This window comes from Scleropages formosus, chromosome 10 (assembly GCF_900964775.1).
Source record: "Scleropages formosus chromosome 10, fSclFor1.1, whole genome shotgun sequence".
NCBI classification, from domain to species: Eukaryota; Metazoa; Chordata; class Actinopteri; order Osteoglossiformes; family Osteoglossidae; genus Scleropages; species Scleropages formosus.
This window is the reverse complement of record NC_041815.1, coordinates 1271507-2424939: the sequence shown is the minus strand read 5'-3', so window position 1 is coordinate 2424939 and position 1153433 is coordinate 1271507. Positions and strand designations below refer to the sequence as shown.

The 1153433-nt window shown below is 41.0% G+C and overlaps 3 protein-coding genes, 2 non-coding genes and 1 pseudogene across 7 annotated transcripts; 3 read left to right on the top strand and 3 right to left on the bottom strand.

Moving 5' to 3' along the window:
• Positions 1 to 18117: 18117 nt before the first annotated feature.
• Positions 18118 to 73030, top strand: igsf11 (immunoglobulin superfamily member 11). The gene is made up of 7 exons (XM_018765147.2): positions 18118 to 18160; positions 20538 to 20701; positions 60862 to 61069; positions 63628 to 63783; positions 67195 to 67317; positions 71119 to 71266; positions 72221 to 73030. The coding sequence occupies exons 1-7, from the start codon at positions 18118 to 18120 to the stop codon at positions 72666 to 72668; spliced, it is 1290 nt and encodes a 429-aa protein (XP_018620663.1). The 3' UTR covers positions 72669 to 73030.
• Positions 73031 to 263696: 190666 nt separating this feature from the next.
• Positions 263697 to 1060449, top strand: lsamp (limbic system associated membrane protein). Of its 3 annotated transcripts, XM_018765174.1 has the most exons (9): positions 263697 to 263959; positions 825065 to 825143; positions 945050 to 945282; positions 969861 to 969986; positions 1013813 to 1013944; positions 1027521 to 1027641; positions 1029374 to 1029522; positions 1036548 to 1036583; positions 1059015 to 1060449. In XM_018765174.1, the coding sequence occupies exons 1-9, from the start codon at positions 263893 to 263895 to the stop codon at positions 1059110 to 1059112; spliced, it is 1041 nt and encodes a 346-aa protein (XP_018620690.1). In that variant the 5' UTR covers positions 263697 to 263892; the 3' UTR covers positions 1059113 to 1060449. The 3 variants fall into 3 exon arrangements, with proteins under 3 accessions (XP_018620690.1, XP_018620689.1, XP_018620692.1); XM_018765173.1 differs by lacking the exon at positions 263697 to 263959 and having other exon boundaries at positions 824673 to 825143; XM_018765176.1 differs by lacking the exons at positions 263697 to 263959; positions 1036548 to 1036583 and having other exon boundaries at positions 824673 to 825143; positions 1059015 to 1060448.
• Positions 291374 to 291490, bottom strand: LOC114911726 (U5 spliceosomal RNA). The gene has a single exon (XR_003797985.1). It is a non-coding gene; the product is annotated as a U5 spliceosomal RNA (small nuclear RNA).
• LOC114911713 (uncharacterized) lies at positions 904146 to 904299 on the bottom strand (annotated as a pseudogene).
• On the top strand, positions 1050897 to 1051010 carry LOC114911714 (U5 spliceosomal RNA). The gene has a single exon (XR_003797974.1). It is a non-coding gene; the product is annotated as a U5 spliceosomal RNA (small nuclear RNA).
• Positions 1060450 to 1102591: 42142 nt separating the features above from the next.
• gap43 (growth associated protein 43) lies at positions 1102592 to 1151281 on the bottom strand. The gene is made up of 3 exons (XM_018765156.1): positions 1151176 to 1151281; positions 1128697 to 1129330; positions 1102592 to 1103481 (listed from the first exon to the last, which is right to left on the bottom strand). The coding sequence occupies exons 1-3, from the start codon at positions 1151203 to 1151205 to the stop codon at positions 1103396 to 1103398; spliced, it is 750 nt and encodes a 249-aa protein (XP_018620672.1). The 5' UTR covers positions 1151206 to 1151281; the 3' UTR covers positions 1102592 to 1103395.
• Between the last annotated feature and the right edge of the window lie 2152 nt (positions 1151282 to 1153433).

Sequence of the window (1153433 nt, the reverse complement as noted above, 5' to 3'; positions counted from 1 at the left end):
GGTGAGGTTTGTTAGTCTGGGTCCTTGTGTAGTTTGTGACACCCCATGTGCATCTTACACCTTATCCTGTGTATGTTGAATGAACTACGTACAGTCATTCACCCATCTGTCTATACACCACAGAAATTCTCTCATGCGCACACACACACATACATTAGGGGCCTGGTAGAATCGCAAGTTAACCTGAAGCATGTTTTTGGACTGTGGAAAAACGGGGGGTGGGTTTCATTTATTCATAGGGGCACTCACATGTCATGAACATATATCTTATTTAGCTGATGCTTTTCTCCAAAGTGACCTACAATTATTTACCCATTTATGGAACAGGGTAATTTTTTACTCAGTCAGTTTTTTAGGGTAAGTACATTGCTCAAGGCTAATACAGTTAGAGGTGAGACTCAAACCTGCAACCTTTGGCTTCAAGGGCAGCAATGCTAATAACTACACTACCAGCCACACCCACACCCACACAGAACCGCTCATCCCATACGGGGTTGCGGGGAACCAGAGCGGCAACACAGGGCGTAAGGCCAGAGGGGGAGGGGACACACCCAGGACAGGACGCCAGTCCACCGCAAGGCACCCCAAGCGGGACTCGAACCCCAAACCCACCCGAGAGCAGGACCCAGTCCAACCCACCGCGCCACCACGCCCCCCATAAAAAAAAAAAAAAAAAAAAAAAAAAAAAATATATATATATATATATGTAAAAGGCATATATATATAATATATTCTGTGTACATTGTGCTTTTTAAAATCACTGTTTAGTATTTATTAATTTTCTATAAGATTATTCTAACATATCCTGTAAGGTTATGTGATGATGAGGTTAGGCACGGTTTTTGGCTTTACATGTAGTGTTAGTGGAGTAATGTAATACACTCACACATTTTCTGAACCGCTTGTCCCATACGGGGTCGCAGGGAACCGGAGCCTAACCCGGCAACTCAGGGCGTAAGGCTGGAAGGGGAGGGGACACACCCAGGACGGGACGCCAGTCCATCGCAGGGCACCCCAAGTGGGACTCGAACCCTAGACCCACAGGAGAGCAAGACCCAGTCCAACCCACTGCGCCACTGCGCCCCTCTAATGTAACACATTGCAGGAAATTTAGATTCATCAATCAACCTAAAACACAAAATCAGGGCACCTGGTGCAGCTATACAGTATCAGAGTAAGTAATGAAGGGAAATTGTCTTGCAATGCTGCATTATAGCTACTGAAGTAATAGTACCAGTTTTAGTGAAATTTTCTGATACACACACACTTTCAGAACCGCTTGTCCCATATGGGGTCACGGGGAACCGGAGCCTACCCGGCAACACAGGGCAGAAGGCCGGAGGGGGAGGGGACACACCCAGGACGGGACGCCAGTCCGTCGCAAGGCACCCCAAGCGGGACTCAAACCCCAGACCCACCCAAGCGCAGGACTGTGGTCCAACCCACTGCGCCACCGCACCCCCCAGTTGAGTTCATTGCAGACAAAATCTAATGAACAAAAACTATAATCTAATATCTTTTTGGTAGATGATAATAATAATAATAATTGGAGTGATATTTTAACCTAAATTGGTGTTAATTTTAGATCTCAGGAACATGTAAAAGTTTTTACAATCAAAACTAAGAGTAATTACACACACACTTTCAGAACCACTTGTCCCAGACGGGGTCACAGGGAACCAGAGCCTACCCACCAGTACAGGGCGCAAGGCCAGAGGGGACACACCCAGGACAGGACGCCAGTCCGTCACAAGGCACCCTAAGCGGGACTCGAACCCCAGACCCACCAGCCAAGAGGACTGCAGGCCAACCCACTGCGCCACCACACCCTCTAGTAATTACAGCTTTCAGTTATAAGAATTAATTTTAAAAAGGGTCATTCAGGGAGGCATTACCTTTATAAGGTCAAGGGTGACTGTTTTTCCATTGAAGCTGTATTTTCATTGAAATCTCTTACTTGTGTCTCCTTGTTAATTTAAGTAGCTATTCTATGTTTTACTGGAATGAAAATACATTGCAGGCATAGGTAATAACATTCTCACATTTCTCCTGCAAACATGGAGGATTCAGGACGGAATAAATCTTGGATTTCCATTTCTTTGGTCTGTCTTTTGTGATTGTTTCTGTGTAGAGCTGCTGGACAATTTTGAGTTTTGTAAATGTTGTGTTTCTTACACACTATTTTCAGTTTTGCTGTAAAATAGGTTTCACACTGTATAACATGTTAAAATATGTATTTTGAACAAACATGTTGCTGATTCTTTTGCTTGAAGTTTAAGAGGTTGAAACTACATCACATATTTTTATATGTGTTCTTCTACTGTTAACTGCTAATTAACGCCAAATGATGATTTCTTCAACTGATGTGCATTTGTGTCTTATTATATTGCAAACTTTTGCAGTGTTGATTTTTTTTTTAACCATAAAGTTGGATCATTAAATGTAGAGACTACCAGAGCAGCAATAAAATGGATCTGGTTCTCAAAAAATGATAGAATGAACATATAAAAAAAGACATGCTGCTGGCTAGAGCAACATGCCATCTGTTCTCAGCTTTAGAAGCATTTTAGCACACAAGTTAATCCTCTAGCACAGGGCTGTTAGACTGCTCTCACTTCCTGCTTCTACAAAGAGAACTGTATTGCGGTTCACAATGAAAAGCTGAAGGTATTTCCTTCGTATCCTATTCAGAAAGGTCTTAGAATTTATACTTCTTATGTGACCATGTAAAAAGCTGCAATGATTGCAACCAGTAGTATTTTGCAAAAGGCTAAAAGCGTAGAGAAAAAAAAGGAGAAAAAAAATTACATGCCTTTACTTATTTGGTCAGTGGGGCTAGAACTACCAGTGTAAGATCATAGAGCTCTGTTCTCCATATCAGGCCTTCAATGTAGCAGATGTGTCTCCAGGTCATGTGTGGCGGTGGGGGTTGGAGTCATTCTCATGCTATGTTTGGCAGTGCCCGTACAGATTAAGCCAGGACAGTCATGTGAAAAGTTCTGCAGACAGCAGACATTATCTGGTGACTTGCAGAATTCCCCTGCCATCGAGAGTGGCAATCAGAAGTTTGTCCTGTTTAGAGTAGGACAGCATACTTATGTGTAAAGCATTAATTACTTTCTTTTCATTTTGGTCCCCATGTCCTCCTAGAGCTGCCCACAGACTCTTGTACCTGAGCAGCATCCAGGTTATAAAGAAAGAGGCAATTGAATTTATATGATTAGGGTGCATTTCAAGAAGGTGCCATTGAAACATCAAACATTTCAAGTGTTCTGAAAGCCCTATTTAAATGTGCACTAATAAAGGTTTAGTTATTCTTAGACACAGGCATATTTTGTTCCCAAACTAAAGATACAGACACACTAGACAGAACAGTAGAATTTATTCTTATACAGCACTCTGTACTGAAACCAGACTCAAAGCACTTTCACAGGGTTATAATGGAGTAGAAGACCAACGATAATACAAATATTTACACAGGAATATAGTAAAATAACTAAAATATGTGTAGCGGGCATGGCTACAACTTACAACTTACATAAAGTGCTGTTTTTCTAACACCAAGCAATGTTAGAAGGATACACCCACAAAGGTGGAATGAAAAGAATTTTGCTCTTTTTTATAAATCCATATCCCCTTTTCTCTACATAAACCATGAAAGTCACTCCAAACAGGGACAGTCCTTTTCCTGGTGGAACATCTATTTACATTTCCCAGCAACCACTATGAAAACTGCAAAAATTTACAGTGTAGTACACAGCCCTCCTTCTATGCAGCATTCTAGAGCGCCACAGGATACTACTATAGGAACAAATGCAAACAAATAACTATTAATAGCTTCTTATCCCAATTCAGTTATCCTAAGTTCAAGTCAGGTGGTCCAGAGCCTATCCCAGAAACACAGGGTCCAAGGATAGTCAGAGTAGTCCCATCCAGCGTATCAGCATCAGCCTTAAGAACATTGTTTCTGACTTACCAGCTATTACCCAGCTAGTTGCTGCAAACTGCAGTTGTTTCACACATGGTCTGAGGACTGTGTGCATATCGAAATATTCAAAATTCCCATTCACATTGGAATACCAGACATTTATATTTCCAAAATTAGGAAGAAAAAGCTCTGGACACTAATTTTGGTATCACTGTTTACATTCCTTCAAAACTCCTGCTCAACCAGATATGTCTGTAAGATTCTGTCACAATTAAAGGGCTCCATCATGGTAAAAGATCTGATTGATCAGAAAGGGGGAACGTTGTTGGCAGACATCCTGTTCTGCAAGCTCAAAGGGAGCAAGAAACTCACACATTTTCAGAACTGCTTATCTCATACGGGGTCGCGGGAGCCTACCCGGTAACACAGGGTAGAAGGCCGGAGGGGGAAGGGGACACACCCAGGACGGGACGCCAGTCTGCCGCAAGGCACCCCCAGCTAGACTCGAACCCTAGACCCACCGAAAAACAGGACTGCAGTCCAACCCACTGTGCCACTGCACCCCGGGGGAAAGAAACTCTTCTAGTAAATGTTCTTGTACTAGTTCAGATAATTAATCTGTGGCAAACAAATGGAAAACATTCCCGTCTGTGACTAAACCACCCTCTACCACCATTAGAGTCCCATGTCTCCCAAAATCTCTTGTTTTCTGCACAGGTGAAACAACGTGCAGCCTGATTTCCCCAGCGGCTGACACACACACTTCAGCTATGAGTTTCATTGTCACTAACTGGAACAGTTGATGGGATGTGCTTTCCATGAAATTATAATATTACTAATACTGTATTGATCCATCTGTTACACACAGTGCCTGGTGCCAACTATTTTTATACAGTGCATATTTACAGGTGTCTATTCTTAGGTATTCTGGTGAAACAGTACTTTTATGTCGAATCTCAAGGTAAATCTCTGTGCTGTGATTACACTGTAAACAATATAATTGTTATGAACATTCAAAGAAGTGAGTGAAGAATTATGTTCTAAACATCATTGGGGCAGCAGGGTTGGACTTTTGTGTTGAAATATTGCGTTCTTGAACTAACCATCCATCCATCCATCCATCTTCCTCCGCTTATCCGGGACCGGGTCGTGGGGGCAGTAGTCTAAGCAGAGCCCCCCAGACTTCCCTCTCCCCGCAAACCTCCTCCAGCTCCTCTGGGGGAACCCCAAGGCGTTCCCAGGCCAGCTGGGAGACGTAGTCTCTCCAATGTGTCCTGGGTCTGCCCCAAGGCCTCCTCCTAGTGAGACATGCCCGGAAAACCTCCCCAGGGGAGGCGTCCAGGAGGCATCTGGAACAGATGCCCGAGCCACCTCAACTGGCTCCTCTCGATGCGGAGGAGCAGCGGCTCTACTCCGAGCTCCTTCCGGGTGACTGAGCTCCTCACCCTATCTCTAAGGGTGCGCCCAGCCACCCTGCGGAGGAAACTCATTTCTGCCGCTTGTATCCGCGATCTCATTCTTTCGGTCATGATCCAGAGTTCATGACCATAGGTGAGGGTAGGAACGTAGATTGACCAGTAAATTGAGAGCTTCGCCTTACGACTCAGCTCCTTCTTCACCACAACAGACCGGTACAACGACCGCATTACTGCGGACGCCGCACCGATCCGTCTGTCAACCTGCCGCTCCATTTTCCCCTCACTCGTGAACAAGACCCCGAGATACTTAAACTCCTCCACTTGAGGGAGGAGCTCCCCCCTAACCCGGAGGGGGCAATCCACCTTTTTCCGACTGAGAACCATGGTCTCGGATTTGGAGGTGCTGATTCTCATCCCCGCCGCTTCGCACTCGGCTGCAAACCTCTCCAGTGCATGCTGTAAGTCTTGATTCGATGAAGCCAACAGGACCATATCGTCCGCAAAAAGCAGAGACGAGATTCTGCGGCCACCAAAACAGACACCCTCCGTTCCCTGGCTGCGCCTAGAAATTCTGTCCATGAAGATAATGAACAGAATTGGTGACAAAGGGCAGCCCTGGCGGAGTCCAACATGCACCGGGAACAGGTCTGACTTACCAAGCTCCTACTCCGGTCATACAGGGAACGAACAGCCCGTAGCAACGAGCCCCGAACCCCATAATCCCGAAGTACCCCCCACAGGATGCCACGAGGGACACGGTCGAATGCCTTCTCCAGGTCCACAAAACACATATGGACTGGTTTTGCAAACTCCCACGAACCCTCCAGCACCCTAGTGAGGGTATAGAGCTAGTCCAGTGTTCCACGGCCAGGGCAAAAACCGCATTGTTCCTCCTGGATCCAAGGTTCGACTATCGGTCTGATTCTCCTCTCCAGTACCCCGGCATAGACTTTCCCAGGGAGGCTAAGGAGTGTGATCCCCCTATAGTTGGAACACAATCTCCGGTCCCCCTTCTTAAAAAGAGGGACCACCACCCCGGTCTGCCAGTCCAGAGACACCGTCCCCGAACTCCACGCGATGCTGCAGAGGCGAGTCAGCCAAGACAGCCCCACAACATCCAGAGACTTGAGAAACTCAGGGCGGATCTCATCCACCCCCGGAGCCTTGCCACCGAGGAGTTTTTTGACTACCTCAGCAACTTCAACCAGGGTAATGGACGAGTCCCCCTCCGAGTCCCCGGCCTCAGCTTCCTCTACGGAAGGCGTGTCGGAGGGATTGAGGAGATCCTCAAAGTACTCCTTCCACCGCCCGAGGACATCCTCAGTTGAGGTCAGCAGCGCACCACTTCCACTGTAAACAGTGTTGGCGGAACACTGCTTCCCCCTTCCGAGTCGCCAGACGGTTTGCCAGAATCTCTTTGAGGCCGACCAAAAGTCTTCCTCCATGGCCTCGCCGAACTCCTCCCAGGCCCGAGTTTTTGCCGCGGCGACTGCCAGAACCGCGCTCCGTCTGACCTGCCGGTACCCGTCAGCTGCTTCAGGAGTCCCATGAGCCAGCCAGGCCCGATAGAACTCCTCCTTCAGCTTGACGGCGTCCCTTACCTCCGGTGTCCACCACCGTGTTCGGGGATTGCCGCCGCGACAGGCACCGGAGACTTTATGGCCGCAGCTCCAAACAATGGAGGTGTGGAACATAGTCCATTCGGACTCAATGTCCCCCACCTCCCTCGGGACCTGGTTGAAGCTCTGTCGGAGGTGGGAGTTGAAGACCTCTCTGACAGGGGCCTCCACCAAACGTTCCCAACAGACCCTCACTATGCGTTTGGGCCTGCCAGGTCTGTCCAGCTTTTTCCCCCGCCATCGAATCCAACTCACCACCAGGTGGTGATCAGTTGACAGCTCAGCCCCTCTCTTCACCCGAGTGTCCAAGACATATGGCCGAAGGTCAGAAGAAACGACTACAAAGTCGATCATCGACCTCCGACCTAGGGTGTCCTGGTGCCAAGTGCACTGATGGACACCCTTATGCATGAACATGGTGTTTGTTATGGACAAACCGTGACTAGCACAGAAATCCAATAACAACTCACCGCTCGGGTTCAGATCAGGGAGGCCGTTCCTCCCAATCACGCCCCTCCAGGTGTCACTGTCGCTGCCCACGTGGGCGTTAAAGTCCCCCAGTAGAACGACAGAGTCCCCAGTGGGAGCGCTTTCCAGCACGCCCCCCAGGGACTCTAAAAAGGCCGGGTACTCTACACTGCCGCTAGGCGCATAAGCACAAACGACAGTGAGAGACCGTTCCCTGACCCGAAGGCGTAGGGAGACGACCCTCTCGTTCACCGGGGTAGACTCCAACACATGGCGACTAAACTGGGGGGCTATTAATAAGCCCACACCCGCCCGCCGCCTCTCACCCTGGGCAACGCCAGAATAGTGGAGAGTCCACCCTTGGTCGAGAAGAGTGGTTCCAGAACCAAAGCTGTGAGTGGAAGTGAGCCCGACTATATCTAGACGGTATCTCTCAACCTCCTGCACTAGCTCAGGCTCCTTCCCCGCCAGTGAGGTGACATTCCAAGTCCCAAAAGCTAGAGTTGGCGTCCGAGGTTTGGGTCGACCGGGCACTCGGCCCCGACCACCGCCCAAATCACAGCGCACCGGCCCCTTATGTCCTCTCCGGCAGGTGGTGAGCCCACCGAAGAGCAGCTCCACGTCGTGGCTTCGGGCTAAGCCCGGCCAGGCCCCGTGGGCATAGACCTGGCCACCAGGCGCTCGCATGCGAGCCCCCCCCCCAGGCCTGGCTCCAGGGTGGGGCCCCGGTGACCCCATACCGGGCGGGGTGAACGAGATCCTTGATTTAATAGTCATAAGGGGATTTTTGAACCGCGCTTTGTCTCGTCTGTCACCCAGGACCTGTTTGCCTTGGGAGACCCTACCAGGGGCATATCGCCCCAGGCAACATAGCTCCTGAGATCATTCAGGCACTCAAACCCCTCCACCTCGGTAAGGTGGCGGTTCGCGGAGGGGTGAACTAACCTTGAATCTGATATACTACCATAACTATTCCATGTCCTCTCTATAATATTATAATTTACTGTGCATTAACAATGAGGTATTTGCTGTGCATTTAATATGTAGAAGTAAACATTACTGGGCCTCTCTGCTCTCTCTGCTGCCCCCGCGACCGTTTAAGGACAAGAGGTACAGAAGATGAGATGATATGAGTAAACATTACGGACGTACAGTGCTGAACCTTTCAGTAGAGTATTGTTAATAGAAATAATGTTGCAAAAAAGAAGGTAAAAGTTACTTCCTCAAAGCACGACTAAGCATATCCCAACATTTAGTTTACAAATAAGGAAAAACTGATTTAACTCTGCAGCAGTGTTACCTTCCAGAGCTTCCTTAGGAGGCTTTTCAATTTGCTTTCCCTAGGAGACTTAGTGCCTTCAGTTAGCAGCCAGTCAGGGTAAAATAACCCACATTAATGTGCACTCTTGCAACCTGCCTGGGGGTGTGCCAATGGAGTGGGGGAGGGATGGATATTAAATGTTATATGCTCACTTCTCTGCAAATCAGGGGAGGTAAAGGAACTCATTTACATCTTATTACACAGGAAGAGGGAAAGAGAAGTAGATCCATGGTACAACTGTAACAGGGGGGCGTGGTGGCGCAGCAGGTTCAGCTAGTGCCCGCTGTGTCACGGTTCTGGGGCTGGAGCCCTGCTTGGGGTGCCCTGCGGCAGACTGGCATCCTGTCCGGGGTGTGTCCCCTCCCCCTTCGGCCCCACAGCCTGTGTTGCCAGGTAGGCTCCAGCTCGGGATAAGCGGTTGCTGACATTGGATGGATGGAACTGTAACAGTCAAGTTTTAGGTTAAGGTAACACACATTTTATAGTGGTTGTTTCCTTTTCTGTAGGAGACTGATGCTTGTTTATAAAATACTCATGAGCAGTGGAAAGTGAACAATTCCCTTGTTTCTTTAAGGCAGGATTCAGTATGAGCAGCCAAAGCCAAAGAATTGTAGTGAAACAAGCCACAAATTCCTGAGTGTTATAGTTATTCTGAAGTATATCGTTAAACTTCATATCATGATTGTTTAATTTACTGAAGCTGTGTCATGTTTTGTCAGACATTAAACAATTGCTTGTCTTCTATTATTGAAATTATAAATCAGTACTTTAAGTTCCTTAACAATAAATGGATGTATATAAAGACAAAATTAATGGTTTTTCTGAAAACTGACATCCATATAGACATCTATATATTCATTCATGTGTGTTTGTGTGTGTGTGAGTTGTATATTGTTCATTTGTGTATATACAGTAATTTTGCATTAGTAAGATGTTTAGTGTGATAAAGTTTAACTAATGTAATTTCATTGCAGAGAACATAAGTCTATACAAATGAATATGAAATGTATCAAACCTCATTTTTACTGCATTTATATTACATCGCACAGCTACAAGGGATTTGCATCACTCGTGGTTCCTCATAATTCTTTATTAAATATTAATGAAAGCTGAGACGCAGAATTCTGGGAGGAGAAACTGAAGTGCCTTGAGGTCATTTTGGAGAAGTTACTTTATTTGTGTTTGTTTAGACAAAGCAATCTTGCTGAACTATTCTTCTTAAACAGAAGCACATTAGCATGCCTCAAAACAGTCTATCTTACACCTTTCAATTACAGCTTACATAAAATCCCTTATACAACCACCAGCTGAAATAACCTGATTGATTTAAATGTCTCCTCCAAAAAAAAAAAAATCTGTCTATTTCACCACCAGGAAACTCCTTGTTATACTGTTGATTGCTACCAAAATTTGAACCATGGTCTGTTCTGCTTTTTATACTCAGATCGCTTCCTTTACAAATTCTAATCCTTTTTCCTTTCTCAATTTCAACCCTCATTGACACTGAATGCTCACGCCTTTTGAATGTTGCACTCGGAAGATACAATTAATCAGAAATATGGAAAAGTTGTCAAAGCTTATATTTTCTAAATATCTGAATATTTGTTGCATCTGATTGCCATATGTACTTATTTGCCTTTGGCGGTAGGACTCCAGTGTCTGACACCACTTAGTTTTAAGACTTTCTTGAAATATGTGTATTTACAGTCTATTTGCAGCATTGATTTTTATTTGAGTTTAATTGAATTTTTAAAATTACATTTAGATTTACATGTATTAATTCAGCAGATGCTTTTCTCCAAAGTGACGCACATCTCAGAAAAAATACAATTTGTGCATTACATTAGGAGAAGGAGAGACATAGTTGCAGATATGCGATTAAGTAAACTTGTACTTTTGCTGAGATGTACGTCACTTTGGACAAAAGCATCTGCTAAATGAATAAATGTAAATGTAAATGATTTGTTTCTTTCCACTTTACGCACCAATGTTCATCGCACAAGTAGGTGCATAAAACTCGAATAGACGAATCCTGATCACCTCCCGTGCACATTTCACTTGCATTTTTTTTTTAGGATCATACATACATATATGCACATTTTTTTACATTTTATTATAATGAAACGTTGTGTTTGTGCATAGTACACCAAAATGAGAGCAACAGATTTTCACTGCAAAGAACATTGCATCTCCCATGAAGTCTGTTATTCCGAGGATGGACTGCACTTTGAACTCACCTTAAGTTACTCTCAATGAGAGTGCTTTACAAACGTATTAATGAGACAACTGTCGTCATGAAACATTTGAAATTCAGCATGAAAGTGAATGCTTCAGTTCAATCCATGAACACTGTAAAATTCAATACGCCCATACATCTAAAAGTGTACTAAAATATGCACTCACATACATTTTTAAATATATAGTACATCCTTTCCAGCTTTTCTACAGACTGCTTTTGGCTGTCCTACTTCTCAGCCAAGGCAATGTAGCATTGCAGGTTTTAACAGATTAGGCTGAATGTCTGATAACCTGTCCAGTGACAGGAAATACAGGAAATAAAATTTGTATGTATGACATTATATCTGCTGCAGTATCCATGCATCTGCTCTGAGAAGGAAGTACAAATGTGTAGCATTCATGTTCACAGTATATTTTACGAATTTTAGGTTAGTGTCTCCAGACCACAAAGTCACGCTCAATTTTAGAGTCGTATAAGCTAAGACAAGTTTAAGGAAGATGAAAAATGAACATACTGTTTAAAAGAGATATATTCACTGCATATGCTGATTTACACTTTGCAGAGAACAAAATAGGAAAATGGCGGCAACAACAGTTATGAGTCAGAGGAACTGAATGTTAAAACCAACTGTTATGCTGTTTCAGCACTATGAAATGGTGTTTTAATTACATACTGCTGGAGGTGTGGGGGGGTGCGGTGGCATAGTGGGTTGGACCACAGTCCTGCTCTCCGGTGGGTCTGGGGTTTGAGTCCCGCTTGGGGTGCCTTGCGACGGACTGGCGTCCCATCCTGGGTGTGTCCCCTCCCCCTCCAGCCCTGCGCCCTGTGTTGCCGGGTTAGGCTCCGGTTCCCCGCAACCCCGTATGGGACAAGCGGTTTTGAAAGTGTGTGTGTGTGTGCTGCAGGTGTGCAGCCTGCAACTGTTTCCCAGATTTTGAGATCAGTTTTTTTCCTTTTGTTCAAGATGGAAAACGGCTACTTAGAGAGTTTCTCTGTAGACAGAAAAATAGGTAACTCGATAAGAAAGTAGCAAGCTAATGTTAACGAGGTTGAAAACCTACAACCGTTATAACTTTATAACTGTTATGAAATAAATCTTTAAGAAGACAATGATTGGAATGCTTAGGGGTTTGAGTAGACACGATTGTTTCCTGGAAGTGCTAGTAAAATTTTCCAGATATTTTAGTTGCAATCAGGTTGAGCAAAAAAGTTGACTAGTGTAAGTGCGTGTACATATAAAATATTGTTATAGAAAAATGATAATGCCACAAGTAAAACCACTTGCTTCAGCAACAAACTACAACCTGCAATGTAGTTTAGCAAGGATGTCATGCTAAATCTCCCTGCAAAGTCACGTTCTGTGCATTTCAATCCCTGTCAGAAACTGAAAACTCTGACCACCTGTTGTCACACAGAGCCACCACCTGCTCCCTCTATACAATCCTTTCATCTCTCCTGGAAGACATTTCCCTGCAACTTATCTCTTTTATCACCAAGGTCATCAACTCCTCACCCTCCTCTGGTTTCTTCCCCTCTATTTCCAGTATTTCTCTCATTTCACCCCTGTTGAAGAAACCCTCCAATATCTGGATCCAGAATCAGTCCAGAACTACAGGCCGGTCTTCCTCCTCTCTTTTCCGTCAAACACTTTGGAACAGGCAACCTGTGATCAGCACTCTGCATTCCTCGCCCAAAATGAACTCCTTAATGGGTATTAATCTAGATTCAAAGTTGGACATTCCACCATGATCACTCTCTTCGCAGTATTGCATGTACTCTAGTCAGGTAGTGGGACCTCCCACTCCTTAGTCCTCATCCTCCTCAACCTGTCTATAGCATTTGACACTGTCAGCTACCGGATTCTACTCTCCTCTCTTGAACAGTTTAGTGTCAAAGGAAGTACATTGAAATAGTTTGTGTGCTACCTATCAGGTAGATCCTACAAAGTGGTCTGGCAGGGGTCCTGATCATCCCCCCAGCCACTCTTAACTGGTATTCCACAGGGCTCGGTACTGAGATCCCCTACTCTTCCCAGTCAACACCTCTTCCCTAGGTCTTGCAATCACCTCCAACATATTCTCATGTAACTGCTATGCTGATGATACCCACCTCTTCCTCTCCTTTCCCCCTGGAGGTACAGACATTTCCTTGTGCATTGCCGGCTGCCTCTCGAACATCTCTGCCTTGATGTCTGATCATCACCTATAACTCAACTTCTCTAAAGCAGAGATCCTTCACCTCCCAGCTGGTCTGTCCTCCTCTCAAGAATTCTCTGTCAAACTGGACGACTCATTCATTTTGCTTACTTCATTGGAGCCTCGCAGTAGTGATCAACTTGTCTGTCCTTTTCTCAATATGTTGAAGCCACAACTTGGTCCTTCAGATACATCCTAGATAACATTGGGAGGATCAGCTCTCATCTCACAACAAATTTACATTACATTTATATTTATTCATTTAGCAGACGCTTTTGTTCAAAGTGACGTACATCTCAGCAAAAGTACAATTTATGCATTACATTAAGAGAAGGAGCCATAGCTGCAGAGATGTGACTCAAGCAAACCTAGCTTGTTACCTACCACTTGCTGCCCCGAGGTTCATCGTTTAAGTAGGTGCATAAAACACAGGATAGACAAATTTCTGATCCAGACCATGATAATATCCTACCTTTACTACTTCAACTCTGTCCTGTGTGGCTTCCCGGTGTTTTCCATCAAACCCCTCAAGCTGCTACAGAATGATGCAGCATGAGTCGTGTCTGAGATGCCAGAGTGTTCCCATGTATGGCCCCTCATTATCTTTCTGCATTGGCTTTCTATAACTACTCGGATCAGATTGAAGACTCTGGTTACACCCTACAAAAGAAGGGTTTCAAAACTCACCTCTCTCAGAGATACTTCTTCCCTTATCTCGTAAATGCTCAATAAACATGTATTTCTTTATTTGTTAAATAATTTTTAATAGCAGTATGTTTAATAATGAAAAAGCCTTTGTGCAGCTACTCATGTAATGTATACCGGTTCATTCAGTCACATACGACAAATTTACTGTATTCAAGAATTACATGTCTGGATGCAAATGTTGCCTTCTGTTGATGTAATGCCATTTTTGTATTGTTCTCTTAGATGTACATCACTTTGGAGAAAAGTGTCTGCTAAATAAATTAAATGTAAATATATGACTTCAGGGGGGCGCGGTGGCGCAGTGGGTTGGGCCACAGTCCTGCTCTCCAGTGGGTCTGGGGTTCGAATCCCGCTTGGGGTGCCTTGCGGCGGACTGGCGTCCCGTCCTGGGTGTGTCCCCTCCCCCTCCGGCCTTACGCCCTGTGTTGCCGGGTAGGCTCTGGTTCCCCGTGACCCCGTATGGGACAAGCGGTTCTGAAAATGTGTGTGTGTGTGTGTGTATATGACTTCAATGAATTGTGAGATCATTATCAAATTAATTGCCGCCCCTGTTTTAAATTTGCTGTAGTACTTTAACAGTACACAGACAGTACACAGATTTGTTCCACGATTGAGTGATGGACCCCATATTGTTTGGAAATGGATTTACAACCATTCTCAGTTGCTTCTCTGCGATCATCACAAATGTACTTTTTTTTAATGAAATGATGTGTTAACAGAAACCTGAATGGGCTAGGACAAACTGCTTTTATGTAGCGATAGTGGCACATACTGATGGTCAGCTAATTGTGTGCATTTGATTAGCACTTGGTTCTAATTAATGTCTTGATCAATTTGGAAACAGTAAGGGTGAATAGTTTTATTTATGTTAATAATATAATGCATAAATATTCATCTTGTTGCTTTGGCACACCTAAATTACCTCTGAGGGAATCAACTCTCTTCTCTAAGTCACATAAATACTTGATTGGAGTCTACTTTTGGTGTGTAGTTGAAGGGTTTTGTATAAATACAGAGTAAATACACATTTTCTGGAAGCTTTGCTGCATGGTTAGCACATTTCCAAAGAAACACTACACCATGAAGGTCAATGAATGTCCCAAGCAGATCTTAGGCAAGGTTCTTGCACCATACCAGTAAAGGCAAGGATATTAGAAAATTTCCAAGCGCTGAATTTATTTCTAAACGCCGTGAAGTGCATCATTCAAAAATGTGACAAAATATTAAATAACTGCGAATCTCCCAAAACTAGCAATCCTTCAAAACTGTGTTCAGACAAGAATAGTTGTAGTAAAGAATGCCACCAAGAGGCCTCGGGCAACTCTAAATAGTTGCAGTTCTTCATGAAACTTTGCATGAGACAATAACATGCAGATTTCATAAATCTGGCTTGAACAGGAGGGTAACAAGAAGGAACCCTTTTCTAGAAAAATTTACATCTGGGTTGGAGTTTGCACAAAGGCTGTATGAGAGACTCGGCAATCTGGAGGAAGATTCTATGGCCTAATGAGTCCAAAACTGATAATTTTGGCCTCAGTGTTAAGCAATATATTTAGTGCAAACCTAACACAGCACAACATACTGAGGATACCATTTTTACAGTGGAAGATGGCGGTGGCGGCATCATGGTTTGGGGATGCTTCTCTGTAGCAGGAACTAGAAAACGTATGAAGATATAAAGAAAATAGATGGATTTACTTGCTGAAAAATTCTGTAGGAAAATGTGTTGCAATCTCCAAAGAGGACTTGGAATGGCAAGATTAATCTTCCAATATCTCAAAACACAGAGCAAAACCCAAACTGGAGTGGTTTAAAACCAAAAACTTTACTTTTCTAGAATTGTCCAGTCAAACTCAAGATCTAATTTAGCATCTGTGTAATAACTTAATGTGCCAGAGGAATGGCTTTTCAGTCCTACATTTCAAGCACTATGATTATTTAATTATGATTTTAAGACTTTCTTTTTTGCATCTGGACTTCAAAGAATACATTTACCCAAGTGTAATGTAAACATCATACTTGTTTTCCAAGTTACTTCTTTTTTTCTTACACAGAAATTGTAGATACTGTTTGTTTATCCTGTTGTTTTTGTAACCATACAGCATGGTCATGGTCATACACTATAGTCTTTGCTGATTTTAATGATATATGGACTGTTTTTATTCTGTGTGAGATATTGATCTGGGCTCAAGGTTTTGCTGAAGTACATGCTGGGCTTTAGTGGAGGTCAGCACACCAGCAGTCTTTACTAATGCAATGACACAGCTGGTTACAGCCATGGTCTCTGGGTGCTTTGTCAACTAAGGACTCAGACATACACATTTAATGTAATTAAACCATTGTGCTACTTACCAAGTTCAGATAGATTTCTTATTTTGTGCCTTGACTATTGAAAAATCTTTTTTATAGCTGTAACAAACTTAACACATAATAAATTGAGCTGGTATAGAAGAGTAAACATATTTGTAATTCTGTTCTATTGCGTTTTGCCATATGATGACAGCAGAGGGGCTAATTTATACATTGCCATTAATGAATAAAGTCTGCTGGTTTCATTTTCTGCATTTGTTTATAAACTCAGTAGTACAGCCATTGTAGTTTTTTAGTATTTTTATCTCGGTCTTTTAAATCCTTCTCTTTTGTTTGGTTTACAGAGGCAGATTCCAGTTGCATAGATTGCATACTCGTGTACAAGTAATGTAAGAAAGGCAGCCGTAAATGTGGGCTGTCACATATAATTTATTATTCATCACCATAGCTGATTCCTTTACTCATTTATAAAGATAGATCTTTACTGAAGGAGCTCAGGGTGACTTGCTCAAGGGTATAACAGTGATACCAATCCTGGGAAATTAAGCCAAATGGGACAGGCAAGACCACAGCTTTAACAGTAATATTTATAATAGTGCTTTCACTCACTCATTTGCTATCATTGGTCATGTCAGGGCTTTTGTCAGTCCAGAGCCTCTCCCAGAAACACAGGATCCCAAGTTAGTCAGCTAGCTATGGATGGGACAGCAGTCCAATGCAGAGCAGTCAGATATACACTCATTCACCAGTCACCCTGAAATGCATGTCTTTGAACTGTGGGAGTAAACCAGAGTACTCAAGGGAAACACACAGGAAAAGAGAAATGCAAACTCCACTGAGACTAAGCTGGATTCAAGTCTAGACTCAAATAGCTCAGGCACTGTGCAATAGTAATGCTACCTGCTGGATTACATGCCATGGAGCTTCCACATTTTACCATGCTGTAAAGATTGAGATTTGTTCTACTTTCAGAAGGATTTTTAAAATAAGCTGCTTCTCTCTCATATGCCTTAGAAAAACATTATAGTAAAGATACCAATTAGTTTGTACAGAATTTTCCATTTCAGGTAAACGTATTGCACAATACACCTTCAGTGGTCACACTAATTCTGTTGAGAGTTCAAAACAAGAAGATCAGTCTGCAGGGATTTGGGCATTTTCAATACTGTTAGCTGTATGAGACTATTGGATCAAAAAAAAGATTTGCATCTATAGATTTCATTGCAGCAGTCAATCATAATCATGTCAAATAACTGACCAAGTTATGGTAATTTCAAAGGTTTCTTTAATTTACAAGATTTCTTACTATGAACAGCACAATGGTGCACTGGGTGGCAGAGGTGTCTTAAAATGCCTAGACTGTGTGATTATGTACAAGTTCAGTCCCTGCTCTGTCTGTGTAGAATGTATATTGTGGCATGTGGCGCTCTGGGTTCGGCTGGGGGAAAGAAGGACACACAGGCAGCGTTCGTGACAAACATTTATTAGAACACCGGCACACAGGGAAATAATGCTCTCAGTCCAAAGACCACTTTTCCTCTAGGACCTGTGCCTCAAGCAAGCCTTCCTAGCCTGTTTAGCATCCCCCAGGCTTTTACCTTTTCATACTGGCAAATACGGTCACCCATTACATTCCCCGTAGTCCCCCCAGCAGTTGAACACTTTATTTACATCTTACCCACAATTCAACTATTTACAATAGACCCGTTTCCTGCCCAAACTCTTGGTAACACGGGTAGTTACATTGCCCCCCGTCAAAAAAAAAAAAAAAAAATTGCAGCATCCCCGCTGCTGCCTGCCCCAGAAATGTCCCTCTGTCCGATGCTTACTCAGATGTGCCTCCGGTGGGGAGTGCAGGTCTGGGACGCTCAGCGCTGGTTGTTGAGGTGGGGACAGTTGATGTAGGCCGCCATGGTGGCATGTCCAGAGGCCGAGGCAGCCATCCCCGTCCCTGGTCTGCCCGGCCTTGATCCCAGCACAGAACCCGTTTTCCGCCCAAACTCTTGGTAACGTAGGTCATTACAGTATGTTATCCTTATTGTTAGAATGCCCTCACTATTTTAATTCTTATTTACTAGTCTTCATGATGTCATTAATCATATCTTTTGTATACTTTCCTTTACAGTTCTAGAATAAAGAATGCCTATGTAACTTGCTTATTTTCCATAAAGTAGGGATAAAGCCTAAAAGGTTCTGATTTGCCTTTGTTTTAAGAACCTAACAATAAGTAAGTTTCAGGCTGTACAGACATAACAGAGATGTGGTGGAGGGGAAGCTGCAAGCAGACAGGACACACATAGGACACACACCGGTGCATTATCAGTGTGACCATACATCATTTGCAAATGTGTGGAAACATCTGTGATGAATGACAGCTGGCAAAATTCTGCTGAACAGTAATAAAACCTTTTTAATCATTATTAAAACTCATCTTTGAGACTCCAAAGATCCTTGAATTGTCTGAAAAAGACCAATTCCAACTCTGTTTGTATGGGTTTCTACACAGATTGCAAAGATATATCTTTTAGGTGGCCTGCTGATGCTAATTTGTCTGTAGTTGTGACTGAAAATGTTTCTATATATCTACACTGTGATAAAGTGGATTCTCATCAAGGGGGTTCCTTACTTTGACTGTGAGTCAGATTTCTTTCACTCTTTACCATAGGTTTATTATTGCTAATGCATTTTACACTATATTCAATTTTCATTATTTTGTATGAGGAACAGATATATTTTTGCTCAGTATTTCACATTGACACTGAAGTGCCTTTCATTTCTCTCTAATTTTTATGGCACGAACTACTACAACTCACACCCTATCATTACATCTCATGATTTTTTAACATAACAACATACATAAATGCAGTTGCCTAGCAGGTCCATGCTGTCATGGTCACAGTCTTTCCCTTGTCAGATGGATGCTTCCATCAGGATAATGCATCATGTCACAAAGTCTCAGGATACGTCTGTAATTATAATTGTGACTTCTTGGTTCCCCAGTTTCTCTGCAATACCCAAATATCGTTATAATTTTTCATTTTTGCGATGAAATCCAATTAAATGAATGTGCAACAAAAATGAAGAAGGAACTGTGTGATGCTACATTTCTGTGAACTAATTCGGCTTTAGAATGTTTCCAGTACATTTTAAACCCATGCCTTCAAGAATGCAGGCTGCTAGAAGTCAGAGTGGGTCCTACTGTGGCGGTATGTGATCTGTGTGCGTCAATGTACCTGTCAAGTTACTAGTACAATGTGCAAAAGGCTTTTTTTATACATTTGAAAATCAACAAATGTTCCAGCCATTTACCTTACATGGTATGTCATGCACTACTGTATACACTATGGCTAGATCATGTCAAACCCAACAGTGGGTAAGCACGAAAGCTATCAATAACATGTAAATGAAAACTGAACCTTGTGCAATTTGTCTGTGGTAAAGTAATACAAAAAAATAACATGTAATATTCACACAAGTTTTTTGCTACAGTTTTGAATCAATACCCAGTAGCAACTATTGTGCCACACATTATTTCTTTGGGTTAAATGAAATTAAAACGCTGTGTTGTCTTTTGATGGGGGGTGCGGTGGCGCAGTGGGTTGGACCACGGTCCTGCTGTCCGGTGGGTCTGGGGTTCGAGTCCCGCTTGGGGTGCCTTGCGACGGACTGGCGTCCCGTCCTGGGTGTGTCTCCTCCCCCTCCGGCCTTACGCCCTGTGTTACCGGGTAGGCTCCGGTTCCCCCGTGACCCCGTATGGGACAAGCGGTTCTGAAACTGTGTGTGTGTGTGTGTGTGTGTGTTGTCTTTTGATCTGTGAATCCTTCTCCATCCCTAAAGACTGTAAAGCTACATGCCTTGGTCTTTTGTGTTCTGATTGAGTGGAAATCATGAGTGCAGTAGTAAAAACGGTAGTCCAGGTGCAAAAATGTATATGTATATACTCTGTGTAAGTATAAATGTCATTTTAATTGTTTTGTTTGCACAAGTCTTGCACGCGTGCAGTTCATGTAGTCTGTGTAGGTAACTCTGTGTTGATTAATGTAGCACCATGGTCCTGGAGGAACGTTGTTTCATTTCGCTGTGTACCGTACCAGCTGCATGTGGTTAAAATGACAATAAAGTCTCTTGTTTTGTCTTGTCTTAATGTATAAGTATAAATGTATTTCTTTTACTCATAAAAGTCTTGTCTTTCAGTTCTTGTACATACTCAAGATCCAAGACATTCAGATGGGGGACTTGGGTCTGAACTTCCATGGTTCCCGCAGCATGTCTGGACCCACAAACATTATTATTGACAGTAAAGTCTCTCTTTTGTTCTGTTTTCTTAACAGGATGTGTTAGAACACTGGAAGTAACCATAAGTCAGAGCAATGTTCAGGTGGCACGGGGGCAGACAGCATTTTTATCCTGCACGTTTACTACAAGTGCGGCCCTAACCAACCTTAACATCATCTGGATGGTTACACCCCTGTCTAACGCCAATCAACCGGAGCAGGTAATGTAAATCTATAATCTAACTCATTCAAGTCCACAGTTCACTCATGCCAAAATTCACATCTGTCATTATACATAGCTTGTTCTTTCTAGTTAAGGAAGAGGGTGGCTATATGTACAGGTGGTCCCTGACTTACAACGGGCTTACGTTCCATGAAACCCATTGTAAATGGAAAATGCATTTAATATACCCAATACACACCTCTCCGTGACAGACTGGGAGATGCGGATTGCTGCCGCTGCCCAACATCGCGAGAGAGTATCGCTCCGCATATCGCTTGTCTGGGATAAAATCAAAATTCAAAATTTGAAGTACGGTTTCTACTGAATTTCTATCGCTAGCTCACCATTGTAAAGTCAAAAAAATCGTAAGTCGAACCATCGTAAATCGGGGACCACCTGTATTGCTTATCTATTCTCTGTGGCACTCTGTCAAAAACTTCAGTGTTGACCTGACTCTGTTTGCAGTACATACTGACAGAGAATGACATGGGTGGTTTGGCATCAGAATCAGTATACAGGTTTTCCAGAGACTTTGATGCCATTCTATTTATTCCCATCCATAGCTGCAGACCCCTTTGTCACACCTGCTTCTCCTACTTTAAACAAAGCCCAATGATCTTCCGCACTAATTACCAAAATTCTATTACATACCTTAATACAGCTGATGTTCACACATGTGGATGCACACACACTCATAAACAAAGAAACCAAAATGTAACAAGCTGCAATACAGAGTTAATGGCTGACTTAAGCCTCTTCACGGCTGTCTGGGCATCCTTTTTCTCGTAGCCTGCTGGGGTTCAGAGTCTTTGTGTCTGTGTAGTTCTAGCAGGATGAAATTATTCCACCACATTCACTGGGCAATCTGCTCTCAAAGGAGCACAGATGCTCAGTACACGCTACCCATGGCAGTTTGTGTTGCAAGAGTTACAGACCACACAAACTCATAAATACTGTTTCATTAATTTTAAACATGAATGTTTCATGCTAAATTGCAGACATACTGTATATAGTCATTTTTATTTTATTTATTTGACTGATTCCTGTTTCACCTGTTTAAACAGTTGTATATATTTAAAGTTAAATTTGCATTAAAAACATGCAACCACAGCTGTAGTCTAATCTGGTTGCAGTTCCATATGCAGTACTCCACTTGTCATCTTTAAGTAACACAATGAAAATCTACAAAAAATTTGACTCCTCATAACTTTAAAATTTCTTTGACTAAATGAATTTGTCATTACTTTGTGCATTACAACAAACAAAAAAAATCACAGTATGTATAATTTTATAGAGAGGCAGATTGTGTGGGATTTAATTTATTTCTTAATTTATTAATTTATTTTCATACCTTATGCCTTATAGTGCAAATGAATAATTATGTAAATTACTGCAGTCGTGTGTGTGTGTGTGTGTGTGTGTGTGTGTGTGTGTGTGTGTGTTTAAAATGCAGCTCTATTATTTAACACAGAGACTCTTACTGGGATTCATGAGTGCTATCACTTGCCCTGTGGTCACAAGTGCTCAATTTGTACGTAGCTTTGCTATTCGTGAAAAGGATCCATAACGAACATTAACAGCTAAGATGTATTTTCTTGCAAGAATTTCTGGCTTAACTGTGACATTCTAAAGTACAATTAGTTTGTTACTTTCCACCATATGAACCAATGAACATCACACGAGTAGCTGCATAAAGGTTTATCCGAATATCGATAATTCTTAATCACATTGCTAATATTTTTTCTTCTTTTTTTAAAAAAACATATATATTACACAAGTAGCTGCGTAAAGGTTTATCCGCTGTTAAACATTTTTAATCTCAAAGTTACAGAGCATGAACCTTTACACATTACATGAATTTACGAGATCATGGGAGAAGTGAGTCCCTTTTCAAAATGTAGACATAGATTCAGCAATTTGTATTTATTTTGCTTTACACATTACATTACATTTGTTTTATGACATTTATTTCACCTTAATGTTTCATAGGTTCATTAAACATTGATACACAGAAATGTGAATTTAAATTAAACTTTAATACATCATAGCTTTTTCAGTCATGGGTCACAAGATATTTTCTTTGTCATACTTTCTCTTCCATCTGCAGTATAAGTGATTCCCTCCGTGTCTGTATATAATTAAATTTAGAGATAAATAATGAGAATAATTTAGTACATATTCAAATACTAAAACACTTTGATAAACACACAGAATGTCTACAACCACTTCTCCCAAGGTGAATCAGAGCCTATCCTGGCAACACAGGGCACAAGGCTGGAGAGGGAGGGGACACACCCGGAAAGGACACCAGTCCACCACAAGGCACCTGAAGCAAGACTTAAACCCCAGATCCACCACATATCTGGCCCCAACCAATCCCACTGTGCCACTACACCCCCTTTTGATAAACAAAATTAGAATAAAACCTTAAATTACAAAGGCATATTTACATGTATTCATTTAGCAGACACTTTTCTCCAAAGCAACATACATATCACAGAAAATACAATTTGTGCATTACCTTAGGAAAAAGAGACATAGCTGCAGATGTGTGGTTCTTAAGTACAGTAAGTTTCCTTCACCATATGCACCAATATTCATCACACGAATAACTGCATAAAACTTTACCAGAATATCAACAATTTCTAATCACCTTTCTATTTTTTTTTTTTTTTTTTTTTTTTTTTGAGATACATACAAACATTTACATTATATTGCAGGAGTGGCTGTGTAAAGGATTGATCCGAGCATGATCATGAACATCATTACCTTACAGGCATGAACATTTATACCTTACATGAACTTAAGAGATCATGGGAGAAGTGAATCCAGGAGAGATGAGTTTTCAGACTGTTTTTAAATGTGGACCAAGATTCAGCAGTTCTGAACAAGAGAGGGAGGTCCCGCGCATTAAAGGCAAAGCTCGGAGGTTCTCAGTTCTGGGTCCGTTGTGGTGGAATGACCTTCCCCTGTCACTCAGAACTGTGGAAACTCTGTCTGTTTTCAAGAAGGGTCTGAAAACCCACCTTTTCCAGATCCACTTCACCCAAGATCTCTTCAAATCATCTATGGTGTAACTGTTCATGCATCATAAGTCCAGAAGGATCCCCAGATACAAGCTTTATTCAGCCATTACTCTGGTATTGTACTGCTCATTTGTGTATCTTATAATATTTAATTAAAAAAAAAAAAGTTGTTGTGGGTATCAGGATTTGTCTATCCCGTGTCATATGCACCTACTTGAACGATGAACCTCGGTGCAGCAAGTGGTAGGGAACAAACTAGGTTTGCTTGAGACTTTCATGTCTGCACCTATGTCTCCTTCTCTCAATGTAATGCATAAATTGTACTTTTGCTGAGATGTACGTCGATTTGGACAAAAGTATCTGCTGAATGAATAAATGTAAATGTAAATGTAAACACACAATGTCATATATTAACTATCAAGTGAAAAATAAAAACAAAATTAATCTCTGATATTATCACCTACTCAAACTGGGAAAATAATATTTGAAGAGAATAATAGCTTCCAAAATCTGCTCTGTTGTCACAACCTGAACCATGCCCCAGAAAAGCACACCTGACAAGAAGGGAAGGTCAAGTACAAAGGAGGCAAAACCAAAAATCTCAAGCAGCAGAACCTCACAGAGACAACTGCTTTACCTGTGTTTGTTCCTGACTCAGAATCCTGCCTCCTCCAGTTTTGACCTCTGCCTGGACCTTCAACTTGAATTTTGGATCAGAATCATGGGTGAAATTTGCCCCTCGGCTCTGACCTGTGGTTTGCTCTTCGACCTTGATTTCAAATTTGCCCCACACGAAAAGCCACCTCCTTTAAGAAAAAACACACTTGGGTCCTGCCTCTTGTCTCCCCATGTCCTCTGTGCATGACATCTGTTTTTTGTCAAACAATTAAGAAAAAAAAATTAAGCACCTTGACCATCTCATGTTTGTTTCAAAAACCGTACTTTGTCCAAACTTTGTAAAGCAAAAAGACAAGGTAGGGTTTTTGAAACAAACATGAGATTTCAAGCTCACTATGAGTGGGTTTGGAGTCTACTCCATGCTGCCCAAGACTGTTAAGATCTTTAAGATATTTGAAATTTTAAGATCTCATATTCATGAGAAATGTTCTTGTATTCTCCAGTTTGGAAAGATGTCAGTAGAGACCTGGGGATCCTTACTGGTTCATTATGGTTTCCACCTGCTCTCAACCCCCAACTATTCACCATATTGGACTCTGTAAATGGCTGTCTGAAAGGGTTTTCTTATTTGCAGATCAATCACTGATGAGCTTCAACCTATTAAGAAATAAATTTAATGTACCAAATACTGACTCCTCTAAATATCTACAGTGATGTCATTTTATTGATGCCTGAGAAAAGAACAGATTAAAGACAGAATTTTCAAAAAAGCCAAGAAACAGTCTTTATATTAAACAATTTAAAGGGCATGATTTTTACATTATATACCCTTTTATCAAGTGTTGCTACTGACTCTTTTGATGAACTGAGGGAGAACTGAGAATAAGACCTTGACATGCATTTCAGCAACCATGAACAGTCATTTAGATCTGCTAAGTCTTCCCTGCCTGCACCTCTCTGCTTCTTTTCTCCAGAAAAAAAATTTCAAGTGAATTCACAAACTCTACCTCCCTCCAGTACACCATTATAGGATGTTTGCAGGGACATCTCAGCTGTGCTTTAAACGTAAACACTCTGGGGACTACACACACACACACACACACATTTTCAGAACCGCTTGTCCCATACGGGGTCACGGGGAACCGGAGCCTACCCGGCGACACAGGGCGCAAGGGACACACCCAGAACGGGACGCCAGTCCGTCGCAAGGCACCCCAAGTGGGACTCGAACCCCAGACCCACCGGAGAGCAGGACTGTGGTCCAACCCACTGCGTCACCACACCCACTCTGGGGACTATTTTATACATTTATTCTGGGAATGTGTCAAGATACACACTTACTGGACCTGGGTAATAAAAACAATCCTAGAAACCTTGTAACAAAAAAAATCTGATTTCTCTGAAACTATTCTCTTGTAAAATCTCCACCCATACTCCTTTCTTGATGATGTTATGGTATGCAGGATAATAATTCTTACTTATCATGTCAAAGAAATGTATTTTAATGCTGTGGAGTAAAGCAGACATTCTCTCTGGTAGCATGTGGATGACAGAATTTCTTTCACTCAAAAAACTGACGTTTGATTTGCATGAAAATTCTAATGAATCATGCAATATTACCCTTCTGGAAGTTACTGGAATGTGCTAAATAATCACAGCTGTTCTAAATTGTAACCTTTTGAACCTAGCCTTTGCTCTATTGATCACCTTAGTGAATAAGGTGTGTGGGCTGATGACACTACATAGAGTTCATTGCAAGTCATACACACACAGTTTGAAACTGCTTGTCCCAAGCAGGGTCGCAGCAAACCAGAGCCTATCCTGGCAACACAGGGCACAAGGCTGGAGGTGGAGGGGACTCACCCAGGACAGGACTCCGGAAGGCACCCCAAGCAGGACTCGAATCCCAGACCCACCAGAGAGCAGGACTCAGCCAAACCCGCTGCGTCACCCCGCCCCCTTATTGGAAGTCACTTTGGAAAAAAGTGTCTGCTAAATAAATAAATGTAAATGTATATATGTGAGGTGGGGGTGCGGTGGCGCAGTGGGTTGGCTCACAGTCCTGCTCTCCGGTGGGTCTGGGGTTCGAGTCCCGCTTGGGGTGCCTTGCGACGGACTGGCGTCCTGTCCTGGGTGTGTCCCCTCCCCCTCCAGCCTTGTGCCCTGTGTTGCCGGGTAGGCTCCGGTTCCCCGTGACCCCGTATGGGACAAGCGGTTCTGAAAATGTGTGTGTGTGTGTGTGTGTGTGTGTGTGTGTGTGTGTGTGTGTGTGTGTGTGTGTGTGTGTGTGTGTGTGTGTGTGTGTGTGTGTGTGTGTGTGTGTGTGAGGGGGGCACAGTGGCGCAGGGGGTTGGACCAGGTCCTGCTCTCCGGTGGGTCTGGGGTTCGAGTCCCACTTGGGGTGCCTTGCGACGGACTGGCTGTGTGTCCCCTCCCCCTCCAGCCTTGCGCCCTGAGCTGCCGGGTTAGGCTCTGGGTCCCCGTGACCCCATATGGGACAAGCGGTTCAGAGAGAGAGAGAGAGTATATATATGTGGATATATTTCCAACTTTGGTGTACTGTATCTGCATTCTCTACTGACCCTGTGCTGCATATGAAACCAGTAATAAAAAAAACAATTAAAAACTACCATCAATCACACTGACTGCTGAAAAACCTCACAATCTTAATCTTTTGTTTTGTTTCTGAAGAGATGTCCAACAGCGGAACAGAACCTGAAATAACATGCTTACACTTCCATCAGCACCCTACTTACTTTTGGATTTACAATTCTTTATCAAGAGGTCTTAAATTTACAGGAAGACAAATTAATTTCCCTTTGTCATCATAATAAAATAATTTGTCACATATGAAAGCATTAATCCTGATGAAAATTATTGTTATGAAAAAGTTGATCATTAGCAATCATGAAAACACTTATGTTCAATATGCCACTTAACGTGTCTAGCATTGTATTACAAATTATTAAATACTCTACAGTTTAACAATGGAAAACTACCCGTGCTAATGGTGCAATGATACTATGGAAAGGAGAGGTTTCAAACAATTCCAGCATCCAGCAAGATACTTAGATACTTTCTAACTTCATTTTAGATCCTTTAATGTCTTTAAAAATTATTAAATTGAGATTTTCAACAAGAGCCTCTTACAGCAACGAGAACCTGTGGTGTTAAAGAGGAAATGATATTTTTAAGGTATGAAAAACAAAAGATCACCTTTAACTTCATTTTCACTAAGCTTTTTATGAAGTATCATGGAAGAAACAAACTTTATTCAGACCTTGTCTAGAAACAAATTTCCCTGGATTGACAAGCACTTGAACAAATGTAACAGTAATGAGAAACATGTATCCACATGCCATATACTCAATTAAAATGATTTTATTGTCTACATGTAATTGAGATTTATAACAGTATTTATGGATTATTTCACATTTTTCAAGAAAATTTTATCTTGAGTTGCAGGAAAGAAAAAAAAAGCATATTAAGAATTGCATGCATTTCATAAAAATAAGTCCAAAAATATTTTCAACACATTACTGAAATGATATTTTAAGTAAAAAAAGTTAATAATTTATATTTTGGTAGCTTGTTTAAGGCAAAAAAACTGAAATGACCATAAAAAACACATCTCTGGGTTCATGGTATTGAGCAATTTGGATTCAAAAATATTCATTTTTACGAAACACATTCACCGGCCACTTTATTAGGTACACCTTGATAGTACCGGGTTGGACTCCCTTTTGCCTCCAGAACCGCCATGGCATAGATTCAACAAGGTGCTGGAGACATTCCTCAGAGATTTTGGTCCATATTGACATGATAGCATCACACAGTTGCTGCAGATTTGTCAGCTGCACATCCATGATGCGAATCTCCTGTTCCACCACATCCCAAAGGTGCGTTATTGGATTAAGATCTGGTGACTGTGGAACGCATTGTCATGTTCAAAAAACCAGTTTGAGATTATTTGAGCTTTGTGACATGGTGTGCTATCCTGCTGGAAGTAGCCATCAGAAGATGGGTACACTGTGGTCATAAAGGGATGGACATGGTCAGCAACAATACTCAGGTAGGCTGTGGTGTTTAAACAATGCTCAGTTGGTACTAAGGGGCCCAAAGTGTGCCAAAAAAATACCCCCACAACATTACACCACCAGCAGCAGCCTGAACCGTTGATAGAAGGCAGGATGGATCCATGCTTTCATGTTGTTTACGTCAAATTTTGACCCTACCATCTGAATGTTGCAGACCAGGCAATGTTTTTTCAATCTTCTATAGTCTAATTTTGGTGAGCCCATGCGAAATGTAGCCTCAGTTTCCTGTTCATAGTTGACAGGAGTGGCACCCGGTGGGGTCTTCTGATGCTTTAGCCCTTCTACTTCAAGGTTCGACATGTTGTGCATTCAGAGATGCTCTTCTGTGTACCTTGGTTATAACGAGTGGTTATTTGAGTTACTGTTGCCTTTCTATCAGCTCAAACCAGTCTATTCATTTTCCTATGACCTCTGGCATCAACAAAGCATTTTCGTCCACAGAACAGCCGCTCACTGGATATTTTCTCTTTTTCTGACCATTCTCTGTAAACCCTAGAGATGGTTGTGCGTGAAAATCCCCGTAGATCAGCAGTTTCTGAAATACTCAGACCAGCTCCTCTGGCACCAACAACCATACTACGATCAAAGTCACTTAAATCACCTTTCTTCCCAATTCTGATGCTCAGTTTGAACTTCAGCAGATTGTCTTGACTATGTCTACATGCCTAAATGCATTGAGAATCTGCCATGTGATTGGTTGATTAGATATTTGCATTCACAAGCAGTTGATCAGGTGTACCAAAAAAGTGTCCAGTGAGTGTATGTTATTGACTCCATTAACAGAGTACAGCAAATAAGAGAATTAAGAAAGTGAATGTATTCCGAGTAAAGTGAAAAAAATAAAAAAAACCTAAACAAGAAGCAATTCAGAAGCTCCTACCTAAATCAGGAGATTATTTTTGTTATTGTTTGGAAAGAAAACAAAAAATGTGTAATATTGAAATGCTACATAACTTTTTTACATTATACATCTTACAGTGTGTCTGGATGCATCATCAGTGATATAATGTGGGATCCCAAGGCATGTCTACCAGGATTGACCAGACCCTAGCCTCAGTTTCACTTTTTGATGGCTTCCTCCTCTGATTACCTGTGATGCATCACATGTGCGATCAATTCTGGCAAAGCTGTTGCAGTCTACTTCAATGGGCACACATCTTGTCCTCCCCTGTCAAGTGACATTCTCCACCATCTTTCTGTCATTCTCTCATTAGCCTCTTCAGTGCATTCTTCCCAAGTAACTGTGAGCTCCAGTCTCATGATGAATTTACATTTCAGACTGTCTGACCTTACAGTTGTCTCTTTCATCATATCTGGAAACCTAAGTCGCCTTGTTTTGTTCAAGGTCACTGAAATCAGTGTACTTCTTATGCTAAAGAAAAAATAAGTTTTCTAGGACTTGTGACTGCATGTTTCTGTCACTCTGTTTAGAAATGCAAAAAAAAAAAAGAAAAACACTCATGGCCCACTCATTACTAATGGTGTCACTGAAACCACTGCAATTTATTTACTGCAATTTTGCTAGAAAGATGACTAAATATTTTTAAAACAGTGATGCATATATAAGTGAGAAACTAAATTCATGCATGGCATTTTTTTGTATATCATAACAAGCAGTGTTAACAAAACATACTCACATGATGCAGAATTACCATTGCATTTTCGCTAGGAGGGAACATTTCCTCAAATCTTAGGGTTTATGATCTAAAAAAAAAAATAGTTTTGTTTTGCTGCAACATAATAAAGTTAAGTAAACCTCCACTTTCTGTAAAAAAAGCATATCAGACATGGAGACATATTTGGATAAATCCATTTGTATTTTTAAATGTAAACCCACGTGTACTTGATGAAGTGCCGAAGAAGTCAACACTTCAGAACTCAACTGGTTGTAGTGAACCAGAACCAGTTCAGAACTCAACCACAATGGAGCCAGAACCAAGAACTTTCGTGCGTGGGACCACCAAGCGGGCAGATGTGGAAGAGCTTAGCAGTCTGGCTGGGGTGTAGTGAATGATCAAGTTTTGTAGAAAGCTGGGAGCAGTTCTACTGATGCATTTGTAGAATGTAGATTGGTAGAATCTGTCAGATAGGTAGGACTGAAACCATATTAGTACTGTTCCTTTGATTCCAAACTGACTAAGAGGAGAGTAGAATCTGGTGATTGACAGTGTTGAATGCTGCAGACACGTCAAGGAGGATGGGGAGAGGCAGGCTGCTCTGGCCAACTGGAGAGCATCAGACACTGCCAGGAGCACCATCTCCGTGGAATGACCAACTTTGAATCCAAACTGATATCCATCAAGGAGATGGTTCCAAGATATTTTGACATTACATATTAAAAAGGAGTTGTTGCCAGAGTACAGTCAACAGTGAAGAAATGGTCTATTTCAAATCTTGCTATTACTGAGTTAAAAGCGATTAATAAAATTTACTAAGGTGTCTGAAAACCACATTACAAAATTATTAGGAAATGGGTGATGACTGACACATAGAAAAGGATTGCCGTAATAATTGTTCATTACTAACATTCATAGTCATCAAGATCTAATTAGGGAAAGCGGTAAGAGATGTTCAGTCTAAAGGTAATGGCTGTTGCAGTTTTTTCTCTGGTCTACAACATTTTATTTGGATAATTATGTAGTTCATTCCAGGGGATTAAGTGGTGCAGGAGGTTCGATCAGGTCCTGCTCTCCGATGGGTCTGGGGTTCAAGTCCCACTTGGAGTGCCTTGCAACAGACTAGCATCCAATCCTGGGTGCATCCTTTCCCCCTCCAGCCTTGCATCCTGGGTGTGTCCTCAAACCCTGTGTTGCCAAGCTAGGCTCCTGTTCACTGCAACCCTGCTTAGAACAAGCAGTTTCAGACTGTGTGTATATTTCATTATGCTTTGGAATCTCTGGTTTTCTGTATTGTACTCTGACAATCATAAATTTCATTATTCCTTGGATTTTTTTATAATTATAAAAATTCAGTAGTCAACTGATTTGTTGCAAAGTTGGAAAACAGCAGAAGAGAAACAACCCCACCATTTTAACAAATATGCCAACAGAATGCACTCCTGGCAGGGCCTGTAGTAGTGTGTAATGAAACACAAGGTAAATCCCAGCTGGACAGCAACCATAGTCATGTGGAGCAGAGATAGGAGCTTAATCCCATATCGTTTACTGAAAAGGTTGCAGACATCCAGGCATATTAAACATTGACAGGGTGAATACTGCTGAACTGCATTACAGTAGAGCTAATGTGATTTATTTTTGATTACTGTAAAATGTTTACACTTTTGCAAGCATTTAAATACAGCATACAGTCAATGTAGGCAACACTGTGCCCATGTGCTGATGGTTTGCTACTCGATCAGTGCTACACGACAGCCACTTTTAGATCTTAATGACTACCGAATTCAAGAATCATTTTGCAGGGTTGAGCTTTATGTAAACCTACAGAAGAATTAGATTACTATTTTAAATCAACAACAGAACATCAAAAGCCATGAACTTCAGAAGAGTTTTAATATGATACATGTACATGGTACTTGCATCTATGACAATAAACTTGAAACATGGAAAACATATTTTTAATTCCTAAAATTTATTCCCTACATGCTCTGTGAGTTTCTTCCACCCAATGGACAATTTATATTTAATCTAACAAAACAGTGTAATGTAACAAAACATCTCATAAGAGGTGAAGTATTTGTTGCATTCATATGTACAGGTGGTGCCCAATTTACGATGGGGTTACGTTCCCCGAAACCCGCCATAAGTGGAAAATTTTTTAAAGTCGAAAATAAATTTAATACACCTAATACACACCTCTGCGTGACAGAATGGGAGATGCAGATTCCTGTTGCTGCCTAGCATCACAAAATAGTATCGCTCCGCATATTGCTTGCACAGGAAAAAAATCAAAATTCAAAACTCAAAGTTCGGTTTCTGCTGAATGTCTATTGCCAGCTCACTATTGTAAAGTCGAAAACCAATCACAAGTCAAAGCATAGCAAATCGGGGACCACCTGTAGTTTGTGCTTTACACATAGAGGCATTTATATCATGGGGTTGAGATATTGATGTTAATTACTTAACTTGTTCTTGGCAGATCACAGCAGTCCGAAACTTATCCTGGAAGCATAGGGCACTAGATGGTGTACCACAAAGAGGATGCCATCACAGTGCAATGGGTTTAATTATATTACTCAAACGGTGCTTTTTGAAAACTGTGGTTTCTGGTAATATTACTGAATTAATATGACAGTTGAAACAGGTCTTTTTTTTTTTTTTTTTTTCTAGACAATATGAGGTTCTTCGGATTCTCAGTGATGGGTTGCCTTGTACCTTAAAAGAGTTTTATTACTGTTCAGCAGAGTTTCACCAGGTGCTTTCCGTCACTGATGTATGTATACACTTGAAACTGACATATGGCAGTGCTAATATTAATGCGTCTGGGTGTGTTTTATATGTGTCCTGTGTGTCTTCAGCTCACTGCCCAGTACACATCTCTTTTACGTCATGATACAGAATGAAACTATAGAACCTTTTAGCCTCTATCCTTAGTTCTATGGGAAATTACCAAGTTGCATATGTGTTTTGTATTCTATTGTAGAACTTTACAACACACACACACACACACACACACACACACTGTCTGAAACCACTTGTCTTGAGCGGGATCGTGGCAAACCAGAACCTAACCTGGAAACACAGGACGCAAGGCTGGAGTGGGAGGGGACACACTCAGGATGGAATGCCATTCCACCCCAAGGCACTCAAATCCCAGACCCACCAGAGAGAGGGACCTGTCCAAGCCCACCACGCCCCCATCCCCTACAGCCTACAGTTACATTTATTAATTTAGCAGATGCTTTTCTCCACAGTGACTTTCAATGAGCTCTATGTAGTGTTATCAGCCCACACACCTTATTCACCAAGGTGACTTACACTGCTACATACACTATTTACAATGGGTCACCCATCCATACATCAGTGAAACACTCTCTCTGTCACTCACACACTATGGGTGAACCTGAACAGCAAGTCTTTGGACTATGGGAGGAAACCCATGCAGACACAGGGAGAACATGTAAACTCCACACAGACTAAGTGGGGCTCAAACCCATATCTTCTCACACCACCCTGGTGGTGCAGTGGGTTGAACCAGCTCCTTCTTTCCAGTGGGTCTGAGGTTCAAGTCCCGCTTGGGGTGCCTTGTGACGGACTGGTGTCCCGTCCTGGGTGTGTTGCTGGGTTAGGCTCCAGCTCCCTGTGACCCTGTATTGGACAAATGGTTCAGACAGTATGTGTATGTCCCTAGAAATCATCAATACCTCTGCTTGATGTTTTGGAGATGTGCAAACTAATGTTGGTGTTCAGAGACACCAATGAGAATAGAATACAATACTAAGTAAAAAAACAGAATAAAAAGGGCATCAGTATATACTGTAACAAAGACTAGTAAATAATGTAAAAGAGAAAAGATATTAAATCTACTGCAACTAAACTTATCTCTGAAAACAGTGAGATCTTAATTGTGAAAATAAGGAAATATGTTTCTAAAATTAGAAATTTTGATTTTTTTTAATTATTAAATTTCAACCCTAAACAAATGAGATGGATATTAGGAGCAGTTTCATAACATTCAGTGTGGTTTAACATGACTGAAAAATAATGGTGAGTCTTCAACCTCTGGTTGTGTAATACAAAACCTACCATTTTCCGTTGCTTTGTGAATTCAAATGAGTCTTTGTACAATGTTAACCAACAGTCCTTTATTTCTATTAATTTGTTAAAGTATATTTCTGTATGACAATTGCTGTTCACTCTTTTGTGTGATGTTTTCTGGCAACTTGAAACAATTTGTAGTTTTGTAGTCTCCCATATGAACCATTATAAAAAATCCTATTGAAGCAGTTTATGGCAAATCTCCAACATGAACCATCTTCTATGCAACTGCAATAATTACACGTTAAGTCTGGCAGGAGATAGTGGATGAAGTCATTATTTTGCAATAGAAGGACATGGGTTTGAATCCTTGCTCCGAAGGAATTACAGTTGACCAAAACTTACTGTCACAACCACTCCCGCACCTCAACAAGAAGCACCTGGCAGAAATCAGAGCAACTAGGTATAAAGAGCACAACTCCACTACTCCCCAGTTGCGGAATCTCTATGAGACATCTATCACCTCTGCGGCTCAACCTGTTTCCAAAGCTCTTATCCTGTTTCCCTGCCTTGCTGCCCCAGTCCTGAATCCTTGCTCCCAAGTCTCGACTTCCTCGTCTTCGACCACGATTTAGGATATACTTCAGAATAATGTACACCCATTGGTTCTTTGACCCAGGCCTGTCCCCAAGCACATCTTTTGCCTTGCCCTTTGGATAGGCAAAGCAGAGATCCCCCACTTGGATCCTACTTCCTGCCCTGGGAGTTTGTGACACTTATGCTGAATGCTCTAATAAAAATTATCTAGTTATATAAATTAATGAATAAATGTAAGCAGCTCAGTACACAAAGCTATCATTGAAAGCTACCATTTAACTGAATGGTAATATTTCAGTAAAAACTTTTTTAAAGCAGAAAAAAAGAAAAATGATATTTGAAAGAATATAATTTAAAGAGGGGATCGAAGAGCATGGTGAAGCGCATGATGAAGAGTATGATGATGGCCTTGAGCTGCCAGTGGATATCCCCCTGTAGGGGGACATGCAATAGCAAATGGATGTGTGCCCTCCGAGGTGGGGAGAGGTGCAAAATATTGTGTGGTGGGCCAGGGCCTCCTCGGCACCTGGCCCAAATGGAGTACCATACCAGGTGTTTAAATGTGCACTGGATGTGCTGAAATTTTTGTGGTGGTTGATGGATGTTGTATGGAAGAAGGGAGTCATTCTGAAATCATGGTGGAGAGCAGGAGGGATTTTTATTCCTAAGGAGAAGGATGCTGCTGGGATAGTTTAGGCCTAGTAGCCTTCTCAACACCGAAGGGAAAATTTTCTTTAGTCTTGTGGCAAGGAGGTTGGTGGCATACATAAAGACAAACAGGTTGATTGATACCTCTGTGCAGAAGGCAGGGCTTCTGGAATACTCTGAGTGCTTGGAGCACACCAGAATGATCTGGCATCAGATACAGGTTGCCAACAAGGAGAAAAGTGATCTCTGTGTGGTGTTTCTGGACCTGGCAAAAGCTTTTGGCTTGGTACCGTACAGTTTGCGATAGGAAGCATTCAGGTTTTTTGGGTTCCTGAGAGTTACGAGGCTGGTGAAAGCCTACTTTGGAGATATTCAGTTTAGTTTTAGTGCAGAAAGCTATGCAGTGTGTTAGTTGGAGGTTGGAAGCATGGCTGGATGTACAATTTTGCCATTGGCTTTCACGATGGGAAAAAAAAGTAATTATAAGGCCTTCCAAATGGGTTTCTGGTGGTGAGAGGTTGCAGATGGGATGCGCCTACCCCTAATTAGAACATTCATGGATAATATGATGACAGTTATGGCTATGGCTCCTTGTAGTCGTCATTTATTGTCTAAGCTGAATGATAATTTGAAGTAGGTCAAGTTGATGGTTAAGCTAAGAAAATCAAGGAATCATTCAATTGTTCATGGAAAGGGGGTGCAGAAGAGGTTTTGTCTTAATGAGGAGGTAATTCCTTCTATTCTGGAAAAGCCAGTTAAAAGCCTGGGTAGGTGGTATAATTCCATGCTGAGTGATAAGGAGCAGGTTGTGGCACTAAGGGAGATGGTTTGTGAAGGGTATTAAGAGCATTGATGTGTCCCTCCTGTCTGGGAAATTGAAGCTGTGGTGTTTGCAGCTCGAGATGTTGCCATGCATTAAGTGGCCACTTACGGCATACAAGCTTTATGTCCAGGACGTGGAGAAGCTTAACCAGATTGTTAGTGAAGCTGTCCACCCCCCCACAAACAACACAAATGAAAAAAACCTCATGATTCGTTAGTGCTACATTTGTGCTGTTCAGACAGTGGTTCCATCTGTTTTACTTTTTTAAATATAAAGGGTCATGTTACACGTGACATCACTCCAATGTAATATTATCCTTTATACTGTATTTTAAAAAGTAAGAGAGATGGAACCACGCTTAGAATGTCACAAATATAGCTCTAACGAGTGAGTCCAAATTCGATTTTCTGCGCTGTTGTAGGAGGCTGGAGTGACATCACATCCTGAAAAAAAAAGTTTATATCTCAAAAACAACAATGGTATAAATTCTTCTTTTCACAATGCAAAATGGCACAAATGTAGCGCTAGCATATCATGAGGTTTTTTCATTTCTGCTCTTTGAAGGGGAGCTTCATGGAGCTTATCAGTGAGGCGGTAAGAAGGTAGCTGGGACTGCAACATTGTTTACAGTGCTTTGAAAAAATATTTGCATCCATCATGATATCTTCTGTTTTTTTTGTATATGTCATACTAAATTGTTTCAGAAATTAAAACAAAATCTAACATAAAACAAAAGCAACCTGAGTAAACACAAAATACAGTTTTTAAATGATAATGTTTTTTATTGAACCAAAAAAGTTATCCAATACCAACTGAGCCTGTGTGAAAATATATTTTAACCCATAGTAGATTTCCCCAAATCTATGAAACTGCATTCATAATGGGGTTCAGCTGGACTAGACGCAACCAGGCCTGATTACTGCCAGACCTGTTCAATCAAATCAACTCTTAAATAGAACTTTTTCAACTGCATAAAGTTGGTTAAAAGGTCTTACCCAGTAAAACACTATGCCAAAGTTGAAAGAAATTCCAGAAATGATGAGGAAGAAGGTGATTGAAATATGTAAGTCTGGGAAGGGTTACAAAGTTATTTCAAAGGCTCTGGGACTCCAAAGAACCACAGTGAGAGCCATTATCTCCAAATGAAAAAAACTGAGAAGTAGCCGACCTTCCAAAATTCCATCAAGAGCACAACTATGACTCATCCAGGAAGTCACAAAAGAGCCTTGGACATCAAAAGAATTACAGGCCTTTGTTGCATCCATAAAAGTCACTGTTCATGACTCCACTATTAGAAAGACAGTGGGCAAAAATGGCATCCATGGAAGAGTGGCGAGGCGAAAACCACTGCTAACCCAGAAGAACATTAAGGCTCGTCTGAATTTTGCCAAAACACACTTTGATGATCCTCAAACCTTTTGGGAGAATGTTCTGTGGACTGATGAGTCAAAAGTGGAACTGTTTGGAAGACAGGGGTCCCATTACATCTAGAGTAAATCAAACACCGAACATCATATCTACGGTCAAGCATGGTGGTGACAGTGTGATGTGTGGGGATGCTTTGCTGCCTCAGGGCCTGGGCAGCTTGCAATAACTGAGGGAAATATGAATTCTGCTCTCTCCCAGAATATCCTAAAGGAGAATGTCCAGTCTTCAGTCCATAAACTGAAACTCAAGCGCAACTGGATTATGCAGCAAATCAATGATGCAAAGCATAGGAGTAAGTCCACCTCTGAATGGCTCAAAAAAAGCTAAACTAAAGTTTTTGAGTGGCCTAGTCAAAGTCCTGACTTTAACACAACTGAGATGCTGTGGAAGGACCTTAAATGTGCAGTTCATGCTTGAAACCCTCAAACTGTTATGCTGGAACAATGGAAGCAGGGGTGAAGATGAGTAGGACCCAACTGTGGGTTCCGTTAATTACAATCAAAACCAGGAAGCAAGACAAAGAACCACAGTTGAAAACCGACGACGGTCAGGCGATGAGCGCTCAGGCTTTCTTGGAGCAAAGCAGGTACATAAATGATGAGACAAAATGAAGGTCGGGAGGCAGGAAATCAGGAACTTGAAAAGGACAGGAATCGTTCGCCACATGGGAGTAGCGGTTGCTCAAGTGAGGTTCAGCAAGCAGGCGTGGAATTCTTGTCCTTTAATCCCGTGCCCTTCTGATGGGATGCAGGTGTGGGCGAGTTGTGCGTGACACCAATGTGGCTGAACTAAAGCAATTCTGCAAAAAAGAGTGAGTCAAAATTCCACTGCAGCACTGTGAAAGACTAATCTCAAGTTATCAGAAACATTTGGTTGCAGTTATTGCTACTAAAGGTGGCACGACCAGAATTGAAGTTAGAGGGTTTGTGGCAATCAGTTTTTCAAATGAGTGATAGGTGTTGGAGGGGGTGCGGTGGCGCAGTGGGTTGGACGGGGTCCTGCTCTTCAGTGGGTCCGGGGTTCGAGTCCCGCTTGGGGTGCCTTGCGATGGACTGGCGTCCCGTCCTGGGTGTGTCCCCTCCCCCTCTGGCCTTACGCCCTGTGTTGCCGGGTAGGCTCCGGTTCCCTGCAACCCCATATGGGACAAGCGGTTCAGAAGGTGTGTGTGTGATAGGTGTTGGATAACATTTTTTTTTTTGCTTCAGTTAAAAAAAAAAAAAAAAAATTTCAAAACTGTATTCTGTGTTTACTCAGGTTGCCTTTGTTTTATGTTGTATTTCATTTGAAAATCTACAACTATTTAGTATGAGATTACACAAAAAGAGAAGAAATCAGGATGGAGGCAAATACTTTTTTTCACAGCACTGTAAGTAGTGTAGCATTGTGTGGTAAGGGCATGATTCTTTGATTGAAGAATATAAGTGTGCTAAAGTGGCTAAGAGATGAAGTTGGCAGAGTCGAAAGATGTGCTAGGAAAGTGGTGCTGTCGGTAAAGATAAGGGTGGAACCCTCGAGACACGGTTCAAAGCGAAACGGGCAATGCAGCTGTCAGATGTGGTTGGGCATATGCGGAGAGGGAAGGCAAGGTTTGGCTCTGGCCACATGCAGCAATTGTGGAGTGCTGCCCTGGAAGTAGACAAATGACAGCTGGCAAAGCAGGGTCAGTGGGTGAACTGGGAAGGCATGGAGTAGCGAAAGCAACGCCGGCAAGATGTCTGGAGTATGGAGATGAGTTACATTAAGATCTTTGTTGGAGCTACTTACAACGTGCTACAAATGCCACAGAATCTTAAACAGTTTGCACGTGGTGATGGTTGTTGTAAGCTGTGTAGCAGTGTGGCATTGCTGAGACACATTTTAATGGGATGTAAGGTTAGCTTGGGGCAGATGCGCTTTACTTACCACCATAATCAAGTTCTTCAATGTTTATCAGGTGTTTTTGAGAGCAGGTGTTTATTGGTGAATTCTTTGCCTGTTGGAAGTATATATATAAAAATTGGATTTGTGTGGGGAGGAGAGAGTAACACTGTGCAAGAGAGGACATGTCTTTGTAAGTGGGGTAATGCACGGGACTGGAAGCTGCTGGCTGATGTGGGCAAACAGTTCCAAGTGCCACAGGATATTGTGGTTACTTCATTGCGTCCAGACATGGTGTTCATATTCGGAGTTGTGAGCTGATCGTGTACTTTGCAGAATTAATAGTGCCATCTAAGGATGCTGTTGGGGAGGCATGTGAGCGGAAATTGTTGAAGTTTGCAGATCCAGTGGCAGAGGCAAGAAACCATGGGTGGTGGGCTCACATGAGATCAACAGAGATAGGTGTTAGAGGGTTTATGGCTACATCAAGTCGTTGCTGGGGGGAGTTTGGTATTAGAGGCCATTTGTTGAGGGCGGCAGCGAAAGAACTGTCTGAGATGGCTGAGAATGCGAGAGTGCTAGTGGTTATGGTTGAGAAGAGAGCAGGGTAGTTAGAGGTGCGGTATTATTCAATTGGGGTTGCTGAGTTTGTGGAGTTGCTGTATTTGTTGAGAGTGAAGGGCATCTAACGTGTCTGGAGGGTGGTTGGTCAGATGCATATCAGATGTGTACTTTCTAATTACAGCTGATGATAATCATAATGGAGACGCAATCTTGATGTGAGTAACAACAGCTGTTAGGCAAGTGTCATACTCATCTGTATGGAAGAGTCATAGTTTTTCCTAGCTTTGTCCATTTAAGAATAATGGAGGCCACCGTGGTCTTGGGAACCTTCAGAGCTGCAGAAACTTATGAGGCCTTCCCCAAATCTGTGCCTTGATAAAATCCTGTCTTTAAGCTCTGCAGGCAGTTCTTTTGACCTCATGCTTTGGCTTTAGCTCTGATACATATTATCATCTATGGGATCTTATACAGACTGGTATGTGCCTTTCCAAATCATGCCCAATAAATTGAATTTACCACAGGTGGACTCCAACCAAATTGTAGAAATACACTGCCTGGCCAAAAAAAAAAGTCACCACCTGGATTTAACTAAGCAAATAGGTAAGAGCCTTCCAGTGGATAATTACTGCAATGCTTAATATGTTTCAGCTGGCGATAAGTTATTTAACCCTAACTGATGCAGTGACTAGCTTCTCATTTCTTAAACAACCATGTCGGAAGACATATTCTGTGGTTGAAAGATGTTACTCTGTGTCAGAAGAGTAAAATTATTGGTCTGTATCAAGCAAAGAAAATAACTGAGGAGATTAATGAAATTACTAAAACGGGGTTAAGAACTGTCCAATGCATTATTAAAACCTGGAAAAATAGTGGTGAAGGAAGAAATGTGGTTGGGAAAAAAAATCTTGAATAATCCTGATTGGAGATCACTTAATTGCTTGTATGTCTGTGTGGTGTTGCGTGGTACTGTAATGAATTTGTTTGTGGCTTGTTGGACGAACATTCTCCGGATCATAGCGGGGAGTGGGTGTAACTCTGTGGTTCGATTAATCGCATCTGTTTAGTTGTTTGTTTTGGTTGCCATTGTTGGAGTAGTTTTGGTTTTGATTAGCAATCTCCACTGATTGGCGGTAGCCTGGTTTAAATAGCGGCTGGTGATCCGTAGCAGCAGCAGGAGGCTCTTGGCGCGAAGACTCTGGGTACAAAGACAAGGGAGTCTACGTGTGGGACTCAACCGAGGGAGGCCACCGATACAGTGATCCGCAAGGGATCATGCGCCCAACATTTTGTCCATCAAAGTCTTCTACGGTAAGCAAGCCATGCGACTTTGACACTGCCGCAGACTCGGGCACTCTCGCTGCTACAGCAACCTGGTCTGTCCTCACCTGTCAAACCTTCCATCTTGCTTTACTTTCTCCATGGGACCCTGGAACTGCCAGTCTGCTGTGAGAAAGGCTGACTTCATACCAGCCTACGCCTCCCATCTCTCACTGGACCTCCTGGCCCTAACTAAATCCCTGATCACCCCAGACAACTCAGCCACACCCGCAGCTCTCTCCACTAATGACTCCTCCTCTCACACCCTCGTCCCTCCGGCAGAGGTGGAGGTACAGGCCTGCTCATCTCTCCCCAGTGGGGATATTCTATTCTTCCTCTTCACTTGCATGATCTGTCCTCATTTGAATGGCATGCTGTCTCTATCAATCTCCCAATCGCTCTTGTCGTAGTTGTTCTTTATTGCTCTCCTGGCTGCTTCTTGGATGACCTTGACACCTTGTTGAGCTCTCTGCCAGGGCACAACGCTCCGTTGATTCTCCTGGGTGACTTCAACCTGCATGTTGATGATATTCATGTAAGCGGCCTTCTGTTGCTCTTCCAGTCCTTTGATCGCTCCCTGTCCCAATCCCCTGCTACTCATAAAGCGGGCAACTGTCTTGACGTATTTTCCCGCAGCTGTGGCTGTCCTGCTCTCTCTGTCACTCTGCTGCATGTCTCTGACCACTTCATTTCCTTTCGACCCTGCTTCACCACTAACTCCTCGCCTCTTTCTGCTCCTGTTGTCACCTTTCGTTGCAACTTAAAATCTCTCACCTTCCAGCTTTGTCTCTGCTACTCTAGCCACTCTCCCTTCTGCTGCACAGTTCTCTAATCTATCTACAGATGATTCCACTAACACTTTCCTCTCTGCCCTATCATCCTCCCTTGATTCTCTCTGTCCTGTCTTCTAGACCAGCACGCCCCACTGCAACCCCATGGCTGTCTGATATGTTGTGTGCTAATAGGACCAAACGGGGGCTGCAGAACGAAGATGGCGTAAATCCAAAATTTCATCAGACCTGCTTACCTACCAGTCACTCTTAGCTGCTTTTCAGTCTGCTGTCTCTTGAGCTAAAACTTCCTTCTTCCACAACAATATTGTCTGCATCTAAAAACCACACAGACTCTTTGCGACCCTCTCATCCCTTCTGTGCCTCCTGCCACTTTCTCCTTCCTCTTCTCTCATTGCTGATGATTTTGCTTTGTTTTTCCAAGATAGTCAAAGCAATCGCTAACAAGTTCTCAGCATCAACCTGCCCTGTTCACACTAGACCTCCCTGAGAAGCTATCCTCTCTGAATTCAAGCCACTCTCCGAATCGGTAATCTCTGACTTCATGATACTGCGCAGAGCCACCACCTGCTCGCTTGACCCGATCCTATCGTTACTCCTACCGAACATTTCCCCGCAACTCTCCACCTTCATCTCTAAGATCATCAACTCCTCACTCTCTTCTGGCTGTTTCCCAGCTGGCTTCAAACTGCTCTAATTTCACCTTTGTTAAAGAAACCCTTCCTGGATCCAAATCTGGTTAAAAATTACAGACCAGTCTTTCTCCTCTCCTTCCTGTCTAAAACACTAGAGCAGGCGGCCTGTGGTCAATTGTCTGATTTCCTCACCCGGAACGTCACCTTGATGGTTATCAGTCTGGTTTCAAAGTTGGTCACTTCACTGAGATGGCCCTTCTGGCAGCGTCTGATGCTCTCCAAGCTGCTAGAGCTGCGTCCCTCTCCTCGGTCCTCATCCTCCTTGATCTGTCTGCGGCATTTGACACAGCCAACCACCAGATTCTACTCTCCTCTCTTAACCAACTTGGGATCAAAGGTGTGGCACTAAGATGGTTTGAGTTCTAACTATCTGACAGATCCTATCAAGTGGTCTGGTGGAGCTCTCATTCTTCTCTGCCTCTCTTAACTGGTATCCCGCAAGGCTTGGTACTTGGTTCTCTTCTTTTCTCCATCTACACCTCCTCCCTCGGTCCGGTCATAGCCTCCCATGGATTCAAATACCACTGCTATGCTGATGACACCCAGCTCTTCCTTTTCTTTCCACCTGGTGCGTCAGACATCTTTGCACGCATTGCTGCCTGTCTGTCGGACATCTCTTCATGGATGTATGATCACCACCTCCAACTCAAGCTCTGCAAAACAGAGATTCTTTACCTGCCAGCTGACCCATCCTCCTGTCGCAATATATCAATCAAACTGGACAACTCACTCATATTGTCTACCTCCTTGGCTAAGAGTCTAGGAGTAATGATAGATGGCGAGTCTTTCTCTCAGCACATCGAAGCCACAACCCGGTCCTGTAGATACAAATATTATGCAAGATGTAAGATCTTTCCCTATCTCACAATTGACTCTCTCCAACTACTTGTCCAGGCCATGGTGACTTCCCATCTGCACTACTGCAACTCTCTCCTGTGTGGCCTTCCTGCTACTGCCATCAAACCCCTGCAGCTTCTACAAAATGCTGCTGCACGAGTTGTTTAATTTGCCAAAGCGTTCCCACGTATCTCCTCTTCTCATTTCTCTGCACTGGCTTTCTATAGCTGCCCGAATCAAATTCAAGATCTTGGTTATTGTCTACAAATGCATCAATAGAACTGTTCCCAGCTCTTTACACGTCTTGATCAACTGCTACACCCCAGCTAGACCCCTTCCCTTGTCTACTTCCGCTCCCTTGGTGGTCCTGCGGACGAAAGGTAAAGCACGGAGGTTCTTGGTTCTGGCTCTGTGGTGGAACGATCTTCCCCTCTCTCTCAAAACTGCGGAAACTCTGTTTACATTCAAGAAGGGTCTGAAAACTGACCTTTTCCGGACCTATTTCGTCCAAGATCTCTCCTGCTTATGTATGATGTAAATGTTCATGCACTGTAACTTCATGGGCATCACCAGCTAGAGCCTTTATTCAGCCACTACTCTGGCATTGCTTTTGTTGGCTTGTGTATCTTATAGTATTATGATGGGGGAAAAAAAATTGGTAGGAGGGTATCAGCATTTCTCTGTCCTGTGTTTTTTGCACTTGAACGATAAACCTCCGTGCAGCCAGTGGTAGGCAACAAATTAGGTATACTTGAGTCAGATGTTTGCAGCTATCTCTTTCTCTAAATGTAATGCATAAATTGTAGTTTTGCTGACATGTATGCCACTTTGGACAAAAGCGTTTGCTAAATTAATAAATATAAATGTTTGGTGAAATCAAATTGTTAAAAAAAAAAAAAAACAGTTGAACTCACAGCTATGTTTGTAGTGCCACCTTCCATTTCACTTGACTATGAGGGTAATGCCCTGCATTCTATTCCAACTAAAATGTTATAACCTAACTCAAATATTTCAGCAATAGAACATTTATTAAATTCTCCAAACATCTTGTAATTAAAACCCAAAGAACTATTCAAAGTTATTGTCCACTACACAACTCCTAAAATCCCAAACATGCGTAAAACACCCCTCATTGCAGGCCTGATCGCCGCTTGTGTAGGGTGAGACCCAAAATTAATGGTCGCTTCACTCTTGCTAGTACAGAGTAAAAAGACCGCAGTTTACCGTATCAGCCGTCTATTTGCGTTTAGGACATGTGAACTCTCCACTGAGGCCAGAGGACCTTCGCACAATGTCGGGTTCGCCTCAGTCCTCCCCCGTCACTCTGGCAGCTCAATGTGACGGACTGAAAACTCGTCACCATTTCTTACCAGACTCTTTGGACCACGAGTACACCACGGAACTTAAACCTTGATGAGACGCAATCAGCGGGAAATGATATTTTGCCCCTTTGGTTGTGTTTCAAACAACCAGGAAAAATATCACCTCCTCACACTCTGGAGCACACTCTCTAGAACACCTTTTTTTTTTCCTCTCGCTCTCTCTCTCTCCAGACCCTTCTCAAAAAGTCCAGAAACTTGTCCCATTCGTTCCACCCCTCTTCTCTCATTGGTCCTGCGCCAAACCGAAACCCAATCAATTTACAATCCATGCAAAATTGACATAATGGGTTGGTTGCACTTGTTCCAACACATGTTGGTATGGCTTCAACCAAACTATAAACCAAATTTATGAAGCTTTATTTAAACCTTCAGAGCGAACACACAAACTAGTAGTGCTACAGGGCTACATGTTTAATAGTGAAAGAAAGCATTTCCATACACACAATGCAAAGAGAACTCAAGGGATTGGGATTAAACAGCTGTGCAGCTTTAAGAAAACCACTTATCAGTGAGGCTAATCGGGGAAAAAAAAAAAAGGCTTCAATTTGCTTGTGAGCATAAAAATTGGACTTTTTCCATTGTTCTAAAGGTCATGTGGTCTGAGTGTAGATTTACCCTGTTCCAGAGTGATAGGTGCATCAGGGTAAGAAGAGAGGCGGATGAAGTGATGCACCCATCATGCCTAGTGCCTACCATACAAGCCTGTGGGGCAGTGTTATGATCGGGGGTTGCTTCAGTTGGTTAGGTCTAGGTTCAGCAACATTATGTGCCAAAAAATGGGGTCAGCTGACTACCTGTACATGCTGAATGACCAGGTTTTTCCATCAATGGATTTTTTCTTCCCTGATGGCATGGGCGTATTCCAAGATGACAATGCCAGGATTCATCGAGCTCAAATTGTGAAAGAGTGGTTCAGGGAGCATGAGACATCATTTTCACACATGGATTGGCCACCACAGAGTCCAGACCTTAACCTGGTTGAGAATCTTTGGGATGCGCTGGAGAAGACTTTACGCAGCGGTCCGACTCTCCCATCATCAATATAAGCTCTTGGCGAGAAATTAATGTAACTCTGGATGGAAATAAATGTTGTGACATTGCATGAGCCTATTGAAACAGTGCCACAGCAAATGCGTGCCATAATCAAAGCAAAAGGTGGTCCAACAAAATATTAGAGTGTGTGACTTTTTTTTTGGGCCAAGAAGTGTATTTCAAAGATGATCAATCGAAATGGGATGCACTTTAGCCAAAATTTAAAGTATCATAGCAAAAGGTCTGAACCCTTAGGTCAATGTACCTTTTTTTTCCAAAAAAAAAAAACAAAAAAAAATGTCTAAAATTATGTTTCGACTTTCTTATTATGGACATTGAGCGTCTACTGAGGGAAATAAATTGAAACAATTTTAGCATAAGTGTCATGTTGAGTGTGGATGATCAGGAGAGAAGGCTCAAATGCTGATGCTTAAGTTGCTTTATCTGTATCACATGAGGGTTGCGCCCGCAGAGCAGAGCAGAGAACTTCGGAAGACAGGTGAGGAGAATGTCTCTCAGCTGAAGGTTCCACAGCCAGGTGTGTCGAAGCGGGTGTCACTGGGGTGGTTGTGGTGGTCGTCAAGCTACAGGCGGCTCCTGCTGCCCTACGACGCGAAGGAGGACGGCCCCTGGGGCAGGACCCGGGTAGGTCTGGATGGAACCTGTGGAAATCAGCAACAAGAACAGGGTCCAGAATATCGTGCATGGGTACCCAACATTGCTCCTCTGGGCCATGACCTTCTCAGTCCACCAAGTACTGCAGGCTCCCTTGCCGTCGACAGGAATCTAAAGCACCCAAATGGCATAGACCGGGTCCCTATCAACCGCCCCCGACTCAGCTGGCGGGCTCGGCGCAACATCACCAGGAGCTTGAAGAACAGAGGACTTGCAAGGTTTGAGCAAGGAAACGTGGAAGGTGGGATGGACCCATAAGTTAGAGGGGAAACTGCAGCCTATAGGAGACAAGCGTGACCTGGCGAAGGACCTCAAAGGGGCCGATGAAGGGAGCTGAGCTTCCTGGAGGGGAGGAGTAATCTCAGGTCTCAGGTGGACAGCGACACTTCCTGTCGCGGCTGGAAGGTGAGCGGGTGCCGGTGGTGGTTTGCCTGCTGCTTGTATCGGAGGGTACTACACTGGAGATGAGCCTTGGTGGCACGCCATGTCTACCCACTGGCCTGCTGCCAGGCGTCAATTGCAGGTACCTTTCTCGGGCTGGGGCACCAAGAGAACAGAGCAGGTAGGTACCCTAAAACATATTGGAATGGTGACATACCTGTGAAGGAGTGGGTCAAGGCGTTGTGGGCACGCTCGGCCCAGGGCACATACCGGGTCCACTGGTGCTGTTGATGGGTGCCGTAGCTGCGGAGGAAATGAGTGATATCCTGCTGTAGTCGCTGCACCTGCCCATTGGACTGGGAGTGGTAGCCAGAGGTGAGGCTCACCGAGACCCCCAGCTTCGTCCAGAATGCCTTCCACACTCACAAGGTGAATTGGGGCCCACGGTAAGACACAATGTCCTCAGGCAGACCGTATAGATGGAAGACCTGGTGGAGCAGCGCCACTGCTGTCTCCAGGGCCGTAGGGAACCCTGTCAAAAGGGGTCAGGCAGCAGGCTTTGAGAAATTGGTCAATCAAGGTCAGTATCACAGTCTTACCATCCAAAGGGGGGAGATCCACCAGGAAGTCCACTGCTACATGAGACCAAGGTCGCAAGGGCATTGGCAGCAGTTACAGCAAGCCAGCAGGCCTCTGTGTTGGAGTTCTAACTTGGGAGCAGATTGTGCAGACCTCCACATACTCCTGGATGTCCTCCTGCATGGAGGGCCACCAGAACCTCCCTTGGAGGATGGACAGTGTTTGGCGCATGCCAGGGTGACCGGCCGTGGGAGAATTATGGGCTCGCTGCAGGAGTGTTGGTCGCATTTTCATGGGCACGTACTCCTTACCTTCCGGTACCACAGGTGGACTGGGCTTGGCTCTTTTTGCATCTGAAGCTCCTGAAAGAAGTGCCAAGGTACTGAGGATACAACACAGTTCTCGGGTAGGATCGGTTCGGGGCTTTTAGTCGGGGCGTCACTGGCAAACAGCTGTGATGGTGTTGGCCTTTGTGTTCTTAGAGGCCAGCCGAAACGATACAGTGAAATCGAATCTGGTGAAGAACAAGGCCTATCGGGCCTGGGGTGGGTTCAACCGGTGTGCTTTCTGAAGATACTCTAAGTTACGGTGGTCAGTTAGTACCAGGAAGGGGTGTGAGGCCCCTTCTAACCAGTGCCTCCATTCCTTCAGGGCTAATTTAATGACTAAGAGCTCTCGATTTCCAATGTCATAGTTCCGCTCCGCTGCAGACAGCCTTTGTGAGAAGTACACACAGGGGTACAGCTTTGGTGGGTCTCCTTGTCTTTGGGACAGCACGGCCCCACCTCCAACCTCTGAGGCATCCATCTCCACCACATACGGCAGTGTGGGGTCTGGGTGTCGTAATATCGGTGCCGTCGTGAAGTGGCTGTTCAACTACAGGAACGCTTGCTGTGCCTGCTCATTCCAAGTCAGGCAGGTCTCCTTACCTGCTGTAAAGGCCCTGAGGGGTGCAGTAATGGAGCTGAAACCCCTGATGAATCTCCTATAGAAATTGGCAAAACCCAGGAACAATTGCAGGGCCTTCACAGTTCTCGGTATTAGCCAGTCAATCACCACCCAGACCTTCTCTGGGTCCATTGCCACACCTGCATCGCTCAGGATGTAGCCCAGGAATGGCACTCTTGACAAGTGGAAGAGACATTTTTCTCCCCTGACACAGAGGTGGTTTTGCAGGAGCCGTTCTAATGCTGTCCTCACTTGGCAGACGTGCTGTTCCCGGGTCTTGGAGAAGACCAATTTGTCATCCAGGTACACCAGGAGGCAGTCATCCATGAGGTCTGCTAGTATGTGATTGACAAACGCCTGGAACACTGAGGGCGCGTTAGACAAACCGAAAGGCATGACCAAATACTCATAATGACCAGGGTGGTGCTAGAAGTGGTCTTCCACTCATCCCCCTCCCTGATGCGGATTAGGTTGTATGCACTCTGAATGTCTAGTTTTGTGGAAATCTTTGCACCATGCGCTCATTCTAAGGATGCAGTGATCAAAGGCAGAGGACGGGGGTATCGCACCATGATAGCGTTCAACCCACGATAGTCAATACAGGGGTGCAGGACCCCATCCTTCTTTCCCACAAAAAAGAAGCCTGCGGAGGCTGGCAACGTGGAAGGTCGAGTATAGCCTGCCTTACGTACTTCAGTAATATACTCTCGCATAGCCTTTTGTTTGGGGAGAGACAGGGGGTACACCTGCCCTGGGGGGGCGTGGTTCCAGGCAGGAGGTCGATGATGCAGTCCCACGGTCTGTGAGGAGGAAGGGCCACCGTCCGTGCCTTACTGAACACCTCACTCAGATCCTGTTATATGGGGGGAACCACCACCGGTGGCATGTCTGTGGCAGTCTCAACAGAGGTGAACTGGCAGAGAAGTGACAAGCATGAACGCTCACATTGTGGTTCCCAGGAAACCAGGTCCCCGCTGCTCCAACAGAACACTGGGTTGTGTAGGGTTAAGCAAATGAAACCCAAAATGATCGGTGTGTCCAGTGACCAGACCAGATAAAACACGAGCTCTTCACGGTGGCACGCCTCCACTGACATGTGTAACAGTTCTGTATGCAGGTCCACTAGTCTGGTCCCTATTGGGTGAGCATCAAGGCTAACGACTCGCAATTTTGTGTCACAAGCTCACCTGGGTATGCCGTGTGAAATAGCAAAGCCGACATCCATAAAACACCTTGCAGCACCGGAATCCACCAACACACATCTCTACCTGATTCCCCTCCTACTCCAGAGTCATGGACATGATTAATTGTGGTTTACTTACCTTGGGTTCCAGGTTAGCTTTAGGTGGTGGCAGGCGAGTTGGGCTGGTCGCGCAGAAAAGGCCAGGGATTCTGCACTAGAGGCACAGTTGCGGAGGCAGCGCTGTCTCTCATTGTGGTCCAGCTGGCCTTAGCCGGTCTGCATTGATTCAGGAGTTTGCTCGGCAGGGCGGTGTTCTGGCAGGGGCATCCATGGGTGAGGGGTTCTCTCTCTCAGGCAAGGTTGTCGATGGTTATTGCTGTCTCCACAAAGCGGTCGAAGGTCCAGTCCTCCCTACTGTAGGCAAGTTCCGCCTGGATCTGGGGGTGGAGCTTTTTCTGAAAGCTGGCTAAGAGTTGGGGTGGAGTTCCACCCGCTCTGTTCAGCCAAGGTCCGGAATTCCAGGGAGCATTTGGGCACCGAGCGGTTACCCTGCCGGATCTTCATCAGGCACTCACTGGTGGCTTGAGCAGAGAACGGATAGTCGAACACTGTCTCAAAGCATTTCTTGAAAGCTTTGTAAGTGGAGAGGGCGCACCACTCAGCCATGTCCCAGTGGCATGCGAGGCCCATGAGGAGGGAGATCAGGTAGGCAATCTTGATTTCGTCTGCTTGATAGGTTCGCTAACTCTCCGCAAACCTATCGTTACCTGGACCGAACACTTGTACCGTCTCCTGGAGGGTCTCCTCCATCTGGCGCAGGGCCTGGTCATGTGAACCCAGCAGGGAGTCATATGAGGAGACAGCATGGTGTGGCCGGTTAAGCATCGCTGAGCCTGCATATGTGGTGGAACCTTCTGTCATGCTGAGCATGGTTGATCAGGAGAGCACACTCAAATACTTATGCTTAAGTTGCTTTATTTGTATCATATGAGGGTTGCACCCGCAGAACAAAGAGCCTCGGAAGATAGGTTAGGAGGACATCTCTCAATTGGAGGTTCCGCGGCAAGGTGCGTCAGAGCGGGTGCTTTTATACTGCGTCTCCGAGGTTGTCACCAGAGAGGGTCGTGGTGGTCGTCAAGCACGTGGTTGCTAGACGTGCAGTCATCAGGTGCGTCAGGGGCACCAGCGATAATAAGGCTGCAACATTTAAAGAAAAAAAAAAGTGAAGATGTCTGAATATCTTATTCTTTTGACCCATTGTTACAGACCAGTCTAGGGTTGAACTGCAACACAGAATTTATGAGGGCTGGCTACCACCAGACAGAAGCACTAATTCATTCAGAACATGAAAACATCTGCTTTATTGATCATTAAGTCATCTCTCAAGGGGTGAGGCATGCCAACACAGCAGACAAATGTGAACCCTACCCTTTGTGCCACTATTTACCCTGTCCAAATAGTTCCAAACAAGAATACATCCATCTAACCTGACTCCTAACTAAAGACAAAACAGGATAAAACTGGTATACAAGAAAATGGAACTTACCCCTTTCCGGCAGTTGCAGGTTTACAATGAACTATTTACATATACCTACACTATATATACAGTTGAGGCCTTTACTACTCATTCCCACAATATAGTACCTCAGTATCAACAAGACAAATCTTTCAGGGGTAGCCAGCCTGTCTCTGGTCCGGTGGCAATGTGACTTTTCAGCCATCTTCCATTTCTGTTGGCCAGTCACAGTTGGATGGCAGTTAGTCTTCCCAGCTTCACCTGTGGAGAGAGAAAGAGAGAGAGACATGCCTACAAACCGAAATATTACAGGCCTGCGGCCATAACACCCCTATACCTTTTTGCTATTAAGTCGTAAAAGCTGAATAATACCTGAATGTCTCTTCAAACATAGAAGTTCTGCAAAAGCTCAAAGGTATACACACACACACACACACACAATTTCAGAACCGCTTGTCCCATACGGGGTCACGGGGAACCGGAGCCTACCCGGCAACACAGGGCGCAAGGCTGGAGAGGGAGGGGACACACCCAGGACGGGACGCCAGTCCGTCGCAAGGCACCCCAAGCGGGACTCGAACCCCAGACCCACCGGAGAGCAGGACTGTGAGCCAACCCACTGCGCCACCGCACCCCCCTCAAAGGTATAATAAAATTAAAATAAATAAATAAAGAAAAAAACACACACACACATTTTGTAACACTTTTATTCATTCATTAGCCATGACTGCTTACTCAGGAACTGAAATACAGGAGTTTACTGTGGTTATCACAAGTGCAACAAGGCTGATGCTTGAACAGAGAACACAGGAGAAGCTTGAACTTGGACTTCTTCTAGACATAGGCAGGGACACAGATGAACATTGGATGGAGAAAGGCAGGCTGACACAGGTTTTTACAAAGGAATGGGATGGGGTAGGCACCTTTTCTGAAATATATTTCTGCTGGGACTGTCTGTGTCTATACTCTTTTGTGATGGTCAGAGGTGTTTGGAATCAGTTGTAGGTGTGTGCATCTAGTCCGGTACGTAGGGGCGTGACGGAAATGATGGTCTGATGTATCCCAGTAGGATGCATGTAATGTGATGCGGCAGGCATGACTCCACTTCATTGAAGTATAACACATTTATTTTTAATTAACTTCAAAGTACATTAAAATTAAAACTACATGAAAACTGCAAAAAAAAAAAAAAAAAAAAAACAAACTCATTTCCAGAATCACCCATTCAATGCTGCTGACCTCACATAAACCTACCTTGTGTCAGCTTCAGGCCTCTTTCAATTTTATTTATGACCAACACAATCAAGAAAAGCTTAACATAACAGATAACCCTTGATTTATTTATGGGTAAGGTTCTGTTAAAATCTAGATGTAGTTGTATGAAGTAAAAACTACTTTGCACAACGTTTCATTTTAATATTTTTATTAAATGTGAGTTATATTCATCCATTTAACTTTTCTCTAAAGCAATGTACATTTCACAGAAAATACAATGTGTGCATTACTCAGCAGAAACAGATTTATATATGTAATTATTAACCACAGTTACTTTGTTACTTTCCACCAAATTAACCAATGTACATCACATGAGTAACTGCAAAAAGGTTTACATTATAAACAAAATTAACTGAAATACTAAAAATCGAAATAAATTCTCTCCTCAGCCATTCTTTAATGAAGGATGTTAACTGTTGATTCATAGTCATGTGCAGTGTTTCTCATCTTGTTAATACAATAAAGCGACACTAGCTGTAAACATTGTAAACACTATGAAAGAACATCGAATGAAGGCAGTCTGCACTCTTATTGTGTTTCTATTCTGTTTGAGCTTTGCTGCCAACTGAACATGGTACAGAGAAATGTAGGCCATTTGTACTCTACAACAGTTAGAAATTTTATAAAACACAACAATGAAGAAAATGTGATTAAAAATTCATCAGCAAACACACACACACATTTCCGGAACCGCTTGTCCCATACGGGGTCGCGGGGAACCGGAGCCTACCTGGCAACACAGGGCGTAAGGCCGGAGGGGGAGAGGACACACCCAGGACGGGACGCCAGTCCGCCGCAAGGCACCCCAAGCGGGACTCGAACCCCAGACCCACCGGAGAGCAGGACCCGGTCCAACCCACTGCACCACCGCGCCCCCCTGTCATCAGCAAACAAAGAAATGTTTTTATTTTCATATCTTGAAAATTCATAACTTGAATATTCATAACACAAAGAAGTAGCTTGATTTTGAATGAGGCTTGTACAGCAGGCAGAGCAAGGAAATTTATACAGACACTAACTGACTGACTGACTGACGGGCTGACAGCATCGTGGTAGCCTGGAGCCTATCCTGGAATCAGTGGGCATTATTTCACCAGAAATATTATCTTTTATATTTAAAAAAGTAAGAGAGATAGTACGGCGGTTTGAATGTCACAAGTCGGCACAAATGTAGTACTAACGAAAAATATTTATTTTTTTATTTGTGCCATTTGTAGGGGAGCCAACCTCACGGTTCTGGGAGACTTCACACAAAATACTATCCTTTATATTTAAAAAGTAAAAGAGATTGGATGGCGGTTCGAATGGCACAAATTGCCACAAATGTAACACTAACAAATGAGCCTGGATTCGGGTTTCTCTGGCATTGTAGGGGGGCTGGAGTGAGGTCACGTGCCATGTAAACAACCATGTATATCTCCATAACCAAAGGAGGTAGAACTGTGGTTTAAATGGCACAAATAAAGCACTAATAAATAAGCCCCAATTCGACTGTCTGCAGCATTGTAGGGGAGCTGGTGATGTCACTTGCTATGTAAACAACCCCTATTAACTCCAGAAGTAACAGAGATAGAACCGTGGTTTGAACAGCACAAATGTAGCACAAACGAATGAGCCAGAATTCAAGTTCCTGCAACATTGTAGGGGGGTGGGAGTGACGTCACTTCCAAAAGAAGTGTTAATATCTCAATAACTGCAATGACACAAACGCTAATTTTTTCGGCACAACTTGTGGGGGGGGCCAACTTCACGGAGCTCAATGACAGTCAATTATTTTGAAACAGAATATAATTAATAATCCCTTTTCATACAACTAGTTAAACCTCTTTTCCCACCCATCATCAAGATGAATAAATTTCATTAAACAATTAAAAAGCAGGGAAACGGGGATGGAAAAATACAACACAAATGGATGAATTAAACATTCAGAGGGAGAAGAAGGCTGCACTGGTAAAAAAACATGCATGTAACCATGTCAAGAGTCAGGCAGAGTTGTATTTTCACTTTATGAGCACAAACATTGCCAACTACCAAGAGAAAAGAAATCCACAGAGGAACTGCACAATGTGTGTCTGGTGTTTTCAAGCTTCAGAAAATCCATCAAGTCTATGACCTAGTGAATATCAGAAGGCAGGATAAAAGGCAATAAAATAAAAATGCAAAGGCCATTAAGTCATGATGGACTGAGAGAGAAGGACAGGTTATGTACAACAAGAAGTCATCAGCATGCAAATAAACCTTCTGTTCACTATCCCCAAACCACAGATTAGTTGGTTTTATGTTAAGCTATTTCTAGGTTTGATTAGCGTGGACAGTATTTAGACATAAAATCATCAGTTTGAGTAACAAAAAGTTACTCATGCACTGAGTAACAAAAGTTACAAGTAAGCTGTAAAGAAGATAGAACAGATCATTTAGAAAGCTTACGGTGTTTGGAGAGATAGATACGGGCCGATGTTTGCTTCTAAAATGCAAGCTTGATTCAAAAAAGCCTCATACATTAACAATACTGGCATCTCACGTGACTGAACCATTTTCTCCTCAAAGTCCAGAAAGGTTGTGGTGACCTTAACTTCTGCAGGCAACAGGTCACAAGTCAAACTCTGTTTTCAAGTTTCAGAAAGTGAGAGCAGCAGTGTGTTGTGGGTCTAGTTTGTGAATGTGTTTACTAAGTGCCTTTAAAACTAACAGTGCCATGACAGATAAAAGGAGGAAATGCTCACTTAAGAAGCTGTAAGTTGTTTTTGAAAAATCACTGCTAGTACAGTTCATAAAATACCAGGGGTCAGTAATGTCAAGTTCAGAGAGAGCCAAATGAATAGCATATAAAGATTGACACTATGTGGTAGGTCTCTGAGAGGAAGGAACTATATTTTTCAGTTAAGAATTAAGTTATAATTAAGAATGAGGGTCATATTATGATATGATCTGCATTTAATTTTACATTCAAAAGAATCTCTAAAAAAGACACTACTGTCAGAGTTAGGGATATAGGGGTATTAAAGAGTTTATCAATGACTAACAGAAAATGGTTGTTTTTCTCCAAAACAACACTGGGCCATTAAAACAATCTTTTTTTTTTTTTTTTTTTCATTTTGTTGTGGAACTGAGCTAAAACTCTCCCACTAGTTGCAGCACAGATGTAGCTGGTCAGACATGCAGCGATGTGTCTCCTATTAAATGGATCTTTGCCATGTTTTAGCGGATGATTCAGGTCTTCTACATTTCAGAATGTGCCATTTCTCCTTATTTAACTTAAATAATGTCATGTAAAAATCCATGTCTTGTAAAAATATGACAAAAATATGAAGACACCTGCTGTAAAAAATTACCACTGAAATTATTTACATTTTTTATCTGGTAGATTGAAAAAGCTGGTTTGGCATGGCACCTTGTCTGTGTTCCACAGGGCTAGGCACTGAGTTCTTTACTTCTTCATATACACAGCCTCCCTGGATTCTGTTATTGCCTCTCACAAAATTTTTCTGTAATGTTTTTTTTCATTCTCAACTCTTTTCCTCTTCCCTTTTTTTCTACCGCTAGGATATCCACTAACATTGCAGCTTGTTTCTCAGACATTTCTGTTTGCATGACTGGTCATCATCTTCAGTTCAGTCTTATCTTCATTCAAAAAGCTCCATCTCCCCAGAGGTCCATAAATCTGAGAACTCTTTATCAAACTGGATGATTTGCTCATTTCCCCCACTGCAGCAGTCAAGAGCCTAGGAGTGGAAATAAACTCAGGTCTCTGCTTCTTCCAACACATTGCACTCATACCCCAATCTTGGAGATACTCAGTTGCAAGGTGTACCTGTATCTCACAATACATTCTACATAACTCCTGGACAGGACAGTGATATTCTACCTGGACTACTGCAGCTCCCTTATGTGTGGTCTTCTGTCATCAAGCCTCTACACTTGACTGAGAATGATTTGGCACAAAATGTCTTTGGCTTTCCAAATTGTCCCTATATATTTTCTTCTAGTCTCAGTACCTAGAAGACCTGATCATTGCCTATGCCCCAGCAAAAGCACTGTTTCATACATCTCTGACCACTTTCTGGTTCCACTTAAAAGTGAACCAAAATCAAACATCTGCAGTTTTGGGTTTGATGTGATGGAATGAGGTCCCTCTCTTCCTCAGAACTAGGACATTTTAGCTGTGGTTAAGTGCAAGGCTGCTCCAGGCACTCTGATACATTTATTCTCACAATGTGACAGGATACAAGTTTACTGGAGCGGCATTTGTTTAACTACTCAAAAAACTTTAATATGAATCTTCATTTGTCCTTGGTCCACCCAATAAGCTATTCTGATAAATATGTGGTTGACTTAAAAGTTGAAATAACAGTCAATGCTAAATATATGGGATAATTTCAGTGAACTCTGGTAAATTAGGTCTTCTTTGGTAGGTTTGTATTACTACCCTTGTTTACTGCTGTCACTCTTTTCCTTTGTGTTGCACTGTGTGATGTATGTATTTGCATTTTTCCAGTATATTGGTTATGTCGCTACATTGTTGTGACCCAGTTGTGTTCTGTTGCTAAAAAAATAATCACTGAATCCCTTACAGCTTTCAAGAAAAGTCTGAAAATCATATCTTTCAGATCCACTTCTTTCCTGATCTCTTGAGCTCTATAAATTTGCATCACATGATCTGCCATGATCAGCTTTGCATTTCCTACAAGGCTCAGTTGTATATGCAGCTACTTGTTTAATGTCCCCAGCAAAGAACTGTGTTATTGAACAAAGTAACTAGGCTTCACAAATTTCCTGGTGAGGAAGGAAGAGGCCTAAAGAATAAGGAGCAGGTCTCTTGAATATCTGAACCGCTTGTCCCATTCGGGGTCATAGAGAGCTGGAGCCTAACCCGGCAACACAGGGCATAAGGCTAGAGGGGGAGGGGACACACCCAGGACAGGATGCCAGTCTGTTGCAAGGCACCCCAAGCAGGACTCAAATCCCAGACCCACCAGAGAGCAGGACCCAGTCCAACCCACTGCGCCACTGCACCCCCCTCTCTTGAATATCTGACAGTGCTTAATATGATCCAGAGCTTGAATCAACTGAAGACAAACAGTTGGCTGAGGGTAAATAGGGCTCTTCTAAGGCAAAGAATGGAAAGTGAGTTGTACCCTTCATCCGCCCTCAAGAGTCATGACAAACTTGGAAGGCAGATGTGTGTACAGTGCTATCTGGAGGAAAGTGAATCACAGACAGTTTCAATGATATATCGTTCTGTTGATTCTGTCTGTTGTATTTGGATCAAGAAAAGAAGGCATCACCATCTCATGAAATGCCAAGTTTTGTTGGGCAATTTTTTTGACTTTGTCACTCCAGACCTTTCGTTTCTTCTCAAGAGTAACTCAGCAATCAAGACACATGACCTGTCCCGTTGTCGAGACAAAGTTGTGGAACATTGTTTTGAACATAACCCAAAGGTTAAGAATATATGTCCTATAGTTTCACAGATCAGTGATTATGCAACACATGTTTTATTGTGAGTGAAACTGCTCAGTTACTTGAGAGTAATTCAGTACAAGTTGAACAACACTTTGGTATCTTGCTGGTTGGTGAAAACACAGCGTTTCCCATATAGGGTATCTGATTTAGCCAAAAATTGCAGTTTGTAATTTACACTGCATTTGCAATGCAAGGCTTTTATATTTGTGAATGTTTCTGTGCTCTGGGGCACCCCTGTGGAGAAATCTGTAAAAACAGATAAATCTCCTGCTGTGGACCAAGAGCTGGTTCCACTCCCTTATGCCCAAAGTAATGATTCTATATCCTGATACCTGTGAAAGTAAATGATGAGTAGTGAATACTGCTGGCTAGCTCCAGTCGGGAGCATAGTCAGTTGAGGTGAACTGAGGAAGACATCCTTTCCCTGTAACGCAAGAGAAAAAACTGTGAAAGAAAGGATGTAATCTGTGGGACCTCTTGATTTTTCTTTTTCAGGCAGTCCTGTGATGTGTACATTTTTCCTTCTTCTGTGTCTGTCCAAGTTGCATGTCTTGATCTTGAGAATCTTCTTCCTTGAGCAAACTGCTATAGGCCTCCATCAGGTCATCCATGTTAGCCATACTGTTGTGCTTGGCCTGTTCCAAGTTGAGGAGCACTGGCCCTATGAATTCGCAGCTACCTGAGCAGACTCAAGTTTGAGTGTAAGTTGGAAGTCAACCATGAGTGCAGAATGGAGATCCTCCAGCTGTGTGAAAATGTTCTCAAAATTAAAGTTAGTTGCAGAGCTTTAGCTTAGAAATGATCTAGACTGTTACTTAGATAGAGGGGGTGCGGTGGCGCAGTGGGTTGGACCACAGTCCTGCTGTCTGGTGGGTCTAGGGTTCGAGTCCTGCTTGGGGTACCTTGCGACGGACTGGTGTCCTGTCCTGGGTGTGTCCCCTCCCCCTCTGGCCTTATGCCCTGTGTTGCTGGGTAGGCTCTGGTTCCCTGCGACCCTGTATGGGACAAGCAGTTCTGAAAATGTGTGTGTGTGTGTTACTTAGAGGGCAACAAGGTGGCACAGTGAGTAGCTCTGGTGCCTTGAAGTTCCTGGGAGAGGTTTGGTTTGGATCTGGGTTTGAGTCTGTCAGTGTCAAATTTGCATGTTTTCTCTATGTTTATATGGATTTCTTCCCTCCCCCCTCCAAGGATGTGTGGAACAAGGCAATGGTGAATTACTTCTGTGCCTATCCCTGCCTTGAAAACTCCTTATCAAGAGCCAACATTTATTGAGTGACACTTACACCCCTAACTCTATAGCTTACATTAATGACCCTAAAGATCAGGTTATATTTGTCTGCTACTTAACAATCTTTCATGCTAAGGAAAATTAATGAAAGTGACTATAGTAAATTGTGGGCATACAGTTTAAACCATAAACAAAGTGCAATACTCTGACATAAACAGCGGGTAGCATAGTGGTTTGCGCTGCTACCTTTGGACCTGAAGTTGCAGGTTTGGTCCCTCCCTCCAGCTGTAGTGTTGTTGAGCAAGGTACTTACCCTAAGTTGCTCTAGTAAAATTACCCATCTGTGTAAATGGGTAAATAATTCTAAGTTGTGATAACTGTAACCTTAACATTGTAAGTTGCTTCAGAGAAAAATGTCAGCTAAATGAGTAAATTTAAAGATTGGTGTGGGTTTACATCTGTGAACTTTGAAAAATTTCTGCTGAAAGTGGCATCTTTGTTGTAGAAGCTTGACTGCTTTTATCTTTGTAAAGTACATGGTTGGTAAAAGCCATACATTTGAAAACATTTAAGAAATGCTAAAAAAAATGCATACTGTCAATTCAGCCAATTCACCGGACAACATGTGTTAGACTGTGCATTTCTGTCAGTCACTTCTGCATTTTCTTTCCTTATTAGTGCTCATTAGAGAGCTTATCTTTATATCATATATTTTGATAAAATTTACAATGGAATGAGAAAGAAAAAATTTTACCTATACCGCTTCACTATGTCGTGGTTTCATGTTACATGAATTATTGTACCCTTGATTTTTCTTTTTTAGAAATGAAAGTCCAGTGTAAGCATTCTTGAGTTTGAATTTATTTCCCATCACCACAATATCTTGTATGACAAATTATATTTCATGGTGATCTGGTATTAACACCATAATGACTAAATCTGGGCAGAAGTACTGTGGTAGTTATAGCCTGAAATTAGAGGACCTGGGTTTCAATTATGTTCCTGTTTCAAAAGTCTTGAGCAAGGTGTTAAGTACAAATAATCCAGATGAATAATTGATTAACTTTTTAAAGTAACTTAGTAAACAAACCTAGCACTGTTAACCAATAATAATAATAATAATAATGAAACATTTCTTTGTATCAATTTCTGGGGAGTGTAATGCAGTACCTCCCTCTTGTGGTAGCCACTGAGAAGGACTACAAGGCTCAAACTACACTCTCCTGAAAAAAGCTTTATGGTTTTAGTCTATTCTTATTTCATAGGTTTCTGCGCATATGTCTATGACTGAATAGAATGGAAAAAAAAAAAATCCATGACTGTATGTATTAGAGCCTACCACCTATATGAAGTGTTGCAGACAGCAAGACACAGCCTAAAAATGTAAATTTTTTCTCCCAAAAATGGCTCATAAATCATCTTCAATGGAAAAAAAAAAAAAAGTTTTTTTTTTTGGAATTAATGTTTAAAATTCACTAATTTGTAATCAAAGGAAACACAGCATAACATAATTTGTTGTGATGGCTATCTTTCTGTTTTTACAGGTGATCATTTACCAAGGTGGACAAGTTTTCAGTTTAGCCACCCACCTGAATGGGCGTGTGGGATTCATTGCCACCATGCCCAGCACAAGTGCCTCTATCTTCATCAACAACACACAACTCTCCGACACGGGGACATACCAGTGCCTGGTAAACAACCTCCCTGACCGAGGAGGCCGCAACATTGGAGTGATTGGCCTCACTGTGCTGGGTGGGTGCTCTGGTGCACAATTCCTGTCTACCAACCTTGAACATAACAAGCTATACAAAAATTATTAAACATCACAAATGTATAGTATGCATATTTAGGAATACTTCTTAAATTCCATTGGTTATACACTTCCACCATATCCTGATGTTTTAACCTAATTTTTTCCTGATATTCCTTCTGTATGGTAAACGTCCTAATAGTGGAAAGGTTTTCTCATTATTTCCTATGTTAAAAATTATAGTTTCTCTCCAAGATGACACTTTACATAGGCCACTTTATCAGCTTTCCTATAACAAAACTACTGGTATAAGCTTCCTGGAACTGTAGGACATGAACAGTAGAACATCTGAAATGTAAGTGCAACATGGCAAGAGTTTATTAATGGCTGGAAAGAGGATTATGACTACAAAGTAACATAAGAAGGCAAACGGGTACAACGGTGCTTTGGTAGCCTACAGTTACTGTCACGATTTAGTTTCTCTCATCAAGCTCGTTACGGAACATTTCCCACTTTACACTTACATTTACATTTATCCATTTAGCAGACACTTTTCTCCAAAGTGACGTACACCTCATAGAAAATACAATTTATGCATTACATTAGGAGAAAGAGAGACATAGTTGCAGACGTGTGATTCTTAAGTACAGTTAGTTTCTGTCCAACACATGCACCAATGTTCATCACACTAGTAGCTGCATGAAAGAGTTATAGTATCGATGATTTCTGCTCACCTTCCTATGATTTTTTTTTTTTTTTTGAGATACAAATAAATATTTATGTTACATTACAGGAGTAGCTGTGTAAAGGTTTATCGGGGCATGATATTTAAGTTCGGGTGCATGAACATTATCATCTTACATGAACTTAAGAGATCATGGGTAAAGTGAGTCTGGAAGAGGTGAGTTGTCAGACCCTTTTTAAATGTGAACAGAGTTTCAGCGGTTCTCAGAGAGAGGGGGAGGTCGTTCCTCCACAACGGAGCCAGAACCGAAAACCTCCATGCTTTACCTTTTAATTCCCCCTCGTCTTTTGACTGTGAGCCGTTCTCTCTCTTTTTGGTCAATTTTTTCTTAAGCTTTTTTATTTCCCCTGGTCTATGATGAAACCAAAACAAACACAAACAATGCACAAAAATCAATGAAAATAAAGATGTAGACTAAATGCAGCTCTTCATGTGAACATCAGCCGAGATGGCATCTTTTCATATTCAGCCTGTATCATCTCTGCTTCACTTTTTTGGTGTTAATCTGATTGCAATAATTCTTATCTGAGTGATTCACCCAGGATTTGGGGCTCATATTGACAGAAAGTGTGGATCTTGGAATCCTTGTACTGGAATGAATGGTATAAGTTTGTGAAGTTTTGATTACTGACTGTCCATACATTGTGTCTGTATTCAGATGTATTAGTGCTCATTTTGGACAGACTAAAGGACCGAATATTAAAGACAGATTTCTAACAAATCTGAAATCTGCCTGACTGTCTTTCAAAAACTTTTTAACAGCCTACTATTTAGCAAGCGTCATGTATTCACACTGTGACTTCCGATGCCAGATTTGTTCTGAGTTTGAATTCTTGCTGCAGAATAACTGTAGAAAAGCAGTGTATTATCAACAAAGACTGCCATCAACTTTCATTTCACACTTTAGAGCCGGCATTAATGGCAGTGAAAGCAGTGAAGAAAAAGGGTTGCGTGTAACTTAAAAAAATATTTTAGACTGGAGTTGTGAGTGATTTTTACTCACATTATATTTGCCACTGCTTTACCACTTGTGACCATTTTATTTATATGTATTTGAGTATGTGTTTTATCCAAACTGACACTTTTTCTTCCACTTATTCCACTTCAACATTTAGCTGAGGTGCTTTACTCAAGGGTACTGGAAAAGGTCAATACGAAGACTTGTACCAGCAGTCGTCAAAGTTCTAAGGCCATATAAACCACTGTACTAATAATGATCCATATACAAAATGCAGTGTTACTGAAAACTCATCTGAATTGTTTAAGGTTTATTTACCAAAATTTTACTAAAATCAAAGAAATAACCACAGGCTATAATTAAATAAATTAGATGAATTGACTGCACAAAAGACTTGTGATATACACATAACTCATCCCTTGTAAGAAACTGCCATAACTGTCTGCAGTGAGAAGTCACTGGAGAATAAATTCACATATAAGGCAGGTTGTGTAATCCCCCTCGTCTTTTTAAGTCCTTTGATTAGGCTACACACCGTTAATTAGCATTAACTTAATCCTTAACAAAGTATTCTGGCATTACTAAAGCACTACGTAATTAATACAAATGATCTGTAATTATTCCAGACATCACTTAGTTTGAATAAAAATAAAAATTTTTTATTTTAAATATTTTTTGCTTTAAATTATATTTGAAATGGCTTGTACATAATGTAGAATTGGTTTAATGTGTATGTACGGTACTTACTGTAAATATTTTGGTGTAAGTGTTCCAGAATAGGGCAATACATACTTACAATAAGGCTGTACACAAAAAAAGAAGCCAACTCTAATGCTTAACTTTTTTCTGTCATCCAGTGCCTCCCTCCATCCCCTCCTGCCGCATCCAGGGCAGCCTGGATGTAGGCAGTGACATCATGCTGCTGTGTGGCTCAGAAGAAGGGATCCCCACTCCAACTTATGCCTGGGAGAAGCTTGAGTCTGTGCCGAAGCTCCCCAGCACCGCGATGCAAGGTATAAAACTGCAGCCTGCAGGAGTGGCCTTTTGCCCCACATTTGCTGGTAAATGATGTGGCTGGAGTGGTGTGTTTCCTGCGGCCAGCCCTGACCCTACTGCCCCATGACTAGTTTGTGCTGTTCTGTGAATGTGTGTTCTTAGCTTTGTGACAAAGCTTTGTGACCTCTCCGCTTCCTCCTATCCACAACCGATGTCCATACAGTTTCACATTTGTACTGCTACTGTTGATACAGTGCAGCTTTATTTCAAACAGCACTTCAGAAATGTGCACAAGGTAAAACACATGGCATAGCAGACAAGACTTCATGCTATCGTTATTGAAAAAAATATGTCTCAATAGTAGCAATAATGCATTGTGACAAATTTAGCAGCTGTTTCTGTTCTGAAATAAGATAGATGTAATGCAAAAATTAAGACTCATGTCAGGCCTCATTTCACATTAAACAAGAGTAAAGTAAAAATAATTATGACAAAACAAATTAAAAAAGACAATGATAAAAAAAATAGTAATTATAATTTCACCTTCTTTAATACTAATTGGCAGGAGCTTTTGCTTTGATTACATTTAGCACATCTGATTATTTCAGTTTTATCTTTTTTTGGTACAAAATATCAATTTTAGTCAGTTTACTGGGGAATCTCCTGCATGCAGCCTTTTTTAGGAGCACTGTTTCAGTTATTCCCTCCATTTTGAATAAGATTGCATTCTGTTCAAAGGTGAGATTCATCTTTAACTTCACCTTTCTGACAGACGGGAAGGTCATTTGCTCCAAAATATGTTAATATTTGAACTTTTTCATTTTCCTATCTTTACCATCTGTCCTGATCAAAGTCTCTTTCCTCACTGAAGAGAAGCACCCCACATGATTTTAGGAAACTACCATTTGTCTTGGAAAATTTATATAAACCCCAATGATATTTTTGTTGCAAATAGCTTCTGCTACCCTACCCCACAGCTTACACTTGTGAATATATATGAAATGGATGTAATATGCAGGGAGTGGCAACTTACAGCCATAAAGACCTGTAGCTCCTTTAAGGTTGCTGGTGCCCTCATGATAGCCCCTCTTATGAGTGATCTTGCTTGTTCACTCATTTTGGAGGGATGTAATGATCTCTGTAATGTCCTGGCGGTGCTATATTTCCTGTACTTTTTAATGATACTTGTGTCTTCAAAATTCTTTTATATCCATTTCCAAATCTGATTTCCAACAAGATCCAGATGTTTTGTTAATTCTGTGTGTACCATAGTTATCTTTCCATATCTCTGCATTATGCATCCAAGAATCCTAGGAAATCTTACAGGGTAGCTGATTCTGTACAGCCTTAATTAATCATTTAAGGTGATGTCAGGTCAAAGCCAGTCACTTTTTAACATGATTTGTAATGTGATCTGAATATAGTTACAACTCCCAGGATAAATGCTAAGGCAGCTAAGGCATTGAAAGTTTTCTGTTATTATTAATATTTAATTTATGAGTTCTTCGATATTGCTGGTTATGAGTGTTGGAGTACAATTTAACCAAAGGCAAGAATGAAGCTACAAATCACGTCTCCTCACAGAAAACAGAATTTTGTTAAATGGCAAGTTATTTAAGATGTGTAAGATATAGAGAAATAAATTCAGTTCAGTTTTTTATAGAGCACTCTTCTCCCACAGTGACATAGAGTGTAGAAAAAAAGATTAATAATACAAATATATTGTGGTTTATTAAATTACTACAATAGCTATGTAATTACTAAAGTTGTAAGTAAGCTTTCGTGCTGTTGAGGGAAGGAATCAAGAGACAAGGCAGGAAAAAACTTCTGGGGGTCCAAGTGCCAGTGGCTGCTTACTCCTCCTGGGAATTCTAGATTAAAAAATAAAAGTAAATTTACAACTGTTTATATCATTATAGCTAATTGCTAATTACTTGCTGGCCTGGTTCACACAGACATGTCTTGTCCACAATGGCATGCAGTCATCAGCTTCCATTAACATGAAGTGCTGGTATCATGGCCAGCCTCCTTGGGTCTCATCATGAGGAAACAATGCTCAAATTCAAAAAGATAAATCTAAAGGTCATTTGAATAAAATAATATAGAAAAGAACGTATGTGTTTTTTTTCTTCATAACTACGTATATATACTGATTAACTGAATATACTTCCATCCATCCATCCATCCATCCATCCGTCTAGTTTCAAGAACTGCATGTCCTGTGCAAGGTCATGGTGAACCACGATGAACGATGGGATGCCAGTCCATTGTAGGATAGCCACACATGCATACACTCACTCACCTGCCCATTCACACACTACAAGCAATTTAGCATCACCAATTCATCTGAACTGCATATCTTTAAAATATGGGATAAACTGGAGCACCCAGAAGAAACCCATGCAGACACAGTAAGAACATGCAAACTGAATACAGGCTGAGCAGGGATTGAATCTAAGTTTCTTGCATCACCTTTACTTGCTACTTGCTGTGCCATCATGCCGCCCCTGAATATACTTGTAAAGTTACATTATTTATTATTTTAAATAATATACAGCTCTTGTGAATCTGTAAAATTGAGAAACACAAGCAATTGTTTGTGGAGACAAAAATCAACACACTTGTGTGGATTCACAGTTCTGTTGGTGTTGTCTGCATTGGAACCTGCTCTGTAATTCTCTGTACCCCTGCCCCTACAAGTACAGAAGCTCCATACAAGGTCTTCCCACATTTCACAGGCTCAGCTGGAGCTGTGTGAGCACTGCAGAAGTAGACATTAGTGAATTCTCAAATTTTAAGCACTGATGTATGTGGTTCCAAAAACAAAGAAACCTACATAAAATATGAGGGGTTAGTGTAATGCATTTTAAGATCAATCAACACACATAATATAAATTTGCTAGTGAAAACAGTCCAATATGAATGTTAAATTATTAAAAAACAGTAATTTCAAGATGTTCCTAAAAACTGAAAAGATTGGATATTTACCTTAATTTCAGCCTTTTAGTCAACAAAAGCTGAAATTTCAGTGAAGGTATGTAGATTTTATCCACTATAAATAATATATTATCTAAATTAAAGTTTGAAAACAGAATATCACAAGGTGCCTTGTCTTTTAGTACACATATACACTTCCTTAAAACAGTGCTTCCAAATGTTTACCTTTGTCTTTATGTTCCACAGTATTAATATTTTCTCATTTTTAAATGATCCAGTTTGAAGTTGGATAATATTAGACTTTATGGTTCTAAATCGGAGAGTTATGTTAATCAGCATGATTTTTATATTGTTAAATCTATACAAGTACTTTTTCATATTTTACAGTAATGATAGCATGATGTCTGAAAATAATTATTTTTGTATCAATAATAATTTCATTGTTGCAGATTTAATGGGTATCAGTGTCATCTTGCTTGCCTTCTCCACAGACCAGATGCAGGGTACAGTTACACTGCGCAACATCAGTACGGGCCACTCCGGCTTGTACCAGTGTACTTCCTCCAATGCCATTGGAAAGAGCACATGCCTACTCAACCTGCAGGTTGTAGCACGTAAGTATGGGACAAGGCAAAGCAAAGCATGGCAGGCTGCCATGGTTCTGCCTGTAATCTCATGAAATCTGTATTTACATTTGGCCATCTGCTGCCCTGTGTACTCAAGCAATATTATACTGATAACTTGCATTGAATGGTGAAACATAAGCTGGTACAACACTCAGCAGCAATCTGCAGGGATTATTTTTTTTCAGTTTATGCACAGCGTATGTAAAATGACAACATGATGAAATCATATAAGTTATATAGCTAAAATATTTTTTTCAGTATTTTATTAATTTACAGTTCACTCATCTCGTAAAGGAAATTTTCTCCTTACCTTACAGCAATAATAGAATAGTTTACAGACCTGCAATAATGCACTGAGACATAAATAAACAATTGTGTTAAATAGAAGACAAATGGAAATAAATATAGAATGAACTGTAATATAACCACATTTTCATGCAGTGTTAACCTAAGATTGTGAGAGGGACAATACTGGCTGACGACCCCTCTCAGGCTCCTAATATGTTTTGCCCATCCTTGTTGCTGGTCCAGTTCATCCGGTGATCTAATAAATTTTAATTGGTCTACAATACAGTAAGAAATATAGAGAACAGTGAGTTGTGTGCAAAAGAATAAGTTATCAGAGAAAAGTTTACACTACACTGGATTCATGTTTAATATGTATATAATATAATATTGTATTATTTCAGAGTTTAAATTACTGACTAAAATGCTCATAATAATTAGGAATATATCCTACTCAGGCTGCAATTTAAAACACTTTTGAGAATTTCTAACCTGTAAATATTTTGTCACACAATCTTTGAATACTTCTACACCAAAAAAAAAAAAGGAATAAATAAAAATTCAGTGTGTATAAATTACTTTCAATACTTTATTTAAATATAAATTACTGAGCTCTGTTAAGTTGGCCCTGCTACAAACAGCACAAATGAAATAAACCTTATGATTCGTTAATGCTACATTTGTGCTGTTTTGTGCCGAAAAACTAGAATTTGCCCCGTTGCAGTTTTTGAGATATTAACATTTATTTCAGAAGTGGGGGTGTGGTGGCGCAGTGGGTTGGACCGGGTCCTGCTCTCTGGTGGGTCTGGGGTTTGAGTCCCGCTTGGGGTGCCTTGCGACGGACTGGCGTCCCGTCCTGGGTGTGTCCCCTCCCCCTTCAGCCTTACGCCCTGAGTTGCCGGGTTAGGCTCCGGTTCCCCGCGACCCTATATGGGACAAGCGGTTCAGAAAGTGTGTGTGTATTTCAGAAGCGGCATCACTCCAGTGCCCCTACAACGCCGCAGGAACTCGAATTTGGGTTCATCATTTGTGCCGTTGAAACCTTGTTTCTATCTTTGTTACTTCTGGAAATAATAGGGGTTGTTTACGTAGCACGTGACATCACCAGCCCCCCTACAATGCCGCAGACACTCGAATTGGGGCTCATTCATTAGTGCTACATTTGTGCCGATTTCTGGCGTTTAAACCGTAGTTCTGCCTCCTTTGGTTCTGAAGATATACATGGTTGTTTACATGGCATGTGACCTCACTCCAGCTCCCCTACAATGCTGAAGAAACTCGAATTTGGGCTCCTTTGTTAGTGCTATATCTGTGCCAATTTATGCTGTTCAAACCGCGGTCCTATCTCTTTTACTTTTTTAAATATAAAGGATAGTATTTCGCATGACATTACCTGGAACCATGAAGTTGGCCCCCCTACAAATAGCACAAATAAAGAAATGTATATTTTTCATGAGTGCTACATTTGTGCCGATTTGTGCCATTTTAACCGCTGTTCCATCTCTTCTACTTCTTAAATATTAAGGTATACTGTATATTACACATGATATCATGGCGGTATTTCAGATTTCAGGTATTAGTGATTATAGGACACGTTATTTCTAGCAATATTCAGAACATGTACATTATGACTTGCAGCACTGCCTTTTACCTGATCCTGTACCTCCCACTTCACTCACCAGTCCACGTTGTGGTCGAACATGATGGAAAAACTGCTGCTGTTCGATGAACAGTATTGATTCACCCAGGTCGACACGACGAGTGTAGAAAAAACCACACAACTGTTAACGTTGAGGTTTTCTTTTTTTTTGTAAATGAACAACAGAACTGAAAACATGTACAGATTCCTGCAATGTTTCCAGTGTGCTGTGTGCACTACACATGTGTTGTTCTGTGAAACAATGCCAACTTAACAGAAAACATGAAGAAATAAATAAACGTGCTGGAAAATTGCTTGTTCTCTCGCTCCTGTTTGGAAATTATTTTGTGTATGGGCGGTCACGGAGGGGGTGCGGTGGCGCAGTGGGTTGGACCGCAGTCCTGCTCTCCGGTGGGTCTGGGGTTCAAGTCCCGCTTGGGGTGCCTTGCGGCGGACTGGCGTCCCGTCCTGGGTGTGTCCCCTCCCCCTCCGGCCTTACGCCCTGTGTTACCAGGTTAGGCTCCGGTTCCCCGTGACCCCGTAAGGGACAAGCGGTTCTGAAAATGTGTGTGTGTGTGTGTATGGGCGGTCACATCTCCCGACCTCTACTAATGTAGCGCTCGGACCCAGATCCGGCCTCATTCTATGGTATAGTGTTTGTATGTAGCTTTTAAGTGTAAAGTTTCTTTACATATCATTTTCTTATTTCGGAAATTTATACTGTTGGTGGGGGTGCGGTGGCGCAGTGGGTTGGACCACAGTCCTCCTCTCCGGTGGGTCTGGGGTTCGAGTCCTGCTTGGGGTGCCTTGCAACAGACTGGCGTCCCGTCCTGGGTGTGTCCCCTTCCCCCTCTGGCCTTACGCCCTGTGTTGCCAGGTAGGCTCCGGTTCCCCGTGACCCCGTATGGGACAAGCGGTTCTGAAAATGTGTGTGTGTGTATATTGTTGGTTATGCATGTATATAATAAAACACATTTCAATAGTATAATAACTCTGTGACATCACATGGACACCCTGCCACACCAAAAGGATGCTGGGTCCTTGTAAAGACTTGTTTTATTTCGGTGTGTTTAATTACAGCACAGCAGCCACTTTGATTTTTTCACTTGTTTAAAGTATTGTGACCGTTGAAACATTTTGATAAACAATTTCCTCCCAGAACTGCTGTGAGCTGGGTATGTAAGATTATTTTAAGACATGTTCATAAATAACAATCATTTTTTTCTCATAAGTACGATTTCTCAAAAATTATTATTTTGCAGATTTTCCAAATACTTCGTAAAGTTGTATGTTTCATTGTCATGCCTGTAATTTTAATTATAGGTTTTTAGGGAGATTTCACCGCCAAAGCCAAATGCTGGAAACACTGCAGTGTATAATGACCCCCAGTTCGAGTGTCTGCGGCATTATGGGGGCTGGTGACGTCACGTGCTATGTAAACAACCCCTAGAGCCCCCTTGTAGGAGGACTGGAGCGACATCACTTCCAAAATAAACAAATTAATATTGCAACCACACAAATTCTAATTTTTACAGCACAAATGTAGCACTAATGATTCATAAGGTTTATTTCATTTGTGCTCTTTGAGCTGGGGCAACTTCATGGAGCTAAAATACTGCTGATAGAATAAATAGTAATTAGTTTAATTTCCATGATATCTGAAGCAAATATTTTTAACAAATCAAACACAACTAGCTAAAGGTAGTTTTTTTTTCTTTTGTTTATATCTTATCCTTTAAATTAAAGGCTTTAGCAAAAGAGTTTGGATCTTTTCTGGTGTAGGTTGTAGAACTATTGATTTTGATTATAATTAAATAAGTCCTACATTATAATTTACTAGTGTTTCTCCTTTGACTCCCCTTTAGCTGAGCCACAGAGTGTGGGCCTCATTGCAGGGACAATTGCAACAGGTGTGCTGGTGGTCATCATTTGTTCTCTTCTTGTGGTGGTCACACTATTCTACTGGAAGAACAAAAATAAATATGAAGATGATGAGATCCCCAATGAGATCAGGTGGGTTTTTTGTTCTTAAAGTGCTTCTCATTAGTTCCATGGTTTTTGAAGAAGACCTTATCAAACGAAGAACAAACATTGCTTTATGATATAAATATGTCAGTAAATATGACTGTTATTGGAGTGTAAATAATTATTACACTTTGAATCTACTCTTTAATGTACCACCTGCTTTACGTTTATATTTATTCACTTATCACATACTTATACCAAGAGTAAAAAAGGCAAAAAGCTTTAACTGCAGATATGCCATTTTCAAAACAAAATTAGTTTCTCCATCACTAAAAGATGTGAGAAGCTGTGGAAGTAAAGGGGAAGCAAACACAGGACAGTGGAAGAAGGACTGGAAGAAATAAAAGGAATGAGCTGTGAGGGAAAACATTTAACAGGAGAGAATAGATAGAATTAACGAAGTAGGTGGCAACTTGGTATAAGAGCAGGAGCTCACAGATTTCACTTTCTCAAAGAGGTTGAAAGGCAGGGAATGAGGCTTTGTTTGGATTCCTGGGGTAGATGGGGTAGGTGGATGGTGGAACCTGTTTGTGATGGAATCAGCTTTGTATTTAAATAAGGCAAAGCAAAGTATCAGGAGCAAGTGTGGAAAAAGGAAAATGAGGGGAGATGATGAAAGAAAAATGATGAATAATTTTTTGGGATTGATGACTTGAGAGTGCAGTTTATTATGTAAGAGGTTGCTGACAAAACAGCAGGGTGAAAGGATGAAAGGGGCTCATTTAAAGCTGCTAATAGCAATCTTACAAATTTGTAGCTGCTAAGAATTAAATATGTTTTACACAGATTTAATGTGAATCTCTTTATTTTCTACAATAATATAACCTCTAAGAGGGAAAATTATATTCCTGTAATTGAGTTTCTGTTTACATTTTAAAAGATCAATGTGAAATTAAAGTGAGTATTGATGACTTTAGATTACTTGTCTTTCTTTTCATTTAGGGAAGATGACCTCCCACCAAAGAGGTCCTCTTCAGTGAAGGCTTTCCATGCTGATGCATCATCATCAGAAAACGACACACTCACTTCAACCAACACCTATAACAGTCGATACTGGCACAACCCCAAGCCCAACTATGACACCAATTCATATACACGCTACAATGGAGATACACGACAGACCTTTTCTCCTGGTCCTGTTTCTTCCACTCACCCCACCTTTGCCAATGGCAGCCACACCCTTCCTCCGCCGAAAACTCTGGTTGTTACCACCAACTCGGCTCCCTCCCCACCTGCCATGGTGCGGAGCAATGGCTCCATCAGCTTAAAGCAGGTTCCAGCTCATGGCCAGCACACTCACTCATATGCTGTGAGCCAAGCTACACTGGAGCGCATGGGTGCTGTGCCAGTCATGGTGCCTGCTCAGAGCAGGGCAGGCTCCCTGGTCTAAAACTCTCCTTTGCATCTTTCCTTTTCATTCAGCAAACAGAATTGTATAATTTACAGTTTTGCAATTTTTACAATTTAGAGTTAATTTTATGCCAACACTGTTTTAAGGCAACACTTGGCTTAAGTTCTTTTTCTTTTTTTTTGCTTTTTTAATAGCTTTTTGGTCTGTTTTTTAAACTCATGTTTTTGACATAGCAATGACAGAATACCTTTTGGAAGCAACGAGTAATTTGTGGTAAAGTAAGCAGCTATGTAGTCACTGAGATGTGTCTGTATGTTCAGAATTTTACTAATAACATAAATGCAATTTGGGCATTTTATAATATGTTAATATTAGAAAATGTAGGTTATATATTTGATAATGATGTAAAATACATGAAAATACTGTAAAAATATATTCTGAAGTTGACTATAGAGGTCTTAAAAATACAAATTTTCAACCTGGAGATGGCCTTAGAAAATGATTAAATGAAAGTTATGGCTTTGAGTTGTGTCATGTTTGTTGTAAATAATGCATGTTTTATATATTATACAAACAGTCCTTATTTAGGTATCATGTCAAAGTACTACTATGATGTTATGATAAGACAGTTGGTCAGTGAAAGACAGCTGGAACAGGGCAAGTGAACAGCATACAGTTGCATACATTTTGAATATCAGGTAGGGTTCAATGCAGCTAGTAAGATCATCAGTGTTAGGAGGAATACAGTTAAAACAAGCAGTTTAAATTTGGCTTCTAAACTGAACTAAAGCACAAGCCAGTGATGAAGATAACAATCTTAAATAAGTTTAAGTGAAAAAAGAGTTTTCTGTGTCCATTCACATTTTTATATGTTGGTATTGGACATTATTAGAAAGTCTACAGGCTATATATATATATATATATATATATATATATATATATATATATATATATATAAATAAATAATATATATATATATATATATATATAAATAAATAAAGTATTTTGTCCTCTGGGATAATCCATTTTTAAGTTTTTTTTTTTTTTTTTTGAAATCCAAATTAACTTAATTTTTCAGCCATAATTAAAATGTTATGTTCTTGTACAATTGAGCAGCACAGATGCACATTATTCTTCAGTAAAAGGATGCCTGAATGATAGTCAAATGTTTTACAAACCACATTGTGGTAATGATAAATTTTGACATTGCTATGTTCACCAAGAGAGCTTGAAAGTTAAATTTGAAAGAAAATACTATGTTTTCTTCTTGTTCTGGACGTTGGAACATTATTTTATTTTGGGTTGTGCTTGCAAGACTTTAAAAACAGAACAGAATTAAGAAAAGAAAAAAAAAAAAAAAACACTATAAATATATTCTTAGATGTACACTGGGTCCTTGTTTTACAAACATTTGAATTATAAATTTGAAGATACCAAATTTTTCCATTTATTCACATATTCTTATTAATTTTTTGTCACATTTCTATTTTCAAAAGTTTATTCTCTGCTGATTGAACATCACCTGCATTTCCACATCCAGCCATGAACTGGAGATAAAGAGCACCCAGACAAGAATGTGAGACCGGATTAATTCAGCAATTATGTCTTTCCACAATGTTTCCACAATGTATAGCGTTCAAGAGTGCTAATGATGAATAACATGAATACTGCACATTTCTGGCATGCATTGCAACAGTCAGCATTAAAGGAATTTTTTTGGAGACAACATGTTTTTATTTTCAGTAATTTCCGATTAGTTTTAATTCTAATGTAGTTCAAAGCTAATAAAAATGTTAAAACTCTTACAGTGCATCTTTTATTTATTACAGTCATGTACATAACTTTAACAGAATCTACCCATATAAACCAAGGTAAGTTTCTGTTATAATGCGTTGGTTTTTTTTTTTTTTATATATATATATATTTTTTGTTAATAGCGCACTTCTCTCACCAGAGTAGTGCAGAGTATTGAAAAACAGATCAATGCAAGAGACAGTGGTGATATACAGTATATAGCAGAGTCTGATAAGTAACCCAGCTGGCAGTAGATTAAAGGAAAACTACAACAACAAAACTCTTAGCCACAAAGAAGGAGGGCAAAATGAACTTCTAGGGGGTCAAAGTACTAGAGGCTGGAGATTCTTCAGATCAGGAAAATGGGTGACACAAAGCTAGAGACGGTGGAGGCAGAAACCATGTTCCAGGCTCAGGTGGCTAATCCTGTGAGGATAGAGACAGGTTGTACTTTCCTAGCATCAGATGGCATCTGGATTATTAGGCTGGTTTGAAAGTGGGCTTCTCAGGCAGATCAGGAAGAAAGAGAAGAATTAGTGAGCACAGAATTAAGTTTTCAGTTATTTTTGAAAATAATGACAAAAGTGACATCTTTCATAGAAGACATTGCATTCAACAGAGTAGGTGCCTTGTTGCTGAATGTTCTGGCACCTACTTTTTTTCAGACTGATCTCTGGAACTACAGCCAGATTTGCATTCTGCGAAAAAAGAGCACAATTTAGCATATAGTCAGTGAAGACATGTGAGAGGTAAGACGGACCCTGACCTGTCAGTGTCTTGTAGGTGATGAGAAGTAATTTTTACATTTATATTTATTCATTTAACAGACGCTTTTCTCCAAAGCAACATATATCTCAGCGAAAATACAATTTGTGCATTACATTAAGAGAAAGAGACATGGCTGCAGACATGTGATTCTTAAGTAAACCTAGTTTGCTACTTTCCACTTGATGCACCGATGTTCATTGCTTGAGTAGGTGAATAAAATGCAGGATAGATGAACTTAGTCGCATTTGTATATATGATCAAAAAAATTATAAAACTTGGCTTTAATTATTTGTCTGAAAGAATAATGTACATATACCATTTTATGCTACCCCCTTCAAAGTAACCCCCCCAGGTGATATGCATTTGTCCCAACATCCCTGCCACTTTCACAAGCAATCCTGGAAGTGTTATGTGACAACTGTTACATGACAAAGTTCTGAAGTCACATTAGTTCAAATGCTTTTAGCTTCATTTTCGGGAATACAGACGGTCCCCAACTTACAATGGGGTTACGTTCCAATAAACCCATCGTAAATCAAAAAAAAAAAAAAAAAGTAAACTGAAATTACATTTAATACACCTAACCTATCGAACATCATCGCTTCTCATCCTTTAAGATGGTAGACTAGAGATCGTTGATTCCAAAAGTCCAAGTTCACATGCGATGGACATTACAGGCTTGCTGCCTTCATGCTGGGCAATTACCCTGAGATTCTTTTCAAGAGTACAGTGGTACTTCGCTACTTTTCGTTAATTGGTTCCGGGAGGCGCGGCGAGTACCAAAAACGATGAGTACCAAACAAATTTTTCCCATAAAGAATAATGTAAATAAATTTAATTCATCCATCCATCCATCTTCCTCCGCTTATCCGGGACCGGGTCGTGGGGGCAGTAGTCTAAGCAGAGCCCCCCAGACTTCCCTCTCCCGGCAAACCTCCTCCAGCTCCTCTGGGGGAACCCCAAGGCGTTCCCAGGCCAGCTGGGAGACGTAGTCTCTCCAACGTGTCCTGGGTCTGCCCCAGGGCCTCCTCCCAGTGGGACATGCCCGGAACACCTCCCCAGGGAGGCGTCCAGGAGGCATCCGGAACAGATACCCGAGCCACAGCGGCTCTACTCCGAGCTCCTCACCCTATCCCTAAGGGTGCGCCCAGCCACTCTGCGGAGGAAACTCATTTCTGCCGCTTGTATCCGCGATCTCATTCTTTCGGTCATGATCGAGAGCTCATGACCATAGGTAAGGGTAGGAACGTAGATTGACAGGTAAATTGAGAGCTTCGCCTTACGACTCAGCTCCCTCTTCACCACAACAGACCGGTACAATAACCGCATTACTGCGGACGCCGCACTGATCTGTCAACCTGCCGCTTCATTTTTCCCTCACTCGTGAACAAGACCCCGAGATACTTAAACTCCTCCACTTGAGGGAGGAGCTCCCCCCTAACCCGGAGGGGGCAATCCACCTTTTTCCGACTGAGGACCATAGTCTCGGATTTGGAGGTGCTGATTCTCATCCCTGCCGCTTCGCACTCGGCTGCAAACCTCTCCAGTGCACGCTGCAAGTCTTGATTCGATGAAGCCAACAGGACCACATCGTCCGCAAAAAGCAGAGACAAGATTCTGCGGCCACCAAAACAGACACCCTCCGTTCCCTGGCTGCGCCTAGAAATTCTGTCCATGAAAATAATGAACAGAATCGGTGACAAAGGGCAGCCCTGGCGGAGTCCAACATGCACCGGGAACAGGTCTGACTTACTGCCGGCAATGCGAACCAAGCTCCTGCTCCGGTCATACAGGGAACGAACAGACCGTAACAGCGAGCCATGAACCCCATAATCCCGAAGTACCCCCCACAGGATGCCACGAGGGACACGGTCGAATGCCTTCTCCAGGTCCACAAAACACATATGGACTGGTTGGGCAAACTCCCATGAACCCTCCAACACCCTAGTGAGGGTATAGAGCTGGTCCAGTGTTCCATGGCCAGGGCGAAAACTGCATTGCTCCTCCTGTATCCGAGGTTCGACTATCGGTCGGATGCTCCTCTCCAGTACCCCGGCATACACTTTCCCAGAGAGGCTAAGGAGTGTGATCCCCCTGTAGTTGGAACACAATCTCCAGAAACATCAGAAAGCTACACTGCAATATGTCTACGATCGCCAGCATCTTCTGGAAATCGGCAATGCAGGTAACCATCATCCATCACCAATGACTACTGAGAAGCTAAGAGGCCTTTGTTTACTGCGGAAGCCAGACCCCGAGACCGCGGACTCGCCTAAGGCTGCTACCCACACAAGGAGGTGCCGCAAGCGGTGTGAGGGGGGACGCAAACGCGGCAAGCGCAGAGGCATACGTGCTAGGCTAAAGGCTAACCCCACAAGACCAGCTCTTCCAACAATCCTGCTGTCAAATGTACGCTCACTAGAAAATAAACTGGACCTAATTCAACTCTGCCGGACTACACAGCGTGAGACAAGGGAGTGCTGCGTGTTTGTTCTTACCGAAACGTGGCTAAACAACAACATCTCAGACTCCGCCAATCAGCTGCACGGGCTAACATGCTACCGAGCGGACAGAGATAGAGCGCTGTCTGGTAAGACTCGCGGTAGCGGCTTGTGTGTATATATTAACAAGGAATGGTGCAACAATGCTGTGTTAGTGTCAAAACACTGCTCGTCGCTGGTGGAGTTTATAATTGTGAAGTGCCGACCCTTCTATCTGCCGAGGGAGTTCACAACCATTGTCATCGTTGCTGTGTACATACCCCCTTGTGCAAACGCTAATGACGTGATTCGCGAACTGTACAGCGCTATCAGCGAGCAACAAACAAATAACCCGGACGGCTTTTTCATAATATCCGGTGACTTTAACCACGCAAACTTAAAGACAGTCTTGCCAAAGCTCTACCAACTCGTGAACTTTGCAACAAGAGAAAAACACATTGGACTTGGTTTATACAACAGTAAAAAATGCGTACAAAGCTGCACCCCGCCCCCATTTCGGGTACTCAGACCACATCTCTGTTATGCTAATTCCAGCATACAACCCACTTCTCAAACTTGCCAAACCAGTCCAAAAGCAGATCACAGTATGGCCAGACGATGCTACCTCAGCACTGCAGGACTACTTCCAGGACAGAGACTGGAACATGTTTAAAGAGGCAGCCACCTACCATGACCACACAGACCTGCAAGAATACACTGAAACAGTGACTGCTTACATCAAAAAGTGCATTGATGATGTGACAGTCACCAAGACCATCACCACACATGCCAACCAGAAACCATGGATGACAGCAAAGGTCCGTGGGCTGCTAAAGACCCGTGATGACGCATTCAGATCGGGAGACAAAGCAGTCCTCAAAACAGCAAGAGCTAACCTGTCCCGTGACATCAAGAAAGCAAAACGGTTATATGCACTAAAAATCAATAATCACTTCAGTGACAGCAAGGACACACGGAGTCTGTGGCAAGCTATTCAGACCATCACAGACTACAAGCCCCTGCCACAGGGCTGTGATGACGACACATCCCTCCCAGATGCACTTAATGAGTTCTATGCACGGTTTGAAATGCAGAATGACAAGTCTGCACACAAACTACCCACACCTCCCAATAACCAGGTGCTCTATCTGTCTCCAGTCGATGTAAGGAAGACCCTATGGCTGCAGGTCCTGACAACATACCAGGCCGAGTACTGAGGGACTGTGCTGAACAGCTGACAGATGTCTTAACAGACATCTTTAACATCTCATTAAGCCAAGCAGTTGTCCCCACATGTCTCAAGTCCACCACCATCATCCCAATACCAAAGAAGTCAGTCACCTGTGTCCTGCCTGAATGACTATCGTCCCATAGCACTGACCCCAATCATGATGAAGTGCTTTGAGAGGTTAGTCATGCACCATATCAAATCGAATCTCCTCAACACACTTGACCCGCTCCAATTTGCATACTGTCCAAACCGCTCTACGGACGATGCCATTTCCTCCACTCTCTACCTGGCTCTTACCCATTTGGAAAACAAAGACTTATGTTAGATTGCTGTTCATGGACTTCAGCTCAGCATTCAACACAATAATCCCACAACAGCTCATCAGCAAACTAAACCTGCTGGGCCTAAATGCCTCCCTCTGTAATTGGATCCTGGACTTTCTAACCGGAAGACCTCAGTCAGTCCGTGTCGGCCACAACACCTCCAGCACTACCACACTGAGCACAGGTGCCCCACAAGGCTGTGTGCTCAGCCCGCTGCTCTTTACGCTGCTGACCCACGACTGCACTACCAAGTTCAGCTCCAACCACATCATCAAGTTTGCTGATGACACAACGGTGGTAGGTCTCATCAGCAACAATGATGAAACACCCAACAGAGAGGAAGTGGCACAACTAGTTGAATGGTGTGGTGCAAACAACCTGTCCCTCAATGTGAGTAAGACAAAGGAGGTTGTGATGGACTTCAGGAAGAACTCTGTTGACCACCCCCCACTGACCATCGACAGCTCGACTGTGGAGAGAGTCAGCAGCACTAAATTCCTGGGGGTGCACATTACAGAAGATCTCACCTGGACCACCTACACTACATCACACTCCAAGAAGGCGCAACAGCGGCTCCACTTCCTGCGCTGACTTAAAAGAGCAAGTCTCCCTCCTCCCATCCTCACCACATTCTATAGGGGAACAATTGAGAGTGTGCTAACCAGCTGCATCGCTGTCTGGTACGGGAACTGTAGTGCAGCAGACCGCAAGACCCTACAGCGGACAGTGAACACAGCTGCAAAGATCATCGGTGCCCCTCTCCCCTCCATTCTGGACATTTTCCTTGCACGATGCTCCAGTAAAGCCACCAGTATCGTGAAAGACCCCACTCATCCCTCTCACAGTCTCTTCCAGCTCTTGCCATCAGGAAGACGGAATCGGAGCATCAGAGCCCGCTCAACAGCTTTTTCCCCCAGGCTGAGAGAGCCCTCAATTGCAATCACCTCGCCACCCTCTCAAACCTCATCCACAACCTTAGCTCCTGAAACCAGGATCCTCTCCCCCCCCCCCGCAACCCACCACACCACACGCACCACATGTAAACTGTTGGAAACCTCCTGTGGAAACACACTCTTTTCCTTTCCATATGCAAACCAACTGTAGAAACACACTTTTTCTCTCTATATGCACCAGACACTTTCTTATAAAACCCCCAATGTTACAAGGACTTAAGATAACACAAATGTTTACTTGGGAATGCACTACAAATCATATTGCACTATTCCTTCTTAAATACCTCTATTGCACAATATCATGTACAGTTATTATGTAAGTACTTGTATTGTATAGTTAACTGTTTATAGTATATGTATATTTGCACTAATTTCAGATTACCGACTTAGTAAATTAGTTATGTAGGTCTAAAAGCTGTCCTTATGTCTAGTGTTGTATGTTTATATTTATGCTTATTTACACAGCACCGTGGTCCTGCGAGACACGACATTTCGTCCCACTGTATCTCCACACATGTAGTGGAATGACAATAAAGTTCGACTTAAAGACTTAAAGACAGCCCCACAACATCCAGAGACTTGAGAAACTCGGGGCGGATCTCATCCACCCCCGGAGCCTTGCCACCGAGGAGTTTTTTGACTACCTCAGCAACTTCAGCCAGGGTAATGGACGAGTCCCCCTCCGAGTCCCCGGCCTCAGCTTCCTCTACGGAAGGCGTGTCGGAGGGATTGAGGAGATCCTCAAAGTACTCCTTCCACCGCCCGAGGACATCCTCAGTTGAGGTCAGCAGCGCACCACTTCCACTGTAAACAGTGTTGGCGGAACACTGCTTCCCCCTTCTGAGTCACTGGACGGTTTGCCAGAATCTCTTTGAGGCCGACCGAAAGTCTTCCTCCATGGCCTCACCGAACTCCTCCCAGGCCCGAGTTTTTGCCGCGGTGACTGCCAGAGCCGCGCTTCGTCTGGCCTGCCAGTACCCGTCAGCTGCTTCAGGAGTCCCATGAGCCAGCCAGGCCCGATAGAACTCCTCCTTCAGCTTGACGGCATCCCTTACCTCCGGTGTCCACCACCGTGTTCGGGGATTGCCGCCGCGACAGGCACCGGAGACTTTATGGCCGCAGCTCCAAACCGCCGCCACGACAATGGAGGTGTGGAACATAGTCCATTCGGACTCAATGTCCCCAGTCTCCCTTGGGATCTGGCTGAAGCTCTGTCGGAGGTGGGAGCTGAAGACCTCTCTGACAGGGGCCTCCGCCAAACGTTCCCAACAGACCCTCATTATGCGTTTGTGCCTGCCAGGTCTGTCCAGCTTTTTCCCCCGCCATCGAATCCAACTCACCACCAGGTGGTGATCAGTTGACAGCTCAGCCCCTCTCTTCACCTGAGTGTCCAAGACATATGGCCGAAGATCAGAAGAAACAACTACAAAGTCGATCATCGACCTCCGACCTAGGGTGTCCTGGTGCCAAGTGCACTGATGGACACCCTTATGCATGAACATGATGTTCGTTACGGACAAACCGTGACTAGCACAGAAATCCAATAACAACTCACCGCTCGGGTTCAGATCAGGGAGGCCGTTCCTCCCAATCACGCCCCTCCAGGTATCACTGTCACTGCCCACGTGGGCATTAAAGTCCCCCAGTAGAACGACAGAGTCCCCAGTGGGAGCGCTTTTCAGCACGCCCCCCAGGGACTCTAAAAAGGCCGGGTACTCTACACTGCCGCTAGGCGCATAAGCACAAACGACAGTGAGAGACCGTTCCCTGACCCGAAGGCGTAGGGAGACGACCCTCTCATTCACCGGGGTAGACTCCAACACATGGCGGCTGAACGGGGGGGCTATTAATAAGCCCACACCCACCCGCCGCCTCTCACCCTGGGCAACGCCAGAATAGTGGAGAGTCCACCCTGGGTCGAGAAGAGTGGTTCCAGAACCCAAGCTATGAGTGGAAGTGAACCCGACTATATCTAGACGGTATCTTTCAACCTCCTGCACTAGCTCAGGCTCCTTCCCCGCCAGTGAGGTGACATTCCAAGTCCCAAAAGCCAGAGTTGGCGTCCGAGGTTTGGGTCGGCCGGGCACTCGGCCCCGACCACCGCCCAAATCACAACGCACCGGCCCCTTATGTCCTCTCCGGCAGGTGGTGAGCCCACCGAAGAGCGGCTCCACGTCGTGGCTTCGGGCTAAGCCCGGCCAGGCCCCGTGGGCATAGACCTGGCCACCAGGCACTCGCATGCAAACCCCCCCCCCCCCCCAAGGCCTGGCTCCAGGGTGGGGCCCCGGTGACCCCATACCGGGCGGGGTGAACGAGATCCTTGATTTAATAGTCATAAGGGGATTTTTGAACCGCGCTTTGTCTCGTCTGTCACCCAGGACCTGTTTGCCTTGGGAGACCCTACCAGGGGCATATCGCCCCAGGCAACATAGCTCCTGAGATCATTCAGGCACTCAAACCCCTCCACCTCGGTAAGGTGGCGGTTCGCGGAGGGGTAAATAAATTTAATGCATTCCCAAACCAAAGACAATGCACATTTTTAGGGCAATATGTAAAAACATAAGGTTGTATATCATTACTTTACATGAGAAATAAACCTGAAAATTCTTAATTCTTCTCTAAAAATTCTTCTTTAATCTTAATGATGGTGGAGACCATTCTTCTAGGCATACCGTATTCCCTAGCAAGATCAGTAATGCGAATACCACTCTCATATTTGCCTATTTATTTTTTTTTGCTCAATGGTGGTGCAAAGTAATTTTCTTTTCTGCTCAGCACCATCACTGCTCATTTTCTTAGGACCCATGATGAGAAAAAAAGTGCAAAGATACACAAAATGACCACAGGAGCTAAGATAAGACTGCAAATGGATGTGCACAGGGCAAGAGCTACCACGTGACAAACGTGTGACCCTTTGTTTTGGCTGGAAAGGGTAGCGAGTCACGAGGCAATCAACACCGACAAGTTCTCGCTTGCGCGTCGAGTACCGGGACAAAATTTTCGCATCAAAATGTGTTGAGTACCAAATTCGAAGAATTTCAAAGCAGTCGAGTACCAAGGTATGATTGTAATTGCCTTCCACTTCTTCTTCTCACCAGTAGCAGGAGACAGAGATGGGCGTTTCATAGACATGGAAAAAACATAACATAGATACAGGGGGTATCCAAAAAAATGCTGGCAACACAGAATACTGCATAGTATCAGCTGTATACACTAGCGACCACGTGGTAGACCGAGAGATGCGGATTGCTGCCGCTGCCCAGCATCATGAGATAATATCATACCACATACTGGTTGCCCGTGAAAAAAATCAAAATTCGAAGTATGGTTTATACTGAATGCATATTTGCTATTGTGCCATCGTAAGGTCAAAAAAATTAGAAGTCTGACCATCGTAACCCAGGGACTGTCTGTATAAAGAACTCAGAGAGTGACACTGGGTGAATTCAGAGGTTGTAGTACTACAGAAATGTTTTTTTTCTGCCAAAAATTCTTGAATTGAAACAGCAGTAAGTGAAGGGGCATTGTCATGGTGCAAAAACCAATAACCTTTTTTATTGCCTCAGTGATGCTTACTACAGCTTTCTCAACACAACCTTCTCCATGCTGGTACAGGTATGCAGCACGGAGTAGGTTAAGACATTTCCTTTGTACACACTTCAGCGCAGCTCACTGCCTCCACGATGCCACCTACACTATCAAAGGCTTTGGATTTTTTGATTAGCCCTTATATAAAGAAAATTGAATGTACCCTGATACAAAAATAAAAGTCCTACTAGGAATTTGTGTCCTATCCAGGATGTTCCCTCATGTCCTATGTTTTCAGGATAGGCTCTGTAATGCAGCAACACTGACAAGTGGCTGATGAGAACTGAATAAAATAATTTTTAATTAATTGGACCTTTATTAGCAATTTCTACTGAACCTAGTCTGTAAACCAGTCAAAAGTGTCCATTTCATTAAGCTTTGATTGATTATGATGTACTATATTGGTTGTATTTTCACAAAAACAAGTTACAAACAGATGCCTGGTCCGAATTATGCTTGTAAGTTCAGGACCCAGTGTACACACACACACACACACACATTTTCAGAACCGCTTGTCCCTTACGGGGTCACGGAGCCTACCCGGCAACACAGGGCGTAAGGCCGGAGGGGGAAGGGGACACACCCAGGACGGGACGCCAGTCCACCGCAAGGCACCCCAAGCGGGACTTGAACCCCAGACCCACTGGAGAGCAGGACTGCGGTCCAACCCACTGCGCCACCGCACCCCCCCCAGTGTACACAGTTTTTAGAAAAAAGTTTTGAAAACCTTTTTAAGAAAATTGTGGAATTTTGATAATTATGAACAGTTAGCTGTGGACCCCATGAAACAGAATTTGAAAATACATTTACAAATTGGTTTTATAATGTATAATTATGCTAGAATTTCTCAACAAATACTTTGCTTAATGAATACAAGTTTAATGTATTTAATTTTTTTTTTTTAGTTTGCATAAATGGAAAAAGGCTACTGGTGTTTCTGGGCTTGTTCTGTGAATACATGTTTATATAATAACATTTACTACAACAAGAGAATGCAATGTGGAAAAAGCATAGATCTAGAGGGATGTGGAATTTTATCTTGGATTGTAAGTTAGTCAATTTGTGTTCCACTCAAGACAACATTTTTCTGTTTTATCGATTTCCTTATTTATTTTCTACACATGAGGAAGTCAAAATGACAGATTATATTTCTTTGCTAAAAACATGCTGGCACCCTAAAAATGGGTTGGAATATTTAGGCAGCAATGTCTTAATTAACATACGTTCATACAGGCAATTCTCCTTCGTGTTTTTTGGATTTTTTTTTTTTGTGTTGGATAGGGTTATGGTTAAAAGAAAGGAGAATTTCCAATTAAATTTAATTTATTGAATTAATGATTAAATTTAAAGTAATTCTTCCTTATTGCATTTTTATGAATGTTAACATGGCACAGTAATTAAGTAATTTTCTATGTTACAATGTACAGGCTTCCCTCACATAAGGAATGTAATTTATTTTGTAATATCTGATTCAATGAAGATTCTCATAAAGAATATTTCCCAGCTGTGTAAATGGATATTAACTGTAGATATCTTAACATTGTAAGTCACTTGGAGAAAAGTGTAAACTATATGAATAAATGTAAAAAACTTGTAATTATCATTAATGTACCCACCTACTCATTTTCCTTAGCTCCATGTTCAAGTCAGGGTTATGGCTTCCAAAGGTCTTGGAAGCAGGGAGTGCAAAGATAAGTAGAGTATATCCTGGATGGGACCCCAGTCTGTTGCAGTGCTATAAATTTAAAAGGAAAAATAAATTATGCATTCCTGAGCTGCAAAAGATTCACTAATTTTTTTTAATCAAACATGCAAATTCCTGTGGGCATGGTGGGTTCAGCCATTGCCTGCAGTGTGGCAGGTCTGGGGTTTGAGCCATGCTTGGGGTGCCATGTGACAGACTGGCATCCTATCTAGGATGTGCCCCTCCCCCTTGCACCCTTTGTTGCCAGTTAGGCTCCGGCTTGCTGCGTTCCTGCTTGGGACAAGCGGTCGTTGATGATGGATGGGTAATGCAGCATCATTTTAGTAGTCGATGGTGACTAAGTGGTCCAGCTCAGTGACTGCAGTTGTTGAACAAACATGTAATTTCATTTGTTGTAGCATTCAGACTGTTACGTCTGAACACAGATGAAAAGTAAAATGCTCCCACGTGCAAAGTGTATTTATAAGCGCACAGTGCAAATTCTAAAGTACCATGTAAAGGTTAAACAATGGACGTGGGACAAAGAGGCACACAGTGTATTCGTACAAAGATGAAAAGTAAAACATGAACCTGTGAGTAGGAATTTAACAGGGAGGTGTGACAAAATACCAGACTGGAACGCTAGACCAGGACTGGAGAACAAGAGGCAGGAGTAGACAGGATGGGCACTCGGGATTGGAACATAAACGCGTACTGAAAAAAGAGGGAACTGATGATCGCCAAGACAGCATAATAGAAATAGGGGTATTGTTGCTGTGGGTTGTGACAGTATCCCACTCCCACCTCCGGATGCGGCTCTAGCCGCTCAGTGGATACAGGCAGATGGCTGCCCCTTCATTGCGGAGCCGACCAGTCCGGATGAGACCGGTGAAAGTCCATAAGGAGAGTTGGGTCTAAAATATCATGTGCCGGCACCCAGGATTGCTCCTCAGGGCCATAGCCCTCCCAGTCAACCAGACAGTACAGTGTGCCTCTGCATTATTTGGAGTCCAGGAGGGCCCTGACAGAGTAGACAGGGGAACCGTCTACATCCGGAGACAAACACAGGGGGCTTGAGGTGTGAGACATGAAACATGGGGCAGATATGGTAATAAGGTGGTAACTGTAAGCAGTAAGAAACCAGTTAGATCCTTTTATGTATTTTGAAAGGGCCAAAGAAGTGGAGGTTAACATCCTTGAGGGCAGACACAGTTTGATTTTCCGTGTAGACAACCACACTCTTTGCCCTGGTTGGTACAACACTGTCCTGCGCCTTGTGTCGGCCTTCTCCTTTTGGGAGGACACCACATCCAGGAATCGGACATGCACAGACTCCCATACCGATCACTCCTCTTGTACCAGTCACCCACAGCTGGCACCTTGCTGGTTTCTGCTGTTCATGGGAACAATGGAGGTTGGTAACCTAGAACACACTGGAAAGGGGTTAGGTTAATTGATAAATGGACTTGGCAGTTTCGGGCATACTCTGCTCAAGGGAGGAATCTATTATAATCTGTTTGGTTCTGCCTACAGTAGTTCTCCAGGTAATCCCCAATCTCCTGGTTGAGGTGCTCCACTTGCCCGTTGGGCTGCGGATGATAGCCGGAGAAAAGGCTGACAGACTCCCAAGCGGGAAAAGAAGGCTTTCCAGACTCTTGAGGTGAACTGGGATCCTCCGTCAGAGATAACATCCTCTGGTATGCCACACAACCGGAAGACGTGCTCAAACAACAATTCCGCAGTCACCAGGGCTGTGGGCAGACCTTTCAGTGGGACAAGTCAACAGGCTTTAGAAAAACAATCTATAACCACCAGTATTGCGGTGTTCCCATCTAACCTAGGTAGGTTAGTAATGAGGTCAACTGCTAAATGGGACCATGGGCGATTTGGAATTGGCAGCGGTTCAAGAAGCGCTGTTAGAAGCCTAGCTAACATGGTACAAGCAAGCATGAAGTCTCTCACATCCTGTTTCATGGACGGCCACCAGGAGCGTTCAAAGAGGAGTTTAAATGTTTGGTTGATTCTGGGGTACCCTGTACTGGGAAAATCATGGGCCCAATGTAAAAGCTTGAATAGGATGGTGGAAGGGACATATTCCTTGTCTTGCGGCTGCTCACTTGAATCAGTTCCTGGAGTTGGGCCACTTTGATGTCTGACAAAGCCCATCAGATGGGAGCTACAAACTGCACAGGTGACAGGATGGTATCTCCAGGTTCCTATGATCCGTAAACACTAGAAACAGGTGAGTGGCACCCTCTAACTAATGCTTTCACTCTTCTAAGGTTAGCTTTATGGCTAAGACCTCCCTGTTGCCGATATCGTAATTTCTTTGCGGGGGTGACACTTTGTGTGAAAAACAAAGCACATGAATAGAGCTTAGGGGGATTTCCCTGACACTGTGAGAGCACTGCCCCTAGCCTGACTTCCGATGCATTGACTTCTACGGCGAACTGCAACTTTGGTTCAAGGTGCTTCAAGACTGGGGCAGAGGTAAAACACTTCTTCAGGTCTTAAAAGTCTTGAATAACTTCCGGAGCCCAGGTCAGTTGCTTGGGTGTTCCTTGTAACAGTGCTGTCATAGGGGCTGCAATGGAACTGAAGTTCCTTATGAAGCACCTGTAGAAATGTGCAAATCCTAGGAACCTTTGCAGGTCTTTTACAGTCTTCAGTTGTGGCCAGGACAGGACTGCTGAGACCTTCTTTGGGCCCAAAGTAACCCCACTGGGTATAAGGACGAGACCCATGAAGTCCACAGATTCCACATGGAACTGGCACTTGTCTCCCTTCACATACACCTTATGTGCTGCCAGCTTTTGTAAAACCTCCTGTGCTACATGCACATCATAAGACCTTTTTAAATATCAGGATATCATCTGAATAAACCTACACCGATTGATAGGTGATTAATCACCTATCTGAGTACATCGTTAACAAAGGCCTGGAATGCTGAGCGCATTGGCCAGGCCAAAAGGCATTACCAGATACACATAATGACTCAAGGTGGTGCTAAAAGCCATCTTCCACTTATCCCCCTCTCGAACACGAATCAAATTGTATGTGCTCCCGAGGTCCAGTTTCATGAATATCTTACGGGTAAGAAGTGAGGATACTAAATGGTAATTGCATTCAGCTCCTGATAGTCAATACAAGGGCGCAAGCCCCCATCCTTCTTTTCTACAAAGGAAAACCCAGCGGATGCCGGGGAGGTGGATGGGCGAAGAATCTCTGCTTCTAGCACCTTGGATATATAAGCCTCCATGCCCTCATGTTCTGGGTGGGAGAGGAAATAAACCCTTCTCCTAGGGGGCGTTGTGCCAGGCAGAAGGACTATGGCACAATCCCAAGGCCTATGAGGGGCAGTGTAGCAGCCTAGCGTTTGCTAAACACCTCTTCTAGGTCTGCATACTCCCCAGGAATCTGCAGGGGCATATCTGCATTAGGACTCTCCATGGATGTGTCACTAGAAGGTATATTCAAACAGTGTTCTGGGTCGTGAAATTTGTTCTCTTGATTTTTAATTTTTTACAAGATCATTCTGCAATTTGGTAATTTTTTTAGGCATTTAAGACTTGTGTTTTAATATAATCGATTCTTTACGTCACACAGGTTCCCTTGATATATGGAAATTGATTTTGATGTATGTCAGGATATTGAAGATCTGATGATCATGTCAATTATGATACAAAATGTTAGATTTAATATAACATTTTGTGTAGTATTCCACATGATATTACAATTGCTTTGACATGCTGACTTTAAAGAAAAAAATTAAAGGTGATTTCGCTTTCAGTCTTTGGAATAGTCTTCAGAGTTTAGGGCCAATGATTTTCCGTTTCAAAATTTATAAATTTTCCATTTCACATTGAGGCAAGTTCCATTTCAATTCCGTTTCAGATATAATTCATGCATATTTTAGAATATTCTTCATCTGAATACTTAAAACAATGCATTTTATATAGAATTATTATTCTGTTTATTTGACATTTTTAATTACATATAGTATTACTATTACACTTCTAGTATCAAAAGAGCACACAACTTCCCAATAAAATTTTGGCGTCTAAGACTGAGGGACAGCGAATTTCTTTATATAGACTATGTTTCCCTGCCTAAAATAGATTTATGCACATTAATACTTACCGTCATTTGGCGTAATTAATCCATACCATAGGGAGCGTTGCTGTGAAATGAATTCGCGCCAGTGTAATTTGAATTCGCGCCAGTGTAATTTTATCAATCAGCTGTTTTTTATTTACATACCATAATTTACTATGGGTAGTTTTTCAACGATTTGATTGGTTGTCGTAAATGAACGAACACTGCCGAAAGCTAATTTATTGACAATTGCTTCGTGCTAACAATATCTGACCTTCACATTAGTTAGACTGCATAGTAACCGACTAATTTCATTGAAATGTATGCGCATGTTTACCACTTGACCACTTGACCGACCAGACTATCGGGAGTCGAATCGACTCCGCTGGTCACAGCACGCTTTCCATTCCTCTCTGGATTGCGCCTTCCTCATCCACGTAGCTCCAAACGTTTTTCTTATGTCGTCAATCCATCGTTTTGGAGGCCTTCCGCATGGCCTTTTCCGCTCACGCGGATACCACTCGACAATTGCGCGAGTCCACCGATTGTCGGTGAACCGAGCAACGTGTCCGGCCCATCTCAACTTTTGCTTCTCGTACTCGTTAATGACGTCCCTCACGCCGGATTTCTCTCTGATCGTCTCACTCCAGATATGTTCTCTTAGTGATATTCCCAGCATAGATCTCTCCATCGCCCTTTGAGCAGTTACCAACCTTTGCTCTTCTCTCTTCGTGGTGGCCCAAGTTTCACTGCCGTATAACACACACACACACATTTTCAGAACCGCTCGTCCCTTACGGGGTCACGGGGAACCGGAGCCTACCCGGCAACACAGGGCATAAGGCCGGAGGGGGAAGGGGACGCACCCAGGATGGGACGCCAGTCCGTCACAAGGCACCCCAAGCGGGACTCGAACCCCAGACCCACCGGAGAGTAGGACTGCGGTCCAACCCACTGCGCCACCGCACCCCCTCTGCCGTATAACATTGCAGGTAAAACTGTGCCATTGAAGAGGTTCGCGCGGGTGGTCTTATCCAACTTTCCTTTGAGCACATCCTTGATGGAGTTGAACGCTTTCCATCCGGCCCTTATTCTCCGCGAGATTTCCTTCTCCATGTCTCGACGCATATTTACTTCTTGTCCAAGGTAGACGTATTCCTCCACCTCCTCTATTTCATCGCCTTGAACCACTATTCGGCCCCTTGTTGCGTAATCTGACCGCATGAACTTGGTCTTCATGCGGTTCATTTTGAGGCCTACTCTCGAGCTTCTGATGTCTAGCTCGGTTAGCATGGTCTGAAGTAGATCTGTGGTTTCGGCGACGAGGACGATATCGTCAGCGAAACGGAGGTGGGTCAGTAGCTCGCCGTTGATGTTTACGCCGCCCTTCCAGTCGATGTCTCTGAAGATCTGCTCGAGACATGTGGTGAAGAGCTTCGGAGAGATGGTGTCTCCTTGTTTGACGCCCTTCTCGACTGGTATTCTAATCGGCGACGACAGCAGAGCGATGTCGGTGGTACATCCGGAATTCGCCTCCCGTAGGAGTTCGATGTATTGCGCCTCGACTCCTTGCATCTCCAACGACTTTAGCACTGCGTTGATCTCGACGCTGTCGAAGGCCTTCTCGTAGTCCACGAACGCGACGCATAGTGGCAGCCTGTACTCTTTCGCTCGCTCCAGCAATTGGGTCAGAGTGAAGATGTGATCCATCGTGCTGTAGGTTCTTCGGAAGCCTGCTTGTTCCCTTGGTTGTTGTCCATCCAAGTGTTCTGATAATCGTGTTAGGATTATCTTCGTGAACAGCTTGTAGATGTGGGACAAGAGGCATATGGGACGATAGTTCTTCAGGTCTTCTCTATCTCCCTTCTTATACAGCAGGATGGTTCTCGACTCTTTCCACTGCGATGGTATCTTGCACGTGTTCAGATAGTGACTGAACTGTTCGGCGAGGATTTTCCAGAGCTGTTCTCCGCCCAACTTCAGCATTTCAGAAGTTATGCCATCTTTCCCTGGTGCTTTTTCCCTCTTCATCAAATTGACGGCCCTTTCAACCTCACTTACGAGAATGGGGGGCACATTCTCTTTCCTTTGAAGTGACGGTGGTGGTTCAATCTTCACAGCAGATTTGAAAAGCTTAGTGTAAAAGTCTTTACAGATCTTTACCACCTCGCCTCTTTCATCGGCTGTAGCACCATCCGAGTTCTTCAGCTTCGTCACTTCCGATTTATAGAGTGCCATCCCCCTTTCACATTTCTTGAGGCTCTTCCTTTCCTCGGCGGCCTTCAGGAGCTTTTCCATCCGGTATTTTTCGAAGTCTCTCTTCAGCTGCAGTCGTATCACCCTGCTGAGAATGGAATATTCAAGGTGATCTTCCGCAGTCCTCTTCATGTTCTTTCTCTTCTCGAGAAGTTTTTTGGTTTCTTCCGAGATTCTTCCCTTCTGCTCCCTTGGGCCCGCCGCCTTTGCCTCCCTCAAGCATTCCTTCAGTTTCTCAATCAGTGAGTCATAATCATCGTCAATTCCGTCAATTCGGCACCAGGATTTCCTCTCCATCGCTTCCTGCAGTCGCTTTCCATCGTAGACCTTCACACGTTCTTCCCTCGACGTCAGATGCAGTGTCTTCTTCTCCTTTGTCCTGTCGATGACGATCTTGGCCCTGAGCAGGCGGTGATCGCTGCCGGTGTTGAATGGCGTTACGACAGAGACGTCTTGCAGAATGCGCCGCTTGTCGACCAGGATGTAGTCGATCTCATTGCGATGTGCAGCGTTAGGGGCTATCCAGGTCCATCTTTTCTCGCTGTTCTTCTTGAACAGGCTGTTCCCGATGTAGATTTTTCTCGCCTCTACCATAGTGACCAAACGTTCCCCTCTTTCATTTCTTTCTCCAGTTCCAAACTTTCCAACGTACCTTTCACCTTGCCTCCCTTTTCCGACCTTTGCATTGAAGTCTCCCATCACGACGGTGTAAGTGGATTTCCGAGCTAGCACCATGTCTAGCTGGCGATAGAACTCTTCCACTTCATCGTCGTCGCTGGCACTGGTGGGAGCGTAGGTCTGGATGATCTTAAGGGTGGCCTTTCCCGAGAGGTTCACGTTGAGCACTCCGATACGCGATGACACAAAATGGCATGAGGCGATCTTCGTAGTCCATTCTTTGCTTATGATGAACCCGACACCCCCAACTGATCTGCTACCATCCGCTTTTCCTAGTCTTACAGCGCATCCATCTTCCCACCTCGCACTCATCTCCTTCTTCTGCCGAGTCTCGCACAGACCCAACACGTCGCATCTGATCTTCATCTTCTCCTCCATCAGGTGGTTCAATCCATTCCCCCTTGCCAAAGACCTGCAGTTGTAGGTGCAAATGGCAAGGTTAGTCCTGTTCCGCGGCGGCTTCTTGGAACCTGAGATTCTTAGCGGCCTCTCGTCGCTCGGGTGGCGTACCGCCGCCGTGGCACGGTCCGATTGACGTGCAGGGTACTGAGGCCCATTTCTTCGTGCTGTTTTAGCCAGAAAATGATGCCACCCCGCTGGCTAGGCGGGCAGGCCATTGTACCTCTTCAGTTTAGCTAGCTTCCAGCCTCTACAGGATGGACCATACGCCCGCTTCTGCTAAGGCGATCCACCTGCATGACCGATAGTCCGGTACCAATGCGGCATGGTTGAACCTGCCAGGATATACAGAGTATATCCAACCGCCATAGCTACCAGACAGCCATTGCCACTGTTGCGCCACTTTGAGGCACTGAAGCCGGGTTTGCAACAGGCGCATGTTTACATCATGTGGTAAAACAAATTTCTATTCGCCAAATATTTCCATCACGTCACATGGTAATGGGCAATTGAACAATTATAATGTACACAATATGTGCACTCAGATCGAACAGTGGAAGATCGCTATAGAAACAAGGGCTTCTGGGAGATTTCTGCAAGGTTAGTACGTTGCTTACTTTACATCGTGTCATGGCAATATTGCCAATAGCAACAACATTTAGAGAAGAGACTTCAGAAAACATATTTAATAAAATTTCAACAATTAGACACTGTTTTCACTAGATTTATGTGCAAAATATGAAATTTTGCATATGAAAACCTAAATTCCATTTCAAAATGTTAAATCCGCGAATTCCGTCCGTTTTCCACGATCGCGAAAAATCATCGGCCCTAAGAGTTTAGAATTCAAGTAAAATGCTTATCTTGCTTGACTGCTTTTGCTGCCACATTTCAGTTCACAAAAGCTTTTTGCGTGACAATCTCTGAACATTTCAGTTTTTAATGTGAAATGCCAACTTCTTTGCACTATTCAAAGTGCAAAGCTGCTGGTCATTGGCTTGAATAATTCATCCATTTAAAATGTAAAACTAAGCTAATCTAAGCTTTTAAACATGTAATGTTTCCAGTCTAACTTTGTATCTGCTGTTGTGTATACATACAAGAGAGGGACAGCTCATAGTGCAGTGGTTAATGTTACCACCTCTGTATCCAAATGTCCCAGTTTTAATCCCCGCCTCAGCTATTGTACCCTTGAGCTAGGTACTTACTCTAAATTGTATCAGTAAAATTGCCCAGCTGTATAAATATAAAAATAACTAAGTACCTTAACAGTATATGTTGCTTTGGAGAAAAGCTTCAGCTAAATGAATAAATGTAAGTTATATGTCCAGTCCTGCCCTGGGTGTGTCCCCTCCCCCTGCAGCCGTGCGTCCTGTGTTGCCGGGTCAGGTTCCCATTCGCTGCGACCCCACTCGGGGCAAGCGATTTCAGTGTGTGTGTGTGTGTGTGTTCAGTCAATATCTTCCATAAAGTAAATGTTTACAAGGAATACTGAAGAACCAATAAACAGTTCCACTCATACCTGAAAGTCTTACAACTTTTTTTTTTTTTTTATCATAAATATGGTTTCTTTCATCTGATTGCAACAAGTTTTCATGACATCTTCCACACTAGGTATCTGAACACATACAACTATGAAAAGTTTAATTGAATTTTAAATGTGTTTTGAAACAAATTGGTTAGACTATTATAAAGCCTGTAATAAGAAGCAGAGAGCATCTTCCTGGTGAGGAAGAATCAGTGAAATATTCAAAAATTAACCTAAAGAAATGGAAGATGAAGTTAAAATATCTAACACTGAATATGATCCAGACCTTTAATGAATTGATGAAGAAGAATTAGCAGAAGAGAAAGACAGACCTGCTGAGGTGAGGGATGGGAAATAATTTTGGTTTTCATCCCTCTGAGAAACCTGGAGGGCAGATGTTGTACTGTCCTCTACACATTCTTCGGCAGACGCTTTTCTCCAAAGCGAGCAGGAAATATACAAATTTGTGCATTACATAGGAGAAAGAGTACTGTTCTCCCTGCCACTATCACATGCCTATCCCGACAGTAGTGCATCATGGAAATAGCACACGTGCACAAATTGCGTATTAATTTATGGAAATAAAGGTTCCGCTCAAAGCAATTAATCACATGAAATAAACAAATCTGCGGGCAGAACAAAGAGACATAGTTGCAGACATGTGATTAAGTAAGCCACCCTCACTCAGTCAATTTCACCTACTTATGAGGGTGGTGCCCTGGCCCAGGGCCTGGGTTCTATTCCAAGTAAATGATGTATAACCCAACTCAACTTTCAATAATCAAACAAATTTATTAAATTCTCCTAACAAACCCCCAAAGGAATATCCAAAGTTATTGTCCCATACACACAATAACTGTAACTCCGAAAATCCCAGATGAAAACGAATACAAACATAAGTCTTGAAAACACAAACTTCACGTACACTACACTCATCTCACATACAACGAATAACCTCGGTCCTACACTTTTAACACACAACAGACTTTAGAAGTTTCTTACAGACCCTTCTTTTGTTTGCACACAATAATATAATGCCTCGAATACTTCGGAGTATTTTCTAACCTACGCTACGTAGAAACACCCTCGTGCAGGCCCGGACGCACCTTGTTGAGACCCAAATGGCTCGCTTCACTCTTGCGAGCAAAAGAAAAGGGGAAAAGAAAAACCCGCAGTTTACCTTATCCGCCGTCCACTCGCGTTCGGGGCGGGTGAAAAGTCCAATGATGCCAGAGCAGAGGAACTTCGCGCGCTACCAGGTTCTCCTCAGTGCTCCTCTGGCATAGCAGTTTGACGCGACGGGCTGAAAACTCGTCATTTTAACTGAATGTCTCGTAGAACCACAAGGACACCACGGAAACTTAAACTCGCCAATACACAAGCCACACACACAAAATGATATTTTCTCTTTGGTTTTTCTTCCAGCAACCAAAAAAATATCATCTCTTCACACTCTGGAGTGCTCTCTCCCCCTTTCTCGAAAAGTCTAGAAACTTTTCCCATTCGTTCTATCCCTCTCTTCTCTCACTGGTTCGGCACCAAACCGAACCCCAATCAATTCACAATACGTGCAAAACTGACATAATTGTAGGTTGCACCTGTTCCAAAAAAGTGCGAGGGTATGGCATCAACCAAACTATATCAAATTTAAGAAGCTTTATTTAAATCTTCAAAATTGAACACACACTACTAGCGCTACAGGGCTACACTAGTTTGTTACTTCCCACTTGACTTGATCATGCACCGATGTTCATCGCTCGAGTAGGTGCATTAAACGCATGATAGATGAATCCTGACAATCTTCCAACAATTATTTTTATCTTTTTTATACGGTACACAAATATTTACATACAATACAGGAGAAGCAGCTGTGTAAAGGCTTATCTGGAGATGATCATGAAGTTACGGTGCATGAACATGTATACATGATGAGCTGGAGAGATCTTGGGCAAAGTCAGTCCGGAAAAGATCAGTTTTCAGACCCCTCTTGAATGTAGACAGAGTTTCTGTAGTTGTGATTGAGAGTGGGAGGCTGTTCCACCACAATGGAGCCAGCCTCCGCGCTTTACTTTTTCGTGCGTGGGACCACCAAACGAGTAGAAGTAGACGAGAGAAGGGGTTTGGTTGGGGTGTAGTGGTTGATCAAGTCTTGTAAATAGCTGGGAGCAGTTCTATTGATGCATTTGTAGGCAATAACCAGGGTCTTGAATTTTGTTGTGTCTTTAGTAGACAAGGGAAGCAGGAGAATTATCATTAAAAAATTTTTTAAATGAAAATGAACATGCATGCAACACACCAAGTCGACATCACCACGTGCAGATCCTCTCATTTCTTCTTCTCTACTATCTCTGTAATTGTATTGCAAAACCTCGAACACCAACTAGCGGTATGCCAATGCAAAACACCACGTATCCCCCTCCTACTTAAGGAATTCTTCCTGTAATCACAGACAGTACATGCAATAGGAAAGGCAAGCAGTACATTAGCTATTAAGCAACCACTTCACATGCATATGGAAATGCGCTATACAACACATTGAAAGAATGCCAATAGCTCATAATAAAATTTTTAACAACATTTTTCAACAGCACAGAACATTTCAACAGTACTTAAATGTCCATGTTAATTCTGTAACTAGTGTACATAGTCCTTCAGCCAACCCAGCTCATGCCTTTGGCGTTTCTCACATAAACAAGAATCCAAAGGTACAGGATTTTCAGACCAGGGCGTGTGAGATGAAAGTGAGTTTCCAACAGTGGCAGTTTGTCCAGTACAGGGCACATTTGTCAGTACTGGTGCGAGGCATGAAGCGTGCCATTTCCTTCCGTAATCCAAAAGGTAGGTATAAGGGCCAACTTGTTTCCTAACCGCAAGTGGAGGAGTGAATTTGGAATGAGCCTTTGGCACATGTTCTGATTTCTTTATGCACACTTTATCCCCTTCTCCAAAACAAGAATGTTGCACACAATGTTTACAATCAAATCGAGCTTTCATGACATCTTGCTGTGCTGAAACACGCTGGTGCATTTGTGCAGGCTCATGACCAGAAGGTGAAGGAGGCAGAACATTAAGGCAAGTGCGCATTTTCCCTCCATGAAGCAATTCAAAGGGTGAGACACTTGACATAGCATGCAGTGTAGTGCAGTAAATCAGGAGGTTGTCAGTCACTGTTTCTTGCCATGGTGCTGATTGTATGATGGCTGACTGAATCGTACTTTTAAGCACACGGTGGAAGCATTCAATCCTCCATTTGCAACAGAATGATACACCAATTTGCGAACATGTTGAATGTCCCTGTCTTTCAAGAACGCAGCGAACTCAGGCAAAGTGCGCCTAAGCATTCAAATGCAAAGTGTCTGAACAATTTTCGTCCTGTTGCACTCACCCTTATTGTTATGAAGTGCCTTGAAAAACTGGAACTGAGTCACCTCATAGCGGGCCTCCCACCTCCACTGGATCCACACCAGCTTGCCTACCGCCCACACAGGTTGACAGAGGATGCCATTTCCACTGCTCTTCATTCAGCCCTCACCCATTTGGATAACAAAAACACATACATAAGGATGCTGTTCTTTGATTTTAGCTCCGCATTTAACACAGTCATTCCCTCTAAACTGATCACAAAGCTTAGTGACCTGGGTATCTGCACACCCACATGCAGGTGGATTCTGGACTTTCTATCCAACAGATCCCAGGCTGTAAGGTTGGGCAACAACATGTCCTCAACCCTCATTTTGAACACCGGCGTCCCAGAAGGTGACGTGCTGAGCCCACTGCTCTACTCCTGTTCACTCATGACTGTGTTCCTCTGCATAACTCTAACATCTTCATCAAGTGTGCAGATGATACCACAGTGGTTGGTCAGATCAGTAGCAACGATGAAACGGCCTACAGGGAGGAGATACAACACCTCTCAGCATGGTGGTGCACCAACAACCTCACCCTCAATGCCATGAAGACCAAAGAGCTCATTGTGGACTTCAGAAAATCGAACAGCAGTAGACACCCCCCTATCTACATCAAGACAGACCAACCTGTGCACCGCCTGGATTGACTACAAGAAAGCCTATGACTCGATGCCTCACTCATGGATCCAGGAATGCTTAGAACTATAAAGGATCAACAGGACACTAAGAGCCTTCATCAGGAACTCAATGGGGGAGTGGAAAACAACCCTACAGGCCAACTCCAAGCAAATTGTGCAAGTCACCATCAAGTGTGGCATCTACCAAGGAGATGCATTGTGCCCACTGCTGTTCTGCATAGGCCTGAACCCCCTCAGCCAGATCATCACCAAGACTGGCTATGGATACCGACTACGGAATGGAGTAAACATCAGTCACCTCCTCTATATGGATGACATCAAGCTGTATGCCAAGAGTGAATGAGACATTGATTCCCTGATCCACACCACCAGGATCTACAGCAGTGACATTCTGATGTCATGTGGATTGGATAAGTGTAGTCGGATGGTAACAAAGAGAGGGAAGGTAGTCAGAACTGAGGGGATTGTACTACCAGAAGGCAACGTAGTCGATGTTGAGGATAGCTACAAGTACCTTGGAATCCTGCAGGTGCATGGGAATCATGAAGAGGCTGCAAGGAAAGCAGCAACCGCCAAATACCTGCAGAGAGTGAGGCAAGTCCTCAGAAGTCAGCTGAATGGGAAGAACAAGGTCCGGGCTATCAACACCTACGCCCTGCCGGTCATCAGACACCCCGCGGGCATAATAAGCTGGCCAAAAGAGGAAATAGAAGCCACTGACATCAAGACAAGGAAGCTCCTGACAATGCATGGAGGGTTTCACCCCAAATCCAGGACCCTGAGGCTGTACGCTAAGTGGAAAGAAGGAGGCCGAGGACTAGTGAGCGTCAGAGCCACTATCCAGGATGAAACAACAAAGATCCTTGACTACATCAGGAAGATGGCCCTGACTGATGAGATGCTTAGTGAATACCTCAGGCAGCAGAAACCCGAGAAGGAGGACGAGGAAGAACAGGAACCGTCATGGAAGGACAAACCCCTACACGGTATGTACCATCGGCAGATTGAAGAAGTGGCTGATATCGAAAAATCATACCAGTGGCTGGACAAAGCTGGACTGAAAGACAGCACAGAGGCACTAATCACAGCAGCACAGGAACAAGCTCTAAGTACAAGATCAATAGAGGCCAGGGTCTACCGCACCAGGCAGGACCCCAGGTGCAGGCTGTGCAAAGATGCCCCTGAGACAATCCAGCACATAACAGCAGGGTGTAAGATGCTAGCAGGCAAGGCATACATGGAACGCCATAACCAAGTGGCTGGCATAGTGTACAGGAACATCTGTGCCGAGTATGGGCTGGAAGTCCCAGGATCAAAGTGGGATACACCCCCAAGGGTGGTCGAGAATGACCAAGCTAAGATCCTGTGGGACTTCCAGATCCAGACTGACAAACTGGTAATGGCTAACCAATCGGACATAGCAGTGGTGGACAAACAGAGAAAGAAAGCTGTAGTGATAGATGTCGCCATCCCAAGCGATGACAACATCAGAAAGAAAGAACATGAGAAGCTTGAGAAATACCAAGGACTGAGAGAGGAGCTAGAAAAGATGTGGAAGGTGAAGGCAACAGTGGTCCCCGTGGTAATTGGAACACTTGGGGCTGTGACCCCTAAGCTGGGAGAGTGGCTCCAGCAGATCCCGGGAACAACATCCGAGATCTCTGTCCAGAAGAGCGCAGTCCTAGGAGCAGCTAAGATACTGCGCAGAACCCTCAAGCTCCCAGGCCTCTGGTAAAGGACCCGAGCTTGAAGGAGTAAGACCGCCCGCAAAAGAAAAGGGGGCGAGTGGGGAATTTTTTTTTTTTTTATGTATCTACATATATATAATATAGTGGGGGTGCGGTGGCGCAGCAGGTTGGACCGGGTCCTGCTCTCCGGTGGGTCTGGGGTTCGAGTCCCACTTGGGGTGCCTTGCGACAGACTGGCGTCCTGTCCTGGGTGTGTCCCCTCCCCCTCCAGCCTTACGCCCTGTGTTGCCGGGTAGGCTCCGGTTCCCCGTGACCCCGTATGGGACAAGTGGTTCTGAAAATGTGTGTGTGTGTGTGTGTGTGTGTGTGTAATATAGATATATAATATGTATACTACCTGTAGATACACAGTGCATTATACTTGCTACTATTGTACATACTCTATAGATATTTATACAGTATATTATATACTCTATAAATATTATACTGTATATAATATATATATTCCCACTGCTATCTGCTCAACAGCTTCTGTACATACTCTCTGCCATATCCTATTTTATCCTATTGATATATCCTATTTTATTTATTTATTGTACATAAATTTCCTATTTTTAAGTGCACTTGTTCATTTGCACAATTTTACTATCTGCACTTCTGGTAGATGCTAAACTGCATTTTGTTGCTGTCTACCTGTGCTATGCAGTGACAGTAAAGTTATATCTATCTATCTGTCTATCTATCTATCTGAGGCCCACTCAGTCACTAGTGTCCTCGGGTTTCCATGTCTCCTGAAATAAGAAAAGCAGTCACTTGCTTCATTGCCACAGATGCAGTAAAGGCTACTTCGGGTCACTTACTATAATAATCCGTGAGCGTCAAGGCATACCGGCAATTCCAAATAGCTGTCTCAAAAGGGCCTGCAATGTCTATCGACAGTTTTTCCCAAGGTGCAGAAGGCAAAGGGAGAGGCTGGAGAGGTGCAGCAGAAGGTTTGGCTGTCTTATCCAAAGAAAGACACAGCTAGCAGGTGGCAAGTTTCTCTGCTATTAGCACATCCGTTTGAGGCCACCAATAGAGTTCATGCAGGCGTTGTGTGCAGGCGTTCGTGCAATTCCCTGGTGACTTTCATACGCAATACGAACTAGCGTCTCACGGAGTTCCTTAGGTACCACCAGCCGCAAACTTCTGAACACAAAGTTATCTTGCACACTGAACTCATGCCGTAGTTTGTAGTTCGGACATAACACCGAGTACGAAGCAGCAGAAGAACGCGGCCAACCATGCGCAATCTGTGTACGCAGAGCAGAGAGTTCAGAACAGCGAGCCGAAGCAGCAACAAAGTCTTCCTGTGAGACGGCGATCAGAGCAGCGGACAGCAAAGCCACTAACTCAGGTTCGGTGTCTTGCTCAGTGGAAGGACAAGGCAGAGGCAGGCAAGACAAACAATCTGCAGTGTAATTGTTGGCTCCGGCACAGTATTGAACAACGTAGTTAAAGCAAAGCCACCGAGCCGACAACCTTGCTACGCGCATGCCAGCTCTATCGGTCCCTTTCCTAGTCAGCAGCATAGTTAACGCCTGATGGTCAGTGTGCAAGGTAAATCTGCAATCCCAGAAGTATGTCCTCCACTTTTCTACGGCCCAAACGCATGCCAAAGCCTCTTTCTCCACAGTGGAATACTTCCGTTCAGCTAGGGTTAGTGTTCTGGATGCAAAAGCAACAGTACGTTCACAACCATCAGCGTGTATCTGTGAGAAGACAGCACCCAAGCCATAATCAGACACATCAGTGGAGATGACAGCTAGCAGGTCAGGGTCAAACAGTGCTAGAGCAGGACTGTTCACAAGAAGCTGTTTCACTGCAGCCAAGCTGTCTTCAGCTGCTTCAGACCAGCAAAACCCACTGTCATCCTGCAAGCATGTACGCAAAGGCGCCACTAAAGAAGCAAAATTGGGAATGAATTTGTTGTACCAAGAAAAAAGACCCAGCAAAGAACACAACTGAACAGCATCCACTGGTGCAGGTGTATCGATTACTGCGGAAAGGTGTTCCTGGTCTGGCTGAATACCCTGTGCAGTCACTGTGTGCCCTAAGAATCTCAAGCTCAGCTTCCTGAAGTGAAACTTTGACTCATTCAGCAGCAATCCAGCATCTCTGAGATGTTGCAGCACATCCTTCAGCACTTGATCATGCTCCTCTAGCCAGCGTCCCCATACAATGATATCATCCAGATACTTTGCAACATTCCGGGGTCCCTTAAGAATGACACCTATCATCTTCTGAAACGTGGATGGAGCAGAAGCCAAGCAATAAGGTTCTCTAAAGAACCTGAAAAGACCCTTGTGTATGATTTTACACACACACACACACACACACACACACACACACACACACACACACACACACACACACACACACACACACTTTCAGAACCGCTTGTCCCATATGGGGTCGCAGGGAACCGGAGCCTATCTGGTAACACAGGGTGTAAGGCCGCAGGGGGAGGGGACACACCCAGGACGGGACGCCAGTCCGCCACAAGGCACCCCAAGCGGGACTCGAACTGCAGACCCACTGAAGAGCAGGACTCGGTCCAACCCACTGCGCCACCGCACCACCGCGCCCCCTGTGTGTGTGATTAATTCAATTCAATTTATTAAATTCAATTTCTTTATATATTTAATTATTCATTAATTTTATTAATATTAATTATTCATTATTTTACCAGGGGGTGCAGTGGGTTGTACCAGGTCCTGCTCTCCGGTAGGTCTGGGGTTCGAGTCCCGCTTGGGGTGCCTTGCGATGGACTGGCATCCCGCCCTCCGGCCTTATACCCTGTGTTGCCAGCTAGGCTCCGGTTCCCCGCGACCCCATATGGGACAAGCGGTTCAGAAAATGTGTGTGCGTGTGTGTATATTCATTTTTTTTTAAATTAATTTAATTGAATTAATTATTTTAACTCAGTTAATTCAATTTATTTTTATAGCGCGCTCTTCTCAGGGCGTGACACAGAACGCTTTAACACAGGCACAAGGCAAGAAAAACAGTTACAAACAAAGACGACAATCAACTAATGGCTACCATAAGAAAGTAGTTTTATAGAGCTCTAAATATGCGTACTGGTCACCGGGGAAAGGAACAAAAACTCCAAACTGAAGGCTGAGGGAGAAAAAACCCCTGGGGGTCCATAGGCCAGTGGTTGCCCATCCCTCCTGGGCATTCTAGATAAGTAACAATTGTAAGCCAGTTTAACAAGCAACAATGATATTGTTGCTAAATGGTATCTTGGATCCCCAGCTCAGCATGGAACATCTCGATTCGTCATGGCAGTTGGTCATCATCCTCAGTTAGCATGGGATTCGTCTGTCACCACTGGCCAGCCTCCTTAGGTCTTATGTAGCGAGGTAGTGCTTAACAAGAAGAAAGAACAGAATTAGTAATGTGTTAGAGTTTATTACGCATTGTTATTAAGGTGGTAAAAAATAACTAAGGCAAGCGCAAGTACATTTCAAGGTGGAATGTCTGAGTGAACATATAAGTCTTTAGTCGTGCTAAAGGTTGTGAGGTCCCTGCTGTCTTCATGGACAGGTACCTGATGAGATCCACTTTCTAAATCTATTGTCAAACACAGTTGCACCTCATAGTGGTGTCATCTCTTCCATATGTGGCAATGGGTAGATATCCACTATAACCGGCTTATTGGACCCTCGCAACTCCACACGCATACGAATCCCCCCCCCCCCCCCATTTTCTTTTGGGCCACTGCAATTGGAGAGACCCATGGTAAGGAATCTATCTTTTCAATGATGCCTGCATGCAGAAGTTGGTCAAGTTCTGAAGAAACAGCATCCCTCACAGAGAAAGGCAAGTGATGCAATTTGTGCCTGAGAGAAGACAGAGTCAGTTATTTTAAACTTATGAGTGAAGTTTCTCACCCAGCCCAATGCAGTATGCTGTGATGGAGGGATAGAAAGGGTACAAACCGGAGCAGAGTATGGCAGAGGCAGCACCGTGTGTCCATCAAACCAAAGCTTAAGTCCTTTAATCAAGTCCATGCCTAGCAAGGCTGTGCCATCACTGACAATGAAGAAGTGAGCAGGACAAGTAAGACCATATTTAGACACTGTTGCAGGTAAGCAGCCTAGCACTGAAATTGGGTAATGTGAATAAGTAAGCCAACAGACAGTAGGAGGCTGTAAGGGCACCGTTTGAACATGCTGCTCATACACTTGTTTTTGCAAAATGGACACTATGGAACCTGAATCAACTGTGAGTGGAAGAGACACAGCTGTAGCAGCAGGCGAAACCTTTATGGCCACATCACACTGCAGACAGTCCGTTGGTCCAGACAGGTGGAGAACACAGACCTCTAGTAATTCAATTGCTTGCACTGAACAAGCAGGAGTAGAACGGCAAACTCCTGCAAAATGTCCAACCTTATTGCAGGTTCTACATTTAGCACATGCAGCGGGGCAGTTCCATGCATGCGCAAGATGTCCATCGGAGCCATAACGGAAGCATGTCCGAACTGATGGAGCAGGAGCAGACATCTTTATTGAGGCATGTGCGTTGGAGTTGGCTTTGGGACGCTGTCATTCAGGCACAGGAGTAGCGCGTACAGCTTGTACTGGAGCAAAGCTGCTTGCAAACATCGCTTTCGCCTAGGCATCAGCTGCCTCTAGCTGCTTGGCGATTATAACTGCAGTCTCCAGTGTCAAGTTAGATTCCCGTAGTAATCTTTCGCAGATACGAGGATTAGCAACATGCTCCATTAGCTGGTCACGCAGCATTTCATCCACTCCATAATGATTAGCAAAGTCACAAGTAGTAGCCAAATCTCTTGAAACAGCAATGTACTGTACTACTGTTTCTTCAGTTTCCTGTGCACGTTTTCTAAAAATATGCTGTTCCGCAACCACATTTCATTTTGGATTAAAGTGGTCTTCCAAAGCTTTAATCACAGCAGCTAGATCACCACCAGTATTTGGCAATGTATGAAAGTCTCTGACCTTCGGTTCAGAGGCAGTGAAGGGGCAAGACCCGTTTTCTTGCTTCTGGCCAGGAATGTCCATTCACATTAATGACAAACATGTAGTTGTTGAACATTTTTAACTACGTTACTAGCGGCACAGCGGGCTCACCGGGACAAGGCAAAAAAGGACTGGGACACAAAGCACTCATGGACATCATCCTCAACGATCTGTTATTTAAAAAAAGTCCTCGTCACCAATTTTGTTGTGTCTTTAGTAGACAAGGGAAGCAGGAGAATTGTTATTCAAAGATCCACATCCTCTCTTTTCTTCTTCTCTACTATCCCTCTAACTGCATCGCAAAACCTCGAATGTCAAATAGCATTACACCAATGTAAAACACCACAAATTTGATCCAGGCAGCTATAGGAAGCCAGTGCAGAGAAACAAGTAGAGGAGATGGATGGGAACGCTTTGGAAAGTCAAACAACTCGTGCAGCAGCATTCTGTATCAGCTGCAGAACAGTTAACAAAACTACTCAAAATGATAACATCTTGTGACAAAATACCGACTATAACCTAAAGTGAAACTCAAGTATTCAAGACTAGTATTCCAGTTTTATTGTCATAGGATTAGGTACAAGTACCATGAAATTCTTGAGTGTTTCTCACAGACTTGAACAAAAGCAATAGATAATATTGCACAAAACCAAAACAATAACTGTAGCGTCCGGACGGGAGTCCGACACGGATGCGCGTTGCTATTACGTCCAAACACAGACGAAATACAAAATGACCTCACGTGCAGTGTGATGTTAAAAGTGCACTGTGCGTATTGTAAGACACTCGGCGGAAGTGAAACAGGAAACACGAGACCAGGAAACACACACGATGTTTGAACTACGGTGAACAGTGAAACGCTACTCTGTGAGTATGACCGCAACCCCGAGACGTGACGAAATACCGGACTGGAACGATGGACCAGGACTGGAGAACAAGAGGCAGGAACTGACGGGACGGGCACTCGGGACTGGAGCATGAACACCTAGGAAACAGACTGAGGGAACAAGAGACTACGAATCGCCAAGAGAGCCCAATAGAACCGCTGATTAAGAATCCGCAAGTAGTTCTGTTCCGCTGGCTGCTTTTATACCTCCGTGTCCTACGAGACTGTGAGGTGATACGTAAGCGTTAACTAGCGGCACTGAGTGGCGCCGCCTCTGACCAGGAGGGGCAGTGACCCCGTGGGACGTGACAATAACAATGAGTAATGCTAATAACCACCACCACCACCACATTTTCAGAACCGCTCATCCCATACGGGGTCACGGGGGAACCAGAGCCTACCCGGTAACACAGGGCGTAAGGCCGGAGAGGGAGGGGACACACCCAGGACAGGACGCCAGTCCGTCGCAAGGTACCCCAAGCGGGACTCGAACCCCAGACCTACTGGAAAGCAGGACTGTGGTCCAACCCACTGCGCCACCACACCTCCCTAATGCTAATAACAATAACAATAAATAACAGTAACAATAAAGAACAATAAATAACAGCAGACAGCCAGAGTACTTAAAACTGAGAATACTGAAAGTGGCAATGCAAGTAATGTGCTAATGTGCTTGGAGGGAACAGTCCAACTCTAGTTGCAAAAGGTGGCACATTGGTGAGTATTGTGTACTCTTACAGCAATGGGGTAAAAGCTGTTCCTGTACCTAGCAGTAGTGGTTCGAATAGACCTGAGCCGCTTTCCAGATGGCAGAAAAGAGAAAAGTACCCCTGCGGGGTGACTATGATCTTTCATGATACGCATTGTCTTTCCGAGGCAGCGTGTGTTGTAGGTGTCCTGGACTGCTGGTAGCTGTGTGCTGATTATTTCCTGGGCTGTTTTGACCACCCTCTGTAGAGCTTTCTTGTCCTGTATGGAGCAACTGCCACACCAGGATGTAATACACCCTGTGAGGATGGACTCCACAGCACATCTGTAGAAAGTGGTGAGGACTGTAGTGGACATCCTGGCTTTCTTCAAACGTCTGAGGAAGTGGAGACGTTAGTGGGTGTTTTTGATGATTGATGCTGTGTGCTCGGTCCATGTGAGTTTAGTAGTGAGGGTGACTCCTAGGAATCTGAAGCTGTTGACCCTCTCTATAATGTCTCCTCCTATGTAGATTGGTACATGAGCCATATCCTGTTTCTGGAAGTCAATTACCAGCTCCTTAGTTTTACTGACATTGAAAGACAGGTTGTTGTCCTGGCACCACTCTGCCAGGAGCCTCACCTCCTCTCTGTAGGCCATCTCATCATTGTTGGTGATCAGACCCACAATGATGGTATCATCTGCAAACTTTATGATGGTGTTCAAGCTGTGACTGGCCACACAGTCATGTGTGAACAAGGAATACAGCACTGGGCTCAGGACATTTCCCTGTGGAGTGCCAGTGTCGAGGATCAGTGGGGAGGAGGTATTTCTGCCAATCTGCACATGTTGGGGTTTGTTGGTGAGTAAATCCAGGATCCAGTTGCACAATGTGGCACTCAGTCTCAGACCAAGTAGTTTGTGGATCAGCTTGGTCGGGATGCCAGTGTTAAATACCAAGCTATAAGTCCACAAATAATAGCCTTACATAGCAGTTTTTGTTGTCCAGGTATGCCAGAGTGTTGTGAAGTGTGTGTGATATTGCATCTTTAGTGGCTCTGTTGTGGCAGTAGGCAAACTGTAGTGGGTCCAGAGTGTCTGGGATGGTGTCCTTAATGTGTCTCAGCACCAGCCTCTCAAAGCATTTTATTGCAATGGTGGTCAGTGCCACTGGGCAATAGTCATTAAGGCAGCTCACATTGTTTTTCTTTGGAAAGGGGATAATGGTGGTGTTTTTGAAACAGGTGGGTACAGCTGAGCTTTTTAAGGAGGTGCTAAATATGTCCATGAAGACAGTACCCAGTTGCTTACTGCATGATTTTAAAATCTGTCCTGAAATTCCGTCCGGACCAGCAGCTTTGTGGATGTTGACTTGGCTAAAAGTTTTTCTCACTTGTGCCACAGAGACGGTGAAACTGGAGTCATGCAGTGCTGTGGGAGCTCGTACTGGAGGGTCTCTGTTTGCAAGCTCGAAACGGCCGTAAAACGTGTTCAGTTCATCGGGGAGAGACGCACTGGCATCTGTCTATATCCACGTCTGTGGTTTATAATGTGTTAAAGTTTGAATTTCCTGCCACAAGCTACGTGCATCTTGAATGCAGTTAAACTCTGATTCTACCATCCTGCTGTATTCCCATTTCGTGCTGGCGATGGCTTTGTGGAGGTCATACTTACACTTCTTGTATGTGTCCGTGTTTCCGGACTAAAACGCACAGGTACGTGCACGAATCTTATTTTGGATTTTGGCAGTAATCCACAGTTTTTGCTAGGGAATGACTGTTTTATGGGGTATGCAAACATTTACACAGTACCGGATGAAGTCCACGACCACTGTGGACTCATCCTTTAATCTGGATGAGTTTCTGAACATGTCCCAGTCCATGGAGTCAAGGCAGTCCTGGAGCCTTTCTTCTGCTTCTGGTGTCCAGGGCTGCACCATATGCGTCACAGGCTCGTCTTGCTTGTGTTTCTGCTTGTACACCGGGAGCAGCAGAATCAAGGCATGATCTGACTGGTCGAGGTGCGGATGCAATAGGGAACGGTACGCTCCTTTGTGTGAAGTCTAGTAGTGGTCGAGGGTGTTCGAGCCTCTGGTGGCAGGAGATGTGCTGATGGTACTTTGGGTAGACATTCCGAAGTCGGCTTGGTTAAAGTCCCCAGAGATAGTGAACAGGTCATTGGGGTGCTTGTTCTCGTACTTAGTGACAATGTGGTACAGTTCATTCAGAGTGCCGTGTGTGTTACCTGGAGGTGGGATGTAAACTGCGGCCATGAGCACAGCCAAGAACTCCCTGGGCACGTAGAAAGGTCAGCACTTGATCAAAAGGTTTTCAAGGTCTGGAGTGCAGTTCTGTGAGATCACTTCCACATTTGTACACCATGCGTCGTTAATAAGAAAGCATACACCTCCTCTTCTTTTCTCCCCGATGAATCAGTCTGATCTGCGTGATAGATTGAGAAGCCCTCGGACTGGACCGATTGGTCCGGCGTGCTGGTGTTGAGCCACGTCTCCGTAATGCAGAAAACACAGCAGTTCTGTAGATCTCTTCGGAATTTAAATCGTCCTCTGAGATCTTCCAGTTTGTTGTTCAGAGACTGAACATTGGACAGGAAAATGCTGGACATCAGAGGTCAAAGCCCGCAACATTTTGTTTTCACATGTACGCTGGGTCTGGGGCCACTTCTGAGTGGTCCCAGGTGAGTCGCGGCCATGTTGTTTGGGACAGAGCGAAGGTAGGGACTTCAGCTCTTTAATGCCAAGAATTGCGTCTAATTGCATTGTTTCACATATTTGCAGAAGTGTTTGGCGATCATAAGTAATAAGAGAGAAAACTGGTTGGAAGGACAGTAACACAAACAAAACAATATACACAAAACTAACAAGTCTGCGAGGATTGACAATCAACACGTTACTATGCACCGGCACCATCTTTATGTCTTTGAATTGAAACATACAGGCAATGCTGTTACAAGGTTGAGGATGGAAAAGATTCGGAGAGATTGGGCAAGGAGATGGCCATGTGCACTGACAATAACAACAGAACTACTTCCTACTTCCTGTCAGAGAGAAGGCGTAAAAGTCTCAGTAATACGTAAACTATATGAGAAACCGCCAGTAGATGGCACCAACCCACACTTCACCTATTAAGAACTGAAAAACAATTTTTGTTCAAACACGTTCAACATTTGCTCAAACTTCAAACCCAAAATGAACTACAATCAGTTTACCAATAACTCACCGTAACAGCACGCTCCCCACCTGGCGTGGTAAACACGTCACTACCCAATGAGTTTTGCACTGTCAGGAGCAAGGAGGAGGACAGTGTCAGTAACAAATCGGATGAAGACCTTAGGCCTTTCTCTCTTGAAGTCCTTGACCTGCACTTTATGGACTTTCTTGTCTTTATCAGGAAAGGTTTGAGTAACCACACCCATTAGCCACTCATTATGCCTCTGTTGATCATCCTTGAGTAGCACAATACTTCCTTGTTGAAGGTCCAGCTCACTGGATGGCCACTTCCTACTGGGTTGTAAAAGGGTCAAGTATTGTTTTTTCCTTTTGATTTGGGCTAGGTGTTGAACTTGACGCCACTGTTGCTTGTGGAGATTTTTGACCCAGTCACCAACTAGAGCAACAGAGGTTTACATTTACATTATATTTACATTAATTCATTTAGCAGATGCTTTTGTCCAAAGCGACGTACATCTTGGCGAAAGTACAATTTATGCTTTACATTAAGAGAAAGAGACATGGCTGCAAACATGTGACTCTCAAGTAAACCTAGTTTGTTACCTTCCACTTGATGCATCGATGTTCATTGTTCGAGTAGGGGCATAAAACACAGGATAGGCAAATTCTGATACCCTCCTACCATTTTCTTTTTTTTTAAATAATATTTGTGGTAGGAAGAAAAGACTCAGTGCGATCAGACACTCGGATTGCAGAAAACTTAATTTATTCATGTACCCATGGGTGAGCCTCCTAGAGAGAGTTACACACAGCAACTAAGCAAGCAGATATTTATACACATTCTAGGGCGGATCTTCGCAAGCATAGGTAAGATATGCATTTTGTTTCAACATTCCAGGCATGTCACTGTGCCCCTTGATCTCTCATTCTCTCGTAAAACAGTTCCAACAGTCATAAACCACTTCCAACAGTCACCAGTTTATCTCCTTTCTCTCCTTTCTTACAAAAAACAGCCCTCCGGGTTTTACGTAAATTTGCATTCCTCGGATATCTCATTGACACCGAAAAGGGGCAAACTGACAACAAACTGTTGCCTGGAATGTGACACTTTCTTCCATAGGCTGTTCAGCAGCTAAACATTCTTAAGCATTATAGCAACATGTAGGAATAGCAAACACACACACATGCACGCACTGTCTGAACCGCTTGTCCCATATGAGGTCGCAGGGAGCCGCAGCCTAACCTGGCAACACAGGGCATAAGGCTGGAGGGGGAGGGGACACACCTAGGATGGGGCGCCACCCCAAACAAGACTGGAACCCCAGACCCACGGGACAAGAGGACCTGGTCCAACCCACTGCACCACCGTGCCTCCCTAGGCATAGCAAAGCTTTGTAAAATCAAATTTTCATTCCACCCCCCACCCCCTTTGAGACCTTCTCAAACGTCTCACCAAGTACCAGTGGCCTAAAACCCTCTGGGCAGCTCAGCCAGGGCATCCGCTCTGTCATAGGCAATACAATCACCAATGCAAATACAAAAAAGAAACACAAAGTTCTCAGTCTGCTTAGCCCTGCACTTGGGACAGGGTACCAGGGTGTCCTTGAGTCACTCATGTTGCTGTTGAGCCTGCGTGAGATCAGCTACTTTACGGCAGTAGGTGATGTGAATCCACAAGTTGATGCCTTCTACTTTCACAGCATGGGGTGTGGACAGTAGAACTTGGTGAGGGCCTCTCCACCGGGGCTGGTTCAAATGTTTCCTCCATAGGTCATGGACAAGAATCCAATCGCCTGGGAGCAGCTTCAGCGTGTTTTCCCGATTGGGGGTTTGCTGGTCCTGTCGCACCTGCTGGTGCACCTCCTTCAATGTCCGTTGGAGACCTGAAAGATATGAGAGCAAATCACCATCCACAGTTTCCAATGACACTCTTCCACCTGGCATGGGGGTCAGCATTGGTCTTCTTGTCAGAACTTCAGAAAGGGACAGACACAACTGTCTGTGTGTTTTTCCCCTCATAGCCGTTAGAACTATGGGTAGCGAGTCTGGCCATGCTAAACCTATTTCTTCGCACACTTTTGCAAGTTTAACTTTCAATGTCTGAATAGCCCTTTCCACAACACTTTCACTCTTAGGGTGATACGAACAGTAATGTTTAAGGTCGCATCCCAGCCACTCGGAGAGCTGATGCACAACTGAGTTTACAAAATGTGTCTCGTTGTTACTTGTAATTCGGGCTGGGATGCCCCACCGGGCTAGTATGTCTTTCAACAGGCACTTTGCAACAGTGCGTGTCAAGGCCTTCTGAACTGGAAATGCCTCTACCCATCTGGAAAAGAGATCAGCAATGACCAGACAATACCTGAAACTCCACGACGGTGTGAGTTCAATAAAATCCATTTGCAAGTGGTCAAAAGGACCTTCTGGGAAGGGTGTGTGCGATTGAGACATGGACAACCCCTTTCCAATATTGTATTTTGAACAAATCAAACACTTCTGACAGAAAGCCAATGCATAGGTGGAAAACCGTGGAGCCTCCCAATACTGGGAGACAGTAGCCACCACGGGGTCACAGCAAGCATGATCCAGGCTGTGTACAATCATTGCCACTCCAGGGAAGGCACTCCTAGGAAGAAAAGGTTTCCCGTTAGTAGAAATATTCACGCCGTCCTTTGTCTTTTGGGCACCTGCACGAAACCACTTTGCTTTTTCTTGGTTACCAGCACCTGATTTTAAGAGTGAGACATCGGGGTTAGGAGTTGCAACCAAAAATAGAGACACTATCAGTGCCTCAGGCCTTAGGGCAGCATGTTTTGCCCACCAGTCAACTTTCTCATTTCCCTTGCTCACTAGGTCTGTTCCCCTAGTGTGAGCTGGACACTTCACCATAGCTATGTGCGATGGAAGCATCAGGGCCTCAGGTAAATCAGACACCAGTTGGTGATGTTGAATCGGCTTGCCAGTACTGGTCAAAAAGCCTCGCTGTTTCCACAAGGCCTCATGATCATGACATACGCCAAAGGCACAGCGAGAGTCATAGACATAGAAGACATATAAGCATCCGGTTTCATTATGAAGGTAGCTTAGTACCACCTTTTTGTCTGTATAGTAAGTAGTAGCATCCATGTGCATATCTACTTCTCCAGTGATGAATTCCCTGAGCTCGACTGCTAGGATCACTGCACACAGTTCAAGTCTTGGGACTGTGTGTTCAGGGCACGGACTGAGCTTGGCTTTGCCCACGATGAAGTCAGCATGGTTGGTTCCATTGGAGTCTGTTAACTTAAAGTAGGCAAAAGCAACTATCACCTTGATTGATGCATGTGAGAAGATGCATAGTTCCCTTTCGGAAGCTATTGAAGGTGATGTGTCTGCGTAGCATCTTGGAATATGAAGACTATATAAACCTCAGAGTGAAAGCCGCAATGTGTTCCACACATGTTCCATCTCTTTGGGAAGTGGTGAGTCCCAGTCCCCATTCTTCCTGGTGAGCTCTCTGAGGATAACCATGCCCTGAACTGTTACTGGGACGAAAAAGCCAAGAGGACTGAAGATGCTATCCCCTGTGGATAACACACCACGGTGAGTGAAGGGTTCTGCTTCATCGGCTATTTCAAAGGTGAAAGTGTCAGATCTCAAATTCCAATTTAAACCTAGACTACGTTGTGTGGGCAACATGTCAGATCCAAAATCGAGGTCTTTGAGGTCATTAGCATGGTCTTCAGATGGAAGATCCTCTAGAACCTCTGCTATTAGAGGCAATCTTGTGGAGCCATAGACTGAAACCAGAAAGGGTATTTTGTGTCTTTTTGAGTACATCAATTGCAGCCTCAACTGTGGAGAGAGACCTTAGGCGATCATCAATGTAGAAGTCACAATTAACAAAGTGTTTGACTTCGTTCTTTTTATCACTTACATACTGCTTTTACACTTGTTTGGTTGTTTGTTTTTCCTTTCTTTAGACAGTGTAAAAGTGGGTTTTGACCATTTTTGACCTGGAGGCAGACAGTGGCTTCACAAGGGTTAGGTTAGTTAGGCTTTTTTTTTTGCCTTTTGCTTACCCTTTGTTTATTGTCTACTTTTGCCAGTTTTGCTTGTTAGTTTTTGTTTTTGTACACTTTGGTTAACTATTCTTTCACCAGAACATTGAACACACATTCCTGTTTGTGAACACTATTTGTTGTCTTGTCAGTTCATAATACATAACTTGGTACGAACACCTTCATTTTACAACCTTCTACACCCTTAGACAACCTTGGGGTCGTAACAATATATGGGTAAGTAAACCAAACAATATAGCATAAAAAGGCAGGGTGTACTCAATGCTATAACCAGCTATGCCTGGAACGTTCATGCCAGAATGCACAGACACAAATTTGTGTCCACAGCATAAAATGTGATTGTTTGTTTAGTCCTATAATTATAATGAGCCCTGAGAACAACACTCAGGATGAAAACAGGGGGCACCACCCTGGGTCCATCCAGCCATACCATCATATCTGAACTTAATGAACACCCAATCCCTAGCATTATGCAAAACGGTGAAGAGCTCTCTACTGCTTTGCAAGTGATGACCTATCACTCATTGTACCTTGTTTCTTGTTTACGTACTAGTCTCCAAAGCCCCATTCCCAATGTGTTCCCATTTCAGTCTTGAGCTCCTGTCCTGTCTTTGCCAGTCCTCTGTGCTCCTCTCCAGGTCCTGTGGTCCGGTCCTGTGTACCTCATACCTCCATGTATTAGTTCTAGTCCTGTACCAGGTTCCACTTAATGTCCTTGAAAGAACATTGTGTGAATCTTATTTTTTTTGTGTTCATCTTATCACCTCTGCACTTCATTGCCTAATTTGCATTGTGCGCTGGTGTATCAACTCCACACTTTCCATGTCCGGATGTTACAGTAATACACATCCGTGTCACATCCGAACATTACAGAAGAATCTGCCCTAAAGGATGAGCCTAGTAAAGTTAAATGAAATCCAGCAGGTGATGGTTTGTGACTGAGAGTACTTAGTCACTCATCAACAGTAATACTATAAATTCCCCTTTCTAGCTGTGGTATTTATTTGTATAACAGATAATTTTGTTGAGTGAACCGCAATGCCAATGCTAACTGGAGGAGGACTGGCGGTGGAGGTGGCGGTGATGGTGATGACTAAGATTCGGGCTGAGACGATGACGGCCTCACCTGCAGAAAATGTGTCCAACCCTGACAAGAGGAGCTCCGCTGCCCCTGAAGGATCTTCAGAGGATGAGGAGCAGTCTACTAGTGGCTTGGAGCCTAAAATGAAACACATCACCCACTTCTGGTGTGGAAATGCAGAGGCAGTGGAGGACTTCCCTGATGATGCTGGCTTCATCAGGGAGGTTATTTTCAGGAAGTTGGGCCTGGCTGCTGTACAAATTGTTTGTGCCCAAAAGAACAGACCCCAGCAGTTTGTTGATTTCACCGTCCTCGCTGAAGACACCTACCAGAAAGTAGTAAAAACATGGAAGAAGGAGAAGGACGGGGCATTGAAGCAATATAAATTGGGTGTGTGAGTGACACAGGGAGAGTGTGTTCCACTGATGTATGAATGAGTGACCCATTGTAAGTAGTGTATCTAGAAGTATAAGTCATCTTGGTGAATAAAGTGTGTGGGCTGATAACACTGCATAGTATCCATTGTAAGTCGTTTTGGAGAAAAGCGTCTGCTAAATAAATAAATGTAAATGTAAATGTAAAATCAAGCATCTTTGGTGGACGGATAGAAGAATTCTCGTCCACATGTTCAACCCCTTTGTCCCCACCAAGTCCATTTGTGCGCTTCCTCAGTGCCACATAAACTTCCTACCAGGCCACAGGAATGGCTGGGACGAGTTCAGGATATGGAACGGGTGCAGGTAGTTTCAGGCATGCCTGCTTCCCAACCCTGTGGCCCCCAGTGGACTGCACCACCCCCCTGCATATTTTAGCATACATAATAATAGGGCTTACCTCTTTTACCCCCAGGCAGCCTCCCTTCTGTAGGCTCTGCCAGTCTGCTCTGTCATCTGGTGGTTAGTGAGGTATAAAAGGAGCAAGCAACTGAGGATAGATCGAGGATTCTTAATCAGCATTTCATAGTGCTTTCTTGGCGATCATTAGTTACCTCTTTCTAAAGTTTTGTTCCATAGGTGCTTAGGTTCCAGCTCTGAGTGCCTCTTCTGTCTTTCCCTGCCTTTTGTGCTCCTGTTTAGGTCCAGTATTTTGTCTTACCTCCATGTTCAATTCTTATTCACTGTGTTTCACTTTTGACCTTTATGAGAATACACTGTGTGTTTCCGTGTCCTGCGTTCGTTGTTTCACCTCTACCAGGTACTTTACAGTTTGCATTGTGCACATGTAATTACATTCTGCACGTGGAGTCTGCATACTTTTCATCCGTCTTCTGACGTGACAGCAATGTGGGTCCATGTTAGACCTCCGTCTAGACGCTACAAGCAGTACAGATCATATCGCCTATTTCTGCCCACAGTACACACCCTCTTACGCAGATGCCCTGTCTGGAACCGGAGTATCTGTAGAGGAGGGTCTTCAGACACTAATGCTGAAGGAGAAGAAATCAGCCGGGCAGAGATGGAAATGGAAAAGGCGGAGGGGGCAGGAAAGGTCCTTGGTGAGGTCGAAGAGCTCCTTGGAGCAAATCCTTCCTCTATCCTGTTGGATGTCATGAAGAGGAAGAAGGAAGACTCTACCCCAAAGAAAAGAAGAAGTCCAGAAGGGAGGCTGCAGCATCAGAAAGGGACTTCTTGCTGGCTGGGTCCCCTCTGAAGAAGGCTGAGAGCGACTCTCCTCCCCAGAGGAGATGGATAACGTGTGGGCCCTTCGGAGCTCCCTGTCGATGGCTCCAAGTTGGTGGTCATCGTACGAAGGAGAACAGGCAATACCAAACTTGGAGTCATACCTGCCAGAGGGGGACTCTAGCGGGGCAGCAGGGGCAGTGTCCTCCGGGGAGGAGATTTTAATGGAGGTGGCACAGTGGCACAGCGAGTAGCACTGCCTTCTTACAGCACCTGGGTGGTGTGAGAGGCCGTAGGCTCAATTCTTGCTCAATGTGTGTGAAGTTTGCATGTTCTCCCTGTGTCTGAATATTGTATAAACCCAGGGATAAGTGTCAATAGGCTGCTCTTAATAGTAACGTGGGTTGGAGTTTGGTTGGCCAAGTAATATGTACAGAAAGTGTAGAAGAGTTGTGGCTGCACATGGTTCAGTAAAGTAAGAGAAAACATAATCCATCGTGTCTTATCTTTATTCGTGTTCGATTATAATTAATACACCCGTGAAACACGACAGGTTTCTTCTGGATGCTCAGGTTTCTTCCCACAGTCCAAAGACATGCTGTTCACGTTCACCTATAGTGAGTGAATGACAGAGAGAGTGTGTTCCACTGATGTATGGATGAGTGACCCATTGTAAATAGTGTATCTAGCAGTGCAAGTCATCTTGGTGAATAAGGCTTCCTATAGCTGCCTGGATCAAATTTATGACCCTGGGTATTGCCTACAAATGTGTCAATAGAACTCCTACTGGCTATTTACAAGACTTGATCAACTGCTACACCCCAACCAGACTGCTTGTTCATCTTATTCTCCCCACTTGGTTGTCCTGTGCACAAAAGGCAAAGCAGGGAGGTTCTTAGTTCTGGCTCCACTGTGGTGGAATGACCTCTCCCTCTCACTCTGAAACGCTGTCCACATTTAAGAAGGGTCTGAAAACTGACCTCTTCCGGACTGACTTCGCCCATGATCTCGCAAGCTCATGCATGGTGTAAATGTTCATGCACCATAACTTTATGATCATGCCCAGATAAGCCTTTACATAGCTGCTACTCCTGTATTGTACGGAAATGTTTGTGTACCTTAAAAAAAAAAAATAGTTGGAAGGTGATCAGGATTAATCTATCCTGAGTTTTATGCACCGACTCGTGCAATGAACATTGGTGCATAAAGTGGAAAGAAGCAAGTTAAGTTTACTGAAGAATCCCATGTTTGCAACTATTTCTTTTTCTCCTAATGTAATGCACAAATTGTATTTCTCTGAGATGTACATTGCTTTGGAAAAAAGCATTTGCTAAATGAATAAATGTAAGTGTATATGCAAGGTGTGTGGGCTCATAACACTACACAGAGTCTGAATTTCATCTGAAATACATGTGTGAGAAGATCTTCAGGTAGGTGAACATAAGTGACGTTTTATTCACACGGTGAAGGAGTGTGAGGACAAAGAGATGGTTGGAAAAGGTGGTTTCTTCTGCTCAGGGGATTGGGGCTGGCTGTTGGTGTTGGTGCATCTATTCTTTTCCCAGTTCACAGTCTGCAGTCTCAGTCTATTGGCCATCCCTCTCAGACTCCTCTTACTGTCAGGGAGATGGGGTAAATTGGAATAGGGTTCATCTGTGTAGGTCCCTCCTCTTACTTCCCCTCCACCAAACACCAGGCGTGCTATGGCATGTCTTTTAGATATTGATAAACATGTGAGAAGTATGAAGAACATAAGAAAGAACAAAACAGTTCCAGCTAAATGGATGATGAATCTATTTTCAGTGATGTTACCCCATAGATGGCTAAAATCCCCTTGTCTGCTCATTTCTATGCTGTTGAGAGAATATGATTAATGAGTGTCTTGCTCTTGCTCTACTTAGTTACCTCACATGGCTTCATTCACGTTCTGCAATTTGTTTCCAGGTCCCGCAAGGTTCATTGAGCTCTATATGCTGGTTTTCTTCAGTTGTGAGCTGACCCCAAAGAATTATCGAGAAGTAAAGTCCCATTGCATCAGGACAGCTTCACAGCATAATTTATTTTGCATCTGATTTGAGATAGAGACCATATTCCTTATGCATTAGCCCTTTCAGCTGCAGGTTTCTTAATGTGTAACTAAAAACAATGATGTGAAATGAATGTTGCTGGAGAAATAACTGAAGGAGCTTTATGATTCCATAATATATGATTCCCTATCCCTTAATGAATCATTGAATATGATAAAAATATGCAATGATATTTTATGTATCCCTCAGTACAAACACACAGTGCAACAACACTCAGTGAATCTATTTTAGAACAGCTTCCACTTCCTATAAATGCCTTAATTTAACAATTTTAATTTAAAAAAATCAAAGCTTTAACATTTTCTGTAACACTTTGTTGTCACAATAACATGAAGGGTATTAATATTTTGGAAGATTTTTTTATTTGTGCTTTCCTAAGGAATTATGAAACCTAAACAACAGCGTCTCTAAGAAACTCTTACATTTCTGAAAGCTTTCATTTTAAGTCCTTATTAGTAAAGTAGTGAGGCCAACAGGATAATGCCATAGATTTTTTTTACATTTACATTTTTTTACATTTTTCATTTCATTACAGATTTTACAGTTTGCATTTACATTACATTTTTCAGTAATCAACATTCTAAAAATCTGTTCTCTTAGCATTTTTCCAGATGAGTCCTTTCTTATAACACTAAGACATGAATACATAGAGAGATAACTTCTTAAATTACAATATAAATAACTTTTTCTTTTTTTTTTTTTTTTGAAAACACAAAACAATTTAATGTGAACTGCAAGTCTGATAGATGGCCAAATCAGTGGCTTTTTACATATAGATTGCTTTTAAATGTGTGATACTGTATCTACCATAGAATGTCTAAACAACATTTTAAAATAGAATTTTTAATCTGTAATATCTCCTGAGGATTTTATTCTCTTAAAAGATAGGAATTTTACGTTTTGTGCCCATCCGATAACAGTACTTTAGTGATACTGATGACCTGAAAAGGCACCATGACCCTTTTAAGCTTTCACTTTGCATCTGTATATGATCTCTGAAGTTTCAGACAAATGGTGTACAGTGACAGACTGACATGCTGAAAATTTGAAAATGAAAAGCATATATTTGTCAAATTTTTAAGCATTAGTAATACAAAAGAATCTAACACCTCAATCCTAAAAAGAACAACGTATCATGTAAATATTATTCCTTTGAAATCTGACTGCTCCCCCTCCGTCTCAACTACGCTTTGATAAGGTGTGCCACAGGGCTCTGTGTTAGGTCCATTATTGTTGTCACTTTACATGTTACCATTGAGTTATATTATTTGCAGACACAATGTAAGTTCCCACTCATTTGCCAATAATGCACAGGTATATTCATTTCATTTAAGCCTGGTGACACATCACATACAGTGTGTCATGACCTGCGCACCCAGCTCATCGGCGACACCTGCTGTTTCCTGATGGAAGCGAGCATAAAAGGGGACACCGAGGATGCCTGGGTGTGGAACCTCATTTCGCCACCCTTTTTTCCAGTACTACAGAGTTACTGTGAACCCAGCCCGATACCGACCTTTGCCTTTGCTTTTCTTGACCACGCTCTTTATTTTGTTCTCTGTATAACGTTCACCGATCGCCTGACCCATGCCTGTCCCACGACTTGAGTTTGGATTACAATTTGGACTTATTAAACTTCGTTTTACTTTCCTCTGCACTTGAGTCCGTCCTTCGTTCAGTGCAACCATGACATGGTGTCTTTTGGTAATTGTTGTATCAATATAAAACTACACACACATACACAGTCTGAAATCGCTTGTCCCAAGGAGGGTTCCAGCAAACCAGAGTCTAACCCAGCAGCACAGGCTGCAAGGCTGGTGGGGGGACACACCCCGGATGGGATGCCAGTCTGTCACAAAGCACCCCAAGCAGGACTTAAAGCCCAGACCCACCAGAAAGGGGGATCCGACCAAGACCCTTGTGCCCCCCAATATAACACTATGGATGAGAAAAATAATGTTTATCTTTAAATGTCAACAAAACAGAGGTACTTGTGGAGGGTAATGATGCTAAAACTCTTGACACAATCACACCAATCTTAAGACAAATGGTATAAGCTTCAAGCGTACAGATTGTGTCAAGGATTTGGGTGCCTTGTTGGATGGAAACCTGTCATTTGTATCTCATGTAAATGCTTTGACTAAGTTGTGCTTCCTTCAGTTCCTTCAGGCAATTCCTATGTAGGCAGGATGCTGAGAAACCAGTTCATGCTTTTGTTTCTTTCAAGCAGGCTGGACTATTGTAATGCTTTACTATCAGGTTGTCCATACCAGACTGTATCCAGGCTACATTTGGTACAAAATGTTGTTATGAAAATTATCTCTAGAACTAGGAAGTATGACTATGTAACACTGGTACTGAAATTGCTGCATTGGGTCCCAGTTAAATTTAGAGTTGATTATAATAATCCTACTTTTGACCTATAAGGCAATACATGGCATTGCTCCGGCTTACCTTTGTGAAATTATTGATTCTTATATTCCAGGACGATCTCTTTGTTCATTGGATGTGGGTTACCTTAATCTATTTATGATCAATAAGACCTCAGAAGGAGGTCATGCTTTCAGCTATAGAGCACCCAAACTGTGGAATAGTTTACCAGTTACATGTTCACTCGGGCATTTCACCACAAAATTTAACTCCGCTTGGCTGTGTTTCAGTTTTCCCCAGTTTTTTCCACCTCTTTATTAAAATGTACCAAACATTTCTTTAAGTTTTAAATTACTAACAATTTCTTCCCGTTAAGGATTGTCTTCCTACAATAAGACCAAAGGAGGCTGTCCAGCCATTACAGAAGCACCCCATGCTGACTGAAGATGATGACCAACTGCCGGGATGGACGAGATGTACCTTGCTGAACTGGGAAATCAAGCTACCATACAGCAACAATGCCATTATTACCTGTAAACTTACTTAAAAGTCCAATTTAATATACAATGGTCAGGACGGGTGGGCAGCCATTGACACTTGGAGCCTCAGAAGTTTTTTTCTTCTCCCTCGACTTGTTCCTTTCCTCTGTGGCCAGTAGGCATACTTATAGCTTTTTAAAGGTATTGATAATGTATTACACTAGTTCTGTAGTCAACGGTCTTTGTTTCTTTGTCTGATGTATTTGTTTCTTTGTCTTATACCTGTGTTCAAGCCCTCTGTGTCACAGCTTGAGAAGAGCGCTCTCTAAAAATATATTGAATTGAATTGAATCTCAAAAGAAAAGGAAATGAATGTGTGATAAATTATAGAAATGTTTAAAGGATAAAATAATTATTGGTTAATTGTTGGGAATCAGTTGTGAACCGTTCTTTCATGCCCACAAGGCTTCCAGTGCTTCTATGGACCACACAAGGCAAGTCCCTTTTCCATGTGAAAGAGATATGAGGGGGTGGCCACCAAGGTGAAAGTCCTAATGAACCAACAGTAAAAATTTAGCAAAACCCATAAACTGCTGTAGACCTTTGGGCCTGGGCCACTCCAAAACTGCTTGGACTTTGCTGGGGTCAATAGCCACTCCCTCTGCACTCAGGATGAACCAAAGAAAGGAAACCCGTTGCTGGTGCAAGAGGCAATTTTCCCCTTTTACAAAGAAGTTGTTTGCCAATAACCACTGTAGCACCTGCCACACCTGCTGCACGCGCTGACACATTGACTTAGAGTAAATCAAGATGTTGTCTAGATAAACGAGCACACACTTGTTCACTGGAACCCACAACACGTGGTTCACAAAGGCCTGGAAGACTGAGAGTGCGTTTGAAAGACCAAAAGGCACAACAATGTACTCATAATGGCCTAGGGAGGTGCTTAAATGTGGTCTTCCACTTGTCACCTTCCCTGATCCGGATAAAGTTATATGCACTCCGCAAGCCCAACTTGGTAAACAACCACCCTCCATGGACCTGTTCCAGAGCTACGGTGATGAGGGGCAGGGGATGAGGGTATTTCACGGTTATGGCACTGAGACCCTGATAGTCAATGCACATGTGCAGCCATCAATCCTTCTTTTGAATAAAGAAAAACCCTGCTGAGGCCGGGGAGGTCAAGGCCTGAATTATCCTGGAGGCCAGTGCTTCAGCCACATATTCCTCTATGACCTTCTGCTCTGACAGAGACAAGGGATACACTCAGGGGGAAAGGTGGTGAGCAAGAGATCAATCGCGCAATCCCAGGGTGTGGGGGTAGGGCTGAGGCCCAGCTTTTGCTGAAGACCTCTTTGAGGTCCTGGTATTCCCTTGAAACCACCAAGTGCTGGGATGCTTCAGGACTCTCTATGGAGGTGGCCGGATATGAGAGTGACAAGCAGGCCTATGCAGATTGGGGACCCCATGCGATGAGTTCTCAGATGGTCCGGAAGAACACCGGGTCACTTCGGGTGAGCCAGGTGTAACCCAAGATGATGGGAGTATCGGGTATTTAATAAGAAAGAACACAAGGTCTTCTGTATGGCACGCCCTGACTTGTAATCTCAATGGGTTGGTTCTGGACTCCACCACCCCTGAACCCAGTGGTTGCCCGTTGAGAGCACTGACCCTTAACTTGACATCGCACCCTGGCAGAGATCTCTTGGAGGTGGTCGGATAGGGGAGGTGGCATGGAAATGTCCGGGATCGCTACAGTACAGGCACAACCATCCTTGGAGCTGGCGTTGCCTCTCCTCAGCAGTCAACCCCCCCCGCCCATCCTGCATGGGCTCCGGAGCCTTGAGGTGGGGACTTGACATGAACGGGGCCAGCCAGGTGCATTGTGCACGTTCCCTGAGCAGGTTGTTAATCATAATGGTATTTTCAATTAATCAATAAAAAGTCCGATCCTCCCTGTGATAGGCTAGCTCAGCCTGGATCCAGGGGTTAAGGCTGTTTTGGAAGCTTATCAGAAACACTGCTATGATGCATATGATACACAAGCAGCAGGCTGGAGAAAATGAACTCACACCGGAGAAGAAACCCTGGCATTTTTCAGGGGAGGTGATGTACCATTTGGGCATGGCCAGCCGTAGGTCCATCACAGGGACGATCAGGGCAGCAGTGGATGACGTCGGGCGCAGTTTGGGGTGGTGGCTAGTTCATCTGATCCAGTGGTTTCCTTTCCCTGGATCCCCTGTACCAGACCCTGCAGGGTCTCTGAAATCTGCCGCAGCATGAGCAAAGCTCCTCTGACCCCTCCTGAGCTGCCAGATGGTTCTCCAGAACCTCTCTGAGGCCAACCGAAAGTCATTTTCCATAGCCTCTCCAAACTCCTCCCATGCTCTGGATTTTGCTTCTGCAATCATAGCCACTGTTGCCTTTTTTGCCTGCCGGTACCTATCTGCTGTGTCAGGAGTGCCCAGAGCCAACCAGGCCCTCAAGCCTCCTTCTTCAGCTTGACGGCTTCCTTCATAACCGGTGTCCACCAGCGGGTTCTTGGGTTGCCACCGTGACTGGCACCAACAAGCTTTTGGTCACAGCTGTGCCTAGCTGCTTCCACAATGGAGGTTTTGAACAGGGTCCATTCAGACTCCATGTCCCCTACCTATTCCGGCACCTGAGAGACGTTTTCACGGAGATGGGAGTTAAAATCATTCCGGACAGGGTCCTGTGACAGTCGTTGCCAGCACACCTTCACTATATGTTTGGGTCTACCAGGTCTATCCATCAGTTTTCCCCACCATCTCATCTAGCTCACCACCAGATGGTGATCGGTTGACAGCTCAGCACCTCTCTTCACCCAAGTGTCCTGAACATGTGGTCTCAAGTCAGATGAAATGACTACAAAGTCAATCATTTACCTTTGGCCCAAGAAGCTCTGGTACCAAACACTTATGAGCATCCTTGTGTTTAAACATGGTGTTTCTTATGGACAAACCATGGCTAGCACAGAAGTCCAATAACATTCCACCATCTGGGTTTAGATCGGGCAAGCCGTTCTTCCCAATCACAGTCCAGATTTCCCAGTCATTGCCAATGTGAGCGTTCAAGTCCCCCAGCAGGACTATGGAGCCTGTCCAGAACCCCACCCACTCTCTCCAAGAAGGTTGAATACCCTGAACTGCTGTTTAGTGCATAAGTACACAGAACAGTCAAAATTTCCCTCTCTGCGACGTGATGTCTCTCAACTGGTGTCCCGCAGGGCTCGATATTGGGTCCTCTTCTTTTCTTGATCTACACCTCCTCCCTCAGTCTGGTCATAGCTTCCCATGGATTCAAATACCACTGCTATGCTGATGATACTCAGCTCTCCCTTTCCTGTCCACCTGGTGCATCAGACATCTCTGCACCGATTGCTGTCTGCCTGTCGGACATCTTTTTATGGATGTATGATCACCACCTCCAACTCAACCTCTCAAAACAGAGATTTTGTACTTCCCAGTTGGCCCATCCTCCTGTCACGATCTATCGATCAAACTGAACAACTCACTCATCTCGCCTACCTCCTTGTCTAAGAGTCCGGGAGTAACGATTGATGCGAGTCTGTCTTTCTCTCAGCACATCAAAGCCACAACCCGGTCCTTCAGATAATATTTGTAGGATCTGTCCTTACCTCACAATTGACTCTGCCCAACTACTTGTCCAGGCCATAGTGACTTCCCGTCTGGACTACTGCAACTCTCTCCTGTGTGGCCTTCCTGCTACTGCCATCAAACCTCTGCAGCTTCTACAAAATGCTGCTGCACGAGTTGTGTTTGATTTGCCAAAGCTTTCTCACGTATCTCCTCTTCTCATTTCTCTGCACTGGCTTCCTATAGCTGCCCGAATCAAATTCCCGACCCTGGTTATTGTCTACAAATGCATCAATAGAACTGCTCCCAGCTATTTAAAGGTCTTGATCAACTGCTACACCTCAGCTAGACCCCTTCGCTCATCTACTTCTGTTCTCTTGGTGGTCCCACGCACGAAAGGTAAAGCACGGAGGGTCTCGGTTCTGGCTCCATTGTGGTGGAACGACCTTCCTTCCCCTCTCACTCAAAACTGGGGAAACTCTGTTTATATTCAAGAAGGCTCTGAAAACTCGCCTTTTCAGGTCCCATTTCGCCCAGGATCTCTCCAGCTCATGTATGGTGTAAATGTTCATGCACCGTAACTTCATGAGCATCACCAGATAAAGCCTTTAATCAGCCGCTACTCCGGCATTGTATTTGCTTGCTTTTGTATCTTATAATATTAAAAAAAAAAATGGTAGGAGGGTATCAGGATTTGTCTATCCTGTGTTTTATGTACCTGCTTGAACGATGAACCTTGGTGCAGCAAGTGGTAGGTAACAAACTAGGTTTACCTGAGTCACATGACTGCAGCTATGTCTCTTTCTCTTAATGTAATGCCTAAATTGTATTTTTGCTGAGATGTATGTCGCTTTGGACAAAAGCATCTGCTAAATGAATAAATGTAAATGTGAGTGTAAGTCGCATTGAGGCAACCCTCTCGTCCACTGGGACAAACTCCAATTGTGGCTCCAGAGCCAACACTGTGACTGGAGGTGAACCCAGCTATAACTAGTTGGTATCTCTCAGCTTCCAGCACCAGTTCTGGTTTCTTTCCCCCAAGTGAGATTACATTCCATATACCAAGAGCCAGTTTCTGTCACAAGGGTCTGTGATGCCATGTGCCACCCTGCCCCCTCCCGCTGCCTGAAAGGCATTGCACCCAACTCCCATGTTGGACCTTGTGGGTGGTGGCCCCACAATCCCCCACGCCACGTTGCCTTTTTGTGCTGAGCCTGGCTGGGCTACGTGGGCTGCCGGGCCACCAGGTGCTCGCCTAGGAACACTACCCCCAGGCCTGGCTCCAGTGTAGGTCCAGGTGACCCTATTCTGGGGAGGGTAAACATTGTTTTATTCACATTTCCCATAGGTGTTTTTCAGATCGTGTTAGTCTGTGTCTTCCTTCCAGACGTGGTTGACATTTGAGACCCAACCAGGAGCATAGTGCTCCTGACAATATAGCTCTGGAGATCCCTAGATTATGCAAACCCTTCCGCCATGACAAGGCCCCGATCCAGGAAGGGTTTAACAAACACGTTCTTCATTAATATCTGAAAAGGTAAGAGAGATGGAACTGCAGTTTGAACGGCACAAACATAACACAAACGAAACAGCCAAATTTGAGCATCTCCAACGTTGCAGGCTGGCTGGTGACATGACATGCAATGTAACAACCCCAATTATCCCCAAAAGTTAAAGAGATTGAACTGCAGTTTAAACGACACAAACAAAGCATCGAAGGAAGAGCCTGAATTTGAGTGTCTAAGCCGCTATATGGGGGCTGAGTGACGTCACATCCTAGAAGAAATAAAACAACAAAAATGACAATGTCATGAATTCTAATTTTCATGGCACAAACATAGCAATAATAATTCATGTGGTTTTTCTCATTTGTGTTATTAGTAGGGGGGCTCCCAACTTCACGAGCTGGCAATTTGGGGTACAATCACAGATAGGACCCTTTTAAAGCAGTTTCATTTCTGTCCAGTATGTTTTCCGATATCTTTTTGTCAAAGAAATGCAGAAATTGAGCCAATATAATTCTCAAGGGGGCATTTGGTCAAGCGCAGCTATCGGTAGGTAAAACCTTGTTCATTTTAAATTGACAAATTTGTCTAAAAATTATACTTATGCCTTGTGGTATGACTACTTGTTCTTACACCAATGGCCTTAAGTGATTTAGTATTATTTAATGCTATGATGGAAGAAAGTAACCCTGCATTATACTTAAAAGCATGACCACTCTATGAAGTAATGGCCACTCTCATGAACCGCTAAATTAAAACTGGAATTGCCCTTGTTCAGTACCAGCAGTATGAATATATTTTCTGCAGCCTACATTTATGTATTTAGATCATGTTTTTCTTTAAAGAAACTGACTTATTAGTGCCACGCCCACTCCTCCGAGCCAACACGGAACACCTGGGATGTAACGCAGACTGGGGCATAAAAGGCTGCGTCAGACCAGCAGCTGATGCGGAACCTTGTTCAGCCTTCTCGTTTGCGACCTTCTAACTAATTCCTGTTCCCGAACGCCTTCCCGGATCCCGTCCCTTCTTCCCACGATCCTGTGCCTCTTTATGATCATCGACCTCTTGCCTGTGTACCGACCTCGCCTTTTGGATTCTCCCTGTTACGACGTTCGCACCTCGAAGACCATTCGCCTGTTCTCTGACCTACTCTCTTGGATTTCCCCGAAGACACTACGTATACCGCTCTACACTTGGGTCCGCCACTTAGTTCCAGAGCCAGACATGACAGATAGGCTGTTTACCTGGTTTTAGATATATACAGCTTGGTATCTTTTTCTGGTGAAATTTAGGTATATGCCTTGCAAGGTTACTACAGTAAGAGGTTAGTTGGTACCAGTATACTTTGAGTACAAGGCATCAGCTCTAATCACTATGCTACCTGCTCTCCCTAGTTAATGTCCTGTAACATCCTCTCCATATATCAGCCTTAGTAACTTGTAGCAAAGAATAGACAATGTTTCTTTTTTGACAACTGGTTGTCATAAACACTTTCATACTTCCTGCATAAATAGAATAGAGAGAGTGTGGGATATTTTTTCAAAACAGGAATTGCCCCATTATTCTTATGTGCCCTTTTATTTCAGAATGTTAAAAATCTGATTTCCCACTGAAAGAGATTATCCCTATTGCAGCAACTCTTTATTGAATGTGACAGGGTTGCAGGGTTAATGGATGGATGTTTTGGTCATCATTGGTGATAAGTCCTAGGCCAAATGGCACAGTGCTGCCAGGGGGCTTGTTATGGCAGTCAAGCATATAATAACCAAGATGCAGCATGAGGAGTGCTCTGTAATTCAAAACGGTTCTGCTCACCAAGTACTGACCCTTGCTTTCCTGTATGGAAAACAGGCTTCAGCTGGGATTCTCATAGGGTGTTCCAGCATTGTTAGAAGTTTGAGAGCTTAGAGCGTTTTCTTATTTGTCCCTCTGTTGTCTTCAGTAAATATTTTGCTCCAGCTTCAGGGCATGGTCTTGTCTTTGTTGTTATTGATGGTTAGAATAAATATTGATGAATGTTTGGGAACATGTGGCAAATGTAGGCAGTCTGAATCTTTAATAAACACATTGCAAGAAAGCTGTGAATGCCAAAGTGAGGAATTTTACATATTAAACATTGGACTGTTCATTAGACTGAATTGTGTTGGTTTTCAAAATATCACACACGCTATCTCAGAAACAGACTACTTAATTGTTTTTCTTTAATTTTTTTTGTATGAGGACCATAAGCTCTGAACTAATCTGCAGCTGTCATGAGTGCTCATTGCAGTATTGTGTTATGATTTTCTAATTTAAATAGAAACAGGGGAATATCTTTATTTTGGTGGATAGATGATTTAAGTAATACAAAATTCTGAAAATACATTTAAATAAGTTTAGATTATTCTTTGATCTGTTTATTTTTTATGGTAAGTTTAAACATAGACATTTAATTTGGATTTTGATCAGTAATAGTAAAGGTTTTCTTATGCCAAAGCAGATATACACTTTATATGAGAACAGTGTCTAGACTGTGGAAGGGTTTTACTTCTTTGTATTGCCATTGCTGACCTGAAACCTGCAGAGAGAATGGTACTTTAATGGGAGCAGGATGCCTTTCTACAGGAAAGTAAGATATAATGGTATCTCCTTTGACAAAGGGAAAAGCCAACATCCCTACCTGCTCTCACAGACAGTGCGTAATAGCAACCATCCAAGAAATCTCCCTGGTTCAAAGAAAAAAAAAAAAATTAAAAACAAAACTTTAGGGACAATGTGATTTAAAGCCATTAGTTTATTTGTTGAACAGGGTTTAATGTCCAGGAATGGGTTTATCTTTTAATTATAAAGGGTTTTTATTAGATAGTGCAGTAGTCACATTTGTTAGGCACTCACCCCATTTTAATGTGCATACATCCTGCTCATGACAGTCAGTGTCAGAAGCAGGTGACAACCCCATGGAATTCATTTGGTCTTTGACATGTTTGTCTTTCTCCAACTCCTAACAAGCTTCCATTCACAATTATGTTTCTTCCTCATGGTCACATTTTCCTAAGATAAATATGAACTTGAGAACTGTAGCATATCATTTTGCTCTCTTTAAGCTTTTATGTACTACATTTAGATATAGAATTGTCATTGTTTAGAAAGGAGAAACCTACATCTGTTACTAAAAGAGTAATCGCAATACAGATGGTTATTTTTCAGTTTTCCTGTATTGTCATGTATAGAAGCTTTGAGCAAATATGAAAACACTTGGAGCTCTTTCTGTTTGTACTAGAAACGACATAATGCCACAAAGCATAACTAATGTGGCCAACTGGCAGTATTCCTCAGACAGCTTGGACACTGGTTGCCTGAAATCCTCTATTTAGTGGAAGAGCAATACTAACAACATTCTGCTAATGAGTTTCAAGGTGGATAGATCATCTCAAGTTAACAATGTCTAATTATGTTGTGATTGGTACAATTCCACTAATGTGACTTTATAAATTATCAGAGGATTTTAGCCTCTTTTTAATGCTTAAACACAATGTTAGGTAGAGTAATTCATTTACATACTGATGACACCCATTCATTTTACTAGAAGTAATAGGTGGGCTGTTTCTAGAAAGTCTGAGGATGATTGTCCTTTCATCTATAGTTGTGCCTCAGCTGCTGTCAAACAATAAATATGAAGCAAGTTGTCAAGCAATGCTAAAACAGACACTGTAGTATATAACAAACAAACAGCAACAACAATAATAATATAAAGCAGCATCTGATTTCAGTTTAATAAGTGCATATTGCTGCCTTGTCAAAAATTAGCAACAAACTTGTGACCTTCTGCAGTTTTTCATTTACATTGCATACCTGAGTGATTTAAGCCCTGATGGTAAAATGTGATTGCTTTCCAAGGCCTTTTCGGTGGATTTTCTTCAATGCTATCATGATATGTCATTTTGTCCATATGTAAGCCCTCCACTATTGCTGAAATTGTTATTCACTTGTGGTATAGATATTTCTGTAGTGTAATGTATTCTTGAAATGAGAAAGTGGATTAGCAGCTTTCACTAAGATATCTCTGATGGATACTGTTAATTGCCTGTATTTCACAGAACATTTCACCAACTGTATACTCATATTCATAAATACGTTTTCTGACACCCTCTTGTCATCCTGATTTTACCAGATTATGAAAAATAATGCTGTTATTAGAATGTATGTGTGAATGTTCAGCTGTGTGGTGGAGTGTATTTATATTTCCATGTCAACCAGATGATGGCAGTGTTGTCTTTTGAATTCTGGAGGTTAAACGGTCTGGCATGTAGGCTTGGGAGGTAAACACTGAAAGTATATGATTAACCCAAGGGCGATAAGGTGGAAAGGGGCCCTGTGAGATCAAACATAAAAGGGCAAAACAAGGAAAAACAAAGCAAGGTAAATATTCTCTTAAAGGGAGGAACAAAAGGGGTAAGAACAGAACAGCTTTGGATTGGCTGAAATCTGTGTATGAATTAGGGGTTGGAATTTCAAATAAAATACACACACACATTTTCAGAACCGCTTGTCCCATACGGGGTCGCGGGGAACCAGAGCCTACCCGGCAACTCCGGGCGTAAGGCCGGAGGGGGAGGGGACACACCTAGGACGGGATGCCAGTCCACCGCGAGGCACCCCAAGCGGGACTTGAACCCCAGACCCACCGGAGAGCAGGACTGTGGTTCAACCCACTGCGCCACCGCACCCCCTATTAAAATAAAATATTAACATTAAAAAAATGACAGTAATTAATACAATATATTTTATAAGCAGAAACACCTTTATTATTTTCCTGCTTGCGTGTGACACATTTATCCAAAACAGTTTACAGTTTTACCCATTTTAAGAGCTTGGTATAATACTGAAGCAATTCAGGTCCCTTTCTTAATGAAACTTCAGAAAGGCTTCACCTATGTACTTGTCTTTACCACCATACTACCAGTAGCACTGCCTGTTCAGCAAGATGTCTTCCTGAGATCTTCCTGCAAATAATAATAAAAAAAAATACAGAAATCGTTGAAATTAAGCACAAGAAGGAGTAATTAAATTCTCAGTTACTCAGGTAAAACATAAAACAGGATAATGAACATGTACAAATAAGTAAATTACACAGGATATACTAAACATGTGAAAATGATGCTATTTTGAATTAAATATTCCACACTTACTTTTTTGTACAAAACAGATTGCTCTATGAAACATCAAACCTAAATTAACTTTCTGTGATGATTTTTCTTTTTTATTCAGCTAATATAATACAGTATTTGGCTTGGTAGCACATAAAAAGAAAAAAAAAAAACCTACTGCATAATAATATGCATAGTTATGCTTTGTTGTTTTTTTTTGGAACACCACCAAAACTGCAGTCCAACCATTAAAACTGAGATCAAATCTGAGAAATCTTTTATAGTACAACTGTCTTAACACACATTTTTCATCTATTGGGAGCAATGGCAATGAGCAAAAGTTCTAATGTGATAAATGAGGAAAAGTCCTGTTTATCACAGTAACACACAGTGAATGGAACCCTCTTGAACATGTTGCACAATAAAAAGAACATTATTAAATACGTCTTGACAGTAGAAACACTGAAAATGAATCTGTGTCTGTGTGTCCAGAATATATTGTAACCTTTACTTGTAACAGGAAAGTGAAAACTAATTTCTCTAATTATACCATTTTCAGATATATGTAAATGTAACCAGGGGGTGCGGTGGTGCAGTGGGTTGGACCGGGTCCTGCTCTCCAGTGGGTCTGGGGTTCGAGTCCTGCTTGGGATGCCTTGTGACGGACTGGCGTCCCGTCCTCGGTGTGTCCCCTACCCCTCCGGCCTTACGCCCTGTGTTGCCAGGTAGGCTCTGGTTCCCCTTGACCCCGTATGGGACAAGTGGTTCAGAAAGTGTGTGTGTGTGTGTGTGTGTGTGTAAATGTAACCAGGTCTTTCTGCATGGCTGGACAGAAAGCAGCTCCTGGCTCCATACAGGGCACATTAGACATGTCCAGTGATTGAAAGACCAGGTGGTTCAAGTACTGTCTGCTGCACCTGCTCCCCTGAAAATAGAAGTATGATGCAGATTGCTAATGAACTAATAAAGTTCACAAATGTATACTATTAAACATGGTTCAAGAAATTTGAATGGGGAACTTTCATTTTGACTGAAATGTATAAATTACCATGCATCTATAAATATACAAAGTGGGAAATCAGAAATTGGCATTACACCTAAATGAAATGAAATTAAATTGTCCTACTGTATAATACTTATGCATTGCAATCTGCTTTCATTGTCTCTGTCTTTTATGCACCACACAAACAGATAAACATCCTTCTGCAGCCATATTGCTCAGTTCAAGATTTTTGTCGCAGGTGTTGTTTATAGCAATGCAAGCAACTATAATGATGTTCATCCATGGCATCAAGGTCTATTTTGGATCTCCACAGGGTCTTGTGTTCACAAGCAATCAGAGAAGGATAACCTTTCCACTATGCAGAAGTGACCTTGCAACAAAAGTCAATTTGCCAAATACTTCCTCCTTCAGACTGAGCATCCTCATTTCTTTTCAGTTGACCCCAGCGCTCTTCAAGGCCTCCCTTATTTTTCCTCATTCTTTCTTCCAAATATATTTCTCTGCAAGGCGTTCTTCTCTTTTAGAGTAATCCTACATTCTACCTTCTTGAAATTCTATTTACCATCACAATATTATCCTATTTTACCAATTTTTTTCTGTTTGTCTAGTAAAAATTCACAAATACCATTATTTATTAAAGTGAAACTTCTAAATTGACCCAAAACTAAAAACACACTAAGAAATTGTCATGCCCCGCAGCCGTACGACCCACTTCCACACCTGCAGGCAATTAAAACCGCAAATATAAAGGAGGGAACTCGACCGGAGCTGAACGCGAAACCGCAATGAGAGCCTCGTGCCTTGTAATTCAGCTGCCTGTTTGCCCTCCTTTTCCTCAGTAACAACCCCTTTGGTTCCCTGACCTTTGCACCATCCCCGACTTTGATCTCTGGGTTCCCTTCTCGAAATGATGAACGCCAATTGCCAGACCTTGCCTCGACCATTTTCACGGATTTCTCTTGTAAATAAAGAGCACTGCGCCCGAGTCCACCAAGTCTGTCTCCTGAGTTCGTGGTGACTGAAGGTTCCGCCTCCACCTCAGACTGAGCGGTGCTCCACCGCCTGCACCATGCCGTCTCCACTCAAGGCATCATGTTAGGCGCGCATGAACAGCCCCTGCGCCAAATAGAGGAGACGCTCCAAAGGCTGGTTGCTGTCCTGGAGGAGAGCGGCATCTTGCGGATGACTGCTACTCCCGCAGAGCCGGAACTCTCTCAGGAGGAGGCATCCGCCATTATGGAGCCCCTCCGCACGTGGGAAAAATTCCGCAACAGCCCCTGCCTGGCCACCCCGGAGAGATATAATGGGTCCCCAGAAAACTGTCAGAGATTTATTATGTAATGCGAATTGGTGTTCTTATGTTCTCCTCGCCTGTTCTGCACTCATGAGAGCAAGGTGGTGTACCTCACGTCTCTGCTGACAGGGCGGGCACAGCGACGGGCAGCAGTGGGCTGGAAAACTTGCTCCCTGACAACCTCTAAGGACTTCAAAAAGAAGTTTGAGGCAGTCTTCGACCCCCCCGCTTCCTCTTGTGTCACCAACGACCGCCTCATGACCATCAAGCAAGGTAACTGATTGGTTGCTGGCTATTCCCTTGAATTCTGGACCCTAGCTGAACAGAGCGGTTGGAACTCCACTGCTCTGCTGGCCAGCTTCCGATCAGGACTCCATCCCCGGATTCAAGCTGAACTGGCGTATCGCAGAGAGGACTGGACCCTGGATTAGTTCACTGAGAACACTGTCATGGTAAACAATTCGGGACGAGAGTACCGTCCCAGGTAAGAGCTTCCCGCTCCCTTCCCTGACCTCCCTGCTGACAACCCAGAACCGATGCAGATCAGCTGGGGTGGACTCTCTGCAGGGGAGAGAAGATGCAGACAACAGGAGGGGCTGTGTATGTACTGCGGGGTGCCAGGACATTACTGAGTGGACTGCCCCCGATGAGCAGCAACGGTACCTCCTCCGATCACCCAAGTGAGTGGCGTCCGTCAGTGTCTGCTGATGGTGCTCGCCTGGGAGGGGAAGCTGACACGCACACAGGCAATGGTTGATTTGGGGGCTGCGGAGTGTTTCATGGATGAGGGGTTCGCGCAGCGTTTAGGGATCCCAATGAAAATATGTAACACAGCACTACAGGTCAGTGCACTAGACAGCCAGTCCTTAGGATCTGGAGTAGTAGACTCCTGAACTGGAGTCCTGCGGCTCATGGTCTGAGCCTGCCACCACGAGGATCTGACTTTTTACTTGCTTAAGTCCACAGATGCCCTGATGATTTTGGGCTTTCCGTGGCTGGTCCAGCACGACCAGGTCTTTCACTGAAGCACCAGGGAATTGGTGTCCTGGGGGCCCCAGTGCTTCACGACTTGCCTGACCCTCCCGTGTCGAGCTACCTCCGTGGAGAGCTCCGGGGGAGACTGTCCCCGTGGTCATTCCCCCCGAGTACCAGAACCTCAGTGAGGTCTTCAGCAAAGGCAGGGCAGCCGAACTCCCCCATCACCGCATCTGGAATTGCACAATTGACTTCATTCCAGGCACCAAGCCTCCCAGGGGACACATTTACCCTCTGTCATTGCTGGAGCAAAAGGTTATGGAGGTTTACATCTCTGAAGCCCTTGAGGCAGGCATCATCCAACCCTCTACTTCACTAGCCTCCACTGGCTTCTTCTTTGTCAATAAGAAGGATGAGGGCCCATGGCCCTGTATTGACTACTGGGGACTGAACTCCATCCCATCCACACCCATTACTTCTCATTTCGGCAGCACTTGAACAGGTTCATGGCTCCACCTGATTTACCAAGTTGGACCTGAGGAGTGCATACAACCTCATCTAAATACGGGAGGGGGATGAATAGAACACGGCCTTCAGCACACCTTAGTGCACTATGAATACCTCGTTATGCCCTTCGGCCTTTTCAACGCCCCTTCCGTGTTTCATGCATTTGTCAATCACATCTTGGGGGACCTGATCAACGAGCACATCCTGGCCATGAACCTGGACGGTATCCTAGTGTTCTCCCGGTCCTGGGACCAGCACATACAGGATGTGAGGGCAGTCCTTAAATGACTCCTGCAGAACGGTTTGTATGGAAAGGACGAAAAGTGTCTGTTCCATCAAACCCAAGTCTCTTTCCTAGCCTTTGTTCTTAGCAGACGCGGAGTGGCCATGGACCCACAAAAGACGCGGGCCATGTTGGAGTGGCCATCAGCTTGACCTCGGGCTATCACCCCTAAGCCAATGGGCAGGCAGAACATCTACAGCAGGAGGGCAGCAAATACCTCCCCAGCTACTGCACAGTGAAACAGCGTGAATGGGTCCACTTCCTGCCCTGGGGGGAATACGCCCATAATTCCCAACCCCACTCATCCACAGGTATGTCGCCCTTCCAGGTCGTCTTGGGGTATCAACCGGCCCTGTTCCCATGGCAGATCACTCCCAGTCAGGTTATACGGAGTCTTGAAGAACCAACTAAAGATAACTTAAATGAATTATATAATAAATTCACCAAAATTAGCATGGCAAAAGCCAAAAAGCACATTCCTAGAGGTATTAGAAAACTCTTTGTTCCTGGGTGGGATAAAGAATGTCAACAACTATACAAGAGAAAACCAAAGTGCTCAAACTAATGAAGAAGCACAAAGCACAGCTACCAAACTACTTGAGCACCAAGACAAAACCAGACAAGAGCACTGGGGAGAAGATGTGCACGTTTCACATTCTAGTAGGAAAGCATGGATAGCCATCCACAGACTTACTGGCACAAGAAAAAAGACAAAAACTATGAACACATCTATCAAAGCTGCAGATGTGGCCACATATTTCATCCAAAATGGAAAATTTGCAGAGTATAATAAAATGTGTCACGCCCACAAGTCAAGCAGCCGCAACTGACGACAATCAACAAGGCCAGGGATAAAGGCAGTGCCGTTCCAGCACAAGATTGTGGAATCTTGCAGCACCTCGGCTTGTGAATTCAACGTTTCGTCCCTTGCACCTTGTTCCTAGTTCCTGGGTTTACCTGGCTTTTGACCTCTTCTTGCTTTCCCTTGTTCTGAGTACTGTCTTGCCCCCGAAATGATGTTTGCACCCCGATTGACCAATGCCTGTCCCTGACAACCAATTTCGTCTGCCACTGTGGTTTTGTTGGATCCGGGATGACCTCACCCGCACTTCTCTCCAAACTACCTACATCCTGTCTCCCTTCCCTGTTAGTGACAGAAGATTCCGCCTTTGCAATGGACCCAGGAGAGTTGGAGTACCTGGAGAAGGCAATGTCTGCACAGGGGTTCCTGCTCCAATGAGCAGACTCTGCGGCCAACGCTAGGCACACTGCAGAGCTTCATACGAGCGCAGCTGGTCGCTGAACTCACCCAGGGGAACACCCCTGAAATGGCCGCGGTTGCGGGGATGCTCCCTGTGCCACTTTCCCAGCACCCTGTGCGTCATCAGAAGCCACCACGAATGTGCCTGTGACAGACCCCCGGCTGGCCACGCTGGACCAGTGTGATGGCTCCCCTGAGAAGTGATAGGAATTCCTCCTCCAACGCGAGCTAGTGTTTGCAAGCTAGCCGCACGTCTATCAGACAGGCGCCAGCCGTATCACATATCTGATTTCTTTGCTGGCCGGACCCGCACTGGATTGGACAATGGCTATTTAGCACAAACGTGAGGCCAGCACGTATGAACTCTTCCTGAAACAAATTCAGGCGGTGTTTGACCCCCCATTCTCGGCTTGAGCAGCCAGGGACTGCCTGATGACGATCCGGCAGGGCAGTTGGACCGCGGCGGCATATTCCTTGGAACTCAGGACCCTGGGGTTACAAAGTGGCTGGAACCAAGCTGCCCTCCTGGCCTTATTCAGGCACGGTCTGCACCTGCATCTTCAAGCTGAACTCGCCTACCATCGGGAAGACTGGACGTTGGACCGGTTCATTGAAATGGCCGTTACTATCGACACTCTCACGTGGGACCAAGGGCTATACCCTTGGTGGCACCTCGTGGAGCCCTCCACGGCACTGGATGCCCAGGAGCCCCTGCAACTGGGCCAAGGGCACCTGACCCCTGAGGAGAGAAAGCGACGAATCCAGTGCTGCTTGTGCCTCTACTTTGGTGGACCCCGGCACTTCAGAGCCAACAGCCCCGCCAGACAACCTACCAGGAATCCCTGCTAGAGAAAAGAGGTGAGTGCCCCACGTTGCTCAGATGCCCAGGTGATGGTACCGATAGAGGTGTGTTGGGGGACCACCCGAGTACAGGCGCAGACATTAGTATACTCTGGGGCTGCCAGTCACTTCATGGATGCGAGCTTTGCTCAATGGCAAGGCATCCTGGTGCAAGTCCTGGACAGACAGGATAGGGCACCAATGTGGTCAACGACAAATCAAGCCATTATGCATGCGTGTGGGGTCTTGTCATTTGGAGGATCTCTCATTCTTTCTGATTTGGTTCCCCAAGACCCCTTTGATACTAGGGTTCACCTGGCTGGCGAAACATGAGCTGGTTTTTTCATGGAGCACTGGTGAGCCACTGGCGTGGGGACCGCAGTACCAGCATATACTTAGCCCTGCTGTACTGGGCCACCTCAGTGGAGAGCCCGGACACTTCTGTCGTGGTAGCTATTGACCTTGGGACTGTGCGATGAATCTGTTGCCGGGCACCACTCCTCCTCAGGGTAGAATTTAGCTGCTGTCACTATCAGAACAAAAGGCTATGCCGAGGTTTGGCCTCCAGGATCATTCGGCCCTCCACGTCACCGGCTGCAGCAGGTTTCTTCTTCATAGGAAAGAAAAGATGGAGGGTTGCATCCCTGAATTGATTACCCTGGTTTAAATGCCATCACTGTGAAGTATCTGCATCCGCCACTCATTTCTGCGGCTCTAGAACAGGTCCACGGAGCTCGGGTGTTTGCGAAGCTTGACTTGCGCAGTCCATATAATGTGATCTGGATCCAGGAAGGTGATGAGTGGAAGACAGCTTTTAGCACCTCCCTCGGCCATGAAGAGTATACTGTTACGCCGTTCAGTCTGTGCAACGCACCATCAGTGTTCCAGGCATCCATCAACCATGTGCTGGGGACCTAGTCCACCAGGGAGTCTTGGTTAACCTTGACAACATCCTGATCTACTCACACACCATGACCCAGCATGCGCGGCTTGTGTGCCAAGTGCTGCAGAGGCTGCTAGAGCACTGTGTTTACCTCAAGGGGCAGAAATGCTTGTTCTATCAGCAGCAGGTGGAATTCCTACGGTTCATCTTGATGGCCAACGGAGAGGCTATAGACCTGAAAAAAAGCCCAAGCAGTGCTAGACATGCCCCAACCCACGTCCGTTAAAGCTTTGCAGCGTTTCTTGGGGTTTGTGAATTTTTACCACCGGTTAAAATGGGGGATCAGCTCGGTAGCCCCCCCCCCCCGACAGGAAAGGGAGTACAGCTAAGATGAATATACGAATCATGGTGAGCTATCCAGTCTCTCAAAGACAGGTTCACGACGGCCCCAATCCTGAGACATCCAGACCCCTTGCTACCATTTGTGATGGAAGTAGATGCCTCAGAGGTAGGAGTTGGAGCAGTTCTTTCTCAACTGCAGGGTACCCCACCAAAACTGCACCCATGTGCCTACTTTTCCCACAAGTTGACACAGGCCGAGCACAATTACGACATGGGGAACCGGGAATTGTTGGACTTAAAGCTAGCCCTTAAGGAGTGAAGGCATTAGCTGGAAGGCGCCGCAAATCTGTTCCTCATGCTCATGGACCATCGGAACCTTGAATACCTGCAACAGGCTCAGCATCTGAACCTACGCCAGGCCCGCTGGGCACCATTCTTTATCCGGTTTAACTTCACGGAGAAGGGTAAAAGGAGGGCTGTATACACGTGTGTGAACATGAAGGCCGATGCCTTGTCCTGCGTGTATGATAAAGATACAGGCCCAAGGGTGCCCGAACCAGTCATATCTGAGTGGTTGGTGGTGGCCCTGATCAGCTCGCAATTTGAACAGGAGCTCCAAAAATACGTTCCTGTGGGCCTCCGACCTTCTCTATTACAGTGGGTACATGATTTGCCAGCGGTAGGACACCCAGGCCACCGACGGTCCTGCTCTCTCATCCATGGACGGTATTGGTGGCCCTCCAGGAATACGTCAAGACCTGTGAAATGTGCTCACAAGCCCGGTCATCGACCCAGAAACCAGCAGGGCTGTTTGAACCCTTCCAGTCCCAGCATGGCCCTGGTCCCACATGTTGATGAACTCTGTGGTGGAATGGCCAGACTGGTTCGAGCTGATAGAAAGGAAACAGTAACTTAAATAACCACTTGTTACAACCGAGGTATGCAGAAGAGCATCTATGAATGTACAACACATTGAACCCTGAAGCAGGTGGGCTTCAGCAGCAGAAGACCACACCGGGTCCCACTCCTGTCAGCTAAGAACAGGAAACTGAGGCTACAGTTCACACGGGCTCACCAAAATTGGGCGATATAAGATTGGAAAGATGCAGCTTCGTCTTATGAGTCTCGATTTCTGCTGAGACATTCAGATGGTAGGGTCAGAATTTAGTGTAAACAACATGAAAGCATGGATCCATCCCGCCTTGTATCAACGTTTCAGGCTGGTGGTGGTGGTCTAATGGTGTGGGGAATATTTTCTTGGCACACTTTGGGCTCCTTAGTACCAATTGAGCATCGTTTAAACGCCACAGCCTACCTGAGTATTGTTGCTGACCATGTTTATCCCTGTATGACCACAGCGTGCCCATCTTCTGATGGCTACTTCCAGCAGGAAAACGTGCCATGTCACAAAGCTCAAATCATCTCAAACTGGTTTCCTGAACATGACAATGAGGTCACTATACTCAAATGGCCTCCATAGTCACCAGATCTCAATCCAATAGAGCACCTTTGGGATGTGGTGGAATGGGAGATTCTCATCATGGATGTGCAGCCGACAAATCTGCAGCAAGTGCATGATGCTATTATGTCAATATGGACCAAAATCTCTGAGGAATGTTTCCAGCACCTTGTTGAATCTATGCCATGAAGAATTAAGGCAGTTCTGAAGGCAAAAGGGGGTCCAACCCGTTACTAGCAAGGTGTACCTAATAAAGTGGCCGGTGAGTGTAACTATTTAGCTGACGCTTTCTCCAAAGCAACTGATGTTGTTAACGTACTTACAATTATTTAACCATTTATTTAGCTGGGTAATTTTACTGGAGCAATTTTGGGGTAAGTACCTGGCTCAAGGGAACTGCAGCTGGAGATGTGAATTAAACTTGCAACCTATAGTTAGAAAGGCACCAACTCTAACCACAGTCATCAGCTGCCCATACACTTACTATCAAGTTCTTTACTAATAAAGCAGGTGAGATGATTGAATTGTTCAGTTTGACAGAGAGCTCTCAAAAGGTAGCCACCACTGCATGAACAAATTAGAACTGTAGACAATAGTCATTTATCCAGGCAGAGATTTCAGACGCATACTATAATGGTAGAGGATACATCTATGTCAGCTGAGGGAAGACAGATATTATTATTATTATTATTATTATTATTATTATTATTATTATTATTATTATTAGTAGTAGTAGTAGTAGTAGTAGTAGTAGTAGTAGTAGTAGTAGTGGGGGATGCGGTGGCGTAGTGGGTTGGACCGGGTCCTGCTCTCCGGTAGGTCTGGAGTTCGAGTCCCCCTTGGGGTGCCTTGTGACGGACTGGCGTCCCGTCCTGGGTGTGTCCCCTCCCCCTCCGGCCTTACGCCCTGTGTTGCCGGGTAGGCTCCGGTTCCCCGTGACCCCGTATGAGACAAGTGGTTAAGAAAGTGTGTGTGTTGTAGTAGTAGTATTCGTCATATTTAAAATGATAAATTTTGCTCATAGCGTTCAGGACAAAAAATCAAAACAAAAGTGAAATGTATGGTGAAGTTTTGTGGTGAAGTTTGTGTTATATTATGGTTCTAAGTAAGATATAGCAAGAATGGGAAATCAGTTTATCACAGGGTATGGCTGATTATCATTTACACTTCATTTATGATCAGCTTTATTTAATTTATTTTTATTTCTGAATATTAACAATGTGTCTAAATGTTGCTTTGAAATGGGAGAGCTCATGTTTGTAATACACATGCTACAGAGGCAGCATCTTAACAAAATAACTGAACATGCAGTTAGTTACTTTGAAAGAATTCACAATCCACATCACATAATTGAAAATAACCAGAATCCAGCTCTTCAAATGGGACAAATCCTCTCATGAATGTCTCTGCAACTTGTAACTCAGTTGCTCTCTGCCGCACTCATGCCATCACCATAATCAGATACACCTGGTCCTGGCAAGATATAAGGCAAAAACAAACAGAGAAGGACGCGGAACCTTGTTTGCCGACCCAGCCAGCGCACTTGCTTGAGTCAGCCTGCTCCTCGCTTTCATCCTTGTTCCCAGTCCACCCGCCCGACTCCTTCTCCCGTGACCCCTACCTTCCTGTATTTTGATCCGTGTTTTCGTGTTTGACCTATCGCCTGTACTCACCGACAACGATTCTGGATTTCCCAATGAATGACGTTTGCAGTACGAAGACCCACGCCTGTCCCCGACCACAGTTCCTGTCCTGTCCCTCAAACTCCTGTGTGCTCTACAACTGAGTCCGCCTTCTACTTCCGGACGAGAACATGGCACTCTCAAAACAAAAAGTACAAATAAGTATAAACACCTCACATAAAAGTCCTTGCCTTTGATTAAAGGAGTGCATAATCTCATTAATTCAAAGCACCCACTCTCCAGAATATTAAATTAATGAATTTGGTTGTTTCTCTTATCCATAGCTACTGACAAGGCCATCTAGGAAAAGAAAATGCATTAAGAAGTATCATTTTATAGCTACACTTGGGAACTGGGTTCCTCTTTATGAAAACCTTTCAAGCACACAGCTATTTGTGCTTTATGAAAACCTTTCATAAAATTACACAGATACATCTGCCTCCTGCTTTATGAACTTTTACGTTACAGTTTTTAGATCGATATCATATCAATTCAAATCATGTGCCAAAGCTTCACTGACAGATGTGCTGACAGACTATAATCGCGAGTGATAAGTGCTGCCTTGACTGGAATCTCCCCAGACTTGTTCACCCAGACTTTCACTGTAGATATATGTATCACTGAGTAACAGGTGCTCTTGGAGTTACTTATTTGACTGCACCAACTGAATATATTGTATCTTAAGGGTGGAGATCGGAGTGTTAAGAGAAACAGGTCTTGCATATCAATTCAGACTAAACTGGATATCATAAAGAAGGCTGATTAAAAAGAAAAGATAGGTAACCATGTATGTGCTTATGAATGTAATAAATCAATGATTGCCAATAGCTTGAAGGAGTCTTTTCAAGACAACATCATCCTAGAGGTTCACATACTTTTTCAGCAGACACTTGAAGTAGGCATGGCGGCGGAAGACCATGTCATATTGCACTCAAGTCAGCTACAGAAAAGGTGCCACTACATGCACATTATTATCAACATTAAATAATTTTTCTGGAGACATGTTGCCTGGTCTGAATATCGATTTGTGTTGAAACATGTTCGTGGTAGGGTCAGAATTTGAAATGTGCACTTAGCAGAACACACAGTGGAACACACTCTCTCTGTGCCACTCACACCCTATTAGGAAACCTGAACAGTACGTCTTTGGACTGTGGGAGGAAACCAGAGCACCTGGATGAAACCCAGTCACACGCAGGGAGAACATGCAAACTCCACACAGACTGAGTGGGGATCTAACCCATGTTCTGTTACACCACCCACTCACTGTGAAACAACAGCGCTACTCACTGTGCCACCTGCTCATTTTTGCCTCATGTTATAGGTTTTTGTCATGTACCTGCTCCATCCATCCCAGGTTTCCTATCAGAACCTCATTCTCTTCATATCAACCCCTCCCAGAGAGTGAAATCTCTAACCCTGAGCTCAAATACTAAGCCATCTCCTGTATCCCTTGATCTTATTAATTTCTTCCCTTACAATCCATTTCCTAACAACTTCTCTCTGTTCTATCTTTTGTTCCTCTCTCTCTCCTCTGTTTGCTTCCCATCTGCCTTTAAAACAACAATATATTGTCACGATTAAAGAGACCTTTTCTGGACCCAAGCTCAGTCCAGAAATTACAGAGCAGTCTTCCTTTTTCTTTTTTCAAGAACTCTTGAATGTGTATCATACAACCTGGTCCGTTCCATGACCACTGTTGACTAGTATGATAGTGTCTTGCACATCTCTGCTTGGATCACCGATCATTCAACTTCTTGAACAAGATCCATCCCTAAGCAGGTCCATCCAACTGCGGGGAACTCCACGTTAGACTGGATAATGCTCTCCGTTTTTCCACTTCACCTCTGAGGATCTTATGAATAACAGCCTACTCAAGCCTTTGGTTCTCCCAAGATACTGCAGCCATAATCTGATCTTGCAAGTACCTCCTGTCCAACATTCACAGTATCCACTCATATGTTATGACATGATCTGCACAGCTCTTTGCCCAGGCCATAGTAATATTCCACTGACACTGCTACACTCGTTTCTGTTTGATCTTCCAGCCTTTGCAATCAAGTCTCTCCAGTTGTTCCAGAATGCTATGGCATGAGTTGCGCTTGACCTGTCAAAGCATTTAGATAAATCTTCCTTCTTTGTCTCTTTCCAGTGGCTTCCAGTAGCTGCCTGTTTTGAGTTCAAGACTGCTTGTGGCCTACAAGATGGTAAAAATCTGCCCCCTTCTACCATTCTGGCCTTATTACTTCCTATACTCCAGAAAGACCACTATGCTGTACCACTTCTAGGCACTTGGTGGTCCCACACTCAAAAGGTCCAAAATCAGAAATCTTTAGCTTCCCTGTTTAGGCTAAGTGTAGTGGAATGAGCTCCATTTACATTTACATTTATATTTACATTTATTCACTATTCAGACACTTTTCTCCAAAGCGATGTAGATCTCATAGAAAATGTGTGTGCATTGCATTAGCACAAAAAGAAACAGATGCAGATGTGTGATTCTAAAGTACAGTTAGTTACATTCCACCATATGAACCAATGCACATCACTCAAGTAGCTGTGTAAAGGTTTATCCAAATGTCGACAATTACTGATCATATTCCTAGCAATTTCTTAAAAAATATTTACATTATACGAGTAGCTGTGTGAAGGTTTATCCGTTGTTCAACAGTTATGATTTCAGAAGTATAGAGCATCAATGTTTACATATTACATGAATTTAAGAAATCATGGTAGAAGTGAGTCCGGAAGAGGTGAATTTTAAGACCCTTTTTAAATGTATACAGAGATTCAGCAGTTCTGAGTGAGACCAGGAGTCCGTTCTACCACATCGGAGCCAGAACCGAAAACCTTTGTGGTTTTGCTTTTGGACCTTTCGTGCGTGGGACTACCAAGTGGGCAGAGGTGGAAGAGCATAGCAGTCTGTTTTGGGTGTAGCAGATGATCAGGTCTTGTAGATGATTCCATCTCTCCCTTGAACTGCTAACACCTTTTCAGTGTTCAAGAAGGGCCTCAGTATGCACCTTTTTTGAATCCACTTCTCTCCAGACCCTCTAACTGCTCCATAAACTTGCATAACATAATCTGTCACAATCACTTGTGTATTTCCTATTAATTTTCTATGGAGTTAAATGTGATGTGGGCACTGGCTAAAACAGTAGCATTGGACAAGCTGACTGTGCATTAAGAATTATGTGTCTGCATGTATAGCTCATCTGTGATGAAATGTAATTTTATTTACTCACAATTGTACATTATTTTGAAGAAAATCATCAGCTAAAGGAATAAGTATGTAAATGTAAAGGATTACTGTCATGGTCAGGGGCGGGAGACAGGAGGTAGGTGTTTTGGACCCAGGTGCGGGTGTGTTTATTCTGGATCCAAAAAACACAGAGGCAGACAAAATTGATGGTCAGGAACAGGCGTTGGTCTTCCAGGGTGCAAATGTCGTTTCTGGGGCAAAACAATACTCAGTACACTAGAAAGCAAGCAGAGATCGAAAGCCAGGTGAACACAAGAACTAGGAACAGGATGTGAGGGACAAAACGCTGAATCGGCAAGCTAAGGCGTTGCAAGATTCCACAACCTTGTGCCGGGACAGTACTGCCTTTATCCCTGGCCTTGATTACCATCAGGTGCAGCTGCTTGGCTTATGGGCGTGACAGTTACAGAGCAGACTGCAGTGTGGGCAGTATAAGTGAAACAGAGAACTTACACGATTGTACACGATACACTGGACACTGGCTAATATTTTATTGGTTGATTTGTTACTTGAGTATGTGTCTTTTTTTAAATAGGTTTATGAACAGCACTAGGTCAGTGTCAACATAAGGAGTAAAACAACACTGAGAAATTGTAAATGTGTCCACTTGTTTGTAAATCCAATTGTAAATATATGTCCTTAACTGTATTTTCTTAACCAGTTCATTTTCTTATTTATTGCTCAACCGTGTTAACATGACTTAACTTTCCCCTTAAACTTTAAAACTTTATTCTGAAGAAACAGAAAGTTAGACCAATATGTTGATACAAAAATACAGAAACTCATAAAGACACCAATGACTTACAATCAATAACGACTATGACTTTAAATTCTGTACTGATTTATTATTAAAATCTTTTTTTTTTCCCTCCAGTTATTTTGAATCCAAAGATGCATTTCCATTTCTACTGCTTAGTGAGTAGTGGCAGTTTAATTTTGGTATCAATACCACAAAACTACCCACTCATGAAGAATGTGTTGCTATTAAACTCAGTGCATACCGCAGTTAAAGTTGCTTATCGTAAGAGAATTATATGTAATAGAAAGGTAATCAGCTCTGTAATTCCACACTGCAGATTTAATGTTTTTTTTTTTTTTTGGGTGCAATATGAAGTATGTATAAAGGGCACAAAGTGATCACTCAGTCACTTGCTGGACTTACTGCAGGAATGTTTGCTACTGCTTCATTTAATGCTGATGTTAAGAGGGACTTATCTGTTCTTAAGTAATATTAAAGGAGCCTTAGAAGCAATGGTGACATAAGATGATGACAGCTTATCTGATGTGATAGTGGAGCTGCTCAAGGTATAGATCAAAGATGATTAAGCAGACATATTACTATTATTCAATGGACACTGGCGACTGCATCAGTGCAAATGATCACCGTAAAGGTAAGGTCTCTAATGGATGACCTTAAAGAAAAGATTATATAAAATTGCTTCATTGCAGGGGGGTGCGGTGGCGCAGTGGGTTGGACCGCAGTCCTACTCTCCGGTGGGTCTGGGGTTCGAGTCCCGCTTGGGGTGCCTTGTGACGGACTAGCGTCCCGTCCTGGGTGCATCCCCTTCCCCCTCCGGCCTTACGCCCTGTGTTGCCGGGTAGGCTCCGGTTCCCCGTGACCCCGTAAGGGACAAGCGGTTCTGAAAATGTGTGTGTGTGTGTGTGCTTCATTGCACACAATATGTGCTGAAAGGCCAAATTCACTAGTTGCCTCAGCTTTGTATAGAAATGTAAAAAGTCTCCTTCACATAAAAAGACATAAAGGAAATTAAGTAAATATTTGCTCGTAGTCTTTAAAACCCAAATGAAGTCATGATTAAATTTAAACAGTAATTAATACATCAAATGCTTGAAAAACTGTGTGTAAATGCTATCATAAGATGATCACATAAATGTAAATTAATTTAGACTAATTTCTGGAGCCTGTCTGTTCTAAGCACATTCAGTCTTGAGCATCTTAATTATTAACTTTAAATTTAACATGCTGTAGTAAAATTTCATTCATATATCATCACCCATGATTCTTTATACAATCTTCTATTTGATTGTTCTGAAACTAACCCTCTCTAGTTCTGAAAGGGAAAGAAGTACACATGATTTTAATTTTAACAAATACAATAGACACCACACCACACCCACAACCACAACCACAATCACAACTGACTGAAGCTGTTTGTCCCAAGAGGGGTTGCAGCGAGCCGGAGCTTAACTAGGCAACACAGGGCGCAAGGCTGGAGGGGGGGGAGGGGACACACCCAGGACAGGATGCCACTCTGTTGCAAGGCACCTCAAACAGGACTCAAACCCCAGACCCACCAGAGAGCAGGCACAGGACAAGCCTGCTGCACCACCATGCCCCCCATACCATACCTTTTACTATATACTATAATTTAAATTTCCATACATGTCATTCAAAATGCTTCCCAATAGACCATTTTGGATCAAATTTTTCTGTTACATTTATCACCAAAAAACTTTTAATAGTAGTACAAAATTGGAACAAAGACTAATATATCTTAGTTTAGACTAGTAACAAATTGATTTGTTATGATACAAAGTCATAATATCAGACACCAAAAAAGTTATTGCACAATTTGCCTTTTCAGTCAAAATGATATCTGGGCAATCTAGAGTGACATAACATATAGATGTTTCTTTCTTAACATATAGACGCCTTCTGGAGGTGTCGTGGGCTCAATTCAATGAAACATCAACGAAGGAAGGTGCCCACTTGACAACCCCAACGAAGTGCACGCGGTGGCTCCCGGCAAGGAGGATGGTGTTTGCCCATGATGTGGGCTGATTTTTTTTTTTTTGTGAAGGGAATTGTTTGGTGGGGTTTTGGGAGGGATGGAATATTGCGGCGTGGTTGATTTGTGTCTAGCCCCCCTTGATTTTGGCACGAGGGGTTGAACATCTTTCCCTGTGTATTATTGTATGTTGGTTCTAGGTGACTAGTGACTGCTGCGAACAGGGCAGCTGGCGGCACGGGAAAGACCGTGTGACGGCAAGGAGAGACTGCTGACAGGAGGGAATAGACCCCACTAGGGGCTGACATAGGCTGGCAACCTGTGTCAGCAGCATCGTATGCTCTTGTGTAGCGGGAGGTGCACCCTGTTCAAGCTATAGACACACAAATGTTATCAATACCCCAAGAGTCAGCGAGAGCAGGGGTGAAAGATGACTCATTGGTGGATATAACGGTTCTTGACTATGGCGTGAATTTGACTATGAGTAGGGGGGAAGCACGAACAGAACCACGCCAAGCAGGGGTGGATCGGTGCTGCAGGTGTGCATTTGTGGTTGGAGGAAGGTGACTTCAGTAAGAGGCCTAAGAATTCATCAAGGCAAGAAGAGGTGTTTGGGGGGACGAGGGCAGGGGCCCTGCATTGATCGCTACGACCTACGGAGCGGTTCAAATAAGTCGGGTGAAGTCCAGGGGCAGGTTGCACACCAAAGACCACAGGACATCAATACCTCTGTCTTAGAGGAGACAAGACCAAACACGGATGCACAAGGCAGCATCGATCATGGGGAGGATGTGGGGCAGATGATATCAAGACGGGCAGGGAAGGAAAGGTGTAGGGAACAAAAACTTAAGGTGAGATGGCCAGGCGCCACTGACTGTAAGGAGTGGACCTCTGTTAACAATGATTTGAGAGGGATTTTAAATGGTTTGAAGGGTACGGCTGAGTCTAAGATAAACCAATTGGGTGAGATTATATATGACTATGGGGAGAAGAGATTTGGGGTGTTTGAGAAGAAGTGTAAAGGTGAGCAGAGCAGGTTAAAGTCAAGAAGGCAGATGGAAATTGAAAGGTTGATTCAGGAAAGAAGACACCTAAAAAAGCTTTGGAAACGAGCAGATGAGGAATGTAGAAGTGGTATTAATATCTTGCAGGAAGAATTGAAACGTAGATTGGTAGTGTTGAGGAGAGCGGAAAAGCTTAGATTGAGGAGAAAGAAGAAGGAGCAGGCTAGGGTGGCATTTTTTTAAGGACCCATTTAAATTTGTGAAGTCCTTGCTTGAGCAAGAGAAGTCTGGGTGTTTAGATGTTCCAAGGAGGGAGTTGGAGAGCTATCTGCGGGAAATGCACACCGATGGTGAAAGTGAGAGGGTTTTTGAAGTACCTGCAGATATTCCTCCATTAGGGGAGATTGTGGTACAAATGGATGTGTGTCCTCCAAGGTTGAAAGAAGTACAAGAGGTGGTACGGCGTGCAAGGGCAGCATCTGCTCCAGGACCCAATGGAGTTCCTTACCGGGTGTATAAAGGTGCCCCAGACGTCTTAAAGTTTTTGTGGAAGCAGATGGTGGTCGTATGGAAAAAAGGTATTATTCCAAAGGAATGGCGGCGAGCAGGAGTGTTTATACCCAAAGAGAAAGATGCGGTAGATATAGGGCAATTCAGGCCAATATGCCTTCTTAACGTTGAAGGGAAAATATTTTTTAGTGTTGTGGCGAAGAGGTTGTCTGCATATTTCTTGGTCAACAATTTAATTGACACCTCTGTGCAGAAGGCAGGAATTGCGGGTTTTTCAGGCTGTTTAGAACATTGTAGTATGATTTGGCATCAGATGAAGGAGGCCAAGATGGAAGGTAAAGACCTCCATGTGATTTTTTTGGACTTGGCAAATGCCTTTGGTTCAGTGCCGCATGTTTTGTTGTGGAGGGCATTTGATTTCTTTAAAGTCCCAGAGTGTATTACGAGACTGGTTAAGGTGTATTTTGAAGACATTCAGTTTTATTTTTGTACCAAGCAATACACCACATCTTGGCAGCAGCTGGGGATTGGTATAATGGCCGGATGCACAATCTCGCCTCTGGCTTTTACCATGGCTATGGAGGTGTTAATAAGGGCGTCGAGATGGGTGGCTGGGGGTATGAGGCTGGAGGATGGTTCTCGCCTTCCGCCAATCAGAGCGTATATGGATGATATGACTCTGCTTACTACTACTGTCCCATGTACTCGTCGCTTATTAATGAAGTTGAATGGAAATCTAAAACTGGCCGGATTGAAAATTAAACCTAGTAAGTGTAGGAGTTTGTCGATAGTTAAAGGAAAGTTATCACGGGAGAATTTCCAGATTGATGAGGAAAAGATTCCGTCAGTGGCTGAAAGGCCAATTAAGAGCTTGGGTCGCTGGTATGATTCTTCATTTAGCGACAAGGAGCAGGTCAAAAGATTAAGGGAGGATGTTGTACAGGCAATTAATAGGATTGATAAATCTTTTTTGCCAGGGAAGCTGAAGGTTTGGTGCCTTCAGTTTGGTTTATTGCCTCGTATTAGATGGCCGCTAACTATATACGAGGTCTGTATGTCAGAGGTTGAAAGACTGGAAAGGGTTATGAGCAAAGCTATTAGGAGATGGTTGGGGGTTCCTCATTGCTTGAGCAGTGTGGCTTTGTATGGAAAGGGGGTCTTGGAATTACCACTGACTAGCCTCGTGGAAGAATTCAAGTGTGCCAAGGTCGGTTTGGAATTAACACTGTCAAGCTCAAGAGACCCAGTGGTGAGATCGGTTCCTGTAAGTTTAAAAAAAGGACGTAAGTGGGATCCACGGGAAGCTGTTGCGCAAGCGCAGACAGCGCTTGAGCACAGAGATGTGGTCGGTCAGGTGCAGGTAGGTAGGGCGGGGCTCGGTGCCGGCGATCGAATAAAGTTGTGGAGTAAAGCTAAGTTGCCGGAGAGGAGAAAGATGGTGATTGGTTTTATTTGCGAACAGGAAGAGGAGACAAGGCGGGTAACTGCGATGTCACATGGTGTGCAAGGGCGATGTTTGGCTTGGGAGCATGTGGAGAAGCGGAAGATCAGCTGGCGTGATCTGTGGGCGATGGACGCCGGTCGTATTAAATTTCTCATTGGAGCCACCTACGATGTTCTCCCTACTCCGCAGAATCTTAATCGCTGGGTAGGTACAGAGCCGAATTGCAGCTTGTGCGGTGGTGTAGCCTCTTTGAGGCACATTCTATCTGCATGTAAGGTTAGTTTATCTCAGGGAAGATATACTTGGAGGCATAATGAAGTGTTAAGATCCTTGGCATGCTTGTTGGAGAACAAGCGGGTTGAAGTTAATTCACTCCCGCAGTATGGAAGAAATAAGCTTATTTCTTTTGTGCGGGAGGGGGAGAGTGTTATAAGTCACGCGCGTGGTCGTGGTGATACGAGTTTTAAATGGGGGGAGGTGCGTGACTGGAAGTTGGTAGCGGACGTGGGAAAACAGCTGCAGATGCCGCAGTGCATTGCGATCACGGCGTTGAGACCTGATATTGTGCTGTACTCTGAGGGTGCACGGATAGTGTACTTCATTGAATTAACAATACCCTTCGAAGACTCATTGGAAGATGCCTTTGAGAGGAAGAAATTGAAGTACACTGAGTTGGCTGGTGAGGTGAGGGAGCGAGGCTGGCAGTGCGTTATTAGACCAGTGGAGATCGGTACTAGAGGGTTTGTTGCAAAATCAACCACGTCGCTACTGTTGGAGTTTGGTTTTAGGGGTCAGTCATTAAGAGCAGCCATTAAAGGCTTGTCAGAGATAGCAGAAAGATCCAGTCAGTGGTTGTGGATGAGAAGGCACCAGGGTGTTTGGGGGAAGCACACTTGAGTGGGGAGTACTCGCCTAGGTGAACATCAATGGTTTGAGGTTTGTTGTCACCTCCATATGCTGATGTGGTGTATTGGTTGGTTGTTGGTGGTTGGGGTGGTTTTTTTTTTTTTTTGTGGGTGGAGTCGCTGGGATGGCACTGTGGGCATGGAGGGGGGTGGGTCTGGGACGCCAGATCTCGCCGTTGAGCCTTTTGGAGGTGTCGTGGGCTCAATTCAATGAAACATCAACGAAGGAAGGTGCCCACTTGACAACCCCAACGAAGTGCACGCGGTGGCTCCCGGCAAGGAGGATGGTGTTTGCCCATGATGTGGGCTGATTTTTTTTTTTGTGAAGGGAATTGTTTGGTGGGGTTTTGGGAGGGATGGAATATTGCGGCGTGGTTGGTTTGTGTCTAGCCCCCCTTGATTTTGGCATGAGGGGTTGAACATCTTTCCCTGTGTATTATTGTATGTTAAACTAAAGCTCACATTCACTTTCACTCACTGCTTTTCCTTGTTACAGCTGTGGCAGTCTAAACCCTATTCAGAATCACAGAAAATTTGGAGTGGCCAGTTAAAATGAACTGCATGTCTTTGTTAGGAAACTCAAGCAAACATGCAAACTCTCCACAGACTGAGTAGGATTCAAACTTACACCCAACAATTGAAATGAGGACAGCTAGTTGTATAGTGCTTAAAGCTACTGCCTTTTCATTCAAAAGGTTACAGGTCTGATCCCACTCTCTGACTGTAGAACTCCTAATCAAGGTACTTACCCTAAAATTGCTCCCATCACATTACTCAGCTGTATAAAGGGGTAAATAATTGTAGGTACATTATCATTGTAAGTCACTGTCACGCTTTTGTTCCAAAGGACAATGGACTCATGCGCAGAGGTCTTCTTAAGTTGTTTATTACAACAGATAAACGAAGGTCGAGGTACAGGCGAAGGTCGGGCGATCGGCGGACAGAGTACAAGGGACAAGGCAAGGAGCGTGGTCCTAATATGCGTAAGCAAAGGTCAAGGTAGGAAGTAGTAACACAGCCGACTAGGAAAGAGAGGTTGCTGAACAAGGTTCTGCATTCGGGTCTCTGTGGTGTTCCTTTTTATCTCAGTTCCCATCAGGGAACAGCAGGTGTCGCTGATGTGCTGTTTGATGCAGACGTGAAGTCTGCGACTTCTAGGGCGGTGGGTAATTTAGGGAGAGGGACCAGTCAACAGGCTCAGGGGAACCAGTCTACCACAGTAAGAATCACGGTTTTACCCTCGGAGGTGAGTAGGTCCACCAAGAAGTCAAGGGTGATGTGGGTCCAGGGCCGAGTTGATATAGGCAGTGGTTCCAAGAGGCCCGCAGGCTTTTCAGGTAGGGTTCGAGTCTGTGCGCAAGTAACGCAGGCCTGAACGAAGTCCCAGACATCGTCCGCCAAGGATGGCCACCAGAACCGCCCCTGAAAGAGCGATAGAGTGCGCCCAATACCTGGATGACCCACCTCAGGGGCTTCATGGGCCCACTTCATCACGGCCTGATGAAGCTGAGTGGGTACGTACTCTCTCCCTGCGGGTTTCTTGGGAGGTTCTGGCTCGTTAGCCTGTGCGTCGTGGATGTCTTGGAGCAGCTGCCACCTGATGGGACCTACAAAACATCTTCTGTGCAAGATTCCTTCCGGGGCTGTCGGCATTGGGTCTGGGTCCTGGATAGGGCGTCTGCTTTCGTGTTCTTGGATCCTGGTCTATAGGAAACTGTAAAATTCAACCAGGTAAAGAACAACGCCCATCAGGCCTGGCGGGAGTTCAATCATTTGGCTTTTTTGAGGTATTCCAGGTTTCTATGGTCAGTGAGGACAAGAAATGGGTGGACAGCCCTTTCCAACCAATGTCGCCACTCCTCGAGCGCGAGTTTGATGGCAAGGAGCTCCCGGTTCCCAATATCATAATTATGTTCTGCTGGGGTCATCTTTTGGGAGAAGAAGGCACAGGGGTATAGCTTCAGTGGGTCCCCTTGCCTCTGGGACAGGACAGCTGCTACACCGACAGAAGAGGCATCTACCTCCACTACAAACGGCAAGGAGGGGTCTGGATGTCTCAACACCGGGGCCGAGGTGAACCTAGTTTTCAGCTCTTGGAAGACCCTCTCCGCTTCATCCCCCATGGGAGGCAACGCTCCTTACTGGCCGTTAGAGCAGTGAGGGGAGCAGCCACGGTGCTGAAACCACGGATGAAGTGCCGATAGAAATGAGCGAATTCAAGAAAGCGCTGGAGGGCTCTTACCGTAGTTGGTCGAGGTCATGACGTCAGGGCACTGACTTTCTTTGGGTCCATGGAGATCCCCTGCTGGTTCAAGATGTACCCCAGGAAAGAAATCTGTCGTTGATGGAATAAGCACTTCTCCCCTTTGACATACAATTGGTGCTGTATGAGCCATCGTAAGACTGATTGTACCTGGTTGACTTGTTCCTCTCTGGTCCAGGAGTAGATCAAAATGTCATAAAGATAGACAATCACGCACCAGTTGATAAAATCCCCCAGTATGTGGTTCAAGAAAGCTTGGAAGACCGAGGCTGTTTACCAGGCCAAATGGCATGACCCGGTATTCATAATGGCCCAGGGTGGTGGAAAACGCTGTCTTCCATTCGTCCCCCTCGTGGATCCTGATCAGATTATAAGCACTACGGAGATCTAACTTAGTAAACCAGGTGGACCCATGGATGTTTTCCAAAGCAGCGGTGATCAAGGGCAATGGATGAGGATATTTCACTGTGATTGCATTTAAACCCCGATAGTCAATACAAGGACATAATCTAGAATAGACTAGAATAGACTGTCATCTCTGGGAGATTCTGTAACCTGAGAGTAGTGGTTGGACTGTTTTGAAACTATGTCCCCTTGATTCCTGCCAGGTGTGTATAACTGGTGTGTGTTCGGTGCATGAGAAAACAAGTGACAACTCAGTTATGCAAACTGCAGAAAGGTACTGACTTTATTTCGATAGAAATATTCTTAGATAGAAATATTCTTAGTAATTCTATTATGTCCATCCATCCATTTTCCAGACCGCTTGTCGAGCTAGCGTTGCAGAGGCAATAGGGAGAGCAGAGAGGCCCAGACATCCCTGTCCATTGCAACTTCCACCAGCTCAAGCCAGGGGATCCCCAGCCACTCCCAGACCAATTTGGAAATATAATATCTCCAGCTGGTCCTGGGCCAACCTTGGGACCTCGTCCCAGTTGGTCGTATCTGGTATACCTCTAAAGGGAGGTGCCCAGGGGGCATCTTCACCAGATGCCTGAACCACCTCAACTGACTTCTCTCAATGCAGAGGAGTAGTGCCTCTACTCTGAGTACCTCCTGGATGGCTGAACTCCTTAACTTGTCACGGAGAGTGAGTCCCACCACTCTGTGGAGAAAACTCATTTCAGCCACTTATATTCACAATCTCATTATCCAGAATTCATGATCATAGGTGAGGGTAGGGATGTAGACCGACCGGTAAATACAGCACCACATTACTGCTGCCACTGCTCCCACCTTGCAGCTGATCTCATGCTCCCTTCTCCCCTTATTCGTGAACAAGACCCTAAGATACTTAAACTCCTCCATCTGTGGCATCTGTGGGGTCATGCCATCCTTTCTTGTGAAAGAACCATAGATTCAGACTTGGAGGTGCTGATCCTCATACCAACCGCTTCACGCTCCCTGCAAACTGTTCCAGTGCGTCCTGGAGGCATCCATGTAACGGTGCTAAAAGGACATCATCCGCAAAAAGCAGAGGCAACAGCTTTCGGCTCCCACATAGAATTCCCTCCTGACCTCAGCTGCGCCCTGATACCGTATCCATGAAAACCACTAACAGGAGTGGAGACAAGACGCAACCTTGGCGGAGTCCAACACCCACATTGAATGGGCATGACTTATTGCCGAGTATGCAGATATAGCTCTCGCTCCATGTGTATAGAGATTGAATGGCCTGCAGCATTGGCTCTGGCACCCCATTCTCCCGAAGCACCTCCCACAGAATTTCTCGGGGCATGCAGTCGTAGGCCTTCTCAGAGTCCACGAAACACATGTAGACTGGATTAGCTAACTCCTGTGCCCCCTCAATTATCCTTAAGAGAGTGAAAAGCTGGTCCACTGTTCCACGGCCAGGACAGAATCCGCACTGTTCCTCTTCAATCCAAGGTTCAGCTATCGGCCAGAGCCGCCTTTCCATCACCCTGGCATAGACTTTCCCAGGGAAGCTGAAAAGTCTGATACCCCGGTAGTTGGCACACATCCTCCGGTTCCCTTTCTTAAAGATAGGAACCACCACCCCAGTTTGGCAATCTAAAGGCACTGTCCCTGAAGTCCATGCAACATTGCAGAGGTGTGTCAGCCATGACAGCCCCACAACATCCAGGGCCTTATGCATTTCTGGGCGAATCTAATCCACTCCCAGTGCTTTGACTGTGATACCCCAGAAACTTCTGGCCCTGACTCCTGTAAGGGAGGCATATTTCTCGGGTTTAGCAGTTCCTCAAAGTGCTACTTCCACCTATCGACAATGTCTTCATTTGAGGTCAGAGTCTCCCCACTTTTGCTGAGCACAGCTTGAGAAAAGCTCCTCTGACCCCTCCTAAGCTGCTGGATGATTCTCCAGAACGTCTTTGAGGCCGACCAAAAGTAATTTTCCACAGCCTCTCCAAACTTCTCCCATGCTCTGGATTTTGCTTCTGCAGTTGTAGCTACTGCCACCTTTTTTGCCTGGTGGTACCTGTCTGCTGAGTCAGGAGTTCTTACAGCCAACCAGGCCATCAAGGCCTCCTTCAGCTTGACGGCTTCCCTCATCAACGGTGTCCACCAGCGGGTTCTCAGGTTGCTGCTGTTACTGGCACCAACAAGCTTTTGGCCACATGTGTGCCTGGGTGCTTCCAAAATGGAGGTTTTGAATAGGGTCCATTCAGACTCCATGTTCCCTACCTTTTCCGGGACCTGAGAGAAGTTCTCACAGAGAAATCATTCCAGTCAGCATCCTCTGACAGTAGTTCCCAGCACACCCTCATTATACGCTTGAGTCTACCAGGTTTGTCCATCAGTTTTCCCTGCCATCTGATCCAGCTCACCACCAGATGGTGATCAGTTGACAGCTTAGTGCCTCTCTTCACTCAAGTGTCCAGAACAAATCACCTCAAGTCAGATGAAACAACTACAAAGTCAATCATTGACCTTTGGCCCAAGGAGCTCTTGTACCAAGTATGCTTCTGAGCATCCTTGTGTTCAAATATGGTGTTTGTTATGGACAAACCATGGCTGGCACAGAAGTTCAGTAACACTTACTGTATCTATTCGGGTTTAGATGGGGCAAGATGTTATCCCCAGTCACCCTATTCCTGATTTCATAGTCATTGCCAGCGTCAGCGTTGAAGTCCCCCAGCAGGACTATGGAGTCTGAAGATGGGGCCTTGTCCAGAACCCCAGCCACTCTCTCCACGAAGGTCAAATACTCTGAATTGCTGTTTGGTGCATAAAAAGTTTTCCTCTCGCTGAGGCGACCCTCGCGTCCACCGGGATCAACTCCAACTGTTTGGCGGCAGCCTGGGGCTTGTGAATATCCACACACCCTCCTAACGCCTCTCCCCCAGTGCAACTCCTAAGTAGGAGAGAAACCACTCCCTATTGAGGAGTTTGGTTCCAGAGCCAACACTGTGAGTTGAGGTGAGCTCAACTATATCTAGTTGGTATCTTTCAACTGTGCCACCGTTTCCCCCAAGTAAAATAAAATTAAATAAAATTAAATTAAATTAAGTTAAATTAAAACTAGGGGACACGGTGGGTTGGACCGGGTCCTGCTCTCCAGTGGGTCTGTGGTTCGAGTCCCACTTGGGGTGCCTTGCAACGGACTGGCGTCCCGTCCTGGGTGTGTCCCCTCCCCCTCCGGCCTTACGCCCTGTGTTGCCAGGTTAGGTTCTGGCTCCCTGCGACCCCGAATGGTACAAGCGGTTCAGACAGTGTGTGTGTGTGTAAATTAAAACTTAAAACAGATTAAATGACTTAAATTGACATACTTAATTGACATGCTTCACTGACAAATTGACATGCTTCAATTGACTTACACATGTGTTAATTTAGCAGACATGTTTCCTGACAGACATGTCTTTAAAGCTGAATCTCCAGCAAATTGCCAAGCCTCCTCAGTGAAACTAGTCCAGCTGACTGTCCTTCAGCTGATTGCCAGGACATCCCAAGGTTTCTCAGCTGAGCCAAATCCATCAACTTCCCCCTTCAGGAGGAGGGAATTAGGGTCCCTGAGTAGGTCAGCCAATAAAATCACACATTTCAAATATAATCTGGGCACTGTGCTCAAATAAAGTTATTAGCTGACTTTGACTAGTAAGTTTGCAGTGGTATTGTTCCACTTAAGGGAATATGGTTTAGAAAATCATCTGGTGTACCATGACATTCGCTGTGTACTGTAGAAACGTGTTAGTTTCCTGCAAGTTTTAGAACTGGCTCCCCGCTCCTGTTCAAAGAATATTTGCATGCATTTACAGAAATAAATGGAGCACGAGTGTGAAAATCAGAGGAGCTTGTAACTGCTTTCTGTATCTTACTTTCAGAGTTTGTCCTCAGTTGAACATATACTTTTAAATTTACATAGACATATAACACAGACAAAATAATAGGGCAAAAACTGCCCCACTGAACAGTGCAGGATGTTTTTTTTTTAAAAAAAAAAAAAATACTTGAAGCCTCTACTATTTCTGAAAAAACCAATGCATCTCCCATAGTGCTTGAGTGTGGCAATGCCCCATCTGAAACAGATTAAAGCAATGGTGCCTTTTTTTGGACAGGACAGTGCAATCTCTCTGGGATAGGTCAGAACAATGCCTGCTATTCTGAAAAGGACAGCGGTATCTCCACTGGAATTGGTGAGAACAATGCTTTACAACTGCTGGACACGACAGTGATGCCACTCTGAGATGGGTGAGGACAGGGAAATGGAGACTTGTCTCTTTTTAGCACTTAAGCATCTTGAAGGGTGCATTCCTTGGATTAAAGATAAGAAGGAAGAATTAGATGGTACCTAGAAGGTGGAACATATTGTATTACCAGTAGAGTCTCTATATTCCTACTGTAGGGAAGCAACTGCGTTATATGTTCTGAGCTGAAATCCTACTCTTGCCAGTGGCTACAAACTAATGCATAGATCTAAAAGGGATGTATGAGCATAAATCATCTTGATAACAAGTAAGGAACAAAACACCCTCAATAAACCTCAATAAACAATACTTTGTCCATCAACTGCTTTGTGCATTTTGAGAAGGTCTTCAGGAGTGTTATTCATCCTGGCCAATGGTTTTAAATGAGCTCATATTAGCTTAAAAATTCGATTCAAGATATGCCATGTAGCCAGTTTTGCGGCAAACAACCAGAATGGCTTTAAAATTTTTTAAAAATGTTTGTTTGTCAGGTGACTCAGCTTCAAGTTTATTAATATTGTGGTTAAGTACACACACACTTTCTGAACTGCTTGTCCCACACGGGGTCGCAGGGAACCAGAGCCTAATCCGGCAACTCAGAGCGTAAGGCTGAAGGGACACACCCAGGATGGGACGCCACTCTGTCGCAAGGCACCCCAAGCAGGACTTGAACCCAGGCCCACCAGAGAGCAGGACCTGAGCCAACCCACTGTGCCATCTCACCCCCTGTCGTTAAATACTGTGAGTTATAATATAAAGGTTAACAACAGAGTACTTATCCTGAGAGGACTGACTATCCAGTTGAAAGCAAAATTATGAAAACAGGCAACAATTTAATATGTCTTGGAACAGAAGTGTTGGCTAAGCAGGATAAAGTCAACTGTGAAAATTAAAGGAATATCTAAATAACAACGTAAAGGAATAGGAGTAGAGGGTGAGGAGTTAGATGACAAAACAGTGAATAATTCATTATAATTTACCTACAGCATGTCAAGAAAGTCTTTTCTAATTTTGTGGCTCAGAACTACTGAGAGAGAAAAAAAACCCGTGTGTTGAACTAATTACATCTTTTTTTGCATAACATGTTTTCAAAGTAGGTGCTCAAGCAGTTAACTTGATCTATCAAAATGACATGCACGGGTCATCATAATCAATCTTGGGTTTAATTTATACCATTGAGCACTCTCACATACACAGAATAAAAATTCAAATTTGTGCTCAGTCACAGAGCCTGTCAAGGCTAGCACAGACCTCAGAACTTAACCTAATCACACCTAAAGGAATGCAAATTGTATTCAAATTGACAAAAAGACTGTGCATTTCATGTTTGTTTCTGTATGCTCTGCAAGCACAATGTTTAATTCATTAGTCTGTGATATTTATCAAAGTGAAGAGACTAGTCCAAAAATGTGATTAAATTTACCCGTTGTCAGAGAGTGCCTAACTAGGGAAAAAATAAAATCTCTGGGTACTGTATATTTAAAAATTATATTACACATTATATTTACAGAGTTGGGGGGTGCAGTGGCGCAGTGGGTTGGGCCACAGTCCTGCTCTCCAGTGGGTCTGGGGTTCGAGTCCCGCTTGGGGTGCCTTGCGATGGACTGGCGTCCCGTCCTGGGTATGTCCCCTCCCCCTCCGGCCTTGCGCCCTGTGTCACCAGGTAGGCTCCGGTTTCCCGTGACCCCGTATGGGACAAGGGGTTCTGAAAATGTGTGTGTGTGTGTGTATTTACAGAGTTTTTCAGTTAGGTGAAAAGTTAAATATGTTTAAATATTTTACAAGTGTAATTTGAGCCTTTTTTCTGATGAGACATCCTTTACATTTATTTATCTAGCAGGCACTTTTTTTTTCCAATGGAACTTCCAATGGATACCATGTAGTGTTATCAGCCCACACACCTTATTCACCAAGGTGACTTACACTGCTAGGTACACTACTTACAATGAGTCACTCATCCATACAGCAGTGGAACACATTCTCTCTATCACTCACACACTATGGGTGAACCTGAACAGCATGTCTTTGGACTGTGGGAGGTAATCAGAGCACCTGGAGGAAACTCACGCAGATGCAGGAAGAAGATGCAAACTCCACACAGACTGAGGGGATCAAACCCATGTCTCTTGCACCACCAGGCACTGTGCCACCATGCTGCCCTTTTATCTTTGCCTATCATACAGGAAAGTAATGTGAACAAACATGCAAACTAATAAATATATTTATTTTACCACAATTTTTCACAAACAATTAAAGCTTAATAATACTTTTGACCCTTGATTAATTTCAAGGTTTGATTTTAAGTCTTGAATAAAGGTGTAAACCATTATACAGTATTTACAAGGCAGAAAGTCTGGAATACTGTGATCCTGTGTAGCTGAAGCATCACTGTGGTCTCCACAACCCAGTCCAGTAGGTATCAACTTATATAGTTGGTACCATGGCCTTTCCAGTTTACTCATGTAATGGAAAATTGCTGAGACACCACAGGAAGATGGGGAATAGAAGAAAGTAGAGTAATGTGCTTCACACCAGCTGTTATTTAATATAAAATTTATCTCTATGCAAATTAGATGCAACCCCCACGCCTCCCACAGAATAGGTTACATCACAAGAAACCTCATTTATGCTTTGTTTGAAAGTTCATATGACTAGTGCTGTCATGTCCCCCGCATCCGGCACATCAGCGACACCTGCCGTTCCCTAATAGGAACGGCAATAAAGAGGGACGCCGAGGAAGCCCAGATGCAGAACCTTGTTTTGCCTCCTTTGTTTCCCCTCGAGCCGTGCCACTGTGATCCTATTCCGACATTAACCTTTGCCTGTATATTCCTGACCTCGTTCTTTGTCTAGCCCTCTGTACTATGTTTGCTGATCGCCTGGCCCACGCCTGTCCCTTGACTTTGCTTTTGGATTCCGATTTGGCTTTATTAAACATCTGTTTATGACAACACTGCGCTTGGGTCCGTCCTTGCTAAGCGCAACCATGACAGAAGGTTCCGCCCTCTACCAAGACTCAGCGGAGTATGCACAAATGCGTACAGCGCTCGCCATGCGAGGCGACATTTTGGGAGCACAAGACCAGTCACTGCAGCGCCTACAAAAGATGGTAGATGGATTGATCCAGACTCTCATGGCAGGAGGTATTATCCAACCCACCACCCAGATGGCACCCGCGACTCCTGCTGAGCCTGCCCCGCAAATACCACCCAAGGCATCCGGTACTGTCACACGGATCGCTGTCCCAGAGAGGTATGATGGTTCACCCGATCAATGTCAAGATTTTCTGATGCAGTGTGAGTTGCTCTTTGAGTGTTTTCCTCGCATGTATCAGACTGACGCATCCAAGATCGCTTTTGTCCTGTCCTTGTTGACTGGTCTGGCCCAGGTGTGGGCGGCTGCTGGGTGGCGCACTCGCCAAAGAACCACTCTAGTGTTCTCGTCAAGGTGTAACAACCGCAGACTAAACACCAAGCTAAACTCCATTCACGATAAAGAGATGAGTCGTCATTGTATTTTTTTGAGACTTTACTGATGACTCCTTCACCAAGACATGGAGTGAAAACTATAACCAAAATACAAAAAAATTACAAAAAATCAATTTACAAAAATAATCTATATCATTATTTTGCATAACAAAACATTATATACATGTGGCAAACATTAACATAACCATACAGCTTACATGTACATGTTCGTTTGTAAAAACATTCTTAGAACATAAATTATTCTATATTTTTATTAAATAATTCTTAATATCCTATCTTTAAACTCTAAATAATAAATTCCAGTCACTTACGACATTGTGTAATGATGACGTATTATGGTGGAGACTAAGGGGTTGCTCCTCCCCTCGGTCCTCTCTCCCGCGCGCGCGCAAGCTGATATACTTGGCTGTGTACACATTTTGTGCCTCGCACGTTTTGGAGTTTACTTTAATGTTGTTTATTTTATTGTAAAGACAGCTGTGTGAAATATGTCGTCCATAGTTGCCTACAAGATATTAAAAAGAAGAGCTTCCTTTTTTCCGTGTCCGTCTGGGTTTATATAATTATACGCCTTTCTGGAATCCACGTGAGGATCTGGGCTAACTCATTAGCCAGATCGTTACAATTGATTTCTCAGTCCTTAGCTGTGGATGCAATCAGATCCTTGTGCTGCTGGCCATGTGGCTTCCTTGCCTTTCCTGGTCTGACAACCAGAAGTGATGCGCGAAAAACAGGAAGTGATGCACGAGGAAAAACAGGAAGTAATGCGCTCAATTTTGAATGAACTTTATCGACAAAGGAAAATGTTCCAAACCCCAAAAATGGACTAATAATGTCTTCTAGACATGACACTCCCCGTCTGACCTCAGTGAGGTCACTACCCATATGTATACCACAGGACAACCTAAACATCTTCAGGGAGAAGTAAAACAACTTCTGTAATTGGTCTGCGAAATGTCTTCACAGTACCCTGCTCAACTGTTTTAACCTCGACTTGTCTAACATGACCATCGGTTCCAGGAAATGTGGAGCTTATTCTTGCCATAGGCCAACAACTGCGTTCGGCCTGCTTGTCTTTGAGCAGGACCACATCTCCAACTTGCAAGTCTTTGCGATGGGTGGTCCATTTTTGTCTGCGCTGTAAATAAGGCAGGTAGTCTCTGCGCCATCGTGTCCAGAATTGGTTTGCCAGTGCTTGTACTTGTTTCCACTGTTTAGTGTACATACCCTTCTCCGAAAAGTCACCAAGTGGTGGTGAAGCACCTGACTTTTGGGTGAGAAGCATGGATGAAGAAAGAACCTGAGGGTTGTCCGGGTCTGTAGAAACCGGTACTAATGGTCGCGCATTCATAATCGCAGCAAATTCCACCATTAATGTAGAGAGAACTTCGTGGGTGAGGCGGGCATTTAGCAACATAGAGTCCAAGATCCTTCTAGCAACGCCTATCATTCTCTCCCAACTGCCGCCCATATGCGAAGCATGAGGAGGATTAAACTCCCAAACATCCTTTCTTGCTGAGGTATCTTTGTATTCCCGAGTCCAGTTGGTTTTTATCCATTCCAAGTTCTTTGTTTGCGCCGATGAAGTTCGTGCCACAGTCGGACCTCAACTGCTTAGCTGGTCCTCTGATGGCAAAAAAGCGCCTAAGTGCATTTATGCAATTTGATGCATCCATAGATTCTATCAGCTCTATGTGTACTGCTCTAGAACTTAAACAGCTGAACATGATTGCCCATCTTTTACTTTCTGCGTGTCCTCCACGGGTCCTCCTAGCAGTAACCATCCACGGACCGAAAACATCTAGTCCAACATAAGTAAATGGAGGGCATATTTGGAGACACTCTGTAGGTAAGTCTGCCATGTGTTGTTCCTCAACTTTACCTCTAAGCTTCCTGCACGTCACACAGTTATGAATGACTGTGCTGATGAGCCTTTTGCCACCCAAGATCCAGTATTTTGCTGCTCGTATGGCTCCCTCCGTGAAGTGGCGTCCCTGGTGTTTCACTTGCTCATGGTGATGGCATGTCAGCAGTAAGGCTACATGGCTGTTCCTAGGCAAAATCACAGGATGCCTTTCATTAGTGTAGCGCCACCCTCCATTTCGCCTAATTATGAGGGTGGTGCCCTGGATTCTACTCCAATAGAAAACCCAAACTCAGGTATTTCAACAACAAATTTAATAAATTCTCCAAACCCCCATAGAAATATTCAAACTGTTATTAACCCCAAATTGGAAATCCCCTCAAAACGAATGCAAACATAAATAATAAAACAAAACAACCGAACAGAAAACACACGTACACTCAATATCTTAGAACAAGCACGAATAACCTTGGTGCTACACACTTTTAAATACACACACACACACATTTTCAGAACCGCTTGTCCCATACAGGGTTGCGGGGAACCGGAGCCTACCCGGTAACACAGGGCGTAGGGCCGGAAGGGGAGGGGACACACCCAGGACGCGACGCCAGTCCATCACAAGGCACCCCAAGCGGGACTCGAACCCCAGACCCACCGGAGAGCAGGACTGTGGTCCAACCCACTGCGCCACCACGCCCCCCCCCCACTTTTAAATACTCCGGAGTATTTAACACACGTAAAAACCCCTCGTTGCAGGCCTGGACGCAGCTCGTGTGCGTAGAGACCCGAATTATGGGTCGCCTCACTCTTGTGAGCAAAAGAGGAAAAAAAAAACCCGCAGTTTACCTTATCCCCGTCCACTCGCTTTCGGGGAGGATGAAAACTCCAGCGATGCCCGAGGAACTTCGCGCGTTACCGGTAGCACGAAGCGCTATCGGGTTCTCCTCAGTCCTCAGTCCTCCTCCGTCACACCGGCGTAGCAGTTCGACGAGACGGGCTGAGCCTAAAAACTTGTCGTTTTAACTGGACGTCTCGTCGGACCACGAGGACACCACAGAAACTAAAAACTCGCCAACACAATCCAACTGCAGAGAAGTGATATTTTCTCTCTGGTTACTCGTCCAGCAACCAGAAAAATATTGCCTCCTGACACTCTGGAGCGCTCTTTCAAACACCTCCGTCTCACACTCTCCTCCGCCCGCTCTCCTCTCTCTCGACCCTTCTAGAAAAGTCTCGAAACTTTTTCCATTCGTTCCATCCTCCCTGTTCTCTCATTGGTTCGGCACCAAACTGAACCCCCCAATCGACTCACAGTGCGTGCAAAACTAGCACAACGTGTAGGTTGCGCCTGTCCCAACATATGGTGGTAGGGCTTCGACCAACTAGGACTCCAATTAATGAAGCTTTATTTAAACCTTCAAAATTAAACACGCAACCTAGTAGCGCTACAGGGCTACATTAGTTTCTAAGTTCGAATGTTGCAGTCGGCCTTCAATGCGCATCAAGCCATCTGTGATGATTGGGCTAAGCCTTTGGAAACAGCTATCCTTTGGAATGGGCTTTTTAGCATGCAGAGCCACAAGTTCCTTTTGGAAGGCAGATCTTTGTGCAGCTTGGAGGACAACATTCATAGCTTGGTCAAGTTCCTCTGGTGAACGTGGTTGTTTACACCAGTGCCGTCCTTTGCACGCCCTAACTTTGCCCGATTGTTTGCAGGATTTAACTATGTGAGTCAGGCATGCAACAGCTCTAAGGAGTGAATGAAGACTAGAGAAGCGCTGGAAGCGATCTGGATTGAGTATGTTCTCCATCAGGTGTGTACTGTAAGTTTTTATTTATGGCCTGATTTCAATGTCCTTTTCCGGTTGTATTAAGTCAAATCTTTCACATGTCTGCTTGTTTTCTTCAGGGGTATTTCGTAGGAATGATGGTCCAAAGAACCAGGTTGTTTGCGCTAGACAAGAGGCTGGCAGGAATCTTGAAATGTGATCCGCGGGATTTTCTTCAGAGGGAACATAGTGCCATTGTTCTGGTTTGGAAGAGTGGCGTATAAGCTGAATCCTGTTGTGCACATAGACGTAGAACCTTTTAGTGGTATTATGGATGTATCCGAGTACTACCTTGCTGTCACTGTAGAAATTAACCTTATCAAACTTTACATCTAGCTCCTCTTGGATGAGGTCCGCCAACTCAACAGCTAAAACAGCCGCACAGAGTTCTATACGTGGGATGGTAAGTTCAGATTTGGGTGTTAACCATCCTTTAGCCATGACAAATCCGATCTCAGTGTGACCATCTTTTTGAACGGTCTTGAGATATGCAACGGCTCCAATCGCCTTTGTCGAGGCGTCTGAGAACACACTAAGCTCAGTGTGCTCACTGTTGCAAAGTGACATGTCCGTATAGGTTCGTGGTATGTGCATCTGCTTGAGATCGTGAAGCGATTCGCGCCATGAGTCCCACTTATCACGTTTTTCTTCTGGGAGAGGAGTGTCCCAATCGGAGAGGTCAGCAGTAAGCTCTCTAAGAAGGGCTCTCCCACAGACAGTGACAGGGGCCAGCAGACCTAGAGAGTCAAAAATGCTGTGTACAGTGGATAACACACCACGACGAGTGAAGGGCTTTGGATCTGTTGATACAGAAAAGGTAAAGATGTCTGTCAATATCTCCCACAGGAGGCCCAAACTGCGCTGGATGGATTGTGTCTCTCTGCTGAGGTCTAAGTCCTTGACAGTTGTTGCACAGTCTTCTGGGGATAAGGCCTTTAAGACGTTTTGACTGTTTGTGGTGAACTTGTGAAGGCGAAGGTTTGATTCCGCTAGAGAGGCCTGTGTCCTTTTGAGCAGGTCAATTGCTTCGTGATCAGTTGGTACAGATATGAGACCATCATCTACATAGAAATGTCTTTCCACAAACTGAACAGTTTCATCGCCATAATGTGGTGCACCTTCTCTAATGGCTCTTCTCAGCCCGTAGATGGCGATGGCAGGCGAAGGACTATTGCCAAAAACATGAACTTTCATTCGATAGTCAATGATGTTTTTGTTGATATCATTTTCTTCGTACCACAGGAATCTAAGAAAGTTTTGATGGTTCTCGCTTACCTCAAAACAGTAGAACATTTGCTGGATGTCTGCTAACACGGCTACTTTCTCCTTGCGAAAGCGGAGCAGAACACCGATCGACGTGTTGTTTAAATCTGGGCCAGTCAGTAATACATCATTTAAGGAGATTCCTTGGTATTGTGAGCTTGAATCAAACACCACCCTAATCTGGTCGGGCTTCCGAGGATGATATACTCCAAATGTAGGAAGGAACCAGCATTCCTCATTGTCCCTTAGTGGTGGTGCTACTTCAGCGGGTCCATTTTGAAAGATTTTGTCCATGAATGCAAAGTACTGTTTCTGCATTACTGGGTTCCGTTTGAACATTTTCTTCAGTGACATGAATCTCTTAACAGCCTGCTCTTTATTGTTAGGAAGGTGCGGTCGTGGCTCCTTAAACGGAAGTGGTGCTACCCAGGTATTCCTACTGTTTCGGCAGACTTCAGTATCCATCTTTTCCATAAACATTGCATCTTCGATTGATAGAGCAGGTCTGTTGTCTTGATCAGTTCTGTTTAACACTGTTTTTCCTAGTGTTTCCTCTGTTATCTTAGGGGCTTGGTTGAGGTTGGGTAATGATTCCTTTATCTGCATGTAACTTGTGCATGGCCGGAAGATGGAGTGACGGCCACTTTCCAGCACGGTGGTCTTGAAGTTGCTGATGATTGGCTTATGAATGTTTCCTAGGCACACTTCTCCTATTACTACCCAGCCAAGGTCCAAACGTTGCGCAAACGGTGCATTGTGTGGCCCGTTTACCTGCTGTCTTACTTTGTGTAGTCTTAATACATCTCTACCCAGAAGAAGTAACATCTCTGCATTCGAGTCAAATTCTGGGAGATGTTTAGCAATACGTTGTAGATGGGGCTGATGAATCACAGCATTTGGAGTTGGAATCTCTGTGCGATTATTTGGGATGTCACTACACTCAATAAGTGGTGGAAGAGGAATTGCCACTTTGCCATCTATGGATTCGATCATGAATCCTTCAGCGCGTCTTCCAGCTGTTACAGCTAAACCTGCACAGGTTCTCAGTTGATATGAAGAAGGCTGACTTTTTATACCGAACAGGCTGAAGAACTCTGGTCTGGCTAATGAGCGGTTGCTCTGGTCATCTATTATCACATATGCATTTACCACTTTGTGGACAGCATCATGTGGGTATATTTTTGCAAGGCATATTTTTGCACATGAGTGGCTGAATTGTCCCTTGCCACATACCTCCATGCAGCTTGAACTTATGACAGCTGTGTCTGCATTAGTGGTTTCAGCCTCCCCGCCGTCCACCTTTGGTGTTCGAGGGGCCTTTGATGATTGACTCAATGTGCCTGGATGCATGCCTGTGACGTGGTAGGTGGTGTCACACTCCAGACACTTTACAGATGCCTTACAGTCCTTGGCCAGATGCGAAGTCGAAGCACAGCATTTAAAACATATGCCATTTTTTTTGAGAAAGGCTTTTCGTTCCTCTATAAGTTTGTTCCGGAATGCTTTACAACTTTGTAGTGAGTGCGGTTTGTTGTGCAAAGGGCAGGTTTTTGTGGGATCAACATTTGTTGACAAGGTACCCCAAGCGGAACTCGAACCCCAGACCCACCGGACAGCGGTCCAACCCACTGCGCTACCGCACCCCACATTATCATACACTTACTTCAAATTAACTGGGCAACAAATTTCTCTTTGGTTCCAGGGCCTTGTCTTTGTGGTCTTTCTGCTTCTAGCGTTTCCTTCTGGAGACAGTTTACCATAGCGAGGGACACATGGTATATAGCGGTCACTGGTGGTCCCTCCCCAGTAACCTTCCCAAGTTTAACGCTTGGCTTTTCTTCAGGAGGCAACCAACTGCCCTGTGACCCTCATGACTGCATCTGAAACAGTGAGTGCAACTGCCCTGTTTCTGAGATATATACTGCTTGCACTTTCCCTTGGTTTTAGGTCTGACCAACTGTCTTGTGCCTGATGAAGCCGCCAGGATGTGTTCTGGTGCTCTACCTACCAATGGAGTGATGACAATCTCTAGACTCTTAGCCAATGCAGACACCTGTGAAGGCAGTTCCTGTATGGCAGCACGATTGGCTTTAACTTTTGCTCAAGTCTGGAGATCATCTTGCCTATTACCATCATCTTGTTGTGCTGAACTAGCATTAGCTACTTTGAGCTTATGGGTCGGGCCTAGCCGTTTTTTGTCTCTCAGCCTCCTCACTAACTGACTGTGTTATTTGCTCAAGGATGATGTTTGATGGAACAGATTTAATGTCTCTCCTAACATAAGCATATTTTTCATTCAGGCCATGTGCAACAGATGAGGCTGACCAGGTAAGGTGCTCGTCTATTGGCAACATTTATTTAGGGAAGTGCTGGGAGGAGACAAGAGGGGAAAAATGGGAACCGGGACCGGATAGACCGTGGGGGTGCTTTAAGATTGGCCGCGCCATCCACGGGCTCGAGGGTGAGGGCAGGGTCATGGCCGGGATCGGAGTCGTGGTTGGGATCGGGGTTGTGGTCGTGGCTGTCTCGCTCTCTCTCTCCTGCTCCTCCGTTTCTCTCTCACTGGCAGGTCCGGGGGAATAAATAGAGGCTGTAATTAGTCCTAGCTGTGGATGGCTCACCTCTGACTCCGCCCCCCTTCCTGGCCGCCACGGTGTGTTACACCCTGATACAGGGAATAAAGGAAAATGCCTTGAACTAGCTTGCTGTCATATTGAAACTCAGATCCACTTTGTTGTGAAGCGAACAACACTCTCTGCTTTACTCCCACCAGCCTATACATAAACTGCTGAGGAGATTCCCTGTCTTGCTGTTTTGCATTGCTCAACTTCTGAAACAGTTCAGTGCTACTTTTGTCTTTGAGATGTGCTCATAAGAAATGCTTCAACTCAGCTACAGTAAGGCCATCCTCAGTGCTAAGCACCTCTTTGAGTGTGCAAGGTTTAATTATTTAATTCACTGTCTCAGTGAATTTATCCTCTAACCCCTCAACAATCTGTCTACAAAGGTTGTTGTAACTCAAATCAGAATCAAGATCAGAAATTTGACCACCATGTATCTTGAATTCTCTGCAGGGAAACCATGATACACCATCAGATAGTTTAACCACAACCGGTACCTATTCAGTTACCTCTGCCAGTGGTGTCATCAGACCAGTTCCAGAGGGTGGTGCAACTCCTGACATTGTTTGTACCTGTGAGCTTGCTGCAGGAAGCGAGCCCATCAGCTCTATGAACTACCTGTGAACTCACTGCAGGAAGCGAGCCCATCAGCTCTATGAACTCCACTGACTCAGTGTTCTCATTTCCATGGGACACCGAGTCTGTAGCTGGTGCTTGCAGTGCATCAATGAGGTCACGGAAGGCAAGCAAGAGGGCCATCCCTTGGTCCTCCAGACTCCACAGTTGTTCACTTCTCAAGATGTCAACAAGGAAATCAAAGAGTTCCATCTCTGTCGCCTCCGCTGTTGGCAAATCATCTCCTACCTCTTCCTGACAAGAGACTGCAAGTCTATACAGCACACTGGTGTCTGCTACACTGACCAGATGATGAAGTTGTCTCTGGATATCCTGCCGTAGCTCAGGTAGTGCAGCCATGACTGAACACGTGACATCCGTCGCTCAGCTTGCTGATCTCCAGAACTTGCTTTCAGATTCCAGCAGTTCTGTGATTATTAGCAACCACCTACTATGTGGTGCTAATCCCGGACGAGCCCCCATATTGTTACCCCACTCTCAGACAAGGGTGCCTGAGTGGGAGTGAACTGAAAAGTGATAATGAGACCAGACATGAGATAGCATGTAACTGGTTCTGGCAGTGACTTTTATTTCTTTAACTTTTTACACTTTCAACATAAACAAATCCAACAAAAGTCATTAATTCGATAATCAACCCAACACTTTTATTCAAGACAACCAACCTTTACCATTTAACACCGCTATCTTCACTGTGCAGTAGTTGCGCCGCTAAATTGTTTTAAAAGTTCACACAAATCAACACATTTACCCACCAAGGCATTTGCACCAACACCAAAATAGTTTCAAGTTTTTACAAAACTGAAACATAGTGCCACGCCCACTCCGCCGGAGCAAAGAGGCACACCTGGGGCTCGGCTCGGACGGACGCATAAAAGGCTGCGGCAGAGCAGGAACTAATGTGGAACCTCTTTCAGCCTCGCGACTCTCTACCTCCTTGCTCAGCCTTTGTGTCCTCTCATTCGCCCCCTCCTCTTCCCAGTTCCCTTGTCTGCCTCCTTTTTTAGCAGCACACTTCTTTGACAGATAATCACATCACATATTATATATTGCCTGCCTTATAGCATTCCAATCAAGCAACATTACCTTAAACTAATTTATAAAACAAATGTACTGGACAACCGATGCGATTCTTTCCCAAAACTGAAAATATGATGTACAACAATCAATAAGTCACTTCATACTCATTTCACAACATTTATTAGGTTTTAATCCATTTTACTAACCTGAAAAGTGATAAGAAGACCAGACACAAGTTACCATGTAACCGGTTCTGGCGGTGACTTTTATTTCTTTAACTTTTGACCCTTTTTCCAGAACCAGAGGTTCTTTATCACTGCCAGCACCACCTACAGGATCTATTATTGAACAGCATTCACACACTGGTCAATTACGAACTGTTCTGCAACAACCGAGCGCAACGCAAAAAAAAAAATTTTCGGGTGCCGTCTCTTCCATTTTTTTTCATTCAGTTTTGAACCCACTACATTTAAAATACTTCTCTTTTGTTTTAGACATATCTACGCATGTCACTACACTAGAATGCCCAGCAGGGGAGGTGGGGGGAGATGGAAAGCTACCAGTACTCAGAGGCTTATTTTTTCTTTTTCTTTTTACATGTTTTTTTCCTCTCCTCAGCTGCCAGCTGGCTTAATCTATTATTAATTGGATCTGTTACAAAGTAATTCTTCATCATTGACAGCAACCTTGTTCAGCATTCTGTATCATCCTGTTGAGAAGAGAGCTCTATAAAAATAAATTAAATTTAATTTAATTTTATGAACAAAAGTAATTAATATTTTCTTATAACTGTTTTTTTTTAATGTTTATTGAACAAAATGCTGCTAATGCCAAACACTAAAGACAAAAGACAGAATTGTTTCCACTTCTCATTGCCCTAAAAAAAGACTCAATACACAAATATTCAGGCACCATTTAATTCTTGATGAAAAATTCTTTTGACCTTCTTTGCTCATTTGCATACTCCATGAGTCTTGACAGTGTTTCCAACCATGTGGAGAGACTGGCTGCTGTGTAATACTGTTATGCCTCACATGGCTAGAAGTGAGTTGGAAGAAAGCTGTGTCATAATTTAAACTGACTGCCTTTGAATGCACAGACTGAAATTTGTGATTCTGCTTGCATGTTGGCAATCTTATTTTTGTGAACTTGCAATAAGCTTTTATTGTGTAAGATACTTTGGTGAAAAGTGTCTGCTACTTTAAAATTCTGGTAAATGCAAACTGTTTGTAGTGACAGCAGGTACCAAAGTGGTTAAAGCTGCTTTCTTTTAATACAAAGGTTGCCAGTTCACATCTTATCAATTGCTCTAGTATTGCTAGTGTAGGACTTTGAGCAAGGTACTTGCCTCCAGCTATAGTTACTGATTATTCATTGTAGGGAGCTGTACTTTGTAGGTCATTTTGGATAAATGTATCACCTAAATAAAATAAATGAGTGTAAATGAATTGTGTAAGTACAACTCCAAAAAGTACTGCAATTAAATAATTGCAGTCCATCAATACTAGCAAACTGTTACTGATTACATTCAGTGTACCATGTGACAAATTGGAAGCTTGGTCACTCTCCCTATTGAATGAGAGCTGGGTGTTTGATTCACATTTGTTCTTCAACATCAGAGTCAAAGTCAGCTTTATCATCATTCTGCCTATATGTGAGTAACACATACAGGAGAACAAAATTCCATGCCACACAAAACATACAGTGCACTTTGTGAAAAGGATAGATACAACAGACGAGTGCAGAAACAAGAAAAGACAGTGCAGTACACAGGCCAGTGTCTGTCAGTGACAACGTACACAAAATAATATACAGTACACAGACAATGTACACATTATTAAAAAATAGTAGGAGCAGTAATACGTTAAATAACTTTTTTGACTATGTTTCAAGACCAATTCTTAAAGAGCACATTAGTTTCATAAGCATCGGTTCAGCATTATGAAATTTTCAGTGTTTAGACAGCTGAAAAGAAGTAACAACCTGGATTCCATCAGTGTTGTGGAAACACTTGTGCTGACCATTCAACAACTTTCACTGAAATATTAAACATAAGGATTTATTAAAAGAGAAATGACAAACATTTAATGCATTATTAAAGGAGAAAATAAGAATGTTTGATCTTAATTTTGATAAATTTCTTCTGCCATAATGAACACATGTTGTATTTGCAATTTTGTAATTTTTCCATATGTCTTGCAAGTGTAGGTAATGCTTTTGTCTCCCTCTCATTGTGAAATGACCCATTTTTGAGAGCTAAGTGTTCTTTTGTTGAATTCATTTATTTAAGCCTCCCCCTTGACAATCTTTGGTGAGAATAAAAAAGGACTTTTATTTAGTTTGACAGTTGAAAAAGGAGGTTGATTAATAAGCAGAAAACACTGAGAGAGCAAACTCAAGAGAAAATTAATCAGAGTAACACCTGTTGGCAGTGTACTTTTGTGCTGTTATGAATTTGAACCAAATTTACCTTTCATGGGTTTCCTTCTGAAAAAATGTCCTTGAAATATGTCTACTGTTTCATTTAGCACCATGCTGTATGCTTTAAAAAAAAAAAAAAAAAAAAAAACACTTGGTTGAAACTTGGGAAAAAACATCCAGATGCATGATAAAAGATAAATATAGAGTCAAAAAAACTGTTAGTTGGATATACCAAATACACATCACATTTGCAGCTGAGGATACAGCAAAACTGGAGACAGCAATTGGGCAAGTTTATTTAATAAACGTATGAAATATTTATCTGGCCACTTTTGGGTTACTTCGTTGCCCATACAATAAGTAAAAGCCAAATAATATTATTTATTTGCTAGTTAACTTCTGCAATAGTTTTGAATAAAGTTACAATAATTAGGAAACAGCATGTAAGGGTTTTGATCTGATGGTTGGAGGGAAGATATAAGCTGCTTGGTCATGAGTTGTGGAGATGTATGATAGCAATATTGGATGTCTTTCTCTGTGGGTTCATGGTGAGGTCAGTTGGACTGGGCCTTGTATACAGCCTTTGCAATATGTCCAAAGGGTGTAACATCTCATCCTGTGTATGTTGAATGTCCTGTCTAGTTAAGCTAGAAACTGCTGTGAAGACAACAGCTGACAACAGGGGAAAGATCATGTAAAAGCATGGAAAGACAGCTGACAAGAGGGGATAGACCCCATCTGGTGCTGCTTTGTACTGGCAAATCAAGCAGCTGCATCTTTGGCTGTCGAAGCCAGAGGGATGCACCTACTATGGCTACAAAGGAATCAAGAAGTGTAATACACCATGGGTGAAAGATGGCTCACAGGTGGAGTTTATGGCTTCTGATACTGGAATGTTACGACTTCGAGCAACAGGATGTACACTGGGTAGCAAATTTGGATGGTGAATCAAGGAATTACAGGTTTGTGTTTGCGGATGGAGGAAGGTAACATCAATAACATGCCTGAGGATTCACCAAGGAAGGAAAATGTGCCTGAATGTAGGAGGTCAGGGGCCCTGCATTGATCACTACTTATTAAGAAGTAGCTCAAGTCAGTCTGTTGAAGTCCAGCAGCAGGGCTCATACCAAAGTTCGGAGGGATCAGTGCCCCTGGCACTGAGGAGGCAGGACTGGGCATTAAGCTACCAAAAGTGTCCCAAAGTTTAGGCGGCCAGGGGTAAAGAAGCTAGGATATGGGGTAGTGTAAATAATGTTTTAATGGGCATTTTGAGTAAGATGAAGGGGATGGCAGAGAGCAGGTGGCGATCCTTCCTGTAGGGGAAATAGAATAGGAAATAGATATGTGCCCTCCAAGGTGGGGAGAGGTGTAAGATGTTGTGCGGCGGGCAAGGGACTCCTCGGCCCCTGACCCAAACGGAGTGCTATACTGGGTGTTCAAATGTATATCAGATGTGCTGATGGCTGTTGTGTGGAAGAAGGGGGTTATCCTGAGATCATGGTGGGGAGTGGGAGGCATGTTTATTCCTAAGGAAAAGGATGCTATTGGGATGAGGCAGTTTAGGCCTTTAAGACTTCTCAATGTTGAATGGAAAATTTTCTTCAGCACTGCGGCAATGAAGTTGCTGGGATATTTGATTCATACATCCATGCAGAAAGCAGGGCTTCCAGGATTCTCAGGATTCTCAGAATGCCTGGGAGTACTCTAGCATGATTTGCCATCAGATACAGACTACTGAGCAGGAGAACTATGATCTCTGTGTAGTGTTTTTGGACTTGACAAATGATTTGGGTCGGTTCTGTACGGTTTGATATGGGAGACATTCAGATTTCTTAATGTACCTGTCGGTAAGGACAGATAGGGGGTGGATGCCTGGAGACATCATTCAAAGTGCAAAAAGGGTGCTGCAGCTGTTGGATGTGGCAGGTAACATGCAAAGAGAGAAGGCAGGGTTTGGTTCTGGCCGGATGAGACAGTTGTGGAATAGAAGTGGTTGAATGGTGGCTGGTTGTTGAGCATGTTCAGGAGCAAGAAGAGGAGGTGAGGCATGCAAAGGTGGTTGCACAGGTAAAGCAGGGTGCGTGGGTGAATTGAGATGGCATAGAGAAGCAGAGTCTACGTCAGTAAGATGTGTGGGCTATGGAGGCAAGTCGCCTTAAGTTAATAATTGGGGTGATGTGCGACACACTGCCAGCACAACAGAATGTTAAGCAATGAGTGGGTGGCAATGGTTTTTGTAAGTTGTGTAATGATGTAGCAGCACTGAGACACATTTTGTCAGAACATAAGGTTAGTTTGGCACAGAGGCACTATATACTTGACACCATAATCAATGCTTAAATATTCAGCAGGGGTTTATGACCACAAGTATGTTGGTGAATTCATTGTCCATTGGGAGTACAAATAATGAGACTGGTTTTGAGCAGGCGGGAGAGAGTAGCATTGTACAAGAGCGGATGTGTCTCGGATGACGAGGTAAGGCACGGGACTGGAATTTGGTAGGCAAACAGCTCCAGGTTCTGCAAGTTACTGGAATTACTTAGTTGTGTTTTGACAGGGTATTATATTCTGAGTGCGAGTGGCCTGTGTACTGTGTAGAGTTAAGAGTGTTATTTAAGGATGCTCTTGGAGAGGCATTTCACTGGAAAATGTTAAAGTATGCAGATCTGGTGGCAGAGGCAAGAGACAACAACTGTGGTGGGGCTCATGTGAGACCAGTAGAGGCAGGCATAAGGGAGTTTGTGGCTAAATCAGTTACATTGTTGTCATTGCCTATAAACACAAACAGCATTTGTCATTTTGTTACTGATCTCTAACTCTCACATCATAGAGGAGGGGGAAATATTCACAGTGGTCCATTGAGTGAGTTATAGGCTTAGACCAAAGATGTTTAAATTCTGGTTTGTACAAATTTTGATGACTGTGGAATGTGTGTGCTGCCAGCTTTGCATGAACTTGCCTGCACTGAAGATCCACCAAGCTAAAATGAAATGCTAGGTCAAGCATACATCTCAGTGCATAAGCAACACACCTGGTGAGACACAAGAGGGGCCAGGCCAGGAAGCAGCCAACGGTGCCCAGTACCTTCTCGTTACACAAGCCCATACCCTAAGGAGAGTGCTAGAAAGGTGTTAAATAGTGTCAATGTAGAAAGAACAACCTCAAGAAAAAAGAATTTTACCAGTTTGATGAAAATGTATGTATGGTGCTGGAGGCAACCGCAAAGGGTGTAGAGAGACTGTAAGCTTCAATGGCCAAACTTTTCTATAAGTTTTAGATAGCAGAACAATGCCTGGTCTTAAAAATGTTTCAGTAGAATTAATAACTTTGGTCCTGCTCTTCACCCTTCTGACTCAGGACTGTACCGCAAGGTCCAGCTCCAACCACATCATTAAGTTCGCTGACAACACAACTGTGGTGGGTCTCATCAGCAACAGTGATGGAACATTATACAGAGAGGAGGAAGATCAACTGGCTGTGTGATACAGGTGCAACAATCTCCTCCTCAGTGTGGGGAAAACAAAAGAGATTGTCACTGACTTCAGGACAGCCCATACCCATCATCCCCCACTAAACATTGACAGTTCTGCCATAGAGAGAGCAGCACCAAATTCCTGGGGATGCACATCACTGATGACCCCTCCTGGACCACCATTTCTGCATCACTGGCTAAGAAAGCCCAACAGTACCTCTACTTCCTGAGGAGGCTGAGGAAGGCGAGTGTACCAATACATGTCATGCACACCTTCTACAAGGGCACTACTGAAAGCATGCTGACCAGCTACTACTGCATGGTATGGAAACTGCAATTTCTCCGACTGCAAAACCATACAACGCATAGTGACTACTGCTGGGAAGATCGTTAGTACCCCACTCCTCTCCCTACAGGACATCTATCATACCGTCATCTACCACACATGCTATGCCCGCAAAGACTCAAAAGTTGTGGGCGACTCCACACACTCCTCTCACAGTCTCTTCAGCCTCCTGCTGTTTGGGAAAAGATACAGAAACATACGAGCCAGCTCCACCAGACTGCGCAACAGCTTTCCCCCCCAAGCTGTCATGATTCTGAACTCTCTCTGCCGCTGTTCACATACCTGAGTTTGAATTCCAATGCACGTGATACTGTCATACCTTCATACCAGGGGGGATGCCCATGGGGGGGGGGTACTGTCACACCCTCCACTGCTCCCCTTACCAGGACACCTGAAGCCAGTCAAGACCAGCATGATGTGAAGCACTGAACCACTGCCCTCTAATCACAGAATCTCACTCACCCTGAGACAACTGCCCCCTCTGCACTCTCAAGTCCATCCTCATTACTCCCTGCTCACTGTCCCTGCAGTGGACCTCCAACTCGCCACGTCTACGCGATATAGGAACCCGGAGAAATGCCAAGGCTTCCTGCTGCAGTGCAACCTAGTTTTCTGCAGTCTGCTGCATGTCTACGTCACTGATTCCAGCCGCATCATGTACCTGGTGTCGCTGCTCACTGGTCCCACTCTGGACTGGGCCACAGCAGGGTGAAAACGTCGCACACCCACATCATATGCCCAGTTCAAGAAACGATTAGAGGCGGTCCTTTATCACCCCGTTGCCGGAAAGACATGGGGCAGTTGCCTGCTGACATTACAACGGGGTAACTGGTCCATCTCAGGCTATGCGCTCCAGTTCCGGACCCTTGCTGCTGAGATCCAGTGGGATGATGTGACACAGCCAGCATGTTTCCAGTAAGGATTGAACCCCTGAATCCAAACCAAGCTGGTCTACCAAGGTGAAAACTAAACTCTGGATCAATTTATAAAAAACACCGTCACCTTGGACAATCTGAGCAAAGAATGCCTGTGACACCCCTGACGAGTCCCAACAGGCCCTGGACCTGTCCTTGAACCCCCAGAGCCGATGCAGATGAGGACAACTGGCCTCTGCTAAACAACAACAACAGCTTCGGGAGTTCCTTTGCCTCCACCGCGGCTGTCCTGGCCACTTCCCACTGACGTGTTCTAGCGACCCCCAACAGAAACTTCTCAGACACAGCAATGGATAAGTGACCCCTTCTAACCACCCTCACAGCTCACCATGCCCATTGTGCTATTGTTGCAGAGTCACTGGGTAATTACTCAGGCTTTCGTCGATTCAGGGGCAGCTATGGACACAGTGTTCCGCCACCTCCTGCCTGGTATTAGCCTGTAGAGCAACTTCTATAGAAAAGTCTGAGCCTGCACAACCTCCAGGCCATGCCAGAAAAATGCAGAGATCTCAGTAAGATCTTCAGTAAGGCAAGACTGTGTGCCCTACCGCCGCATTGGCTGTGGGACTGTGACATAGATCTCTTGCTGGGGATGAGACCTCCGAGAGGCCAAGTATACCTATTGTCACCACCTGAACCAAGGGCTATGGAGGAGTACGTGACTGAGGCACTGAGCTGAGGTATTATCCAATCCTCCACCTTGCTGGCTATGCCAGGATTTTTTTTTTTTCTGGGAAAGAAAACCTCCATGAAAAAAGTAAACAAGAGAACGTTTACCTTGCCCGCAATAGGGTCACTGGGACCTTCCACTGGAGCCAGGCCTGGGGGTAGTGTTCCTATGCGAGCGCCTAGTAGCCGGGCAGCCCACGTAGCCCAGTCGGGCTCAGCCCGAAAAGGCATTGTTGGGAGGCCATGTGGGCCCACCACCTGCAAGGTCCAGCATGGGGGTCAGGTGCTATGTTTACCTGGCGGCGGGAGAGGGCGGGGTGGCGCATGGCGTCACGGCCCCTCGCAATGAAAACTGGCTCTTGGTACGTGGAATGTCACCTCACTTGGGGGGAAGAAGTTGGAACTGGTGCGGGAGGTTGAGATATACCAACTAGATATAGTTGGGCTCACCTCCACTCACAGTGTTGGCTCTGGAACCAAACTCCTCAATAGGGGGTGGTCCCTCTCTTACTCAGGAGTTGCACAAGGTGAGGGGCGCCGGGCGGGTGTGGGGATACTCACAAGCCCGCGGCTGGCTGCCATGCAGTTGGAGTTTATCCCGGTGGATGAGAGAGTTGCCTCAATGTGACTTAAGGTCACTTTGTGTGCTTATGCACCAAACAGCAGTTCAGAGCATTTGACCTTCTTGGAGAGGGTGGATGGGGTTCTGGACAGGGCACCACCTACAGACTCCACAGTCCTGCTGGGGGACTTCAACACTCATGTTTGCAATGACTGGGAGATTTGGTGGGGGGTGATTGGGAAGAACGGCTTGCCCAATCTGAACCCAAATGGTGAAATGTTATTGGACTTCTGTGCTAGTCATGGTTTGTCTATAACAAACACCATATTAGAACACAAGGATGCTCATAAAGGAGGGGTCAGAGGAACTTTGCTCAGGCTGTGCTAAGCAGGGGTGGAGAAACTCTGACCTGTAATGAGGACATTGTCGGGAGGTGGAAGGAGCACTTTGAGGAACTTTGAAACCCAAGACATATGCCTCCCTTACAGAAGTCAGAACCAGAGGCTTCCGGGCTGTCAGAGTCCATTTCCCTGGTGGAAGTCACTGAGATAGTTGGTAAGCTCCATGGTGGCAAAGCACCAGGGCTGGATGAGATCTGACACACCTCTACAATGTTGCATGGACCTCGCAGACAGTGCCTTTGGATTGGAAAACTGGGTGGTGGTCCCTGTCTTTAAGAAAGGGGACCAGAGAGTGTGTGCCAACGATTGGGGTATCACATTCTTCAGCCTCCCTGGGAAAGTCTATGCCGGGGTGCTGGAAAGGAGGCTCCGGCCGATAGTTGAACGTCTGATTGAAGAGGAACAATGCGGATTGTGTCCTGGCTATGGAAAACTAGACCAGCTTTTTACCCTCTCACAGATCATTGAAGGGGCATGGGAATTTGCCAATCCAGTCTACATGTGTTTTGTGGACTTGGAGAAGTCTTCTGACCACGTTCCCCGGGAAATTCTGTGGGAGTTGCTTTGGGAGTATAGGGTACCGGGGCCACTACTGCGGGCCATGCGGTCCTTGTACATACGGAGCGAAAGCTGTGTCTGCATACTCGGCATTAAGTCAAGCCTGTTCAGTGCGGATGCTGGACTCTGCCAAGGTTTTGCCTTGTCTCCACTCCTGTTTGTGGTTTTCATGGACAGGATATCAAGGCGCAGTTGAGGTGAGGAGGGCATTCTGTGTGGGAGTCGGAAAGTGACGTCTCTACTTTTTGTGGATGATGTTGTCCTTTTAGCACCATTACATGGATGCCTCCAGGACGCACTGGAACGGTTTGCAGCCGAGTGTGAAGCGGTGGGGATGAGGATCAGCACCTCAAAGTCTGAGTCCATGGTTCTCTCACGGAAAAGGATGGTATGCCCCATTCAGGTAAGGGGAGAGTTTTTGCCCCAGGTGGAGGAGTTCAAGTATCTTGGGGTCCTGTTCACGAGTGAGAGAAGAAGGGAGCGCGAGATTGGCCACAGACTGGGAGCAGCGGCAGCAGTAATGCGGTCGCTGTACCGGACTGTAGTGATGAAGGAGGAGCTGAGCCATAAGGCGAACTCTCCATTTACCAGTCGACCTATGTCCCTACCCTCACCCATGGTCATCAACTCTAGGTGAAGACTAAAAGAATAAGATCGCGGATACAAGCGGCCAAAATGAGTTTTCTCCGCAGGGTGCTGGGACTCACTCTCCGTGACAGGGTGAGGAGTACAGACATCAGGGAGGAACTCAGAGTAGAGCCGTTACTCCTTTACATTGAGAGGAGCCAGTTGAGGAGGTTCGGGCATCTGATAAGGATGCCCCCTGGGTGCCTCCCTTTGGAGGTATACCAGGCACGGCCAACTGGGACAAGACCCTGAGGTCGGCCCAGCACCCGCTGGAGGTATTATATCTCACCGTTGGCCTGGGAATGGCTGGGGATCCCCCAAGTTGAGCTAGAGGAAGTTGCGGGGGACAGAAGATGGATGGATGGATGGATGGATGGGGCATTATGCCCTTGCATTCCTTCCTGAGTTCTGGAAAAAATAGCAGTTAAAAACCCCCATCCATTGCCTTTGATCACTTCAGCATTGGAACAGGTCCATGGAGCATGAGTGTTCACCAAGCTTGACCTGCTCAGTGCGTGCAACCTGATTCACATTAGGGAGGGAGAAAGGTAGAAAACAGCTTTTAGCGCTGCTGTTTGAACTGGCAACTGTCCCCTCCGTGTTCCAGGCTTTTATGAATCATGTGCTAGGGTACTTGCAGAAAAAAATTTATCCTAGTGTTCCTCGAAGATATTCTTCTCTTCTCACAGTTCATGGTAGAACACGTGGAGCATGTGTTCCAGGTCTTGCACCACCTGTTAAATAACTTTTTTGTCAAGGGGAAGAAGTTCCTCTTTCACCAGGAGCCACTAGATTGGCCCCTTCCAACCTCTGTGAGGGCGTTGCAGAACTTTTTGGGTTTCATGAATTTCTACCACTGGTTCAGTTGCAGGTTCATGTCTGTTGTTCATGGTGGCACAGTGAGCAGCGTTGCTGTCTCACCGCACCTGAGTGGTGTGAGAAGATGTGGGTTCAATCCCTGCTCAGTCAGTGTGGAGTTTGCATGCTCTCCCCGTGTCTGTGTGGGTTTCCTCGCAGTCCAAAAACATGCTGTTCAGGTTCACCCATAGTGTGTGAATGACCGAGACAGTGTGTTGCACTGATGTATAGATGAATGACCCATTGTAAGTAATGTATCTAGCAGTGTAAGTCATCTTGGTGAATAAGGTGTGAGGGCTGACAACACTACATAGTATTCCTTGGAAGTTTCTTTGGAGAAAAATGTCTGTTAAATAAATAAATGTGAATGTCATGTATTGCTGCACCTGTCACTTCACTGCTCAAGGGAAAAGGGATTCGGTTTGCGTGGCATCCAGTGGCTCAGAAGGCCCTCCGGGTGCTTAAGAGATTATTCACGATCGCCCCAGTGCTACGGCACCCGGACCCCTCGTTACATTTCATGGTCGAGGTAGATGCATCAGTCATTGACCTATGTAACCAACCAACCAACCAATGGCTACAACTGCTTGTACTGAATGGGGCTGCGGTGAGCTGGAGCCTACCTGACAACACAGGGTGCCGAAAGGGGAGGGGACACACCCTGGATGGGAATGACCTATGTATAAGCATGCAAATAAAAGGAGACAACGCAAACCAATCAAGGAGACCTCCAGCTGTCCTGAGCTCTCGCATTGGTCAGTGTTGTCGTGAAAAGTCTCTGCATGTCTGAGTGTTCTGTATGTTTCTCCTGCGGCTGATCGGTTCTGTGTGGGGAGTAAGAACATTTCTTCCACACAGGAAAACTTTAAAGGAGTGTTGGTCATGACAAAATTGAGGAGACAGGTAGAAATTGAGGGACTGGTTTGGGCAAAAAGGCAGTTAAATAGACTTTGGAAGCCAGCAGATGAGGAGGAGAGGAAAGCTATTAACATTCTGCAGGAAGAATTGAAACGTAGGTTGTTGGTGCTGAGGAGAGCAGAGAGGTTCAGGCTAAAGAGAAAGAAAAGAGGACTAGAGTAGCTTTCTTTAATGACCCATTCAGATTTGTGAAATTGTTACTTGAGCAAGAGAAGTCTTGTTGTATGAATGTTGGAAGGCAGGAACTAGAAAATTACCTGCAGTAAATGCACACCGATTGTGTTGTTTCACACCAAGAACGAATCCTTGAGAGTTTTGTAAAAGAAAGGTTCCTGCCGGCCTGTAGGGTGTAAGTTGACAAAGGATAATTGTCATTGGTTAGTTCCTAAAAGAAGTGGGAACCGTTATTGGCGGCACTATATATAACGGGGTGTTTTCGCGCAAAAAAAAGATGAGGTTCCGCGGCATGAAGTGAGTTTGTGACACGAGCTACTGTTCTTAATAAACTCTTTATTTTGCACACTTCAAGTGTTCCAGTGCTTTGTTTCAGGGAAACCTCCAGAGAACGGTGTACCTTCCTTTTCGGACACCACACTGATGGAGAGAGAGAGAGAGAGAGAGAGAGAGAGAGAGAGAGAGAGAGAGAGAGAGGGAGGGGTTTTCAAGTGCAGATATTCCTCCATTAGTAGAAATTGAGCCACTAATGGATATGAGCCCTCCGAGGTCGAAACAGGAATAAGAGGTGGTGCGTTGTGCAAGAGCAGCATTTGCACATGGACCTAATGGGGTTCTTATCAGGTTTATACAGGCACCCCGGATGTCTTAAAGTTTTTATGGAAGCAGATGGTGGTGGTGTGGAAGAAAGATGTTATTCTGAAAGAGTGGCGGAGGGCAGGAGGGGTATTTACACCCAAAGACAAAGATGCTGCAGAGATAGGGCACTTCGGGCCAATTTGTCTTCTTCATGTTGAGGGTAAGATATTTTTTAATGCAGTGGCACAGAGGGGGGGTGTGGTGGCACAGTGGGTTGGACCAGGTCCTGCTCTCCAGTGGGTCTTGGGTTAGACTCCCGCTTGGGGTGTCCCATCCTGGGTGTGTCCCCCCCCTCTCCAGCCCTCCGCCCTGTGCTGCCAGGCTAGGCTCCAGTTCCCCGTGACCCCGTATGGGACAAGTGGTTTGGAAAGTGTGTGTGTGTGTGTGTGTGTGTGTGTGTGTGTGTGTGTGTGTGTGTGTCTGCTCATTTATTAACAAATAAATTAATTGACACATCTGTGCAAAAGGCAGGAATCCCAGGATTTTCAGGATGCTCATAACATTGTAGTATGATCTGGCATTAGATGAACGTAGCTAAGAAGGAAGGTAAGGACCTGCATGTGGTATTTTTGGATCTGGCAAATGTCTTTGGCTCCATGCCACATTATCTCTTGTGGAAGGCATTTGGTTTTTTTAATTTCCACAGTGCATTACAAGACTGGTTAATGCATATTTCGAGGACATTGTTTTATTTTTGCACAAAACACACTACATCCTGGCAGCAGTTGGAGATTGACGTAATAGGTATATGCACAATCTCACCATTAGCTTTCACCATGGCCATGGAGGTGGTAATAAGATCTTCAAAATGGGTGGTGGGGGCAAAGTTGGCACCTGTTTCCCACCAATTAGAGTATATATGGACAACATGACTGTGCTCACAACTACTGTTCCGTGTACCTGTTGCTTATTATCAAAGCTAAGTGACAATCTTAGATCAGCCAGGTTGAAAGTGAAGCATAACAAGTGTAAGAGTTTGTCAATTATTAAGGGTACGTTGGTGCAGGAGAACTTTCAGACTGATGGAGAGAATTCCGTTGATGGTTGAAAAACCAATTAAGAGCTTAGGTAGATGCTATAATCCATCTGGAAGTGACAGAGAACAGATCAAAGGACTGAGAGAGAATGTTGTGCAGACGATGAACACGACTGATAATTCTTTTTTACCTGGGAAATTGAAGGTATGGTGTTTGCAGTTTGGTGTACTGCCTCATATTAGGTGGCCACTAACGGTCTACAGGGTCTCTGTATCAGCAGTGGGAAGATAGGAAAGAGTTATGACTAAGGCAATGAGGAAATAGTTAGGTATCCCTCACTGTTTAAGTGTATGTCACTGTATGGAAGGGGTCCTAGAGTTGCCACTGACTAGTGTAGTAGGGAAATTTAAGTGTGCTAAGGCTGGCTTAGAATTGACATTATACAATGGCAGAAAGGACTCAGTGGTGAAACCAGCAGCTATAGGGTTAAAAGTGGGATGTAAGTGGGATCTGCGGGAGGTGGTGGCACATTCCCAGAGAGCACTGGAACATGGATGCGCGAGTAGTACATTACATTGAGTTGACGGTACGTTTTGAGGATGCCTTCAAGAGGAAGAAATTAAAGTATGCTGACTTGGCTGCAGGCATGAGGGAGTGAGGCTGGCAGTCCTTTATTAGACCGGCAGAAGTAGGTGCAAGTGGGTGTGTTGCTAAATCAACCACGTCACTGTTAGAATTTGGTTTTTGGGGTCGGTTGTTAAAGATAGCGTTAAAAGACTTGTCTGAGACAGCAGAAAGATCTAGTCAGTGGTTGTGGCTTAGGAGGCAACAGAATGCTTGGAGAAACAGACCTAAGCTTGTGGATATTCACTAGTGTTGTTGCCTGGTTTATTATGACTATTATAAATTGGTTGTATGCTGGTTGAAGTGCAGTCAGTGGGTGGTTGGAATGTATATGCTAGTTGAAGTGTGGTCAGTGAAAGGTTGGAATGTATATGCTGGTTGAAGTGTGGCTGGATCTTTTATGGAACCGGAGGAAATAGTGAGGCTTCTAACAGACTGAGCCAGTGGGGCAGTGCTGTGAGCATGGAGGGGAGTGGGTCTGGCATGCCAGGCCTTACTGTTGAGCTTTCTGGAGGTGTCATGGGAGATGAAGTGGGTAGCATCCATGGCTACTCTGTGCTGGTGTGCAGGTGTGCAGAGGTACTGTGAAGAGGTTTGAGTAGTAAGGATAGCTAGATAAGTTTAGTTAAGATCGCTAGTAGATTGAGGTGGTTGTATTAGGTAATGAGAAGGAAGTAGGCTCTGTTGGTCGCGCTAGTAGTTTGTGTGCAGCCCCCATAATCTTAGCACAAGGGTTTAAAATCTTACCTGGTGTATTATTATATCACCATTAGGTCTAGTTAGAGATGACCCAGTGATGATTACCTGATCAAGCTGGGTTCATTAAAGCCAGGTTTAGCTCCAATAATGTATGTCTTGTCTTACATATTATAAACTTGATTGCTGGAAAGCAATAACAAGCTCTAATCATTTCTCTTCATGCTGAATAAGTAGTTGTAAAATGCAGAAATACAATGGAGTTTCTTATTTTTTTTTGTCTTAGAAAGACTTAAAATGGGTAATAACTTACTAATGAAGCTCTTATATTCAAATCCTTTGGCGTGAGTTAACACAAATAGCTGTTCTGTTGGACATTTCCTCTTTTGGAAGAGTGTACTGGCAAGGCTGCTGTCATGATGCACAGGGACGATACCCGGACGGGCCAGAGGAGGTGCCACTTAGTGCCACTGGCCCAGACCCATGCACCTGTTCCTATCCTGGTGGTTAGTGGGGCATAAATAGGTATGAGTGGGTGTATATAGATTGTGGATTCTTAATCAGTGTCTCATTGTGATCTCTTTGGGGGAACTTTAGTTACCTGTTTCCCAAGTCTTGTCCCATAGGTGTTTATGTTCCAGTCCAGAGTGACTGTCTTGTCTACTCCTGCCTTTTGTATTCCAATCCAGGCCCATTGTTCCACTCCGGTATTTTGTCACACCTCCGTGTTCAAGTTCTACTCACAGATTTCTGTTTCACTTTTTTCCTTTGTGAAAATACACTGTGTATCTCCTTGCCCTGCATTGATTGTTTCATCTCTACACCATACTTTACAGTTTGCACTGTCCACTTATAAATACACTCTGCAGGTGGGGTCATTATACTTTCATCCATGTTCGGATGTAACAGCAACATGATGAGTCCACATCGGACTCTCGTTCAGATGCTACAACTGCCCCCTCTCCCCCTTACTATTCACACTTATGATTGAACCTTCGAAAGAAGCTGTTAGGAGCAATCAAAACATTTCTGGTATTAGGGTAGATGATGTACCTGGTAGTTACAACTCCAAACCATTTCAGTGCAATTCCTTTGATGCCAAGCTGTTCAAAAAGGGAGAGTAGAATCCGGGGGTTGAAAGAGTTGAATGCCGCACACAGGTTGAGGAGGACAAGGACCAACAGGAGGAAGGGTGCTCTAGCCAACTGGAGAACACCTGACACTGCCAGGAGAGCTGTCTTGGTGAAATTTCTGTTTTGTATCCAGGCTACTACCGGTCAAGGAGATCATTCTCGGTAAGGAATGCAGATAGTTGATAAAAGATTGCCCATTCCAGAGTTTTTGACAGAAAAGGGAAGCAGGAGACTGGATGAATCTAGAGATGGTGCAATGGCGACAGTTTTGAAGGTGGATGGGAAGCCTTCAGAGAACAAGGAGTTGATAATATTGGAGATAAAAGAGATAAGTTGCAAGGAAATGTCCTGTATAGGAGGCAAAGGGATTGGACTGAGGGAGGTGGTAGCTGTGTATGACAGCAGAAGGAGAAAATTTCAGTGTGTGATAGGAACTGAAATGCGAAGAATGCATGGAGATCCAGCATGACTGGGGCAGGTACATGGCGAGAACTTGCCTGTGATGGAGTTGACTTTGTCTCTGAAAAACAAGGGAAAATCAGCAGCGGTGAGAGAAGAGCACGGATATGGAGGAGGAGAAGGAGGGCAGCACAGGGATGAGAAGATGGGAGTTTGTGTGGTTTTTAAGCTAAGAGATCCTTGTAAATGTCCAAATCCATGAGAGGCTTTGACTTCTGACATTGTCGCTCTGCAGTCTGGAGTTTGGTCTCTTTAACACATAGTACAGCTGGTCTGGAAGCCAGAGGACCGAAAGAATCAAGAGAGGAATACAACGCTAAGAAGAAGACATTATTAGCATTGTCTGTGGACAGCTTAGAGAATTGTGCAGTGGAAGAGAGAGGAGAGTGAGAGATTTTAGATTGTGGTGGAAGGTGACAGATGGTGTGAAAGCATGAGAAGGCTTAGTAGTGATGATGCATGGCTGGAAGAAGGTCAAAAAGTGATCAGATACATACTGTACAGTAGAGTAACAGAGAAGACAGGACAGCCACAGTTTCAAGAGAAGACAAGATTGAGGTGATTGCCAGCTTTGTGAATAGCAGAGGACTGGGACAGAGAGAGGCTGAAGGACTGGGGGGGGTGACAGAACACTGCCTGCATGAATGTCCCTGAAATGCAGGTTGAAATTTTCCCAGAAGAATCAGTGGAGTGTTCTCCCATGGGGACACATTTATTCTGGCAGTATGATCAGATACAAGCTCACTGAGATGGGGTACACCCAGCAATATAATAAACCTCTAACAAAAAAATTATTTCTCCCCAACATGCTTGTTTCATGTCTGTTTGTGTTATTCTCTGCTTAAATCACAACCAAACTCTTTTCTTGATGATGTTATGGTATGTAGATTGTTATATATTTAGCAGGAAAAATATATAATAATAATTTTGTGGTCTACACCTGAAGATCTCTCTGTAAACATATGGATGACTGACATGTTTAAATTTCTCCCACTTGAAACAGACACACTGTGATAAGTTGTAATCTTTTGATTCTGAGCTCTTGCTCTATGTGTGTGGACACATTTGCTTTTGTAGGTGTACTGTCTATCTACAGTATTTGCCACTGTGCTGTTCAGAAAAAGACATGTCTCTGTTATGTTGACCAAAAATCTGTTACCCTTTTCATGTCAACATTCAGCAGACAATTTCATACCATCACTACAAGCACTGGGCTGAATTTTGTACTGATTCTTCACTCTTAACTTTCTTGCAGAATTTTATACCTAACTTTGCCAGCTGTTTAGTATGACTGTACGTTATTACCACGACCACGTTGATAGATATTGTTACAGTTTTCAGCAGCTGTTCCTGGTGTCAGCAATAGCAGTCCTATCTTAGAGTGCTTGTATAGTGGCACAGGATATGCTCCAGTGACCCTTTGTTTTGACATAATGGGAGTGATGGAGGATCAACTATTACCAGCAGCAAAGGCAGACTTGACAGCTCATGATAGACTGCCAAGATCAAGAAACTGATACACTGAGGCTCTGCTCTTTTAAGCTCTGTTTAAGAGACTGTATGTTCTACCACTTGTTCTAGCCTCATCCGCACTCCCTGTAATTCAATTGCACCTATCAAAAAGAAACTTTATTTAAATTCATACCAAAAAAATGTCGTAGTTATTAATTCTTCCATTGCTTCTATATACACCTCCCAAATAAGCTTGCGCAATGCTTTCCCCTGGACTTCAATAGAGTGCTGCACCTTTTCCCAGACCAGCCCTACAAGGTGAAATTGTGCTCACCAGCATCATGTTCTGGAGACATAGCTCTGATTGCCTCACTGCAAGTAGTGCTTTCTCTTCCTTCCAGTCATCAACCTTGATACATGCAGCTCTCGAATTACTTGAATCTTTGCATTGCAACACTTTCTTCAACAGTCATCATGAGCTCCTCTGTGAGGTGCCAGAGGGTAACTATAGCTTGTTGCTCTGACTGTACAAGATAATGCTGCTTAATCTTCAAGGAACCCTAAACCACTTACATTTATAACAGTTCATTATTCTCTTTCTAAACCAGAAGCAATCATTAAATGCATGGCAGGAGGCAGTGGTGATACACTTGGAAGCTCTGAAATGCCCACTGATGCTAGCTAACTATCCGGCTTCTGGTAAGTTCCATAAATAGCTACTGTATCCCTGAAGAGCAATAAAATCAGAGTACTTCTTGTGCTCAACCAGAACTTATCAGTAGACTTTCCTTTCCTCAGCCTGAGAAATATGGATTTTTATGCCCTACAGTTCATCAAAGACTACATGATGAGCCTTTCCACCCTCTGAAGAATTTACCTCTGTCCTGGACAAGAAAATGTTCTCAATATCATGTAATCTAGAAAGGCTCTTTATGAACAGTTCCCAAAAATGTCTATGGACCTCTATAATCTAGCTGTATTGACTTCATAAGCAAGTTCATGGCCAGAAAATGTATAGTAATTAATATATTACAGCCTGCACCCTTTTGCAACCTATATCATCCTGATTCCACCTCCTGTGATGAAAGTCATACTGATATCATTTTAGTAACCATTAGTGCATGTTGTATTTAGTCAGAGGTGTTTGCAAGATATAACTACTGCACTGTCAAGTTGCTTACGTGCATCACCACAGAAGTATGCTCTAAGTAACTGTTACCTGCACTTTGTAGGTTCAGTTGATTTAAGGATAGAGGATAGAGCCTTGAATGCAGTGACCCTGCATTTGATGAGCTGTAGATGGGAGTAGAATGAATAAATAAATCTGTAAAGGACCCCAGTTGATGTTTAAAACTTGTTTTCCTTTGTTGAATTTGTTTTCCTTTTGTACTTTTATTTTGTCATATTATTGTAATGTACACACTCACACACTGGCTGAAACTCCTTGTCCTGAGCAAGGTCACGGCGAACCGGAGCCTAACCCGGCAACACGGGGTTCAAGGCTAGAGGGGGAGAGGACACATCCAGGACAGGACACCAGTCCATCACAAGATACCTCACACAGGACTCAAACCCCAGACCCTCCAGAGAGCAGGACCCAGCAAAACCCTTTGTGCCACCATGTCTCCCTTATTATTGTAATGGTGTACGGTTATTAAAAGGAGGCTTTTATTTTGATACGGTCTCATTTTCCAAAGAAAACGTGTTTAGAATTGCCGAATTAGTTTAATGCGGTTGGCACGCAGATATAACTTAACGAAGCCTGTGGTTGGCTGCACGCTCCAAGATTGAAGGAATTTATTTAATTTTAGGATTAGCAACTCTCCGAAGAGGCACACGGTTTGTACGTGTAATGTCCTTTATTTAATTGTACTTGTTCTCTCTATGGAAATTAGATGGTTATGTTACGGCTGTTTAATGTATAGTGTACTCTGTGGTTGCTGAAGGACGGAACATAAATTAAATGTTAAATATTTGTGTTTTTTTTTTTTTTTTTTACACCAGCTCATCTCAAGATGGCGGTGCAGTAGCACACAGCGGCCACTTCAGGGTCCTTAAACATGGTGCATGTTACATGTTATCTACACCATTTGGGAAACTCTTGCCAGAGGTGTGCATCGGAAGCACTGGTGCACAAACCTATCATCATCAACTTCTGCTGAACATTGGAAAACAAAGCTCAGGAGGAATAACTGATGGGTATCAGGAATATCTACGCGACCTCAGGCTGCTACATGCACCAGGCCCTGATCCCGCAGGCCTGGAAAGAGGGCGCCGGAAACGGTGTGCGAGGTATCAAAAGCGCGGTAAGTGAGCCGGCATTCGTGCTAGGCTAAAGGCTCATCTTAGCCACCTGGCTCTACCATCCATTCTCCTCTCAGAATCAGCTTTATTGGCCAAGTATACCTGAGCATACAAGGAATTTGTTTCTAGTTTAGAGCAAACCTACAGTGCATATTCACGCATTCAGGCTACATACACACATACTGGACTAGACATAGACTAATACAAATATGATTACAGGTAGCACATGACAGTTAGCAATGCAGCAGACAAGAACACAGTACAATGCAGACAGAACACAACAAATGGCACAAACACAAAACGATGCAAACATACAACTAAACGACTAAGCATAGAAAACAGTACACATTGGCCTGTAACATAAAGTGACATTATAGTGCAGTGATGGTCAGTTGTTAGAAAACATGTTGCACATGGGTATGATTTTGCACAAAGTAGGGGAAAATACCTGAAGTGACAGTAGTAGTACAGAGTCTACTACATATTGCACATATGTAGTATGATATTGCTCACAAGATATAAGGAACATATTGCATGTGGATATGATATTGCACAAAAGATATAAAGAAAAATATTGCACATGATGTTGCATAAAAGACATAAAGAAACATACTGCACATGCGTGTGATGTTGCACAAAGTAGGGTACAGTAGTAGTAAAAAGTCCAGTATAGATTGAAGTTATGGGACGGTATTTAGAACCTTTATGGCTGCTGGGAAAAAGCCGTTTTGGTGTCTGGTAGTCCTTGTTTTGATCAGTCTGTATCGCCTGCCAGAGGGAAGAAGTCTGAACAGACTGTGAGGAAGGTGTGAGGGGTCCCTTATGATTTCTCCAGACTGTTTCCTGACACCGGGAGTGTACAGGTCCTGGAGGGAGGGCAGGTTGGTCCAACTTCACCAGTCTGTGAAGTCAGGGCTTGTCCAATTGGGTGGCAGAGCCGAACCAAACAGTGACTGATGAACACAGTATGGATTCAATGGTGGCCCTGTAGAATTGGCATAGCAGTTCCTTTGACAAGTTGTGTTTTCTTAGTTGGCAGAGAAAGTACATCCTCTGCTGGGCTTTCTTGATTATGTTAGTGGTGTTCTTCTCCCGCTTCAAGTCTTTGTAGATGGTAGCACCAAGGAACTTGAAGGAATCAGTGCTGTACATGATACAACCTTGGACAGTGAGTGGTGGCAGGGGAGTAGGTACTTTTCAAAGTCAACTGTCATCTCCACTGTCTTACTGGTATTAAGTTCGAGGTTGTTGTGTCTGCACCACAAGGAAAGCCGGTCCACCTCCCGTCTGTACGGAATCTTGGATGAGTCCAATGACTGTGGTGTCATCACAGTCTCTCGAATGTTCGCTCTCTCAACAATAAACTGGACTTCCTCAGACTACAGCTAACTACCCAGCATGAAGTCAGAGACTACTGTGTTCTCATTTTTATGAAAACATGGCTCAACAACAGCGCTCCAGACACAGCCATTCAGCTAGCTGGGCTAACTCCACATCGCGCCGACAGGATAGCATCACTATCTGGTAAGACTCACGGCGGTGGTCTGTGTGTTTACACAAACAACGAATGGTGCGGGAATGCTGTTGTAGTCTCTAGCTATTGTTTGTTGCTGGTGGAGTTTATGATCACGAAGTGCCAGCCATACTACCTGCCCAGAGAGTTTACCGCCATGCTCATTGCCGCAGTGCACATTCCACCTGGTGCTAACGCAAGGGAAGCGCTAAGTGAACTCTATGGGACTATGAGCAACTTACAGACAGCACATCCTGACGGATTTTTCATTGTCGCCGGAGGCTTTAACCACGCAAATCTCAAATCATTTTTTGCCAAAATTCCACCAGCATGTCGATCTCGCAACCCGTCATAGAAACACTTTAGACCTCATTTACACAAACATTCCTGGTGCCTACAAGGCCGCACCCCGCCCCCACCTCAGTTACTTGGACCACATCACTGTTATGCTAATCCCAGCATGCAGACCACTCCTGAAACGTGCAAAACCAGTCCTGAAACAAGTGAGAACCTGGTCTGAGGGAGCCATCTCAGGACTTCTTTGAACACACAGACTAGAAGATGTTCAGAGAGGCTGCTACGTACCATACCATAACATCACAGACTTGTAGGAATACACAGAATCAGTGACTTGCTACATCAGCAAGTGCATAGATGATGTGACTTCCTTCAAGACCATTACCACACGTACAAACCAGAAACCATGGGTGACTGCTGAGGTGCACTGACTGCTGAAACCTTGAGACACTGCCTTCAGGTCTGGTTACAAGGCAGCGTACTGCACAGCAAGGGCCAATCTGTCCCAGGCTATCAAAGAGGTGAAGTGCAACTACGCAGGAAGAATCCACCAGTATTTTCTAAACTCCAAGGACACAAAGTGCATGCGGCAAGGCATTCAGGCTATCATAGACTTCAAAGCTACATCACTTGTCTGTGATGGTGACGCCTTGCTCCAAGACGTGTTGATTTCTATTCACGGTTCGAAGCACAGAACAACATGCCAGCAGGTAAGACCACCCCAACTCCCACCAACCGGGTACTTTGTCTGTCTGCAGTAGATGTCAGGAAGACTCTTTCCAGAGTTAACCCACAGAAAGCTGCGGGCCCTGAGAACATACCTGGCCAGGTACTCAGGGAATATGCTGTTCAGCTTAGAGATGTCTTCACGGACATCTTCAACATTTCCTTCAGCCAGACAGTTGTCCCTGTGTGCTTCAAGGTGACCACAGTCATCCCTGTGCTGAAGAAATTGTCGGTGTCCTGCCTGAATGACTACTGACCTGTTGCACTTACGCCTATCATCATGAAGTACTTCGAGAGGTTAGTCATGAAAGACATAAAGAGTAGTCTTCCCACCACACTGGACCCATTCTAGTGTGCCTACCGTCCCAACCATTCAACAGAAAATGCCATTTCTGCTATCATCCACCTTTCTCTGACCCATCTGGACAAAAAGGACAACTTTTTAAGGATGCTGTTCATTGATTTCAGTTCAACATTCAACACAATTATTGCTCAGAAATTGATTACAAAGCTGAGCCTGCTGGGTCTGACCACCCTCCTCTGCAACTGGATCCTGGACTTTTTGATTGGGAGACCCCAATCTGTCAGGATCAGCAACTCCACCTCCAGCACCACCACATTGAACACCGGTGCTCCCCAGGGCTGTGTGCTCAGTCCACTGCTGTTTACCCTACTGACTCATAACTGTGCATAAAAGTACAGTTCAAATCATATCATCAAGTTTGCTGACGACACTATAGTTGTGGGCCTCATCAGCAACAATGATTAGTCAGCATACAGAGAGGAGGTGAACCAGCTTGGAGAATGGTGTAAAGACAACAATCTATCTCTAAATGTTGATAAGACTAAAGAGATAATTGTTGACTTCAGGAGGACCTGAGCAGACCACTCACCTCTGCACATCAATAGAACAACTGTGGAGAGAGTCAAAAGCTCCAAGTTTCTTGGTGTGCACATGACAGAGGACCTCTCCTGGACCTGAACACCACCTTTCTAGCCAAGAAGGACCAGCAGCATCTCCATTTCTTATGGAGACTGAAGATAGCCAAACTCCCCCCTCCCATCCTCACTACTTTCTATAGAGGGACGATAGAGAGCGTCTTGACCAGCTGTCTCACCATGTGGTACGGGAACTGCGCAGTCTCTGACTGCAAGACCATATAGCGAGTGGTAAAAACAGCTAAAAAGATCATCGGCATTCCTCTTCTCGCTATCGACTCCACATACAGAAACCGCTGCATCCGCAAAGCCACCAGCATTGTGGACGACCCCTCTCACCCTCCTCATGGACTCTTTGCCCTGTTGGCATCCAACAGGAGGTAAAGTAGCATCCGTGCCACCGCCAGCAAACTCTGCAACAGTTTCTTCCTTGAGGCAGTCAGATTACTCAACACCCTGCTGCCTCCCCACACTCACATGGCACAGTCAAACAGCTAACCCAGCACAAGACTACACTACAACTGCCTACAGCTCACAGCCATTCCCGCATCCACGTCCTGTCCTGTGTATTTATTTACTGTCTTGTGCTATGTTCTGTGTTGCACCATGGTCTCCGGAGAAACAATATTTCGTTCCACTGTATACAAGCTGTATAGAGGAATGACAATATAAACAACTTGAACTTGAACTTGAGCTCTTACGTTGGTGGAGGTTGTCAAGTTAAAGTTTCAATAAATCAACTAAACCATCATCAGTCAAGTCTTGGCCATCGCTCCGGTGGGTCTGCTACAAAGTCTAACACTGAAATTTTAACTCATTATAGCTTTATCAGGATTTTTATGTCTGTAGTATTATTATTACAGGGATGTCTGTGTTCTTAAACTTTTATTGCTTGTTACTTATGTTGTGTATTGATTATAGTGAAAACTCCGGGTTAAGTGTTAATAGGCCACTCTTAATAGCACCATGGGTTAGAGTTTGGTTGGCCGGCAATAGGTACAGAGAAAGGGTAGAAGAGTTGTTGCTGCACGTGGTTCAGTAAAGGAAAAAGAAAACATTATCCATCGCGTTTTATCTTTATTTGTGTTCGAGTGTAGTTATTGCACCCGTAAACACAACAACTTAGTTGTCAGATTCACATACATTGTGACTAAGAATCAGACTTTGAATCAATCTCAGTTGTATGCATAAGTTAAAGACCCAGTGTATTCTGTATATGTACCTATTTGTATTTTGTTGGTGTTTCTTTTTCTCTGCTGCTGTTGCCCAGTAACTTTATTATATGACATACTATCTACAAGATCTACATTACATTTATTTCATTTAGCAGACGCTTTTCTCAAAAGCAACATCCAATGAACACTATTTAATGTTATCACTCCATACCTTATTCACCTAAAGTGACTTACACTGCTAAATACACTACTTACAATAGGTGACTCATCCATATGCCATCGTGCCACAAGAGCTCTTTGCTCTAACTGGTTGCAGATATACATCAGGATCAAAGGTGGTGGTGATTCTGTCCTCATAACTGCTATGATTTTAAAGGAAAACACAGTATGTAGCACTTGGGGGTTTGGCTGATATTTCCTTATAGTCAGAATCAACTCTTAGTCTTCTCTTTAATACTGCATTTGCCATAGTTCTTTAAGAAGGGTTTCAGTCCAAACCCATCTTTGAGACCCAGAATGTGGTTTTGCTTTAATTAGGTATTAGGAGTGCTGCCAGAAGACATTTCTGCCAGCAGCCATTGGACTTCACAGTGAGTCCCATGCTGCTGAGCAGTCTCATGTAAAAATAAAGCTTGGCTCCCATCAGTTCTAATGGTCTAGCAGACTGATTGTAGGCCCCTTAGGTGCGGTGTTTCCAGTTACATAGAATCTGAAGCATCTGTTGCTCATATTTCAAGATCTGTTTCTGCACTACTGTGTCACTCCCTGGGCACGCCCAAACTCAAAGCAGTCTTTAAATCTCAGATTTCAAGAAGTACATTCAAAAAGAAACTAATTACTAAATATACAACAAATAGATACAGTATAATCACTAAGCAAAAATAAGAAATTCAAAAGAGAATCACTGCAAAGTTGCCAGGCTAAATGGCAACTAAATTACTGTGATTTTTTATGAGCCCTCAGTGCTTCCTGTAACATATTCTAACTGCTTAAGACATGATGGATGGTTCAATTCTTTTTTCAGGCTACCTAAATGCCTTTTTTCAATGCAAAAACAGTAGAGTCCTACCTAGAGATACACCCATTAAAGTTATGAGGATTTCACTTTAAAAGGCATTTCATTTAATACCCCTACTTCAGTTGATTGGGCATTTCCTCAGATTTACGAGGACTGAATTTCAGTTTTGCACACCTGAGACACATTTATTCATTTAGCAGATACTTTTCTCAAAATAACAATGTACGCATGAAATGATTTGTGTGTAATATTTAGCTGATCCCAAGATGGCTAACACACTAGATAATGTTGGCAAAACTCTGTACATTCAGTCACAAACGTGCAATACACACACAGCAGGAAATCTGGAGGCTCCAGTTTAGTGGAATTTCCTAGTGTTGTGAGATCTAGCAGTGGACTCAGAGTGCAAAGACAAAAGAGTCTAGCTACAGGACTCCACTGCCACTACTAGATTACAGCTGTCCATATTATGTTCTGTGTTGTATCATGCAAAAAATATCTAACATAAAAGTTGTCTGTTTTAACCAGAGCAAGCATTTTCACTACCATCACAGGCTCAAATGTTTCTGCCGCAACAGCGACCTGGTAAATCACCTGTTGATTGATCCTCCAGCCAGTTTTGATTTTTCCATAGGCCTCTGGAACTCCCAGTCCGCTGTAAAGAAGCCACTACTTTTGTATTGTACGTAAATGTTTGTTACCTTTAAAAAGCAAAAAAAAAATGTAGGAAGGTGATCATGAATTGTTTATTCTGAGTTTTATGCACCTACTCACGTGATGAACATCGGTGCATATAGTGTAAAGAAACAAACTAACTTCACTTAAAAATCATAAAAATCACATCTGCAACTACATCTCACTTTCTCCAAATGTGATGCACAAAGTGTATTTCTCTGAGATGTACATCTGGGGGTTGCGGTGGTGCAGTGGACTTGGCCAGGGCCTGCTCTCTGGTGGGTCTGGGGTTTCAGTCCTGTTTGGGGTGCCCTCTGACAGACTGGTGTCCTGTCCTGGGTGTGTCCCCTCCTGCTTCAACCATATGCCCTGTGTTGCTGGGTTAGGCTCTGGTTCACCGTGACCGTGCTCAGAACAAGCATTTTTAGCCTGTGTGTGTGTGAGATGTACATTGCTTTGGAGAAAAGTGTCTGCTAAATGAATAAATGTAAATGTAAGAAGGAAGGCTTCACCACAGACTGTGCCTCCCTGAAAACAGAGGCACAGCTATGGACTTCTCCACCATTATTTCTTCTGTCCAGCGCTTACCCTTCCGGCAGAAGAGGAGGCCTAGGCATGCTCATTCCTCCTAGACTTCATCACTTTTGAACTCATTTCTTTTCTGATCATCTACATGCTCCAGAAACACCACTAGGTTAACATTTATGGAAAAGAAAAAGAAAAATGTTTGTATTTCCTATTAAATCTATATATAAATAGATACATGTGTAGACATAAATGAGCTTCTAAGTAAAGACTTTCTTAATCTGAAAAGTTTTAATTAGTTTTTTTCTTCTGAATGTGATACATAAAATTATTTGAATCAAAGTTTACTGTACAGAAATAAGTTAACTGAACACTTTCACACAAAGTACTACTATGTGATGTTCCTTCAGAACAATATGTGGACTACCAAAATGTAGCAAATGGTACAGATTGTGCTGGCTCACATTTTGAGTGTGATGGTTATTAGTTGTGTGTTTCTATTTCAGCCAACAGCTAGGAAACTTTGCTTCATAATGCTACTATTCAATTTATCTTAACATGTCAGATTAGCATTTTAAGTTTTATGTTCTACATTGACTCCTCCGTGAACCGCCACCTTACCGTGGTGGAGGGGTTTGAGTGCCTGAATGAGTCCAGGAGCTATGTTGTCTGGGGCTATATGCCCCTGGTAGGGTTTCCCATGGCAGACAGGTCCTGGATGACAGACGAGACAAAGCGCGGTTCAAAAACCCCTTATGAAGAAAAAATCAAGGCTTTCGTTTACCCCACCCGGTATGGGGTCACCGGGGCCCCATCCTGGAGCCAGGCCTGGGGTGGGGGGGACTCGCATGCAAGCGCCTGGTGGCCAGGTCTATGCCCACGGGGCCTGGCCGGGCTCAGCCCAAAGCCATGACGTGGAGCCGCTCTTCGGTGGGCTCACCACCTGCCGGAGAAACCGTAAGGGGCCGGTGCATTGTGATTTGGGCGGTAGTCGGGGCCGAGTGCCCGGCCGACCCAAACCTCGGGCGCCAACTCTGGTTTTTGGGACTTAGAATGTCACCTCACTGGCGGGGAAGGAGCCTGAGCTGGTGCGGGAAGTTGAGAGATACCGTCTAGATATAGTCGGGCTCACTTCCACTCACAGCTTTGGTTCTAGAACCACTCTTCTCGACCAAGGGTGGACTCTCCACTATTCTGGCGTTGCCCAAGGTGAGAGGCAGCGGGCTGGTGTGGGCTTATTAATAGCCCCCCAGTTCAGCCGCCATGTGTTGGAGTCTACCCCGGTGAATGAGAGGGTCGTCTCCCTACGCCTTCGGGTCAGGGAACGGTCTCTCACTGTCGTTTGTGCTTATGCGCCTAGCGGCAGTGTAGAGTACCCGGCCGTTTTAGAGTCCCTGGGGGGTGTGCTGGAAAGTGCTCCCACTGGGGACTCTGTTGTTCTACTGGGGGACTTTAACGCCCACGTGGGCAGTGACAGTGACACCTGGAGGGGCGTGATTGGGAGGAACGGCCTCCCTGATCTGAACCCGAGCGGTGAGTTGTTATTGGATTTCTGTGCTAGTCGCGGTTTATCCATAACAAACACCATGTTCATGCATAAGGGTGTCCATCAGTGCACTTGGCACCAGGACACCCTAGGTCGGAGGTCGATGATCGACTTTGTAGTCGTTTCTTCTGACCTTCGGCCATATGTCTTGGACACTCGGGTGAAGAGAGGAGCTGAGCTGTCAACTGATCACCACCTGGTGGTGAGTTGGATTCGATGGCGGGGGAAAAAGCTGGACAGACCTGGCAGGCCCAAACGCATAGTGAGGGTCTGTTGGGAATGTTTGGCGGAGGCCCCTGTCAGAGAGGTCTTCAACTCCCACCTCCGACAGCGCTTCAACCAGGTCCCGAGGGAGACTGGGGACATCGAGTCTGAATGGACTATGTTCCGCGCCTCCATTGTCGGGGCGGCGGTTCGGAGCTGCGGCCAAAAGGTCTCCGGCGCCTGTCGCGGCGGCAATCCCTGAACACGGTGGTGGACACCGGAAGTAAGGGATGCCGTCAAGCTGAAGAAGGAGTTCTATCGGGCCTGGCTGGCTCATGGGACTCCTGAAGCAGCTGACAGGTACCGACGGGCCAAACGGAGCGTGGCTCTGGCAGTCGCCGCGGCAAAAACTCGGGCTTGGGAGGAGTTCGGTGAGGCCATGGAGGAAGACTTTCGGTCGGCCTCAAAGAGATTCTGGCAAACTGTCCGGCGACTCAGAAGGGGGAAGCGGTGTTCCACGAACACTGTTTACAGTGGAAGTGGTGCGCTGCTGACCTCAGCTGAGGATGTTCTCGGGTGGTGGAAGGAGTACTTTGAGGATCTCCTCAATCCCTCCGACACGCCTTCTGCAGAGGAAGCTGAGGCTGGGGACTTGGAGGGGGACTCGTCCATTACCCCGGCTGAAGTTGCTGAGGTAGTCAAAAAACTCCTCGGTGGCAAGGCTCCAGGGGTGGATGAGATCCGCCCCGAGTTTCTCAAGTCTCTGGATGTTGTGGGGCTGTCTTGGCTGACACGCCTCTGCAGCATCGCGTGGAGTTCGGGAATGGTGCCTCTGGACTGGCAGACCGGGGTGGTGGTCCCTCTTTTTAAGAAGGGGGACCGGAGATTGTGTTCCAACTACAGGGGGATCACACTCCTTTGCCTCCCTGGGAAAGTCTATGCCAGGGTACTGGAAAGGAGAATCCGACCGATAGTCGAACCTCGGATTCAGGAGGAGCAATGCGGTTTTCGCCCTGGCCGTGGAACACTGGACCAGCTCTATACCCTCACTAGGGTGCTGGAGGGTTCGTGGGAGTTTGCCCAACCAGTCCATATATGTTTTGTGGACCTGGAGAAGGCATTCGACCGTGTCCCTCGTGGCATCCTGTGGGGGGTACTTCGGGATTATGGGGTTCAGGGCTCATTGCTACGGGCTGTTCGTTCCCTGTATGACCGGAGCAGGAGCTTGGTTCGCATTGCCGGCAGTAAGTCAGACCTGTTCCCGGTGCATGTTGGACTCCGCCAGGGCTGCCCTTTGTCACCGATTCTGTTCATTATCTTTATGGACAGAATTTCTCGGCGCAGTCAGGGAACGGAGGGTGTCTGTTTTGGTGGCCGCGAGATCTCGTCTCTGCTTTTTGCGGACAATGTGGTCCTGTTGGCTTCATCAAGTCAAGACTTGCAGCGTGCACTGGGGAGGTTTGCAGCCGAGTGTGAAGTGGCGGGGATGAGAATCAGCACCTCCAAATACGAGGCCATGGTTCTCAGTTGGAAAAAGGTGGATTGCCCCCTCCGGGTTAGGGGGGAGTTGCTCCCTCAAGTGGAGGAGTTTAAGTATCTCGGGGTCTTGTTCACGAGTGAGGGAAAAATGGAGCGGGAGGTTGACAGACGGATCGGTGCGGCGTCCGCAGTAATGCGGTCATTGTACCGGTCTGTTGTGGTGAAGAGGGAGCTGAGTCGTAAGGCGAAGCTCTCAATTTACCGGTCGATCTACGTTCCTACCCTCACTTATGGTCATGAACTCTGGATCATGACCGAAAGAATGAGATCGCGGATACAAGCAGCAGAAATGAGTTTCCTCCGCAGAGTGGCTGGGCGCACCCTTAGGGATAGGGTGAGGAGCTCAGTCACCCGGGAGGAGCTCGGAGTAGAGCCGCTGCTCCTCCGCATCGAGAGGAGCCAGTTGAGGTGGCTCGGGCATCTGTTCCGGATGCCTCCTGGATGCCTCCCGGGGGAGGTGTTCCGGGCTTGTCCCACTGGGAGGAGGCCTCGGGGCAGACCCAGGACACGTTGGAGAGACTATGTCTCCCGGCTGGCCTGGGAACGCCTTGGGGTTCCCCCAGAGGAGCTGGAGTGGGTGTGCAGGGAGAGGGAAGTCTGGAGGACTCTGCTCGGACTGCTGCCCCTGCGACCCGGCCCCGGATAAAAGCGGAGGAAGATGGATGGATGGATGTTCTACATTGAGTGGATATTGGCTTGTTGTAGTAAGGGTACAGTTTTTTTATATTTTTCTTAAATATGCTAAAATTGTCTTTCAGTAATACATACACAATTTAGATAGTAATTTTAAGTGGAAAGATTATATAATTTCACTGTGAAATAGCGTATCCCCAGTGAAATAGCCTTTGATATTAACAAAAACAACAGAAAGAAGTGACTCAGGGACATAGAAAGGAAAAAAAAAAAGCAATTTCAAATCTAACATTTTTTTTTTCCTTTTTAAATTACTCATTACATCAGTATTGTTACTGTTCTATCATTATTTAAAAACCATACGTTTGATCTCAGCCTTCCTTCTTCCTGTCTCTCAGTGCTTAGAGCAAAGCAGGGTGCCTGCTGCCAAAACAGAGCAGGTGGAGTTGTGCGAATTCATCCTGATCTTCAAAGAGTGCTGGAAAGGAGTCCCACATGTCATTAAAGTTCTGTGGGGAAGACCAAAGGGAGCTGGGGAGGTGTTCAATCACAGAACAATTGCTATGGGTAGTCTTTGTGTTTCTGTTATGGTGGTCATGGAAGTTAGTACACATTGGTTAAATCATATCAGCATACTGACATTTCAAGCAGGTGAAGAGGGAGAGAAATAACCAGGTTTGTCAACAGCTGAGTAAAGCAGGCATATAAAGAGGAGAGAAGACATGGCAAGGAAATTACTATCTTCATTGTAACTAGCGAATACTTTTCACTCCATTTGGGAAATCCTTTGCAAATACTATAAGCTGGGTAGGGTATAATTAGAATATGAGATGCAATGAAAATAGAGTAATCATTTGAAGTCTCTACATTAAGGCATATACATACAGCAAAAATCTTGAATTACAGTAAATAGAAAGAAATTTTATAGTTGGTATCCCTTATATTTTTACTTAAAAGATTGTGTATGGCAAGAATGTTTAATTTTGCTTGTCAGTGATTTAATAGTATACAAAATAAATACTATAAAGGCTCAAAAGAATACATTTATTTGAAGGGAGTATGCAGTATAAGATTTTTTCTTTCACAGGGAGACTGTTACATACAATCAGTCCCCACGTTACGAACATACAACTTACATACAGCCCGTAGTTACAAACTAAAGCCTATTATATTAAAAATTTGAGTTACTGTACAAAGGTTCGTAATAACAAATGGACACTACTTTGGGACATGCATCAAAACATTGTGTGTCTACAGCAGTTCGTCGGCTCATGGGTGTATGGGCCTGAGGTAGGGCAAAGACTTTGTTCTTTTCAGTCGGACCACGGTGTCATTCTTTTCAGTCTGACCACCGTACCTAACTGACTTACGTACAAATTCAACTTAAAGACAGACTTAGGAACGGACCCACTTGTAATCTGGGAACTGCCTCAATATCTTTGTAAGATACTTAAATTGTATGGTTTCCCAGTGAGCCACATCTCAGCATAAGAATTTACAGATATACCTTTTTTGTGTGGTCTTTGTTTATCCAGAAAGCTTGATGCTATAGTGCTTGAATCAGTTTTTTAATGATTTATTGCGATGTTTATAGCAGGAAGTAATTCTTTTCGTACTCCCAACTTTGTCAATACAAGAAGACTGGAACCAAGAGAGACTGAGTAACTCTGAGGAACATTTGATTTGTCCAAAAGGGTTAACTAAATTTCCCTTAAAGAATGAAACATACACAGGAAAAAAATTCTTGGTGGTTTATATCGGAGATAGTCAATGACAGTAAAAGTTTATTCCCTATCAATATCTTTATCATGGAGTGGAACACCAGGATATTACTGAGATATGACAGTAATTAAATTTGGTTATATCAATTAAATGAGATATGAGAAAGCACATGCCACTCAAATATACTCAGTCACTTTTCTTTGTAACTTTAAAGTAGTAGTTTGCTCTGACACTAAATCTTCTTCTGTATCAATCGTAAAACCACAGCACTTCATTTGCTGCAGATTAAGATTGCATCTATTATTAACTTTGTTGTGGTCAGCATAAGATACTGAAAGGAACATTTGAAATGTGACTGAAAACAGCTGATCTGAGAATGTATGACATGAAATGAAAAATATTAAGGACAACACCTTTTTCAACAAAAAAAAATTCATGATTAACTCTGGTGAAATAAAAACATTGGGAAGACCTTCATAATTGCAAATTGGGGCTGCTTTAGTTTTAGTCTTGCTCACTCTCCTCCCTATTGGTGTTTGTGGGTTAAATCAGAGATAGTCAGTGACAGTAAATGTTTATTCCCTATCAATCTCTTTATCCTGGGGTAGAACACTGGGAGATTACTGAGATGTGACAGTAATTAAATGTGGTTATATCAATTAAATGAGATATGAGGAAGCACATGCCACTCAAATATACTCACTGAGTTTTCTTTGTAACATTAAAGTAGTAGATTTTCATGTAAGCTTAGCTTGCTCATAGTAAAATGCAGAACAGAACATTTTTATTGTGATTAAAAAAAAAAAAACAGAACAGTTTTAACAAACTATTTACATTAGCACCAAAACATAATTAACAGAACTGATGCCAGGTCAGCTTAATTTTCAGTGGGAGCAAATTTATTATGTGTTGTGATTTGTTTGAATTTTTGCTTTTGCACTTGAGCGATGAACCTCGGTGCAGCAAGTGGTAGGCAAAAAATTAGGTGTACTTGAGTCACATGTCTGCAGCTATGTCTCTTTCTCTTAGTATAATGCATAAATTGTACTTTTGCTGAGATGTACATCGCTTTGGACAAAAGTGTCTGCTAAGTGAATAAATGTAAATGTAAATGCTTAATTTGTCTGTGTCTCAACTGTTAATTTGGTTTTCATTTTTCTCTTTGCAGTTTTACATTTTTGGTGAGTGAAGAGCATAGCTTGATGTGATTCAAATTCCATGGTGCATTTTAACTTTCACTATTTAAGGAGTGTAATGTACTACTGAGCAATTACTTAAATATGATGTTTATATGTATGCTTAAGACAGCGAATGATGTGGAAAACTTTGTCTAATATCAGAGTACAATAGTTTATATTCAGTTGCATGGAAAATTGCTTCAGAAAGAAGTATCCTTGTGTGTGTGTGCGTGCGTGCGTGCGTGCGCGCGGTGGGGGTTCAAGTTCACATTGATTAGGTAGTCAGGTAGTGTTTTATGTTTTTTGTTAAGCTCTACATTAATATGTTTAGCATACAGTTTTGTAAATATTAAGTTTTTCCAATGAGATGGCTTTGGTCTGTGTGTCTGTATAAGAAGGCAGGCTGAAGACAAATCTGTATATACACTTGCTTTATATACCATCCATCCATCCATCTTCCTCCGCTTTTATCCGGGGCCGGGTCGCGGGGGCAGCAGTCCGAGCAGAGTACTCCAGACCTCCCTCTCCCCGCACACCTCCTCCAGTTCCTCTGGGGGAACCCCAAGGCGTTCCCAGGCCAGCCGGGAGACATAGTCTCTCCAACGTGTCCTGGGTCTGCCCCGAGGCCTCCTCCCAGTGGGACAAGCCCGGAGCACCTCCCCAGGGAGGCGTCCAGGAGGCATCCGTAACAGATGCCCGAGCCACCTCAACTGGCTCCTCTCGATGCGGAGGAGCAGCGGCTCTACTCCGAGCTCCTCCCGGGTGACTGAGCTCCTCACCCTATCCCTAAGGGTGCGCCCAGCCACTCTGCGGAGGAAACTCATTTCTGCCGCTTGTATCCGCGATCTCATTCTTTCGGTCATGATCCAGAGTTCATGACCATAGGTGAGGGTAGGAACGTAGATCGACCGGTAAATTGAGAGCTTCGCCTTACGACTCAGCTCCCTCTTCACCACAACAGACCGGTACAATGACCGCATTACTGCAGACGCCGCACCGATCCGTCTGTCGACCTGCCGCTCCATTTTTCCCTCACTCGTGAACAAGACCCCAAGATACTTAAACTCCTCCACTTGAGGGAGCAACTCCCCCCTAACCCGGAGGGAGCAATCCACCTTTTTCCGACTGAGAACCATGGCCTCGGATTTGGAGGTGCTGATTCTCATCCCCGCCGCTTCGCACTCGGCTGCAAACCTCCCCAGTGCACGCTGCAAGTCTTGACTTGATGAAGCCAACAGGACCACATCGTCCGCAAAAAGCAGAGACGAGATCTCGCGGCCACCAAAGCAGACACCCTCCGTTCCCTGACTGCGCCTAGAAATTCTGTCCATAAAAATAATGAACAGAATCGGTGACAAAGGGCAGCCCTGGCGGAGTCCAACATGCACCGGGAACAGGTCTGACTTACTGCCGGCAATGCGAACCAAGCTCCTGCTCCGGTCATACAGGGAACGAACAGCCCGTAGCAACGAGCCCCGAACCCCATAATCCCGAAGCACCCCCCACAGGATGCCACGAGGGACACGGTCGAATGCCTTCTCCAGGTCCACAAAACACATATGGACTGGTTGGGCAAACTCCCACGAACCCTCCAACACCCTAGTGAGGGTATAGAGCTGGTCCAGTGTTCCACGGCCAGGGCGAAAACCGCATTGCTCCTCCTGAATCCGAGGTTCGACTATCGGTCGGATTCTCCTTTCCAGTACCCTGGCATAGACTTTCCCAGGGAGGCTAAGGAGTGTGATCCCCCTGTAGTTGGAACACAATCTCCGGTCCCCCTTCTTAAGAAGAGGGACCACCACCCCGGTCTGCCAGTCCAGAGGCACCGTTCCCGAACTCCACGCGATGCTGCAGAGGCGTGTCAGCCAAGACAGCCCCACAACATCCAGAGACTTGAGAAACTCGGGGCGGATCTCATCCACCCCCGGAGCCTTGCCACCGAGGAGTTTTTTGACTACCTCAGCAACTTCAGCCAGGGTAATGGACGAGTCCCCCTCCGAGTCCCCAGCCTCAGCTTCCTCTACGGAAGGCGTGTCGGAGGGATTGAGGAGATCCTCAAAGTACTCCTTCCACCGCCCGAGAACATCCTCAGCTGAGGTCAGCAGCGCACCACTTCCACTGTAAACAGTGTTCGTGGAACACCGCTTCCCCCCTCTGAGTCGCCGGACGGTTTGCCAGAATCTCTTTGAGGCCGACCGAAAGTCTTCCTCCATGGCCTCACCGAACTCCTCCCAAGCCCGAGTTTTTGCCGCGGCGACTGCCAGAGCCGCGCACCTTTGGCCCGTCGGTACCCGTCAGCTGCTTCAGGAGTCCCATGAGCCAGCCAGGCCCGATAGAACTCCTTCTTCAGTTTGACGGCATCCCTTACTTCCGGTGTCCACCACCGTGTTCGGGGATTGCCGCCGCGACAGGCACCGGAGACCTTATGGCCGCAGCTCCGAACAGCCGCACCGACAATGGAGGAGCGGAACATAGTCCATTCAGACTCAATGTCCCCCACCTCCCTCGGGACCTGGTTGAAGCTCTGTCGGAGGTGGGAGTTGAAGACCTCTCTGACAGGGGCCTCCGCCAAACGTTCCCAACAGACCCTCACTATGCGTTTGGGCCTGCCAGGTCTGTCCAGCTTTTTCCCCCGCCATCGAATCCAACTCACCACCAGGTGGTGATCAGTTGACAGCTCAGCCCCCTCTCTTCACCCGAGTGTCCAAGACATATGGCCGAAGGTCAGAAGAAACGACTACAAAGTCGATCATCGACCTCCGACCTAGGGTGTCCTGGTGCCAAGTGCACTGGTGGACACCCTTATGCATGAACATGGTGTTCGTTATGGATAAACCGCGACTAGCACAGAAATCCAATAACAACTCACCGCTCGGGTTCAGATCAGGGAGGCCGTTCCTCCCAATCACGCCCCTCCAGGTATCACTGTCGCTGCCCACGTGGGCGTTAAAGTCCCCCAGTAGAACGACAGAGTCCCCAGTGGGAGCGCTTTCCAGCACGCCCCCCAGGGACTCTAAAAAGGCCGGGTACTCTACACTGCCGCTAGGCGCATAAGCACAAACGACAGTGAGAGACCGTTCCCTGACCCGAAGGCGTAGGGAGATGACCCTCTCATTCACCGGGGTAGACTCCAACACATGGCGGCTGAATTGGGGGGCTATTAATAAGCCCACACCAGCCCGCCGCCTCTCACCTTGGGCAACGCCAGAATAGTGGAGAGTCCACCCCCGATCGAGTAGAGTGGTTCCAGAACCCAAGCTGTGAGTGGAAGTGAGCCCGACTATATCTAGACGGTATCTCTCAACTTCCCGCACCAGCTCAGGCTCCTTCCCCGCCAGTGAGGTGACATTCCAAGTCCCAAAAACCAGAGTTGGCGCCCGAGGTTCGGGTCGGCCGGGCACTCGGCCCCGACCACCGCCCAAATCACAACGCACCGGCCCCTTATGGTTTCTCCGGCAGGTGGTGAGCCCACCGAAGAGCGGCTCCACGTTGTGGCTTCGGGCTGAGCCCGGCCAGGCCCCGTGGGCATAGACCTGGCCACCAGGCGCTCGCATGCGAGCCCCCCCCCCCAGGCCTGGCTCCAGGGTGGGGCCCCGGTGACCCCATACCGGGCGGGGTAAACGGACGCCTTGATTTTTTTGTCATAAGGGGTTTTTGAACCGCGCTTTGTCTCGTCTGTCATCCAGGACCTGTCTGCCATGGGAGACCCTACCAGGGGCATGTAGCCCCAGACAACATAGCTCCTGGACTCATTCAGGCACTCAAACCCCTCCACCACGATAAGGTGGCGGTTCACGGAGGAGTGCTTTATATACAGTTTTGTAAATATTAAGTTTTTTCAATGAGATGGCTTTGGTCTGTGTGTCTGTATAAGAAGGAGGGCTGAAGACAAATCTGTATATACACTTGCTTTAACTCTTTAAAGTTACTGCATTTCCCACTTTGAGTTATACTTACACATGTTTATTGGCTCAGAGAGTGGAAATTTGTATGATTTATGCATTTACACATTTTTCATTCAGCACATTCAAATTTCATGAATCACAGTGTCACAAGGAAACCAATAAGGAAGATATGAGGCAAGGAGAACAATTGTGTATACATTTATGAGGCCTCAAGCAACCATTTTCAGGGACACTTTTTGGTCATGTGAGAGGGCATTTAAGCAACAAATGGTCACATCTCCATATAAAAGTTCTGGCAATAGCACAAATGTCTACTCATCATTAAATGCTCAGAAAACCAGGACACAGAGAAGGAGTTGATGAAGATCTCTTTGATGTGGTCTCGCTAGATGCTAACAGTTCTTTGCAATGAGGAAACTGTTCGAGTGTGGAGAGTCTTGCTCATTCTGGGACTGCAGACATACTAGATGTTATTGATAGTCAATGATACATGATCCATTTAAAGGTGTTGCTGCAATGCAATGTAGCTTCTCTATTCTTGAGGAAGCACGCTAGTCTTCATGTCAAGTTTCAAGTTTTCAAGTTTCAACTTTCAACTTTATTGTCATAGGTACAAGTACCATTTACAAGTATCATGAAATTCTTCTTAAATGCTTCTCCACAGACTATGGACAAGACAGAGACAATATAAATACTGTACAAACAAAACAATGACAATGACAGTGAGTAATGCTAATACACACACACACATTTTCTGAACCGCTTGTCCCATACGGGGTCGCGGGGAACCGGAGCCCACCCGGCAACACAGGGCGTAAGGCCGGAGGGGGAGGGGACACACCCAGGACGGGACGCCAGTCCATCGTAAGGCACCCCAAGTGGGACTCGAACCCCAGACCCACTGAAGAGCAGGACCCGGTCCAATCCAGTAATGCTAATAGCAATGACAATAAATAACAGTAACAGTAATAATAATACTACCAGTAGCCAGCCAGAGAACTCAGAACATGAGAGCGAGAATGTAAATGCTTAAAGTGACAGTGTAATTTACCAATGTGCTTGGAAGGAGCAGTCCAACTCTAGTTAGTAAAGGTGGCACATTGTTTAGTGTTGTATACTCTTACAACAGTGGGGTAAAAGATGTTCCTGTACCTAGCTGTGTGGGTTCGAATAGACCTGAGCCGCTTTGCAAACGGCAGAGAATAGAAAAGTGCCCCTGCGGGGTGACTATGAGCTTTCATGTTGCGCATCGTCTTTCTGAGGCAGCGTGGTGTAGGTGTCCTGGACTGCAGGTAGCTGTGTGCCAATGATTCCCTGAGCTGTTTTGACCACCCTCTGTAGGGCTTTCTTGTTCTGTATGGAGCAGCCGCCACCCCAGGATGTAATACACCCTGTGAGGACGAACTCCACAGCACACCTGCAGAAAGTGGTGAGGACTGTAGTGGATATCCGGGCTTTCTTCAGACGCCTGAGGAAGTGGAGGTGTTGATGGGCCTTTTTGATGGTCGATGCTGTGTGCTCAGTCCATGTGAGTTTGGCAGTGAAGGTGACCCCTAGGAATCTGAAGCTATTCACCCTCTCTGCAACATCTTCTCCAGTGTAGATGGGTGCATGAACCGTATCCTGTTTCCTGAAGTCAATCACCAGCTCCTTAGTTTTACTGACGTTGAGAGACAGGTTGTTGTCCTGGCACCACTCTGCCGGAAGCCTCACTTCCTCTCTGTAGGCAGTCTATCGGTTGTTGGTGATCAGACCCACAAAGGTGGTATCATCAGGAAACTTCATGATGGTGTTGGACCTGTGCCTGTCCACACAGTCATGTGTGAATAAGGAATACAGTACCGGGCTCAGGTCACTTCCCTGTGGAGTGCCAGTGTTGAGGGTCAGTGGGGAGGAGGTATTACTGCCAATCCACACACACTGGGGTCTGTTGATGAGGAAATCCAGGATCCAATTGCACAATGTGGCACTCAGTCCCAGTCCTAGCAGTTTGTGGATCAGCTTGGTTGGGATGACAGTATTAAATGCCAAGCTATAGTCCACAAATAATAGCCTTGCATAGCAGTTTTTATTGTCCAGGTGAGCCAGAGTGGTTTGAAGTGTGTGTGATATGGCGTCTTCAGTGGATCTGTTGTGGTGGTAGGCAAGCTGCAGTGGGTCCAGAGTGTCTGGGATGGTATCCTTAATGTGTCCGAGCACCAGCCTCTCAAAGCATTTCATTGCAATGGGGGTCAGTGTCACTGGGCGGTAGTCATTAAGGCAGCTCACTTTGTTTTTCTTAGGAATGAGGATAATGGTGGTGTTTTTGAAACAGGTGGGTACAGTTGAGCTTTTTAAGGAGCTGTTAAATATGTCTCTGAAGACAGCAGCCAGTTGCTCACTGCATGTTTTTAAAACTTGCCCTGAAATTCCGTCTGGACCAGCAACTTTGAGGATGTTGACTCGGCTGAAAGTTTTTCTCACTTGTTCCACAGAGACGGTGAGACTGGGGTCATTCAGCACTATAGGGATTCACACTAGGGGGTCTTTCTTCGAAAGCTCGAAACGGCCATAAAACGTGTTCGGTTCGCCGGGGAGAGACGCAGCGGCACCTGTCAACGTTCGCGTTCTGAGTGCAGTTAAACTCTGATTCCACCTTCCTGCTGTATTCCCATTTCGCGCTGACGATGTCTTTGCGGGGCTTGTACTTGCTCTTCTTGTACACATCTGTGTTTCTGGACTGAAACACGCGGGTTCACTCGCGGACCACACATACTTTAGTTGCACAGGAGGTAGTGAGAGATTTCAGTCACGTGATTTCTTTTTTTTTTTTGTCCAGACCTTTTCTTCAACATGCTATTAATGAGGTATGACAGAAACACAGGAAGAATTTTAAGTGAGGCTGCTCTTAATGAAGTAATGAATGTTATGGACACTAATATTTTGTCAGAGCAACTACTAAATCAATAGAATTATCCTATATGAAACATAGAAAAACCTTCATTGAGAGAAACTACCCCATGGTAATGCCTTTTCGGTATGTCGCATAGCCTGGGTACACAACTGTGTCTGTTCGTATACTTTCTATGATTCAGTAGTTGTTTAAACATACTGATATCCTTGACAGAATTCAATAAGCACATTGCTCTCAACCAACTCAACACACAAGTCATTGAGATAACTCATACTTTCAAGAAAACGAGTTGCTGAAATTACCAGTGCTGTTGTACATTGTTGAGATCAAAGTTATAAATCCTTTAGATACTTAAAGGAAAGTACACAAACTCTGCTCAGTGTATTTATTTCTTGCTGATCTACCTAGCAAATACTGATCAGTTTTGCACGTGACACAGTTGGCAGAGCTGTGTAAAATACCTAATCTCCAGAGGTGTGGCTATGACAAAGTACTTGGTCCTTTAGTGGAAAACCTTAACACATTAGAGAAACATGGAGTATTCACTGAGTCTCTTGAGCTGTCTGTCAAAAGAACTCATAAAAAGTTTGTACTGAAATCTAAAGATTGCATCACTTTGTTCTCATCTGTGGTTCAAAAGGTTGTACCTCATGCCTTTGTACTAGGCCCATTATTTTTCTTTCTTTACATGTCACAACTGTGCTCGTACCTCAGCCAGCAGCACCTGGCTCTAATTACAAGACACTCCTCCCAGTCACAGGACCTCATTGAGACAAATGTCCAGTCTGTGCTCTCTGACTTATCTGACCTGGCTTTTTCCTAAGTCCCTTACCTCTTTGGTCCCCAGTCTCGCTCCACGTCTCTTCGGAAAACAACCGCCCACCTTTTCTCCTGACCACGACTTCTGAGCCTCGTCTCTGTCCAATTTGCCAATCGTCCAACTCTTTGCTCATCCTCAACAACGAGGACACAATCCCTTGGTTCTTAATAAATGATCCTGCACTTCGATCCAGCCTCCCTCGTGTCCTCTGTTCCACATGACAGAAGATTCCACCAATGACATGGACCCAGCAGAGATCAAATCACTACAGCAGCTCGTCTCTGCCCACAGAGCAGCCCTCGGATCCCATGAGCAGAAGCTGAAACAACTGTCCAGCTCCCTGCAGGAGGTCTTGCATCTGTTCCAGCAGAGAAAGGATCCAAGGAAGAAGACAGTTCCTGGTCCTGTGCCAGATCTTGCATCATCTCCAGGCTCCGTCCCTGTCCCAGCGACCAAACCCCGGCTAGCCATGCCCAAGCCCTACGATGGCAACCCGGAGAAGTGTAAAAGATTTTTGTTTCAATACGAGCCGGTGTTCTCAAGCCAGCCACATGTCTACCACTCCAACCAGATAACCTACTTAGTGTCATTACTGACCAGGCCCGCCCTCGACTGGACAGCAGTTTGGGGGTAGTGCACACCCACCTCATATGAACACTTCAGGAAGCAATTCGAGGCCGTCTTCAACCATCCCGCTGCCAGTTAGACAGCAGACAGCAGTTGCCTACTAACCCTGCAACAAAGTGACCGATCCGTCTTGGACTATGCCCTGCAATTCCGCACCCTTGCCACAGTCACGTTATGGAACCTAGCAGCACCGGTCTGAATCCCCAGATCCAAGCTGAGTTTGCTTACTGGGGTGAAGACTGGACCCTGGACCTGTACATAAAGAACACCATCATTTACATTTACATTTACATTCATTCATTTAGCAGACGCTTTTGTCCAAAGCGACATACATCTCATCAAAAGTACAATTTATGTGTTACATTAAGATAAGGAGACATAGCTGCAGACATGAAAGTCTCAATCAAACCTAGTTTGTTCCCTACCACTTGCTGCACCGAAGTTCATCATTCAGGTAGGTGCATAAGACACAGGACAGACAAATCCCGATACCCTCCCACCATTTTTTTTTTTTTTAATATTATAAGATACACAAGGGGGGTGCGGTGGCGCAGTGGGTTGGACCACAGTCCTGCTGTCCGGTGGGTCTGGGGTTCAAGTCCCGCTTGGGGTGCCTTGCGACGGACTGGCGTCCCGTCCTGGGTGTGTTCCCTCCCCCTCTGGCCTTACGCCCCTGTGTTCCCGGGTAGGCTCCGGTTCCCCGTGACCCCGTATGGGACAAGCGGTTCTGAAATGAAATGAAATAAGATACACAAATGAACAAGTACAATGCCACAGTGGTGCCTGAATAAAGGTTGTATCTGGGGGTGCTTATTGAGTTATGCTACCTGAACAGTTACACTGTAAATGAGCTTGAGAGATCTTGGGCGAAGTGAATCTGGAAAAGGTGAGTTTTCAGACCCTTCTTGAAAATAGACAGTTTCAGCAGTTCTGAGTGTCAGGGGAAGGTCATTCCACCACAACGGACCCAGAACCGAGAACCTCCGAGCTTTACCTTTCATGCACGGGACCACCAAGCGAGCAGAAGTAGACGAGTGAAGGGGCCTGGCTGGGGTGTAGCAGTTGATTAAGTTTTGTAAATAGCTGGGAGCAGCTCTGTTGATGCATTTGTACACAGTAACCAGGGTTTTGAATTTGATTTGGGCAGCTATAGGAAGCCAGTACAGATAAATGAGTAGAGGAGATACATGGGAGCGCTTTGGCAAATCAAACACAACTCGTGCAGCAGCATTCTGTATCAGCTGCAGAGGTTTGATGGCAGTAGCAGGAAGGCCACACAGGAGACAGTTGCAGTAGTCCAAATGTCACCATGGCCTGGACAAGTAGTTGGACAGAGTCGGTCGTGAGGTAAGGACGGATCCTATGGTTATGAAGCAGGATGTATCTGCAGGACCGGGTTGTGGCTTCGATATGTTGAGAGAATGATAGACTTGCATCAGTCGTTACTCCCAGACTCTTAGCGAAGGAGCTAAGCGAAATGAGTGAGTTGTCCACTTTGATCAACAGGTTGTGACAGGAGGACAGGCCAGCTGGGAGGTAAAGAATCTCGGTTTTGGAGAGGTTGAGTTGGAGGTGGTGATCATACATCTATGAAGAGATTTCCAACAGGCAGGCAGCAATGCTTGCGGAGATGTCTGACGCACCAGTTGGAAAGCAGTGGAAGAGCTTGGTATCATCAGCATAACAGTGGTATTTGAATCCATGGGAGGCTATGACCGGACCAAGGGAGGAGGTGTAGATGGAGAAAAGAAGAGGACCCAGTACCCAGCCTTGCGGAACACTGGTTGAGAGAGGCAGAGGAGAAGAATGAGAGCTCCGTCAGACCACTTGATAGGATCTGTCAAGGAGGTAGGACTCAAACCATCTTAGTGCTGCACTTTTGACCCCAAGCTGACTAAGGGACAAGAGTAGAATCTGGTGGTTGAGAATGTCAAATGCTACAGACAGATTGAGGAGGATGAGAACTGAGAGGGAGGTGGCTGTAGCCGACTGGAGAGCATCAGACACCCTGAGAAGTCTCGTCTCCGAGGAGTGACTGACTTTGAAACCAGATCAATATCCATGGAGGAGATGGTTCCGGGTGAGGAATTCAGATAGTTGGCCACAGTCCACCTACTCTAGTGTTTTAGACAGGAAGGAGTGGAGGGAGACTGGTCTGTAATTTTGCACCGAGTTGGGATCCAGGGGGGTTTCTTTAACAGAAGTGAAATGAGAGCAGTTTTGAAGGCAGCTGGGAAACGGCCAGAGGAGAGCGAGGAGTTGATGATCTTAGAGTTGAAGGTGGAGAGTTGCGGAGAGATGTTCTGTAGGAGTAACGATGGAATTGGATCAAACGAGCACGTGGGGGCTCTGTGTGATATCAGGAGGTCGGAGATTTCAAATTCGGAGAGCGGTTTGAATTTGGAAAGCCTGACTTCACAGAAAGGTCCAGCGTGAGCTGGGCAGGGTGATGCTGAGAACTTGTCCGTAATTGCATTGGCTTTGTCTCTGAAAAACAAAGCAAAATCATCAGCAGAGAGAAAAGGAGAAGCAGAGGGAGGGGGCGGCAAAAGACACAGAAGGGATGAGAAGGTGGCAAAGAGTCTGTGTGGTTTTTTGGATGCAGACTGTATTTTGTTGTGGTAGAAGGAGGTTTTAGCTGAAGAGACAGCAGAGTGAAAAGTCGCTAAGAGTAACTAGTAGGCATCCAGATCTGAGCGAGTCTTGGATTTTTGCCATCTTCGCTCTGTAGCCCGGAGATTGGTCCTGTTAGCTTGTAATGTATAAGTCAGCCTTGGGGTGGCACTGGGACGTCATGGTCTAGAAGACAGTGGACAAAGAGAGTCAAGGGTGGGAGATAGAGCAGAGAGGAAAATGTTAGTGGCATCGTCTGTTGATGGATCCGAGAATTGTGTAGCAGAAGGGAGAGCGGATAGAGTAGCAGAGGCAAAGCAGGAAGGTGGGAGAGATTTAAGTTGTGGTGGAAGGTGACAATGGGTGCAGAAAGAGGCAAGGAATTAGTGGTGAGGCAGGATTGAAAGGAAATGAAGAAGTGATCAGAGACATGCAGCGGAGTAACAGAAAGGACAGAACAGCCATAGTTACGGGAAAAGACAAGGTCAAAGCAATTGCCTGCTTTGTGAGTAGCAGGGGACTGGGACAGGGAGAGGTCGAAGGACTGTAGGAGCAACAGAAGGCCGCTTGCATGAATGTCGTCGACATGCAGGTTGAAGGTGCCCAGGAGAATCAACAGAGCGTTGTCCTTTGGCAGGGAGCTCAGCACGATGTCAAGGTCATCCAAGAAGCAGCCGAGAGGGCCAGGAGAGCGATAAAGAATAACCACAACAAGAATGATTGGGGCAGTGATAGAGACAGCATGCCGTTCAAAGGAGGACAGATCATGCAGGTGAAGAGGAAGAATAGAATATTCCCACTGCGGAGAGATGAGCAGGCCTGTGCCTCCACCTTTGCCGGAGAGACGAGAAGTGTGAGAGAAGAAGTAGTTAGTGGAGAGAGCTGCAGGTGTGGCTGAGTTGTCTGGAGTGATCCAGGTTTCAATTAGGGCCAGGGGGTCCAGCGAGAGATGGGAGGTATAGGCTGGTATGAAGTCAGCCTTTCTCACCACAGACTGGCAGTTCCAGAGTCCCATGGAGAAATTAAAGCAGGATGGAAGGTCTTACAGACGAGGATCAACCAGGTTACTGTAGCAGTGGGAGCCTCCAGGTCTCTGGTGGTGGCGACATCGCACAGCTCGGTTATCCCACAGGTAGACTCCCTCGTCTTTGCAGCAAGAGGCTGCCGCAACCGCTGCCACTACGGGTCACCAGCCACTGAAACACCACAAACTGCAGTGACGGACCTCCAGCACAAAATATAATGCACAAATTACTAACAATTTCTTCTTGTTGAGCACTGTTTCATTACAATAAGACCTGAGGGGGCTGGTTGGCCATCACACAAGCACCCCATGCTGACATTTCTGAAAAACCTGGGCCTTCCCTAGAAATCATCGTAGCTGTTAAACAATATGTTATTAGAAAAGCACCATGTCTCCAACCACCTACATTGTGCCCCCCATGAACAGTCTAAGTAAAGGACCAAACACAATTACATTCCTACATTTCCTACTGGCTTTATTACACATATAAATAAACCGGTTCTTTAACACCTCAGGCTGCTAGTAACGAATATCATTACATAACATGCACCATAATAGTTGATATCGCATTATCAACCAGGAAACTGACACAGGCCTTGATGTTGGACATACGTGGAGAACTATGCTGAAAGAATCCACTGTCGCTTTCTAAATTCCAAGGACACAAGACTTGTCAGCATGGGGTGCAAGTCTCAAGACGTACCTTGGTGAACTGGGAAATCAAGTTATCAAACAGCAACAATGTTGTTATCAGTTGTAAACTGACTTAAAAGAGTTGTTTAATCTAGAATGCTCAAAAGAGGTGGGCAGCCACTGGCACTTGGACCCTCAGAGGTGTTTTTCTCTCCCTCGACTTTCAGTTTGGAGTTTTTTGGTCCTTTCCTCTGTGGCCAGTAGTCAACTGTCTTCTTTGTTTCTTTGCCTGATGTATTTGTTTGCCTTATACCTTTGTTCAAGCACTCTGTCACTGCATGAGAATAGCACTCTATTAAAATAAATTGAATTTAACTGAGCTGAATTACTAGGAGTGTGGTGGCACAGTGGGTTGGACCACGGTCCTGCTTTTCAGTGGGTCTGGGGTTTGAGTCCTGCTTGGGGTGCCTTGTGACGGACTGGTGTCCTGTCCTGGGTGTGTTCCCTCTGGCCTTACGCCCTGTTTTGCTGGGTAGGCTCTGGTTCCCTGCGACCCTGTATGGGATGAGCGGTTCAGGAAGTGTGTGTGAACTGAATTAATATGGATGACTTTTCCACAGTGCTCGCTGTAGAATGATGAGTTTTCTGTGAAAATTTTAAAGAAATTATCATTCATGTACCGTGGCTTCCTAAGCCCCATTTGGGGTAAATAAGAAAGAAACGCTGCAGCAGTTGAAAGAGCATTTTGAAAAGCTATATGAAAATTCAAAGAAAATGTGCATACATGAGGTGTCTTCAAGTGGCAGTGTTTTTTGAATGATATTAAAGAAGTTTGGGAAAAACTATTTGAAAACAAAAGGAAAATATACACATATACACACACAGAGACACACACTCTCTGAAACCACTTGTCCCAAGCAGGGGTGCGATGAACCCTAAACCTAACCCGACAACACAGGGCGCAAGGCTGGAGGGGGAGGGGACACATTCAGGACGGGACTCCAGTCCGTCGCAGGGCACTCTAAGCAGGACTCGACCCCCAGGCCGTCCAAAGAGTGAGACCTGGCCAAACCTGCTGCACCACCGCACCCCCCCTAAGAAAAATACAATAGTCTCTAATTCCTATGATCGTGTTCTGAATGGAATGTGCTGAGAGATTTTGTCCAGAGATGGCAGATCTCAAAGAAGGACTCAGACATGTACTGCTACAAGAGGCAAGGTAGAGCAGCCCTGAAGGTTTTGAACCAGAGGTAATGATATTAATAGACTGGCACATAAGCTGTTGGGAGGTGAACAAAATCCAAATTCATTCCTCATACATGCAAAGACATCCCTTGGAAGATGAAGTAGAGCTATTACATTCCTTGTAAAGTCAAATTCTCATAACTCGAATGGAGTATTGCAGAGTATGAGTGTAAATATTCACACTGACTCAATTCTCTGGTTCTTCAAACGTATCAAAGCCATATCCTGGTCCTATATATGTGTTCTTTATAACATTCACAGAATCCACCCTTATTTCACAATGCACTGTATGCAGTTTTGTTAAAAAGAAAAAAAAAAAGCAGTTTGTTTCTTATTTGCTTTTCATTAATTGTTGATTGTTAACAGGTGTGAATGCATGTGTGTTCTCTCTTGTGTCAGCACAGTTGGTCCACGTGTCACAAAATTTCAAACAAGCTGTTAACATCCACAAAACCAGAAAGGCTTTCACTTCATTTGCTGGACATTTACTGTATTTTCTAACTGTGTTTTTGCTGGTATGATGCTATATAAATTAAACTGTATGCTAATGACAGCTCAAAGTTCTGATGGAGATGGATGAAACCTTACCTTAAAAATAGCATTAAAAGGTAAGAAGGAATTTATGATTCATGAAATCAAAACAAATCGAAGAATATTACTTAAAAAAAGAAACACATAAAAGCTGTTAATCATAGCATACGATTTCAAAGTAAATGAAAAGTACTATAACGACACGTATTTCACTTCAGAATTTTTTTTTTGTTTATGCCCTTATGAACCATAATGAATTGTCCCTATGCTGTTACAGTGAGTTATTGGTTAAATGACTGTAGTTCTTTTTGGATTTGAAGTTTGAGCAAATGTTGAACGTGTTTGAATATAAATAGTTTTTCAGTTCTTAATAGGCAAAATGTGAGTTGGTGACATCTACTGGCAGTGTCTTATATATTTTACGTATTACTGAGAGTTTTACGCTTCCTCTCTGACAGCAAATAGGAAGTAGTTGTGTTGTTATTGTCAGTGCACATGGTGAACTCCTCTCCTAATCTCTCCAAATCTTTTCCATCCTCAGCCCTGCAACAACATCGCTTGTATGTTTCAGTTCAGTTTCACTTTATTAATGATATAATCTCTATTTTGTCATGAGATGTTATAATTTGGTTAGTTATGTTAAAAACTTATTGTTGGTGTTGCCTTCTGGAAAAACTCTATAGAACTTTTCTGATAGTGTTTTGATAAATCAGAGTGAATCCGTAAGGTTTGTTTTAAGTAATGCATATTTACTTTTTATATTAGGATAATTGTGATGGTTTATGGTTTGAATATTCATTTGGATATAGATTATTGATACATTGTATATTGATTGGGAGGTGCAGTGGTGCAGCAGGTTTGACTGGGTCCTACTCTCTGGTGGATCTGGGGTTCGAATCCTGCTTGGGGTGCCTTGTGATGGACTGGTGTCCTGTCCTGGCTGTGTCCCCTTCCTGCCCTGTGTTGTTGGGTTGGGCTCTGGCTTGCTGCAACCCTGCTTGGATAAAATGGTTTCATTAGGTAAAAGAAACACTTGTCTTCAGAGCCATGTGAAGGCTGGGAGTTTAGCTGACTGTCAAACCACTAAGGCTATGTAGAGGACAGTACAGTCCCCTAAAGGCCATAATTACTGAAAAATGTTCTTTATACGAGTCCTTCGCCTTGTTTTTAATAAATGAAGGTGCATGAATACAGTTTATCATTTCTAGGAGACAATATGAACTTCCCTTTAATTGTGCTTCTCAATATTAGCTATCAGTCATCGGCTGGATGTACATTTGTATTTACAATTACAGTAAATGCTTCAGTAATTTGTTCATTGTTTATTCATTTTAAAACCCATTACTCTACAGCAAAAGAGCAACAAAAGACAGAAGGGCTGACAAAAGAGTAGTTTTGAATTACAGAAATGTCTTCTCCAAAAATCCAGTGTGGCTTGTAAACTAAGAGGATTTGATAATAACCAGGCATTCAGCAAACAGGACTTTATTAAGTTAATGGAATCTTCATTTAACACATTTTTACACAAAAGCATAATTTTGGTATTGCCCCTCATCAGCCCTAATTGAAGTGTAACAAAGGCTCATATGTATGTGAGGTATTGTAAAACCTCCAATTGCCCTTGCCAAGATTTGGAATTTAATCTCACGTGCCAGAAGCTTTAACGTCTAATAGTGCAAACGTCTCTTGGAGAAAGTTTTGTGGTTTTCAATATTTTAGAAGACAAAGACCACATTAATAGACATTTTTTGGCAGATTGCCCAGGCCACACAACTGGCTGCATCAGTTGTTTCTATATTTATATATGAACTCGAAAATGTAATTAATACAATTAAGTTCACTCACAGAACACATGGGAGTCATTATATAACATATGGCAGAACTGAAGCTCTTTTTTAAAAATGACTGAATCAGAAGTGTGTACACTGTGTTCACTCAGTTCTCTGACCTGTTATATCTGTACATTTTTATATTGCTTTCCAGTTAACCAGTTTTGGTTGGAGCTGATTCATGAAATGTCAGACCGCATATATTGCAATATTCTGCTATCCACATCCTTCTCTTTATTTTGTCATATCTCACCATTTTCTTTGTGTACCATCACCGTTACATCATGCCTGTATGAGTGACATGAATAGGGCAAAAGCTACATAAAAAGTATCAGGTGATGATGGACGATCAAACATGTCACTTTCACAACAATTTTGTTTTTCAGTAGAGTACATGGAACTTGACCATGTGTCAGTGCTTTGTAAATATACACACACAACATCTACGACCGCGTGTCCTGGGTAGGGTCGCGGCAAACTGGAGCCTAACACGGCAACACAGGGGCCAGGCTACAGGGAGAGGGGACACAGCCAGGATGGGATGCCAGTCCATCCCAAAAAACTCCAAGCAGGACTCAAACCCCAGACGCACCACAGAGCAGGCCCCAGCCAAACCCACTGTGCCACTGTGTCCCCCAGTAATCAAGATACATCTGAGATATTATCATTAAAACATTTTTTTTAAAAAAAAAAAAACAGTTTTTATGTTTTATACTTTTATTTATTATTTTTTATCACTGCCATACTTGTCTATTTCTGTTTTTTCCTTCTAAAGGGAGGCCTTTAGTTCCTTTTGCCATTACTTCAGTCATAATATACTCTGGAACTCTGGAATTATATTTTGGTATGTCTTTGTTATCTTCCATTTTTTCTCTTTTTTCTTTTCTTTTCATGTTACCTGCAACTCCTGGTATTGCTTTTACTTTTTTGTATTTCAAAGCTTACAATTCACACACACACACACACACACACACACACACACACACACACATTTTCTGAACCGCTTGTCCCATACAGGGTCGCGGGGAACCGGAGCCTACCCAGCAACACAGGGCGTAAGGCCGGAGGGGGAGGGGACACACCCAGGACAGGACGCCAGTCCATCGCAAGGCACCCCAAGCGGGACTCAAACCCCAGACCCACCAGAGAGCAGGACTGTGGTCCAACCCACTGCGCCACCGCACCCCCGCGCTTACAATTCATTTATGGTATTATCCAAAGTATTGTCTGTCATTCACTCGCTGTCTCCTGTCCTTCTTTTTACTTTTCTTCTTATTCTCCTTCCTCACTTTTCATCTTGGTCTTTATTTTAGTGTCTCTCCAAAATTTTTGCACATATCTCTAGGTTCATACCTTGGATGGTACTATTGGTAATCAGTGTATTTGTGATGGGGCAGCTTCACCAAGATACAGTGGTGCCTGAAAGTTTGTGAACCCTTTAAAATGTTATCTTTTTCTACATAAATATGACCTGAAACATGATCAGATTTTCACACAAGTCCTAAAACCAGATAAAGAGAAAACAATTAAACAAATGAGACAAAAACATACACACACACACACTTTCTGAACCGCTTGTCCCACACGGGGTCGTGGGGAGCCAGAGCCTAGCCCGGCAACACAGGGCGTAGGGCTGGAGGGAGAGGGGACACACCCAGAACGGGACGCCAGTCCATCGCAAGGCACCCCTAGCAGGACTTGAGTCCCAGACCCACCGGAGAGCAGGACCCGGTCCAACCCACTGCGCCACTGCGCCACCGTGCCCCCCCCCCCCCCCCCCCGCCAAAAAAAACATACTTGTTTATTTAATTATTGAGGAAAATGATCCAATGTTACATATCTGCGTGTTGCAAAAGTACGTGAGCCTTTGCTTTCAATTACTGGTGTGACCCCCTTGTTCTGCAATAACTGCAGCTAAACATTTCTGGTAGCTGTTCATCAGTCCCACACATTGGCTTGGAAGAATTTTAGTCAATTCCTCCATACAGAACAGCTTCAGTTCAGTGATGTTGGTCAGCTTCCTCACGTGAACCACCCACCTCAGGTCCACCAACATTTCTATAGGATTAAGGTCAGGACTTTGACTCGGCCATTCCGAAACATTAACTTTCTTCAGATTTAACCATTCTTTGGTAGAACCACTTGTGTGTTTAGGGTCGCTGTCTTGTTGCATAAAATACTATCTCTTGAGTTTCAGTTCACAGATGGATATCAAGTCACGTAGGCTTGGATGGATACCCTGACATTTTGCTATGGAACTTGCCGTTACAAATCAGAATTCATAGTTCCAATAAATGATGGCAAGCCATCCTGGTCCAGAGGCAGGAAAGCTAGCCCAAACCATGATACTGCTACCACCATGTTTCACAGATGGGATAAGGTTCTTGCCTTTTGCCAAACATAACACTCATCGGTCCAAAAAAATTCTTCCAGTAGCCTTCTACACATTGTCTTCAGCAAACTGTAAGCAACAATGTTCTTTTTAAAGAGTAGTGGCTTTTTCCTTGCAACCCTGCCATGCACACCATTTTTGTTTAGTGTTCTCCTGATGGTGGACTCATGAACACTGAAATCAGCTAATGCAAGGGAGGCCTTTAGTTCCTTAGATGTCACCCTGGGTTTGTTTGTGACCTTTCAGACTATTATACACTTTGCTTTTGCTGTGATCTTTGTTGGTCGATCACTCCTGGGGAGGGTTGAATTTAATAATAATTTAATAATTTCAAAATGTTGAATTTCCTCTGTTTGTACATGATCTGCCTGACAGTGCACTGTGGAGTTAAAATTCTTTAGAAATTGTTGTGTAACCTTTTCCAGCCTGGTGAGCATCAACAACTCTTTTCTGACATCCTCAGAAATATCCTTTTTTTAACCCATGACACACTCCCACAATCCTGTGTTGTAAAGATTATACTTTGATAGTGAAGCACCAAATTTCTGTTCCTTAAGGAAGGCAGGGCCTCCTCCACTCACATCTGATTGTCACTCCATTGATTGAAACACCTGGCTAATTTTCTCTTCAACTGAACCAAATCTGGGGACATGGTGAGACAGTAGGCTTGGCTAAGTCCTGCTCTCTTGTGGGCCTGGGGTTCGAGTCCTGCCTGGGACACCTTGTGTTGGACTGGTGTCCTGTCCTGGGTCTGTCCCCTCCAGCTTTGTGCCCTGTGTTGCTGGGTTAGGCTCCAGTTTGCCACAACCCTGCTTGGAGCAAACAGTTTCAGCCACTGTGTGTGTATGAACTGAATCCTAGAGGTTCACAGACTTTTGCCACACACAGATATGTAACATTGGATCATTTTCCTCAATAAATAAATGAACAAATATAATGTTTTTGTCTCATTTGTTTCACACACACATTTTCTGAACCGCTTGTCCCATTTGGGGTCGCGGGGAGCCAGAGCCTAACCTGGCAACACAGGGCGTAAGGCTGGAGGGGGAGGGGACACACACAGGACAGGATGCCAGTCTGTCGCAAGGCACCCCAAGCGGGACTCGAACCCCAGACCCACTGGAGAGCAGGACCCAGTCCAGCCCACTGCACCACTGCACCCCCCCCCCCCCCCTCCCCCCCATTTGTTTCATTGGGTTCTTTTTATTTAGTTTTAAGATTTATGTGAAAACCTTATCATGTTTTCCATCATGTTCATGCAGAAATGGAGAAAATTTTTGGCCAGAGCCTGCTCTCCAGTGGATCTGGGATTTGAGTCCTGCTTGGGGTGCCTTGCAGCGGACTAGTGTCCTGTCCTGGCTGTGTCCCCTCCCCCTCCAGCCTTGCACCCTGTGTTGCCATGTTAGGCTCTGGCTTGCCGCAACCCCACTCGGGACAAGTGGTTTCAGACAGTATGTGTGTATGTGTGAAGAGAAAATTGTAAAGGGTTCTCAAACTTTCAGGCACCACTGTAAATGGATACACAGACACACATACACACACACACACACACACACACACACACACACACAGACCTCTTTCCTCTGTAATTTTCTGTACTGCATCATGGACCATTACTGCATACAACTTTCACTGATTCCCAGTGTCCGCTGAAGTTGTTCTTCACATAGCGAATGCAGCTCCTCACCATTCACATTAATAATTAACCAGAGAAATTGCATTGCAGCAGTCCCATGGTCCCGTTTCAAATTTACCAACGCTGTTAACACAGTTTTTAGCTGCATTCTAAAGAGACAATATTAATTAGCATGATTTCCATTGTACTGGTAGCTTACCCTGTCTAGATTTAATAAACCATTTCATATAGCAAATGTCTCTAGACAGGGAAACTGTAGATTATTTATTAGCCTTTGATTGCAGAATACACAGATTGTACAGTTTAGACAGAAATGTATTGGCAGTTTTGTCTTACAGGCAGCTTTACAGAATCCAATAGGATTTCTGTGCAGGTTTATTCCCAGCACAGAAATTCCCTTCTATATAGTAAACAATGAGGTGTTACTATTAACATTACTGTGCTGCACATTAGCAAAGACAGTCTGATGGAATATCTGAATGTGAGCAGGTGAATAATTTTACATACAGGACAATGCACTAAAATGACTAATCATTTCCTACATACATCTTTTTTTTTTTTTTTTTTTTTTACTGGAGCAATTTAGAGGAAGTACATTCCTCAAGGGTACTGCAACTGGAGGTTGGGATTGACACTATGACCTTTGGATCCAAATCCAGCAACTTTAACCACTACGCTATCAGCTGCCCGATTTCTGCATCTGAAGACAATGTTCTGCCCCAATGATTGCCCCTACAATCACAGTGCACAACCAAATCTCATTGTACGTTACCTCGAGGCCACAGTAAACTAAATAGTGGCACTCTGTCATAACTTAATTATCGTACAAAATTGATACCAACGTCTGGTACAAAAAGTACAAAAATTAGACAAACAAACATGCTGATGCAAACTTTCACTTAGGAGAAACTCATGTAATGGAGAAAATTATACTTTTCACTGAAAAAACAATAATGATTAATTGGTAATGTACTGATGTTGTCCAGATTAGGGAGAAAATTAAACGTTTTATTTCGATAAAAAGAGCTGTTATTTCCTTGATGGACATGTGATTTACGATTGGATTTCTCCAACACTGCATGTTCAAGCAATGCAACAATTTTCCATCTTGAGTAGACCTTCTCCAGTTTCTCAAGCCTTGAATATCTGGGGTCTTCCCAGCTTTCTCTCTTGATGTTCCTCGGATACCAGGTAGTCACCCTGATTGTCCATTGGTTGTCTTTTGGTTGTCTTTCGGTTTTGCTGTTTCACCTGCCCATCTCTTTTACTGGCATATAATATTTCAACAACATCGCTAATTCCCATTTCTGAGTGTATAATGTGTACATTTTGTTTATTTTTGTATTTTTATAAAGCGTACTGATGAATAGTGCTTTCTGGTTCTACTTATTTCACATTTTTATGGCTTTATATTGCTCTGAATTGTGATGGTTTTTAAGAGGGGGCGTGGTGGTGCAGTGGGTTAGACAGGGGCCTGCTTTCTGGTGGGTCTGGGGTTCCAGTCCTGCTTGGGGTGCCCTGTGATGGACTGGTGTCCTGTCCTGGGTGTATCTCCTCCCCCTCCAGCCTTATGCCCTGTGTTGCCAGGTTAAGCTCTGGCTCCCCGCAACCCCGTATGGGAGAAGCGATGTTGATGTGACTCTTTCTGCCAGTAATTTGATTCTTACAGGTTGAAGGTTTGAGAGAATTTCGCAAATTTCTTTCCAAGTGTCCTTGCATTTTGTGCAGTTCTTTTGTAATTAATAGGTATGCAGTCTCAATTTTTTGTCATCATTTTAGGATTGCCACATCCTAATCCTTCCTGTTTCTTTCTTGAAGTATCCATTCATGACAAAAAGCATATTTGCCTTGCTGAATTCAGTCACACATTGTTTTACCCAAGTCAATAAAGCCAAATGAATTTTTTTGCTTGCCACACCTCTTCCTAAATTGGCATGGAAATCATGACAAGGTCTTTATAGCAGGTGTTCTAATTGTTGAAGCCTGGAGTGAGGCTATACTCTCTGGATGAACTCACACAGAAATGGACCCAGAAAAAAAAAAAAAAAAAAAACTGCTATCCATCATGTACAGTGATTGTCACCCTAGCTAAACACAGAAACATATTCAGCAACAAACTGGTCTATTTGCTCTGCTCCAAGGAATACCACACACACACACACACACACACACACACACACACACACACATTTTCAGAACCGCTTGTCCCATACAGGGTCGCGGGGAACCGGAGCCTACCCAGTAACACAGGGCGTAAGGCCGGAGGGGGAGGGGACCCCAAGTGGGACTCAAACCCCAGACCCACCGGAGAGCAGGACTGTGGTCCAACCCACTGCGCCACTGCACCCCCATCAAGGAATACTAATGGAAATTATATCTACCGGTATCCATTATGTTCTATAAGAAGTTATCATGCTGCTGGGGGAAGGGACCTCCTAATGATTGACTTCTACTGGTCTTTTTTTGTAACCCCCACTTTTTAAATATGTTTTGTCACTATATGTATGTTGCATGTATGTTTGAGGTTGTATGTTGCTGCAACCTAATTCAGTTTACCTCTGCTGAATAAAGTTTTCATTCATTCATTCATTCATTCATTCATACAGGAGACATTATGTATTAAAGCAATGGACAGAAGAAATAAGTAATAAATTAATAAATAGTGAAATAAGTGAATATGTATGTAATAGATCAATTAAAATAGATTAATAAAAAACAACAGACTGATAGACAATGTGCTTTGTGATGATGAAGTGATGATGAAGTGGACAAAGGGGAGAAAAACCGAAATTCTAGACTGAAGTCAAACTGGACAAAATAAACTTATGGGAGTCACCTGGCAAATAAATGAGGCTGACTTTTTTTAATCTTTACATAACAACAAAGATTTCTAAGATAAAAAATATGTATATATATATCAACTCTGTGGGATGCTAAGATAAAAAAGAAATGTCTCAAGCCTGGGCTTAAACGCTGGGACTAAAGGGGCATCCCATATACTAGCTTCCAGATCTTTTAAGATGTTGGGTGATCTGCTAAAGGCACAACCTCTTATCAAAATCTTTTTAATCTTGGGTACCTGAAAATTGTAGAGAATGCTCTGAAATGTATAGATTAATAATCTCACTACAGAAAGATAGATGAAGGCTGTAGAGGTTTTACAGGCTAAAAGAAGAATTTGAAGCCAGCTCTAAATTTAAGGGGAAGTCAAAGTAAAAACCCAAGAACTGATGTAATATGTTCGTATTTCCTACTTCTAGTCACAACACTTGTAGTAGGAATTTGAATGAACTGTAGACTGTATATAGTTTGATTCCAATTACCTGTAAAAGGGCATTACAGTAGTCAACTCTGTTGGAGATCACTGTATGGACCAGCTTTTACTTGATAAAAAGTACCTTAATTATCCCATGGTTTTCACCTGGAAAAAGCAAGTCTTAAGATACTGAAGCAATGTGAGACCTAAAATATGTAAGTGTTGAAACAATTCTCAGGATTTAACAATATCACAGCAATTGAAATGTATTCCTTTAGAGTTCAGAACTTATTGTAAGGTTTTGTTTTGAAACATCACCACCTACCATGATGACTTCATTTTTTTCTGTGTTTAAAGGTAGAAAGTCACTCTTCCTCAATTTTGATTCAGTAAAGCAGTTTGTTAAACACAAAACACAAATATGTTCTGGTCTATGTCTGATTTTTTTTTTTTTTTTTTCAGTAGAGGTCTAAAGATGGCAACATAACACACACACACACACACACACACACATTTTCAGAACCGCTTGTCCCATACGGGGTCGCAGGGAACCGGAGCCTACCCGGCAACACAGGGCGTAAGGCCGGAGGGGGAAGGGGACACACCCAGGACGGGACGCCAGTCCATCACAAGGCACCCCAAGCGGGACTCGAACCCCAGACCCCCCGGAAAGTAGGACTGTGGTCCAACCCACTGCGCCACCGCACCCCCGGCAACATAACAGTCATTCGGAATGTTACACCTGTGAAAAGGACTATACCTATCGGCTTAATTATAGGATCTGCAAGAACAGAAATTGAATCTTTAACAGTTTGGCAGGGGACTACTTTAAGAGTTTTCATAGGGATTTGTACCATAAGGTACTCTGCAGTAATTAATTTGGAGGCGTTTAGGCATTATGCACAATGGAAGGCTGGGGTCTGATGTAACAACACCACAGCTTGAATTGATAATTACTGAACTGAATTGGACTGAATTGAATTAAGTTGAACTGAATTAAACTGTAATTGAACTGAATTGAATTATGTGGAACAACCTCTGCTCTAATGTTATCCAATTTAGTATTGAAAGAGATAATAAAATCATCATTGATAATATTTGAAGGAGTAATATTCTGAATACCTAGTAGATTAGTTTATGCATAAGTTTTAAATAGGATGCATAAAGTATTTTTATCTCCATTAATCCATGTCGAGTAATATTTAGATCAGAGAATTCATTTTTATATTTTATAACACACTCAGTCTTTGCAGTCTGTATGATTAACACCTACTTAACAGACAGCTGGTAGCATAGTAATTAAAGCAACTTCCTTTGTATCCAAAGGTTGTCTGTTTAATCCCCACCTTTGGCTGTTGTACTCTTGAGAAGGGCACTTACTCTAAAGCTGCCCTGCTGTGTGAATGATTGTAATGTTAACACTGATGATTGTAATTTTAAGATGTAAATAATTTTAATCTTAACATTGTAAGCTGCTTTGGAGACAAGTGTCAGGTAAATGTTAGTCTATGATCTAATTTCAAGCATTTTAACTAAAGACTATGTGAGCAATACAGGGGTGTGGTGGTGCACTGGTGCACTGGGTTGGACTGGGTCCTGCTCTCCGCTAGGTCTGGGGTTCAAGTCCTGCTTGGGGTGCCTTGCAATGAACTGGTGTCCTGTCCTGGGTGTGTCCCCTCCCCCTCTAGCCTTATGCCCTGAGTTGCTGGGTTAGACTCTGGCTCCCTATGACCCTGTATGGGACAAGCGGTTCAGAAAGTGTGTGTGTGTGTGCGTGAGCAATTACTGAACCACAGAGTCCCTTATAAGTAATGCCTAAATTTTTTATTGTCATGAAATGTAGCACATGTTTTAAAACTGAGAATTTAAACTATACTGCATTTGCTTATACAGTCTGAGTCAAATTTTAAAGTATTGTTAACAGATGGCACAATATTCTTGTTGTGTTCTTTAATATCAGTTGACAAAGGCAGTTGTAGTTATTAAATAATGACTGGGAATTGTTTAAAAGAAAACACACCTACACAGTCTGAACCGCTTGTCCCATACAGGGTCACGGGGAGCTGGAGCCTAACCCAGCAACACAGGGCATAAGGCTGGAGGGGGAGGAGACACACCCATGACGGGACGCCAGTCCGTCACAAGGCACCCCAAGCGAGACTTAAACCCCAGACCCACGGGAGAGTAGGACCCGGTCCAACCCACTCCACCACCATGCCCCCACAAAAGAGTCTTTAAATTTACACTGGGAGTAATTACAAGCCAATGTCCCTCAGCACAATCCTACAAGCCTTTGCAGAACTGGGCATCAATGAGCAGTATATTCAACTACTGCAGGAGATGAATGCGGGATGCACAACGGATATAACTCTGCTTGATACCCCAATCTGAGTTGGTGTGCAAAAGAAGTAAAACAGGGGGATACCATCTCTCCCAAGCTATTCACTGCCTGCCTTGAGATGGTTATCAGCAAGACAAGGCTCCAAGGCGGCATCGAGATCAATGGAGAACTAAATCATCTCCGATTCGCAGACAACATCATGCTTATTGCTCAAAGCTCCAGAGAACTGCAAAAAATGCTATGCAAACTGAATAAGAAAAGGAGAGAGATCAGGTTGAAACTGAACTGCTTCAAGTGATTGAAGAGGTGAACTGCTATGTCTATCTGGGACAGGAAGTGAATATGTGCCAAGAGTTGGGAGGCAAACTTGGAAGGAGAATCAGAGCTGGGTGGTGTGCATTTGACTCCATAAAAGAAGTTCTCACAGCAGGTGTCAACTAGGCAATATGTGCAAACCTCTTTAATTCCATTATGCTACGTGGTATACGGCGACAAAATATGGGCATTAACAGAAGAAGAGGAGGAAAGGTTGTCAGTCACTGAAAGGGCAATGGAGAATGGTTCGTGTGATACAGCTAGACCACACAACCAACAAAGCACCAAGAGAAAGCAGAGATGTAAAGGATGTTGTGGCAGAATACATCCAAAATAAGATGAGACGGGCAGGACATATAGCCCGCATAGCGGACAACCGATGGCGGCGGACACTGCCCGGAGCGATGGACCACACTCCTAACTGAATGGTACCCAAGAGAACGAAAGCGACCACCTGGACAACCTCCAAAAAGATTGGAAGATGATCTTGTCAGATGGAAAAGCTGCCTGTGGAGGACAAAAGCAAGGAGAAGGGATGAATTGTGTTGCGTGTTGTGATCGACGCTGTCTGAACAACAGCTATTGGACTGATCAATCCAGGGATCCATGGTATTAACAAGTATGCAGTTATGGGAGTGTTTTGGGCTTTACACAATTTACATTAATTTACGTTTACATTTATCCATTTAGCAGATGCTTTTCTCCAAAGTGACATACATCTCATAGAAAATAGAATTTGTGCACTACATTAGGAGAAAGAGAGACATAGTTGCAGACATGTGATTCAAAAGTACAGTTAGTTTCTTTCCACCATATGCACTAATGTTTACCACACGAGTAGCTGCATAAAACTTTCAGAATATCAACGATTACTAATCAGCTTCTACTATTTTTTTTTTTTCTTGAGATGCATATAAACATTTACATACATTACAGGAGTAGCTGCACAAACGCTTATCCGGGCATGATGTTAAATTTATGGTGCATGAACATTTACACCTTACATAAACTTAAGAAATCATCAGTGAAGTGAGTCTGAATGAAATGAAGACCCTTTTTAAATGTGGACAGAGTTTCAGCGGTTCTCAGTGAGAGGGGGAGGTCGTTCCACCACAATGGAGCCAGAAACGAGAACCTCTGTGCTTTACCTTTCGTGGGGGGCCAGCAAGCGTGGAGATGTAGAAGAATGTAACGGTTTGGTTGGTGTATAGCAGTTGATCAAGTCTTGTAGATAGCTGGAAGCAGTTTTATTGATGAATTTGTCAGCTATAACCAGAGTCTTAAATTTGATCCATGCAGCTATAGAAAGCCAGTGCAGAGAAATGAGTAGAGGAGATACATGGGAATGCTTAAGCAAGTCAAACACAACTTGAGCAGCAGAATTCTGTATCAGCTCTAGATATTTGATGGCAGTAGCGGGAAGGCCAGACAGGAGAGAGTTGCAGTAGTCCAAATGTCACCATGGCCTGGACAAGTGGACTGAGTTGGACTGAGTTAGGATCCAGAGGGGGTTTCTTTACCAGCAGTGAAATGAGAGTAATTTTAAAGGCAGATGGGATGCAGCCAGAGGAGACCAAGAAGTTGATGATCTTAGACATGAAGTTAAAGAGTTCCAGGGAGATGGTGTGTAGGGATAATCCTTCAGAATTGAATGAATGAACTTTATTGCCAAGTATGTTTACACACACACACACACACACACACACACACACACACATTTTCAGAACCGCTTGTCCCATACAGGGTCACGGGGAACCGGAGCCTACCCGGCAACTCAGGGCGTAAGGCCGGAGGGGGAAGGGACACACCCAGGACGGGACGCCAGTCCGCCGCAAGGCACCCCAAGCGGGACTCGAACCGCAGACCCACCGGAGAGCAGGACTGCGGCCCAACCCACTGCGCCACCACGCCCCCTCAGTATGTTTACACATACAAGGAATTCGTCTTGGTGATAGGAACTTCCACAGCACAGACAGAATGACAGTGACAAGACACAGATAACAAAAGTAGAGTGGACTAATAAAAGATAAAAAAAAAAATATATAGAGTATAATTTACACAATATACAAACTAGACACTAGACATTATATGTTTGTACAGGTATGTTATATACAAAGCAAGGGAAAGTAAATAAGAGATATGATGTGAAAAATAAATATAAATATAAAAAGCATTGTTTATTGCACCAGTTTACTCCCTAGGGGGCGTTTAGCTGTTCATGAGGTAGATGGCCTGAGGAAAGAAACTTTTCCTGTGCCTGGAAAAGCTTAGAGTGAAACTACTTTTACTGAAAGTCTTTGATTCCATATACATATATGTGAATGTTGAAACCACCCATTATAACAATGTATTGTATGTGATAGCTAAAGGGGCCAGAAGGTTACTCGCGGGATCTCAGTGAGACAACCGTCCTCCTTAGCGCTTATTGTCCCGATCTCCTTTATTCCACGTCCCAGTTCTTTGTTCCTCAGCTTCTGACCATTCGCCTCGTCTCCTGATTACGTCCATGGGTCCTCACTCCCACTCTGACCACCGATCGACCAACTCTTTGTCTGTCCCCGACAATGAGAACTCTGCTGACCCCTCGGTTCCTGATAAACGATCCTGCACTTGGGTCCAGCCGTCCCCACATCCTCTGTTCTGTGTGACATTCAGTGCGAAAAAAAATCTGACTTGAAACTCAGTTCCAAGTCATGTATCAAACAACTGTCATGATCTCAGTCACCACATACCACCAGTCGCCACAATAAGCATTTGCTTCAGAACTCTTAGCAGAATCACTTGCACCTGGATTCAATAGACATTTTGATTTTTTCAAGAGAGACTGGCAAAAGTCAGAGTGTGTATCCTAGCTGAACAGCTTTGCCAAGTGTTTACTGGTTTGTTGTTTCTGCCTTCGTAACGGGATTAGCTGGTGCCTGCTGTGTGATGGGTCTGGGATTCGAGTCCTGCTTGGCATGCCTTGCGATGGACTGGCATCCCATCCAGGGTGTTTCCCCTCCACCTTCAGTCCTGTACCGTGTGTTTCCGGGATAAGTGCCGGCTCACCGCGACCCCGCTCGGGACAAGTGGTTGTTGACATTGGTTGGTTGTTTCTGCGTTGTGTTCCCAATACCTGCTTCCTGTGTGTACCTTTGTCTTGCATTCAGTGTCTTTGTAGTGTTCCATGTCTTCCAAGTCTCCAAATTGTGTATTACCTGAGTCATCCAGTAAACCTGTCTTCTTTTTGCTTTAGTACTCAACTCTTCCTATTGCCGAAAACTGCAGCAATCAACTTTTGCACTGCACACTTGTAAATAAATTCTGCACTTAAGTACACAAGCTTCTAGGTCTGATCTTGACAATCAACTTTGTTATTTAATTAGCAAATATTCACCAAACAATATTTTACACTTCTTTATGGAAAAGGTGTATATTTAGTTTGTTGAGTTTTAAGTAACAACTACTAACACTCCTAGTGAAAGATCTACTTAGTACTTGTAATTAACTGATGCTTCTTTGTTTTGCTATGATTTGCATATTTATTTAAATTATGCAGGTTGTCATGGGAATGTCCCTTCAGAATGATTTAGTGTAATAGCTAGAAGAAGGTAGTCTGTGGGATTATATAGCCAACCATTTTATGAATACTGAGCTGCAGCCAGGATGGTGCTTCTAATTAGTCAGTTAGGCAATTTTGCAGCTATATTTTGTTAAGAGATCCCATTCGCTTATTGTGGAAACCATCTCTCCTAATGAAATCTAGCCTTTTAACAAAATTGTCACAACTGTTAATGCAGTGCTTCTGATTTCACAGACTGTTACTAAACAAGGTTGTTTCCCAAATTACATCAAACACATGGTTTTAAGTTGTTACAGTGACTCTATATTGCTCATAGTGTGTTAATGTGTGTGCATGTGTTACATTCCTTTATTGGTCAAACTGCACATACAGTCAAAACCCATGTCTGAACCTGTCACCATATAAATCTTATGGGATATGTTACAATAATCTTGCACTTAAAAAAGAAAATACATAATAGTTATTATGTTAATAAAAAATACTTTCATTATTTTTAAAGAAAAAACTGTAAAAACACCAACATACACAGAACAAATATATATTTAAATGCCACCTCAGAAATAAATCCCTTCATATTTCTTCATATTTCTGTGAGTTTCCTCCAGGTGCCTGTTTCCTTGCAAAGTCATCAAGTCATGTGCTTCATCTGAATTGATAGCTCTAAATTGCCCATAGTATCACGACCCCAAGGGTGAAGTCCCTGATGACCAACAGAGGTTTCACGTCACATCAGTCTAACTACATCAACACTCCTGGCCTCTGTTGACCATTTGACCAGCACCACAGTTCTGTAAAAAGGTTGAAGACCTGTCACTGGTTAGTGGGTCATTGATCTTTGATTTAATACCTTCCTTGTGGAACTGTTCAGTGACATATTTTCTGAGTTCTGTTCCAGTCCTGTGCACTTATCTAGTCTGCGTCTGTCCTTTGTGATTCCATCCAGATCCTGTATTCCCACTATGTCCACGCCTCATTTCCGTGTATTACGTTTGTTCAGGTAAATCCATTTCACTTACTGTCAGAACACTTTGTGCGCCTCTTTGTTCTGTGTTCACCGTCTCACCTGTACACTTTATTTCCTAATACGCACTGTGCACTTGTATGTACGCTTTGCTGTTGAGATCATTGCTCTCTGTGTCCATATTTGGACATTACAGTAAAATATGTCTGTGTCCATTTCACGCCAGGATGTTACACATAGTGTGTGTATTTAGCACTGAAAGTGGCCCTGGATAAAGGAGTCAGTGAAACACCACATCAAGCATCTGCTGAATTAATAAATAGTAATTTTAATTAAAATTCCGTGTTAGGTTCAGCTGACATTATCTAAATTTGGTCCACATAAATGCAAAAAAATGCCTTTTGAGACAAAGTAGCTGTGTTGAATAGCTCTCCTTATAATACTCCTTGTACAGTTGAATTCTTGTAACTCTAATACCTGAGGGTTTGACTATGCTTTGTTCTGAGTGGAATTTGGACTGGCTTCCAACAGTATCAATACACTACTCAGAAGATTTGTTCTTGTTGCTGACAGTTAACGTATAAGCAAGCACAAAAATGGGGAAAGTCATTGCATTTTTCATTGAAGAGGCTATAAGGGCAATGTGGTATTCAGTCCTGTTCCCCAGACCATGAAAGAGTGCCATTCATGGACAAGTTTAATATTATAAAATACATGTGCCAGGAAGCCAATGTGGTGTGAAAGCACCCTTCTTTTTTTCTGCAGCAGTGGACTGGGATGCAGCCACTATGTTAGATGTCTGCTATTGAGCACATCCATTAATGTGCTTGCCTCAGAATGTCAGGGTTCTCAGATCCAAGCTCACTCTTCTTGCTATAATATATTACAGATCTGCTTAAATGTTTCATTTAAAACAACTCCTACAGCTTAGTTTTACTTTACACTTCAGTATGGTTAATTTTATTAAACTAATTACGTCGTTATTTTTATACAGTGATTACCCAATCAGTTATGCAATGCATGGAAATCTGTGTCAGTGTTTCCAGCTGTACTATTTCTACCTTAAAGTGTTATATTACAATATTAATTTTTCGTTCAGTGACAATATGAAGTGGTTGTCAGGTTTCACATTTCACTGGCTTCTACCGGCTACCTTTTTGTTTGCTTATTATTAATTATTCATTATTAATTAGCTTTGTTATCCCATAAGAACAAGAGCAATGACTATTCACTTGGACCCATGATGTATGGACTGGAAAAATTGCTTATTCATATTATATGTTGTAACCCCCTGCTAGCCTACAGCATGCTGTTACTCTTCCATTAACCTTACTGGGGTCACAGACACTGGGAACAATGTTCAAGTCTTCATCTCAGCCATCACCAAATCACTTCTGAACACACCAGGACCACATCATCAGTCATAGTACAGATATAAGGACACCGGAGCCATATTTTAATGCACAATCTCATTCAGTGTTACTGAGAATCTGTCTGTCCTAATTTGTAATAACCATACTTTGAATACCTGTTCCTCTAACCTTTTGTTCCAAGACCCCATTCCCAGTGTGTTCCTGTGCCTCAGCCCTTAAGTTTACCTTCCAAGCTTCCATGTCTCCAAGTCTCCACATCTCCACATATTACATACCCCATGCACTGGAATCCATCCTCTTTCTTTTTGTGACACTCAGTCCAAGTTAAGTTGTGTTGATGCACATGTGTGCCACAGAATGTGTTTAATCAAAAAAATACTATTATGTTGACTTCATTAAAGTTAACCTGCCAACAGCCTAGAACTAATCGTCAATACCTCATCTGTTACCTTCAACCAATCACCTGACAGGAAGAACAAAAATAGCTGGTGTCTAGTTTTTCAACGATATGTTGAATGATGGAGCAGTTAAGATCATGGTAGCTCATGAAAAGTTGAACCAAATGCCCCAGTTTCTACACCATCTGGGCAGCAGATGGTCTAAGAAGGACACTTTGTAACAAGAAGGTTGCAGGTTTATTTGCCAGGAGGTTAAAACATCACAACCTTGATAAAAACAGTGTAACAAACTACTGAAAAATATGAAACCTAGTAAAAAATTTTATGAAATTGTAAGATATTGAGGGGAGGCGCGGTGGCACAGTGGGTTGCACCGGGTCCTGCTCTCTAGTGGGTCTGCGATTCAAGTCCTGCTTGGGGTGCCTTGCGACGGACTGGCGTCCCGTCCTGGGTGTGTCCCCTCCCCCTCCAGCCTTACGCCCTGAGTTGCTGGGTTAGGCTCCGGCTCCCCGCGACCCCGTATGGGACAAGCGGTTCAGAAAATGTGTGTGTGTGTGTGTGTGTGTGTGTGTGTGTTTTTGAAGAATGCTTATGAACTTAGTCATAGTCAATGAACTGTTTTCATTGAAATACACAAACACAGTTTTAAATTAATATAATGTTAAAGAAAAGGAAAAATCTATTACAATGTTTCTCCTTTTGTCCTATTAGTTCACTGAATTTGTATTTTACAGTTTTTCTCAATCGTTTTGACACATTTCTCCAGATGAATGTAATTGCTCTCGAAACAATTAACACAGCCAACTAAACACACTCTTACCTTGACCAAACAATTCAATTCCACTGCATAAAGAAGTACTGCCTTTTCTTCTACTAATGCATTTACTAAAATTAAATACTAACATCAAAAGTATAAGTGCGTGCTCTGTTGATTGTATAATGTAGTCTGAGGTACATACACAAATACATGAATGCAAATGCACATTTATCGCGATGTTCTCTACTAAGGAGTTCTGCTGTATAGCAATGAGTTATCTGAAAGAAAAAATATGTACTGCAATCACTGAACTTTATTGATCATGCTTCTCATTCACATCTGGCCAGAGAATTTCATCTACATCACAGCATATATTCTCGCGAGCCATGCATCGTGGGAAAAAACATCGTGAATGTTGAATCCATGCTTGACAAGCTGCTGCCTCAACATCTCCACAGGCCTCTTCCATTACTTGAAGAAGACTTACTTGACTGTAAGGGTTGCGATCATATACTTTCCATCTCCAACAGGAGAAAGACTCCTCAGTTGGATTCAGGAAAGGAGAATATGGCAGAAGGAACACCATCTTGAAATGTGGGTGATGCTCAAACCACTTCTGCACCAATGCCGAATGGTGGAATGGCACATTGTCCCAAACAACTACAAAATTTCGTTCAATTTGCTTCTGGTCAATCTGTGGGAAGAGGATTTTATTGAGGGAGTTCAAAAAATTTGCATCCTTTCGGCATTCTATGGCCCAAAGACAGCATTCTGTGCCACAACATCAGTAGTTGAAATTGCGGCAGACATGGTGATGTTGTCTCCCCGTTGTTCAGGGACACTGACTGGGGCAGGATGGCCAATCACATTCCTCCCTCTTCTCCTTTTTTTGTTAAGGCTGAAGCCAGCTTCATCAATATACAGGTACTCGAAATGAGTAGCACTGCTGTCCAACTCCAAAATCCTCTAGAGTAAAAAGAACACAAGGTACAATAAGTTAGTGTTTTTTGAAGTAATGGTATTGCATGGTATGGCAAAGTTTATATTGTAAGTGTTGCAGAGCAGTCCAGGTTCCCACTCTGACACAGCAATATGCCCAGAGACGCCTGAATTTTTCCACTTAGAGTGGAATAGTATATAGACACATACAGTAACATCCAGGAAAACACACACACACACACACACACACACACATTTTCAGAACCGCTTGTCCCATACGGGGTCACGGGGAACCGGAGCCTACCCGGTAACACAGGGCGTAAGGCCGGAGGGGGAGGGGACACACCCAGGACGGGACGCCAGTCCGTCGCAAGGTACCCCAAGCGGGACTCGAACCCCAGACCCACCGGAGAGCAGGACTGTGGTCCAAACCCACTGCGCCACCGCACCATCCAGGAAAACAATATCTTTGTATTTACGATAAAAGTGCAGTAATTGTGTGACTTACACGTACTTGAACAAACTGGAATCGCAACTCTTTCACTCTGATAGAGTTCCTCTCAAAGGGCACTTTGTATACCTGCTTCATCCAGATGGCATTTCTCCTTACAACTCAATCAATTGTGGCAAGACCGCATTGCTGAATATTCTGGAATACTTGGTTGTCCTGTATTATTCTTTGCTGGATTTCTTTGAGGCGGATGGTGTTGTTCTGGACCACCATGTCAACAATGGCATGCTCTTGTTCAACTGAAAAGAGTCTTGTTCGTCCACCTGAATGTTGTCAAACTTCTATTCTGAAGAATGTTTGGATGAATACAAACATTTATAGCAGAGAACTAGAGTACTACATTCTAACCATAGGAGTGCAATGATATGCTTACTTACCTGTTTTCACTCTGAAATGTGCGGATAATTGAAGCCACTGTGGATCTGTTTATGTTGGGCTGAACTCTCTGCCCAGCTTCTCTGAAGGAGAGACCATGATTTATGACATGGTCAATTAGGGTGGCCCTCATTTCATTGAAACCCGTCTGTACCCAATCCTTCTGCCTCTCCTCCTTCCTCTTCCACCCTGCTGTCCCCTTCATCTTTGCTCATGTCTTGTTACATTTTCTTCTCTTGCTCTTTCCACTACACCATTGCCCTCCACACTACCCATCACTCCTCCTTCTACTCCTCTCCCTTCTCCTCTTCCTACATCCTCACCTCCTCTCCCCTCATTTCCCTCTACCTCTTCCACTCTTCCTCTACCCTCTCCACCACCTCTCAATCTTACATGTCTTCCTTTTCCCCTTCTCATTCTTGTTCTTATTCTTTGCCTTTTTTCTTTTCCCCTTTTATAGCTGTAGGAATTGTGATAACTGTGTAATCAATTTGGAAATTTGCATTTCCTGTGTTGTGTGTATTACTAAATCAGCAGATATCAATTTGGGGCTCATTGAGAACATACCATGTGTAACTGAGCATTGAACAAATGACAGATTTTTGCTTGTTGTGTTTAGCAAAATGGTACATAAATATTTGTAATTTGTGTTAAACCAATGAAAGACATGCAATTGCTTTTTTCCTCATATGTTACAGTTCTGGTTGGCTGTATGAACTGTTGTGCAAACATTGCAGAATTCTGTGCACAGTGTTTTGGGAAAAGTATGCATGTCATTTGAAAGTAGTATGAAATAGACAAGAACTTACAATCTATTTAGGACAATGAATGAAGTATTCAGATGGCTGTGTTAATTGTTTTGAGAGCAGTGACCAGAGTTTGGAGTAATGTGTCAAATCGAAACTGTAAAATTGTACGAAGCTGCAAGACTGTCCTCCCAAAAATCATCAAACCTGAACAAACTGCATTTGTTTTGTCTCCTATAATCTATGTTGTGCTTGAAATATAAAATTTATTGCTGAAAAGCAAAAAATCTGCTTTAATTATCCTTCTTGATACAGAAAAAGTATTTGGCAGCTTAGAATGGTGTTTCTTATTTGCCATCATGGGAAGATTAAAGATGAGTAATAACTGAATTCACCCAATTTTCAAACCTTCAGCACAGGTTAATACAATTGGTTTCTAAAAGAAGGGGGTGTGGTGGCGCAGTGGGTTGGACCACAGTCCTGCTCTGTGGTGGGTCTGGGGCCCAAGTCCCGCTTGGGGTGCCTTGCGGCGGACTGGCGTCCTGTCCTGGGTGTGTCCCCTTCGCCCTGTGTTAGCGGGTAGGCTCCAGTTCTCCGCGACCCTGTATGGGACAAGGGGTTCTGAAAATGTGTGTGTGTTTCTAAAGGAGAGTTTCCTTGTTGGAACAGATCCCCTTTATTATTCACAGTTATGACTGAACCTTTGGCTGAAGCTATTATGATCAATAAGGACATATCCAGTACAAGAGGAAGGCAGAAAGACCACTGGATTTCTGTATGATGGGCTGCTAAACTTCAGTAATCCCAAAACATCACTCTCAGCTGTTTTAAAAGTGATATCCCATTAAAGTAATCTTTCAGGCCATAAAATCTATCTCAGCAAATCCCTTGCTATGCAACTGAATACTCCACCTATTTCCAGTATATAGTTTGCCTTTAAACTGTAAAACTCTGGCTTAAGATACCTAGGAATTTACCACAAATTTTCCAAATTAAAGAGAATCTTCCCTTATGGACCTCTTGACCTGTTTCAACATTTGTATTTAATGTAATTAAATATATATAAAATTAACGTAATATAATAATATAATGGATAATATTGTTCGGATAAATGATTTGTCTACTATACCTATTCCAAAATGTATCCTAATTGTCAGATGATTTTTTTTTAAAATAAAACATCTAGATTTCTACATTTTTCAGCCACAAAAAACCCAGAATTACACCCAGCACACTTTGTCAGCCAAAAGACATGGGTGGGGAATCTGTACCTAAGATGAAGTGAAATGCTGCTCTTAAGCGGCACAGATTCAACAAATGATTAATTACTTCAAGGCTAGATTAGATTTCATTTGAATCGGGTACTCCCCTGGTGAAATATAAGGTTACACAGCTGGTAAATTCTCCTTGGGTTGGTATAGTGTCCACTTCGTGCTACTTAAGACTGCTAAGAGTTCTGAAATTTCACAAGATCCCATCTTTATTCAAAAATTTTATTTTAGTCAACAATCTTCTGGTATGAAGAGATGTTAAGGGTGTTGTGTATTGAGTGTTGCATAAACTCAGGGATAAGTGTTAATAGGCCATTCTTAATAGTAACGTGGGTTAGAGTTTGGTTGGTCAGGGATATTTACAAAATAAAGTAGAGTTGTTGCTTGCACTTGGTTTAGAAAGGAAGAGAAAACATAATCCATCGTGTCTTATCTTCATTCATGTTTGAGTGTAATGAATACACCATCAAAACACGACAGTTGGCAACAAGAATTTTTTTGGATATTGCACAGAAGTTTCTCCTAGTTTTTTTTTTTTTTTTTTTTTTTCTGGGTGGGCGTTTTCTTTCCTGGGAGAAGCGTGACAGATCCGCTCAGACGGAGAGGGGGAAGCGCAATACAGACCAGTAAGTGAAATAAGAAAGATGGCTGGATATATCGGACAAATTGATGCATTTGACAGTGCTACGGATGATAGGACAATGTGCTGTGAACAAATCGAACAGTATTTCAAAGCCAACGGCATTGCCGACAATAAGCGGGTGTCAGTGCTGTTAAGTGCAATGAGAGGAAAAGCTCATGTGTTGCTGAGGACTCTCACTGCTCCCACAAAGCCTGCAGACCTCAGCTTTGATAATATTGTGAAAACACTGCATGACCATTTAGCACCAAAACCGCTGCTTATAGCAGAACGTTTTAGGTTTCATAAATGTAACCAAAATGAAGGAGAGTCTATCGCAGCTTATGTAGCTGAATTAAAGAAGCTGTCAGAACACTCTCAGTTTGGAGATGGACTGAATGATGTGCTGAGAGACCGTCTAGTCTGTGGTATTTTACAAGAGAGTATCCAGAAAAGATAGCTTATAGAGACAGATCTCACATTCAAACGTGCAGTTGAAGTTGCTGTCGCCATGGAAACAGCTGCCAGAGACGCAGTAGAGTTGCGATCCGGAGTGAAAATGTCGGTGAACAAAGTGACCACTGTATGTCAACTAAAAAGGACAGTGCAAAATGCAGAATTATGCTACCGTTGTGGCAAGGACGGACACAAAGTAAACCAGTGCAGATTGAAAACTGAAATGTACAGAAAATGCAACAAAGTTGGACACATACAAAAAGCATGTCATTCTGATATTTAACACCATGAGAAAGACCGACAATACAAGGCTCAGAGGAAGCAAAATAGAGATGTGCATGCTGTTGCTGAAAAATCTGATGGCAAAAGCGACACAGGGTTGGCAACTCTGGGAATCCACAGTCTGAAAGGTGACTTGAAACAAGCAATTTGGCTAACACCACAGGTGAATGGACATACAATTAGAATGGAGCTGCACACCGGCTCTGCCATATGTGTGATGTCACAGGGTGAGTTTGAAAAACATTTCACAAAAGCAAAACTGAAGCCATCCCCTGTTAAACTGAAAACATAAACTGGTGAGCCCATATTCCTCTGGGTGTGATGCCAGTGACTGTAAAGTACAATGATTAACGACGAAAACTAGATCTGTACATGGAGTTGGATCGGTTGGAAGCTGAAGGAATACTGTCCAAAGTTGACTGGAGCCCCTGGGCAATGCCAGTTGTTCCTGATGCCAAGAAGGACGGAATTGTAAGACCGTGTGGGGATTTTAAAGTCTCCATCAACTCTGAACAGCAAGCAGACCAATATCCACTACCGAGAATAGAAGATATCTTTGCTTCATTATCAGGAGGACAGTTTTTCAGTAAAATATAACTGGCAGAAGCATATTTGCAGATGGAAATGGAGGAGGACTCAAAAGTGTTCCTGATCATTAACACTCTCAAAGGCTTGTATTGATACAATAGACTGGTTTTTGGCATTGCCTCAGCACCAGCATTATGGCAAAGAGCAACGGAGCACGTGATACTTCAAGGATGTCCTGGTCTCCAATGCTACCTTGATGATATTATTGTCCCTGACGACAGTCATTTGGAGAACTTGATACGTGTCCTACAGAGACTAAGAGATTATGGACTGCGTGCAAGGTGTGATAAGTGTGAGTTTTTAAGGAATACTATTACATATTGTAGACACAAAATTGATGCAAATGGCTTGCACAAGTGTCATGACAAGATAAGGGCTGTTGCAGAGGCCCACAACCAAAAGATGTCTCACAACTGAGGTCGTTCCTTGGATTTGTTGTTATAACTGGTTTTTGGCGAACCTCGCCATTGTTCTCCACACCCTGAATGCGTTGTTGTGAGCAGGATAGAAATGGATGTGGACAAAACAGTGTGAACAAGCATTTCAAGAAACAAAGAAACTGGTGGTATCAGAAACGATGTTGACCCATTTTGATCCACGCAAACCCATCAACCTAGCCTGTGATGCTTCGTCATACAATATTGGAGTGATGTTATCACATGTCATGAATAATGGAACTGAATGCCCCATAGCTTTAACGTCACACTCTCTCAATGCTGCAGAGAGATATTATGCACAAACTGATAGAGAGGCTTTGAGTCTAGTGTGGGGTGTGAAACAATTCAATCAGTATCTGTATGGAAACGAATTTACTTTGGTTACTGATCACCAACCATTGGTTTCCATTTTTAATCCATGGAAAGGCATTCCACTGACAGCAGCAGCACGAATGCAGCGATGGGTGTTGTTTTTGGGAGGACGTAGATACCAGATTGAGTTCAAAAGAACTCACAGTTATGAAAATGCTGATGGACTCTCACGGCTACCATTAGGCGGTGATGATGATGCAAATCTGGCAAAAGGAAGCATTCCCTTGGATGTTTTCACTCTTGCTAAGCTTGAGAGTTCCCCTGTGACAGCTGAAATGATTTAGAGGGAAACCAGGAGAGATCCAACATTGTCCCAAGTGTACACAGCTATTCAAACTGGCTGGAATGTAGAACAAAAGATGCAGTTTCCGCAGTTCTATTAGCCCCGAGATGAACTAACGCTAGACGGAGGTTGCCTCATGTGGGGTTTAAGGGTCATTATACCTCCGAAGTTGCATGCTCGAGTCTTGGAAGAGCTTCATGCTGGTCACCTAGGAGTGGTGAAGATGAAATCACTTGCTAGAAGTTTTGTGTGGTGGCCAGGAATCGATCAGCAGATTGAGCAGCTCGCCATGCATTGTCCAAGGTGCCAACAGGGTCAAAATATGCCAAAACCTGTACTGTTGCACCCTTGGGAACGGCCTGCTGTGCTGTGGGAAGGGATTCAAATTGACTTTGCAGGACCTTTCATGGGCACTATATTTCTGGTGGTTGTTGATGCATATTCAAAGTGTCCAGAAGCGTTTAGCATGTCTTCCACAACTGTTGCCCAAACTGTAACAGTGCTGAGAGAACTTCTTGCGAGGACTGGTGTCCCAGAACAACTGGTGAGTGACAATGGACCCCAGCTTGTATCTGACGAGTTACACATCTTCCAAAGAACAATGGGATCAGGATGGTGACCTTTGTCCCGTACAATCCTGTTACAAACGGATTAGTGGAGAGATCTGTACAAAGTTTGAAGAATGCACTGTGTGCCATGATGGGTGACTGGATCACGTTAACCCATAAGTTGCATAGGTTTTTATTTGCGTATCGTAACGCAACACATGTTACTGTCATGGTTGCGCTTACCAAGGACGGGCTCAAGCACAGAGTTATCATACACCGATGTTAAATGAAGCCAAATCAGAATCCAAAAGCAAAGTCGAGGGACAGGCGTGGGTCAGGCGATCAGCAAACGTAGTACAAAGGGCTAGGCAAAGAACGTGGTCGGGAATACATAGACAAAGGTCGATGTTGGAATAGGTTCACAATGGCATGGCTCGAGGGGAAACAATGGAGGCGAAGCAATGTTCTGCATCTGGGCTTCCCTCTTTATTGCTGTTTCCATTAGGAAACGGCAGGTGTCGCCGATGTGCCAGCTGCGGGGGACGTGACAGTAGCCCCTCCTCCACGGGCGCCCCAGGGAGGGCGCCCCCGCGGGCGCGGGGCCGGGCACTCTGGATGGTCCCTGCTGAAGGCAGCAATCAGGTCGGGGTCCAGGATGTCTGAAGCGGCTACCCAGGAATGTTCCTCCGGGCCGTACTCCTCCCAATCCACTAGATATTGCAACTGACCTCTCCGTCGGCGAGAGTCCAGCAGGGTCCGGACCTTGTAGACATCGCCCCCTTCGAGGGGTAGCGAAGGCGTTGGTGGGGTGTCTACTGGTGGCTGATGCAGCAACACTCCTACCGGTTTCAGGAGGGAGACATGGAACGTAGGGTGCACTCGGAGGTCAGGAGGCAACTGAAGGCAGTAAGTAACCGGTGTGACGCGACGCACTATCTTGAAGGGGCCGATGTAGCAGGCCCCGAGTTTCTTAGAGGGGACCTTCAGGTTAAGGTCTCGGGTGGAGAGCCAAACTCTTTGCCTGGGCATGAACGAAAGGGTGCGCCGGTGCTGGTCCGCCTGACATTTGTAGCGTTCTGCACTGCGGAGCAGGTGGGACCGGACCATCCTCCATACGCAGGCGCTCTCGTTGTGCCACGTTTCCACGGCCTGAATAGGACACGGGAGGTCTCTCGAGGGAACAGGACAGGTTGGTATCCTAACACACACTGGAAGGGCAACATACCTGTGAATGTATGTGGTGCTGAGTTGTGGGCATACTCTGCCCAGGCCAGGTAGCGAGCCCATTGGTGCGGTCTTTGGGAACAGTAGGCTCGGAGGAACCTGAATACATCATGCTGTAGGTGTTCTACTTGGCCCTTGGCCTGTGGGTGGTATCCAGATGTAAGGCTGACCATTACTCTGAGCCTTCCCCAAAAGGCCTTCCACCCGGGAGGTGAACTGGGGCCCCCAATCTGAAACAATGTCTTCGGGGAGTCCGTACAGTTTAAAGACTTGTTCAAACAGGATCTCCGACACCTGGAGCGTTGTAGGCGGCTTCGGAAGGGGCACCAGTCTGCAGGCCTTGGAGAAACTATCTATGACAGAGAGGATCACGGTCTTACCCTCGGAGACTGGTAGGTCCACTGGGAAGTCCAGCGCTACATGGGTCCAGGGTCGGGTCGGCGTAGGCAAGGGTTGTAGGAGACCAGCCTCCTTCTCGGGTAAGGTCCTGGTTTGAGCGCATGTGGTGCAGACCTGGACGAAGTCCCTGACGTCATCGGACATCGAAGGCCACCAGAACCGTCCTTGTACCAGGGAGAGGGTACGTCGGATCCCAGCATGCCCTGCCTCCGGAGCCTCATGGGCCCATTTCATCACTGCTGTGTGGAAAGAAATGGGCACATCAACACGGCCTGCTGGTTTCCTGGGCGGTTCTGGCTCGCTGTCCTGGGCTTCTTGGATGTCCTGGAGGAGTTGCCAGTGGACCGCACCCACTACACATCCCTGAGGTAGGATCCCCTCTGGGTTGGTGGGCATCGGTTCGGGGTCATGAATCCGCGACAGGGCATCGGCTTTCCTTATCTTGGTACCTGGTTGATAGGAAACAGCAAAGTGAAAACGAGTAAAGAACAGGGCCCATCGGGCCTGTTGGGAGTTCAGCCTTTTTGCAGTCTCCAGGTATTCAAGGTTTCGGTGTTCTGTGAGTACCACAAAGGGATGGACAGTGCCCTCCAGCCAGTGATGCCACTCCTCAAGCGCGAGGAGTTCCCAGTTCCCAATGTCGTAATTACGTTCGGCTGGGGTCATCTTCCTGGAGAAGAAGGCACAGGGGTACAGCTTCGGAGGGTCCTATTGCCTCTGGGACAGGACTGCACCCACCCCTACAGAGGAGGTGTCGACCTCCACCACAAACGGCAAGGAAGGGTCCGGCTGTTTCAGCACTGGGGTGGAGGTGAACCGTTTCTTTAAATCCTGGAAAGCCTTCTCTGCCTCTACCCCCCAAGGGAGTCTTCGGTCCCCCCAAGGGAGTCTTCGGTCCTTGCTAGCCGTTAGTGCGGTAAGGGGAGCGGCTACAGTGCTAAAATTTCGTATGAAGCGACGATAGAAATTGGCAAACCCAAGGAAGCGCTGGAGCGCCCTTACCGTGGTGGGTCGAGGCCAGGATGTCACCACATCCACCTTCCTGGGGTCCATGGAAACTCCCTCCTGTCTCAGGACGTAGCCCAGGAAGGAGATCTGGCATTGGTGGAACTCGCATTTCTCTCCCTTGACATACAGCCGATGTTGTAGGAGCCGCCTGAGGACCGACCGGACCTGCTGGATATGCTGCTCCCTGGTCCTCGAGTAGATCAAGATATCATCAAGGGAGACGATGACACAGTGATTAAGGAAATCTCCCAACACATGATTCAAAAAGGCCTGGAAAACCGAGGGGGCGTTAACTAGGCCAAAAGGCATGACCCTGTACTCATAATGACCTAGTGTAGTGGAGAAGGCCGTCTTCCATTCATCGGCCTCACGGATCCGGGTAAGGTTATATGCGATACGGAGGTCTAATTTAGTAAACCAGCTCGACCCATGAATGCCTTCCAAGGCTGATGTGATCAACGGCAATGGGTGTGGGTATTTGACTGTGATCGCATTCAACCCCCGGTAATCTATGCATGGCCGTAGTCCCCCGTCCTTCTTACTGATAAAGAAGAACCCTGCCGCCGCCGGTGACGTCGAAGGCCAGATCAGACCGGCCTCGAGGGCCTCCCTGATGTACTCCTGCATGGCCCGTTGTTCCGGCAAAAACAGGGGATACACCCAACCCCGAGGTGGCATGGTACCTGGTAAGAGGTCGATAGCACAATCCCAGGACCGGTGAGGAGGCAGTTCGGCTGCATGGGCCTTACTGAAGACTTCTTGTAGATCCTTGTAGTCCAGGGGTATGACCGGTTGGGGAAGGCCCTCTACCCCTTCTACCGACATGGCCCGACAAGGAAGGGTGAGGCAGGATGAGCGACAGGAATCCCCCCATGAAACCAGCCCCTTGGTACTCCATTTGAAGACCGGGTCATGGCGTGCCAACCAGGGGTAACCTAGAATGATCGGGGTGTCTGGAGCTCAGAGCAGAAAGAAGGTAAGTCGCTCATGGTGACAGGCTCCTGTTTCAAGCAGGAGAGGTACAGTTCTGGTATCAACTACCCCGGTCCCCAAGGGTTGACCATCAAAGGCTTTCACGCTCAGGGTGACTTCGCAGTTTGCAAGAGGGACACGGTGCGCTTTAGCAAAGCCCAAGTCCATAAAACAGCCTGCTGCTCCTGAGTCAATGAGAGCTCTTACCTGCACCCGGCTTGCCCCCCAGGAAATACTCACTGGCAACTGCAACTGTCCCCGGTGCTCCCCTGGACTCCCCTTTGTGTCTTTGGATGTCCCTTGGGGTGGTCACACTGGCATGCGGCACGGAGATGCTCCTGGGACCCGCAATAGAGACACAGTTTCCCCACCAGGCGCTGTCTTCTTTCTTCTCTTCTGAGCTGTTCCTCCTCTGGGCCGGACCCCGGGGGGAGGGTCTGGTCTCCCCCGGGTTGTTGACTCCTGCCAAGGTTGTCAATGGCGATGGCGGTCTCCACAAACTGCTTGAAGTCCCCGTCGTCACCCCTGTACGTGAGCTCGTCCTGGATCCGGGGGTTCAGCCCTTTGCAGAAACAGGTGAGGAGGGCAGAAGAGTTCCATCCGCTCTTGGCAGCGAGGGGTCTGAACTCAAGAGCGTACTCAGCCACGCTTCTATTTTCCTGGGTGAGACGCATGAGACAATTACCCGCCGTGCGCCCCACGTGTGGGTGGTCAAAAACCGCTTCAAATTTCTCGCGAAAAGCGGCATAGGTGGTTCTTTGGCGCATGAGCCATCCCGCAGCCGCCCATGCCCGGGCCGGACCAGTCAACAAGGACAGGACAAACGCGATCTTAGATGCGTCCGTTTGATACATGCGAGGAGAACACTCAAAGACTAACTCGAACTGCATCAAAAAATCCTGACATTGATCGGGCGAACCGTCATACCTCTCTGGGGCCGCGATCCTTGCGACCGTACCAGATGCCTCAGGTGGTGCGGGCAGGGCAGGCGCAGCCGGAGTCACGGGTGCTGTCTGGGAGGCGGGTTGGATAATACCTCCTGCCCTGAGAGCCTGGATCAATCCGTCCACCGTTTCTTTAGGCGCTGCAGTGACTGGTCTTTCGCTCCCAAAATGTCACCTTGTGCAGCGAGCGCCGTATGCATTTGCGCATACTCCGCTGAGTCCTGGTAGCTGGCAGAACCTTCTGTCATGGTTGCGCTTAGCAAGGACGGACTCAAGCGCAGAGTTATCATACACCGATGTTTAATGAAGCCAAATCAGAATCCAAAAGCAAAGTCGAGGGACAGGCGTGGGTCAGGCGATCAGCAAAGGTAATACAAAGGGCTAGGCAAAGAACGTGGTCAGGAATACACAGGCAACGCTCGATGTCGGAATAGATTCGCAATGGCATGGCTCGAAGGGAAACAAAGGAGGCAAAACAAGGTTCCGCCTCTGGGCTTCCTCGGCTTCCCTCTTTATTGCCATTCCCATTAGGAAACGGCAGGTGTCGCCGGTGTGCCAGCTGCGGGGGGTGTGACAGTTACAACAAATTGAACGCCAGCTATGCTGTTCTTTGGTAGACCCTTAAATTCAAGGCTGGACCTGTTGCAACCGAATTTGAAGAGGGTTGTGAAAGACAACCAACTGAGACAATCTCAAAGAGACAGACCGGTACGAGAGTTGGAAACTGGTGAGAGCGTGCTTGGTAGGGACTACCGTGCGGAACACAAGTGGATACCTGCAAAGGTAAAAGAAAGAACAGAACCACTTTTTTACACAGCAGAGATTGCAGCAGACACCACCTGGAGACAGCATATTTATCAGCTGAGAAAAATAAATATTCCTTTTGGAAAGTGTTCCAGGAAATGTGCCCTTCACATGTACTGCTGCCCCTTCCGATGGCAGTGACACAACTACACCACAGTATGCTGCAATGTCTTCATAGGAAGTGCCACAAAGACCTATCCCAACTTGTGAGGAGAAACGTTATCCTACTCGTACATGGAAACCCCCAGACTGTCTTAATCTATAGGGATTGGAATACAACCAAGGCAAAGATGTCATGCAAAGGGACATTGCAGTTATGTCATTGTTATGGGTTGTTTGTTGGTAACAGGTGTACTGTCTGTGACAGTGGTATTGACTGGCTTAGATTTCTTAATCTAGAGGGGAGGAGTTGTTGTGTATTGAGTGTTGTATAAACTCAGGGATAAGTGTTAATAGGCCACTCTTAATAGTAACGTGGGTTAGAGGTTGGCCAGAAATATGTGCAAAGTGGAGCAGAGTTGTTGCTTGCACATAGTTCAGTAAAAAGGAAGAGAAAACATAATCCATCATGTCTTTTCTTTATTCGTGTTCAAGTGTAATGAATACACCAGCAAAACACGACAAAGGAATACCTGGAGATCCCCAACAGGTCTCAGTACCTGGGGTTCCTGAACTTTATGGTCTGCTGTTGCTTTCAACCCAGACCTCCCCACAAATATTAGTCAAGTTGTGCTCCAGAAATGGCTAAAGGGGTGCTGGATATATCATTTGTATTCACAGATCAAAGAACAGTATGTCAATCTCCTAAGAAATAGCATTGACCTGCTCAACACAGACTTCTATAAATACCTGCAATTATGCCACTTTATTGCAACCTTAAAAATGTCGAACAGACAATGGACATAATTAAATACGTTGAGAAAATGTTAATTACAGCAAACAATTCCAGTGGCATGATCTCTGCTTTATACACTGTTTTATCTAGCGTCAATACTTGCTCTTATAATGAGGGGGACGTCAGAACAGGTTTTTAAGCAATTATGAATGGCCATCTAAATGTGTTGAAGTCTCTGATGCCTGCATCTCAACTGTGTTTTAAATATAAAGCCTCTAGTAGCACTCTTAGACATTTATTATGGAAATGTGCTAAGGTACAAGTCTAGTGAAACTGGTTCATTCAAAAAATCTTTGACAAAAAGTTTGATATGTTTTTTTGTTAAACCACAACCTATATGCTTTGTTTGATAATGTTATGGTGTGCAGGCTGGCTACTCTTTCAGACTTGGCAGAGAAATGTATTATAATGTTTTAGTCCACCCCAGAAGTTCCCTCTGTAAATATATGGGTGACTGAAGTGCTTAAATTTCTTCTGCTGGAAGAAAACAATGTTTGATTTCCATGAAAACTCTGGGAATTTCTGCAACCTCCTTCAAGTAGTTTGATTGTGTTACATGATCACACCTGTTATATGTATGGTATGCTACATCCACAGTGAGTGTCCATCATATTTTTCTTTTTGGTTTTCTCCACTCCCTGACTTGAATTGGAGTCACAACTGTCCATCAGTTTCAGTCCAGGAGTGATGGACCTGATTCGCTGGATCAGGAAAGGCAGGACTTCCCAGCTATTGAAAAGACATCTCCTGGAGGCCATTGGGGACCTTGCTCATTGATTAACAAACTGTTGCAGTGCAATGTTGATAGTGCTCTTGCGCTTCCTGTTTATTTTCCTGTTAGTTGTTTATTTGTTCATTCTTTCTCTTTTTGTAAAAGTCTTGCAATTAGTAAGGTGGCTTTGTTTTGGGTTTTGACCCCTTTTTGTTTCCGGCTTAGCTTGTGGCTTTTCTATAAGGTTTAGGTTAGTTAGGCTTTTTCTTTGTGTTTTTGATTTCCCTTTGCTTTTGGTCCACTTTTGTAGTGTTTGCTTGTTGGCTGTTTAATTTGTTACACATTGACTATCTACTGTTTCACTAGAACATTGATCATACACTCCTGTTTGTGCACCCTATCTATTATCTTATCAGTTACTAATGGTACCTGTAACTGTCTGTACCAGTATGTTGTTGTGACCCTGTGGTGCTCATAAATTAAATAAAAAAGAGATATATATTTTTTTTTTAATATCAAAGAGCTGTTTCTGTCAAAAATGTTGTTATACTGTCCTTATGTATGGATTTTTCTGTGTGCAAGTTATTGTAACATTACTTAATATCAAATCTTTGACATCCTTGTATACTGTAGGTTGTCCAAGTTACAACATTGTAAGTTGAAGGAACTTTCAGGAACTGCCAAATAGGTGGGCAATGTACAAAGTAAAAAAAAGCTATCCAGCAGCTGTCCAACTCAGCATAGACTCATGAAGTCACACAATAAATACAATTTAATGTCAGGTTCACCTGAACATACATGTCTGCGGAAAGAACCTGAAGCACAGTGTAATTATCTGTTTGTGTAATATCCCATGGGATCAATTAAACTTTTATGTATCTATCTTTCTTTAAATTATATTTGTTGAGCATTGTCTTGAATAATTTAACACTGTGAAAAAAGTAAATGTGGCAAGTACCAAAACGTAACAGCCATTATAGCAATAGCAGTCTCCGTAAAACCACTTTTCTTTTCACTTTACCCATGCTTTGTACAGAAACACCATCCCCCAGCCAATGCACTCCTAACAGAGTAAAATAGTCCCTTTTTAAATGTGAGTATTAGTATTCCAAAGATTCCTTTCCTTGGTCTCCATCTATTCTGCCAAGTCGGCATGTAGGCCTTCTTTAGCAGTGAAAGTACATACAGTACACAATAAGTTTTTTTTTTTTTCCAGCAATTTGTTTTTACACACTCTCACCCATACATCTCATAGTATTGAAAAAATGGAACGAAATTGGCAGTCTGATTTGAATTAACATTGTTTTTATATGGGGGGGGCGCAGTGGATTGGACCGGGTCCAGCTCTCCAGTGGGTCTGGGGTTCGAGTCCTGCTTGGGGTGCCTTGTGACAGACTGGTGTCCTGTCCTGGGTGTGTCCCCTCCCCCTCCAGCCTTATACCCTGTGTTGCCAGGCCAGGCTCTGGCTCCGCACAACCCCGAATGGGACAAGCGGTTCAAAAAATGTGTGTGTGTGTATATGGGTGTTTGCTGATCTATCTATGTGTGGCAACAGAAAGTTTTGAACAGTAAATGCTTTTTTACTTGAAATTTTCTGCGTCATTTTATAAAAGCAGAAAACAAGCATGGCTGCACTTCATGAGGATGTTTTGAAATTTTTGCTAATAAGTACTGAGGGGTCTGCATTAGGGTGTGCTAGGAGATTAACTGAAATAGAATTGGGAGGAGACTGGTGCAATAGAGAAGTGAGCAGCTCCATGATAGTTAACATCTGGACAGAAACGGTGTGCAAATAAAATATTTTAAAGCTTTGTTGTGCCTCATCATTGAGCCTCCTAGGAAACTCCTAATATTAATTATCTGAAAATGTTGGCATCAGCAAACAGGATCATAGAGACAAATAAGAATCTTGATCTGCAGTGTAAAAGGAAAACCCACATTGGCAGCACTTTTGAAACAGAGGAAAGATCTCTGTCTCTTTTAAAAGAGATTTTTAGACTAATTTTCTGAAGTCTAGAGAGAGAGGGGCATCAATGCATTGAAATGGCGCTGAGTCGGACTGATAGTTGGTGTTAGTGTCCACTATTGGACATAGTCCTATATTCAGTTCTGATTGGTTGTCACATTATTGATGCTCTTTCTTTGTTTGTCACTGGGGGGACTGGGGGGTTCAGAGTGATCTGGGGGAACTCTCCAGTGGTCTGGGAGGCTGTCTTGTACTGTTAGTTTTGCCTTTGTCAGGACTGCTATTGGAAGACATGCATGCGTTCGATGAAGTGGACTTTTGCAGAACCCTGTCTTCAGTAGCTCCATGGAAGGGGGGATGGGGTGTTACAATAAGATGTATAATAAGTAGCAGTAAGAAATGGATCTTACTGATCTGAATTGGCGGGGGTGCGGTGGCGCAGTGGGTTGGACCGCAGTCCTGCTCTCCGGTGAGTCTGGGGTTCGAGTCCCGCTTGGGGTGCCTTGCGACGGACTGGCGTCCCGTCCTGGGTGTGTCCCCTCCCCCTCTGGCCTTACGCCCTGTGTTGCCGGGTAGGCTCCGGTTCCCCGTGACCCTGTATGGGACAAGCGGTTCTGAAAATGTGTGTGTGTGTGTGTGTGTGTGATCTGAATTGTCAGCTAGTTTGGATATATCATCTTTTGGTCACAAACTATGTAACACACTGGTCCCTGGAAGAGTGACGTATTTGAATTTAAGTCTGAACATACTGTAGTTATTTATGATCTTACAGTCACAAATTACGTAATTTACTGTGCTTGAAGCCTAGTTGCCTAGCTGCCAGGATCAGATTTAAGACCCTGGTTATTGGCCTACAAATGCATCAGTAGAACTGCTTCCAGCTGTCTACAAGACCTCATCATCCGCTACACCCCAACCAGACTGCTACGCTCTTCCATATCTGCCCGCTTGGTGTTCCCACACATTACAAGGGTAAAGCACGGAGGTTCTCGGTTCTGGTTCCATTGTGGTGGAACAATCTCCCCATCTCAGTCAGTACTGCTGAACCTCTGTCCACATTTAAAAAGGATCTTAGAGCTCACCTTTTCCAGACTCACTTTGCCCCGATCTCTTAAGTTCATGTAAGGTGTAAATGTTTTTACACTATAACTTTATGATCATCCCCGGAAAAACCGTTACGCAGCTACTCCTGCAATGTAATGTAAATGTCTCTATGTATCTCAAAAAAAAAAAAAAAATACTAGGAAGGCGGTCAGGAATCGTGGATATTTGGATAGTTTTATGCAGCTACTTGTGTGATGAATACTGTTTTATATGGTGGGAAGAAACAAACAGATTGCACTTAAGAATCAGATGTCTGCATCTATGTCTCTGTTTCTGCTAATGTAATGTACACAGTGTATTTTCTATGAGATGTACGTTGCTTTGGAGAAGAGTGTCTGCTAAATGAATACATGTAAATGTATGTAAATACCAAGAATCTGTTCAGAGGCAGTATCAAATGAAGCCAGATGCCCTTTGTATATTCTGTGTTAGTCCCTAGTCTGTTTCTTCATTGAGAACTGGCATTATTACGATGTCTGAGACTACACCAGATACTGAAAAGGGAGAGCTAGCCGTATTCAATCTAAGTCAAAATGAAATATTAAATCAGTTTATGAGACTTGTTGAGGCTAAGTATGAACTTTACCAATACAGAAAACTGGTAAAGTAATGCAGTAAAAACTGTATATATCTGGTAGATGGGGGGCGTGGTGGCGTGGTGGAACAATGGGTTGGACTGGGTCCTGTTCTCCTGTGGGTCTGGGGTTCGAGTCCCGCTTGGGGTGCCTAGCGATGGACTGGCGTCCTGTCCTGGATGTGTCCCCTTCCCCTCCAGCCTTACGCCCTGTGTTGCCAGGTTAGGCTCTGGTTCCCCGCTACCCTGTATGGGACAAGCAGGTCAGAAAGTGTGTGTGTGGGGTAGATGGGGTGACTAAATAGTAATGACACATTTGTTTATCTGAATTTTTTATCTAAAGTGATGTACAGTGATTACTATGTAATATTCTGCTAACACAGTTCTCCTAGATGACACACAATGCCAGAAACACCACACCAGGAAAGCAGAGCACACAGAAAAGAACATGCACACCCCACACAGACTGAGGGGGGTGGAACCATGTCTACGTCAACAGCCCAGACACTGTGCCAGTGCCACTCACGTTCCATGCAGGTATGCAGCAGGCCCAACCATTAAAACTATAAGCGTTGCACAGGATCACAGGGAGTGCTGTGGGAAAATAATTTAAGTAACAAGCCTTTATGTTTGTGTCTATGTATATGTATATACAGTACACTACATAAACACATACACATCAACACACACCTATAATACGTACTATGTGCATTGTGTGCATTCTTTATTCTATCATTTTGCATTAATTTGGGTTTCTGCAGGAAACTGTAGAAGCTCTGGAAGCTGGGTTAGAGGATGTATGTGTTGAAGTTAGACAAGGCACCTGGCAACAAGAGGGTGTGTCATGGTTTCCACTTGTGCGGATGCACCGGATCCAATTGCGGCGCACTGGATGGTTTCCTCAGGGACAATCCGAGGACGTGGTCAAATGGACTGGCAAGGGGTCACCGAGGCGCAGACATAGTACTGGGGAGAATCCGAAGTCGTAATCCGAGAGACAAGCCGAAGACCAAAGATACCGAGGAGACGAAGAGAAGAACGAGGACGGGAAAGGGAACGAGGGACAAGAAACGGGGTCTAGGAATGAGGAACAAGGGATCACAGACGAAGGATGAAGGATGGGAGAGAGGTGATGCTGAGGAGAGGTGCACTGAACTAAGGTTCCGCATCCTATCATGTTTTGAGCTCCCTTTTATTCGCACGTCTCATGATCTGCTGCAGGTGTTCCCAGTTGTGTGGATGTGGAGGGCGTGACAGGGTGTAGAAAAGTGTGACTGAGGTGCTTTTGAAGTTATCAAGTAGACATTAAGTAGAAGAGCAAAGGCTGGGAACAAAAATATTACAATAAGTGCATTGTTAAGCCAAGTCTCCTTACTTATTTTTGTGGTTCCAGTTAATCTGAATTCACAACAGCCAACACTTGAAACCAAACATGAAAAGTGTGCATGGAAAATAGACTGCATCTCCACAGACATGTACATTTATGAATTCATTTACCAATCAGTTTTCTCCAAAGTGACATACAGTGAATACTAAATAGTGTTTAGTTGATGCCTTTACATCCAAGTTGACTGACAATACCAGATACACTACCAAGAACATGCAAACTCCATATGGAATGAGTGGGAATGAAATCCACGTCCTCTTGCACAGTGCTCTTACATCACTATACTGCTCGCACAATTTATGGAGACATCTAGATTCCAAGAGAACTGTTTCACTACAGTCACTGATGCCTTTGCTTCAAGAGGTACATTCCCTCAGTCATGTGAGAAAGGACAAAATATGCAAATGATTCCACCAACAGTGATGAGACCCAAAGTTCAGGAAACATGCACAAACACTGCTGGACCATTTCAGAGATGTCGAAAGAGCAATCCTGGTCAATGATTATATGCTCCTCCAGTGGGTACACATGCACCACCTGGATCATTCAGACATCTCCAGGTTGACTACTTCTTGCTGTGCAGATGTCATGGTTACAAATCAGTGGACAAAAGCTGTTCTGTTACACAAAGCTACAGCTACCCACACTGCGAAGACTCTGAACAAGGACTACATGTCACGTTAACTCTGGCTGGAGCACCTACTTCACAGAAACAGTTTGTCAAATGGTGTGCAGGCTACAAAACATTTGCTGGAAATTCCAATTTCTGTAAAACCTTCAATCACTGGGACAGCTGAAACCAGTGAACCAAGTCATTAAGTAAAAACCTTCAGAGTGTCACCATGAGTGGACCTGTACTAAACTGGGCTTAGTCCATTTGGTGTGGTCAAAGGGAGACTTATGCCTCTCAAAAAAACAGAACATTTTTTAAATGAAGACATACACCTAGCCAGTGTTACTCTGGCAATTAATTGCATCAAATATATATTTTTTTTTTTTTTTTTTTTTACTTGCTTCTTAACAGGTTGCTGTTGCCTGGGATCCATTGCACAGCGTGAGTGGAATTACATTAGAAAACCAAAGAAGGAGCCCTTGGCTGCCAGGTGTTAAGGCCCTTATCAGATATTGTTGATTACCAATTTTGCTGTCAAGGTAGATGGTAAACCTAGCTGGATGCAAGCTAGCCAAAGTGAAAGGGAAGAAATAAGGGCTACTAGAAGGGCAGGCACTAAGGTGATGTGTGAGTGATGACCTTCTTAGTCACCTGCACGAGGCAGAAGAATTTGATTTCCTTGACACATCCATGAACTTAACATCTACAAAAAACTTTATTTACAAAACTTTTAGACATTTGTAATTTACAATATCTGTTATGTCAGTGTTATGTCTATGCTGTACTTCTACGAAACAGCAGGTAGCATACTGGTTAGGGGTACTGCCATTGGATCCAGAGGACATAGGTTTGATTTCCAGCTCTGGCTGTAGTAACCTTGAGCAAGGTACGTACCTTAAATTGCTCCAGAAAAAATGACGAAGCTCTGTAAATGGGTAGAGTTGTAAATACCTACACATTTGTAAGTTGCTTTGGAGAAAAATGTCATCTAAAGGAATGTTTGTATACATGTCCTTTGTGTCCAGAATCCATTGTCTGGTTCTTTACTGTTAAAAGAGGTTTGCAATACACATCATATAACCATCATCGACCAATAAGTGTGAAAATATGAGATATTAGGCTGTAGAGTACAAATTTGGTGTTGTCAGCCAAAATTACCAGCTGTGAAATGCTTTAACTGTTGAACCTTTACAATTCCAGAACCTGAAAAATGTACAGACAAGATCATTGCAAACTTTTCCCACCTTGGCCGTCACATCTTTCAGAGGGCGGGACCAAAAAAGGAGCACAAATAGCTTTTTTTACTTCTACAGGTGTCTTGTATCAGTGTTTGATGTCTGATTTTATATTCAGTAACGGAACTGAATGGATATTTAGATTTCATTGTTGGTGCTATACTTTTTTATATTATGTTTATACTATTTGCCATTTCAGCTTCCCTGTATTTGCAAATGTACATGGTCAATAAAGCCCTACCCTATCTCATCTTAATCCTGTGCAGGTCTTACTATCCTTTTTGTAGCACCTACTGTACATGCCCCACAAACTTCAAAACTGGAAACATGCCTTTACAATGATTAAAAAAGAGCACCTTCTAGATATATGCAAAGATTAACTACTTTTTACAGATTCTACATGCTATTAAAGCACAATGGAAGTGATTTTGGTATTGCTTGCTTTTGCTGGGCTCTGCTAAGTCTCACATACACATCATTTACCATATGAAATGACACATAATATATTCTTACTCAAGGGGCTGAAAAATATGTAAATATAGGTAAATGTACATGTTGTGTAATTTGCTTTGTGTTTTTCAAACTCTGAACCTGTAAAAGGGTTGTTGACCTGTTATCTGCCAACTGTACTGGGCCATAAAACCAAGAATATCACCAGGATGTCCAAACTGCTACAAAACATAAAACCAAGAGATTAGAACATCTGACCTGTTTCAGGAATGTTTAATTAAAAAATAGCTTATACCAACCAATTATGTAACATCTAGTTAGTATATAACATTCTGCATGTAATAGCAGAGCCAAAGTAGCCCTATAAATGACACATGAATATCTCTAACTCCTGGGTATGCCATACCACATACCTCCCAGTGTCTGCAAATGTTAGACATTCGGGTAGAACCTGTGCAACTGTGTGCCCTTTTCCTTAGCTACATTGCAAAACCACTACAAGGTATGATTTACATACCAATTCTCACAGACATACTAGGGCACATACAACGGCAATGATTATGAGATATCACTTTGAGATACACAAATTACATCAGAAACAACTATCCCTTCTACCTGATTTCATTGAGTTGCAATTCATATTTGTTCAAAGCTGTGATGTGAAAAAATCTGTAGCCAGGTTGCTAAATCTTTCCAGGTAACAGAAAACTTCAAATTCAATATTTGCAGAGTGCTTGAAATTTTGAGTTTTGCCTGGATCTGAAAGTAAGTTCACTGTAAGACATATAGGAGTCTATGCAACCATATGTATGACTGTCTTAAATGATGAAATGAGCCTGATATTTTAATTAATAATATGAAACACAAAAACACCATAATTCTGCAGGGAACATGTCAGAAATTTTCACATCCTTGAATGGTACTTATTTCAAGTTTGGACATGGGTCTTGCTCCTCTCTTTGAAGTAACTGGTCTGAATCTTGCTATTTCAATTAAATTCAATTCAATTATTTTTATTTTACACAGCACTCTTCTCAGCAGAGTAATGCAGTGCATGGAACAATTGTAAACAGCACGATCTTATCTTCAGTTAGGCCACTAATATAAACAGTGATATTGCATGAAAAGTGGACAGGTAATTCAGCTGGCATCTGAGGAGACGAAAACAAAAAACTCGAAGAATGGGAGGATAATAAACTTCTAGTAATCCAAATGCCAGAGGCTGCAACCCTGCTTGGCTATTCTAAGGTGGTTCCAGAGGATCTGTGTAAATGTGTGTGAAACTAAAAGACTGGTACAAGAGGCAGTGCAGAGCTCCAGTCTATGGAAACAGCAGTCATAAGTCCAGGCCCAAGGTGGTTGATCCAGAGGATATGGAGGCCAGTCTTCAGCTGACAGGATCAGGTGGCCTCTCTGGAGGGTGTCGATCAACTGGTGCAACTGCAGGCTTCCACAGTGGCACTGGTTTTCCAAAGGGCACCGTATCAGCTTAGCAGAGACAGGAAAAAGACAAAGTAAATAGACAATATCAGTATAATAGCCACAGAATTTGAACTGTGTTTATGCAACTATGAAACACACAACTTGCTTACTTGTCACTCCCAGTCTGGACAGAACTGTGGCATGTCAGAATATTCAACAATAATATTATTTCTGAACAATGTGTTGCCTGTTCCATTTCCAATTTAAATTTTAATAATTTAATTTTTTTCTTTAAGTTTAATACTTTCCCTATTGATGATTATTGTCTTATTTCTCTCTGCTGTAACTGCAAATATAAGTGATGCTTGTGAATGTCACACAGAGGTCAACTCTACTTTAATGATTTCCTCTCTCTGCGGTAACTTCAATATGTATTTGCATTTCTTTACACTGTAAAATGCCTTAGAAAGTGCAGAAAAATGTATCCTTATAACTTAGTATTTTTCACTAGTGAATGTGTGACAGTAGAACACAACCTTCACTGAGCTTTTCAGGATGTTTAAGAAATGTGATTCATAAGAAAAACTGTGAGGGTTTGTAGGAGAATCTGATGCACAGTTGAAGGAAAATTGGTGCATGAGAGCCGTGAGCAGCTGCCTGGTAGTTAGCATCTGGAGAGAAACTTTGTGCAAATAAAATATGTTTATAAATAAGCTTTATTGTGCATGATTATTGAGCCCCACTGGAAATAGTATGAAAATTATTATTTCTGATAAAAGTATTTATGACAACTGTTTGTTTACATTTACATTTATTCACTTAACAGATGCTTTTTGTCCAAAGCGACTTACAATGGATACTATGTAGTGTTACTAGCCCACACACCTTATTCACCAAGGTGACTACACTGCTAGATACACTACTTACAAGGGGTTACTCATCCATGCATCAGTGAAACATACTCACTCCGTGACACTCACACAACCTGAACAGCATGTCTTTGTTCATAATAAGAAAGATTCAGCAAAAAAAGATAAATAGCCACGCATGTCATGGTAGAGCGTTGTCTATCCCAGAATTGCTGGGCACAAGGCTGGGGGATTACACACTGGGTGGGATGTCAGGGTAGCTAACATATGCACGCTCGCTCATTCAAACAGTTTATTGTCACCAATTCACCTGAGCTGCATCTCTTTGGCCTGTGAGAGAGAGAGAGAAAAAAAAGATAAACATAGGGTGACCATGCAAACTCCACACAGACTGAATCAGATTTGAACCTTCACTCAGACAGCTCAGGCACCATGAGTCTACAGTGCTGCCCACTGCATCACTATGCCTGTCCTAAAAAAAAAAGATAAATAAAATAAAAAATACACTTTCCCCTAATCTATATTTTTAAATATCCCAGTGATGAAAATTGTTCACGTATGTTTCTGCAACGCATTTATCAGTGGTCATACTCAGAATTGGACGTGAGCTGCCCAATGTATGCAGTGCCCGTAGTACCGCCACTAGGTGGCAGCGCCGCACAGACTTCGAGGCGCACCGAGCGAAGGGGTTCGAGTGGCTGTCATTGCTACCGCTCCGCTTTCTCTCGATCGTAGCGGGCGAGTGTAGTGCGCCGCAGCATCGGGACAGCGCGCTGGACAGAGCGTTCCTATTCGGGAAACACGAGCTCAGTTGCATCTCAAGAAATAAAATATTTTACAATATTTCGACAACGCCACAGGAGAGGAGAGCTACGAAATACTGCGCTGCCGGTTCCCTGGAGAGGCTGTAGAAGAGAAAAAAGGAGATGATGAATAGCTGCTGGATACACATCTTGTGGATCACGGGATTCCCGTTCCTTTTTGGATTTCAAGGTAAAGGCAACATTTTAGTTGCGCTCCTTTGTTAATGCGTCGCTCGGGTTTGAAAGTGTGCCCCTCTGCGTGCCCTGTCCATTCCGCAGAGAGCGGCGATGAGAGAAGGAAGGGAGGCAGGGGAGAAAGGAAGGAAGGAAGGGAGGCGCAGCGCAAAGCGGCGCTCTTCTCCGCTGCCTCCCGAACGAAGCTGCCATTGCAGCAGTGCTGAGTAGATGCGCACCAGGCAGACGCGCTCGGCACCATGTCCTCCTGAGCAGCGCTACCCTGAGCCCGCCGCTCGCTCGCTCGCTCGCACACTCACATTTCTACACGACACACACACACAAACACACACACACACACACACACCCACACACACACACACACACAGCGTTCACTCGTGCTGCGGCTCCTTTGAACTGATGCGCGCGTGCCGATTGCGCGCATCCCACTTTATTTCCGTGTATTTCTGTTTCTCCTAATTCTTTCAAGTAATAAGCCTTAGAAAAAAGGTAGAAGGAAGGGGGTGAACAGGGAGACAAGTTAATCAAATTACACCTCCTATATAATGTCACTAACAAAACGGACGTCGTTCGCCCCTTGTTGCTTTTTACTCAAAGTAGAACTCGCCGGGCTTTACTACAAAGACGATATTTGGACATTTGCTTGCAGCGGTGACAAAGACGATCCTTTTTAAATTCAAGCACAGGGTGGTGACCATTTCACGTGTGTGTGCAGTCGTTTAACGGCTCTTTTATTTACGGTGCGTTTTTTATTTTTATATCAGCTCCTCTTCTTGTCGAGTGGAGCTTCAACTTGTCCCAAAATAGACACGTTTTCCTACAGAGATACTCGTCTGACTGATGTGAGCTCAACACCTCTGTCCTTAGTCTCCTTACTTTGAGTGGCTTTTAAGGCAACTGTTCTAAATTAGTGTGGGGGAAAAACACACACATAGCGGATAAGACGCCCACTGCCCAATGTATTATAGCATATTGTACGGGTCACGGCCATCAATTCGTGACGTAACACATGTAGCGCCTCACAGTCGGTAACAGCGGCGCTGGAAAAAGTAGCGAAGGAAGAGCTGCGCGACGCGCGCGCGCCACCGATACGCGAGCCCGCGTTTCTGTTCGGGAACTATACCTACACATGCAGTCAAAACGGAAATTTTAGCTTTCACTAATAAGTCTGTTGTTGCGTTAATACTAGTGCCTTTGCTCCTTACACACAAAGTGGAGGTGTGTACCTTGACCTGTTTCTAACTGCAAAGTCACCTTTACTTTAGCAGCTAGTAATGTGAAATCAATAAAAGCTGAGTAATACAGACGTCGTGCATTTATTAATGGGTCACGCTGTGTAAACACATACAGCTATAAATAAAAAAGAACACTGTAACCCTCCCATCCATCCATTGCCAATAACCTCTTTTCCAGTTCCAGGGTCATTGTGCCTGGAGCCAATCTCACAGTACAGTATCCCAGTACCCAGGGCATGTGGCAGGGTACATCGTGGACTTGGGGCCATGGCACTGTCTGCAGTCTAAAACTTATTTCTTTATTTATTTATTTAGTTGATTGATTGATTGGTTGATTGATTAAACTCAAACCACATTCAGACTGAAACATGTTTAAAACTCCTGAGAATTTCATCTCCAAAGCTTTATATTCAATGTCACCAAACATCATGACAGCTTGAGGCTACTTTCAACTTCAAAAAAAAAAAACTTGAATATAACTATAGTGAATACAGTGTATGGGGGGCGTGGTGGCACAGTGGGTTGGACCACGGTCCTGCTCTCCAGTGGGTCTGGGGTTCGAGTCCTGCTTGGGGTGCCTTGCGATGGACTGGTGTCCCGTCCTGGGTGTGTCCCCTCCCTCTCCGGCCTTACGCCCTGTGTTACCGGGTAGGCTCCGCAACCCCGTATGGGACAAGCGGTTCTGAAAGTGTGTGTGTGAATACAGTGTTTTTCAAGGCTTTCATTTTAACATATTTCTTAACTTATAGCTACACTGAAATTAAAATAAACCTTAAATGATTGAAACTACAAATGCATTCTGTCCACACACCCATTTTCAGTACCAGTTATTTGGTGATTTATGTCATAAACATGCACATCCTTCAACACCTTGTTATTGTTCACTATCACTCCGGAACGCTAGACACAGCCGCAAGCACTGTGCAATTGTGCAGGTGAGCTGAATGTAGGCACTAAAATGCTCCTATGTGTTTCTCTGCTGTCTCACTGTGTTTTAATGCCAACTAATGGCTGGACACAGAAATGTGGGTGGCGTTCACTCCACAACAAAAAATTCACTAAGCAGATTGTTGAAGAAGAAATAAGTGTAAAAATGTAATATAAAAAAAAATGATAACACAAGGGGGGCGTGGTGGCACAGTGGGTTTGGTCTACACCCACTATGTGGCAGGGTTGGGGTTCGAGCCCAGCATGGGGTGCTCTGTGGCGGAGCAGCATCCTGCCAAGGGGGTATCCCCTCCCCCCTTGGCCCTGCGTCCGGCTCCCTATTACTCTGGTTGGGAAAAGCGGCTGTAGACGTCGCCAAAAAAGAATAATATATGGATCTTGCATCGTTATCTCCAAAAATATGTATTTCAAATGTTCGTAGTTCGTAGAGGAGCCAGTCTAGTGTTTGTGTGCTTAACTCAGTTGTGAAAATAGTTGTACTCAGCTGTATTGCAGACATGCTCTTTTCTCTTTATACTGCAACATGTTTACTGTAGTTGCCAACTGAAGAAAGATAAAATTGTACCTGCTTACTATTACCTATTCCTCGGTATGGAACAAATTTCACAAAAAACATGTGATGACAGCTTGTGCATGTGACATGTTTCTTGTTTATTCACTTGTCACCATTATTCAGGTTAGTCAGTGTTTCAGAATGCCATAGTTTTTCTTAGTATTTAAATACTGAATTTTAATTTTGTTATTGGAGCAGTATCCACCATACTGGTGGTGATGGACATGTACCAGTAACCTGGAAGCTGTTGGTTCAAGCCCTACACTGCTGTATTACACTTTAGCAACGTAGTTACACTGAATTATTGGTAGGTCACTTTGAAACCAAGTGTCTGCTAAGCAAAAGTTTATTTGTACAAAAAACAAAGTCAATATATTTTCAAAAAATCTGTCTGTTGTCTGCAATCTGTGTGTAATGCCAAGCTGCTAGTGTACCATAAACTGGACTCAATTATGAGTGTGGAACCACCTTCATTCAACTCACTTTCATTATGTTTACACAGCATGAGTGCTGGTGATCAGTAACAAGATGGGCAACATTGCATATGTTTATTGTTTTGACTCGTCAAAAATAGGCATTTAACATTATTTAGTTGAGAGAAGGTGCATGAGAGAAGGTATTTTGCAGCTTTTTAACCTTTGTTTTCTTTATTTGAAGTTAAAAATGTTATAAGTCCTACAAAGAATTTTTCTTTATTATATCTATGCCAAGGATTTTTACAGAATTTAACATGTAAATACATCCAGGGGTGTCCATATTATTAAGCTGTTATTGAACATATAAATAATTAATAAGCAGAAAGTGGTTAGAAGCTGAGGAATATTTTGCATGCTTATGTAATTGGTCAGAAGTATAATTAGTCAATATTGTACATGCTTTTGTAATTGGTCAACAATTACCATTGAATAGATTGTGGAGATGAAACTTGTAAAATAGTTTTAACAGAGTTTCAATATATTTTGAAATGTATAAGAAAAAACAAAATTAATTCAGAAGCATACTGTATGGAAGAACTGTTGAGTTGAATCCAACTCATAGCAGTCACTAATACAGTTTTTAGGCAAGGGAAGGAGTGGAAGATTTAACTATAGCCTTTCTATGCGCTTCTGGGGGTCCAAACATAGGGAGAGCTTGCAAACTCCACACAATCTTAGACAGATTTGGTTCCACACCTGCTAAGCAGTTCAGAAGCTGTACAACACCGCCACTGCACCCTTTGACATCTTTTTCTCTAACCTTTTATCGATTGTGACTTTGCTGGAAAACTGACTAGATTCACAATAAAATTGAGTTATGAACAAACTACTCAATTATGTTCATAAGGTGAGAAGACAGTTTAAAATAATTGCATTAATTTCACTGGTTAATCATGCAATAATATAATGATTGGTTAAATGAATGATATCTTCAGAATTGGCAATCTGTAATTTTAGGGCAAGAGTTGCCTAACCTGTGGAACACATATATGCTGATGCTGTCATTTCTCAGCTGTAATCCAGTATGAACTCAGAATACTATTTCCCTCACGTGAAATATTCCATTCCAGTCCAGTCTTTTCTTTGTCAAATTATAAATTACCCTTCTGATTATAATAACATCCTTTTAATTTGTTAAGTGAATTGGGTTAGGCTGGGATGAGAATTCAGTTAAAAATGTTCACTGTTAATTTCTCCATGGAGATGCCTTTCTCAGAATGTAGCTAGCTCCACAGTTTGCAATATTCAATCAAGACAGCAGCAATTCAAGGATTCCTTCAGGACTTTCTGTGGCTCTAATAAGTATTCATACAGTGAAAACCATGTGTGAGGACTTCTGTGCATATGTGTCTGGTACTTAACCAAAACACAGGCACAGAAATATAAACACTTGCTGTTTCTATAACGCAAATACAATTGTAGGTAATGCTGGTATTATTTCTGTTAAGTTAAACTTTTATAGGTCAGTACAAAATGTGGTTCTTAAGAACAAAGTGGTCCTTTGCAGTGTGAATGGTACCATTAGATTCTTGCTTAACATACCTTAGCTTCAAGCTGTTCAGTTTGGAAAAAGAAATGTATTGATTAAGGTAGAAAGAAGCTGGATAGTATGGGAGCCATAGAAGGAAGGATGAAAGGAAGGAAGGAGCGCAAGAGAGAGAAATAATGAAAGGAAGGAGATATTTATTAACAGAGATTATGGCAGGCATTATGATTTAAATTGATTGAATACGATTCTCAGTGGTTACATGAAAAATTGCCTTTCATCTGTTTGTCAATGCTCCACAGACTTCTGGGAATAGAACAATTGCTAAGCTGGTTGTTAAGCTGGTAGAAAGAAATAATGTTATCCCATTTGAAATGGTGGGAATATCCATCACTTTGTATAAAGTCGGGCTGTCAGGATCCTGATCCAGTGGTGTTCTTGAATTGTTTTACTTGTCTATGGACTCAAAGCCAGCCCTTTGAACCATTAAAAGGGGAGCATGTGGCTGTGATAACTTGCCCTTTCAATGTCCCATGTGTAGGGAAAACCCAGTCAGAAAGTATTCCCTTGTCTCGTAGATTCAACATCTATAAATGTATGCTTTTCTTTATTTGCCCATCGTAACAATTGCTTTGTTCATCTGCCTTAAAAGTCACATGAATCTGAATTTACTGATATATACTCAGTATTTATTTGTGGGGCAATATTAGTTTTCTTGTGTTGTCACTGATAGCAGGAAAGACTTGAGCAGGGAGATTTAGAAAGATCTAGTCTAAGTACAGTAATAATGCTAGGCAGGTGTCGCAGGTGTGGCAAGTGCTCATGCTAGATGTGCTACCATTCAAGATGCAGCCAGTACACTTCACTTAGCTGCCTTTATTACAAAAAAGGAAAATGTAAAAAAATAAAAGTTGTGTTAAGGCCCACTTGATAACCTCAGTGTTGGTACCCTATGGTTGTGTTGGTAGGGAAGGAAGTTAAGCTTCTTGATCTCGAGTTCTGGAGATATATATTGGCAATGCTGGATGTTGTTCTCTGTCGCTTCATGGTGATGTTGATTGAATTGGGTCCTTGTGTACAGCTGTTGTAATATACACATGGGTTGTAACATCTTGTCCTGTGTTTCTTGAATGTAAGGAAACAAAACATGAGTCTGCAACTGAACAGGTTTTATAAGAGAGGGACTCAGCATGTGTTCTGAAATTGCTAATACTACAGAGCGCTCTCATTCATCAGCCCAGTTGACTTAAATAACTATGCATGATTGTTTAATAAGTGAGGAAGGTGGTCTTCATTAAAAGTTGTGTCTCGTACCAGCTTACAGAAACTTAGGTTGGTTTGTGGCAAAAATCATATACAACAGCAGTTAACCATTTTGTTCAGAATATAAAACCTTTCTTTTTTTTATCAGTACAGTTTTAGGGGAGAGCGGTGGTGCAGCAGGTTTGGCCGGGGCTTGCTCTCTGTTGGGTTTGTGGTTCGAGTCCCGGTTGGGGTGCCTTGTGACAGACTGGCATCCCATCCTGGGTCTGTCCCCTCCAGCCTTGCACCCTGTGTTGCAGGGTTAGGCTCCGGCTCACTGCGACCCTGCTTGGGACAAGCGACTTCAGACAGTGTATGTGCTTGCACAGTATAATTTTATGGATGTCATACAAAATTAAAACCCCTTTTTACATTTTTATCAAAGGATGCTTTTCATGTTCTTCCTTTTCCAGGGTAATACCAACATTAATTAATATATTTAATGCTGACTTGACACATTAAAAGAGAAGAGAATGAGGTGTAATTTTTAGTATTGTCCTCTTGTGAAACATTAAATTAACAGTTATTCAACACTTTCTTGAATAAATAGTTCTGTGCTCTGTGATGCTGCTAAAATAAAAGATATTTTTAATATTTGAGAACATAGTTCTATAATTAGAGTTTGTTTAAAAAAATAGCTGAGATGTGCTAGACTGAACGCTTCCTATTCACCTTATTAAAAGGTCTACGATGCTTTGACGCCCACTCACCCCAATCAGTCAAACAGCCTATCACTGTTGAATCCCTCAGTATCTTCTTCATACTCCTCTAATTCGGCTACACTTCTACTTTTATTAACATCATGACATTATGCTGGGATCTTTGTTCGTAGTGGCCATTTACTTCTTCCTGCACCTGGCCATGCTTCCTACATGATCCTGTGATCGATCACTTCAGCTCTAATCTTACTTTAATCGGTAACGTCACTATCCTATTCCAGGTAAATCACAGTAGAGCATGTCAAAAGGTTTTCCCATCTGTTACTTCAAACTAACCACCTGCCCCTATGAAATGTTTTTCAGAAACTCATTCTCATTATCTCCAATTCCCTGTTCCTCAACAAACATGGCACTGTTACCATACACCAGTGATTCCAAAGGCATATCAGAACTGTTCAACTCTCCACCTTCTCATCTTAAATAGCTATTCTTTGTTTACTCATTCCCAATTGGAGCCACTGCTACCGCTACCAGCTGAGGCATCCCGACCCTGTCATAAAACGACTTGATTGATGGAATTCAAATGCATTTAACACATATGTACTCTCAAATATTCAACCCATAGACCTATACAAGATTGTTTCCATATTGTCCATCTAATTTCTGCTTATTGAACTCTCCTTTTCAAATGGTTGTGAACCCCTCTTCACAACCCTCCATTCTTGATGTGTGCTGCTTAGTAGTCCACCATTTATGGAGCTCAACAACCTTTCTCAGCAGCAAATGCAATACCTTCAACAGACCACAAGCCCATAAAGTACCAGAAGCCTTCACCTGAACACACGATCACAGTCTGATACTTTTATCTGCTGAGCAGAGTATTTGTTACATTTATTCTTTTCTTAGGTAGCATGGATCCGTGGTTTTATACAGAATAATTGAATTGCCCTGACACAACTACAGATTTGTCATACTGTACCCGCAAGCAACCAAGACCTTGAAAATCAACAATATAAAATGCAGGCTTTGTTGAACTTACTGTCATTTGATTGTATCTTGTGGAATAGAAAGGTTGTTTTCTTTTACTTGTTAAGGAAAGGTTCTGATGATTTCATTAGGGGAACTTTATGTATGAAAAGAAGGAAAGAGGAAGAAAGAAAGAATAGACACATGCCGACACATTGGCCTTGTAGGGTACAGAAAGCCTTTGATACTTTTTTCTTCATTTTATTTATTAAAGATAGGCATGTTCGGAGGAGGCAAACTCTGAGTGTATCTGCAAGAAAGAGGAGCAGCAGGGATTAGTGAACATGGTGGGTGTTGACAGGAAACTGTAGTGTCTTTGATGGTTCCTACAGACTGCTAGTCACGGGGCTTAACTTTTGCTAAAAAACTTTTCTAATACACTTTAATACACTTCTGTTCATACATATTGTTTTTTTTTAGTATTCAATAATGTCTCATTATTTATTCTAATGAGATTTTTTTTTTTTTTTTAATTATTTCTTCATGATAAGTGGAAGAGCAGAGTAATTTTCTTACTGGAAGCACGCCTGAAATGAGATTTATGTTTCATTTCTTGTAATTATGCATGGCATAGCAGTTTATTCTTTTCTTCTCCAATAACTAAAAATTGAAAGGAACCACATTTGTATAAAGCTTTTGTGATTCTAAACAGCTCTGGTTACCCATAAGGACATCAGCGTCTCAGCTCTCAAGGGACAGAAGAGCAGTGAGAGCACTTACTGTAATGCATTCACATTTGTAATCCATCACAATCCATAATGTTATTCTTGAAAGTCAAGTAAAGATGTTCACTTTATGGCATCTTTGGTTTCTACTGGGATTTATTATAAGTATCCGAATGCCTCACTGTCAAAGTTCAGATTCTGCTAAACAAATACAGGAATAGTTAAAACAAGAAAAATGCATTTTTTGAAACTGTACTATGGGATCAGGCCCTAAGATGCCTCTCATGTCAGACAAAAAAATGTTTTACTTTATAAAAACGTTGCTGTTGTCATGAGCCGTGATCAATTATAGGGAAATATTTGCAAGTTTTGCCACTAGTTTGTTTTTGTAAATCCAAAAAATTGCATATATTCTGGTGAGTACAATGCAGCCACACCAATATTTTGTTCTAGGGATGCAAATCAAATGTTGTTGATTTTAAGACAGGACGAATAGCATACATTTATACTTATTCTTTTAGCAGGTGCTTTTATTCAAAGTGACATATAACTTAGCAAAAAGAAAAGTACTTTCACCTACAGATAGAAAGACAGGCACAGATGGGCAATTCTCAAAATACTGTCAGTTTGTCTGATGTCACCATTTAAAGGAACATAAAGAACATGAGTAGCTGCATATAGAACTGGTACATTTATTCATTTAGGAGACACTTTTCTTCAAAGTGACGAACATCTCTGAGATCAATAGAAAAAGTGCATTTGTACTTCAGTACACCAACAGAAGGAGAGATTTGGATGAGGACATGTAATTCTTGAGTACATTCAATTTGCCATATACTACTGTAAAAACCAAAATAGATTATGCAAGGAACTGTATATAGGCTTTTTAAATGATTAAATATACACCTGCACATTTATAGACCACGTAGAAGATCAGAAAAGACGTGTGTCTGGAAAAGGAGTGCTTTTGGACCGTTCTCAAAAGTACAGAGAGATTCGGAAATTCTGAGTGTAAGGGGGAGGTTATTCCACCACATTGGAACAAGAACCGAAAAACTTTGTGTTTTTGATTTTGAAAGAGGACAAGAGAGTGCTGTTTGAAACAGGTGATATTAACGTAACATTACTTGAGTAGTAGCATATAGAATTGATCGAAAATACAAATAGCATGATGTAAATTTATGGAGTATATAGATCTGCAGAGAAGTCAGTCTGAACCATGTGTTTTGAGAATGTTTTTGAATGTTTAGAGGAATTCAGCAGTTGTACGAGAAGGAGATCATTCCAACAAACTGGAGCTAGAATTGAGGACCTTTGTTCTTTTGATGGGGGGCATGGTGGCACAGCAGGTTGGGCCTGTGCCTGCTCTCTCATGGGTCTAGGGTTCGAATCCTGCTTGGGGTGCCTTGCAACAGACTGGCATCTCGTCCTGGGTGTGTCTTCTCCCTCTCCAGTCTTGGCCCTGTGTCAATGGGCTAGGCCCTGGCCTGCTGCGACCCTGCTTGGAACGAGTGGTTTCAGTCAATGTGTGGGTGCGTACTTTTGACTTCGTGCATCTTGTGTATAGAACGCAAAGCAGCCAGAAGTGGAAGAGCACAGCCATGTGGTTGGAGCATAGCAAGCAATCAGGTCCCATAGCTATCAGGAAGCAGAACCACTGATGGTCTTATAGACCTTAACTAGAGTCTTGAATCTGATGCAAGGAGAGAATGGAGAGGGCCAAGGAGGGAAGATGATTATTAACTAGTATTTAGTTTTATGTAAGGTGAATTACAGCATTAGATACACTGCACTAAACTCCTGTAGGCATTTACCAATCAATACAGTACAACAGTGTAATACACATACACAAATACACTTATGCACACAATTGCATGAGTGTCATACATACACAGACACACACATAACATGCACGTGGGCAGCTACAGGAAGACAATAAAGAGAGGGATGGAGGGGCATACAGCAGATTCCTGTTCATTTATCAATTAATTTGTTTGTTTGATATTGAGGGTCATCCCTGTGTGAAGTAGACATAGGATGTGGGACATTGTATGATCATTAATATGTGGCAACAGTGAATAATTCAGTAATGTTTGTAGTGTGGTTTCATGTACATGGGTGAAGCTTAAAATGGATTGTGTTATAAACCATATTACCAGATGCCTGGATTTTGAACTTCTGTTTGTAGCATAAAATAGAGGGACACTGATACTAGATGTGTCACGGTTGCGCGTAGCGCGGACGGACTCAAGTGCAGAGTGTTCAGATTGACGTGCACGGAAGCCGAATCAGAATCCATAATTGTAGTCGAGGGGCAGGCGAGGGTCAGGCGATCAGCAAACGTCGTAGAAAGGGCTAGGCAAAGAACGTGGTCAGGAAGAAGCAAGCAAAGGGTTGAAGTCGGAATGGGTCTCTCGGTAATATGGTTCGCAGGGAAACAAGGAGGCAAAACAAGGTTCCGCGTCTGGGCTTCCTAGGCTTCCCTCTTTATAGTCGTTCCCATCAGGGAACGGCAGGTGTCGCAGAGGTGCCAGATGCGGAGAACGTGACAGTACCCCCCCCTCCACGGGCGGCTCCGAATGCCCTGGGCTGGGAAGGAGGACGCCCCCGGGGGCGCGGAGCCGGGCACTCGGGATGGTCCCTATGGAAAGCGGCCACCAGGTCGGGGTCCAGGATGTCCGAAGCAGCTACCCAGGAATGCTCCTCCGGACTGTACCCCTCCCAATCCACCAGATATTGTAGTTGACCTCTCTGTCGGCGGGAGTTTAGCAGGGCTCGGACCGTGCAGACATCGTCCCCTGCGAGGGGTAGTGTCGACGGTGGTGTGGTTTCTACTGGTGGCTGATGCAAGGACACCCCAACCGGTTTCAGGAGGGAAACATGGAATGTTGGGTGCACTCGGAGGTCAGGAGGTAACTGAAGGCGGTAGGTAACCGGCGTGACACCACGTACTACCATGAAAGGGCTGATGTAGTGGGACCCGAGTTTCTTGGAGGGGATCTTCAGGTGAAGGTCTCGGGTGGAGAGCCAAACTCTTTGTCCAGGCAAGAACGAAAGGGTGCGCCGGTGCCGGTCAGCGTGACGTTTGTGGCGTTCCGCACTGCGGAGCAGGTGGGCCCGGACCGTCCTCCAGATGCGGGTGCTCTCGTTATGCCATGTCTCCACAGCCAGAACAGGACTTGGAGAGGTCTCACTAGGGAACAGGACAGGTTGGTAGCCTAACACACACTGAAAGGGCGACATACCTGTGGATGTATGAGGCGCGGAGTTGTGGGCATACTCTGCCCAGGCCAGGTAGCGAGCCCAGTGGTGGGGTTTTGGGAGCAGTAGGCTCGGAGAAACCTTGCAATATCCTGTTGCAAGCATTCTACGTGACTGTTGGCTTGCGGGTGGTATCTGGATGTAAGGCTGACAGTCACTCCGAGCCGGCTCCAGAAGGCCTTCCATACCCGAGAGGTGAACTGGGGACCTCGATCGGAAACAATGTCTTCGGGGAGTCCGTAGAGTTTGAAGACTTGCTCGAATAGGACCTCCGACACCTCGAGAGCGGTGGGCAGCTTCGGGAGGGGCACCAGTCTGCAAGCCTTAGAGAAACGATCTATGACGGAAAGGATCGCGGTCTTACCCTCTGAGACCGGGAGGTCCACTAGGAAATCCAGCGCCACGTGGGTCCAGGGTCGGGTCGGCGTAGGCAAGGGTTGTAGGAGACCCGCTGCCTTTTCGGGCAGGGTCCTGGTCTGAGCGCAGGTGGCACAGGCCTGGACGAAGTCCCTGACGTCGTCGGACAGTGAGGGCCACCAGAACCGTCCATGGACTAGGGATAAGGTACGGCGGATCCCGGGATACCCGGCCTCCGGAGCCTCATGGGCCCATTTCAGCACCGTTGCGCGGAAGGAACTGGGGACATACACACAGTCGGTTGGCCTCCCGGGCGGTTCTGGCTCGCTGTCCTGGGCTTCTTGGATGTCCTGGAGGAGTTGCCAGTGGACCGGACCCACCACGCATCCCTGGGGTAGGATCTCCTCTGGGTTGGGGGGCAGCGGTCCGGGGTCATGAACCCGCGATAAAGCATCAGCTTTCCCATTCTTGGAACCTGGCCGATAAGAAACAGTAAAGCGGAAACGGGTGAAGAACAGGGCCCATCGGGCCTGTCGGGAGTTCAACCATTTTGCGGTCTCTAGGTACTCTAGATTGCGGTGGTCCGTGAGTACCACAAAGGGATGGACCGCACCCTCCAGCCAGTGACGCCACTCCTCAAGCGCGAGCTTGATAGCAAGGAGTTCCCTGTTCCCAATGTCGTAATTCCGTTCGGCAGGGGTCATCTTCCTGGAGAAGAAGGCACAGGGGTACAACTTGGGAGGGTCCCCTTGCCACTGTGACAGGACCGCACCCACCCCTACCGAGGAGGCGTCGACCTCCACCACAAACGGCAAGGAAGGGTCCGGCTGTTTCAGCACTGGGGCGGAGGTGAACCGTGTTTTTAACTCCTGGAAAGCCTTCTCCGCCTCCACCCCCCAAGGGAGTCTTCGGTCCTTACTTGCAGTTAACGTGGTAAGGGGTGCAGCTACTGTGCTAAAATTACGTATGAATCAACGATAGAAATTGGCGAACCCAAGGAATCGCTGGAGCGCCCTTACCGTGGTAGGTTGAGGCCAGGAGGTCACTGCACCCACCTTCCTGGGGTCCATGGAAACTCCCTCCTGGCTCAGGATGTAACCCAGGAAGGAGATTTGGCGTTGGTGGAATTCACACTTCTCTGCCTTCACGTACAATCGATGTTGCAGGAGCCGCCTGAGGACCGCCCGGACCTGTTGGATATGCTGCTCTCGGGTCTTGGAGTAGATCAGTATATCGTCCAGGTAGACGATGACGCAGTGATGAAGGAAATCGCCCAACACATGGTTGAGAAAGGCCTGGAAAACTGAGGGGGCATTAGCTAGGCCAAAGGGCATGACCCTGTACTCATAGTGACCTAGTGAAGTGGAGAAGGCCGTCTTCCATTCATCCCCCTCACGGATCCGGATGAGGTTATACGCACTGCGGAGGTCTAATTTCGAGAACCAGGTCGATCCATGGATCCCCTCCAGAGCCGAGGTAATCAACGGTAAGGGGTGCGGGTACTTGACCGTTACGGCGTTCAACCCTCGGTAATCTATGCACGGCCTCAGTCCCCCGTCCTTCTTACCGATAAAGAAAAACCCCGCCGCTGCTGGTGACGTTGACGGCCGGATCAGACCAGCTTCGAGGGCCTCCCTGATGTACTCCTGCATGGCCCGTTGTTCCGGTAACGACAGGGGATACGCCCGGCCCTGAGGTGGTGTGGTACCTGGCAAGAGGTCGATAGCACAGTCCCAGGACCGGTGAGGAGGCAGTTCGGCGGCGCTGACCTTGCTGAAGACCTCTCGTAGATCCTCATAGTCCGGGGGTATGACTGGCGGGGGAAGGCCCTCTACCCCTTCCACCGACGTGGCCCGGCAAGGAAGCATGAGGCAGGATGAGTGACAGGATCCTCCCCAAGAAACCAGCTCCTTGGTACTCCACCTAAAGATGGGGTCATGTCGTGCCAACCAGGGGTAACCTAAAATGACATGGGTGTCTGGAGCTCGGATCAGATAGAAGGTGAGTTTCTCGTGGTGACACGCGCTTGTTTCGAGCACGAGAGGTGCCGTCCGGGAATCAGCCACCCCATCACCCAAGGGTTGACCATCCAGGGCTTTCACACTCAGGGTGACTTCACATGTTTTAATAGGGACATGGTGCATTTGGGCAAAGCCTACATCCATGAAACAGCCCGCAGCTCCGGAATCTATGAGGGCGTTCGTCTGCACCCGGCTTGCCCCCCAGGAAAGACTCACCGGCAGACGTAGCTGTCCCCGGGGCTCCTCCAGACTCGCCTTCGTTTCTGTGGAGGTCCCCTGAGGTGGTCGCTCGGGGCACGCCGCACGGAGATGCTCAGGGGACCCACAATAGAGACACAGTCTCCCCACCTGGCGCCGTCTCCTTTCTTCTTTCTTGAGCCGGTCCTCCGCTGGGCTGGTCCCCAGGGGTTGTCGACTCCTGCCAAGATTGTCGATGGCGATGGCTGTCTCCACAAACCGGTCGAAGTCCCCCTCCTCACCCCTGTACGTGAGCTCTTCCTGGATCCGGGGATTCAGCCCTTCGAAGAAGCAGGTGAGGAGGGCAGGGGAGTTCCAGCCACTCTTGGCCGCGAGGGGTCTGAACTCAAGAGTGTACTCAGCCACGCTTCTACTTCCCTGGGTGAGACACATGAGATTATTACCCGCCGCGTGTCCCGCGTGCGGGTGGTCAAAAACCGCTTCGAACTTTTCGCGGAAAATGTCATAGGTAGTTCTAGGGCAAGTGCGCCACCCAGTGGCGGCCCACGCCCGGGCCAGACCGGTTAACAACGACAGGACAAAGGCGATCTTAGCTGCGTCCGTCTGATACATGCGCGGAGAACACTCAAAAACCAACTCGCACTGCATCAGAAAGTCCTGACATTGATCGGGCGAACCGTCATACCTCTCTGGGGTCGCGATCCTTGTGACCGTCCCCGAAGCCTCGGGGGGTGCGGGCGGGACAGGCTCAGCAGGAGTCGCGGGTGCACCCTGGAAGGCGGGGTTGAGAATACCTCCGGTTTGGAGGACCTGGATTAATCCGTCGACCTTTTGTTGTATGCGCTACAACGACTGGGATTGCGTTCCCAAAAACTCGCCTTGCTTGGTGAGCGCTGTACGCAGTTGCACATACTCTGCTGAGTCCTGGTAGCAGGCGGAACCTTCTGTCACGGTTGCGCGTAGCGCGGACGGACTCAAGTGCAGAGTGTTCGGATCGACGTGCACGGAAGCCGAATCAGAATCCATAATCGTAGTCGAGGGGCAGGCAAGGGTCAGGCGATCAGCAAACGTCGTAGAAAGGGCTAGGCAAAGAACGTGGTCAGGAAGAAACAAGCAAAGGGTCGAAGTCGGAATGGGTCTCTCGGTAATATGGTTCGCAGGGAAACAAGGAGGCAAAACAAGGTTCCGCGTCTGGGCTTCCTCGGCTTCCCTCTTTATAGTCGTTCCCATCAGGGAACGGCAGGTGTCGCAGAGGTGCCAGATGCGGAGAACGTGACAAGATGATGTGCAAAATTATTACATACTGTTGCATCAGTAGTAATTATGTATTGATATCTTGGCTTCGTGATGCAGGGTTCCTATCTTAATCACACTGAAAGTAATATTGTATCTTTGTTGTTCTATTATCCATGGTTTCCCAGGAAATTCATGTGAAAGTGTTGTATCTAGGACTTACATTGTGCATAATATAGAGTACTCTCCAGAATTATTTGCTAAAGATGTGGAAAAATACTGGATACACTTAATTTTATTATTTTTAAAATGTTTTCTATGCTTAACAATATGACAAAATTATATAGATGCCATTGCTCAGAGGAAATATATATATAACATATAACACTAAGTCACTGAGTTGTTGCTATTCCTGCTTTTACTACTTTGTGCACCCTTTCTTTCCAAGTTAACACCTCTCAGTCCGCAACTAAAACTAGTTTTTTTTTTTTTTTTGAGTGGAAGAACACATACCAAGGTGTCTGAGACCGTTCATCCATTGAGAATCTTTACAGTTTTAGCGTACTGGGAGAGACAGCCAGATTTTGACCTAAAATATCATGGTGTTTTAAGGAGTCTATGATGCCATGTATCCTAACAAAGTTCTCAGGATATCTGGAACTAAAATGGCCTCACAACATCACAGATTCTTCACCATACTTCACAGTGTGGGATTATGTTGGGGTGTTACGTGGGATTGGGATTTCTCTTCATGGCCATGGTCCACTTTTTATGGTTTGGTGACCTCATTGTGCAACCAACTTCTGCTTTTCTCCAAACGTGTTCTTTGGAGAAATTTTTGCCTTTCTAACCATTGGTACAGTGGACAAAATAACTGTTAAATGTTCTCTTTCAGTCAAGTTCATCATAACTGCAGTTTTTTTTAAAATGTATTAATTGCTGCCATAATATCACAGATTGGTATTTTCAAACATTAAGCTTTTTTATAGCCTTTGCCTTATTTATTTATTTATTTATTAATAACATTAATTGTATATTTATTGTTTATGTTTTTATTTAAATTAATTTATATTTTTTGTTTATATTTATTGTTTATTGTGTAGGTAGCTTTGAGTTGTTTCTATGTAGCACCATGGTCCTGGCAGAATATTGTTTTGTTTTACTGTATACTATACCAGCTGTATTTGGTTAAAATGACAATACCACCACTTTTCCTTTTTTTTTTGTTCTACTTTATTTAGGTATCTTGTCTCATTCCATTTCGGTATTCTTTGATCATTCCCATATTGATGGATGACTAAAGGACTTTGGCCTGTGTCACTTCATAGTTATAGCTCAGTGAAACAGGAAGTTGTGGATGACCGCTTAAGAGTTCCTAAAGACTCTTAAAACCGTAAATATGAATAGGAACTTACATTTACCCTTACATTTCACTTTTTCACTCCCTTCCTATCTTCCTCATGGTCATGATTGTCTGGAGCTTTCCGGAATGACTGGATGCTAGGCAGTTACATTTTCTTCATAACGATTATGCCAATAGTGGTGACACATACCTATGTTTTCATAGCTTTTTCTGCACATCTTTACCAAGGGTACCAGTTATGGAAGGCATTGTTATAGTCAAAAAAACTAATCTAACAAACAAGTGTCAATGCTATTTATGATATTTGGTAAAATGTAAAGCTTTAAAATGTTACATTTTTATATTGGTGTCTGGGAGCTTAAACTTTGAGAGAAAAAAATGCGCAGGCCTAAAGCCACTCCCTCTCGCTCACTTGCCCGTAATAACCAAGGATTTAACTTTTGATAAAGTTATATTTGATTAATAGATTTAGTAGATAAATTACATTAAATATGTATGTATAAGAATTATATTAATTATATATTTAAAACTGGTTTTATGAAAATACATGTAATTTGATTTCAGGACCTTTAAATTAAAACACTACAAAATGTAAAATCGCTAGTTATCTCAGAAAAGATGTAAATACAGTCTTATTTAAGCTCTTTCTCCATCTTCCACATTCAAATGATTTTGGAATCTGAAATATCATAAACTGGTTAAAAAGCTTTTGCTTATTAAAGTCTTCTCTTTAAATTCATAAACAAGCGCAAAGTACAGCTGTCAAACAATCTGAATTTCATTCCTAAATGCAATTTCCAGCAAGGAGAGGTTGAGTATCAGTTTAGATTAGCTAGATTCCTTATTAGCTATTCAGAAGTATGGCCAACAATTAGAGTAGTATCACAAATGATCTGTTCCTGCAATTGACCTAGTGATTGTTAGGTGTTTTATTACATCAGTTTTTTGATTCTATCTTCCTATATACCCTCATAAAAAACAGCCAACCACCAGTTCATTAGCATGAACTCCTAATTCTGTTTCTGAACTTTGTTTAATACCACTGGATTGTTTTAACAATGATATATCCATTTGTCAGGTTTATAACAAATGTTTGCTGCATTTTTATTTTGCATATAAGGTATTTGAGAAACAGCATCAAGAATCTTCTGTGAGTTAGAAGTAGTTGACTGAGTAGTTGAATCCTAGGTATTTTTTTTTTATTTGTACTTCATTAAGCAGCACTTTTGTGGAATAAAAATATTTACAGAATGATGTACCCCGTTGCAGAATTGTGAATAGGAAACCACTTGTCACATAACACAATAATTTGAAGTTTGTGATTCTTAAAGATATTTAACAGTAGTCTGATGTTTTTTTTTAACACTCCATAGGATGTAATAATGATATCAGTGAGAACAGAATGGCTATGAGATTACTGTTAATAATACATCGCAAATCCATTATTCCGTAACAAAACATAACAAAAACTTCAAACGTTCCTCAACAGATACTGTCCACAAGGAGAAATGTTGCCAAAAGCAGATACTATCTGCTTAATTAATGTACCCTAAATGCTGAAAGGCCTTTTCTTGTCAGTGTGCAACATTCGGCTGTCTGTGCTATTGCAAGAGCTTTTGAGTTGAACACAACAGCAGTAAATACTACTCATAAATACAGGGGTGTCAAACCTTTTTTGCCCAAGGCCTGCAATAATTATTGTGAACTACATCTATAAAAATTACAGTAAGGGAGACGTAAAAAATGTGTAAAAATCGTAGCAAATGTTGTTGTAGTTGTTGTAAATATATATACTGAAAAAAAGTGTACTTGATTGTATTTTGTTGTGAAGTGATGTGTTCAAGTGTGTGTGTGTAGCTGTTAACTGCATTTAGTGATTCAGTTTAATTTATAGTATTTGTGATATGTGTTGTGATATGTATGTATGTATATGTTTTACAAATGTCATTGTGAGCTGCATTACATGAAATGATAGGCTGCATGCACTCATTGGGTCAAAAATAGGACACTCCTGCCTTACTACAAAAATGACAAGCACCACTTTAAAAAGGAGTTGAACTTTGAATTAAATCAGTTTCAAATGCATCTGTAAATGTGAGTCATGTTTGATTAGAAATTAAAAGTATGTAGGCCTATCAGCTACAAAAGTTATCAAACAATTAGAACTTTTCTATGTGAGCATTAAAATTCAGGGGACAGCTGGTAGCATAATAGTTGTAGTGGCTGTCTTTGAACCCAGAAGTCACAGGTTTAGTTCCCACCTTGAGTTGTAGTACCCCTGACCAAGGTACTTACCTTCACTTCCTCCAGTAAAAATGGGGGCCAACTGCACATAGAAAAAGTCATTATCATCATTTCAATACTTGAGGATAATACAGTAAAGGGCAAATGTGCTGAAAGTGGGGGAAGAAAGCAAACACCTAAAAAGAAGAAACAAAGATGAACCAGTCATTTTTAAATCATCCAATGTATCACCATAAATTCTGTGGTCTTACTTGTGGTTTTACTTGTAGCATATGCTACATTTCCTGTTGTTATAGAAAGCATTCTTACTTGCATTTATTGATTTTGCTGACATTTTTCTGAAAAGGTATAGCAGCATACAGAAGTGCATTCAGAAACAGATGAAGAACTTTTTACACACACATAATTAACAAATCAAATGTTAATGATTTTGCATGGCTCAGGTAACTGCCTATAGAAGTGAGATTCAAATACCAGACATATAGGTAAGCAAAGTAGGTGATCTTTGACAAAATGGATGTAGGTATCTATCAGATGACTAGGATGACTGGGAAAGGAATTTATCATGAAGAGAAGGGTTTTTAACTTGTGGGAGTTTATTCTCATTTGGGCCTAAGAACTACTGGACTTTTTATTTTGAACCTCTCGTGAGGGGGACCACCGAGTAGTCAGGGGGGCAGGAGCATAGCTCTTTCTCATGGGTGTAGAGATTGATAGTTTTGAATGCATTGGGATCATTAACTCAGATTAGACGATTAATTTAATATTTTTACTACTCAGATTGGTTCAAGACTGGAATAATTACACAAGATACATTCCAAAATGTGTCGGTGACCCGAGAGTTGTAAAAGCAGCAACAGTTTGCTCTACACAAACATTTATGTCTCATGCTTGAATCACACATTTATGGAAGGAATCTTGTCAGGTCTTTGCTGTAGACCTTTGAAGGTTGTGATTAGTGTGACAGTCAATACAACCTTTTAAATGTGAATTTTTCCTTTCTATATCAAGGTTGGACCATTTTTGGAATTGGTTTAGTTTAAACATATGTAAGTGTTTTACACATCAGAGCTATGTCTCGTTCTTCTAAGTTAATGCACAAATTTTCTATGAGATGTACGTCGCTTTGGAGAAAAGCGTCTGCTAAATGAATAAATGTAAATAACCAGAGGGTTGCAGGTTGAGTTCTCCACTGGCCTTCAGCGAAGTGCTCTCGAACACAATACACACACACACATTTTCAGAACCGCTTGTCCCATATGGGGTTGCGGGGAACCGGAGCCTACCCGGCAACACAGGGTGTAAGGCCGGAGGGGGAAGGGACACACTCAGGACGGGATGCCAGTCCGTCGCAAGGCACCCCAAGCGGGACTCGAACCCCAGACCCACTAGAGAACAGGACTGTGGTCCAACCCACTGCGCCACCGTACCCCCCAGTCCTCAAACACAATATTTATTATTAAAATCTTTCAGCACTCATCCAGATAGCATGTTTCACTATTCATCCAGAAGTGAGACATAGGATCTACTAAGTGACAATTTACTGTTTCCTTAATTATTTCTTCATTTTTTCATTTATCTGACACTTTTATCCAAAACAACTTTCAATGTTAAACTACACACAGTTATGTACCTACTGTATTTATACAGCTGAGTAATTTTAGTGGAGCAATTTGGATAAGTACCTTGCTCAAGGGTACTACAGCTGAAGGTGGGATTTAATCCTGCAGCCTTCAGATGGAAAGGCAGCGGTGCTAACCCTACACTACCAGCAGTAGAAATGCATACATTTAAGTAGAACAGATTATTACTAAGTGCACCGGATAAAGCACACAAAAGGGGGTTACACTATAAAAAAATACAGGAACCCCTCAAAAACGGTATGTGCGAACTTTGTCCTAAGCAAACAGAACAGAGTCACATTCTTAAAAAGGACAACCCATAGCAGACGGTTAAGGCACTTATGGGATAAGGAATGAACTTGGGAAGAATGCAGGGATCTTGACAATATCAGCAAACTGCATTGCTGGAAAGGCTATGGGTTGTGCGCCGGTAGGAGATAAGGAGCTGGCTGTTGGCTGTTGACTCCAAGCTTGTGCACAGCTCTCTGCGGTCAAATACCCTGTGGAGCAAAAGGCTTCTAGGAAAAAGCAACTTTGTCTCTTGAAACTGAAGCCATTGTCTATAGCCTAGCGTATTAGTTAGAGCTGCTTAAATGTATGCAATAGTGGCTATTAAAAATGCTAATCAAACATTATAGCTTAATATCTTAACATTTATCACAAAAATTGAGCAATGCATTTACCTACCCTGTAGTTAAACATGGAAGGTAATGGGATTCGGCTGTGGGACAACCAGAAGTGGCAGGGGGTGCACTCTGTCCACTGCAGTCTGAGATCAAATCCCCAAAAGAGAGCGGGATGTTGGACCTTTGCCCAGGTTCATGGCATTACTGCTCATGAGAGAGGGATTTTACCATGTGCTTTTGCTATAATAATAGCAACAATTAATTTAAGAAAACACCTTTCTTCAGTGTGTTAAACCATTTATACAGCTGGGTCATTTTTACTGGAGCAATTCTGGGTGAGTACCTTGCTCAAGGGTTCTGCAGCAGAAAGTAGGATTCAAACCTGGGCCCTCTGAGTGCAACACAGCTCACAGAGGAGTTGAGAAGCACTTTCATCACAACATGGTGACATGGATGCGATTACAGCCCGAGAACATGGTCTCCATTACAAAGACACATTCGCCTGCATGTAGTGACAGGTTCCGGATGTCGAATTCATGCAACAGAACCTCAAAGTCATGAGCACAAGGAGCCCTTGCAGTGTATGAGCTTGCTGTGCGGAGTTTGCATGTTCTCCCCGTGTCTGTGTGGGTTTCCTCTGGTTTCCTCCCACAGTCCAAAGACATGCTGTTCAGGTTCCCCCATAGTGTGTGAGTGACAGACAGAGAGAGAGCATGTGTTCCACTGATGTATGGATGAGTGACCCACTGTAAGTAGTGTATCTAGCACTGTAAGTCACCTTGGTGAATAAGGTGTGTGGGTTGATAACACTACACAGAGTTCATTGCAAGTCATTTTGGACAAAAGTGTTTGCTAAATAAATATGTAAATGTAAGTGTTTGGAGGTGTAAATGACTGTACAGCAAAATAGGCTTGCCAGGCAGGGTCTAATATAATGCAGAAATAATGCCATCGTCAGTTTGGGGGACTTATTTGCCATATAAGCACACTCTAAAAACAAAACTTGCAATAAAAAATAATTTAAAAAAAGCAAAGCAAGCTAAAAGTGTTCACTCTCAGGTAGGTTAAAGCTTTACGTGCTTGTTTCAATACCCAAGGACACTTCCATGAAGAGGAGGCTTATAAAGTGCTACATCCAGCATCATGAAGAAAGTTGTTTTGACTAATTAGTGAGCTTCCTTCCTCTTGTCCTGGAGAAGGTTGAAGTTATAGGTATAATAGGCAGGCCGCAGGCTTGCATTCCCCGAGAATTGTCTCCCATTCTTCCAGAGAGATAATGTCTCGTCACATGTCCTAGATCTGTTTTGTGGTCTCCAGTTGAATGTATTCAGTATAACACTCATTAGACCCAACTAGGGGGCATTATTACAACATACCCATACTATCATAATTGACTCCACTCGACTGGCCTCTTCTGGTTTGCCAGGCTCCTCATCCTTTAATACAATGAGTCCAATGATCTTGCAGATGAACAGGGATGCCACCCTTAGATCCTATAACTAGACACTAGAGTTTTGAGTTGAGACACTGTCCATGAAAATCAGAAACATAAGTCGAGACAAAAAAACAGTCTTGGCAGAGTTCGATGCCCACGTCAAATGGATTTGACTTAACACCGAGAATATAGACAAAACTCACACTGTACTAATTCAGAGACTGGATAATATGCATCAGCAGACCTTGTACCCCACATTACTGGAGTATCTCCCAGATCACACAATAAGGGACTCACAAAACACATGTTGAGCTGATTGACTAACCCTTTAAACAATTGTGCCAAAGTCAATAGATTTCGTGACTAAGCTAAAATCATCACAGTTTTTTCCTGAATCTGAGGATAAATTAATGTGTAAATACAATGTAATATAATATTATGATGGAGTGATGACTGTACTGATGACTGTATGGATCTCCTAACAGAAAAAAATGAAGCAAAGATCTGCAGCTATTGAAGTGAAAAGGAAATTGGTTCTCATTACTGAACTCTGAGATTTTCAAATACAGCACACAGGGAAAGGCATGTCTATGAGATAAGTAGGGGGCAGCTGGTAGTGTAGTGGTTAGAGCTGCTACCTTTGAACCCATAAGTCCAATTCCAGGTCCAAGGTCACAGGTTTGACCCTCACCTCTAGCTGTAGTACCCTTGAGCAAGGTACTCACCCTAAAATGCACCAGTAAAATTACCCAGCTGTACAAATGGATACATAGTTGTCAGTACCTTAATATCCGGAAACCTGGCTGAATGAAGCCATCCCGGACAGCGCACTACATCTGCCGGGATTCCAGCTGTTCAGAGCGGATCGCAACGCGGAATCAGCAAGGAAATCACGTGGCGGTGGGACATGCTTCTACATCAACGAAAGGTGGTGTACAGATGTAATAGCATTGAAGAAGATGTGCTGTCTTGACCTAGAAGCGCTCTTCATCAACCGCAAGCCTTTCTACTCGCCGCGGGAGTTTTCCTCGTTCATCCTCGTAAGTGTTTACATTCCACCGCATGCGTGCGTGAACGCAGCGCTGCAACACCTGGGCGACCAGATCACAGACACAGAGCAACAACACCCGGACTCTGTTATAATCATTCTCGGGGACTTTAATAAAGCAAATCTCTCCCATGAACTGCCAAAATACAGACAGCATATTACATGTCCCACCAGAGACAGTAATATACTGGACCACTGCTACACCACAGTAAAGGATGCATATCACTCTGTTCCACGGGCAGCTTTGGGGCTCTCTGATCACTGCCTGGTTCATCTTATACCGACCTACAGGCAGAAACTGAAATCAGCTAAACCTGTAATAAGGACTGTTAAAAGATGGACTGAGGAAGCAGAGCAGGACTTACAAGCCTGCTTCGAGTGCACCGATTGGAGTGTCTTTGAGGCTGCTGCTAGCGATCTGGATGAGCTCACAGACTCTGTAACATCATATAGCAGTTTCTGTGAGGATATGTGCATCCCTACCAGGACTCGTTTAACATACAACAATGACAAACCGTGGTTCACTGCAAAACTCAGACAGCTTCGTCAGGCCAAAGAAGACGCCTACAAGAACGGGGACGGAGTCTTGTATAAACAGGCCAAAAACACACTGACAAAGGAGATGAGAGTGGCTAAGAGAAACTACTCTGAAAAGCTGAAGAAACAGTTTTCAGCCAACGATCCTGCATCAGTGTGGAAAGGCCTGAAAGACATCACCAATTACAAGACACCACCCCCCAGCACCGTGTCAACTCAACAACTGGCCGACGAGTTGAATGAGTTTTATTGCAGGTTTGATAAACCCTGTCTCACACCCCACACCCATTCTGACCCTCTCTCCACGCATCAATTAACACCTCCAGTAACCCCCACCTCCCCCCTCCTGCACCTTTGATCTGTGAAGAGGAGGTGTGTCGGGTCTTCCGCAAACAGAAGACAAGGAAAGCACCAGGCCCAGACGGCGTCTCACCGGCCTGCCTAAAAACCTGTGCTGACCAGCTGGCCCCTATCTTCACAAAGATCTTCAACAGATCACTGGAGATGTGCAAAGTTCCTTCCTGCTTCAAACGCTCCACCATCATCCCCATCCCAAAGAAACCCAAAATCACAGGACTGAATGACTACAGACCTGTCGCCTTAACGTCTGTGGTCATGAAGTCACTTGAAAAACTGGTGTTGGACTACCTGAAAGACATCACTGGACCCTTGCTGGACCCCCTGCAGTTTGCTTACCGAGCAGACAGGTCTATGGATGATGCAGTCAACATGGGACTGCACTACATCCTGCAACATCTGGACAAACCAGGGACTTATGCGAGAATCCTGTTCGTGGACTTCAGCTCAGCCTTCAACACCATCATCCCACACCTCCTCCTGTCCAAATTAACCCAACTCTCTGTGCCCACCTCCATCTGTCGGTGGATCACCAACTTTCTGACAGACAGGCAGCAGATAGTGAGGCTGGGAAAATTCTCATCCAATACTCACACAATCAGTACTGGCACCCCCCAGGGATGTGTGCTCTCCCCACTGCTCTTCTCCCTGTACACCAACGACTGCACCGCTAAAGACCCCTCTGTCAAACTCCTGAAGTTTGCAGACGACACCACACTCATTGGCCTCATCCGGGATGGTGACGAGTCTGCTTACAGACAGGAGGTCCAAGAGCTGGCTGTCTGGTGCAGTCATAACAACCTGGAGCTGAACACGCTCAAAACAGTGGAGATGATTGTAGACTTCAGGAGAAACACCTCAGCATTATCCCCACTCACCATCATGAACAGCACTGTGGCAACAGTGGAGTCATTCAGGTTCCTGGGCACTACCATCTCACAGGACCTGAAGTGGGAGTTCCACATAGACTCCATTGTGAAGAAGGCCCAGCAGAGATTGTACTTCCTTTGCCAGCTGAGGAAGTTCAACCTGCCACAGGAGCTACTGATGCAATTCTACTCTGCAGTCATTGAGTCTGTCCTCTGCACCTCTATAACTGTCTGGTTCGGCTCAGCTACGAAGTCAGACATCAGAAGACTACAGCAGATAGTTCGGACTGCTGGAAGAATCATCGGCACATCCCCCCTAGCTCTCCAAGAACTGCACTCGTCCAGAGTCAGTAAAAGGGCTAGCAAAATCATTCTAGACCCTTCACATCCAGACCACTTCCTCTGCGAACCCTTGCCATCTGGCCGGCGCTACAGAGCACTGAGCACCAGGACAGCTAGGCATAAGAAAAGTTTCTTTCCTCAGGCCATCTACCTCATGAACACCTAAATCTCTCCCCTAGAGAGTAAACCAGTGCAATACATAATGCTATTTATATTTTTATTTATAACTTTTTATCACATCATATCTCTTCTCACACTCCCTTGCATTTGTAACTAGTGGCTATTTTTGTATATAATATTGGGTACTGTATATTTTTATATATTTTTCATCCCTTATTCACATACTCTATCTTCTCATCTGTCTTGTCACTGTCATTCTGTCTGTGCTGTGGAGGCTTCTGTCATCAAGACAAATTCCTTGTATGTGTGAACATACTTGGCAGTAAAGCTCGTTCTGATTCTGATTCATAAGTCACTTTGGAGAGAAGTGTCAGCTGAATGAATAAATGCAAATAACTGCTAATAGATACAATAATACACCGGGTAAGAGGTTAAAACCCTTGTGCTAAAATTATGGGGGCTGCACACAAACTACTAACCCAACCAACAGAGCCTACTTCCCTCTCAATACCTAATACAACCACCTCAATCTATAGTCGATTGAGGTGGTTGTATTAGGTATTGAGATAGCTACGATAGATAGAAGCTCCATTGAAATTGCAGGGCATTAATTAGTGATGCCAAGTGATTATAAAATTGTATTCCATGTTGCAAAATGTCCTTAAATTAGGGATGTTTTTCTGAAAGAGAATTCTGTGATCTACTAGACATTATCTTTGATGACAATATTCTGATGACTGTAAAAGCCCTTATGAACATAAGATGTTCTTGCCAGTAACCAGATCCTAACCAAGTCAGGCATTTTTAAGATATTTCTACAAGATTACCAGGCGCTGCATTTTCAAACTCCATCATCCAGGAAGCAGTCATGGAACTTTATCTATCTTGCAGAATTGCAGACCCCAAAATAATGTAAACCAGAACATTTTTATTTGATGAATTGACTTAAATATTACTTAACAAACAATTAAGTGTCTTTATAATATGACTTGCATTTGTGGCCATTATCTGTATTTCCTGTTTTGTGGATACGCACATTACTAAACTTTTTTTCCAGTGAGTTCATTGACAGAGATAAGTGAAGCCAATGTTGCAGAGTCTTTTGTTCTGTTTATTATGGATAAGGAATACACAGGAGCTAGTTCACTGCACCTGGCAGTTTTGGCCGTTTCAACAACGTAATCTGCAATTCTGGTCTTCCAGCATCTAGTATAAAACCCATAAAAGTCAAATCTGTAAAATATTAATAGTTTTAAATGATCACTTCTATGTTTCACATACTTTGTGAAACAAAAGTGAATAATAAATTAACATGGAGGTCATTTGACAGTACTACAGCAAACACAAACTTGAAGTACAATGGAATAATAAACACACAGAAACAATCCATAACCAAACATTTATTGGAACACCACAACCCAGCAAGAGGGATCAGCTAGTACACAAGGAAAGATTGCTGTCAGTACAAGGAGTGCGTCTCTCTCCATGGAAATCTTTAGTAAAAGATGAAAGATTTGTGCATTATGAATAGGAACCTAGAAGTCAAAGAAAACCACTTTCCTTAAGGACCTGTACATTAAGCTATCCCTCTACAGCACTAAACAGGTGCTCACCCCTTTCTTCTGTATCACACACCCCTCTACAATTACATACTGTTTTGCATATCCCAGCATCCTCTATTCCATAACTGCTATTTATAGTCAATAATTTGTCCCGCTCCAAGGAGGCGATACTGAGTACTTTCGGTGGCTACAATACTTTCATCTAGGATTTCTGTCTCTTCTGTCAAAAGACAATTGAGAAAGCTATACATTCAATTAGTAAGGATACAAATAATTGTGAAAACTGTTTTAACTGGCCATTTTATACAAGCACATTTTTATTTTTTTGAGCATTTTCAAGGAGATAGAGAAGAGAAATAGAGAATCTAAATGTAATGTTATTTACTAACTGGTTGAGAATTCTGGAACTGGGCAGCTTTGTTTGACTGTGAACAGATTGTGGTTACTTCATTCTATTCCAAAAGAGTACATTCCTTGAGTCATTGCAAAGTAGTTGTTCTTTTTCAGTTGTTTTATGTACATGGCCATAATTGCAGCTGCACGTTGGTACACTTAGAAGAGAAACCTGAACATCTTGTACCTGAACATCTTGTTTACATTTACACACACACACACACACACACATTTTCAGAACCGCTTGTCCCACACGGGGTCACGGGGAACCGGAGCCTACCCGGCAATACAGGGCGTAAGGCCGGAGGGGGAGGGGACACACCTAGGACGGGACGCCAGTCCGTCGCAAGGCACCCCAAGCGGGACTCGAACCTCAGACCCACCGGAGAGCAGGACCGTGGTCCAACCCACTGTGCCACCGCACCCCCTCGTTTACATTTACATTTACATTTATTCATTTAGCTGACACTTTTCTCCAAAGCAATGTACATCTCAGAGAAAATACAATTTGTGCATTACATTAGGAGAAAGACAGACATAGTTGCAGATATGCGATTAAGTAAACTTGATTTGTTTCTTTCCACTTTATGCACCGATGTTCATTGCCCGAGTAGGTGCATAAAACTCAGAATAGATAGTGCGGGACCACCAAGCGGGCAGAAGTAGAATAGCGAAGCGGGCTGGTTTGGATGTAGCGGTTGATCAAGTCTTGTAAATAGCTTGGAGCAGTTTTGTTGATGCATTTGTAAGCAAACAAATTGTTAAACATTCATCTTGTTTTGTGTATTTAAACTGCTAATTTGGGTGTTTTTACAGACAGTGAAAAAACAGTACTTGTGATTAGAATTCATCTTAAGATTTTAAACACAGTGCATTTAAAAAGGTATTCAGAGGTTTGAGCTATTAAGATGACATTGTCTTCATGAATTGGTTTGTCCTAAAAAGCTCTGTCTTGTCATCATCTCATCATGAAACTTATTCACATATTGCACTTGGGTCACTCTCATGTTTTCTACAAAAGTCCAAACATGGTTATGTTTGAGTAATGAATAGTTTTGTTCCTCTCTACATATGCAAATTTGTCACTGCCCACAAGAAATAGAGGAAACAGGAAACAGCATTACTATAGTAAGCCATGGTGGTATACCTTCTTTCCAGCAGCAGGGACTGGGCATCTTGTTAAGACAGATGGAAAAATGAGTGATGCAAAATACATGGAAAACTGAAAAAAAAAACTTTTTTCAATTTTCTAAAAATCTGAAATCTGGGAGAAATTTCACCTTTCAGTAGGACAGTACAAGGCTAAAGCAATACTGCCAACTGTTCTAGTGGCTCAAGTAAAAAAGGTTAAGGTCTTACAGTGGCCCAGTCAAAGTCCTGACCTCAATTCCATAGAGATTTTTTGCCACTCTTTGAAAGCTGAGGTTCATAACCAACATCCAGCAAACCTGAACAACCTGGAGCACATCTGCCTGGAATAATGGGCCAAGATCATTCTTAAAAAATGTGCAATGTGCAAAGCTTGGACATACTCAGAAGACTTAAAACATTCATTTTAGAAAAAGGTGGCTGTACAAGTTAGTAATGTGGTGCTTGAATATTTATGAAGACAGCATATTTTAGCTTTTCACTTAAAAATATTTTCAAGCATAAAACAATATTACCTTCCTAAATTTTGAGTTTCAATATTTTTAAAGAAAATCTCTAAGAGAAGTAAATTTTTTAGTATTCCATTTGTATTTAGTAGAATGACAGAATTGGTCAAGGGTATGGATATTTTAAATGCTTTAAAAGACAATGTGAGTGGGAACTGCATGAATTCTAGCATCAGAAGGAGATGATGTAAGTATAGTAAGTCCTCAGCAGTTTAAGTGCAAATATTACAAGGTGCCCAGCCTCTTCATGTCATCAGTCACTTGTACATAATAGCAGATCTTACATTCTAAAGACTGGGGCATAGCACAATACCGCCCCTTTCTTGCTTTCAATCTTTGCATTATAGCAGGGAGAATTACTACAATATTTTTGTAATCTTAGTATTATCATAGTCATAGCAGGTATATTAAAGTTTGGTCAAGTTTGACAGTTCAGAGGTAATATAAGATTTGAATGTAATCATTGCTTAAGGCTATAGTATTTGGTTCTTGTGTAGTGGCATAGCCTGATATCTGTAGGTTGGTTGCACTAGCTGATTAGGTCGGGGGCCATCACAAGCTATGGCAACAGCAAAGGCTCCTCCTTTGATTTCACAGCAACCTCCTCTGAGGCTCAGTTGATGCCTTGTCTGGAGCTGAGAAGTATGGAAGATTCTGCAGCTCTTTGGTAACAGGCAATGGTAGCAGATGCAGCTGCCCAGTGTTCCAGAATGCTAGAGGTGACCTCTAGATCCCCTCAGGAGCATGCTGTGAACCCTGTCAAGGAAAAAGAAAGAACAGGGCAGACAGGGTTAGGGACAGGACCATAGTTGTGCTTGACATTGGAAGGAATGGGAAAAGGGAGAGTTTGCAGTGCTGGGATAAGGGGATATGGGAATACTGAGAATAGTCAGGGGATGTCCCTGAAGTCCCAGCAGTTGGCTTCTATTAAATGACAGTGTTCTCTAGAGGAAGGCCCAGAGGAGAAGAACTGGCATTAGCTGTCTCTCAGATGTAACAAATGGACTGTCTCCACAACAGCCCCTCCTCAAAAGAGCCATATGGGCATCAAGAGCTCCTTCTCCAGTCATCAACGACATCATCTTTCCATTGTGTACTTAGAGACAAAATCAAGCTTCTCTAAAACTCACTCCTTGTTCAGTTTATTAAAATTCTCGTCAACAAAATCAGTACAGTTTGAATAAGCACCCCCTTTTTTTTTCTCCATTTCATTTTAATGAATCTCATCACACTGACTCCTTTATGTTTTTCAGTATTTTGCACTTTGCTTTTGGAACCTTCTAGTGGCAAGTTGCGTATTTCAGTTAGTGAGTAACTTAAACATATGTGTTGATGAACATCTAGGTGTTTTGGAAGCCTGAAGGGCTGAGAGTCTTTTGTTCTTCAGTAAAGTATCCACAAACTGAAGCTATTAACTGTCAACTCACCCCTTTCATGGACCATCAGTAATCTCAAGCTTTACAGCAAATCTGTCTGAAAATGCTGTCACTTAGTGGGCTCAGGTTGTTGTGTATGTGATTGTTTTGCTATTTTTGTATAATGCCTAGGAAGCAGGTAGCTTTTATTGAGCAAGTTTGCAGTATTGTATTTTTGGAAACCAGCAAAGGAACAGCTATTTGTTGTGTTTTGATTTCCTGTCTGAGTGATTCTTTCATTGACATATGGATAAGAAGAATAACCCAGGAAGTGGAACAGTATCCACCTTTCACCAGTGTAGTACTATTCAAAGCTCACTTCTTTGTAGGCAATGAATTATGATAAGTAACATTTAGACGTTTTTCTCTGTATGAACTGTGCCTGGTTTCATTCTAATTACTCAAGGGTTTTATGAACGGATACACAATAATGATTGTAAGCTCTCAGATCCACTCTAATTGCATATATGAATAAAGGTGTTTAGGAAGCTTTTAAGTTGAACCTAACCCTTTAATCTATGGTACATACCATATTTATATTCTAAAATATAAGCACAAGGATTGCATTGCCTTTCACTGTCTTAAAAAAAACATTTACAAAAACTCATTTACAACAATAAGACAAATATGAAGCATAAAAGCATATGAATGTCTGTTTTTAAATTTTTCTGGTGAAAAATATTACATACAAATATCTAAGCTTTAGACATACTTACTTATGTCTAAATATTATTTTTTTCAAAAGTTCCATGAAGAACAAAGAACTCATATTCATGTGTACATTGCTAAAATAATGGAAGTATTGCCACTACATTCAAGGTCTTCATGCATCTCTGCAAAAAGAGTGAAATATTTTTGTGTTTGTACACATGTATATAGTTGATCCTTAGAGAAAGTATTACAAATCAGATTAAGTGAGATGTTTTTCTAGGGTAAACCAGTGACTAGGATTTGTATTCCAAATACCGGTTTCCCTCAGCTGAAGTGACTATTTACTAAATGCAAAGAAGCAAAAAAAAAAAAAAAAGAAAGAGATCATCATGAATGTACTTTGGCCTAGGCCTTTTGCTTTTAAATTGTTCCATGACAATTAGCTAGACCTTTTTTCCCCTTACCCCAGTAGTATTCTCTCTCTAGATAAGACAACATTCAACTTCACCTGTAATGGCGTGCTAGACCCAAAAATATTTTGTCAGTGACACAAGTCATCACATCAAGGACAAGGTTATGGTATTACAAGATCCAGTACATTATTTTATTTAGCAGATGCTTTCTCCAAAGCAACTTCCAATTAACTCTATGTAGTGTTATCAGCCCACACACCTTATTCACCAAGATGACCTACAGTGCTAGATACACTACTTACAATAGGTCACTCATCCATACATCAGTGGAACACAGTCTCTCTCTGTCACTCAAACACTATGGGTGAACCGAACAGCATGTCTTTGGACTTTGGGAGGAAACCCATAGAGACACAGGGAGAATTTGCAAACTCCACATAGACTGAGGAGCGACTGAGCTCATATTCTGTCACATCACTGAGGGGCTGTGACACAGCAGTGCTCCACACTATGCCATCATCGACACGACACAACACAAGCCGCTGTTGCTAGAAAGTGTGATACTACACGAAAATAGTTAAAATATGTTATTTGCATGATCTTATGAAAAACTGAATGCATATATTTCCCATTATAAACTAACACATTTCATTAGTGCACCATTTTCAATGTCCCTTCTGCCCTAATTTTCTTGATTCCATCCGTTAGATTTTCATGATAGAATAGTTATTTCTAAGACTAAAGAAGTACAAACTTCAGTGATAATAATTAAGTGCAGTAAGAGGTAGACTGTATTCCTTCAAGAGGTATTTCAAAATGTCATCATGACTCAGCCTTCATGAATAGATGGTGTTACCATACTGGCTTTCTCAGAGAAAACTGTAGTCATTCAAAGATTGATTGTTCCTTTGGTTATCTTTATGATACACTGCCAATGAATGGTGCTGACAATTTAGTTAATTATCCTTATTAATCTTGTAGAATTATTAATGAAACATATTGAGAAGGATGTTGGGATATAACCTACGATGTGGCAAACCAGTCTGTTTTATGTACCATTTAATGTCTAGACCTATTGTTCATTTGATTAATCACCCTTATAGCATTTTCCCTGACCCTAACTGTATGTATTTTAATTTTCTGGGTGTATTTCAAGTATTGGGTGTATTTCAAGTGAACGGAGTGTAATTTATGTAATCTATATATAGAAATTACATTAACAAATGCTTTTAATCATTTAGGTAACATTTTTCTTCACACTTAAACTAATAAGCTTCTTAAAATTTTCACCCATTTATACAGTGGGTAAAATTAACTGGAGAAATTCTGAGTGAGCACCTTTCTCAATTATAGTGCAGCAGAAGATGAGAACTGTATCTGAGTCCATCATGTCTAAAGAAACAGCCTTAAAAGCTATGCTACCCGCAGCCCTGTCAAACAAGTATACCATAGATCTTGTTTCTAGCATCAGATTTTTGATTAAAAAATTTGTGAAGTTATCATACAACTTCAAACAGTTAGTGTTACATTTTTGGGTATCAAGCCAAACACCTTATTTATGTACTACTACTACTACTAATAATACACACACACACACACACACACACACACACACACACACACACACACACACACACACACAGACATTTTCTGAACCGCTCGTCCCATACGGGGTCGCGGGGAACCGGAGCCTACCCGGCAACACAGGGCGTAAGGCCGGAGGGGGAGGGGACACACCCAGTACAGGACCTACTACTACTACTACTACTAATAATAATAATAATAATAATAACAATAATAGTAATAATAATTACAACCAGAGTTACAAAATTTGATTAGGTCATAATACAGAGTAGCATAACTTGGTCAACATATAGCAAGTGCACTTAGTGTTTCTTTTTTGAGATAGAGTACCTACATTCTACTTTTTCTTACACTTTTTAGTGTGCATAATATTATATGCTTTATATTGACTAATTTGTAATAATCAGATCAAGTTACACTGTTAATACACACATTACATGAGGCAGCTGGTAGTGCAGTTGTTGGTGCTACTGCATTTGGATCCAAAGGTTGCAGGTTTGATTCCTACCTCTGGCTGTAGTATGCTTGAGCAAGGTATTTGCCCTGAATTACTTGAACAAAAAAAAATTATCTCCATGACTAAGCAATTGTAAGATGAACATTGTAAGTTGCTTCAACAAAATGAACAAATCTAATGAAGATGTTGTAGTTAACATTATCTCATTTACCTAAGATCATATTAATTGTCTCCCCATTTATTCCACATCAAGAAAAAAAATAATAATAATAATAATTCTGCAATTACAACATTTTTGGTGCAAGCTACTTTTCATATCCTTGTGTATTATTCACTTATTTAGCTGTAATTTATCAACAAAAAAAGGTACACATGTTCTCAGGTAAAAGGTAGATTAATGAAATTCAAATATAGTTGCATATGATGATTATCTTTCTTTGGCTACTGTTTTTTTTTTCCGTATGATCAAGAAAACAGTAAACTTACATAAAAACATGGTCCATAACCAGTGAACACAGTAACATTTTACTGAGGGGTACTTGGATTTTTGAAACCTTCAAAGGGTGAATATTGTCTGTATGCAAAATAACTGTAGTGGTATGAGTGACTTATTACGAGGGGATCAGAATGAGATGTGTTTACTGACTGTGGTCAGGAGGAATAAGGCATTTCCAAGCTTCGCTCACACAATCAGCCACGTGAGACCCTGAAGCAGAAGGCATCTCAAACTGTGGAGTGGCACTGCTGTTTATTTTACCCACGCAAATGTCCTTGGTGAATGCCAGCATCTGCGATCCCCTGTTGGTCTGGCATTCTATTGTGCAAAAGCAAAGCAGAGTACTGAATCTTCCTCTAAGAAAAAAAAAAAAAAAAACTGAATTATTTCCAATAATTCTGCAACATTTTCTCCTTGAAACTTATATCTTAAATTCTGTGTTACTTTAGACACAGGGGTTGTTGTTTTTTTTTTTTAAGATATTGAAACAAGATTTTTTTTATAGGCAGCAGTACTACGAAGTAGAAAAAAATTTCTAATTTTATGAATAATTCATAAATTATTGTAATTTCAATGTAACATTGAACTGGTGCCTTGCAACCTTGAAAGTTGAAAGACAGTACTTCATTCCAGACAATATGAATGAGTATTTTAAAAAATCACACAAGCTTTGTAACATCTGTTTTCTGCGCATTATGTACTTAGCCAACATTCTCTTGTAATGTATTAGAAAACTTTCAAACCCCATTTGTCTGAAGAATTACTTGAAATTTAGTAATTTTCTGCTAGACCCACAGAAAGTACAAGACAGATGTTTTGACCTGTTTGGAAGTCCAAAGCAGATGCTTCTTATACCTGAGCTGAGGATGAAACCCAGGTGAGGGGTGCACATAAATGTGCCATTCGCTGTGTTACGAGCAGTTCCCTGAACAGTTGTTAATTCTGTGTATGAATAGGTGATGGTGCTTGTGATCCTCTATACACATACACACACGCTGTGGTACACACACGCTGTCTAAAACCACTTGTCCCAAGAGGGGTTGCGGCGAACCGTAGCCTAACCCAGCAACACAGAGCGTAAGGCTGAAAGGGAAGGGGGCGTGCCCCGGCCAGGACACCAGTCCACCACAAGGTACCCCAAGCAGGAATCGAACCCCAGACTTGCCAGAGAGCAGGCACAGGCTAAACTTGCCACATCCCCACGCTGCCCTGATCCCCTATTTATCAATTAATTTATTAATTCATTAATTAATAATTGCTGATTGTTCTTAGCATTGTGGCTTATGCCAAGCTACCATTCATCACACCTGAAATTAAAAAAGCATTAATAATAACTGTATGCTGTTAATGCAGCTACGCATAAACTACAAGTACAATTCTTCAGCCACTCACAGAAAATAGTAGCTCAACCACCATCATGGGTTATACAGAATAGATTTCAAGAATTTGCAGGCCTCATATTTTGAGTATCCATTGTCAATAACCATTTGTCCAATACAGGTAGAATATACCTTAAACGATATACCCATACACACACAAATTATATACCCATGTACGATATACCCATACACACACACAAATTATAAGGACAATGAGTCATCATTGTACCTGAGATACTTTTTGACTACAGGAAGGAACTGTAGCACCTGGAGGAAATCCATGCAAACACAGAAGGGACATGCAAGCTCCACAGACTGAGCTAGGTTTAAACCCATCTTCAAAGCCACAGACCAGGGGCTGTGAGGCACCACTGCTACCTGCTGCACCACTGTTCAGCTGAACCCTTCTATTATAATATGAAAGCATGGTTTCATCAAGTGGGGGCACGGTGGTGCAGCAGATTTGGCCTGTGTCTGCTCTACTTTGGGTCTGGAGTTTGAGTCCTGCTCGGGGTGCCTTGCAACAGACTGACATGCCGTCCTGCCGTGTGTCCCCTCCCCCTCTAGCCTTGCGCCTTGTGTTGTCGGGTTAGGCTCCGGCTTGCCCCAAACCCCTCTTGGGACAATGTGTGTGTGTGGGTTTCATCAAGCTCTTCAAAAGAATTATTAATTTATTCTATATTCTTTAGATTGCAAGTTGTATATTTTATTACTTATTTTAGCCATATTTATGTAGGATTCAAAACACCTAATGATGCTCATGAACCACATTTTTGAATTACCAGTTTGAGAAATCTGACACAGTAGCAATGGAAAAAGTTGGAAAATGGAAAATATTGTTTGTAGCCTTGAAGAAAAGCTGAAATTTTAGATATGTCATTTGTGACCATGTTAATGACTGTGTTAATGGCTTCCAGAATGAAAACCTAAATACAGGATTGATCCACAATTTGGTGCACAAAGTTCAAGTGGTGGCAGAACCAGAAGTGACTTAAGAGTTAGCTTCAAACGAAATGACAGTGCGGTCCGATTAACTGGGAAGACCTGTGCACATACTACATATGTATACACACCTACGCACAACTCATCTTGATAGAAGTCTAAAGGCACTAAAATTGACCATGCATTGTACCCCCAGAAGACTATTTACATTTGAAGGGCCTTTCTTCAAGGTGAATATTAACCTTGATGGGAACAGTATTTTACACAGGGCACCTTTTGTATGGCACAAATTGTATTGTCCAAACAAATTGTATTGACCAAATAAACATCTGATCTTCCAGCCATATGGTCTACCTTTTTCTTTCTTTTTTGTTTTGGTTTTCCAACCATCGTCAACAATCTTTGCCTCCATTGTCATAGTCATTGAACTTGGGAAAATGAAAATAGAGTTCTAGCAGTGAAAGTGGTTATAGTTGCGGTAGTTGTAGTAGCTGCATTGTGGCCACAGCAGCTCCAGTTCAAAAGAAAATCATAATGAGATTTTTGTTAACATGTTACTACTAATGAATGTCAATTCCTTGCTTAAGAAATAAGAAGTTGGAGAGAGAATCCCAATCATGATTAACTTTAGGTGGAATCACATAGCATAGTTTTGATCGTCGCAATGCAAGCTTAAGGTTTAGATGGTTTGAATTGCCTGTTCTGGACTGGAAAAGATAAGCCCATACCTTGAATTGCTTGAGTAAGAATATTCTGCTTTATAAATAGGTGCATAATTTTAAGTAGCCCATTATTGCACATATATTTGGGGGATGCTATTGCATGGAACATAATTTGGACAGCGGCACGCATGTACAAGAGGTGGTGTCCCTTAGGTGGACTCCTGTAGAATAACCATCCATGAGTCGATGCACCCTGAGGCTGCTGTTAATGCAGCTTCTAGGCCTCAGTTGCCACAGTGAAAAGCTAACTTATGTATGTCACTTGAGAACAGAAATTAGTTGCTAACAGCACAAAAGAAAGTGATAATATGCTTCAGATTCTTGCAAGACTCTGAAATAAATTATAAAAATGACAGTTATTATGTTCCACACGAAACTAAATGATCTAGTTACATGCTTGCAGAAGTAACAGGTGGTAGGCTGTCACAGTAGTAAAACACAAAGTAAATGACCATGTACCTAATCAAGGTGTGACTGCACTAAGGACTCTGACTCTTCAAAGAGATATAATGCACATAATTTTGTTTGCTTGCAATTATATTAGTCATATGTACCAATGGATTAGTGTACATGAAAAAGTGCCCTTGCGTATTTTCTGTCTTGATTCTATTTCTTTTTATTGAATGGACTTGAATTTTTTTCTGAAGAAAATTAATACATGTAAATAGAATGCAAATGGAATTTATGGATTGCTCCGAAGACAAATGCTAAGCAAAACTGTATGTGTTGATTCCACAAAAAGTTCTTTAATTCACCTAACAAGAAAGTGTATCTTGTAGCCATAAAATGTATTTTCCACACAGCCTCATCTACTCTGAGATTCTTGTAGCTATACGGTATTCAGCTTAAATTAATACTGGAGTTTTTGTATTGTCTTACATTTTTATACAGGTAGCTTTTCTTTATGTAATATTTATTACTATGCTGTTAATAACTCTTTAAGTGGGTTTCAATTATTCTTAATCCAGCATGTTTCCTGGGCAACTCTTCTATGAAATGTGCACATTGTCTTATTTGGATTTCACATGTTTTAATAGATTTTTATCAATTCATTGCTATCATTTCATTTCATGTCATGTCATTTCTCAGAATTTATTGCAGTATCCATTTTTTAATTTGTGTTTTTTCACAAGGGTGAGTTGTCAGTGTGTTTAAGTTAACTAAAAAAAATTCTATTTTTTGTAAAAGAGTCATAAAAGTACAGGATTTGTGCTAATCTAATATGGTCACTGCAGAGTTTTGCTTTGCAACTTTAGCTTCTTAAATTTATTTTGTTTGTCGTGGAAAACTGATTTCCATGATTGTCCATTATTGTGGTCACCCTATGAATAAAGAAAACTAGTCCCTGAAAGTGGCCCTGGTTAAACATCTCTTGACCATGTTTTATCATTATGCATCTGCTCTGTCCTGAGAATCTTAGAGCCTTTTCTCAAAACCATGATAAAAGTATGTTGTGAGCGAAGGCTACTCCTCTCATGGTCTAACTTCTGCAGGCTGAGACTTCTAAAAATATCCTGACCTGTTCTTGAGTAATTGCTAGGTGGACCACTGAATGAACAAAAACACACAGTTCAAAAATAAAATGAAATAATTTTTATTTATATGCCATAATTAATTCTTACATGTGGAGAGCTTTAAAAGTATGATGAGAAAAAGGTCTTAAAGGTTTCTTTCACAGTGAGAGATTTACACTGCTGACTTGAGATGACCTGCATTTTTCTTAAATTTGGATCAAGCTAGAGTGTTAGGCCTATTTAATCCCCCCCCCCCCCAGTATTGCACCTCTGTATACTACAGTGGCCATTGTATTTATGTTGGCAATGTTACAGGCAAAGCAAAAACCAGTTTGGCTTGCCAAAATGTCACAATGCATAGTGAACTGCCTTACATAGTGAACTGTTATACATGTTTTGTTCATATGTACAACTGCAGATTACTGAATGTAATCCAGAAATGTGTGTTCCTTAATCACTGATTAATAGTGGAGGGAGGGGGTATTAACAGCAAACAAATATTAAAAGAAAAAATAATTTTTCACTGTTAATGCAAATTTTGAGGTGAAAAAATTTTTTGCAGCAAGTATAAAATATGAGTAATACTTTGTATGTTCTTACTGTTTTGCCATGTCTCTGTATTCTCTTGCATACCAGTTATAGATGGTTATGCTTATTTTAGATTTGGACTCAACAAATAGGTATGACCATAAGATGGCAGTAAATTACATAAGTCTTAATAAGATGAGATTGACTTTTCTGATTTTGGTTGAATGTGAGTTATGTCCTAGTGTTACATTAATATGCTGTATGTTGAATTGCTTTTAATAGCACAAATGAATAATATGGTGAGGTGCGGTGGTGCTGAGGGTTTGGCCAGGTCCTGCTCTCTGGTGGGTCTGGGGTTCAAGTCCTGCTTGGGGTGCCTTGTGATGGACTGGTGACCTGTCTGGGGTGTGTCTACTCCCCCTCCAGCCCTGTGCCCTGTGCTGCTGGGATAGGCTCCGGTTCACTGCAATGCTGCATGGGGCAAGCAGATTCAGACATTGTGTGTGTGTGTGTGTGTGTGTGTGTTTCTTAATATTACAAATACCCTATCCACTGTCTTTCTTGAAGTCTGACTTTCTTTGTCTCTAGAGTGAATGCTAGCCCAGGCTTGGAGGGAAGTTAAATAAGTTTGTTTTGTTTAGAAGGAAAACAACTCTAGAGATAAACCTCTGCTTCACTTTCTATTCAGTAATTCATTCTGAAGAGCAGTTAGCACAGCTCTAAATGGTAGAGAACTTTCACCTTGCTATTGTTTGCTGCATAACACACTCATCAGGTTAAAATAGATGTTAAGATGCATGTTAAAATGCTCACAGGGACCTCTTTAATATTCATTAGAATACAAAGGGTAATTTAATAAATTTTTAGTCTTTCTGCTGGCTGTGAACTCTATCGAGTTACTATAGGCTTTCCATGTTTACTGCACTGCGGTCAACCGCTGTTTATCTGGCGCTGCTTTTGAATGCATATTATTATTACTTCTCTTTTGACTGAAAGGAAATATTTTTCTTCGTTTTTACTGATTATTTATACTGTTTCCTGTATTGTGTATTTATTTGGAGTTGCACAGGTAGTGTAATTTTTAATCTTATGAAGCATGGACAGCAGGTGGCTTGTGAAAAGGTGTTAGCCAAATACTTTCTAACATGGTAGTTACATATTGATTAACAGCTGATACTGAAATCATATTTGGCCATAATGTTGCTACTTAGGCTGCCTTATCAAATGTTGTAGTGGCTGGCACCTGTGATAGTGAAGATTTCCTACTATAGACTGTAGATATGGCATGTTTGACCTTTGTGTTTTATGTTGTGTGTCTGCTATGCTGTCTTTGGCCCGATCACCTTACCAAGGGCAGTTTGCTAATAAGCACATTTTTCAATGTTTCATGTCTTCTTCGTCGAAAAATTTGAATACCGTATTTACTTGAATATAACCCACACTTATTTCCCCAGAATTCAAGTAAAAAAATTGGGGTTGGAGATATATGCTGGAATTTTTGGAAACTAAAGTTTTTCAGGAAAAAATGAAATGGATGTTTATAATTAAATCCTCGATATTCATTACAATTTATAATTGCTCACATTATTTATAAAACAAATGCATTTACATTTTAATTATCAACGTTATTTATGCGATCGACTACTCACCTTCATCACGCGACAACTTTGAATCTTTAGCGACAATGCTTCTGTAATTAAATTAAAACAAGCAGTTTAATGGTGATGATGGTGCATCACTGTTTTTTATTTCCAATTTTGCAGATTATCATGCTTTTTTTGCTATTTTCTGTTATTGTTGTTTGGTGTGAGGGGGGTGCGGTGGCGTAGCAGGTTTGGCCTGTGCCTGCTCTCTGGTGGGTCTGGGGTTCGAGTCCTGCTTGGGGTGCCTTGCGACGTACTGGCGTCCCATCCTGGGTGTGCCCCCCTCCAGCCTTGTGCCCTGTGTTGCTGGGTTCGACTCCGGTTTGCCATGACCCTGCTTGGGACGAGCGGCTTTCAGTCTGTGTGTGTGTGTGTGTGTGTGTTGTTTGGTGTGGCATGTCAAAATTGAGGGATGTTTTTTCAGCATTGGCTATTTGAAATAACATATATTTATTGCTCTTCCTATGTTTAATCATACAGCGATGAAAATGCATCACTTCATCCTAAAAATTTTTCGGCATTCCTTGGCAAAAGGATGTCCTTCGACAAAGGGAAAGACTATTCCTCTACATAAGTTGTGTGATCCAACCTTGGCTCACTTTCAGATCTGTGCGACTGATGCCTCGTTTTGTAGCTAACTCGTGCGCGTTGAAATGTAACATTTCTTGCGAAACACAGCAACCATCTTTACGCAAACCTAACACATATTCAAATAACTCGTCCTCCAATGCAGGTAACTTTCCACATTTAGGTCCTCGAAATGCTTTTTTCAACTTATTGGTGTTTTGTAATACAAGTCTCCATTTACGCCAATATCGCACATTAAGTTCAGTCACTGTAAACTCATGCCTTGTAATTTACAATACTTGAGATATGTTATGAACAGTGCTTCACAAATGACTTCTGACAAGTGATCTAAAAGCAGAGCACGAAATGGACAACAGTGGTAGGCCAGTTTGCATTTGATTGGTGCAGTATTAACAAAAGATTGCGTGACTCAGCAACAAATGCAAGCCAACTACTGTTGAAATGCTAATTCTCTTTAACTGAATTCTAAAATACCTGAAACTGCTGTAACAACATTGATTATCTGTTTCTTACAGTATTAAACTTTTTTCCATGTGTGAGGTATATGCAAAACTTTTTCATTTCTTTTTTGTATAGTAAAATTAGGGGTGCGAGAAATACATGAGGGCGAGTTATATTTGAGTAGATATAGTAGTTATTGTGCACATTTAGTGTTGTTGTAAAACTACAGACTATACACTGAAAAAATTGAGAGACACATATGAGATTTATCAGACTTCATGCCAGATGGGAGGAGCACAAACAAGGTTCACTGAGGAAAAAGAATAGCAGCTGAGTCTGAGCAACTCACTGCACTCAGATTCCAGAGAGAACATGTTCTCTTGAAGACACACAGATGCTCACACTCACACGGTCAAAGTAGAGCACTACAAAGCTCAGACGTACGATGCCTTTGCTGCATCTGACCACCCCCCTTTCAAATGCCAGCAGGTGACATGGCTCAGGGCCTCCAGGTGCTGCATGATCAAGTAGCCTAACTTCAGATGGCATGGTCAGCAAATGCTTTTGCTGGGGAGACAGTTCTGTTTTTCTCTGGGTACAATAGGTGCAGTAGTGGGGCCACCTACAATATGGCCAGGTGGTCAGTACACCTTAAAGGGATCCAGTAAGTCTCCGCAGTCTGATGACACAGGATCCATGTACACCAACCTTCATCTCACTCTGCTCTACTGTGCTTTAATGAGAAGCGTAAGCCAACATAAGCCTGAAGAAGCAGCTACGTGACAAGGGTTGACAACAGGGTGAAGAGTGAGGATTTTCCATTGTTTGCCATCGACATCCTTGGGCCTATTCCGAATTTGCAGGCAGCAGAGTAAACACACTCAGTCAAGCAACAGGTCCACATGACATACCTGCTTGCTTCCAGCAAGGCCTCTATTTTTGTAATTTTTTTAGATGCCATTTTATTTTGATCTCTTTTTTGGTTCAGTACATGCATCTCACTTTCCCTAAGATGACCTGTCTACCTGAATGCTATCAAATTCAGAAGACCCAGTTTGTCAAAATTATCATTATTATTCATTATATAGTTAATGCATTCATCCAAGGGGACTTACTGGAGTGTATTAATACAATATTGCTCCATATTAGTCCACAAAGGCTTTCTGTGTTTAGTGTTTGAAAGCTGATACAGACTGAAGAAATCTGGTCCATGGATGTCTGAATAGGATATATTAGCTCTGTCTTTAAATTTCCTCCTTCTGGCTACTGCAGAAGCTGTACTGTTACTGTCCATAAAGGAGACATTCTGAAATAGAGTAGAGCAATGCAACACTGATGTGTTGACATTTTTTGTATGCACATTCTCGGTACTCCTCTAATTAGGGCTTTAGAGTGTGGAGCATGCTTCTGTGATCTCACCATCTTCAGAACTCTCATGACAGGTCTGAGGGTGTTTCCTGACACAAATCCAGGCCTCTCACAATAACCCTGTCCAGAGGAGTGCAAACTGCACATCCAAATACACTTCTGCATCCACCTTATTTTCCCCGTTTTCCCCCAGATAGTTGTGTCTAATCTGACTTGCTGAAATGTCAGTCCAGTGTTAACCTGTCAATAAAAATGGAATGGTGAGTTGTACCTTTCCTAATAATAAGATGACACTTGAGAGCTTCTTTAATCCTACTTTTATCAAATACTAAGGACCTGTGTCACAGCACTGTGATATGTATTTCTCCTTGTCAGGCATGATTTTTCCCCTTCATCATGCATTTTTTTCATTATTGAAGTATGCCAAATATGGCATGTTTAGAAAGGTACATGATGGGAGACATATTGTCAGCAAAAAGGATTCAATTTCAGACAAATATGCAGTGAACTAATATAGACATTCTATGTGCTTTTCATTTGTATTGGTGCTTGTTACAGAGAACAAGCTGCTAAGTACTCAAGCCATTGTGTGCTTGATTTAGATGCAATGAACTGCAGTGATGTCCAAGTCAGATTAATTCAAGCATTACATTTTGTACTTTGCCAGTGTCACGTAATCTCCTATTCCTCCTGAGTGGCTTAACTTCTGAATATTCTGCTTTAGGAGGTGACTGAATTATGTTTAATCCAGCATTTGCTCCCATAAATAGATATTGAACGTCTGACTAAGCATGTGCTATTGTTATTTATATTTATTTATTTGGTAGAGACTTCTCTAAGATAGTTCTGTACAGCAGGCCTAGATAGGTATTAGTGTCTAAGGAAAAAAAAATCAAAAAGTATATCTATGCATCTTCTTTTCATGCATACAAAATACTGGATCAGTTAAAATAGGAAAGCAGTCAATGATGCAAAGCTGCAAATGAAATGTGTATTACCGTGTACATGTCCAGAAAGTCTAGTTTATCTGTTTAGCATTACTGCTATGTTCTCAGGTGGTTGGCACACCAAAGTTTTTTAAACCCATTTTAGGAGCATGACATATATTTCTTTTTAGGATTTTCCCAGGAGGACCAAATGATATTTTCAAGATTTAAGAGCAATTTTGCTTTGATTAAATTGAATGTGCTGAATGGAGTGTCATACATTTGTTCATTGAACACCAGGCAAACCGGGAAGCATATTATATTTGTGGGAGTCGTGCAGAAGATATGTGTTTTAATCCCCACAAAATGTTCTTCTATTGGTGGAAAGTGAAAACTGCATGTCTTGAAGGATTTCCATTTTTCCCCCATCATACAAAAATAATTCAATTCTGAAAAAACCTTTGGAAGGTAAATTCTCATAAGGTGAAATCAAGCGAAGGCATCATTACCATTAGTTTCAAAAGTAATAACTGAAAGTAATTACTGAAAGTGACACCCATTTATGCAAAAATTTCTGCAAATGTCATTAAAATGAACACAATTACTTCAGTAGTTCAGTAGCATAACAGTTTAGCTTCCCTCCATGATGTACCCTCTAATACTGTATAGCTTTCTACCCCTGTTCTTTCAGCTCTGTGGATATTGCAGCACACTAACAAATGATCACAAACAAAACGACGATATAACACTCAATGTTTATGTACTAATTCAGCCTTTAACGGAGGAAAAAAAGTTTTAAAAAATCAGTGAAAACAATGCAAATAAGCAGACACCTTAAGTTTCCATTTTTTGGATAGTCCCAACAGGGCCATGATTACTGAAACCAGCAGACAACGAGCAGTGGAGATTGAGAACTTAACATAGCACAAGCCAAATTATCACAGCATAGAAAACTGCATGGTTAGTCTGGTATTGCACTGCTCAGCTGCTAGGAGACGTGCAAAATAGAAATGCATCTTTTTAAATTCAAAGAAATGTCTTGTAATCAGAAGCAGGAGTATTAAATTAAACTCCCTGTAAAGCTGAATTCCCATAATTCAAATTGCTGTATCTCAGGGTATGAGTATATAACTGATATTAAGTGTATAGCATTACTTTGAGTTATGCTTTCTGTCTCTCTCTCTGTCTCTCTCTCATCTCTGCAAAGAAGGTGGAACCTATCTGTGAAATGATGCAGACAAGGAAATTGTATAATCTGTATCCTAGTCACATACCAGAGAGGTTTCACTTAAAAATTTATAATGTCGGAAGTGATTTTTTTTTTTTTTTTTAATTTTTTTTGGTTATTTGGAGACAGTGATGAGGCACAATAAAGCTTTAAGATGTTTTGTTTTCAGAAAATGTCTGCAAATAAAACATTTTCTTGCTGAAAATTTTGTTTCCCATCAGAAAGCTATGTAGTACTCTTCTGCACAGTTTCAACTCATCACTGCTTTTAGCACACTATGACACAGACTCTTATCAGTCATATTGCCAAACCAGTCCTAGCAGAAATTGTCTTCTTCTCTCACACATCCTCCAGTAGAAAATTACATTTAACCAGGGTGCATTGTTCTAAAGTTTCTAGAACTTTCTGTAGTGTGATGTACAATCACAGTGAACAACAATATGGCTAACCAGTTTAGTAATAAAAAGAACAAAAAATTTATGCAATATGATGAACAGTAGCAGGTATATAATCAGGTAAATAAATGGTAGATAAAAAGTGGATACCTCCACTAGCCTCCCTTGATTCTAATTAAAGCATTAATAGGATTCATCATAAAGGCAAATAAATAACATTCAAGATACACAGGACAAGATGTTACACCCCATGCGCATATTGCAATGGCTGTACACAAGGACCCAGTCCAACCAACATCACCATGAAGCCTCAGCGAACAACATACAGCACTGCCAACATATGTCTCCGTGACTCGAGACCAAGAAGGTTAACTTCCTTCGCTAACCAACACAACCACAGAGTACCAACATGGGTATTTCAAAGAGTTTGTCAAGTGTGGACCTTCCTTCATTGGTGTTTCATTGAATTAGGCCTACAACACCTCCAGAAGGCTCAACAGTGCAGTCTGGCCCAGTCCAGACCCACCCCCCTCCACACATGTTAGATGCCCTTCGCCGTCAACAAATACCACAACTCCACAAACTCAACCACCCCAATTAAACCAAAGCTCCATGCATACCTTCAAATGCACCTCCTTCACAAAATCAAACCATCCCGAATTACCTACATACCTGCCAACAAAAACTGCAAATGCACCATAGTGCATAGTGACAGCATTACATTTACAACATACATCTCGTAGACAATAAAATGTGTGTATTACATTAGACATAGATGCAGACATGTGATTCTTAATTACAGTTAGTTTGTTACTTTCCACCATCCATCCATCCATCCATCTTCCTCCGCTATCCGGGGCCGGGTCGCGGGGGCAGCAGTCCGAGCAGAGTCCTCCAGACTTCCCTCTCCCCGCACACCTCCTCCAGTTCCCCTGGTGAAACCCCAAGGCGTTCCCAGGCCAGCCGGGAGACGTGGTCTCTCCAACGTGTCCTGGGTCTGACCCGCGGCCTCCTCCCAGTGGGAGGTGTTCCGGGCACTTTCCACCATATGAACCAATATACTGTACATCACACGAGTAGCTGCATAAAAGTATATCTGAATATCGACAATTCCAATTCACATTGCTAATATTACACACACACACACAGTGGCAAGAAAAGTATGTGAACCCCTTGAGATTAATGCATTAATTTATAAATTTGTCTTAAAATCTGGTTTGATGTTCGCTTAAATTACAGCAATCAACAAACACAATCCGTTTAAACTAATAACACACAAATTATTGTATTGTTCTTGTAAATATTGAAGATATTATATCTTCTATATATCTATATAATGATTTCAACAAAAGCTAATTAGAGGTGGGATCTGGTGATCCTGGTGTCCAATTAATGAAATGAGATTGGAGGTTTTGTTTACAGCTACTTGACTTATAAAAAGCACTCAAACATTTTGAGTTTGCAGTTCACAAAAAGCATCTGTTGATGTGAACCATGCCTCCCAAGAAGAGGTCTTAAAAGACCTGCAATCAAGAATTGTTGCGATGCATAAAGATGGAAAGGATTAAAAAGTTATCTCAAAGAGCTTAGTATTCATCTGTCCACTGGTAGACAAATTGTTTATAAATGGAGACGATTTAGTACTGTGGCTATTCTCCCTCGAAGTGGTCATCCAGGCAAGACGACTCAAAGGGCACACTGCACAATTCTCAGTGAGGTAAAAAAGAACCACAGAGTGACAGCTAAAGACTTGAAGAAATCACTGAAACTGGTTAATATCTCTTTTCATGAGTCTGCTAGACGGAAAACATTGAACAAGCATGGTGTCCATGGCATGACACCACAAAGAAAGTCACTGCTTTCCAAAAAAACAATGTTGCACGCCTGACATTGCCAAAGACTGCCTTGATACTCCACAATGCTCCTGGGAAAATGTTTTGTGGACTGATGAAACTAAGGCTGAGTTGTTTGAGAAGAACACGCAGAACTGTGTATCGTGTAAAAGGAGCGCCGCATGCAAACATGAAAACATCATCCCAACGGTTAACTACCATGGAGAGAGCATCATGATTTGGGGCTGCTTTGATATTTCTGGGCCTGGACCACTTGCCATCATTGAGGGAAAAATTAATCCCCAAGTTTATCAACATATCCTACAGAATAATATCAGGGTGGCTGTGTGCCAGCTGAAGCTCAGTAGAAGTTGGGTGATGCAGCAGGACAATGATCATAAACATCAACATAAATCAAAGAGCGCTGTTCACACCAGACATCCCAGGAATATGACTGAGCTGAAGCAGTTCTGTAAGGAAGAGTGGTCCAAAATTCCTCCTAAAATTTGTGCAAATCTAATCCGCAGCTACCGGAAATGCTTGGCTGAGGTCATTGCTGCCAAAGGAGGATCAACTAGCCACTAAATCCAAGTATTCACTTACTTTTTCCACAGCACTGTGAACGCTTAATGGGACGTGTTCAAAAAAGCAATAAAAGATTATAATTGTTTGTGTGTTCTTAGCTTAAGCACATTGTGTTTGTCTGTACTTCTGACTTTGATAAAGATGAGATGTAATTCCAAAGGGCCCACAAACTTGGGGTGTGGTGGTGCAGTGGGCTTTGCCTGCACCTGCTTTCCGATGGGTCTGGGGTTTAAGTCCCACTTGGGGTGCCTTGTGACAGCTTGTCATCCCATCCTGGGTGTGTCCCCCTCCCCCTCCAGTCCTGTGCCCTGTGTTGCCAGGTTTGGCTCCAGTTTGCCGCAACCCCACTCAGGACAAGCAGCTTCAGTCAGTGTGTGTGTATGAACAGTTACATTACAGGAGTAGCTGCATGAAGGTTTATTTGTTGTTTAACAGGTATGATCTCAAAGTTATAGATCATGAACATTTACACACGATGTGAACTTAAGAGATCATGGAGGGAGTGAGTCTGGAAGAGGTGAGTTTTAAGACCCCTTTTTAATGTGGACAGACATTTAGCAGTTCTGAGTGAGAGGGGCAGGTCTTTCCATCACATTGGAGCCAGAACCGAGAACTTCTGTGCTTTTGCTTTTGTACCTTTTGTGCATGAGACTACCAACGGGGCAGAGGTGGAAGAGCACAGCAGTCTGACTTGGGTGTAGCGAATGATTAAGTCTTATAGATAGCTGGGAGCAGTTCTATGGATGCATTTGTAGGCCATAACCAGGGTCTTAAATTTGATCCGGGGAGCTGTGCAGAGAAATGAGTAGAGGAGATACATGCGAATGCTTCGGCAAGTCAAACACAACTCGGGCAACAGCGTTCTGTATCAGCTGTACAGGTTTGATTGCAATAGCAGGAAGGCCAGACAGGACAGAGTTGCAGCAGTCCAGACGGGATGTCACCATCACCTGGACAAGTAGTTGCGTAGAGTCGGTTGTGAGGTAATGACAGATCCTGCAGATGTTATGCAGGAGATATCTGCAAATCCAAGTTGTGGCTACAATGTGCTGAGAGAAGGATAGATTTGAGTCAATCATCACTCCCAAACTCTTAGCTAAGGAGTTAGGCAAAATGAGTGAGTTTTCTAGATTGATCGAGAGATCATGACAGGAAGACAGGCCAGCTAGGAGGCGAACAATCTCTGTTTTGGACAGGTTGAGTTGAAGGTGGTGATCAGACATCTATGCAGGGATGTCCGACAGGCAGGCAGCAATGCACACGGAAATATGTGGTGCTCCAGGTGGAAAGGAGAGGAAGCTGGGTATCATCAGTGTAGCAGTGGTATTTGAATCCATGGTAGGCAATGACAGGGCCGAGGGAGGAGGTATAGATCAAGAAGAGCAGAGGGCCCAATACTGAGCCCTGCAGCACACCAGTTCAGAGAGGCAAAAGAGAAAAAAAGAAAAAAAAAACAGGAGCCCTGCCAGACCACTTGACAAGATCTGTCAGATAGGTACAACTCAAACCATCTTATTGCTGTTCCTTTGATCTCAAGCGGATTAAAAGACCAGAGTAGAATCTGTTGATTGACAGTGTTGAATGCTGCAGACAGGTCAAGGAGGATGAGGACCAAGGAGAGGGAGGCCACTCTTACTGACTGGGGAGCATCAGACACTGTCAGGAGCGTTGTCTTCGTGGAGTGGCCAACTTTAAATCCAGACTGACATCCATCAAGGAAATTATTCTGGGTGAGGAAATCAGATAGTTGATCACAGGCAGCTCATTCTAGAGTTTTAGACAGAAAGGAAAGGAGGGAGACTGGCCTTTAGTTTTGGACCGAGTTAAGATCCAGAGAGGGTTTCTTTACCAGAGGTGAAATGAGAGCAATTTTGAAGCTAGATGGGAAGCAGTCAGAGGAGAGTTAGGAGTTGATGATCTTAGCAATGAAGATGGAGATCTGCAGGGAGATGGTCTGCAGGAATGATGGTGGGTCTGCATGATATTAGGAGGATGAAGACTTCAGATTCTGATAGTGGCTTGAATTTGGAGAGTATGTCTTCGCAGGGAAGTCCAGCGCAAAGAGGGCAGGCTGATGCCAAGAATTTGTCCATGATTACTTTGACTTTGTCTCTGAAAAAAAAGCAAAGCAAAGTCATCAGCAGTGAGAGAAGAAGGAGGAGGGGGCGGTGGAGGACACAGTAGGGATGAGAAGGTAGCAAAGAGTCTGTGTGATTTTCTAGTTGCAGACTATATTTTGTTGTGGAAGAAGGTTGTTTTAGTTGAGAATACAGCAGAGTGAAAAGTAACTAAGAGCTGTTTGTAGACATCCAGGTCTATGCATTGGATTGGATTTTTACCATAGTCGCTCTGCAGCCTTGAATTTGGTCCTGTTAGTATGTAATGTATCAGTCAGCCATGGGGTGGCACTGGGGCATGCTGGTCTTGAAGATAGTACAGTTCAGTTCAGTTCAAGTTTACTGTCATAGGTACAAGTACCACATACAAGTATCATGAAATTCTTCCTGAATGCTTCTCTACAGACTATGGACAAAGACAGAGACAAAAGAAATATTGCACAAACAAAACAATGACAATGACAGTGAGTAGTGCAACAGCAATAGCAATAAATAATGGTAACAGTAATAACAATAATACCAGCTGACAGCCAGAAAACTCAGAATGAGAAAATGAGAATGAGAATGCTTAAGTGACAGTGTAATTTACCAATGTGTTTGGGTGGAGCAGCCCAACTCTAGTTACTAAAGGTGGCACATTGGTTAGTGTTGTATACTCTTACAGCAGTGGGGTAAAAGCTGTTCCTGTACCTAGCTGCGGGTTCGAATAGACATTAGCCGCTTTGCAGATGGCAGAGAAGAGAAAAGTGCCCGTGCAGGGTGATTACGATCTTTCATGATGCGCATCGTCTTTCTGAGGCAGCGTATGGTGTAGGTATCCTGGACTGCTGGTAGTTGTGTGCCGATGATTCCCTGAGCTGTTCTGACCACCCTCTGTAGGGCTTTCTTTTTCTGTATGGAGCAGCTGCCACCCCAGGATGTAATACACCCTGTGAGGACGGACTCCACAGCACACCTGTAAAAAGTGGTGAGGACTGTAGTGGATATCCGGGCTTTCTTCAGACGCCTGATGAAGTAGAGGTGATGATGGGCCTTTTTGATGGTTGATGTTGTGTGCTCAGTCCATGTGAGTTTGGCAGTGAAGGTGACCCCTAGGAATCTGAAGCTGTTGACCCTCTCTACTATGTCCCTCCTATGTAGATGGGTGCATGAGCCGTATCCTGTTTCCTGAAGTCAATCACCAGCTCCTTAGTTTTACTGACATTGAGAGACAGGTGCCAGGAGCCTCACCTCCTCTCTGTAGGCCGTCTCATCGTTGTTGGTGATCAGACCCACAATGGTGGTACCGTCAGCAAACTTTATGATGGTGTTAGTAGACAGAGAGAGTCAAGAGAGGAATATAGGGCAGAGAGGAAAATATTAGTACCGTTGTCCGTTGATAGATCTGAGAATTCTGCAGCGGGAGAGAGAGCAGACAGCGGGAGGTAACAATGGGTGCAGAAGAAGGAGAGGGATTAGTGGTGAGGCATGGTTGGGTGGAGATGGAGAAATGATTGGAGAGATGGAGCCGGGTAACAGAGAGATCAGGATAGCCATAGTTACGGGAGAAGACAAGGTCAAGGCAATTACCACCTTTGTCAGTAGCAGGGGACTGGGACAGGGAGAGGTCAAAGGACTGCAGGAGTGGCTAATGGCCAGTTGCGTGAATGTCCTTGACATGCAGATTGAAGTCACCCAGGAGAATCAATGGAGTGTTGTCTTCTGGGAGAGAGCTCAACAAGATATCAAGGTCATCCAGGAAGTGGCTGGGAGGGGCAGGGGGGCGGTACAGAACAACCACGACAAGAGTGATTAGGGCAGTGATAGAGACAACATGCAGTTCAAAGAAGGACAGGTCATGCAGGTGGAAAGGGAGAAAAGAATTTTCACACCGGGGAGAGATGAGCAGGCCTGTGCCCCCACCTCTGCCAAAGGGGCGGGCGTGTTCTCTGGGGTGATCCAGGTTTCAGTTAGGGCCAGGAGGTCCAGTGAGAGACGGGAGGCGTAGTCTGGTATGAAGTCAGCCCTTTTCACAGCAGACTTGCAGTTCAAGAGTCCCATGGAGAAGCTGAAACAGGATTGAGGGTTTGACAGACGAGGATAAACCAGGTTACTGTAGCAGCGGGAGCGTCTGAGTCTCTGGTGGTGTCGCACAGTTTGGTTGTCGTAGACAACGTTGATATTCGAGATGTTTGACGCATGATCCCTTGCAGAACAGGATGGTGAAGGCAGAATTCACGTAGTGGCTGTGGCCTTCCTCGGTGGACTGCCTTGTCTTTCCACCCAAGCTTTCACAGCAAGAGGCTGCTGTTACGAGTCATCACCTGATGTTTGAATGAGCTAATTCACATCAGCTGAGTCCTAAACAAAACTGAAACTACTCCGACAATGGAAACCAAAACAAATAGACACCAATAATCGAGTCGACAGAGTCACGCCCACTCCACAAAACGGGACACAGTATTTTCACCTATGCACGCACCGTAACAAACCTCAAATTCACTTTAGTAAGTAAGTAACTAAGTAAATAAATAAATAAAAAATAAAGAAACAAACAAATATAACCATGCAACTACACAGGGAGAATGCACGTGGGGATATAGTAGTAGCAACAAATAAACTTACCGTAATCACAATGAACTGTAGCTATGATTCTCTAACATGAAATCTAATGCACAAATGTCATATACTATTAGAACTGACAAAAAGATGTAATGTGGTATGCTATTCAAAGGCATCACTTGCAATTCCAGCAAAGATGTCAAAATAAAAAAATAATCATCAACAACATTTAAATGCAAAGAAGGTGACACGGAGGCACAACGAGTAGTGCTGCTGTCTCACAGCATCTGCGTGGTGTGAAAGAACATGTGTTCACTCCCTGGTCAGTCTGTGTGGTATTTGCATGTTCTCCCCATGTTTGCATGGGTTTCGTCCCACAGTCCAAAGACACAGTGTTCAGGTTCACCCATAGTGTTTGAGTGACAGAGAGAGTGTGTGTGTTCCACTGATGTATGGGTGAGTGTAAGTAGTGTATCTAGCAGTGTAAGTCACCTTGGTGAATAAGGTGTGTGGGCTGATAACACTACATAGAGTTAATTGGAAGTCGCTTTGGAGAAAAGCATCTGCTAAATAAATAAATGTAATGTAAGAAAGATAAAATAATGTTATGTTGTTCAAACTTTACGGGGGCGCGGTGGTGCAGTGGGTTGGACCGGGTCCTGCTCTCCAGTAGGTCTGGGTTTCGAGTCCCACTTGGTGTGCCTTGCGACGGACTGGCTTTCCGTCCTGGGTGTGTCCCCTCCCCCTCCGGCCTTACGCCCTGTGTTGCCGGGTAGGCTTCGGTTCCCCGCGACCCTATATGGGACAAGCGGTTCAGAAAGTGTGTGTGTTCAAACTTTTGACATTACATGTGATTGGATATGTCAGTTAATAATAGCTTTCACACAGGTAACATAGAAATTACAATAAGACTTATAAGCCCAAACATAGCAAGATGTTGCATCGTGCATCCCTATCCAGCCGAAACTGATTTATCCCAGTCAAAGAAATGAAACCAATGTGACTCACATATGTCAGATACTTCTTCACCACTGTGTTTCCCAAATCAGATAAGTTTTCAGACTCTTCAGGTATATCAGTATGATGTTCTTTAACAATAACAGTGCATGATCCCCCATTTTGAAGCTAAGAGATTATCTAATGCCATGAGGTTCTATGCGACCATTTTTGTCTCTGTGTCATACAAAAGAATACAGTGTGTATCATTTAAACTGGTACATGATGTCTGTATGGGGTCTGACAGAGCACATCAAAAACTAGCAGCACCCGAGTGACTTTCACTGTGGTTTTATAAGACTTAATACCTGTGAGATGAAAAAATACGTGTACATATGCGTAAAATACTGTTAGCCGTTTGCTAGTCACTATAAAATATGTATTTTTCAATTTTAAAGTTTGCGACATAGACATGAGCAATAAGTTGTGTTAAGACTACACAATATTTTTGATCTGTGGCGAGACCCTGTTTGGGACATGCGGTTTCAGACTGTGTGTGTGTGTGTGTGTGTGTGTGTGTGTGTGTGTGTGTGTGTGTGTGTGTGTGTGTGTGTGCGTGCCATTAGCAGCAGCTGCAACAACAATCAGAGGCCCAGTTCTGAACCACCTGGCAGAAATCAGCAAACAAGCTACCAAAGGCGAGCAGGAGGCTAGTGCTGTTGTGGATCCTTGATCAGCACTAAAGCACATACGCACTGGCAAAAACCAAGCGGCCTTCATTCTCTCACCTGTTTTCCAAATTCCCATACTGGTTGTTTTGTTCTTGCCCTGATCCTTCATCTTGTCTACTCCCGTCACTCGCTCTCTGTTTCTTCTCCCAAGCTTCAGTCTTGTTGTTAGGCCCAAGTGTCCCAAGTCCCAGTCTTGTCTTTCCGTTTCACTCTATGTCCTTGTCATTGAGCACTCGCTACGTCCCTCTGTTCTGTGTTTATTCTATCACATGGACACTTTGTTTCCTAGGTTGCATTGTGTACTTGTATATCACTCTGCTGTTAAGATCACCACCCCTCTCGTCCGGAGTTCAGACGAAGTCCGAACAAAAAATAAAATTTTGGGTAAATATTAAAACATTTCATAAACTCTATCAGTTACAATAAAGAAAACTATACAACAACATTCCACCTCAAAAAGTACTGGAAGACTGCCCCCCACTTCCACATGATGAAATATATTTCTCATACTGCAATGCCATGGAACGTTCCAGTCTTAACCTTCTTAATATTACATCTCCAACCTTTTTTAATTAATTTAAACAGTATAGTACTGGGTCACAGCAGCATAAAAAAAGGTCAAAAGGTTACAGTATTTAAAAATCCTGCTATTTTCACACACACACACACACATTTGCAGAACCGCTTGTCCCATACGGGGTCACGGGGAACCGGAGCCTAACCCGGCAACACAGGGCGTAAGGCTGGAGGGGGAGGGGACACACCCAGGACGGGACGCCAGTCCGCTGCAAGGCACCCCAAGTGGGACTCGAACCCCAGACCCACTGGAGAGTAGGACTGTGGTCCAACCCACTGCGCCACCGCACCCCCTCCCTGCTATTTTTCAAAATGTTTAAAAGTCACATAACACTTTATAGGAAGTGTCCAAACATTCTGAAATATGTCTGAAAATTCATGCATAATAAGTTAACTACTTTCTGCAGAATAAAGTAAAAAAAGTGTTTACTGAGGTGTAGAATCTGAGGTGTAAACTAACAATTAACTACAGTAATCTGCAATTAACTATTTCCAATTCATTTCAGAGAACTGACCATATATCAGAACTGATCATATATCAGACCAAAACCAGACAATGAAATTACTTATAGATTTTTTTTTTTATGGGGAATAATTCAAATTTGTTCTAACCCCATCCAAATTTCACCATACAATCTCTCTGAATTATGCTTTTATTATAAGGAAAAGAGTATTGTAACACATTACAAATTTATGTAGTTGTGTTTTTTGTTTGTTCCCTGAAAATATTTCTTAAAAAAAAATTTTTTTATTCCATCACCTATCTTTTTTGAGTCACATATCCAGGAAGATTTTTTGAATTGTGTGCTTGTAATAGCATTGGTCCAGACATGGTAATGCCCACACTTGTAACTGCCTCACTATTCTATGCCTGAGAGTTTAATATACATATATTTAAATTTTGATTCCAAATGTAGACTTACCATGATCAAGTGCATTGACTGGCTTGAGTAACATGAGGATGATCGTGGGTACGCAATTCTATGATTTGTTGTCATTCACAGTCTACTCAGGAATTCCTTTTTTTGCAATTCCTTCTGAACATGTGGATATCCGTGGACATGAAATTAAGTATTATGAGGAATTCTGAATAACTGATAAATGTTACCATGGGATTCCATTGCTTGTGTTCACAAAGATCTGATGTGGCTGTCTTCCAATGTTTATCAGGAATTGGTGTGGAGCTCAAAGGCTCCTTCCTCTGTGAGATTCTTAGTTTGTAACATGGCAAACATGGCAGGTATTTAGCTCTTATTTTGGAATGCATCCCTGGCCAACACAATGGTTTTAGCTCTTTCTCTATGCCTGGTTAGGCCTTCACGTCCATTGTGTATCCTCTGAATATGTCAAGACCTTGAAGTCTGCGGTATAACCATTTTGTTTCTCCTACTGACAATACTATGGTGCTGTGACATTCCCCTCTGAAAGTTAAGAGTTCCAAGTATTGATGATTGAGTATTGGGTTTTATACACAGTCTCCAGCCACCGTGATCCGATAAAATTATGTACAGAAAAATTAAGTCTGAAACTAGTTACGTATTTTGTTCTTGTGGCATCTCTGGTACCTGCCACACATCCATTTTGGTGTTGCCGCCATGTTTCCTGTGACAGCTACAAAATAGCCCTCCATATCTGTGTCTGTGTATCATTTTTTTTCTGAAAGCCTGGGGGCACCATGACAGCATGTCTGCCATGACAAGGGTTTTCCCCTGTGCACATTCCTCTATTAGCTTGAATCTCATTAGCCACATCAGAAGTCTATGGCAGCACAAAGCTTTGGAGTTGATGAGTGGGACCAAAAGGCTTATGGTTTCACTTGCTTGAACCTATCTAAGTCCATAAAAATATTCCTGAAATTTCTCTCAAGCCTACTTTATGTGTACCAGATTTCCACCTGTATGAGCCCTCTGGGTAGGAGGGCGCAGTGGGTTGGACCAGGTCCTGCTCTTCAGTGGGTCTGGGGTTCGAGTCCCACTTGGGGTGCCTTGCGAGGGACTGGTGTCCTGTCCTGGGGGTGTCCCCTCCCCCCCCGGCCTTACGCGCTGTGTTACCGGGTAGGCTCCGGTTCCCTGCAACCCTGTATGGGACAAGCAGTTCAGAAAGTGTGTGTGCGTGTGTGTGAGAGCCCTCTGGAATGGCACATCATTGGTTTCCACTCATCCTTTTGAAGTTGCTGTAGCACAGCTCCAGTCTCGTCATTGCTGTTGTCTACTCACAGCACTGTGACTTGGTTGCAGTCATAGTGTGCAGGTACTGCTACTATCATTAACATATCTTTAAGCTGCTGAAGTACTTCATGCTGCACATGTTCCCAAGTTCTGTTGTCTCTTTGTACCACTTATCATGATCAAGATACAGGGGTCTGGAGCCAATCCTGGAACCACTGGGTGTAAGGCAAAGGGGAGCACATCCTGAAAGGGATGCCAGTCCATCGTAGGGTAGCCACATGTGCACGTACTCACTCATCCATTCATACACTTATGCTAAGCAATGCTACTCCCTGCACCACCAGTCACAGTAAGTAATCAAAGCAAGTGGTACAAAATTATTCTTACAGTTTTAAATCATTTTCCAAGACCGAAGCAAGTAGGGATGAAGAAATCAAAACAAACTGACTCTATTTTTTGTTAAAAACTTCCACAGAAGAGTCCATACCTTAACTTAATGACCATAATGTGCATAAGAGAGTATAAAATTTTAGGTTCAGTAGCCTATCAGGCATTTTTGGACAGTTATTATCTTGAGAGGAGGTGCGGTGGCGCAGTGGGTTGGACCGCAGTCCTACTCTCCGGTGGGTCTGGGGTTCGAGTCCCCCTTGGGGTGCCTTGTGACGGACTGGCGTCCCATCCTGGGTGTGTCCCCTCCGGCCTTACGCCCTGTGTTGCCGGGTAGGCTCCGTGACCCCGTAAGGGACGAGCGGTTCTGAAAATGTGTGTGTGTGTATTATCTTGAGAGAAATTTCATGTGTCCATTAAAGTTTAAAGATGAGCATAACACAGTTATGAATTCACATCGAAAAGAGAAGAAACGGTTGTAGTGTTTCCAGGACACTGGCAAGGAAGTATGTAGTATACTTATAATTCTGGTTTGTCCTAATTACTACAATTTAACAATCTATGTCAAATTAGAAGGGTGACAGCCAGAGCTTGATTTGATACTTTTGGAATCAGGATATTTCTGCCTACTGCAGCTATCACAGTAAAGATCTTGGGCTGAAATGCATTTCAATGAAATAGTAGTCCAGGTGCTCCTCGACTTACGATTCTTCGACTTTACGATGGTGAGCTGGTGATAGACATTCAGTAGAAATCGTACTGTGAATTTTGATTTTTTTTCTTGGGCATGCGATATACGGCGTGATACTCTTTCGCAATGTTGGGTAGTGGGAGCGACTCACATCTCCCAGTCTGCCACGCATTTGCTATATAGATACCCCCTGTGTCTACATTGTGTTTTGTGCATAAATAATGTTAGAGAAACTCCCATATGTGTCTCCTGCTACTTGTGAGACGAAGAAGAAGAGGGCAATTACTCTTGAGGATAAGAGCCCATAATGGCCATCGCACGTATGCTAGGCTATGACGTTTGGTAGGTTAAGTGTATTAAATGCATTTTCAACTTCCAATATTTTCACCTTACGATGGGTTTCGCGGAACATAATCCCATCGTAAATCGGGGACCGCTTTTATTGTGTAGCTGTTGTAAACAACTAGAAATAGTTCAACTAAGATCTATCAGAATTACTTTGTGGAGTTCTCCAACTAATATTTACTAAGCTTTTGGTGCCTGCCTCACTGTTTTACTGTGCAGCGCAATATATTCAATACTGGGGATTTATCGATGTGAAATTGAGTCGAACTAAACTTGTTGCAAACACTCACGTGGTTTCTGAGGAAACGGGGGAACAGAAGTAGTTTGCCATTGCTTTCTTTGATGCATGTGTGCGGATGAAAACACGGAGAACATTCACACTCCATATGCCTTCACTGGGATTCAGCCCTTAAGCCTACCACCTTAAGAGATATAAGGCACCAGCATTCTCTGTTGCATCGCAATGTCCCATTCATGTATATATATAATACATTCTAAAAAGTCAGCATGAATGTGTCTAGCCTTACATTTTGGAACATGATTTATAAATTAACTTTCAAAAAGCATAATTATAACCCATTTTTATGAAAGAGGAATCAAAACCATAGGATTTTTTTACATTTTTATATCTTGTTTAATGTTAGGGAGGGCGTGGTGGCGCAGTGGGTTAGACTGGGTCCTGCTCTCCAGTGGGTCTGGGGTTTGAGTCCTGCTTGGGGTGCCTTGTGATGGACTGGCGTCCTGTCCTGGGTGTGTCCCCTCCCCCTCTGGCCTTACGCCCTGTGTTGCCGGGTAGGCTCTGGTTCCCTGCAACCCCATATGGGACAAGTGGTTCAGAAGGTGTGTGTGTGTGTGTGTGTGTGTGTGTGTGTGTAATGTTTTTAATTTAAACTTTAAAAATTGCATGTCAACAGCCAAGGTTATTATTGAATAACATGCTGATCGTGGAATCTTATTAAAGATTGCCTTTCGTTGCTCTCCGGATCTCGACCCTTGCTCTTTGAACTACAACTTTTCGGAAGCATAACTTATTACAGTCACTGTGCTGACAGATGAACATCTTGTTAACACAATAACATTGGAAAAAAAAAATCTGTGTAAGGATATGTGTATGAGGTTTGAAATCTGATTTATAGTGATTTTACACAGAGAATTACCTAGTCATGTGAAAAAGAAATGACACCTTCTTTTAATTCTATGGTTTTAGATATCAGGACATAACAAACAAATAAACAAATAAATAATTAGGTCCCTACCAGGTCTTGATATTTCAAAAATCTAACCTCAGTTGAGAAATAGCACATTTCAGAGTCCACTATGTAGTTATTTTAAATAATATTTACCTTGTATTTTTGCCTATAGCAACAATAACTTGAAGTAATCATTTTCTATAATAGTTTATCAGTCTCTCACCTTACCCCGCGACCCAGTATGGGATAAGAGGTTCAGAAAATGTGTGTGTGTGTGTGTGTGTGTGTGTGTGTGTGTGTGTGTGTGTGTGTGTGTGTGTGTGTGTGTGTGTGTGTGTGTGTCCAAGGGAGATTCTTTGAGAAATCTTGTGGTTTGTTGAGATGTCACTGTACAAATCTAAGCTGTGCTGCCATGTTCATTTTGGAGAGAATGGGTTTTCTTCTTGCTACCCTCCCAAAAAAGCCTTGCTTTGTAAGTCTTTTTCTTGTCATACTGTCATGAACTTCAACATTTAACATGTCAGCTGACACCTGTCGATCTGCTGATTTACCACTTAGGATTTTTGTGATTTTTCTGAGTGTTACATGGTCTGACCTTGGAGTGAATTTAACAGGACTTGCACTCTTAGGAACAATGGTAGCTGCCCTGAATCTTTTGCTTTTGTAAACAATCCTTCTCACTGTAGAATGATAGATTTTAAATTGTTTGAAAATGGTCTTTTAACCCTTCATACATTGATCAATGATGATTGTTTTTCTAGGTTAATTCCTGATTTTCTTTTTCTCCTTGGCATCATGTTACCACACAACTGAATGCTCCAGACCGTCAAACTGATAACAATGCTTTGTGTCTACTTCTATACGGATCTCTTATCAGCACATTTCCTGTTGATCAGCAAATAAAGTTTGTTTGATTAGCCACCCTTGGCTGCTAACTACTGTCCTATTGAAGTAGTAAGGCTGTACTTCATTTTTGCATGTTTTTTATTCTTTTGCTTACTTTCTGTTGAATTATGGTGTGTTACTTACATACATACAGGCTGAAGCTGATCACCCCAAGCAGGGTTGCATCAAGTTGGATCCTAACCCAACAACACAGGCTGTAAGGCTGGAGTAGAAAGGGACACAACAAAGACAGGACACCAGTCAATCATAAGGCACCCCAAGCAGGACTTGAACCCCAGACCCACCAGAGAACATGACCTGTCCAAGCCCACTGGACCACAGCATCCCCTACTTCGTAAGATTAGATTTTTATAATAAAGTAGACGAAGGCCAGATAACTAATATTTATGCCTACAAAGGCAAATTAACCAAATTGACAGTGACCCAATGAGTAACAGTGCTGTCTCACAGCAGCTGGGTGCTGCAGGAAGATGTGGGTTCAACCCCATCCCCCCCTGCTCAGTTTGTGTGAAGTTTGTCTGTTCTCCCTGAGTCTGTGTGGGTTTCCTCTGGGTGCTCCAAATGACTTGATCTTGTCATAAAATATTTATTGCTTAAATAAAAATGTATTGCATAATTTGCATAAATTAAAATATATTTAGTACTATTACATGTCAATATTTTTTACTCTTGAATTACAGCCTTATATTAGCTTGCTTGAATACTTATTTTTTTAATGCTTTGACCGTGATAAGGCAGTTATGGCACTTCTCTTTTTTAAAAGCACAGTTTACTTGCAAAAATGCAGGAACATGGCAAAATGAAACAATCAACAGCAAAATAAGTGGCAAACAGGTGTTACATACTTGAACTTTAGAACTTTGGTCGCTGGTTACTCTTTGTACATTCAGCACCTTATCACTGTGAACAGAGGGAGTCATGGTAACTACATACTCCTATGGCATCTAGACACAGATGTTGGTGTGTTTATATGACAACTAGATGCAGAAGTTGATGTGTTCTTTATGAAGATGCTGGCGTGTCTCCTCCCCTTTTACATCACAGCATCAGACTGCTTTACAATCAAATTAACAGAACAATTTTGTTCCTTGTCTCGACAGTGCAACTTTTTTGTTCCTAACTGCGGGAAACCTATGAAACGAAATGGGAGTATTAACAACTAGAATTATTGTGTATAAAAAGACATTATTTCTGTTACCTGCTGTTGTGTCAAAAACTGCTGTGAGTTTGACAGGGGCTTTTTTATTTCATTCACAGCAAGCATTTTCACTGAAGATTGTTAGTTTATTCAACATTCTGCAAAGTCCATTACGTTAAATACATCCCTAAATGAGAATGTTTTTGAAAAAGTTTCTCAGTTTAGCAATCTGGAAGTAAGAAAGCTGAGTTGCATTCTCTAAATTATGAAAGGAATAAACAGATAAAGAATGGTGATGATGAGATCAGTATTCAACATGGACATTCAAAGATTAATGCAGAGAACTCCTGTATTCCCCGGATTTCAGTTATATGTTGAACCTCATCATTAGCTGGTCATGTGATAAAGCTAATTTCTTTGTAATAAGCCACTATAGACAAAATCTGTGCATTTGCTCCTGCTTGTTTCCACCATGGATGAATAAACAGCACAGTAATGATCCACATCTTTTATTTTCCAAGCCCACCGCTGACCATAGTAACGGAGTGTATAAAAAAGATGTCAAAAGACTGTTTACAATGGCTGGGAAAAGGGGGATTTGAGTCCAGGTTTGGTTGTACAGAGATTGCATGTTTCTCCCTGTGTTTGCATTCTGGACATGCATGTCATGCGTCGAACCCAAGTGCAGAGCACAGGAAGTGGAGTCAAGGGGCGATCCAGTAGACATGGTCAGGGAAACAGGCAAAATGGTCACCGATCTGTGAACGGAATCCGAAGGGCAAATCCGAGAGTCGTTGTCCAGTAAACAGGCGAGAAGTCGTAGCAAACCAGTAAGTCATAGACGAGGAGCAGGAACTGGGAAACAGGGAGGTCAGGAGATCTAAGGTAAGAATGAGAAGTGCAAGTGAGTAGCAAGGCTGAACAAAGTTCCGCAACTTCCTGTGGTCTGGGCTGTCTTTTTATGTGCCCGGACCCTGTTCACCTGTACGTGTTGCTCATTACTGAGGTGGAGGGCGTGACAGTGCACAGCAAAAGGGAATGGCAAACCACTTTAATTTTTCCTCCTGGGGTGCTATACCGTACCTGGGGTGGGGTCCAAATTCATAGATGGGTAACACACATTCACTCAGTACAGACAATTTAGTGTCACTAGCACCTACTAGTGACTAGCAGTACTCATTTTGACTCCGGGACCCATCCAACTCCACACAGATCTGAGCCAGTGCTACCCACTGCACCACCCAATTATTCCTCTGTGATGGAAATTTTTGGGTACTGTGTGAGGACGTTTAGTAATTATTACACATCTCTGTGGTGTATATAAAATGTTATTAAATAAAATGAGAGTAAATCAGGAAGTATATAAGTAAAAGTGGAAATATTAAATTGATACTTTTCTTACCCACAAAAAAATCAATTCATTTTCAATACTATCTGTGGAATATTTTGTTTATTTCTCTCAATATAAGTTTGTCCCATATGCTAAAACTGGTAGTATATGTCAGGTTACTTTCCTGAGCAGATCACAACTGTTGAAAGTTTAAATAAACATTGCTAGCAGGATTAAAAATTTATTTTTTATTCATCTTAAAAATCAGCTTAGCATTCTTTTCTTAGAGTCACAGAAACCTTTATGGGTCAGTAGTTAAAAATGAATAATACTATTAAGCACAAATTATTAAACAGAAATCATTCATTCACTTTTCTTTACTATGTGTCCAAGTCACTGTCATAGTGGTCCACAGCCTATCCAGGATGCAAGTGCTAAGCAAAGCAAGGTACAGGCAGTCCCCTGGTCATGAACGTCATACTTATGCACAACGCATTGTTACAAAGCACCTCCTGTGAAGTCTATTATATTAAAAATTCGAGTTACATACAATGGTTCGTAATAACAAACAAGCCTTACTTTGCGATGCACATCAAAACATTACGCGTCTTCAGCTGTTCGTTGCTGCATGGACACGAGGTAGGACAAAGACTTCCTTCTTTTCAGTCGGACCACATTGCTGTTAACAGTGTCTCATGTGTTACTGTGTTTGCCTTTTTTTTTGTTTTTAGCCTTGTAACCATGGCACCAAAGCATAAATGTGATGCAAGTGATGGTGATGTATCAAAGAAAAGGAAAACGATCACAATTGAAACTAAAGTGTAAATAATAAAGCAAACAGAAAAAGGTGAAATGCCAACAAACACTGGAAAAGTGGTAGGCTACAGTTGGTCAACAATCGGCACAATTTTAAAGGACAAAGTGAAAATAATGGAGCATGTAAAAGGTTATGTCCCGATGTCTCTCTCTCTCTATATTATAAATACTGAGGTAACATCTGTCTTTATTATAAATACTGTAGTTACCTTTATTATTGTTGTTGTTGTTGTTCTTCTTCTTCTTCTTCTTCTTCTTCTTATTATTATTATTATTATTATTATTTTTTTTTTTTTTAATTTATTTATTTTTAAAAGATATTTTGTGTCTCTGGAAGTGTTTCTTTAACGTTTGTTTAATGCATAGAAAGGTACATGATATACTGTATACTAAAGCAAAGATTTGACTAACTGACGTCAGACACGAACTGTACCTAACTGTTCCACTTAGGTACAAATTTGACTTAAAGACCGACTTTGGAACGGAACTCGTTCGTAATCCAGGGACTCTGTGTATATCCTGGATGAGACATCAGTCCATCACAACGTAACAGCACATGGTTACTAAGACACCTGAAATGCATGGCTTTGTAATCCACCTAGAGGAAATCCATGTGAACATAGGGACAGCAAACAAGCTCCACAAAGAATGAATTAATTTTCAACCAAGCCTGAACACTCCAGGAGTTGTGAAGCAGCAATGCCATCCACTGCCCTACTGTGGTTGCCTGTCAATAGAATTGTGCATTAAAATGAACAAAAAAAAAAAAAAAAAAAAAACGTGCACAAATTTGAACATTGTGCTTAATGACCTCAAGAGATAGACACATGTAGACACATAGAACACCTAAGTAGATGGTAACTATTTACAGAATTCTTGGAATCCCAGTTAATTATCTGCCTACTGCTACCATATAATAATTAATCATGGTCAATCAACAGTACTTGCATAATGAGCTAGTTCCAATTATTTACCCATTGATACAGCTGACTATTTTTAATGTGTCAGTTCAGGGTAAGTACCTAGCTCAAGGGTACTAACCATAGGAGCAAGGATTCAAATCTAAGTCCATCATTTGCAAATTTATGGGTCTCACCACTACGATACCTGATGCCACAGTCAGACTGCTCATTTGTGCCATAATGGTTTAAATATGAGAATATTTTCTCTATTGCTTATGTTTTATGATTGTGCCATATTTCAGACAAAATATCCCATGCTTCTCAAAACATACATTATGCAGATTTTAGTGCAGTTTCCATACGCCATGCAAATGGTTATTTATTCCATAACACGTTTAAGCATTCGTGGCTTCAGGAATTTGACCTATAACAGATTGTGATGCATAATGTATTTTTACCAATAAAGTACATTTTCAAACATCTCCAGGTAAGCAATGAAAGAGATGTTGCCTTAAGCCAAACGGAAAAGTTTTGCATTTTTATTCACTTTTTTATGAGTGCAGAAAGTACTTTTGGACTCTCAAATGAATTTTCTTCTAAAGCCTTATTTTACAAATTGTATATTTTATACCCACTTGTGAGAAGTGGTTTCTTTACAGAGATAGCATGGCTAAGTGCATGTTGTGCAATGCACACATCACTTGCTTTATTTTCAGGTTAAGGTCTGTAAAATCTTTCAATAACCGTTTATTGAATTTATTCACACACACACACACACACACACACACACACACACACACACATCATTGAAAATATTACATGTGTTGTCTCCACAAACTCCTATTTAATGCCAATTATTGGCTGATTCATCCATAAACGTCCAGCATTTGTCCTCTTGTTATTGATCACCAATGTGAACACAGAAACAAGCTGTAAACACAGAGTAAGCCAGCTAAATTAATCAGATGTCAAACTCGTATTCTGTCTGAGTGCATTTTATTGCCAGCTGTGGGCTGGGTTACATTTGCTGCAGTACAATTTACATTTGCTCTTCAAAATAGAAATCTTTTAGGAAAGAAAGACTCCACATTTTTTTTTTTTTTTTTTTTAAGTAGTAGAGTCCCAAATGTGTTCGGTTTACTATAAAATGTTAACTAAAAAATTAAGTGGAAGTCAGTACTACGCTTCAAAGGAAGATTGGATCCATCAAAAATGTATGTCATATGTCATATAATGACAACTGATTGACAGTTAGTCCCCCCAAAGAGCTGTTCTAATGTCTAAAATGTTACTAGTACACCGGATAACCAGAGGAAAGCATGGTGACTGATTAACACAAACGAGTATGCATCAACATTTAACCACCATACTTGTTTTGGAAATGAGTGTGTGACCAAAATTATTTCATCTCTAAATAAAGAGTAAATAGTAAAAAAATTATTTTGAAATGAACATTTACAATGTAAACATCACAAAATAGATTTCTTAAGATCTTATAAGATAAAAATTAAGTGTCACATTTTGTGTTATGGGTACAAAATTGTATGTATTTTCAGGCATGTGTGGCAGTTTGAAAACATGCTGAGTAGTTATCACACAATAGTATATATTAACATTAAACCCTCGCACTAGTTTTGAAAATGTTTCCAGTTTTTTTCATTAGTGCCACTTAATGACATTTGTTGTTTTGCTGGTCAAAAGTGACAGATTTGATTTTATCTATAAATAAAATTAAAAAATAACATATTGTAAATAGATTAACTTTTGCAGTTTAAATATCAGAAATTAATGTCTTAATATCTCATGTGTCACACTCCCCTCGGCGCAACAAGAATCACCTGCGGTGGATCAGGGAACGAGTGCATAAAAGGGAGGTTCGGAGCACACTCAGACGTGGAACCTTGTTCTGCTTTGTTCATCGCTCTTTGTGTGTGCTTCCTGACTTACCTACCTTTCCCGTTCCACCCATCCTCAACCCTGCTCCCCCCTCTCCTCTCCCATCCATCTCTCGACTCCTCGGTTTCCACGATCTCCTGCTTGTCTCACAGATTACGGCTTTTGGATTGTCCCTTTGGTTATGTTTGTACATCGGCGACCCTTGGCTTGTTTTGTAGCTACATTGCTTGGATTCCACTATTAAACTCCGACACTCTGCACTTGGGTCTGACAGCTTCCTTTCGGTGCGACACTATGACATTATGAGACAAAATGAACTGTCACATTTTGTGCTGTGGGCAGAAGTATGAGTTTTACACACAAATGGTAGTTTAGAAATGTTTGTGTGTGCTTTATAAATGTATTTAAATTATTTCTGGCACATGATGCTGGTTTTTTTATTTTTCAGGGTGCAGAGCTGGTAGCTCTTCCTTTGGTCTGTTCTTTTTTTGGTGTCAGCTGCTGAGGAGGTTGAGCTTGGTTCTTATACATCATTAACCAAACTGACAGAGGCTCATGTGTAGGGAAGGTGTTGGAAGGCAGTTTGAATAAGAGGAATCACCAGGGATCCCCCCAGGTCTTCCAGAAAGATCCTCCTCTTGTACGACTCCCTTAATTACAAGCTAGATTGATCATCATCCACATCAGAAAAGTACTGTATAGCAGAGATGTCTAAGATGTTACAGAAAAGCATCGTTGGCCAACAGACTGTCGTATACTTACACATATACAGTGTGTGCCAGTAACCTTCCCAAGACTGCCACCTCTCTCTTTGTTTGATTGCAATTAAGGATTGCACTGGACTTCCTGTCCACCATAATGCTTACAGAGGCATCCCTGTGCTGTGCCTCCATTAAAATGATTTTTTTTTTTGCTTTTTGGACAGTATGACACAATAGTATGTGCGTCTGTGAAAGCAATCTTTGAGAAGAAAGTTCTCTGGGGGAATCTCAGGTTTTTTTTCTTCGGACTCCACCATAATCAGGTTTCTCGAGATCAGCTGTCATCTAAAGCAAGAGATAAATGTGATGATTTTTTTCTGGTCATTCACCAGCAGGTTTGCCAGTGTACAACTGCATGTCCCAGGCATAACTGGTCCTGGCATTGCATGCTCCGCAGGGGTTCATGTTATTTTTCTTGGTTTATTTAACATGTATTATTTCAGAGGGCAGCAACCTTTGAAGGGACTCAGATGCTCATCTGCAGTAACTTCAGGACCTGGACTGTAAATGAGTGCCAGGCACCCAGCCCAGATGCCCAGAAATTTATAGCTGTGACAAGTTTTTCTCAACAATGGACAAGTTGTGTGTCTTGATCATCAAGTGAGTGACTCTTGATAGGATTTGTAAGCTCTGCTAAAGCGTCTGCTAAATGAATAAATGTAAGGAGACTTACAGTGCTAGACACTACTTACACTGGGTCACTCTTCCATACATCAGTGAGACACACTCTCTCTATGTCACTCACACACTATGGGGGAACCCGAACAGCATGTCTTTAGAGTGTGGGAAGAAAACCATGCAGACATGGGGAGAACACGCAAACTCCACACAGACTGAGCGGGGATCAGACCCACGTTCTCTCGCAGCGCCCATAAGCGCTACTCACTGTGCCACCGTGTCTCCTGGTTGATTCAAGGTCTCAATCACACTCAATGTTGGATTTTAGAGACCTCATCTTCTACTTGCTGTTTAGTTTAGTTTTGTCCTGGTTTCTTTCCTCCTCACCTAAAAGATACTGTATACTCTTTATTATAGCCTCACCTGTTCATTTCCAAAGGCCAGCCAAATCTGACTGGAAACACACACACACACACACACACACACACTCTTTCTGAACCGCTTGTCCCATATGGGGTCACAGGGAACCGGAGCCTAACCCAGCAACTCAGGGCATAAGGCTGGAGGGGGAGGATACACACCCAGGATGGGACGCCAGTCTGTCGCAAGGCACCCAAAGTGGGACTCGAACCCCAGACCCACTGGAGAGCAGGACCCGGTCCAACCCAATGTGCCACTGCGCCGCCCCCCCCCCCAACTGGAAACACTACAGATTAAATAAACACACACACACACACACACATTTTCTGAACCGCTAGTCCCATACGGGGTCGCGGGGAACCGGAGCCTAACCCGGCAACTCAGGGCGTAAGGCTGGAGGGGGAGGGGACACACCCTGGACAGGACGCCAGTCTATCACAAGGCACCCCAAGTGGGACTCGAACCCCAGACCCACCAGAGAGCAGGACCCAGTCCAACCCACTGCGCCACCACGCCCCCCAGATTAAATAAACACTACAGTTTAAATAAAGTTTAAATAAAATTTAACTTTTCATCATTCATTTTATGTTCACCTGCCTATTGCAGGATAACATGAAACCTTATGGAAATCAGATGGAAGAAACCATACTTATGATAGAAAAAGGTGTAAATCGGTCAGATTTGACTGGAACGCAATAGGAGGGCTAGCTATTTTTCAATGCTCAGTTCCCGTTCACTATCTGTTCAGTAAAGTTCACTCACGATAAACACATTTAAACTCCTCTATCTATATTATTTTTTCCCCTATTTCTTTCTGAAAATAAGAGACATAGGTTAGAGAATTGAAATTATTTGTTCACTTGTATTAATTTAGCTGAGGTTTTTCCCCAAAGTTACCTACAATGTTAAGCTGGTTACAGTGTTTTTCATATTTATTCACATATCAGTCCAGTGGTGACATGCTCTAGGATACTACAGCAGAAGGTCAGATTCAAGTCTCAGTGCTTCAACCCGGCAACTTTAACTTTATGCTACATGCTGCTATTTCATGTTAACATCGCATTAGTGTGTGAGTGACAGAGTGTGTGTGTGTGTGTGTGTGTTACACTGATGTGTGGATGAGTGACCCATTGTAAGTAGTGTATCTAGAAATGTAAGTTACCCTGGTGAATAAGGTGTGTGGGCTGATAACACTGCATAGTATCCACTGGAAGTCGCCTTGCAGAAAAGTGTCTGTTAAGTAAATAAATATAAACATTGATATTTATTCATCTAGCAAATGTTCTTCTTCAAAGTGACATACATACTCAGTAATCCATTATTAGAGTAATGCATTGCACAATTCTAGAAAGTTTTGTTATTTTATATTAATACTTAAACATTCGATCTTCGTTTAAATACTTTCACTGAGTTAAGGTGACCAAATTTAACACATAATACTGAGCCTTTGTACTTTGTAATTATTCAACAAAATTCAGTAGAATTGCAATTTACTGGGGTACAACATTTGAGTGCATCACATTTAACAAATACAAAATATACAAAACATAGCAACTATAGCATCTCATTATTTCATTATAATGAAGTAACTGCATTGGTGAAAGGGAACGCAGTGTAAACAGAGCTGTTAGATGACCAAAAAATAGATGCAAAACCCACTTTGGCAGATTTATAATTTGATCATTGTACTTCAAAAAATATAATTTAAAAATTAAAAAATCTCCAAATTAGCAACAGTCTACAAAAAGGAGATTGTACCACAAGATTCAGCCCATGTGTTAACTGAAATATGCTCCAGGACATCTCCAAGAACTTCAGGCTAACATCAAAGAACTTACAGGTTTCTCTTGCCACAAACAATGTCACTGTGCACCAGTCAAGAACCAGAAAGAATCTGGTCTGCATGGAAAGACAGGAAGAAAGAAGCCTCTGCTTTCAAAAAGCACATAAAAGCACCTCTGAAGTTTGCTTGAGATCACCTAGGTTTACAACATGACTTCTGGAACAATGTGCCCTGGACAGATGAGTCAAGGATGGACTTGTGCTGCCAAACAGTGCTTGTGAAAGTGAGAAGCTCATACTACTGTAAAATGTGGTGCGGTAATTTGATTAGCACACCAAGTATGTGCTTTTGTACATAATTAAAGCTAATGAGCATTACATATTTAAAGTTATGACAATTACTTTGCCACTAGTTTTACTATTGCTCATCTTTCTGTCTGCCAACCCCATATGAATTTAATGATCAACACTATTTACAACAGTTTTGACAAAGCTCATTCAAAGCTGTAAAGAGCAAATTGATACTATTATTGAAATGTATGGAATATTCATTTGCTTTTCCAACATTAAAAGTCTAGAAAGCAGGTACACTGGACTCCATAGCCTCACATTAACATCAACCATTGCATAAGCATGTCTACAATTTGTCAGCTTCTGACCATTTGCTACTTACTTTCTTATCTATGCAATCAGTGAAAGTGAGAACATCACAGGGTCACAACAGCATACAGATACAGACAGTAAACCGAGAAATTGCAAATATCTCTACATATGTGGAGCGAGGGTCAGGGTCACAAAGTTACAATATATATCAGAGGAATGATTATGTAGCACTTCCTAATAACTTCCAGAAGGGTTTTCAGATATTCCAGACTTGATTCAAATTTTCATGCAAATCAAATGTCAGTTTTTCAGGTGGAAGAAATTTTAACTCTTAAGTTGTCCGCATGTGACAAATTTACACTTATGCTGTAGATTGTAACATTAAAACACATTCTTTGAATTGCTATTCTGCACACTGTGGCATTATGAATGGAGTTTAGGTGCTAATTTAATAGGAGAAAAGTTGGGAAAAAATAAAATTTTTTGAGGGTTTCTTGGATAGTTGCATTTATCCAGGTCCGGTAACCTTGTGTCTTATCACATTCCCAGAATAAATGTATCAAAGTGTCCCCAGAGGCTTCACATTTAAAGAACGGCTGAGATATCCCTGGAAACATCCTATAAGCATGCACTGGAGTGAGATAAATTCTGGAAATTAGCTTGAAGTTGTATTCTTAGATGCTGAGTAAAGTAAAGGCAGGGAAGACTTCAGCACATGTCGACCATTCTGGAATATTCAGATTATCACACACTCAAGGGCAGGAGGCAGGAGGTAGGACCCTAGTGTGGGATCTTTTAATAGTTATCCAAAGGACAAGGCAAGAATCATGCTCTGGAAAAGGTGTAGGTCAAGGAATTGAGGAGCGTTATTCTGAGGGATGATCCAGTGTCGAAGTATAATGCGAAGGTCATAGACTAATGAGTCAGGATGTAGCGATGAGGCAGGAACACAAGGTGAGGGACAAGCAAGGTGAAATGGCAGGTTGCAAACACATTTGGGATGGTTGTCTCGATGAGATTCCGCTACCTGGGAGTGGTGGTGTGGCTTCCCTTATAGTGGACCCCGCTCAACTGGGGTGTGGTCTGAGGCATGACACAGATGTACACTAGCCAGCCTATTGGTGGATTGCCAGAGAAGACTCAAGATAAAGCATGTCAAGTTTGGTTATGTCACGTGGAACACAGGGAGCCAGGATGGCTGAACCCAAGTGCAGCATTGTTTGTCAGAAGTTGAGGGAAGAGGTGAGTTCTCAAAACCAGAGACAGGCGAAGGGTCGGTCGATCGGCGAACAGGACAGGAACGAGGATCCACGGACGTAGTCGGAGAACGAAGCAAGGAGTCAAAAAACCAGAGATAGTGGACAGAGCAAGAGTGCATGTAGTAACACGAGAAAGGGCGGGTGTCCCAAACGAGATTCCGCAGCGGTACGGGAGCTGAAGACGGTCTTTATAAGGTGAGTGATTACTCATGAGTTAGTGCAGAGTCAGGTGTTGTTGCTTGTGCTGTGGGCGTGTACATGACAGGTTAGGGATTTTTTTTTAAATATGTCACTCAACACCTTTAATCCTCTGAAACAGTTCTATCTATTAAACACAAAGACACAGACTCTTATGCTGTACTGTGCTGTCTGTCCGAACCACTAGCCCCATACGGGACACGGAGCCTAACCCGGCACACAGGGCGTAAGGCCGGAGGGGGAGGGGACACACCCAGGACGGGACGCTAGTCCGTCGCAAGGCACCCGAAGCGGGACTCGAACCCCAAACCCACCGAAGAGCAGGACCAGGACCAACCCACTGCACCCCCTACTGTACTGTGCTATATGGTCCAAAAAAAAAGAAAATCACCATGTAGGACAAGAAGTTCGGTGTAGTCTGAATTACAACCACAGTTGAGCAACTGGGAAAGGTAATATACACATATATCTGAGATGTACGTCGCGTTGGAGAAAGTGTCTCCTAAATGAATAAACATAAATGTAAATATACATGTAAGTAAATGGCAGCCTGTTGGCCCATGCTGGTTTTTTGTAACATCTTAGACATCTCTGCTGTATGATGCTTTTGTGGTGTGGATGCATCTGTCCAGCCTGGAATCAGGAGAGTCTTACAACAGTAGGCTCTTTTTGGAAAACCTAGGGAGAGCTCTTGTGACTGCTATTGTTTAAAGGACCTTCCAACACTTACCCTACACACCAGCTTTTGCCAGTATGGTGAGGGAGTGCAGGAAGCAAACTCTATGTCCCCAAGTACAGTAGCTCCCTCCAACAAAAGAGCAGACCAAAGGAAGAGGTGCCAGCTCTGCACCCAGAGAAATGCAAAAATCAGCATCATGTGGCACACATACAGTAAATACACTTGCATAGCACGTACCCAAAATGTTCACACTGCCACTCATGCCTGAACATACACACAAATTTGTACCCACAACACAAAATGTGACAGTTAATTTTGTCTTTTAAGATCTTCAGAGATTTAATTTGTGATGTTTCCGCTGTAAATGCTGATTTAAAAAATTTTAAGTTTTTCTTTTCTTTATGGATGAAATCGTATTGGTCACTTCTGACCAGGAACACAACAGATGCTATTATGTAGCATGAATTACAAAATGTGAAGCATTTCCAAAGCAAATGTGACATTTATTATTCTCTGATAACCATTCACAATGTTTCTTTCCAGTTGTTTCTTTTGTTACTATAATGGCTAAAATGTACTTATTTTAACTATTGAACAAATAGTATTGTAGCATCCGCTCATGGAGCTACTGGGGACCGGGTTCTAGGATAATGCTCTTTATTGACCGCATATATGTCTTTTCAATAGCAGTTTTAACAAAGATGTCACAGACTACAAGTTAGTCACCTAGAACACTCGAGAGTTCCCTCAGGTCACTCTAAGGCTCCCTACTCCACACAATGTTGAGGAGGTTGCCCCTTGAACTCCCCAGAATTTCCCCGTGACAGACAAAGCATATGTAATGTTACAGCCAATCAGAACAGAACACAGGATTATGTACAGGTATAGACACTAACACCAACTATTTAGATTAATCCACATCAGCTCCCCTCAGCGCCGTTACAGTATCACTTCAGGTGAATCATGCCTATAGACTATTACTTCCAAAAAGAAGTGTAAAAGTGATGATGATGACTTGGAATGACTTTGGTTAAAAGATGTAACATGACACTAAGTGATAATCTATGCTCTATTCTGTGATTTATAAACAATCATAATGGGCCGCTCAGATCTGGGTGGGAACACCATAGGTGGAAAGCTGCCCCGACCACAACCCAAGGGTTAATTAGCCAGAGAATTCCAACACATTGCAAGGTGTTCCAACATTTTAGGAAGAGATTTTAAAGAACAAACATATTAAATATTTTTCTGTTTAATGTTCAGCAGTTCACAATTGATTGTTTTTGTTGATATAAGATTTTTGATAAATGTAGTTGGAAACAAAGTGGTACATTTCTTTAAACACTAGTATGTTAGACATCAGCCCATATGAACTGAAATAACTTGTTTAAATGAATATTAGTCTTGACAGAAGACTAATTTGCATCAGCATTTAGTAGTGTCCTGGATGGCTGAGCTTGCAAGAGACTCCGCTGGAGCATAATGATACTGTCACTGTTGATGATGGCTTGTGCAGCCTGCTGACTACTCTCGCACCAGGGGATGTCAGAGTGATGAGCTTGTGCCTCAGGAAACACCGATGCTGAACCAGTGACACATCAAATACCAATATAAGTACTGAAAAAAATATTGGAATGATATATCCGTTTCACGCTAATATTTTCCATTTACATGAAAGAAAGCCTCACATTCTGCATGCAAATCACTTTTTTGAAAGCTTGAATTGTAGGGCATCTTCCCTTTACTTATTTTAAAAAAAGAATTGCACCTCATCTTATCTGATGATCTCGATGACTGTACTGAAAGGTTGTAGACCCTCATGGTCAAACACTTCTGTGTTGTACTGTGGGTTCAGAATATACAAGTTGTGAACATAGGTACTATGTATGTGTTATGGAGCCACAATGCTTTGTTATTTCCTATTAGTTTTGGGAAAAATAAAAGGGAATCATTTGTTTCTATATTTCACAAATAGTACAAAAAAATTAGTTTAAAGTATATGCATATAAGAGGATAAAGTTAAAATTATGTCTATATGTATGTATGTTTATACAAGCTTTATACTGTTTAAGATCAACAAGTGGAAGGAACCAGAAGGAAAATGGTTCTTTATTTTACAATTGTAAAGTACTTTTAACATCAGTCACCAATGTCCAGCCAATGGTAAGACACATAGCATTGTCTGAACAATCAACAGTGCTTTTCAGTGACCAAAAAAGCTTTTTTGTAAATCGAGTTAGCCTTACACATGCCAAGTTTTTTTTTTTTTTTAAATATAAGTACATACATAATCAGCAACAACATATATATATACTTCTTCTGCTGAATGTATGCTAATGTTGTAATTACAGTATACTTCACGTAATAGTTGATAGGTTGCATTGATGCTCAATCATCCAGTAGACCTTATTTATAATCACTGATTAAAATCCGTGTACCACTACTTGTATCAGTACTGTCATCGAATTACCAGATTCGTAAATGTAACTCTTGTAAAATTAACTTTCTTCATTATGGTAGCCATAAGTTGACCATATTCTTTGTTTGTATCTGTTTTTCTTGCCTTATGTCTGTGTTAAAGCGCTCTGTGTCACTGCGTGAGAAGAGCGCTCTATAAAAAAATAAAATAAATAATAAATAAATGTAACTGTGGTAACCAATGAAGATGGAAAATGCCAACACCTGGATATAGTTACTGGAAGCAAACACCTGTGCTTACCGTGGAACCATAACCCATGTGCTTACTTACTGTAAATAAACATCTTATTGCCATGATTCCTAACTGCCCAGTTATTCCTTCAGTTCACATGCAGAACATGCTGGCTGACAAACAGAAAGCAACCAGAAACCATAGTTCTGAAGTCTAGAGTATGCGATGCCTCTGGGTACGAGCATCATCCTGAGAGAAAAATGAGTATGTGTCACATAAACTTAACACACACACACATTTTCAGAACTGCTTGTCCCATACGGGGTCACAGGGAACCGGAGCCTACCCGGTAACACAGGGCATAAGGCCAGAGGGGGAGGGGACACACCCAGAACAGGACACCAGTCCGTCACAAGGCACCCCAAGCGGGACTTGAACCCCAGACCTACCGGAGAGCAGGACCGTGGTCCAACCCACTGCGCCACCGCACCCCCTACATAAACTTAACATTCAAAATTAAAAAAAAAAAAAAAATGGATTGAGATTTTTTTGATTTTCAGATTTGTAAATTAAGCTTTGTCATAATTATTAGAGTTTACAGTCACCTGATTGTTTGACAGTTTTTCTCTGTATTCAAAGGAACTGGAACTACAATTGACGTCTGTAGCGTATACCTGCTTAGAATATGCAGCTTTTTTAGGAGGAAAGAAAAACATCACTTTTTGTCAAAGTCTATTTTTTCTCAGAATGAGAGAAAGTATATGATAAGGTTTACTTTAATTCTTTATTTAAATTTAGGGACAGTAAAAACTTTTATTTGCTTATTTTGGACTACCAACAACAAATCAGCCTTTAAGTAGTACTCTGTAGTAGAAGAACTTAGATTCCGTTAAAGAGTGCGTAATAAAACTTTCCATTAAAGGCTGAGTAATCGGTTTTTTACCATTCAGCATATTGGTTTATTTCAATGGTTACATTGAAAATCCAGCTGTAAAAATGATCACTTCCATGTCTGTAATAATATACAAGGGAACAATCAGCACTGTTGCAATATGTAGACCATTCTGGTAAGTTGTCATGAGGGTTTGTGTGATAAGCATCACTGCATCCACATTTATTTTACCTCATTAGTTTATGAGGGAAGCTTTTTTCTGAGCTCCCCAAACACCTATTGGACTTAATGCACATTTGATAAAGTCACCCTAAGAGGACAATAGATGTCAACGATTAGTGCTGTGATAGATGTAATCTGTGAACGATCATTTTGGTTTCATATGCTGTGCCTTGCTTATGCTGTTGTCTGGGGGAATGTGTGATGTTAAATGAATGAATGCTTTGCAGTGAGCCCAATGGCAGCTAACGGCTCTGTAAATATGTTACGTGGTAGTGCATCTTTTCTCTTTTTAACTGTTTATCTATTGCTTTCAATAATAATTATGTTAATACTTTGTTTATTGCTGTCCAGGATGTATCCTGCCTCATATCCTATGCTTCTGTAAACGACACCTGTCCAGAATGGTACTCTTTGTTAAAGGTGGTAGCATGATGGTAACTGACAGTTACTAATAAATTATGTACTATTACTTGATTATTTATAGTAACTTACAACTATTGTGATCATTATTGCTGAATAAAATGTAATCACTGATATATATAACAAAACTGATATATCTATATACATTTTTAATTAGAAAAATAACAAAATTAATTTAAGAATTGAACAAAATTAGACATACAGGAAACTATGTAATATACTGTAACAGTTTGGACAAAATCGGCAAAGAACAAATATAGGATGGTAGAAATTTGGTTTAATGTTAATTTGATTTGACACATTTGAAGAATGGTTGTGGGAATCCTCAACTCGAATTTGATTTAATGTGATCTGAATTTTGAACTAGATTCAGTCCAAATCAAAAGTATGTAATTAAGGCAGAAAAGAAAACCACTATACCCTTCTGCCTACACAAATGAAGGCTACCCAGCCTTGTTTCAGATGCTCTCACACAAAGTAAAAGTCTTGGACTCGTAGATGTTCCTATCGTCGACCAAGTGTTTCTTAATCTTTATTCTGATTCTTTTTTTTTTTTTTTTTTTTTAAATCTAATGTTCCAGAGTCTATCATAGTCTTGGGTAGGTCTCAGTATGGGAAATATGCTATGCACCATAGCTGTCCTTCACTCACAAATACATCCATTTGAGTAGTTAAATCAGTTGTTGGGGTTGCGAGTATGTTCTTTCCTTGTACTCTGTGCTATTAAGATCTGCAGTCAATCAAACATGAGAGGTCTTTCTCATTTTAGGAATATTCTCTTTTGTTTTCTGTGTATTGTTAACTTGTAGTTTTTCCATTGATTCATTAAAAATGGAAATATTTCTGTGAATAATGTAAATTTATACATTTTGACTCCCAAAATGAAACAGCCTTCTTGGATCATGAGTGTTGGAGTTAAGAATTTTCAAAGAAATGAAAAATATGGCACTTATTTTTTAAATTATAATTTTCTACAGGTTATTTGTTTCTAATTGCATTTTCTTTACTTATTCTTTTTTTATTATTATTATTATTCCTGTGGGGGGTGCGCTGGTGCAGTGGGTTGGACCACAGTCCTGCTCTCCGGTGGGTCTGGGGTTCAAGTCCTGCTTGGGGTACCTTGCGACGGACTGGCGTCCCGTCCTGGGTGTGTCCCCTCCCCCTCTGGCCCTTTGCCCTGTGTTGCTGGGTAGGCCCCGGTTCCCCGTGACCCTGTATGGGACAAGCGGGTCTGAAAATATGTGTGTGTGTGTGTGTGTGTGTGTGTGTGTGTGTGTGTGTGTGTGTGTGTGTGTGTATATATTATTCCTGTTTGTTGCTGGGCACGGCAGGTTTGGCAGGGCCCTGCTCTCTGGTGGTTCTGGGGTTCGAGTCCCGCTAGGGGTGCCTTGCGACGGACTGGCGTCCCATCCTGGGTGTGTCCCCTTCCCCGTCTAGCCTTGCGTCCTGTGTTGTTGGGTTAGGCTCTGGTTCGCCACGACCCTGCTTGGGACAAGCGGTTCCAGCCAGTGTGTGTGTGTTTGTTGCTGAGTGCAAACAACCAATTTCAATATCCAACCATTATTTGGCAATAAAACACTAAATAGGGATGTGGGATCAGCCTCATTCAACTTATTTCAACAGTGTTTCCAGCTCGTGTGGTATACATTGGATTAAATAAACAAATAGAATAATAATGGGAAGAACAGAATAATAAATTAGTGCAAGCAGCTGGTCTGGGCAAAAAACTTATTGGTTTTCAGTGTAGCCTTCTTTGCATATGGATCTACTGTAATTACTGTTACCGTAATTTATGAGAGTGATAAACCATTCCTCCTGAACTAGTACAGGTCAATATTTTGAGGACATGTTGTTAAATTCAACATAAGGTGCTGCCGGAAAAGGCAGGATTGGAGACAGATGCATTAAATTGGTCCAAAATGCCAGGTATTTTCAAAATTAAAGATTTGAGATACGGCAGATGTGTACCACAGCTTGTGTTCACTGCTAGTTGTGTCATTTTAGGATGGCTTATGTTAAGTAGCTTAACATTGTAAATTGTTTTAGAGGAAAGACTAGTTTTCATTATTATACATTTATCAATTCAGAATAAAGAAGGAGGTGAGAATTGAACCAGAACTCTTCCAGTTTAAAGACAGTGGCTGTACCCACTGCACCACAAAAAGTAATTATGTGGTACAAGCAGGGTTGTAGAAAAGCAGAAAAGGACAAGACAACTTGTGTGTGACAGCATCTTGGTATGAATGACATTAATACAAAAATTAAAATATAAATATTTGATACTTCATTCATTCAATAATTTAATACTTCATATTAAAAACTTGTATTTCATAGTTCTGAAATAAAGCTCTAGTTATTTTCCAATAGATAAAGCACTTGGAAACACTCATTCTCCTGTCAAAGAGAAAGAGATTCTATATGTTCTTAAACACTATCAGCAAACAGGCAGAGAGCATTGGCCAACTGATGCATGTGCTTAGTTTAATCTGAGTAACTTATTTGTCAAGGTTTTCCTGAGAAAGTGGCAATGTGTGCTGACTCCACATATACGCACACACCATCTGAAGCCACTGGTCCCAAGCAGGGGTCATGGCAAACCGGAGCCTAACACAGCAACACACAGGGCATTAGACTGGAGGAGGAAGGGAGACACCCAGGACGGGACGCCAATCTGTTCCAAGGCACCCCAAGCGGGACTCAAACAGCAGACCCACCAGAGAGCAGGACCTGGCTAAGCCCCTACGCCACAGCGCCATATAATTTCCGCCTATTGTTTTCAGAGACCGGGGGTGCGGTGGCGCAGTGGGTTGGACCACAGTCCTGCTCTCCGGTGGGTCTGGGGTTCAAGTCCCGCTTGGGGTGCCTTGCGGCGGACTGGCGTCCCGTCCTGGGTGTGTCCCCTTCCTCCTCCGGCCTTACGCCCTGTGTTGCCGGGTAGGCTCCGGTTCCCCATGACCCCGTAAGGGACAAGCGGTTCTGAAAATGTGTGTGTGTGTGTGTTTTCAGAGATTAAAATGGTTTATAAATTGTATTGCTTTCTTTTCATGCATCAGTATTTAATTTGTCACATGGTGTAGCTTGGTTAGTGTATGGTAGCATAGCAGCTATGTTAGTTACACAGTTGTTATAAAAATTATTCACCCCTCTTGGACTTTGTTGTGGTTTATTATTGTACAGACCTCAAATGTCCCTAGGTGTTGGGTTGATCATTAAAATAAATGGAAGGAATATGACACAACTGTGAATATACCTGCAGCAGACCATCTTTTTGTGTTTGGGCACAAAAGACTATTGAAGAGGCATGTGTCAACTGTAATGGTTGCATATACATATAACAAATGAGTCAAGTTTTAAATTTTAATTTTATTTGAAGTTTAATAGCAAAACAAGTCGGTTTAATTCATTTATTTATTTATTTTTAGCTTAAGATGTGATGTTTGCAGAACCTAAGCAGCAAATAAATTGACCTACATTAAGTTTTTTTCCTTGATTTTGACCAAATGGTGAAAGTGGCTTGCATTTACATACAAATTGAGTTATGTACACATTTCCAATTGAAACTGTGTTTGTAAATTGAGGATCCAGTGGAGTCCTTTACTCTTACTTCAAATGCCACCCCTTGAGTTCCGACCCGTGTGTAAGTTGAAAAGCTGCAGAGAAAGAGCGTCCTGCTCACTCTTTAATTAACATTAAGAAGAAAGCAGCTGTCTTTTGGTTAATAGCAGTAAATAAGAAAGTTAAATAAAAGTCAGTATAAGCTAAATATATAATATACATACAACAAGTTGTCTGGCATTTGGTATCACTAGAGAAGTGAAACTTCCATGCTGCCATTCTGTTAAAATATTAAAATACAAACGTATCTCTTTGCTTTATTAAGGTTTGGCAGCATGTGTGTTTTGAAAGTTTAGATTAAGCAGCAAGTTTCCAACCTTAATGTTGACTTTTCTGCCTGTCACAGAAACAAAAGTGGAAAATCAATTTGTTCCTTAGAGTGAACATCTGCATAGTGTCCTCTGTAAATATTTGACCCTGTGAATTGGCAATCACTGAGGCTGGCAGTAGTGAAAACCATCAAGCCAAATCAATCTGCTTAGATGTTTTTCTGATTCAGTGCTACAGATAAGTACTCTCAAACTGTAAAAGGCATTGAAAAGCCATAAACTTGCTTTATTTCACCAGTGGCTTTTTCCACTTATCTGATTAATATTACCTTCCTCAAATAAGGTGGAAGAGTGAAACAGTGTTAAACAGTAATGTTTGGACATGAAATATGGATGGAATTTAACCAACTGAACTCCCTCACATGTGACCATAGACCGTGGCAGTGTTCAAATTGTACTAGAAATTGATTACTAGAATTTCCTTTTATAACCCGATACCTGTGCCCATATTTTCACATTTGGTGTCCAGAATAGTTTCCTGCAGCTAAGTAATTTAAAGTATGGTCTTTTATCCCTTACATAAGGGGAAATGATCAAAGTCTCAAGAAATTTGTCTGTCTTTTGTTGGCTTGCAGCTCTGTGTTAGGTAGAAAGAAAGTAGCTGTTCCCCAGTTTTTCTCTTTCAGGTGAACGCACACAATGTTCAAAGCATCAATAAAACGGCCAAAGTCAGACATATAGTCATTGCATTTAGTAGTTTCTGCTAGTAAGGCATTGTTTATCGCTCTTTTGCTGTTAAGCTGTGCAATGGTAGTTATGCCTAGTATTAGTGATGCCTGCATGGTAATGTTTGACCCGTGGACATTTCAGTTGTTGTTGTTAGGTATCATTGATGTCGGTGGATAATTGTCCTGAAAAGTGTCCGGTCTTCCGCCAACCAGCTAAGACTTAACGACTGTTCAATACCTAACATTATGTTGCCCATGGATACACACATTATGAAACACTGTCCTATACAACAGATGATTCATTTATTCCAGCCATTTCATCTACTTAAAGCAAGTGGGAAAAGATTTTGGGATGATTTCTCTTTTTGACTGTACTATGCTGGTAAAGAATTCTTCCAAATTCTGGCATGTCTCACCAGGGTTATTTATCTGTGACCTATCATATTCTGTCAGGCTAGGCTAGGTGGGCGAAGAATTCACCCACTATCTTCAGACATCCTCGTGAGATTTTATCAGCAGTAGCTGAAACTTTGATTATAAAATGCACATATTTTGCTTTTGTGGTCCCTATCCTATAGCTGATTAATGTTCTTGTACCACAGCTTTGGAGTGTTTACATCTGGCGTAACTGCTTAATAATGATTGCCCCTGGGTTTTTTCCTCTGGACACCATCTCCTTTGAGACAGTTCCATGTGACATGTTGACAGTTTATGCAGTATTATCACTGACTCACCTGCAAAATGTGGACTAACTACATTCCTGCTTGTCTTGCAGCCGTACTGACTGATAAGTAACACTCAAATCTCTAGAGTTTATATAGACAAAGGGAATGGATTCACGGAAATATTTTGAATTTCAGTGGGGAAAAATGCATGGAGCTGTCTTTTTCCAATGTCTGTGCACCGAATATAAAAAATGAACACAAATGTACACACACAGACACACACATGCACATAATCTAATTTCTTTATGTAGATATACAGTATTGCATTTCAGATGTTGCTCCATAAATAAATTACTTTTAAAAGTGAGAACATTTACATTTACTAATTTAGCACTTGAACACGAAGAGGTTACACACTGCTGTTTCACATAAACACAGCAATGGGAAAGTAAATTTTTTCGAAAGTCAGTACACAGGTTGCCTTGAAGCATTAAGACTTCTTCAAAACAGGATCCCTGGGAACTTAATAGCTTGTGAAAGAGTCTCTCTTCTGGGTTGTCACTGTTGTCACTGTGAAATGGCAGGGCTCCACTGAGACCTGCAGATAAGCTTCTATTGACAGTGTCCTTCAGACACCTGGGCCCCGACCCCACTGGCATGCTGGCACGCGTCCCTCAGAGGCTGACTGGCCCTGGCTGATAGAGGACGAATGCCCATCCTCTTCAGATGGCTCTATCATTTCTGGCTTTCCTGCAGAGAACCACAATTCAAGGACATTGAGGCTCTGTCAGCACCATCACTTGTGCCAAGTCAGGCTGTCCACTGGCATACAAATCTATCTGAAGGCATCTGTATCATTCCTGGGAGGAACTGTAAATTGTATTTGGACAAATGTTGGAAATAATTATTTTCAAAATGTGTTGTCTTTGAACAGTCAGTTCTTGTCTAAGCCGTGAAACAGCACTGACCTATTAAACCATTCATGTGACACGTTAAACTGATTTTTGTGACCATATTAGTAAAATTGGAAACTGCACAAGATTCTGTTATATAACTGTTATAAGACAGTCACATATAGAGCAGAATCGACACCTTGTTCTGAGCTTTTGTGTAAGAATCAAAATACTTTGAACTAACTAAATAATATTAAATTAAAATTAAACTTTGAGCTACGTAGGTGAAAGGGCATAAGAAAGGGAATATATCTTTAATATTTTCTCTTTATTTTAAATGGTTACCTTTACTGTTCCAAAGCAGCTTTTAAATATTTACAATTACCTAAGCCATGTCAAACATAAGGCATCTGTTCAGCACTAATAACACAAAAATGTATTTGTATTTCCTAGCTGGAGAAATTTTAATATTGTGGTGATGTATTTTTTACAGGAAACAAAATTAATTTTTATAGGAAGGTTGTTTTCTTTTTAGAGGAAAAGATTTTGCTTTATTGCTTTCAAGACGGCCAGTAAAGCAAAATTGGTACATAGTGAGAAGACAGTTTATTCTGTACTTTAACTTACAGTTTGTAAAAAAAACAGAAATACTGTGAATGGTTTAAAAGATATGTTGACTCTTTTAAGAAGTACATTTAATCTAGATAAGTAACTTTTAGATAGGCTTACTTTTTTAATTAAATCATAGCGAGTATTTGACCAGACTTTGTGCGATTACCATGCTTCTGCATCACATGCACAAATGCCCTACTTGCACTGTTAGTGCAGAAACCTTATCTTATTTGTATTCCTTGGGGCATACAGTATCACTCTGCCATCTCATTTGCATGAACACACTTGCAGTTTTAATCCAGATGACACCAATACTCCACATAATGAAACTTGGCCTCATTAATATCTTTAACAATGCCAGTTCTGCCATTCAAGTAGTCATAATATGAATATTATTTAGTCATCACAAACTGAATTATGCATATGTGAATTTGCATTTGTAAATTAAGCAATGTTTTAATTCAGCATCACTTCTGAAATTTAATTACTTTCCGTCATTTTGCTCCTGGTATGTTATTGTCCTTTTTCAAGATGAACTCGTATGAGTCTCTTGATTTTGCAATTTTATTATTTCATTAATATTTTTATTCTAATAATAAAATTATAATAGAACATCAAATTATTATTATTTTTATGTCTTGACTTTATTTTTTTAAAAAAACATCACCTCTAGCAAGCCTTGGATGAAAAAATAAAGTGTTTAAAGGAGTTGACAAAACAAAAGGAAAGCCATACTTGTAACATTAGAACATAGTCATAAATCACTTAGAATACCTTTGAAAGGCAATATCATTATGAATAACTTTATGTGACTTGCTGTAATATTTATTCATCACAAATGATCTGAATACCTTAACAGGGGTTGGGATTTCAAATGTTGTCAGTGATTACAGTACTCATATTAGTAAGAATAGCTTTGTTTAGAATTGTTTTAAAAATTCCTCATTTACCTGCTCTAGCACTTACTCATGTATTATTAATAACTGCAACTTGTCCAGTACAAGGCTGTGGATATCCAGAGTGCATCCTGGAAGGATAGAGCACTAGATTAGACTGGATACATGCTGGACAGAACACCATTCCATCAGTCTGAAAATAATAACTATAATAATAATACTAGTCTTCATTTTATATAATGTTAAAAGCATGATTAAGAGGGTTACTCTCGTGTCATATTGTTATGAAACCAACAACAAATCTCAGCAGTTGAAATTTACAAAAAAAAAAAAAACAGCAGAAGAAAAAGACAATAGCAAGGTAAATGCTGAGAGACAAAGGGGGATAGAAAAGGTAGTGCACAAATCTATTTTGTATACAGAATTTTCAACATCTGCATTTTATGTCTGCATTTAAAGGTGTTCAAAACAGGTCTGACGTTTTCAACACTGTAATTCAGTATTCTCTGATTTTAAAAGATGAGATTGGTCCTTTCCATATTTTGTGAAAAAACGTGAGTATTTTGTAGTTCAAGGAGGTGCAAACTCATTCATGCATAGTGTACAGTTTTAAGGAAGCAGCAGATGGTCTATTTCCTAGGTGGAGAGGAACAAAAAGGCTCAGCCTTGGAGATTGGCTTGGTTATAATTACTCTGTATCCATTGTTTTTCAGCATGCCTTAAGGATTATTCTTAAATTCCCTGAGACCTCAAGCCTCACAAATCACTTCTGAGACTTACATTAACCCCCACCCTCTCCACGATGCACTTACTCATAAAATATGTCTTCTTAGGAGTATTTCACCACAATCTATTTTATGAACTCTGTCTGATAATGATATTTTCTGAGCTGTATCTGATTATAGGTTGAGGAAGTTCAAATGACACACCTAATAGATCTGAAACAATTGGTCTGAAACAAAACCAGCTTTGCAACAGCAATTTTAACAAAATCAGATTGTTTAAAAGAATGGTTTGGCGCTTGATAAATACAATAAATGACATGTATATACATCAGATGAAGCCACACCCTCTGTGCTGACATGTGCAATTATTTATAGTATTTATTACTTTATGTGGCTGAATGAGCCTATATATATCTGCTAGCCCTATAGCTGACAGTAAAGCAGACCAAAATGGAAAAAGTGCAGCAATGCCTTAATTTAACTCAGTTCCATGTTGTTTACATTTCATGTGTAGTGTTTGTGATCGCTGGCAATTATAGCTAGTAGCTAGAAGCACGCTGTTACACTGGAGTGAAAAGTTGAGAAACATGATGAAGTCATGAATGATGACAGTTGCACATACTTTTAGAATGATTCAGAAAACACTGACGACTGAAAGTGAGTTTTTAGAGATAATTTTCTGTGTTTTTAATTAAAAATTATCTTTTTTTTCCCACAAATAACTCAACGTATAATTAAGATATAACTTAAGTTTTTATTATATTGTGTTTTAGTTTCTCTTTTTTTCAATCAGTTGCTTTTCTGATGAATACTTCGTGTCACCTACTACAATCATGTCACTAATGAAGAAAATCTACAGGGGACAATTTCCGGAGTCTCCAAGATATGAATGCAGACTCTGGCTAGGATGCCATATTTCACCCCTGCTGTAGCAGTAGCATTTAAAAATCACAATGAGATGAACCCCACAGGGTGGAAAAAGGAAAAGAGGAAGGCCAATAAAGAACCAGCACATCACTTTCATTGAAGACTTACTGTGTGTCTCCTTTACGTGGGATGGGGTGAAGGAGAAGATCAAATCTGCTGCCCTATGTACATAGTAGCACAGGAGGACCTGATACTAATATATAATACCTTATTACTAAGCTCGTGTTACCGGGTAGGCTCCGGTTCCCCGTGACCCTGTATGGGACAAGCGGTTCTGAAGATGTGTGTGTGTACTAAGCTCTTTTTGGCTATGGTTTAAAAGTTAAAGTGACTTTACAGTTAGAATCAAAATTAATTATGGACATTTTTCCAGCCCTAATTATGTTACCACATATACAATACCAATATCATACACACTGTCTGAAACCGCTTGTCCCAAGCGGGGTCGCAGCAAACCGGAGCCCAACCTGCCAACACAGGCACAAGGCTGGAGGGAGAGGGGACACACCCAGGATGGGACACCAGTCTGCCGCAAGGCACCCCAAGCAGGACTTGAACTAAATTTAATAAATTTGCAATTCATTAACGCGGTGGTTTGCAGTAGCCTGTGTCCTGAACTGAACGCCTACATACGGGGAATTAAGAGGAAAGATTTTATAAGAGAAAATTAGCTCACATTTCAGCTGTTTTAAAGAAACTATTTTGTAAAAAAAAACATTTTAGTAACTTATGTGGTTTTGTTTTTGTAGTTTTGGCTTCTTTTACATTTATTACATTTATCCAGTTTTTTTCTTTTCTTTTTTTTTTTAAATTTTCCTTTCTTTGCTTTTCTTAGTTTATAAGCCAGTAGGCACTGTTTTCTGTTAATAGTTGTGATTTTTGTGAGTGCAAAAAAATCTCATCAGGCCATCCCCTGTTGCATCACTTTGGGTCACTTCCAGAACTAGCTATGCCTGGCTATATGACAAAGGCCTGCACTATAAATAGGCTTAATTTCAAATATCAGATTTCAGAGTCACGAAAAAAAGATTGTACAATGTTAGAAAATATTTTCTACACTTTTTATAACTACAATTGCACTTACAACACATGTTCTCTTGTGCCATTATTGACTGATATAGAAAATTTAAAATAATAAGGAACTGACCTTGAACTGGCCTTGGGAAACAGGAAGCATTACATTTCGGTCGTAAGCCTGTCAACTTTCAGTCATTTGCTGCAATCTCTGCTTCCTGTTTGCCTGTCCCTGTTACACAGCAAAGTGTCCCTCCAGGCTTCTGTGTTTGTAGCCATGTCTTGTCAGTGGGAATGTTTCTGCCGAGGGATTGACCTCCTGACAAGATGTCTTGTCAGAGTGCTGTCTGATTCTTTATCCCAGAGGAGGCACTGTCACTGCTTAAAATCCAGTGTTGCACATATGTGAAAATAAGTCTCTGCTACCTGTCAACAACTGTTTAGTTTTCAAGGATGATTTATGAAATTTAACTAACCACCCAAGCGAAAACCTCACATTGTTATCCATATGATAAATTATTTTGGACTTTTGCACCAGGTAGTACCAGGATGTAATGGTGTGGATTATATTCTGTCAAAAATTTTGCACTCATCAGTATTACAGATTTGTTGTCATACAATTGAGGGGGGATTGTGGCACTCTGGTGCCAAGGATATGAATTTTTTTTTTTTTCACAGCTCTGATTTATTGCTCAATGTTTGTACTATTTACAGCTCTATGCTTTACTTGTGTATTTAATTTTTTTTTTTTTCCCAGACCTGGTCAGAAAGCGTTGTTTACTCTCTTTTTTACAAAGTGAGCAGTCTATGAGTCTACTACATGGAACTTATGAATTTAAAGTGGTGCAGTGGGTACTTAACAGCTCTGTTGACTCAAGGTTCAGTTTGACTGTCTGAGCAGACCTTGAATGTTCTCTTAGTGTTCTCATGAATTTCGACTAAGTACTCCAGATTCCTCCTACAGTCCTAACATGTTTCAGACAAATATGTGACTCGAATTTGTTGCATCTGTTTGTAGGCTTCAGACCACTTATTTAACAATCAGCACACATATAATTTATTCATTTAGCTGACACTTTTCTCCAAAGCAACATACAAAGTTAAGCTACTTGCAATTACTTAGGCATTTGGTAATGGTCAGGCAGTTGACTTTCCATTTAATATATCATATATGTGATCATGTACACAAGGGGAAGTATAATACAGTGGTACTGCACAAAGCATCTTACACAATGTATAAAGCAGTTCCTTAGTATTTATTAATTTAATTAAATATATTTGTGTTGTGCATTTAGAATCTTATGGTTACGAATCACTTGATTTTTAACATTTTTTTATTTATTGATTTTTTTATTTATTTTATTTCTTTATTTTTTTAAAATTTTTTTAGATTTTTAAATCAACTGCATTTCATTTTGCCCAGTGTCCAACCACCAGAGAAAAGTTACCAGTGGTCTTACTAATAGGAAGGCTGATACAAAGGGTATGACAATTTCTTCCAGTTTTGCCTTTCCAAATAAAATATTTGTAAGTTATTGTGTAGAGACTTGAAATCACTTCAGTTATTTAAACAGAGATTTTTAAAGAATATATTTATTTATTTATTTCATTTTGTCTGTTCCTTTATGCATTTTTGTACAATTTTGGAAAATATGTTTAAAAATATTGTGATGCATAAACATACACATACACACAGTCTTTTGGCATACAATAAAAAACTAGTACAACAGCCCATGCAGTGGTTAGAAGTAAAATGATCCCAAATGCTTTATCAGCAGGCACAAAGTTGTTAAAAAATACATCCCAAAAAAATGCAGAAGATAGTTGGGGTTACAGGGACCTACTTCTAAATCTTCTGTAGTCTTATGATGTTATTGATTATGACAGTGGCGACTATTGGCACTTCCTGTGCTGAAATGAAAACTCTGTGGCTCCGAAGAGGAAGGTGTTCTATTCTGCACATGAACATACATACCAAATGTAAGCTTCTGCAAAGGGTTGTGTTGTTGCCAGAGGCAGCATACATTTCTTTAATGAAATACAGTGTTTTATTATCTATCTGTTCTTTATCGTAAATGTCCTGATGCAACTATAGACTGAATAAGATTTTGAAGGGAAACCTTTTGCTCAGCCTGTCATTGTTCGACTACTATGACTCTAATTTAATTTGAAATATGTAGTTGAAGTGGGGGTGCGGTGGCGCAGTGGGTGGCCACCACAGTCCTGCTCTCTGGTGGGTCTGGGGTTCGAATCCCGCTTGGGGTGCCTTGCGATGGACTGGCGTCCTGTCCTGGGTGTGTCCCCTCCCCCTCCGGCCTTACGCCCTGTGTTGCCGGGTAGGCTCCGGTTCCCCCGTGACCCCGTATGGGATGAGCGGTTCTGAAAATGTGTGTGTGTGTGAGTTCAAGGTAAGCTTGAAAGTGTGCATTATTGCATGCTTGCAACTAGAAACCCCTTGTTCTGTGGAGCATAAAACAATTTTGTGGTGTACAAGGGAGGTTCCCAGGTAAGACCTAACAGTTGTGTGCTTTATCTCATATGGGATGATAGAGCTCATCTTCTATTTTAGCAGCTTCTTTTTGTTTCAGGGAACAGCAGGACTGTGACAAGCTGACAGTTTTGTTGAACTTTGTTGAGTAGGCTTTATTTTGGAAGTGTATAATATCAAAACATAAAAGAGATGTGTGGAAACTACTTAAACTCAACATGTTTACTGTTTACTGTAACTAGGTGCATATATGCTTTGGAGGCATGGCAGCGAGGTGCATGTGTTGCTGTTTATCTTTGTACCTTGTGTGCTACAAATTAATATTAGTTTCTATATTAATTGTAATTAATATAATTTATTTCTATACAGGGGGTGTGGTGGCGCAGTGGGTTGGACTGCAGTCCTGCTCTCTAGTGGGTCTGGGGTTCGAGTCCCACTTGGGGTGCCTTGCGACGGACTGGCGTCCCGTCCTGGGTGTGTCCCCTCCCCCTCTGGCCCTTTGCCCTGTGTTGCTGGGTAGGCCCCGGTTCCCCATGACCCTGTATGGGACAAGCGGGTCTGAAAATATGTGTGTGTGTGTGTGTGTGTGTGTGTGTGTGTGTGTGTGTGTGTGTGTGTGTGTGTGTGTGTGTGTGTGTGTGTGTGTGTGTGTGTGTGTGTGTGTGTGTGTGTATTTCTATACAATGGCAGAGGTGTGGTGGCACAGTGGGTTGGACTGGGTCCTGCTCTTCAGTGGGTCTGGGGTTTGAGTCCCGCTTGGGGTGCCTTGCGGTGGACTGGTGTCCTGTCCTGGGTGTGTCCCCTCCCCCTCTGGCCTTACTCCCTGTGTTGCTGGGTAGGCTCCGTGACCCCGTATGGGCCAAGTGGTTCAGAAAGTGTGTGTGTGTGTATTGCTATACATTTTTTTAAGAAATTTTTGGTGTGTTTACTACTGAACAATGTACTTAAATGTTTGGAAAAGAGTTTGTGGATTAAGCAGCTTTTGCACATAAAGTGCTTACAGTCTTCCCCCACCTTACAAATGTAATGTGCCTCTGAAAATCCCTTTGTAATGCAAATTCTCTTGACCGAGAGATGTAATCCCCATTAGTTTAAAACCTCTTTACTTTTTAATTAATTAATTCATTAATTTTAATTTATTTAATGTTGTAGCCTTTTGCTAATATTGTTTAAATTTGTTTTCCCCCGTCATCAATCTACACTCAATATCCAAGAAGGTGAAAACAGGATTTTAGAAATTTTTGCAAATATATAAAAAAATTAAAAACTGAAATATCACATTGGCATATGTATTCAGACCCTTTACTTAATACTTAGTCAAAACCCCTTTTGCAACCATTACAGCCTTGAGTCTTCTTGGGTATGATGCAACAAGCTTTGCACACCTGGATTTGGGGATTTTCTGCCTTTCTTCTCTACAGATCCTCTCAAACTCTGTCAGGTTGAATGGCTACCATTGATGGACAGCTGTTTTCAGGTCTCTCCAGAGACATTTCCCTAAGTTCAAGTTTGACCTCTGGCTGGGCCACTCAAGGACATTCAGAGTTGTCCTTAAGCGTCTTTTGTGTTTTCTTTGCTTTGTGCTTAAGGTCATTGTCCTGTTGGAAGATAAAATTTCAGCATAGTCTGAGGTCCAGAGTGCTCTGGAGTAGATCTTCATTAAGGACTTTGCTCCTGTGAGCCCTGACTTATCTCCCAGTCCTTGCTGCTGGTAAACAACCTCACATCATGATGCTGCCTCCACCATGTCTTACTGTAGGGATGGTATTGCGCAGGTGATGAGTGGTGCCTGGTTTCCTCAAGACATGACACTTAGAATGGAGGCCAAATTGTTAAGTCTTGGTTTCATCAGGCCAGAGAATCTTGTTTAACAGTCTGAGAATCCGTTACGGTGACCTTACATGTGACTTTTACTGGAGCTTCCGTTTGGGCGCTCTACCATTAAAGCCCGTATCAGTGGTGGTTGTCCTTCTGGAAGTTTCTCCCATCTTCAGGCAGCATAGGGTTCTTGGTCATCTCCCTTACAAAGGCGAATTTCTCCCAATTGCTCAGTTTGGCTGGGCAGTCAGCTTTAGAAAGAATTGTGCTTGTTCCAAACTTACATTAAAGAGTTATGGAGGCCACTGTGCTCTTGGGAACCTTCAATGCTAGAGAAATTTTTGTAGCCTTCCCCAGATCTGTGCCTCGACACAGTCCTGTCTCTAAGCTCTACAACAGTCCTTTGACCTCATGGTTTAGTTTTCACTTTGATACATACAGTATTGTCAACTGTGGGGCCTTATACAGACAGGTGTGTGCCTTTCCAGATCACATTCAGTCCATCGAATTTATCACAGGTGGACTCCAAACAAGGTGTAGAATCACCTCAGTGATGATCAGTAGAAATGGATTGTGTTACATTTCAAGTTTTATACCAAAGCATCTCAATACTTATGTCAATGTAATATTTCAGTTTTAATTTTTAATACACTTGCAAAAATGTCTAAAATCCTGTTTTCCTTTGTAATTGGGGGGCACTGAGTGTAGATTGATGAGGGAAAAATTAATTGAAACAATTTTAGCATAACACTGCAACATAAAAATATGAAAAAAGTGAAGGGGGCTGGATACTTTCTGAATGAGAATGAAAAATATCCCCAGGTCCCATTAAAACATACACAATTACTTCAGTAGTTTATAATAGTTATCATAAATTAGCTAATAATTAAAACAATAATTAAATAATTTAACAACTACCTTCACAAATAACTTCCCCTAATTAATTGGATTTTAATACTGCGTAGTTGTCTACCTTTTTCAGCTCTTTTACAGCGGGGGCAGTAGTCCAAGCAGAGCCCCCCAGACTTCCCTCTCCCCACATACCTCCTCCAGCTCCTCTGGGGGAACCCCAAGGCGTTCCCAGGCCAGCTGGGAGATGTAGTCTCTCCAACGTGTCCTGGGTCTGCCCCGAGGCCTCCTCCCAGTGGGACATGCCCGGAACACCTCCCCAGGGAGGCGTCAGGAGGTATCTGGAACAGATGCCCGAGTCACCTCAACTGGCTCCTCTCGATGCGGAGGAGCAGCGGTTCTACTCCAAGCCCCTCCCAGGTGACTGAGCTCCTCACCCTATCCCTAAGGGTGCGCCCAGACACTCTGCGGAGGAAACTCATTTCTGCCACTTGTATCCGTGATCTCATTCTTTCGGTCATGATCCAGAGTTCATGACCAGAGGTGAGGGTAGGAACGTAGATCGACTGGTAAATTGAGAGCTTCGCCTTACGACTCAGTTCCTTCTTTACCACAACAGACCGGTACAATGACCGCATTACTGCGGACGCCACACCGATCCGTCTGTCAACCTGCCGCTCCATTTTTCCCTCACTCGTGAACGAGACCCCGAGATACTTAAGCTCCTCCACTTGAGGGAGCAACTCCCCTGTAACCCGGAGGGGGCAATCCACCTTTTTCCGACTGAGAACCATGGCCTTGGATTTGGAGAAGATCCTCAAAGTACTCCATCCACCGCCCGAGGACATCCTCAGCTGAGGTCAGCAGCACACCACTTCCACTGTAAACAGTGTTGGCGGAACAGTGCTTCCCCCTTCTGAGTCACCGGACAGTTTGCCAGAATCTCTTTGAGGCCGACCGAAAGTCTTCCTTCATGGCCTCACCGAACTCCTCCCAGGCCCGAGTTTTTGCCGCGGCGACTGCCAGAGCTGCGTTCCATCTGGCCTGCCAGTACCCGTCAGCTGCTTCAGGAGTCCCATGAGCCAGCCAGGCCCGATAGAACTCCTCCTTCAGCTTGACGGCATCCCTTACCTCCGGTGTTAGGGGATTGCCGCCGCGACAGGCGCCGGAGACTTTTGGCCGCAGCTCTGAACTGCCGCCCCGACAATGGAGGTGTGGAACATAGTCCATTTGGACTCAATGTCCCCAGTCTCCCTCGGGACCTGGTTGAAGCTCTGTCGGAGGTGGGAGTTGAAGACCTCTCTGACAGGGGCCTCCGCCAAACGTTCCCAACAGACCCTCAGTATGCGTTTGGGCCTGCCAGGTCTGTCCAGCTTTTTCCCCCGCCATCGAATCCAACTCACCATCAGGTGGTGATCAGTTGACAGCTCAGCCCCTCTCTTCACCCGAGTGTCCAAGACATATGGCCGAAGGTCAGAAGAAACGACTACAAAGTCGATCATCGACCTCCGACCTAGGGTGTCCTGGTGCCAAGTGCACTGATGGACACCCTTATGCATGAACATGGTGTTTGTTATGGATAAACCGTGACTAGCACAGAAATCCAATAACAACTCACCACTCGGGTTCAGATCAGGGAGGCCGTTCCTCCCAGTCACGCCCCTCCAGGTGTCACTGTCGCTGCCCACGTGGGCATTAAAGTCCCCCAGTAGAGCGACAGAGTCCCCAGTGGGAGCGCTTTCCAGCACGCCCCCCAGGGACTCTAAAAAGACCGGGTACTCTGTACTGCCGCTAGGCGCATATGCACAAACAACAGTGAGAGACCGTTCCCTGACCCGAAGGTGCAGGGAGACGACCCTCTCATTCACCGGGGTAGACTCCAACACATGGCGGCTGAACTGGGGGGCTATTAATAAGCCTACACCCGCCTGCCGCCTCTCACCCTGGGCAACCCCAGAATAGTGGAGAGTCCACCCTTGGTCGAGAAGAGTAGTTCCAGAACCCAAGCTGTGAGTGGAAGTGAACCCGACTATATCTAGACGGTATCTCTCAACCTCCTGCACTAGCTCAGGCTCCTTCCCCGCCAGTGAGGTGACATTCCAAGTCCCAAAAGCCAGAGTTGGCGTCCGAGGTTTGGGTCGACCGGGCACTCGGCCCCGACCACTGCCCAAATCACAACGCACCGGCCTCTCCGGCAGGTGGTGAGCCCACCGAAGAGCGGCTCCACGTCATGGCTTTGGGCTAAGCCCGGCCAGGCCCCGTGGGCATAGACCTGGCCACCAGGCGCTCGCATGCGAGCCCCCCCCCCAAGGCCTGGCTCCAGTGTGGGGCTCCGGTGACCCCATACCGGACGGGGTAAATGAGAACCTTGATTTTATAGTCATAAGGGGGTTTTGAACCGCGCGTTGTCTTGTCTGTCACCCAAGACCTGTTTGCCATGGGAGACCCTACCAGGGGCATATAGCCCCAGGCAACATAGCTCCTCAGATCATTCAGGCACTCAAACCCCTCCACCACGTTAAGGTGGCAGTTCGCGGAGGGGCAAAAGAAGAACAGTAAAAATAAAATAAATCAATGGAAACTACAAATTCACACTTATTGCACAAGTTGACAACAACATGATAATACAAATAGGATCCATAATTACCAAGATTATAACAGGAAAAATTAACAAACAAGAAAACATGGAAGATGAGAATTTGCGACGGAGACTGCATGGTGGTAGTAGTCTTTGTTTTGGGTGACATGCTACTGCAGCAGGTAATCCTGGTGTCTTACAGCACCTGGAATGCGCATTTAACCATATATTTGCATCCGTCTGAATTTGTGTGGAGTTTGCATGTTTCCCTTGTGTTTGCATGGGTTTCTTCCCACAGTCCAAAGCCATGTATTTCAGGTGAATTGATAACTTTGATTTGCCCTTAGTGTGTGCAAGTATTACATTGCTCTGTTGTATAAACTCATGAATGATTTGTTTTCAGTGCAGTGTTTCAGGCTAATTTGAGCTAAATACCATGTAATAATCATCATCCATTGCTTTTTTGAAAAATGTCTGGTAAACAGTTAATAGATGTAATTGTCTCAACTGCTCAAATGTCAGGAGTGATGTGAAATCTTAATTTGGTCCTCATAAATGCTAAGAAATGTCTCTTAAACCAAAGTAGGGCCATTAAATTTAACTTTTTAAGAAGTTAATTTTACATAACTTCAGTGGGCATATCGTGGGGTCTGACAGCTGTGTTTTGTAGAATTAAATGCTATTATGGAGTTTGCCTGAAGAGTTTAAAAATGTGCATGGCATTTTGATTACTATGTTTAAATAACTGAGAAAAACTGTAAAAGAATAAAGAACTTGTTGAATGGCTCTACATAAAATACAGCAGTCCTCTGTGGAATTCCTTACTACTATACAAAACAGACAGCCCCATAAACAGATTATATTATCCATCTTATTAAAGCAGAAACTGTATCTTAGAAAAAGTTTGTGAAAACAATATTTAAGAACTATAATGTTACCACTGGATTGTATATCTGAATGCTGTTACAACTGAAATTTGTAACACGGTGAACAGATCAGTTATATTCTTATTTAGCAAAGAGAACTTGTCTATGACTTTAAAAATTAGTAGTTTTAAAATAATTCCTTATAACTTTTTTTATAAATTTCTAATACACAACATTAAAAACAATGTTTTACACATTATATCTTGTCTCTGACCTGAAAATTTGTTAATATATTTTTAAATTTATTCAGAATTGCTGGCGTTTTGCTTCAGGGTAATACAGAATGTTTTGGCAAGTTGTGGCAATGTTTGGGCAAGTTTTGGAAAAATTATGCAGAGATATCATTAGAGGAAAAATTAACTAGAAATGCTGTAACCCTTCACCCTCATTCCAAATATAAGGATGACAATTGCCCCATTACTACTGTTACCAGTACAAATGATCTCTTCTCAGTCTGAAAGCAGTTTTGTGCCTCGGAGCAAAAAGACTGGTGAAATAATGAAACTCTATCTTCTGTGACAGGATACTGGGATAGAGTTTGTTTTGTCACCCACACAAGGTTTGAAAGTTCTGTGTTCTTTCTCTCCCCCGGCACTACCTGAAAACAGGCCTTGTGTGAGTATGACACAGCTGTCTCTTGTCTCACTAAGAGCATCGAGGAGGATTAAAAGCTCCGGCATGTTGCCTGCAGGGGAGAGATGATCGAAAAAAATGAGCAAAAAGGCACTGGCACAGAACGCAGCAGTTTTGCTTTCATGGGTTTTAAGTTGTTTTTTGTTTTTGGTTTCCAGGTATATATGTGTATTCCTGTGGGCCTGTTTTTTGGGTCCTTGTTATTCTGAGGTGTGGGATGAGCAGAGATTAACTACAAATATATGAATATATGAAATATACTTTTGAATCTGTATTAGCATTCAGGCATAAACTTAATGGCAGGTTTGGGGTTCGAGTCCTGCATGGGGTGCCTTGCGGCAGACTGGCGTCCTGTCTGGGATGTGTCCAGCCTTGCACCCTGTTTTGCCAGGTCAGGCTCCCGTTCACCGCAACCCTGCTTGGGTCAAGCGATTGTAGATGTGTGTGTGTGTGTGTGTGTGTGTGTGTGTGTGTGTGTGTGTGTGTGTGTGTGTGTGTGTGTGTGTGTGGCAGCAATTATCTATCTATCTATCTATCTATCTATCACCCCTACTTGCCTAGGGTTCTGAGTTTCTACTAAAGAATATAAAATCTGAGAAGCAGAGGCGTAAATGAAGCCCTGGATTATGAAAACACTTTTTAAAGACGTTGCTTTAAAATGATTTTGCTTCGTCTTGTTTGCATCATACATATTTTAATTTGTTGATTTTTTTTTTTTTTAATTATGTGAATGGAGTGTAATTTTTTTCACTTCACTGTGCATGTCTTATTATAAATAGCTGTAACAACTATGTCAAAATCCTAAATTGAGAAATTTCTGATTATTACTACATATTTCCTTCTCAGGACAGATCTGTAATCCTTCATAATTAGTCATATGAAAGTGGCCATGCACAGCAGGGTCGATTTGCAATGCCTCTTTGAAAATATTTTTTAAAGGCTACCAAGAACTTGACAGTTCCTAATAAGCAGATCCAGAAAGCCCAGAGGATCTTCTTTACAGACTCTTTCGTGCAGAGAACTCCTTTTTAGCTGAGAAAAAGAGAAACTGTTTCCATTCACTTTACTTCATGGTGCAATTGTCCTTTCTGTTTTGGGGATTAAATTAGTGCTCTGCATATTACATGGTTTCAATTAGAGTGAAGTTGTAAAATGTAACGTCACTTTTTACATTTTCCTTTTTGAGCCACAACGTATTTGAATTTTCTCTTGTAAATGCTAATAAAAGCACACATAATTAAATTTCTCACTTGTCTGTTTCACGTTTTCTTCTACATAAGTTTAATAATTGGTCAAAAAACATTGCCTTTTGCAAGAAGAGCTGGACCAGTTCTAGTTTCAGTCAATAGACTTCCCCACTGTAGAATAATATAAATAAACAGTATTATATGTACATTTTGTTGTTTTAAGATTATAGTTTACCATTTCTGTGTGTTTATTTTAATTTACTTGCAGAACAGTAGATATACATTTTTCAGTTCAAAAAGAGCTCAGTGGAAATAAATTGTTTCATGCTGTTCCTTAGTCTGTGTTAGTACTGCTATTGCAGAGCAGGGAGCTGCAGCAGAGCTTTGCAAAGCTCATCCAACTGTCCTAATTAAGAAGACGAAAAGGATCCCCTGGGCCTCCTGCCTCCTGCTTTGCTTTCTGTGGGAGCTCTTCTTAGAGCATAATCGTTGAAAGGTGCACACAAGAAAAGATACTGAGAAATGAATCCTTGTCTCTCAACTTTATTATGAAATGCTATTTTAATGCTCCCCCTGTCAGAGATTTGAATGCATATCTATGTTTCTAAGCCGTGTGATTTAGGGAAGGAGGGACTCATATTATGTGCCTCTAGCACCTTGTTGAGTGATGCATGTAGGAGACTGTTACAACAGCACTTCAGGGGCAGCCTGAATGGCAGGAGAAAGATTCCCAAAGCTTTCAATAACGATGGAATAACGTAGACTGATGCCCAGAATCCATCACCAGCGCGTCTACTGAACTGGGTGTCCCAGGTTGTCCTTAACTTACACCTTCGGGACAGGAAACCTGTTCATATCTTGTTCATAACTTGAGCAGCAGAACACCTTGAGTAAACCCATGCAAACATGAAAAAGCTAAATGTAATTGCATATACAATTGGTCTTTGTAGGAAATATTTCACACATACACACAGACACACACACACACACACACACACACACACACACACACATACACACACAGTCTGAAACTGCTTGTTTCAAGCGGGGTCGCAGCGAACCAGAGCCTAACCCAGCAACACTGGGCACAATGCTGGAGGGAGAGGGGACACACCCAGGACGGGAGGCCAGTCCATCTCACTGGATTTCTTTACATCATAATGAAAAACCCTGTGCATGGACAGCTAGTTTAATATGCTTTATCAGATTGCTACACAATTTTAATAATGAGTAGAAACAAATTAAAATCATAATACATTTTAAAGAACCCAGGGAAAATAGAGAGTGGATAGTGCACAGCCCACTGAATCAAAAAGTGATATACTCAAGAGAGGTCTCACCTTTACCATTGCACAGAAACAGCCACCTTCCCTCTGTGTTTTTTTTTTTTTTGTCTTACGCTTTGCGTTTTCACTAACAGTTTTGTAATGTTTGTTACCAGTGGCTCTGGAACTTTTAACTTTCTGCATCCTTTTCACTAACAAATAAATACATTTCAAAATTGTAGCAAAATGCATACATCATTTTTGTCATTATTCTCACTACTTTAGACTAAAGCCATGGCCATGTTTCATCTGCCTGAAATCAAGGGCTTGGTTTTATAGAGAATGAGGCTACAGTCCAGTCTTAGATGCCATATACAGTCATATGAAAGAATGCTGCTTTAAGTGCTGCTTGACATGTAACACGACACAAAACATTACACAAAATATTTCTGAATTCATTACACTCATCTCTCACATAACATGGTCCCAAAAAAAAAAAACACCCCTTTTTGATAAAGTTGCTTTATAATTCAGTAGAATGATGCTACAGCAGCAAAACCACAAATGCATGCATTTATCAATGCATAAGTGATTCCCAGCAAATCTTCCATCCCCAGTTATCAGTTAAGAATATTCATCCTACACAAAAACAAGATCTGTTGATGCTCTTCTAGACTGTAACCAGAGTCTTAAACTTGATACAGGCAGTTACAAGCAGTAAACAGAAAGTATCAGCTGAAGAAATCTGGTGGGAGAGGCCTGAAGGCCAGACAGGAGAGAGCTGCAATAGTCCAGGTCAGATATCACCATGGCCTGGCGCTGAAGCTGGCTATAGTTTGTTGTGAGATAAGTTTTGATCCTGTGGATGATACACAGGACATATTTACAGGACTAGGTTATGGCATCAATGTGTTGAGAGAAACATAGGTGTGAGTTGATTTTTATTCCCAGCTTCTTAACTGGTGAAGCTGGTGAAATGAGTGAGTTGTCCAGTTTGACAGAGAATTCCCAACAGGTGGTTAGCCCAGCTGGGAGATGAAGAATCTTGGTTTTCGAGAGGTTGATTTGTTGATGGTGTTCAGTTATCCAAGCAGAGGTGTCAGAGAGTCAGGCAGCAACATGTGAGGCTTCTGTAGCTGCAAAGAGAGAATAGAAGAAGTGCTGGGTATTGTCACCATGGCAGTGATAGGAGAATTGTGTGAGATGTAATGAAAGACTCAAGGGAGGACGTGAAGATGGAGAAGAGTAGGGGGTCTAAGATGAAGTCCTGCAGAACATTAGTCAAAAGAGGGTAAGGGGAAGATAGGATCTATGCCAGAATACCTGGTAAAATCTACTTGATAGATAGGACCATTTCAATGTAGTTCTTTTAAGGCCAGTCTGTGAGAGGGAGAAAAATAGAATTTGGCAGTTGACAGTGTCAAACGGTTTAACATTATACAAGCAGTAACTGTACATCAGACATCCAGAGTATCCTGGAAATCACTGCCTCCACCTTGATGCCCAAAACTGATCCATAATCTCCTGGAGATTGCCTACACTACTGAATGTTTCTGTTGGTGACACCTGTAGTCCAAAAAATTATCAGCAAATTAATTACACAGCTACATTTTCTTTCAAGCACCCCACATGAAATCTTTAAATTTAAGAGTGTCTGATACACAGTTATGCTAGCAGCATGGTATTTGCCAGTGAAACACAAAGGTAGTGGTTTTAAGAATTTTGTTTCTTTATATCTTAAACATTTGTGAGTAAAATTATCAAAATGTTTATGTCCATAGTATTTCTAGTCTCCCACCTTATGCTTACTGGGTAGACTCCTGCTGCCTTGCACTCAAAAGGTCCATGTTCAGATTTCATGCTGTAGCACCCTTGATCCCAATAGTTGTCTGAATTGCTCCATTAAAAATTACCCAATGATACAAATGGGTAAATGATTATACGTCTCTTTAGAGTAAAGTGTTGCTAAATGAACAAATATGATTTTGTATTTCATTGCATCTACAACAAACAATGCAGCTGTGATGTGGGAGTATTTATTGTGAATCTACTCATTTGTGTAAATCAGAAATCAGCACCAATCAAAAATTGTCCTAGTTTTATAGGGGGGAAATACTTCTGTCAGTTAACACTTTGGAGGGAGGAACACAGCGTCACACATCCAGCAGTGCGTATATCATGGCCCACATTCATTTTCATTCTCCATGCTATAAGGCTTCATTGGGCAGTGTAACTTTCAACAGGTAGGTCTTTGTACTTGATTCCTCCTGCCACCCTGTATATGTCAAGCTGATCATAGGTATCGCTGTGACTAGTTTAAGGGGCAGGACCCCAGCCATTTCACCCTGCCAAAGGAAAATGGGCCAGTTTGTATTTCTTAGGCGATAATCAGTGGAGGTTTGGACTTAGGAATTCCCTGGAGATGGCACTTTTCTTCTCAGTTGCTGAAAAACTGAATGAATAGCATAAAGTTAATTTAACCTTCTAAATACTGTACACTCAGTTGTTATACATGTTCAGCATCAAATCATAAAAGTAACTTACACTGTCTCCTGCTTTCTCTCTCTTGCTCTCGTGCCATTTGACTTGCTCCTTAAAGGTAAGATATAATATATATATATATATATTTGAAATTGTTTTATGATTTACTTTTATCATTTGGATCTCCACCACTAAAAATGACCTTCATCCACATTGTTGCACTGGTTTTAACATTTTTTTTTTATTGTTTAATATTGTCTGTGAATATTTATTAGATTTGTAAATTCTATTTGAGCAATAGTGTGTTTTTACATGGAGATCAATCCTTAAATACCAATTGATGTGGGGGGTTGGAGGGGAGGGGTGGAGGTGAGCAAAATGCAAATGTGATAAATTTTATGTGCAGAGTGCAAGGTGCTTCTACTCTATATTTTCTTGCTGTGGCACAGAAAGCTACTTACTCTTGATAAAGCTGAGACGTCTTAAACATATACTACCTATACCTACCTCAAACCAACTGTAATATCAGGTTTTCCTTACAAGAGGACTACGTTTCAGGATTGAGTTCAGTTAGGCTTTATTCTTGAATTCTAAGCTCTGAATGGTACTGAAGAGATGGAATCATAAAAGTATGCAGAGCCTGAACTTCCAAAGTCTTGGTCTGCAGTCTCTGTTGCACTAGGGAAATGCTGCAGACTATGGCCTAAAAGGTTTTCATAAGAGGTCATACTGTTCTCAGAGAGAGTGGATGCTGTATGCTTTAGGAGGTTGTGTACATTTATCATGGAGAGGGGATATGGTTGTTTATGGTGCGTGCAACATGTGTGCATAGTGGTGGATCATGGTATATTGTGTGCACAACCATATTGTTTGTATAGTGGTATGTTCTGCATTGTGCCTCCCTCATGTGCCACAGTCCTCTTATTTTATTGACTTCTTTATAATTTGCCTTTTTTGTGTTTAAAGGATTACGTCATGAGTTGTTACAAACTACTTTTCTTTTTTGAATTATTTGTATTAATTTTATGAACAGCACTAGGCCACACAAATATAGTGCCAGAGACTGTATTACAAGAAATTTTAAATATATTCACATACATAAAGCAATGGTTCAAGGTCAAAAAAGTTAGAATATAGAAATTACCAATTTGAGATGTCATGCCTAGCCCTTTTCCTTCATTTAATGATTGATGATTATCGTAGTATTCAGCATGTTCATTATTTTTACACCTTTGCCATCGCTCTTGGAATATTTATATATACCTGGTCCAAAACAAGAAAATATTCATGTTGTCACATAATATATTGCTATACATAAACTTAATTTATTTATTTATTTATTGTTTACTAAACCAATCTTATGAAAGAAATCATAAGAAATACAATCTGAGAACTCTTGGTTGTATAGCACTAGTGTTTATTTATGATAGACAGATATGGCTTGTTTTCATTAATTTTGTTTATTTCCATTTGCCTCAGTTAAGGAGTAAAATAGTTCAAAGTATAATGGCAAAAGGTCCTGGGGATAATATTAATACACATTACACATTTAAAAAGTCTTGTTTGCAGTGTGTCTTCGTTTTATGTATGCCACCTCTGGACTTTTCAGAAAATGAATATATTTATTTGCATAATTGAATATGCATATACATATTTCTAATGCATGAAAAGCTGAACTGTAGTGGAAAAAGTCTCTGATAATATCTTTATGGAATACAAATATGCATGTTTGACAAATAACTGCAGGTCCTATAAAATGCCCATCATAAACCCACATTCCTAATTTATTTAATTGCAGTATGATAATACTGAGGTGTAGTGAAAAACAAAACCTTCATGCAAAAAGCGTGGACATTGGTACTGCATTTTTTCCTGAAACTTTTTTTGCAGAAATTAATGTTTATGATAACATTTATACATTTACTTTTAATTTCACATGACACATGTACTGCTTCTTGGGACACTGAATCAGGATTTCTGGATTCAATAGTCTGCACTGTGGAACTCTCAGGATGGTTTGGTCTCTAGTCTTCCTCATTTTGTCACTAAAGGGCAAATCCTTTCTTACTCTTGCAGGGGTTTAAATAGGAGTGTCATGGCAACAGAGTGTTTTGTCAAAGGAGCTAGCTGTATGTGTTCAGTTAACATAGATACCAACAACAGTTAGTAGGTGTCGGTTGTGCTGTGTGTTTGCCTGATATTACATTTACAGGGGAATGTTCTTGTTGCATATAAGAACACCTTTATGTTGAAATTTCATTGTGCTGTATTCACATAAAAGAAAAATAAGATAATAGTAAAGAATGCATTTTATTTAATGAAAATAAAAATAAATTACATTTAAAAAAATAGCTAATGAATATTGAATTTTGTAAATAAATAAATAAATAAATTGTGACACTAAATGTTATCTTAACTGACCCTTTTATAGTCAAGGGATAAAAGTAATATGTATTATTGCTTTTTTTCTTCTGGGGTATATAGTGGTTAGTGTCATTACAGTGCAATCAGATGGTTTGATCTGGTTTGTATCCCCATGCAGTATCCTTCATCTACCTGTATGAGCAAGGTTCATTACCCAGCTGTAAATAGGTAGTAGCTTAAAATACAAACATAAAACTTTAAATTACTGCCTTTAAATCTGCCTTTCTTCAAGAAAGTAAACATTTTAAGCTTTTTAACGTACAGGCACAAATCTGATTAACTGCCCTACTCAAGTTTTCTGCAAAAGAACCTACAAAGATCTACCTACTGTATGTATAGAAGGCTTCTCCCTTTGTGTGAAAATTGTTAGCATATTCACTCACTGAAAACTGAAACACATGAAGACCAGCAGAAAAAAGCTGCTAAAACCATAAAATTTAAGATGAACACCCAGCCTTGTTGTGGTTCCTTTGACTGGTTACAGTACTTTTATTTTTATTCATTTAGCAGACACTTTTGTCATGATTTCATGTGGAGTATTGAAAATGCAAATGCAGAATAGAGTGGACAATATTAGATTACACAAGCAGGGAAAGGCAGGAGAACATGCACAATGTGACTTGAGAGCATTTGGTGACATGGTGGGTGGGTGGGTCATCATAGTGCTCCAGGTTGTGGTCTGAAATGTAAAGTTCTACTTCCCAAGATTTGGATGATGTCCAGTGATCATGATCCAAAGGGACATGGTTGTGGGTCCGTGTTCTGTAATGGAGAAATGCCCAATTTCCTGAATGAAGCTATCCACTTGTCCATTTGCTTGAGGATGGTACTCAGATATAAGGCTGACTGACACCCCTAGTTGAGAGCAATATGCATTCCATACTCTGGAAATAAAGTGGAGACCTCTGTCTGACATAAAATTCTTTGGGAAGTCAAATAATCTAAACACCTGTTGGAACTGTGTCTTGGCTGTTTCCATAGCTGTGGGAAGCTTTTTCAAGGGAATCAAATCGTATGCTTTAGAGAACTGGCCACTTACCACCTGAATGACAGTTTGTCCTTCAGAACTGTGCACATCTGTGAGGAAGTCTGTGGCTATATGGGACCAGAGTCAGTTAGGGGACAGGTAGTGGTTCCAAGAGTCCAGTCTTCAGCTACTTCGGGACCTTGGCTTGAGCACAAATGGTTACACGTCTGAACAAAGTCCTTGACATCTTGCCTACTAGTTAGCCACCAGAACCTTTCTCAGATCATCTGGAAGGTCTTACTTACCCCTGGAAGTGCCATCCTAGGAGAGTTATGGATCTAGTGCAGAAGCTTCAAATTGCTGAGAAAACATACTTTTTTTATCTAGGGACTGTTCCCTTGGTCCTGGTTCCTCTACCTGAGCAACTCTGATGTCATCCATGAGGGCCCACCAATTTGGGGCCATGAAGCGGGCAGCTGGGGGGATGGCCTCTGCCAGTTCTTCTTTAGGGGTTACCAACAATCTTCAGAGGACATTTGCTTTACCGTTTTTGACTCCCAGACAATATTTAACAGGGAAATTGAAACAGGGAAAAAACAATATCCACTGTGCCTGCCGTGACTTGAACTTCTTTGCCTTTTGCAAATACTCCATGTTGCAGTGAGTGGTTGGTTAACACAAGGAAAGGATGAGTGGCACTCTCTAACCAGTGCCTTCATTCTTCTAAGGCCCCTTTTACCCATATTTTAATTAATCTCTGTAGGGGACAATTTCTGTGAAAAATTGCACAATACATTTTTAGGGGTTCTCCTTGTCTCCGTAAAAGCACTGCTCCTACACCACCTCCAGAGCATGTACCTCGATCACAAAAAGTAGCATGGGATCAGGCTACCTTAAAGCCGGGGCAGTGGTGAAATGCCTCTTGAGTTCCTGGAATGCCTGTAAGGCCTCTGAACTCCAGTTTAGGTGTCTAGTATCCCCACGATTCAGCATAGACAATGGAGCTGTGATTTCTAAATACTATAATAAACCACCTGTAGAAGTTAGCGAAAGCTAAAAAATGTCTGCATTTCTTTGGCAGACTTAGGTTGGGCACTTTCTATGGGTCCATTTCTGCCCCATGAGGACCTAAAACAAGTAAACCCTAGGAACTCCACTGTGTCATAATGGAGTGCTAATTCTCAACCTTGACTGTCAAACAATCTTTTCAGGGCCTGCCTAACATGCTGTGCTAAAGGCAGTCTTATATTTTTCACACTTTCTGATTCTTACCAAACTGTAGGGGATCTTAGCTCCATCCTTCTTGTCAATGAAGAAGGAACTTTTAGAGGCTCAAGAAGTGGACTGCAAAATCATACCTCATTTTAATGCCTCTGTCACATAGGCTTCCATAGTTTCCTGTTACAGTTAGAAGAATTGACACACTATTCCCCTATGGGGTGTGGAGCCTGCTAGAAGGTCAATGGTACAATCCTAAGACCTGTGTGGAGAAAGTTCTCATGCTTGCACTCTACTAAACACACACACGCATGCACTCACGGATGCACATACGCACATGAGAAAGTGGCTAAGATCTGTGTGACTGTTAAGGGTTAACACATGGACAGCTGGTAGTGTATTGGTAAGAGCTGCTGTTTTCGGGTACAGAAGTTGCAGGTTTGAATCTCATTTCCCACTGCTGTAGTTGTGAAGAAAGTACTTACTGTAAGTTGCTCCAGCAACATTACCCAGCTATATACATGGGTTAATAATTGTAAGTAGCTTAACATTGCAAGCTGCTTTGGAGAAAAGTATCAGCTGAATGAGTAAGTGTAATTGCTGACTGTAGTTTGTGGTTGAAGTACAGTGGTTTTAGCGAAGGAAACCACAGAGTGGAAAGTCGCTATGAGTTTCTAGTGAACTTCCAGCTTTGTGAGTATCTTTCATTTTCACCACCATCATTCTGCAGCCCAGAGTGTGATCCTCTTAGCAAGTAGTTCATGTGATAGCCATGGGGTGGGACTGGAATGTGCTGGTCTTTATGTTGTATGACAGAGTCTAGGGAGGAGGATAGGGCTGAGAAGACATTTGTAGCATTGTCTGTAGACAGGTCAGAAAATTGTGCTACAGTTTTATATATCTATATATATATATATATATATATATATAAACAGAATTTCCATAAAGAAAAATCACAGTGACATAAGGATTGGACAATACTTGCAACACATTCAGTAGTTTCTATTCTGCAAAATAAATCTAAGGTTTGTACCATTCCTTAGTTTATTCTTTTAACATCCTACAGAACAAATGCATGTTTAATTGAAAATCAAACATTTTTTTTGGCTTTAAACTTGACAGTATTTTTACATTTGCTTTCTTTGATGAATGAACATAGAAGAGGGATTACTTTTTTAAAATGGAAAAAAAAAGTGGCTTATTTCTTGATGAGAGTGGAAACAGTAATTCAGTTCAAATCATTTAAAGAAATGTGGCTGATAATGAAAGTGCAATGCAGTACAAATCATTGGCTGAAGCCCCTAGTCATTGTTGAGCTGCTAGTTTGGAGAGTGCGTTATCCATCATTCCCAGACAGGTAAGTTTATCTTAAGTGTCTGTAACTGACTCTATTTCATCAATATCTTCTCTGAGTGATTGATAATCTGCCACAAGGCTCCAGTTGGTTGATTTTACATGTCAGGGGATGGGCTGCCTGTCACTTTCTGTCAGTTAACTGTGAAGATTTCACCCAAAAATAATGAAAATAATGTGAAATGTTTCTTATTCACTAAAGTGAAGTTACTTGCCTTATATAATGATGAGGAATTTTCCAGTAAGAGAACTGCAACATCTGGTTGGCAGTGCAAAATATTACGTTTTGTAATGTATGTTATGCCTTGACTATTGAAAGAGTGTTGCAACGCAACTTTTCTATTTAGTTACTCTATGATTTACATTTACATTTATTCAGTTAGCAGCTACTTTTCTCCAAAGCGACGTACATCTCGGCAAAAATACAATTTGTGTATAACATTAAGGGAAAGAGACATGGCTGCAAACGTGATTCTTAAGTAAACCTAGTTTGTTACTGTCCACTTGATGCACTGATGTTCATCGATCGAGTAGGTGCATAAAACACAGGACAGCTGAATCATGATGACCTCCTACCAATTTTTTTTTTTTTTTTTTAAGAATAAGGTACACAAACAAACAATCACATGTAATGCAGGAGTAGCGGCTGTGGAAAGGCCTATCTGGGGAAGATCATGAAGTTACGGTGCATGAACTTTTACACCACACATGAGCTGGAGAGATCTTGGGTAAAATGGGTCCGGAAAAGGTGAGTTTTCAGACCCTTCTTGAATATAGGCAGAGTTTCAGCAGTTCTGAGTGAGAAGGGGGAGGCCATTCCACCACAACGGAGCCAGTACCGAGAACCTCCGTGCTTTACCTTTCGTGTGCAGGACCACCAATCGAGCAGAAGTAGACGAGCGAAGGGGTCTGGCTGGGGTGTAGTGGTTGATCAAGTCTTGTAAATAGCTGGGAGCAGTTCTATTGATTGATTTAGTATGCTATGAGGCATTGTGAAAGAATGTGTGAAAAATATATAAATAAGATAATGGTCTTTGGAAGTAATCCATGGGGAACCCATGTTGAGAATATGGGCTCTATTTTTGTACAATAAAAATACAAAATATCTCTCACACACACACACACACACACACACACACACACACACACACACACAGCTTGTCCCGAGCAGAGGTCACAGTGAACCAGAACCTAACCCAGCTACACAGGGTGCAAGGCTGGAGGAGACACACCCCAGGCAGGACACCAGTTCATCGCAAGGCACCCAAAGCAGGACTCAAACCCCATACTCACTGGAGAGCAAACCCTGGCCAAACCCACTGCATCACTGCACCCCCAACACAAAATACACACACACACACACACATTTTCAGAACCGCTCGTCCCATACGGGGTCACGGGGAACCGGAGCCTAACCCGGCAACACAAGGCGTAAGGCTGGAGGGGGAGGGGACACACCCAGGACGGGACGCCAGTCCGCCACAAGGCACCCCAAGCGGGACTCGAACCCCAGACCCACCGGAGAGCAGGACTGCAGTCCAACCCACTGCGCCACCGCGCCCCCCCAACACAAAATATGTTCAGTTTAATTACACTTCATTATTTCTTTTCCTTGCGACGGACTGGCGTCCCGTCCTGGGTGTGTCCCCTCCCCCTCTGGCCTTACGCCCTCTGTTGCTGGGTAGGCTCCGGTTCCCCGCGACCCCGTATGGGAGAAGCGGTTCTGAAAATGTGTGTATTTCCTTTCCAGCTGGGTGTTCAATAGTAAGTTTTGTGAATTGTATACCAATGTCCTGTGTTCTATCACACACACACACACATCTTCAGAACCGCTTGTCCCATACGGGGTCACGGGGAACCGGAGCCTACCCGGAAACACAGGGCGTAAGGCCGGAGGGGGAGGGGACACACCCAGGACGGGACGCCAGTCCATCGCAAGGCACCCCAAGCGGGACTCGAACCCCAGACCCACCGGAGAGCAGGACTGCGGTCCAACCCACTGCGCCACCGCACCCCCGGGCTGTGTTCTATCAATGGACTGGAATTTGACTTGTTAAATTCCTGTATTGGGGATGACCAGATTAATGAATAATTTTAGTCTGCTTTCTACTAGCAACCCAGTATGGTATAGATGTGGCCCAGAGGATCCCCAGCATTATGTCCATGGTCTGTTCACTATATTTAGTATGAATTTGTAATTTTATTTATTTTTTAATACCCCTTATTAGGGGTGCGGTGGCGCAGTGGGTTGGACCGGGTCCTGCTTTCCAGTGGGTCTGGGGTTTGAGTCCTGCTTGGGGTGCCTTGCGACAGACTGGCGTCCTGTCCTGGGTGCGTCCCCTCCCCCTCCAGCCTTACGCCCTGTGTTGCCAGGTTAGGCTCCGGCTTCCTGCGACCCTGTATGGGACAAGTGGTTCAGATAGTGTGTGTGTGTGTGTGTGTGTGTGTGTGTGTGTGTGTGTGTGTGTGTGTGTGTGTGTGTGTCTTATTAATCATCATTAGTAAAAATCAGAAAAAAACAACAAAAAGTTTGTATATATTGGACATATTTCAGCTTTTTTTCTAACAAAAAGTCATATTAACCTCCAAAAATGGTACTGGACCAACCCCTTGAAACATTCATTTAACAAAAGTAAAACAGAATATGCTAAATTGCAGGATTTCACCAATACATTTACACAAAAAACCATTAATGCACCAATCTTTTGCAAACACAGCCTGTTTCTGTTAGAATTTATACTAGTTAAAATTGATTTTAATTTAACTTTCACTTAAAAAATAACAACGGGTCTTTTGTTGTGGAAGAAGTTTGCACAGGTCTCAGGTTCACTGCAGTTTTTCTTTTATTCTTTGGTGAGTACAGCAGTGGCAAGATCTCAGCAGAGTGACTCCCTGAGCAGTGCGGTCACTGGTTTTTTATACCAAAATACAGGGAACAGCTTATTAGTTTGCAGCACACTTGCTGCGGTCACCTGTTGCACAGAAAGGGTGTCGAATTAGCACAACGTTCTCGAAATTGTATAAAATAACAAAATAACAATGCAATAATGGTTAAGAAATTTTGAAAGAAACAAGAAATGGTTACGAGGGCATCAGGGGGATGTGAGGAAACAAAACGCATCATATACTATAGCATAATTCAGTACTTTTCTTTGAAGTCCCACCATTTAAAGAAGTTTTTACCTGAGGCTGTGCATAATTTCAACCATGACTTCCCGTGTTGTGAGATCAGCTGTCCCGTACCAAAGGACCAGTCTATTTTTGGGGTTACTTGGAGAGCTGGAGAAGTGAGATCGAAGAGTGGACAAGTTTGTTGCTAAGGACTCATTAATATAGTGGTGGGTTTCAGGGGTTAAAGGCTTTTGGACCAAGGTGATAAAGTTTTCTCCCACATCTTTCTGAGCACACCCCAATTTCCCTTGCTATCATCGCTGCAAGTCTCCATCAAAACACTCTGTGTTCAAGCAAGTTTTTCAGCTTAACCAAACCCACTCTTTCGAAGTTGTTGATGACACCGTTAAATTGGTAAAAGTTACCTGGTTGCGAAAAAATGGTTCCTCCAACACCTAATACAGAGATGCAGTGTTCAATGTGAGTCTCACTCTCTCCAGCATCCAAACTTCTAAAAAACACTGATAAAAAGGTGGCGCATGCCCTAGGTCCAATAACTTCTTGTTGCAGACCAGTAAACTGCGTACCACAAGAGAGCTAGCACTAAGTGCGTCCAGGAGTGAGATACAACTGGATAGAGTAGTGTCTATATAACCTGGAGGCAGAAAGCATCAAGCCTACTGGATATTTCCACCAGCCTCTGACCTCCTTCAAGTTCCAGGCACAGCAGACTCTTCCTGAGCCAGTGCATACAACTCCAAAAGAAAAGTCTACCAATATTGCTTGGATCTGCTTCACCAGCTGTTTTGGAATAATGCAGCAGTGTGACAGACTTCACATTTACATTATATTTACATCAGAATCAGAATGAGTTTTACTGGCCAGTGTGATAATGCACACAAGGAATTTGCTGTGGTTCTGGATGCCTCCAGTATTTACAGACAAACAGTTGACACAGAATTACAGAATAGATAAATTAATAACATACTTACAGATTATATGAATACAAGAGTATCAATAGTGCTATATATACAAAAAAAGTAAATTAATAAGAATTAAATGACAAAAATGGGTTAGATAATATTGCACTGACAAGAGACCTATAGGGGAGTGTTACCTGTTCATGAGAGTGATGCCTGAAGGAAAAAACTGTTCTTGTATGTGGTCATTCTAGTGAATAGTGCTCTGTAACTCCTGCCAGAGGGGAGAAGTTTAAAGAGTTTGTGCCTGGTGTGTGTAGGATCATTAACAGTTTTGCTCGCCCGCTTCCTCATTCTGCACTTGTACAAGACCTGAAGGATAGGCAGGGGTGCACCAAGGATCCTCTCAGCCATCTTGACTGTCCTTTCTACCCTATTTCTGTCCAATTTGGTAGCCAAGCCAAAGCAGACAGTTATAGCAGTGCACAGGACAGACTCAATGACAGCTGAGTAGAACCAGATCAGCAGATCCTGCGGCAGGTTGAACTTCTTCAGTTGGCAAAGGAAGTACATCCGCTGTTGGGCCTCTTTCACAATGGAGTCAATATAGGTGTCCCACTTCAGGTCCCAGGAGATTATAGGACCCAGGAACCTGAAGGACCCCATGCCTGTCACAGTACTGTTGAGTATAGTGAGGGGGGCTCCTCTTGAAGTCCACAGTCTTCTCCACTTACATACTTAGCAGACACTTTTCTCCAAATCATCTCCCAATGAGCTCTGTTATCATCCCACACACCTTATTCAAGATTCAAGATTCAAGAGTTTATTGTCATGTGTACAGTAAACAATTCGTTACACCATACAATGAAATTCTTACTCCTTGAATCCACTCAGCAACCTATGACATAAATTGTAAGGATGTGAGGAAAGAAAAACACAAGGAGAGAAAAACCACTTGTCCCTGACGGGGTCACGGGGAACCGGAGCCTAACCCGGCAACACAGGGCGTAAGGCCGGAGGGGGAGGGGACACACCCAGGACGGGACGCCAGTCCGTCGCAAGGCACCCCAAGCGGGATTCGAACCCCAGACCCAGCGGAGAGCAGGACTGCGGTCCAACCCACTGCGCCACCGCGCCCCCCTGGTAGGAGAGAAAAACACAAGGCATAAATCACAAATTTACAAATATTACTATTATTATTATTATTATTTGTTTTTATAGAGCGCTCTTCTCACGCAGTGACACGGAGCGTTTTAACACAGGCATACAGCAAGAAAAATTGACACAAACAAAGAAGACAGTCAACTAATGGCTACCATAATGAAGAACGTATTATAGAACTATAAGTATACATACTGGCCACCAGGGAAATTAACAAAAACTCCCAACTGAAGGTTGAGGGAGAAAAAAAACCTCTGGGGGTCCACAGGCCAGTGGTTGCCCACCCCTCCTGGGCATTCTAGAAAGTAACAATTTGTAAGCCAGTGTGTAGCAAGTAATTATAATGTTGGTAAATGGCATCTTGGATCCCCAGCTCGGCATGGAACGTCTCGATCGTCATAGAAGGTGGACATCATCCTCTGTCAGCACGGGATTCGTCTGTCACCACTGGCCGGCCTCCTCAGGTCTTATGTAGCGAGGTAGTGCTCAACGAGAAGATAGGACAGAGTTAGTAATTTGTTACTTAAGTAAATTTAAAATGCATTTTTATAAAGGTGGTAAAAAAAAAAAAAAAACAACCAAGGCAGGTCGAATTACATTATGAGGCGGAATGCCTGAGTGAACATGTAAGTCCTTAGTCGGGATTTGAAAACAGAAACAGACGGGGCATTTCTGACAGTAACTGGTAGACCATTCCACAGGTTAGGTGCTCTATAACTAATGGCGCGACCTCCTACTGAGGTCTTATTGATCACAGGTACTTTAAGGTATCCTGCATCTAATGAACGGAGATATCGTCCTGGGATAGAAAAATTAATGATCAAAATAGGTATTGGTCAAAATAGGTATTGCCTTATAGGTCAAAAGTAGGATTTTATAATCAACTCTATAAGACACCGGGAGCCAATGCAAGGATTTAAGTACCGGTGTTATATGGTCGTACTTCCTAGTTCTAGTAACAATTCTCGCAGCAGCATTTTGTACCAACTGTAGCCTGGATACAGTCTGGTACGGACAACCCGACAATAAAGCATTACAGTAATCCAGCCTGCTGGAAACAAAAGCATGAATCAGTTTCTCAGAATCCTGTCTACAAAGGAATCGCCGCATTTTAGCTATGCTTCTTAACTGAAGGAAGCACGACTTAGTCAAAGCATTTACATGCGATACAAATGACAGCTTTCCATCCAGCAGGACACCCAAATCCTTGACACAATCCGGACGCTTGAAGGTAAGACCATTTGTTGTAAAGATTGGTATGATTATGTCGAGAGTTTTAGCATCACCACCCACCACAAGTACCTCTGTTTTACTGGCATTTAGAGATTAAATTATTACTCATCCATAATTTTATACTGGTAAAACAATTAGCTAACGAAACCACATGTGATGGATCATCAGGCTTGAACGATACATAAAGCTGTGTGTCATCGGCATACGAATGGAAATTCACATTGTGGTTGCAAATAATATCACCCAGTGGTAACACATTAAGTGAGAACAGTAATGGACCCAACACAGAGCCCTGTGGCACACCATACTGAACCGTAGTAGAGATGGAGGGGGGGCAGTCGTCAGATTTCAATACAAATTGTTCACGGTTAGCTAAATACGATTCAAACCAGTTCAGAACGGTACCTCTTAGTCCAACCAGGTTTCCAAGTCTACTCAGTAGGATACTATGGTCTACAGTATCAAACGCAGCACTCAAGTCTAGTAACATAAGAATAGAGATCTGACCAGCATCAGAAGAAATGAGAATATCATTAACAACACGTGTAAGTGCCGTTTCAGTGCTGTGACCAGTGCGGAAACCAGACTGAAATTTTTCAAGTATATTATGATGATTAAGATATTTTACAATTTGGGAAGCTACGATTTTTTTCTAGAATTTTGGATAAAAACGGTAGATTGGAAATCGGTCTATAATTACATGGGTTATTACAGTCCAGATCCGATTTCTTTAGTAGGGCTCTAATAACTGTGATTTTAAGAGCTTTTGGAACACAGCCATTTAGTAACTACGTATTAATATTAACAATAGGTTCTGCAAGCACGGAAACTGAGGCTTTCAGTAATTTAGTGGGGACTGGGTCTAAAGGACAGGTAGTACTTTTCATAGAGCGAATTAGGACGATAATTTCCTCTACAGTTATCACGTCGAAGCTACTGAGATAGTGCGGACAACTAATATCATCATCAGAAGCACTTATGTTTGCTAAAACCAAACTGGAGGGCACTATGGATTTGCGGATATTCACTAATTTATTATTGAAAAACGACAGAAATTTATCATTATTATAATAAACGTTTAGTTTAGTTGAACACCATTTACGCTCTGATTTACGACATTCTAACTTTATTGCAAGAGTTGATTCGTATAACCATGGCGAGTTTCTTACAGTTCGAATAAGTTTAGTTTTTGGTGGAGCCGCAGAGTCTAGGGCTAATTTTTCCACCGAATTATAATCTAAAGCCATTTGATCAATATCTACACTCGTTCCACTTGCCGTGGAATCACAAATTCACAAAAATTACTATCAGTCCAAAAATCCGAGAAACAAAGTTATATACGTATATAAGGTGTGCAGTGCACAATGTAAACATAGAAGTCATACATGTGCAAAGTCCTGCAGAAGTAGATTGGTCTATTTGCAGTTGAAAGGGGGGTGTGTATTTGTGTGCGCAAGGTATGCAGAGGTAGTCTGTGGTATCTGATGTTATTGGCATTGTGAATGTGTATGTGTGTGTAGGAGGGATGGGAGGTAGTTGACACTTCTCAGCCTCAGTGGGTAATCTATGTCTGCCATGATGAGTGGAGAGGCAGTGGATGGATGTCGTTCACAAGCCTGATGGCCTCTGGGTAAAAACTGTTTTTCAGCCTGGAGGTTCTGGCTTTAACACTCCTGTAGCATCTGCCTGATGGTAAGGGTGTGAAAAGGCTGTGTTGGGGATAACTATTGTCCTTGATGATGTTAATTGCTCTGACCTTGTTTAGGCTCTCCAGTGATGGTAAGGACGTTCCAGAGATGGTTTGAGCAGCTTTCACCACTCGCTGTAGCGCCTTACAATCCTGTACTGTGCAGCCTCCAAACAACACTGTGATAGAGCCGGTGAGGACGCTCTCGATTGCACACCTATAAGCTTCTGAGGATTCGGTTTAGCATGTCAAATTTCTTCAGCCTTCTCAAGAAGTACAGATGCTGACGTGATTTCTTCACCAGATGTGGAGTGTTGTGAGACCAGGTGAGATCTTCAGTGTGAACACTCAGGAATCTGAAGTTGCTCACTCTCTCCACCACTGTCTCACCAATATGCAGTGGTGAGTGTTGCTCCCTCCTTCTCTGTGGATCGACTATCAACTCTTTTGTTTGTTGACATTGAGGGAGAGATTGTTGTCGTAGCACCACTTCACTAGGTCAGCCACTTCCCTCCTGTATGCCAACTCATCGCCTCCTGTTATCAGTCCACTGACTGTCGTGTGATCTGCAAATTTGATGATGCTGGTGTTGTTCTGAGAGGCCACACAATCATGGGTGAAAAACACATAGAGAATGGGGCTCAGCACGCAGCCCCGCAGAGTTCCTGTGTTTATGGTAATTGACCTGGACGTGTGGTTCCCAATTGTAACGGACTGGGGTCTGCCTGTTAGAAAGTCCAGAACCCAGCTGCAGAGGGTGGGTGGCACACCAAGATTGTGAAACTTGTTGATAAGCTTTGAAGGTATCACTGTGTTGAATGCTGAGCTGTAATCAATGAACAGCATTTGAACATAGCTGCCCTTGTTTTCCAGATGGGTGAGGGTAGTGTGTATTGTTGTGCTGATGGCGTCCTCTGTGGATCTGTTCCGTTTGTATGCAAACTGGAGAGGGTCCAGAGTGTCCGGAGTGATGGTCTGGATGTACCTCATGACGATTCTTTTGAAGCACTTCATCGCTATTGGAGTCAGTGCAACAGATCAGTAGTCACTGAGGCAGGATGCTTTGTTGTTTTTAAGGCAGTGGCAGTATAGTGGTCCTCTTTAAGCAGGTGGGAATTGAGGCTTGTGCAAGGGACAGATTGAATATATCGGTAAAGACATCAGCTAGCACCGATGAGCAGGTTCTAAGTACGCGTCCAGGGATGTTGTCTGGGCCGGCTGATTTCGGTGGGTTTGTTTTCCCAAAAGTCTTTGCCACAACTGCAGATGTGACCGTGAATGGTGGGTTCTGTGTGTTCCCACCAGTCAGTTTAATACGCAGTGGTTCGTTGTTGAAGACCTCAAAACGAGCAAATAACTCATTGAGTTTGTCAGGTGTGATGTGGCTGTCAGTGATCTCACACCTGCTTCTGCTCCGATAGTCTGTGATGTTCTGTAATCCCTGCCACATGCGCTGGCTTTCAGCTATAGTGTAATGACACTCCAGCCTCAGTCTGCATTCCTTCTTGGCAGCCCTAATGGCCCTTCGAAGATCATACCTGGCCTTCTTGTAGTCACTGGCATTACCTGAGGCGAATGCAGTAGAGCGGGCACGCAGCATGGATCAAAGTTCACAGTTTATCCACGGCTTTTGGTTAGGATATGTCCGGATCTGTTTGGTGGGCACAATGTTCTCGATGCAGGTGCTAATGTGGCTGGTTACTGCTGACGTGTAGTCATCAAGGTCAACAGTACAGTCCTCGCTCATAGCAGCATTCTTGAACACCTCCAAATCAGTGCAAAGAAGTCCTGAAGCATCTCATCAGATTCTTCAGACCACACTTTCCGAGGGGTCAGACGTTCGCTAGCAGCAGGCTAGAGAGAGGCAGTCGGTGTGCTCGAGCCTTTAGCCTAGCATGTAGCCCACCTCTCTTGCTTTGTCACCGCTTGGATTGCTCTTTCCCCAGGCTGCGCTGATGACTCGATTCCGGTGTTGGTGGGCCTCTCTGGTATGAGCTTGGGCACAGGAGATAATCCAGGTCAGACAGACTGAAAGTGGGCTCAAATGTCTGTTTTCCGATTTCTAATAAATTTTCCCTGTCATATATAATCAGTGCAGATACTATGTGTACCTTTAAGCAGTCCAGAATAAGTAAACAAACAAAAATAAATGACGTTTAATGATGGCTGCAGGAGGAGGAGTACACAGAGACGGCTGCCGCGGTGGGCGCCATCTTAAAGTGTGAGCGCGCGACAGTCTCCAATTGGCAGACCCCAGTCCGTTAGAATTCACCAAGGTGACTTACACTGGGTCACTCATCCATACATCACACTCTCTCTGTTACTCACACACTATGAGTGAACCTGAACAGCATATCTTTGGACTGTGGGATGAAACCAGAGCAAACCCACACAGACACGGGGCAAAAACAGAAACTCCACACAGACTGAGCGGGGATCAAACCTACAACCTCTTGTGCCACCCAAGCACTGTGAGACAGCAGTGCTACTCATCATGCCACCCTGAAGGCCACTGCGTCATTTATCACCAACACTCTACCCCTATACAACATCAGAGGCAGAATTCATCTCCTTTGGTGAAGTCTGACCTGAACTTTGTCCACCATGCTGCCACAGTTCTTATTTGCAAATACAAACTGTTGGTTCCCAAGGTAAAGCACATAGTACTATAGCATGCCATCCATTGTCCATTGCACCCCACCGTGAATGGGAAAAAGGATAAGATGCACGTACGCGGTACACATTATGAAACTACACATTCTAATTCTTCTTAGAGTGGGACCCACCCATGTATTCCAGAGCCTTACCAGCTCTTAGGCAGAAAACAAACTTACATATGACTTATCTTTCTTCAAACATCTAAGAAGGAATCCTCCACCTTAAGTTTTTTCCAACTGTTCAACTAAAAACTTCTTAATACTCTGAAAACTATTACATCCTCCAGCTTTCAGATCCTTTGAATCAGAAATCAGTTATCAGTGACACGATCTTTTGCTTCCTCATTTTCTCCTTCACTTTGTTTTGTTGAACATTCTTCCTCAGCTAATGCCAACACTGCAACCCCCACAGCATAACTCCGAGCTGCTCTGCGCTCACCTCTTGTACACCAGCCCTGCCCTCACTAACATTACAATGTTTTTGTAGCATTTTATTGTTTTTTTTTTATTTTGCCCCCATTTGTCTTGACATTTAAAATAATCAGCAATCTCCAACCTTTCCCCTATACTCCCATTTGCCCATCACCCCACACAACTGCCCCTTCCTTTCTACTCAGACCAGGGTTGGTGTTAGGAGGTGGCCCACTCAGTTGCTACCTGAGCTTGTCCACCCTCTCCATCTCTCAACCTACCTGCCAGTGTCATCACCTCATTCTCTTCACTTGGACCAGCTAAATTCTCCTCTGACTCATCTCCTTTTTTACCCCTACGGCCTTCTCAGGGAATTTCATGACTTCTGACTTTGCAAGGATCACATAATCATGTGTGTCTATCTTAAACCTCAATGCAATATTCAGGTGTTCCTCTGAATTATTTAATACCATGTACACTGCTGAAAGACACAACATGTTTCAATTCAAGCGCTTTGCAGGCCAGAGGTCTGTACCTTATTCCGGACAGCTGACTATGACTCTCCAGTTCTCTTTTCAACACTTCATTCCTCAGAAATGTAGGAACATTACACAGGATGATCTTCGTGGGAACTTCCAGCAAGGATACCTAAAGAAACAGGTCCTTTACAATGACTCCCTTTTCCTCAACCTCAATCATTAAATCTATCAAAATCGAGAACACCACTATTGACCCAATCATCCAGGAGGCTGATTTGATATTCCCACATCTGACCACTTCCACTACCACTTAAACTCCTTTCCCTAGCGCGATAAAGTAATTGGACATAATGTTTAATGCCATGACGGCAAGAGAAGTTAACAAATGCTCCCGATGACATGCTGACCCCACGGAGCAGCCATCATGGGTGCTGTGGCCCAAAACAACAATATCAAGAAACAGAACCACTAAAGTTTGGGACAGTGTAATTATAAAGAAGAAACAGAAGAAAGCAAATTGAACTCATGCACTTACACCCAATGCACACACTCCCAGCCTGATGGAGACACCCAGACACGCATGAAGGCAGGATGTATAGATAGATAGATAGATAGATAGATAGATAGATAGATAGATATGAATTAATGTTTTATGTATAAGAACACATACAATGTAATTGAAGTATGTGTGTTGTACTTTGTCTACATGTGCATATAGGCACAGACATCAAACTACTGTCATAACAATATTTTTGTAAGCTGAGCGACCATTAACGATATCCAGATGGTCATCTTGTCTCATTAGACATGTTTTTCAGTTGAATGAATTCCTTCCTTAATCTCCTGATTATTACTGACTGTTTGGTACCAGAAGAATACTTCTGCCCTTCTGTTGTCAGCACCATGTTTGATTTGACTGTATCGAGTGATTTTTGATGTCAACTCACATGTAAGTATGTAAGTGTATATTTTTGTTCTGTAATAGTGCTCTCTGGCATTTTTTTACTTCTCTTTTTAATATTAAATATTGTTTGCAGTCTTCCTGTACATATGTGTTTGTGTGTGTGTGTGCGCAGAATTTGTTTGTTTTGATAAGCCATGTTTTTAGAGTCAAGATGCAAACTTCACACTGCTTGTATTCTGGCAATGTCAGTAAGGACTGGGTCTTTACAAATCATCAGCTGTTTTTTTTTTTTTTTGTCACTGCCATTCACAGTATTTACAGTGTTTTTGTGTATTTTCTTACTATTTAACACTTTCTTTTGACTTGTCTTTGTTTTGGCCATCGGGGTATTCTTTGTGTTTTGCACATATGACGTTTATTTATATAGTTTTGGTGAGGGCTTGATGTAATATACATCAAACTTTATTCTCTCTTCTTTTACATCCGTTTGTTCAAGGTCAGACTCCCCAGAAGTTCTACAAACAATACACAAATCAAATTAAAGCAATCCACAACCAAAAGAAACATGTAAAGTGTTTCTAATATCCCACAGTGGATTTAGCAATTGCCGCATTCTCCCTAGATTAAGTAAAATTCAGTTTATTCCTTTACAGCACTCTCCTCAGGAAGGTGACACGAAGTCCTGAACAAGAATACATATAATGTTTTTCTTTTTTTCCCCCTGTAATAGAACTTGAAAATACAACAAAACAAAATAGAGAAAGCATTATGCTGGTGTACTAGCCAAATGAATCCATCTGGCATCTGCGTAAAATAAAATCAAAAATCTTCGAGGTCAAGGAAAAGTAAATCTCTGAGGGTCTAGGTACTGTAAGCACTAAGAAATTAATTTTGGCAAGCCACTGTAAAAATACAGTCAGTATGGACAGAAGCCATAGTAGCCTCGGGTATCCAATCCACTATTCATAAGTGTTGAGTCACTTCCAAGGGCTTCCCAGATGACTCAGGTATTTGAAATATGAAACATGCTAGCTGCAACAGATGTGGTTGAAGACTGCACTATAGATGAATTTGGGAAAATGGAGTGATCTTGCTCACTGATGATCTCTGTATGTGGTTATTCTGTTGCATCTGGTGACATGACTGATTGTAATGACAAAAAAAAAAGCATCTGGATTCCTCCTGCAGTCCAAAGATGTGTACTTCAGATAAACTGAAGGCTGGAAAATGTCCAGTGTCTGTCCCAGTCTTCGGACTTTGAGCAAAACAAAACATCATGACAAATCAGTGTATGCTAAGGAATTCATTTGTTTGTTTTAGCACAACTAATTTTGTCAGATAAAGACTTTGACTCAATGCCTGTTTTTAAATCTAAAGCATTCATCAAGACAGAGCAACTAAAAGCCGAGAATTGCTTTGGCTAAGACAGGAAGCTCCAGAAAATCTTGAAAGGACTAATGATTATTGATACTTTTAATTGCATAATTAAAGAGAAGAAGACTCTTTAAAAAGACTGACAGAAAAGCCTGGATATAATCCTAATTAGTTTGTCTGAATCCTTGCTAACATTGTAAATCATTAGCAGAGCTATTTATATCCCTTCCTGCAGTTTATTGGTTTTTCCACAGTCTTGACCAGTACAAGTTAATTTGTATTTTTTAAAACAATTCACAAATACAGGTTTCATTTCAGCTGAGGTCAAAATTTTTAAGCCTTGCTTTCGGTTGCAATTGAATGCAGTGCATCATAACATTAAATGTGCTAGTTGTGAGTGTGAATTACTCTTCAGTTGTCAGGGAAGTAGCCATTAGGTTCTGTATTGACTTCAGACAATTAAAGTCCATGTTATAGTTTGATATGTTCCCACTGCCTTGAATCAGATAGCTAATTGACCAAGCTGGTAAGGCCCGTTAGATTAGGATGCCCATTTTGAGTAAAGGCTGTTTTCAAGGGCGTTTGATACCAGACTCGAAAATCTCTTAGAGCTTTTAGAACACTATATATCCTAACCTGCTATTGTAGTGGTAGCCTTGTGCAAGATACTGATCCTCCAGTTAAAATTAACCAGCTGTACTCAAAGGTAAGTCATTGTAAGTTGCTTTGGAGAAAACAGAAGTTAAATAAATAAATAAATAAATAAATAAATGTTGGAAGGATGGACTGATTGTAAATCCCTGGAAATATCAACTTGCAAAGAAAGATGCTGAGGACTTGCAAATGATCAGACAAAAAGTGATAGATTTGCGTACTTGTGGACCTAGAGGAGATTTACAGGAGATTCCTACCAGGCTTTGTCACCCATGCTGGCAATGACTAAGATTATGAGAAAGGATGGTGCCAAGCAAGTCAGGTGGATTGTTTCAGCTCCTTAAGGATACTTTGTGTAATAAATATTAATTAGTCACAGATCCAACTTACCCTTTACCAGATCGACTGATGTCTCTGAGGTTGAGTTGGGGCTAAACTGCAGGATGTTGAGCCCTGGAAGTATAACCTTATTGTCTACATTAGAAGGACCTTAACCCAAAAATAAATACTCTTTGATATAGGTGAAGGTGTTTCAGCCATTAAAAGGGATATAGAGCTCTAGTATATACTGAGATTACAGTTTGTGCTGGAGACAGATGATTGGGCTCCCCAGTGGGTTGATAACAGGAAGAACACCAATGCCAGGATCAGTTGGTGGTATCTGTCAATCACACGTTACTGCTTTCAAATGCAGTATGTGGATAAATCACAGTGCCTGACAGGAGACTTTGTCCCTTGCTTGTATAATGGAGGCTAACCAGAGGTGGAGGTGAAGAGTGTGATAGACCTGCCTACTTTCCACAGAAATAGAAAGCAACTTTATTTAAAAACCAGACGGAAAGAAACGCAACAGAAATAAATGTTGTTGATCTTTTTCCTAATTTGAGATTGTAAAGTTTAAAATAGAAGGGAAATGTGAAATGATTTCTGGATAAAAAAACAAATCTTATAAAAATCTAATTTGACACATCAGGTAGCTGTGCCTTACAGCACCTGTACTGGGCATTTAGAAGTAGCTTTGAATCGAGTTCAGTCCGTCTGGAGTTTGCATATTGTCCACATAGGTGTCTTGTGAGCCTTCCAGTTTCCCGTCATAGTCCATCAGCATGTGTTTCAGATAAACTGGTGAGTCTAAATTGCCCTTTGTCTGTGTGTATATGTGACAATGCTACACTGCTCTGCTATAAATGGGTTGGTGATTATATGGAATTCAGTGTAGTGTATCTAGTGTTACAGGGGGCATTGTGGTGCAGTGGGTTGGACCGGGCCCTGCTCTCCAGTGGGTCTGCGGTTCAAGTCCCACTTGGGGTGTCTTGTGATGGACTGGCGTCCTGTCCTGGGTGTGTCCCCTCCGCCCTTATGCCCTGTGTTGCCGGGTTTGGCTCCAGCTCCCCGTGACCCTGTATGGGACAAGCAGTTCAGACTGTGTGTGTCTAGTGCTATTCAACACTGTTAACTGAATACTGGTCACTGTACATAACTTCAGAGAAAAGCAGTGGCTGGATGAGTAAATGTGTAATTCTGTTTGCTTGCGTTCTAAAGAAGTGGTCCAAGGGAAGTACACATCATTGATAGTAAAGCCCTTTAAACTATAACAGGTTAATAGAGACCGTTATCTGATAGGGTTAAGATAAAGAGCTAGCTATTTATTTATTATAGGGGGGTGCGGTGGCACGGTGGGTTGGACCAGGTCCTGCTCTCCAGTGGGTCTGGGGTTCGAGTCCCACTTGGGGTGCCTTGCGACGGACTGGCGTCCCGTCCTGGGTGTGTCCCCCTCCCCCTCCGGCCTTACGCCCTGTGTTGCCGGGTAGGCTCCGGTTCCCCGCGACCCCATATGGGACAAGCGGTTCTGAAAGTGTGTGTGTGTATTTATTTATTTTTTTTTTTTAATTGAACCAGGACACAGCAACATGTCACTTGGACATATCTATACAGAATAACAATCACTATGTGTAACTCAACCACTCCAAAACTGAACCTGCTACCTCCCTGGTGGTCCCTTCCCCTGTTAAGCTCATCTTTTCCTCACTGCTAATTAAAGGCCTCAGAGTAACAACTGACTCTAGTCTTGGATTCTTCCAACACATTGTAGCCATTACCTGCTGTTGCAGATATATCCTCTTCAAAATCCATTGTGGTGTGATTGGACACCACACTCTACCCAGCTCCTGTCCAGTGTATTGTGATGTCTTGCCTGGACTACTGCTCCCTTGTCTGGTCTTCTGGTATCTGCTTTCAAACCTCTTCACCAGTCACACAATACTAGATCGTGAGTTGTTTTACCTTCCAAAGTGTTTCCAGTATGCATCTCTACTCACTGACTCTGTTTATGGCCTACACAACGTTCTAAGGAATATATCACCCTGATATCTACAGAATTGGATCTACTTGTATCCCAGCACTCCAACAAGTACAATGAACTCCTTCACTTCTGGCTGCCAGCTCATCCTCTTTACAAGGGGTCCAGAATCTAAAGCTTATTGATTGTAAGTCTTTGCGCTGATGTGGCGAATAAACTCCCTCTGTCCTACAGAACTGCTGAATGTCTTCAGGTGTACTAGAACAGTCTGAAAACTCATCTCTTTCAGACCATTGCCCTTTCCAAGCTCCTGAAGCTTTCATAAGTTAGTCCTTCACCACTGATTTTCATTTACTACTTTTTGACACAGTGAGTAGCTGCCTCACAGTGCCTGAATTCTTTGGGCAGAGATTCAAATCCAGCTCAGTCTGTGTAGATTTGCATGTTTTCCCCATGTCTGTATGGGTTTGCTCTGAGTGCTCTGGTTTCCTCCACAGTGCAATGACAGGCGGCTTAGTTGGGTTGTTAATGCTGAACTACCCATAGTGAGTAAGTGTGTCTAAGTTTGCCAAAGCGCTCCCATGTATCTCCTCTACTCACCTCTCTGCACTGGCTTCCTATAGCTGCCCGAATCAAATTCAAAACCCAGGTTATTCTGTACAAATGCATCAATAGAACTGCTCCCAGCTATTTACAAGACTTAATCAACTGGTACACCCCAGCCAGGACCCTTCGCTCATCTACTTCTGCTCGCTTGGTGGTCCCGCGCACGAAAGGCAAAGCTCGGAGGTTCTCAGTTCTGGGTCCGTTGTGGTGGAATGACCTTCCCCTGTCATTCAGAACTGTGGAAACTATTTTCAAGAAGGGTCTGAAAACCCACCTTTTCCAGATCTACTTCGCCCAAGATCTCTCCAGCTCATTTACGGTGTAACAGTTCACGCATCGTAACTCCATAAGCATCCCCAGATACAACCTCTATTCAGCTATTACTCTGGCATTGTACTTGCTCATTTGTCTCTTCTAATATTTATAAAAAAAAAAAAAATGGTGGGAGGGCATCGGGATTTGTCTATCCTGTGTTTTATCCACCTGCTCAATTGATGAACCTCGGTGCAGCAAGTGGTGGGGAACAAACTAGGTTTGCTTGAGACTTTGTCTGCAGCCATGTCTCCTTCTCTTAATGTAATGCATAAACTGTACATTTGAGATGTACATCGCTTTGGACAAAAGCATCTGCTAAATGAATAAATGTAAATGTGTATGGCTACCGTCCGCTTGGTATCCCATCCAGGGTGTACCTCCCTCAGCCTTGCACTTAACAATGGCAGGATAGGCTCTGGACCACCGCAACCCTGAGCAGGATAAGTGGTCATTGAAAATGGATGGTTCGTTCGTCCTGTTCATCACATCAAAGGGCAGCTACTAGAATATGTGCCCTATGACAATGGTGTATTTAACAAATACTTTAATAGTCATGTGCATGTATTGAAACCCTCTATCTATTGTTGGAAGCACTTTTCTCCTCTGAGGTGTATGTTGCTTCGTAGAATTATTACTTCCTACCTACCAAGTCCACAACTGCTTGTCCTGAGTGGGGTTGCAGTGAGCCGGAGCCTTACCCAGCATCACAGGGAGCAAGGCTGAAGGGGGAGGGAACACACCCTGGAGGGGATGTTAGTCTGCTGCAGGGCACCCCAAGCAGAGCTCAAGCCCCAGACCCTCCACACAGCGGGCACTGGCCGAACCTGCCACACCTCCGCCCCATTACATAAACATAAAACATCTTCAGTTCTGTCCCATAGACTTACTCTATTGTTTATTATATAGAAGGAACTCAAAACCACGTTATACATGTTCCTAGAGTAACCTCATTTTTGCTTAGCATAAAGTGAGACCGCTGACAGTCAATGTTACTTCATTCATGAAACGAAAACCATCACTTGTCAATCAAGGTACCCAGGGACTGACTTGTCCAAAGCTGAAAAGCAAATGTCCAGAAGCCACTGGGTGAAATGTCATAAAATAAGGTACCGGCATTCATAAAGCACTGCACTTGTCAGTTCTGTTTACAGTGCAGAATTCTGCAAAACAAAATTACTTCGCCTTAAAAAAAAATTGGCTGAAAACCTCTTAAGTGGGCTTCCTTCTAGTCAAAAAATGAAACTAAAAGCAAAATATTAATGAAGTTCTCCCCCCCCCCCAAAAAAACTTGAATTGCACAAAAAAACAGCACATCACTAATACTTTTTCCTGCCTGTATTTGCTCTTAGATCAACTGAATCTTTCTTCTTCTGCTTTAGGGTCCCAGACTGAACTTTTTTTTTGTGGTTTTAATTAATTCATTCCAGTCCTGGCAAGACTAAATGTACTATTCATCGTGCTCATCTAAATACACATATGCAGTACAGTTTATTCCAGAAGTATCATTCATGTGTGATTATGTGCGGCAACAGAGGGTGCAAGGCCGGAGGGGCAGGGGACACACCCAGGAGGGGACACCAATCCACCACAAGGCACCCCAAGCAGGACTCAAACCCCAGACCTGTCACACAGCGGGACCTGGCCATGTCCACTGTGCCACTGCCCCCCCTCCCCATGTGTGATAAATTTTACTTAATTATCATGGTGTAGCCATCTTTACGTAATGACTGCCTAGAGATTAATCATTTAAATTTTAAAGTAGCAAAATTGTTAATTCATTAATTAACAATTCATACCCAAATTCATTAATAAAGTCAGTCACTACTGATAACTACTTATCCAGTTCAGGGTCCATCATATTATGGTTGAGTTGTCCACAGCCCATTCTGGAGCCATAAGGTGCTAGGTTAAGTACGATATCCCATGGACAGGATGCCAGTCCATTGCAGGGCAGTGACAGAAGCACACATTCACATTTTGGGCAACTTCGTGTTGCTAGTTTATATGAAACATGTATTTCTACTGCCCGTCCTGAGTGTGTCCCCCTCTGGCCTTACGCCCTGTGTTGCCGGGTAGGCTCCGTGACCCCGTATGGGACAAGCGGTTCTGAAAATGCGTGTGTGTGTGTGTGTGTGTGTGTGTGTGTGTGTGTGTGTTTCTACTGCATGAGAAACCTAGAACACCTAAAGGAAATGTATGTAAACAGGGTGGGAGCATACTCCACACAGATTGAACAGCAATTGAACCTTTGCCCATGCACAGAACCCAGGACCTATAATGTACCCATTCTCCCCATTACACCATCGTACTTCCCATCAGTAACTATGCCTAAACATAAGCAACTGCAAAATATTTTTCAGGATAGTGACTGTTAAATTATTTGTGAAGAAAGTAATCTGAATACCCCATCTCCCAAAGAAGAAAAAAAAAAAAAACTTTAAAATAAAAATATTTGCTCGAAAGATTGAAAGAGCTTAACTTTTGTACTATTTAAATGGTGAATCTTCTCTAAAGAAAGCAGTCAAATTCTGTCACATGGTCAAATCTAGTACATTATACTGTACTCATGTTAATTAAAGCCAAAATCCTCTAGATAAGACTATGTAGCCATGGAATGTTCTCAGTTGAATGTAACAGCAAACATTATTTGTACATATCTGTCCTTTGTCCCTTGAGTGTACATATTTGGCACATGAGTTGAGGGTGGGGAGAGGTGTTCACTGAAATATGTTTAAGATTTATTATACACACACACACACACACACACACACACACACACATCTTATATGAACTTACTCATTCACAATCCATGGAATCTGTCCTGTAGGTTTTATTCCAATCCAAAAGACTATTTGATGCATTTTTGCAGAAGTAAGGCTGGGGAAAAATCATTCTGCTTAATTAGTCCCCAAGTGCATCATATATCATTTTGGGTTTCTATAAAAGACTAAAATTAAAAAAGAAATAATTATCATTTACAGAGAAAATCCAGGGCCATGATTGGTTACTCTGCATCTGAAGGTTTTTGGTTTAACTGCTGTAATACCCTTGAGCAAGGTACTAATTCCACTAGTAAGAAGTGTCCCGCTGTATAAAATGAGTAAATCACTGTAAGTAGCTTAACATACTGTCACACCTTATGCCTTGGTGGGGGGTAGGTATGCACTGTCTGAGGCTTTATTTACTTGATGGTAAGTTGCCAAAATAATTTAAGTGGCAAAACAAATGAGAAAAAAGTCAAGTATTTATCAATATATTACATGTCACATTTACAATTTACCAATAGCAAAATCACCACAACTTACAAAGAAAAGGAGTATTCCTTGTACCTTCCAAAGAGAGGACTGAATAATTTTATACGAAAAAGGAACCTCCATAATATGGGGTTAAAAATCAATAAATACTGATATCCTTTTAATATTAGTTACAGAACTAAATATTTCAGTAATTTCACATATAAGTATAATTTATTTACATACTACAACCCATGCAGTTAAATGAAAATGAGTAAGTGACTAGTTCATGGTGTTGAGATGTGTTCTGTGGTTACTACTAGTTCATGTGCCTGGCAGCAATACAAAATATCAGCAAAAATGAGTACTCTGGTGAACGATAAGCTCCAGCTAGCTATTTCATTACACTGTTGCCGAATTCAAAATTATTTTTGAACCCTGATCATATGAAAATGTTTAATGTTTTACAGGGCATATTAAAAAGTTTTACAGATATGTAGTAGATGTCAAGTTGTTACGGATTTTGCTCTTTTCAGTTTTATTTTTCTTTCAAGTTCCAATCAAGCAAGTAGTTACTGTGAAAAATGTACACTCGCATTGCTTTAAAGCTTTAAACATATAACAGCTCAGTATTATTTAAGCATGCATATAATTCTGAGTCATTTGTGCTACTGCTGGAAACTCCCCCCCCCCCCCCCCAAACCAGTACATGTGGGGGGGGGGGGATAAATAAAGAAATAAATGTTGTATTTATGTAATGTTAATATATGGGTGTGTGTGTGTGTGTGTGTGTGTGTGTGTGTGTGTGTATATATATATATATATATATATATATATATATATATATATATATTATATATATTTTTTTTTTTTTTTTTTTTTTTTTTTTTACTGTATGTCAGTGTAAAATTTCTGTGGTCTATTTTCTTTTTTATATGTTCAGTTTTCAGTTTAAAAACCTGGATTACTGTTAAAAATAGTCTTTTCATTCTGGTCGTATTACTAGCCAATTGTTAATCTGTTTTCTGCATCTTTTTCCACAGATTTTTAAAAAAAAAAAAAAAACTAATAAGTTCCTGGTTACAAATCCTACGGTTGGCATTCCTATTGAAGTAATGGGCTGCCCTTCATAGGGCAGGCAGCAATGTGACTTCACCACAGTGCCAAGACATTTGCTTGGGGTCATGTCTCTGCTTCTCCTCTTTTGCCTCAGCAGCTTGTCCACAGACTTGTCAGGTACACACATGATGAACTGATTTTTCTCCACGTTTGTTTTTTTTTTTTTTTTAGTTTTCACTGCTAAGAGTGGCAAGTGCAAACTATGACTTTTTAATCACAGGACTTGCAATACATAGTGGGCAGAAAAAGTACAGTCTTCTCCCCAGATACAGTCATTTGCATTAAGAAGCATTGAATTGAATACCCCTACTTTGTCTTGCGAAGCATTTCTTGACATTTATGAAGACCAAATTTGGATTTTGTACAAAAATGTTTATTAATCAGAATTTACCTGACATTTTTTTCCCAAGGTGACTTACAATGCCAGATACACTGCACTAAACTTGCTATACCATTTCCCACACTTATACAATACAATAATGGGATATAGACACATACATTAATACATAGGTACATACATACACACATACAACACATGTTTTTGAATCTTGTAAGGTGACCAGACAAATGAGCTATACGTGTTTGTCATGAACATGACTTGGAGGCAGAGCTGCTGATGGATCCAAGTGCCGAGTTTTTATTTTAGGAAGTAACAAACTGTGGTCGAGGACGAAGCGGGGGTCGGTACCTATGTCTAGGTATTATAAACAACACGAAGCGTGGTTATAGGTGCGTATGCTCTGAGATTCCGCAGCTTCCCAGTGGTGGCTCTCTCCAATTTATAGCTCTCTTGGATTCTGTTCAGGTGTGTTCGTCTCACCTCTGTGAGGTGCTTGTGGTAGGTGTGACAATATCAACTTTAAGTTATTGCAATAAACATGGCAACTATGTGTTTTATTAACTTTCTGTAAATATAATTTTCTTGTAACATATCCCATTAAATTTATGTGGTGATAGTTAGAGAATAGTTTTTGGCTTTATACTTGGGGTCCATAGCAGAGCAATAAATTACATGGAAAAAAACATACATGACACAAAATTAGTCATTAGTCCATCTCTGTCTCTAGACTGCTGGGGAAGTCAAGGCACCCAGTGGAAATTCACCCTTTGTTAAGTTTATAATATGCAATAGTGACGATAACAAGTGTTAAATTTTGAAGTAACTGCCAGTTTCATTAGATTTTTATGATGTTTTGAGGCTCAAGGACAGAAAACTTTTACCATTGAAAGTAATGGTGATTATGTCTTTGTGTTAAAATATGCCATACAAAGAGTTTTTTTTTTTTTTTTTTTTTTTTTTTTAAGGACTCCCTTGCCTTCTTAAAGTGGAAAAAGAGTATATTTCAATACATACTGTAACTTTGTTTCAATTTGGTATATTTTTCTGTACAACATCTTGTATCATGCTTGCAAAAGTTGTCTTGGGAGACATATTACGTGGGGTGTCAAATCAATTTTTTTTTTTTTATATACATTTAGGGAGGGGGTGTGGTGGGGCAGTGGGTTGGACCACAGTCCTGCTCCCTGGTGGGTCTGGGGTTCGAGTCCCGCTGGGGGTGCCTTGCGACGGACTGGCGTCCTGTCCTGGGTGTGTCCCCTCCCCCTCTGGCCTTGCACCCTGTGTTGCCGGGTAGGCTCCAGTTCTCCGCGACCCCGTATGGGACAAGCGGTTCTGAAAATGTGCATGTGTGCATTTACATTTATTCATTTAGCAGATGCTTTTGTCCAAAGCGATGTACATCTCAGCAAAAGTACAATTTATGCATTACATTAAGAGAAGGAGACATAGCTGCAGACATGAAAGTCTCAAGCAAACCTAGTTTGTTCCCTACCACTTGCTGCACCGGGGTTCATCATTCAAGTAGGTGCATAAGACACAGACAAATCCCCATACCCACACCAATTTTTTTTTTTTTAAACTAAATATTATAAGGTACACGAATGAGCAGTACAATACCAGAGTAATGGCTGAATAAAGGTTGTATCTGGGGATGCTTATGGAGTTACGATGCGTGAACAGTTACACCATAGTTGAAGAGATCTTGGGCAAAGTGGATGTGGACCCTTCTTGAAAACAGTTTCCACAGTTCTGAGTGTCAGGGGAAGGTCATTCCACCACAACGGACCCAGAACCGAGAACCTCCGAGCTTTGCCTTTGTGCGCGGGACCACCAAGCGAGCAGAAGTAGATGAGCGAAGGGGCCTGGCTGGGGTGTACTGGTTGATCAAGTCTTGTAAATAGCCGAGAGCAGTTCTGCTGTTGCATTTGTACACAGTAACCAGGTTTTCAGTTTGATTCGGGCAGCTCTAGGAAGCCAGTGCTTCCCCTCGGTGTCATTTTCTAATTTATACCTATTTTTATTTTATTTTTTTTTATTTAACTCCTCCCTTTAATACAGGAAATAGTTGGAAATAGATATTCTTTCATCAAATAATTTGTCAGGATAGTCACATATCTTCCATCACAAAATCAGCTGCTGTGTTGTATCCCACTAGTCCATTTTACAATTTTTAACCTATTCATGCAGCGTTTTTACTGTAGTAACTTCGGAGTAACAACCTTGCTCAATGGTAGTACAGTGGGAGTAGGATTTAAACCAGGTGCTTTTAGTGCAAGACTCTTACTACTACATTTATTGATTTAGCAGATGCTTTTCTCCTAAGCAGGTTCCAATAAACTCTGTGTAGTGTTATCAGCCCACACACCTTATTCACTGTGGTGACTTACACTGCTAGATACACTACTTACACTGGGTCACTCGTCCATCCACCAGTGAAACAGTCTCACACTACGTAGGAACCTGAACAGCATGTCTTTGGGCTGTGGGAGGAAACCCACACAGACACAGGGAGAACATGCAAACCACACACAGACAGAGCAGGGATCAAACCCATGTCCTCTCACACCACGCAGTTGCTATGAGACAGCTGCGCTACTTGCTGTGCCACTATGCCACTACTACGCTCCTTCCTCCTCCCTAATACTTTTAGAAATAATCTATAAATATATAACTGTTCACTCAGTCATCTAAACCATATAAAGGGCTTATTAATAACATGTATCCTTAAAGCAGACTAAATTAAGTTTTATACTCTTTATTGAATAAACATTAGTTAATATCAAACGCTTGTTGGTTATGCCACACACAGCTTGTAATAGCATATTGTCTGCATACTTTGCAGAGTCAAGGACACAAGAAGAAAGGCTTATAAAATATAAAAGACACGCTAGAAGTAATAATTGGCATAAAAATAAAACATACTGATATTAATACATCTTGCATAACATGTTTTTATTTGGGAATTTGATATTTTAATTAATTTTGGTGACATTCTTATCTTTTTTGTGAAACACAATAGTAATTTGACTCCTGATGATGGGAATTAGCCTAACTGGGTGATTTCATGGAACTAATTAAGCCACTTACATGAGGAATGGGTGCATGTATTAAATTTCACTGTGATTAATTTTGTATTCATTTTTTAAAATAATTTAATCTAGTTTATAGTATAGCATCTGCTAAGTGAATAAATGTAAATCCATAACTAATGCAGAAATATTTTCAATTTTGAGAATCTATTGTCCGGTGCCTGCTCTGGGGCGGATCCAGGGTTCAAGTCCTGCTTGGGGTGTCTTGCGATCGACTGGCATCAGCCTTGCGCCCTGTGCTTCCAGGATAGACTCTGCCTTGCTGCGGCCCCGCTCAGGACGAGCGGTTGTTGACATTGGTCGGTTGGAAAATTTTTATTGGTATATAAGACTTTTTGTTTTTGTAATTGATATGTAAAGCAGACATGTAAAATGAAGTATATGGTGTTCATGTAGATGTAAGAAAAATATTACTACTAATCTTTACTATTTCTAATGACATTTTCCCCTGTGTTGAAACCATTATGGGCCAACAGTGGCACACTGCATGGATTATGGGTTCAATCCCTCTGTGTGAAGACTGCATATTCTATATATATACTGTGTATATATTAGCCATTTCAAAATAAATTGAAGATCTCATGTAAACACCTGTGTGCTAGTATTATGCAGCTTTGTTACCGTATACACTCAACTCTACATTTTCAGAATTTTATTGTTCTGCAAATTCCTGTCAAATAGCATGCTGAGGTACTAATATTCTCAGTTAGGGACTCTCATGGCTTGATTAGTGGGACACTGACATGACATGGGTGCAATGAATAGTGTTGCTGTCTCACAGTGCTTGGGTTATGTGAGAGGATGTGGGTTCAATCCCTGCTCAGCCTGTGTAGAGTTTGCACATTCACCCTGTGTCTGTGAGGATTTCCTTTTGGTGCTCTGATTTCTTCCCACCATCAAAAAACATGCTGTTCTGGTGGAGTGGTTGGGGTGTGTGTGTGTGTGTGTGTGTGTGTGTGTGTGTGTGTGTGTGTGTGTGTGTGTGTGTGTGTGTGTGTTTTTCACTGGTATATAGATGAGTGAACCATTTTAAGAAATATTAAGTCACCTTATGTGAAGATGGTGTGGGCTGATATTACTATATTGTTTTCACTGGAAGTTGCTTCGGAGAAAGTGTCTGCTATGTGAAAAAAATTTAAATGTGATGCCAGTACAGACACCCCTCGACTTACTCAAACAGACTGTCATTAATCCATCTCTGTCTCTAGACTGCTGGGGAAGTCAAGGTACCCAGTGGAAATTCACGCTTTAAGTTAATAATATGCAATAGCGACGATAACAAGCGTTAAATTTTGAAGTAACTGTCAGTTTCATTAGGTTTTTGTGATGTTTTGGGGCTCAAGGACAGAAAAAAACTTTTACCACCGAAAGCCCTTACGTAAGTCAAAAGTTACGTATGCTCCCCCTCCTCTCCCACCATTCAATATAGACTAGCCTATTCTAGCCTAATACTACCTTATTATTTTTAGTTTCACGTCCAAATCGATTTCTGCACGTTTGCGAGACGCTTCTCATTTTCCTTCAAGTGCATGTTTATCACCAAGCATTGTGAATAATGCAATGAGTATAAAAATGTGTGGGGGGGGGGGGGAGCACTACACAAACAGGAAGTATGTTGACAGCTCAAAACATGCGGGAACTAGGAAGCGCTTAATGTATTTCAGATGTTTTGCGTAAGTGCTATCTGTAAATAATGTCAACGCCTAGAATCTTTTACGTGAATCCGGATTCACGCAAGTCAAATTTACGGAAGTAGAGGGGTATCTGTATAAACATTACCAACCATATATGAGTCTGAAACCTTTTATTTCAAAAATGCCACTCGTTTTAATATACACACAGGCTGAAGCCACTTGTCCCAAGCAGGGTTGTGGCAAGCTGGAGCCTAGCCTAGCCTGGCAGTGCAGGGCACGGGGGACACATCTAGGATGGGATGCCAGTCTGTCGCAGGGCCCCCAAGGCGAGACTCGAACCCCAGACCCACCAGAGAGCAGGCAGAGACTTGCTGTGCTACCACACCACCACTCCCCCTGGCTCTATCCTTAATAAATTTTGAAATTGCAGTGAGAACAATTTTATTAACAAAACATATAAAGACATTTGTGTCACCCAAAAAAAGACTAGAAATCTAAACATTACCACAAAAAATTTAGGTGTAGGGTAAGGTTTATTTCAGCAGGTGAGGATTATTTACTACTTTGGAAAATAAGCTGGTTCTTTAAGGAAGTGTCACTGCTAGTGTGGAATCAATAGGGCTATTACACCGGAAAATTGTACAATGTTATTAAATTTCCTGTTCTTTGTAGCTGCTCCTCTGGGTGAGTGAGCAGCATGTACGGCCCTGTCACTCACTCCGGGCAGAGTGTGCTCTACGTGGCTTGTAAGACGTTTCCACTTTCACATGTGCTGTCAGGATTGCCTAAGAAGGCTTGGCAACTGTGTATGGCTATAACATGGAAAAATTTAGACAGACAACTTGCACAGGTCTCAGTGCAGCAACACCAGTCTTCAGTACAGACGCTATTGTAAGAGATGCTTTCCCCACATCATCCAAATGGATCGTATTGTTTACCGTACTGATTAATTCACAATGGTTCTCATTCAGTGAATTTTCCACTTTTCTGTCTATTTTTTTTTAAAAATTTTTGTATTTCTTTTGGAGTTAAAGTTTAGATGTGAAAATAATACAAATAATTTTCTCACACTTTATGAAAACCACAGAAATGTGTAAGACATAATGTAGCCAAGTCCCAAAGGGCTGATAATTTCTTAAAATGTAATGGACAATATGTCATATATATACTACAAACTTTAAGAAAAGTGAACAAGTCAGGTTATGTTTCTTTATTAAACAGTCCAAAACTCAGCATACTTTATCAGATAGGGAATGAATTAGCATTACTGCAATGCATTCACGCTGATGTCATAGAAACAAATGCCAGGAAACATGTAGTTGCTATTTAAGATGCATAACTGGTTTAACCCCAAAAACATGCAGAATTGTAATGATGTGTGGTGTCTGACACAAAGCCATGCTTTTCTGATTTTTTTTAGTAGTTATTAACATTAATTAATGCTTTAACAATACTTAATCATAAAGGAAGATTTATTTGATACTTTATACATGCAAAATGAGTTAATACATAAAAATTTGCTGATTGAGTGCTCCAGGCCATGACTGTCACCATACCTTGTTTAAAAATGTAACCTCATCATTGTGTTTCGAATGAAGTAGTGAGCACTGCTGCATGGCAATGAAATGAAACACTGAAGAAACCTTTTCAGCTGAAAGAGATGCAGCATATTGCCTATATATGCAATTGCCTTTGTTAACCAGTCAGATAAATGTTGAAGTAGCCCCAAGATAGTACTGTACTCCTTTTAACTATTACCATGTGGCGATAGTATATTGTGTATGGTATATTACCGTGGTGGCACTGCAAGTTCAGCTGGTGCCTACTATGTGGCAGGTCGGGGTTTCGAGCCCTGCTTGAGGTGCCTAGCAATGGACTAGCATCCCGTCCTGGGTGTGTCCCCTCCCCCTTGGTCCTTGTGTCCTGTGTTGCCAAGTAAGGCTCCAGCTCACCGCGACCCTGCTCAAGACAAGTGGTTGTTGACAATGGATGGATAAATAAATAAATACGCACAGGGGCCAAACGCTGGAGGTGGAACCTAGTTCTGGGATCTTTCATTTTAAATCTTGAAGGGCAAAGCAATACTTGGGGACAGGCATGGGTCAAGAATGGAGGTACATACGTTGTTTCGTGGGAGAATCCAATGTCGTAGTTAAGGAGGCCAACGATGGTGTGAAAGAAATACACTCAGACACAGAAAGACTTTTCACAACAACATTGGTTGATGGGAGAGCCTCCAAAATTGGGGGTCTCCCTGATCAGTCTTTATTGCCTGCTTTTATTTGTCAAGCTCATACATAATTCATTACAGGGTGTTACAACAGGTGTGTTCAATGTTTTCCTGCCTTTTTGCCTAATGACTTTATGCGTCTTTTGTTCTCAAAACTCCTCACCCTAAAGTTGAACCATCCAACCCCCATCATCCAGCTTACGTTTAACTGACCTTGCTCCAGGCAAGACATGACCACCGGCCTTTTATGACATGCTCTTGGTGTCCACACCCTGCCTTTATCAGATAACCTCTGACCTGGTGCCTGGTACAGCCTGCTTCTCATGCAGTGGTCTTACATTCCACATCATGGAGCACAGCCTTAAACCCAGTACAAAAATATTACCAGTTATCATGCTTAACAATTTCTATAACTACTAATTTTTAGCACCACAATGGTCTGCAATGAAGGACTATAAGACAAGGGACGTGGATTGGGCTTGGGAAACAAAGGGGACATGAGGCGATGGTCAGGTTTGGCAAGAAACAAGTTGAAGTGCAGATGGGCTGCTGTCTCAAAGATATTCCACAGTTTGAGAGTGGTGGTATGGCAACCTTTATATGCCTACCTGCTAATTACCGTCAGGTGTTGGTTTCTAGAGTGTGACAATTAGTCGTGCTGTTTCGTTTTCCCTCCTCAATTTTATTTAATATTTATTATATACTTCATGTATCAAAAAGAATTTAAAAATTAAATTTACTCCAGCTGACTGAATCTAGATCCACCAAAGTTTACTAATGCTTTATGGGTCTGATTAACCTTTTTTCATGAATTGTAAAACCTGTTTGTCAAGTTTTCTGAAGTAATTGAGCCAATACTTTCACTAAATTATATAGTGAATAGGTAATGAAACGTGTTCCAATCCATTGTCATTGAATAAACTTTTTACCCTTCTCTAGGCTTTATCTGTTTCTAAACCCATCCACATGGTTATCAGTATGATGGAGCAATTATTCTGGAAAAAATGCTTTGTGAAATGCTTTTTCTTTTTTCATTTTGCAAATCAATTGCTTGAGAACTTGGTCTAGTAATGAAGCCATTCTGGAAAGGGGATCTAGAATAATACAGCAGTGGATTCTGATTTTGATGCAGAGAATGAATTGGGAGAGGTGATAGAATCCAGTTCATTTTTTTTTTTAGTGTAAAGACACATGTGAATTTGAACGACCAAACAATTTAACTGATGATGAATATGATTATTATTGTTGTTGTTGTTGTTGTTGTTGTTGTTTGGTTTTAAGACTACGATGTCTTTCATTTAATGTAATAGACACACTTATTTACTACACTGCACATCCATTACCTCTACAGGTACAAGAATGAAATCAAGGCTGATTTGGATCTACAGCTTTAATTACCTGCTTTAATTTTGACTTTTCAGGAAGGATATTTAAAATGCATATTCCATATAGTTAATCCTCTACAGAGAAAGCCCATACATTCCTTGAAATCTGCACCTCTGGCGAAGATGGTAAATCTCATAAATTGGCATTATCAAAGAAGTGTTCTAAGTATAATTTCACTTGTGAAAAGACAATGGCTTTAATAGATTTCTGAGGTATATTAAAAGACATTTCTTACAGAATGAGGTGATCCCAAAAAAGAGTAAAAGCGGAATCAGTTTCATCTCTGAATAGAGACCATCATCCATTTTCAAGCTGCTTTCTCTGGTGAGTGCTAAGAGGCTGAGCAGGGGATACTGTATTTTTCTTTCCACGGCAAGTCTCAAACTGCTACTGGAGCATTACTAAGGTTTCCCAGGCCAGAGGGAGCTATAATCTCTGTCATATCATCCATTTGCCCAAGAATCCCCTGCTTGTACACATACCCAGCATTCTTCCTTGTGAAGCATCTAGAAAGCATTCTAACTAGATTCCTTAACTGGTATCATTGACTGGTTCATCTCAAGCTGACCCCACTTTAAAGGCAATTATGTACACTTTTGTTTAAATCTGTCTAGGATCTTCCTTCCCACTTTACTATGGCTATTTCTGTCCATTCATTATCAATAACTGTTTGTCAAGTGGTGGTCTGGAGATCCTAGGGCATGAGGCAGGATACAACCTGGACAGGGTGCCAGGCCATTGCAAGTCATTCATTCATTGCCTCATTCACTCGCGTTTTCACGATTATGGGCAATTTAGAGTCATACATTCAGCAGAAAAATGCTACTTCCAGAATCACTGTGCATAAATTTTACATAACTCGATTGCTTACTATTTTTTTTGTGCACGTTAGAAGAAAATTGCACAGTCTAACAGCGAAACCAAAGCACACAGACTGGCTGAAACTGCTTGTGGCAAACCAGAGCCTAACTGGGCAATACAGGGTGCATGGCTGAGAGGAGACACCCAGGATGGGATGCCAGTCTATTGTAAGGCACCCCAAGCAGGACTTGAACCCCAGCTCTACCAGAGAGCAGGCACAGGCCAAACTTACTGCACCACTGGATCCCCCAGATTAAAAGCACTCCTTGTAAAATCTGATGTCCTACATTATTGTATAAATTACAAAGTTTTGTAACCAAAGAAGGTTATTTGATTTATGAGCAAATGGTACACATTAAATAGCAGTTCATAATCAAGGTTAAAATTCTGCAAACTATTTAGAGTTTAATAATCACATTTTAATGAGCTTCTAAAGACTAAATTAACTACACTTCTGAATAATCAGCCTCTAACTAAGCTTAACTTTTGAACAAATGCTTTGAAATTGAACACTTACAGTCCTTGCAGTATGTTGTTGCTCTAAAGGTGGAAAAAGTTAAGGGTGGCATGGTGGCACAGTGGCACAGTGAGTAGCACTGTTGCCTCACAGCACCAGGGTGGTGTGAGAGAATGTGGGTTTGATTCCTGCTCAGTCTGTGTAGAGTTTGCATGTTCTCTCTGTGTCTGTGTGGGTTTCCTCCCTCAGTCCAAAGACATGCTATTCAGGTTCCCCCATAGTGTGTGAGTGACATAGAGAGTGTGTGTCTCACTGATGTATGGATGAGTGATGTGTTGTAAGTAGTGTATCTAGCAGTGTAAATCACCTTGGTGAATTTGGTGTGTGGACTAGTAACACTACATAGTACTGATTGTAAGTTGCTTTGGATAAAAGTGTCTGCTAAGTGAATAAATGTAAAAGAAGTTTAAAAAAAAAAAAAAAAGCCAATTGGTAATTAAGAACTGGTAATGTAGTGGTTAGAGCTGCTATTTTGGAACCAAAAGGTTGGAGGTTTGAATTTCACCTTTTGCTGTAGTACCTTGGAGAATGCTACTTACTCTAAAACTTCTCCACTTACTACAAAACAAAAGATGCCCAGCTATATATTAGGTAAAAAAAAAAAAAAAAAATAGTCAGTGTCATAACCCACAGGGACAATACCCCTAAGAGCCAGAGGAGGCGCCACTCAGTACCACTAGCCCAGACCCATGCGCCTGTTCACAATCTGGTAGTTGCTCAGGTATAAAAGGAGCAAGTGGTGGAGGATACATTGGATTTTTAATCTTTTTTTTTTTTTATTGTGCTCTCTTAGCAATCAGTAGTTCCCTGCTTTCTCAGTTTGTTCCATAGGTGTTTATGTTCCAGTCCTGAGTGCCCTTCCTGTCTACTCCTGCCTCTTGTTCTCCAGTCCTGGTCCAGTGTTCCAATCTGGTACTTCGTCACACCTCTGTGTTCAAGTCCTACTCACATTTTCATGTTTCACTTTTCGCCTTCGTGCGAATACGCTGTGTGTCTCCTTGTCCCGCGTTCATTGTTTCACCTCTACCTTTTACTTTATAATTTGCACTGTGCACTTAAAAATACGCTCTGCACGTGGGGTCATTTTGCTTTTTGTCTGTGTTCAGACGTAACAGCAATGCGCGTCTGTGTTGGACTCCTGTCTGGACGCTACAATGGGTAGCTAAGTACTGTAAATTGCTTTGAAGAAAAATGCTAGTTAGATGAATAAATGCAAACATTGGGAGAGACACTGAGGAAGGTTTATTGCTGACATATGTCTGTCACGAAAAACAAAAAAAAAAACTTTAAAATTTCTTCCAGTCAAGAACTCTCTATCAAAATGGACCACTAGCTCATTTTGCCTCATCAGAGCTTGGGATTAATAACTGACTGAAGTCAGTCCTTGTCTTAACATATGCAAGCCACAACTCGGTCATCTACAGGATCTGCACTTATCTCACAACAAACTCTACACAATTCCTGATCCAGGCCATGGAGATATCCCACCTATACTACTTCAAACCTGTGCTTCAAGCCCTTCCAGCCTCTGCCATCAGACCTTTCCAACCGATACAGAATGCTGCTGCAGCAGTGTTTATCCTGCTGAAGCATTTCAATGTATCACCCCTCCTTGTCTCTCAAATCAAATTCAAGACTATCTAGAAGACCTCATCAGTTGCTCCACCCCAACCAGACTCCTGTGCTCCTCCAGCTCTGCCCACTTGGTGGTTTCATGCATAAAAGGTCCTAAATCAAAAGAATGAAGGTGGAATGAGCTTCCCCTCTCACTCAGAGCTGCTCAATCTCTCTACGTTAAAGAAAGGTGTCAAAACTCATCTCTTTCAGACTCACTTCCACCAGATCTCGTACGCACATGAAAAATTTGCAAATGTTTGTTTAATAATTTTTGTAACAATTTGTTGAACAGTTTATAAACCTTTATGCAGCTACTTGTGTGATGCACACTGGTTCACATGGTGGAATGTGACAAATTGACTATACTCTAGAATGACGTATCTGCGTCCAAATCGCTCCTTCTGTTGATCTCATTTTTTCTGTGAGATATACACTGTTTAAGAAAAAAAGTGTCTACCAATAAAGTAAACGTAAAAACAAATTAGGAAACGAAGTTTTTTTACTTGCAGCAACTGCAACACTTGGTGACAGTCACAGCAACATACAGAATATTGTAACAACACAGAGTAACACTGGAAGTATAGCTGCAAGCAAAAATTAAGAACAGCAAATAATGTGTTGGAGAAGTAAACAATAGTCGTCATATCAAGTTTTATCAGACAGAAGAAAATTTGTCATTAACATTGTCTATGTATAAAGATACATATGAGTACGCACCACATCTGCAAAATACTACTAAGTATAAAACTATAAAATTCACTGAATTTAAAATATTTCAATGAAACTGAACGGATTAATTTCCACTTAGCATATTTTAGCATATCAAGAACTTCTAACCTATACTTATATTAACATGTGAAATGTTAATTTTAACTTCAGTTTTACTGGATATCCCTCACTACACCCCCCCCAGGACCCATTCTTAATAGGATGCAGAAAGAAGCCCCCTCAGACAGATAAAATTTTAATATTGTTCAGGAATTATATAAGGATTTTTTTAAAAAAAAAAAAAAGGTGCAATGCAGGAATAGGGTTTAAACACAGGAACCGAGGAAAGAAACAAACAGCTGTATAAGAGTATAACATTTTGTTCTCAGTTTCAGCCCTTCTGATGAGTCAGGAAATCAGTGGTGGTGATAAAACAGTAGATCTTTCCTTCATGGAGACACCTTAATCAAGCTGGGAAAGTTTTTTTGAAAACCTCATCAAATTCATGACTTTTTTGCGTGGCAGGTCAGGGTAGAACTGCAGATCTTTAAAGATGATGATGTTGTGTTTGATTTCCATGTATTTCTTAATGTTTTCTTTGGTGGAAAGTCACCGATATCAGCCCAGAAGGCTTCTTGGATGGGCATTCAGGTTGAGGGCATTGTAAGGGAGTTGATACACAAAATCAAGCTCAACAGCAGGCAAATCTACCAGCAGTCTTACTCAGGAATGAAGTTCATTGTGCAGCATTTTTTTTTTTTTTTTTTTTTCCAGAGGAATGTTTCCTTCAGCATTCTCAGGCAGTCCTGTAATTTTCAAATTATTACAACAGTTATTTTCCCATGCGTTCAGTTTACCTTGGTATAAGAAAGCTTTAATTGTATGTTTACTGAACTAACTTTGGATTTTACCAGATCCTGCACTTTGGAGATCATGTATTTAGCCTGGACAAAGGAAGTTTCAGCATTGCTCATGAGATCCGTTAGATCAGTGAATTTCATCTCTAGTGGTGGTGGAAGTGGAGAGTTTCTCTAATTTTGTATTGAGCTGAGTTTCCAAGGGGCTTGGCTTGCTCATCTTAGCTTCCATATCATTCAGTGAATTGAACATCTCATTCATAATGCTCAGATGGGACGCTTGACCAGATGATATCTCTTATCCATGCCACTAAGTCCACCCTTGAAGGTAAAATGGTGTGGCTGGCTGCTTAATAGGCAGCCAAAGCCTTGATTGCTTCTTTGTCAGAAACTACCATTGCATCCATAGCAACCTTCTTTACTTGCATGTTTTCATTTTATCCTTTTTCATTGGTCTCTTCTTTAGCTTCATTCCCTTTCTGAGTGTTTTCAGGAAGAAGTTGGCTAATTGTTGTCATTATAACGAGATGTCAAAATGTATGAATTGGTGCAAGTTAAAATGACCTTAGAGGGTGAAAAGTTTATAAGCTGTGGGTTTCCAGAGTGAAGAGAAAATCTAATGTGGCCATTTTAAGACACTGCCACGTGACCAGCCGTGACATACAAGTTCAAACTATTGGATAAAAGGATGACTTGCTGGTTGTAGCTGTAAAAAAGATCGCTGGTCTTTCCTCACATTTCTGAAATAAACTCTTACTGAGCCTCAGATATCATTGCTATGGGTAAATACCAATGATTCACTAAGAAATTAATCTATATTCAGCAGCCACATTTCGACAATGTATACATTGCATCAAGACAGAGCTTTAAGTTTGCTGAACTCAAGAAAACTGAGCTCTTTCAAACTGCTCATAGTTTTGAACTCTTGCTCCTGGTTCGACTTCTATGCATTCTGCTAGTAAGCTGTGCATGTGGACCTTGGGAAGGTATTTTCAGCTGTCAACCTTCCACTTTATCTATGCTGCTTAGACATAGAATGAAGGCACGCTGTATGTTCATTTATACTCCTTTGCTTGTAGCATATATTATTCTATGCAGCTGATATAGAAATATCGTTGAACGAAATGAAAATCGATTAACAATTGTGTGGTTATGTGTTTGTAACACTAAAGGAGTACCGGGGAAGTAGGGAAACACTTGGAGGAAGTCAGTGATGTGTACATTTCACACACATTGACTGAAACTGCTTGTCCCAAGAGGGGTTGCGGCAAGCTGGAGCCTAACCGAGCAACACAGGGCGGAAGGCTGGAGGAGGAGGTGACACACCCAGGGTGGGATACCACTCTGTAACAAGGCACCCCAAGCAGGACTCGAACCCCAGACCCACCAGAGAGCAGGCACAGGCCAAACCCACTGCACCACCACACACATTTTATTTATCAGAAAATATTTAGTTGAATGCAATTTTGAGACTTTAGGTTATTAAGTTTAAGTTATTGTTAAGCAAATACCATGTCTGCACTGCCAATTAGAAAACAAACTACAGATTTTTGTGTTTTGAAACTATCTGTAAAATTTCCCAAGGTGTTCCCAGGCCAGCTGAGAGATATAATTCCTTCAACAGGTCCTGTTCTTTCTGAATGTCTTTTTCCAGAGCGCCATGCCTGGTATAGCACCAAGGGTAGCTGATAAAGGCGTGTCATTACAACGTACTTGAACCACCTCAGCTAACTCCTGATACAGAGAAGCAATACCTCTCTTTCCATGCTCTTCCAGAGAAACCTCAGCCAGCTCATGCTTGGATCAATTATTCATTCCAGTTATTTCATATTTTATTTTACATATTAAAATCACAAAGTAAAATGCTTTCCATGTTGCCTTTTCTGCGTCAACTTTTAAAGTACAGTGTCTACAATCATTGTGTGGAATAAATTTCCTTCATTGGGGAGATTACTTTGCCAATTTACATAGCAGGTGAACAGCAGTGTTTCAAAGAGAGAAACACACGGACATGCATTATACACAAGAATTCCTTGCTTCGAATTTTACATGCTTGCATTAAATTTGATTGACTGCTCAGATGTCTGTAGCCGATACATATGCCCTTAGCTCCACTTATTCTAAAATCCCAGTGTGTAGCTTGAATGTATGCCCAAACTGCTTTCATAGTGAATGAGCAAGCAGGATAACATCAGCTGTGCATTTCTGAAATAAAAGTATTTTGTGCACTGAAAATAAACTCAGTTTATTTCCCATAAAATAAACCATAAAACCAGACTCTCCCAGATGAAACTTGCATTGTATTCTTAAGTACAGAAACTGGTTGCTATATTCTATCTAAACTGAAAAATTAAAATGTAGAACCTCCCCAAACTTTTATGATAGATGTTCTGACCATAGTGTAAGAAACATTATGGGCTTAGCACTTAAAACTGAAAATAAAACGTCCAGCATATTGATGCGGTAGGTAATGTCTCACAGTTTCAGGGCTGTTTGAAGTTCAAATCTGACTCGATCTGCATGGAATTTCTATCTTCTAGGTGCATGGGTGTGTTCTGGTTTCCTCCAGCATTCTAAAACATGTGCTTTAGGTTAAATGGTGATTCTAGATTGCCTATTTTGTCCAGAACTATCCTGGATGGACTGATGTCCTGCACAGAGTGTACCCTCACTGGCCTTGTGCCCTGTACTTCAGGGATGTGCACCACACACACTGACATGGAAAACCAGTTCATAACTGTGAGTGAATACAGCATGTTAAGGTCATTTAATTTACAGAGACTGAAAACTTTCAAGTCTGAATATTTTTTTCTTTTCGGGGATGCAGTAGCGCAGGGGGTTGGACCAGGTCCTGCTCTCTGGTGGGTCTGGGGTTTGAGTCCCGCCTGGGGTGCCTTGCGGCAGACTGGCGTCCCGTCCTGGGTGTGTTCCCTCCCCCTCCGGCCTTACGCCCTGTGTTGCCGGGTAGGCTCCGGTTCCCCGTGACCCTGTCTGGGACAGGCGGTTCAGAAAATGTGTGTGTGTGTGTGTGTGTCTTTTTTCTTTTTTTGGATTTTTGTTATATATTTTGAGACACAGCGGAAGGGGGTGCGGTGGCGCAGTGGGTTGGACCGCAGTCCTGCTATCCGGTGGGTCTGGGGTTCGAGTCCCACTTGGGGTGCCTTGCGACGGACTGGCGTCCCGTCCTGGGTGTGTCCCCTCCCCCTCCGGCCTTACGCCCTGTGTTGCCGGGTAGGCTCCGGTTCCCCGTGACCCCGTAAGGGACAAGCGGTTCTGAAAATGTGTGTGTGTGTGTGTGTATTTTGAGACAGAATTACTCTGTTCCATATTTAAAAGGGAAAAAAAAAAAAAACTTTCATTCAAAAACTAAATTATACATCTGCTATACCATTGGCCATGTCAGCCTTAGGACGGTTTTTTTTTTAAATTTTTTTTTTCTCTTTCAATGTAGTTTCAAACATACTAATTGTACAGGAGTAATCAGTATTATGAAATCAATACTTTTCAGGCATGGATGTGCTCTTGAGAAAAAGTGGCCATACCCGCCATAATGTTCTGAAAGATAATTTAATCTAAGTGTGTTTAGGAGCAAGGGGGTGCGGTGGCGCAGTGGGTTGGACTGGGTCCTCCTCTTTGGTGGGTCTGGAGTTTAAGTCCCGCTTGGGGTGCCTTGTGGCGGACGTGTGTCCCCTCCCCCTCCAGCCTTATGCCCTGAGTTGCCGGGTAGGCTCCATTTCCCCACAACCCCATATGGGACAAGTGGTTCAGAAAGTGTGTGTGTGTTTAGGAGCATAACAGGTTTAGAAGTGATTTTAGGATAAGCTTGAAATGAAGATATACCAATCTGAACACAGGATTCTGCTGGAAAGTAATATTTCCTAGCCAAAGATCCCCCCCCCCCAAAAAAAAAAAAAAAAAAAAAAACATGCACATGTTATTGTATACTTGTAGTTTTTGAAATAACTCATAGTTTTCCCTAAAAATAAGTTGAACCTCATCCATGTTTTACTGTAGGGAATGTGTTTATGTTTTTGAAGGCTTTTTTTTCTTTGCCTGAAAACATAGAGATGGTGTGCACAAGAAAACTTAATGGCAGTTTACCAAAACATACCAAAATCCTTCTGCAACAATGCTCTGTAGACAGAGGAGACCAAATTAGAGATCTTTGGTAAAGTACACCATATCTCCGTTTACAGAAAACAAAACAAAAAAAAAAAGCTGTCAAAGAAAATACCATCTTCCCTGCAGTGAAGCACTGAGGAGGTTCGGTGATGCTTTGGGGTTGATTTGCTGCCTCTGGCACTGGGTGCCTTAAACATGTGTATGGCCTCATGAAATCAGGAGAATGCCAAAGTATTCTGGAGTGCAATATCACAGCCAGTGTCAGACAGGCTCTGCTACCAAATATTCAATCTGGTGTCTCATTAATTTTGTGACTGCCATTTCATTTTATTTCTGGAATAGAGGAACAGTTTATGTACTGAATCAAAAAAGGTTCTTTAGTATTTACAGTGAAATGAATTATTTACACCAAATACTTTGGTGAAATTCTGCTAATGATTATAGGACATTGAGTTATTTGTAAAAAGTGCAAGGATGCCAATATTTCTGGCCAAAACTGTAGGAGCTGAGTAAGGAGAGCAGCTATATGTATATTCAGAAACGTCAGTAAGGTACCTTTGACTGAAATACTAAAAATTTCAAGCTGTAGGGAAGAGATTTTTGGTTTATTCATATAAATGTGTTGTTGTAATTATTATTATTATTATTATTATTATACACGTGTTTGGCAAATCAGGTGTGTCTCAGTTTTTTCTCTTTTCAGACAAGCGACTTCATTCTGTAAATTTTTCTCCAAGCATTTCACAGATAACGCAACAGCAGTCATTACCTTTCTCAGCATGCAATTCCATTGAGCTGCCAACCCCTGGAGTGTGATGCGTTGCACTTGAATGTATTGAAAAAAACAGGAGAAAGTTTTCCAGATAGTCTCCTTAACTCTTCGACAGACAATCGCTGCATGCTAAGGGCCTTTTAATATTTCCCCACATCTGTAGATACATATAATATCTCATCTTGTGTTCCACCTTATGTGAGCAGTATGTGCTCTTATATCTCAGTGTCTTCAGATCTGGGGAATCTAAGGACTTCCACACTTTTATTGTGGCCAGTTTAATCCATTCTGTTGAAATGGAGTTTAAAATGAGAGCAAACACCATTCGTGCACTTATACTTCAAAGAGGTTGTTTTCTCCCTTCAAAATGCATGCAATCTGATAACTGCAGAGTACTGCAAATTGGGTCTGTATCTTCAGTAAAAGGTTCCCCTTCCCTATAGAGATTGATCTGTGTCTTGAGTCAGCTCTTATTCAAATTTTCAGATAGTTGTCTAGATCTTAAAAAGTAAAGTAAAATAAGAGATGTAGAAAATGGAAGTGGATGACTCAACTCACGTTGTAATTTTCTCTGTAGCTGAAGTTATTTGAAGGACTTTTCACTGATCACGGTTAAATATTTTGAATTGTTATAATAAAATCAATTATCGTGGCAATTTTCAGTCATATATATTTTTTAAAGTAAACAGACAAAAGCAAAATAAATAAAAGAAGAAATCTCAAGTGCAGCAGTCAATATGATAATGTAAAAAAGTTTACAAATACTGAATTTAACTTTTTATATACTGTTAATTTAATTTTTTTTCAGTTTTTTGGCTATTGTTTATTCTTTTATTTATTTATTTATTTTTTGGGGTAGAACTTTACACCTTGTTCTTATATGTTGTATTTAACTGGTGTATGTGTGAATTCCCATGCAGGGATTAATAAAGCACTATCCTATCCTATCCTATTGTAAGTGTTCTTCCCGTGCAGGGTTTTGGTAGACCACTAAGAGATTAATCATACTAACACACTCATTCAGAAATTCTGGGCAATTTGGGGTCACAGATTCACTTAAAAACTATGAAACAATGTCTTTGGACAGTGAAAAGAAACCATAGCACCAGGATAACATTTTTTTATGTGTACCAAAAAGTCTAATACAGTTACTCAGAGTAACCAGTCTACCGCAAGTTTCAAGATGTTATTTTTCAGCATATTTCACTCTGTTACTTTATTCAAGTTTAAATTGGTTTTTCCATTTAGACCAGAATATATTCATTATTTTCAGCAAGCATCTGTTATGAAATACATTTATCTTTGTCTTCATTTTTCTTGTTAGTTTTACATGCTCAATACATGAAAAATGGCACTCCTTGCTTTATCTTCATCTTTTTACTTTACTGGTTAGATTTTCATTTGTGATTTTAAAAACATCTATCAATAACTCAATTTTAAAATGTAATTATTCTTGTTTAGTGCTGTGCTCAGAACTGTTTCATGACATGATCATTATATTTATTTATTTATTTTTTATTTTGTCTTTATTTTTCTTCTGATTGCTGAGAACCTCCAACAAAATAATAAACATATTGGTTCTCAGGAACGGAACTCAAGAGATTTATAGCTTTGGGACAGAATCAGAATGCCATTCATGAACTTATCGAAATAAAGTGTATATGTTTACTTTTATAACTATTTAGATGGACTTAGTTTTACTATTTGACAAGATTCTTTTTGAAGAGTGTTGCTCTCAAAATTTTATTTTTCCTGTTCACAGGGCTGCCATAGCACAGAATGTTTATGTCAGAACAGGAAAAAATGAAATAATGGTACATTTATGTATTTTGATAAGCTGCAGAAAATGTGTGTGTGTGATAAGCTGCATTTCTTGTTTATTTACCTGCTTTTGTCAAGTGACATATAATGCTGACAACAGTACTGAACAAGACAAACATTTGTAAGAATGTATGTCCAAAAAAAAAAAAAAATAATTAACAAGATTTTTGCCAGTCCTTGACAGTTCAAAAAAAAAAAAAAAAAAAAAGTTCTGTATGTGTGACCGTCTCAGCATTACAAAAATAATATATATATATATAATTATTAGTCAAGGGGGGTGCGGTGGCGCAGTGGGTTGGACCAGGTCGTGCTCTCTGGTGGGTCTGGGGTTCGAATCCTGCTTGGGGTGCCTTGCAATGGACTGGTGTCCCGTCCTGGGTGTGGTCCTTCCCCCTCCTGAGTTGCCGGGTTAGGCTCTGGTTCCCCGCGACCCTGTATGGGAGAAGCGGCACAGAAAATATGTGTGTGTGTAATTGTTATTATCATCATTATTATTGCTGCTGCTGTTACTCTTTTCGATTTGGAATAAGGATTTGTGTCATAAAACACAACTCATTCTGCTGAGAAATAATGTGTATATTGCAATTACTTTTGCAGCAGCACGTTATCAGTAGAGTTTTACCCTACTGATAACGTATTGCTGCAGTAGTAATTGCAATATAGACTAGATTAGACCAGTCTCACGATGGTCTAATCCCAGCTCACATTCCCTATTAGAACAATCCAACACTTGGTGAATCAGCAATTTTTCAGTTTATCAGTAATTTTTCCATTTGCCATTTTGCAAACCTGTGATGGTTCATTAGTCACCTGATTTTATTTCTTAATTAAATAGTGAATAACACAGTAGTTTCATATATACATATTTGATTCAGCAGTGAGTAGGACTTGTATTCATTTTCAGGTATTAAAGTGCTATGAAGAAAATTGGAAGTAAGGAAAAATTATGAAGTCAGTTTTACACTTCAGAGATCAGAGAATAAAAATTTTGCAAGACAATTCAGTGATTCCTGAAACTGATAATTAGCAAGTTGTACATCCTTCTGAGAAAAAAAGTAATTCCCTACGGCTTCCGCCCGAGTCCACTAGCACCAACCAATGTGGGTGTGATTATTAGGAGGTTAAACTGCAGAATTGCTTCTATGGGTGCCACAGAGATTCCATATGCTTCTAAAATGACGACTGCCTGCACCTTACAGAGCCTTGCTTTTGTAGTATTAAACCATGAACATTACTTACCTAAATGCCAGTCTACTTATCCATAATTTCCAACACCCAGTGTAACATAAACACACAGAATTTATAATATCATGAGTTGTAGTTAGCATTCAAAATACACAGGACAAGCTGTTACACACCACGTGTATATTACAGCAGCTTTACACAAGGACCCAGTCAACCTCACCATGAAACCACTGAGAACAACATCCAATATTGCCAACATACATCTCCATGACTCGAGACCAAGAAGATTAATTTCCTTCCCTAACCAACATAACCACAGGGTACCAACATGGGTATTTCAATGAGGTTGTCAGTGGGGACCACCCTTTGTTGGTGTTTTGTTGAATTAAGCCCACGACACCTCCAGAAGGCTCAACAGTGCAGTCTGGCATCCCAGACCCTCCCCTTCCACACACATGTGTGATACCCTGAAATGTGAATGTGTAGTATTGTTTATTAATAATGCTACATTACTATTTGAACTAGCGGACTACGACAATTTCCAACAGTACATCAAACTGCACTTATGTAATGCATAAACTGGAAAGTACTGGTTAACTGAAGTGTAAACTGGAACAGTTTGGATTTTAAATATATGATGGTTCATGACACTTCAGAGGTGTTAGGTGTTTGAATACACCTTCTTCTTGTAATATCCAGGAGAGGTGAGAGACTACTGACACTTGAACCCTTGGGGGAATATCTCCAAGTTCCTTAGTCTGTGTGTTTTTATTTTCTTACCTCTGTTTTTAGGTGGCTGTTTTTTTTCTGTTCAGTTACAAGTATAAAGAAATGGTTTGTTGCTCAGTTGGGTTTTAAACAATTTATTTGCAGTAAGCTAATAGTTCCATATTTGTGATACTTGTGCATGCCTGGAAAGATTATTCATGCTACAGTATATTGAAGAAAAAAAAAATTACTTGATGAGTTTTCTGATACTTTAAACAGTTATGGATTAACGATGTAGTTTTAAAAGCTCTTTAATGGGAAAATTGGCTTTTCAAATTTTAAAATGTAAAACATTAACCTGTGAGCTATAAACAACTTTGGAGATATAGAGAAGCACAAGCCTTGTCATAAATTCACCAGCAATAAATAAATAAATAAATAAATTGAATACAAATATGGGTATACATGGGTATTATTCAATTCTGAAAATACACCTAAATCATGTCAGGTTCTCCTGCTTAAAGTAGTTTCATTTTTCTTTAACTTTGAATAAGTTGTACAAAGCTTTAGATACAAACACATGATTACTAAAACATGTCTTATCTACTTGCTACCACAATTTCACATTACACTGGAGAAGTCTCTGGAACACTGGAGATGTACAGAGATGCACTAAGAGAGAAGGCTTCCAAACATGGGTGCATTTATTCTGAAATTTATTCTAAAAGGATGTTTAAAGCACCAGTGTTACCTGTTCAGCTCCCATACAACAAAAACAAATGTCAGCTGAAGGGACATTAAATGTTTACATTTACAAAAAAAAAAGAAAAAGTTTTAAATTAACTTGGGGAGATTAAAAACTTAAATAATTTCATTAGGTATGCCTTTGGTTGTTAACTGATTAGAGTCTTGGAAAGAGTCATTAAAATAGGGAAATATTTTTGTATTCTACAATTAGTTTTTCTGTATAATCTCTTTTCAAATTATCTAAAGTAATCATACTGCACAACTTTACGTTTTGTTCCCAGATTTTGTTATTCAATGTTTCAGTGACTGGAATTGTAATTTAATTGTACAAATTGTCCAGATTTGTGATCATAGTTGTGATGATATTATTATTATTATTATTATTATTATTATTAACGCAGTGCAAAAAAGATTCAAAGTTCTTAGTTATAGGAATTTTTACATTGATTATGATTAGTTAAAGTTTACTGATTACAATACCACAAGTTTGTCTATTGTCAATTTTAGTTTGGTACTTTCCAACCATTGGAAGATTCTAGAAGGCCCCAGAACATTCTAGAAAGTACCAAAACATACTAGAAAGCATCAGGTCCTAAACGGCACACCACATGCTAGTGCTACCATTTGGAACCTTCTGCCAAAAATTACTGATTTCAAGAATGTGGAATATTTATAGTATGAACTAATGGCAAAAGTACACACACACACACACACACACACACACACACACACACACACACACACTTTCTGAATCGTTTGTCCCAGATGGGGTCGCGGGGAACCGGAGCCTACCCGGCAACACAGGGCGTAAGGCCGGAGGGGGAGGGGACACACCCAGGACGGGACGCCAGTTCACCGCAAGGCACCCCAAGCAGGACTCAAACCCCAGACCCACCAGTGAGCAGGACCCGGTCCAACCCACTGCGTCACCGCGCCCCCTCTAGCAAAAGTATTCTTTATGTAACCAATCTAAATGGAAATGCAAAAAACAGTACATGATAAAATTTGTGTTACACTGTTATTAGTAGCAATAGTAGTACTTGCTGTGCTTTAAATATATTATAATGTGAATAAGATTGTAATTTATAGTTACAGTGAATTAGATTTTATAGTAGTCAACACTAACCCTCAAAATGTAAACCTTTGTTTCATCATCGTTAATGGTCACCTATCCAGAGGGGATGAAGAAAACTGAATCTTACATTTGAAACATGGGCCAATAAAGATTTGGGAAATGATTCCTAAAGTCCTACATACATTATATATGTTTACATTACAGCTGCTTGATATTCTGTAAGATTTCTTAAAATATAGAAATCCATTCGTCTGATACATTTTCCATTCCTATTCTCTTCTGCAGCTCATCTCTTTATTGTTAATATCTGTAGCTTCAAATTCAAACAACCAAATGGTTTGCTATGTGTTAATATTAGAGTTTCAAATTGTAGCACATCCATATCTTGTTATTGGTTTTATGCACAGCACAGAGTCAAAACAACATACATATAGGCAGTACACGAGAAAAACTAAATATGTTCACATAATAGAGTGAGAGATCAGGGTCAAAAGATTATAGTTTATCACAGTTATGATCATATAGCACTTTCAAATAACTTTCAGAAGGGTTCCAACATATTCCAGAATTTATTAGGATTGTCGTACAAATCAAATCTCAGTTTTTCAAGTGGGAGAAATTTAAACACTTCAGTCATCAACGTACTTACAGAAGTAACGTCAAGTGTAGACCACAACATTAAAATACATTTCTTCACCAAATAGATCAGAGTAGATAGTCTGTGTACCATAACATCATCAAGAAAAGAGTCTGGGTCATGATTTAACAAGAGCGTAGTTGTGGAGAAATCTATTTTTTTTTTTGTTAAAACTTTCTTGGGTTATTGCTGTAAACTTGTAACCTCCCACCTTCCCAGAATAAATGTTTCAAAGTGACTGGAGAGGCTTTGCATTGAAAACACAGCTGAAGTGAGGTGCACTGGAGTGAGATAGATTCTGTGAATTAACCTGAAGTTTTGTTCCTGGATGCTGAGGGAGGTGCAGACAGGGAAGACCTCTGCATATATAGATTACCATTCATAGATTGCTACACAACATGTCAAAGTGCTGCTCTCAATTCTCCCTCAACGCACCAAACATGCCAGTGCCAGTGTTTCATAAAACAGTACATAATGCATAAATCATGCACCTTGTTAAGTGTCCTGAGCTGTTTTTCAGCTTTTGTTAATTCTGTTTGTAAGCTGTTGTCCTTTTCTAGGGCAGCAATAAAATGTAGTTCTAGATAGTTATATAAGTCTGCATTTGGAAGGTTGAAATTATTTCTTAGAAGGTACAAGCTCACCAGTGATTGACTTGCAAAGAAACATGAAATATCCAACACCTTTAAGACAACCATTTCTAGAGCCTATTTGGCAAATAGTTGTGGGTAGGTCCGGGATTACACCAATAGGAGACCATAATAATAAACTGTCACATGTTAATGAACATGATAAACTTTTTTTTTTTTTTTTTTTAACTTTCTTGCTGGTAAATGTATTTAAACTGCCGACAACAACTGTGGAGATAGAATATACATTTTACACCTCCACAGTCTCCACCCCCTCACTGTCTGCTTTGGCATGCCACAGTCCTTCACCGCCACATCCAGGCCCCTGGCTGGGGTGGACAGCGGGGGGCACCACCCCACCATGAGAGGAAGTCAGGGACCACCAGGGAGCTAACTTACAGCTAATGTATAGCAGGGGCCGCCACTCCCTCTTTACCTCCTGGGAGAAGACTGCCCCCAACCTCCGATCAGATGTGTAATGTCTGTAGGAGGAAGAGGAGAGAGAAGTCAGGACGGGCAAGGACAGGGCCCCATAAAGCATTTCTTTAAGTTTCCGGAAGGCAGTCTGGCACTGCTCTGTCCACTGGACCAGATCTGGCACCCCTTGGTGGGTAAGGTCCGTCAAGGGGGCGGTTAGGGTGGAGAACCCCGGCATAAACCGACAATAATAATTCAAATGTTTATACTTTACTTCTGTTTGCCTATACCAGTTGTCTCCTATGAGCTTACAAGTTCTGCTGCCATTTTTATTTTAGAAAAACAATCCTGAACAATTCTTTCACATTTTTTTGGTGATTAAATAGAATTGTATTTCAGATATTATATATTTTTAATTAAAAAAATGAATTTGCTTGGGAAGCATGACAAACTTGGGCTGATTGGAATGCTGAGATTCATAGAAACAATTGCAAAGCACTGATCTTCAAATAACTGATTAAAATGGTATGAAAATATTTCAATGGTATTTTACTCATTGGACTTAGAGCTCTCACAATTCCTTACTTGAATAAGTGTAAATAGAATTGATTTCATGAGTCTACTTGGAAAAAAAGTTTAAAATTCTGGGATATGTAATCACTCCTCAATAAAACTTTCAGAGAAAGACATGCATACAAAATTAGTTAGCATGCATAACTGCGCAAAGAAGAATAGGAGACTGTCATTTGTGAATGGGTTTTGAAGTTTTCATAATTCACTAACTTTGAGATAACAGGCATGGAACAGAACCTATATATATATCTGTATACACACATTTTCTGACTGCTTGTCCCAATTGGGGTCATGGGGAGCCAGAGCCTAACCTGGCAACACAGGGTGTAAGGCTGGAGGGGGAGGGGACATACCCAGGACAGGACGCCAGTCTGTCACAAGGCACCCCCAAGTGGGACTCGAACCCTCCAGTCTCATCGGAGAGCAGGACCTGCTCTCACACACACACACACACACACACACACACACACACACACACACACACACACACTCACACTCACACTCACACTCACTCACTCACTCACTCACTCTGTGGATGATGCAGTCAACATGGGACTGCACTACATCCTGCAACATCTGGACAAACCAGGGACTTATGCGAGAATCCTGTTCGTGGACTTCAGCTCAGACTTCAACACCATCATCCCACACCTCCTCCTGTCCAAATTAACCCAACTCTCTGTGCTCACCTCCATCTGTCGGTGGATCACCAACTTCCTGACAGACAGGCAGCAGATAGTGAGGCTGGGAAAATTCTCATCCAATACTCGCACAATCAGTACTGGCACACCCCAGGGATGTGTGCTCTCCCCACTGCTCTTCTCCCTGTACATCAACAACTGCACCGCTAAAGACCCCTCTGTCAAGCTCCTGAAGTTTGCAGACGACACCACACTCATTGGCCTCATCCGGGATGGTGACAAGTCTGCTTACAGACAGGAGGTCCAAGAGCTGGCTGTCTGGTGCAGTCATAACAACCTTGAGCTGAACATGCTCAAAACAGTGGAGATGATTGCAGACTTCAGGAGAAACACCTCAGCATTATCCCCACTCACCATCATGAACAGCACTGTGGCAACAGTGGAGTCATTCAGGTTCCTGGGCACCACCATCTCACAGGACCTGAAGTGGGAGTTCCACATAGACTCCATTGTGAAGAAGGCCCAGCAGAGATTGTACTTCCTTTGCCAGCTGAGGAAGTTCAACCTGCCACAGGAGCTACTGATGCAATTCTACTCTGCAGTCATCGAGTCTGTCCTCTGCACTTCTATAACTGTCTGGTTCGGCTCAGCTACGAAATCAGACATCAGAAGGTTACAGCAGATAGTTCAGACTGCTGGAAGAATCATCGGCACATCCCACCCAGCTCTCCAAGAACTGCACTCATCCAGAGTCAGTAAAAGAGCTAGCAAAATCATTCTAGACCCCTCACATCCAGACCACCTCCTCTTTGAACCTTTGCCATCTGGCCGGCACTACAGAGCACTGAGCACCAGGATAGCCAGGCACAAGAAAAGTTTCTTTCCTCAGGCCATCTACCTCAAGAACAGCTAAATCCCGCCCCCCCCCCCCCCCCCCCCGCAGAGAGTAAACCAGTGCAATACACAATGCTATTTATAATTATTTATCACATCATATCTCTTACTCACACTCCCTTGCATTTGTAACTAGTGACTATTTTTGTATATAATATTGGGTACTTTATATTTTTATATATTTTTTATCCCTTATTCACATACTCTATCCTCTCATCTATCTTGTCACTGTCATTCTGTCTGTGCTGTGGAAGTTCCTGTCACCAAGACAAATTCCTTGTATGTGTGAACATACTTGGCAATAAAGCTCGTTCTGATTCTGATTCTCCATCCATCCATCTTCCTCCGCTTATCTGGGACCGGGTCGCGGGGGCAGTAGTCTAAGCAGAGCCCCCCAGACTTCCCTCTCCCCGCATACCTCCTCCAGCTCCTCTGGGGGAACCCCAAGGCGTTCCCAGGCCAGCTGGGAGACATAGTCTCTCCAACGTGTCCTGGGTCTGCCCCGAGGCCTCCTCCCAGTGGGACATGCCCGGAACACCTCCCCCGGGAGGCGTCCAGGAGGCATCCGGAACAGATGTCCGAGCCACCTCAACTGGCTCCTCTCGATGTGGAGGAGCAGCGGCTCTACTCCGAGCTCCTCCCGGGTGACTGAGCTCCTCACCCTATCCCTAAGGGTGCGCCCAGACACTCTGCGGAGGAAACTCATTTCTGCCACTTGTATCCGCAATCTCATTCTTTCGGTCATGATTCAGAGTTCATGACCATAGGTGAGGGTAGGAACATAGATCGATCGGTAAATTGAGAGCTTCGCCTTACGACTCAGCTCCTTCTTCACCACAACAGACCGGTACAATGACCGCATTACTGCGGACGCCGCACCGATCCGTCTGTCAACCTCCCGCTCCATTTTTCCCTCACTCGTGAACAAGACCCCGAGATACTTAAGCTCCTCCACTTGAGGGAGGAGCTCCCCCCTAACCCGGAGGGGGCAATCCACCTTTTTCCGACTGAGGACCATGGTCTCGGATTTGGAGGTGCTGATTCTCATCCCCGCCGCTTCGCACTCGGCTGGAAACCTCTCCAGTTCACGCTGTAAGTCTTGATTCGATGAAGCCAACAGGACCACATCGTCCGCAAAAAGCAGAGACGAGATCCTGCAGCCACCAAAACAGACACCCTCCGTTCCCTGGCTGCGCCTAGAAATTCTTTCCATAAAGATAATGAACAGAATCGGTGAAAAAGGGCAGCCCTGGCGGAGTCCAACATGCACCGGGAACAGGTCTGACTTACTGCCAGCAATGCGAACCAAGCTCCTGCTCCGGTCATACAGGGAACGAACAGCCCGTAGCAACAAGCCCTGAACCGCATAATCCCGAAGTACCCCCCACAGGATGCCACGAGGGACACGGTTGAATGCCTTCTCCAGGTCCACAAAACACATATGGACTGGTTGGGCAAACTCCCATGAACCCTCCAACACCCTAGTGAGGGTATAGAGCTGGTCCAGTGTTCCACGACCAGGGCGAAAACCGCATTGCTCCTCCTGTATCTGAGGTTCGACCATCGGTTGGATTCTCCTCTCCAGTACCCTGGCATAGATTTTCCCAGGGAGGCTAAGGAGTGTGATCCCCCTATAGTTGGAACACAATCTCCTGTCCCCCTTCTTAAAAAGAGGGACCACCACCCCGGTCTGCCAGTCCAGAGGCACCGTCCCCGAACTCCACGCGATGCTGCAGAGGTGTGTCAGCCAAGACAGCCCCACAACATCCAGAGACTTGAGAAAGTCCGGGCGGATCTCATCCACCCCTGGAGCCTTGCCACCGAGGAGTTTTTTGACTACCTCAGCAACTTCAGCCAGGGTAATGGACGAGTCCCCCTCCGAGTCCCCAGCCTCAGCTTCCTCTACGGAAGGCATGTCGGAGGGATTGAGGAGATCCTCAAAGTACTCCTTCCACCGCCCGAGGACATCCTCAGTTGAGGTCAGCAGCACACCACTTCCACTGTAAACAGTGTTGGCGGAACACCGCTTCCCCCCTCTGAGTCGCCGGACGGTTTGCCAGAATCTCTTTGAGGCCGACCGAAAGTCTTCCTCCATGGCCTCACCGAACTCCTCCCAGGCCCGAGTTTTTGCCGCGGTGACTGCCAGAGCCGCGCTCTGTCTGGCCCGCCGATACCCGTCAGCTGCTTCAGGAGTCCCATGAGCCAGCCAGGCCCAATAGAACTCCTCCTTCAGCTTGACGGCATCCCTTACCTCCGGTGTCCACCACCGTGTTCGGGGATTGCCGCCACGACAGGCACCGGAGACTTTATGGCCGCAGCTCCAAACCGCCGCCCCGACAATGGAGGTGTGGAACATAGTCCATTCGCACTCAATGTCCCCAGTCTCCCTCGGGACCTGGTTGAAGCTCTGTCAGAGATGGGAGTTGAAGACCTCTCTGACAGGGGCCTCCGCCAAACGTTCCCAACAGACCCTCAGTATGCGTTTGGGCCTGCCAGGTCTGTCCAGCTTTTTCCCCCGCCATCGAATCCAACTCACCATCAGGTGGTGATCAGTTGACGGCTCAGCCCCTCTCTTCACCCGAGTGTCCAAGACATATGGCCGAAGGTCAGAAGAAACGACTACAAAGTCGATCATCGACCTCCAACCTAGGGTGTCCTGGTGCCAAGTGCACTGATGGACACCCTTATGCATGAACATGGTGTTTGTTATGGACAAACCGTGACTAGCACAGAAATCCAATAACAACTCACCACTCGGGTTCAGATCAGGGAGGCCGTTCCTCCCAGTCACGCCCCTCCAGGTGTCACTGTCGCTGCCCACATGGGCATTCAAGTCCCCCAGTAGAGCGACAGAGTCCCCAGTGGGAGCGCTTTCCAGCACGCCCCCCAGGGACTCTAAAAAGACCAGGTACTCTGTACTGCCGCTAGGCGCATAAGCACAAACGACAGTGAGAGACCGTTCCCTGACCCGAAGGTGCAGGGAGACGACCCTCTCATTCACTGGGGTAGACTCCAACACATGGCGGCTGAACTGGGGGGCTATTAATAAGCCTACACCCGCCCGCCGCCTCTCACCCTGGGCAACCCCAGAATAGTGGAGAGTCCACCCTTGGTCGAGAAGAGTGGTTCTAGAACCCAAGCTGTGAGTGGAAGTGAACCCGACTATATCTAGACGGTATCTCTCAACCTCCTGCACTAGCTCAGGCTCCTTCCCTGCCAGTGAGGTGACATTCCAAGTCCCAAAAGCCAGAGTTGGCGCCCGAGATTTGGGTCGGCCGGGCACTCGGCCCCGACCACTGCCCAAATCACAACGCACCGGCCCCTTATGTCCTCTCCGGCAGGTGGTGAGCCCACCGAAGAGCGGCTCCACGTCACCTTGGCATAGACTTTCCCAGGGAGGCTGAGAAGTGCAATACCCCGATAGTTGGCACATACTCTCCAGTCCCCTTTGTTAAAGATAGGGACCGCCACCCCAGTTTACCAATCCAAAGGCACTGTCCCCGAGGTCTACCTCAGTGACTTCAACCAGGGAAATGGACTCTGACACCCCAGAAGCCTCTGGCCCTGATTCCTGTAAGGGAGGTCATATCTCTCAGGTTTAGGAGTTCCTCGAAATGCTCCTTCCGCCTCCCAAAAATGTCCTCATTTGAGGTCAGAGTTTCTCCACCTTTGCTGAGCACTGTTTGAGTGAAACTCTTCTGACCCCTCCTGAGCCACCGGATGGTTCTTCAGAACCTCTTAGAGGCCGACCGAAAGTCATTTTCCATAGCCTCTCCAAAATCCTCCTATGCACCATATTTTGCTTGTGCAACTGCAGCTGCTGCCGCCTTTTTGCCTGCCCATACCTATCTGCTGAGTCAGGAGTCCCCAGAGTCAATCAGGCCCTAAATGCCTCCTTCTTCAGCTTAATGGCTTCCCTCACCACCGGTGTCCACCGTCAGGTTCTTGGGTTGTTGCTGTGTCAATGACCGACATTGGCCATATGCTCCCCACGTTGCCTTTTTGGGCTAAGTGGTAGGTCTCGGTGGCCCTATTCTGGGCAGGGTAAACGCTGACTTGTTTTTGCTTGTCAAAGTGGATCGTGTTAGTCTAGATTTTCACTACATACCTGGTCACCATGGAAGACCCTACCAGGAGCAGACTGCTCCTGATGATATAGTTTTGGAGATCCCTAGATCGTGGAAACCCTTCCTCCATGACAAGGCCCCGATCCAGGAAGGGTCTGTAAAGTTGTAAGTGTGCAAATAGTGAAGTTGATTCTTTTGTATCACAATGATTATGATGGCTAAGTAGTTACATTTACATTTATTCATTTAGCAGACACACACACACACACACACACACACACACTGTCTGAACCGTTTGTCCCATACGAGGTTGCAGGCAGCCGGAGCCTAACCCGGCAACACATACACCAGAAAGCAGAACCCGGTCCCCCCCCCCCCCCCCCCATTTAGCAGATGCTTCTCTCCAAATCGATGTATATCTCATAGAAAATACAATTTGTGCATTACATTAGGAGAAAGACAGACATACAGATGTGTGATTCTTAAGTATAGTTAGTTTGTTTCACCATATGCACCAATGTTCATTACACGAATAGCTGCATAAAACGTTCAGAATATCTATGATTCCTGATCACATTCCCAGTACACACACACACACACACACACACACACACACACACACACACACACACACATTGACTGAAACCGCTTATCTCAAGTGGGATCGTAGCGAGCCGGAGCCTAATCCAGCAACACAGGGCGTGGGCTGGAGGAGGAGGGGACACACCCAGGACGGGGCACCAGTCTGTCACAAGGCACCCTAAGTGGTACTCAAACCCCAGACCCACCAGAGAACAGGCACAGGCCTAATCCGCCACGCCACCGTGCCCCCACACTCCCACATTTCTAGTAATTTTTTTTTTTTTGAGTTACATAGGAACATTCATGTTACATTACAAAAGTCGTTGCGTATAGGACTGATATGGGCATGATCTTAAAGTTATAGCGCATGAACATTTATACCTTACATAAACTTAGGAGGTCATTGGTGAAGCGAGTCTGGAAGATGAGAGTATTTAGGCCCTTTTTAAATGTGAACAAAGGTTCAACAGTTCTGAGTGAGAGGGGTTGGTTGTTCCACGGCAACGGAGCCAGAAATGAGAACCTCTGTGCTTTACTCTTTGTGTATGGGAACATCAAGAGGGCAGATGTGGAAGAATGTAGCAGTCTGGTTGGGGTATAGCGGATAATCAAGTCTTGTAGATAGCTGGGAGCAATTCTACTGATGCATTTGTAGGCCATAACCAAGGTGTTAAATTTGATCCGGGCAACTATAGGAAGCCAGTGCAAATAAATGAGTGGATGGATCCTGTGGATGTTATCCAGGATGTATCTGCAGGTCTGGGTTGTGGCTTCGATTTGCTGAGAGAAAAATAGACTTGAGTCAATCATCACTCCCAGATTCTTAGCTGAGAAGGTAGGCAAAATGAGTGCATTGTCCAGTTTGATCAAAAGATCACGACAGGAAGGGCCAGCTAGGAGTTGTAGGAGTTGTTTTTGATGGGTTGAGCTGTAGGTGGTGATCAGACATCCATGCAGAGATGTCCAACAGGCAGGCAGTGATGCGCGGAAATGTCTCATGCCCCAGGTGGAAAGGAGAGGAAGAGCTGGGTATCATCAGCGTAGCAGTGGTATTTGAATCCATGGAAGGTAATGACAGAACCGAGGGAAGAGGTATAGATCGAGAAGAACAAAGGACCCAGTACCGAGCTCTGCGGGACACCAGTTGAGAGAGGCAGAGGAGAATAACGGGAGCCCCGCCAGACCACTTGATAGGATCTGTCAGGTAGGTAGGACTCAAACTATCTTAGTGCCGTTCCTTTGATCCTAAGCTGACTAAGAGAGGAGAGTGGAATCTGGTGGTTGACAGTGTTGAATGCTGCAGATAGGTTGAGGAGGATGAGGACCAAGGAGAGGGAGGCTGCTCTAGTTGACTAGAGGGGATCAGACACTGCCAGGAGTTCCTTCTCCGTGGAGTGACTAACTTTGAATTCAGACTAATATGCATCAAGCAGATGGCTCCGGGTGAGGAATTCAGATAATTGATCACAGGCCGCTTGTTCTTGAGTTTTAGACAGAAAGGAAAGGAAGGGGACTGGCCTGTAGTTTTGGAGTAAGTTAGGATCCAGAAAGGGTTTCTTACCAGAGGTGAAATTAGGGCAGTTTTGAGGGCAAATGGGAGGCAGCCAGAGAAGAGTGAGGAGTTGATGATCTTAGAGATGAAGGTGGTGAGTTGCAGGGACATGGTCTGTAGGAGTGATGATTAGATCGGATCTAGCAAGCAGTTGGAGGCTCTGTGTGAAATCAGGAGGTTGGAGATTTCACATTCTGCCAGTGGCTTGAATTCAGAGAGCATGACTTTGCAGGGAAGTCCAGTGTGAACAGGGCAGGGTGATGCCAAGAACTTGTCCGTGACTGCATTGATTGTTGTGGAAGGTTGTTTTAGCTGATCAGACAGCAGATTGAAAAGTAGCTAAGAGTTGTTTATAGACATCCAGGTCCATGCTAGTCTTGGATTTTCGCTCTCATTGCCCTGCAGCCCGGATTTTGGTCCTGTTAGCATGTAATGCATCAGACAGCCATGGGGTGGCACTGGAGCATGCTGGTCTAAAAGGCAGTGGCCAGGCAGAATCATGAGAGGAAGATAGGGCAGACAAGAAAATGTTAGTAACATTGTTTGTTGATAGAGTTGAGAATTGTGAACCTGACAGGAGAATGGATAGTGTGGCAGAGACAAGACAGGAAGGCGAGAGAGATTTTAAGTTGCAGCAGAAAATAACAATGGGTGCAAAAAAAGCAGAGGGATTAGTGGTGAGGCATGGTTGGAAGGAGATGAAGAAATGATAAGAGAGATTCAGCAGAGTAACAGAAAGGACTGAACTGCCACAGTTATGGGACAAGACAAGGTTAAGGCGATTGCCAGCTTTGGGAGTAGCAGGGGACTGGGACAGGGAGAGATCAAAGGATGGTAGGAGCGGCAAAAGGCCAGTTGCATGAATGTCCTCAACGTGCAGGCTGAAGTTACCCAGGAGACTCAATGGAGTGTTGTCCCCTGGGAGAGAACTCAACAAAATGTCGAGGTCATCCAGGAAGTGGCCGGGAGGGCCAGGGGGGAGGTACAAAACAACCACAACAAGGTGGAGAACAGAATATTCCCACTGGGGAGAGATGAGTAGACCTGTGCCTCCACCTCTGCCGGAGGGACGGGGGTATGAGAGAAAGCATAGTTAGTGCAGAAGGCTGCAGGTGTGGCTGTGTTGTCTGGGGTAATCTAGTTTTCAGTTAGGGCCAGGAAATCCAGTGAGAGATGGGAAGCGAAGGCTGGTATGAAGTCAACCTTTCACACCGCAGACTGGCAGTTCCAGAGTCCCATGGAGAGGTTGAAACAGGATAAAGGGTTTGACAGATGAGGATAAACCATGTTACTGTAGCAGTGGGAGCGTCTGGGTCTCTGGTGGTGTTGCACAGTTCGGTTGCCATAGACAACTTTGATGTTCGATGTATTTTGATGCATGATCCCTCACAGAACACAATGATGATAGCAGAATTCACGTAATGGCAGAGGCCTCCTTCGGTGGAGTCCCAAAGATAGACTCCCTTTACTTTCCACCCGAGTCTTTGCACCAAGAGGCTGCTGCTATCACTACGGGTCAATTCACATCAGCTGATAGTCCTAATCGAAATTGAAACTGCTTCGACAGTGGAAACCAAAACAAACAGACACAATTAATTGACTCAACAGAGTCATGCCCACTCCACAAAATGGGACACAGTATTTTTACCTTGTTCAAATCCTGCTTGCGGTGTGTCCTGGTTGTGCCTCCTTTCCTTCCAGCCTCACGCCCTGTGTTGCCGGGTTAGGCTTTGGTTCACCATGACCCCGCTTGGGACAAATGGTTTCAGCCAGTATATGTATATATACGGTAATATATATATATATATATATGCATTATATTTTGTGCTAGAGGATCATAATATGGTACAGATAGGTCAGTGTAGATAGTAGAAATCACAATATAGTTTTCATTTAAAACTTTGGAAAATCTTGAACCACAGTTATTCTATCATTCTAATTCCTTTCTGGTATTTCTATCCTTGTTATTGTATTTGAGCCAGTCACTTACGTTGAAGCAAGGTAGGGTAAACAAGAAGTGGCAGTCTGTCATTACTTTAAAAAATGAAGAATAGATGGTATAGAAAATTTTTTAAAAGTGCAGTTGCAAAAATCAAGTGCTATGTTGAAACCAGTTCCTGTGAGGGTTGCCACAGTAAAGGCTGACCAATTTTGGACACACTTCACTTAATGTGTTTGCCGTAATCTTACAGACATGCTTGAAATTAGTTTCAAAGGCAATTACAAGAAAAATGTTAAAATGTTTAAATGTAAATACCTCTTTCTAATGCACTACTCCAGGCAAGTACTTTTTGTTTCGAATTTTAATGAAATTTCACTCGAAAGTTCACTGGACCCAAACCCAGCAGACATTGTTTGGGATTATGAGAGACTGAAAAAGTCAACATATGGGGGGACTCATTCAAGACTGCTGGAAAAGAATCCCAGGTGACTACCTCATGAAGTTGGTTCCAAGAGTATGCCAAGCTGTTGTCAAGGCAATGGGCTGGTTCTTTGATGAATTTCAACCATGATAGTTTTGATTTGTTTAACCATCTTTTTGTTACTTCATAATTCTTTATGTATTATTTAATTGTTTTTATGTCTACACTATTATTGGAAAAATATAGAAATAAAGTAAAGTAAAAAATAAAGAAAAACCCTTCTCTTTGAACAACCCATAGTGATCTGCTGCATCGAAAATAATTTTCACTTTTTTACTTCTTTGAGTGCCTCTGATGCCCAACACACTACAAACCCTACACAAAGACTTCCTTGCAAAGCCCCTGCATCCTTCTGTGATGGGCACACACCTTCTCTTCCAGCCTTTTGAGCTGCATTGCTATACCAGTTTCTTTTATTTTGCTGTCTTTCAATCTTTTGCCTCTTCCATCCATTCTTCCCAAAGGACTGTATCTGATCATAGCCTTTCACCTTCCTTGACAATTGTTATGACCACATATAGATCTGTAAGATCTAAGAGTGTCCATTGTGTGTAAAAAATTGACTAATCTTTTCTTATGATTGGACAGTCAGTAGCAGTTAGGGAAAATGACTAGTAAATGTTGTTTCTTTTTTTGTTCCTGTCATTTCTTTTTTGTCCTTTTAGTAATGCATTTATGCTGAATAGCTCCAATAAAAATCCCATTTTACCCCAGTTCTCATCAACCACTTGTCCTGTGCAAGGTTGCAGTGGTTCAAGTCCCATCCTGGATGCAAAGGGTGCAAGGTAGAGCATACTATGGACAGTTTGCCAGTGCATAGCAGTGCAATCACACACACTCTCATTCACTTACACACATACGCACGTACTCTGGCCAGTTAAGAGGCACTAATTCAAATGAAATGCATATCTTTGGGGGGGCGCGGTGGCGCAGTGGGTTGGACCGGGTCCTGCTCTCCGGTGGGTCTGGGGTTCGAGTCCTGCTTGCGGTGCCTTGCGATGGACTGGTGTCCTGTCCTGGGTGTGTCCCCTCCCCCTCTGGCCTTACGCCCTGTGTTACCGGGTTGGCTCCGGTTTCCCGCGACCCCGTATGGGACAAGCGGTTCAGAAAATGTGTGTGTGTGTGTGTGTGTGTGTGTGTGTGTGTGTGTGTGTGTGTGTGTGTGTGTGTGTGTGCGTGTGCATATCTTTGGACTGTGGAAGGAAACCCGAGCACCTGGGCAAAACCCATGTAAGCATGAGTAGAACATTAAAGTACTATGCAAACTGAGCCAGACAAATATCGAAATGCACAGCTCAGATGCTAAGAGACAACAGTTGTTAATGGTGGGTGAGTGAGTAATACCTAATTTTGTTTTTTTTTGTATTTATTTGACTAGTGAAATTGACGATATAGGAGTTAATTGTAACAAAGATTTAATTCACTGAAAGAATATTTAGATTTTAGTTTTTTTTTTCCCAAAAGGAAAAATCATGTTTTTAAACTGCTTGGTGGTTCATAAAATGAAAAGGTGTAATTTAACTTACCTGAGTTTTTTTTTTTAAAGTCACAGCACTTTCAGTTGAGTACTGTTTTACAGTTTTTTTCAACCAAAATCTGATGCCTTATTTGGTGCCAACAAAACAGCTCATGCCTCAAACAAGACATCTCCTACAATGAATTATGGTGGTAGCATTTATGCTGTAAGTATGCTTCTCATCAACAGGAACTATTATCTTTTCATAATTGACAAATTGATGGATGGCACCAAATATAAGGGGAAACTGTTAAGGAACTTGTTGCAGTGTACTAAGTCTGTAAAGACCTACTCCAATAGACTCAAAGCACCAAAAGATAGCGCTAACATGTTCATCCAACACCGACAATAATACTTTATATGGAAATTCACTTGTCAAGACCTCAAACATTTGTACAATTTGCCCTGGCATAAGGACTTCGTGCCCACTTTTCAGTCTTTAAGTGCATCAGATTTGGGGTTAAATGTGTTCACTTAAAAAAAATGATGCAGTCTCCCATTCATATTGGTAATTATTCCCAGTGCATGAACAGCATATGAATACTCAATGACTCCATAGCTGTGAATATTGTTCAGATTAGTATCTACATTCATAAGATGCACACACAAACAACTTTGCATACAAGCTGCTGGTAGCAGACATTGCAGTTAATGTTTATATGTGTCATTTTCCTTTCAACATCCTTCTTCAAAAGAAAAAAGTTCAGTACAGCCTCTCCCGTCCTGGGTGTGTCCTCTCCTCCTTCGGCCTTGCGCCCTGTGTTGCTGGGTTAGGCTCCGGTTTGCTACAGCCCCGCTTGGGACAGGCAGTTTCAGACTCTGTGTGTGTGTGTGTGTGTGTGTGTGTGTGTGTGTGTGTGTGTGTGTGTGTGTGTGTGTGTGTGTGTGTGAGTACAGCCTCTTTTACTTAAAATCTTTTTTCCCACAGTCTGCTGTGTTACAACTAAGTTTTCCACTTTGACATTTAAATTATGCATGCATTGCCTGAAAGAAATTAGTTAAAATTTGTCTTGCACAATATTAGCAACTTCGTGTTCTATGCACAGCCTCATCTGTTCTTGTTCAAGCCTTATCTGACTTGTTTCTAAACAAGTATGACATGATTTTATTAAGCCACATATTAATTCTTATTCCCCTCTGCTATAACTACTGTTATACTTTATTCTCCTTTCAGATGTCTTTTTGGTTTTCACCAAAGTCATTGATTTGCCAGTAAATGCCCCCTGAAATCTTATCCTGCTTCTCTTCATCAGCCTTGAACATACTGCTTTGCAGTCTCCTCTCCTGAAAGGGTCAATAACTTTACTCAGTAGGAAGTGTGAGCAAAAAAATGGGAGTGCATCAACCATTTTATTCCCATTTGGGTAATACTTCATTCAACAAAAAAAAAAAAGAAAAACTGCAGTCCTTTGTCACAGAGGAAAGTCTGGAACTGGAAGCCTGGAAGTCTATCTACGAACTGGAACTGGAAGACTGGAAGCCTATCTGTGAATTGTATTTACTGCATTAATGGATAGTATTAATACTTTAGATTTTCTTGGTTTTAGTCATTTAACTGAAGCTTTTCTCCAAATTTTTGCTTATTTACCATGATTTACCTACAGCACAGTAATTTATACTACAGTAATACAGTACCTTGGTCAAGGGGACCTACAGTAGGAGGTGGGAATCAAGGAGGTATTGTTTTGGCCCAAAAACCATTATGCTACCTGCCACAAGTGCTGTTTTTGAAATTGTGTGTAAGTGTCAGGCTTATCAACAGAAGGGCTGTTTGATTAGAATATTAATAATTTTTTAAAATTGTTATAGGAAAAAAATATGAGTTGGGAGATAACGTCATAATTTGAAATTTTCAATTATTCTAAACACAAGTGCCCTCCACAGGCATTTATGACTGTTCCTATTTTTTAGTCTGCATGTCATGGCTCACTCAGACCACCGAAAGATGAAAAATGAAGGGATAAAAAAAGTGCTTCCAGCCAATTGTTTAACATCCAAATGAAAGTCCAAAATGGAGATGCCTTCTGGTACGATTGATTTCGACAGATGATTGAAAATGTGTCTCGTTTCGAATAATGAAAGTATGGAAAGTGGGTATTCAGCCTGCTTGGTTTCAAACTGGTCACATTGTAGATTTGTATATTTTCAAGACATAATTAAGTGAAACACCTTACAGCTTTTTTTTTTTTTTGAGGGAGGGGGGGTTATATATATATATATATATATATATATATATATATATATATATATATATATATACAGTATATATATATATATATACTGTATATATTTATTTATTTGTCAGGATCTTGCTTGAAGGATTTTGAAAACAGTTGTATTGTTGAATAAATTGATTTGTTGCATAATTACTTATAGTCTTTAGCAATGTGTTTATCTCTCAGTACTTACTTAAATAATTTATCAAATATCTGAAACTGTAAAAACTGAATACCATTATAAATAAAACATCAAATGTGCAATATAAAACAGCATTTTCAAGTTAAAGTTTGATGGTATTCCACTGTTACAAAAGGGAAAACAAGAACTGAAAGGTTCACCATTGTTCAAAAACATTCTGTTGTAAAATCCCAGCCGTAAATAAAAAAATGTGAATTACAATTAATAATATTCTAAGACTGTGATGGAGTGGCATCCCATCCAGGAGTTCTATATGACAGAAGCATTAGAGTGGTGCGAGAGAACATTTCCTCTCGTAGTCCAAAGACATGCAGTTCAGGTCAATTGATGACAGGAAATTGCTCATAGTGTGTGCCTGTGTGGCTACCCTGCAATGGACTGGTGTCCTGTCCATGGTATACCCCCCTTAGCTTTGTACCCAACGCTTCTGGAAATGGTTCTGGTTCATTGTGACCCTGCTCAGAACAAGCAATTATTGAAACTGGATGGATGGATGGATGGATGGATGGATGTTGCCAGCTTCTAGAAGTTCTCAGAACTTTAATTTTGCTAAATAAAGGAACTCTCTCAAAATAAAAGTTAGAAAATGAATGAATATTAAATAGTCAAGGAATGATTATCTAGTGGATTATATGGTGATTTGTTCTAGTCTCATGTGGGAGAAAAGTGAGCTTGCTGTATTCAAATCATTTTCCTTTTGTTTTGGGCATGCTGCAATATTTACTGTGCTATTTCATCTCTGAATACAGGGGTAATGGATAGGATCCCATTACACTTGTCTTGGTAGAATTACTACTACAGATTTTATGCACTCCATGACTGAACTGGAAAGCTGTAGAAATTTATTCTAAAGTATTCTGTGAAGAAAGGGGGCACAGTGGCACAGCTGGCTTGGACAGGTCCTGCTCTCTGGCGGGTCTGGGGTTCAAGTCCTGCTTGGGGTGCCTTGTGACGGACTGTCATCCTGTACTGGGTGCGTCCTCTCCTCCTCCAGCCCTGTGTCCTGCATTGCCAGGTTAGACTCTGGTTTGCCACGACCCTGCTTGGGACAAGCGGTTTCAGACTGTATGTATTTACAAAGATATCATTCAGTATTGTGCATTTTATGCATCATATACATTTATTCAGTTCAATTAAATTATTTTTATTGAGTGCTCTTCTCGCACAAAGGCATTTCTGTCAAAAAGGTATTTATGTTAAAAAATTAAGCTCTTCTTAATTTTAATGGCTTTAGATAATCAGGGCATAAATAACAAATGTCTGATCCTCACTAGTTTATATAATTAGACAAATCTAGTCTCAGAAAACAGATTTCACTATTTCAATACTCCTGAACAAAGCTAAAGAGTAGCAAACTTACCAAAAAATAAAAAGTAATCCAAAAAATGCAGAAACCATGTGAGTAAAATTAAGCAAACCATTACTGCTTCTGCAGGAATTAAGAAGGTAATTACCAGTGAAGCGCTGCTAATCACGTGCATTTGATTATCTGATAATCAGGAAGTGTGACCACCTGTATAAAAGCAGAGCTTTTGGCAGTGTAGAGCACTTTAGTATGTATGAAGACTATGCCAAAGAGGAATGGTATCAGCAGTGAATACAAATAAGCAATTGTTGCACATAAATCTAGGAAGGGCTGTAAGCCCATTTCCAAACAGTTTGAAATTAATCATTCCACAGTGAGAATATTTACAAATATTTAAGACAATTCAGAATCTTCCCAGGTGTGGGTTTCCCAGCAAATTCACCCAAAAATTAGACTGTGCAATTCTCAGAGAAAGTAAAAACCAAGAGCTGCATCCAGGGCTCTTTAAAATTTTAAATATTGAAATCTATGACAGTACAATGGAAATACCCTCTGAAAAAGTATTCCAGGATCCAAGTGAACAAGTTTAATTTACAGTGAATAAGTGCAGCTTCAAAGAAAGTACAATATGAACAAGGAACTAGATATTTTTAAAAATAAAACCATCATGCTTTCACTGATTTATATGTTCAGTAGCATTAATTTAATAAAACCAGCCATTTTAATACTACATGATGTATATTTCAATAAATACTAAAAAGCCCCAAGGCTGAAATAATGTAACATAACGGAAAGGAAAAAAAAAGGAACACTTACTCCACAACTCCACCAGTCAAGAGGGGGCAGTCCCCTGGCCTGTTCCCAAGGTTTTGCTGTACACCTGTCAATGATTTGCTCTGGAGTACTGAAAATGCAAATGCAGAGCTGAGTCGGCAATATTAGGCAGACGTGCTGACAAAGGCAGGAGATGCACGATGCAACTTGAGAGTGTTAGAGTACCCCCTGCCAGCAGCGACTCAAGCCACATTCTGCCTTTGGGGAAGGGGTGTCACCCTTTTGAACAAGGTGTCGGTCAGTCAGGATACGTACTGTGGAGGTCCGTATGAGGGTAAAGTTTAGGATGTCCCATGCAACAACACAGAACTGCTCCTCTGGACCATACCTATTCTAGTCTACCAGGTAATACATCCAGCCCCCATAGCACTAGGAGTCCAGGAGGGTTTGTGAATTTGCTTGGAAACCACCTATGTCAAAGGTAGGGGGAAAAGAAGAGACGAGACTGTCCTGTAGAAGTGAGATGGAGTAAGGTTTCAGCATGGAAACATGAAACATAGGGCAAATTCTGCAATGGGGGTAGCTGTAATCAATAAGTGACATAGTTCAACCATCTTAATATCTTAAAATGTCTTTGGTATTTCGGAGGCAGTTTCTTTGGTGGTAGCTTTAGCTTGAGATCCTGGATTGACAAGCACACGCTCTGCACAGGTTGGTACAGTACCTTGCGATACCATCTATCTCTGTAAGCCTCCTGAGTTTGGGCAGTGTGCTGGAGTTGCATATGGGTTGCTTCCCATACTGACTCACTTCCCTTATACCACTAATCCACAGCCGGAACATCACAGGACTCTGCAGTCCATATAACCTGAACAACTATTGAAACAGTGTCTTGGGTATTTCCGTAGAAGTGGGCAGCTTTCAAGGGAATCAAGCAGCATGCTTTAGAGAATTGGTCACTCACCACCAAGATGACAGTGTGTCCTTCAGGACTGCGTAGATCTGTGAGGAAGTTTATGGCTATGTGCGACTATGATCTGTTGGGGACAAGCAGTGGTTCTAATAGCTTGGCTGGCAGCTGCCTAGGCACCTTAGCTTTAGCACACATGGTAAAGGGTGAAATAAAGTCTTGTCCAATGGTTGGCCACAGAACGTTTCAGGAAACTTCTGAACTTGAGGGTCCTACTTACTTCTGGATGTCTTGTACTAGGAGAGTCATGGATGTCATCTGTGATTGCCCACCAAATTGGGGCCATGAAGTGAGCAGCCAGGAGTATGGGCTGTGCTGGTTCCTGTTTTGTGGGTACCTCATACAATCTTAAAAGGCCATCAGCTTTACAGTTTTTGACTTCCAGGGTGATACGTGACAGTGAAATTGAAACAGGGAGATACCAATTTCCCATCGTGCCTGTCATGATATGAACCTCTTCACCTTTTACAAACACTCCAGGTTGCGATGGTCAGTTAACACAAGGAAAGGATGAGTGGCACACTCTAACCAGCACCTCCGTTCTTCTAAAGCCAGTTTAATAGCTAATAATTCACTGTTACATAATTAATCTCTGTAGGGGACAATTTATTTAAAGAAATGCACATGAAAACATTTTTGGGGTGTCTCCTTGTTTCTGTGAAGGCACTGATTCTAACCTCCACCAACAAAGCGTTCTACCTCGACCACATGATATCAGGGTGCCTAAAAACCAGGGTAGTGGAGAAACGCTTTGACTTCCTGAATTGCCTGCAAGTTTTCTAGGCTCCAGTTCTGGGTATCCCACACACGTTCCTGGGGTCCATTTTTACCCTGTGGGTGCCTAAAACAAACTCTAAGATCTCCACTGTTTTCTGATGGAATTGAAAATTCTCACACTTGACAAATATCAGTTGTCTACCAGTTTTTTCAGGACCTGCTTAACATTCTGTACATGTTCCTTGCAGGAGTGGGAGAAAACATGGGTGTTGTCTAGATAGAACAGAATGGAATAATTTATCATGTCTCTGAAAACTTCATTAATGAAGACCTGGAACATGAAGGGTGCATTTACAAGACCGAAAGCATGATCAAATACTCTTTGCAAAAGGCGGTCTTCTATTCATCTCTCTTTCTGATTCTAATCAAATAGTAGGTGCTTCAGTGGTCCAACTTAATAAATATCTTAGCTTCACAAAGTTGTTCCACTTCTGTTGTTATTAATGGAAGGGGATGAGGATATTTAACTTTAATGGCATTTAAACCCTAGAAATCAATGGAAGGTTGTAAGCCACCATCCTTCTTCTCATTGAGCAAGAAAACAGTAGACACTGGGGAAATTGACGGTCAAATTCTAAATAATTTTAATGTCTCTCTACCAAGGCTTCCATAGCCTGCTGTTCTGGGTGAGTGAGTGCATACACTCTTCCTCTGAGGGTGTGAAACTTGGTAGAAGGTCAATGCCACAGTCTCAAGACATGTGTGGAGGGAGTTGTGATGTTTGCACTTTGCAAGACACCTCTCCTAAAGTGTTGTGTTCAGTGGGCACGAAAAAGGGAGTCTGTGTTGGGCCTCTCCATGGAAGTGGCGCAAGATGGAAGATTAAGACACTTCTGGGAACACTGTTTTCCCCCTGAAATTAACTCCCTATGCTCCAAGATTGTACCAGATCATACATAACCAACCAGGGGCCTAAAATTATTGGGTTTTACAGGGACTTCATCAAATAGAACAGAATATCTTCTACATGACACAAACTAAATTGGAGGGTAAGGAACACTGTTCACATGTCTGCTGCACCTGACCCAACTGATACCCAATCCTGGGAGCTAATTCTCAAACTGTGCTTCACTGTCTCTAATGGAATTCCTCAGGCCTTAGCTGCGGAAACATTTTTTTTTTTTAGTTTTTTGCTGAAACAAAAAAAAAAAAAAATCCCATCGACACCAGAATCCATCACAGCATATGTTTCTTTATACTATGGTATACTTGCCAGGGCATTTTTACCAATAAAACAAACACAGCAATGCACAGTGAGTAACAGCACTCACTACTAGAGTTGCTGCTGCCGGGACCCTGAGTGAGCAAACAGGGCGCATGACTCAGAGGTGGTCTGGAAAGCCAATAGTAGAAGCACAATCCATCTCTAAATCAACAGAATCACTCCTCAAGGGTCAGAGGCCCTCCACTTTTCCAGGTAGGTTTACTTTCAGTTTGTGACAGACAGAAGATAAAATGATTTTTGGGAACACCTTCTGCCAGGCATTGTCTGCCTGATGGAGCTGTGCTGGTTGTGTGAACTCTGGCTGCACAGTGTAAGGTGAGAACAGGTGCATCTGACCACTAATCCTTTTCGAGGAAGCTACATTCTGCAAATGTGGTTCTGTTTGGAAGGAATTAGCTTTTCTTTACCAGGGAGTCATGAAGGTGCTGAAGTTTTCTTTGGTTTTTTAATTGATTTTCTTTTAACTCTGCTGCATTCAGGTGAGAAGCAGAATCTTCTGTCATGATTTAACATGGAGTATGGAAAACACAGGGGCAGAGCTGAGTCAGCAATATTAGGCAGATGTGCAGACGCAGGCAGGAGAAGATGTAGTAGACTTGAGAGTGTTTGCCACAGAAAGGAACACAGACAAGGTAGGGTTTAATGGTGCGGGCTTGGGTCATAATCGTGATCCATTTTGGGATCCAAAATGTAAGGTTTGAGTTCTGAAGATCTGGTTGGGGTTTTGTGATCGTGATCCAAAAGGGCTTAGTCATGGTTTGGGAGACAAAGGTCAAGATCCAAAGGGTCGTTGTACAAAGTGCAAGATGTTGAATCAAAAAGTTGTGGTCCGAGGAACAGAAAGGAGTGGGTTGCTGGTCAGTTTGTGCCTTTACAGAACTGTTTTGACTGGCAACTTACTTTGTAAACATCACCAGTTCAAGTCCTGCAGATGGTGGTCTAGTGTCCTTGGCTGGATTCTGGCTCATGTGCTGCCCTTGAGCACTGACAAAATGAAAGTTCCTCTACTCTCAACCAGGGCCTTATACTTGCCCTGTGCTTCAGAAGGGTCTTTGCATTGACCCTGACTACTGCGGTCTGACTCCACTCAACACAGTGGTTGTAGTGAGAAAGCTGGGTCTCGATGTTAGACTAGGACTTCACCAAATAATGCTTTGGTAGGGCCAACCAAAGATGCACAAAGTACTGGTGGGAATGTTCGATCGGAATTGCCAGACGATTACATTCTTGGAAGAGGAAAACACAATCCAGTTTGAGAGGTATACAAGGGACATTCCGTGCTTACCAGTCTTTTGGAAGGTTCATTACCCCCCTCCTCATGTATTTGTACCCCCTTGCTTCAGATGGGATCAGAAACATTGTTTGCAAGCCTTTTCCACATTGAGCAGGGCAAGGGATACACTTGTGGAAGGTACAGCAGTGTGAGGACACTGTCCACCTTCAAAGTCAATGTTTTCCCGGTGAAGGAGAGAGACCTGGTCTGCCACAATTCCATTTTCTATTTCATTTGGCCAAGTGTTCTTTCCAGTTAGCTCTGGTCTGGAAGGATTCAGACCAGAGCTAACTGGAAAGAACCCCCCAACACTTTAAGAGGACAGTCCCCATGCAGTTCTCTTCCCTTCCAAAAAAGGAAACTTGCTGAGGTTCAGCACTGCGATGGAGGCATGCCTAAACACCTGAACCTAGTGTTGTCTGTGTTCTTTGTAGTCGGCCAGCTTCACTGTTTTACCACAGCTCCCCGAGAAGTTTGATGTAAAGAATGTATAGGAGCGGGGAGAGCGGATAGCCCTGCCACATTCCATTAAGTTGGGGCACCCACTCCCTGAAGAAGCTGTTGATGGTAACTGAACTACCTACCTTGGTGTAGAGCACATGCACACACCTCAGAAAATTGAAGCCCACCCTGCTAAACAATGAGTCAAACGCATTATCCTGGTCAAGACTGACTATTGCTAAATGCTCTGGTACCCTGCAAGTCTGGTCTCAATGGACCAGGTCAGCCATTACCTTCTTCAAGAGCTCAGTGATGACCTTTGTGATGATCTTTATGTTTACACAAAGTATTGTGAGGGACTTCCTATTGGGACGACTGGTTTTATTGTCTTTCTTGTTCAATAAGGAGAGGACTCCCTTCCTCATGACCTTGGTAAGCATGCCTCTGCTCAGCACCTCTTTGAAAACCTAGAAAGTTTCAAAAGGTGGAAAAAAATTGCCCAGCCCTGGGATCTTATGCTGATTCATCTTACCAAGAACTTATCAGTTTGGCAGTTCAGTCAATGAGATGGGGTATTCCAAGCTGCCAAAAGCATTCTGGGGAACCCACAATGTTAATTTTTCTAAAAATCTCCTCTCTGGATAGCAGAATTCAGACGATACAACTTGTGAATTAGCTCTGTGGTTGCCCTCCGATCTCTAATTTAAATGAATATGAGAGGAATCGCGGGGCTAAATCTATATATGAAGTGTCAACAAAAGTGTACAACACCTTTGAAGCATTGCATTTCCTTAAAAGTTTGTTGCCTTAGCCATAATAATATAGCCTGCAGCTACGTTTAAGCACTAAAATGCAGGGTATGAGTCCCCTGTCCTTCTTTCTAGCAGAAACAAATTAATTCCCTTTGCTGCTGGTGATTGTCTCATAATCCCAATTTTAAATCCTGGGAAATCAACTTCTCCATAGAGCTACCTTGTCAGGCTGAAAATGGATATAGGCATACCCTTAAGTGAGTGGTACTACACAAGAATTCAATAGCAAAGTTCCAGGGACAGTGCTGGGGAAGACCAGATGCCATAGCAATATTTTTAAGGTCTTTGTACTGGAAAACATTGATCAACAGGACAGTGCTTCTAGTTCTTTCTACAGTCGTCATAAGCAAAAACTGTAGCATAAAGAATTCCAAGAGAGGAGCTTCCTGATACTAAAAAAACATAAGGTCAGCAGAAATCCAGAGAGAACCAAGAATGAATGGGCAACGGAGAGAATGTAGGAGATAAAACTGGAGAATTCTAATAGAGTAGGGAACTTGCCAGAACATAAACCAAATGGCCAACTGTCCAGTGCCCTTAATGTGCATGTGCATATTTCCATTGGAATTCCTTTGAAATGCCCAATGATTTCTATTAATTAAATTATAGGCTGCCTCAAAGGCAGCAAGCACTTGTTGTTTATGAACCTCTTCTCACCACCAGTGGGGTCCTCTGTTCCTTAGACAGAAAAATCAAAAGTGGTCTGTCCAGAATAGAAGCACGTGTTCTCCCTGAGTTAGCACCACCATCGAGACACCTGCCTCTGGCATGTCTGTGAGCAGGGGTGACATATATATTTCCTCTGTCTCTCCTGAACAAGATTATCTACACAAATGGAATTTTGGATGAGTTTTCTCAGTCTCCATTGTACATTCTGAAAGGCAAATTCTGAAAGGAGATTGTTGTGTATTGATTATAGTGAAAACTCCGGGCTAAGTGTTAATAGGCCACTCTTAATAGCACCATGGGTTAGAGTTTGGTTGGCCGGCAATATGTACAGAAAAGGGTAGAAGGGTTGTTGCTGCACGTGGTTCAGTAAAGGAAAAAGAAAACATTATCCATTGCGTCTTATCTTTATTTGTGTTCGAGTGTAGTTATTGCACCCGCAAACACAACAGAGACGATTGTTGGATCCAAGGTTAAATCTAAACAGAAGTGCCATTTTATTCCACCCACATGCTGCTGCGAGTGCTTCAAACTCCAGAACATATCCTGCTATGGTCCAGTGCCTTAGCATAGATTCTGGATTCAACACCTAGTCTTTCAAACTTCCGAAGGATGATGGAAGACCTCCCTGAACTAGGCAGTGAACAAGTCCAGCAATGCAATTTCTGTTCCAGCTAGTTGAGTGCTCAGCCCAGGAGCAGGTAGATGTTAAACACCACTATTGCTGAATCTGAGCAGATTGCTGAAGGCAGAATAGAAAACCTAAAATTCCTTTGCATCTGGTTCAATGAGCTATCATAAGGCTTAGGAATTACCAGATAGGTGTGGCAATAGAATTTAGCTGGTACTGGTAAACAATGTCAGATCTGGACATGAAATGGGTCAGCAGGAGTTGTCATCAAAACAGAAAAGGTCAGTTTCAATGAACTTGGTGATTTAGTATACAATTTCTGGCATTTTGTGTAAACCTATGCCAAGAAAGCCCAAGCCTTAAGAGGGAGCGCTGCCACCCGTTACCATCCCACAACAGTTGGCGTTATTTTGCTTCTAATATGCAAAATGGGGAGCACATTATTATGATCCCTACCCTCAAGTATGGTCATGAACTCTGGGTAATGATTGAAAGAATAAGACTGCGGATCCAAGTGGCTTAAATGAGTTTTCTCCACAGGGTGTTGGGACTCACTCTCCGTGATAGGGTGAGGAGTTCGGACATGCAGGAGAAACTCAGAGTAGAGCCGCTACTCCTCCGCATTGAGAGGAGCCAGTTGAGGTGGTTTGGGCATCTGATAAGGATGCCCCCTGGGTGCCTCCCTTTGGAGGTACAGTATACCAGGGCGGCCAACTGGGATAAGGCCCTGAGGTCGGCTGGGCCTCTCTGCTCTCCCTGTTGCCACAACGACCTTATCAGGACAAGCAGGAAAGAAAATGGATGGATGTTGTTATTATTATTATTATTATTATTATTATTATTATGGGGTGCGGTGGCGCAGTGGGTTGGACCGCAGTCCTGCTCTCCGGTGGGTCTGGGGTTCAAGTCCCGCTTGGGGTGCCTTGCGGCGGACTGGCGTCCCGTCCTGGGTGTGTCCCCTTCCCCCTCTGGCCTTACGCCCTGTGTTGCCGGGTAGGCTCCGGTTCCCCGTGACCCCGTAAGGGACAAGCGGTTCTGAAAATGTGTGTGTGTGTGTATTATTATTATTATTTTATTTGATGCACTGATTTATACATAGCTAATAGCTACTTTTGTACCCTTCAGCAGCTATGCCAGTGGAGCACTTAGACATCCTTCCTACATATAATGAGCTCCAGGTAAACAAAAAAGTGCAACAGCTTTTTTTCCTGGCAATGCTAGTTTTACATCCTAAACAGGTATTTTGTTCACTGCCTGCTATGTATTTTACTCTCTGAAGCATGCAGACACTACACTACTTACATATCACAACAAACATACTTCATACTTCCCGTGACACTCACATTCACAACCAATTACAATCCCAATTTACAACTAAGGTAGCAGATTCAATACAGTTGGTCCCCTGCTTATGACCTTAATTGGGACCAAGAGTTGGTTTGTTACTCAGAAAGGTTGTAAGTCAAATGTAACATGGAATGGAGAAGGGCTCATCATCAATTCTGTATGCTACTCAATGTGCACTGGCAAAATTTTTGGTATTGGACAAAGTGACTCTATTTTGATAATTGTTTGTCTGTCTCTCTGTTGGTGAAATTCACTTTTGTTCTCTCAGCACTTTATAACTCTCTTAGCAGGAGTTATTTACGACATGTTGTAAATACGAAGGCACAATAAAGAACTATGGCAAGAACTAGACCAGGGTGTTTATTGTCATCCAAGGCTCCGTTATCCATTTTTTACCCCCACACATCACACAGAATTGAAGAATACATGGAAGGATAACCACAACAAGTACAAGCATAATTATAAGAAATATAAAAAAAAGCAAGATATATGTTATTTACCTTGAAACTCAGACTGTGCAACAACTTAGAGGAGTAATTAAATGGTGGTGCAAGATGAAGGAGAGTTGGCGCTTCGTTGGAAGGATGGAACTGGTAAATGTAGAAGGTCTAGAATCACCAGCTTTTTTATCTTCTGTTTGCTTCTCCACTCTTGGAAAAAATTAGGATAATGCTTACTATAACACATATCACACAAGTGGGGTTGCAGTAAACCAGACCCTAATCCAGCAACACGGCATGCAAGGCTGGAGGGGGAGAGGACGCACCCAGGACAGGACACCAGCCCATCATAAGACAACCCAAGCAGGACTTGAACCCCAGATCCACTGAAGAGCAAGACCCAGTCAAACCTGCTGGGTCACTGTCTGCTCTTACTAGAAATAACCATGATTTGTAGGTACATAGGGTAATATTTTGGTGTTTAATTCAAATTGTTATGACAGCTATGACAGACATTCTATGGAAAAAAAAAGTATTTAATACTTGTGAAAAAAGTTTGTTAGTTGGGGACCACAACATTAACTGTTAGAAATAAACCGTATAAACATATAAATATCATTTCAAATCATCATATAAGCAGCATTTATAATATGACCACTTTTGTACTACTGCTATTGATTATTTACACACACACATTTTCAGAACCGTTTGTCCCATACGGGGTCACGGGGAACTGGAGCCTAACCGGCAACTCAGGGCGTAAGGCCGGAGGGGGAGGGGACACACCCAGGACGGGATGCCAGTCCGCCGCAAGGCACCCCAAGCGGGACTTGAACCCCAGACCCACCAGAGAGGAGGACCCGGTCCAACCCACTGCGTCCCCCTTTGATTATTTACAGTGCCGTTAAAAAGTATTTGCCTCCTCCCTGATTTTTTATTTTTTTGCATATTTGTCACAGTTAAATGATTGAGATCATCAAACAAATTTTAGTATTACAGAAAGATAACCAGAGTAAATACAAAAAGCAGTTTTTAAATGATGATTTCATTTATTAAGGGAAAAAAGCTGTCCAAACCTATCTGGCCCTGTGTGAAAAAAATAACTGCCCCCTAAACCTAATAACTGGTTGTGCCACCCTTGGCGGCAACAACTGCAATCAAGTGTTTGCGATAACTGGCAATGAGTCTTTCACATCGCTGTGGAGGAATTTTGGCCCACTCTTCTTTGCAGAATTGTTTTAATTCAGCCACAATGGAGGGTTTTCGAGCACGAACGGCCTGTTTAAGGTCATGCCACAGCATCTCAATCGGATTTGAGTCTGGACTTTGACTGGGCCACTCCAAAACATTAATTTTGTTTTTTTTGAGCCTTTCAGAGGTGGACTTGCTGGTGTGTTTCGGATCATTGTTCTGCTGCATAACCCAAGTGCGCTTCAGCTTGAGGTCACGAACTGATGGCCGGATATTCTCCTTCAGGATTTTCTGGTAGAGCGCAGGATTTATGGTTCCATCAGTTATGGCAAGTCATCCAGGTCCTGAAGCTGCAAAGCAGCCCCAGACCATCACACTACCACCACCATGTTTAACTGTTGGTATAATGTTCTTTTTATGAAATAATGTGTTAGTTTTACGCCAGATGTAACGGGGACACACACCTTCCAAAAAGTTCAACTTTTGTCTCATCAGTCCACAGAATATTTGCCCAAAAGTCTTGGGGATAATCAAGATGTTTTTTGGCAAATGTGAGATGAGCCTCTGTGTTCTTTTTGGTCAGCAGTGGCTTTCTCCTTGGAACTCTCCCATGGATGCCATTTTTGCCCAGTCTCTTTCTTATTGTTGAATCATGAACACTGACCTTAACTGAGGCAAGTGAGGCCTGGAGTTCTTTAGATGTTTTTCTGGGTTCTTTTATGAGCTTCTGGATGAGTCATCGTTGTGCTCTTGGAGTAATTTTGGTAGGCCGGCCACTCCTGGGACGGTTCACCACTGTTCCAAGTTTTCTCCATTTGTGGATAATGGCTCTCACCGTGGTTCGCTGGAGTCCCAAAGCCTAAGAAATGGCTTTGTAACCCTTTCCAGACTGATACATGTCAATTACTTTGTTTCTCATCTGTTCTTGAATTTCTTTAGATCCCAGCATGACGTGTTGCTTTTTGAGATGTGCTTCAGTTTGTCAGACAGGTTCTGTTTAAGTGATTTCTTGATTCAACAGGTCTGGCAGTAATCAGGCAGGCCTGGGTGTGGCAAGTGAAATTTAACTCAGCTTTCCAAAAAAATGTGGTTAATCGCAGTTCATTCATAATTTAACAAGGGGGGGAATTACTTTGTCACACAGGGCCAGATAGGTTTGGACAGCTTTTTTCCCTTAATAAATGAAATCATCATTTAAAAACTGCATTTTGTATTTACTCTGGTTATCTTTGTGTAATATTAAAATTTGTTTGATGATCTCAATCATTTAACTGTGACAAATATGCAAAAAAAAAAAAAAAAATCAGAGAAGAGGCAAATACTTTTTAATGGCACTGTATAGTGTACATCTTGCAATGTACCTTAACACATTAACAGTGATGTAACCTGAGGCTGTCCCCATTATGCAAGATATGGGTGTACTAGAATCAAATTAGCTGTCTATAAACACTCTAGTACAACAGTTCCAATAAAGTCCAGCTTTCTGTCTTGTCTGAATGTGACACTACATAATGACAAACAGAATATCAATAACACACTTTGTTTTTGATCACGTCTTACTCCATTAGTAGTACATAGTGAAACCTGGTAACCTGGAGTTTCTGAGAACTAGCTAAGATGTTCAGAAAGATATTCTTTATCAGCAACACAATACTTATGTAAGCTAAACTAAAGCCACCAGACTCTATCAGCACCATTGCCAAACCTCACCTTCATCTCCCAGCCATTGTTTTTCTGAAGTCTACTGGATAGTTGTCTTCATCTGGGGCTCATTATCCCATTACAAGGCAGCTTCCATTTGCAGCTCTCAGTCTTATAGGTTTGGTGGTCTGGTTTTTCCCATGGCATAGATATATAACAAATATCCTATTTCTTCGCTACAAGTACAGAGAAATTAAGTTACATATGCAAAAATAAATTGGCAGAAGCACAGAGTTACAAATTAGATATGTTATATGTCACATGTTGAAGTATTTTCTGTGGTAATGGTGCATACAGCATGGTGAAAATGTGATTATGATGGATACAGAAATGTGATGGTTACAACTTCCACACAGGACTGAATGTGGACCTGGGATGTGGAGATTTTGGAGTTTTAAAGCTCTTGGTCAGACAGTTGCATAGTCAATATTCTCTGTAGACTGTGATAATATTTTGAAATGCCACAGTGCCCAATGCAAGAAGGTTCCTGGTCATTTGTTGCATTGTTACCAGAAGCTGTGACAGTAATACAGAACCACATTTAATTAGTAATGTGGCTGAAAAAAAATATGTGTAAGACAATACAGTGGAACCTCAGAACTCTAACGCTTCTGAACTTGAACAATTTGGAACTTGAACGAGTTGTTTGAGAAAAAAATGTCTCAGAACTTGAACAAAATTTTGGAACTTGAACCGATGAACCTTTCAGGCTAAAACCTGTGGGACACGTGACACGTCTTTTTTCCCGTAAAACAAAGGGTGCATATGACGCGTATGACTCGGTATGAGTCAGTCTTGCCTGAAAACTCGCAGAGTGAACATCTCGCTGAATTGTGCTGTGAATTTCCATGTTATTGTGGTTTCTTATATCTTATATTAAATAAGCCATCATGGGTCCTAGAAGGTTACTAGTGAAAGCAATCAGCCAAAAAGGAAAATAGTGAGAGCCACAATAGAGGTTAAAAAGGAAACAACTGAAAAACACGATAGAGGTGTTCGCGTGGTTGATCTGGCTGCACAGTATGGAATGCCTAAATCTACGATTTGCACTATACTGAAAAATAAAGAGACCATCAAAGCAGCTGATGTTGTTAAAGGAGTGAAATCTATTACAAAGCAAAAACCACAGGTAATTGATAAGGTTGAAAAACTCCTGTTAATCTGAATAAACGAAAAATAGTTAGCTGGTGATAGTATATCAGAGGCAATTATATGTGAAAAAACAAGGATGCTGCATGCTGACCTCGTTAAAGACGCCCCAGGAACGAGTGATGATAGTGAGCCTTTCAAGACTAGTAGAGGGTGGTTCGAGAAATTCAAGAAAAGAAGTGGCATTCATAGTGTAGTGAGGAAAGGGGAGGCTTCCAGTGTGTCAGGTAGTTATGTATATAGGTTTAAAAAGGCAATCATTTGGGGATCTGGAACAGATTAATCCAATTTACATTATTTCTTATGGGAAAAATTGATGCAGAACTCAGACTTTTCAGAACTCTGACCCGCTTCTGGAGCGAATTAAGTTCAAGTTCTAAGGTTCCACTGTACTTTTTTTTTTTTCTTAAGGAGCATGCAAAAAAAAAAAGAAATGAAAATCTGCATATGAAAGACCTCAGAAACCAGAGTAATGCATGCAAATTGTGAAACTTAATTGGTTCTTTGATCAAAGACAAAATTCTGTGTAGAATACCTCATAATGCACTCAGAGAAAGACTGCTTAGAGAACAAGATCTGGATCTAGAAAAAGTGTTGGTGCAGTACTGAGCAGCTGAGACTATAAAATCTTATCTGTGAGAGGCAATTAGTCAGAAATGTGTTGTGGATGAAATGTTTTACTCTGAGAAAAACCACTTAAAAGACTCCTGCATGAAAAAAAGAAAATCATCATTGTGAGAAAGATATAGGGTCTCATCATAGGAAAAAATACAAACTCAGTGTCTGTGGCTGACGGAATTCACTTAAAAGGCCAGGCTTATGGAAAAGTTGCAATAACTATTCTAAGAATAATAATTTTTCTCCAGGAAAACAGAAAAACAAGTGAAATGATCACTGAATGCTGAAATAAAATAGAGGAATTTTATGCAGATACACTATCTGAGACTGGACAAATGGACAGAGACTGGACAAATGGACAGACTAGGTTGTGGCATTGCAGATGAGTGGTAACATTGTTTCAGCTGAATGCTACAGTCTAATGGGTGTTGCATGTGTAGCCTTTCTTATGAAACAAGTTGGACTCAACAATGTAAAGTCAGTGTTTAAACAAACAGCACGAGCTGTGGTGTTCTACAGAAAAGAATATACAAAAGGCTATTAGTACATCATCACATACTCTTGATCAATAAATTAGCACCAAAATGGGTAAGTTAACAAAAGAGAAATACTGATTAAACTAAAAGTGTTTAGTAAAACTAAACTGTTGTGCTAGTAATAGTGTACATATTATACATTTTTCTGACACTTTCCTCCAAAGCAACCTATAATGTTGAGGTACTTTCAGTTATTTACCCATCTGAGTAATGCTACTGGAGCATTTTAGGGTAAGTATCTTGCACAAGAATACTGAACCCAGAAGTGGAAATTGAACCTACAACCTTTGGGTCCAAAGGCAGCAGATCAAAACTACTACACTGCCCTTATACAAGGAGTGTAAACTGCAGTTTTGTTATTCATCTGGCAGAATGTTTCAATATAGGCGATTAATATGGGAAATAATATAATACCCCAATTACCACTCAGGATACCTTCTTTTAAAATGGTGCACTAGCTGAAACAGTGATGAAAAGGATCATAATAACATTATGTTTTATTAGATAGGTGGAAATACAAATACAGTAGAATAATGATGAACTTCAATGTCTTTGCAATTTTGAGGTTGTAGCTGCAGAATCTAATGTCTGCATTCTTTATAGTTGTTCTTACCATTGTGAAGTTAAACTGGATACCAACGTCCAACTACCATAACACGTGTAGTTTCAAATGCAAGCAAATGCTTTCCTTTTGCATCAAAGAAGCACAGACATTAGTTGTAGGCTTTTTTTCTAGACATGATGGGTGAAAAGTGCTGAAAAATGCAGTATTTGACAAACGATGTATATAGGAGCTTACCATTAATGTTAGGTATGATGATGCAATGGCCTTGTGTGGGCTTCCCACTACTGCCATCAAACCTCTGCAGCTGATACAGATGCAACGTGGTTTTTCCGACCGCCTTTCACTCCCCGCAGCTGACCGGCTTTCACAGGAGCACTAAGTTGACTCTCTGTAGATGCTCCCTTTCAGTGGAGTACCTGGGCAGGCCAATCTGCTTTCTGCTTACATCCCTGCCTCGCTGCATCGAGGTTCTGATGCGATGCTCGTGAGACTGGGGGCTTCTGGTTCTGCAGCACTCCTGCTTTTGTGGCATTATCACTTGCTGCGCCGCATTGCCCTTTTTTAAGAAAACTTGATGTGGCTTTGAGCAAACTGGGGACTTTCTTCACAAAGTGATGACATCTTTAAACGTGGGCAATCTCACTTTCGAGGGTTTACTTGCCTCTGCCTGTGTAGACGGGATATGCTGTCCTGCACCATCTAGCACATTCTCCAGCCTCTGCTGGAAAGCATTGTTTTCCAGAGTGCATCTCCTTTGTCGTTGCCAGAGCGTGTGCTTTCCCGGGGTCCCCCTGGACACCCGGGATTGGCAACAGCATCTCCACCTCGACCCCCACTACTGCAGGCTCTTCCGCCAGTCACAGTTACATCACCCCCAGGCTTCTTTTTTCGTTCCAATTCCTGCTTCAGTGTTCCACCACTCCTAGATCCAGCTTCTCATCATTCTGCCCCATCCCACTTCGAACACCAACGTAGCATGCTGCACACTAGGTTCAGATGGGTCAAAGAAAGGCGCACGGATAGAATTTGTTACAAACGTTTATTGGAACACCGGCACACAGTAAGAGGCACAGGGAGAAATACAAGGAAATAATGTTCTTGGTCAAAGGACCCCTTTTTGTGAAGGATCTGCTTCAAGGCAGTCTGCTTAGCACTCTGAGGCTTTTGCTCCTCTTTCGCTGACCAACACACTCACCCTTTTATATTTCCTGCGAGTTCCCACACCAACTGAACTAATTCCATTTTACCCACAATTCAACTATTTACAATAAACCCATTTTCCCACTAATACATAGTAGCGCAAGTCATTGCAATACTTTACATCTGTGTCCATTCGTTACAGCAATACACATCTGTGCGGGAATCACCTCCGGACGTGACATACAGGGTATTATTGGATTATTTGTTTATGAGAAACTGAAAACCAGACTAACAGTTCATGGTATGGTGAATTAATGGAGTGCAGTGATATGTTTAAAGGATGGGGTAATCTGCTGGGAGAATACCTCATCAGGATTCACAAAGTCGTACCTCCTGCTGTTCATCTGTCTTGAAAGGTTCCATTTGCTCTTCAGAAATCATTGAAAGCAGAATTTGACCAAACAAAAATTCAGAGTAATTGAAAAAAACTGATGAGTCAGCAATACAGGATATTTCTCATGTAGTACTAGACAAGAAAATATAAAATGCAGGATTTGTCCTAATTCTATACATTTAAAGAGAGTAAGTGAAACAGAACACTTTACCATTCCTCAATATGAGGAAAATGTCACAGTTTACAAATGTGAAGCTCTTCAGTTAACCATATCTAGCTGCAGGATTTTGCTGATTGATGCTTGAAGGTGCCAGTAAAGGATTGCATACTGTAGCAACCCTCTTCAACAAAGCTGGGAAACATGACTGTGGGAATACAAGCATTACTGTGCCTCAGCATGGTTAAACAACACTTAGAGTACACACGCTGACCAAAGCTATAAAAACATACTGTTATAAGAAAGCATCAGAGTCTATAATACTAACCCTAAGATGCAACATGACTTGAACTGAGCTGAGCTGTGCTGAGGACTTTTGATGATTTAAAACAATGCTTCACTGAAGCTCTGATACCGAAACATCTCAATCCCTTGTATCCATTTGTGGATGAGGTCAACTAGCTGGCAATGGGGTAGGCACAATCAGTTATGAATTGGGTAACACCTTTGATCAAGTTAGAAACTTATCTGTTTTATCTGCAGAGATAAAGGAGAGCAATGTGTGCTAACAAATTTAATGTGCTTCCAGCAAAATATATATATATCTATATATGATTTTTCTTCATGAAATAGGGAAGGTACATTACTAAATTATACATATCTCCAATAACTGTGCAATATATACCTCCATGGCATTATTCTCAGCGATTTAGACCAGATATACCCTTCCTTCATAGGGTAATCCCAAGTGTGAGACTGTAAAGTAGTAAAAGATGATGCTACTCGGATCACACACACACACACACATTTTCAGAACCGCTTGTCCCATACGGGGTCACGGGGAACCGGAGCCTACCCGGTAACACAGGGCGTAAGGCCAGAGGGGGAGGGGACACACCCAGGACGGGACGCCAGTCCGTCGCAAGGCACCCCAAGCGGGACTCGAACCCCAGACCCACGGGAGAGCAGGACTGTGGTCCAACCCACTGCGCCACCGCACCCCCTTACCTACTCGGATCAATGATCAATAAAGAAGTGACAAGGAGCCAAGAAATCCAACAGCAAATTGCTCCGGGCAGAACCATCATGAAGACCTTGGACAAAATTCAAGTGCAGGGATGTGACTATGTACACAAAAGTCCAACTTGTTCAAGCCATGGTCTTCTCAGTTATGTCATATGGATGCAAGAGTTGGACATTGAAGAAGATGGACAGAAAGAAACATTTATGTTGTTGAACTGTGGTGCTGACAAAAAAATCCTGTGCTTACCCTGGTTAGCCCAGAAAACAAATACACGGGTATTGTGGCAGATCAAACCAAAGATGTCATTGGAAGCTCAGACGACTCAAGAGGGGAGGACAGTTAATGGAAAAGGGCATTATGCTTGGCAAAGTGAAAAGCCAACGTAGAAGAGGAAGGCCTCCTATGTGGTGGATCAACACAATGACCACAGCCATGGATGCCCCACTTTCAAGTCTTAGTCGGTTGGTGGAAGACTGGATACTTTTCAGGGCAACTATTCATAGAGTCGCGATGAGTTGACAGCACCCAACAACAACAACAACAACAACAACAAAAGACGGCAAGAAAGCAAGGCCAAATTCTTGAATTTACAGGACACTCAACTGTAGTATTCCTTGGGATGTCAGCATTTGGACTTTCTGCTGAAGCAGCATGCAAAGGCAGATTCAAACATGACCATCAACAATTGTGCTAATATTAACTAGATCATGGGGGACACGGTGGTGCAGTGGGCTTGGCTGGCTCATGCTCTCTGGTGGGTCTAGTGATCGAGTCTGTCAGCTGTCTCCAGCACTGTAGGGAGCTTGAGGAGGGGTACCAGACGGCAGTCCTTGGAGAACCTGTCAACCACACTCATGATGGTGGTCTTACTGTTCGAGTTGGGAGGGTCTACCAAGAAGTCCAGTGCAATGTGTGACCAGGGGCGACTGGGCACTGGTAAGGGTCCCAGGAGTCCCGCAGGTCTCTGATTCAAAGGCTTGGCCTGAGCGCATATCCGGCACGCCTGAACATAGTCCTGAGTGTCCTCTGGTAGTGACGGCCACCAGAAATGCTTCTGTAGAAGGGCCCCGGTCTTGCTGAACCCGGGGTGACCTGCTGCTGGATGATAGTGTGCCCACTGCAGAAGAGTGGCTCTCATCTTGTGGGGGCACATAGTGCTTTCTGGCAGGTTTACCTGGGGGTTCGGGCTGAGTTGCTTGGGCTCGGGCAAGGTCTTGATAGAAATCCCATTGAACTGGAGCTACGAAACAGGTCTGGGGCAGGATGAAGCCTGAATCTTGTTCAGCTGGCTCCTGCTCATACATGCGGGATAGGGCATCGGCCTTGGTGTTTTTACTACCCGGTTGGTAGGTCACTGTGGAATTAAAACAAGTAAAGAAAAGGGCTCACCTGGCTTGTCAGGGGTTAAGGCATCTTGCTGTCTCCAGGCACTCCAGATTTTCATGGCCTGTGAGGACAACAAAAGGATGTCGGGCCCGCTCGAGCCAGTGTCTCCACTCTTCCAATGCCAAGTTCACGGCCAAAAGCTCCAAATTCCCGATGTCATAGTTCTTCTCAGCTGAGAACATCTGCTTGGAAAAGAAGGCACACAGGTATTATTTGGGTGGGTGACCCTGGCGTTGGAAAAGCATGCCCTTACCCCTGTTTCTAAAACCCAAGGAACCGTTGAAGGGCCTTCAAGGTGGTAGGTCGCGACCATTGGGCTTGATGGACATGTTCAAGGGCTGCTGTGATGAGAGGTAAGGGGTGAGGGTATTTGATGGTGACGTTGTTCAGGCCCCGATAATCTATACAGGGGCGGAGGCCCCCATCCTTTTTTTTTTTTGACAAAAAAGAAATTGGCTGAAGCTGGTGAAGTGGACGGACGTATGATACTTGCCGATAGGGTTTCTGTGATGTTTTGTTGCACAGCTTGTTGCTCGGATATGGAGAGAGGGTATACCTGGCCTCGGGGAGGTGTCTCTCCCGGGAGGAGATCAATGGCGCAGTCCCAGGGATGATGTGGAGGAAGTACTGCCATTTGTTCCTTGCTGAACACCTCAGCCAGGTCCTGGTATTCAGGGGGGATGTTGACCTGCAGGGGAGAGGTTGCACACTCGACCAAAATTGCCTGGCAGGGGATCACAAACATTTCCCCTCACATTGCAGACCCCATGACACCAGCTCTCCAGTGCTCCACTGAAGGACAGGGTCATGCAGGGAGAGCCACGAGAAACTAAGAATCACCAGGACCTCGGGCGAAGAGATTAAGTAAAACTGTACCTGTTCCTTGTGACAGGCCCCCACCCCCAAGTGTATAGGTCTTGTCTGGGTGTCAACAAACCCCTTTCCCAATGGTTGTCCGTTCAATGCGCTCACTCTCATCCTGACCTTACACATGCACCTGGGAACCAGGTGGGTTTTCACAAACCCGGTGTCCATTAAACAACTTGCAGCCCCCGAGTCCACCAGTGCTTGGGTTTCCACAGTGGTGGTGCCCCAGGACAGGACCATGGGAATCATGAGACGATTGTACCTAAGGGTTCCACTCACCTGGGGCTCTGGACGGACCAGGCAGTCGACTCGGAGGTGACTCGGGTTCCTGCAGTAGAGACATCTGTGGCTCTGAAGTCTACGCTGCTGTTCTTCCACGGTGAGGCGGCCATGCCCTAGCTGCACGGATTCTCTCTCTTCCCATGAAGGGGGAAGTTTCTCCAGAACAGGTCTCAAGTGGGGCTTTCTGTCAGGGCAAGGTTGTCCAGCGTGACGGTGGTCTCGATAAAATGATTGAGCGTCCAGCTTTCACCCCGGAATACCAGTTCCTTTCTCAGCTGGGGATTCAGTCCACGCCAAAAACAGGCCAGCAGGGTGGTGTTGTCCCAGCCACTGAGCACAACAAGGATTCTAAATTCTGCTGCATAATCCGCCACAGAGCGGTCACCTTGTCTAAGGTCCAATAGGCGCTTGCTAGTGACTTACCGGTGTTTAGCCTTCCCACCATTGACCTTGAAGTGGGTTTTGAAGTCCTCATAAGAACACTGGAAACAGCTCCCCCAAGTGGCGGTGGCCCAGTCCAGCGCCCGACCGGTCAGGAGAGAGATCAGGTAAGTAATTCGGCTCTGATCAGAGCAATATACATGGGCCAAACTGGCAAAGTTGAGCTCGCACTGCATCAGGAAACCTGCGCATCAGAACGCAGTGTCATCATACCTTGCCAGTGTTGCCCGCCGAGGGTCGTGTTCAGGTGGTGGAGCAGAGGCTGTGGGGGTAGGTGCGCTCTGGACTGGATCTGTAAGCGTGCACAATCCTTTTTCCTGCAAATCGCTGAACAGATCTTGAAACGCGTCTGCCAGGTTGTTGAGTGCCTGCTCATGCGCTCCCAGCAACACCCCCTGGGATGAGAGCACATGCTGGAAGCACTCTTGCTCCGCTGGGTCCAGAGGTGAGGCGGAAACTTCTGTCATGATTCCATCCAGGAAGTAGCTGTCCGACCCAAGTACGGAGTGGATGGTGTTAATCAAGGGAAATCCAAAAGACATGGTCACAAGACAAGTGAAGGGTCACTGATGAACAAATGTTGCTGAAGGGACAATCCGAAAGCTCTAAACCAAAAGAGACAAGCGAGAGGTCAAGAAGTACCAAAAACGGAGTCGTAGGGATTCAGGAAAAGGGGCTGAGGAACAAGGGCGAGGAGGATCAGGACAGGTAAGGTAAGGTAAGGTAAGGTAAGGTAAGGTAAGGTAAGGTAAGGTAAGGTAAGGTAAGGTAAGGTAAGGTAAGGTACAGATTCACAGGAGATACACAAGTAACAAGGTTCCGCGTCTGACTGTGCTCTGAGCTTTCCTTTTATGCGCTCGTCCCCTGATCTGCTGCAGGTGTTCCTTGTTGCGCCGCGGTGGAGGGCATAATAGAGTCCTGCTTGGGGTGCCTTTTGATGGACTGGTGTCCCGTGCTGGGTGTGTCCCCTCCCCCTCCAGCCTTGCGCCCTGTGTTGCCGGGTTAGGCTCCGGTTCGCCACAACCCTGTTCGGGACAAATGGTTACAGAGAGTGTGTGTGTGTGCGTGTGTGTGTGTGTGTGTGTGTGTGTGTGTGTGTGTGTAACTAGATCATTAGCAGCTAACTATGGATAAGACATGATTATTGGATCATTGGGTAATGGCAGTAACCTTACAGTACCTGTGATCAATGAGGATTTCAGTAGCAGGGCATGCCTTTAGATATAGAGTGCCTACATTTTGGAATAGTCTGCCAGTTTTTGTTAAGAAAGAATGAAATCACTTCACAGTGGAAAGGACTCTCCTTCAATGTACTGAACTTTACACAGCTGAAACCAATAAGCCAACCACCTAGTGTTTGTACTATCCTAAGGGTATACCGGTCTATACCAGACCTACTCAGGGTTAAGAAAGATTATATCTGAAACATTTTCCTGTTCATCCCAAATTTACAACTGCTTGCCTTCATAAATGTTGAAATAATAAACGGTATGCAATTTCAACTATAACTTTTTTTCAGTGGAAGTGTGTTTAAAAGATTCATTAACCAATGAGGAAGTTCTTTTTTATATTGGTTTTATGCACGGAACAGGGTCACAAAAATCAAACAGACAGACTGTACACCAACAAAAAGTACATTTGTTCACATACATGGAGCGAGGGCCAAGGGTCAAAAGGTTCCAACTTATCACAAATCAACTCATGTATCACTTTCTAATAACTTTCAGAAAGGTGTTGCAATATTCCAGAATTCTAAATCCATTGTGTTCATTAATTGGATTGGGTCACCTTACAGTACCTGTGATCAATGAGGATTTCAGGAGGAGGGTGTGCCTTTAGATATAGAGTGCCTACATTTTGGAATAGTCTGCCAGTTATTGTTAGGAAAGCCCTTCTGTATCAGTCTTTAAATCCAGGCTTAAGACTTTTTTCTTCACTCAGGTGTAACCATGACTAATGGATGTTTTTTTAATTTTTTTTTTAAATTAATTTATTTTTTTAACTATCTAAAGTCATTATGTCATCAGTTACTCACCCTTTGAGGTGGCTGGCTGTGATACCAGCATTCCATGTTAATGGAGGCTGCATGCCACGGTGGATGAGACGTGTCTATGTGAACCAGGCCATAAGTTAGCTACAATGTATAAGTAGCTGACTTAAAAGTCTATTTTTTAAATCTAAAATGTCACTCTTCATAAAAGAGTGAAATTTGCAAAGAAAAAATCCCTTAAATAAGATTAGCCACCAATTATAATGTTCTGAGTTTGTAAAAAAAGGGCATTTGTAGGTCCACAAAAGTGTTGATTCGAAAGAAAGTGCCCATGGTTTCATAGCTGTACTTCATCTTATTTCAAATGGATACTTCTAGCAGGATAATGTCCTATGTCAGAAAGCACAACATGTATGAGAATTGTTCCATAGACAACAATGAATTTACTCCAGCAGCCGGTGGGGTCTCCAGAACTCAACCCAACAGAGCACTTTTGTGATTCCCTACTTGTTTGTGTATCTACAAGGCGATGTTTATGCAAATTCCTGAGTCTGCTTAGAATGTGACAACCACACAGGTGCTGTACATGTATGAATTTAACAAAAATGCTCTCAATGTTTAGAAATGAAACTAATTTTTTGAAAGCTACAATAAAAATGCAATACGGGAATATTTTCAAAATTACTGTGTTCGAGGTCTTGGTGTGTGTGTGTGTGTGTATGTATATATATACTGTATATATATAATTTACAGAATAACATTAATTAAAGAATATCATTTTCTTTTTGTGTTCTTTTAGGTAAGTGGAAATACCATTGAATTGCTGGGACTCCCATGTGTTGCTGGTGGCTTTCATTTTTGGGCAAAATGGATCTTCGGAAAACAAGATTTTCTGTATCTCTCAGAAATGAATTTGCAGTTTTATTTTTTAATTTCTTTGTTCATGACCATCCAAGGACATGGCAAAGGTAAGAGATGTTTAGCATTAATTATGTTATTGTTTCAGTGTTTGTGGTAGATTTGGTATATATTTAAATCAGCTTTAACAAATTTAAACAAATCTACACAATGAAATCTTCAATGAGAAGGGAAAGTAATGGAAACTTTAAGACAGTAGTTAATTGCAGAGGTCTTAATTATATAGGTCTTCTGTTGATTAGTAAACACAGGTAGACAGGAGATCTTTCCCTTTATACTGGCATACTAACATAGAAGTTTTCCTTTTAAGTATCTTTTCATCAAGTTTTTCTCGTAAGCAGACCATCCCTTTTTGTTTTCATGAAACCAAAGTGACACAAGGGATATCTTGCCTAAGAAGGTTCACAACCGAAATATTTTAAATTAATATTTATTATTTAAAACGTAGAATGCATTTATATAATAGTTGCATATATATATATATATATATATATATATATATATATAAATATATATATATATCATGTGTTGCACAAAAAGGACTAGTATAACTGATGGACACTACCTGATATTTTAGCCTTACTATTTTAATCATAATTCTTTACGGACATTATGATGGCATTCTAGCAGTCAGGCAAACATGTCATCATGTTCATTGTAGCGTTGTTAATTTATTTGTTTTAAATGACAAATACTGAAATCATTTGTCATGTTTTTTTTTTTGGGATTTGTTATTATTGTTGCTTGTTTTTAATGCAGCTGTGGTGTATTCTCTTGGCAAGAGAACGGCTAGTAGGTTTCTATATTTTGCAATACTGAAGCATGACAATTTTTACTATGGGGAGGTCTCATAGAGTGTGGATTGTCCTACTTTCAGGTGCTTTGGTTTTAGTAATGGCTGCTAGGCCTCAGGGTATCTCACATGCTGCTATGTAAACCTTCTCTTCTGGGAACTGTGGAGCTGCAAATTGCTAGGCTGTGCATTACAGTAAATGAAAAGGCTGTAGGGCACTAGTTTTGACACCGGTGACCTTTTCATTATGTCACTGCTGTAATGATGTAGGACACAAGTTTGCAACTCAGCCACTGTCCACTTCCTGCTTGTGTAATTGGTAGTGTCATATGATTGACATAACAAGTACTCAGAATATTACTTTTTTGCAGTGCTGTTACTTTGTGCTTGCATGCATGTTAAGTGATTTCTCATGTAGATAAATGCTTTGCATGTCAAAAAGTAAAAAAAAAAAAAAATACATATCATGCATTCTAATCCTTTTGTAAATTTAAGCAATAAACCCTATTTCAATAATTGCTTAGAGGTGGAGCAGGGAGACAAAACATAGACAAAAATTTGTATTTTCAAAAGCATATCCTCATATATATAATTTCTGTGTCTTTATTATAAAGTCCTCATTTTGCCCTGTATTTTGCATTTACATTTTCATTTATTCATTTAGCAGACACTTTTCTCCAAAGTGACGTACATCTCAGCAAAAGTACAATTTATGCATTACATTAAGAAAAAGAGACATAGCTGCAGACATGAAAGTCTCAAGCAAACCTAGTTTGTTCCCTACCACTTGCTGCACCGAGGTTCATCGTTCAAGGCGGTGCATATGACACGGGATAGACAAATCCTGATACCCTCCTACCATTCTTTTTTCTTTTTTAAAATAACTAATATTAAGATACACAAGCAAGCGAATACAATGCCCACAGTAGTGGCTGACAAAAGGCTTTATTTGGTGATGCTCATGAAGTTACGGTGCATGAACATTTACACCGTACATGAGCTGGAGAGGTCTTGGGCGAAATGGGTACAGAAAAGGTGAGTTTTCAGATCCTTCTTGAATGTAGACAGAGTTTCCGCAGTTCTGAGTGAGAGGGGAAGGCCGTTCCACCACAACGAAGCCAGAACCGAGAACCTCCCTGCTTTACCTTTTGTGCGTGGGACTTTCCTTATTTGTTGATCCAGAATCTTATAGCATGTGTCTATCTTCTATTTAAACATGTAGAAAAATCAATACCATTGAGAAGTTTATTACATAACAATTTTAGTGTTTAGTTACAGTTACTGAAATAATTTAATTGTAATGGTTACAGCTTAGAAAGTTATCTTCCTTGTGGTGTAATAGATGGGTTAAAAATGAATGACCTGAATCTTTAAGTCAACATTTTCAATGTTTTACTTAAATTATACGCTGTCAGAGGTAAATCTGGGCAAAAAATGTTATTTTTCTTGGCTTTGTTCCAATATATTATGTTTCACTGTCAGGCAGGAAGCTCAAAGGCTTACTTAGCAGACCAAAACTAGACAAAATTTGGACATGAGTGGAAACTCTGAAACTCAATGTATAATTTCATATACATAAAAAGTTTATACGTTGTATTTCCTTGTAGCTTTAAAAAGAAAAACAAGATCTCTAAATTGTGTCTGTAGGCTAGTTGTTCCCATTAAGAAGAGGCATACAAAAATGTGTTTTGAAATTGTGGATGCAGCTAAAAGCAAGTCCTGAAGAGAAACAGTAATTCAAAGCATGAAAACACAAGATACATCATGAAAGAGGTGGTTTTTAATCAGCAATTCCTGAAAACTTTCACAAACCACAAAGTATACAATGATGAATGTTTTACTTCATAACATATTCCAAAGATTCATTTTGAACCTTGGAAGAGTTCATAAATCTCAAGCACTAGTCACTATCTTCAGAAATATCAGCAGGAATGTAAATTTTTTTAGACTATTTTTATAATTATCTGGAACAGCTTGCTCATTAGGCTTCTTCTTCTTCTTCTTCTTCTTCTTATTATTATTATTATTATTATTATTATTATTATTATGCATGTTCTCTGTCAGCTTCTAAAATGCACATTTTTAATGTTTATATGTTTTAATACTAAAGGAGGAAAGCTCTCCTACATACCTGCTACAGAAACAGACACTTCATCAAGTACACGTGGGTTTACATTTAAAAATACAAATGGATTTATCCAAATATGTCTCCATGTCTGATATGCTTTTTTTACAGAAAGTGGAGGTTTACTTAACTTTATTATGTTGCAGCAAAACAAAACTATTTTTTTTTTAGACCATAAACCCTAAGATTTGAGGAAATGTTCTCTCCTAGCGAAAATGTAATGGTAATTCTGCATCATGTGAGTATGTTTTGTTAACACTGCTTGTTATGATATACAAAAAAATGCCATGCGTGAATTTAGTTTCTCACTTACATATGCATCACTGTTTTAAAAATATTTTGTCATCTTTCTAGCGAAATTGCAGTAAATAAATTGCAGTGGTTTCAGTGACACCATTAGTAATGAGTGGGCCATGAGTGTTTTTCTTTTTTTTTTTTGCATTTCTAAACAGAGTAACAGAAACATGCAGTCACAAGTCCTAGAAAACTTATTTTTTTCTTTAGCATAAGAAGTACACTGATTTCAGTGACCTTGAACAAAACAAGGCGACTTAGGTTTCCAGATGTGATGAAAGAGACAACTGTAAGGTCAGACAGTCTGAAATGTAAATTTATCATGAGACTGGAGCTCACAGTTACTTGGGAAGAATGCACTGAAGAGGCTAATGAGAGAATGACAGAAAGATGGTGGAGAATGTCACTTGACAGGCTGGAAGACAAGATGTGTGCCCATTGAAGTAGACTGCAACAGCTTTGCCAGAATTGATCGCACATGTGATGCATCACAGGTAATCAGAGGAGGAAGCCATCAAAAAGTCAAACTGAGGCTAGGGTCTGGTCAATCCTGGTAGACATGCCTTGGGATCCCACATTATATCACTGATGATGCATCCAGACACACTGTAAGATGTATAATGTAAAAAAGTTATGCAGCATTTCAATATTACACATTTTTTGTTTTCTTTCCAAACAATAACAAAAATAATCTCCTGATTTAGGTAGGAGCTTCTGAATTGCTTCTTGTTTAGGTTTTTTTTATTTTTTTCACTTTACTCGGAATACATTCACTTTCTTAATTCTCTTATTTGCTGTACTCTGTTAATGGAGTCAATAACATACACTCACCGGACACTTTTTTTGGTACACCTGATCAACTGCTTGTGAATGCAAATATCTAATCAACCAATCACATGGCAGATTCTCAATGCATTTAGGCATGTAGACATAGTCAAGACAATCTGCTGAAGTTCAAACTGAGCATCAGAATTGGGAAGAAAGGTGATTTAAGTGACTTTGATCGTAGTATGGTTGTTGGTGCCAGAGGAGCTGGTCTGAGTATTTCAGAAACTGCTGATCTACGGGGATTTTCACACACAACCATCTCTAGGGTTTACAGAGAATGGTCAGAAAAAGAGAAAATATCCAGTGAGCGGCTGTTCTGTGGACGAAAATGCCTTGTTGATGCCAGAGGTCATAGGAGAATGAATAGACTGGTTTGAGCTGATAGAAAGGCAACAGTAACTCAAATAACCACTCGTTATAACCAAGGTACACAGAAGAGCATCTCTGAATGCACAACATGTCGAACCTTGAAGTAGAAGGGCTAAAGCATCAGAAGACCCCAGCGGGTGCCACTCCTGTCAACTATGAACAGGAAACTGAGGCTACATTTCGCATGGGCTCACCAAAATTAGACTATAGAAGATTGAAAAAACATTGCCTGGTCTACAACATTCAGATGGTAGGGTCAAAATTTGACGTAAACAACATGAAAGCATGGATCCATCCTGCCTTCTATCAACGGTTCAGGCTGCTGCTGGTGGTGTAATGTTGTGGGGGTATTTTTTTGGCACACTTTGGGCCCCTTAGTACCAACTGAGCATTGTTTAAACACCACAGCCTACCTGAGTATTGTTGCTGACCATGTCCATCCCTTTATGACCACAGTGTACCCATCTTCTGATGGCTACTTCCAGCAGGATAGCACACCATGTCACAAAGCTCAAATCATCTCAAACTGGTTTTTTGAACATGACAATGGGTTCCACAGTCACCAGATCTTAATCCAATAACGCACCTTTGGGATGTGGTGGAACAGGAGATTCGCATCATGGATGTGCAGCTGACAAATCTGCAGCAACTGTGTGATGCTATCATGTCAATATGGACCAAAATCTCTGAGGAATGTCTCCAGCACCTTGTTGAATCTATGCCATGGCGGTTCTGGAGGCAAAAGGGAGTCCAACCCGGTACTAGCAAGGTGTACCTAATAAAGTGGCCGGTGAATGTGTTTAGTAAAAATGAACATTTTTGAATCCAAATTGCTCAATACCATGAACCCAGAGATGTGTTTTTTATGGTCATTTCAGTTTTTTAGCCTTAAACAAGCTACCAAAATATAAATTATTAACTTTTTTTACTTAAAATATCATTTCAGTAATGTGTTGAAAATATTTTTGGACTTATTTTTATGAAATGCATGCAATTCTTAATATGCTTTTTTTTTCTTTCCTGCAACTCAAGATAAAATTTTCTTGAAAAATGTGAAATAATCCATAAATACTGTTATAAATCTCAATTACATGTAGACAATAAAATCATTTTAATTGAATATATGGCATGTGGATACATGTTTCTCATTACTGTTACATTTGTTCAAGTGCTTGTCAATCCAGGCAAATTTGTTTCTAGACAAGGTCTGAATAAAGTTTGTTTCTTCTATGATACTTCATAAAAAGCTTAGTGAAAATGAAGTTAAAGGTGATCTTTTGTTTTTCATACCTTAAAAATATAATTTCCTCTTTAACACCACAGGTTCTCGTTGCTGTAAGAGGCTCTTGTTGAAAATCTCAATTTAATAATTTTTAAAGACATTAAAGGATCTAAAATGAAGTTAGAAAGTATCTAAGTATCTTGCTGGATGCTGGAATTGTTTGAAACCTCTCCTTTCCATAGTATCATTGCACCATTAGCACGGGTAGTTTTCCATTGTTAAACTGTAGAGTATTTAATAATTTGTAATACAATGCTAGACACGTTAAGTGGCATATTGAACATAAGTGTTTTCATGCTTGCTAATGATCAACTTTTTCATAACAATAATTTTGATCAGGATTAATGCTTTCATATGTGACAAATTATTTTATTATGATGACAAAGGGAAATTAATTTGTCTTCATGTAAATTTAAGACCTCTTGATAAAGAATTGTAAATCCAAAAGTAAGTAGGGTGCTGATGGAAGTGTAAGCATGTTATTTCAGGTTCTGTTCCGCTGTCGGACATCTCTTCAGAAACAAAACAAAAGATTAAGATTGTGAGGTTTTTCAGCAGTCAGTGTGATTGATGGTAGTTTTTAATAGTTTTTTTTTATTACTGGTTTCATATGCAGCACAGGGTCAGTAGAGAATGCAGATACAGTACACCAAAGTTGGAAATATATCCACATATATATACTCTCTCTCTCTCTCTCTGAACCGCTTGTCCCATATGGGGTCACGGGGACCCAGAGCCTAACCCGGCAGCTCATGGCGCAAGGCTGGAGGGGGAGGGGACACACAGCCAGTCCGTCGCAAGGCACCCCAAGTGGGACTCGAACCCCAGACCCACCGGAGAGCAGGACCTGGTCCAACCCCCTGCGCCACTGTGCCCCCCTCACATATATACATTTACATTTATTTATTTAGCAGACACTTTTTTCCAAAGTGACTTCCAATAAGGGGGCGGGGTGACGCAGCGGGTTTGGCTGAGTCCTGCTCTCTGGTGGGTCTGGGATTCGAGTCCTGCTTGGGGTGCCTTCCGGAGTCCTGTCCTGGGTGAGTCCCCTCCACCTCCAGCCTTGTGCCCTGTGTTGCCAGGATAGGCTCTGGTTTGCTGCGACCCTGCTTGGGACAAGCAGTTTCAAACTGTGTGTGTATGACTTGCAATGAACTCTATGTAGTGTCATCAGCCCACACACCTTATTCACTAAGGTGATCAATAGAGCAAAGGCTAGGTTCAAAAGGTTACAATTTAGAACAGCTGTGATTATTTAGCACATTCCAGTAACTTCCAGAAGGGTAATATTGCACGATTCATTAGAATTTTCATGCAAATCAAACGTCAGTTTTTTGAGTGAAAGAAATTCAGTCATCCACATGCTACCAGAGGGAATGTCTGCTTTACTCCACAGCATTAAAATACATTTCTTTGACATGATAAGTAAGAATTATTATCCTGCATACCATAACATCATCAAGAAAGGAGTATGGGTGGAGATTTTACAAGAGAATAGTTTCAGAGAAATCAGATTTTTTTTGTTACAAGGTTTCTAGGATTGTTTTTATTACCCAGGTCCAGTAAGTGTGTATCTTGACACATTCCCAGAATAAATGTATAAAATAGTCCCCAGAGTGGGTGTGGTGACGCAGTGGGTTGGACCACAGTCCTGCTCTCCGGTGGGTCTGGGGTTCGAGTCCCACTTGGGGTGCCTTGCGACGGACTGGCGTCCCGTTCTGGGTGTGTCCCTTGCGCCCTGTGTCGCCGGGTAGGCTCCGGTTCCCCGTGACCCCGTATGGGACAAGCGGTTCTGAAAATGTGTGTGTGTGTGTAGTCCCCAGAGTGTTTACGTTTAAAGCACAGCTGAGATGTCCCTGCAAACATCCTATAATGGTGTACTGGAGGGAGGTAGAGTTTGTGAATTCACTTGAAATTTTTTTTCTGGAGAAAAGAAGCAGAGAGGTGCAGGCAGGGAAGACTTAGCAGATCTAAATGACTGTTCATGGTTGCTGAAATGCATGTCAAGGTCTTATTCTCAGTTCTCCCTCAGTTCATCAAAAGAGTCAGTAGCAACACTTGATAAAAGGGTATATAATGTAAAAATCATGCCCTTTAAATTGTTTAATATAAAGACTGTTTCTTGGCTTTTTTGACAATTCTGTCTTTAATCTGTTCTTTTCTCAGGCATCAATAAAATGACATCACTGTAGATATTTAGAGGAGTCAGTATTTGGTACATTAAATTTATTTCTTAATAGGTTGAAGCTCATCAGTGATTGATCTGCAAATAAGAAAACCCTTTCAGACAGCCATTTACAGAGTCCAATATGGTGAATAGTTGGGGGTTGAGAGCAGGTGGAAACCATAATGAACCAGTAAGGATCCCCAGGTCTCTACTGACATCTTTTCAAACTGGAGAATACAAGAACATTTCTCATGAATATGAGATCTTAAAATTTCAAATATCTTAAAGATCTTAACAGTCTTGGGCAGCATGGAGTAGACTCCAAACCCACTCATAGTGAGCTTGAAATCTCATGTTTGTTTCAAAAACCCTACCTTGTCTTTTTGCTTTACAAAGTTTGGACAAAGTACGGTTTTTGAAACAAACATGAGATGGTCAAGGTGCTTAATTTTTCTTTTAAATTGTTTGACAAAAAACAGATGTCATGCACAGAAGACATGGGGAGACAAGAGGTAGGACCCAAGTGTGTTTTTTCTTAAAGGAGGTGACTTTTTGTGTGGGGCAAATTTGAAACCAAGGTCGAAGAGCAAACCACAGGTCAGAGCTGAGGGGCAAATTTCACCCATGATTCTGATCCAAAATTCAAGTTGAAGGTCCAGGCAGAGGTCAAAACTGGAGGAGGCAGGATTCTGAGTCAGGAACAAACACAGGTAAAGCAGTTGTCTCTGTGAGGTTCTGCTGCTTGAGATTTTTGGTTTTGCCTCCTTTGTACCTGACCTTCACTCTTGTCAGGTGTGCTTTTCTGGGGCATGGTTCAGGTTGTGACAACAGAGTAGATTTTGGAAGCTATTATTCTCTTCAAATATTATTTTCCCAGTTTGAGTAGGTGATAATATCAGAGCTTAATTTTGTTTTTATTTTTCACTTGATAGTTAATATATGACATTGTGTGTTTACATTTACATTTACATTTATTCATTCAGCAGATACTTTTGTCCAAAGCGACGTACATCTCAGCAAAAGTACAATTTATGGATTACATTGAGAGAAGGAGACATAGCTGCAGACATGAAAGTCTCAAGCAAACCTAGTTTGTTCCCCACCACTTGCTGCACCGAGGTTCATCGTTCAAGTAGGTGCATATGACACGGGATAGACAAATCCTGATACCCACAACAACTTTTTTTTTTTTTTTATTAAATATTATAAGATACACAAATGAGCAGTACAATACCAGAGTAATGGCTGAATAAAGCTTGTATCTGGGGATGCTTCTGGACTTATGATGCATGAACAGTTGTACCATAGATGATTTGAAGAGATCTTGGGTGAAGTGGATCTGGAAAAGGTGGGTTTTCAGACCCTTCTTGAAAACAGACAGAGTTTCCACAGTTCTGAGTGACACGGGAAGGTCATTCCACCACAACGGACCCAGAACTGAGAACCTCCGAGCTTTGCCTTTAATGCGCGGGACCACCAAGCGAGCAGAAGTAGATGAGCGAAGGGGGCCTGGGTGGGCTGTACTGGTTGTTCAAGTCCTCTAAATAGGCGGGAGCAGTTCTGTTGATGCATTTGTACACAGTAACCAGGGTTTTGAATTTGATACAGGCAGCTATAGGAAGCCAGTGCAGAGAGATGAATAGTGGAGATACATGGGAGCGCTTTGGAAAATCAACTCGTGCAGCAGCATTCTGTAAAAGCTGCAGAAGTTTGATGGCATCAGCAGGAAGGCCACACAGAAGAGAGTTGCAGTAGTCCAGACGGGAAGTCACCATGGCCTGGACAAGTAGTTGGGCGGAGTCAGTAGTGAGGTAGGGATGGATACTAAGAATATTATGCAGGATGTACCTGCAGGACCGGGTTGTGGCTTCAATATGTTGAGAGAATGACAGACTCGCATAAATCATTACTCCCAGACTCTTAGCAAAGGAGCTAGGCGAAATGAGTGAGTTGTCCAGTTTGATCGAGAGGTCGTGATATGAGGACAGGCCAGCTGGGAGGTAAAGAATCTCTGTTTTGGAGAGGTTGAGTTGGAGGTGGTGATCATACATCCATGAAGAGATGACTGACAGTCAGGCAGCAATGCGTGCAAAGATATCTGATGCACCAGGTGGAAAGGAGAGGAAGAGCTGGGTATCCTCAGCATAGCAGTGGTATTTGAATCCATGGGAGGCTATGACCGGACCGAGGGAGGAGGTGTAGATGGAGGAAAGAAGAGGACCCAATACCGAGTCCTGTGGAGCACCGGTTGTGAGAGGCAGAGGAGAAGAACGAGAGCTCCGCTAGACCACTTGATAGGATCTGTCAGAGAGGTAGGACTCAAACCATCTTAGTGCCACACCTTTGATCCCAAGCTGGTTAAGAGAGGAGAGTAGAATCTAGTGATTTACAGTGTGGAATGCTGCAGACAGATCGAGGACAGATTGAGGTGTTGCATAGTCAGGAAATTATATGTCAGCATATAGTATATCAGACATTTCTAGTCATCACTTATAGTGATTTTACTGGATCCTGCTTGAATGCATACTCCCTGTGATGTGATGCTGTAGTAGTAATTGGTGCTACTGTGACAGTACTACAGTGACAATAAGTCTCAGAAAAAGAATGTGAGATATTTACCATAAATTCATGGACAGAATCAGTGTATATGTATATTAATTTACAGACCTTTTTGGTAGCCTATTCCTTCATTCAGATCAGTGATCTATATTTTGATGGGTTAAAACTTACCATGGTATTTGCAATGAGCCTTTCTAGTTCCTGCAAAATCCACCTGCATCCTGTGATGAGTAATGTACTTAAAGTCATCCATAAAAATCCTGATGCTTCTGATGGGTGGTTGCTTGACTGCACTGTATAATAAGGTCTGTTCAGTGTCTTAATTATTTGTTTGGTTGGTGGTTTGAATAATCAATGCTACTTATTCACTTGGCAGGAAAACTTATCCAGAGTAAGATGTGACACATTTTCTACTATGGAGAATTTTTATCAGTAAAAGCACAATGAAGAACTGGCAGAATAATGAAATTTATCAATACTTTACTTAATACATTCCAAGTTTATCATAAATGTTTTATGAAAATCAGTGTAATCAACTTCTTTGTTTTCTATTTTATATTTTAATTAATATGATGATAATGAGGGAGGTGCAGTGGCGCAGTGGCGCAGTGGGTTGGACCAGGTCCTGCTCTCCGGGGGGGGTTTGGGGTTCAAGTCCCGCTTGGGGTGCCTTGCGACGGACTGGCGTCCCATCCTGGGTGTGTCCCCTCCCCCTCCAGCCTTACACCCTGCATTGCCGGGTAGACTCCAGTTCCCCGCGACCCTGTATGGGACGAGCTGTTCGGAAAGTGTGCGTGTGTGTGATGATAATGATAAATACCTAGTAGGAATGGTAATCCAAAATGCTATTACTGCAATGCATAATGTTTTCAATAAAAAAAAAAAAGTCTTTACACATGGTGCATGCATGTATATTTCTTGGCTACATGGCTGAAATAGGGTATGTGTGGTTAATACTATCCTTTGAGTAAAGTTGTTTATGAAATGAGCAGCATATATGGCCAGCAATAACTGAGAGAACAGGGAAGCTGCTGGAAATTATACTTGACACATGCCCTCAAGATTTAATGGAAATATGCAATAAATTTAGTTTCATTGACTTGCTTTGTATTTTACTTTCTGAGTAATGTACTTTGACAGCTCATTATATGTATTTAATAGCTGGGATTATTAATTACAGGTCTATTGGTCCACCTGCAGTGACTATAAATGTTTGGTATTTGGATTTTTTCCAATGCATTGTCACATTGATGCCACAGAGTATTATGCTTCGGCAAAGGTGTCAAATCTGTACAACATTGTAGCATGCTGGCTTTGGATGATGTGAATAAGAACAAACAAACAGCATTCAGAGCAATTGTTACTGGAACACAAGAAAATAATGCTTTTGGTCTGAGAACCGCTTTTCCTTACAGACCTGCACTTCAAAACATCCTTCCCACCCTACTTAGCATCCCATAGGTTTCACTTCCTTTTTTTCACTGGCCTAACACAGCCACCCCTTTATATTCCCCGTGAGTCTCACAGTGGTTGAGCATAATTCCATTTTACCCGCAATTCAGCTGTTTACAATAAACCCATTTTCCCGCTCAAACTCCCAGTAGTGCTGGTCGTTACAATATATTAAAATAGAGACGTATCAGCATGCACCAATGGAGATAATGCTCTTGGTCGGAGAACCCCATTTCCTCAAGGTCCAGCACCTCACGCCAGGCTTTCCAGCTATTATGAGTCTTTTCTCATGCTTAACCATACTCCCCAGCTGGCACTTAACGCCCCTACAAGCCCTGTCAGCACCCAGAACAGTTGAACAACTATTTTACATTTTTCCCACAATTTCCAACTATTTATCATGAACATCTGTTCCCACTCAAACATGACAGTCGTCAGTAATGCCAGTTAAAACAATAAAGTTATATCATGAACTAATATGATATAACATATCTGATGTACTGTACAGTTCATCTAGCCTGTATGAGACCTCTTTATTTCAAATATCCTGGTATCATTATAATTAAAAAAATAAATAAATAAATTTTTATTTTCATATTAATAATAACGCTAATATAGGGGTTAATATTTGCTCAAAAGTACTACTACAGTGTCCCAGTCATGTCTTGAATATATGATACACATTCTGACATACATTTTTATTAGCATACTTCCAAATGACGGAAGCATGTGAAATCTTTCCTTCCAAAATAGTGCAGATGGACTATATTTAAGCAAGCATTTGCTTTGTATCTAAAGAGTGAAAAATATGAATTACTGTGCAAAAACTCCTATTATCCCCCAGAAATATATACAGTACTGTGCAAAAGTCTTAGGCACTTAGCTGTTTCAGAAAAAATATTTATTTTAGATGGTTATTTAATGTCTTCTGCATTAGTGTCAATGGGAAAGAACATATTTTAGATTTCCAAGCATTCCTTTTGCAAAAAGTTACAGTATTACATTAAGGGTTTTGTATGTCATTAAAGAAAGAAAGTACACTGTCTGAGACTGCTTATCCCAAGTGGTGCTGCGGTGAACTGGAGCCTAACCCAGCAACATAGGGCATAAGGCTGGAGGGGGAGGGGACACACCCAGGACGGGATGCCAGTACATTACAAGGCACCCCTAGCAGGACTTGACTCCCAGACCCACCACAGAACAGGCCCCAGCTAAACCTGCTGCTCTACCCAATTCAGTTAATTTTATGTAGAGTGCTCTTCTCACACTGTGACATAGAAAGCTGAACAAAGATTCAGAGATATAGTGCAAAAAAAAAAAAAAGATTTTGGCTATACATTAAATTACAACAGGTGCTCCAAAAGCCACCCCAAGAACTCACCCAGCCAAAAATAGTGATACAGTCCATATCCCACTGTCCACAAACAAGTACAGCAGCCACATGAATATTTTTTGTGTATTTGACAGTTATTCTCTCTTTAATTCTTTTGAGTATAGATGTACAACATTTTTTACTCCACAGTCTGCAGTTTTGTGAAACCCATTAACCTGTGGTATGGGCTGTATTTTGAACCAGCATACGAATCATAGAATTCAGCTTGGTACTAGTTACTTGAGAGAAAAAAATAAGTATATGATTACCACATTTTTGCGACAGTGGTAAGGTTACTTTGACAGAATGTAAAAAAAAAGAGACTAGGTATACTAAAATCTCTTGCTCTTTCCTCTCCCATATCCTTATTGAGTTGTACACTCTTTAGGTCTAATTTTGTGTTTAAAAAAAAAAAACTGTTCATACCATCAACACTCGTATAGATAAGCAAAGCTAGAGAGTTGGGATATTTTGCAATATTTTGCCTAAGATACTCATTACAAGGAGGGTGTGGTGGCGCAGTGGGTTGGACCACAGTCCTGCTCTTCAGTGGGTCTGGGGTTCGAGTCCCGCTGGGGGTGCCTTGCGACGGACTGGCGTCCCGTCCTGGGTGTCCGTCCCCTCCCCTCCCCTCCCCCCCCAGCCTTATGCCCTGAGTTGCTGGGTTAGGCTCCGGTTCCCTGTGACCCCGTATGGGATGAGCGGTTCTGAAAATGCGTGTGTACTCATTACAAAACCTCAAGTCCCCATTCTTCTCAATGAAAAAAAAAAAAATCCACAGATGCTAGTGAGACAGATGACCAAAAGTAGCAGTTCAAAAGCTTCAGCTATGTATTCTATCATTGCCCTCTTTTAGCAAGGGGAGAGTGGATACACCTTCCCTCATGACTGGATAGATCCTGGCAGCAGATCAATGGTGCAACAGTGCAGTTGGAGACCTGATGTCTTAGCTTTACTAAAAGTCTTGGCTTGATTTTAGTATTCATAAGGAAATTCACAGAGATACTCGCATTGGGACTCTCAGTAGAAGTTGCACGACAAGACATTGTTTTCCCCAGGAGACAAATTCCCCTGTACTCCATGACAAAAAAAGAGGATCATTAATTTATAACTAGGGATAACTGTATTAAACAAAAGGAAATAGATTTGGAATGAAATAGACCAACTTGTATATTATGTGGTATTACAACAGACTCAAACCTACCGAGACCTGCAGGGTGACTGACACACCTACATTTTCAAAGGCAAATTACATTTTTGTATTGATATTCCCCTGGACTGAGCCATATTAATATCTATTAAATGTACTTCAGCCCTTGAATTTCACTCTACTCAAAAACATGAACAAACCATGAAATCTGGACAGACAACAACAATTGATTGAGCAAAGAAGACAGAGTTGGCACACAACTGAAGCAAAGATCTCTAGGGTTTCCTGTGCAATCACGTATGGGCTGGATATGCAAAATTAAGTTTCTTGCTGCAGTGACAATGAGCTTCTTCAGAAACCACTCATCCTGTCCCAACATGTATTTGTTCCTGAGAGTAAATTTGTACATGCAGTGCAGACTCTTCTCCCCCACTTCTCTTTGTTCCCTCAGACAGTTGTCCAGAAGAATGGAGTGCTGGATTAGCTGATCAAGCTTCCATTCACTGACTCTGCAAGATAATTTTCCTTGAAGCTAATAATTCTCATGTTTACTCATTTAGCAGGCAGTTTTCTCCGAAGTGACTTCCAATGAACACTTTGCAGTAGTATCAGTCCACATCTTATTCACACAACGTGACTTATAATGTTAAATACATGACTTAAAATGAGTCACTCATCCGCATACCAGTGAAACACCCTTTCTCTCTCTGTCTCTTTCACTCACGCACTATGGGTTATTTTAAAGTCACCAATCCACCTGAACAGCATGTCTTTGGGCTATAGCAGGAAACTGGAGCACCTGGAGGAAAATCACACAGACACAGGAAGAAAATTCAAACTCCACAGAGACTAAATGAGGATTTAGCCCATGTCCTCTTGTACCACCCAGGTACTGTGGGCCACCATGCTGGCCTACAATTCATCCCACTATGGTAACTGGACAGCAGAGTGTTGTTTTTGCATCCACTAATGGCAGCCACAAGTGTGAAACTCTGGAAAGCATACTTTATGGCAGTCAGAATCTGATCTCCAGCCTCCCTTCCCTCAGCTAATTGGTCAAACACCTCCTGAACACATACAGTGAACTAGTTCAAAGTTGAAAAGGCTGTTGCTCACTGGTTATAAACAGTGGTTGCCACTCAAGAGCCTTCCTCATCAGCAGGGAAGTCATGAATGTCACCTTTGTAGAATCTGAATTGAGTACAGTTGGGCTGAGATTGTTATGAAGCATTACAGAGCACTGCAGAAGGTACCCTTTAAACTGGTCAGGTAACCTTAGAACCCCTGCACCTTTCTGGGAAAGTGAAACTGGATGACAATTGAAATTCTGTGAAAGCTATAGGTAATAATTTTGGGCTTTCTTTCAGAAATCTAACTGGGTGAGTGCAGGCACCTTCCTGGAGAATTTGAAGCAATTACTCAATTCACTTCACACACAATGTCCACAACTGCTTGTCCCAAGTGGCGGGGTGGGGTCACGGCACACCAGAGGCAACAGAGGGGCAAGCCTAGAGGGGGAAGGGACACACCCTGGACAGGACACCAGTCTATCACAAGGCATCCCAAGCAGGACTCAAACCCCAGCCCCACCACAGAACAGGCCTCAGCCAAACCTGCTGCACCACCCAAATCAATTAAATTCATGTAAAGTGCTCTTCTCTCACTGTGACACAGAAAGCTGAAAAAGAATCAGAGACATAGTACAAATAAGATTTTGGCTATATGTTAAATGGCAGCAGCAGTGGTGCAGGGGACTTGGCTGGGTCCCACTATCTGGGGGGTCTGGAGTTCGAGTCCCATTTGGGGTGCTTTGTGATGGGCTGGTGTCCTGTCCTGGGTGTGTCTCCTCCCCCTCCAGTCTTGTGCCCTGTGTTGCTGGGTTAGGCTCCGGTCCCCCGTGACCACACTCGGGACAAGCAGATTCAGGCATTGTGTGTGTGTGAGATTAAACTACAACAGGCACTACAAAGGCAAACCAAAAACCCATTGTGGATCCAGAATTTAAGAATAAATAAATAATGACATTTTTGAGCTATTTATAACATTGTCGCTACACAATAATAAGTTGATGTCCTGGTTTCCATAGGTGGGACTTGACTACCATGGCATGCAGTTATGAAGTTACATCAGTATGGAGTGCTGGCATTACAGCTGTCCTTTGTTAGTCTCCGCATGGCAAAACAATGCTCAGCAAGAAAGAAAGAATTAATAACTGATGATATAATGGGATTAGAGAATTTAATACAAAAAAAAAAAAAAAAATCAGAAAACAGGACTCACAGCAGTCATGATTACAATAGAGTTAACATATGAGTCTTAAATTGATCTCTTAAGCCTTAAGTACGTGTAATTTGCAAATGTTCATACTCTAACTTTGAGATCATAACTTGAATAATGAAAAAAACTTTCATGCACCTACTTGTGTAATTGTTTTTTTGTGATTAGGATTTTGTGATTAGTCAATTATTTGGATAAATCTTTATGCAGCTATTCATCTGATTACTTCATTTGGTAGAAAGTAGAAAATTAACTGAGCTACTAGTGTGATGTACATTGGTTCATATGGGAGAAAGGAACCAACTGCATTTAAGAATCACGCGTCTGCATCCAAGTCAAAGTCGAAGATGTAATGCAAACATTGTAGTTCCTGTGAGATGTACGTTGCTTTGGAGAAAAGTGACTGCTAAATTAATAAATGTTAATGTAAATGTTAGTCTGAATTTAAAGACTGAAACTGATGGGAAGTTCCTGACAATAACTGAGAGACATTCCCAAAATTTCTGCACTTTGTAACTAACGGCAAGCCATCCTACTGAGATCTTATTGATCACAGGTAACTCACTTTCAATGAACAAAGACAATATTCTGAAACAACGGAATCAGTAATCTGGGTAATCTGACCAGGGTAAGACGGAGCAACGCCATTTACTGGTTTAAAGGTGAAGAGAAAGATTTTATATTCTATTCCAAAGTTAACTGGAAAGCAATGCAGAGATTTAAGAACTGGTGTTATATGATTGTACTTCCTAGTTCTTGTGACAACTGCAGCAGCATTTTCCATGAACTGTCACCTGGATAAAGTCTGGAACAGGCAGCCTGATAACAGACTATTATAGCAGTCATACATTTTCAACCTTCTTGAAAAATGCATGTCAGTTGGTCTGTTCCATACAAGCATAAAGATGCTACAGTTGCAGATCACACTGGTGCAAGCAATGTTTTACAGAACTTTACAGGGCTTTCCAGTCCACCATGAAAATTAAAAGCAGTGCAATAAAAACACATTTAAAGTGCTGGACAATGAGATTAACCACTAATTCACTACAGTAACAGCACTACTGTCCCTTGGCATTGAGCAGTGGTTATGATAGCACTCCATTAAAACATCAGTTCATTTACAAAACTTTCTTTATACGTAACCGTTACCTCAAGTATTAGCATGAGACACTCTTAAAAATTCATAATGACTTTTTTTTACTGTAAGTTACTATCTGAATCTTCAGACAAAACAGAGGGCAGCTGGCAGCATAGTGGTCAGAGCTGCTGCTTTTGGACCCAAAGGTTGCAGGTCTGTAAGGTTGTACCCTTGAACAAGGCACATACCCAAAATTATTTCAGTGAAATTACCTAGCTCTTAAATGGGTAGATAATTGTAGATACCTTAAGACTGTTAGTTGGTTTAGAGAAAAGCATCAGCTAAATGAATAAATGTAGAAATTTACAATCCCAAGGGCCCAATCTGTAGGTGATAGGGATGAAACTAATGCCACTGTTTTAAACAACTTTCAAAAACCTACTATAATTTAATTTTTCTTATTGCATGTAATTTCTTTGACAAAATAAGTTCCATCATAGAATTTGTTGTTTGCGGAAACAAATGTAATGAGTCAGTTTTTGTTTTTTTGTACCTAAACATTCACTGGCTAAAGGCTATTTTTCACCTTCATCAGTATGCATGCATTTAACTAAGTCTACGTGATGCTTTCATGGATTTATATGGTATAATTAAAACAAATACTTTTTCTTGCTAAACTAAAATCTGCACCCAGGTGCAAAATGCCATTAGCCCTGTATTCTTAATAATAACAAAAATGCCTGATCTAATTTAAAGGGTTTGTGCAGGACAACTGTTATACAGATGCCTGTAGAACCAGTTTTGTATGAGCGGTAAATTCCTGTCTATATTCATTTTCTATTTAGGGTTCCAAAATAACCTTTTTACAAACATGCTTTGTGCATTACATTATCATCATGGAAAAAAAAAAAAAAAAAAAAAAAAACTATTTCCTTTCCAACAGGGAAGAAAGGCTGAATCATACAGAAGATTACTGAAAGCAGTGTAGTATCATGGTGCATTAGTTTTGCTTTTTAATGAAATTAGTCCACCCTGACAATGCCAGAGAAATGCTATATCATGAAAGTGTGTGATGACCTTTGAACATTTAAGATGAAAACACCAGGAGTTTGACTCCACAAACATGTACATCAGCAAAATATAATCAGACTTGTTATCAGATACAGAATTCTCTACTACTCACTTGATGTCTTTGCTCTTTACTATGCATAACTTGGAGTGTTTGTTTTCAAGTGTTATGTGTACATGTATTGTGGTAGGCTGCAACAAGAACAATGTAATACAGGTATAAATTAGATGATGACAGCTTTATTTTTATAAAAACATGGATTTTAAAAGAACTGGGATCACTGAAAATTAAATTTATATTTATTCATTTTGCTGAAGCTTTTCTGCAAAGCAACTTACAGTTGTCACGCAAAACATAGGGAGCCAAGACGGCTGGACCCAAGTGCAGCGTCGTTCATCCTGAGTCGAGGGATGAGACAAGTTTTCAGTGTCGGGGACAGACGAAGGGGTCGGATTGACGGTCAGGTCAGGGCGAAGATCCATGAGTGAGGTCGGGGGACTTAGCGTAGGGTCAGTCGAGTGGTGAACAAGACAGGAGTTAGGATCCGTGGACGTGGTCGGGAAACGAAGCGAAGAGTCAAAAAACCGGAGGATGTGAAATGAGAGTTAGCGATGCTTGTGAACGATGCGTCACGAGGAAGGGCGGTTGTCCCTGACAAGATTCCGCGAAGTTATGGGAGCTGTAGAGTGTATTTTAAAGGGTAGGGAGTTAGCCAGGTGCTGGACCGGAGTCAGGTGCTGTCAATTGAGTTGTGGGAGTGGACGTGACAACAGTGTTAAGCTATGTACCACTATTTGCACATTTATAACGCTGTGTCATTTTATGGAGAAAGAGATATAGTTGCAGATATAAACATTTTCGTTACATTGTAGGAGTGGCTTTGTAAAGGACTGATCCGAGCATGGTCATGAACATTTATACCTTACATGAACTTAAGTCTTAAGAGATCATGGGTGAAGTGAGTCCGAAAGAGATGAGTTTTAAAACACTTTTTAAACGTGGACAAAGATTTAGCAGTTCTGACCGAGAGGGGGAGGTCATTCCACCACAACAGAGGAAGAACCGTGAACCTCCATGCTGACTTAACCCAGATGCTTTTTAACCATTTAGTACTCATGCCTCTACACCATATTAATATGATATGATTTGACTAAACTTCATCAAATTTCTATGAAATGTGTTTGCTATTGTAGCAGCTCTATCCGTATGGTATTTGACATATGACATGTAACAGAAAAAGGGCAAATGCATAAGGATGTTAGAGAAAAGGCAGCAAAGAGCATAAAAAAAGACAATAGAATAATAAGTAGATGAACAAATGAATGAACTGAAGTTCCATGTCACCAATTTTTCCGCATGCAGAAGGTTTACCATTGCTAATGAACTATGTATGTTGCTTGTTTACCATGTTCTTTATATTCAACTCTTATGTTCAATGTTTGCTTTAAGTTTTCAGAGTCCTCTGCCTCCTCCTTCTAAACCTAATGGTTTGAAATGTTACTTACATCCTCACATGGGACACCCAGAAATTATATGTAATAATCATCACTACTCAAAAATGGATTATCCATCCCTTTTCAATATCCACTAGTCCTGAGCAACATCAAGAACTTAAGATCAGGAAAAGTACACCGAAAGTGTGCAAATGACTTCATTGAATACACAAGGAAAAACTTGAATCAAAATACCAATCTATAAAATAGCACAAAAGTAGATAAATAAATCAACTCATTCTTACCTCTATTAAACATACTTGAAGTCATACTGTCATTCAGGCTGTTCAAAATTGGACACTAACTTTTGATGGAGTAATAGTAAACTTTGGTAGATTAATACTAAACCATGACTGAGAAAAAATAACTTTATGGTATTAGTTTTCTGCTCATATGTTTTTTCAGTTACAAGTGATGAGAAAAAGTTTAATGATATACAGCTGACAGTGGTTCACACTAAAAGGAACTCTGAAAAGAAAAAATTAAAAATTGCCAGAAAGTTATTTAAATAACACATTACTACTCAACTCTGATCACTACTGTCTGGAAGAATGAAGAATTTAATGTCCAGCTTAATCCTTAAACACCTGAGAGCTGCCAGCTGGAGCTCCAGGAAGAATCCTTCTGGGAAAATCAGTACCCTTCTTAATCAACAAGGTTTTTCTCCTAATGGGTGGTCCAAAGGAGGCGATAATTTTGAAGAATGTGCCCAGAGTTGCTGTCTAAACAATTCATTTGAGAGCAAAGAAAAGGATCTCTTGGGGTATTTTCTTATGTTGCTCTTGGGAAGACTGTCCTAATGACTGTGGTGTTCTATGCTTTTTTTCAATTATTGAATGATTAATTAATTAGTTCTATAGCCTTTACCACTGAAGCATCTACCAAACACATGCCAGTAATAAGGCTTACATTAGTAAGTGAAAGCCAGGATATAAACCCAAAACATATACATACTTAATCTTAAATTAAAATAAGAAACATAAATAAAAATGACATTTTGCAGAAATTAAATACTTTTACTTTTTAATACCATTGATTAATTTGGGGAGAGTGGTACAGCAGGTAGCATCGCTGTTTCACAGCACCTGGGCTGTTTCAATACTGGGAGTCGCTTCAAAAGCTGCTCAGCCTCTGCATGGTTTGCATGTTCTCCCCATGCCTGTGTGGGTTTCCACCAGTTGGTGTAATTTCCTCCTTTTGGCCAAAACCATGAATTTCAGGTTAAATGATGACTCCAAACAACCTGTAGCATGTACATGCGTGGTTATCCTGCAATGGACTGGTGCCTATCCAGGGTGTACCCTGTTTAGCCCTGCCCCATGAGCTTCTAGGACTGGTTTCAGACTACCACAACCCTGACTTGGACCAGCAGTGAAGGAAACTGACTGAATTATTAATGTGGTTGTTTCGATCCAGTTTATTTTAAATAATCAAAGTGTGTACTTGAAACAATCTACTCAATGTGTTTCAGGAATAAATTGGAAAGTCTGATAACAATGTAAAAGATACATCATCAAGTTACAATATGTTGTGTCAAGAAATTTAAATTCACAGTTTTTTTTTCCTCCAAAATTATATATATTTTTTCAAATACTTCCCAAAAAATTAAATTTACATGATGCTTTTCTCCATAGCAACTTACACCTTTTACTAGTTGTTTACCTATTTATACAACTGGGTAATTATGTTGCTCAAGGGTGCTACAGCTGGAGGTAGGATTCAAACCTATGACTCTGGGAGTGGAAATCAGCAGTTCTGACTGCTATGCTACCAGAGCACCCTGTAATGTGATGTAAAGTCACACTTGAAATTTCATGTATCTCTGAAGTGAGGTCTGCAAAGTATTCCAATATACTAAGTGTATTATATATAAGAAGTACATATATACACACTTTCCTTCCAAAAAACATTAAATGTGACATCCCCATGGGGAATAGGAAGGCCAAGGCTGTGCACCATCCTGGTGATTTATGGAGCACAAGGACATTAAATCACCCCCATCAGGCTTTTTAGCACTGGTAGGGAACATTCTTTACAATAGCACCACAACAACACAATAACTAAAACTGGTTGTTTAGCTTCTATTGACAAGGGGTGGAGAAGGGCACAGTGGTGTAGTAGTACAGTGGGCTTGGCCAGGGCCTGCTCTCTGGTGGGTCTGGGGTTCAAGTCCTGCTGGGGGTGCCTTGTGATAGACTGGTGTCCTGTCCTGGGTGTGTCCCCCTCCCTCTGTGCTCCTGGGTTAGGCTCTGGTTTGCTGCAACCCCACTTGGGGTGAGCAGCTTCAGACAATCGGAGTATGGGTAATGTATCTTAATCTTTGCTCGAAAATGCCAAATTTTATTTATTTACTTCCTTACTTATCCTATAACTATTTATTTATATCAGTGCATTCAGACTTGTTGACATAGTCTTAGTGCTGTCCAGATGATTCATTCCTAAGCGCTGGAGGAAAGTAGACTGAATTCTTTATTTATATATTTTTTTTTTAACTTCATGAGAAATGCAGATATGTTTTGTGTTTTAGCTTCAGCTGTTCATCATGACATATGTGAAATGTATTGGATTAGGGTTGGGGTTATTAATGTATTTCTAATGTTTTAGGGTTATTAATTTAATGTATTTATAATGGACTATCCACATTCAGATATACTCATAAATTAAATGAAATCCCAGTCTGTAACATTTGAAAGCTCTTTCCCTCACATTGTAAGTAACCTATCACTCATTAGTTTTCTTCTTCAATAAACTCATTCTCAGGGGGCAGGCAGGCACAGTAACCCACTGCCCAGTATACATGAAAACAACTTGTCTTTTTTGAGCACATTGTAAGTAAGAATTGAAGAAATGACAGTTTTTTTTGTCTTTGTATTGTACCTAAATATGAAGTATTGTCAAGTAGCTATGTTCTTCCTATGTGTTATAAGCTGTAAACTAATATGTATAAAAACACGACCATTTTACACTATAACATGTGTTACCTACTACATATTTGTATGTTGTTACAACTAGTTAATTGGCAATTTAAATTTTTCATTGTGCACTGCTGCCTGCCAAAGCCCTGTTTTCCACAATATAAATATAAAAATGAAGCAGCACAATCACAGCCTGCTTTTCAGTCCTAAAATTTTCTTTTTAGGAACAATGTGTACAATGCTTTATGTTAAAATAATACAAAGCTGACCCTGGACTGTTTTATTTCTGTATTTCCAGAAATAAAATAAGAATTTTGTATGATAAATCCATCACTAAATATGTTGAGATCACACTCCATCAGTAGTCCACACTACACTTCTACATTTTCTTGTTCATCATGTCTTAAAAAAAGTTAAACAATAGTTAATCCTTGTTTTATTTTCTGTTTTGAAGGGAAAGTGTAAGCATAAGCAAAAACTTGCAAGGAAAAGTTTTTGAACTCCTTGAATTACATGGATTTCTGCATTATATACTCATACATGTGGTCTGATCTTCAACCAAGCCACAAAAGTGTGTGTATGTACACATCCCAAGCAGGGGGGACAGCAAACCATAGCCTCTCCCAGCAACACAGGGTGCAATGCTGAAGATGGAGGGGACACACCCTGGGTAGGACACCAGTCCACTGCAAGGGACTGCAAACAGGGCTTGAACCTCAGACCCACCACACAGCAGGCACTAGTAAAATGCACCATCCCACCACACTCTCTTGCCACAGTAATAGCTGAGCACAATTGATTTTATTTATTAAACACACACAACATTACTGTAAGTCTTCTTGTCAATATTGAATGCACTGTTTAAATATTTACAGTCCACCCTGGAAAAAAGAATGTTAAGCCTGGTATTTAGTAACTTGTATAAGCTCCTTTAACTGAAATAACCTCAACCAAACATTTTTTATAGTTACTGGCAGAAAACCACGTACAAACTTTCTCTTGCAACTGTAACATGCAGTTAAGTCCATTTGTCAAACATTCCTTCACAGTGTGTCAAGATCTACTTGGTACACTGTTTCTGCTCTCCCATGATGAACTGAACCAAAATTATTGACATTTATATCTACATTTATTTATTTATTCATAATTACTGCATCTACCATTTACAAATTTTGCAATTTACCATTTTCAAATTTTAATGATAGGACAGTTGTGGAACTCTCATGTTATGTCTTATGTCATGAATTTACAAAAGGGATCCTGTAGTATATATGTAGTGTGTATCCTGTGATATAATCAGTGCTGTAGGGAGCAGCTGTTAGTGTAGTGGGTAAGTGACTGCCTTTGACTTCAAAGATTGCAGGTTTGAGTCTGACTTCCAGCTCTAAACTCCTCAAACAGTTTACTTACTCTAGATAGCTCCAATAAAAATGGCCTACATAGGTTAATAATTTTAAGTACCTTAATACTGAAAGTCACTTTAGAAAAAAGCATCACCTAAATGAAGTAATGTAGTACGTTATCGCTGAAGTCATTAAAAAAAGATAAAGAATGGTCTAGTGTGGGGCAGAAGTGGCCATATGGCTGGAATAAAGGTGTGAGAACAGCAGCCCAAGAACAAAAGGTAGCTTTATTAACACAAAACTCATTCAATCAAAATGGAAGCATGGCCTCTGTACAGCATAACCTAAAGGGAAGATAAACTCAGGAACAAACCAAAAGTAACTAGTACAACTCCAAAAATCCAGTATTTTTTTTTTTTTTCTTCCAGGGAGCCCCCTGCTCCTTGTCAACAGTCTGCAAAAAGTCTCCCTCAGAATGAAGAACAGCTGTATACTTTACAGTATGAAAAAGTAAGAATAAGTAAGAATCTGCTTAGTGAACATATGGATGACAGAGAATGAGTGTATAATTAAACATTTTATACATATTTTAGCAAACTCACTCACTTTTCTGAACCACTTGCCTAAGTCAGGGTTTTGGCGGCCAGTGCCTGTCCCTGAAGTATTGGGCAAAAAGGGTAAGTAGGGTACACCCTGGACAGAATGCCAGTCTATGGCTAAAAAAAACTATAACACATCAATGCATTAATATAAAACAGTATGGCTAGTGTTATTTGTTTCCTTTCCGTAATTAACAATGTGTTGGCCAGCAATGGTATACAATACTTTTTCCTCAGAGTAAGTTTCATTTCTTCAGTTTGGTGCTGACTGCGCTTATTGGTCAAACGATAGGCCAGCTCATAGGTCAGCATGTCAATATGTCAATATGTCAAAATCTCAATATCAGTGTACCTGGTAGGGTCAACCTGGTAGCACTTGGTAGTGGTATTGTGGCATTTTGAAAGCTGTTGTATGAACTGATATTCATTCAATGTCTTGAAATCTTACCATTGAGTTCATTTAATACCTTGAACATTGTCATTGAAGCGTCCCACATTTCTGTGAAAAAAGTCAGATACAGATTCAGGTTTGTTGTACCATTGTCCATTTTACTAAAAGTCAGAATAAATTTAATTTGGGCAGCAGGTGAACAGGCTTGGGGGGGGGGCGCGGTGGCGCAGTGGCGCAGTGGTTTGGACTGGGTCCTGCTCTCCAGTGGGTCTGGGGTTCGAGTCCTGCTTGGGGTGCCTTGCGACGGACTGGCGTCCTGTCCTGGGTGTGTCCCCTCCCCCTCCAGCCTTCTGCCCTATGTTGCCGGGTTAGGCTCTGGCTCCCCGTGACCCTGTATGGGATAAGCGGTTTGGAAAATGTGTGTGTGTGTGTGTGTGAACAGGCTTAGCTTGCCTATATTTACAACTTCTGCTCTTTGTGTTCATCAGTAAAGCCACAAGTTAACAAATAAATCACACTCTTCAAATATATCAGGACTCGGCAGTGGAAAACAAGCTATTTAAGGTCCTAGCTCTGTTCGTTGATTTTAAATTCACTTAGAACTGTTGCTGAACCCAACAATGGATTAAATTGTTGTCATCTGCTGGATATGTAACTCATAACTAAAATAATTACCAGACACGTCTATCCAACCATGTGGAAATTAAAGTATAACTTAATTTTAAAGAATGCATCCATAGTTTTACACTTTTTAACTGTTTTATGCCAGGATATTTACTGAAACAGTTCAGACTGAAAGACTTCTTTGGGGTTGCAAATATATATGCCATCTAAGCCCTAAAATTTGACAAAAAGATGAGGCACATAAAAAGCAGGAGCTCAAAATCTGTGATCTAATTGTATGAACAAGAAGTGGACTTTTATGCTGCACTGTTATTTTTACTTTTATATCATTGTTTTCTTTCACTTTTTCTTTTTACTACCACAATGCTCATGTTTAAGACCATTGTAAAGACAAGAAAGAAAAAAAAACTACTTTAATGGATTAGAAATAAAACCTTTTGTAAATATAAAGTTTTTGTAAATAAAACACAATTGCTGATAGACGACTGAGTCAATAAGAAATATTAATGCTTTGCCACAGTATGGTCAGCCAAGTTTATCATAGAACAGACAAAGTAGTCATCCTTAGATTATGACCAAATGTCTGGAATTGAAAATAATATGATGAGTGAGGGAGGGTGTCCTTAGTAAGCCTGAGTTGTTATAAGTTGTTTGTGTTTTAAACCCGGGGCTACCTCTACATAGATACTGTATGCAGGACTTAATTTTATTAGAGTATTTTCCATTATTTCTTCCAGAAATAAAAATATTGTCCCGCTAATGTATATTTTCTAGAAAAATAAAAGTAAAAAATGTCAGTGTTTTTTTTTTTTTTTTTTTTAAGATCCAGCTCATGCTTTGTAACTTCTCTCTTTTTTTTTTGTTCTTTTACTCTTTTGCTCTCCGGTGGGTCTGGGGTTCGAGTCCCGCGTGGGGTGCCTTGCGGCACACTGGTGTCCTGTCCTGGGTGTGTCCCCTCCCCCTCCAGCCTTATGCCCTGTGTTGCCAGGTTAGGCTCTGGTTCCCCACAAGCCTGAATGGGACAAGCAGTTCAGAAAGTGTGTGTGTTACTCATAGTTAACAAGTGCATCTTGGTCATACAACAAACAGTCTAGAAATGGATTAGAATTTTCTCAGGCTATTCAACAAGACACAATTACATGTCTTTTTTTTTTTTTTTCACCCAGCATAAAACCAGAGTGAAAAGCATACCCGCTGAATAACTTGCCTCCCACTTTGTTAAGAAGTCACATCTCTAACTGTGAAGAGCTCCACTGTGCTTATGCGTGACTGGAATGGAAGCCCACAGTATGCTATTTCTTGTGACAGTGTCTAGTCCCGGGCTAACCTTTCAGGCTCCACTGCATGAAAGGCTGTGGGAATGGGCCATGCTCCCAGTCTCTCTGCTGATGTCATCTAAATGAATGGATTGCTATTCCTGCTTTTTGCATGGCTTGTAATGTTGTGGCCTGTTGGCTTCCAACAGATGTTGACAATATGTCTCTGTCTTTCCATGGAACAGTCTTGTAAGTGATGTTATAACACAGTTTCCATCTTCGCATCAGTGCTCTCCTCGGTCCTCTCTGGCATCAAAGGCTTCATAGAACATATGATATAATATGACACAGCCTTATAAGAGACTCCTTTCTTCTTTCTTTGGGTTTCATACTATTTCAAATTCCCATGCAATACACTAATGAACTAGTTTCTCAACAATTACACTCTCTTTATACTGACAGAAATATCATCAGGCATTATTTTTTACATTATTTCACTTAGGCCATAATTTCAAAATAAAGCAGTCGCAAGTAGTAATTTATTTTCCATAATTTATTTACTTTACTGTGGTGTCTGGGATACACCATTTATACTATTAAAAATAATATACTGAAAACATGTCAGACATTTCAGTTGTCAATATGTACTCACTGTTGCTATCTGTTAACATCTTTAGGCCATCCGTGAAATAATTGTACATGTATTTTTTTGGTATTCCTAAGAATTTTTCAGTGTTCCCCTCAAACCGGGACAGCTGGTAGCGTAGTGGTTAAAGCAACTGCCCGAGGTTGCCAGTTAGAGCCTCACTTCCAGCTGTAGTACCCTTGAGCAAGGTACTTACCCCGACTTGCTTCAGTAAAATTACTCAGCTGTGTAAATGGGTAAATAATTGTAACCTTAACATTGTAAGTTGCTTTGGAGAAAAGTGTCAGCTAAATGAGTAAATGTAAACCAACTCAACCACTTTGGTCAGTATAACATGAAACCAAGGGTGGTTCAGTTTTTTCAAGGTTGGACCTAGGTTTTAATCTGCCTCAGGCTGTGTGAATATTCTCCTTGTGTTTGTGTGAGATTCCACCTGGTGACTCTATAGTGAGTTTTCTGTAGTGTGTGTATCTGTAAATAAATGAGTATGAGTTTGTGATTGCCCTGTGATGGACTGGTGTCCCATTAAAGGAGTACCCTGTAATACACCCTATGCTTCCCTGTGAGGCTCCAGAGCACTGTAACCTTACACTGGTTCTTGATGACTGTACAATGACAATGACTGCATGAATGAATCAATGTATTGCAATACCAAAGGTCTTTCTACTGTCTCGAGTTTGTTATGCTAGTTCCAAACTACAGTTCATGTTTGTGAGTTGATTCTTTTGTGGAGCAAGAATAGAATCTATGATAAGCCATTAGGGATCTTCTGCATCAGACAGACTGCACACTGAATATTTTAATGGCAATACTGCATCCATTTACTGCTACAGTAGATGGAGTGCATATGTTGCTTAAGCCAGCAGTCTAGCTTTACTGAATATGCATCTGTTATATCAGCTCTGCTATTGCTGCACACGAGTGGCTCATATGATCTTTCCAGCTCTGCATGATTTTCCTTGTCTATGCCTCCAGTAGCAAAGCCAATTGCAATACTGTAGCAGTCAGCCCAGAAACACTGCCTTCCTCCTGTAACCCTATGCAACAGCAAGGTCACTGTCTACTACAGTTTTGGAGTGAGCTATAAATGTTCCTGGCTCCTGCGGGATCTCTCCACTGGCTTTTGAGCCATATAATGTAAAATGGGCACCCATGTTACATTAATGCTCTGAGACCAGATAATTGCTTTTACCATTAATAGTGCAGATTCATTCGAGATTGACTGAGCTTTTGCACAAGTTATCCTCCACGAGAGATGAATGCACACAAATAACTCCCTTTTTCTAGCTATTCCATTGTTCCATCATATCTCCAGCTGCATTCTGCCATTTTGGCTATGTCTTTTAATACAGTCAAGAAGACATACCAACAATGGCCTTTGGTGACTGTAAGTGAAAGTGTGTATGTGAAGTTTGAAAACCTGTCAAGGACTAGAGGAACAACCCTGACCAAAGAAGATTTTCATCTTATCAAGACATTTTACAAAAGTTACAAGGTTGGCTCATCAGCTTATAGCCTATACAAATGTTTCTTCATATTTGAAACGTGCAGAAAATCCCATAAATAAAATAGCAGGATGCTTTTTGAAATAAGGTACATGTACCTGAAGTAATTTCAGCAAAAGAAAAATTGTTTTAAATGCAGATAAGGACAATATTTTGTTTTTTACTGACATACACAGAACACCATCAATAGTCTTGTATGCCTTGTTTAAATAATATGTTACATAGTTAATACTTTAGTAGAATAGAGATAATACGAGTATTATGCAAATCTAAATCTCACATAATACAACAAAAAATGTAATGAATCATATACATGAATATCACACATACACATATTGGCTGAAGCTACTGGTCCTGAACAGCATGGGGTTGGAGGGGGTGGGAACACATCCAGGACAGGCTGACAGTCTGTCACAAGGTACCCCAAGCTGGACTCGAACCCCAGACGCACCAGAGAGTTGAACCCGGCCAAGACCGCTGTACCGCCACACCCCCCTTACATGAATATTAACATTAACAAAAATTCAACAAAAGTAAGGTTTTCAAAAAATTGTATACTTGTGCTTTCCAAACAGCCTATACTCATTAATTGCTGTATTTGAAAGAAGGCTGTATATTAGAAGCAGCGCATGTATGTACATTTTAAAAAATGGTAAAAAGTTACTTATTAATTTGTAGTAATGGGAAAAGCATGTGAATTTTGATAAAAAGGTAGCAACTTTACATACTATTATATATAAATACAGAATTTTGTGATATGTATTTTAACATATAATGTGTAATAAATGTGCACTGGAAGTAAACTAGTGTAATGAGGTCCACAATAGATATTAGCAGCACTGGAATGACATTGTTTTGATTGCAGTGATATCTATATTGCTTATGTCTTGCAATAAGAGTGCCATTTGATCTCTAAGAGCAGTGAAGATGATTTTCACCACGGGTGAAAGTCTGACCCTTTCTTCCACACTGGAATTTAACCATGTGTAATATCCAGTCAGGTTGTTAAATTACATAGTTGGCGATTGGATTGCTTGAGCTCATTTTCCTTGTCAAGGAGATTAGGAGAATACGCTTCAATGTTTTCTTTAACAGTTTTGGACATGGCTATTATTTAATGTATGCACATTTTCTTTTTCTCTTGACCATTATATCCATAACAATTGTAATGGTTTCTGATTTCACAGTTAATGCAAGAGTTTGATTGGTTCTAGCGCTGTTTTAATAGGAAGATTTTTAAAATTATAATGGCTGACTTTGAAGAAGCTATTTTATTTTATTCTGCCATGACATTTATGCAATGGCAATACCATGCTAGGATTTGCATGCTGCTAAATAAGTTATTTAAATATTTAGCATGCCACTAAATAATTTCTTTTTGGTGCACAATGTTTAGTTTAAGTCAGAAGTTTTCCAGCTTTCCTAAGCTGCTGACTTCTTTTACATTTACATGCACATTTACATGTACATGTATTCATTTAGCAGGCACTTTTCTCCAAAGCAATGTACATCTCACAGGGAATACAATATGATTATTACATCAATAGGAAGCGAGACTTAGATGCAGATGCGTGATTTTAGAAACTTATGAAAGCTAATCACCACATCCTTTAAAAATAACCATAAGTAAATTAGGAGAAAATATTGCTCATAATTTATATACACTGAAACTTGATTAACTACACACCCAATGTCATAGATAATAAATGACACGGTAATATTTTTAATTTATTTTTATCTTTAATTTTTCACACATTTCCAAAGTAAGCTTGCACTTTATGGGTCCCCTGTCTCCCATCCACAGACTCCAAAGGTGCCCATTGTCTCCAGGTTAAAATGCCCTGGACTAATCAAATCAGGTTTTTGTTTATTGTGCATTTCTGTGTGACAAACAGCCTATTTAAATTAGTAATGACAAGTACTGGAATGGAAAGACTAGCAAGTCTCCTAAGACCAGGTTTTTAGCAATCTTGATTGCAAATGGATGATAATTTACTTGTCTTTATTCAAGATAGTAATAGTAGAAATAGTAATTTTCTGAGGCTAAAATAATATGTATATCAATTACAATACTTCACAGCTTCCTTCACATTTTTTTCCTTACACATAATAACCCCCCAACATGAAAAGATATTCTTCCCCTGGTGCTGACACAGAGCTCACTAAGGCTGTTTAATTCAGCACTCAAAGCAGAACTGGTGATCTTTGAAGAGGAAAAATAAAAGGACTCATATCTGTCTTCTCTATAAGATATGGCTCAGAGCTGTTACTCTGCTGCTGCAAATTGCACTTCTCTTGTTACCAAGTTGAAGACCGAAGCTCTTAAAATGTAGAAGCAGGCAAGCTTAGGGTTATTTTGAGAGATAAAGGGATGGATGGCTGGAATTGCGGGTTAATATTTTTGGGCTGCAGACAGTGCTGCCGATAGACATGGCCATGGTGTCTCAGGTGTACTGTGCTGAGCAAGCCTTTGATTAAATGTAGGCTTACGGACTCAGTCCTGAGCAAAGATGTTACAGGTTTCAAACAGCCTCTAGTGTTCATCCACGATACAATAAAGGTCTGATACTCATTGTATTTTCTGAGGCAGTTTCAGGAAGGTCAGGAGATCTTAAGAAAATATACCATGCAGTGTTGTGGAAAAGCATAGTTTTCAAATGCCTGGGTTTCAGGTAAGTGCTGCTGAAAAGTTAATGTATTGTACATTAAGGAAAAGAAACAACCCAGTGGCTTTTTAAAAACATTCAGCTGAAATAGAGACAGATAAAATATTTATTTGTTGTCATTCGCATTGAAAATACATACAGTACATACTTATTAAAATTTAAGCCTGATTGTGACAGGTTTTGATGCATGTTGTTGAGAAGGTTTTTTTTCTTTTTTTTTAATCTTTTACGTTCTTTTTTCCTTACTGGTTAGGCATCACAAAGATGCTGTGATGATGTGAAGCATAAACTATTAGTAGCACATGATATGATGGTTTCAGACAGAACTGAGGCAGAGCAGGGACTTCAGCTGCATAACAGCTGACCTTTCACTGTCAGTGATCACAGTTTTTGTATCTCAACACTGCCATCTGCAGCAACCCCCATCGCAGCCCACAAACTGTCATGAGCCAAAGCCAGAGCAGAGGACAAGGCTGCAGAGACACCCTTGCAAACTCAAAGTCTGCCAAGCTGCTGCCATGGAGAAAAAAGCTTTAAAAATATCACATTTTTTTTGCATCAAACTTAAAATCTTTATTTTTCCTTTGAATGCCATGCAGCATTGAAGAGGATTATAATAAATAATACATAAAATAATAAAGTGCCATATGATTAATGACAAGGAAAAAACACGTGGAATGTTTTTCCTGATTTTGTATAGCTCTCTCTTGTATTGGTCTAGTTGAAATTATGAACATATGTTTTGGTTTTTAAACATCTGGCAGCCTAATTTTTCATCACCACTCTAACTGTCCCAAGATAAAACATATCTGATTTGCTTGTCCGACAAGGCTATACTTTATTTTGTCTTCTTTCATGCAATAATTTAAATAAAATAAATTAAATGCCCATATTATTGTGCTTAGTTTTATTACCCTTTTGCAAAATAACAACTAAATATGTAATTAAGAGTAATGCTATATTAAAATGTTGCAGGTAAATATTTGGGTTTCATGCTTTAATGCAGAACTAATAATCGTGGTGGGTAAATTTTTGCTGAAACTTGGAGCAATGATTAAATGCTGGGTCAAATCGTAACCCATAGCTAATGAATTTCTCAGGTGTAGCGAACTTGACAGTTTGGCTGAGGGGGTAGAATCTAGCCATGACAGTACTCATCATCCTTCAGGCACCGAATACACATTTATACACATAATCTACTGACAAGTAATTATGTGTATTTTTTTTTTTAACTAATATGAGACGTTCTAACAGCTTCAAACCCCATTTTTATATGTCTAATACATCTTAAATAATCACTCTGACCTTAAAAGATAAATCATTCATTACAAAAAAAAAAGAAAAAAAAGAAGCAAGCTGTAAGGGGAAACAGCTGATAAATTACACTATTGAATTTGCATAATGTACATATATAGCATATCTCTAGTTCTGAATTTTATTCTTCTCTTTTTTATTATCATGACTAAGAATTTTTTGCAGGTTAACAACTCTTGAGTAAACATCTTAAACACTCATTATACTTTAAAGCGTGCTAATTTAATTCATTTTAAATGAGTACCTGGGAAGAACTAAGTGCAATGAAAACTTCGAGCAACTTACCACTGATCTGTAGTTATAGTTCATGTGGATAACTTCACACAGTGATGATAACTTAATAATAATAATAATAATAATAATAATAATAAATTTAATAATTTAAAATAATAATTTATCACAAATTCCAGAGGTACAAGAAAGGTGTTTTGTAGCCTGAATGTGTCATTGCTGTTTGGTTGTCTACATTTTGTTTATGTTTCAGTTAATGTTACTTCTAGAAATATTAGACTGAAACATGTCTGTAATTTTCTAGTATAGCCTGTGTTTCTATAAACTACAGTCCCCATATTCAAATGAAACACGTTTGTTAGTTAGTGTAGCAGACTTACTTACCAGAAGAAGCTATCACATGTACCACTGCAGTGCACCTACACATAACTGAATGTGTAAGTAAATAAAACGGACTTTCCCAACTTTCCACTTTATATTTGCATTAAAGTGTACTTGAAAAGTGAACTGGGATGGTAACATCTTATAATTAAAAATTGTGTGTTACTGACCAATGACTTTTTCAGTGTGGCCACAGTGAACACTGTAGAAAACATTGAGAACTGCTTACCTAGGAGCTGTCTCAAGCATTACAGGTGCACACAAGAAGATTATAAAAGCCTGAAAAACAAGAAAATGTGTGTCCTTGCTAAATTCTGCACTACTTCTGCCAACCTTCGGCCCACTCCAGCTGATCAAATATTATAATTATTATTTGTGCTCCACATTTTCACTTATATGTCTCGTTGATGGTTCAACAGTCGTGCAGAAGTCAATTTAATCAATGATAGGTTTAGGTTTTAACTGGCATGAACAGGTCCACGAAAAAGGGTTTGTCAAATCAATACCTAAAACAATTAATTGAAAGGTTAAACCACAATCTGTTTTTTGTGATCGCTTTACAACATTTGTTGCTTACTGCCTTTTAAAATATATACCAGTGTTACGGTGGAGGCGAGAGGTAGGACCCAGGTGCGGAAACCAGGGGCTTGAACAGCGATAGGCAAGGCCATACTCATAGTTGGGGACAGCCGTGGGTCAAGAAACAAGGTGCGAAGATGGTTCCAGGCATGATCCAAGGTTGTGATCAATGGAGTGAGGTGGAGGTCAGTGCTATGGGAGACTGGGTATAGGGACAAGGAAGGCAGGTGAGGGAGAAAGGTGGAGAAACATGGCAAACAGACGAGGCAAAGGTGAAGCTCAAGATTACAGGTGGGATGGTTGTCTCAAAGAGATTCTGCGGTTTGGGTGTGATGGTGTGGCACCCTTTATATTTTGCTGATTCAAACCAGGTGCTTGTGCTTGGAGAGCAGTCATGGGCGTAACAGCCAGGAATATTTTGCTGTACAGAAGAATTATGTAAAATTCTTTATTTTGAACTTGGGAAAAATTAAGGCTTAGTCATAGAATGCTTCTCGCTTATAGTATGTTGATATGTACCCAGCTGACCAAACATTCCAGGAGAAGTGGCAGGGAAGAGGAAAGGCAAAGCCGTCCTTCAGGTTCTATTGCTGAGACCTTCCCGAGCAGCCCCATATTGGTAAGGACTACAGGAGGAGACGAGTAAAGGGGTGAAGGATTTGGATGCAGTAAACACATAGTGTCACAGAATGTACATTTTATACCAAATGGACTTTCTGTTGCAGGATGTAAGGGTGAACTCTGAGATTTTTTTTTTTAAATTTATTTTTTATTTATTTGTTAGTTAAGTGTGGGCATGGTGGCGCAGTGGGTTTGGCTGGGTCCTGCTCTCTGGTGGGTCTTGGGTTGGGGCCCCACTTGGGGTGCCTTGCGACGGACTGCCATCCCATCCTGGGTGTGTCCCCTCCCCCTCCAGCCTTATACCCTGTGTTGCCAGGTTAGGCTCCAGTTTGCCACGACCCCAAATGCAAAGAAATTTGCAAAAATTTGTAAAATCCTGTGTTCATGTTGTCTTAATGGGGTACTGAGTGTATTTATTGATAAGGGGAAAAACAAAAAAAATTAGTATAAGGCTGCAATATAAAAATGTGGAAAAAAATTAAGGGGTCTGTATATCTGTGAACATACCATTGTCACTGAAGTCATTTAACAGCAATATGAAAACAGTTTGAATAAAATTTTTGAATTTGTAAATTTGCTCAGTTTCTCGATTTCTGTCACTTAATCAATAAAAGCTGAATAATACATAAACCCACTTATTAAGAGGCTAAGCTTGTATGAAAAAGGCAGTACTGTAGTGGTTAACACTACTACTTGAGGGTGAAAAAGTTGCAGTCTTATCTCAAGCAAGATACTTACTTATGCTGCTCCAGTAAAAAAGAAAAATCAACTGTCAGCTAAGTGAATACATGTAAATGAATGCCAGTTTGCTATCTATCCCTGCTAGACAGGCTCAATCATGGTGTTACTACACATTTTTTTCCACAACAAACTCTTTGCAACTCCTGGTCCAAACCATGGTGATATGCCGTCTGAACTATCGCAACTCTCTGTTGTCTGACCCTCTGGCCTCTACCATCAAACCTGTCCAACTAATAGAGAATACTGCATGAGTAGTGCTTGACCTGCTGAAGTATTTCCATGCATCACCCATCCTTGACCCTCTGCACTGGCTTCCTATAGCTCCCCGGGTAAAATTCAAGACTATGGTTACAGCCTGCAAAACCATCAGTGGATCATCTCCCCGATGTCTACAAGACTTGATCACTTGCAATACCCTAACCAGAGAGTTACCATATTCTTCCACCTTTGCCCGCTTGCAGGTCCCAGGCACAAAATGTCCAAAACTAAAAGCACAAGGATTTTCAGTTTGGCATGGTGGAATGACCATCCCTTCTCAGTCAGAACTGCTAAATATCTCTCCACATACATATCTCTCCTTTTTTTGCACAAATAGTATTTTTCTCTGAGATCTATGTCACTTTAGAGAGAAGCATCTGCTAAATGAATAAATGCCAGTGCAAACGTGAAAACCCCAGACAGGCTAAAGTAAACAAAATTATAGAGGAACACTGAGACCCTTCATGTCAATGAAAGCTATATACAGTAGGAAAAAAAAAAACTTCTTAAAGCAAATGTAATTAATTCAACAATTACCACTGAATTGGATTTATTATATTTGTGATTTTTAATTTTTAGCATTGTCTAAAAATTTTCTATTAAAAAAAAAAATTCCCCACTCGCCCCCCCCTTTTTTTTTTTGTGGGCGGTCTTACTCCTTCAAGCTCAGGTCCTCTACCAGAGGCCTGGGAGCTTGAGGGTTCTGCACAGTATCTTAGCTGTTCCTAGGACTGCGCTCTTCTGGACAGAGATCTCGGATGTTGTTCCCGGGATCTGCTGGAGCCACTCTCCCCGCTTAGGGGTCACAGCCCCAAGTGTTCCGATTACCACGGGGACCACTGTTGCCTTCACCTTCCACATCTTTTCTAGCTCCTCTCTCAGTCCTTGGTATTTCTCAAGCTTCTCATGTTCTTTCTTTCTGATGTTGTCATCGCTTGGGATGGCGACATCTATCACTACAGCTTTCTTCCTCTGTTTGTCCACCACTGCTATGTCCGATTGGTTAGCCATTACCAGTTTGTCAGTCTGGATCTGGAAGTCCCACAGGATCTTAGCTTGGTCATTCTTGACCACCCTTGGGGGTGTATCCCACTTTGATCCTGGGACTTCAGGATGTCAGTGGCCTCCCCCTGTAAAACCATTCCTGTTTTGGGGGTCATCTCATTGTTGCCCCTCTAGTGCACCTGTTGTTAATTTCATTAACACCAAAGCAGCTGAAACTGATTAACAACCCCCTCTGCTACTTAACTGACCAGATCAATATCCCAGGAGTTTAATTGACTTGATGCTATATTCTATTTAAAAAGTGTTCCTTTAATTTTTTTGAGGGGAGAGAGGGAGAGAGAGAGAGAGAGAGAGAGAGAGAGAGAGAGAGAGAGAGAGAGAGAGAGAGAGAGAGAGAGAGAGGTTTTTCACAGACTTACCTGTAAAAATATTAAGGGACACATGATTTATTTAAATTTTACTGACTATTTACACACCAATGAAGTTTTGTCGATGAAGTCAATTAAAAACTAAAAAAATAAATGTAGTTCCATCACATCCACATGTATTCTGCCTCATGAGTTATGATTCTCGGATTAGCTCTAGATCACTGTACAAATGGCCAAGGTATTATGAATGGAAGTTAAATCCACTTTAAAATGACAGGAAAAATAAGAAAAAATGAGGTGTGCCATAATATGTGCACTTAATCTTTTCCTCAAAATAGAGTGGATAACAAAAGGTAGACAGCAGGAGCCTGATTCCCATTATTCCCATTATTCCTTACAGGGAAAATTATAGCTGATTCCCAGCCCATCCTGAAAATCCCAAGTAACTTTGAAAAATACCTGTAAAAATGATAAAAAACACTGAAAACTATAAGAAATTAAAATAATCATAATAATAAATTACAACAAGGGGAGTGCAGTGGCGCAGTGGTGCAGTGGGTTGGACTGGGTCCAGCTCTCCAGTGGGCCTGGGGTTTGAGTCCTGCTTGGGATGCCTTGCGATGGACTGGCGTCCCATCCTGGGTGTGTCCTCTCCCCCTCCAGCCTTATGCTCTGTGTTGCTGGGTTAGGCTCTATCTCCCCACGACCCTGTATGGGACAAGTGGTTCAGACAATAAATTACAACAGTAATAAAATATTTATTTAAGTTTCCCAGAAATATTGTAACAACTTTCCTTGACCGTGCTGTTGGTGGCATTACAGAAAGAAGGCTCAGCAGATCGAAATGTCGGAACACAAGCTTTATTGCACCTCCACATCGTTAGACTGCAGCACATAGGCAAAAGGAGCACACCTTACAAACAACAGAAAACATTGGACTGATTAATCTCCCATAACTCCCCAAAATGGTTGCACAACTATTTACATCCACAGCAGCAGTGCTGCATTATGGGAGAGCTACTCCTCCCGTCACCTTTGCTACATATGTTTTGTAGTATTTTTTCTCAGTTTGAGTGGAATATAAGGGGGGCGCGGTGGCGCGGGTTCTGCTCTCCAGTGGGTCTGGGGTTCGAGTCCCACTTGGAGTGCCTTGCGACGGACTGGCGTCCTGTCTTGGGTGTGTCCCCTCCCCCTCCAGCCTTACACCCTGAGTTGCTGGGTTGGGCTCCGGTTCCCTGTGACCCCATATGGGACAAGCGGTTCAGAAAATGTGTGTGTGAGTAGAATATAGCAGAAAACATGTTCTTACAAGCTAATTTTTTTTTTCATTTTTTTCAGAGACACTTTGACAAACAAGCATTATAGTGGGAAGGATTATCACGGATAGTAATAAAAGGTATTAATTTTCAGGAAGTGGTTTAATGCTGATACTGAGGAGGTGAATAGCAAAGTACAAATGTATATGTAAAAATAAAAATTGTAGTGCTAGTAGTAGTGTAATTGTTGTCACTCCTCAAGGCTGTCTAGCAATGTGGTGGAGTGTAAAGTTTGTACCACATTATTTGTGCTCTAATGAAAAGGCAGGACAACAAGTAGTCCGGAACAAACAAGCTGTTGTGTTTAATGTAACACCTGGGTTGCTTATAATTTTGTATGGATTTCTCATGTTTATTTTCTTCTTCTGCATAAATTGACTATTTTCCACACAATTAATAAAGACAAGCCCACATCATTTATTGATAAATTGACAAAAACAGTCACAGCATTTTTGATGAGAATAAAAATTTTGTGTAAAGAAAATTTCTCATGCAGAATATGATCTGATTTGTTTCACTTTTACTTAACATTTCCAACCACAAACCTGAAACACACACACTGTCTGAAACCACTTGTCCCAAGAAGGGTTGTGGCAATCCAGGGCCTAACCCAGCAACATAGGGTGCAAGGCAACACACCTAGGATGGGACTTTAGTCTGTTGCAAGGCACTCCAAGCAGGACTCAAACCCCAGACCCGCCAGACAGTTGGACCTAGCCAAGCCTGCTGCGTCACCATGCCCCCTAGACATGAAACCTGCTTCACCTTTAGGGACAGCAAGACCTAAGGGTGTTAGCTGAAACTGAAAGTGATCAGACAGTACACGCAGGTATAAACAAGAGATGCAGTTTTCAGTTTTATCCTGAAGGACCACCACTACCTATCAGCAGAAAGCAGAAACGGCCAATGATCTCAAGTCATCAGTGATAAAAAAGTCCCACAGGGTACTGTAGGAACAAAAATATTTATTATTATTATTATTATTATTATTATTATTATTATTATTATTATTATTATTATTATTATTATTATTATTAAATTCTCACTACTATCTGTCTGGGGGGGTACGGTGGTGCAGTGGGTTGGACCGGGTCCTACTCTTCAGTGGGTCTGGGGTTCGAGTCCTGCTTGGGGTGCCTTGCGACGGACTGGCGTCCCGTCCTGGGTGTGTCCCCTCCCCCTCTGGCCTTACGCCCTGTGTTGCCGGGTAGGCTCCGGTTCCCCGTGACCCCGTATGGGACGAGCGGTTCTGAAAATGTGTGTGTGTGTGTGTGTGTGTGTGTGTGTGTGTGTGTGTGTGTGTGTGTGTGTGTGTGTGTGTGTGTGTGTGTGTACTATCTGTCTACTGCCATCACTGTGGTTTGCAAGTTAGGATGTTATTAATGGCATGGTGCAAGTTGTGGTCAGTGCCTAAACCAATGGTGAGAGATGTAGTTGCAGAGCTAAACCAGGGTGTAACAGTGGTCAAGCACAAGAGCACAGGATAGAGCCAAAATGCAGGTTGAGTGAAGGTAAAATCAGAGAAAAGTAACAAGCAAAGATCATAAGTAATGCATGTGTCTCTGGCAGATTTCACAACCAGACTGGACTGCCGTATCCCCTTTATTCTTTTCTGCTTGATATCATACAGGTGCACTGGGCTGGTCTGCTGGGTTGGAGGCGTGGGGCATAACAACATTAATATTTACAATAATGTAAGAACATTTCGTAAAACTTTCGTATTTCAATCAGAGCTGTGAAGCATTTAGCTGTAATAATACATTGACTCAATAAAAGCTGGAGCTGTTTAGAAATTGAATGTTCACCTGCTGGGGGTGCGGTGGCGCAGTGGGTTGGACCACAGTCCTGCTCTTCAGTGGGTCTGGGGTTCGAGTCCTGCTTGGGGTGCCTTGCGGCGGACTGACGTCCTGTCCTGGGTGTGTCCCCTTCCCCCTCCGGCCTTACGCCCTGTGTTGCTGGGTAGGCTCCGGTTCCCTGGGACGAGCGGTTCTGAAAGTGTGTGTGTGTGTGTGTGTGTTCACCTGCTTTTTTTCCCCCATTTTTATGTATGACGTATAATAAAGTATAATAATTTCTGGCTTTGTTTCTCAAAACCTTGAATGCTGGAAGTGAGCACAAAACATGTGTCTTAGAGTGAAAAGCAGTTAAATCCTCTGTGCTGTACTTCACTTTGTTTTTATTATTTCAATTTGCTTATATAACAATTGACAGGAGACATAGAAAATACAATGAAAAACACAAAATGAAAGACAGTTGTATCTATCGTTTTTAATGATGACATTTTTAATTCTCCTGTTATTTACCTTTTCTGTGTGTTCATTTTTAGAACTGCAATGATGTCTCACTCTGGATCTGCTTAACTTGGGAGACAATCAGTAATGCACTGATTATGAAAAAGTCAATGTCTTATGTCAGACTTTCTTACTGTAAAGGTGTTCAGACATGGTTCAAGTTACTGTCTTCCCGATGCTATGGGTTAATCTTGTTAATTAGGGTTATGTTCATAGTAAATAAAAGATGCATTCTGAGCACAACTATTAAGGCAGCAGTATTCATTTGAGGGCAATTTGCTCAACTAAAACTTTCTTCAAAGATGTTTTACATCAGTAGATTTCCTGAAGCAGAAGAACTTGATTGTTTGTTTGTTTGTTTGTTTACCTGTTTTTCTTCTTTCAGTGTTTTTTTTTAAAGACCGCTAAGAGCTGTCTTGATTTGTCGTAATGATGGGATTAAATCTTCTGGGGTTCCACTTAAAATTCAGCAGATTGATAAACCAGATGATAAGTAATTGTATCTTTTTTTTAGGTGATTAATGAATGCACTATTTCATTACATCTTACCATTTTGCATATCAGATGAAACATCAAAACATGATAGATTACAAGCTCTGAAACACAAGTAGGCCAATATTTTATCCCTGATTATCTGAAGATTTCTGCAGTCATCTTGTTCAGCTTTAGTGATGAAAGCCTAATGAAAAATATATCTATGGTAAAGTGGTGTCCTTAAACAATCCAACATACAGATCGATTGTGGAGCTCCCGTGTGTATTTTCAGTTTTTTCATGGAATTCGAAGAAAAAAATAGTGAAAAGGATTAATGTTCATGATTCCTATTGGTCCATATGAGACAACAAATATTAATATTTATATTGAAATTTCCAGTTTTGAATTTACCAGATATTTTTCTCCAAAGCGATGTACATCTCTGAGTACAAAAACGAAAAGTGTATTGCACCAAAGGAAAGAGACATTTGGACTCAGATGCAAAGAGTAAGGTGCGCCTGAGCAACTGTCTTTGCGATGTTAGGGATTTAGCTTACAGAAAACAGATGGAATGTACACAAACATACACACAAACACACACACATACACACACACACTATCCAAAGCTGCTTCTCCCATGTGTGTGCACATGATACTATTGAACCCAGAAAACTTGTTTTAAGCATTTGTTTTCATAGCTGAATTTTATTGTTTATCTCAATGAATGAATGAATGAATGAATGAATGAATGGCAGGTTGGAAAATGTGATTCCTTCACAGTGAATCTGTTGGTGAACTGATTTTGTTTTTGGCAGAATTTATTTTCCCAGTCAACCAGTCTTCCTGTTGTTCCATAAGATTTTTTTTTTTTTCTGACATTCTCCCTAAATTTCCCAAACAATTACATTCAATTTATCACTGTGACATTGAAAAGACCTGGTCTGGCAGCTAGTGAATGCCTCTGCATAATTTCTTCTGACACAGAGCCATTTGTATGTAACCCTTAGCCAGCGATATCATAATTAACAAGAAACAGGAACTCAAGTAGAAGCAAATTTACTGTTCTGGCCATCTTGTTTAATTGCTGCAAAGAACTTTTTAGCAAGTACTTGTTTAACAGCAATAACCTTGACATATTCATATTTCATATTGATATAGTTGAAATGTCAAATATTTATTATATTTGATATATTATTGCTGAGTGACAAGTTGTTGTCAGGCAGTATTCATGTTTAGATACAGAATCAATGCTATGACAAACACTTGTGTGAGTTCATTCTTATATTATTATTATTATTATTATTATTATTATTATTTTTATACATCATAGTTACACCATGTATTCAATATGAAATAAATGAAATGTTTTTTCCTCCGTAGTCTGTCACTGATTGTGACACCTACAGTACACAATGTAGGGACTTCAGCTAAACAGTTCTTCAGTGTTCTAGGTAGACAAATCTAAATCTAAAGACTTACATATGTCTCAAGGTTGCAAAATATTCTCAGACTTTTACATTACCACCATGTTCAGCCTCTGGTAGGACATTGCTTTTGTGGAAGTAACATAAAGAGCAGCATGTACCAAATATCAGTGTAGAAAAAGTTGTAAAAGGAGTATATAGAGTGCTGTAGAGTATGCAGTGTACTAATGATATGACACATATTTTTGCATACTATACTATTATTTATTAACTTATTCATTTAATTTATATCTCTTCAATTACTGTGCTTTGGCAGAGAAATGGCAACAAAGATAACTTTAATATATATTATATTTAGCTGACTCCCTACAGCATTATGATGTAGATATCACAGTGCTTACAACTGCTGCTTTCCAGATTAAATCCCACTTTATGCTCTAATATCTTTGAGTAAGATACTTACAGTAAGTTGCTGAAATAAAAATAACCCAGTTATATAAATTGATAAATCATTGTAAACAAACACTATAAGGTTTTTTTGGAGAAAACATGAGCCAAAAAATTAATGCATATGTGAGATGACTGATGTCAGAAGATAACAATCCATGGTGGAATATTGTCCTCATTCTAACATAAGATTTATCTGGAAATAGGGAAAAAAGCAACAATAGGTATTAAACAAAGAAATTATTGAGTAAAGCCGCAGATCAGATTCAAGCTATTACCAATATCTGTTATCAAGAATGCAGTGAGCTGTCATTAGAATATTTTTAAGCTGTTCTAATACTACAAGTAAAGAAATTCCTTATCACAGGAGAAAGAAATTCTGAAAACTGTTAGCATGCCTGATGTGAGGGGAAATATTATTCTACAGCTTAGGAGATGGCAAAGACAATGGGTGATCCAGAAGTTACCATAGTACACCCATTAATCATTTAATGGGGTTAATTCATTATGTAAAATCACTCCATTTGGCAAATTCCCACTGGGGATGGTCAAATTACCGTTATTTTCAGTTGGGACTTAATTGAGGCCAAGAAATGGTTTGTTGTTACAAAACGTTTGTAAGTTGAGGGGCTTTTTATCAATTCTATATGCAGCTGCTTGTGCAATTTATGATGGTAAAAATAGTGCTAATAGACTAAGTGACTCTACTTTCAGAATTGTGCATCTGTATCTGTATTTCTTCAGTTGACTGGTGAAATTAATTTTATTTTCTCTGAGCTGTATATCATTTTGGAGAGATATGGGTGTGTCTGCTTAGTAAATAAATGTGATATAAATTTCAGCAATCCAAGCAGCTTGGTAGAGTGGGATATCCCAGCACCAGGAGCTCTTTTGGAGTGGCGTGCCTGTGATGGAGTCATTCTTTAACCGTAGAGGCTTTTTGGACATGAAAAGAGCAGCATGGTGGCCTCTCTCTAGTTGCCATTCAGCAGATTATGAATGGTGGACTGGTAGCCCAGTAAGGGAGAGGGAAGACAGCCTTATCCTCTGGAGAGCTGGGGCAGCTTGTGCAGGCACTTGGGCCAAGAATTTTGCTATTCCATAAGAGTGTTTTTGTTTTTAGTTGTTTTGAGGCTGATGGAAGGTGTATTTATGACACCATGTAAATATGAAAGCCCAGTTAAGAACTCTGCCCAAGCTAGACCCAGCTCTTGGTTCTTACTTGTAGCTTCTCAGTCCTATTTTTAGATCAATCTTCCCAAAATTTCATTAATACCCAAAAATAAGAACAGTACTCATTTAGAGTGTGATTACTTCTTGCTTCTTCTTTTACACCTCTCCACTCCTTTAAAAAAAGTCAAGAGTTGTTTGGATAGGGCAAGTGGTCGGAAGATAAAATTTGACTTCTATGTATTCGTTTGAGTGACATTGTTGAAATGTTCTCTGCAGAATTTTGTATTCGCTGCAATGGGGACAGGTGACAATTTTGACCGCCACAGCATTAGAATAAACTAACTCTTGACTTCAGATCTAAAGAGATGCTACTAAGGTGTGGGTTATTTTCTCAGTGTTCTGATGCTACTGAATGAATGAAGTTCTTGAAGTATGTTTTGTATGCAAATAAAAGAAAAAGAATTAAAAATGAGGTGTATTTGCATACTGAATTAATGTTAATACTGTGTCCCAATACATTTACTGATTGAATTAACATTGCCTACAAATTCTTCCATTTCAATTACCAAGACCTCTGTTTTCTCTAGTTTAACCAACATGGAGGAGCAGAAAGGGACTGTGCACAGTGCTTTCAGGGATGCTACATCTGACTACAGAAAGAGGCGTTTTTGTTGTGTATCTGAACAAATTTCTTAGAGATGATTTAAATCAGGACAGCATGTGAATGGACAATTCATCCGGTAGAAACTGTTGATCAGTAGTGTCAAAAGCTGCACTGTGGTCCAACAAAACAAAAATACAGAAACAGGCCCAGGATCCAAGGTCAAGAGCAAGTCATTCACAGCCCTCAAGATAGCTGTTTCAGTGCTGTGATTCCAGTGGAAGCTTCATTGGTATTTTTCATTATTATTGTACTTAGAAAAGACTATAAATGAGACCCTGCTGCTTTTTGTAGTATTTCAACTATAAATGGAAGGTTTGATATTAGTCTGTAATTTGACAGTGAAATGGTGTCTGATTTAATCTTTTTAGAAGGGGTTTAATTACAGGTACTTCAGACTCAGGGACAGTAACACTTTTTAGAGTAGAATGAATAATATTAAGAATAAAGAAAGCAATAACTGGATCTTCTTCTTTTTAATCATTTTGTGGGAATATGGTTCAATTTGCAAGTTGATGACTTTGATTTGCCAATTAAATCCTAGGTGTAATACTGATACAGTAAAGTTAAATTGTGTTTTGACTGTATGGGATTTTTCCAAGCACTTTTAGACGAAGTGGATGGATCTGATAAAATATGTTTTCTTTTTATCTCATTATTTATTTAGTCCTTAAAGTAATCACTGCATAGCTGATCCCTGACCTCTGTGGGGCTTGACACATACTGTTTACACCCCACTCAGTCTATAAATGATATAAACTGTTTATCTAACAGGTATTGCTATCTGTTAATATCAGTATTAAAATCAATTAACAGCACTAGTTTGTCAAGGAAGACAGATAATCCTGCAATGAACTTAGTAAATTATCTAGTAAGGAAACAAGTATATCAACAGTTATAATTTTAAAGAAGTTGTACACAAGCTCTCTGCAAGCACTTTTATTGAGCTGCGACTATCTACCGGTCTAGTGCAGAAACCCGATTCCATGTTGTAAATGTTAGCTGAACCTCCTTTGCACTTGTTGTCAAGGTTCTCTGGAGGCACCTCTATACAGACAGATAGGCTTCCACTAGTGGTATTGGTTTCAGTTAGTGCTATAAGGTCTAAATTGCTATTGGTGAACAGATCATGGATCAAAATGGCTTCATTTGATATGGCATCGATGTTTAATAAGGTGATTTTTTTTCATGAACTTGACTGAATGCATGCACACACACACACACACACACACACACACACACACACACACACACACACAGTCTGAAGCTGCTTGTCCTAAGCAAGTTTGTGGTGAACTGGAGCCTAACCCAGCAAGACAGGGTGCAGGGCTAGAGGGGGAGGTGACATACCCAGGACAGGACACCAGTCCAGCGCAAGGCACCCCAAACACGACTCGAACCCTAAACCCACCAGAGAGCAGGACCCAGTCAAACCCACCACACCACCCCTCTTCATTGAATAGATTTATTTCACACACACACACACACACACATTTTCAGAACCGCTTGTCCCATACGGGGTCACGGGGAACCGGAGCCTACCCGGTAACACAGGGCGTAAGGCCGGAGGGGGAGGGGACACACCCAGGACGGGACGCCAGTCCGTCGCAAGGCACCCCAAGCGGGACTCGAACCCCAGACCCACCGAAGAGGAGGACTGCGGTCCAACCCACTGTAGATTTATTTCATTTCAATTAAATTAGACATACAAGCACCACTATAAGAAGGCTTCTGAAAGTCTGGCAGGATGTTAACAGTGTATTTGTTTAAATATTTGGTTATGTCCATAAAGTCCAGGAACACATACAGACACTTGGTATACAGATTGTTTTCAAGAACGAATTAAGTCCGTGTAACTGGGATACCTATACTTTCTTAAGTACACAGACTTCACTGCTTTTCTACTGCTCTGTGAATTTTGCTGGTATTCTGTAATGCTTGCATTTACTTGATCCTTGCAAAACTTCCCCCTCCAGCCTTGCGACCTGTATTGCCGGGTTGGGCTCCGGTCCGCCACGACCCCACTTGGGATAAGCTGTTTCTGACAGCGTGTGTGAGTGTCTTGTGTTACTGTATTTGGCTTTAATTTTTTGTTTTTACCCTCCTAACCATGGCATCAAAGCAGAAATGTGATGCAAGTCATGGTGATGCAGCCAAGAAAAAGGAAACAATCACGACTGAAACTAAAGAGTAAATAATAAAGTGGAAGGTGAAACGCCAATGAACAATGAATGGAGAAGTGAACATTAAAGTTTCTTTAATGTTTTGCACACTCACACACCCTCTCTCTCTCTCTGTTTCTCTCTCTCTGAGAGAGCACTTGGCTAAAAAAGACAATTTTCTTCAACAACAATCCCCCCCCCCCAATGCTTTCTCAAACCTCAGTCGCTCTACTCTTCCAAGTCCTGTCCCTCATCGCTCCGCAGTCCCATTCCTGGATAAAAACCGTCGCCTTGTCCCTCAACCACAATTTCAGATCCTCACCTCTGTTCAGTTCGCCGATCGACCAAACATTCTCCCGTCCCTGACCATGAGAACACGTCTAGTCCTTTGATTCTGAATAAATGATCCAGCACTTGGGTCCAGTCTCCTCCATGTCCTCTGTTCACCATGACAGTAGCAACATTTATTATTATCTCTTTCTATGTCTCTCACTATTAGAAATACTATAGTTACATTTATAATTATTGTTTTTATTATATTATTACCATTACATCATTATATTGTATTATTATTATTACTGTATTGTTATATTAAAGAGGTTTTAGTGTGTCCAAAGTGTTTCTTTAATGTATTTTATGCAAAGAAAGGTACATGATATACTAAGTCAAACATTTGACAAACTGACATTAGATACCCACCATACTTAACTGTTCAAACTTACATCAAAATCCAACTTAAAGATAAACTAAGGGCAAGGAACTTGTTTGTAATTCAGAGACTGCCTGTAGTTGCAAATAGGATTTTTCCATTATTAAGCAACAATTAAGGTCCTGCTCTCCGGTGGGTCTGGGGTTTGAGTCCCACTTGGGGTGCCTTGCGACAGACTGGCGTCCTGTCCTGGGTGTGTCTCCTCCCCCTCCAATCTTGCCCCCTGAGTTGCTGGGTTAGGCTCTGGTTCCCCGTGACCCCGTATGGGACAAACGGTTCAGAAAGTGTGTGTGTGTGTGTGTGTGTGTGTGTAAATTTAATTAAATATAACAAACATGTACATGATTATCAAGCACTTATGAGATCACAAGAAAAGTGAGTCCCAAAGAGACCCTTCTTAAATGTCAAGAGAGATTCAGAAGTTCTGAGTGAAGGGGGGAGGTCATTCCACCACATCGGAGCCAGAACAGAAAACCTCTGTGCTTTTGATTTTGGATGTTTTTTTGCATTGGACCACTAATTGAGTGGAGGAGCATTGCTGTCTGATTAGGATATAGTGAGTCACCAGGTCTTGTAGATAATGGGGAGTGGATCCAATAATAGTTTTGTAGGCTGTAACAGAGTCTTGAATTTGATCTGGACAGCTACAGGAAGCCATTGGGAAGAGATAAGGAGGGGTGATACAAAGGAATACTTCAGCAGGTGAAACACAACTCATACAGCAGAATTCTGTATCAGCTGGAGAGGTTGGATAGCAGAGGTGAGAAGGCCAGATAGGAAAGAGTTGCAATAGTCCAGCCAAAATATCACCATGGCCTGGACCAGGAGTTTGATGCATGTTATGAAGGATCTATGCTGGAGAAGCTTATGGCTTCTATATGTCGAGAGAAGGACAGACCTGAGTCGATCATTACTCCCAGGCTCTTAGCCAATGAGGTAGACTAATTGAGTGAGTTGCCCAGTTTGACAGAGAGTTCTTGACAGGAGGATGGACCAGAGAGGAGTTGAAGATCAGACATGCAGGCAGAGGTGTCTGAAAGGTAGACAGTCATGTATGAGGAAACTTCTCTGGCTTCGGGCAGAAAAAAGAGGAAGAATTGGGTATCATTGGCATAGCAGAGGTAGGGAATTCTGTGAGAGGCCATGAAAGGGCTGAGGCAAGAGATGTAAATTCAGAAAAGTAGAGGGGCCAGCATCAATCCTAGTAGAACATCAGCTGAGAGAGGCTGAGAGTATGAATGGAAGTCCCACAGATCATTTTTTAGGATCTAGCTGATAGGTAGATTTCAAAGAATTTCAATGCAGCTTCTTTGATGCCAAACTGTTCAAGACAGGAGAGTAGAGAGTAGAATCTGGTGGTTGACATACTTCTCCACTACTCTTCCGCTCCGCCCTTCATTTCCTTGCCACTCAAAGCTCTGCCACTCTCGATACAGCAGTTCCTTAAAAAGGCACCACTACACACTAGGTGTCTGGTTTTCTCCCTAGAGTAATTACTACGAACTGGTGGAGAAGCACCTGAATCCAGTACTTCTGTTCAACAGGAATGGTGGGAAAATAATTCTTGTATTAAATGCACAAGCAGCTATCTTTTCCAAAAGTTGTCCAAAAAGTTTTTAATAAGGCACCTTATTGTAAAAAATTTCTGTAAGACTTTACTTAATTATTCAGTTTTCCTCGAAAGTTTATACAACCCGCAATCTAAGTGGTCCTCTATCCTGGAAACATTTTCTTAGTGACATAGACTGGTAAGAGTAGCTTCCTTGGACTCAAAGGACCTAGATCTAAATCCCAACTCTGGGTGCTGTAACCTTGTGCAATGTACTAATTTTAATTTGCTTCAGCAATAAAATTTCTCTGCTGTATGAATAAGTAAATCACAGTAAGCGGTTTAATATTATCAGTTGTTTGGAGAAAAGCATCAGCTGTCAAGACGTATGTGCTTCACTGTACATAAATCTCTGCACTTGGATCCACCAACTTGCTCCTGTCCTGCCTTCACAGTATGCCTGCATGGTTGAACTATTTGTTATAGGTGCAGATTTAGCTAGTAATGTAATGATTAGAGCTGCTGCCTTTAGACTCAAAGGCAGCAGGTTCAAATTCTGCCTTCCTCTGTAGTACCCTTGAGCATGATACTTACCCTAAATTGCTCCAGTAAAATTACCAAGCTCTATAAATGGGTAAATTTCTGTAGGTAGGTTAATATTATAAGTAGCTTTGCAGAAAACCAAGTAAATATATCAATTTAAATGTTGCATCTTTGTGAAGAATGACAGTGTAAAAGTCAAAAAATATTGCATAGAATATTGAAACTGCGATATGAAAGAAAATATGTTTTACTTCTTTTACACATGAGATATATCCAACTGAAATTTCAAGAAAGAAGGCAGAGATAAGACCCTTTTGCTTCTTGGATGCCCAAAAAAATCTTATGCCTAATTCAAACTAAAGGTTGTGATCTGCTCCTGAGCTGTGACATTCCTTCTTTTCAGGTATGAGATACAGCAGACTTAAAACTGATTTTATTGGTGCAAAGATTCTCTTTACACTCCATTTTTCTAAAACATTTCTACACAAAAATAACACATGCTTATCACAAAATGCAGCCAATTTGTCTGTTTCATTACACTGAATTGAGAGAATACAATTCCTGTTGTGATATGTATAGTGCATCTGTTTATGAAAGAAGGACTTCCTGTCATCTTACTGAAATCTCTTAAAAACAAATTCATTGATATGAATTGAAACAATGAGAACAGGTTAAACATATTGTTATCAAAGCATATATTATATCAGAATTAGAACAGATTTGCACCTTTCTTCTTAAGAAGATTTAAATTATACCTGCACTATCTGACTGATCGGTGTTATATTTTGCTGGTAAAACAAAAACGCATTGCATTTAGAGACCATAACAATGTAGGCAAATGGAGGTAATCTCCAGGTCTTCTTGTGGATCTTTTTTTGAAGTTCCATTAAAGCAGCGGAATAAGCTATTTAAATTCAGCTACTTTAAATTCTGCAAGAGCAGAATAGATTGCAGCAGTTTTAAATTGTCTGTCTGGTCTTTCAACAAAATCACACAGTCTTTTTCAAAGGCTGTTTTTTATTTATTTATTTCAGTACACTGCTCAGTACAACCTCACTTGTATATTCAGTGCCGTCTCATAGGGGAAAGTGGAAATAGGGTTTTCCCAAAGGGTCAGGGTCTTAGTGCGGTTAATTTCAAGACATATCTAGGCAACACCAAAATTTTACATGTATTTTACAAACCCCCTAACACCTTTATGAAATAATGTCTGCTCAACAACTGCTCAAATTTTTCTTGATAATATTCATGTAGTTTTTCTAGCACAAAATATTCTAAAAGCAAGACATGCACTGGTCTCTTCATGACAAATGACAAGGTTATTTACCACAAATACATAAATCAGATCATATTGCTTAGTCTATATTCCTATGTTTCAAGTTTCTAATGTTTTAACATGGTCTGTAGTACCAGTCAAAGTCTGACTATGCATGAACAACCTGGTCAATAATTGTAAGGGATGAACTGGGCAATAGACCCAAAGCAACTCGTAAGTGCCCTTTATCTCTGAGAATAAGTGCTGAACAGCTGGGAAGATACATTTGCATAATTTCTCATCACATGATAAGACATCTAAAAGGAGATGTTCATAAAAGTCTTTTCCTCCTCCAAAAAATCTTTCATAACCTATCTGTTAGTATGAACCTGAATTTGTTTTACATTTATTTCTCTAAATTACAATAGAATTGCTTTGCGATGTGGTTCTAAAGTTTTCTTGGTGGTGGCTCTGAACACAGTCTCTTTCTGCAGGGTTAATCACACACTGCCTGAAACCACTTGTCCTTAGTGGGGTTGCGGCAAACCGAGTCCTAGTCTGACAACACAGGGTGCAAGGCTGGTGGAGGAGGGGACACACCCAAGTCTGGACGGCAGTCTGTCACAAGCCACCCCGTGCAGGACATGAACCACAGACCCACCAGAGACCCACTGCACCCCTGCAGGGTTAATGATAATTTTAGTAATTGTCAATGTGTATTTATTGAATTAATCACCAGCACAAAATAATCTTCAAACTGATTTTTGTTGGACAAAATGAAAAACAAAGTTACATGAAATTTTCACTATATTTCACAATCAAAGATTTTCTCACTTGCTACCATGATACTGCTTGTGGGTAAGTTTTTGTTTCAAAGAGAGCATAATTGGAGCAGCTGTCCAAGAGCACCATTGGATGGCTTCTACGACTGCTGCCATGAGCAGGTACTCAAGGCTGTAGCAGAGTCCATCAGTGTGGAGATAGCACACAGTAGGACTTGTTGGCAAAGAAAGCAGACTATAACATTTGTCAAGGAAGGTGAAAGAGTAGAATCAGTGCCGAGTACCAGTTTAGGGCTCCTTGTGACAGCACCAGGCCAGATGCGTTGCTGTCAGAAGCTTCTAAATAAGCCATCATGTTACTTATAGACCTTTGGCAAAAACAGATAGAAGAGGCTAATGAAAGAAAGATGATCAAGTACAAAGAACTGGTGGAGCAGTGCTGCTGAAAAGGTTCAAAGTGTGTGTCCATTGCCGTTGCAGCAGGGTCTTTGCAGGGAAGACTTTTTATAGGACCTACAGTGTGTTGGGCATCAGAGCCAGTCATATGTAGCTCACCCCTTAGTCCATTTATGTTGTGTGCACACTGTAGATTTTTTTTTTTTTTTTAAATTTCTATGCATGATATAGTTTAAAATCCAGTTCTAATATCTAAGTATTTTTGACTCTGTATTACAGAGCTTTGGTTAAGGTAAACCTTCTAAAATCTAGTCAGGTATGTTGCTAAAATTTCCTGCAGTTATCTAGCTGATGAAACTTTAATTGAGTGCCTGCTATATACTGAGATGCCAGCTGAATGAAAGATTGATGTGAGAGTATTTTTCACGTTGCTAGAACTGAAAGTCAGTGGATGTGACCTAGAGGGATACCAATGTGATAGTGTAATGGAGAGATAACAACTCTCTACCACTCAATGTTTGTCTCTCCCACTCAAGTTCTTGAAATCCCAGTATAACCTTGTAAACTACATGAAACAATGTGAACATGAGACAAAACTAAACATCTTAGGTTTAGGTTATATATGAATATATACTGAGCAGAAGAGATACAGGATTGGCAGATAGAAATAACTGTATTGCTATACATAATTCTGATTCCATAGTTTGAAGTTTTTTTTTAAATTCAATTTTGAACTATAAAAATTCACTAGACTATGCACTACTGTTGACATTTTTGAATAACCAACTCACGGAACAATCTTATTTAAATACACACACTTTCAGAACCGCTTGTCCCTTACGGGGTCACGGCAACACAGGGCGTAAGGCCGGAGGGGGAAGGGGACACACCCAGGACAGGACGCCAGGCCGCCGCAAGGCACCCCAAGCGGGACTTGAACCCCAGACCCACCGGAGAGCAGGACTGCGGTCCAACCCACTGCGCCACTGCGCCACCGCGCCACCGCACCCCCTCATTCTTATTTAAATAGTTCTTTATATTAAATATTGAGGTAGACAATTGCGAGGTAGGATTTTTTTGGGAAGAGTGGGACTGAAATTCCAATATGATGATTTGTTCAGGAGTTTCTAACAGGAACATGATGGCTGACCTGGTACTGTCTGGTGGTGTCACCAGGAGCCCTGAACTGGCAGTGGGTGCCCATTCTGTGCTTTCACCTTCCTTGACAAATGTTATAGCTTGCTTTACTGGCTCATGTCTTAAATGTGTCATAAACTTTCATGCAATTTTTGTATTTTAACACTAGAAATCCTCTACTGTCTGAAGTTTATCTCGTGAAAGAGATGGAAACTAATGACAATTTTGTTAAGCAAAATTTGATATTGTGTGTTTGGGATCATTTTCAACTTGCTTGCCCAAGCTGCACATAAGTTCCAGCTGATGGACAGATGGTCTGCCATTATACTTTAGAATGTTCAGATCTATCAGTCCAAACCAAATTTCCATCACTGGATCACAAAAAGTGATGTTTACCTATACGTGTGATTAGTTCTTACTTATTCTTTATTTGATATACCATACTGAAGATCATCAACACTGTGGGTGCTTCAGCCATCCCCTGTAGTGTAAACAGCACTTATGATATCCCCCTATATCAAATACTGGATAACACTTTTGCATTCTATGGGTCTGGGTCAGGATTGTCTATCAGCAAGGAAATTATGCAAACCTATTTAATTTTCTTCTAAGCACAATTTACAATGACAGGAAAAAAGCAATACTTTTTACAGAATAAATATTTGAATATTACAGTTGATATTTACTGAGATTACTGTGGTTAGGGTTATATATAAATAGGCTTCTAAATACACATGGATCTTCTTTTTTCCTCAGAACCTCTTCTATGGTACTCTTTATTCTTAGAAGGAAAACATTTTCCCTTAGGGAGATGAGGGATCTACCGTCTAATGCTATCAATGACAGCGGGTTGCAAAGGGGAAAAAAAAAAATCAAATCTTAACAACCACTAAAAGATCTTGTTTGTATTCACCTCAAGTGGCACTGACAGAGTATGACATTTATTCCCGCCTTATTTCTTTGCTGTGTTAGAAACATAATCCAACTAAAAAGAAAGACAGATAGCACTACTGTATGCGTTCAGGCAGTGAGACATGGGGAAAGAAGTAAACAAATTCTGGGGATAATAGCATTTCCTGATGTCTGGGTTTTTGAAGACTTTTCTCTATTAATGCCAAAAATGAAATGGCTGTCACCAACACCTAAAACTGAGTCGACATACTGCTGCTTGCCCTCCCTCAGTTACAACAAGACTCTGAGTACTTTAGAGTTTAATGAAGTTTGTTCAACACCCTTAAGTAGCTGGGCCTGCTGAAGGATCATTTGGACAAGGTTTTTAAAAATGTTGTTAGGGCTCCAAAGTGGCTTGTCCAGTAATAGAAGTATTTCTCTACATAATCCTGAGCTGAAGCTTGAGGCTTGACTGTAAGTAGATGTTCTCTAGCAGCATAAAATAATTGCTATCATTATGGGAGGGGGAGACACTGCCAACGCATCTGTGTGGTTACTGCATAAGTGAGCCATGTATGCCAAGCCAGCCATGCAACTGCTGCTCACCAGTCACTGGTTGCTATTTTCTTCACATTTTCACATTGCTCTGGAACATGTGGTTTACAAAAGCAACTAGCTTCAGAAAGAAAATACATTCACACACACACACACACATACACACACATATACCAAGACAGTAGAACATCTTCTCCATCTTCAGTGCTGTCAAAAATGTCCATACCTTTTTTAATATTTGACACTAACATCTATAAGTTGCATTACAGTACCTTGTGACAAGGGGCATATGCTTCACTTTACACTTTGAATAAATAGTCCTATCTGACAGTGCATTATTTGTCAGACTGGAATAATTGTTGATTGATGTAATTTGTTTAAAGTTATTTAATTTGAAAGCAATATATAAGTTTACACACAGTCATAGTTAATATTTTCACTGACCTAGAACTGTAGCTACCATTTTTTCCCATGAAAACTGTTTTATCAAAACTTAACAAAATGTATTTTCAAGTATGTATGAGGTCTGAAGTGTGAACATATATCTAATGTATGCTTAATGCTGAAAAAAAGCTATCAGTTTGAAAAGGATTTGCAATTCATGTTATGTTCAAAGGGTGTGCCAAAAAAAAAAAAAAAAAATCTTTTAAAGGTTTAAAAAAGGACACTGTATTGAAACTCTAACACCATCAGACAAACACCCAGCAGTGAAATCAATGCTTCCTGCTTATTGAACTCACTTATGGTCCCTTTATTGAGCCAGTTTACTGGGCCCATTTACAGGACCATTTTGCATGAAATGCCCTTTTAGTTAAAAATTCTGTTGTAATTAGGAAACTCACCGTCTTAGCTGGGGATTCGGTTTTCAGAACAATGTATTATTGACACAGAAGTGTATGTTTCAAATTTCAATTTATGGTATAGTGGTGCAGTGGGCTTGGCTGGGTCCTGCTCTCTGGTGGGTCTGGGGTTCGAGTCCTGCTGGGGGTGCCTTGTGATGGACTGGTGTCCTCTCCTGGGTGTGTTCCCTCCTCCTCCAGCCTTGTACCCTGCGTTGCCGTCTAGGCTCTGGTTTGTCACGACTCCACCTGGGACAAGTGATTTTGGAAAGTGTGTATTTATGCTACATTTTACAGTCAAGGTAGACTGTATTTTTTAGCTTGTGCTGGCTGTTTTGAGATGGTTGGACAGCATTCATTGTTTGTGTGTGTGTGTGTGTGTGTGTGTGTGTGTGTGGTTTTTTTTTTGTTTCTTTCTTTTTACCCTTAACTAACAAATAAATGAAAATGAAATGTAATTCAATCAATCAGATTCTGTGCAGGGGAACTTACTATCAACATCAAAAGATTTTGTCTTAGAGGGGCCTAGAAATTGTCTAGTAATCCTTGAAGATTATTTAAAACCTTGTCTTATTAGTTATATAACTTCTGTACTTCAACAAAGACAAACTAACGATATTTTTCTTTTCATAATATATATTTATTTATAGAAGAATATTAGATTTGGGAGGAAAAATAATCTCTTTTTACTGAACCTTTTCTCTCTCTGTCTCTTAGATTTCTCAAAAGCCAAGAATGTGTACTGTATACACATCATAAATGTCAATACAACCAGTTGTAATCAGCCAGAAATCGTTTGGCATGTACTTTCTTTACCCTTGTAAACATGTGGTTTTTAGCTATTTTAGAATGGAAAGAATGTCCACATATGTTTAGAGACAGGCTGGAAAAGGAAAGTGGGACAGGGAGAACTGTGAGCACTGTACCTTTGCCTCACTGATTGGGTTTATCTCCTTGCTTTCTTGTACAGTTGTGGGTTCTATTATCCATTGTGATTATATATTTTTTCATATTTTCTGATATCAGACTGATGTCATATTTCTCAGGAATGGTATAATCTTTTCCCTCTTTGCCTACTTTTCAGATTCAGTGGCAATGATTTAGAGAGAGCTTTAGTTATTTAGTCATTTTACTATACTTATAAAATGACTGTTGGTTCACAGGAGGCCAATTTGAGATATAACAGTACCAAAAATGATTTAATCCCCAAAAACAATATTTAATTCAGAAAACAGACAAAACACTGTAGCTTTTAATGTAATTCAATATATTTTAGCAAGTAATTTTGTTTGTTAAAATATTTTTTTTATTCATTTCTTTCTCCCCATACTATTGACAAGACCCCTGGCTTGCAAAAACTGGACTGTGAACAAGTAATACTTACATAATAATATGATAAAGCAGTACTAATAAACCCGTAAGATCTGTAACCATCAAATTGTCATATTTGAACCACAGACTACAAAAACACCTTAGTCCTCAGTTTATGATGGGATTACATTCTGAAAGCCTTCTTGTAAGCCAGCTTCATTGTAAGTTGCAAATCCCCTTATACTGTATTATATAAACCATAAGGATATATAAACAGTTAAGATGGATGATGCCCATGGAGCTTGTTAACTTAAAGCAGATTATGTTCCTGATACATCTAAACACATTTCAAATTTGATAACTTGCCAAATGATAGAAGAAATTGATGTTGTTCCGCTTAGGTAGGAAGGCATTTTATCAACTGGAGCTTTGCTTAGCTTTTCTACATATTCTGCAAAAAACGGGCAGAGATAATGATGTTAAGAAGATCATAGGTCACATGTTATAACTTTGCTCTTTGATAGAATGTAGAAAGTCGGCATTTAGGTCAAAAAGTTGCATCGTGTTTTATGAACAGATTGCTTACCATATGTTCACAAGTTCAGTTATCTTATAATCTGCCTAATGATTGATCTACTTAAGTGACTTTGTGTTATTTTTTAAAGAAAGAAACACTATAAGTACAGTATATTGTAAAGTAGGCATACAATTTTGCAGCTAGACAACAAAGAAAGCATAAGGTTGGAAGTAATAATGAATTTGAGAATTATTACATTAACCTTTTAAGTACGTATGCTTGTGTGTATGTATGTCCATGCCATCGATCATGACTTGCATCAACCATTCTCATGGTTTTATAGGCAAGAGAGGAACAGAAGTGGTTTAGAAGGAGACATCTGAATGCAGAAACATCGTACTAGAGTGCAGTCAATTTGTCACATTCCACCATATAAACTGATGTACATCACATCCAGGTGAGAGAGGTTGAGGGGGTGGCTGAGGGGAGGTTGAGAAGATGATCAGGAGCCCCTACTAGACTACTTGGTAGGATGTACCTGATAGGTAGGACTCAGGTGGTTGACAGTGTCAAGCGCTGTGGACAGGCCGAAGAGGATAAGGACTGAGGACAGGGAGGCCACTCTAGCTGACTGAAGAGCATCTGACACTGCGAGGAGAGCTGTCTTGGTGGAATATCACATTTTGAATTGAGACTGATACCCAATCATTCTTGGTCAGGAATGCAAACAGCTGATCAGGACTCAAAACACCTGAGCAGGATGCAAAACCCACTCTGGCTGGTCCGCCGCATACCCCTATTCATGCTTATTGCAAGGAAACGTGATTAATTAAGAAAAGTAAGGTTCGAAAGCAGATTAGTAGATTTTTCAAATAATTTCAGTTGGTATTTTGACTTACTGTTAATCTTATAGTAAAAGTGATAAAAGCTTTCATCTCAGTTTCCTCTTTTGCACGGTTACTTATTCATGCATTTCAAAGCCTTGGTCTGCTCAGCAAATACGAGGAGACCTCAACCAGTAGAAACGTTTATTCATTTAACTGCTGTTAATACACTCCCTTATTGATTAGGTGAATGTTTAATGCTGAGATCAGCAAAACATTTACACCACAAGCCTGTCTTCTGACATAATTACCAACAAAGGTTAATTTGTCCAGTTTCTTTGTCTTAGGTGTATTGATTTCATGGCCTTGATTTTCTTTAAAGAATGAGTGAGTCTGGGGTACAGGGGAAATTTCTGCCGAATGAATGTTGAACGACCCTGATACAGTCAAGTGTCCACCCAAGTCTAAATCTTTCAGTATTTTCAAATGGTGCATATCTGGTCACAGTTGGTTCATTTGATATTTACTATATAATCCATATATTCCTTGCTACATTTTTCTCTACACATGGAGTGATTGATTGATTGATTGATCGATCGATTGATCAATTAATTAAATTAATTAATTATTTTTTTTGCCACTTTACATTAAATACACATCTTAAAGGTGAATAAATGAAGGCTTTTGCGGTACCACCAGTAGTGGGATTGAGTCAGTGTCATTCAGTGTCCTTAACTACCTTGCAGCCTGCTGGATGTGGCTGAGATGAAGAAGAATAGAGACATGTGGTAACAAGAAGATACTAAAAGAAGACACACTGTATTAAGTACAACAATGTCAACTGCAAGTTTTTATTGGGAATAAACATAGCATAAAGCTTAATGACCCAAGTGTCAAAACATTTGATACACACACGCACGTGCACATGCACATTGTATAGGCTATTCATTATTGCATATGCTGTTGACCAGGTGTGTTATCTACATATCCAGACTTATGAAAAAGCCTTGTTCAAAAAGGCATTCCAGTTACGCAGATCTACAGTAAGACATTAGCAATGTTTTCAGTTTTTAAGTTTTTCGTTACACTGTGATAATCGAAATACACCAAGTCTGTCAGAATTATATAAAATTGTTTCAAATAGTGTTTTGTCTACCCTTCTGCTGTATATCACTGTGCTATTCCATGATATTGCATCACTTACCATAAATCTACCAGTGATCTGAACTCATTATCTTCCACAGAAATGAATAGTAACAAAAATAAAAAAGAAGTCAAAATGACTTTTTACATTTCCTTTAACTTGAATTACCTTAACTTAGATATGATTTAGTTTACATTTCAGTTCAATTATTATGAGTAAGTTTCTTTTCATTTTTATTCATTGTTTATTATTTAGTACAATCACATATACTCTGTATTACACCCAGTACTTCTGGGATAAAACCATGACCCTGCAATTCCTGATGAATGAATGAATGAATGAATGAATGAATGAATGATCATATCACTTGAGCTAGAATGACCAGATATGGTATACAGATTGGGGGGGGGGGGCAATGGTGTGTGGTGGTGGAGCAGGTTTGACTGGTGGGTCTGGGGTTCAGGTCTGTCTTCGGGTACTTTTTGGCAGACTGATGTCCTGTCCAGGGTGTGTCATCTCAACCCTGCACCCTGTGTTGCCAGGCTAAACTACAGTTTACTGTGACCCTGCTTGGGACAAGTGGTTGTAGACATTGTGTTATAGATTTATCTTGAAATTTAAAATTCAGGTCAATGATAAAGCAGTTTCTGTACAGATAATTCTAAGGACATTTAAGACACACCGGATAAGATGTTACATCCCATGCGTAGATTACAAACGGCTCTACACAACGACCCAATCCTGATTTCACCATTAAGCCAGAGAGAAAAACATCAAGCATTGCCAAGAGATATCGCCATGATTCACAACTAAGCCACTAAACATCCTTCTTAACACCACATCAAGCAGAGGGTGCCAACATTGGTATTTCATTGATGCTGTCACCTGGGCACCTCCTTTCGTTGGTGTTTTGTTGAATTAGGCAAACGACAACTCGGAAAGGCTCAACAGTGCAATCTGATGTCCCAAACCCATCCCCTTAATTATTTAGGGCCACACTAATCTGAAGAAAGCATCAATCTCTTGCACTTTAAAGGAACATTTTCATATTTCTACTTCCTCAGTCCACAATTCATAAACCATATATCACAGCCCTTGGCAACAGTGGACCAAGAATCCCTTTAAAAAGAGTAGGCATATGTGTAAGACCTCAGGTTCAATTTTGTTGATGGTAAATGTACTTTATCAGCAAACAAGCAAAAGCAAATAAGCAAACAAATAAGGAATGTAAAGTTCAAAAGGCTGTTTTTCTAATGTTTCATTTCAGATCGTAACTGTTTTGGCTGTATTTTCTTATTTATAGTTCATTTATTTATATAATTAATTTTTACAAAGCATTTTGTGTGTCAAAGTGTACTTTCAATTTGTGAAATTATATGCTTAAGAAGAAGGATTACTTTCTTATTTAAAAGAATTAAGAAGATGCAATAAAAGGAATCTTCATTTTGCTCTGAATCAAAAGTAAATGCTCCATAACATTAAAAGTGAAATGAATAATTTTGCAGACAAAATACTTTTGTCAATTTCAAGTTACACTTGGAAAACACTCTGATTATGTCTTGCTATTCACATAATCGTTCTTGGAAACCTTCATAGCTCTGACTTGTTTAATCCTTTATCTTGCTAAACATTATCTACAAGCAAACAAGCTTTCTTCTATACAATAGCTTAGTTCTTCTATACAGTAGCTTACTATTTCATGGCACAACTTGCCTTCCATTTTTGCATCCTTCATTATTTCTTGCTCACTTTTCTCACTACTGCTTGTTGAATTAAAATATATATATATATACACACACATTTTCAGAACCGCTTGTCCCTTACGGGGTCACGGGGAACTGGAGCCTACCCGGCAACACAGGGCGCAAGGGGACACACCCAGGACGGGACGCCAGTCCGCCGCAAGGCACCCCAAGTGGGACTCGAACCCCTAACCTACCGGAGAGCAGGACTGCGGTCCAACCCACTGCGCCACCGCACCCCTCTAAAATATATATATATATATATATATATATATATATTTTTGCACATTTCTTCCCCTTTTGCTTAAATCATATACATTTTTTTCATCATTACGAAGATAAATACCAACTCAGAAACATCAGCATCATCCTTAAATCTTCTTAGTTGCCAAATTAGTACAAATTACATTAAAATATCTACAAATTACTAATTGCTTCAACAAAAGCACAGATAATTTGCACAAAACCTTTTTTCCTGAATCAGATGATTTAGTTGGTGTAAATCTTTTGGTGTTCTAGGGATAACTGCTACACATATAAAGAAATAGTTTTTGCAAATGACTTCACCATAGTGACTCTGAAAGTCACTCTAGGCAAGCGTGTTTCAGTAATCTCTACACAGGACTTAAGGGCTTAATTAAACCGATTTTAGCTGTTATTACTTACAGAGGGCAATAGCTGTTTGTAGGTTTTTATGGTTCATGAGTTTTATCTGTGGCTCTCCATAAATTATAACAGAGCTGAAGTACAGAGGAACTAAGGAGCATACATAATGGGAAATTGAAAACTGGAGGCATAAAATAAATAAATCACTTAATACAGGATTTTGAACAACATGATGACACTGAAGAAATAACTTCCTTTGATTGAGGTCAAACTAATATATGCAGTATATACTTCCTTCCTCTGTGTATATGTGCGTGCATAATGTACACCAAGAATTCACTACGCAGCTGAAAGGTAATTATTGTACTGTATGTTATAATTTAACTTTATTTTAATTGTGTTTTCTTTGGTAATTAATTTTGTAAATAAAGTGCATAGTTGATTAAAAATCTATTTGCACACCCATTCATTGTTTTTCGTTGTAGCCTGCCCTTATCTGAATATAGCCATTTCGCACAGATACGGTATATCCTGAATAACATCCGCAGCATCTACCATTATCTCACAACAAATTCTACACTGGTCCAAACTATCGACCTCTGGTCCACACCTTGGAGATATCCTACCTGGGTTAATGCAAGCCTCTGCTGTCTGGTCTTCCAACCATTGCCATCAAACCACTCCAGTTATTGTAGAATGGTGCTGAAGGAGTTGTGTCTGACCTACCAAGGCGTTTCCATGTATCTTCCGTCCATATCTCTTCCCATTGGCTTCCTGTAGCTCCCTGCATGAAGTTCAAGGGTCTGGTTTTACCCTGCAGAACCATTAATGAATTTAGTCCTTGGTATCTATAAAACAGGGGGGCGCGGTGGCGCGGTGGGTTGGACCATGGTCCTGCTCTCCGGTGGGTCTGGGGTTCGAGTCCCACTTGGGGTGCCTTGCAACGGACTGGCATCCCGTCCTGGGTGTGTTGCCTCCCCCTCCGGCCTTATGCCCTGTGTTGCCGGGTTAGGCTCTGGTTCCCTGCGACCCTGTATGGGACAAGCGGTTGTGTGTGTGTGTATCTATAAAACCTAATTGCACCTCTCTGTGCTCCAGCCAGATTTCTACACTCATCCACCACTGGCCACTCAGTGGTTCAACACACAAAAGTTCCAAAAATCAAAAGCATGAATGTTTTCAATTCTGGGTCTTGTGCAGTGGAATAACCTCCCACTCACAACAGCTGAATCCCTGCCAACATTCAAGAAGGGTCTCAAAACACATCTCACTCGGACTGACTCCTAGTATGATTTCTTTTGGGCTCCATAAATGCCAATTAAAAAAATAATTGTGTGTGTGTGTGTATACATACTATGACATATATATAGTATGTACACACACAGTCACTCATGTAATGTATGCTGGTTTATACAGTGCCATATTTTGGCAAATTCACTGTACCTCATGTTTTGTTACCTAATTTTACTCTGCAATTCTAATTGTTTTCTGTACTTCTTAAAGTGTCCAGAAATGACATGCATTATGGCATTTATATAGTTGCAAATTCAGCTAAAATGTACACCTTTGACTTTGGGAAAAAGCATAACACCCAAAAGACACCAACACAAACACGGAGGAAGTAACCAAACTCTACACAAGATGAGCCACAACCTATATCCATACCCATAGCCCAGTGGATGTGAGCTTGAAGCACTCACAACTGTTTAGGGTCAGAGAAAATACAACTATATTTAAGAATTAATGATTAAATACAATGATTGTAGTGAATGTTTCATCTTGAAAAAAGTATATCTTCTCTAACCTTTCCCAAAGAACACATTTTATATAAAGTGCTTGCTTGTATGTCACTAATGCTGTCATGGTCAATTACTGTCCTGCAGGGCCATAGAGGATGTTTATGCTTGACCCGTCTCAAATTGTGTTCAATTAAAGCCATTAACTGATGGAAACCTGATAAATTATTCAGTGTCTAAATCTGTTCCTAGTTAAGAGATAGAACATGTAATTTGGTTATTCGATATTAGAGATGTTCAGTTTCAGAATATTGTCTCATACGGAACATGGACTCTATGCCTACTAGGACCCTTTGTTTTACTTTAGGCAGTTGCATGTAGCTTTTCCTACAGCAAAAACAAATCACTTTACCCCAAAAATAGAGTCCTGATTGCACAACTCCCCTTTGTCTGTTTCTTTCAAATCGAACAGCCAAGGCTCTCTTTTTCACAAGGTTACAAATAGCTTTCACTGTGCAGAGACACATCCCCCAGCCCTCCATTGATTAAGCACCGACAACCCTTTCTAACTCAACTGCAATGGTAAATTACTCTCTTCACGAACTGTGGGTCTATAAGTATGGATTCAGTGTTCCAATCTTGGATGATTGATCTTCTTGTCAAGCTCAATAGGGCTACAGAACCAAATATTTAACTTTGTCAGGAACTGAGTGCACCAATAATATATTAGATCCATTGATTCATGTAATTTGTGTTGGTTTGCAACATAATGTGTTGTGTTAATGAAGAGAAGATTGTAATATGTAATAATCTGCTTGTGTCACATAAGGTTACTTATAAAAGTTACCAAAAAAAAAAAAAAAAAAGGATCACATTCCCAGTCTAATTAAATACACACACATTTTCGGAACCATTCGTCCCATACGGGGTTGCGGGGGACCGGAGCCTACCCGGCAACACAGGGCATAGGGCCAGAGGGGGAGGGGACACACCCAGGACGGGACCCCAGTCCGTCGCAAGGCACTCCAAGCGGGACTCGAACCCCAGACCCACTGAAAAGCAGGACCCAGTCCAACCCACTGTGCCACTGCGCCACCACACCCTCCAATTAAATAAACAGTGAAAACGGTTTTGCACTATATTCTCAATTAAGTCTCCACAGTGAATGATATTTTAACAGCATGCCATGAAATATGAAGCCTTAGCCCATTTTTGATTGCTGTGTTGCTACATTCTTTGAATTTTGAAAGCAGAATGTTGTCTATTGTGCAGAGACAAAATGTAGTTGAATAAGTATGATACCACTCTTTAAATATAAATTTGCTACCGAGCAACCCAGAAGGCCTCATTTTAAATTAATTAGACTCCCATAAACATAATTAATGAAACATAATTTATTGAAACTGCATTTTCATAAGGTGGCGAAACATTACATTTCCTAAGCTTTGAAAAATAGACTCCATTGTATAATTTAAACTACTTTCAAGAAAGCATCTAATTTATTTATTTATTAGTATATTCCTCTGAGAAAAATCCGTCCATCCATCCATTGATTCAATAACCACTTGTCCTAAGCAAGGTTGCGATAAGCCAAAACTTATCCAGGGAGCTTCGGTGCAAGGCTGAGGGGTGGTACCTCCTCGACAGGATACCATTCCATGACAGGGTAGTGTTTGGCAGAATTGGAGAGGTGAAAAAAAAAAAAAAAAAAATTCAGAATATCTATTGATTTCAAGCTGAGCACAGCAATTGAGGCACACAGCCAACTGGACTCTATCTGTCAAATTTCCAAATAGAAAGGATGTGAATAAAAGACAGGGGCGCAGTGGGTTGGACCAGGTCCTCCTTTTCGGTGGGTCTGGGGTTCGAATCCCGCTTGGGGTGCCTTGTGATGGACTGGCGTCCTGTCGTGGGTGTGTCCCCTTCCCCTCCGGCCTTACGCCCTCTCTTGCTGGGTAGGCTCTGGTTCCCCGCAACCCCATAAGGGACAAGCAGTTCAGATAGTGTGTGTGAATACAAGACAGGGACAAGTATTTCTTTTATTTGGATAATTTCTTTTATTGCTGAAGATAATTTATTTTATTTATTTATTTATTTTTTAATTGTCATCTTTTATCAGAGGACTGAAAAGTCCTGTTTCTTGACTTTCCTCTATACCTGTCAACAGCCACCCATGAGAGATATCAAATGAAATTAAATGCATCATTAAAATCCATGAGATTGTGCAAGACTTTTACGAATCTTTATGAATCTACTAGTATTTGCTTGCATTAAAAAAAAAAAGTATTCACAATACACTGAATCTCAAACATGTAATCTTTGTTCTAATGAACAGATATGGTTCTGTTAGTGACCACTGTAGTTTCCTGGGTAAACGGTTTACCATTCCCTTTCCCCTGCCCACCAAGTAGCTGGGAATCTGCAAGGCTCTAAGATTTTCTAGTGTGTCACTATGCCCCATGACATGTCCAGCATGCAGAATGCAGTTTTTCCAAAGACTACATTCAACGTAGGGGGTGTGGTGGCGCAGTGGCGCAGTGGGTTGGGCCAGGGTCCTCCTCTCTGGTGGGTCTGGGGTTTGTGTCCCCTCCCCCTCCGGCCTTATGCCCTGAGTTGCTGGGTAGGCTCCGGTTCCCCACAACTCCATATAGGACAAGGAGTGCGGGGGGGTGGTGGCCCAGTGGGTTGGACTGGGTCCTCCTCTCTGGTGGGTTTGGGGTTCAAGTCCCGCTTGGGGTGCCTTGCGGCGGACTGACGTCCTGTCCTGGGTGTGTCCCCTCCCCCTCCAGCCCTACGCCCTGAGTTGCTGGGTTGGGCTCCGGTTCCCTGCGACCCCGTATGGGACAAGTGTTTCAGAAAATGTGTGTGTGTGTACATTCAATGTATAACCTGAGTAAAGAAATTTCTCTATAAATTCAAATATTTATAAAGAAAATAATTCAAATATATAAACACATTTGCTGGCAATAACTTACCATAAAACCATAAAATACACCTGTGACTGCCAGAGGTACCAAAAAAGAAAGAACTTGCCAAAAAATTAAATGAAACTTTTTTTTTTAATATCCAGTTATTGTGGAATACTTCTACTTCTTGTAGAAGTAAACTTCTCTCCTTGTACAGTGCAATTACTTTTTTCTTTTTGGTATATTTCCTTCATGTATGTGTCATTTTACTTGGTGTGCTTTCGTTTCTGCTTGTAGTCCAAAGATATGGAGTTCAACTGAATTGCTGAAGATAAATTACCCGTAGGGTTTGAATGGGTGAGTATGTGTGTGCCGTGTGTGGTGCTGCTCTGCAATGGAATTGCATCCTGTCCTGGGGGTAACCCTCAAACTTGAGCACAATGGTTCTGGAATGGCCTCCAGACTTCTCCAACCCTGACCAGGAAAAGTGGTTAACAAAAAGTGAATGAGCAAAGGTAGCTTTTCTTGAGATAAGACTGGAAAATTGTCCATAACTTTTAATTGTTACAAAATGCGCACCGCATCTTTTTTTTCTTTTTTTTTTTCTCAAACCAGTAAAACTGTCAATTTATAGATGAAAACAGAACAAATATAGAGGTGCCGCCAGTATATGCACAACCCAAAGTTGATTTCTGAACATCACTTGAACTTGATTTTATTTATTTTTTTTTGAAAGAACAGCAGCAGCTTGATGGTGCTTGGAAAACACGTTGACTGTGCTTCACATAGCTCCTACTGGGACAGCCACAGCAGAGACGCTTATGTTTATTGAAGAAAGAACTCTTGCATCTCATGGCACTGAAAAACAACTGTAAAACAAACTCTGTTCAATTTATGAAAAATTCACAGTGCGTGTAAAATATTGTGTAGCAGGGGGTGGAAGCTTATTTGTTCCCATAATGCAATGTGCCTGTAATCCATTGCATTTTTTGTTGTCTGAATAACATATGTGTTCGGGCTGTTGTAATATGTTATTATATTTCAATTGATTGCTTTAATGTGATAATAATTAATAGGGTTTTTGTTATTGTTCTCCCTTTTCCCTTGAGTGTTCAGTAAAGGCTGCACTCAATGTGAATCTCTGTAACAGTGTGCCTAAAACTCTTGTCCCCAGAACTTGTTATTAGGAGCAATGTGATTAATACCATGGTCAGGGCATAACAGTATAGAATCAGAGAAATTGTTTGAATAGGTTTGCGTATTTACTGCAAAAACAGTATACAATGCCTTGTAATGGCTACGGTATAGTATTTAGATAGTACTGTTGTGAATTCCTCAGAATGCTAAAATAGGTAGTTACAGGGAGGATGAGTACTTTCAGTACAGTATTTCTGTAACATTATTAATGAATAGACAAACTGATGTGTTACTTGCATCACTCCATGCTTCCTGTGAATCAGACACATTTCATGTACAAACCCAATTTCCAGAAAAGTTGGGAGACTTTCTAAAAATGCAATAAAAACTAAAAACTGTAATCTGTTCATTCACTTGAACATTTATTTAACAGACAAAAGGACAAAGAAAAGATTTTCAGTGTTTTCACACATGAATTAATTCTATTTGTTAAATATAAACAAATTGAGGAACTGATGCCTGCAACACCCTCAAAAAAAGTTGGGACAGAGGCATGTTTACCACTGGGTCACATCACCTTTTCCTTTAATTACCCTTTGTAATCATTTGGGAACTGAAGAAATTAATTGTTGAAGTTTTTCAAGTGGAATTTTTGCCCATTCTTGCTGTAAACAAGACTTGAGCTGCTCAACAGTCCGTGGTTCCCGTTGTCTGATTCTCCTCTTCATGATGCTCCATACATTTTCAATAGGAGACAGATCTGGACTACAGGCAGGCCAGTCAAGCACATGCACTACATGCCTCCGAAGCCACGCTGTCATAACTCGTGCAGAATGAGGCCTGGCATTGTCCTGCTGAAATGGACATGGAGTTTGTGGAAAAGACATCGTCTTGACAGTAGCATATGTCTCTCTAAAATTTGAACATAAGCCTCCGCATCAATGGTATCTTCACATATATGCAGATCACCTATGCTGTTGGCACTCGTGCACCCCATACCATTACAGAGGCTGGTTTTTGCACTTTTTCTTGGTAACAGTCTGGATAGTCTTTTTCATCTTTGGCACGTAGAATCCAATGTCCGTTTTTCCAAAAAACAAGCTGAAACGTGAACTTGTCTGACCGCAGAACACGTGTCAACTGTCTTTCGGTCCATCTCAGATGACTTCGGGCCCAGAGAACTCTGCGGCGTTTGCGCACAAAATTAATAAATGGCTTCCTCTTTGCATAATACAATTTCAGGTTGCATTTCTTGATGCAGCAGCAGACTGTGTTGAGTGATAATGATTTTTCAAAGTACTCCCGAGCACATGTAGCTATGTCCATCAAGGTAGCATGACAGTTTCTCAAACAATACCGCCTGAGTGCTCGATGGTCACCCGCATTCAGCAGCGGTTTCCGCCCTTGACCTTTATGCACCAAGATTTCCTCTGACTCCCTGAATCTTTTCACAATATTATGAACTGTAGATGATGAAAAACCTAAATTCTTTGCAATCTTGCACTGAGAAACACCATCTTTGAACTGACTGACAATTCGCTCACAAACTTTGGCACAAAGTGGTGAACCACAACCCATCCTTGCTTGCAAAGACTAAGCCTTTGGTGGGTGCTCCTTTTATACTCAATCTTGATAACCTCACCTGTTACCGGTTAAACTGCTAATTGTAGAACCTTCCAGAGCAGTGTTACTTGTAACCTTTTCAGTCTTGTTTTGCCTCTGTCCCAACTTTTTTTGAGTGTGTTGCAGGAGTCACATTCTGTTGTTTTTTATATTTACAAAATACAATTAGCTTTGTCAGTGAAAACACTGAAAATGTTTTCTCTGTACTTTTATCAGTTAAATAAAAGTTCAAGTGATTGTTTGAGAGTTTTTAGTTTTTGTTCCGTTTTTAGACAGTGTCCCAACTTTTCTGGAAATGGGGTTTGTAAATTCCAGATGATTATTTTATTAAGCAGTAAACAGATTAAACAGTAAACCAATAATATGATATAAATTCCTCACAACTGGGGTCTGATAAAACACCAATAGCTAGGCACCAGGGACAACAAGCATAGGAAAAATAGTGATGTGTTGCCTTTAGAGTGATTATAATATGGCAAATGTGCTTTTAGTGGGATTTTTAACTCGGGCGGATTGGCTGTGCTGTGAAAATGCCAGTGGATCGGGCACTGAGGGGAATACTGAGAGACTGTTTAGTCACACATTATAGACGTGAAGTTGGCATGAATGGAAGCAAAGAATGCCAGAGGTGTTTCACAGCATTAGTTCCCCTTTACTTTCCCAACAAACTCCTCAGTCTGCCTGAGCTGCCCTAGTCCCAAGAGGAACACTTAGCCTCTTTGCGGCTGAGTGACAGATGGCTGATAAATAACTCATGATTTTGTAACCAAGAAAAGAATAGGCCTCCACTGGAGGTCATGGCTTTGTTGTATCCAACTCTCCTCTAACCACCATGACTGAGACATGGACGCCAAACACATTGTATTTGCCATGTTGACTTCCCTGACTGTTGTTTTGGTTTTATGAGGGTAAAGCATAAACCAAACACATTGTATCTTAAATTAAAAAAAAAAGAACAGGTGCAATGGACTGGGATCCTGTCCAGGGTGTACACTACTTGGTATTGTGCCATGTACTTTTGAAATAAACTCCAGACTGCTGTGATCATAACATGGATAAGCAGTTAAGTAAAGTGACCACATAAGAAAAAAATAGCAAACCAGTGAACAAAGAGATAAACTGAATTAATACATCGGCACAAGTACAACATACAAAACCATAAATTGAAGAGCAAAAGACTACAAGGACTGAACTAATTCATTACACCACAGTGATAAAATTTTTTCAGTGACAGAAAATACAACTGACTCTTTTGAGTTTTGGGGTGGATTGAAAAAAAAGTGTTGTACAGAGGTACTGTTTCATAAAATATCATGACAATGGCATTGCAAAGATGGTTTTAGGCAGATTTCAGTTAACTTCCATTCTCCAGTATGTAGTACTTTCCATTTATACATTTTAACTGCATGTTCTTCATTTATCTGTTACAGAAAATGTCGATCTGTTACAGAATAAACACAGCCCATGTTCATACACTCAGCAGACATCAGTGGGACACAGTTAAACATGACTGTGGGATGCCTAGATTTAATTCACTTCCAAATTATTTGCAATTCATGTCTGGAGTTCTTGAGTGTCAGTGACCAATAACAAGATAACAAGATTTTTTTTTTTTGGTTATCTATGCAACTAAAGAGTACAGACAATATTATGTTTAATTGGGGGAGGAAAAAAAAAAAAACTTACTATAGTGCAATGCACTCTGGCTTTGGATGTGGCAAAGAAGGATGCATGATCAGCGTTTATTATGAATGTTTATTTAAACACTGGCACACATCGAGAGGTACAGGCATGGACCAATAGAAATAATGCTCTCGGTCCACACACACACACACACACTTTCTGAACCACTTGTCCCATATGGGGTTGCGGGGAACCGGAGTTTACCTGGCAACACAGGGCATAAGGCCAGAGGGACACACCCAGGATGGGACGCCAGTCCATCGCAAGGCACCCCCAAAGCAGGACTCGAACCCCAGACCCACTGAAAAGTAGGACCCGGTCCAAGCCACTGCGCCACCGTGCCACCGCACCACCGCACCCCCCCCCCCTTGGGTCTTGGTCCAAGAATCCCATTTTCTCAAGGGCCTGCTCCCTAAGCCAACCTTTCTAGCCCTTTTAGTCTTTTTCAAGTTTTCGGAACCTTTTCATGCTGCCAAACAGGCACTCACCCCTTATAATCCCTTTCAGCCTCCAGAGCAGATGAATAACTATTTTACATCTTTCCCACACTTCCCAACTAGTTAAAATAAAAATCTGTTTTCCGCTCAAACATGACACTCTTCAGTAACACAGGTCAGTACAATACACATATATAAAACAGCAGCACTCTAAGTGGTTGAACTTAGGGGACTACAGTTCCACATGTTTATGGAATAAATGAAGAAACAGAAGGACAAACTGATCGACGAACAAATGAATGAACGAATGAATAAATCAAAAGAAGACTGTATTTATCCTGGAAGGAAAGTCATTTTGGTTTTACAATATACACAGAGATGTAACTGAGCATATGAATACACACACACACACATTTTCAGAACCGCATGTCCCATATGGGGTCACGGGGAACCGGAGCCTACCCAGCAACACAGGGCGTAAGGCCAGAGGGGGAGGGGACACACCCAGGACAGGATGCCAGTCCATCGCAAGGCACCCCAAGCAGGATTCGAACCCCAGACCCACCGGAGAGCAGGACCTGGTCCAACCCACTGCACCACCGTGCCCCCATAGCATATAAATAAGTAGAAGAAATCCAGTGAAATAAGTGGAAGTGCAAGTTAGCAAGTGAAATCAGTGGAAAAATAAAGTTTAATAAATGACTGAACAGAAAAGCATATTTAAATGCAAGACAGAAGGATGAAGTGATGTTATGCAGGTATGTGGTAAGACAGAAAGAAAGTTCAGCGCTTCGTGATTAAGAGTTCACCCCTCAGGCAGTGTAAGAACCCATTGTAGAACTTGATAGCTGCAGGTAGAAACGATTGGTAAAAAGTTTGACATGACCTTATTTGGCACGATTTTAACACCCAAGTTTTTACTCTAGAGTTAGATGTGTTACTGTGGTGCCACAAGCGCTCATGAGGGATCAACGAGTCAGTCCATATACTGCAGATGGCAGATATTTTGTTTTGGCATTGTTAGGTGAATTGAAACTGTATTATTGGACAGAAAATATGTGGTTATAATTCTAGATTCCTATATAAAATGGTGAGAGACTTCATTCCTTTTTAAATTTATAACACTACCACAGTGGCTGCATGGGAGGGACTGGTTCATGGCTGGTGTGGAGGTAATATGGTTCTTTTGCTTTCTTCTCTTCTCCTCCATACTGGCCCTGCAGTTTATCTCAGACTCTGCAGCAGCCTGCTGAACTGTCAGCTGCCACAAGTCTCTGTTGGCGGTCTGGGATGCCCACTGATGCATACCGCAGTGTGCGAGGTAGTTGTATCGCTTCTGTGGTACCCCTTAGTTGAAATAAGCTGTGGACAGTTCGCCATAGAGTAGGATCTTGGGCAGGTGATGGTCATCCATCCTGGAAGTATGCCCTGCCCAGCACAGGTGTTTCTTGAGAAGCATAGCCTCTGTGCTAGTGCACTCTGCTCTTCGAAGGACTTCGATGTTGGTGACATGATCTATCCAATGGATGTTGAGAATGGCGCCGAGACAGCGTTGATGGAAGCGCTCAAGAAGTCATAGGTGGTGATGGTAGGTGACCCAAGACTCAACGCCATAGAGAAGGGTGGTTAGCACAATAGCTTTGTACACCCTGACTTCTGTGTCTGTTATCTACATGATAAATAAAAGCTGATGCCCCTTGTATTATTTATGGGCAATTTTATGTAAAAATATTGGCTATATCGATAGTATGTAAAAATATTTTGACTTTATATTCTTATTATTTTTAATTTCAAGCTACATTGAAATGAAAAGTGATTTAAAATGACTGAAAATAAACACATTTTCACCAAAAATACTAATACTCTGTTTATTGTTAACTGTTGACTGATTCATCACATAAATATGTGTAGTATCCATCGTTTGATTCACTACAAAAATTCTAGACACTATGTCAGCATTCTGTCTGAGTGCATTTTACTGCTAACTCATGGCTTGGAGCACAGACTATTTCTTTAAGTCCACAGTCAGAAGTTTTAGAAAATGAAGCAGTGAGCAGTAAGCAATTAAAAATAAATAAATAAAGCTGAATATTCATATCACCAGGAACCAGTTCCAAATGGCTTTCTTAAGGGCAAAACTTACTCTAAACCACTGGATACGTAGCACTGGTGTAAGAAAAGGTTCTAAGATATTCAGGATGTGTGGGTGTGTCAAGGTACAGTTTTTTGTACATATGAATCAGTGTTAGAGTGAGGAAGACAGATGATCTAAGCAACTTTGAACTAGTCATGATTGTAGGTTGTAGATGTTCTGATGCCAGTATCTCAGAAATTGTGTTTCTCCTGGGATTTTTAAGAGTTTACAGAAAATTGTGTAATTAAAAGATTGAAAAGGAAGAAAAGAAAAAGAAAATAAAAAATAAAAAGAAAAATCAATCCCTTGGACAAAAATACCTTTATCAAACTGATCAAAGAAGGAAAGACTTTTGTAGGTTAAGAGTAGCTACCCTTCTGTAGGTAGCCCACTTTCTCAAACATATGCTGGTGCACGGGATCATTTTGCACCTGAACTTGAACAGGCACTAATGAAACCCTGCCAAAGATGTTGCTCCCATCAGGTCTTACAAAAAAGAAAAGGAAGAGGTAAAGAAATACATCCTGCCACCAACTTCTGTTCCTTTTGGAAGTAACATGAGCCCCACATCTTTTGTGGGGCCACTCCTGAAGTTTGGTCTAAATAAATGACGTGTAGGAGTGTGCCACGTTTGGTGAGTGACCAGATGTGAAGCAGTACGAGGTGGGCTTATAATTTTATTAAAACATAAACATTGCAGGTGGCGCGGACCGGGTCCTGCTCTCTTGTGGGTCTGGGGTTCAAGTCCCGCTTGGGGTGCCTTGGAACAGATTGGTGCCCTGTCCTGGGTGTGTCCCCTTGCGCCCTGTGCTGCTGGGTTAGGCTCCGGCTCCCTGCCACCCTGTATAGGATGAGCGGTTCAGACATAAACATTGTGAGAAGTGCAAAGCACACACACACTTTCTGAACCGCTTGTCCTATACAGGGTCGCGGGGAACAGGAGCCTGCCCGGCAACTCAGGGCGTAAAGGCCGGAGGGGGAGGGGACACACCCAGAGAGCAGGACCCGGTCTAACCCATCGCGCCCCCCACAAGTGCAAAGTAATCAAATACAAAAATAGGAATGTTCCTCTGCAACAGCACTTAGTCCACTCATAGTTCCAAAAGTCACTTGCTCCATTTCTGTAATGCAATTTAAATACTTTGGCTTTGGATCTGATAATGCAGGGGGTAGGCATGGGCTGCACAGTTGCATGGTAAGGAGACATACATGTCATTCTTCTCACTGTAAATAAATAAACCTTTATGCAGCTTCTCATGTGCTGTACATTGGTTCATATGGTGGAATGTGACAAATTAACTGTGCTTTAAAATCACGTTTGCATCCAAGACTCGGTTTCTGTTGATGTAACGCACTCACCCGCATTTTTGTGTAAGATGTATGTCACCTTAGAGAAAAGCATCTGCTAAAAATATATATAAAAGCACAATTTCACCAGGATCTTCTTTATATGTGCTGTTTATTCCTCAGCTGCTGCAAAGCTTTCTACTTTAAGATCTACAGTCATGTGAAAAAGTCCATACACCGCATGGAAAATTTTGCCTTTTTCAACAAATTTGGACATGCAGACATTTTATCTTCATTTAATCACTGCCTATATTTAAAGGTGAGATACTTGAACAAATAATACATCAAACTTGCATTATGCATTTATCATTTAAATAAACAAATAGAACATGGAAGAAGAAAGTACACGCCTACATTTATCATAGCTTCAAATGTACAAGATTAGAATCTGTCACACAGAGCAGACCGAAGACCCGGGTGTTGACCCAGTTGCGGGAACGTTGCGGATAAAGATATTCAGGACAAGACAATACTCTCAGTCAGGGACAAGCGTGGTACAATCCTAGGTTCAAACGGGGTCCGAGGGGAGAATCCGAAGACGTGGTAGATGACGCGAAGTGAGGGAATCAGGGACAAGGAGACGGGCGAAGGAACAAAGAACTCGGAGGAGGACGGTAAGGTACTGAGGCAGAATCATGGATGTTGGAGGGCCAGTTGTCTCTAAGATATTCCGCAATGGAGAAGGAGCCGGGGACGGTTTTTATAGATGAATGCACAGATTCCTGACAGGTGCTTAATCGGAGTCAGGTGCTGCTGGTTGTGGTGCATGCGTAGTCGTGACAAAGATGGTTAAAGAAGCCTCTAAGAACCCTCAGATTTCATCCAAGGGCCTGCAGGTAAGTCTTGCAACTGTTGGTGTCAACGTGTAACCATCTACCATTAGTAAAAGATTGCATAACTTTGATCTGCATGGGATATATGCCAGGAGGAAGCCTTTACTGTCCAAAAACAACATTAAGGCAAGACTGAAGTTTCCCAATGAACACCTAGGCAAAAACCAGGACCGCTGGAACAGTGTGCTCTGGAGAAGGTAGAGTTGTTTGGCCACAATACCAAAAGACATATTAATGCAAACCAAAGACAACGTTTGAGGAGAAGAACCTCAAACTAACTCTAAAGCATGGTGGAGGAAATGTTATAGTTTAAAGTTGCTTTGCTGCCTTAGGGCCTGGTTGACCTGCAATCATAGATTCAGCTATGACTCCTGCATCATATTTAATTAAATTTGTTTTTATAGAGTGCTCTTCTCGTGCAGTGACACAATACATATCAGAGTGCCTGAAGATAATGTGATGCCATCTGTCCAAAACTTGAAGATGGACCAGAAATGGACCTTTCAGCAGGACAATAATCCTAAGCATAGCAGTAAATCTACTGAGGAATACCAAAAAAGGAAATAGAGGATTATGGAATGACCTAGTAGAAGCCCAGATTTGAACCACATCGAAATGCTGTGGGAGGATTTGAAATGTGCCGTGCATGCTAGAAAACCCTCAAACATCTCACAGTTAAAGGAATTCTGCATGGAGGAGTGCTCAGGTTTCATCAAGTTGATGTCAAAGACTGGTAGACAGTTATACAGAATGGCTACAAGAAGTTATTTCTGCTTGTCATGTTTGCCAGTGTGATGCGGACCAAAGTGCGGTTGCACGGTATTATTCTATACAGGATCGGCAGGCAGAATGCGTAGTCATTGTCGTAGCAACAGTCAACGATAAGCAGATGTCAATACAAAGAGAATCCGAAGTCAGAGTCCAGGAAATGAAGCCAGTGGTCATGGAACGGAGATAACGAGGAGACAGAGGACTGGGTTCCGGGAGGACAGGAACAGCATGTGGAACCGGAAGAGGTACGGGAATAAGGATGAGGAGGAAAACAAGGATGCAGGTCAAATTGCAGGCAATTGCTGGTGTGGGTGAGCGGATGGCTCGATGAGGTTCCGCGACCTGGTCAGTCCACCATTGCCCTTTTATGCTCCATCTCCTTGATCATCCACAGGTGCACAGAGTTGCGCCGAGGTCGTGAGCGTGACACTGCTAAATGGGGCAACACCAGCTTCTGAGTCTTGGGGTGTACTTACTTTTTCCACATAGGAGTATTACATCTGTTACATTTTTTGTTAAATAAATGATTGAAAATCAAATTTTCATTGTGTTCGCTCAAGTATTTCCTTTATCTACACAAACTGTTTAAATGAAGATCAAATTCAATTCAATTTATTTTTATAGAGTGCTCTTACGAAGTGACAGCGCTTGGACAAAGGCATAAGGCAAAGAAACAAATACCACAAAGAAGACAGTTGACTACAAAGTGTGTAATACATAAACAATGCATTTATCAAAGTTATAAGTATGCCTACTGGCCCTGGAGGAAAGGAACAAAAACTCCCAAATGAAAGTTAAGGGAGAAAAAAAACCTCCGGGGGTACACCCCTACTGGGCATTCTAGATTAAACAACAATTCTATGTCAGTTTATGATTAATAATAGAACTGTTGCTATATAATAACTCAATTTCCCACTTTACCAAGGTACGTTTCGTCCATCATGGCTGTTGCTCATCAAATTCAGTCAGCATGGGGGCTTGTGTGACACCCAGCTGGACCCCTCAGTCTTATTGTAGGGAAACAATACTCAACAAGAAGAAACTGTTAGTCATTTATAACTTAAAGAAATTACACAGTTTAATACATTTTAATTCAGAGGTGGGAAAAAAAAACAGCCAAGTGGAATTACATTTCTTAGTGATATGCCCTAGTGAACACAGAAGTCTTTAGCCTGGATTTAAAGACTGAGACAGATGCACCATTTCTGACAATAACTGATAGACTACTCCATAGTTTAGGTGCTGTATAGCTAATGGTGCGCCTTCCTGCTGAGGTCTTATTAATTACAGGTACTTTAAGGTAACCCGCATCCAATGAACAAAGATATCGTCTTGGAATGTAAGAATTGATAACCTCACAAAGGTAAACTGGAGCAATTCCATGTACTGCCTGATAGGTCAAAAGTAGGATTTTAAAATCAACTCTAAATGTAACTGGAAGCCAATGCAGCGATTTCAGTACCACTGTTATATGATCGTATTTCCTAGTTCTAATGTCAATTCTTGCAGCAGCATTTTGTACCAACTGTAGCCTGGATACATTCTGGTAAGGAGAGCCCATTAATCAAGTATTGCAGTAGTCCAGCCTACTTGAGACAAAAGGATGAACCAGTTTCTCAACATCTTGCCTACACAGGAATTGCCTTAATTTAGCTATGTTTTTCAACTGAAGGAAGCACAACCTACTCAAAGCATTAACATAGGACACAAATGACAGCTTTCCATCCAACAAGACACCCAAATCCTTAACACAATCTGTACTCTTGAAGCTTATACCATTTGTGGTAAAGACTGGTGTGACAGTGTCAAGAGTTTTGGAATCACCCGCACCACAAGTATTTCTGTTTAACTGGCATTTAGAGAGAAAATAAATTTTACTCATCCATGTTTCACATAAGTAAAACAATTAGTTAAAGACACCACATGTGCTTGGTCATCCAGCTTATAGCTGTGTGTCATTGGCATATGAGTGGAAACTTACATTATGCTTGCAGATAATATCATCAAATGGTAACAAATAGAGTGAGAACAATAATGGACCTAACACAGAGCCCAGAAGCACACCATATCGGACAGTAGTTGAGATGGAGCGAGTGCAGACATCAGATTTCAAAGCAAATTGTTTATGGGTAAGCTAAATACAAGTCAAACCACTTCAGAACACTAACACTAGGTCCAACCAGGTTTTCAAGTCTATTCAGCAGGATACTATGGTCTACAGTGTCAAATGCAGCACTTAAGTCTAGAAACATAACAACAGAGATGTGACCAGTATCAGAGGACACGAGAATATCATTGAAAACATGTGTGAGTGCCATATCAGTGTTGTGGCCAGTGCAGAAACCAGAGTGAAATTTTTCAAATATATTATGATGGTTAAGATATTTTACAATTTGGGAAGCTACAATCTTTTCTAAAATTTTGGATAAAAACGGCAGATTGGAGATGAGTATATAATTACTTAGGTTATTACAATCTAGATCCGATTTCTTTAGTAGGGGTCTAATAACAGAGACTTTAAAAGCTTTTGGAACATAACCATTAAGTAACAACGTGTTTACAATGTTAACAGTAAGTTCCATGAGTATGAAACTGTGGCCGAAAGGTACATTATGTCTGTTAAGTAAGCTACAAATGTCTGCATGTCCAAATTTGTTGAAAAAGGCACAAATGTCCAGGGGGGTGTGCTTAGTTTTTCACATGATTGTATTTAACTATTAGCCAACTCCCTGTTTTTCTTTCCCCCAGATCAGAACATTTTGACATACAGAGAGATGTGAAGCATTGTTTCAGACATGCAGCTGTTTATTCATCTTCAGTCATGACCACCATGAAAAACTTATTTTTGTTTTTAATGAAGAAAAAGAAAATCAATCAAATTTTTTTGTCTGAAAATTATACTAGTTATCAGCTTTAAACATGCTGTTGTAAAAACCTGATTTGTGTTTTTGAAACCTGAAACTTAAAGCGTAAGGCTTTTATTTGTCCCATAGGTGCACAGAGATGTAGAGAAATGTTTCGAAGGCAGTCTGAAGCTAATGAAATTTTATGGTGCAGTATACCATACTAACTTTCTTTCCTCACTTGGTCAGATATATAATTAATCCATTTATCCATTATCGTTGACAATAAGAAATCAAATGTGATTGGATTATTTCTTAATAGAATCTCAGGTAGTGTCTCAAAAATTTTCCTCATAATACAAAAGGTCAGGGCCACACATTATTTAATGTTCATTCAATCTGAAATGCGAAAGGTGTAATTAAAACAGAAGGATGTCACAAAGTGTTAATTCCCCTCACCTGATTGCTCTGTTAATGACAGTGTTGGCTTGGACACCAGCAGATGTGCTACGTGGAGGTTCCATGTGATTTTTTTATTGCAAAAAGCAAGGCTGTACTGTTGCCATCAGTGGGAAACAACAGAACAGAAGAGGCTGCAATGAGCAGCTTCTGGCACTGTGCTGAACAGGTTGGAATTACCCAGTGATACTAATTGCTTCAATCTAGGTCAGTTTCACGTTGACACCATGGGGTTTTTCATTCTTTCCATTATGTATTTGATGGGTCCTGACCCATTTTCCATCAGCCACACGCATGTATGGCTTTATTTAAATTTTGACATAAAGCATATATGAGCATATAACTCCCATAGGAGAAGAAGGTAAACATGCATTTTAGTTTATACAGAGAAACACAATTGAAGAAAAATTTTTCCTGGTTCATAAGGATATTTTGACTTGCAGTAAATCTGTAGCTTAATTTGGAAACACAAATTCAAGAGTTCAGTACTCTGGCACGAAGCCACACACACACACACACACACACACACACACACACACACACACACACACACACACACACACACACACACACACACACACACACACACACACACACCACTTGCACCTGGCAACCTGTCATAGTTACAGCTAACAAGTAAAACTAACATGGCTGACCACTAGTGCTTATGATTGTTTAACAGTATTCTACCATGATTCGCCGATTTGAACCTCTCTTGCTCACAGTTAGAGGAATTCTTTAGATACCATGTCTGGAGCCAAGAGGTGAGAGAGAACCCCATGTACCCAAGGCCTCACCCAGTATAGTAAACTTATACAGCTCTCTCAAGTTTTGTTAATTTAATTATTTATCCATCCATCCATACACAAGTTCTTTTTCAAAACCAACTTTACTGAGTTAGACATTCATAAACAGGTTAAATTACACTGTTTATATGTTCCAAATTTATCCATACTGCAATTCTTGAAAAACTGCTCGTTATAATGGGTTTCATGTTTATGCAATTGACAATCTTATTTCAGTTGCACTAGTATTTTTATTCTCTAATTAGTAAGCTCCTCCTGGCTTAATTAAGTGAGAACACAGATTTTGGTAAACTTAATAAAATGAATTTACCAGAAAGGTTCAGTTCATCAGCCAACTTACATAATCAGGTAGAAAATCTAATTTGGAATAGCACAAATGAAAAATGCCCATGAAAATCAGTACATCCAGCATACCAAAACAAGAGAATTAAAATTTGATGAAGAATCTGATGAAGTCCAGTCCCCCCACATAGAAATCAATATGTCTGAATGTGATTTTCATATTTAAGCATTAAAGTAATTTCACTTTTATATGCTTTTGCATTTTGTAATATCTAATTTATCTAAATGTGGACTGCTTTGAATTTAATCATTCATATTAAATTTCATCATTACGTTTATCATTTTTGCTGATTTTTACCTTCTACTGTCAGTAGCTATCATTTTGATAGATTTGATAACCTTCCAACTTAGAATAAACAAATTTATTTACTAAGCGGGGGGGCGTGGTGGCGCAGTGGGTTGGACCACAGTCCTGCTCTCTGGTGGGCCTGGGGTTCAAGTCCCACCTGGGGTGCCTTGCGACAGACTGGCGTCCCGTCCTAGGTGTGTCCCCTCCCCCTCCGGCCTTGCGCCTTGTGTTGCCGGGTAGGCTCCCGTGACCCCCTATGGGACAAGCGGTTCTGAAAGTGTGTGTATTTACTAAGCAGAGTGGTAACTAAATCATAATATAAAGGAAACTGAATATTATGTCTGTGACATGACTACATTGATGAAATTGATGCAGACAGTTTTGAAATGTTTCACATAAGGAAATTTAGACAGAGCAGAGCTTTTAGTAATCTGCTTTTCCTGCAAAGGTTTCCTTTAGAAACAGTGAATATACAACATATAGTACCAAATGCTTGTCACAGCTAGATTCACATTTTATGGAAAATGAAGCTACAAGCAGTCTTTTGTAACATACAAAGGTATTACACTGAATTGATGTGTGAAGCTGTCTTTACTGAAAAAAGGTCATAAAGAAAAAAATGTTTGTCGACACTGATTGGATTAATCCACAAACGGATTAGAGAAGAATACAAAATAAAAAGACACACACACACACACACACACACACACACACACACACATTTCCAGAACCGCTTGTCCCATACGGGGTCGCGGGGAACCGGAGTCTAACCCGGCAACTCAGGGCGTAAGGCTGGAGGGGGAGGGGACACACCCAGGACAGGACGCCAGCCCGTCGCAAGGCACCCCAAGCAGGAATCGAACCCCAGACCCACCAGAGAGCAGGACTGCGGTCCAACCCACTGCACCACCGCACCCCCAATAAAAAGACAATAAGTATGAATAATTCTCTCTGCCTGATTATAGAAAATTGTATATACATTCAGTAACTCAATTTTCTTCTGCTTGTCCTCAAAACGGTTCTAGTGGTAGCAGGGTGAGTGGGTAGGTCCAAACTTTCCTTTCCGTAGCAACAATCTTAAATTGTACCAGGGAGATCCCTGGGCATCCCAAGGCCTGCTGAGAGCCATTATATATCCAACCCGTCCTGAGAACTATGCCAGAATGGTTCTGATATAACTACAGTGGAAGCCAATCAGTGGGCATTCTTAAGATATGCTCAAACCACCTCAAGGGATTCAAGCTTCCCTCATTGCTTATGTCCAACTGAGAGTCATAGGGATGCTACCATGCATTGTGCAACTTCCCTTAAACCACAGTGTTTAGCAACCACATCCACAAATTCAACTCACCACCTAGTGTAGTGAGGGGGCATCACTAGCAATGGCTGGTAGTCTGTTTGGTAGTTTCAAAGCCTTTTAGTTTCAGGCTGTACAATAATGGGATAGTAGATTTATTCTAAGAACTACGGGAAAGCCTGGTTCCTTGGAGTGAAAAGTATGTTCTGGCATATAAATAATCATAACCTCTACTATGGGTCCCAGAAACAATGACTTAACAATTGACAGTGTATGATTATTATTTTTGGTTTTATAATTTATGCTGCAGAATTCGTAATTTGTAGTAACATGCCAAGAGTGGTCTTTGGGCTCCCTGAAAGTAAGAGATTATAATATGCTAATAATACATGCATAAAGTACCAACATTTGTGTATCCCAAGAAGATGTTAATTAGTAAGGTTCATAGATATTAACTGAAAGATTCTGATAAAAATGCTGCACACTTTCATAAATTTCTGATTCTGACGAAGTTTGAAACCACAACATTAAATGCTGATAGACTCATGTATCATACTTTCCTCATTATCATTGAAACATCTGCATTTATAAATCATAAACTTTTTGAGTCTGGGGGAAAAAAAAAAAGAAAAAAAATACAAATTCTCGATTAGGCTTTCAGAGTGATTCTGGAGACTATAGTTCAATTTTTACCACATTTATAATGTATGGTCCATTATAACAACTGAATTTCCCAGTTTTTAATATTCGCTGGTTCATTCACTAAAAGAATAACTATTGATTGCTTTCCTTGTTCGTCCATCTCTATTCTTTAATAAAGTCATTTATGTAATTAAGATGCTTTAGGACAGTTGAGTAATTTTAAAATGTGTTTTGCATAAGTGCTCCACCCAATTAAATTTAAATTGAGGTTTGGTAAAGGTGATTTCGTTTCAGTTTATATTGCTACAAAAACATATCACTATACAGTAGCATATTTTATTTTTAAATAGTGAACAAAATGGAAAGCAAGTTTTGGTTTGTTACTGTAAGAATAGTTGTTTTCACAAAAGTCAGAATGCACATTTACATTTACATTTATATTTATTCATGTGGCAGACACTTTTCTTAAAAGCGAAATACATCTAATAGAAAAAAAAAAAACAATACACAATACATTATGCACAAAATGCCTATTAGTGATTCATCTTTTCTTCCTCTTTTCTTTTACCTGTCATTTTTCATTAACTTTCACCTTGTCATCTTGACATCTTTCTTCAGACCAACAAGTATCTTTCTAAATTGGGGATCACAGAAGAAAACTGCTCCTGTCTAGAAAATCCCTGGCCTTTTCTTTCTTCTCTGTGTCTAATTTCATGGACAAAGTCAACTGTAGTAAATCTGATCAATTGATCTTAATAAATTAAATAGTCTTAGGAGGGTTTCAAAATACTTCAAGGGATTGTTAAACAAACAATAAATAAATCCACATGTGATTACCATTGTTTTCCTTTGATGGCTGTTCCCATCCCCCAGTAGGCAATATCTCAACCTGGGCTTTATTTTTGTACATGTATCATGTATCTACCTAAGAGATAAATTGATCATGTACAAGCATATAATGTAATGACAATCTAAATTTACAAGGCTGAAATTATTGAAAAATGTGTGATTTATATATATGAAAAATTACACATTTTATATATATATATACACACACACACACACACACACACACACACACACACACACACACTGAACCGCTTGTCCTATTAGGGGTTGCAGGAAGCCACAGCCTAATCTGGCAACACAGGGTGTAAGGCTGGAGGGGGAGGGGACACACCCAGGATGGGACCCCAGTCCATCACAAGGCACCCCAAGGAGGACTCAAACCCCAGACCCACCAGAAAGTAGGACCTGGCCCAACCCACTGCACCACCGCACCCCCCGAGACTGAATGAAAACACATAGGTGTTATATGTAATACTATATGTACACACACGGAATTGGCATTTAAGGTCAAACATTTTTTATGACTATTTCCCCATTCAAGGGGTGTGGCGGCACAGTAGTGCAGTGGGTTGGACCGGGTCCTGCTCTCCAGTGTGTGTGGGGTTTGAGTCCCCCTTGGGGTGCCTTGTGATGGACTGGCATCCTGTCCTGGGTGTGTCCCCTCCTCCCTTACTCCCTGAGTTGCCGGGTTGGGCTCCGGTTCCCCGTATAGGACAAGCAGTTCAGAAAATGCGTGTGTGTATTTCCCCATTCGTTTCTTGATATGCAAGACAAATATTTCTTCCATTTTAAAGTGGATGGCTACACTGAAAAGGAGGTTGTGGTGATAAGTTTTTAATTTTCAGTCATTTTCAAGTACACACACACACCTTGAATTTAACTTCAAGTTAATACAAGATTAATATCTTTTATTAAACAAAAGTCTTGTGACTGACTAGAATCCTTTTAATAGTGCTCCTTGCCTCATACCATGTTTTTCCAGCAGAGAGGAACCATGAGCCCCTGTAGTTTATGAGCTGTCTATGAAAATAGAATAGATCAAAGTCTTAAAATGATTTTTGAATTGATATCTTTATTTGAAGATATTTCATGAGCTAACCCTGTGTGTCATGCCAGTGTTGGTTATACTGGTACCTCACAATTCCTGGATTTTGGATTGGGACTATGGGGATCCAGTTTTGGCCAGTGCCTGCCGTGTGCTGGGTCTGGTGTTTGAGCCCTGCTTGGGGTGCCTTGTGATGGACTGGCATCCTGTCCTGGGAGTGTCCCCTCCCCCTACGGCCTTGCGCCTTGTGTTACCGGGTAAGGCTTCGGCTCACCGTAGCCCCCTCAGGACAAGCGTTTGTTGACATTTGTTTCCGACTCTCTGCAGAGTTTGTATATTCACCTCTTGACATTCTTTGGGGTGCTTGCATTTTCTTCCATAGTCCACAGGCTAGGGTCTGTAGGGGGGTGCGGTGGTGCAGTGGGTTGGACCGGGTCCTGCTCTCTCGTAGATCTGGGGTTCGAGTCCCGCTTGGGGTGCCTTGTGACGGACTGGCGTTCCGTCCTGGGTGTGTCCCCTCCCCCTCCGGCCTTACGCCCTGTGTTGCCAGGTTAGGCTCCGGCTCCCCGTGACCCTATATGGGACAAGCGGTTCAGAAAGTGTGTGTGTGTGTGTGTGTGTGTGTAGGGCCTGTTATTTATATAGAGACTTTGATAATGTATTCTTAACTTTAAATACTATTTTAATTCAAAAATACACAGTTTGGTGTAGAAATTATAGATTTTCCTAGATTTGTGACAAAAATTTATAACATTTTCTTTCCATGTCATCCATCCATTTTCAGTGACCTCTTATCCAATTTAGGGTCACTTTGATCCATACTGTGGATTCTGGTATGAACAGGATGAAAAGAAGTCCATTGCAGGGCAATGGCACACACTCATACTGAAGTCAGTTTTGATTCTGACATTCCTCTTAGACATGACCTTGGAGTGTGGAAACAAGAGCTAATCTCTTGCCTTCTTATGTTGGGTGTTAAGAAATCCATTTCTACCATGCAACTACAAGGCTTTCTTTCTGAAGTGCATGTCTTGGTTTGCTACATCTCACACGAGTCCTTGCTCTGACTGCACTCCACTTTCTGTCCTGTCATTCAATGATCTTTGCTGGAACATTTATATCTACCACTCTCTGAGTGGTAAACACCTAACATCACTACGCCCTAAGGCAGGGAAGTAGACCATGATATAATTGACAGTATCACATCAGTTTCTTCTTGCCCGAAAAGGAATCATGAAAGCAGCTGCTTCAAACAGCAGTCCCCAGTGAGTATGGAGGCCTCTGACGTGGTGTAGGCTCAGGTGCATGCCCTGACTAACGAAGTTGTACATCTGCTCCATCTGCTATTCAGTTTGCAGATGTGCATCTATGAATGGAGGACAGTAAGGTTGTCAGACTAGCACTGCCTAGTGTTTATCTTCATCACAAGATGCCAGCTAGACTGTTCAAGCTTGGAACCACATGTAGAGACTGATAACATCTGATAATGGCCTTATCATTCTTTTTTACCGATTGCTATGGTGAACACATGCTTCCATGCTGGAACTATGTTTCATGACATATATATGCTTTATTTCTTTGATAAATGTCACACTAATCAACTTTAGGAGTAAACCAAATCTTTCTCATTCTGACAAAAGCTAAAATCTGTGAACTCACTAAGGTAAAGTACTATAGCAGTGTTTACTGCTGTTGCCTTGGAAGCTGAAGCCTCCCAGTTTGTATACATTTACATCTACGTTTATTCATTTAGCAGACGCTTTTGTCCAAGGTGACGTACATCTCAGCAAAAGTACAACTTATGCATTACATTAAGAGAAGGAGACATAGCTGCAGACATGAAAGTCTCAAGCGAACCTAATTTGTTACCTACCACTTTCTGCAACGAGGTTCATCATTTGAGTAGTTACATAAAACACAGGATAGACAAATCCTGAAACCCTCCCACCATTTTTTAAAAAATATTATAAGATACACAAATGAGCAGGTACAATGCCAGAGTAATGCCTAAATAAAGGGGATGCTTATGGAATTATGATGCATGAACAGTTACACCATAAATGAGCTGGAGAGATATTGGGCAAAGTGGATCTGGAAAAGGTGAGTTTTCAGATCCTTCCTGAAAATAGATAGAATTTCCACAGCTCTGAGTGACAGGGGAAGGCCATTCCACCACAACAGACCCAGAACCGAAAACCTCTGAGCTTTACCTTTTGTGGACGGGACCACCAAGCTAGCAGAAGTAGACAAGTGAAGGGGCCTGGCTCAAGTATAGTGGTTGATTAAGTCTTGTAAATAGCTGGGAGCAGTTCTATTGATGCATTTGTACAGAGTAACCAGGGTTTTGAATTTGATTTGGGCAGCTATAGGAAGCCAGTGCAGAGAAATGAGTAGAGGAGATACATGGGAATGCTGTGGCAAATCATAACTCGTGCAGCAGCATTCTGAAGAAGCTGCAGAGAGGTCTAATGGAAGTAGCAGGAAGGCCACACAGGAGAGAGTTGCAGTAGTCCAGACGGGAAGTCACCACGGACAAGTAGTTGGACAGAGTCAGTTGTGAGGTGGGACAGATCCTACGAATATTATGCAGGATGTATCTGCAGGACCGGGTTGTGGCTTCGATATGTTGAGAAAGACAGACTCGCATCAATCGTTACTCCCAGACTCTTAGCAAAGGAGCTAGGCGAAATGAGTGAGTTGTCCAGTTTGATCAACAGGTCATGACAGGAGGACAGGCCAGCTGGGAGGTAAAGAATCTCTGTTTTGGAGAGGTTGAGTTGGAGGTGGTGATCATACATCCATGAAGAGATGACTGACAGGCAGGCAGCAATGCGTGCAAAGATGTCTGATGCACCAGGTGGAAAGGAGAGGAAGAGCTGGGTATCCTCAGCATAGCAGTGGTATTTGAATTCATGGAAGGCTATGACCAGACCAAGGGAAGAAGTGTAGATGGAGAAAAGAAGAGGACCCAATACCGAGCCCTGCGGAACACCGGTTGAGAGAGGCAGAAGAGAAAAAGAAGAGCTCCACCAGACCACTTGATAAGATCTGTCAGAGAGGATAGATAGGATTCAAACCATCTTAGGACTGAATCTTTGATCCCAAGCTGGTTAAGAGAGGAGATCCGGTGATTGACAGTGTCGAATGCTGCAGACAGATCGAAGAGGATGAGGACTGAGGACAGGGAGGCAGCTCTAGCAGCTTGGAGAGCATCAAATACCACCAGAAGGGCAGTCTCAGAGGAGTGACCAACTTTGAAACCAGACTGATAACCATTGAGGAGATGGTTCTGGGTGAGGAAATCAGACAGTTGATCACAGGGCGTCTGCTCTAGGGTATTAGACAGGAAGGAGAGGAGAGAGACCGGTCTGTAATTTTCGACCAGATTGGTGTCCAAGGAGGGTTTTTTTTAACAGAGGTGAAATTAGAGTGGTTTTGAAGACAGTTGGGAAACAGCCAGAGGAGAGTGAGGAGTTGATGATAGAAGAGATGAAGGAGGAGAGTTGCGGGGAAATGTTCTGAAGGAGTGATGATGGGATTGGATCAAGCGAGCAGGTTGTGGCTCTGCGCAATGTCAGGAGGTCAGCGACTTCATATTCAGAGAGCGGTGTGAATTTGGAGAGGATAACTTCGCAGGGAGGTCCAGCATGAACCTGGCAGGTTGATGGTGAGAATTTATCAGTGATCGCTTTGACTTTCTCTCTGATAAACAAAGCAAAGTCTTCAGCAGTGAGAGAAAAGGGAGGAGGAGCTGGTGGGAGGCACAGAAGGGATGAGAAGGTGGCAAAAAGTCTGTGTGGTTTTTTTGGATGCAGACTCTATTTTGATGTAGAAGAAGGAGGTTTTAGCTGAAGAGACAGCAGACTGAAAAGCAGCTAAGAGTGACTGGTAAGCATCCAGGTCCAATACAAATTTTGATTTACGCCATCTTCACTCTGCAGCCCGCAGTTTGGTCCTGTTAGCACATAACGTATCAGACAGCCATGGGGTAGCAATGCGGCGTGCTGGTCTAGAAGACAAAGGGCAGAAAGAGTCAAGGGTGGAAGACAGGACAGAGAGAAAAGTGTTAGTCGCACCATCTGTAGATAGATCTGAGAATTGTGGAGCAGAAGGTAGAACGGCCAGAGTAGCAGAGGCAAAGCAGGAAGGTGGAGAGATTTTAAGTTGCGGCAAAAGCTGACAACAGCTGCAGGAAGAGACGAGGAGTTAGTGATGAGGGAGGGTTGAAAGGATATGAAGAAGTGGTCAGAGACATGCAGCGGAGTGACAGAGAGAACGGGACAGCCACAGTTGCAGGAAAATACAAGGTCAAGACAATTGCCCGCTTTGTGAGTAGCTGGGGATTGGGACAGGGAGAAATCGAAGGACTGTAGGAGCAACAGAAAGCCACTTGTATGAATGTCATCAACATACAGGTTGAAGTCACCCAGGAGAATCAGCGGAGAGTTGTCCCTTAGCAGAGAGCTCAACAAGGTGTCAAGGTCATCCAAGAAGCGGCCGAGAGGGCCAGGAGAGCGAGAAAGAACAACCACAACAAGAATGATTGAGGCAGCGATAGAGACAGCATGCCATTCAAAGGGGGAGAGATCATGCAAGCGAAGAGGAAGAAGAGAGTATTCCCACCATGGGGAGATGAGCAGGCCTGTGCCTCAACCCCTGCCATAAGAATGAGATGTGTGAAAGAAGGAGTAGTTAGTAGAGAGTGCTGCAGGTGTGGCTGAGCTGTCTTGGGTGATCCAGGTTTCAGTTAGGGCCAGGAGGTCCAGTGAGAGATGGGAAGCATAGGCTGGTATGAAGTCAGCTTTTCTCACAGCAGACTGGCAGTTCCAGAGTCCCATAGGGAAAGTAAAGCAAGGTGGAAGGTTTGACAGGTGAGGATAAACCAGATTACTGTAGCAGCGAGAGCGCCCAGGTCTCCAGCGGTGGAGAAATCGCACGACTCGCTAACTGTAGAATTTGATGGCCGACATGTTGGATGCATGATCCCTTGAGTTCAACTGTAACGGTGGCCTTCCTCGGTGGACTTCTGCAGGTAGACTCCCTTGTCTTTGCACCCCGAGTCTTTGCACTAAGAGGCTGCTGCTATGGGTCACCAGCTGCTATTTAAATCGGGCTGCTGCCTATCAGCTGACTTCCTAATCGAAACCAAAATTACACCGACAATGGCGACCAAAACAACCAACCAGACGTGATTAATCAAACCATGGAGTCACGCCCACTCCCGCTACGGGACACAGCAATGATGTTTTGCCACGCAACGCTACACAAACACACAACGGATTGTATCTATCAACCCGCACAGCTACACGACACAATCTGCAATGGGAAAAAGCGATAGCAAAACAACTACACTTACCCGAAACACCACGAACAGCAGCGATGCACTTCCAACGCAAAATATAATGCACAATGAGATATCTGATTTATCCTTTATTGCTCCTGTAAGAATAAATAGGCTGCTTTTTCAGTAAATGAATCATAGTAAAGTAACTACTGTTACCTGTTCCCATGATCCCATTCCCTCACTAAACATAGGTTTCTTCCCATTTGCTTTTAGAACTAGTCATAAATGACTTACTTAATCCAGAATTACTGAGCAGTCTTTTCTTTTCTGCTTTTTTTTCACAAAAATCTTGAACATGTGGCTTAAAACCAGTCATGTGTATTCCCCTCCCAGAATGAGCATGCTGATGGATATCAGTCTGGACTCAAGACCAGACTGAGATTGCATTCCTTGTAATGTCAGAAGCTTTCTGGGTCGCTAGAGCTATCTGCTTTTCTTTGGTCTTCATTATCCATGACTGCTTTGTAGCAACTGACATGATCAACCACAGGGTCCTACTTTCCCCTCTAGAACAAGAGGAAACCTAAATTGTAATTGAAATGGTTTGAGTTTTACCTGGCAGGTGGAGCTTACCTGGTGTTTTGTCACATCTTTCTGTCTTCTCTTCAGTCTTTCTCAGCTTGTGATCCATAGATCTTGTTACTCGACTATTTACTCTTCTGCTGCCCTTGGCGCTATCATTCCCTGTCAAAGATATTTCTATCACTACCACCCAGATGATACTCGACTTTTGACTCTACCACAGACGTATCCTCTCATATTGGAACTAACTCTGACATCTCCTGCTGGATGACTAACCACCATCTACAATTAAATCTTTTCAAGACTGAGATCCTCCACCTCAATGAATCTGTCAGAACAATTCACTCACCTCATCCACTTCATCGGTCAGCAGCCTGGGAGTAACAGCTGAGTCAAGGCTCTTCTTTTCACAACACACTGAAGCCATAATTAGAGATTCTGTAGATGCCTCCTGTGTTCGATTTCCGGAAACTGCCCTTATTTCACATTAGGCACATCAGTTCCATACCCAGGCCATGGTGATATCTTGCTAGGTCAACTGGAATTACCTTCTGTTTCATCTTGTTACCTCTACCTCATCAGCTGAAGTAAAATGCTGGGATGTGTGTTGTGTTCATATTGCCAAAATGTTCCCATGAATTTCCCTTTAACCTCTCTTCTTTGGCTTCCTGTGGCTGCCTGTCTCAAGTTCAAGCTCAAGACTGTTGACTGGGGATTTAACTCTTCTGGATTTGAACGCATCATGTAGGACACTGGTTCCAGCATTTCGCTTCCCCTGTTGGAAGCATTATCAGGGAGCTGCCACATCTTGTAGAGGCTAGATGTGAACTGGAGTGTTTGACAAGGGTGGGTGTATTTATGGGTGGGATTGTGGTTGGAGGTCATAGCAGGTGGTCCTGATAGGTGGTGTCCCCACTGTGTTTTCCACTTGCATTGTATCTTTTGTGTTACAGGTCAGCTTGTCAAACTGAGCTTCAATGAGAGGCAGTCATGTCATTGTGGGTCTGGCACAAGTTCTTGATAGTTTGAAGCCTTCCTTCCAATTTAAGTTGTCAGGGTGCTTCTCAATCTTGATCGCCTCTCTTACTACACAGCTCCTGTATCTGGGAACAGGTGTAAGCACTATGCTCTCTTCAGAAGAGTTGATGTTATTGTTTCTTGTCACTCTTATATGTTCTTCGAGCCATGTTGAGATTAGTCAACCTGTCTGCCCAATGTAGGTTTTTCCACAGCTACAGGGTATTTGGTAGACTCCACTAGTCTTCAGTGGCAGATTATCTTTTACTGTGCCAACTAGGGAAGGGGTGCGGTGGTGCAGTGGGTTGGACCACGGTCCTGCTTTCCAGTGGGTCTAGGGTTCGAGTCCCACTTGGGGTGCCTTGTGACGGACTGGCGTCCCGTCCTGGGTGTGTTCCCTCCCCCTCCGGCCTTACGCCCTGTGTTACCGGGTAGGCTCCGGTTCCCCGTGACCCCGTATGGGACAAGCGGTTCTGAAAATGTGTGTGTGCCAACTAGGGAAGGGGTGCGGTGGTGCAGTGGGTTGGACCACAGTCCTGTTCTCCAGTGGGTCTGGGGTTTGCGTCCCGCTTGGGGTGCCTTGCGATGGACTGGTGTCCCGTCCTGGGTGTGTTCCCTCCCCCTCCGGCCTTACGCCCTGTGTTGCTGGGTTAGGCTCCGGTTCCCCGTGACCCTGTATGGGACAAGCGGTTCTGAAAATGTGTGTGTGCCAACTAGTCTTTTTGTATTGGAACCAGTAGTGAAGGTGGTCTTGACACTATGTTTTATGAGTAATTTACTTATTTTGTCAGTGGGTGCCTTTTACACAGGCAATTCTATTTAGGCATTAGTCTTGATGTGGGGTTTCAAAGTATGCATAGGTCCCACAGCCTCCTCATATAACCCCTTTCACTGGGGTTACTTGTGTAGTAGCATTCCAACAGTTCCCTATTCTCCTGTCTTGTCCATGCATGCCTTGTTCTAGTTTCCCACCTGTCATCGGTATGTCCTGGATCCCCAACATCTGGCACAGACCTTGTTAATCCAGGCAACATCTGAGCCAGCATGACTCTCTTAGTTTGTTTCACTCTCATATCCAAGGTAGGCAGAGCTAAGCATAAGGAGGTCTTGCCTAAGGACCCCCTACTGGAGGTAGGCCATGACCAGGATTCAAACCCTAGTTTCCCATATGAAAGGCAGTAATCTTACCACTATGCCATACAGCCACTCTTATATAGATGAAAAACCTGATCCATGGAGGGCCCCTCGCAACTTGCAGAACTTAAACATCTATCTATCTATCTATCTATCTATCTATCTATCTATCTATCTATCTATCTATCTATCTATCTATCTATCTTTTTCACTTGCCAAAAATTCACCTGTATATGCTCTTCTTGCATTAGTTATCCACTGTTTCTGTCAAAGAAATATTGTGTTGTCTTAACTGATATGTTGTTTATAGTCACCATTAGGCTACTGTGCAAACACTTAAGTAAAGTACTATCAAAATCTTTAATGAAACCAATATGCTGTCATCTTCTAAATCATCTTAAAATTATAACAACAAAGAGTTTTAATAACCTGGTGAGCCAAGTAACTTAATGGTTATGGCCTTGCAAACTAAAGGTCTCCAGCTGGAATCCACTGTCCTGCCTTGGTACCCATTAGCACGGAAATAACCTTCAATTGCTCCAGTAAAATACATGTATTTTAGTATAAATGGGTAAGTCAGGATAAAGGTGCTTTTCTAACACTCTATTGCCTTGAAAACTGCATCAGTTAAAGTAAAGGTTAATTTTAAACACCAGAAACCTGACACAGAACTGTACTATTTTTCACTTGGTTTAGTCTACAGTTGTGTTGTTTTATTATGGTTGAATAATCATGACAGATATAATACACACCATGCTTGAACAAATTTCTTTGGTTTTTTGTTGAGATCTGAATTCATGAAGAACCTGTTTAAACACCTGATAACAACAACAACAACAAAAATAATAATAGAGTAATTATTGAAGGGAAACTGCCATGTTGTGTTATGATAACTACTATTAAAGTAATTGTGTCCATTTTAATTCACATCACTTTTGATTAAAACTGATGCACAATTGGGTGTCACTTCTGGGGGCTAAGAATTGCATAAAAGCTTTTACAGTTAATGCTAGTATAGTAATGGTACCTTTGAGTTATGAGAGTTCAGATTACAGCAGGTTTTTCAGATACAAATATTTACAATGACTTTTTGTCTTATCCTCAAATGGTAGTGTTTCTCTCATTATCAATGCACCAGTCCAGCTTAAAGACAAGATCAAGAGAAGTAGCCATCTAAAACACTCAATAATTCTACGCCTTAAAACTTAACAATATAGTTTTTGATTGAAGCTGTCAGCATCCTATTGTTACCCTCAGTTCTTATGTAACATATGAAAAGCCTTACATGCAGTCATTACTTATTGTTTATTTGCTTTGGTAATGCTTTTATACAAGATGAGTTCTGTGTCAAGGAGAGTAAGGAATATCATATAGTATATGCCATACAGAGCTCTGTCACTTTGATGTCATTATAGCTATAGTCAGGGCATGAATAATGACAGCTTAGTCCTCTTGACAGTTATTTGTGTCTAATTGAAAGTCCTTCATTGAGTTTCAGCTTTTAAAGTGTTAATGGTATGGGACAGTGCAGTTTCACCAATTCCCTTTAGGGATTTTCAGGATGGGCTTCATTAACTATCTGTTCCATCGGATACCATTAACAGGTTGTATTCTGTGTCTGTTCAAGCTTTTTACAGACCACTGTTCCCATTCCTTCACATAATAAATTTTTAGCCTTTCTCACGAGGCTGGAATCAGGATACATTTTCCATTCAATTTTTTTTCTATATCACAAAATTAGAATCACTCTTGATAATATACTCCTGTCGTCTTGTATACTCACATCTTACATTTTAAAAAACTGCCGAAAAGAGACTGAGAGCAAGCAAACAAGTTAACAAAAAAAAAAAAAAATTAAAAGTAGCTTTAGGCAAGTTTTCTACCTCTGAATTGCTCAAAGTGCTTTAATAAATGAATATGTCATTGTTCCTTATTTACTTTCAAGGGAATTAATTCAATTTCCAATGAATTTCCATTTACATTTACAGAATCCTAATTCAGTTAGGATGTGATTATAAAAGAGACATGCTATACTTGACTTTGGGGTCACAATGGTATGGTGGGCTTGGGGTTTGAGTCCAGCTTGGGGTGCCTTGCGACGGACTGGCATCTCGTCCTGGGTGTGTCCCCTCCCCCTCCAACCTTCTGTCCTGTGTTGCCGAGTTAGGCTCAGGTTCGTCACGACCCTGCTTGGGACGAGCAGTTTCAGACAGGGTGTGTGTGTGTGTGTGTGTGTGTGTGTGTGTGTGTGTGTGTGTGTATGTATATATTTGTCTTGCTCAACAAATACTGGTTTATGTATCAGCATGATTCGTGATGCAGCACAGTACAAAATAGTCATAGTTTTGAGTTGTAGTCAATTATTTGTTCGTTTGTTTGTTCGTTCATTCATTTATTTATTAAGTATGTTATATTAAGAGAACACAATGTTTCAACACCAATAAGTCTGTCATCACTCCCTTGTATTCTGGTATAATAAACTTTTTCAGCAGTTTTTAATTTTATATAGAGTATATACTGCATGGGGGGGGGGGGGGGGGGGGTGCTGTTCTCCGGTGGGTCTGGGGTTCGAGTCCTGCTTGAGGTGCCTTGCGACGGACTGGCGTCCCGTCCTGGGTGTGTCCCTTCCCCCTCCAGCCTTACTCCCTGAGCTGCCGGGTTAGGCTCCGGTTCCACGCGATCCCGTATGGAAGTGTGTGTATATACTGTGTATATATATATATATATATATATTTAATTGACATTTTTAAGCATCAAACATTTTATCCCCTTACATGAATGCACACGTGGATGCATTAATGCATGCGCGCATGCACTTGGTCAGGGTATTTTTTCAATAGATCATCTACAGTATTTAATTACAGAATTACATGGAACAAGAACTCTGATTACAACCCTGACCACCCCTGCTGACAGAGCTTATTTTAATGGAAGCCATTTTGCAGAGGAACTGTTATTAATTAGTGTTTCACATGCCAAATGAATCTTAACATTTTTTTACATTCATCTAAAAGACCTATTAACTTCTGCCAATTCTTTTTTTTTTTTTGCATGCAACATTAATTGTCCTAGCACTTGAATGAGAAATACAATATATGATGCTCAACATCACATTTAAATGGCAGTAGTTTTCTGTGTAATGCTCTTAGGAAGACACCGCCAGTTATTGATTTTAGTGTCACTAATATTCTACTTTTTCTTTGTGTACTAACATGCGTTTACCCTAACCATTTATCCAGCAATCCAACACACACTGGCACTCTGTGGGAAAGTAATTTAGGGCACCTGTAGGTAAACTTGCAGTTTCAGAAAGGTGTTGGGAAATGAAAGCAGCATGCCTTCTTTTCAGCAAAGGACACAATATACTGTATATTCGAAAATAGGTTCATTGAGGTGGAGAGTGTTAATCCCCTGAGCACCTTATAGTTCGTAAGATGTATTTTGAAGTCATATTTAAAAGAGACATTTATCCAGCATAAAAAATGAAAAACTGGATTGAGATGATTGTATTTTTAATACCAGTGATAATGTAGCCTCCACATTTTGAAGAGAGATGATGTATGCTGGGCTACCGGACAAAAAGTTGCAATTATTATCAATTACTTAGATACAGAAAGCAAGTCTTTGTGGTTGATTTAAAATGAAATTTGAATGATTAATCTGTCAAATTCAACACCACATTTCTTAAGAGATGATGTAGAGCTGTAGTTTATGCCCTCCACTTTCAACAGAGACAGTGTGCTGTTAGATATTTTTAGTCCCAGAAGGAAGATCTCTGTTTTGTCAGCACTGAGGGAGAGACAAGTGGCACCCATCCAGGCCTTAATCTCATTAAGACAGAAGACCCCAGTCTTTATAGGAAGCATGTCTGCTGTACTGATGCACAAGCAGACCTAACTGTCATTGGATTGAATGGTAATATTAGCTTTTCAGAAAAAAATGTCTAAAAGAGAGCTTATACAGTGAAAAGAGTAACAAAACACACACTGAGCCTTGAGGTATTCTATTTTTGACAAGTAATATGATGGAGTGGAGTTGTCATGAATCTGTACATACTGACACGGAGGAAGCAAACCATATGAGAACAGTACAGTATCAGAGAGGCCTCAGGAAGTTCGCAGCCTGTGTAATAAAAGGCTGTGATCAAACGATAGTATAACACAGTATTGGAAGATGGAAATCATGCGTTAGCCTGCATCAGCCAACTGGGGCACCATGTTTGAGACTGAACAATAAGGTACTGGTACCAGGGTATTGATTTTGAAAATGATTACATAAATTGTAATTAACTTGTGTTGAAGAATTGGCATCCTATTAAATGTGTACCTTACCTAGCCTAATGCTCTATACTACCAGGACAGTGTCTGGACAACTGACCTCCTACACAGGGCAAGTGGTTATCTGGGATTTTAAATACTGATGGGGGTTTCAGATGTGTCAGTAGTGACTAAGAACAATGGAATCTGCTGACATGTTGTTTAGTGTATGAGAACAGAGTCTCAGTTATAGTCCTATCGGAATAGAAGCAAAGTTACACAGCCAAACATTCACAATTACAAAACAATATCAAACATTCAGAACAGAAGCAGTGGTTTGGTGCACTAAAAATGATAATATTTTAAAATCTGACTACTTAAGGTTTTACACAATAATCTTTATGTTGTCATCTTTTTTGTTCTCTCCTTCTATGGTTTTATAGCAGTGAGTTATAGCGGAGTTGTCTCATTCATTGCAATATGCCTCAAAAATTACACTAAATTCATTTTCTTTCTATCTTGTTATCAGCATTTCAAAATTGCTAGGAACATGTTTGAAAGCACAGGACATCTTCAGAAACTATCAGTAATAGCACTTTATTGAAAACAGAAGCTCGAGAAATAACAGAATGGTTGTTGGCACCACAGGCAGTACATGTTTCTGTGGAAAGGGAAGGAAGAGAGCCTGTTTTTGTTTGATAAACAAGGTGCAACACAATTTGAAATACAATTCATTTTATGGCAATTGTTGATAAAACACAGACAATAATGTAGCCCAAGACTTTATTGTGGATTTATACAGTGGGTGCTATTTTATGAGTAAATGCTAGACACTGAAGAGAAGTTATAAACCATAATAACTTCAGTGTAAATTTCTTCAGAACAACAAGAAATAAAATGCTCTTGTTATTCATGAATGTTATGAATGTGATTCGTGATATTTACCTTCACATTTATTGATCTACCTGTTAATTTTTTTTCCAAAGCCATTGACAAATCAACTTAAACAAGAGGACATTTCTCAAAAGATAAGTAGTTTAAGATACAGATGTAGGATTGTTGAAGAAGCAGTTTTCCCAATACCACTGTTTTTGCCAACAAACATTGCATAAGTAACAGCTTATAGAATTGATAGCACATTCAATGGCGATGATTATAGATAATCTGATGCAAATTTCTGTAGCAGTTAGGAGATCAGGAGTGAATTAGGTCCAAAAGAAATACTTTCTGAGACCCTACTTGAAAGTTGAGTGGGATTCGGCAGTTTTGACTTAAAGAGGGAGCTCATTCCAGCATACTGGAGCCAATAGAAAAAAAACTATTTTCTACTCCCTTTCTGTTCCCTGCTTTCAGTTTTGGACCATCAAGCAGCAAGAGATGGACAAGTAATCCAATTCAAGTAGATCAGATGGGGATCAGCATGGCCTGGACCATGAGCCCTGTGAAGTGTGTTTTGAGATATGGGTATACCTCAGAGAGATACGGAAGCTGTGTGCTGCACTGGTTTGCACTTTCAATGTCCTGGAAGAAACAGAGGCTTCAGTCAATTGTTTCCGCCAGGCTCTTGACTGATGAAGTGTATGAGATGAGCAAATTGTCCAGTTTGATGGAGAGTTCTTGACAGGTGGATCGACTTGTTGGGAGATGATAGATCTCAGTGTTGGAAAGACTTTGTTGTAGATCGGGGTAGATTATTTAAGGAGCGATATCCAAGAGGCAAAATGGAATACAAGAGCAGATGGGGGAAAAGAAAAAGGAGAACCTATTATGATCAGCAAACTAGTGGTAGGAGAATCCATTAGAGGTAATGACAGAGTGAAGGAAAGCAGGGAAGGCTGAAAAGAGCAAAGGGTCTGGTACCAATTGCTTCAGGGTACCAGCTGGGAGAGACTGAATAAAAGAGGAGGATCAGTCCAACTAGAATACCTTGGTTTTTTGGAGACACCACATATACATATAAGTATATCTCCCTGATATTCCTATCATCTTCTATCTAGGCAGCTGTATTTACATGGATATATATCCAGACAACTTAAAACTGTCCTGTAATATTATTCACTAACATTTCAATTTGTCACAAATGTAAAAATGGAGATTTTGCCATTTTTTTCAGTATGTTTTGAAAATTTCAATGTGTATATAAACATATAGACACTTCACTAATACCAGATTTTTCAAAATGACAGAATATTAATGTACCTTTTCATTAAAGGCACATTTAATAATTCTTACAGTAAAAGGTATATTTAAAAAAAACAAAATACTGAAAAAAGACAGTAGGGAACAATTTGCTTGCCATGTTTAAATGCCTTTTGTCATACATAGTTGACCCGGTGAAAATCCTCTAGTCCACTCACCCCACATTACAATCACCCACCCACCCCTCTGTCAACAATTACAGGTGCAAATGAGCTGCCTTCATGTACCCTTTCCAGCCACACTGGTGACACTGTGTTCTAAATGCAAATTCGTTGAACTTTCAAAATGATGGCTCAGAACTGTCAAGGATTCCTTTTTCTAGCTATGCTGACCATTCAGAGAGTAAAAAGAAGAACCTCTTAATTTTGCTGAAACTGAAGTTTCTAGAAGCCTTCGTGCAGGTCTTCAATCAAATGTCACCTGTTCCACTTTCCCTTTCAGCTAATTTAGTATCAAATGAGCTGGTCCCTAAAAAATAATGAGAGAAAAACTGCTTTCAAAGAGATAAATGTGTGTGATGCAGAACTGTTTTCATTACTGGATTCAATGAGGAAACAAGATCAAGACTAATGCTGCACACATTCACAAAGAAATCATGCTTTTCAATACTTTGTTTGTTAACCTGTCACTTACAGACTTTGTCATTTAAGTGCTTAATCTAAGCTAAAAGTTACACATTTATATGTTCAGAAATGTGTGCCTTCTAAATACCAGGCAATGAATGTTTAGGGTTTGGATTTTCACAATTTTACTAATTTTCATTTTAAGATGGCAACAGTACAGAGACAATGACACTGATGTCTTCATGAGGTTATGAGATTGCAAGGTTCTGGCAAACACTGTTCCTGTATGAATAGATATCTTGTGGAACAAATATAATCAGGCTCAATTTATTCCTATAAACTGACCACTGCGCAAATCTTTTCAAAGCTTTCCAGTATATTCTAAAGCTTTCTGATTATTATTGTAAATAAAGGATTTATTGTCTATTTGTACATTTTTATTTATGAGTTCCATTTCAGAGGTCAACGCATAATTATGGTGCCCTGCTTTAATTATTTCCCTTTAAAAAAGTTACTTAAAAGTTACTGTGGCCTAGAAATTTGCCCTTCTGAGCTGAAGATACTGAATCTGATTTTCAGACTAATTGCATACAAAATAATAATGCAGTTTAACAAGTTGAAGATGTTCTAAGATTACTGTAACACACCTGAACAATATTTCATCCCAGTATATCATTTACTAAGAATATTGTTGTTGTGTATAACAGTCTTGTGTACATAAAAAGCAAAGATTTCTCGACAATGCTAATGATGGATTTACTAAAGCCTCTTTTATCCTTATCTCATTAATGACAAAGACATCAATAATAATACCTTTGACTGAGTATTTACCTTAGAAATAGTATGTATTGACATTTTAGTCATTTGTCAATTGGTTTAGTTAATTTTAGACATTTTGACATTTTAGGAACTGTTGATCAATTGATTTAAAGTCCTCTATATTTTCTTGGTGAACCCAAAGTCTGAGGAGTAGTATTCTTTTGGTGAGGTGTTGGGAAAACCAACAGATCATCTACTTTGGGGACTGTGTGTAAAAGGAAAAGAGCACAAGCCATGCCACTGGGGTTATCTTAACACACGTTGCACCTCGGTGTTTAGCTTAAGTAATGAGATTATGATGCCTGAAGTCATGAGGCACTGTCTATAAATATGAGCTCCATGGGACTGAGGGACATTTTTAAATACATTTTTAAGGCCCTCTATTCATTCTAGCACATGAAGCATCTCTCATAGACTTCTTTTGAGCACCAGAGGATTTATTTCTTCATATATCTCCCCTCATTTCATGTTCTTTGATGAGCCCAGAACAACATCTCAAAAATTAACCCTGTAAATGTCATGGCTCGGGTGGCATGGAGGAAGGATATATTGCATCTTGCACAAAGGGCAGAATAAATCTGTTGTAAGGTGCACTTGCAGATCTGTGTCCCCTCTCTGTAGTGCAGTTTGCCTGCGTGATAGTGCCGTTCCAGCTGAATGGTTCAGATAAGCCTTGTCAGTTACTGCCTGACTGCTGCAGGGCTTATCTGCACCCCAGAGAACTGTGTTCCTCTTATGTTTTAAAAGTCTGTCATTTCTTTTGCTCTGCACCTGAGACTCAAACAAAAATACTTTCTCTCATGTAAAGTTTTTTTCCCCCTCTCCGTTTTCTTACTTAACCAAATAAAATGAGCATTTATCAGATCTGCGGTGTATTCTTTAAGGGCTCAGTTATGAATCTCATTCTCCTGCTGTTACTCAGTATTGTACTGAATTACTGCAGCAGTTTTGGGGCAGGAAGGGGTGCCTTTAAATGGACTTTTTCGAAAATCATCTTCCTTACTCTATGATGATGTCTGTCCTCAGGCTATATGTTCTCCACTGGTTTTACATTTGATAAACATTTATTGATAGAAGTTCTTATTCAAACACATTTCAAGTTATTTGTGTGAAAGAAATACTTTGGGACTTTACCCCTGAGGTTTCCATTCCACTTTAACATTATGTTAATTACAGCCTTGATTAAACTGATTTAGCACCTCTCTTGTGCTCCATTTTGTGAATGATGAGGAAACTTGAAAATGAGCTGGAGTGTGACTCTTCAGGAGCAGATTTGAGCGCTGCTGATCTCAAGTATTTGATTGCTCTTTTTATCTAAATCTCGTTAGCCTCTATTCTCAGTAAAGTACAACCTAAATTTTCATTACAACCTCAGCTTCATTGCTTTGATCTGTCCATCAGTCAGTTTGTCTATATATATATATATATACAGTTTAGGGGGGTGCAGTGGCACAGTGGGTTGGACCGCAGTTCTGCTCTTCGGTGGGTCTGGGGTTCAAGTCCTGCTTGGGGTGCCTTGTGATGGGCTGGTGTTCTGTCCTGTCCTGGGTGTGTCCCCTCCCCCTCCGGTCTTACGCCCTGTGTTACCGGGTAGGCTCTGGTTCCCCGCGATCCTGTATGGGACAAGCGGTTCTGAAAGTGTGTGTGTGTATATAGTTTAAAAAAAAAGAAGATCTGTACTTTTTGCTGATTTCTACAGGGAGCCTTCTATAGGATCTTATATGCACGCCAAAAATTCTGAGTTATGAGCAAATGTAATTTGTACCCTAAAACCTATAAAATAAGCTGTCAGCTTTCATGAGAAACACCTTACAAGGAAGGACATTTCATTTTAAAATACACACATTGATGTCAAGCACCACACAAGCTGAGCACAAATCCTTATCTCACGTCCCAGTATGTCAAGTGTTAGATATACATATCAGCTTTCATGCATATGTCTATGTAATAATAATAAACATTTAAAGAAAATGTTAAAAGTTTAAAAAGCAAAGTCTTATGTAAAACTTAAGGTCAAGGTGGAATGATAAAATGCATAGAATTGTCTTGAAAGGCAATATCATCATGAATGACTTTATTTACCACTCTTTTATGGCATGCAACACTTTCTGAACAGATCAGCAGAAGGGGATGATCAGCAATACAAATGATTTGGGAAATTTTGAGAACTGCCTCTTTTGGTAGCTTTATAATAATAATAATAATAATAATAATAATAATAATAATAATAATAATAATAATAATTCAATATGGTGCTTCAGCAAGTAGTGCTGATGCTTCAGAATGTAGGCTGAATATGTATAGATTCGATCCCAGCTTCGTCTTTGTGGAGCTTGCACCTTGTCCCCATATTGGTATGGGTTCCCTCCAACATACATTATGTTTCAGGTTGAGCTTTGTGACACTCACTGTCACCTTGGCACCCAAAAACAACCTAAAGAATAAAACAAAAAGAGAAAATCACACTAAGATAAATGAGGAGAGATAGAGGGAAATATGAAAAAAAAAAAAAAAGATCAAAAATCTTTTTTTATAAAAGGTTTTTTTCTTTAAAAAAAACATAGGCATAGTAGAGTACTTTTTCATTGTCTCACATAGTTTTAAATTTGATTATTTTTGTGTTTAAAAACTTAAGCAATGTGTTAAGTAAAAATTAAAAAGAAAAAACAAAACCTTTTGTGACCCTCTGGCAATATCTATTTTCCCCAATTAAAATCTATATTTATGTCTTCACTTATTTTACGTGGAGTAAAAGTAGTGAAAAGTAAATGTTTAGTAGGTCTGAGTGGGAAATGTTCCTCCTTTCAGTGAGTCAGTTATGGAAGCTAAAAAATCAGCATGTTTTCTTCACCTTCTGGGTCTCCATGACAGACTGACAAGAAAAAAAATAAATACAATTTTAAGCAGTGGTGTGAGGAATGTTGGTATATTTGTCAGCACAAGTGCAATACATAATGAACGAGAATGGACATTATTACAGATCTTACTGTCAGGTAAAGCAACATTTCACTTGAATGCTGTTGATGTGACATTTTGTAACTCTTTTAATTTTACCTAATGGGCTGTACTGCTCTCTCTGTAGACTGCCTATTTGCACAGTGCTTCAGCTACTCTGGAATCAAGAAAAATTGGATGCCTTTTATATCTTACATTGAAAGAAGTACACTTCTCATGTATATGTAAGCTCAAAATAAAAAGCTCACTATAAAAATATTAATACCAAAGTGCTGGAGCGATGTCCTGTGGACCTTTGCATGATGTCGTTTGTAACATGTATTAGACTGGTCCTGTGGAAACCTGACAATGTGCTGTTCTTTCCACCCACTCCCACTCAACACCTCTTTTCAGTGTCTCCTTTTCGCACTGTGTGTCAGTGGATTATCAGGTGTAATGGGCAGGAGCATTACTGCCTGCAGAGCTGGCTACTTCTCATCACCAGCTGGTTTAAAGGTTGCACCTTTTTTGTCAAATCAGAACAAGAGAGAGTCTCATCTGCTGACGTCTTTTGAGCTGAAAACTGATCCTTATGGTTATACTTTGTTAAGGTTATCTAGTCTCCTCTATAGAACTATAGCCTTTATACATGAAATTTGCTTACAAGGCAATCTTTTTTTTTTGAAAATTCAATTGTAGGGTTGGCTGCACTATGTGTAGATAATGCTTTCCGCAAGATTATTCCCAAAAACAGTTCTGATCTAATTAATACTCTTTTATGACATTTTGGGATTTTTACAATAATCATTTAATCATTGCTTACTCATCGTGACGTCATGGCAGATTCAGTTTAACAGAGTGACACAGAGTTTGAACAACTGCGTTTTATACACTCTTTTGAGGTTTGCAGTTTGCAGTGAGAAGTAAGCCAAATGGTAACTGCCAGACAAATGCAATGAAACACAAAGTATTAAACAAGCTCTAAGTTTACAGCACACTTTTTTACATTATACATTTACTACAAATTAATTTTCTGCAAATTTGGATGTGAGTATTAGTAATATCCTCTTGATTGTCAGATTAATAAACTGGGAGAATTGAATTACTAATCTTAGATGTTTATTAAAATGGTTACAGACAACTATTTATTACTTTTTCAACCTTATGTATGCACTACTTTCCAGGTGTATCAAGTCAGCAATGTTCTGTGCTTACAGTATATATTTGCTCTCACTGTCATAGGACACTATGTGTTGCCATATGCAATTATGAATATTAAGGGGGCAAATTAAATACAAAATACTTTAAAACAGACCACAAACAAGAGAGTTATTATGTTGTTAGAAGTTTCCATATCCAAATTGCCAGTCAGATCAGCTGCCCAGGGACAAAGTCATCTAGACAGCCAGGCTAAATGTGTCATCTAGATGACTAAGCAGAGTTATTTTTATAGACTTACAAAATAAGCAATGTTGTGTTTGCTACTGCAGTGAATAATATGGTTCAGTGTGTACATGTTCACATATGACAGTTCTACTGTTTTTCAAAAGGCAATTACACAGCAAATACACAAAGGGGTGAATCCTTATTCTCCCATCTTTTCTGGAATTTCAACATTATTTTTACAGCTTGTTGTTTTGGTTTGGCTAATTTTGGCTACATAATTATGTAAATGAATAAAATAAAAGCAGGTGCATGCTATATTGCATCAGCAGTACTGAACACATTTATCTTTATGTTGCAGGAAGTTCCTGCTGTGTAGAAGTTACATCTTATGCTGCATCTCTAACAATTACTGTCTATATTAACATTGCACATAAAAATCAATAATCCTTATTTTGTGCAATATATAGTGTAAATGTTATATTAAAGCATCAGAAACTGAACTGAAGTGTTTGTACTAATCTCTGCACAACTGTATCATTTTTGTGTAAATGAAGGGAGACACACGAAATCCAAATTCATTCCCTCTAAATGTAGAGAAATACCTCGTAATGCAAAGTAATGCTATGAAACGATCTTCTCATAAAATTCATCTTTTTTACTTCAATGCGTGTATCTCAGGGTATGGCCATATTTCAAACAAAATGATATATCATATATGGTGGTCTCATATTCTTGGTGTCTCTGTTTTAAATACTTATTGATATAGGTTGAAAGTCCGGTTTTGGTTATGACTTCTTTCAGAGCTGCTGATGGGAAAATATAAGCTTTGGAGTGAGAAGCCTCACCCATTTCAATGGGGCCATTTCTTCTATAAAATAAAAATAATACTGATGGGATAATTTGCTTTTTTACTTAGGGACTGCCACACACTGCTTTGAAATGGTGCTTTTAAAACGCAGACCATATGATTTATACTGGATCTGCTGCAGGCTACCTTTTCTCAAGTGTGTATGAATACCGGACACTACCAAGAAGTGAATGCCTTTGTCATGCAACTATTGTATGCAAAGCATCAATTTCATAGCTATTACATAGTCCCAAATGACCTGGGCAGAGTTAAACTCCCTCAAAGTATAGCCATTTGATATTGGAGTATGAAAGCAGGCAGTACAGAGACACGGGCCACACACATTGGAAACAATTCAAGCACTACTGACTTGTTTTGGGCCATTTCCATCAAGGTCAATGGCCAGCAGAATGGATCTGGACATTCACTTGAAGGATTGTATGTCGAGAGTGCACAGTCCTTGTTTTCACTTTTAAAGTAGTGCCAACCTCCCTAATTTTAACATGCTATTGATGTTTGTGGACATACTTTTAATACTGTGTGTAGGCACTCCACCACTAAAAAACACTTAACTTGTGCTTATATGTGCTGGGACTTCCTCCTTTGTCGATTTTCATTTTGTCTGAAGTATTTGTTCTTTATTTACTTAAACAATCTATATACATCAGTGCATGCTAATACAACAGGAACACTAGAAAAAGTACATTAGGCTCCAAGCAGTCTTCACCATATCCCTTTCAGCATGAAATATGTTTCAGGGCCAGATGAAGGGCACTTGTCCAACATTGCCTGCTTGAGCATGTTTCCATTTCCATTGACATTTATTCATTTAGCAGACGCTTTTGTCCAAAGCGACGTACATCTCAGCAAAAGCACAATTTATGCTATTCATGATTTCACCAAAGATAATGGGAATATAGCCGAAATAAATCTATGCTTTATTTATGCATTTTTGTGTATACCTAACCCCGTCTGCAAGTATGTTTATGTGCATGTCCAGTTGATGTGGTGGTTATGAATGGACATAAAGATTTTACTCACATCGTTTCTCAATTTATTCAATATACAATTTTAATGTTGTGTTTTTGCCTTCACATCAAATACACAGCAGCATGCCATACCCTGGTGTATAGCCCTTTCAGGACTTTTTATCTGAAAGCTGAGGTCTGAGGATTAAATGCAATCCTGGCTTATCAAGGGTCTCATCAGGCACATGCTTCACTAAAGTTAGCTCTTGAAAATACATAACAAGGATAAAGAAAATATCTAAATATTGTTATTTTCTCACACCCAATGCAATTGTTCATTCTTGTCTGGTGTGTTCCAAGCACGCTGACAAGATCTTCAGCCACTGAAATAAAATCGTTTCCCTCTTCTTGCCAAACAACAGTATAGTATAAAATACTTTCCCATAACACTAAAAAAGCAGCAGGGGAAATAGCATTTATGTATGTACTAGTTCCAGTGGCAGCAATAAGCAACCCTTGAAAGATTAAGTAGCTGAATACACATTAAAATTTTGATTGGTTGTTGAGGCTCTCTCTCCTGCTCAGACATCATGTTTCTATTGCAGTTCAAAGTAAGATCACATCAAAGCCCTGAAGATGGGATTATTTAAATTTATTTTGTTGCTGTTATTGTTGAAGAGCGACATTTTAGCTGTCCATGCTTAAATATTGGCAAGAGATGAAATCCTTTTATCCGTATGATATTGCTTTTCTCACCCTGGTTTTTAAGCAAAAGGATACTGGTAGTGGGAGACTCTCATAAAAGGGAACTGGGAACATCAGTGTAGTCTGAGTCATGTTGTTTTTAGAATTAGTGCAGCATGCAGAGAAATTACCAGGTCTGAATTGAGAAGTGAAAATTAAATCTGGACTTTATACATAATAATAATAATAATAACAAGAAGTTGGATTAATCATGTAAAGAAAGTAGACTTGTTATCTCAGACACCCTTTAGAGTTAAAAAAAAAAAAAAAAAAAAAAAAAAAACTATAACATAGAAAATAAAATAAAAAAATGCCTGCCAGCCAGCCTTGGCATACTTCTGTTAAATTCATGTCAATTACAACTAAGACTATTTATATTTTTGATGTGTGAATTAATCCTCTAGACATAACAAATTTTAGTCTTTTAAAAAACATACAAATTAAATGTTCAGAAAAATGCTCAATTAAATTACCTTAAAATTTGTTTGATGTACCATAATTTATTACTCTGAAAATGGCAAAAACAACAAATGTGCAGTGATTTGCATAGCACAAGCTTATTCTGTGCTAATACTTATGCATTTTTTTTTAATAAAATCACTCAGGTATCATTAAAAAAAAATCCATGGAGAACAACCATGGCTTTTTTGTGGAAGCAGGACAATGAGATAAAAGGTACAAGCAATATTGACTTGACAGAGTGACTGCGCTCCATTTTATTTTTCAAGAAATAAAAAATGACATTGCATTTTTCATTTATAACTTTGACTGCAAATTTACTTCATGATAACCATCCAGTTAGGAGAAACTTTTTTTTTTTTTCTTTTTTGGCCTTGCAGGCATTCTCTGTCTGTTCTTATTATTTGAACTATTGCCAGCGTTTTCTGAATGCTCATGAGTAAATCAGCTCAGTATTTGAATGTGTATTAATGTTAAAGTGAATTTGTATGAAAAACAGGGTGAAAGTTATTGCACTCAAATATCATGATTGGCATTAAAATAGTAAACATACCACAATCCCTGTTAACGAAATGGTATAGGTGCACATTATATAACAATTGCACAGCCTTCTAACTCAAAACATTCACATACAAAGATGCTTAACCAAGACATGGATGTGAACGGTTCTGCTCTTTGTACAATGTGATGTTTGGTGAAAAGTGTTCTTTCCTCTAAATATGGTTCCACTTGAAGACATTGTTATTTGTGAGACATCATTGTCATGCTGCATCTCTAAGATAGGAAGGGATGAACAAGTGCATATTACCAATGAATTGCAGGAATGTCATCCTCTCCCTCTAGCCCTCTAATGGACAAAATCATTTATCCAGAACTAATACCCTTCCTATGCCACATTAAAACTAATTGACTTTGAAATTGCATCCTTTATTATGGCTTCCACATTTTGTGTGTATTTGGCCATACTTGTGTATGACAAGTTTTGCATGGACATAATGACAAAACCATATCAACTTTATTTTATTTACAATCTTTGTGATCTCTTTATTCAGGAATGCTTACATCTGAGTGTGTACACTATACTGTAATACACACAAATCTTTTAATTCTACAAAGGCAGCAAATACGTAGTTTTGAAATTATATGTTCTTTTTTCCAAAGTGACTTACAGTTTTAACATTCTTAAAATGGTTTACCTTTTTATACACCTGAGGACTGCACTCGCTGGACCGTTCCATCTTAATCCAACCAAAACATTTGATTATGTTTTGTTTGTCCAGTGTTTGTTTATGTTTTGCTATATATAAAATAATACAATTGCCTAACTGTGACACTGCACATCTCCTAGAAACCATACAGCCTACAGGCAGATGAGGCCTCAGCTTTGTTCTTTACCTTGTTCCAGTCTGCTCTCTATCTGTATTCTGCTTTCATGTTTTCCCTCATGGTTATACCTCAAATGTTCTCTGTTGATCAAACCCTATTAAATTCACCACCATGTTCTTGTTGTCCCTGACCATCTCATAATACAGCAGTCAAATTCTTCTACTCATTGGTGTATTCTTACTAAATTGCTTCCTTTTTTCTTCTCTGTACCACTTTCTCCTCTGTGACTGGTGATACTGTACCAATTACTTTGCTGTGGCCTAATAGTGCTTTGTTAGACACAAACATTTGTTTATCCAGGGATCACCCATGCTTTCAATTTCTATTGACATGGAAAATGTGATTCTCCAGAGAAGTATTCAGAGAAACCAAATATTACCATCCTGGGTCTTGTCTTTCTCTTTCCTGTCTCTTTGTGAAAGATAGTCAATTCGTTTCATTGAATTTTCATCTCTGGAGAGCTTGAGCTTTCAGTAACTCCATGTTTGAAAGACAAAGATTAATTTGAATGTTTATGACTCAGGACACGTTTCAGTGCTAAAAAGGCTGTTACAATGCACAAGTCTGATACATTACATTTCATCCATCACAGGAAAACGAGACTCAATCCCACCTTAGACTATTTTGAAAATAGGCTAAGTACAATGTATTTTTATCATTCTTATTTGTGTTATCATATGGAACAGCTGTGTACTGTAAAATGCAAGAAATTCAAACAGTTTCTTTGACATGTCACAACCAGTTTTGTGACATGTAAACCTGCAAGGATAAGTTGTTTCAGTTTAATAGCCCATTTCTTTTGTACTTTTTATTGCCATGAAAAATCATCATAATTTGCCAATTGTTTTAAATGTAAAGGTTTATAAGGCATACTTAAAGTTTAACAGTCTAAACAGACTTTTTTTTTTTTTCCAGTAACTGCAAAGAAAACGGCAAATTTTATACTGTGTCTTAAAAACAGTTCCTCAGATTGATTGACAGTAAAAGATAGGGTACAATAATAATAATTCAAAAAAATAAAGAAAAAAATCAGCATAATAAAAAACAAAATGAATCTACAGAAAACAATAAAATAATATAAAACTTGAGGGTGCGGTGGCGCAGCAGGTTGGACCGGGTCCTGCTCTCCGGTGGGTCTGGGGTTCGAGTCCCGCTTGGGGTACCTTGCGATGGGTTGGCGTCCCGTCCTGGGTGTGTCCCCTCCCCCTCTGGCCTTACACCCTGTGTTGCTGGGTAGGCTCTGGTTCCCCGCGACCTCATATGGGACAAGCGGTTCAGAAAATGTGTGTGTGTGTGTGTGTGTGTGTGTGTAATATAAAAATTGTGAATTGATATGAGACAAAGGAAAGGAGCGTGTTGTGTCTTGTGGATTAGTATGATACAATACTTTCTCTGATTCTCTTTTTTGTATCACAGTATCTCTATCAAAGACAATGAAATGTTACACATATTTTGAATATAGTTTGTACATACAGTGCATTCAGAAAAAAATAGCACATTTATTAAAAAAAAAAACTGAAATATCACACTGACATAAGTATTCAGACCCTTTGCTATTAGAACTGAAATTTAGCTCATGTGCATCCCATTTCTATAGATTATTTTAAGCTGCTTCTACACCTTGTTTGGAAGCCACCTGTGGTAAATTCAATTGATTAGAACAATCATGACTCTTCCTGAAGGTGACCACCTGGCCAAACTAAATAATCGGGGGAGAAAGGCCTTGCTAAGAAAGGTGACCAAAAACACAATGGTCACTTTGAAAGCTTCCTTGGAGTTTACAAAAGGTACCTTAAAGACTCTCAGACTGTGAGAAACAAGATTCTCTGGTCCGATGTAACCAGTTCTAAGCATCATGTCTGAACGAAACCACACACTGTTCATCACCTGTGCAATACCATCCCAACAGTGAAACATCATGGTAGCATTATGCTGTGAGGTTGTTTTTTTCACTGACAGGGATTGGAAGACTAGTCATGATGAAAGAAATGTTGAATGGCGCAAAGTACAGAGATATCCTTAATGAAAACCTGCCTCAGAATACTCTGGACCTGAGACTGGGCCGAATGTTAACTTTTCAAATGGAAAATGACCCTGAGCACAAAGCAAGGACAACACAGGATTGGCTTAGGGACGATTCTCTGAATGTTCTTGAATGGCCCAGCCAGAGCCTGGACAAGAACCCAGTTGAATATCTCTGGATACGCTTCAAAATAGCTGTCAACTAACGGTCGCCATCAAACCTGACAAAGCCTGAGAGGATCTGCAGAGAGAAAGGCAGAAAATCCCCAAATGGAGGTGTGCAAAGCTTCTCACATCATACCCAAGAAGACTCAGGAATCTAATTGTTGCCAAATTTGCTTCAACAAAGCACTAAGTAAAGGGTCTGAATACTTATGTCATTGCCATATTTCATTTTTTTTTAAATTTATTTTTAATGAATTTTCAAACATTTCTAAAATCATGTTGTCGCTTTGCCATTATGGGGAAGTATGGATTGATTATGTATAGTGGAGATGGATGAGGGAATTAGTGCATTTAAAAATTTTAGCATAAGGCTGCAACAGAAAAAATCTGATAAAGGAAAGGGGTCTGAATACTTTCTAAATATAGTGCATGTACAATGATGTTCTTTATAGACACAATTCTATCATTTTATTTTGTGTGCAGTTTTTGATATTGTTTTTGTACATACAGAAAGTGTAACAGTTATTCAAATTTGAGTTTAAAAGAGTGTTACAATTTTGAATATTGCCTAGATGCTTTTCACTGGCAACAGCAAGTGTTTAGCATATCCGGTATAGATTTATCGTTTGATTTTGTGTCCTATTTTTCCCAGCTTGGCTGCTGAATCTGTGAAGGATGTAGCCAGAGGGCTCATTTTTGATACAGCGAGAAATCAGATAATACATCAACACACCAACGCTTTAGGAGACTCTTATCTATGCAGCAGCTGTGTATTTAACAAAAACTAGGTGCAGTATTTGATTATTTTTGATTCTTATGCTCAGGTTATAGTTTTGTTTTACCTTTGGGGACTATGTAAACATGATATCTTTGTGTTACAGACTTTGCATAGTTAGTAAGTTTCTGACATCAAATATTAACAGGAAACTGCTCAGGCTGTAATGTGGCAGTGCTCAGGTAGCTGTTACTCAGTTAACAAAACACAACCTTTCTCATTAGGTCTAGATCAGATATTCCCGAGTCTGACTACTGACAGCAAGGAATAGGAGCGAATGAAAAATCATTATTAAACATGAATATTAGCATAAAGCATCAGGTTGAATATCCAGCTAAGCTGTCTGGTTTCTATTCATGATTGGCTTTGTTACCTCTTTTTCAGTGGAGTGATTCACACAATATATATATATATATATTATATATATATATATATATAGAAAAAATGAACAAATGTAACATTACTTCAAAATGCAAATTATGAGTTAGCTATAATGCCATAATTGTCCTTCACTATATAAATACTCTTCCATTAAGTTATTTGCTTTTTACATAGAAATAATAGCAGTTTTAGCAACTCTAGTGGGTACCAGATCAAAAATGATATTTTTGGAGGACTATTTTTCAACCTTTAATATTCAAAAATAAATAAATAATAAAAGCATATTCATAGGGTCAGATGCTCAGTCATATTGCATTGGTTTGCTAAAGGAACATTACTAAAAAATATCTAGGTTCCATTTATATTAGCACCTGCAAATAAAATCTGTTGATTAACCTAAAAACTATGGTTAGTTCACTTAGAATCAGATACTGCCAAATGGCCACATTATATGCTATGGAACGTTTTAGTGCTTCTACTCAAATATGCTTGATTATGACACAAATGCACAATTACTATCTCTTTCCAGTAATTTAGAGGTGAGCTGATGCATGTAATTTCTCTATTTCTCTTTTGTGCTGAGAATCAAGGTTACAAAGCTGATTGTAACATTATTCTATATTATGTTACACTAGATGGACATTATGAGGAGTCAGAGCAATATACCTTCATGAAAAATATTCCTGAGAAAATTCTTTTGGCAGCAGTGAAGGAAGAAGCAAGACACAGAACTGTAACTTTAATTTCAGAATATAAGAATCTCTTTAGGGTGCCAGCCAGTGAGTTACTTCAGTAATAATGCATTGAAAAGCAAGTGTAAGGGGGTGTGGTGGCGTAGCGAGTTGGACCAGGTTCTGCTCTCCGGTGGGTCTGGGGTTCGAGTCCTGCTTGGGGTGCCTTGTGATGGACTGGCATCCCGTCCTGGGTGTGTCCCCTCCCCTTCCAGCCTTACACCCTGTGTTGATGGGTTAGGCTCCGGTTCCCTGTGACCCCGTATGGGACAAGCGTTTCAGGAAGTGTGTGTGTGAAACACAAGCCTGAAAATTGTGAGGGCTGTTCTGCCTCTCTTCTAACTTCCATAATGTTACATATGATTTTATACAGTACATACTGTTACACAAGTGATTGCTTTAAATTGCATGAAATATTCCTGAAATGGCCAACACAGATGCTCAATTACTGGTTTTATAGCTCTGCACATAAATATAGCATCCTTGGTTTTTCAGGCTGATAGAGATGACACATCAATCAAACTTCAGATAAATATTCACTGCCCCCTTTCAGAGGGGTCTATAAAAGAGAATCCAGAAAAAGTAGATTTACACATTATGCACATTTCTTTGTTGTTTCTCAAGACATTGTACACACCTTTCATTCTCTTGAACACTTTTGAGAAGTGTAAAATGCTGACCATGGAGTGTCAACAAGAGATGCAAAACCCCAAAAGCTGGCACAAGCTATCAGGCAAATCCAGTTTTATTTCTATTGATGCTGTGTTTCGGTCAAGAAGAAGGTGTAGCAAAGGAAATTCACAAGCGCAGCCAAACTGTAGGCAGCTAGATTACAAGTGGATAGTGGGATAGCATGTTGTCATCTGAGAGATACACATCTCATTTCTAAAGTTCATTTAAAAGGAAATAAATAAATCACCACATGCTGCAATTTTGGTCAACTAATACAGATTGTTTTCTTTTTTAATATAGGTTTCTACAGGTCCCAGTAATTTAACACATTGCTATGGGAAATTAGTTTAAATTATCATTTTTCAAGGGAAGTAATGGCAAAAACTTTCTTTAAGTACTATATATAATATTTGCACGGTATATATACCATATAAGGTACACTGTATGCCACACATGCAATCAGCTACACAAACAGTATACATTTGCATCATCCTAGTCCAAGATCATATAGTGTGAGTGACAGAGAGAGTGTGTTCCACTGATATATGGATGAGTGACCCAGTGTAAGTAATGTATCTAGCAGTGTCACCTTGGTGAATAAAGTTTGTGTGCTGATAACACTACATAGTCACCTTGGTGAATAAAGTGTGTGTGCTGATAACACTACATAGAGTTCATTGGAAGTTGCTTTGGAGAAAAACATCTGCTAAATAAATAAATGTAAATGTAAGATCAGAAGTTAACCCTTTAAATGGGGTAGCTTAGTGGTTAGCACTACTGCCTTTGGATCCAAAGGCTGCAGGTTTGCTCCCCACTTCTAGCTTTAGTACTGTTGAGCAAAGGTTTTATACACCCAGCTGTATAAACAGGTAAATAATTATAACCCTAACACTGTAAGTTGCTTTGGAGAAAGTGTCAGCTAAATTAATAAATACAAATACCCTCTTACTTGTGTTCTGGAAGGGCTAAACTTTTTTACAACAAAACGGGTATCACAATGATACAGACCTGAGCCAGGAAACACAGTGATCTTAATATAACTTTCATACATCATTGATAGTTTAGTACAGCTATTCATTCCAAATGTATTACCACAGCCTCCTGCCATGCATCTAATGATTCCTTCTGGTTTACAAAGAGGATGATAAACTGTTATAAAAGTAGGTTATGTAGTGTTCAGTTTAGTGATTTACTGCAGAATTGAAATAGTTTCCCTTATGTTGACATCCCCTAATATTGAAATACAATTACAACTAAATGCATTTGATTAATCAAAACCAGGTACTCACAAACTTCCCCAGCAATGAGTTTTTCCTAATTAGTTCCAAATGAGCATGTTTTCCATAGAAAGAGACAATACTTATTGCCACTTAAATTCTTTTTTGGTTTTTTGCAATTCAATGTAGTAAACAATGCAAATGGGTAAGTCATGCACAAGTAACTTTCAGACTTTACACGTGTATCAATAGAATAAGGATGTAACATGAGAGGTGGAATGAAGTGTTTGTGTGTGTTCAGAGTTTGTCTATGGCATGAAAATGTAACTAATCCAATATGCACATTCATTAAGTTAGCATAAGGAATGAGTGAATTTCCTGCACACCCTTAACTATGGCAAATCTGTTGTACAAACCACGTAAGCTACCCATTTTACAGTTTTTACTTAGTTTTGTATTGTTCTGTGAATACATCATTAACACACACACATACACACGCATTTTCTGAACCACTTGTCCCATACGGGGGACCGGAGCCTACCCGGCAACACAGGGCGTAAGGCCGGAGGGGGAGGGGACACACCCAGGACGGGATGCCAGTCCGCCGCAAGGCACCCCAAGCAGGACTCGAAACCCAGACCCACTAGAGAGCAGGACCCGGTCCAACCCACTGCACCACCGCACCCCCTAGATTACATCATTAACATTTTAATGAAATTATGATGTATCCATAAAGCTTAAAATAGCAACTAAAACATTTATTTTCCGCAATGTATTTTGAAATGTCCAAAAATAACAATGAAATCAGTAGAACAAGACAATCAGTATGCTGTGAAAGGTCCAGCACTTACTACTCGCATTTACACTATTAACCTGTTTCAGTTTTCTGGTAATGTGCTGAACTCTATGCAAGAGTATGATCTTCTCAAAGACTGATTGCTGACTTAACACTGAAGTAACACTGACCTGTTAAATAAATTACTTTAAATTAAGGTCACTGACAAGCATAAAACCTTTTAAAATCACAAAAATATAAACATTTTAGAGCATGAAGGGTGAGGAATGTTTGACCAAACTAAATAAAATTTCTGTTATCATAGACTCAAAACAAAAACTCCCCAAATGATGTCAGGGAGAGGAACCGCATTAATTTGACTCACTTCCACAGAAATATATCTTGTGTTCATTTGAAGAATATCAAAATTAGAAACATTACATATTCAAGGCAAAAATCTGTCAACTGTTGGAACTGAACAGACAGTAAAGACCATTTTTTTTCTTTTCAGTCATTTTGCATTAATTGTAAAACTGCCCACAGGTTGCTGCTGTGAAAGAAACTCTCCCTGGATGCAAACTCAGTTCACAATTACAAGTCGGTGTCTCTGTTTTTTCTTTCTGAGAGAAATCTGGAATCTTGCCCCTATAACTAGTTATTTGTGTTTCTTGCCAAGAATGATCTTCTTCACAGTTATCAGTCTGTGTTCAACATTAGGCATTCCAGCAAGATTGGGATACTTGTACTTTCAGAAGCTCTGCAGCTACAGCTGTCTCCCTTTTTCAGGTCCTCATTCTCCTTCTCCTTCTCTGGAGCATTTAACACCAGATGCTATTTTCCTCTCTAGTACATTCTAAACTGAAAGGATCACCACTGAAATTGTTTGACTCTTACTTATCAGGCAGGTTTTAGCAGGTGGTTTGGAATGACACCCAGTATTTCTTTCAATGTCTCTGAACTGGTGTTCAACAGGGCTCTGTGCTTAGCCCCTTGCTCTTCTGCGTCGATCCCACTTCCTTTTGCACTGTCATTGCCGTTCACAAGTTCTATCACTTCTTTTCTCTCCCTTGAGACTGCAGACTTACCCTGTTGTATCATACTTTAGCTTGCCTTTTAGACATCTTTACTTGAATAACTGATCACCACCTGCGACTGAGATCCTGCACATATCAGCAAGTCAATCCATCTGTTTGGAACTCTCTATCACACTGGAAAAAAGCATTTCATCATCTTCATTCATTAAGAACCTGGATGTTACAATTGTAACATCTACTTACTCAAAACAGAACCCAATCCTGCCAACGATGTCCGATATAACACTTACCCATATTTGACAGCACATTGTACACAGTTGCTGACCAGACCACAATTAATTTTCCTGTATCGCTGCAACTACCTCTTATTTCTTCTTCTGGATACCACTATCAAGCCCCTCTAACTCACCCAGAATGCTACAGCACAAGTTCTTGGACCTCTCAAAATTTTCCTACGTACTTCCCTTCCATCTCTGTCTCCATTGGCCTCCTATATTTGCTATGCCTTTCCCAGACAGATACTGTACTTTACCTCTGTCTGGCTTTGTGATCCCAGGTGCAAAATATTTAAAATGAAATGCTTTGGTGCTGAAGTAGTAGAATGAGCTATCTCTGTCCTTCCACCGAATCCCTTCAAACATTAAACAAGGGTCTGAAAACACGTTTTTCAGTTCCAGTTTTCTCATGATCTCCATGAACTTACTGTTTTATCTGCCACAAGTACCTTTGAGTATGTTTTGCCTATCCAGTTACTCATGTAATGTGTACTGGAAAATATGGTGGTGCTGGACAAAGTGTGCTTCAAGAATTGTCTGTCTGGCATATGATATCATACACCCCATATGATATCATAAACCCCACATAATTCAGGACTTTTTGAGATGCCTCATATTAATATATTCTGTGATGATTTTCTTTTTTTATTGTTTTTGTCTTCTTTAAATGTATGCATTATAATGTAAAAATTTATTTTGTAAATATAATGCATTTACATGAATATGTAATTTTATATATTATGCATTTTACTATTATTTTATTTTTATGACTATACTTGGCAGTGTTGCAGATTCTACTCGACAAATAAATCAAGATAAATATCAAGTATTTCACTCTTACTTATGGCATACATAGTAAAGAAAAAGTTGGAGGGTGCTGAGAAAGTATGGGGGGGTGTGGTGGTGCAGCGGGTTGGACCGGGTCCTGCTTTCCGGTGGGTCTGGGGTTCGAGTCCCACTGGGGGTGCCTTACATCGGCCTGGCGTCCCGTCCTGGGTGTGTCCCCTCCCCCTCTGGCCTTACGCCCTGAGTTGCCGGGTAGGCTCCGGTTCCCCGCAACCCTGTATGGGACAAGCAGTTCAGAAAATGCGTGCGTGCGTGTGTGTGCTGAGAAAGTTGTACATGTTTATGAGATAATCCCACACAGATGTAAATTTTTTATGTATTTGCCATACACACATTCAACAGTGTAGTTATTTATTTCAGGTGCTTAAACTGATTTTCAAAGCAGAACATGTAAATTTTTTTTTTTTGTTTTTTCATATATGTGCACGAAAATAGGCACGAAGCATTAGCACCTTTTCACTCCACAGCTGGTATATGTCCAGTTTCATATGGCTTGATATGTTCACTTTATGGAATATAACTTTTGCAGACAGCTGGTAGTGCAATGGTTATAGCTGCTGACTTTGGACCTAAAGGTCATGGGTTGGATTGCCACCTTTAGCTGTAGTACCCTTAAGCAAGGTACTAACTCTAAATTAATCCAGTGGAGTTGCCCAGGTGTATAAATGGGTAAATAAATGAAAGCATCTTAGCACTGTAAGTTAGTTTGGAGGTAAGTGTCAGGTAAAAGCATAAGCTAAATCAATAAATGTAAATGTAAGCGCAAGCAGAGGGGGGTGCAGTGGTACCGTGGGTTGGACTGGGTCCTGCCCTCTGGTGGGTCTTGGGTTCAAGTACTGCTTGGGGTGCCTTGAGATGGAGTGGTGTCCTGTCCTGGGTGTGTCCCCTCCCCCTCCAGCCCTTTGTCCTGTGTTGCCGGGTTAGGCTCTGGACAGGCAGGTATTTTTTAAACCACTTTTTTCTCACTAAATGACATAAAAATGCAATACAGTGAAATCAATCTACATGATATAGAATATTTTTTTGCCTCCTGACATTTTTGAGGTACTCTATATGGATCAAGAGAAAGAAAAGCAATCTTAACAAAAAAAAAAAAAAAACTTCCCACATGTACACATGTACACAGATTCAAGGCAACAGTTGACAGGGTTTGCTAGAATGGCTTGGTTTGCTGGTCTTGTAAAACAGTATGATTTGCTTTATTACTTTTTTCTTCAACCTTTCAGCTTTTGACTCTCTTGCTTTATCCTTTCAGTTTGTTTTTTTTTTTTTTATCCCCCCACCCCTCCAATGCAACACTGTGTTTTTTTTCCTTTGTTGGCTGTATCACCACAGAGCTAAAATTGTCATGTTCCAGAAGTACACAGCCACTCAATAGTTTCAGCGCAAACAGGTACTCCCTTGAAAAATCCACATTTGAACTTTGCCAACTTGATGGAATTCTACAACCTCCAACATGTACATATCACAGTTCAAAATGACATGTTCTCCGAGTTACTTTGGACTACATATTGAAACCTACTTTCTGCTGAATAAAACCATCCCACATAGGGCCTACTTGAACATCCTGTGCTGTCTTCTCTATCTGGAACACACTCAGCTTCTCACAAATCCTTCTGCCTTTCCAAAACCTGCTTAAACTGCCTTACTGAGTACACAACCAGCAAAGTATAAATAAAAATCTTGATTTCTGTGCTGAACACTTGCCTTGTGTTCCGATCAAGTTTGACGAATTTACAGCTTTTATTTGTCACAGATGCCATTTCTTTTATCCTTTTGCCATAAGGCTTCATGACATTCTCAGCACTAGACATCTGGATGCATGAAATTAATCCCTAGTTTGATTGGATTTTCCCTGTTTTATTCAAATTTTCTTCATCTGTGGTATGCCTGGTCTAATCTGCCTATCCATAGGAAATGAGTGGATGAGAGTATAACAAAGAGCAGAGTGTCAAATGCAAAATGTAGGAGTTCACAAACAGATGAGGGGTACTGTTTATTGTATAACTTGTGATCATGAAATGAAGTTGGATGAAGAGTGTAACAACAGGGGCGCAGTGGCTCAGTGGGTTGGACTGGGTCCTCCTCTCTGGTGGGTCTGGGGTTTGAGTCCTGCTTGGGGTGCCTTGTGACAGACTGGCGTCCTGTCCTGGGTGTGTCCCCTCCCCCTCCGGCCTTACGCCCTCAGTTGCCGGGTTAGGCTCTGGTTTCCCGAGACCCTGTATGGGACAAGCGGTTCAGAAAATGTGTGTGTGAAGGGTATAACACAAATTGAGATGATAATCTTTGTGTTATAGTTGCTTTGTAAATTAGCTGCCCAACAAAAATCAAGTTGTCTCAAATAAAACCCAAGGGTTCATGGAAACTTGATACAGAAATTGTGTGAAATGTGTTGGTCCACCAACCTATTTCTTGGGTGTTGGCAAAGTTACTCTATGTGCTTTGTTACACATTTAAAAGGATCTTGTAAGGCTGAAGATTTTAATATCCACATAGACTTATAGCGGTCCACTTCAGTTAAGCATTTTGGATATTTGTAATCCTTAGTCTTTCACGGCTGTTGCTCAGGCAGCTCAACGAAGAGTCCAAAATCTAGACTTAATCATTGTCAGCAACTGCTTTGTTTCTCCATCTTTCTTATCTTGAATTTTGTTTTCCCTAATTATTAAGATGCCCTTTTCAGACCAAATTCCTTCTTTAACACCCCCCTTTCTCCACACTCATTACATAACAGATGTTGGCAATCATTTGATCAGTATATTATCCTTCAATCTGTCCTCTAAACACTGTTCACTGCTCCAGTCCTTTGTTTTATCATCTTTAATAGCTCTTTGTCACTCTTGATTCCCTGGCTTCTCTTGAAACTTCTTGTGTCTTCCATGAAGCTTTCAGAGACTGGAGCAATTCAGGGTAAGCACCATATTCAAGGGTACTACAGCAAGTGGTGGGAAATCAAACCTGCAAAATCTGGATCCAAAGGAAGCAGCATTAAGCACTACGCTACCTATTGTCCACAGGGGGGTGCAGTGGCGCAGTGGGTTGGACCGCAGTCCTACTCTCCGGTGGGTCTGGGGTTCGAGTCCCGCTTGGGGTGCCTTGTGACGGACTGGCGTCCCGTCCTGGGTGCGTCCCCTTCCCCCTCTGGCCTTACGCCCTGTGTTGCCGGGTAGGCTCCGGTTCCCCGTGACCCCGTAAGGGACAAGCGGTTCTGAAAATGTGTGTGTGTGTGTGTGTGTGTGTACCTATTGTCCCTGAGGTTACTTGTATACTTGTCTTCATATACTCCTCTATTATTAACAAAAACAAACCAAACAATTCAGCATCTTGCCCACTGTAGTTTACATTTAACTTTGTTTGTTTAGCAGACACTTTTCTACAAAGTTACATTTATTTCACATTTATTACAGCAGGAAAAGGGTTTCAACCTCTGGTCCTTTCTCTGCAAAGTGACAGCTCTACCAGTTATACTATCTGCTTCCCCCAAATCAGATTATATTATTCATTTGACATTTAACTGACAGCAAGAATTGGAGGATTGGGCCTGGAACACCCAGCCTTTAGGTACAAGTAATCTGTAACCGTTACACTACCAATTGTCCCCTAATAAGAAAATACAGAAAAAAGGAGCGCTGTTCAAATAACTAACAAATGAAAAAGGGCCAATCAGTTTAGAGACTACAGGGTAGTGCGGTGGCACATGGCTCTCCAGTGGGTCTGGGGTTCTGGGGTTTGAGTCATGCTTGGGGTGCCTTGTGATGGATTGGCATCCTGTCCTGGGTGTGTCCCCTCCCCCTCTAGCCTTGCGCCCTTTGTTGCCGGGTTAGGCTCCGGTTTGCCGTGGCCCCACTTGGGATGAGCGGTTTCAGACGGTGCGTGCGTGTGTGTGACAGTTTAGACACTCTAAATCCAAAACAGGTAGAATCCTGCAGGGTTTTTTACATTTTATGAATTCCCTTTACTCAGTCAGGCTAGACAGCTGCAAGCACTCGCTGGAGAAAACTGTACATAGCTGGCTGACTGCAGATTGCTAAATGTTGTCTAACTTAAATATTCAAGTGACATTTCATTGCTAATGGTGACACTGATAGTCAGTTTTAAAAAACCCTCAGAACTGATAGACAGAACGCGAGATAGAGCAGAAGAGCAACATCCCACTGTAAAATATTTTTTGAGTGGGTTTAGATTTCATGCATGCTGAGATTGACATCTTTGGTAGACAAGGATGATATCATGTGTAAGTGTAAGTCAGAGTAGTCAAAGTAAATCTTAAATAATGTTTAATTTTAGGTGATGTATTATCCAGGTTTATTATAAAACTAGGAAGATGTGTCTACACTATTCAAAAGTTACACTCAGCATCAAATTGCAATACAAGGCAAATATGATCACAGAATATACTGATTGTCATAATAGATGCAGCTTTTATGGTAAATAGAGATAGAGAGTGTGCCAAAATGAACCAGTTAACCTGCAGAAAATATGTGTTAGCACATATTACTCAACTTTCTACAATCTGGGGTTTACAATTAAATGTTAACTGACATACTGTAGCAGGGGGTGCGGTGGAGTAGCGGATTTGGCTGGGTCCCGTTCTCTGTGGTGGGGCTGGTGTTTGAGTCCTGCTTGGGGTGCCTTCCCACACACTGGCATCCCAGCCTGGGTGTGTCCCCTCCCCCTCCAGTCTTGTGCCCTGTGTTGCGGGGTTAGGCTCCGGTTCACCGTGGCCCTGCTTGCGACGGGTGGTTTCTAACATGTTGTTCTTGCACTTGTTATTTACATTACATTTATTCAGCATTTATTAACAGACAATTTTCTCCATAACAACTTCCAATGAACACTGTAATCACACTAAACCACACCTTATTCACCAAAGTGGACCAAAAGGTTACAATGAGTCACTCACCCGTACATCAGTGAAACACTTGTGTGAATCACACTTTCTGTTACTCACACCATTGGTGACTTTTTGAGTCGCCAATCCACCTGAGCAAAGAGTCATTGGACTGTGGGAGGAAACCAGGGTACCTGGAGGAAACCCACACAGACACGGCGAAAACATACAAATTCCACACAGACTGGGCAGGGATTCAACCCACATGGTCTCACATCACCCAGGCTCTGTGAGCCAGGAATGCTACCTGCTGTGCCTCCGTGCTCACCAAGCAGGTTTTTTTTTAGCCTGCATACTTGTTTGATAGTTTAAAACTCTATTCTGGCTTTAATGTTCACAAACATTAATGTAAAAATGTCTTTGTCCATAGACTTAATGAAACAGGATAGACTTGCAGAATTACACATTTAAATAAATGGATTTTTTTAATTCTTACACTGTACAATTCCAGAAATCTCAACTTTGAATAATTTATTTTGGGAAGGGCATCTATCTAATGAAAACTTGCAGACAAGGGGATGAAAGGCAGCTCAGATTTACACTGGTCAATACTTAACACTGATTGGTTCATTGTTAGGAAGCTTGAACTTGGCCAGTGAAATGAACAAAAGAAGTCAGCTGATATATATTTTAATTGTTTACCATAAACATAATTGTGACTGACACCTGACAATAGCTGGTCAGATCCACTGAAGATTTTCACTCTAATTCTGTAGTTTTAAGGAAAGAAAATTGAAACAATTAAATGTGGAAAAATTCAAAGCTAATGAAAAGATAGCAACAGAAATAAAACAGGCATGTAGAAGTGCATTTTTTCTTTACAAGTGTACTTGAGTAAAAAAAGGAAAGTATAAAGACACACAGTCTGAAACCACTTTTTCCAAGCAGGGGTCATGGCAAGCCAGAGGCTAACCCGGCAACACAGGGCGCAAGGCCAGAGAGGGAGGGGGCACACCCAGTATGGGACACCAGTCTGTCCCAAGGCACCCCAAGGGGGACTCAAACCCAGATCCCCCAGCAAGTAGACCCTGACCAAACCCACTGTACCACTGCACCCCTCTCTTAAACGAAAGTATCGATGTCCAAATTTACTCTGAAAAGTACTGTTTCTCCAAATGCTTGAGCACAAGTATTAAGTAAAACTAACTTGTTACTACCCACCTCTGCTGGCTCTCTTCTTTCTCGTTACTCTTAGGACACCACGGCTTTTAAAAAGACCTCTAAAACCCACCACCTCCTCACACGAAGGAATACCTATTGTATTATTTCAATCCTGCCTTTGAAGTGTTAACCCAATTTTCCTAAACTTAAATGAGTCCTTGAACACTGGCAGTGTACCACTATTGTTCAACACATCAGTCATACCCACACTCCTCCCCCTGAAAGAACCTTAAATTCTCAATTTTTTCTATCTCAATCATGCTTTTCTTTGCAAAAAAATGAGAGAATGGGTTGTTGAGATATAGTTCAATGATCACCAAAAAGAAAATAATCTTTTCAGATTTTTTTCCAATTTGACTTTAGATAACTACATAGAATATAAGCAGTTTGAACAAAAATTACTATTGCCTCTTCCTTACAGCTGATTTTGGTTCCCTTTCCATATGTCCAAGATTCCATTGATACTTTTGACAACATACCTTCTAAGTACTTCTCTGTGCACATTCTTTTTTTTTTTTTTTTTTTTTTTGCATCTTAGCATAATGTCTGTTTGCACTGTTTTAAAGAAATAAATGTATGGGATAAATTTTTAGTTAACTTTTCAATTCATTTTTTTATATGTTTGGATTTTCTAAGACTAATAATTATGAATGTGATGAAGGTGACTTAACAGGGGGCGCGGTGGTGCAGTGGGTTGGACCAGGTCCTGCTCTCCAGTGGGCCTGGGGTTTGAGTCCTGCTTGGGGTGCCTTGCGATGGACTGACGTCCCGTCCTGGGTGTGTCCCCTCCCCCTCTGGCCTTACGCCCTGTGTTGCTGGGTAGGCTCCGGTTCCCCGCGACCCTGTGTGGGACACGTGTTTCAGAAAGTGTGTGCGTGTGTGTGTCTTATTTTTTCTTACCTATTTCGTTCTAAGGTTGACTGGAAAACATCTTCAGCAATTGTGTAATGCCAATATGTGAGATCCACTACTGCTGGGTTCCATGACCAGGTGGTCAGGGGTGTAGCAGACTGTATCAGTGTGGATGCAAGGCACAGTAAGACCTGCTGGTCAGCTATGTATCTCAAAGCATTTTGTAAGGTAATGAAAAAGCAGTATTAGCATTCAGTGCCAGCCCCGAACTCCCGGAGATGGCGTGATATTAGCAACTGATAGTTCAGTTAGCAAGGCAACTTAAGTTTCCAGCCACTTTCACAGAAACACAGTTTTGAGGCCGGACAAGGTGCTGCTGTTGGACAGCTCTAAGCAAAGTATCTTGTTATGACTAACAATATTTTGGCAGGAGGGATAGAAGAGGGGTGGCAGGAGGGCATGGCGGGTTTGGCCTGTGCCTGCTCTCTGGCAGACCTGGGGCTCGAGTCCTGCTTGGGGTGCCTTGTGACAGACTAATGTTCCATCCTGCGTGTGTACCCTCCCCCTCTGGCCCTGTGCACTGTGTTGCCAGGTTAAGCTCTGGTTCGCCACAACTCCGCTTGAGACTAGAAGTTTCAGACTGTGTGTATGTGTATGTGTGTGTGGGGATAGAAGGGGTTAATGAAAGAAAGATGGCCTTGGGTGAGGAACTGGTGGAGCAACCCCATTAAAAAGCCTGGAGGACAAGGTGTGTGCCCATTGCAGTAGTTGCAAGGTCGTTGTAGGGAAGTCTTTGTATGAGGCCTATAGTACTGGATGTTGGCTGTCACAGGCAATCAGAGGAGGAAGGCTGTCAAAGTTGTTACTGAAACTGCAGAGATGGCTGTGAATCAGAAGAGGTGAGCTGTGTCTTCAAAGTAATGCTCCCTGGATGCATACTGGGGACAGATCAACTCTTGTTGAGTCACTCACGGAAGACTGTCATATGACAAAAGACCCAAATCACCCAGTGACCCCAAGTTACATCACTAATGATATGTCCAAGTATATGTTAAGATTTGTGATAGGATCGTGAGATAACGGTCCATCTTAGCTTCTACATCCAGCTAAAGGCACTGTTGTGTGTCTGGACTTAATGTAGAGTACATGTTTGTTAGTGTTACCTGGTTATGACATACAAGTCAATTTAGCATTTTTACAGAGATTTTGACAATAAAGTGAAATGTTACTTGTACCACATCTACTGTATGGTTTTAGCTAGAGTAAAGTCAATTGTTTTAGGAAAGAGCTGATTCAGGTAAGGCAATGTCACACATACTGTCTAAAGCTGCTTGTCCCAAGTGGGGGTCACGTTGAACTGGAGCCTAACCCAGCAACACAGGGCAAGTGGGAGGAGACACACCCAGGATGGGATGCCAGTCCATTGCAGAGCACCCCAAGTGGGACTTGAACCCCAGACCCACCAATAGCGCAAGATGCAGTCAGACTCACTGAACCACCATGCCCCCCAGGGTAGTATCTGTGCCTGTTAAATTCCTGTACTTAATGGATACACTGTCAGGTGGAATGAAAAATTGGAGGGCTACTGAAATGACCAGTTATTGAGAATAAGTGAGTTGATTGTTGGCTGAAGGTTTTGTTTTGCTATCATAACCAGAAGTAACATGGGTACAGCCATGTGTTGCTGGGCATCCTAACATGGATGAAAAATTTATGGTCTGAACAACAGAGTGAATATATATGTGTGTGTGCATGATATGAAGAAACAAAAAATGAACTCTGTGTTATCATAAGGGAAACTGACTGAGTACACAGAAACGTGACTTAGAGTAGGCAGGAACACAGGACCGAGACAAGACCACTGAGGATAGTGGCAGACAGGACTGGAGCGTTGGGCTAGAGGAGGGACTTTGGGAGTAGCCAAGGAAAAATAATTACTTTGAGATTGTTAAGAAAGATGGTAAGGAGCTGATCAAGAATCCACAACTAGATGTTTGTCCATCACTCCTTTTATGGTGCTGGGGATTTGGTGTTTATTGGGTTCAGGGGCATGCTTGATGTGTCTGAGTGGCTCTGGGGCGACACCCCCCTGTGTTGACCACGAGTCCTGTCCTCAGGGATCCTGACATTTTCAAAAAAGGGGTGATGAAACTCCACATAGCAAGGCCAATCCCTCAGAGATAGGAATATTCAAAACCTGTAGTCTAGGTCAACATCTAAACTGTTGTGAACACTTCCATGGCATGGAATTTTAGGAATTTATTTTAGAAATGCATCCAATGTGACACAGAAATCACAGATTCATGTGTTCCTGGGCTTATCATGTTCCATGGTTAGAAGCACTGTTCCAAGCTGATTGGTTTGTGCGTCAATCTATCCCCTATCACCTATCACCACAAAACTTTATATCAATGCCGAATATTTTACCAAAAAACATTCCTTTTATTGAAGATAATCAACTTTTACCTGTTTGTTATGTAATGTAATAAACACACACACACTTTCTGAACTGCTTGTCCCATATGGGGGTCACAGGGAACTGGAGCCTACCCGGCAACACAGGGCATAAGGCCAGAGGGGGAGGGGACACACCCAGGATGGGACGCCAGTCTGTCGCAAGGCACCCCAAGCGGGACCCGAACCCCAGACCCACTAGAGAGCAGGACCTGGTGCAACCCACTGCACCACCGCACCTCCTCTTAAGTCACCTTCATCACATTCATAATCATTAGTCTTAGAATATCCAAACATATAAAAAAATGAATGGAAAAGTTAACTAAAAATGTATCCCATACATTTATTTCTCTAAAACAGTGCAAACAGACATTATGATAAATATGTACGTGTTTTTAACAATAGAAAAACCTACATACAGCTACTTGTGTTGTGTATACTGATTTATCTGGTGGCCTGTGATAAATTTGCTCTACTGAGAAATAACTAGTCTGCATCAAAATCTCTCCTTCTGTTGATGTAATGCACTCTGTACTGCTCTCTGAAATGTATGTTATTCTGGAGAACAGTGTCTACTAAATGAATAAATGGAAATGTCAATGAAGATCATTCAGTTGATTAAAATGAACAATATAATTAAACATTAATTTAAAAAACATGCTGAGAAAACATTTGGTATAAGGTTTTCATTTGTGGAACACAGGACACTAAAGTCAACCTTGTGTTGTCTTGTTTGTTTTTTTTTTTTGCCTTTGAGATTGAAAACATCAGTATAAATAATAATTTAGATATGTATAAACTATAAGGAAGTCTAACCATGTGAAATACCAGCAATCGAAAAAAGCCTATGGTCTCACACTTAGAGATGTGAAACAATTTATTTTTCGTTAAAAAGATCTTGATTATTGCTTCCCTTTCATCTACTAATTCAAATATGGATATATTAGGAAAAATGTAGATGTTTTCTTTTAAATGCATTTTTATTGCAGTGTTACAATATTAGTACATTCTTAGTAATAAATGTACTAATAATGCAATATTACAATATACAGAGTTCCTGTCTCAATAATAAAAACAAAAAAAACATCCACAATGGTTACATATTAATATTTTTTTAGAATCTAACTATGAATTGTAGTTATGTCAATTAATTCCAGAATTTAATAGAATTCATATTTTTAATGCTTGAAAAAACGAACAAGAACATTTTCTCTCTTTATACATATATTTATATGTTCACAAATTCACAAACGTTTTCTAAATGTTCTTCACTGTGTTCTTCCACATGTTCTTGTGTAGAAAAAAGTAAGCATCTGCTTGTCGCTGAAGTGCCACAATGTAAATGGAAGTAAGGGCAAAACAAACTACACGCATTATGACAGCGCAGTTGTTTTGTTTTTTTCCATAACTTCTGGCTGAATCCAATCTGAATTATCTTTGGGTCCTCAAACCTCGGTGCTGCCTGTCATAACATTGTTGCTATTAAATGCTGAGTTGATACTGACTCTTGGCAACCACATATGTAGAGTGTTGTGAGAATGTGCTGTCCTCTACTTCTCAGGACTGACAAGGACACATCCATTGCAGTCATCATTAAGTTCCCTTCTGTCTACTTTTTCTCTGTCACAAAATTAGCCCTGAAAAAATTAGAGTATTTAGGTGGTAAACTGTCCATCACAGGATCCGTATAACATCACGCTGTAAACTCGTTGGTAACCATTTTAAAGGATAAAAAATTAAAAATGCCTTTATACATTCATGTGTACCTTCTGTGTTTATGTATTTAAAAAAAGAAGGAATTTTGAATGACTACAGTCATAGACATTCATTGCACATACTCTTCTCTGCTGCTTAGAAGCAGAGTTCAGTCTTTTTTATTCTTCTTTTGTTTAGAAGAATGAAACCTTCACAGCATTAAAATTAACTGTTTTTTTCCAGACCACATGCTGAAGATAAGACTGAGTCCAAGATTGTTAAATATACGTTCACTTTTGCTCTCTAAACTGTGGACAGGAAAGAAAGGAGAAAAAAGTAAAAAATGCGGTTATCCACTGTTCTGCTCAAATTCAGCATGGCCTGTATATGTAGTGATTTAACTTGTTCCATTTGTATGCAGGTTTTGACTTTTTCTGATGACCTTTACAAAAGCACATTTTCTTGGACAAGCTATGTGTAAATGGAAGTTAATATCATAATTTTGTAAAAAAGGGAGGTCGGATTTTGATCCACCATAGGTACACCCTGGCATCAAATAAAGGAAAAAGCAATGACTTGATGGTATTTCCTCAAGCATTACTGCTGATGTGGGTGTAATGTTAGGCAGGGCAGTCTTTAGTCTTTAGTCTAAGAAGTCTGGGCTTCACAGATTATTTTCAAGTGACTTTTTTTCTTCGTTCCATGGATAGTGTACCAGTTTTGGCAATGTTTTATTTTAGTTTGCTGTAAATAAAAAATGCTTTGCAGTTCCTTTGAGTTGGAAATAGATGCTAGACAGTACAGTTTACAGCTTTACCATTACAGTATATTTCACAATTTTTTTTTATTTAGGTTGCCAGATCTGTATATTTACAGTAAATTTCAATCAACTACATGGTCATATTTTGAATAATAATAACAATAATATGTGGGACCTGTCACGCGGAACCGAGGAGATGGGACTGGCTGGACCCAAATCAAGGATCGATTGTCAGAAACTGAAGGGTCAGGTGAGTTCTCGTTATCTGGGACTGGCGAAGAGTCGGTCAATCGGCGGTTAGAGTGGGAGCAAAGATGTGTGGACGTAGACAGGCGACGAGGCGAATGGTCAGAAGCCAGGGAACAAAGAACAGGGACTGAGAACAAAGGAGATCGGGTCATAAGCGCTAAGGAGGACAGTTGTCTCATTGAGATTCCGCAAGTGTGAAGGAGCCAAGGAGGGTCTTTTAAAGTCGAGTGTTCCAATTGTCATCAGACGCCTGATCGTCTTCAGGTGTTGTTGATTGCGGTGCAGGTGTGGACGTGACAGGACCCCAACTTAGAAATTTGTGAATTACAAATTTTTTGCGGTTGTTAACATGTATTATTAAGTATTGTATATTTATTTTTCTTTAGGAAGAGAGCATACCAATTCAGGCACATGCCAAAGCTTTACCTGATGAGACAAGTGATAGAGATCATGAACATGATGTAATGTTTTATGCTTATTTACAAGTCATAAATAACTGGCAGGGAACTCCAAATGCTATGGTCCGAGAGTAAGAGGTTTCACTTGTCTGTTCCCACCTGAAAAGCCTTGTAGTTTCAGTCAAACTGATGGAGCTGTCTGTGTTTTTGGTGTTTATATCTGTTACTTTAGCAGACATTTTTCTTCGAAGGTTTATACAGCTAAGAGGGAACAAAATTGCATTTTAGCAGCAGACGGAGAGATACGAGATTGTCAATGTACAGTTGCTTAGCGAAATAACACTATTTTGCCAACATACATTATACAAGTAGCTTCGAGTAGAAGCAGTAACAAAGGAAAAGAAGATCTATTACAATATGAAACTTGATTTCTCCCACACATAAGGCTATTTACTTTTTTATGTGTTTAATTTCATGGAAAAACTTGCTTTGTTTACAAAACATGCTTAGTTTGTCAGAAAAGGTCTTACACTTTTTTAAAAAAAAAAAAAATAAAGAAAACTAAAGGGGAAATTTTGTTTTTTTTTTTTTTTTTTTAAATTTCTTACAAGAAATAATGCAGGAAAAAATTGGAACAAATAAATAAATTGTATTAACGATAGCACTAACCTGCTCCGAAGAGTGTATGATGACTCTGGGATAGACTCTGTCTCACCGCAACCCTGCAAAGGACAAGTGATTATTGAAACTGGATGGATGGATGCATGGATGACAGCTGATAGCATAGTGTTTAGAGCTACTACATCCGGATGCAAAGACTGCAAGTTTGACCGCCACTTTTGGCTGTAGTACCCTTGAGCAAGGTGCTTACCCTAAAATTGTTCCCGTAAAAAAATTCCCCAGCCGTATAAATGGTCAAATAATTGTAAACTTTTAATAACTGTAACCTTAACATTGTAAGTTGCTTTGGAGAAAAGCATCAGCGAAATGGATGGATCAGTAAAATATTTTAATGCAGTATCAAGGTTATTGAATATCAAACAAACATTTTAAAAATAATCTCAAAGTTCTGTCTTGTTGTAAATGACACTTGAGTGGGAAGATTACTGGAATAAAGCCCAAGCAAATTTGTGACATTTAAATGAATTTGGCTGGCATTTGTAAGGGCACTGAAGATAACACCTTTGCAAATATCAACTGATGCAAATCAGGCTAGATATTCACTACTAGTACCAAATGTGCTGTACCAAATGGTGCAAAAAAGCAAGCATTGACCATCTTTTTGATAGATCTAATTCATAGACATAGAATATAAACTCTTTTGGGGTCCACTATCAGGTGGATTTATCTTGGGTTTTGATTTTTAATGGAATGTATATGATTTCTTCATAAAAACTGTTATTCCACAATGAATGAATTTAACATTCCATTCTTGGAAAAAGGGTATATGGTATGTATGTATGTATGTATGTATGTATGTATGTATGTGTGTGTGTGTGTGTGTGTGTGTGTGTGTGTGCGTGTGTGTATATATACACACACACACACACACACACACACACACACACACACCAATACAATATGTGACGAACATCCGACTCACAAATGTCTAATGTTTTCATTATCACTGTACTATAGAGTTATACAGAAACTACCCTACAGGTAGCATTTACAGTGAAACATTTTATAATGTCCCCCTGCAATCCTGCATTACAGTGCAGCTCACCTTCCTTTACCAATGTTTGACTCTGCTATTGCACCTGATGGAGTAACATGTTACCATCCTGCCCAGCAAAACACAGAAATGAGAGGTAGTGAAAAGAATATTTTTTTCTTCAGACATTTTAAAATGGCAATGAGGTGCTCAAACACCCAAGTATAATGTAGCCAAAGAGAGACTTACATTTGCATTTAAATGTATTCATTTAGCAGACGCTTTTCCCCAAAGCGACTTACATCTCACAGAGAATACAATTTGTGCATTGCCTTAGGAGAAAGAGACACAGCTGCAGATGTGTGACTTAAGTACAGTTAGTTTATTTCCTTCACCATAGGCACCGACGTTCATCACACAAGTAGCTGCATAAAACTTTACCAGAATATTGCCAATTCCTAATCACCTTCCTAGTTCTGAGCAGTTCTGAGCTACGGGGGGAGGTTGTTCCACCACAACGGAGTCAGAACCGAGAACTTTCGTGCTTTGTCTTTCATGCGCGGGACCACCAAGTGGGCAGATGTGGAAGAGCGTGGCAGTCTGGCTGGTGTATAGCAAATTATCAAGTCCTGCAGATAGCTGGGAGCAGTTCCATCGAGACTTCAGAATATGCTTGTTGAATCAACCTTGTTTTATCAGGTTGATACCTTATGACTTTTCCTAGTTGAATGGGAACAGTGTATAAATGTGATTTTTGCCCTGATGACATGTTGCAGAACATTTTACAAACCTTCTCTCTGGCTTCTCAGAGGGCCCAGTTATAAAACATGATAAAATAAAAAATTTAAAAAAAAAGTGGATTTTCATGTGCTTGCATTGGAGCTGAGGGTACAGTTGGTTCAACAGAGGCCCTCTCAAATATACCCGGACAAACACAAACTTGCATTGAAGGGAACATGACAAGCTGGCAGCTATGAGGGATTTCTAGAAAAGGTGATTTCAGCAATCATCCCTGTTTGACAAGCCATGCCTATACCTGGGATAGTTCATGAATGTCATTTGCCTTTTAAAGGAAAATGCCACTTTTCACTGCATGCACCCAGCAAGCATACAAAGTATGGTATAAAATATGGACAGGCTGTGATCTACACAGAAAAAACTTCAAGCAGCACTCTTGAAAAGAACAAAGATGTGAAGGATATCTTGGATGTGATCAGTGGACTATGTGGTCAAAATGTGACTTTGTGACAACATTTTCACATCTTACACTTACACAGGGGAGGAACTACAGAAAAGAAATCTCACAATACTGGGAGAAATAAGAAGAACCAAGCCAGAGTTTCCAAAAGAGCTTGTTGAAATAAAGACCAGGCAGATGACTTTGTCATTCATTTTTACTCTCACTGACACCACTGCACTTTTGTCCTCTGTCCCCAGACTGCCAAAACTATCTTCCTGATGAGCACAATCTACAAAGATGCAGACCAACAGACAGGTGGAAAACCTAAAATGATTTTTGACTAAAGAGCTGAAGAAGCATCTTGTAACTGTATTCTAGGGAACCTATGTGTGTGTTTGTCTGGCAGTGCTGTTGGCCTGAGGATGTGAATATATAGCAAGTCTGTAAGAAGTCTGTTTGCCTGTAGGATGAGGACTCGGGCAGATCAGTTGTCTATTTGAAATTCTTTATTTCCTTTTTGGGGGGTGCGGTGGCACGGTGGCGCGGTGGGTTGGACCGGGTCCTGCTCTCCAGTGGGTCTGGGGTGCCTTGCGGCGGACTGGTATCCCATCCTGGGTGTGTCCCCTCCGGCCTTACGCCCTGTGTTGCCGGGTAGGCTCCGTTTCCCCGTAACCCCAAATGGGACAAGCGGTTCAGAAAGTGTGTGTGTGTGTGTGTGTGTGTGTGTGTGTGTGTGTGTGTGTGTGTGTGTGTGTGTGTATATATTTCCTTTTTCCTTTTATTTGTTCTCTCTGAGACCGAATTGACAAAAAACATTGTGTTATGATCTTGAAGAGAAGACGTTTTCTGCAAATAAAACAAATATCTAATTGTTCATGCCCAGTGCATATAAATATATTCCTTTTTGGCATAATAATAATGTTCTATGGTAATTCACAGATTTCATCACCTCTCTGAAATGTGTATTCAACTCTGTGGCAAAAGAGAGGGTTAAGGCTGCAATGAATTTCTGTCTACTGGGTTTCAATTAATTTGGATAAGAGAAAGTAATTATTTCAAATGTAAAAATGGGTTAATTTGAAATCATTATTATGATTTGCATGCCCATAGCACTGAGGTCCTAACAAAATATGTGGGTTATGGTTACAAATAGACTGCCAAATATCTCACACTGCTGCAAGTGGGCAGTCTCTTCATAACATGCATTCCTTTCATTCAATGCATGTTTCATGTAAACCAATTTAGAAAAAAGCTTAATTTTCATGTCCATCATCAGTCTTTCCCGGGTTCCGTCTCTACTTATGGTACTGCTGATACTGTTACATAAAGGTGTGAACATGCTAACACACCTACAACTATGTTTTATAGAAAACAAAGTAACAGCACATACTGTATAAACTATTAGGAGTTGTTGTAATAAACCATCGCTTCCCCAGGTGTTGCTCATGCTGAGGTAGGGTGAGTGGTGCAGTGCAGCTGAATGCCTACATATGATTAAGTGCTAAATATCTAGAGGCATAAGCAAAGAGAGTTTCCTCAAGACTTGTAGCTCCTGGGACACACATTAGTTTAGTGGCCTTGGGGAGGCATTTTGGTAGTTAAACAGATGTGGCAGTCAAATGACTGCCTCCAGTGCAGTGCTGGTTCAGTAGGAAATGCCAAGATGGGTCATGGATTTTTCAGGGGTGGTGGTGTGACAGAGCAGTTTGCTCTGCACATAAACACAAATGTCATCAAGTGAGGAATTTGTGAATGTGAATTCTAAAACTTAGGGAATGGGGATTAATATGTATAACTTAGCTCGGCACAGAGAGTGTGCTGGACATTGAAAAGAGACGCAGTTCAGATTTGAGAAAATTGGTGAGACTGTTTTTATTAGCACTTATTCAGTTGTAACGTCCGGACATAACACGGGCACGGATGTATGTTGCTCTAACTTCTGGCTGTGGACATGATGCATGGTGACCCCACGTGCAGCGTGTATTTACAAGTGTTCCATGCAATTTGGGAAGTGCGGTGCAGAGGTGATACGATGAACACAGGACAAAGAGACTCACAGTGTATTCTCAGAAAGGCAACAAATGAAATAGTGATGTGAAAGTGGGATGTGGACATGGAGGTGTGATGAAATACCAGACTGGAACCCTGGAGCTGGTCAGAAGCAAAAAAGTCTGCTGTAGAGAAAACAAACACTTGGGACTGTAACACCTATGAAAGATGACTTTTGAAGCTAGTGAGAAACCAGGGTTTACAAGGAAAACACAAGAGAAGCAGTAGAAAGCTGATCAAGAGTCCACAACTTGCCTCAGTTTGCTTCTTTTACACTTTGTGAAAGTTCAGCAGTAAACCAGGCAAAATAATAGTCTGTAGATGTATCCCAGTTCTAATATATATATATATATACACACACACACACACACACACACACACACACACACACATTTTCAGAACCGCTTGTCCCATACGGGGTCACGGGGGAACCGGAGCCTACCCGGCAACACAGGGCGTAAGGCCAGAGGGGGAGGGGACACACCCAGGACGGGATGCCAGTCCGCCGCAAGGCACCCCAAGCAGGACTCGAACCCCAGACCCACCAGAGAGCAGGACTGTGGTCCAACCCACTGCGCCACCGCGCCACCCCCTATATATATATATTCTTTGTGAAAACCTATTATTATTATTATTATTATTATTATTATTATTATTAATATTATTATTATTATTATTATTATGTAATGCTGAAACTGATAATTCCCCATTGTCAAGATATGATATGTTAAACAATGTGAACTGGTAATGAAGCACAGCAGACCAAGTCAAGGTTTTGCTGACTGAAAAAGACGAGTAATTAAACAAGGAGCTGCTAAAAATGTCAAATCAGACTTAACGATGATTGAACTAGTTAAAAAAACTCTGTGACCGAGTCAATATATTAAATGAATAACTGAGAGTTATATGCACAAAACCAGGTCTCTCAGCAGTGGAAAAAAGTAATATGGGGTAATAAAATGTAATTGTTAGACTGCATTTGAAATACTGTATGTCTCAGAATGTCTGAGGAAACCTTTGATAAGCATTACTTCTGCAAGCTGTTAACCATGGGAGTGAACAAGGCATCATCCAATGATGATGGTTCTCCAAAGTAGCATAACAGCAAAAGTAAAATAAAGCACTTTATGTGACCATATTAAACCCAAGGTGTAAGCACTGTTTCCTAAATATAATTGTTCATACACACCACTAAGAGATTTTATTATGCTTTTATGAACACCAGAAAGGAACTATGGTCTTCACAGATCTACAAAATGAAACATGACACAGGAAAACATTATAATAAATTCTGGGGAATGGTGTGCTGAAGAGGTATTCTACTCCTACGCCCTTCAGCAACCTGCCGTTCTTGCAGAATTTTTGAATACCCCCCGACATACAGTGCAGAACAGCAATGACAGAATTTCCCTGATGCCTTTAAGAATTCCAGGATGAAAATCCTCTAGGGATTTGACATTAATATGTTTCCATTATTTCAGTAAATGTTCTTATGAGTAACATCAATCAGTCAGACTGATGAAAAAAGCTATCTTTTAAAATATTGTAATTTTTACTTGACAGTTTTAATGCATGTTAATTTATTTTATTTCTGATTCCCACTGAGCAGCTCTGTTGTAATGCTGCTAAGACTGCAGGTTTCTGACATTCTATGGTATTATACATGTACTTTATTTTCAAAATATGTGAACTTTTAAATGCATTGTAACAATGCAACTAGGCAGCTAGCGAGCAATCAAAATAAAGTGTTTCACTGACCTCACTGTCTACTTCAAGGCATAAGAAATTGTCATGGATTGTTCTTTATTGTGACTATATGAGGCTACAGGTGGTTAGTAAGGTCATGGAGAATTCTGTATTACAATAATATAACAACATTATTTGTATCAAAAAAAGGATTACTGCCATGCAAATTGCATTATATTTTTAGTATCCACTATATATAAGATTTAGTGTTCAATGATTACAATGTATTGTTGAGGTTCCTTTGAAGTTTTACAAAATAGGAAAAATATGAGTGAGAAAGAGAAGTTTCTTTTACTCATTTTAAATTTGCATGCAAAACAAGCTGAAAATTAAATATCTTCCTCAACTGAGTGTTTTCTTGTGAAATTCCATTAACAGCAGAAAATAATGACTTGTGAACTGGAGTGGAACCTTATTTCATGAAACAGTGCAATACAGATAAATCAGGGCCATTAGAATACAATAGCATAGCAATGAGAGGAATCCTAAATGTCAGTGCTATTATAAATGTGGAATATTTAAAATTTGCTCTGTGAAATAATAGAAAAAATGTTATCCAAACAAAATAAGTTCTATGACAACATGCAGCAAAATGCCCTAATACTGTAACTGATTTGCTCTTGAGGTATGTATTGTCCTTCTATTCCCTTTCCTGTTTAGGTCTGAAGACTGATAGGCAGTAATATAAACGTGTGCCTTTCAGATTTTGAAGATATTTGAAATTATGAGAAGAATGATTTTCCTTTTAAAGAAAAAAACACTCCTAATAGAAAGTCATCATGGCCTTCGCACACTACCAATTAATTTTTACTGCCAATTTCTAGAAAAGTGCACATCAGTTACTTACCATTCAATGATAACAAACTTTGAATGAAATCCATGTACCTCTTTTTTTTTCATAACTGTGGTTCTTTTCATCCTATTGCTATAAGGCTTCACAACATCGTCCACAACAGGTATCTGAACATGTATTATTAGTGACCAGTTTCACTGAATGTAAGGTTTTTATTTTGTACATGTGTGCTGTGTTCAGCCAGATAGGGCCAACTTTAGACAATTAATGGGAAACACTGTAAGAAAGGGCAGAGTATCAAACTCCAGATTCAGGAGTGGTATTATCTCAGATAAGTGAGGTTTCTAAAAAATCTGTTAGAAAAAGAACTTTGAAAACTATGTTAGGGACTGAAGTTGGTTAAAATGTGTTACACAGCATTATATAATGCTTTAGAAACAACTACAATGAGACATCACTCAATTTTGATTGAGTCATGCATTCCGCAGAGGTCAGTATTGATTCTATAACCTGAAGTCCATTGAGAATATAGTTTGCAGTGTCAGTTGTTGGCATAATTGTAATATAATTTTACAAATATTTGTCCTTATTTGAAGCATTATTTTGAAAAATAAGCTACAATCATTTTATGGCTCTTTTGGAACCATAAAAAGAATTGAATGATAAAAGTTAGAGTTGGATATTTAAGAGCTAGAATTCCTTCATAAAACTCATACACTCCGCTCCCTGTCACATAGTGTTACTCACACCACTATACAGAATAATTTCAGTTCTGTTGTTTGTGCTACGATCTTGTTCTCTGCATCTCATGATAGCTTACAATGGATATGTTGACCCAGGATTCAGCTCCCTCTTCACCACCACAGTTTTGTAGAGTATTTGTAATACTGCAGCTGTTACACACACTGCTGATGATTTTTGCTGCCATCATTCATGAAAAGGACCTCAACATACTCTCCTTTTCTCTGCGGTAACCTTTCAATGGTGAAATTCTGAAGAAAAATATTGACTGACCTCTTGCACTCATCTGTTCATTGTTAAATGGCAATCTCGACAGCATCATGTTACATAGCTTATCCTGAACGCTAAGATCAATAACAGTTTAAATACCATGTCATACCTTTCTGTCAGTTGAAGACATCTGAAAATGTTTTATCACTCGTTTCTCAAACCCTCTTGCTTCATGAACGATTCTTAAATAGTAAAACTAATTTCAGGGGAAAAATGATATTTGGAAGTATCTTTATAATTTTGCACTGGTCAAGAATTTGACAACAAGAAATACTGCAAAGACTGAGGTGAGGCTGACAATTCTCTTTACAGTCAACCAATAAGAAACAAACGCAACAATGACATGCACATATATACCCAACACCGATGCAACAATGAACAATTAAATACAAGATTACATACACGGATACATTTTAAAATCACACACTGCCTATTGCCATTTGTCTGGAGTGGGGGTTGCAGCAAGTTGAAGCCTAACCCAGGGCACAGGGGACAGACCCTGGATGGGACATCAGGCTATCGCAAGGCACCGAAACCCAGGATTCGAAACCCAGACCCACCACAGAGCAGGCCCTGGCCAAACCCACTGTGCTACCAGCACATACCGCATTATGGAATTTTGTTTCACAAATCTGTACCTCAGGTAGAATCCATCTGGCTCAATGCAGAACATGTATTTGAGTGGAGAGGCTGGTAATACAGTTAGAGTTACTGCCTTCGCACCCAAAGGTTGCAGATTTGCATTGCAGCTGTAGTAACTTAAGCCAGGTACTCTCCCTAAATTGCTGCAGAAAAAATCTCTGGCAGCATAAATTAATAGATAATTGTAGGTTGTTTAACATTTTAAGTCACTTTGGAGAAATGTGTCAGCTAAATGAATAACCAGGAATAATAAATTGAACGTTTTCTCGGCATAATATTACCATGATAAGAATGAAAAAGAAACCTGTTGGTGTGTGGAGCTACCAGACAAATTCCATTTGGTTTTCACGATACAATATTTTTCCCATACAGCAGGGTGAATAATGAGTATTGAAAAAGGTTGCTATATGAGAGGCATGTAAGCATTCATAAAAATATATTATGCATCCATCCATCTATCCATCCATCTTCCTCCGCTTATCCGGGACCGGGTCGCGGGGGCAGTAGTCTAAGCAGAGCCCCCCAGACTTCCCTTTCCCCGCACACCTCCTCCAGCTCCTCTGGGGGAACCCCAAGGCGTTCCCAGGCCAGCTGGGAGACGTAATCTCTCCAACATGTCCTGGGTCTGCCCCGAGGCCTCCTCCCAGTGGGACATGCCCAGAACACGTCCCCAGGGAGGTGTCCAGGAGGCATCCGGAACAGATACCCGAGCCACCTCAACTGGCTCCTCTCGATGTGGAGGAGCAGCGGCTCTACTCCGAGCTCCTCCCGTGTGACTGAGCTCCTCACCCTATCCCTAAGGGTGCACCCAGCCACTCTGCGGAGGAAACTCATTTCTGCCGCTTGTATCCGCGATCTCATTCTTTCGGTCATGATCCAGAGTTCATGACCATAGGTGAGGATAGGAACGTAGATCGACCGGTAAATTGAGAGCTTCACCTTACGACTCAGCTCCTTCTTCACCACAACAGAACGGTAGAATGACCGCATTACTGCGGACGCCGCGCCGATCCGTCTGTCAACCTGCCGCTCCATTTTTCCCTCACTCGTGAACGAGACCCCGAGATACTTCAACTCCTCCACTTGAGGGAGCCACCTTCTTCCGACTGAGGACCATGGTCTCAGATTTGGAGGTTCTGATTCTCATCCCCGCCGCTTCGCACTCGGCTGCAAACCTCTCCAGTGCATGCTGTAACTCTTGATTCGATGCAGCCAACAGGACCACATCATCCGCAAAAAGCAGAGATGAGATCCTGCGGCCACCAAAACAGACACTCTCCATTTCCTGGCTGCGCCTAGAAATTCTGTCCATAAAGATAATGAACAGAATCAGTGACAAAGGGCAGCCCTGGCGGAGTCCAACATGCACCGGGAGCAGGTCTGACTTACTGCCGGCAATGCAAACCAAGCTCCTGCTCCGGTCATACAGGGAACGAACAGGCCATAGCAATGAGCCCTGAACCCCATAATCCCGAAGTACCCCCCACAGGATGCCATGAGGGACACGGTCGAATGCCTTCTCCAGGTCCACAAAACACATATGGACTGGTTGGGCAAACTCCCATGAACCCTCCAACACCCTAGTGAGGGTATAGAGCTGGTCCAGTGTTCCACGACCAGGGCGAAAACTGCATTGCTCCTCTTGGATCCGAGGTTCGACTATCGGTCGGATTCTCCTCTCCAGTACCCCGGCATAGACTTTCCCAGGGAGGCTAAGGAGTGTGATCCCCCTATAGTTGGAACACAATCTCCAGTCCCCCTTCTTAAAAAGAGGGACCACCACCCCGGTCTGCCAGTCCAGAGGCACCGTCCCCAAACTCCACGCGATGCTGCAGAGGCATGTCAGCCAAGACAACCCCACAACATTCAGAGACTTGAGAAACTCGGAGCGGATCTCATCCACCCCCGGAGCCTTGCCTCTGAGGAGTCTTTTGACTACCTCAGCAACTTCAGCCAGGGTAATGGACGAGTCCCCCTCCGAGTCCCCAGCCTCAGCTTCCTCTACGGAAGGCGTGTCAGAGGGATTGAGGAGATCCTCAAAGTACTCCTTCCACCACCCGAGGACATCCTCAGTTGAGGTCAGCAGTGCACCACTTCCACTGTAAACAGTGTTGGCGGAACACTGCTTCCCCCCTCTGAGTCGCCGGACGGTTTGCCAAAATCTCTTTGAGGCTGAACGAAAGTCTTCCTCCATGGCCTCACCGAACTCCTCCCAGGCCCGAGTTTTTGCCGCGGTGACTGCCAGAGCCGCGCTCTGTCTGGCCCGCCGATACCCGTCAGCTGCTTCAGGAGTCCCATGAGCCAGCCAGGCCCGATAGAACTCCTTCTTCAGCTTGACAGCATCCCTTACCTCCGGTGTCCACCACCGTGTTCGGGGATTGCCACCGCGACAGGCACCGGAGACTTTATGGCCGCAGCTCCAAACCGCCGCCCCGACAATGGAGGTGTGGAACATAGTCCATTCGGACTCAATGTCCCCAGTCTCCCTCAGGACCTGGTTGAAGCTCTGTCGGAGGTGGGAGTTGAAGACCTCTCTGACAGGGGCCTCTGCCAAACGTTCCCAACAGACCCTCAGTATGCGTTTGGGCCTGCCAGGTCTGTCCAGCTTTTTCCCCCGCCATCGAATCCAACTCACCACCAGGTGGTGATCAGTTGACAGCTCAGCCCCTCTCTTCACCTGAGTGTCCAAGACATATGGCCGAAGATCAGAAGAAACAACTACAAAGTCGATCATCGACCTCCGACCTAGGGTGTCCTGGTGCCAAGTGCACTGATGGACACCCTTATGCATGAACATTGGTGTTCGTTATGGACAAACCGTGACCAGCACAGAAATCCAAAAACAACTCACCACTCGGGTTCAGATCAGGGAGGCCGTTCCTCCCAATCACGCCCCTCCAGGTGTCACTGTCACTGCCCACGTGGGCGTTAAAGTCCCCCAGTAGAACGACAGAGTCCCCAGTGGGAGTGCTTTCCAGCACGCCCCCCAGGGACTCTAAAAAGGACGGGTACTCTGCACTGCCACTAGGCACATAAGCACAAACGACAGTGAGAGACCGTTCCCTGACCCGAAGGCGCAGGGAGACGACCCTCTCATTCACCGGGGTAGACTCCAACACATGGCGGCTGAACTGGGGGGCTATTAATACGCCCACACCCGCCCGCCGCCTCTCACCCTGGGCAACGCCAGAATAGTGCAGAGTCCACCCTCGATCGAGGAGAGTGGTTCCAGAGCCCAAGTTGTGAGTGGAAGTGAGCCCGACTACATCTAGACGGTATCGCTCAACCTCCTGCACTAGCTCAGGCTCCTTCCCTGCCAGTGAGGTGACATTCCAAGTCCCAAAAGACAGAGTTGGCGCCCGAGGTTTGGGTCGGCCGGACACTTGGCCCTGACCATCGCCCAAATCACAACCTATGTCCTCTCCGGCAGGTGGTGAGCCCACCGAAGAGCGGCTTCACGTCTTGGCTTCGGGCTAAGCCCGGCCAGGCCCTGTGGGCATAGACCTGGCCACCAGGCGCTTGCATGCAAGCCCCCACTCGAAGCCTGGCTCCAGGGTGGGGCCCCGATGACCCCATACCAGGCGGGGTGAACGAGATCCTTGATTTAATAGTCATAAGGGGATTTTGAACCGTGCTTTGTCTCGTCTGTCACCCAGGACCTGTTTGCCTTGGGAGACCCTACCAGGGGCATATCGCCCCAGGCAACATAGCTCCTGAGATCATTCAGGCACTCAAACCCCTCCACCACGTTAAGGTGGCGGTTCGCGGAGGTGATATATTATGCAGTACTGGTATAAAAAAAGTTGGTCCCTAATTTGTTTGTGACATTACCCTATGTGTACAAAGACAGAGCTGTCTGTTACACAGTATTTGTTCTGTCCTCTACTTCTGTTCTTATGCTGAAGTTCTTGTGATGTCACATGTCTAAAGTATGATAACTTTCGTGCCGCTGAGAGTTCTTGCTCCGCTGAGAGTTCTTGGTGTTGCAACTGTCATGGCTTTGTACATATAGTGTCAGAGCAAAAGGAGATATCTAGTATTTTATTATTCAAGGTTTTTGTGTGTGTGTGTGTGTTTCATAGACTACATCTTTTCCTATTTTGGGAGATAATCCTAAAACTACTGACGTAACTCAAGTGTACCCTATTATTTAAAAATCATGCCATGCCTTTATGTGTAATAACAGACAGATTATGGAGTAAAAGCATGATTCACAGTGATGCCCTCCTTCAATAGGCCTGCTGGCGCTTTCTCTTCAGTCCCCATTTCATAAGCAAATTAGCTTGTAACATGACTGTTTTGAAAATGTGTGTATGTGTGCGTGTGTGTTTTCTCTTTTCACTATGAGGTAATCTATCATAGATGTCAAATAACAAAAAGACTAACACTGCGTGCATAAGCGTATACGTTACCATGGCAAACTTTTTTTTCATTTTCATGTTATTTTAACTAAGTTGTTTGCAGAACAATCATCCTTTCCCCTTAATTATTCTTGATGATTTTACACTTTCCAGTAAGAAGTAAAGTCATGATGTGATATTTATTAATATAGATTTTTATTGCCACTGTATTATTTTCACTCTGCTCTAAATTAATACAAAATCAGAATTTACCTGAATTATTATGTGACTGCAACAGACAGGAGCAGGACTGGTGTAGGCAGAGGCCAGACATAATGCAGTAATTGGTAGATTTATTGCTTTAATCACTTTATCAGACTACACTGACAAAATCAAAAATGAAGTTTCACCAGTAGAATCAAGTTCTGTACACCACAAAGTAAATAAGACACTGACATATAAGAATCCATATTTAACACAGAAGCTAATAGTCAAGAAAGCTACTTGGAAAAACTACAGAAAAAATCTGCTACTCCCAAAACTGACATTGTAACATTTTTAGTGACAGTTCATAACATACAACTCAAATATCCCAGCAACATTTCAAAAGTCCCCCCACTGTCCTTAATTTCCCATAAATAGTATTTAATTGTAGCTCCCCCAAGGTGGAACCATTAGTCTAGAAAATGGGATGTGTTCTGGGTTCCTCTTTGCCAAAAAAAGGTAATTTGTTGTTTTCTAATGACTGAAAAGGAGAAGTATTGCCACATCCCAGAATAATCTTTGGTGTACACATGAACGGTTAGCTGTCAATTGTGAACAGCTGCTATTAAAATCAGCACCCTCCCTTGCAAGTTCATGGTTCTCTCCTGGAATAGAGTAGGATGCATTCTCCAGGTAATGGGGGACAGCTGTCCATAATGAACAAGTTCAAGTATCTTGTGGTCTTGTGCATGAGTAATGGAAAAAGAGATCAGGAGGTTGAAAGGCAGATTTGTGCAGCGTCAAGGCACGATACCAATCTTTGATGTCAAGGCAGGAGCTGAGGCTTCAGAAAAAGTTCCCTGTTTGCTGTTTCATTTGCGTTTTGGAAAATATATATCTCATAATCATCATGGAAAATGCATTGTCATCATGGGTAGCACAGGATCAATAAATGTATTTACCTTAAGTTGAACTAATAATAAATTACAGGCTGAAGTTTACAGGGGATGAAGATGAAGTAGGAAATGGCCTTAGACTACCTTATAGTACTGAATGGTCAAAATAATGAAGAGACACACCTGGTGTGTTAGCCCAGAGAGAAAAACTTCCAGTGAACTATAAAATTGACCTATGTTTTTAAACCATGGGTTTCAAGAACCCTGATGAAACACATGAATCTTCATGTATGAGACACATGATGAAACACATGATACAGTACATATTGTGAGTGTACCAGGCATATACAGTGTAGTTTCTGGTGAAATTCAGCTAAAAACCAGTTTTTGGTTGAAAAAGTGGAAGGGAGATTTTGGGGGCCTACGGTCTCTGAAGTAGGAACCAGGGAACAGAGAGGTACTCAATGGGGATTATTATGAAAGTGTAGAATCAGAAGGATGACCCTGAAGAGGATAAGGATGAATTTTTGAAGGACATTAGATTACAGAGAAAGGGTAGAGAGCTGGTAATAAGCGGAAATTAAAGTGAATCAAGAAACTATAAAACATTTTAAAGGAGTTATAAAAATTTATTTCAGTCTTAGTTATTTTACAATGAGAGAAGAGAGGAAACTTATGGTCATGCATCGCTCTCAACACAAAAAGTGAATTACATATTGAATTAGTATATGTACAGTGTAGATGGCAAAGGTGGGTAGGAGGAACTGTTGTTGAGTAATAAGATGGATTGGGCAGTTTGGAAAATCGTTTGTAAACACAATTCAGTTTTGGTTCATAAGCTAAAGTATGTACATATATGCAACACTGGATGATAGCAACATTGAGACAAAAACAGTAGACTACAAAATTGCAAATGTCTACCTATATATAATACAATAAGGGGTCACAAGTTCCAGTATGCAAAGCACTAAGAAGTTTCAAACAGGTAACCAGACCTTACAGAATTTATCTGAGTTGTCATGGAGACAAAATGTTAATTTCTAGCAGAATGAAGTTACACCCTTGGGTCAGCAAACTGTTTGAGGGAGCTTCTGGTGTATAGCACAACAATGACATTTCCATGGTAAATATGTAAAAGTAATCATCCTACATAATATAATTTAATTAAACAAGGAATCTTTATTTTGGTTTACAAAACATGGGGGTGGAAATCAAACTTTTTATTAAAGGTCTTTTGAGTGATCAAATAAACATCATTCCAGTAAGCTTGTGTCTTATATTCCTAGAATAAATGTGTTGAAGTGCTGGAAACTGCCTCAAATGTACAACACAGCAGAGTTGTCACCAGTAACATCCTATGAAGACATAGTTTAGAAAAGCACATTCTGTGAGTGAATTTAGTGAAATTTTGTTCCCAGGTGCTTAGGGAGGTACAGGCAGGAAAGACTTTAGCACTTACAGATGTTACTACTTGCCATTGAGTGAGATTAAACATTTTAAAGTGCAGTCCACCAGCTTTTTTTGTGGTTCAGACAGCACTGCAAGAATTGGTAAGTGTAACTGGGGAATAAAAAAAAAAGAAATAGGGGATGAATGAAGACTTATAGCTAAACTTGAAGTAAGGATTTTATTTTGAGTAAACGACAGAAAAGTAGTTTGCCTGCAAGACTCTTCTCTTTTTCCTTACTCTTCAAACTTAACATTGAGAATTTCACAGAAACGGTTAGGACATATCCAGCATACCAGCAGCACACCAACATGTGCCAGGCCCTAGAACTGACCAGGCAAGGATTGAAAGTGAGAGGATTTGTAGTTCTCTTCATTTTCCTTCCTACACTTAGCAAATGTAACAAGAACATAATAACTAAGAGCCATCAGCTCAAACTACATTCAGAACCTCCTAAGCTCAACTATGACAGAAAACCATCACCCACCCCTCTTTCTCTATGAGTCTCTCAGAGTCTGGGCTTTTACTGAGTCTATTGGAAGACTGAGTACACCTGGGCTCATTGTCTTATTAACAGGCTGCTCCCAGATCCCAGATCCAAGTCTTATGGTTTAGCCATAGCCAGACTTTGGTTTGCCATGAAAATCGTTGTATTTCTGTATATGCTAATGATACATTCTTATACCCGAGCAACCCTCAAATACCTGCCCCCAGCAGTTATGAAGGTAATATCCTATTTTAGTAAGCTTTCAGGTTAGTCTCTTTAAATCCTTTGCTGTACCACTTAATACTCCTAATTTTCCTTTGTTCTATATCTTGCTGCTTATTGGCTGAAATAAAATGAGACCTTGAATCCAGATCTTACTCAGAACAATAGTTGGGCCAGAATCAAATTTTCCAAACTTTGCAGACCTAAAAAAAAATGAGTCGGGTCTCATTACCAAAATTAAAATTCTGTTGAGCTGCACAAATTAGACAGAACGTAGCTGGTTCCAGTCTAGGCCAGATTCTCTCTGTGCTGATATGAAATCATCTTTGTGCTACCCAAGACTGTTAAGATCTCTGCCTAGTATTCCATCCTTATCTGACAATTTTGTTGTATCCAACATTTTTTATGAGAGATGGTAAGAGATACCCCGGGATCTGACGTGGAATATCATTATGATCTCCTGTTGCCTTCAAACCAGATTTCTCCCTGTAACACTTACTGAAAACAAACTTTAGAAATTATCTGAAAAGGTGTTAGATATATCATATTTATTTGTAAATTGAACAGCGCTATATTCCAAACATCTAAGAAATGGTTTTGGTTTACCCAGTATGGACTTATACAAATATCTACAACTATGGCATCTAATTTCAACCATACGAAAGGAGAATAGATTATAGTCGGAATTAATCAACTTTGAAAAATAGCTCATCAAGAAATTTTGAGGGTATGATCTCTGCTTAAATCAGTGCCTTTTCATACGACTTCCTGTGGGACATTGCCATTGTGTTTCAGATATAAAGCTGTTCCGAGGACTTTAATATATCTTCCTTTTGAGTGTGATCGGTTGCAAACTTGCTAAAATGGGGTTTACTCAACCATTAGAAAAACCTTTCACAAAATTTTTACATAGGCCAATCCATTTTTCCTCTAAGTTTCCTTAAAAAATTAATGGAAAACCAAACTATTCAATTTTCTTCCACTTTAAAAAACAACATTTGATCTGCATAGTCTGCAATGTTTGGATACCATTCTAGGATTTATTCTGCAGTGCTATGTGACCAGATGTGTAACATGGCAAACATTGGCCTTTCTGCCTTTTTGATATATGTGGATGTATTTCCAACTTGCTACTCTTGTGATCCAGTGTTGTTAGGGGGACAGCGGGGCATCAGTGTTACGAGCATCATGAAACATCACGGGAAATGGGTGAAACTATATTGTGTATAATTTGTGGTCAGATGACAGAAAACAGTGTAGGATAGAAGTTATGGCGAGTTTGTAGAAGGATAGAAAGAATTCATGAAAAGAAGCAGTGCAACCTAGTTGTAACTGCAGAAGTGTACAGCAGTATTTATATGGAAATGACCCCATACTCTGTGCTCATCCAGCTATATTTTGCTGCTGTGTGTAAATGAATATAGGTTACATTTTGAAAACAGTCAGTACCTTAAGAGAGCTTTTGAACTGCTGTTCTGTCATGCTCATTTGATATATATCCTCTTGTACCACAGAAATCTATACAATTAATAAGATTTTTTTTTCTTTTTTAATGCCAAATTTTCCAAACAATTAAAAGAGTGCTAAACTATTTTAAAAGTGCTTTATCATACATTAATTATAAAGTTTCAATACATTTAATGAGGCAGGTCTACTAATTACTAGATTCATATTGTGAGAAACACTGTAGTGGAACAGGAGCAACCGAATCCTTGGTTAACAGTCAGTAGAGGAATGTTCGAAGCATGATTGATTTTGTTGCTTAAGGCCGAGAAACCCAAGAATACATATGCTGTTAAAATTGCATTAATTAGGCAGTTTTTGTGGAGTTTCCGGGTGTGTGTGTGTGTGTGTGTGTGCGTGCGTGCGTGCGCACGCACGTGTGAGCAAGTGACAGAGAGAAAGTGTTTCACTGGTGGATGGATGAGTGACTCATTTTAAGTAGTGTGTCCATCACTGTAAGTCAGTTTAGGTGAGTAAGGTCTGCGTTTATACTGCTACGTAGTGTTCATTGGAAGTTGCTTTGGAGAAAATCTGCTAAATTAAAAAATGTAAATGTAGGCATTGCTGGAGTAGGAATGAGATTACTATGGTAGATTATAGATTTCACACAAAGCGTATTCATTTTGTCTTCTCCATCATACCACATTTTCTTTTGGGGTCTGAATTTGATTTGACTTCATTTTATTTGTATTTCACTGCATTATTTATGTGCTGTCTGGTTACTGCTGTATTTCTATTGGAACCAATTTAATGTCCGGTTTAGAAAGCATATCTGATTTCTGTAGGAACATCTGGTTTTGTAGATGCAAAATCAAATATTAAGAAAGATAAATGTGCTCATTATCAAGGTTTTCATCCTTTGTTTTTTTTTTACTGTAGAAAAAATCCATCCATCTAATTTCCATAACCAGGGTCACAATGAGCTGGAGCCTATCCCGGAAGCATCGGGTGCAAGGCTGAGTGGAGTATAACATGGATTGGATGCCAGTCCATTGCAGGATAGCCACCCAGGCACACCCAGTCAGTCACTCTTTCACAAACTAACGACAATTTAGTGTCATAAATCTGTCTCACCTGTGTGTTTTTAGACTGTTGGAGGAAACCAGAGTACCTTGAGGAAGTGTAGAGACACATGGATTGCTGGCTCTTAGTCACCCATAGTGTGTGAGTGACAGAGAGAGTGTGTTCTGCTGATGTATGGATGAGTGACCCATTGTAAGTAGTGTATCTAGCGGTGTAAGTCAGCTTGGTGAATAAGGTGTGTGGGCTGATAACACTACATAGAGTTCTTTGGAAGTCACTTCGGAGAAAAGTGTCTGATAAATGAAGTAACATCCTATCTTTGTTAATAGTTACATAATAAACATTTATCAAAGTAGTATAGTACTTAGTATACACAAAGTTTCCCTTATGAACGGTAGTCAGCGAAAATAAGAAAAATAAAATGAAAAAATGGCACATGACTTGTTCTCTGAGCATTAAAGAAAAAAAGACAGCTGACCAACATGGGCTCACATACTGCAACAACCTGCACTACTGAAGGGTGCTCCTACTGAGGGAGAACAGATATTGATTGTAGAACGTGGGAATTGTAGGAAATGTAAAATAGCTGTGCAACCACAAAGGGGACTGTGAAGGACCATAAGGGAGCAATCACCTGATGGAGAGTATGAAAGGCTGGCTTGAGGTGCAAGTGCTTACGGAAAGGCCGTTCCTTGGGCTGAGAACAAACTTTCTTTCTGTACTCTCCTATACTTCTTTCTGTGAGCTGATGTTCAGACAAACATTCTGTCATTTATAGTTTCCATAAAATATATGGAAATATATCCAAATATATGCTTGCTTCAAAACCGCAGCTATCCACTAAATAAAAGAAAAGTTATTTCTAGGTATAATAAATTTAAGTTTAGAAAATAGACAAGTGAATAAAAAAAATCTTAAATACATTAACAAACAAGAGTTTATATCTTTCAAAATGTTTAAACTGTCTGCATGTTGTGTAACAAAGGATGGGGAATACATTTCTCAAAAAATTGAATAAAATAAAAATAATTTAGATGCAATTTCCTTCAGAAAAAGGATGGTTACATCAGCACAGGTCATGTTGTCATGGAGCTATTATGCATGTCTTTTTTGCTTTCTTTTTGCTGCTGCAAGAGGATACATAAATCTGGAAGATGAATTTTGCCATTATCTTCTTATCAAGGATATAAAGCAGTATGTATCACATCCTCTTGAATCCAGTGTTTGTAGTGTTGTCAGTGTCTGTCTCCTGATTTGGTACTGGAATGGGCCTGAAGTCTCTGGTTATCTGTGTCCTCTGGTCTTCAACTGCCTCTCTAAATCATGTTAAACAAAGCCATAATGTCACTTTTGAAGGACAGAGTCCCAAGTGGAAAGCCTCCACTCAACTCATTAATTCAGACAAGTGTCACTCAAGAACGGTGACATTTCTTCTTCTAGGTTGTTGACTGCTGACTTTCAGTCCTTTAACTTCTTTTCAGTTGCAGCTGTTTGTCACAATATGCAAATGTACATTTCCTAGGTTTTCTAAATAAATCTATAACCTCTGATATATTACATTGTTGACTTTTTCCATGAAAACTAGCAACCAGGATTATGCAAGTAGAAACAGAAATAGATTTTTCTGATCTTATAATTTTGTGAAAGGGTTCTGTGAAATTTAAGTGAAAGTGTCTTCTGCACTAGATGAACTATAACCTGCAGCTCTATGGTGTCCTTTGTAAACACAACCCTACATGATTAGTGTAATATCAGTTGTACCAGTGGTACTCCTTGGTTTCACCGTAGCTACTGACTAACACTGCAATTATAATGCCCATTTTAAAGTAAAATGTGATGTGATCTTTTATAGTCGTTCACAGCAGTTTATACTCTCTGTGTGTGTGTGTGTGTGTGTGTGTGTGTGTGTGTGTGTGTGTGTGTGTGTGTGTGTGTGTGTGTGTGTGTGTGTGTGTGTGTGTGTGTGTGTGTGTGTGTGTGTGTGTGTGGCAGTGGGTTGGACCGGGTCCTGCTCTGCGGTTCGAGTCCTGCTTGGGGTGCCCAAAATTCCCCACTCGCCCCCTTTTCTTTTTCAGGCGGTCTTACTCCTTCATGCTCGGGTCCTCTACCAGAGGCCTGGGAGCTTGAGGGTTCTGCGCAGTATCTTAGCTGTTCCTAGGACCGCGCTCTTCTGGACAGAGATCTCGGATGTTGTTCCCGGGATCTGCTGGAGCCACTCTCCCAGCTTAGGGGTCACAGCCCCAAGTGTTCCAGTTACCACGGGGACCACTGTTGCCTTCACCTTCCACATCTTTTCTAGCTCCTCTCTCAGTCCTTGGTATTTCTCAAGCTTCTCATGTTCTTTCTTTCTGATATTGCCATCGCTTGGGATGGCGACATCTATCACTACGGCTTTCTTCCCCTGTTTGTCCACCACTGCTATGTCCGGTTGGTTAGCCATTACCAGTTTGTCAGTCTGGATCTGGAAGTCCCACAGGATCTTAGCTTGGTCATTCTCGACCACCCTTGGGGGTGTATCCCACTTTGATCCTGGGACTTCCAGCCCATACTTGGCACAGATGTTCCTGTACACTATGCCAGCCACTTGGTTATGGCGTTCCATGTATGCCTTACCCGCTAGCATCTTACACCCTGCTGTTATGTGCTGGATTGTCTCAGGGGCATCTTTGCACAGCCTGCACCTGGGGTCCTGCCTGGTGTGGTAGACTCCGGCCTCTATTGATCTTCTACTTAGAGCTTGTTCCTGTGCTGCTGTGATTAGTGCCTCTGTGCTATCTTTCAGTCCAGCTTTGTCCAGCCACTGGTATGATTTTTCGATATCAGCCACTTCTTCAATCTGCCGGTGGTACATACCGTGTAGGGGTTTGTCCTTCCATGATGGTTCCTGGTCTTCCTCATCCTCCTTCTCGGGTTTCTGCTGCCTGAGGTATTCACTAAGCGTCTCATCAGTCGGGGCCATCTTCCTGATGTAGTCAAGGATCTTTGTTGTTTCATCCTGGATGGTGGCTCTGACGCTCACTAGTCCTCGGCCTCCTTCTTTCCGCTTAGCGTACAGCCTCAGGGTGCTGGATTTGGGGTGAAACCCTCCACGCATTGTCAGGAGCTTCCTTGTCTTGATGTCAGTGGCTTCTATCTCCTCTTTTGGCCACCTTATTATGCCAGCGGGGTATCTGATGACCGGCAGGGCGTAGGTGTTGATAGCCCGGACCTTGTTCTTCCCATTCAGCTGACTTCTCAGGACTTGCCTTACTCTCTGCAGGTATACATATATATATATCTGCATCTGTCCGATCATGCACCCATTCTGCTGAGAATGTGCTTATTCGGTGTAGAGGTGCCATGGACTGGTGCCAATCCCCAGAAGCAGAGACAGAAGATATAAGAAAGGGAGTGTTGTGGATAGAATGGTAGACCACCACAGAGCCAACACACACACACACACACACACACACACACTTTCAGAACTGCTTGTCCCATACAGGGTCGTAGGGAACCAGAGCCTAACCGGTAACACAGGGCGTAAGGCCGGAGGGGGAGGGGACACACCCAGGACGGGACGCTACTCCGTCCCAAGGCACCCCAAGCGGGACTTGAACCCCAGACCCACCAGAGAGCAGGACTGTGGGCCAACCCACTGCGCCACCACACCCCGTCCAGAGCCAACACACTAAAGTATATTTAGATTCATCAGTTCATGTACACTATGTCCTCTGACTGTAGGGAAACGAGAGTCCTTACAGAAAACAACAGAAATACTGAGGGAACAAATTCCACAGTTTTTTTCAAAGCCAACGAGAAATCCAAACACTGTGATTTTAAATGTAAATACACACACACACACACACACTTTCTGAACCGCTTGTCCCAGATGGGGTCGCGGGGAACCGGAGCCTATCCGGCAACACAGGGCGTAAGGCCAGAGGGGGAGGAGACACACCCAGGATGGAATGTCAATCTGCCGCAGGGCACCCCAAGCGGGACTCGAACCCCAGACCCACCGGAGAGCAGGACCCGGGCCACTGCACCTCCCCCCCCCATTAAATGTAAATAGCTGAGGGTATATCTGTGTGTCAGTATGTCTGTCTCTGCTTCTGTGAGGCAGAGAAACACTTTCAGATACATTATGCTCTGCAAACCAGTGTTATTATTTCTTTGAAATTCCTGATGTATAGATGTGATTTAAAGACTCCCATGACACTGCGATATATTTTGTATACAATTTCTCTGACTATATCTGAATATATGAAACAGAAACAGTTAAGCAACAGTAACAATGGTAAGAAAACTGCTGTTCTGTTTTTTTTTTTTTTTTCTCAAATTTAAATTTCCTAAATTAACACTCAAATAAAATCAAATGGACCATTCATTGAAAATAAGTAAAAGAAAAGATGATTGTTTCTTCATGCTGTTTTTTTTTTTTTCTGTACTAGATGTTTGTATTCAGGATAAAGCTAAAGGTTGTCATAAAAACTGACAATGAGGGTTTTCATTTTCTACTGCATTTTCAAAACAAATCTTTATTTTACTTATTACGACAACCATGAGTATATCAACAAATATTGTCACAACTATAGAGGGGATTCTTCGCATTAGGAAAATGGAAATAATGTAATTTCTCATATGTAGTGCTTTCATTTTGACAATAAATTACTTCGCTTTTGTTAAACAATAACTCCACCTTCAAAAAATACTTTTGTGAATATGTTCACCGTTGGGCAATGGATGACTTCCGAATACAACAGCAATTTGCCTGTCTGGTGTGTAATTTAAGATAAATTCTTAAACTAAAACACAAAAATACATCTCGTTAAAAGCAATGATTAACCATGCATTTGTATGTAATAACTATGTCATTATTAAAATGATCTTTATTTTAGCTGTCTTTTCTAGTAGTAGAAGTTGCAGAAGAAAAAAACACACACATTTGTCCTTATATTTAACATCTGAAAAGTTACTCTTCCTGTCATAGAGACAGAAGTTTCAAAAAGTTTAATAAATAAATCTGAATTAAAATCTGAAAATTAAAACTTGTGGAAAAAATGTGTCTTTTGATGAATACTATACTTAATACAAATTTAATATTTAATATAATACAGGTTTTTTTTTTTTTCTTTTCTCTAGGTAAGTGACGTTTCGATTTTAAGAATGCAATGAAGCTGCATCATTGTTGAATAAATGGCTGATGGAAAACCATGGACTTAACTGAAAGACTGAGAATCTGTTGGATACAGGGTAAGTGAAACTCTGCCAAAAGTTGACTGTTCATTAATTTTAGTGATGTATCGTCAGCTTCATTTACTTTTACGTTTTTTAAAATGTCAGATATTCTGACAGGTAATACAGACCAGCAGAGATGTTTCTTGATAATTTGTATGAAGACAGAAACAAATTAATTAGAAGGTTATTAGCTTTCAGTGGGATTGTCATTTTGTTTGATTAAAGTATCACTTTTCAAATCATTCAATAAGAGCAATTTTATTTTAAAATGTATATCAGGTTTTTTTTTTTTTTCTTTAAATGAGGTTGTCATTTTGATTGATTTGCAATATTATATGATGCCAGTTTTGCTGTATCCTGAGTAAAACTAATATACACAGGCTTATTAGTATCTGAAAAGTGAGGTCAGTCATCCAGAAAAAAAGTTAAAAACAATAGCAGTGAATGGCACACATATATATCCAAGTAAACAGCACAAGTATATGATAACCAACAAAAATGAGACATCCTGATTTTCTGGCATCCTTATTTTAATTGTCACTGGTAATGATGACTTGCATGACAGATTATATTGGTTGTAGTTGTGTTTTACTCTGTATACTTTATAAACAGTGATCTACTGTGCTCATTTGTGCTGTAGTTTTGGGGGTTAATGTGAACTTTTTTGACTTTGAATGTTGTGATATCAAAGGGAAAACAAGGAATTAAATTTAGTTTTGACTGAGCAGATGTGTTAACTTTATTCAGTACATGAACACACATTTTCCTGGCACTATTGTCATCCCAACTGTGACTATTATCCAATAGTTCTTTTTTCTATGAGAGCCCTTAAAAGTTCTTATTATTCACACAGGGATGTCAGGGGAGGGGACATTGATTTTCTGCCATAGAAACACTCAGCAATCCACTCTGAGTCTTTAGTACTATGGCTTTCCTCCATAACCATAATTACCTCAGTGACCTCAAAGACCAAATGGTTTTGTATCAGTGGCTGGAATAAATTTTTCATTGTGCCCATAAATCACAAGTAAGATCACGGTTTGTGAATAGCCATGTCTACTGAGCTAAAATGGATCTTTCACAAAACCTGTCAACTTCAATTTGTTAAGTACAGTAACAGAATATATACAGTATTTGTATTTGTACTGCAGTCTTATTCATCTTCAGTTGAATTATGAAGCCACCATTGATATGTCCTCGCTTCAATTAATATGATAAACTAAAAGGATGGAATAAAGGAGTTATTCTAGAGTTTTGATAATTAGCAAATAAGTAGTGACGTATACTTTTGATGTTTTGCAGCATTTAAAAAAAAATGTGAACCTGATGCAGATGTATTTAAATCTTCCATAAAATATAGTGTCTTCACTGCAAATAAGTTAGTTGGCCACATGTTGTAACATTCCCAAGGTATAATAATTCACTGAGGGTGCTAATTAAACAGAGGTAAACATATATAGATATAAAAACTAAATGCTGTTTGCTTTAGACTTAAATGTGAAATGGTTTTGCATTATAGGAATCCATGTTTGATTTAATTTCCAGTGTTCTTCTGTCAAGATAGTTATTCTGTTGGTATACTATTTACTTCCAGAGTCCAGTAGACACTTATTTTTCAATGACAAAGTCAATGATAAAGTTTAATATACAAAGAAAGATCATTTTCTTGAAAAGTGTAACTTTAAAGAAAAAGAAGACAGAAAACAATTTGAATTAAATATTTTTTAAAAAAGGGATCAGAATGATTAAACTAATTAATCAATTAATACTTTTTTTTCTGATTCTGAATTTATCTATAAGAGAATAGCTGAATATCTGTTGAAGAGTTGAGCAACTGAATATTTTGTGCCTCTAGGGTTATGTGGTTGTTGTTTTTAAGCAAGTCAGTTTCATCTCTTGGTGCTCACCAAAACAAAGTATTTCCAGTATATTCTATCCTCCACTTGCATCCTCAGGGTTGAAAATGGTGCATCAGTTTTCACTGTGATTTATCAATCTGTTTGTGCCGAGCCATAATTTTTTTTCCATTTCAAGTTTTCCAAGCATTACCATCTTGCCATTTGCTAGAGTTCAATCTTTACACAACACCTGACAACAACAAGTGACTGAACAGAGTTTTGATATTACAAAGTAAGAGCACTTAAGCAATGGGAAAAATCTCTCCTAAGACAAAAAAACTTGCTTCAGTTTTTCAAAAGTAGTATACTGAATTAATACTAATATGAAATTGTGTACTCACTCTCTTGCCATGGTGCACATGTCCTATTATAATCTTTTTGTATCTAAAGACTCTCTAGTAACAAATTATGTTTATTAATCAGATTTTTATGCTCAGAAAGTTAGGAAAAAAACAATTTGTAGTTTTCCATTTATGGTTATTCATGTATTGAACTCCAGTTCTGATTCCTATTCGTCAAGACCTAACAATGGTTATTTTCCACATAGCGGTACAGGTAAACCCCTTCTCCATCAGCTCAGCAACAGCAAAAGGAACGTATATTATAAAATCAAGTCAACAGATTGAACAAAAAGCATTTTAGAACCAAATTAACAGTTATTCCATTTTACATCATAACATAGACATTTGTGTTTGTGCCTCAGTTCCACCTGCTGCGTGGTTCTCTGTTCGTATCCCAACATTGCAAGTAGAGGAGTTGCAGAGAGCCCTCCACATTCTACAGATACAGACAAGTAAATCTGCAGCTGGTTCAGAAACTTTATTTTTCATAAATAGGTAAATAGGTATTAGGTAAAAAATACATCATCTTTGAAGCATGAATTGTACTGTAGTATATGGTACCAATAAGAGAAAAGAGGATTGCAAAATGAGTACTTATTATAAAGAATGAGAGAATACAATATGAAATGATTCGTAAAATAAACAATGATATACCTTATTCAAGGTACTTACCCTAAATTGCTCTAGCAAAATTACCCAGCTGTATAATTGGGTAAATAATTGTAAGTACTTTAACATCAGCTAAATGAAAAAAATGCAAATGGTAAGTGGCCAAAATGGCAATTCAAGCCTTTTAATATACAGTACTCACAGAAAATGGTTATCTAGTTAGCTGGTTATGCTTGGCAATGAATGTTTCATATTCTTTTCAAAGTAAAGTCAGCGTAATCCGGTTCAGCTGCCACACCTTTTTTCCAGCTATATAAACTTTGTATTTATGAGTGAAGTAAAATGTTAGTAAAATGTGGTAAGGAAAACCATCTTAAAGCTAAGAAGGCAAGTTAAATCTGAACAATCAAACTGTGATAGTTACTCAAGGCTAAAGCCACTGAAAATTCCCTATTGTGTCACCCAGCACTGTGGGTTTGGATGGCGTGAAGGAGGATGTACAGGCAGTATTCATTTCAAACATTTTGTTAAAACACCGGCACACAGGGAAATAATACTCTCCGTCCAAAGATCCCTTTTCATTAAGGAGCTGTGCACCAAGCCAGCCTTCCCAAGTTGCTTAATGCCCCCAGATTTTTATCCACCTTCTCCTCACCAGGAAACACTGTCACCCCATTATTTTCCCCATAAGTCCACCCAGTGGTTGAACACTTTCTTTACAATTATCCCATAATTCAGCTATGTACAATAGTCCCATTCTCCTGCCCAAAGTCATGGTAATGCGGGTCATTACATTGCCCACTGTCAAAAAAAAAAAAAAAAAAAAAAAAAACAAATTGCAGCATCCCCGCTGCTACCTGCCCCAGAAATGTCCCAATGTCCGGCACTGTCTCACATGTGCCTCCGGTCAGGAGTGCAGGTCCCGGACACTCAGCACTGGTTGTTAGGGCGGGGTCAATTGAAATAGACTGCCATGGTGGCGCGCTTGTGGCCAGTGGGGGCCGCTCCCATCCCTTGTCCACCCGGCCTCATTCTCAGCACAGCTCTCTCACCCACGCAGCACATACCAGGCTTGGTGGCACCCACATGGTTTTCACCGACCACGTTATCCTCCCCGGAGCTGACCGGGTTTCATGGGACCATCAGGTCGACTCCCCATGGCCGCTCCACCTCCAACATCGGTGGCGAACACCCCCTCACATGCCCGGTTGTCTTGCCGTGCCTCCCGCTGCTCGGTCACCTTTCCACAGAGGACTCAGGTAGACTGACCTGCTTGACGCTCATGCCTCCCTCAGCTCGCTGCACACCAAGTCCATTGTGATGCTTGTGAGCCGAGCTGCTTCTTGTTGCACAGCCCTCCTGTTTTTGCGGTGTATCTCTCGATCTGCTGGATCGCCCTTTAAGAAAGCTCGCCGGGGCTTCAAACAGGCTGGGCACTTTCTTTATGAAAGAGGTGATATCTTCACACTTGGGTAAATGTGCGTAAATTTGCGTTTGAGGGTTTGCTCATCTCGACTACGACGCCCTGCCTGTCCATCGAGGTATGCTGTTCCCCGCGATCCAGCATGTTATCTGACCTCTTCAGGAAAACGTCGCTCTCCGGGGGGCAACTTTACCCAGCACCCGTGTTTGGCAGCATTTTGCTGCCTCCACTTACCGCTCCTACCATGGGCACAAGAAGACCCCACTCAACCTGCTCGCCCATCTTCAGCAATTCCTTGCAGCTCTTCTCCACCGTCTTCACCAGTGTGCACATTTTCCCCAGGTCCCCCTGGACAACCATGTTCAGCGACATCTCTTCCACCTTGACCCCCGCCATCACAGGCTTTTCTTTTGCTGGTCACCATTCCATCTTTCCACTGGCTTCTTCCTTCGTGCCGTTTCCCCCTTCCTCATCTTCTGTGTCTAACTGGTCCGAATCCACACCAATGTGATGTGCAGTGCTCTGGGTTCAGATTGGGCGAAGAAGGACGCACAGGCAGCGTTCATTTCGAACATTTTATTAGAACACCACCACATCGGAAAATAATGCTCTCGGTCTGAGGATCCCTTTTCCTCAAGGACCTGCGCACCAAGTCAGCCTTCCCAGCCTACTTAGCACCCCCAGGCCTTTTTCCACCTTCTCCTCAATGGGAAACACTGTCACCCCATTATTTTCCTGGTAAGTCCCCCCAACAGTTGAATATTTTATTAACAATTTTCCCATAATTCAATTATGTACAATATAGCAGGTGTCCTGCCCAAACTCACAGTAATACGGGTCATTACAATATGAAATGACTTTCACAGTTTACTGCAAGTATACATTAATTAATGAGAATAATACGAGTGCTAAGAGCTGTTTTTACAGAAACTAAAAATTCTATTAATTCTCCTTATTGTAGCGAACAGGCAGGAGTCCGAAACGGGTTACTGTTATGTCTGAATACGGACGAAAAGTTAAATGACCCCACATGCAGAGTGTATTTATAAGTGCATAGTGCAAACTGTGAAGTACCAGGTAGGGATGAAATAATGAATGCAGGACAAGGAGACACACTGTGTATTCGCGCAAAGGTGAGAAGTGAAACATGAATCTGTGAGTAGGACTTTAACATGGTGGCATGACAAAATACCAGATTGAAACACTGATCAAGGACTGGAGATCAAGAGGCAGGAGTAGATGGGAAGGGCACTCGGAACTAGATCATAAATACCTATGGAACCAAACTAAGGAAAAGGGTAACAGGTGCATGTGTCTGGGCTAGTGGTACTGAGTGGCGTCCCCTCTGGTTCGTAGGGGTATTGCCAATTATTAAAAAAAAAAGAAAAACTGTAAAAAACATACTGAACAACAGTATGTTGAAAAGAAAAAAAAGTTCTTACAAGGCTGAACTTTGTCACTGTGGAGCTATGGAGGTGCATGACATGTGTAATACATTTATCCACTCACTATTACTTTTACATTTGTGGTTATCTATGAGGATGTTATATCGGTATCTATGTTTCCTATAACTTTCTAAGAAAATGTTTAATGGCTGTACTTCCCTGCTACAAATGGCAGGTCATACAGTCACTTCCTGTAGAATATATATAAATTCCCAGGCAGCAGAGCCATCAAACTTCTACAACTCTAGCAAATATTTATGAGTAAGTGAGGGGAAACTTCTGTGATTTGTTCCAATATGTAAAAATATATAAATATGAATGTATATTCACAGAGGCTGATTTGTTCAGTATTAGACCATAATGATAATTCAGTTTCATTCCACAGATACTGACTATTCATTACATTTTACTATTTTCTTTCACTAAATGAAACATGGCACTGGCGTGAGGCAACGTGTTGATTGCTTCTCCTCGCAGACTTGTTAGTTTAGTGTATATTATTTTGTTTGTGTCACTATTCCTCCAGCCAGTTTACTCTCTTATTACTTTTGACCGCCAAACACTTCTGCAAATACGTAAAACAGTGCGATTAGACGCAATTCTTAGCATTAGAGAGCTGAACTCGCTACCTTCGCTCTGCCGCGAACAACATCATGACCGCATCCCACCTGAGACAACAGAGAAGACGCAATCTCAGAAACAGGGCCGCAGGGTTGGCGTTCAGGTGAAAGCGAAACACTGCGGGTTACAACCTCCGATGCCCAGCATTTTCCTGTCCAACGTTCAGTCTCTGGACAACAAATTCCGAAGAGACCTACGGAACTGCTGTGTTTTCTGCTTTACGGAGACGTGGCTCACCACCAGCACACCGAACCATGCGGTCCAGCCCGAGGGCTTCTCAATTTACCGTGCAGATTGGACTGATTCATTGGGGAAAAAGAGAGGAGGGGGCATATGCTTTCTTATTAACAGTGCATGGTGCACGAATGTGGAAGTGATTGCACAGAACTGCACTCTGCACCTTGAATACCTTCTGATCAAATACCGACCATTCTACTTGCCCAGGGAGTTCTTGGCTGTGCTCATGGCCGCAGTTTACATCCCACCCCAAGGGAACACACACAGCGCTCTGAACAAACTGTACCACGTCGTCACTAAGTACGAGAACAAGCATCCAGATGGACTGTTCATTGTCTCTGGGGACTTTGACCAAGCCGATTTCAGGAACATGTACCCCAGGTACCATCAGCACATCTCCTGCCCCACCAGAGGCTCAAAACCCCCGACCACTGCTACACTCCACACAAAGGTGCGTACCGGTCCCTGCTGCATCCATACTTCGGGCAGTCAGATCACGCCTCGATTCTGCTGCTCCCGGCCTACAAGCAGGAGCTTGTGACGCATACTGTGCAGTGCTGGACACCAGAAGCGGAGGAAAGGCTCCAGGACTGCTTTGACTCCGTAGACTGGGACATGTTCAGAAACTCATCCTCCAATCTGGACGAGTATGCCACAGTGGTCACGGACTTCATCCGCTACTGTCTTAGTGTCTGCATACCCCATAAAACAGTCCGCTCATTCCCCAACCAAAAACCGTGGATAACCACCGAAATCCAAAATAAGATACCCACGCGAACTTGCACGTTTCAGTCCGGAGACACGGACGTGTACAAGAAGAGCAAGTACGAGCTCCGCAAAGTCATTGCCAGCACGAAATGGGAATATAGCAGAAAGGTGGAATCATAGTTTAACTGCACTCAAGATGCACGTAGGCTGTGGCAGGGAATCTAAACTTTAATAGATCATAAACCACAGAGGCGGTCATTGACAGGTGTCGCTGTGTCTCTCCCTGATGAACTGAATGCATTTTATGGCAACTTCGAGTTTGAGAACAAGACCCCCCGCTGTGAATCTCCACAGCACGTGATAACGCCGGTCTCACCATCTCTGTGGTACAGGTGAGAAAAACTTTTAGCTGAGTCAACATCTGCAAAGCTGCTGGTCCGGACGGAATTTCAGGGCGAGTTTTAAAACTATGCAGTGAGCAACTGGCTATTGTCTTCACGGACATATTTAACACCTCCTTAAAAAGCCTCCTTAAAAAGCTCAACTGTACCCACTTGTTTCAGAAACACCACCATCATCCCCGTGAGCTGCTTTAATGACTATCGCCCAGTGGCACTGACCCCCATTGTAATGAAATGCTTTGAGAGGCTGGTGCTGGGACACATTAAGGACACCATCCCAGACACTCTGGACCCACTGCAGTTTGCCTACCGCCACAACAGATCCACTGAAGATGCGATATCACACACACTTCACACCATTCTGTCTCACCTGGATAATACAAACTGCTATGCAAGGCTATTGTTTGTAGACTATAACTCAGCATTTAACTCTGTCATCCCAACCAAGCTGATCCAGAAACTACTAGGGCTGGGACTGAGTGCCGCATTGTACAATTGGATCCTGGATTTCCTCACCAACAGACCCCAGCGTGTGCAGATTGGCAGTAATACCTCCTCCCCACTGATCCTCAACACTGGTACTCCAAAGGGAAGCATCCTGGGCTCAGTGCCATACTCCCTGTTCACACATGACTGTGTGGCCAGTCACAGCTCCAGTACCATCATAAAGTTTGCTGACAATACCATCTACATAGGCACCCATCTACATAGGAGGGAACATTGTAGAGATGGTCAACAGCTTCAGATTCCTCAGGGTCACCCTCACTGCCAAACTCACATGGACTGAGCACACAGCATCAACCATCAAATAGGCCCATCAAAGCCTCCACCTCCTCAGGTGTCTGAAGAAAGCCAGGATGTCCACTACAGTCCTCACCACTTTCTAAAGGTGTGCTGTGGAGTCTGTCCTCACAGGGTGTATTATATCCTGGGGTGGCAGCTGCTCCATACAGGACAAGAAAGCCCTACAGAGGGTGGTCAAAACAGCTCAGGAAATCATCGGCACACAGCTACCAGCAGTTGGGGACACCTACACCACATGCTGCCTCAGAAAGACGATGCACATCATAAGAGATCAGTCACCCCACACAGGCACTTTTCTCTTCCCTGCCATCTGCAAAATGGCTTAGGTCTATTCGAACCCACACAGCTAGGTACAGGAACATCTTTTACCCCACTGTTGTAAGAGTATACAACACTAAACAATGTGCTACCTTTAGTAACTAGAGCTGGACTGCTCCACTCAAGCACATTGGTAAATTACACTGCCACTTTAAGCATTCTCATTCTCTCGTTCTGAGTTCTGACTGTCAACTGGCATTATTGTTACTACTGTTACCATTATTTATTGCTATTGCTGTTGCACTACTCACTGTCACTGTCATTGTTTTGTTTGTGCAGTATTTCTATTGTCTTTGTCCATAGTCTGTGGAGAATCATTCAGGAAGATTTTCATGATACATGTACATGGTACTTGTATCTATGACAATAAACCTGAAACTTGAAACTTAAAGCTCTTGAACCCATCGAACTAGAATAGGCATGCTGTCTCAATTTCAGTGGAGTGTTTATTTTTTTAGCACAATTATTCTTAATAGGCTGTAGATATTATTAATTGTCACAGAGAATACAAAAAAAAAAAAAAAGAAAAACAGGGCACTTAGAAATTATATTTTCACCAGAAAAGAAATTAGATGAAACTGAGAGGTTGCAAGAGCTGCCATTCAGGACAGTGAACTAAATCTTGGATTTACAAAAGAGGTGGAAGCAGAAGTATTATGCAGAAAGCTTAAGCAGTCGTTCTGAATTTCACATGAGAGGAAAAGAAAAAACTTTCGAAGATTCAGTTCAGCAAGAATATGTTTGGATTATTTGACCAGTGTTTGTACAGTGAACTTTGTATATTTTGCAAGTACTTTGTAAGCATAAGCCTAAAATTTTATTTGTAGCATTCTTAATTTTTTTTTTTTTTTTGTAGAATTTAAAATAGTCAGTACAAAAGCACATTTTAATTTGAGAAGAGTTTTATTTAGTTACTTTGTAAATGCCTTTGGTCATGGTGACAAATCATAAAATGCTTAACAAATTAAACAAATTCACTAATAGCGCCTTTTCAAATCTGAGAGGACTGAATTTCCACTTCTTCCTATTGTATCAGTACTTTATGTCTGTCACATGCAACTGAGGATGTGGGAATGGCTGGTCCCCAAGTGAAGAATCATTTTTCAGGTACAGAGGGGTCAGGCAAGTTCTCGTTGTATGCGACGGGCAAAGAGTTGGTCGATCGGCGGTCAGAGTGGTATTGAGGATCTGTGGATGTAGTCAGGAGACAAGGTGAATGGTCAGAAGCTAGGGAACAAAGAACTGGGACTAGGTACAAAGGAGTTTGGGACAGAGGTGCAAAGGAGGCCTGTTATCTCATTGAGATTCTGCAAGCGTAAAGGAGCTGAGAAGGGTCTTTTAAAGCCGAGTGCTCTAATTGTCATCAGGTGCTTGATCGGCATCAGGTTCTGTCGATTGCGCTGCAGGTGTAGACGTGACAATGTCATTAACCTTACTCATATTAACTAGGACATAGAACAAGAGTTATGCAGCTTCACTTGAATTAAGTCCTCCCTTTTTTGAAAAAATAGATCACATTCAGATCACAGCCAGGATTTGGACTTATGAACTGTAAGTCACTTGTCCTGCTGCACAGTCATTGTAATACCTGCTGCTAAGTTACGAAATGTGTGTACTCATAACTGTAGTGACTGTATTTCCTCTATATTTCAAAAATCTCACAGGATTTTTTAAACCTGTGTTATTGCGTAAAGGTGCATTCGAAAGAAAGTGTGGAGCAAAGCTTTATTTCTTAAACATGGTATAACAGAAGAATTTATGAAGCAAATAATTAAATAATACAAACCCTGAATCACAGTAGCTAGCTGAGTGTTTCATTCAATTATGTATGCATTTTTTTTCTAGTGACGAGACCCTCCCTGCAGTATTTAACATTTGTGATTATGATAATGCTGAATTTATGGAAACACTAATGTATCTCTCACTTGCCTATTCTAGTCTCATTTATTATTGATGCATGATTTGCATGAAATTGTTTTAATGACATCATTACTTGTAGGTTTGTAAAGAGGTACTGTGTCTTCTAAATCAAAGCATAAGTAATGCCATGTTTTTATTGTCATACTTCTGTTATATTCTCCAATACAGTTTCTAGTTTTTCATCATTTGAAATGTTTGTGTTTTCAGTTTGCATGACTCAGCTCAAAAAGATCAGTCCACTGCTTGTGTGTCAATGTATGTATTACATTGTACGTATGAAATGTTCCTATGAATTGGACTGCAGTTATTTACAATATACAGAATGAATGTTCAGCCGAGCCTAATAATAAAGAATATTTTGCACCCATAAAGGAAAACATAACCACAAGAAAATACTTTCTCTGGCTTTTCAGGGATGCATATGTTCTTGGCTTTTTTTTTTTTTTTTTGCTAAATATTGTTTCAGGCATTAAAAAGCTCATATGTTTTTTTCTGGACACTAAACTCTGAGCAGATATGATAGGATATGAGGATAGGGTAATACAGTAGTTAATTAAAGCCCGACAAAGAAATTTTTACAGAGCAGCTCAGCTGGCAAAGGGTGCACAGTTACACTGACAAAATAATCCATAACAAGAAACAAAATAGTAAATTAAAAACTAAAAATAAAAAGACAACAAAAAATACAACTTGGTTATGCTACAAAATTTGCATTTACTTTTATTTGCTTAGCAGACACTTTTCTCCAGATGTGGAATGTGCTTCTTGAGTGCAGGCAACTTGTCACCTACCACCATGCATCAGTTACTCTATACACATTACATGTGTACTGCATACACATTACACATGTGGTAACTGCAAAATCAAAAGTCACAGTTTCGTATGGATATACTTTCTTCGTCATGCACACACACCATATGGAAAATGTTTACATCAACATTATACTGTATAACTAATTTGACAGAGTATTGTGACCCATCAATAACCTTTTTCCCTGCAAAGCAAGATCCACTCCAGGAAAAAAGAAAACACATTTGTCTTGTCTAGGTATCATTCAGTGCTGAACCTCATTTCGTCCTATGTTAAGAGTTTTCATCCTAAAATGGAGGCATCTGCTGCAAGGGATATCCCCATGTTTCAGTGTTACAGGGTCAGCAATTCTGTACATTCCACTGGTTTCTGTTTGTCAAACTGGACATGCCTTAAACAAAGCAAACAAACCAAACTCAGCAAAGCATGAAACATCTTCAACCAAGGCTGAATACTTAATCTCTTAAAAATATTTCAGAAATCTCGATATTTCCAACATCAAACAATATCTATAAACTGAACTTTTTTTGCAAACTGTGATAAACGCCAGCCATCTATTTTGGCAAACCATTATAAATCCTTGAGGATGACATCATCATGATTTTGTGTAACGATTGTGGAATCTGTCAATCACTTATGCTCTTTAGCATGACTTTGCCAGTGCCACACCCACGCCATCGGCGTAATCTGAAACACCTGAGGCTTGACAGGATATAAGGCAGAAACAACGAAGAGTGCTCACTGCTCACTCTCTCTGAGTCAGCCTATCTATTGCCGCTGAATCCTGTCACTTGCTTCTCATTTGCTTTCCTGCCACCTGCTCCCAAGATCCCTTCCACCCTAGTTCCTGATCTGCTTGCTTGTGTTGTGACCTACTCCCTGTTCCTCTGACTATGATTCTGGACTTCCTTGTGTACCATGTTCACCGTCCGAAGACCAACGCCTGACCCTGACTACGGTTCCTGTCTCGTGTTTGAATAAACCCCTGTTCCCACCGCAATTGAGTCTGCCCTTTTCCTTATGGGTCGAAACCATGGCAGTCAGAGTAAAGATGAAGATGTCAACCTCTATCTCTGGACAGAATGACAAAATCACAAAGACAGAAACATGGTAAGCATATTTATGAGAGAGACTGGCATGCACACGATTTTAAATCTGCAGTGTCATCAGTAATCAAAAAGAAAAGACTTTAAAATTTCTCAGATGTAAGTCTTGACTATTCAACCTGGGTAACAAAAAGTGGCGCTCAAGACTGGTGAGGGCTGCCTTCACAGTCTTCTGAAGGAAAGGAAAAAGTGGGTAAATTTTGTCCTTGCAGAGCTTCCAAATCTATCAACTGTATCAGAAGCTAAGAAGAGTGATTTAGCGAGCTTTTACATGCCATATTGGTGGACAATGAGATAAAGCAGCTTTATGAAGGAGTGTTGGCTGTGACTGGTGAAGATGAAGATGAGAATGATTCAATAATGACATTATTTTGCTTTGATTTTCCTTTCAGAAAGTCTTGTTTCCCTAATTAACTTGTTAAACTTTGAATGTTTTTATTAGTCATGAGTTTGAAAAGAAAGTTTGAAAGATTTTTGGATTTGTAGCATTTTGAGAGAAATCCAGCAGATTTTTTTAATCTAATTTTGCAAGAAAAAATTAATAAGCAATTATCTTTTTCCAAATTTCTATTCCAGAAACTTTTTTCCGTATTCATCAACATTTTTAATATTGTGATTAAATAGGATAGCACAAGATGTTTATTACACTTATTGCTTTGTACCAAGTCAAAGTAGCATATTAAAATTATAAAACTGGGTTTTTCTCAAAAGAATATGACACGTCCACACCTACAACTCAACCGAAAACACCTGACTCTGCTCCGGCACTTGATTAACCGCTCACCCTTTAAAAAACCCTCCTCAGCTCCCATAGCTTTGCGGAATCTCATCAGGGACAACTGCCCTTCCTTGTGACTCCTCACTCATACGCATCTCCAGAACTTGCCTGATCCTCTGACTCCAGACGAATGACTCCGCACTTGGGTCTTTCTGTCCTGGTTCTCTCGGTCTGACGTGACAGAATAAAAATGGATTTATCTCATTCAGCAGTTCTCGGGGGGAGTGGGATAACCAAATGGACAGAGGTGCAGGACTGTCGCAGTCTGGTTAGAGTGTAGTGAGTGTTCAGGTCTCCTTTAGTATTTTGTAGACCTCAACCAGAGTGTTGAATTTGATCTGAGCTGCTACAGGAAACCAATGCAGAGAGATGATGCTTCGGCAGGGCAAACATGACACATGCAGCAGCATTCTGTATTAACTTGAGAGGATTGATGGCAGAGAGAGTTGCAGTAGTCTAGGAGGGATGTCACCATTGCCTGAACCAGGGTTTGTGTAGAGCTTGTTGTGATGTAAGAGTGGATTCCATGGATGTATCTGCAGCACCGCTTTGTTGCTTTGATATTTTGAGAGGAGGACGGACTTCAGTCGATCACTACTCTCAGGCAGAGGTAGGTGAAATGAGCGAATTATCCAGTTTGATAGAGTTCTTCACAAGAGGACGGACTAGCTGGGAGGTGAAGGTTCTCTCTTTTAGAGAAGCTGGAGTTGCAGGTGGTGATCAGACATCCAGGCACAAATGCCCATAAAGCAGGCAGTGATGCACAAGGAAATGTCTATAGCTCCTATGGGAAAGAATCAGAGAGCAAGGAGTTGATTATCTTGGAGACAAAAGAGATAAGTTGCAGGTAAATGACCTATAGAAGAGGCAAAGGAATCAGATTGAGGGACCAAGTGGTGGCTCTACGTGACAGCACAACATTGGATATTTCAGCTTCTGACAGGGGTTGAAAGTAAAGAACATTCAGGGAAGGTGGATGGCAAGAAATTCTTTGTGATGGATTTGACTTTGTCTCTGAAGAACAAGGTAAAATCATCAGTGGTGAGAGAAGAGGGAGGAAGAGTGCGTGTATTGTTAATTGCAGACTGTTGTTTGTTGTGGAAGAAGTTTGGTTTAGCAAAAGAAATAGCAAAGTGGAAGGCTGCTAGGAGTTCCTTGTAAACTTCCGGGTCCCTGAGAGCTTTTGATTTCCTCCATCATTGTTCTGCATCCCAAAGTTTGGTCCTGTTGGCACACAGTACATCTGATAGCTATGAGGTGGAACTGGAAGTGCTGGCCTATGTGTCAGAAGACAGGGAGAAACTAGAGAGGAGCGCTGGCAGGAAGACGTTGATAGCGTTGTCTGTGGACAGCTCAGAGAATTGCAGAGCAGAAGGGAGAAATGGATAGTGCAGCAGAGGAGAGGGAAGAAGGCAAAAGATTTTAGGCTGTGGGAGAAAGTGACGGAGGGTGCAGAAGCAGGAGAAGGGTTCGAAATCGTGATGCAGGGCAGGAAGAAGATGAAGAAACGATCAGAGACATTCAGAAGAGTAAAAGAGAGGAAAGGACAGGCATAGTTTTGAGACAAGACAAGCCTGAAGTGTTTGCTGGTCTTGTGAGTAGCAGGGTACTGGGACAGAGGGAGATCAAATGACCGCAGAAGGAACATAAGGCTGCATGCATGAATGTTCCCAGCATGCAGGCTGAAATCACCCAGAAAAATCAACAGAGTGTTGTACCCTGGGGAGAGCTGAAGAAAATGTAAACATCATCCAGGAAGCAGCCAGGAGGGAGACAAAGAATGAACACCGTAAGTGCAGTTGGGACAGTGATAGAGACAGCATGGAACTGAAAGAAGGACAGGTCAGGCAGTTGGAGAGGGAGAACAGGATATTCACACTGGGGAGAGATGAGCAGGTGTGGCTAACTAAGCCTAACTAACCTAATCCTTGTAGACAAGTTCCTTTTTACCTCAAACACAGAAACAAAAAGGGGTAAAAACACAAAACAATCCTTGCACCACCTTCCTAAAAAGAATACAAACAAACAGATGTACAAGCAGTATAGAAGGGACACAAACAAAGAAAGAGCGCAAAAAAAAAAAAAAATCAAAGTAACAATAAGAACATAAATAGGAAGATCAAGAGCACTATCAAAAAATAACTGAACATCAAAAAATAAATGAATGTTGGTACATATGGTGAAGGAAACTAACTGTACTTAAGAATAACATATCTGCAGCTATGCCTCTTTCTCCTAATGTAATGCACAACTTGTATTTTGTATGAGATGTATGTTGCTTTGGAGAAAAGCATCTGCTAAATGAATAAATGTAAACTGTTTTGTTAATCCATGAGCTAGCTCTCCAATGGCCTTCAGGAAATTGCTTTTCAATTTGTGGGAAGTCCTGCCTTTCTGGTCAAACAAATTCTGTCCATCACTCCTGGACTGACATTGATGGACGGGTGTGACTCCAAAACCACGTCAAGGAGAGAGGAACACCAAAAAAGAGAAAACAAAATGGATACCCTCCCTTGTGTCACACAGGGCAGACCAGAGACCCGGGTGAGCACCCAACTGCGGGATTATTTATTATAAAGGAACTTGGGGCTAGGAAATACTCTGAGTCAGGGGCAAGTGTGGTTCAATCCGAGGTGCAGACGTGGCCCAAGAAGAGAATCCGAAGACATGGTCAATGATGCTGGAGGGATGGTTGTCTTCTAAGAGATTCCGCAATGGAGAAAGAGCCAGGGGCGGTTTTTATAGATGAATGCTCTGATTGCTCACAGGTGATTAATCGGAGGCAGGTGCTGCTGGTTGTGGTGCGCGGTCATGACACCTTGGACAAAACTGAGGTGTACGCCAGGATGAAGTCAGTCTATCACACAGCGGACTGGCAGTCCCAGAGTCCCATGAGAGGTTGAAATAGAATAGAGGATTTGATAAATGAGTGTACACTAGGGCAGGAGGTGCGGTGGCGCAGTGGGTTGGACCGGGTCCTGCTCTCCGGTGGGTCTGGGGTTTGAGTCCTGCTTGGGGTGCTTTGCAGCGGACTGGCGTCCCGTCCTGGGTGTGTCCCCTCCCCCTCTGGCCTTATGCCCTCTGTTACCGGGTAGGCTCCGGTTCCCCGCGACCCCGTCTGGGGCAAGCGGTTCCGAAAGTGTGTGTGTGTGTGTCTGTGTGTGTACACTAGGCTGTTGTAACAGTCTAGGTCTCTGATGACAGTGACATTGCTTAGTTACATTGCCACAGACATCTTTGCTGTCAAACATTTTTGGCACTTAATACCTCTGCGGAACATGATGTGGATGGCAGAACTCATGTTGTAACCATGGACTCCTACAGGTAGACTCACCTGTCTTTGTACCTCAAGTTTTTGCACCACGAGGCTGCTGCCACCTCTGCTGCTATGTGGTACCTGCTGCAATATGTAGCTGACTAATTTACATCAAGTGAGAGCCAAAACCAAAACTACTCCATGATTACAACAAAAATTAAGGGGCGGTACAATTATTCTTAAACACCGAGTGACACACAGGGATTTGGCTGGAAAAAAGCAAAAAGATTCCACTCACATACTGCATTAAACGTTGTTTCAATGTACCAGTAAAGCAGACATTGAGTTATTGATCGATACTTTTCTGAATGCGAAAGGGAAGAAAACAGATTGTAGTTGAACAATCATGTGACTGATTTTTGACCTTTCATTCTTACATGTGTTGAATGTTGGAAAGTTAAAAATTGAATATACTAAATACTCAAGTTCTAGCTATAAATTTAGTTTACCCTCCAAAGATTAGCAAATGGTAGTGCAACCACTACAGCTCTTAGCCTTTAGCACTCTAAGAAGACATCTGTGTGACACTTTCTGTGTTGATGTATAGCTACTGATAAAATGAATAGACATGAATTAGGTAATGTGATGACACTCGGTCACACGGCACAGAGTACTGTGGATCTGGAAAAAAAAAAAAAAAACTAAATAAGTTGAGTGTCATAACCCTTATAGGAATAAACAGGAGCAGAGACTGACAGTTGGCAACAGCTAAATTGTGGAACACTGAATATATTTTAGAAGTAAAATAAAGGGAGAATGCTCAATAATTTTATGCTGCTGAAGGGCTAAGGCGAGGGTCTTTGAAGATGTGTGAGATGAATGACTGTTTGAAGGCAACAGGAATAAAAGCTGATGTGAAAGAGGTCATAGCGAAAGATGTGATGAGTAATTGCAAAGGGAAAGGAAGGATATGAATCCCTCAATATCATGTGGTTGGTAGACTATTTTATAAAGTCTGAAAATAGTGGTAAAGGACTGCCAAGAAAATGCCAGCAGAAGTAGACTGACAAGCTGTTACTATAAGAGGTCATTTTAGTTGAAGAAAATTATATTCAGTTAAAGGATTGGGGGAAATAACTTGTAACGATTGTAGAATCTGTGTAACTAGAATTCTGGTGACAAGGACAATGTGAAATCTATTTCAGACAACAATAATAGTATGACAAGGGATATAACATTAATTTAGACATGAAACTGAAAGTAAGTTTTTAGACAGAAGCAGCATGAAAACTCATGTCAGGCAATTCGATTTATCTGTACAAATTCTGCTATAGATGTGAACAGAGCCCTACAGGACACTTTACTCAAAAATTGCTATAAAAAGTCCTGTAAAATGAATTCTCCAACAAAGCCTGATACAGACACACTGATACTTTCTCAATTTTTACTCATAGATATTAGTGTTTTGCAAAAGTATTCAGACCTTTGAACAGTTCTCAGATTTTACTGAATCACAGATGTGATACTTGTGAAAACACTGAAATACAAAATAAGTGATTCATGGAGGTGATATTGTTTTAATGTTAGAAAATACTTTTAGTTAAAAATAAATATGCTGTTTGCAGTAGTATTTAAACACTGCACATGTTGGTTAGTAGCAAAATTTTCCTTCAGTAACCGCTCTAAGTCATCTGTGGTGTATTTCGTTCTTTTCAGGGTGATTGTGGCCTGTTCCTTTCCACAGATTTGCTCATGGTGGTTCAAGTTGGTCAGATGACATTTGTGAACTGTGATTTTTAAATAGTTACACAAATTCTCAATAGGATTCAGGACATTGACTGGGCCACAGTAGAACATTTTTTTTTCTTACACTATTCCAGTGTAGCTTTAGCTTTGTATTTGTTTTAGTCCTCATCAACAGTGCTGAGCAACTTGGCAGAAACACTCTTTTTGTATTTGTGCGCTCCCTCGTGCAGAAAATGGTATGCTTATGGCTGTGTTGTTCCAAATCGCAAATCACTGAAGGCCAAAATGCCTGTTATAATGGTTTTGCAAAGGGACAAGAAAAAAAAAAAAACCTTGTTTGAATAATTACAGACCATTGTTCATTTATTGGGTTTGCTTGAAAGCACTTTTTTTTTTTTTTTTTTAACCAGTGAAAATAAAGCTTTCAGCTTTAAATACCAGGGCTTGTATTTAGTGCTATGAATAATATAGCTTAACACAGCTTAAATATCATTCCATCACACACACACACACACACACACACACACACACACACACACACACACACACACACACACACACACACACACACACACACATTTTCTGAACCTCTTGTCCCATACGGGGTTGTGGGGAGCCGGAGCCTACCCGGCAACACAGGGCGTAAGGGATACACCCAGGACGGGACACCAGTCAGCCGCGGCACCCCAAGCGGGACTCAAACTCCAGACCCATCAGAGAGCAGGATCCGGTCCAACCCACTGCACCACTGCCCCACCGTGCCTCCCATTCCATCATTAAACCTATGAAATATTACTCTGGCAATTTTTGTTTTCAAAGTTCTTTTTTTTTTTTTTTTTTTTTTTTTTTTTTTTTGCCAGAAGCCAGTTTGTTTATGAATCTAATAGTTCTATTAGATACTCTTCAGGTGAATGGGGAGAACCAGAGGGTGTTTCCAAACTCATGAAACAAACTGAAAATTCTGCCTATAATTTGAAAACTTGCAAAACATGCACAGTACAGACACACTCTGGATATCAGCATGGCAGTTGCTGATTGGGTTTTATTGATTCCTGTTAACTTCCAAGATTATTGTTGAGCTGTGTTTGAATTTTTTTTTAACTGGCACCAGCAAGAATCCTCATTAGTTCTTGTGAATGTTCTGCCAATTTCTTTTCCAATTAAATGTAGTTCAGACTATGGACATGATAACTCATAAGATTAAGATGTCAGCATTATGGATTAAACAATCTTTTTATTAGTCCAACAGGTACTGTCAAAAATTTCCCTCATACACACATTATTAGAACCGCTTGTCCCATTCAGACATATTTTCTGTTTTCTAAACCATCTGTCAATTTTAAGAAAGGAAAGTGGATTCCTTCCCTGAGCACAGTTTTTCCTTTGTCTAGTAAATATTGAAAAAGAACTATGGATATTGAAATGTGTACATGTCAAAAACTATACATACAGCTGTTAAAATCAGTCAAGAAGAAATGCTCAAGTTTTATCTTATGTTGCATCTCTGTATTTTCTGCTGTGTTCTGAATTGTTCTTGGTCAGAAAATCTTTAATGAAGGGGCACTGTGGCAGTCTATTTACTCAAAATAACAACAGTAACAGATACTATGAAGTGAACAAAAAAATCGTGCGAGCGCAAGAGAAGCAGCCAGGACATAAAGACTGCATGTGGGTATCAGATTCTAAACATTTTTTTTTTCTTATGGTTTTGTCATTAGTTCATTCAATACACACACATTTTCTGAACCGCTCATCCCATACAGGGTCAGGGGAAACCAGAGCCTAACCCGGCAACTCAGGGCATAAGGCCAGAGGGGGAGGGAACACACCCAGAACAGGACGCCAGTCCATCCCAAGGCACCCCAAGCAGGACTTGAACCCCAGACCCATTGGAGAGCAGGACCCGGTCCATCCCACTGCACCACCTAGTTCATTCGACAGATATTGCTAATAAATGTCAAATGTAAATTTTGAAATGATAAGAGCTTACACAAAATAAGCCCTCTTTTTTTTTTTTTTTACACAACAAACAGTAGTAATATTTATGTAACTACTAAAACTTTAATTTGTAATTTCGTTTCAAAATAACAGACTGGAAATTATTCCAGAATCACTGGGTGCTAAGCTTGGAAGGGCACACCATCTCATTGCCATCCCACGTCTCCGGGATTCTTTTCAACCTTCACAGGCTAACGTGGGGGGTGGGAGGCATTCCTAGTGCCGGGTTTTGCAATGGAAGTTTGCAAAAGTTCACAGTTGAATTATATGCTTTTAAGTATGTGTACATAACTGTTTCTTTGCATTTATTTATGTCACAGCCTTTCTGAGATATAATCATGTGACTGATAGAAAATTCTTTCTCATTCTTTTTGGACAGTGAAGTTTTCTTTTTTTTTTTTTTTTTTTTTGGCAATTACACTGGATGGAAGATGCAACTGATGTTTCAGTTGTTACTGTTGTTATAAGAAAACAATGATAACACAAAATGGATTACCACAGAATGAAAGAGGAAAAAAATAATTGTTCAGTTGTTCGACATTCTCTTAAAACCTGCCAGCTGTGTTTCTGGAGTACAGCAAGATATTTGCATGAAGGAGAACTTTGCTCACAGTTGATCTTATTGAGATCCAAAGATGAGGACATTGGTTCTCACTATTGTACATTTACATGTTTAGTTATTTATTCATTTAGCGGAGAGTGTTATTTTTCTTTTTTCGTTCTTCAAAAATCAGCTTGCACAGCGAGACACCAGGAAGAATGAAAACCATAACCTTAGACATTAAATTATTTTTAGAGTTGTTGTTACAGCTGCTGCCTTTAGACCCTAAGGTTGCAGGTTCAAATCCCACCTCTAGCTTTCATTTCCCTGAGTAACGAATGTAATCTAAAATTCTACAGTGACATTACCCATACAATATGTATCAATGATTAAATAATTGTAAGTACCTTAAAATTATAAGTTTATTTGGAGAAAACCATCAGCTAAATGTAAATGTGTTCATATACACTTTCTGTAGGGTGACATATTGGTGCAGCAAGTAGCAGTGTTATCTCACTCTGCCTGGATGCTGCAAGTGGACATGGGCTCACTTGGTGTGGAATTTAAATGTTCTCCCTGTGTCTGCATGGGTCTCCACTAGGTTCTCCGTTTTGCACCTACGGTCCAAAGACATACTCTTCAGATGTGTGTAAGAGACAGAGAAGCGTCTGCTATTGTAAATGAATAAATGTGTTTGTAGGTAACTTAACATTGTTGCTTTGGAGAAAATTGTCAGGTAAATATGTAAATATAATATGTCTGTGTGAGAATTGATGTGGTTTTGTGCAAAGCTATTACCTCACTGTGGCTTGCAGAATTTTTTAACGGGTAGATAATTGTAGGTAGTTTGCAGAAAAGTGTCAGCTAAACAAATACATGTAAGTGTAATGGTTTTTAGCAGCTAGCACTCTTTTTTTACAATAATAATTTTGCTGACATATATTGTAAGTAAATAGGGAGGCTGCTGTGACACTGAATTAAATTATTCAAGTCATTTAGCCTTTTAGCAGTTACAGTCATACAAAAGAAGGTCTGTGAACATTGAGTGAACACCAGTATGAGTTCACACTTGGAACGGGGCTCTGGAAGAGTAGTGGAGCCTGGATGAGATTAGTGTCATGTGTACTGCTAATTTAGGACATATTTTATCATACATTTTATGTTATTTATGGAAGAAAAAATACTATTCTTACTTACCAGTTACCCCAGGTTTCTTGTAATTGCAGTTGAAAATAGACATTATTTAGAAGAAAAAAACAGTTTTATTGTCTAATATCTGTTATAATATCTTGTATGCTTTCCTTAAAAGAAAAAAATAAAAAAGTGTCATCCGTTTGTGCTCTTTAGCTTGGGACGGGTACAATTGTTATTGAGCTTGACTCAGTCCTTACAAATGATGGTCATCTACTTTCTTTCTCCTTCAACTTTTTCCAAGTTTTCTCACTTGTCAAGCCTTTATTTTTCCTCAGATTAAACTGTAATGCCATCATTTTGCTCTTTGCTTTGGCATTTATGAGATTTTAATATCTTCTTCATCTTGCTTCATCTTCCGCTGTAATTTTGTCCACATGCTGTATCGAAGGTTATTGTTTTTCTTTTTTTTTTTTTTTTTTTTCTCAGTTTGGATTCATGTTTATAATCTGGTTTCTGTCACTGCAGTTTTGTAAAAACAACAATTTTGGGTGAAAAAACTAGACCAGCGGTGCCTACACTCACTGTCAGTTAGGGAAAAGAAGTTTCAAGTTTATTGTCATAGGTACAAGCACCGTGTACAAGTATCATGAAATTCTTCTTGGATGCTTCTCCACAGACTATGGACAAGACAGAGACAATACAAATACTGTACAAACAAAATGACAATGACAGTGAGTAATGCTAATAGCAATGACAATAAATAATGGTAACAGTAATAACAATAATACCAGTAGATAGCCAGAGAACTCAGAATGTGAGAGTGAGAATGCGAATGCTTAAAATTACAGTGTATAATAAGTGAATAATAAGACCCTGTGGCCTCCATGTTTCTACATGTGCTGTTGCCAGCAGCCCTAGACCACTTCATCTCAATCCTAGATTGAGATTTCCCACAAGAAGTGGTCTAGGGCTGCTGGCAACAGCACATGTAGAACCGTTCTGTTCCTCTGTCTACTGCTTCATTCACTCCTGTTCAATGTACAAGTTCATCCGGGTCATGAGATATTCCAGTATATACATAATTTAACACATTCCACATTTTAACATGCTGAACAACACAGTAAATGCATTTCTTTAGTCAATAATATACATGTAGAGGGGCTTTTGGTATTTTCTCACATTTTAGATTATTTATCCCATCACAACAGTGACACGTCTTCCCTCTCTATAATTCTTCTGTCATTGAAGCTCAATGCCTGAAAAAGATTGCTTATGACTTCCTTGAAAGGGTGTCTTATTTTCCAGGTTATATTTTGAAACAGAGATGGTTTTATTAGCCCTTTTCACATTGATTCATAGTTTGCATTTTAGATTAGTTTCATGGTTAAGCTCACACACACACACACTGAAACCGCTTGTCCTGAGCGGGGTCGTGGCAAACCAGAGCCTAACCCAGCAACACAGGCTGCAAGGCAGGAGGGGATACACCCAGGACAGAACACCAGTCCATCACAAGGCACCCCAAGCAGGACTCAAACCCCAGACCCACCAGAGAGCAGGACCTGGCTAAACCGGCAACACCACCGCACCCCATTCTATGGTTAAGCTATAAAGTTAAAATTGAATTCTTCCACCTCTTCTGGCCAAGGATGACATTTTTTTTCTGTTCTCTATCAAGTGATGTTCAGGTGTACAGTGTTTGGGTTCTTAAGAGATTTTGGATTAACGAGGGGGGGCTTAGCTGGGTCCCGCTCTATGGCGGATCTGGGGTTTGAGTCCTGCTTGGCGTGCCTTGCAATGGACTGGCGTCTTGTCCTGAATGTGCCCCTTCCCCCTCCACCCTTGTACCCTTTTTGTATGACGAATGTCTCTCCAGTTCTTAGTTTAGCATGCCTAGAGTACGAGATGCTATGCTTTTTGTCAGAAACAGTCATTATATTTGAAGTCACTAATGCCTAACATGTTTATCCGGCCATTTCATTCTTGACTATGTTGAGTTTTTTTATGGTTCCTGCATTGTACACTCCATGCTCAGACTGTAAATTTAGATTTTTTTTTTCCACCTGGATGCAACACCACCAAGTGGACATTCAAGAATCTGTTTATCAAGCAGACACAGGCAAGCCATCTAAATTAAAGGGTCAAGAGCAGTGAATACAAACTGGAGGTCACAAACCACTAAACACTTTTATACATTTACAGATTTATAAATTATAGCTTTTTCAAACCAGTTTATCCGTACTTGTTTTTTTTTTTTTTTTTTACAGTAAAAAAGCTACCTCAACTGTATTGCAGAAAATCACTAGTCACTTTGGTTCATATGGTAGAAAGAAACAAACTAACTGTACTTAAGAATCATGCGTCTGCATCTAAGTGTCTCTTCCTGTTAATGTAATGAACACATTGTATTTTTCATGAGATGTACGTCACTTCGGAGAAAAGCATCTGCTAAATGATTGCATATACATGTAAATGTAAATGTGAAATGCTTCTTCATGAAATTGGCATTCTATTGTCATGGCTCATGACCTCAAAATGTTGATGTATAGTATACAGCAGTATTGAAGGCAGGTGGGAATTCCAGCTAAATGTGCCGTTGTACAGAAGGAATATATCTGACAATAATAACAATATAGACAGAAATGATTTTCACCTTTACAAAATCACTGACTCAGCTCTAAATACAAAACATGCTTGTCATGTCCATCCTCAAATATACACACACACACATTTTCTGAACCGCTTATCAGATACGGGGTTGCGGGGAACCGGAGCCTACCCAGCAATACAGGGCATAAGGCCGGAGGGGACACAGCCAGGACGGGACACCAGTCCATCGCAATCCTTAAATATACACACACACATACACACACACACACACACACACACACTATCAGAACCGCTTGTCCCATACGGGGTCACAGGGAACCAGAGCCTAACCCAGTAACACAGGGCGTAAGGCCGGAGGGGGAGGGGACACACCCAGGACGGGACGCCAGTCCGTCGCAAGGCACCCCAAGCAGGACTCAAACCCCAGACCCACTGGAGAGCAGGACTGTGGTCCAACCCACTGCGCCACCACACCCCCTACCTTAAATATACATGTATACAAAATATAACATATCAGTAAACAAATAGGATTTTACAAAGAAAGCGGAAAAAAATCAAACCATTCCAGCAGCATATGCAATAAAGTCTTGAAGTCTAGGTTTCAGCATTAGTGAACCACCCTTTTGTTTAATTTGTTAATTAGAAATAGTGTTGGTTCTTGGTTGTTGTAGTTTTTTTAGCTTTTTATTAATGAAAGGCAGCATTACTAAAGCAGCAGCTGTAGACTCATGGTGCAAAGACAAGGGGGTAAACCTGTCAAGTCCACCAAGTGAAGCCGCCATTGCTAAACACATACTGCTGCCTGTATGATTTTCCATGTTGCAACAAGTTCAAGAAATATTTGACAGCAAAGCTGTTTGTGTCAACTGGCCTAAGTACCATCGCCATGACTGCAAGCTCAGAAACTCCCACTGCAACATGCAGTGCATGGATGTCCTGTTTTTTACACCTTCCTCATCCTTCTTTAATTTTTCCATCAGTCTCTTGAGATGCCACTCTGGTATGAAACAGGTTGACTCCATCCCAGCTATGGCCTCTCCCCTCTCATTCAGTCTTTTGGCCCTCACCAAAATTTGCATCAATCCTGAAAATACTTCCAGGATCCTCCTCCAATTGTTTCTTCTATGACACCACTCATCCTTCTGGAGGGATCAAGACACATACTTGCTTAGCTGTCCCCAGGGGGGAGTGTTTGATTCTTCCTTTTTTATTATCTTCGTCTACTGAGTTCCATTCTGTTTCAATTTCTACCCCAACTGCTCTGTCTCTGACTGTTCTCTGTCACCCTCGTGCCCCAGCCAGCTGCTTCTTGGATGACCTCGTTCTTCTGTTGGATTACCTCACAGTTGAAAACTCTCCACTGATTTTTCTTTCTAACTTACACCACCAGGAAAATTAAGCAACCAGCCTTCTATTACTTGTATAGTTTTTGACAAAGTTCTCTACCACTCATACAACTGGAAACCATATCAAACTCTAGTCCTTTCCAGTAATTTTACCTTTCCAGTCCTCTTTTTCCTTTTCTTCACATTTCTGGTCATTTCTTTATCTTTCTCTCACTCTTCCATCATGACTCCTACCCCATTTACACCTCTAAACCTTTTGTCACATTCCAGCTGAACTTAAAAACCCTCCCATCTTCCTCCCACCTGTGTTCTAACCTCACTCCCATTTACTGCTAAATTCTTAAGATTTGTCAACATATGATGACAACACTGTCCCTCTTTTCTTATCTTATAATACAATCAGGCAAAAACTGTAAAACTTAGCTCCACAGAAATCACTCATGTGGGGCTATGAATCTGTTTGTTAATTTATTTCTAGCACAGTTATAAAATATGTAGACATACATGTATATACATAATAAGTTGCTGGATATGTAAGGCTACTTTTTCAAATGTTTGGCAGCAAGTCTAATATTACATATTTACTTCAAAGGGAAAACTTTATGCTCTACACAAGCACACATTGACTGAAACCATTTGTCCCGAGTGGGGTCACAGCAAGCCGGAGCCTAACCCAGCAACACAGGGCACATGGCTGAAGGAGGGGACACACACACCAAGAATGGGATGCCAGTTTGTCATAGGGCACCCCAACTGGGACTCAAACCCCAGACCCACCAGAGAGCAGGACCTGGCCAAACCAGCTGTGCTACACACCCCCATCTTGATATTCTATAAAACATTTAACTGTCACTCACATGTTCACTCACTACAGAAAATTGTCAGGTCAGCAATACACCTAAAATATGTCTTTTTGTTTCTGAAAAAAAAAAACCAAGAAGAAACTTGTTAGGGCAGGGGCTCATACTGTCTGAGCTGTGTAAATGGGTGCAGGTTTGATTCCCCTCTGTCTGTGTGGAGTTTGTAGTGTTTGAATTTCCCCCCGCAGTTCAAAGATATTTTTCAAGTTAAAGGGTAACTCATAATTGCCCATAGTGTGTGTCCATGAATGTGCTACTATTGCTCTAATCTGTCTGTTTCTAGCATTGTAGGTTTCCTTGGATGAAAGTGTCAGCTGAATACCACATAATAATTAATCACTTTGCTAAATGAATAAATATAAAACCCAGGGGAACATGGAGAGAACATACAAACTCCACACAAACTGAGCAGTGATCATACCCACGTCTCTCACAGTGCCATGCTGTTTAAAATGGCAAATGTAAAATTAATTAGTTTACAAACCATTAATCTCTCCAAAATGGAAGGAATAAATCAAGAGGCATAGACTTATTTGAATATGCAGATTTTGTAGTAGTTATAAATTGCTTCTTGATGGGTTGGCTACTGCAAAATGGCATGTCATTGTTTTTTTTTTTTTTTTTTTTTTGATTTGCAAAATTATATCAGAAATTAACCATGAGTCCAGTTATCTTTGTACAACCAGTCTGTCATTGTTCTTCAGCTACTTAGTTGTGCCCTTGGATTACTTAAAATGAATACTTTTCAGTAAATAATAAAAGATTTACACAGCATTTTCTGCAAAATATTAAGGAAAAAATGAAGTTCTGTCACCCATGATAACTTTTCCTTCATTAACTAATTAGTTTACTGTGAGTCCACACAGAAACAAAATATTAGGATCAGTGAATTAAGCAAGCTGACAATCTAAAATGATGAAAATGTAAAATCACTTGAGTCTGAAATTTTATTCTTTTTAGATGTTTAGTTTATTTTGCATTGAATTCTTCCTTTATCCTTTTTAATAGCAAAACTAATGCCTAAGACAAAAATATTTTTACTCAAAATCTATGATGGATTTTATTCTGCCAGTTGTAGCTTTTTCACTGTTGTGTGAAACATATATTTAATTCATATGTTTATCTGATATGGTATATATTGATTATCAAAAAAATAAAAGTCTTCAATCAGCTTGTGATATATAGGTAGCTGCAGTCATCAGCTCTTTTTATGGCTCGTGTGTTGCATGTGCATGGTAAAAACTTCATTTTTATTAGGATGATTTATGTTATCTTTCGCAATGAAAGGCAAATGCGATTCCTCTATGTAAAATATTTAGATCATATTTTTTGTTCTGTTTGATATTTTAACCATCTTTGAAAAAATGTGATATCTATATTTTCCACCCTTTAAGTAAATTCTTCACAAAGTAATTCTCTTTTCATGTTTTATCCTTTTCAAGTATAGTTTAGTATTGTCTCAATGGTCATTTTTATTTCTTCCATCTAATATTACACCAAATGTCCTAAATCAGTCTAATTAATTGAGTAATTAACATCAGGGGTGCCCAGTTCAAATTAAAGGCTTTATAATTCTTTATAATCAGGTGATTAAGTGTTCATTTTATCTATTATAAATGGTAATCTGCTCCCATCTGCTGCTCTTAGTATTTTTCAATGTTACAGCTTTGAAGAAGCATAATAAGATCAGACAGGCATATTGGCAGGTAGTAGTAAAAGAGCTCAGCTTCTGCAATTTTGCTAGAAAATTTTCTTAAAATGAATTCACAGAGAACATCAGGTTTTATGTAAGTAGAGCTTACATACTCTTTCACACACACACACACAAAGTAAACAACACAACCAATCAGCTATCCACTTTTTTGTGGCAACAACTAGGTTGAAAGGAATCTGTTTGAACATATTATTCCCATTGTTTTTTTTCTTTTTTCCATTATTTGCAAGATCTCTTTGAATTATTGAATGTACTGTTTCAATGGCTGCAGGGTTTGGCTTCCATCATGCTTTAGTGACAGTGCATGCATATCGCACAACGTCACTGTCCTCCAACTTGCCTGTAAAAAAATCACAATAATCTGCATTTCAAAATGTGATAATTACACACAGCTCTGTAGCACACAGCAATGTCTTCAGTCCTCCATAGGCTGTACACAACTGAGGCTTTTTTTAAATTAATTTATTCTCTTTTTAGGAGTAAAATCTTCAGTCAGTTTAAAAGTAATGTTTTGTCACTGCAGTTAACTTAAATTTTTTTAATGTTGTCATGTTGCGGGTAGATAGAGGAATATTAATATAGAAATACAGAATGAATGTGCCATCAGATCAAGTCCAACTCATATTGCTGACCATTTGCACAGTTTCAAAGCAAGGGAGGAATGGAAATGGTTTGCCAGGTCCTTCTACCATGTGCAGTATGTCTGAGTGGCATAAATACAGGGAGAAACATACAAATTCCACACACCTTGAGCTGGGCTTGACTCTAACTCCCATGAAGCAGCTCAGTCTGTGTGAGACACTGACTTTGCACACAGTGCCACAGTGTCCCCTACATGAAAAAGGAAGTATCCTCTATATGTTCAGCTGCAATATAATGATAATTATAAGAACATCTCAGCCTAGAAAAGTAGATGGCAAATTGTACATGACTTATTATACTTTTTTTTTTCTGTGTACTTCTATTTGCATCTGCCAGATAAAGGTATTGCTTAACTAATATTGAAAATACCACTGGCTTCTGTAAACTGCTGTGCGATGATTATTATTGCTGTATTATTGTTGCAGTTGTTGGTGGTGGTGATATAGATTATATTTAACATAGAATTATGTCTGAAGTATTGCACCACTGGTTCAGTAGAAATATTGAAGCAGTGCATGGTTTTCTAACCTCCGGTCTAATTTTTTTTTTTTTCCTCAGTAAGATTCATGTTGCAACACTCAGTTTTTCAGGGAATACTTAGATTCATTTAAATTCAATGCACAGTAATTTTGAGGAACTGTACTGTGTGATATTTGCCTTGTATTCTTTAAACAGTTTATGCCACATTTTTTCAGAAAGCTCTGGCATTCCCTAATTCCATGTGCACATACTGTATCTTATTTAGGCATTGGTAAATACTGACATTTCAGTAAATCAAAAATTTATTACTCCTGCCTCTCAAGAGAGATGCAAAACAGGAAGTGCTATTATTTAAAATGTTCAAACAGAAGGTGGAACTGAAAAAAAGGGGATTACAGAGTGAATATTGATTTCTGTAATTTTTCAGCCTTTCAGTCAATTTTTCTTTGCTTAGCTTTTTGTTACAAATAATAGAATTTTTATTACATTGCCCTACTTCAGCTCCATTCAGATTTTCTTATTTTTATAAACATGATTTTTTATGATTTTGCATAGAAATGAGGCAACAAATTATACATCCATTCAGCAAAAACACAGTGTGAGATGATTAAAGCAACAACGTAATCATTTTGCTGTGGGAGTGGATATTTAGACAGGGGACTTTTATATACTTCAGAAACTAACAATCTTCCCACTAACAAACTGCAGTATCCAATCAAAAATTCAGTATCTCATGCAGACTGAATATTCGATATTCTCAAATTTCTAACAAAAGCTCTTTTGAGCATTCTTATGCCAAATTATAATCATACCAAATTACATTATATGCTTAGCTTGATAACGTATGTCCAGTCTGGACAACAAGCAGAAGATATTACCGTGTTCAAAATTCCGATTTCCAATTTTCTCCTCTAGTTATGTTTTTCCAGCTACTTGTTTCTAAAATTTCTGTCGATAGTGGGCTCTTTACCAGCTGGCTAAAACTGTTCCTCAGATACTCACCTGTTGTAACTTATCCTGTTTTCACTGAAATTTTCTTGTCTGGTTTCTAAGTGTTTTGTCTAATTTTTTCTTAAGATTGTCATCGCTGTCAAGCTCTGCACCTTAATTCACCTTCAACTCACTTTTCCATGTCATTATACTTTCTTTTTTTAGGTGATTCTATGAAACAAAATCTGCAAAGGGTTTTAAGTAATACAAACATGCCTCTGTTTATAATATCCTAAACTCCATTTGTAAAACATTTTAGAGCTACTGGAAATCTTGACCTCTGTTATGTACATAGGAAGGTATTCTTAAATGATTTTACTGTCCTACTGTTTCATCCCTAATGTCACAGATGCTGCGATACATTCATGATGTGATATAGACATTGTAACAGATATTCACATAAATCCAGTATTAATACATAAACTCAGATTACAGGAAAAATGTTTAGTATGTGTCATGGTAAAACCAGTTATGACCCAGAATCTCTAACTTTTAGAACCATAGATCCTAATGTAACACCTAGCCAACTTAGCCTCTGAGAGTGCTAATCTCTTGACACACCTTGGTCACAAACTAACTTGGCTATTTTAATTAAAATACCAACCATTGTCTACAACCACTTGTCCCGAGCAGGGTCACAGTAAACCAGAGCCTACTCAGCAACACAGGGCACAGAGTCAAGGGAATAGAGGACACACCAAGGAGGGGATGCCCATCCGTCGCAAGGCACCCCAAGCAGGGCTGAAACCAGAGACCCCCCACACAGCGGGCACAGGCCAAACCTGCTACACCACCACACCCTCTTAATTCAAATAAATTGTTTTAATTAAAGAGTTAAGTCTAAGTATTTTAAATTCCTCTCTTGCCTCAAAGTGTCTGTCTCAGCAAAAATACTGTAGTTGATCTACTAAAAGTGAATGTAGTAAAAGGCTATACCTTTAAAGTAAACCCAGGCCCTCTCTAAAACCTGCTATCCAGAAAAACCAAAAATCACATAATCGGTACAAACCTTTAAATTACTGTCTTCTTTCTAGTCTTGTCTCAACTTTCTCCAGACAAATCCGTTTGACACTTGAATTATTACTAACTCAGTGATTCATCAGTTACACAGACACAAATGCACACATACAGAGAAAGACATACAGCCCCCCAAACACATGTTTTTCAGCATAAATGCAGAGAGATATATTGAAAAAATTAAGTCTCAAATTGGGCAGTTATTATCCTGCCTGGTATTAAAGACACAGATCTTAAGCCATTGTAATACAGTGCTGCTTGAAAGTACACATTTTGTCCCTTAGGTTTGCCACAAAATTGTTATTTAAATAGAACCAGTCTTTCTCATCTGACATAATAGGCCTGTAATGACCAATTCCATATATTGGTGTGGTGGAAATCATGCATGTAGTGGAAAAATGGAAGTAGTGTAGGTGCCAAAATAAGTGAACCCCGGGTGGCACTGGTTTAACAAGGTAAGTAAGTAGAATCAGGTGTGTAAATCATAACAATGTATCTATTTTATAAGTTCATTTTAAAGTTTACTTTAGTTTAAGATTTATGTAGGGTTTACATACTTTCAAGCAACATTGTATACAAATCTAATTGTTTCCTTGAAGCAATAAAATGAATAGAAACTTGGCAAATGAAAGAAGTGTACCATTCCAAGAAAATGTGCTCATCAGATCAGTATGATTGGCTGGCAACAGCTATGAAATTATTTTACTTTTGAAAGAGATTTAACTTACCCATATTTTAATGTGTATGAATAGTGACATCAGTCTATGTAACACAAACTAGATACTCCAGGTATTGAAACATCGGCAACATTTTTTTCTTCCCAAATCAACCATTTCCAAAAGCTGTTTGTGTGAAATTCTTTGCTCCTTTAAGGTGATTGCCTTATTTATATGTATGTCAGCGAAGGCTTTGGCCATGGCCCAGATAACTTTGTGCAGTTTTATGATCTTAAACTGAGGTAAGATAACATCAGAGTTATATTTTTTGTGCCGATTCCTCCCTTTGTATACTGTCTATCTCCTTTGATTATCCATCTGTTGAAAAGCTGTTTGACCTCCAGGGTTCCAGGTTTGGAGACCAGACCAGCTTCAAATTTCCTCTCTGCCAAGTGTCGCCTCTGATGCCGCATCTATTATCTATCGCCAGAGGCAGTTACAAATGATTGCATTCCTGGCTTAGCTTGGGATTTTATTTCATAGCTAACTTTGTGATTCTGAGTGCTGTTAGTCACCTGAAGCTCTTGAAGCTTATGTATCTTTACCATTTATCTTTTTGGGTTAAGTGAGTAAAAGAATATATATACATTGATATATTTATATATTGAATATATAAATATCAACATTAGAAAATATAGACAAAATAAAAGAAACACGGAATAAAAAAAGGGTTTAAAATCATAAATACAAATGCAACTACAAATGTGAATCATATTAGGTTGATTGCCAATTATCAGTATGTGTCATCTTTAAAAGAGGTATAACAATTAGCACCTTGATATTTGAGTTCTCCAAGCAACATAAGACAAATAAGAGTTACAGACACACAGACACAGCTTGTCCTAAGTGGGGGTTGTGGCAAACTGGAGCCCAACTTGGCAAAGAGAGAAGGGCCAGGCCAAGCCTGCTGTGCCACCATGCCCCCCTCAAAGCAGCTCACAATGTTAATCTATCCACAATCATTTACTCATTTGTTCAGCTGGGTAATTTTCACTGGAGTAATTTAGGGTAAGTATCTTGCTCCAGGATACTACAGCCAGAGGTGAGAGGCAACCTTTGGGTCTAAAGGCAGCAGCTCTAACCACTATGCTACCAACTGTCCCACACAGTCTTTACCAAAGTAACATAAATCACAGGGGAAAAATTCAAAGAGTGGATTAGCACAGCAATTAAGATTAAGAGAAGGAGAGATTTGGATATAGACGTGTGATTCTAGACTGCAGTCAATTTGTCACATTCCACCATATGAACCAGTATTCGTCACATGAGTAGCTGTATTATTTAACAATTTCTTTCAAGACGTTGTCAAACATTAGCATTGACACTCATGCACTGAAGAGATCAAGGGAGACGTGAATCTGAAAGAAGTGAGCATTGAGACCCTTCTGAAATGTAGAGAGAGATTTGGCAAAGACAGATTTACATTTGGTGAAAGGCAAAAGATGATTTCAATCCAAAATGTCAGTTGCCAGCTGTTAAACATAGTGTGAGAACCAAAATGGCATGGGCAGCAATCTCAGGGGGGTCATTAGGTCTCATGCAATTGCCAAGCAATATGAAACAATTGGACAGGACCAGGTGTACCCTATGGTACAAAAACACTTCCCTGATAATGCTTCTAAATTTCAGGATGATAATGCCCCCAAACACACCATCAAACAAATTCAAAACTGGTTTCATGAACACAAGGATGATGTCGAATGCCTTTTCTGTTGCAATCATCACATTTAAACATTGTTGAAACTCTTTGCAAAGTCCTGGAGCACAGAGTGCAAAGCAGTTTTCCATCATGTTCATCCATAAAAGAACTGGAACTGGGCATTCTTCTTGTTGAAGTATGGTGCAATACCCAATTACACACAGTTCAGGAGTGTCACAAGCACGCCCGCACCTCACCCAGCAGCACCTGGCTCCAATTAAGCACCTGGCTTCCATCGGAGCACTCGGCTATAAAAGACACATCTCAAACTCTCCTTAGTTACAGAATATCACTTGAGACAACAGTCTTCTCTGCATTTTCAAACTTACCTTCTGGCGCTCTCCCAAGTCATTCCCTAGTCCTGTTCTATGTCTCTTTGTTAATGACCGCTCGCATTGTCCCTCGACCACGATTTCGGATCCCTGACTCTGTAGGTTCGCCAATCGACCAACTATTTGCCCATCCCCGACCGTGAGAACAGGATCCTTTGATTCCGAATGAACGATCCTGGACTTGGGTCCAGTCTCCTCCTGTTGTATGACAGAATTCCACAGACTGAAGCAGTTCTGAAGGCAAAATGGTGGCCCTACACCTTATTAGGTCCTTGTTATTAAATTTTTGGTCTTTCTGCTTTGTTGTTTTACTCCCTGTATGTTTACGTTTATGTGCTGGTGTGTGTGTGTGTGTTTACTTCTGCAGTTTACAGATTGGTTTTCCAGATATTCATTTCAAACTAAAGTTATCAATTTTCAAAAAAAAAACAAAAAAATGTGTTTGTTGCAGAGGAAAAGGAACATGCATTTCTTAACCAAAAAGTATAGACCTGTGGGGTCTCTGTCATTCAACTCCCTTTCACCAAACTGTTTCTGTAATATAAAGCTGTCTGAGACTTTACAGAGCCAAGCCCATAAATAAAGTGATACAATGTCTGTATTATTAAGTTCATTGTATGTTAAAAACAAAGATTAAAATAGCTGGAAGATGACAAACATATCCCTGTTAGATTAATCGCTCACTTTCCAGAATTTCTTGCAAAGTTGTGGTAATGATTTCTTTTTCTGTCTATATTTTAGTTTTACTGTAGTTCTTGTCTGAGATTTTTACAGAACCTATCTGGTGCCTGAATGGACTGACATTTTCATTATCACGCATATTGATTGTGAATTACTTTTAAAAGCAAATTAACAACAAAGACAGTGTGCCTTACAAAAAATGGCCATGATTATGCAGATGTCAGTATGGCACCGCTCTGAATTACATGTTTCTACCTTTTATGGCATAAAATTTTATTGCAATGTTAAACTTTTGAACTCTGGCTCCAAAGACTGATAATTTGTTTAAAAGGCTGACTTTTTAACTTTATTAATTAAAGGAATAAAACTAGTGAAAGCCTTATATTTGGCCATAAACTGTTCAAAAAGAACTTGTTCAAAGAAGCAATAAATGCTCTGATGGGCTAAAATTCTGAACTCAGAATGCCAATTCATACTGATGGGCAACAGCTGCAAATATAAACTAGTGTTAGAAGGACATTATTATTGCATTCTATGTATGAGGTTCATGCATACATTATTTGAAATCTTATTCTGTTTGCTAAACCTTGAGCTCAAATAAATCTTACATAGAAATATCAGCTGTAACAGTAATACTCCAGGTGACATTTCCCTCCTGTATTGTATCACCGCCATGATTCACTTTGATTTCACAGGTTGAAATAGTTATTGCAAGTATTACAGTATCAACAGAAAAAAATATTGTCAGCTTTTCACATTTAAAATTTATTAAATTTAGTTGTTTAGCAAAATGATATAGCACATACGTGTAACATCTGATGGTAGTAAATATTTCTTTCCCAAGCTACAACAATAGATTTTATACAGGTATATATGCGGCATTTGTTTACAGACACACACACACACACACACACACATTTTCAGAACTGCTTGTCCCTTATGGGGTCACGGGGAACCGGAGCCTACCTGGCAACACAGGGCGTAAGGCCAGAGGGGAAGGGGACACACCCAGGACGGGACGCCAGTCCGCCGTAAGGCACCCCAAGCGGGACTCGAACCCCAGACCCACCAGAGAGCAGGACCCGGTCCAACCCACTGCACCACCGTGCCCCCCCATTTGTTTACACATTCATTATAATTTACCTTTATGCTTTTTCATTTACCAGACTTTCTTCTCCAAAGCGACTGCCAGTGAACACTATGTAGTGTTATCAGCCCAGACTTTATATACCCAAGGTCCCTTACAATGGCAGATACACTCCTCACTCATCCATACATCAGTGAAACACTCACACACACACAGGTGATTTTAAAGTCACCAGTCCATCTGAACAGCATGTCTTTGAACTGTGGGATGCCTTTATAGTGATTGTCCTTTTATCGTGAAATGTATTTCATCCACATTTGTAGGCATAATTTTACTTGAGATTTGATATGTTTTGTTGAATCTACAAAAAATGAATAAATAAAAAACCTCAAGCACACACGAAAGGTAGTGCATCCTACTCATAAAATATAATTGCCACACATACTTGAGATACATAAAGTTATATTCAGGCCACACATAAAATGCAATGCAATCAGATCAGACAAACACAATTATGAGTACTTTCATTAGATGTACCTCCTGTAGTGCTTACAGTTATGCAAGGTGATGGGTATTACTCAGTGCACAGTGAACACAATTATCATTGCTCTCAGCACAGAAACGGCACTCCAGAGGGTCCTCACACAATGGCCACAGACACAGATTGTATATAAAGCTCATTGCCTTTTGCATCATTGGGCATAAAGGATCCCAGCTCCTCCAGAGGGAGAATAACTATAAAAAATACTGTAAGGAACAGTGATTTTATTTTTAATACTGTCACAAGGGAGTATAACCTCCATTCAGGAACATTGTATATTTGTAAATGCATAGTTTTTTTTGTGTTTTGGATTTTTCACAGTAGAGACTGAAAGTCTGAACTGAAAATGCTCTGACGGGTTCAAGGCCATGGCTAAAATTCAGCTGGTTAGAACCAGTGTTCTAATGGATTTTATTGACTGCTGAATATACATAAAGGCATTTTGCTGAAGGCATTTTGGTTGCTTGTCTGAAGCATCTTTGCTATGCAGTTTGACATGTAAGTAATAAAGACACTGTAGCCTATAAAGGAGATAACGAAAATTATATCTCGTAATAGTTTCTCATTTTATATATATATATATATATATATAGGGGAAATTTCATTTTATATATATATATATATATATATATATATATATATATTTCTTTTTTTTTTTTTTTTTCCCCACTCGCCCCCCTTTTTGCGGGCGGTCTTACTCCTTCAAGCTCGGGTCCTCTACCAGAGGCCTGGGAGCTTGAGGGTTCTGCGCAGTATCTTAGCTGTTCCTAGGACCGCGCTCTTCTGGACAGAGATCTCGGATGTTGTTCCCGGGATCTGCTGGAGCCACTCTCCCCGCTTAGGGGTCACAGCCCCAAGTGTTCCGATTACCACGGAGACCACTGTTGCCTTCACCTTCCACATTTTTTCTAGCTCCTCTCTCAGTCCTTGGTATTTCTCAAGCTTCTCATGTTCTTTCTTTCTGATGTTGCCATCGCTTGGGATGGCGACATCTATCACTACGGCTTTCTTCCTCTGTTCGTCCACCACTGCTATGTCCGGTTGGTTAGCCGTTACCAGTTTGTCAGTCTGGATCTGGAAGTCCCACAGGATCTTAGCTTGGTCATTCTCGACCACCTGTGGGGGTGTATCCCACTTTGATCCTGGGACTTCCAGCCCATACTCGGCACAGATGTTCCTTTACACTATGCCAGCCACTTGGTTATGGCGTTCCATGTATGCCTTGCCTGCTAGCATCTTATACCCTGCTGTTATGTGCTGGATTGTCTCAGGGGCATCTTTGTACAGCCTGCCCCTGGGGTCCTGCCTGGTGCGGTAGACCCCGGCCTCTATTGATCTTGTACTTAGAGCTTGTTCCTGTGCTGCTGTGATTAGTGCCTCTGTGCTATCTTTCAGTCCAGCTTTGTCCAGCCACTGGTATGATTTTTCGATATCAGCCACTTCTTCAATCTGCCGGTGGTACATACCGTGTAGGGGTTTGTCCTTCCATGATGGTTCCTGGTCTTCCTCATCCTCCTTCTCGGGTTTCTGCTGCCTGAGGTATTCACTAAGCGTCTCATCAGTCGGGGCCATCTTCCTGATGTAGTCAAGGATCTTTGTTGTTTCATCCTGGATAGTGGCTCTGACGCTCACTAGTTCTCGGCCTCCTTCTTTCCGCTTAGCGTACAGCCTCAGGGCGCTGGATTTGGGGTGAAACCCTCCACACATTGTCAGGAGCTTCCTTGTCTTGATGTCAGTGGCTTCTATCTCCTCTTTTGGCCACCTTATTATGCCAGCGGGGTATCTGATGACCGGCAGGACGTAGGTGTTGATAACCCGGACCTTGTTCTTCCCATACAGCTGACTTCTCAGGACTTGCCTTACTCTCTGCAGGTATTTGGCGGTTGCTGCTTTCCTTGCGTCCTCTTCACGATTTCCATGCGCCTGCGGGATTCCAAGGTACTTGTAGCTGTCCTCAACATCGACTATGTTGCCTTCTGGTAGTACAATCCCCTCAGTTCTGACTACCTTCCCTCTCTTTGTTACCATCCAACTACACTTATCCAATCCAAATGACATTCCAAGGTTGCTCTGGTCCGCTCTTAGATCCACGTGATGCCTCCTTCTCCCATATGTTTTTCCAGTATTGCTCAGTCTCCAACCTTGGTGGGTCCGCTCTCATGTTATTACCCTGCCACTGAGAGTACACTTTGGATGGTTCTGTGGAGAACATCTGGTTTATTCTCTGCCCTCTATCTCTCTTGTGTACCTCTTCAGGCAGTTAGCCAAGGCTGTGAGTCTTTGCTTGGCAGTTTCTAAGGCCTCAGGTATAGACAGCTTGCTGTACTTCTTAGGCAGGGTCTTCATCACACCCTTCTCCATTTCCAATAGCTGGCTAACTTCCCTTCATGCTGCCTTGATCTTGGCCTCTAGCCTTCTTTTCCATGGAGGATACTGCTTCTTATGCTTGGTATTCATCTTGTATCCAAGCATCTCAAGGATCACTGTTGCTGTGTTGTACAGCAGCTGGTTGGTCTCAGTGATGGTCACAGTAGGGATTGTTCGTAGTGCTGCATTCACATCTTCTAGTAGACTTTCAGTAGGTACTTCACTTGGCCTTGGTAATCGGCCATGGGGACTCCAGGTGTCCTTCTTAGCCATGATCTTATCTCACCTGCTCTTGCATTCAGCTTACAAGGGCTCATTGTTCTTGGGGCTTGGTACCCAATCTTGGAGTGTGGGGATGATGATATCTCCCTCCTGACCTGTAATTTCAGTAAATAGAGTAATTTCAATAAATCCATCTGGTTTCCTCCTGTAGTTCACAGATCTGTTTCTGATGAATTGGTGATGCTGAATGTTCCTTAGTGTGTGTATCTGCCCTGCCATTAGTGACATCCCATGTAGAGTGTACCCTGTCCCACACCCAATGCTTGTGTAGTAGGTCCTAGAACACTGCATTTCTGCATTGTACATGGAATTATTGATAATGGAAGGATGGACTGACAAGGGTAACTGTTTACCAGTATTATGTCTGGTATATCCAGAGATACACAATGTATTAGTATTTGTTAATACTGTATGTTTTCATATATTGGCATTTTTTTTCTTTTCATGACATGTGTTTAGCTGTGGCAGCTCCTTGAAACTACATGTCCATCTCTGTACTTACTTCTTTAACTATGCACACTGTGATACAGATCACAAGTGACAAGCACAATTTTTTGAAGTTTCACCCAATCAATGGGTTTGGAGTCTGAAGCAATTTCTAAAAGAAACAACTAAAACATCCACAGTTAAAAAGGAGCTTAAAAACTAGAATAAGCAGTTAAGAGTACATAATAGTCTGGTCATAATCTAACAGGACAAACATTTTGGACTATACATATACAGTGTAAGTTCATTTTGTGAGAAGGGATATAATGGTTGAATTTGAGTTCTCATCAATAACTGTATTATAACAACTTATTAAATTATGGTACTAAAAATGGAAGAATTCCAGTTGTTGGCATTTTGATGTTATTGTTAAAGAAAAAAATCAAATGAAAATAATTATATGACTGCTATTGTGTAAAAAGGTTATTAAATAGTGTAATCCAGTTTGTAGGAAGGAGAAACAGAATAGAGTGGCATGATGCTCCTTAAGCCGCTGCATGAGAACATTAATGGGTGAGATTAATTGAGTGAGATGCTGAAGGGCACAATGAGCAATGCTTCATGGATACATTTTAATGCAGTGATAGCATCTTCAGTTAAGCGTGTCCTATTTTCCCGCCTATTGAACATTTTTTTTTTTTTGTCCTGCTGTGTCAGTTGAGCAGTTTTGCTCTATTGTTTGCATGCCTCTTTTAAAACCCGTGGGGGCTTGGGGTTGAAAAACAAACTGTCCCCTGACTTTGTCCAGTTTCTCCTTTGTCTTTGTATCAAATGCTGTCTAAGCTTTGGCCACCGTAGGAATCCCAAAATTCACTTTGATCATGAAATAATACTTTGTATAAGCAGACATGGAACAGATTGCTATTACTGAACTCTTGGCATGGCTGTATAGGTAAATGGCTTACTGGAAGAATATAGGTAGAGAAACGAGAATCCACACAACACAGAATTTGGAAAGCAACTAAACCGTATCTCATAGGTAATGATGTTAAAATATGCAGGTCTATTTTGCAAAGGTCTGATTGCAAAATTATCTGAATGCCGTAACTGAAATGTAGGCTCTGTAAACAAAATGAGCTGTCTACACATAAAATATTTAAATTTGTTGTCTTGATTATTTATAGAATATCACATCTATTTAGGCTTTTTTTGTTTAAATAGTATGTGTCAGTATCAACACTGTTACATCCCTAACTATTTATTATAAAAAGTTCCAGTATAATGCATCTTTTAGACTTATCTTGTATGTTTTCATTTGTAAGTCTTTTGCAACATCAATAATATCTATATATCCCCAGCAACATAAAAAGACTCCGATCGGAAGCATATTTAACTTCCATGGATAACACCCAGCTGAAGCGGGGAAAGAAAGGAAATCCATATGCTCCCCTTGAGATGGGCTTTCTAATTTTCATTCAAAAGGCAGACAGATTTGCTAACTGCCTGTGGGTAGAGCTCACTTATCCAGTTTGGCACCGCACTATTACAGATAACGCTTCCCCCGGCCCGGGTGTGTGGCGGCATGCTTACGGCTGCCTCTTGTCATCATTGTAAAGCAATACATTGACTCCCTGAATCCAAACAAACTTTGCCAGAATCCTTATGTCTGAAAGATGGCTGTTCAAGCATGAGTCTCTCGGATAAACAACACAATTGTATCCATGGGGAAAACAGCACAGTATTACCAGGGGTCTCCATGTAAAAATAAAGCACTTATTTCGCCAGATTAGACATTAAATATTACAACTGATTATTCAGAAAAGTAGTTATTATTTTTTCAGTGGCGTGATTTACAATATGATATATTATACAGTAATTATTATTGCTCAGTTCTTTTTGTTTTTCTTCTTCTTTTTTTCCATTTTTTTCCTATTAAAATAAATATCCATGTTGCCATGATTCTTTCAGGTCATATGACTTTTAAATACAGATTTCATCATTATATTTCAAAACTGATATTTTATTTGTAGCTGTTTTAATAAACTCATTACTGTAAAAACTTGATTTCACAGCCCATCCCAAAAGCACTGGGCAGTAGACTAGGCTTGCAGAGTACATTCTATTTGCAGGGAATATTAGTAAAATCTCATAAAAATCATATACTACATTTTTCATTGGACCACGTAAGATATATTTCATGTTGGGTACTTGCACAAACATCAGTTTTGCATTCTGTGTGTGATTCTGTATTCTTAAACATTTAAAGTGACCACACCAGAAATTATCTGCATTCATGTGTCAGCACAATTTATCATGATTAAAGCCAAAATGCTTACGTTATGAAGTACTTTAATACATCCTTTATTATTCATCAGGAACTGGTAATGTGCATGCTGAATTGTTTTTGAAAGCTGAGACACACTTTATTTCACTTAAAGTAGTGAATGTAGATAGTATTTAAAATGCATTAAAACAGTGGTGATGAAGTGCAGTGTATCACAGAACACCAACGTGCAATTAAATGGTAAACTCATGTGTGGAGGTTTATTTATATACAAATCCCATATCCGGAAAAGTTGTAATATTTTTTTAAACACGATAAAATCTAAAATCTGCAATTGGTAAATTCTCTTGAACCTTTATTTTACTTACAAAACTACAAAGAAATGACAATGTTTTGGCTCAACATCTTGATTGTATTTTGTAAATATAAACACATTTAGAATCTGATGCGTGCAACACACTCAAAAAAAGAGGCTAAATAAGAGTGAAAAAGTTTATCTAAGACTCAAGTAACACCATTTTGGAGGATTCCACAATAAGCAGGTGAGTTGGTAACAGTTGAAGATATCATGATTAGGTGTAAAAGGAGTGTCTACCAAAGGCACAATCTTGGCAAGCAAGGATGAGTCATGGCTCACCACTTTGTGTGAAACTTCATGAAAGAATTGTCAATCAGTTCAAAAGGAACATTTCTCAATGCAAAATTGCAAACAATTTTGGTCTTTCACCATCTACAGTAGACAATATTGTGAAAAGATTCAGGGAATCCAGAGAAATCTCATTGCGTAAAGGGAAAGGCCAGAAAACACTAATGAATATGCGTGACCTTCGAGCCCTCAGACAGCATTGCGTGAGAAACCATAATGCTGCTGTGACATAAATAGCCACATAGGCTCAGCATTACTTCAGAAAACTATTGTCACTTAACACAGTCCACTGCTGCATCCAGAAATGCAACCTGAAATTATTACCCAAGGAGGAAGCCATACATCAATTCTATGCGGAAATTCCGCCAAGTTCTCTGGGCCTGAGCTCATCTCAGATGGAGCAAAAGGCGGTAGAAATGTGTGCTGTGGTCAGATGAGTCCACCTTTCAGCTTGTTTTCGGGGAAAATGGACATTGAGTCCTCCGTGCCAAAGATGAAAAGGACCATCCTCAGAGTTATCAGCGAAAGGTGGAAAATCCAGTATTTGTGATGGTATGGAGGTGCATCATTGCCCACGGCATGGATGACTTGCGTGGAGGTACCATTGACATGGAGTTGTATATTGGGTTTTAGAGATACCTGTGCTGGCATCAAGGCAATGTTTTTTCCCAGGAAGTCCATGGTTATTTCAGCAAGACAATGCCAGGCCTCATTCTACAAGTGCTACAGCAACGTGGCTTCATAGATACAGAATGCGTGTGGTTGACTGGCCTTCCAGAGATCCATATTTGTCTCCTATTGAAAATGTATGGCCCATCATGAAGAGGAGAGCAACTGCTGAGCAGCTGAGGTCTTGAATTGAGCAACAATGGATGAAAATTCCACTTACAAAAATGCAACAATTAGTATCCTCAGTTCCCAAATGATTAAAAGTGTCATTAAAAGGAAAGATGATGTAATACGGTGGTGAACATGCCTCACTCCCAACTTTTTTTTGACTGTGTTGCAGGCATCAAATTCTAAATTTGTTTATATATTATAAAAAATACAAAATACAAAATAATTCTTTTTTTTCCTTGCATTTTAGAAAATATCTCACCTTTTCTGGAAATGGGGTTTGTATATTGGTGGATTTTTTTTTTTTTTCTTAGGATATTTCACACAGGACAAGTCAAAGTGCATGCGGGCAGTAACAGGAAACTCCGGAAACAGAAGAAATGCAAACTCACAAGCAATCGCTTTGGTCCAAAGCAGATCTCTACAGGTTCTGCTTGCTACCACCTACGGAACATAATTCTTTTATGCCTATTGCAAAGGTTCTAAAGACAGTCTTGATGCTTGGTGTGTTAGGGTTTCCAGGTTGCTGAAAGAGGGTTTTACCTCCACAGACCCGTTCCAGTAATACTACTTGGAGTCCAAAAGGGTACTAACAAATGAACATGCCTCTTTTGCATGTAAAACAGCCCTTGGAAGATGTATAGTGGTTGACTGACTTGCTTGCTGTGTCTGTTCAATCTACCCACTCTTTGTACATGATTAGAATCAGCTGTCAGAAGAAATACTGGTGACTGGTATCCAAGAACGCACTCAATCAATGTCGAGGTTAATGAATGGAAGAATGACTGAATTTTGAGTATACTGAATCCAAGGCTGAGTCCAGCTACAGCCAGTCTGATTTTAGCTGTAGGACTTCTGAAGGTACTTTACAATCTCCTGGTAAAGACACTCAAACATTCCATGTGACTGAGGGTGATAGCTTGATTTCAAGCTGATGAAAACACCAAATAAAAAAAAAAAAGTCCTGTAACTCTGTAAGTAAACTGAAGACCCATATCAGAGACAGTGTCTTTAGGACTACTGGAATATATGTACAATAAGGTCTCTGTGGTCGCCGTAGTCAACTATGAAGTCAATGGATATAAGTGACTCAAGACATTTGGGGGTTGTAAGAGGCTCCAAAAGTCCTGCTGGCAGTTGTCTAAGGATCTTTGTCCAGAGTCCACCTCACAGGCTATCACATTCTTTCACCTCTTGTCATGACAGATCACAAACACTGTTCAGATAGAGCTGCTAAGAATTATTCACCTCCCAATAGCCATGACAAGGTGAACTGTGGGCCAAATGAAGAAGTTGTGGAGATAAGGCAGATAGGACAAACACTTCATTCAGGGCCAGTGGATTAGTCCTAGGTGTTCAGTCTGTGATGCTATGATGTTGCCTATGACATGGAAGAAGAAAACAGGAAGCCAGTGAGATGGTATCCAGTACAGAAGAGCATCAGCATTGCCATCGTTGGAAGTTGTTTTACAAGTGACTGGAAAGTAATACCTTATGTCCACCATGCCTCCACTGAGCCACTGTGCTTTCTGGAAATATTTTAAATTTTTATTATCAGTGAAAACAAAGATCCTTCCAAATAAGTGCCTCTTCTCTTTGAGTGCCATCTTTATTGCAAATTCACCTGTTTCCCATGTTGTACTTGTGAGATACAATTTACAGGAAAAAGGTATAAGTGGACAACCTGGGGACTGTGCCATGGTGCTGAGATACTACTGCACCTACCTCCACCTGAGATGCATGAATTTCAACTAGGAAAGGTAATGAAAGATACAAGTGTTTTAACACAGGAGCAGATATGAACTTCTGCTTCCATTACTCAAACATCCTTACTTGCTGCTGGGGTCCTGTCAAGTTTTTTGAGGCTGTGTTCATCTAAAAGTTTTCACAGCCTAAAAAGCACTCTTTCTTTATATGTTTTAATCCTCCTGCTAAGGGCTTTCTGCTAAGGCATGGAAATTGCATACAATAAACCATGAAATGGGGTAGTTCCTGGTTATAAGTCTTTGCATAAAGCCAGGAAGAGTGAGACGGGACAGTGGACACCTTGGATTTACTAAAAATGTTCACTGAGTTGTGATATTTATGGTGAATGTTCACTAGAATCTTAACATCTGGGCTTTTTTTCAAGGTGGTACGGCAGGGTACAGAGACAATCAAAGCAACAGTTGTTACACCAGGAAATTAATCGTACAGCGCTTGATGAAAAAGAGGGTCATAGATACTCTGATATTACTGTACTTTCTGGTGAGTGGATCATTTAGAAAGCATTGTTTCAGGGATACTGCTACTAATGCTATCAACAGGACAATAAAAAAAACTAAGATGTCTATCCAGGGTTACAATCTATAACCAATAATTACACATTGTTATCAGTACCCTCCATAACTTAGTCAACACCCAGTCTACAAAATTCCCTCCTTTGCGTGAACCTACAAACCTACAGCTTTTATGTCAAACACAAGACCTCTTTGATATCTGAACAGATAATAACAACTGCCAGCAAGGATAACTTGGGAGACACATTCACTAGCAAAGGTCTAAGGTCCCCTAAACCAGTTTTTGTTGCCAGGCACCTCAGAAGTGGTCCAGTTGCTTGCAGGACAGGCAGAGTCCTTCTTTATAACACTGCTACATTTCAACAAGACTAAGGCACCCTCCCCTGACCCACAGATCATGGGTAACCCACTGAGGGGACATCAGTGAGGGATGTTTGCATTAACCTCTTGTTTTGCTGCTTTCTCTTAGATTATCTCAAGACATGATTTTCTAGATGAACTGGTCAAAGGATCCACTCCTCTTTTTTGCAGGCTAACTCAACTTAGATATCATCATTTAATCCTTAAAGAGTCAGGGTAGTAAAGTGGTTTCATAGGAACCATTGGTGGTGGCCCTGGTATAAAATTCCAACGAATAGTCTGCCTCAGTTTGATCCCCTTTGTGCGTAGCACTAGAATAAGGTCTCCAACTGTCTGTCCCCGACTCATAAATTGAGCTATGAATCAGTTTTAGGAGGTAACCAATCAAACTTCTCCGGGACTGCCACACAAGAAACAGTCTAGAACTCTTTTGAGTGAAGGAGTCCAATAAGCATTGCAACAAATGATTCATGGCCTTCCAAGAGTGCTCCTTGAGCTGTGACAGTGGTTTTGAAGCATTCGGACTCTGCTGCACCCACTGTTAATGATGGAAACTTCTACTAGTAAACATCAAGACAAGTCGTAAAATCATGTGCAGATACTTCTTTACAGTGAAAGGTGGAAGTTACTAGAAACAAAACATTACTTGTCACTGGACAAGGCAAAGGGAACTGGCAAGGAATGGGGATCTCCGGAAACAATAGGAACCTTAAAGGTACAGAGGAAGTTTATAGGCATATGTGGTCACTGGCTTATGACAGGGTTTGATTCCAGTGACCGTCTCAAGGCAGCTCCATTGTAAGCTGAAAACGCCTTTATATAACATAAACAGTATTGATAAAGAAACAGTTCACACGCCTGATTTCTGTAAACCGGCTTTGTACAAATTTTTTAACTAATTTCACATTTATTCCTGCTAATACTCATACAAGTAAGACTAACATCGAATAATAATGGAAATACAGCATAGTTTGGTAATTAAATGTTCATGTTGCACTATTATATTTACAGCCATTTCTAAATTTATGATCTTTAACATTTTAGAACCACTACAACTCTCACTTGTTTGCTTACTAGTCATTTTCAAAAAAAAACTGTAAGTTGAAGGGCATCACAGATGTAAAGTTTTGTAAGCAAATCCCGATAGCTGTTAGACACTCAAACACTGACTGTGACCCAAGCAAAAACAAGTACGGCTGCCTTATGGTGCCGTTGCCAGGTAAGGCACATGGATTGGTCATCATTGGATGTTACTACCAAGCATCAATACTCAACAATAATACAATAATGTTAATAGGATGGTTGCCGTAAGTTTGGGCTGTCGTATGTTGCATATGTTATAATGCAAGCACTACGTGCAACAGTGGCCCAAAGTAAGTCTCCAAGATTTCTACTTATTAGTGCTTGCTGAACATTACTACAACACCTAGTGCAAATGGTCATCTGTTCAAAAAATATTTTTGATTACACAATTAATGGCTGATGTGTTGGGGATGCCAGGTTACTGGAAGTTGAGGGGGTTCTGGTCTTTGCTCATAGTGCTGCTACTGAGCATAATAACCCAGTGCAGGCATACTGCAACTGAGAGGAAAAAAGACCAGTCATTGCACCATATAATATAAGCTATGCAGTTATTGTCCAACAGTAGACAGCAATAGTAATTTTTTCACTCCAGTAAGCATTTATGATGTTAATATAAATAACTGTCATTATGCTTTCACATAGAGTAAAGGTCTATATTGTAAGTGAATCTGTCATGTGTCCAAAGTGGGTGTGTTATGGATATTCTGTGGCGAGCAAGATTCATTGTCACTTTTTGTATTGGTCTGCATTACCCTGGTCTTACTCTCAAGACTGAGTTCAGGAGGCAAACTGTTGAAATGAGCTGGTTTCATTTCAGTAATGTTGGAACACAAAAAATGTAATTAAAATAAAAATGTTTGATTGTGTAATTCTGCATTTCTTTGCTAACCAGCTCAATTTCTTCAGCTTTTTTTCCATCCCAGTCTTGCCACGTGAGGTACACTGGTTCCTTGCGCTATGAACATCAGTTATGGTTTTTCAAAAATACAAGCAGTTTCCAGTTTATTTATTTATGTTAAATAGTATATTGTTTATAGTACATAAAAATTAATATAATAAATATTAAATAAATATAATATAATAATAAAATATAAAATAAAATAAGAAAAATTAAAAACTATATTATAGTATATAAATATTATATTGTTGAAGTTACTGTCAGTTGTTAAGTGAAAATTAACTGCATTTCTATATACAGACATTTTCCAGGAGAAAAATGTGCACAAACACAAAGGTGGGTCACTTCAGTGATTACAGTTCTTGTTTCTTCTTGATGTTGGATTTAGATATGAAAAACAAGTATCTAGAAGCTGAAATCGGATGTGCTCATATGAAGAATCAGTCAATGACATTCAGTTTGGGCTTTGGAAATGATGTATTTTCACCTTTAGTGAATTTTAAATGAGTTTTAATTTTATATATATAGAAAAAAAATTTCCCCACTCGCCCCCCTTTTTGCAGGCAGTCTTACTCCTTCAAGCTTGGGTCCTCTACCAGAGGCCTGGGAGGCTTGAGGGTTCTGCGCAGTATCTTAGCTGTTCCTAGGACCGCGCTCTTCTGGACAGAGATCTCGGATGTTGTTCCCGGGATCTGCTGGAGCCACTCTCCCCGCTTAGGGGTCACAGCCCCAAGTGTTCCGATTACCACGGGGACCACTGTTGCCTTCACCTTCCACATCTTTTCTAGCTCCTCTCTCAGTCCGTGGTGTTTCTCAAGCTTCTCATGTTCTTTCTTTCTGATATTGCCATCGTTTGGGACGGCGACATCTATCACTACGGCTTTCTTCCCCTGTTTGTCCACCACTGCTATGTCCGGTTGGTTAGCCGTTACCAGTTTGTCAGTCTGGATCTGGAAGTCCCACAGGATCTTAGCTTGGTCATTCTCGATCACCTGTGGGGGTGTATCCCACTTTGATCCTGGGACTTCCAGCCCATACTCGGCACAGATGTTCCTGTACACTATGCCAGCCACTTGGTTATGGCGTTCCATGTATGCCTTGCCTGCTAGCATCTTACACCCTGCTGTTATGTGCTGGATTGTCTCAGGGGCATCTTTGCACAGCCTGCACCTGGGGTCCTGCCTGGTGCGGTAGACCCCGGCCTCTATTGATCTTGTACTTAGAGCTTGTTCCTGTGCTGCTGTGATTAGTGCCTCTGTGCTATCTTTCAGTCCAGCTTTATCCAGCCACTGGTATGATTTTTCGATATCAGCCACTTCTTCAATCTGCCGGTGGTACATACCGTGTAGGGGTTTGTCCTTCCATGATGGTTCCTGGTCTTCCTCGTCCTCCTTCTCGGGTTTCTGCTGCCTGAAGTATTCACTAAGCATCTCATCAGTCGGGGCCATCTTCCTGATGTAGTCAAGGATCTTTGTTGTTTCATCCTGGATAGTGGCTCTGACGCTCACTAGTTCTCGGCCTCCTTCTTTCCGCTTAGCGTACAGCCTCAGGGCGCTGGATTTGGGGTGAAACCCTCCACACATTGTCAGGAGCTTCCTTGTCTTGATGTCAGTGGCTTCTATCTCCTCTTTTGGCCACCTTATTATGCCAGCGGGGTATCTGATGACCGGCAGGACGTAGGTGTTGATAACCCGGACCTTGTTCTTCCCATACAGCTGACTTCTCAGGACTTGCCTTACTCTCTGCAGGTATTTGGCGGTTGCTGCTTTCCTTGCGTCCTCTTCATGATTCCCATGCGCCTGCGGGATTCCAAGGTACTTGTAGCTGTCCTCAACATCGACTATGTTGCCTTCTGGTAGTACAATCCCCTCAGTTCTGACTACCTTCCCTCTCTTTGTTACCATCCAACTACACTTATCCAATCCAAATGACATTCCAAGGTTGCTCTGGTCCGCTCTTAGATCCACTAGCCACTGGGCTTTGTTGTTATGTGATGCCTCCTTCTCCCATATGTTTTTCCAGTATTGCTCAGTCTCCAACCTTGGTGGGTCCGCTCTCATGTTATTACCCTGCCACTGAGAGTACACTTTGGATGGTTCTGTGGAGAACATCTGGTTTATTCTCTGCCCTCTATCTCTCTTGTGTACCTCTTCAGGCAGTTAGCCAAGGCTAGCCAAGTCCTTCTTAGCCATGATCTTATCTCAGCTGCTCTTGCATTCAGCTTACAAGGGCTCATTGTTCTTGGGGCTTGGTACCCAATCTTGGAGTGTGGGGATGATATCTCCCCCCTGACTTGTCTTGGCTCCCCCTTGCCGTAACATTTGTGCTGTACCTCATCAATCTCTCTCTCTCTCTCCCTCTCTCTCTCTCTCTCTCTCTCTCTCTATATATATATATATATATATATATATATATATATATATATAAAATTACACACATTAATTTATGCTTCTGTTTTTTTTCTCTTCCCAGTTGGTAGTGAGAAAATTTCTGAACCCTAAGTGTAATAGCTAATAAATTTATTCTTTAATTCTTGGGTTGATCTTTATATTAATTTTAATAGAACATGTTAAAGTAATTAATGTATACCCTTCACGATATGTAAATATAAAATTAGGCTACAAAAATCACTTTAATAACAGCCACTTCATAATAATAATAATAATAATAATAATAATAATAATAAGAAGAAGAAGAAGAAGAAGAAGAAGAAATGGCTTGCATATATGAACACAAACAATTACAATATTAACAGAAGAAAATGTGCACATTTAAAACAACAGCGCTTGGAAAAAAAATGTAACATAACAAAAAGTGGTCATCGGCTGAATGATCACAGCAGTTTGATGTTCATCCTGGAAGCACAGGACACAAGGAGGTAGGGAGGTTACACACCTGTTCATTGCAACACAGATACTCATTTAGTCACACGTACACACTAAGGGTAACTCACTTGAAACTAATGTCAAAAGTGTCTAATAATGTTGCAGGGACTGGAGCAGCACATGAGCACTCTTTTGTACCCTCTGAACTGACACAGTTTCATCAAAGTTCTAATGTACAGTGGTGGGAGTAAGTAATATATTTAAAATAAGAAAGAGATATCAAAATCACAATGAGTCTTATTGGCATGTCTGCTGATGCAAACAAGGAATTTGCTCTAAAAATTACACTACCACCTGCCCTTATATATAATAATATGTGTAAGACATATTATACATAATATAATGGATGCGGATGTTTAGATATCTGTAGTAATATGTATTACATGAGATTTAGATATTTACTTCTTAATTGGTTCTTATTATTTATTTTTGAGCCCCACTTAGTGAAAGTATTAAGTTTGATTTTCTACTTTTCTCTTCTGGGTCTTTTTTGGTGTTACTCAATGACATTTTCCTGTGGAGTATTTTCTGTTGTCTTCAAAGCCCTATCACATATCAGACAAAATACATTTTATGTGTATAGCCTCTGTTGGTAATATTTCATCATCCACACACAAGAAATGCTGTCTGAAAACCTATGCATAAAGTGCATTTATCTTTGTGAAATATGAAACCAGACAATCTATTGGCACCTGCACTTTATAAAATGAATAATTTACCGGTTATTTCACATCAGAATGAAAAATGGGTAATGGAAATTCTGTGGTGTCAGAGGTTAAATATAATATGCTGCAACTGTATGACATCATTTACAGAATCCAAAAGACAGAAAATCATTTTATTCTTTATGTAAATTAAGTTGCAGAACGAAATAGCAATTAATAGAAATTTTCACATCCACAGTTTAAAATGGAAGGAATAGCTGTTTTTTTACTTTTTAGAACCTTTTTTTTTTTTTTAGCTACTTGCTTGTTTAATTAAAAAACTCCTTCTCCTTTATTCCTCAGAATACTTTTTCTGGTCACTTACCCTCATGAACTGTTTTGCATTATTTAATAACAAATAAAAGCACATATTAAAGCAAAGGTTATCCAAATCCATTTCAAGGTTTTTCAACCATAAAATAATACATTACTGATGTTAACAATAGACAATGTTTAAGGCATATCCGCATTTGAGTTTGAAAAAAAAAAAATTCCTGATTTATTTACTGATGCATTTTAGTCACCATTTTTTACAAAGTGTCCAATTCATGAAAATTTTAAAGAATATTTTGAATTTTGCCAAACCTAATAACATAGTGTCACGACAGGCCGAGAGAACCGGGACGGGAAGACCCAAGTGTGGAGTCGTTCGTCTGGAGTCAGAGGATCAGGCAAGTTCTCGGTATCGGGGACAGACAGAGGGTCGGTCGATCAGTGGTCGGGGTCAGAGCAGGAATCCACGGGCGAGGTCAGGAGACGAGGTGAAGAGTCGGTCGAACTGCGATCAGAGTTGAAAAGAAGATCCATGGACGTGGTAAAGAAACAAAGATAGAGGTCAAAACTGGAGAACATGAACGGAGAACTGGAGATGCATATGAGCGAAGAGTCACAAGGAAGGGCAGCTGTCCCTGACGAGATTCCACAAAGGTAAAGGTCTTTTAAAGGGTGAGCAGTTAATCAGGTACTGGAGCAGAGTCAGGTGTTGTCAGTTGAGTCGTGGGTGTGGATGTGACACATAGGTTAGTTTCAGGGAGATGTCCCACTTGCGAATTGGGAAACACGACCTATATTGTTGTGGTAAATTAATTATCAGAAACTGTTAAGTTTCTGGGAGTTTCTATGAGATCAGCAAGAAACACCAAAAACTGATCAAAGCAGTAATGACATCAATTTTGAGCTGCTGTTTTTATTTTATACAATTTTGGTTGTCCGCAGAACGGCACTCTTATAACACATAGTTTGTGTATGGGCAGATGGTGGTAAATTGCTTTCTGTACAAATGAACATACAGTTAAGTTTTTACTTTTGTTTGTTTATTTACCATGTGGAAGCTTCAGTATTATAGACAGCTGTGTTGAACAGTGATTCAAGGTCTGCTCTTGCTCTCAGAATAGTGAAGGTTCATATTCCAGATGGGACTATGCAGGAAGGCTTCTAAATTCCTTCACTGCATAAGTAAACAATAAAGCTTGATTTGTTTAACCCTGCTTTACTTCACTTAGGGCATACGGATTTGCTCCTTGCTTTTCCCATGCAGATGTTAATGCGAGCAGGGTTCACTGCCTGTATTTTGCTGTCATTGTTTGTGGGCTGGACTGTCCATCTGCTCTCTGCCAAAAGACTGATTCACTAGCTGGCTCCCTCTAGATTTCCTCTGCTAGTGCCCCAGCTACAGTAATAATTTTTTACCAAAGCATATAGCACATTATCTTCTTTTGCTCATTGCAGAGCTCATGTCGAAAACTGTTCCATTTATCAAGACATTTAAATTTCACAAAGCTTGGATTCAAGAGTACTTCAACCTTCTTTACACTAGACGTCCAAAAATCCAGTCACTGCAAGGTCAGACCAAACTGGTGCTACAAGTCAATTTAACCTACTTTTCAATTCTCTTGAGTACTTGCATATAAATGGAAGTCGGCTGTAAAGAAAAATGACTGTTATCGCTGTTATCACTGTGTATGTCTGCTCTCAACTTTTAAAAACACCTTTTGAGCATTGCTGACCATCCTACATACAGACTTTGGTTTTATTGCTTTTTGTAACATTTGTGAGCTGGTTTATCCTGCCCTTTGGTATATATCATGGGATTCATATTTTAGTCCCGGAGGGCCACATGGTACTGTTATCTCAGCTGACTCTGGCCTTTCAATGATTCATATTTCAAATCACCTTGAATATTTTTAGCTGAAAACTGTTTTTTTTTACTTATGCTAATTCATTTCTTTAACACTGTTGAAGTAATTGTTTCAGTAAGAGTTCAGTAAAAGTCTTACTCTTGAAAACTGGTTAGGTTGGTGTTTCTATTACTCAATTCACAAAATAAAACAGTAACTTTTTATTTTTGTATTTTTCTTTGAGATTTATTTGGCTTTGGAGAAAAGTTTCTGCTCAATGGGTAAATGTAAATGTAAATGTAACTTAACATTTAATGAACTCACATTTTAAGGGATAAAAATAAGAATAGGTAATCATGTATTAATTCCAAAGAACAGTATTATTCATGTAAACCAGAATTAAAAGTATGAAATGCTCAGAGTTTTTCACTTTATAAATGTTCACTTTATACAGTACAGCAATTCTTCACTTTGTTTTTCAAGACCAAACATTGATATTCTTCATGAATGAGACAGCAATGCAGTGGTCAGCAGTGCTTCACAGCAGCTGTACATTACAGAAGATCACACTGAAAATGTCTAAAGATGTCTTAAATGTCTAAGGTCTCACCAAAGGAAATCATCTTCATCAGGATAACTTACAATTAATATACCTTTTTAATATACCTTTTCAGTAGTAATTATAGTTAAGTAATGGGGAGAACAAGAAGAAAAGCACAACTTGATTTTCAAGGTGATTCCACGTAGAGAAAACTGTTCCAGAACATAATGTGCTGAAAATTTTTAGGCCAGCAATAAGTTAGAGTGTAAAATAATTATATCTGAAGGTTTTGAATCTTGTGTCCATCTTAATTTAATTGTTGACATTTTTAATTATTATTCATTAAGATCCCTTTTTCTTTTTATATCACAAATTACTATTTGTATCACAGGTTTTATTTCTTTCATTGCTGTGTTATTTCTCATTTACATGGGCTTCATTTTACTGCCGTATGCCAAGGTCACTGTAAGAATGTAGAAAGAACCAGGAAAGTGTTGCTGTGATTAAGCAATTAATGTTATGTCTTAAAACTTGCAGACACATTGAATAAGAGGGACTAATAGGGGAAGACGGCAGGAGAACACTTAGCACTTAAACAAATTCCATCTCTTAATTGAGTCAGACATTTACATAACAGAAAATACACAATGGGATGTATGCGAATATGTGCATCAGAATTTACAAGCATAACCCATTTCCAGTAAACAAAAAAAAAAAAACCCTTCCCTCAAATTAATGTATTAATGTATATATAAATAATAACAATGATTCATATTATTTCATAATGTCTTGGTGCAAGTCAGCTGTATTTTGATGGGCACTTGCTTTTGTTTCTTACATTGATGTGAACATTTATTTATTTAGCAGACACTTTTCTAGTGTCTAACAAACAGCTTCTAGTGAACACTACGTAGTGTTATCAGCTGATACCTTATTCACCGTGGTGACTTGCAATGGGTCACTCAGCCATACATCAGTGCAATACACTCTCTCTGCCACTCACACACTATGGGGGAACCTGAACAGCCTGTGTTTGGACTGTGGGAGGAAACCCACACAAAGACAGGGAGAATATACAAACTGCACACAGACTGAGCAGGGATCGAACCCATGTCCTCTCACACCACCCAGCTGCTGTGAGACAGCAGTGCTACTCGCTGTACCACCCTTAAAATAGATATGATTTTCTGTCCACCTATTCAACATTTTTACATTTTTTATATCTTTTAATGCTTCGGGGGTGGTGTGGTGCAGCAGGCTTTGCCGGTCTTGCTCCCTGGTGGGTCTGGGATTCAAGTCCTGCTTGGGGTGCCTTGTGACAGACTGGTGTCCCGTCCTGGGTGTATCCCCTCCAGCCTTATGCCCTTTGTTACTGTGTTAGGCTCTGGCTTGCTGCGACCCTGTTTGGGATGAGTGGCTTCAGCTAGTGTGTTTGTCTTAATGTTTTAAATATCATTCAAAAGAGAACAGCAACCTGATCTGCATGACATACTGATCTAGTCCCTTCAGGTTAAAAATTAATGCTGTTAGGTGCCGTCAGGTTGATGTCAACCCATGGCAACACTGTGGAGAGTTGTCCTGAAAAGCGCCCAGTTGTTCTGCCAACCGGCTAAGACTTGAAAGTGGGGCATCCATGGCTGTGGTGATTGTCATTCTTTAAATGACTGTTACTATCCATAGAGCTTTCATGGCAGGACACAGAAGTAGGCCTTTCTTCCACGTAGTTAATGTTGCTGTTGTTGCCATTGTCACAGAAATGTGATCCTCCACCATCACCACCGACCCATACTGCTGCTGCTCAGTATAAGGTTCACTGCTCTTTGTCTGACTGCTAACCATACGTCTTCCTGACAAGGTTGAACCCAAAGGAGTGTTACTCCAGTCAGTGTAACCCTTTGGGTCATGGCAGTGCCCAAGCCCAACCACCACAACATGGTGACAGCTACCGATCGGGAGGTTAAAAGTAGAATTTCTTAAACACTGTGCAACTTTTTAGTTGTGAATAGCAGCAGCAGGCATAGCAGTTTAGCACATGGACATGTAACAATGAGGTTGCTGGATGAAGCCCAACTCCCTGTTACTGCTAGTCATGAACCCCAGGAGGCGTAGCCTGTGAGAACAGCAGAGCGGCCCATCTACTGAGAGCTGATTGCCTCGCCGCACACCGCTTCCACATCAGCTAATCACGGAAGGGTTTAAAGTGGAACCAGCGGAGGCAGTGATTGTGGAATTTTGCACAGCGTGTCCCAGTTTACACAGATATTCTAGATCTGTTTCATCATTCTAAATGCTCTGTAGTTCTTGTTTTATGTGCTCCTTTTTTAAAAAAAAAAAAAAAAAAAAAACTTAGCCTTTTGTTTGATCTTGCACTTTTTCATGACTGCAACTTAACCTCACTTGTGTCCAACACCAGTCCACATCTCTGTTTCTGAAACGGCTGTAAAACCTTTCCTGAAGTTAACTATCTGAATCTTTTAATGGTTCAGATACTGTAAATCCCACTTAGATTAGCAGATTAAAAATAATTAGACAAAAAGAGAGATGTCAAATGTGTTAGTGATGATCATTTGTCATATAACAATCAGGAGCTGATAATGCTGACATGAACATTGAAACTAAACAGGTCAGAGATGTTTTTTCTTTCATTTTTCTCATAGCCAGATAGCCACTTCTTATTTCTGGAACACCTACTCGTGCCCTGGAAGGGTGAGCAGAATTCTTTTCACTGTCCAAGCTACTGGGTTCATTAGCCAACATTAAAATCTTGGGGGAAAATGGTACATTCCATCGGTAGCCAAGCAGGCAAACAGCTGAATTTACATGTTGTCCTGAGTACCAAAAGACAGAAGCCCACTACTTTATGTTCCCTTGACCTCTTTGCCACAGATGGCTAGTATGATACAGCAAGGTCTGGAGTCCAGATGTTCATACTCTTGCATGCAACTCTTTGCAAGTTTGCCACTGAGGAGGCTAAACATTGCTATTTGTTGTTTCATGTGCAATTCACTCAGGAAACATGTCTAATTAATAAAGAAAGCAAAAATAACCATTATGTAGCCTGTTTAAGACTCAGACAGGGCTGAAAACTGTGAAGGGTTTTTTTTTTATTTTGATGCTGCTCATGAGATATAAGAGAAGTTTCATTGTAATCTACGTGAAACAAACTATAGCTACTTTCCCTTCAAGTTTGCAAAACAAAATGCATGGGCATTATATAATAATAATAATAATAATAATAATAATAATAATGATGACTCTGAAGATGACTCTGCCCAGCTACTTGTCCAGGCCATGGTGACATCCCGTCTGGACTACTGCAACTCTCTCATGTGGACTTCCTGCTACTGCTATCAGACCTCTGCAGCTGATACAGAATACTGCTGCACGAGTTGTGTTTGACCTGCCAAAGCGTTCGCATGTATGTCCTTTACTCTTTTTTCTGCACTGGCTTCCTATAGCTGCCTGGATCAAATTTAACACACTGGTTATTCCCTACAAATGCATCAAAAGAACTGCTCCTAGCTATTTACAAGACTTGATCAACTGCCACTAACGCAACCAGACCCCTTCACTTGTCTACTTCTGCTTGCTTGGTGGTCCCGAGCACGAAAGGTAAAGTGTGGAGGTTCTCAATTCTGGCTCCATTGTGGTGGAATGACCTCCCTCTCTCACTCCGAACTGCTGAATCTCTGTCTACATTCAAGAAGGGTCTGAGAACTCAACTTTTCCCAACTCACTTTGCTCATGATCTCTCAAGGTCATGTATGGTGTAAATGTTCACGCATCGTGACTTTATAATCATGCCCAGATAAGCCTTTACACAGTCGCTACCCCTGTATTGTATGTAAATGTTTGTGTACCTTAAAAAAAAAAAAAAGAAAAAAAACTGTTGGAAGGTGATCAGCATTAGTTTATCCTGAGTTCTGTGCACCTACTCATGCGATGAACATCAGTGCATAAAGTGGAAAGAAACAAATTAAGTTTACGTATGAATCACGTCTGCAACTATGTCTCTTTCTCCTAATGTAATGCACAAATTTTTAGTTTCTCTGAGATGTATGTCGCTTTGGAGAAAAGCATTTGCTAAATGAATAAATGTAAATGTAAACGAAGACAGACATTTCAGCTTAAACCAAAGTAAGATAATCTGGGGAATAAATAACCAAAGCTGTCCTGAAGTGCAATGGAATATAAGTAAAATCTATGGAACGTGGTTCAAGTAAAACTAGTGAAGCAGTAGTGGTAGTCTACAACACAAATAGAACACATACCCCAAATTATGTATATAATTACACCACTAACCTTAAAAATTAAGCAGGCTTCGTGTTCATGTAGAACGTGGCTAATATATGCACATGTATCCATGCTGATGTCCAGGGTCTGGGAGGTATCTCTTTGCTCATTCCCCAATTCAAAAAATAACACTACAGCCAATATGTAAAAAGCAGAAAAAAAATGTTAGAAATATTTTGCTGGTGAGCTTCCAAAGTGCATAAACTGTTTTATACAAATTCATGTAATATGGCCCTACTAACATCATCATTTGAATAACATAAATAAACCTGAACAATTAAACAAATAATGGCCAGAAATAAACATTTACATCATCATTAAAAAAAGAAAAAAAAAAAAAGATCCATGTGGGGGTTATAATGGTGACAGTATACAAACCCCATTTCCAGAAAAGTTGGGACATTCTCTAAAAAATGCAACAAAAACTAAAAACTGTAATTTGTTCAATAACTTGAACTTTTATTTAACTGATAAAAGTACAGAGAAAACATTTTCACTGTTTTCACTGACAAAGCTAATTGTATTTTGTAAATATAAAAAAAACAACAGAATGTGACTCCTGCAACACACTCAAAAGAAGTTGGGACAGAGGCAAAATAAGACTGAAAAGGTTAGAAGCGACAATGTTCTGGAAGGTTCCACAATTAGCAGTTTAACCGGTAACAGGTGAGGTTATCAAGATTGAGTATAAAAGGAGCATCCACCAAAGGCTTAGTTTTTGCAAGCAAGGATAGGTCGTGGTTCATCACTTTGTGCCGAAGTTTGTGAGAGAATTGTCAGTCGATTCAGAGATGATGTTTCTCAGCGCAAGATTACAAAGAATTTAGGTCTTTCACCATCTACAGTTCATAATATCCTGAAAAGATTCAGGAAGTCAGGGAAAATCTCAGTGCATAAAGGCCAAGGGCGGAATCCGCTGCTGAATGCGCCTTACCATCGAGTACTCAGGCGGTATTGTTTTAGAAGCCGTCATTCTACCACGATGGACATAGCCACATGGGCTCGGGAGTACTTTGAAAAATCATTGTCACTCAACACAGTCTGCCGCTGCATCAAGAAATGCAACCTGAAATTGTATTATGCAAAGAAGAAGCCATTTATTAATTCTGCAGACAAACGCCGCCGAGTTCTCTGGGCCTGAAGTCATCTGAGATGGACCGAAAGACAGTGGAAACATGTTCTGCGGTCAGACGAGTCTATGTTTCAGTTTGTTTTTGGGAAAAACAGACATCGGATTCTACGTGCCAAAGAGAAAAGTGCAAAAACCAGCCTCTGTGATGGTATGGGGGTCCATCCGTGCCCACGACATGGGTGGTCTGCATATATGTGAAGATACCATTGATGCGGAGGCTTATGTTGGAATTTTGGAGAGACATATGCTGCCGTCAAGACGGAGTATTTTCCACAAACAACATGTCTATTTCAGCAGGGCAATGCCAGGCCTCATTCAGCTCAAGTCTTGCATACAGCAAGAATGGGTAAAAAATTCCACTTGAAAAACTGCAACAATTGATTTCTTCAGTTCCCAAACGATTGCAGTGTCATTAAAAGAAAAGGTGATGTGACCCAGTGGTAAACATGCCTCTGTCCCAACTTTTTCTAAGTGTGTTGTAGGCATCAATTTCTTTTTTTTTTTTTTTTGTATTTAATATTTAACAAATAGAATTAAGTTCGTCAGTGAAAACACTGTTTTAAGTTTTTGTTGCACTTTTTGAAAGTGTCACAACTTTTCTGGAAATGGGGTTTGTACAATACAGTGCATTCATAAACTGTACAGACACCTTCACTTTTTTCTTTTTTTTTTTGTATGTTGTAGCCTTATGCTAAAACTGTTTGAATTAATTTTCCCTCCTCAAGCTACACTCAGTAGCTTGAGAAAGAGCAAACAGAATTTTTGAAATTTTTGCACATTTATGAAAAATAAACTGAAATATGACATTGACATAAGTATTCTGGCCCTTTACTTAGTTGATGCACCTTTTCCAGCGATTACAGCCTCTAGTCTTCCTGGATTTGATGCAACAAACTTTGTATACCTGGATTTGGGGATTTTCTGCTGTTCTTCTCTGCAGAGCTTCTCAAACTCTGGCAGCTTGGATGGGGACTGTCGATGGACAGCTGTTTGGTGGACAGCACTTGGGTTGTTGCCCAGGCTCTGGCTCCGCTTTTCAAGGAAATACACAGAGTTGTTCTTAAGTCACTCCTGCATTGTTTTTGCTTTGTGCTTAGGGTCATTGTCCTGCTTGAAGGTAAACCATTAGTCCAGTCTGAGTTCCAGAGCACTCTGGGGATGATTTTCATAAATATCAAGATATCGCTGTATTTTGCTCCATTCAGCTATCTCTCAACCCTGACTAGTCTTACAGTCCCTACCACTGAAAAACAGCCACCGCCATGTTTCACTGTTGGCAGGGTATTGCGCAGGTAATGAGTAGTGTGTAATTTCTTTCAGACACAATGTTTAGAACTGGTTACATCAGACCAGAGACTTTTGTTTCTCACAGTCTGAGAATCCCTGAGGTTCTTTTTTGCAAACTCCAAGCAGGCATTCATGTGTCTTGCTAAGGACAAGCTTCCGTCTGACCACACTGCCATAAAGTTCAGATCGGTGAAGTGTTGCAGTGATGGTTGTTCTTCTGGAAGTTTCTCTCAACACAGGATCTTTGGAGCTCAATTAGAGTAACCATTGGTTTCTTGATCCCCTCTCTTACCCTTCTCCCCATTTCCTCAGCTTGGCCAGGTGGCCAGCTCTTGAAAGAGTCAGAGTTGTTCCAAACTTCTATTTAATAACTGTAGTCTTGGGAACCTTCAGTGCTGCTGAAGCTTTTTGCACCCTTCCCCAGATTTGTGCTTTGACACAATCCTGTCTCTATGCTCTGCAGGCAATACCTTTGACCTCATGGCAGCTCCCAACAATGAGAACTGAGAACCCTTAAAACAGTGATGCAAAAATTCAAAATAATTAAGGATCAAAAACACACACAAGCTTGAGCTTTTCACAGCTCTCATCGGACTGTATGATTTTCCTCAATCAACTTTGTAGTACTCTTTGGTGTGGGTACATATATATATATATATATATATATACACACACACACAATGTTCATACATACATTCAATTCAATTCAATTTATTTTTATAGAGCGCTCTTTTCATGCAGTGACACAGAGTGCTTTAGCACAGGCATAGAGCAAGAAAAACAGATATAAACAAAGAAGACAGTCGATTAATGGCTACCATAATGAAAAACTTACTTTAGAGCTATAAGTATACCTACTGGCCACCGGGGAAAGGAACGAACACTCCCAACTGAAGGTTGAGGGAGAAAAAAAAAACCTCTGGGGGTCCATGGGCCAGTGGTTGCCCACCCCTCCTGGGCATTCTAGAAAGTAACAATTGTAAGCCAGTGTGTAACAAGTAATAATGATATTGTTGGTAAATGGCATCTTGGATCCCGAGCTCGGCATGGAACGTCTCGATCGTCATGGCAGATGGACATCATCCTCTGTCAGCACGGGATTCGTCTGTCACCACTGGCTGGCCTTCTCAGGTCTTATGTAGCGAGGTAGTGCTCAACGAGAAGATAGAACAGAGTTAGTAATTTGTTACTTAAGTAAATTTAATATGCATTTTTATAAAGGTGATAAAAAAAACAACCAAGGCAGGTGGAATTACATTACGAGGTGGAATGTCTGAGTGAACTTGTAAGTCTTTAGTTGGGATTTGAAAACAGAAACAGACAGGGCATTTCTGACAGTAACTGGTAGACCATTCCACAGGTTAGGTGGAATACATACATGCATAGTCTAAACCGCTTGTCCCATATGGGGTCACGGGGAGCCAGAGCCCAACCTGGCAACATAGGGTGTAAGGCTAGAGGGGGAGGGGACACAGCCAGGATGGGATGCCAGTCCAGCACAAAACACCCCAAACAGGACTCGAACCCCAGACCCACCAGCGAGCAGGACCTGGTCCAACCCATTGCACCACCACACCCTCATTTAAATGTCTATATGTTCAGCTTATTAGATTTCCTCATGCATAAACATTTCCCAACGTATTTATTTTCAGATGCATTTTCTTCATTAGGTTCTTTTCTCTCCATGGGAGAAGAACTCACTCAGACAGAGTAGAAATACAGGAAGAGTGTAGGACCATGTTCATTGCAAGCCATTCTACAGTGCTTCAGCACATTTCTGGTATTTCTGAGTCAGTGGTCAAAAAACAAATAATATACTTTATTTCTGGGATGAATCTTTCAACAATTAGCAGTGAATAGGGGCTTGTCAAGAGAATGTAATTATTTTTTAATTTTTATCCAGCTCAGAGTCAATAAAAATGTTGATATGTCTTTATTTACTATAGCAATAGCTGCTATGTTTATAGAACCTTACCCATAAAATGAACTGTATTTGTTTTATTAACCTATTTTGACGATGTACATGAAAAAGCTGAAAGTGACTCAAAAATGAAACCTGGACATGCTTATGGTATTAGTCAACAGCACTGCAGAGACTGAGACAAGAGGTGATTTTAAATGAGTTTTTTTTTAACTTGAACGTAGTTTAAAAGATGTTGAATTTACTATCATTGTGATTACTACGAGAAAAATGTTACACTGCAATGTAGTGTTGTCACATTCATGTCACATCGCATCACATCTTGTGTGACCTGTATCACACCATTAGGTTCTGAGGGACAACAGACCACTGTGATCAAGTGATTATTGATAATGGCTTGATGGAAGACTCTAGCCCTTTAATAAATCGAGGGAACTCTGTATTATTCAGCTTTTATTAACTGGTTATTTGTGGTAAAAGTGACTAGAGTTACAAACGAACTATGTTATGAACAGATTTCCGTCTCAGTTGTGTTTTTAAGCTGAGAACCTAGTCTACTGTGATCAGATCATAGTTGTCTGGTGGTCTTTTATTTGCTGGTATAATAAATAAATATGGTTAATGTCTTCCTATTTAATTATCATATGCATTCCATATCTTAATATATTTTGTACACAACAGTGTGTACAAGTGTCCTTCTTTGGAGTTTGACCTACAAACTTTCAGACAGTTACTTAACCTGAATGAACCCATGGTTAATTGCTATGCCCTCTTCTGTGTATCCGTATTCTGATTCTAAAACAGTATTATGCCAATGCATTTCATTATACCATCAAGGGAATTACACCCCTTCACAAGTCTACAAATTATAATGAAATGGAACAAATCTCTATAACTCCTTTTAAAGATTATCACTTTATGAGGTATACTTTATAGCTGAAATAGCATTTAAAATGTTCGTCTTTAATCCTGCTCTTTAAAATATAATGATTAATGTTTATGTATATTTCTCTATGTGCTTTGACTTGTCTGCAGACCATCTGATGAGTTCACTTCGTTTTATGATTGAACTCTCTGATTACTCGGTCTATAAAGATTTAAACACGTATGAAGGACACCGAGGTTACCCCGACTTCATTGGTTTTAATGTTTCAGGGTTGTAATGAATTTCAGTTGCTGTATTATGTTAGAGGCTGAGCTTTTGTGATTCTGATGAAATTCAGATGCTGATTACTGTAAACTTAAAATGTCTCCACCAGTTAATGTAGAGCCTTGATGCACTGTGGATGATGGGACTGTATAAATTAAATGCCATTAGCTAATGGACTGTGGGGTGGGTGGAAGCAGGAGCTGGGTGAAATTGCACCTGACAGTTGTATATAAACATATAGTCAGTGCTGAAATCTGGGAGTAGTGCATCTGCATGTAATGTGATGTCCTGTGTTACAGCATATAAATAATTTATTTGGAAAATTTGGAATGTTGAGATTTCTAATGAAAGTAAAATAAACCATGGAAATACATACTTATTTGGAATGTAACATTTGCACTTAAAAGGGAAAAAAGATACAATAGTATTATTAGATATAACTGAGTGATGTGACTGATATGTAATCAATATTAAATATAGTTTCTACAAAATAATTCATGCAGTATGTAATAGCTATGCTATTTAAAGTATTTAAAGTATGCTTTATGACCTGCTTCACATTAGAGATATTAAACCTATACATGCATGAGGTATAGATACACAGATATACATATATAGATGTACATGTGCATGTGAATGTTTATATACACACAGCATATAAATGTAAAAGTAGAAAACAGAATTCCATCATTTCATCTCAATTTCAAGCATCCAGCCAAAGGCTTTTGAGGAGAACCCTTCCCAAAATGAAACTGTGTATTTATAGTGTGGAGGGATAGTGCCATCTAGTGGCAGTGCAGGTACTTGGGTATTGGTCTTGAACCCTAATTCATTACTTTTATCCATTATAAATTATTTTTTTAAATATCTTTTTTATTTATTGGCACAGAAAAAGTAAAAGCTTTGTGTATAATTTAAATATTAAGTAAAAAGCACCAAAGAGGGTTAAAAAACACTAACATAATAGAACTGAACAATATTTTATTTGTGGAGATGCATATAGTAGTACTTGAAGACTCAAGATACAAATGAGACCCCTTCTGGGATTTTCAGAGTGAATGAATCTGTAAAGAAGCTTAGGTTGTTGAAAATCACCCACAAAATGCTCAAAATGGGATAATACATTTATTAAATAGAAAGTTTTTTATTATTATTATTATTATTATTATTATTATTTTACATTTTGCTTAATTCTCATTTTTATTTTTTAAGGGTGCTGAGTCACTTTTGCACTACCACTGAAAACATACTGATGGAAACCACACAGTTGTTTCAAATTGTCTTAAATCCAGAAAGGAATATCGACTGCTATTCCAACATTGTTTTGATCTTGCAGCTCAACCGTCATGTAAAACCAGCTAAGGGTTGCAGGTGCAGGACCTCAGTGTTATCTTAAACATCTTACTTTCTCTTGAGATGCAAGACAACTGATGCTGAGCATGGCAATAAAGGGCCTGTCATCTATGACTATTCATTACTAAGAGTCATTCTACAAAGAAAGGTATTGAAGCAGCTTGTATCTGCCTGGTGCTGCCATAGCAACCGCATCTGCATGTGCACTTGAGTGCTGCAGGCTGGATGGAATACATAGCCCTTCTCATTTGTGAGCCTGAGGTGGGGAGCTCATCCCAGACTGCACCAAACCCATGTCAGGCCAATAAGTGCCCTCGGAGAAGACATGACATCTGGGGGCATTTGCCCACTGACAGATATCGAAACACTCACAGACTGCAAAAACAAGCAGGCACATCGATTTATGAACTGATTCATCTATTAGCACAGCCAGCACATATGTCAGACCCCATCTGGAAAGCAATATACATTATCTAGACAAGAGGTTAGTTAAAGCACGAGGTCTTCTAGGAGGACTGTCCCAGAGGATGTAAAATAAGGCACTTTCTTGTCCTGAACTCTGTGTTGTCAGCTTCTTACTTAATGCAGTACTGCATGTTTATTTATATAGGCTCGTTCAGGATGTGATGATTAAGTCCAAAATCTTGCTTCTTAGTTTTGTCATTTAGACAGACACTGCACAGACAAAGGCCCAAAAACCAGCAGAAATTTCAGTTTTGCAAAAATTACATTTGCGTTTATTCACGTAGCTGATGCTTTTCGCCAAAGCCACGTACAATGTTAAGGCTACAGTTGTGACAAGCATAAACTAATTTACACATAATACTAAGCAGGCATTAATTTACAAGTGTAAATTAAATTATGCATAATATTAAGATCCAAACTAGCTTTTGTTAATTCTCTGTGCACCATAGTTATCTCTGCACTGTGCAAACAAGAAAGCTTGAGGGAAATCCTACAGAAACAGCTGATGTATTTAGGGCTAATCAATATCTCTTCAGGTCAGGCAATTCTGTGTTAGGTGAAGGCAAATTACCTTTCTACATTATTTGGGTTGTTACTGGTTTAATCTGAATAGTTACAAGGCCCATTGCAAAGGGGCTGTAGTGCTGCTGCCTCACAGTGCCTGCGTGGTGTGAGAGGACATGGGTTTGATCCCCACTCAGTCTGTATAGAGTCTGTATGTTCTCCCTGTGTCTCTGTGGGTTTCCTCCCACAGTCCAAAGACATGCTGTTCAGGTTCTCCCATAGTGTGTGAGTGACAGATAGAGGGTGTGTGTTCCACTGATGTATGGATGAGTGACCCATTGTAAATAGTGTATGTAGCAGTGTAAGTCACCTTGTTGAATAAAGTGTGTGGGCTGATAACACTACATTGGAAGTTGCTTTGGAGAAAAGTGTCTGCTGAATAAATACATGTACAGGTTCTTTGCACTTTTGCAATGAAATATTTTGGCAGTGGAGGGGGTGGGTTGGACCACAGTCCTGCTCTCCAGTGGGTCTGGGGTTCGAGTCCCGCTTGGGGTGCCTTGCGATGGACTGGCGTCCTGTCCTGGGTGTGTCCCCTCCCCCTCCGGCCTTACGCCCTGAGTTGCCGGGTTTGGCTCCGGTTCCCCGTGACCCCGTATGGGACAAGCGGTTCTGAAAATGTGTGTGTGTGTGTGTGTGTGTGTGTGTGTGTGTGTGTGTGTGTGTGTGTGTGTGTATTTTGGCAGCACATTGAGTAGTGCTGTTGTCTGTTCACACCGGGATGGCGCTCAAGGACATGGGTTCACTCAATCATCACTCAATCAGGGGGAACTTACATGTTCTTTCCATGTTCTTGTGGCTATTACAGTTTCCTGCCACAGTCCAAAGACATGTGTTTAGTCACATTGGTGACTAAGTTCCCCGTAGTGTGTATGTTGTACTCTGGTTTGCAGAGGAATGAGTCACTGTAAATAGTGTGTCTAACATTGCAAGTTATCTTAAATTTAAATTATCTAAAGCATAAAGGTTTTCAGTTCTGGATGTAATTGGGAACGACCTCCTCCACTCACTCAGAACTACTGAATCCCTCTAAGCAATCAAGAATAGTCTCAAAACTCACCTCCTTCAAACTCACTTCTCTGGTTTTCCATGCTCTCCATTAAACTAAAGAAAAATTAAATGTGTATCAGTAATAAATGTGTACATGTCTCTTATCTCTTTAATAATTTAAAAACCATATATGCAGCTACTTGTGCAATGTATGCTTGTTTATACTGTGGAATGTAACTGTACCCAATCATGTTTCTGCATCCAAATGTCTCCATCTCTTGGTGTAATGCACTTTTGTTGTGTTCTTGGAGAAAAGCATTGGCTAAATGTATAAATGTCAGTGGGTCTCATGATTTAAAGATTTATGATTTTACCCTTTTGAAAAAAAATGCTTAAATTTTGTATTTCTGGTTTATTTACAGAGTCTATCTTACTCCAGTGCACCTTTTCAGGATGTTTCCAGGGACACCTTAGCTGTGTTTTAAGAGCGAGGTAGCCCCAGGCAATATGATACTTTTTTCTTGGAATGTGACAAGACTAAAGCTTACTGGAGCAACATTCATTTACTCCTCAAAACAATACATTTTTTTTATTTTTTTTGGGCGGTGTGGTTCTTCTCAAATAAGTCTGTATGACCACTCTTAGTAACTGCTGTAACCCTTTGTCTTTTAGTTGTAATATGTATGTATACATAATTAATTCTATGTAGCGCAAATACATAGATATTGTTGTGACCCAGTTCTTTTCTGTCAGCCCCCCTCTCCACCCCAAAAAAAGGAAGTCTGGTTTCAAAAAGATTCCACGAGTGGTTGTGGTCGGAGGTCCTGTTTTTAAATTGTTTTTTGAATGCGGCACATGTATGTGTAATGAGCTCACGTGTGGTCAGCGCTGTGCCCCCTGCAGTCTCCCAGGCTATTAGCCTGAGGTTGTGTCAACTCCAGCTGTATAAATGGGTAAATGATTCTAGGTAGATTAACACTGTAAGTCACTTTGAAGAAAAGCACCAGTTAAATGAGTAAATGTAGGGTAAGGAATAGAGTGAACCAGATCCTTGAGAACCCCCACTATAGAAAGGGGTTTCATTGATTTAGATAGATGCTGCCAGGTATTATGTCAAGAGCGATGATGTTTCACTAATCTAGAAAAGGGAAACATTGTCAGTATGCTGTCTACCTAAAGGTTAATACAGACACCCCTCGACTTACACAAATAGACTGTTCTTCAACACCTTACGTAAGTCAAAAGTTACGTATGTCAGATTTCCCTTCCTCCCCCACCATTCAACATAATAATGATTATTAATTTTTCCATTTCAGTTATTGAACATTTCTTTGTAATTATTGTTGTTTTCATGCTAGCTGTTCCTTTCATACGCTTCTATATGTGCAGCTTCCTTCACTATCTTATTCACTGTAGATACATTAACATTTATTTATTTATCAGATGCTTTTCTCCAAAGCGACTTCCAATGGATACTATCTAGTGTTACCAGTTATTTACATTTACATTTATTCATTTAGGAGACGCTTTTGACCAAAGCAGTGTACATCTCAGCAAAAGTACAATTTATGCGTTACGTTGAGAGAAGGAGACATAGCTGCAGACATGAAAGTCTCAAGCAAACCTAATTTGTTCCCTACCACTTGCTGCACCAAGGATCATTGTTCAAGTAGGTGCATAAGACACAGGATAGACAAGGATAGTCCACATAGACAGGATAGTCCACACACCTGAGACAGCTGCGCTCCTTGCTGTGCCACCGTGCTGCCCAACGATACAGCTTAACCTTGTTCCGTAGGCCGTAATCTTTGTCCACCTTCGTACTTCCTTATTATTTCCAATCACATTTTCAAATCAGTTGTTGTACGCTTGCGAGACGGTTCTCATTTTCCTTCAAGCACACGTTTATCACTAGTCATTGTGAATAATAAAAAGGGTAAAAATATGCAAAGAAAGCACTACACTAACAAGAGGAGATGTGTTAACAGCTCGAAAGACACGTCAACTGGGAAGATGCAGCTTCCTACCTTGTCTGGCTACGCCGACTTTAGCCTAACGTATTTCAGATGTTTTGAGTAAAATAAAAGTGCTTTCCGTAAATAATGTGCATGCCAGTGTGATTTTTTTTTACGGAATTTCAGATTTATGTAAGTCAAATTTACGGAAGTAGAGGGGTGTCTGTAGTTTGACCCCTGGTGCAAATACACAAACATACAATAGCATGACTCCAGATAAAAACCCTTAAATGTCAGTAATGTCAAAAAAACCCAATTTCAGCCCTCTCATGACAGCCAGTACCTTAAACATCTCAGTTCTATAAATGAAAAAGCTTTCAGCACAATGCTTTTTCACCATTTTTATGTGAGTTGACAGCATTCTGCTGAGACTCAAGTTGGACTGGTAGCTCTTGGGCTTCTGGCTCCTCTTTCCTCTGTACCATCAGCAATACTGTGGTAACCATTATTAATTTGCTCCTGGTTATGAGCAGTCAAGTTCTGAATTTTTTGTCTTTCCCCACTGTTTTTTAGAAAAAAAAAAAAAAAACTCCAATATTCTTTCACTTCTCTGACCTTTGATTACTAGCTGATAGATGCCAGTCAAATACACCCAAGCAAAACGAGTGTTTTCAGTTTGTTATCACACTATAATTTGTTCATATGAGCCAGCATGTGTATAACAACAAGCCTTTGCCTATTACTACAAAAGTGCACATTTCAACACTACATCATGCTAATGGAAGCGATTTGTGCATGCGGGAGTGTAAAGTCCTTCAAAAACAATAAATTGATGTCACTGGCAGGAGACTTCATGGTTCAGAGCATTGTCTAAATGGACAAAATGTCCCCAAGTTATGATGGTCCAACTTACGATTTTTCGACATTTTATGGTGCTGCGATAGTGATACGCATTCAGAAAAACCGTACTTGGAATTTTGAATTTTGTTTTTTTTTTTTCCCCTGGGGAAGCAATATGTGGTACAATACTCTCTTGGGATGCTGGGCAGCTAGGCAGCAGCAGCGATCTACGTGGTCGTTAGTGTATGCAACCAATACTCTGCAGTGTTCTGTGTTGCCAGCATTTTTTTTGGATACCCCCCCCCCCACCGAACCCCCCCATCTACATTGTGTTTTGTGCATCCACCATGTCTACAAAATGCCCATTTGTATCTCCTGCTACTGGTGAGAAAAAGAAAAGATGAAGGCACTTTCTCCTGAGGAGAATCTCAAGATAATTGCCCAAGATGAAGGCAACAAGCCCGTAATGGCCATTGCACACTAACTTGGGTTTTCGCAATCGATGATCTCAACCATCTTAAAGGGCAAGAAGCGATGATGTTTGGTAGGTTAAGTGTATTAAATGTATTTTGGCCTTACAAGACTTTCAACTTTCAATGGGTTTATCGGAATGTAACCCCATTGGAAGTCAGGGACCATCTGTATATACAAAAAAAAAAACACCAGAATCAATAATTACCAAAGCTCCCATCAATAAATAATATGTCAAATAGCATGTGGACATGTAAACTTTTAGCAGAATGTGTGTGACACTTGTCTTAATAAAGCACTGTTTGTCATATAGTGCTGTTTCTGCAGTAAGGCTTCGAACTTAATACAAGCCCCTCAAATTGTAGGCAACTGACAGACAAGAAGAAATGAAAAGCAAACTCTGTGTAAGGTCATAAAAGAACAGGCAGCTGCATAAAAGATGGATGTTTTGATGATATAGGCAAAAATGCCAGGCTTGTGGGTTGTTTTTTGCTTCATTCATTAAAGCCCTCCGTTGATCCATATGAAGTTCTTAGAATACCAAAGCCTGCCATTTTTCAGGTCTTTAAATTAGTACTATTAATAATTATGCCATATAATCGGTTTTATTGTTATTATTATTATCATTATTCAAACCAACAATTGAAAACGTCTTGTCAAAACTAGAAAGAGTGATGAAAAGAAAATACTTTTATAGCATTACAGACTCTCATTTGGCCTTTTCAGTATAATAAAGCTGAAGCCAAGATTTGTTGGAAGTGACATTTTGGCCTTGGGCATAGCAATAGCTATGGCTGTGCATGTTTATAAACTGAACCAATTTATGTGATGACACTTCTGACAATAGATATTCACAGATAGTAATTCAGCACAATGCGAGGTTCAATGGCATGTTCTTTTTCCTGGTTATAGTGTAAATGGAACAATGAGAAGCTTCAGTTCATTCAGCCTGACAAAAGTCTGAAAGATATTTAGTCAAGGTTCATTCAGAATCTGGGAAGGTGTGCAGGGTCCAGAGAGAATGCCTAGGACTTATAGCTCACCAGCTTTGGCAGTCTAAAACCAAACTATCACAATGAGAATTTTATTTGAGCTCCAGGAGATCAGTCACCCTCGACAAACACTGGCACATGAACACATCTGTTCTAGAATCCAGGAAGACATGTCCCAGCTGGTTGAATATGGCTTCTGTCTAGCCCCTGCTGGACAGGTAGCTTTTTGACCTGCCGGGTGGGTAGCTCTGCGATTACCAGCTGAGCCCCCTGTGCTCCACTTGAGCTGTTGACATGGAGAACCCTGGCACTGCTCTCCATGTGATGCTGCCATACAAATTGGCTGCTGTCACCTTGATTAGTGGATGAGGCTGCGTACAAGGCAGGACAGCAGGCCACTGTCATTTACATCTGATACACTTATAATTAAGGGTAAACAGAAATGAGGGATTACTTTAATTGTCTTGCACAGTTTTGTAGTGCTCACCAAAGCATAATAAAACTGAATAAGTTTCAGGGACAATTAAATGACAGCCAAAAACAGGAAAGAGTTTTTTTCAACAGTGCAGAAATCGCATGGATCCAACGCAATGAAATTGGGGGGAGCGTTAGTTTGTTTTAACCACGAAAAGCCAAATGACAAAAAACTAATGATCCAAAGTCATTCAGTCCAGGGTGTGTACCCACCAATCCCACCTTCCAGGCTTAATATGCGTAGTGACTCTGGGATGGGCTCCCAATCCCTGCATCCATAGCCAGGACAAGTAGTTAATGAAGATGATGGATGGATGGATGGCTGGATGGATGGATGGATGGATGGATGGATGGATGGATGGATGGGGTAAAATATACTGTATATAGTCGTGTCTATTTTTGTTTGTTTAAACTACAGTAATCTTAAAACGTAATGATGTTAATTTCTAAGATGATTTACGTGCATCTTTAAATACATAATATAAACAAAGAAAAATCCTTATTAGTTCATAGCCCATTGAAGCTGATCTTTGCTTATTAGGTCATTTTCAGAGTGCCCCTTCCTTTCTTCTGCATTTCGAGTTTCATGTATTGTTTGTGGCAAAAGTGCTCCTCACTGATGCTGCTGGTCCAAGATTTGTTGCATGTATAGCTATCTCAGGCCAACTATTGACCTCTTGGCCTACGGCTCTGCCCAAGGCACTTCCAAACCAGAGTTCTGTAGAATTCTTTGAACATCCTTAAAGGGCCTCCTGCAGTTTGCAGTAAGCCCCCCCGGCTACTCACTCCTGTGAAGGTAAAGGCTATCTAAACGGCCTTTTCATAATATCGGTATTGCCCTAAAAGAACGATTCACTTCACTTCAAGCTATTCAAGCTTTTCACTTATGGTCAGTCACATATATTGTGTGTATTACTTTCATTTACTTCTTCATGAATAAATAGAATGCTCCATGCATGATCTAAAAAAAATGAAATTTCAGTACCTGGACCATTCAGATCATGTATGAATTAAATTGGCAAATGTCTGGGTTTTAGAGATATAATTTCATGTTAAATTCATGCCAGATAGAAACATTTTACAGAGAAAGATCCTTTTACAATTGCAATTCGGGCTTTCTTATGTGCTAATTGTTGAAGGAGATGCAGAAGCAAAGACACTAAAGTGAGCCTAGAGATAAAGATGCAGAGAATAAGCGTGGGCAGACTATTAAAGTGGAAAGAAAATTATCTGCACGCCAGCCTCGGCTCCAAGGAGACGTCTTAATGGGTAAACCATTTTCCTCCTCTTTTGGCTATCGAACATTGTTTAAAATTCAAGAGGGGTACATGGAAAACTGCAGTCGAAAACATATTTCTCATTCAGTTCTCAGTACTGGTTCTCAGTATTGGTGCCTTTTTCTGTATTCTTATCTGTATTGTTCTTTCATCACTAGTTCAATTATAGGAGAAAGAACAAATCATAGGGGTGTTGTAGAAAGGTTCATCTCCTCACCTCGCTCCCTCACACTCACACTTTTAACAATAATGTAAACCTTTCCTGCCTGAAAATGCACAGTAAAACAAAAATGCATCCACGCTAGTGTTCTCAGCAGGGCGCTCTGTAAAAACAATGAAGAAACCACTCCAAGTCAAACATGTTTCAATGAAAGGTACTTTACAGTCATTGTGTTCTGTATCAAAAGACTTAGAATGTAAAAAACAGCACAAAACTCCCTTGACAGTATATAACTTCTTTGTTCTTTTTAAATGTGTTTTTCAATTAATTAATTTATTTTTTTATTTGTTTTTACACCATAATGTGCTGACTGCTCCGCATGAACAGATTTTCCAAATACGCTGCAGAATAAAACTGATGTTTTTCATACTTAAATATGTATGTTTGTATGTATGCAGAGGAAAGAAATGATGGTAAATGAAGAACTACACTAAGGAAAAAAATGCTCTTTACAGTAATATTAAGCAGACCACCATTTATTTATAAAAACAAACAACATAATGGTGTCTAGCGAAACACCACATAATGTTAATTGAATGTGACTTTGGAGAAAAGCATCTGCTAAATGAATGAATAATTAATGTAAATATATGTAAAAAAAAAAAAAATCTGAATTTAGAAAGCCTGTCATTTCTCTCTGAACAACCTATGGACATATAAATAGGGACATACTGTATAAAGCCGTAATATACTGTCTATAATATAATCGCAACTAATATAAACACAACTGTAATCAAAAGTCTCTTAGTAACCCCATGGTCACTTTTACCATAAAATCAAAATAAAATTAAACTTACATAATACAGATGTCCCTTGATTTATTCAAGAGTTAGGTTCTATAAACCTCTGCTAAAACTATAATAAATAAAGATAATCTGTAACACATCCATCATTCCGATGCATTCTTTCTACAAGCTCCTGCCTATTGCCAAATTGTGGACTGATTCAACCTATAAACATGTCCAATATTCTTCATCACGTCATAAATCAGAAGCATTTGGGAACGCCACACATAATCTGTAGTAAAGTAAGTTGAAGGAAGGGAGCCCTTCCCTCTTATTCTGTTTGGGAGCATTTTACTGCCAGCTAACAGCTGTGTGGGGAAAAGCAGGTCACTATTGCTCTGTAGCAGATAGAACATTTAGAATGTAATTAGAATTTATCATTTCAATAGACCTGTGAACTAAAGCAGAGTTAAACATTTAGGGCAGATGGTAGTGTAGTGGTTAGAGCTGCTTCCTTTGGCCTTGAAGGTTCTAGGTTTCAATTGTACCTCCAGGTGTAGTACCCTTGAGCAAGGTGCTTACCCTAAATTGCTTCTGTAGAAATTACCTAGCTGTGTGAAGGGCTCAGTAACTGTTAGTATCTTAACATTGTATGTTGCTTCGGAGAAAAGCATCAGCTCAATGAATAAATATAAAATTAAAAATAAAATACAGGAAACTATTTGCATCTTGAGGGGGTGCAGTGGCGCAGCGGGCTGGACCGGGTCCTGCTCTCCGGTGGGTCTGGGGTTTGAGTCCCGCTTGGGGTGCCTTGCGACGGACTGGCATCCCATCCTGGGTGTGTCCCCTCCCCCTCCAGCCTTACGCCCTGAGCTCCCAGGTTAGACTCCGGTTCCCCGCGACCCCGTATGGGACAGGCGGTTCAGAAAGTGTGTGTGTGTGTGTATTTGCATCTTCGAAACTCTGTACATTTGTGTATCACTGCTTTCGTGAGGGGATAAAATTAACAATAATTCTTATGGGGAAAAAGGTCATTGGTTCCTGGACCTAAAATGTCTCAGAGATTTTTTGATAGAAAACGATTTTCATTTGATCATCATGCGCCTTCAACTTTATCTATGCTAGTGTAAGGGTACTAATGTTGTAAAACCTGTTTATATGATTGTGGTCCACATAGCTCCATGTGCGTGGCTGTGGCAGGACAAAGACAGGAAGGACAATGTCCTCATTAAATCTAATAGAATCTGCTTGCCAGACCTTCCTGTGTCCAGTACCTCACTGTTATTTTTCAGCAGTCACGGTTGCTGTAAAAGAGCACAAAAAAGCACACGTCATTTCTTGAAACTCGTGTATCACAACGATTTCAGTAACTGAGTTAACAGTTGCAGTACATGTTTACAGTTTAGTTCTGTAAGTACCAAAGGGATCTTTGAACATGGTACAGATGCTCCTCTACATACAATGGTTTCACTTCCAGTTTTTCGAAATTATGATGGTACGATAGTGTAAAGAACCGATACTGTGTTGAAAGCATTTTTTTTTTGTGTGTTTTTGCATCTCATCATCATATCTACTAAATAAATACTCATGTGTGCCTCCTGCTTGAATTTGCCCAGCTGTAGCTTGTGTTATGGTAAGTGTTCCGAGCACGTTTAAGGTAGGCTAAGCTAGGCTGTGATGTTCTGTGTGTGCAGTACTGTATTCTTTTTCAACTTACGATTTTTCCACTTATCGGAACATAACCCCATCGTTAGTCAAGCATCATCTCATCTGTACTTACTTTCAACTGATACATCACAAACCCTAACCCTAACCTTGCTCTAATTTGGTAAAACATTGTGAATACCTTAAGTGTAAGTCACTTTTCTCATGTTTTGAGAAAAGCATCAGCTAAGTGAATCAACAGCAATAACAACAGCATAACAACAATAATACGAAAAGGTATCATTGAAATTGCAGTTGCAGTTGTGATACTATATTGATATTGATCAATAACTGTGATTGGCTGAGACTGTCAGCGTGATAGAATGTTGTTCCACCTTGTTTCCTTGCGCTGAAAATAGGAAGTTTCTGTACATAATTAAATTTGTTTCCATTTTTTGTATCCTGCAATTGTCTGATGTGTTTCCTTGCAAGAGTTTTTTTGTCTTCGTTTCTTTGTTGCTGTATTAAATAACTGCTCTGAAATGATTACGATGGATGAATGTTCAATATGTTGTACTGCCTGGAATCACCCGTGTGGGGCTCAGAGTACGCATGTGTGTCTGGGATGTGTGCAATGTCTTTGTCAGGAATGCACAATGGATATGTGTGAAAGTGAAATGACTGCGTAAATGTTCAAAAATACGGTTGTATGGAGCTACCTGCCCATTCATTGCAGAAGAAAATGGTATGTTTTTTCACAAGCCATTTACAGCACACCTGCCATGTGCCCAGTTCAGGGTAGTGATCAGACATGAGGCGATACAGTTTCCAGTAAAAAACAAAACAGCAGCGCAACAAGCACATAAGCAACCCATGAAGCAGGAACATCAGGCAACATCTGCTTCAACAGCAACTCAGTGCGCCGTAGTGCTGACGCGGGTATTGCCCTGGGCGTCAGTTTCATTTGTCCGTTTAAATAATATTACTGTACCTCATCTCCTGACTGTGACTAGTAATCCAAAATGTGGGTATGTGTATGCTCCTGTATGCCATGTTAGGGGTGTGTATGTGTGTGTGTGTGTGAGTGTTTGTGTGTGTATTGGAGTAAATGTCTACCAACATTAAAAATTTATGTATGTATGTACAGCTACATGCTATGCCAACATAGTGCCTAGAAAGTATTAATAAACGCTTGTCATATTGAATATTACCCAAATTTTTTCTCACATCGCACAGTGAATAGGAAACAGCAAAAAGTAAGACGTACAAAAGCAAATAGCCAGCTGTCCTGAAAACCCCAAAAAGGAAGCCTTCCGTTGTTTTCCATAGTCCAACGAATAGCACTGGATACCCAAACAAAAGTGAAACAAAACCATATGTGGTGTTACACAAACAAAGCTGTTCCCTGCTCTTTTTTTCTTTTGTTCATGCTGAGCTTTTCACAAATCGGTACAGGAGTACTGATTAATGTGATTAGCTGTAACTGTGACCTAGGAGGAAAAAACACCAGTATGCAATAAATATATAGAAGCACATATATACAGACACCCCTCGACTTACACAAATAGACCGTTCTTCAACCCCTTACGTAAGTCAAAAGTTACATATGTCAGATTTCCCCTCCTCCCCCACCATTCAACGTGAGAACACTAATAATTTTTCCATCTCAGTTATTGCACCATCAGTTTTTTCATTATTATTATTGTTTTCATGCTAGCTCTTCCTTTCACATGCTCCTTTATACGTGCAGCATCCTTCACTATCGTATTCACGGTTGATACGGCTAAACCTTGTTGTATAGACTATAATCTTTGTCCACCTTCATACTTGATTATTATTTCCAATTTCATCTCCAAATCAATTGGTGTACGCTTGCAAAACATTTCTCGTTTTCCTTCAAATGCGCACTTACCACCAGGCATTGTGAATAATGAAAAGGGTAAAAAATATGTGGACAAAGCACTACACTAATGAGAGGAGATGAATTCACGGCTCAAAACACTGGGAACTGGGAAGATGCAGCTTCCTGCCTTGTCTGGCTATGCTTACTTGCACTTAACGTATTTCAGATGTTTTGCATAAAATAAAAGTGCTATCTGTAAATAATGTGTATGTCGGAATTAACTTATTTATTTATTTATTTTTTACATAATTCTGGACTTACATAAGTAGAAGGGTATCTGTATGTATATATATATATATATATATATATATATATATATATATATATATATCATACCATTTCTTCCAGTTTTGTTTAGGTTGAAGGGTGATGAATTTCTATGTGTTAATTACTCCAGTCTTTCGCTTTATTGGTCTAAGGGTCATAAACTTATTTATTTTAAAATATTGAATTCATGAATGAACACTTTCAAAAGAATCCTGCATTTATTATTGTTGTTCTTAAAGGTATTGCATTCTCATACAAGCCGTGTGCTTGGGTCATTGCCTAGAAGGAAGGTGAATCTTTGTTCCAGTCATAAAACTTTTGCTGACCAATGCAGCTCTTCCTCAAGGATTTGTCTGTGTTTTGCTTCATTCCTTTTGACCTCCATCCTGAGATAGTCTGAAGCTCCTTTCAGTGAAAATGACACCTAGGACATGATGCTCACCAAGCATCAGGACAAGAGTGGTGTTTTGTGGTTGATGATCTATGTTGGGTTTGTGCTAGACCCAAAAGTTCATTTTTTGGTTCACTGGACCACAGAATCATTCGCTCCATTGTTTCCTGATGGGATTTTACATTTGCTTTTACAAAGGCTTTTTTTAGACTAAACTGGATTTTAGTAACTAGTGGGCAACAGAGCCTTTGTGGAATTTATGTTTGGATGATTGCATGTTTGTTTTTCATCTGGTCCTTGGACCCGTGTTCTCTTATCACGTTTCAAAGTTACTTCATAACTAAATGTGGTAATATTTTCAAACGTAGCCAAATGCCTTCACTGATTCAGGTTACCTTTCATTGAAATGATACTGAAGCTTACTGGTTACAGAACGCAAAAGTAGACACACACACACACACACACACACACACACACACACACACACTTTCTGAACCGCTTGTCCCATTCGGGGTCGCGGGGAGCCGGAGCCTAACCCAGCAACGCAGGGCACAAGGCTGGAGGGGGAGGGGACACACCCAGTACGGGACACCAGTCCATCACAAGGCACCCCAAGTGGGACTTGAACCCCAGACCCACCGGAGAGCAAGACCTGGTCCAACCCACTGCGCCACCACGCCAAAAGTAGACATTTCTGTCATTTTATTTTACTATTATAAATGACTATTCTCCGCACCCTCATAAACATGAGCTTCCTTCTTTAGTTTGGACTGTACTAAAATACAACATGTTCGAAGCAGAGGTCATTCCTTCACAACTCACTTTTCGAGGGCAGGGGGCCCCCGCATTCATCACTACGGCCTACGGAGTGATGAAAGTAAGCTGGGTGAAGTCCAGTGGCAGGTTGCATACCAAAGTTGCATACCAGGACATCAGCACCTCTGTCTCAGAGGAGGTAGGACCAAGCACGGTTACACAGAGTGGTGTCAATCATGGGGAGGATGTAGGGCAGTCAATATCTAGGCAGGTAAGGAAGGAAAGGTGTAAAGAATGAATGTTTGAGATAAGATGACCAGGCACTATATAAATGTTGAATGTTAGATCTTATTGTCACTTCCGTGCACTTATGTTGTAAGCTGGTTGTATGCTGGTTGGAAGGTGGTCAATGGGTGGTTGGAATGGGTGGCAGTTGGTGAATGAAATGTAACCAGGTTGAAGTCTGGTTGGATCTCATAAGGAACCAGAGGCACTGAGTCCCCTGTGGTGGGACCAGTGAGGCTTCTGACAGACTGAGTTACTGGGGCAGTGCTGTGAGCATGGAGGGGAGTGGGTCTGGCATACCAGACCTCACTGTTGAGCATTCTGGAGGTGTCACGAGCTCAAGTCAACGAAACACCGACGTAGGAAGGTGCCCACTTGACAACCCCAGTGAAGTGCTTCTGGTGAACCCCTAGTGAAGTGGGTAGCATCCATGGCTACTCTGTGTTGATGTGCAGGAAATCAACATTCACACACACACACACACACACACACACACACACACACACACACACATAAAACCAGATTCAGAGGGGTCTTAAATAGTATAGGGGATGTGCTGTTTTACAAAATGTAATGTGAAAATACACACACACACATTTTCAGAACCGCTTGTCCCATACGGTGTTGCGGGGAACCGGAGCCTACCCGGTAACACAGGGCGTAAGGCCGGAGGAGGAAGAGGGGACACACCCAGGATGGGACACCAGTCCGTCGCAAGGCACCCCAAGCGGGACTCGAACCCCAGACCCACTGGAGAGCAAGACTGTGGTCCAACCCACTGTGCCACCGCACCCCCCCTTAATGTGAAAATATACAGGACATAATAGTTTACTTTCATTTATTGCATATAGGAGTTAAAAATGTAATTTCATAACATTGTCACATGCTTTTATATGTATCACTAAATATATATGTATATGCATACAGCACTGTGCAAAAGCTGTAGGCACTTGGATGGTGAAAAAATCTGTAAAGTAAGAATGCTTCCAAAAATAATACTCTTAATTAATGAACTTCCTGCAAAACTTAGTGACCATCCATTGTCAACAACCGCTTGACCCGAGTGGGGTTGCAGCGGGCTTAACTGGGTCCTGCTGTTTGGCAGGTCTGGGGGTCGAGTCCTGCTTGGGGTGCCTTGTGATGGACTGGTTCCCTGTCTGGGGTCTGTCCCCTCCCCGTCCAGCCTTGCACACTGTGTTGCTGGGTTAGGGTCCGGTTCACTGCGACCCCACTCAGGACAAGCAGTCTCAGACTGTGTGTGTGTGTGTGTGTGTGTGTGTGTGTGTGTGTGTGTGCAAGCGCGCACTTTCTTTCTTTACTAACATTCAAAACCCTTATATATGTATATATCCCCCCCAGGAAAAAAGGTTAGTACCATGATCTCTGTCATCAATAAATGTTATAATTCAAACCCAGACAAGTGTGATCAATTCACTGACATTGAGCATAATAATGATTCATGTGCAATACAATAATGACCAGAAGGTGTCACTGTGACAAAGGGAAAAAAATACAGATTCATCTCGAATTGCCAAATTTATTGTTGAACTGTACCTTTTCTTTTGATTATACTCACTTTTGGCTCAGTTTTCAAAAATTAACTAAAACACAGTATAGTTTAGTGTGCTACAACGTGCTGAAATAGAGTACTGCACACTGTTCCTATAGCCTTTAAAAATATGACACATAAGAGAAATAAAGAAATACTTTGCATTTCACTGCTGAACTTCTCTAACCTTACTGATTTGCTTAGCATTCACATTCTATGAATATATAATTTTCTTCTCAGAATTAAAAAAATTAAATGTTTCATTAGTGCCGAATATGGACATTTTTTACATCTTGTAGATGTCATGCTTTAAAATTTCATAGAAAACATGCCTTATATTATCTTTTGGATTAGTAAATCTGTCAGTGTTTAGCTTCCTGAAATACCCTTCAGCAAAGTCATGACAAAGAGTTCAGTTCAGCCCAAGTCCAATAATTCATGCCTTTATGTGCGTCCTTGTCAAACACAGAAGTAATGATGGGGCAAACTGTCAGACAGCTGTGAAATACATTCCCCGTTTATGCCTATGAAGTATTAAAAAAGCTTGACATTTCATGATACCCAAGTGAAACACAAAGACAATAAAACAATCAGCTGAAAGCACTGAAAACATGTCCCCACTGCTTAAGAATCACAGTGTACAGTGGAAGAATCAAACTGTCAGCATTGCTACTAATTTGCATTTAGGTGACTCTTTTGTGAGAGGCAACGAGATACACGCCACTAAACTCCCTTCAGTCATTTACACACACTTATAGCAGGACAATGCAATGCACTTATAAACGCGCACCCCGTGGGCAACTTTCATTTCATCTGAAACACCAAAGCATCCAGAGGAAACCCTTGTGAACATAGAGAGAACATGTGAATTGCACACAGACTGAGCATTGATCGAACCTATACCCTACCACACAGCCCAGGTACTGTGTGGCACCTGCCTTACCCACAGCCACACGACTGTCAACACAAGATAGGTTCAGGTGGCACGGTGGCACAGCAAGTAGTTCTCAGAAGGTTGTGGGTTCTATCCCTGCTTAGTCTGTATGGAGTTTGTGTGTTCTCTCTGTGTCTGTGTGGGTTTCCTCCCACAATTCAAAGACATGCTGTTCAGGCTCCCCTGTAGTTTGTGAGTGACACAGAGAGTGTGTGTGTTCTACTGATGTATGGATGAGTGACCCATTTTAAGCAGTGTATCTAGCAGTGAAAGTCACCTTTGTGAATAAGGTGTGTGGGCTGATAACACTACATAGAGTTCGCTTTGGAGAAAAGTCTGTGAAAATAAATGTAAGTGTGGTCATAGAAACATCAACAAAGTATGTTTAGCACTACTAAGGAACTTTTTTTTAGTCTTTCTGTAGAAAATGATAAATTGATTTCATAAGGCTTGTCAGGTTGTAACTTAAGCAATTCCTTTTTTGTGCAAAGCTCCTGATGTTCATTGACAATATTGTTCTATACACTTGTATTATTTTTTACCTTTGTCTTTTTTCCATTAAACTGAATCAGTTCCTGGTCATGAAGTTAATGAAATATAATGTAATACTGCACTTTTACAATCTAATGAAATTAAGCAGTGTGCATTTTTTCCTCGCCTGCTAAGGAAATAATCCATTCTGCTTAATTTTATTTGACCTTATGATGAAATAATATTCAAGATTTAATATTGGCAGAATTTATTGTCATCATTTTTTCTTCAGACTAACAATGGAAACAATGTGCTTTGCAAACCATATTCATTCTACTGGGTCCATTTCTACTGGGATTCAAGCCAATGCGCATTACGATACCTTATTTTTTTTTTTTTTTGTTTTAAAAATGAAAAACAAATTATGAATTAAATATGTTTAAAAACCATTTCTGGCTCAAAATGGTACATATTTGAAATATGCCTTATTTAAAGTTTCTTCCATCTTATTTTTTTTTTTTATTTTTAGTTATTTCGTTTTGTGGTATTCTTGAACATACCGGATGTAAACGAACTGACACCGCACATAATCCATCAGTGGCTTCATCAAACACGCTGGCTTCACTCCGAGTTATTCATAAGTTAATATGGATCACTAGGTGGTTTTCAGAAGCAGGAAGAGTGTGACAGTAAGGGAGGATGACATGTACACCGAGAAAATCGACAGGATTTTTCATGTGCTACTTTTTAAGATTCTTATTACTAATTAAGCAGAGCTGTTAAAAGCACTGTGAAGTTCTAGGTTAGGCTACTTGTTAGATTGGAAATATTGTGCACTTTAGGGCATTCATCATATTTGGTATTGTGACATTTTCATTTCTACACTTTGTATGATTAAATGTGGTGGCATGGTGGGTCTGGGGTTCGAGCCCTGCTTGGAATGGCTTGTGATGGACTGGCGTCACATCCTGGGTGTATCCCTCCCCCAGCCTTGCGCTCTGTGTTGCCGGGTTGGACTCCGCCTCGCTGCGACCCCAGTTGGGATAAGTGTTGACAATGGATGGATTAAATGAAGAGAGAAAATGAATAAACAAGTGCTTTTCTTTTTTGTGTGTGCTCAGAAACAATAAAATGCTGTTTTTTCTCATTTTTTTAAAACCAAATGGCATCATAATTCACATTTTGTTTTTCAATTTCGAATCAAAAAAGAATGAACGCAACGTACACGGACCCTGCTGCGTGTTTTATGGGAAAAAATGCAGCACAAGGAACTATCTTATTGTCGCCTTAATTTACTAAGGGTGCATGTATGTTTAAACTGTGCTTCATTTCACTGAGAAAATTATAACAAACTTTCTGTTGTGTCCACATGTTTTATTCATGTGAATGTGACAGTCTGTTTTGGTCTTTAAAGTACAGGAACATTGTCATACTATCTTAACTCCTTTTTGCCAAATGCACAGTTGGGTGATATTTCTTTTTATAAATCCATAAATCCATGTTTTCCAGTGGTGATGCTTCTTTTCCCTGTCTACAGCTTCTTGTGAGACATAGCACTCTCTCTCACTCTATGGACAATCTTCTAAGGTTGACTTATGCCCCTCCGTCAGTATTCAGCTGCCCAAGTTTAAACAGACTTCTACAGACTTCTTATCACAGTCAAAGATCCCAGTTTCTGCTGATCTTCTCTAATGGGCCTTACTGGTCAGCAATAGTCAGGGTTCTTGAGACATGTGGAATATCTGGACTGTAATTATATCCTAAATTCCCCCAAAGTCTCTGTTTTTTCACCCCAGATGCAGCATCTCTTTCATTTACATTGTAGTCATATTCCCCGTTGTGAGCAGATGTTCAGCTGTTTGAATATGTGTTTTCACTTTAGGTCTGTTGTCTTTATGCGTTGAGTATTTATGTGAAATTTTAGATTAATCATAACAAAAGAGAGAAAAATTTGAATATTCATGTGGATATTTTTGCTGTTACATAATGAAACGCCTGCATCAATGTACCAGTTGCTAAACCACGATGAGGAAATGTATGGTGTTTCAGCTAAATTATATAAAATTAACATATTAGCATATGAAAAGGGTCCCACTACTTCCATTATGTTGCACCAGTTGCATCAAAACAATATTCACTCCCCATGAACACTCTGTGCAGAAAGGTCACTTTCATGGCTTTATTAGCAATCTGACCAGATACAAAGAGTGGACATCCATCTAGTGGCATGACATCGGAGAGATAGCATTCTGAAGGTATGGCACGTGACGTTTTTTTAAAGCAACTATAATTTGCTTTAGGCAAGCTCAAATGTCCTGCAGCAGGACCTCTTGGGGGAAATGCTTAGTGCAAAATATGCATAATTTAGTTTGCAGTTAAAATTGAATTGTTTTTATCTCACACAATTATTTTCACCCCTACTGTATAATAAATGTAATATGTTTTGTCATATGCTTAGCTTTTACTAGATTTGTTTTTTTGTGACGCAGTCTGTAGCAATGTCTCATCTCTCGTGTCTTATCTGCCACGAGGAGCCAAAGCAGCTATTGCACACTCTTCCGGCACAAACCCTGTCTGTTGGGTGGTATTTTACACACTGTAGCTCATGCAGTACTACAGCGGGTGGTTTCACAATGACTACAAAACTGTGGCATCCTTACGTTAACGTTTTACCTGCTGGTGCCTATCTCATTCCTGGGAGTCACTGATAGACCAGCCAACTGAAATATTACTTTCCAGCTGAACAATGCAACACAGTCAGAAGGAATCAAATAATCAAAATCAATAAAATAATGCACTTGACAAAATCCAAAAATATGCTTTATGTGTACTCTGATTTTAAAGGTGTGAATGGTATAGTATTTATGAATAATACTTGATGGACTCAAATTATATTCATAGTCTACACTCACGTATTATTTGCTCATTTAGTGTTTTTTTTCTTTTTTTTTTTTTTCTCCAAAGCAACACACGTGGAGAGAAAACAATAGTAAAGTACATTGCACCAAGAGGTGGAGAGATCTACGTATGTGATCCAGGCAATTTGTCTCATACCACTGTATAAAGCAGCATACAGTACACAAGTACCTGATTTTTTTTTTATTTTTTTTGAGTTTGTGGAGAGTATAGGAGATCATGGGAGAAGGGAGTCTGCAAAGGATTTGTGTTTTTGAGTCCCTTCTCTGTGCTGAGAAACATTCAGAACTTCTAAATGAGAGCTGTTATTCTGCCACATTGGAGCCAGAGCGTGGGTCTACCAAGTGGCTAGAGGTGGTGGAGTTCAGTAGTCTAGCTTGAGCATAATGAATGATCAGGCCTTGTAGGTACCGGGGAGCAAATCCATTCAAGGTCTTGCAGGCCATAACCAGAGTCTGGAACTTGATGCAGGGAGCTACGGGCGACAAATCCAGAGAGATGAGGAGGGGAGATGTATGGGAATGCTGTGGCAGGTCAAACACAACTCGTGTTGCAACGTTCTGTATTAAATGGAGTGGTTTGATGTTAGAGGCCAGAGAGCCAGAAGGCCAGACAGGAGAGAGTTTTAGTAGTCCAGGCAAGATGTCACCATGACCTGAACCAACAGTTGCGTAAAGTTTATTGTGACATAAGGGTGGATCCTGCGGATGGTATGCAGGATGTAACGAGATATTTTGCAAAAAGCCAGGCTGTGGCTTTAAGGGGTATTATGCTTGGTGCTCCAGTAACTTATGCTTGAAACCTTCAAGGATATGTAAATCATTGCATGCCAAAGTAGATCAATGGCTACCGAAAAAGAGACAGAGAAAAAATTCTGATACAATGTGCAGTGGTAAACCTTTTTTTCTTCATTGATGTTATACAAAAGGAAAAGTGTGTGTTGGTATATGTGCTCCATGGTGGAATAGTGTCTGTATCACATGATGCAAACTGCTCCATAAACATGATGCATCTTTTTTGAAGAAATATTTCATTATTAATGAATAGTGACATTACTAATAGTAATGAGTAATTTAAAAGCATGTTATTTTTTCAGTCAACATGTTTTTTCAGTCAACATGATACATTTTTTCTCCTTGTAAGATCTTGTAACATCAAAAATCTTGATAAGGAAGTGTTTATGCACATTTGTATATTGTCACAAAATGGTTTGTATATAGGTATTTCTATTTATTGGATGTGGGGGACACGGTGGCACAGTGGGTTTGGCTGGGTCCTGCTGTCTGTTGGGTCTAGGGTTTGAATCCTGCGTGGGGTGCCTTGCAATGGACTGGTGTCCTGTCCTGGCTGTGCCCCCTCTCCTGCCAGCCCTGTGCTGCTGGATTAGGCTCCAGTTTGCTGTGACCCCCTCTTGGGACAAGTGGTTTCAGACTGTGTGTGTATTTATTGGACCTTGGTTTGTGGCATCTATAATTCCTTTAAGAAATTATCCTTAATATTGTGTATTTGAACCATCTAAAACAATGCCAGCAGAAATAAAGATATCTATAAAAAAAAAATTTTACAAGCAAAACATTGGCACATAACAAGTTGATCAATGATATGTAAAAAACGAAATCATTTGTCAGTTTTACAATGTGAAGTATAAAATACAATGGCAATATATAGTGAAAAGAAAAAACTGTGCAACAGCAATATTTTCCATTGAATTTTCATTGGTCTGTTTATAAATAATGAATGCCAAAAGTACTTGTTATAGAAATTGTATTCGTGCTTCATGGGGCCAGCCTGCAGATCATCTGGGATTCATTTAGTCCTCCTCATTCACCATGGTGCTTATCCAGGAATATTGATCACAGACCTGTCTCCTGTTGATTGTTTTGATCAGGATGCTGTTTGAACCATACTTCAGCTGCTTCATCATTTTATATATCAACAGCATTGGGATTTTAACATTGTGCCTGAGAAGCCCTTTTGACCACTGTTGTTCATGTCCTCAAAACCAAGGAACAACGAGTACAGTTTAGTCAGTCATCCAAAATGCTGAAAAGCTTTCAAATTTTGTCTGTTTATATGACTAATATCCATGTATGGAAATGAATGGCATGTGTTGTAATTTATATAGTATGAAATAATTAATTTGGAATTCAGATCTTTTGGCATTTTTCAAAAATAATTTGGGAGAGGTGTGAATTTTTCTTTTCTTTTTTTTTTTTGCAAATATTTGGATCTAAAATATGAGCCTACTTTAATATTTTTTTCAAGGTCTACAAGCATAAAATACTAACATCAATCCAATAAGGCTCCTGGCACCTTATTTGAACACATGAGTGTGTCATGTTTAGAAAATATCAGTCATCTGGATCTGTGTGACAGGGACACATTTTTTCCATGCATACAAAAGAAAAAAAAAGCACTGCCCACATACACTTTCCAGTCACCTGAAACCAAAAGATGCAGGATTCCTCCAGCTGGCACTTCCTCTCCTGTAAACTGCCATCTTAATCCCAATGTGGAAAAAGTGAAGCTGGCCAGGATAAGATGTGGAAGAGAACATGCCAACTGCCTTTGGGTAGATCTAAACTGGTTTGAAAACCAGAAGTCCAAGTATTATCCATAACTGTATGAAGTGGATTATTATGGAGCCAAGTCAAGCAAAGTCTAAATAAGTCTGTCATAATAAGTGGGGTACTCAAACAGAACTGATAACTTGCAAAACACCATAAACATAAAACCAAAAATTGATGTGATGTGGCCTTTAGCGTCATACAACCGAATCAAACTGCAAATGTTAGGGTTTGGGACTGATCTAAGGTCTGGTGATTCAAGTTCAATTTAAAGTGAATGAAAGAGATTAAAAAGGTTACTTAGCAGTGAAGATTGAAGGAATGAATGGCTGCTCAGTGGCAATGGCAGCGACTAATGGCTCTTTTTATAGTGTTGGATAGCTCGTACCATGACCAAGAGGCATAGGTCAAAGAAGGGAGGTCTTGACAGATGGGCAGTCAAAGAAGATCAGAGTGCAATCAAGCATGTAAAGGGAGTGGACCTTAGCACATACATATGACGAAGATACCTTTTGAAATGGCGAGCAGTGATGTCTTCATAAATCAGGGGAAGGATACACCAAGAGCAAGTGGAAAATGAAGAAGCCAGACAGAATTCTGAATGATGTTGAGAGGTCAGAGAGAGGACAGTGTTTGTAGATTATCAGTGTGTCTCATGCAAAGATACATTTGGGTGCCATATGTTATGGGAGATGGCAAGAGGCTATTCATTATGTAAAGATTGCTTGTATCCTCCGAGAGACTCCAAACAGAATTAAATATGCAAAGCGGTGTATCCTCAGATAGTAAGGGCTTATGGTGAGTTCAGAGACCTATGGCTAGAAATGCCTGTAATACTTTTGAGGTTAACTGAATACATCTTGTGGGAAAGTCCATTTGGGAGAAATAATTTCTACAAGGATAAAGTCATTTTTGAAAGTTTTTTTGTGTCGTTAGCTGCAAGACCTTGTGAAGAAGAGGTGAAATGGAAACCATTCTTGAACTTCGAATTCATTAGTCTATTGAAAGGAAAGTATAACAACATCTTCTGCACTTACACGTGAGCTAGCTGAAAAGGAAGACAAACGGTGAACAACAAACCTTTAGTAATTTTAAAATAAATTAATTTTTATAAATGTGAAATAACTACCTGCTTAAGTCTCCTGATCCTCAGAAAATGTTCTGTTTAATAAGCTGAACCTTTTAATTACTAAGCCATTTAATGGAATACTGTGAAAAATAAACCCCTAAAGAAACGCTCATAGTCTTTTTTGTGCACATATTTTGCATCAAGATCACAAATTGAAATCCATCCATTGTCAATAACCGGTACTTCTGAGCCTATTCCAGAGGCATATGGCATGCGTGATGAAACACCCTGGATGGAATACCAGTGTAACGCAGCGAAATCACACACACACACACACACACACACACACACACACACACACACACACACACACACACACACACACACACACTCATTCACTCATGCACACGCATGTTGAAGGGCAATTTAAAGTCGACAAGTCACCTGAAACACATGTCTTTGGACTGAGGGAAGGAAACTGGAAAACAAGTAAATTTGCCTACTTTACTGTGAATTCTAAAATACTTTAGTGTGAATTCTAAAATAACATGCTGCATAAACAGGAGGCATGACATCCATACCCAAATGGCAATACATATTTAAGAGTTCCTGTTTCGTTACTGCTTTGAAGAGACTTACCATCTAGAGGCACTTTCCAGCCACATAATCTGCAGCAGAGATTAGACTGCCAAATTTTTTTTTTTCTTTAGTGTCCACCCAGCATTACTTGATTATTTTCTCAGTCTCAGAGTTTAAATTCAAAATGACAAAAGGGTGTTGAGGGAAGGAAAAAAACGATTGGTTTTAGATAGAAAGTTGAGATTGTTCTTCCTAAGAGAAATGGGCAGGTTCTTGCCTGAAATGTGAATGGCAGCTGACAGAAATTGAAAGCTTGTAGCTCACTGTAAAAGTTCAGGAGGGTCAGGCCACTTCTCCCAGCAGCACCACAAAAAACAGAGTGAGAATGAGGTGTGCTGGTGAGAAAGTGCCTCTACACATTGGTTCACATGGCAACCACCTGACTTTTCTCTTTCTGTGTAGATTTCAGTCTCCGCTCATTAGCATACTTTTCTCCTGTGTGCCGTTACAAACACCTGCGAAGCCCCATTTCAAGACATGTCAGTGCTCTGCAAAAGCCTTTATAGGCTGATGATGGTCAACAGCAAAAAGCATCTCAAATTGCATCTTTGGCCCCAGGAGTCATCTTTACTGGTTATCTCTTGAGTGAACTTGTTCATGTTAATGGAATCTTTACTGGCAAAAGTACACAAAAGTTTGTTTATAGTTTAGTACCTGAATCAAAGAAATCATAAGTTGTTTCCCATAATTCCAGCATGTTTTTTTTTACAGATGTCTCCTGTCAAGTCATTTCAAACTTTGAATGTTTGTTTGTTTATGGGAACTGCACTACTTCGGACATTTTGAATGCTCTTGTAATGAGGCAGTTTATTGTATGGATAATTTGGAATTTTATAGCAAAACACTAAAAATGCCAGTCTAACTGGATTGGCATAGTTGTTGAGATATTGGATTAATTATAATATTTAGTCTGCTCCAACAAACAGAGTACAGCTGGTTCATCATAAACAAGGGGAATTAACTATCTCAAATGCAACTGCACTCAGTTTATCACTTTATCACGAGTGATCCATTTACATGATACTTTATATCTTTCGAAAGACTTTACATTTGAAATGTAAAATAATTCCGTTGTTACAAATTATCATATGTCATAATGTAGTTTGTCACCTGGAAGAGGTAATAAGAGCCTAGAGTCATGTGAAAAAGTAAGTACACCCCATGGAAAATTTTACTCTTTTCAACATATTTGGATGTGCAGACATTTGATCGTTATTTAAACAGTCTCTGTATATAAAGGTGATATACTTGAAAAAAAAAAGGTGATTTTCAATCATTTATTTAACAAAAAAAATGTAACTGATGTAATATTCTTGTGTGGAAAAAGTAAGTACACCCCAGAACTCAGGAACAGGTACTGCCCCCTTTAGCAGAAATAACTTCTTGAAGCCATTCTGTATAACTGTCTACCAGTCTTTGACATCGATATGAATTTTTTTACCATTCCTCCATGCAGAATTCCTTTAACTAAGATGTTTGAGGGTTTTCTTCTATGTACAGTCTGTTTAAAATCCCCCCACAACATTTCGATGGGATTCAAATCTGGGCTTTGAGTAGGTCATTCCATAATCCTCCATTTCATTTTTGAGGTATTCCTTGGTAGATTCACTGTCATGCTTAGAATCATTATCTTGCTGAAAGGTCCACTTCTGGTTCGGCTTCAATTGTTGGACAGATGACTTCACATTTTCTTGAAGCACTCTCTGACATGATGCAAAATTCATTGCTGAATCTATGACTGCAGGTCATCCAGGCCCTGAGCCAGCAAAGCAACGCCAAATCTAAACATTTGCACCACAGTGCGTTACACCTGGTTTGAGGTTCTTCTCCTGAAATACTGTATTTGGTTTATACCAAATACGTCTTCTGGTACGGTGGCCAAACAACTCTACCTTCTACCAGAGCATACTGCTCCAGAAGTCCTGGTCTTTGCCTAGGTGTCCATTGGCAAACTTTAGTCTTGCCTTGGTGTTCTTTTTGAACAGTAAAGGCTTCCCCCGGCATACCTCCCATGCAGATCAAAGTTGTGCATTTTTTTTCTGATGGCAGATGCTTGCATATTGACAACAACAGCTGCAAGAGTTACCTGCAGATCCTGGGATGAAATTTGAGGGTTCTTAGAGATTTCTTTAACCATCTTATGGTTTTTTCTTAGGTTGAATCTGATGGGCCAGCCTATTCTAGAAAAATTGGCAGTTGTTTCAAATCCTTTCCCCTTGTAGATTTTTGTGCATACAGTGGAATGATTTATTTCAGAGAATTTAGAGATCTTTTCAAGTCCCTTCCTAGTTTCATAGGCATCACCAGTCTTCTTTCAGAAGCCCTTAGAAAGCTCCTATGATTGAGGTATGATGACACCACACAATCCAGTAACAAAGAAGAAACTACACCCTAGATGTTGAGGTTTAAATAACACAGGTTTCCCTGGGATACTCTGTAATAATGTTCTCATCATTGGCATCATTTTGTGCATTTGAAATTGTGATAAATGTAGGAGTGTACTTACTTACCAAATGTGTATTTTTCTTTATTTAAATTATAAAATAGGACTACATAATGCAAGTTTGATGTGTCATTTGTTCAAGTATATCACCTTTATATATAGGCAGTGATTAAATTAAGATAAAATGTGTGCATGTCCAAATTTGTTGAAAAAGGCAAAATTTTCCATGGGGTGTATTTACTTTTTTCACATGACAGTATATCTTGGCTGCTGTCAGAATATGCTATATTTGACAAAACTGGTGGGTTTATTTGGATGTATTTCAGATAGTGTATCAGGGAGGAAGCACAAAAATTCTTCAGGACATAGTCTTCAAATACTTGTGTAAAAACAGTCATTGGTATACTAATATATTGATAGTTTATCTTTTTTTTTCTTTTTTAAACAACTGATTTAATATTTGCAGAACTTTACGGTCATTTTCAGATTAGCTTGACCTAAAGTGGGTTATTTGATATGTAGATTAATCAACAATTTAAACACAGCAAGAAAAATCTAGTCTTTCCATAGTAGCTTTGCAACACAAACAAGGTCAATGATGCACAGCTGGCTGTCTTGCTTTCATAATAATGTGATCAACCTGAAGAAGGTAACACATTCAGATCTCCAAGAGGCATACAAAACGGGATTCACAATCTTCTGCTATGATATCATTCTGCTAATAATAGCACCACAGTACAATTTAATAGTCTAAAATTGCCATATATAGTGGGTCCCCTACTTACCAATCTAATTAAAACTGAGAGTTGGTTCATTACTTTAAAAGTTTGCTAGTTGAATATAAGATGCAGCGGGTGAGGGATTCCATCATCATTTTGAAATACAGCTGCTGCTGTAATGTTCTCCGGCAAAAATAGTAATGGTATTCGTAAATGTCTATTCTTTGATAATTCTGTCAAAGTTTCATACAGTTACTTGTGTGATGAAAGTCGGTGCATTTCGTGAAGGAAGCTAACTGTACTTAAGAATTACACATCTGCAGCTATGTCTCTTTCTCCTAAGGTAATGTACAAATTGAATTTTCTATTAGATGTATGTCGCTTTGGAAAAAAAGCATCTGCTAAATGAATAAATGTAAATGTCAATGTGATAACTATGTCTGTATCTATGACTCTTTGTTACGAAACGCATTTTTGTTTACTCAGGTTTTAGTTGCTTTGGAGAAAAGCATCTGCTAAGCGAATAAATGTAAATGTCAGCAACATGAGAATTGTGCAGTCTGGGAGGCACTAGTGACTCTCTGTTTCTTTCTCTTTTTCTCCCTCTCTCCCACCGAGCAGCTCACAGAGACAAGGCTGGCGAACAGCCTTGTGCACACGCCTGCATGTTCTCAGTCCCCTGGCTGGCTGTGTATGAGCTGCTGTAAATAAGAAAACACAATAAAGACCCTTGGCCAGGGCTAGTGTGGGGCACTGACAAACTCAAGGCAGTGTTCCCAATCACTATCTGTTGTTGAGTCCGGTGAAGGTTTGGCATGAGACTTCAACTGGTATTCAAACACAAACACCCGCACACAAACACTTTCTGAAACGCTTGTCCCATACGGGGTCACGGGGAACCGGAGCCTAACCCAGCAACTCAGGGCGTAAGGCTGGAGGGGGAGGCGACACACCCAGGACAGGACGCCAGTCCGTCGCAAGGCACCCCCAGCGGGACTCGAACCCCAGACCCACCGGAAAGCAGGACTGCGGTCCAACCCACTGCGCCACCGTGTCCCCCCAGTATTCAAACAGTATTTATAAAAAAAAATAAATCAAAATAAAAAGACCTAACTCTCAAAAATGTTCATAACTGTAAAAAGTTTGCAACTCAAAAGTTAGTGTCGGGGACCCACTTCATGTATATAAAATTCATAGTTACATAAATTATACTGTAAAGTCACAAACAAAAAATGATTTGAGTTATGTGCATTGCCTACCATTGCTGTTGACCTGCAGTGATTTTGTCCAACCTGCACAACCCAACCCACTCACATGGTGGACTTCTGTCTTTGCACTGCATACCAATTAGTTGCTACAGTAATTTTCTTTTGTTTTGAAGCATTTTCTTGTGCTTGTGAGTGATACTGACACAATGAGTGGGAAAAGGCCACCAGATGCAAAAAGTGCACAGCCCTTGTGCAAAACCACGAAATCTGACTTACAAATGGTTTAAATAAAGCACGAAAGTTGTCAAACCTTATTAGCAATTGCACATGAAGATAGACTCAGCTGTGAATACAGTTGTACAGGATGACTGTATGAAAGAATGCTTGAAAGGATCTGTGCCTTTGAAATCTATAGTCAATATAAAACAGAGGGCTGGTCTTATATATGAAATAATAATACTACTGTCAGTTACAGGGATGGGAGACAGGAGGTAAGGGATCGGACCCAAGTGCAGGTACCTTTTATTTCGGTGCGTTCACAGGGTCAGACAAAGAACGAAAGTCGTGGACAGGCGTGGGTCTTCCGAGGTGCAGACGTCGTTTCTAGGGTGAAGCAAAGCTCAGTAGCCGGGAGAGCAAGCAGGGGTCAGAAGACAGGAGAGTCATAAACACGAAACAGGGAATAACATACAGGGAGCAGAATGCTGAATTCACAAAGCTATGTAGGGAGGCGTTTGTAAGATTCCGCAACCCTGTGCGGTTCTGGTGCTCCCTTTATGCCTGGTCGTGCTGATTAGCAGCAGGTGCGGTCGCTCGGCTTACTGCCGGGGGTGTGACAACTATATTAATCTGCATACAGAAATTCACACAGGCTACCACTGTGATGGAACAAAAGCATGTCTGTGGACTGTTGGAGCACACTTATGTGAAAACAGGAATAACATGCAAACTCCACACAGAGCAAGGAGAAATTTTGCATTCTTGTGCATCGTTCAGGTGCTCTTAGCTGGCGGCTCTATTGCTGTTCTATCATGTTGTTATGGAGAAATTCTTAATGATGTTGATTGAAGAAGAAGTTCAAAGGCATGTGCTTTTGAGCTTAATGATTACTGAAGCAAATGTGTGACTCAAGTGAAAAATTATTTTTAAAGAATTTTATTTCTTGTTTTTTTAATTATAATACAGTGCATTGCATAAACAATTGTGCATGTTTTTTTACAAAAGCAATAACTTAATGACACATCACTGTACTGTTGACATTTATGTAGTTACATAATAGCTACTAAATAGCTGAATGAATGCAGGTAAACAGCCATAGAAAGAACGTTCCTGATTAGAGTAAGTATTGCACCAATTATTGCACATTTTGATTGGGTTTAGTGATATATAGTACAAATGGTCAGAGCTCAGGCATTTTTTCACCATTGAAACTAATAGTAATGACACTTTTATTTAATTGATTAAATAAATCATTACCTCCATAAGGTGGGGGAGAACTGTATTTACTATCAAAATGAAACGTTGCCTAATGGTTCTATAATAGTTTTCTGTGCATTTGTTTGACTACAATAAAATAAAATCAATTCCAGTGTTGTGGAAAGGTATTGAAAGGGCTGAGGCAATAAAATGTTCATTCAAAAAAAAAAAAAAAAACACTTTCGATTGTAATTATCAATGTGCTGGAAGAGAACTTTAAGCCATTTGTAAATCTGCAGTGTGCTGCATCAGTTTGCACTATTAAATTTTGCAGCTGCAGATTTAAAGTGTGTAACCCATCTTTTCTTCCTTTCTCAGTCATTGCACATCCCTGTGTGATGGTAGTTTCACACTCTGTTTATCTTCTTTGTCTCATGAACCGTTCAGTGGTCTCTGAGATCAGTCTCCTTTATTTTCAGAATTAGAAGGCATTTCAAAAACTGCAGAATATTAATTGTATTTAGCAAAGATTGGATGCAGCAATTCCCAGGCCTGACACAATAGCCTGTCGGAACTTAGAGACATATGAAAATGAGGTAATGATGAAACCTGGGAGCCAGCTGGTCTGGAATAAATGCTGTCCCCTCAAACGGGCATTTCAAAATAAGTACAATATCACAATTAGACTCCGATTCATGTTGCTTGTGATAAAAGACACCCAAAAGAATTCTGTCACTAAATGGATGAAACTTTATGTGAAGCAAGGATAGGACAACACTCTCAAACTGTAAAGTAATGATTTAATTTGCATTTCAGCTCAATACTTTAGTCAGAGTGTATATACATTACATAAAGGGAGACATAAATACAAGGTGTTGGATATAAGATTGGTTATGATGTCAATTATGCCATAAAAATGGATGACTATATCAAATTATTAATACACGTAAATCAGAAGAAACAAGGACAGTGCATGGATAACGGGACTAATATCAATATTATGCTAAAATAATAGGAGAAAAATAAAGGCAAACAATTGGATAAAAGATTTTAAAAAAATATATCATATCTATAGCATGGACTCCATGTTTTCTCACTGAGCCCACTTGGTGATATTATTTTAAAAAGTCAGTTATCAAGGCTCTCTAACAAACGTAGCAAATGTTTGTCTCCATCACCACCCAATCGTACTTAATCTTCAGATGACACAATCAAATAAGTGCCCCCATCGCTTCTCTCACACAAACATGTTTTTTTTTTTTTTCATTTAAGAATGAATATTTCCTTGCTAGGAACTTTCACATCCAACTTTGAACCACTGTTGTGTACTGTCATTCAAATAAATCCTGTATTGTCTTCTCCAGGATCTTGATTACCTCCATCTATCCACTTATAGCAAAAAAAGGCAGGCAGTTTCTGAAGTGTCAACCAATTATTGAATAAAAGCAGTGTTTGAGCTTAGAATTAATGCTAGGCCTTATCACCCTCAGTCTTTCCTTATCTCTTTTTGGGGAGTTTAGCTCCAGCTTTCATTGAGGTATTGAAGAAGAATGATATTCCACATATTTCATCTGCCTCATTGAGTAGTTCAGCCCTTTAAAATGTAGTCAAACACAATCTCAACCTGTCAGCTTTCATCAGCCTGATATGAATCATTCTTCTTTTTTTCAAAATGGGGTTTTAGGGAAAGTCATTTCTTTATTTCCCACTGAAATCCTTCAGTCAAGCTTCTGAAGATGACAAAATGTGATATCGCAGCGCTCACAGTGAGACATACAAGACTTCAAGGTTAATGTCAAAGAAAAATTAATTTTTTGCTGTCTGTTTGAATTATACCTTACAAAGTTAAACCTCAATTTCAGCAAGGTGTTAGAAAGACAGTAGAAAGAAAGAAAAAAGGTCTGTTTTCACCAAATTTACCATCAACAAGTAAAAGTAGTAATGATCAATACAAGTCTTTTTTTTGCATATTGTTTTGTGGACAAGGCCAAGAGTCATGGCTCCTGCTATTCTGTAAGACGTGCTGCAGGGCTATAATGCTTGATTCTGCATGCCAAGAGCTGATCTGAATTTTTGTCTTTTTTTAAATCTGAGATTATGGGTCATACAAGGAATAAAAGAGGTTTTTCAATTCACCTGGGGAGCAACTGACACAGCTGGTGAAGTTTAAATATCATAGGGTCCATGAGTGGTATAAAGGGTGCATCATCAGAATGACAAACAGCTCAGTATAGTACCACTAGCATTGTACAGAACGCTGTCCAGAACTCTAGAAAGTGCAGAAAGTTTGCACTTTGCTGTTCCGTTTACACCCTTATCCTCACCAGCTGTCACAAGCTTTTACAAGTCAGTTGAATTCACTTTAGTTCTTTTCAATGTATTTAATAGAGAGTTTTTCTCATCAGGGTAAGTCAGAGAGGGAATAAAAAGTCCACGGAATGATGCACTACAGAAAGGTAGCAGCAATAGTTAACTATCATAATAAGCCAGCTGGCAGCAGATTAAAGGAAAACAAAAAAAAAAAAAAAACTCCCAGCAAATATAAACCTTTGGGGAATGAAGTATTAATGGCTGCCCCATCCCTCCAGGGCATTCCAGTGCGATAACAGGGGTATGAACATATGGAACTCACTCACTCACTACCATTAAAATCTCGTCCAAGAGTACCAGCTATGAGGCTAGTGAGGGTACACCCTGGGCGGAAAGCTAGTCAATCACAGGGTGTGTTCAAAGTATCTTATGAAAAATGGGGGATTTCCATACAAGCTGCTACTGGGGTTTCAACATGCTTAAATTAACCATGAGCTCTTCAGTGCATCATAAATGTGTAACTGTTTATGTTCAAGAATTGTGTGGATAAACCTTCGTGCAGCTACTTGTGTGATGTGCATCAGTTCATATGGTGGAATGTGACAAATTAACTGTGCTTTAAAACATGCCTGCATCCAAGTCTCTCCTTCTGTTGATGTAATGCATTCATTGTATTTTCCTGTGACATGTATGTTGTTTTGGAGAAAAGCATCTGGTAAATCAATACGCATAATATACATTTGTTTATTTAGCTCAGGCTTTTCTTCAAATCAACTTACAGTGTTAAGGTTACAATTGTTCACCCATTTATACAGCTGGGTAAGTTTACTGAAGCACTTTTAGGGTAAGTATCTTGCTCAAGGGTATTACAGCTAAAGATGGGGGATCAAATCCGCAAACTTTGGATCCAAAGGCAGTAGCTCTAATCACTATGCTACCGGCTTCCCAACCAGGAATAAATGTCAAAAGTGTAAAAATAATATTATAATAATAAACATAAACTATCAAGAAAAACTATAGACTTTGAAACTCTGCTGTGTTTGTCATATTAAAAGTATTTTATGTGATACATTTTCCATGGGTAGACAGCATTATATGCTATGTTTATCATTCATGTCTAAATGTAATGAAGAGTAATTTAGCTTTAGCAGCTGAAGCGGAATTTTAATTCAGTCTTTTAAGATTTGTGTAGTATAATGGAATAAAAACCGTTTTTAAAACAACATTCAAAAAAAATAAATGCAGACTGTAAATAAATGGAACCAAAGAACAATTCACTCATTTCAGAAATGTCCTATAGTACTAATTGCAGGAACAACCACTGGACCTCTGAAAACTCTGTTGTTTTAAGACTGGATGAGAAGGATTTTTTTTCCCTCTATCTGGCAGAGAAACAACCAGTGGGTGTAGTTTTTAAAGTTTTGATTCTTTCAAAAGGGATCACGATTTGAACATTTTCACCTCCTAGACAACAAGTTTTAGAATAAAACTTAAAAAAACAGAAGAAAAGTATACGACTATATAAAATAAAGGTAAAATAAAGGTAAAATTAAACAAAAAATCAATTTAAAAGACAGATGTCATAAAACCATTTTCTACACAGCCCGTAAATAAAATATTTAGCAGCATAAAATGCATATAATCTCACTACTTTACACATAGGTCATGTTTACGGCTTAGTCCGCACTGTAATTTTAATTTCTTTTGTCCACTGGCTAGTTCTGGTTGTGAAGATTTTGTTTTCTTCAGGTTAAAGCCATGAAACACAAAGTTTAAAAAGTGCCTTGGTTTTCACTGAAATACTGTAACACTCCTCAGAGGTAGTGCTGCTGGAAGTAGGGTCTGGAGACAGGCATGTGTCAAAGTGCTTTTTAGTAACAAGATACATGCTTACTGGTGCAGTCTCTCGAAGTCCCACTAGCAGAACACGCGGAACAACCAGCCACAGAATGCTCAAACACATAACTGTGTACAGGCACAAGTGCACACAACTATTCAGAGTAATTCCACATCATGGTTACAGTATTACAGTTTGGCCGAGAATGTCCTTCTTTGCAATTCAGGGGAGGAAAAGCTCCGAAATTTGGAACTGTCGTGTTGCTTGTTTTTGTGACTATCTGGAAGTGGGTTTGCGTCTCTTTTAGAAATACATATGTATACACACACACATATACGTTAATGCACAGAAACAATTCGTAGAGCTCCCGCTCGATTAACATATCTATGATCTCTTTCTTTATTACGCCCAATGTATTTTATATATATATATATATATATATATACTTTTTTTTTTTTTCTCTTCCACAACTTTTCTTTTTTATTCTCTCTGTCAAAGCACTTACTGAAAAGTAAGGATGGAAGAAGTGAATGAGAAATAAACTGTTTCAAGTCAAAGCGGTGAGAATTCACCAGGGACTCCCATGCATACTTGTGCCATCTTGTTCATTTAATTTAATTACTATTGTGCTTCACATTGAGTTCTCTTGGTTGTTCTTTGTTTCTTTCCCACCTTATAGTCATTTATAAAATAACATGTTAGCTCAGTTCCTGTCACTCCTGTCACAAAATTAAGCAACAAAAATAAAACATTAAAGCATAAAGTTGGAGTAGTGGTTAGCACGGCAGCCTTCGGACATGGAAGACACAGCTTCAAATCCAACCTCTTGCTGCTGCATTACCCTTGAGCAAGGTTTTCTCCATGAGTTTTCCCAAGTAAAAATTACACAACAGTATAAATTAACAGGTAACTCTCAGTAGCTTAACACTGTATGTTCCTTTAGAGAAAAGTGTCAATTAAATAATTATTAAATGCATAAAACTGTGACATACCTATAAGGCCTACATGTGTAGTTTAATATGTAACCTGGAATATGAAGGCTGTAAAAACATTTATTTGCTGTTATTTTAGCCCTTATTTTTACACATTTTACTTACTGACTGTAAGTGTGTGCAGTGCTCCAGGTTCTGGCCACTTTACATTTTCTTTACTGTATCTGTATAGTGTGTGTGCATGCACACATCAGACTTTCATGTTAACATTTTTATTATTGAAACACCATTGGTTCTTTCAACGAAGAACTGTCTCTTGGTGGCATCACACACACACACACACACACTTTCTGAACCGCTTGTCCCATATGGGGTCACAGGGAACCGGAGCCTACCCGGCAACACAGGGCGTAAGGCCGGAAGGGACACACCCAGGACGGGACACCAGTCCGCTACAAGGCACCCCAAGCAGGACTTGAACCCCAGACCCACCAGAGAGCAGGACCCGATCCAACCCACTGCGCCACTGCACCACCACACCCCTCTTGGTGGCATCAGTCTGGCTATTTTTTTGGCCAAGTAGTGTGTTAATCTCTACATTACCCTAGCAATAATGACCCCTAGTGTACAAGTAAAATGGAGATGGTGGATCTTTTATTATACGCACTGAATGGAGACATTTTCATTTAAGCAGGATATTGCCACAGTTACACATCATCCATAACGAAACAAGCTCCTTTATTCCTGTTCCTTCATGTACTTCCTATCTACCTTCTGTCACATTGAGGATATCTTACTAGAGCTCCTAGTAAGTACTTTTCTCAAGGGTACTGCAGGGGGAGCAAAATGGCGCCTTTAGCGTAAGGAAGTTGTCCCAACCACTAAGCTACCTATTAATAATAACTTTTTGAAATAAACTGTAAACATAATTATTGACTCAATAACTGAAAACATATAGATAGTCCTTACAACATAAAAACTCTTTAATTAGTGTAGAAGCAGGGGCAGCTAGTAGTGTAGCGGTTGCAGGTTTGAACCCCAACTCTAGCTGTAGTACCTTTGAGAAAGGTATTTATTTGCCCTAAATTGCTCTAGTAGAATTATCCAGCTGTATAAATGGGTAAGTAATTGTAGATATCTTAATATTGTAAACTGCCCTGGAGAAAAGTGTCAGCTAAATTAATAATTGTAAATTTATTATTTCAAGTAAGCATTTAGTGATCAGATCAAGTGTAGAAACAATTGTTCCAACTATAAAATATGTTGTCAAAAGCAGTGTTTTTGTCTTTGTTTTCCTCATAAGGATTTCTCTAGAAACTGAATAAGTAAAAAGTAATTCAGTCCACTCAGAAACAGAATTCACTTGACACTAAGTTCATGGAACAAATTAACCCTGTGACATAATAGACAGGTGTACTGGCCTTGTTGAAATTCTCAAAAACGGTGCACTTTTAACCTCATTGTTTACATCCAGTTTATGAATATTGCTGTTTGTCTGGTTGCAGTGCATATTGCAGAGTAATGCTTTACTTGGAATTGTTTATAACTTTGGTTATGTTTTTTTTTTTGATTTGGTGACAGATTTCTCTGAGTCATGGTTTTATGTGCACCATTCCTTCAACAATACAATCTTTATTCAAACCAGCAGGAGACTTAGACATGCAGCCAATATTTTCTCCTTGTATTTTTCCTCTTTGTATTTTGGATAATAGTCATTTGTTGCAGCTTCAACTTAATTTCCTTTTAACTTCTGACATAATCTACTTAAATGCCTCTCAGCAGATGCCACAATTAGTATTTATAAAAAAAGAAAATGTTGTCCTGCGCTCAAAAGGAAGTGTGTGAACCCTGACCAGAAGATTTTTAAATATATGAAGTGGTTTAGAACATGGTCACCCACAGCAGTAGGAGCCATTCAAGACTATTGCTTTAGGCAGCCTTTAGAGTGACTGGTTGTCTAATCCCAATTACTTGTTCCGGAGCAGTAAAAAAGCTACTACAAAGCCAGCCTTTAATGTATTCAGACTCCCCTGAAAGGAACAAAATTGTTCAAACCAGTTTTGCCAGTATTCAGATTTAGAGATAAGTGAAAAGTTAAAGGGCTAGTTAAACTAATTATAATTAATTAATTAGTATTTAATGGAGCCAGTGTAAAGTAGTTTTTCTTTCGTCGTTAAATCTCTCAGGGCCAAAGGAGTGTTAACTTAAAGAGGAGTGTTTTTTCCTTCATTTTATGTAAAGAGTGCCCAGATTACTTGGTGATATAGTCTCGTGACGGGGTCCTAAACGATGGCATCATCAAGGGTGTGTGGAGTTTGGCAAGTTTAATAGTGAGAATAAAACAAATATTTGTATCCAGCAGAGAGCACCAAAAAAGGTGAACTTTCTGAGAGGTCAGAAGAATGCATGCAGTGCATTCTGGATTAAGAGGAATAAGGGGGCTGTTCACATTTCACATGTTGCACACAGTCCAATGAGGGGCAAATTGCAGTAATGCAGCTGACAAATTAAGGGTGTATCAGGCAGTTGTTTTGCAGTTGGATTCAGTGTCTGGCCTATTGTATCACATGCTTGAAGACAGTCTAGTTTTTACTGAGTGTGATTCAGAGGTTTGCAGTGAACTTTGATAATGCCACAGATGAATCGTTCAGAGTAATAGCAAGGTTGCTGTAGGCTGAAGCTTTGGGATGAGTATCTTTATTTTAGACAGGTTGAGTTACAGTCTTTTAGGAAGAAAAAAATCCAGAAGATCTGTGGGAGGTGGTGGTGAAAGGTAGACCTTGATGTTATCATAACAATGGTAACAGGAAATGTGGAATATGGCATATAACAAAAAAATAGTACACACATACACCATCATCATCATCATCATCATTATCTGAAACCGCTTGTCCCATACGGGGTCACAGGGAACCGGAGCCTAACCTAGCAACACTGGGCAAAGGGGACACACCCCGGACAGGACATCGGTCCATCACAAGGCACCCCAAGCAGGACTCGAACCCCAGACCACTGTGCCACCATGCCCCCTTCTGAAAACAGGAGAATTTCAATATCACGAAGTTTTAAAAAAAAAAAAAAAAAAAAAACCTCTAGCTATGAAACTGTTTTCTAATAACACTTGTTGATGTGGATGTGAATCGATATGAATTAAAATTGTCAAGCATTCAAATAATAAATCCGAAAAGATGTGTTAAAATACACACACACATTTTCAGAACCGCTTGTCCCATATGGGGTTGCGGGGAACTGGAACCTACCCGGTAACACAGGGCGTAAGGCCGGAGGGGGAGGGGACACACCCAGGACGGGACGCCAGTCCGTCGCAAGGCACCCCAAGGGGGACTTGAACCCCAGACCCACCGGAGAGCAGGACTGTGGTTCAACCCACTGCGCCACCACACCCCCCTGTGTTGAAATACATTTCCTTAACTGTTAAAGAGTTATGTATATAATATAATCCAGAAATATACTATATTTTTAAAATATCACATTAATTCTAGGAGAACCAAATATTTAGACTGAATGAAGTTCGCAGCATCAGGTTTTATCACTGGAAAAATCGGCACTCTATCGTACATTACTTTTTCATCTTGCAAAAGAAGCTGCTGTTATGTGAGCAGCGTGAGGCTGTCCGCTGTCCAGCTGGACTCTTGCCACAAAACAATAAACCTGCAGGAAGGGCAGAAAGTGAGGTTATATGACTTCATCAGTGTGTGAGCCGTGCAGCTGGGCTCTCATCAATCACTACAAGTGCAGTTCTCCAGTGACAAGGCTCTCCCGACCAGATCATCACACCTCCTATCACAAGAACGGCTCTACATAATTACTGTACAGGATGTCTCATTCAGCAATCAGTAGCTGCACTATGTTGTCTATAATTCAGTAGAACTGGCAGTACAAGAACAATTGTGATAATGTAATATGAAGATGTGTCTGGGAAACTCCATTTTTTTGACATGCGTATACATTTAACGTAAAAATATGGGCTGTACTGATGCCAATGTGAGCCGACCTTGTGTGAAGTGTTTCCTCTGTTACTGGCAAAATAGAGTCTTGCACGAAGAGGCTCTTTCTCAATCATCTAGGTCAAAATTAGCTTTGTCATACAGTATCTTATTGTAACTGCAGAAAATTACTGAAAAATGCTTGGTCTTTATGGATGGACTGATCAGCATTAGTCACAATTTGTAGGAAAACTTTGTCAGGAAACAGGTTATTTTTGGGGCAACTCAGGTACTCACAGTGCCATCATCTCATGTCCCATAAAGGACAAAATTATGTATAAATCAATCAGTCAGTTAAGTAATGCAACATTCATAAATAAGCAAACAAACATACTAACAAATAAATAAAAAGGTGATGTAATTCAATCTTATTGGTTTATAAGCAGTGAATTTCAGTTTGTAATCATTTCAGGCTCCTCCCCTCCAGCATGAACTGAATGTTCATAGATTGATCGTTAGGTTATTTGTCACTTATGAACACAAATGGGATATTGACTGTTTAAATATTTTTTTCTGTTTAATATACATTTTTATAATTTAAATTTATTTTTTAATTGCTGATTTAATGTTTTTAGGGGGTGCGGTGGCGCAGTGGGTTGGACCGGGTCCTGCTCTCTGGTGGGTCTGGGGTTCGAGTCCCGCTTGGGGTGCCTTGTGGTGGACTGGCGTCCCGTCCTGGGTGTGTTCCCTCCCCTTCTGGCCATACGCCCTGTGTTACTGGGTAGGCTCCGGTTCCCTGCGACCCTGTATGGGACTAGTGGTTCTGAAAGTGTGTGTGTGTGTGTGTGTGTGTGTGTGTGTGTTTTTATATATTTTTATTTCTTCTGTAATTCTGTGTCAGTTGTTTGTTTGTCTGTAAATTCTTGAAGTGTCTAGAACCACAGCAAATTCCTTGTGTGTGTCGGCACACTTGCCCAATAAAACTCATTCTGATTCTGATAAAAACTCATTCTGAGGTATATTACAGAGCAGATAAGTGGAAATTAAAGTAAATAAAAGGAATTTTTATTTTGGAAATTTTGGAAAATTTGTGATCGGTCCATAAATAACCAATGCATATCGAAATACTGTCACCCCGAGTATGCAATCGGTGATTAATGTGATAGTTATGTTCAATTAGTATTTATTTAAATGAGTCTTTGAAAGTGTCATTCATTAAAATGTTATTCAGTGGCTTATATTTTCTCGTGACTGTCTGGCTTTAGCTTTGCCTTACATGATGGCTGGCCCTATGTAAAAATAAAACTGTTCTGTGTTACTCACAGCCTCTATAATCATCATTCAGAATTAAGATATATTAAAGGAAAAAAGAGAAAAAAAAAAAAACATTAAGACCTTAAACTGCATTTTTAAGTTATATTTTGTTTGAAAATAAGTAGGTAATTGGCATTATTATATCCCCAGGTATTTCGGGGTGACTAGGATGTAACATCAGGTGAGTGGTGACCAGTGGTAACAAGAGGCCAGAATGAAATGTTAAGTGCAAATTCTTTTTACTGTGCTAATTGCTGTAGATATTTAGATGACCATTTACAATATTTACAAAATACAAGGACACTTTCCAGGGGAAAAAAAGGGAAACTAAGACAGTGCCAAAGTAAAGAATTAAGAAATTTTGGAATTTAGGAAAACCAAACAAACTGTCTCAAGCTGGCAGACTATCCTCACTGTAAAAAACAAAACAAAAGGGTTCTCAACATCTATGACACTGTAACTAACCTACTCTATCTACTGAAAACCAAAAGTACCTGGGGTGGCACCTGCCTCTTCCCTAGTGTGTCTAGACTGGCTGCTGAAACCTTCATGTTGGACATGTAGGTCCCTTGATGTGCTTACCTGTCCTCTTTCTCCACAAAAGAACACAACAAAGTCAATAAACAACTAATCGTCACAGTAAACCAAGGAATGAATGACTGAACAAATACATAAATCACCAGAGTCAGTGATAAAAACACAAGCCAAACACAAGCATATGAGACAAAAGTCTGGGGTTCACTTGGCAAATGGTGGGGTTTTTCAGATGGTGCAGCCTGGAGGTGATCAGTCCAGATGGAAGAACTGAAACAGGACTGATGATGATGATGAACAGGGATGAGAACCGATAGTAGATAATTGACCTGTACAGGAGGTAAAAATACAGAAACGCAGACTGGAATAACAAAACATACAGGAAGCCTATAGAGGGACGTAAGAGGCACAAACAATTTCACATTAGAAAGGCATATCAAATATCTGGCAGCTTGCTTGTGCAAAAGAGAAAAACCAAAAATGGTTCATGCGAACAGGATATTTTGGAAGCAGCGTTCTGTACTCAAAGTTCTGTAAATACAGGAAATGAGTTCAGGGACAGTGCATACCTTGAGAAACATACAAATACACACACACACATACACACACATTTTCAGAACCGCTTGTCCCATACGGGGTCACGGGGAACCGGAGCCAACCCGGTAACACAGGGCGTAAGGCCGGAGGGGGAGGGGACACACATACAAATAACCAAAAAAAAAAATCCTAAATGTTAATAGTTTCAAAAGCTGTGGTTAATCTGACCACTTGATAGTGCAAAATGCATTTACTCTATTCTCCTATCAGATAATAGTTCTTAGAGAAGAAAAATTCCCTTAATACTATAAATACATTAGAGCTGTGTTCCTCTTCCTTTTTTTTTTTTTTTTTTTTTTTTTTTGCATATATGGTTCCATCTATCCATAAATCCATTTCTAACAACTGCTTGTTCCATGTAGCATTATGCTGGTCTGGAAACACTGGGCAACTACCGTAGATGTGCCCTGGATGGGAGGCAAAACCAAACACACATTCACTCACAGATACACTAAGGGTGGTTTAGGGTGAGCAACTCACTTGAACCGAACATCTGAAGGAAACACAAACAAAACACACACATTTTTAAATCCACACCCTAAATCACAGTCCTGCAGTAGCACCATGCTGCCTTAATGAGACATGCATATCCCTTGGAGAATAACCACATACAAAATGATCTCCTTGTGAACACGGGTTGAATTTTTCACCCCATAAAGTTTTAGCGCTCCAAATGCAAGTTGAATTGACAACATTTGAAACATCACAATATTCATTTTCAGCCCAGTCTCTAATGAGTCTTGTAGCTTCTCCAACATAAGAACTTCAAAATCGTCTTACCGCCTTACCGACAATAACAACGCCAAAGGTAGACAGGAAGTGTGTCATTGCATCACACACATGACTGTGTATCAAAAATTCAGTGACATTAATGTTAAAAAACTGGGAGGAACAGATCCCTAGAAGCACACAGTTCAGTTACAAAGCTTTCAGAAAAAGATATTGCACAAACTGGCAATGAGTGTGAAGCCATGTTGCCCTTCTAGGTGTGTATAAAATAAAATTAATTAGACACATCAAATATTCTGTAAATCAATATTAAAAAAAACTATTTTTGTTTTGTTTATAAGTAAGTTTTATGCTCTATTAGTGCAACTGTACATTTTCTTTGAATAGCAGGCTGTTATAAATATTTTTGTATTCCCGCTTTTCAATGCTGTAGCTTTTTTCTAAATTCTTAGTGAGGAGTTGGTTACATCCCAAGATGCACTCTGACTACATTCTGCTTCTTCCTTCCAGCTCACTGCATTCTGGTGTGGCTCATTAGCCATTTTGTTTATTTGTTTATTTTGTTTCCTGGTCTTCCCTCCACTGCTGTGCCAAAGACAAAACTCATGACTGGCTGGTCACTCACAAAGAATGTCAGCAGCAGTCATTTCCTCTAATTTCTTCTTGAATGCGACCCATTCTTAAAACCTGCAATTAATTTTTCTGACAAAAACAGTCTTGTTTGTTTCCATTCATATAACAAATACATACACCTTGATCATCAGACATTGTGAATGCCTCCAACTATTTCTTAATAGGATAATATTTTGTAGCTGGCAGGGTGGTGAGACCTGTGCAATCATCCCTTGCTGTGCACTATATGTGTGTTGTTTTAGTAATTTTTTTAGTAAGCACTTTGGCCTATTGTGTTCATTAAATTGGGTAAAATATGGTTTATTTACTGGGCTGAGTTGTACTGTGTTGTGTGGGTATTGATAATATTTGGTTGCTCACTGTTGGTGTGTCTTATGTTGCATTTCATGTCCCACCAGGGTTTGTGTGAGCGATGTTGGGGAGAGCCCAGGTTGAACCTATGCTGTGCTTAGTGGCACATGAATAAAGAGCAAAATATGCATACCTTTCTGTCCTGATTTTTACAGAATGCAACAGTGTATGAGTAGTCCTAGGCTAGGGGCACTAGAACGGGCCGAAAACTGCAATGAGATAGGGATACCATGCGGGCATAAACCTCTATTGCTGCTCCATCACACTGTTTCACAGTACCCCTCTCTTTTTTCATTCTTTCCCCATCAGACTGTAATCCAGCCCCTTGGTATGAGTGGGGAATACAGTATATGTACAGTTTACAGCATACATATATACAGTATATGTCATAAGTGCCTCATTACAGCAGCAGCAAAGCTACAACATATACCCTTACAATTACATCCTTAAAAGAGCTTTCCTGCAACATTTCTCGTCCCCTCTTTTTTTTCTAAATCGATTATTTTCAGCTGTTTTACAACATGAAAGCGAGACATGGTTGTATTTGCCATTCAGTTCTGAAATGAAATCTCTTGGCCGACCTGTATTCATTTTGCTTCCAAAGTGTATCGTAACAGTGCAGAATCATTATCAGGACAGTCAGAAAGGCACAGCAGCGCTCAAGTGCATGGAGAAGGAACACTCTGTTCAACTTACACTGGTTCACTTCTCACATGCAAGTGTAAGGCGCGCAATGTGTACAGTATTTATAATGTTGGCCTACTGTATTTCAGTGTGTATCAGCTGGCAGAGCCTGACTGGAGCTCACTCCATGTGTTGTTTATTTTCTGGCTGCTTGTCTGTAGGTGGTACTGTGTGACAAATCACAGTTCAGCTATTAATATACATAGTGGCTCTCTATCACAGCGTCACAAAAATCAGTCAAACGTTTGGATTCATTAGCCTCCTGAGCTGCCGTACAAATTGTGTTAGGATAGGATACTGGGAAAAGACTGCTGCCTACGTAAGCCAGCAGGCTTTTTCCAGTATTCTGTCCTAACACAATTAATAATAATAATAATAATAATAATAAGAAGAAGAAGAAGAAAAAGAAGAAGAAGAAGAAGAAGAAGAAGAAGAAGAAGAAGAAAAAGAAGAATGAACTATAGTCAAGGTAGTAACCTAATCAATGGGTACAGCTAGTAGCAAATTAGTTAGAGCTGCTGCCTTTGGACCAACTGATTGAAATCCCACCTCCAGTTGTAGCATGCTTGAGTAAGGTATTTGCTGTAAAATTGCTCCAGTAAAAAGATCCAGCTTTAGAAATGGCTAAAAAAAAACAGTGGGTAGCTTAACATTGTAAGTCACATTGGAGAAAACTGAAGGCTAAATGAACAAATGTAAAATGTGTAGTATGGTTGATAACTCAATCTGCAGTGATCCAGATTGATTCTGCTATTTTACTCGGCACGGACGTGCACTGGCGCTGATGTGCATAAGCCAACCACTTCTTGTGATTCGGCACACTGCAGGATTCAACAGGCATTTCAGGACAATCAGAGTCCTATTCACCTTGTACATTTTTGTAATTTTATTTGTGTTTATAAGGAGAGGGAACACGAACTGGGCTTCCATAGTATGGATTTGAACCCAGATCTCTTTGGCAAAAGATTAATTTACTTCCATAATAATTGCAATTAGAGCGCTCTTAATTACCGTTGTAAGGTGTGCTTAAAAGGTTGATGTTGCTGTGTTAATAATTCTCCATATTGGGGGAAACTTTGGGCATTTTTATTTAATGACAAAAACATACATGAACATATATGTTAAAATTCAAGTCTTTGTCTCTATTTTTATGGATATCTTGGTCAGAGTCCATATTTTCCAAGCATCGGCTGGACACAGTTGCCATACGCCTTCTGCCTTAAGCACCCTGTGGGCTGCTGGCTCCTGGCTGCTTCTTGTCATGAGATTGTCACCTCTGCAGTCAGACCATCCTTTACTCTGCAGCAACAGCCTCTGCATGGCAATAAGTGCTGCATAAGAGCAGAACCATCAAAATTTACTCTTTTGAGAATCTGACTAATAACAGCCCTGAGGTTTTCTTTGCAGTAAACCAAAGTTTCATCTCTGTCAGCACTAACTGTTTATGACAAGGAAGGCTTTATTGGATTACTGAGGAAGCTCTACACCCACTCTAGACTGTAATGGAAGAGAGCAGTGCTGGAAAGAGATTGCATTTTGGAACCCATAATATTAATAGAAAGGCTTAATTATGCATCTGAGTTGTTCTTAAACTGTATCTGTGGATATATGTTTATATTTTGATTTACCAGACATCAACATCAATTTTTTCCTTTTTATGTAGTTTTATACAAAACACTTTTTTAAGTTATGGTAATTTCTGAATTGTAAACATGGAACATGGGTTACAAATTTATTTTTTCTGTGCGGGAACAAGAGAGGTGGTAATTATGTAAATCCTTTCATGTTTCAGCTTGAATGTTATTAAAAGACTTGAAGAAAACATGCTATTCAAGGTCCTGCTCCAACCCTTGCCTTTCAAAATGAATGGATTAGTACAGTAAGAGAATTTCTTGAATTTTGCATCAACATGGAGAGTAATACTGTCATAAATACATATACTGCTTCAGTTGAAGTACATTCAAGTCAGCATAAAACTTTATGGTTGATTAATTAATAGCTTCATTAAAAGATTAACAAAATATACTTGATCCAAAGGTGAGATATGATCGAGTTACAAATTTATGAAGATTAAAAAATTTTTGAACAAAGAAATGTATCCCTCCCCAAGCTGTTTGACAGTACAATTTTCTCAACGGGGAATGTGGGACCGGCTTCTTTAACTTCACGTTCATTGTATTTACAGGTTGTGTCTGGTAGTTTTACATTTTATGTAGTGCCAGTAAGAAGAGGAAAACTGTGATGATGCAGACAAAAAGTGGATATGCTAAAGATATATGCTTTTTGCAGATATGTGGCTCCTTATTTGTGATCATACCTTGCTGAATTTCTTCTATTTATTTATTATTACATCTGCAACCTATCAGAGAATATGGCAGAGAAGTTATCAAATGCAGCTATGATTACATGAAAGGGTTATAATAAATATGAAATGTAGTTATCATCTGTTTCAGTGCTGTGCATTCATAAAACATCACGTAGTTCATTATGGCACACATGCATTGTTTTGCTTTTTTACTGTGATCATGTTTTTTTATTATTATTTTTTTTATTTTTTATTTTTTTTTTCATTGTGGCTATGTTGTTGGGAAGGTTTTTTTTTTTTTTCCAGAAAGAAATGTCTTTAACAGTAATGTCTTTAGCAGTACATTATTTTTGAAATACATTATTTTTCATGTTCCCATGATGGTTCTTAAATGCTCTCAGATGAGATACAAAGCTATTAAGCTTTCACCACAGCTCTTCATAAATAAGTGTATGACTAAAAAGAAAAAGAAAGTGTTTAAAACAAACATGTGAAAACCACTTTAAAGAAGTATTTTTATACCTGCTATGGACCATGGCACTATTCTATGGACCATGACACCTGCCATATCTTCTGTAAAGCTCTCTAGGTACTCAGACTCAAAAATGTCAAATAAACTCGGGCAAAATGCCATGGGTATCTCAGCTATGACTTCTAAAATGAAAGTTACAACCATTCTCACCGGCCAGACCTAAAATCACACACAACGCTAATAGCCAGCCAACCATTCTGGCACTTGTCTTTATGCTACATGTTCAGTGTATTGTGAATTGAATTAGTGCTGCCGGTGAGATTCAACACTATTGCACATACCTTGCATGTTTTTAGTGAAATATTAATACACGCCATATGTTATGCCTGCCCTTCAGGTTAATTTGTTACACATTTAAATAACTCACTTGGCAAAATCTTTATTCATGTGTTCATGGAACTGTTGAGAAACTTGGACAAACAAAGAATGGTGATGAAATGCTAAAAATCAATTCATTACTGGGGAAAAAAAAAAAAAAAAATCCTTAGAAGATTATAGGGTAAAAAATAACACGATTGGTATGCTCATTGCATTCTATTATATTTCTTGAAGGAGACATAATTTTTGTGAGTGGCCATACAATTTATGCAATATTTCACAATGGGTACAAAATTCCTTATCCTTACCATGTCCTCATCACTGAAACACATGACAGAACAAAAGTTAGAGAAGTGTCAACATAATTTTAATTACCAGTGAACCTCATTTAATAACAATTACATGAGGTCGTCTAGATAGACTCCCTGTGATCCAAATGCCTAAACTGCCTCCCTACACAGGAAAGAGTGTAGTAGAGGGAAATTCTATTGCTGTTGCTATCCTGTCATAGACTACACAATTAAGAACGCCATTCAAATTTAATGTATATAATTCGATTCTGAATCCACATATCTTTTGCTGCTATGCATATTCATGTGAGTGTGTACTATTGGTAAGCAAATAGACAGTGTGCCTTCATAATGTTTCATCATCCGCTTATGTCCTTAGTAGCATGTCCATCGTCGCTGTCACAGAATCCATCTCTTGTGTTGCTGCTCATTCTCTTCTTCTTCTTACTTTCAAATTTTTCAGACATTACAGAATTTTAGAGGGAATCCAGTTTTCACATGATGTGTCCAAAGTTACAGTATCCTCCATCTCATCGTGGCTATAACATATATACAGACACCACTAGACTTACTCAAATAGAACGTTCTTCAGCCCCTTACACATGTCAGATTCTCCCTCCCCACCATTCAACATAGGCTAGCCTACCCTAGTCTAGCCTTGGCATTTGTTGCAAACACGGGTATAAAAAAAAATTACAGAATATAATTCTCTAGTAAATGTCAGATATATTAGATGTTGTCATATTATTATTGTTATATTTATGCTAGCTGTTCCTTTCACATACTCCTTTATATGCGCAGCATCCTTAACTATCGCATTCACAGTCGATATGGCTAAACCCTTACTATAGACGATAATCTTTGTCCACCTTCATACTTCCTTATTATTTTCAGTTTCATCTCTAAATCGATTGCTGTACACTTGCAAAGCGGTTCTCGTTTTCCTTAATGTTTACCACCAGTCATTGTGAATAATTAAAAGGGTAAAAAAAAATTTAAAAAGCACGATACTAATGAGAGGAGATGCGTTGACAGCTGAAAACAGACTGGAACTAGGAAGATGGAGCTTCTTGCCTTGTCTGGCTACGTCAAGCTGCACTTAACATATTTCATATGTTTTGCATAAATGCTATTCTTAAATAATATATATGCTGGGAATTTTTTACGGAAATCTGGATTTATGTAAATCAAGTTTACGTAAGTATAAGGGTGTGTGGTCATTTGCAGATTTCATATATTTATATTTTATTACAGAAAGTACTGCTATTTGAACAAGTCTAATCTTTGTTCTTGAGGAAGCATCCACACATTTGAGGTCCCTGACCAGATCGTTCATTGCAACTCTGCCAAGTGCTAATCTTAGTAATATCTCCTGACTTCTGCATCCTTTGTTGTTGATGCCAAGCAGCAAGCTGTCAACAACTTCAGTGTCTCCACTATCAAAACTTTGTTTGTTTGTTTCTATTCCAGTTGTTGTGTTTTTGAATCTCTCTAGATTTAATGGCCATTTGTTTTTTCTATCCACTTCAAATTTTTTAAGGATTTCCACTTCGTCATCTTCTGCTATTAGTGTGGAGTCATCAGGACATCGACGATCATTCATGTTCCTTTCACCAGTTTTGAACACTTCTCCCTTGTTCAAGTTTAGCTTCTCTCAGCTTCTTTGTCATGTGTTTAATGTACAAGTTCAAAAAATTAGAAGACAGTGTGAAGCCTTGTCTTATTCCCTTGCCAACTGGAAAGCATTCCATGCCCTCTATTCTTTTTATGGCAAGTTCTTCAACATTAAAATCGTATGTTCTAGTGGTTTCGTCTTTCAGTGTACATTCTGCAACATGGCTGCCATAATCAAAGTTTTACATAGTCAAAGAAATACAAAAAAAAAAAAAAAAAACATATTTACATGTACATGTATTCATTTAGCAGACACTTTTCTCCAGAGCAACGTGCATCTCAGAAAATACATGTGCATCACATTAGCAGAAAGAGAGACTTACATGCAGACACATGATTCTAAAGTACTCTTAGCTTATTACATAAAAATACACATAGAGGTCCTTCTGGTATCATTTATCTTTTAGATTATCCTTGTCTTTTTCTGAATCCAGAATGCACACACGCACACATTTTCTGAACCGCTCGTCCCATATGGGGTCGCAGGGAACCAGAGCCTACCTGACAACACAGGGCGGAAGGCCAGAGGGGGAGAGGACACAACCAGGACGGGATGCCAGTCTATCGCAAGGCACCCCAAGCGGGACTTGAACCCCAGACCCACCGGAGAGCAGGACCTGGGTCAACCCACTGCGCCACTGCACCCCCCATGAATCCAGCATGCACATTAGGAAATTCTTTTTCTATATATGATTGAAGTCTCTATTGAATGACCAGGAGCCTGGCCTTGCAGGCATGTGAAATTTCAAAAAATTGTGTGATAGTTTGCACACTCAGTTGCATAGCTTTCTTTTAAAGTGTAATGTGACTTGCTTGTTCCACCCTGCTGGCCTGCATGTGGTTTATGTAGTTTCTTTGGTACAAAAGTATGCAGTTTGTACTGATTGCAGCAAAAAATTATTTTTCATTCTGTATTATTAAATAGTAGCATCCATATTGTTAGCAAACTGCTGTTAATGAATTCTTGAATAATGCAATGAATACCACAAAGTTTAATATGTAAGGCAGTGTATGTCTTGGATGGGATGGCAATCAATGACAGGGTGTTCACAAATACAATATATTGAGTGACACGATCTCTCATGGGGGACAGTTTGAAATCAGCATTTTGCCAAAATAACAGTAACCCTGCATAAAATGGGGTGAATTGAATGCCTTATGGTCTGGGGAAATTTTTAAACACCAGATACTGATTTAGTGTAGCAGGAGTGCGGTAAGAGCTCTCTACTAATATATGAAAGCTTTTTTTTTTTTTAAATTCATTTTTTACAAAAGAAAATCAGTTCATGCATATGTGCTATCACAGATATATTTTATATGAACTTCTAGCTTAGAGTCACTTGTGTTGCTCTAAACACATATTTCTGATCCAGTGTCACACTATAGTCATATTTCCATAAGAGCTTGAAAGAGTGCAGCAATGCATTGTGTTTTATTGCAAAAAGCTAAGCGAAGGACAATACAAGCAATTACACTTGAATAGTTACAAGCAAAAAAATCAGTAATAGTTTAATGAAGGGGTTTGACTATTGGCCAAGAACGGTGTAAAATAACATGTAGAACGCTGAAGGAGGTAAATACATTTGTGGCCAGGTGACCTTGGAGGAAGATGGGTTAATCATCAGAACCTAGTAGCAATGTAAAAAGCATCAATGTACAAGGTACCAAAAAGGAGGCTGTATGACTTGACAGGAAAAAGACCTTGGTGACTCTAGTCTCTCTCTTTTTCATGTATTCCCACGTTTACTTAGAGAAACAGGCTCTGAGTCTACACATCCAGCAAAGAAAATTGATTATATTAAGTGGCAAGGCTTTTCAGTTTATATGTTGCAGTTCAATACACTCTTACATGCTGTGTGTCAGCATAAATCAGAACAACCTCTCAGCTTGGCAGTAACAAAAGAGCTTAGAAAAATTTCTAATTAGCCTCAAAGACATTTTCCAACAAAATGGCATCAGTTCAGGCCATCACCAAACATATTGCACACACCACAATTCAGAATGACACATTATTTGTTAATAGTAGGGTAAAAACATTTCTCTCTTCATCATTTTGGTCTTGTAGGCAGAGAGTGGTTACATTTGTTTAGTTACGGATATCTAACCTTTTTCACAATACTCTGAGTAAATAGAAACCATAGTTCAATAGCTGTGTTTCATAGATTTTGTTATCTGATTAAATTCTAATATCTATTTAATTATTGGGTCGTATTAGTCAATTAACTTTTACATAAATATCTGGCTTTAACTACCTTACAAACATTGTTTCAATGCACAGAAAATTTAACTCAGTTTAATAAATTAAATCCCACTCTATTAAATAAAAAAAAAAAAACTAGAAAAAAAGAGAAGAATTTGATGAAAATACAAAATAAAGCATGCACCACTTCTCCCGAGCAGGGTCACGGCAAGCCAGAGCCAAACCCAGGGTACAAGGCTGTAGGGGACACACCCAGGATGGGACATCAGTCCGCCACAAGGCACCCCAAGCAGGACTCAAACCCCCGACCCACCAGAGAGAAAGCAGAGGCCAAAGCACAGGCCAAACCACTGCACCACCACATCACCCTGCAAAGCAAATGAATTGTAGAATGAATTAGTCCGTTAACAATGAATTTTGTTACATTTCTTGTCATACTTTGGAAATTAATTGTGTTATGTATTGCTTTACCAAATGGCTAAGTTCAAGTAATAAATTGCATGTATGTTTTTTCTGACTGTGTGACTCAGGGAGCAGGCTAATGCAAACAATGAATTGTCCTTAGGTGGAAGTATGTATGGTAAGGACACGCTGTGTCATTTTGCAAGTATAAAACGACAAATTATTTCTGAATGAAAAATTCAAATGCGTGCAGAATCTATTTAACTGAATTTTTAAACTACCTTAAATCAGATAAATACAGTATGGTATAGGGTTGCCTTTAATAACTGAAATAATTGGCATTGCTCTAGATGGTTCTCTGCAATCTTGTCCTTGTGATGGGGAGTAGATTAAATATGTCACAATGTCTACTACAATACCAAATCTGAGAGCAGAGCTCGTCTGCACATTACAGCTGGAACACTTAGTCTAAAAGAGAGATTAGCCCCCTGGGGGTTTACATTGCAAAGGATCTCTGATGGTTTCCACATTCATACAGTATGTGAAAAACATAGATGTCGAACTGAATCGTTCTGCAATTAAAATTATATTGGCTCATTAACAGCATGTTGCCTGCAACCAAAAGAAGACTTTTTGAGTAAAGACTCATAGTTAATGAATTAATTAATAATTCAGTTGGTGTTAACTGTAATATTTTGGAAGTGCTATTACTTTGAAGTGCCTGTGGTGAAGTGCTTATTCACAAAAAGTTCCCCAGATACAAAGCACTCAACAACACGAGTCAACATGAACAGCCTCATGCACATTTATAAGTTTACTCGTCTGTCATGTGCAACCATGTGCATCCAAAATATTTTGCTTTTAGGAACATATTTAGTTTAGTTTAATAGACATACATCAGTGGAGTCCTGGTGGCCCGATGCATGCGCAAACTGTAGTTCTGTCGAAACACCTTAAGATGGACATTGAAAGGACCACGTAAGACTTGCATTGCAAAAGTAGTTCTGCCAAATTGCAGGTTTACCTGATACTTTGTGAGTAAAGTTGATCTAAAGTTCACTGCTGGGTTACTCTGTACACAACTATTTCTGTTCACCAATAGTCAGAAACACTCGAGTCAAGGTTTGGCAATGAAATGAATTAACCTAATCTCACCTCCTTATTCTGTTTTGGTGTGCTTTATTGCCAAATAATGGCTGTTTGAGTAATATGTAAAGAAAATGCAATTAAAAATGAATAATCTGAATATGGGCATAGTGCATACTGCAGAGCATATGCGTTGTCCAAAAGAACATGAGTTTGATTCTCAGTTACTCTGCATGGAGCTTGCACATTCTCCCTGTGTCTGCATGGGTTTCCTCCGGGGAGCCCCAGTTTCACCCCCAGAAGTCCTGAACATGTAGTTAGGGTGAATTGGTATCTAAAATAATAAATAAATTAAATTAACCTTATTGTATGAATGGGTGTGAGGCTACCCTGCAACAGACTGGTGTCCTATCCAGGAACCCCTACCCCCCACATTGTGTCCAATGGATAGTCTTTGGATCACCGCGATCCTGCTCAGGAGAAACAGTTATACAAAATTGGATGGATAAGCTGAAAATGTACATACCTTCAAAAAGCACAGTGAATATTTCCTTTTTTTCTGTTTTTTTTTTTTTCTTTTTTTTTTCAAAAAGTACTTGACAAAAATTGTAAAGTAAGACATATTGTCTTACATGGTGAAATTGTTGCTGCTGTTTTGAAACGCAGTTTACCCTGTGTTCCTAAAGGATTTATGCAAAATTGTCCATTTAAGTGCAAAAAAAAAAAAAAAAAACACAACGGTTCTCAAATGCTGCTGCAGTACCTTTCTTTTGTTGATGACTACTAATTAGCGCATTTTACTGTATTGATCTGGCTTTACATTAAGTAGATGCAATTTGGTAAATCTATATGTAATTGCATCAATTCAATTTTGGTCATTAATTTAAATGTTCCAAATAGTCTAATATTCTTCAAATATCTTTGGTATGTGATAGAGACTTTATATATTTCTGTTCTGATTTCTGCCTGCCTTTAGCTGATTCCATTGATTGCTTACTTTTCTTTTAATGGATATTTGTGTCCCTCTTTTTTGCACGGTTTTTCTAGTAACTGAGTGTTGAATACATATCAGTTGACTGTGGTATTATACACTTTGAAGTTAAAATATTCTTATCACAGTACACTTTGTCAAGGTGAAAAATTCTTATTCCATTCCTGTATCATTGATTTGGCTTTGCGCACTCGCTCATTCACTCACCCACTTTCATTAGTTAGGCTTGGTGTGTTCATCAGGCAGATATGCTCAGGGTCCACCATGGACATGATGCCAGTCCATTGCAGGACATAGCTTTGCACACTAAATTGTAAATTCTTTCACAGAACAATAATTAACTTAAATATAGTCAGCGTTTATATAACAGAGGTTGTATTCAACAAAAAACCTTTGCAATAAAAAGTTCTTACACGGGAGTTTTACATGATGTGCTCATCCCTGGACCTCTAATGCACAACTGAAGGAGGTACAGTACTATAAAAGCAGGTAATTACATTTATGTATTTAGCAGATGCATTTCTCCAAAGCAACTTCAACTGAACTCTATGTAGTGTTATCAGCCCACACACCTTATTCACCAAGGTGACTTACACTACTGACAATGGTTCACTCATCCATACATCAGTGGAACACACTCTCTCTGTCACTCACACACTATAGGGGAACCTGAACAGCATGTCTTTGGACTGTGGGAAGAAACCAGAGTACCTGGAGAAAACCCACAGAGACAGGAGGATAACACGCAAAAACAGATAAGACAGCAGCACTACTGGCTGTGCCACCCGTAACTACATGATATGCAGTTGCATGAGCTCGATGAGAGTAGCTCATTTAACACACTCAGTAAATGAAAGTGCTGTTGATTTGGAGACTTGCATCTCTGAAACACTTAAAAATACAAATTCATAACTGTTTAGGATGAGTTTCTATATTTTGCACATATCACTACAAAACAGTATTATGAGTATTTAAAGTAGCCAGGCACAGGGCAACACTATGACATATTATTATGCATGCATAACACTATGACATAATATATACTTATTACAATAAGACAATCTCTCATGTTAAAAAAAAGCCTTAAAATTGCCAAAACTAATAAGGCATTCATTCTGAGTCCTACCATTCTCTAAACTCCAGTTTAAATGGTGATTCTTTGGCCATTGATTTAACACATCTTTAATGTGTTTGATTGGTATTTTTAGGGCAGATCCTGCATCTATTTTCTTCTCCCAGTCTTCTCTCCTGATGTGGGCAAGTCTCTAAGCTGTAGGTGTGGCTCATCCTCCTTTTCATAACAGCTCATTTTGATGTTCGGGTCTTTTACCTCAGTTCATTACTAAGTAATGACCTGGTAATTGTAAGGACTGAAAAACAAACTGATGTCTTTTGCAGTGAAACGAAGGATTTTATCGTCAACTTCTTGATGATTGCATGTATATACTTGGATGGATGTTTTTCTACATACAAACGCTATACTTTGTTCATAGTATTTCTATATAAAACATTATGGATATTATTGTAACCATCACATTATTGAAGTAATATTCAGCTTTAAAATCCATTAAATATACAAGCATTGACTTTATTATACAGCAAAAATTTGGGGTTCAGTACAAACTGGAAAATAAGAGCAATTTTGTTGCATTACAGGGCTGTGTTCTAAATACAGATTCCTGAACGCATTCTATGAATGTGTGAATGTCTGTGCCATAAAGTTCACAGAGGCAGACAGAAATAACACAGGAGAGGTGGGGTGCCACAGTTGTAAAGGTCGCCCACTGTGAGAAGGTCAGATTGCTGAAACATTTATACAAAAGCAGAAAAAGACAGCAAGCTAGTTTTTAATTCGAGCAGTGTAAATATATAGATAAAATAATAACTTCAAATAACATGAAATGACATTTGCATACACTATTAATTTCTGATTTGCTTGTTTTATGAAGTTCAGATGTGAAGGTAGTTAAATCAAATTTGAAGGGATGCTTCTGTGATGAATTACCTTGGATATCACTTGGGAACTCAATAGCTGATTAAATGTGATGAATTTAATTCTGATGGAACCTCAGCTGTGGTGAAGCACACTTGTGGAACGACTGGAAAAGGCTTACTCGCTATAATAGGTACAGTCTAATGGGACCTGTTTCTCAGGCACTCTTTTAAGTCAGTAGTATAAATTCAAACACTCAGTATATTATTGGCTTTTGGTTGGAAAAACCGCATAACAAACTGTACCATGAAAAAAGGGATTGTTTTGGTTCAGCAAATCTAGAATGGATAATTTCAATAATTGTTCTTGCTTTTCATTTAAATCCCCATCCTGTTTAAAATCCTAATGTCATGTGTAACAGTTAAGACATTTAATGCTATAGGATGCCAGAAAAATACTACATTTAAAATAGAAACATCCTCAAACACTTTTTTTCTTTACCTAAACTAAGGCTTTGTTTAAGGTTTTGTTGAAACTAAGGTTTCAGTGCATTTTAAATATTCTGTCTGACTAGAGATTCTGAAAGAACACATTTATGGTTATTTATTTAACTGAGACTTTTTTCCAAAGGTGCTTACAATGCTAAGATTCAATGATTTTTTTCATTTTAAATTGAATGAATTCTACTGTTGAAGTTTCAGAGAAGTATGTTTCTCAGGCGTACGACAGTAGATGGCAGGATTCGAACTTGTCTTCTTTCTCCTGGAGACTGCAGCTGTAACCATTGCATTGCTTGCTGTCCTAAATATTAACGTTCTAGCACACACCTTGATCGCTATCATCTGCATCGTCACTTTTGAGTGAGTCAGAACATTTCTAAGCAGATGTTCAACCATTTAAACAATTCTTTTGTAAGTGAGAAAAATAAATAACTGATGAAAATTTTATCAGCATGGTTCCAATGTGGCTACAGCCTTGGAACTGGATTATATAGTCTGCCTGGTGTTTTATAACATATATATGTGTTCTCCCAGGTTTCACATAGATTTAGAGTTTAGATGGACATTTTTTGTATTTATACTACTATTTATACTCTAGTGTTTGTATACTCTGTAAATATTTATTTATTTGTTCTGTAATTCTGTGTCAGCTGTTTGTTTGTCTGTAAATACTGGAGGCACCTAGAACCACAGCAAATTCCTTGTGTGCGTCATCACACTGGCCAATAAAATTTATTCTGATTCTGATTCACTCCCACAGTTCAAAGAAATGGGAGAAGCTCCAGTTGCTGACCTTCCCTACCTTGAAAGCCATGTCTATGGTCACCAAGAGCTGACTTTGAGTCAGTGGCACTGATATACTCCTATCTGGTTGTTACATTTTTTTCTGTGGGATTTTTTTCCAGCACTTGCACCCACTGAATGTGGTGTATTTAAATATAATCTATAGCAATAGATGCAAAAAATTAGTCATACGATTAAGTGAATGTGCATGTAACAGTTGTTTGGGTTTTATGGTTTGTTTTCTAATGAGTGATGTTAATTACTACCATATTTCACAGAATACTTTCAAGCTTACTTATCTGTTTTGTTTCTTTCCATCTGTTAGTCAATAAAGCATCATGTTCGCACATTTTGAAACCAGCTGTTTCCAAATAGAACAGAACAGAACAAACGGGAAAATTTTGTCATAAGGAGTCAATTTTCCCTCCCCACCCAGCTGTGGAGCTCTGCTGGTGGCCTCAGAGACTAGTATCTCTTATGCAAACACAGGTCGAGTGAGTATCAAACTATGTGTCAGTTTTGCATTATATTTGCTAATGCTCATTTTATCGAACATGTTATTACTCACTTATATGAGTAAACCTCTGCAACCTGCCAATGATACTTGCACTGCACAGTCTGTACATGTGCATTGTTTACTCTTAATAAATTCCAATATTCATTAACTATTCACAGGGGGGCGTGGTGGCGCAGTGGGTCGGACTGGGTCCTGCTTTCCGGTAGGTCTGGGGTTCAAGTTCTGTTTGGGGTGCCTTGCAACGGAGTGGCATCCCCTCCTGGGTGTGTCCCCTCCCCCTCTAGCCTTACGCCCTACACAACTTTAAATAAAGAAAGGAAGACTTTCCATGTACTTTTGCTGGGGGAAATAAAAACATATTTATATCTCCTGTTATGAACGTGAATTTTGGAAATGGAAGCATTGTAAAATATTGCTGATGCAGAATAAAAATTGCCTGCATTTTGCCTTTGAGGCTTTAGTGGCAGTAGAACACATTCAGACAGAGTAGAAACTCAAGCTGTACAGGGTTGAGGAGGGGGGACAAGGAGCCTGCAGCTCACAAAGCGCTTACAGTGTATTTATTACTTTGCTGTTACTATACATAGGGGGCGCAGTGGCGCAGTGGGTTGGACCACAGTCCTGCTCTCCGGTGGGTCTGGGGTTCGAGTCCCGCTTGGGGTGCCTTGCAACGGACTGGCGTCCCGTCCTGAATGTGTCCCCTCCCTCTCTGGCCTTACGCCCTGCGTTACCGGGTAGGCTCCGGTTCCCTGTGTGTGTTACTATATGCAGAAACTACTCATAAAAGGGAGGTATGTTTCTACTATATGATCATAGATATTATCATATATGGTTTTGGACTAGCTTACACAAGGAAGAAAATGGGAGAGCACACAAAGCTGCGAGTAATTTAGTTTAACTTTAATAACACACACATTTTAGCAGAATGCCTTTTTCATTGTGTATTAAATAAGTTGTGACTTATACATAGTTCCAAGATCACCTGACAGGTAATGGCATTATAATACTTGGCAAATGCTGGCATGGCACCATCTTACACAGCACAGCACTTTGAAGACACAAAATTGTAGCAATAAGAGAGAATGACGGAAGTAACATAAAGATGACAAGCTGTATGCCAGAAAAAAATTAAAAATCAGAGCAAAAAATACAATAAACACAGATTTAAATATATACGTACAAATACCGTTATTCTCAAACAAAGATCTAGAATTACAGAAAATCGCAAAAATTAATGCCTAAAAATATCATTACAGAAAATCTGATACTCAGACACTTCCCATCCTTTTGAAATTATAGTGAAACAAAGGTCACTGATATGAAGCAAATTCTCAGTTGTAATTTGACTGGATCATTTCAGAATAATTCCCATTTTTCTGTTGGCTCTAGTGGACTGAATGCGCCATGAGAATGTCCTGAATAACTATAACAGGTTCAATTACTTTATATGGACAGGTTTTCCTTGGATTCAAGGATATACAAGGTAAGTAATAAATTCAGTGATTACTGACAAGTCAAAAGGTGACTCAAAGTTTACTTCTGGGGCTTTGCATCTATGGTTTGATATTCACTCAGCTTGGTTTTACACATCAGTGTAGGTTTCATCTCTGGGGAAATAAATTCAAACTCAACAAGAAAATGGTAAACCAATTCTGTACCCTCCCTTTCTTTGACACCACACAAGTAGTTTGCGTTGACTCCATGGCACTTACCCAATCATTCATTACTTAGTTACAGCTTCACTTGCTGCTGCTCATCTTTACTCATTTAGCTCATATTTACCATGAGCAGATTCAAACCCATAAACTTACTGTTACTACATTTGACATTTTTCTATAAATCATAAAGCCCGCTATCTGTGCTACAGTCAAAAGTTAATTTTAACAATTTTGTGAGCTTATACATATGCACTATGTATATGTATGTTTCCCTTATATAAAAAGAATTACAAGAACATCTTATGGAAGTTTAAATTTAAATTCAAAATGCACGCCTTGGTGACATTTCTGGACATCTACAGTTTTTCTTGCAAAGTCAGAATTTTTACCAAATTTAACTTTTTCCTTTTTTTTTTTTTTAAATTGTGTATATTTATTGTATTAAATGATAAAATAAATTAATTTAATACATATATTTTATACATTTATAAGTTACTAAATTTTTAAAAAATTTTCTTTACTTCTTTGTCTGCTACGAGCGTCATCTGCAGTGCTGTGCAGTTTCCTGACAAGACCACAAAACTCTAAAAAAATTCCCATTAAATTGTTTGTTACCAATCCGCAAAAAATTAAAGCCACGATGTGGGAGGGTCAACTGTAATTTTCACTTACCAGACAAGCTGACATTGTTTGAATAGTCCAAATGGGGGTTATGACTACTGATTAAGCATCACAGAGATTATAAGTCACACTAGCAAACAAGGGGTAATAGAGGTTGAAAACATAACACAGCCAAACTATAAATGGGAAGAAAACTGTATGGTAGCTTTATTCTCTTGTTGCTCAGTTGTCTGAAGGAGTGAAAATGCAAATTTGGTCTTTGCAAATGTGAGGAAATGCCTTTTAAGCCAGATATTGCCTCATTGTTGAGTCATGTTGATGTGTTTTGAACTGTTTCTGTGTGAATTTATTTTTTTAAATGCAGTTTGACTGTCTTGATAACTCACTACATGAAATAAGGGTATGTGTTTATTTAAAAATAACTCTGAATTCACTAGGTTCACATGCTTACAGTGAATTGATATCATAAGAGGTGATGCATGATAAAATCATCTGCCGTGGGTGTAACTATGAAGTGTTATTCAAACTCTCCCTCTCCAGGGAAACGGTGTGAGCTGAAGAGTATACAGGTTTTTGGTACCAACTCTTATAGTTTTTTTCCTTTTTTTTATCGTTATTTGAATAGAAAATCCCCACACCTAATTCATCAGGTGTAAATAAGACTCATTTTAAAGACTTACCAGAGGACTCATTAAAATGCATGCAGAAAGTTGTAGTACTGGCTACCTGCAACGTCCACATTATTCTTTTTACTGTCACAAAATGTACTTTTACATTTATTCATTTTGCAGAGGCTTTTCTCCGAAGCAATGCACATCTCTGAGAACAATACAAAAGTACATTAGACCAACAAAAGAGAGATTTGGATGCAGGCATGCGATTCTACCCCATAGTGACTCAAAAATAAAGTATGAGGTTTGATAGGGCGGTGCCTATGCTATTTGACCGAACTTGGACAAGCACAACCCTGAATTAGATATGGCAGTTAAGGAGTGTGAATGAATGAGTAAATTAGAGTGCGGAAAGTGCATAACACTGAACTGAAGGCCTCAGATACTTAACAGGAATTTGAGAGAAGATGATGATTCATACGTGCAATGTAACTTTAATAACATGGCTTTTTATATTCATCAGCTCACGTTTTATTTCCTTAAAATACCTTTATTAAAACAACTTAAAACTCAGGGAAGCCCAGTGATGCAGCAAGTAGTGCACGTGCCTCTTCAGTCGGATAAGCTTCTTGCTGAGGTTAGATGAGTTTCCTCCCACAGTCCAAGATATCGACTGTAGGGGATTTAGTGATTTTGAAAATGCCCATAGTATGTGCTATATTGTTCTACCGGCAGGATCGACAGCACTTACAACTATCTTAATAGTTTAGTTGTTTAGTCTGGCACTGCAAATCACTTTATGACAGTAAGGATGTAAATATTTTTTTGTGGAGATACATCTTTTTCTTTTTTTTTTTTCTTTTTTTTAGTTGAACTGCTTGGTTACAAGTCAGTTTGCTAGAGTAAAGATTTTTACACATTAATCTGAAATTAACCAAATCAGGGACAGCTGGTAGTGTACTGTATAGTATTACTGTCGTTAGACCCAAAGGTTGCAGGTTTGAATCCCCTCTCTAGCTGTAGTACCCCTGAGCAAGATACATTACATTAAGTTGCTCCAGTAGAATTACCTAGCTGTATGAATGGGTAAATAACTCTAAACAGATTAACATTTCAAGTTGCTTTGGAGAAAAGTGTCAGGTAACTCAGTAAACCGATCAAGGAAAGAAGTGTTAACTTCAGCATATGGATGCTAAATTTTTTAAGAAACCTTGCACCAGTTTCAGAAATGAATACAGTTTATTGATGAAACATCTGGACATACTTTTTAATATAGGCAACATTTTTCCTTAGTGGCTGTGTGTCACAGGATATTTATGTGCTTGGTTTTGAAATCATAATTAGTTAAAGGCATGTTAAGAATCTCTATGTAGCTGAATGATTAATGATTTGGAATCACTAAAGCACACTTTATGTATGACCAGTGACAGCAGCTGACAGTAAACAAACTTACGAATTAGCCTTTTTTTTTTTTTTTTATCTGTCTGCTTGACCAATGTCTTTAGTGTTGAAGGATGGGTCCAGCCCTTCATCATTTTAAAGCTGCAGTTTACTTTAGCAGAATATTTTAGGAGCGCCAGACTCTTCATACCACAAAAACGAAATGCTCTATATCATAGCTATGCAAGATGTTAACGCCCAGATTATTTTGAAGGCTGAGGTATAGCTCTCACAGATGCTGCATTGTTTAAAAATGAAATAAAAAAGAAATAATTACCATTCCTGAAGAAAGGCTTGCCTAGCAAGCCAAAGAAATATGGGTAGACTGGGGTAAATGTGCTAACCAATGACTCAGATTGGCTTTTTGAGAATTTTTGCTGTAGTCCACAACCGCACACTGTCACAGAAAATTCCCACAATTATCATATAAGGGACTAAATTAATGAAAAAATCCAACTTAGACTTAATTAGTAAGCTTGACTGATAGTCCCTACAGGCCATGAGAGGTTTTATTACTTTATACTGCTACTTTATATGGTTTTGTAACTTTATGTCTAGATGGAATTGCAAATTGAAACTCATTTCAGGTTACCTCCTGAACATTGTTTAAATATACTGCTGAAACATTCTCTTTCTTTCTTCCTTTCACCACACTTGTCACAATTGTTCATACCTCAGAGAAGGTGAAGAGGAATCAGTAGACATTTTAAACAAGGTGTCACAGCATGCGGTGTTGATTTGATTCCTTTAGTCATGCATATTGTAACAACACCTCTACCTTACAAACTGAGAGATTCATCTTGAACTGAAGTCAATTGTTATGACTCAAAAGTAGAAAAGTGTTAAAATGTTTCATCAGGAAGAAATCATGAGTCAAGGCTTCCATCACATAACAATTATAATTCATTTCTAAAGATCTAATCAAGAACTATACTGGCTGTTGGCAGTATAGATTAAACAATTCGATTTGTGTGGACAGGAGACAGTAACACTGCAAGAGTGGACATGTTATGGTAGATGGGGTAACACACGGTGTTGTGTCTTCAGCAGACAAGGGAAGCAGGAGTAATATTCTTCAAGATTTTAATAAGGAACATGAACAAGCATGGAAAACACTAAGCAAACACCATCACGTGTACACACTCTCTCTACTCTTCTTCTTCTGTACCATCTTTCTAATCGTATTGCAAAACCTCGAACACCAACGAGCAGTACGCCAGTGCAAAAACACCACATATCCCCCTCCTACTTAAAGAATTCTTAATGTAATCAAACAGCACATGAAATAAGAAAGGCAAGCATTACATTAGTTATCAATCAACCACTTCACATGTATATGAAAATACGCTATACAACACATTAAACTGATGCCAGTAGCTCGTAACAAAATAGCAATATGAACATTTCAACAGCACTTAAATGTCCATGTTAATTCTGTAACTAGTGTACATAGTCCTTCAGCCAAACCGGCCCATGCCTTTGGCGTTTCTGACACAAACAAGCATCTGAAGGTACAGAATTTTCAGACAATGGCATGTGAGATGAAAGCTAGTTTCCAACAGTGGTAGTTTATCTAGTGTCCGGCGCATTCGTCGGTACTGGTGCAAGGCATGAAGCATGCCATTTCCTTAACGTCATCTATGAGGTAGGTATAAGGGCCAACTTGTTTCCTAACCTCAAGTGAAGGAATGAATTTGGGATGAGCCTTTGGCACATGTTCTGATTTCTTTGAGCACTTTATGCTATTCTTGAAAAGAAGAATGATGCACGTAGTGTTTGCAATCAAATTGAGCTTTCACGACATCTTGCCGTGCTGAAACACACTACTGTATTTGTGCAGGCTCATGACCAGAAGGTGATTAACATTAAGGCAAGTACACATTTTCCATCCATGAAGCAATACAAGGGGTGAGGCACTGGTCATACATAGCATGCGGTGTAGTGCAGTATATCTGGAGGAAGACAGTCACTGTTTCCTGCCAAGGTGCTGATTGTGTGATGGATGACTGAATCATACTTTTAAGCACATGGTGGAAGCATTCAATAGCTCCATCTGTATCAGGATGATACACCGATATATGGACATGCTGAATGTCCCTGTCTTTCAAGAACGCAGCAAACTCAGGCGAGGTGAACTGAGGCCCATTCAGTCACTAGTGTCCTTGGGTTTCTATGTCTACTGAAAACAGAGGTAAGAAAGGCAGTCACTTGCTTCGTTCCCACAGATGCAGTAAAGGCTACTTCGGGCCACTCACTATAATAATTCGTGAGCATCAAGGCATATCGGCAGTTCCAAACAGCTGTTTCAAAAGGGCCTACAATGTCTATCGTCAGTTTTTCCCGAGGTGCAGAAGGCAAAGGAACAGGCTGGAGAGGTGCAGTAGAAGGTTTGGCAGTCTTATCCAAAGAAAGACATAACTGAGAAGCAGCAATTTTCTCTGCCACGAGTACATCCATTTGAGGCCACCAAGAAAGTTCACGTAGGCTTTGTTTTGTTCACACAATTCCCTGGTGACTTCCATGCGCAATACGAACTAGCGTCTCACGGAGTTCTTTAGGTACCACCAGCCGAGAACCTCTAAACACAAAGTCATCTTGCACACTGAACTCATGCCGTAGTTTGTAGTCCAGACATAACACTGAATTCAAAGCAGCAGGAGAAGGTGGACAACCATGCGAAATTTAAGTACGCAGAGCAGAGAGTTCAGAACAGCGAATTGAAGCAGCAGCAGAGTCTTCCTGTGAGATGGCAGTCAGAGCAGCGGATGGCAAAGCCACGAACTCAGGTTTGTTCTCTTGCTCAGTGGAAGGACAAGGCAGAGGCAGGCGAGACAAACAATTCGTGGTGTGATTGTTGGATCTGGCACGGTACCGAACAATGTAGTCAAAGCAAAGTAACCGAGCCGTCCACCTTGCTCTGCGAATGCCAGATCTATTGGCCCCTTTTGTAGTCAGCAGGGTAGTTAATGCCTGATGATCAGTCCGCAAGGTAAATCTGCGACCCTATAAGTATGTCCTCCACTTTTCAACGGCCCAGTTGCAGTTCCTACATTTAGCAGATGCAGCAGAGCAGTTCCATGTGTTTGCAAGATATCCATCAGAGCCACAGTGGAAGCATGCCCAAACCAGTGGAGCAGGAGCAGAAGCAGACACCTTTACTGAAGCATGTGCTTTGGAGTTGGCTTTGGGACACTGTCATGCGGACGCAGGAGTAGTGCATACGGCTTGTACCGGAGCAGAACTGCTTGCAGACATCGTTTTTGTCTGGGCATCAGCTGCCTCTAGCTGCATGGCGATTGTAATTGCAGTCTCCAGTGTCAAGCTAGATTCCAGCAATAATCTTTCATAGGTACGAGGATTTGCAATATGTTCAACTAGCTGGTCACACAGCATATCTTCCATCTTATCAGCAAAGTCACAAGTAGTAACCAAAGCTCTCAAAGCAGCAATGTATTGTACTACTGTTTCATTAATTCCCTACGCACGTTTTCTAAAAGCATGCTGTTCCACAACTACATATCTTTTTGGAATGAAGTGGTCTTCTAAGTCTTTAATTGCAGTAGCCAGATCATCACCGATATTATGCCACGTATAATAATAAAAAAAAAGTCTCTGACCTTCAGTTCCTGAGTCGCTGGGGTATTGGAGGGAGGTGTATAGCCGTTGGTAAAATTAGTGGCAGGTTGATAGTAATGGGAGACAGCTGGTGGTAATTAAGGAGGTGTGGCCTTGTTAATTACGTTAGTTTGTGGAGTGGTGTATTTGCAGTTTTTCTTGGCAGGTACGGAGACAATCCGGAATGATTTGAGTTTATGAAGGTGGTGCGTGAAGTGGTGGTGATTGAAATTTGGGAACTAGTGGTATTTGTTGAGTGTGAAGGGCATCCACGTGTGTAGAGGGGTGTGTGGGACACCAGACTACACCGTTGTTCTGAAGGTGTCGTGGGCCTAATTCAATAAAACACCGATGATGGGAGGTGCCCACTTGACAGCCTCAATGAAACACCCATGTACCCTGTGGTTGTGTTGGTTTGGGAAGGAAGTTAAGTTTCTTGGTCTCGAGTCATGGACCTATAATTTGGCAATGCTGGATGATTTTCTCTGTGGCTTCAAGGCAAGGTCTGTTGGACTGGGTCTTTATGTACAGCCATTGTAATCCAAGCATGGGGTGTAACATGTTGTCCTCTGTATCTTGAATGTTAAATAGGGAAAATAATGGGTTCTTGATCCACAAACTTCAGATCAGAGTTATAAAAAGTATTTCTTTCTGCTTTTTTGTGAAGCCCTTTAAGAAGAGTCTTTTAAATGCAAGATGTAAAATTAGTAAAATGTATTTCATTATTATTATTGTATTAAAGGCGGGGTGCGGTGGCGCAGTGGGTTGGACCACAGTCCTGCTCTCCGGTGGGTCTGGGGTTCGAGTCCCGCTTGGGGTGCCTTGCGATGGACTGGCGTCCCGTCCTGGGTGTGTCCCCTCCCCCTCCAGCCTTATGCCCTCAGTTGCCGGGTTAGGCTCTGGTTCCCCGCGACCCCGTATAGGACAAGCGGTTCTGAAAAAGTGTGTGTGTGTATTGTATTAAAGGCTGGCACTGCCTCACAGCACTTGGGTGGTACATGGGTTTACTCTCCTATGAGTCTTTGTGGAGTTTCCATGTTCTCCCTGTGTGTGGGTTTCCTCTCACAATCGAAAGACCAGTTCAGCTGAAATCATGGCTCTAAATGGCCCTTAGTGTATGAATTAACCTAAGAGACTTCAGTCAGTCAGTGTCTGCATGTGTAGGTATCTTGCATTGGACTGGCATCCTGTCCAGGGTGTACCTCCCTCAGCCTTCTGCCTAATGCTTAAATTTACTTTTAAATTTATTTATTTAGCACATGGTTTTATCCGAAGTGATGCACATCTAAGAGAAAAATACGAGTATGCAATACATCAACAATTTAAATGAGATTTTAATGTATGTGATTTTAGAGTATAGTTAATTTGTCAGCAATCCACCATATGAACCAATATACATCACAAGTAATTGCATAAAAGTTTACCATTATTCAACAATCTTTAAATAAGTTAATTAATATTTAAGCATTTATTAAAGGGGGTGCAGTGGTGCAATAGGTTGGACCAGGTTGGAGCGGGTTGGACCGGGTCCTGCTTTCCAGTTGGTCTGGGGTTCGAGTCGCCCTTGGGGTGCCTTGCTATGGACTGGTGTCTCGTCCTGGGTGTGTCCCCTCCCTCTCCAGCCTTATGCCCTGTGTTGCCAGGTTAGTCTCCGGCTCCCCCCCAACCCTGTATGGGACAAGCGGTTTCAGACTGTGTCCGCATTTATATGACTTAAGAGATCAGTGAAGAAGTGAGTCCAAAAGAGGTGTTTTTAGACCCTTCTTAAGTGTAGAGAGATTCATCAGTTCTGAGTGAGGGGGAGATCATCCCATCACATCGAGCCACAACTGAAAAACTTCATGTTTTTATTTTAAATGTTTTGTGTGTGGGGACCACCAAGAGGGCAGAGGTTGATGAGCCTAGAAGTCTGGTTGTAGTGTAGCGAGTGACCAGATCTTCTACATATCAGGGAGCTGATCCATCAGTAATTTTGTGTGCAGTAACCAGAGTCTTGATTTTGATCTGGGCAACTAAAGGAAGCCAAAGCAGAGCGATGAGATGTGATACATTGGAACGCTTTGGCAAGTCAAAGATGACTTGTGCAGGAGCATTCTATATGAGCTGGAGATGTTTTATGGCAGAGGCCAGAAGGCCAGATAGAGAGCTGCAGGAGTCCAGGCAAGATATCACCACGGCCTAGACCAGGAGTTGTGTCGAATCTGTTAGATGGGGCAGAATCTGTGGATGTTATGCAGAATATTTTTGCAGGTTGTGATTGTGGGTTCCATATGTTGAGGAAAAAAACAGACTTGAGTCAAATATCTCTCCCAGGCTCTTACCCAAGGAAGCAGGCAAAATAAGTGTCCTTATCCAGTTTTACAGAGTTATTGACAAGAAGACTGGCTAGCTTGGACGTAGAGGATCTTCGTTTTGGAGAAATTGAGTTTTAGGTGGCGATCACACATCCAGAGACATTCGAGAGGCAGGCGGCAATGCGTATGGAAATACCTGTAGCTCCGGGCAGGAGGAAGTGGTACAGCTGGGTATCATTGGCATAGTAATGGTAGGAGAATCCATGAGAGGCAATGAAGGTGCCAAGGGAAGAGGTGTAGATTGAGAAGATTAGGAGGCCCAGTAGCAAGCTCTGTGGGACACCAGTTGAGAGAGACTAAGGGGATGATCAGGAGCCCTGCTAAACCACTTGGTAGGATCTGTCTGATAGGTAAGATTCAAACCATTTTAGTGCTGTTCCTTTGAAGCCAAGCTGTCGGAGAGAGGAAAGTGGAATGTGGTGGTTGACAGTGAGAGGGAGACAGGTTGAGGAGGATGAGGACTGAGGAGCATCTCACACAGCCAGGAGAGCTATCTTGGTGGAATGTCTAGAATTGAGTCCAGAGATGCGCAGTGTATTCGCACAAAGGTGAAAAGTGAAATGTGAATCTGTTTGTAGGACTTGAACACGGAGGTGTGACGAAATACCGGACTGGAACTCTGGACCAGGACTGGAGAACAAGAGAGAATATTCACTCACACACACACACACATTTTCAGAACCGCTTGTCCCATACGGGGTCACGGGGAACCGGAGCCTACCCGGCAACACAGGGCGTAAGGCCGGAGGGGGAGGGGACACACCCAGGACGGGACGCCAGTCCGTCGCAAGGTACCCCAAGCGGGACTCGAACCCCAGACCCACCGGACAGCAGGACTGCAGCCCAACCCACTGCGCCACCGCACCCCCACAGAATATTCACTCCTGAGAGAATATTCATAATTAAGTATAATAAAATTAAAAGTGTTCCAGCTTTTACTTGTTATTCAAATTTTCTGTAATTCTTTAAAAGTTTAATATGATAAAATTAAAGGTAACCGAGGTAAGGAAACAGATTTTTAGCAAGCACATTTTTTCTTTATCTTTCAATGTCACATTTCTTAGAACTCTCATGTGCAATAAGTAAATTTGCTCAGTTAAGTAACAGCATTTTCTTGTAATTTGGTTGGGTCCTATATTGTAGGTCTGACTATAAGTGGTTTGAGCTACAATATCTGTTGGTTGACTGAGTTCTAAGTGGTAAAACATAATTGCCATTGTTTGTACATCCAAGGGGGCTTTTATCACCTAACTCATCAGGTGGGCATAGAAGCTTTTTATACATGTCTCTCAGGTGTCTGTGGTTGCTGGAAGTGAGAATTTCCTCCTGCTCCACTTGCTGTGTAACCTGTTGTGACTAAAGGAAAGAAATTGCATTTGCAGAGTGTTTCCTGCTGCCTCTCCCCAAGTCAGGCAGATATGCAAACACAGCTGAATCAAACAGAGTTGAGAAAGTGAAAAATAATGAATGTACACATGCAAATGTTTTCTAACATCTTTTAACAAATGCATTGACAGTCACTGAAATACTGAGTTAATCAGTTTCTGCTACTGATGGTTTATTTTACATTTACGTGTACATATATAATATAAGAGGGGGGTGCGGTGGCGCAGTGGGTTGAGCCACAGTCCTTCTCTTCGGTGGGTCTGGGGTTCGAGTCCCGCTGGGGGTGCCTTGCGACAGACTGGCGTCCTGTCCTGGGTGTGTCCCCTCCCCCTCCGGCCTTACGCCCTGTGTTACCGGGTAGGCTCCGGTTCCCCGTGACCCCATATGGGATAAGCGGTTCAGAAAATGTGTGTGTGTGTGTGTGTGTGTGTGTATATAATATAAAAATGACAATATTGCTAAGTGCAGAAAATTTCCCATGAACTATATTATTTTCACATTTTGAGTTGCGGTTCTTCACCATCTTCAGATTCAGAAAGGTGTTACAGTTCCGGATACTTGTTTGGACATTTCTATAAAAATACAACAATGTATATCCTTAGTCTGCTATCCAACATTTTCTAGCCAGTAGAACAGATGGGAGTTTCATTAACATAGACAGCACTGACAACAATGTCACATACAGCCCAATAAGCAGGAAAAGAAAACTAAAGCCAGAAACATCTGGCAAAGCTGGAAATTTGTAGTCTAGGGAAATGCTGACCATAAGTAGGCAGCTGGGACACATGGTGAGGGCAAGGTCAGTGTCATCCAGTAAGATTAACAAATGACTGGGGGGCGGGGGTGACACTTTTTGTGCCTCCCCATTGTGTTTCAAACATAACCATCACACAGCTTTGACTCTTACTGGCTGCAGTTTAATGAAAGCATGAAACCATTTCTTACCTCAGAAGCCATGATGGATAGGATGGAAACAGTCATAAAAGTTGTGTAAATCTCCCAAAGGCATCCTCAGATGTATACTTTCCTTGCAGAAATCAATTCTAAGCAGTTCTCAATCTCTATAAATAAAAAAGTGAATTGTATTGTATTAGGGATGATTGCTGTAGTATCTTTGCTAAACTGGCTGCTTCTATGGACAATTATCCTAGAGGTCATGTTCTCTCATCAGATAATTGAAGTTAATTCAACAGGAGCTTCCTTTGAACATATGTTCTCATCAGTTCTAGGGATATCTGCAAAAAAATTAAATTAAAATTTGAAACATAAATTGTGACAGTGTCACAGCACGATTGCTGTATGGTCATTCCATTTTAATTCATACCAAGCAATCTATTTTCATTATGTAAAAGGAGAAAATCTGGCCACATTATTATAGCTGATGCAAGACACTAAATTATAAACAGTAGCTAGTTTGTCCCACTCTAGTGGAAAGTTGATAGAGACCCATTACCTAAAGTTATTATTCCAACCACATTTATACAATTTGGTTGTGATGTTTCATTATAACTCATACTACTTTCAAATATGTTTTGAGAAAGAAAATGAAGAAAAAAATCACTTTTAGTGAACTTCCAGTAGTTGCCAGTGGTTTTCCTCTGTGCCATGTGTATACAAATGAGATAGCAGTACTATTTTATTTTAGTGGAATTGTTAAATTATTACTTTAATAATGGTACATGTTCTTCAGAATTATTTTGAGTGCTCAATTTTAGATTGAGTGTGAAAGATCAATAGCCAAGTTAAAAACTTGCCATGTCTTAATTCATGATATTTGTACACTTAGCATGGGAAATAGAACATTAAAAAGATTTATTTTTCTTAATCATGCTAATTGCTGTATGCTTCTGACTAAGGAACATTCATCATCCTAGCTGAAAAGTTTTTAATTTTTTCTTGAAGGTCTCAGAAACTTAGGCAAAGGAAAATGGTCTGTTGATCCGTAGTACACATTGTGCACGAAGAGGGAGATTGAATCCTCGTTTCTTTGCTTTGAACATCTCACAAACAAGCTTCCCATGGCTTTCCTCGATTCTTTTCCCGTATCATCTGCTTCAAGCTTGTGTGCAACCCTAAAGCTTAGCAGGCTTCTGGGAGTACTTCTCAATTGACTTACATTGGCTTTGATACACTGCAGACGCAAAGCTGATCAGCTGAGTCCAGCGTGGACTCACGAGCCTGTTACACCCACTGGTAAAGCTTCATATCAAAGCAACTGCTTTCATACTGATCCAGAACACAGCTGTGTCCAAGATGCTCTGCAGAAAAGTTGGTTTCCTCAATTTACTGTGGCTTCCTCAATTATGTGTGGTTAGGGTTAGTTGAATGTGGAGCTGAAGGTGGATGTTAATTTTTGTTAGGCAAAGTATTATTTTTAGAGAAGTAAGAAAATAGTTTTTCCTCTTTTATGGTGACAGTAGAACTGTTTCAGTTTTTCTCATTGTAGTCACACCTGTGACCTGCTGTTGAGTATCCCATAGATATATTGTTTTATTGAAATACTTTTGGAAGCTGATATTAAACACACTGTGTTCCCATATGTCATAATACTTTCATCTTGTAGCAGTTCTTTTAAAACTTTTTTTGCTTTAGTGCTAATTTTTATTATAGATGCGAAAAATCACAAGATTTTTGGTCTGCTTTGATACTCCATTGTGAGAGTATTGGGGCACACTGGAGAAGCCACATCCATTCTGGGAGAAGTTGGCGGTTTGTGCGGTGCTCAACATCACAAGGGAACATATCCTGAATTGAAAAACTTATATACTGGTCGGAGATGGCTTGTTTCGTGAATTTTATTGTACGAATTACATTTGCTCTTAATTCAGAATTCTAATAAAATGTTTCTTCCAGTGACGCACAAGGTGACTGGCTGCTGCTGGAGCTTTGTGTTTTTCTTTCGAGTTCTTTTTGTGCAACTCAACACAATTATACCAGTACAGTTTTTCTTCCATTCACAATAAATATGAATGAGCAAGTGTGGAGTTTGTTTATTGTTTCATTGTCACTTCTTTTGATACTTTATCCCACCAAAAACAGCAGCTATGATAGCAGTAGGACTGTGTCTGTAAAGGATAAGCTGCTGGCTCTGAAGAAGCTTCATGTGTTTAACCCGCTAAGGCGGAGGCTGCAGAGGTGCAACAGCAAGTGAAGAGGCAGGGATACAAGCTACATCTTCCCTCCATCATAATGTGAAATGTTACATTCCTCATTAATAAGATGGAAAGTGCTAGCAATATTGGAAAGGACACAGGTAGAGAACCAAAAATGTTGCATCATGTGCTTTACAGAGACAGGGCTGCATGAGCAAATCCTTAATTCTAGTGTAACTGTGAACAGGTTTCAGGCTGAATGAGAGAAAAGAAACACTAATGGTGCAGAAAGTGAAAATGTAACTTCCTGGCTGGGCTGATTTTCATTAATGTGTTGCTGTATTATATGCCCCAGAAGTATTACCATACCATTTTATTTACTGTTTACATCACATTCTTTGCCAGTGAGGACACAACACTGAACACCATCAACATTACTATTCTGAGACCTTTCACAGCACCCCAGTGTACTTATTGTAATCCTCAGACTATAACCATGTCACTTATTTTAAAGCTCAGTGTCATTCAGTTTGTCAAGTGCAATACTAGGGACAAAAGGCCTGATGAACATCACTGGCTGTAAGCAGTCCAATGGCTGCTCAGTGGAGGGTGACTATCTTGTCGTCTACCTGCTGAACAGAATCTACTCCCACTGTGAGGATCTTTTTTTTACTTCTCTAGTGCAGTCACTACCATGCACTCCTGGCTGCAGTTAGGAAAGTTTTGGCAAATGCAGACAGATACATATATTGTGTCCTAGATTATCGATTACTTGACTGGTACATCACAGATTGCATGGCTGCAGGGCTGTATGTCAGACATATCCATGAGCAGCAAAGGGAGCCCTAGAGGCACATTTTTGGCTCCTTTTCCATTCACTTTGTACACATCACACTTCAGGCACAACATCAAGACACGTCATCTTCAGAAGTTCACAAACTATGCAGCAATAGTTGGGTGTATCAGGGTCGGGGAGGTACGAAAATCTGATGAAGGAAAATTATATAAATACAGTTCAGTGTTCTTTTTCAACCTTCATATTTTGAAGATGCAACTTTTTAAATTTAATGTCTAAGTCTCTTGCTTTCTTCCTTTCAGGACAACCAGAGCACTGAGGTTTTGCTTGTTGGTCATTTTACAAATAATAGTAACTTTGAGGAAATCACAAATAAGTTTCGCAAACAAAATGCACCTGTGCTAGACACCCAATTACTGACAGAGACCAAAACAATAAAAGATATGGGTGCCTTACACCAGTATGGCCAGCCAATGTTATGATGTAGCAGATGGAGCAGTTATCAGTAGACATTATGACCAAATGTTTCATTTTGAAAATAATATTAGGTTAATGGGATCATCGTTGCAAATCCTGATGATCGTATGTCACATATGTTATAACCTGAAGACATGCAGTAGAACATAAGACTCTAAACAAACTCCTAGCAAACATGGACAATGACTCTGAGTCTCTGTATGCCACACTGGCTCAACAGAGAACACAGGAAGTGTGGCAGTAGAGTAGCCATAAAGGAGGTCTTGCCAGCTAATGGCCAGTAGGCTCCGTGACTGCTCTCACTGTCAGGGTGACATTGTCCTCTTATTGTTTGAGTGGTAATGAGCTGTTAGTGCTACTTTTTTCTTTTTTTTTAACTATCCACACACTTTTTGTTTTTAATTTTTTATACTTGTGTAAATCTGGAATTTATTAATGCCAGAGTAAATACAAAGGTTCTGTCACTATATTTTTAAATGTAAATAGATATATAACTGTAGGTATCTTAAATGCAACGCATTAAACGTCTGATGGATTTTTTCCAATGTCATCTCTAATGAATGAGGGCGGAGTGAATTGTATATAGTTGCTTCACTTCGGAAGCAGAGGGGAAAAAAAATATGCAAGAACTAAGAAAGAGATAGTTTGTTGTCACTGTATACACACACACATTTTCAGAGCCGCTTGTCCCATACGGGGACACGGAGCCTACCCGGTAACACAGGGCGCAAGGCCAGAGGGGGAGGGGACACACCCAGGACGGGACGCCAGTCCGTCGCAAGGCACCCCACGCGGGACTCAAACCCCAGACCCACCAGAAAGCAGGACCGTGGTCCAACCCACTGCGCCACTGCACCCCCCACTCACTGTATACAATACAACGAAATTCAGCACACACATTAAGAGCAGATGCTTTATTGAGAGAGAGCCGAGCAGCAGCATCTGCACGTGCCGCCATTTTGCAGGTCTTCTGTATTGCTGTTAAGACTGCTGTAGTTGTTTTCTTGTGAAAGTATTTTATATAGTCTTTCTTCAGATATTTTCACCTGAAAATAGATCACTGGGAAACCTCTTAAAGGAAATAAACCTTTTGTGGATTCACACTAACCTAGTCTTCACCTCATTACTTAGCAAGCCTCGTCATACATGGTGTCAGAGTTGGGCCAACCTCAAAGAATGTGATGTCTTGCAACTGGAGAATGGGACCCAAATAAAGACAGATGACAGCAAAACAACATTCTAAACTGTCACCTCCTTTTGTGGTGTCAGAAGAAGGTATAAAGCACTTGTGTACGGTTCTACTAAGGAACTGATAGACATGTTCAGGAAATTCAAGGAGCATCAGGCAGCCTTTGGTTTCAGATGGGAAAAAGAGGCAGGGCACCAAGAAAAAATGTTGGTGTCAAGCTTCAGCGCAAAAGAAAAAGACCTTACTGGTGTGGGAGTGAGTGAGAAATAAGAAAAAGAAACAGCTGTTAAGGAGTTTACTTTTCCATCTCCCAGCACTATGCCAGAAGGTTTGACATCAAGAAGTAAGCCCAGGAATTTGTGAGTTTACCCTAGTGCAATAGGTGCTTCTGCTTTCCAGCAAAAATGAATTGCTGGTTAAATGGCACTGCTCTAACAAGATTGTCCACAGAATCAGGCCAGCGACCTGAAAGATTGCCACCCCTGAATGGAAGAAGCCCTTTGATACCTATTAAGTGAACTTGCTAAAGGAGTGGAAGTCCAGGGCAAAAGAGGTGAGCCAGCAACTATTTACAAGAGTTTGAGGAAGGGCAGGACATGATGGAGCAATACTTTCCCATTGTGTGCAACTCACAAAAGGGTTAATCTCAGTCACCTTTCACAGGCACAGCAACAGGAACTAAGGGTGGTGTTGGATAATGGAGTTCTCATATCCAGCTCAAGGAGTAGGCAACCTTGAAAGAAAATAGTATTTTGTGCCCAGTTGGTTGCTCTCTTACCTCAGAGAGGAGTTGGATTTAATAAAATCCTTTGGGATCACTGAGTAGTCCAGGAGTGAATGGTACAGTCCAGTGTTCTTGGCACCAAAGAAGGATAGGAGTATCCACTTTTGCATAAACCTCAGACAGCTGAATGTCATGTCAAAATTTGATCTCTACCTAATTCCACTTTCATTGACCTGACTGAGGGGTTATGAAATGCATGGTACATCAGCCCTCTGGATCTGATTAAGGGATACTGGTAAGTACCTCTGATGATAGATTCCAAAGAGTTGGACACTTTCTGGACACCCTAGGGGCTTTATCCGTTTTCAGGCATGGAGTGGATGAGGCACCAGCAACATTTCAGTGACGCATGAATAAGGTCTTGGAAGGAAAGGAAGAGTTCTCAGCCACACACTTGGATGGTAATGTTGTTTTGAGCCAGTTGTGGGAGGTGCAAAAACCATGGCATGCAATAAATAAACACAGAGCAGAACACAAAGCAAACTGAGCAACTGCATTATGAGTGACTCTCAGTTGTCCCCATTAGTAACGTTTTTTTAGCTTGCGGCGTTGTACAAGGCCACTTAAAAATACAGGTTTTTACAACAATCAAACAAGAATAATTTACACATTTATACACCAGGATATTTTGCTTACTGTACTGTATTAAATATATAGTAATTGATGAATGGAGGGGCAGTGGTGCAGTGGGTTGGACCAGGTCCTGCTCTCCGGTGGGTCTGGGGTTCGAATCCCGCCTGGGGTGCCTTGCGACCAACTGGCATCCCGTCCTGGGTGTGTCCTCTCCAGCCTTACACCCTGTGTTGCTGGGTTAGGTTTCGGTTCCCTGCGACCCCGTATGGGACAAGCGGTTCAGACAGTGTGTGTAATTGATGAAAAATTTTGCTGGAGAGAAATTCAAGGTATGAACCTTCAGGGTGCAGCTATAATACACTGCTAGTTGCTATGTTCTCTGATGATCAGATTGTTTGCCCCTTGCCAAAAATTGTAAATGGCTCTATAGTCAAGCACAACAGTGAAAACTTCTCTGTGAATTCTTCTTTAATTGTCATTCAGTATGATCACTGCTATGTCCTGTTTTTGATGCCTTTCATTACTGTCTCTGAGGGAAATCAAGGCAATTGCTGTGTAAATATTTTGTTTCTGACAGAGCATCACCATGTATCGACTGCTTAAGAACTAACTTTACATGTACATGCTCCCAAAAGATTTTTTCCAGAAGAGCATGTTTGATCATCTTCCAAAGTGCAAAGATCCAGAATTAGTAATTTCTCTGATTCAATTACAAAATGTTGGCTTGACAGCTTTACCTTTGATTTCTTGTAATTAAGGCATTGTTGTCTATGTACTATAATGCTGACTATAACAAAACTGAAGAGTGTGTCATGATTTACAGTTACTTGATCATCAATTCTCAGCTCTATTTTTGAGGAATGTAAGGTACATACATTACTTCCCATACAACAGTACAATTTTGTCTTTTCTAATCCATCTATACCATGTTTTAATTGAATGGTTGAGCAGACCTGGGTTATCCATACAGAGTTCTGAGTGCTGATGTTAAGAGTTGGAAGTGTGGGTTTTTCATTTGGAAAAATTTAACTCTAATTAAAGAATTAAATTTGTTATTTTTGAGCGCATTAAATACTATGATGAATTATCAGGGGTGACTCAACGGCAATGTAGGTCATACAAGTATCTCACAGGTCCTCGTCTGTTAGTTCAGACATGAATTCAGATCCAGTTTAGCTTTTCAAGAATTTGCATAGGCTTCTCTGGTTGTTGTGATTTTCTACCATGGTAGAGATATTTAGGTCAACAGGTAATTCTAAATTACCCTTAGTATGTATACCTGTACAATTGAAAGGTGTAATTGCACTGTGAAAGAATAACATCCTACCCAAGGTTGCACTTTGCTTCATACTCAGTGTTTCCAATGTATAAATTGATAATGGATGGATTAAATTGTCATTTTGGTCATCTTCCCTGATGCCTCACATACAGTTTAAATCTGTCTGAGGACATCAGAAAGATAAACTTTAATGAACTGCTGGCATTTTTTTTTTTTTTATCAAGCTCCCACCTATTAATTAAATGTAATTCAGTGTAACACTTGTCACAAATAATTGTGTTAGATTCCCCCTTCCACAATGTAGGCAATCTGTAAACAGTTAAATACAATAGTGCCGATAGAAGTGCACTTTCTGGGTTATCTGTATGCACAACTTGTGGGAAGATGAGCCTCAAAAAGTTCCTCTAACGCAGTTTGAGATGAAACACTGAAGGACTTTCCTTTCTTTTCAATCTGCAACCTCAACAAAATAAAATTATATAACTCTGTTAATAATATTTATAAGAAATATTATTAGTACCCTGTGACATACTGTATATTTAAGAGGGCTCTACTTTTTCAGCTTGACTCAGCAAAATACTGGCTGATACTTATATTTTAATATAATTTCTAAAGTGCTAATTAAATGACAATATCAATTATTCTTACCTATTTCCCTGCCAGACACTTATGACATATGTAATAATTATTAATAATTAACTTGTGTTTAACAAAATAATGTGTCCAGAATTCTATGAAAAATATCTCTTCTGAATGAACAACTTGAAAAATATCAGAGACACTGGCATAGATCCTATGCATTTATTTACTGAAGACATTTCTTTAATTTGTTTATTTGTATTCATTAGATTAATTTATATCGCCCATTGAAAAGTGCAGACAGTTGTCTTTCTTTTTTGCTTACAAAGCACTGAAGCATGCAACTTATCAATGTTATGTGACACTGCTACACTTTTTCTTTTTTTTTCCTCACTGAGCATTATTCATTTTTATTAATGTGTACAAGAAATGAGCTGGCTGACACTGTGTTTCGGCAAAAGTTTTTCTTTCTCACTTCCTTACATGCTGTATATGTAATTTTTCCTTTTTCAAAACTGTTAAAAGGATGAACCATTTAATGCATAGCAATTTTTAGTTTATAGTGGAAAATGTAAACCTTCTCCACTGGGCCCCAGGCTCCTATGCCCAAGAAAATGAAAAACCTCTATAAGAATTTTGATTAAAATACATAGAAATACTCCACAGCTGCTTAGTTCAGGTTTGGATATTAACAGAGCTTATATTTTGGGCTCTATAACACTCGCAGTTTCTTATACCAAATAAGTAAGTAAAACTCCTTTAGGAAGATTGTCTTAACAAATAATTTTCCTGTTGAGACAATATGTGGACAAATCGAAGATGGTGTTGCATACCAGCATTCAGTTTGTAAACGTTCTAAGTGTAATGTTTACCTTCTGAGGTCAGAGAAAAAATCATTACAAAAACCAGATGCAAAGGTAAGCTCGTTACTTATTCCAAATTGAATGTATGAAATAATCAAAAAAGTAATTGAGTAATATTAAGTTTTACTGTAGATGACAAACAGACCCTGGAACCCTAGAAAAAAAAATGTTGATGAAAATATATGAAATATCTTCTCACACACACACACACACACACACATTTTCAGAACCGCTCGTCCCTTACGGGGTCACGGGGAACCGGAGCCTACCCGGCAACACAAGGCGTAAGGCCAGAGGGGGAAGGGGACACACCCAGGACGGGACGCCAGTCCGTCACAAGGCACCCCAAGCGGGACTCGAACCCCAGACCCACCGGAGAGTAGGACTGCGGTCCAACCCACTGCGCCACAGCACCCCCCTTGAAATATCTTCTCTTTTGCAGTATTTTCTAATTTAAGGCTAAATTTCTCATTACAAGTCATATTATCAGCATAACAGTTTGACTGAAAAGTATAATCTTTTTAAAAAAAATGTGAATTTCAGAATTTCTCAGTATTTGGTATGCCCCGCTTTTGCTTTAATGACATCGTGCACTCAAGCGGGCATGGATTCCACAAGTTTCTGCAAAAACTGGTGGTCCATGTTATTCCAGCATGATTTGAGAATGTTCCAAGCAGCATCTTGTGATGTTTACATTTACATTTACTCATTTAGCTGATGCTTTTCTTCAAAGTGACTTACAATCTTACTTACAATTATTTACCCAATTATACAAGATAATTATAATGGAACAATTTAGGGTAAGTACCTTGATCAACTGTACTACAGCTAGAGGTGAGATTTGAGCATGCAACCTTTTAAATTAGAAAATAACGCAAAATAGAAGCATCTTCATTTCTTGTCCCAGACTTTTGGGCCCCTCTGTGCGTGTGTTTAGAATTAGAATCCGATTTATTTGGCCAAGTATGTATACACATACAGGGAATTTGGCTTCGGTTCCCAATGGCTCCTAGTGTAGACTAGACGAAAAAACAAAACACAGCATAAAAATACACACATATAGACATGTATAGATACATACTACAAGTGCAGAGATCCACTGATAGTCTAGGAGAATAAGAGAAAATAACAAGGGATGGAAAAAATAATGAGGGAGGAATAAATAATGAGGGAGGGAATAAGTAAGAGGGAGAAAGTATTGCACAGACTAACAAACAATCATATGTTCATGGACATAACAGTGTGGGGGAAAAAAATGTTTTTGTATCTGGGTGTTTTGACGCACAGTGATCTCTAGCACCTGCTGGATTTAATTTCTTTCATTTTGATTTTAAGTGGAACGCATAAATTAACCTTTATTAACCTACACAGTTATATTTGTTTGAATGCATAGATTTTATAAACTACAAAACTGATTGTTCAAGGAAATACTATGACTTGAGATTTTGTCATGAGCCTTCAGTTGGTCCTAGAGAAATAGCATGTATGAACTGCAGAGCTGAACAGTTATGCCAGTAGTGTCATTCTGTACAAGCATTATTCCCATGAGTAAATTTCACTCTTTTATTTTTTTTCCCCATCCTTTCAAGGAAAAAAAAAAACTGCAGTAAAATTGGTAGCTTCTTGCATAATCCTTTCATTTTATGACTCACTGTAGGTTTTCTTATAAAAGACAGAACCTGACAGTGCGTTCAAAGTCTTCAAGATCAAAGACAGTTCTTTGAGTTTTTTTTTTTTTTTTTAATATCTGAAAGAGTAGCATATGAAAGCTTATGTGTCAGATGAAATCACATTTTTGCTGGCAATTTGTATTGGAGTAGCTGCTCTAAAGAGCATACAAAAGTATCACAGATTCAACAGGCAGTATTAAAAATTTTACTTTTGAAATTCTGTAGTTTATAAGAATGTGTCAATAAAATATGTTGAGCCATTCTTTCTAGAAACAAAGTTTTTATTGCTTGTAAGATGACATTGCTCAGTTGAGATGCAAAAGAATAAGTACTTCCTTTCTCTTCGTAATCTAGACTATGTTACTTGCTGATGGTTCACATTTTTGCTTCTTAAAATGATTTTCTGGGGTTTGCGAATTAAGCCTCGATTTGGAGCTGAAAATGAGAATGATAGTGATTTTTAGATGAGCATAAGCATTTACCGAAATGTGATGTTGAAATTTGAAAATGCTAAGGACTGAATTTGTTACTACCTACGCACCACGCAAAATAATTTTTTATTTAGCTGACAATTTTATCAAAGCTGTCTTACACTGTTTGTCCAGTTATCACTTTGTGCAGATTGTAATAATAACATTTAAAAAAAATAAATAAAAAGATAATAGAAAAAACACAAGCTTGCTTTTATGCAACTTAGTTGACATTTGTGTATGGGGTTTCATTACACTTTTAACAGTGTCGGAGGATTAACAATGAAATGAGAGTGTGTCTCTTACCTTTTGAATTTTAGTGGAATTTAAAAAAAATTTGTCATCTCAGATATTAAGCAGATCAATGTATGAAGTACTGACAATTATTTAGACTATACAGTTTAAAATTAAGGGGGGTGCGGTCTGCAGCGGACTTGGCTGGGTGCTACTTTCTGGTGGGTCTTGGGTTCAAGTCGTGCTTGGGGTGCCTTGTGACAGACTGGTGTCCTGTCCTGGGTGTGTCCCCTCCCCCTTCAGCCTTGATCCCTTTGTTGCCAGGTTAGGCTCCGGTTCACCGCTACCCAATTTGGGATGAGCAGTTTCATCCTGCGTGTGTGAGTTTATAATTACCAGTTATCGACATTCCTTCTCCAGAAACATCTCTTTGATGGATATCAGACTGTATTCAAGATTGGTTAGCCCAGTGAAATTGCCCTGCAATAATAGAACCTCTGTCTCCTGCTGCTTTCTTCTTCTCAGTTTTCATTCTTTTCAACCTCTCCAACACATTTGGCAAACACCAGACCTTCTTTTCCTCAGTAAAGGAGTATAACTAAAATGGTTTGACTCTTAACTCTGAGATAGGTCTTCTCTGGTAGGTGGTCTGCTACAGCTCCCTTTCTGCTATTCAGTTTCTTTCAACAGGTATTCCACAAGGGATGGCATTAGACCCTTTACTTTTCTACATCTAAACCACCTCCTTTGGCTTTGTCATAATTGATCATTATTTTGGGCTACTACTGCTCTGTGGAAGATATAGAAGTTTTCCTCTCTTGTCAACCAACGAATACAAATATATCACCTTGCATTGCCTTATGGCTCTCTGATGGCTATCAGGATGACCAATCACTATGCACAGCTTAGCGTCTCCAAGGCTGAAATCCTCTGTCTTCCACCTGTATGCCTCCAGCTATCAAGAACTGAAGAGATCAAGGGAGCTCTAGATAACTGAAGAGCTTCAGACAATGCTAGGAAAGCAGTCTCAAATCTAGACTGAAATAAATGAAGGAGGTCAATTTGTGCATGGAATGTACATTCAGTCTATCTTCTTTATCCACATGGTCTATGTTCACAAGTTTGCACATTTAATCAAAATTAAGTGTAACTTATTTTTTCACCATTCACAGGCACCTCACAGCTATTCAAAAAATTTTCAGATATCCAGCATGCAGAGTCACAGATGGGTTCCAGCAAAGAGGCAGCTTTCTTTTTCTTGTGGTTCTTTTTGAGTTAACAGATGTGTTCGTGAAGCACGCTGCAATCCACTTTTTGCAGTTTTTTTGCAGTTTTTTTCTTATTTTTTTAATTAATAATGGCATCCAAGTGTAATGAAAGTGTGTCGGCAAGTGTGCCCAAGCAAAAAAAAGGCTGTGCTTAGTCTCGCTGATCAAATAGGAATGTGTACTACTGTACTTTAATAAGGAAAACAGTGTATAAAATACATTTATAAAATCCACAATATAATAATTAGCTATGTTTAGAAGATGATTACATGAAACGATGAGATTATGGTGATAGGTAGCAAAAGTGTATGATGAACAGGGTCCCGCAGGAACCTAACCCCCTTTTTAACATAGATCAGTGGTTCCATATTGACATTTTCCATCTTCCATCTATATACTTGCTGAAGCAAAAACGGAAAACATTTAAAACCCACATAGACTGAGCAGGACTCAAATCTACACAGAGCCGCCATGCCCCCTTCACCAAATATGTATGTTTCACATTTACAAAAATACAGAGTGTCTGTAATGCATGTTATATATATAGGACATGAAAGAATCAAGAAACAGAATCCTTCCACAGAAAAATATTGATGAGAGTCTGGAGCCTATGGAAGCATAGGGCATGAAGAGTAGGCCCTGGGTGGGATGCCAGTCCAGCACAAAACAGTCAGGCACTTGGATTCAATCATACACATGCATTCTACAGGCAATTTAGAGTCATCAGTCTATCCGAAAGAATAGCCCAGAGAAAAAAGAACAATTGGTGAATGGCATTTTGCTCTCTTACATTTACCATCATGCTACGTACTGTAAGTAATGCATGTGACTGAAGCTCCACTATATATCAACAAACACACACACACACACACACACACACACACACACACACACACACACACACACACACACACACACACACACAGTTGGAATCTACTTGTCTGAAGCAGGGTCGCAGCAAACTGGAGCCTAACCCGGCAACACGTGGCACAAGGCTGGAGGGGGAGGGGACACACCCAGGACAGGATACCAGTCCATCGCAAGGCACCCCAAGCAGGACTCGAACCCCAGACCCACCAGAGAGCAGGACCCGGACAAACCCCCAATTATATATCAAAAAGTATAATCAGGTGATTAGTGTCACAGCTGTGGAGTCATTATTTCCTGTTGTTGTCTTGCCCTTCCACCTTTGGTAAGGATTGGTAAGGACACTAGCAATTAATCTAGATATGTATGGTACCTTGTAGCAGTAAAAAGAAATTATCAGTACCTTGGAACTTTATTTCATTTACAGACTTTTTTCATTTATTTTTTTCATTTTGCAATTATCAGAATAATCTAATTATTATCATGTCCCTGTAAAAAGCTTTACTTAATAGCTTTGCTTGAATATTGGCAATTAAAGCAATTTTTGTAATGAAGCAGTAGAGCGCTACTTATTGCAGGTTTTTTTTTTTTTTTTTTTTTTTTTAAATTTAGTTACTGCCTGTATATCTGTTTCTACATCTCTTTCCATTACTTAAGTTCATTTGGACAGGGGTCAGGATTTTAATTAAAAAAAAATCTGAATTCTGTTGCTATATGAAAAGCAGCTGAACTAACACAGAGTTTTAAACTCTTAACTCTTTAAAATAATGTTCAATTTATTATATAGTAGTATTATTAGTAAGTGGCCTTGTGAAGAGGCTGGATAGTAGACCTGCTGCCTTTGGTCACACAGGTTGAAAATTTGAATCCCAGCTCCAGTACCCTAGAACAAGGTTCTTACCTGAAATTGCCCACCTCTATAAACAGGTAAGTAGCTTAACACTATAAGCTACTGTGGAGAAAAACAGCAGCTAGTTATTATAGTTACAGCAGATATTTAAATGTAATTCTGCTTTTTAGGTATTCAACAGCATAGAGTTCAGCTGATCTGAAGCCTCACACTCACTTTTTAAAGTCTTGGTGTTCAGCTCTATGCTGAACACCAAGATTTTAACATAATTTAATCACATCTATGTACTCTTTTCGGTTTTATTGTATAAATCACCATGACTGGTGCATTTCACTATGGTAAGTCAGTATTCTCTTTCCCAGCACAACCTTCTAGTAACCTTTTGTGTCCACTTCAAGTCCTTAGATATTAGGTGCGGTTTTATCTTTCATCTTGTCTTAAAGTAGCATCAGTAAAATATTTTTCTGAAGCCTAGATAATTTATTAAGAATGTTGCCTAAAATACTATATAATTTCATCTCGTTATTTGTTATGGTTACACTCAATTTTTACTTTTTGAAAATTTGCAGAAAATTCAAATAATGTTGTAATCAGTGTATTACAATACACTCTCAGCAACTTACCCAAGTTGTATTAAACAGTACATAAACCTTTTTTCTTCTTTTTTTTTAAATCATCACATGATTAGTATTTAATTAAACATTTGAGCAGTAATTGCGTTTTAGATTATACATTTTACCATGCTTATGGGTTTTTAATTTATGCATCACAGGTGCTGTATATGTTTCGTTCATTTCATAACTTTTGTTATATGTTACACAGAGCAGTTGTTGTATGACTTTGACTTTGACAGGTATGGGGCTGGAAAGTATGGTAGAATGAGTTTCTCACTCAGTAATCAGACAGAACAAAAAATAATGAAAATGAAATTTCCTTGGGGTTTCTGGGCTCAGGAACAAAGACTGTCCACCAGGCTGCTCAGTGCCTTAAGGCATCATCTGCTGCATAAAAGTCTGTGGGATTGTGTGTCAGCCAGTGAGTGTATTAGATAACTTTAAAAGCAACAGCATTATATGAAGATTGTCTAAGCTGAAAAAGGCTAAAGTTCTGAGTAAAATTCTGATTTTTATATACAAAACTTACTAGCTACTCTACAGTCATTTTAATTCCTTAACGATCGTCTGTCAGTTCTTCATGGTGACTCAGTTTTGTACATTATGCTTGAGGAGAGATTCCAGCTCTGCTTGGCATCACATCTGTCCTTCATCTAATAATGATCTAGTGATGAACACTGTATATTAAACGTAAAGGTAAATTCTGTTGTGATTAACATTTTTTTGCCATTTGTTTGGAACAGATCCAGACGGTATACATAAATGTTCCCTTATATAGACCAAAATATGCTTGTCTATATAAATATTGTTTTCGCTGATTAAGTTCTGTTTAAGTGACACCATTAACTACTTAAAGTAATTTTAGTCAGAAAAGTGAAACAATGTAGCATTCCATAGAGCATCTTTTTTATTTCATTTCTAATATATGCTTTCAGTATTTTCTTCTTTTAATTTGCATAGCAGAAGGTCTTATTCAAACAGCTTACAAGTAATCCACCATGCATTTTATACATCTGAATAAATCCACTCATTTTCCTTCAGTGTTTAATGGTGTTGATGAGTTATGGCACTTCACACTTCCTAATATTTTGACTCCCTCGTAAATCTATAAGCCATTGATTGTGAATTTGCACATAGACCAAATGATAAATCAATCTAGACACCTGAGGAAAGTAGGTTGCAGCAAACAATATTAATATCCACTATCAGCTGGTATACAAAATCCATTAAAATGAAGTATCAATATTTCTAAATAATGTTATGCATTTTTTCATTTTCAAATTAGTCCAGTGTCTTCGTTATGAAAAGCGCAAAACTCTTCTTCTGTGTTTCAAGGTTTTTCAGAAATTCTGCTACTTTAACAGCCTCAGTTTGTTAAGAAACAAAGTTAATTGCAGCTGAGTCATGCTATAACTACAAATATACTCTTTCCTTTGAAGGAAATAATATTCAGACTTCAGGCATTTTCAATGTATATGTCCATGCAAAGGTTTCTATTTAAAGCTTTGTAGTTCAGGAAACAATTCAGATTTACTAACAATTATACAGTAGAGCAGGATCAGCACAAAGTCTTATTCCTGTAAGGTAAAGTTTTAAGCTACACTAAACTTAGAATTAATGGAACCTTGCAAAACATTAGACCCCCATATGGTTTTTTAATTTTGAGAGGTTTGGGGATTTTCTAGCGAAACAAAGAAAAAAAAAAAAAAAAGCTTTGAAGCTATTGTACGATATTTCACTGTATTGAACAGGATGAATAATATTCTCTTTCGTCATCATGCAGACACCATTAGACAGACATCCACTGAACTGGATATTAGGAATGTATAACACTTATCCCTGTGAAAAGACTCTGCCTCCACAGATCCAGACTCTATGTGTACTGGCTGAGAATGCCTGGAACAAACATCAACTCAATTTTTGTTTTCAACTGCACAGTTTTCCTTGTTGTTGTGCTTTATTGGTGTTTATTTTGGTTTCCCAGACCCATAGGAAGTTTAAAACTTTGACATAAAGACTGACAAAACTTGAAAAACTCCAAAGTAGTAGAGCTGTTCATAAACAACAGGTAATGTCCTAGTTAACCAAAAATTGTTACCTTATAGTAACGTCCCTGGTATGAATCCTGCACCTGCAGTACCTCAGCAGCCTTGAACAAAGTACTTACCTGAATAATTCAAGCCAAACACCCTGTAATACTAACTTGTAATTATGTGTGTTTTACTGTTTAGAACATCCTAAAATCACACACACATCACCTTCAGCAAAAGGGCTTAATAAAAATCTAATAATTAGCTAAATGCAAAATAATGCATGACATTTCTGTTATTAAATGTACTGTATAAAATGCAAATGATCCAGTTAACATGTTACAACAAGGCCAATTCTCTGTCCAACACTGATATATGATGTTCACATTAACTTTGTGACATCAATGTTTTTGACTTTGATATTCCATTTAAATAATGTCTACTATGACTATATTTTCCTTATATAACCAACAAAATTATAAGTTTTTGTACCACAGTTTCTTTCTTACTGTTTACATTCCATTGGAATATTCAGTTGTCATGTCAAGCTAATACTAATAATAACAATAATCATCATCAGAACAAGAAATTTCTTTATAAAGCTTGTATCTTTTTCAAAAAGCCTTCTTTATAAAGCCTGTTATTAAAAGACTTTTGACTGTTGGTATCCACATACTCCATACCACATAACTTCTTTATTATGTAGATGCAAGGTTGAACAGATTGATTTTTAGAAATACATTAGTTTCAGTAGCATTGGTGTACATATTTTTTGGGTACAGTGAATAAATTCTATAAATAAATTCTCTAAGACTGGTCATGGGGTGGTGTTTCTTTCATTCCAAGCTATTGTTGAACATAGCCAAAATCATATCCATAATAAAAAGTATACTTTTTTAGTGTTTGTTATTAAAGTCCTTGAAATAATACATCTTCGGTTCATTTATCCTTTGTGTGGTTCAAAGAATTGGCTTCCCTTCCTGAAAGTATGTTTCTTTATCCAGAGAAAAGTAATACTGATTTTTTTTTTTTTTATTAAGAGGGGGGCACGGTGGTATGGACCAGATCCTGCTCTCCAGTGGGTCTGGGGTTCAAGTATCGCTTGGGGTGCCTTGCAGCAGACTGGCGTCCCGTCCTAGGTGTGTCCCTTACACCCTGTAGGCTCCAGTTCCCTGTGATCCTGTATGGGACAATGGGTACACACACACACACTTTCCAAACCGCTTGTTGTTTCTAAAGCGGACACACCCAGGACGGGACGCCAGTCCGCCGCAAGGCACCCCAAGAGGGACTCGAACCCCAGACCCACTGGAAAGGAGGACCCGGTCCAACCCACCGCGCCACCGCACCCCCCTTGTGTGGGTGTATTTTTATTAAATCAACCTTTATTTAAATCATATTTAGAGAAGGTCATGGTTAAACATAAAAATAAAATAAAGAAAATTTATACTTTTTTGGCTTTGAATCCGTGAAATAGTATATCTTTTTCTGTGGTGCATTCTGTTGTTTTCTTTTTCCATTGGAGCTGTCCGAAGCAAGACATTTATACTAATTTGCTTTAAAATCCTGTAGGTGTTGTACATGATATGATAATGAACTCATCTCAACCTCAGTAAAAGTTTTCTCGTGGCTTCCCTTGAAAGGTAGAAAGAGTCTGATTAGGGTCTACAAGACGGTCAAATTAGTATTGCTTGTCTAAAACACAAGGTAGAGAAATCTAGGGCTCTCTGGTCCCAGTCGTTGCCATAATGTAATCGATTGAACTCTTTCTTTCCCTCAGAACCACTGAATCCCTCCTGCCATTTAAGAACAGCCTCAGAACTTAAAACTAATCTCTTTCAGATCCATTTCTCCCCTTGATTTCTTGACATCTTCATAAATTAGTCTGCAACTCGAATCTAAGTATTGGCTATCGAGATGTCACTTGTAGAGGCAGCTACTTCACTAATGTATGCAAAATAGTGTTATCAACTAAACATACTGTGCTTAAATAATCATGTGTGTATCTGAAGCTCTGTCTGTTTGTATACTTTGAGTTGTATATCAGTAAACCATATTGCCAAATACGTTAGTGAAATTTAAAAGCTTAGTCAAGATGCACCGAATGAGGACATCCTATATTCACACAGCCAGATATGAAAATGGCAAGATAAATGGAATTCAAATTTACATTTATTCATTTAGTGATGTACAATTCAGAGGAAACAAGCATAAGAACATAGCAAAGAGGAAAAGCCCACTCCCTTAAATGCACTGCATCTAAAAGCTACATAATTTGTCCTTTTAAAAAATATTATTTTATCAAAGTAAGGTTTTTGATGTCTTACCCTAAATGAGTTTAAGAGTAACCTTGAAAAAATTTTGTACGCAAGTATAATTTTATTTTAGACACCTGGGTGCTCTCCTTGATATGTTGCTTTTACTGTATATAAAATCACTCTCTGAAAAAAACAAATGTTCTGCACTGAATGGATGTTGCAGCCGGTTTAGAGTAGCTGCTTCTTATTTTGTATGAATGGACAAAAAGTGTTAAATCCAGCAAAGTGAGGCGAATTTAAATATATGTCTTGCATGGCCCCAGGCTCTCTAAAGCTGAGTTCGTCCACTTTGAAATGCACGGAGCATAGCATGGACTTCACTCTTTAGATGGTAACTTATTTGTTCAGAGGACCATCATGAGAGAATATGTGACACAGAGCAGTCATTGTGGAGTTATGCACTGACCAGCTGCCAGCAGCACTTGATTTCATGAATTACTGAGGTTTCAAAGTCAATGCTTTAAAGTTAAAATGGGGGTATCCTGGACAAACAAAACAGAAACACTCCAATGTCCAAATGCATCCACAGCATCATCCTGGATGACTGTATGCATGGAACAGAAACCCTGCTGTGCCCTAACCCTCGACAGCATGACAAAGGCTGAGGATCAACTTCTCACTGTTTACCTTTCTGTGAAACATATCGTGACTGAATTTTTTTAATCATGTTTGCCTTACATTTGAAAAGAAATTAACAATTTTTTTTTTTTTTTTTTCCCCCATCTCATGTTTATTGGCAGGCAATAATTCTGGTAGTGTTGCAGCTCATTTGTGCGACACAGTCTGCAGCCTACAAAGTGTGCCAGGCTCCAGTGCCAGCAGTCCAAGGGCAGCTGTGGCTGAGAGTACAAGGCTGGTCTAAACACACAACAATGACTCCTTGTGGTGGTTCTGTCTTCTGCAGGGCTGTGCCATTAACATTCCTCAAGTAAATCTCCTCTGATTTCAACCTGGGATATAACTGGGCAAAAGTCCAGAATGATTCCACTGAGCAGGACAAGCAGGAAATATGCTTCGCCCTTGTTTATACCAACACAGAATTCAATTCTAGGAGTCTTAGTAGAAGGGGAAAGTCTCTATAATACAACTGTCTTCCTCAATATTCTCATCGCCTAGATTAAAAGAAAAAAAAAAAAAAACAATGGACACCCATTCCACACACAAAAGGTTTAATACATTCAGTGAATTAATGCTGGTACACAAACTCCCTCTGCAAGGAGATGCTTTTACCTTTATTTCTTCTGGAAAAAATTAATCAGTTCATGGAGAAAAATGCGCCACCTAAAATTAATAGAAAACAGAAAGGGTATTTTTACAAATGATAATAACACCAACATGCTTCGCAATATTTTTGATAAATTTGTTATTTCTGACCTTCTGCTCTGCTTTGAGGGGGATGTGGTGGCACAGTGGGTTCGACCGGGTCCTGCTCTCAGGTGGGTCTGGGATTCAAGTCCTGCTTGGAGTGCCTTGCGATGGACTGGTGTCCCATCCTGGGTGTGTCCCCTCCCCCTCCGGCCTTACACCCTGAGTTGCCGGGTTAGGCTCCGGCTCCCTGCAACCCCATATGGGACAAGGGGTTCAGACAATGTGTGTGTGTGTGTGTGTGTGTGTGTGTGTGTGTTCTGCTTTGTTGTTACAATGCACTGTGGTACTGTTAAAGTTTGTGTGTCACTGCTTCAGAGCTGCTTGTCCTGGTATAGGTGGGAATACAGCTCAGAGTGTGTTGTGTTGGTATGCTCCCCTCCAAATTTACAACCTGAAGTTTTAAAGTGATGAAGATCATGATGTTAAACTTTAAGATCATGCCCGGATCAAACCCTTACACAGCTACTCCTGTAATGTCATGTAAATGTTTACATGTATCTCAAAAAAAAAAGAAAATTAGTAGCAAGGTGATCAGGAATCGTTAATATTCTGATAGTTTTATGCAGGTACTCGTGTGATGAACACTGGTTCATATGGTGGAAAGAAACAAACTAACTGTACTTTAGAATCAAGCATCTGCATTTAAGTGTCTCTTTCTGTTAATGTAATGCACACATTGTATTTTCTATGAGATGTACATTGCTTTGGAGAAAAGCATCTGCTAAATTAATAAATGTAAATGTAAAAGTCATGCACTAAAGAAATCAATAGAAAACTATTTCCATATTCTCCTTTATCAAGAGGAAAGCTGAAGTAATGCCCCCTACAAATTGAATTTGACCCAATGAGTTACCCACAAGCAGAGGGTGTGGCACAATGTACACCTTGGGAATAGAAATGTTTATAATTTGGCTCATGGATATATGGATATTTACAATATAAAGAAATTAACTTAATGAGATCATTCCCTATACTTTTCACTTTGCAAAACATGCAGACACACCCAGGTGCCACAGACAGTAATGCCCAGAAGGGAATACCTGTATACCTAACCAGTGTCACTGTGTAGCATTATTATCATATGTTAAAAGTTAGATGACTTTTAACTGGTCTAGATAAACGTTTTCTTCATGACAGTGTAAGGTTATGTATGTTGCAAAAGCTATTGAAATGATTATAAGAGTTAATAGTTTAACAATTATAATTTACTCAAAGAAATGGGGGTGTGGTGGTGCAGTGGGTTGGACCGGGTCCTGCTCTCCAGTGGGTCTGGGGTTCTAGTCCCGCTTGGGGTGCCTTGCGACAGACTGGTGTCCTGTCCTGGGTGTGTCCCCTCCCTCTCCAGCCTTTCACCCTGTGTTGCTGAGTGAGGCTCCATCTCCCCATGCCCCCCGAATGGGATAAGCAGTTCAGGAAATGAGTGAGTGAGTTTACTCAAAGGCCCTGTGTTCCTGTTGCAGTACCCTTGAGTAAGGTACATATCCAGTAAAAATTATCCAGCTATATGACTTTAGAGAAAAGCATTAGCTAAATCAATCAAAATTATGAATGCTAAAATGTTTTAATGCCCCTGCCATCGTCACGGTTACTCACTACGAAAGCGAGTGATAAGCATACACTTGTGCCTATTGACCTAAGATAAAATCATTTCCTTTTCTTTTTTTTTTTTTTTTTAATTGCAGTTTCTTCACTGTATGATTTTCTAAAATTGCTCTTTGGTAAATTAAAAAATTGCCTGCATTTCCTCGTGCTGTCACTGGATAGCAGAAAAAACACAGCCAGAATGGAAACTCAGATGGTGCTATAGAGGGAGAGGAAAAGAAGCAGGCAGCTTGACTGAGCATTTATAGCCAGCACATTTTTAATTTATTCTTGCTGTATCCAAGACTTTTATTGAAACTAACAATTGAATAGAGGCAGTTTCTATTATTATGATTTTTTTGCCCCAAACTACAAATATGCTGACAAACATGTTAATGTGGTATTTCAGTTCTTTTCCTGGCAATCAGTTTTGCTGAATTTAACCACAAGACATGTGGTTGTCACTTAAGATGAAGCATTTAATTTGTTATCCTCTCATGATATTCACCTTCCTTTCCCTACCACTCTGGCACCAGATAGAGAGACATGGAACCATCTTGTGTGTAAAGCAGAAACACGGTACACTAAACAGGAGGTTGTAGAGGTTACACATTTCTTCTAGTTTTGATGCACTGTTGCTATTTATTTTCTAAATTTCATTGGAGTTAAAAAAGAATATCAATCAGTGAATGTGGCATGTGCTCATTAGTACTTAACAATACCTGTAATGGTAGAAATGAGAACTTCCAAATGTAGCCAGCAAAGAGTAATTAGATTTTAGCTTTAGGATTCACCTGGCAGCATTGTGGTTGGAGCAGCTGCCTTTGACTCCGCAGGTTGCCAATTCGAGCCCTGCGTCCGGCTGTAGTGCCCTTGAGCAAAGTGATTGCTGGGCAATTGCTATGGTACCTTCACCAGGCTGTGTGTGTGTGTGTTGGGGTAACTAGTAGTAGCCCTGTGATAGACTGGCATCCTGTCCAGGGTGTGTCCCTCTCAGCCTTGTGCCCAGTGTCTCTGGGATAGGTTCCGGCTCACCGCGACCCCACTTGGGAGAAGCGGTAGTTGAAATTGATTGGTTGGCTTCAAAATCACATTTTGGTAATCCTTGAACGTTAGTTTCTTGATGTTTAATTCAATCCATTTTTCCTTCCGTCTTCCAAAGTATTTCTTCGGCCATTGACTGGCACACATCCTCAAAGGATGACAGATTCACCCACATGCTTAACAATTGAAAATGTGATCTTTTCTTCAAATGCTTGACCTGTTACTCTCTTTTGTGGTTCGAGACAAAGGGGTATTTTTTTTGTGAGTACACAACAGTTTTTCCAAATATTTTTGGCTTATCCAGATGTTGTTTTTTTCAGGATAGCTTTCTTTCTGACAGCTCCTCTATGGAGACCACTTTTGTGTAAGCAACACTGTGTTTGAGTCTGTAGACCACTGCTCCAACATAATTTGAACATTTCTAAATTTTTTTGCCATGAAATGTGGGTTCTGCTCTGCATGTCTGACTAGGTCAATCAAAGATATAAGGCAGATTTTACCATGATTTTAGGAGCTTCCACTAACTTCCAAGTCTTAATGATATATCTGACTTTTTAAATTCCAAAATTGAAGCATTTAGGCATATTTAATTGATTTTATGGCCGTAACAACTCCTAAAAGCAGCCTGTAGTTGTTAAGTATAGGCATAACATCCCAAGAGGTTTTAAAAGGGTCAGAGAATTTATTTAGCACTGGAATTGCTTTCACTTGGATTCATGTTTGGTCTCTTAAGTTAGTTTTGAAACTTTAAAAGTAATGAATCAAGGGGAGGATGACTTAGTAAATAACAGTTCATTTCGCATTAATTGACTGATCATAACATAGCATTTTTTAAGTCAGGAACTTCATAACTTACTTTACCTTTCAAACAATCACTCTTACCTTTCTATCAGAGATCAGCCTTCTTTATCACCACACTTTCAGAAATTGTGCACTGCTAGAGATGGTTGTGTGGACAAAACCAGCATAAAAAGTGAGAGCCATAAAGCAGAAAAGAGGGGGAGGCCTTGAAATACGGTCATGGTGCTGTAAGTCTTGGCCTTTGGAGTGGTCACTCAGCGGAGGAAGTCAGTTTTATGGGTTTAGTTGTGACCTCGCTGGATTTGCTTTTATTTGTAACATTTTTATTTTTATCTTTGATAAGATCAATGATTTTTTTCCTGGTCCTTAAACTGAAACTGCAAATCCAGATACAGCATTCAATAAATGCAGAAAAAAAAAACATGACTATGTATGCGCCCTGTGTTGCCGGGTTAGGCTCCGGCTCCCCGCGACCCCGAATGGGACAAGAGGTTCAGACAATGTGTGTGTGTGTGTGTGTGTGTGTGTATGTGTGTATGTATGTATGTATGTATGTGTGACATGTTGTTGACTGTTTTGGTGAAAAGCATTTTTGGAATTACATTTTCTTCTATTTTAGGCTTACATTTTCAAAGTGTCAGTGTCTGTTTTAACAATGTGATGATAATGCAGTTTTTTTATGCATTCTCAGTAAATATTCTCTGGGGAAAAATCTGCCCAACACAGTGTCCATTAAATATATTCTGCCATATACTGAAGAACTACAATTACATATCAGAATATACATAATCTAAAACATTAATAAAGCATACAATATGGAATGAATAGAATAGAATTGGTGCACATAGTTCGTGTATTGTGTGAACAAATTGTAATAGTGTAAGTAAAAAAAAACTGGTCTACATCCAGCATGTTAGTCCATACATTGATGCATTTGTTGCATAATTGGTGGGCCACTCTTGAAAAACACTTCTTTGTATCCCAAAGAAATAATGACCATCTGAGGAAAAGAGCTTCATAAAAGTCACTGATTTGAAGCAATTCTGCCAGGAGCATAAAGACTAATTCCTCCACAATGCTGTAAGAGACAGATGAATAAATGCAGGAAACATCTGGTGGTCTAACTAGTAACTGTGAGGACAATTATTCTGTCACCTGGAGCATTAGGTGTAGTATAGCTTAACAGATTTATGCATCACAATTTTCTTTCTTCGCTTAGGGTGCCTTTTCTATAATATTAGGTTTTTGTTTAGGATCCGGTGAAAATCACTGCGGAAAAAATATGCAAAAACAATCTGTCCTTCATGGCTCTGTAATTAGACTAGTATTGATTTTAGGGTCAAGTTTCATGTTTAAAATTTAAATGGTCTTTATATTTAGGGTTTGCATTTTTCAAATCATTCAGGGTTGGCAGTAAAGAAAATAAGGTTGGATTTTTACACTTTCTGAAATACTGGGAAATAACCTGTTACATTAACAACTTACTTTCCAAAACCAAACAGCTGGCTGGTTTAATTACATTTCATTTATACTATCAAACAATGGCCCTGGCTTTTTTGAAAAACAAATGAAATAGAAAATTGAATACATGTGATGTATAGGAATAAATGTTTGTCCTCAATAGAAACTTCCTAGAAAAGTCTCATTCAGAAGGGTTTCAGCAAATGAAAAGGAGATGATCTCAATTAGCAAATAGCTCTGCTAAGAGATCCACCCACCCCCACAATATCCCATGAAAATTAATCAAGTCCCATAATACTTAAGGGTTGAATCCTTGGTGCTTTAACATTTACCTGCTTATGTCATGACTTTGCATGGAGTATTGAGGACGCAAATGCAGAGCCAAGGTAATAATATTAGCGTGACCTTCCGAGGCGGGTAGGCGCAGAGGCACAGCGTGACTTGGGAGCATCTGTCATGGCAGAGAACACAGTCCGGGTGGGGTTTGTTGGCGTTGGTGTTAGTCTGAATCATGACCCAGGTCGTAGTCCGGATTACAAGGGTCGAGTTTCAAGATCCAGTCGAAGTCTAGTGATCATGGTCCAAAGGGGTGTCGTCGTGGTTCAGGAAGCAAGGGTCATGATCCACAAGATCCCTGTCTGAAACACAAGGGGTTTGATCCAGAAGGTCATGTTCCAAGGGACAAGGTTCGAAATCCAAAGGGTCTTTACCTAAACAGCAAGGCTCCTGATGCAAATATCGTGGTCCAAAGAGCAAGGGCTTCATCCAAAAAGCAAGGGGAGATGAAAACTAAGCGAATGGCATGTGGTCTCGAAGAGATTCCACAAGTGGTTGTGGTCGGAACTCCTGTTTTATATTGTTTTTTAAATGCGGCACAGGTACATGTAATGATCTTACGTGTGGCTAGCGCTGCACTTCGTATAGTCTTTCTGGCTATTTCTATTGCCTTGTCCTGACAGCTTAGGTACAATTTATATCACTCTTTTATTCCTGTGTCCATATAATTAAAGGAATGTGATGACTTCATTAAACAAGTGTGCACAGTATATAATAATTTGAGTTGAACAGTAATCACTTCTGAAATTAAGTAGTGGCTCTTCTAATGGCCGGTCTAGTGGTAACAGAGCAATAGCATTATTAGGAACATGGAAAGAAAATTACACTTAAAGCAAAGTTCTGCTGAAGGTCTTCTTTCCCTATTATTAGTCATTATTGTACTTCTTTGACAAAAACTGGTGAACTCGTATCTTGCATTCAGAACAAACATCTGCAAATTAAAGTGTATTGATCAAAAATTTAAATATTTGAAATACATTTACAGATACTGAACTTTTACTTCTTGAAAATTAAAAATTTCTAATTTTTTCTGACTGTGGTATCGAGTGTGATACAACACCTTAGTCTGCATCTCAGTTCCTGAGGTCACTGGCTTAAATGTCCTTGTAAATATATGTTCAGGCTGTGGACCTATTTCTTCCTTGCACACCTGAATAAGAATTTCTCCATACTGAAAAGATGTTTTGCATACAATTCCCCCTGTATTTGTTTAGTTACAATTACCAATAATAAACTAGTAGCTATGAAGAGTGCAGGTCCTACAAACCACAGATGGCAGAGGGAAATTATTTAGAGATCTAAGAGTCAAGAATAATAACAGTTTACTACAAATATGAAAAATTTCCATTGGTAATTTTGCATGCCTTACAATTCTTTGTTGTGCAGCACTGTGCTTAAGTTAATGAGATTTCTGAAAAGATTAGCAGGGAGCTGCAATAAAATAGCCTAAGGCCTCTCCGGCAAAGTATGGCAATTTCCTCATTATTTTACAGACAACTCATCCATACTTCATTGCTTTGACCCTACTGTGCCAATTAAAAATTGTAATTGATTCAAAATGTATTCTGCCAACAAGCCTTATACATTTACTGTATGTGCTGTGCTAAACCTGTGGTAATGCTGATCTTACAGTGTATCAGAATTAAAGTACATTACAGTCCTGTAATAAGTATCGTGCTTCATCCTGTACAGTGTAGTCCTCATGTACCCTGTGAGGCTTTCTTTAGAATACTGCCAAAATATTCTGTGTCATTTTGATTTACTACGTGAATAGGTGGATTTACCATGAAGTAATATAAGAAAGGAAATTCCACGTTTCAGGTACTTCTTGTGAATAAGCTTGCATATTCAGTTTGTTTTTGTGTACTGATAGACATTTTTTACAGCTCTGTTCTATTTTGAAACAGAAAAAATAAACATTATAAAAAACAGGAAAAATAAACATTTAGATATGGCACCAGTAGATGTATACGTTGTCATGAAATAGTATCACTATATTACAAGATGTGTTTATCTAGTAGTTGTGGACCATTTGAATTACACCTGAAAGCAAGCTCTCTCAGTGGGATCCTCTTGTGATGTGATATGTAGAATAGTATTCAGAAACACAGGCTTCAGCACTACACTACATTTTGATGCTTTGATGTACTGAGACCATCTATACTTGGCCATAGAAGCTGTTGAAATGAAAAATTGGTTAAATTGAGTTGTCAATCAACTTAAAAGCATTTTTAAGATGAGATGGAGGCTGACAAACACAAAAAGGCACAATTACTTCTAAAGTATATAAGAAATTTTGACAATTTCATATTTATAGGGAAAAAAATGTGGGGGTGGGCTTTTGAAGGAGTTAACTTCAGTTCTCTTTTTTTCTAAAAAAAAAAAAAAAAAAAGCTGTAAGCTTCTTTGAACAATCTTTCTTTTTTTCTGAAATACAAGCTAACTTGGTAAGGATGAGTCACCAGAAGAACTGCTTATGATCTTTGTACAACTAGACAAGGATGGTCTTACAAATGAGTTCTGCACTGGAACTGTGCTGCTGTGCTTCATGTGCTTTCAGAAATTATGCTGAAAGTTGATGTCCATCATTTCTGGTGCACACACACACACACACACACACACACACACACACACACACACACACACACACACACACACACACACACACACACACACACACACACACACACACACACACACGTATAAGGGGGGTGTGGTGGTGCAGTGGGTTGGACCACAGTCCTGCTCAATGGTGGGTCTGGGGTTTGAGTCCCACTTGGGGTGCCTTGCGACAGACTGGCATCCTGTCCTGGGTGTGTCCCCTCCCCCTCCAGCCTTACGCCCTGTGTTGCCGGGTTAGGCTCCGGTTCCCCGCGACCCTGTATGGGGCAAGCAGTTCTGAAAATGTGTGTGTGTGTGTATATATATATACATATAATATATAATGAATTAATATATATATATATTATTTTTTTATTCATTAATTAAAGTATGCAATACTAATTTGATCACAACTGAATTTTTATTTTTGTTTTACCTGAAAATTAATTCTAACAGTTCTGCATATTATTAGGAACACTGTTAAATTAAAGCTACCTTCAAACAATACTGTCATTGCAGTGCCTGTCAATCATGTAAACAATTATGTGTATTGTAAAATCAATACACAGTATGCATTCAAAAGTGTAGTGGAAGGAGTTCTTTGAAGAAATCTGCATATTTCACTCTCATTTAAATTTATACAGTTTGCTGATTTTCTTCATTGTGACATATAATTCTGAGGATAAAAATATGCTTTTTAATACAAAGAGTTTTAAATCAAAACATACAATCATGTCAGCAATGCATACATGATGTTATCACTCGGAACCGAGGCAGCCGGAACGGCTGTACACAAGCGCAGGGTCGTTCGTCTGGACTCAAGGGCCAGAAGGGTCAGTCGATCGGCGGTCGGAGTTGGAGAGAAGATCCCTGGATGTGGTCGGGGAACAAAGTGAGGGGTCGAAAACCAGAGGATGGAAACTGGGAATAAGGGTTGTGTGTGGACTGGACATCGTGAAGGAGGACTGGTGTCTCTAATGAGATTCCGCAAAGGTATGGGAGCTGAGGAGGGTCTTTTAATTGGTGAACGGTTAGTCAGGTGCTTGACTGGAATCAGGTGCTGTCGATTGATGTGCGGGAGTGGACGTGACAGATGTATGTACAGATGCTTGCCTTGTGGCCCTTGTGATGACTTTGGGTTTGCAGCCAATACAACACATGGCGATTTATGCAGCTAGTTGTTTCCCAAAAGATTATTCTTTGTAACATTGATAGAGAAACATAAAAATAGTTTTCACTTATGGTGTGAATATGCAACTTTACATAAAAATGTCAGAGAATATGTTTGTAGTGTCAAACTGGATTAAAATAATAAGAGAATAAAACATATGCTGAAAAATAGAGATCATAAGGTCATCCCACACAGTATCAACCCATTCAAAAATAATAGAAAAATTATGTTTTTGTTTTCTCTCTCAGAATCTTTTTAAAGGGATAATACACCCAATAAATACTCCAGATTTATAGATTTATCCAGTGCCTTATTGTGAGAAGCTGCAACATTTCATAACTTAAAAGATAAGAAACCAACAGCTTTCCCAGTAGGTATGTGACATGTGTGATACAGGTTGTCCTTCATGAAGAATGCAATCAGCAAGACTTGCAAAAATTAAATAAACTGGTCATTTAGTCACAAGCAAGCCTGGCTGAATCTTTGCCTGTGGAAATATAAAATGTAGCATAATGAATCTTACCATGCCTGATTATCAGTGTTTGCTGTTAGCCGGAATATTAGCAGCATTAACACTTCCTTCAGATTGTAACAATGTAATCCCATCATTAAAGAGTAAGAATTCTGCAATATATACATGGTATATACTTGCCATGTTTTGTTTTGTTTGTTGCTAATGATTGGTACTGATCAGTGATTAGGTTTTAAATCCCTAAAGAAACTTCCATAAAACAACTACTGAACTGTTATTGGCAAGATTTATTTATTTATTTATTTATTATTTTTTGCTAAATGTTAGATTTTGGCTTGTGCTGATTGTCCTCCTGGGTAATTCTGGTAAGAGCTTAATTCAAGTTTGAGAGATTTTTATATAATAACATCTTGTAAAAATAAACAATGCTTGTTTCAAAACATGAAGATTTGCCTTCTGGAGCACTTTTTTAAAAGGTACGACACTGAATATGTATTCATTCATCCACTCATATATTCGTGCATTTATGAAATATCACTTCTTGTCCAATGACAGGCTGTGAGAAGCATGGGTGCAAGACAGGGTGCACTCTGGATAAGACTACAGCCCATTTCAGTGCATGACATTGAAGTTTTTAAAATACATTCTGAATCCTGCTGACTTTGCAGTATTTTGCATAACTTACAGATTTAATATCAATGTTTTATGTTTGTTTTATGTTTTGGTTAATCTTGAAGATTTTCATTCTTGTGACAATGTACTGTAGTTTATACTATCAACATTTCATTGATATTCCCCACAAGTCGTGCACGAAAGGAACTGATACATAAAAGCGGAAAGTGCTTCCTTGGCAGCTCATGTATATTGTCAACATAGACAAACTGAACACAGCTAGAACACCATCAATATATTCGCAGCCCAGGAGGCTCTTTTTTCGGGAAATGGGGACAGCCATGGTAAGTGAATACTCATTAAATTGACACCGCCAAAGATTTAAACAAACATAGATCAAAGCTGCAAGACGATTTGATAACTACATATACGAGAGACTTGCATAAAGTCTTAGATCTCTTTTTATTTCTCTTTATTCAGATGGGAAATCCTGGAAACGGGGTTTTAACTGCAGCTGCATCCTAGTCTTGATATCTCAATGACTGAAATTTGGCAGTTAGGCAGTGCTTTTTGCTGCAGCTCTAGGGGCTAATATCTTGGAGGAAAAAAAAAAAACATGTAAACTGCAAACATTTCAAGAAAAGCTATAGACATCATGAAAACAACATCTGCCAGCTCTGCATTGCATGACCTGTTTCGGAGAGCTGATGGCAGCATGTGTCATCATGGTTTGGAAGGAGACTGTCAACTGACTCAGCTCAAAGAGAAAAAAAAACAGCAAGCAGTTGCCTTAATTCATTCATTAAAACCACAAAAATGCATTTAAAAAAATAAACTTAATTTAGGAAATTTGCAAAAGTGAGTTCACAGATGTAAAAGTTCAAATTCAGTTTAATGTGCAAGGCAGATGCTTTAAATGAACCCCATAAATACAGTCCTGTGTCCCAGATAACTTGCTTATAAAGACATGCTGAAGGGATCTGTGGGGTATAAGGAGGCTTGGAGTAAAACACAGATACAGAATCAATATACCTAGAAAATGTACATACATAGAAATAGATTATACAACTCAATATTATCATCATGTGGTATGATATACTCATATGATTACAGTATTGAACAGGGGTGGTGAAACAGACCTATGTAAGAAGATCTAAAAATGTGACCTTCCAGAATTCATTCAAGTTATCCCAGAGGTTGAGTATTAAGTTTTCAATTGACATTTTGGTTAACCATATAAAGTATTTATGAAGGGTGCTGATGGTGTGAATCAAGGGAATAAATCAAATGTGTGTGTGTGTGTTTGTGTGTGTGTGTGTGTGTGAGTGTGTGTGTGTGTGTGTGTGTGTGTGTGTGTGTGTTGAAATGACAAATATTTCAAGGATACTGGATTTTCTGTATATATGACATGTACATTTTGAACCTATTTTTCTCTCTGATAATTAAAAACAGCAGTGGCTTACAGTTGTACCCCATAAAATTCTTTCTTGATTAATAAGAACTAGGTTTCAGGAGCTAGTACCCATCTTTCCCACTGTGATGTATACATGTATACTGAAAAGCATGTTTTTCATATAACTCTGGTGGATTCTCTAATACTAAATGTTTCAGTATCCAAGAATTATGATTCATTATTGAATTATGTTTTGTCTTTTCACAACCCTTTCATCTCAAATTCTTCAGTAGTCAAATAAAATGTTTGAACTCTGTCTTTTTTGAGAAGCTATAAGAAGCTTGGCATCATTGATATGGTGATTTTTGACAGAATAGAGTGGAATGCAGAATTTAATGTTGCATTTTTACTGGTGTTTCAAAGTGACATCTAGGAATCTCTCAATATCACAGTGAACTGCTCAGTTGCCATTGGTTTTCAGCAGGCTCATGTTAGTGCTATCAGTGTTACATTGCAACAAGTCTTTGCACTCTATCATGCCAACTGAAGCTGTTTTCCCTTTTGGCCCTTTAGCTGATGCTTTTCTCCAAAGCAGCTTATAGTGTTAGGGTTACAATTGCTTACCTATTTATACAGCTGTGTAATGTTAGTGGAGCAATTCAGGGTAAGTATATTGCGTAAGGGTACTACAGTCAAAGGTGAGGATTAAAGCTGCAACCTTTGGGTCCAAAGGCAGTAACTCTAACCACTACGCTACCAACTGTCCGCTGCAATCAATATGTGTCAGTTCATCTATGGTATCATATCAAAAATATAGCAGTTTGAATTATCTACATTTTTATTAGATTTGTTCGCTTACAACACATTGTGTGTAATATTGTGCTTGAGCAGCACAGTGGTGTAGGTGGCAACTGGTGCATTACATCTCCTAGGTTGTGAATTCATGCTCAAATCTTGCTCACACTGTGGTGTTTGCATGTTCTCCTCAGACTCACAAGTAGGAAGGAAGGTGATGGTGAACCACTTATACGCCTCTCCTTATTTTGAAAACCACAGGTACTGAAAGTTGAATTTGAACTGGCACCACTTACCCTTACTGTACCTTAATTCTCTGATAGATTTCATAGAAACAGCATTATGTACTGCAGTATATGCAATTTCTAAGATGCTGTTAAATTGTATTATATTACCATGTAAAATTTAAAAAAATTATTATAGGGCATGATGCAGGGTATTGGACAAGTGGTTATTGATCTTTGATTATTGCCTGTTAGAAGACAGGCTCATCTGATGTGAACAGCTGTGTTTTGGTGAACAAAGAACAGTCATTTGCAGGAACTGCTCATCCAGTACAGGGTCACGATGGTCTGCAACAAATCCTGCAAAGAAGGGCAATCACATGCATTGTCACTCACATAAACAGGCACTGAGGGCACAAATATACCTCAAATTAAGGTCTTTGGGCTGCAAGAGGAAAATGGAGTACCCAGAGGAAACCCACAGAACTTCTTAATAGATCATAGTGGCAGTGAGACATCAGCTCTTACTGGCTATGTCTCCATACCACCCGAACAGAGAACAACTTACATAAATGAAAGATAGTAGGTGAACAAAATGAAGAATAGAGTAAAAAAAAAATTCTGTATATTTTTAACAACTAAAAATATTAACTGTTTTGCCAAAAAAAGAAAACAAATAAATATCATTTGTAATCTGCAACAAATACAGAAAGTGTACATTAAATGACATGAATATTGCTGCCACCGAGGTCTGTTGCTATAAAAGTAAAAACTATTGGATGGGTTACATCTATACCTGCTCCACACTGATGTATATTTTTAGGTACACTGCTTTTGTGTGTTTCTACCTGCTTTCATCTCTCAAGCAGCCTTCAGCAACCACAAGACAGAGAATTAAGTTCTTTGCTACAGAACTGTTGCATCCAATCCAGCACTGAGATAGACAGATAAAGAGTTTATCAATTCCAGAGCCTTGATTTTTCAAGTGTCACCAGATGTACTGCTACACTACGTTACATGTTAAAGGTTTTCAAAAACAGTGGTTTCATTGATGTACTGTTGACATCAATATCCATACTTTCATATCTGAATAGAGCAAAACATGCTAGGTAGAAATGTAATTGTGATACATTATTGAAACAAATTCAATATGGCTCTTAAATATATATCAAACTGTCTATTAACTTAGACCGCAACTGTGTGCTATCAGTAAGAGCAACACCAGTAAGATCTAGCTAACATTTATTTGATGCTTTTCTTCAAAGATACTTAGAATTATCTACCCATTTGTACAGCTGGATAATTTTAACATTGCAATTCAGGGTAAGTACCTTGCTCAAGGGCACTACAGCTGGAGATGAAATTTGAACCTCCGAGCCCAAAGGCTGCAGCGCTTAGAACTGCACTACCAGCTGGACTGCTAGTCTTTACCTTAAAAATTAAAAATCTAGATGTTATTCCTCATATCCCATCATATGCTGCTTAATGACGTTTTGCTTCACAGCTGACTGGATAAACGACGGTGGTCCCACAAGATTTTAATAGAGCTGAAAACTTCTTATCGACTAGCAATGTCGTAGCTGTTGTGAGGTCGTGGTGCAACGTGTTACTCACGTGTTTGTGGTGGTGCTGCTGTAAACAAACCTGCTGAGCTGCCAGTCGTATAAAAGTATAACACATGCAATTATGTACAATACATACTACTTGATAACACTTATGTTACTGGTTTATGTTTTTACTATACTGTACTTTTTATTCTATTTTTATTTACTCTTCATCCTCTTTCTACTTAGAAAAAAAGTTTACTGTAAAACAGTATGCTGTGTTACACCGGCAGCAGCGTCATTAATCTCGTGTTTATTGCGTCTCTTGACTGCATTGAGGCTATACAATCTAGGTTTGTTTAAGTACACTGTATGATGTTCACACAACAACGATATAGCAGAATGACGCATTTCTCAGTACGTATCCCCATCGTTGAGCGACGCATCTCTGTATTCGTTTTTGTTGTGGGTTCTGTGCACCCCGTGTACCCCGGCACAATATCTGCAAGATTAAGTGAATTATTCCCTTGTTTAAGTTTATGTCATGTATTTAGTACAGTGTGCCCCAGTATTGATCCCTACGCTGGAGGGACTGTTCCCATGCCAATCTTTTAAGGAGGATCTGACACGTCAGTATGCTTCATTTTGCCTGTGGTGGTCTTCAACTTGCCAATCCTTGGTTTTCTCAGCAAGAAAGGATAGTCTCTGAGGAAGGAAGAATTACAGCAGATGCCATCCTCATGGTTGGCCGCTGCTCATCTCTGCTATAGGCCCAGTGTGATAAGTTTTTGAAGCGTCCCCAGCCGGTCCTCAGATGTTATTCACAGCAGAGTGTTGTAGCACAGCAGTGTGAGGTGGTTTAACCCTTGAAACAACCCGCTACCGTCAAAACTGATGCTGCAACAGCATTTACATTTTCGTGTAATTATTGAAAAGACATCTAAATGTTAAGACGTCTTTTTTCTAAGTAGCTTACATATTGTACAGGTTTGTCAAGGCCTGTAAAAAGTGCACTAATTATGCAGACTTCCTTAGAACTGCACAACAACTAAAATGTACCCCTACAGTAGTATAATGCATTGAAGAAATCAGCAACAATCTTTCACAATGCACCATTAACCTCAGAGCGAATATGTAGGGGGTTAGGACATCTGTTCTGTTTTAGTGGTCCTGTTTGAAAGTTTCATGCAAAAAATTTAATGTCTTGTGCAAAAAATACAAACTTATAGCAGAAAAAAAGTTTTAAGAGTAACTGTGGGAATAGAAGGTAAGACCGGATCCCTCCCTTACACTCCAGAGCTTATCTCTCATGTATCTTGACTTCTGAGGAATAAAGCCGCAGGTAACTGCCAAGGATGGATAATCATAGCAAAGCCAGACAGAATCAGCTTGAAGAGAAAATCTCCTTGTTATTCATTAAGGTAATCCACGGTGCAGGAGCTCGATGGAGCCTGTGTCATTCCCCACTACCTCCCCAGCGCTTTCTCCTTCCTAGGTTTCTTCATTTGTCTCCAGGGTTACTGTTTGTGCAGTACTGCTGAAGTTACATTCGCACCATTAATTCTGAGGAAAGGATTTCTGGGTCACTTTCAATGTTGGCTAGAAGTTCATGCTGACGCTGCAGGATGTGAGTTGATGGATATTCAGATAAAGGAGTGCATACCGACTTAAACATTTTTAAACCAAGAGGATAAAAAAGTGTTTATTTTTCCCATGTCTTTGAAGATGACAAGTATGTATGCTTTGGATGTTTTATGAAAAGGTGAACATACCTGTGATAGGCTATGAAAAATATAATTTTTATAAAGTCTGTTCTTATCAGTGACCTTTGTCGCTGTATCTTTTAAAGTAAGATAATGTATAAAGGAATTCCATAAGATTTTGTTTCAGGAAATGAAGGAAGATTAGGAAAACTCCAAAACTTTGTCTGTCTTCGCATGCCAGGTTTAATACTGAAATGCATGAAGCAGAAGTTCTTGACAAATTATTTTTTTCCTTCATGTTAACCTTAAAAGTTACTTTAAGAATCTAATATCAGTTTGTGAAATGTTTGACTTAGCATATAGTATATACTATATAATGTACCTTTCTATGCATTAAAAAAAAAACATTTAAAAAACACTTCTGGATACACTAAAACATCTTTAATGTAACAAAAGACCAATAATAATAATAATAATAATAATAATAATAATAATTTCATTACATTTACATTTATTCATTTAGCAGATATGTTTATCTAAAGCAACGTAGATCTTGGCAAAAGTACAATTTATGCATTGCATTGAGAGAAGGAGGCATAGCTACAGACATGAAAGTCTCAAGCAAACCTAGTTTGTTCCCTACCACTTGCTATACTGAGGTTCATCATTCAAGTAGGTGCATAAGACACAGACAAATCCCAATACCCACACCATTTTTTTTTAAGTTTTTATTAAATATTATAAGATACACAAATGAGCAGTACAATACCAGAGAAATGGCTGAATAAAGGTTGTATCTAGGGATGCTTCTGAAGTTACGAAGCATGAACAGTTACACCATAGATGATCTGAAGAGATCTTGCGCAAAGTGGATCTGGAAAAGGTGGGTTTTCAGACCATTCTTGAAAACAGACAGAGTTTCCGCAGTTCTGAGTGACAGGGGAAGGTCATTCAACCACAACGGACCCAGAACTGAGAACCTCCAAGCTTTGCCTTTCGTGTGCGGGACTACCAAGCGAGCAGAACTAGATGAGCGAAGGGGCCTGGCTGGGGTGTACCGGTTGATCAAGTCCTGTAAATAGCCGGGAGCAGTTCTACTGATGCATTTGTACACAGTAACCAGGGTTTTGAATCTGATACGGGTAGCTATAGGAAGACAGTGCAGAGATATGAGTAGAGGAGATACATGGGAGCACTTTGGCAAATCAAACACAATTCGTGCAGCAGCATTCTGTAGAAGCTGCAGAGGTTTGATGGCATTAGCAGGAAGATCACACAAGAGAGAGTTGCAGTAGTCTAGACGGGAAGTCACCATGGCCTAGACAAGTAGTTGGGCGGAGTCAGTAGTGAGGTAGGGACAGATCCTACGAATATTATGCAGGATGTATCTGCAGGACCGGGTTGTGGCTTCAATATGTTGAGAGAATGACAGACTCGCATCAGTCGTAACTCCCAGACTCTTTGCAAAGGAGCTAGGCGAAATGAGTGAGGTGTCCAGTTTGGTAGAGAGATCGTGACAGGAGGACAGGCCAGCTGGGAGGTAAAGAATCTCTGTTTTGGAGAGGTTGAGTTTGAGGTGGTGATCATACATCCATGAAGAGATGTCCGACAGGCAGGCAGCAATGCGTGTGGAGATGTCTAACGCACCAGGTGGAAAGGAGAGGAAAAGCTGGATATCATCAGCATAGCAGTGGTATTTGAATCCATGGGAGGCTATGACCGGACCGAGGGAGGAGGTGTAGATGGAGAAAAGAAGAGGACCCAATACCGAGCCCTGCAGAATACCGGTTGAGAGAGCCAGAGGAGAAGAAAGAGAGCTCCACCAGACCACTTGATAGGATCTGTCAGAGAGGTAGGACTCAAATCATCTGAGTGCCACACCTTTGATCCCAAGCTGGTTAAGAGAGGAGAGTAGAATCCGGTGATTTACAGTGCTGAATGCTGCAGACAGATCGAGGAGGATGAGGACTGAGGAGAGGGATGCAGCTCTAGCAGCTTGGAGAGCGTCATACTGCCAGAAGGGTAGTCTCAGTGAAGTGACCAACTTTGAAACCAGACTGGTAACCATCAAGGAGATGGTTCCGGGTGAGGAAATCGGACAGTTGATCACAGGCTGCCCGCTCAAGGGTTTTGGGCAGGAAGGAGAGAGGAGAGACTGGTCTGTAATTTTCAACCAGATTGGGGTCCAGGGAGGATTATTTTAACAGAGGTGAAATTAGAGCAGTTTTGAAGGCAGCTGGGAAATAGCCAGTGGAGAGTGTGGAGTTGATGATAGAAGAGATGAAGGAGGAGAGTTGCGGGGAAATGTTCTGAAGGAGTGATGACGGGATCAGATCAAGCGAGAAGGTGGTGGCTCTGCACAATATCAGGAGGTCAGCAACTTCAGATTCGGAGAGCGGCTTGAAGTTGGAGAGGATAGCTTTGCAGGGAGGTCCAGCGCAAACGGGGCAGGTTGATGGTGAGAATTTCTCAGTGATCGCTTTGACTTTGTCTCTGAAAAACAAAGCAAAGTCTTCAGCAGTGAGAGAAGAGGGAGGAGGAGGTGGTGGGGGACACAGAAGGGATGAGAAAGTGACAAAGAGACTGTGTGGTTTTTTTGAATGCAGACTGTATTTTGTTGTGGAAGAAGGAAGTTTTAGCTGAAGAGACAACAGACTGAAAAGCAGCTAAGAGTGACTGGTAAGCATCCAGGTCCGATGGAGTTTTGGATTTACGTCATCTTCGCTCTGCCACGCACAGTTCGGTCCTGTTAGCACATAACGTATCAGACAGCCATGGGGTAGCAATGCGGCGTGCTGGTCTAGAAGACAAAGGGCAAAAAGAGTCAAGGGTGGAAGACAGGGCAGACATGAAAGTGTTAGTAGCATCATCTGTAGATAGATATGAGAATTGCGGAGCAGAAGGGAGAGCGGCCAGAGTAGCAGAGGCAAAGCAAGAAGGTGAGAGAAATTCTAAGTTGCGGCGAAAGCTGACAACGGGTGCAGGAAGAGACGAAGAGTTAGTGGTGAGGGAAGGTTGAAAGGAAATTAGGAAGTGGTCAGAGACATGCAGCGGAGTGACAGAGAGAATGGGACAGCCACAGTTGCGAGAAAATACAAGGTCAAGACAGTTGCCCGCTTTGTGAGTAGCAGAGGATTGGGACAAGGAGAGATCAAAGGACTGTAAGAGCAACAGAAGGCCGCTTGAATGAATGTCATCGACATGCAGGTTGAAGTCACCCAGGATAATCAGCGGAGAGTTGTCCCCTGGCAGAGAGCTCAACAAGATGTCAAGGTCATCCAGGAAGCGGCCAAGAGGGCCAGGAGAGCGATAAAGGACAACCACAACAAGAGTGATTTGGGCAGTGATAGAGACAGCATGCCATTCAAAGGAGGACAGATCATGCAGGTGAAGAGAGAGAACAGACTATTCGCACCAGGGAGAGATGAGCAGGACTGTGCCTCCACCTCTGCCGGAGGAACGAGAGGTGTGAGAGAAGGAGTAGTTAGTAGAGAGTGCTGCAGGTGTGGCTGAGTTGTCTGGGGTGATCCAGGTTTCAGTTCGGGCCAGGAGGTCCAGTGAGAGATGGAAGGCATAGGCTGGTATGAAGTCAGCTTTTCTCACAGCAGACTGGCAGTTCCAGAGTCCCATAGAGAAAGTAAAGCAAGGTGGAAGGTTTGACATGTGAGGATAAACCAGATTGCTGTAGCAGCGAGAGCGCCCAGGTCTCCGGTGGTGGCGATATCCCACGGCTTGCTTACCGTAGAAGACTTTGATGGCTGACATGTTGGATGCATGTTCCCTTGAGGATAACTGTAATGATGGCCTTCCTTGGAGGACTCCCACAGGTATACTCCCTTGCCTTTGCACACCGAGTCTTCGCATGGTGTCGCATCACGACATGAAAGCGCGGTGGGAAAAGCGGTAGCAAAACAACTACACTTACCAGAAACACCACGAACAGCAACAATGCACCTCCAATGCAAAATATAATGCACAGTGTTACTACAGTATTTATAATAGAGAGAGACATTGGAACAGAGCCTTTTACGTGCTCCGTTATTTTCACTTTAAAATTGTTCCGACTGTTGACCAACTGTTGCCTAATGCTTTCAAGTTCAAGTTGAAGTTCAAGTTTATTGTCATAGATACAAGTACCATGTACATGTATCATGAAAATCTTCCTGAATGCTTCTCCACAGACTATGGGCAAGGACAATAGAAATACTGCACAAACAAAACAATGACAAACAAAACAATGTCAATGACAGTGAGGTGTGCAACAGCAATAACAATAAATAATGGTAACAGCAATAACAATAATGCCAGTTGATAGTCAGAGAATTCAGAATGACAGAATGAGAGAATGAGAATGCTTAAAGTGATAGTGTAATTTACCAATGTGCTTGGGTGGAGCAGTCCAATTCTAGTTGCTAAAGGTGGCACATTGGTTAGTGTTGTATAGTCTTACAGCAGTGGGGTGAAAAGCTGTTCCTGTACCTAGCTGTGCAGGTTCGAATAGACCTAAACTGTTTTGCAGATGGCAGGGAAGAGAAAAGTGCCTGTGCGGGGTGACTATGATCTTTCATGATGCGCATCGTCTTTCTGAGGCAGCTGGGTTTAGGTGTTCTGGACTGCTGGTAGCTGTGTGCCAATGATTCCCTGAGCTGTTGTGACCACCCTCTGTAGGGCTTTCTTGTCCTGTATGGAGCAGCTGCCACCCCAGGATGTAATACACCCTGTGAGGACGGACTCCACAGCACACCTGTAGAAAGTGGTGAGGACTGTACAATGTTCATTGGCGTTTCACCATTTTCCGATCCCTTTATTATTTCCACTTTAGGTTTAATCGTGATCATTTTCCTTTCCTTTAATGCATCTCCATCGCTTGCTTCACATTTACACTTTGGGGCCATGGTTAGAAGGGTAAAAACAAAAAAATTAAAGCCAAATACGGTAACACACAACAGCAACATGGTCCGACTGAAAAGAAGGAAGACTTTGTTGAAGAGTTTGCTCACGCGTCACAAAGTATCATTCATTTATTATTATGAATCATTATATGTAACTCAAATTTTTTACATAATGGGCTTTATGTGGGGTGGTTCATAACTACGGATTGTGCGTAAAATGGACGTTCGTAACCCGGGGATTGCCTGTACTGCTATACATACGGTCCCTTAATCACTGTGAATATGTTCAGAGATTTTTCCAGAAGAAATTATCTTTAACCAAATGTTTGCTTTTTAATGCTTCTGAAGAGTCCTAATGCCATTACTGCTTTAATAATGGCCTAAATTTGAAAGTGCATCATACTAATTATTCTATTTTTGTACTAGATGCATATTATGTTCTCAGCTTTACCTGGTTATTAATTGTTCTTTTTTAAGGAAGAAGCATGAAAAAAAATCAACAAAGACTTTGTCTAATTAGAGCTGTTTGAAGTCAATGTTGAAAGAAGAGGCAGAATTGCAGAAAGCAGAACAGAAAGCCATGAGTAAATGGTTGGTTTCATTTAGAAGTAAATCCATTTACCAAACCCTTTTCCTTCAATTATCAAGAACCTCTTTTAATTGCACCATATGCAAATGTGAGATATCTTGCTAATTAAAAATGAAAGTTTCATGCTTTTTTTTTTCACTTCGCTGCACTTATAAAGGGATGTCTGAGAGAGCACATCCTGCTGAAAGCAAGGTTTACAGCATAGACTTTTAGAGCATCCTCAAAGCCTGTTGCTCTGGGTGTCACCAGAAGCCCATTCTCTTCACTTGTTCTTTTTTTTTTTTTTTTCCACCTGAATGAAACTGGAAGATGTACTCTCATTAGGAGATATCCTGCTAGTATAGTATTTCCTAATGTAAACTGGACCTAGCAAACCAAGATTTATCACCATTGTATCAAAGATAACATTTGTAGACCCTTAAAATGATAATGAAAAAATACTCTCTGCACAGTGAATTCAGTTAGGATTGCTTTTTATTTATTTATTTATTTATTTATTTATTTATTTATTTAATTCACATTAAGCCAGCCAGTGTGGAATATACCTAAGTGATCAAGTATGTGTTTGCATACTTATTGTACTTTTTAAAATTATCTTTCTTAATATTATTATTATTAACTACAATATCTAATGTATAATGTGTGCTGCCCCCACACCTTCAGCAATGTTTCTGCAACAGGCTCCAGATCACCGCAACCCTGCTTAGGACAAAGTGGTTAGTAAAATTAGATGGGTGGATTACTTATAACTTACAACCTATGCCTCTAATATACAATGTGTCAGTTTAGAGGTCAGAAGTAAACATGGCTAGTACTCCTCCTCTCCCCTAAAAATTGTAAAGATTGATTCTTTTTGCTTTTTTCAATTTAATTTTGATATTATACACGTTACTATAATACTCGTTTTTATTTTTTCATGTAAAATTAATATCTATTAATTTTTTTGTTAATAATTTAAAGATATGTCCATACTGCATAATAACATCTGCAAACCCAGGAAAAATTGCACCTCAGTTTATAATTTAGTCTGTAATCAGACGTTGCAGATATTTTGTAGCTGTGCTTGGGTATTACTGTGCTTATAATAGGAGCAATCACATCACTTTGCTACTTCACTACACAACAGTTGTAATTATTTTTCCTCTATAAGGATATCAAGAATTATCATGTTGTCCAAGCATGTTTGTCTTAGCCATCTGTGGACCATGTTCTTTATGGCTGGTTGACATGAGTGGTGGTTTTTGCACATCAGTCCTGAAAGAGATGCAGTCAGCTGTGGATCCAGAGCGTTGCAGGTGTACTCATATGAACAGTGGTGGTTACCATAGATAGGAATAGAACACCTGGGACAGAGAAAGAGGAGCAAGATAAATTTTTCATTGTTGCATCAAAGAGCAGATCTTAAAAATTGTCTGACGTGCACAGTCCAACACTCAAACCTGTTCTGTTTTCAGATACTTCTGAAATCAGCATTATTGATAAAGATAAACTGGGCATTCTGAGTTCAGTGGCTTCAAAAAAGTGTTTTATGTGTGAATGAGTTTCGCATTTCAGATTAACAAGTTATATAATATCCCTCAAATGGTTCTTTTAATGCACACTGGTCATAAGGAGATCATGTACTATATAACCCCTATTACCTAACTTTACAAAACCTTCAAGGTTGCTCACTTTAAAGAAAGAAGAAAACTGCAGTCTGTACAATAATAATAATAATAATAATAATAATAATAAAACTTACTGTTCACAATTTGCACATAAGAAGAAATGTGTGCTCATATCTGGCACATATTCATACCAAACATGAGTGAAATGCTGGAAAGGAGAGTCAGAGCAAAAAAAAAATCTGAATATGTGTAAAAATAAACATTATGCATCAGTTGATGTATACAACATGATAAATAACAATTGATTACATTCTTAAGCTCTTTTCCTTGAGAGAACAACACATAATATGTAGAAATTTTTTAATATCAAAGTGCTTTAAAATTTCATAATATGCTTATTAAAGATACTGACTTCTTTGATTATTGTGTATCTGACATGTTTATTGCACATATGTGAGCAGCAGAACAAGAAAATATTACATGAATTTGCACTGAAAATTTAGAACACAGAAGTTCAAACAGAGGTCTTATCAAGCTCATTTTAATTTGCATTTTCAAATTTTGCTCACTTTCCCCAGTAATAGCAATTATAATTATTTTTATTATTATTTTCAGTATCATTAAGATGGAGATCTTGCCCTAGAGCCATACTGTATCAGTGTAGAATTTCTGCTCATTAATAGTAATGGCTTTGACCTTTTCTCACCGAGTTATCATTACAATATTGCTCTACTAAGTATGCAAATGAGTAAGGTAGAAAGTGATGCTAAAATACTTTTGATCTTTATAATGAAATGCTTTTAAGATTCCTTCAAAGTTCTATTAAAGTGATTAATTCCCAAGAAAAAACTATCCATTTCACTGTCAAATTCAATACCCTGGTAAGAAAAAAGGGGGGAAAGCCTACCTAAAAGCCTACATAATTTTCACATAAAAATGTATGGTGAAGAATGATGGTATTATTATTATTATTATTATTATTATTATTATTATTTAGCCTCATCACCACCATCAGTCATCCCCATCATCAGAGTGAAATGAGCATTAGAACACTTTTATTTCTGAATAATATGGTTTATCATAGGGTTCTGGAGTTTATATTTTATGTTTTATTGAATGTCGATTTACATTTTATCTTTATTTGCTTAGCTCTAGTTTTCCTCCTTAGTGACTTACAATGTTAAGCTGCTTACAATGATTCATTTACTTACACAACTAGGTAATTTGAACTGAAGCAAGTACTACAGCAGGAGTATTGAAACTTGACTTGTTTCATTACAAAGCAGGAACTCTGACCACTGTGCTTCCTGCTACACAATCAAATATAACTTTTAAACATAGTTTTTTACCATTTTTCACTTGACAATGGATAAGCATTCTTAACATGAATACAAGACAATAAAACAGAAATTGTTACAGGTGTACAGGTATCCCTGGTATAAAAAAGTGCCTTTTACATGAAGTTCAAGGTACAAGTGAATTCAATTTGTACTTGAACATTGGCATAACAAACTGTCAACTGTCACCTGAATCGGTTTATGAGAACAGACATTTCAATTAAATAGTATGCACCTTGGTAACGTTGCACCAGTTGACCTTTCTCTCCAACTGTGATGCATGGCTTCTCCTGCACATCTGAGGTACAAAGAAACCCTTACTTATTTTTTGACTTTCGGCCATGAAAAACATATAATTTTCCTGAAAGACAATATCATTGCAAATGACTTACTTGACTGCTTGACTTTGGACCACACTGTGTCTCTTAGGACTCCTTGATCCCTTCTCTCCTGTTTAGGAGAATGGGGACCTTTATGTAAGATAACATTAATGGTGAAGTGCACTTGCTCATAAAAGGAATTAGGTTTGAAAGGTGCCCAGAGCAGTTCTGACATTCTACACTTATTTTAGAAGTGTTTAAAAGATAATGCAGGAAATTTGCATGCTTATTATGTAACTGTGCATGAGTGGTCTAGGCATCAAGGAAGACTGGGACAAAAACAGGAAGGAGAGCTGAATGCAAAGCAAATATAAGCACATATTGTCTTTCCGTAAACTGCATCACACTCTCCTCTTCCTTCTTCAAATCCCTAGCCTTGGCCCTCTTGGTGTCAATGGATCATGTGTCGCATCCTAGAGCAACAGCACAGCTGCAGTCTTACAGGTGAACCTCATGGCTCAGGAAGGCATCATTTGTTTTTCTTGTTGAAATGAATGGTAATGAAGAGCTTTTTTCCAAAGACTTCAGTTTACGGGCAGATGTTCAGGAGAGAATTATGCTTGTTGAGTGAGGGAAGTGTGTATATTGTTCCATTTATCAAAGTCTGCAGTATTTCTATTAAAATCTCACTAGAGAAGTGTCTTTGCGTTACTGACTTTACGGTTTATTCCATCAGAATGGAGCGAATAAACATGAAACTCTTCTGCTTGAGCACTTTCATTAAATGTAATTCTAATTGCCTCAAATTAGAATTAAAGTAGCACAAAATGCCTCTTCAGAATTTATTTTTAATCTCTGTTGCCATCTGCTGTGTCATAAAACTGAGGAGTACAATGTTCCAGTTCTCCACATTGTACCGTTTTCAAGAGTTACAATTCAAGACACCACAGTTATCATATATCATGTCTTTGCAGATGTGACTAATACGTAAGAAAGTAAATGGGAGGAGTTGAAATTCTGTAGAAGCAATGGCAACTAATTATTTCAAGTAAAATTAGAAATTGTTAGCAGTGATTCTTCAAAAATATTCTTTTGACTAAATGTGAAAGTATTTTGTAAAATTTATTTATTTTAAGTAATGTCTGAATGCATAAATCTGAACCTTCCATTTAAAGTATTATTTTCTGTCTCACTGTCTATTACATCATTTTTGTTGCTACCTTTTACCGGATTGTGAAATTGGTGCATTTTTACTGTACTGAGAAGTAATGTTAAATACAATTAAAGGTTTCATCTTAGCATGGATTTTTTTTGCCTTGGTAGTGTACTGTTTGACAACCTGTTCCAGGGCTCTGACTGTAACAGGATTGTTCTTTAATTCTGACCTGAAGGTTTCAAGTTTAAATCCTGGGCTTGCTGCTATTTTTTCACCCTTGAGGAAGGTGCTTAGATCAAACTGCTCTTGTAAATTCATAGCTATATAAATCAGTTTGGTGTGTACAATTCATATAGTGGCTCCCTTGAGAACAGCTATGCATTAGCGATTGATTTTCTACTGGCAAATTGCAACAAAATTTGAAAACTGTTCTCAGAGTTTTATCCAGCATTCTGTGTATATGCCAAATTCATGCCACAATGCTTTTTCAAGCTATAAACTAATAGTGTAAATATTGTTATATGTAGATCTAAATATATCTTCAGGAGTTAAAATGAAGAATTAACAGTAACAGTTTATGCTTTTATTTGCTTCTTCATCACTTGCAGTTACAATGAAATTCAAATTATTAGACACAAATGTTGAGATTTACTTCTCAAATTGACTTTCAGATTACTTTTGTGAGACACAAAGTAAGATTGCTTGTCTTTGCCAGGGTCAGGTGCACCAGAGCCTATCTGAGAATGACTGGATGCTAATGTAGGAGGGATACAACCTGTACAGGAGATCAGTCTGTCACAGGATAGCCAGAGACCCACAGCCAATTCAGTTAAACTGCATTTCTTTCAATTGTGGGAGAAAACCCACAGAGAGACAGGTAGAACATGCAAACTCCACACAGACTGAGCTAGATTTAAACCTATACCCAAACAGCCCAGGTGCAGTGAAATGTTGCGGCTTCCTGCTGCGCAGCTGTACTGCGAGGGAAGGTTCTGTTTCAGAATTTTCATATAACTTTTTTTTTTAACTGTCATGCCAAAAATTTGCATGATGACACCTTGCCCAATAACTAAAGTAGAATATTTTTCATGACCTCATATGCTTTTAAACAGCTAAAGGGTATAATGTTTTTATCATTGTAAATATATATTTTCTCTGAGAACAACTGTTTTTTGGTTATTGGTTGAACTTCAAGTTTTTAAATCTCAGATTGGGAGATTTTACATTAAGCTTTTTTAATAGCTGAATTTTATTTATTCATTTATGAATGCATCACCTTAGAGTATAGTTCAGGCACTTGATATAAAACAGTTTCTATCAGAAGTGGAACTTTAATTCCAGAAGTGTGAGAGTCCACTGCAACAAAGTGGAATGCTGTTTTATATTTTCTCTTTCATGTTTCACAGAACCCTGTATAAACAATATTGACCATATTGAAGTTAATTGCTATACTATAACAGAATATTGCAAAGACAGAAACAGAAAGAAGTTATTATAGATAGCAGTTCAAAGGTTGTTATTGTTGTACCACTTAGTCAATGCCAGCTCTTCATCACCATATGCAGTAGCTGACTTATGAACTTCTTAGTTACAATTGTTTTGCTGTTACAGTTTTTTTTTACAAGTATTTAGTAATTATTTTTCTTAAAGAGAGCTGGGACACCAGTTCAAATCTTTATCTAATGATAGAGGTAGTGAATAATAAGCACTGCCTTAAGGCTTTTATAAGAGTAAAGGAAAAAACAAAAGATGAAGAAGCAGGAGGTGATCCTATGGCTTGTACTGCTCCCAGTTTCGGAAGTGAAGAGTTATTGTCTATGTTTCAAGGTAAATAACATACAACTCATGTTGTTTTAAATATTTCTGACAATTTTGATATTATTTTTTCATTATACTTGTATAGGGTATTGTTGAAATTTGTGTGATGTTTGGGGTTAAATTCACTTGCATTTATTCACTTAGCAGATGCTTTTCTCCAAATTGAAATAAGGGATCACTTGATTAACAAACAATCCAACTCTTAGTTCCAAATAAGTTTGTAAGTAAAGGACAAACTGCATAGATCTTTTCTAACATATTGTAGCATCCCCCCACAGAGCTACTAGAAACTAGCTTGAAAGACAAGGTAAAAGAAACATGCTCTTTGTTGAAAGCATACATGTCCCCAGCAGCAGCCTTAACAAAGACACTTCAGACAGTACAAGACAGAGAACACCTCATAATCCCCCTGGGTCACTCCCAGCCCCCCCGCTGCACCCTATGGTTAAGGGGTCCCCCCCCCCCCCGCCCCCCGGGACTCCCCAGAATCCCACTCTTGAACACTGAACATAAATAGGACGACAACCAATCAGAAACCACACACAACTATGTACACACACATAAACACTAATGCCAACTATTTACACATTTACTCCCCTCAGCGCTGTTACAATATTATGTGATTCACTTAAATTCTTACACTTAAAAAGGGTGTCCCCATTGTCCTCGTGTTTGAACCCATCCACCCATGTGCTGTTTATTATCTTTTCACTCCAACTTTTCCAAATGTTAAAAGTTCAATGTCATATCATAGTCAAAAGAAATCTATGCATATCGTGTTTCACTCCTACAGTGTATGGCTTTCACATCCATATTGTGTTTCAAAGAATACCACAACCTAAACATTTCCAATTTTTTTTTTTCTTGGTACGCCACCATATTTGTTATTCTTTACCAGATCAGTCTTCACTGTACATTTTCATTGCTAAACCCCTTCCTGTGAATATTTGATCTCAGCAAGCAAAAGTTGTCCAATTTTGTATCCATCAACATAGGTTGTGGTGGTGGATTATGTACACATGATAATTTGCTGTGGAATTTCTAAATCAAGAAAAGGGATCATTCTCTTCAGCCTTCCTGACAAATTTTATGCCAAAATACTCCTTCCAATAGTTGGACCTCAGATTCTGAAAAAAAAAAAAATGCAGATTTTTCTAGTTCTTAGAAAAGCAGACTTGCTGTTCTCCTTGGCACACGAGTTTGAGTCGACATGAGAACACCCCAATCCAATCCACTTTTTTTTTTTTTTTGGAAACGCATATGACCGTGTCCATCATCATGTACTATACAAGGTATGGCAGGTATACGGGCGACAGAGACCACAAATATATGCTTTTTAATCCCTTTTTGAAAAGTCTGGATATTGAGAATATCATGATAACAGCTGAGGCTCAAAGGGGGCTCATTTAGGGAAACTTGGGATGGTATCTGCCGTTTTCAGATGATGTCCTTTTAGTTTCATCCGACACAGCCTTTGGATTAAGTTCTTGGTTCACCTATGGCTGTGAACTTTGGTAGTGGCAGAAAAAGGATCAGCGATACAGCCTGCTGAAATAAGATTTCTATGATGACAACTTGAGTCACTCCCAGGGTACAGGGTACAAAGGGTTGTTGCTCCTGCAGATTGAGAGAACTTAGCTGAGGCGATTTGGGTGTATCATAAGAACCTTCCCTGATCATGTCCCATAGGACTTATACTGAGAATCTCCAACTCTGGGGAGGAAAGTAAGGTTGGACCCTGGCTACTCAGCCTGTCACCACCACGATCCTATTCAGGACAAGCAAGAGAAGGCTGAACTGAAGATAATAGTCTAAACTGAAAATTTGAAATTTACCCATTATTAAATCAACATAAAACTTGCACAATGCCAGTAAGTTAGATGTAATAAAGACAAAGGGTTGTATATGGTCAAGTAAAAATTTGGTGTCCAGTTTCCATGGGATTTTTGAAAGGTTTCTTCTTCCAGAATTCATTTTCTTTAATTGTGAGACTGTAAACTGCTGGTAAATTTTATTCTTCCTAAAACATTTGATGCAGTAGCTGATGCTGATATGGTATACTTTATTTATTACTAGTGTAGGGAGTTGTAGTTTAAATATCTGCCCATTGTGGTCAGTTAACTAAACAATCATAAATGTGAATGAAAGAGTAAGTTATGCAGTAGAACCAGAAATACATGAGTTTATGCCTTTTTGTTGTGAAGAAAGAGAAGAATCAGAGGAATATTAAAAAAAAAACAAGTTCTAAAACATACTTTTACATACCACTGAGTAAATAACAGACAAAAAAGAGATGTGAATGGAATATGAAATATATGGCAAAAACTTTAGTGCTGCTTTGTTGCTGTAATAGCCATTGTTTATGGTATAGCAATATCATTGCATGATACAGGACAATGGAATTTGGCAAGAAAAACCAAGCAAAAAGGACACAGCATTGTCTATTAAGTAAAAAAAAAGAAATTAACCAATACATCAAAGAATGTGTAAGCACTCATATGGTTCAGGCACTATTATGGTTTCTGAGATAGTTGAAAAAATTCCCTTACTTGTTTTAAAGACTATACATTTATTTATTTTTTTAGTTTGTTTTTACCCTGCTGTCCTTATCCCTTTTACACAGCAACATCTCAAGCTTAATTTGATTATTTTTGAAACAGATTATACTAAATAATCGATATAGAGAAATAGATATTAGAAATAGATCATTAAGAAAGTTAAGTGCGGAAGAATGCAAGTCGGTACATATTTCTGTGGAACAGTAGGTACCATACTACTTAAGGACTTGTAACGTAAAGGTCATGAAATCAAACCAGGAACAATGTAGTGTAGTGGTTACAACTGCTTCCTTTAGCCCCAAAGGTCACAAGTTTGAATCTCACCTCTGACTGTAGTATCCCTAAGCAAGGTACTTACCATGAATTGGTTCAATAAAACTTGCCCACCTGTATAAATGGATAAGTAACTGTAGATATCTTAACACTGGAAGTTGCTTTGGAGAAAAGTGAATGAAGGTGCATTACACAGTGTTCTTCAGTGAGATATTTAAGCAAAGTGTTATTTCAGTAAATATCTATTTATCTGTAGTGAGTAAGAAAGCAGTCCTGTAGTCTAAAATGGTCTGGGAATCAGAATAATTCACTCGCACTGCAATAATAACCAGGATTAGAGATACAGAAAAGAACCCACTCATCCACATTCTGATCCTAAGATGTGCCATCTTTCCACTGCCTTATGCTTTTCAGAGCAGAAAGCTCTACAACATTTCTTCCAGTGAAACATATTCATTGAATTTTCTTAACTAAGGTCAAAGACCCAGCATGCACTGAAAAATTCTTTTATTGTCTAAATGAGAAAATATAAAACTGTTTCTTTTGTAAAAGTCAGTGCTGAGCCATGTTACAAAGTCTCGAATTTGTGAGACACTAGTTTATCGTTTTTGTCAAGGTGTCACATTAGCTTGCATTTTGTGCTGTGCCCCAAAAAGAAGATGTAATAAATAATCCTACATAATTTAGATTAGTTTTGATTTCATTTTAGATTACATACTGTATATGTTGATGACTTGGGAACGCAGTGGATAAGAAATGAGAGAATAGTAATAATCCTTGAAATTGCATGAACTATGTCCAGACTACACAAATATCTTGCTCTGACCCTGCATCCTGGAGTCAGAAAGAGGTCTGAATAAGTAAGAAAATGACCTATGACATTGCCTGTCCGTACCATATGTGTCATGAAGGTGTGCTGAGTGTGCAGTTCTAACCATGGCATCTCTCATTTGCCACCTAGTTAATGACAGAAAACTTGTAAAGTAACACTGTCTCCAACTTTAAGTGAAAGTATGTGAAATATCTAAATACTAAATGTATGTAATACATTTAAATTCAGTGTGTTATGATCTTCAGAAGTTTCACAGCCTGTTTGTAATTAGTCGTACAGTATGTTGGAAGATATAACTGTTAAAAGAGCAGCTCGCAATGTGCCGGGTGACAACTAAACTTCAATGCTCGACAAATGATCTAAAAGGGTGAGAAATCCAGATTCACCTTACATTCAAATAGTATTTTACTATAAATAGGCAATGAAATGCTTTTTTTGCATGCAGCAATTATCAGTTGTGGTGCTTTTGCTTCAGTGACTGACCTTTGATTTTATTAACACTTCTTGAAAAATTAAGTTCGGATAGGAGCTGAAGAAGGCCAACTTTATTATTCTTGTACAATGTCCATTAAAGAAATTTTTCAAGCGTCTGTTCTCTTGATGGGGGATGTGGTGGGTTGGACCGGGTCCTGCTCTCTAGTGGGTCTGGTGAGTCCCGCTTGGGGTGCCTTGCGATGGACTGGCATCCCGTCCTGGGTGTGTCCCCTCCCCCTCCAGCCTTACGCCCTGAGTTGCTGGGTTAGGCTCCGGCTCCCCGCGACCCCGTATGGGACAAGCGGTTCAGAAAATGTGTGTGTGTGTGTGTGCGCGTGTGCGTGTCCATAAGATTGATTGCATAAGAAACACCACTGAAAGCTTGAAAAACATTTTCTTTTAAGCTGTTGCATTTTGTTTAAGAATTTCTGATATTTTTTCATTGTAGAGGCTAGAGCCTTTTGAAAATTTTAAGGAAATGTAATGCCTTTTTATGTGTGTACTTACGAGTATATTTATGATAAGAACAACATCACATAGCCCTTATGGGGTACTGATGTAGTCATGCGGTTAACATAATTTTATCGATTTAGAATTTAGAATACCTTGCATCTAATTGGCTTTGCTTCTAACGTGCCAGTATACTGGCGTATGGAGTAATAATGATAAAAAATATTATTTGTTAATGTGCAAATAGGGGTTTCAATCTCGGTGATCAGTTTAGAAAACATTAATAGTCAACTAGATCATTTATTACTTCACAAAATTAACTTGCGGGTAGGTTACTCCCAGAGCATTAAAACCATTTATATTGAAAGAATGTGTGATAACTTGTATTATTTAGTATTGTCCACTTCCTGAAATTATACTGTGTTAATTTAATCAAAGAGGTAAAGTGGCTGGCACTGCTGTTCCACAGCACCCAAGCTATTTGAGCATAGGTTCTAGTTCGGCTGTGTCTGTGTGCGTGGGTTTCCTCTGGCTGCTCTTTCCCAGTTCCTCCCTAGCTACCTAAAGACATGTGTTTCAGGTTAACATGTGACTCTAATTTGCTCATACTGTGTGACTGTGTGAGTGAGTGTGTGCGTACATTACTCCCTCCGATAAACTGATGTTCAATCCAGAGTTTGTCCCTCATAGCCTTGCAACCAATGGTTCCAGGGTGGACCCTGCACCATTATGACCTGGCTTAGGCAAGAGGTTCACAATGGTGAATGAGTGGATGATCTGATTAGTTACTACAGAGAAAAAGTCACAAAACATAATATATAAAATACAGTTTTTTTCCTCAGAAGAGTACAAGTCAAATAATTTTTCCATCCATCCATCCAGTTTTTGCAATTGTTTATCCCTCTTTTTAAGCATTTTCAGGAAGCCTAATCTCTTATATTCTGCTTAACATAACAAGACACACCACTGAGTCACTCACTATCCCAAGCAGCTTCTCCCAGGGTAGCGCTGCACTTGTCAGCAGTCTGTCCCAGGTAAATAACATACACCCTAGACGGGATGCTGGTCCTTCTCAGAGTAACTACACACACTCATTCACTAACTCAGTCTCACACTGTGTGACCTTGCCTTAACACACATATTATGAACAATTCAGTCACTTATTCCCTTGAAACTTATTCAGCTGTCTTTGGACTATGATAGGAAATCAAGCCATGCAGATTTGCAAAAACACAAGAAGAACAAGGTCTGGGCAGGGACTGAACCTTCATCCAACTGCTAGCCCAATAAATTTGTTTATTTTAAAATAAAGTATTTACTCCTTATTCCATTATTTATTTAAAATGGTTTATGATTAAAATGTGCTGCCAGTACAACCCACCAGCAGTTAGCAAACTAACATAGAATACATCACCGATCCATCTATCAATCCATCCATCCATCGTCAACAACCACTTGTCCTGAACGGGGTCGCGGCGAGACAGAGCCTAACCCAGCAACACAGGGCGCAACGCTGGAGGGGGAGGGGCAGGGGCGTAGCCAGAACTTTTTTCAGGGGTAGCCAAGTAAGACCCAGTGATTTCATCGGGTGCCCAAAAAAAAAACAAAAAAACAAAAACACAACTGACTGTGGCATGCTGTACCAAAAGCAAATTCTACAGACAGAAATTCTATAAATTCTACAGAATTTATTACAAATTCACACAAAAAATTACAGTGGCAGTACTTAGAAATGTCTGTAAAAACTTTATAATATTTAATACAATCCTTATTCTACACTATTTATATATTTAGATGCTAATGATGCAAATTGGGTATTGGAAATTATTTTTTTATGTTTACAAATTCAACTGATGTAACCTACATACCTGGTGGGCAACGACTGACTATATGAGTGTTTTTGCTCATCTCTGATATTTGTCTGATGTGTGTTGTGTCTGTAGAGCTTCTCCACAAGCTCCCTCTCCAACTGTATCGCTGCGTCCTCCTCGTCTCTCTTAGCACCGCACATTTCCCCTGCTTCTTCCCTCTCTGTAGCATTCATTTCCCTGCCTCTTCATCATTTTCAGTTTTACTGGTAGTAGTCTCAGTTTGAAAAAAAAAAAGTAAAGTATCTTCATCTTCCTAATCTTCCCCTCTTTCCTTTTGCCCTCTACACTACAGTTTAGACAAACACACACCTATCAAGAAACACTTTTATTATTATTAAATTGAACCGCTACTTAGAAAAAACAGCGACAGACTCATAATGTAAGTGTATTATGATGTGGTAGCGTTATGTGTGGTAACATTATTCTTTAAAATTAACTAGCTAGCAGTGGCAGTAACTTTAGCTAGCATTAGCCTACTATTAGCTAAGTTATGCAATATTAATAATGGTAAGCTAATATTTGTTTGTCATGATGAAACATTGCAGTACCTCAACTTTAACAAACTTTCACGAAATGGTAGTGACATATAGCAGGTACACACACACACACACACACACACACACACACACACACACACACACACACACACACACACACACATTTTTCGGAACCGCTCGTCCCATACGGGGTCGCGGGGAACCGAAGCCTACCCGGCAACACAGGGCGTGGGGCCGGAGGGGGAGGGGACACACCCAGGACGGGACACCAGTCCGTCACAAGGCACCTCAAGCGGGACTCGAACCCCAGACCCACTGGAGAGCAGGACCTGGTCCAACCCACTGCGCCAACGCACCCCCCACCATATAGCAGGTAAACAACACATATTTTACTTTCCTGAACACTGTACCCTCTTGCGTTGCTCACTTGCGCTGGACTTGGCTTCAGTAACGGTACCGAAATTGAGTTTTCCCGCTCCTACTCCTCCCTCACATACACAGAGGTTTGTGCCGTGTGGGTGGTTCGCGCAGCTATTCAGTCTAATAGCGCCGCATGGAACACTATGTGCGTCATACAAGTTTGAGCGGCAAAAAAAAAGGTCACCTGTCAGTGTGGTCAGAGTGCTTTGCGCTTGAGGGGTGGCCAAGCTTCAGTCAGGGGTGGCACTAGCCACCCACGGCCACCACATAGCTATGCCCCTTGGGAGGGGACACACCCAGGACGAGACACCAGTCCGTCTCAAGGCACCTCGAGCAGGCCTCAAACCCCAGACCCGCTAGAGAGCAGGATCTGGCCAAATTTGCCACACCACCACACCCCCGACAACACTGTGTGTTATATCACACTCTTGGGTAGGATGCCATGTCCAGTAAAACATGGCTTAAAAAATGGCTTCTTGTTTATACTAGGTTTTTTTTTTTTTTCCTAATATGCACATAAGCAAGAAGCCATTTTCATTATCTGGTTTGAAATAGTGCAAACAGCTATCATTATGATTATAATTACAGGAAGGCCAGAGAACAGCTTTCAGTGTAACCACAGTTACCTTATGTAACAGTTGAGTTGATCTCTGCATGTTGGTATCATTATCCTGAGGAAACACATGGTGTCAGAATTACCATTATCACATGTGAATTGGCTTGCAGTGTTTTCTGTCTGTGGTGGTATTTCATGTATAAAAAGTCTGGTTAAAGAGTCAACTAGTCAGCCATTTCAGTGGAAAAATCATAAAAATGAACACTGTCCAAGGTAATAAACTGCAGAGATTTCACAGCATAGTTTATGGTTGTTTAATTCCCTGTCTCTAGTAAAAAAGTTAATTTACTCCGTAAAATACCACCACATTTTTTACAGGGAAATTATTAGGCTTTAGAACACAAGTTCACCTTTCCCTCATAGAAACACTTCAATATGGCAAGAAATGATAAAAAGGACTGCTGGTGAGAAAGGACTGTTGGTGAAAACATTAAAACTGTTGTTCAGAAAACAAGTAAGAGGCTTCCTTTCAGCACTCCTGGGTGTTTTCGCTAGGGAGTCTGTTCATTTCGTTCACAGACATAGGACTCACCTGCTGCAATAGCGTCCCAAAAGTTTGAAAACTTGAACTCATTCAAAATGAGTAAAGGGGAATTTTTCCAAATGCAATAAAACATTAAATGCTCCTACTGCAGAAAAAGAATGTTTTAGTAACAATGTGTTCTTAAACAAAATGAGGAAAACTCAATTCTCATCAGGGAAGCACTTCTTCAAAATGAAAGCCACAGTTCAAAACACAAGCCGTCCGGCAATAGATTTGAAAATAGCTTTTTTTTAAACAAAATTAAGATATAAAGATAAAGACTTTAGAAGGCACCACATTCCTCTGTTTAGCATGGGTTTCCCTGAACCAGAGAAGAGCTCCATTGTTGTTTCTTCAAATGGCATTCAAAATGTAAAATAATAAAATCCATAAGCCAGATATCTAAAAGTGTCTTCATCCAAGGAGAATTCTCCAGTCCCTCTGCTTTGTGGATAGACCCCAGGCCACCATGACCTTGTACTGGACAAGCAGTTACTAATAACGAATTCATAAAGCTATAAAATGTAAAGGTAAGCTAAAAATAACAATTTTGTTAAAATGATTATGAAATGTCTTAGTGTTATCCTTGTTATACATAAACATGCGTTTTATTTTTGCATTTCAAATTATTTAGATGACATGATTTTTGTCTGTGAACCTATTTTTTCCATAAGAAGTGATGGTTGTTCAATCCCCTGTGAAGAGAAAATCAACTAATGGGGTTATTTCATGGAACAAATAATCCTATTATGTGAAGTGTGGGTGTACTTTTTCACTGTCCTCTTTTTGTATTAATTCTGTTTTGTTTTACCAAATTAAAGAAATTCTGAGACAAAAGATAGATGATTGTTCATGATAATGCAAATCATAGATGAACATCCAAAATATTTGGGTTGCATTTTTTTAGCTCTTCATATAAATGAGACTGCTTCTATACACAAATTAAATTATGGGATGAACCCTTATGAAACATTTGTCTAACTGCAGCCAGAAAATCCATTAATGATAAAAAGGTGATGATGAACTGTAGAATCTGTGCAAGATTACTTTCGGTGTTTAAAAAGTAAGCAGTAAGCCCTTGTCATTGCTCATCTGGCCTACAGTAACTCCCATCTGGTGAGCTTCTCTCTTTACGTAACCAGAGCAGATCATCCAATCCACTCCAGATCCTCGTCTTTATCCATCACCCGCTGATTCAGGCTTCACTTTCTCCCAAAACTGTCATGTCTGGATGCAAGCTGAACATCTGGTTTAGCACAAACAGAATGCCCCATTTCTACTCCTGCAAAACATGTGTTTTTGGTATCTCCCAGCTCTGTTTTAATACAGTAGGGCTGAAACTACAGACGCACATGTGATACTGTACAGTACTTAAAGATGAAGAACATGTAGAAAAAAGGGATTTTCCTCTGTAAAAATATTCAGAAAACGAGAAATCTGTTATCTCCTCCCCTCTACAATATTATCCTGAGGAACTGCTGAATCTCGACAGTACATAGAAACACACAGCTAAATCTTGAAACACTGCATTCATGCTTTTAAGTAATATGCAAAAAAGCACAGCATTAGATAAATTGTTTTTCTTTTAATCTAGTTTATAATTCTCAAAAGTCAGTCTCTGTTTGTATTGTTAAAACATATCTACAGCAAGAATGTTTAAATTGGTTGAACTGGGACAGCACCAAAAAACAAAATTCATGTGTATCGTAGACACAGAATAGTAAGACACTGGTTTAAGCCTTTTTTTTAAGTTAGCCAGTGTGGGAAGCATTCAAGATATTTTATTTTATTCAATCTCCATTAGTTTTACAGACTTTCAATAATTAATTGTAATGCACACCAACAAATTACTTTATGAACCATTTGCATTTTTCAAATTTTAAGACATCGATTATTTTGCCTGTGATTTTTATGATTATTTTCCCCATTGATTTGTTTAGTATTAGTGTGCAAGGTAGCCTGAAAACAGCAACCGCAGTGCACAGAGGTGTGAATTATACCATTTGATGTTAGACCATATGTTATGTATTGTTTATTTTATTGTTACAAAATTTAAATGCACTGTTTTGTGCAGTCTTTAAATTTTTAAAATCCATTTCAAAATGTCTGTTGCCAGACATAGGAGCTATAAAATATAATTTAAGTGCAGTAAATGGCACCATTTTATTATTCAGATTAAAAAGGCAAAAAATGCTGGTCTGCAGCTAATTGTCTTAACAGGGTTAAATGAAATAGTGTGCCAGGCCTCAAAGCTGTGGAGGACGACATGCGAACAAAACCTCTCCTCCTTGTGCAGTCATGATGCATGTGTGTGGGAAGTGACAATGGATCGTTGCCCTCCTTCCTTCTCCAGGCTCTTTGCTTCGCTGGAATTATTCAGAGGAATTGTGCTATAAGGGTGTCACAGGGAAATTACTACTTTCTTTCATGTTTTATTTATATCTCTGTGATAATGTTGTTTTTAACTGTGCATTAAAGATTTCATATTTATTAGCAGGCACATATTTGGGGTTATATTTCACAGAACTTACGCGCTGTTGTTGGTGAAGTTACATTATATTTTGCATCTTGAGTTTTTTATTAGTAGTTGGCATTGCCCAAAAAAATATTAAAAATAAATGTTTAGTTACTCAGCATGGTTAAAAGTACATTACAAATTCAGAGTTGTTAGATTTCACAATAAGGGATAAAAAATAAAATATAACAAATTACACTAAAGTACACCATCAAAAGCAACTACAGAGCAACTAAACAACAAAAATTAACCACAACAGATAATGTTTAAGATATGACAATGTTTAAAGGGCAAGTTTATTTTACTTTTTAATTTTTTTTTCTTACTTTTTAAAATTTTTTCTATTTAATTTTTTTAAGTTGACATTTCTTTCTTGAAAGAGCAGATTAAAAGCTTTTATTAATACTAATTGCTTTATGTAATGCTTTGATCATTAGCAACTCAGAACTGCTTACAGTGATTTAGCCATTTATCCAGGTGACTCATTTTTACTGGAGCAAATTAGAGTAAATACCTTGTTCACTGGTACTACAGTAGGAGGTAAGATTTTCACCTGAATCCTGTGATACAAGGTGGCAGCTGTAGCCATTCATCTACCTGCTACCCTTGAAACCTTAAAAACAGTTCATTTCCGGATTTTCAGTCTTGCTTTGTCAGAAACAGTATGAAGAGTTTTGTTTTTTTTTTTTTTTTTTTTTTTTTTTTTCTGAGATATGGTGAGAAAATTAACAGGTCTTACTATGTTCAGAAGGTCACTCCCCCACTGGGGGACTAAAGCGAGAAAATGCTTTCACTACCCTTAAGTGAAGGTAGGGCCAGGTGACCTGAGGATTCAGAACACAGAAGCACTGCATTCTACATGTGTGTCATTGCCAGTCCCCTGACAACATGTAGGCCCAGAACAGAGTCTTGAATCTCACGAAGGCTGTTTGGAGGAGCCACCAAGTGAAGGTTAGCAGTGGCATGACATAGGATAATGAGCAGCTCAACTCCAGAAAAGCTTAAGTTGGAAGTGTAATAAGTTATGTGTAATAAGTTTAGTTGGAGAGAAAGGATGTGCATGACTGAGTTCTGTCAAAAACTCTAACCCTGTCAGGGAGGTCCTGTTAATGGGACTAAGGTTGATTTGTACATTGCTTTTTGACTTAGGCAGTCATGTGATTTCAATGGGTATGAAGATACTTTGGCGAAGTAAAGACATGATGATACTACATTCTTATTTACATGCAGTTGAAATGTTGAGTTTTTGTTTGTTTTTTTTTTTCCCCATTCAGATGAATTTACATTTTATTTTCAAATTTATGTTTGCATATAGCAAGAAACACTTGAGAAACTAATAAGGTGGAGCAGTGCACGGATGGTGTGACTGGATATTGGCTCAATTTCTGCTCAGTCTTTGTAAAGTTGGCATGTTCTTCAAATGTTTTAGATGGGTTTCCTCCAGGTTCTCTGGTTTCCTCTCGCAGTCCAAAACATGTATTTCACATTTATTCATGACTCTATATTGCTCATAGTGTATGTAAGTGCTCTTCTGTCTAGAGAGGTGAATGCAGGGGCTCATGACTGACTGCAGGGAGTTTATTTCAGTGCATCCTGGACTGAAGTAACCTTGGATTAAGTTGTGAGTAAAGAACCCCCTAGTAATCACTGTGCAGCACTTAGCTGAAAAGCATCTGCTAAAGGGGGGGAAGCGCAGTGGGTTAGACCGGGTCCTGCTCAATGGTGGGTCTGGGGTTCAAGTCCCGCTTGGGGTGCCTTGCGACGGACTGGCATCCCATCCTGGGTGTGTCCCCTCCCCCTCCAGCCGTATGCCCTGAGTTGCCAGGTTAGGCTCCGGTTCCCCACGACCCTGTGTGGGACAAGCGGTTTAGAAAATGTGTGTCTGTGTGCATCTGGTAAATGACTGTATGTAAATCAACACTTAATTGCCCTCTGTATTCATAACATTTATAAGAATTTCCATAACATATACCTTAACTGATATTGCACTCACAAGACAAGATTTGTTAAGTTCTGCACTCAAAAATATTAATGGGTGTTCAGAATGGACAAGTAGATTTTTATGCATTTTGTTCGCAGATGAAGAATGGTATGTAACGTATGTACCTTTGTAGAATGACAAGAAATAGCTAAGTACACACACACACACACACACACACACACACACATTTTCGGAACTGCTCGTCCCATATGGGGTCGCGAGGAGCCGGAGCCTACCCGGCAACACAGGGCGTAAGGCCGGAGGGGAGGGGACACACCCAGGACGGGACGCCAGTAGATGCTAGGTAACCATAGAATGCACATTGTTTGAATATCTGAAAGTTACTATTGCATGGACAAGTTTTCAGATAACTAGAAACTATAACAAATAGCAAATGCCAATAAAAGCGTTACTGCCACAGTGACATTTTTGTTAACATTACTCTCCCAAATCCCCTAGATGGTAAATGAAGGAAATATTTTTCCTCAAGACATTATCATATATACTTTTTTCTATGAATGATGGCTTCGAATCAGTCCATTTTCAATGCAATTTGGAGTGGAAGGTTATGGCTACAATTTTAAAGGGGTTCAAAGCACCAACTTCAATTTTTTGTCTTTTTTCAACTTAACTAAATATATTATATAATGGGCTTGAGGCCCATGAAGATTTAAAAATCAGTCAAAACTGCTTGTGGCCTGTCTCTACTGGCTGGTTCATAATCTCTGTTAGTATAATAAAGTGATCAAATTGTGATAATATGGGATAAATCTAAGGACCATATAACTGTTGAAAATCACTGTGACAAATTTCCAAAAAACTAAAGCAGGAAAAATTTTATCTTTTTAACTGAAAATACAATTGCAATAAATGTAAACATGTCCGTAACCATAAGGAAAGTTGTACTTTGGTTACAAGATAACTCACAATATGTTTTTTTTCTTTTTTTTTTTTTTAAATTCTCTGGTTGAAAGCTTGAAATTTAGTAAGATACAAACAAGCTTTGAAAACCTGTTTTTGGTCATCTTATGTTTTTTATCATTGTTACTATGCTGGGTGCATGTATACTTGTTAATAAAAACTGACCGATTAATTAATTACTTTTTTCCCTAAAACAAATTTGAATAAATTTCCAACAGCACAGTGTATAACATTGTTACTTAACATTATGACCACTATATTTCTATGCTTTCAAATAGTATAACCCTCTCTCCCTGTAGCATGTCAAAAATAGCTTAACTTCTGGTTTTAATTTTAGTTTATGTTTATGAAGTATGAAAATATTGCTGTACAGCATGTACCTCGACCAGTCTCATGAAGAGAATGATGTTTGTTTGAAATATTTCCATAAAGGATTTCAGTGGGTGAATGACCAGGGGGATAACTACATTTTCAGATGCTTTGATCCTATAATCTGCTGATTTCACCCCTGTTTTTTATTTTCTGCCAAAAGCAGATTTTCTTATCTCTGTTTTTGTAACTTTGGGCTTACTTTTCTTATTTTTGATTTTATAGAGTGCCATGATAGTCATTTTTTGTTTTTGTATTTCTATTGAATAATTGTACAAAAATTGATTTGATGTTGACTTTTCAATAATTTCCAAAAAATTTCTAATAACTCGTTCTTGTGAGTGTACAAATTTTAATGCGATCGTTAATACTGTATCTGTTAGAGCAGACTCTGCTTGGAAAAATCTTGTTTCATTACAGTTATCTTAATAATGTTTTGGGGAAATGGGGGAACTGGGTTGTACTTCTGGGTCTTTGAGGTTCCTGAATAAAAAAGAAAAAAACAAATTTAAATTAATTATTGATAAAAGTATTTGGCTTAAGTATTTACCCTCGTCAAGGCCACAACAATCTGGAGCCTGTCCTGGAGGCAAACGGCACAAAGCTTAGCAGGGTACACCCTGGACTGGATGCCAGTCCATCACAGGATAGCCATACTCACACATAGTCACACATTAAGCGTGAGTTTGATTCCTCATTTCCCCAGAAAGACATGTGTTGGGACTGTGGGAGAAAAGCAAAGGAAACCCACATGAACACAAGGAAAACATACACATCCCAAAAAGGATGAGTTGAATGCAAAGTTGCACCCAGACAACCCAGGCACTTTGAGGCACTAGGCTCACCCACTGCATTACAATGGCCTTCCTTATAGGAATGGAAATTTCAATTAAAAAAAGAACCTTTTCACTTAAAGCATCACATCAGTCAGCCTCCACACAGGGACAGTGTTAGGTTTACATATTGAAGTTTGTCTCAAAAGGAGCCGTTTTGCAAGACAAACCATCTAAAAGCATATCTACAGTTTGCCAGAAAGCCTGAGTGACCCAGCTGCAACATGGGAAAAGTTTTTGTGGTCAGAAGAGTCCTTGACAGCTTTTCAGTGAAAGCTCAAAAAACTATGTGTGACACAAACCAAGTCAATGATTCAACATATGACATTATGATGAGCTAATGGCCAACAGCCAAACTTACAAAATGCAATACTTTAACAGTATAAATTACCAGACCCTTCAAAGAAGACTTGCAACATGTGGTGGATTACGGATGTATAGTATAACCAAAAATAAAGCTACAACTTAAGCAGTATCCGAAAAAATTGAGCATCAAATTATTTTGAAGCGAGAGTGTAAGTTTTTATTTTTTAATGTTTCATCCAAAAATTTAGAAGTTGTTTTTTTCACGGAATTTATAAAGACTTCAGTATATAAGCATCTCTCACTGAATAAGACAAACACACACACACACACATTTTCAGAACCGCTTGTCCCATACGGGGTCACGGGGAACCGGAGCCTACCCGGCAACACAGGGCGTAAGGCCGGAGGGGGAGGGGACACACCTAGGACGGGACGCCAGTCCGTTGCAAGGCACCCCAAGCGGGACTCGAACCCCAGACCCACCGGACAGCAGGACCGTGGTCCAACCCACTGCGCCACCGCACCCCCTCTACTAAGACAAACACATAAAATTATAATATTTCGTGTTAAGGGTTCTGCAACAAATAAATGTTCACCTCTCATTCTTACAGGTGTTACCTGGGTATAACTGTAAATACAGCCATCATGAAACTTGTGTTCAGATTTTGGTTATATGTTATGAAACTTGTTTCATATGAGTCAGGGGGACTTGAGGTGCAGTTAAAGAAGCTAAGCTCATTTTATTATTTTAAAAGAAAATAGTATCTTAATTAATTAACAATACCATCGTTTTCCTCAAATACCTTTTAATTAAAGACTTTTGATTAAAATATCCACATATAATGTTTTGTGTATCTTACAGTATGCTGCATATTTAACTTTTATGGCTTCTGGAAAGACAAATCATGCTTAAGACGAATACAATTTTTGAAAAGCAGCTACTATAAATGTCAGTCTCTATGGTTACCACTTGCAACCTTTTGATCAGAGTACAGCTCTGGAAATACATAATTATGTCTGATAGAGATAACAGAAGAAAACAAGTAGATGCTAAAATGTGTCAATGAAAAGCTCTATTCCCATATACTGTACATTTGCATTCACTTTTTAGAACACCTTTTCTCTACTTACTTACATACCAGAGAAGACAATGAATTCATTTAACAATAGAAAAGGGTGTCAAATAGAGGCACACAACTGAAAAACTGTATTGAAATTATTGTGTACTATATGTTTTTGTTACTTCATACTAATGTAAGTGCTTAAAACAGAATAAGAAACTTTGTTGGAGATCCTAGTTGAAGTGTACACATGTGAATGCAATGCACCAATGTTGCAAGGAAGGGTAAGGTTTATATTTTTTGAGAAATACTTCACATCAATATCGAATATTACATGTGCTTAAATTGAGATGTACCTCTCATCCTCTTGAATTTCAACTACCGATTTTGAACTATTATTGGTTTAAGCTACCAGTTACCCCAGTTTTCATGTGTTCACTGGGTCATGATAAAGTTGATTTTTATCTAATAATGACTAAGGTAATAATGATAAAAATGGCTTTTGCTCGTGGATTGTGTTTGTGGAACATTATTTATCTATTTCAAAGTTCTATATGTCAGTCTCATATGTAAATAAGCACTGCTTGTTTGTGAAAGTTCAAAACACTACTTATGCTCATGATAGGAAATGATAGTGGGTATTTTTGCTACTAATTAATTGCATTTCACTTGCAATTGATGACACTACCTGCCTATGTGGGTAGAGTTTGGCATTCTATGAACAGAAGCATAGTCCAAAGGAAGTTTGAAGCCTCTGTAAAAAACAAGACCTCTCCAATGCCAAAAGGTAAAAGACAGGATATTTATTTCACAAAAGAGGAAAAGGAGACAGTTTGACCCATGGAGTTAAGAACAGCTAAATGCTGAGAGTAATGTGACTAATGTGGTCTGAATGGAGTTTAGGGGCTACTGAAATTTGAAAAATGTTGTGGTGTTTAGGCATTCACTACTTGGTAAACCAAAACCATGGTCATAAACCAGATTGGAACTACATCCTTAGCCAGTGGAGGGAAGTAACGAAAGCAATATGTTCCTATTCTTGAAGTAGTTACAATCACAGTGGGTTGATCCTGAATGAGCAGACAGTTCTTATTCAACATCGAGGCCATCCAGGACAGAGCTCTTGAAGCTGTAGTTCTACAGCACCCAAATTAAGAGGTGAATTTAATAGATGTGATCATCTGACAAAGTCTTCAGATACTGAACCTGAAAAAAGTTTCTTTTTTTTTTCCCCCATACATAAACGGCTATGGAAATGTTAAAATGTGACAATAGCCTAGCTGCAAAAGAAAAAATGTAAAATTACTAAATTTGTCAGTTCCTGTGAGAATTGGCTGTTTCAAAATGCTGGAATATCTCGACTGGTTTGTAAAACTTGCGCTGGACTCTGATCTTAAATGAAAGCTGTATAGATGTACTTGTATAAGTCAGTATAACACAGTCAACTTGGTAGCCAAACAAAAAGACATAACCTAACTTGTTAAAAATATTACTGAGAACCATCTGGACACATATTCTTACACGTAAACTTAGTGATTTAAAATTTTATCTACCCACATGTAACCATTAATTCTTGAATAAATTTCTTGGCTCTAACTGGTCTATACACTTAGTTCTTCACATGGATCTAACATCAAACAAAAGGACATTTTATAATTCAAATTTATCAAGTTAATTTCTAGTAATAGTCTAGTAAGTCATTTCACCTCAATTCTTGTAACTGTAAAGTATGAAATATGAAAAGGGAATGTTCTATGAACATACCACTATTGCAGCTTTTGACTAAACTACATATAATGTATACTTAAAGATTCAGATATGCTTATACTAAAGATATTGTGTGTGTGTGTGTGCGTGTGCAAAATTCTTCTATGCTCAGCAGAGATACATCTTGACAAGATACACACATATTTATACATGTTTTTTTGTCTATTATTACTGTATAAGATACACAATTATATAACACCATGCTACTCACATAAGTGGAAATGTTCTTCTTACTTTGTGACAGTGCTCAACTTTAAGTAATTGTGCTCCAGTGAAACCCAACGTCTTTTTTTTCACTTCTGTGGCCAGATGTGAGTGAAGTGTTTATTCCAATGATTTATTTTAATTGAAGTTTTCTTGAGGTTCTGAAAAAAATTATATAATTACAAAGTATGGAAACCTTGGACTGTGAAAGGACTGGGTGTAACACTAGGACTGTCATAGTCATGGGGTACAACAAAACCTTCCTTGAAGAAGGAAAAAATTTGGTGGGTTGGATAAAAGGAAGTAGAAATATGAAAAAAAGAGGAAAAAAAAAAAAAAACTTTCATTACACTTAAATTCAATCAATAAATTAGAGGCTTCAACCTCTCTTCAACAGTTTTGAATAATTAACAAAATGTCAACATTTAAACAATTAATAACATTGACTACAACTAATTTTTAAAAAAAATAAAACTCAAGGCCAATATTCTTTCATAAAACTGCATTGTCACATGAAAGTTAAAAATTATAATTGATCTGATAATTCTGAAATTATTTGTGCAGCAATGATTTCCTGTCATATGGATCCATAGGAAATGGATTGCCTACCAAATAAGTTTTCTTTTTTTAACGAATTAAGCGATTTTAAACTGAACTCCAGTTTCAGAGGTTGAACTCAGATTTCAGTGAGTATCATGGCAGTCAAGGTCACAGCTGTGGTATGTCAGGGAAAATAAAAGTAGTAGAAGTGGATCTTATAAGAATTACAAGTTACCATTTGGATAATGTCAAATGTTTTCAGCTGTGGTTCTGGAGAACCCCTCTGACTCCTGGTTTTGTTTCCAGTTCAACCTGCAATTAATAATGCTTCACTCATACATTAACTGAATGATTCAAGTAATTCTATACCTAATGAGGTAGCTAAGGACTCACAAACATGTCTATGTTTATAATTCTTATGTTGAAAGGATCAGCAAAGATAATTAATGTTCTCCTTTAAAATGAATAATGAAGTGTCCATACTTAAATTTAATCAGTTATTATCATGGTTATCCACTTGATCGTTACCCTTTCAATAATTAAGTAAGACATTGATTAATTTAGATGAGGTTCAATACAAATTTACTCAGTCATGCTTAAAGCCATGCTTTTAGTCAGGCAAATGTGTTAGTTTCTTTAAGCTGACACAGATTAGCTTCAAACATTTCAGAAGGTACATAGAGCCCTTTGCTGAAAAATCTGGTCCAACATGGTTGGATGTTGCAATTCCTTCAGTCTGAAATGAGTCAAAGGACTGATTTATATTAATGTATAGTTAATAACGCACGCGCACACACACACGTTATGTTGTCATTCAGCCTTATCTACTTCATGGAAAGTGAAAAAATGTATGTTATTTTATTAGACTAGCTGTTCTCTGCAGGTGAGTTATAGATATTTAAATATGTCTGTTGATATGTTACTTGACATAGTGAATGAAATTTTGGTTTGGATGGTTTGCTTCTGCTCATACAAGTGACATTCAGTTTTGTCTTTATGGTGCAGTTAGTGCTGATGTGGATGTTTAAAACTGTGCTGTCCTCCTTTCTGTATTTTACTTGTCTTCAGAATAATGGCTCCAGTGCATTTTAATTTCACTGTCTAAATGCAGTGAATGGAAAATTCATATTTGAATTTAGTTGGGATTCCCAGGAAATGATCCCCCCCCCCCCATCCCCAAGGGAAAATCCTGACCCACCGACTGCTCAGTCAGATCTGGTAGTCAATGTGAGCTGGATCTCAATGAGAAACATAACCCAGTGAGAACTGTAACTCATTAACACTTGAAATTCAGTGGAAACTGCAGTTACTTGGGATGTACTGAAAAAAATAGACAATAATGAAAATAGTACAGAAAGTAGTACTGTCAGCTCAATAATCACTTCTGCAGTAAGAGGTTGGTACCACTGTGACAGCTTGAGGACTTATTATGGAGTTGGCTGGAATGTCCTCGGGAAGCGCTCCTTTGGAGCAGCACAACTCCACCGTCTTGCTGAAAGGAGACCTCTGTTTAGCCAGGGTAGGGGATAAGCATTGTGTGTGATGTCTAAAAGTTTGTTCAGAGCCCTTCTGTAGTAGTTCCTCCAGAGTGTCAAACCTAACTCCGAAGATCTGGCCTGCCATTTTGACCAGTTTGTTCAATCTCTTTGCATCACTAACAGCAATGCTATTGCCCCAGTGTACAACTGCATGGAAAACTGCAACAGGTACAACAGACTGATATAAGCAGTAGTGGCCTACATACTCCAAAGGAAGTACTCATACATCGTACTGCTCAGAAAACAAAGGATACTCTAATCTTTCTTGTATAGAGCTAATGCTACAGGTCCAATCCAACCTTTTCTCTAGATGCACCCCTAAGTACTTATAATTTCCACTACCTATATTTCTTATCCATCAATGACCACTGAACAAAGTGGACCTCAATCTTCTCTTTAGTTTTTCGATACTGAGTTGCAGTTGGCCCTGCTTGGGTTGACTTGCAACGGACTGGCGCCCCGTCCTGGGTGTGTCCCCTCCCCCTTCGGCCTTGTGCCCTCTGTTGCTGGGTAAGGCGCCGGCTCACCACGACCCCACTTGGTACAAGCTTGGTACAAGCTGTTGTTGACATTGGTTGGTTGGAGTTGCAGTTGGTTCCTTTTGCAACGCTCTGCAAAGTCATCCAAGCCTCTGTATTCATCCTTTAGCCCTTTCCTGATACACCCTACAACAGCTGTATCATCTGAGAACTTTTGCGGAGGACATGATTTGGTGTTGTACCTAAAGATAAAGGGGGCCAGGACTGCCCCTTGAGGTACCCCTGTGCTGCATCTGCATGAGGCTATGTCTTATACACAGTTCCATAGCCTCACAAACTGTGGTCTGCCAGGCAAGTAGTCAAAATGTTATAAGAACTGGAACTCATGGAGAAATAACTCACTAAAATTTGCAATTCCGTAACAAATGTATGGTAATAGAAATTCAGTAACAACTGGAACTTAATGAAAAAAATAAACTCTGTGATAACTGGGAGTCAATGAGAACTGATTCTCACAGAGACATGATGCATTGAAAATGATGGTGACCAATTTGAATTCAATGAAATAGGTGTCTATGGGAAATGTAGGCCTGTTACTGTTCACCATCGATACTGCTTCTCTCAGTTCTGTCATTTCCTGTCACAGGTTCTCATATCACTGCTACTCTAATGATGCCCAACTCTTTGTCTTCTTTTGTCAGACACCACAGACATATACTCTCACATTGCAGTTTGCCTATAGGACATGTCTGCTTGGATGACTGATTGCCATCTACAGCTCAATCTCTCTAAGACCAAGATCTTTTATCGCTCAGCTGGCCCATCCACCTGTTAGGAGCTCTCTATCAAACTGAACATTTGCTCATTTCAGTTCATTGACCAAGAGCCTGAGAGTAAAAATTGACTCAAATCTTTGCTTCTCTCAGCAGACTGAAGCAATAATCTAATCCTGCAGATCCCTCTTGTATAATATTCACAAATCTGCCCATACCTCACAAGACACTGTACATAGCTCCTAGTCTAAGACATAGTGATACCTTGCCTGGACTACTGCAACTGCCTACTGCCTGGTATTATAGCCTTTGCAATCAAGTCTCCCCAGCTGATCTGCAATGCCGTGGCACGAGTTGTGTTTGGCTTGCCAAAACATTGTCATGTATTTACCTGTTTCACATCTCTCTATTGGCTTCCTGTGGCAGCCAATATGAGATTGAAGACTCTGGTTAAAACCTACAAAAAAGGATTTGCACCCTGATATACACAGGGTGTTATCATTCCCAGCACTTCAACAGGACCACTACTATCCTCCACCTCAAGTCGTTTTGTGGTCCCTCATAAAAGAGGTCCAAAAAGGTAAAAACTTGGTTTTAGCTCTGATATGATGAAATGAGTTATATGTTTTATTTATGCATGATGACCAGTAACATTTTATCTTTAGTAAATTGTTTTACCAGTATAAGTTTAATATAGAGGGGGGCGTGGTCCTGCTCTCCGGTGGATCTGGGGTTCGAATCCCGCTTGGGGTGCCTTGCGATGGACTGGCGTCCTGTCCTGGGTGTGTCCCCTCCCCCTCCAGTCCCACGTCCTGTGCTGCCAGGTTAGGCTCCGGTTCCCCGCGACCCCGCATGGGACAAGAGGTTCAGAAAGTGTGTGTGTGTGTGTGTGTGTGTGTGTGTTTAATATAAAGTATAATATAGTTTTGCATACGTAATACATTTTATCTCTGAACGCCAGTTAAACAGAGGTACTTGAACTGGGTGGTGGTACTGAAACACATTACAACTCATGGATTAAGGTTCACGTATATGGAATGTGTTCAGGACTTGAGTGTTTTGTTGAACGGAGACCTGTCATTTCTGTGTGATGTTGTTACATTGACTAGGTCGTGCTTTCGTCATCTGAGAAATATAGATGAACTAAGGTGATTTTTATGCAGGCAGTAAGCTGAGAAACTGGTTCGTTCCTTTGTTTTGAGTCGGATGGACTATTGTAATGCTCCGTTATCATGCTATCCATGCCAGACTGTATCCAGGTTGCCTTTAATACGGAATGCTATTGCAGGAAATGTTGCAAGAATCAGAAAGTTTGACCATATAACACTGGTTCTTAAACTGCTTCATTGGCTTCCAGTTAAGTTTAGAATAGATTATAAAATCTTACTTTTGACCTATAAGGCATTAAATGGCATTGCTCCAGTTTACCTTAGTGAGATTATTGATTTATTTTTTTTTTTTTATGTTCCAGTATAATGTTCCAACACTGAAAACATTGATTTTCATGTTCCAACATTGTCTTCATTCATTGAATGTGGGTTATCTTAAAGTACCTGAGATCAATAAAATCTCAGTAGGAGGATATGCCTCTTGATATAGAGGGCCTAAACTGTAGAATAATCTGCCAGATATTGTCATGAATGGCCTGTCTGTCTCAGCTTTAAATCCAACATTAAGACTTATATGTTCACTGTGCTTCATTCATGACCATTGTCATTTCTGATTGCTGCCTTGTTTTCAGTATAATACACTCTAATCTCGTTATGTCCCCGGTTACTAATCCTTTCTTGTTGAGCGTTTTTTTGCAAATAGCTGAGGAGTCCGGCGAATGGTACAAGCATGCCATGTTGATGGAAGCTGACGACTGCATGCAATGGTGGACGAGATGTATCTGTGCAAACCGGGACACCAACATATTAGCATTTAGCGACAATGTTATAAATAGTTATGAAATGAATGTAATGTTTTTTTTTTTTTTTTTTTTTAATTCTGCAATGACCAGGAGGGGTGAGCAGGCAGTGACACTTAAACCCCTAAAGTGTTTTTTCTTTTTTTTTTTCTCCCTTGCCTTTCAGTTGGGAGTTTTTTTAGTCGTTTCCTCCATGGCCAGTGGGATTACTTACAGCTTTAATAATTACATAGCAATTCTAGAAATTTAAGTTATAACCAACCTGTTATTTGTATTATGCTTCTGATCTTTTGTTAGCACAGTGTCACTATGTAAGAAAACTGCTCAATAGAAATAAACTGAGCTAAACTGAATCGAATCGAAATGAGCTCCCTCGTTCCTTCAGAACTCCTGAATCCCTTCAAGAGGGATGTCGAAATGCATGTCCTTTGGAACTACTTCTATTAGGATGCAGTTGGTCTATAAACCTGCACCACATGAAATGTCACAGCCGCCTTGAGCTAGAAGACTCAAATCTACTGACTGCTACCTGTGTAATGCTTCCCAGCAAAAAATGGCAAACCCACAGTGCTAAGTTTCAGATATAACTAATATAAATATGACAGCAACTTCCACAGGTTAGTGTGGTGTTTGTGAACTAAACAAGAGTTTTGCAAACATCGGAGCACACTTTCAGAATCACTCCTAATTGTTTTTTAAGCACCACTCTGTAAATGTTTTAACTGTTTTATCCAGCTATCTTTATACCTGTCTGTACTACAGCCTGAAGATGTGCAGCAACTGTACTGTCCAAAGTGACTTATTCTGTCTACAAAGTACATACTGAAATAATATAATACAACTCATTTTCTTTAATCACTAATCATTTCTATTGCCCATGCTTTTTATGATTGTTTCCATCACTGAAGTGTTTTGTACCGGTGGATGAGAGGAAATTAATGGTGATTCTAACTGAGTACTGTTTGCATTTTTCATATTAAATGCAACTAAAATTTTAAATCGCAGTTTAATATTTCAGAAGCTTGTGGAAGTCTTCTGCACTTTAGAGTATGTGTTCTTATCAGACATTGAAATTCCAGTGTATCTGTATATTTTGGCAAGAATAAGATCAGAATAAAAATTGGTGCGGTGTGAACACTGGCAGTGCAATAATTTATCCTAGGTAACAGAGTCCTTAAGTTCATTCCAAAGTGAGTGAAGGTGATACTTCTGGACGACTAGAAGGCGATAAGAAAACAACTGATACCTCATATCAGAAAATAAAAGTGTCCCTGTTCCCACTGCGTTCCTTCCTTAAAAAAGAAAAAAAAAAAAAAAAGAAGTTTTATCTCCTTAGCTGAATGAGTGTGTCAGTTATTTGTGTGTATCTACTGGTTGTTCACGTGCCACTGATTTTGTGAGATCTGATTAATGTAAATTCGTTTCGATCCGTGGAGCACTTCCCACCAGTGTGTTGTTGCAGCTCAGAGGGCGAAAATCATTATCTTAGCAGCGTCCACGACGCATGTCCACGGCACGTGTCCACGATGAAATATCTCTCGTGCTCCTTCTCTTTTCGCCGCAGTTGTGTTTTGAGGAAAGGGGACCTCAGATGGTGCTGTTGTCCTGACAACCAATAAGGGAGTATCAGAATCTCGAAAAGGGGCTGGGGGGGTGGCAGCACTGCGATGTATGGCGGGGGTGGGGGACCGGCAGAGCGAGAGCGAGGGAGGGAGGGAGAGCGGGCGCGCACACGAGAAAGGGGAGCACGAGCGCGCCGAATTCTCACACGCTCGAGCGTCGATGTGCTCTACCCCTCTCGCTTACACGGGCTGTTGGGGTCAGAGCAGCAGCGCGCACTGGAGAGCTTCTCAAAGTGCACACTTGTCTCTTTCTTTCGTGCATGTAATCGCGTAGAAGCCGGGGCGTTTTTGCGGAGGGAAGAGCAGAGCAGCTCCGTTGCAGGCGCACTCCGTCTCTGAGGAGCGACATCGCGAACATTTGCCCGGATCTGGCGCGCTCTTTTCCTCTTTTCCGCGATGACGGTGGGAAGGAGATCGTGCGGGAGGCAGTTGCAGGCTGCGCTGTTCAGAGTGCTCTGTCTTATCCCAACAGGACTGCCCGTCCGGAGTGTGGATATGCAGCGGACCACGGACAACATCACCATCCGCCAGGGCGACACGGCCGTCATCAGGTAGGACGAGGCGCAACTTTCGCGCGCGCACAGTACGGTGTCAGTCAGTGTTGCTGTGCGTTGGCGCGCGTGCCCAAAGCGTGCACTCTCCTTCGAGTTCCGCTCCTCCTTGGACGCGATGCATGTTATTCAGTGCCAATCGTGTATCTCTTGCATATCAAATGTTCCTCTTGAAGGTGCTGCTTCCAAAGATTAAAAAAGAAAAGAAAAAAAGAATCTAAGCCAAGAGATAAGATCCGGCAGTCTTTTCTTAACATTTGTGAAATGTGAAGTTTTAAAGGAAAGAAAAAGAAGAGCGATGATAGACTGTGTTTGGCGCATGATGATTGATAGCGACGTACTATGGAACGGTAAAATTAAGCACTACTGCGTGTCACCTAGTTTTCAGTGTTGATGGCCGTGGCGTGTTAGCGCTTTTCCAGTGTTTTTTCCCCGTCATTTGGAGTCACGTATTGCAAGAGATTAAGTCTTTCTGTGCAGTATCGCAGTACGCGTCAGTGTTACTACTGAAAAAACAAAACAAAGTTGAAGTTGCATCCTGGCTGTTAGTTACATTCTCTCATTCTCTGTGAAATACACACATTTCCCAGAGTGCACTGCTGCAGAAGCGCAGCTACAGCGCGCACGAGTGTTACTGTAGTTAAGAACTTGCGCCTGATTCATTCTGCTTTGCGAACGCGCGTTTTGTGGCGTATTTTCACACCAGCTTGTTCGTAATGGGAACTCTTTCAGCCTGGTTTGAGCAGTGGCGCGCGGCAAGAGTCGGGTTTCTAGAAAGTGCTTCTTCGGCTCATGGGGAAAGGAGCAGCTCTGTGTGTGTGTGTGTGTGTGTGTGTGTGCGTGAGCGCGCGCGCGTGTGTAAGTGTGAGAGCGCACAGCCGTGGGTGGGGTGTGCGATTCTTCTCCTTTTCCCGCGCTGAAGCCCAGCGCGCGACACCCGGCGCTGACAGACAGGGGTGTTCGGCTCAGAATGTGTGTGTGTGTGTGTTTGCGCGCAGCTCTCTGTGGGCACCACCGACATGTTCTGGCCCCGAACCCCCAAATAAGTTTGAACGCAAATGCCCAGGCATCTACCAGGAAATACTGTAGTAAAATGAACGCTGTTGGAAATGAAAGAAATTGTAAAATGACTTTGTGGCAGTGATGTAAAGAGGCCTATATATTAAGGAGTGTAAATGTCCAGCTCCAGCTATACAGAGAACTGTCCTTCTCTCTTCCTCACGGCAGAGGGCTGAAACAAGTCAGCTATTTCATTCATGTGATGCTGAATATTTTGGCTCTGGAATGTCGCTTGTTTTTTATGTGTTTTCAACCCTCTACGCCTCCCAAGCACATGACACCGGTTTCCACGGCTGAAGTGGTCCTCATCGCGATGTTCTTGAAAATGATTTCACCCTTAACTGTTATTTCAGTATTAAAATACTTTAACGCAGACATACACCTTGCTAATAAATGGATAACAGTGCTTTCTTCACTGCGTTTCTCCTATATTGTGCTCTGTATGTGTTCTTAGTCCTGTATCTTTTTATACTTTCTCTGGTCCTGTCTTGAAAGCCAGTAGAGAAGAAACACTGCAGAAACAGACCTTTGGCTTTCCGTTTTTGAAATTTACATAAAATAATGAGACAGAGTGGGAAAACGTGGATTGTTGTCAATGACATATTGAAGCTATGAGGTTTTTAGTGCATTTCTGTCATTTTGGAAATACTTTTAGAGGAAAACACAAACTGCGTAGAAGTGCAAGCGTCTCACCTGTCACTAGTCTGAATTATAAACAGTCCGAGATGGAAAAGCTGATCAACATCCCCTTTAGTATGTTTTCGAGAACTACCAAGTGATGCTATCAAGACCCATGTGTGGATTCTTCAGCCTTCTGAGAGTCTCTTTACTCTGAGTGCATCTGAACTCAGAGTACTGAACTGTATTTTGGAGTGCTCCTGAAATAAGGCCATTTCCGATTTTCTTCCAGTTTAACAAGTTCCGCAGTCAGAGAGCATTCCAGTTCTAGCCTCGCATCCACATCCACTTGAACTGGAGTGGCTCTCTTCGGGAAGGGCCGCCAGTATCACAGGATGGGCCTTCTGACCTTTCTGGATAATGAGAAGACACAAACAAGTTTTGGGACATATTTACTCCCAATTTTGTTCTCAGTAAATCTAAATGATGATAGAAAACATTTACAATAAGAGTTCAAATAGACCAGTGTGTTATTTGAATTAAATCACAGTATAGTACATTTTCTGTGAAATACATGAAATTATAAAGTCCTGTTTTATGGACGCTATTAATCAAACATGTTCTTTCCTCTTCACTTTCTTAGAGAACTGTAACCATTTTTAATTACCCACTGAAACTGTGCTTTTGCACATGCAGTAATATCTTTATATTCTTTTTCCTTAGTGGGAAGCTATCTGAATGATTTCAATCTTCATGTCATTTTCTTTTCATGTGTTATATTTTGAATAGTTTCCATGAGGTCCTGGTCTGCTGTGCAATAATGAGTTATGTGATGACAAAAATGGTTTATTAAATCATTTACAGGGAAGCCACCCTCTTTGTTCATTGTCAGTGACATGGCCACTGAAATTATCTGAGCCCGTAATTGATGATTTATGTGCATTTTAAAAAGCTTCTAAAGTTGTGTGCCATATGAGGTACCTAGAAAAAAAAAAAGAAAAAAAAACATCAGTAGTGAAACCCATATGCACTGTTGTTTATCAGTTGCTCTGTGTTGTTTATATTAATTTTGCAGATTCACAAATCATTGCACATGCTACTGTATGCTTGAAATACCTCACTGGCTTAGTATGCCATTGTGGAATTAAGTAGGCTTTAAATTTGAAGATTTGCAAAGTCATTGCTATTCTGATTGCTCCTGCTGTTCACGTTTAGATTCTCCGTTGACGGCCCAAGGTCTCAGTGGAGCACTTTCAGTGCAATTTGTCATTCCTTGGAAGACTCTTAACACCGATCACTTAGGTACCTGGTGTGCAGACAATAATACCAGTGAGTTCTGTAGTGAAACATCATTAAAATGTGAACGAATAATGAATTTGCTTTGCAAAATCTGAATATTCATGCTATAGTTCCTCAAGTTTAGTCATACTCAATGAGTTTCAGTAAACGGTAAGGGGAACACGGTGCCTAAAGGAACAGTACAAGAAGCAAAGATGCAAATGCACACATGAATTAATATACTAATAGGTAAAATTTCATGTTGCCACATTACTGCTCTCACGGAGCTGGAACAGTGGGACATTTCTGGATCACAGATGTGTGATCGGTTGTGATGACAGTTGGGGCTCTCTGCAGCTTCGTTAAGAGCCGAGACGGGGCGGTGCACATATTCATGCTTCAGCAAACTTCGCATGTCCGTTTATTCTGCTTCTTGCAGTGTCTAGAAGTATGTCACACTTTTTCACAAATGGTCGTATATTTTTTATCTACCGCTTGCATACATCCACCAGATTGCATCATCTACAAGAACCTGAACTGCTAGGAGCACTGTGGAAATTTGGAAAAAGGAGTTGCATGCAACGAGGATCCATAAGCTACAATAGATTTTACATTCTTTCCCACTGTACTGTTGCTTATATACAAAGACAGCATAGGTATCTGTGTAACATACTTTAAGCTCAGTATAGATGTGTCAGTACTTTTTTAAAAAGAACTCTATCTTAAATACTGCAGAGGTTTACCCACTAAAAGCCTTATAAGCAATATAATATACTAATCTACCTACCTACCTATTTATAACGAAACATTCACGATAATTTTCATAATTGTAATGATTAATGAAAACAGTACCTACATTTACATTTGAGGGCACTTCAGTTATTGGTGATGAGTCTGCAGGAGATCCCAAAAGAGGTCAGTGTTGAAATTATACAGTGATGCCTGACGGTTAAAAATAGTTGGTGTGTAAAAATAATTTAGAAGTGTGAAGTTGCTTGGGGAAGCTGAAGCAGTTCCAAACTTGTCCTTAAATCCTTTTGTTAAGGCCTGTTTTTGTTCTCATAACTTTCTAAGATACATTGTTTTTTTTTTTCCAGTATTGTATTATCTAGGCTAGATGAGTATGAATTTCAGTAAATGGATGTATTAGGTCACATAACTGTAACTATTTCGCCGCTTTGTACTTAGATCTGTGGCATCCTGTGTTTGAAAATAAATACCGTTTGTTTTACTTGTCGTGAACCAAGAGAATTATTAGCTGCACTCTTGGATTTTGGTTATTAACCCATAGTTTAAATGTTTGAGGTATGTTAAGGTTTGCTCTGTAGAGATGCATTTCCTCTAACATTTTTGGCTTCACTAACCAGCTGGGTGGAGCAGAGTAGTAGCCTATTCCACAGGGGACTGAGGACACAATGCATTAATGCAATCGCCACATAATCCCTTCAGAGTCTGGTCATGCAGAATCAGGATTTTCAAATCAATTTGTTTTTTTTTTTTTTTGTCAGGATTGCAGACTTAAAAAAAAAAAAAAAAAAAAAAATAAAAAATCCTTTTTCTGAAGCTGACTCAAATGATACTCCCAGGCCCACAATACAACATTTCTATAAATGGGATATATACCACATTTAGTATTTTCAGCACAAACCTGTTGAAGAAACATTTGACTTACATACTTAAAGACACCATGCATCGCATCATAAGCAGAAAGAATAGCATTTTGCACAGATTTTCAAAACGGTTGCTATTTTTGCTAGATGTAAGTGGGTTGCAGTGAGACTGGATGCAACTAGTGCACTGTAAAAATGAGGTGGTTGCTCAGCTCTGTATTGTGAAAAGTACAAAAAAGCTTAAAATAATAAAAAAGGTGTAGCATAATGTTTTAAATAAAAATATAATTTGATCTGTGCAACCTATTTAGCATACAGACTCCCCCCACTTTATGAAGATAATGCTGGAAAACCCTTTGTAAGATGTAATTACTATCATTTCAGTGCTGAAAATTTTTAATGTGTTCCTGAGCCCCTCACACCCATTTCTAATAAAAAAAAAAACCATCAAGTCCCATTGAAATGGACACAGTTATTTCAGTAGTTAACCATTAATTATCATAGCACAACAGAACAAGGCAGTTTCCCTTAACTGCTGTATAGTACTGTATAGCTGTGTGCCTACACTTTTTCAGCTCTGTCATTGCTATTACATACCATACACTTAAGAAATGCTCACATAAAACCTACATATATATGATATCCTACGTTTATGTATTAAAACCACTTTTCGGGCAAAAAGCACAACAGTAACAACAAAAGAATTCGGCGAAGGCAGTGCAAATAAATTGCCACTGCAAAAAATGGACCTGCTGTCTTATAGTGTATGGGCTGTGCACTTGGATGACCCCTCAGTTTGTGTGCTGTTTGCACATTCTCCTTGTGTTTGTGTAGGTTTCCAACCAGAGACGTGCATTTCAGATGAACTGCGGACTCTCAATTGCCATTGCACATAGCGTGGGTGCGTGTTACATGTTACATGGTTCTGATGAACACATGCCGTAAATGGGTGAATGACTAGGGATTTCGGTGCAGTGTATCTAGCACTGTAAGTCGCCTTGAATAGAGGTGTCAGCTAAATAAAAGGTGATAATCATTGTAGGTTGCTATAGAGGAAAAACCTCTGTTAAATGAATAAATGTAAATGCCTTGCACTGCTGTCAGGAGGTCTGTGAAACTCCAGTTTGGTTCTTGTAAATGCAAAGAAATGCCTGGTAAGCTGAAGTAGTGAGATTAAATGAAAGTCCTTGAGAAGTCAAATTCTCGTGACTGGAATTGGTGTGTCTTGAGGTGTGACTGTATTTTTCATTTTACTTCCCAGTTGTTCATTTGATTGTTGCGTTTCAAAACACAGGGTGTTGCTTTTGCTGCAATGTGTAAGCAGTAAGCAGCCTTCCTATAAAAGCATTCCTTAAAAAAAAAAAAAAAAACTGCAATGACTTATGAAAAGGAGGGAGCGCGGTGGCGCAGTGGGTTGGACCGGGTCCTACTCTCCGGTGGGTCCGGCGTTCGAGTCCCGCTTGAGGTGCCTTGCGATGGACTGGTGTCCCGTCCTGGGTGTGTCCCCTCCCCCTATGGCCTTGCGCCCTGTGTTGCCGGGTTAGGCTCCGGCTCCCCGTGACCCCATATAGGACAAGCGGTTCAGACAATTTGTGTGTGTGTGTGTGTGTGTGTGTGTGTGTGTGTGTGTGTGTGTGTGGAAAATTTATAAAATTTATACTTTTTTTTCATAGAACAGGCTTATTATTCAGTACAGTTTCATGTCGGCTCATTCTATTTCCATACATCGTCTGCAGCAGTCTTAACATAGACACAGACAACAGTACAACCACACACCTGTACAGTCAATCCAACATAGCTGGCGTCATCCCACATGAAAACAACAAGGTGAACATGGAACAAACATTTATTTCAACATTAATGACAATTAGAGAGTACACTCACTGGCCACTTTTTTCAGAATACCTGTACACCTTCTTGCTCGTGCAGTTCTACAGCCAATCATCTGGCAGCAGCTCAGTGCATACAATCACAAAGACATGGCTCAAGAGCTACAGTCAATGTACCGATCAACTATCAGAATAGGGAAATATTTTGATGTAAGAGACTTTGACCATGACATGGTTGTTCGTACCAGACGGGATAGTTTGAGCATTTCAGAAATTGTTGATCAATCTGGTCTGCGGAATCTCGATTTCTGCTGCAGCATATAGATAGTACGGTGAGAATTTGGGGTAAACGGCATGAATCTATGGACGCAACTTGCCTTGTGCCAATGATTCAGTCTGGTGGTGGCAGTGTAATGGTATGTACCAATAGTGCATCATGGCAATGTGCGTTCATTTATGGCCATCCTTTACCCATCTTCTAATGGCTGTTTCCAGCAGCAGAATGCACCATGTCAAAAAGCACAAGTCATCTCAAATTGGTTCCATGAACATGGCAATGAGTTCAGTGTACTTCAGTGACCACACCAGTCACCAGGGCTGAATCCAAAAGAGCGGTTTTGGTAGAATAGGAGATTCACAGCATTCATGTGCAGCTGACAAATTTGCAGCAACTACATGATGCAACCATGTCAACATGGACCAGATTCTCGTTGAATCCATGTCACAGAGAATTCAAGGTGTTCTGAGACCAAGCCTAGTATTGAAATTGTCCAAATTATCAAAATGTCTCCATCTAGGGTGTGCCTGGTCTCACACCTTATGCTTCCTGGATAGATTCAGGATCTCTGCATGCCTGTGCTGGACAAGCCATCGTTGACAGTGAATAAATGAAAGAAAATATACCATTAAAAACAAACTATAAATATTATGTTTTTTCAGTTATTAACAATAAAATATAAATATGTTGGTGCTATCAATGTCATAAAATACATTTCTATTTGTATTTTAATTTAGTTTAGTCAACTTTTTTGTCTGGGGACAAATTATATTTTGCCATTACAAATAGTGGTAATTCTGTCCCCTCACAATGAGCACTGTGATTTCATGGAACAAGTTTACCCCATTATGAGAGGATTGGGTGAGCTGAGATTTCAAGAGATTTTTTTTAATGTGTTGTGAATGGCTGATGTTTTCACAGGTATGCCTTTACCCGGTGGCTCACCAGACCTTTATTTGTTGAGGTTTTTTCTTGACTAATTGTGTTTCAGCCTGTTTTTGCAATGTAATGACTTTTTTCTTTTGAATAAATGAATTTTAATCACAATGAGTGCATGGTAATAAATTGAGTATCAGATTTATTATGCTTGACATGTTGGTACATTCTGCTCTTTCAGTGAAGGGATGATGGGTCTTCTCTTAATTTAAGAGGACCTCATGGCCACTGCTCTAGATGCACTCCTCCTCCTTCTCAATGTGTGTGTTATTGTGTTGACAAGAGCTCCATGGTGTGATAAGATCCATTGAAGTGTCAGACATGCTTGTTTGCTCTTCAGATCCGACAAGTCAGTAGCAAGTTCATTCAGCTGTCTTTCAGGGGTTTCGGAGGGTATGAAGCACAGAAAAGGCATCTGTGAATTTAGTATGTGCTTTGATCAGGTTGTTGTTCATATTTCAGCTGCCTTGAGGGCTTTGCCTTTGAAGTTTGTTGTAAATGTGCCTGTTACTGTTCACTACTTCTCAACTTTATGTTGCCGCTATATACAGCATAATGTGTATAGTACCACCTCCAGATCCTTTCGCAAATCTGCCCATTTGAATGTGCATCCTCTGCTCCCAAAGAAGGTGTAATTTCCTCTTATATGGAACATATTTCTTTTCTTTAAAAAAAAAAAATATAATATATATATGTACATATATATAAAGGGATGGCACGGTGGTGCAGCGGGTTTGGCCTGTGCCTGCTGTCTGATGGGTCTGGGGTTGGTGTCCCGTCTTGGGTGTGTCCCCTCCCCCTCCAGCCTTGCGCCCTGTGTTGCAGGGTTAGGCTCCAGTTCGCCGTGACTCTGCTCAGGACAAGCAATCTCAGACTCTGTGTGTGTGTGTGTACTTTCTTTCTTTAACGACACACAAAACCCTTATTATAATACTGTAGCTTTTTGCAAAAAGAATGCTTGGAAATCTATAATATGCTCTTTCCCATTGACACTAATGCAGAAGGCATTAAATAACCATCTAAAACAAATATTTTTGTGAAACATCTAAGTGCCTAAGACTTTTGCACAGTACTGTATGTATATTATATATATATATTGTATATATGTGCAGTTGGAAACCATTTAGAAAGAACAGGTATGCAAACGAGATGTCTTTCACCAAGTTATAGATTTCTCTCATTACTGTTAAAATGTTGCCAAGTTTGTGTTGTGAAATTTCAGTTGTTCATTCTGCTATTGATTTGAGTTATTTAAAAATGATTATATTTTTAAGAGATAATAGTAAGGGTACGAGAGAAAAGACTCACTGGGATTATAATTTTCTTTCATCTGCAAGCAGAGAATTCAGATGTGCAAACGGTAGATTTTTCAAGAAAATACTTCAAAATAGCTGTGAACTCTGCTTGACATGAGTTACTCCTATTTAAAATCACTTGAGGAAAGCTTCAAAGAAAAACGATTGTGTGAAATGCTGCCTACCTAATCTGTCCTTGTACATGTCTGTACAAATACTAATAACTAATTTTAGTATGGCACTAAAGAGATGTGGCTTCTAATAATTATTCCATCTCATTCCTGAATGCTTTGAAATACAGGAATACTTTAACGTGGGAGAACTGCTGTTATCTTTGCTGTAATTCTCTCATTTGAATTCAAACATTCATGCTGTCATTCACATTCATATACACACACACACACACACACACACAGAAGGTTTATATATAGCTATATCAGCTATACTACATATATTGTATGTATTTCAAATGATATATTTCCATGATTTTTCTTAACATTTATCAGTCCGTGTGTGTGTGCATGTTTGTGTGTATCTGTGTAGATATATGTGTGTGTATTTATTTGTATAATTTTTTATACTGTATGTAAGCATATATAAATAAAAAATGTATTCTTCTGTATCCATACATGCCTTCGTCACATTGTGAGCTGAAACACAATTTTTTAAATGAATGTCAGAGGCTACATGAGTCAGTCATCACAAACTAGATTATTTTAATCACTGACATCATAATCCGTGAGGGAACAGATGTGCGAAATGCTTCCGCAAGTAGGAAACTCCCCTTCGTTTTGATCCCTGGCCATGTAAGAAGAGGGTAAGAGTCGGACATTGGTCCTGGATTTGGGTCACAAAGTGGGAGGCCCCAGCGCTGGTTCTTTGCTGTAATATGCACCAAGTGGGTCTTTTTTTGATTCTATTAAGTGTTTTCCTTAAATGTGAACTTGTTCTGCTCTTAATTAAACCAAATCCCTAGTGACTCCACTGATTTGATAACAGTCACCCCGCCCTCCCGCCCGGAATCCCCGCAGTGCATATTAGAAAAAAAGGCAAATTTAAAGAAAAAAAAAAATGAAATCAGTTTTATGTCTCACTATTCCTTTCTTCATTTTCTTCATGCTGAGAATTACTAAGGGGTGTTCAGTTAGTAAATACAGTTTGAACTGATAATTTGTAGTATAACACAGCAGTACTGAAAAAACACATTAGGAAGCAAGTGAGGTTCTATGAATTTAAATCAGCTGTTCTTGAGACTGCAGTAAAATGAATAAGTCAGAAATCAGATGAAATGGCTAAAGGAGGAATATGGTGTTTTGCATTATTTGAAATATTAAATGTTATCTTAACCCCTTAGTTGTGAGAAAGTAAAATTTTTAACAAATATTTTAACATTGCTCAGTAAATAAGGAGTTGTTATTATTAATATTGTTGTTGAGTTGCAGGCAGGTTTGCCGCCCAAAAGCCATTGGTTACGAATCTTTTGCAGTTACCTTTATTAATTTAGAACACTTCTTCTCCAAAACACCATGCAGCTCAGCTCGTAAAAAAGGACATTTCACAGCACGTCAAAAGCTTTAGATGCAGACACATGACTGTAAAAGCACAGCTAGATAGTGCCATGTTGTCCTATACCGTGGTTTTTGCTTGTGCACATCACACAAGTTGCTGCCTGTAGAGTTGTCTTCATTGGAAATACAAAGGTGTTTCGGACAGATGGTGGGAGGCAAATTTATCATTTGGCTAATGAGAGAAATGGGTTCAAAAGAGATGGGTTTTGAGACCCTTCTGAAACGCTGGAAGTGGGTCAAGAGTTCTGAGGGAGAGAGGGAGCTCATTCCATCACATCAGAGCCAAAACCAAGAAGCTAAGCACTTTTGATTTTGGACCTCTCATGAGTGTGACCACCAAGTAACCAGAGGTGGAAGAGAGTAGCACTCTTATTGGGGTACAGGTAGTGATCAGGTCTTGTAGGTATCACCCGTAAAGCTCCTGAGTAAATAAGGAGCTTTACTATGGTCCTTTTACCATATTGTGGGTCATAACAAGAGTCTTTTAACTGATACAGGCAGCCACAGGAAGTTAATACGGAGATGAGGAGATACAGAGATGTTGTGATACATGGGCACACATTGGCAAGTGAAACACAACTTGTGCTGTAGCATTCATCAGAGCAGGTTACTAGCAGATGACAAGACAAGAGGGTGATGTAACAGTCCAGGCAGGATATTGCTATGCTATGGCCTGGATCAGGACCTCTGTACAGTGTGTTGTGAGATATGGTTTGATCCTCTGGATGTTATACAGGATGTATCTACAGCCATGGGTTATGGTTTCAGAGTGCTTGGAAAAAAATAGAGATTTCAGTTGATTGCTATTCCCAGGCTCTGGCCAGTGAAGTGGATGAAAGGAGCAAATTGTCCAGTTTGATAGAGAGTTCCTGACAGGTGGATGGAGCTGCTGAGAGATGGATGATGTGAGTATTGGGAAAACTGATTTGTAGATGGTGGTCAATCATTTAAGCACAGATGCCCGAGAGGCAGGCTGCACTGTGATGGGATACAGTCCATCTGTGGTGGTTGTGGAATATAGAAGAAGAGCTGTGCCACGGTGATAGGAGAATTTATGTGGGGCAATGACCAAGCCAAGGGAAGCAGTGTTGAAGGAGAAGAGTAAAGGGCCCAGCATGGAGCTCTGTGGAACGCCAGTTGAGAAAGCCGGAGGGGAAGACGAAGAGCCGCAACAAGTCACTTGGTAAGGTTAAATTTATAGACTTGAAGACCTGAACCACTTTAGGTGGGATCCTTTGATTCCAAGCTGTTTTAAGATGAAAGTAGGATTTGGTGGTTTATGATGCCACATGCTGCAGAGAGGTTGGGAGGAGTGAGGGCTGACGAAAGGGAGACGGCTCTAGCCGACTGGAGACTTCCAAAAAGGCAATGGGGCATCCTCAGTGGAATGACCGATCTTGAATAGCTTTTACCTACGAGCCATCACTCTACTTAACAGCGAGTAGTCCTGCACTGCGACACTTATTACTGACACTTTATTTCTTCTCTTCCAGACCCCTGGACATTACTACTTAGTGTTCACTATTACTATTTATTGTACTTGTATTTATTTGTACCTGCTGTTTTATACTTATTTGTACCGCCTTACTTATTAGCACATCCTCGTCTAAATACGTGTTTGTTCATGTCCGTTCACGTCTGTATGAGCCTCGTCACAAGCATTTCAATGCCCAGTGTACCCAGTACAACTGTGCAAATGACAATTAAACGACTCTGACTCTGACTCTAAATCCAGACTGATAGCTATCAGTGAGACCAGGAGGGCAACAGAGGACAACCACACATAGAGCAGTTGGGACTGTAACAGATACATTGTAGGACACGGGGGCGGAGAAACATGTGACCCTTCTTTACATCAGAATGGCATCTCCAGAGTCCGACTGAGAAAGTAAAGCAAGATGAAGAAGCCAAAAGAATAGCAGAATATATCAAACTCTTTAAAGAGATATTTCAACAAGGAAAATGATATGGACAGCAGTATGCATGTAGCAGTGGGTTGACCTCCTTCGGTGGCTTCCTGCTGGTAGACTCCCTTGTCTTCGCACCCCGAGTCTGCCGCTAACACCGTGTCAGTTGCCGAAATAAGAAGCTAATCTACATGAGGTCAGACCAAAACATTTACAGTGCATTTACATTTACACTCAAAGTGGATTTTTTAGCAGAAGGAACAGGGTGCCAGTCATTATTATTTTTTGAACAAGCTGAATGTTCATATGAAAAATTAATGGATGTATTATTTGGTTATCTGCTTTTTGATAGGCTTGACTTTTTTAAAATCTGATCAAATTCAGTATTAATGCTCGTTTGTTCTAACAGAAAGTTCTGTGGTATTGTGTTTAAAATGTATCTTTATTACAGATAGAATTTGAAAAGTCTGGACTAAAGACATATTTGTAATAATAGAAAAGAAATGATAATGAAAAAGTTCCGCCTTTTATCAATGGCTGTATTTTACATATTTATGCATTGATCCCTTTGGGATTTTAGCAGTTTGAACCAACTGTTTTCAAGGGCTTAACTGACGGGTTTAATCAGTCTTCCAGTATGATGACAAGATAATCCCTCTGCTTCATAAAACTCTTTGTTGTTTCCCTCTTTGCTGCAAATTACATTCTCGAGCCACAATTATGTGGAGCACAATGGAATATTGCTAAATCAAATATTGGCTGTTCTTGTATGTCTGCTGTCCGGAACATCAGCAGAATGGTATTTCTTGCAGAGGTAAATTCCAGTGTGGGTTTGATCAGTTTTCCACCCGATGCCCGTAGCTGAGCAGAGCCGGCCTTCTGATCAGTAATATTTTCATATGCGTATTGCGACTGACACTATGCATTTGAAGTCTGTGAGGAAAAATTTCGCAGTGGCCAGTTTTCACTGCAGCTCTTTCAGAATAGTACTTTGAACACTACAACTGCAGCATGTATATTCTGCTTGTATGCGTCTATGGCTAGATCTAAACCTGTGTTCAGTGCTCTCTGGTTTGTTCTGTGTAGCACAAGTTCATATCCACAAGTTCCTTTACCTCTCCAAAGCAGCTTTTCTTATAATAATGTGCATGAGCTGTAACAATCCTGACTTTCTCATTGGAAGTGCACACTTTAATATAATATAGTATTGCAAAAAACTGTAACACTAGAACCAAAAGGTCACATAAGACATACAGTGATGATGTTTAAATGATGTTCCTTTGCAGTAAATTCAGTGAGACCGAACCCACCCCACCCCTTGTTACTGCTGCTGTCCTGCAATTCGTGCCCTAAACTGTTGCGCTGAAATCACTGAACTCTATAAACTGGCTTGCTTATGTAAGCTGAAAGTCAGCTAGGCTTCAAACAATGCTAAAAATGATGATAGAAATACATCCCTTGAGATTTTTGTAATAGAGTAATGCATCATGTAAAAATGCCATAGCTTTAATTTTGTTACTTATTTTATATTCATTTTGCTCCCTTAGTCCCCAAGTAGTTTCTCTAAAATCCAGTTTGAACTCTGCAGTGCATTAATGGAGTGAAAGAACATGATAAAAAGTCACTAGTTGCAAGGTACACAGAGTGTTAAGTGAGGAAATAATTGATAAAAGTAGAGATATTTATATGTCAGTTGTTCCCATAATGTAAGGCAGTGTTACTTTGACTTTATAATTGACCCTGTTGACATTTACCTTATGGGGGGCGTAGTGATGCGGTGGCTTCAGCTGGTGTCCGCTGTGTGGCAGCTCGAGGGTTTGAGCCCTGCTTGGGGTGCTTTGCGACAGACTGGCATTCTGTCATGGGTGTGTCCCCTCAGCCTTGCGCCCTGTGTTGCCGGGTTAGGCTCCAGTTTGCCGTGACCCCGCTTGGGGCAAGCAGTTGTTGATGGATGGATGGATGGATGGATGGATGGGTGATTTATTCCATGATAGTTTGCTAACTTCTGGTGGGTGGTACTGGCAGCAACGGGATGAAATTTATGGACAGAACCCCACTGCCCAGCCCTGCTCTTCCTCAGAAGCTTAATGAAGACCCGCTGCTGCTAGTTCAAAAGTAACCGCCAGACTTTCAAGGCAGCTGGTATTCGGGCTCGGGGAGGGTGGCTTGAGGGCTGTTAACCCTAACCTTTGAGACGTACTTTGGTTCTTTTGATTCACGACTAGACTCTATTTTGTTGGAAAAAAACCTGCTTTCCCATCCATGTTTCTGCCTTAGTCCGGCAACCAGCCACAAGGCCCACAGATCTGAAGCAATTTGTGGGTACATCCTGAAACATCAGATTCAGTCTTCCTTTTGCAACATTTACCTATTGTAAGGGCTAGCCACATTGTATTGGTACTTTTGTTTCATGAAGAAAAGGAAGTAGGAATCTGAAATTACTGTTAGAGTTATAGTCATGAGTATGATGTCCATTAATTTTTTTTGGAGAAAAACAGTTAACATTAGTTATCATAACACAACGTATCAGTGAAGTTTCCCTTCTGATTACTGCATAATTCTGTATGGGTTCTTCTTTTGCCAGTTCAGGTCTTTCATGGCTATTATGTGTTTGTGTTGTACACAAACAAAATTTATATACATTTGATACTCAGTGTCTATGTGTCATTTCAACTTTAAATGCAAAAATACAAAACAGAAGAGTGAAGACAAAAGAAATGAATGGAAACGGTGCCAACGGATTCACATTCAATAAACAAGTCAAAATTGTTTGTATAGTATGGGGGGTGCAACTGGACATGGGCTTGATCCCTGCTCAGTCTGTATGGAGTTTGCACATTCTACCTGGGATTGCATGGGCTTACTCCAGGTGCTCTGAATGTCTCCCACAGTCCAAAGACATGATGACTAAGGTCAAGTGATGACTAAATGTCCTGTAGTGTATGCATGTGTGTGTGTGTGTGTGTGTGTTGTTACTGTATAACTTTGATGAATGATTGTTGGCAGTTCAGTGCAGTGTATCTAGCATTGTAAGTAATCTGAGATGAAGGTGTCAGCTAAATACTGCATAATAATCACTGTATGTCACTTTGGTGAAAAAAAATGCAAAATAAGTACATTTTGTCCTCTGCTCACTTGTTGGGAGGTGCCTGAAATCCAAATTCCATCCTCGTAAAGATGAAGAAGTGACCTGTTAGTCGAAGTAGGGGTATTAATTAATCTTGTAAAATTTCTTTTATTTATTTTTTTTGACGTGAATGGCTGCGTGTTGGGATATGATTGTACCTTGCTGTAGTGAACATGTCTCAAACACAGTTACAGGTAAAATACCTGAGCCATTATGCTTCCACCTGCTCATTACAGGGCACTAACAAGAGAAGTTACCCCCCTGAGGGAACGTGCATCATGCTTCTGAGTCAGTGTAGGCATTGCTTTCGTGACAGGAATGGAACTTAATAATTCAGGTAGCAGCCATCCATGACAGCACACTGGAATTTCAACACCTCTATATTAACTGTACGTGTTGCGCTTGGGACATATTGCTGTTTCACATTAATATGTATTTGGTTCATCCATTTGTATTTAACACATGAAGCGTAGATCTCTTTGAGAGTAATTTGAGGATCCCGTTATTTACAATAGCAACAATTCCTTTTTGATTGTTACTTTCTATGGAATGTACAGGAATTTGCGCAACATCTTAGGTAAATGTTGATTTGACAGCATGAATTTGTGATTTGACTGACCTAACCATCTTTTGGAGCACAGTTTACTGAGGTCCCTGTTTGCAGAATTACATGGGGGTTAATGACCTTGATATTTGCTAAATATCTGCGGGCTTTCTTTTTAATAATGCTCAGGAAGCTCGGCGAACCACATCCCCTGCCCAAAGCCTGGCTAAGTCCGTAATGCCACCCTCCTCTTGGGGAGAACAACAGAGTTCATCTTCTTATTATAACATTACATCCATATTAATGTCAGCCAAGGTAAGAGGTATGAATCTCTCTCTGGGTGTTCATTGTATAGTGCTGCAACTGAAGTGAACTTTTTTCTAGGGTTAATAAAGTTTTCATTCATTCATTCATTCATTCGTTTGTTCTTTTGTAATCCTAGCTATATAAAATGAATGAATATAGATGCAGACAACAGTGAAAATTATGAGGATTTCACAGAGGAAATGTGCATTAAATCATTTCAGACTGAAAAAGTGGTTATGCTTTCTGTTCACCGCATGCTGAAATGTAGTTTTACTGGGCACAGGGTGTTCAGATATTTGTATTTCTCATCTGTGCCAGGATGTGAGTGCAGATCACAGAGTAAGGCAGATGTGTGTGTCAAGCCCCCTGCCTGTGTGGCTTGATGTCACTGCGAGCCACAGATGGGCTGGTATTTTCATGACCGATTGACAGGAACAGCATATTACCTAATGTCTTTGGATTTGGCTCTTTCTGTTGTTTTGTCTGTTGCAGAGTAATTATGTAATGTTTCATTTAAAGCTCAGGTCAGCAAGAGTATGGCAAATGAAGCATTACATAAATAAATAAATAAATAAATAAATAAACTCCTGGATCACTTTTCTCACAGCTATTTTGAATACAATTTAAAATTTCTGTGATTTCTGAAAATTTGCAGTTTTCCTTCACGAGAGACAGCAAACATTTGACAGAATACCTGAACTATATTTCGAGCCATCAGTCTGCGTTGTCACTTATTTTGTTCAAACTGTTGAGTAAGATGTTGGCTTGCAGACCCATGTCAAATGAAACATGACAAATATTTAGTAAAACGAGCTGTTTCCATAGATTGGACAAAGAAATTTAAAAATCCAAGTGTCATGGGTTTAAACTATGGGTCAAAAGGTTACAGACTGACCTAATGAGACATCTGCAGGTAGCTTTCTGCATGTTCATGTATCTGCTAGAAACAACAAGAATCATGCATCATGGTATGATAGTGTATATTTAGCACGTAATAAGTGAACGGGGGGGGGAGGGGGGGAATGCGGTGGTGTAGCGGGTTTGACTGGGTCCTACTCTCTGGTGGGTCTGGGGTTTGAGCCCTGCTTGGGGTGCCTTGCAATGGACAGGCGTCCCATCCTGGGTGTGTCCCCTCCCCCTCCAGCCTTACGCCCTGTATTGCCGGGTTAGGCTCCGGCTCACTGCGACCCTGCTTGGATCAAGGGGTTTCGGACAATGTGCGTGTGTGAGTGAAAGTGAACATATGAGGTAAAAAGGGAAATGCCAAAATAAATCGGAAGAAGGGCACCAGGTAGCGTAGTCCTTGGACCCATCGCCTTGCAATCGAAAGACCTGGACTCACATCCCTGCTCCTGCTGTAGTACCCTTGAGCTAAGTATTTACCCTGAATTGCTCCAGTAAAAATGACCCAACTGTCTTAACAAGTAAAAAATTGGAAGTAGTTACTAGTGGATGGCATGGTGGTAGAGCAAGTCACCCTGCAGCCTCACGCCACCTGGGTGGTGCATGACAAAGTGGGTTCAGTCCCAGCTCAGTGTGTGTGCAGTTTGTATGTTTTCCCCATGTCTGCATAGGGTTTCTGTGGGTGCTCTGGTTTCCTTTGACAGTTAAAAGACATGTTTTTCAGGTTGACTGCTGATTCTGCATTGCCTTTAGTGTGTGAAGGGGTCAGTCTGTGCATGTTTCACTGTGCTGTGATGGAATGGTGTCCTGCCCAGGGTATTTCCCCCTCAGTCTTATGCCCAGTGCTTCTGGGACAGGCTCTGGTTCATCGTAATACTGCTTAGTGGTTAATGAACATGAATGGACGGATTGCCACTAGTAGAAAAACTTCAGTGACACTTTCCCCTCAGAACAACTTCAGGCATTTCCGAAATGTTATCTAGGCCCTGAAATGTGTGTCCTGGGGTAGCAGAACATTCCAGAAATAAAGCTTCAAGTTGGGTTATGGCGGTGGAGGAAACGTACTCTATATTGGGAAGGCCATGGGATGTATCTGGTTTCACCTGGGCGCCCATGCAAACAGCGTTGAAACTGTTGTGGCGTTTTAATGCACATGTTGTGTGAGGACGGTAACATTTAGAAAAAACAGTGTTTGCACTACAGGGCCATTGAACGATCGTGCTTAGCAGTCACTGGAGTCTGTGATTCCCACAAGATGTGGGCACATTTTTCAGCACTATTTCCCTTCCCACATTAAATGATTTTGCAGTGATTGTGGCGAACACACCTGCATCTCAGGTTTGCATAATTAAGTGCTGACTGCCAGACCTCTTTAATAGTCAACACCGTGGTGTTATTCCTAACTGGCTTTCTAAATGTGATGGATCTACGTCGAGGTTTGAATCGTGTTAATGAAAGAATGTTATGTTCAAGAGGCGGCATGTGTATGGCACAAATATTTTATACATTTCTTTCACAGTCCCCTTTCCAGCGTTCTTATTATGGAATTGTCCCTGTTGTCATCACTGAGTCATGTGGTAATTTGAGAAAAGTATAAAAACAGAATGTTGTTTTTTATAGCAAATGGAAATAGCTTCCACAGTACGTTAATATGTTGAATATGAGGAAACCAGTTACAAGTGGTCTAAAAGCAAGGTCAGAAAATGAGATACAGCTTGAAATATCAAAGTTATTTTAAAGGTAATTTTGTGGACTACTCAGAGGACAAGTCATCACATTTTGTATGATTTCACAAAATAATTAAAGAATATTGGAAATGACAGAAGACATTTTCACTTGAATATTTTCATATATAGAGAAGGGAATTGCTGATCAAAATCATATCTGTGAGTGTGTTACAACTGCAAGATACACTTGCTGGCCACTTTATTAGGAGCACCATTCCAGTGCCGGGTATGGCACCCCTTTGCTCTTAGCCTGTATTCAACAAGGTGTTGTAAACATTCCTTAGAGATCCTGGTCCGTGTTGATGTGATTGCATCATGCAGTTGCTGCAGATTTGTCAGCTGCACATTAATGCTGCAAATCTCCTTTTGTAGCACATCCCAAAAATGCTCTACTGGATTCAGATCTGGTGACTGAGGAGGCCACTGAAGTAGACTGAACTCATTGTCTTGTTCATGGAACCAGTTTCAGATGACACGTGCTTTGTGACATGGCGCATTATCCTGCTGCAACTAGTCATTAAACGATGGGTAAATTGTAGCCATAAAGGGATGCACATTGCCATGATGTTCTATTGGTATTGGGGGGCCCAGTGTGTGCCAAGAAAACAGTCCCCACAGCATTTCACCGCTGCCATCACCAGGCAGAACTGTTGACATAAGGCAGTTTGAGTCCATGGCTTTTTATGCTAAATTCTGGCCCTATTTATCTGCATGCTTTGGCAGAAATCAAGATTTGTCGGACCCAGCAACATTGTTACAATCTTCAGCTGTCCAGTTTTGTTGACCCTTTGCTCACTGCAGCCTCAGATTCCTGTTCTTAGCTGACAGGAGTAGAACCCCATGTGGTCCTCTGCTGTTCTAGCCCATCCACCTCAAGGTTTGATGTTTTGTACTTTCACAGATGCTTTCTGCTCATCACTGTGATAAAGAGTGGTCATTTGAGTTACTGTAGCCTTCCTGTCAGCTTGAACCAGTCTGGACATTCTCTTCTGACCTCATTGATCAACAAGGCATTTCCACCTACAAAACTGCTGCTCACTGCATGGTTTTTTTTTTTTTTTTTTTTTTTTTTTTTTCGCACCCTTCTGTGAAAACTCTAGAGTTTTGTTTAAAAATCCCAGTTCCTGAAATACATTACTCATTCTGGCACTAACAACCATGCCAAGGTCAGAGTCAGTTATATCAAAATTTTTCCCCATTCTGATGTTTGATCTGAATATTAACCCGTGTCTGCATGATGATTATGGATTGAGCTGCTGCCATGTGATTGCTGATTGGATCATTGCATGAATGAGCAGGTGTACAGGGGTTCCCAATAAAATGGCCAGTGAGTGTGTGACGCTCTGCAGTGCATGGCACTAAACTTATTTACCAGTTGGGATTCAAAGACTTAAATTATCCCATGCATCCTGAGTATATAAAATGCATTTTTGCGGTCCTGTAGTTCACATTTGGATGTGACTGGATTTTTTAAATTTGTCTAGGTAACCACTCAGTCACTCGTTTCCCTTAACTGATTGTCCAAGTTAGTTGTCATAGCATTCTAGAGCCTATCCCAGAGGCACAGTGTGCAAGGCTAAGTAGGGTATGCCCTGGATGGGATTCCAGTTCACTGCAGGATAGCCACACATATACTCGTTCACTCACATTGTTATACACTATTGGCAATTTAGAGTCAATGAGGTAAGCAAATTTCCAAAGAGCTGGTAAAATTATGATATAGTCCGCTGTAATTGTACTTGGGTTAATATGAAGTGCACCCTGCTGATTTAGGAGAAACTAAAATAATCACACAATTTAAAATATATAAAATAAATTTCTGCATCTTCATATTGCAAGTTATCAATTATAGCTTTTATGCAGTCAAAATTAGTATCTGTCTATAACGATATTGCTGTTTGGTACTGTTTACTCTCGTGTCAAAATGATAATCGGTTTTAGATATCTCAACTTTAATTAGTAGAGGTTTTGCAAAGGATTTCTCGTTCAAGCCTTTGTACATGTGCAAATATTATCTACTTTCCATGATTACTGCACAACAACTGGGAGCACTCTGTCTGAACCTGATATGGTTTCACATAACTGTCAGTTGCTAGCTGATAAAGGCTTACTTGGTTGGACTTTATAGTATCAGTTGTTTTTCCATAACATTCTAACACACACATTCCCAGCAGTGTTAAAGAGATTATAAACCCATCTGGTTATCCTATCACTTATGATAGAATCTCCAAGGAAGATTGTATGATGCGGTAAATTTGCAAGGGTGCATTTCAGGCACTATTCAAGAAAACAGTATTGATTTTCCATTTGTTTATGACAGAATTTATTGATGATACAGTTTTTTTCCCTAAATGTTAATTTTACACACACACAAAATATGAACAAAGTTGCAACCTAGTATAACGTTCCTGCCACTTGCCCTTGTTTCTCAGGCCTGTATAAAAAAAAAATTGCAATGGTATTTAGCACCAGTATTTGATATCGTTTCAGTAGGGCATACAGATTATTAATATTTTCTTTAAAAAAACCTTCCTTTTATTTATGGCAATACATTAACGGTTCATGTCACACACTTGAATTTAATGTATTTAAACTTTTGATGAAGGTATAACGTGGTCAGAACATTTAAAAAAGCCTAATTGTGAGTGTGAAATTGTGTTTAAATCATTTAATCCTTTATGTGTCATCATCCTAAGAATATTTTTCTTCGTCGTGATATGTTTTGTCAGTACCCTTTATGCTTTATTGCAATATTCACTTTGAGTTTCTGATCCTTATCGTAACTTTTTTGTCGTATAGACACTTAGAAGAGAATCTAGCAAAGAATAATTTGGGGTTGAGTGTGTAACATATAAATGCCTGTGCATGATGGGGGGAGGAAATCAAATGGATGCTTTGACTGACTATTTTGGGCAGCAGTGCCTCAAATCACGTGTGTAAAATGATATTTTTTATCTTTTTTGCTCAGTAATGATTTTATTATATTAATGTACCTGAGGCTGCTAGTGGTGTACCTGAGAGAATCTGTGCAATGGAAATTTAAGCGTATTTGACATGAAGTCTGTAAAGATTATTTTTCTCATTTTATTTTTAATAGAACAGACTATATATATTCATGTCAAATATGTAGCATCAGCAGTCAAGAAGCTGACAGCTTTTTTGACAAAAGATGCTGTCAGATGAATAACACTGCAAGTTTACACCGTTATTAGCAGTTGGTTGTATTTTTAAAGATATCAGAAGTGCATGGTTGCTGTCTGGAGAAGGGAGTTAGGATGGCGAACCTCAAGTCGCTGCTCTTCACTTCCCTATCATTTTAATTGCAATTTAACTCAGCTGTACTTGTGCACGTCAACATTTCTGTGTTCAAAATGTAGTTATTTGCATAGGAATTAGGCTGAATGGAAATCTATTTAAGTGGAATTAATTGAGCTGAAATCATGGACTAAAAGTGTGAAAGGATTATGAGTATTATCAATATTACGAATGGTGGGGTACTTTAAAGCGGTGGTCATACAACACACTGTGGTTGATATTCCTGCTGTGCCGTTGGCATTGACAGTGAGAACTGAGACAGTTCTATAGAAGTAAATCATTTGTGATATTTGTTTCATGGTAAATTACTTTGAGACACAAGAACTTTTGTGTATTTGCTTTACAGATGTGCAGTGTTTGCGGTATCTTTCTCTGTAATAAGGCTCTTCCTGTTGCCCAGTCGGACCCCCCACTGTGCGCAGATTGATGGCTCTTGTCAGACTTTCGTACCCACTGCTTTCTGAAGGGATGCTGCAAGGATGCTTGATTATGCTTCCATAGGCTGTGATTGCAGCGTACAGCTCTTCATTTTACAAGAGATAATCAAAATCAATACACAAAAACAGGCAAATATTTCTGGTGTCGGAACGGGACGTCTGAACGCTTGGCGTCTGAATGCTTGGTCTTAGATACTGAGTTTAGTCTCTTTTACACATTTGAGTGAAGGGCTGAATATGGAATTCAAGCTACGCAAGACTTTTCCAGAAATACACAGAAACTGGGACTGCAGGAGAATTTATTTGGCATTCAAAGTATGTGTTTGACATGAAAAGTAATTAAAATTCTGTTCTCATGGAACCTTTTTTAATTAGTACATTGAAGACCACTAACAGGTGACATTATAATACATGGTTTTAAGAGCCCCGGAATTCTAATAATTAAGGGCCCTCTAATTTTAGGAATTATCCATTACACTTAACCAAATCGCTAATAGAAAGCTGTCAATCTCTAGGAAAGGGGAAATAGATATAAATTGGACATTTTAGAGCCCGGCTAGCAGTTTGGGTCAGACTGATATTGAATTAATATTCATTTGTAGTACAAGGCATTGGTGGATTGTACAAATGTTGCAGTGGTGGGGTCTGCAGGATCAGCTGCTGGTTTCAGTGGGCTGAATGACTAGGTAGACAATGAGATGAATGCTGTCCAGTTTGGTAGAAAGCTCTCAGCAGGTGGAAGGACCTGCAGGGAGATGGAGTGTTTCAGTCTGACAGACATGAACGTGTGTAATTGCTGGTAATTTATCTGTACTCGGTGATGTTCAGCGCTTGCTTAACACTTGCTTCTTTAATATTTCTGTGATTCATTTCCTGAGATTAAATTGGTTTTCTCCTATTTCTTGCTGGTGGTTTGAATATATGAAGACCTTGGAAAAAAAAAAAAGCAAGATAGGCAGGTCTATTTAGTGTTTGTATTTGAGGAACACTAGAGCAGAAATGAAGTTACAAAGGTGCCAATAATAATAAATTAGAAGCTACATTTAAAAACTTATCTCACTGAATTATCTAGACTTGGGACTCAAATCTCCTTTACCACATGTAGTAACCTTAATAGCTGACTTTGTTATTAATATAGTACTGATTATAGACAAATAATCAGAAGGCAACTGGCAATGATTATGTGCTATCTTTAAGAAACAAAAAAAATGCAACGTGCCAAAATCAGTGATCGACATCAAGATGGTAGCAACAGCAAATCCATTGGTTTTTAGACTTTATAAAGGGGAGAAGTGATTTAGCAAGATTTTAAATTATTGATTTTGCTCTCTAGATGGTTGAAGAACAGAAAAGGTTAGAATTAGGGCCATTTGCAAATCATGAAACGTTAACCTGGGAAGTTTTTTAATGCGCTGTATTGCTTAGGTAAAGAGAAATTAGCCACAGGAGACAATTGCTGCATCAGCGATTCAATCAGTTATCTCCGCAGGTGCTGCACACGTACAGTGTGGCAGGGGCAGAGCGATTAAAGAGTTACACTTATGCCAAAGAGGCTGGAGGTTGAAGTCACAGAAAATGACCTGAATTACTGGATAATACCTTTTCCTTCGCTATTCTAAAGGTTATTGAATATATAAATGCTTGGCTTATATTTTAGTATAGATACTGGCAATACACACACGCATTTTACAGAATCAATTTCTCGTGGTAACTGTGTTTGTAGAAGTAGTACATTTGGATGTGAGATGCGCCAAAGTGTTGCTGTACACAGTTAAAAACCAGGCCAGTGGTTTTTTAGCTGTTATTCCTTTTGCTTTTTATCATTTCTGTTTTGATGTTTTAAACATGATTAACATGGCATTATTTTAAAAGGATCTGTCAGCTGTGACTGTAAACAGCGCAACCCTATTCACTGCTCGTTCATTGCTGCAAACCCCTTGTGGGGAGCTGGCTTGGCGAGCACATGTATCTCACCCGTGGGGAGAGATGAGGAAATGTGCATTTTGCCCTCACATGTTGTTGTGCATTTTAAGAGTAAATGCCTTTTCAGTATGGGAATGACCCCTAAATATAGCAAAGAAATGACTGTGTAGCATCAGTGATCCATTGATGCTGCAAGAGCAGTCTCACATTGAGCTGACCTAAATGAGGATCATATTGAATTGGGCTGTTTGATGATTGTAGCTTCAGAGTGAGACCGCTTTTGGGGTCAGATTGGGTTTGCACTCTATTGCTTCTGAATTTCTAGATAGGACTGAGCCCTGTGTGAAAGCGATGCCACGTTTTCAACTGGAAGTAATGGAACACAAGTTATTAATTTATTCATGTTATTTTTCCACTTTTCAGTTTTCACTACATCCTCGACTTGTTTTCTGCCTACTGTCTCCTGAAGAGATCACGCATAGGATACTGGATCAAAAATGTCATTAGCACTGTAGAATCATGAAATAGAGCTGTTGGTGTTGACACATAAAGGGTGAAATTCATTAAAGCTGACCTGGATATTCACTCACCCAACCCCCTCCTTCTAGTCCATAACACAAAAACATAGATGCACTAGATGCACGTATGTAGGCTGCACAAATTTAGAAAAAAAAAAAAAAAGGTTAAAATTTATTTCACTGAATTTGAAATTGAATAGGAGAGCACAAAAGATATTTGTTAAATAATCACTTTGTATTCCTTTAAAACCGGCCCCAGAGATTTTTTCCCTCGTGCAGTGCTGGGGTGTATTCTTAACAGCCTTATTGTTTTTGGATTCATAGCATGGCTTCATCCGCGTGTCACATAACAAAGAGTAACTGTAATAGAAAATTTTGAGCTGCCACCATCACAGTGCAAAGGATCAGCACTGTACACCGAACGGTCTCCTGATTATACTGAATTGAAAAAAGCGATCATTTCTCCTTTTCAGTTAAATACTAGCTCCTGTTGAACTGTCTTTCTTACCGTGTTCCTTTTTTACGGGATCATCGCATTATGTTAGCGTCCTCGGAATGTTGTCCTGTACGCTGCTGTACCCACACGTGGTATAAGCCCGGGAACAGCCATGCAAAGAGTATCTGACTTCATTTCGCTTTTTATTTCTCTGCTCCTCTCATCCATTACTAGCAGGGTTTCTACCATCTTTACGCTCTCCTGTGGCCCTCTGGGTAATTGCAGGATCACAGGAAGCCTGAATAACCTAATGAGCATTTAGGAATTATTTAACAAAGGCATGGCTCTGCTTACTTCCCACCTGGCTGCTTTGTAAAGTGATGCCTGGTGCTGAGATTGCCATCAGTGCACTAAAACTCCTCATTAGTCCTGACAGTTGCGAGTGAGCCGAAAAACTGACAAAACACACGTTTCGTTCTGCTTATGTTTATTTCATATGCTGCTGGAGGACTTTGCTTTTAAATATGCAGATTGCCTTGATTGGGGTTTTTAAGACACAGTGATGCAGGAATTTAGAGTAATGGTTGGCAGGGTAGCAATCCACTAACATTCTCATGATGACAGTTTCTCCACCATCTACGAGTGTGTCCTTTGGAGAGAATTTGAGAGCATAGTAATCTACTGTGACTGCTGCAGCAAAAATGAATTAAGGCGTGTTTAGTTAGGGACATCTTGTGTGCGGCTTACTATGCAGTTTACTGTTCAGCCTGTGGTGATGAAGGCACAAATATTTTGTGTGCCACCAAGTAAATTTGCCTTTCAAGTTGCACTAAACAAACAAAAAAAAAAAAGAAGTTAGGACAAAATGTAAGTTAAATGGGTTTTCCTTGAAATTAGTATAGCTCCTATTTGAGCATGAAGATGCAGATAAAATTTGAGATACAGTACTGTCCAAAAGTTTTAGGCACTTGGAGAAAAAATCTGTAAAGTGAGAATGCTTCGAAAAATAAAGCTCTTAATTAATAAACTTCTTACAAAGCTTAGTAGCCATCCATCGTCAACAACCGCTTGGCCGCGTGCCTCTCTCTGGTGGGTCTGGGGATCGAGTCCTGCTTGGGGTGCCTTGTGATGGACTGGTGTCCTGTCCTGGGTGTATCCGCTTCCCCTCCAACCTTACGCCCTGTATTGTATCTTTCCCACTAACGCAGAAGACATTAATTAATCAATCAATTAATTAATTTTTTTAGTTTAGTTTTATAAAATGTCTGTGGTGGAGGGAATGTGACCTGTGTAGAGCCACTGAGTCAATACATGGCAGCAATGCAGATAAAAAAAAAAAACATCTGACAAACTGACGTTAGATACCCACCCACTGCTATCCATTACAGTTAATTGTAATTGAGTACAGCCAGTTTCTCATAGTGGCTAAATACAGTTGATTGTCGTTCCATATTTTACTGACCAACTCTTCTACTTACTGTATACAATTAACCGTGGGCACTGACTTTTAGTGGCCGTAATTTAAGGATCCGTGTTGTCTCTCGACATCTCTAAGGCATATTTCCAGTAACGGCAATGAATATGCACCATCTAGATCTGATGTTACAAATGCTGATATACTGTATTTAACACTTTGTATCAAGGAAATGAACTGACAGGCTTGCAAAGTTTGTCGGAACCTACAATGAATAAAGAAACAAATGTTAGATACGCCTTAAGTTTTCATTTTTGTAATTGCTGATTCAAAATGTTCATATTTGTTTTATTGCCGGGGGGGTGCGGTGATGCAGTGGGTTGGACCACGGTCCTGCTCTCCGGTGGGTCTGGGGTTCGAGTCCCGCTTGGGGTGCCTTGCGACGGACTGGCGTCCCGTCCTGGGTGTGTCCCCTCCCCCCTCCGGCCTTACGCCCTGTGTTGCCGGGTTAGGCTCCGGTTTCCCGTGACCCCGTATGGGACGAGCGGTTCTGAAAGTGTGTGTGTGTGTGTGTGTGTGTGTGTGTGTGTGTGTGTGTGTGTTTTATTGCCTGTTATGAAATAGAAGCGAACGAGTGGGGCACAAATATTAGTAAATAGACAGCATATCCAAAGCAATAGTGATTCTAGCATAAATAGCATAAAATCTCAAGAAACTGGTCAGAGAATTTTGATCCCTAGTTTCTGTACCTGGTTCATTTACCCTCCTCTTCATCATGAGCTGGGTCACACAGTACTTCTAGAACATTTTGAACTCTACTTTGATGATGGGAATCCTTCCACTTTATAGGCAACAGTGCAGAACATTCTGGGCATGTTAACTTCAAATATCCCAATTTCTCCAGATATCTGTGAGAGCTCTGTTGGCGGCAGCTGTGAAATATGGGTAAGGAGAGAAAATATCTGCCAAGGGTATGTGTTAGTTTGGGCCATTCTGGATAGCTGCCTTTTTCTTTGTAATTTTTATGAAGATCTGAAAAAAAGTTGGACTTAATACTGGAATTAAGATAAGATCTGGAAAAAAGTTGGAGATTGTTGTTGAAAATGGCCAAGCACCTTTCAGAACGTTACAATTTGTGCCTGCTTTTCCTTAAACAGAAAAATGTGTAAGCACTCACTTCTGCAAGAAATTAACAGAATGTTATATTAACATTCTGAGGATCGTGGTCTTCCACTGTGTGCAGCCCAGTAAACATCTGACCATTCATGCAGTGGTTTGATTTTAACTGTGGAACTTCTTAGATTATGTGCTTCCATGATTTATACTGTAATGAGTTTCTATTAAGGGGTGCTGTGGCGCAGTGGGTTGGACCGTGTCCTGCTCTCCGGTGGGTCGGGGGTTCGAGTCCCGCTTGGGGTGCCTTGCGACGGACTGGCGTCCCGTCCTGGGTGTGTCCCCTCCTCCTCCGCCCCTACGCCCTGTGTTACCGGGTAGGCTCCGGTTCCCTGCGACCCCGTATGGGACAAGTGGTTCCAAAAATGTGTGTGTGTGTGTTTGAGTTTCAGTTATGGGGTTTGAAGATTCATAATGAAACAGCACAATTCATGTAAAACACCAACTGTAGGTTATTAGGGTATTTTCTTTCATTTTTCTCAACGATAGAAGATGCATGTTTTTGGCATTGACTGTACATTTGTAAACGTCATTAACTGATGCTCTGTACCAGTATGTATTTTGGCAGACAGTTCAGGAAACATTCATGCTTGTAATGTTCGAGGAAGATGATCATATTTTTATGTCGTTACAGTAATGGAGATTTTGAGCTATTGAATTGAAAAACATTAAGTATAGTCATTGAATTGAGAGTACTGTCAGTCAAATTCCATGACAAGTGAACCATCTAAAATCTGTGACCATTCATAGAAAGAGCTTCAATAAAAATCAATATTCATTTTCATCGGTGCATTAGCATTAATGCTTCTCACGGCTGCGTTTTTGACGTTTGAACTATCATTAGTGCTCAGTTCTATCAAGAACCCTTACTTTTGGCATAAAAAAAATTATTTGGGAAGCCTCTACACTTAAACCAGTATACCTTCACAGTGATTGTACGGTGGAGTCCTGTTGTTCACATATTACTCTCACTGTTAATTTATTCCTGATGGAACCCATAAAAATGAATGTGAGTCTGAACGGTGCTTTTGAATTGGTGTTAATGGTGCGGTGTTGCAGTCTTGTGAAATTGTTTGTTCCATTGAGGCTGTGTGTTTGTTCACTGCTCCATACTATAAACTGCTTTCAGTCCAAGGAGAATTGATTATGTTATCCGACACATAATTGTTATTAAGCTCATACCTATTTATGTTTCATCTTTATTTTATCACGTATGGATACAGCTGTGATAACACAATCTTAATCTTGAACTTTTCAAGTGGGTATTTACTTTGTAGTCTTTCTTTACAAAGGACTAGACTTGTTTTCCAGGCATTTATCGAGGATGCCTTCATTGCGGTGAGAAAGGAAGTAGCCTGTTTGTCAGAAATGACCAGTTGCAGTTGAGTGTACATGTATTATAATTAATAAAAAATAAAGCATACACTTAGCCCTCATGTGGCTGGATTCTGTACAACAAAGAATTATGATGGCTTATGAAAATATACACCTATTTTCCATACATCGGGCATATTAATTTGCTATAATGGCATATTTGCCCATTATGGCCTGTTCTAGTTTTGTATATGTCCTTCCTGCAGTCATGAATTAGAGACCACGGTACAACCACACATTTAAGTAGTTGACCCAACAAATGTGATTTCTAACAGTACAACTCCCCTTCCAGATTATCCATTTACAGCAGTAACTCAACAGAACAACTACAAGGTAAAAATGGAGTGAACACTCATGGGACTCTTTAATCATAAATTATAGAGCACAAATTAATTTAAATATGAATAGAAAATGAATTATAGTTAGCGCAAGACTGCATGGGGGAACTGCGAGAGTAAGTCAAAGTCTCTGCAATATATTTAGAAAAAGTTGTTATAATTATCGTGGATACTTTTTGACTTACCCTCATAAACAAATATTGTAAATAGTGTAAGATAAATATTGTAATTATTTGTTTGGAAATGATTTCTTTCAAATAAATAATGGTACTTTGACCTTTTCACAATGGGAATAAACCTCGTTATGGGAGGTATGTTTGTATAAATTATTTAAAATGAATAAAAACCCAAATAAAAGTATTAAAATTACTACCAAAGAAGACACAACATTTGTACACCCCTAGGAGAGCAATTTAACATGAAATAATGCATGTTAAACTGAAACTGTTACACTGCAAACAAACTGTTTTTACTATGAAAATTGTTCTGGAAATGTCTGATGTTCCAGGTGGAAAGGAGGGAAAGAGCTGGGTATCATTAGCTTAGCAGTGGTATTTAAATCCATGGGAGGCTATGACTGGGCTGAGGGAGGAGGGGTAGATCGAGAAGAGCAGAGGACCTGTACTAAGCCCTACGGGACACCAGTTGAGAGAGGCAGAGGAGAAGAACGGGAGCCCTGCCAGACCACTTTATAGGATTTGTCAGATAGGTAGGACTCAAACCATCTTAATGCTGTTCTTTGATCAAAGTTGACTAAGAGAGGACAGTAGAATCTGGTGGTTGACAGTGTTGAATGCTGTAGACAGGTTGAGGAGGATGGGGATCGAGGAGAGGGAGGTGGCTCCAGCCAACTGAAGAGCATCAGACACTGCCAGGAGCATTGTCTCTATGGAGTGACCCACTTTGAATCCAGACTGATATTCATCGGCGAGATGGTCTTCTAGTTTTGGTTCTTATGTAGTGGAGTGCATCCCTCTCTTCCTCAGAACTGCTGACACCCTTTAAGAATTCAAGATAAGTTTCGAAACATAGCCTTTTAGAGCCCACTTCTCTCTCAGTCTCCTGTTTCTCATCTTGCATCACACCATCTACCACTCTCAGGCAGCTACTTGTGTAATGTGCACCAGCAAAAATGGCAGTTTTGAACAAACTAACTGTGCTTTCACGATTGTGTGTCTCTGTGTAAGGCTCTTTGCCTGTTGTGAAGTGCTGTCTTGTTTGCGTCAAGTTGTATGTCATTTTGGAGAAAACACTGCTAAATGGGTAAATGTAAATGTAACATTAGTAAATAATAATTGTTTCCTTATATACAGACATCCAGTTAATCCACTTTGGAATAGCTGTTTTTTTTTTTTTCCATCTCTTTCAGTATTGTATTGTAGTGAAAGGGCAGATGAATAGACCAGTTTTAATGTGATGTGTATCTTCTTTTTTCACTCACTGCCTACTGCCCTTGCCATTTTATCAAGGATGTTGGACTCTTTAAGACCACTGTACATTTAGAACCACTGGTATTCAGATATGAAATCACACAGACAGGCCTTCAGCTTTCGATGACATACTTTACAGTATTAAATAAAGTAATGTGAAAATAAGATTGTTTTAGTAAATTTAGTAAATTTGTAAATTCCCGTGTTAAGTATTATTCTTTTATGAGGCTGACACAGGCATTTCAGGATCAATTTTAACCATCCTGTTTAATTTGCCATGGTCAATAGGCAGGCACATCAGCAACTGTCCTTACTGCTTCAGTGCTCCAGGGAATTAAAAGCATAATCATGCTAGTTTATTACAGTGACAGCCCATGTTATATTGACAAACTTTTATTTTGTATGGCTTCCTACTGGAGACAATTAACTCTGCCTTGGCTTTTGTCTGTTTTGTGAAGGAGACTAGTTATATGCCAATTTTAACTTGAAATAATTATTTCAAACAATTTATAACTCCAGCAAAAAAAAAAAAAAAAAACACAAAGAAATATGTACAATTTTATATTATTATATTTACATTAATTTTGATACATGTGTACAGAACAATAAAATCTAATTTGTTTCATTTGTTGCCTTTTTTTTTTTTTGCATCAGTTAACTGAAAAGGCCTTAAAATTCACCTTGAACAAGCTCCAGTATGGTCAGAACTCAGCAGCTAGAATCTTGTCCTGCACTTGACACCACATCACACCTTTGTTAGAATCCTGGCTTCCTGTAAGATTTCCAGTTGACTTCAAAATCCTCATGTTTATCTATAAACCTCTTTACTTCTGTGCTGCTCTGGCCTTCTCTGATTCTGTTCTCCACCTCGTGGTCTTCTAACTCTGCCTCCTGCATATCCTTCAGCCTCACGTTGAACCTTCTTCTGGATGCGTTGTAGGGCTTTCTCCTGCTATGTCCTCACGAGTATCAGGGATTTTTATGTTATGACTGCCTTTAAATCCAGGTTTAAGACTTACATGTTTAGAATCAGAATCAGAATCAGAACGAGCTTTATTGCCAAGTATGTTCACACATACAAGAAATTTGTCTTGGTGACAGGAACTACCACAGCACAGACAGAATGACAGTGACAAGACAGGTGAGAAGGTAGAGTATGTGAGCAAGGGACAAAAAATATTAAAAAATAGAAAGTACCCAATATACAAAAATAGTCACTAGATACAAATGCAAGGGAGTGTGAGTAAGAGATATGATGTGATAAATAGTTATAAATACAAATATAAATAGCATTATGTACAACTGTCTTCAAATATCACTTTTGACGACTCTTTTTTTTATGTAACATTGTTTTATCGTACACCTGGTACACATTGCACCCGACCCCCATGATGGACCTTGCAGGTGGTGGGCCCACATGTCCCCCAACGATACCTTTTCGGGCTGAGCCCGGCTGGGTTACGTGGGCTGCCTGGCCACCAGGCGCTCGCCTAGGAACACTACCCCGAGCACTGGCTCCAGGGGTAGGTCCCGGTGGCCCTATTCCGGGCAGGGGAGGGGGTGGGGTGGTGCATGGCGTCGCGACCTCTCGCGGCAGAAACTGGCTCTTGGTACATAGAATGTTACCTCACTTGGGGGGAAGGAGCCAGAACTGGTGTGGGAGGTTGAGAAATACAAACTAGATATAGTTGGGCTCACCTCCACTCACAGTGTTGGCTCTGGAACCAAACTCCTTGATGTTATTGGACTTCTGTATTAGCCATGGTTTGTCCATAACAAACACCATGTTCGAACACAAGGATGCTCATAAGTGTACTTGGTACCAGAGCTCCTTGGGCTAAAGGTCAATGATCGGCTTTGTAGTCATTTCATCTGACTTGAGGCCACATGTTCTGGACACTCGGGTGAAGAGAGCTGTTAACCGATCACCGTCTGGTGGTGAGTTGGATCAGATGGCGGGGAAAACTGATGGACAGACCCGCTAGGCCCAGACGTTTAATGAGGGTGTGTTGGGAATGACTGTCGGAAGCAACCAGGCACAGATGTGGCCAAAAGCTTGTTGGTGCCAGCCAGGGCGGCAACCCGAAAACCCGCTGGTGGACACTGGTGGTGAGGGAAGCCGTTAAGCTGAAGAAGGAGGCCTTTAGGGCCTGGTTGGCTCTGGGGACTCCTGAGTCAGCAGACAGGTACCGGCAGGTGAAAATGGCAGCAGCGGCTGTGGTTGCAGAAGCAAAATCCAGGGCATGGGAGGAGTTTGGAGAGGCCATGGAAAACGACTCTTGGTCGGCTTCAGAGAGGTTCTGGAGAACCATCCGGCAGCTCAGAAGGGGTCGGAGGAGTTTCGCTCAGGCTGTGTTCAGCAGGAGTGGAGAAACTCTGACCTCTGATGAGGACATTGTCGGGAGGTGGAAGGAGCACTTTGAAGAACTCTTATACCCGAGTGATATGCCTCCCTTACAGGAGTCGGGGCCAAAGGCTTTCGGGCTGTCAGAGTCCATTTCCCTGGTGGAAGTCACTGAGGTAGTTGGTAAGCTCCACAGTGGCATAGCACCGGGGGTGGATGAGATCCGCCTGGAACTCTTTAAGGCCTTAGGTGTTGCAGGGCTGTCATGGTTGACGCGCCTCTGTCATGTTGCATGGACCTCGGGGACAGTGCCTTTGGATTGGCAAACTAGGGTGGTGGTCCCTATTTTTAAGGAAGTGGACCGGAGAGTGTGTACCAGCTATCGGGGTATCACACTCCTCAGCCTCCCTGGGAAAGTCTATGCCGGGGTGCTGGAGATGAGGCTCCGGCCGATAATTGAACCTCAGATTGAAGAGGAAGAATGCGGATTCCGCCCTGGCTGTGGAACAGTGGATCAGCTTTTTACCCTCTCACAGATAATTGAAAGGACATGGGAGTTCGCTAATCCAGTCTACATGTGTTTTGTGGACTTGGAGAAGGCCTATGACCGTGTTCCCTGGGAAATTCTGTGGGAGGTGCTTAGGGAGTATGGGGTACTGGGGCCACTACTGCGGGCCATTCGGTCTCTGTACATATGGGGCGAAGGTTGTGTCCGCATACTCGGCATTAAGTCAAGCCTGTTCAATGTGGGTGTTGGACTCCACCAAGGTTGTGTATGGTCTCCACTCTTATTTGTGGTTTTCATGGACAGGATGTCAGGGCGCAGTCGAGGCCAGGAGGGAATTCGGTGTGGGAGTCGGAAGGTGACATCTCTGCTCTTTCCAGATGATGTTGTCCTTTTGGCACTGTCACAGGGTTACCTCCAACATGCACTGGAACGGTTTGCAGCCGAGTGTGAAGCAGTTGGGATGAGGATCAGCACCTCAAAGTCTGAGTCCATGGTTCTCTCTCGGAAAAGGGTGGCATGTCCCCTTCAGGTAAGGGGAGAGAATTTGCCCCAGGTGGAGGAGTTTAAGTATCTTGGGGTCTTGTTCATGAGTGAGGGGAGAAGGGAGCCTGAGATCGGCCGCAGACTGGGAGCAGCGGCAGCAGTAATGCGGTCACTGTACCGGACTGTAGTGGTGAAGGGGGAGCTGAGCCAAAGGTGAAGCTCTCCATTTACCGTTCGATCTACGTCCCTACCCTCACCTATGGTCGTGAACTTTGGGTAATGACCGAAAGAATAAGATTGCAGATACAAGCAGCCGAAATGAGTTTTCTCCGCAGGGTGTTGGGGCTCACTCTTCATGACAGGGTGAGGAGTTCGGACATCCGGGAGGAACTCAGAGTAGAGCTGCTACTCCTCCACATTGAGAGGAGCCAGTTGAGGTGGTTCGGGCATCTTATAAGGGCGTCTCCCTTTGGAGGTATACCGGGCACGGCCAACTGGGACGACGCCCCAAGGTTGGCCTCGGGGTTCTTGAAATTGTGCATGCCATTGTACTACACCAAATCAATTAAGAATGCAGTGATGCACTTAGAAATGTTTACACAGTTTATGCTTTTGTTAAAATTTGTTTTTAATACTTCTTTTCAGAGCTGTGATATTGTACACCCAAATAGCTATTAGAGTCACAGAGTACTGGAACAATCCTGCTTTAATATCACAACACATAAGTTCTGGTTTGAAAATTGTCTGCAGCATAAATAACGGTAAGGATTTTAGTAGGGACAGCAGTACACACACACACACTTTCTGAAGGGGGGGAGGGGACACACCCAGGACAGGACGCCAGTCCGTCGCAAGGCACCCCAAGCGGGACTCAAACCCCAGACCCACTGGAGAACAGGACCCGGTCCAACCCACTGTGCCACCATGCCCCTTTTGGATGGTAGTAGTTAGAGTTATTATCTTTAGACCCAAAAGCTGCAGGTCCAATTCCCATCTCTGGCTGTAGTACCCTTGAGCAGGGTACACCCTAACAACTGCTCCAGTAAAATTACCCCACAGTTTAAATGGGTAAATAATTGAAAATACATTAAAATTGCAAGTTGCTTCAGAGAAAAGCATCCACTCAGTGACAGAATGTCTTAGGTATTTTCATAATTTGCCGTAATTCTGTTTTCCTTTATATTCTGAGAGACAGTGTCTGATTTAGACATTAAGATATGAAGGTGGTAAAAAATATTCTTAAGGCATTGCCATTTACCCTAATGAGTGCCCATATTGCATTCTGCTGATGTGGTTATCTAATCTGTTCTAATAAGGATTTTTATACCATTTTTATTCATGACAACATTATTCGGTGGATGGTGAATAATGCCTATAGGGCTAAGAAACCATAAAATGCAGATAATAGAAAACACAAAATCTGTCTGTCAGACTGCACCCGAGGCAACCAATTTCTTTGTATGTATTCTTTTCTCTACATTGTTAGGGTTGCGTTTTCTTTAAGTGGAGTCAGCTAAATTTGTATTTACTGATTTCTCTAATGTAGCATTCAATCTTAAGTTACTAACCATAATTTAAATATTAATTACAGTTAACCTTTACTATTCTATTTTTAAAGTCTCTGTTTCATTCTCAAGCCTTAATTTTGCATTTGACCATGGATAAAAGAGTAAGTCCGTCACAGTATGTCCTTTTCTGATCTGTAGAAGTTCTGTATGTAGGAAATTGAAAGAATTCAGAGAAGGTGAATTTTCCAGTAAAACTAAGGTCAAGTGTTAAAAAAAAAAAAACTTGCCATGACTCCCCAAATGAGGAAACTTTTCCCTGATATGGGTAACAGGGACAGAGGCTTGCATTATTCGGAGTATAACTCCAGTTATAGGCAGCAATGGGCAAGAAATGATAGACGAAGACCATGTGCAAGGACACATTTGGTGGGAAAACAGCTGACTAGCAGTTTTTGTTAAAGAGCAGCTCTGATCTTCTGAGATGCAGATGCTGAGAGTGGCTTGCAGGGAGTCACAGTAGCTCAGATGGTATGGAGCAACCCCCACCTTAATATTGCATTTCACTGGTTGGTGATCTAGCTTAACGTTTTCTTTGGGTTAGCTTTTAAGGGCCGATGAGTAAGTTCTGTCATATAAGAAATTAAACAAACACACACACACACACACACACACACACACACTTACTTACTTACTTACTTTCAGAACCGCTTGTACCATACAAGGTCACAGGGAACCGGAGCCTACCCAGTAACACAGGGCGTAAGGCCAGAGGGGGAGGGGACACACCCAGGACCCAAGCAGGACTCAAACCCCAGACCCACCAGAGAGCAGGACTGTGGTCCAACCCACTGCGCCACCACACCACCACACCCCTACAAGAAATTAAACATTTCTTGTTTTTTTTTTTTTTTTTTTTTAATATATGTATATTATATTATATTATATTATATACGGGGGTGCGGTGGCGCAGGGGGTTGGACCACAGTCCTCCTCTCCGGTGGGTCTGGGGTTCGAGTCCTGCTTGGGGTGCCTTGTGACGGACTGGCGTCCCGTCCTGGGTGTGTCCCTTCCCCCTCTGGCCTTACGCCCTGTGTTACCGGGTTGGCTCCGGTTCCCCGTGACCCTGTATGGGACAAGCGGTTCTGAAAATGTGTGTGTGTGTGTGTGTGTGTATATATATATATATGTATATAAAAAAATAATTTTTTTTTTTGGTCCTGTACTTCATTGTTGTGAATATTTGCTCAAACCTCTATATTGTTTCTGAATTTTAGCTGAACTACAGGTTACACTTTCAGAGATGCTGCTTTTATATATTTTTATATTGTTACCCACACTGCTTGACTGCTCAACTTCAGAAAAAAATAGGGGAATAGATTCAAAATAAATGTTTTTACTTGATTTTGTCAGAGGTTTCTTGGCTTAGATGTGTTACTTTGAAATATGTTCGAGGTAGAGCTGAGATTGTACTACTGGAGGATCAAACAAGTTAGATACAGCTTGTTTATTGATCTCATGGCTTTGTCTTGTTTGACCCTTAGTGTCTGTGTCCTACTGCTTTTAAAGTGATGTGGCATCTCTGGACCCCACTGGTAGGTGTTTTAATTACAGAGTCTTCTGTTGACTCACAGGCAGCTCTGGCAATGACTCTGTAATCTTGTATTCAGTACCAAAAGTATCCTTTGAGGGACACACCACATGTACCATAAAGACATAACAGGACAGGACCGATACAGGTAATTACAGTATGTCACTAATAAATTATCCTTGTTAATTCTGCTTTTAATAACTGCTCAGGAGCAATCAGTTTTATTTTTTTTATATATTCAATGACACTTAGGACCTAAAGGAGCAGATAAACAGTTGTCTACTTTTTTTTTTTTTTTTTTTCTGTTTCATCGTTTAATTTCCCCATCATAGAGGTTTATCTACATTAGAACCACTTGCAAGCTATTTGTTTAAATATATCATGTGTGATGCAGTAAAAAGTGTAAGTGCAAGAATATGCTGCCTAGCAAAAATTTTGGAAACATTTACTAAGATAAAATTTTAACATTCAGCTGTTTGGACTAAAAAAATCTATAATTTTTTTGTGCACTCACTGAAACACTTAATTCTGAACTTAAAATTGTCTCATAGTGAGGAGAATGAAGGAGCACCAAGATGAGCAACACATAGCTGTTGATTTTATTATGTACATTTAAATTTACATTTATTCGTTTAACAGACACTTTTCTCCAAAGCGAGGTATTTTTCAGGTATGGGAAACCAGTCAATCCCAGGGTACCTTTTAAAAATATAATGTGTATATTGTCTGATGATGAACATTTTTTGTTTTAGTAAGATTTACAAATGACATTTGATAGTATGTCTATTTTTTATTGTCTTTGTAATTGCCTTATTTGGTTTCCTTTTGTTGCTTCTGTTAGTTCTGTATGTATCTGTATGTATATGTTACACTTCCATTCTAAGTTTAACTTTCATGCTTAAGTTTGAGGAATGGTTATCTGAAAGGCTGAAATCTGTGCTGCAGCCTCTTAGAATGTGAAATTGAGTACTGACACCATGTGACATGTCTGTTCAGAACACTGATGAATCAGTGTAGCAATTACTCATTTTTGCAAATACATGATATGCAATTTGACATACTTGACTGAAAGTATGCTTTTGTTGAAGCATTAATAAAGCTTCATACATCAGTTCTGACTGATACGTTTATGTAATGCTAATCTTAATTATAATGGACTTGGTGCAAAATTTTGTTTGTTAACATTTTATCACTCACTTTGAGCTCATTTTCTGGCCTCCTTTTATACAAGTCATGGCAATGTAGTGCCATTCCCATCTGACTTGTAGCTTATGTATTAGGAGATGGACATGACTGGTGGGTAGACATCATTTTGCATGGAATTTGGGTCCTTTTGTTAAATCAGCTCTTTCTTGCAGTAAGCTCAGAAATATATAGTTCTTTTTAAGCAGTCAGCAGTTTGATAGCAGAAGGCCTGATAATGGAACCAGATAAAATTGTATCATTTATTATTTGGCATAAATGGTTTTCATTAAGAGAACAGAATACACTAGGAATATTATAGCTCAACACAATACCATAGTAGGAGGGTACACAGTTATTTCGAAGCTGTAAAAGATCAGTTCTTTTGTATTCTGTGTCCTGCACATTTTACCCCATATGATTGTCGAGGTAGAAATCAAAATGTAAACTACAGCTCCCATTGTGTGATACATTGTTGTTTCTTGTATTACATCAATGGCTCCTGTGAGATTTCCACAAATCAGTTTTACCATTATAGTAAATGGCTCAAACAATACATTTAGGCTTGCTTGCTAGAATATTGTTGTAAGGTTTTGTGATATTTTTCTTTCCTCCATGACACCATAATTTAAAGCAATAATTAGTAGTATTTCCATGTGTAAAAAGGGAGTCTTCATCCAGAAAAGGCTAACACTAAGCAAGTAATTAATAGTTTTTGATAAAGGAGTCATTAAAGATTTAGAGAGATGTGCATCCCACATGATTTTGTGAATTTAATTGCATATGCTTGATTATGTAGAGGGCAAAATCAGGGATTTTCACTTGCATCTGTCCTCATGCAGTTTGTTTTAGTTAAAACTGGGACACATAAAGATTTCTGCTTCGGCTGATGGGTGATTAGTAAAATCAGCTTTTATCCAGGGTAGCAGTCAGTTTTCATTTTGTTTTCCCATTTTTAGCCTAATCCAGATATGTTTGTTTGAATGTGTGATGTTTTTTCTGAGGTGTAAATAAATTAGCATTGGCAAAATGGTCATTTAATTTTGGTCAACTGTTTGTGGGAAACTGTGGACATTTTAAGACAGTTTCTTTGAATTTAGATTGCAATTATTCCAAGACCACTTCCATTCTGTTTATAGCACCATCTCCTCTGTCCTCTGTTATTACTGCCTGTTTTTACTGCAGCATTTTGTGCATTACATTTACATTTACATTTCTTCATTTAGCAGATGCTTTTGTCCAAAGCGACGTACATCTCAGCGAAAGTACAATTTATGCATTACATTAAGAGAAAGATACATAGCTGCAGACATGAAAGTCTCAAGTAAACTTAGTTTGTTAACCTACCATTTGCTGCACCAAGGTTCATAGTTTGAGTAGGTGCATAAAACACAGGACAGACAAATCCTAATACAATCCCACCATTTATTTATTTATTTATTTAATATTATAAGACACACAAACAAGCAAATACAATGTCGGAGTAGTGGCTGAATAAAGGCTGTATCTGGGGATGCTCATGAAGTTACGGTGTGTGAACAATTACATCGTAAATGAGCTGGGGAGATCTTTGGCGAAGTGGGTCCGGAAAAGGTGAGTTTTCAGACCCGTCTTGAATGTAGACAGAGTTTCCGGAGTTCTGAGTGACAGGGGAAGTACCTTTCGTACATTAATCTGAAGACTAAATTTGACACTTAAGCTATTGGTTACATTTCATGGGGAGCATAAGAAACTTCCTAAGCAGTTTTTTTTTTTTTTTTTTTTTTTTTTTTTCCCCCCCATAAATATTGAGTTAAAACATTTTTAAAAATTAAAAATCTTAAAATTGGAATAATGGGATACTTAGTTATCTAAATACATGAACTAAAGCTAAAGACATATGCTTACAGAGTGGTATATCTCTTTGGAATGGAAGTGCTATTTCAATGCAGGGCTTAAGTGGTATAAACTAATTCATAAGACAATGCACCATTATTAAATTGAAAAGTAAGTAAGTACATAAATAAATACATTTAATTAATTTATTAAGCAATCATGGAAGTGTTTATAAAAGCTTATGTGAAATGGGTTCTTGCCAAAAAAGCTCTTCTCTGCATTCCCAAGGACGTTACCTGTGTGCATTTTTATATATTTACCTCAAGAGTTACATGAAAATATCTGTTAAATCTGTATTATTCATATTCTTATAATAATGCTTACATTTTTGCAGCTCAATTTTTTTTGTAAATCCAACCTTTCCATTTTAATTAGTAACAGCGAAATAGTGCAGATGTTCAGTTTGTTTACAGGTTTGGTTCCTTGATTAAGCTGTAACGAATTCAAGACTATTTGTCACTTTTCGTCAAAGAAAGTCCTATTGCTTGTCCTATTCAGAGCTGATACGTTCCAAAAAACGGAGGCAAGGGGATGATGTAGGGTACATCTTGTAGGGTTCATCCAGTTTGTGACAGGACACTTATTATAGTAATTACTACCTTTTATTTACTTGAAAGAACTTGTGCCTCATTTGTCAACATGTGGCCACTTTTGGTTTGCTTATTATGTATACAATTAGTAAAAACATAATAGAGGCAGACCTTGATTTATTCCCTAGGTAGGTTCTGTAAAAGTCTAGGATATTGCTGTACCATTAAAAATTCTCAGTAAGACTTCTTGTATTTCAAGTTCAAGTTCAAGGTTTATTGTCATAAGTACAAGTACCGTGTACAAAGTACTATAAACTTCGTTTGAATGCTTCTTCACGGACTATAAACAAAAACAATAGATAGTACTGCACAAAAACAAAACAATAAATAATGTCAGTAACAATAAATAAGAATAAATAAGAATAGATAGCCAGAATACTTAAAAGTGAGAATACTTAAAGTGACAATGCAAGTAATGTGCTGGTGTGCTTGGAGGGGTCAGTGTAATTCTAGCTGCAAAAGGTGGCACATCGGTGAGTGTTGTGTGCTCTTACAGTAGTGGGGTAAAAGCTCTTCCTGTACCTATCAGTGTGGGTTCGAATAGACCTCAGCCGCTTTCCAGAGGAAAGAAAAGTGCCCGTGCCGGGTGACTATGATCTTCCATGATGCGCATTTCACACATAATAACTACATATAAATTAGAATTAATTTAACATTACTGAAAACAAAATATGTCTCAACAAACTCTCTTTTTAATATCAATTGATGAATGGCTTATTCCATAATGCAGGTGAAATTTCCTCCATAACAAATAAATGTTTTTAAATAAACAGGTGATAAAATAAGCAGTGAAAATAAACAATTATCTTAGTCTTTGAATGCTGATAACTCAGTTTCATAGCATAAGGACCCAGTGTACTGCACACTATGAAACACTTAAAATATAAAACAAGCACATGTCATGAATGTAAATTTCCATTTTAGTCGCTTATGATTCATATCCATTTTCATATTTCTTTGCTGCACTATGATAACTATTGATTACAAAATAAAAACAAAATAAAGAAAAAAATGTAATTTTCAGTGATTCACGGATGCATCAAGTGTAATCATTCATCCATGTTAGCTGTTGGCTGAAACATCAAACTGTTACCATTTAATATCAGTCATGCGGAAGTGTATTTATGTGATTCGCAAATTACGTGGCGCACCATGTAATGAAATGTGTGTGGACTCACAAACATTGTTTGTCACTTACAAACAGTATTTCTTTTATTATTATTTTTTTAGAGCTAGAGGGATGTGTTTTGTGAAACAGAAATTATGCGTACCGGCACCTTTTCAGTTCGAAGGAGGAGCACAGTGTGGAGTAACATCAGTGTGACATTTCCTGAATGACACTTGAGCAGCACATTTCATGTATGGGTATAACTTGTTTATTGTTCCATGACACAAGACAGCAGGGAATTCAAAGAAAACAAAGTTTTTTTTTTTTTTTTTTTTTTTTTTTTTCTTCTTTTTTTCCTCCAATTAAAAATAAAGAAGACAGATGGGTTAAAAAACGATGGGTTAAAACCACAGTAAATAAACTCACAACTCTCAACAAATCCCTAAATTCTACACCACAAAAACAATTGCCACAAGACAGAGTTTTCCCCATCAGACCTGTGTCAGTGATTCGTCTTCAAACCAGCAGCCCTAAATCTTCCTCTTTACTTCTCCGTTTCTTTGCTGGTGTACATTCTTTAGGGAGGTGCCTTGGGCTGGGCATTGGGGAACTGTCAGTCAGTCAGTCACTCAGTCAGCCCAGCTCTCGCCACAGCTCTTTGTTTTGTCCTCTTTGTTTCTCTACTGTGGCCTCATTCTGCCCAGGGTGCCTGTTAAGCGTACTAAAGTGAGCACAGTATATTCATAAACATTACCGACAATCACAGAAAAGTACAGTTAGTTATTTGCCTTCTGTCCTACTTATTTCCTTGCATTTGGCTAACAGCTGGAGGGCTGCAGTTCCCTGTTTTTTTCATGCTGACAGCTTGATTCAGCAGCGTGTATGTTTTACAGCCATTATTATTATTATTATTATTATTATTATTATTATTATTATTATTATTACAGATGGTCCTCCACTGACAATGGTTTGATTTACAATTTTTCAAAGTTACGATGGTACGATAGCGATACTCATTCGGTACAATCTGTACTTTAAATTTTGAATTTTAATCTATTCCTCTGCTTGCTATATGCAGTACAATACTCTCTCCCGATGCTGGCTGATGGCAGCAAGTCGCAGCATCCACTGAACCATTTTCGCAGTGCAAACTCGAATAGTGAAATTTTATTGGACTTCTCTGCTAGCCGTGGTTTGTCCGTAACAAACACCATGCTTGAACACAAGGATGCTCATAAGGGTACTTGGTACCAGAACTCCTTGGGCCAATTGTCAATGATTCACTTTGTAGTCATTTCATCTGACCTGAGGCCTTATGTTCTGGACACTTGGGTCAAGAGAACTGCTGAGTTTTCAACTGATCGCCATTTGGTGGTGAGCTGGATCAGATGGCGGGGATAACCGACGGACAGACCCGCTAGACCCAAGCACATAGTGAGGATATGCTGCGAACGACTGTCGGGGGACCCTGTCCAGAATGATTTTAACTCCCACCTCCGTGAGAACTTCTTCCGAATGGACCCTGTTCAAAACCTCCATTGTGGAAGCAGCCAGACGCAGCTGTGGCAAAAAGCTTGGTGGTGCCAGTCACGGCGGCAACCCAAGAACCCGGTGGTGAGGGAAGCCGTCAATCTGAAGAAGAGGCCTTTAGGGCCTGGTTGGCTCTGGGGACTTGTGACTCAGCGGATTCAGACCAGCAGGCAATAAAGGCGGCAACGGCTGCGGTTACAGAAACGAAATTAGAGCATGGGAGAAGTTTGGGGAGGCCATGGAAAATGACTTTTGGTCAGCCTCAAAGAGGTCCTGAAGAACCATCCGGCGACTCAGGATGGGTCAGAAGAGCTCCATCCAAGTGGTGCTTAGCAAAGGTGGAGAAACTCTGACCTCAAATGAGGATATTGTTGGGAGGTGGAAGGAGGACTTTGAGGAACTCCTAAACCCAAGAGATATGCCTCCTTTACAGGAGTCAGGGCCAGAGGCATCTAGGGTATCAGAATCCATTTCCCTGGTCGAAGTCACTGAGGTAGTTGGAAAGCTCCACAGTGACAAGGCACCGGAGGTGGATGAGATTTGCCCAGAACTGCTTAAGGCCCTAGATGTTGTGGGGCTGTCATGGCTGACACGCCTCTGAAATGTTCCATGAACCTCGGGGACAGTGCCTTTGGATTTGCAAATTGGGGTGGTGGTCCCTATCTTCAAGAAAGGGGACCGGAGAATGTGTGCCAACTATTGGCGTATCACACTTCTCAGCCTCCTTGGGAAAGTCTATGCCAGGGTGTGGGAAAGGAGGCTCCGGCCGATAGTTGAACCTCAGATTGAAGAGGAAGAATGCGGATTCCATCCTGGCTGTGGAACAGTGGACCAGCTTCTTACTGTCTCACAGATAATTGAGGGGGCATGGGAGTTCGCTAATCCAGTTTACATGTGTTTTGTGGACTTGGAGAAGGATTACAACAGGGTTCCCCAAGAAATTCTGTGGGAGGTGCTTCGGGAGCATGGGGTGCTGGAGTCACTACTACAGGCCATTCGGTCCCTTTACACACGGAACGAGAGCTACAGTATATCCTCATACTCGGCATTAAGTCAAGCTTGATCGGTGTGGGTGTGCTTTGTCTCCACTCCAGTTTGTGGTTTTCATGGACAGGATATCAAGACGCAGCCAAGGTCAGAAGGCCATTCTGTGTGGGGGCCGGAAGGTTATGTCTCTGCATTTTGCGGATGATGTTGTTCTTTTGGCACATTACATGGATGCCTCCCAGCATGCACTGGAATGGTTTGCAGCCAAGTGTGAAGCGGTTGGTATGAGGATCAGCACCTCAAAGCCTGAGTCCATGGTTCTCTCACGAAAAAGGATGGCATGCCCTCTTCAGGTAAGGGGAGAAAATCTGCCCTAGTTGGATGAGTTTAAGTATCTTGGGGTCTGCAGTCTGGGAGCAGTGGCATCAGTAATGTGGTCACTGTACCGGACTAAAGTGGTGAAGGGGAGCTGAGCCATAAGGCAAAGAAGGCAAAAAATTCATATACCGTCGGTCTATGTCCCTACCCTCACCTATGGTCATAAACTCCGGGTAATGACCGAAAGAATAAGATCATAGATATAAGCGGCTTAAATGAGTTTCTCAGCAGGCTGGTGGGACTCACTCTTCCTGACGGTGAGGAGTTTGGCCATCCGGGAGGACCTCAGAGTAGAGCCGCTACTGGTGGTTTGGGCATCTGGTAAGGATGCCCCCTGGGCGCCCTCCCTTTTGGGGGATACCAGGCTCGGCCAATTAGGACGAAATCCTGTGGTCAGCTGAGAACCCACTGGAGAGATTATATCTCAGGTTGAGCTGGAGGAAGTTACGGGGGGGCAGAGGCGTCTGGGCTGCTCTGCTCTAGATATTGCCACTGTGACCGAAGTAGGGAAAGTGGGTAAGAAAATGAATGGATTATTATTCTTATTATTATTATTGTGCCACTTTTCATATCATTTTGCATTTTAAAATAGGGGTCAAGAGATCATCAGAGAGGGCTTGCAAAATATTTTCCTAAACTTTAAAAATAATTTTCAGTAGTAGTACTGGTTATTTTGAACTATTTCAGTTCTGGTTACTGGAATTATTTTTGTTTATCATTCTACAAACTGCAAACTGTTTTTGCTTTTTATTTCTTTATAGTCCATTAAATGCAGTCCATTCAGTGGTTTGTAACACACTGCAGTTTTTTTTTTTTTTTTTGTGAACAGGATTGTCATAATTCAGTTTAGCTAGAATTCAGATTAGATGTCCTTCAGATGGATAATTATTCCAAGTTATTGTATCATGACATGCATTTTTATTTCAGGGTCCTGGTATAAACTTGTACTCAATGAAACTCACCCAAGACATTAACTAGCAAGATCATGCATATTGTGTATTCTTCTATTTTTAAATTTTGCTTTTTCGTAACTTTTGACATTTTTCAGCCTCAAAGGAAGCCAGCTGTCTCCCTTTGTCTGTGGACAGTGAGTTGGTTTGTTTGGAAATTTTTTTTTTTCCCCCATTATGGTTCACTTGAAATCTTCCCATATTTATATCCACTTATATTTCTATAAATTTCTAACAGTGCCCTAGAAAATGTTGGTAAATGCAGGCTAACTAAATCATCAGCAGCTGTGTCACTATGATTCTCTAATTTGTTTTATGAACTGGTGCAAAACAAAATAAATAGTTACATTCAAGGTATTTTCCAGTGTTTTCCTGGCTGATGACTCTGCAGTATTGCTGAGTAGGAAGTACATCTACCTGTATATGTAACTAAGAAACTTTGGTTTACCTTTACTCGTTTATCTGACACTTTTCGCTAAAGCGACTTACAATATCAGTCTGCCTACAGTTTTTTAACCCATTTATACATGGGAGGCAATGTTACTGGAGCAGTTCTTGCTCAAGGGTACTACAACCAAAGGTGGGGATCAAATTTGTGGCCTGTGGGTCCAAAAGTAACAGCTGTAACCACTACGCTACCATTTTTTTTTTTTTTTTTTTTGTCAGTCTGTAGAAATTTGTATCAAACATTTCATGAAATCGGTTTCATTAAATACACACACCCGTGCAAACTCACATTTTGGTACCTAAGGGGGCTTTCTCGTTGATTCCAGGTTTAATATAATAAATGATCCTTTAATGCACCCCAGAAAACTTATGTATATGAGACTTGGAAAGTGAATGTATCCTTTTGCATTTAAAATAGTTCTTAGCTTAATCTGGTAAAACGGCAGCACAGTGATGCAGCGGAAATCACTGGTTCTTCACAGCACCAGTGGCCTTGGATCTTAATTTCGGTTTGCTTCGCTCCTAACTCCAAATACAGTAATAGCTCGCCCTATGTTGTTTCGTCTTGCGTCGATTTCGACTTTACATCAGTTTTTTTCTTAAATATATATGGAAAAATACAATTCATCTTCAGTCGAATATAATATTAAAAATTGTTAACTTAAAATTCACTTAAAAACAATAAAAAGTGTAAAATCAAATAAAAATAAATGTTAAAATATGTAAAATAATATATTGTAATCTATAAAATCAATTAAAAGCTTAAAAATAATTTAAAAAAAAAAATCAAGTTTTCCTGCCATTTTTTGGAATTTTTTTTGTTTTTTCTTTCCTTTAGCATTAACTGAAGTGTATACACTTAAGGGGAATGCTTATTAGGGGTTTATAGGAGGTCTAAATCGTTTTTTTAGGGTTTATTTCATTTTCCGTCATTTTTCGACTTAAGTTGCGCCCTTTGGAACCAATTAATGACGCAGGGCGAGGTATTACTGTACCGCTGTTTGTGTCAAGCTGTAAATGCCGTTACTTAAACTTCCACTGAATAATGTCTGATTACTTCTCTGTTGTTGAAATTTCATAATAATAATCTTTCATTGAAAATGTCCTTCAGTATCACACATTTCCAGAGATTTAACCCAGTTTGACATCCTAATTGGAGAACTTTCGAAAATAAACACTTCATGTGAGTGTTATTTGTGTTATGCTGACAGACCTGTTTTTTTGGGCTTCTGTCCCAGCTAGTTCCAGTAAATTGATGGGGCAATCGTGATAAAGGCACTGTGCAGACATCAGGTAAACATCAGGTAAATCTTGGACTTCACTGTCCTTTTGCAAGCCTTTGCAAACCCTATTGTAATAATTAATTAAACTGAGAAATTCAGTTTTAATATATAGACACCCCTGTACTTTTGTAAATTTTACATACGTTATTCTGGATTTAGGTAAAAAATTACCAGCATACACATTATTTACTGATAGAGTTTGCGCAAAACATCTGAAATACGTTAAGCGCAAGTGGGCATAGCCAGACAAGTCAGGAAGATGCATCTTCCCAGTTCCCGCACGTTTTGACCTGTGGATGCATCTCCTCTCATTAGTGTAGTACTTTTTTTTGCATATTTTTCGCCATTTAATTATTCCCAATGCCTGGTGGTAAACGTGCACTTTAAGGAAAAGGAGAACCGTCTTCCAAGCTTACAGCAATTGATTAGGAGATTAAAATAATAAGGAAGTATAAAGGTGCACAAAGATTCTTCTCTGTAGCACAGGAACTAGGCTTTGCCATATCGACTGTGAATATCATAGTGAAGGACGTTGCACATATAAAGGAACAGATAGCATGAAAACAACAATAATAGCGGAGAAACATCAAGGTGCAATAACTGAGTTGAAAAAATTCTTGTTATTGTTATTATGTGTAATGGCGGGTGAGGAGGGGGAATCTGACATACATAACTTTTGACTTACATAAGAGGTTGAAGAACGGTCTATCTGTGTAAGTCTAGGGGTGTCTAACTGATTTGCCAAAAAATTTTGGTGAACCACATAGAGTTTACTGTTACATTGGGAAAAGCATGCTCTGACAGTACTTGATATTATTTGATTTTCACATTATGGGAAAAAGTATATGTGAGTGACAGTGTTTTAGGCCATAGTTAACACACACACTGTATAAAACCGCTTGTGCCGAGCAGGGTTGCGGCAAACCGGAGCCTAACCCGACAACACAAGGCTGGACAGGGAGGGGACGCACCCAGGATGGGACACCAGTCTATTGCAAGGCACCCCAAGCCGGACTTGAACCCCAGACCTGCCACAGAGTAGGACCCGGCCAAGCCCGGTGCCCCTGGCCATAGTTAAGTGCTTAGAAATTCATAATGTGTATTGAGAAACCTTTGGAATTATTAGTTATTACAGGTGGTCCCCGACTTACGATAGGGTTGCAATCCGTGAAACTCATCGAAAATCAAAAATATTGTGAGTCGAAAATGCATTTAATACAGCTAACCTACCAAACATCATAGCCTAGCATACGTGCGATGGCCATTATGGGCTTGTTGCCTTCATGCTGGGCAGTTATCTTGAGTTTCTCCTCTGGAGTAATTGCCCTGCTCTTCTTCTTACCACCATTAGCAGGAGACACAGATGGGCTTTTCTGTGACATTATGGATGCTCAAAACATAACCGCATGGCAGACTGGGAGATGCGGATCACTGCCGCTGCCCAGCATTGCAAGAGAATATCGTGTGGCATATCGCTGGCCCGAGAAAAAGAAAGAAAATTCAAAATTGGTATGGTTTCTACTGAATTTCTATTGCCAGCTCACCATTCTAAAGTCAAAAAAATTGTAAGTCGAATCATCGGAAGTCCAGGAGCATCTCTAATTAATTTTTAATTATTAATGGTGATTGTCCTTATGCTCAGTATCCAAAGGATTCTCAGACTAAGATAATGATATTACCTGTGTTATGAATCTGCTTCTTTGTGCAGTGTTTTGTCCAGTATTTTGACATTAGAAAGCATGTTCTTTTTTTTTGTTTATATTCAGTGGTTCATAAAAAAATATACCTTTGATCTATTGTCATTCCAATACATGGAAAAAGCAAAAAAAAAAAAACTAATTAGGAAATACTTTAGAACCACATTGTTCTACTGAAAGTTAATGCCAGCGAAAAGAAAGCTACAGTACTGTTCCAGCAAGGTAAAGTATGTTATAACTTGTGTCACACAGTCAGCAGTCCAACACGACACTGTTTTTGGCTGATGCCAAAATGTTGATAGTTACAGTTTTTTCACAAGATCTCTGCTTTTTTCTGAAAGTCTTTATTTTGTAGCTAATTTGAAAAATTGTGAATAAGGTTCTTGAATGGACAAAATGAGTTCCTTAAGTAAATGAAAAATATCAGTCAGATAGGCCAGCTTTGTGACCCCCTAGTTTATGGAGATCCTTTATGAGATCGTGTTCACCCGTTGTGCTCACAAGGATCTATACCCATCACTGCTGCTGTATTTTGGTAGTTTTCTACTTTTGAATATTCATATCCCCCCTTCTTCAGAATAACACATATATTGATAAGATGCTTTGTTCGGAGAGCTTCTCTTTGGGGTTTTCTCCCAGCATGCCGTTAGTATGGACACTTGGAAATAATAAAGGCGTTGGCATATCAGACTGTGTGTCCATTCCAGCCAAATTCCACAGCACATTGCTATATTCACAAATCATTTTTACAGGAAACTGCTTTCGCTAACTAGTTCACTGACATGGTGTATTATAAATTTTACTGTTTTACATTTAAATGAATACATTTCAGATTGTGATTACATGCACAAACAAAATGATAAATGACACACTTTGGCTCTGCTCCTAACTCCAAGTACTGGTGTTTGCATCATGTTGTAAATGCTGCTGCTAAAACTGCCGCTGAATGATGTGTCTGATTATTTAGCTTTGGATGAAATATTATAACAACATACCTTTATTGAAAACATCCCCAAGTATCAAACTTGTTCAGAGGCTGAACCTAGTTCGGGAGCCTAATTATTGGAGAACTTGTGAAGTAAACTGTGGATTTGAGTGTCATTTATGTAACTGTGATAAGAGACCTGTTGTCTTGGGCCAAAGTCCCAAAGTCCTGGTAAACTGATGGGGTCATTGTGATAAACATACCGTGCAGACATCAGGTAAACATTAGATAAACCTTCAGCTCTCTGTCGCAACCCTTTGCAAACTCTTGGCTAATAATTAAATGGATAAATTTAGTTTTCATATAACTAATTTACCAAATTCTTTACAGCACTATTAAGTTTAAACATTCTTTTTTTTAATCTTTGTTCTGTGTACTTTACATGACTTATTGTGGCCTTGACAAATTACTTTGTACTTTCAAACTAAAACCTATTAAAATTTTTGCAGCCCAAATTTTATAGCACTGAGTTTTTATTTATTGTTAATTTCATTTTTATATTATTAAGACATTGGTCTGTGACAAGTTTAATGTATTATGACTTGATTTCTAGTACGTCGTGCTAAGCAGAAAGTACTTGAAGGTGTAATTCACATTAGGTGTTGTGGTGAGCATTGTTGTGTCAGTTGCAGGTGTTATAAGTTACAGGTTGTTCGTTTAAGGAGTCCTACCTGAAAAATTATGTGATTTGTTTTTTTTTTTTTTTTTTTTATTAGTTTCATATTTCTTGTTCTGTTGTAATGGATTATTTTTAACTATTATGCCTTTTGTTCTCATTTCTTCATCATTGGCTTCAGTGGCTATTTATTTACAAGAATTGGATTTCCTGTTTCTATATGAGACCTCAGCCTTGTGTTCAGTGTCGTGTGACGAATTATCATTCAACAGTAGTCAGGGTAATTTTAGTCACGTCATGCTTGAGGTGATTTTCAACGAAAGTCGTTTTAAATCTTTCCAAAAAAATACAAAATAAAAACCTATATTCCTGGTGCACTTAGTGTACAGTTTATGCATCTTCAGAAATAGACTGTTAGGTTGAAGTGCGGTACTTCTGCTGTTTAAAGAAACATTCATTCCTTCTATTTTCCTCTAATTCAGAAGTCTCAGTTTTTTTTTTTTTTTATGTTATTTAATATACATATACACTGTTTCCATGCCTGGTATAAGTCAAGTTCAGACATCCTGTTAGCCTTTTTTATTTTAGAATCTGGCATCAGTGGAAGGGATATAAAGCTTTTTTTTCCTACTTTTTACATCCGGTGACTAATGTGGCGTGCCACAGAAGCTGTTCTCCAGTTTTTGGAAGATTCAAAGAAAGGTACCCATATAAGAAAAGGGATTTATGGCACTTTTCATTTTGAATATAGTGACCATTGAGTTCCAAGTCTTAAAAGCAGTAATGATGCAGTGACTGATAAACGGATATCTAGACTGATGACAGATAGCCATCCTGTGGGAAATATGAATAGTAAAATTATTCATAATTTCATATTATTCATAAATTTCAGGGAAAAACATTAACCCCCTGCAGGCACCTGCCTTGTGTGTTTTGCCACTCCCCTCTGGTTTCTTTGACAGATGCTGAATTCTGCCACAGCGAGTGGCAATGGGAAATCTTATTGTACTCATCTGATCAGCATGCAGACATCTGTGTGACTTGTATTTTCCTTTCACCCTCAGACTGACTTCATGTGGGGTTTGTGGGTTCACTGGCTAAACTCTTTAATCTCTATGAAAAGCCTGCGGTATTCATTAGTGAAGGTGGTGGGGGGTGAGAGAGCAGGCCTGTCGCATTTAGGGGTCAGGAGGAAAATCATTCATTCATTGTACACCTTTGGCACTAATAAAGTTTGTCACGACTTACCACTAGTTGAAGGAAAAGCTAAGAGGAAGCACATTCACCCCACAGCAGGACATGAGGTGTGACAGGTATTTCCCTTTCACTCTTAGATAGAGTTAATGCTAGGGTTTGTGGTTTTGCTGGATGAACTCTAATGTCTCTGTGAAAAAGCCCTCGATATTCATTTAGCGAAGGGGAAGTCTCACCGAAGCATTGCGTTAAATATGACAAGATCAGATATTTCGATCTCCCAAAAGAAGCAAAGAAGGTGATGAGAATCTTAACTCTGGCACTGATGTTTTACTTTAAAGTTGTCCAAGAAGAGGTCTGAATACATTCACACTAAATATCCAGAGATTAATTAAGTAATTTGTTGTTTATGAAGGTTGACAGTGATCCAAACGTTTCCCTCAAGCTATAGTTTTTACTCTCTGGATCCAGACACTGAGCAGACAGACCAGACCTTGGGAAGTGTGTTTTGACAGTCTTCGTCTTTTTTTTTTTTTTCCACAAAAAAATTAAATGCTAATATTTCACTGTTTTTAGTGATAGGTAAACAAATTAAGAACTAAGATGGTTTTCCTTCTTCTCGCTAGCAGTAATAATAGTCATTTACTATTCTCTCTCTGTTAATCAGGGGGGTGGGGTGGCACAGTGGGTTGGACCGGGTCCTGCTCTTCAGTGGGTCTGCGGTTCGAGTCCCGCTTGGGGTGCCTTGCGACGGACTGGCGTCCCATCCTGGGTGTGTCCCCTCCCCCTCTGGCCTTACGCCCTGTGTTACCGGGTAGGCTCCGGTTCCCCGCGACCCCGTATGGGACAAGCGGTTCTGAAAGTGTGTGTGTGTGTGTGTGTCTGTGTCTGTTTGTTAATCACAGAAAATCAGTTTGCACCCAAGAAATGTGATGAGGGGTGCCCTTTGTTGGCAAGACATTTGATGGAAAAACTGGTAAACTCCATGGCAAAATCCCTAATATATAGATGGTAATTTTATTAAGAATAGAGAAGGCAACCTGGTAAATACATGTGAGCTAATTAATAGACTTTTATGTTGTCATAGCAGGCACAAGGAGAAATGCTTTCAAACCTTACAAGGGAAGCCAGACATAATTATATTAAGTAGCAGTGTTTACAAATTAATTATGCATTATCTTACATTGCAGAGATATAATAGTCTGCATCTAGGGGAACAAGCAGTAGAAAAATTCTTAAAAAAAAAAAACACTGCCTTATAACAAATATGTGCTGTGGAGAATAAGGAGTATTTAGATATTTTTGAATTTTTTTTGTTCCTTTTTGGTTTGCTGTACCAGCATCTGAGTTGTTAAAATGACATTAAAACTGATATATAAGTTAATTTTAGGGCATTTTGAAACTAATTGTGTCCATAGCGCAATTTTTATTGTATATGGCACAGTGTGATTTGCATTGACTTAAGTATTTAGACAACTTAGTAATTTTTAAAGTATACATTTTGTGTAAGCACTTCACTCAGGCACCCAGTATACCAGAGACAACTAGAAATGTCTGTATCAAATTGAAAGAACATTATGTCAGAATGGGTCTACACCATAATGTGAAGACAACGATTGTCATGCCTGGGAAAATTATTTTTTCTTCTTCCATTTTGGGGAGGAAGTAGAAATAGTAGACAAGTTCAGCCTTCTTTGATCGATAATCAGTAACAAAGTGACTAGCAGTGAAATTAACAACAAATTATCCTTGTCAGAATGGCTATGAAGGACTTGCACAAGATCTTCAAGTGCAGAGATTTATCTTTGCACACAAAGATCACAAAGATTCAACTTGTTCAGGATATGGTATTTTCTGTAACGTACATGGATGCAAAAGCCGGACAGTGAAAAAAATCAATGCCTTTGAATTATGGCACGAGGAAAAAATAGCGTGTATACTGTGGATGGCACGAGAGACAAATTAGCCATTATTTAAGATGATCAAATGGAAGTTTTCACTAGAAGCTCAGATGACAAGGTTGCGCCTTTCATAATTTGGACACATCATGCAAAAAGAAAGGTCATTAGAAGAAGACATCATGACAAAGACATCAACACAATAGAAGAACTGCAATACGATGAATTGATGCAATAACTACCGCTATGGGAGCACCTTTAAGAATGATTAGCTGTCTGGCTGAAGACCGAACACAGTTCAGCACAAATATCTATACGGTTTCCATTGACTCAATGGCACTTAACAACAACAGCCTTGCTACACAAGGTGGGATCTGAATCTCATTTCTTCAAATCCAAAGCAGCAGCTCCAGCCGCTACACTACCTGCCTACAGCATTCGTTCTAACAAAATTTAGTTTGATGTGATTGGGTCTCAGTACATTTAATACACATTCTGCACTACAAATTATACTGGTTGGCTTATGTCTTTGCAAGCTTGCATGTTACCCTATATATGCCTTATGAAAGATTTTATTCCATCTGCCATTGTAACAATAGGTTTATCATTAAAACATAAAACCAAAAGCCTGTGTTGAAAAATTAATAACTTTCTATGCTGTTTTTCTGTTGAGTAACGCAAAAACACCTTTCCACTAACATTTACATTTCAGGTATCACTGTGTCCTGCAGTATGCCTTGGAAGGTAGTTCATTTACAAAGTGGAAAAGTACTCATGAATGCAAAATTCTGAAATTGCCTCACTTGCAGGAACAATGTCGGCTTGATGCGCAAGCAAAAAAAACAAAACAACCTAACAGCACAATACCATCTGTTTATGTCTTTTATTTTTGTGGTTCTATCCATTTGACTATTCACTTGATGATCATGTCTTCAGGAATGAATTTTGCTCGATATGCAAAGGAGACCGACACTGTTGCCAAAACAGTCCAGCCGTTCACAAAGTAAATGCAAAGCAAATACAAATTAAATTCTGAGTGATTACCTTCATGTTATGGTTAAAGCCTTATATGCTGACAGTAGTGGAACCTTCCAGAATGAAGGATGTAATGCACAGGACACCAGTGGTAAATAAATGGATTGAAGAATATGACAAAAATGTAAATCGTATACCAAGGCCATCTCATGGTCAGAAGATCTCAGCCCACTTGAGCACTTGTGGGTGATTTTAGAGCAGTGCTTGAGACTTTTTCCACTACTATTTGGTGGGGGAGGGGAAAAAAAAAAAAAAAAAAAGATGTAAATGAAATTTTCCATGGAATAATGTTGTTGCAACTCTTCAGTACAGCCAAGGCAGTTTGAAGCTGTAGTACCTCCTGGTGTAACGTCCGGATGTAAAATGAAAACAGACGTGTTTTTCTGTACTGCCTGGAGACAGATGTAAAGTGCAATGATCTCAATAGCAGAGTGTAAATACAAGTGCGCAGTGCTAACCAGGAATTAAAGTGCATGGATAATACTATAGAGACAGAGCTAAAAGAGACACATGGGATATTACACAATAAGCGAAATAGCGCTGCCTGAACAGAGCTAATAGAATGAGGTGTGATGAAGACAGGGTGGTACACAGGTCCTGGGCAGGAGCACAAAAGACTGACGTAGACCAGACAGGAGCTCAGGGCGAGAACAAAAACACAGTAGAACAGTAACGTGAGAAACAGGTCAGCAAACAGGAGTCTCTGGTTAATTGCAAGTGAAGGGCTGGAGAAAGTGCAAACTAGTGAAATGACTTCAATCCCTCTATAGGGCTGGGAACTGATCAGGTTCATTGAAAGCAGGTGTATTGGCTTACTTACATGGATCTCAGTGGACCTTGAGGCTTTCGCCTCTTGGGGTCATAACACCTTGAAGCCTGTTCACACAAAATCTGTTAAGATTTTTTTGTTATTGATTCAGGTATTGCATATACCTTGATAGTGGTATAGATGTAGTTAAATAGCCAACCTGTTACGTCCAGGCGTTAGTCCGACACGATATTGCTGTAACGTCTGAACACTGATGAAAAGTATATCGATCCCATGTGCAAAGTGTCACGGTGAACCGGGATGGAAGGACCCAAGTGCGGGGTTGTTCGTCTGGATTCAGAGGATCAGGCAAGTTCTCGATGTCAGGGACAGGCAGGTGGTCGGTCGATCGGCGATCAGGGTCAGAACGAAGATCCATGGATATGGTCGAGAAACAAAGTGAAGGGTCAACAACCAGAGAACGTGAACTGAGAACTGGAGATGCGTACGAGCAAGGAGTCACAAGGAAGGGCAGTTGTCTCTGATGAGATTCCGCAAAGGTATGGGATCTGAGGAGGGTCTTTTAAAGGGTGAGCGGTTAATCAGGTGCTGGAACAGAGTCGGGTGTTGTCGTTTGAGTTGTGGGTGTGGATGTGACACAAAGTGTATAAGTGCACAGTTTAAACTATAAAGTACAGTGTAGAGGTGAAACAATGGACACAGGACAAAGAGACAGTGCATTTTCACAAAGATGACAAGTGAAACACGAATCTGTGAATAGAACTTGAATATGGAGGTGTGACAAAATACTGGACTAAAACACAAAAGGCAGGAGGAGACGGGACAGGCACTCGGGACTGGAACATAAACACTTACAGCACAAGACTTGAGAAACAGGTCACAAAAGTTCACTAGGGAATCACAACAGAACACTGATTAAGAATCTACAATGTAGCCTTAGTTGATACTTTTATACTTGACAGTCACCAGATTGTCAACAGGTGTAGAGGTCTGGGCTCGTGGCACTGAGTGGCGCCTCCTCTGGTCCCTAGGGATATTGTCCCTGTGGGTCATGACACTACCTATTCTTTTTTCTCCTTTTGGCAATGCTTTCATCCCTTACAGAATGAAGTACATCATAACAGAAATTTCACAGACAAATAAATGAAGAAGTGTACCCATTATGTAATGAGCCTTTACTCATTCTGTCAGGATTTTTGAGCATTCTGTGGTCATTTTTGCCAGTATATCTGTGGAGATACTAGCAGACATCACCTAAAGGTTCTATTAATTAATTATGAAGTTTCAAGGGTATGTTCATGCACTATAACTTTGAGATCATGCCTATTAAACAATAGATAAACCTTCCCACAGCTACTTCTGCAATATTATGTAAATGCATATATATATGTAGTGCCACACAGGGAAATAATGCTCTCTTTTTCCTCCAGGACCTCCATCTCAAGCCAAACTTCTTAGCCTGCTTAGTAACCCCACACTTATTTTTCTAGACTGGCTAACACAGTCACCCCTTTATTTTCCCCGTATGTTCCCCCAGTGGTTGCACATTTTATTCTCATTTTTTCCCACAATGCAACTGTGTACAGTAGACCCATTTTCCCATCCAAACTCACAGTACCGCGGGTCATTACTGTATAATATATATATATATATATATATATATATATATATATATATATATATAAATTACTAAGAAGGAATCGTCGATATTTGGATAAAGTTTTATATTGGTACTCATGTGATGAACATTGGCTCATATGGTGGAAAGAAACAAACTAACTGCAGTTACAAATCACACGTTTGCATCTATGTCTCTGCTTCTCTTAATGTAATGCACACATTGTATTTTCTATGAGATGTATGTCGCTTTGGAGAAAAGCGTCTGCTAAGTGAATAAATGTAAATGTAAATTTCACTCTCATGAATATCAATTCATCCCACTTGTATTGCCCTTTATAACAAGTTGTTGTAAACTGGGTCTCACAACAAAAAACAGCTGCGATAGCTAAATCGATATGCTCAAAATGTATACCCCTTTTCATAAAACAGACTTATTCTTCAGAATGACAGCATTTTTGACTTTTACATTTTTATATTTCCGCATAACTTTACTTAACACCACATACAACACAAACAAAGATGCAGTGAACTCCATATAACTGATTCCTGAGAACACAACTCTGACCCCTGGTTATCGGTTCAGAGCAGTCACTCAGAATTTTTGTAGTAGCCTTGATTTTAACACTGTTTCAAGTTAAGAAAAGCAAAAAAATGAAAGTTCTGTGACACAGGGTTTACCCAGCAAACTACCTCATGTTTCCAGGATTGGCTTTGAAACACATTGTCCTTCACTGAATATAAAAGAGGGGGGCGTGGTAGCGCAGTGGTGCAGTGGGTTGGACCGGTTTCTGCTCTCCAGTGGGTCCCTCTTGGGGTGCCTTGCGACGGACTGGCATCCCGTCCTGCATGTGTCCCCTCCCCCTTCAGCCTTACGCCCTGTGTTGCCGGGTTAGGCTCCAGTTCCCCATGACCCCGTGTGTTTGTGTGAATATAAAATAAACAAGTTCAAGTCTTTACGCTAATTTTTCATTCATTTTTGCATTTCGATATATAGGACCTAACTCATGAATAAGCTGACTTTTTTCTGTACTGTGTAAAATATAACCTACTAAATTTTGTTATAAACATGTTTTGAAAAATAAATAATTAAATGATATTTTTAACAAAATCTTACCAGTAGTGTATCATTTAAAAGAGTGATTCATAGGCTTTCATTACTGGTACCGATAGTTTTACATTTAGAAAAGAAGGATGTATTGTTTTTTGCCAGTATCTTGATAGTGATGCATTTTAAAAGAGTGATTCATCATGTAGTAGCATTGTGACCTATGGAACAATTTCTCCAAGCGCTACTCACATAAACACCAGCTGATAGTGCAAAGCTTGCCAGTAAAGATTAGATCTCCCATTTTCCACCAATATTGAACTTATTTTCACCACATATTAGAAATCTTAATTGTATTTTAAACTAAATTATAATGATAATTATAATAAGCATTCAGCTGTCATTAGATCGTTATTCATTTATTAACATTAACATATACACAAGGTACAACAAGAGCAATGTGCAGTACTTAGAATTAATAAACTTTCAAGGTGACCTACAGCCTTCAGGATGTATGATTTTTATTGTTTTTTTTAAACAATGAGATAAACTATATTGGACTCACTGTGTCAATACAAATATACTCAGAACTCTGAGTAATAATCTTCAGAACTCTGTAACGAAAAATCTACCCTGTTTCATGTCACGTATAGTAGATGTTTCAACAAGTTGTTGTTTTCCTATTTCTTCCTTTACTTTACATGCACTTACATTTACAGTATTTATTTTTTTCTTATGTTGCTTATTCTGTACTTTTTTATCCAGCATGAAATTTTACTAGTTTATCAGATATTTGAAAGGAGCAGCTGAAGTGAACTGGGCACCTTGCTAAAGACAATTACAACAAAGACATTTTCGGTATTTGAAATTGTGAAATATAGGGTATGAGCCTGTATCTTTCACTGCTACACAGCCTCCATTATGTCGAACAAGATTTTTGTGCAAACATATCATGGAAGCAGATGACTCAGGGAACTTCTTCATGTTAGCTCTTTATTCCCAGAACACACACAGTTATGCAACTGTCCTTAAGATCATTCATCAATCATTCATGGCATCCCAAGCAGATGTACTGAAGAGCTGAAGAGGAACATGGATTGCAGCAGTAGAGGCATTCACAGTTTGAGTCAAAATAAATAAAAAAAAAACACCACCAAGATTCATACCAGACAGCCCTCCAAGTGTCTGTTGTCTGCAGTGCAATAATTAATTACAAAAAATGTTAATGTGACACATACAAATAACCCTCAAATATCCATAAAATCCAAGAAGTTCCACAGCAGCAGGGGGTGATGGTAAGGCTCCACCTACACTGCTGCTACAGTATTTCTCTGTAAATTTTATGGAGGAAACAAGTATGACTATTAAAAATATTAATATTTGCGGAAAAATAAAAATAAGAGCAGTATGTGGCAACGCTGATATCTTACTTGATTTAGTATTGCCACCTTACCAACATGGTTGTTAGACTGTGTCAGTGGTGGGGGACTTGCTGACAGTGCTTTACAATTAAATGGTTTACCACACTCTAGGTCACTTAAATATAATATGGAAAGCAAGGACTAGTGAGAGTAGTGCATTTATACCTTCTGGAAGCCTTCGAACTGGAAAAGGCACTTATGTTGTGACTGTTCTGACTGATTTAAGCCCTCTCCAACCAGCAGAAATTCTGGTGTCCAATGTGTCGGAGTGATTCGAGCCACCATCACATTTAGACAATTTGGCTTGTAAAAAAAAAAAACTGCTTTACTGGAGAAGCCACTGGGGAGCCTGCTGTGGAATTGTCTCTTAAGAACAGAATACCTCAAACTGCAGATATAGCCTGCCATTTTCAGGTTTATTGCTAGCTATACTCAAATGACCATTTTGTGTTTTACATCGACTTGTCCGCGAAATGGGTCCTGCAGATTTTATACAATAGAAGTAGAGCCTGCTATGCCCCTGAAAACCGGCTTAGGTGACATACACACAACAAAATGTGAAGGAAAAGGAACAGAGGTGGAGCGGAGCAGAGGGACCCCATTGTGTTTTGGGAGTAGCATGTAATGGTTTTTTTTTTTTTTTTTTTTTTTTTAATTTTGAAATCGTGAAGTATTTCATTGTTTCTAACTGTTTATTGTATGGGCTTTGTATGGCTTCTCTATTTTATCCTTTGTGGTGAGAAGTAGAGAATGTGTGTTAACAGACTTCTTTACAGGCACTGACTTAGTTCAAATGTGACTTAGTTCAATGATGGGGAAAAAAAAATGTATATATTTTACCATTGACCTTTGCTGTTTTATTATGTTTACTGCTGTAAAAGTCATCACACACGTCAGCCACTTACTTGCTAATTTTATTTCCTCTCTCTGTTTTTATTGTCCCTAGCTCTATGCTTCTGGTAGGCAAGCCATATTGCCTGGTAACAGCGATTAGGCCATCATGAAAAATGTATTGCTTCATATCGCACACATCTGGAAACCAATATAACAATTTCAAAAGTGAACAAGTCACAAAAAAGATAAAAGTGTGTAAAGATTTGTTTGGTATTCATTGTGGCACAGGAGTTAAGGTCATCTATTTGCCCTGAATTTTTTTGGTTGAGTAACACTGTTGATAGATTTGAGTAAAAGTGTCAACGGATGTGAGAATAATAAATAAATAAATAATAAATTAATTAATTAATGTGGTGGCGCAGCAGGTTTGGCCAGGTCCTGCTCTCTGGTGGGTTTGGGGTTTGAGTCCTGCTTGGGGTGCTTGGCGACAGACTGCCGTCCTGTCCTGGGTGCGTCCTCCTCCACCTCCAGCCTTGTGCCCTGTGTTGCCGGGTTAAGCTCCAGTTCGCCGTGACCCCAATTGGGACAAGCGGTTTCAGACACTGTGTGTGAGATAAATAAATATTAGCAAACACCGTTTATATGTCTTAATCTGTACTGCATTTAAAATTCGATTAAAGATGGGGTTCAGGCATTAAATTATTTTATTTATATTAAAAAAGAGGTTATCTGGACTGACACGCTAGCAGTCGCTGGTCCTCTGTTTTGTCCTTGGCAATCCTTGGAGATTAGCTGGAGAGTCTCCATGTTTCTGTCAGTACTTCAGTTGGTTTTGATTTGATTTGGAAATAATTTTTCATGTGTGCAGAAGTTGATCCAATGCTAAGCGCCATTCAGTTTGTTTCCATTTTAACACCAAACAGTCTGATTAGTATGCATGTCGACGTGTTCAGACTGCTGTTCTTCTGCAGGAATCCTCATTATCTTTCGGGACTTGAAGCTCTTGAGCCCCACTGTTGTTATTGTAATATTTCTATTTTAGTGTCTTCATTTTAGAAGAAAATAATTGCTAATTTTTTTCAGAATAAAAATGAAAGCTTTCATTTAAATGGCCAAGATTCAGGTAATTCGTTTAAAAACTGTAAATGCTTATTTTAACATTTGAAATGTAAAGCAATATCACATAATATATGGTCATGTAACAGTAAATAATTAGCAGTAACATAAAACACATATAAAGCATATTTTTTCCTAGAGACATAATACTAAACAAGTTCGACACTTTTTGCGTATCATATCTTTTTCTTCAATTTCATGCATTCCCTAGCCAGGGCCATATGTTTCTCATTTTCACTTGCTAAGAGATTTGAATATCTCAGATGTTTCAGGCATCTTTTGCGGTTAATTGTGCCTCAACCACATAATTCATAGAATATTTCTATCAGTGAAATCAAAAGTATGGCTGGGTTAAGTGAATATGAAAGGAACAGATGAAATCTATTCTGATTAGTAAAGGTGGGAGGAAATAAAAAAAATGAATATGAATGGCTCAGTGATGAGACATATGAGTTCTTGACAAATAATAAGTGGAATAGTGGAATTTCTACTGCATCGGTAACAAATCGTGCCTGTGATAACTACATAAAAATGTACTGCAGTTGTTCTGAAATCCGGTAGGGATAAAATTCTAAAGCTTGATGAAAGCTTGATGAAAAGGATCCAGTTCTTCTTCCTTTGCTCCTTCCCACAGAATACTGCATGAATAAACCTGGGATACTACTTGTTAACCTGTTTCTGTAATTACTTGTTACAGTGTGTTTGACGTCCATTTTCTACCAAACGCTATTTAGAAATTACAAATTTTTTAATAGTAAGAGTTTGTGATTATGCAAATTGTGGTGAACAGTGTTGGTAGATGAATGCCTTCACACATGAGTAAAAAAGAACATAGTCACAATGCCCTCCCCTACCCTATACAGTACCTCTGTGCCTGAGCTACTCATTTACTTTCCGCATTGTTTTTGCTTAAGCTTGACCAACAACATAGTAAAATCTGAGAGAACATCTGGCAAGATCTCATCAGAGATGCTTTTTCCCCAGGTGTCAATAGGGTAAACTTAATATAGAACACTTTTGCTGATACTTTTAATGACGAAACTATTTCTGCATTGCCCTGAAAAAGCTGTAGCTGCACTCTTAGCAGTGCAACTGTATTTAATCTGCCACGGACATGATTGGATTCAGTGTAAGATTTGTGTTGGTGGATGTGGAAGCCTTAAATTGAGCCTGTGATCACATGCGTACATAAAGCATTGGAGTGAAGCCGCCACAGTACAGTAGGGTGCTGTTGGAATGTATCCGCTGACTCACACATTTGCATTGTATTAACTACTGCCTTGTACACTTTCCTTTAGATGTAACATTAAAAGTTTGTTAAGTATTTAGAAACATATGTTTTTCTTTATTGGACTTTAAGAATGCTGGCAATCAAGTGAAGGTGACTGAAATGAAGAAAAAAAAAAAAATTCTCTGTAACCATCCTCCCCACCTTGTGGCTATCTTGCTGTGAAACAAAATGCATTTTATGGCTGTTTCACCGAGACACGTGAAATAAATGTCGTGTTCTTAATACATTGCACACAGTGAAATCTCACAACTCTTTCCTGCCTCCTAAATTCTGTCAAAGCATGTCTGTCGATCACTGGTGGTGAAGTCAGCTATCATGGAAAAGCCACAAAGGCCATTCTTTCTTGTTATATATGTGCTCTTTCACGCTTTATGTGTTCCAGGAGAAGTCAGTTGTTTTTGCTGTGATAAGGTTTTATTTCTGTATAAATCACATATTACTTTTAGGGTTTAAGTCTGGAGCGCGGTGCCCTCTGCAGCTCAGAAAATGACTCCCACATCCTCTGGAGCTAATGCTGTTTCAAAACCTTTCACCGTATCCTTAAATAATTTGGGTTTATTTTAAATATAAATCATCTGCAAGGTTACCCAGAAAACCTCAATTTGGAGTTGTAAACAGAACACGGGATTGAGTTGACAGCAACAAGAGGCAGAATAGCACAAATTCATTGTTGTGAAAAATGCCTGTGTGTAGAGCAATATAAATCGAAATAGTTGGCCATGTTTCCTTAGCAACAAACCAATTTCCCTATTCATGGCAGAATAATTTTCCAAATTTATTGCTGTGTTACATAATATTCTGTTTTTTTTTTTTATTATTACTATTCTCTGGAACAATTATTCTTAACAAGTAGAAGAATGCAACACAAAAAAAGCACAGTGTAACTGTATCGTTAACCATCATCAGAATGCTGCTCTCTCTTATTCTTTTTTTTTTTTTTTTTTGTGGTCAGTATCATCAAGAAGGTTTAAAAATATGCAGTACTGCAAACAGCATCATTAATGACTATCAAATTAAAAAATGCATTCACTGAAGCACATTTGTGGTTAATTAAACATGAATGTTAGGATGTCAGTATTTTATGAAATTATAAGATTGCTTGCATTGTTTACCAGTATTTTGTTTTGTAAACCATTGTATTGCTGGTAAATAATATAAAGATATTTAAAGAAAGTATTTGTCAAAAAAGAATAAAGTACTGGGGTCTGTCCAGGGTGTGTCCCCGCCCCCTCCAGCCTTGCGCCCTGTATTACCGAGTTTGGCTCTGGCTCGCCGCAACCCCGCTCGGGTCAGTCGGCTTCTGGCACACTTTTAAATCCAGTGAAAACCACTTTAATGGCTTGTGAAATTATATACCCCTTTTTTGTCAAATGGGTTTATTACTCAGTGAAACAGCATTTTTGAATGTTATGCCATCAATTCAGCCTCCACAACAGATATCATTAGACTACATATCCACAACCTACTTCATAACACAATAACTATTGTAAATATAGATCACAACTAAAACAGCACATTCCATCATTCTATCATTATTTCCTTTAAATGACACTTTCCCCCAAAGCAACTTGAGGTTGTTTAGCCAGTTATAAAGTTTGGTCATTTTTACTGTATCAATTTATCCTAAGTACCTTGGTCAAGGATACTATCGCTGGACTGGCGCTTAAACCTTGATCCTTTCAGTGCAAGGTGGCAGCTCTGACCACTACATTACCTCTTAAAATTAACTTTTGGAGATAAACTAGAAGTTTAACTGCTGACTCCATTATTGAAATCTTACAGCTTTAATCTATTTTAAAATTAAGTCTTAATCTGGAAGGTTCTCAGCATCACACACAATGTTCACAACCGTTTGTTTCAGTGAACCAGAGCCTAATCCAGCAGCGCAGGGTGCAATACTGGAGAGGACACACCCAGGAGGGGTCGCCAACCTGGCACAGGGCACCCCAAGCAGGATTCGAACCCCCGACCTTTCACACATCAGGTCCCAGCCAAACCTGCAGCGCCCCCACATCCCCCTTTTTAGCCTCAGACATTCCTTATTAACACTGCACAGTGTTTTTAACAGTATAGTGTTGATATGCTTTGTAGAGTGAAAGACATAAGCAGTGATCTCATCAATTTTATTCCTTGATAACACAAACACCCACTGGCAAAAATTATCTAAATGCTTCTGTCCAAAGAACCCTGAATTGAGCAAGGGCTTATTAGTAATGAATGAGTGAATAGATGAATGAATTAAAATATAACATGAATAGACATGCTATTTTTAACTCCATTTCATATACATATACTTTACTATTAAGTAAAGCAGCATGAATTTGTGCATATAACACACTCTGTATGTTTTCTGGCAGCAGTTTGACCTGTTGTGAGAAACAGAGACTGGTATCTGTAGGGTTCTGTTTACAAAGAAGCAGAACAGGGGAAAAAGGGCCATGTTTAGGCCATGACTGATGTGCTGTGAGCACAATGTGGAACCAAAACAAAAATGCCAAATCCAGTAATCAGTGGGAGAAAATACTGCAAAGCCCCCTGGAGAACAAGGGGCAAGAAATGAAAATTGCAACAAAGCGATCCCCCACTGTTGTTTGCTTTCTGGCCGGACGCGTTTTCATCTCTACCACAGCCGGTCTTCTCTGCTTGGCTTGTCGGCCGTGTCTTTCTTAGCACAAGAAAGACCACTTAAGCGAGTGCGCTCACCTGTGTGTTCCGATTCCGACGGAGCGTGTTTCTCCCTGGCCGGCCCATTGCAGTTTGCTCTGCCCTGGAGAGTGGAAACCGCTCCAGGCATTTTGGACAGCACCTGCTGTGGCAGTGCTCCCACGGTGCTGAAGAACTTCGGCGCTGTTCCTGGTGCTGAAATTGCACCGCTCGCGCTCCATCACACTCATATTGTTTTGAAAGGATTTACTTTTAGTTCCTCAGCAGACACTTTTTTTAATTAGCATATACCTTGTCTATTTATACAGTTGTATACTTGAGGAAATTGAGGCTGAGAGCCTGACTAAATGGTTTAGCAGCAGGGCTCCTCCTCAGCAGAAACCTTTAACAGAAACCTTTCACTAAGGAACGACACCACTTGCTCTTCCTTGTGTTGCATATTAGTTAAGTGACGCTTATTCATAGATCAGATTACTGTTTCGCTGCATGACGGGAAAATCAGAAGTTTTGGAATCTTAGTATTTCTAATCCTTAAGGTTCCATTGCTGATACACAAAGCATAGTTAATGAAAACAGGTTGTAAAGTGTGTTCCATCAGACAAATTAAAGAGGGCACTGCTTTCTGCTTCCAGGGTTAAATATGGACCAGTGACGCTATTTTCGGTGCAGAGGGTACTGTTGCAGCTCTAGGGTTCTGAGTTTGATTCTTTTTCTGTGGATTTTGTATGTTCTCTGTGTGTATGTGTGTTTTCAGATTTCTCTCACGCCTTCGGATTCCAAGGACGTGTTTCTCGAGAAATGGCGAATTTGAATTGCCCGTACCGTTCCTGTGACTATCCTGTGATGGACTGGCATCATGTTCTGGATTTAGCCTGGATTTAGGGTTATGTATTTAACCCTGAACAGTTATTAAAATCAATGGATGGCGTGAGAAGAGTCTTTTTTCTTAAAGTAAAATATTTTCAAGATATTCACTTTTTATAAATTGTTTTATGTCGTTTCGCTTGTTTCCAGCTCTCTTTTCTTATGCGGTGCAGTTATTTCATTTGTTGTGCTCTGATTGGGTTCTTTGTACCTTTTCAAATACTGACAAGTGGATTTCGCCTTTCAGTGGACGTGCCTTATAACTGTCCGGCAGCTGAAAGCTATGAAAGGTTTAGAGGCTCAACACGGTTGCCTTGTTTACTTTTGTGTTATAATTGGGAAAGATGCCACAAGGTATCACAAAAATGGTCTGCTTTGAAAGTCAAGGCGGCATCTGCTTTTCTTTCAAACACAGTGTTTCTCAGATCTTGGTTCCGCAGGGTTATGTGGTCAAATTGGCAGTCTAAGTATATTCCGGAATGTACATGTTTAAAAATATTTTAGTGTCTTTAATTGTGATTTCATCATTGAATGGGCATGTTTTGCCGTGTTGTAATACATTAATATTGGATTTTATGTAGAATTCCTTTCTGCAGTCAGTACAACAGAGTAAAAGGAAAAATTCAGACTTTTCCCTGTACATTGACACATACAATAAATCTCTGTTGTGAAACCATGACATTTTTTAGTTGATATCCTTGCTTGGGTTTCTTCCCTTTTCCTCTGGTAGCATTTAAACTACAGAGAAGCACACTGTCGTAGTAGCTAAAGTGTTAATTGGAGATTGTGAGGATAGTAGAGATTCGACAGGCATTTAATCATATTTACACTCAATTTACAAGCAGTTGTGTCTGAAGTGTGGTACTTAAATATCTGTAATTGATGTGTTAATTAAAATGTACCGTTAAATACTTCTTATATCAAATCACTTAGTTGCAGCGTTCAAGGACACACGCATGTGCTAACACATAGGCACTCACACACACACACAAACACACACACACACACACACACACACACACACACACACACACACACACACAAATCCATGATAATTGATGTTTCCCCATTGATTTAAATACATTATTACTGGAGAAAGATTTCACCTTCTTTACCCTTTAGCAAACTGGCATTCCTGCTTGTTGTGCCCATGCATGTAATGCAGCACAACATGAAACTCCCCAAATGAGACATAAAAACGAGTGATCTGTACTCGACTGAAAAACTTTCATGCTTTAAATCATCAGGGACGAAACAATTCTACGTATGCGCATCTTAATGTTCAGAAAGGCAGATACATGCCATTACTTCTGCCAGTGTACAGACTAGTCATGCTATCCATCCAGTTTCAGTAACCAGTTGTTCTGAGCAAGGTTGCAATGATCTAGAGTCTATCCCGGACGCACTGGGTGCAAGGGTGGGGAGAGTACACCGTGGATGGAACGTCAGTCCATCACAGGGTAGCACACAGACAAGTACTTTGTTCAATTTTAGTTATGACTTCATACTATACTTTAAAACGCATTTTTGTCATATATTATATTGAGTCAGTTTTTAAATTATTATTCTAATAACATTAATTTAATAACATTGTACCGCTTTACAGGTAAACTTTTTTTTTTTTAAATCAAACATATTTACTTACCCTTTTGTCAAGAGCATAGATTTCTTATTTAATGAGCACTAATTTGCTTTTGTGAGAAAAGGATGTGAAGTTCTCAATCAACATTTTTAATCTGATGTGAGTAGAATTGCACAGGGTTCACCTGTTCTGGAGAGTAACTATAAAAACTAAGATGATTTGTGTTTAGTTCTTCCTTCTTGTTCCTTGCAGTGCTATAAACAGATATTGCTATATATTGAAACTATTTATTATTTCAGCCTCACAGAAACACTTCTCAGCAAAAGCTCTTTTGAGAAGTTCAATACCAGGAAAAATGGGGATGTTCAGTCAGCCTCAACTTACATATATAATCTTGCTTTTACCATATGTTGATTAAATTAAGAAAATGACTAGAGTGTAAGACGATACTTCTGTAATACTTTTTGCCTGCAATGAAGTTCTAAGAGATTTAACACATATAATGCATTACTTTTTTTCTTTTAAACAAGGGCACAACACCACCCTTGGGTAGCTGTGGACTTGTACATACTAGCAGGTGGTGTGGTGGTCAGGGCTGTTACCTTGCAGCTGGAGGGCTCAGGGTTTGAATTTCTGTTCCTGCTGTAGTACCCTTGATCAAGGCACTTACCCTAAATTCCTCCAGTAAAATTACCCAACTGTGATTCACTATTATTACTGTAAATAATAATAATACATTTAAGTATGTGAACAAAAGGTTAAGGTACTTTGATTATTGTGAAGGTTTTTTGCCCTTCAAGTTCATTTGTATGTGCAATGATCAGTCATTCAGCAATTTCCTGCTTTCACAGAAGCGCTGCATATCTGAATAATTTGTAGCTATTTAAAATAATTTAATTTAATTTAATTATTTAATAATTATGATTCTTCTCACTCAAAAACAGGAAATACTCAAAAAAAGAAAAAGTAAAGCATTTTCTTAATTAATTAAAAGCAGGAACCTGCTAATTAATTACTCAAATATTCACTGATCCACAGGACAAGACATACCTAATCTTGACAAGCCAGCATGGGCAACACACTGGCACAGCAAGAAGTGCTGCTGTCTCACAGCACCTAGGTAGTGTGAGAGGACATGGGTTTGATCCCCCACTCTGTCTGTGTGGAGTTGGCATGTTCTCCCCATGTCTGTGTGGCTTTCCTCTGGTTTCCTCCTGCAGTCCAAAGACATGCTGTTCAGGTTCACCCATAGTGTGTGAGTGACAAAGAAAGTGTGTTGCACTGATTTATAGATGAGTGACCTATTGTAAGTAGTGTATCTAACAGTGTAAGTCACCCTGGTGAATAAGGTGTGTGGGCTGATAATGCTACATAGAGCCCCTTGGAAGCTGCTTTGGACAAAAGTGTCTGCTAAATGAAGTAACATAGACAAACACTGGTATAATTGGTTATCACATATTTATTTAACTGCAGTGTACTTCTGTAGCTTAAAGTGTTTCTAATTATTTAAAATAATAAATACACCTGTACATCAGCAGTTATACACTAGGTTGTAACATTTCCAGACAAAAATCATCATGAAGATTATAAATTTAGAAAAAAAAAAGAAAAAAAAAAAACCTCAGAAAAGGTCGCTGGAAGTGCCAATAGAAAAGCATACAGGAAAAATTCAGAAGTACATCTCCTGAATTGTGTTCTTCAAATTGAAATGGACAGAATAATGTAGAATTGTGAATTTTTTCTGCATTTGGACACCCTGACAGTTAAACGTGTTCCATGGTAACGATAGGAGAAATTGTCCTTAGGGCAGTATTAGGTTAGGTAGGGTAAATGTTGTCAAATAAAAATTTGGCGCAGGGCAACTACTGGAGTGATCTTCAAGGTTATGGAGGGTACAAAAATGATTCACCATAGCCTTTACCATTGCACCACCGTGGAACAGCAGTAGATTTGCAATAGTGTGCAATGCAGTCTATTGGAGGATGTCAAAGATAAAACCACTTCTGAATAAAACACACATGCAGTCACACCTATAGGTTACCAGAAAGCTTGTGGGATACTCACAAACCAAATAGGAGAAGATGCTTATGGTCTGATGAAAACTGTAAAAATTGAAATTCTTGGTCTCAATGCCAGATGTTACATTTGTTATAAAGCTTAACTCTGCACATCTTCCCAGACAGATTATTTCTAGTGGCCAGAGGAGAATGCATAATGCTTTCCTGTTTCTGGAATTGGAGAGCTTGTCAAAGCAGAGGTCCAGCGTTGAGTGGTTCAACACCAAGCCCTGCAGATCTTCCTTTTTGAATTGTGCCTTATAATATTATATCAATACATTAGAGTACGATTATTCACGAAGGCCATTTTTCCAGAACATAAGCATAGATACATCTTTCTTCAAAATCTAAAAAGCATAATTGTTTTACAGGAGGGTGGTGCGGTGGCGCAGTGGGTTGGACCACAGTCCTGCTCTCTGGTGGGTCTGGGGTTCGAGTCCCGCTTGGGTGCCTTGTGATGGACTGGCGTCCCGTCCTGGGTGTGTCCCCTCCCCCTCCGGCCTTCCGCCCTGTGTTACCGGGTAGGCTCTGGTTCCTCGCGACCCCGTATGGGACAAGTGGTTCTGAAAGTGTGTGTGTGTTTTACAGGAATAAATTACATACAATGCAGACCTGTCGAAACATAACTGTTTTAAGTATGCTCCAATACTTTGGCACAGTATATTAAACTTGTACGACATCTCCAAAATGGTTTCTGCATCCATATTTCATTGCATGTGTTTTGATCATTAGATATTTTTTTTTTTTTTTGGATAAACAAGATGAATTCATGATGCTGGTGGTGTCTCGCATCATGTCCCGCTCGCATCATGTCTGAATCACCACATATAATGCGGATTTCAACTGCAGTCTAAATCATGCATGCAAATTAAAGTACACTTCAGCTAGGTTTTCAGATATCTAGGTAGCTACTGGAGTTGCTTTGAAGGATGATGCCCCCCTAACTGCCTCTTTCAGAGAGACAGAACATGTCAGAGCTCTGAGCTTCAATCCTTGGCACTGCCTTAGAGCTGGTACCCACAGCAGCTGATTTCATAATTCCACCAACCACATGCATAAAATGACTCTTTTATTTTCATTATCTGTAATTGTGACACCAGATATTTTGACAGAAGACGAAAGAAGTGGTCTGATCGTCACTGGTATGTTCTAATATATTTTCTGGAGCAATGTTATTCGTGAGCTAATTGAAATAGGCAATTATAAGTAATTTCAGACATAAAATTTACAAAAACATGGCATGTAAAATGTATGGTTTAAAGAATAACCTAAAGTAAATGAATTGCTCAGAGAAGGTTGTTGTATGTAGCAGACTTTGACAAAACTTCCAAAATAGAATGCAAAACATTAACATTAGTTACAGAATAATTTTGTTGTGGAGGATTGTTTGAGTTTAAAGCATACAAGCAGAAATGACTATTTTTCAACATGTACTTTTGAAAGTAAATGTCTGGCTGTGTGGCTTACAACTCTTTCAGCAAAATTAAGCTGAAGAGTTTACTCCAGGTTTTCCTCAGATCAACTGTTCTCTTTGACCTTACAAATCCTGAATAAATTCAGCCTTACTAATACATTTGTCTGGTTTGCTCAAAATTTAATTCTGCTCTTGCAAAGCTATTTGACTCAGTCACGCTCTCTGTCAGATATATTGTCAGTTGCTACATTGCAGCCGTGTAGAGTTTGACATGTAACAGAAATTCCTCTTTTCTATAAGATTTGAATGGATAAACAGTCCAACCTTTATTCACTGCAGCCTTGCGTGAAGACAAATAGAGGATATAGGTACATTTTGGACTGGAAATCCACTGTTGTTCTGAATCAAAAATATGGCAAACTGCCAGATTACAGGTATTTATTTTAACTTGTGTTTTTACACTAGGGCAGTAAACAAAAGATTCTGATCTATAGTCACAAACATGTCCTAGCAGTTCACTTCACTAGGTTTTAAGGTGAAGACTACAAACAGCAATGTTGGAAGTATTGACCAACTAAATGCAGCGTAAAGAACAGAACCCTCTGCCAGTTTTACCATAATCGCTGAAAGAAAGAAGTCTGGTAGTTATGGAAGCATGATGTGGGTATAATTTGACTGAACAGTTGGAAGTGAAAAAGCAGCAACACAACTGCAATTTGTTTTCATAATGTGGACTTATACATGACTGCCCTAGACATGGCCATTTAACGAGATAAAGGTAAGTCATGCCATCTCATAGTGGAATCACTGGGGGGGGCAGCGAAATGACTTTCTATAAAATTTTTGTGCAGTGTTCAGCAGAAATGTATTATTTTTTCTTAAAAAAAAATATATATATATATATATATATATATATATATATATATATATATCCCTGTACTTAGTTATAAGAAGAAAAAGAATTTTGTAATAAAGCCCTCATAACATATATCAGTATACCCACACACACACTGTCTGAACTGCTTGTCCCATATGGGGTCGCAGGAGCCTAACCCGGCAACTCAGGTATAAGGCTGGAGGGGAGACACCCAGGACAGGACGCCAGTCTGTCACAAGGCACCTCCAGCAGGACTTGAACCCCACACCCACCAAAGAGCAGGACCTGGTCCAACCCACTGCACCACCGCACCCCCCCTTATCAATATACCTTCAAGGGTAAAACTCTATGCTCATTTACTTTTTGAACCTTCTTACGCTCTCTGCTCAGAGCTGTCATTACTACCCAATTACAATGATGCTTCAAATCACATGGTTTCGTCTGCACACGCTACAAGCACACGCTGTTGTTTTCGTTGCCACTGCTTTTTTTATAGTCGGTGATTTTGTCACATTTTCTGGTGTTTTAGCTACAGTATTGTGGTAATTCGTATTTCTGAACCTATATCAGTAATGTTAAAATAAACATGATTTTGATGTAGTTCTTAAACGCTTTTACTTGAAATTCTACTGTTTTCTTACCAAATTTTCACGTTAACCAGATGAAACTATGGAAAAATTTAGATACATTTAGGCTGTGCGTATGACATTGTAATTTAAAGGTGTAATTTTAATTTCATAGTTGTTCATGTCACTACTATTGCCATTACATTCAGTGATATACGGGAATTACGATTTACAAGTAACAGTACAAAAAACATTACTAAGGATTCTGTATGGTCTGGTACAGAACGAGGTCCATGGGGGGGTGACACCATGAGTTACCACACTGGGTGACACCGACCCTAGTGACGCCACTGCTGTCTCATTCAAGTAAGGGTTAAAAACAAAGTGATGTATCACACGCATGATTAACGACAGAGGTGCTTGGACAGTTCATTGATAAAGAGCAAATAAAGGAGCACTCAGAAGCTGGCAGAAGGTCAGAAGAGTGGTAGCACTCCTGACGTCGAGTAGAAGTACATGCAGTAGCCTGGGAGCTGTGGATATATATTTGCTGTCAATCCATCTTGCATGATATTCTTGTAAGAAATCACCAAATCCTGAAATGTTAGCTGATTTTGATCTGGTATTGTAAAATCTGTTGGAAGAAATTAAATGCCATGTTTTACATGCAGGGGGCGCGGTGGCGCAGTGGGTTGGACCGGGTCCTGCTCTCTAGTGGGTCTGGGGTTCGAGTCCCGCTTGGGGTGCTTTGCGACAGACTGGCATCCCGTCCTGGGTGTGTCCCCTCCCCCTCCGGCCTTACGCCCTGTGTTGCCGGGTAGGATCCGGTTCCCCGCAACCCCGTCTGGGACAAGCGGTTCTGAAAATGTGTGTGTGTGTGTGTGTGTGTGTGTGTGTGTGTGTGTATTACATGCAAATATTACTGTGACCCCTCTATAGACCTTACCTACAGTAGAGTAATACCAGATATTGTTGGAAAACTTCTTTGTTTATGTTCAGCAGTGGCAAATTCTTTTTCGGAAGAAATGAGCATCATAAACTTATATTTTTAATAAGTTCGGTATTTAGTTTCATCAAAGGTTTAAGATGCATATTGATGTTTTTGGCAAATAGCTCAGTCACGTGGACTGTGCTTGCCACATCTTCCCTACATTGCAGATCTCTTACCCCCCCAAAGTTAGATAATGTTAAACACAAAAATGAAAATTCTAAACTGCTTTGCTACACTTTGATCTACCACACACAAAGTTTTGTGTCTTGTTCCCCCCCCCCATCTTCAAAAAAACCATCATGTATATGTTCATTTACCTAAGGTGTTATTAAATATTTAGAAGAACTATGTTTACGTGTGGTGCTGGCCTAAACAGTCAATGCTGTCGTAACTTGGTAATTCATATGTAAACTTTGACAGCGTCCCTGTATCTGAAAATGATTTCCACTTGTTCCAAGATGACATTCATGATTAGTGTTTCCAAGTTGCCGATCGGATCCCTTTCCCAAAATTCTTGATAGGCATCCGTGATCTTGTTCCTCTTAACTTCCACTTGGTCTCTGAAAACCCAGCACTCTTCATGTGCTGTAAACCCAAGTATGAATGGAAAATGTCACCTTTTCAGGCATCATTATTGATTTATTTATGATTGATTCATGAATCTCAGTTTGTTCCCATTTCTTTGTATAAGAAAGGACATATGGTGAAGACATCCAGAATGCTGTCTTTGTGTTTGAACATTCCCTATACTGAAAAGCAAAATAAATCTGAGCAGATCCTGTTATTAATCAGAGATGCACTCAGGATGAAAAACTGTCCCCACAATGAGGTGAAAAAAGTCTGAAGCTGCTTAGGGTGGATTACACAATGTAGGAAATGAAAAGGAATTCTGTATGTGCCTCCCACTCTCTCTCTCTTGCTGTCTCCCTTTCGTTCCCCTTCAGCTCTTCATCTGACTGGTTGTTGTGACACCATGCAGAGCACAATCGCTGCACAACTAATCTGGCCATTTTTAGAAGAGATTTGCTGTGAATGTTAGCCAGCTGTCTGTGTCAGTGACATTTCCTTTAAGTTCCTCCTGAAGTGACTCTGCAAGTGATAAGTAATATTGTGCATTTGCGTGCTATTTTTAACATCTGGGAGAACATTCAGCCAGCATTTGATGAGAGATTTATGCTCTCCAGTGGCGTGGCAGTGTGTTGGCTGAGGATGTAGGAAGAATCCCAGAATCGGACAGCTGTTCCATTTCTGTAGCCCAAATCCTTTTTATACCGGATGGCGCAGTTAGTGAAACATAAATTTAATTTCAGAATAGGGTATTTGCTATATATATGGTCAATGCTACTGGTTTTGACATTTGAAATAAACTGGCTGAAGGGCTCAGCACATCATCTAAATTCAGTTTGTCAACTGAATTTGCAGCATTTTGTCTAGATGGTGTGTCATCTTGAAAGGCTTCTTTACAGGTCCTTTTCTGATCTGTAATAAACATGCACTTAGTATACATTGCATGTATTCACATTTTCTCCCTTCCCAGATGCCTTCTTCATCATGTGTTTTACTTCCATTTGTGTGAGATCTATCACCAGTGTAATGTCAGAGAGTGTGAAACGGCTGTTAAAGGCTCAGTGTCTCAGTGGCTTTCAAAAAACTCTGATTTGAGTCTGTTGAGGTGGGCAGATGGTAGCCTTTTTTCTCCCAGATCACCTGGCGAAGCTTTACTGCTGGAGCTAACAAAGACACTCTGATGCCAAGTTGTTCCTCAGTACCTACATCTGCTGACACAGAGCGAAATGGCATGTTCTCTGCCACATAGCCTTGGCACAAGTCTTTTTTGTTCCTTTCCAGAATTTGATCAGGGCACACACTCTAAAAAACTCTTTTCAGTGTTTCCACTGCTCTTCAGCAGTGGTGGCCTGATCTGCTGCCTCAATGTATCATGGCATCACTCCACTGAAATTTTGTTTGTTGTTATAAAGGAACAACAAAATTAGCAGATAATGGCAAGAATGGATAATGTGAGCAAAGTTTCGTAAATAATAAAAGCACAACTACTGGAAAAATTTTATTGTCAGAATGAAAGCAATGTACCCCTTTCCTCTAGTTCACTTTACTTCTACAGTCAAAGAAATTAAAAACTCAGAAATGAGGAAAACATATCACTCATCCTAAATGTTAAACCACTGCTGCTGTTCAGAAGAGAGATGAAAACACATACATTTCTTGACAATGCTTCTGAGCTTTGTAATGATTGCCTTGCCGCTGTAGGATCCCAGTGGATTAGAACCCATCCTTGAAGCATACGGTACAAGGCAAAGCAGTGTCCATCGCAGTCCAGTTACTCCATCACAAGGCAATCGCACATATTCACTCACACATGCGGACACTTAGAGCAATTTACAGTCATTAATTCACCTGAAATTAATGTCTTTCGACTTCTTGGAGAAAACAGAGCTGTCAGTCAGACCCTGGAAACTTCACACAGACTGAGTCAGGTTTAAAACCACATCTAAAACCTCAGGGCAGGAGGTGTGAGTCACCAGTGCCACCTTATGTGCCACCAGGCCTCCCCAATAAAATATTCAGCGAAAGGTTTTTTTTTCTTTCGGAATTATCTGATATAAAGCAATGTTATCTTTTACACAGCATTATAAACATTTTATAGAGGAGCCACACACACACACACACATTGTCCAAAATCGCTTGTCCCAAGCGAGGCTGTGGCGAACCAGAGCCTAACCCGGCAACAGAAGGCGTAAGGCTGGAGGGGGAGGGGACACACCCAAGATGGGACGCCAGTCCATTGCAAGGCAGCCCAAGTAGGACTCAAACCCCGGACCCCCCAAAAAGCAGGACCTGGCTAAACCCGCTGCACCACCGCACCCCCTAGAGGAGCTATTCAAAGAAGTATTAAATACGTCTGAAATTATCAGTCAGGCATCAAAGGTTTTCTTTAAGGTATAATTACGGTACCTTTGCTTTCTGTAGTCTGATTTGCATCACCGTTGTCATCATTATTATTATAAAAAATAGTTTTGAGTAGATCAAAGTATTTTATATTGCATTAAATCATGTGGCCTTTTTGTCTTCAGAAGAAAGTTCTAATGCTGGTAGTGTATTTTTTAGTCAGTGGTTTTATGTTGAAATATTATATACAATGCCCTTGAAACTAATTCTGTCATTTTGCTGAATCACAGATAGTTGACAAAAAAAATTTTGTCTCATATTTTGTTTTGAAACACACACACTGGCTAAAACTGCTTGTCCCGGTGGGGTCACGGTGAACCGGAGCCTAGCCTGGGAACACAAATTGCAGGGCCAGAGAGGGAGGGGACACACCCAGGACAGGACGCCAGTCTGTTGCAAGGCACCCCAAGCAGGACTTGAACCACAGACCCACCAGAGAGCAGGACCCAGCCAAGCCCACTGCGCCACCACACTCCTCCTTGTTCTTTTCAAATTTCCCTTATGATACTTGTCGACTATCAGCCTCGTGCCGGTACTTAGCCTTGGATGGAGTTTACCACCCACTTTGGGCTGCATTCCCAAGCAAACCGACTCCAGGAAGACTGCGCCTCTGTGCAAAGCGGGCCGCTAACGGCCTCACAACGTCCACGGGCTCAGCTCCGATCAGGAGGGCTCAGGCTCCCAGCCGACGCCTCAGTCGACTGGTCTTCCCTATGCTAGATATCCCTTGCCCACCCCGTCTGCACGGGGCCCTTCCCTCTTCGCTTGACACTACTGGAGCAATCCTTGTTAGATACTGTTCTTCCGCTTAGTCATATCCTTAAATTCAGCGGGTCGCCTCATCTGATCTGAGGTCGCGTTTGGAATTGGTTGGAAGGAGGCAGACAGAGAGCGAGAGAGAGAGAGAGGGGAGTACAGAGCCCCCCTGCTGCCACTGCTGCTCCTGCTGCTCCTCCCAGGAAAAACTCAGTTGGCGGCGGCACTGGCGGGCCCTTGGCCTGCCCCACCCCGAGGGGGGTTCGGGGAAATCTCACTGCCATGCCTCTCTCCACCCTCCACCTTCGTCTTGGTCTACATCTTCCGCGGGCACCCGGATGGGCAGAGCAGAACGTGTGCGGCGCTGTGGCGCTGAGACCACGGGCTGCCACGCTGTCACCGTTGAGGCCACGGGGGTGTCTGCAAGTGAGATCCGGGGAGTTGGCATCAAGGACAGGCTGAGAGAGGGGGGTTTCAGTGCGCGGGCGCTCCCACCCCCCCTCCCCCGCCAGGGGTGAGGGGTCGGTAGTGTGTGGACAGACCTGGTTTAGCCTGCCGCTGGGTCTGCGCTTAGGGGGACAGAGGCTTCAGCCTTCGACACTCCCAGCCGTGGGCGGTTTCCGCCTGATTGATAGCAGATCAACCCTCAGGCAGGCGTGGCCCTGGGAGGGACCTGGAGCCGCAAAGTTCGTTTGAAGTGTTGATGATCATTGTGTCCTGCAATTCACATTAGTTCTCACAGCTCACTGCATTCTTCATCAACATACAAGCTGAGTGATCCACCGCTAAGAGTTGTATTGAGGTTTTCAAGCTTTTGGAGGCCCCCATTGTACACACTCGGGACAGGAGGAAAGAATAAAATGAAACTTCTGGCCGTTTGCATACGTATTTACAATACACCCATTACGGTAGTGTCACACCCTAGACCACACTCCGGTTGGACGCACCTGATGTGAATCAGTAGGGTCGAGTATAAAGGATGGCACATCACCACTCAGATATTGTGGAATCTCAATTAGACAACAGACCCCTCTGTGTTCGCAACCTAACTCCCACTCCTCATCTTGCATTTGTTACCACTTCACCCCCGCCCAGCTTTCCTGCCCCCAATCCAGACACCCTCGGCTTTGACCACTACTCTGAACTTTAATGACAAACAAGGATTCACCCAAAGGATGACATTTGCTCCTCAGTTGCTTGACCCACACCTGACCCCAACCATGATTCCCATCTTTGCCTCTTCGGTTCATTACCCACAATGCCGCACTTGGATCCTACCACTTGTCTTCCGGCTTGGCACCTGTGACAGAAGATTCCGCCTCTTCAAATGGATCCAGCGGAGATCAAGAAACTCTGAACCACCATCACTGCCCAGAGGGAATTGCTCGGCTCTCACTACCAAATCCTCCGGCAAATGTCCATCTCCTTCGGTATGATTCTGCAGATGCTGCAGCAGGGAGAGATGGCCGTGGTGGAGGACACATCCTGGTTTGACCCACCACCTGCGTCATCTCTCATCGCCACTGTGATGACACCAGCAACAGACCCCAGACTCGCCACAGCTCGCCTGATAAGTACCAAGGGTTTTTGCCCTAGTGCAAGTTGGTGTTCTCGAGGCTGCCTCATGTTTATTACTCAGATGTGAGAAGGGTTACATATCTTGTGTCACTGCTCACAGACGCTGCTCTGAACTGGGCAACAGCGGTATGAAATACTCAAGCCACCACCACCTACACCCAGTTCAGGATACACTTTGAGTCAGTGTTTGATCACCCTATGGCAGGAAGGACGACAGAAGATAGGTTACCAATCATCCAGCAAGGTAACCGGTCGGGTTGCTGCCTACACCTTACAGTTCCGGATTCTGGCGTCCAAAGGCCATTGGATCTCAGCAGCTCTCTTGGCCAGTTTTTGGAACAGCCTGAATCCCCGCATGGAAGCAGAACACACTTATATAGGGAAGGACTGGCCCTTCAAACAGTTTGTGGACAATGCTATTTAGCTTGACAACCTGGCGCGGCGACACACTCTGCACTTTAGGCAAGCACCGTTTTGTTCCGGACAGTTCAACAACCCGGTTCCAATGGACCTGGGAAACAGATGCCTTACTCCAGAGGAAAGACAACGCCAGTTCAGGGAGGACCATTACTTGTATTGTGGGGCCTCGGATAACTTCTGTGTAGTGTCCGACTCGACCTAGCCCCAGACCACCGCACCAGCAACGGAATATGAGTGACCTCCTTCGGCCCATCTTTCAGCTACTTGTGCCTATCGTTCTGTCATGGTGGGTAATCAGGTATCCACAGAGGCATTTGTGGATTCCGGTGCTACAAGTAGTTTTATGGATATCACCTTTGCAGAGGCCTGGGGGGATACCTCTAAGGGGTTACAACATGGCACTTTGGGTTAGCTCCTTAGACGAGCAGCCTTTTGGAAGTGGTGTCATAGAATCTAGGACAGCACTTCTACGGCTCCAGGTTGGCACCTGTCACAAGGAAGACATTTATTTTTACCTCATTAAATCCCTGGACAACCCCATTGTCTTGGGGTACACTTGGCTGGTTAAGCATGACCCAGGTTTTTCTTGGAGCACGGGGGAATTAGTGTCCTGGGCATCCCAATTTGTCGATGTGTGTCCCTCATGTGGAAGGCCACATCCATCGAAACTCCAGAGGTGACACCCTCCATTGAGTTTCCAGACATGTATCACAACCTCAGGGAAGTGTTCAGTAAGGCAAAGGTATCTGCCTTGCCCCCACACAGACTCTGAGACTGTGTGATCGATCTCTTGCCCAGACCATTGTCCCTTAGGGGCAGAATGTATCCCTTGTCCCTGCTGGAGCAGAAGGCCATGGAGGAGTACATGTCAGAGGCCTTGGCCTCCTGGATTATCTACCTTCAACCTCTCCATCCTCTGCAAGGTTCTTCTTCATTGAGAAGAAAAATGTGGGATTGCGCCCCTGCATCTATTATCGAGGCTTTAATAAGAGCACGATGAAGTACCCTCACCCGCTGCCCCTCATTATCGGTCTTTTAGAACAGATGCATGGTGTCACTATTTCTCCTTAGTTAGATTTGTGCAGTGCATTTAACTTGCTCTAGATTTGAGAGGGGGATGAGTGGAAGATGGTATTTAGCACCTTCCTTTGCCATTACGAGTATCGGGTTATGCCTTTCGGCCTCACCAACAGGTATTTCAGCCCTTCGTTAAACATGTTCTTGTGGATCTGGTCAATAAGTGCTTTCTGGTCTACTTGATTGACATCCTGGTCTTTTCTAAGTCTGAGCCCAAACATATGAAGCATGTTAGGCTGATTCTGAGATGGCTATTTGTCCTTTTAAAGGTTCAGGTTCAGGTTGTTCTTAACTGGCCCCAACTGAGGTCATTGAAAGCTTTGCAGAGGTTTCTGGGATTCCCAAATTTCTACTGATGCTTCATATGGGGTTTTAGCATGATTGCAGCTCCCCTGACCTCCATGTTGCATGGGAAGGGAACACGGCTTATATGGTCAATGGAGGCCCTGGCCGCCATCCAGAAGCTTGGGGAAAGGTTCACTTCAGCCCCAATACTGACTCACCCGGAGCTGTGATTATATGGATGGATGCTGAGATATTCTCTAATTTATTGTTAAAAAAATTACAAGCTCATCATTACTAATAGAAACACAATTAAATAGTTTACCTTGGTGTTTACCGGTTAGGTTAGTGAAGGTATTAAGGGGGGGCATGGTGGTGCAGCGGGCTTGGTCAGGTTCCACTCTCTGGTGTGTCTGGGGTTCGAGTCCCCCTTGGGGTACCCAGCAACAGACCGGCGCCCCACCCTGGGCACGTCCCCCCGCCCTGCACCACCAGGCCCTGGCTTGCTGCAACCCTACCTGTGACAAGCGGTTGTAGACATTCAGAATCAGAACGAGCTTTATTGCCAAGTATGTTCACACATACAAGGAATTTGTCTTGGTGACAGAAACTTCCACAGCACAGACAGAATGACAGTGACAAGACACAGATGAGAAGATAGAATATGTGAATGAAGGATAAAAGATATATAAAAAATATAAAGTACACAATATACAAAAATAGTCACTAGAAATTATATGTATGTGCAGGTATGTTCTATACAAATGCAAGGGAATGTGAGTAAGACATATGATGTGATAAATAGATATAAATATAAATAGCGTTGTGTATTGCACTGGTTTACTCTCTAGGGATACATATAGGGGTGGCCCAGTGGGTTGGACTGGGTCCTGCTCTCCAGTGGGCGTGGGGTTCAAGTCCTGCTTGGGGTGCCTTGCGACAGACTGGCATCCTGTCCTAGGTGCGTCCCCTCCCCCTCAGTTGCCGGGGTAGGTTCCGGTTCTCTGTGACCCTGTATGGGACAAGCGGTTCAGAAAATGTGTGTGTGTGTCTGTACTCCCTAGGGGGGGTTTAGCTGTTCATGAAGTAGATGGCCTGAGGGAAAAAAAACTTTTCTTGTGCCTGGCTGTCCTGGTGCTCAGTGCTCTGTAGCGCCGGCCAGATGGCAAAGGTTCAAAGAGGAAGTGGCCTGGATGTGAGGGGTCTAGAATGATTTTGCTAGCCCTTTTACTGACTCTGGATGAGTACAGTTCTTGGAGAGCTGGGGGGGGTGTGCCGATGATTCTTCCAGCAGTCCAAACTATCTGCTGTAATCTTCTGATGTCTGATTTAGTAGCTGAGCCGAACCAGACAGTTATAGAAGTGCAGAGGACAGACTCGATGACTGCAGAGTAGAATTGCATCAGTAGCTCCTGTGGCAGGTTGAACTTCCTCAGCTGGCAAAGGAAGTACAATCTCTGCTGGGCCTTCTTCACAATGGAGTCTATGTGGAACTCCCACTTCAGGTCCTGTGAGATGGTGGTGCCCAGGAACCTGAATGACTCCACTGTTGCCACAGTGCTGTTCATGATGGTGAGTGGGGATAATGCTGAGGTGTTTCTCCTGAAGTCCACAATCATCTCCACCGTTTTGAGCGTGTTTCAGCTCCAGGTTGTTATGACTGCTCCAGACAGCCAGCTCTTGGACCTCCTGTCTGTAAGCAGACTCGTCACCATCTCGGATGAGGCCAATGAGTGTGGTGTTGTCTGCAAACTTCAGGAGCTTGACAGAGGGGTCTTTAGCGGTGCAGTCGTTGGTGTACAGGGAGAAGAGCAGTGGGGAGAGCACACATCCCTGGGGGGGTGCCAATACTGATCGTGCAAGTATTGGATGAGAATTTTCCCAGCCTCACTATCTGCTGCCTGTCTGTCAGGAAGTTGGTGATCCACTAACAGATGGAGGTGGGCACAGAGAGTTGGGTAGATGGTGTTGAAGGCCGAGCTGAAGTCCACAAACAGGATCCTCACATAAGTCCATTGTGCGTGTATGTGTATGTGTAAAAAATTATTCCAATTTTCATCAGTTAGCATAATATTTGGATCTGGGATTAAAAAGTGCTTTCCTGTTTTTTTTTTTCCCAGGCAATCGGACTAGGCGACATGATAAATGTGCAGTTTACTTTAACACCATTTACTCTCTACACATTCTAACCTTATAACACAAGTCGATTCATTTACCCACGGCAAGTTTCTTATAGTTCGAAAAACTTTAGTTTTTGAGAATCTAAAAGCAAATATTACCACAGAATTATATTCAAGAGCCATAGAATCTATATCCGCAGATTTGCTCATGTAATTGATAAAGTTAGCGGTACTATTTTCATCAATACTTTGCACAGTTTTGGTCTTACTACTATCAAAAAACAGTCTAGGTAAAGTACCAGACGCTATTAGATTCCGACAATTCCTTCTGGCATTATTACACATACAACTATAGCAGCTCTTTAACACCTTGGACTGCTGGTAACGAATATCATTACTGCCATCATGCACCAGTAGAGTTGACACCGCAGTTTAATCCAGAGAGCATACTTCAGTGGGAAACACTTCACTTTAACACTTCAATTCCCAAATGCCTAACTTTAGCTTTCCAAGCAGTTGAATCTCCCAAAATGAGCACATTTCTACTATTATTTGTTCCAAGCTCAGCAAGCAAACTGCTAAAAGTCGAATTTCTGTTTTGGGTTCGGACAGGAAAAGCAGAACCAGCAACCCATGGCTTAGGCTGAGATTTACTCGACTTCCTCCTCACTGTAATCATTCGTCATGAGAACAGTCTTGGGTACTCGACTTGTCATTAATTGTACTGAAGGCTCTAAGTGTTGATGCCGAGTTCGATACCATGGCGGCATGGGGACACACGGGGTCCAGCCAGCTCTCCATCTCTTGAATAGAAATCAAATTTTTAACGTCCCCTTCTAAATTGCAGACTTTCCGCACCAAGTTATTATTTGTCAGGAATTTCAAGGAGATTTAATTGTCAACTATATCAGCAAGTTCAAATAAGCAGTACTTACGTATTACATGATAACACATAAGTGCAGCATCTGATGAAACGTTCAGGATGCAACTTACATCAAACCGCAAACATTGTCTCTTAGAGGCTATATTGGCTGACGGTGTTCGATTGTTTTCTGTGGGTGCTGTGCCTCACTGTGGATGCAAGTTAATTATATAGTAGTTACTTTGATAGTTCACCACATTGTAATCAGAATCAAAATCCTTTATGCCCTTGATTTTGGACCTCTTGTATGTGGGACTGATTTGGGTGTAGTGAGTGATCATGTCTTGCAGATATCAGGGAGCAGATCCATTAATGGTTTTGTAGGCTGTAACCAAAATCTTGAATTTGATCTGTGCAGCGATATGAAGCCAATGCATAGAGATGGGGGGGGGGGGGGGGGGGCTTGACGACATGGGAATGTTTTGGTAGGTCAAACACAACTCGTCCAACAGCATTCTGTATCAGCTGAGGGGGTTTGATGGCAGAGACCAGAAAGCCAAACAGGATGGACATCACCATGGTCTGAACCAGAAGTTGCATTGAATTTGTTGTGTGTAAAGGATGGATGTATCAGATTTACACACTATTTGGGAATGACTGTAGCCAAAATTTCTAGGCAGATTTGCTCTAAGTTGTTCTGGTTGGTTGGTTGATGTTTGTCGGCTGCAGTTTTCAGTAGTGCCACATATTCTTAATGGGACTGAGATCAGGACTTTGACTGGGCCACTCTTGGACAGTCACTTTTTAGTATTTCCTTGTATTTTGCTCCATACATTCGTTCTTTTATTACAAGACCCTGCCCCTGTTGATAAAACACACCCCTACAACATGATGCTGCCACCAGTATACCTGACTATTTGTTCAGAGACATTTCTACTGAGTCTTCGTTCCTAGGCTGTTTTTTTTTTTTTTTTTTAATACATTTTAGGGTTTAAATTTCATGTATCTGTAATTTAAATTTCTGAAATAAATTTTCCTGAAAACCATGATTTCTGCTACAAATTATCTTATATGCAATGGGTAATGCAGCAGCTTGCAAAGGACTGCAGACGATGTCCAGTTTTCCCAAATGTTTTGTTTTGGAAGTGCTGATTGTGAGGTTATCCTCAAGTTCCCTGTAATTTTCACAAAATCATTTTATTGCCAAAAATGAGTAAGAAAGGTGACAAAAAAGATGCTTAAGAATGTGTCTGTAAAAGGTTTTGAAAGAGCATGTGACATCATTTGCTCAGTTGGCATAAAAGACTTTCAGCTATCAAGCTTATATTCAAGCTATCCTTACTATTTTATGGCAATGTGCTAAGTTTATTGTATAATCTTTATATTTGTTTTAAAATGTAGGTCGCTTTGGAGAAAAGTCAGCTAAATGAATAAATGTAATATAAAATGTAAATGAACATGTTTTTAAAACGTATTAACATATTAATTAGGATTGTTATTAGAATTGGTAATGCTTTGGTTATGAATTTATTTATTTAATTTTTACTGTAATCCCTATTATTTTTACTGTTTGATTTTTGGTAATGCAAGGTTTTACAGGTATTCACGTATCACATTGTGTCATAGTTTCGTTCCACTTGATGACAGACTCAAGACAGATGTAATCCAAGAGAGAAGTCGGGGACAGGCTAAGGTCGGGCGATCGGCAAACAGGATACACAGGGCAAGGCAAGAATCGTGGTCAAATAATAAACAAGTAAAGGTCGAGGCAGGAAGGAGTTACAAGTAACACAGTCAGGAGTGCAAGAGAAGTCACTGAACAAGGTTCCACATTGTCTCCTCCTCGGCATCCCTTTTTATCTTCTGTTCCATCAGGGAACAGCAGGTGTCGCCAATGCGCTGGTTGATGGAGACGTAACAGTACCCCTCCCCCCAAAGGGTGAGGGGCCGGGCGCTCGGGATGATCTCTGTGGAAGTCAGAGATGAGTGCGGGTTCCAGAATGTCTGATGCTGCCACCCAGGATCGCTCCTCCGGTCCGTATCCTTCTCAGTCGACGAGGTATTGTAGCCGACCCCGCCGCTTGCGAGAGTCCAACAGGACCCGGACAGTGTACGTTCGGTCCCCATCAGTTGGCAAAGGAGGGGACCGAGCTGGATCGACTGGCGGTTGGTGGAGGGACACCCCTACAGGCTTTAGGAGAAATACATGAAATGTTGGATGTACCCGGAGATCTGGGGGTAACTGCAGGCGGTAGGTAACCGGAGTCACTCAACGCAAAACCTTGAAGGAACCGATGTACCAGGGCCCAAGCTTCTTGGAAGGGTTTTGAGACAAAGGTTCCCAGTGGAGAGCCACACTCTTTGCCCGGGCACGAAGGAAAGGGTACCCCGTGTCGGTCTGCTTGGCGTTGGTACCTTTCAGCACTGTGGAGCAGTTGGTTCCAGACCGTCTGCCACACTCAGTTGCTTTCATGGTGCCAGGACTCCACAGCTGGGATGGGACTCTGTGGAGACTCTCTAGGAAATAAAGCAGGCTGATACCCCAACACGCACTGAAACGGCGAGATACCTGTTGACGAGTGTTGAGCGGAGTTGTGGGCATATTCTGCCCATGACAGGTAGTGAGCCCATTGGTGTGGTTGTTTAGAGCAGTAGGCCCATAGATACCTTCCTATATCCTGTTGCAGGCGTTCAACCTGTCCGTTGGCCTGCGGGTGGTATCCTGATGTAAGGCTTACCGTCACACCGAGCCTATTCCAGAAGGCTTTCCAGATTTGAAAGGTAAACTGCGGTCCTCGGTCTGAGACGATGTTTTCAGAAAGTCCATACAATTTGAATACCTGCTCGAATCGGATTTCTGCAACTTCAAGAGCAGTGGGCAACTTAGGAAGGGGTATCAGTCTACAGGCTTTGGAGAAACGATCCACAACTGAGAGTATCACGGTCTTACCCTCAGAGACAAGTAGGTTGATCAGGAAGTTGAGTGCGACGTGTGTCCAGGGTCATGTTGGTGTGGAGAGTGGTTCCAAGAGGCCAGCGGCCTTCTCGGGCAGGGTCCAGGTCTGAGCACAGATTACACAAGTTTGGACAAAGTCCCGGATGTCGTCTGTCATGGACAGCCACCAAAATCATCCCTGTAAAAGAGAGAGGGTGCACCGGATACCGGGATGCCCTGCCTCCGGGGACTCATGTGCCCACTTCAGTACTGCGGCGCGGAAGGGACTGGGCACATATACTCTTCCTTCGGGTCTCCCGGGCAGCTCCGGCTCACTGGCTTGGGCATTTTAAATGTCCTGGAGGAGTTGCCATTGGATTGGGCCCACGATGCACCCCTTGGGGAGGATCCTCTCTGGGGTGGTCAGAGTCGGTTCAGTGTCATGAAGTCGGGACAGGGCATCAGTCTTTGTGTTCTTCGAATCTGGTCTATAGGACACAATGAAATTAAACCTGGTAAAGAATAAAGCCCAGCGAGCCTGGCGGGAGTTTAGCCTTTTAGCAGTTTCAAGGTACTCAAGGTTTCAGTGATCTGTAAGGACCAGAAATGGGTGGACAGCCCCTTCCAACCAATGTTGCCACTCCTCGAGCGCGAGTTTGATGACAAGGAGCTCCCGGTTCCCGATATTATAATTCCGTTCTGCCGGGGTCATCTTTCGGGAGAAGAAGGCACAGGGGTACAGCTTTGGAGGGTCCCCTTGCCTCTGGGACAGGACGGCTCCCACGCCGACCGAGGAGGCATCGACCTCCACCACGAAGGGTAAAGACGGGTCTGGTTGTCTCAGCACCGGGGCAGATGTGAACCAGGTGTTTAGCTCCTGAAAAGCTCTCTCCGCTTCCTCTCCCCACGGGAGCCGATGTTCTTTACTGGTGGTGAGTGCAGTAAGAGGAGCGGCTACGGTGCTGAAACCTCGGATAAAATGACGGTAATAATTGGCAAAGCCAAGGAAGTATTGTAGCACTCTTATCGTGGTTGGCCTGGGCCAGGATGTCATCGCACAGACCTTCCGGGGTCCATGGAGATCCCTTCCCGGATCAAAATGTACCCTAGGAAGGAGATCTGGCGCTGGTGGAATTCACATTTCTTCCCCTTGACATATAGTCGGTGCTGTAAGAGGCGCGTTAGTACTGCACGTACTTGCTGGATGCGTTCGTCTCGGGTCCGGGAGTAAATCAGGATATCGTCTAGATATACAATAGCACAGTGATTAATGAAATCCCCCAGCACGTGGTTCAGAAATGCTTGGAAGACAGAGGGGGCATTTACTAGGCCATACGGCATAACCCGATACTCATAATGACCTAGAGTGGTGGAAAACACCGTCTTCCACTCATCCCCCTCGCGGATCCTGATCAAGTTATACGTACTTCGAAGGTCTAACTTTGTAAACCAGGTAGCACCTTGAATGCCTTCCAATGCGGCCATAATTAAGGGCAATGGATGGGGATATTTGACCGTAATTGCGTTTAACCCCCGACAGTTGATACACGGCCGTAGACCCCCATCTTTCTTGCTGATGAAAAAGAAACCAGCCGCTGCAGGAGAGGTGGATGGTTTGATAATGCCTGAAGCTAGAGCCTCGTTAATGTACTCCTGCATGGCCCATTGTTCTGGCAAAGACAGAGGATACACCCTGGGGCCCGGTGTGGTACCTGGCAAGAGGTCGATCGCGCAGTCCCAGGGTCAATGCGGAGGCAATTCGGCTGCTCGGGCTTTGCTGAAGACCTCCCGCAGGTCCTTGTAGTCTGGGGGTATCTCCGGTTGGGGAAGGCCCTCCACACCCTCAACCGAAGTAGAATAATCGGGGTGTCAGGGGCCCTGATCAGGAAAAAGGTCAGTACACACTGGTAATCGTAGTTGTCCCCGGTGTTCCCTGGAACTCACCTTGGATCTCCTGGAGGCCCCCTGTGGTGGTCGTACTGGACAGGCTGCACGGAGGTGTTCCGGGGATCCACAATAAAGGTATAGGTTCCCCACTAGACGACGTCTCTGTTCATCAGGGCCTAGGCGACTGGGCCCCACCTGCATGGGTTCTGGTTCCTCTTCAGACCAGGACACGGGGGGGGGGGAGAGTCTGACCCCCACAGCTCTGTCAGCTGCGGCCTAGGTTATCAATCGCGATGGCGGTCTTCACAAAGCGATCAAAGGTTCAGTCCTCCCCGTGGTAGGTTAGCTTGGCCTGGATCCGAGGGTGAAGCCCTTTGCAGAAACAGGCAAGGAGAGCAGTGGAGTTCCAACCGCTTCTTGTGGCAAGGGAACGGAACTCGAGAGCATATTCAGCTACTGTCCTGTCTCCTTGGCTCAGGTGCCAGAGACGGTCACCAGCAGAGCGACCAGCGTGGGGGTGGTCGAACACTGCCTCAAACTTTTCCCTGAAAGCAGTGTAAGTGGTCCTCTGGTACGTGCGCCACTCTGCCACTGCCCAGGCATGAGCTGGACCCACCAACAAGGACAGCACAAATGCTATTTTGGCTTCATCGGTCCGATACATGTGTGGGGAGCATTCAAACGCTAATTCACACTGCATCAGACAGTCCTGGCACTGATCGGGTGAGCCGTCATACCTCTCAGGAATGACAATGGTTGTACCAGGTCCACTTTCCTCAGGAGGTGTGGGTGGCACAGGACCCGCTGGAACCACGGGTGTGGTGGTCATGGGGAACTGGATAATCCCTGCCGTTTGCAGGGCTTGATGCAGCCTCTTGATTGAGTCTTCCAGTCGTGCCTGTGACTGCTCATGTGCACCGATGATCGCCCCCTGGGTGGCAAGCGCGTTGCGCATCTGGGCGAGTTCTGCTGAGTCCTGGTATAAGGCGGAACCTTCTGTCATAGTTTCATTACACTCGATGATGGACTCAAGCGCAGAGTTCTTCAAAGCGATGTTTATTATAACAGATCGACGTAATCCAAGAGAGGAGTCGGGGACAGGCGAAGGTCGGGCGATCGGCAAACAGGATACACAGGTCAAGGCAAGAATCGTGGTCAAATAATAAACAAGCAAAGGTCGAGGCAGGAAGGAGTTACAAGTAAAACAGTTGGGAGTGCAAGAGAAGTCACTGAACAAGGTTCCGCATTGTCTCCTCCTCAGCATCCCTTTTTATCTTCTGTTCCATCAGGGAACAGCAGATGTCGCCAATGCGCTGGTTGATGGAGACGTAACACATTGTAGCAGAAATGTCTGTATTCACTGATCATAAATCATAAATTCAGTATTGTGTAATGTGTGTTTTTCAGTATAGTATTAGTGTCACGTACATAAAGGCAGGAGACAGGAAGTAGGACTCAAGTGTGGGACCTTTTATCCATTGTTCAAAGGGCAAGGCAAGAATCGTGGTCTGGAGCAGGTGTAGGTGGAAGAACTAAGGAGCAAACGTCGTGCTGAGGGAGGATCCAATGTCGAAGTCTAAGAACAAGGTGAATGTTGTACACGAGGCCAGCAGGACTTGGGGATGGGAAATCAGGGCTGAGGAGTAAAGCAGAAACACGGGGCAAGGGCAGGCAAGGTGAAGTGGCAGGTTGCAAATGCAGAGGAGATGGGTGTCTCAATTAAAATTCTGCAACATAGGGCTAGTGGTGTGGCATTCTTTGTACTCACAGCTGGTGATTTCTGCCAGGTGCGTTCGGTTGGGGTTAGGTTGGGGGCGTGACAGTTAGAATGTCAATTTTGTTTGGTTTAGCTGGTAATAATGGTAACTTTAGAGCAGTATGTTATCTTGTGAACATCTTCATTAGGCTACTGTAGTAATGTATTCATGTATGCATTTTAATGTATTGGAGTATTATCTTTTCGGTAAACACTTTATATTGTGAGTGGTGCAGCACAGAGTGTTGGTACTTTACAGGTCTTGAGTTGTAGGCTTTTCCTGGGTTGACTAGTTTATTTGTTGACACTGGTAGGCACATATAGATCATGCTGAAAAAAAAAAAAACTACAGCATGTTCACGTACTACTGCTCATAAATCTGGTCATTGCGTGAGCTATACATCCTCAGCATGTTACACTTATGTATTAGAAAACCTCTTAATTCTGCAGATCCACTGCAGGTCCCTTTGAGATGTGCATAAGCCAGTTCTCTGTTAGAAGTAATTGATTCCATTACATCATTTCAGGATGACCTTTTGTAAGGAATAAAAAACTTTGATAGTTACTTGCGCTGGATCATAAGGGAGTTCCAAGTCCTCAGTTTGACAAAATTCAGCATGCAATCTTTTTGTCAAGGTCTTGCCACAGTGGAGTTGAAATGTAAAGTGTTCTTAACAGATACAGAATTAATGGCCAGTGACGCCTGCATATAGTATTTCAAATGGCCTTTGAAAGGACCGTTTTTATGTGATTTAATAAAATACACCATATATGAAGCTCTCAAAACATGAAAAGGCTAGGTAAATAATTTACAGATAAATATAAAAATTTCTTGTGGAGCTAAAGGTAACAATATGTTCCCTATATTACAAACAGACAATTTATCATATGGCATCATCAATAATGAGATTATTGCGGCATGGTATTGTAATTAGCACTTGAACCTCAGAGCTCCATGTTTGTTATTATTACTATTTAAATACATTTATAAAACATAGTTACTCCGCAGTTGGAATTTTTTTTTTTTTTTTTTTTAGATAAAATAAAATTTTTTCTGGGTTATTTATGCTTTTTCACCATGCACTGTTCTGAAATTCAGTCTGTTAGGCCACGTTGGTCCCATGCAAAAGATATAATTGCTTACAGAACATGGCTGATAAGCAGAAGACATCTGTTGTTTCTTCTGACCTGTGTTTTATTGCATCTCAGCAAATTGTATTGTGTTCCTGAAGAGAAAATGCTAATTCTGAGTCATCCACAGTGCTCCTCTAAATCGGCCCTGAGGACATGACTGAGATTGGCCCTGAAATAGTGCACCCCTGTCATCCATGGATAGACAGATAACACTTCAAACCAATTTTTCACAATGCTTTTTTGTGGTGCAGGCAGAGTAGTGCACATAAAGTTGTTTTACCTGCAGCATCATTTTCATGGGCATGAAGAAAAATGATACGCCTGGCAACGATGAAATGAAAGACATCTCTCAACTCCATGACCGACAGCAAGAAACCCATTTAAATGCATTAGGAATATGCAACTGATCGTAGCTGAACCAGTATATTTCCATGTGGGTTTACTACCTCAGACACAAAAAGAAAATTGGTTTCTAACAAACAGGATTTCATGCTTTGGTTCTTTTTCTCTATATTCACATGTTTAAATCCTGAAGAAAGCCAGGGACACACTGTAGTCCCCAACACATAGTAGTTTAAATGTGGCAAGTCACAAAAGATACTCTTCTGCTGCACACTCAAGTGCAGCCAGGGTAAGTGGAGAGGACTACTTATAGCATTCCAAAAGCTCATGGATTATTCATGTTGTCATTTGAGTGGGTGAAATTTTACCATCGTTACTTCACCATTGCTATAAGGAAGGTGAACAGTGCAGTTTTTGTATCTAACAAATAAATAAATAAATAATGCTAGCACCCCTTCTTGGCAGATATGCATGTCTTTAAAATTACATGGACAGTACGTTAAAAATCAATTTTTTGATTTTATACTTAGGTAGCCCGTTTCTGTATAAAACGCAGATACGGGCTAGAAGAATGAAGAACTTTCTTAATAGGAGATTGTGAAGATATTCATTTCCCAGTACCATTTTGCTGTTATGGTGACTGTTAGTTATTGAATTGACTTTTGTATTGAACTTTTATAATCTTAATTTTCTGCACTTTTCGAAGAAGGGAGTCAAAATTTGAAAAGATTCCAGTGGTAAAATAATATAATAAACTCTGTCTTACCAAAAGTGAATTTAGAAATGTTGCTCTCTTAACATTGAAGGATCCTTTGCAGAGAAAGATATCAGGACATTGAGATGGCCACCTGAGTGCAACTCAATACTGCGACGATATGGTAATTTCCAGCAGTGGAGTGCAATAGTAGGAGGTCTTCCATGTCAGTGTGGTATGAAGTCTTCTGTAACGCACTATAGCAATCATTAAAGGCCTGAAAGTAGCGATGCTGTTTGAATTACGGTGTGTTTTGTTTCATTCCTGACAACACATGTCAAGGTGATGTAAATACTGCTCTCCCAAGATGTGTGAAAAAGTAATGATGCCATTGTACAGAATAAAATACCAGTTGTGTAGGAAAAGTTACTGCATACATGTAAAAATTACAGTAAGCCTGAATCATACGCTTGTGGTACAAAGAACAGGTATGTTGGGTCCTGATATTATGAATATTTAAATGACAATTTTTTGAAGATCCAGAAATTTTTCAGTATATTTGCTTTTTAGTAACATTTTGTTCATTTTTTTCCAAAAACGTCTCTTTGTTTGCTGCATTTTCGCACCAAGCAGAAAACTGGCAGTGAAATGCACCTAAACAAAGTACAAATGTGGGCTTGAATTAATTCATCTTGTATAATAGTTTTACACTATATCAATGACTTTTCTAGGGCCTGTTCTACAAATAAATCTGAAGTATTCCTTCATTGTTATTCTTTATTGATTGTGTAGATAAAGAAGCAGACTGAGGTGGTGCTGAAGTGCTGAACTTTGTTTATTTTCTTTCTTTATATATTTATTTACTTACTTACTTGTAATAATTCTAAAATTCACTTTAATGCTGCTTCAGAATTACTGAAGATGATAAATTGATTCATCCATGATGCACTCCCCCTCATGCTTTGTTTCCAGAATTGGCTTTGTTACAGATTTATCTGAACTTTTACAAAACCTTATCCATGATGAAATCAAGGTATTTAATCAAAGGCTTTTACTGACAGTGAAGTAATGCTTAATGGACCCTATACAAATTTTCATAAGCTAATGCAATAGTTATAATAATGATAGTAAAAAAAAAAACTTAATTATTTCCTATTACTTTCAAACATTTAAACATTAAAATTAATTTAAAATGCATGAAATAAAGTATACAAAGGACAGAACTCCCAATCTGACTCTCAGACAGACCGTATTTACAAAATTTAAGACTATTTATTTTTTATTGTTCTCGGAGATGTACGTTGCTTTGGAGAAAAGTGTTTGCTAAAGAAATAAAATTAAATGTAATGCAAATGTTAAATTCAGGCATTCTTCAGCGTGTAAAAACATTAAGAAAATGTAAATAAATTGGGAACATATCATATGATTCACAATTTTGTGTAACAAAGAAAAAGAGAAAGGTATACCCTATGACCTGATTGGACAATGGAGAGCCTATATCAAACCAACTGAGTGATTGCTCATTGTATTTGTGACAGTGTGTCTGATTGGGTTTCAGAAATGACACCACTGAAAACAGAACCTCACATTTCACAATAAACATAGTGCCAGAAGCTAGGACATTAGTTTCATTGGACATACCCAAGACAAAGGAAAACAGGAAAAAAAAGAGCAAGACGACTATAACATGGAAATGAAAGCCACACTCCTAAAACAGTAGGGATTAGTGTTACTTAAGAAGCACCTTAGGGAAACATCTTAATTTATACTCAAAAGGGCTACTGTGTTCACCATGTGGATTTACCACAACTGCCCTTGGAGGAGCTGTTTATCCCATCACCATCTCTTCTCTGTTTGACTATTGTTTCAGTGCCCATAAAGTGTACAAAACCCATTCTGTTTCCCAAATTATGTAATGTTTACTTTCCACATCTTACTTCAATAATATTTTACACACATATATTCTTTTAGTTATATAAGTCTATATTTAGACACAGGAGAAAGTGGAGGAAACTTGGTATTTGGGTTTTGCAGAATGTAGGAAATTCACACTGGACATGTGTTAATATATGCAGCCACACAACCAGTGTGAAATTACTTTTCAAGTTGATTTGTTCTTTTCGGGATGATGGTGCATGCTACGGAAAAATGTGTGGGGTATTACGGGGCCAACCCTCTTGTAGGTGCATCCTTTCAGCTTAATGCTGAAATGTGTTTTGCTGCATGTTCCACTTTCTGCATGTAACCAAGTGTAAAAAGCCCTCTTCATACAGAGAGTTTTATGGCTCACATGCATATTGTATAATCCTTTTATAGAACTGAACTTCAGTTCCACATCAGTCAGCTGCTATCTATAATCCTTTTTTGGCTGACTAAGACTTCAGGCCAACAGTGTTTCATCAGTCTTCATTTTTAAGTATCATTGTGTGAAAAAAAATAACAAATGTAATTATGTTTAAAGTACATGAAATATTTTTGAAATTACTATTAGTATGAGAATACTGGGAACTGAGCTGCTGCTGGTTTCTACATTAGGAAAACAGTATTCTTAACTTATTCATCGAATACTTTTATTCATAGCAGCTTGGTTTTGTGCAGTTTCGGGTTTTTCAGGGTTTTTCAGATTATTCCACTTGAACTCGTAATATTCATTATTTTCATACAACTTGCACTACTTAATTTTCCTACATAATGTCAATATTTCAAAACAGATTTAATTCTGTTGTCTTATACCTTAAAGCACTGTCATATTGAATACTTCATGCGATTAATGGAGTTATTTTGAGATTGAAAAGTTTGTGGTATCATTTTTCTATTAAATTCTTTAAGTTTTGTTAGAAAGTACTAAATACCAAATTGTATAGATGTGTTCTGTCCCTTCCATGGAGTAGAAACAACCAAATATATAATGAGTCTGTACAGAATGTAAACATATAATGATTTGAGAAAATCTTATAAGAATTGGAAAACTGTTAAAAGAAGTTGAAAAACTTGAAAATAGAAGTTTTTATCCCTTCAGAGTTCATACAAGTATAATGTGTCCCCGCAATATTTGTGTTACTCTAGTGAGTGCCATTGCTATTATTTTCTGTTCTTCCAATTCCAGCCAAGTTGCTACATGACTGATAAAGACAAAAAAAAAAAAAAAAGTTAGGACTTTTATCCTAATTATCAGTGTCTAACATGACTATTTCTGTGCTTCCCGAGGCGTCTGACATCATAACCATGTATGTGCTGTGGTGAAATGCAGTACAATCTTATATTGTAATGTACAGCTCTGTTGTACACTGACCAAACTAATATTAAACACAGGAACATTATTGTGTTCATCCACAGTACAGTATTTGTATACTTCCTCATATAGAGAGGAGATGACATGAAATAGAGATACGGAGAGGTACCACTGAGCCTAATATGGTTTTAAAACTGTTGTTAAAATAGCATTTTTGCAGGGTTTAAAGATATTATATGCATGTTGTCTACCCAACGTGTTAAGGATGTCTTTCTAAATTTGAGATGATCAGGCAGACTGAATTACCATTTAACCATCAATATTTTGCAGTGATTATAGCAAAGAGTTGCACTATTACAGAATATAGCTATTTGCATGCATTTGTGTTGCAATGAGTATCCCATCTGGTACAATTTATGATGATCTGTTCTGCTTCTCTGTCTCCAAACTTATTAGAGACCAGTATCTTTGTGAATGACTAATCATCTTCTCAAGGTATACAGTGTGTGTGGTTCAGCTGTCAGTGCCAGCTGATAATCAGCTCTCGATTCACTTGTGAAACTCCTGACATTCTCTGTTGCCTTACACCACAGTCACCTATAAATAATGCAGCAACTGCAGCCAAACTGTCAAAGTGCTGGTGCTTTCAAACTAGTTCAAAGAAAAGCTGCAACACAAGGAGTAAGTTCTGGTGTCAGTCACCTTTAAAAAGCACACAGAGACAATTGCACAGGCTCTACCAGCTTCCAGTAAACATGCAATTACTTTCCCAAATCTACGGCAATGTTAAGGACCAAGCTTTTTGAAAAGCTGCCCCAAATGCCAAGCACTTAAGAATAAATCTAGTCCTCCTTTTTCAGATTCAGATTTGCCTTCAGTCGTACTCTTCCCAATGCTTAGATCGAAAATTTAATATGTTGTGAAAATGTTTTCATAGATGCAGTAATTAAGCAGTTCAAAAATTGTTATTATTATTTTGGAAGTTATTTAGAGGGTGCTGAGGAAAATATGGCAGTGTAGAATATGAAAATCAACCATATGCTTGGATTCATAATAGATAAGAAAAATACCCAGCTGAAATACTATCTCAGAACCGAGCCATATGTCAATACTAGCATGGAATTTGCAAGGATTCAGAGTATTGTAAATTTTCAAGCTTTTTGAGTTCCTGATGACTATCAAGGGGCACCTGCCCATCTGTCAATCTTTGATTTTACCATATGTTCTGATTCCCACCATTTTCATCTGGTCTCCAAGGTCCCCTAAACATTTAAGGCTCCAAAGAGTATTTGCCAAAGTAACACTGAATTAACAAACAGGATCTATCAGAATATCTATATTATTTCCCATATGTTAACACAATATGTTCACAGGATAACCAGATATTCTAGTGAAAACATAGTTTCTCTGTATGGAGAAATTACAGTTATGTTTCAAAAACTATGTATATTATGCATATGAACTGCCATGAAAACATCTGGCATTGGTGTAGAAGTAGGTCAGTAAGTAGGTTATCCCCTTATACTGTTTTATATAAACCACAAAGATCTATGAATGTGTGGAGGTTATGTTGAATAAAGGGGCTTTGTTATATTTTTATTTGTATTTGTACTGATTTCACACATTATCACCTGAATGTCATGGAAAGGGTAGCATTTTTTAAGGCTATAAACTAGTTTTTACTTTAACTAAAGGATGGCACTTCCGCAGGATTCTCAGGTTTTTTCTTTACGTATTCATATGTTCCTAAGGCTTTTGCTTTAATTGTACAAAATCCTCCCCTTCTTATGTCTTTATTTGGTCCTCAACCCACACGGTTAACAAATGTTGGATTTCTTCTATTTTCTTATTTCTTTCTTATTTCTCTTCTATTTTCTTGCCTTATTCTAACATTTTGTTGTACTTTGCAAGAAGGTAACTTTTTTCATTATGCTCATTTTTTTGGGACCTCCGCCTTATACTAACATCACTCTCCTGTTTACCAATTGCGTTCATTCGCATAATAGAAACACACGTTGTGGCAGAGCTACGTGTATTTAACTAAATCACGATTACCAAGGAAGCTACAAAGATTAATTATGATAAGTTAAATAAAAAATAAATTAGTTTGAATTTTGATGTGGTATGCTGTTAAAATGTTGAAAGTCAAAATATTTTTATATGTTATAGCAATGTCTGAGGTTTTAAACCTAACAAGTAAACAAATCAGTCAAAACAAATTTTCTTGGCATACTGATTCTTTGTCTCTGTTGGTTCAACACAGTTATTCAGTCAGTTAAAAAATAATAAAAATAAACCAGCCTATAACAGCTATGTGACAGTGTCAACAAAATGTTTTTACTGCCATTCAGAATATTTGCCACTCAGAATCCATACAAGAGCAGGATACCAAAATGTATAACTGGGAGTAAAAGAGTGATAATACATCTTTGAGTTGTGCAAAAAAATGTTACTCTTTTTTTCCCTGCAAAGAGACTTTCATACACGTAATGAATCTGCTGCATCTTATCTTTACTGGAGTATTTTGTAACTTATTCATTTCTTGTTTACTTTTGTGTATTATTTTAGCTGTACTTATTGCTTCAATCTTATGGAAATAAGTGTTGTATGTGGTGGTTTGTCATTTGCTTTATCTGTAACCCTGTGAATGTGTTGAGTCTGTGTTCAGGGTAGAGTGCTATATAACAGTAAATTGTACTGTACATGTAAGAATTTATCTTGGGGTAAATCCGAAAGATGTATTCAGCTTATATTGTCTGACATCATCTAGTTATTGGATCCAGTGACTGCTCTCTTTGGTCATATAACAGACGTTTCAGCTGAATTGCTGCAATTTGTTGTGCATACACTGTCTTATCCCTTTATTCCTATATTCCAAGATTACTTCAATGCCCTCAAACACATTGTTAGATTCCAGAGTGGGCCCATAAACACCAGGGAGAATTAAAACACCCTCATAATCACCAAATACGAACATCACTGGACCACACAGTGCAAAGTTGAAATCCACCTGCATCCTCTTTGGCTAATGGATGCTTACCTTTTTAGACGGTTGTCTCACACAGTTCAAGGATTTTGTTTCACCATTCCAAGACTGCAGCTGTAGTAACCACAAGTAAATTATGAATTATTTTCACTTCCATTTAACTGTTTGTATTGGTCAGGATGGTGGAATCCTGGAATCACTGGGGATTGGGCTGCAAGAGTAAACCCTCAGTAGAACCTCACTTCGTCAGAATGCCACACACACTCTCACACACACACGCACGCACGCACACACGCATGCACGCACGCTACGGGTAATTTAGAGCATCTAATTCACCTGAACTGCATGTCTTTTGACTGAGGGAGGAAACAAACATGCAACTTCCATACTGACTAAGCTGGATTTGAACCTCCCTAGGGACAGTGAGCACTGCCAACATACCACTCAACTTTACTTTAATTATCACTATTGTGTTATAGCCAACATCTTTTGTCCAAAATGAATTACAGTATATCCTGTTAATGATGCTGGATATTCTTTGGAGCCATTCAAGTCCTTTTCTTAAGAAAACTGTCAGAAACCTTCTGTGTATAAATCAGTCTCCTTTACTTTACTGCATTACCGTGCTTGATACTCTAAGACTATTAAGATGCTGTTACTAGTGCTGTGGGCTGAGGAAAAAATCTCTGTTGGTGTGAGTGTACATACTGCATGCTCCTTTTGTTTGGGATTAAATGTCCAGTTAATTAGAACCTCAACTCATCAGTAATCAATCTTGAGATGCTGTACTGCTATTTCTGCAATGTGTTCCATTTCAGTCACTACACTATTTCCTTGTTTAAAAACGCTGGTTATTGTTCTTATTCTTCTGTCCGTTTTCAGGGACATTTAAAGAATGGACTTGCTTAGTATTCTGTGCAGAGACTATGACAGCCATAGATCCTTGTTTATGGAAGTACTTCATTTATTTGTTCTGAATAGCATAGTACCTTACATCACACATAGACACACAACATTATCGTATATGATTTATTTTTGTGCTAACAGATTACAGCAAAGACTTAATCATGCCTGGTTTCATCTCAGAATGGGATATCAGCCAAATTCTGTCACATTTCAACAGCCCGTATGACTCTCCTAGTTAATCCTAGTCATGGGTTTCTCAGTGATTATGAAGGTCAACCAGATGAAAATGGTGGCTAATGGAAGTCACCAGACTGTGCATGCTATGCCTTACCAAACAATATTCAGGCCTTGTGTCACAGCAGGAGTGTTGGAGTCCATATGTTCTCTTTACAAGTTCATTTGGATCAAAAGCAGTTTTCTTTTTTAGACAAGGCTGTTATGAAACGGGACTGTACCATGTGGCCAGTAAACTGCAATTACATATTTCATTGTCACTTTAAAGTCCACATTTTCAACAGTGAGCTGGGAGCTACCTGCTGTAACATGAAACTGCAATGCAGAACTTTGGTTCCTGAAAACTGCTATTGTGTTGAAACTGGTAACGGCTTTTCTCCTTAATATAGCAGGAAACTGAGAGCTTGAAATCATAGTTGTACTCTGTTTTATAGTAAATTAATTTTGCAAGGCTAATGTTCATTCAAACCGATCTGTTTGCAGTTATGCTGATGAAGACAAATACTACAGATTGACCTAATATTTGAGGGTTTGTTTTAACAATCTCCTCCGTGAACCGCCACCTTACCGTGGTGGAGGGGTTTGAGTGCCTGAATGAGTCCAGGAGCTATGTTGTCTGGGGCTATATGCCCCTGGTAGGGTCTCCCATGGCAGACAGGTCCTGGATGACAGACGAGACAAAGCGCGGTTCAAAAACCCCTTATGAAGGAAAAATCAAGGCTTTCGTTTACCCCGCCCGGTATGGGGTCACCGGGGCCCCACCCTGGAGCCAGGCCTGGGGGGGGGGGGGGCTCGCATGCGAGCGCTTGGTGGCCAGGTCTATGCCCACGAGGCCTGGCCGGGCTCAGCCCGAAGCCATGACGTGGAGCCGCTCTTCGGTGGGCTCACCACCTGCCGGAGAAACCGTAAGGGGCCGGTGCATTGTGATTTGGGCGGTGGTTGGGGCCGAGTGCCTGGCCGACCCAAACCTCGGGCGCCAACTCTGATTTTTGGGACTTGGAATGTCACCTCACTGGCGGGGAAGGAGCCTGAGCTGGTGCGGGAAGTTGAGAGATACCGTCTAGATATAGTCGGGCTCACTTCCACTCACAGCTTGGGTTCTGGAACCACTCTCCTCGATCGAGGGTGGACTCTCCACTATTCTGGCGTTGCCCAAGGTGAGAGGCGGCGGGCTGGTGTGGGCTTATTAATAGCCCCTCAGTTCAGCCGCCATGTGTTGGAGTCTACCCCGGTGAATGAGAGGGTCGTCTCCCTATGCCTTCGGGTCAGGGAACGGTCTCTCACTGTCGTTTGTGTTTATGCGCCTAGCGGCAGTGTAGAGTACCCGGCCGTTTTAGAGTCCCTGGGGGGCGTGCTGGAAAGCGCTCCCACTGGGGACTCTGTCGTTCTACTGGGGGACTTTAACGCCCACGTGGGCAGCGACAGTGATACCTGGAGGGGCGTGATTGGGAGGAACAGCCTCCCTGATCTGAACCCGAGCGGTGAGTTGTTATTGGATTTCTGTGCTAGTCGCGGTTTATCCATAACGAACACCATGTTCATGCATAAGGGTGTCCATCAGTGCACTTGGCACCAGGACACCCTAGGTCGGAGGTCAATGATCGACTTTGTAGTCGTTTCTTCTGATCTTCGGCCATATGTCTTGGACACTCGGGTGAAGAGAGGGGCTGAGCTGTCAACTGATCACCACCTGGTGGTGAGTTGGATTCGATGGCGGGGGAAAAAGCTGGACAGACCTGGCAGGCCCAAACGCATAGTGAGGGTCTGTTGGGAACGTTTGGCGGAGGCCCCTGTCAGAGAGGTCTTCAACTCCCACCTCCGACAGAGCTTCAACCAGGTCCCGAGGGAGGTGGGGGACATCGAGTCTGAATGGACTATGTTCCACGCCTCCATTGTCGGGGCGGCGGTTCGGAGCTGCGGCCATAAGGTCTCCGGCGCCTGTCGCGGCGGCAATCCCCGAACACGGTGGTGGACACCGGAAGTAAGGGATGCCGTCAAGCTGAAGAAGGAGTTCTATCAGGCCTGGCTGGCTCATGGGACTCCTGAAGCAGCTGACAGGTACCGACGGGCCAAACGGAGCACGGCTCTGGCAGTCGCCGCGGCAAAAGCTCGGGCTTGGGAGGAGTTCGGTGAGGCCATGGAGGAAGACTTTCGGTCGGCCTCAAAGAGATTCTGGCAAACCGTCCGGTGACTCAGAGGGGGGAAGCGGTGTTCCACGAACACTGTTTACAGTGGAAGTGGTGCGCTGCTGACCTCAACTGAGGATGTCGTCGGGCAGTGGAAGGAGTACTTTGAGGATCTCCTCAATCCCTCCGACACGCCTTTCGTAGAGGATGCTGAGGCTGGGGACTTGGAGGGGGACTCGTCCATTACCCTGGCTGAAGTTGCTGAGGTAGTCAAAAAACTCCTCGGTGGCAAGGCTCCGGGGGTGGATGAGATCCGCCCCGAGTTTCTCAAGTCTCTGGATGTTGTGGGGCTGTCTTGGCTGACACTCCTCTGCAGCATCGCATGGAGCTCGGGAACGGTGCCTCTGGACTGGCAGACCGGGGTGGTGGTCCCTCTTTTTAAGAAGGGGGACCGGAGATTGTGTTCCAACTACAGGGGGATCACACTCCTTAGCCTCCCTGGGAAAGTCTATGCCAGGGTACTGGAAAGGAGAATCCGACCGATAGTCGAACCTTGGATTCAGGAAGAGCAATGCGGTTTTCGCCCTGGCCGTGGAACACTGGACCAACTCTATACCCTCACTAGGGTGCTGGAGGGTTCGTGGGAGTTTGCCCAACCAGTCCATATGTGTTTTGTGGATCTGGAGAAGGCATTCGACCGTGTCCCTCGTGGCATCCTGTGGGGGGTACTTCGGGATTATGGGGTTCGGGGCTCGCTGCTACGGGCTGTTCGTTCCCTGTATGACCGGAGCAGGAACTTGGTTCGCATTGCCGGCAATAAGTCAGACCTGTTCCCGGTGCATGTTGGACTCCGCCAGGGCTGCCCTTTGTCACCGATTCTGTTCATTATTTTCATGGACAGAATTTCTAGGCGCAGCCAGGGAACGGAGGGTGTCTGTTTTGGTGGCCGCGAGATCTCGTCTCTGCTTTTTGCGGACGATGTGGTCCTGTTGGCTTCATCAAGTCAAGACTTGCAGCGTGCACTGGGGAGGTTTGCAGCCGAGTGCGAAGCGGCGGGGATGAGAATCAGCACCTCCATATCCGAGGCCGTGGTTCTCAGTCGGAAAAAGGTGGATTGCCCCCTCCGGGTTAGGGGGGAGTTGCTCCCTCAAGTGGAGGAGTTTAAGTATCTCGGGGTCTTGTTCACGAATGAGGGAAAAATGGAGCGGCAGGTTGACAGACGGATCGGTGCGGCGTCCGCAGTAATGCGGTCATTGTACCGGTCTGTTGTGGTGAAGAGGGAGCTGAGTCGTAAGGCGAAGCTCTCAATTTACCGGTCGATCTACGTTCCTACCCTCACCTATGGTCATGAACTCTGGATCATGACCGAAAGAATGAGATCGCGGATACAAGCGGCAGAAATGAGTTTCCTCCGCAGAGTGGCTGGGCGCACCCTTAGGGATAGGGTGAGGAGCTCAGTCACCCGGGAGGAGCTCGGAGTAGAGGCGCTGCTCCTCCGCATCGAGAGGCGCCAGTTGAGGTGGCTCGGGCATCTGTTCCGGATGCCTCCTGGACGCCTCCCTGGGGAGGTGTTCCGGGCTTGTCCCACTGGGAGGAGGCCTCGGGGCAGACCCAGGACACGTTGGAGAGACTGTGTCTCCCAGCTGGCCTGGGAACGCCTTGGGGTTCCCCCAGAGGAACTGGAGGAGGTGTGCGGGGAGAGGGAAGTCTGGAGGACTCTGCTCGGACTGCTGCCCCCGCGACCCGGCCCCGGATAAAAGCGGAGGAAGATGGATGGATGGATGGATGTTTTAACAATACATTTATTCACTTAGCAGACGCTTTTCTCCAAAGCGACTTCCAATGAACTCTATGTAGTGTTTTCAGCCAACGCACCTTATTCACCAAGGTGACTTATACTGCTAGATGCACTACTTACAATGGGTCACTCATCCATACATGAGTGAAACACAAGCTTCACACACTATGGGGGAACCTGAACAGCATGTCTTTGGACTGTGGGAAGAAACCACCCAGACATGGGGAGAACATGCAAACTCCACACAGACTGAGCAGGGATCGAACCCATGTCCCGTCACACCACCCAGGTGCTGTGAGACAGCAGCGCTACTAGCTGTTCCACCATGGCACCCCATAATAATAATAATAATGGCACCCTAATAATAATAATAATAATAATAATAATAATAATAATAATAATAAGAAATTCATGAAAAGAACCGAATAAATCAGTTCTTCAATTAGCCCACATCGAATAAGCAGACCAAGTATAAAACTTCCATGATTTAATAGTGCAGTTTCTTCAAATTTTTTTTCAATGAATCTATTGTCAGTGGTTAGTCTAACAGAAAAGAGTAAATGTGGTATGCACAAAAAAAAACATTTTGCTCTTACCATGTAACAACTGGAATTGTAAAACCAAATCTAAAATAAGGCAAAAAATGCAAATAATAGTACCAGATGCTCACTCTGACAGACATAAAATTAGAGTTCCTTTGACCAAAATGCTTGTTAGGTAAACACTATTGTTTTACTGCTATTCCCTTTGTTTGATACAAAAATAATGGCTTCCTATTTATTCTGTCCAGAAAGGGATTACTAAAACAATAGCTTTATTGCATGGGCAATGTGGGTATCACACAATTTAGCAAGGCATTTTCATAATAATATTTGAAAAAAATGTTTTGCATTTTACATCATTTGTATGTCATGGGCAAATGAATTTATTGAGTTTGAAAAGATGTTCAGATACATTGCCTGGCTGGGAATACGTTTTTCATCCTTTATGTGCATGTGTGAGTATGTATGTGAAATGTTATGGATGTTATCAATTCTAGTGTGAGTGTGTTCCTGTCTTTTTTTTTTTTTTTTTTGTCTCATGGAGTTTACGAAGTTTTTATTTTATTTTGTAAAGGCTGCTTAAGTACAGATCATTTTTATTGTTAGATTCTGGAAAGATATTTTGATATTGAATGGCTATGTGGATAGAGTCCAAGTGAAGTCCAAGATAGAGTACAAAACTACCTGTGTAGGTAGCTTTGTGTTGTTTTATGTAGCACCATGGTCCTGGAGAAATGTTGTTTCGTTTCACTGTATACTGTACCAGCTGTATACGGGTGAAATGACAATAAAACCACTTTGACTTTGACTTTCAAAAATTGGATCTTACCTACGTTGGGTTAAACTAGACAAAGTTAAAGTAAAGCAACTCGTAAGTGCTCTATATCTTGGGAAATTGCCACCAAAGAGTTGGGAAAACATGCCAGCTGATTTATCCAATCTTTACCTTATAAAAACTTGTTAGACTGTCGGATTTACCTTAACTATGTGGATCTCATTTTTTCGTACGTTTCTTGTTATGGTATACAGTATGTATCCTCGGTAAGAGATTCGTTGGGAGTGTAATTTACTTGAAAAAAGAAAAAAAAAAACATTAAACAAGATGTATACACAGTTACACGTATTTAAAATTGCAAGCTATAAAAGTATGCCATGAAAATAACTAAATATGTACAACATGTGGCAAACTTGACTTTTGATTAGGGCATCACAGGGAAAAAAAGACTAACTTTTTTAGCTACTCTATCTAGTGAGGAAGAAATACTTTAATAATCTTTCACACCCACAGATGTGTGCTTTGATTTTTCTTTCTTATGTAAAGAACAACATTTCAGGAAGTTCAAAATTGACAGTTTTGAAGTGTTAGTTGTGGTAAAAGGCTCGTGTTTTGACTTTGTCTTATTGCAAAGTCCAGCAGGCAATATTTGACCAACTTCCATAACTCAGAACATGTGACATGATATTTAATTTATTGTGCTATCCACAGCTTCTATTTCCACATTGTCTGCATTGTTGTGTAAGGTTTCCTCTTTAAAAATGGACTGAAATTATTTTGGAACAAAACAGTTCCTGTTTTATGTGGTACGTCAAGTTTTACTTAAGATGAATTTGCTTCATCTCATAAAAGAGTTGCACAGTTGCTCAGGAAGAAAACATTTTTTCCTCTTCAAATACAGAAGGCAATTAAAAGAATAACTGGAACATCCTCTGTGTGTCACATTAGAAATGCTTTAGTTGGAAGGATCATTATTTGGCTGCCTTATTATCCAGAAGAAAAAAGAAAACATGAGGGTTCTTAGATATGCAGATAAGTTCTTTAATTTCTGAAAGTAAAATTGTAGAGCACTTTTATCTGGAAGAGGGACCTGCTTTAACAGTGTTAGCTATAGTATTTCATTTGGTTCTTATCAACATCACCACTGTAATTTATCTCAGTTCTGTTTCTGCCAAAATGAGCCCATTTACCCAAATTGCTTCCTGCCAGGTTCCCCAATTATCTGTCAGATTAAGTTCACTTCAAGAAGTAAATCTCAGTCTCATTTATGTATTTCTCTTATATCTTAATTTTTTTTCTATGAATCTGCTCTCGTGTGTTCCATAGCACTCCAATATGCACAGATATTTAAACGTCATTTCCTTAAATTTTACTTAAGCTAAGGCAGAGAAGATAGGGATATGCAATGAACTAATGATGCTCTGTTAACATTCAGAATTAATGATCACTACATGTGAAATGCAGCAAAACACAGTAAAATCAAAACAATGGGCAACTGGCGGCATTTCAGTACAAGACAATAGAAACGTGTCCTACTTACAGATACTATAAGTTATAAATGAAGTAAATTAAAACCTGATATAGAATTTCTTTCATTTTCTTCTTTTGACACACAAAGCTGGTGCAGTAGAAACAGTGAGTGCTACACATTGTCAGACTTACAGCTTTCAGTCAGGTTTCAGCTCTGTTTGGGTAAAGTTTGTAAGAGTGTTCTTTGGTTTGAGAAATAACCTTTGAGTAAATGTCCACTGAAGAATTTACATGATGTCCAGGGTGCACCTGCATTGCTTTCTGGCACTGGCTGTGGATTGCAGTGATTGCTTCATCAGACGAATGGAGATGTCTGTGCAGAAAAATTACTGGCTTGAAGAGGTGGCCCCTGTAACAGTTTATATTAATTAATATGATGTTTGCACATTGGTTTCTGCTATGCTGACAGCTAAAGTAAAGTGGAATAATAAAACATTTACAAGATTTACATCGTCCCTGTCACTTTTCGATAGCTACTAAAGTCGAGACTGTACGAGAAACACTTGTGACACAACTGTGAAAAGGTCTCAGATGCCCCAACTCACATGACTGGACAGAAGACCCGAGACAGAAGGCAAAAAACCTCAGCTCTTCTTTTTTTTTTAATAGCTATTCTGTTTTCTCCCTTATCCATTTGTTCACTGCAGTGCTTCAGTCTGTCAAGAATAATGTCAAGACATTTGGTCTTTACTTACTGAATGCACTAGGCAGCCTTTCAATGGGGGAATATTGTGGATTCCTTAGACATCCGTTGGCATTCTACAGGTCAGACATCAAATGAAATGTGTCACATCTGAATACATAATTTAGTTATTGTTGTGTTTGTTGTTATTGTGATGTAATCTGATGAAGTCAGCAGAGGTGAAACATTTGTATATGTTTTATTATTTATTATTTGATTGATTCTATGTTAATTTTTTAATTAACATACTTTGAAAGTCACCATTTTTTCAATAGCTAGTTATTTTCAGTCGGAGTATTCATTTCAGCAGGGTATGTCTTTAGCGGTGCTGAAAAAGTAGTTACTCTAAATCCCTATCTAACTTTAAAACTTTTTAACTTGGGGTCTGTGGAGTGTTGCTTTGAAAAGAACATTGTCCAGCTAAATGTAAGTAAAACATTACATTTGAATATGATCATACTATTTCCATTTGTGAAATTATTCAATGTAAAATTAGTTTTTATTGCAGTACATCTGGGGGTGCGGTGGCGCAGTGGGTTGGACCACAGTCCTGCTGTCCGGTGGGTCTGGGGTTCGAGTCCCGCTTGGGGTGCCTTGCGATGGACTGGCGTCCCGTCCTGGGTGTGTCCCCTTCCTCCTCCGGCCTTACGCCCTGTGTTGCCGGGTAGGCTCCGGTTCCCCGTGACCCCGTATGGGACAAGCGGTTCTGAAAGTGTGTGTGTGTGTGTGCAGTACATCTACTGAAATATTTTCTCTGAATTTATTCATTCATTTATTCCTTTGTTTATTCATTCAGTTTTCCAGAACAGGCCCATAGCATTCATTACATTCTCAAAGGGGTCTCTGGCCTAAAAAAGAATTATGAACCTCTGTTATGAATCTAGCTACTATCTTTTTGAGTCAAAGTATAATTAACTTAATATTAACAAAATTATTGCATAACATTAATTATCACATTTGTTTTGCTGAGGATGAAGAGAGTTTTGCATTCAGTTTCAGTTTCATTTCTAAATGAAATTTCAGTTACAATTTTTGTTCACATACGTAAATGTCTTAGCCAACAACAAGAACTGTTGAAACAGGCAGAGCTCCAGGAAAGAGCATAATTGCTAAATAAATATTAAAAACATGAAAAGGCTATGGTTTAATTGTGAAACAAACTTGCCACATAGGAGACAGCAATTAGACACTGCAGTTCAGCAGGGACTAGCAGGAGACGGACTTATCCTCAAACACCTTTGATACGTTTGCCTTTTTTAAGCAGACAAGAGCTGTCATTCCACAGGCACAATCAGTGTGAAGATTCATTAATAAGGCAAGTGCATGGAGATGGCAGAGATAATGACCAAGTACTGTAAGCCATCATGGCAAGCAGTCAAATGGAAAGTTCAACCATATTATTTTATGTTGAAATGGTTTGGATTCATTTAAAATACTGACTTGGTTCTTCAGCCCAGGATGAAATCAGCCATGAGTTTGATACCAACCCTTTCATTCCTAGCTGATAAATGAAGGAAAGTAGTGATTCTTTTTTTAAATAATTATGATGGAATTTTATACTTACAGGAGAAGACCTATTATGAGAGCTGTACAAAGAAAATGAAAAAAATAATAAAGTTAACCTTTATGTAAAAACTGATATACTGGTATTGAGCTTGGTATGCTAACTTTTGCTAAATTTTGTCAGACAGCCAATACACAGCAGTCAAGTCCTTGTACTAGTCACTATTAAAACAAATGTATTAATTTCTACATTAATTTTATTTTTAATGGACATAAAGTGATGACAGCTAGGGACAGTAAAATGGTTTCTGTGTTTTCAGCATCACCTTTTATTGGCATGACTGGTATTTGCAAGGGGTGCGGTGGCGCAGTGGGTCGGACCGCAGTCCTGCTCTCCGGTGGGTCTGGGGTTCGAGTCCCACTTGGGGTGCCTTGCGGCGGACTGGCGTCCCGTCCTGGGTGTGTCCCCTTCCCCCTCTGGCCTTACGCCCTGTGTTGCCGGGTAGGCTCCGGTTCCCCGTGACCCTGTAAGGGACAAGCGGTTCTGAAAATGTGTGTGTGTGTGTGTGTGTGGTATTTGCAAAGCACAAGAGAAACACGAACAGTGAACTAGGTAGAGTGTTCATCTAGGTAGAAACCCACAATGTTCTAAGAAGGGTGCAGGTCAACAAAAGTCACATTTCAGTTCTGAATCAGGCTTCATTTTATTTCTCTCCTTTTTCCTTTTTTGACATATACTGAAACTCTGTTTTGTATTTTACTGACATTCCTGGTGGGATATGGTGGAACAGCAGGTAATGCTCCTGAGCTGCTTGGTGAGCGGTTTGAAAGCAGCTTAGGGTGTGTCGAGTTTCCATGTTTTCCCCATTTGCTCCCCGCAGACATGCATATGCATGTAAGAAGGCAATGGCAAACCTTTTCTGTTTCCTCCTGTGCCTCGGAAACCATGTGAGTGGTTGCTATGAGTTGGTTTTGAGTTGATGGCACATCCATCCATCAATTTTTCTTTTGCTGTTCCAGTCAGTTGCCACCACAGCCAGGGTATTAACTCACTTCCTTTTAACACTTCAGCACTTCAGGAGTGAATCTTGAAGCAACCGGCATACTATTGTCTTCTAACTCAAGAAGGTCAGAAACTGCAACTGCCACGGAGTGCACTTTTTCTGTGAGCAGTATGACCAATGAATGCCCTCAGTCAATGGCCTGAGTCAGCAGGGTGCACAGATTTGGGACACAGATGCCAGAAGTAGGTACAAAAATGTAGAATCAGCATTCGGCACAGGCGTTAGCAGAAGTTACACCAAAGAGTTTACAAACTCATGCTCATGCCATGTGATTAATATCTGGAGCACAAGTATTACCAGAGGTAGGAATTACTGCAAAAATATACAGAATATAATGCAGATTATTTGGTATAACCCACAGTTGCTTGCCAATCTGTGTTTTGGCATTCCCTCTTGCTGTAGCTGTGTTTTTCTTGGTCTTATATTTCAAATTAAAATTGATTTATATTGTGCTTCAAATAGGGTTTTCTTGGATTTTCATTTCCACACTACAGTCATTTAAGCTTGTGTTCCCATGGAGAGTCCTGTAGTAGATAACTATGTCGTACAGTTAGTCTTTTAAATAGCGCAAAAAATGGTTAGGGGAGAAGTAGTCAAAAAAAGTTAGTTTCTCAAAAATTCACAATAAATATGTAATAAATCAAAATGGACTGTAATAAACCTGTGATGAACTGGTGCCCCATAGAGTTTACCACCCTAGACTTGGTCCCAGTGATTCTGGGATAGGCTCCAGACCAGCACAACCCTGACCAAGACAAGTAGTTAATAAGAATGAGTGAGTGAGAATATAGTACATATATAGTATATCACATACAATAAAACCTCAATTTTTAATGATATGTAATGTAGCTACATGAAACCCTCTTGGATGGGCAGTATCAAATGTATTTGTCTCGTTCAAAATACTTTATTATATCCAGCTTCTGTTCTGGAGTTCTGGAATAATAGCCTTTCTTTTACCACATCCACCCACATTTTGACTTGAACACTTTCTGTCCTGACTTAAATTGTGGTTTGGAGAGAAGGAGTTTGTGTTGAGCAAGTAGTGTTTCAAATGTCCTGATATGTTATATTCAAACTGTGCAATCATAACTTCAATCAATACAAGGGATCTTTTTTTTTTTTTTTAAATTTTTAAAGATTGAATTCTACTCTTGTTTGTGATACTGGCCTGCTTGTTTTATATGTTGTTTATTGAGTGAAATCCTTGCGAAATTACTGTATAAAAGCATTTAGTAGGTTTCTAGGTGGTTTGGCAGTGCTGCAGGGTTATTTTGTAGTTGTAAAGGGTTGCGGTTATATACCTTTTTTTTTTGATTTCCAAAAGAAATTAAGGGTGTTAACCTTGGGAAGCATTTACTGTCTAAATACATATCCAGTGTTTACTATACAGAAAAAAATGAGGACAGGGAATGTCGCAAGAAAACTTTTTTCTCACTCTGAAAGCTTACAAGAACATTATTACTTCTGGCTGCCAGTTAAACCTTTAGAGACAAAACTGTTGTTAAGCAGTAACACTTAATGAATACATTTTTAAACATATATTAAACTGGTCTTTATCGGAGCCTGATTATAGATTTACACAATTATTTATCTTTTCCATAACACAGTTACAGCTTCGTACTTACAGCTATATACCCATTTACTCATTTGGGTAATTTTTACTGGAGCAATTGAAGGAGCTAGTCAAGGGTATTACAGTAGGAGAAGGAATTCAAACTTGAGTCCTCAGATTACAAGGTGACAGCCTTAACTTGTACACTACTTTCAACCCATGCATTTCCCCTAGGTGTAAATTTTGGAGGGTGTTGTAGAAGCCCTACGGACAATAAATGTTTAAAAGCAGGAAAAGCAGTTTAAAAGGTTGGAATTTATGAAGCTGATTACAAAACACAAAAATGGAAACAGTCTGTTTGCATCACTGAGAAGTACAGTTTACTGAAAGAACACGATATATAAGGCCTAAGTTTTCATGTACAAATCACAGTTCAAATACTGTAACTATGAAGAGAATATATATTACTTGGCGATTCATTTCCAGTAATGTGAAAGCAACACGTATTTACACAAGCACAGAAACACTCATACAGAGCAGGACTTTACGACCGCTGTAATTTACCTCACTACCACACGGTTCATGATTCGGTGACATGATGATGAAGTGTGTATATACAGTGCATTCAGAAAGTATTCACGCCCCTTCACTTTTTTATGCTGCAGCCTTATGCTAAAGTCATTTAAAACAGGCAGGCAATTCCTTTGACTTAATGGCTTGGTTTCGTCAGCTGTGCAGTCTTGTATAGACAGGTGTGTTCTTTTCCAAATAATGTCCAATCAGTTGAATTTACCACAAGTGGACTCCAAACAAGATCTAGACACATCTCAGAAGTTATCAATAGAAATAGGATACACCTGGGCTAAATTTCACCTGTCATAGCACAGGATCTGAATACTTATGCCAATGTGTTATTTCAGTTTTTTGACACTGCAACACCGCCAGCGTATTCAGTATTTTTTCAACGATGTTTATATGTTTTTCTGTCTTTGATACACACACACACACATACATATATATATATATATATATATATATATATATATCCTGAATAATGATTATAACTCCCTATTTAACAAACTATTTGAACTGTCCAGTTCATTTAATGAACAAGACTGCTGAAGTTAAAATACAGTCATGTAAGAAGTGATATGCCACAAGTAGAAATGGAGTTGGAAGCAATGAAAACAACAATGGAAAGGAAACTTGCCTTATTATGGACATGATATTGTAAGGCTGTAAATTATATATAAATGTTAAAAATTATTAAAATTTACATTTATTCATTTGGCGGGTGATTTTGAGTCTAGTCAAAAATCATGCTATAAATATAAACCAGATAATATTTGTAACTCTGCACGTGCAGGCAAACAAGCTGCACTTTCTGGAAATAAAGCTATTTATTCAGCTACAGGTAGTAGAGGACTGTGCTATTAATTACTGTGGGGAGATTAAACAATATCCCCTTCTTGATTGTTTAACGAGTTTGTTTGTTTTGGGTATTGCAGACATGCACTGTGAATTTCAACACTGTATTGTCAAACTGTTTACTGTAACATTTTGTGAGCAGGACTAAGGTATTCCCTTGTGTTATATCTTGTCTATCTCCATAACCCTTATTCCTGTATTTTTATATCACTGCTTATATGTCAATACTCACTGGATGTGGATTTTGGTGTTGACCTTTTGTACACAATTCAATAAACCCTGGTCGATCCACAGTCTGCCTTTCCTGGTCCACCGTCAGTCACACCTGTCATATGGCACGTCCGATAAAAGCAGCACGCACAAGGGTTTAGCAGGACATCGAGTGGAAAAGTAATAGGTGAAGGCTTATGATATACACAGGAAGTTTGTCATGGCAATACGTTATCCAAGGCACCACTCCCTTGCCGTGTAACTGAACGTCATTATGACTGAAACAAGGATTTGCAGTGAAATGTAATTCGTTGGACTGTGTCACAGTTGGTAGCACTGACAAGGCCTCCTGTTAAATATTATATTCTCTGATTCAGTGGAAAAGGAAAGCACTCTGTATGCTATCTTTCACTCCCTGATTGTATATCGATGGTTGTACTGTTGTGTTCTTCTCAGAATTTTAATATCACACTGGTGCCAGTTTACCACAGACAACAATTATACAGATATAATAGTGGGAAACCAACTGTGCCGTTTTTGAGAGTGCACCCTGACATCAACTCCCAATTCTAACGTCTGTATTTCACAATTTTTTTGCACATATCCTTACAGAAAATGTTGGTAAATGCAAGACAAAGAAAAAATATACTTTGCAGCATTGATACAATTGAAAAGATAAAGGAGGGGAAACAAAAGCTCAGAAGAGAAGGAAAATCCACTGAGGCAAGGCATCTTTGTGTCTCAGTCTTTAGCTATTTATTGTGCTAAAAAGAAAGCAATAATGTTTTGTGAATAATTAATATGTTTTTCTCAGTCAGTGTTGGTGTTAAACTATATTTACACCAGAGGTTCACAGTGCTGGCACCGTAAAACTTTAGTTTGAGGTGTGACAGAGATTTCAAAAAGGCTTTAAATTAAGGTTTCTTACAGAAAGTGCTTCGTAAATCTAAGCAAACCAAAAATAATTGAAGCTCAAAACTTAAGCACTAAGGAGAGTCAGAAAGTATTAAATAAGGACTTCAAGGTCTTTTTAGAGATATTGCGAGTTTTTCCCTTGAAGCACTTCTCAGGTAACGTTAAAGATCAACAAGAGCTGATGAGAACTTATGTGCTTTACAAAGCAAATCACTCCTTAATGTGTGACATGTAGGCATTCCTTTTTTGGACTGCAGTCGTTTCAATTCTATCTTGATTGCTGTTGTTCTTCTTAAGAAAAAAAAAAAACTATGTGAGTTAAAAATACTAAAAACAGTATAATTTGAGTTGCGTTTGAACGTTAAGGGACATATGCAGTCAATTGCAAACTTCACCGATAATTATTCCACATCCTGCAGTTTATACAATTCCATTTTCTTGATGAACAATCATATTTCACAGCTAGATTGATGCAGATAATGACTGTGCCGCAGTGGAGGTGAGTTATCATAAGTCATATTCTTAGGTCTCTGCAGCAGGCGATGGACCCATACCGCTTTTTAACCAGAACACCAAAAATTTAAACGCAGGCAATGAAAGATAGTTTAAACATTATTTCACATATTTAAGACTCTGAAGATTTCCCAGAAAAAGTTTTCAGAGATTTCCTTTGCCTTCAGGGAACCAGCTTTCTGCCACACTTCACTTACTGCTGTATAGGGATGATTTTAAAATCATATGTTGGAACCTTGTGAACTATCCACAATATGACAGTATGGCACTATTTTCTAAATAATATTTACTCTCTAGTCCTTTGTTGACAGAATGTAACCATAAGGTACAGAAGAGAAAAGTCTGACCCCCTCCCAAATGGTTTGCTTTTAACTGGGTTAATTTGTTCCATGAAAACACGGTTAGGTGAATTCCCATTGCGAGAGCTTTAAATTACTGTTACTGGTCCCAAACACAGTTAATTCTAGGAGGTGAAGAATTGGTTTCCCGAAGGGGAAAAAAAAAAAAAAAAAGTCTTTCGCTAGTGTGTGACTTTTATTAAGTTTAACTACTTACACTTTTTATGACTGTTGCTCTCAATGAACTGTTTGTACCAGTGCTCAAGGTATCCTGAAAGCTGCAAAGCAACAGCGTTGAACTAAGACACAATTATTCCTTTTTAATACCTGCCACTGGCTGAAATAATATGAGAGCAAAGGCACCAAATGTTTTTATATGAACTTTTATTCTGGCAGTTGGGGAAGTAGAATGAGCAGGCAGTTGGCAGAAATGCCGTTGCACTGAATCATAAGCCTCTTCTAATAAAGAAACGTTTGTATTGTCACAGGCTTTTTTAGTAGTGTTTTGTTGTATGTTGTTTTTCCCCTCCTTTTCAAGTATAACTTTCTGTTATACTGTAATATTGTGCTCCCTGCTACTGTGCAAATTACAGAAAATGCACTTAATAAAAGTTCTGCACTCACTTTACATTATTACAGAAGTCCTTAGCTAGGCATAGGGGTTATGTTTTTAAACTGAATTGGTAGAAAATTCTGCTGCAGAAAAATTAGGGGTTTGTTGTTGGCACTCATCCTCAAGCAAAAAATGTATTCACTCAGTGAGAAATTAAAGCCTCAGTGTAATTACACTGAATTGTCCAGGTGTGTAAATATACAAAAAAGGTATGTTTGTGTGTATATATATATATATATGTATAGGGTGCGGTGGCGCAGTGGGTTGGACCACGGTCCTGCTGTCTGGTGGGTCTAGGGTTTGAGTCCCGCTTGGGGTACCTTGCGACGGACTGGCGTCCTGTCCTGGGTGTGTCCCCTCCCCCTCCGGCCTTACGCCCTGTGTTGCCGGGTAGGCTCCGGTTCCCCGTGACCCTGTATGGGACAAGCGGTTCTGAAAATGTGTGTGCGTGTGTGTGTATATATGTATATACATATACACACACCTGTGCTTGCTCTCTGGTGGGTCTGGGGTTCAAGTCCTGCCTGGGGTGCCTTACGATGGACTGGCGTCCCATCCTGGGTGTGTCCCTTCCCCCTGCAGTCTTGTGCCCTGTGTTGCTGAGTCAGGCTCCAGTTTGCCTCAGTACAAGTGGTTTCAGACTGTGTGTGTGTTTCCTCCAAAACACTTCCAGTGAATACCATGTGGTGTTATCAGTCCACACACCTTATTCACCAAGGTGACTTACACTACTGACAATGATTCACTCATCCATACATCAGTGGAACACATGCTCTGTGTCACTCACACACTATGGGGAACCTGAACAGCATGTCTTTGGACTGTGGGATGAATCCTAAGGGGAGAACATGCAAACTCCATACAGAGTGAGTGGGGATTGAACCCATGTCCTGTCACACCACCAGGTGCTGTGAAACAGTAGTGCTACTTGCTGTGTGTGTGTGTGTGTGTGTGTGTGTGTGTGTGTGTGTGTGTGTGTGTGTGTTATACAGTCTTAACAGTCTTGCATACTGTTCTGTGTTGCACCATGGTCCCGGAGAAACATCATTTCATTCTACTGTATACAAGCTATATAAAGGAATGACAATAAAAACCCACTTGAACTTATTTTCATTCTATTATACCCTGTTAAATGAGAGTGAGTGTACTTAACTGACTTACGGTGTTAGGTGTGCTAGTTAAGTAAACTGAATACTCAAAAGCCAGTGTCCTTGGCAATTGTTGCAAAAAATAATATTTTCGTTATGCAAGCTTTAACATGAAAGTATTCTTATCCATGAGTGAAAAATCAACACTGAAATTTAAATTTAATATCAATGACATTTGGGCAATTTTTTTTTCTTTTGTTTTTTTTTTTTTTTTCAGCTGAAAGTGTTAAAATTATCTCCATGAGAGCATATGTGCATCCAAACAACTTAGTAGAAATATTTGACCAGCTGCTTTTTCTATTACTCCTAATTGTCAAATTAGAGGCAGTTGGCCCTCAATTACTTACATTTGGCACATGGAACACTCTGCACAGCTACCTATCAAGTGCAGCCCTGTCTCATTCCAGCTCCCACCAGCTCACAATGATGAACATTTGTTTTCCACAGAGAATTTTCAGCCCTGACTTTCTGAACCTGCATTATTTTGCTAACATTTCCGCATATGTCCCAGTTCATTTAAGTCCAGGGTCATGCAGGACTAAAAACAAATATCTTGCATAACTGCAATATGCATCACTGGTAACCGTGACAGGATTCCAACTTGAATAAATAAAAGTTACATTAATAAAAACAAGATATTCAGAGTAAATAATTGAAAACAAATATGTGTTGCTCACCATGAATATTGTGGTCCTGGCCCTTGCTGGCCTGGCCATCTGAACTCTAGAACTTTTTTCATGCCCTACTTTCATTTATTCCTTTCGGTTCTGCATTCTTTGTACAATGCAAAGATCCTTAGAGAGATGCGTGAAAAAGGGCTGTTTATCTCTGTCATTCCTAGGGTTTTCTTCCCACTTGTCTTCCAAGGTTTGAGGGTGACTTTTCCTCAAGTAACAACAGACATATTGAACATAAAACATTTGAAATTTTAATCTTTTTATTATCATAGATTAGGAATTTTATTTCTATTTTCATCTGTAATTGAATATTTTAACATTATATTTTTTTCTATAAGTGACAAAACATGTCTGGACTTCTATTATGCCAGTTATCTCTTAATGGATCTTTAAGAAATGTTTACGTAAATTTGAAATCAAAGTATCAAATCAAACAATCATAACGAAATATGAAATAATTCATTGTCCTTTCATTAGTTCTATTATATTACATACCAGTCTTTATGAAGTGGTTTTGATAAGCACCTTTAGACCCTTATCATTGTTTTTATGAGGAGATAAAGCATGGCAGATGTGACGTTTCAAGAAATCGCTTTTTTGGGTTTACTGATAGATTTGTATTATGAAAGTTATGGGATGATAGGAAGGTATTTGAATTGCAGTTTCTGCCTTAAATTACAAACCCAATTGGGCCAGCAAGTCATCTTATAACTTGGAACTGACTGTTAGCGTACCCGCAATGTCACAATCTATAAAAGTTTAATGAGTTTAATCCTCTATTCATTCACAGGTTAGGTTTTTTTCATGAGACAAAGCTCTAATGAATTTAAACAATTCCTAGACAATAATTAATGTCATATTAAACGGTATGTTTGTTTAACGACCAAAACTTGAAATACCTGTTTCAATATTAGTATGTAAAAACCTTTACTCGTGGAAGTAATTGCAATGCAGAGGAATAATATTCTTAAATATCTTATGTAAATTGTGAGAACGCTGACTCATACTACAAATGTTGAGATTTAAAAATTTTAGTTGAATTCACATTTTCCAGATTTTTTATTATTATTATTATTATTATTATTATTATTATTTTATCTAAAAAAACTTTTATCTAAAATGTGTTGTAAAGCAAAGATCGCCTATGTTTCCTGTTGTATGGCAGTAAAAAAACTCATTGTTGTGGTACTGCCTTAGTTCAACTTATGCTACAGTATTTACAACTCATGTTCAGTGTTTATCACTGTTATCAATAATAAAACGTATACTATAGATGTTATTGCATTCAATAGGAGTTTGTGGAGAAAATGTATTTGTATTTTCAGTCATTCATTTCAGTCATTTTAATAATTTTCAGTCATATGTAGTCCAAAGGTAATTAAAAAAAAAAATGTATACTTTTTTTGGGATGTCTGCATTACTAAACTTTTATTAATAGTTTATTAATGGTAAAAGCGACTGGATATATGAACAAATCAAATTACCAAAGCACTTATACTTTGTCGAGTTTGTAGGTTGAGAATCAGGTGTACTGCTTCTTGTGAAGAGATATAAAGGCCCTAGGAATTATTTTCACTTTTGTATAAACGTAAATATTATTATTCATAATAACAGATGTAAGTAAGTTGCTGTGAGAGATTAAAACCGTTTGTTTTTCTTCCTTGTCCATTTCTGTCCGATAGGTGTTACGTGGATGACAAAGTGTCAAAGGTGGCTTGGCTGAACCGCTCTAACATCATCTTTGCTGGGGAAGACAAATGGTCCCTCGACCCTCGAGTGGATCTGATCACCAAAGGCCAGTTGGAGTATAGCCTACGCATCCAGAAGGTTGATGTGTTTGATGAAGGGCCCTACACCTGCTCAATCCAGACAAAACAGCAGCCTAAGACATCCCAAGTGTACCTTATTGTTCAAGGTAGGTACTGGTAATATGCGGAGAAAACGGCAGGAGAATGCTCTCTGTTTATGTTATGCATTTCTCACTGATTTTCACTGACTGTCTCATTGAAATACTTACTGTAATATTGAGTTACAGTAAGTTTTCCAATCAGATATGGGCATGTTTTTGTTATATTTGCTTCAGGTGCATTTTCAATATAGCTTGACATTAAAAAAGAAGAAAATCATTACACTACTTTACATCTCAGGTATACCCCTCCAGGATACAGAAGACCATTGTGACCCTGCACTGGACAAGCAGTTATTGATAATAAATGACCCAAAGTGTTATCCAGGATACAGGAGATCATTATGACCCTACACTGGACAAGCAGTTTTTGATAATGAATTGCCCAAAGTGTTATTTTTTATTTACTATTACCTTTCGTAAGGTTTTCAGAAAACCGAAGCACAACAATGTATGTATTATTCAGCTTGTATTGATTGCGACATAGTGGTTAAACTGAGTTTAGAGTTATAAGGTTTTGAGTTAAGTGTGGGGGGGTGCAGCGGTGCAGCGGGTTTGCCCTCTGCCCGCTCTCTGGTGGGTGGGTCTGGGGTTCAAGTCCTGCTTGGGGTGCTTTGTGATGGGTTGGCATCCTGTCCTGGGTGTGTCCCGTCCCCCTCCAGCCTTGCACCCTGTGTTGCCGGATTGGGTTCTGGCTCGCTGCGACCCTGCTCAGGACAAGGGGTTTCAGACAATGTGTGAGTTATGAGTGGGCTTTTAGTCCAATCAGTGTTCATAAATTAAGACCCAGGCATAGAGTGTTTTTAACAAAGTGAATGGAACCATTGTTTGACTGGGAGTTTTGTACTTCTGGATTAAACCGCGTCGTATGGGTGGGACAGCCAACCTTTACAAGATGTCGCAGCTCCCTGATGATACTTCCAGTAAGAGAAGCGAAACGTTGGAACCAATGTCCCACACGATGCGGTTTAATCCAGAAGTACAAAACTCCCAGTCACTTGACACCAACCGCAGAAGCCTACAAGTTTTAATATGGAACCATTGCTTATTACTTAGTTAATTGAAGTAATTACATAATTAAAGTTTTCTGCTAGCACTTCAATTTGGGAATATTTGGCAGTTATTTTTTCAAATATCCAAACTGATTTGGTAAAGCATTGATTTTCACATGGTGCATGTCTTTTATACAAAGGATTTTACAAGATCAAATATTCTGCCAGCCAAAAAGACACAGAGCTCTGAAGTTTCCCTACTTTAACAACTGCCTTACTAGGGGAAGAGATTAAAAAGGGTTTTTCCAAGATATCGGTTTTGCGTTCGCAGTTTGTGTTAATTTACTTTATAATATTACGAGGCCAGTTACAGTTTTCATACTCGCCCTCAGCAGTAATTTATATGGTTGTTCTGATAGATAACAGGAATTTCTTGGAGGGTAAGAATGCTGTACTTAAGGTCGTGGCAGACCTCTGCAAGTCATTTGTGCAATGTTACTAAAATCCATAGCAGCTCATTAAACACTACTTGATTGTTGCTATTCGTCATTGTCTTCTGCATTTTCATTTATCTTAGGGAGTTATAACGACCGTGAGACATTTTAATTGCTGGAGCTCGGTTCTGTTACAGACAAGCACGTTCTTAACAGACTGCTCAGCAGTGGATCCATTTTTTGTTCCACTGAAAGAGCATGCTCTGTTGCTTTCTTCTAGTTAAGCCACATTTTATTCTTCTGTCCAGATATGCTCCAGAAGGAAGAGGGACTTTGTGGAAAATCAATTCCATATTACCATTATCCTCTGACACCTCTTGACAGCTGGTTCATAACTTTTTTGTTGAACACTCACATTTGCATCATAGTCTAGATCACTATTAGCTGAACTATTTCATGTTATTTACTCCATAACATACATTAAATACAATTAAATTCTTTTACAAACATTTATAAACCATAGTTTTGACTGTAAATATATTATGATATGTAAATTTGAATTTGCACCGTGCTGCAGTTATTTAGGTAAATGTTCTCTATAACATTCCTAAAAAAATGATATTTTAATGTATATCACAAAAACATTGCTTATAGTGTAAATATATAAGTATATTCATTCATTTTCATAGTATTGTATTTAGAGCTTATTGTAATGCGCCATTGAAAAATAGTGAAAGAGAATAGAAAGAAAGTTAATATTTACAGGACTTGCACAGGTTCCAAAATTGATTCTTTCCTTCGTTTTCACCCTGGATAGATCAGTCAGGTATACTAGTAACTGCTACTGTATATGGTGACTGAAATTCCTTTCTGTAAGGTGCATTGTAGGAATTATAAGATACTGATTTTTTTTTTTTTTTTTTTTTTTTGCAATACGCAGTTAAAAGTCGATATTCTGCAGATTATAGTTGTTCAAAAGTGAGAAACCTTTGTTTTTAGCCAAAATCAGCCTGTCGTGGAATATGACTGCGCTGTGGGTTGCTAGCAAACAGTGAGCTTTCAGATATTACAACATGTAAATAAGAAAGGTTAAAATAAATATAAAGGTTATGTCTATTTCAATAATTACAGAAAATTTTATTCAATATCTACCTCTTTTCAAGTCACATTATCCTGAATCTCCCCTTAGGATTTAGTGTGAAATTTGTACAGATAATCGTAAAGCTTGGAGAGTCTGACGTTCTTTGAATACGTAATACTGCAGTCCAATAGTCTTCGGTGGAGTGCTGTGGATGTTATATGCTGTCTTTTTTCAGAGACGCGGAGGGAAGAAGACTGACCTTTAAGAATTACCATGGGACTATTGAAACCTTTCTGAAATGCTTTGGAAACGAAGCCCCCTGTTGCTTGAAAAGCTCCTTATCGACACTCCATTTTCAGGGATATTGTGTTACATTAGCTTGTCCGACATTATCAGGGGGGACTGTGTTAACTGTCGAACTGCTGTGTGAATTCACACACGGTCCTCACTGAAGGGACTGAGGCCGTGCCATTGCCTCTCTCCGCTCTCATTTAACCTTGGTCTTGCCCATTATTTTTCTGTCTATGAGTAGAGGGCACAATGCTGCCAAACACCTCATATTGCCTGTCGCCTTTGAACCCCGTAATGAAACGGAATGTTTTATGTTTTAATGCAGGAAACAATTTAACATTCCGTTTTCTCCTTGAAGGCCTTACTGCGGCCAGGGAAAAGGCATCTCCTTTAATCTTTTCTTTTATGCTTGGCAGAAGGGAACCTCATGCATTTAAATGGGACTATCAGCTGTTGCCTGTGACTTAAGGAGAATGCACAGGCTTTTGGGTAGGAGCGCTGAAATAATTCCCATCATTTTTGCAATACCTTTACTGTTTTACTCCTTTCATTTTCATAACAAGATAGCTAGTGAACTCTTTTCTATTTTAATATGCAATTTTCGTTTTTTTATGTACCAAACTCAATGAAACTTGTCCAGCTATTGTGTTGACGCTGCTGTCTGTTTTTGAAATATGTAAGTGATCATTTTTACAAGCCATTGTGTTCATAATGGAAAAGGTAACCTGGCAATTCTGTTAAACGTGTATGCACTTAAGGCTGTTCACGAACAGAGGGATGAGGCTTTAGACAGGGGACAAGGCAGATGAGTCCTCATGTGTTTTATTGGAAATGTACCGCAACTTTCACGAGGCAACAAGTCCGTTGGAAAGGAGCAAAGCGGAGCGGCGTGAGGTCTCCTTTGGTCACATGACTGATGCCAATTACATCCTGTCATTACTGAACTCTAGGGGCAGCTGGAGAGCAAAATAGCCTTGACTTTACCTGGTAACGTTTCGTGGCTGGAGTGAGCTTGCCCTCGTGATGAGGCCCTTTGCTGGCTGAACCTCTTGAGAGGCCTGTTAATAGGCTTTAGTTAAAATTCACTTCTCCCTTCTGTGGCTCCCTCAGTTTTTCCTATTCATATCATTGAGTCTGTCGAAAAAATAAAGCATGAAGTTCAGAATACAGCAGCAGTTCATAGCAGTTCAAGATACTGGCATTCTATTCTTAGTACACTTGTACCTCAATGTATGAACGCAGCTGGGAACATATGTGTACATAACTCAGATTGTTTTTAATCCGAACAACTACGTTGCAATCTAAGGAAGTTTAAGTGCTGCGAAATCTCTCAGTTTATTCACAGGGCAGGTTGTGTAAGAAAAATTTGATTAAACTTTAATCAATTGAAAATTCAATATAAGACTTATTTTTTCATTTCATACAATGCAGGTTCTCAGTGTTCCTATACTCTAAGTACTGTGCATGGCACAGGAAGCACAGTATGGGGTGCCCATTTATTTTATTTTAGCTGTTACTATCTCACAAACACATTGTCCCATTTGGGATCGTGGGGAGCCAGAGCCTAACCTGGCAACACAGGGCACAAGGCTGGAGGGGGAGGGGACACACCCAGGATGGGACGCCAATCCGCCATAAGGCACCCCAAGCGGGACTTGAACCCCAGACCCACCAGAGAGCAGGACCCAGTCCAACCCACTGCACCACCGTGCCACCGCCTGTAAAAACCATTGACTTCTAAATTTAAAAAAAATCATGCTCTTGTTGGCAGAGAATCAGTAATAATAAACTGCATTAATACTGCGGAACTGTTCACATTTATTCATTTAGCTGATCCTTTTCTCCAAAGCAACTTACAAATACTCAACCATTTATACAGCTGGGTAATGTTACTGGAACAATTTTAGGGTACCTTGCTAAAAGGTACTGCAGCCTCAGGTGACAATTGAAGCTGTGACATTCAGGTCTAAAGGAAGCAGCTGTAACCACTACGCTACCAGGCATTAAGTTTCAGATATAGGGTGGTATTTTCTTTTTCAAAAAATATGATGGGGCTACTTCAAGAAAGAGTCCAAAACACTTGTGTGATTCTAAAAAGTTTCCCCTACATGCAGCTGTGGAGATCATTTTTGTCAGTAATTTCAAAATAGACTATTGCATAAATATAGTAACAGTGAGGGGGCATGTCCCCGTCCTGGGTGTGTCCCCTCTCCCTCCGGCCTTATGCCCTGTGTTGCCGGGTAGGCTCCGGTTCCTGCGACCCCGTATGGGATAAGCTGTTCAGAAAGTGTGCGTGTGTGTGTGTGTGTGTGTGTGTGTGTGTGTGTGTGTGTGGTTTTTACAGAAATTTCACTAATTCACATACATTTCTTGAGCAGTGTATTTAAATGAATTATTCAGCTTTTCAAGTATTGTTATGTACTGCTACTTTTCTTGACAAATCACTGGTACCTGATTTATAGAAAAAATTTGGGAAATATTTAGCGGTAGGCATCACACCCACCGTAGACACCTTCCGGACATGAGGCCAGCACACGTGAACAAAATTAAGACTCGTGATAAATAGGAGAAAGTCAGCACTGGAAAGTGGAGGAATCTCGTTAAGAGTATCTACGCCTTATCCACCCTTCATACTCACTCTCATCTCCAAGACATAGGTTTCAGCCGCGATTACACTTTTGTGCTGATCCTCAGAACGCCGACCTCTCTTAGACCCTGCATGTACCTGACCACAATCCGGACAGCGCCCATGAAGACTTCATCAGTCCTGACCTGTTTCTTCCCTACGACAGGAAACTTGATCTGCCCCTTTGATATTAAAACTCCGCATTTGGATATATTCCCCGCTCTGTTTCCAAGTCTGTGTGTGACATTAGGTTACGCATGATCGTTAAACTTTTCCCTTTACTTCTTTTCTCTTTCCTTAATGTCTCTCCTTCTGACACCCAAATGTGTTATACAATCATTTAAAATTGTTGCAAAAGTTATACAATATCCACTATCTATTCTAATATATGGCACGCTGGCACAGTGAGTAACGCTGCTGGCTCACAGCTCCTGGGCTGTGATTTTGGATTTGGTTTTTGAATCTGGTTCAGTCTGTGAGGAGTTCACATTGTACTCCCCGTGTTTCCATGGGTTTCCTCCCACGGTCCGAAGACAACAGGAAGAAGGTAACAGTAAATCAATTCTGTACCTTCACCTACATGAAAACTACACAAATGGTTGCCAAGACTCAACTCTCACCCAGCTCTTACTGCAATACTCTTGTTATACCTCTTGAAGTATTACCATTAATTATTGTTGTTATTTTTCTTGTCCTTATTCTTGTTGTCATTTAGCTGATACTTCTCCAAAGTCACTTGCAAAGTGACTTTTGACTAAGCTATTTTAAATTATTTATACATGTGATATGTCAAATCAATATATTATTTTTATTTGAAACCTGTTTTTTACAGCAGTTTTTTTTTTTTTTTTTACTATAGCTGGATGCTGCCATAATACAGATAGCAATCCCATTGGTGGGTGACTTTTCTCTTTGACTATAACAGCTCATATATGGGTATGGTTATGACATGCACTACCCTGTTATTCAAGGTGAAAATGATGACTAAAACAAAGAATACATTTACCAGACACTTTTCTCCTAAGCACTTTATTATGTTAAGCAACTTAAAACTACTGTATTTACCCATTTAATCAGCTGGGTATTTTTACTGGAGCAATTTCTGCAGTATGTAAATGTCAGACCAGTAGCCTTTGGATCCAAAGGTAGCAGCTCTAATCACTGCACTCTCAGTTGCCCCAGCTGATGTAAGCAAAAATAAAACTAACTAAATAAATCATAAAAATAAATAATAAACATATAAAACTACCAGAGCAATCAGGTTCAGAGCTCTGTCTCAGTGGGCTGGTTATCTTTGTTATACTTGCAAGAGCAGGTTGTGAACAGGTGTCAGGAGAAGAGATGGCGCTGCCTATGCAACCAGTGCAAGGGGTGGACGTGGTGAATGTTACTGTGAGAATGGAGCAGATGTGCCTTCTTCTGCATGATGATGCAGTCTGGTGGCCCCAGTGCTGCTGAAACATGGGAGCAGGAGTTATCAGATTTCTTCAGCCCCCTAGTAGGCTGTCAGCTGGCACTTTCAAACTTGACAGGACAGGTCTCCAAGGACTGCCGGCTGTGCATTCAGCACTTTCATTTTGATATTCATTTATTTATTTTTTAAGCAGTTTAGATCTCAGAAAGTAATAAGCACAAATCTATGATGTTCATTGTGTTGCTGTTGTGAGAAATAAAAAGCTGTCAGTTTATTGTTCATTAATTGGGCCCTTGGTGTTATAAAGACCTGGAGAGGAGGCTGGTACTCTGTTGTTTGAAAAGTGCTTCTTGTAAATTGTAATTGTTTCCAGCTCTCTGTTCGAAAGACCAGCGTTGAAGTTTCATCCACAAAATGCAAGGGCTTTGTTTCATCTTTTGCTCATTATTTTGCTTCATGATTTTTAGCCACTTACTCATATAATTTGTAGAGCACAAAATGTAATTTTCCCTGGCACCTTAACTCAGACTTTTTGGACAATTTCCAAAGTGCAGCACAAAGAACAATACAAATAACATTAAGCAAATCTGGTTTGCAAGTTATTACAGTGTTCCTATGATTACACATTTGCTTAAGCACAAAATGAACTGATTCAAAAATTTCCTCAAATGTTCGGCTTAAAAAATACATATACATGACATTTATGTGACTTTGATAAAAAGTAGATTTTGTCCAAAGAATAACCCTGAATGAATCCAGTGTTACATTAGAGTTAATTTGAAAAAGAACAATTTGTAATATTCTTTCTTTTTTTTTCTTCATGAAGGAAGTGAATTTGGGCACACTGTCCTTCTGCAAGGAAGCAAGAATAAAAAGTGGAGAGAAAGTTTATTCTGGAATACAGAATACATTGCCAGTGAGAAAAAAGCAAAAATGTGTTCTGCATGTACATATAAAATAGAACTTATCAGAGAAACAAACAAGGAATTTTACAGATTTTACACCACTGTCACAACCCACAGGGACAATACCCCTATGGGTCAGAGGAGGCGCCACTCAGTGCCACTAGCCCAGACCCATGCACCTGTTCACAATCTGGTAGTTGCTGAGGTATAAAAGGAACAACTGGTGGAGGATAGATTGTGGATTCGTGATCAGCGTTTCTATTGTGCGTGCTTAGCGATCATTAGTTACCCGTTTCCTCAGTTTTGTTCTGTAGGTGTTTGTGTTCGTGTTCCAGTCCCAAGTGCCCATCCCATCTACTCCTGCCTCTTGTTCTCCAATCCTGGTCCAGTGTTCCAGTTCGGTTTACAGTTTGCAGTGTGCACTTATAAATACACTCTGTACATGGGGTCATTTTCTTCCATGTTCAAACGTAACAGCAACGCGTTTCCGTGTCAGACTCCCTTCCGGATGCTACAGCCACAAGCATTAATAAAAAATAAAAAAAAAAAAAAAAAACAGTTAAAAATTAATATAAAAAGCAATAATTATTTAAAGACAATAATAATAATAATAATAATAATAATAATAATAATAATAATAATAATAAATGTATTTTACTTTATTCAAAACACTACATGTATTATGTATGTATTATGTAATATGACAAGGCAATATACATGCATACATGATCTCTGCAACATTTTTTTAACAGCTTTTATTTTTTATTTCAAAATGTCAGTTATCTTTATTTCACAATTTGACATCATTTTGTTTATAGGCAGATATAGTGTACAGCTTAATACATTTTCTTGTACAGCTATTCTGCATTGCCTGAAAATAAAAAAATATGACTTGATTTAATTTGGCTCTCATTATGCGATGTGCTACTTTATTTATTTACTCTTTTTGGAAACAGTTTTGACAGTCTCGGCATGCTGTGGATAAAATCTGGCAAAATGTGACAATTTGTTCTATTGACAGAATCACAGTAACGGTAGACTATAAAGGTTAAACTAGCAAACACCAGTAATAGACATTAATAAAATAATAAAATAATAGTTTGGCTACAGAAAATAATGGAGCAGGAGTCAAACTATGTTCTCACCTGTCAGCTTCTGGCTACTTTCAGCTTTCTTTATGACATTTTTAATAATTGTGGGCCAAATTAAGACTAAAACTAACCTTTACTACGACTGAAAAAAAATATCTTATCTCCACACACTGCTATTCAGTGACATTCACTAATCAATTAATCCCATAAGCATGTGCAAGTTTCTTCATTTTGCTATTTATCTCTAACACCACCAACACTAGACACATGTGAAGGAAATTGAATTGGAGTGGTGTCACATTCTTACAATGTCGTAGTGCACTTCACAGCGAACTAACAGCTCAGCACAGAAATGCCAGTTGTGTTTGCTCAGGAGCAGAGAGATTTGTTAGAAAACAGATAAATTAAGAAAATGGTACTTGGTAAATGGCACTCTTTTCTTTGTTTCAGGCACCTTACAATGTTTTATACAAAGGTGGGGCAGCTGGTAGTGTAGCATTTAGAGCTAGTTAAATATTATTCTTTTCACTCAGGTGATCCAGGTTTTTAACCCCACTACCCTCCTGTAGAACCCTTTAGCATGGTGCTTAATTTAAGTTGCTCCAGTACGTTACCCAGTTATATAAATGGGCTGCCCAGTCACTGTGCTGTAATAGAGAAAATTAATAGTACAAATTCATTTAGAGAAAAGCATTAGCTCAACAAATAACTGCATTTGTAGGGCCCTTTTCGACTTTTTATACAGCTGGGTAACTTTTTGGTAAGCACTTTGATCAAGGGTGCCTCAGCAGGAGACCTCTGCATCATCAAGGAACAGCTGTATCCACCAAACTTCCCACTATATATGAGCAATTGTTTTTTGGAAATATTTTCTTTGTCCTGTGATGAAACAGAAATATACGCAAACGAAGTATCAAAGGGGATTATAATGAGGAGATGCAAAAGAAAACAAGAATTGTATGCATACATACAGTATGCCTCATATAATGGGGTTAACTCATTCCATGAAATTGCCCTGTGAAAGGTAATTCTCATTATGAGGGGATTGAATTACTCCTATTTCTTATGGGCAGCATGGTGCCTTATAAAATCTAGATTGTGCATTTCAGTATGGGCTCCACCCTGCACAGTTTGTCAGATGTATGCTTGTTCTTTCTATGGCTGTTTCCTCTCACAATACAGCCACATTGGTGACACTTATTTGCCCATAGTTTCCATATATATGAATAAATGTGTAATATTGGTTTGCTGTGTCAAATGGTTTTAGTGTAGTGTATTTGGAATTGTAAGTCACCTTGGAAAAAGGTTGAAACACTAGATCAGTCTTTGTGCATAGCTTTGGAGAAAAGTGTCTGCAAAATGAGTACGGGGGGAATATATATATATATATATATATATATATATATATATAGGGGGGTGTGGTGCTGCAGTGGATTGGACTGGATCCTGCTCTCTGCTAGGTCTGGGGTTCAAGTCCTGCTTGGGGTGCCTTGCAGCGGACTAGCGTCCCCTCCCCCTCCAGCCTTATGCCCTGTGTTGCTGGGTTGGGCTCTGGCTCCCTGTGACCCTGTATGGGAAAAGCAGTTCAGATGATATATATATACATATGTATACATATACATTCCGTTCTGCAGACCCTTATGTAATCAGATTTTATGTAAGTTGGATTTGCACCTTCCCCAATGATTATATGCACCATTATAGCACAAACACTTAAGATGAAATGTATAGTACCGGTAATGCAGTATATCACTGAGAAAAAAACATATTAAAGAAGTACATACTTTAAAATATTGTACCAATTTTAAATATCTATTAATTTTGTGCAAATGTATGGTAATAAACTAAACATTCAGCACTTTACATTACAAACACTTAAGATTATTAAAAAAAAAAAAAAAAAAATGGCACTCTTCATACTCTATGTACAGGATTTTGGACTGACCTTAATCAGATATCGTTCTGGATTCATGATTAATTGCTCACTGACTTTAATGATAAGTAAATTAATAAAATTTCCTTATAATCATCAGTTTTAATTCCAAACAATATGCTTTCCAATATGACTGGATTTGCTTTTCCCTTCAGTTGCACGTTTATGAATGGCCATAGTTTTAATAGCAGAAATAATTGAAAAATTGAAAAGAACACTCTGCTCACTGGAGACACCTTAACACAATGAGAAATAGGTGGTAACTGGGGAGATGTTGCCTCTCGCAGACTTAGCGGCTCACACACATTGAGGCCCTGAATGTTTTACCTTAGCGCTTTGCATAAGGTGGGGGGGGGTCATTCAATTTTTTAAAAAATTTTTTCACACTTTGCGTAACTCTGGATTTACGGCACTTGGATTTACAAAAGTCAGGCACTCTATGTCTCTGTGTCACACAACCCCCCCATACATAGATCTACATCGGTTTTTGGACAAAAAAAAAATATATTATCTTTCAATGTTATGTTTTCTCTTAAATCTGTTTACCTGCATTTGCACCCTTTTGTAATGTTATTTATACTTTCCTTGCTACTGTTTTCGAACCCTGGCTCTCAAATATTTATGAAAGACATTTCAGGAAAAGCAGGTTTACAAGATTTTACTCGGCCAAGTAGATGAACACTATGATATTAGAGGCACTGCTATGCAGTGCTGCTGGTGGATGTTTCACTCTAAACTATCGTGGTACACTCACCGGCCACTTTTTTAGGTACACCTTGCTAGTACCAGGCTTAATTCTTTGTGGCGTAGATTCAGCAAGGTGCTGGAAACATTCCTCAGAGATTTTGGTTCATACTGACATGATAGTATCATGCAGTTGCTGCAGATTTGTCGGCTGCACATTCATGATGCGAATATCCTGTTCTACCACATCCCAAAAGTGCTCTATTGGATTGAGATCTGGTGACTGTGGAGGGCATTTGAGTATAGTGACCTCATTGTCATGTTCAAGGAACCAGTTTGAGATGATTTGAGCTTTGTGACATGGCACGTTTTCCTACTGGAAGTAGCCATCAGAGGATGGGTACACTGTGGTCATAAAGGGATAGACATGGTCAGCAACAATACTCAGGTGGGCTGTGGCATTTAAACAATGCTCAATTGGTACCCAGGGGCCCAAAACATGCCAAGAAAATATCCCCATACCATTACACCACCACCACCAGCCTGAACCGTTGATACAAGACAGGATGGTTCCATGCTTCATGTTGTTTATGCAAAATTCTGACCCTACTATCTAAATGTTGCAGCAGAAATCAAGACTCATCAGACCAGGCAACGTTTTTCCAATCTTCTATTGTCCAATTTTGGTGAGTCTGTGTGAATTGTTGCCTCAGTTTCCTGTTCTTAGCTGACAGGAGTGGCACCCGGTATGGTCTTCTGCTGCTGTAGCCCATCTGCTTCAAGGTTCGATGTGTTGTGCATTCAGAGATGCTCTTCTGTGTACCTCGGTTATAACGAGTGGTTATTTGAGTTACTTTTGCCTTTCTGTCAGCTTGAACCAGTCTGGCCATTCTCCTCTGACCTCTGGCATCAACAAGGCATTTTCACCCACAGAACTGCTGCTCACTGGATATTTTCTCTTTTTCTAAGCATTCTCTGTAAGCCCTAGAGATGGTTGTGCATGAAAATCCCAGTAGATCAGCAAGTTTCTGAAATACACAGACCAGCCCATCTGGCACCAGCAACCATGCCATGTTCAAAGTCACTTAAATCACCTTTCTTCCCTATTCTGATGATCAGTTTGAACGTCAACGGATCGTCTTGACCATGTCTACATGCCTAAATACATTGAGATGCTGCCATGTGATTGGCTGATTAGATATTTGCGTTAACAAGCAGTTGAACAGGCATACCTAATAAAGTGGCCGGTCAGTATACATGACTACATTAAAACTTTGCTTATGCTAGCTGTCATTGTTTCTGTAGTAATTCAGAGGCAGATTCTCTACATTTAACCAGAAAATAGCCAGACTTATACCACTGGGGGTTCAAAGTCTTTCTAGGTTTGAGACACTAAGTGTGTCTCTGGTGTGATATGAACCATAATGCAACTGTACAGAATGAAATACCTGTTGTAGAAGTAAAATGACTACGTAATGGCTACAAATGTTGTTGTATAGAATATAATGTCCCTTGTATTCAAAACAGAATATAGTTTCATAAGCTGTTTCAGTTAATGGTCTGTTCTTGCACAGGAACCTGTTCCTAGAATGAGTGTAAACACAAGCTGAGGTTCTCATTGTGTTTCAACTGTTGTGACTAGTTACTTAAAGCACTTAAAGCAGTACTTAAAGCTGTGTGATCATCCGCGAGGACCGAATCAACCAAAAAGTCTGAGTATAGAGTCTCTATACAGAAGGCGAGTGGCACATATTCTTGAAGCCTGGATACGCAAATATCCATAAAATGGGAATTTTTATAAGTGGAAATAGCTGGATACGCAAAGACAATACATACATGAATCATTTCATCCTCGAGAGGTGATGATGCACATTTAGCCAGCTAAGATGTATTCAGACGTAATGAGTGATATTACAATGTCCAAATGGGCTGTTACATGCTTAACTTGAGGAAGGCAAGGTAATTAAACAGCATCAGTTAATTAAATAGTGAGGTCATGCTGCTTGTATTTTTTAGAGGTACTGTATATAACAGGTGGGGAAATATTTCTTGTTCACTTGTACTGTAAGTACCACTGACAATAATTTTCAGCTGAGAATGATACCCAAGGTACAGGTACATAATGTTCTTTAATGGAAAATTAACCAATTAACCAAAGTGAACCAACATGACTAAGCAGAGTCATGTGCTGATCCAGACAAAGCTTTGTTTTTGCCCAATGATACATGAGATTGTTTGTGCTGCAGTAAACGTTTATGTGGTTATTCCTGTAATATGTTAATTCTGTATGTAGCAACATGATTATGTCTCTAACATCTTTACACATTAAAGTTGATGCAGTGGTTCTGAAGAAGAATTCATAGGATCATTACTGTGGTTCTAATCATTCTAATCGTTCATTTTATGTAAGACGATTAGAGCACATTTTGGGCAGAAGATGAATCCACATTTCACTGGAAAGAATCTTTTGCAGGGGGGTGCGGTGGTGCAGTGGGTTGGACCACAGTCCTGCTCTCTGGTGGGTCTGGGGTTTGAGTCCCGCTTGGGGTGCCTTGCGATGGACTGGCGTTCCGTCCTGGGTGTGTCCCCTCCCCCTCCGGCCTTACGCCCTGTGTTGCCGGGTAGGCTCCGGTTCCCCGTGACCCCGTATGGGACAAGCGGTTCTGAAAGTGTGTGTGTGTCTGTGTGAGAATCTTCTGCAAAAGGCTTCACTAGGTATATGTCTATTCCATCGCTTCTGTTCTTTCCCGAAGTTCATAAAGTCAGAGGAGATCATCAGATGCTAGAGGCAGTGATTGTTATGGTGAACTGCTACTTAAGCTATCCTGCTTAAAGTGAACAATGAAATCTGATTCACAGAACTCAATATTTTTCTGAGACCAAAATCACCTGCAGGAGCTTATACTTTCAATGTGTCAATGTGAGCAAAAGAGGAAGGAGTTGGCCTGAGTCTGCAGATTTTGATGTGCTCTTATAGTTTGTATTTGACTTTAGGAAGTTTGAAGGGCGATTATATCCAGAGCTATTGTGAACCTGTGTGAAACTCATTCTTTTCTCGATACTACTTCCCTTATAGATATTGAATTGAACCATTGATCCTATCTTTTTCTCTTTGTCCTTGACAGAGGTATTCTCTCCATACCTATACTTAATGTACTTGCGTTGACCTCAGCCCAGGAAACCACTCACAAGTTATCAATTTATGACTGGCACAAGACATGGGATTGTATAAAAAACTCAGTACAATATGTTTGAGGAATGAGAATAAACTACTCCGGGAATTATGAACAACATTGGGACTGAAAGTCTGTTCGTAACTCGATTTCCTCATTACTCCAAAGTCACTTTTGCCACTAAGGTGCAATCAATAAAAACTGAATAATACATGAATTCCTTCAATTATTAATGGGTGAGGTTCTGTAAAAAAGGAAAAGGTCAGACAAAACTATAATAAAAAAAATACTCTGTAACACTTCCATCCATTTTCTATAACTACTTGTCTAATGCAACCTATTCTGGAATAACTGGACACAAGGGTGAGGGGGTAAGACTCTGAACAGGGCGCTAGATAAACATACACCCATACAAAGTTCCCCCATCTTATGAACGTAATGTATTCCCAGAAAAAAAAAAAAGTAATTGCTATTACTTTCAATGGTATTTTTTATGTGTTAATGAGTCTCAAACTTAAATCCATTTATTATGAAATATCGTGAAATGCTGTTAAAATGGAAACTGTCATTTAATCCGTTAACATGTTATAGTACAACATTTGTGTTTCAGTTGGATTGGTGACTCTAAATTCCTCAACGTGTGTGGTGTGTGTGTGTTTGTGTTGCTCCGTGTGATACTCTTAAGAGATATGTTACAATAAACGTGTGTAATTGAAATGCCTGTAATGGATAGTACCGTGTCTTGTTTTTCTATCGTGATTACCTTCTTGGTTCAAGGCAGAATTAGGCACACAATCCCTTGATGCTGTAATTGACCCGTCTCCATCTGGTCATGCACTGCTAACTGCTAAAATCACTGTTCTCTTCCCTGAGATGATGATCAAAGTCAGTAGTGAGGGTAATGACCTTGCTTTCTGATATGAGTGTACTGTAACTGATGGTAATTTTTGAAGTCACACTCAAGGCCAGAGGCATCGTCTGTGATTCTTTTTCTTTCTTAATTTAGGTCTTCAAAGCACATTTGCCTGCATGATTTCTTCCATATTTTGTTCTGCGAGAGGGGGTAGCAGAGCAACCACTACCTTTGAACGAATAGAAACTAATGAAATTGTGTTTTCATAACGTAAGACATCTTTTTTCAGATAATTCACTCAGCAGATGGTGATAGTTTCATTTGAAATCAGAGCTATCAGTTCACATTTTCCGTCTCCTTTTTTGCTTGCCTTTTGGGAAAAGAAGGATAAGACATTAATAATTTGGCAGTTGCAAGTGTCGCTAATGTTGGGAGGAGAGAAATAGGATGTTAATAAGGTGTGTCAAATTTGGATGAACTACAGCTTAAACTTCATGCAAGTGAGAAGGAGGTGTGTACATATTTGTGTTTCTTAGGCTGACCGAGAAGGAGGGAAACAATGTAAATCAGCTAGATGCATGACTGTGTGAAAACAAAAAAAATGAGACATTGCCTGTTTAATTGATTGTGGCTTGTCAGCAGTGCTATTAAACACATTCCTCAGGCATTTTGTGAGAATTTTGTGATTTATATTTCAAAATCGGGGGGCGCGGTGACGCAGTGGGTTGGACCACAGTCCTGCTCTCCGGTGGGTCTGGGGTTCAAGTCCCGCTTGGGGTGCCTTGCGACGGACTGGCGTCCCGTCCTGGGTGTGTCCCCTCCCCCTCCGGCCTTACGCCCTGTGTTGCCGGGTAGGCTCCGGTTCCCCCGCGACCCCGTATGGGACAAGCGGTTCTGAAAATGTGTGTGTGTGTGTGTATTTCAAAATCTTTGCAGTTTTTCACAGTACTGCAGTGTAACTTTTGCTGTGGGACCTAATCACGCCACTCTTTCGCAGTTGTTGGAACGGATAACGGTCAGTGTGAAAGTTAAAGTTACTTGGACTTGGTTGATCTGAGGATTTCAGTAACCACAGCAATGATAAGATTTTAAATTTGCTGTTCTCAGAATCTAGTTTAATTATCTAACTTGAAGCTAATGGTGTGAAAAAATTCATTTTAATATAGTTGAAGTTTCATCTTTTAATTACTTTTGTAGTTGGTTAATTAAGTTTATTCATTTGATGTATGACAGTATTTTACAATAGACATTCTCACCACTTTCTTCAAACTGCAAATGTATATTTTATTTAACATGTATGTCTCTGTCTGCCAGTGAAAAGGACTTTTATTTTCTCTGAATTGTACATCAATTTGGAGAAAAACATCTCCTACATGTAAATATATATCTGAACCGTGTGTGTGACTCTGTTGCTAATATTTGCAATAATAAAAATCTTTTTAAAAAATTCTAAAAAAAAATCTATTTTATACATGTTCACTGCAACATTTATACCTCTTCCTAGAGCAGAGATTCTTAACATTTTTTAAGGCCACAGAACTCTTCAGAATCTGATGAAAGTTAAGAACCCATCCACGAAAATGCTAATTAATAAATTCTGAGAAAATTTTGCACACAGTTTATCTCACTGGGGTCTGTGGGCCATAGGTTAAGAATCTTTGCCATAGAAGGGCACAATCAGGACCTAAAAAAGCAAATTTCTAAAAGTAAAAAAGAGTATCAAGAATCCACCAGAGATAAATCTAAATGGTTTTTTTGAGTAATAAATCTTTCTCAGCTAATCCTTGAACGGCACTGTGTTGCTTGTAATTGGAAAGAGTTTAGCTTGTACCAGGGGAAAACATTGTGAAACAAAAAGAGTACAAGAAAAGTAGATCCATACCTTTCTGCTTTCCCATACCACTTTTTATGTGAGCCTATGATACAACCATACTTTTCAACAAAGAAGAGTAGTAATCTATCAAGATGGTTATCAGGACCCTTTAAATTGTGAAATAGCTGTGGATTAAGTTATAACTGCACTTTTTATACTGCAGCTTTTTCAGCTCTATTGAAGATTTCCAAGACCTGGTGTTTATTGAAATGTACACTGTAGTGTTCTTGGGGTTATAAGACGCTTCTCCACATTTAAGCTCCGACACAGACATTTCTTTAATACTGCTTTATTATGCGGGTGCCGCCATGTTGGTTTTTTATTATACCAGAACGAGGCAATATAAAAGAAGAACCTCCCACTACATACACTGGTCCACGTGTTACGAACATTGCAGTTACAAATATTTGAACATACAAACTTTTTATAATTTGAATTGTGTTTCCTTCACTTCATCTGTTATCAATAATTTGCTTGTTGCGGAGTGAGGACTGTGGAACAAGAGTAATTAAATAAGCTTTCACAGTATTTAGAGCTTGTATCTGGTGTGAGTGTTGACGATCAGTAACAAAACAAGAAATATTGCATGTTTGTGGGGCAGATCAATCAATAACTGGCATTAACTAAAAATTTATGGAGCACTTATTTTTATTTTCAGTCATTTTAAGTAAGTCTTGATTTGAAGGTAGTTCAGAATGAATTGTTACTATAAAAGTCCTGCAGCTTACTTCTTGAAATGTATTAAAACTGTAAGAGAAGCGTGCTGGTGCAGTGGGTAGCTCTGCCGCTTCATAACACTTAGGCTGGCATCGGTGTGAATCTGGCTCAGTCTGTATGGAGTTTGCATGTTGTCCCTGAGTCTGCGTGGGTTTCCTCCAGGTGCTGTGGTTTCCTCCCACAGTCCAAAAATATGCTGTTCATGTGAACTGGCAATGCTAAATTGCCCTTACTGTGTAAATGGGAATTTGTGTGTGGCTGCTCTCTGATGGAGTGGCATATCATCCAAGGTGTACCACCCCTCCCATGTGTCCAATGATTGTGTCCAATAATTGTAGGATAGGATTTGGACAGGAGAGACCCTGATCAAGATAAGCGGTTACTGAAAATAGATAGATGGACAACTATACACAAAACATTTCAGAAGCCACAATGTAAATGAATTGAGTAGTTCTATTACTGTTTTTATTTACTGTAGTAAAGCACACAAAGTGGTCTCATTCTAATTAATTTTGCACATGCTGTTTCATGTTCGTAAAAGATAATAAAAAAAATGTCCCACTAGCATCATGTTCATGGTGTTCCCTGCTGGTTTCCAGGACAGGATATGGAACAGGGACCCTGCATAGGATGAACAGCTGATGAAGACAGAGTATAATTGATTTAATAGTCTTACAGTAAAAGTTTGGTTTATTATAGCTTTATCTGAAGTTTTTACAGAACCTTGCCCATGAATAATTTGAAGTACCTAGGTGATATTAAGCTTTTATTGACCGTAATGTAATGGTTGGGTTTATTACCTGATAGAGTTATGAACAGACTTTGGATGCTCACTTGCCTGAGGGTACAGCAGGATGTGTACTGAAAAGTTGTGGCAGAACACTAGAATAAAACTGCAATGAATAAATAAATATCATACTGAACCAGGAGTAAAAGGATGAAAATTGAAAAAAATTAAATTTAAATTAATAAATGTGAAAATAAATTGAAAAGTGGAGGTGTGTTGGTGCAGTGGGTTTGACCAGGTCCTGCTCTCTGCTGGGTCTGGGGTTCGAGTCCCGCTTGGGGTGCCTTGCGATAGACTGGCATCCCGTCCTGGGTGTGTCCCCTTCCCCTCCGGCCTTATGTCTTGTGTGTTGCGGGGTTAGGCTCCAGGTTGCTGGCGCCCTGCTTGGGACAAGCAGTTTCAGGCAACGTGTGTGAAAATAAATTGGAAAGTAATACTGACAGGTCAGTACCACTCAAACACTATAGATCTTAACTGCAGAAATTATCTCAGGCAGCTCTTTTTGGAACCACACAGCTTGACCAGTGTCTACCCCGGGTAGCATGTAAAGGGCAATAATCATTGTCCATCATGGCTTGGAGTTTGTTTAGAGTCCTTCTCTGTACTACTTTCTGCAAAGGGTCCAGTCCCGGAATCAAACAAGCCTTCCTGATTAGTTTTATTCTGCTGGAATTACCTGCATGTTGCCCTAGTGTGCAACTGCATAGAAGACTGCACCTGCTACAACAGACAGGTACAGCATCTGCAACAGTGACCTGCATAGTCCAAAAAAACTTAAGTCACCTTAGAATGTAAAGGCAATCCTGACATTTCTGGAACAGAGGTGTTTAGTGCTAACCCTTTGTACACATCCTCCAAGCGATCCATGACACACCCAACTATTGAGGTCTTGTCTGAGAACTTCTGCATATGACATCACTTGGTGTTTTACACAAAGTCAGAGATGTTCAGGGTGAATGGAAAGGGAACCAAGCCTTGAGGGGCTTCCATGCTGCTCACAGCCATGTCTGACACTCAGCCCAGCAGCTAAATTAACTCCAGCCATTGTAAGTAGTGTATCCAGCAGTGTAAGTCACCTTGATGAATAAGGTGTGGGCTGATAACACTACATAGTGTTTGCTGGAAGTTGCTTTGGAGAAAAACATCTGCTAAATGAATAAATGTAAATGTGTGTAGGCTCTGCTCAACAGGTAACATGATCTACTCAAGTTTGGTCCAGCTATGCAGGGTCAGATAGGATAGGGTCCAATACAGTTCTGACCAAGTCAGAACCATCTCAAGCTCGCAGTAGCTGATCTGCACACACCTACAGCACCCTTGGATTAATGGCACAGAGCCTGAATCTTTTATCTATTCGACTTCCCTCAGTTCATTCCTTCTCTGATCAACAGTGAATAACAATCCAGTATGGCCAGATGTTGGCAAGGGGGTGAGTGATGATGACAGCGAAGACTGTAGTGTTGAGGTGTGACTTTGGTTAAAGGGTTGGTGAAGCGGTGTGCATTGCCTCGAAGAAGGGAGATAGGTGAAGGCAGTAAAAGTGGTTGATATGTAGAAGTGTGAACTGGAGGGAAGTGGGTGGAGATCTGCTGCAGGGTGAAATGTTCAGAAGCTTTCTGGTGGGCTACAGAGGAGATGAACAAAGAGCCCTTTGTCAAACCTGTCAAAAGCTGGTTTAACTCATGGTCCTTGTCACAATCCCCCTTTACTAAGTGGACTTTTTACAGCAAGTGGTTTTCTAAAGGCCTTCCACACCTTCCAGATATCATTATGTCCGAAATTGTCCACCATCTTTTTTGTCAATGTCCTATACATTCCTTTACTTCGACCTCAGCTCTCTCTGCCCCCGCTTCACTTCTTCCTTATCACCCTCTCTGAAGGCTTTCTTCTTCTAAGAAGAGCCTTCACATCTCTTGTGACCCAAGACTGGTTATTGGGGAAGCAGCAAAATGTCCTGGTTGGCATGATGGTGTCCACACAGAAACTGATGTAGCCTTTAGCACGGTCAGTCTCCCTGTATCTTCCACATGTGGTTCACATGAGAACTTACCAGTTATAAAGTAGTCTCTCTGAGTCTTATCAGCCTCTGAGAACCATTTTCTCACTGTTCTATGCGTCTGCTTTTATACAGGCATAAGGTTGACCAGGATGTCATTATTTCTAATGGGGTAGTGCTATGAAGCTGGATTTGTTCAGAACATTATTGTTACAGTCCAAAACTCTGTTTATTCTGCTATTGCACTTGACAAACTGACTGAATTTAGTCAGAGCTGAAGAGTTACATGTTTAAAGTCTCAGAAGACTACAGTTGCAATTAATTAGTAATTATTATTATTAGAGTGCACTTAATTAATTTCTCTTTCTCCAAATTAGCTCCTTTGTACACAAGGATTGGATTTTGCTAGCACTGAAATTAATACAATAATTAAATTTCATCAGTAGTAGAATGGGTGGTATACACAGGGTCCTCTGGTAACTCACAGCACCTAAGCTGTGTGATTGACTATAGCTATTCTCAGTCCTCAGTCTTTGTGGAATTCTCCCTGTATTTGTGTGCGTTTGCTTTCCACAGTCCAATAGCATGTTCAGGTGGATTGATCAGTCAGTTACCTGTGGTGTGTCACTGTCTCTAGCTACACTGCAACGGACTGGTGTCCAATGTGTGGTATACCCTTGCTAGAGTAGCCCAGTGTTATGGTTCTGGGATAGACTCTGGACCACTGTGACCTTGCCTTGAGGTAAACAATTATGGACAGTGAGTGAGTACAAGGGAATATTTTTTTAAAAAAACAAATATATCCACGACATTGACTTTTGTGACATAATCTTTCTGGTTTCAAAGCCAGTACTTACAAACCCACCTGGAAGAGAAATCTGGCTATTACAGGAGCCTAGTTCACTATCTGACATTTACATACGGATGCAAGTTGCGGTACATGCTTTACATACAGCACATGTGTCATGGCTCACTTTTTAACTTTGGTAATAGTGCGTTATAATGCTACCTCTCTGTTTCATTTATTTTGTCTAATCCAGTGGTGGTTTTTAAAACATGCATTAGCAGCAGGGAGAAGCCATTGTGCAAATCTCATGCTTGGTATGTCCCTCCTCCGGGGTGCAGGCATCTTTTAGTCACAGTCGATAGTCAGAGCTGGTACAGCAACATGTTGTTCCTTAACCTGACACCTGCAGTAGCACCTAAGTGGGTATGGGAAGACACACATACACACAGGCATATGTTTTACTGTTCTTGTACCTTGTAAGACAAATCATCTAGAGAATTATTTATCTATGTATCTATTTCCAATGGGAAACCAGGTGAATTTGCACATTTTCATTCACATAAAGTCAGAAAAAAACAACACATGAATCAAAATTAACAGGTATTTATCCTAATGTTATACAAAAAATGACCACAAAAGATTTAGAAGTGACTAGTTTTTTGAGATTTACAGTTATACTGTAACTCACTTTCATGAATCAGCCCCTAAATATAGTCTGTCATCATGATCTCAGTACATGCTCCTTGGTGGCGGCGTTCAAAGTGCAGTATATCCTGGTGGAAACGCTCACCTTGCTCCTCCCAATACGCTCACATGTTCTCCTTGAATTTATCAAGATGAGTGTCAAAGGATATGGACTTTGAGGGACATCCTGCAGCCCATTTTGCCGTAGTTTTTCACCAGAGTCTCAACCAGCTCCGCATAGTTTTCAGTCTTAAGATTGCCCAGGAAGCCCTGAACCACCGCGACAAAGCTGTCCCAAGCTGCTTTCTCCTTCCTAGTGAGCTTCTTGGGGAATTCCTTGCACTCCAGGATTTTCTTTATCTGTGGTTTGACAAAGACACCGACTTTGACCTTTGCCTCAGACAGCTTAGGGAAGAAGTCTTGAAGGTACTTGAAGGCTGGAGACTCCTTATCTAGAACTGTGACAAATTGCTTCATAAGGCCTAATTTTATGTACAGTGGTGTCGTCAACACCTTCCGGGTGTCCACCAGTGGTTCCCACTTAGCCAATTTTAAGGCTGAAAACTATCTGGAACTGGTTGTGACTCTGGTGAAGAACTACAGCAAAATGCGCTGCAGGATGTCCCTCAAACTCCATATCCTTGATGCTCATCTTGATAAATTCAAGGAGAACATGGGAGTGTATTCAGAGGAGCAAAGCGAGCGCTTCCACCAGGATATACTGCACTTTTACACTTTGAAGGCCGTTACCAAGGAGCATGTAATGAGATCATGATGAGAGACTATACTGGGGGCTGATTAATGAAAGTGATTTACAGTATAACCGTAAATCTCGAAAAACTACTCACTTCTAAAACTTTTATGGTCATTTTTGTATAACTTTAGCATAAATATAGTACATGTAAATTTTGATCCATATGTTTTTTTTTTTTTTTTTCTGACGTCATGTGAATGAAAATGTGCAAATTTGCCTGTTTTCCCACTGGAAATAGATACATGTCAAAATATGAAATATGATTCCCTGGTCACAGAAACAAAGTTTCAAGGGAAAAATAGGCTTTTTGTATACTTTTTAGGCATAAGCAATAAGGAAATAACTTACTACCCAAGAACAAAAATTGTTTTACATAGTGAATAAGTGTAAATTGTTCCAGAAGGTCTGCAAAAGAGAATTCTTATTAAAAAGATGAAACTCTCACCATTAATGTTATGGGATAAATAGATAATACATCCCACATGTTCAGGAGAAGTGAGACCTCGCATGGGGGTAGGGTTCTGATTGCTTTGTATCGTGCTCAACATCATCATGGCATGTATGAAAGTTCTGTTTTCATAAGCTGTTTCTCGTAAATCAGAGTTTACAGCTGATTATGTCAATTACATTGTACAAATTACATTTATTTGTAACTTAGAATTATTGTAAAAGGAGCTTTTGCAAATTGAAGAAAGTCATATAATGTAATTCCACTCAACTGGAATAAGTAATAAAATAAAAGAACAGACACACAATATTTACAACTGCTTGTCCCTAGCGGGGTCGTGGCAAGCCAGAGTCTGACCCAGCAACACGGCGCAAGGCCGGAGGGGTACGGAACACACCCTGGACGGGACACCAGTCTGCTGCTAGGCATCCCAAGCAGGACTCAAATTCCAGACCCATCACAGAACAGGCCCTGGCCAAACCCGCTGCACTACCATGCTTCCAAAATAAAAGAATATTAAGCTTATTCTAAAGTGTGTTATATTACGCAGTCCTCTTATCACTCCCCCACACGGAGCCATCACGCCTGCAGCGGATCAGGGCACAGGGGCATACAAGCACGGCACCCAGGTATATCCATTCGCAGAACCTCATTGAGCACACCAGAACGTCCACACCAGCGTATCCAGTGATTTCCTCGGCTTCCCTGTTCCCTTGTTTACCTAGCCCGTATCTGTGTCTCCATGGTTTCCTGACTCGCGCCTTCCTTCTGACCACGACTTCGGATTCTCCTCGGAATAACGCTTGCCCCTCGAAGATCTTCTGCCTGTCCCTTGGTTACCATTTTTTACCTGTCCCTTGTTGGCTTCCGCCTTAAGTGAGGCAGTGCATCCACCCTTGGGTCCGTCGCCCCTCGGCGGCCATGATTCATCTTAACATATTCTTATCAGTGAATGGAAAAAAGCCAGCTGTAAATATATCACGTCCTCATATGTTCCAGTGCTTTAAACAATTTCAGCTAATTTTCAGCTGGCTCTTGGTAATGAAAGATTTTCTGTTTTTCAGTACCTGCGAGTATCTACAAAGTTTCAGAAGACATAACTGTCAACGAAGGCAGCAACGTGACATTAAGTTGTCTAGCCAATGGGAGACCTGACCCATCCATCACATGGAGACTCCTCAATCCATCAGGTAGGAGCTCTACAGCATTACTCTTCCCAGAGGATGAATATTATTTACTGTTATACTATCATTGCTTTGAGAAACCAAGTCATGTCAGTTGATTATCTTTTGTGGCCATTGCTGTCTGATCCATTTATTCTCAAAATGGACTTTTAACATGTTCGGCTGCGGTTTGCTGTGTGTAACAATAGGAAAGTAAAGATCACAGTCAATTATTTGGATATTACTTGAAGTTCTGAGGTTTGATTTGCGTATTACCAGTCAGTATTGCTCACTTTTTATTAGTGTGGCTTGTACATGTGCACCATGCTGTTTAAGTGAACATTGCAGTGACTTTGTGTTGTGATCACTGCATTTCAGAGATACAAGCATTTTTCAATTAATTCTTTAATTGCATTTTCTTCTCCAATCTATTGTATAAAATGTCTGGGTTGAGGAGTATACACAACTTTTCCTCTATGGTACCTAGTCCATCCAATCTGTGTTGATGGAGAAAGTTGATTCTCCATCATGCCCATTATGTTTGAAGTTAGTGATGTTGGAAGACATTCTTAGCAGCTGCCCAAGAGCATTAAGTGATGACCACCATTGCTGGTGGCACAACCAGGCCCTCAAGGCACTGGCAGAATCACTATGGGAGCTGTCTTCTTGTAACTTATAGTCCCTTGGGAAGAAATGCTGGAAACAACTAATGAAAGTGAGTGGTATGATGAACTGTTTGAGCAGTGCATCTCAAATGGCTGGAGGGCAAGGTTTGTGTGCATCACATTTGGTTCCAAGGGCTTCTGAAGTCATTGTGTCCAGTAGGGTCTGTAGTAGGTTAGGTATCACAGGCAATCAGAAGAGGAGAGTTATGAAAATTGTTGCTCAGGTTACTGAAATTGCATGTAGATGTCTGAGATCAGTAGAGGTGAGAAGTAGGTTCCTACCTTTACCCTAAGACCAGGGCCTGATCAACCCTTGATGGGTCAAGTGGGTCATGATATCTGATGCAGAAAGACCCTGAAACACCCCATGACCCCATGTTACATCACAGATTATGTGTTCAGGTGCATTAGCATAGCGCAAAGATGATAAATTATGTCAGAATTTTTGCAAAGGATTTTTAAAATCAGAATTATAACAAATCTAAGATCAAGAGAATTTTTATAGTGGTAAAAGTGATTTTACAACGTAAAATATTATGAGTACACTTCCAATTGCAATTTTGTTTATACATCGAGTACCAAAACATGAAGCAAGCACCATACAGCATCATCAACAACAACAACAATAATAATAATAATAATAATAATAATAATAATAATAATAATGGGACAATATATTACTTTTCTAGCTCTTTATTCTGTAATCTTAAAAGAATATGCCGCATGTTGTGAAGCTGGCAATAACACGTACCATCCTCCGATGGGGGGAAAACCTGAGGGTAACAGTTTAGGCAGTCACAGTGGGTAACAAAATATGACAAAATACTGTACAAAACTAATTCAGTCCAGCAACCCCTGCCTCCCGAACAATAATCACACTGAAGCAGATGCAAGGAGAAATTTCTTTTATGATTTTTGTGATTGTCACACATCAGTCCTCCGGGACGAGCTAATCCAATTTTTTTTTATATATATGCTGACATTAGTGTCAGTTCGTGATCGACCACTATGGGGCTGATCTGCAATCTCAGTCTCTTTAAAGGGCTTTACTATCACCTGACACTTCTAGGGCCCATGCAGATGCCACTGTGCTGTATGCAGCAGAAGCTATGTGTGAAAGCTACCCACAGGGACTTCCTCCTGCACAAGAAATTTAATCACCACATACTGTTGAACCAACATGTCCTTGTCAGCCTTTTTTCCGCACTGGAATATAAACACATGACTGTGGCAGGCAATGTCATTTTCATTGAGGTGTGAGATAATACTGTGCATTTCAGTTCTCACACACACACACACACACACACTGTCCAAACCGCTTGTCCCATACGGGGTCGTGGGGAACCAGAGCCTAACCCGGCAACTCAGGGCGTAAGGCTGGAGGGGGAGGGGACACATGCAGGATGGGACGCCAGTCCATCGCAAGGCACCCCAAGCAGGATTTGAACCCCAGGCCCACTGGAGAGCAGGACCCGGTCCAACCCACTGCGCCACTGTGCCCCCTGTTTCAGTTCACTTTATAGTTATTTCTTTGTGATTCCAGTTTGCTCATTACTGAAAGTAGTAAAAAAGTATCATCACATGCCTGTCCCTTTCTTTAAACTCCAGTGTTAATCAAGTTCTTAAAAATAGTATTAACCTGAGAGGCCTTGGTTTCTTAGAAAAAGTATAATTTTACTGTACCCTAGATGTAGTATTTTTTTTCACCACTATTAAATACATTATTCACTCACCATAATACCGCTGTGCAGCAGGTAAACTTTTTTCTAGGTAAACTTTTTAATTTCTTGCTTGACAGAGTTAAGTGGGAGAACTGGTTATTTGAGAAAAGTTATTAAATGTCCTAAGATGCAGTGATGGTCTGTGACCATTTTACAGAATGTAAAAAATCTAAGACCTCTGACACTTTTCTGACTTTCTGTCCTTGCATGTGGTTGTTTTTTGGCATGGCTTTATCACAACAATATTGCAAACAATAGAACAATGTAGAATAAAAAATCAGCAACTAACCTTGGAGTACCCTTTCCTTCTTGTCTTCTTGAATTATTTAGTATTACACAGCTGTTCATGAACCAACACATACACAGGCTGAAGCAAAGTAATCTTGTAAGCATTTAACTGGAACAGTTAGTAAATATATTTCTTTTCAGCACAGCAAATCCCGTCCTCATGTTCTAGGCTTATAATTAATATGATATAACAAAAATGCTGTAGCAAAACTGCATGGTAGAACAGTGGGTAGGGATGATACCTCACACCTCCTGTGCTGGAAGTTTGTACATTGGTTAGAATCCAGCTCAGTCTATACCTGGGGTTCTTAAAGCTTTTTATGACATGAATATTTTTGGCAGTGTGGTGAAGCCCATGGACTCCTCAGAATAACGCATACAATAAAATACAAAGCATTACAAAAGAATACAATTTTACTGGAATACAGTTTATCAAAATACAGTAGATCAAAATATATTTTTTAAAAAATTTATAGAACGAAATTTCAGTTAGAGGTTTGTGAAAATAAATCTGTATATTTTTTTTTTTTTTTTCCCCCATCCAACTTCATGGACCCCCTGAACCAAGAACCAAGGTTAAGAGCTCCTGGTCTATGCAGAGTTTTTATGTTCTTTCTATGTTTGCATTATTCCCCCTGCAGTACAAAGACATGTGTTTCAAATGAATCTATAACTCCAAACTGCCTTTGCTTGGTGTGTGGCTGTGTGAGTGCATGTGGTCACCTTGCAATGGACTGGTTCTTTCCAGCATGTGCTGTGCCTCAGGCATCCTGGATAGGTTCCAGACCACCACAACCCTGTATTAGACAAGTGGTTTCTGATAATGGATGGTTCTATATTTATGGGTACTCATTTTTGTGAATTACTTTTAATAATTAATAATAAAAATTCTAGTAGTGGGCCAGTGGATAGCACAGTGTTAGAGCTGTGGTTTGTATCCAGGTGCTGCCTGAACTGGTTCGGTAAAAATTGTTGTGCTGTATAAATGTGTTAATCATTGCAGATATCTTCATATTTAAATTTAACATTGTAAATTGCTTTGGCGAAAACTGTCAGTTAGCTGATTAAATTATAATAACTGATGTTCATAACTGTCATTTTTATGACAAAAAGTAAAGGTGCAAAATCCATCCAAAGAGGGCTGATGCAATATCTTGCCAGAAAAAGACAAACAAGAGGAACATTAAAGCAGCAGGGGGAGTGTGATGGTGCAGTGAGTTTGGCCAGTGCCTGCTATGTGGTGGGTCGAGGGCTCGAACCCTGTTTGGGGTACACTCCAATGGACTGGCATCCCATCAAGGGTGTGCCCCCCCAGGCCCTGTGCCCTGCGTTGCCGGATTAGGCTCCGGCTTTCTGTGACCACACTTGGGATAAGTGGTTGTTGGCAATGACACGACATTAAAGCAACAATAAATGTATTCTCAAGTGCATCTTATAACTCAGCCCAGAATTTTATTCTGAAGCTATTGTATATGACAGTTAGTTGTGACAGGGAGTTTAGTAACAGCAGGACATAATTTGCTTCTACCACAGCTGGAAGTGTTTTTATTTTGTAAGATGCAGCCTTTTGCCTACCAGCTACGTTGGTTGCCAGCTGCCATCAATAGGAGGTGTGTTTGTCTGTTCATCTGGACATTTCTGAGTATCACATCAATAATATGAGAAAAAAAAAAATTAGCTTGGAAAGGATTCAGCTGGAGAGGCAACTGTGAACATTTGCACATGGTAAAGAAATTTGAAAAAGCTTGTAATCAGAACTTCACAAAATCCATTCACATTAACATGTTAAAAAGTGCAGCCTGAAGGCTATTCCATTCATGGAGTATGCGTGTGAATGTGTGTTTTGTGTTTCCTGTCATTATTCATTCATTCATTCATTCATTCATTCATTCATTCACTCATTCATGCAATCATTTGCTTTATTGAAATGCAACTCACACATCTAAAGGTGGAAATTCCTACCACTTTCTTCTACACTGCAATCAACATCCATGAATATAATATCAATGTGATAAGAGCATTAGTTGTTTTTTTTTTTTTTTTACCCCAGTAATAAGTATTTCATTCATTTCATTGTGTGTGAAAATCTTTAATAATCGACTTCCTGAAAGTAATCTTCAAGTCAGGACTTTCTCATGACTATGATGGTGAAGAATTTCTGTCTTATTAACAATCCCATATAAAATTCTAAAATGTTTTCGCTTTACATGATTAGACCATTACTGGCCCTCAAATGATCTTAGTGATCACCCTTAATTAAGAACTATAGATATTCAGGAATTTGAAAAAAAAATCTATGCATTAATTACCTAATAAATTGAATAATTTAGTTACGTAATTGGCAATAATTACTTAAATTACTTGTACTTGTAACTAATTAATTTAAATGACACAAGTATGTTAAAAGTGATATATTTTGATCAGTACTCCAAATAATAGAATTACAAAAATCTGGGAGTAGATGTTGTAACATTCTTTTAATCAGACTGTGAAAAAATGGATCCCTATGAACAAGAGTTCGGAAACACCACTTTAAGTTTACTGGATCAATTTTGTCATATAATAGCAGCATAGTTTGTTTTTGATTTGTTTTTTACAGCAATTTATTGTAACATTTCAAAAGTGAGAAACTTATTAGTATATCCATGTTCCACCTCCATAAAGCTATAAAAATTTCAGAGCATTTCATGATTTATTTGGAATGGTTAGCATCCTCTCTTTGGTGAAGTGCTCATAAACTAGGCAGCTGGGTCCTGGAGGCACATTGCCCACAGGCTTCCGAACAGAGGATCTCCAAAGAGCTTCCTGTATCAAGTTCAAAACTCTGGTTACAGCTTGCAAGACCATAAACAGTTCTGCTCCCTGATACCAACAGGACCTGATCGTTTGTCACGCCCCAACTAGACTGATATGCCCCGCCATCTCTGGCCATCTGGTGGTCCCACACCCAAGTCCAAAATCAAAAACCCAAAGGTTCTCATTTTTGGCTCTAGTGTAGTGGAATGGTCTCTCTCGCTCACTCTAACAGCTGAAAGGTGAACATACACTCTCAGCTCTGTATTTCAAAACTTACCATAAAGGTTTTCTGGTGTTTATATTAGGTGATTTGGGAGACAAATAGAGGTATTTTTTTTATCACCCTTGTGTTGAACAAAGTTTTAGTTAATGCATTTATTTACATATCCTGAGGCATTAGAGTTTACATATTGCCCCAGTTACAATTATCTTTTTAGACTGAGATAAGAGCACAGTGCAATTTCTGAACAGTGCTCCAACACGTGGTATGAATTTTTTGTTGGGTCAAGTGTCGATTCAGTTGGAACGCCATTCATTCTAATGCTCAGGATCTATCCTAGGTATCCTGCTATTTGTCTGACTATTCCATTTAATGAGCTTCTGATTGCAACCGCTGCTACTATTTTCTGAAAATTTTCTTTCTTTTGGCTTAAGCTGTCATGACTTTCAAAACTTATCCTCTTTAAATAATTTTAGCAGATTGGTGAATAACATACAAGCAATTTAAGGACTATCCATTTCAGCCTTATCTGTCATTCAGCTGACACTTTTCTCTAAGAAGACTTACAATGTTAAGCTGCCTGTGATTATTTAAGCAGTTAACTAGGTAATTTTTACTGGACTAATTCATTGTGAGTACCTTCTTCGAGGATGCTACAGTAGCTAGCAGATGGGATTCAGACCTACAAAATTTGAGCCCAAAGGTAGCAGCTCTAACCACTACACTACCTGCTACTTGCATTGCCTCTTTTTGTGATTGACATGTTATTTACCGGGATTCACATGCGACTATGTTGCTACCTGTGCTATTCATTTTTTTGCCTCCACAACTTTGACTGCCCCCTGTACATCAATGATCTAATCTAAAAACTAACATAGTGGTTTTAAAAATAATTTAAAAAAAACAATTTCTGTTAAATAAATTTTGACTTGAGGCTTTTTATATTAGGAGATTTGATTGCTATTACACGTTAAGATGTCTTAGTATAGGTGCATCAGAATTTATTTTGTGACCTTCTGTTTATTGTTCAGTAGATAATAAACTAATTTAAGGCAATAATAAAAAAGGGTAGAAGACATATTTATGGAGGAAATCTTCAGGCTTTTGGTATACTGCAATTGTGTTGCAGACCTGCATGGGTTGTCAAGTAAGAGGACAGTGCCATGACTCTTCGAGTGGCTATAATATAGGTCCACGAGAACGAAGTAGAAGATACATCTTCTTTATTTGCAAGAATTCACCTGTATTTATGGCCAAACTACAGCTAGCAGGGATGTGTGCAAAATGGGATCGGCCCTTCAGTTTCTTAGATCTGTTACCTTCCCTGTGCACTTTAATATTCGTCCGAGGTTCAGACACGTTGCATTTTTCCTTATCGCGGATGTTGGCCCCATCCATGGATACTCTTGTCTGGTCAGAATGCATTCATATATCAGAGAAGCAAGAATTAAAGTAGAATTTCTCTCCACTTCAGCCCATTTCTCTCCCCATTCCATAGACATGGCTGATATGTATTCCCTGAACTTTATTATCTTTTTTGTTTTATGTACTGACACAGGTGGTACGGTGCTTTTGGCATGTAGTCCTCTTCATTACTACAAGTCCAGATTAAAAAACTGTAAAAACTGACATATTTCCCTTACTCTTCTATCTGAGATTAGAACAGCCATTCTTTTAACAAACTATGTTATATTCTTTAAACCACAATTCTTAACTGTTACATTTCATTAACAATGTGATTTGTGCCCTTCAGTTTCAAAATACTGCACTTGTCCATGTCAGGTAGTTCTACATCTTCTGTAAATAAATAGAAAACCTCCTTTATTCACTTCAGTTGCTGTTTTTCTGGTAAGATTTCCACAAAAAAAAACTTCTATACAGTTCCAGATGGTAGCACTGCTGTATAAGTCAATAATAATATATTCACGTTACAAATATACAATGCGGTTTATATATCCCCACGTTACTAAGGAGTCTCATGTTTAAGCAGGAAAAGATGAGTTTTGTAAATAGTTGGGAATTGTGGGTAAAATGTGAAATGGTTGTTCAACCGCTGTGAGGGCTCACGGGGGAATATAAGGGGTTGAATGTCTGTTGGGCAGTAGAGAGAAGGAAAGGATGAGAGGTGCTAAGCAGGCAGGGAAAGATACCTTGAGATGCAGGCTCTTGAGAAAAAGGGGTTCTCAGGCTGAGAGCATTATTTCTTTGCGTTCGCGCCTATGTCTCTTGTTGTGTGCTGATGTTCCGATAAACGTTCGTAATGAAGGGCATGTGCTTCCTTCTTTGCCCCATCATCAATATCATATCAGTATAGTTTTTGTCGTAGATCACATAGGAGGTACACTTTCACCAAATACATGTGTTTGTAATGAAGGTAAAGATGAATTATTTTACAATTTTGAAGCAGTGACAACATATATTATCATGGTAATATTATTCACATGTTTGTGTTACCCATCTCATTACTTTTCTGCTCTGTCAGGTATGAAATGGCACAAGACACTGTAGTAAAATCTTAGGATGTTAATCGTAATGTATGCATTATTAATGGGTTCCTACACTTCAAACCACTAAAGCAACATTTGACCTTCATGTCGTGTTGGGCATTAAGCTTATGCAGTTTGCAAATTGCAGGAATTTGTTTTTCACATGCTTTGCAGTGGAGACACGTGAAGATACCAGTACCAAGGACACTACCTCAAAATGTGTAACCTTACATAAGCAGCTGTGGGAAATCTCAGTACCGTAGTTTACCAAAACAAGCAAATATCATCAGTGGAAGGAATCTGTCCCTCTCTGTGTGTTTGCTCCTCGTTGTCCTCTGGGCAGTGTTTGGCTAAACAGTGTTAAGTGCGGGAATTTCCATGTATCTTTTTGTTAAACATTTCAAAATTAAAACAAAAAAAAAAAATACTAATTGAACTGTAACCCTTTTCAGAAATATAGTTTGACAGTGATGTAAAATCAAAGAAGACCTCATGTAACACATTCAGTTGTGTGTAGTCTGAATGGTGGCATTAATTTGATGTCTCAAAATGAGTTAAAACAAAAACCAACAAGGACAGCTGAAAACTACTGATCTACAGGCTGCTATGAGGTGATATCATTTGATCTTTCATATAGTTATTTAATCAGCAATGCACTTTCACTAATAATTCATGAAGAAAAGGCTTGTATAAAGTACTGAATGAATTCTGTTCCAAATGTCCTTTATTCCAATACTTTTTTGTTATAACATTTTCAATTTCAAGCAACACCAAAATTAAAACTAATTTAAAATGACTGAAAATAAAAATATATTTTCTCCACAAACCCCTATTCAAGTGCTGATTTCTGATTGATTCATTGCATGAACACGTGAGGCATTTGTTTTCTTTTTATTGATAACCAGCAGTCAGGAGCACTAGACACAAGGTATAAACTCCGTGGAAGGAGGCTGAGTGAAGACAGTCCCACACTCCATTGTTTTTGGATGCATTTTACTGCTAACTAACACCTGGATGCAGAGGGATAGGTGGTTTTCATTTTACCTAATCTAAAGGGTGCTATATGATGGCTCAGAAAGTAACAACATTTTAATATTGGAACAGTTATTTAATCAGTAATCTGGGTGAATTGCCACTAATAATTCATAGAGAAAAGACTTGTACACATGATATCCCTTATGTCCATAATGTATGTAGTAATTTTTCTTTAATAAGCTGTTATTTGTTATGGAAACACTGGAGATGGTTGAGATGCATTTTTCATGCTACGCTTTTGTAAGTCCTTTCACGTGAACAAACAAATGGGGGACAGCTGGTAGCATAGGGGTTAGCACTACTGCCTTTGGATGCAAAGGTTGCAGTTTTGAGCCTTACTTCTGGCTGTAGTACCCTTGAGGAAGGTACACGCACACATTGGCTGAAGCCGTTTGCCCCATGCAGGTTCGCGACAAGCTGGAGCCTAACCCAGCAACACAGGGGATAAGGCTGGAGGGGGAGGAGATACACCCAGGACGGGACACCAGTCCGTCACAAGGCAGTCCAAGCGGGACTCGACCCGCTAGAGAGCAAGACCTGGCCAAACCCACTGCACGACCACAACCCCAACTTGAGGAAGATACTTACCCTAAAATTATTCAGCTGTATAAATGGGTAAATAATTGTAACCTTAACACTGGAAGTGGTTTTGGAAAAAAGTGTCAGCTAAATAGGTAAATCTAATGAATGAAGTACAGATACTGGTATTCACCAAATGTGGAACCTTGATATAGGACATCTCGTAGCCTAGTGGTTATAGCTACTGTCTGGGACCTAAAGATCAAAGGTTCAAATTTCATTCTCAACCATAGTGTTGTGCTTCGAAGTGCCCTTTACTTACCCAAAATTTCCCAGCTCTATCAATGAGTCAATAATTGTAAGTACCTTAACATTTAAGGCATTTGGAGAAAAGCATCACATAAATGTATATATAATGGTTGCAAATGTACTTTATTCCAATTTGTGATTTTTTTCCTAAATAGTATATGGCACTGAACCAGCACAAGAACTGGAGTTGTTAAAAAGGGATTTGCTCAGCACAGTTCACCTGTCTATTCTGCTGTTTTTCATGAATTATGTATCAGTCCCACTCTGTGGACAATGTTGTTCATACCCTGTATTCCTATGTTGCTGAGATAGACATTGACACACTAACAATTAGAAAGACCCAGCTGGCATTCCGATCACATTCAAGGAATTACTTATCATTTATCGAGTAACTAATGGCATTTACAAAAGCATTAGAGCTGAACAGAACATAATGTTAAAATAAGACTGATTATCAATCCTCCTAAATGTGTAGGACATGTTTAAGTATCAATACACAAGGCCCTTGAATGGAGAAAGTAGAAGTGTAACTGCAGAAAATGGTGTGGAACTGGCCAATATAATGTGAAAGATGTGTGACATCTAAGTTTCTACATAGCACAGTATTGTACAAACACAAAGATGAAGAATTTTCACCACTTGAGAAATGGTGTTATTGACGTGGATATGTCACAGATATTCTGTTGGCAAAGTGCATGATTTATGAGGCAGTCTCACTGTGTGTTTCAGTCAAAATCTGTCTTAAAAGAAAAGGTGCTGAAAGTTTTTTTTTTTTTTTTTTTTGCCAAGCTGCTGCTTTGACAGTGGAATATAGTCCTCAATACAGTTTAGTCTGACTGTGTTCATATTCTGAAATAAATGAACTCTTTTCTTCTCCAACAAAAGAGGCAAAAAAAGATTTCAATCCTACTTTTTTCCACTTTGAAATGGATTTTTCAGTTGGATATTTATTCATGCATTCACAATTTTCGGAATAACTATTTACTTAATTATTTTTCTGCACAACCTAAGTTTTTCTGATGAATGTTTATGAATGCTGCTTTATTTTCAAATGCCACAAAAGTTGCTAATGTTTTTGTGGAGCTTTTAAAATGATTTATTTGGATTATTTTAATTTATTTAACAATACATAAACATTACAACATAGAAGATATTTTATAAGCCTTTCAGTAAATACGTCTTCACCTGCCTTGCAATACTCTTTAAAACATTGCCATACTCAGCTGGGTTACTACTTGAAATTTTTGGAAATTGCCATGGTAACTGCAAGGTGTGGCTTTAAAGAGGAAAAACTCTGAAATATAAACAGTCAGTTTCAACACTCTTACCCTGGCTAAAATCTTTCCTAGTAATCTTCAGTTTTTTTGGCACTTAACACTAGCACTATTCAGGGAGTCATTACAATGACACATGGCTAAGAATGTGAAAAAAATATGACACTGTGGTGACAGTACAGACATAACTGTATTTTTAATGTGCGGACTAAATTATGTGTAATTATGTGAAAACTGGCAGTAGGTAATTCCCTCTGTGATGCCGTACAATGGGTGTTTATCAGTTCAACATGTTTAAAGCTCTGTGCAGTAACTCGTGTTCAGACTTTGAATGTAACTCCTTGAAAAGGCTTCTGTAGCATCAACTCTGACACAGTGCATGTCTGTTGATTTTATTTTCAGGAGAGTTTATGCAAAAATCTTGTATATAGCTTTACTAAATTTTTGCAAACACTTTTCATTCTGGCACCTTTACCTTCAAGCTACATTTAAAAAAAAAAGAATTTAAAATTCTTTAAAATATGTATTCTAACCGCAAATCCCTTTCCTGTGTTGTTGACTGATGCATGAACATATACAATATTCCTTTTCTTACTATTGATCATTCAGGAACACTAGGCATGAGCTTTAAAAAACACTGTGGAAGCAAGTTGAATTATGGCAGTGCCAGACTCCATTGTTTCTAGGTGCATTTTGCTGCTAACAGTTGTATGCAGCAATGCAGATGACTTTTGCTTTACCACAGACAGAAATTGTAGAAAACACAATGGCAAAGACAATGCTCTTAAAAATAAATAAACTGGAACCTTTTTGAAAACTCTTAATTTGAATATCTGTAACATTAGGATCCACTGCATAGAAATATTTAGCTAATTTTAAGCACGTTTAATTTGCTGCAATCATAATATTTTACCAATATCTTGATTACTTATGTTGCTAATGGGGCCATTTCCCATGTTTGCACTTTTTTTGTATTTACTGCTGAGTTTTAGTTTGTCGGCTGTTGACTCCCTGAGTCCAAATGACAACAAAATGGTTTCATTGTACTTTTCATAGTGTAAATACTGATTGACTGTCAACATTTTGTTACTTACCACCGGCATTGTTTTTATGTATTTAGCCATGAAATGTCCTGTGCTGCTTCTGATAAACAGCATACAGTCTGGAGCTTACTTTTTATTTTCTGGGACAGATGTCTGTTGGCTGATGGGGGATGGGCATCCACCAGCTACTATTAAAATGGCTTTGGAAAAAGGAGCAGTTCTTGGGCTGTTAGGTACATTAGTTGGTACGCTTGGTTTCTGTAAACAAGTACAGATGTATTACTTCCACATGATGGCAGAAAGCGATTGATTGCTTTAGAGGAGAGCATGTGATTGAATTTCCTGTGACAGTGAATCTATCAGTGTGAGTTGAACTACCTCCGCGAGTTTTCTTGTGTGTCCTCAGTTTCACTTCACAGAAGGTGATACATTATTTGAACCACATCTTTACTATATCTGTTGTCACTGGAAGCTAATGGGTTATTGCTATACCCATCAATGATGTAAGAATGAAGTGAAATGCATGCTTAGATAGAATCACGGTATTACAGTAATTCTTCTTTTTTTTTTTGAAGTCATAAATGGTATTTCTGATCAAAGGAAAAAAAAATCATGTCAGTACAATGACACCTTAAACAATGTGTTACTTCTCTTTAAGATGTATATATCCCTGGAATTTTATTTCCCCAGAAATAATTCAAAATCTCTTCTAACATTAAAGATAAAATTAATAGCACTGTAATAGCCAAACTGAGGAAAGCTATATTTTATTAATCTATCTCTTTCTGTCCCATGAATCAATATATCATATTACAATATTTCTGTTATAATCATCATTATTATTGTTGTTATAAACAAAACTGCGTATGTGTCCCCTTTAAGTCGAAGTCAAAAGACCCCTTAAAGTCATGATTTACAGGGCACACAGACCACCACTGAAGAGTCCGTCAACAAAACCCATTTCCAACAGTGTTTGCCACAAACAAGATGCCTTAAATTTTCCTCACTGATTGATTCTCAACTATCAGAAGCTGGTTCTGTTTATGATGAACTGCTACAGCCAGACATCTGCCTTGCCTCATACCACAGATCCACTTTGTGAAGTGAAACTTTTGTATTAGTATTTACACTGATCAGCCACAACATTAAAACCACATGCATAATAATGTGTAGGTCCCACTCATGCCACCAAAACAGTTCTAACCTGTCAAGTCATGAGCTCCACAAAACCTCTGAAGGTGTCTTGTGGTATCTGGCACCAAGATGTTAGCAACAGATCCTTTAAGTCCTGAAAGTTGCTAGGTGGGGCCTCCATGGATCGGACTTGCTTTTCCAGCACATCCCACAGATGCTCGATCAAATTGAGATCTGCGGAATTTGGAGGCCAAGTCAACACCTTAAACTTTTTAACAATTTCTGCAGTGTGGCAGGGTGCATTATCCTGTTGAAAGAGGCCACTGCCATCAGGAAATATCGTTGCCATGAAGGGGTGTACGTGGTCTGCAACAATCTTTAGGTAGTGGTACGTGTCAAAGTAACATCCACATGAATGCCAGGACCCAAGTTTCCCAGCAGAACATTGCCCAGAGCATCACACTGCCTCCGCTGGCTTGCCTTCTTCTCATAGTGCATCCTGCTGCCATCTCTTCCCCAGGTAAACAACACACACGCATCCGGCCATCCACATGATCTAAAAGAAAACGTGATTCATGAGACCAGGCCACCTTCTTCCGTTGCTCCTGACACTCACGTGCCCATTGTAGGCGCTTTCGGCGGTGGACAGGGGTCACCATGGGCACTCTGACCAGTCTGCGGCTATGCAGTCCCATACGCAGCAAACTGCGGTGCACTGTATGTTCTGACGCCTTTCTGTCTTGGCCAGCATTAAGGTTTTCAGCAATTTGTGCTACAGTATCTCTTTTGTGGGATCGGACCAGACGGGCTAGCCTTTGCTCCCCACGTACATCAGTGAGCCTGTCACGATCTCATCGGCCAGCACACTGGTGACACCTGCTGCTCCCTGATGGGATAGCAGATAAAAGGCTACGCCGATGGGTCCTCAACGCAGAACCTCAGTATTGAGCGACTGCAGCCTCCTGATCGAGCTGCGTTTACTGCAACTCATTCCGGATTACTGACCTTCTGCCTGTTCGCTTCTCGACCTTGATTCCTCTCTCGTTCTCTCAACAACATTCGCCAATCGTCTGACCCTTGCCTGTCCCTTGACCATTCTCTTGCCTGCTCCCTCTTTTCCAAATAAAAGGAAAACACTATCTGCACTTGAGTCCGTCGCCATGACAGAGCCTTTGGCACCCATGACCTTGTCGCCGGTTCATCAGTTGTCCTTTCTTGGACCACTTTTGGTAGATACTAACCACTCTATACCGGAAACACCCCACAAGACCTGCTGTTTTGGAGATGCTCTGACACAGTCGTCTAGCCATTGCAATTTGGCCCTCGTCAAATTGTGCTTCCAACACATCAAATTCTAGAACTGACTGTTCACTTGCTGCATAATATATCCCACCCCTTGACAGGTGCCATTGTAACGAGATAATCAATGTTATTCACTTCATCTGTCAGTGGTTTTAATGTTTTGGCGGATCGGTGTATGTGGTATCTGTCTAAATGTTTTAGATTTTTCAAAGTAACAGGAAAATTGGGTAAAACTGCTTTATTTTCATTGGTTTACTGTACAACATTATTTGAAATGCTATTTACAAGTTGTAACTACTCATTTTAATTGGCTACCAGTGAAAAAAGTGTATAAATTAGCCTGAGCAATTAAAAATGCTGATTTAACAGAGTGATTAATCAGGACCGTTTTATTTTCATTTCACTATTAAATTATTTAAAACAAGATATCTAAAGGTAAGAGGAAAGCAGATACACATTTAACTCAAGTGCAGTATCTAATTTTTCATTGTATGGTTTTTAACTCAGATTGACCTCATGTAACTGGGAATTTCATGTCATGATGTACTTATACATCACTGAAAGACTCCAGGAACTATAAAGAACTCCAATAACCCTCTTCTAAACACTCCACTGCAGTAAAAGGGAATAGTCACAAATGAGTATGTAGTCTATATATAAGATTACACTTACGTACCAGCATGTATGCACAGTGGAAATCGACCCATATAGATTAAATGTAAAGTGTGCTGATTATAAAGAGTTCAGCATTTTCATTTAAAGCATTAGCATCTTAACATTGACCGCTCTTGTAAAAATGTGAATTTCTCTAAATACTGCACTATTTCTGTAGTGTTTTATGTACATTTTTTTAATGTTAACTCTTAATGTAATAAAATGTGTTATAATCTAGTGCACACAATATACTGATATCATCGTTTGTCTGGCAAAGGTGGAAATGCTTAAGGGTAGCTTGTCATACAGATAGACTGTGCTGTGCATTAACTTGGGTGAGCAGGCACAAACCTAGGGCTTTAGTGGATTTTTGTTAAAATACTGACAGAGTAAATGGCAGTGCATATATTGCACTAATGGCCACCGTGAATCTCATTTGGAATGCTAGTCAAAAGAAACAAGGGCAGCAGGCCCAGCCTATGCCCTTAAGAAGAAAAATGTAGGAAAGCAATTAAAGATTTTTTTACAGAGAAGGCAAAAAACTTTTCTTTTTCTTTCTTGATGCACAACTCATCTCAAGTTCAGTTTAAAAGCTCATTGTCTTCATCCCTCCATTTTACTACTTTGTAATTCATAATTCTATTTCTGCATGGAAAGTTACTCTATTGTGCATCAGTCACAAGGAAATAAAAAGCAGGGTTTATCAAATTTCTGTGGCCAGCACTAGATTGTTTTTGGGGTTTGTTTATGGTATCAGTCTTCTCTTTATGTGGATATTGTAAATATGCTCTTCCGAACTTTTACTCCGACTTTCAGTGAAGCGATGCAGCAAAAACACAAGTAACACAAATGAATTCAGTCTGAATTGACTTCTACTATGTGCTTTAGTTAGATTAATTTCCAACTGCTATAAAAAAAGCACAACTTGTTTTATTTTTTATTAATTTCAGTTTTTTACCTCTTATAGTAGTTCCGAATTTTCTGTGAGAATTTGGGCCTTTATCTTCCTGCCATGGCAGTCTGATGAGGGCTTTCTCTCAAGTGGAGGTGGGTCTTTTTTCACTGCTCTATTGATTCCCTGAATCATTTCGCCTTCTCAGCCACCCTATGATTGGAGGCTGTGTAGAGCTACTGTGGGTTTGGATAAATAGCTATAGAGAGTGACTACATGTGCAGGACTGGCCACCTCCACTATCTCTTCAGAACAGTGGAAAAGCTCCCATTTATATTCCAGAAATGTAATTTATGTGCTGCTTGTTCTCTGTTGTCTGCAGTTCTCAGATCCTATATCTGTAAATTCCTTCACTACAATCATTCAGATCACATGAATTAGTTTCCTTGCAGTGGCAAAATGTGTTCCCTCTTCTGATATGTTTGAATCTAATGAGTTTTCTAGCAGATGTAGCTTTTCCAGCAGCTTTAAGAAGGAGGCTGAGTCAGTGATTGAAGGTTTTAAGACCAAATGCTTCTCTCCTGCTGTTTGGAGCAAATTAGATCACTCCATTTCTTCAAGAACTGTAAGGTGCAAAGGCCCATAGCTCAATTCTGTCACATTTTCATCTTTAATGGATCATATCGGGATAAAGTTGTTGCACATTTAAGTTATGTAAGCCATGTTAATGGCATAAGTCTATGGCAGATATCTAAAGTATATATAGATGTTTTGCCAGTGCTTTCCAGTGCATGATTACTTATTTTGCAAAAACAAGTGATGTCATTCCATTAATGGATCAGATGAATTAGTTTTCTCACAGGTGTAAAATGTGTTTAAATTTTTTATTCACCAAGTTTAAATTTATGAAGTACTTAATACATGCTATTTATATTTGCAATACTTCTCAACTTCAGACCATTTAAACCAATTTTTCATCCTCCATTGAAGCATTATATTGAAAGATGAACATCAACATTCAAGTTTTTGGCTGATTTAGTTGAATTATTAACAGTATAGGCTCTGCCCTATTGAAGGACATCGTATTTTGTGGCAACTTTTTAGGTTTATTTGGTAGCGCACACCCAAAAGTCCATCCATCCATCCATTCATCCTCAAACCAGACACTTACCTGGCAACACAGGGTTCAAGGCTGATGGTGGAGGGGACACATCCAGGATGGGATGCCAGTCTGTCACAAGGCAACTCAAGTAGGGCTCAAACCCCAGACCTGCCACGCAGCAGTCACTGCCCCCCCCCCCCCCCCCCCCCCAAAGTCTTTTTCCATTATTTCAATTGTACCATTCATTCTGCAAACATCTAAATTAAGGATATTAATTGTTTGGTGATTCAGTGAAAAAAAAAAGGCCGTCCGAACTACTCGTCCCATACGGGACACAGGGAACCGGAGCCTAACCCGGCACACAGGGCGTAAGGGACACACCCAGGATGGAACACCAGTCCGTCGCAAGGCACCCCAAGCAGGACTTGAGCCCCAAATCCACCAAAGAGCAGGACCAGGACCAACCCACTGCGCCAAAGGAAGCAAAAAAGAGGGTAACATATTGAAAAATAATACTGTTGAACATATATGGTGACATGGTGGTGCAATGGGTGGCACTGCTGCTTCACAGCACCTGGGCTGTTTCAAATCTGGCTCACTATGTGTTGACGTATGGAATTTGCATGTTCTCCCCATGGCTGCATGCGTTTTCTCCAAGTCCTCCAGTTTCCCTCCACATTGCAGTGACATACAGTTTATTTCATTTGGATATGCTGAATTGCCTGTAGTGTACAAATAGGTGTGGGCATGTGTGGCTACCCTGTCTAGTGGTCTGCATCCCAGCCTTGCACAAAATGATTCTAACCACACTATAACTCTGACCAGGATAAGTGATTAGTGGAAGGAGGTGAGTGAATAAAGGTATTTAAATGCATGTTTTGTCTGATGTCTGCTTCAGGCGTTTGGTTTCTGGCAAAAGTGTTTTTGAGAACATCCAGTTGCATTTGGATTTCCTGTTTTATTTAGAAAACATGCTGTAAATAAGTTTTTGTTGATTATTCTGGTATTCTCACCACAGTTTCCAAGAGCTTGCTTCCCCTGTCTTGTCCACTGCTCTTTGGGTTTTTTTATCCTCTAATTTTGTCTCAATTTCTGCTTGTCCAACTCATGTACTGCTTCTGTACCGACATAAAGCTTATATAACTGTGACCTTTGTAAAAAAAAAGTTTACTGTCACGTCCTGGAAGCGCCCAGAGGAACTTCTTAAATTCAGTCCTTACCATTTCTTATATTCTTCCTCTGTGCTGTCACTAAGCACACTTGCCTTAATCAGTGTCAGTGACAACGAGCTTCTGCACATTTTAACATTTCCCAGAAGTGCATGGGAAATACCTGCCGAACAAGTCGTTCAGTTTCTTTGGCAGGATTTACTTTGTACCTCTGCTAACTGCAATTTTGGTTATAACTACACAGATAATTTTGAGGGCAAGAAAAGAAATGTGAGTTACATTTATTTCTTTAGCAGACACTTTTCTCCAAAGTGACTTCCAATGAACTTGTGTTATCAGCCCACACAGCTTATTCACCAAGGTGACGTACACTGCTACATACACTACTGACAATGGGTCACTCATCCATACATCGGTAGAACACACTCTCTCTGTCACTCACGCACTATGGGTGAACCTGAACAGCATGTCTTTGGGACTGTGGGAGGAAACTGGAACACCTGGCGGAAACCCATACAGACACAAGGAAAACATGCAAACTCTACACAGACTGAGCGTATATGTAGGGTATGTAGGGTGCCTGCAGGTTATATGTGTGTGACATTGCTCTGGTGTATATATGTGTGAATGACTGTAGGGAGTTTATTGCATTATATCTAACACCAGTATCTAGAATTTTAAGTATGAAAGCTAAATACTATACGGTAATTTTTCTGTTACTTTAGAGAAAAGTGTCTGCAAAACATAAAGACATGTACATTTAAAGTACATGTATAAGAAGCAGCTGGTATTTTAGTGGTTAGAGCTGCTGTCGTTGGACCCAAAAATTCCAAGTTTGAATCCCACCTCCAGCTGTAGTAGCCTTGAGCAAGGTACCTTCCCTAAACTGCTCCAGTAAAATTGCACAGCTCTATAAATGCGTATATAACTGTTGGTAGCTTAAAATTGTAAGTTGCTCTGGAGAAAAGTGTGAGCTGAATAAATAGAATCATAAGTAGTCTTTTGTTCATAAGTTCCACCATGTCAGCTCTGGTTAAATACATCTATAGATTGCCTGCAGAATGTTTTGTCATCTACTAGTATTCTTACAGTCCAAAGGGGTGTGTCCAAGGTCATTGTGATTGAATCCATCTATCTTTCTGTTGGTAGGATTCTTCTTTTCCTTCAATTTTTCAACCATTACTGATATTGCAAGAGAATTCAATCTTCACAACATTTGTCCAAAATAAAACCTTTGTCTCATCATTTGTGCTTCCAGTTACAAGTCTAGTTAGATTTTTTTCCCAAGAGTTGGTTGTTTTCCTTGCCGTTCATGGTGTCTCAATGAGCACCACAGTTAAAAGGAGCGTTCCCAGTTGCCGAGGCTTTAGTTTTCATTAGATTTAATCATAGTCCCTTTTTTCACCCTCTGACTTGACATTTTTATTAGGATTTCTTCATTTTCAACTCTTAGTACAGTTTTATTAGCATATCGAAGAATATAAATGTTCCTTCCCATTTAGAATCCACATCTCTTTTCCTCTAGTCAGCTTCTGTCGCACTGTGTCCAGCATACAATTTAAAAGGTTAAGGAGAAAATTTGCCATAGTCAATAAAATGAAGATCTTTCTTTTTTTTTTTTTTTTTTTTTCTCTGGCTTTTTTGATTATCCAGTCCACAATACCAGTGATATCTCATTTTCCAGTTTTTCTTAAACCAGCTTGAGGCAGATCTCTTCCATGTGTGGGTGTATTCCACCTTGAGTGACCTTGAGCATAATCTTGCTGGCATGTATAATTATAGAAATTGTGTGATAGTTTGCATACTCAGTAAACTGATCTTTTTCATTCTGTTGGGCACTTTGTTGCTTTCCAGATTTGTTTGCATAAATTGCTAAGCATCTTGCCTGAGTCTCTATTGCCAACAAAAGTCTTGAATGTTTCAGTGTCTTTTCGTCAGTGTCGATTTTAATTAATTTTCTGTTATCAAATGTTCTTGCTCACTTTCTTGTAGTATGATTTGGATAGTAATATATCTGCTGTATAAGGTTGTGAGTCCATCCTTTGTCAGTTTTATCTTCATTGTGTCATTTATTATGTATTTATTTGCATGTCTGAATGTTCCAAATTGGGTGTGAAAGTCCTTTCTGATTAACCAAATCTTTTGGAAGACCACACATGTTCTTCAACATTTGTTTCTATCTTTATCTTATTTGCATATGTTGTTATAATACTACTTTTAGTCTGTTATGGTACCTCTTTAAAGTCCTCTCTTCAGTTGGTTCACATTCTGTATTTTTTCTTTTTTACTATTTCAAAAGTTTATGCAATGTTCTATGCTCCTACGTCTTTTTAGGCTTCTGCTGTTTCTTTTTTTTTTTTCCACCTTCAGAAACTGTTATTTCCACTTTCACCATTGATGATTGTGGCACACAGGGGAGACAGAACACATACACACATGCAGAATAGATGAACATTCCACTATGGAGCATAACACAATACCATTAATGGAACACCACACACACACACACACACACACACACACACACACACACACACACACACATCCCCCACCCACCCACCAACATCAAGGTCTGCTTACTGTGCTGACCATGCAACATGTCACCCTAACACATATACCTAGGTGTGGTTAACAAACACCAAGTTGAAAAGTTGAGCCCCTTCTAGACTGTGATAAGAGGCTTCCCCTGGAGCAAGAGACAGAGAATAACCAGAAAATAAGAGTTCAGGAGTCTCTGCCTGCCATTCCCTTCTCCCTGATACCTCACCAGCCCTAGAATTCACTAATAAAACCTCACTGAATCCAGAAACCATAAGTTAGTATTTTCTTGTCCTGTGAATTGAGCCATTTATCACAGTAATCTTTTCTGATTTCTGTTTGAAGTCCTTCTGGTTGATGAAAACCAGAATTGTAAAATTATTTTTACATTCTTATATATTTTTCAGATCATGGTACTTGGATGGATTTGTTAATGTACTTTTAACTGCTCCAGGCAGTTTTTTTTTTTTTTTTTTTTAAGAACACAAAACCATCACAGAAGCTGATCGGTTTTTCTTGTTCTTGTTGCCAAGTGCATGATGTTCAGCAATTCCTTCTTCCTTTTCATTGCCAACTTTGAAGCAAATAGGCATGTTCTCCCTCTCTTCACGTGGGTTTCTTCCTGGTGTGGGTTTCCTCCCACAGTCTTAAGACACGCGTTTTGCGTGAAAAGGGTCATTCTAAATTACCTTTATTGTGTGTGTTAGTAAATGAGTGGGTGTACCCTACCCCATGCCCTATATGCATCTAAAATATGCTTCTGGGCTGTGGGCTACCATGATAGTGTACCGGAAAAGAGTTTATTGACAGTGGATATATTATGTTATTTATGGACTATTGTTTTTTTTTTTTTTTGTTTAGTGAAAGGGAATGGATGCTGCTCACCTCATTTGGTGTTAAGGCCAGTAAGTCACCTGGTTTTTTAAGGCAATTCTCTTCAGTGAGAGTCAACAACATTTTTCATTTGCATTTTAACTAGAATTCAAGTATCCAAGAATATTCTTAAGAATCTTAATTTTCTCAGGAAGAGACTTTGGAACAATGGAACAAAATGCAAGTGCTTAAAGGTGTTGAAACAGGTGTCTGCTAAATTAATAAATGTAAATATCACGTGAATTAAGTCTATCTACAATTAAGTTACCTTGGACCTTGATTATAAGTTAATGTGTTCATATAATGTCGTTGGTTATATAATTGCTTGCATATTTTCGATTTTAAAAGGAGCAATATACCGACGTATACACAGTCACAGTTGAGGTTGAAACCACTGTTGTAAGCAAAATTACAGCACCCTTTCCTGTGGTTTTCTTTTGGCTGGCATCACAACAAGTCTTCTCCAACCACATGACCACGAAGTGTTAACAATTCAAGACCCATGGTGTGACTCTGTGAGAAGTCCTGTATCGATTCCCTTAATGGGTTGCAATGAGAAAAAACCTTCTTGCCACCTTTAACAAGGTGTTGTGATTTATGACCACTGCATGTTTTACAAAATTAATTCTAAAAGGAGGCCCCTGTGAAGTTTAAAACGGTACTCAATAATTTCAGTAGTAAAACTTTAGAATATCCATAAATTTCAGTGTTGTAGTCAAGACTTTTTTCACCCAGTTGGTTGAGATGAATCTCCTACAGTTATTTTCAAATAAATAAAATGCATCTAAATACAATATTTAAAAATATACTGTTTCTTTTGTGATAAAAATTTATATCAGGAGTTATAGGCCTACTTTTTGATTTTGCTGTGACATGTTTCTTGCAAAAAAGTCAGTTGCAAACAAAGGAAGAAGAATTTTTTCCACAAATTTAAATATATAAAGGGTGATTGGAGGCAAAACTAAAAGAGTTACTGATGTTATTTTTATGAAGTTTACTGATGTAACTATTTTACATTATTCAGCATCCATCAAATATGTTACCTACTTGTTTAAATTGAGCTAATACATAAAATATTCATGAGCAAATAAGCATTCAGCAGCCACATCCAATAGTTAAATGATTTTTTGACTTCCTAAATGTTGCCTTATTCTTCTATATGTTTACATTCAGCTTTCAAGCTTCCTTGAACAGCTCAGTCCAAATCACCTGGCAGAAATCATAAATCATGAATCATGGCTGAACATGTGATTCATAGAGATATAAAATTTGTGCTTGAACCAATGAGTCTGTGACTTTTGTGTACGTAATAACTAGAGTCTGGCTGTACTTGCTCTCCACTAGCCTGACAGAAATTGCATTATATTCATCTTGCATGATCAGAATAAAGTTAGAGCAGCATGGCAGATGTGTACTAGAACTCCACCAGTAAGACAAGCACAGTGTAATTGTCTACTAGCCTGACAGATGTATGCTGTGTTCATGGATTTTTTTTTTTTAAGCTGTTCAGAAAGAGAGATGCCAGATCCACCTTGTGTTTGAGCTGCAGTCGGGTTCAGTCCCTTCAGCTGGTTTGAGCCCTTGCATTCTGCACATATAACAGAACATCTCAGCAGAGCTGGATAAGGGCCTCTTGCTGTGCTTGTCATGTAAAAATTGGGCCTTTCATTCCAACAGAAATATTACAAGAAAGAGTGTCAGCTGGATATAGAGAAAAGAGTTTTTATTTACTCAAAACTATACACTGTTGGTGTGTATATGCCATGTTTTGCTTGGATAACAGTGGAACATATGGTTCAAAACAAAGATTCTACATGTGTGCTTTAATATTTTTTTGTATATTCTTTGGTTCATTGACAAAAATACAGATTTCAGTTGGTTTCAGCTTCTGTTGTTAGACCATTATATCTATATTGACCTTAAGTTTTTACTCTTGCCTTGTGCCCTTAGAGCAGTTTCCAACACTAAAGTTATAATTGCATGATTTGCATGTATGAAAAAGACTTTTGCTAAGATTGTTATGATTGTGTGCTGTACATCTGGGATACTGATTTTTTAAGCCCTGCAGTGTCTTGCCTTGGTGCTGTTCCCATGATTAACAAGCAGTAAGGCAAACATTGTTTTCATATCGCTATCACCAATATTAATTTACTCAGTTTAAGTTTCTGGAACATTTATTTTCATTTTCTTTGTTTTCTGTATCGCAGCGTTCTTTTCTTGCTTCCCTCCAAAGCAAACTCCAGTGATTCTTCTTAATCACTATTAATATATCTGTTCAGGAATAATCTTCCTTTTATTTCATATTTGTCAGTATTTCCATATCGTAAAATGAGGATATACAGGAATTAATTTTAAACTATACTGTATATTCACATTATTTTTGCATAAATTTTGCACATACGTGTATACTGGGTACTAAGCCAATGTACCACCATTAGTAAATTCTCAAACCTGCTGTTTGCATTTTAATGGAAAATGTGCTCATTCGGGTTTTTCTTGTGTCGTCCATGACTGTTTTGCTTATTGACTTTTTTCTAAATGAAATTCAAAGATGCAGATATTCCTTAAGAAATATGGAAATTAGTAGTAGAAGTGAGAAATAATAATAAATAATTCTAGTTTCTGAGTGATTACTTTCTTGTTGATCAAGGCTAGAGGTTACTTTACAGTTGTGTGTGAAACCCTTGATTTAGCATTACCTCCAGTGATCTATCATGGTGTGTAAGATGTGTCTGAGCATCAGGGGAGGCCTCGCACTTGGCAGCCTGCAGCCACAACTCCGAATTGAGGGAATGATGAATTGTAGATAGGCGATGAGGAGCACAGAGTTCGGCTGGAGATGGCACAAGCAAGAAAAACCATTAAAAGGAGAAAAAGTTTCTATTCGAAACAGAAGTAATGATCAGAGTGAGAGCTGTGATGGGAAGATGAATCTGTTGTATCAGTAGCTGGCAGCATCATTGCAGGTCAGATCTGGGACAGTTTGACGCAGCAAATTATTCACTTGGTGCCATTTTAACTGCATTATCGTTTCACTGCAATCTAAAGTGGACCTCACATTACTGGCCTGGGGAGATTGAAGATGTTGCATTCAGTGCACAAAAATGCATTGTATTTTGGTCACAAGTTAAATTTGTGCATTTAGAATGAAAATGTTTTTGCAACTTAAAATTGGAATGGATTGTTTTCTATATACACCAGTGATGAATGTCTATAAGGCAGGAATTTGGTATGGCAATAAATTGTCTTTTTTCACAGATGAGAAACCCAGTTGAGATCTTTTTAATATATCATTGTCAGTGTTTACCAGTGTGTGACTTTGGCTGTTGTGGGGATATTTATGAAGAAGTGATTTATTCAGAAATCATTTATTGTATTACAGAAAGAGTCTAATGTGACCAGTTATGGGGTTGAGGGAGCCCCATTGGCAGGATCTAGAATCCATTTTTTTCTAAACCAAAAATAGACTTTTTTGGGGTACAACAAAACAAACCACACTCTCCAAGCCATCCTGCCTAGTCCTCAGGCCACCTTTTAAGTCTGTTAAATCTCCCTCAGGTGGATGAATACAATACATCGTTATTGTATTAGGGCAGGGGCGAGCCCTTGAGAGCTTTCCATCATGCATCTCCCGCCTCCTGCCCTAGGTTGCACCACCCACTCGTTCACACTATGTAAATTTGCCACAGTGACAGTTTAAACATACATATGGGATCATAAGCATTTTTTCTAATCGTGTTTTGAATTTACTGTAAATTATTGGGCTGCCTGTTGTTTTACAGTATTCGACTTTTTATTAAACAAATTCAGTAAACTGACTCAAATGTTACAGTACTTTTTTATTTCATTGTCTGTATGCTAATCCATGTAATTTTAATCACATTGACACAACTGAACAAACAGCGGAATAAATAATGATACAAGTGAAATAAGGATGAACAATGCCATGTCAATCTCAATAATGCCTAAAAATCTTTGCCATTTATTGACACCTACTGTATATATAAGAATGAAGGAGTATTGCTTGCTTAAACATGAAATTGTAACTGTCTTTCTTCTTGCTAAATTTTTGATGTATGGTAGTAGTACATATATGTTCAGTGATCACTTTATTAGCTACACCTACCTTGTACGGGGTCGATCCCCTTCTTCCCTTAGAGATGACTTTTTGTACACCACTGTTGTACTGAGTTGTTTTTTTTTTTTTTTTTGCATTGTGGCCTTCTTTTTAGCTTTAACGAGACTGGTCATTCTCCTCTGACCTCTCATTAAGAAGGTGTATTTTTCAGACAGAAGTGCTGCTGAGTTGATTTTTTTTAAAAGCATTCTCTGTAAATTCGAGATACTGCAGAATGTGAAAATCTCAGTACTGTGGCTTTTTCTTAGATGCTGGAACTACCAAATGTGGCACCAACAGTGATACTACTTTCCAAATTTTCTGTCATGCCTCCTTTATATTCTGATTATAGATTATACAATGATATAGATTATACAGATTATAGATTATTCAGAAATAATTATATATAGTGAGTTGCAGCTACATGATTCACTGGTGAACCTATTATAGTGGCCACAGACAATTTAACAAATTTAGCAAATCACTCTTATCTAGGGAGTGCTTTAAGCACTGATGCACTTTAATTGCAAAGAAACTTGAATCTTCACCCTAAACACAGATCTCTTGCTGACTGAAAAAAGAAAAAAGATGTTCGTGCAGGATTTGCCAATATTCAGCTCATCTCTCTTGCACTTATAATACAAATACTCCCATTGCTGTGTTTAAAACGAATTATTGCACTTTACTTTCAGGGCAAAGAATATACATTTAGTTTCATTTTACAATGAAAGTGTATTCATGGCTTCTGGAAAACTATAGGTATGTCTTAATGGTAACTTCACTCATCTACCCATTATCACACAGAGTGTGTAGTACTGATTGTGTTTTCCATATCAGCCAATGAGCTCATGTGACTGATGATCATGTTTTTCATCTGCTTGCTTAGTGCAATAGGACAACTCAATTCTAGTAATTTTTTTTCCAATTTTATTACTGCAAACGTAAAAGGACAAACTTTGGCAGTCGTTCCCTAACCTCCATCTTTTTGTGTGCTAAAATCCTGGTCTGTTTTAATAACTTCATTAGCCTAATAAAGTTCTTATATCCAAGCCCTTTGGCATAAGTTAATACAAATGAGTTTCTGTCAAACGGATTTTCAGTGGGAAGAGGTTGCCAACGAGATTGTTGCCTTTGCCCCTCACTATTAGACCGTGTGATGAAACCTTTTTCAGAAGTTATCAGGTGGACACAGTGGCACAGCGGATAGCACTGCTTTTTCATAGCCCCTGGCCTCTGCAGGAGAATGTGGAGTTTGCATGTCTTCCCTTCGCTCCTGTTGGTTTCCCCCCACAGTCTAAAGACATATCTTTAGTGTCGTGGCAGCCTGAGTGAAATTCCGAGGATTAGTGAAGCATGATTATTATTAGGCATAATAAGCTGATATATGACTTAAGAGAAGGAGAAGAGGAACATTGTATTTCAGTGTATGCCGATGATATATTCTTGTATGTTAGAAACCCTGCAACACCAACCCCATCAGTTCTATGGGTGATTAAACTAAACTTTCATGTTATGAAATTCAGCTCTACATTGTTAGCTATGCAGTTGAATAGCCCTCCTAATTCTTATTGGTTCTATCTATTGGTTCTATCCCTTTTAACTGTCAAGTTGGTTTTAGGGATCTGGGAATTTTTGTCACCCCTGAAATTAATGCTGAAGAAGAACTGCTGACATTAATTTAAAAAAGTCAAACAGGGTTTGGTTGTGTAGCTCTCTCTACCTATTTCACTAATGTTTCGGAGAATTAATGTTGTTATGATGAATATTTTTCCAAGTCTGCTATGCTTGTTGTAGAGTTTACCATGTTACTTGTCAGCTGACTGTAAAAAAAAAGAAAAATGTAAATACCTTGATTTTAAGATTTATTGGGGAAAAAACAAACAAACAAAAAAAAAACTAAATATAATATAGTAGTGTGCTTTCTGTACTCAATATAAGATTCTTCTATTGGGTTGCACAATTAAAACAAATAATTATATATATATATGATTATTATATATATGGTTCGAGGTTAAGCTGGATTCTCCTTGGGTTTGTATAAAGTCAGCTTCATGCTACAAGACTGTTAAGATCTCTGGTTTTTATTCAGGAGTTCTGTACGATTCCATCTTTATCAGATAGTTTTGTCGTATTCAACATTCTTATAGTTGGATAGACGTTAAGAGATACACAAACTGTTATTATGGTCTACTGCTCCTCTCAACCCAGATCTCTTCCACAACTTAATCAAAATGGGATCAAGAAATGGTTATCTGGCTGTTGGACATATCATATTTATATGGAGATGAAACAAAGTTTCAACCACCTAACAAATAATTTTGGTTTACCCATTATAGACTTATAAATAACTGTGACATTTTATTGCAGTCCTAGAAAAAATAGAATACACTGTGGATAGAATTACAGCAACTAAAGTTGAAAAATACCTCATTGCATTGCAAGGTTCCTGAAGTATCATCTCTGCATTATATAGTGTTTCAACAAGGGTTCTTATGATGTACTGGTTCTTATGATCCATTGAGGGTGACATGGGAACAGGACCTTGGGTTGTTTTTTTAGTGATGATGAATGGCTGTCTATACATGCTAAAGTATTCCCTACCCACACCTCCCTCAGCATCCAGCCACGAAACTTCAAACTCATTGATAGAATCTGCCTTAATCCACTCATCTTCATAGGATCTTCCAGGGACCATCTGAGCTGTCTTTAAAATGTAAAGCCATTCAAGGGACTTTAATACATTTATTTTGGGAATGTGATAAAATTCCAGTCTACTGGAATGGGATTAACACAACTATTCAAAAAACCTTCAACAGAAAGTTTCATTTGTCCCTTATTGTTCAAATGAATTCTGGAACGCTTGGACACCCTTCTGGAACTTATGTGGCATGACCATACCTATGAAATATTGCTGTCACTCAGTATTGTTTGTAAAACTAGTTAAAAAATACTGATCTGCTGTGTAGGTAGCGAGACCTCAAATTGTGAAATGTGTATTCTGCACTCATTCAGCTGAACAAAGGTAAATTCAAAACCAATACAATTGGGCCTTGTTGACAAGCTTTGAAAATGTCATTCACTATTAGGTCAAAAGCTGTGGACATTTGTTAACAACAGTGACTGTAACTGACAAGTGACATCATTATGAAATTACTGAATGTAATAAAAAAAAAATCTGTGTGCATATATTTTCATTTCACCTAAATGGTTTCAGTTAGGGGGCACAGTGGTGCAGCGGGCTTGGCCGGGTCTTGCTCTCTGGTGGGTCTGGGGTTCGAGTCCTGCTTAGGGTGCCTTGTGATTGACTGACGTGCCGTCCTGGGTGTGTCCCCTCCCCCTCCAGTTTTACGCCCTGTGTTGCTGGGTTAAGCTCTGGCTGGCCATGACCCCCCTCGGGACAAGAGGCTTCTGCCAGTGTGTGTGTGGTTTCTGTTATGAAAATATTTACATTTCTTCATAGTCTGGTGCTTTTCTCCAAATTGACATACATCTCTGATAACAACAGAGTGAATTATAGAATAGGAGAGAATTGAATTCAGACATTTGATCTAGCTAATAATTACAGTTAATTTGTCTCATACGAATATATAAACCAACATGCATTACACTCCACACACACACACACACACACACACACACACACACACACACACACACAGGTGTACACGTTTATCAAACACACCAGATATCAGGGGAGAAGTGACCCAGAAAGAGATGAGTTTAGAAACCCTTCTTGAATGCTGAGAGTGATTTAAGTTGAATTTACCCAAACACCTCTGATTATTGTAAATCATTGGTGTATTTCAAACAATGACTGAAATAATAATGTCATAATAAAAAGTCTGAAAAGTTTAGTCTTAAAATCAAATAATAATAACTAAAATAATGTAAGAGTTAGTTTTATGTAAAACTATTATTGAAGCAATATGTGTGAGGGGGCAACCCCAGAGCTTATAGCTGCATTTCAGCCTAGCATCTTTCTTCTTTGTCCTCGTTCATCCACATGGATGCATCAGACTTCACACAATAGCTTCATACTTCTATGATTTTGTAGCAATTAAAAAGGTTTGTATACTTTATAATGATCTATGCAGCGCTTTTATTATTTTAGTAGCAAGAAGTACATTTTATTCACCTCACAGAGCATTATGCTGAGCCAAACTGAGAATAAAAACACAAATGTAGAGCTTGAGCAATGGACATTCAGTAAGTAGCACAGTTTTTTCTGTGCATACATTTCAAAAGGGAAATCCTAACATCGGTGCAATACTAGGTTTTTTATAATGTGCATATAATTAGCAGGAAAAAAATAATGCTGGACAAAAACATGTTTGTACAGAGTATCCGTATTCTATAGAACTTTTTCTACATTTAACTGACCAAAACACAATCATCATCATACATTACTGAAGGAAAACAGATCCCATCAAAAAAAAAAAACCTAATATACACACACAGATAATAATATTGTCCAGGTATATATTATGTTACTTTTTACATGTAAGAGCAAATGCCTCTATGCACACGTTGTGAAATAACAAAACCACTTTTAACCATTAAAGCTTCAAAAATGTGCATAATTAGAAAATATTTACTTTTATTCCAGTTTTCAGGCCCTGTATGCTGTATGCCATGCTTCATGAAGAAAAAAAAGTTTTTGGCTGTTTTCTATTAATCTTCACCTAAGTTCACAAATTTATTACAAATTACTCATTTTACTTGTTAAAAAAAGATTACATCACATACTTACCTTCAAATGAATAGACCAAGACATAACACTGACTTTGAAAGTAAAAGGTTTTGCAGTTTAATGCACTGTTAATGATAAAATGGAATAAAATATATAAGTTCTTCCCCTGAAAATGCCTGCAAGTCTATCACAAACAATAAAAATCTCCATTATGCTAAATCTTTAAACAGCAAACCCAGTGTTAAATAATGGTGAAAAATACATGAGTTTCTTGCTCCAGATTGCTTCAGCTCCCAGTTCCAATCTGTCTTTTATTCATTTTAACTTATTCTAAAAATGTTCCATTTAGTTCAAAGTGCAAACTGCAGTTACACAAAAATATTTCAATAAACTCAACTGATTCGCACACTGAAACCTAAGAAACGTGAAATACAGCTAACATAAAATAACAGAAAGACTTGTTTGACATTTTTGGCTGGAAATACCTTTACCAGGTATAATAATAGACAAGAATTGTCTAAAGACAGACTCAGAAGGGAAAAAATATCAAAACTAATGCTTACCACTTGAGAGGCTGGTCTTTTTTTATGAATTTTCATTAAATTACTGATTTATAATAATACTGATGCATATTTACTGATTTATAATATTGAATTACTGTATATTGACACAAATCTTGTGCTTCGACATTCAGTCATTTCAAGACACAGAACAGTGTGGAAAATGGAAATTTATACTTGGAGGTACGGGAATTCTCCATGTCAGCCTCACACTGTCACTGTAGTGCCACGTGAATCAAGGCTCTCACGTTTCACTGTATACCGTTGTCAAGGTAGGCTTGATGTGTTACAGTATTACACTGGAACTTTCTTGTGGTATTGTTACATTGCACATAGGCCCTAAAAGAGAAAGGTGACACATGTTTTCAGCTAATATAATGCTGGAATGTAATATATACTATTGCTCTACCTGTAAGTAATAGGTGTCAAACACCAACCAATAATATGTGATAATAAAAAAGTTCACTTCATACAGCTAAGATTCCTTTCTTCAGAAACAAGAAACCACCTTTGTTTTGGGAGCAAAATTAATTAATTTGCACATAATATTGAACACTGTTAATTAACATTGGTTCATGTGGTCTAAAGAAACAAACTAACTGCACTTAAGAATCACACATCTGCATCTCAGTTTCTCTTTCTGCTAATGTAATGAAAACATTGTATTTTCTATGAGATGTGCGTTGCTTTGGAGAAAAGCTTCTGCTAAATTAATAAATGTAAATTTAATTTTCCCTAAAATGCTGATGAATATTGAAATGATCAGAAGTGTCCACAGTATAGACCACTTTTTGGTGGTCTATAGCAGGCATGTGCATTGAAAACCTGTTTAAAATGAAAGTAACAATTACAGTAATACTCCAAGATAAGGCTATTTGTCTTGCAAGAGTTTGACTTTACAAGAAGTTTAATTTAATACACCTTTTTCACTTTACACAACATTTCCTTGCATTTACATGCACCAGATTTGGATTTTGCTCACCTTCCAATAACTAATCAGTGTGATACATTCACATTTCTTAATTTATCAGATCATTGTCTGCAAAGCGCCTTAGAATGACTGCTATTATTTGGCAGTCCTAGATGACATTATGCTATATTACTACACTGCAGTAAACACCATAAAATCATTATTCCATTTATATTGTAATGACCCGTGTCACTGAGAGGTGTCATGTTTGAGCAGAAAAAGATGTTTATTGTAAATAGTTGGGAACTGTGGGTAAAATGTGAAATAGTTGTTCAACCAGTGGTGGGACTCATGGGGAATAAGGGTTGAGTGCCTGTGGCCAGTGTGAGAAGGAGAGGGAAAAAAAAATTTGAAAAGTGCCTGGAGGAAATCCACACAAATGTGGGGAGACATGGACCAGATTAACTCATATGGGGTGCTTTTTTTTTTGATAAACTGCACAGAGTCACAGCAGAATACACAGACAGTGTACCTAGAAGTTATGTCCACATACATAGAAAGCTGAGGGTCAAAAGGTTACAACTTATCTCAGGTATGATCATGTAGCAGTTTCTAATACCTTCCAGAAGGAAGTCCAGATATTCATTCATTATTAGAATCGTCATGAAAATCAAATGTCAGTTTTTAAAGGGGGAGAAATGTATACTTCAGTTATCCACATATTTACAGAGAGAACTTCTAGGTAGAACCACAATATTGAAATATATTTCTTTGCCAGATGTGTAAGAGCAGTTAGTCCACCTACCATAACATGATTGAGAAAGGAGTTCGGATTGTGATTTAACAAGAAAGTAGCTGACTGAACTTGAAGACCAACCGCCATGATGGACGAGACATACCTTGCTGAACTGGGAAATCGAGTTGTCATGCAGAAACAATTCTAGTATTACTTGTAAACTGACTTAGAAGTGTTGTTTAATCTGGAATGCCCACTGGCACTTGGACCCCCAGAAGCTTATTTTTTTTCCTCCCTGAACTTTCAATTGGAAGTGTTTTCTTTCTTTCCTCCGTGGCCAGTAGGCATACTTATAGCATAGATAAATGCATTGATAATGTATTACGCTTGTCTGTAGTCAAGTGTCTTCTGTGTTTCTTTGCCTAATGTATTTGTTTTTTTTGCCTTATTCCTGGGTTAAAGCGCTGTGTCACTACGTAAGAAGAGCACGCTATAAAAATTAATTGAATTTAATTGAATTAATTACTTTGGGATTATGGGGTTCGGGGCTCGTTGCTACGGGCTGTTTGTTCCCTGTATGACCGGAGCAGGAACTTGGTTCGCATTGCCGGCAGTAAGTCAGACCTGTTCCCGGTGCATGTTGGACTCCGCCAGGGCTGCCCTTTGTCACCGATTCTGTTCATTATTTTCATGGACAGAATTTCTAGGCGCAGCCAGGGAACGGAGGGTGTCTGTTTTGGTGGCCGCGAGATCTCGTCTCTGCTTTTTGCGGACGATGTGGTCCTGTTGCTTCATCGAATCAATACTTACAGCGTGCACTGGAGAGGTTTGCAGCCGAGTGCAAAGCAGCGGGGATGAGAATCAGCACCTCCAAATCCGAGGCCATGGTTCTCAGTTGGAAAAAGGTGGATTGCCCCCTCCGGGTTAGGGGGGAGTTGCTCCCTCAAGTGGAGGAGTTTAAGTATCTCGGGGTCTTTTTCACGAGTGAGGGAAAAATGGAGCGGCAGGTTGACAGACGGATCGGTGCGGCGTCCGCAGTAATGCGGTCATTGTACCGGTCTGTGGTGATGAAGAGGGAGCTGAGTCGTAAGGCGAAGCTCTCAATTTACCGGTCGATCTACGTTCCTACTCTCACCTATGGTCATGAACTCTGGATCATGACCGAAAGAATGAGATCGCGGATACAAGCGGCAGAAATGAGTTTCCTCCGCAGAGTGGCTGGGCGCACCCTTAGGGATAGGGTGAGGAGCTCAGTCACCCGGGAGGAGCTCGGAGTAGAGCCGCTGCTCCTCCGCATCGAGAGGAGCCAGTTGAGGTGGCTCGGGCACCTGTTCCGGATGCCTTCTGGACGCCTCCCAGGGGAGGTGTTCCGGGCTTGTCCCACTGAGAGGAGGCCTCGGGGCAGACCCAGGACACGTTGGAGAGACTATGTCTCCCAGCTGGCCTGGGAACGCCTTGGGGTTCCCCCAGAGGAACTGGAGGAGGTGTGAGGGGAGAGGGAAGTCTGGAGGACTCTGCTCGGACTGCTGCCCCCACGACCTGGCCCCGGATAAAAGCGGAGGAAGATGGATGGATGGATGGATGAATTAATTGCCAAAAAAGATTTTTTTTTTTTTTTTTATTGGAAGATTTCTTGGAACAATTGCATGTACCCCAGTCCAGCAAGCTTGTGTTGTATCACATTCCCAGAATAAATATATCAAAGTTACAGGAGAGGCTTTGCATTTAAAGCACTACTGAGATGTCCCTGGGAACATCCTGTGAAGTCGAACTGGAGTGAGGTAGATTCTGTGTATGAACTTGTTCTTGAATGCTGAGTGACGTGCACACAGGGAAGGCTCTAGCACCAATAGGTGACCTTTCACAACTACAAAAGGACATGTCCAGGTCCTGCTCCCAAGTCTCCAATGTGGGTTGTATTTATTTGTGAATTTATTCTGTACTTTCTTAGCAGACGCTTTTCTCCAAAGCTACCTCCGACAAACTCTCAGTAGTGTTATCAGCCCACACACTTTATTCACCATGGTGACTAACACTGCGAGATACACTACTTAAAATGGGTCACTCATCCATACATCAGTGGAACACACACACACACACACACACACACACACACACACACACACAGACACAGTCTTTCTGTCACTCACACACTATTGGGAACCTGAACAGCATGTGTTTGGACTGTGGGAGGAAACCCACACAGACACAGGGTGAACATGCAAACTCCACACAGGCTGAGTGGGGATTGAACCCATGTCCTCTCACACGACATTTATTGTATATATTGTATACATACAATAAGCAAGAATATATATATATAAAAATTAAAATTTCCCCACTCACCCCCCCTTTTTGCGGGCGGTCTTACTCCTTCAAGCTTGGGTCCTCTCCCAGAGGCCTGGGAGCTTGAGGGTTCTGCGCAGTATCTTAGCTGTTCCTAGGACCGCGCTCTTCTGGACAGAGATCTCGGATGTTGTTCCCGGGATCTGCTGGAGCCACTCTCCCAGCTTAGGGGTCATAGCCCCAAGTGTTCCGATTACCACGGGGACCACTGTTGCCTTCACCTTCCACATCTTTTCTAGCTCCTCTCTCAGTCCTTGGTATTTCTCAAGCTTCTCATGTTCTTTCTTTCTGATGTTGCCATCGCTTGGGATTGCGACATCTATCACTACGGCTTTCTTCCTCTGTTTGTCCACCACTGCTATGTCCGATTGGTTAGCCATTACCAGTTTGTCAGTCTGGATCTGGAAGTCCCACAGGATCTTAGCTTGGTCATTCTCGACCACCCTTGGGGGTGTATCCCACTTTGATCCTGGGACTTCCAGCCCATACTCGGCACAGATGTTCCTGTACACTATGCCAGCCATTTGGTTATGGCGTTCCATGTATGCCTTACCCGCTAGCATCTTACACCTTGCTGTTATGTGCTGGACTGTCTCAGGGGCATCTTTGCACAGCCTGCCCCTGGGGTCCTGCCTGGTGTGGTAGACTCCGGCCTCTATTGATCTTGTACTTAGAGCTTGTTCCTGTGCTGCTATGATTAGTGCCTCTGTGCTGTCTTTCAGTCCAGCTTTGTCCAGCCACTGGTATGATTTTTCGATATCAGCCACGTCTTCAATCTGCCGGTGGTACATACCGTGCAGGGGTTTGTCCTTCCATGACGGTTCCTGTTCTCCCTCGCCCTCCTTCTCGGGTTTCTGCTACCTGAGGTATTCACTAAGCATCTCATCAGTCGGGACCATCTTCCTGATGTAGTCAAGGATCTTTGTTGTTTCATTCTGGATAGTGGCTCTGACGCTCACTAGTCCTCAGCCTCCTTCTTTCCGCTTAGTGTACAGCCTCAGGGTGCTGGATTTGGGGTGAAACCCTCCATGCATTGTCAGGAGCTTCCTTGTCTTGATGTCAGTGGCTTCTATCTCCTCTTTTGGCCACCTTATTATGCCAGCGGGGTATCTGATGACCGGCAGGGTGTAGGTGTTGATAACCCGGACCTTGTTCTTCCCATTCAGCTGACTTCTCAGGACTTGCCTTACTCTCTGCAGGTATTTGACGGTTGCTGCTTTCCTTGCGGCCTCTTCATGATTCCCATGCGCCTGCGGGATTCCAAGGTACTTGTAGCTGTCCTCAACATCGGCTATGTTGCCTTCTGGTAGTACAATCCCCTCAGTTCTGACTACCTTCCTTCTCTTTGTTACCATCCGGCTACACTTATCCAGTCCGAATGACATTCCGATGTCATTGCTGTAGATCCTGGTGGTGTGAATCAGGGAATCGATGTCTCGTTCACTCTTGGCATACAGCTTGATGTCATCCATATAGAGGAGGTGACTGATGTTTACTCCATTCCGTAGTCGGTATCCGTAGCCAGTCTTGGTGATGATCTGGCTGAGGGGGTTCAGGCCTATGCAGAACAGCAGTGGGGACAACGCATCTTGGTAGATGCCGCACTTGATGGTGACTTGCGCAATTTGCTTGGAGTTGGCGTCTAGGGTTGTTTTCTACTGCCCCATTGAGTTCCTGATGAAGGCTCTTAGTGTCCTGTTGATCTTGTATAGTTCTAAGCATTCCAGGATCCATGAGTGAGGCATCGAGTCATAGGCTTTCTTGTAGTCAATCCAGGCGGTGCACAGGTTAGTCTGTCTGGTCTTGCAGTCTTGACTGACTGTTCTGTCTACCAGTAGCTGCTGTTTTGCTTCTCTGGTGTTTCTACCAATTCCTTTCTGGGCCCCACTCATGTATTGAGCCATATGCCTGTTCATCTTAGCCGCTATGATACCTGAGAGCAGCTTCCATGTTGTGCAGAGGCAGGTTATCGGGCGATAGTTGGATGAGACTGCTCCTTTCTGGGGGTCCTTCAGGATCAGGACTGTCCGGCCTTCTGTTAACCATTCAGGGTGGGTCCCATCCATTAGCAGCTGGTTCATTTGTGTTGCCAGGCGCTCATGGAGTGCAGTTAGCTTCTTTAGCCAGAAGGCGTGGATCATGTCAGGGCCTGGTGCTGTCCAGTTCTTCATACTTGAGACTCCTTCTTGGATGTCTGTCACTGTGATGGTTACTGGGTCCTGTTCAGGGAAGTTGCTGTGGTCCGCTCTTAGATCCACTAGCCACTGTGCTTTGTTGTTATGTGATGCCTCCTTCTCCCATATGTTTTTCCAGTATTGCTCAGTCTCCAACCTTGGTGGGTCTGCTCTCATGTTATTACCCTGCCACTGGGAGTACACTTTGGATGGTTCTGTGGAGAACATCTGGTTTATTCTTCTGCCCTCTATCTCTCTTGTGTACCTCTTCAGGCGGTTAGCCAAGGCTGTGAGTCTTTGCTTTGCAGTTTCTAAGGCCTCAGGTATAGACAGCTTGCTGTACTTCTTAGGCAGGGTTTTCATCACAACTTTCTGCAGTTCCAATAGCTGGCTAACTTCCCTTCGTGCTGCCTCGATCTTGGCCTCTAGCTTTCTTTTCCATGGAGGATACTGCTTCTTATGCTTGGTATTCATCTTGTATCCAAGCATCTCAAGGATCACTGTTGCTGTGTTGTATATCAGCTGGTTGGTCTCGGTGATGGTCACAGTAGGGATTGTTCGTAGTGCTGCATTCACATCTTCTAGTAGACTTTCAGTAGATACTTCACTTGGTCTTGGTAATCGGCCACAGGGGCTCCAGGTGTCCTTCTTAGCCATGATCTTATCTCTTAGGTCAGCTGCTCTTGCATTCAGTTTACAAGGGCTCATTGTTCTTGGGGCTTGGTACCCAATCTCAGAGTGTTGGGGATGATGATATCTTGTGGATGTTGTAACACTGAGCTACTAGTTGTTTAGGCGTTAGTCTTGATGTTAGGTTTCGAAGTATCCATAGGTCCCACATCCTCTTCATGTAACCCCTTTCACTGGGGTTACTTGTGTAGTAGCATTCCAGCAGTTCCCTATTCTCGTCTCTTGTCCATGCATGCCTTGTTCTAGTTCTAGTTCCAGTAGCCCACTTCCACTTATATATATATAGACACACATATATATATATAGATATAATTTAATTTTAATATATATATATATATATATATATATATATATATATATATATATATATATATATATATATATAAAATATGTATATATTATATATAAAAATTATATATATTTATATATATATTTATATATAGCTACAACTGGGGGGTGTGGTGGCGCAGTGGGTGGGACCGGGTTCTGCTCTCCGGTGGGTCTGAGGTTTGAGTCCCGCTTGGAGTGCCTTCCAACAGACTGGCATCTTATCCTGGGTGTGTCCCCTTCCCCCCTGTGTTGCCGGGTTAGTCTCTGGCTTCCCGTGACCCCGTATGGGACAAGCAGTTCAGAAAGTGTGTGTGTGTGATTGTGATTGTTTTATATATACATATATCCCATGTTATGTAAGGGGTGACAATATTGTGTAATTGTTCATGTTTACTTGCCATATACCTTAAATCAATGAATGAAGTACATTATACATGTATATCCACAGAGTAAAATAGTAATTACCAGATAAAGAATAAATAGGAGTTTTTATCTATGCTTGAAATTGTATTTACTTGAGTTGTGACAGGGGAACATCAAGTGGAGTAGCAAATTCCATCATTTGGTTTCAGGAAATGTTAGCAAATATGTGTATGTGTGCTATTCTCACTCTTGCACAGATGCAAACTCTTCTGGTGAAATTTGTAGAAAAGTGACTGACATTGAAGAATGAGCCTTCTCCAGAGTCCTGGCCTGCTCTCTAGCTTTAAGGAATGCAGTACTCAGTATTTAACATTCCTTGAAGAGGAACAGCAGACATCTGTGTAGATGTAATGTTCCTTCAATGAAGTATTTCAATTAAGTTGGCTGTCTGTGACAAATGTACTGTGAAGGCTCCAGTGACTCCACAGTAACACAAAAACCACATGATTTTATTTTATATTGGCTATGTTAGAGCTGAAATCCGTATACTTTTATCTGGCTTTAGCTCTTCTCTTCCAGATAGGATAGTCTGAATGGTTTGTTCAGTTTTTAATGTGTTGCATGTGACTGGATAAATAAATGATTCAGGAACAAGGAAAAGGAACAAATACAGTATTTGGCATAACCCAACCCTTGTTTAGTTGGTGTAGGCATGCATTAGGTAGACAGAAACTTCAAAACTGTTTTGACTCATCCCACTGTTGCTTTACACATTTTCAGTGCATATGGTTTTATTTACTGTGCAATGATACTGTCATTCTCCCAGGCTGGCATTACCAACTGCAACTCATTGTATGCAGCAGTGCTGCTGAACTATTTATTTCCCTTCAGTTGTCCCTGGTATTCATCAAAAATGTGTAGTGTTTTTTATTGCTGTGTAGTTCACATTATCATTTGGATCTTATATATAAAAGTTGGAAGCAAGAGGGTTGGTGATAGAGATATTAGAGACAATACATATCTATATACTGTAATTAAGTATAGTAAAAAAAAAAAAAGTTAAGTTATAAAAAAAGTTCTCATCTTTTTATGGTATTTTCCACTTATGAATGGCCTCATTAGTTGTACCGTGTCTGGTTTTGCATTTGTTATTCTGAACGCTATTTTGTCTCCTGTTCAGTACTGCATGGTCAGCTGACTTCATAATCATTACAGGGAAAATGCAAATTTTATTGCACATTTGTTTTAAAAATGTCCTCCCAAAAACCACATGGGCTTAGTGTGCATCAGCATGGTGTGCACTATCAGGAATAAATTATCACCATCATATAGGCGTTTTATATAAAGTGTACTCTTGTATATCTGTTCTCCAGACTGTGAGGCTGTCTTGGACCTAAATTGTGCCATTGCCTTAAGCAAACTGACAAGAGTGTCTAGCACTGTGTGAGAATGTTTTTGTTTGAAGGGGGATCGTGCTGGCATGTCTATCTTTGGGACTGCCCTACCGTGTCCCCCGTCGTGAGGCAAGTCTAGTGCCAGCAGAGCTGCCAGCTGACAAGATGCACTGCATTGCTGTCACAGGAAGGAATGCAGGATGAATCCTGTTCAACCTGTCCTTACTCTGTTCTTCACATTCTGTACAGTGTAACAACTTCACTGTTGCTCATTTTCAACCCCTTTCTAAGAGGAATCCCTATTAAATATCTTTTAAGTGAAGGACTTGTGAGCAAGTCTGGAAAAAAAGCCATAGATGGTGCTGGGTCATTTAAATACTGGCTTTGTTTTTCTAAGGAAATCAGAATAAATTGAGAACAGATTGAAGGAACTCTGAACCTTGTACCTTAGACCACAACTTATTATATTACTATTAGTAGTGTCACCTTTTATGCTCTCGTATGCTACAGGGGAAACATCTCTGCTGGAAGAACCAGCAGACTCAACAAAACTGTGAAAAGAAGCAGGTTCTGTGATGATTGTAACCCCCAGTTCGGTGCAGGACATCACAGAGACAAGGGTAAAGAGGATGTTATATCCCCATTAATGTTATTGGCTCACATCCCCTCCACAAAGTGATCGCCATGAGATCCTTTAATCACCCGATTGTTCAGTCACGGTGCACACTCATCCATACATCAGTGAAACACAGTCTTTCTGTGTCACTCACACACTAACTAACTAACACACATGCTTCTTACCAACAGCCTTTCATATCAGTCAGTTTACTGTAAACTTAGAAAATGCGCATCAGTATACATCAGTGTAGTCATTAATACTTAAGGAAGTAAAGGAATCCAGAATATGTATCTGAAGAGTACTTTTAAGAATTTTCTTTCAAAACCGTGATTATGATTCATCACTGTACATTTTGTAAATTGTAAATTGACAGTACCTTTCAGGGTTTGAGCAGGGTGGTAAAAATTTGTTGTTACACCAATCAGAGTTTATGTCTCTTCAAAGTTATATCTCGATTTGAGCATTCTCAAAAAATTTTAATCCATTTTGATCCTATGTTGTTTAATTCATAGTTATTAGAATGGTAGTACCATGGTAAGTTGTTCTTAATTCTAAGAAGCCTGGATACAATATAGACCTTTCTCCTGGTTTGCAAGTATTCCGTTTTTGAGAACGCTTTCTTCTCAACATGTACAGTTTGTATCTTGTTTGATTTTTGTACTACCTACCCCACAGTTATGAGAAATGCCTAAGGCAAATTAAAAAAAAAATACGAAAAGCACCCTTCATCTTAGAGCATTACACAAGGAGTGTAAGCAACATCAGAGGCTGCGAGAAAGTATCTTTCTGGAATCTTCGTTCTCAAGTACCCACATAAGCCTCCTCGAAGTGAAAGATTAATCTCTTCTGCTTTCTTTATACACACTTCTTATTTCATGTTTCTTTTTTGTTTCTTTTAATGAAGCACATAATAACAGCACACCTCTGATCTTTGGATAGATTATTATTATATTACTGTGGAGATTTTCAAAGTTTTACTCAAAAGTTTAACAGCAGGCTGTGAGCCTTAGGAGGTACTTACACTATAGAAACTGACTTCTTAGTTATGAGAGGCATGGTAACCATTGATACTGAAGTGCATTTCTTCCTTTCTGTTTGATTATTTTTTCACTATTTTTTTAAATCTGTGTGTGTGCGCTGTACACATGTCACACTATGTATTGTAAACCAAGGGAAAAGTGTACATGGTTTGGTTCATTGAGAGACCAAGGATTTATCCATGAAGCATTTAAATGTGGAGTAACAGGTAACATTGTCTTTGGAGCCCCTTTGAAGGACTTCATTGAAGCACCTTGATTCACATCCTACCTCTTCCTGTCATACCTCTGAACAAGGTACTCACCCTGAATTGCACCAGAAAAAATTGTCTCGGTGCTTGAATAAGTAAACAAGTATAAGTAGCTTTGCATACGAACCTAACATCTTAAGCAGGATTGGGGAAGAGACTTGGCTAAAACTAATAGATAATATTGCATATCTGTTTAGTTTACAGCTCAGAACACAACCAAAACTTTAATAAATCAATTCACTTTATATTTGTAGAGTACTCTTCCCACACAGTGACACAGAGTGCTAAAAAAGGATTAAGGGGATATAACAGATAAAAGGTTGGCTATACATTAAATTACTACAACAATTTTATTAGGTATTAAAACTGTGAAGCAAACCAAGACAAAAAAAAAAAATTAAATTCAAATATTTAAATAACTAAGAAAATAAAATTTATCCTGCGGTCTGTCTTTAAAGTGACAATATCTCAGTGAAGTTTTTAAATATTTTACAACCATTGTATAATACAGATTGAATACTTTCAGACTTCATAAATTACAGCTGGAGCAAGGAAGGTGAATAAACCACCTGCTAGGTTTTATTGTTATAAGACATCAAAAATAAAACTTTTTGAATGAATTATTATGGTAGCACTTTCTGAATACATAGTGCTTTGGAACAATACAATTATTATGCCTGTGATTGTTGTGTTTTTTAAATTATCTCATAGTCCAACGATCATGGTCCAGGAAGGAACCTACATCCAGGACTCTGTTGCTGGTGCTTCTTTAACGAGGGTTAGACAAGAGAATAGTCGGGGACAGGTGAGCGTCAGTCGACTGGTGTTCGTCATTTGAGGAAGCATTCGGGAGCCAGAGTCAAGAGGACGAGAACAAAAAGTCAAGGAACCAGGGGATTTGTGTCCAAGGGAGGAAGGCACAAGAAAAAGCACAGGGAGGCCATACAGAGTTGCAGTTGCTCAAAGGAGGTTTCACAGTCTGTGGGTGTCTGGGCAGCCTCTTTATACCCGGTCTCCGTGATTTGGTGCAGGTGCGGTGGTTGGGCACACAATTGGGGATGTGACACCAGCACGCTGCTTTAAATATACCAGCAATACAGAACTGGTACTTCTGTGAATTGTGGCAGCATTATTTGTTTAAAACATTAGTGTTAAGTTGGAGAATGGAACAGGAAGGAGAATCTGAAATGCAGTCAACGACCTCCTCAAAGTTTTTTTTTTAATATGTTAATATTGTATGTCATTTTTTTATTAACTGTTCAGCTCTGACTCCACTGTGAGCAACTATTACAGAGTGACTCCACACCAAGGGAACAGACTGTCATTGGCAACAGTTCTGAGAAAATTATTGCTATTGACAACCAAAAAAATGTCTCAGGTCTTTGACAATTGTGAGATGTGGAAATATAGCAGTCGTATACATTTAATTAGTCCAATATCTGGCTCTCTTTTCACTCCTTGTTTTCAATCCAAATTCTGTGAAGCAGTTGCTTTGTCAGTCACCTACTGATGAGATAAAATGCAAATAAATAAGGCTTTGAAATTTCTGTGGATGTCACTTCTTGATTTCCCTTCAGGCCATCATGTGTTATCACCCTCTCTTTTCTTTCTTGCAGCTGAGCCTCTGGAGGGGGAAGAGTACCTGGATATATCAGGCATTTTGAGGACCCAGGCTGGCAGATATGAGTGCAAAGCAAGCAATGACGTTTCCAACCCTGATGTTAAATATGTCAACGTTGTCGTCAACTGTAAGTGTCACAAGTGTACAGTAAATTTCTAAGAATGAGTTACTTTATTCCAAACTGGGTATCCTGCTTCTGGCTTGGTGTAAATGAGTGTACCTGTTAAATTTCTACATAAGGATTCTTAAAGATGCAATTGTTAAGTCGTACTTAATGAAACAATAGCATTCTTTATATTTTATTGAGGTTTCAAACAAGTCAGATGAAATGGTTTTTAATCATGAAGACAAAAATAACTGAAAGACCTAGAGTTAGATGGAAGGGTAGAAATGATACATTTCTGAGCATTTTAAGGGTCTGTTGTTCATAATAGAATGTCTGAATAAAAATAAATTTGACACAAAAAAAAACAAGTTTGCAAAAAACCTCTGAAGCCACAGGTGAGTTATTGCAATACTGTTTTGTGCATCTTCAACTTTATAGGGTTTTTCCATCCATCTTTTAAGAAAAGTTTCACTTTCAATAACAACAAAGTAGCAATATTAATACATATGTTACACAGTGCCTTTCTGAATACATGGAATTTTTTTTTTTCTTTCCCAAATGGTTAGTTGGTTGTGTTTCATTCATAGTACATATGGATAATATTGCATTAGATCTTTAGATGATAATTTTTGTAATACAATAGAAATTTAAAGTTTTAGACTCGTGCGGAAAATATGCATTCCAAAGCTATCAAGTTTCATATGCAAGGTAACTTGCATGTTATCTGCTCAAATTTTCTTGTTTATAATTCATCTGTGACAAATATAGATTCAGCAGGTTGTTTCTCTATATAAACAATTAGACTTGTAATCCTTACATTGCATGTTTAGTTCCCAAGATCAGAGCTACTTTTGTGGTCTTAAGCCAAGGTACTTATTTAGAATAGTAATAGAGTAAAATTCAGCTCTATCAATAGGTGAACGTGGCTATTCTTTTTGTGTGGCAGACACTTATTTCTTCCACTGAGTCTCGCACAGTGACCATTTAAAGCAACGTTTTTAGTACCTGGCTCAAGATCAGAATAGCAGAGCCCATACTGGGATCTGAACCAGAATCAATTCTGTTAAAAATCTGCACCTTTACCTACTATACTACCTGCTGTCCTTTTTTAGGGGAAAGGTCGAGGACACAAAGGCAAAAAAGTGGATGATGTGCAAATTGCTTTGGATAAAAGCATTTACTAAGCAAACAAACTGATGGAATTTATATATTTGTGAGCGTATGTGCTTCATCTTTGTCACTAAAAGGGAAACTTATTTCTTAAGAGTTACCTTAGGTCTTGGCCTTAATCTGTGTTCTAGAAATACTTTTCTTGTTTTAGTCCTTCTGAAAACTTAAGTAAATATTCTTGCCCCCCCCTCTTTAGCAGCTGAAACATCTGTGTTCTGAAGCTTGGCTATGATGTCTTTTCCTGAAGAGATATGTAATATTAGTCCACGGCAGGAACAGAATATGTGAAAACTGACGATACTCGTTTTGGAGAATAAATCTCTCAGGGAAGAGAGAAGATCTTCCATTTTTCCACCACAAGCAACTGCCAAATTACAGGAAAACTGTCCGAAGGAGTCTCAGCGGTGTAGTGTAGCAATACCGAGCAACCCAGGAGGTTAACTGAACTCTCCTTTAAGTAACTCCTGTCAGCATCTGAAGACCAGGTGGCAAAAAAGGGTTTAGGGTTTTTTGACAGTGGAGGAGGGAATTAAGGGTTCTTCCTCTGTGAAGGAAGATTCATTCCCCCTGCATAATATGTTTACATGGGGGAGGTCATGCATTACTGTGCTTCTTTTTCAAGCTGTTGCCAAGTGATGCACTTGGTTAAAACTATAATTAGTGTCCTCTTTACTGCTGCTGAATAGTTCTTTTCATTACATCCCCCACTTGGAGAAGAATAGAATTCCCTCAACACACACACCTCATCTCAAGCGGAGGCAGGGGTCGCAGCAAGCTGGAGCCTAACCCAGCAACACAGGGCATAAGGCTGGAGGGTGACACACCCAGGATGGGATGCCAGTTCATCACAGGGCTCCCCAAGTGGGACTTGAAACCCACTGCACCTCAATAACAGAATCAAGTTTTAGTATTCGTGACTTGAAATAAGATGAAAACTTTAAATGTTATTACAACAATAATACTGGGTTATAGTAACAGAATATGATAATGAAAGAATAACTGCAAACCTAAGTCAAGAAAAATAATGGTTTACACAGGTGGACAACTGGAAATGTAATAAGAACTTCTGTCTCTAGACAGAAAGGTCTTAGGTTCGACTCCCACCTCTAGCTGTAGAACCTCTGAGCGCGCCCGCATGCAGTTCCTGAACCGCTTGTCCTATACGGGGTCGCGGGGAACGGAAGCCTAACCTAGCGACTGAGGGCATCAGGCTGGAGGGGGAGAGGACACACCCAGGACGGGACGCCCGTCTGTCGCAAGGCACCCCAAGCGGGACTCGAGCCCCAGACCCACCGGAGAGCAGGACCCAGTCCAACCCACTGCGCCACTGCACTCCCCAATAACCTTTGAGCAATGTTCCTGAATTGCTCTAGTAAAATTACCTAGCTATTTAAGTGCAAAAATAGTGAATAGTTTAACATTGTAAATTGCTTTGGAGAAGTGTCAGCAAAATGAATAAATAGTGGCAGCTCACTTACATTTATGTTGTCCAAAGTCATATGAACCTATGAGTTGTGATTCAGATGAAGTTTTATCTGACAAAGTTACCAATCATAATTGCAGTTTTGAAAGAAAATTCTTAAAACTTTAGATGCATCTTCCCGATGCTGTTAAGTATTAATGGAGATACTGATGTACATTTTATGAGCTCACAGTAATATTAAAAACATGTCTCTGCTCAAACAGCTTCTACTATATGATCCCTATATTAATGGGAAATTAGAACCTAGCTTTACCCTACTGTAGTAGTCAGAACTGCTGCCTCTGGACTCAAAGGTTGTAGGTTCACTTCCTACCTCGTACTATAGTACCCTTTAGTAGGTACTTGTTCTAAATTGCTCCAGTAAAAAATTACCCAGCTGTATAAGTGAGTAAGAGGAAGGACCTGGCAACCCACCTCTTTCTCCCTTGACTTGCCTTGAAAATCATCCAAGTAGGCACTGTGGGTCAGGTTTGACTCGGCACCTTGCGATGATGCATAAATCATTGTAAATTGCTTTAAAGAAAAGGATCACCAAAGTGAACAGATGCAAGTACAGTCTGTCCCACTGTCAAACTAGACCATGTAACCTAGTGAGGTAGAAAACAGATTGGAAGGGAAAGAGGGGAATATCAAAACAAGAGATTCAAAGGCAGACAAAAATTTGGAAAACAGCATCCCCTTTATAGAACCCATTAGGAACCAACTATGTATTTAGATTTGTTGGACATTGGTGACAACAACCCCCCCACCCATCCTTACTTGAATACAGAGAGTGAAGCTTCCACAAGTGGATGTAAGATGTAGTTTTGAAACAACTCTTTCCAGGTGAAAAGACCAGAGGCATACGGATTTGTTTTATGGTCATTGAAAGACTTATGTTTTAACATTTCACAGTTTTATTTTTTGAATTATGTATTTTGCCCAGAAGGATCTGGCAAATATAGTTTACTGAAACTATACCTGGACAATATTGGGGTTTGGTTAGAAAGGACACAGTCAAACATCACAGTCTTATTCTTTCCAAGTGTCTGTACAAAACTCCCAAGAAGTTCCCCAAACAATGCCTCTTAATATTTGTTATAGTATAAGGGAGAAGATCTGAATATTCATAAGTGGAAAACTACCAAAATACAGCAGCGATGGGTATACATCCTTGTGAGTACAACGGGTGAGTGCTAAAACAGTTTCTACGAGACAACTTGCAGGTAGAACAGCACCCTTGGCTAGATAACAGCAGTCCCATGCCATGCACAACTAGATTTCATCCCAAAAAAAAAAACCCACACACACCACATCTGCTTTATCATTCATTTCCCTCTCAAGCTATTACAAAGCAGTAACACCTCCTGAAGAACTGTTATGTAGTAAGTTAAGGAAATAGACAAAAAAAAAATGGAATTGTCCTGATGTAGAAGAGCATTTTCAATTAGTTATTGTTAAATTTGTGTATTCATTATATTGCAACACTACTAATATTGTCTGAGATGGAATTCTTGTGCTTACTTAAGTTTTTCAGTTGATGCTGCTTTCATCTGGAGATGGTGGCTCTAGCTGACTGTAGTGATTTTCAGGTTTATCATTGTTCCCAGATCCTGGACAGGAATTGTTCAAGGGAGAGATTCCCTGAAGCAAAGAAGGTGGAAAGAAATAACAGGTTAGATTCAGAAACTGAAACAAATTAGAACAGACCAGCAGCAGAGAGGTGTGACTGGTTATAACACTCGAGGGCATCAATCTAGGCAAGACGAGAGGGAAGAGAGATGGATAGTCCTGGGCTCAGACAACGAAGGTACAAGGCATATAGCTATAAGTGGGGAACACAGTAGCTTACAGTACCAACACACTTCATGTACATAAAAATATCCAATTTAACATGATCTGTATGATCAGGACATTCAGCACACACAGAATGTTACATTATGTATTCATAATACTACAACTGTACATAAGGACCCAGTCCAACGAACTTCACCATGAAGCCAAAAAGAAAAACATCCAGCATTGCCATCATCCATCCCCATGGCTCAAGACCAAGCAGCCTAACTTCCTCCCCTAACATCACATTGACCACCATGGGTATTTCATTGAGGTTGTCAAATGAGCACTTGCTTTCATTGGTGTTTCACTGAATTAGGCCCATGGCACCTCAGGCAGGTGTAACAGTGAAGTCTAGCATCTCATACCCACCCCCAGCAAACATAGCAGCACTGCAAATGCAAACCCTCCGAGTTAAATAATACCACACCTCCATACATAGCAACAAAACCTACAAGTGCCCCCACTCCACAAACTTAACACATCCCAATTAAAGAAACCACACTTCCTTCCACACCAACAACAGGTGTCACCCATTACTAGCCATCTGCCACTATTTTTAACAACTACTACATGCCTCCTTTCGACCTGCAACCCCAATTACCTTGTTCTCTTCTCAACCATAACCACTGACTTGAATTCTCAGCAGTGTCAGAGAGGTCCTTCACCGCCACCCTTAACAGTCTCTAACACCAACTTCCTCCAAAACGAAGCAGCTGATTTAGCTACAAACCCCCTGAAACCTACCTCTACTGGTCTCACACGAGCCCGCCACCAATGGTCTCTTACCACTGCCACCAGATCTGTATCCTTTAACATTTGCACACAACATTCTGTTAATTCTCTATTATTTGAATTCATTTGTTCAATGAATTCATTCAACAATACAAGCAGTAGCAAGGCAACTTATATCTGGGGAGAAGATGGACATCAGACAAAGGTGACAGGAAAAAAAAAAAAAAAAAACAGAGATTGACGCAGCAGGAAAAACCCTGGGACCTTGCATCATTCATGAGCACACTGGAGTAAAATCTAACCGATGGAGAAAAAGGTGAACACACAGGAACAAAATAATAAAAAAAAAAAAAAACAACCTCAACATTCAATAATGCTTCCACTGTGCTTCTCCAAACATTTATCTTATCAGTTGTTGTCCTCTTGAGAAGTCACCCCCTCTTCTCACCCTTCACATGGAGAAGTTAAATAATTAAGACCTTGATTGTGTGTGATTATCTTATTATGCTGATTGGAAGTTTATCAGAAAGGAGATTCGGTCCTCTCTCTGCTGCCATGGAAAGTGCCACAGAAGTTTTAAGAAAGTATAAGAAATTGGCAGCCATATCACTTTCTTTCTTCTTTCATTAGTTCTTTAATAAGTACTAAGTGTTTTTATGTGCAAAAGCAAACTTGCTTAAAACATTTGTATTAATAGCTGTGATTTGCAGTCCAACTCACACTATACAGGTACAGGCCACTGATGCATCAGTATGAAGGATTTTGTTAATGATGTTATAAACCTTTGAAGCAGCTCGGGAATGAATATCATTCATCTAAATTTAATGCCAAAACATATTAGGGATGTAGCACAAGGACTCGTTTCTAGTATCCATTAGTGAAAAGGGTCAGTTTCATGTTTCTTGATAAAACTCTAATATACAGATTGTTTAATATGTTCATAAAAATAATTCAGAATGTATTGTAACATCAAGATAGGTCTTAGTTTTAGAGCTGTTCACTGTCCTAAATTAACTATGAAGCTATGAATTGTTTCTTAATTGTTCCTTTTATAAGAAACTAAACTCTATATCACAAAAAACATCACAAGTAATTTGTGTGCATATTTACTTATTCCACATTGTCCTACACTGAATCACACTAATTTGCTAAAAATTTAAAAGAAAGCATGACATTTTCTGTATGTTTATTTTTTCATGCTACACATAATGACTGTTAACTAAAGATCTGGTACTTTTTTTATAAATATAACATTAATCTAGATAATAACAATTAAGGTGGAGTCATCGGGTGAGGGTTGAGTTGTTAAGAAGTAGAGTACATTTCAGCCTAAGTCTATCACTCAGTCTGTCTTTGTGCCTTGCCACTGAGATGATAAACACACACACATAAATTTTCGGAACCGCTTGTCCCATACGGGGTCGCAGGGAACCAGAGCCTACCCGGCAACACAGGGCTGAAGGCCAGAGGGGGAGGGGACACACCCAGGACGGGACGCCAGTCCATCACAAGGCACCCCAAGCGGGACTCGAACCCCAGACCCACCGGAGAGCAGGACCTGGTCCAACCCACTGCGCACCACGCCCCCCAGATGATAAACAGCTATTTCCTAAAAATATGCAGAAGCAAGATTTTGAATGTACAGGATTTACATGCATTCCTTTAGCTAACAATTTTCTTAAAAGCAGATTGCGATTTAAGATACTTACCATCACTTACCCATTTATCCAGCGCAAGAACAGTGATTCTTGCAGGAGCAATTTAGGGTAAGGACCTTGCTCAAGGGTACTACAGGACGAGCTGAGATTTAAACTTGCAACCTCTGAGCCCAAAGGGAGCTGCTAAAACCACTAAACTACCGGCTGCTTACATACCTTCAGACCCCACTTACTGTAACCTAATATTGTTAACCTCTTTGGAGGAAAGCATCACCTAAATGAATAAACATCAGTGCCCAGTGGAGATACTGTGTTCAACAGGTGGATATACAGTACCATACTTCTTTTTGCACATGGTGTCTATCCCTGTCCCCACAGGCTATGGTCTCAAATACTGGAGAGAACCTACTCTGTGTACCAGATTATTGAAATGTTTCATGACCCGGGATTTTGAATCATGGTTCCAATAGCCCATTAATCCTTAGATATTCGTTTTTAGGGGACATTTCATTTTTCTTACATAGTAAAAACCACATGGGCACAATAAAAAATCAAAAAAGCCACACATGTTATTAAGCAGGTGATTCTGTAATTTTTTTTCAATTTCTAAGCAGAGGTCAATTTTAGCATCTCAAAGCTCCAAGTAAGAGTAAGTGTTAAGATTTATTAGTACATACCATATTTTACCAGAATCATTTCTGTAGTCTGCACTATAGTTTGAAGGTCGTGCAATACCTGCAGGCCTTCGAAAAGTGTCAAAATGAGCAAAATGCTGAACAATGACTCTGTAATGTTATATATGATATACCTCTGATATTCTTTAAAAAAGCATATTCTCTGTAGTGTGGTTGTGCCTGAAGCAAACAAGTTAAAGCACTTAAAGAATGCCGATAGCTTCTTAACAAAGGAGACAGACTCTCATTTTAAAATTAAAGGAAGTAACTTAAAGGTCAGTTTGAGTAACCTTGGTTTTCTCAGAGAAGCATGTTGCCTTAGGGGAAACAGCTGCTTCTGAAAATGAAATTAGGTGGAGAGTTTGATGAGAATGCACAACACAAAGAATCTCCTCACTCACTGTACCCAACAAATTTTAAAAAGGGATAGAATTTGCTATCATGCCGTTCATATATTTTAGTAATTTGGTGAATTTCAATATCTTTAGGGACAACTTAGTGATTTTTTTTAATTGGATTTTTATCCTCAGTAACAAATAGCAGATAATACAATAATGCAGGTGTGCCATACACTACAAAAACATCAGAACTGATGCATACAGGCTGTATCCATTGCCACTAAAAAACTTCAGTTGTATTATATTCTAAAAAAGCATGGATAACTTTTTAACAGGTTTTTTTTTTTTTTAATCTTTACATCTGTGACATTTTGTTTTTTACTTTTATCAGTCAATTTAAGAGAAAAGAAATTTTAAATCTGATTTTTTAAAATACGAGTTTGGTATTAGGCAACTTGTGTAATGACACTACATGTCAAACAGTCCTTAATCTCTGTGTCTGAAGTAATATATGTATAATAAAAACTGGTACTGTTGCCATAAGAAGCACAAGCCAAGAGGAATCTTGTCACTAAACCCATTTCTTGCAGAATAGGGTTAATTTTTTCCCATGAATTTACCCCAAATACATGATGTTCCATTGAGTTAACACAATTTCTTTGGCGAAATTGTAATCACTTCCGGGCCCAAAAAAAATTGATAAACTGTCATTGATTTAAAAATATGTATATATTTTTGTGCATGACAATAAGATCAGCATATTTTATCAAATTTGTAACAATTATTATTTCTGTTATTTTTTAATTTTGTCTTTTATCTTTATCTTTTATCTAGTGTAATATCTTGGTGATCTGGAGTCTATCCCACAAGTACAGGGTGTGAGGCAAGGTGCACAGTATACTCAACAGACACATTTTGATCATTTAGCCCATGAAAATGTATGATGTAGGAGGCACGGTGGCGCAGTGGGTTGGACCGGGTCCGTTCTCCGGTGGGTCTGGGGTTTCAGTCCTGCTTGGGGTGCCATGCGACAGACTGGCGTCCTGTCCTGGGTGTGTCCCCTCCCCCTCCAGCCTTACACCCTGTGTTGCCGGGTTAGGCTCTGGCTCCCCACGACCCCAAAATGGGACAAGCGGTTCAGAAAATGTGTGTGTGTGTGTGTGTGTGTGTGTGTGTATGTGTGTGTGTGTGTGTGTGTGTATGAAATGTATAATGTAAATGAATAAAGTTTGGGAAAACATACAAACTCCATGAAGACTGAGCTGGATTTGAACCTATGCCCTAACAGCTCTGGTGTTAGGAAGTGGCTCTGCAACTGTACTGCTTTATTTCATATTTAATTTTCCTAAATGTCCCATGAGTGTTTGTTTCATGTTTACTTTGTTGCTGTTCTGCTAAATAACTTCTCTGAATCAGTGACCTGGGACAAGAGTTGTTTTTGTTTGGAATTACCTATGCAAGATGGATGGGATGCATCTGCAGCTGTATTGTCAGCTGTGTTTTTGTCAGGATTGCTTGAGGGGCAAGTAAGGAAGTAAAATGGCCACATAACGGCTTATGGTGAATAATAAGCCAATTGTATTCCTAAGTTTGTATATTTTCAAAATTCATAGTAGCAGTTCTTCATTGTACTGCATATTGTTGTATGAGGGATGAATATACTTTCAAAAGTGTAGAAACTAAAGAATAAGTAAATACTTGTTATACTTTTAGCTAAACTAAAAGTATAAACAAGTAGACCAAAAATTTAATTGCCAAGCATTTAGCACATTTCAGGGTTTAAAGAAATAAATTCAGTATAAAATGTGAAAACTTCTCAAATAAGCAAAAGGAAATTCTGGCTCATTGTGTTAATATTCATGTAATAGTATCATAGTTGACTTGAATGGTTGGTTGGACTAAAGGGCACTTTTCTGGAGTGGTTCTGTTTATATTTATCTAAAATCTATTAAAGTCACACACACTGGCTGAAACAGTTTGTCCCAAGCGGGGTTGCAGCGAGCCACAGCCTAACCCAGCAACACAGGGCATAAGGCTGGAGGGGGAGGGGACACACCCAGGACAGGACGCCAATCCGTCATCCTTTTGTTCTTCTCTGTGGTTGAATATTTTGTGCCTCAGGGCTCTGTGTTAGGTCCATTATTGTTCTCAGTCTGTGTTACCAATTTGTGATATTGTTCATAAGCATAATGTCAGTTTCCACTCATATGGTGATGAAATTCAATTATATGTTTTGTTTAAACCTGATGGCCCATCACATATTGTGTCTTTAGCAAATTGTTCTACTAACATAAAATTATGGATGAGTAGTAATGTTTTTTGTTTTTTTTTTTTTTTCTCATCTCTGAATGCCAGTAAAACAAAGGTAATTGCAGTTGGTGGTGATGCTGAAAGTCGTGACACAGTCACATCAACCTTTACCACCCATTGTTTAAGCTTCATGCGTGAAGAAGGTGTTAAAGACAAGCGTTTTGTTGGGCAGAAACCTGTCATATCTGTCTCATGTTGCTACATTGACTAAGTTGAGCTTCCTTCAGAAATACAGGAAAATTAAGGCAATTATTATCTTAACAGGATGCTATGAAATTGTTTCATGCTTTCGTTTCAAATAGGGTGGACTGCTGTATTTCTTTATCGGATTGTTCTTATCAGATTCCATCTAGGTTACGGTTAATACAGAATGTTGCTGCCAGAATTGTTATAAGGACAAGAAAGTATGACCACAGAACATCAGTACTTAAATTTCTGCGTTGGCTTCCAGTTAAGTTTGGAATTGATTATAAAATCTTGCTTTTGACCGATAATATAGTATAATATTCATGTTGGCCATGATAGAAGCGGTCCATGTTGGCGGAATCTGATGACTGCAGGCCATTAGGACAAGACATGCCACTATGAACCGGGACACCAAGTTAACAAGCTGCTTCTCATTGTAGCACTTAACTACAATGTTATAAATATGTGTAAAGTGACTCAAAAGTCTTTTTTAATCTTGAATGCCCAGGAGGGGTGGCCAGCCACTGGCACTTAAACTCCCAGTAGTTTTTTTTTTTTTTTTTTTCTCTCTCTCTTGCCTTTCGGTTGGAAATATTTTTGTTCCCTTCCTCCGTGGCCAATAGGCTTACTTACAGCTTTAATCATTTTGTAGTTATTGTAGCAATTTAATGTATAGCCACCCATTTATTTGTATTATTCCTCTAATGCTTTTTTCAGTGCTCTGTGTCACAATGTAAGAAGAGCACTCTATAAAAATAAGTTGAATTGAATTGAATGTTATACAGACTTGAAAATGTTCTTTTTTGTCAGAGAATGTATTATTATTTATAATTTTATTTTTATTGGCCACAACAAGCAGGAATACAAAGACATTATAAGTATGCATTCATACATTATGTGGATTCAGGTAATCATTTACAAAAAAACTGCTAGTTCTGAATATCAGGGTTTCCTATGAGGCTGATGATTTAATGAATTCTTGTATTCCTTTTACATAACATGACATGTAGGGCTGTTATAGTAGATGCAGATTGATTCCATCTGTTAAGCAGATACCTCCTGGATCAAGGTCTGTGCCAAATGAGTTGCGTTGGATCTGCTGAATTTCTTGGGGCCTAGTTCCTTTCAGTTCTTCAGAGCTGCTTCTCTGGCTGAGTATCATTAACACACCAGTCACTGCTTGCTGGTTTATAAATGGAGATTTTGGGCACAATAAAATTAGTTGATATTTTTCTAGATCTGTAATGCTGTGGTCCTGGTGAGAAGAATTGAAAACATTTTATTAAAATTACTTCTAGGTAAAATGATTTGACAATGTTTATTTTTTGTTTTCACCATTATTAACATTTGTTCACATTAGTTATACCTTCAGATACATAGACTTATTTTATCCATGTTATTCCTTGAAACTCTGGAGTTTTAGTTGAAGTGACTTTCTAAAAGCAGTGTTTAGATTCTAAAGAACCGTTTTGCTGAATTGATATGTCTAGTGACATTTCCCTCAGAGCAATCTGTGTTGCTTTTATTTATAAGTTGAACAGCAGTGTGAACATTTCCTCTTTTCAGTTTGCATGTTCTTCCTGTATTTGCATGAGTTTCCTCCCGCTGCTCTGGTATCCTTCCACAATCCAAAAATGTGTTTCAAGTGAACTGGTGACTGAATTGTCCTTAGTATGTGTGACTCCAGCTGTGTGAGTGTTCTGTGGTGGACTGGCAAACCTTTGAAGGTATACTCTCTCTTAAGGCTTTTGTTTTTGGGGATTGGCTGCGGAGATTCAAGACCCACAAGTGAATAAGTGATTCATGAACCTGGATGAATGTTGTGCATTTTAGTTATTTTGGAATTAATCAAACTCTCTTAAAATCTGTAAGTAACTTCCTGAATATTGGGAAAGTTCACAAAATCCAGAGAAATTATTTGTGCATAAAACTTTTTTGGTGATGTTTTTTTTTCTTTTTTTTTGTGCTGAATAATTAATCAGAATATCCTGGTAAATTTTTGTGTATATTAGATGAAGTGTTGAACCTCATTTCCGTGTATTCATTTAGCAGATGCTTCTTTTCTCCAAAGGGATGACCATTTGTCAAGCACTTAAAGCTTTCATCTGTTTTCATACTGTGTCTTGAAAACACTGTTTAATCTCTGTTACAATCTCTATGCAAGCAAAATATAAATAGTGCTTGCAACATAGAGCAGTCATCAGATCCAGTGTGTCTAATGTGAAACATATCAAAAACAGTACAAACAGTACACACACACACACACATTTTCTGAACCGCTCGTCCCATACGGGGTCGTGGGGAACCGGAGCCTACCCGGCAACTCAGGGCGTAAGGGACACACCCAGGACGGGACGCCAGTCCGTTGCAAGGCACCCAAAGCGGGACTCGAACCCCAGACCCACTGGAGAGCAAGACCCAGTCTAACCCACTGCACCACTGCACCACCGCACCCCCCACAAACAGTACAATGCAGCACAAACACATCATGTGTAGAAGCAGGCCACAGGCAATATGGGCTGAAAATAAATAAATCTCTCTTGGGAATGAAGGCAGCAAAGGGACCCTTCATCAGACTCATCACTTTTTTTCACTCCTCAGCATTGTAGGTTTAGTCATATTCTACTCCAACTTAAGTTTTTTTTTATTTTTTTTTTTTAATGTTACCTTGTACTGTAAATATGAACATTGCAAAACTTGTTTTTGTTGAGATAGTGTTGATTCAAAAAAAACAAGAAACTGTAAAAACTTGTTTTTTTAGAGAAAGTGGCAATATTTTAGTAATGGAAATATTGCCCCATACATTAATTAGTGCTATTTAAATTCACTTGATTTAGCATACTTTTTTCTTCAAATCAACTTACAATTTTAGCTTTATGCATTAAACTACTTACAATAATTTACTCATATTTCCACTTGGGTATTTTTTTTCTGCAGCAGTTCAGAGAAAGTGCCTCACGTAAGGATACTAAAGCAAGAGATTGAATTTCAGTCTGGGTCTTTCAGTTGCAAGTAATCGACTCTAACCAATTTGTGTCCTGCGGCCCCCTGAAAAAAAAACTACTCTTTCATTTATGTTTATCTATTTTTACCTCTTTTCACCAAAGTGTCTTACATTGTTAAGCTATGTACAATGATTTATCCGTTTTCGCAGCTGGGTCATATTTATTATTTCTCTCAGTTCTGTATGTCATTTAATGTTTTGCAACTCTGCACGTTCCTTTACAGATCCCCCTTACATCAAAGATGCCAAGAGTTCTGAAACTCCGGTGGGACGGCTTGGTATTCTTCAGTGTGATGCATCAGCAGTGCCCAAACCTGAATTTGAGTGGTACAGAGATGACAAGAGGTACAGTTACCTTGATGTTCTTCATCCTTAAGTCGCATTCTTATCCATAAGTCTCTTTACATTCTTTCTTTTGTTGTGTTTTGCTACAAGGCTACATCATATTCTTTTAGTGCAGCTAGAACTTGTATATTGTATACTTCACAAAATATACAGAAGCATTTTAGTGAATCCATTTAAAAATTATGAAGTGTGATTTAAAACAGTGAGGAATAATTGAGTCAAATACGTACGGACAGTTAGGTTTACTCAGGATAGAAGTCAGAAAGAGAGAAAATGGTAACCTTGGAAAGAGTTTTACAGTTACAGAGTTGTGCATTTGGCAACATGAAAATAAGTTTGCTGATCACAACTTAAACAGGAATTATTTCCATGTACAAGATGTACATGGATCACTGAAATAATTTGGGGACAGCAGTGAGTATGCATGTATGTGTGTGTCTGTGTGTGTGTGTGTGTCTGTGTATATATATTATTGTTAAAACAATAATAATAATAATAAAAATAATAATAAGAAGAAGAAGAAGGAGAAAAAATACATAGCAAAAGCACGAGTATATTTACAGAGATATAATATATATGTTTACACATGGGAGGAATGTGATGGCACAGCGAGTAAAGCCAATGCCTCGCAGCTGTTGAACGGTTATGGAGTTTGAGTCCTACTTAGGCTGAACGGGGTTTGTCCCCATGTTTTTGCCCCCCACATATACACAGAAGATGGCAATGACAAACCACTCTCATTCCTCCCTTTCCATGAAAACCACATCAGTTGTTGCTATGAGTCGGGACTGACTTGATGAAACGTATATACGGTTAACACATTTTAAGTCACACACAGTCACACATTTTAACAACCCTTCCATTTTTGGATCACATTCACTAATGCTTACTGAAGCAGCTCCTCTCATAAGAACATAACATATTCAATAATGAACACATCTACCACTGAACCTGCAGGCTACAACCTACCAGTGGTAGAGCTCTCTGTGCAGGTGGCGCAGCTCAAGTCTGTGCATTGCTTACAGGCGTATGATGAATTAATATCAATAATTATTATATTATGATGGAATAATTATGGGGGGTGCGGTGGCGCAGTGGGTTGGACCGGGTCCTGCTCTCCAGTGGGTCTGGGGTTTGACTCCCGCTTGGGGTGCCTTGCGATGGACTGGCGTCCCGTCCTGGGTGTGTCCCCTACCCCTCCGGCCTTCCGCCCTGTGTTGCCGGGTAGGCTCCGGTTCCCCGTGACCCTGTATGGGACATGCGGTTCAGAAAATGTGTGTGTGTGTGTGTGTGTGTCTGGAATAATTATTTCCAAGTAAAAAGAAAATTTATTGAAAAATAAATGTGTGTGTGTGTGCATTCTATTAGTTTCTTTTTTATTCTTAAGTTTATTGTGCACATACTGTATTATATGACATCATGGACAAATGTAAGTAAGGTTAGAAATTATAGCTATTTACTTTAAAATAAGTAGAGCACACTAGGAGGCTTCAGGGAATGACCCAGCTTGAGGCATGGAGTGGTCTGATGGAGTGCTTTATTACTAAATACTAAGGGCAACACACAGAGGACTCTTTGTGTTAGATATTGTCACTCAGAATTCATAAGAACTAGAATCAATAGTGATGTTGAAATTCCAATGAAAAAGTGTATATGTGTTTGCATCAAAAAAAAAAAAAAAAACATAGATGTAGTAAGTCCACAGCCATCTAAACCGCTTTCTCCTTTGTAGATTAACCAACTCCGCTGGAATCAGCATCCAGATCCTGGGGTCCCGCACTCTACTCGTTGTTTCCAATGTCACTGAGGATGACTACGGGAATTACACATGCGTGGCATCAAATAGACTTGGGATACACAATGCCAGCCTGTTCCTCTATAGTAAGTTGAGAAATTTATTCTTTTGTTTAAATGACATGATAACCAGTCCTGTCACTTTCATTTATTTTGTATTTCTTTTTTGTATACTAAATATATTTTGCCACTTGCATCGGTCAGGATTAGTGAGTTTGCATAGTTAAAAAAATATATAGTATATTGCTTCATAGGGGTCTGGGAAACTTGGAACCAGGAAGTTCTAAAAGTGTTATTAGCATGTCTTTTTAAGACATCTGAACTATAGGTTTGTAAAACCATTTTGAAGTTCCAGTTCATTATGTGGTCACCTTCTGTAAAAGGTCTATGTTTTTGTATTCAGGGAGACACATCTGCAGTTCTGCGTTAACCAGAAGTTACATTACAGGCTTTATGAGCATTTTTTCTCATGTACACAGCATTTAAAAAGAAAAAAAAATGCCGCAAACTGAATTTCTTAAATGCCTTTGCATACGCAAAGCCTGTTTATGTATGTGTATGTTTAGGTGGTTGTTTCTGAGTTTATTTATTTTACTAGACAAGAGTGTCTTGGATTTTGGATTTCTGTATCTTTTTCTCTTTTCAGGCTGCATATTTTCAGATGTAATTTTAAAATCATTGATCACATCAAAATTAAGAGCAAATGTAAAATATGTGTAATATAATATCTAAATCGGGGGGGGGCGGGGTGCAGCAGGCTTGGCTGGGTCCTGCTCTTTAGTGGGCCTGGGGTTCGAGTCCCGCTTGGGGTGACTTGCGACGTCCTGGGTCTGTCCCCTCCCCCTTCAGTCCCACGTCCTGTGCTGTCGGGCTAGGCTCGGGACAAGCGGTGTGTGTGTGTGTGTGTGTGTGTGTGTGTGCGTGAGATCACATCAAAATTAGAGCAAATGTAAAATATGTGAGGGGGGCGCGGTGGCGCAGTGGGTTGGACCGGGTCCTGCTCTCCGGTGGGTCTGGGGTTTGAATCCTGCTTGGGGTGCCTTGCGACGGACTGGCGTCCCGTCCTGGGTGTGTCCCCTCCCCCTCCGGCCTTACGCCCTGAGTTGCCGGGTTAGGCTCCGGTTACCCGCAACCCCGTATGGGACAAGCAGTTCAGAAAGTGTGTGTGTGTGTGTGTGTGTGTGTGTGTGTGTGTGTGTAAAATATGTGTAATATAATATCTAAATTAGGGGGGGATGTGGTGGTGCAATGGGTTTGGCCCAGGTATGCTCTGAGGTGGGTCTGGGGTCCAAGTTTTGCTCGAGCTGCCCTGTGGCAGACTGGTGTCCTGTCCGGGGTGTCTCCCTTGCACACTGTGTTGCCATGTTAGGCTCTGGTTTGCTGTGACCCTGCTCGGAACAAGCAGTGAGTGTGTGTGCGTGTGTAATATCCAAATTGCAAAATCTCATATATGTATAAAATATCTAAATTGCAATGGAGCTGTGGTGGCAAAAGACTGGAGAAGTTTTAGCATACACGTAAAAGCATTTAAAAGGTGCTTCTTGCCATATATTCTCAGATCGCATCTTCGCTTTGGATAGTCAGGATCTTCTGTTTTGTTTTCCCTACAACTAGTAATAGTACAAGGAATTAATGGATTATGAATGAATGAGTGAATGAATGAATGAATGAATGAATGAATCAGCTTTATTGCCAAGTATGTTTACACATACAAGGAATTCGTCGTGGTGACAGGAATTTCCACAGCACAGACAGAATGACAGTGACAAGACACAGATAATAAAAGTAGAGTGGGCTAATAAAGATAAAAAAGAAAAATATATAGAGTATAAAGTACACAATATACAAAATAGACACTAGACATTGTATGTTTGTACAGGTATGTTATATACAATGCAAGGGAAAGTAAATAAGAGATATGATGTGAAAAATACATATAAATATAAATAGCGTTGTTTGTTGCACCAGTTTACTCCCTACGGGGCATTTAGCTGTTCATGAGGTAGATGGGATAATGAATTACTTTTCATTACTTTTCAATGAAATGAAACATTGCTTGCACATAGAGCACAAACATAAAGTAAGCCACTGGGCAACATTAAAGTTCTGATGAACACATCTATATATCGGAGATGTGTTTTGGGACATTTTTTCAACGATGGACAGCATTCAGAATTCTACTAATGTCAAAATATGGATAATATTCTGACAAAAGACTTTGCATATCTGTCTGAAGGATATGCAGCTACTCTACAAGTTAATAACGTGAAGTTATAACTTCAAGGTTTTTGGCTCAAGTCCCATTCCCTGCTACCTTGAACAAGGTCCTTACAATGAATTGCTGTAGTAAAAATACCCAGGTGTGTAAATGGGTCAAGTACAGTAAGTTGCTTTTGATGAAAGTGCAAACTAAGAACGAATTAATAATAATAGTTCCTTTTAACTTGTAGCACATGCAGGTATTTCTGCTTGAAGGACATGTAAACTAGCACAAATACAATGGTTGCGCTTCCCATGTAGCTTGTGACAAAGTAAAACTAATTTAATATTTTCATTCTTCTAACTTTGTGTAATTAAAATGTTATTATGTGTTAGGGACTAACATAATACAAGTGGTACAGGAAATGGAGCGCTAAATGTTACCAATACCTTATATGAGAAACATTCTCAACTGGCGTTTACTTATAAATGTATATTTTGTTGAAATCAGGCGGGCGGCTTTCAGCAAGTGCATTTGACAGAAGCATGTACTGTCTTAAACCTGCTCTACAAGGGATTTTCAGCAAGGCATGATTCCGTGTTTCGGTGAAGTCGTTTTCATGGGAATGGTGAATGCATGAAGGCACTTCTGAAGGCTGCAGAATGCAGAGTATTGTCTTTCAAATGAATATTTTCTGTGTACTCGCAATAATCCAGCAGGTTGCACATATATATGTTCCTATTTCTTTCTCAGAAACCACAATTTTATTTAATATTGTAGTGCCTGGTTTCTACAAGAAATATGGAAAGCAACACTGGTAGAAGTGAGACCAGCCGTGTGATTTTTTCTTTCCCTTCAGAAAAACACAATGCTTTCTTTATGATTAATTCTGAATTCTGTTACTGAATTTATTGGAAATATTATAAGTATGTCATGCATAGATATTAACATCTGATACTGAAAGGGTAGGGAAAGCTAGCAGATCCCACATTTTCCCACGTTTTTATTATGATTTAAAGACCTGCAGGTACATTTCGGAAAGAAAATGACCCTGTAACTGCTTAACGAATTTGTTTAAAAACAAAACAGAAGTACAAAATAAAGGAAGAAAGTGACCGGTTGTTGTTGTTCTATGTTTTCAGCTTTAGTAATTGTATTTTGTTCCTGCATCAGTATTCAGCATAGGTCCAGCAGCTTGTGCTCAGTTTGACAAAAATAATTTGTCCTGCAAAATGAGCCTAGCAGCCCGACTGACAGTGAAAGATCTCATAGAATTCCAAACTGTGCAATCAGTGGAGTAAACGTAATTGTGACAGAACATATTTTACAGTAGGATCTAAATATGGATTAGTCATAAGTGTGGGATGCAAGATCTTCTTTTAGCTGGTTCTAGGTTGGTTTTATGTACTGAGATTATTTGCTAATTTGCCTGTAAAACATGTATTTTTACATATTGTCCAAAATTAGATGTGTCTCATACAGGCAGAGGAAAAGTGGATATTTGTTAATGGTGAAAAGGATAATGGAAGATTCCCTGCCTAAATTTTGATGAAGTCCAAAGAAAAGAGAACAGAAAATATACTTTGAAATATGACATCATCACCATCCAGGCTTATTTCTGTTATTGAATCACTGACAGTTTTACACACACACACACACACACACACACACACACACACACACACACACACACACACACACACACACTGTCCAAAGCTGCTTGTCCCAAGTGGGGTTGCAGCAAGCTGGGGCCTAGCCCAGCAGCGCAGAGTGTGGGGCGGGGAGGGAAGGGGACACAGCCAGGATGGTACACCAGTTTGTCACACAGCACCCCAAGTAGGACTCAAACCCCAGACCCACCCGTGCCACCGCACCCCCCAAGCCTGACAGTTTTATGTATTGTATAATAATGTGTGCATCTTGAGTTCCTGTGCCTTTCATTTTCTTAAATTGAAATTATATATTTAAAGCTCTATATTGTCAGCACTAAAGTCTCAACAAAAATGACAAATGCTTTGGAAACAATAACACAAAAAATCATCATGTCTTTCACTTAGTCATTGTCAGTACACTAGCTGCTTCTCCCATTTAGGTAATACAAAAATGACATAATAACACAAAAATGAATAACACACACACACACACACACATTTTCAGAACCGCTAGTCCCATACAGGGTCACGGGGAACCGGAGCCTACCCAGCAACACAGGGCGTAAGGCTGGAGGGGGAGGGGACACACCCAGGACAGGACGCCAGTCTGTCGCAAGGCACCCCAAGCGGGACTCGAACCCCAGACCCACTGGAGAGCAGGACCCAGTCCAACCCACTGCGCCACCGCGCCCCCCTCAAAAATGAATAACGAATAACTAAATTTAATGTAACATGGTGTGTGGTGGCACAGTGGGCTTGGCCAGGGTGTGCTCTCCTGTGGGTCTGGGGTTCGAGTCCTGCTTGGGGTGCCTTGCAATGGACTGGTGTCCGGCCTGTCCTGAGTGTGTCCCCTCCCCCTCCAGCCTTGTACCCTGTGTTGCTGGGTTAAGCAACGGTTTGTCGTGACCCTGCTTGGGACAAGCAGTTTCAGAGAGTGTGTGTGTGTGTGTGTGTGTGTGTGTAAATTTAATGTAAATACATTCATTACCCACAGAACATGTTCCTTCATAACAAAAACTTGTTAGAAAAACATGTGAAAATGTGTTCGCTGGCTTCTATAACAGCTCTTTGGCTCAGTGTAGCTTCATTTTTGCCCACTATATGGACCATTGCTACGAAAGTGTTGGGACTGCTATCAGACATCTTCAGAAAAAAAGTACATTGTTAAGTACACCAGTGACACCGATCGGCTGAAGCAGCAACAGCACATCAGCAGCCCTTTGTTCTCTCAAATAGAGGCTTTCGGAGGGTAGATCACTCCCATGGCAATTAATTCACTCTATGGGAGACTACTCTTACGACACTTTACTTGCTAAATAGCTCACTGTGCTGTTATTGGCCCTGTGATCTTACCCGGGACTGGCAATGATGCAGATACACAACATGAAGCATCGATTGAACGAGCGGTTTAAATTTAATACGAGACTCCACACTGTTCCCGCTGCTCACTGCTGTAGTACTTTAACAACTAGACCTTGGTGTACTCTAAATTAGCTGTGTGATTTTAAAAGCATGCAGGTCAGTACTCTGTGGTGGGGTGGCACAGCAGGTAGTGCGGGTTCCCCCACAGCTCTTGGACTGTGTTCACATGGGGCTTTGAATTTGGCTCTGCTCTCTGGAATTTCTATGTTAACTCAGGTTTCCCCTGGATGCTCTGGTTTCCTCCCACAGTTCAAAGATGTGTTTTTCAGGTGGTCGGGCGACTCTGAACTTCTCATAGTGTGTGTATTTGTGTGTTACGTAGCTGAACCAATGGGTGACTGATTGTAGGGAGTTTAGTACATAATTTATCCCACATTGTAAGTCACCATGGGAAAAAGGTATCAGCTAAATGCTACTGTGCAGTAATCATGATAAAAAATATAGATACTTTGATTCTGGTGTAACAGTCCCCCACGTAACAAGCTAATTTTGCAGAACGAATTAGGTGAATCATGACGCGAGGGAAAGCTATAAATGGTTATTTGTCTTGCAGCTTTTATATGCCATTGTAAACATTGCCCAATGCAATAGAACATTTCAGCAAATGCAGCAATTAATAGATGGCTGTTTTATAACATTTGTCTTTATTTTATGGATCTTGTCGCGCTGAGAGCCCTATAACACTGGGTTCAGTCCGAGTCAGAACATTAGCCTGCAAGGGACTTGCTGTTCTCCTGTAAGAGACCATAACTGCTATTGTTCTGCCAGGGCTGTGATTGAAGCGAACACATGTATGCCGGCTGGCACCGCAGCTTAACTGTACTGGGGATGTTTCAGTTGCTTGTCAGGTGCTGTGCGATTATACAGATGTGCCAGTTCTCCAGTGTCTACTGCCTCTGCTATTGACTGCCAGTGTACAGTTCCGTGCTTCCTTATGCTAAGGAAGGGATGTGGCTATAACACAACTAGCACTAACCCTATAGCTGTAGTAACGGGGAACAAGGTTAAGAAAAAAATAAAATTTAAGCTGTCTGCTCTCCAGCATCCCCTAGTAAAAAGCAGGGCTGTGGAGCAGGTACACAAAACCTCCAACTCCGACTCCAGTAACCCAATAATTGCTTCCAACTCCGACTCCAGCTCCACAACTCAGACTTCGACTCCACAGCACTGCCCAAAAGTTGCACATTATTCTGGGGCCAAGTTATCTTGCGAATATAGGCCGAAACCTATATTACACCTCTAATTTTTGGGGGTCGACTTATATGCCGGATTGACTTATACCCTGCCATATACGGTACATTTGGTCGGAGTCCGTACAGTCGGTTAATCTCCAAGGGAAAAGAATTGGAAGAAAAATGAAGCCCTGTGGGTCCAGTACTAGTGGTTCCCGACCCATCCAGTGCTTTTCCACTGTGACAGTGGGCCTGAGTGGGTCCTTCTCTTTGTGAGTGTAGTTTGACAGCAAGTTTGGAGTAGACTACTTGTTTTACCTGAAATCTTAAATGGGTTTTGCTTTTAACAGCACCTAAAAATATTGATGTACCACATGAAAGAGACCCACAATATGGCTTATATCTATGTAACAGACTTTCTCCACAGCACCCACCCAGATACGTCTAGTACAGTGAACTGTGCACCCAACATGAGGACAACACTGCTGATATGTACCAAAACTTGGGTGGAATGCCTATAAGTTTCAAACAAGTAAAGAAAATTGTATGCATTATTTATGGAATACTTACATTTAAATGAAATATTTATTTGGATCCTAAAAATGCACTACAAGGTGGTATCTGCGTTTTCTAATTATTTGCACACAACATTTCTTTTCCTCTTAGAGCTCAACATACCTACTATCAAATATCCCACAAGAGGTCAGTATTGATCAGTTCTTTACTAACAATAATAATTCTCATATTAGACTTGATGGTATGAACACAAAATTTAACAATATTCTCATTTTAAAACGTTCCCATTAACTGGCCTTGTTTATTATGTCACAATTTCACTATTACACAGGGATGCTGAAATTGCATCCAGACTATATGAGACATAAATAGCCCTTTAACCCATTAACTAAACATGCTGCATATTTACCATAACATCTAAAAACCCTGTCAGGTATGGACTGAACATGAAGCACAAAACTGATTGAATGAACTAAACACCATTTCTCTGCATTCTCTCACTCTGTAATTCTTTTTTGTCATTTTTCCCTGACTTAAACTTTTTAAATATCTGCTTTTACAATGCTGACACTGTAAAATCCAGTCATGCATATCTGTTGAATAATATTACTGATAGTCTTGGTTTTAGCAGAGACTGTTAGGAAAATTTGCTGAATGGCATATTAGAAGGCTTTGTAAATTGCTAGAATCAATTACATGCCATAGTATATGCACTTAATTTGTCAAATTCAGGATAAGCGTTACATTTATTTTCAGCTGCTAGCAGCTACAGTATACGACTGTATTTCCACAATTTAGCCTTTGTTCCGCTTTGTTTAAATCTCATTTAAATGAGAGGCTGGTTTTATTTATTATGCAAAAAGAATAGATGCAAGGCATGCTTTGATACATTTTTGATGTGTTCAGACCAGCTGTTATTTCAGCCCAGACTGAAAAGAGTCAGATACACAATAAAAAGTCACATTTGCTATTACAATGCTATTTTCATTGCTATGTATGGTATTGGAGAGCAATAATATTTTTCAGGGCTCCATGTGTACTCCATGCATTTTTATTTTCAGCAAACATTGAATCCTGGTTGGACCAGGTCCTGCTCTCTGGTGGGTCTGGGGTTCGAGTCTTGGGGTGCCCTGTGACGGACTAATGTCCTGTCCTGGGTGTGTCCCCTCCCCCTCCGGCCTTGTGCCCTGTGTTGTCAGGTTAGGCTCTGGTTCGCTGTGACCCCGCCTGGGACAAGCGGTTTCAGACAATGTGTGTATATCCAAAGTGTGTAGAAAATGTTCCTGTAATAACTGCATGCTAATGTACAATGTGAATAGCAAAGAAGAAAATCCCTTATTATAGTCTTGTGTTTCTTTCTTTTCACTGACTTGAGCACAAAGGATTTACCTCAGCAGTAACCCAGCTGAGAGTATAGAAAGAGCAAGGAGACCCAGAATGCTGAAAATGAAAGCTGACACACTTGATTACCTAGAGGGTGAACATTTCCTAGGAAGAAACAGGGCGTATCTTGGATGGTTCAAAATTCTGTCACAAGGCACTCACACACTAAGTGCAGTACTGGTGAATACTCTTTTTTGAGGCTGGGAGTACCCAGAAAAAATATATACGTATATAAACAAGAGGATGACATGCAAGCACACAACAAAGTTGAGGCTGCCTGCAGATCTACAGCCTCAGCGCTCTGAAAAAAATAACATTCACAGTGGTTGTATTTCCTGATTACTGTTTAAATTATCTTGCCATGTTGCCATATACGTTTAATGAGCTAGCAATTTCAAAGAATGGAAAAGAATCCTTGTTGAACATATGTGGTAGTCATCAATTTCTATTTGTTATTGATGAAGTATTAGAATTTTTGAACAGACATTGGAGAAAATTCATTATGTTGTAATTATCCACTCTAATTACAAAGAATATGCCACACAAATTGAAACTCAAACAGGTCCACATTATTACACAGTTTTCCTTTTTTTCATTTATGGACAGAGGAACTCTTTGATCATCATGCTTAATTCAATTATGTGCATACATTTTTATGAATATTCATTTTGTTTTACTGACATCATAATATATATGCAAATCAGACATGAATATCTTCATAAGAAGCAAAGCTACCTTGCAGTTATCTAGCAATTTGATTTCCTTTTTATTTGTAGTAATGACATTGCATCTTACATTTTAAAGCTAGTCTTTGCATGCTTAGCTGGTTCCTTCAGGTACTTAATTTCATTGATGGATTTTGTGCATTTCACAATTTCTTTCATAGACGTTACAAATGTAAGCATAAAAATATCTTTTAGATTTATAACAGTAGAATTTCAAAATGACAGTGATCACCGCTGCAAGTCATTTGTGTATCCATCTATTTCTTGGACCTGCTTATCCCGGTAAGGTTTACAGGTCCATCAACTCAAGTAGAGTAGAGTGGGCTAGTGTTTCCATAGCAGTGGTCTTCACTTCCTCCTGGGAGATCCTCAGGCATTCCTGGGGCATCTGTAATCTCTTTAGCGTGTGCTTTTTTCAGTGAAGCACACCCAGTGCACCATCCATAGCAGGCACCCAGGGGCGATCCTCACTAGATGGCTAAACCATTTCACCTGGTTCCTGTCAGTCTAGAGGACCAGCAGCTTTGCTACAAGTCCTCCTAGATCTCTGAGTGCATCACTGTGTGAGCATTTTTCTTCACTTTATTGTATCCCTTCCATTTTCCCCAGTTTTCAGATAGGAAAAAAAAAAAGACTTCCACTGTCAAGCTCCTCCACCTCCATAGATCATAGTCTTGCTGTGGTAGAAAGGTTTGTGTGGCCACAGATATTCTGGCATCTACGTTGTCTGGAGCCTTGTTCTCATCATAAGGTCATCCATGGCAAGTTGGTCACAAATGAAAAACGAGAGAAAGAGTGATGCAGGATACTAAATATTCTCCGTGGCAATTCCAGGAAAAGTGAAGAGTACATTGCCTAGAATAGGGTGACCAGGACCCAGCCTTGCATCCAGGCCTAAACTTTTTTCACACAAGAACAAAATTAAATCTATTGGACCTTTATAAATAGTACCTACTGGATATGCACAAAGATGAATTCAGACACTCTCTGAGGATTTACTTTCAAATGGATTAGCCCACCAAGAGAAAGCTGTCAAGGCTAGTTATGTGCCAGTGCTCTAAAAGACACTCTGGACTGCTCCCCGTGAGCTGTCCTTGTCCACAAAAATAGGAAACAGTGAGGTTAGCAAATGGCTTGAGAGCTTAAGTGCGACTCCCAGCCTTTATGGCTCACTCTGCTTGGATGTACCATGCTTTCAGGCAGACTGTGAGCATCTGGGATAATTCTTGGTGCTGAACGAGGGTATTTGGTTCCCATCAGTGGTACTGAAAGACGAAGTCTTTCTCACAATTAAAGAGTGAGTTGACAAAATGTGCATTTTTCTGAAGCAATGTGATCATTTGTGGTCATGTGGTCATCAGAAGTGTCCACTCAGATTATTTTTCAGGCAACACTTGTTTCTTTGTATATCTTATTTTTGTTTGTATAATATCTTTTCTGTCATATGGCGTATCGTATGATTTGTGTGCTCTCACTGAATTACAAATCACTTTTTTATGAATCTTTCAAGTGTTTTAGTATTGAAGAGAAATACTTTTAAAAATATATGGTAACTCGTGGTTATCAAGAGGATTGTCTCAAACTATTTTTTGTGCTTTTAATTTCTGATAAGGACATTATTTTGGCTTTGCTATGTGTATACACTATGTGTATGTATATGAGAGCACTCTGTATATTGTACATGAGGCAAGTAAATATGTTTTAAAGTAGCATTTAGATTATGACAGTCTATTTTTCCTTGATTTCTCAGACTTCTGTGCTCAGAATCAAATCTTACTTGTTCCTGCCAGTTGTATGATTGAAGATGTTTTAGTAGATGGTCTTGCAGGATTTTAGGATGCTCTTGAGTGACTTCAGATGACTTTGGGGATGTGGTTTTGTCTGCTGTCTTCAGATTTCAGTTTGCTCTCTGCTTGACTTGGCATGACTCTTTGTGAAGGCTGCAGATACAAGTCAGTTTGCAGCAGCTTGTTATGGTGCAGCAGATGTTGAGCATTTAATTTACTCTCCTTGCATGGGCAGTGGATACACAGATGCAGTTCACAAACCGAGACATCCAGATTGTGCTTGGATGTCACATTTTTGATTTGGCAAGCTTTCCCTGATGATGTTGTCTCTGGAGTTTACTTTCCCTGTTCCACTTTCAGTGTAGGTTTTGAAAGGCAATATTAAAATCCTAGGCAGTTTTAAAAACGGACTCCTGCAAAAAAAATTTGGAGGTTTGTTTCTGTGCCAGTACGTTTAATATCATTTGCCTTTTCTGTTTCTGAAATGCCATGGTTTCTTGTGTTTCTTTAAAATTGGTTCATTTAATTTTACGGAGTTCATTTTGCTGTGTGACTGTGTGATGTGTTCAATTTATGATCTCTTTCAAGCATGACAACAACAACAGTCATCCTATATTCGCTGTCTCTTTTCCAAAGCTTTTGTTGCAAAGCATTTTCCTCATGCATCCTGATTTAAGTAATTCGTTTAAAGAATTTTATGATTGTTTGTAGAAGAGGAAATCCCTGCAGAAGACATTCACACCCAACTTCAACATGCATGTGGATATGCCTGCATAGGCACCTGCAGTGGCATACAATGGGTAAAGCACTTTAAAGACACAGAAATTGCTGGTGAAATGGAACTGCTATGACGACATATTCCGGCATTGTCATGTATTCTTAATAATTCCAGTGTGCTTGTTATTTCTGGTATAGCACCTGTATCTGTTTTTGAGCACATAGCACTTGAATTTCTGCTAAAAATATCTACGTTTGTCTCTTTGGACCACAGAACCTTTTCTCACATCACAGCTTAGTTACTCGCATGCTTTATGGCAGATTTCACATTTGCTTTATTATTATTATTATTATTATTATTATTATTACATTTGTTATGAAAACGCATCCCTACAGTGAAGTACACTGGTGGCAGCATCATGCTGTGAGGCTGCTTCTCAAAAGCAGGGACTGGTCATGTTCTTAAGATAGAATGAAGTATTCATGAAGCAAAATACAGGAAAACACTGCAAGAGAACCTGCTTCAGCCTGCTAAAAAAAAAAAACTGAAGCTTGGGACAAAGTTCATCTAAGCATAAGGCAGAGGCAACATTGGATGTTTGCTTAAAACCCAACAAACCAATGTCTACAAGCACTTGCCCTGAACGGGGCCACAGTGAGCCAGAGCCCACCCAGCAATACAGGGTGCAGGACCAAAGGGGGAGGGGGGGAGAGGACACACCCCGAACGAGATGCCAGTCTGCCACAAGGCACCCCAAGCAGGGCTCAAACCCTAGACCTGCCATACAGCAGGCACTGGCCAAACTCACCATGCCACTGCACCCCCACAACCCCATAAGCTGATTAAAACCCTTGTTTTCCAAATGAATGTTAGCCATCACTGATGATCATATAGCCTTAGAGATATTAAAAGTTAAGAGAGACTAGAGAAAACCAGGGTGGCAAATTTTAAACCTTTCCTGTATCAGCATGAGTGCATTCAATGAATGGGAACAACATGCCTTCAATAATTGAGCATGAAAGCACCCAGAAAAATTTCCTGAAGCCAATAATGCAATGTTTGGTAGGAAAATCCAGAGATGTTTTATATTAAAACCAAAAATATTTGGATTCACCCCCCCCGACCTTCCCTACCACCCTAGCACAGACAAAGAGCTCCTTCATTACATCAGATCCACAGCCTCCCTGGGCAATTCTACAGATGTGCTTTAAACTTCACTATCATGACATGGAAAATATCTAGGGCAATTCTGACTTTAAGTCAGAAGTCTATTTTATTATTATTATTATTTTTTAATCTTTTAGTTCTATTTCTTTGTATTTCTTAAATAATAAAAAAATCTAATTAATATTTTATACAGTATTTAACATCCTCTTCAGTAGCAAGCAGCAAACAGTCATAACTGTGGCTGTATTTTACAAAACAGGGCTTTCTGAAATATAGCTAGTATATAGAAAGTGTCATATACTTCACCATCTCTCAGACTGTAATTGCTTACTTTTACTTGTTGCCACTATACCGTAATACTTAGGGTAAATCACAGGCCTTTTGGGTGTCAAGTTTTTGTTTCCACTCTGTCTTATGTGGCAAATGATGCCATCCAGCTAGACAAATAGGATCCTTGCAACGTATTGCATCAGTATCTTGCTGTGGCTAGACTATATCAAATCTGATGATGTAGAAAATTGAGTATGAAACTAGGTCTGCCTAAATCAAATTTTAAGAGAGAGTTCAAACATCCAAGTATTTAAAGGGGTGTACAGATTTTCTTTTTATGAAGGGAAAATTATTATTAATGTGCTATGCTGAAGCTGTTCTTATAAACAAAATGCTAGAACAATTTAGATCAATAGCACAGAACATCATACAACTGCTTTTCTCTAGAATTTTCAACTACTTACAACATTGTCATTGTCATACAACATGTTTATATCCCAGAAGTAAAAACTGCAGTTGTTATGTTCAGTTTGTGTTTTAGGATAGCATGATGTGCTGTTCCTGTAGTAACTTGTCTAAAGTTACAAAACTTTATTCATTTAATGATTGATTGATCCTCATATAATTGTTTGATTGTTCAATGATTGATTTCATATAAAGCTGTCCTGAAAAAAAAAAAAAAAACACTACAGTGGCTTGGGAAAATACAGTGGCATTTTCACATGATTGTGCAGTCATTTTACTTCTACAACAGGGATTTTATTTACTGCCCAAATGTTTTTCAGTCTGCAAAGCACACAGACCCTCTGCTTCTTCCATAAGAAAACCAAATATATACTTACTACTTCCCAGTTGCAATCACTTAGAGAAACCCAACCAGTCACAACCACTGCTTAAATGTCATAAATGACATGACAGCATCACTCGCTCAAGTCACTCACTCAATATAGAGTTCAAACCTCCATGGCCCTGCTTCAGACATCCAGTTAATGAACAAATGAAACAATAATATCAAAAGATAGTTATAAATAACACACACACACACACACACACACACACACACACACACACACACACATTTTCAGAACCGCTTGTCCCATACAGGGTCACGGGGAACCGGAGCCTACCCGGCAACACAGGGCGTAAGGCCAGAGGGGGAGGGGACACACCCAGGACGGGACGCCAGTCTGTCGCAAGGCACCCCAAGCGGGACTCGAACCCCAGACCCACTGGAGAGCAGGACCGTGGTCCAACCCACTGCGCCACCGCGCCCCCCGTTATAAATAACATTTTTGTTAAAATTATATTAAATCATGATGCAGTTACCACTCTCATGCACAAAAAAATACCAGTAGGTATTTTAATTAATTTTAGGTGATATACTCTTTGTCCAGGTTTCTCTTTTCCAAGAGAAATAATTGTAATAAGGTCCCCCTGATTCCACAGAATGAATTAACAGCATTATGTGGGCTAACCTCTTTGAGCTATCAAGATAATCGGTGAGAATTGTTTCCTGAAGAATAGTGGAGTCATTCAGGAGCAACCAGATATGAATTTCAGTGCAGATGGATTACAAAAACAGTTTTGAGTATAGGGATTGCTCCACGATACTAACAAATTTTGCGACTTTGTCAACATGTTCTGGAACAATAACCAATGTATGGTTTGCTAAAACTCATTAAACTGAAGAATGTGCTTCTGTTTGGAGGCAAGCATGAAATAAAAGCTTTCAAGGCAGTCTTTATGCTCAAGCTTGGCTTATCTCTTTTAAATGGTTTTGTTTTCATGGACAAATACTGCATTCATGCTTTTCAGTTCCACCTAATTTGTGTACCTTTTGGAATCTAAATTATACACTGTCTGCTTTTTATGTTGCAGACACCTCTTGTAAGCTGTCGACATCTCCTCACTTGTTTACTGTCTGTGCTATATACAGAGCCCACATATAGGGAGTAGCTCTCACTATCATTTCAGCTGTTCTCTCTGTAAGCTTTTCCTGGAGGTGTTACATCAAAGCAACGCTATCCATCATATCTTTAAATTGATTCCATGTGTGACACCGACCCCGTCACCATTAAGGACCCACACACAGCACTTCCCCACTCTATATCCCTTCCATTTTTCTCTGTATCGTGCTCTCTCTCGGACTCATGTATTGTGTCATTTACTTTTGATCCTTTATAATTCCCACTCCCCTGAGTGCCAAAGACAACATTTGGAGAATGGTCATGATCTGTTCAGATAGAAAGTGACTTTTCTTTCCCATCAGCAGTTTGTGCAACTGTGCAGCATTCTGTCCAGAGAAGGACATGTTGTCCACACTGCTAAGGTATGGCCACAGGAATCAGAACCCAGACCTGAGAAATGAAAGGCAAAAGGTGAAAGCCTCTCAGTTCCTCAGGATTAGAATCAAATCAGAATTCAATTTATTTGGCCAATTATGCACACACATACAGGGAATTTGGCTTCGGTTCCCAATGGCTCATAGTGTAGAGTAAACAAAGAAAAAACACAACATACATATACATAAATATAAACATACATACAACAAGTGCAGGGATGGGAAGGAATAAATAACGAGGGATGGAATAAATAATAAGGAATCAAATAAATAATTGTCACGGTTTTCCTTGCCCCTCCCCTGATAGAACTTCCTGCCAACTGAGCGCATGTTGATAGTTTTTGGTTTTTATAATGATTTTTATCATGGTTACTACTTTCTGTCAATGACTCTTTCTGCATTTGTGCCTTGTAAACAGTAATGCACAGTGACAGTATTCAGTTCTTTCTTCTGTGAAATGGGGCAATGGGAACACATGGGTTAAGAATGTAAGACTGTTACCTGAAGGCAAGTGGTTGTAGCCCTAAAATAACCCTTATAATTAAATCAGGCATCGGTGAAAGATTAACTATGAAAGAGCAAGATCGTAGGTTGCTTTGTATGAAAGTGTTCGCTAAGAAACTAAAAAATATGTGACACAAATAATTTATTATAGTCAGGTGTCGAAATGACCAAAAAAATATTATCAAGCCACTTTGCTTGTAATCTTCTCTAGAAAACTTTATTTGATAGTTTGCTGGCATTCTCACTAACAATGGGTTGGACCATTAGTTAAAATGAAAAAATTGCAACAATCATTTGAATGCTGTCTCAGAATAAACTTGTGAAAATGTCTAATAGATAGAATATTAATATAATATATTAATGTCATACATTATATTACACAGTAGTATCATAATTAATATATGATATAATAGATAGAACTAGATCTACAATAACCAGTGCGTTTTCTGTAGTGCATGTCACAGTCAAGGTTTAGGCTGCAAAAAAATCTTCTGCAAATGTTCTTTGCTAAAAAATGGTATTTCAGTGATTATTCTATATACAGCACCCTCACTAGGACCATCTAACTTTTCTTATGATTATCACATTGTGGTAAATTTTGTGCTTCTTGATTATTGCACATTTAACACTTAACTGCTGTTAGACACTTTTTTAAACATTTCTCTGGGAGATATATTAGGTCATCTTCTTGTGCATATCCAGTAATAATATTCAACATCTTGGTGATAAAACTTAGCAGCATGCATTACTGTACTGGAATTCAGTATGTTGTTCAGGGTCAGTGTCATGCATGTAATAATCACACACACACACACACACACACACACACACACACACACACACATTTTCTAAACCGCTTATCCCATACGGGGTCACGGGGTGCCGGAGCCTACCCGGTAACACAGGGCGGAAGGCCGGAGAGGGAGGGGACACACCCAGGACGGGACGCCAGTCCGTCGCAAGGCACCCCAAGCGGGACTCAAACCCCAGACCTACCGGAGAGCAGGACCCGGTCCAACCCACTGCGCCACCGCGTCCCCCTAATAATGATACATCTAAGTGTAATGTGAAATTTAACAGTGTTACACAATTTAATGTGTTAGCAAGTCCAACATACTGTATTTCCAGCAACACTACAGGGGTAAGCTGTGATTTTATGGAAGTGATATAACAACCTTACTGGCATTTTTTGGCAATTCTTTAAAGGTTAAATTTTTAACATAGATTCTATTTCAGAAGCATCAAGGGTGTGAAATAAAAGATCTAAGATTTTGTACACTTCTGACCTCTGAATGATCCATGACTATACAGTGTTGATCTTAGTTGACATGTTATGTGGAAACAATATTGATCCAACATGTTTTTGCCTAGGGGAAGGTTAGGGATTTTTTGATATTTGAACACAAATGTTGGCCAGTTGCTGAAACTCACAGAAAATGTTGTACATATCAAAGAAACATATTTAGCGTATTTTTGTTTAAATCCATCAGAGTAAGATAAAACTAGCAGATTTTTGCAAGTACAAGGGCCAAAAATTTTATGTAATAGTGTATACAGTATGTATCCAATATGTGAAGATAAAAAGCAGACAATAGTGAATTTAGATTAAAACACTAAAATATTTATATTTTCTGTTGGTCAAAATAAATCACCATCATTTAGCCATGATCACATCCAGGGATCTGTACAGAGAGTAGTAGTGTGCAATAAGTTTATCCTCTGAAGCAGAGTTCACATAGGGCGTGGCCACTTTATGATAACTGTTTACTACCAAAACTTTTGTTTCAGAAAGATGAAAGATTCATATGTTCTGGGGTATTTTGATATGAAAACTTCTTTTGACCCTAAGGCTTTTCACAGGACTCTTAGTCGCTGTAGGATGATCGACAAATGTATGCATTGCTGTAGCATCCTACAACATATACCAAAGGCTTCCCAAACTTTTTTACACAACTACACAAACACACACACACACACACACACACACACACATTTCTATAAAAATAAAGTTAAAAAAAATACTAACACATTGTAATAATAATAATAATAATAATAATAATAATAATAATGCTTTTTTGGAAAAAACCTCTTATGTTTACTGTTTATGTGTTGTTACAGCATTATAACACAAAACAGCATGTCACAGTTTTTAAATCAGTGGTTCCAAACCTTTTCTAGGTCACAGATCCCTCTAAAAATCTCATGAAATCTAAGGACACCTAGAAAAATATCCATAAATAGTATTGCACTTTGGGCAGCACGGTAACGCTGCTACCTCACAGCACCTAGGTGGTACGATTCAATCTCCACTCATTCTGTTTGCAGTTTGCATGTTCTCCCTGTGTCTGTGTGCGTTTCCTCCAGGTTCTCTGGTTCCCTCCCACAGTCCAAAGACATGTGATTACTTTGTATAAATTGCCATTAGTGTGTGAACTGGGTGAGTGACTGTGTGTGTATGGCTACCCTGCAATGGAGTGGCGTCCCATCCAGGGTGTACCCCCCCCTCCCCGCCTTGCTCCCAGTGATTCAACACACCCTTGCTAAGGACAAGCAGTTGCAAAATTGCAGGGATAATGCATTCCACGTACTGCAGTTAAACTTCATTACCTTCTCACAGAATTATGTCACAGATAGTAAGAGCACAGAATTTTTTAAATTTTATTTAATTTGACAGTTTTTCTTTGGGGCATGCGGTGGTGCAGCGGGTTTAGCTGGGGCCTGTTCACCAGTGGGCCTGGGGTTTGAGTCCTGCTTGGGGTGCCTTGTGACAAACTGGCGTCCCATCCTGGGTGTGTCCCCTCCCCCTCTCGCCTTGCACCCTGTGATGCCGGGTTAGGCTCTGGCTCACCGCCATCCCCACTTGGGATGAGCAGCTTCTGTGTGTGTGTGTGTGTGTGTGTGTGTGTGTGAGCTTTTTTTTTTTTTTTTCTCTTCCATTTTCACAAGTGTGCACTTTATAAATCCCTGGAATTTAACTCCAGTGAAGCTCCAGTTTCAAATGCTCTTATTTAATTTTAAAAGTAAAATCACAACCGTTTGATTTTGTTATGCTTACCATTATGATGGCCTCCCACAAACTTTTTTCCTTCACCAGCACTGGATCCTTCGAGGCCTACATTTCCCACCCATATTGTACCCACCTTTCAGTGTGTCATCATTCTAAACTAATTTGTGTACTAAACCAGAAAAGAGCCAATGTACCAAGAAAGCAAAATATTAGAACACCAAGTACAAAGTATACTGAAGGACAGGCATGTATATGTTAAATGTACTCAAAGAGATTAGTCTGAAGCTTCAGATATGTCAGATATAAAAATGTAGAAATCACATATCATGAAAATGTACTGCTTTTCACAGGAGACTCAACAACTTAATGCTAAGTCTGCAAACCATATGTTAGGCTCATAGTGGGTTGCCAGTCCTCCGTCAGTGTGGGTTCATATGGTTTTGGTTTAAAATAAAATTAAACTGAATTCTAGGAGCACTGCTACTGGGCTATGTAAGGATTATGTGACTTTTTTTGTTTTTTTTTTTTTTTCAATAAAAAAAGAATTTGCCTAGAATACATAGTCTTCACACTGGCAAGATTTTTTCACGAGGGATCACAAAGGTGTGAATAACTGCATTTCTGCACACTGTTGCTGCAAGTTATAGAATATGTTCGCTAAAAATCATTGTCACAAGGTCCCTTTTTGCCTTACTGGTAACACTGAGAGATCAGAGTAATTTAATAACAAAGTTCCATTTACAGTCTGAATCCGTAATGTGTAATGCGCACTGTGAATTTTCTATGAGATATCCATCGCTTTGGAGAAAAGCATCTGCTAAATGAATAAATGTAAATGTGAAAATTGCTAAGTTTCAGTATTGTCAACTGGATGTCGTTCAAATTTCAAAGCAAGTACATGTGAATTATCTCTCATTGCAGTTGTGAATGATCAATGTTCCAGTTTAAAAACATGGGATTTGGTCTGCAGAGTTTTGCTCAAGCAACATAATTTTGTTGCTGTTTGCCAATCATTAAGACTTGTTTGCACAAGGAGTATGGTAAAGTTTGTCATATTATGTATCATCACTGCTCACTGTTTTCAGTTGTTAGACATAACTGAAACTGAATCTTTTGCAGAATGTACGCGTCTTAGGCACAGGTATCACTCAATAATGGACTTCATTTACTCTTTATGATGATCCCATGAAGCGAATTGTTGTTGTGAGCGGGTCCAAGTCGCACTCATGCTGCAGTATGCTAGCAGTGTGTACACTGCTTAGCCTGAGTACTCTAAAAATGACTTTTGTGCAAACTGGTAAATCACTGTAAATAGCCTAATATGGTATACCACTGTCAGATAAATGTATCATTCCATCTTCTATCGTAATATTCGAGTTATATTGTGGCAGTACACGTGGAAGAGGTAAGAAACTAAGGAATAGCTCTCTCTGCGGATACTTATTGTGCTGTTTGTGCGCGAACTTCCTTCTGTAGTCCTACTTGCGTGTACGTGCGGGGACCTCCGTTGTCGTTGCGTCGCTATTGCGTCGGAGCGCTCGTGCCACTATTCGGTGGCCGTGATTGGTTGGAACTCTGTCTGGCAGGATCTCCAGCTCCCATGGTGCTTTGTGCTGTGCATATAGTTAAGTGAATGTATTGTTGTCTTTGATTTTCTTAAACGTTCCCCTGAGTGTTCATTTAGTTTCTTTTATTGGTGGTGTTGTGTTAAAGGAGTGCTTTGAATCGATAACCAGGGGAGTTGTGTCTTATCGGAAATCACCTTTTGCCGGTTGAGAGAGCAGACGTGTCGTACAGTGATGCGTGTAACAGTAAGGACTTATTGTGCCATTTGTAGCAAGTAGTAGTAGTAGTAGTGGTAGTGGGGGTGGTGTTCTTCTTGGCCTTTCGGCTAAGATCAAACGTGGAGAAGCAGTAACTGCTGAAAATTGGTGTATTATTATCCTAAATTGTTTGAATGGTGTTTCCTCGAATTGGATCCGTTGTCTGAAGGCTGAGGGCAATTACAATAATAGCGTCAAACACACGCCGGGGGAGCGCGGAATGGAGAGCGAACACGTTCCATTTTCCGCCACTAGAGGTCAGCAGCGTCCCGCCAACGAAAGATCTGTTCGCCCGATCTTCTCCTTGTCTTTTCACCAAGACACCCTAACTCAGTGCGCTCTGCATCTGAGCGGAAACTTGTCCCGACAAATTACAGAAACAGTTACTTTGCTTAGCTGCAAAACTTGTTGTGGAGTGGCGCGTCTCTCCGTGCAAGCGACCCCCCCAGGAGTCCCTAGTGGCCAACATGTACTGCTTTCACAAATACTTTACCAGTCTTTCAAAAGTGTTGTAACGGCGCCGAGGGGAGCTGATATAGCTCAGTGTAAATAGGTGTTATTAGTGTCTATCTCTGTACATAGTCTTGTGTTCTGTTGTGATTGGTTGTTTATTGTTTATGCGTAGTTTGCCACGGGGGAATTCTGGGGAGTTCAAGGGGTGACCCCTAACCATTGTAGGAAGAAGGGGGGCTTAGAGAGACCTGGGGGAGTTCCCTAGTGTTCTGGTACTGCATGGTGCTGTCTGGAGTGTATTTATTGAGACTGCTGTTGAAATATCTCAGGTTTCTTTTGAAAATACACAAATCTTCTGCCTTTTACTAAAGGTTTCCGTGGAGAGAAATGCTGTTAAGAAGACGTGTGTTGTTTGTGAAGAGCGTGTTCCTATTATACTGACTGTCAAGCCTCTCTCTGGTAGCTCCATGAGCTCAGAATTGGGTCTGATTGCAGATTTTTCTCATTTTTTTATTTTTAATTCACAACACAGCATCAAAACAGCATACAGATAGACAGTACAGCAACAAACTACAAATATGTCTACATACATATAGGGCTCAGGGTCAAAAGGTTACAATTTATCACAGGTATCGTCATGTAAGCACTTTCTAATAACTTCCAGAAGGGTGTCCAGATATTCCTGAATTCATTAGAATTTTCATGTAAATCAAATGTCAGTTTTTCAAAGGGGATACACTCCATTATATCGCACTACACAGACTGAAACCACTTGTCCCGAGCGGGGTTGCGGTAAACCAGAGCCTGGCACAGGGCTGGAGGGGGAGGGGACACACCCAGGACAGGACACCAGTCCACCGCAAGGCACCCCAAGCAGGACTTGAACCCTCGACCCGCCAGAGAGCGGGCACAGGCCAAACCCACCGTACCACTGTGTTTCCCTATATTGCATTACTTTAATTAAAAAACAAGGCAAATATATTAATATAAACTTAAATGTTGAAAATTAATTAATATTATAATATGTATTACAACACACACACACACATTTTCAGAACCGCTTGTCCCATACGGGGTCACGGGGAACCGGAGCCTACCCGGTAACACAGGGCGTAAGGCCGGAGGGGGAGGGGATACACCCAGGACGGGACGCCAGTCCGTCGCAAGGCACCCCAAGCAGGACTCGAACCGCAGACCCACTGAAGAGCAGGACCTGGTCCAACCCACTGCGCCACCACACCCCCTGTATTACAACATTTCTTAATATTTGTAATTTTTTTTTTTCTCAGTTAATCTGCTTTATTCAAAATATAGTTTGCTGGGGTTTTGTAAGGGTAGACTGCAGTTTTACTTTAATATAATTTACTCATTTGGTTACAATGATATGTTTGTATCTGAGTTGTTGACAAATATTTGCTCATTTATGTACTTTTTTCCCTGGGGCTATTCAAGTTAAGTAGCATAGCGGCACAGCAGGTAGCCCTGGTGTCTGGGTTGTGGTTTCAGGTTTGGTTATGAATCCAGCTTTGTCTTTGTGCAGTTTTCATGTTCTCCCCATGTTCACCTTGGTTTTTTTCTTGCAGTCCAAATGTGTGGAATAAGACCATGGTGAACCACTTCTGTATCCTACCTTACAGTCTGTTTGCGGGTAGCCGGGGTAAGGAGCAGGGCAGGGGGGATTCAAACCAGGGTCCATCAGTTGCAAGGCTCTAACAACTACAGTAATTGAAGTGAGACAGAGACAAAATAACAGTTAATGACAAGAAGCCAACATCTCAGATCTGGCTTTAGGGTGGCGACAGCGGCCCAGTATGGACAGGTGGGGTCCCGTGTGCTCTGACTTATCTTTGAGCATCTGCTCCTGCATTCTTCTGGGCCTGCAGCCAGGAACACTCCCTGTGAAATGTGAAGCCTGTCCTCTTTTATATTTCATATAAACTGTGCCACTGACAGAGCACAGACAAAGCTAGAGTTTCCAGTTGGACAGCACATCCTCACCTCACAGAGCTCCAGAGGGAAGTAACCATGCATAAAAGCAGAGGATAATTAAAGATCTTACTAGTATTGCACGAGAAGCAGTCACTGAAATGAAGCCTGGTCATGATTTTCCAGCCTTAAAATCACTCAGTAGGTATGTAGAGCTGTGCACTAAAATCATAAATGTGTCATCTGGAAGAAGAATGTGATGCCCTGTGCTGTTATTGAAAGATCTACTCACACATGCAGCCTCCTAATACACTGCAGTTATTTGCATGGTTTCCTCACCAACTACTTGCAGTGTATGATGACACTGACTGAAACACATTTGCTTATTCCACCAACAGCGTCATTAGAACGGTAATTAGGTTTTACCCAACAGAAAAGAGTATAAACCCATTACCACGTGATGTAGTATTGCAATACGGTGTGTAACAGTCAGTCGTTGCATGCAGTGACATGGACGATATGTATGCGTGTATGTACTTATATATTCCTACATTTATAAATTGGAGTATGGTATTGTGCAAGACTTCTGCAACAGTAAGCTGATCAGATGAAAGGAAATACACACTGAACTTGGAGCATGTATTAGGAGAGGTATTGTAGGAAATCAAGGACGATCACATATATTATGTATATGTTTTTCATCTGCGGAATTATCAGAGTTTTCAGCCAGCCAGTGTGAGACAGAAATCCTCAAAGCCCCTATGTTTAAAAAATGTATGCCTACAGTATGTGCATTTAAATGTTTAAATATGCCTTTAAATGTACTTTTTGGCGAAATCCTAAATAATCACAGCCCCTGTATGTTTTACGGTAGCTCCACAGATGGAACTCAGATGTTCAAATAAAATAAAGGCAGCTACATAACGTGAAATTTAGTTTAAAGCAAGAATGTAGTCTCCTTTAAAATAAAAATCCTGGGAAGGCACAGACTCAGTAGGGGAGGGAGACTTTAAGAAATCTTGAAATTCATTTTAGGCCAACCATGCAAGCAAATCATCTGAGGAATCAAAACAACAGAAACCTTTTAGACTTAAGTGAGTTCATTCAGTGCTCGGGATTATACAACACTGGTATTTTATGTAATTTCATAAGGCTGATATGGTCCGGTTCTAGTAAAGAAGTGCAGTAACTGGATTTTTAATGGCTGCAAGTATACAACTATCCAAGTGTTTAAGACATTTTGTCTTATTTTATGGGTTCAGACACACAGATGGAGCTATAAACATATACGTCTGAACGCTGTTTCAATGCGTTATGCCTCGGAATTACAAAAAAGTGCTCTCATTTTGTCACTAGGTGGTCCTCGTGTTCCTATTAATGTGTTACTCATGTTACTTAGTACATGAGTACTATTGTAGACCACTAAAACAACTATATATTGCTTTCAGAAAGCATTCATTTTCCTGGTGTTTATCTGTTTCATTTATAGCCTGGATCCACGGAAGTGCTTTAGCTCTTCAGTAATGCAGTAGATTCCACTAAAAACATTTCTTATTAACAGAAGTAATCTCAGCTAAGTAAATACTTTGAAATCCTTTTACTTTAGTTACAGCAGTGAGTCTTTCTATGTCTGTCTGTATAAGTATTTGACACTGATATTTTGTATTTTTTTTTGCAAATTCCTCTCTAATCTGTTCCAGTTTAGCAATGATGGAGATCATCTTAGCACAGCATTTTTCAGCTTATTCTGTGGCTTTTTAGTGAACTTCAACTCAGGGTTTTCAGAGACTTTATTTTAAATGTTAAACATTTCTGTATCTGATAATTAATTATGACACGGATTGTGAACTTTTTATAGGCTGCGGTACCACTTAGAAGTTTTGGAAGAGTATGAATACAGCGCACATTGTTCTGATTCACAGAGCAGTGCATTCCAACAGCAGCAAAGTTTGGAAGTCACTCCATGTGTTGTTTCACATGGTATAACATGATGCACTGTGTTCTGCACGGATCCATTTGAATAGACAATGTAAAGATGTGAAAACAGCATATATACATGTGTGATTCTTCTCCTGAGCAGGGTCATAGTCTAACCTGACAACACAGGGCAGAGGGGAAGGGGACACACCCCAGATGGGACATCAGTCCACCACAAGGCACCCCAAGCAGGGCTCAAACCCGCTGTGCCGCTGCACCCCCTGTACTAGGTTCATAAAAAGAAATTGAACAACGTCTTGCATTTACATGTAGAATTAAAACTGGATGTGAAGTTATACCTTGAGATGAGCATGACTTCTGTATTTCATCAGTAGTGTGAAGTTGCACAGACTACATCAAACAGAATGATGCATAAGTAGGGTGAGCACTGAGGAGAAGCTGCACTCAAGGTAAAGGCAATTGTGAAGCCTAAGTATCTACCTGGTCTTCCTTTCCATTACCGGTGTCCCTCACAACAAAGGATCCTTTTATTCCCGAGTTACGAGCAAAGTTTATTTGGATCAAAAAATTCACATGTTGTTAGCTCAGGAGAAATGTCTTTCGAGAGAAGACATTACAATGCAAAATACATGAGAAACACACCAAACCAGCAGAAATGTTTTGATCCAAGCAAAAAAGTAAGGGAAAGCCTTACACAGAACTTGTGAAAGATAGAACACAGGCAGTGCTCTTGAAAGGCAATATCATCACAAATGACTTATGTGGTTTGATTTCTTTTTTTATATATATCCCAAATCATTTCTTATAAATAGCAGCAGAGAGAAATTATGAACATTACAGGTCATTGCAGTAATTGCAAAGTTAATACAGTTATGATCATTACGATTAATATTGTGACACAGCACTCTGGGTTTGGATGGGATGAAGAAGGACAAACAGGCAGCATTCATCATGAACAGTTTATTTGAACACCGGCACATAGGAAAATAATGCTCTCAGTCCGAGAACCGTGTTTCCTATAGTCTCTCTCTCTCTCTCTCTCTCTCTCTCTCTCTCTCTCTCTCTCTCTCTCACAGTAAGGTTCAACACTTTATGTACAATTTACCCACAATTCAACTATTTACCATAAGCAAATTTACAATTAAAAAATATAAAATTACTATATGTGCTATAAAGAAACGTACAATAAATATACTCTGTGGAGTTTTCATGTTCTCCCCGTGTCTGCATGGGTTTTCTCCCACAGTCCAAAGACATGCTGTTCAGGTTCCCCCATAGTGTGTGACTAACAGACAGAGTGTGTTCCACTGATGTATGGATAAGTGACCCAGTAAGTAGTGTATCTAGCAGTGCAAGTCACCTTGGTGAATAAGGTGTGTGGGCTGATAACACTACATAGAGTTCATTAGAAGTCCCTTTGAAAAAAAAACATCTGCTAAATACGTAAATAAATGTAAATACCAGCAAGTTAAACATTTTATTAAAAGACAAAATATAAATAGAAGAGCAATACTAAGACATCAGCCTATAAGAAAAAGTATTTAGAAATTACAACAATGAAAGGGCAACAGAATCCATCCATAAGAGCACTTGTAGAGCATTCTGGTCCCGATCCCCCTGGGGAGTACAGTGCGCGTGGAGGAATTCTGTTGCATCCGGATGGGTACGGATGGATTTTGCTGTAAGGTCATAATGGTGTGACAAAATACTGGACTGGAACACTGGACCTGGCCAGGGGAGCAAACGGCAGGAGTAGATGGGACAGGCATTTGGGACTGAAACATAAACACCTATGGAATGGGAGGGGGGCCTCGCAAGGGAAATCTCAAATGGAACACTGATTAAGAATTCGCGATCTGGTCTCCGGTATCGTGCCTTTCAACAGATTGTAAACAGGTGTAGGGGTCTGGGCTCGTGGTACTGAGTGGTGCCTCCTCTGGTCTCTAGGGGTATTGTCCCTGTTGGTCATGACAGACACACTCTCCATCATAGGGCAATCACACACATACACACATAGGGACTCATCAGTTTACCTGAAACAAATGTCTTTCGACTGTGAGAGGAACCTGAAGCACCTGGGCGAAAGATGGAGAGAACATGTAAATTCAGTATAGACGGATTGAGGTTCAAATTCATGTTTAGGACCGTGAGGCACTTTCTGTGACACCATGCCACCTAGGAACAACAAAATAAAACACCAACATAGTTTGAGATTAAATGATGAGAGAGTAAGGGGCAAAGTGTATAGAAAAAAGAGCTTGCAGTGTATGATATTTTGAACGTATCGGTCTCCTATGACACTGTGTTTAAAAGCTTCCAGAGCAGTTGTAATAGTCCGGACTTAATGGTAAAATGATTTCTTTTTAGGGGGTGCGGTGGCACAGTGGGTTGGACCACAGTCCTGCTCTCCGGTGGGTCTGGGGTTCGAGTCCTGCTTGGGGTGCCTTGCGATGGACTGGTGTTCTGTCCTGTGTGTGTCCCCTCCCAATGCGGTTTTCGCCCTGGCCGTAGAACACTGGACCAGCTCTATACCCTCACTAGGGTGTTGGAGGGTTCATGGGAGTTTGCCCAACCAGTCCATATGTGTTTTGTGGACCTGGAGAAGGCATTCGACCGTGTCCCTCGTGGCATCCTGTGGGAGGTACTTCGGGATTATGGGATTCAGGGCTCATTGCTACGGGCTGTTCGTTCCCTGTATGACCGGAGCAGGAGCTTGGTTCGCATTGCCGGCAGTAAGTCAGACCTGTTCCCGGTGCATATTGGACTCCGCCAGGGCTGCCCTTTGTCACCGATTCTGTTCATTATTTTCATGGACAGAATTTCTAGGCGCAGCCAGGGAACGGAGGGTGTCTGTTTTGGTGGCCGCGAGATCTCGTTTCTGCTTTTTGCGGACGATGTGGTCCTGTTGGCTTCATCAAGTCAAGACTTGCAGTGTGCACTGGAGAGGATTGCAGCCGAGTGCGAAGCGGCGGGGATGAGAATCAGCACCTCCAAATCCGAGGCCATGGTCCTCAGTCGGAAAAAGGTGGATTTCCCCCTCCGGGTTAGGGGGGAGTTGCTCCCTCAAGTGGAGGAGTTTAAGTATCTCGGGGTCTTGTTCACGAGTGAGGGAAAAATGGAGCGGCAGGTTGACAGATGGATCGGTGCGGCATCCGCAGTAATGCGGTCACTGTACCGGTCTGTTGTGGTGAAGAAGGAGCTGAGTCGTAAGGCGAAGCTCTCAATTTACCGGTCAATCTACATTCCTACCCTCACCTATGGTCATGAGCTCTGGATCATGACCGAAAGAATGAGATCGCGGATACAAGCGGCAGAAATGAGTTTCCTCCGCAGGGTGGCTGGGCGCACCCTTAGAGATAGGGTGAGGAGCTCAATCACCCGGGAGGAGCTCGGAGTAGAGCCGCTGCTCCTCCGCATCGAGAGGAGCCAGTTGAGGTGGCTCGGGCATCTGTTCCAGATGCCTCCTGGACGCCTCCCCTGGGGAGGTTTTCCGGGCATGTCTCACTAGGAGGAGGCCTTGGGGCAGACCCAGGACACGTTGGAGAGACTACGTCTCCCGGCTGGCCTGGGAACGCCTTGGGGTTCCCCCAGAGGAGCTGGAGGAGGTTTGCGGGGAGAGGGAAGTCTGGGGAGCTCTGCTTAGACTACTGCCCCCGCGACCCAGTCCAGGATAAGCGGAGAAAGATGGATGAATGGATATAGGTCTAGTGTACTGTAAAATGCTAATGGAGTTTTAAGGCCTCTTTTAAGTCTCAGAGCAGTAACACACCCTCAGTGTAAACACTGTAACACCACCACTGTAAGGGCAATGTAGAACCTCCAGTTGGTTCCTGAAACATGTCTAGACTGTAGCAGGGAACTAGAGCACCCAGAAGAAACCCAAATATCCAGAGAACATGCAAACTACATGCCTGCTCAGTCAGGTTTGAATTCACATTCAAACTCACAGCCCAGAAGGTATGACACTACTGGAAGTCATGTTTATTCCTGAAATTTTGGTAAAATGAATTTTGTTGAGGGGGTGTGGTGGCACCGCAGGTTTGGCCAGGTCCTGCTCTCTGGCAGGTCTGGAGTTCAAGTCCCGCTTGGGGTGCCTTGTGACGGACTGGCGTCCTGTCCTGGGTGTCCCCCCTCCCCCTCCAGCCTTGCGCCCTGTGTTGCCAGGTTAGGCTCCGGCTCGCCACGACCCCGCATGAGTGTGATTGAATTTTGTTTGTTTACAAAAAATTTAAATCTTTGCTTTTTAAAATAAAATAAATAAATGATTCATTGTACACATTTAGGCCACTTGATTTAACTGACCTTTCTTTACATTTATTTTTTCACCTCTCAGAGTTGTTTCAATATTTCCAGGCATGTCTACTGTGAACTTACTGCTTTTTGTATTATTTTTCTATAGCTTTCATCCTTCCATGTCAACTGTAGGTAATGGCTCTTGTTGTTATAAAGTAGAAGGATTACCTTCCAGACTCTCAGTCTCGGGCCCAAATAAAGCTGACAGTCAACAGTCTGCAGCTATTTAACATCACATTCTCTCTTCTCTTCTCTTCTCTTCTCTTCTCTTCTCTTCTCCAGGACCGGGCACAGGGAGAGACATCAGTGGCTCTGCATGCCTCACCCAGTCACTGTGGATTTTTCTGGCCTCCGTCACCTGCCTTTTCTTCAAATGTTAATAACACCACAGTCGTCCATCAGTATTACAGCAAAATTGCATTGAGACTGTTTGTATCATGTTACAACAACCTGATGCGCTCTTGCACCGAAAATATATAAAAGAATGAGCTATTACAATGTTTTAGTCTTTAAGAAGAAAGGTTACTTAAGGAGCAACAGTGTTTATAAGGGCCATTTATTACAGCATTTTACTTTGCTTTAATGTTGCTTATTGCTGTCAGTCATTTAGTTGCATTATCCATTTATTCTAAGAACGGTTTTAGCAGGAAAGAATGTTATACGCCATCAATAATATGACAAATGGAACAATTAAGTAACTTAGATATGGATGGAATTTCAAGTGAAGTATAGCTGTCCTGGATAGCTACAATGCTTTTTTCTTTATAATTTTACAATTTCAAGCTTGTTTTACGGTGTGCTCTCAAATGTTTTTTGTGAGGTTCATTGAAGCTAGTGCACTACATTAAAAAAAATGCAGCTACCAAATATAAACGTAGCAGAATCAAATAAGGATAAGAAACCAACAAAAACACAATAATAATATAAAGATGCCATAATTGTTCATGAAAGAGTAAAATGAGAAACTGAGCAACAGTTCTATAGACATGTAGTTTAAAAGTTAGAGTAAAAAAAAACTGGGGTAGAGTTGCATAGTCATATAAACATCTAAATTAAGTATAAAGAGCTGTATATACTGTCTGATGTATCTCATGAACACTGCTTGTTGCCAGTTTCTGAATTCCCTCTTTGTCAAATATAGAGCTTTCTTGAAAATTGAGAATTCTGTTGTTTTAGAGAGGATAAAGCCTAGTGTGGGGGCTCAAGTGGTGAGGCAATCAATACTTCAAGTGATTACAGTAGGTTGATGCTTTTTTAGCAGAGGGGTTACGTATTAAGAGTAAGGACTTACCAAGTAAAACTTGTATATAATGAATTTTTGTATTTTTTCTTTAAGGAAGACAAATTTAGCTGTTGAATTAACTATAATGACAACAATAGTAATCATAATTACGTATGAAATTTGTATTATTGAATAAAAAATGTATGTTGAACAGTTTCTTCATGGCAAGCTGTATTTAGCATCAGGAGTTGCTCTCTATTTACACCATCAACATTTAGTATTTTCTTTTAGTAACGTTGTATATCTAGGAGTTGAGTGCATGATGCCGATGATTGAAGAAAAACTGATTTTTTTAATTTTTTGTGTATGAAATGGAATTCACAGTGTCCATTTTCCTTCTGTCGGCTCAGTTAATAGTGTATATACTTGATTCCAATGTCTTTACAGAGAAAAAAAAGATTTAATATCTGTCCATGTTTCTAATTAAATTAGTAATTTGTTGATGATAACCTTGTACTAGTCAATGGTACCATAATTTGGCACCATGTAATTAAAAGAGCTTTAGAATATAATGTTTTTAAAAAATAGTTCAGCAATATTATTTTATGTGCTTCTTTACCCTTCATAATGCACATAGCTTCACCCTGAACTTTTAGGTATTTACCCCATTAAAAATGTATAATTTCTTATAGAATGTCTGTATCAGTGAATTATGTCTTAAACAAGTTCATTGGCATAACCATGAGTTGAATGCCAAAACCAAGTGTAATCATTATTACAAATGTACTGTAAAGCAATTAGGTTTTCTTTTCCAAATCAGATCAATTTAATTCAGAAAAGAAATACAAATATTTCATGTAAGAGTAAAAAAATCATGGCCTCATTCTCCGTAGCAATTCCAAATTTTTGGAATACGTTAACAACACAACCCTTGTAAAATAGATTAAAAATACATTCTTCCTCTAAAATAGCTTATTTCTGAAATTAGTTTTTCATGAATGCTATTGGATCCGAAACTAAGACTATGAGACATTGTTGTGTTTATTTTCTGTTGTTTTGTTATTATATGTAAACATGTCCATCAAGCCTTTCCAAAGGAGCAATGCCCACAGCTTCCTTCCAAAAGCTGTCACAGAAGGATAAGTCTTTTGGAATTATTTTTAGCTGTATGTGGTACTCACTAGTAACAAATAGAAACAGTTCTGATTACATACTCTATCAAAGTGATAATGTTTGGGAATGCAAAACCTACACAACACAATAGGAGTTTAGTTCATTACCTTGCCAAAATATCTTTTATAAACAGAAAGGAAAAAAGATTCCATTGTTTTTATGTCACATTCATTCCTGATGAAAGTCTAATCTTTTTTTTTCTTTGTTCATGTGTAAGGTATTACTAATTCATGTAGTTATTGAAATGCATGCACATACTTTAGTAACATCATAGCATACAGTGGTGCAGGACTTTGCTCTGAAAGTTTAAAATATTTTCCACCAAATCACCCCTTTAAGAATAATTCCAAAAACACGGTGTAATATACAGTTTCTTTTTCTTTTTTTTCTGAAGAAGGAAATGGAAGTGTTGTAAAATAAATGAAATTTGTCTTAATCCATTTGTAACATAAGTTCATATTCTAAAATAAAGACTATTAATGAATGTGAAAACCAGACCTGTAATTACACCATTCTTGACAAAAATGGAACTTACAAACAGATCTTCCTTTTGTAAGAAATTTTATTCATTTTCTTTTACTAAATGTGAAATCATCTCTGTCAATTTCTGGAATGGATTGATAATGCACCTAAGGTACACTGAGAATACAAAAGTAAGGTTTTTGGTTTCTGTGTTCTGTATTTAAAAGTGGATTGAAATGCTTTGGTAAGTTAACCTTTTTGAAGTCAGCTTAAAACATTATATCTTAATGGTACAATTGTGTTTATCGCCCTGTAACATGCAAATAAAATATTCTATGTATTGTTAATTCTCATGTGAGGAGTCGTGTTGTAATACTATCCGTAAACATTGAGTTGAATCAGTCTCAAACATTTAATGACAGCATGTGTTATGCATAAATTCTGTGCTAGACTTTTTTTTTTTTAAATTATTATCCTGGAATTATGGTGTTAAGGACATATAAAGGATTTAACATGACAAGCTGAAACACCATTTTTTTCTCTTACTAAACCCATATTGTTTGTATTTTCATTTCAGAGATTTTTTTTTCCTATGTAGTCATACAAGCATTTTTGCCTTATGAAGTTTAGAATAACAATGAAAGAGCATAACACCTGACTTTTGACTATATGACACAACATTAAAAATAAACCAACAATATGTGTTTCTATCATGGCCTCCGATTATTGCTTTTTTTGTCTTTACTGCAGGTCAAAGGTAGCTTATTTAATGTTTATTAAATTGATTTAAATTAGATAATTATTAATGCACTTACAAACAGTGTCAGCGTAAGCCTTTTGTAGATTATTTTAAGATTATTCATTCCAAGACAAAATACAAGCAGTGGCATTGTCTAACTTACATTTACCAAATTAGCCACAAAAGGTAACAAAGTAAACATAAGCGCACAAATACAAATTACAAGATTTCAAATACAGATAAGAAATCTTAACACAATATTTGCTTTCTTAGTATATTTCAAGATACTTATCAGGTATCCTTTTCTCATGTCAGGTGTCTGTGTTCCCCATTTTCTTCCCACAGTCCAAAGACTTGAGTTTCAAGTAAACTGGTATCTGTAAACTGTCAACAGCGTGTGAATATGTATGTATGTGTTGCATTGCTCTGCTGCTGACATGATATGTAAAGCTAAAAACCATATCTAATCTTGTCCGCCAACAAGGGTTCTCCAAGCATCTATGTCCTGCGCATTTCTCTCCAGCTGACCCCAGATGTAACCCAGTCTCTTGGTGTCAGCCTCCAGGTCTTAGCACCAAGTGTTTCATGGTTGACCTCTTTTTCCTCTTCCCTTGTGGATTCCACGTGAGCACTTGTCTGGTGGTTTGAAGCTAGTTTATGGAGAGGGTGTCCAATCCACCTCCATTGTCACATGAGTATTTCCTCTTCTGCTGGAATCTGGCTTGTTCGCTGCCACAGCTGCTGGTTGCTGATGGTGTCAGACCAGCAGATTTGGAGGATCCTTTTCATGCAACTGTTGAAAAAGTCCTGGTCTCTGTTGGTTGTAGCCACTGTGGTTCTCCAAGTCTCGGCCCCATACAACAAGACTGACTTGATGGTGCTGTTGAACAGTCTGATCTTTGTCTTCAGAGAGAAGTCCTTAGACTTCAAGACATTCTTCAGTTGCAGGAAGGCTGCTCTTGCTTTAGCAGTTCTTCCTTCTACATCGGTGTCTGTACCACCTTGCTCGTCAATGATGCTGCCAAGATAGGTAAAGGTGTCAACTTCTTCCAGTTCTACACCCTCCAGCATGACAGAGTCTGTGTTGGCTACATTTACTTTGAGGATCTTAATATTTCTTCCCTCTCTGGATGTTGAGTCCCACATGTGATGAGGTGACTGCAACCTCCCTGGTCTTCTTTTGCATCTGCTGGTGGGAATGTGATAGTAAAGCCAGATCGTCTCCAAAATTAAGGTCGTCCAGTTGCTTCCAGAGTGACCACTGGATTCCATTCCTCTTCTGAGCTGTGAATGTCCCCATGATCAAGTCAATCCCCTTCAGGAACAGGCAAGGGGAGAGGAAGCAGCCTTGTCTGACATTTGTCTTTACTCTGAATGCAGCGGTGAGTTGCCCTCCATGAACCACTTGACAGATCATTCCCTCGTAGGAGTTCTTGAAAATGTGGAGGATCTTCCCAGGCACACCGTAGTGTTGCAGAAGTTTCCAGAGTGTCTCTCTGTGTACACTGTTGAACACCTTCTCACAGCTGACGAAGTTGACATACAAGGGAGAGTTCCACTCCAACGACTGCTCGATGATGTTACGTAAAGGTCTGAAAATCTCTCTATGTTTTTGTTCATCGCTCCTTGTCCTTGACGACCCATGACCTTTTTATACCCACTGTTGTCACTGCCGATCTTTGCAGTGTGGTCCCCCATAAGGATGGCGATTTCTCTATCTGAGTAGTACTCTAGTATGGTGTGTAGTCTGCTGTAAAACTTTTCCTTGCTTTCCTCATCACTGTCATTGGTAGGAGCATAACACTGAGTGAGGAAGACGTGGTAGTGCAGCGGGTTTGGCCAGGGCCTGCTCTGTAGTGGGTCTGAGGTTCGAGTTCTACTTAGAGTGTCTTACGGTTGGACTGGCGTCCCATCCGGGGTGTTTCTCCTCCCCCTTCAGTCCTGTGCCCTGTGTTGAGGGGTTAGGCTCAGGCTTGCCACAACCCTGCTTGGGACAAGCGGTTTCAGACAACGTGTGTGTGATAACACTGAATGATGTTCAGGTTGACCCTTCTCTTCTTCGTTTTAAAGGATGCTGTGACAAACCTTGGGTTGTGGGCTTCCTATCAGTGTTTTCTGTGCGACTTCCGACAACATCAAGGCCACTCCTTGGGTGTGTGGAGCATCGTCCTCTTTATGACCTGAGAACAGTAGCAACTCTCCAGAAGTAAGTCTCTCCCAGTCAGAACCAGTCTACCTAGACTCACTGATTCCCAGTACGACAAGGTTATAGTTCCTCATCTCTTCTGCTACTTGCGCTGTTTTTCCAATCTCATACATTGTCCTCATGTTCCACGTTCCCGGTTCAGAGAAGGGTGATCGGCCTTGTGGCTTCCAGACACTTCCAGCTTTCACCACATGATGTCATACACCTTCTTGGTGAAGGCCCATCTCCTTTCAGGGCTTAAGTGTGTTGTAGTCTTCTTGGTGTATCTGTAGCTAGCTGCTTTTTACAGGGTGGGGAAGCTAACCCCACACCCAACCCTCCTCCTTTCCAAAGAATTTGCATTACACATACATTTATTCATTTAGCAGACACGTTTCTCCAAAGTAACATACATCTCATAGAAACTACAATGTATGCATTACATTAGCAGAAAGAGAGACTTGGCTGTAGACATGTGTTTATAAAGTACAATTAGTTTGTTATTTTCCACCATATGAACTAATGTACATCACACAAGTAGCTGCATAAAAGTTTATATGAACATCAGCAATTACAATCCTAATATTTGTTTTAAACATTTCGATTACACAAGTAGCTGCGTGAAGGTTTATCCGTTGTTCAACAGTTATGATCTCAGCAAAATAGAGCATGAACATTGGATCTGTTTTGGGGAGGCTGAGTTGTAAGTGCTGACTGGGGATTTAACTCTTCTGGGTTAGACCACGTCGTGTAGGACACTGGTTCACTTCCCCCATTGGAAGCATCTTCAGGGAGCTGCCACATCTTGTGAAGGTTAGATGTGATCTCGAGTGTTCGACGAGGGTGGGTGTATTTATGGGAGGGATTGTGGTTGGAGGTCATAGCGGGTGGTCCTGACAGGTGGTGCCCCTGCTGTGTTCTCCACTTGCACTGTATCTTTCGTGTTACAGGTCGGCTTGTTGAACTGAGCTTCAATGAGAGGCAGTAAGGTCGTTGTGGGTCTGGTGCGAAGACTTGAAATAAAAGGTGTCCAGGTTCTTGATAGTTTGAAACCCTCCTCCCGATTGAAGTTGTCAGGGTGCTTCTCTTTCTTGATCGTCTCTCTTACTATGTGGCTCCTGTATCCGGGGTGTAAGTGGTGATCAGACATCTAGAGATATCTGACAGGCAGGCAGCGATGCACAAGGAAATGTCTGATGGTCCAGGTGGAAATTGTTGTGTATTGAGTGTTGTATAAACTCAGGGATGAGTGTTAATAGGTCACTCTTAATAGTAAGGTAGGTTACGGTTTGGTTGGCCAGGAATATGTGCAAAGTGAAGGAGAGTTGTTGCTTGCACGTGGTTCAGTAAAAAGAAAGAAGAAAACATAATCCATTGTGTCTTATCTTTATTCGTGTTTGAATGTAATGAATACACCGGCAAAACACGACAGAAATGTGAGGAAAAGCTGGGTATCATTGGCTCAGCCATGTTAGTTGAATCCATGAGAGGCAATGACAGGGCCGAGGGAAGAGGTGTAGACTGAGAAGAGTAGGGAGCCCAGTACCAAGCCCTGTGAAACACCAGTTGAGAAAGGCTGAGGTGATGAACGGGACCCCGCCAGACCACCTGATAGAATCTGTCTGATATGTAGGACTCAAACCATTTTATTGCTGTTCCTTTAATGCCAAGCTGAGCAAGAGAAGGAAAGGAGAATCCAGTGTTTGACACTGTCAAATGAGGTGAAATGAGGGCAGTTTTGAAGGCAGCCAGCGAGCAGTGAGAAGTTGGAGATGAAAGCGAAGAGTTGCAGGGAGATGGTCTGAGGGAATGTCGATGGGACTGGATCGAGCAAGCAGATGGTGGCTCTGTGTGACAGCAGGAGTTTGGAGATTTCAGTTTCTGGGAGGGGCTTGAATTCAAAGAGCATAACTTTGCAGGAAGGTCCAGCATGATCAGGGCAGGTAGATGCCAAGAATATGTCCATAATTGCATTGACTTTGTGTCTGAAAAACAAAACAAAGTAATCAGTAGTGAGAGAAGATAGAGGAAGAGGCGGCAGAGGACAGAATAAGGATGAGAAGGTAGTGAAGAGTCTGTGTGGTGTTTTTGGTTGCAGACTGTATTTTGTTAAAGAAGAAGGTTGTTTTAGCTGAGGAGACAATAGAGTGAAAGGTTGCTAAGACATCCTTGTAGACATGTAGGTCTGTGCGAGTCTTGGATTTTTTCCATCATCATTCTACAGCCTGGAGTTTGGTCCAGTTGGCACGTAGTATATCAGTCAGCCATGAGGTGGAACTGGGGCGTGCTGGTTTGGAAGTTAGGTGACAGAGAGAGTCTAGAGAGGAAGATGGGGCAGAGAGGAAAACATCTGTAGCACTGTCTCTTGACAGATCTGAGAATTGTGCAGCAGTAGGGAAAGTGGACAGTGTGGGAGAGGAAGGCAGGAGGATGAGAGTGATTCTAGGTTGCAGCAGAAGGTGCCAATGGATGCAGAGGCAGAAGAAGGGAAGAATCAATGGAAATTTGCCCCTGGGAGAGAGTTCAACAAGATTTCAAGGTCATCCAGGAAGAGTCTGAGAGGGCCAGGAGGGCGAAAGAACAGCCACAACAAGTGTGATTGAGGCAGTGATAGAGACAACGTGTAATTCAGTGGAGGACAGACCATGCAAGGGGAGAGGGAGAACAGAATTTTCTCCACTGGGGAGAAATGAGCAGGCCTGTGTCCCACCTATGCCAGAGGGATGATGAGTGTGGGGAAAATGAGGACTCATTGGAGAGGGTTGCGGGTGTTGCTGTGTTGTCTGGGGTAATCCAGGTTTCAGTTGAGACCAGGAGGTCCAGTGAGAGGTGGGAGGCATAAGTCGGGATGAAGTCAGCCTTCCTCGCAAAATTCTGGCAATTCCAGAGTCCCATGGAGAGGTTGAAACAGGATGGAAAGCTTGATAGACAACGATAAAACAGGTTACCTAAATGTTGGACATGTTTATGGGATGAATCATTAAACAATTGGCACTTAACAGAAGTTTGTGGAGAATTTTTTCTTCAGTCATTCTCTGTGCCTCCCCGTGTCTGGTCACTCTCCATACTGAAGAATGCACAGGGTTATATGTGGAAAAACGTACAACAAACTGTATTAATGTTTTATTAGTTGTATAAGCTGTATTGGGTCACAACACAAATGCAACATGATCAGAGCTTATTCAACATGTAAGAAACTTCAAGATAAGGTTACATTCTAGTCCAAATACAAAAAACTTACACAGGAATAGACACAGGTATCAAGGACAAGGTGTTCTAGCATAGGTGTCAATAAAGGTAGGGATTCTACAAGGCAGACACAAACTTAACCTCAGAAGAATTTTCTAGATTACTCCACACTGTACCCTCCCTTACTAAGAAAACCATAGTGTGATCAGTATTAATCGATTTCAACTCAACAGCACACCTTCCCTGCACCTCAGGATCAAAATGATGTTTTAAGCAATTTGTTTTGCTCATTTTAGGTTTGGTCCCCTGAAACCCTAGAGGCCTTCCAGGTGCTGAAAGAGTGTTTCACCACCGTGCCAATACTCCAGCATGCCAACCTCACACTTCTGTTTGCAGTGGAGGTGGACACCTCCTTAGTCAAAGTCAGGGCAGTGCTGTCCCAAAGACAGGGGTCCCCACCAAAACTCCACCCCATGTTTATTTCTTATGTAAGCTGTCATCCACTGAGCTAACTATAATATCAGAATTCAGGGAGTATTGGCCATTAAATTGGCCTTAGAGGAATGGCGGCATTGGCTGGAGGGAGCCACTCACCTTTTCCTTGTTCTCATGGACCGTAGAAACTTAGAGTACTTCTGGACAGCTCGCCGACTTCACCCACATCAAACATGCTGGGCACTGTTTTTCCCCAGCTTCCAGTTCACAGTATAGTATAGGCCTGGAACAAAGAATACCAAAGTGGATGCATTATCCCACATTATTATTATTATTATTATTTTTATTTTTTATAGAATGCTCTTCTCATGTAGTGACACAGAGCGCTTTAACACAAGCATACAGCAAGAAAAATTGATACAAACAAAGAAGACAGTCAACTAATGGCTACCATAATGAAGAACTTATTATAGAGCTACAAGTATACCTACTGGCCACCTACATTCACGACAAGGACCCGATCAAGGCTTCCCCAGAATCGGTTTTGCCCACCACCTGTTTCGTTGCCTCTGTACAGTGGCGGTTCCTGCAAGACCTCAAGACAGCCCAGGTCCAGCCTACAGGCAAAATGTCCTTGTGCGATTGAGGGTCCCTTTGCTCCAGTGGCTGCACAACTCACCATTCACCAGGCACCCAGGCAGCCTGAGAACTCGCTGTCTGTTGCAAGGCAGGTTCTGGTGGCCCTTCATCCTACAGGATGTTCAGAAATATGTGGAGGCATGTGAGACATGCACCCAGGCCAAGACCTCGACCCAGGAGCCCGCCAGATTATTGGAGCCACTCCTGGTACCCTCTAGGACATGGTCCCATGTGCCAGTGGACTTCATGACTGAACTGCCCCCATTCGAATGTAACACCGTCGTCCCTGTGCTGATTGATTGTTTTTCCAATGCAAACCACCTGATCCCCGTGACAATTCAGTTCAATTCAATTCAATTTATTTTTATAGAGCGCTATTCTCACGCAGTGACACAGAGCACTTTAACACAGGCATAATGCAAGAAAAACAGATACAAACAAAGAAGACAGTCGACAAATGGCTACCATAATAAAGTACTTTTATAGCTATAAAAAGCTATAAGTACTCTAAGTAAGCTATAAAGAGCTATAAGTATCCCTACTGACCACCGGGGAAAGGAATGAAAACTCCCAACTGAAAGATGAGGGAGAAAAAACCTCTGGAGGGTCCACGGGCCAGTGGTTGCCTACCCCTCCTGGGCATTCTAGATTAAGTAACAATTGTCATCCAGTTTAACAAGTAATTATGATATTGTTGCTAAATGGTATCTTGGATCCCCAGCTCAGCATGGAACATCTTGTTCATCATGACAACTCCCTATGGCTCTAGAGACAGCAGAGACCTTATTCCATCAGGTCTTTCATCTATAGAGCCTGCCGGAGGATATTGTGTCGGATCAGGGACCCTAGTTTTCGTCCTAAGTATGGAAGGCCTTTTGGCTCAAACTAGGACTATTGGTCAGCTTTACCTCAAGATATCATCCCTAAGCAAATGGCAAGGTGGAGAGGCTCAACCAGGACTTGGGTCGGTTCCTCAGGAACTACTGTAGTTAGTGACAACACCAGTGGTCGCATTTCCTGCCTTGGGAAGAGAATGCACATAAGTATGCACCATTCGTCCACAAGACTGTCTCCCTTACAGTGCATCCTAGGGTACCAACCTCCTCTGTACCCATGGCACCCTGGTCCCAGTGATGTGCCTGCTATATACAAGTGGTTCCAGAACAGCGAAGAGGTGTGGCGGAAGGTGCAAAACCACACCTCAGAGCACCCAACAGTTTAAGCACTAATCAGACCGACATCGTCGCACCCTCCTCTTGCAGCCTATGCAGCAGGTATGGTTGTCCACCTGGGATATTAAGCTGCAGCTCCCTTCCAGGAAACTCAGTCAATGATTTGTAGGTCTATTCAAGATCCTCCAGTGAATCAACCTGGTAACCTATAATTTTCATCTGCCCCCACACTTGCATATTTGCCTCACGTTTCATGTGTCTCTCCTCAAGCCCTACAGTATCGCCCTTTTGGATGCTTCCCAGGGGTTACGCAGCCTCCTCCACTGAAGGTCGATGCGGCCCCAGCACATACAGTTTGGATTCCAAGCGCCAGTGCGGAGGTTTGCACGACCTGGTGGACTAGGAGGGAGTACAGGCCCGGGGAGAGGTGCTGGGTCCCTGCTTGCGAGATCCTCGACTTTCCTTGATTATCAAATTTCACATGGATCATCCAAACCGACTGGCGCCTCGTCCCTGGGGGCATCCCCCTTCTAGGAGTCACAGGCTGGTGAAAGCACCCATGAGGAGGGGGGTACTGTCATGCCCATGCCCTCAGCACAACCACAAGCACCTGGCCACAATCAAAGCAGCTAGGTATAAAGAGCAACTGTCTACTGCTCCCCGGTTGCAGAATCTCTTTGACAACTGTCCCTCCTGGACTCACAATACACCAACCTCGCCTCACCTGCCCTTCTCCTTGTCCCTGTTCCTGTCTCCCATGGCAACAACCCTCACTTTGTGTCATCGACTATGTCTTCGGATTCGCCTTCTGAATAATGTTTGTGCCTTACATTGAACCACGCCTGTCCCAACCACGGATATTGCTTTTGCCAATTATACCTTTGTAATAAACAACCCTGCAATTGGGTCCACACCCGGGTCTCCGATCCACTCTGTGCGTCACATGCTGAATATAGGCCTTCAGCAGCTCAACATTCTTGGATCTCCTGTGGCATATTTTGTGAAACCACCCTGTTGTAATACACACTGGATGTGGCTTGGCATTGTCTTGCTGAAATAAGTAAGGATGTCCCTGAGAAAGAAATAATCTAGATGGCAGCATATGTTGCTCGAAAATGCATATATACCCTTCAGCATTAATTCTGCCATCAGAGATGTGCAAGTTTCCCATTTTATGGGCACAAACAGATCCTCATACCATGACAGAAGCTGGCTTTTGAACTTGGCGTTGGTAACAATCAGGACAATTCTTTTCCTCTTTGGCCCGCAGAACACGATGTCCATTTTCTCCAAAAACAAGTTGAAAGGTGGACTCATCAGACTACAGCACATATTTCTACTCTTCATCAGTCCATTTCACATGAGTTTTAGCACAAAGAAATCAGCAACATTCCTGGATCTTGCTGATGTATGGCTTCTGTTTTGCTTAGTATACTTCTAACTTGCATTTGTAGATGCTGTGCTGGACTGTGTTTACTGAGAACAGTTTCCAAAATACTCCTGAACCCATGTGGTTACATTCATTATAGAAAAAATGTTGTTTTTTTATGCAGTGCTGTCTGAGGACTCGAAGATCGCAGGCATTCAGTACTGGTTTGCAACCTTACCCTTTAGGCATACCAACTTTCCCAGATTCTCTCAATCTTCTAATAATATTTTGGACTGTAAGTGGTGAAATCCCTTAATTTCTTGCAATCATTTGATGATAAATGTTGCTTCTAAACTGTCCAACTATTGACTCACTGTTTCAACTTTTTTGGAATGTGTTGCAGGTCTCAAAATCAGAATTAACTTATATTAACACATTTCTTCTAAGTTCATGAGGTAATACACACACTTTCTGAACTGCTTGTCCCATTTGGGGTCATGGGGAACCAGAGCCTAACCTGGCAACACAGGGCGTAAGGCTGGAGGGGGAGGGGACACACCAGGACAGGACGCCAGTTTGTCACAAGGCACCCCAAGCAGTACTCGAACCTCAGACCCACCGGAGAGCAGAACCCAGTCCAACCCACTGTGCCACTGCACCACCGTGCCACTGCACCCCCCCTCATGAGGTAATATGTTAAATATTTTGTCTTTGTAATGTTTCAGTTACATATGGGTAAAAGAGCATTTATAAATCACCATTTTCTGTCTGAATTTGCATTTTACATACTGTCCTAACCTCTATGGAAATAGTGTGGTAATAAGCAACGGGTCTAAAGATTGATTTTTTGCATAATTCCACACCTTTATAGAATATAGAGGGTGAGCTTGTCACAAGAAGTCTTTAATGGGTGGTTTGCAGAGAGCTGAGATATGATGTCAGAGTCTAAGAGTTTCAAGTTATGACTTGAAATCTAGGAGGAGATGTCAGAGCTAATCTGGAGCACACCAAAATGTGTGCTTCAAAATTGCCTTCAAAACTGCTCTCATTTCAGCTCTGTTAAAGAAACTCTCCCTGGATCCCAATCTGGTCCAAAACTACAGACTGGTCTCGCTCCTCTCCATCCTATCTAAAACTCTAGAGCAAACAGCCTGTGATCAACTGTCTGATTTCCTCACCGGGAAGAATCTCCTTGACGGTTATCAGTCTGGTTTTAAAGTTGGTCACTCCACTGACAGGGCGCTTCTGACGGTGCAGAATGAAGATGGCAAAAATCCAGGACTCGCTCAGACCTGGATGCCTACCAATTACTCTTAGCTACTTTTCAGTCTGCTATCTCTTCAGCTAAAACCTCCTTCTACCACAACAAAATACAGTCTGCAACTAAAAAACCACACAAACTCTTTGCCACCTTCTCATTCCTTCTGTGTCCTCCCCTGCCTCCTCCTCCTTCATCTCTCATTGCAGATTACTTTGCTTTGTTTTTCAGAAAAAAGTTAAAGCAATCACTGAGAAGTACTCAGCACCACCCTACCTGGTTTGCGCTGGACCTCCCTGCAAAGCTGTGCTCTCCAAATTCAAGCCGCTTTTCGAATCTGAAAACACTGTCCTCCTGATGTCGAGCAGAGCCACCACCTGCTCGCTTCATCCTATCCCACAATCACTCCTACAGAACATTTCCCCGCAACTTTCCACCTTCATTTCTAAGATCATCAACTCCTCTCTCTCCTCTAGCTGTTTCCCAGATGCCTTCAAACTGCTCTCATTTCACCTTCTTTAAAGAAACCCTCCCTGGATCTCAAATCGGTCCAAACTACAGACTGGTCTCCCTCCTTTCCTTCTTGTCTAAAACTCTTGAAGGGGCAGCCTGTGATCAACCATCTGATTTCCTCACCTGGAACTATCTCCTTGATGGATATCAGTCCAGGACCCTGGTAACTGTCTACAAATGCATCAATAGAACTGCTCCCAGCAATTTACAAGACCTGATCACCTTTTCCGGATCCACTTTGCCCAACTGCTACACCCAAGCTAGACCCCTTCGCTCATCTACTTTTGCTCACTTGGTGGTCCCGTGCACAAAAGATAAAGAATGGAGGTTCTTTATTCTGGCTCCGGCTCCGTTGTGGTGGAATAAGCCTTTACACAGCTGCTACTCCTGCTAAATGAATAAATGTAAATGTAAAACAGATAAATACCGCCCCCCCCCCCCCCCCCAGGGGGTGTTCAGCCAGGTAATAAATCAATAGCACAATCCCAGGGACAGTGTGGGGGTAGTGCAGCAGCTCTAGCCTTTCTGAAAACCTCAGATCAATCCTGGTACTCAGAGAGGATGTTCACTGGGGCTGTAGGTTCAGAGCTTTCAATGGATGTTGCATAGCAAGGTAAAAGCAAAAAAGTATGTCTACATTATTTTCCCCAAGAGACAAGGTCTCCTAAACTCCATGAGAATGTAGGGTCATACATCCTAAATCATGGAAACACCAAAATTATGAGATTTTCAGGTGACTTAATGAGATAGACAGCTTTTTTGTATGACACACCCTTATGTGCACTTTAACCAGTTGTGTCTGTCCACAATGCCAAAACCCAGAGATTGACTATCTAGTGTGCTAATATGATGCCTGACCTCACATTCCAGGGCTGGTATGCCCTTAGAAAGTGCCAGATTACAATCTACAAAATTTTATAATTTATAAAATGTTCTCCACATTATGCCAACTATTTTGTGTATGGGGGGCTCTTCGGAAACTGGACAGCAAGACAGGATCATTTCAGCGACTCTCTGTAGCCAGAGTATGAAATCACAGGGCATATTCAGCAACCATCCCTGCTTAATAGACATTAACCGGTCACCAGCTACTGGTTGGTGAAATACAGCTAAAAAGTGTGTTTTAAACTCTTCATGCATGAGAGTTGAAGTATGTTATTGCTCCCACACTGCAATGGCTCGTTCTAATCCCACCCCAGGGAGGAGTGATATAATTTATGTGGCTAGAGTGTGAGTTCTGCAAATGCAGCATAGAGGAGAAAACCAGCTTGCACTGGAGCAAGAAGCCCTTGCATCTTTCTGGGGAACCATTGTATCGGAGGGGCGTGGATCGGAGTGCAGTGGCAGCAGTGTTGTGGATGAGGTTAGCAGCACCAGCAGTTATTGCTGGTGGGTCACTGATCCAGGCATACCCTCAACTCCGTTTTGTAGAAGTCAAACGGTTTCACCCAACTACTCCAACAGCTTGCGGAAGGTTTGGTCGTGGTTCCCGAGGCGCGCTGTTTGCATTGCAACGGCAAGCCATACCCTGCTGGGTCCATGGAAGGCAGAATCTTCTGTCACCAGCTCTGAAGAACCACTCTGAAAATTTGGATTGTTGGAGCCCAGTACCAAAAATTATTTGTGTTTTCCAAATCAGAACACTTGAGATGTGGAAGATGAGAGGAAAACAAAGGAAAGCTAAAAACACTGTCAATAACAAGACAAACTCTTTGTGAAGCAGTAAGTTTTCAAAGCATTTTCCTCAACAACATTTACAGTCTATCCTTGTGATGTGGCTCCTAATATACATGCCTTGAAGTGAAGCAGGTATGTTAGCTAATGCTGCCCTCAAGATTGGTTCCACCTGTTGGGGTTGTGACAATTACCTATTTTTCATCAGGTCTATTTCATTTTCTGTGGACTGATGCAGTAAGTTGTTTATGCTCTTGCCACAAATCACTTAGACTTACTGATTCTGTTTTGCACAAAGCTGGACTAAGCAACCGAGATGACCACCAGGGCTGCTAAATTAGATGTTGGACAGGTGAAGTGTTAAAGAGCTGCCCTGACCACTGGTCTGTGGTGTCTGCCTAAAGTACCTCAAGACATATGTTGCATGTGCTACCAGTAACTCCGGAGTCCTTACTACAACACAGTATGACCTAAGGTCCAATTTTGTGAAATTTACTGGAAGTTGAACTCCGCCGAGGGATTCCTTCAGGGTCCCCTGCTGGTCCCAAGCCCGGATAAAGGAGGAGGGTTGGGCACGGGGCTAGCAACCCCATCCCATAAAAAACCCACACCGCTACAGAAACGCCAACAAGTACTCAAGACATCTCGGCCTTGGGCGAAGATGGACTTCCAGCTGGAAGTCTTATGACGCAGAGTGGTGAAAGCCAGAAGCATCTGGAAGCTGCTCAGCCGATTACCATCCTTTCAACCAAGGCCACCCTTAACATCGGGACGTGGAATGTGAGGACCATGTACGAAGCTGGAAAGGCGGCACAGGTGGCCGCAGAAATGAGGGCCTACAGACTTGCCATCTTGGGAATCAGCGAGTCACGGTGGACTGGCTCAGGCCAGAAGAGGCTATCATCGGGAGAAATGCTGCTGTTTTCAGGACACGAGGAAGACAACGCCCCCCACACCCAAGGTGTGGCTCTGATGTTAAATCAGACAGCCCAGAGAGCTCTCACCGGATGGGAGGCCCATGGACCACGCATCATCACAGCAACCTTTAGAACTAAGATGAGAAGGATTAATATGAACGTCATGCAGTGCTACACCCCAACTAATGACAGCGATAAAGAGCAGAAGGAGGAATTCTACGACAGACTGCAAACCGTCATCCAGAGTTTGCCAGGAAGAGACGTCACCATTGTCATGGGAGACCTCAATGCCAAGATTGGCAGCAACAACAGGGGCTATGAGGAGATTATGGGGCAGCAAGGACTAGGTGAGATGAATGACAATGGAGAAAGATTTGTCAACCTATGTGCACAAGCAATCTGGTCATTGGCAGAAGCATCTTCCCTCATCGAAGGATTCATAAGGCAACCTGGGTTTCACCGGATCTATCTACAGAGAACCAGATAGACCATATGTGCATCACAAGGAGGTTCCAGAGATCCCTGCAGGACGTACGCGCCAAGCGAGGAGCAGATGTTGCCTCAGACCATCACCTCCTTGTGGCTCGCCTCAGGCTCAAGCTAAAGAAGACATGGACAGGAGAGACAAACCAGCGCCAGAGATACAACACCGCCCTTCTCAAGGAGGTGACAAAGTTAGAGGAATACAGACTAACCCTCACCAACAAGTTCCAGGCTCTGCAGGAGCTTCTGGATGAGGAGACTATTGATGCGAAATGGAAGGCAGTGAAGGAGGCAATGATAACAACATGCCAGGAAGTACTAGGCCCCAGGAAACACAGCCACAAGGAGTGGATCTCAGTAGAGACCATGAAGAAGATACAGGAAAGGAAGGAAAAGAGGATAGCTCTTAACAACAGCCGTACACGGGCCGAGAAAGCCAGAGCACAGGAAGCATACAGGGAGGCCAACAAAAGTACAAAGAGGAGCATCAAGATTGACAAAAAGAAATACTTTGACTCTCTGGCTACTGAGGCTGAAGAAGCAGCTCGACAAAGGAATATGAAAGATCTGTACACCACTACAAAAAAGCTGTCTGGAAAGTTCAACAAACTAGAAAGGCCTGTAAAGGACAAGGAGGGAAGGACCATCACTGGAGATGAGGGAAAGAAGAAAAGATGGGTAGAACACTTTGAAGAGCTGCTTAATAGACCAGCCCCTCAGGACCCACCACACATCCAGCCAGCTGCTGTAGACCTGCCTATCAATTGCAGGGAGCCCACCAGGGAGGAGATCCGTAAGGCCATCAAACTGCTGAAAATTGGCAAGGCAGCTGGACCTGACAACATTCTAGCAGAGGCATTGAAAGCTGACATCGAAACCACAGTGGAGATGCTATACCCCCTTTTCAAGAAAATTTGGGAGGAAGAACTTGTCCCAACAGAATGGAAGGAGGGATACCTCATCAAGCTACCAAAGAAAGGCGACCTCAGCAGCTGCTCCAACTATAGAGGCATAACACTCTTGTTGGTTCCAGGCAAGGTGTTTAATAGGATCCTCCTCAACAGAATGAAGGACACAGTTGACCAACAGCTCCGAGACCAACAGGCAGGATTCCGGGAAGAGCGATCCTGCACAGATCAAATAGCCACGCTGCATATTATATTGGAGCAGTCAATAGAATGGAACTCACCACTCTACAAAAACTTCATTGACTATGAGAAAGCCTTTGACAGTGTAGACAGACACACCCTGTGGAAACTGATGAGACATTACGGAATACCAGAGAAGTTTACCAACATCATCAGGAACTCCTACGATGGGATGACCTGCAGGGTGGTGCATGGTCAGCAGCTCACTAGCGCTTTCCAGGTGCGAACAGGAGTTAGACAAGTATGTCTCCTGTCACCATTTTTGTTCCTGCTTGTGATTGATTGGGTGATGAAGACCTCCACAGCTGAGAAGCGACTTAGGATCCAATGGACACCTTGGGAACAGTTGGATGACTTGGATTTTGCAGATGACCTCGCCCTTCTCTCACATACCCACCAACAAATGGAGGAGAAGACCAGCACTGTGGCAGAGAACTCAGCACGAGTAGGTCTCATCATCCACAGAGGGAAGAGCAAGATACTGAGGGGTCAATGCAGGCAAGGACTCTCCAATCACACTTGACGGTGAAGCGTTAGAAGAGGTGGACAGCTTCTCCTTGTAGTGTTCTTGGGGTTATAAGACGCTTCATATTTAAGCTCCGACACAGACATTTCTTTAATACTGCTTTATTATGCGGGTGCTGCCATGTTGGTTTTGTATTATACCAGAACAAGGCAATATAAAAGAAGAACCTCCCACTACACTCCTACCTAGGCAGCACAATCGACAAGCAGGGTGGGACAGACGTCGACGTCAGAGTCAGAATAGGCAAGGCAAGCGCAGCTTTCCTGCAACTGAAGAACGTGTGGGGGTCCAGAGTTCTGACAGTTAAGACCAAAACCGGAATTTTCAACTCCAGCGTAAAGTCAGTCCTACTTTACAGAGCAGAGACCTGGAGGACCACCGTCACCACCACAAAAAAGATACAGACATTCATCAACAACTGTTTGCGACAGATTCTCAGGATCCACTGGCCCGTGATCATCAGCAACCAAGAGCTATGGCAGAGATCAGGACAACAACCAGTAGAAGATGATATCCTGCAAAGACGCTGGCGATGGATCGGCCATACTCTGCGAAAGTCAGCTTCAAACACTACAAGAAGAGCCCTCACGTGGAACCCCCAAGGCAAGAGGAAGTGAGGCCGGCCAAAAAACACATGGCGATGCCACCTGGATGCAGAAGCCAAGAGGATGGGCCACACCTGGGGAAAACTGGAAAAACTGGCCCAGGACAGAGATGCCTGGAGAGCCCTTGTTGACAGCCTATGCCCCAAGAGGGGTAGCAGGCATTAGTAGTAGTAGTAGTAGTACTGGAAATTGGTGGTACAATGGATGGTGAACGAAAATGTGAGATTGATCCCCACTCAGTTTGTGCAGAGTTTAAATGTTTTCCCTGTGTTAGTGTTGGTTTCCACTGGGTCTTCTGTTTTCTACCCACAGTGGCATCTGTATTTTGCCCTGACAGCCTGAGAGAAGGAAATTTGTCCTATTTTTTTTCCTCCTTGTGTTGTGTTTTTCCAAGTTTCGCTTCATTTATTTATTCATTCAATGTTTTCGGTTCCCTGGTGGTGCAGTGGGTTGAACTGGGTCCTACTCTCTAGTGGGTCTGGGGTTCGAGTCTTGCTTGGGGTGCCTTGTGGCAGACTGGCATCCCGTTCTGGGTGTGTCCCCCTCCGGCCTTACGCCCTGTGTTGCCGGGTTAGGCTCTGGTTCCCCGTGACCCCGTATGGGACAAGTGGTTCAGAAAGTGTGTGTGAGAGGGGAAGGTAATTCCACCACAATGGAGCCAGAATAGAGAACCTCTGTGCTTTACCTTTTGTGCGCGGGACCACCAAGTGAGCAGAGGTAGATGAGCGAAGGGGTCTGGCTGGGGTGTAGCAGTTGATCAAGTCCTGTAAATAGCTGGGAGCAGTTCTATTGATGCATTTGTAGACAATAACCAGGGTCTTGAATTTGATTCGGGCAGCTATAGGAAGCCAGTGGAGAGAAATGAGTAGAGGAGATACCTGGGAACACTTTGGCAAATCAAGCACAACTTCTGTAGCAGCATTCTGCATCAGCTGCAAAGTTTTGATGACAGTAGCAGAAAGGCCACACAGGAGAGAGTTGCAGTAGTCCAGATGGGAAGTCACCATGGCCTGGACAAATAGTTGGGCAGAGTAAAATGTGACGTAGGGACAGATCCCACGAATATTATGCAGGATGTATCTGTAAGACCGGGTTGTGGTTTCGATGTGATGAGAGAAAGACAGACTCATGTCTGCCTATGCCTCCCTGGTTCCCCATCAGCAACCCGCAGGTCTTTTGGAACCTCTTTCAGTACCCACACATCCCTGGTCATATGTATCCCTGGATTTTATAACAGATTTGCCCCTTTCTCATGAGTTCATGGCTATCCTGGTGGCAGTGCATAGATTTTCTAAAACTGTTCATCTTATCCCACTCAAAGGCTTCACTACAGCACTGAAAACTTTTTTACCCATGTTCTTAGATTGTATGGGCTCTCTGAGGACATAGTTTCTGATCGGGGTGCCCAGTTTACCTCTCAAGTCTGGAGTGCATTTTGACCCGGGTTAGGCATGTTGGTTAGTCTGAGATCAAGCTATCATCCGTAAACTAATGGGCATGTTACAACCCCGGGGTCTAGGAGTGAATACGGCGTAACATCAGGTGAGTGGTGACGAGCTGTAAAAAGGAGCCAACAAAAACATATGCAAGAAGAAAGTGCTTAAGTGCAAGTTCTTTTTACTGTGGGGATGACTATTCACAATTTTTACAGAATACAAAGACATTGTTCAGGATTAAAAGGAACTAAGATGCTGCCGAAGTAAAGAACTTGGGGAAACCAAAGTAAACTAATTGAAGGTAGACTACCCTATCTATGAAACAAAACAACAGGATCTTCAGCATCTAGGATGCCCTAATTAACCTACTCTACAAAAAATCAAAAGTTCAGGGGGTGGCACCCGTCTCCTCCCAAATATGTTTAGACAGGCGTCTGAAACCTAAGTGTTGGATATGTAGGTCACATGATGTGTTTACTTGTTTGCTTTTTCCCCAAGACAACAACACAAAGTGAGTAGAAAACTAATCATAACAATAAACCAAAGACAGAACAACTAAACAAAGAAAATAAGGGCTCCTTCCTTATGTATCTTGGGATCAGCTGGAGAAAGATGTTTTAGCCAAGGGATTAAACTTTGCCATAACACCAGAACAAATACCAGTGGTAGACCTTATTACAGCTACAGAGTCTGCCATTAGGAATAATAATTTGACCAACACAGAAGCAGAACAACTAAGGTTAAAGATAACAGCTGCCCTTGCTAGTGCTAAAGCACCACCTTCCCAGGACAACACCCTGGCCAGATCACATTTGTGTCTTTCTGGACCTTTGCCTGACTACCATCTCCTTCCATTTCAATGGGGGTTTCTACAGGCAAAGACAGGGCTGTGCGATGCGGTCACCAGTGTCACCTATAGTGACCAATCTCTATATGGAAGATGTAGAGAGCAGAGCCCTGAACTCTTTCACAGGAGCCACTTTCACCCACTGCTTCAGGTATGTGGATAACACCTGGGTCAAAATTGAAACACACGAGGTCGAATCCTTCTCACAGCACATTAGTGCTGTGGACAGCAACATCAAGTTCACTCGGTAGGACATCAGTGGGAATAGTTTGGCTTTTCTAGATTGTGCAGTAAATGTTGAGGAGGACAGAAGCCTCAACACTGAAGTGTATAAGAAACCTATACATACAGATCAGCATTTATTATTTGATTCCCACCATCCTCTGGAACACAAGCTGGGGGTCATCAGAACCTTACACCACTGAGCGGCAGAAGGTAAGGAGAAGGAACAAAATAATTCTGGGTGTATGTTGGCCTGGAGGTTTACCAGGTTTGAGGTGTTTGATTGCAGTATCCATTTCTTGAGGTGAAAACTCTTGACATAGGCCCAAAACTGCTGAAGGTTTGTATAACTCTTCTTTTAGTTCATTGAGCACTTTATGGGAAAACATTTTATCACGTTCTGCAAATTAGCCATTTTGGATAGAAAATTTAGCCACACCTGCAGCTTTAACAGGTGTGTTATTAGTTTTATCTTTCTCCTTGTGCCAGTAAGTCTGTGGATGGCTGTCCATGCTTTCCAACTGGCTTTCCACTGCTTCCCTCCAGCGTTCCTGCCTGATTTTGTCTAGGTTCTCATTAGTTTGGAAGCTGTGATTTGGACTTCTTCATTAGTTTGAGCGCTTTGGTGTTTTCTGTATAATTCTTGACATTCTTCATCCCAGCTGGGAACAAAGAGTTTTATTACACCTCTAGGAATGTGCTTTTTAGCTTTTTCCATAATAATTTTGGTGAATTTATTGTATAATTAATTTGTTATCTTTAACTGGTTCTTCGAGACTGCTTATAGCTTCTTCAATGTCCTTAGCAAAGTTGTTCCAGTTGGCTTTCTGCAGATTCCACCATTTAACTGAGTAGCTTGGTGTGGGCATAATCAGTGCAAGGTGTTGTATTATAGATGGTCTATGTTGTGATCTTGGGAATATGCCCAATATTGTTTTTGTTGGGCTAATAGTTTGTGGGTTGTCACATTTTGTTGCAAAAGCCAGGTCTGGATTTGTGCCACTGTTCCGTCTTCCTGAATGAAAACTGGCTGGTTGCTTGTTGTCATAAAGAAGTTGCAAGTCGGCATTCGATGCCCAGTTGACTAGTTGTTCTCCACAGGCTGAATTATTGTGGTAGCCCCAGTTGACGTGTTGACAGTTAGTCGCCAGCATATATTGCTGGGTGGCTAAAAACTGGGAGAGATGAAAAAACCACTTTCGGTGGTTTGTATACGTTCACAAATTTGACTCCATCGATATCTGCAGCTATCCATTGAATATTGTTGTTTCTTGACAAAGCTGTCACATCAGTTGTTCCCATGGTTATTTGATCTTATGACACAGGATATTTGACCTTTACTTTGAGAAAGCAGCTTACTTTAGTTTAGTGCGTCCTCACTGTGTTGGGCACACATCTGGTCATTCCTGAGGAACTGCATTAACCAGAGGGGAGATGAACAACAACAATGGGTTTCCTTGTACTCCAAGCCAATGACCATTAGCAAGGCTTCAGTTGTTGTTCCCATAGCAACCACCCCAACTTCCTCTTACTAAGAGTTTGACTGTCTGCCCATGAAAATGGGCACTTACTCTTGTATACAGGTCTGACTAATTGAGTCCTCTTGTTTTTCTCGGTGCCTTTTTACAAAGCCGAGCTTTTTAGCATAAAGGCAGTGCCTTATTGAAGACTGAGTTTGCATATTCTGTTTAAAGCTGCTGATGTTGCTGTCTATACTGTCTATTAGACTGTGTTTGTGGTGTCATCAGCCATATGTTATAATAATATTTTTGTTTTTTCTCCCACCTGACACTCTTATGTATGAGCATGCCTGAAGTGTTCTTTTCTGGGTTGAGGGATGTAGTTCCTAGCCACTGAATTATGTAATCCAGGGAAGATCTCATGATGGTCAGGCAAAAGAGGAAGCTGTAATACCACCTGACCATTAACGTAACTGCATAGTAGACACAAAGATTTTTTAATTATTGCACAGAATTTCCATGGGTGGGCAGTCAGTTTACCTTGAAAAAATCATTTTTCTTCAGATTTTTTCATTAGGAGCTTTGTTTATTGCCTTCTTTTGCCATCTGGCTTTTCTCTCACACTATTACTCTTAACATGTATATCTTTGCTGTTACCATTCACAGTACTTGGTGTATATCTATATGTTTTTTCTGTTTGTATTAACTGTATATTTTTCATTAATAGGGGTGCTATACAAAAGTAAAATTAATTGAAGTGAAAGTGAAAATCAATATGACTTAAATGTTTTCCACAACACTATGATTCTAAAAGTAATTTTTCTATAAGCTTGAATAAACAAAATGAATTTCATTGCAAAAGCTACTAATGCAGTTTCAGAAAAAAACCTACCTTGTGAAACCAAAAGTATGGAAGTGCAAGGTTGATCTAGAGGGGTCTACATATGTTCAATATGGTGTCAAAGATGATGCTATCCCAAAAATGGGGTAGTAGTGAATGAAGATTAAGAGGGGGTTTATACCAGTTTCAGTAATTGTTGTAGTGAAGGCTTTGGTGTAATACAAACTCCACTTCAATCCTGTTATTCAGTGTTTGTGCATAAGGGTAAATACTTCCCTTATCTTTGCTTCAAGTATTCAATGTATCAAACCAGCACAAGAAAGGTTGTTGAGACCACCAAAACACTGGACTGGAAAAGCAGCTAAATTGGAGAAGAAGGCTTTAATAGATGAATATGATGAGGGCTGCTATAGGAAGCCAATGGAGCAAGAAGAAGAGAAAAGACACATGCAAATGTTTTGGAAAGTTGAACACAACTTGTAACAATTGTTACTCCTAGGCTTTTGGCTATCATTGAGAAAAATTAAGTTGTCCAGTAAGACAAACAGGTCTTGATAGTGTGAAGGACTAGCTAGGAGGTAGAGGATTTCAGTGGTGGGAAGCATAGGGTGCAGAAGGTGATCAGACATCAAGATAGATTTTTGTGATTTTTGAATCTGATAGCTTTAGAAAAGAAACTTCCTATCTCGTATGGTGTTGTACTGCATGCTGTGGTACCATCTGCTGGATGGTAAAAGATCAAACAGTCCATGAAAGGGGTGGACCATTTTACAGTGTTCTGAGCCCTTCTTTCATACTACCTCAGCAGATCACTTGGGAGTTCATCACCTCAGACTAGGAGCAACACAGTAACTGAGACATTTTGAGAGTGAACTAAAAGTGCTGTTTTAACTTTGTGGACAGTGAAATGGAAATCATGGAATCCATGTCCGAAGTTGAAAAAAGTACAGAAGAAGAAATAGATTATGTTTTGGGCAATAGCAGAAATTAAACTTAGTGTGACATCTACTTCTTATTAATTTATTATAGTTAATTAATTCTAATTAACTGTGACACCTAGTTATAAAGAAAGGAAATGCACTTAGATCACAGAATAGGGGTCCTGGTGTGGGGCATGAGATTCTTAGTGTGGGAGTGAAATAATAGACAACTAGTGCCAGTTGGATAAGATCCGCAATTACTTATCCAAGTGGGGTATGTGGTGTTAATCAAGCAGAAGACAATGAATCATGACAGTGTCAGGATACTGTTGATAGTTGTGCACAGAATCAAGGGGGTGCCAGATCTATTCAGATAGATTGGCAGTGAAATCGGGACTCATGTCCTAGTATAAGACTATGTAGCAGTCAACATTCAGGACAAAAATTCCTTTTATACACATATGGCCGGGAGGCAGGAGGACCTAAGTGCGGGATCTTTTATTTCTCTCCGAAGGGCAATGGCAGGACTGGTGGTCAGGGACAGGTATGGATCAAGGAAATGAGGAGTAAATGTCGTTCTTGGGTTTGATCCGAAGTTGTTGTCAAAGAGCAAAGTAGTTGGCCCGAAGCCGAGGAAATCAGGAGCTTCCAGAGGAGAAGATGCAATAATGAATCACAAAGGGGACGTTTGTGTCAAAGAGATTCCGCAACATGGAAGCAGTGGTGTGGCTTCCTTTATACTTTCCCCTGCTGATACCTGCTATTTGCATTCAGCTGGGTTGTGGTCAGCTCCCTTACTTAATTTCAGTTTGAATTTTAGAATTTCTGATTATAAAGCTAGACATCAAAGAACCACCCATCTTCAGACATGATGATACAGACAGGAGTGTGATGGGTGAATGGCTGGAACTCATGCAGATTTCCCTAATGAAGAATGACTTCACACTGTTAGAACTGGAAGCTGAAGTCTTGGATTGTCTCATGGGGTGAGCTAAGGATATAGATAAAATTAGAATCTGCATCAGCCTTATCACTGTAGCAAAATGAATCAATATGAATGTAAGCAGAGATCCAAATGTAATGTTCAGCATTTATACACAATAGGTGTGAGAAGCGATTTGTTCCACAACCACATTATCAGATTTCTATCCCCCTGTGCTGAAACAAACAAAGATTACTGGATCAGACTTAACAAATCAGTTAATCTTGATGATGGTTGAAGAGACAAGGAATAAGGTTAGAAGACATCACCCATGAAGTAACCATAACACAGACCAGGCCCAGCCTTGTCCGCTGATTTCTGAAGCTAACCTATTGAAAGATTGTTAGTTGGAAAAGTGCAAGAAATGATTGCTAAATTAGTCACTAAAGGGACACTTTGTATTTCAGATTTAGGTAAAGCACTGGGAAAGCCAAACAGGATGTCACTCCCAAAACAGAGCAAGGGGCACACCTGCCAGATGAGATGATTAACACTAGAAAATAGGATTGCTGATTTCAAAGAAACAGTGGAAAAGGTAAGGGAGGCAGGTTCATAAATGATGTTTGCCTGCAGTGAACTAGTGCAACAGTGGTTCTTTTAAATGAGGATATTAAAATGTATGTATTCCACTGTAAATGCTGCATTGTAGCTGAGATACCTGAACTGGATGCCTGAGTACCCCTGGAGTCCATAAAATCAGAGATCATTTCATTAAACTGGCAATATGCATTTGCCTGTCAGAATTAGATAGCAAAAGTTGTTGCTCAGAAATTCTGAAACCAGTTTTTTTTTTTTTTTTCCTATTTACAGCTTTACTAGGTAAAGCTGTAGATAGTACCTGAACTGCTGAAGTTTTCTGGCGTCAGGAAATCAAACACAACCGTATTTCATCCAATGAGTGTTCATCAAACAGATACATATAAGTAAACAGTGAGTGGTGTGATTCTGATATTGCCGCTATGCGTAAACAAAAAGTGGCCTGATGTTTCTCTACATACTGGAAATGTTTCCTGCATAAAGTTTGCTGTAACAAAAGGGCAGATCCTGTGGATTTTGCACAGGATGTATCTGCAGGACCTGTTGAGGACTTCATTGGGCTGAGGGAAGCTTAGCTGTGAGTAAGTCATTACACCCAGATTCTTAACCAATGATGAATATGAAATGAACACATTGTTTGATAAAGTTTCTGAGAGGAGGATGGACCAGCGGGGAAGTGTAGGATATCAGTTTTGAAGTGGTTAAACTGCAAATGGTAGTGATTTCATGAGAGACAATGGCAGTGCCAAAGGAACAGGTGTAGATGGAGAATAGTTAGGTGCCTACCAAGTTAACAGGAATAGGCACATGGGCTTATTTCCACCTGTTAAAGTTTCCTTACTTTCCTACAGATCATTAAGTCATGGTTTTTCCTGTAGGGAAACAAGATATTGCTGCAGTGGAATCGGTCAAATTTTAAAAGGGGGTGAGTCTACTACAATCATACACAGACTGCCTGAAACCACTTGTCCCAAGATGGGTCGCGGCGAACTGGAGCCTAACCCAGCAACACAGGGCACAAAGCTGGAGGGGGAGGGAACACACCCAGGACGGGACGCCAGTCCATTGCAAGGCACCTCAAGCAGGACTCAAACCCCAGACCCGCCAGAGAACAGACACAGGACAAACCCACTGCTTGGTGCTTTGCAATAGACTGGTGTCCCATCCAAGATGTACCTCCCCCACTCCTTCAGCCTTGTGCTCTATGTTGCTGGGGAAAGCTCCAGTTTGCCACAACCCTCCTTGTGCTCCGTGGTTGTTGACAATGGCCTGGACAATTACATTGAAATTACTATTCTTCTTGTTTTAATTTTTTAATGAATTATACTGTTTTCTTTTTTTTGTTTCTCCTTTTGAGACATAAACATGACACATATTTTTCTTCATGGTATTTCCCATAAGGTATAATTATCTCTCAGGGTGCATTTAGATGGCTAAGACCAGCTTAATTGTGCCAGCTGAGTTTGCTGCCTGCATATTTTATGGAGCACACTGCAAGCAGTCTTTATCATCAATTAAATTAACAGCAATATTTTAATACTCTATACAATAATACACAGGGGAGGATGTTAACACCCTTGTGCTAAAATTATAGGGGCTGGACACATACCAACCATGCCACCAGTACCCAAAGTACAATTTATGCATGACATTAAGAGAAAGAGACATAGCTGCAGACATGAAAGTCTCAAGTAAACCAAGTTTGTTACCTATCACTTGCTGCCCCCAGGTTCATTGTTCAAGTAGGTGCATAAAACACAGGATAGGCAAATTCTGATACCCTCCCATCCAACACACACTGTCTGAACTGCTTGTCCCATACAGGGTCGCGGTGAGCTGGAGCCTAACCCAGCAACACAGGGCATAAGCCTGGAGGGGGAGGGGACACACCCAGGATGGGCCATCCAATATACATACATATATATACACACACACACACACACAACATACAATTTTATATATAGGATGAGCAGCTGGATAGTGTAGTGGTAAGAGTGTTGCCTTTCACCTGGGAAAGTGGGGTTTGAATCCTGGTTATGGCCTACCCTCCAGTAGGGGGTCCTTAGGCAAGACCTCCGCATGCTTGGCTCTTCCTACCTTGGATATGAAAGTGAAACAAACAAAGAGAATCATGTTGGCTCAGATGTTGCCTGGATTAACAAAGTCTGTGCCAGATGCTGGGGAACCAGGACGTACTGATGATAAGTGGACTACTGGACAAGAGAGGGGAATAGGGAACTGTTGGAATGCTACTACACAAGTAACCCTTGTGAAAGGGGTTACATGAAGAGGATGTGGGACCTATGGATACTTTGAAACCCAAAATAAAGACTAATGCCTAAACAACTAGTAGTAGTTACAACATCTGCAAGAAACAACAACGAGAGACTGAAGAGGAACAACACAAATGTTATGGCAAGGGGGAGCCGGGGGGGAATATCATCATCCCCACACTTCAAGATTGGGTACCAAGACCCAAGAACAATGAGCCTGTGTAAGCTGAATGCAAGAGCATGTGACCTAAGAGATAACATCATGGCTAAGGACACCTGTGGCTGATTACCAAGACCAAGTGAAGTACCTACTGAAAATCTTCTACTAGAAGATGTGAATGCAGCACTACAAACAATCCCTACTGTGACCAACCAGCTGATGTACAACACAGCAACAGTGATCCTTGAGATGCTTGTATACAAGATGAATACCAAGCATAAGAAGCAGTATCCTCTATGGAAAAGAAGTACAACAAGCTGTCTATGCCTGAGGCCTTAGAAACTGCCAAGCAAAGACTCACAGCCTTGGCTAACCGCCTGAAGAGATACACAAGAGAGATAGAGGGTAGAAGAATAAACCAGATGTTCTCCACAGAACCATCCAAAGTGTACTCTCAGTGGCAGGGTAATAACATGAGAGCAGACCCACCAAGGTTGGAGACTGAGCAATACTGGAAAAACATATGGGAGAAGGAGGCATCACATAACAACAAAGCACAGTGGCTAGTGGATCTAAGAGCAGACCACAGCAACCTCCTTGAACAGGATCCAGTAACCATCACAGTGACAGACATCCAAGAAGGAGTCTCAAGTATGAAGAACTGGACAGCACCAGGCCCTGACATGATCCACGCCTTCTGGCTAAAGAAGCTAACTGCACTCCATGAGCGCCTGGCAACACAAATGAACCAGCTGCTAATGGATGGGACCCACCCTGAATGGTTAACAGAAGGCCGGACAGTCCTGATCCTGAAGGACCCCCAGAAAGGAGCAGTCCCATCCAACTATCGCCCGATAACCTGCCTCTGCACAACATGGAAGCTGCTCTCAGGTATCATAGTGGCTAAGATGAACAGGCATATGGCTCAATACATGAGTGGGGCCCAGAAAGGAATTGGTAGAAACACCAGAGGAGCAAAACAGCAGCTACTGGCAGACAGAACAGGCAGTCGAGACTGCAAGACCAGACAGACCAACCTGTGCACCGCCTGGATTGACTACAAGAAAGCCTATGACTCGATGCCTCACTCATGGATCCTGGAATGCTTAGAACTATACTAGATCAACAGGACACTAAGAGCCTTCATCAGGAACTCAATGGGGCAGTGGAAAACAACCCTAGACGCCAACTCCAAGCAAATTGCGCAAGTCACCATCAAGTGCGGCATCTACCAAGATGCGTTGTCCCCACTGCTGTTCTGCATAGGCCTGAACCCCCTCAGCCAGATCATCACCAAGACTGGCTACGGATACCGACTACGGAATGGAGTAAACATCAGTCACCTCCTCTATATGGATGACATCAAGCTGTATGCCAAGAGTGAACGAGACATCGATTCCCTGATTCACACCACCAGGATCTACAGCAATGACATCGGAATGTCATTCGGACTGGATAAGTGTAGCCAGATGGTAACAAAGAGAGGGAAGGTAGTCAGAACTGAGGGGATTGTACTACCAGAAGGCAACATAGCCGATGTTGAGGACAGCTACAAGTACCTTGGAATCCCACAGGCGCATGGGAATCATGAAGAGGCCGCAAGGAAAGCAGCAACCGCCAAATACCTACAGAGAGTAAGGCAAGTCCTGAGAAGTCAGCTGAATGGGAAGAACAAGGTCCGGGCTATCAACACCTACGCCCTGCCGGTCATCAGATACCCCGCTGGCATAATAAGCTGGCCAAAAGAGGAGATAGGAGCCACTGACATCAAGACAAGGAAGCTCCTGACAATGCATGGAGGGTTTCATCCCAAATCCAGCACCCTGAGGCTGTACGCTAAGCGGAAAGAAGGAGGCCGAGGACTAGTGAGCGTCAGAGCCACTATCCCGGATGAAACAACAAAGATCCTTGACTACAGCAAGAAGATGGCCCCAACTGATGAAATACTTAGTGAATACCTCAGGCAGCAGAAACCCGAGAAGGAGGACGAGGGAGAACAGGAACCGTCATGGAAGGACAAACCCCTACACGATATGTACCACCGGCAGATTGGAGAAGTGGCTGATATCGAAAAATTATACCAGTGGCTGGACAAAGCTGGACTGAAAGACAGCACAGAGGCACTAATCACAGCAGCACAGGAACAAGCTCTAAGTACAAGATCAATAGAGGCCGGGGTCTACCGCACCAGGCAGGACCCCAGGTGCAGGCTGTGCAAAGATGCCCCTGAGACAATCCAGCACATAACAGCAGGGTGTAAGATGCTAGCAGGCAAGGCATACATGGAACGCCATAACCAAATGGCTGGCATAGTGTACAGGAACATCTGTGCCGAGTATGGGCTGGAAGTCCCAGGATCAAAGTGGGATACACCCCCAAGGGTGGTCGAGAATGACCAAGCTAAGATCCTGTGGGACTTCCAGATCCAGATTGACAAACTGGTAATGGCTAACCAACCGGACATAGTAGTGGTGGACAAGCAGAGAAAGAAAGCCGTAGTGATAGATGTCGCCATCCCAAGCGATGGCAACATCAGAAAGAAAGAACATGAGAAGCTTGAGAAATACCAAGGACTGAGAGAGGAGCTAGAAAAGATGTGGAAGGTGAAGGCCACAGTGGTCCCCGTGGTAATCGGAACACTAGGGGCTGTGACCCCTAAGCTGGGAGAGTGGCTCCAGCAGATCCCAGGAACAACATCCGAGATCTCTGTCCAGAAGAGCGCGGACCTAGGAACAGCTAAGATACTGCGCAGAACCCTCAAGCTCCCAGGCCTCTGGTAGAGGACCCGAGCGTGAAGGAGTAAGACCGTCTGCAAAAGGGGGCGAGTGGGGAATTTTTTTTTTTTTTTTTTTTTTTTTCCCACACACACACACACACACACACACACACACACACACACACTTTTTTTTTTTTTTAATATTCCAAGATACACAAATAAGCAAGTACAATGCCAGCCTACTGGCTGGATAAAGGTTGTATCAGTGGATGCTCATGAAGTTATGATGTGTGAAGAATTACACCGTAAATGAGCTGGAGAGATCTTGGGCGGAGTGGATGCAGAAAAAGGTGATTAAGTCTTGTAAATAGCTGGGAGCAGTTCTTTTGATGCATTTGTAGATAGTTACCAGGGTCTTGAATTTGATTCTGCCAGCTATAGGAAGCCAGTGGAGAGAAATGAGTAGAGGAGATACCTGGGAATGTTTTGGCAAATCAAACAGAACTCATGCAGTAGTATTCTGTAGAAGCTGCAGAGGTTTGATGGCAGTAGCAGGATAGCCACACAAGAGAGAGTTGCAGTACTCCAGACAGGAAGTCACCATAGCCTGGACAGATCAGGGACGGATCCTACGAATATTATGCAGGATGTATCTGCAGGACCGGGTTGTGGCTTCGATGTGCTGAAAGAATGACAGACTCGTGTCAATCATTACTCCCAGACTCTTTGCCAAGGAGGTAGGCGAAATGAGTGAGTTGTCCAGTTTGATCAACAGATCGTGACAAGAGGACAGGCCAGCTGGGAGGTAAAGAATATCTGTTTTGGAGAGGTTGAGTTGGAGGTGGTGATCATACATCCATGAAGAGATGTCCAACAGGCAGGCAGCAATGCATGCAGAGATGTCTGATGCACCAGGTGGAAAGGGGAGAAAGAGCTAGGTATCATCAGCATAGCAGTGTTCTTTGAATCCATGGGAGGCTATGACCGGACCGAGAGAGGAGGTGTAGATGGAGAAAAGAAGAGGATCCAATACCGAGCCCTGCGGAACACCGGTTAAGAGAGGCAGAGGGGAAGAACGAGCGCTCCACCAGACCACTTGACAGGATCTGTCAGATAGGTAGGACTCAAACTATCTTAGTGTCGCTCCTTTGATCCCAAGCTGACTAAGAGAGGAGAGTAGAATCCGGAGGTTGACTGTGTCGAATGCTGCAGACAGATTGAAGAGAATGAGGACTGAGGAGAGAAAGGCAGCTCTAGCAGCTTGGAGAGCATCAGATACCACCAGAAGGGAGGTCTCAGTGAAATTACCAATTTTGAAACCAGACTGAAAACCATCAAGGAGATGGTTCCTAGTGAGTAAATTGGACAGTTGATCACAGGCTGCCTGCTCAAGGGTTTTGGACAAGAAAGAGAGGAGAGAGACCGGTCTGTAATTTTCAACCAGATTGGGGTCAAGGGAGGGTTTTTTTAACAGAGGTAAAAATAGCATGGTTTTGAAGGCAGCTGGGAAACAGCCAGAGGAGAGTGAGGAGTTGATGACTGTAGAGATGAAGGAGGAGAGTTGAGGGGAAATGTTCTGAAAGTGTGATGATGGGATCGGATCAAGCGAGCAGGTGGTGGCTCTGCGTAATATCAGGAGGTCAGTGACTTCAGATTCAGAGAGCAGCTTGAAGTTGGAGAGGATAGCGTCGCAGGGAGGTCCAGCGTGAACCAGGCAGGTTGATGGTAAGAATTTTTCAATGATCGCTTTGACTTTGTCACTGAAAAACAAAGCAAAGTCTTCATCAGTGAGAGATGAGGAAGGAGGAGGCAGCAGGGGACATAGAATGGATTCGAAGGTTGCAAAGAGTCTGTGTAGTTTTTAGATGCAGACTGTATTTTGTTGTGATAGAAGGAGGTTTTAGCTGAAGAGACAGCAGACTGAAAAGCAACTAATAGTGACTGGTAAGCATCCAGGTCCGATGGAGTTTTGGATTTACACCATCTTCGCTCTGCAGCCCACAGTTTGGTCCTGTTAGCATGTCACGTATCAGGCAGCCATGGGGTAGCAATGGAGCGTGCTGGTCTAGAAGACAAAGGGCAGAGAGAGTCAAGGGTGGAAGACAGGGAAGAGATGAAAGTGTTAGTGGCATCATGTTTAGATAGATCTGAGAATTGTGTAGCAGAAGGGAGAACGGCCAGAGTAGCAGAGGCAAAGCAAGAAGGTGAGAAATTTTAAGTTGCGGCGAAAGCTGACAAAGGGTGAAGAAAGAGACGAGGAGTTAGTGGTGAGGGAGGGTTGAAAGGAAATGAAGAAGTGGTCAGAGACATGCAGCGGAGTGACAGAGAGGACGGGACAGCCACAGTTCTGGGAAAATACAAGGTCAAGACAGTTACCTGCTTTGTGAGTAGCAGGAGATTGGGACAGGGAGAGATCAAAGGACTGTAGGAGCAACAGAAGGCCGCTTGAATGTCATTGACATGCAGGTCGAAGTCACCCAGGAGAATCAGCAGAGAGTTGTCCCCTGGCAGACAGCTCAACAAGATGTCAAGGTCATCCAAGAAGTGGCCAAGAGGGCCAGGAGAGCAATAAAGGAGAATCACAACTAAAGTGATTGGGACAGTGATGGAGACAGCATGTCATTCAAAGGAGGACAGATCATGCAAGTGAAGAGGAAGAATAGAGTATTCCCACCAGGGGGGAGATGAGCAGGCCTGTGACTCCACCTCTGCCAGAGGAACGAGAGGTGTGAGAGGAGTAGTTAGTAGAGAGTGCTGCAGGTGTGGCTGAGTTTCTGGGGTGATCCAGGTTTCAGTTAGGGCCAGGAGGTCCAGTGAGAGATGCGAGGTATAGGCAGGTATGAAGTCAGCTTTCCTCACAACGGACTGGCAGTTCCAGAGTCCCATGGACAAAGTGTACCAAGATGGAAGGTTTGATAGGTGAGGATAAACCAGGTTGCCGTAGCAGCGAGAGCACCCAGGTCTCCGGTGGTGGCGAAAACACATGGCTCGCTTACCGTAGAAAACTTTGATGGCCGACATGTTTGACACATGATCCCTTGCGGACAGCTGTATCGGTGGCCTCCTCGGTGGACTCCCACAAGTAGACTCCCTTGTTTTTGCACCCCGAGTCTTCACACCAAGAGGCTGCCGCAACCGCTGCTGCTACAGATCACCAGCCGCTATTTAAACTAGGGTAATGCCTATCAGCTGACTTCCTAAACGAAACCAAAACTACACCAACAATGGCGACCAAAACAAACAACTAACCAAACGTGATTAATCGAACCACGGAGTCACGCCCGCTCCGGGACACAGAAATGATCTGGAGAACAGTCGTCTTGACAAACCACACACACACACACACACACACACACACACACACACACACACTTTCTGAACCACTTGTCCCATACGGGGTCGCGGGGAACCAGAGCCTACCTGGCAACACAGGGCGTAACTGACAAACCACTGAATTCTATTTAACAAACAAAATAATTACAGTGCCACGCAACACTACACAGACACACAACAGATTGTATCTATCAATCCGCACAGCTAGACGACACAAATGCGCGACGGGAAAAAGCGGTAGCAAAACACTACACTTACCTGAGACACCACGAACAACCGCGACACACCTCCAACGCAAAATATAATGCACAATGAACTAAATATCTAAACCTCAATCCACCAGTCATCATATTTGATTTTAACTAACTATCCATACCAGCCGTATCTCTTCAGAATATCTCCATCCACCTGTAGACCAACACATATCATGAATGGACACTACCCTCTTCACCAGGGATCACTGCGAGCACTTCGCTGGGGTTGTCAAGTGGGCACCTTCCTTCATTGGTGCTTCATTGAATTGAGCCCACGACACCTCCAGAAGGCTCAACAGCGAAATCTGGTGTCCCAGACCCACCCCCCTCCATGCCTGCAGCGCAGCCCCAGTGACTCAACTACCAAAAGCTTACTATTCCAACCACCTGTTGACCACCCTTTAACCTGCACACAGCCAACACACCACATAAGTGCATGGAGGTGACAACAAGACTCAACATTCAACATTCTCATAAGCGAATATCCCCACGCTTAGGTCTGCTGCCTCCTAAGCTGCAACCACTGGCTAGATCTTTCTGCTACCTCAGACAAGTTTTTAACCGCTGCCTTTAACGCCCGACCTCTAAAACCAAAGTCCAACAACAGCGACGTGGTTGATTTTGCAACAAACCCTCTTGTACCTACCTCCACTGGTCTAATAAGCACTGCCAGCCTCACTCCCTCACCTCAGTAGCCAAGTCAGCATACTTCAACCTCTTCCTCTCAAAGGCATCCTCCATTGCATCTTCGAAAGGTATTGTTAACTCAATGAAATATACTACTCGTACGTTTTACCTACCTCTTCAGCAAAGAGCCTGGGAGTATTGATTGACTCAAGTCTGTCTTTCTTTCAACTCATCAAAACCACAACCAGCACCTGCAAATAAACCCTGCATAATAACAACCAGATCTGCACCAATCTCACAATAGATTCTAAGCAGCTGTTTGTCCAGGCTATGGTGATATCTCACCTGGACTACTTTGATGGACTGCCATCAAAGCTCTCCAGCTGATACAAAACACTGCAGAATGAGTTGTTTTCAACCTGCCTACGTAGCTCAGCTCTTTGTCTTCCTCTGTCGGCTTTCTATAGCTGCCCGAATCAAATTCAAGAGTCTGGTTATGGCCTATAAAACCATCAACGGATCTGCTCCCTAATACCTACAAGTCTTAATCACTTGCTACACCATAACCAGACTGCTATGCTCCTCCACCTCTGCCAGCTTGGTGGTCCAATGCAGAAAAGGAGTAAAATCAAAAGCACAAAGGTCTGGTTCCAATATGGTGAAATGACCTCCCTGTCTCACTCAGAACTGCTGAATCCCTCTCTAAATTTAAGAAGAGTCTATGGGATGTATGTCACTTTGGAGAAATTAATAAATGCAAATGTAAGCAGTGTTTGAATGTCATTTTCTTTTTGGCACATCAAGAGAGGTCAATGTCAATACTGGTCTGTGAATGGCTGTTTCTTTTCTGTTGTTCCCAGCTACACACACACACACACTTTCTGAACCGCTTGTCCCATACAGGGTCACAGGGAACCAGAGCCTAACCCGGCAACTCAGGGCGTAAGGCTGGAGGGGGAGGGGACACATGCAGGATGGGACGCCAGTCCATCGCAAGGCATCCCAAGCAGGATTTGAACCTCAGACCCACTGGAGAGCAGGACCTGGTCCAACCCACTGCACCACCATGCCCCGGTAAACCCCAAAAAGAAAATAAAAAAATGTTGCCTGGTTTTTTTCTACGCATTCTGAGACGTCATCAGAAATCCGCTATGGTATCACCACTTATCTGTTTCACAGTCACTCATAATCCATGTGAACAATCTCTTTTCAATTCATTATCTGTTATGTTGTTGGTTTATACCAGCTTCTATGTTTTCCTTCTTGTAATCATCCTTTGATCTGCAGGTGTGCAGGGGAAAAGTGTAACATTCCCAACAGATATGTTCTCATGGTTTACTCTGTATACTTACAAATTTCCATATTATCATTATGTTCTGGTTACATTGTGTAGGGTTTTTTTTTATGAATTTAATCTAACAACACTTACAGTTCAAAGTTATACTTAATGAATGTTTATTTGTTGTCAGTAACATTTTGTTTTGTTAATAATGATTGTATGGATTCATGGAACATTTTGGAGAAATATTACAGTATAGGTGCCATCTCATCTGTTAATTTATGAGCATACAATGTCTGAATGAACTATCTGGGATGGGATATATAGAGCCCTTTCAAGTTTAAACTTTTTTTCCAGAAATAGCCTAAAGTGGTATTTTTAGGAGACAGGCTTGAAAAATAAAGCTGGTTATTTAAAAAAAATAACAATGACAGATAACTGGATGATGCAATGACTTGCAAACTCAAGACTTACATGGACTGCAAGGTGAGGTAATCCACATATTTGTATTATAGGAATCAAAAATGTTGCGTATAATTGTATTGTATAGCACTGTATTTCAAATTATTATTAAAAATGAAAAAGAATTCAAAAGTGATTAGCCATTGTCAAAATGATGTGTGACTCAGTATTCATCAAGTGTGGAATGTTGTATATTGTACTGTATATTGTATTACAGAAACAAATTTGGTAAACAAGACACCAAAAGAAATTATCTCATTGCTTCTGTTCCACAGCAGGCCTTAAATGTCTATATTTTTTTACTTCATCTGAAGGTAACTGAATTAAATGAGACCCCACTTAAGCAAAGCTAATGGGAAGACAAAAGGAAGAAGTCTTGCTTGCTTGATATAATGGCCATTTATTTCTTTCTACTTATTTTTGTATGTACAATCTAGAAAATATATTAATCAGTACAAATAAGTTCATGCAGTGTCAGTATATTATCTTAATGTTTGCATGAAGGGGGTGCGGTGGCGCAGTGGGTTGGACCGCAGTCCTGCTCTCCGGTGGGTCTGCGGTTCGAGTCCCGCTTGGGGTGCCTTGCGGCGGACTGGCGTCCCGTCCTGGGTGTGTCCCTTCCTCCTCCAGCCTTACGCCCTGAGTTGCCGGGTTAGGCTCCGGTTCCCCGTGACCCCGTATGGGACAAGCGGTTCTGAAGATGTGTGTGTGTGTTTGCATGAATGCTGTTGTTCTTACTGTTGAGAACACTGTTGAGCTGATGGGCAGTGACACCATGGAAAGGGGTAAGGTAAAAATTATTAGGCAGATCTCCACTGCCCATCCCTGTACTGTCATTGTAACATTGATCAGTTGCTCACTATTGAGGACCTATCAACAAGGACTCAATTCAAAAGTGTTTTTGTCTCGGCCTCATTCTTCTTGTTGATTTTGTTCCTCACTTGATTTGTGGCTCTTGTTACTCCTTAAAGCGGTTATATCCTAATTTTGTTTAGTAGAGGACACATAAGGGGGCTGCTGGTAGTGTAGTGGTTAGAGCTGCTGCCTTTAAACACAAAGATTGTAAGTTGGATTCCCACCTCCAGCTGTCACACAGATGAACAATGTACTTACCTGCTGTTGTTCCTGTAAAATTTCCTAGCTCCATAAATGGGTCAATAATTATAAATACCTTAATGCTTTCAAGAAAAGCAGCAGCTAAATGAGTAAATGCATGGTTAAGCATTTTATTTGGCAATGCCTGCTCTCTTTGGACTCTTTGCTGCCCATGTGGCCACCTCTGCCTGACAGTTTTTGTTTTATGTGGTAAAGAAATGTGTTCATAAGGAACTTTGAAAGCTCATTGCCAAACTAGTGATTCTTTAAAAACATTTCTTCATTTAGCTGATGCTTTTCTCCAAAGCAACTTACAATATTAAGCTACTTAGAATTATTTACCCATTTATGCAGCTGTATAACTTTACTGGAGCAATTTACATTTATTCATTTAGCTGACACTTTTCTCCAAAGTGCCTTACAATGTTAGTCTGCCTACAATTACTTACCCTTTTACACAGCTGGGTAATTTTACTGGAGGAAACTTAAGGTAAGTACCTTGCTCAGGGCTACTACAGCCAGTGGGGAGGGTGAAACCCATTACCGTAGGATCCAAAGGCAGCAGCTCTAGCCACTACAATACCACCTCTCCCCAAAGAGCTAGGTATTCTTTCCTGGAGCAGCTAAGGTAAAGTATTTTGCTTGAAGATACTACACCTGGACATGGGATTCAAATGTGCAACCTGTGCATTTAAAGGCAGCAGCCCTAATTGTTACGTTACCAACTGTCCCAGCTCAAAAAACGCAAAACAACTTCAAGGCAATTAACAGATACTATACTCCCAGAAGGGTGTGGTGGTGCAGTGGGTTGGACCGGGTCCTGCTCTCTGGTGAGTCTGGGGTTTGAGTCCTGCTTGGGGTGCCTTGTAGCGGACTGGTGTCCCATTCTGGGTGTGTCCCCTCCCCCTCTGGCCTTACGCCTTGTATTGCCGGGGAGGCTCTGGTTCCTTGCGCCCCCGTATGGGACAAGCAGTTCAGAAAATGTGTGTGTGTGTGTGTGTATTCCCTGAAAATTGGCATTACACATAGTTTTTTTTTAAAACAGGACAGGATGTTGCCTATGCATTTGTATTTCTTTGTATGGCTTTCTCAAATTGATACAGATTGATAACTGTATAAGACAATCAATACATTACCTTACTGAAATCAGTAACTTCCAATCTTTAAAGATAACTGGAGAACAAATTATTATGTATGTATTAGGATTGGGGGCACGGTAGTGCAGTGGGATGGACTGGGTCCTGCTCTCTGGTGTGTCTGGGTTTCGAGTCCTGCTTGGTGTGCCTTGTGAAGGACTGGTGTCCTGTTCTGAGTGTGTCCCCTCCCTCTCCAGCCTTATGCCCTGCCCTGTGTTGCTGGGTTAGGCTCCAGCTCCCCGTGACCCCGTATGGGCAAGTGGTTTCAGACAATGTGTGTGTATTTAGATTATATAGCATGTACCTGAATTCTCCAAGCAAACTGAAAGATGACACTTTCAATACAGTGTGGACTATTTGTTGTGAAGTTTTAACTGACAATGAAGGAAATAGGGTTCTTTATGCAGTTCTGGAGATTTGAGCTGACTGGCTTACTTTCTTGAAATGTTTGCTTTTCTTAATCTAAATAGCTGATTATGGTAATGGATTCTGTCTTTTCCATAACATGTTGAATTATACTGTTCATGTGTATATTTTTCCAGTAATGGCTGACTTACAGTAAGCACAGGCAGTTTACGGGTTATGTAATATGCCACATATGTAGACTTTGACTTAAAAAAATACTCAAGGGTCAATGGCACAAATTCTGAGCTACAAAAAAAAAAATGCATTACTGTTTAGGGCGGCGCGGCAGCGGGTTGGGCCGGGTTGGGCCGGGTCCTGCTCTGGGGGACTGGGGCTGGGGTTCAAGTCCTCCTTGGGGTGCCTTGCGACGGACTGGCGTCCTGTCCTGGGTGTGTCCCCTCCCCCTCCAGCCTTATGCCCTGTGTTGCCGGGTTAGGCTCTGGCTCCCCGCAGCCCCGTATTGGACAAGCGGTTCAGAAGATGTGTGTGTGCATTACTGTTTATGTTAAATGTGAATTTGTTTATACAGCAGTCTTGCAGTACATAATATTTCTGCTTTGCAGTGCATGGATAGAGTGGGGAAATGTGAGTCTGATCCCTGCTCAGCCAATGTGGAGTTTGCATTTTCAGGCTCTCAGTGGGTGGGTTTCCTAGTTTTCCACTACAATTCAGACATGCATTTCAAGTGAATCGGCTGCTTTGCCTGTTGACACAGGGTAGAAGCAGGTAGTGTTGTTATCTCACAAGGCTTGAGGTGTGCAAAGGTTCAAATCCAGCTTTCTGTGTGGAGTTTGTATGTTTTCCCCTTGTTCCTGTGGATATGCTTTGATTATTTCTCACAGTCCAATGATATGTGTTTCAAGGGGATTGTGACTCTGGCTGACTGGCATCTTGGCCAGTCTTGCACCCTATCTAGGGTTCCCGCCTTCATTTCTTTGCCAAAACTCGTGAACATGCGCTTTACAATGCTGTTTACAACGTTATTTACACAGTCCATTCAGAAAATATTCAGACCCTTTCACATTTTTCATGCTTTTATGTTGCAGTCTTATGCTAAAATCGATTAAATTAATTTTTACCTCATAAATCTACACTCAGTACCCCATAATGACAAAGTGAAAACAGGATTTTAGAAATTTTTGCAAATTTATTTCAAAAAAGCAGAAATATAACAATGACATAGGTATTTAGACCCTTTACTTAGTACTTAGTTGAAGCACCATTGGCAGCGATTACAGCCTCAATTCTTACAGGATATGACATGATCAAGACTCTGGTTATGGCCTACAAGACAGGCAAAGCGCTGTCATCTTGATATTTACTGAATCTGATCCATCCCTGCAGACCAGCAAGAACACTATGGATTTTGGCTTCAAGCTGCCTGCTCACAGTCAAAGGGCTAATTTTATCTACATATTCTATTATTCTTATGTGATTTTGATAAGCAGGTATTGGAAAACATTTTCTAAGACAATGGCTATATAAAACAAAAGTTGAACTTCAGTAATGGTCTGTATGTATCTAAGCCAGACAACTAAGCCTGTTACGGGATGCAGTTATGTCTCTGACCTTTACGTTACTTTGGAGAAAAGTGTTTGCTGAATGCAAAAATATAAATACAGACATGTGTCACTTAACAATGAGGATATGTTCTGAGAAATGCGTTGTTAGGCAATTTTGTTGTAGTGTGAACATCATAGAGTGCATTTACACAAACCTAGATGGTATAGCTTCAGTGCAGTCACAAGATGCAGTAAACACAAGATTTATGATGTTGCTGCTAGTGTAACACAGCATACTGTTTTATGGTAAACTTTTTTTATGAGTAGAAAGAGTACACCCTAAAATAAGAATTAAAAAGTACAGTATAGTAAATACATAAACCAGCAACATAAGTGTTTATTATCATTATCAAGTGTTATGTACTGTACATAATTGTATGTGTCATATTTTTATATGACTGGCAGCGCAGCAGGTGTGTTTACAGCAGCACCACCATGAACACGTGAGTAACACGTTGCACAGCGACGTAGCGTCACTGGTTGATAAGAATTTTTCAGCTCCACTATAATCTTATGGGACCACCGTTGTATATATGCAGTCAGTCATTAAGCAGCGCATGACTGTATAAAGCTGACAAGATAACTTGAAAAAAGTTAGTCACAGGCCCACTGGTTACAAAACAAGAAAAACTTGTATCAGAAAAGAATTGCAGCAATAGCTGAAGTTTGCCAATAAACAGGTAAATTGCAAGCTTCACAAAGCTGGGATATATAGCAGTACTTTAAGGTCTTCCATGGCATCTTCAGATGTCAACATTACTAATAAACATACTGTACCTTTAAGAAAAATTTGTAATGAAGAGTTTGGACTTCTACATTAATTTTTCAAAGTGAAGGCTTTCCTTCTAACTCACCTTTGTCAGCTGCTTGTTCTTCTCAGGTTCATGACAATCTAGAGCCTATCCCAGAATCACTGGGCACAAGACAAAGAAGTACACACCCTGGACAGGATGCCAGTTTGTTGGATAAAAACCATACTGCAGGCAAATTAGGGTGTCCATGTCACCTGAACTGCAGGAGGACACCCGCATATTAACAAAGAGAATGTGCAAACTCAACATAGACTAAGCTGGATTCAAGCCTACACGTAAAGAGGCCAGGCATTGCAAATGAGCAGCACTACTCACTGTGCCACCAAGCTGCCTTGCTTTCCTTCTTTAAATATCAAAAAACTCAGTTCAGGGCTTCTATGATGGCATTCCAAGAATGCCTAAAGTTATTCTGAAAAAGATAGCACCACACATTACTCATTGCTTGATTAAAGTGGTTTGAATTTCTAGCAATACATTTCTGGATTACCACTGAATTACTGAACTAGTCACACATACCATAGCACAACAGTTAACAAATGGTATATGCTGGAAAGCCCTGACAGAATGGTAGATGCATGGCTTTGGTAGTAATTCTGCCTTAATTTAAAAGTTTTAGTTCCTTCTTCCACCTATTTAAAATATAGTTTTCGATGCAAGGCTGTTGAATACCAAGATTTTTTTTTTTTTTTGTAATCACGTAGTTATAACATTTGTAGATAGTCTTTTTGCAAACCAATTTTGCACAAAAAACACAAAATCAAAGGAAACACAATGTATACTGTAATTGGCACATTGCTTTATTTTGAAAACAGACAAAAGTTTTTTTTTCCCATCACATTGAATTGAAACCATTTATTCACTCACAATTGTAATTCCTTATATTTAAAATGAACATTGCACTCACTTGAACATGGAAAATAACCAGAGCAGTTTTGCTTTGTTTTTGTTAATTGTTGCTTTAAATATAGTGCAGAATATTTCCAAATGGTTGGTCATATCAAACTGTCATGACAACACCAACAACATCTAAAAGAAGTCACATTGTTTTTTTTTTACTTTATTTTTTTTTTTATTTTGTTTTGTGACTGCCAAACATTCCAGTGGAGGGGTTTCCATCTACTTCGTTGAATGACTTAACTTCTCATACTGACAGAAGCAGTTGTATTCTTGCTGAGTTTTTGTGTACTACACCTCATTCCACTCATCACAAACTGTTTCACTCTTTTTTGTGTGCAAATTAGCAATTACATTTGCAAATGGAAAATATATGAGAGGAGAATAATAAATCAGATACATCCCTAAGGTATTACAATAATATGTACACTGGCAAGGCTCCAGATTATGGAAGATAGAGGCTTTTCTGTGATTTGGGCTGTATTCTGGGCAACTATTTGTTAATTATAGTAAGTATATCTTATCCGAACGTGAATGCATATCAATTGGTATATAAGCCAAATCTGTAAATGGGAACTCCCCCAGTATTAGAAAATCATTGCCACACAAAGAGAAAACAATAAAATAAAAATGGATGGTCCTTACAATTAGAAGGCAGAATGACATTTCTTTTTACCTCTACTCATTACTGTTTTATTGTCTCAGACTTTGTCTTGGTCAGGCTTGTCTTCATCCTTGTCTGCCTCTATTTGAGCACTTTCAGTTGGTTTGGACTCTTCTACAGCATCTAAAATAGAACATGAGAAAGGTGATTTAGTTGTATGAATAATTAAATAAAACACTACTACCTTCAACAAGATAAAATGGATCTGGATCAACTGCATACCACACAGTGTTTTTCCAAGACTTAACTTGCTATACATCCACCAATATTGAATTTCTCTCAGTGACCATGACACTGTAAATGGATGAGGTTTTTGAAAAGATACTGATAGATATGTGTTCCTCTATTGCATGTAGTATATGAATGTGTAAGTGAACGAGTGCTTGATTGCCCTGTGATAGACTGGCATCTAGTTTAGGGCTTACACTGACTCATTCCTGTGCTTCTAGGATAAGCTCTTGACCACCACAACCCTACAGTGGAGGAACTGTTATTGATCATGAAAGAACAAAGGGACAGGTTTTTACACGATATAGAAATTGAAGACTATACTGCGCATTGTCTATATTTAAGCAGAGAAAACATTATTTAACATGTTTAGTAAGGATTCTTTTTTTAATTTTTCAGTGAGGAATGCTAATAATAATCAATAATTTTTTGCTCTACAATTATAAAATAAATCTTCAAAGTACTATTTCATTTTAAAATAATTCCAAAACATAATCACGTGGCAGGAAACTAGCAGCATTTCTTTAAAATTTTGTAAAACAAATCTAGGACCTGTAAGGCCGTGGATGTTGTAAGGCTGTCACGGCTGACATGCCTGTGCAATGTTACATGGACCTCGGGGACAGTGCCTTTGGATTGGCAAACTGGGATGGTGGTCCCTATCTTTAAGAAAGGTGACCGGACAGCGTGTGCCACCTATCGGGGTATCACACTTCTCAGCCTCCCTGGGAAAGTCTATGCCAGGATGCTGGAAAGGAGGCTCTGGCCAATAGTTGAACCTCGGATTGAAGAGGAACACTGCAGATTCTGTCCTGGCCATGGAACAGTGTACCAGATTTACCCTCTCACAGATAACTGAGGGGGCATGGGAGTTCGCTAATCCAGCCTACGGGTATTTTGTGGACTTGGAGGAGGCCTATGACCATGTTCCCCGAGAAATTCTGTGGGAGGTGCTTAGGGAGTAAGGGGTGCCAGGTCACTACTGCGGGCCATTCGATGTCTGCATACTCGGCATTAAGCCAAGCCCGTTCAATGTGGGTGCTGGACTCTGCCAAGGTGTGCCTTGTCTCTACTCCTGTTTGTGGTTTTCATGGACAGGATATCAAGGTGCAGTGGAGGTCAGGAGGGCATTCTGTGCTAGAGGTGGAAGTTCTCTGAATCTGCTTTTTGCGGATGATGTAGTTCTTTTGGCAGCGTCACATGGTTGCCTCCAACACACACTGGAACGGTTTGCAGCCAAGTGTGAAACGGATGGGATGAGGATCAGCACCTCAAAGTCTGAGTCCATAGTTCTCTCACAGAAAAAGATGGCATGCCCCCTCCAGGTAAGGGGAGAGAATTTGCTCCAAGTGGAGGAGTTTAAGGATCTTGGTGTCTTGTTCACGAGTGAGGAAGAAGAGAGCGTGCAATCGGCCGCAGACTGGGAGCAGCAGCAGCAGTAATGCGGTCGCTGTACCGGACTGTAGTAGTGAACGGGGAGCTGAGCCATACGGCAAAGCTTTCCATTTACCGTTCGATCTATGTCCCCTACCCTCACCTATGGTCATGAACTCTGGGTAATGAACAAAAGAATGAGATCATGGATACAAGTGGCTGAAATGAGTTTTTTCCGCAGGGTGCTGGGAATCACTATCCGTGACAGGGTGAGGAGTTCAGACATCCGGGAGGAGCTCAGAGTAGAGCCGCTACTCCTCCACATTGAGAGGTGCCAGCTGAGGTGGTTCAGGCATCTGATAAGGATGCCCCCTGGGCACCTCCCTTTGGAGGTATACCAGGCACGGACAACTGGGATCAGGCCCTGAGGTCAGCCCACGACCTGCTTGAGGGATTATATCTCACAGTTGTCCTGGGAATGGCTGGAGATCCCCCATGCTGAGCTGGAGGAAGTTGCGGGGGAGAGGGGTGGCTGAACATCTCTGCTCTCCCAGGACAAGCGGATGAGAAAATGGATGGATGGATGGATGGATGGAAATCTAGGACTTTAATAAAATATTGTCATGGAATGACACCGAGACAAAACCAATTCTTGTAACCTTCTGCCTGCTTGAACAATTACTGAAAGCAATAAGGCTCAAATGTGGAAGAGCATTACTGAAGAAGTAACATTTATTCATGATCGACAGGCAGCTCTGGCAAATCAGAATTCTTGCCTTCTTTCCCTCCAGTGTCAACACTGGGTACAAAAATTACAACCACCTGCAGCAATTTATAACCTGTCTGCCTTTGAAGTAAGGAAATAAACTTATCTCTATAGTTTTTTGCTTAACTTTAAAAATGTCCTTTTGTTATAAAACACTCTCAGCTGATCTTAGTTAGGTCCATTCATAGTGGATACTGGTTAAATCTGAATAGACTGTCACACAATCACAGATCAGAACAAAATCTAAATTATATTTTTATATTTCTTGCCTTTTCATTCATATCATTGGCTGTTGGTCGCTAGATACAAGTCACAGGACTACAGAATAAGGCTACTCTGCCTCATGCCGTATGTTTCCAGGGTAGTATACAGACCACAGTGACCATGCCTTCAACAAGTAGTTATTAGTAAGAAAATGACATTTTACTTGTGCTTTCCTTTTGATTTAGCAATTTATTTTCAATTCAAATACTCTATCACATCAAAATATTTAAAATATTATCATTTGAAAATTACCTGATGTGTGTTTATTTTGCACAAACAAAGACATGAGATAAAGAAGACATATGTTGCTGAGTTGTAATTACATCATATTGTAATGACCTGCGTTACTAGGAGTTTTAGTGGGAAAATGGTTTTATTGTAAATAGTTGGATTGGACAGTTGTGGATTGTACTGTTCTCCCTGCATGTTATGCACATCCAGTTACGTTAACGCAGTTTTTAACAGCAAGCCAAGCCAAACTCGATTCTCACGAGCCAGGAAATGAGCGTCTTGCTCCTTTATTGTCTCTGACAAGTGAAAATGCGAGTGAAACTATAATAAACAGAAACAGTAAAAGAAACTTAGTCTAATTACAACAAATAATTATAACCAGTTACTCATTTGCCGATACGCTAGCACACTGACTTAGCATGGCACAGCGCGAACTCACACGCGTTTCACAAGGACAGTAAGTTACGTGGCGTTACGGCTAAATAAACAGAGTTTAAACTACAGAGATTAAATTTAAAGCACGTAAACATTTTAACCAATGTCTGCAAGAACTTCACAACTTACACAGTTATTGCCTCCACAGGCGCAGGAAAAACACACAGAACTCAGACGCTTCCACTATGTCTATCCTGATAGTGAATCATGGAAATAGCGCACGTGCACAAATTGCGTATTAACTTATGGAAATAAAGGTTCCGCTCAACATAGCAATTAATCACGTGAAGTAAACAAATCTGCGGGCAGAACATGGATAAAACAGAATTGTGTTCAACCACTGTGGGGACTCACAGAGAATATAAGGGGTAACTGTGTTAACCAAAGGGGTGCGGTGGCGCGGTGGCGCAGTGGCGCAGTGGGTTGGACCGCAGTCCTGCTCTACAACGGGTCTAGGGTTCGAGTCCCGCTTGGGGTGCATTGCCACGGACTATCGTCTCGTCCTGGGTGTGTCCCCTCCCCCTCTAGCTTTTCCCCCCGTGTTGCCGGGTTGGGCTCCGTTACCCCATATGGGAGAAGCGGTTCCGAAAGTGTGTGTGTGTTGGCCAGTAAGAAGGGAAGAAAAAAAAAAAGTCTTAAGACTGCTAAGCATATTGGGAAGGCTTGCTTGAAGGGCAGGTCCTTGAGGAAAACGGCTCCTTGAACTGAGAGAATTATTTCCTTATGCTTGCACCTGTACCCCCTGCTTTGTGCCAGTGTTCTAATAAATGTTTGTAATGAAGGCTGTCCATGCTACAATATTCTGTGTTGAATTTATCAGTTTAGCTTTATTTTTTCATATTGACTTTCAGCCTCTGAGGGAAAATTGTCTTCTCTGTCTGTGTAGGTCAATGGTATTTTCTATAAATCACGGCAAAACTTGAAGTAAAACCATACAAAAACTTATAAAAAGGACACTGATGTGATGTATGTACAGTGCTAGGCACTAGTGAATATGAAATGCGTGTCTTCTGACTGGGGGCAGAAACCCACAATATGCAAACTCCACAAAAAGTGAGCTGGATTCATGCCCCAAACAGCCCAGACACCATGAGGTAGCAGCACTACCTCATCTCTCATCTTCCTCCGCTATCCGAGGCCGGGTCGCGGGGGCAGCAGTCCGAGCAGAGTCCTCCAGACTTCCCTCTCCCCTCACACCTCCTCCAGTTCCTCTGGGGAAACCCCAAGGCGTTCCCAGGCCAGCCGGGAGACATAGTCTCTCCAACGTGTCCTGGGTCTGCCCCGAGGCCTCCTCCCAGTGGGACAAGCCCGGAACACCTCCCCAGGGAGGCGTCCAGGAGGCATCCGGAACAGATGCCCGAGCCACCTCAATTGGCTCCTCTCGATGCGGAGAAGCAGCGGCTCTACTCCGAGCTCCTCCCGGGTGACTGAGCTCCTCACCCTATCCCTAAGGGTGCGCCCAGCCACTCTGCGGAGGAAACTCATTTCTGCCGCTTGTATCCGCGATCTCATTCTTTCGGTCATGATCCAGAGTTCATGACCATAGGTGAGGGTAGGAACGTAGATCGACCGGTAAATTGAGAGCTTCGCCTTACGACTCAGCTCCCTCTTCACCACAACAGACCGGTACAATGACCGCATTACTGCGGATGCCGCACCGATCCGTCTGTCAACCTGGAGCTCCATTTTTCCCTCACTCGTGAACAAGACCCCGAGATACTTAAACTCCTCCACTTGAGGGAGCAACTCCCCCCTAACCCGGAGGGGGCAATCCACCTTTTTCCGACTGAGAACCACGGCCTCGGATATGGAGGTGCTGATTCTCATCCCCGCCGATTCGCACTCGGCTGCAAACCTCCCCAGTGCACGCTGCAAGTCTTGACTTGATGAAGCCAACAGGACCACATCGTCCGCAAAAAGCAGACACGAGATCTCGCGGCCACCAAAACAGACACCCTCCGTTCCCTGGCTGCGCCTAGAAATTCTGTCCATGAAAATAATGAACAGAATCGGTGACAAAGGGCAGCCCTGGCGGAGTCCAACATGCACCGGGAACAGGTCTGACTTACTGCCGGCAATGCGAACCAAGTTCCTGCTCCGGTCATACAGGGAACGAACAGCCCGTAGCAGCGAGCCCCGAACCCCATAATCCCGAAGTACCCCCCACAGGATGCCACGAGGGACACGGTCGAATGCCTTCTCCAGGTCCACAAAACACATATGGACTGGTTGGGCAAACTCCCACGAACCCTCCAGCACCCTAGTGAGGGTATAGAGTTGGTCCAGTGTTCCACGGCCAGGGCGAAAACCGCATTGCTCCTCCTGAATCCGAGGTTCGACTATCGGTCGGATTCTCCTTTCCAGTACCCTGGCATAGACTTTCCCAGGGAGGCTAAGGAGTGTGATCCCCCTGTAGTTGGAACACAATCTCCGGTCCCCCTTCTTAAAAAGAGGGACCACCACCCCGGTCTGCCAGTCCAGAGGCACCGTTCCCAAACTCCACGCGATGCTGCAGAGGCGTGTCAGCCAAGACAGCCCCAGAACATCCAGAGACTTGAGAAACTCGGGGCGGATCTCATCCACCCCCGGAGCCTTGCCACCGAGGAGTTTTTTGACTACCTCAGCAACTTCAGCCAGGGTAATGGACGAGTCCCCCTCCAAGTCCCCAGCCTCAGCTTCCTCTACGGAAGGCGTGTCGGAGGGATTGAGGAGATCCTCAAAGTACTCCTTCCACCACCTGACGACATCCTCAGCTGAGGTCAGCAGCGCACCACTTCCACTGTAAACAGTGTTTGTGGAACACCGCTTCCCCCCTCTGAGTCTCCAGACGGTTTGCCAGAATCTCTTTGAGGCCGACCGAAAGTCTTCTTCCATGGCCTCACCGAACTCCTCGCAAGCCCGAGTTTTTGCCGCGGCGACTGCCAGAGCCGCGCTCCGTTTGGCCCGTCGGTACCCGTCAGCTGCTTCAGGAGTCCCATGAGCCAGCCAGGCCCGATAGAACTCCTTCTTCAGCTTGACGGCATCTCTTACCTCTGGTGTCCACCACCGTGTTCGGGGATTGCCGCCGCGACAGGCGCCGGAGACCTTATGGCCGCAGCTCCGAACCGCCACCCCGACAATGGAGGCGTGGAACATAGTCTATTCAGACTCAATGTCCTCCACCTCCCTCGGAACCTGGTTGAAGCTCTGTCGGAGATGGGAGTTGAAGACCTCTCTGACAGGGGCCTCCGCCAAACGTTCCCAACAGACCCTTACTATGCGTTTGGGCCTGTCAGATCTGTCCAGCTTTTTCCCCCGCCATCGAATCCAACTCACCACCAGGTGGTGATCAGTTGACAGCTCAGCCCCTCTCTTCACCCGAGTGTCCAAGACATATGGCCGAAGGTCAGAAGAAATGACTACAAAGTCGATCATCGACCTCCGACCTAGGGTGTCCTGGTGCCAAGTGCACTGATGGACACCCTTATGCATGAACATGGTGTTCGTTATGGATAAACCGTGACTAGCACAGAAATCCAATAACAACTCACCGCTCGGGTTCAGATCAGGGAGGCCGTTCCTCCCAATCACGCCCCTCCAGGTGTCACTGTCGCTACCCACGTGGGCGTTGAAGTCCCCCAGTAGAACGACAGAGTCCCCAGTGGGAGCGCTTTCCAGCACGCCCTCCAGGGACTCCAAGAAGGCCGGGTACTCTACACTGCCACTAGGCGCATAAGCACAAACGACAGTGAGAGACCGTTCCCTGACCCGAAGGCGCAGGGAGATGACCCTCTCATTCACCAGGGTAGACTCCAGCACATGGCGGCTAAACTGGGGGGCTATTAATAAGCCCACACCTGCCCGCCGCCTCTCACCCTGGGCAACGCCAGAATAGTGGAGAGTCCACCCCTGGTCGAGAAGAGTGGTTCCAGAACCCAAGCTGTGAGTGGAAGTGAGCCCGACTATATCTAGACAGTATCTCTCAACTTCCCGCACCAGCTCAGGCTCCTTCCCCGCCAGTGAGGTGACATTCCAAGTTCCAAAAACCAGAGTTGGCGCCCGGGGTTTGGGTCGGCCAGGCACTCGGCCCCGACCACCGCCCAAATCACAATGCACCGGCCCCTTACGGTCTCTCCGGCAGGTGGTGAGCCCACCGAAGAGCTGCTCCACGTCATGGCTTCGGGCTGAGTCTGGCCAGGCCCCGTGGGCATAGACCTGGCCACCAGGCGCTCGCATGCGAGCCCCCCCGCCCAGGCCTGGCTCCAGGGTTGGGCCCCGGTGACCCCATACCGGGCGGGGTAAACAAAAGCCTTGATTTTTTCTTCATAAGGGGTTTTTGAACCGCACTTTGTCTTGTCTGTCATCCAGGACCTGTTTGCCATGGGAGACCCTACCAAGGGCATATAGCCCCAGACAACATAGCTCCTGGATTCATTCAGGCACTCAAACCCCTCCATCACAGTAAGGTGGCGGTTCACGGAGGGGGTATTTGAATCCATGGGAGGCTATAACCGGGCTAAGGGAAGAGGTGTAGATCGAGAAGAGAAGAGGACCTAGTACCGAGCCCTGCGGGACACTGGTTGAGAGAAGCAGAGGAGAAGAACAAGCGCTCCGCCAGACCACTTGATAAGATGTCAGATAGGTGGGACTCAAACCATCTTAGTGCCGCTCTTTTGATCCCAAGCTGACTAAGAGAGGAGAGTAGAATCTGGTGGTTGAGGGTGCTGAACGCTGCAGACAGATTGAGGAAGATGAGGACCGAGGAGAGGGAGGCGGCTCTAGCGGATTAGAGAGACTTCCAGAGGGGCCATCTCAGCGGAGATGCCTCCATCATCTATTTACATCCTCATTGAGTTGCCACCACTCTTTCTTTTTGTTATTTTGACATCATAAACAAAGTTTTCCGACACCATCTGGCAATGTATGAAAAATAATCGTCCCCTAGTTATTTAAAGCCAGTTAAATTACACAGTTATTGTCAGTGGATATCATAAAAACATTAGTTTTGATTACTGTTTGTCACGGTGTCCACGGACCCAAGTGCGGAGCACAGGAAGGTTTCTCAAGGGGTAATCCAGAAGACATGGTCAAATAAACAGTCAAAGGGTCAGCAAGGTGTGAACAAAAGCTGAAGGGAGAGTCAGCCTTGTGCCCTGTGTTGCTGGGATAGGCTTTGGTTTGCTGCAACCCCGTGTGTGTGTGCGTGCGTGCGTGCGTGCGTGCGTGCGTGCGTGCGTGTGTGTCCATGTCCGGTGTAATGGAAACCCAGCATTACTAATACCAACAGTCAATCATGGTGGCGATATTGGGGTGGTATAGGGATGCTTTGCTGCCTTGGAATCTCAAGAACTTTCCATAATGAAAGGAACAACAAATTCTGTGCTGTATCAGAAAATTCTTGAAGAGAATACCCCCGTTCATCAGTCCATGAGCTGTAAAGTTGTTTTGTTATGCAGTGGACCCAAAACAAAAAATGGCTGAAAAAAAGTTGAATTTCTGGAGTGGCCTAGTCAATGTACAGATCTAAACACAACAGAGATGGTGAGGAAGAATCTGAAATTTGCAGTTCATTATCCGCATCCCACATTAGTCAGGTGCCCTTTTTTTTTACATTAAATTTTGGTGGAAGACCTGAAAACACACACACACACACACACATCTTCAGAACCGCTTGTCCCAGACGGGGTCGCAGGGAACCGGAGCCTACCTGGTAACACAGGGCGTAAAGCCAGAGGGGGAGGGGACACACCCAGGACGGGACACCAGTCCATCACAAGGCACCCCAAGCGGGACTCAAACCCCAGACCCATCGACTTTGTAGTCATTTCTTCTGACCTTCAGCCATATGTCTTGGACACTCGGGTGAAGAGAGGGGCTGAGCTGTCAACTGATCACCACCTGGTGGTGAGTTGGATTCGATGGCGGGGGAAAAAGCTGGACAGATCTGACAGGCCCAAACGCATAGTAAGGGTCTGTTGGGAACGTTTGGCGGAGGCCCCTGTCAGAGAGGTCTTCAACTCCCACCTCCGACAGAGCTTCAACCAGGTTCCGAGGGAGGTGGGGGACATTGAGTCTGAATAGACTATGTTCCACGCCTCCATTGTCGGGGTGGCGGTTCGGAGCTGCGGACGATGTGGTCCTGTTGGCTTCATCAAGTCAAGACTTGCAGCGTGCACTGGGGAGGTTTGCAGCCGAGTGCGAATCGGCGGGGATGAGAATCAGCACCTCCATATCCGAGGCCGTGGTTCTCAGTCGGAAAAAGGTGGATTGCCCCCTCCGGGTTAGGGGGGAGTTGCTCCCTCAAGTGGAGGAGTTTAAGTATCTCGGGGTCTTGTTCACGAGTGAGGGAAAAATGGAGCTCCAGGTTGACAGACGGATCGGTGCGGCATCCGCAGTAATGCGGTCATTGTACCGGTCTGTTGTGGTGAAGAGGGAGCTGAGTCGTAAGGCGAAGCTCTCAATTTACCGGTCGATCTACGTTCCTACCCTCACCTATGGTCATGAACTCTGGATCATGACCGAAAGAATGAGATCGCGGATACAAGCGGCAGAAATGAGTTTCCTCCGCAGAGTGGCTGGGCGCACCCTTAGGGATAGGGTGAGGAGCTCAGTCACCCGGGAGGAGCTCGGAGTAGAGCCGCTGCTTCTCCGCATCGAGAGGAGCCAATTGAGGTGGCTCGGGCATCTGTTCCGGATGCCTCCTGGACGCCTCCCTGGGGAGGTGTTCCGGGCTTGTCCCACTGGGAGGAGGCCTCGGGGCAGACCCAGGACACGTTGGAGAGACTATGTCTCCCGGCTGGCCTGGGAACGCCTTGGGGTTTCCCCAGAGGAACTGGAGGAGGTGTGAGGGGAGAGGGAAGTCTGGGGGGCTCTGCTCGGACTACTGCCCCTGCGACCCGGTCCCGGATAAGCGAAGGAAGATGGATGGATGGATGGTTTCAAATACCACTGCTATGCCAATGATACCCAGCTCTTCCTCTCCTTTCCACCTGGAGTGTCAGACATTTCCGCACACGTTGCTGCCTCCCTGTTGGACATCTCTACATGGATGTCTGATCACCACCTCCAACTCAACCTCTCCAAAACAGAGATTCTTCACCTCCCAGCTGTCCTGTCCTCCTGTCACAATCCATTAATCAAACTGGATAACTCACTCATTTTACCTACCTCCTTGGCTAAGAGTCTGGGAGTAACAATTGACTTGAGTCTGTCTTTCTTTCAGCACATCAAAGCCACAACCCGGTCCTGCAGATACATCCTGCATAATATTCGTAGGATCCATCCCTACCTCACAACTGACACAGCCTAACTACTTGTCCAGGCCATGGTGACTTCCCGTGTGGACTACTGCAACTCTTTCCTGTGTGGCCTTCCTGCAAGTGATATAGAATGCTGCTACACAAGTTGTGTTTGATCTGCCAAAGCGTTCCACTGTATCTCCTCTACTCATTTCTCTGCACTGGCTTCCTATAGCTGCCCAGATCAAATTCAAGACCTTGGTTATTGTAAACAAATACATCAATAGAACTGCTCCCAGCTATTTACAAGACTTGTTCAACCGCTACACTTCAGCCAGACCCCTTTGCTCATCTACTTCTGCTCCCTTGGTGGTCCCACGCATGAAAAATAAAGCACGGAGGTTCTCAGTTCTGGCTTCGTTGTGGTGGAATGATCTTCCCCTCTTACTCAGAACTGCGGAAACTCTGAGTCTGTCTACATTCAAGAAGGGTCTGAAAACTTACCTTTTCTGGACGCACTTTGCCCATGATCTCTCCAGGTCATGTATGGTGTAAATGTTCATGCACCGTAACTTCATGATCATCCCCAGATAAGCCTTTACACAGCTGCTACTCCTGCATTCTATTTAATGTTTGTGTACCTTATTTAAAAAAAAAATGTAGGAAGGTTGTCAGGATTCATCTATTCCGTGTTTTATGCACCTGCTAAAGCGATGAACATTGGTGCATCAGGTGGAAAGTAACAAACTAGGTTTACTTAAGAATCACATGTCTGCAGCCATGTCTCTTTCCCTTAATGTAATGCACAAATTGTTTTTTTTTTTCTGAGATGTACGTCGCTTTGGAGAAAAGCGTCTGCTAAATGAATAAATGTAAGCATAAACGTAACAGTGAAGGGTGATGTTGACAAGAGGCTTCTGACTACAACAACAGTTGTTAGTTTTGGCATGGTAAGGAAGGCAGGAAATTCAGAATACACTAAAACTATCCAACAGAGGACACATACTGTAAAGCAGGCATTGAGTGCATTATAGCTTTGGTTTAGATTGGCAAGTGAGGAGGAAAGATTAATCCTACCGAAGATTTGGTGTATTCTAAGTTAAAGATTTACATCTCTGCAGAGTTTCATAGGAGAAGGAGGAAAGAGAGGGCCATAAAGCAGGCAGCTTTTGTATTAGATGCTTTAGAATTCAGTAGGCAGATGCCGAGACAGAAAGATAGTGAGCAGCTGCTTTGCTCCAAGATAGAAATTGACAACTACCTCCAAACCATATATGACAATTCTATTGTAGACCAGGAGCTGGAGCAGTGTGAGGTTGAATAGAACTGCAGATCTCAGTATGACTGGCTATTAGGCAAAAAATTAGCTTGGCTGAAGACCGAAATGTAATCCCTTACAAGGTCTTTAATCATTGTCCAAAGCTGTTTTATTGCCTGTGGAGAATCCTGAAGGTGATCTAGAGAAAGGATACGGCTGCACAGCAGCAGAGGTATGATGAAAGACTATAGATCCATAAAGGGGACGAATCCAGTCAGGATCAGCAAATTTTGTCGTCTCTTTCCTCAGGGTAAAGAGTAAGTTATTTTTCAGCATTATTACTCAGCATTTAACAGCATTCTTCATCAAGTGTGCATACATTGACATATCAGTGCAGAAAGGAGAAGCCACTAGGCTGTTGAGAACATACTGGTGTGGTTATGCAGTTGATTAGAGACGTTTGTGAAAACAAGATACACCTGGTAGTGTTGTGGTTTGGTCTCATTAATGCCTATGGTTCAATACCACACAAGCAAGTGGAGATACCGTTAAAGTAGCACCATATCCCAAGCAAGGTCAAGGGCCTCATTCATTCAATAACTGCTATTTATTTCAGTATGAAGGTCACACTGGGAGGAATAACATCTAAGTGGCATAATTTGAAGAAGAGCATAATTACTGGTTGTACTGTTTTCCCATTTACTCTGGCCATGAACATGATATGAAATCAGCAAAGGTAGAGTTTAGAAGTCTACTACAAACTAAGTCAAGTGTCAGACATAATCAACCAGGCAATCAGCTTTCTTGGATGACTTAGCAGTGATTACATCATCTCTCCTAGGATTCCAGAGGATTTTGCAGGGGTTGAAGAAGCTATTCATAAGGGCAGGGATGAACTGCAAGTAATCAAAGTTCAGATCTTTGGTGCTGATGAACGGAAGGTCTCCTTATTAGTTTTACTTTAGCACAGGGAGAATACCAATTCAACCAACTTGGAGAACCTAATGAAAATTTGCAATTTGATTGACAGCTGCTTGATGTATACAGTGGGTATTCAAGCAACTTTTAAGGAGTTGTAGAAGTGACTAGCAGTAGTGGATAAACCAGAACTTCCAGGTATGTTTAAACGATGGGTAAACCATCACGGCTTGATAGCAGATATTCTTCAGCCCCTTCTAGTCTTTGAAGTGCCAATATCAACATCTTTGTCATTTCAGAGAAAGATAAGATAGTACCAGTATGGATGGCTTAGCAAACCTAAAATATTCAGTAGCATTCCTTTTTAAAAGTAGTACAGCCTTAGAGAACAGCTGATAGTATAGTGGTTAGTGCTGCTGCCTTTGGACTCAAAGAGTAGAAGTTTGAGTCTCCCCTTGAGCAACATACTTATTCTCTATTGCTCTAGTAAAACAACCCAGCTGTACAAATGGATAAACATTGTAAGTCACTTTAGAGAAAAATGTCAGGTAAATGTAAAAGTAGAGTTACTTCTTGAAACGTCCCTTCTGGAGCCCAAAGTAGGAGTATAGGTTGAAGGACAGTTTTTCATCAAAATAATGAAAAAATAATTATGCTAGCTAGAAATGAGAAATTCAATTTACAAACATAATGCATTCCTGCAAACTGCTAGTAAATTAAATCATAGCAGATTTAAATTTCGATTCCAGTAAAAGGGGAAAAAAAATTGTAATGTGAGTTTAATAGCTATTTTTCATGGAAATTGTCATGTGATAATAGAAACATGATAATATGACTGAGTATTTAGTGCAATTTGCTATACAATTTAACAAGAAAATATTCTTCCTTCTAAAGCATCACATACTAGATGTTGGATGGTGAAACTGAAAAATGGCTTTTATTATCTTGGAGACTTGGGATATGTTCCAGAAGATTTGTAAACAACAACTAACATTAGAATATAGACAAAACAAAAAGAAAACCTAGGACAATCTCTGTCAGGAATGTTTGCCAACAAGTGCGGTCTGCTTGTCTTCACCACTACTGTGGAGACATTGCAGATCAATTAAAAACTGGAGTGTGAACATAGGTACATATAATTAGATAAACTTTGCATAATGTGCACTGAAATACAATTAAAATGACACATTATGAACATAAGGGGTCGGAGGAGTTTCGCTCAGGCTGTTTAGCAGGAGTCGAGAAACTCTGACCTCTGATGAGGACATTGTCGGGAGCTGGAAGGGGCACTTTGAAGAACTCTTAAACCCGAGTGATATGCCTCCCTTACAAGGAGTCAGGGCCAAAGGCTTCCAGGCTGTCAGAGTCCATTCCCCTGGCGGAAGTCACTGACGTAGTTGGTAAGCTCGACAGTGGCAAAGCGCCGGGGGTGGATGAGATCCACCCGGAAATGCTTAAGGCCCTGGATGTTGCAGGGCTGTCATGGTTGACACGCCTCTGCAATGCTGCATGGACCTCGGGGACAGTGCCTTTGGATTGGCAAACTGGGGTGGTGGTCCCTATCTTTAAGAAAGGGGACCGGAGAGTGTGTGCTAACTATCGAGGCATCACACTTCTCTGCCCCCCTGGGAAAGTCTATGTTGGGGTGCTGGAGAGGAGGCTCCGGCCGATAGTTGAACCTCGGATTGAAGAGGAACAATACGGATTCCGCCCTGGCCATGGAACAGTGGACAAGCTTTTTACCCTCTCACAGATAATTGAAGGGGTATGGGAATTTGCTAATCCAGTCTACATGTGTTTTGTGGACTTGGAGAAGGCCTATGACCGTGTTCCCTGGGAAATTCTGTGGGAGGTACTTAGGGAGTATGGGGTACTGGGGCCACTACTGCGGGCCATTCGGTCCTTGTACATATGGAGCGAAAGCTGTGTCTGCATACACGGCATTAAGTCAGGCCTGGTCAGTGTGGGTGTTGGACTCCGCCAAGGTGTGCCTTGTCTCCACTCCTGTTTGTGGTTTTCATGGACAGGAGATCAAGGCGCAGTCGAGGCGTTGTGTGGAAGTCGGAAGGTGACGTCTCTGCTTTTTGCAGATGATGTTGTCCTTTTGGCACCATCACATGGCTGCCTCTAGCACGCACTGGAACGGTTTGCAGCCAAGTGTGAAGCGGTTGGGATGAGGATAAGCACCTCAAAGTCAGAGTCCATGGTTCTCTCACGGAAAAGGATGGTATGCCCCCTCCAGGTAAGGGGAGAGTTTTTGCCCCAGGTGGAGGAGTTCAAGTATCTTGGGGTCTTGTTCACAAGTGAGGGAAGAAGGGAGCATGAGATCGGCCACAGACTGGGAGCAGCAGCAGCAGTAATGTGGTCGCTGTACTAGTCTGTAGTGGTGAACGGGGAGCTGAGCCATAAGGCGAAGCTCTCCATTTACCGGTCGATCTATGTCCTTACCCTCACCTATGGTCACCAACTCTGGGTGATGACCGAAAGAATAAGATCGCGGATACAAGTGGCTGAAATGAGTTTTTTCCGCAGGGTGCTGGGAATCACTATCCGTGACAGGGTGAGGAGTTCGGACATCCGAGAGGAGCTCAGAGTAGAGCCGCTACTCCTCCACATTGAGAGGAGCCATTTGAGGTGGTTCGGGCATCTGATAAGGATGCCCCCTAGACGCCTCCCTTTGGAGGTATACCAGGCACGGCCAACTGGGACGAGGCCCCGAGGTTGGCCCAGGACCCACTGGAGGGATTACATCTCACAGTTGGCCTGGGAACGGCTGGGGATCCCCCAGGTTGAGATGGAGGAAGTTGCGGGGGACAGGGGTGACTGGGCCTCTCTGCTCTCCCTACTGCCACCGCGACCCTTTTAGGACGAGTGGGACAGAAGATGGATGGATGGATGGATGGATCATGAACATATAAGTATTTCTATATTATCGTTATTATTATTATTATTATTATTAGTAGTAGTAGTAGTAGTAGTATTATTATTTGTCACGTCCACGCCGCAGAGTCAACACAGAACACCTGGGGCATGGCACAGACGTCTGCATAAAAGGCAATGTCAGACAAGGAGCTGACGCGGACCCTTGTTCAGCCTTGTGACTGCAACTTCTTTGCAACCATTCATCCCTTTCCTGTTGTCTTAGACCTCTCCCTGTCCCATTACCCTGCTCTTTGAACCTCTGTGTCTCCTTACAATCATCGACCTCTCACTTGTTTACCAACCTTGCGTTTGGATTGCCCCTTATAAGACATCTGCACCTCAAAGACCTTTCCGCCTGTCCTGTGACGACTTCTCTTGAATTTCCCATAAAAAAGCCCTCATTCCACTCCGCACTTGGGTCCGCTACTTCTTTCTGGGACTGAACCATGACATTATTATCCCACAATAAATGTATTGAACTGGCTGAAGTGGCCTTACATTTGAAACACAGTTGAGATTTCCCAGGAAATATCTTATGAAAATGTACTGAAGGAAGGTAAAGTCTTGTGAATTAGCTTTTGTTCCTAAATATTTCTAAAGTCTTTCTTTTCCAGAAGTGACTGAAAAACTTTGGCACAGAGAGAAAACATCATCACGTGACAAATCACGGCCATGTCCCCATGCTTCCCTCATTACACCATAAGAAAAGGTACCAATGCTTGTTTAAACATGTATTGTACAACCTGAACTGCGTGGATACGTGAGTTGTTCTTCCATTTTAGTTCACTCTTATCATAATCTATTAAAGCTGAGCTTGACCTTTGTCTGCCACTTTGTTACCACTTGAAGTCACATCTACAGTACGTTGAAAGTGAAAGAAGGGGTGGAATCAGACATTGTGTTAAAGCAAGCTATGAAGTGAATCTGGTAGGAGGGTGGTCATGGTTGGCTGAGCAGTTTGCCATAGTCCTTGACCCTTCACTTTGGACCATTTTAGAGTTTCTGGATGTGATGATCTCATTTTCCCCAGTTCAAGCTACCATGTTAAAGATCCTTGTGTTTCATTGCCTCATAAACAGCATTCAAATCCTCTTGCCGGTTGACTGAATCTTACATCTAATGCTGATGTTTTAAATTAACCATTGCTTTTATAGATAACTATCAAATCTGATCAAATGAGAATCTTGAATATCTACATTATAAGGTATTTTTTCATTTGTTAGCTATTTAGAGAGTGTTAGCTGAGTAGGTTTTTAACCTGACACTTTTTCACTTTTATTACTGAAAATTGTTTGACAATTTTCTTTTCTACGTGTGGAAATTTTAACTCTGGGGCTCTTATTGTTTCAAATCAAAACTAAGGCAAATTGTTATCTGATTTTTAACAAGTTCATCAGACTAATAATATACCATACTTTGCAAAAAATAAAGCAAGGGTAGGAGTTTTTTTGTTTTTTTTCATTAAAATCATCCATCCATTTTCTCGCCCACTTGTCCTTCTAGGGCACGGTGGCAACAGGAAGAGCAGTGAAGCCCAGATGTCCCTATCCCTTGCAACTTCTTCCAGGTGAACCCAGGGGATCCACAGCTGCTTCCAGGGCAACTGGGTGATATTATCCCTCCAGCAGGTCCTGGACCTCAGGGCCTCGTCCCAGTTGGCCATGCCTGGTATACCTCCAAAGGGAGGTGCCCAGGGGGCATCCTTACTAGTTGCCCGAATCACCTCAACTGCCTTCTCTCAATGTGGAGGAGTAGCGGCTCTACTCTGAGTTACTCCCCAATGTTCAAACTCCTCACCCTGTCACGGAGATTGAGTCCCAACACCCTGCAGAGAAAACTCATTTCAGCTGCTTGCATTCACAATCTTATTCTTTTAGTCATTACCAAGCGTTCATAACCATAGGTGAGGGTAGGGACGTAGACCTAGACCAAGAGAGCTTTGCCTTATGGCTCAGCTCCCCATTCACCACTACAGTCCAGTACAGCGACCACATTACTGCTACTGCAGCTCCCAGTCTGAATCCGACCTCACACTCCCTTCTCCCCTTAATCGTGAACAAGACCCCAAAATACTTAAACTTCTCAACTTGGGGCAAATTCTCTCCCCTTATCTGAAAGGGGAATGCTATCCTTTTCCATGAAAGAGCCATGGACTCAGACTTGGAGGTGCTGATCCTCATACCAACTGCTTTACACTCAGCTGCAAACCGTTCCAGTGCATGCTAGAGGCATCCATGTGACGGTGCAAAAAAGATAACAGCATCCACAAAAAGCAGAGACATCACCTTCTGACCCCCACATAAAATGCCCTCCTGACCTCGGTTGCACCTTGATATCCTGTCCATGAAACCACAAACAGGAGTGGGGACAAGGCACAACCTTGGCGGAGTCCATCACCCACATTCAACGGGTTTGATTTAATGCTGAGTATGTGGACACAGCTCTTGCTCTGTGTGTACAGTGAACGAATGGCCCATATTAGTGGCCCTGGCAGCCCATACTCCCAACGCACCTCCCACAGAATTTCTCGGGGAACATGGCTATAGGCCTTCTCCAAGTCCACAAAACACATGTAGAAACTCCCATGCCCTCTCAGTTATCTGTGAGAGGGTAAATCTGGTACACTGTTCCACGGCCAGGACAGAATCTGCAGTGTTCCTCTTCAATCCGAGGTTCAATTATTGGCCAGAGCCTCCTTTCCAGCATCCTGGCATAGACTTTCCCAGGGAGGTTGAGAAGTGTGATACCTCGATAGTTGGCACACACTCTCTGGTGGCCTTTCTTAAAGATAGGGACCACCATCCCAGTTTGCCAATCCAAAAGCACTGTCCTGAGGTCGATGCAACATTGCACAGCCCCACAATATTCAGGGCCTTAAGTAATTCTGAGCAAGTCTCATCCACCCCAGGTGATCTGCCACTGTGGAACTTTTACCTCAGTGACTTCCACCCAGGAAATGGACTCTGATACTCCAGAAGCCTCTGGCCCTGATTCCTGTCAGGGATGCATATCTCTCGTGTTTAAGAGTTCCTCAAAGTGCTCCTTCCACCTGTGACAATGTCTTCATTTGAGGTCACAGTTTCTCCACCTTTGCTGAGCACAGCTTAAACAAAAGTCCTCTGACTCCTCCTGAGCTGCCGGATGGTCCTCCAGAACCTCTTTGAGGCCACCAAAGTAATTTTCCAAACTCCTCCCTTGCTCTGGATTTTGCTTCTGCAACCACAGCCGCTGCCGCCTTTTGTGCCTGCCAGTATCTGCTGAGTCAGGAGTCCCCAGAGCCAACCAGGCCCTAAAGGCTGCCTTGTTCAGCTTGACGCTTCCCTCACCACCAGTGTCCACCAGCGGGTTCTTGGGTTGCCACTGTGACTGGCACCAACAAGCTTTTGGTTATACCTGTGCCCGACTGCTTCCACAATGGAGGTTTTGAACAGGGTCCATTCAGACTCCATGTCTCCTACTTCCTCCAGGACATCAGAGAAGTTCTCACAGAGGTGGGAGTTAAAATCATTCCAGACAGGGTGCTCCGACAATCGTTCCCAGCACACCCTCACTATACTCTTGGGTCTACCAGGTCTGTCAGTTTTCCCCACCATCTGATCCAGCTCACCACCTGATGGTGATCGATTGATAGCTCAGCACCTTTCTTCACCTGAGTGTCCAAAACATGTGGCCTCAAGTCAGATGGAATGACTACAAAGTCGATCATTGACCTTTGTCTCAAGGAGCTCTGGTACCAAGTACACTTCTGAACATCTTTGTGTTCGAACATGGTGTTTGTTATGGACAAACCATGGCTAGCACAAAAGTCCAATAACATTTCACCATTTGGGTTTAGACTGGGCAAGTCGTTCTTCCCAATCACCCCACTCCAGATTTTCTAGTCATTGTCAACGTGAGCATTGAAGTCCCCCAGCAGGACTATGGAGTCTGTAGGTGAGGACCTGTTCAGAACCCCCCTTCTCTGTCCAAGAAGATCAAATACTCTGAACTGCTGATTGGTGCATAAGCACACACAACAGTCAAAGTTTTCCTCTCTGTGACCTTAAGTTGCATTGAGGTGACCCTCTCATTCACCGGGACAAACTCCAACTGTTTGGCAGCCAGCCAGGGGCTTGTGAGTATCCCCACACCTGCCCGGCACCTCTCACCCTGTGCATCTCCTGAGAAGAGAGAGAGACTATCCCCTATTGGGGAGTTTGGTTCCAGGGCTAACACTGTGAGCGGAGGTGAGCCCAAGTATGTCTAGCTGGTATCCCTCAACCTCCTGCATTAGTTCCAGCTCCTTCCCCCCACAAAAGTTACATTCCACATGCCAAGAGTTAGTTTCTTCCATGTGCTACTCTGCCCCCTCCTGCTGCCTGAAAGGCATCACACCTGACCCTCATGTTGGACCTTGCAGTTGGTGGGCCCACATGGCACCCCCATGTTGCCTTTTCAGGCTGAGCCCAGCCAGGTTACATGGGCTGCCCAGCCACCAGGCGCTCGCCAGGGAACACTATCGCAGGCCTGGCTCTGGGGTAGGTCCCAGTGACCCTATTCCGGGCAGAGTAAATGTTCTCTTGTTTCCATTTGCCATAGGGGCTTTTCGGGTTGTGTTAGTCTGGATCTTCATTCCAGACCTGGTCGCCATGGGAGACCCTTCCAGGACTATACTGCCCCCGAAGATATAGCTCTGGAGATCCTTAGATCACGCCAGCCCTTCCACCACGACAAAGCCCTGATCCAGGAAGGGCTCATCCAAATCACTCATTTTCATTTTTTTGGGGTACTCCACCAACACTTTTGAGAGTTTTAAGTTGATTAGGCTGGTAAAACATAAGAGCAATGGCACCAGGCCTGCCAGGATGCAAACTGTAACTAATGTGTCAGATTCAAATGCTTTCCAGTCTGCTTTCTTATTCAGGCCACAAATCCCATGGTGATTTGAAGGACAGCTGGGCACAACTAGACCAAAAATAACATATCAGAGGCAATATATTTTCATGAGATCTGACAACAAGATCATAATGATCCCTGTGATATTCACCAGGTTTAAACTTACTTCTCTGCTGTTCTGCTGTACATATTCAATGGCAGCCTTTTTAATGAAATGACAATAAAACTATTTTAAATGCGAATTTCAAATGCCTTTTCAAAAATCTGTCTGAAGATTTTTAAGATAAAATGTTTCTGTAATAAAAATCATCAGTTTAGAAAAACTTATCTTGATAAAATGTGGGGGGATGGGGGGCAGCTACTGTGTGGTAGACTGAACTTGCATGACTAATCCAGGGTGTACACCTCCTTGCTATGTTCTGGATCTCATTTATACTGGAATATTTACTTTTTCCGGGGGGCGCAGTGGCGCAGTGGGTTGGACCGGGTCCCGCTTGGGGTGCCTTGTGACGGACTGGCATCCCGTCCTGGGTGTGTCCCCTCTGGCCTTATGCCCTGTGTTGCCAGGTAGGCTCTGGTTCCCCGCGACCCCGTATGGGACGAGCGGTTCTGAAAATGTGTGTGTATTTACATTTTTGTGTGGCAGTTTTGTCTGCAATAATTATTTGCTATTTAGTTGGTTTCTTAGTAAATTACTTGTTCATTTTAGTCTAGTTTAATTTAGTTTTTATTTATTATTTGGCTACTTTTGACATCTTTATAAGAACTAATTTTCACAGTACTGCAGTGAGCACAGCTTTGGGCTCCAGTGAGACAAAGGAAGATGCATGGACACAGCTTGTTACAGATGTTTATTAGAACACTCACCCACAGTGAGAGGTATCAGCAATTATCAAAGGAAGTAAAGCTCTTGGTACAAGTACACCTTTTTCTTTTAGGACTTACATCTCCAGCCAGCTTTACCCACTCGACAACAGGCACACAGCCCCCGCTGCAGTTGCACAACGATTTTACATTTTCCAGAACTCCCATTATTCACAACTATCTACAATAAAGATCTGTTCCTGCCTGGAGGGGGAGCCCTCTAGTAACACAGGTCCTTGCAGTATTTACTTATTCATGGATAGATGAATGGAAATGCCATGGAGTCAAATCTGAATTACAGCAAACACTGATGTGGGTTTCTAGGTAAGTAAGGCATGAAGTGGTTTAAATCCCTTCAAATACAAAACTTTGCAACCTCTGAGCTGGATTCAAACAGATGACCATCAAGCAGCTCTGGCACTGTGATTCACCAACATCACCCAGTGTGCCACTATGTGCAATTTGTTGAGTGAGGACTGTTACCTTGCCAAAATGCACAACAGCACGATTTACTGTTTTACACAGAACCTTCATTACAAGACATTACAAGCTTTGATGTCTTTGTCCAGGGAGACTTACTACATTAGCTTACAAAAAGCTTCATAGTTTACCAATTTGTACAGTAGGGTGTACTTCCTGGAGCAATTCAATGTATGTGCCTTGCTCAAGATTTGACAGCATGCATTGTTAGTAACATCAGTGGTGTAGTAACAAGAGAAATCATGTCAAGCCTTTTCTTTTTTACTTTAATTAGATGATGTAGCCAGTCTTTGTGCAAAAAAGCTTTCAGTATCCACTTAATTTACATTTATTGATTTAGCGGTCACTTTTCTCAAAAGCAACATACAACAACTGCGTAGTATGTCAATGACACCTTTATCCAGGGTCTTTCACAATGCTAGAGAAACTGGATTACAACTCCCTACAATAATTCACTCATCTATACACCAGTCGTAGGATTTAACACCCATATGTACATACTAAGGAGAGTCATCAATTCAGCTGAAATACATTGAGACTAAGGGAGGAAACCCATGGAAACATGGGAACACACACACACACACTTTCTGAACTGCTTGCCCCATACAGGGTTGTGGGGAACTGGAGCCTAACCCGGCAACTCAGGGCATAAGGCTGGAGGAGGAGGACACACTCCCAGAATGGGACGCCAGTCCATCTCAAGGCACCCCAAGCAGGACTCGAACCACACACCCACTGGAGAGTAGGACCCGGTCCAACCCACTGCGCCACTGCGCCACCACACCCCCTGAAAGCTGGGAAGAACATGCAAATTCCACACAGACTGAGGGGATCAGACTTTTGAGGCAGCAGTGCTACCCACTGTGGGGCGCAGTGGCGCAGTGGTGCAGTGGGTTGGACTGGGTCCTGCTCTCTGGTGAGTCTGGGGTTTGAGTCTCACTTGGGGTGCCTTGTGACAGACTGGTGTCCTGTCCTGGGTGTGTCCCCTCCCCCTCCAGACTTACCCCCTGAGTTGCCGGGTTAGGCTCCGGTTCCCCGCGACCCCGAATGAGACAAGCGGTTCAGAAAGTGTGTGTGTGTGTGTGTGTGTTATCCACTGTGCTACCATGCTGCTCCACAATATAGATTGCGAAAATATATAAAAAGAAAGAGAATATATCTTTTTTAACTGACTTGTTCTCTTGAGGTGTGTTAATAAGTAAAATGTCTCCTTTCTTAGTCAGACTGGCCTCAAAGGAACAGCACTGAAATCGTCTGAGTCCTTGGTTGGGCTCCCGTTCATCTCCTCAGCCTCTTAACCTATGAGCCACAGGGCTCGGTACTGGGCCCTCTACTTTTCTCAATCTACACCTCTTCCCTGCACCCTGTCATCGTCTCCCATGGACTGAACTACCACTGCTACATTGTTGATAACCAGTGCTTCCTTTCATTTCAATCTGGAGCTATGGCCATTTCTGCATACATCGCTGCCTGCCAATGAGACAACTGTGTCTGGATGTCTGATCACCACCTACAACTCAGTCTCTCAAAAACAGAGATCTATGCTCCACTACCTCTTCCCCCTTGGTGGTCCCACACAAAAACAGTCCAAAAGTACAAAGGTTTTCGGTTCTGGGTCCGATATGGCGGAATGACCTTCCCCTCTCACTAAGAACTGCTAAATCTCTGTCTACATTTAAAAAGGGTCTTAAAACTCACCTCTTTTGAACTTATTTCCCCCATAATTCCTTAAATTCATGTAATGTGTAAATGTTTATGCTCTTTAACTTTGAAATCATAACTTAATGCAGCTTCATGCAACTACTTGTGTTATGTAAATGTTATATATATGTATGGGACAAGCGGCTCTGAAAATGTGTGTGTGTGTGTGTGTATATATATGTGTTCATATATGGTGGGTGTGGTGGCACAGCTGGCTTGGCTGGGTCCTGCTCTCTGGTGGGTCTAGGGTTTGAGTCCTGCTTGGGATGTCTTGTGACAGACTGGCATCCCGTCCTGGGTGTGTCCCTTCCCTCTTCGGCCTTGTGCCCTGTGTTGCTGGGTTAGGCTCTGGTTTGCCACAGCCCCACTTGGGAAACACAGTTTCAGCAAGTGTGTGTGTGTGTGTGTGTACACACAGACCGATCAGCCACAACATTAAAACCACCTGCCTAACATTATGTAGGTCCCCCTCATGCTGCCAAAACAATTCTGACTCATCAAGGCATGGATTCCACAATACCTCTGAAGGTGTACTATTGTATCTGGCACCAAGACGTTAGCATCAGATACTTTAAGTCCTATAAGTCGTGATGAGGTGAGACTCCATGGATCAGACTTGTTTTTCCAGCACATCGCACAGATGCTCGATTGGATTGAGACCTGGGGAATTTGGAGGCCAAGTCAACACCTTGAACTCTTTCTCATGTTCCTCAAACCCTTGCTGAACAGTTTTTGCAATGTGGCAGGGTATATTATTCTGCTGAAAGAGGCCACTGCCATCAAGAAATACCGTTGCCATGAAGGGATGTACGTAGTCTGCAACCATCTTTAGGTAGATGGTGCGTGTCAAAGTAACAGCCACACGAATGCCAGGACCCAAGGTTTCCCAGCAGAACATTGCCCAGAGCATCACAATGCCTCCATCAGCTTTCCTTCTTTCCATAGCACATCCTGTTGCCATTTCTTCCACAGGTAAATGACACACTACACCCGGCCACCCACATGATCTAAAGGGAAAAGTGATTCATCAGACTAGGCCACCTTCTTCCCGTTTACGAAAGTCCAGTTCTGATGCACACACGCCCATTGTAGGCACCTTTGGTGGTGGACAGGGGTCAGCACGGGCACTATGACCAGTCTGCGGCTACACAGCCCCAAATGCAGCAAGCTGCGATGCACTGTATGTTTTGATATCTTTCTACCATAGCCAGCATTCAGGTTTACAGCAATTTGTGCTACAGTATCTTTTCTGTGGGATCAGATTAGACGAGCTAGCCTTCCCTCCTCATGTGCATCAATGAGCCTTGGGTGCCCATGACCCAGTCGCTGGTTCACCAGTTTTCCTTCCTTCGACCACTTTTGATAGGTACTAAACACTGTGTACCAAGAACACCCGACAAGACCTGCCGTTCTGGAGATACTCTGACATAGTTGTTGAGCCATCACAATTTGACCCCTGTCAAAGTCACTCAGATCTTTACGCTTGCCCATTTTTCCTGCTTCCAACACCTGAAATTCAAGAACTGACTGTTCACTTGCTACCTAATATATCCCACCCCTTGACAAGTGCCAATGGTACGAGATAATCAATGTTATTCACTTCACCTGTCAGTGGTTTTAATGCAGTGGATGATCGGTGTGTGTATATACAGTATATATATATATATATATATATGTATATATATATATATAAGGACTGTGATTAGGAATTGTCGATATTCAGATAAAGTTTTATGCAGCTACTCATGTGATGTACATTGGTACATTGTATTTTCCATGAGATGTACATCACTTTGGATACTCACCATTATCGTCTTGAGGTTGAGCAGACTGACTCTCCTCACTTTGGGCCTTCTCTGGTGTAGGCTCACTCTCACCTTCAGCAGGCACATTGGCTTGTTTAGGTTCTCCCTTTTCCTTGTTTTCTGCAGCTTCGACTGACTGAGCACTTTCAGCACATTCATTGGCAGTGGTGTTCTCATTAGCTATAGGAGAAGATGCTTTTTCACCCCCCTCTGCCGCCACAGATTCCTCTCCCTCTTTGGCCTTTTCTATTTCCTCCTTGCAAGCCTCTTGCTTTGATTCATCCTTCCTAGGATCAGAGGGAGCAACCTCAACAGGAGAGGAGGCTGTGGCTGCAGTGGTGTTTGTTGCCTTGTCAGGATCTGCACTTTTGGCTTGGTTTGAAGCTTCAGTATCTTCAGTTGTAGATTCTGCAGCAGGGTCAGCTGATGCAGAGACCTTGTCGTTCTTCTCCTCTGCCTGTGTTGCAGCTTCAGGGACAGCAGGACTTTCATCCTTCTTCTCATTCTTCAGTTTTTTCCGGATTATGTGTCCACGAAAGCTGGCTTGGATTTTAGTAGCCGCCTTGTGGGCTTTGTCTTCTGGTTTGTTACCATCCTGCTCCAGTTTCTGATCAGCCTCTTCATTCTTCTCAACCTGTAAAAATGGTATATAATAATTACAGCACATCTGTAGCAGAATGGCAAATGTAAACACCACCAAAATTAGCAACAGTCTACACTGTCATAATGTTTCAACGGAAATCTGTATAGTTCAGCTGACTGGTTTTCATTCTAAAGCTGTCCCCAGGCTTAAGAAGAGGAATGAATATTTAGTGGAAAAGTTACAGTTATCTAAATATTTAGTATATATTGAAACTGGTACTGCCACATTTACAGGTCAGAAAAAATGTCTTCGTGAGAATGGAGGAATAACAAAAGACACAACAACAATTCATTAGAAAAGGATTAGAAAATTGGTCAAGAAACCATCCCATGAGAGAAATAAGCAATTATGAACTCTGTCATTAGGAGAGACCAATCATCTTTCTTCCACACAGAAAAGCCATTAATTATACAGTATATAGATGTAACAGGAGACGAAGTTCAGCTGCAAGGTCTGAAATGACCAAAATAAATATTCATGGAAATAGTAAAGTACCTAGACTGAGTCTTGTCTGATGTCATTCACTCACTGTTACTCCAAAGTTAGTTTTACCACAAAGTAGTAATCAATAAAAGTTGAATAATACAAGTGTTTCTCCACTTATTAATGGGTTAGGTTTTGGGAAAACCTCAGAAGAAGCTGTAACAAATAAAAAATACAAATGGAAAATACACTGTAACATTTCTGTTCATTTCTTATCAATAATTGCCTGTCCAGTGTAGGTTTACATTTACCAGAGCTTATCCCAGAAGCACAGAGCATGAGGTTCTATGTACAGATAACATGATGCTACTATATTGAAAAACTTTTGTTAAACCTTTTATTTTACTGTTTTTAATCTCTCATCACCTTAAAATTAAACGCTATTACTGAAACTTCTAAAAACAGAAAATCATCTCCATAACTTCGTATTCAGTGCTGTTGAATGAATGATTCGCTACACGGTATTTGTTAGCTTTGTGCCAATTTCAGCATTTTTATTATGTGCATGATAGAAGTGCCTTGATTTATTTACAGGTAAATTAGAAATCATTATTAACTTTGACCAATATTGAAATTAAAAGATTTAAAATGACTGAAAATAAAATACTTTCTCTTCACAAGCTTTCTACAGCAGAATGTATTCAGTCTCCACTGTTGAGCAGCATATTATCAGTATCCTGTTGTTAATCTTCCTTCAGTATTTTGTTGTTAATCACTAGTATTCTGGAACACCTGATAGGACTTGTAAACACCCTGGAAGAAGGTTCAGTGAAGGCAGAAGAACACTCCTGTTCTGTTTCTGTTCTCTCTTAAGGTATTTTACTGCCAGCTAAAAGCTGGATGTGGAAACACAGGTGGCTTTCACTCACAACAGACACAAATTTTTGAGAAAAGAATTATAGAGAAAATGCTGTTTGAAATAAATCAGTAAACTAGAAAATGCTTGTAATTTAGGAGCCTGTATATTTATGTATACATTTTCAACTTTCTTCTTTTTTCAGTGGAAAAACGTTATTCAAGGACAGATATTTAATGTTAGCTAGCTGATGTTACTAGAACATAACCATTCAGTTTTCCTCAAGAATGTGGCTTTGGTGAACTTCACCGACAGTTTGAATGAGTTTTTATTTTTACTTTTTACTCTTTAATAATGGTGTTTTCGATGTGCAAGCATCATCTGATTTAAATATATATTTTTTGTGGAGGCTTTACATTTTTATTTAAAAGCCATTCTAATTTCTAAGATATTACAGGATCAGGAAGTCACCTTGATTTCTGCTGAGATCTATTTTTTCATGATTTATGCTCTATTCAGATGTTCATTGTTCACGGACATGTTTTTAATTACAAAAAAATTCTACACTACTTTTGTACTGCTTGTTTTAAGATTGCACTTAAGGATAGGTCAGTTCATGAAATGGCAGTTGAAGTATTAATAGAACTACAGTGCTCTTCTGCCAAGGACTGAACAGTCATAATACAATATGTATACAACATTTTATTATAAAACCTTGTGGTTACTTTTTTAAGACAAAGCCCAGTGAATAATTTAAGAATGCAGTACACTTAATTGTATGTTCAGAAATATCCACTATCTGCTGGGATAAAGGGAGCTACTGTTATTCACACTGTCTCAGGAAGGTTTTCTTTCCAAATGCTTTGTCTCTAGAATACATTTTTTTGAAAAAAAGGCATGATAAAAAGGTATAATATGATAATATATTTTTAGAACTCCGCAACTATGTATTCACTATACAAGGGAAGGCTGACTAGCAAAGCTAACTGCATGACAAAATAATCACAATATAATTTCAGTGAAATCTTAATTTTTTATATCTTGGAGTTTTACTATTTCATACAGTATGCCCTCTGCCTTATTCAAAACTACAAAACAGTTAATTTGAAAATAAATGTTGGTGCAGTTTTAATAAAGCACTTGAGTTCTGTAGGTATTAAACTTTACTTTGACCTTTTCAATTTAGAGCAATAAGCAATATTGCATAAAGTATACTGTATTATTCTTTCTAGACCAAGCACCACTGATTCCCTGAAGCACATAGAACCTTTTCACTTCATTCAATGCTTGGATCTAAATGTATTATCATTATCATTTTGCTCACATACACTTTTCAGTATCATTGAAAAGGAGTAAAGGACATTTTTGGTTATGACAGAAGAAATTCAGTAAATTGATTTAAAGAAATTTCAGTGTATTTGAAGTAAAGTGTCAGCCAGGTAAGAAAAATAACAATAGCTAATATTATCTAGCTTGCAGAAGAGATTTTTCTCAAGTAGAAAACTGGCGAAAAAAAGTAAAGTTGTTTATTTGCCAGTCTAAGCTAATCTAAATATATACATTACCTCCAGAGACCTCCTGAAACAAACAATGAGCATAATTAGTATGACAGATGATATAATGTAACTACAAAGAATAGCAGAGTGCCCTAGCAAGTCTTACCATTAAATCATAACAAACATGTCTAATTACATAAATAAATACAGAAATAAATAAATAATTCATATGCCTTACTATGTACTTGTTTTAATGGCTTTTGTGGCCTCTCCATTAGGTTGGAGATAAGTTGTATAATAACTTTGTTTTTAGATTACAGGTGCCACTATCCTGGGCAAAATTATCAGACTTGATTTATCTGACTTCCTCATCTTGCATGACATTTCTGGAGTTGTCCCTGGTTTATTCACTCTCTTTATCAGAAACACAGAATCTCCATGAAACTTGAAGAAGTAATTAATTGTGATATACAGTGCCATGAAAAAGTATTTGCCCCATCCTGATTTTTTATTTTTTTTGCATATTTGTCATAGTTAAATGACTGAGATCATCAAACAAATTTTAATATTACACAAAGATAACCCGAGTAAATACAAAATGCAGTTTTTAAATGACGATTTCATTTATTAAGGGAAAAGAGCTGTCCAAACCTACCTGGCCATATGTGAAAAAGTAATTGCCCCTAAACCTAATAACTGGTTGTGCCACCCTTGGTGGCACCAACTGCAATTAAACGTTTAAATGAGCAGTAGGGCTTAATTTTGGCCCACTCTTCTTTGCAGAATTGTTTTAATTCAGCCACATTGGAGGGTTTTCGAGCATGAACTGCCTATTTAAGGTCATGCCACAGCATCTCAATCGGATTTAAATCCGGACTTTGACTAGACCACTCCAAAACCTTAATTTTGTTTTTTTTGAACCATTCAGAGGTGGACTTGCTAGTGTGTTCCGGATCATTGTCCTGCTGCATAACCCAAGTGCGCTTGAGCTTGAGGTCACGAACTGATGGCCGGACATTCTCCTTCAGGATTTTCTGGTAGAGCTCAGAATTCATGGTTCCATCAATTATGGCAAGTTGTCCAGGTCCTGAAGCTGCAAAGCAGCCCCAGACCATCACACTACCACTACCACATTTGACTGTTGGTATAATGTTCTTTTTATGAAATGCTGTGTTAGTTTTATGCCACATGTAACGGGACACACACCTTCCAAAAAGTTCAACTTTTGTCTCATCAGTCCACAGAATATTTGCCCAAAAGTCTTGGGGATAATCAAGATGTTTTTTGGCAAATGTGAGACGAGCCTTTGTGTTCTTTTTGGTCAGCAGTGGCTTTCGGCTTGGAACTCTCCCATGGATGCCATTTTTGCCCAGTCTCTTTCTTATTTTTGAATCATGAACACTGACCTTAACTGAGGCAGTGAGGCCTGCAGTTCTTTAGATGTTGTTCTGGGTTCTTTTATGAGCTCCTGGATGAGTCGGTGTTGCGCTCTTGGAGTAATTTTGGTAGGCCGGCCACTCCTGGGACTGTTCACCACTGTTCCAAGGTTTTTCCATTTGTGGATAATGGCTCTCACCATGGTTTGCTGGAGTCCCAAAGCCTTAGAAATGGCTTTGTAACCCTTTCCAGACTGATACATGTCAATTACTTTGTTTCTCATCTGTTCTTGAATTTCTTTAGATTGTGGCATGACGTATTGCTTTTTGAGATGTGCTTCACTTTGTCAGATAGGTTCTGTTTAAGTGATTTCTTGATTCAACAGGTCTGGCAGTAATTAGGCCTGGGTGTGGCAAGTGAAATTTAACTCAGCTTTCCAAAAAATGTGCTTAATCACAGTTCATTTATAATTTAACGGGGGAGGAATTACTTTTTCACATGGGGCCAGGTAGGTATGGACAGCTTTTTTCCCTTAATAAATGAAATCATCATTTAAAAACTGCATTTTGCATTTACTTGGGTTATCTTTGTGTAATATTAAAATTTGTTTGATGATCTCAATCATTTAACTGTGAGAAATATGCAAAAAAATTAAAAAAATCAGGGATGGTGGGGCAAATACTTTTTTCACGGCACTGTACAACCCTTTGCCCATAGTTTACTCATAGCTGTGAGCTGTTTTTACGTTTGTTGAGGTGGTCTGGCTGCAAAGCTATCTATAGTATACCGTGACACAGTGTGTTTTAGATTTCCTTTTCTCTGTCTGGCTTTATCATCAAGTATTCAACCTTTTGATTTTATCATTACCCCTTATCTGTTGTTTCGTATTGTATTGTAACCCACACTATTCAGGTTCACCCCGTAGGAGTGGGAATTGGACTGTTAATAGTTGCAAAGTAAATAGTTGTATATGAGAGTTGGGCAATGTAAATAACTGTTCATGCAGGTGACTGTGAATGATGGGACTGGGGTGAGCATAGTCTCCCTGACTTGTGAAGCTGTGTTGGGCGCATTAGCTCTCACTAAAAGAGCAAAAATTCCTTGGTTCCTTGGTTCTGCTTTCTTGCTTCTTCATTCACCTTCTATGTGAATAAACACTGCATTATGGAAATCACACTTGTGTGTTTGTTTCCCCCCCTCTACACCAACAACTGTGCTGACTGTAGTGTTTCATGTCATCTCATTTGTTTGATATTAGCAGATTCACTGAAACATGTTCACCCATTGAGTTTTAATCACATCTTTTTATGAAAAGTCATTGATTTCTCAGAGATATAGCACTGAGGTATTTGTAAATGATCAGAGGGGTTTTTGATGTTTGTTGAATGAGAATGAATAGAAACCTTACAACTCTGAGGGCACTATGTTTCAGCCTGTACAACACACTTCTCTGCTTCTGTTATCAGTCTGGTTTGAATTGTTTTCCCAGTTTCTTTTTCATGTCTCCACCTAGTCTACAACTCTGCATATTTGCATTCTCAGTGCTGGGTTTTGTGGCATCATATATCAAACCAGTTGGAGTTTGTTAAATAAAAATCTGTCTCCTTGAAGGTGTCCCACTGTGCTGTATACCACAAACATGCAATATGGTTCTTGATCTGGTTATGAAGTAGTGAACTATCCCTAGCCCTGAAACATCTCTAATTAGCATTACTTCTATTAAAGAATATCTTTGCTGGGTCTGGATAGATGCCTTTTTCAACAAGTCATTTACACCACCAAATTCTTGTTTTTCAAATTCCCACTGGCATACTTTAAGAACTGTTGAAGCCTCCCATGCTGAACTGTCTGGAGAAGGTTTAAGATATTAACCTTGTACACCTCTAAGCCATCCTAATGCTCAGACATCTCACACTGGAAAATGTGATTTCAAAAATTGTATTATTTTGAACACTCTACATACAGGTGTTGTCAGTTTTGGTGCCTCTCTCAACAAGCAGGGTCTACCAGAACTCACTAGTCAGTGAAAACATGCCAAAATTTGTGATCTTATTGTAGATAGAACAAAGTGTTTGTTCTCATCACTATACTGAAATGCTTCAGGATTCCACAAATTGACACTGGTACAATGTTCATTGAGACATAAAACACTGGGCCACATATTTCAGTCGACTTCTTCACTTTTTCAATTGATTCAAGATAATTCTTCAAATGTCTAACACTCTGCAAAAGGTTCAGCAAGTCACACGAGAGGACATCTAGGATGGATTGTTATAAACATAATAAATAATAATAAGAAAAAATGTTGTTCATACTTTCATTTTGCAAATGACACAACCATTCCAGGGACAACCATGTAAACCTTTCAACACTAGTACACACACACACATTTTCCAAACCGCTTACCCCATACGGGGTCGCGGGGGAACCGGAGCCTACCCGGCAGCACAGGGCCAGAGGACACACCCAGGACGGGATGCCTGTCCGTCACAAGGCACCCCAAGCAGGACTTGAACCCCAGACCCACCAGAGAGCAAGACTGCGGTCCAACCCACTGCACCACCGCACCCCCTATCCTTTCACCCCTAGTAAATCGCAAAATGGGGGAGTTACCTCAATACCTGAAATAATACATACCACCATAACTGTTGAAGAAAATTTTTGAATCATTTTGAATAGTTCATTGATATATCAAGATTAATGTAACCCTTTATTCACTCCAAGCTTGCATACACATAACACTACCAGCTGTAGATTAAATAATATTTGACAGGCTATACCTCTAACAATGAATTGCAAAATCATGACTTTTTGCCTTTCAAAATTAATTATAAGTCATTATCTCATGATGTTTAAAGATCTTTTAACAATTTGTTAATGTTTTATGTTTCAGGAGATTTGGTGAATAAAAATTGTCTTCGGTATGCACCTCTGTGAGTGTAAATGGTTCTGTTGTATGGATTTGAAGAGAGTTTTTAAGTAGCTTATTGCAGTTTGTAGCATTTTAAGTTCCCCTTAAAAGACTCATTTAAATTCAGATTATGGACAATAATAATGGTCTACACTCTTCACATATATCTGGTCACATTTGGAGATGGGTACACTAGCCAAACACAGTACTTAAATAACTGTACTGTTACTTCACAAAAATAATTTTCAGAGGAAAAGTACTCCTCTAAAATTTACTTGAGTAAAATTTTAAAAAGTATCAAATCAAAATGTTGAAGTACTGAAGTTACTTTGCTTCAAACTGAAGCTTTTTAATGCTATGAACTGCCAATAATGTCATGCATTTACAATGCACAGTTTAAACTTATGTTTTCAATATATTAAATCAGCTACAACTAAAATTGGATACTGTCACTTAGATTAATCAAATAGTAAATGCCAAACAAATAAAATAGCAGCCTGTTGGGTATTATAATAAATCATGGTTTAGCTGACCCCTCTTTCTAAGGTGACATATAATTTTACAGTTATATACTAACAACATTACAATGATTTGAATGGCTAACTTATATAGAGCGATTCAATGTAGTGCCTTGATCAAATGTACTCCAGCAGGGGTAGCTTTCCAGGATAGTTTACCAGGTGAAACAGCAGGGTACTTGTACTAAAGAAGTTCAAGATAAATGCCTTTCTCAAACACAAAAGAACAGTGAAAGGACTGGGATAACCTATAAGTAGGGCCAGTGCTAGAGTTTTTGGCATGCTAGAGTTTATCTTCCAAGAATATAATTTTCTTCCAAGAATATAATTTTTCCATTTAATTTTTCAGTTTTTGAAGAAAGATTTTGGTGACCCAAAGTTTCAGTAACTCTAGGCAGTTGCATAGGTTTGCCTAATTGTACCTTCCTGTAGGTTGTGAAACATTACCCCTTACCACAGCACTACTGACTGTCCAATTACAAGTTAACCCTGACAAAAAGTGTATGTATACAAACACCCAGACACACTGTCTGAAACCGCCTGTCCTGAGCGGGGTCACGGCAAGCTGGAACCTAACTTGGCAACACAGGGCGCAGGTGAGACACCCAGGGTGGGAGGCCAGTTCTTCGCAGGGCACCCTTAGCAGGACTCAAATCCCAGACTCACCAGAGGGCAGGCACAGGCAAAACCTACTGCACCACCATACCCACCTGACAAAAAGTACACACACGCCATCTGAAACCACTTGTCTCATACAGGGTCACAGGGAGCCACAGCCTAACCCGGCAACACAGGGCATAAGGCTGGAGGGGGAGGGGACACACCCAGGACAGGACACCCGTCCGTCACAAGGCACCCCAAGCAGGACTCAAACCCCAGACCCACCAGAGAGCAGGACCCAGCCAAACCCACTGTGCCTCCGCACCCCTTTGACAAAAAGGAACACTGTCTAAGTAACTAACAAATGAAAATGTCCAGTCGGATCAGATCAAAATCCAAAAACAGGTAAAACATTCTGTGGTCCTAATTTACACTCTTACTAATTTGATAATTATCTAGCTGGTTCACTTAGAACATCAAAATTACATAGTATCAAGTACTGACTTCAGTGCAAGATATATAGCTTGTTGATTTGCAGCTAGCTAAATGTTATCTGACTTAAGCTAGCTAACTTCACAACTGAAAAACAACAACCTACTGTAATGTTTTTAGAGTGGGTGTGGAATTCATGTACACAATGGCAAAACATCTGTGAAAGGTAGTTACAGTAGATATGTAGTCAAGATAACTTTTAGATTATATTACCATACATATTACTATTGCTTAAATTACTATAACTTTTAGGTTATTTTGACTTTTAGGTTATATGCTATCCAGTTTCACTATAAAATTAGAAAAATGTGTTCACTAGGGTGGCACAGTGGTTGCTGTCACACACTGCCTGGGGTGTGTGACTTGACATGAGTTTAAATCTGGCTCAGTCTGTGGGGAGTTTGCATGTGCTCCTCGTGTTTGCGTAGGTTTTCTGACACAGACGAAACACATGCCTTTTAAGTGAATTGGACACTCTAAACTGTGCGTAGCAAGTGTTTGTATGTTTCTGACTTCCAAGCAAGTCTCCCTAGCCCTTCATTAAAAACAGTATTGACAGCATAGTTGAGGCACAATGTTATATCATGTTAATGCATACAAAATACTAAAACACATTTTTCTGAGTTTGCTTTCTTAGATGTGAATGAACTATGATGAAGACACAATGAATGTCAGCTCTAGCTAAACAGTGACAGTAAACTCTGATTGTTCTCATTTCTTACAAACTTGGTCAATGAAATCCACAAAAGAAGTCAGCGTGCAGTGAGGAGTCAAATGTCAATGTGACTGATGGGTGAAAATAGTTATTGAAAAATTACAAAAAATTGTGACAGAAATGTGACGAAGTAAAAGTACATTAACTTCTTTACAAATGTTTGAACAGTATTGAACTGTGTCAAAAATTACTCTGAAAAATAAAATATCCTCAAAAATGTCAATCTATACAACAGAGTAAATGTGACTTGTTACTACCCACCTCTGTGAACATTCCAAAATACTACAGAAAACAAATCATCACTGAAGGTCATTAGTAGGCCTGCTGTGAAAAATGACAAGTGTCAGAAAGTCATAGTGAAGTGTATGTCTTTGCTAATCAAGAGAAAGAAGACAGTCACCATTTATGCAGTATACAGACTGAGAAACTGTAGATAATAGAGGCACACTAGTTGTCAAATTCTACTTTAACCTGGAAATCTAAAATGATTTTCATCTGGTTCCTCAGTTTTTGCAGCATAATAAGCACAGATGAGCTCTTCTTGATCAATTGTTATAATTGTTTTTTTTTTTTGGTTTTAAGTATTTAGAAACTCAAAAAACGGCATGGTCTACCATCTGTTCTTCCCACTTTTAAGTGATCTATCTGGGCATTATTTTAATTGCTGTTATTCCTTCATCAGCTCTGCTGGCATATCTTTTAACTTTATTTCCAAATCTGTGGACACAGTAATATAACAGATACAATGGCACAACTCTGAAAGCTAATTCATATTGTTTTCCAGGTTTAGAAGCTATCAACGGCAGTCAAAAGACTGGTTATTTTTTCTTCTATCAAAGCCCTCACAGTATGTGTGATCATGCATATGTTGGCCCATATCTGCCATGACTGCTTGAATGTTGCATGTTAATTATACTTTTGAGTTTTTTTATACATTATAGCTTTTGTAGTGCCTCCATCTCATACAGTGTGGTAATAATGGTCAAGGACTCACCACAAATAAATGTTCAACTTTCCATTTTAAAACAAAGTATAGAAAAAAATTTTACTGTAGTAAAGAATACCTCTAGACATTGTCATATAATCTCAAAAGTTATGATTTTATATTGACAACCTTTTTGCCATGTTGTGACTGAATAAAACTATTCTGTTAATTTGCTGGGCTTTCCCAAATGATGTGTTCTGGTTTTCATTATTGTTTTCTATGATATGATGATGAGCAGAAATCTCTTGTGGATTACATTTACTTTTGGCAATATAATTATCCTCTTCTTTATACAATAATGTAGTTGTTATTATTTTTCAAAAGCAGCCCGATAAAGAGTTACTCTGCTTATTTCCCCAAAACATAGTTACGCTAGACTGTAGACCTCCCTCCTCTTTAGCATTACACTTACTGCATATCTCCCAAAGCTCTGCATTTTTTTCCAGTACCTGATTTCAAGCTAATTTCCTTGTACTTTTTCCCTGTGAAGCTCAAGAAAATCTGAATACTACTGTTATAAGTTATTCTTATTTTATTTTGTTCATTGACAAATTATTCAGACGTCTTGTCTATACCAACTATAAATAGTGTTTCCGTTATGTACTGTAGCTAGATTGATGACATAGTATGCAAAACTGTGGGAATGAAACATTTAATGTGAAAGTTTTGTCTGTCCCTACATAATCAATTCTGGGATTATGGGACATTAAAAGCTCATAAACCTTTATGGACCCTTCTCAACTCTTCATGATTTTCCAGCTCTACCATCTGCAATGTAACAATGGAACAAAGTGTAGCAGTTTGACATTTTCTTTGACTCTCCAAATGTAAGTTTTCACACATCTTTGTAATCTGCTCCTATCTCCAAATTTGCCCTTGCAAATTGCTGATATTGTAGCACTGCAATATGTTTTTCTCAAATTTCCCCTTGTTCAATTCTGCCTCTTTTCTCATCTACTCAGTGTTCCTTTGCACATTTATTTAGGCCCATTGATCACTTTTCATTTTTAAAAAACCCTGCTTTGACATTTTTACTTTATTTTTCATTTTCCCATAGTCTATAGGTTTGATATGCATTGTCTTCTTCCTGTTCTTTGTCTCTCTGTGATGTTGCCAAATTCTTTTTTTCAGTTGTTCTTCATTTTAAATACTGTTGCTGCTACAATCTGTAATTTTCTTTTGGTGTTAATGCATGTTTTTTGGTCTAATGAATCTAATGGTTTATATATATTTGTCTCATCTGTCATTAGTTTTACAATCTGTATTGGTGTCCAGATTTACCTTTTCCTGCATGACTGACATACTTTTCTCTTCTTCTCCTCACACTGCTTTTTTGTGTTAATCTATTGCCTGGCACTTTTTGCTGCTCTAGATTAAGTATGGTTCTGATTTTCCCAACTTCTTGACCTGTGCTCTGACTGTTCTTGCTGTGAGTTTATTTCCCCTTTTATTTTTCCTCATGCTACTTCCTTGACTGTCATCTGTTGCCTTCCTTCCGTGTTTGATTTCACACAGTTATGCTTCTGCCCAGCTTGTTGTGCTCCTCTTCCCAGCCTTGTGTCTTTCTTGCCCTGGACACCTTTGGTGCTCAGCATCAAGTCTGCCCCAGCTCTTCCCATACACATTGTTTTCATCTCAGCTATTGTTTCTTGGATCTGCTGGTTAAATCTGTATAACAGTTTATCCTGCCATCCCAAGTTTTGGCCCCAGATACCATCACAATTTACTGCACCATCCAATTTAGCCAAAGTCCTTAGGCCCAGTATTAGGACTGAGCTGCATTCAATCAGCAATATTGCTGTAACAAGTAGTGGAGTCTGCATTCAGTGCACTGATATCACGCTGCAAAAGGCCACTGCAGATATTTCTGTATAGCAGGTAAAAAAACACAGTGGATCTGTAATTCATCACCATTTTCATGAGTACTATCCAGACTTGTAACATTCTTACATGCTTTTTCAGGTAGTATCTAGCTTACATAAAATTGTAGTTTTTAGAAAGTCTTCATATGATATTGAAGAAGTAGTCCAGTTTTTTGCCAGTAGATTTGCCAGTAGATTTTAAATTAGCAACAAGGTAAGGGCACAATTTAAAATAGTATGTTAACAGTTATAAATCTGTAATTCAACTCTAGAAGGACTTAAAGGGTCCTGGTTCATATCCCACCTACTGCTATGTTACCTTTTGAGGAAGTTGCTTACCCTGAACTGACATAGTAAAAATGACATAGGTATATACAGGATATACAAATGTAGGTGGCTTAACACTGTAACTCCATCTGGAGAAAAGCATCAGCTAAATAAATTGTTAATAATAGTAGTATTGAATTTGTCTAAGTTGATAAGTGATATTAGATTGAAATTAATCAATGGCTGTGATTGGCTGGTACAGTCAATGTTATAGGAAGTTGTTCTTCCATGTTGCCTTGTGCCAAGGATACTTAATTTCCTGTACATAGTTGAAATGAATTTGTGTTCTAAAATTTTCTTAAATGTTCCCAAGAGCATTTATTCTAGATATACTTAGCTGTTGATGTATTTAATGACTGCTTGAATCGATAAGTGGGCAAGGAAGCTGTAAGGAATCACCTAAGAAAGGTTGGCTGCATGCATATGTTCTGTTGTGTCTTTGTTACAACTCTCTTTGTTAGACTTTTGGTAAGATAAGATAAAAAAGGATAACATAATGAACCAAAGATACTGTTTTGCTGAATTATACACCCATTAAGAAGTATATGTCTTCAAAAGACATTCTAGTAATTTTTCATTGTGCAGGACACCATTATGGGGAAGAGGATATTTAGGATTTAGTTCACTGCGTAGCTTTGCCACCAAATCTTTGTATGCAAAATCTTTAGATATATCAGCTGGTATCAATTTCTCTCACGTTATTTTACATTAAGTGTACAAATAGATTGACTGATTAATTATCCAGAGTTAATTGGATTTATTACAGCTACATGCCTGTAGTAAAACCATTGTGTAGCTGTACCTTGCTATTTGAGAACTGGGATTAGCTAGCTATATATTTGTTTTATGCCTATGAAAGGCATACATCACATGAAATTACTCTATATATAATATAGTTTTAAAAATCTGAATATGATTAGTTAGAGAAGCTAATGTGTTTAAGCTTTAAGCTAGCCAATCAGCAAGCATAGGTATAGGGTGTTTAATAAATTTATATAGCTGCATGTAAATGGGATATTAAGATAGCCACATTCACTATACTCCGATTTTAATCTTAACCCTGAAATAAGTGTATTCTCCCATGAGCTCTTCCCTGTCAAATCCCTTCTTCCATGTTGAATATTCAAGTAAGTTCCATCATGGTGGGAGGCATCAACTTCACAGAAGTTAAAAATTTCATTATTAGGAGGTGACCCTTCTGGGTGGCTCAGCTCAGTAGGAAAGAGCAGGCAGTTGACCTTGAACCCTCGAAGTACCAGCCTTAGGAATCCTCTCCTCAGTTTCTGCCTTATTTTTTCATACATTTTAAAAGTATGAAGAGTTGTTATTAATACTGCTTATTGCATGGCACCCTCTATTTTCCCATGTAAGTGTGTCAAAACAACGGGGTGAATACTTATTCTGTCCGTTCTTTTATTTTAAATTAATTTAGTGAAATGTCTGATATATTTCACTTTGACATTATAGAATATTTTGTGCTAATGAGTGGCAAAAATCTTATTTAAATAAATCCGGGTTCCATCCTGTAGCACAATTAATTCTGAAAAAGACAAAGGGGGAGGGGTGAATACTTTTTATAAGCAGTTTCAAAGTCATTTTGAATAAATGTTTTGGAGTCTAAACACCTCATCATGAGTCGGCTTTACATTGGCCATGAAAGTATCAAGATGGAAAGGTTAACTGCTGAATCTCGCTTACCTCACTGCTCAGGTTTGGGCTTCCTTGTGTCTCCTTGTTGCCCTGTGAACCCTTACCTTGGTTTTGTGTTTCTGCAAGTAAACTTGAGTCCGCTAGAGTCTCTTGCCCCGTGTTTGTGAGAGTATGGGTCTTAAGATAAATTTAACAGCAGAAGATTGAAATATAGAAAGACTTTGGCTTTAAAAATGTCAAGAGCGATTCTGATAATTTGGACTTCAGTTTTGAATTAGATTTTCTTTGTCTTCAAAAGTTAAGGCATGAATTTTGCATGCTTGATGTGTGGCATGTTTGAGTAACCTAGCAAACTAGTTGAATGTTGTCCACACATAAACATTTATTGCCCAACCGTAAACTGCATCATAGAGTCCTCTTCCTTCCAATCTGCATCTCAGCCCCATTGACAGGGCATGGATCATGCCATAGCTGTGACAGCACAGCAGACACATCACTTCTTTCAGTCTTACAGGTGAATCTGGCAACTTAAGAATGCATATTCTCATTCAATCAAGAGTTTTTTTTAGAAGACTTCTCTTTGAAAACAAATTTTCAGGAACAAGCGGTTCAAAAAAAAAAAAAAAAAATTACATTTCCTAAATGAGAGAAGCCTGTTTCATATACATCATATTTATTTTGTCCTGAACCAAGTTCCATAATGACATACATACAAAAGTTATAGAAAATGTCCTATTAAACACAGTAAAATTAAAATGCACACATCAAGTATGAGCCTTATTAGAGTGCACCATCAATTTAGATCACCTTAGACCGAAAAAGCTACAGTGATAAAAATGATCATACCATTTACCTGTCTGTCTCTTGAACAGCCCAGTTCTACATAACTTTTCTTGGTAAGCTTTCACTATCAGAACAATCAGAACAATCTGCAGTGAAACAAAAAAAAAAATTGTATCTCAAAAGTATAAAAAATGTACCCATTACAGGACTCAATAACTTTTAAATTTCGAGTTATCTAAAAGTATTAATATGATACATATATAGACATACATTCAGGTGAATTGGTGTCTCTACATTCAGCATAATGTGTGTGTGTGAGAATGAATGAATGTGTGATTGGCCCATTATGGACTGGCTTTCCATTCAGGGTATACTTTGCCCCATACTATGCTTTCAAGATACGATAGGACCACACCAAACTGAGCTTACTTGATGGATGGATGGATGGATGGATGGATGGATGGATGGATGGATGGATGGATGGATGGATGGAATGATTGTGCAGATGAACTAAAAAAAATAACTTAAGCAAAAATATTATTTTGAATAAGGAGAGATGCCAGTCAGTGTTGAGTGTCTCCAAACAATTCAAACCAAGTACATAAAAACGAAACTGCAACAAAGCATCAATACAGAACTATTTTTATTATTGCCATATTACTGATATCGTGACATCTCCCAACATGCCTATGGAGCATATTTATAGGCAGGCAGTATATTGCCACTACCTTTTGCTTTGACACATGGAGCTCTAAAAAGTACTAAAAGAGAATTATTACAAGTTTGCCATAAAATAAGTATGAGCAGGAAATTAGCTATACCATTATTTTTCCTGAAACAAAGCTGTTTTGTAATCAGACTGGAATCTTAAGCCATCAGACACCCTCTTGAGTAAATGTCTGAGTTTTCCTCCAGCTTAGAACATAGAAAATATAATTCTATAAATATAAAACTCAATAATATATTTCTGCCCCAGCATGGGGGGCATGGTGGTGCAGAAGGTTTGTCTTGCTCCCACTCTCTGGTGGGTCTGGGGTTCAAGTGTATACTTTGCAGTCAGTTGCTGTAATCAAATGTTGAGGAAGCAAGATTTAATAAGGATTAATATGTGAACTGGACAGCACATTATTTAATGATGCCTTACATAAGAAGGTGTGACACACCAGGGTTTGTTTGATCAAAGAAAGGGAAAGACCTCATCACTGCTTTCTTTGCTCCTGGTAATTATTTTCATTCAAACAATATATATATATTTCAGTGGTGCAGCAAAATAAAAGTTTGATTACATGGAAACCTATGACTTTTTTATTTCTCTTTATTACACATTAAATTTTGCAGCACTATAGTAAACATGGAAAAATTAACATTTTTGAACAAACTAAGATTGTTAATTTTATAAATTATTACTTATAAATGTTGAGTTTTTGTGTTTAAATTTCATGCACTGTGGTAAAGATTAATGTTTTCATCATGTTCAATTTTAAATGCAGGAGGACCACTGTTTCTGTAATTTCTTTAAACTGATGCTGTACGCTCACTGAAAGTAACAAAAAACAAAATATGACATTAGTATACAGTATGTCTGGCTCAGTGGCAGAAATAGGCAGGAGAACAATTTCAGGATTTTGTTTGCTTTTAGCAAATACATGAAGGAAAGCCCTCTCAGGGATTGAAAGAAAGCTTATTACTATAGATTATTGTTACTATTACCATTCTTCCTGTTGTTATTGTTAATTGTAAAATGTTTATAAAACTTAACACATCTACCTCTATTTTTAGAACATAACTCATCAAAGCAAAGAGAGCCTGTAGCCAATCTTTGACAAGATGTACCAGTCAAAGGTCCAGGGCATTTTGTGTCAGTTTTACCTTGTCTTTGAATATAATCACATTTTCTATGGTATACTGGGAAACTGCAACAAAATGACATGCAATGCAGGAGGACAGCTGGTAATATAGCGGTTAGGGCTGCTGCCTTTGAACTCAAGGCGTGCGGGGTTGAATCTCACCTCTGGCTATAGTACCCTTGAGCAATGTACTTACCCTGACATCACTCTAGTAAAAATTACCCAGCTGCATAAGAGGGTAAATAATTGTTATTGGCTTAATGTCATAAGCTGCTTTGGAGAAAGCACCGGCTATATATATGTAAGTATAAGAGAACTATACAATTTAAAGCATAGCTGTCATCATTTCAGACTGCTTATATAAATGGTGAATCCTAATGAGACAGATGGTGGATTTTATAGCCAAGACAATATATGGCATTGATGAATTCTGCTTATGTGATAGATTTTTTTTTTTTTAATCACTAGATTTTCACCATTATCTTGATTACAGAGCAGCTTTTTTCAAGTTTTTCAGTACAGAATAAGGGTTCTCTTACAATGATACTAGACTTTCTTCTGTTGCACCTTCAGCATTTCCTCCCAGTTCTTAGTGAATCTGGGCTCTGGAAATTGTCCTCTGAAGGGATTTTGGATATATCGAATTCATCTGGAGATCAATAGTAAATTTAAACCACAGAAGAAACAATTTTGGTTCACCCAGTACTGGCATCTATAAATACCCACAACTTTGTCAATTTATTAGTCTTTGAAAAGGAGAATAGATTATATACAGAATTAAATAAAGTTTATGAAGGGCCAATTGCACCAAACAATTCCAGTGGTATTATCTGCATTATATACTGGTTTAATAAGTGTTGTTACTGGTTCTTATGATGTGCTGAGGGAGACATGAGAACAGGACCTTAATTTGTTTTTCAGTGATGATAAATGGCTATCTATTTCTGCTAAATTCATTCACGAAAGCAGACCTGTGAAATACTGTAACTTTTTGACCCTCTGCCCTTGCCCTATGTATGTGGACCTATTTTCAGTTTCGCAGTGTACTAAATCCACCTCTGCCCCTGTTGCTGTGCCCCAATGTTATTTTTAAAACAAATGAAAAAATAACACTTTCTGGTAACACTATTGTGACACACCAGGTTCTGTCTCATCAAAGGAAGGAAAAGACCACATCCCCTGATAATTTATACTGTTAGTAATATGTATCTAGATCTACATAATCATTTTAATCTCATTAGATATGCCACTCTATCCAAACTATTTCCAAAAAAATTATGTGGCCCAAATATACCTGTCAAGTACAATATAACCACATTATGTTTTAAATTGCTTCTGTTTCTCTTAATCATTGAATTGAAAAGGGAGGACCATCTAATGTACTGTAAAGTGAATTTTGTTATGTAAAACTAAACACAATTCATTCAGTTCTTCCTAAATATAAATGCACAGAATGGTGATTTTAAAATTCTTGTAAAATGCACCATTTAGGGGGGTTACTGCTAGAGAGGAAAACATATTTATCTACTTTCATAATTTCATAGTCATTATTTTTATTTTGCTGATGACTTTGTTTAAGGTAGCTTTCAGTGTCAGGACTGTTACAACACACTGTTGCTTTGACATGGCTAAGATAAGAATACCACATAAATGACATTAATTAAAATACATTTTATATTTGTACAATATGTAAAAATATAGAACTTATAAGATAATTACTGAATACTGCATTAATTTGTGTTTTACACAAAAAAAAAAAAAATTAAAAATTAAACCCACAATGTCTATTTGGTTCCTTTGGTTTTAATTTGCACTGGGCATAAGCACTTATCCAAAAAGAAATACAACACCGTAATTGGTTGATGGTTATTAAAAAATAATATTAAATACAGAACTATGGGCTGCTAGATAACTCTTATCTAAAAGAGGATCTAACAAGACAGGTACATTTTACCATAAAATATATTGCAGTCAGTCATATTGCCACTTGCTTAAGGCTTTAGAGACAATGTGATGCAATGAGGTCATCTCTTTTCTGGGAGGTGATCTCACTTGTACAAGCGTGATAGAACTGTGAATCCAATTAATGGTAAACCCATTATTTCTTGAGTTTATGCGATTAATTCTTTCATAGACAAAGGATATTCTTTCACTGATGTGATTTTTGTAATCTATACAAGACTTCTGATTAGGATGTTGTAAAACAATTGATTCAATGTATGAAGTGGCATATCAATGAATATCAAAGGAAAAAACAAAACATTAATAAATTGTTACTTCAAAATTTAATTCTGATATTAATATTTTTAAAATGTAACTAAGAATCACTGAGCTATACTTACAATGCATGCGTGTAGATTTATAAATATGTGTACATGTACATGTATGTATGCATGTATTTTCTATTACACCTACTAATACAAGCTGCAGATTATTTCAGTTACAAATGACAGCCATGGGGAAACCATGCCAAAGCTATTCCTAAAAGGCCTTCTTAAAGAGCCAGCAACCTCTCTCCCTTTGTCATGTCTGTAGGTGAGAAAACTGGAGAGCCACACCCTTGTCATGGTGTATGGCCTCTTAGAAATTGATTTTTAAATTCAGGCACTGCTATGACATATGGCTGTCTCACACAACCTCTCACTGAGCCGACATACACAGAAACACTGAACAGAATAATATAAGGCTGTATGAGGATAGTAGTATCAGTTAGCTGGATAGAAAAATTATGTTTTTGGTGCACTTTAAAGAATTGCAGACATCTCATTTCATTAGTCCTTAATCGAGTTCAGCTGAATACAAACATATAACCGTAAAAAGCCTTGTTCAGAATTAGGGTGTAACCACTAAAGGTCTAAACGCATTTCTGGTCTATGTAATCACCTGGTATATCATTTAGTAATTCGTTGATGAATGACAAGGTACTATGAAAGCTTTTATTATTTTGGTAATAAAGTATATTTTTTATGTTTGGATCACTGATGGTCTCAAACATTTGCAGCCTAAGTAAGAAACGTACATGTTTTTTTTTCCCTGGTTATGCTGGTGCTTATCTATTGTGATTACTTTGTTAAAGTCTTATTCCCATTTAGCATTTGCAGTGTGCCACAAATGTATCCCATTATTTCGATGACAGGAATTACTCCCAGGAGGGAGAGGGGATGCAGTCTGCAGTAAATCCCCCCATGCGCTCTCAGCTTCATTCTGCTCCTGGAGACTGACTCTGCACTGTCTGCACCACACCCTTTCTCAGAGCTTCCTTCTGCAGGAGAGGAGGTTCAGGTGGAGACTACATTTTCTGCCATGCAAAGGGTTATTTTTTCACAGATGCACGATAATTGTGTTTCACTAATGACTTAACCATACATGAATTGATAAAGAAACTAATTCTTGCCTTTTGTACTCTAAATGAATTCTGCCTCGTCTTTTTTTTTTTAAACAAAGGCAGCTATTACATCCTTCAGATATTTCCAGCATCACATTAATTTTACCTGGTAGACTGCATCAACACACCTTTATTCAACAACTTAAAGGTACCACATTTCTGAAAAGGGGCTTTAAGCTCTCACACTTGTCATAATGATCATAGGAACCTCCGTTCATGACAAACCTGATGAGGCCACCCACAAAGAGAAGCATGTATATATATGTTCTTTTATGTATATGAAAGGCATTCTTTAAAAGCCACAAAGAATTTTTAAAATGAGGTGGTAAAAAGTGTCATAACAGTAAAACAGTGGGGTCTGGCTGTATTCTAATGAGACATGAATAAGCTGTACTATCTAATGCAGTGGCAACACAGTGAGAGAACGATGCCTCACCCATCCTACTGCAAATCTCTCTGGAAATGACTCATACCAGGTCACGTATAAACAGCAATCAGGTGTTTTGGAAATTAGGTTTTTTTTTTTTTTTTTTGCTGTTGGGATTGTTCCCTAAATCTAAAATGTACTGGGTAAATGCTAATACAGTACAAAGCAAATACAATCACATTCACGTGCTGCTACAGCGAGCATTGTTTTTTCAAAAAACGTGTTCTGGAAAAAGCTAATCATTCATTTTTAAGTATAAGACACTTTAAATCTAGCAGTAACAAGGAAACCCATAATTTAAGATAGTTATTGGTCCCACTTGGTTAAAGACACACCCTTACTCTTCAAAGTCCACGTTTCTTTTCTGAAGTGCTATGGCACCCTTCTGATTTTGGACGATGATGTAGAAATCTGTGTACTCTATAACATATGTAGACATAATAAAGTTATCCCAGGTGACAAGACCCATTTTTAAACCTGAAGCAATATTAATCCCTTCAAGGCACTAATTCATTTTCCCAATATGCTCCCTAGAGACTGCCAAGCTTGTTGCCAGAGGAGTTTCAGTTTGATCTAATTTCCTTTTTTCCTGTGAAATATATTCCATTTGACAACTGGACATTTCTAAATAAAGGGGAGCTATTGTATTCTCGATAAGAATAAAAGAAAAAACTTTGAGGTCAGTTACAATATTGATGTCTCAATAAGAAGTGTAGGAGTACATCAGCAAACATGCTGTCTAAGAAAGAGCTTCTTGGCACACCTGACAGGTACCCATTTAAAAGCGTCTATTGACTTGATTGCAGATGAGCTGTCACCAAGCAGGGTGGTAAAATGGCATGTATCTAAGACGCAAGTATGCACATGAAGCATATTTAGCGAATGATTTTGCAAGAATGCTGACAATACTGAAGAGATAGATTTGAGCAGTGAAATAATGTGAACTGTACCCCACTTGTCATGATCAATTCATTCCTGCGATTACATTAATGAGGTATGACAGCTCAACACGCTTACACCTAACGGAAGTCACAGTGGGACAAAAAAGTAAATAACCATTTCTAATCTCTTCCAAGCCTTTCCATACAGAATTAGATTACTTACATAATACAATAATAGAGAAAAAGATTAAAACATTTAATGCATCTAAACATGAAAGATAGAACAGAGTGAAACAGTTACCGGTTTTGTTCTTCTAATGCAGCACAACATGATTGTAGTATCCTCTTTCTTTCTCCCTTCCTTTTTTCTTCTTCCCTTTTTTCTTCTTACTCCTATCTCTCTCTCTCTCTCTTTCTCTCTCTCTCTCTCTCTCTCTCTCTCTCCCTCTCTCTCCCTCCCTCAATCGCACACACACACACACACCTTGGCTGTATCAGCAGCTCAGCCACCTAATGCTTATACTCATCACAATTTGCACACACTCTCACAAAGTGTGCCTAGCCGCACCTCACTCACTGTGACTTACTGGCTTACAATGACTACAAGCCCACCCTCAAACCAGCTCCCCCTTCTCATACCCACCACCCCTCCTTCTGACTGGAATAAACCCGCCCACCCCTCCCCTCCTCCATCTCCTATCCTCACACCAGCTTCCACAGGCAAGAGCCATAACCCCACCCAGTCTTGCTCCCTTTATGAATGATTGAGTATCTCCAATCTGGCCACAGAGAATACCGATTTTCTAGGCTTCCCTTTTTTTCTTCACTGGGTGGTGGCCTCGTTGAATTAAATCTGTATGAGAAAAGGCAATTTTCCAGGTTACCTTTTATTCTTAAAATGCAGCTTCTGCTAAGATTGACAGAAAAAAAAAGGCAGTTCTTTCATTTTCAAGAAAAAAAGCCCTCATAAATTAAATTTATTTTCTAATGCATTTTGCGTTTATTACAAAACATCAGTTGAGTATCCAGTGGATACTAAAAATGACAGCAGTATGACCTGAGATGTCAGAAACCCTACATTTTCCCACAGTAATGTGCACGTAACAAATATATGCATGGACAGATGGATACAAAACCTATAAAGGTTCTAGCAAGAAAAGTTGGGGTGTGGTCAGTAATTCATCTTCACATGCTGTTTTCCTTCTGGATATGCACTGTCTCTACTATGACAGTCGGGCACAATAGAAACCCCTGCCCCCTTTTTTCATTGGAAATAGTAACATGCTCACACTGCAGGGGTTCCACCCTGGAAGCCACATTGTCTCATGTGCTTATGAGATCATTTGGTTTAGCCTGGTTTTTACCCAAAGCAGTAAACACTAGAGTTTTATTTCTGTTGTTGTATTAGTGATGTCAGCACAATGTCCAGAATGTTTTTTTTTTCCCCACAATCTTAAAGAAGTAAGCCGTGTAAATTTACAGGGCGATATATTTAAAATCTATCCTTAAATTTGGAATAAGTTTTACATTTCTCAGATTTTCAACAGAGCAAAACAAAGGGTTATACTCTTAATAAAACCATACTATATGTAAATATAATATTATATTGCATAATTTAATGGGTTGAATGTTTAAGTCCACTATATATGTGCATTTATTTATTTCCAGCAATTACATTTTCTAAAAACATTCACATTTTTTTAAAAGATAAAACCATGATCCACATTTGAAGTCAACTGACAAAAATTATTAACAGTATAAATGTTGAGCTGGTCATATTTCTAGAATCTTGACTGAACCTTTCAGCTATACAAATAAAACTGAGATCATTAGTCAAATATACAATTACTAATTAATTAATCTGTCAGCTAGGCTGTTCAGGCATTGGTTTGAGACTACCTCACTTTGTATGGAGTTTTCATGCTCTACCTGTGTCTTTATGGGTTTCCTCTGCATGCTCCAGTTTCTTCCCACAGTCTAAAGATATGTGTTTCAGATTAACTGGCTAACTGGTTAACTGAATTGCCCATAGTGTGTGCCGCTGTGTGCATGTGTGGCTACCCTGTCATGGCCTGTCTTCCCACCCAGCGTGTACCTCTCCTAGTCTAGAGCACAGTGATTCCAGGATACGCTCTGGACGGCAGAACCCTGAAAAGGACAAGTAGTTAACAAAAGTGAGTGTGTGACTAATCAATTTGTTTAAAATACACAATATGAAAGGGAAAACTTAAGGGAATTATCTTCCATTATACATAATACATAGTATGATGTGTATTACAGGTTATAAGAAACTAATCAATCAATATATGTTCTTGCAGTAGCTCTTATATTGCACAGCACATACTTAGCAGTATAGACTGTTGGCTAAGCACAAATACATTTCGTCCCTAACCCTTTTTCTCATCTAACAGACATACACAGTTTCTGTCAGTGCCACAGTGATGCAAATTTATATTAAACAGAAAGAGAGGAAACTTGTAAAGAAAGAACCACTTAAGGATTGGAACAGGTCCTTATGGAACACCATGTTTAAAATGATTAATTCTTTATTAGAACATA

Coding starts and splice junctions, on each gene's coding strand:
- igsf11 (XM_018765147.2), top strand. CDS start 18,118: ATGGTGGCATGTCCAGAGGCCGAGGCAGCCATCCCCGTCCCTG. Junction 20,702..60,861: donor ACGCCAATCAACCGGAGCAG/GTAATGTAAATC, acceptor CTGTTTTTACAG/GTGATCATTTACCAAGGTGG. Junction 61,070..63,627: donor GATTGGCCTCACTGTGCTGG/GTGGGTGCTCTG, acceptor TCTGTCATCCAG/TGCCTCCCTCCATCCCCTCC.
- lsamp (XM_018765173.1), top strand. CDS start 824,989: ATGACGGTGGGAAGGAGATCGTGCGGGAGGCAGTTGCAGGCTGCGCTG. Junction 945,283..969,860: donor AGTGTACCTTATTGTTCAAG/GTAGGTACTGGT, acceptor TCTGTTTTTCAG/TACCTGCGAGTATCTACAAA. Junction 1,036,584..1,059,014: donor TATCAAATATCCCACAAGAG/GTCAGTATTGAT, acceptor TCTCTTCTCCAG/GACCGGGCACAGGGAGAGAC.
- gap43 (XM_018765156.1), bottom strand. CDS start 1,151,205: ATGTTGTGCTGCATTAGAAGAACAAAACCG. Junction 1,129,331..1,151,175: donor GCATTAGAAGAACAAAACCG/GTAACTGTTTCA, acceptor CCATTTTTACAG/GTTGAGAAGAATGAAGAGGC. Junction 1,103,482..1,128,696: donor TCAACCTCAAGACGATAATG/GTGAGTATCCAA, acceptor GTTCTATTTTAG/ATGCTGTAGAAGAGTCCAAA.